The sequence below is a fragment of the Gopherus flavomarginatus genome, chromosome 4 (assembly GCF_025201925.1).
Source record: "Gopherus flavomarginatus isolate rGopFla2 chromosome 4, rGopFla2.mat.asm, whole genome shotgun sequence".
In the NCBI taxonomy this organism is placed as follows: Eukaryota; Metazoa; Chordata; order Testudines; family Testudinidae; genus Gopherus; species Gopherus flavomarginatus.
In genome coordinates this window covers 177,421,565-178,574,997 of record NC_066620.1, presented here as the reverse complement: position 1 = coordinate 178,574,997, position 1,153,433 = coordinate 177,421,565, and the positions used below count along the sequence as shown (strand labels likewise).

At 42.4% G+C, this 1,153,433-nt stretch overlaps 8 protein-coding genes and 1 long non-coding RNA gene across 28 annotated transcripts in view; 7 read left to right on the top strand and 2 right to left on the bottom strand.

The window, feature by feature from the left end:
- The window catches only part of FBXO25 (F-box protein 25), a 77,348-nt gene extending 36,390 nt beyond the window's left edge, over positions 1-40,958 (top strand). For 3 of the 6 annotated variants that reach the window (XM_050950895.1, XM_050950896.1, XM_050950893.1), the window contains exons 6-11: positions 9,277-9,370; positions 10,179-10,363; positions 19,744-19,926; positions 26,520-26,663; positions 32,422-32,448; positions 37,987-39,234. In XM_050950895.1, coding sequence (XP_050806852.1) covers positions 9,277-9,370; positions 10,179-10,363; positions 19,744-19,926; positions 26,520-26,663; positions 32,422-32,448; positions 37,987-38,076 — 723 coding nt within the window. In that variant the 3' untranslated portion in view covers positions 38,077-39,234. Of the gene's footprint in view, positions 1-9,276; positions 9,371-10,178; positions 10,364-19,743; positions 19,927-26,519; positions 26,664-32,421; positions 32,449-37,986; positions 39,235-40,333; positions 40,537-40,558 lie in introns of those variants that run through there. The other 3 variants (XM_050950891.1, XM_050950892.1, XM_050950894.1) reach the window with 3 other exon arrangements.
- A 9,889-nt stretch (positions 40,959-50,847) lies between these two features.
- Positions 50,848-57,177, top strand: LOC127049819 (uncharacterized). The gene is made up of 2 exons (XR_007774076.1): positions 50,848-51,390; positions 56,388-57,177. It is a non-coding gene; the product is annotated as an uncharacterized LOC127049819 (long non-coding RNA).
- Positions 57,178-69,178: 12,001 nt separating this feature from the next.
- On the bottom strand, positions 69,179-109,398 carry TDRP (testis development related protein). 2 transcript variants are annotated; one of them, XM_050950986.1, is made up of 5 exons: positions 109,254-109,398; positions 108,740-108,903; positions 94,557-94,616; positions 76,369-76,472; positions 69,179-72,428 (listed from the first exon to the last, which is right to left on the bottom strand). In XM_050950986.1, exons 1-5 carry the CDS (start codon positions 109,396-109,398, stop codon positions 72,083-72,085), a joined length of 819 nt encoding a protein of 272 aa, XP_050806943.1. In that variant the 3' UTR covers positions 69,179-72,082. The 2 variants fall into 2 exon arrangements, with proteins under 2 accessions (XP_050806943.1, XP_050806944.1); XM_050950987.1 differs by lacking the exon at positions 94,557-94,616.
- Positions 109,399-136,158: 26,760 nt separating this feature from the next.
- LOC127050106 (zinc finger and SCAN domain-containing protein 29-like) lies at positions 136,159-138,335 on the top strand. The gene is made up of 2 exons (XM_050951636.1): positions 136,159-137,073; positions 138,214-138,335. The coding sequence occupies exons 1-2, from the start codon at positions 136,551-136,553 to the stop codon at positions 138,333-138,335; spliced, it is 645 nt and encodes a 214-aa protein (XP_050807593.1). The 5' UTR covers positions 136,159-136,550.
- A 76,215-nt stretch (positions 138,336-214,550) lies between these two features.
- Positions 214,551-326,054, bottom strand: ERICH1 (glutamate rich 1). Of its 5 annotated transcripts, none has more exons than XR_007774037.1 (7): positions 325,951-326,054; positions 303,376-303,540; positions 272,179-272,310; positions 231,172-231,546; positions 228,022-228,216; positions 219,893-220,016; positions 214,551-215,291 (listed from the first exon to the last, which is right to left on the bottom strand). XR_007774037.1 is itself a non-coding variant. In XM_050950946.1 (6 exons), exons 1-6 carry the CDS (start codon positions 325,970-325,972, stop codon positions 219,943-219,945), a joined length of 963 nt encoding a protein of 320 aa, XP_050806903.1. In that variant the 5' UTR covers positions 325,973-326,054; the 3' UTR covers positions 219,283-219,942. The 5 variants fall into 5 exon arrangements, 1 of the variants encoding a protein (XP_050806903.1); XR_007774035.1 differs by lacking the exon at positions 214,551-215,291 and adding an exon at positions 223,151-223,681 and having other exon boundaries at positions 219,283-220,016; XR_007774036.1 differs by lacking the exons at positions 214,551-215,291; positions 219,893-220,016 and adding exons at positions 222,208-222,311; positions 223,151-223,681.
- A 188-nt stretch (positions 326,055-326,242) lies between these two features.
- Positions 326,243-1,014,717, top strand: DLGAP2 (DLG associated protein 2). Of its 7 annotated transcripts, XM_050950696.1 has the most exons (16): positions 326,243-326,478; positions 396,273-396,382; positions 453,567-453,621; positions 664,869-664,901; positions 802,230-802,262; positions 868,777-868,845; positions 894,464-895,533; positions 907,757-907,968; positions 924,392-924,539; positions 933,480-933,699; positions 958,125-958,474; positions 975,456-975,541; positions 976,808-977,223; positions 994,163-994,254; positions 1,004,494-1,004,646; positions 1,006,907-1,014,717. In XM_050950696.1, exons 2-16 carry the CDS (start codon positions 396,368-396,370, stop codon positions 1,007,123-1,007,125), a joined length of 3,171 nt encoding a protein of 1,056 aa, XP_050806653.1. In that variant the 5' UTR covers positions 326,243-326,478; positions 396,273-396,367; the 3' UTR covers positions 1,007,126-1,014,717. The 7 variants fall into 7 exon arrangements, with proteins under 7 accessions (XP_050806653.1, XP_050806652.1, XP_050806654.1 ...); XM_050950695.1 differs by lacking the exon at positions 396,273-396,382; XM_050950697.1 differs by lacking the exons at positions 396,273-396,382; positions 802,230-802,262.
- A 31,626-nt stretch (positions 1,014,718-1,046,343) lies between these two features.
- On the top strand, positions 1,046,344-1,056,092 carry LOC127049733 (protein CLN8-like). Its single transcript, XM_050950979.1, has 3 exons — positions 1,046,344-1,046,753; positions 1,050,714-1,051,346; positions 1,054,819-1,056,092. The coding sequence occupies exons 2-3, from the start codon at positions 1,050,804-1,050,806 to the stop codon at positions 1,055,140-1,055,142; spliced, it is 867 nt and encodes a 288-aa protein (XP_050806936.1). The 5' UTR covers positions 1,046,344-1,046,753; positions 1,050,714-1,050,803; the 3' UTR covers positions 1,055,143-1,056,092.
- Positions 1,056,093-1,098,161: 42,069 nt separating this feature from the next.
- On the top strand, positions 1,098,162-1,107,095 carry LOC127049734 (protein CLN8-like). Of its 2 annotated transcripts, none has more exons than XM_050950980.1 (3): positions 1,098,162-1,098,219; positions 1,104,111-1,104,749; positions 1,105,803-1,107,095. In XM_050950980.1, the coding sequence occupies exons 2-3, from the start codon at positions 1,104,207-1,104,209 to the stop codon at positions 1,106,124-1,106,126; spliced, it is 867 nt and encodes a 288-aa protein (XP_050806937.1). In that variant the 5' UTR covers positions 1,098,162-1,098,219; positions 1,104,111-1,104,206; the 3' UTR covers positions 1,106,127-1,107,095. The 2 variants fall into 2 exon arrangements, with proteins under 2 accessions (XP_050806937.1, XP_050806938.1); XM_050950981.1 differs by lacking the exon at positions 1,098,162-1,098,219 and adding an exon at positions 1,099,526-1,099,546.
- A 4,679-nt stretch (positions 1,107,096-1,111,774) lies between these two features.
- Positions 1,111,775-1,132,980, top strand: LOC127049731 (protein CLN8-like). 3 transcript variants are annotated; one of them, XM_050950977.1, is made up of 5 exons: positions 1,111,775-1,111,902; positions 1,114,659-1,114,782; positions 1,129,723-1,130,375; positions 1,131,435-1,131,530; positions 1,132,482-1,132,980. In XM_050950977.1, exons 3-5 carry the CDS (start codon positions 1,129,833-1,129,835, stop codon positions 1,132,560-1,132,562), a joined length of 720 nt encoding a protein of 239 aa, XP_050806934.1. In that variant the 5' UTR covers positions 1,111,775-1,111,902; positions 1,114,659-1,114,782; positions 1,129,723-1,129,832; the 3' UTR covers positions 1,132,563-1,132,980. The 3 variants fall into 3 exon arrangements, with proteins under 3 accessions (XP_050806934.1, XP_050806933.1, XP_050806932.1); XM_050950976.1 differs by having other exon boundaries at positions 1,111,776-1,111,902; positions 1,131,435-1,131,788; positions 1,132,482-1,132,539; XM_050950975.1 differs by having other exon boundaries at positions 1,111,776-1,111,902; positions 1,131,435-1,132,980.
- Positions 1,132,981-1,153,433: the final 20,453 nt, after the last annotated feature.

Below are 1,153,433 nucleotides of genomic sequence, written 5' to 3'. Positions count from 1 at the left end.
TAAAAAAAAAAAAAGGTCTAAAGGTTGATCTAGTGAATTTACAATCCAGTAAGCCTTACATATGTACCTGTCAGATTGTTGAAACAATAATTTAGCAAAAGATTAACAAAGCACATGGCAGATCATGATATATTAGAGCAAGGGTCGGCAACCTTTCAGAAGTGGTGTGCCGAGTCTTCATTTATTCACTCTAATTTTAGGTTTCTTGTGCCAGTAATACATTTATCGTTTTTAGAAGGTCTCTTTCTATAAGTCTATAATATATAACTAAACTATTGTTGTATGTAAAGTAAATAAGGTTTTTAAAATGTTTAAGAAGCTTCATTTAAATTAAATTAAATTTAATTTAAATTAAAATGCAGAGCTCCCTGGACCAGTGGCCAGGACCTGGGCAACATGAGTACCACTAAAAATCAGCTTGCGTGCTGCCTTCGGCACACATGCCATAGGTTGCCTAACCCTGTAATAGAGTCTAGGCAGCTGGGTCTCTGCAAACAACATGTCAAAAGTAGTAAATGAGAATTAGTTGGCATTATAAGCAGTGCAACCAGATCTGCCTTAGTTAAGGTTACATAGTTCTTCCCATTTATAGAACCTGTTTTCAGTGGCTTATAGCTTTTCCAAAATTTAACTGTATGCTGAAGGGGACAGACAAGACTGGGACTGACTCAGGAGGGTTCAGGTTTGTTGGGTGGAACAGTAGCACAAAGATCTGTGCCCATTCCCCTCCAGAACTTGGAATGGAACACAAGATTCCTTAGTATTACCATTCCTCTGTCAACAAATCTCTGAAAGCCTCTGGCAAAGTGTGTGTCCCAGTTCTTCTCCAGTGCTATAATGGGGTCAGCACTTGTCTCTCGTGCATGCTCCCTTTTTTGTCCGGCTGATAGTGCCTGCAAACAGTTCTTTTCATGGTGGAGGGACCCACCTCTTGTGGATGGCGCCCTTTTTCTCAGTTAGGTATGAGCTGGTACCTGCCTCTCACAAGCACCGACCCCAGCTGCTAGTTCTCTCGGCTGGTGTTGGGCAACTCAGCCCTCCAGCTGAGCCACACACGCTGTCCCCTCTCCCCTCTTCTGGTGTATACAGTCCAAGTTCTTTCTCGGCCCTGGTATGGGGTCATAGCTCTAAGGCTTCTTCCCAGAGGCACTGCCTCCTTCAGCCACCCAGCTGGGGCCCATCTCGGTACCCTCAGCTGGTGTCCTTTTCAGCAGCCCTCCCTGGGTTCAGTCTGCAGCCAGACCTGCAGGGCCCATCTCAGTACTCTTGCCTGGTCTGGCCAGGTCTTGGGCTCAGTCTGCCCACACTGACCTTTTCATGGTCATGCTGCTACTCTATCCATCAAGCCAGGCACCTGGTCTTTGGCAGCCAGTCCTGGGCTCAGTTCTTCCTGGTGAGCTCTCTGCAGTGAGCTGCTCTTGTCTAACTAGCCAGGCACCCGGTCCTCCCTCATCAAGCTCCACACAGCAATTAAAGGCTTTGCTCTGCTGCTTGCCTTTTATCTGTCCCTTCTGGCCCCTTATTGATCAATCCAGCAGCCCCTATGATTGGATGCTCTTCTGCAGCCACTCTAGACTGCCTGGAGGACTTTTCGCTGCTCTATTCTGGGACAGGGTGATGCAGGCCATGAGGCAGACTTGTTCGGGTGGTGGTTCTTCCACTCAGTCTTTGCTCATACCCCGTTAGTCGGGCTGTACTCCGCTTAGGCTACCTCTGCCTCTGGCTCCTTTCGGCCTCTGGCCCTACCCAGTAAATAATTAAAATCTTGCCTGTTTTCCATGGCTGCCTCTTGCTCTGGCTCTCGCCCTCCTTTGGCCTCTGCCTCTGGATTCCCTGTTTTGTTGCTACCTCTGCCTCTGGTCCTCCTTTGACCTCTTCCTCTAGCCTCACACAATAAAACATTTAAAACTTTGCCCCAGTAAAACAATTAATTCTGATCTGACCCCCTTTAGGCAAGGTCGGTATGAAGTTCCCACTTCAGGTACCATAATGTAACAGAGTCAGCACCTGCCTCTTGTGTGTGCCCCCTTTTTTTGGCCAATAGTGCCTGCAAACACAATTCTAGGCTGCCTGGAGGACTTCTCACTGCTCTATTCTGGGACAGGGTGATGCCAGGTTCTCAGTCCTCCAGCAGGGGGCCTCTGGACCTAGTCTACCGTACCACAACTACACAGGACAGCCTACTACTATCAATTTACTCCATTAGCTCAAGTGTTAGAGGCCTGTGCTGTGGATCCAACCCTGCTACTGACCCATGCTGGTATCAGTATGATGCAATGTGATATAATTTTTTTTTTCAGTTTTCTTTGTTAAAAATCTAGGAAACTATATACACAAATATTACATTAAAAGTTGGCACAGTCAACCTTAATTGCAGCATTTCTTAATCTGAGTGCTTGGATTGTAACCTTAATATTTCTGATGTAGTTTTTGTATATAACCATTTTTTTCAGATTTCCAAAAAGCAGTTGACAAGGTCCGAAACAAGAGGCTACTAAAGAAGTGAAGTAGTCACAGAGTGACAGGCAACATATTGCCATGGATTAAAAACTAGCTGGGAGACAGAAAGCAAAAAATGTAAAATGAAATGGTCAATTTTTATCATGGCAAAAAGTTCCCAGCAGGGTATCTTAAGGTTCCTTCTAAGTTCCGTAATTAATGCATTTATTAATTATCTGGAAATGGCAGCAAGTAATGAGATAGTGACATTTGCAAATGTTACTAATAGGGCTGTCAGGCTATTTTAAAAAAAAGTAATTGTGTGATTAATTGCATTGTTAAACAGTAATAAAATACCATTTATTTAAATATTTATGGGTGTTTTCTACATTTTTCAAGTATATTCATTTCAATTATCACACATAGTACAAAGTGTACAGTACTCACTTTATATTTGGTTTTGATTACAAATATTTGCACTGTAAAAAGCAAAAGAAATAGTATTTTTCAGTTCACCTAATACAGGTCCTGTAGTGCAATTTCTTTATCATGAAAGTTGATCTTATAAATGTAGACTTATGTACAAAAAAACTGCATTCAAAAAATAAAAGAATGTAAAACTTTTTAGAGCCTACAAATCCACTCAGTCCTATTTCTTGTTCAGCCAATCACTCAAACACGTTTGTTTACATTTGGAGGAGATAATGCTTCTTGTTCACCCTGTCAGCTGAAAGTGAGAATAGGTGTTTGCATGACACTGTTGTAGCCGGTGTCCAAGATATTTACATGCCAGATGCGCTAAAGATTCATATGACCCTTCATGATTCGACCATCATTCCAGAGGACATTCATGCATGCTGATGATGGGTTCTGCTCGATAACAATCCAAAGCAATGTGGACTGACGCATGTTCATTTTCATCATCTGAGTCAGATGCCACCAGCAGAAGATTGATTTTATCTTTTGGTGGTTTGGGTTCTGTAGTGTCTGCATCGGAGTGTTGTGCTTTTAAGACTTCCGAAAGCATGCTCCACACCTCAGCCCTCTCAGATTTTGGAAGGCTCTTCAGATTGTTAAACTTTGGGTCAAGTGCTGTAGCTATCTTTAGAAATCTCACATTTTGTCAAATCTGCAGCGTTCTTAAAGTGAACGTGTGCTGAGTCATCTTCTGACACTACTTTAATAAGAAATCTATGGCAGAATGCAGGTAAAATAGAGCCAGAGATTCACAATTCTCCCTGAAGGAGTTCAGTCACAAATTTAATTAACGCATTTTTTTAACGAGCGTCATCAGCATGGAAGCATGTCCTCTGGAATGATGGCCGAAGCATGAAGGTGCATGCAAATGTTTAGCATATCTGACACACAAATATCTTGCAGTGCTGGCTACAAAAGTGCCATGCGAACGCCTGTTCTCACTTATAATGTCACCAGAAAATAAGAAGTGGGTTGCATTATTTCCTGTAAATGTACACGAACTTGTTTGTCTTAGTGATTGGCTGACTGAGATGTAGGACAGAGTGGACTTGTAGGCTTTAAATTATTGCTTTTGAGTGCAGTTATGTAACCAAAAAAACCCTAGATTTGTACGTTGCGCTTTCATGATAAAGAGATTGCACTACAGTAGTTGTATAAGGTGAATTGAAAAATACTATTTCTTTTATCATTTTCACAGGGCAAATATTTGTAATAAAAATAATGTAAAGTGAGCACTGTACACTTTGTATTCTGTGTTGTAACTGAAATCAATATATTTGAAAATGTAGAAAAAATCCAAACATATTTAATAAATTTAAATTGGTAGTCTATTGTTTAACAATGCAATCAAAACTGTGATTAATCGTGATTAAAAAACTTAATTGCATGAGTTAACTGCAATTAATCAACAGCCCTAGTTACTAAGTTACTTAGGTTAGTCACCCCATCTCAGAAAGGATATTGCACAACTAGAGAGGGTTCAGAGAAATATGCCAAGAACAATCAAGGGCATGGAAAAACTTTCATAGCAAGAGTGAGTGAAAAGATTGTGTTTGTTTACTCTAGAAAGGAGATGACTAAGAGAGTGGCACATTTGGGGGCTCCACCCTGACTAGTGAGAGGTTATGTCACTGCCTGCCATGGCTTACAGCCCGGATACCAATAGCTAGCAGACAAGCATGCAGGTAGTTCCCTGAGTCTGTATGCTGTACAGCCCTAGTGCAACACTGTGACCCCAGCAGCCCATGGTCTTCACCAGTCCTCATTAGTGCTTGCACCTCCAGTCCCAAATTTCCCCACAACCATCTGCCCTGAAGTGTCCAGCCCTCTTCTGTCACATGCAGAGAAATAATAAGGTTGGATGCTCTTTTAAAGAGACCAAAGTACAGCTTATCACTTTAACTGGAGTTAAGAATCACTTAAATTCAAATACAGCGCTAGGTTGGTTTAGATTAGAAGTAAAACAAGTTCATTAACAAAAGGACATGGGTTAAGTGATATAAAGTTGAAGATATTGGAGGTAGAACAGGTTACAAACAAACCAAAGTTAAAATACGCTTTCTAGTGGCTAAGACCTACCTTAAAAAGCTACAGACTTTGCTCAAGGTAGTTTTCTCACTAGTCATTCTTTGAGCAGGCAGTCTGGCCAGGGCCCAACACGTGGAACACAAACTGCTCGGTTTCTTTTTCTCCTGCGAGGTAAGGTAAAGATGGAGTCTCTATCTGTCCCTTACGTTCCCAAAGGTATTGTTTTTTGTCTTGAAAGTCAGGAAGGTTTCCTAGGGATTTAGTCTCCTATGTCTCTCTGGGGTGCAGGAGCCATGCTAATTCTCCATCTCTCAAGTTCAGTCTCAGGGTATTCCCTGCCGGTTTAGCTTGATGGCTTTGTTTACTACTCATATGTAAATTGAGGTAAACCCACATTTCTTTGTCTGTAGGACAAACCTGTTTATTACCTTGGCCCAGGCTAAACCACCTGGTTTTAAACACATTCTAGTAACATCACACAGAGAGAATTCATAACTTTACATATGATGATATTGACCACTGTGACATTATTTTTCAAATGATACCTCACAATGCATATTTTGTACATATAATTGCTGTAGTGTTTAGCAGGTGAATACAGATAGATCCTGTCCTTTTGTGACCCAAGGTAAAAGTATATAAAATAAATAATAGAGAAAAGGTTATTAGGAACCTAGGCTTTTGCAGCCTCTTAACTTAAGAACAGAGGAACGTTGAATTCAGGTAAGAGTTGGGGAAGTAAAAAACCAATAAAAAGAAATCCTTTTTTCACATAACCTGTAATTAAGCTGTGGCCAATGGGGGCTGCCGGAAGCAGTGCAGGCCAAAGGATGTGCTGGCCGCCACTTCCCGCAACCCCCATTGGCCTGGAGCGGTGGACCGTGACCACTGGGAGCAACGATCAGCCGAACCTGCAGAGGCAGCGGATGAACAAACAGGCCCAGCCCGCCAGGAGGTTTACCCTGGCGGACCATGTGCCAAAGGTTGCCAATCCCTGTGCTGCAGCAAGGTCCAAAGGCTTCATGTGGATTTGCTTGAAATAAAATAGTTCCCAATTATCAGTTGCTCACAGCTCCAATTTTATCTAAATTGAGTTAGTGTTTCATGAAGTGGCATTAGATCTCCTTTTCCTTCCTCGTAGGTGCCAGAAGGGTATTTTCTATGTCTGTTATTTTTTTATTCCTACTTAATGACCTAATGCATCTCCCCTTTGGTAGGAATTTATCTTCTCTGAGAGGAAGCTAGAGATTAATATTTCAGGAGCATAAATGAAAGCCCCATACAAAAACTACAGTCCTAATCTGTACTAAAAATCCCCAGCAAACCTAGCTGTCTGTTCCCCCTACTTCTCAAGCAGGTATTTTAGTAGAGTTTTGTAGTGAGGGTTTATAATAGTCTTATGACATCACTTATATTTGTAAAATATGCTTTAATACACTATACAGTAACAAACAAAATCACCATAGTCCAGAACAATAAAATGTATTTTAAATGTACTTTAAAAGCTTTAATGCATTCATTTGTTCACCTTCAAAATGGCAATGGGCTTCCCACTTATTAACACCAATTAGAAAGGTAATATAGTACAGAATAGAACTGTCCGTACGGCTTTTCAAGGGATCGGGAATACCACCTTTGAAGTATTAGATCTTGTAAAATGATTAATTGAGCTTTGCTGAAATTATCCAGTCTCAAGTTAAAAAAGTTCTCTTTCATAATGTAACTTTAACTACAGTGTAGTCAAAAAGAATTGACCTTGAATCTCCTTTTTAAAGTAATGAAATTAAAAAGGTTGAGCACACTGAGTGCACATTAGTTAAACGTCGGCTTGTGAATGCTGGAAATTGTAACTTCTGCCTTTTTCCTTTAGGAAAAAGTCTATCTAAACAAGCTCTTTATATGCATATAGCTCTTTTATTACGAATACAGGAAAATTTATGAGAAATTAAGAGAATCAGTGGTGTGAGTAGCAAACTACCCAGTTTTCCCATTGTGGTATTGGTAGGAGATGAGTATGAATTCAATCAACACACCTAGAAATCTGATATGTAAAAGCATTTTAATATAGTGATTGCAGCTGTGAATAAGGTTTTTGTTCTGATGGCTCTCACTATGCAAATAAATATTTGTGCCAATATCGAAATTTTGGGGTATCTCATTTCCATTTCCAACTTCTGATTTATCATTAGTGTAGGCCCCAACATGTAACTTCTCTTATTTTCTACCTTACATTTAATGTGATTTTATGTTAATTGTGACAAAGAGCAATTTTTTTTTCTTAGACGTACCTGCTGTTTTTTGTAACAGAACTGTCTAAAGAGCTCAGTGGTAATGGGTTTTAGTGGTGTCTCTTGCACCAGGAGTTCCCTTGTATGCATTTAAATTGAAGCTCCTTTACACCGCTTAAGAGCTCAGAGCAGCGTATCTATTTGTCCAGGAAATAGCACTCTCTTCAGCTTCTAAACAAGGGAAGGCTACAAGTACAACTTGAATGTTCTTTCTTTCTTTCCTTCCTTTCATGTGCAGAAGGACATTGATCATCTCTGGCTGCATCCCCTGTCAGGCCAATCCCAACCCTCCATCTAGGCGGACCAGATAGCAAGTGTGAAAAAGCAGGACAGGGGTGGGAGTAATAGGAGCCTATATAAGAAAAAGCCCCACATATCAGGACTGTCCCTATAAAATCGGGACATCTGGGCACCCTACTTTCTTCTCACTGCCCACCTATCATTGAGTTTCTTAAAGGGAATTCTGCGGGCTATCATGCAACTGCATTCTGGCTGTTTCCCTAGCCTGAGGGGTGGAGATCATTTGAGCCAAATAGGAGAAAAATAACAGCAAGTCTCATGATTTGTAGACATGAGAAAACCAGCCAGTAGCTTTGATTATTAATTTCAAATACTAACTGTACACTAAGGTCAAAAGCAAAGTTCTCCATCTGCATTTCATGTGCTCCAGATCAGCACCAGACTCACGTGTGTTTTAAAGAGATGGGGTTAATTCTTAGAATATTTATTGCAAATTTCTTAAATTAATATTTGTTTATGAATATTCATATCCATTTTTAGCTTCTCTTCAAATACTGTATAACTTGTGGTAATACGATTATATGCACACCATTCATCATTGGATTACTGCAGCTATCAGTTCCTGGGGCTGAAAGTGGAAGCAATGCAGAGGCCTCCAGTTTGTGAGGAATGTGGCCGCTTCTCTCTTGAGTGGGATGCACCATGATGTATACTGACTACCATTTTTGATTCAAAACCTGATCTTCAAAACTCTCAATGAGTACCCATATATATCAGAGTCCACATCTCCATCCATGAATCTCCAAGACAGTGACCTTCTGCTGTATCCCTGTAACTTACAAGGACCATGATGGAGTATGGGAGAGCAGAGATGAAGCATCAGTAAAAAGTTTAAAGTATATATACTTTTTTTTACTAGGGTACTATGCAAGCTGAGATTTCTGTGTACCAAACCCTGAGCCTTGTTTAAAACTATTTGAATGTTGGATAGTGACTGAGTTATGTTAATGCTTTTCACCTGTGTATTCTGTCTAAAGTAATGCAATTCCATGATGTTCAGTGGACGTCACTAGGCAAATGTAATTTATCTCATGAGCAATTGAATATTGCGATGATGGAGTTGCAGAAAGCCCTTAGATGCACAGCTACCCGTTCTGAGAATTCTCAGCAGTAGCGCCTTTCAGACAGCTGTATGGCTTCTGTTAACATTGTTTAGAGTCAGTCCTTCAATTTGATTGTTGTGGAATTTTGAATATGGCATAGCAATTTAAAATAAATTCAGAATGTTCAGATTTAAAAGGGAAAAAAAATATGGCCATCAATGTACATGCTCTGTCAGAAAACATAGCCCTTAAAGCAAGTTTTGAACTATGTGCCCTTTGCAGTTGTACATGGTAGCTTTTCTTGTACATGGTAGCTTTTATAAGAACTAAGGTGAAGAGAGGAATTACCCCTTGAGCTGCAAGAAATGTAACTATATTTTACTAATCTTAGACTATGTGGATTTTTTTTTGAAGTCTATTTGGTAGGAACCTCAGAATTAATATTTGTACAGTACACTGAAAATGTATGTCTCAATATGAGTTACTAATGGAAGGTTATTTAAATAGTTAGTGGAACCTTATGTATATTTTCAGTGTTCTTTAATTTATATCCTTTTTTCTCTCCCTAGCACTGTAGCTACTAAAGTTTTTTCATAAGCCATAACTGTGATTCTACAGTCTTTCATAGAAGAATATCTATTTAAAGCATTCTTGATTTTTTTGTAGTCCTTCATTCTAATGTTAATTTTTTTCTGTTTTAGTTGTTGCAGTTAATTGCAAAATCTCAGCTAACCTCATTGAGTGGTGCAGCACAGAAGAACTACTTTAATATTTTGGACAAAATTGTACGAAAGGGTATGTTCAGGGTTCATTAGCATTGACTGAGTTGCTTTTCTGACTTTTCAATTAGTTTCGTTATTTTTAATATGTACTGCTTATGTCACAAAACAAAGATAATGGCATATTTAATTCATGGAAATCTAATATACTTTTTAACCAGTTTGTTAACATTGAAGAATATCATTCAAAACAAATGTATAAAGTGAAATCTGAGATTATCCTTCCTGGTCAGAAGTTTATGGTTTCTCTTTTACTATTCTGTACTCTTTATCAAATCTAAAATTTCTTAGTTCTGAACAAAACTATTCTTGTTTTTATTAACATGAATACATGTGAATGTCTTTTTTTTTAAAATTCCTTTGCATGATGAACTAAAACATTTTAGTCCAAATTTGCCAAGTTACCCAACAGAGGTATGCAAGAAACTGCAATTATTCCTGGTGTGTATAATAAGAAAATTGGGTTCTTGCATATTGATGTTGGAAAATGTTGGTTTTTTTTAAAGGTGACCACTGTATATGGAAAACATTTAATACTATCTATTGAAAATAGGAAATCCACTTGAATAACTAAGATGCAGCATTAATTTTATTAATACATGGCATGAAATGTTGCACTGATGCCTTCATAGCAGTATTGTCTTAAGAATCAATCCTGCACCTATGGGACCTGCCAGAGCAAATTCCATTGTGGGATCAGGGCATTTAGTTTGGAAGTGAAACCACTGCTCAGCTGCAGTTTGAGTTAGTTTAGATAGGAAAATGTCAATAACTTGGGTTAAATGTAAGAAATCAAAAGAGTTCTTCTTATTCTTCTTTTCCAGTTTTGGAAGACCAACACAATCCACGCTTAATCAAAGATCTTCTTCAGGATCTGAGTTCTACTCTCTGTATACTAATTAGGGGAGTAGGGAAATCTGTGTTGGTGGGGAACATCAATATTTGGATTTGCCGATTAGAAACTATCCTTACATGGCAACAACAGCTAAAAAATCTTCAGATGAACAAGGTATATTAAATTTGTTAAATCAGAAATATGAGGTAAAAATGTTGGTGTGGATGGGTATAGTTTGCTCAGGAAGGATAGACAGGGGAAAAAGGGAGGAGGTGTTGCCTTATATATTAAAAATGTACACACTTGGACTGAAGTGGAGATGGACATAAGAGACGGAAGTGTTGAGAGTCTCTGGGTTAGGCTAAAAGGGGTAAAAAACAGGAGTGATGTCGTGCTAGGAGTCTACTACAGGCCTAATCAGGTGGAAGAGGTGGATGAGGCTTTTTTCAAACAACTAACAAAATCATCCAAAGCCCAAGATTTGGTGGTGATGGGGGACTTCAACTATCCAGATATATGTTGGGAAAATAACACCGCGGGGCACAGACTATCCAATAAGTTCCTGGACTGCATTGCAGACAACTTTTATTTCAGAAAGTTGAAAAAGCTACTGGGGGGAAGCTGTTCTAGACTTGATTTTAACAAATAGGGAGGAACTCGTTGAGAATTTGAAAGTAGAAGGAAGCTTGGGTGAAAGTGATCATGAAATCATAGAGTTTGCAATTCTAAGGAAGGGTAGGAGGGAATACAGCAAAATAGAGGCAATGGATTTCAGGAAGGTGGATTTTGGTAAGCTCAGAGAGCTGATAGGTAAGGTCCCATGGGAATCAAGACTGAGGGGAAAAACAACTGAGGAGAGTTGGCAGTTTTTCAAAGGGACACTATTAAGGGCCCAAAAGCAAGCTATTCCGATGGTTAGGAAAGATAGAATATGTGGCAAAAGACCACCTTGGCTTAACCACGAGATCTTGCGTGACCTACAAAATAAAAAGGCAACATATAAAAAATGGAAACTAGGTCAGTTTACAAAGGACGAATATAGGCAAATAACACAGGAATGCAGAAGCAAGGTTAGAAAGGCAAAGGCAGAAAATGAGCTCAAACTAGCTATGGGAATAAAGGGAAACAAGAAGACTTTTTATCAATACATTAGAAGCAAGAGGAAGACCAAGGACAGGGTGTCATAACCTAGTCCCAGATTTGGACCTTAGCGTCCAAAATATGGGGGTTAGCATGAAAACCTCCAAGCTTAGTTACCAGCTTGGACCTGGTAAAGCTGCCACCACCCAAAAATTTAGAGTGTTTTGGGGCACTCTGGTCCGCCCCAAAAACCTTCCCTGGGGACCCCAATCCCTTGAGTCTCACAACAAAGGGAAATAAACCTTTTCCCTTCCCCCCTCCAAGTGTTCCTGGAGAGATGCACAGAAGCAAGCTCCGTGAATCTAAACAGAGGGATTCCACCCTCCCTATTTCCAGCCTTGGAAAACAGAAGTACCGAGAGCTAATCTCTCTTCCCCCCTCACCCAGAGGGAATGCAAAGTCAGGCTAGTAAATCTAACATACACAGATTTCCCCCTGACTTCTTCCTCCCACCAATTTCCTGGTGAGCACAGACTCAATTCCCTGGAGTTCCCCACTAAAGAAAAACTCCAACAGGTCTAAAAAAGAAAGCTTTATATAAAAAGAAAGAAAAATACATAAAAATGGTCTCTCTGTATTAAGGTGACAAATACAGGGTCAATTGCTTAAAAGAAATATGAATAAACAGCCTTATTCAAAAAGAATACAATTCAAAACATTTCAGCAACTATACCCATGTAAATACAAAGAAAAACAATAGAAACCTTACTGCCTTACTATATTTGTACTTACAACTTGGAAACAGAAGATTAGAAAGCAAGAGACAGAAATCCTCCCATAGCCGAGAGAGAGACAGGCAGAAGACAAAGAACTCAGACACAAACTTCCCTCCACCCAGACCTGAAAAAGTCTGGTTTCCTGATTGGTCCTCTGGTCAGGTGCTTCAGGTTACTTCTTTCCAGGTGTAAGAGGCATTAACCCTTAGCTATCTGTTTATGACACAGGGTAGGCCCACTGCTCAGTGAGGAGGGGGAAACAGTAACGGGAGACTTGGAAATGGCAGAGATGCTTAATGACTTCTTTGTTTCGGTCTTCACTGAGAAGTCTGAAGGAATGTCTAATATAGTGAATGCTTACGGGAAGAGGGTAGGTTTAGAAGATAAAATAAAAAAAGAGCAAGTAAAAAATCACTTAGAAAAGTTAGGTGCCTGCAAGTCACCAGGGCCTGATGAAATGCATCCTAGAATACTCAAGGAGTTAGTAGAGGGGGTATCTGAGCCTCTAGCTATTATCTTTGGGAAATCATGGGAGACGGGGGAGATTCCAGAAGACTGGAAAAGGGCAAATATAGTGCCCATCTATAAAAAGGGAAATAAAAACAACCCAGGAAACTACAGACCAGTTAGTTTAACTTCTGTGCCAGGGAAGATAATGGAGCAAGTAATTAAAGAAATCATCTGCAAATACTTGGAAGGTGGTAAGGTCATAGGGAATAGCCAGCATGGATTTTTAAGGAACAAATCGTGTCAAACTAATCTGATAGCATTCTTTGATAGGATAACGAGCCTTGTGGATAAGGGAGAAGCGGTGGATGTGATATACCTAGACTTTAGTAAGGCATTTGATACAGGCTCGCATGATATTCTTATAGATAAACTAGGAAAGTACAATTTAGATGGGGCTACTATAAGGTGGGTGCATAACTGGCTGGATAACCGTACTCTGAGAGTAGTTATTAATGGCTCACAATCCTGCTGGAAAGGTATAACAAGTGGGGTTCCGCAGGGGTCTGTTTTGGGACCGGCTCTGTTCAATATCTTCATCGATTTTAGATATTGGCATAGAAAGTACGCTTATTAAGTTTGCGGATGATACCAAACTGGGAGGGATTGCAACTGCTTTGGAGGACAGGGTCAAAATTCAAAATGATCTGGACAAATTGGAGAAATGGTCTGAGGTAAACCGGATGAAGTTCAATAAAGATAAATGCAAAGTGCTCCACTTAGTAAGGAACAATCAGTTTCACACATACAGAATGGGAAGAGACTGTCTATGAAGGAGTATGGCAGAAAGAGATCTAGGGGTCATAGTGGACCACAAGCTTAATATGAGTCAACATTGTGATACTGTTGCAAAAAAAGCAAACGTGATTCTGGGATGCATTAACAGGTGTGTTGTAAACAAGACACGAGAAGTCATTCTTCCGCTTTACTCTGCGCTGGTTAGGCCTCAACTGGAGTATTGTGTCCAGTTCTGGGTACCGCATTTCAAGAAAGATGTGGAGAAATTGGAGAGGGTCCAGAGAAGAGCAACAAGAATGATTAAAGGTCTTGAGAACATGACCTATGAAGGAAGGTTGAAAGAATTGGCTTTGTTTAGTTTGGAAAAGAGAAGACTGAGAGGGAACATGATAGCAGTTTTCAGGTATCTAAAAGAGTGTCATCAAGAGGAGGGAGAAAACTTGTTCACCTTGGCCTCCAATGATAGAACAAGAAGCAATGGGCTTAAACTGCAGCAAGGGAGATTTAGGTTGGACATTAGGAAAAAGTTCCTAACTGTCATGGTAGTTAAACACTGGAATAGATTGCCTAGGGAAGTTGTGGAATCTCCATCTCTGGAGATATTTAAGAGTACGTTAGATAAATGTCTGTTAGGGATGGTCTAGACAGTATTTGGTCCTGCCGTGAGGGCAGGGGACTGGACTCGATGACCTCTCGAGGTCCCTTCCAGTCTTAGAGTCTATGAATCTATGAAAAGGGAGAAGGTGCTTTGAATACTGGCTTTTGATCTGTATACAAGCAAAGTTTTAAATATGTCTAAAGCCATTTTTACTTGAGTTCATTAGTTATTCTGCACAAATGAAGATATAAAATTTAAAGTTCAATTATTTTACACTCACTAAGTATTTTAATATCCTTTTTCTGTGAAAAGGACAACGGTAACTTTAAACTTTAGCAACTTGCTTTAAATGAATCCTGGCAGATGTTCACAGACTTAATTTTCTGATAGCCCAACCATAAATTTCAAAACTGATAGCTCTGTCGACCTTAATCTGACTCGTTAGAGATAATTATTCACTGGTCAGACATACAATAACTCCACCTTACTAAGGAGACACAGACCTGAAATCCAAGATTTAAGAGGGACCAAGAAAACATGAATAAAGCATTGAAATAGTGATTCCAAAGCTATGCAAGCCAAAAGGGTTTTTTTCTATGAAACTAGGTAACTTATGGACTTCTGGAAGCAAAGTTTGGATCTGTGTCACTGCTTTTATTTTTTTTTAAGCAAACTGTAGGGGGCGACAGAGGGTTAGGAGAGGAAGCAAGGCGAGGTACTGAGACTCTGGGGGGGGAAGTAGGAGGAAGGGCAGTCAGCTGCAGGCTGGGAAGGAGAGTCCCAGGTATTTCTCTCTGCTGCCTGGCTCTTGCCTCCGCCAGTATGCAAGATCTTGGAAAAAATTTTGAATGAGAAAGTTAAGGACATTGAGGTCAATGGTAATTGGGACAAAATACAACGTGGTTTTACAAGAGGTCTTGGTAGTCCATCGATCCGATGATGACAAATCTGAGCAAATCATCTATTGTTGGTCTCATGGTGTGCCCTCTGATGGCTATACAAGCCAATTCTAGAGGTGCACATTTTGCTGCAGATGGTGCATGGGAAGTTCGCAGTCAGTGGGTTGTGTGCTGCTGGTGCTCTGTGACGTCGTTCGCGTGCCTCTTGTAGACGCCGGCAGTGGTCTTCCTCAAAGGCAATGCAGGTATTTCTGACTGTTGCACGCCACTGTGTTCTGTCGCTGGTGGTGTCCTCAAGGTCCCTGGGTTTGATACTGCTATACTGCACATTGGCTTTGATGGTGTCCTTGTAACGTTTTCGTGGACGACCTCTATGCCGGATGGCTTGGGAGAGCTCACCACAGAGAAACTGGTGGGCGATTCTGTTGGCATCCATGCGGCTGACATGACCGGTCCAACGTAGCTGTGACTTCATGATCATCATTTCAATGCTTGTCATCTGGGCTCTCTGGAGGACCTCAAGATTGGGCACTTTGTCTTGCCAGTGGATCTTCATGATGTTGCGGAGGCAACGCATGTGGAATGCTTCAAGCTGCTTGATGTGACACCTCTGTAGTTGTCTGAGACCAATACAGGTTTGAGTAAGTTTTGGATCGAGTGAGGAAAATCAAAATGTGACAGATTGAAAGTTCAAAACCATATGGCCGTTTATTGATGGGGAATTAGTTGCAACTTGGGCTGGGGAGGAGCGCTTTTACCAACTAATACTATTAGAACGAGAATATTTACACAACTTGAAACAATCTATTTACATCCAACAACAAGAAATCAAACAATTTATAATTAACTGATTACTAAAATTCGGAACAGATACAAAAAAACTAAATAAACTGTGCGCACATTAACTAAATACTGTAAAATACAACAATTAACCACAATAGCAATTAATACAACAATTTAACTTTTATATACTATGTACATAACTTGCACCAAATAACAATATATACAGTTCTGTACCAAATAAGGGAGGGAAAAAGAGAAGAGGCTAAGCAAACAGAATATTACAGAAATTAGAATACAAATACCGCACTCCAGGCTCAGCTGACCAGCAGTACATACACCGAGAGCATAACGAATTGATGGGAATTAATCCCACCCGTCCCGAGCCGGCTAAATCCGCAGGAGACCCTTCTAGCTGGAAGGAGGATCCAAGTCTTCCAGCTAACATGCGGATACTCCTGCAGATCTTGGCGCGAGACATGGTTTTCTTCGAAAGCTCTCTTACTCGTGTCAGCATCTGATTGGTCCCTAGCTCCTTCGCCTTCCAGGTTCCCAGTTGGAGCCCTCCACGTAAACAGGATCTGCACACGACACACTACCCTGATGCACACGGTACGCTGGTATTTTTGCACAAGGCACTAGCCTGACCCCTAGGTGACCAGGCAAAAAGGCGGGAAAATGCACACGGCACTATAATGTTGCACACCGCACTGGCCTGACCCTTAGGTGACAAGGGAAAAAGAGCAGGAGAAGTGCAACACCGTAGTGCGGTGTGCAACGGTACCAGTGTGACCTTTTGACCGACAATTGGCCATACGGACGCCATGTTTGATCATAGGCTTAGGGCTGCGACAATAGTGTCCAAGTTTCACACCCGTACAAAAGAGATGAAAGAACAGCAGCTCTGTACACAAGGAGTTTTGTTGACATCCGGATGTTGTGGTGGTTTAAAACTTTGACGTGCAGATAGCCAAGTGCCTGGCTTGCTTTGGATATTCGTGCGTTGATCTCATTATCCAATGATTCATCACTAGATATGACACTGCCCAGGTATTTAAAGTTCTCCACTACTTTAAGCTGAGTCCATCAATGGAGATACTCGGGACAGAAGCATTTGATCCAGGTATAGGTTGATGGAGAACTTCTGTCTTTTCGAGGCTGATAGTTAGTCCGAAGAGTTGCGAGGCCTCGGCAAACTTGTTGAAAACATGCTGAAGATCATTTTCAGTGTGAGCCATGAGAGGACAGTTGTCGGCAAAGAGTGCCTCAAGAAGGAGTTTCTGCACTGTCTTAGTCTTTGCATTCAGGCGACGGAGGTCAAAAAGTGAACCCTCGTGCCGATATTTCAAATATATACCTCGATCCAGATCTTTCATTGCATGGTTAAGGTTAAGTTACAAGAGGTAGACCGTGCCAAACCAACCTGATCTCCTTCTTTGAGAAGGTAACAGATCTTTTTTAGACAAAGGAAATGCAGTGGATCTAATTTACCTCGATTTCAGTATGGCATTTGATATGGTTCCACATGGGGAATTATTAGCTAAATTGGAAAAGATGGGGATCAATATGAAAATTGAAAGGTGAATAACGAACTGGTTAAAGAGGAGATTATAACGGGTAATACTGACAGGTGAACTGTCAGGCTAGAAGGAGGTTACTAGTGGAGTTCCTCAGGGATTGATTTTGGGACTAATCTTGTTTAATCTTTTTATTACTGACCTTGGCACAAAAAGTGGGAATGTGCTAATAAAGTTTGCGGATGACACAATGCTGGGAGGTATTGCTGCTACAGAGAAGGACTGGAATATCATACAGGAAAATCTGGATGACCTTGTAAACTGGAGTAACAGTAATAGGATGAAATTTAATAGTGAAAAGTGCAAGGTTATGCATTTAGGGATTAATAACAAGAATTTTGGTAATAAATTGGGGGCACATCAGTTGGAAGTAATGGAGGAGGAAATGTTTTTGTGCATTTTTATTTCAATTCCAATTTCCAAATAGAGCTTGACACAAATCATGAGTAAACAGTCATCTAGTAAATGAGAAGTATATCATTCACCGTTTTCTAACATAATAAAAATATAAAAATTAAGAATAAATAAATGTACATTAAGCTATCTAATTGCTTAAATAAATGAGGATAGATACATTGTGTCTCCTGGTTAGCAAGAAGAAGTAGCAAATTTAGTGTGAAAGCTATATTTAGCTCCAAATCAACATGTGTTAATGAACACCAACGAATGAGAATAGACTCTAGATATTTTCCTAAAGAAAGAAGTATCAATGCAAAACATGATTAAAATAGATTTATTTAAATCAGTCCACCCTGAAGCAAAGTTAGAAGACCTTAGCAGCAATAAACTAATATAACTGTTTATCTAATATGCAACTTTGCTTATTTGGTAGGTAGCGGGGATGGAATCAGGAATTTACTCAGACTTGTTACTTGATTATTCTGCCCTGAATAAATCACAACACATTTTGAAATAGAAGATAGTTTACACTAAAAAAAATGGGAAATTCAGCCTTGAAGATATTTGTCATGTGGCCAACAAACCAAAATACCATCCTTGCTTGACAGATAGTTGCTTGATTTGTTATTTCCTTTATTTTATATCAGTAACTTCCACTGAGTGCTTTTGCTTTAGTTGCATATTACAAATGCAAGATTGTAGTCATCATGTTCACAGATGCCTGAGCATGATGATCTCTGAAAAACTATACACAAGATGTCACTACAGAAAGTATATTCTAAAAGCGAGACTAATAAGTATAATGAACTAAATTGTGGGATTAAGTTAGGGCTGTCTATTGGACCCAGCCACCCTAGGGAGTGCAGCTGCTGTAATACGATTGAAGAGAATGATGCATATGCTTCCCTTTGCATCTGGTCAGTTCCACTAGGTGGGGCCATTGTCATCCCTTGCATGGAACAGTGACAGCAGTGCTAACACTATATAGTCTATATAGTTCCTAAAAATGTCTCTTATTGTGCCCAGCCCCTTCCAGTAGGTTCAAATAGAGGAAAGGACAATGCACTTTTTACATCTGTCATGCCCCTGCTGCAAGGAAGAGAACCTCTCTAGTCTCCACCCTAGGTGCAGCTGCACAGAGAACGAGTGGCTCTAGCTTTTTTGTCACCTCAAGCACGGCAGTCAGGCAGCCGGTCCCGCGGATTCCGCAGCTTGTCTGTGAGAGGTCCGCCGGTCCTGTGGCTTCGGCATACCCGCTGCTGAATTGCTACCAAATCCGCAGGATCGGCGGACCTCCCGCAGGCATGCCACAGAAGGCTACCTAACTGCCATCCTTGCAGGGACCAGCAGGGCGCCTCCTTCTTCCCTCCCCCCCGCAGCTTGCCGCACCAGGCACGCACTTGGAGTGCTGGTGCCTGGAGCTGCCGCTGACGGGGACCCCATGGAAGAGGACTCTGGTCAGGGATATATACTCCCTTGGGTGAACCACTCTATATTTGCTTTCCTATCAGTGTGGCAGAATCAGTGTTTCATCTGTTGGGGGCTCTCTGCAGAGGTGGGATTTGTCCTACTCTCTTCCCTCCAACTCCTACATTCCATATCTGTTGCACATTCTGTTGAGTAATTGACATAAACTTCAGTGCTTTTTAATAATGGTTTCTCTTATTTCTGATTGTCCAGTTTACTATAATAAGGTTAAGGATTGACTATAGTGGAGGGAAACTATAGGTACGTTTTTAATGTGTTCATTTTTCTGAAAGTTAGTGTTGTATGCAACTTTTAACTAATTTTCAGACTGCATATTTTGGATTTTTGCTTTTAATTTCCAAAAGCTTTTTCATCCAAAGCGTAACTTTAGGTTCTAAGAATTCTCATACATTTAATACCAGAAAAACTAAGAGCTGTAAAACCACATTATTCAACTTCTGTTCCTTGAGGAATTTAATTTTCAATAACAAACTTGCAGAATAATCTAACAAATGTTGAAAACCAAATGATCAAAATATAAAAAAAAAAACCAAAAAACCTGGTCCATATTTTTTCAGGGAAACACACATACATATATATAATTATAAAAAATATAAAACTTTAAGAGATGAAATAAAAATAATTTTTTGGTTTAAACTTAAAATTGAAAACACTACTTATGTTATACTAACAACTCCATGCAGTTAAAAGTTAACTCTTTTTGTTTTTTCAGCAAGTCAACAATGGTCTCACGCTCAGTGATCTCCCTCTGCATATGCTGAATAACATTTTATACAGGTTCTCAGATGGCTGGGACATTATTATGCTAGGTCAAGTGACCCCAACACTGTACATGCTCAGTGAAGACAGGCAGTTGTGGAAAAAACTTTGCCAGTACCATTTTGCAGAAAAACAGGTAACGAGAGAGAGAGAGGGTGTGTGTGTGTTAAATCTGATACTTTTTTCTGTCATACTGAATGAAGATGATCTCAGTATGAATTCCTCAGTGAATTTGCCCTTGCTTTCACGTTGAACTATGGCAGTGTGAGTAACAGGAAAGTGATCTGTTTTTTTCAGAGGTGGTGTCTAACCTCAGTTCCCATTGATTTCTGTGAGAAATGTGATCTGTACATCAACCCAAGAGACTTTATCCGGATGTTTTCCATGCAGTGGTGGGGAATACAGTGGAGACAGTGCCTGCACTAAGCTTTTTTTCCTCCGTATTTCCCACCATTCCTGCCAACTGTGGCAGATTGGACTCTTAAAGCTTTAGTATATGCATTTTAGATGCCAAGGTAATAGGTGCTTCAAGCTAAGATTTTTCATAAATTATACAAATCTGAATAGTCAGCCATGAGCTTCTAGATTATATTTCTCTACCTAGACTATTATGAGTAGATTTTCTTGTATACAATTAATTTTTACCACACATGCATTAGTCTCAGAGTTCACCTAATAACATTCATATTCATGACTTTAACCTCAAGGCATCTAGATAGACTTATGTGTCGTACTGGGGAGGAGCCAGTGCTACATGTAGGTACCAATGACATAGGGAAGGGTAGGAAAGATGTCCTGGAGGCCAAATTTGGGCTGCTAGGAAAGAGACTGACACCCAGAATCTCTATGGTGGCATTCTCAGAAATGCTTCCAGTTCTACGCCAGGTAAGCAGGAAGAGCTTCAGAGTCTCAATGCGCGGATGAGACGATGGTGTAAGAAGGAGGGGTTTAGATTTAGTAGGAACTGGGGAAAATTTTGAGATAGGAGGAGCCTATCCAGGAAGGATGGGCTCCGCCTAAACCAAAGTGGACCAGACTCCTAGCACTTAACATTAAAAAGGTTGCAGAACAGTTTTTAAACTAAGAAATGGGGGAAAGCCGACTGCTGCAGAGGAGCACATGGATCGGACAGAGATTTCTATTAGAGGAGAGTCTTTTGATAGAGAGTCTCTAGGTTTTAGTCAGGAGGAGAGGATGGAAGAGGATAAAGCATGGGCCAGATCAGATGGGAAACATTCACATAAAAAAGAATCCGACACATCAGAAAAGGGCAGACAAATAAACAGGGACAAGTTTTTAAAATGCTTGTACACAAATGCTGGAAGTCTAAATAATGAGATGGGTGAACTAGAGTGCCTCATGTTAAAGGAGGATATTGGTATAATAGGCATCACAGAAACCTGGTAGAGTGAGGACAATCAATGGGACACAATCATTCCGGGGTACAAAATATATCGGAAGGACAGAACAGGTCGTGCGGGGGATGGGGAGTGGTATTATATGTGAAAGAAAATGTAGAATTAAATGAAGTAAAAATCTTAAATGAATCCACATGTTCCATAGAATCTCTGTGGAAAGTAATTCCATGCTCTAGTAAGAATATAACAGTAGGGATCTATTATCGACCAGCTGACCAGGACAGTGATAGTGACTATGAAATGCTAAGGGAGATTAGAGAGGCTATCAAAATAAAGAACTCAACAATAGTGGGGGATTTCATTTATCCCCATATTGACTGGGTACATGTCACCTCACGACGAAATGCAGAGACAACAGTTCTCAATACTTTAAATGACTGCTTCTTTGAGCAGCTGGTACAGGAACTCACAAGGGGAGAGACAATTCTCGATTTAGTCCTGAGTGGAACACAGGATCTGGTCCAAGAGGTAACTATAACAGGACCACTTGGAAATAGTGACCATAATATAATAACATTTAACATTCCTGTGGTGAGAAGAACACCTTAGCAGCCCAACACTGTGGCATTTAATTTCAGAAAGTGGAACTATGCAAAAGTGGAGAGGTTAGTTAAACAGAAATTGAAAGGTACAGTGACTAGAGTGAAATCCCTGCAAGCTGTATGGACACTTCAAAGACACTATAATAGAGGCCCAACTTAAATGTGTATCTCAAATAAAGAAACACAGTAAAAGAACTAAGGAAGAGCCACTGTGGCTTAACAACCATGTAAAAGAAGCAGTGAGAGATAAAAAGCCATCTTTTAAAAAGTGGAAGTCACATCCTAATGAGGTAAATAGAAAGGCACATAAACACTGCCAAATTAAATGTAATAAGAAAAGCCAAAAAAGGAGTTTGAGGAACAGCTAACCAAAAACTCAAAAGGTAATAACAAAATGTTTAATACATCAGAAGCAGAGAGACTGTTAACCAGTGGGACCCTGGACAATCGAGATACAAAAGGAGCACTTAAAGACAATTAAGTCATTGCAGAGAAACTAAATAAACTTTGCTTCAGTCTTCACGGCTGAGAATGTTAGAGAGATTCCCAAACCTGAGCTGTCCTTTGTAGGTGACAAATCTGAGGAGTTGTCACAGATTGAAGTGTTATTAGAGGAGGTTTTGGAATTAATTGATAAACTTAAGAGTAACAAGTCACTGGGACCTAAGAGTTCTGAAAGATATCAAATGTGAAATCGTGGCACTATTAACTATGGTTTGTAACCTGTCCTTTAAATCAGCTTCTGTACCCACTGACCAGAAGATAGCTAATATAACGCTGAAATTTAAAAATGGCTCTGGAGGTGATCCCAGCAATTACAGACCAGTAAGTCTAACGTCAGTACTGGCCAAATTAATTGAAACAATAGTAAAGAATAAAATTGTCAGACACATAGAAGAACATAAATTGTTGGGCAAAAGTCAACATGGTCTCTTTAAAGGGAAATCATATATTACTAATCTGTTGGAGTTTTTTGAAGGGTCAACAAACATGTGGACAAGGGGGATCCAGTGGACATAGTGTACTTAGATTTCCAGAAGGCCTTTCACAAGGTCCCTCTGTCATTTCATGCTAACACCCATATTTTCGACGCTAAGGTCCAGATCTGGGAAAAATGTTATGACACCCTCACCAAAGGCTCTAATGTAAATTAAGTTATCATGGGATAAGAGGGAAGATCCTTTCATGGATTGAGAACTGGTTAAAAGACGGGGAACAAAGGGTAGGAATAAACGGTAAATTTTCAGAATGGAGAGGGGTAACTAGTGGTGTTCCCCAAGGGTCAGTCCTAGAACCAATCCTATTCAACTTATTCATAAATGCTCTGGAGAAACGGGTAAACAGGAGGCAAAGTTTGCAGATGATACTAAACTGTTCAGGATAGTTAAGACCAAAGCAGACTGTGAAGAACTTCAAAAAGATCTCACAAAGCTAAGTGATTGGGCAACAAAATGGCAAATGAAATTTAACGTGCATAAATGTAAAGTAGTGCACATTGGAAAAAATAAACCCAACTATACATACAATTTGATGGGGGCTAATTTAGCTACAACTAATCAGGAAAGAGATCTTGGAGTCATTGTGGGTAGTTCTCTGAAGACCTCCCCGCAGTGTGCAGTGGCAGTCAAAAAAGCAAACAGGATGTTAGGAATCATTAAAAAAAGGATAGAGAATAAGACGGAGAATATCTTATTGCCCTTATATAAATCCATGGTACGCCCACATCTTGAATACTGCATGCAGATGTGGTCTCCTCATCTCAAAAAAGATATACTGGCATTAGAGAAGGTTCAGAGAAGGGCAACTAAAATGATTAGGGGTTTGGAACAGGTCCCGTGTGAGAGAGATTAAAGAGGTTAGAACTTTTCAGCTTAGAAAAGAGGAGACTATGGGGAGGATATGATAGAGGTATATAAAATCATGAGTGATGTGGAGAAAGTGAATAAGGAAAAGTTATTTACTTGTTCCCATAATATAAGAACTAGGGCCACCAAATGAAATTAATGGACAGCAGGTTTAAAACAAATAAAAGGAAGTTCTTCTTCACACAGTGCACAGTCAACCTGTGGAACTCCTTTCCTGAGGAGTTTGTGAAGGCTAGGACTATAACATTGTTTAAAAGAGAACTAGATAAATTCATGGAGGTTAAGTCCATTAATGGCTATTAGCTGGGATGGGTAAGGAATGGAGTCCCTAGCCTCTGTTTGTCAGAGGGTGGAGATGGATGGCAGGAGAGAGATCACTTGATCATTACCTGTTAGGTTCATTCCCTCTGGGGCACGTGGCATTGGACACTGTCTGCAGACACGATACTGGGCTGGATGGACCTTTGGTCTAACGCAGTATGGCCATTCTTATGTTGTTATGTTAACCTACCCATTCTTTAAACCCTTAGTAATGCGGGGGGAGTGTATGTGTCTACACACACACCCTTGCCCTTTAACACACAAGGCTAAGAGTTTAAGAACTGCTTTCCAAACAACTGTCAAAGAAATTCCATTACTGGTTGGAAGTGAGTCAGAATAGCCTCGTTCTGTTACATTGGCTGAACTCTAAGGCCTTAGACCAAACTTAGAAAAATTAACCCTCCTTCCATTCCTAATAGTCAAAGAGGAGAATAGCGTAGAACTTCATGTCTGACCATTCATGGCCTTATACAAACACTGAGCCAGTTAACTACCTAATGTTGAATATATGTACACAATACAGTGCACACTGTTTGAAAATAGATATCAAGAGATACAGAGAGCAAGAATGAGGGCCTCATCAGATGACTAGTAAATATTCCACTACTAGAAATTCTAGGATTCTAAAGAAGTTGCAGGCATGAGGTAGGCATGGCCACTGTTTTGTGAAGATTTGAGAGAGGTGTTTTCCAGGTGGCACTCTTGCAAATATCATGGAGATGAGCTGACTAGAAATTGTTCTGTAATCATTGGGCTGAGCTAATCCAATTGTACCAATGTTTTATTGTTTTAGGATAAAGTCCCACATTATTATTACTGTATTCCTTGAATGCCATCAGTGTGCTCTCTGCCATTCAAAGCATCAAAGAAGGCATCAATGCTACCTCAAAAAATACTAAATTCAGTGAATTATACAACTTGGCCACAACAAATTATCTCTGATAAAAAATCTGTACTGTCTTGAGATTGTTTGTAATCCAGCAAGGTGATATTAATGTGAATATCTTCATAGAAGCATTCTAAGTTGGTGCTTGAATAGAGACAGTGGTTCTAAAGACTTGCTAATTCCACATACTCACAAGAAACATTGATTTTAAATGTCATTTCATCGTGTGAGTTGCCCAGCATATCCCATCCTGTCTCCTCTGTCTTTAAGACTGTAAACTCTTTGGGGCAAAATTATTTTATTGACTATATAGCACTGAGATCAAAATGGATCTTAACTAATACATAAATGGTGATTGTTTCTCAAGGAGAGGGATGGAAGGAGTCCCAAACTGGCATGGCATCAGGGGAATAGAAGTAGTATGCCAAAGGAGAGCTTAGGAGGGTGATTTGGGGGAAATGTAGGCTATAGGAGCAGGCATAGGAAGAACAATAGCTGAGAAGTAGGCAGGGTGGGGTTGAGCATTTTGATTTTGATGTACAAAGTCAGGGAATTTTGAAGAGGAGAAGGATTCTGAACAAAAATCACAATGGCTGGAGAGGAAGCTGTTATCTTAAGATAATATAAGAAATAAAAATCACTCCAGCACATCAGTGTAACATGTCAGATACAGGATCTCTAAATACTAGTGTAAAAATACTTCAAAAAAAAAAAAAAGTCTTTCTGAACTCTAACATTGAGTTTCCAAGCAGCTTGTAAGTGGACTAATAACATAACTGAATCTATAGGTTTTTTTGGGGGCTATTAAATTGTAATTTGCCTCAAGTTAAAAATGTTTCGCTTTACAAGCAGCAATATGACCTTAACCTTCACTATGTTCCAATGTTTTCTGCTATCTTCTCAATACGCTAGTAGAAACCACATTGATTTGAAGGATTCTTGCACGGTTGCTTGGAAAAATTAGGCAGCACGTCTGTCCATGTGCTTCAGTGTTCCATGCTTCCAAAAAGGATATACAAAGCATGTGCAAGTAAGACTAACATGCATTTATTCAAAATTAAAAGAAAAACATTATTTAAGGTTCTAATAATAGTTGTGTAAAATATCTTAATTGTGAAAAATATGTAGCCTAAGCCTCCATTTATAAAGTCTAACGCTTTGGTTGCTTTGTCTGTACTTTACAAGGGAGTATTTTACAGCCACTGTCCTCACAATAAGCCACTAGTTGTAATACATCATCATCTTCCATCAGTTTAGAAGGGAAGAAAATACACAGTGCAATATTTTTTCTATGTAACTCTTAAAATAGTACTCGTATGCAACAAGAGAATTATTAACTTGGCCCTTTCAAGTCAATGGAGTTGCCCCAGTTATGAGTAAGGCCCAATGTAGCCTAAGAAATCTGTATTTTCTGTTGTTCTACCTAATTTAGTTTCATTGCAAAGGTCTCAAATATTTAGAGGGGTATGGACTAGAATATGGCATAAATCACTGTTATATGGATGGGTCTCTAAAACTGTGCTTCAAAGTTTCAAGTTGACATTCCATGAAGTTGTATATATGAGTCAGAATATTAGCCCGAGAGAGCCCCCATTATAAAATAATTGATATTGAACTATTATTTTATACTTCAGCCTTTGATTGACTTGATTACTTTCTGCTAACAATTTAAAGAAAAATATTAATTTTATGTCCAGTTCTGTAGGCATTTGATCCTGTCAGAAAAAGGTCACATTGACTGGAAGCTGATGTACTTTGCACTTCAGAAATGTTATCCAATAAAGGAACAATATGGGGACACATTACAGTTTTGTCGACATTGTAGTATTCTGTTTTGGAAGGTAAGAACTGGCAATGTATAATTTAACATTAGAAAATACTTTGACAGTTAGCTACTGAAAAAAATATAGTTGACAGGGAAAATGTTAGTGTTGCATAATTTTGTGCCATCCCAGCTGGAAAGTAATTGAGCCTAAAATCAAACTAAGTAAAGTGGTCATACCTACGGAGCTTGGTGTGTGGTTCCAAAAGAGGATTCCAGATGAAATGAAAAATCAAAAGTTCAGTTCCGTGCTATATTTAGTTTTTAAATCTGTACCAGAAATTGATATTCTGTGCTTTTATAAAGAAAGAAGAGAAGAGTGTTACTCCCTACCTTCCAGCAGCCTTTTCATTAGACAGCTGTAATGCACAAATGCTCAGGGATGAGGAGGAAGCAGGCAGAGGACTAACTTCAACATTATGGCAGCTAGTAAAAAGGATCAATAGTAAAAACATTTTACCATAGTTTTTCCACAGCAGTGATGTAATATTTTACATGATTTAATAACCATCTGTGTTTTGTGAAATGCACTGGAGAACATATTAAAAACGATCTTTCTAAACATGAATTTTGTGTTTTTCCCCTATCTTGCTCTTTGGTAGTGAGTATATTTGTCCTTGAAGGAGGATTTTGTTTCTCCAGGGCAATCTGCTTCTTAACTCTCACCTGAAGTCATAATAAGCCTATTTTGGTTTAACATTTGATGGCTGGAAAAGTGATTAGATGCCTCTTTCTGACTGACTTCAATTTGCAACTCAAAGACTACAGTAGATTATGATTTCAAGTGGAAAATAAGAAGAAAGAGTTACTTAGAAACCTTGAAAAATCTTCTCCTGAGAAATCATTTTGCTTTTATACATTATATTTTGTTCCTTTTCCATTATTCTGAAATTCTAAAGACATTTACATGAAAGCAAGATTGTGTAAGATTCCTTTTCTGCTCTTTCCTCACTATCCTCCCAAAGAAGATCATTCTTCTTGTGTGACTATGGGTCCTCTGCATGACTTTGTAATTTGTCCAATGAGGAGTAATAGTATGTATGCCAATAGCAATGTATGAATCACGTCGTTCTGAATTTGAATATCCTTGTTATCTTGTCTGTACCTGCAGACCCTAATTAAATCAGCAGTACAAAAACATGCAGTCAGTATAGCCTTCTGCTTTAAAAAAGTCTAGACAATCTATTGATGTATAGTTCTTGCACTTCTGATAAAGGTTTGCTAGGGAATAAAAGCTGTCCATTGCAGTAGACTCTGTCCTGTAACTTGCTGCCTGGTCAGTAGGAGACAGTTTCCCCTTGATAAAATGCTGCTGGTGATATAATGATGCAGTTAGGAGAGGGTTGGATTTTTTAGTCCTTGTGTATACTAGTTCCCTTTCTAATTTCTAAAGGCTTTTGTTGTTGGTGTATTCCTGTATAAGAGGATGACTGGATACTATTTGACATTTTGCCTCCATTCAAATGTTTGCTAATTGTTGTGCTTCAGAGTGTATTTCATGCATTTAATGCTGGGAATGACCAGTTTTGTGGTATTCTTAGGAGTCTAGAACTTAAGTTGAAGGATCATGGGGGAGTATAGGAGGAAGCAGAAATGCCACGTACATGGCTAGAATGACTAGATACTAATAATTGTGGAGTATTCCATGCAAGTGTACTTATCGATTCCTTCCTCCTATGATAGGAGTTCTAAGTGCTGCTTGACAGATCAATTCCGAGGCAGGAGTAACAATAATTTCATGGTGGCACTAGCACTAGTGATTGCTGTTGCAAGACTTCCCATTCAGAAGTGAGTTGTTTGATTGGGCTGACTGTGGATTTTCATAACTTCTTTCAGACAGTTTTTAAACTTCTCAAATTAAGGAGTGGCTTTAATTTTCAGGCTCTCGGAAAAAGCGGATATGGGAATGTGACAAAAAACTTCAACTTTTAAAATAATTGTTAAAGTTTGCCAGTAGTGGGGAACTTAATTCTTTCTCTATGCAAAGTGGTCTAACAGCTCAGCTTAGTGCTACTAATTTTGTTCTGGTGGGACTTTTTTTTGTTGTATTATCTTAAGGTGGCTAGGTCAAAGAAGGGGTGTTTGCACTTGGTTCTGAAGGTACTGAAGTTTGTTGGCACCCTGATCTCATGAGGGAACAGGTTCAAAATCCATGGGCCAATGGGCAAAAAACCTGCATTTTCTGAATTTTTCACTTTGTTTCAAGTTCCACTGGAATGTAGGTTTCATGGGAGGTCATGATCATGCAGGATGAAGAGGTCTTGTTGGTAACTTGTGACAGTCACATCAAGACATTTGAAGAGGAGGATGAAAACCTTGACTCCAAGGGAAGCAAGAACAGGAGGCAGAGCACCGGGCCACCACTGTGGCTGAGCAGAGAAGCTACTGTGTTCTGAACTAGTAGTAGCTTTTTTATTATTATTATTATTTTATTTTATTTTATTTTATTTTATTTTGATGGGTTTTTATTTGGGTTCAGAGAATTACAATAGTCAAGCTTTGAGGTGATGAACATGCCAATCATTGGACACTGTGGCTAAATCTGAAAGGTTTCCCACCAGCTATGAATGAAGAAGGAGCTTTTTGCAGCAGTGGTAGTTTTGGCCTCCACAGGCCAAATGGCCACTGAGGCTATGAACTAGTACTATCTGAAAGCAGATGCCCTCAAAGGAAGTGGCGACGTAAAAATGGGAGTTCTTTGGAGTGTTTCTGTCATTCCACCAGCATCATTTCAGTCTTTCCAGGATTCTGCTTCAGCCAGCTGCATTTCCTCCAGTTGCTGATGTCAGCCAAGCTGTTGGGTAGCTGGGAGAATGTGCTGTTTGTGTCTGATGTGAAGGTGCTGTAAAGTTGAGTGTCTTCTGTGTATTGTGTACCTTTTTAATTCCTTCTCCAACCAGGGGTATGGCCAGTGTACCCAAGCTAATACCTTTTTCTTGTAGGACGTGTAGTAGGATTGCTAGTGACTCAGAATCTCTGGTGTACATCATCCAAAAGATGGTAGCTGGAGCAGAACGAACACACACACACACCACACACACACACACACTCTTTTCAAAACTTTGTTGTGTGTTATTGGTTCAGCACTGAGCCTGGGAGAAGAGGGCCACTTACTGAATTACCAGGGAACCTGTATTAGTATTCATGTCGCACTCCCAGTCAGTTACTCAGCCCAAGCCGGAGAAGCTAATGATCCAACCAGAGGACCAAATTCGGTGATGAATCCTAGTCACGTGTCACCTGAGGCATGTTGCGCATATGCTGAGAAGACTGAATTACCATTCCAATACTGTGACCTTGCCTGATCCTGCTGATTTGAGGGATCTAGTAGAAGGGGTATGGCTGCAGAGTTAATAAACGCATATCTCCAAATGCAAATTTAGTAATCTTTGTGGCACCATAATCACCTCCATAGCAATTGATTGTGATATCAGATAGGATTATGACTTCTGGTGTAGAATAAGCATGGATGTGTTTTGGGATTAGTGATGAGATATGGAGGTTTATCTCCTCTACAGCACATCAATACCATCTAACGAACATCTGGCAGTGCTGAAATAATTAGTGGTGTTACTTCTTTCTAAATGGATTATTTCTACACTATAACTGGCACCCTTGTTGGCAGAGATGCCAAAGGCTTGATCAACATAGAGCCTGAATTGCCTCCTTGCTCTGACCCTTTCACAAGCTTCTTAACCAAAAAAAGAGAAATCAACCAAGGGAAATGAAACTTCCGCTCCTGTCATCTCTGATGAGCCTTTGTGCTCTTTGGAAAAAGATATATACCAGTTTAAATATATTAATGGTAGTAAACCTAGTTGTGACAAACCCTCTGTTAGGGTTTAGTGTGGTACATGGTTTTAACTTGGTCAATAAAATGCACCAATTAGTGGTTGACTAATGTCATTATACACCTCTACCCCGATATAACCTGGTCCTCGGGAGAAAAAAAAATCTCACCGTGTTATAGGTGAGACCGCACTATATCAAACTTGCTTTGCCTTCCCCCATTCCTTGTTCCCTGACTGCCCCCAGCAGAGACCCCCATCCCTAATCACCCCCAGGACCCCACCTGCTACCCAAAACCCCTGTCCTCTGACTGCTCTGACCGCGGGGAGGTTGGGGAAAGGGCATCCCCCATACTCACCTGCGACAGGAAGTGGAGAACTGCGGCTGGGAGCTGGCGGAGTGGAGTGGGCTGGGGCCAGGCTGCTCCGCTTTCACCGCTGCTGGTGAGTGTGGGGAGATCTCTTCCCCCAAACCCTGTCCCCAGAGCGACACGGCTGAGGCCAGGGCGAGGGAAGCAGAGCGGTCTGCTCCCGGCCCCCCACTAATCCCCCGGGCCACTCTGGGACTGCACGGCCCCCAAAAGTGCCCTCCCACAGCTCCTGCCCCCTTGGCCCTGGCCTGGCCCGGCCCGGCACCCTTAATGCGCTGCTTAGAGCAGCATATCAGAGCTTTACTGCGTTGTATGCGAACCTGCGTTATATTGGATCGCATTATATCGGGGTAGAAGTGTAGTATCTGTAATTAACACTTACATTTTCCAAACTGAAACTTGATCCTTTACAATACTTTCAACACTTTCTAAATGTTTGATTTTAAAAAAATGGAAATTTGTAAAGGAAAAACACTAGCTAGTTACTTTACATAGGGGTGGGACTGATAAGACATTTACACTTTGTTAAATTACATATTATCAGTACATACTATGAAGAAAATAAAGGAAGATATTTTCTTAATTGAATACCTATAATTCAAAAGCTGGTCAATTTTTGCAAAGTTCAAAGTAATTTTGGAGACTTTGCTCTTTTTTGTTTTCGTTTTACAGTTCCTTTCCTGTCTTTTTTAAAAAATAAAAAGTTGTTTTATCTCCTGTTATGTGAAAAATTCACACAAAAAGGAGAATGTCTGACTATACATGGAAGTAGTGACACACACAGTAAAGAAAATGATTTCTCACTTTTCAGTTTTTCAGTCATTCAGTTCTAGTAATCTTTGCTGTTATTTGTAACAGTAGTAGTTTTAAAAAACCTTCAGACAGCAAATGTATAGGGTATTTTTTATTGATGGCATTCCTTTAAAACAAATGATCATAGAAAACTTAAATACAGCAGTGAAACCATTACTACCTACTTCATAGGAGGTGTAATATATAAAAGAACATCTTATACTCTTTAATATTAAAAGAGAAAATGAATATAGCACACACTCATCACCTCAAATGACACTTTGAAAAGTGATTTTTCGAAAAAAGACTGATGTTCATTTTTAATATAGACTAAATATGCAATTACTCAGTGGAGTGAAAATGCTGACATCTAGTACTATTAAGTGATGCATTTTTGTGAGCGCTTTTTGTTTACATCATAACTCTTCCACATTATTATGTGGTGTCACTAATGTGGGTAAATGTCTTCCATTGCTAACTGGATGATACATTTCAGCAGGTCTAGAGATGGACAAGAATGATGGAGTATTTGTCCTTCTTTAATGGTAATTTTTTCAACGGTAGGCAGATCATTGAAGCAGTACGCAGTGACTAACAGCTATTTCAAGCAGATAATGTTCTTGCTCCTCTCAGAGCTTTAGCGGTAGTTTGTGGGCTTTGTTTTCCAACAGATTAAAGTAATCTAGTGCAGAATATTCCTGTGGTGAATAATAATCAAAATCCTGTACTAAGCTGCTTATTCTAAATGATAGTCCAATAAATCTTACTGTTTCCTCTCTTTTACTTTATTGCACTCCTTCCTGCTTCTTCCTTCATGATCCCCAAGGACTACCACCTTGCTTTGTTACTCAAGGTATTTCATATGTGTTTCATCCCTGCTTTTATCTGTGCTGGTTCTGTAATGTTGAAGTGAACAAGATGTTCAGTTGTAATTTGTTTCGGTTTGTCATGACTGGCTAAGAACAAGCTATTCCTGCAGCTGTTGACACTGTGTTAGATACTGTCATCTTCCAGCCTCAGTTTTGCACTTTTTGTTGTTGTTGTTGCTATTTTTATTGCAGTGTTCCTCACTGTACTGTTTCAACTCAAGGGACTAAATTCAGCCTCTGATGTAAGCAGGTGCAGCTGTCACTGAATTCAGAAAGTGATGCCCTTTTACACTAAGGATAAATTTTGCACAAAGTAGGCATTAATGGCTGTTTCCACACGCTAATGGATTTAGTTCAGCACTGAAATCTAAGAACAGTAAAGGCAACATCACAGAATTATGTCTCTGCAGTATGAAACAAAGGTACTGAAGTTCCTTTTACCCCAGTGAATAATTTAATTACACTTTAACCTGTTTTACTCGAAGACCTTCTACAAATAGTCTTTCTTTTAAAAGAGACCTCTTGTGATTGGAGGAAAAGGAAATTAGGACATTGCTTTCTGATTGAGAAGTTAACAGAAAAGAATTACACAGAGCACCGTAGGCCTGTCGTTGTCATGGGAATGTCATAATTTGCAATTAAACTGAAATTTGAGGAAGAAAACAATATTTGTCATTTGGTGCTCCTTGTAGACAGTGCACATTTTCATTTAACTTACATTTATTTTGATCTAGTTAACTAGATTTATTGAAATTTGATTGGAAGTGAATCATTATGCATGAGCAAGATTTTAAATTAAAATAACTCTCAGAAGGAAGAGCATTCAGAATCACCAGTGGCTATGCAATGCCTTACCTCTGATTTTAAAAAAAAATGCACATAGCTCTTCAAATCTATAGGCTCTTCCATAGTAAAATTGCTATCTGGGTTTAAAAAACAAAAGTGGATTTTAGTTGAGATTGTTCTTCAGCTTCTCTTCCTGACTGAAAGGAGGCACTTGAGAGGGTGATTTTCATGCTGTTATGAAGAGCAAAACAGACACCAACTGACAGGCTATGCCTTAGAATTACATTTCGAAAGACTGTGGAGGGAAACACAACTAACTCTTCTCCAAGAGTCTAGTTCTGGTGGCAATGGGGAGAAGGTGGGTGCTAGTTGGCTAGTTACAGTATCTGATTTTCAGGGAGAAAGGCTCCTCTACCATTGCAGTTTGTAGAAGAGCCTTTCTCAAGAGAATAAGTGAGGTTCAGCTTTCATCTGTTCTAAGTCCTTGGCATCTTTCTCTGCTAACTGCAGCATCTCTTCCTCCCTGTCTCTGAAGGCAGTTCAGTTAGGGACCTTATTGTTAGATGTTTGCTTTTTTGACGGCTTTTCTTCCTGTTTCCCATGTCATTAAAAGAGCACCCTGCTCTCAGACTGTCCATATGCAGTAAGCAAAAGAGGGAACATAAATAGATCTTTGTTTTAAAATCTCATTTAACACTTTTTTCTTTAAACTCAGACTAGGGTATTTATTTTTATAGAATGAGACTCTCTCATTCAAAAGTTCCATGGCATCTAGATCCCCATTTAAAATGGATGCTTCATCCTTAGCTTGTACTATTGTGTCTATATATGTGTGCTTCCATACCTAGGTTTTAAGGAATTGAATTCAGAGCTTCCATTTTAAGTTCTTGTTTTCTGTGAAATACAGTTCCCTTTTTTTTTCCCTCATTGAAATGTCAGTGGAATACTTCCATTGACAGCAGCAGTGCGTAACGTTAATAGTAGAGGCTGTATGATTTCATTAACATGTTTTTACCTTCTTTGAGCCTTCCTGCTCAACACACTGGATTTATGGTTACACCTAGCAAGTACACTAAAAAGCAGGTGTTTAGGAGCTTTATGAACATTGTCTTTTAAGCTATTTACTAACCTCACTATCCAGACTCGTTCAGGACTTTGTGTTTACTGCAGCTATAGCATTTCCTTCTGGTAACAGTTGTTACAGGTTACAAAAGAGATGTTACTATTTAATCATAAAATTAACTCAAATCCTGAATGTTTTTCATCAGTACAAGATCCTCATGCTGAGCCTAGGCTCTCAATAACAGTTTTAAAGCAGGACCAGATGGCTCAGTGGGATAGCATTGATGGAGCCTTTCAACTTGAGGTCACCAATTTAAACTCTGACCAGTCCAGTATTGAACAAAAGTCAGTGACTGAAAATGCCATATGCAAAACAAACTGGTGCTCTGTCAGCCATTCCTCCACTGTCACAATTGGCTATATCTGCAGAGAAACTGAGAATTGGGTGCAAATTACACTCTCCTCACCCTTACTACAAATATTCTGCCTAGAATAAGGTCCAAGGCAGTATAGGATGCTTGCTCTGCTGCTGTCCTCCTGTGTGTGTGTGGGGGGGAGTTGTTTGGGGTTGGAGGGCATGGGGGAAATGAGACATCAACCTTGTATCTTCCCCAATAACTAAATACAGTACAGTGGGGGGAGGAGGGGAGCAGGGGGGAGGAGGAGTGGTCCAATTTCTATGATTTTTCCACTGTTATGAACGCTTTCATTTTAAAGTGCCAAATTTAGGCAAGCCTTTGATAGGATATTTTAGACTCGTTATTATTATTAGAATCTAATCACTTAAAAGAATTATGCGTGGTAAATTGAAGGTATGACTGGCATTCTATGCATGCTTAGTATATGGTTGAGTATTTGCAAGATATATTAACCAAAATGCACATAACTTTAAAACACACCCCGTCTCACATTCCTTCCGAATGCTGTTGCACAGGGATCGGCAACCTTTGGCATGCAGCTTGCCAGGGTAAGCACCCTGGCAAGCCAAGCCGGTTTATTTACCTGCTGCGTCCACAGGTTCGGCCGATTGCGGGTCCCACTGGCCCACAGTTCACCGCTCCAGGCCAATGGGGCTGCGGGAAGGGGTGCAGGCCAAGGGATGTGCTGGCCGCTGCTTCTCGCTTCCCCCATTGGCCTGGAATGGCGAACTGCTGCTCCTACTGGACGCAATCAGCCAAACCTGTGGACGCAGCAGGCAAACAAACCAGCCTGGCCCACCAGGGTCCTTACCCTGGCACGCTGAGTGCCAAAGGTTACTGATCCTTGCTGTTGCATTTTATGTTGGTACAGTGAAAATATAAGAAAATAGTAAAATAACCATAGCAGGGAAGGAGTTCTTAAAAACTACATAGAAGTGTGCATGTTGGTCTCCTTACAGCTCAAAGCATGGAAATTAGGATGTGGCCCAGTTTATATAACTAATACATTTTGACAATTTTTGTTTTCAGTTTTCTGTCATCCTTCTCCTGAAAGTAATTTTTCAGAAGATAAAGGAAATGTTGAAATGGAAAAACTAACAGAGCACAGCTTGTTGGCTATGATTTAGAAGCAGCATGGGGATCAGCAATAAAAGTAGCTGCTTTCACCTCTGTCTCCTGTTACAATTTATGGTGTCACACAAGGCTCTTTGTCCACAGTTTACCACTTAAGCATTAAGAGTGTTAAATCTTTAAAACTCAGACGAAATGCTATTGAAATTCTAAATGACAAGCAATACGTACTCCTTGAGAGTTTCTCCCAAATGGATGTATGTGGCAATCCCCACTGTCTTTTAAGCCTCTTAGCATTCACAAGAAAGGGCCTTTTCCCCACTACAAATACAGCTAGCTCCAACACAAGAACTATGTTGTAACTGGTTCCTTCCAATCCATGGTATTTATAGAGAGAAAGAGCCCTGAGTTTCCTGCCGTAGCTTCCCAACAGATCTGAGGAACAATTTGAAGTAGGGTTCAGTCACTTGACCATTTCCTCCCTTGCAGAAGAGGAAAGGAAGTAGCACTGAAATTCTTTAGAACTTGAGCCCATTGCAGAAGGAGAATCTGATTCTGCAGCATTTTCCACTTGTGAAGTTCCACATTGCTCCTGTGCTTACTTCTTTAAAAAAAAAAAAGTTACACCCCTGCCCCCCCCCCCAATAGTTAATACTAGAAGGGGAAAGGTGGGGGTGGGGGAGGAGGGAACAGCTTGGAAGAAAAGGAAAACAAGAAACAGATGTCTCTGGTATTTCTGTTTCTTCACGTGTAACCATGTTTGTGGCAAGGATTGTCTTGCTGAGCACATAGCTAGCACTAAAGTGAGAGAAGACAGGAAAAATAATTATATAGGGAAGAAGAAGAAAAAAGAAACAAGTTGTGCTACTGTACAATTCTCCAAGAATGATATTGCTCCAAAACATATTGGTCCACCAGCCGTGTTTGATAAACAGGTGGTCATTCGGATTGATAAAATGTAAATGCTGCTACTTTTATATAGCTGTCCCTACAGTTTTCTCTCCATTTCCTTTCCCCAGTCACTTTGCCTTAAGAGTGTTAACCAGAGAGAGAGAGAGAGAGTGTGTGTGTGTGTGAGAGAGAGAGAGAGCCAATCCTGAAGCTCTAATTACAGTTCTCCCATTTATTTGTGTACTCTCTCCTCTCTATATATGATCTGCCCAAAAGTGAGTTAAGGCATATCACTAAAATACTAATCCATCCCCAGGCCATCTCTGACCTTTAATGCAAACCCCACCATCACCACCACTGCCTTAGCACTTCTCTCTTTCCCTTCTAAGCCATTCAGTGTGTCATTGCCAAAATTATGCTTCTTGTTGGTTGATCAGACCATATCATTTCCCTTTTTGAATCACTCCACTGGCTTTGCCTCGGCCCCCATATCAAGATTAAATCTCTCAACCTTGCCTTCAGAGTCCCGCACAACTGTCTGCCTATAGATCTGATCACTTACTCTCTTCCAGTGGCAACAGCCTTGCAAACCCCTACTTTCCATGATGTTCCTGTTCATAGTGGGTCATCCCCATTCCAGTGTACAGTCTCCCCCCTCCCCCACCCCGCCCCCCACACCCTTCCCGTTTCATATACATCATAAAGGCCCACATTTTCCTTAAGGCCTGAAGCCAGGCAAAATTCAATTAAAGATCTAAGGTAACTATTTCCTCTGCACCACCCAGTGCATCTTCTCTGTTTTCTAGGTTATAAATTTGCTGGAGTACAGGCTGTCTCTGTCTGTTTTATACAGGGCCAAAAGTTCTTGGGACAAAAGGAGAGGGAATGTGGAAAAGCTTGTTCTGCTGTGATTTCTTGTTTGTACCGCAGTAGTGCCTAGGAACCCCAATCAGGGCTTGGAGCCCCATTGTGTTGCTATATAGGCACTGTGTACACATAACAAGAGAGAGACTGTAAGCTCCTTGGGACAATGACCAAGTAACTGTATGTTCTTGGCAATTTTTTCTCTGTAAGGGCCTTGTAGGCTTTGATCCAGAGTCCCAAAAGGCCAGTGACTTAAAAACTGTTGTAGTCAGTTGCCCAGCTACTTAATTTGTCTTCTTAAAACGTAAAACTGAGGTGTGAATTCTTGCAGTTCTTTTCTTTTAAAATCGATGCTCAGCAACTTTTTGTTTTTGTGGGTATTTTTTTAAAAGAGAAAATAACCTTTTCCCCTCCTTTTAATTTCACTAGGATACAGGGCATCCCTGCACAGCCAATGATCCAGACACCTGTTTCATGCCAGTTTCTCCGCAGCACTTCATTGATCTCTTCAAATTTTAAAAGGTGCAATAGCCTTGTTTTTGTTTTTATTTTTGGTCCTCTTTATGAAGAATCATGCAGTATGTATTATGCTTTGTGTGCAATATCTTTTTAAATGTAATTCATAGTAAAAAGTGATGTCTAGGAGGGAGGGGGGAAATTGGAGAGGTGTATTCCAAATGCTATTTGTGTGCAGAAATGAACTGAAGAGGAATGAATATTTCCAAAGAAGACACATTCTGTAGAGATGTCTACAACAGGCTCTTTTGACTCCAAGAAAGAGTACATCTTTAGTCCTGCCTTTAAATCCATTTTGTACTGATTTAACATTTCATTAAGGCTATTGAGACTTAGGGGAGAGAGGAGTTGGAAGGGCTATTCTTGGAGTGACCAAAAGCAATTTGTCTTAATCCTTCACTCTTTTTATGCCACCATTTTCCAAGTACTAACTTACAATTTGCACATTTATAAATATTCATCTGATTCCTTTTTGGACTCCTTCATAAATATCAAGTCAATTACCAAGTTGGCGTTAATCATTGTGAGTTTGTGTGTGAATAAAATAGAGTTGTGATTTATCTGTTGTTGAACCTGTTATGAAGGAAACCAACCTCTGTACATACATTATGCAGAATATTTATTTTTCTTAAAAGGTATTTTATTAACCACATCAAACCTGTTTAAAGACTTCCTAAATACTATGGGAGGCTGTTCAGTGGCTGCTGAAGAATGATGGGTTTTTCCAATGGTAACCAGAGTCTTTCATTTTAACTTAAGTTTAAACTGTTGCAGAAGGACTTCTAGAAAGAACACATTACTAAGCTTTAATGCAGAAAATGAGTACATTGGTGGTATTACATTGTTCTAGTAAGTGAGGCTCTGAGCTGAAAATTCTTTGCACTAAAAGGCAGCTTGTTGATCTGGAGCACCTTCTGCTGATTAACCCCATAGTGACATGAATTCTGCAAGAAGCTATCTTCTTATACTTAGTAAATTACAGAGGAGGGGATGGGGTGCTGTCCAGAGATAGGAAAAAATAATAAAGTTCACAAAGTTTTTTGGAGAGATCATTTACCAACTGTGTAATGTAAAGACAAAATTCAAAACATATTATATATCACACTGCTTGTTTTGAATCTAGTTTTGTACACAATGTAATAAATCATGTTTTACCTATTACTCTTTAGTAATTTCTTTTGCATTTAGAAATTAGTCCATTTGAATTTATAGCATTGGCTTCTGTGTCCATCACCAATACAGGTTAGCATTTGCTAACTGAAATAGAAAAATGTGTGTATATCTTCTGCTCCCATAGCATTTTAAATTTATTTTAACAGAGCCAGAGCTTTAGCAGTAGTGGATTGTACAGGAAAGAGAGAATATTTAAGTGCTTGAAAAGAAAAGTTAGCTCTTCACAGTAAGTGAACTATTCTTCCCTGGGTTTAATACCAATGACCTGTGCTTATCAATGGAGATGTGAAAGGTAACAACCCTTTTTGCCCTAAAGCTTAAATAAATAAAAATCAAATGTTGAGCTCCTAAGACTCCCTCCTTGATGCAGTTGGTTTTGGGGTTGTGTTGGTGTTTGTTCTGAGTCTACATTCCAGGCATCCCAAGTAAAATGTTAAAGAAACTGAATCTGATGGTAAAGAAACAAAGCTTACTATTTTTGCATTTACTGGATTGTTAACTCTTTTGATCTTATTGCAAGTCTTGTGACATGTGATATTTTCCTAAGCCCCAGCTTCTGGAGTCAGAACCTCAGCTTTCTATCCTTAGAGTTGTGGAGAAAAGCTTGAAAATGGGACCAAAAAGGTTCCAATATCAGAGGTCAAATAAGAGTCCTCAAATAGATTTTAAAAAGAAATCTCATGATTTGTAAGCCACTCTCATGAGTGTAGGGGAGGGCAGGGGCTCACTTGTGTGAGCACTTGGGGTTGTCACTATAGTTAGCGGCTCTCAAAGCTCTTTATACACATTATTGAAGCTTCACAGTCCTGGGGTTGTAGTTATAGCTTATCCTACATTTTACAACTGGGTCAACCGTAGGCAAAGAGAGGTTAAGTGACTTGTCCAAGGACATACAACATGTCTGTAATAAAGCACTAGCTCTTGCTCCCAGCTATACTCATTAACTAATGATTCTTTCACCAGGGGTTGGTCTGGCTACCTTAACTTTAACATCTACAGTCCCCCTGGGACAGATGATGACATTGCTGCCTATCATACCCTATTTCATATTTAATTTTGTAGTGGTATAACCAGTTCTCTTCAACAGATATCTCAATACCCACAGGAGATCAGTAACTGGCTCAGACTCCATCTGGCAACCTTGAAGTGATGCTGCTTGGCAGAGGGAAACATATCAAACTCAGGTTCACTTCTTTCTCCTTCCATCAAAGACATCTGTTCCGGTTTGCCAAAGTGCTGCAAACTCTGTCCTGCTTGACTCATTGTTAAAGCTTAAGGAACATGGTGAAAATTGCTTTCTTCTACCCTCTAGGACAGAATCTGCCTAAAATTCTCAGTCCATTCAACACTTCCAAAATGGATTGTTGTAATTTGCTATATGCGGGGCTGAATGTGGACACTGGGCGGAGACTCCAGTTTGTGCAGAATGCAGCTGCCACCTCCTCTACAGAACACACCACCATACATACATAACCTTTGGGCTTCAATTACTCCACTGCACTTGTGCCACTTCCCACAGCTCCTATTGGCCAGGAAAGGTGAACCGTGGCCACTGGGAGCTGCGAGCGGCCGTACCTGTGGACACTCAGGTAAACAAAGCGTCTCACAGCCTGCCAGGGCTTACCCTGATCAAACCGCGAACCAATAGTCCTCCAATACTCACAATGCACTGAACTCTTTTCTGTCTGTCCCTTACCCCATCAATAAAGATCCTTGTCGTGCCTACTGGTGAAAATGGGGCAAGCTGTGCTGACCCCACTAGAACAGTTCTCCACTGCACATCAACATGGAGCCTGTTCTGAGAGCAGCCACCTGGCCCCCAATCAGTGTGTGACGGGGGTACAGCATCCTCCACAACTTCTCCTGGAGCAACAGGCTCGTGGAGGTGGGCAAACAGCAGACTCTGGTCCAGTGCTGGGACCACATGAAGCATGTGAGGCTCTTGTACAGGAGAGTAAAGACTCCAACAGTCACTCTGGGAAGGCTCCTCGTTCATGCCCCTTCTATGATAAGCTGGACCAGATGCTGTCCAGGGCTGCCAGTGCAGAGCTTGAAGTTGCACACAACCTCCCTCCTGCACCACTGCCCAACCGTGCCAGCCTCATTGCTGGGATGCCAGTGGAGGCCAGGATGAGGTGGCAACAAGGACCACAGAGTTGGTCCTTGAAGACTTGCAGGACATAGAGCATGTGATTCTGCCCCCTCTACCCAGAGAAGCTGGTTGATGAAATCTACACGCACCCCATCCCCAACAAACCTGAACCACAGCAGGACCTAAGGCTGGGGAGTTAGAATGGACTCCCTCACCCTCCCTGACAGTATCCCCTCTTGCTCTGGTGCTATAGTCCTGATTTTAAGTCCAGCTCCCCACTCCACTTCCACCTTCACAGGGCCCCTGAGCAAAACCCAGCTATAAATCAATGATTTTACTGATTGCCAGTTAGCAATTATTATGCATTTTGCAGAAGCAGATCAACAAACAATCTTTGTTCATTTCTCAGCCAACATGCAGGCAGTGATGGTCCTGGTTCTGTGTGGATCAGAGGAAGAGGGAGTGGGTTTAGAAAAATCTCAGTTGGGGTCATTATAGAAAACTTATAGTGGTTTGTCTAAAGTTAGCAACAGCTGTCTTTTTTTCCCTTGGAAGATTTATACAGTTTCAGTTCATCTCCCAGCCATGCCCGATCATGCTGTCCCCTTACAAACAGAAACCACACAAGAATGGAGGCAGGGGTTGAGGTGGCAGATGGGAGTTAGGCCCAGGAAGGAGAAGAGAACACTTTTCGGTTGTCTGAGGAAAAAAGTTAGTCACAACAGTCCTTTCTCACTTAGACTCAGGAATGGTAAAAATTCTGTCGTCTTCTGTCATTGCCCCACACTGAGACATGCTGCATGAAATGGGGCTGAGAGCAGGATCCTAATTGGCAGCTGCATAAACAAGAGGGTGTCTCTTTGCAGTGGTGAGGCAAGAGTGACCTGGTGCTGACTTGAAATGTCAGGGAACAAAAATAAAGTTGTACTGTGTCTTTTTCTTTCTCTGTTTAATTCAGCAGGCACAGGGGCAAGATTTTGTGGTGATGCCAGGGTGGATGAGAGGGGGTGGGCATCGTTCATGGTTCATATTTCCCTTTCCATCAAAGCTCCGTATGCTAGCTGAGAACATAGTCTATTTCCAATGGACTTGCCTCCCAGTTTTGGAAGCATATTCCAGTAAACTTTTGGTGTAGCAGAAACTCCAGCTGCATCTTGAGCTTCAGTTGAGGTGTAAATTGTTTTGGTCCATTGTTGTAGGTGACTAAACCCCTCCATTCAGCAATATGTAGGGGGTGCCTGTTAATATATGGGTCTGTCTGTTAGCCTGGAATAGAATTTTGATACTAATATGTGTAAACAGAGGACAAAGGGCTTCTGCCTAGTCAGATGGAATTGTTAGTACAATGGGAATAGATAAGAGCAGTTAAAGTGTTACTCAGAGCACACTTTAAGATTGCCTCAACCCCTATCTCAAAGCAAAATCAAGCAACCAGTCGGGAGGGGCAAAGGGACTTGGGGGGCAAGGTATAAAACACTAACAGACCAAAGAAATGCCTGTCCCTGACCCGGAGCACAACCTCATGCCTTACCCCTTCCATGGGGTACAAAAGAGGTGGGATGAAGACCCCAGACCCAAAATGGAACATGACCCTAAGATGTAAGGGGTGGGACTCTGGGCATGCATTTCAGGTATAATTGTGCCTCCTGAGGAGGGGGGATGAGACACTGGGAAACAAGGCTCTGCAGCATCAGAGTTATAGAACACATGTTCACTGGAAACTAACCCCAATAAACATTGCATTGTCTACACTTCGGCCTTCTGGTCTTCTGCTTTCTGTCCGCATGACAAGAACCAGGGGAGAGTGTGAAGGGAAAGCCCTCTAACATTGCCCTTTAGCAGAAACATCTCTCTGGCATAGATTTCCTCCACAGAAGTGGAAAGCCACATCTCTTTTCAGCCTGGATACTTTGAAAACATGCTATGTTCTCCAAAGGTTGCCCAGCCTTTAAAAAAAAGAAATCGCAAATTGGTAACTTGGAGGGAACTGTCACCCCCACCCCATCCCTTGAGACACTATGGAAATGTCATAAAATGTTAGTACATGTATCTTACCCTTCGTAGCCACTTCTTCCTCATGGGCTTTTCCAGCAGCTGCATAGTGGGTGACACTGTTCCTCAGCACAGGTAGACGTCATCCTCTGCCTCCCTGCTGTGCCAGGATATGTGAACATACGGCGTCTCTGATTTCCCTTGACTGCTGGGACCCAGGATCAGCATGCAAGTACAGAGTTTGTAAACCCAACTTGTCCTGTGCCCACACATGAGGCAAGTACTTCCTTTTACCTTCACAAACGTTAGGGAGAATGCAGCAGGCAACAGTTCTATGAATGTCATTGGCCACACTGACATCCAGACCTGTGTGGACAGCACCGCTGAGATTTCAGCCTACAAAACTCATATTCCACAATCATTCTGCAGCTATTGAGTTTGTAACTAAATTCACTTTTTCCAGCTTCAGTTATGTTGGGGTTTCACAAGCCAAGTTGGAGCAAATATGCAGGATTCCCCCAAAATAACAGTTGGTGCAGACATGCCGTAAAGAACCATATCATTTGTGAGATGTAAAGTTCCTTCTTCAAGTACAATCCTGATCTCCTCAGCACCCTGGCATCATGAAACTTTCCAGTGTTTCCCACAATGGAACTGATGAATCTAACTCTGTGGTCCACTAACCCTTGCAGAGCGAGTGAATGGAAACCATTTAGGTTCACATGCTCACCCCTTTTGGCAGGCACAGTATTGGGATGTGAGCATTATCAATGGCAGAGTTTGGAAACTTGATCCTCTGTAATTGAGCTATTTGTTCTGGACCTCTGCTTATGGCAACCACCCATGGGTAGATCCGTGTTAATTGTCTTGCAAACCAGCACAATCCTGACCCTGATAACGAAATTTCCAACTCTGAAGTGGTTTGCAATGGACTGACGGCTGTCTGGTGTTGCCAGCTTCCATACAGCAATAGCTACCCACTTCTGAAACAGTATGGCTTCCCTGAATTGAGATCTCTTGCACTAGAGTCGTGGTGCAAGCTCCTCACACAGCGCCATGAAGGGTGGTTCCTCATTCAGAAGTTCTGATGCTATGGCTGGTCATTCCAGGGGTCAGGGACAGTGCTCTGGAACAGCCCCTTCAGTGCGACACACCCTCTTAGGATCTCACTCTTTCATTAGGGTAAGCCACTTTGCTTCATTGCTTCCTTGGACTGAACCTCCACACTTTCATCACCCCTGCTTCACACAGTGAGCGCCCGTCAGTGAGTCCACCTCAGATGGGCACCTGAGAGATACTTCTACACTCAAAGGCAGCAATGCCCCCAGCCTTCAGCATCTGCAGTGACTCTCAGCCAGCGTTGTAAAAGCGGTAGGGTTTGTTAAATGTCTGGAACACAGCCTAGAAAGTCCTTGGTTAGCATAGAGTAAAAAGTTATAGCATGGTCCATTCTGGTTACCAAGGGTCTCAGCCAAGCAGTGTCCATCCTTGGCTCCCCCTCTGTCCTCTTTGTTCAAATTCCCAGGCCAGTCCCTGCCTCAGTCCTTTGTTCCCAGCTGGTCAAATGCAGCAGGCTTCCTGCAGGGGGGTGGACCATCCACGATCTTTAGTTGCTAGGTAGCAAATGTCCAAGAGATTGGCTTTGCCACTGTCTTCATGGACTTTCCGATGATATGGGCCTCAAACTCGAGACAGCCAGACATCAGCTACACCTGTGTAGTAGCCTGCCTGAGAGTAAACACCTTTTTTTCCATCCCTTTAGGTGGAAAATGCAGGATATAGGGGAAACTGAGGTACACAATATTCATACAAAATATTTACAAAAAAAATCCTCTGTGACAGCAGGGTTCCAAAATGATGTGATCCCACTACACCATGCTGTTTCTCCTGCACTAGACACAACGGTCAACCCTGGGCAATACAAGCATTCACCATATCTACCTTGGGAACCAGATGAATTATCATTCACCCTCAAAGTCAGCCACCTTGGATGTGTCAGACATTCCAGCCAGCATGATGCCGATCATCTACTCCGCTGCATAAACGTTTGTCTTGCAACAAGAAGCAGGAGCAAAACCAGATCATTATCCAATTGCTATGTCTTTCACCCAGTTTGGCAGCAGGGGCATGTGAGCAGCAACTCTCATAAGCAAGCATGTGAAGGTCGAGGGGGGACAGTACCAACACCACAAAGCAAAGAAGTTCCTAGAGTGTCTCCTTGTGATGCACTAAACCCTGGGATACCATCCCTGAAATGGTAGTGCTGATGTCACGTGACAGTGTGAACACAGGTATCCATATATACATAGTGTTATATCCATTTTAGCACAACGTATGTAGACAAACTGCAGCGGGAAGGGAACATGTGTGAGCATGCATACAATCAAGTATCCAAGCATGCGTACCAGTGTAGGCGTAGCCATAGGGAGGTATGATACCTATTTTAAAGATGGGTAAACTGAGCCAGTTAGTAGTAGAGGTAGGGCAGTAAACTAGAACTCCCGGCTCGCAGTCTAACTCTTGGGCCATGCTGTATCTCCTACACAAGCTATATATGTCCTTTCTCTTGTAAAGCACATATACTTGTCTAATTGTCTCTCAGTCATTCTGCTAATAACACTTAGCTAACAAATGGCTTTGAACGTTTTCCCCAATTTTGTTTCTGTATAAGTTTTGTTTAAAATATGATTAAAACTTGCTCAAGCATCCATTTCTAAGGGATTATTGCACTTTATGGGTAATTTTAACTTTCAGCTCTAAAGCTGTGTAAAAATCCCTAAGGCATGCACAAACTGTTACTGCTAATTCTGAGCTTATTTAAGGTTGAACGTATTTAATCTTTATATAGTCTCTTTCTACTTGAATGGTAACTTTTTCTATATTATTTAAAAACTAAGTAATAATGGAGGAAATGTAATTAATTTGCCAAAGTCATACTTTTCTGTTCCCTTACAATGATCAGATTGTGGATCAAAATTCCTCATTCGCAAAGCATTTTTTCTACTTTGCTTTAAGACTCTTTATCCAGACAAGCATGGGGCAGTGGCTGATTCTCAGACTTTTTCCTCCTGGGATCCACTAACACCACAGACTCTTTTGTGTACACTCTCCTCCTGAAGTGGATGACACAACTGCCCTGCAACAGTATAATACAGTAGTGGACTAAATGAAAAAGTAATATTGTGACAGTAGCATGGAAAGAGAAGTAAAACAAATTTGTTTTAATATGATGCTTGCTGCAGTTTAGGTATATCCTCCCATTTTGTACCTTGGCTGTTTTTCCTCATGTTAAATGTATGGTATTAGGACTGATCTTCTCTCCCTGCTGGGGAGACCAGCGCAGGCTTCCCCCTTGATGGAAGTCATCAAGACACTAACAGTAGCAGCTACCAATACTGACTGGTGTAACCAGGGCTGTGCCAGTTCTGGGATCAGGCTCAACAGACCCTTCCTGGGCTCCAGAGTCAACAGGCTGTACCTAGAGGTGCCTCTTCTTCGAGTGCCCTTCAGCATCCTTGCCGCAACTCAGTGCCTTGGCTGAATATTTCAAAGGCCCGGCCTGGAGTCCTTCGAAGACTTACCAAATCTTTTCTTCAGCACCAGTGAGGGTGACCTGCTTATAGACTCAGCTAGACTAGGCGGAGCACTCCTGACAGAGTTGGAGGTTCTGAGCAGTAATGTTCTGATGAAGGGCAGAGCAAAGGCTCCATGAGGAAGTATTTGAACCTGGCAGCCCTCGCCTTTTTGGAACAAGGTTTCAATCCTCCACCAATGTGACATTTGTCACCTGTATGTGCCTTCCCCAGACATTTAAGGCAGCTGGGGTAAGGGTTTGCCACAGGAGTGACAGGCCTGGAAGCCAGGACAAAGCAGCATTAGTCTGGAACCAGACCCAGTACCCAAACAGGCACTAGAGACAGAGCTTAGTTAAGAAATGAACTAAAACTTACTCTAGTCACTAAACATGTACAAAAACCACTACTCTAGGCTAAACTAACATGACAGGTACTATATAGACACAAGAAGGGAGGGGAAACTTACAAATGTAAAGACCATGGGTCCAACAAAACGTCATTGGTGGTAGGGAAGAATGGAGGGAGGCATGGGCAGCGTGGCCTTTTTTGCCTGTGTGTAATGGGGTGAGGAAATAAGGCAGCACTAACACTGCTGAAGGAAAAATCTCTTACAGCTGTACATGAGGTGCACACACACCTACAGTGGAATGGATGTGCAAACACTCGAAGAAGGTGGTAGACTACTGTGTTAAATGATTTCACTTGACATGTAACAGAGAGCCTGTTTGGATATGCATTTGAGCCCGTATTACAGCTCTGTCTGAAATATGGAGAAATGGAGTACAATTACCATTGTATTAATAGAACATAAAAAGAGCAATCTCCAACTTTACACTCTCTCTTGCTCCCGTTTCCTTACTCCTCACCAAACCTTCATTCGTTCCTTATGCCAGTACATCCGCTCCATCACTTGTCCTTAACATTCCTTTTCTCCTCCATACCTAGCTCCCACAGTACTACACAGGTGATCTGTTCAGGGCCTCCACCTCAGTCTCAAATATTTAAAATCAGCTGTCAAATCAGGCCACCCACTTTCTATGGACCTGATTCAGCACAATCTATGTAATGTGCCATTCGTGCTGGGTGCAGTATGGCAACACATCCTACATGAGAACACTATAAAAGCTGAGGGGACGAGCAAAGAACGATGGCTCAGTAGGAAAGGTGGGGTTTGGTTTTTTGGTTATAGTTTGTTTTAAAACAAAGAACTGATCCCTCTCCCTTCACCAACATTCCCCTCTCCTCCCTTCTCCATCCCGACAGTGCAACATTGAAGGGAAGATTCTCAGGTTTTGGCAACAATATTTTTACATCCTGCAAATAAAAATGTATGCCCATTTCAGTTAGCACTTCTAGTAAGTTAGATTTAACAATTTCATAGAATCGTAGGACTGGAAGGGACCTTGAAAGGTCTTCTAGTCCAGTCCCCTGCGCTCAAGGCAGGACTACGTATTATCCAGACCAGTGGTTCTCAGACTTTTTGTATTGGTGATGCCTTCCACATGGCAAGCTGCTGAGTGCAACCCCCCTTATAAATTAAAACACATTTTTTATGTTTAATGCTATTATAAATGCTAAATTTATAACCCTATAGTTTAAAATGAGTTCACCTCTCACCGCTATAAATTAAGACTAAAGCACACTTCTATCCAATTATTGTTATAAGCAGAAAAATTTTAACTACTTAGTATTTAATACTACGAGGGCCACAAAGAAACATCAATATCACTTTTCACAACAGATTTACTAGTGCAGACTTCGCAGCAGACTTGCTAGCTGTTGCTCTCAGTTTCGTGCATGTACTCGCAACCCCGATGCAATGATCTCATGAGCCCCTGAGGGGTTGCAACCCCCTAGTTTAAGAACCCCTAATCTAGACCATCCCTGATAACACAGATGCCCACTGGCAGCCAACTCCCCTCGCTCCCCGCCACTCCCACCCATGGCCCCTGCCAATCAACTTCTCCCCCTCCCTCCCAGTGCCTCCTGCACGCCATGGAACAGCTGTTCCACAGCACACAGGAGGCGCTTGGGGGGAAGGGGAGGAGCAGGGATGAGCCACGCTTGGGGGAGGGGGAGAAAAAGAGGCAGGGAAGAGGCGGCATGAGGGTCGGGCGGGGCCTTGGGGGAAGGGGTGGAGGTGGAGCCTGGGGCTGAACGGGGGTTGAGCACCCCCAGGGAAAATTAGAAGTCAGCGCCTGTGCATGACGAGTATTTGTCTAACATGTTCTTAACAATCTCCAATGACAGAGATTCCACAACCTCCCTGGACAATTTATTCGAGTGCTTGATTACCTTGACAGATTGGAAGCTTTTCCTAATGTCCAAACTAAACTGCCTTTGCTGCAGTTTAAACCCATTGCTTCTTGTCCTAGCCTCAGAGATTAACAAGAACAATTTACCTCCCTCCTCCCTGTAACAACCTATTCAAAACTGTTATGACCCCCCTCAATCTTCTCTTCTCCAGACTAAACAAATCCAACTTTTTAAATCTTCCCTCATAGGTCATGTTTTCTAGGCCTTTAATCATTTTGTTGCTCTTCTCTGGACTCCCTGAATTTGTCCACATCTTTCCTGAACATGATACTCCAGTTGAGGCCTAATCAGCACGGAGTAGACTGGAAGAATTACTTCTCATGTCTTGCTTACAACACTCCTGCTAATACATCCCAGAATTATGTTCGCTTTTTTGCAACAGTGTTACACTGTTGACTCATATTTAGCTTGTGATCCACTGTGAGTCCCAGATCCCTTTCCACAATACTCCATCCTAGGCAGTTATTTTTCATTTTGTACGTGTGCAACTGATTGTTTCTTCCTAAGTGGAGAACTTTGCATTTTCTCGTATTGAATTTCATCCTACTTTCTTCGTATCATTTCTCCAGTTTGTCGAGATCATTTTGAATTTTAATCCTATCTTCCAAAGCACTTGCAACCCCTCCCTCTTGGTATTGGCCGCAAACTTTATAAGTGTACTCTTTATGCCACTATCTCAATCACTAATGAAGATTTGAACAGAACCAGACCCAGACCTGATCCCTGTAGAAACCCACTTGATATGCCCTTCCAGCTTTACTGTGAACCACTAATAACTACACTCTGGAAATGGTTTTCTAACCAGTTGTGCACCCACCTTAGAGTAGCTGAATCCAGACTGTATTTCCCCAGTTTGTGTATGAGAAAGTAATGCAAGACAGTATCAAAAGTCAAAAGATATACCACATCTATCACGGCCCCTGTATCCACAAGGCTTGTTACTCTGTCAAACAAATCTATTAGGCTGATTTGACACAATTTGTTCTTGACAAATCCATGTTTACTGTTATTTATCACCTTATTATATTTAGGTGTTTGCAAGCTGATTGCTTAATTATTTGCTCCATTATCTTTTCAGGTACTGAATTGAAGCTGACTGGTCTGTAATTCTCAAGGCTGTCTTATTTCTCTTTTTATAGATTGGAAAAGGGCAAATATAGGGCCAGTCCTCTATAACCTTTCCCGTCTTCCAGTGCTGTAACAAGGGCAAGGCGAGTGAGGCACTTACCTCGCGTGCGCAAAGCAGAGAGGCGCAGCTCTACCGCCCAAGCGGGGCAGAGGGAAAAAAAGCCGCGATCGGCGGCGGGTCCCTCAGTCTCTCGTGAAGGGAAGGACCTGCCGCTGAATTACCACCACTGCTTCATTCGTTCTTCGGCAGCAATTCAGCGGTGGGTCCTTGCCTCCAAGAGAGACTGAGTGACCTGCCGCCGAATTGCCACCGAAGAGCCTGGAGCCGGCCCTTGCCTCGAGCGCAAAAATTCCTTGTTACAGCTCTGCCATCTTCTATGATTTTTCAAAGATAATTGCTAATGACTCATATCTCCTCAGTCAGAAATTTATACTTATATTTCAAGCAGATTACATCTATTTTTGATACATGTTGCAGTTTTGTATAAAAATCCTATTTATTTTGCAGTAATTTTACTAGATCTGTAGTATGAATTTTATAATCCTTTTAAGAATTTAGGGAAATGAAGGTCCTTATCCTATGAAACAACAGTTTACTTCCTAATGGGAAGTGATACTTGATTTGTTTTCCTTTGTTTGCCTCTCTCAAATGCTGCAATGCCAAGTTATTGTCTGAATGTTTAAAAGGTAAACAGTTTACAAGAGTCAACCTGAATGTAAGCCCATCTGCAGAAAGGGGAGTTACTTATCTGTAACTAAAGGTTCTTCTAGATTTGTGATCTCTCTCTGTATTCCACTGAGAGTTATGCGCATGTGCCATGCGCCCAGAGCCAGAGCTTTGAAAGTAGTATCATTCGGCGGTCCATGCATGCACCTTTTATATTTCCTCATGGTTTCTCGAGGTGATAAAGGGCAGGGCAAACCACCAGCATCTCCAGTTCCTTCTCCATCACAGACCTATCAGATCCGCAGCAGAGGGGAAGGAAAACGGGATCAGAATACACATAGGGACCACACATCTTGAAGAATCTCCAGTTATAGGTAAGTAACTTCTCTTTCTTCTTCTTCAAGTGATGGTCCCTATTGCAATTCTGCAATTGCGGATGAGCAGTATCTAGATACAAGAAGGATGCAAGAAAAATGATGGAACCATAGAACAGAGGACCATTGTGCTTAATGAGGCATCTGTCGGGGAATCACATACTAGAGCATAGTGAGAGGGAAAGGTCTGTGCCAAACTCCATGTGGCCACCTTGCGTATGTCCGCAATGGCATGTTATGGAGCACAGCTATGGTTGATGCTTGCGCTCCTGTAGAATGGGCTCATATCCCATCTGGTGGGGAACGCCCTGACAATTGATAGCAGTGTGTAATGCACCCTAAGACCCACTTAAAGATTCTCTGGGTGCAAAGGGCGTGTCTTTTAATTCTCTCCGCTATGGTGATAAATAGCCTGGGAAACTCTAGAATGGCTTTGTCCTTTGTATGTAAAAGGCCAGGGCTCTATGCACATCGAGGGAATGAAGCCACCATTCCTCATTCAAGGCATGTGGTTTTGGAAAGAAGGTTGGCAGATGGACGGGTTGGTTCAGATGGAATTGGGAAACCACCTTTACCAGAAACTTGGGATTCAGTCATACAGACCTTGTCCATATGGAACGTGGTGAAAAGATGGGGGGAGAAGGTTGTCACCAGGGCTCCCGGCCCACCAAACTTCCTCGCTGAGGTAATGGCAATAAGAAGGAGACCTTCGTGGAGACCTGAGAGAAAGCAGGAGGTTCAAAGGGAGAGTTCATTAAACAGGTACAAGGACTAGGCTGAGATCTCACTGGGCTGAATGAGTGGATATTTATGTAAAAGGCCTTTCTAGAACCAAGTGGTCAAGGGTTGGGTAAAAATCAAATGCCCTTCCACTAGTGGACGGAAAGTGCTGATACATCTGAGAGCAAGTCCCAGAGTTTTCAGATGGAGGAAATAGTCTAAGAGCATGGGGATGCCTAGGAGGTGAACCATGTTCATTTGGCCTGTTACAATCACCTCGTGTAGTTCTTTCAGCTACTGGAGAGGATGTCTTGCACTGCCAATGAGCTTTCTCGTGCTAATGGAGGTGTCCCTTCAAAAAACATGCAGTTTGGTGTAGCATCCATGCATCTGGATGACAGTCTGCTGTTGTGTTGTGTCAGCAACTCTGGAAATGGCTACAGCATGAGCGGAGGTTGTTTCAACATGTGAAGAAGAGGAGGGAACCAAAATTGGGAAAACCAGAATGAGAATGACTCATTTTCTCCTGCTGGATTTTGTGGAGGGCACGGAGTATGAGTGGTGGTGGGGAAGAAGGTGTAGTTTGTCCGGTCTGACTAAATTGACAACCAGAGCATCGTCCAATGAGTGGCCACAGAGTCCTCCCCTGAAGCAATACTGAGTGCACTTGGGTTGCTGTGAGATGCAAAAAGATCTCTGATTGATGTACCCCAGTGACCAAAAATGTCCATTATTATAGTAGCAAAGAGTCCTGTGGCACCTTATAGACTAACAGACGTTTTGGAGCATGAGCTTTCGTGGGTGAATACCCACTTCGTCAGATGCACGTAGTGGAAATTTATTATAGTGTTGTGCAACTCCCATTTGTGGTCACTTGCAAAGTTCCTGCTGAAAGAATCTGCAATCACATTCTTGGTGCCTGACAGGTAGGCTGCTGACAAAAGGATATGTTATTTGATGCACCATTCCCAAAGGTGAATCATCTCCATTACAGCACTGGGGGCCTGTGCCCCCTTGTATGTTTATGTAGTATACTGTGGTGGTGGTGGTGGTGGTGATGGTGGTATCTGACATGATGAGGATATGGTGATAGAGGATAGTTGGTAAGAACATGTGGCATGCTTTGCATACTGCCCAAAGTTCAAGAATGTTTAGGTGCATCCTGGCCTCTCACATGGTCCAGGTGCCTTGTGTCATGTGATCTCCAATGTGAGCGCCCCAGCCTGAGAGTGACGCATTCATTATGACTGTCCTGGTCAGTGAGGATGAGAGGAAAGGCATCCCAGAGCAGACATGATCTACCATCAAAGAGAAGAGATGACCTCTGGTGAATATTGAGTATGATGTCCATTGACTGGTACATAAGGGAATTGACTCTTTGCAGCCATAGCTGTAGACAGCAAAGGTATATGCGGGCGAAGGGCATGACGTATGTGCACACTGCCACATGACCTAGGATGGAGAGTCAGGTCCTGGTTGAGACAAAAGGGTTGGAGGTTATCAGGGCTATTTGGTCCAGTAGTCTGTTCTTGACAGATAAGCTTGTGGGGAGATCGAATCAATGCGAGCGCCTATGAATTCCAGGGATTGAGCAAGGTGCAAAGTTGATTTTTTAACATTGATGCTCACTCCTAGGAAGGAGAGGAGTAGAAGAAGCTGGGAGACTGATGCTCGAGATTCCTGTTTGGGCCAGACTGCCAGCAGCCAGGTATGGGAAAACAAGGATTCCCTAATGTCATAGATGCATCGCTACCACAGAGAAAACCTTTGTAAAAACTTGTGGGACAGTGGTAAGTCTGAATGGTAGAACCTTTTATTGGAGGTGTCAATGCCCCACTTTGAACCTCAGGAACTTTTTGTGGGTCGGATGTGTGTCAGTGTGGAAGTAGGCATCTTGCATGTTGAGAGCTGTAAACCACATGCCCTTTTCTAGTGAGGGAACAATGGCTGCAAGCATGACCATACAGAATTTCAGCTTGCTAATTCAGCAGTTGAGGCATCAGAGATCCAAGATTGGTCTGCACTGGGTACCAGAAAAGAGTTGGAATAGAACCCTATGCCTCAAAAGGCTTCAGGGACTGGCTCCACTGCTCCTCTCTATAGAAGTGAGTCTACCTCTAGGTTAAGAATACTGTTGTGAGAGGGATCTCTGAGGAGGGTTGGAATGGGATATGTGAAGAAGACATCATCATAAACCTCTAATGTAGCCACATCAAATGACATCCAAGATCCACTCATCCATTGTTATAGCTCTCTAAGATGGTAGAAAGTTTGAGATGACCCCCAAAAGGTGTGGCGTGTAGAAGCACTGGTGTACAGAGTGGTTGGCAGCTCTCTAGGCATCATTTTTGCAATGACTAAGTGTGTTCTGCAAAGGTCTCCATTGCCGGAACAGGCAGACAGGCTCTGTGTACCTTAGGGTGCTTCTGAGGAGGTTCATAGGCCCATTGGTGGTAGAAGTGAGGAGTTCTATAGCACTGGACTGGTGGTGGGTGATAAAGTTTTCTCCTTGGTGTCGGTATATATATGCCTACAGTGGTTCTGGAGTCTTTTAGAGAGTGAAAAGAACCATCAGTTTTCTGGTCGAAGAGGTGCGATTCATCAAAGGAAAGATCCTCAGTTGTGTTCTGCACATCTCTAGGGAAACCTGAGGAGTGTAACCAGGATTGCCTCCTCATGACAATTCCAGTCACCAATACATGCGATGACATGTCTCCTGAATCAACTGCAGCCTCAAGTATATACCTGGCAACCAACTTGCCCTCTTGTAAAATCGTTTGGAATCGAGTACGATCCAGCAGAGATAGCTTATCTGCAAATTCCTCCATCCAGCCATAGTTTATAAAGTCATACTTGGCCATCAGTACCAAGTAGTTAGAGATCTGGAACTGTAGTCCAGCCAAGAAGACCTTTCAATCCATGAGGTGCAGTCTCTTATCCTACCTGTCTGCCGAGGTAAAGTGTGAGTGGTGTTTGGATTGCTTTGACACAGCCTGTATCACCAAGGAGTTAGATGGAGGATATGAAAACAGAAATTTTGACCCCTTATGGGGGGACATAGTGTCTTTCTCAACCCCCTTTGAGGTTGGCGCACACATGGCTGGGGTACACCACACAGTGTGCACTGATTGAAGAATGGCCTCATTGATTGGCAGAGTCACCCTTGCCAGTACTGATGCATTCAGAATGTCTACTGACTGAGGCTGACTGTCTTGCACCTCTTCTAGTGGATCTCAAGAGCACTGGCTATATAGCAGCTCTTGAAACTGTGAGTAGTTGTCTGGTGGAGAGGAAGGTATCGATGACATGGCAGCATCTGGAGACAACTAAGGGAGTCTCTCCAGATCCGCTGGTACCATCAGAGTTGGGCTAATCAGTGCATCGTCTAACTCCATTTCCGAATGTCTACCAGACAAAGGTTGTGGGGGCAAGATGATGGAGTCCTCCCAAGTTGAACAGGACCACTCTGGAAGCGAATACTGAGGCCAGGAGCTCCACTATGACCAACCCACAAAAACAACGAGGAGTCTGGTGGCACCTTAAAGACTAACAGATTTATTTGGGCATAAGCTTTCGTGGGTAAAAAAAAACCCACTTAATTTTATGGCCTCAACCCATGAAAGCTGATGCACAAATAAATCTATTAGTCTTTAAGGGGCCACCAGACTCCACATTGTTTTTGTGGCTATAGACTAACATGGCTACCCCTCTGATACTTATGACAAACCCAGTTGATCCTGCTGTTGCTGATCCTGTGATCAAGGAGCTGGGTACCAGCTCTGTTGGTCAGGCAATGTAGGGAACTGCTACAGGGCCACTGGAACCCATCAGTAGCCGTGCTTCCAGAATGTGAGCAGTGGGCTATGTTGAATGTTTGTATCCTTAGAATTGGAGAAATCAGAGACCTCCACTAGAGGAAGCCAACAAAGCTGTCAGAACCATATTCAAATTACAGTAGTTAATTTTCATCTGTATTCTTTACTCTCAGACAGAATGGATTGATTTAAATCAAAATGATTTAAATCCTGATTTAAAATCAGCGAGCAAGAATCCTTTGATTTATGAGGAGATAAGAAGAAGAAGACTGGGACTTTTCAGTTTAGAAAAGAGGACCAAGAGGGGATATGATAGAGATCTATAAAATCATGACTAGTGTGGAGAAAGTAAATAAGGAAATGTTATTTACTCCTCCTCATAACACAAGAACTAGAGGTCACCAAATGAAATTAATAGGCAGCAGGTTTCAAACTAACAAAAGGAAGTATTTCTTCCCACAGCGTAAAGACAACCCGTGGAACTCTTTGCCAGAGGATGTTGTGAAGGCCAAGACTAAAACAAGGTTCAAAAAAGAACGAGGTAAGTTCATGCAGAATAAGTCCATCAATGGCTATTAGCCAGGATAAGCAGGTATGCAAAACCATGCTCTGAACTATCCCTAGCCTCTGTTTGCCAGAAGCTGTGAATGGGCAACAGGGGATGGATTACTTGATGATTACCTGTTCTGTTCATTCTCTCCAAAGCACCTGGCATTGGCCACTGTAGGAACACAGGATACTGGGTTAGATGGACCATTGGTCTGACCCAATATGGCTGTTCTTACGTAAATAATTTTAATCTTTTTTTGCATGTGTATTTGAATAATTTTCCTAAAGAAAGGTTGATTCTTGTTGGTTGGGAACCATCAAAATGTGTTGATTTGAAACTACATATATACACACACACACTTTACACTAAACTTGGTACTTTCTGCTAACCAGGAGGACATATCATGTATACAAATTTATTTAAGCTATTATATAGCATAACATACATATATTGAGAGTCTTAATTTTTAAAATTTTGTATTATGTTACAAAAATGGTAAATGATGCATTTCTTATTTATTGGATGATTAATTTTTTATTTGTGATTTATGTCAAGCTCTGTTTGGATAGAAATTGGAGTTCACTTAAAAATGTATAAAAATAGCATTTAAAACTTTTGTTAAACTATCTTAAATGTGCTGGATTCAAAAGAATGGTTTGCATTTAAAGCTAACTCATTCATTAAACAAAAGTATTACCTGTAGGTAGTGAATCTCGCTGATTATTTCTGGTCATCATGTCCTTCAAGACTTTAGAACTTGTAAATCTCATCCCCTCACAACTAGTTTTTATTTATAGACTGGAAGAGGAAAACAAGCTTTCCTGCTTTTTCAACTCCCAATCAGTTTCTTAACTTTAAATGAACTGAACTACCTGAATAAGTGAAATGAAGATATTGTTATCAAAAACTGGTTTAGCACTTTAAAAAAAAAATACACCATACACACACACAAGCCAGATTTCATGTGCTTAGCCTGTTCATTAGTTTGGCTTGCTTTAAAACTTGGCAGCAAGCAGATGTAAGCTAGGTCTAAATGAGTTCTCCCCTGACAGCTATCTGGGAGAAGAGACGAGACTTCAGGAGCAAAAAGACAGTTACTCACCTCTGTAACTGTTGTTCTTCGAGATGTGTTGCTCATATCCATTCCAAGTAGCCGCGTGCACGTTCATCGGAAGATTTTCTACCCTAGCAACACCTGGTGGGTCGGCTGGGCGCCCCCTGGTGTGGCGCCGCTATGGCACCGAATATATACCCCTGCCGACCCGTCTGCTCCTCAGTTCCTTCTTGCAGGCTACTCCGACAGTGGGGAAGGAGGGCGGGTTTTGGAAAGGATATAAGGAACACATCTCGAACAACAACAGTTACAGAGGTGAGTAACCGTCTTTTCTTCTTCGAGTGCTTGCTCATATCCATTCCAAGTAGGTGAATCCCAAGCCTTACCTAGGCGGTGGGGTCGGAGTGAGAAACTGCAGAATGCAAAACTGCTAAGCCGAAGGCTGCATCGTCTCTGAACTGCTGCCCCAGGGCATAATGGGAAGTGAAGGTGTGTACCGAAGACCACGTAGCTGCTCAACATATCTCCTGAATAGGTACTTGAGCTAAGAAGGCGGTCGACGAGGCCTGGGCCCTGGTGGAATGTGCGGTAATATGACCCGGAGAGGTATGAGCTAGCTCGTAGCAAGTGCGAATGCATGCAGTTACCCAGGACTAAGTCCTCTGAGCGGAGACGGGCTGACCTTTCATCCGGTCCGCTACTGCAACAAAGAGTTGGGGCGTTTTGCGGAAGGGCCTCGTACGGTCAATATAGAAGGCGAGCGCCCTACGGATGTCGAGCGAATGTAACTGTTGCTCCCTACGAGATGTATGAGGTTTGGGAAAGAAGACTGGTAGGAATATGTCCTGGTTGAGATGAAAAGTCGAGACTACTTTGGAGAGGAACGCCGGATGTGGGCGTAGCTGCACCTTGTCCTTGTGGAACACCGTGTATGGCGGGTCCACCATCAGAGCCCGAAGCTCAGAGACTCTCCTAGCCAATGTAATGGCTACAAGGAAGGCTGTTTTCCATGATAAATATAGGAGTGAGCAAGTTGCCAATGGCTCAAACGGGGGGAGCGAAACTCTTGTCAGAACTAAACTGAGGTCCCAGAAAGAGGCAGGGCGTCATACTAAGGGGTATAGATGCTGCAGGCCTTTGAGGAACCTCAAGACCATAGGGTGGGAGAAGACAGAGTAAGTACCTCTCCGGGGTGGAAAGTAGAAATAGCCGCCAAGTGCACTCGCAGAGATGAGATAGCGAGGCCTTGTTGCTTTAGGTACCAGAGGTAGTCCAAAATGGTAGGGATAGGGACCTCCGCAGGGGCAACATTCTGCAAGTGACACTAGCAGGAAAACCATTTCCACTTGGCTAAGTAAGTAGCCCGCGTAGAAGGTTTCCTGCTACCCAGGAGTATCTCTTGCACCGGGGCAGAGCATCATAACTCCGATTGGGCTAACCATGCAGGAGCCACGCTGTTAGATGGAGGGATTGCAGGTCTGGGTGGAGAAGCCTGCCGTGGTCCTGCGTTATCAGATCCTGATGAAGGGGTAGGGGGATTGGGTTGGCTATCGAGTGGTCCAGCAACGTGGTGTACCAGTGTTGTCGGGGCCACGCAGGGGCGATCAGGATCAGTCAAGCCCTGTCCCTGCATAGCTTTACAAGAACCCTGTGCACCATCGGAAAAGGTGGAAAGGCGTAAAGCAGATGGTTCGCCCAAGAGATTAGGAAGGCGTCCGATATTGAGCCCAGGGCAAGGCCCTGGAAGGAGCAAAACCTCTGACACTTCCTGTTGTTGCGGGAAGCGAATAGGTCTATGTGGGGAAAGCCCCACTTCTGGAAGATGGAATGTACAATGCTGGGCGGAGTGACCACTCGTGGGAGAGAAAGGATCTGCTGAGATGGTCTGCCAGAGTGTTCCGGACCCCTCGGAGGAGGGATGCTGCAAGGTCTGTAGAGTGGGCTATACAAAATTCCCACAGTTGGATCGCCTCCTGACAAAGAGGGGAGGATCAAGTCCCTCCTTGTTTGTTTATGTAGTGCATTGCTGTTGTGTTGTCCGTGAGTACTAGTACACAACGGCCTTGCAGATGATGTTGGAACGTCTGGCATGCGAGGCGAACTGCTCTCAGCTCGTGGACGTTTATGTGCAACGCTAGTTCTTGAGATGACCAGAGGCCTTGCGTGCGACGATGGCCTAGGTGTGCCCCCCAGCTGAGAGATGACGCATCCATCGTTAGGGACACTGAGGGCTGTCTCGGTTGGAACGGCATCCCTGCACACACCAGGGAAGGTGTTAGCCACCAGTTGAGGGAGCCTAAAACGCTCTGAGGAACGGTGACGATCATGTCTATAGCGTTCCTGCCCGGGCGGTAAACTGAGACAAGCCAGGTTTGAAGGGGACGCAGACGTAGTTTGGCATGCTTGGTTACAAAAGTGCACGCGGCCATGTGACCGAGAAGGCTGAGGCAGGTGCGGGCCAAGGTCATCGGAAAAGTCTGGAGGCTTTCTATGACCGAAACTAGTGCCCGAAACCGGGGTAGTGGAAGGCAGGCTGTTGCGAGTGTGGAGTCTAGAATGGACCCGATGAATTCTATTCTTTGAGTGGGCACTAGAGTAGACTTCTCTAGATTAATCATCAGGCCCAACTGCTGGAATAGGTCCGTGACAATAGCAGTATGCCTGGTGACTTGAACCTCGGAAGTCCCGCGAATAAGCCAGTCGTCTAGGTAAGGAAAAATGTGTATACGACGACAGCGGAGGAAGGTGGCCACTAACGCCATGCACTTTGTAAAGACGCGCGGGGCAGTAGAGAGACCAAAAGAGAGGACCGCAAATTGAAAATGTTGGTTGCGCACCATAAACTGTAGGTACCATCTGTGCGGAGGGTAAATGGCGATGTGAAAATATGCGTCCTTCATGTCGAGAGCAGCGTACCAGTCTCCGGGATCCAAGGATGAGATGATGGTCGCCAGGGACACCATGCGGAACTTCAACCTCTTCAGAAAGACGTTGAGACCGCGTAGGTCCAGGATGGGTCAGAGACCCCCTTTTGCCTTGGGGATTAGGAAATATCGGGAGTAAAATCCCTTGCCCCTGAACTCCTCCGGTACCTCCTCTATAGTTCTGATGGAGAGGAGCGTACGAACCTCTTGCCAGAGGAATTGCTTGTGAGAGGGGTCCCTGAAGAGGGACGAGGAGGGAGGGTGGGAGGGAAGGGGCGAAATAAATTGGAGGTGGTATCCAAATTCCACTGTGCGTAGGACCCAACGGTCTGAGGTTAATTGGGCCCACGCAGGGAGGAAGGAGGAAAGGCGGTTGGAAAACTGAAGACGATCCTGGGGAAGGACTGGTGCTCTGCTCTCGGGCGCACCTTCAAAAGTTCAGTTTTGGTCCCTCTGATGGTTTGGTGGGACCATTATTCTGGCCCCTTTGGGAACCCGATTGCCATCTGTGGTTCCCACGACCACGCCTCCTGTTAAAGTCTCATAGACTCATAGACTCTAGGACTGGAAAGGACCTCGAGAGGTCATCGAGTCCAATCCCCTGCCCTCATGGCAGGACCAAATACTGTCTAGACCATCCCTAACAGACATTTATCTAACCTACTCTTAAATATCTCCAGAGATGGAGATTCCACAACTTCCCTAGGCAATCTATTCCAGTGTTTAACTACCCTGACAGTTAGGAACTTTTTCCTAATGTCCAACCTAAATCTCCCTTGCTGCAGTTTAAGCCCATTGCTTCTTGTTCTATCATTGGAGGCTAAGGTGAACAAGTTTTCTCCCTCCTCCTGATGACACCCTTTTAGATACCTGAAAACTGCTATCATGTCCCCTCTCAGTCTTCTCTTTTCCAAACTAAACAAACCCAATTGTTTCAGCCTTCCTTCATAGGTCATGTTCTCAAGACCTTTAATCATTCTTGTTGCTCTTCTCTGGACCCTCTCCAATTTCTCCACATCTTTCTTGAAATGCGGTGCCCAGAACTGGACACAATACTCCAGTTGAGGCCTAACCAGCGCAGAGTAAAGCGGAAGAATGACTTCTCGTGTCTTGTTTACAACACACCTGTTAATGCATCCCAGAATCATGTTTGCTTTTTTTGCAACAGTATCACACTGTTGACTCATATTAAGCTTGTGGTCTACTATGACCCCTAGATCTCTTTCTGCCATACTCCTTCCTAGACAGTCTCCTCCCATTCTGTATGTGTGAAACAGATTGTTCCTTCCTAAGTGGAGCACTTTGCATTTATCTTTATTGAACTTCATCCTGTTTACCTCAGACCATTTCTCCAATTTGTCCAGATCATTTTGAATTTTGACCCTGTCCTCCAAAACAGTTGCAATCCCTCCCAGTTTGGTATCGTCCGCAAACTTAATAAGCGTACTTTCTATGCCAACATCTAAATCGTTGATGAAGATATTGAACAGAACCGGTCCCAAAACAGACCCCTGCGGAACCCCACTTGTTATACCTTTCCAGCAGGATTGGGAGCCATTAACAACTACTCTCTGAGTACGGTTATCCAGCCAGTTATGCACCCACCTTATAGTAGCCCCATCTAAATTGTACTTTCCTAGTTTATCTATAAGAATATCATGCGAGACTGTATCAAATGCCTTACTAAAGTCTAGGTATATCACATCCACCGCTTCTCCCTTATCCACAAGGCTTGTTATCCTATCAAAGAACGCTATCAGATTAGTTTGACACGATTTGTTCTTTACAAATCCATGCTGGCTATTCCCTATCACCTTACCACCTTCCAAGTGTTTGCAGATGATTTCTTTGATTACCTGCTCCATTATCTTCCCTAGCACAGAAGTTTAACTAACTGGTCTGTAGTTTCCTGGGTTGTTTTTATTTCCCTTTTTATAGATGGGCACTATATTTGCCCCCTTCCAGTCTTCTGGAATCTCCCCTGTCTCCCATGATTTCCCAAAGATAATAGCTAGAGGCTCAGATACCTCTTCTATTAACTCCTTGAGTATTCTAGGATGCATTTCATCAGGCCCTGGTGACTTGCAGGCATCTCACTTTTCTAAGTGATTTTTTACTTGCTCTTTCCTTATTTTCTCTTCTAAACCTACCCTCTTCCCGTAAGCATTCATTATACTAGACATTCCTTCAGACTTCTCAGTGAAGACTGAAACAAAGAAGTCATTAAGCATCTCTGCCATTTCCAAGTCTCCTGTTACTGTTTCCCCCTCCTCATTGAGCAGTGGGCCTACCCTGTCCTTAGTCTTCCTCTTGCTTCTAATGTATTGATAAAAAGTCTTCTTGTTTCCCTTTATTCCCATAGCTAGTTTGAGTTCATTTTGTGCCTTTGCTTTTCTAATCTTGCCTCTGCATTCCTGTGTTATTTGCCTATATTCATCCTTCGTGATCTGACCTAGTTTCCATTTTTTATATGACGCCTTTTTATTTTGTAGGTCACGCAAGATCTCAAGGGTAAGCCAAGGTGGTCTTTTGCCACATTTTCTATCTTTCCTAACCATCGGAATAACTTGCTTTTGAGCCCTTAATAGCGTCCCTTTGAAAAACTGCCAACTTTCCTCAGTTGTTTTTCCCCTCAGTCTTAATTCCCATGGGACCTTGCCTATCAGCTCTCTGAGCTTACCAAAATCCGCCTTCCTGAAATCCATTGTCTCTATTCTGCTGTACTCCCTTCTACCCTTCCTTAGAATTGCAAAGTCTTGTCGTGGTCTGGGCCGGGGGTAAGGGCGTTGAGACTGGGTGCGGAAGGACCTCCGTTGGGGTTGCGGAGTATGCATCCCAAGGGAACGCATGATGACAGGATTGTCTTTGAGACTCTGGAGTCTAGGGTCCGTTTTCTCAGAGAAAAGGCCCTGTCCATCAAAAGGGAGGTCCTGAATAGTGTGTTGCAGTTCAGGAGGTAGGCCTGATACCTGCAACCATGATATTCTCCGCATTGTAATCCCCGAGCCCACGGTTCTGGCCGCCGAATCAGCAGCGTCGAGTGAGGCCTGCAGAGAAGTCCATGCCACTTTCTTCTCTTCCTCCAGAAGGGCTTGGAATTCCGGGCGGGAGTCCTGTGGGACCAGTTCAGCGAACTTGCGAGGTATTATAATTATACCTGCTGAGCACAGCCTGTTGGTTAGCCACCCGTAGTTGGAGACCTCCAGCAGAGTAAACTTTTCGCCCCAGTAGATCCATCCTTCTAGCCTCCCGCGACTTTGTGGCAGGGGCTTGCTGGCCATGGCGCTCGCTCTCGCTCACAGATTGAACGACCAGAGAGTATGGAGGAGGATGGGTATATAAGTATTCATACCCTTTAGAGGGTACCATGTATTTCCTTTCCACGCCTCTGGCCGTGGGAGGGATAGACGCCGAGGATTGCCAAATGGTGTCTGCTTTGGCCTGGATGGAACGGATGAATGGCACAGCCACACGAGTTGGGGCATCCGCCGATAGTATGTCTATGACCGGTTCTTCCACCTCCGGGACCTCCTCCATCTGAAGGTTGATGTTTAAGGCGACTCGCCGGAGAAGGTCCTGGTGGGCTCGGAGGTCGATCGGGGGTGGGCCCAATGTAGAAGTACCGGCTACTGCCTCGTCTGGTGAAGAGGAGGACGACAGACTCAGCACGGTTGGCTCGTTGAGTGACTCCTCTTCTGGAGGAGCATTAGGGTCCTGGAACACCTGAGGATCTGGCGCAAGAGCCAAGTCGTCCGTACCCGCTGGAGGAGGGCAGCTAATGGCCTCTGGTGCTCGATGTTCCAACGGGGTGGAACGAGATGGAACTGTGGGTTCGCCTTGGGCCTGGTGATATGCCCAAGGCGTCCAGAAGAACCACTGAGGTGCTTGTTCCGTACCCTGAGGCTCCTGGAGGACACGACTCTGCGTTTCTGAATCTCCATATATGACGCTATCAGTGTGCGAAGACCCAGATAGGTGCCGTGATGGCCATGGCGGAGCAGAGTACACGTGAGGAGAAGCCCTGTGCATAGAGTATCCAACGTCATGCCTCACAGGAGAGCGGTACCGGGAGTCATACTGGTGCTGAGAGGTTGACCGGGACCTGCGACCGGCGTGATGCCAGGAGGTCGACCGGGATCATGAAGCTCTACAGTGGGAGTGGCTGCGGTGCGAACGGTGCCGGGAGCTGGACCACCATCTGGAGTATCTGTCCGGAGAGCGAGATCTTGAACGGTACCACGAGTATGACCGGTGCCGAGAAGGAGATCGGTACCGGGACTGCGAGTGGCGTCGAGATCGGGACTGGTGGCGAGATCGGGAGCGCTGGCGAGACCTCGATCTCGAGTGGTGCCTGCCTGCGGCGTCCATGGAAGGTGGCCTGACTAAGGCAGGCTTCCCTGCTGACGCAATAACCCGCACCGGTGGTGCCGGGTGTTGGGGCACGGTGGGCTCCGTTAGGTGAGTTCCCTCACCGTCGAAAAGGTCTCTGGCATGGTGAGAACAATAAGCTCGACCTCGGCGTGTGCCGGGAGCTGTCATGCACCAGACTCGACAGCTCTTGCCTGGCCGGAATCAACGGTGCCGAGATTGCCGGTGCCGTGGCAGTTGTTGGTGCCGGGCGACTCGGTTTCGGCTGCTGCTCAGACTGCGGTGTAGATATCGGAGCCGCAGGGACTTTGGCCTTTTTGGCACGCAGGAAAAGGGAGCGGTGCCGAGCTCGTTTCTGGGCCGGTGACGGCTGGTGCCGGGGCATCTTGGCAGTGCCAGCGCTCTCCGGTGCCGACGAGGCACTTCTCCCCGGCGCGGACTGTGCGGCGCTCGGTGCCAAAGACGGAGGAGTGAGGGCCGCTTCCATTAGGAGCTGCTTTAGACGAAAGTCCCGCTCCTTTTTTGTCCGCGGCTTGAAAGACTTGCCAGTCCAGCACTTATCTGTCAGATGGGATTACCTCAGGCACTTTAGGCAGGAGTCATGGGGGTCTCCCGTTGGCATCGGCCACCGGCAGGCCGAGCACGGTTTGAAGCTCGGTGAACCAGGCATGGGCCTGGGCACTGGGAGAGGGGAAGGGGCTAATCCCCAACCCTCTGAACTGTATACACTAACTAGGTTTACAAAGGTTATTAAAAAAGTGTTAACTACAACTATAAACTATAAAACTATATACACAATAGTACTAGAACAAGTGAATAGCTAGGGAAGTGGAGGTCAGCTAAGCCACGCTCCACTGTTCCAACGACCGACACGGGTGGTAAGAAGGAACTGAGGAGCGGACAGGTCGGCAGGGGTATATATTCGGTGCCATAGCGGCGCCACGCCAGGGGGCGCCCAGCTGACCCACTGGGTGTTGCTAGGGTAGAAAATCTTCCGACGAACGTGCACGCGGCGCGCACACACCTACTTGGAATGGATATGAGCAAGCACTCGAAGAACTATATTTACACGAACACACCTACTTTGCATAGGTGTCCAGCAGACAGGAACTGTTTAGCTCCAAGTGATCAAGTTTGGCTGGTGTTGAGTTACAAATCACTTTAGTACTGAATGAAGGGGTAGTGACATTTTATCAATGTTATTGTCTGTATTACATAAATAAGGGGCACAGAACTGTGCTTAACCTGTTCCAAATGAAGGGGTTGTCCTCAGCTGAAAGGGTGATTAAGCCAGCAGCTCGAATACCAGACTCCTGTGAAAGTAAATTAAGAGGGGCGGGGACAGCGAGCCAGGAGGAGGGGGCTCTGTCCAAGTATCCCAGGTTTGGTTTAACCTGTTCCTTCCCACTTTTCAAAGATAGAGCTAAATAAGCTCCATTAGGAGCCTTTTGTTATTTTAGGTACTCCAAAGATCTGACTATCACTTGTGGTGGGGCAGTGTTTCTGCCCAGCTTAAGAGCTGACTAGCAGAGGTCACAGCAGAGAGGCCGGTGACAGAAGGTGATCAGTGAGTGGAATAGGGAGGCGGCAAGCAGAGGGAGCTGCTGACAGGGAGCCAGCAGAGCAGAACGAGTGGCTGGCAGGGTCGCCAGCCAGAATAAGTGCTCAGAGCAAGCAAGGTGCTTTCTTCCCTGGGTGGGAGGTGAACTCACACAGATGTGCCTCTGAACCCTGGGTCCTCGCTGATCAAGGATAACCACTGTGAACGGGGTATGGTGAGGGAGTAGAGGGGCACAGAAAAGGAACTTTTGGTTGTAGAACTCAAGAATATGAGGCAGAACGCACTGCCCCATGCACTCTGGGGTGGGTGTCCTATCACACTTCATGATTATGAATCCTGCTTATAGCATTTTCCCTAATTAATGTCTGGTGACTTCTCTCCTTTCATTAAAAGTTTCTTTTCTACTCTCAGATTCTATGCTTGTGAATGTGGAAGTACTGTCTCTCAGAGGTGCCCAGGGGTGCTGTGTAATTTTCCTAGGTTACTGGGTGGGCACTTGAGCTGGTTATGTGTTGTATCAATGGAAAGTTTTTTGTTTTTTATTTTTTAGCAAACGCAATTATAAACAGTAATGATTTTTTTTGGCTTCAGTTTATAAATACACTAAAGCTATGGGGTTTTTAATAGGTAAAATGTTTATTAATTTTTTATTTTTATTTAAATGTTAGATATTAATACAAAAACACTAACTATAAATTAGTTGGCATACCAGGTGGTTTAATTTTTTAATTACTATAATAAATAATTTAATTTACATGCATTTTTAATAAAAATTTAACAAAATTTAATATATAAAAGCCCATACTTTATTAACCAATCCAAATGCTTAAAAAAAGCACTATAAATGTTCTCACGTCTATTTAAACACCAATCTACATTCTTTATTAATACAAAATCACAACAACTTCTTGCACAATTCTTTTCCACTCACCTCACACAATCCTCGCCTTTACAAATCTCGCATTATTAAAATCATAGCTAGCCTAAATCTTACTAACAAAAACTATCTTACTTTAAAATCCCCTACAAATCCCTATCAGTTCTTTCTCTACTTCCACACCCTAGATATTGAACCTGGCCCTGGTTGCTGCCGGCGCCACCTGGCAGAAGGGTTACACAAGTACTGCTTAATTTTTTAAAATATTTACATTAATGTAATAGATTAAATTTAGGCTGTAACACAGGTTATCGATTTCAAAAAATAGTTTAAAATAGATTTTTTAAAGAAAAATATATGTGTATTAAAAATCTGATTTTTATAAATCATCCATTTTTATCCACCATGCTCTCAGCAGCATAAAAGTTTAAACAACAGACAATTCTTGAACCGTTTAATAAACTGGTAAAGGGAAGACAATTTAATTGTTTTCTTGTGTTTTTCAGTGAATGCTAAAATATTGATATATCTGACTTCCCAAATTCCAAAGCAAATATTCTCTTCCAGTTGAGATAGAGGACAAGTCTTTGTAATTTATTTTACAAGCAGTTCTTCTCCTTCCCTCTTAATCTAGCTCAGAGTTTACATGATATTAAAGAGTATAGACCTCTACCCTCTATAACGCAACCTGATATAACACGACTGGCACTTTAAAGGGTCCAAGGCTCTGGCTGCTGCGGGGATGCCCTGGCCCTTTAAATCACCGCTGGAGCCCTGCCGCCACTATCCTGGGGCTGCAGCAACGGGACTCACCGGCGATTTAAAAGGCCTGGACTCCCCGCAGTGGCCAGAACCCGGAGCTCTTTAAATCACTGCTGGAGCCCCGCTGCTGCTACCCCAGGGCTGCAGCAGCAGGGCTCGGGTGGCGCTTTAAAGGATCCAGGGCTCTGGCTGCTGCAGAGAGCCCCAGGCCCTTTAAATCTCGCTGGAGCCCTGCCGCCCCTACTCCAGGGCTGTGGCAACGGAGCTCCAACAGCGATTTAAAAAGCCTAGGGCTCCCCGCAGCGGCTGGAGCCCGGAGCTCTTTAAATCACAGCCAGAGCCCTGCTGCCCCTGCCCCGATATAATGGGGTTTCAGCTATAACGCGGTAGGGATTTTTGGCTCCCCACAACCGCATTATAGCAAGGTAGCAGTGTAAAGTATTTTAGCCCCTTTTGCCTGATTTTTCACCACACGCTTCATTGCCCTATTCCTACGGAGAAATCTGAAGTAAAATGTACACTAGGTTCAATATCCTTTGTTTCTCAACTTTGTGCTCTTTATCCATTTGTTGATTATCCAGCATGGAATGATAAAGGATACCACTCTTACAATCCTACTAGTTGTGGCCAGGAAAAACAGTCAGCAAGAACAACCAGGCAAAAAACACAAAACAAAACAAAACATACAATAAAACCCACCAAACATCTCTCAGGTCTTCGTTATATATCACAATCCCAACAAAATCAGTAAACAAGCAAGGAGGAATCAGCATATTGAGATGTCCTTCCTACATAAAGATAGCATATTACTTACTTTGAAATCTTCAGAATTCAGTAGGGTACCATTCTGCTCTTGCTTTCACAACAATTATGGAATTATTAATAAAAAGTGAATACCAGTCATGACAATAAAATTCTCTCACTACAAGAACCATGGGCAATGTTTCATAGCTATGATATTTGCTACTTCTAGGAGAATTCAAACATGCATCATTATATACATGCATTTGTTTAGACATATCGATTACTTCCTTGGATGAATTCTAAGATGACTCAAGAACCTCAGAGTTACATACAAACACTAATCACATAGCTTTATGGCAAATAAGATCAGATATACAGTCATGAATATGGAACAAAAATTATGGAATGAGGCATTTCAGTTCAAATTGATTCTTTATTAAGATGTGAAAATACTATATTTTGCAAGTGATACTAATAAATAAAAATACTCAGTAAAGAACTTTTATTTAATGTTAAGTGACTAGTTACAGCTATGGAGCATCTTACTCCAATTAAGTTCAAGACAACAATCATGCAGATTGGCAATGAAAAAGCAACATAAACAATGTTTTATTCATTTTGTGCAATCTTAGTATACAATTTCGATGCTATCTTCTTCTAAATCAGTTCACATAGACTGAAATGCAATTTCAAAACAAACTTTAAGGGGCATATTCTACTCCTGTTCCACACATGGAGTTATGTATAGCATAAGTCCATGAATGTATAGTGTAGTTAAACATTTAAAAAGAAAAAAAATCATAATCTCTGGATATTTAACAAAAAGTCTATGAACATTACAAAAGAAAATGTCACACCACTGTGTGCTCAAAACAGAAATGTTACCATTATATTAAATTTAATATTTAATATATATGTTACCATTATATTAAAATGTAATATTTGTCTTTATAATTAAAGAATTATGTCTGAGGACGCCACTTTTTAAAAAATATTTATATATCTAAGAAAGTCAGACCTTACATTTACATATCTCAAGTTCCCATTCAGATACAGATTTCTTTTATAATAAGTTTCTGCCTTGAGACTATATCCTTTATTGGAAATTTAAAAACAAAAAATGAAAATTAACTTCTCAGTTAAGCTGTGCATCACAAATATATCATCATGGTGAAATACAGGCACTTAACAGTATAATGTGCAAGGCATAACTTTTACTGGTAACAGTATAAACGGAGCTCCCACTGGAGGAAAAAATGGCATCCGTGACTCTCCTCCCCCAATCAAACATTGAGGGTTCCAAATAGATTTGCTTCAATCCCTTTTTGTTAGCACTAACTACCAACATGCCACACTTTTGCTCCAGCTCTATAAATGCTTTCAATAAACTGTAGAACAGAGCATCCTTTTAGCAAGGATTTTCTGTACTCATGCCCAGGACAGAAGTTTGTATAAACCTGTTTTTTGCCTAAGGTGAATTTGTATTTTTCCTAATAGGGCCAAATAATAATACCTAACTCGTATACAGCATAACGTAACTCCAACCCTTTCTCCTCTATTAATTTTTGTATTAATAAATTTGCAAAACCAAGAAACCCAGTTTTGCAGCAGCCAACCATTGCTGTTCCTTTATATAATTTTAAAATAGTGTCTCATAACGTTCTATTTTTTAAAAAGACACGCTTTGACATACTGTTTCCCTACAGGCAGATCTATATAGCAGAGATTTCACTGATTTCAAATGAATATCCATTTGGATACTGCAAACCAGGAGGACATACATATGTTTATGTGTTGGGGGACAAATGCAGCAGTGGAAAGAGAGGCAACAGCAGAAATGTTTTAAGAAAATTGCAGCTATCCTTTTTGGTTAGCAGAGACGTCATGTAAGAAATATTTATACAACACGACATGCTTGGCATATTAACAGTACATTTTAATTTCTTATAAAGGTTTTGATTTTGTCTGAAATGGGTATTTGAGCTTCCTACTTATGGTGGTCATATTGCTATAGAATATATAATATAGAAAGAGTTACAAATGACATATGTTATATTCTATCTAATTTGTAACTATAATACCAGTTTAACATTCAGGAGAGAAAAATCCTAACATCTGTATTTGATAAAACATTAGGGGTTTTTCCCCCTAAATGTTAAAATAGCATTTATACAGTATATATAAAACAAAATGGAAACTGGTTTTAGATCGGATGTTGGACATACTGCTAATTATGTCATTAAAATAATGGCATGTTATAAAGAGGCACTTTTAGTGTTTTATATACATCTCACATCTCTAGTGTAAAGTTTCATGTTTCGCCCCTTTTCACTAAAAATAAAAGTATCAGTAGCTAATAAGATGGAGCCTTATAACAAAAAACCATTAAAACTTGTGTGCAAATCTACTTGCAATTGTTTAGCTATACTGAAAATGCCAAAGGGCATCATCAGAGCCTTTCTTACCAAAAAATAAACGTAGGACCAAGATTAAACAATTTGAAGGAGAACAAGGACCAGCTTTTGTAAAAACAAGAACCTGCCACCACCTCCATGAGAAGCAATATATCCCTAGATAGAAGGGTAAGGGTTTTGAATATTGAATTCCCCTTAAATCCAACTGTAATGTCTGCTTTCCTGATGTTTAATACATTTTTTACGTTTTATTTTTAGCATGACAAATTTGTTTTTAAAAACTGCCAACTTTTCACAACAATAAGGACCATTCAGTATAAACTTCGGAAGACTCATTTGGTGTTCTCACATTTCACGTACTATACATAGCACATTGTGAAAATTTAGCATCTTGTATGGACAAACCAGAGAAGCATGTGCTCATGCTGAAGATCTGAAAAACAGTGTACCAAATAGAAGCATTGTTGTGGCAAGCTGCAGATCGGCACTGTTACTTAAAGAGACAGAATTAAAAATAAAATCTTGAGTGATCCGTAAGAATCAGAAACCCCAGGACCCCAGGCTCATGGAAGTTCCTACATAAGGCAGTCAAAATGTACAACCTGTATTTTACATTCACTAAGGAAGTACTTGTTTTCTTCTTTTTGGTAAAACCAACAGCCAAACATACTGCAGAGTCTGAATATGAAATATAGGTACACAAATAGGTTCTCCATCTTTTTAGTGTGGAAAACCTGACTAATAATGTAATAAGAAAATGTGAGAAAAAATCTCTAACAATTCGAATAAAACAAAGTACTGTATAAAGGTGCAATATTGAGCAGATTTAATTTTGGTTTAAATACACATGTAAATCATGGAACTTTTCTATTCTTATTTGTAAAGTATTTCACATTATCAATGTCATTCTAGTTCTTCCCAGTTATCAGTAAGGTTACCTTTGCTCTGTCTTCTAATACTAACCAGCTTTCCTGCTGATTTGATACTCCACCTGGAACTGTTTCCTGAGCTGGCCAGGTTTGTGTATTTTGTGGAGCCTTTGGTCTCATCTTCCCAGCCTGCCCAGGATGGATAGTCACTTAAAGTATTTCCTGCATCACTGACGGGGTCTCCAGCAGTAATCTGTGGTGGTTCCCACCCTTCAATCTGATCTGGTTTCCTGCTTTGGGTGTTCTGTTTTATTGCCAAACTGTCCCAAAATCCAGATTTCTTTTCTGACTTCACATCTTCTTTTAATTTTAAATTAGTTCTAGAGAATAACAAAAATGTGTTATTTAAACATTGATGTTTCTCCCCATTAAAAACATCAAACTCTCTTTAGAGGACATACTTATTCAAGATAGCAAAAGATAAACTTTCCTAAACTGGTTATGCCAAAGCAACTCACAAAAACAGAAGATTTGCCTAAGTGTAAGATGTTTTTTTAAAAACCAAACAGCTTTTTAAAAAATCCTCTCTGTTTCATACAAAGCTCCCACAAAATAAATATCTCAATATGTAACAAATCTTTGTATCATTAAATTATGTATAATTGTTATATGGGACTTCATTCCTCTACTATATTTTCATATCTCCAGTTACCAAAAAGGATATGTTTGCAACACCCTTGATTGAGAGTGCGGAAAATTCAAAGCTATCCTTGCAATTTTTTTCTTTTGAACAAAAGGAGAATATTTTTAAACAAACAAACAAATCAAATCTCTATATTTTTTCAGTAGAAAGAAGTCTGGGGATGATTTTCACACACTGAAGAAGAGATTAGCCCTGCAAGTTGTTCTGCACAAGTTGGCCCCTCTGTCTGTGTTAAACTTCCAAGAAGTCAACGGACGTGCACAAGTCTCCCAGTATGAACAACTTGCAGGATCTGTCCCCTGGGAGATCATGAACAAAATTGTAAAAATAACGAAGCAAAACACACACAACCACAAAAACTTTTCAAGCTGACTGAGGAATACAATAAATTAGATATGAGAAAAGGAGGAAAGAGACAAGAGATTTTTTCCTAGTTTCCAAAGAAATACTCTGACAAAAAAAACCAAAGCCATCAATATGAGCATTTGAAATATTTTGTGCTACATTTCATTATCTTTATTCATAAGGAATAGTATTCATTACTCTATGAATGATCACATTGCAGTTAGTGGAATCACTTGTTAAGTAAGGTGCTACTCAACCTGACACTCTGTACCCCTTTGTACTTACTGCCCTAACGCACCCTTGCACTAAACCAGAGTTTGTATGTTTTTTTTAAACGGAGCCAAGTTTTGAGAGTTAAATTTTGTTTGCAACCAAGTTCTAAAGACTTTTTAAAGTGTGTTTATAACCATCAATGTTTGAAGAATATATCGCATCCTAAAAATAATTTGTTCCAGTTTTCTTTGAGCAGTTCATAGAGAAATATTCAATTATCTAAACTACTTTGTTCAACTTAACACAAGCATACGAAGTTATGTAATTTCATTTCTCTAATTAAGCAAAATGTACAATGGTCATTCATAATACTAATGTAATTGTTACAATTCCAAGTGATAGATTTGTCCTCCAGAAATAGCAACAAGGTCATGCAGTAATTCTTATATGTTAAAATTCTGTGTGCAGTTTATCCAAAACTGAGCATGAAGACACATTCACTAAAGTTAAGGTGTCAGCCCATGATGGTGACCAGGCCATGCTAACATATCCAGGCTTCATTACTGTCAGCTTCAGAAAGAGCCGCTTGCCAGACTTTTGGTCCCAAGCAAGGTACAGTAATATGATAATCTAGAACAAGCTATGTGGGTGAACACAAGACAAATTAGGTATTATAAACCATAAAAAGATACAATTCAACCAGATCTTATTACATTATTTTTGAACGATGCTTAATAACATTATAACATACATTAAGACAATTAGGCAAATTTACCCCAGTGGTAAAAGGAAATGAATTATGAAAATGTTTATCATTTGCCAACCAGCTTTAGTATTCAGTCACTGTAATGCTAAGTTTCATATATCAATTGTCACTCTGCCAGGTTATGTCCAAAAATATTTAATGTGCATTGCAATGCTTTTATAGCTACCAGCTTTCCTGAAAAGATTTGTACTATATTGACCACAATGCATTGCCATAAAAATCACCTTATGAAATCTCTGCTAATCATCTCTTTTTAAAAAAAGAGGGACTTTATACAGGGTACTTGAAATACTAATTTAGATTTTAAGCTATATATAGGTTAATAAACTTAATATTTGCAGAGTGCAGCATTTAAAATGCAAAATATCAAGTGTTTATACAAGTAAGTTTGTATATAATTAAACAGTAAGACACAGAAGATCAGGTACTAGTGCTGATACATACATAACCTTCGATGTGCAATGAGTTATGAAGTGAAGCAGATTCAAAGTTTCCATTACCCACTAATAATGCACAGTCAAATGTCCTTATTGCAGTTAAAGTACCCATTGAATATAGTTGGGGAAGAGGGGGTTAAAGATGAAAATGCTGTTTTAATTTCAGCTTGCAACTTCTGAAATAGGGAAATTGTTAATATCCCAATTAAATAGAAGTGACTGAATATCAGCACTTTAAGAAATCTTTCCTCTGTTATTAAAACCAAAAATCTGTTTTTGCTATTTTAATCTCATAGACTCTTTTAAAGTCAGAAGGGACCATCATGAGCTATTTTAATCTCATAGCCTCATAGATTTTAAGGTCAGAAGGGACCTGCATGATAATATAGTCTGACCTCCTGGACCTTGCAGACCACAGAACCTTACCCACTCACTTCTGTAACAGACCCCTAACATCTCTGGCTGAGTTACTGAAGTTCTCAAATCATTATTTAAAGAGATTTCAAGCTACAGATAATCCACCATTTACAGTACTTTAAACCTGCAAGTGACTGGTGCCCCATGTTGCAGATGAAGGCGAAACACCCTCAGGGTCTCTGCCAATCTGATCCAATGGAAAATTCCTTTCCAATCCCAAATCTAATTAGACCCAGCCTTAGATTTCCCAGTGATTTCCTCATTTTTCATGGCTAGATCACTTAGTTTCATTCTCTATAAAATAAAAAAAATCAAGAGCTGTTTACAACAAAATTAACCTTAAGGTGCATTTGTACTCTGAAAACTGATTAAAAATGACAATGTTTTCCCATGTTTACAGAGTCTCAATTTCCATATCACGTGTGCTTGCTTTACAAGTCAGAAGATATTATGCAACTGGCAATTCTACAAACAGCCTGAGAATCTGGATTTAAACTGGGTTCTTTCCTTTTCACATTAGCATTCTGTAAGTAACCTGAACTCAAAGTGACTCTAACTATTGTCTTCAGGTGTAACTTGATTGGCCGCATCACTGGAGCTTAGAAAACAACTATACTAAACGAAGAAGAGCGAGAGAAAGTTGGATTCTTTCTAAGATGTGCTTGTTCTGGAGTGTTATTAAGAATAAAAGTAATCAAAACTTTTTTTTGTTGCTAAACTGCATCTTTATATGCAAGGAACAAATATGACAGATTAGAAAGTACCACTTTACACAATCCCTTTTCAATATCCAACCACACTTTAAGGACTTATTTGAGAGGGTTTTGTTTTGTTTTTGTGGTTTTTAAAAAACAAGTAATACTGGCTTAAAATTTCAGAGTGCTGCTACTGGTTATCCAGCACTTCACTTGCACTCCAATCAGTTACTTAATTTTGATTTATACAGAAAAATCAGTCATAAGTATTAAAAGAAGCTTTGACTGATTTTTTCTCTACAAAATGAAATGTAGTTGAATCAGAGGAGGAATTACAGTGCAATAGATATTACGCATATAATACTGATCACAGTTTAAAGTGCCAAATTATACCTAAGAGGGAAAAAAATTCAAAAACTTCTAATTACTTTCTACAGTAAAAAGCTGTTATTCCAACTACATTTATTTTGGCTGTCCCCCGGTACGTACAGGAGATTGCCCAGCGTAGTAGAGCAGGCTCTACACATTTTAAGTTCAAAGCTTAAATAAGAGATTAAATCTGAAGAATGCAAATTTAATAGTTTCAAAAATATAACCATTTAGCTTTCAGAAACTTTCAATAGATTAGTAATTTTTTTTCTAAATTGGTTCTTTAGGTCCTACTTTTACTAACTCCAGTGATCCTGCAGCCATTATCCTCAGCTTGCTGATTTTCTAATTCATTTGCCACTACATTTTACTTACCCTTTTGATTTTGGAGCCTTGCATCCTGCTAGCAATTGTTGTTCATCATCTTTATTGAACATAGAGGTCACTTCTTTCCAACCCCGAAAACTTGCACTCTGAACCTACACAAGGTAGTAAAAATACCAGTGAAAATGCATTACAAACTTACTCCCAGGGCTTGAAAAGCTCACACCCTATGGCAAGTATAAATTAATCTTTTCCAGGCAGTTACCTTCAGCTTACACAGAATGTCTTTTACCTCCTTCCTCCCACCTCCCAATCATCCTTCTGAGAGAAAGACATTTCTTAAAGACATATCCTGGCCAGATTCACTGATCCATTAAAGCTACTTTGCATCTTAAAACCACCGGAGCTGGCCAATGAGGACAAAAGTAGTGGCTCCTATGACCTCTGTGACAGACTCAGTCAGAGAGATCCCCTTGGGACTGCTACCTGATGTGCTGAAATTACCTTTGAGCCCGTTTCCCCTGCCAGCTTGGGACTCCAGAACCCTGCCTTGTTGAGCCAGGCACGCTAGCCTGCAGCAACACAGACCCAGGGTCTGGGCCACACCCCCAAAGCTGCAGACTTTAACTAAAAACAGCTCAGCAGGTTACCTTTCTCCAGCACCCAGACACCCTGCTCCCAATGGGATCCAAACCCCCAAATAAATCCATTTTACTCTGTATAAAGCTTATACAGAGTAAATTCATAAACTGTGTGCCCTTCAGATCACTGATAGAGAGATTTGCACAGTCGTTTGCTCCCCCAGGTATTAATCACTTACTCTGGGTTTATTAATAAACAAAAGTGATTCTATTAACTATAAAAAGTAGGTTTTAAGAGGTTTCAAGTAATAACAGACAGAACAAAGCAAGTCACCAAGCAAAATGAAACAAAACACGCAAGTCTAAGCCTAATACATTAAGAAACTGATTACAGGTAATATCTCACCCTCAAAGATGTTCCAACAAGCGTCTTTCACAGACTAGACTCCATCCTAGTCTGGGCCCAATCCTTTCCCCAGTACAGTCCTTGTTAGTTCCAGCAGGTGGTATTTCAGATAGCAAGCAGCGGTTTTCTCATGACTGGCAGCCCCTTTTGTCCTGCTCCACCCCCTTTTATAGCTTTGGCACAAGGTAGGAATCTTTTGGCTCTCTGGGTCCCCACCCCACCTTCTAAATGGAAAAATACTAGATTTAAGATGGATTTCATTATCAGGTGACATGGTCACATGTCATTATAAGACCCCTTGTCTCCATTCTTCCTGGGTTGGCCCACACATACACAGGAAGGCTTTCAAATAACTACAGCCATTTACAATTGATTGTTTCTGAAGCACCCTTAATGGCCTCCACTTAATATGTTTACATCAGTGATACAAGTTTATATCTTATTCTCCTAACTCCAGATATAGAAATAATACATGCAAACAAATAGGATGAACACACTTTGTAGATTACAAGTTTTCTAATGACACCATACAAGGGGTTTTAGCATAAAGCATATTCCAGTTATGTCATATTCATAAGCATTTATTTCCATAAAATATATGGAGTGCAACGTCACAGCCTCCATCCTGCTTCTCTTTTTCTAGCACAATGAGAGCACCTAGAGTGTCTCTATATCCGGGCATTCACAGCTACCAGACCCCTTTTTTGGGGCCTGAGGCTCTTTTATGCCAGAGACATAGCCCAGCAGTCTCATGGCCTTAGGATCTGGGGAATGCAACGACAGTTAAAAGTCACCTCTGTTAACCTTTCTCCATCTGTGCTGTGGTCCTGCACAGATACAACAAAGAATGGCTCTTAGCCCTTTGGTTGTGAAGATAATCTTCCAAACATGACCACTGTGTCTTCCCAAGTCTGCAGACAGACAGCTCCAGGACTTCTGCCGCTATTCAGAGCTTTCCTGAGCTGGAATATAGTAAAAACTGACCAGTCCTCCTAGTTTTCACTGCTACATTTTAAAATCCTGTGGCCAGCAATGAAATGGACATGAATCGGGTTATTTTCACTCTGCTGTGGCTGCCTGGGAAAGCCCTTAAACATCAATGGAGGAAGACGCTGGAGTTATTCACTAAGAAGGGCACAAAAAACAGAGATCATGTAAACAGTGAGGTAGAGGAGCAGAGACAGCCTGTGCGCAGAAGCCAGGAGACTCTGTAGTTATAGGTTTATGGGGAGAGAGAGAGAGAGAGAGAGAGAGAGAGAGAGAATCATCTTCCCTTGCAGTAGCCAGAGGGGATTTGGAGGTAGCTTCAAATTTAGTCCACATCTAACTAGTCAGACACAGCTACAAAACAGACTCTAAATAGAATTCAAGAACACTACTCTAGCAAGAGTCCCAGCATACTCCTTTTCTCAGAAGGATGGAAGGGATCTCTCCCAGATATCATCATTCCCATTTTTCCATACTGGTCTTTGGGAGTAGACTTAGTCCTTTGGCTACAAGAAACCTGGCACATCTTCCAGTTCTATGTGGGAGTGCACAAGGGTACACAGATGAATGTGAAGAGGTGGATAAGAAAGACTGGAATAAGTGTGGGTGAAGGGGAAAAAATACAGGAAACAAGGTGTGATGCTGTATGGAATCTGTGGGACACTTGAGGATATTATGAATATCAATACTGTAAAACTGTAATGAGTTGTTCCAGATAGGCCATGTAAGGTATCTGCAAAAGTGTTATAATTTGCCAAATATTATAATCTCATTTGTGTGTTCGTATCACCTTTGTATTATGAGTTAAGAAATGTCTGTATTTCAAACTTGTACTATGCTTCTGGGTAACACACTGCAGACCGTTTGGCATCAGCACTGCCTAGCCTGCTTAATGGCTCATTAAGGCCCATCAGCTATAAAACTGGACTGAAGAACTTGTGGATCTAAACGCGGAGGAGGCCTGGAATTACTTCAAGTCAAAGCTGCAGAAACTATCAGAAGCCTGCATCCCAAGAAAGGGGGAAAAATTCATAGGCAGGAGTTGTAGACCAAGCTGGATGAGCAAGCTTCCCAGAGAAGTGATTAAGAAAAAGCAGAAAGCCTACAAGGAGTGGAAGATGGGAGGGATCAGCAAGGAAAGCTACCTTATTGAGGTCAGAACATAAAGGGCTAAAGTGAGAAAGGTGAAAAGCCATGTAGCCAGGGACCTTGCAAAGGTAATTAAAACCAATAGTAAAAGGTTCTATAGCCATATAAATAAGAAGGAAACAAAGAAAGAAGAAGTGGGACCACTAAACACTAGAGGATGGAGTGGAGGTTACGGATAATCTAGGCATAGCCCAATATCTAAATAAATACTTTGCCTCTGTCTTTAATGAGGCTAATGAGGAGCTTAGGGATAATGGCAGGATGACAAATGAAATGAGGATATGGAGGTAGATATTACCACATCCGAGGTAGAAGCCAAACTCAAACATCTTAATGGGATTAAATCAAGGGGCCCAGATAATCTTCATCTAGGAATAGTAAAGGAACTGGCATATGAAATGGCAAGCCCATTAGCAAGAATTTTTAATCAATCTGTAAACTCAGGGACTGTACTATGTGACTGGAGAATTGCTAACATAGTTCTTATTTTTAAGAAAGGAAAAAAAAGTGATCCGGGTAACTACAGGCCTGTTAGTTTGACATCTGTAGTATACAAGGCCTTGGAAAAAAATCTGAAGGAGAAAGTAGTTAAGGACATTGAGGTAACTGGGACAAAATACAACATGGTTTTCCCAAAAGTAGATCATGCCAAACCAACCTGATCTCCTTCTTTGACAAGGTAACAGACTTTTTAAGACAAAGGAAATGCAGTAGATCTAATTTACCTCGATTTCAGTAAGGCATTTGATACGGTTCCACATGGGGAATTATTAGTTAAATTGGAAAAGATGGGGATGAATATGAAAATTGAAAGGTGGATAAGCAGCAGGTTAAACAGGAGACTATAACAGGTCATACTGAAATGTGAACTCTCAGGCTGGAGGGAGGTTTCTAGTGGAGTTCCTCAGGGATCGGTTTGGGACCAATCTTATTTAATCTTTGTATTACTGACCTTGGCACAAAAAGTGGAAGTGTGCTAATAAAGTTTGCAGATGATACAAAGCTGGGAGGTATTGCCAATACAGAGAAGGACTGGGATATCATACAGGAAGATCTGGATGACCTTGTAAACTGGAGTAATAGTAATAGGATGAAATTTAATAGTGAGAAGTGCAAGGTCATGCATTTAGAGATTAATAACAAGAATTTTTGTTATAAGCTGTTGACTCATCAGTTGGAAGTAACAGAGAAGGAGAAGAACCTCGGAGTATTGGTTGATCACAGGATGACTATGCGCTGCCAATGTGATATGAACGTGAAAAAAGTTAATATGGTCTTGGGATGCCTCAGGTGAGGTATTTCCAGTAGAGATAAGGAGGTGTTAGTACCGTTATACATGGTACTGGTGAGACCTCATCTGGAATAGTGTGTGCAGTTCTGGTGTCCCATGTTTAAGAAGGATGAATTCAAACTGGAACAGGTACAGGAAAGGGTTACTAGAATGATCCGAGGAATGGAAAACCTGTCTTATGAAAGGAGACTCAAAGAGCTTGGCTTGTTTAGCCTAACCAAAAGAAGGCTAAGGGGAGATATGATTGCTCTCTATAAATCAACCAGAGAGATAAATACCAGGGAGGTAGAGGAGTTATTTAAGCTCAGTACCAATGTGGACACAAGAACAAATGGATATAAATTGGCCATCAGAAGACTTGAAATTAGATGAAGGTTTTTAACCATCAGAGGAGTGAAGTTCTGGAACAGCCTTCTAAGGGGAGCAGTGAGGGCAAAAGACATATCTGGCTTCAAGACTAATCTTGATAAGTTTATGGAGGGGATGGTATGATGGTATAGCCTAATTTTGGCAATTAATTGATCTTTGACTATTAGCGGTAAATATCCCCACTGGCCTGTGATGGGATGTTAGATGAGATGGGATCTGAGTTACTACAGAAAATTCTTTCCTGGGTGTCTGGCTGATGAGTCTTACCCACATGCTCAGGGTTTAGCTGATCGCCATGTTTGGGGTCGGGAAGGAATTTTCCTCTAGGGCAGATTGGCAGAGGCCCTGGGTTTTTTCCGCCTTCCTCTGCAGCACGGGAGGCACAAGTCACTTGCTGGACGATTCTCTGCACCTTGAAGTCTTTAAACCATGATTTGAGGACTTCAATAGCTCAGACATAGGTTAGGGGTTTATTACAGGAGTGAGTGGGTGAGATTCTGTGGCCTGAGTTGTGCAGGAGGTCAGACTAGACTATCATAATGGTCCCTTCTCACCTTAAAGTCTATGACTCTAATTGACCCATTGAGAGAAGTAAGATACACCTTATGCCTCAGCAAAACATGCAAGGGCAAGCCTATGGACAGAACTCTATAAGGCTTTCAAGCCACGTGCTGGGCAGCTTGTGCGTGAAACAAAGGAATCACAGGCCACATGGCAAAAGACTATAAAAGGCAGCTGCATCTTCTCCATTTGTCTTCAATTCTGCTTCTTACCTCTGGAGGAACTTTGCTACAAACTGAAGCTCTGAACAAAGGACTGCATGACTCATCCAAGCTGTGAATGTATTCCAGAGGGACTTTCAAGCCAGCAAACTCACCAACACTGCTAGGAACCTGATATATGGACTTTGAAGTCTTTGTATGTATGTGACTGTTTTACCATTTAACATCTCTCTTTTTGTTCTCTCTTTTTTCTTTATAATAAACCTTTAGTTTTAGACACTAAAGGATCGGCTGGCAGCCTGGTATTTTGGGTAAGATCCAAACCTATACTGACCTGGTAATGTGGCTGACCCTTTGAGGTCAGAAGAACATTTTGTATATGTGAGCAGTGTTTTTAAAACAACTTCTCACTTTACTGGACCTATGTAGTGACTGGGAGCCAGAGAACTGGAATTCAATAAAGGGGTCTGTGTGGTTTTTTTGCTTCTTGGTAACCAGTGTGGGGAATCAGAAGCAGAGTTGGTGACTGGTTGAAGAGAATAACGTCAGTGTTACCCACCACTCTTGGGAGTATCTGCTTCCCTTTTGCGACCTGCCCTGACCTTGGCATTTCCAGCGAGGGCTGCCCTAGACACCCCAAGTCACACAAGTTAGAAAACAAAATGTCAGAGAAGGGAGAAAGAAAATTATTACAATAGCCTTTATCTTTTATAATATGATCTAATTATAGCCAAATGGAAGTCTAACCCATAAGAAATCATGCAATCCAGCCTAAATTACAAGTGTCTTAAAGAGGAAGTGTAGGGATTAAAACAAGAATTTTGCAGACTTAGCTTCAGACTCACCTTTTATCAGCACTATTCCTTAATTCAGAATTGAGATGTGCAGCTGCAACTTCTGCATCCCTAACCTGCCTTGCACTGTTTTGAGAACTCCTCCAGTAATGCCTCTAGCATGATAACCCATACCAAAGAACAAAATGTTCCGAAGTTGTAATTTTCCAAGTGAAAGCCTGGTAATCTTGTCTGTGTTTTATATTCAATTTAAAATATCTAAATTAATTTCACTGAACTTGATACCAATTTAAAGATCTACATTTGGAATAATTAACAGGTCTAGTACTCCAAACCGATAAAATGTATAGGTCTGCAGATGCACTTTAGAGAAAGAATGAACAGCCAATCTGTCATGGTGTTATTCAATAAGAATATAATATCCTTTTCAGAGAGCTATTCCTTCAATACATAGCAATTTACATATTTACAAAAAAAAGGGGGTGCCTTCAACACAAGCCTGTGCTCTTGGCAGATATATAGCTATGGTAATAGTTCTGTAGAGAAGTCCTTCCAAAATTATTTACTATACTTCCTACCCCTTAATGGAAACTTCTAAAACTTATTCAGAATTTCCAAATTTAAAACTTCCAGTTCAATTTATAGGAGGGTCCTAATATCCAAAGCAGCATGACTACAACTTTTACTGAAAGTTAAACACACTGTACATCATCTTTGACTAGGACCTCTCTCTGGGTCCTCGCACCCAGGCTATGTCTAAATCTGGCAGATAGAATGGATAGAAATTCCATATTTAAATAATAAGAATATAGCAGTAAGAATATACTACCAACCACCACATCAGGATGGTGATGGTGACTGTGAAATGCTCCAGGAGATTAGAGAGGCTATAAAAATTGAAAACTCAGTAACAATGGGAGATTTCAACTATCCTCATATTGACTGGATACAAGTCACCTCTGGGCAAGATGCAGGAATAATATTTCTAGACACCATTAATGACTACTTCTTGGAGAAACTGGTCCTGGAACTCACAAGAGGAGAGGCAATTCTTGATTTATTCCTAAGTGGGGCACAGGATCTGGTTCAAGAGGTGAATATATCTGAACCATTTTGTAATAGCGACCAAAATATAATTAAATTTAACATCTTTGTGGGAGGGGATGCCAAAGAAATCAACCACAGTAGCATTTAACTTCAGAAAGGGGAAGTAGACAAAAATGAGGAAGCAAGTTAAACAGAAATTAAAAGGTACAGTCACAAAAGTGAAATGCCTGCAAGCTGTATGGAAAATTTTTTAAAACATCATTAGAGAGACTCAAACAAAATATATATCCCCAAATTAAAAAACAATAATAAGAGGACCATGGCTAAACAACAAAGTAAAAGAAGTGATTAGAGGCAAAAAGGCATCCTTTAAAAATTGGAATTAAAATGCTACTGAGGAAAAAAGAAAGAATCACAAACTCTGACAAGTGTACAAGTATAATTAGGAAGGCCAAAAAAGAATTTGAAGAGCAACTAGCCAAAGGTTAAAAAACTAATAGCAATTATATATATAAAATATATATAAAAGAGTACATCAGAAGCAGGAGACCTACCAAATAATCAGTGGGGCCACTCCACATTTGAGGTGTTAAAGCAGCTCTCAAGGAAGAAAAGGCCATTGCAGAGAACCTAAATGAATTCTTTGCATCAGTATACACTGCAGAGGGTATGAGGGAAAATCCTACATCTGAGCCATTTCTTTTAGGTGACAAATCTAAGGAACTGTCCCAGATTGAAGTGTCAATAGAGAAGGTTTTGGAACAAACTGATACATTAAACAGTATTATCTCAGGACCAGATGGGATTCACCCAAGAGTTCTGAAGGAACTCCACCATGCAATTGCAGAACTACTAGGTGTGGTATGTTACTTATCACTTAAATCAATTTCTCTACTAGATGACTGGAGGATAGCTAATGTGACACCAATATTTTAAAAAAGCTTCAAAGGCAATCCTTGCAATTACAGGCCAGTAAGTCTAACTTCAGTCATGGGCAAATTGGTAGAAACTATAGTAAACTATAAAATTATGAAACACATAGATTAATTCCCATTAGTTCTGGGGGGGGGGGGGAAGGGGGAAGAGTCAACATGGAAATCATGCCTCACCAATCTACTAGAATTCTTTGAGGGGGTCAAACATGCGGACAAGGGTGATCCAGTGATTATAGTGTACTTGAACTTTCAGAAAGCCTTTAACAAGGTCCCTCACTAAAGGCTCTTAAGCAAACTAAGCAGTCCTGGGATAAGAGGGAAGTCCTCTCATGGATCAGTAACTGTATAAATGATAGGAAACAAAGGGTAGAAATAAACAGTCAGTTTTCAGAATTGAGAGAGGTAAAGAGGGTGTCCCCCAGGGGTCTGAACTAGGACCAGTACTGTTCAACATTTTCATAAATGATCTGGAAAAAGGAGTAAACAACGAGATCTACCACCCAATGAAAATAGAGGTAAGAAACCGTTTTCAGGCTCTCTGCACAGGTACTATGGCGGAGAATGGTTGGGAGAGTCATCTGAGGGAAAGGATCAGAAGGAGACCCCATCGACCAGAAGGCATGGGATGCATTGTCCTAGGGATGGGGGTTCCACCACCACCACTTCCAAGAAGAGGAGACAGGTGATCGGGGACTTGCTCCTAAGTGGGACAGAGTCATCCATCTGCCATCCAGACCAGAAGCTGGAAGTGAACAACGGGATGGACCACTCAATGATTGCCTGTTCTGTTCATTCCCTCTGAAGCACTAGGCATTGATCACTGTTGGAAGACAGGCTACTAGGCTAGATGGACCATTGGTCTGACCCAGTAAGGATGTTCTTATGTGCTAATCATCTCTAAGATATATCCTTTCCTATGCACACAACTAAAACTCTCATACAAGCTCTCACCATTTACATCTCAATTACTGCAACATCCTTCTCTCATCCTTCACAAATACAACCTTGCCCAGCTCATATCCATTCAGAATACTTCTGCAAAGATCATTTCCCTACCCCATTACTTTCACCATGTCACCTCTCTCTTTGCCAGAGCCCACTGCCCCTCCACCACCCACTATCACATCAAGCATAAGATGTTTGTTTTCATTTGCAAGACTCTTCCCAGCCTATCCCACCCTACCTATCATCTCTCATTTGTTATATAGACGTCAACTCTCACCTACAATTGGGCCATGAGCTCAGCCTCTATTGCCCACTTGTTAAATTTTCTAGAAGCACCTTCATACTTTCTCCCTTACTGACCCTAATATTTGGGAGGAGCTCCCAGTTAGAGTTACCACCTTTCTAATTGCTGGTAACCAGACCCCTGAGCCCTCTGCCCCCACCCCGCCTCTTCCCCAGATTGCACCCTTCTCACTCTATTCCCCCAAAGCCCTGCCTCTGCTCTGCCTCTCCCCTCAAGACCGCATCCCCATTGCTCACTCCTCTCTCCCCTCCCCAATGGATTGTCTCAAGGAGCCTGCCTGCAGGCAGGAGGCAGCCACAGCTGAGCTGGGGCTGGCATGGCTTAATGACCCAGCGCCTCCCCCCTACTCCATGGTAACCGAACTTTTGGTTCAAATTCCATTTAAGGTTTCCAGGTTCCCTTTTTGACCGGACTTCCCAGTCAAAAACCAGGCACCTGGCAACTCTAAATGGCACCTGGACACAGAAGCCAAAAACTGCACTGTCTGGGTAGCAACCCTATTCCCAGTAAACATCTGCAATACTCAAGTATCAGAGGAGTAGCCGTGTTAGTCTGGATCTGTAAAAGCCGCAAAGAGTCCTGTGGCACCTTACAGACTAACAGTCGTATTGCAGCATGAGCTTCGTGGGTGAATACCCACTTCGTCGGATGCATGTGATACTAACTCATGATTCTCCTTAAAAACTCTCCTCAAAACTCTCCTTTGCCATGATGCCTACAAAAGACTTGACAACAGTTAGGATGCTGGTGCACTGAGACCACAGCCTATCATGCTGAACAACAGTGTCTTATAGTTTCCTCGTACCCCTCCCTCCCCCCCCCCAAGATGTATCCATCTGTTTCTTTCTTGTCTTGGCTTTGTAAGCTTCTTGGAGCAGAGAGAGTCTTTTTCTTGTGTGTCTGAACAGATCCTAGCAAAATGGGGTCCTGCTCCATCACTAGGGTTCTTAGGTGCTACGATAATACAAATAAATAATAAATAATAATAATAATAATAGTGTGAGTAAAAGTGGAATCCCTAAAAGCTATTAGGATTAAAAAGTTTCACACACACACACACTTCATTTAATGACAGTTAAATTTGAAATCAGGACACATCTCACCAATTCAAAACCTGAAAAGCATGGAAATAAGTTAACAGTAAAGTCTCCTGTGTTCCTTAACACTTTCACAGTCTACCTCTCGCTCAGTAAAATTCCCCAACCCTCCAGAAGACCTTCACTTTCAACTCCAACAAAAACCACAAAAAAATGCATACTTCAACTTCCTCAAACTCACACTTTAGCACAGCACCTTAACAGTGACCTCAAATGCTGTTGCACTGATGCTCTCTCCCCCATGTGCTGACTGACTATTTTCTCCAAGCCCTTCCCACCCTTCTTTCATGCTCTTCCTCCCTCTCCTTTCCATTGTTTCTCTGTTTAGCTAATTTCTTTCTAACATAACCTCACTGGAAGCATTGAAATAACAAACCAAAAAGTTGTGGAATTAACATGACAATTGCAACCAATTCATTGTGTATTCTGCTTGAAAGTTCTATCCCTTTCTCCTACCCTATGTATGACTTTTCTATTTACGTTATAAGTTCTTTGGGACAGGACTGTCTCTTGTTCTGTGTCTGTACAGTGCCTGTTACTCTGGGAGCCTGTTCTCAACTGGATCCTGGACACTACTGTAATAAACATGATTCATAATTGTATCAACACATTCACTATCACACATTCCATTCATTTGGGAAGTTATTCTACCTTAACTTTGTTGAGATCATCACTAGAGTGGTGCACGACCATCAGAGTATGACTAAATTGGAACACATACTGCTTTTCATATCTCTTGGAAGTAGAAATACAAGGAATCTACCAGGCTTTTAATCTGTCACATTATTTCCATGGTTTTCAGGTTCTGAGTTCATGAGTTGTGTCCTAATGCAACCTGAACTGTCACTAAATGAAGATGGTGTATGTTTATTTCTTAGGTGTTTTATATATAAAAGACACACATTCATTCATACACGTGCACAGGCTTGAAGAACCTTAACAGACAGTTCCAGTGTCAGGGAGGTGAGAGGAGGAGTTGACAAATGACTGAAATGTGAAAACACCTGCATTTTAATGTGTCAAAGACACAATTTACACATAATAGTTCTTAAAACTACCAATGTGTGTTACAGGGTATTTTCTCATTGTGTGAATTAAATAAATCAGTTTTTTTTAGAAAGTTATAAACAACATTTGTCACATAGGTCAACAGCAGGATTTGAACCATCAAACCAGAAATCTACCATTTGACCCACGAAAGTAATTGCTAGTCTCTACTTAGTTCAGCCACTAGCGCATAATTTTATGCACACTTTCCCAGTATATACATCTATTTTCTAGACAACAGTAGTATACTGAAAGTCAGAAATTCTTAGTTCAGTACCAGGAGAAGAGTGTGGTTTAACGGTTAGAGTCAAAACAACAAAATGTATTCAACTGCAGCTGGATAGCTAGGATTTGAGTCTATCACATTAAAGTCCTGGGTTGTTTATCTGCAGTGACCTGATGTAACCACTATAATTTATTTGTTGAAGAGGTAGGCAGCTCATACATGACAGCTTTCTTGAGCCATTCAGTGCATGGGAATAAAAGCTAGAGCTGGTTAAAAAAAAAAAAAAAAAGTATGAAACATTTTGCCGATCAAAACCAAAATATTTTGTGGAAGCATACTGGTTTCAACTAAAATTTTGTTGGAAAGGTTTCTCAGGTCGAGGACAGAATGTCTGGTCTGAGACAAAGAGATCCCTCCAGAATAGCCAAGACACTCACCTCACCTGTCCGATTCAGAGCAGGGACTTTAATCTGTATCTCCCACATCCCAGGTGAATGTCCCAACTATTGGGCAATTGACTATTCTGCAGTGGGTTGCTCTTATGATTTTACACACACACACACACACACACACACACACACACACACACACACACACACACACACACACACACACCCCAACACTCCAAAGATCTCATTCCTCCAATGAGGGAGGAAAACAAATGTCAAAACATCAACATTTTTTGTGAAACAGAAATGCTGTTTTCCCATCAGTCCTAATATAAACCCCAGTAGTACACATGAGATTTAAACTCATGAACTCCTCTTTCAAACTTTCCCCTAAACTACTGGGGTATTTAGTAGAGGAGTGTCACTGTCTCCTCCACCTCCGTAGGTGTGTCATGTTATGTTGTTACTGATAAAAAGGCTTGGTAGAATTTGATTGTTTTTGTTGTTGCAATTTTGATGGATAATGTTAATGTTTATTTTTAAGTTTTTTTTGTTTATTTTTTACTATTTTTAATCAATTGAAAATTTCACAGTGAGAGAAATTATGGGAGGGATCAGACAGTAATGATGTAATGACCATACAGGAGATTCAAAAAGTTAACAGTTTTATAAAGATTTAAAATATAAACTGTCGATATCACATGCCAAAAAACACAAATTAAATACTCTTAAATCAAACTCTAATTTCTAAAGCAGCATTTTTCTTTCTTTGCCTATCTGTAAATTTCAATGATCATCACTGGAAATATTTTTTTAGTAGGTTTGTGTGTATACTGTGAAATCGATGTTTACTGACATTTACCAATAAAAAACTAATCCTTCCAAGCCTACTGATAAATCTGATAGGTTTGACTTGGTTCATTTCTTTTCACTTATGGAAAGAAAGTGAAAAATCATGACCCAGATTACCTAACATATAACTGATATTGTATAACCAGAACATGAAGAGCAGCACATATTCCAGAGTATTTAGATTTCCGAAGGGTGTCTGGAAAGAAGTAAAACATCCAATGAAAATTTTAAAAAGATCATTTTGCAAACCTTATAATTTTCTCTGTAGAAACCCAATTTTCAAACCACAATCAAAAAGTCATAGTAGTAAAAATTTACTTTGTTAATTTTTTGTCATCGTAATGACATTATTACAAAATAAAGGTTTCAAGCTCCAGTTAAACTGAAAAATTCTCACTCAGCCTTACCTAGGAAGTTATGACCAATGATTTCATAGTTTGCAAGTCTCCACTGTCAATGAAAAGGTCAGGAGTGGGTACTCTCACCTCTAGAAGTCTCTTTTCCATAAAGTATTTAGAGAGAAAAATCCATTGTAAGGGTAATTGGATGATTTGTAGATCCCCAATCTTTTTGAGTGTTGTTTCACATCTCTGATGAACAGGAAACAACCTAATTTCCACAGCTTACTGGTATCATTAACCCAAACTCAGTTATATATTCAAACATTGACCTTTAAAATTAAAGAGATGTAATTTAACAAAGCTATAATTCAACTAAAATCTCTTGTCTGACAAGAAAATAGAATACTATTAAATACTATATTTGCCTGTGATATTAGCCTTTTAGAAAGGTAACTTTAAAGTGGACCCATGAGGGGCCAGGATCCATCTTACATATTGCAGTCAACTGTTCTCATAGTGTCTCTGAGAAACAAAGCAGAAACTAATGAAGGAGCATCCCTTGAAAGTCCAATACTCATCAATAGAACTGGAGGTATACGAAGGTCTGATCTATGTTGGCTGGACTCATAAAAGCAAGGAGTGTTCTCTTCAGAGAAAAGCCAGCCACTGCAAGACTCCCATTTCTTACCCTATCTGACATTTTAGGTAATTAAAGGACTGGCCTGCTGTAATGCAGTGTCCCACACAGTCCTACTTCAGTACCAATCAAGGTCAATAGGACTAATGATTAAAGGTCAGTCAACTAGCATCAGGGAAACCATCTTCTCTTTACAGGTTTCTAAGGATCTGATGCCCTCAGAGCAAATTCCTCCACTTCAGCTGGCCAAAACCCCAGCTCCCGCAGTACTCTACTTTCTGTACCATGAAAAAGCTGCCTTTAACTGGCACAGCTGAAAGTGGGATCTTGCATAGTCACTTCCACAAGAAATGACACAACATAACATCCTTCTGAGAAGAAGTAAATCATCACTGAAGAGTCCCTTTTAAGTTGAATTATGTACCTTTGGCAGTAAAATCATCATTAATACTGTGCCAGAGGGCTAGAATGGGCATGAAGAACTGGAAGCTATAAGAATGAGAGTCACAGTTAAAAGGAAACAGAGCAGGAATTCTGACAGTGGTTAAGTATTAAAAAGGAAATTTCAAAACACTACGTAGAAGTCTGACACACCGAGTACATGATGAACCTCCACTAAAAATTTTAAATTAAATTAAACAAAAATAAAAATGAGACTATTTATAACTGTAACTGAAGGTAGGATGGCAGTCACTAAAACATACAGAATATCTTACCTTGAGAAATCACAAAACTCAGTAAGAGTTAGATAATGAAGATAGACATTTGGAGATACAATTGTACAGGTGTGTGACAGATGGAGACAAATAAGGTGTCAAAACAGAAGAGTAAAATATGTTTGGGCTGTTAGGTTAACTACAAAAAATTAATTCCTTTTTAAAAGTAAACACTGGTTATAAATTTGACTGCATTCCACCCAGACATTTTCTTCTTCCTCCTGATTACATGGACTCAAAGTTGGGGAGCTTTGAGAAAACAAGAGAGGGTCTCCCTGCTCTCAGTTCTGGTGCCACAACAGTCCCTGGCTTCCAAGAGTAGCAACTGGAGAAAAGTCTTGCTCAGCTCTCACAGCCATATGATGGAGAATATTCTGTGCAGACAGAATCTTCAGAGAATTTAGCTGCAAAACTCTTAACAAGTCTCTACTCAGCATTTGTGAACTGAGTTTTTCAGAGGTTCATAACTTGACCCAGTTTGGCCATATTTTCACCAGGATAGCTTAACGCACATTTCTGATACTAGGCCAAATTTCAGGCCCGTTCCCCAACGCATGGATGCACTAGAGCAGGGATCGGCAACCTCTGGCACGCGACTCACCAGGGTAAGCACCCTGACAGGACGGGTCAGTTTGTTTACCTGCCACGTCAGCAGGTTTGGCCGATCGCGGCTCCCACTGGCCGCTGTTCGCCGTCCCAGGCCAATGGGGGTGGCAGGAAGCCGCGGCCAGCACATCCCTCAACCATGCCGCTTTCTGACGTCCCCATTGTCCTGGGACGGTGAACTGAGGCCAGTTGGAGCTGTGATCGGCCGAACCTGCCAATGCGGCAGGTAAACAAACTGGCCCAGTCTGCCAGGGAGCCATGTGCCAGAGGTTACTGACCCCTGCAACTAGAGCTTTTCAGCAAAGATTTGTAAGAATTTTTTTCACCTGGGCAAAATAATGTATTTTCTACTAACTATGATCTGAGAAATGAGTGAACTGTTTGCACAGAAATGTCTCCAAAATAGTTCAGCCTGATACAGATATCTGACATGGAAATTTTTGCTCCAAATGGTTGAAGTTTGGCAAAGTTATAAGCAACTGAAAACAGGGTCTTATAATGGAAAGTGTTAGACAACCTTAACTACAAGTGTTGCTAACTCCACTGTCTATAATAAATACATTAGGCTTTGCTGCATATATGTATTTAAATATAATACCAAATAAATCTCTTATCCAATCTGGAACTTGCCCCCAAATACCAAAAGACAAGAAAAACTGTTTCTGGACTCAATTGCTGACAAAAGGCTGCTCTGCTCTGTGGTTTGAATAGGCTGGAGCTCCAGCACCTAGGCTGACTTCATATCCACCTATGATTTCCAATACACATGGTAAAAATTGAATTACTTACTTGCTCACAAACCAGCTCCATTCCATCTTTTCCAAAACTGGCCTGTTAGTCACTGTGAGAGTCACCAAATTCCCTCTCCAACCACACAAAACTTCCAGTTGTGCTTTATTGTCCTTAGTTATATTGATTCAGTACAGGGATTCTGCTATAGCCATGAAGTACATGAATGGCCTCCCAACATGTGTAATTCTTTAACTCTTTATCAAAGATTAAATGCTCCAAAGAACCTCACTGCATCACAGTTTTTAAAAGTTTAGATTACCCAAATAAAGAACTGAAATGATTCCACAGACACTAACAGTTGGAGAAAAAAGACAATAAAGGGAAAAAAGGCAGGGCTGCCAAAAAATTTCTCTAATATATCTGTTTAACAGAAGTTTGTATGATAATGACAGCTCACTAATTTAGCTGGTGAAATGTTTCCATGAAACCAAAACAAGGGTTACAAGTCTCAACAAAATAATTAAGAAAGCCTATAAAAAGTACCAAAATAGAAACAATTTTAAAGAATTATTTTTCATTGTTTTGAATTTCCAACATCTGGCCTGAAATCCATTAAAATTTATCTTTGATACAAGCAGTCAATTTTTTCCAGTACAATATTTTACATGAAGCAAAAAAATAAAATAAAAAAAAAGCACACAAAAATCTCAGGAAAATAATAGTGCACTTTGAACTTATAATTTCAGTAAAAATCATCATCTAACACAGTGGTTTTCAAACTTTTTTTCTGGTGACCCAGTTGAAGAAAATTGTTGATGCCCATGACCCAATGGAGCTGGGGATCAGGGGTTTGAGGTGTGGGAGAGGCTCAGGGTTGGTGTCAAAGGTTAGGGTGCAGGGGTGAGGGCTCCAGAGTGCGGCTAGGAATGAGGGGTTCAGGGTGTGGGAAGTGGCTCTGGGCTGGGGTGCGGGAGGGGGTCAGGGCTCTGGGGTGGGGCCAGGGATGAGAGGTTTGGGGGGGTTCAGGGCTGAGGCCTGGGGTGCAGGCTTACCTCAGGCAGCTCTTGGTCAGCAGCATAGCGGGGATGCAGAGGCAGGCTTCTTGCCTGTTCTGGCACCGTGGACCGCGCTGTGCCTTTCCTCTCCTGCCAGGAATCAGCCAATGGGAGTGCGGAGCTCGGGGTGGAGGCAACCCTCGCCTAGGAGCCAGACCTGCTGCTGACAACTTCTAGGGCTCAGTGCAGTGTCAGAACAGGTAGGGACTAGCCTGTCTTAGCCGGGTAGCACCACCGATGGGACTTTTAACGGCCCGGTCGGCAGTGCTGACCAGAGCCACTACACCCAGTCCCTTCCATTCCACGACCCAGTTCTGGGTCACAACCCAGGGTCTGAAAACCACTGATCTAACAAAGATGAGGCAAAGAAGTAACTTTCATACATTATTAATAGAAAGTATCCTTTTACACTAATTAAACTATAGTTAAATCACTTTGCTCAATTCATTTGGAAATTCAAAACGAGTTCTTACTTGCAATAATTAAGCTCAACTTCTGATCCTTTAACCTTCAACTCATGCATTTTTAAGAGTGTATGTTCTGAGGAGGTTTAAAGACATAAATTTTACTGGCTGCGGAAATTGTTTTAATTTGCTTTTGCTTAAGACGTAAAACAGTGTCCCAAACCACTTGTGGACAGAGGGCAAGTCAAAAATGGAAAACTGTACCTATACTATAGTTAGGATACATCCATTTGACTTTTTCATCTTTTATAGCTTGTTATACATACCCTTTGAAAATTTTCTTAGCCCTCTACTTCAGTTATTCCTCTGGTTCCTTTTTTATTTTAATAGTACTCCAACTTTTGAGAAAAAAATTAGTAAAAGACTTGAACAGATATTAAAAATGTTTTTCTTCCAAAAAAAAAAAAGAAGAAGAATTAGTACAAAGCCACAGCTAATAAAAACTCAAGTCAGAGTGCAGAAAAGAAATAAGGATTTTCCTAACATGCATTAACAGAAAAATGCATAACATGAAACAAGTTTCATTACCGAAGGAACAAATATTTACCTTTGTTGCAAGTTGTGACACAGAAGATGTAACTTCATCATGAAGAAACTGGTCCTTATTCTTGGGGCGGGGGAAGAAGGAAATACTATAGTCAGTTATAGTTGAACAGTAAGTAATGCTTGTTTCAGAATATTCATGATGTCTCTATTTTACTCATCTCATCTCAGTGGTAAATTATTATGAAAATATAATATTCAACTCAAATGTTAATAAAACCTAATGAAAAATGAAAGACGTAAACAAAACCTCATTCAGATCAATGCCAAGTTGTGTTTCAAAAGTTATAGACAAACCATCACAATATATAAAAGTAAAGAAATAAACTTCCACCAGGGATTAACTTTACCTCAACATTCTATTGATGTCATTTTGAACTTCATTTGAAGTCTCATTTCAATGACCACGTTTTACTATCATCTCATGTATAGAGCTATTTTTTTCCCTTGGACGTTATCTTACTAGTTCTCACAAGTTAAGCAAGATGAAGCCTGCTCATTATATAGACTGGAGACTTCCAAGGAAAACCAAAGTACTGCGGGAAGTTGTAGCACATTTCTCTCCAACTCGGAGCTAAAAGTATTATCCTACTGGGGCACTAGCATACCATGCTGCCACAGGTGCAGTCTTCAAAATGAGACAAAGTAAGATCCTAATCACCTGTGATAATTAGAGACTTTATGCATGTCTTCCTTAACATCCTGCCCAAATTCTATTCTGCTTACACAAATTTCCCACCATGGGCTATAGTCTCCTACTTCAGTTCCTGTCCCTAACTGTGGTGTAGTGTTTCTGGAACCATTACACTGGCTGTTATATCCTAGAGAAAGCTGCATTTTGGAGATAAGTATAGTGATATGTACATTAGCAGTAGCAGGCCTACCTGTTAGAGTATAGGACAACATCAGGACCTCCTGGGATCAGAAAAAACTAAAAAAATTACTTGCTGGGGCGTTTGGCAAGTCAGTTAACCTCTGCATTTTGGTTAGCTATCTTTAAAATAGGAGACTACTACTACAGATCGGAGTTGAAAGGATTAAAGAGTTATGGCTTATACAGTACTTTAACAATGAAAAAGTGTTATACAAATTCTAAATATCATTAAATGGTTAATACTTTTCTTGTAAAAAATGTTGAGGCTTTGAAAAGAAGCTATATTAAAAATAAAGTCCTCCCTCGCCCCCCATTTTCACCTCACTCCTGTGTCAGCTCTAACAGAGTTGGTCCAGTTTACAAAACCTTATGTTCTACTTGATGGCACTTCTTTTTTTTTTTTTTTATGTTTAGATGTAATGTGTTATATAATAGAAATAATATATGGAGATATACCTATCTCATAGAACTGGAAGGGACCCTGAAAGGTCACTGAGTCCAGCCCCCTGCCTTCACTAGCAGAAACAAGTACTGATTTTTCCCCAGATCCCTAAGTGGCCCCCACAAGAATTGAATTCACAACCCTGGGTTTAGCAGGCCAATGCTCAAACCACTGAGCTATCCCTTCTCCCAAAAGAGAAATACAATTACATTTCTGAATGCTTCATCCAATCAATTCAAAATTTCTGAGCATATTCTAGGCATCAATGGGGAGAAACCTACTCATGTTGGTGAAAAGTTACAAAATAAAAGGAGGAAATGGGGGACACACAGAGCACCTGGTTTGCAGAGCTACCAGGTTCAACCACCTCTTTCATTGTCTATAGAGCAAAGAACCAGTTGATAGCAGCCAGTAAACACAGTCCATCATACCAATACTCCTCATTTCAGCTCAGCCCATCCTCCCACTACAATTTAGACAGAAAAAGAATGGGAAAGGGGAAGGGAGGAAGCTCCTGGCATGAGGTGGGGATCTGCATGGAGTCTATTAAATAAATAGGCAATGGAGATTGACACAGGAGAGTAAAAGAATGCAAGGTACTCTTGTTGCTTGCAATGAGCTTGGCCGACACAAGCAACAATGTGTAGCCTACTAGTATTTTAACTAAGGGTTTGGTGCACAATTAATACCAACATTAGTCCCAAACTCTGCTGATCTTTTGTTGCAGTCTGAGAAGTAAGATTCTTTGTTTGTGTTCACACATACAAATATGCTCATGTAATGGAGATGTGAGCAGGCTAGGGGAACACCACAGAGTTAATTAAACAAATTCAAATTAGCTCAGTGAACCCCTCAGGAAAGAAATGGATTAGACAAAAGCCAGTTAAACGTTTCCATCCACACTTATTATATCTTTATAAATATACATTTTGAACACAGTGATTTCAAGATGACAATTATTACTATTAATGAAACTGTATTCCCTGCTTTTTTTCTTTCAGCACCACACACTACTAAATGCTTTTGTGATTGATAAATAATAGTATATATTTATTTCTCCTATTATTATAGGGGGGGGAGAGATTACAGGATTCTTTTTAAAAAAGGTTTTATTCTATAATTTCTCTACCTGCATATTTCATGCTTAGTTTCCTTTACCTTGCCAATTTTTCCTACATAATAATTTTTGATGTTCTGATTTCAGAATTATTCACTGTAATTTAGGTTTAGATAATGTACAATATTAGACTATTTCTTTTCGCTTCCATGTTGAACTCTTAGGCCTACAGTCTTCTGTTGCTGCTAAATGCTAATGTTACATGCATTTGGGAAACTCTGATCAAAAACAACTTTCTTGAATTGGCAATAAAATGTCAGTACATACAATGTTTCCACAAGGAAACACAAGTGTCCTTTTGTTGGACATACTGTAAACCATAAAGTACTCAAGGGATTAATTCAATAAGCAACAAACTTTTTTATGCAAAGATTATACTGTTGATCTACTTTTCCTCAGTTTCTCTTGTTGTTAAGTAATAAACTAGTCTCTTTTGATCATTCACTTTTTTATTAAAGAAAGTATCAAAAGGGGCCATACAGGACAAAAGCTGCCCTACTACATAAACGGCAAATTATTAATTATTTCCAATCAGTGCATCAACCTCATATTAAGCAAGTCTAGATGCCGAAAATTAAAAGCATGAAAAAAGTAAACAATTGATAGCAATAAGAAAACATCTATAAAACAGATTTGTGTAATGATCACTTTTACTGTAAATCCTTAAATATAAATTGTTGCTCTCCTGCTCACCTTTCTTAGTTCCCCATTCCCCTCCCACAACTGATCAAGGAGTTAGGCATTGTGATTTTAAAATGTCTATATTGTGGTGATTACAAATTTAGGCTAGATTAAAAACTTGAGATATTTAATTTCTCAGGAAAAATATCAAAGGATATTCCCAGCCTCCCTCCATGCCTGAAAATATGCTTTGAAAAAGAGATCTGAAAATCACCCAGGAAACTACAAACCTGCAAATTAGCCTCTATAGTTGGAAAGATTCCTGAGTCACAGATTATAGAACAAACAGTAGAACAACTATATAGGCTGATCAGAGACAGTCAGCACAGATTTAGAAGAGGTGGTCATGCCACCTGATTAACTTCTTCGAAGAAGTGACAGTGAGAGCTGTTGTGAAGTAGTGGATAGTTTACTAGAGTTCAAGGTGGCTTTGGTACTGTCAAAAAAGATACACAGGACTAAGTATATTATAAAGGCAAAATTTCTTGTCTGAATTAAGAATTGGTTTCAAGGACAAAAGACAATGGTAAATGTCAACAGCTTCAGGTACGAAGGAAGCAACAAGAGGTAGTGGAGTGACATTAGCATTATGCTCCATTTTGTTCATTGTGCATGAAGATATCTGGAAAAGGGAATCTGCAGGAAGGTATACATATTTACAATCATGTCAACATTTGAAGATGAGTGATCGTGTTTAAATGAACAAAGAAAAAAAGGACATAGTAAAAGCTTTAGTGACATATTTCATTTAATATTACGACAACTACCTGAAATAAAATAAACTTGGCTTGGAGGTGAGCACTGTCACATGACTGAGCATGCAGATGTTAGAAAAACTAATCTGCACATTTCAGAAGAAGAAATTAAGAAGGGTTGTGTGTCAATATTACTCAGCAATAATTCTTTTACCTCTAGGACATAAGGCTACACGTTCCAGTACCATGCAATGATTTGGCTGTATATCAAATGTTGACTACTAAAGGTGCTGCATTGTAAGGTGCCAGCCTTTCGAAAAGTCATAAATCAGAGATCCTTCTGCTAGCAACAGTGGATGGGAATTAAAACAGGTGATCTAATTATAAGGCTGCCAAGATTTTAGGCTTCATTTTGTGAGATTAATTTGCCTATTTTCAGAGGACAGTAGCTAAAATCAATTTGGACAGATTATTCAACTTTAGACTTCCCAATACTATCACTGGTGAAAAATATTAACAAGATTATTTCAGAGGAAGAGCAGATTCAAGATATGAATTAGGGGTTAACCACTGTTTTCTTTTTATTAAATATTTTAATTCTTCCCATTATTTTGTGTACCTCCAAACTGAGCCACCTCAACCTTCTCAAGTAGAGTTGGGTTCAAAAGATCATGTTATTTAGACTTTTCTCATTATAGAATGTTTTTTAAAAAGGAACACCATTGAACCATACAAACCTAAAAGTATCGCTGGTCAGAAAAAGGAATGTACATGATGCTGGAAATTTTGACATTTCAAATTAGGATAAAAAGTATAAATATAAAAATCTTTTGCAGAATGGAAATTCTGAAACATTTTGATTTACCAAACAGTTGCCAAACAACATTTTCTGAGGGAACACTGTTTCATCAAAAATTTTTAGCCACACTCTACCTAAAAGGTGACATTTCACACACACAGTAAAGTACATATTTGTTACCTGCCTCCTGATCCAGAAAATAAGCCCTCCAAAGCTGAGAATGCAGTCACATCATTTTGAAAGAACACAGTATTTGAAGCCTATATTTATAAGCACCCAGAGACATTTTGACATGACATAAACACTACATCTTAAAACTCAAAAGCTCTCCCCCATCAGTTCTGGCAACATATCTCAGTTTAGCATCTGAAAAGAAGATTTCAAATGTTAAAGCAGAACACACTATTTTGGAGATTTAGCATTTACTTTATTATTAAATCCACTGTTTTGTTTGGTATGTTGCTTTTAATACCAATTTTGGTATTAACATAGGCCTATCTGTACTGTACTTCTATATTAGGCCTAATACTGTAGTCCTTTCTCAGGCAAAGCTCCCATTGAATTCTTAGGGAGTTTTAGCTAAATAAGGACCAGAAGATCAGACACTATTTATTTGCTGCAGAATTCATTCACTAGTTTTGTTTAATTAGTCTCCATAAGGGAATCTGTAACTTGAGTGTGCAATTATTGGCAAAAAGGTTTTACTCTTTTACTAACTTCATTTTTTATTTTAAACCATTTTCTTCAACTGAATCCTCAAATGATTAAAAGTTTAACCCGGATGGAAAAGCTTAATTCTCTTTCATAAACTGGGTATTTTAATTTACTTCCTCTAAGTCATTATTTTATATGTATTATAATAGCACCAAGAGGCCCCAAACAATACGCACTGTTCAAACATATAGAAATACATTAATTAGCTGATTTCTTATGGATAGGCTAGGGGAGGGGGATCTTGAGGAGAGAAATGAAGGAGAAGAGATAGTGGCTTTATGGATCAATTAATAGAGATCATTCCATGCATAAAGGCCAGCGTTGAAGAAGCCATGGAATGATTTCTGTGAAAAGCTGACATTGGCATTCCTGGGAGCAGAGCAGAAGTGGCACATGAAATGACATGACAAGAGCTAACAAGTACGGAGGAGCAGAGTTATGAGGGGCCTTGAACTTAATGTAATGAAGCAGGGGAAGCCAGCTGTGGCCAGTGCAGCCTGGAGGGATACCCCTTGTTGTAACAATCAAGCAAGGTACTAACAAACTTCAACGGGACTTTATTTTTAAAGTGAAAACCTCTTTACCAAGCTGCTGCTGCATCCGCTGTAACTCTCACTCTGCCTCAACTCCTCCCCGCTCCTTCCTATTTCCTGTCCTTTCATACTCCCAACAGCCAGTTCTCCTAATTCTAATAATTATAAGCAACATCTAAACGGTTTGAGCATTAGTCTGCTAAACCCCAGGTTGTGAGTTCAATCCTTAAGGGGGCCATTTAGGGATCTGGGGCAAAAATCTGTCTGGGGATTGCTCTGCTTTGAGAAGGGGGTTGGACTAGATGACCTCTTGAGGTCCCTTCCAACCCTGATTTCTATGATTCTAAACACCACACCCCTCCACACCACTGGAATGATTGACCCAGATAAGGGGAATGTGGGGCACAGGAGGAAGAGAAGATGCACTGGGACATAGTAGAGCTTCTCCATCAGCAAACTCAGATGCTGCAGACCCTTGTGGACATTCAAGTTCAACAATCCTGGGCTCAACTCCCATTGCAGTCTGCGAAGAACTGCTGCATAGTACTTCCCAAATGCCACCTCAGCATTCCACATGACCTCAGCGCCCGCATGCCTATCCCTACCACTCTACACCTGGGGAAACATGGACAACCACAGCTTCACTATACTGAACTGTGAGAACAACAGTTGATGTATGTGTAGCTACAGTGGACATCAGTGTTCCTTCCTCTTTTCATTTATTAAGATTCAACTTTTTTTAATTGAAATGTGTTTCCTTGCAGGTATTTTTGGAGCTGGTTTTTGTAAGTAAATAAAACTTTTGTTTTGAAAGTCATTCATCATTGTTAGTTTACAACACATGGTATATAAATCCTGCTTGCAGTGAAAGTAGTGGTCTCATACACTCACAATCCATAGTATTAGTGCCAAACAGTGCAGTCATCATAAACACACAGCAAGCATCCCAATATTAACAGGTCCACTGTCAGTGATAGATGCACAGATGGGCATCTAGCACAACACAATTCCTAACAGGCCCCCAGACTGCAGCGCCAGGTTGAGCACAGTACACTGCAGCACATTAATGTGGCTTACTGTTAAAGCTCTCCTTCAAGGTCTCCCTGAGCAACATAGCTCTGTGCTAAGTTCTTCTAATAGCCCTTGTGTCTGGCTGTTCAAACACAACCGACAGCCATTCCACCTCTGCAGCAACCTTTCCCCCTTCGCTTCGTAGATATTAAGCAAGACACAACAGGCAGCTACAATCATTGGGATATTTCTCACACTGAGATCCAGTCTGGTGAGTAAACACCATCAGTGCCCTTTCAATCTACCAAAAGCACATTCAATTGTCATTCTGCATCTGCTGAACCAATAGCTGAATCCTTCCTCAGTCCTTCTGAAATGGCCAGTGTACAGTTTCATGAGCCAGAAGAGTGAGGGGTAGGCTGGACCCCGCAGGATCGCTATCGGCATACTAACACTGTCAGTGGTAATCCACAGGTTGGGGGGGAAGTCCCTGTTTGTAGCTTTCTGAACAGGTCTGTGTTATTAAAGACACGAGCATCATGCACATTCCCTGACCAGTGAACACTAATGTCAATGAAGCATATACAGTGAGCCACCATCAGTTGCATAACTATGAAAAAGTATCCCTTTCTGTTGAGGTACTCTGAGGCCAGGTGCTCTGGGGCCAAAAAAGGGATGTTTATGCTATCAACTGCTCCACCACAGTTCAGAAACCCCATAGATACAAAGCCATCCCCTACATCCTGCACTTTGCTGAGAATCACAGTCCTGCATAGCAGGAGACAATTAATGGCTCCACACCAGGGGTCAGCAACCTTTCGGAAGTGGTGTGCCGAGTCTTCATTTATTCACTCTAATTTAAGGTTTTGCGTGCTGGTAATACATTTTAATGTTTTTAGTAGGTCTCTTTCTAAGTCTATAATATATAACTAAATTATTGTCGAATGTAAAATAAATAAGGTTTTTAAAATGTTTAAGAAGCTTCATTTAAAATTAAATTAAAATGCAGAGCCCCCCAGATCCATGGCCAGGACTTGGGCAGTGTGAGTGCCACTGAAAATCAGCTGGCATGCCGCCTTCGGCACGTGTGCCATAGGTCGCCTACCCCTGCTCTACACACTTGCATGATGGTGGATTTGCCCACTCCAAAATGACTTTCCATGAACCAGTAGCAATCTAGCATTGCAAGTTTCCCTAGTGTGATTGCTACTCACTTCTCCACTGTCAGTGCAGCTCTCGGTTTAGTGTCCCTGCATTGGATGGCTGGGGCAGGCTCAGCACACTGATCCAGGAATGTGGCCTTGAGCATCTGAAAGTTCTGCAGCCACTACTCATCATCCCAAACCTACACTATGATGAGATTCCATCAGTCAGTGCTCGTTTCTTGGGCCCAGAAGCAGCACTCCACCATTTGCAGTTGCTTCGTGAACACCACCAATAACCTTGAAATAATTCTTACCAGGTCCCACAGCAAAACAACTGCCAGGAACAACAACAATTGCCATCACGTTCCCTGTGGTTCTTCTTGAAGCTCTGCAGATACCAGAGAATCATACATCCTGTGCTTGCAATGTTCATGACAATAGTGCAGATTTGTGCAGGCTACATGCTTCTACCAGAGATGGTAGGCAGCGACAAGTCTTGCGCAGATTCGTAGGATTTGAAACCCCTTGCTCCCAGTCACCTCTGTGCGACTCAGTTTTGTCCCACCATGCATTGCCAAAACTACTCAAAAGACATTGCACTGAATGGTGACAGGTTTCACATTGGAATACCTATCCATGGTGCACCACACTCTGCATCAACACACCACTCCTGGTGAGTATGCACAATGCCAACAAAAGGAGTCAAGTATGCCTGTGCATAAGCAATATACTAACTTTGGCATCTGAATGCCAACATAAGTGGTGTCAGCAAAACTTTGTAGTGTAGATATGGCCTCATTGTCAATAGCTGTGATTTTTATGGACTAGAGGGGAAGCAATGTAGGGATTAGGGAGGCCAGAGATGAGGTGGTTACAGTAATCTGGGTGGGAGAGATAAGGGCCTGCAGAAGAGTTTCAGTTGTCTGGACAGAAAGAAGAAGGCAAAGTTTAGAGATGTTACGGAGTAAGAAGCAACAAGATTTGGATACAGATGAACTGTGTAGTGTAAAGAAAGGAAGAAGTCAAATACAACAAGTGACAGTAAGGACAGTGGTGCTGACTACTGTGGGAGAATGCAGAAAGTAGAGGTTTGGGGACAAAGAGAAAGAGGGCTTTTTTGCAGTGATTCCAAAGAGAAAGAATAATAAGCAGGATTGACAGAAGTAGACTGATCTACCTCTCTTCTCCTGACCTACAAGTTATCAATGTAAAGATGGTAATTAAAACAATATGAGCAAATAAGGTCATCCAGAAAAAAGATGTAAAAGGAGGAGAGAAAGGGACAGAAAGAGCTCTGTGGGACCTTTATGGACAGTTGGAGAAAAAAAGAGGACTTAAAGAGCTGCTGAAGGAGGGATCAGAGAAGTAGGAGGAGAGCCATGAAAGAACAGTCATGAAACCCAAGGAAAAACAATGTTTCAAGAAAATATGTACAACTGACAAAGTCAAAACCAGTAGAGTTCAAGAATGATAAGGATGAAATAGAAGACTTCAATTTTGGCCAGAAAAAGGTTATTGAAGAACTTGTCAAGAGAAATTTTGCTAAAGTGGAGAAGACTGAAGCTAGAATGGTGGAGACCCAGGATGCAATTGCAAAGACAGGAATGAGGCAACATTGTAAGCGACATAATTTGAGGAAATGGAAAGCGAAGAGGAGAAGCTAGTTGGATTAACATTTACCGCTTTCACTTAACAAAAATAATTTGATTCAATTATGAACAAAATTGAAATACTAATACTTAAGTCCATTCCTGACTCTTAGCAGAGTATCCCAAATCTCTAAATGAAGAACCAGGAATGAAATTAAAGTAGAAATATGTCTGCTTACAGTCCAAATCAGAATGTGCCTGTCAGCAGAATCTCTTCTCTGAAGCTAAAAGACCAAGATCTCATTCTCCAATTCAGTCAACTTAGCCAAGCTGTTCACGGAGCTTTACTGTTTCTTGATCCTTAACATCAAAAACTGATGTCATTGCCCTTATTTGATTTATTTCACTAATATACATCTGAAAGCTTTACTGATTTCTTATCCACTCCTTCAGGCCTGAGTTTTATTAATTTAACATGAAAGCTTGTGTCAAAACTGTACCAAAGGCTTCTAACACATTAATTAAAAAGATAACTACATTTCTGTAGAGCCCAGCTTTGAAATGTTCAGTGAGCAGGTCTAAACGGTAATTAACATGAAACAAGTCTCTGCATTTCTTTCTATTTGAATATAATAGAAATTAAGATCAAATGAGAACAGGTCAAGGAAGAGGAACTCCAGTATTTTATATTGTTTTTATTTTCTTCAATTTAAGAATGAAAATTTAGCTCAATTCTCCCTCCCGCCGATAACATGTAATCAGCTATCTTACTAAAACAGTTAACATCTCACGTATAGAGTCGCATACCATATTGACACATCACTGACATCTTAAAGTTTCATTTGCTATATACTTTTAAAGATATTAAATATACATAAGAACTTTAGTCAATGAGCACTTACTCAATATGAATGCCAACGCATTAAGTGCTACAAAAGTACAAAACATATTTTCAAGTACAGACAATTGACAACTTGAATCACAAAGAGTATCTTACAAAGTAAATTTATATTCGTCATGCAAAGTTGAAAAGCTCTTTGAAAACACAGTAGAAAGAGCAAGTTAAGGAGAGTACATTAGATTTTACTAAATACTTGTGCTCTTTAGTTTTATTAAAATCTACTCATGTATTAATTCTTACTTTAGCCAACAAAGTACATTTTGTGCGCAAAAGGGTTTATACACATAATTAAAAGGCATTTTTGTGATTTCAGAAAGAATTGTCTAGTAAAAAGTACAAGAAGTCAAATTTATAGTCTGACTAATCTTTCAGAGTTTGTCTTTTCACTCTCAGGAAACAGTTTTAAACAGTGTCTACAACCCAACCCATCTTTGTGTTATGCAGATACTTCCATCTTCAGGTAGCTCAAGGATGATGATTCTGTTTTAGGAAACTTTTGAAATTGCATTGGAATGAAAATCTTTTCATCATTTTTGTAAAAATGGTGTCAAAATGTCCATTTTCTGATCAAAACCTGAGTTTTTTGAGTTGTGAAGATAGGGTTAAGCTGGTGTCTGTGAAGGGTATGTCTGCACAGCAGCTAGAAGCTACGATTCCCAGTTCAGGAACACATGCTAGCTCTGCTCAAGACAGCAGGATAAAACTGCAGTGTGGCTGTGGCAGCATGGAAGACAGCTCAGGCCAGCCATTTAACTACACCCACCAGACTCCCTATGTACGTAATTAGGAGGTTAGCAAAGAAAATACACGTATGTACAAGCAAACAGGGAATCATACCTCTTAGCTGCTATATTATGGCAGTTAGGGCACTAACCAGCAGTGTAGGAGACCCAGATTCAAGACCCTGCTCTGGATGATTCAAAGCAGTTTCAGATCACTCTGAAGCAAACAGAGTGAGAACTTTGAATCCCAATCTCTCACAACCCAAGCTAGTAGCCTAACCACCAGGCTATAGAGTGAAAGCTTGAGCTCTCTCTAAAATACTTTTTCAAAACAGATACATATTTGAAAAATGTTTTGGCTTCAACAAAAAGCATATTTTTACAAGATTTCATTCGATCTGAAAATGTTCTGACCAGCTCTCTCTCTGACAACATAGATGTTACTTCAAATTATTTTTAAAAGTAAGAAACTATAATAGCTATAAATGTTTTAACACTAATTATGTAAACTGTATGCCAGAAGTCTTTGAAAATCCTATTAGACTTGACTTATAAAAATATAGATATCTGATTTTAATGCTTGGGGAAGACAATATACCACAAATTCAAAGTGAGATTGAAATGGTCTTGTAACACAACCTGAAAAAATTGATTCTCTCTTAAGAAACTAGAAGATTAGCATAAGAGAACTCGGGAAAAAGGAATAATGATCACATTAAGGGGATCTATTTTGTCACCATGAAAAGTAAGTTTATGCCAAAAAACAATACTGAGCTCTCTCATTTACTTACAAGCATGCAAACAAATATTAGTTTTGTGGTCCAGCCACTGAACCATATATTCAGATAACTGAAGAGATCCTGGCTCCTAGTTCTTGTTGAGCTAACTCTTTGATCAGGCCAAATATTTATGCTATTACAGCATGATTAGCCAGGCTGAGCAGTGAGGAGGTACACAGTATCAGGGGGTGAGGATTGAATCACTCTCAAGCAGAATTCATAGCAGAAGCAGAACCAACTCCACAGCTGTATGTTAGAAGCATGATCCTGTTCCCAAAGAAATTAGTGGCAAAATGCATTTATCTCAATGGTGCATGATCAGGCCCTAAACCATATCAGCTGCAATCTAATTGGTTGTACAACATTATGTTATACATCCTCCTTAAGACTCTTACCTAAATACTGAGTTGTAAAATTATAGAATCTTTGTTTTGAGTGATGTTCTAGACAGATAATTCATTAGAATTAAAATAGATTCATCCAAAACAGCTTTCAGAGTGGTAGCCATGTTAGTCTGTAACAGCAAAAAGAATGAGGAGTACTTGTGGCACCAACAAATTTATTTGGGCATAAGCTTTTGTGGGCTAAAACCACTTTGTTGGATGCATGCAGTGGAAAATACAGTAGGAAGAGATATATACATAGACACAGAGAACATGAAAAAATTGGTGTTGCCATACCAACTCTAACAAGACTACTCAATTAAGGTGGGCTATCCATTTTTTTCATGTTCTCTGTGTGTATGTGTATATATCTTCCTACTGTATTTTCCACTGCATGCATCCGATGAAGTGGGTTGTAGACCGTGAAAGCTTATGCCCAAATAAATTTGTTAGTCTCTAAGGTGACACAAGTACTCCTCGTTCTTTTTATCCAAAACAGCCTTAGCCATATTTTTAAAAATTAACATATACTCTGACTTTTCATTTTCTCTCTTTCTCTCTCACATAATAAAAGGTTTAAATAAAGGAAACCTTGTTAACTAAACAAATGTTTTACACTACATTTAATATTTTACTACAATCATCAAAGTTGTTTTGATTTCAACAAACAGGCAACTATATCTTATTTTGATTTACAGATCTCTGTAATTACTGCACTAATATATAACATAGATTCGGTAAAAAATTTCTGACTACACACCAATGGTAAGACATCAAGAGTTATTGAATGAATAACTCAGCATACACCTGTGCTGGCACACCCATCCAGTAAAATTAAACTTCAATCAAATGCTACAATTACAAGGTACTTGCAAAAAAAAAAGAATTTATCAAAACTGGTAATAGAGGTAAGCCATTAGACTCACAATTACTAATGTAATCAGTAACTATTTTAGTTGTTCTGTTTGACATTTGACTAATACCTCTCCCTTACCCAAAGACAGCCTTTACTCCAGCCTGTAAATGTATCTTCAGTATTTATACCATCTTTTGTGTGCTGAGGGATATCTGACAGCGAAAAGTCTTGGAACAACATTTTGTCTACATTAATAATAGTAACAGCTGCCTCTCTTTAAGTATAAAAACACTCCAGCGATAACCAAGTCCCCTTCCTCCCTCACACACACTTTTATGTTTAACGGGGATTATGCCTTTGGGGACTCACAGACTCATAGATTCTAGGACTGGAAGAGACCTCGAGAGGTCATCGAGTCCAGTCCCCTGCCCTCATGGCAGGACCAAATACTGTCTAGACCATCCCTGATAGACATTTATCTAACCTACTCTTAAATATCTACAGAGATGGAGATTCCACAACTTCCCTAGGCAATCTATTCCAGTGTTTAACTACCCTGACAGTTAGGAACTTTTTCCTAATGTCCAACCTAAATCTCCCTTGCTGCAGTTTAAGCCCGTTTGTTTATTGTGTTTAATGGACTAGTTGTAGTGTTTGTGCCTGGGGGTGGGAGAGAGAAAGTGTCCTGTAGTATGAAGTCGTGGGAATGAGCGTGGCAGGTCCCAGCACTGCTAGAGGACGGTTTTTAAGGAGGGAATCACAGAATCCCAGCAAACAGCAGCAGTTTATACCCACTCTACAAATGCCTCGTCGTTCCCGAGTCACGCCACGCCTCGCCACCCAATGGGGACAGACAAGTGACCCGGGGGAGTGGGTCCCACAGGGCGCACGGGAGTGCCGACATGCTGGGCACACTTGTTATTAACCGAGTCCCCAGTCCGGTTACCTGCGCGGCGGAGGCGGCGGCGCTGGCGGCTGGCTGAGGTGACGGCGGCGGGTCTCGGAGCCGGGTCTCTTCCTCGTCCGGAGAATCGTCCAGGAGAACTTTGCTGCTCTTATTGAGTTTCCACATGGTGGGGCGCGGGGGTCCCGCCTCACTCAGCGCTGGCACTGAGGGGGCAAAAGGAGTGACTCCGCGGCCCCGAGCGCGCCTGCGAGCTCACTGGGGCACTCACTGCCCGGGGCGGGGGGGCCTCCCCTCCCTCCGGCCCCAAACCAGCCCCCTCCTCTCCCCTCCCCTCTCCTGCCCCCGCCAGTGCCCGGCTCCCTACCAGAGGGCTGCGCCTTCTCGGGCCCCTCCCGCCGCCGGCCGCTCTGTCCCCTCGTCGCAGAGGCTGCGAGGAGCTCGGCGGGGAAGGTCCCGCCCCCGGCCGGTGGAGCGGTCCGAGCGCCGGGTGGATGGGCCCGGAAGGCGCTGGCAGGGGGAGGGAAATGCCGCCGTCTCTCCGTCCCCTTCTCACCTGTGACCTTCCCCCACCGGAGCCGCGGCCCGGAGCCGCCGAGCGGCCGCTGCCATGTTTGCGAGTGGCTGCGGGGAGAGGGCGGGGGAGCACGGGCTTTCCGGTCACCACGGCAACCAGCGCGGCTCCGTCCGGCCTCCGACATCCCGCCGAGGCCTACTGGGGTGGGGGGAACGGCCTTCTACGTGCCCGCCGCCGAGCGCTCGCTGCCCCAGAGCATCCACACACAGAGCCTCCGGTCCCTTTCCACTATCCCATACAGACAGTGCCACACACAGGCAGCTCCCCATCCTCTCCAACATCCCACTCCTTCACAGCACCCTCAGCCCCCCCAAACAGACAGCACCCCACCCCTGCACAGAGAGCACCCCGGTCCCTTTCCACTATCCCATACAGACAGTGCCGCACACAGGCAGCACCCCATCCTTTCCAACATCCCACTCCTTCACAGCACCCTCAGCCCCCCCCCAAACAGACAGCACCCCACCCCTGCACAGAGAGCGCCCGGTCCCTTTCCACTATCCCATACAGACAGTGCCGCACACAGACAGCACCCCATCCTCTCCAACATCCCACTCCTTCACAGCACCCTCAGCTCCACCCAGACAGACAGCACCCCACCCCTGCAGAGAGCACCCCGGTCCCTTTCCACTATCCCATACAGACAGTGCCACACACAGACAGCACCCCATCCTGTACAACATCCCACTCCTTCACAGCACCCTCAGCCCCCCCAAACAGACAGCACCCCACCCCTGCACAGAGAGCGCCCGGTCCCTTTCCACTATCCCATACAGACAGTGCCGCACACAGGCAGCACCCCATCCTTTCCAACATCCCACTCCTTCACAGCACCCTCAGCCCCCCCCCAAACAGACAGCACCCCACCCCTGCACAGAGAGCACCCCGGTCCCTTTCCACTATCCCATACAGACAGTGCCACACACAGACAGCACCCCATCCTGTACAACATCCCACTCCTTCACAGCACCCTCAGCTCCACCCAGACAGACAGCACCCCACCCCTGCACACAGAGCCTCCGGTCCCTTTCCACTATCCCATACAGACAGTGCTGCACACCAGCAGCACCCCATCCTTTCCAACATCCCACTCCTTCACAGCACCCTCAGCCCCCCTCCCAAACAGACAGCATCCGCCCCTGCACAGAGAGCCTCTGGTCCCTTTCCACTATCCCATACAGACAGTGCTGCACACCGGCAGCACCCCATCCTTTCCAACATCCCACTCCTTCACAGCACCCTCAGCTCCACCCAGACAGACAGCATCCCACCCCTGCACAGAGAGCACCCCGGTCCCTTTCCACTATCCCATACAGACAGTGCCGCACACAGGCAGCACCCCATCCTTTCCAACATCCTACTCCTTCACAGCACCCTCAGCCCCCCCCCAAACAGACAGCATCTGCCCCTGCACAGAGAGCACCCCGGTCCCTTTCCACTATCCCATACAGACAGTGCTGCACACCGGCAGCTCCCCATCCTCTCCAACATCCCACTCCTTCACAGCACCCTCAGCTCCACCCAGACAGACAGCATCCCACCCCTGCACAGAGAGCACCCCGGTCCCTTTCCACTATCCCATACAGACAGTGCCGCACACAGGCAGCACCCCATCCTTTCCAACATCCCACTCCTTCACAGCACCCTCAGCCCCCCCCCCAAACAGACAGCACCCCACCCCTGCACAGAGAGCACCCCGGTCCCTTTCCACTATCCCATACAGACAGTGCCACACACAGACAGCACCCCATCCTGTACAACATCCCACTCCTTCACAGCACCCTCAGCTCCACCCAGACAGACAGCACCCCACCCCTGCACACAGAGCCTCCGGTCCCTTTCCACTATCCCATACAGACAGTGCCGCACACAGGCAGCACCCCATCCTTTCCAACATCCCACTCCTTCACAGCACCCTCAGCCCCCCCAAACAGACAGCATCCTACCCCTGCACACAGAGCCTCCGGTCCCTTTCCACTATCCCATACAGACAGTGCTGCACACCGGCAGCACCCCATCCTGTACAACATCCCACTCCTTCACAGCTCCCTCAGCTCCACCCAGACAGACAGCACCCCACCCCTGCACAGAGCGCGCCCACACACAGAGCCTCCGGTCCCTTTCCACTATCCCATAGAGACAATGTCACACACAGGCAGCACCCCATCCTTTCCAACATCCCACTCCTTCACAGCACCCTCAGCCCTCCCCAAACATACAGCACCCCACCCCTGCACAGAGAGCCTCTGGTCCCTTTCCACTATCCCATACAGACAGTGCCACACAAAGGCAGCACCCCATCCTTTCCAACATCCCACTCCTTCACAGCACCCTCAGGCCACCCGAAACTGACAGCACCCCACCCCTGCACAGAGAGCGCTCCACACAGAGCCTCCGGTCCCTTTCCACTATCCCATACAGACAGTGCCACACACAGGCAGCACCCCATCCTTTCCAACATCCCACTCCTTCACAGCACCCTCAGCCCCCCCCAAACAGACAGCATCCCACCCCTGCACAGAGAGCACCCTGGTCCCTTTCCACTATTCCATACAGACAGTGCCGCACAAAGACAGCACCCCATCCTTTCCAACATCCCACTCCTTCACAGCACCCTCAGCCCCCCCACAAACAGACAGCATCCGCCCCTGCACAGAGAGCCTCCGGTCCCTTTCCGCTATCCCATACAGACAGTGCCACACACAGGCAGCACCCTATGCTGTACAACATCACACTCCTTCACAGCACCCTCAGCTCCACCCAGACAGACAGCATCCGCCCCTGCACAGAGAGCACCCCGGTCCCTTTCCACTATCCCATACAGACAGTGCTGCACACAGGCAGCACCCCATCCTGTACAACATCACTCCTTCACAGCACCCTCAGCCCCCCCCCAAACAGACAGCATCCGCCCCTGCACAGAGAGCACCCCGGTCCCTTTCCACTATCCCATACAGACAGTGCTGCACACAGGCAGCACCCCATCCTGTACAACATCCCACTCCTTCACAGCACCCTCAGGCCACCCGAAACTGACAGCACCCCACCCCTGCACAGAGAGCGCTCCACACAGAGCCTCTGGTCCCTTTCCACTATCCCATACAGACAGTGCCACACACAGGCAGCACCCCATCCTTTCCAACATCCCACTCCTTCACAGCACCCTCAGCCCCCCCCCAAACAGACAGCATCCCACCCCTGCACAGAGAGCACCCTGGTCCCTTTCCACTATTCCATACAGACAGTGCCGCACACAGACAGCACCCCATCCTGTACAACATCCCACTCCTTCACAGCACCCTCAGCCCCCCCGCCCCCAACAGACAGCATCCCACCCCTGCACAGAGAGCACCCCGGTCCCTTTCCACTATCCCATACAGACAGTGCCACACACAGGCAGCACCCCATCCTTTCCAACATCCTACTCCTTCACAGCACCCTCAGGCCACACCCAAACAGACAGCACCCCACCCCTGCACAGAGAGCGCTCCACACAGAGCCTCCGGTCCCTTTCCACTATCCCATACAGACAGTGCCACACACAGACAGCACCCCATCCTTTCCAACATCCCACTCCTTCACAGCACCCTGAGGCCACCCCCAAACAGACAGCACCCCACCCCTGCACAGAGAGCGCCCACACAGAGAGCCTCTGGTCCCTTTCCACTATCCCATACAGACAGTGCCACACAAAGGCAGCACCCCATCCTTTCCAACATCCCACTCCTTCACAGCACCCTCAGCCCCCCCCCAAACAGACAGCATCCCACCCCTGCACAGAGAGCACCCTGGTCCCTTTCCACTATTCCATACAGACAGTGCCGCACACAGACAGCACCCCATCCTGTACAACATCCCACTCCTTCACAGCACCCTCAGCCCCCCCGCCCCCAACAGACAGCATCCCACCCCTGCACAGAGAGCACCCCGGTCCCTTTCCACTATCCCATACAGACAGTGCCACACACAGGCAGCACCCCATCCTTTCCAACATCCTACTCCTTCACAGCACCCTCAGGCCACACCCAAACAGACAGCACCCCACCCCTGCACAGAGAGCGCTCCACACAGAGCCTCCGGTCCCTTTCCACTATCCCATACAGACAGTGCCACACACAGACAGCACCCCATCCTTTCCAACATCCCACTCCTTCACAGCACCCTGAGGCCACCCCCAAACAGACAGCACCCCACCCCTGCACAGAGAGCGCCCACACAGAGAGCCTCTGGTCCCTTTCCACTATCCCATACAGACAGTGCCACACAAAGGCAGCACCCCATCCTTTCCAACATCCCACTCCTTCACAGCACCCTCAGGCCACCCCCAAACAGACAATACCCTGCCCCTGCACAGAGAGCGCCCTGGCCCTTAACAGCACCTCACTCGTTCACAGCACTTCCACAGATAGAGCCCTGTACAGACAGTATCTCACCCCTTCACATACCCTCAGACCACCCCCTCACCCACACACACAGCATCCCTCCCCTTCACAGCATCCCAGACTGAGCACGCTGCACAGAGCACCCCACCCCATCACAACACCCACACGCAGGCAACACCCTTTCACAGCACCCTCAGACCACCCCCACACAGCCAGCACCTCACCCCTTGACAGCACCCTTGCAAAGAGGACCCCACCCCCTCAAAGCACCCTTAGACCAGCCTCAACACAGAAAATACCTGGGACAGACAGCATAATATTAGGGAAAATTATATCACTAGGAGGGTGGTGTAGCACTGGAATTGGTTACCTAGGGTGGAGGTGGAATCTTCATCCTTAGAGGTTTTTAAGGCCCAGCTTGACAAAGCCCTGGCTGGGATGATTTAGTTGGTGTTGGTCCTGCTTTGAGCAGGGGGTTGGACTAGATGACCTCCTGAGGACTCTTCCAACCCTAATCTTCTATTATTCTATGATCTCATCCCTTTACCGCACCCCCATGCATAGAGCACCCTGCACAGAGAGCACCCTACCTCATCACATCACCTTAAACACAGAAAGCATCCCACACAGACCGCTTACACATAGGCAGCAGCATGCCACCTCTTCACAGCACCTCCACACAAAGCACTGCACATAGTGAGCAGTCTACACAGCACCCCTCACACCACGCACACAGAGAGCAACCCCAACCACCAATCCACCCCATAACAACACCCACACAGAGAGCACCCCATTCAAAGAACAACTGCACATTACTCGCCACACAGACAAGACTTCTGGGCACAGAGAGCACCCCACCTGTCACCCCCCAGACAGCAACTCCCAAGGCCCCCCACACTCAGAGCACCCCTCACCACCCCCACGCAGCACCCTACATCACACCCCAACTTTTCATAGCACTCCACACACAAAGCAACCTACACAGAGAGAATTTCTCACAACAGCCTCCACACACATAACACCCCACCCATCACTACCCCCCAAACACAGAGATGGCACCCCTTACAAACCATTCAGAGACAGCACCCAGTACAGTTCTCCACACATAGCATGCTACACAGTCAGTGCCCCTTGCCTCCTTTGTAAAGTTCTTTGAGATCTATTGATGAAAAGTACTATATGAAATATCAGTATCATTTTATTATTATGATATTACTATGCCACTGCACACAAATACTTTCACATAGACAGTATCCCTCACAGCATTCCATGCATACACATATAGCAACCCACACAGTCACTACTCCCACACGGACAGTACTCTACCACATTACCTGTACATTGTCACTTCCCACTGATCACCCGCCACCCATACAATAACCCCCACACAGACAACCCCGAGAACAAGTTCCTACAGTACTCTACACACAATCACCGCTCACTCATTGCATACACAGCATGCCTAACAGTGCCCTCTCACCTCCACAAAGTCACCACCACATAGTCAGCACCCAGTCACCACTCATCCAGTGGTGAGCTAGAGCCGGTTCGCACCAGATTGTGTGAACCAGTTGTTAAATGTTGAAGCAGTTTTAGAACCAGTTGTTAACCTGCTTCCCTGCGAGGGGGCACTTTGGCTTTGATGGGCTCCAGCCGGGAAGTGATGTAATTCCTCATCCGGCCGCCGGGAGCACTGTGCATGGGAGCTATGTGGGCCGCCACCTGGCCCTGGGCATGGGTCCTGTTGCTGCTGCTGCTCCCCCGACCCTTAGCCCTGGGGCTCCCACTGCTGCCCGGTGGGTCCCCGGCTGCTCTGCTGGGCCTAGGCTGCGTCCTGTTGCTCGGGCTGCTATAAGCCGCTCTCCCTGTGAGTACCCGCCACCCTGCCCGTAGCCAGCCCCTGTCTCCAGCCAGCCCCGCACATCCTGCCTGCAGCCAGCCCTTGCTGCACCCCTGGCCCTGCCCGCACCAGCCCAGCACCCTCTACCCTGTCTGCAGCCAGCTCCGCACCCCCTGCCCGCAGCCAACCCCTGCTGCATCCCCCTGAGGCCCTGCCCGAAACCAGACAGCCCCACACACCACTGTCTCCAGCCAACCCCGCACCTCCCTGCCCTGCCTCCAGCCAGCCCTACACCCTCCATCTCCAGCCAACCCCACACCCCCTTGCCTCCAGCCAACCCCACACATGCCTGTCTCCAGTCAGCCCCGCACCCGCCTGTCTCCAGTCAGCCCCACACCCCCTGCCCTGCCCACAGCCAGACCTGCACTCCTTGTCTCCAGCTAGCCCTGCCCCACACTCCTGTCTGCAGCCAGCCCCACATCCACTGGTGCCCTGCAGTTCCCAGGGCAGTAACCCTGCGCACCTGCTTCAATGAGGGGGGCAGGGAGCAGCTGGGACCCACACATGTGCACACCCTAGGGTGACCAGACAGCAAGTGTGAAAAATCGGGATGGGGGTGGGGGTAATAGGAGTCTGTATAAGAAAAAGACCCCAAAATCAGGACTGTGCCTATAAAATCGGGAATCTGGTCACCCTAGCACACCCCCAGGGAGTGGCGGGGACCCACACATGTGAAACAGAGCTCATTTCTAGTTCAGGCCCATCTTTTTAAAAAAGAACTTTAGGTAGGGTTAACGTATATCTGTATTTTCCCAGACATGTCAGGCTTTTTGGTTCTTAAATCACCATCTGGAAGGAATTTTTAAAATTTAAAAGTTTAAAATTTAAAAATTCCTCCCAGGAAAATACGGACGTATGGTAACCCTATTGGTACAAAAAATACATACTGTGGCAATCCCTGAAATCAGAACTTTTTATAGGGAACTGGTTGTTAAGATTTTGACAGCTCATCACTGCACTCACCTCACAAACATCACCTTCTACACAGAGTAGCCTCCTCACTCATGCAGAGACTGCACTCCACCCAGTGTCCCCACACATGCAGTTACCTCCCACTCATCCCACTAGTTCTTCAACCATCCATAAAGATTTCCAAAATAGAAAAGACTGAAATTTCTAATTAGCTGAGCAAAGTGAGATCTTACACTCAACTCAATGGCATTTCTCTGTATGTTCAACCTGGATATACCAGATTTGATATTTTAAATATTTTCTAGGTAAAAAATAAGCAGGCAAATATCTTTAAACTTTTGCTCATGCTGTCAGGGAAAAAAGTTCATGGAAAAGTTTAAGAGCATACTATGAATGGACTGTAATGAAGTGGTGTCTATTTATCATTGCTGGTTAGTGACGGAAACAGGAGTCTGCCACTGAGCAAAAGAGCAGTGAGTTTTCCTTCAACAGTAATAACAGCATTTAACAGTAAATAAAAGTTTTTCTTTAGGTATTCATTCAAATTTCACCAAAAATATCTAGTTAACATTTCAAATCAAAATTAATTTTAAAGATCTGAGTAATCATACAATTTACAAATGTTAATTAAACCTTGGCACAAGTATGTAGGAGAAGCTAGGTCACTCATCAGTCTTCCCTGAATTCTGGAAAGGTGGAATCATTATTATTATTTATTCTAATACTTATTTTACACATAGGGAAACTTAGATTAAATCCCCTGTGTACTACCAGCCATAGCCTTTTGCAGCACACCTCTCTAGGAGAGAACATCCCTGTCTACACCTGTTCAGCAAGGCTGAGAGGCTGGTGTAAGTTCTAGAAACTCTTTAGCCTCCAGTACCTCTCCTTCGAAGTTACAGGGTTCTCTTTTCTCCAGGGACATCTGCATGAAATAAGGTTTGGAACCGTTGCTTTCTCCAAGAGATGATCCCTGTGGATACAGAGTCCCTTCAGGTAAATTAATATTCACCTTTCAAAGATTGAACAATCAAGCTTAGATACCATAAATCACAAACTAATCTGCATGTCTGTCCCAGCCAGTTTCTGTTTTGTCTTTTTCAGATAGACAGATTGGTATTTTCTTCAATAGAAATTCCCACACAGGCACTCATTTTTCATTGTCATGAATTACGAATTAGGGATAGATCCCCAGAGATCTGTCACAGTGCTCTTGGAAGCTGACTGCATTTGAGACTGTATGAATTGCTTAGCCTTACATGCAATCACACATATCCAGCACATTTACTCATAATGGAGAGTGACAATGTTGCACTCCCTATTGTGCACCATACAAGGTCTTGCATCAAGGCCTAGGTGAGTATATCTGTAGCCTACTTGCTTGGCTCTTCTGAACCAATTATAAGTACTTCTAGCAGTGTTTTGCTTAGGGCCCTTTGGGGCTGCAATGCACTCCTACCTGCCTGTCAAGAAAAGTGGGCATATTTAAGATGGAATGCTGAGTCCTCAAGGCCTGTTACTCAACATGCTGCACATACAAAAGGGGAGTTAATTTACCTCAGTGCTAGTGGATTCTGATCCCACACTGAGTCAAAGGTTGCAGGGTCAATATAGCAGTATCACATTTTGTGTCATAAAACAATGTCTGAATAACATGAACTGAAACCTTAGATGTATCATCATTCTAAGCACTGGACTGTTCTGAATGAAGATAGGGTTTCTGATTTTTCTAGTTAATTATAATGTATAATTTAAACTCGCGCACACATGCATGCACTTCCATTGAACCTGCAGTCATAGAATCTACTGCAATACCATTTTAGGCCCCACCCTGGAAAATGCACCTGAGGCATTCCATTGAGTTCAATGGCATTCATATGTGTGAAGTTTAAAATGCATAAGTGTTTCTGGAACTGGGGCCTTACATGTTATAATAGGTTTTCCATCTAAGTCTGCTTTATTTTCTTTTTTATCCCAAGCTCCCATAGAACTAAAATCTATTAACGGTGTACGGTAAAATTCCTTTCCACATCCTCCATTAATATTAACTGAAACTTGAGAGGCTGAAAGACAAAGCACGTTTTCAATTATTAAAGACAGATCAGATTTAGCATGAAAGTTCCCTTTAAAAGAGCAGGCTGGTTTGTAACTGTTTTTTTAGCCTCTTACTCCTCATTCATATCTAAAACTCAAAGATTAATCAAGTGAAAGAGACAATCTCTAACATTTCTAATTTACATTTAATTACATTTTCTCATATTAAAATAGTAGATAATGATTCTTAAGTTATTTAATTTAGTTTTCATTTGATCATGTTAGTTGCTATATAAATAAATAGTTATGAATTCATGAGCCTACAGTTTCAACCTTATGTCTTCCTTCCCCCTTCCCCCTCTCTGTTGTTTGTTACCTAACTTGAAACATCATGTCTAACATTAGGTTCTAACCCTGAAAATACTTTTGCACATGCTTAATTTTGCCCTCATGAGTGGACCCACTGGACTAGTCACATGACTAAAATTAATCCCATGTGTATGTTTTCAGGATTAGGGCCTTAGAGTGCAAACTCTTCAGGGGAGGGACCTTGAGTTAAATCCTGGTCTCATTGAAGTTAATGGAAAGACTCATATTGACTTCAGTGGAGTCAGGATTTCACCCCTTGCCTTTCTGTTTGTTCTGAGATGCCTAGCACACTCTTGGGCAGTATCAATATTTCATAATCCTGTTTCTTTAAACCGTTCAGTTTGTTTACAGACTTCTGAAGTTTAGAAACCTTTGGGTTTTTCCTCCTCTTTTATTAAAAACTAATTATATAAAAATATCAAAAATTTTCCTCTGTCCTTCAGATTAGAAAGTACATCCCATAAACTAGGCTTGCCTGGTGTGAAGGGGAGGCCAGACTCCTAAGGATGCACTCAGTTCCAATGTTTTCTCTTTTATCCTGCTACAGCATGGTCTAAAAACTGATTCAGTGGTGGTTATCACCAGCATGATAGAAAGTGTGAGAAACTGGGACACTTTTTTCAGGTGGCAGGTGGGAAAGTTGCCTATATAAGACAAAGCCCCTAATATCAGGATGGTCCTGATAATATCAGGACATCTGGTCACCCTAGCAGCGTGACTTATTTCCTAGAATGCATTGGCTTTATAATGTAGGAAGATTGTGTCTGGAGAAATCCCACCAAGACATAACCAACTATGCCTCAAATATTAACTCAAAAAAATATTAAAAATATACCCCTTCCATACTGAGTGTCCCCTATCAATAATTTATAAAAACCCAATTTCCCAAATCATTTCCACACCTCAGAAAAGGAGAAGCTCTTATCTAATTATTAAAGTGAATCATCCCTCTCCCCAACATCAGTGATGTCTTCCTGGAAGTAAAAACCTATGTCCACAACTGATGAGAAGAGAAGTGGCAATAGTGATTATAAATAGACTTGGAAATATTAGATTTTTTTATCAGTAAATGTTAATAAAACCTATTTCACCATACATACAAACTAATTAAAATATTTTCATCTACGAATAATCAAAATTTACAGATAGGCAAAGTCAGAAAATTGTTGTTTGAAAATTTCTTAGAGTTTGATTTAAGGCTATATACTTTGTATATTTTGACATTTGATGTTGACAATTTGTGTGTTAATGTTTATTAAGTTTTAACTTTTTGAATTCCAACATCTATTGTCATTAAATAATTATTTTCTGATGCCCCATAATATCTCACAACTGAAAATTTAAATCAATAAAATTCAGAACAAAATGCTTAAAATTGATATTTGTGCAAAACTGTGAAAATATAAATCAATAAAAATCTAAAAAAGTTTAAAGATAAATATCAGGATCAGTTGAAACTGTAAAAAAAAAATCAAATTTTGTCAAGCCTTGCTATAAAATACTAAATGATCTGATCCACCCACATTAATAATATGTCTCCAACTAGGGCAAAGCTTTTGTCACAGGTGGAAAATAAAGTAGTAAGTGCAACCATTATAAAAAGGAAATACTTCTTAACTTTAACTTTTTAAAAAATTAACAAATCAGTGTCAATAGCCTATTGTATTGAAAAGGCTGTGTCTCAGGTCCAGCAAGGGATAAGATGCTAAAAAAATATTTTCTGTTGCAGCATTGAATGGTTAAGTATGATTCAGGGTTTCATGCCAAGTTATTGCTGGCTTATGTCCATTGTAACAACCACCAGTTAAAATCTCTTTAACCCATTATTAAACTCACAGAAAAATAAACAAAATGTTTAAAGCATTTCAAGACTAAGAATTAAAGAAAGCTTTCATTTTAACAATTTTCCTTATTCTCTTTAGATGTGCAAAGTCTCCATACAGAAAAACTTAGCATTATAGATTGTATTAAAAGTTCTTTTTGGAAGAAGAAAGACAGCATTCATTTATATGGTCTTGAGCTGTTATTATTTTTGAAATTCAATCCTGTTTCCTTTAAGAAAAACATATGCCAAATGGGATTAAAAAAGAACAACAAACACAGAAAATGAAGCTTCTGTCTCTGGTCCTTACTTTTACTTGCATACTAGCTGCTGGGAAAGTGAAGGCAGAGTACAGGGTTGTAGATACCACAACGAGAGCCGACATACTTTTTACCAGCATCAGGCTGTTTAAGGCATTTATTTTGACCTTGGCTTTTTCAACACAGGCTCTCCCCAGTGTTGCAAAAGGTGAAGTTGATTTTGCTGACTAATCCAGATTCTTATTAGATAGAGAGCAAAATGAGAAGGATAAGAAAGAAGACAATTAGGGTAGAGGAAGGAAAATGCCAAACTAGGAAGATGATGACAGCCAGAAGCTAAGCCTCACATCCCAGGGTTTTTCAGGATTTAGCTGAAGCTGATAGAGGTGGTGACATTCTCCTTTTTTCTCTCTGATTAGTGTGGTCAGGACCTCTGTCTGAATCAGAACGAAAAGACCCAATGGTGTTATGGTAGATCCCAGGATGCCAAGAGATTTCTGGGAGGGTGCGGGGAGAGTTGCAGCCATTATGGCAAAGCTCTTTCCTTCCAGTCCACTCATCCCATTGTTCTCCTTCAGGGATCCCCAAACAAACAATGTCCAAAAAGGGGTGGCAACTTCATCCAATTTAAAATTAACCACTCAAAACATATTTTGGTGATTTCAGCTATAAACATTTCCTCCCATTTTTAGAATATTTCAACTTGTCATATCAACTCATGAGTCTGTCAGGAGCTTTAAAGACCCCTTATCATTCTTTTAACTTAAACAATCTAGTTTGTACCAGTCTTTCTGTCTCCAACTTCTTCTTACCCTTCTATACAATTTAGTATAATGAGCTGAGTTGGGCTTTTGTTGCCTTGAGCAACATAGAATACAGGCTTCTGCACAATAAACTGCTATAATAAATGAAAATTTCTTCCCAATCTCATGGCGGTAATCAAAGAAATAATCAAAATGTAGGACTGGAAGGGACTTTGATAGGTCATCTACTCCAGTCCCCTGCAGGGGTCTGGACATTTTCCCATGACGTCCACCTCTTGGGAAAATCTAGGATCATGGATGATAAGCAGGACAATAACAGGTTTTGGATGGCAACAGTACACAAGTTATATAAGTCTCCCAAACTCTGAACTCATACTGATAAAAACTTTATATTACATCACACCATCATGTTCTGTTTGTCATATTTGTTTCAAAGAAGCTAATTTATAAATGATTGAGAGAGTTTTACAATTTTTTAGTTGTAACTCTTTTCTTGTAAATCCAGGTTTGTACCAGTATAATAAAACCACTTCCTACAAGTGAAGCATGCTATACTGGTAAAAAGGCAGCTTTGCCAGTATATATGTGTCTACACTAAGGACGTCTGCCAGCGTAGCTATGTTAGTCAGGGATCACACCTGTTCACACTCCTGACTGACATAGCTATGCCTGTAGAAGTCCTGCACAGACATGGTATTAAAATTTCACTTCAAACAGCTCCAATTCTGAAATAGCAGCTTATTAGGACAATGTTTTTGCTTTTCCCCTAAAAAACTACATTGGCTTAAGGCTGAGATTGAGCAAGATTTACTCCTGAAGCAGAAGCAGTTTTTCTATACATAAAAAATGTTATGACTTAAAATCTTAGATCTCACTGCCTTAGCTCATTACAAACAAGCACTTTATTCCTTAGGGGAGATTTCCAGCTCCTCAATGGAACTCGTTACTTGCTTCTCATCCTGGCAGGTCTTAAAAATAGGGCTGTCAAGCAATTAAAAAATTAATTGTGATAAAAAAAATAATTGCACGATTAATCACACTGTTAAGCAATAACAGAATACCATTTATGTTTTCTACATTTTCAAATATATTGATTTCAATTAGAACATGGAATACAAAGTGTACAGTGCTCATTTTATATTTATTTTTTATTACAACCTAATACAAGTTCTGTAGTGCAATCTCTTTATCATGAAAGTTGAACTTACAAATGTAGAATTATATACAAAAAATAAGTGCATTCAAAAATAAAACAACGTAAAACTTTAGACCCTACAAGTCCACTCAGTCCTACTTCAGCCAATTGCTCAGACAAACAAGTTTGGTTACAATTTTCAGAAGATAATGCTGTAAATGTTGTTTACAATGTCACCTGAAAGTGAGAACAGGCTTTCACATGACACTGTTGTAGCCAGCATCACAAGATATTTATGTGCCAGATGTGCTAAAGATTCATATGACCCTTCATGCTTTAGTCATCATTCCAGAAGACATGTCAATGTTGATGACAGGTTCTACTCAATAACGATCCAAAGCAAAGCGGACAGATGCATAGACTCATAGACTCTAGGACTGGAAGGGACCTCGAGATGTCATCGAGTCCAGTCCCCTGCCCTCATGGCAGGACCAAATACTGTATAGACCATCCCTAATAGACATTTATCTAACCTACTCTTAAATATCTCCAGAGATGGAGATTCCACAACTTCCCAAGGCAATCTATTCCAGTGTTTAACTACCCTGACAGTTAGGAACTTTTTCCTAATGTCCAACCTAAATCTCCCTTGCTGCAGTTTAAGCCCATTGCTTCTTGTTCTATCATTGGAGGCTAAGGTGAACAAGTTTTCTCCCTCCTCCTGATGACACCCTTTTAGATACCTGAAAACTGCTATCATGTCCCCTCTCAGTCTTCTCTTTTCCAAACTAAACAAACCCAATTCCTTCAGCCTTCCTTCACAGGTCATGTTCTCAAGACCTTTAATCATTCTTGTTGCTCTTCTCTGGACCCTCTCCAATTTCTCCACATCTTTCTTGAAATGCGGTGCCCAGAACTGGACACAATACTCCAGTTGAGGCCTAACTAGCGCAGAGTAAAGCGGAAGAATGACTTCTCGTGTCTTGTTTACAACACACCTGTTAATGCATCCCAGAATCACGTTTGCTTTTTTTGCAACAGTATCACACTGTTGACTCATATTTAGCTTGTGGTCTACTATGACCCCTAGATCTCTTTCTGCCATACTCCTTCCTAGACAGTCTCTTCCCATTCTGTATGTGTGAAACTGATTGTTCCTTCCTAAGTGGAGCACTTTGCATTTATCTTTATTGAACTTCATCCTGTTTACCTCAGACCATTTCTCCAATTTGTCCAGATCATTTTGAATTTTGACCCTGTCCTCCAAAGCAGTTGCAATCCCTCCCAGTTTGGTATCGTCCGCAAACTTAATAAGCGTACTCTCTATGCCAACATCTAAATCGTTGATGAAGATATTGAACAGAACCGGTCCCAAAACAGACCCCTGCGGAACCCCACTTGTTATACCTTTCCAGCAGGATTGGGAGTCATTAACAACTACTCTCTGAGTACGGTTATCCAGCCAGTTATGCACCCACCTTATAGTAGCCCCATCTAAATTGTACTTTCCTAGTTTATCTATAAGAATGTTCATTTTCAGATGCCACCAGCAGAAGGTTGATTTTCTTTTTTGGTGATTCGGGTTCTGTAGTTTCTGCATTGGACTGTTGCTCTTTTAAGACGTCTGAAAGCATTCTCCACACCTCATCCCTCTCAGATTTTGGAAGGCACTTCAGATTCTTAAACCTTGGGATGAGTGCTGTATCTATCCTTAGAAATCTCACATTGGTACCTTCTTTGCATTTTGTCAAACCTGCTGTGGAAGTGTTCTTAAAACGAACATGTGCTGAGTCATCATCTGAGACTGCTATCACACGAAATACATGGTAGAATGTGTGTAAAACAGAATAGGAGACATTCATTCTCCCCCAAGTTCAGTCACAAATTTAATTAACACATTATTTTTTTAATGAGCGTCCACACCAGTCGGTCTTATCTCTATACGCCCATAGAGTCTGTTCCCCCGTGTTCCATTTCCAGCTCTGACACTGCAGAGTGTTTACCCCATGTCCCCCTTCCCAGCTCTGACGCCAGAGAGCATTTACCTGCTGTCCCCCTTCCCAGCTCTGAAGCCAGAGAGAGTTTACCCCGTGTTCCCCTTCCCAGTTCTGACACCGCAGAGCCTTGCCTATGTTCCCGTTCCCATTCCCATTCCCGCCCCCCTTAGCAAACATTATTCCAATTTTCCTTTCCCCCACTTCCTGTTTCACCCCAGTTTATGTACACCTCTACCCCGATAGCACGAATTCAGATATAACACAGTAAAGCAGCGCTTTGGGGGGGGTGGGACTGCACGCTCTGGTGGATCAAAGCAAGTTCAGTATAACACGGTTTCACCTATAACGCAATAAGATTTTTTGGCTCCCAAGGACAGCGTTATAGCGGGGTAGAGGTGTAGTAATATTCTCAGCTATATTTTACTGAACCAATCATTTTACTGAAATTTAACTGACCAAACCTAACATATTGTAACATAATTCTCTAACCAATTATATCCCGCTACCCTAATTAACTTACACGTAGCAAAATTAATTATACTGCAGACAAAAACAGTTAGAGAACCAGACAGATTAACAATAGAAAAGTGGGGGGCCATAAATATACAATGATACAGAAATGAGGGTTTCACAACCACAACCATTGACAAGTGATTTCTTGCCAGACAGGATGCTATCAAACTAAGTTTTCTTTAACCATCTTAAGATCAGTTTCTTTATCTGGTGGTGATGGGCACTATTAGGACAGGACTGTATTCCTAACAGCCCAATGCCATCTTATTTCAACGTGACTGGTTTGGAACAGGATGTGACCATATGCTTCCTAATTTTGGTTAAGCAGCAGAGGCAGCCATAAAGTCTTAGCCTAAGACCAGGCCTCAGGCGATCCTAATGAGAAAAGGTCCATACACAGGCAGATTTGTGATTTTGATTCTTTGTTTTATACCTCTATAACTAGATAAGTGATAAAAATACACTGCATATCTATATTCTAACATAAGGGATTGTTTACATGGGGAAATTTACTTCCATAACTATAATTGTATATAGCTGTGTAATTATACAGCTATAGTTATACCAATATACTGACCTAGTGTTAGGACCTGGCGGGCCAGTTTGTTTGAAGAAGACTAAATAAATGCAACCCCTTCTGGGGATTGCTAGAATTACCTGTGGACTGTGAGTTCTTAAAGGGCCAAGAAGACAGGAACTACAGAGGCAAGGTGCCATAGATAGGGCCCTACCAAATTCATGGCCATGAAAAAATGTGTCACGGATCATGAAATCTGGTTTCCCCCCATGAAATATGGTCTTTTGTGTGCTTTTACCCTATACTATATGGATTTCATGGTGGAGACCAGTGTTTCTCAAATTTGGAGTCCTGATGTTTCAGGGGGATCAGGTGGTTATTTTAGGTGGTATTGCCACCCTTACTTCTGTGCTGCCTTCAGAGCTGGGCAGCTGGAGAGCGGTGTCTGTTAGCCAGGAGCCCTGCTCTGAAGGTAGCGCCCCACCAGCAGCGCAGAAGTAAGAGTGATAATACCATACCATGCCACCCTTACTTCAGTGCTGCTGCTTCTGGCGGCTCAGCGTTCAGAGCTGGGATCCCAGCCAGCAGCTGCCGCTCTACAGCTGCCCAGCTCTGAAGGCAGCGCCAACACCAGCAGCTGTGCAGAAGTCAGAGTAGCCGTACCGGACACCCCCTTTACAATAACCTTGAGACTCCCACACAACTCCTTTTTGGGTCAGGACTCATACAATTACAACACCATGAAATTTCAGATTTAAATAGCTGAAATCATGAAATGCACAATTTTTAAAATCCTATTACTGTGAAATTGACCAAAATGGATTGTGAATTTGGTAGGGCCCTAGCCATAGAATGACCTTCAGTCACGAGGGGTGCTCGCCAATGTTACAGATCATCTATAACATATTATTGGCAGCTATAAATGCTTAAAATATCTATTAATAATTTATTAATACTTTATAAACTATTTATGTAACTGTGGCAAACTCAGGACAATTAGCTACTAGGAGAGGGGTAGTAATTAGTCCCAGAAGGGTTAAAAGGCCTCTCCCTAGCCATGGAGGGGAGATAGCCATGGAGAAACAAGGTTCAGCTGGAACAGGGGTTACCAGGGAACTAATTAGCTTCAGCTGGCCCCAATTGCTGGGGACCTTTTTAAACCCTCCCTGGCAGGGATGGGGGAGAGGGGAGCAGCTGCTAGTGAATAGGTGTAGTAGGATTCTGAAACTCTTCCTGCAAGGCAGATTGCACGCTCCCCACAAGGAGAGAAAAACAGAGCAAGGGACTGACTGAGAAGGGATTGGCCAGACCCTGTGTGCCTGGGAAGGGCTTTTGCTTTGCCCAAGCCTCTGGTTCCAAGGCAACAAGGGACTGAGCCAGCAGAGGAGAAGCAGGTACTTTGCCACATAACCTTATCATACAAAGTATATATCATGTACTGCCTCCCAGCAAAAGGGAAGGACTGTTCCTTACTTTTGCAAAGAAAATTAGTTAGAATTTCTAAAAATACCTAACAAGACTGCAGTCACTCACAGCCTGCAAATAACATCCATCTAATAATACAAATGTAAGACAGTGGTGAGCATTTATGAAAGAAACTGCTTTCTTGGTGATATTTTTCAAGTTACAACTTACCAACAATGCTACTTTGTTGAAATTTAATGTAGTGCAAGGGACCATTTCAAGGTATCTTTTCCTTTATTTCCCAACTAAGAGGCTGAAGTTAAAGTATGCATACAGTGTAATTAAAATTAAAAATCTAAGCAGAAAAAAATCCCTCTTTTCAGTGGCTTTTCAACTAGTCAATTTTTGCTTGGTGAAAGTTATATTATAAAAGATGACCCTGTAATAAAATAAGTTTTATTTCTCTTGAGAATTACACCAGCTACTTTATTTTAAAATAGTGTACATAATTCTAAAGCAGTTAATACTTAGCATTGCCAATTTTAAACAGTCACTGGGATGTTACCACGTATCTGTAATATAACATTTTAAAGTATTTAAGGGAGGCTTGCAAATTAAGTTTTGAGCCTCATAAGCTCTGAATGAAAACTGCTTTGGAGACTAGTGCTTTTCTGATGGAACTTCAATTGCTGAAAAGATATCAGTTTAGCATAACTTAACACAATTGCTATATTAACACATAATCATATGTATGACCTATGAGGGAAAATTGAAAAAATTTGGTTTGTTTAGTCTGGAAAAGAGAAGACTGAGAGGGGACATGATAACAGTTTTCAAGTACATAAAAGGTTGTTACAAGGAGGAGGAAGAAAAATAGTTCTCCTTAACCTTTAAGGATAGGACAAGAAGCAATGAGCTTAAACTGCAGCTAGGGCATTTAGGTTGGACAATAGGAATAACTTCATAACTGTCAGGGAGGTTAAGTACTAGAATAAATTGCCTAGGAGGGTTGTGGAATCTCCCATTATTGGACATTTTTAAGAGCAGGTTGGACAAACATCAGTTAGGAATGATCTAGATCAGAGTTTCTCAAACTGTGGTCCATGAGCTCCATTCAGGTGGTCCATGGATAGTTCCCTCTAAGTTACACACCTAGGTGGCTGCACACAAGAGAATGAAGGGCCACCCTCCTAATTAGTGAAGCCATGCAGGCATGGCTCCACTAATTAGGTGCCTGGACCCTAGAGAAGATGTACATGTAAGGTGAGGTAGTGGCCTTGGGGGGAATAGGGGGTAGGTGGGAGGGTGCAGTGGGGTGAGAAGAGGGGGTCAAGGGAATTTGAGGCATGCAGAGCTGCTGTGGCCAGAGAAAGAGATGACTTTCCCCAGCTCCAGGGCTGCAGCTGCCAGGGAGAGACAGCCCTCCTTCCCAGCCTCTGCTTTGTGTCTGCTGTGGCAGGGGAGACACCCCCCTCCTTCTGTGCTCCAGCTCAGGGGCTGCTGCAGTGCAGGAGAGAGGGCACATCTATCACCTTAGAAAGGTAAGACTACTGATATTAAAATATGAGTTGTGTACTTTTATCTGTAGAACAAAAAATGTTTAAGTTTTTTATATAGCGCTTTTATCCAAAATGCTTTACAATAGTTGGCTAATGGTACAAACAACATTTGGAAGGATCATTAAGTGGTCTGCCAAGACCCTCAGCAATTTTCAAGTGATCCATGAAAGAAAAGGTTTGAAAACCACTGGTCTAGATAATGCTTAGTCCTGCCATGACTGCAGGGGACTGGACTAGATGACCTCTTGAGGTTCCTTCCAGTCCTATGATTCTATAATTAACATATAAAACAAACTTAAATGATATTAAGGTTGTGAGAAATGCCTCTGGGCTGCCACAAAAGAGACCTGGTTCTAGCTCATTCTCCACTATCCAGGTCAATTTAGGCTGGAACCATGGCAAAAGCAGCAAGTTCAGATCATAGAGAGTACCTCATATCATTCTCAAGCAACCCCTTCCTGTCAAACCAGGAATGGTAGAAGAAACCATGTCCAACCCTCATTGTGTGGAAAGACAGGATGTTCTGAGATTGGGCCTTTAAGGGGGGAGAAGAAAAGTAAAAATTATGTAGTGTGGGGGAGGCAGGGATCTAATATGTTGCCCAGGAAAAGAGAACACCTACAAAAAGCACTTTTTGGGCTCCAAATTTCCGTTTGTCCTTTTTATTCTTAAAGATATTGATCAACCATCCAGATCTTGTTTCTGTTCTAGTATTTCTCGTTGTGTCTTGGAGTAATTTGTATAGCTGGTATAATACTTACCTGTTATGGTCGGCAGGTTTCAAACCCATGTTGGCATGCTTCATGGGCAAAGCCACACTCCAGTCTTCCATCTAGCAGCCTGCTGGGAATAGCTTACGTTAGACCCAGGAACCACAGCCCCAGTGTGAAGCTGTGGCCCAAGGTCCAACTGGCAGACTGACTGGCTTGCTGGCCTACTTAAGCCAATAGCAGGCCCAGGAAGCTGTCTGAAAAAGTGAACTTCCCTTTTCTCTGGACTGTGTGACTTGTGCTTGCTGCTTCCCTGGCTTGATCCCCTGGCATTCCAATATGCCTTGATTCCTAGCATCTGGCTTGTGTTTCCTGACCTCTAATTTGTTTCCCGGTTCCTGCATTGTTTTCTGATCTCCAGTTTGTTGCCTGCTTCCAATCTACAAGTATGCTGACCCAGCTGACTTCTGTTGTGTGACAGTGAGCTCTAATCTCTGACTGCCCATGCTCTGGCTGTGATATTATGTACCTCAGAGGTGTTTTGAATATAAATGAATGGGTCAAATTCATCCCTGGATTGAATTGAGGTCGAAGTTTGAAGACTTTTGAGATCCTTGAATGAAAGGCCTTGTAGAAGTGCCAAGTATTATACTGTTAATTGAAGTTATAATCATATTTATACTGTCAGTCTGTTACTGTGAAAAGAATTGTGATGATCCACTTCAATCAAATTCTGTAGACCACAGGCAAAAGGAATTTTGACTGAATGAGGAAGGTAGGATTTAGCCATAAGATTTAATGTAAGGTTCATATACTAAAAAAGGAGGAGGAGTGACTAGGAAAGAGGGCCAATATTTTCCAATGTAGGTACTTAAACATAAGTTTCTAAATCCATACTTATGTTTATTCCATTTAGCTATCTTTCAATAGCTCCAGCTGCTATTGTCTGAGATGGGAGCTGGGAATACTCAGGAGCTCTGAAAATTAGGCCTGTTGTACTTAGTAACCCAGCTATTTCTAAGAAAGAGGCATTATAACTGAGATGTGTACTGTGAGTGAGGAACATCTTAGAATCATCCAACACTGGAAGGAACCTTAAGTGATCATCTAATCCATTCCCCAATGCCAACATAGGATGAACTATAGTTAGACCATCCCTGACAGATGTTTATCTAACTTATTCTTAAAAATCACAAATGACAAGGAATCCATAACCTCCCATGATAAGCACTGGAACAGGTTAATTATCCTTATAGTTAGGTTTGACATTATGGAATCTTTCTAAGTCTCTTGTTGTAGTAATAGGCTTAATTTTCTTCTCCTACCATTGGTACTCTTTATAACAGCCCTTAACATATTTGAAGACTGTTTTCAGGTCCCCTCTCTCATTTCTCTTCTCTAGACTAAACATGCCTAGTTCTTTCAACCTTTCCTCATAGGTCATGTTTTCTAATATAATTTTTTGTTCTCCTCTGGACTCTCTCTGGTTTGTTTACATCTTTCTTAATGTGGGGTACCCAAAAATTGGACACAGTATTCTGCAGCTGAGGCCTCACCAGTTCTGAGTAGAATAATTACTTCAGGTGGCTTACATATGACACTCCTGTTAATACATCTCAGAGTAACACATGCCTTTTCACAACACATCACATTGTTTACTCATTCAGTTTGATCCACTATACCCTCCCCCTCATTACAAGTCTCTTCTGGCAACAGACCATGATGCTGTCACCTGCTGCCATCTGCAAGTGGTTTGCTAGAGTGGCTATACCTGTATACCTGCACTTGCAAATCCTCCTAGTATAGATGCAACTTCTATGGGAAAAAATGTGATTTTTGCCAGTATGGTCTATACTAGTTCTCCAAATTAAATAAATGACTCTGGTGAAAATGCTTTTTTTGCCAGCATAACAGCATCAACACTAGGGCTTTTGCTAATATTAAAAATCATACCACTATAAAATCACAGTATAATATTATTATATTGGCTAATATTATACTGGCAAAAGTTTCTAGTGTAGATATGACATTAAATTCTATAACACCATATAGACAGCAGCTATTTTAATCATGTATTAACATTTAGTTTACTAAACAGAATGTATTCCTATATGAATACTTGGTCATTAGTTCAACCTGTAACTTCTGATTGTTAATTTTTTATACATGAAAGAAGGATGCTTCTTTTGATTATTCATTTCTTGGCTCCTTCAAGCTCTCTGAGATGAAACTTATTAAATGAGCCTACACTTGGAAACACAAAAAAAAAATCCATCTTCATTGCCAGTGTATTAGCATAAACCTGGTAGAAAATTCTAACTAAATTCAGGAGGTATGTAACTGTTTCACATGGGAATGGTACAAAATATGAAAAATTCATCCAGCAATATAAGAGGAAATACTAGAAAAATAAAGAAAACAGACAACATTATAGTATAAGTCATTTGTGGGAAGATAAAAATCAGATATGTAAGAAGACTTACAAAGAAGTGAGCACTCTCTTTAATTTCTACTATAAAATGATATATTGCTCACTACAGAGAACAAGCTGAAAGCTAGAGCTACTCAGAAAATGGAAAACATTTTGCATTTTTCCCATTTTTTCTTTTTTTAATCAAAATTAATATAAAAATATTCCAGCCAACTGTAGTGAAAACAACCCCCAACCTTGTCATCTAATAATCACCCCCATACCAGGAATTTTTGTTTTGGGAAGATATGCAGGAGTTTCTCTTCTACAACAGTCTCAAAAAATATCAGTTGCATATTTGACAAAGCAGATATAGCTTTCCTTCTTCTGGAAGTGGAAACTTATAAAGCAAACAGCTGTCAGTTCCTCAGTTTCTTCTCCTTCAAGAGTTTGCATGATGTGATATTGGCCCTATTTTCATGTTCAGACAGTACAGGTCTGTTAGAGGGCCTCCTTGCCTCCTCTACATACTCAATAATTTACAGCCACATTAGCGACGTTCTTATTTGTGTCACCGTATGTCTGTAGTTCTGTAACTATAGATGAGTGAAAATTAATTACCATTCCCTGATTATGCCACTCTCTTGATTTATGCAAGATAGATATGTTACAAGAAGATTCTGTGGATTGTGTCAAATCCTCTGATTTGTGGGTATTGGCAGGAACTACATAGTCTGGAGGATGAGGCAGAATAAGAGCAGTAGCCACAGTTTGGCAAAATAAGGAGATTGTGGTAATACTTCCTCCTTACTGTCCACAACTGAGCTACCATCATTTCTTGGGTGCTCCCATTCAAATTGCTTAGGTCAATGATATATTTATCTTCCTTACTATTTTTAATCTCAGCAGATTTCATGAACAGATGGAATGGACTGAGAATGTGAGCCTAACCCTTGAAGGAAAACACCAATGGCTTTTTTTTATTATTTAAAATTGATATTGGTTGGTATATCAAGCAGTGGGGTTTGCCTCTTTTTTAAAATAACATTGTAATTAATGCTACAATAAAGGTAAAGCCACTGATGTGCTGGAGCTGCCTCATAGGGGCTACTTTGTTAAAGTTGTAGCATCATTTTGATGGAAAAATTGGTCTGAGTTCCCTGCCTCTGATAAAGTTCAGCCCTTCCATACATACCCTTAGTTCACCCTTACTGGAAATGACTTATTGTTCAGACTCATGAGTACTCTGAAGCAAACATTTTTCTTTGACTGGGACTAGATTGCAAGAGGAGTTGAATTTTTTTAAAAAAAATTCTCAACAATATTCCACTTAAATACCTTCATCCCTTCTCTTGACTTCAGATTTTTTGAGCTGAGCTCAATGAAACACTATCTTTAGTATGTTTGTCAGGAACAAAGTATAACATTTTCCAGTAAAAGGGCACTTACACTGATTTTTGTTTAAATGGGAAACTGTTAGGTTCTCTAATCTCTGTCTTCCCCTCTGAAAGCATATGCCCCACGGCTGCTTGAGAAGAACCCTGTATGAGATTCAGCCAGCAAGCCTGAGCATCGCCCATGCCACTGTGGCTACATTGCTATTTTTGCTTCACTAGGTCAAGCAGAGCTAGTGCATGTACATCTACTCACATTGGGAATCACCTCCCAGCTGTTGTGTAGTCATATCCCCTGACTCATAGCTCTTTCTCTGCTTCTTCTCGTTCCATGGGAAAGTTATTTACCGCAGTCCTCTACAGTACTGTATCCTTCTTCCTCCCTTGGGCTGTCTGAACACTGCTGGCTCAAGGCATTGAGAGACAGAACTGACTCCAGCCATTCCGTGCTCACCTACTGAAGCTGTGATGTGGGAAGTGTTACCGTGTATGGTGGGGAGGAGGAGAGGGCACCTTACTCCGCAGTGCCAGCCACGTTATATTGACTTATAATCTGGTCCTATGGAAATATTAACAAATACAAGTATCAACTTTCTTTCCTTTTATATTGTGCCCTCTACAGCTTTTAACTTTCTTCTGGCTTCTGCTACTGCTATAGACAAATATTCCCTTATGTGTGTATCTTTGACTTAGCCTTCGGTATGATGATACACAGTGCAGAGCAGCTTCTTCGCTGTGAACAGACTGCACCACAATGCAGTACTTGGCATCTCCTGCTCCAGTGGAAGAAGTTCTTGGATCACCTTCTCTACAGGCTTGTCTGAGTTGGAAACTTACTGAAATAATTCCAGAATATTATTTCAGTATAAGCCCCCATGTGTACACTTTTTCCAGAAGAAGTGTGTTCCTTTCCAATTTAGCTTAATATACTTTCCAAGCAAAATCAGAGAGTATCCATGTGGAGGCTTATAATGAAATAGCTATTCCAGAATAATAGCTAGAATAGCTCTTTGGTAAATTGCCAAGTGTAGACAAACTCTCAGCATTCTGCAACCTGTACTTTTCTGGGAAAAGAAAATCCTTTTGCCAAAGAGTCTTTCAAGATAAATGAAAAGCCTTTAAAATGTTATCTACAGCTGTTGCGACAAATGATCAGTCAGTAGGTACTGACTTTATTTTTGGAGCTTGAAGTGAAATCAGAATTTTAGCTTGTATTGCATCACTGTATTACTCATTGAGTTGCTTTAATCTTAAATAGGGAAAGATGATTCACTTGTATCTAATGGCAAGGAAAGGAAATGCTCTTCAGACTATTGAAATGATGCATTGGTTTATTTCTCTTGCATTGTTATTGAGGTTTGTCATTATAGTTATAGGGACAGATACTGGGCCTTGTCACTGAAAGGGACTATAAAGCCAGTTTAACTTTAAGGAATCCTCTGGTGGGACAAAGTAGATGTAATTTGTTCTATCCCCCTCCCTCCTTAAACAAAAGGAGCATGGCCAATGGAGAATTTGTACCTGGAGTTCTCTTGCTTCACTCCAGTGATTCCCAGCTGCCAGAATTACCTCTTGTGGCTTCTGCAGCCAGCTACAAATTAGAGCAGCCCTGAATTTGGAGTTCTGTCAGACCAGAGGATAGGATAGATCATGTACAGTACATGTGTTTCAAGTGTTGTTCATATCCCAATAAGTACTCTGTAACTGGTATGTTTTCCTATAGACTGTAATACTCAGTTTCATACAGTTTAAAGATAGAAGTCCAAGGTGTTTGCAGAAAGGAGGTTAAGAGGCCTGTTATAAAAGGTAGGAGTCCCAGGAATGCTGGGAAGACTCAACTTTATTTCTTGATCCCAGACACATCATCTGGGTCTAGTTTAGAAAAGGTTAATACACGTGCTACATGGCAGAAGTCAGCATCCACAGACTGTTACAGGCCCAAAAGATAGAAAATAATTGTCATGTGATCATACAAATCCTTCTGCTCAATTTGGCTAATAAAAGGCCTCAGTTGTTCATAGTACAGGGATCTGCATGCTGTATAGTTAGTGAAAAATAATGGTTGTTCATTGTATTTTCAGCACCCAAAAGAACCTCACATTTTTGGACAGTGAAAAATACTACTACTAACATAGCTATTAATTATTAGTTATATAATAACTATGCAAATCAGAACCCTTCAGTCAGAATGCAAAGAACTGCTTTATTAGAAATAGCTGTGTAGGTTGGTCTGTAACTCTACAGAATTCCTCTGCTTTGATTGGTTTAAACCATACTATTTCAGTATAACCCTGAAACTCTTAGTCTGAAATTTGCAAGCTTTTTTGTTATGAATAGCAATACTTTGCACATCATCCAAGGACCTGGAAGTAATTTACACAACAACTAACTTCTTATAACACCCCTGTGAAGGTTAGATGGGTAAACTGAATAACAGAGAGAGGACACAAAGAAGGTAGCAGCTGAAACAAGCATGACCCATTTGTCATAGCTCTCTGACCTCTGCTCTAAACACCAGACGGATTCCCCTTTTCTGGTCTGTCAGGTAAATCTGGTCTACTGTAGTGTATATTAGGCACTTTGTAAATACCTATCAACTTGGAATCAAAGATTATTTAAAAATGCATACTTTCACCAAGCACCAGTCTAAGGGCCATCAACTGGGAGAAAGGCCTATTCATCATGATTACAACTACAAATCACCAATTATCAGGTCTCATTTTCAAAATGGGTGAGCGTATCTCTCTTCATTTGTAAGCACCCACAAGATGCCAGAGAAGAGCTAAAGGATATTATCTTAGGGCTTGTCTACACTACAGAGTTGCAGCGCTGGTGAGGGGGTTACAGCACTGCAACTTAGGATGTGTACACACCTGCACGGCACTACCAGCGCTGCAACTCCCTGTTTGCAGCGCTGGCCGTACACCCAGTCGAGCCTCGGGTGTAGAGGATCCAGTGCTGGATCACCAGCGCTGGTCATCAGGTGTAGACACTCACCAGCGTTTTTGTTGACCTCCGTGGCATAAGCAGGTATCCCAGCATACCTGAAGAAGCCTCTCTGGTAATCAAGCAAACTCCACTGCCCTGTGCTCACCTGACCCCTCCTTTAAATGCCCCGGGGAAATTTAAAAATCCCCTTCCTGTTTGGTCAGCCAGGTGTGGAGTGCAATTAATCTATCAATCACTCAGCGACTATGCCTTCACGCACCAAACGAGCCCCAGCATGGACCAATGCAGAGCTGCAGGACCTCATTAGTGTTTGGGGAGAGGAGGCTGTGCAAACACAGCTGTGCTCCAGAAGGAGAAATTATGATACGTATGGGCAGATATCGCAGTCCTTGATGAGAAGGGGCCATGAACGGGACGCCTTGCAGTGCAGGGTCAAAATTAAAGAGCTGAGGAGTGCATACTGCAAAGCCCGTGAGGGAAATCGCCGCTCAGGAGCTGCCCCCACAACCTGCCGCTTTTACAAGGAGCTGGATGCCATACTTGGGTGTGACCCCACTGCCAATCCTAGGAGCACGATGGAGAGTTCACAGCAGGGAGCAGTGGGGGATGTTGTAGAGGACGGAGACAGTGAGGCTACTGGCGTGGAGGGAGACACCCTGGAGTCTCAGGACACATGCAGCCAGGATCTCTTCTCAAGCCCGGAGGAGGCTAGCCAGTCGCAGCAGCTGGAAGCTGATGTTGAGGAGGAAGCTGAGGATCGTGCTCGGGGTAAGTAGATTTCTATGTTTTGGGAGAGGAGGATTTTGGTTATGGCTGCCTGCATGCATGCCTAAACGTGGAATAGCCCATTGATTTGATCTATCACGTCTCTGTAATCTGCCTTGGTAATCTCTTGAAATGTTGCTACAAGAGCGTTTCAATTTGCTTTCTCAAATTGATCGGGAGAGCCACCGTGGTCCCTGTCCGGGTCAGGCTAACTCGTCCGATCCACTGTGCAGCGAGGGGTGGGGGGACCATGGCTGCACACAGGCAAGCTGCATAGGGGCCAGGGCGGAATCCACATTCCTGTAGAAGACCCTCCCTCTCTTCCCAGGTAACACGCAGCAGTGATATGTCTGGCAGTAGGAAACCCTGTTGAGAGTTTAGGGATAATTGATTGCAGGGCGCCAGATTCGCGATTCCCCAGCCCATGGCGCTCTGTTTTCCCCCCCATCCCCTTCCCAGCACGGACGCAGCCCCGCGGTGTGCTCCCGTGTTTCCCACCTCCCCCTCCAAGCAGGCATCCAGCCACGCGGTGTGCTCCGGTGTTCCCCGACCCCCCCCTCCAAGCAGGCACCCAGCCCTGCGGTGTGCTCCGGTGTTCCCCGACCCCCCCCTCCAAGCAGGTATCCTTCCCCGCGGTGTGCTCTGGTGTTCCCCGACCCCCCTCCAAGCAGGCATCCAGCCCCGCGGTGTGCTCCCGTGTTTCCCACCCCCCCTCCCAGCACGTAGGCAGCCATGCGGTGTGCTCTGGTGTTCCCCGACCCCCATCCAAGCAGGCATCCAGCACCACCTTTCCACCCCCCCCTCACCATCAGGACGGCGTGAACGCTGACCAAAGGAACCCCCCCCCCCAAGCAGCTAGCTCACCACCTTCCTGTTCACTACTGTCCCTTCTTCAGGACACCAGCTAACCCCTGTACCCATTGCTGATAAACCCCAGTGACCCAGTGGTCAATTCCCACTCCCAAGGGGAAATCGGGGAAAAACCACTCACCCCATTTCTCGCCATGACTTAGCTTGCCTGCCCTCTCTGTGATATGTGAGGTATGTGAGAAGGATGCTACCAAAAGTCTCAAAAGTCCTTCAGACTGTGATAATAAACAATGATGCCTCTGTGTATTACATGGTTCTATCTCTGTTTTCTAGGGACCTTGACTACTGCAGCCGTATCACCAGCCTCACATAGGTTGCAGAACTTGAGACGGAATCCTAGGAAATCAAGAGGAATTGATCAAGTCTGTTATGAGCTCCTACAACAGAGAAAGTAGGAATACAGAGGAATGGAGAGAGAAGACGTATGAATGGAGAAGCAGTGCACAGGACTGGAGAAAGAGTGTACATGAATGGAGGCAAACAGAAAGCAGGAGAAAGGAATTGTCTACCAAAAAAAACACAAAGCAGATGATAAGCCTCCTGTCTCGCCCAGCTGAGTCTTTCGAGTCTCTTGTAGCCATGCAGACAAATATGTACCATGGTAACCCACAGCCCTCCCAAAGACCTCTTCCTTGTTCCCCAGTCTTTCCACAAAACAGCTTTCTCCAGCAGCCAGTTCCATATTATCCCCAGCTGCCCCCAACACCTATAAGATCACCTACCAGCCCTGATAACTATAATTCTTACCCTGTTCACTCCACCCCCACTGTTCTGCAGCATAGTAATGCTGAAGTGCAGCAGACAGGGATTATTGATCAAAATAGGACATATTAAAACCTGTAAATGTACAGTCCACCACCCCTACCCCTTTGCCTGTTATGTACTGTTTGTTGAATAAAGTTTTTTCTTTCTATTTCTTTCACTACATTTTATTGTTGCTGGAAGTGGGAAATATTACACAGCAAGGTAAAGCAAAGCACATCAAATGCATCAAACATTACTGTTGGCTCTCAGCATCAAATTGCTCCCTTAAAGCATCCCTAATCCTTGAAGCCCTTTCCTGGGCCTCCCTATTAGCCCTGCTCTCTGGCTGAGCAAACTCATCCTCCAGGCGTCGAACCTCGGAGGTCCATTCCTCACTGAATCTTTCACCCTTCCCTTCACAAATATTATGGAGGATGCAGCACGCGGATATAACTGCGGTGATGCTGCTTTCCATCAAATCTAGCTTCCCATAAAGACAGCGCCAGCGAGCTTTCAAACGGCCAAAAGCACACTCCACAGTCATTCTGCACCGGCTCAGCCTGTAGTTGAACCGGTCCTTGCTCCTGTCAAGCTTCCCTGTATATGGTTTCATGAGCCATGGCATTAAGGGGTAAGCGGGGTCTCCAAGGATCACAGTGGGCATTTCCACGTCCCCTACTGTGATCTTCCGGTCTGGGAAAAAAGTCCCGGCCCTCAGCCTCCTGAACAGGGCACTGTTCCGAAATATGCGTGCATCATGCACCTTTCCAGGCCATCCGGAGTAAATGTCAGTGAAACGCCCACGGTGATCCACAAGCGCTTGCAGAACCATGGAGAAATACCCCTTGTGATTAACATACTCTGATGCCAGGTGGGGTGGTGACAGAATAGGAATATGAGTCCCATCTATTGCCCCTCCACAGTTAGGGAAACCCATTTCTGCAAAGCCATCTACAATGTCCTGCACGTTCCCAAGAGTCACGGTTCTTCTTAGCAGGGTGCGATTAATGGCCCTGCAAACTTGCATCAGCACCATTCCAACGGTAGACTTTCCCACTCCAAACTGGTTCGCCACCGATCTGAAGCAGTCTGGAGTTGCCAGCTTCCAGATTGCAATAGCCACCCGCTTCTCCACAGGCAGGGCAGCTCTAAATCTCGTGTCCCTGCGCCGCAGGGTAGGGGCAAGCTCAGCACACAGTGCCATGAAGGTGGCTTTTCTCATCCGAAAGTTCTGCAGCCACTGCTCGTCATCCCAGGATTGCAGGACGATTTGATCCCACCACTGAGTGCTGGTTTCCCGAGCCCAAACGCACCGGTCCACGGAGCTGAGCACGTCTGTTACTGCCACAAGCAATGTACTGTCTTCACAGTGAGGCGATTCAATATCATCGTCTGACTCCTCACTCTCACTCTCATTTTGCAGCTGAAGGAATAGCTCCACTGCCAAGCGTGATGTGCTGGCAACATTCATCAATAAGGTCGTCAGCTGCTCAGGATCCATTTATAAAAAAAATCGCAGAAAAAGCGTTGTACAATCACAATGCTGCCACACTGCTCCGAATGTGTACCAAAGCACCACGGGGCGTTGGAACAGGAAGCAGAAAGACAATCACACTTCCTTCCCCTTCCCACAAGCCACAGCGCCGATATGGGACGAGGTGCTCTGTGGGATAGCCGCCCACAATGCACCACTCCCAACAGCGCTGCAGTGTGGCCACATTTAACACCACTTGCAGCGCTGGTTGCTGTAAGTGTGGCCACTCTGCAGCGCTGGCCCTATACAGCTGTACTAACACAGCTGTAACAACCAGCACTGCAAAATTGTAGATGTAGACATACCCTTAGAAGGCTATTTAGTAGCAAAAATATCACTACAAGCTTCCATGGATGCTTTGGACATAGCAGTTAGATCCATGGCCACCACTGTGATCATGTGCAGAGATTCATGGCTCCAAGCCTCTTGCCTTCCAAAAGAAGTGCAAGGCATTACCAAGGACTTGCCAATTGAGGGAAGAGAACTACTCAGCATGCGTATGGACAATGCACTGCTTTCTCTCAAAGATTTCAAGGCTGTATTCTATTGTTTGGGCATATGCACCTCAGTCCTGCACCATAAGCCCTTCAAGTACCAAGGGCAGTCCATGCAAAACACACCTACCTATCATCAGAACAGATCTTCCAATTATCCTCCTAGGGAAAAGCCTATATATGATCAGAGAACACCATGATCTTCCTCAACAGTTGGTCACTCCACACCTACATCCGCCTGCTGTAAGGCAGTGCATCACCTAGCCATGAGTCTTCACTGGTAGACTACTGTCTCTGTGAAGTCTGAGGTAGCAGTGCTTTGGCTCCCTGGCCAAGGCACGCTTCAGTCCTATCCTTCCAGGGCACTACAGTTTAAAGAAATTGGGACCAAAACCAAAAAAAAACCAAACCCAAACTCCACAATTCAAAAAGAGGTTCATCCAATGAACCATCAGTGGGACTCCCCACTTCTGTTCAGAGCTTGTCTTCACATAGGCCATACTTCAGCCAATCTTCTAACAGGAGGCTTGTCCATCAGGTAAGCAGGGCTGGCTCCAGGCACCAGCAAACAAAGCAGGTGCTTGGGGCAGCAATGGAAAGGAGCGGCACGTCCAGGTCTTCAGCAGCAATTCAGCAGCGAGTCCCTCACTCTCTTTTGGAGGGAAGGACCTGCTGCCAAATTGCCACCAAAGAATGAAGCGGCGCAGTACAGCTGCCGGCAAAGTGCCACCGATTGCAGCTTTACCTGTTTTGTTTTGTTTTCCCCACTTCACCACTTGGGGCAGCAAAAATGCTGGACCAGCCCTGCTGATAAGCCAGCTCAGTCTCTGGGCTACAGCCCAGCTTCTCTCGCATTCGGAGTAGCAGAACTCTGCTCTCCTTCCTGCACAGCCCTGAACTAGGCTAGATCTCCTCCCTTTAACTGCGCTCTCCATGTCTGACACCTAGTGCAGGTATAGTGGTGCATGGTCCATTGGCTCCACAGGCCCTCATTAACCCTCTCGTTCCTCTCTTCTAGGAGAGAAAAAAATCCACACCTTGGACTTAGTATATGCCTTGACAGGCAAAGCCCTTTAGATTCTCTTTCCATCTCTTCACTGTCATCTCTGGTGCTTCAAAGAGTCGAGCCATCTCCACCCAGAGAATATCAAAACGGGCTATGCGCTGCATACCACATGGCTGATACTTCTCCCTTCAATGTTAAAGTGCACTTCATAAGAGCGAAAGCTCCCTCTGCATGCTTCAGAATGATCCCCATATCTGAAATTTGCAAGGCAGCTATATGGAATAACCCGCTGGCTTTTGTTATGCACTATGCCCTTGACCGAAAGCAAGATCAGATGCTAATTTCAGAAGGGTAGTGCTGCAATAACTTTTTAGTTAGTGTCAGGACTACTCAATCTCACCTTCCAGCTTGGGCACTGCATATCAATCACCCAGGGTGGGAACCACACAGACACATACTTGAAGAGAGAATACTTTATAGTGGATCCATGACCTGGCCTCCATCCTTGCTTTTTTAGAGTCCTTATTATCTGGGTTTCTGAATTATCAAGGAAACTGAGGGTTCATTGTGGCTTCTCTGCCCTTTATGCCTTTGGGGGTTGAGAGAGGGTAACGAGGGTCATGCAGAGGGCAGGTGCAGCCCAATAGACTATGCTTTTCAAATGAATCAGATCTTGCATGCGTGGAGGTTCATGTGAACTTACAGTGGGATGCACATGGATGAAAACATCATTTTAAGGTAAATAATCATTCTTTTATACTAGTATAACAAGTGGAACAGCCATTTTGTATCTTTATTGTAATGCAAATAATATGCTAAAGGCTGCCAGTGGGAGTGTCTTTGATCTACAAGCTATCATGGACCTCACTGAAGCCGATGTGCATGCCAGCCAGCTTTCATTCAGGATAAATGAAAAAGAAATTAAATGTATTTATGGTGTAAAGATAGCTGAAACAATAGAAACCAATGGCCAAAACACTAGACCACATGGGAAGGCCTAAGCATGAAGTAACTCAGAGAACAGTAGGGGCTTCACTGCTGGGGTATTGATTGGCAGCTGTTTGTGTCCATGAGTGTCAAAAGCAGAAAGATATTGGAAAGCTGGGAGAAAGCTAAAGACACTCGGGTGGGATGGTCCTGAGCGGAAGCAGCAACTGAGCTCCTTGGGGCACAGGGCTGGATTTCTGAACAACAAAACTGCCTCCTATTTGTTCCCAATGTGTTCAGGGAAAGAGGATCTTGTGTACATTCCTCACAAATAAACAGGATTGCACCAAAGAAATATCTGACTATCATCAATGTTTTGTCTCAACACAGCTACACCCCAAATATTGGATAGCCACTTGCCCCAAGGGTCAACAATAATCATATACATCAACATACTGACAGGCATGATACTTGCCTTCTGGGTAAAGGACACAGCTTTAGAGATCAGAGAAGGATCCAGAACTTACTTACTTCAGGTTTCCCCAGAGTAATTCCAAAACCTTCAGTGGAGTCATTCCTGATTTACACTAATGCAATTGACAGCAGAAGCAGACTAAGACCTAATGAAGCCAAGGAATAAGTTATTCAGTAATTGAATTCAGCAAATGCTCCCATCAGAGCAGAATAAAGGAAGTGATTTACTTATCACTGTATGTTAGGTAATCAGGCTTGTGTTTGTATACAGACAATCTTAGACAATGAAACTCTGGTGTCAATCAATCCTGTATATGACGGTATCTGTGGGTTTCGGAACATTATCTTTTTGGGTTCTCACTAAAATCCCCAGAAACAATTCTCACTCAGCTATAGTAGATCATCTGAATGGAAGTGGTTCTGATCTCTTCTAATTCTTCCTTCTTTCTCCTCTGTACTCCTCTCTCTCCCCATGCCACCTCACTCTTGTAATATTATTTATAACCGCCTTTTTTTTTTCTTCAAATTCCATTCTAGTACTGGCAGTTGCCCATCCCTCTTTCAAGAGCATCACTATGAATCTCAGAACCTTCAGACTCGGCTTTCTTTTCTTTGCTCATTTCAGAGATACTGGTTCCGTGCAGCAGAAGAGGAAAACTGGTGATCAGGTATAAAACAGGACAATAATTTATTTTGCCACAGCCAGATACATAAAAATCTTCATCTTTCTGTGATCTCACCTGCTGTTCTGTGCAGCTGAGATCCAGTTGCAGAATGCAATGAAGAGGTTACAAGAAATCTCATTGTCTTCCACATCAAGCATAAACGTCTTGTCATCACCTTCAGTGATCTGCACAATTCTGTGCCTGTCTATATCTGCTCTAATCTATTTCTGCTTTTTAACTCACCGCTTCTGCTCTGCCACGTCTCTATTTCTGTTTCCTTTGGATCCATCACCCACTTTTCTCTTCTCACCTTTTTTAACACTGCCCCTTATTCCTTCCTCTCTGGGTACACAAGATAGCCTCCCTCTTTTCCTCCAGATCTCTTCTTGAAACACATTTCTTCCATGGAACCTATAGTACAATCTTAAATCAATCTTATGCTGTCATATTTTGTTTTCAGCTTTGCTTTGTGATAGATCCATCTCCTGGTCACATGGTACTTTGTTGGTCTGAATTGGTTGGTTGATATTTTAGTTGGCTCTTCCTTTGTGCAGCAAGCACATAATCATTATAAGCTGATTACAAAATTGCCAATCTGAGGTTCAAGCCTCTGGAGGACAATCTTACCATGAAAATGCCAGGGTACTCTCACTCCTGGATGAAGAAATGTGATCCAATGAGAACATTGCATCTGTGCTTGATTCTGTGGGAAAATATTCTCTTTATTTAAAAAAGAGATTTAAATGATTTTGCATGTCTCAAACCTGATTAAACAAACTCTGCTGCCAGTTTGTCAATCTGCCAACTTTTGCATTATGCTCCAAATACAAACCCTAAAATGGACATTCGGCACATTCATAATGTAAACCTTACCTCTATGAGACATGCCAACTTGCAGAATGCTGGTAATTCTACCTTTATAGTGGAAGCTTGTTGGAGCCTGGCCTTACTATGAAGTAAGATAAGTAACTTTAAACATCTATTGTATGCTGTTGAAAATGCTGCTTATATATTTATTTCTTAACTTAAAATGTATAACATATTAAAAAAACAAACAACTTTGCAGTACTAGATAATAGTGGGGAAAATATAAGGCAAGCCTTAGCCTTAAGGCTAACTCCTTTCTTTAGCCTGCAGCCTTACTGTCTCAGGCTGAACAATCTCACAAGATAAGCAGGCTTGAGCCTTGCTAGTACTTCGATGATGGACTTCCCAGGACACCCCATGTTGCTGTAGATTGTAGTGACTCAGTAGGTGTCACTTCTCCTTCACTGGAACTGAACTAAAGTCCTAATATGGTGTGAGGGCTAAGAGCACTGTGCTGCTGGGAGTCCCATGGTTCAGATGAGATGAAAAACTGGAGGTCCTGATCATTTGCAGTCATGTCATATCCCATGGAACTTTTGGCAGGAGCAAATGTGTCCATTTTGCCATCCTGACCAAATTCTAATTTGGGTAACTACATGCTGCCCTGAGGCTGCTCTAATTTACACAGGGGGCTGACCTGGCTCCTGGAAGCCCTTGGAATCAGGACAGCAGAAAGATGCTTAAAGCCACTTGTTTGTTTCCCTCTCCTCTGTGGAATTCTAGCACACCTGAGGATCTGGTCAGAACAGTTACTGCACTGCAAAAATATCAGGCCTTATGCATTTTTTGGCACCATGATCATCAGAGGCTAGGCAAATATAATAAAGATGCCAGAGTAAGATATTACACGGCTGTTATATGGGGCATATGCTTTAATGGCAGTATGAAACAAGGCATAAGGACGAGTCAGTGAAGTATACAAATAAAGCCTTAGCCCTTGATGGTGAACCATTGAAATTAATAGGAGTTTTGTGAGTGACTCAAATGGGTGCAGGATCAAGTTCTTCAGGCAGGAGAATGGGGGAGCAGAGATGATATTATATGAGCATTTGCAGAGCACCGTTAATTTTTATTCTGAGAAATTATGTTGCGGTGTCTAGTTCTTTTTCCTGGCTGGTTTTTCAGTTATATGTTAGATGTTATGCAAGATGCTGTTATTAAGGAAATAACAGTGGATATGAAAGCACAAAGCTTCCATTTCTTTTAATGACATCCTGCTGCGAATCACTGACCTTGACATTTCTGTCTCCATGTTTGTTTTTTCTTTGGGGAATACTTTAAATTCCTAAGCAATAATGTGGACTAAGATTAAATACCAAGCAAAGATGTCTAAAGGTGGCTCTTTTACTGAGAACATGGGTTTTACTATATTTCCTAGAGAGAGATAAAATTCACAGCCTAAGAAAAGTAATTTGCACTGTTCACTTTGCTATGTCATAATCATGAAGACATTTCACTAAAGTAATTGAAGAGCTGATTAGACTGAGTAGTTAGAGGGGTTTAAAAAAAAATCTCAGAATGAATGTGCATTTTAAACTTCCAGATGCTAATACTAGACACTGGGATTCTTTAATTGATCAAACAGAATATTCAGAAGGCCCTGAAAAAGGAAGGATACATATTATCCTCTAGATTTTTCTGGAAGACCAATACTTCACAGGTTGGAATTTTCAGAAATAGCATCAGTCAACCAAACCCAGGAACAAATTTCCAGTTGGCCAAAAAGAATGAGCATTTTCTCGTTTTCCAACCACACTGACACTTAGCTGATCAGATCAGTGCTATTTTTTGTTTTGTTTTCTAAAGTTGTCTTCTATGGTTCTCCAAAATCTAGTCTTTGTTTATTATTAATGGACCTACAGTTTATTAATTGAAAAAGATAGATGTCTCTACTTAAGAGACTACCTTAATATTTTTCCTACTGCTTTTTCAATAGCATGTTTTTATATAAAAACATCATTACATGAAATAGTTTCCTCCTCCTTGATTTCAAGAAACATCTCAAACTTTTCTCTTTTTCTCAAATCAGCCTAGGGGCCTCAACACACAGGACTGGCTACATTTTTGTAATGTTTCCCTGACAGCAGTGTAGAATCCACTTAAGTCCAAATCCAAAGCCCATTGAAGGCAATTGAAGGCCTGTCCTTGACTTTAATGAACTTTAGATCAGGCCCCTACACTGTTACTCTTGTAGATCAATGAGTTTGACTACTAAGGGCTTGTCTACACTGGCAAGTTTCTGCACAGTAAAGCAGCTTTTTGCACTCAAACTGCAGACGTGTACACGCTGCCAAGCCACTTGTGCATAGAAACTCCTCAGTTGCAGCACTTCAAAAAAACCCACCTTGACGAGTTGTAAAGCTATTTGCACAGAGGCTCCAGCGCTCTGTTGCTAGTGTAGACACTTGATTGCTTCTTGCACTGTAATTGGCATCTGGAGCTGTCTCATAGTGCCTCAAGTGACTGCTCTGCTCATTGTTTTGAACTCAGCTGCCCTGGAGACATGCACCCCTCCCCTTTCAAAGCACCGTTTCTAACAGCCATTGGGTGGAATGCTTGTGCTGTTGAACAGAGGCAGTGTGTGTGTGTGTGTGTGTGTGTGTGTGTGTGTGTGTGTGTGTGTGTGTGTGTGTGTGTGTGTGTGTGCGTGTGCGTGTGCGTGTGTGTGTGTGTGTGAGAGAGAGAGAGAGACTGCTGTTGGAGTTTCCACCTGCCTCAGGACTGGTTGCTTTCTGCCGCTGTCTGAACTTACAAGACAGCATGCTGACACTCTCTCTGTCCTCCAAAACACACTGTCTCTCTACCGCCCTCCATACATGCACACTCCCTGTCACACACTCTGCCCTCCCACCCTCCACTTCAGTTGAAAAGCAGCTGGCAATGTAGTAGGATGCCCATGGAATTGGGAAACCTGCATCATGTTATGCTGTGCCTGCCCCATGAGGCATTGCAAACCCTTCCCAAAGCACCCTGTGGCCAGTTGCACAGTGGGATAGCTACCACAATGCACTACTGTCTTTGCCGTTGCAAGAGCTGCTAATGTGGATATGCTCCAGTGTCACAAGGAACACAGTGTGGACCCGCAACAGTGGTTTAATTCCTCCATTTTAATAAAAGTGGTATGACTTGAGGCACAGAAACTTGCCAGTCCGATGTACCCTAACTGTTCCAACTCCTGCATCTCTCTCATTACAGTTGTAAGATCTGGGAGACAAAAGCCTGCTTGCCCTTCTTTATATCAATACATGAATAAGGGCAGGAAAAATTAAGAGGAAAGATTCTTCCCATTGACTGTAAGTAAGTGCCATTTGCACAGCTTTCTCAAGGTCAAAGGGAAAAACTGTCGGGAGTGACATTTGTACAGATTATGTACACTATGGCCCAGATTTTGACACCCCCTTTACAATGAGTAACACCAAGTAGTTTCACTGACGTCCGTAAGGCTCCTGGAAGTGCAACGTATTACCAAATGTGAGTAAGAGTGTCAGAATCTGGACTCATCCAAACTGACTTAAGTCAATGCTGGATCTATTTAGAAAATGACATTTTTCTTTACAAGGGACACATTTCAACAATTTTTAACATTCTCTGATAACGAGACAGTAGCATATTTCATAAAAAAAACCTGATGTTCTAACAAGTACCATTTCTCATCCAGCATCACTGACGTCAAAGTGTCTGTCTGCCTCAGACAAAACAGCCATTTTTCACAAACACTGCAACAAGTTTTAGGGTCCATATAGCATCAGCTGGAAAAATCTGTATTGGTTATGTTATGAGAAATAAATAAAATTAGGTAATGATAGAACCTGAAACACAGGTTAAATAAGCCACACTAATAAAAAAAATACATAAACTTATCAAGAGAAGTTGGAGTAGAGGAAATTAAAGGGTCTTAGTGAATAAAGGAAGGGGGCTCATAGCTACTAAAAAGCAGAAATTCATTATTGATCGTCTCGTCCCTGGAAGTCCTTAATATAGGAAATTTGTTAATGGTTTTCTCTTAAGAATTTATCACCATGAATCCATTTTATAACCAAATCCCAACCATATGTCTATACTTCACCAGTAGGCTCTTTTTCTTGGCCTCAAGATGATATGGTTGCAATGTTTATGTATGTGGCTTTTATAGTATGAGAGATGCATTTCTGTTGCCTATCTAGCTGTAAAAAGCATAAAATGGAGAACAGCATTTTATACCCAATCAATGTCTTATAATGGGGCTTATGCTGGCTCAGCACACTAATGTCCTATTGACTATCCTACTGTTAACTCTTTGCCACCAGAGTACCTCAGACCTCAATCACACTGACTATAGAATAAATTCTTCGGACAAAAAGAACAGTTGCTTCTAAAGGCAGAGGAAGCAATGGGAAACCAGGGCAGACCTTTGGTCAGACAGCATTTTGTTAGTCCAAGCCCATTCTTCCCAGAGGAGAATGCAGGTACTTCAGGAGACCTAAGTTTCAGGTTTTATAGGGGGAAATGGCCAAATTATTGGAAATGTAAGTCTTAAGATGACAGACTAACTATATTGCTTGCATCGGTGGACACAACCCCACTGAAATCAAATTTGGGCCAAATTCACATTTTGTGTAAGTAGGCACAATAAATCTAAATATCTAAAATGGCAAGTTTAAGGGGGCAGATTTTTTCACGGAGCTGCCTACGTGAAACCTGTTTGCATGTAGAGGTGCTTGACGTGATGTGTTTTCTACAGAGAACCCTACTTTACAAACATAGCGTGGGAGAGGCCTTGATTCCTTGAACTGTAAGATCCACACATGGATGGGATTTCAAAAAGAGCTGAGCATTGGCCTACCTCTGCTCCCACTGAAGTCAATGAAATTTTCACCATTTACTTCACTGAGGTAGGCCACTGCTGCATGCTTGTGAAAATTCATCTCCATCCACATCACCCCTTCACTGCCTTAATAATAATGCACATTTCATTGCATACTTCACTCCCTTAATACTGTACATTTCATTGCATGCTTTTCATAAATATGTAGATTTTTTTTTTTTAAAGCCAGAAGGGATGATTATGATCATGGAGTCTGACCTCCTGCATAACAATAGGCAGAACCACCCAGTGACTTTTGCCTCAAGCCCACAGCTTTTGACTGGGTTAAAGCATATCTCCTAGAAAGATACCAATCTTGACTGAAAGAATTTGAGTGACAGAGAATTCACCACATCCCCAGGTAAATTATTCCAATGGTTAATCACCCTCAGTGTTAAAAGTTTTAATCAGATTTCTAGTCTGAATTTATCCAGTGTCAGCTTCCAGCCATTAGATTTCGTTTCACTTTCCTCTGCTGTTTAAAGAGCCAGAGAGACAAGGTGGGTGAGGTAATATCTTTTAATGGCTCCATCCACCCACATGCACGCACTCCCCTCCCTCCCCCAGCAAGGAAGGAAATTCTGTTCTTTCCTTCTGTTTTTAATTCTCATCTCAGACCATGAGATATGGTGTATTTACATGCCAATAGGATGGGTTACACATCATTTGAAATAATAAACACTTTGGGTGAGGAGTTTGTTTTTATTTTTTGTGGCTTTTCCTTCTCCTCTGCCTCTTCTTTTGTTTTGTAAATACACGTGGAAGGAATTCACTACATCACCACATGTTGCTGTGCCTTCCTTGTGCAATTTATTTTGAAAGTAAAATGTGTGAATGAAAACAAAACCTGCCCATTTACATTTACAAGTACAAAAATTTTTACATGTGGTCTGTTGCATGTACATGGTTTACAGGCATAATTTAGGAGGCTTGTTTGGAAATCTGCCCTTTTATGCATAGCAGTGGTTTCTCAAGGTGAGTATTCAATTGCAGTTATTCAGCATTATAGATGGGTTAGGCATCAGAGCTAATTTAAGATGGAACACTTTGGATTATTTTTATAGAACAACCTTAATAGGCAATATTGGAAAATGCTGTTCAACAAGTCAAAGAGCTGTGTTCAATAAGACTTCTTAGGCCCACTGAGCTGTGGAATCCACTTCATTCCTGAGATTTGCAATCTGCTGGAATGTTGTGCTAATTCAGAAGTCTTATTTATAGTGACTTGACATTTCAGTTGGGATTTACACTGAAGTAGTCACCCCCTCCATGGCAAAGGTGTTCCACTCACGTTTGCTACTACAACAAAATGGAGCCAATCTTGGCAGTAGCAGTTAAAATTAAAGCTGCTTTGCCTGACCCCACTATGAAGGCTGATCAACATGTTGATAAAAATAACTCCTATCTCCCCCCAGTATTTTCTCTGGTTTTAGAGATTGCCAAAAGATTTCAAAAAAGTCCAAGGAAAGACCCAAATATCGGAACTTTTCACTGAACATTTGTGCCAGTTTTGACCAGCTCTGCTGACTTCTTATTTTCTACAGAACTCTCTTCTCTTCTGGTTCTCTAGTGCTCCCATCATTGTGGTATCTAAGCACCATACAGAATTAAGAACAAACAAAGAGGTTGTGATGAGTTCCAGTCCATAGATCAATTATCTGTGCAATGCAATTCAATGGATCATTTCAACACTTATGATACCCATTAACACTCTTTGAATTGTTTTAATATATTTGGGACTAAGGGCAGTTTCCCTGGGTCCCTCTATAATAATAAGTAGTGTTCCTTAAAAGAAGTCACATTTCTCCCATTCTATAATTCTATTATCTCATAAGGTGGTATAACCAGAAAAAAAATGGGATTCGATTTTCTGAGTCTAACACTAGATATTGGGTAATATATAGATACACAGAAAGAGTAAAGGAACTGAAGCAGGCTTGAAAGGATAACAATATGATATATTGTTAAAAGAACAAATATTTACATATATTTTAGGGACACCAAACTAAAATTTTAGGTTGAATTCCAAGCAGCAACAACACCCTATCAAGCTCTAAATTAGGCTTCTCTTCTCAGTTTCTGATTTGAAAATGGATGATGTCAGCTATCCAATGTCTCAACTCTGCCAGTTGGCCTGCTGCTCACTCCCTGAGAGTGAAAGATAACACTTCAAGCCTTTCAGTTCACTCCTCAGGCAAGCCTAGGATTTCACTTTCACTCCAGGCAATAGATCCATCCAGACTGCCCAAGTCAACTCTCTTCAGTAAGTCTAAGATGTACAAAGTTTCCTTGGCAACTTACCTGTGGCCAACACAAGAGTTAAAAGTAAAATTCAGATATGCCACTTCAACTCCTCATCAGGGCATCCTCCCTTGGAGAGCACTACTAATGGGTGAGGAAAGATTTTCTCTTACTATTTTTCTGAAAAATGATGTGTAGTGCTGCAGGTGTGCTGAGTGCTCCAAGACTGCATATTTATTTGGAGATGTGTATTTCATCAGAGATCATGACTATTACTTATTATTTGCAATGACAATCTAGTCAGCATTATACAGAACACAGTTCCAGTCCTGGAGCATTTTATAATGAATATAAGATTCAATAAAATGCATAAAGCCTTTAAAAACATCTCAATGAAAAGAGAACAGATTCTGATCCCTTAAGTCACCCTGAATAGTACCTTCCTCCATGGGTAGACCTATTGACACCAATAAGTAAATGCTACGAAATTGGAGTAAGGTATCACAATATGGCCTGGAGGAAGCAAAATGGCTATGACATCCTGTCGAGGGACAGGTAAACCCTGTCAGCCCCTTAGAGCAGTGCAGCACCGTGGCCTGAGTCAGTAAGGCTGACCTAGGTTTCAGGATCATAAGGCCTAGTAGCTAAAGTCTAAGTAGATTTAATTGAGCTACTTCTTCACAGAAAGAAGGGGAGGAATAGCTCAGTGGTTTGAGCGTTGGCCTGCTAAACCCAGGATTGTGAGTTCAATCCTTGAGGGGGCTACTTAGAGCTCTGTCCCATTTGCTGAGTTGCTTCCTACCCCCTTCTTCCAATGCCAGTGGTCCCTCAGTAATCACTGCCTTGCCTCTGTCAGCCTCGGATGGGGTTTGGTAGAAGCACCAACCTGGTAGTGATGGCATCTGGTTGTTCTGGTACTCTCCCAGCAGGAGTTTACAGTGCACATCTGCTCTTGTCATTGGTCATCCCAGCTGAGCTGAGCTGAGCTGCTCCCTCTTATACAGTGGTTCCAGTCAGAGCATGCCCAGAAGGTGTGAGGGGACATGGCTTCCTCAACTCATAGCATGGGGTTAACACCCATTTGTTGCAGTCAAACAGATTACAAATCTGAGCCAGTCAGATCAAAGGGATTATAGTAGCCCATGAGAGTAAAGAGATTTGCAAAACAGTAGTTTATTGAGAAATAATGGTACAGAGAAATGCATGCGCTCTGGTAATAATGGCATGCAGCTCATCCAAGTAAATTGATCATCATCTTAGAAAATAACTATATAGTGATTATATCTATTAGATAACCAGTGTTCAAAGAATTTCATAGCCAGAAATAACCTGCCAGTTTCAGCTTCAGTAATTGTACAGCATCCCAGGATTCTTGGTACAACATCTCCACTTCAACATTTTCTTATATAATTAAATATTTGCAACAAGGTGACTGATTGACAGAGAATAATTATTTCCATGTTCCTGTTGAACTGGAGTATTGATTTTTGGTACACTCGGTCATTCTGAGGCATTGAGTACAGTAGGGAAAAACAAATCCCAACATTTAACTTTGACTTTTCCATCAGAGAAAACCAGAGATCACTAGTCTGTCCTTTCACATTTCAACCATTAAAGTGCTCATCTGAGCGAATACCTAGGAATTTGTTAAACTCTGCTTGGATATCGTCTCTCTTTCTTCCACCCCTCGTTTTTCTTATTATCTGTTTAGTTTGTACACTCTTAGGGGAAGGGCCTGTTACTTACCAACATATGTACAGGACCTAGCACAATAAGGCCCTGAGCTCAGCTGTGGACTCAGGAACTGCTGGAATACAAATAATAAATAAGTAATAATTAATTTGTTATAGGCTGCTAACATCACTCCCCATAAAACACCTACCACACAGCATAAGCAGCTGGGGAGGGAAAAATATAGAAACTAATAAAGAAAGATATGGAATGTAGGGAGGTGTCAGATGGAATGTTGCGGAGGGGGCACACTTGTGATAGATAGGACACCAGGTGTCCAGAAGGTCACAGTTCTACTTAACAGATTTTAAGAGAGAAAATTGTCAAAGGCAATTGTTTTTACAGTTTTATTTTTACACATTTTTGTATTACAGTAACTTTTATGCACCCTAACCAAGATCAGGGCTCACTGCCAAACTAGGACAAATATAATGCAGTCCCATGGGATCAGTCCTGGGTCTGGTCCATTCAGTATTTTCATTAATGACTTGGATAATGGAATGGAGAGTATGCTTCTAAAATTTGTGGATGACACCCAACTGGGAGGCGTTTCAAGCACTTCGGAGACCAGTGCTGGAATTCAAAATGACCTTGACAAATTAGAGAATTGGTCTGAAATAAACAAGATGAAATTCAATAAAGACAAATGGAAAGTGCTTCACTCAGGAGGGAAAAATCAAGTGCACGGCTACAAAATGGGGAATAACTGAGTGGTAGAACAGCTGAAAAGGATCTGGGGGTTAGGGTGAATCACAAATTGAATATGAGTCCATAATGTGATGCAGTTGTGAAAAAGGCTAATATAATCTTGGGGTGTATTAACAAGACCATCATAAGTAAGACAGAAGAGGTAATTATCTTACTCTGCTTGGCACTGATGAGGCCTCAGCTGGAGTACTGTGTCTAGTTCTGGGCACCACATTTTAAGAAAGATGTAGACAAACTGAAGAGAGTCCAGAGGAGAGCAACAAAAATGATGATAGTTTAGAAAACCTGACTGTCATGAGGTGCACCTCTTACCACCAGACTGGCACCTCCTCCTGGTTGCTCTGGGGATTAGCTCGAGGCCAAAACCCCTATTGACAATCTACACACCATCACTCCTTCTCTGCTTCTGCCTACAGCCCCTCTCTCTCTGCTTCCAGAATGCAGTGTGCTCTTCACAAATCAGCCCTCTACCGTGTCATCATCCAGGTTTCCCTCTTGCAAGTATGAGTATCCCCATCCTATTTTCCAGCCACTTCCCCAGCAGCAAGTGAGGGAAACCCAGACCCAGAGTTCCCAGCCCAGGGACTCTGTAGAGAGCAGCCTCCTGCTGCCTGTCCTTAATTCTCCACCAGTGCTCTTCAATTCCCAGGGCCTCTTCCCTGCAGTCCCAGCATCTTCTTCCCCCTCTTCTCAGAGCCTCCAAACAGCATGTCCAAGCAGTCATTCAGGAGCTCCCTCTTGCTCCCTCAGTCCCTGCCAACAGCTTCTCTGTCCAAGGTGCTTGCTTCCATCCACCTTCTAGGAGCCCAGTCCTCCCTCTTTGAGCTCCAGGCAGCAACCACTGATGTCTCTGGCCCTGCAGCTCCTTTCAGTTAAGCCTTCTGGGCCCTGATTGGCTGCCCCATACAGCCTCTCGCCAATTGGCTGCTCCCTGTGCAGCTTCCGTAAGCTGTTTTTAAACCCTCTCTTTCCAGTGTGGGGTGAACATCCCAAAACCTAGGCATGTTTAGTCTTGAGAAAAGAAGAGTGAGGTGGGACCTGATAACAGTCTTAAAATACATTAATGGCTGATATAAAAGAGGATGGTGATAAATTGTTCTTCATGTCTACTGAAGGTAGGACAGGAAGTAATGGACTTAATCTGCAGCAAGGGAAATTAAGGTTCAATATTAGGAAAATATTTCAAACTATAAGGGTAGTTCAGCTCTGTAATAGACTTCCAAGGAAGGTCGTGGAATCCTCATCATTGGAGGTTTTTAAGAACAGGTGGAACAAACACCTGTCAGGGGTGGTCTAGGTGTTCTTGATTCTACCTCAGCACAAGAGGCTAGACCAAATGACCTCTGAAGGTCTCTTCCAACCCTACGTTTCTATGATTCTATAATTGTGCTAGTCACAGTACAAACAGATATTAAGAGACTCTCTGCCTTGAAGAACTTATAATTAAAATGATTTATTTTTTGAATGAAAGTAGAACCTAGCGGCCCCCATCAAGGATCAGGGCCTCACTGTGATAGGCACTGTACAGACGTATCATGAAAAGTTGGTTCCTGACACAAAGAAATTAGAAACCAAGTTAGTGAGACAAAGAGTGGAAGAAAGGAAGTTTTATTATCTATATTTTACAAATGAGGAAAGGAGGCAAAGAATAATCTCCATGATCAGAAGTAAATATCAAGTTTGAGTTTTATTTACCATAGCCCATGTCTCCATTTCTCTCTCCCTTAGTAAAGTGAGTGATTGCAGGTCCTTGGCATCTTGCCAGGTCTCACAGCACAAAGCACAGCACATTATTTACAGTACACCATGGATCTACGGGTAATCACCCACAGAGCTATTACACAACTATGTACACACAGATGCATGTACTGAAAATAAATGAAAAAAATATTTATATACAACCCTTCAACATCACCCATGGCTGAACAATATCATAATAAGTAACAACCCCTATACAGCAAACACTTCGTTTACAGAAAGAATTCAACAATAAAGGTATTGCCATATTAATATTCAATTAAAAATGTTACTAGGCTATAAAAAGATATGTATACATTTTAGTTTTAAGGAACCAAGAACGTCAGCTGTGCAGCACAATTCCCTTCTTAAGTCCCTTTTGGAATGGTCACAAAATATACAAAGAATGCAGCCCAATGGCAGATGAATTTCTACACAGTCAATACAAGTATCCATTCATCTATCAAACGTATCCCTATCATATCAAAGTGCCATGGATATACATTATAATAGCATTGTTTCTGTCTGACAAGGAGCATGGCATCATGATTTAGGGAAGGTTAATACAAATATATGTGTCCTACATTTGCCCTGAAGTTGGCAGGACTCAAGTTCAGCTTGATCTTCTGTGGTAGAGAATAGCTGAGGGCCTGAAGGAGAATGCCTAGCCCCTGATAGTTTCACTTTGGGGACCCTCAGTGGTTGTAAAGCCCCAGTAGAGTATCGCTGATATAGTTGGCCACACAAAGAGAGATGATTTCTGAGATCGCTCACCACAGTCTCATGCAAAACATGATGGTTCTAAATCTAATGAACATGTCTGAATTCAGTCCTCATCTTAGGACTCAGCACCCATAGGACTGCTTTAAAGTACCCCTTGCCCCAACACCAAAGAAAGGGATCTTCAGGAGGTCTGCATCTCAGATAGGGGGCTCTCAGGATATCCAGTCAGAGGACCCTATCTTACCATCAGCACAAGGGAGGCCTTTCATCCAAGATCCATAGCTTGGATACAAAGGGCCTTTGTTGGCTCCAAGCTCTCTCTCACAATGGCTCTTTTCTCCTCCCCTCCAAAAGAGGTTTCCCAGGAGAACTCCCCATGCTTAGTGAGCAGGTTAAATGGGCCATTCTGCTTTGTCTGAAGGTACCTCTTCTCCACCCCTAAAGCAACAAAATCCTTGTCCTTTATTGCTTCCCTCCCTCAGACAGTGTCATCCAGAGGGTGAGCTAGAATCAGAGTGGGACCTGTGCATTTTAGCACAATCCCTTCCCCTCCCCGCCAAACACCTCAGAAAATCTTAGGAGATCATGCTGGAGCAGTGGGGATACTCGGTCTTCCACAGGACAAAAACTTTAACTCTTTCTCTAGTGGATGAAAATTCTTTGGCGAGTGGGGCAGAGCTCCTTATGTTCTCCCAGGGGAGAGTTGACTGTGCCTATCCACCTTCTTTTGGTAAGATGATGCAAACAGGCGGTGCCTCTCCTGACTCTGCACCCATTCTGCCAAAGAACCTCCTCAGTCTCTAAGCTGACTCCCACAACCTCTGGTTGTCCCCCAGCAAATATGACTCAGTGGTGGCTTCCTATTCTAATTCTCTGCTTCTAGAGGTCAGTGTGTTTCTTCAGAACCACTCTGGCCTGGAATGTAGAAAGAGCTGTTAAACAATCATTCAAACTGGGGACACTAAGATTGTTATCACAATCAGTGCCTCACACACTTTGAGAATGGCCATCCAGTAGCTCATGGATTCCAGGAGGACAAAGTGGGTTACTCCAAGCTGCCTTTCTTGGTACACAGGAACCTATCAAAGTGCCTTATTGATGTTAATGTTCTGAACAACATGACTCCAGGATTCCATCTGCTTAGAAGGTCAACATTTTGGGAGCTTCTGTCCAGATCCGGAGAGCATTTTAGATCCAACATTGTTCACCCTCTTGACAATCAGAAAACAAATGACCTCAATGATGGCAGACCCCCAGCCAGTTTCTCAACCTGCTTCCTCCATTTTGTGAGCATCACATCTGATTTACCTGAATTGAACTTGAGTCAGCTGCTTTTCATCCAGATATTTATTTTCCCCAAGAACTGTGATGCTTGATAATGGCACTGTCTTGCTAGATTTATGTACAGCTGGGTATTGTCAGTGTATGCCTGGCATCAAAGCTCACAGCATCACACTATTTCTGTTAATGGTTTAACATAAAGATGAGAGCTCTTGAAAGTCACAATGAGCAATTACTCATCATAACTTTCTGGGAGCTATCCAATAAGAATGAGCAAAGACATCTTACTGCTACTCCATTTGTATCTACATTATTTCAGTTCTACGTGCATTCAGCTGGAGCCCACTGCTTTTCAGGCAGTCACTTACTTCTCTCTGGTACTAAAACAGCTGGCCAATGGCAATGCCTGCAGTTTATGTGAAAGATATGTAGCGGTAAGTGTCATCAGCATATTGTTGGCAATGAAAGTGTGAAGGAAACCAGCTTAATGCAATTCCAGCCACCTCTGCCAGGACTCATAAATGAGTCGGAACCATCTCTTGATGAATAGCATTGAAAGCTGTCACTAGATCTAACATTACTAAGATGGATGTTTGCCTTCTCTCTATAAGTGAAAGAAGCTCAAGAGTAAACAATATTTTCTCCATACCGTATTCTGGTATGAATCCTGACTGGGAGGGATTCAGATCAGGATATGGTAAGATCAGGTGTTACAGGCAGTTCGCCATCTTGATAACTGTGCCCAAGAAGGGGAGCTAAAGGACAAGGCAGTAGTTGATGAGATTGTATGTGCTGAGTTGTGGATTCCTGAGCTGTGGTTGGACTATTGAAATTTCAGAATGGTTGGAAGGCTGTCATTTTTGAAAAGGGCATTTGCAGTCTAAGTTAGCAGTGGCTTCAGGCCAGGCACTCCTCTTTAGCATTCATCAACCATGAAAGTCATAGTTCTATTTCATATGCACAGATTTTTGTTTGTGTCTTGACAACCTTTGGTTTTGAGATTTGGGCAGCCTCTATCAAAGAAGAGGTTGGGTTTACTGGCCACTGCTCCTATTCCAGTTCCTCAGACTCATTGTAAAGAGTGTCAAACTCAGCTGAAAAACAGGCTGAGTGCTCCACACAGCAGGATGTGTTCATCTGGGAGAATGCACTAAACTGATCCACCATCTGGAACATATCTATCTAGTCGGCATTTTGCAGACACAAGGATTCTGAGTTTTTGCCTCCCAGGGCATCTTGATAGACTGCTCTGTGAAAATGTTTGCTTAATACACAATGGCAGTCAACAAAGCAGAAGTCAGGCTGTGTTAAGGATTGAGAACAAGTTAAAAGAAAATATTATAATGACATTATATAAATCAAAGGTATATTCTCACCTTGAATACTTTCTATCCACAATGGCCTGATACAATACACATTTTGAATGTGGTGCTTTGGTCCGTTTCTCTCACTTGGCCAAACTGCTGTGTTTACAGCACTAGATAGTCAAATTCATCCCAAGGGCCTCTGCATATGATTATCTGAGCTCATCTTATCTAAACAGGAGGGTGCACGTTGTGCTTCCCATATTCTTCACAGTATTATGGTCATCTCCTTTCCTTTCACTCTTTTGAAAGATAGCATCAGTTGAGGCCTCTGTGCTTTTTTATATGGCAAAGGAAAGAAACACAAGGACACACACAGAAAGGGTGGAAAGGAGTGGGGGAGAGGGGAGATTTAAATATGTTCCAAAATGTTATCAACAACAATGAAGAAAAATGATTTACAAATTATGGGGGGAAATGACCCTTTTAATTTTACATATGGAAAATACCCTTCGAATTTCTTAAAGCTTCTGTTCAGACATCTCCTCTTGAAACTTGATATTATCAAATTCCAGTAAGAGACGAAAGGTGAAAATAATACCAAGACAAGCTCAAGGTCTGAAGCATAGTGTATAATCCCTAAGTGAACGAAATGGAAGGATAAAAAGAATCGAAGTTGTCTGATGAAAGATCAGATTCTTACCAGATCTACACTACAGACAGAAACTAGGAACCAAGGAAGGCTATAGTTTTCTAGATAGGTAAGGGTCAAGGATTTGCACAAAGAGTAGGTTTTATAATGGCATTCTTCTTCACACCTCTTCATTATTAAGCTCTTCTGTAATTTGAGTATCAGAGCTCTGTCCTTGCCCTTGAATGCTCTTTCTCAATCTCTTTTTTTTTTTTACTCCTGTAGTACAAAGGGGCCAGAAAGCTGCTCTAACAAGATAGCTGATATGGGGAATGGTGACATGGAGTCAGTATGCTGAATCCCTCCTAGTGCAGATCTTCCATTGCCAGCTCTGTGCCAATCCCCCTGGTGTATCTTGATATGCAGCCAGAGCACATAATACTTAGGAAACCCTAATCCTTAAAGAACTGTTACAATCCAGGAGACATTAGAAGAGCTTTGAGGCTGCTCTAAGTTATGCAAGGGGTTAAATGGCCCCAGCAATCCTAGGGAGCAAAGTAGTACAAATACAGTCTTAAGACACCATTCCTCTCCCCTTCTCTCCATCTGTGCCAAGCAGAGCTCTCATGTTGCTGCAGGTCTGGCTCAGAGAGTATAGCACAATCATATACACTAGATTTTAATAGGTGGAATTCTTACTATCTTTTTGAAAGAAATCCAGACCATAGACTTTATGACCAGGAGGGACCATCATGATCATCTAGTCTGACCTCCTGTACATAGAATCATAGGACTGGAAGGGACCTCAAGAGGTCATCTACTCCAGTCCCCTGCAGTCATGGCAGGACTAAATATTAGACCATCCCTGACAGATGTTTGTCTAACCTGCTCTTAAAAATCTCCAATGATGGAGATTCCATAACCTCCCTAGGCAATTTATTCCACTGCTTAACCACCCTAACAGTTAGGAGGCTTTTCCTAATGTCCAACTTAAACCACCCTTGCTGCAATTTAAGCCCATTGCTTCTTGTCCTATCCTCAGAGGTTAAGAACAATTTTCTCCCTCCTTCTTGTAACAGCCTTTTATGTACTTGAAACTGTTATATCCCCTCTCAGTCTTCTCTTTTCCAGACTAAACAACCCCATTTTTTTCAATCTACCCTCATAGGTCATGTTTTCTAGACCTTTAATTGTTTTTGTTGCTTTTCTCCGGACTTTCTCCAGTTTGTCCACATCTTTCCTGAAACGTCATGCCCAGAATTGGACACAATAATTCAGTTGATGCCTAAACAGTGCAGAGTAGAGCGGAAGTATTACTTCTCATGTTTTGCTTACAACACTCCTGCTAATACATTCCAGAATGATGTTTGCTTTTTTTGCAACAGTGTTATACTATTGACTCATATTTAGCTTATTGTCAACCATGATCCCCAGATCTCTTTCTGCAGTACTCCTTCCTAGGCATTTCTCATTTTGTATGCATGCAACTGATAGTTCCTTCCTTAGTGGAGCACTTTACATTTGTCCTTACTGAATTTCATATTATTTACATCACAGGCCACAGAACTTCGCTCACCCAGCCACTCCTGTAATAGACCCGTAATGTCTTGCTGAGTTACTGAAGTCCTCAAATAATGGTTTAAAGTCTTCAAGTTATAGTGAATCCACCATTTAAACATGCAAGTCACCCATGTTCCATGATGCAGAACAAGGTGAAAAAGCCCCAGGATTTCTGGCAATCTGACCTGGAGGGAAATTCCTTCCTGACACCAAATATGGTGATCAGTTAGACCCTGAGTATGTCAGTGAGACCCACCAGTCAGACACCTGGGAAAGAATTCACTGTAGTAACTTAGTATAACTCAAGTATAAGCAGGAGCTATACTCTCTGACCTATTCACAACCAGTAGTGAGGGCACTATGCTCAAGTTTCTGTGCATTGCCCAGCTATGCACCGTCACCACTTCTCCAGTATGCAATTTCAGCTCAGTAAATTCCTTGGTGTATAACACAGATTAGAGAGCAAATGATTCTCTTGTTTACTCTGATACTTTTTTTAAGTTGGCAAAGTCCTTAGCAGCAAGGTTGTTCTTCCTGTACTTTTATAAACAAGAGATCAGCAGGATTAAAAGAAAAACAAATGGACATTTACATGTATAGTAAGAACATTCACATTCCATTAGACAAGGGAAGCATGGACTAGCGTTTTGTAAACAGAAGGAAGTTCCATGAACTTCTGAGATTAATTCTGTGGCTCTAATTTTGGGTCTCCCCTGTGACACTTGTCACATAATTTAACCTCTTGCCTTAGTTTCCCTCATCTGTAAAATAGGGCTATCAGTATTACCCACCTGCACCGCATTCTGGGGGTGTTGTTGATCATACAATTTTTTTAAGTTGAAAAATGCTTATTATTATTATTATTTATTATTATTGAAGATGGAGATTAAAATGCCTGTATTTTGTAAGATCACAAGAGTGACTGAAGTAAAATCACTCACATAACTTACTGGGTAACAGTTTTTAGGTAAGAATGATGTATGTATACATAAAATTCAAATATGAAAGTGAAGAAACATCTCTTTCAGGCCACATTGTGTCACTGGTTTTTAAACAGAATTCTCCATTAGAATCAGTGGGAAGCACTGTTTACAAATCAAAGGCACAATATGCTCTTGATTACTGCGGAAGTAAGTGATTAGATGCTCAGTTAAAAGCTGAAGTGAACGGAGCTCCTTGAACCTCGATACACTACTATTTGATGAAACTTTCAGCAACCTCATTAAGCTACTGTATTTGTGGAATAGTAACATGAGAGTCATATAGAAAAGAACAGACAAACATATCCACTTATTCTATTTCTTAGTGCTGTTGCTAACTATTTTAAAACCAAAGGGTAAAAGCCATGAAATGATGAGCACTAGTATAAAAAACAATGTCAAAAAACCATTTGCCCTGAAATCACTATAACCTGTATAACATTTCAAAGGACTCTTCTGAAAGTAAACACCTGTATAAGCATAAAAAAGTACTCTGCAATTTAGATGTAGTCTAGTTATCTAACAGTGCAGATGATGACATAGAAAGGTATATTTTTTAAGGGACGCTTCTGCACAGAAAAAGTCTGTATTAACCTGGGCATCTTTTTTATTATTATTATTAGTAGTAGTAGTAGTAATAGCAGCATTTCAGTTACACCTTATAGGCCCAACCAAGATGAGAGTTCTACTGTGCTAGGCACTGAATAAACACACCCAGAGAAATCCCTGCCCTGAAAAACGTATAGACTATACAGACAAGAAAAAAAGGGGGAGATGTAACAGAGAGGTGAAATGACTTGCTCAAGGCCACGCCACAGATCACTGGCATAACTGGAATTAGAATGCAGCTCTCCTGACTCCGAGGCCAATGCCCTATCTACTAGACAATACTGCCTCCCTGTTTACCAACCGTGTGGACTCTCTGGGTCATCATCATCCCTGGGGCAACTGTAGTGTTATCAATACAGTTACAAAAGTGAAGCATCTGACATAGAGATAAAATCTCCCTCATGGCTTTTCATTTTTTAATTAGAAACTTGATACCAATTTTTCAGACTCTAAAATCTTAACAGTGTTTGGAGGGCAGGAAATATCTTAGACAAGTGATTTTATTATTCAGTCTGCAGCACCTCTTCTCCATAGTCAAAACATACACATAATTCAGGGAAGGAAACATGCACTTTCCCATTTAAGCTTTATGAGGATTATTATTTGAGTATTGTGGAGTCTAACTGAAACAATCATAGTTACAGATGTTGTGAATACTATGAATTTGTTTTCAATGAATTCATAGTTCAGGAAATACTTTTTCTGAGTTCTCTTCCCACATTTGTTCATCGTTTAGGTCATTTAGGCAAATTGTTCCACATAGTTAGGCCCCTGAGTCCACACGGAGTGCCTTTGAAGTAATCTTTTTCATTACCTTTCCTGAGTTTTCAGCATATTTGTTCTACGATGCATGCATTTTAACAAGCTGTTTACATAAATTATATCCTGTGACTCCAAAACCTCCACTGCTTTTCCCCTCAGTCTCTATGTAGTCCCCTAGCCAATCTCTGGATTCGTGGGGCCCAATCTTCCTCTCAATAAAGTAATACAAATACTTCAATAGAAGCAAGATCAAATATTTCACAACTTTGTTTGCCACAGATACACAACCACAGCAATCTTGTGAAGTACCAGACAAATTGAGCCAAAAGAAAACTGATGGGGTTCAACAAGGACAAGTGCAGAGTCCTGCATTTAGGAAGGAAGAATCCCATGCACAGCTAAAGGCTGGGGACCGACTTGCTAAGCAGCAGTTCTGCAGAAAAGGACCTGGGGATTACAGTGGACGAGAAGCCGGATATGAGTCAGCAGTATGCCCTCGTTGCCAAGAAGGCTGAAGGCATATTGGGCTGCATTAGTAGGAGCATTGCCAGCAGATCAAGGGAAGTGATTATTCCACTCTATTCGGCACCGGTGAGGCCACACCTGGAGTATTGCATCCAGTGTTTGTCCCTCCACTACAGAAGGGATGTGGACAATTTGGAGAGAGTCCACGGAGGGCAACGAAAATTATTAGGGGGCTGGGGCACATGACTTATGAGGCGAGGCTGAGGGAACTGGGCTTATTTAGTCTGCAGAAGAGAAGAGCGAGGGGAGATTTGATAGCAGACTTCAACTACTTGAAGGGGGGATCCAAAGAGGATAGAGCTAGGCTGTTCTCAGTGGTGGCAGGTGACACAACAAGGAGCAACGGTCTCAAGTTATAGTTTGGGAGGTCCAGGTTGGATATTAGGAAACACTATTTAACGTGGAGAGTGGTGAAGCACTGGAATGGGTTACCTAGGGAGGTAATGGAATCTCTATCCTTAAAGGTTTTTAAGGCCCAGCTTGACAAAGCCTTAGCTGGGATGACTTAGTTGGGCAGGGGGTTGGACTAGATGACCTCCTGAGTTCTCTTCCAACCCTAATATTCTATGATTCTATCACCCCATATTTTCCAAGGAAAAGTACTAGCATAGCTACTGTTCTATCCAAGTGTCTCTATAGATAGGCATTATTTTAGTGCAGGGATTCTCAACCTTGAGGTTGTGACCCACGGTGGGGGGGTTGAGGGTTGGGGTTTGTGAAGTGGTACCAGGGAAGTTGCAGCTATACTGCCCTTCCCATATTGCCAAAGGAGAGCTAGATCCCAGCTAGCTGGGATGAGTTGGTGGTTTTGTCCTGGCCCATTATTATGTTAGAAGATATATTCAGAAATATTTTGTCCTAGCCCAGATATGGAGGAGTTTGAGAATTATTATGTTAGAAGATATAAACATACAAGTCATTAGTAAAAAGTCTCTATACTGGATTTCCGGACATTCTTTGATATATGTGGGCTACAATATTTATCTCAAATAGCTCAAAACCAATCCCAGTGTATTTCTCCACAGGATCCCTTCCCAATCTCAGTATCTCTGTCTGATTTACTATTTAACATTTTAATTTCATTTGACTTCAAGAGATACACTTATGCGTGCAAACTAAACAGATACAAAATCTTCTGAGGTTGCTGCTGGTAGAATATAATAATTAACTTGAGCCATCAAGCTGTAATGCAGACTTGAGAAGTTATTGCTGACCAAAGTGGATTAGTTTAGTTAAAGATTGTTTGGCATCAAGAGACATTCATTTAGATGTGCCTGACTTTGACAGTTAATAGAAACAAGAGATAAATTCTGTGAAGCAGCTTTTAACACACATTAGTGAGCAAGGCCTAGTGTTTACTCATACAGCGCTGCTATTTAAATATTTTCACACAGCGAGGGAAGATAAAAAGTAATTCCTGGCATATATTGTCTCAAAACTAACAAATTATGTGCCAAATTAAATACATCTCTGGTGTTTCTGAAAAGCTTTACAGTATTAAGTAAGCAGCTTTAATTTACAAGCACTCAACACTTTTGCTCTGTGTTAAATTGCTGATGAATTGCTGAATCGTCAAGATTTTCAAATTTAAGGTCATATACACTAAAAAGGTGAAGGTGTTGAAAATACAAATGTTTCTCTTTGGAGATCGAAGGAAAGGCAAGGAGATCAGCACATTAATACCATGATTCAGCAAGGCACTCTAGCCTATGCTTAAATCTCTTTTACCTCACTGGGACCTAAGAACATGCTGAAAATTAAGCCTGCCTACAACCCTAATTTTTCACTGCTAGAGACTTTGGATTATAGTAAAATTAACTTTGTGGACACATAAATTGCCTATGGCTGGATATTGTTGACATTCTAGAGACACATGCTTATGTCAAATCTCCCCACACTATACTTGCCTATCGCCAGTGCAGTCAATCCATCGCTTTTATCAGTACCAAATAAATCTGGCAAAATTATTAAAAGCAAATGTTGATAAAAAGAACACACATTCCTCATGAGTTTCGTAACTTTGAAATTATAGCTGCATTTCAGCCATTTTATACAGTTGTAGTATATCTACTGAGCATCTTATTTTGTTATGTTAGTTGTACTTAAAAGCAGGTCCAATATATGAGACACTTATCCAGGCAAAAGCTTTCAATACAGTTAGTGGAAGTGGTAACATCCAGTTATCTTATATTCACCTTTGCACATGAGCTGAATGAATGGCAAACAGGATACAGTACAAAAATACAGCTGATCAATGTAATGTACATTGATTAGAAAGTCATAAGAAATACAGACATTTTGTATAACAATCTATGTACCGAGTCCCTCACAGATAGATGAGAGGTCTGACATGATTAAATATTTTCCAAATACACTATTACTTTTATTTTTGCCTAAAGATTGAAGTTTTCTCTACTGCCTTACAAGTGAAGGCAAAAGATAGACTATTCCACCACACCATTTTATATTTTAAGTAGAATCAAAGTGATAGCAGATGCTAGGTAATTTGTCGGAAAATGACCCGCTAAAAACTCATTTTCTAATTCGCTTGAATTTAATCACACATTTTACTGGAAAACAAACAAACAAAAAAACAAAAATAGCATAGCAGTGTTTAAATCTGAATCTCTTTGTGATTTATAATGTTTCAGTGAACAATCTTGAGACCTGAAAATATTCAGCTGTGTAGGATGCCCCTTAGTGGCAGACTATAAATATTGTTGACAGAAGAAATAATGTTTAACACTGAAAAAAGAAAAATAGTATTACGTTTGGTTATTAGGTTAGAACACAAGAGTTTAAATACTAACTACACATGGAAAAGTGCCTACAAAGCTATGTTTGCACAAAATCTCTGAAACAGTTAAATCAAAATGAATAATAGGTATAGAGCTTTCCTGAGTAAAAAGCTCATTAAATAAAATTGTACAGAAACACAAATTGGGGAGGGGAAAAGCACAAATTCCAATTCTATTTTAATCAGAATATGTGTTGTGGATCAACAGGCTAAGCAGAGGAATGTGATTAGACAGGTTGAACTCTGCACAAGAGACAATTCTTTATTGGTACTGTTCCCTTCTAAAATAGAAAATTTCAAAAGCTACACAGCCACATACACAAAAGGAAACCAGACTTAAAAAAATCATATCAAGACATAAAACCTTCATATATTTGCTTTGGCATTATCCTTTCTTTCTCAGACCATATGCACAATATATAATCTGCAGCATTTTTTTGTTTATTACACTGGAATATCTGAATATATTTTTGTATAAACATTTCCAGACAAAGCTAACCAAAGGATTGTAGATGTAACATGTGATATTAGATGGTAGAGCCTGCAAATTCTGTAATACTCATAGCTATATATATAAAACAGTGCCAACTGTCCACGGGATGTGCTTTGCTATTTGTTTGTCATGAAAAATATATTGCTTGCAACCCTCCCTTTAAAATAAGGCTTTGTATTGTATTGTAACAAGGTGACCCTAATTGAGCATAGCACCCCCCATCAATCTATTTGCACTTATTCTGATTTTAATTGTACTTCATACGTTTACATTTCTCTCAATGTACATACTGCATATTGACAGAAATCCATCACATTTACAAACGCTCCATCTTGCTTGCAAATCTTCCCCAAATCTTTATCTTTTTTTATTTTATTTTATTTTATCTTTTTGCCAGTGAGATCTACAACCCTTCTTCTATCTTTTCCAGCTTGCATTTAAAAATCAAGATTGAAAAGTGTCTCATGACTTCCAAGCTGATAATGGAGAGACAAATAATTCATCAGCTCTATTGACATAAACTTTTACTTCTTGGATCATGTTCCATTGGTTTAAAGGGTCAAGGAGAGTCTCTTCTCTTGAGTTAGCCGGCGTGTGCTATAACCAGATATACTGATCCCAAACATTCCTAGGAGCAAAGCTGTACGTTGCATCAATATGTCTGTTGTGTTGATAACAATTTTTCCAGCAGCTTGAGTCTATGGGAAAACCAGGACAAGTTATATGCCAGTTCTTCTGCGTTTGATACTAAGGTAGCTCATTTCAACTTCCAAGACAGTCGTCCCTCTCGTCCCCCTCCCAACTTCACATTATTTAATGTGGCACGACTCTGCTTTCTGCTGAAAAATATCATCAGGCAAAACCTCATTGTACTGAGAAATATTAAGATTTCTCCCCTTCTACAAGCCAGCTACTATTGCAATCTCACTTCCTTGAACATTACACATTAATTCTTTACTGAAAGTCTGAATAAGGAATGGAGACTATAGCTGACTGGTGTTGACTAGTACATACATCGTCTTAAGAATCAAAGAAATGAATGCATGGAAATTAATTAATTAAGTCCTTGGAACATCAATCATAAGTTAAAATGTACTGCATATCTTTCCAGTGGCAACATTTGTAACACTAAATATTGTTTAAGCACCATTCAGGTATTTTTTTCTTTTACTCTTTTCCCTGTTCACCCAGGGCAAAATCCTGGCCCCATTGAAATTAGTGGCAAAACCCTCATTCAGCGGAGGCAGGATTTTGCTCCCAGACCATAGTTATAGTATGAGATGCTTGACTGAGAGCTTGCTGCTCTAATCCTGATAAATGTCGTAGACAACAGGATATTTTAACATGTAAAAAGAAAGATTTCAACACAAAAATTGCTATATAAAGATATCACAAGTAAGAGGCAAACAGGAAAGAAATTCTATGTTAAGATTGCAACAGCATCCTGAGCTCAACCATACTGTCCGTAAGCTACAATATTTCATGCTTTGGGTGTGTGTGTTATATTGCCTACAGATGTTATAAGTTTTGCAAATACCAAGATATGAATTGAGTTAAGGAGGTTGCTCCAACAGCCTTTATTCACAATCTCCCTTATACTGATATTTAATTCCCAAGTATTAAACTTATTTAAAGGCATTTTCTATATTAGCAGAATTATTTCTTCATGTACTTTACTTCTGGAGCTCATAATTGTTCCAGATTTCTTTATCCAAATCACCAAACTAGGTAAGCATGTTTGTTTAATGTTTTAGCTGTTTTGGAATGCTGCCATTCTCTTTGTTGTTAACATTTTCCTACTGTCTCAAATACACCAAGTTATTGCCATTTAAAGCTTCACTCAGAAATATTCATCATTTAAATACATTAAAAACTTAAAATGTATCTTCTTCCAAATATTCTGCATTAGGTATTCCAGAATGACACCAATTATCAAGCATTATCATAACTCATTTACTTTTCAGCAGATGCTTAATTAAGACTTCTATGACTTTCTTCTGAAAGTTAACCCAGCAGAAGCCAATGTTCTCTTGGGTTGGTCACATGATGTTATGAACTAGAATCCCTTTGAGCAAGACAGATATCAGTATTTCAAAGTTCTAATTAAAAGAGAAAGGAAGAAGAGAGAATTTTCATACCTGCAATAATCTTATATACCCAGGAGTGATCCTCCGCAGACGAATAACCATTTTACCAGAGTTTTTGTGGAGTTTCAGTTCCTAAAATTTTAGAACAGAGTGGTACTAAACTCTGGGGGTTTCTTTACAAGATGATATCTTAATGAAATAAAAGATTAAATCAAATTTGGTTTGTTATAATGCCAAAGCACTTTGAGAAGCAATATTAGACAGAGTACATTTTTCCTGACCTGGTGCAGTTCCTTCCATAAGTCCTTTACATGCTTGTGTCCTACTAGTATATAAAGCCCAAGTTAATTGCATAAGCTGTCACATGTGATCCATCTGTAAAGCTTAGATGTTGGCAGAAGGCCTTAACTATCATGCCTGGGGCTAGGTATGTCTGCAATATTGGAAAACTCTTTAGATATGTCCGAAGCTCATTAGGAACAGAAAGGAACAGTTGCCCTGCTTTAAAACAAAAGACCCTAAGCCTGGATAATAAATAGTATTTGAGATAAAGAAGGAGGTCATTGAAGCATTGTGCAGTGACAAAGCAAATTGGATTCTACTGATTTAATATCTTATGTACATGTATTTGTATCTGAATGGCAGTTTACTATGTAGTCAGTTTAATTTAGCCATGATCCAACTTAAAAGGATGTACTATATTAGGGTTATACAAATTTGAGTAGACACTTAGAAGTAAGCTGTTTCTTTTCTATGTGTATTCTATTATATCCTGTACGCAGCATAGGTATGGTCCCTTTTTCTACTGCTACATCCTTAATTCATGGAAGTGGGTCCCCATCACTTGGCTAACATTTTCAATTAATTTTAAAATACAAATGCAAATTAATAATAATAATAATAATACATTTTCTCTTAACTGTGGATACCATCTACCATAGTGACTTCGGTCCCAATGCTGCCCTTCTTACTCATGGGATAAGGTGCTATTCTATGTGAGTAAGGGTGGCAGAATCTGGTCGTTTATAATTAATTTTCCTTTCTGTAAATAGAAATATTCAGGGCTAGACTGTGGTAAGTATGGGGAAGATCCCTTACATCAATTTGTGCCCCATGAATAAGGGCAAGGCAGAATTTACCCCCAAATATTTTTATATTCATATTTATATATATATACATACACACACAATCACAGTGCCAGATCCTCAGCTGGTGCAAATCAGCACAGCTCCAATGAACACAATGAAGCTGCACAAATTTACAACAACTAAGGATGTGAAATACTCCATGGAACTAGGCTGATTTACAACAGCTGAGGATCTCTCTATCTTAGCATAATCTGTCCTTGAATATTGAAATCTTATGCTTAGTAAAGAAATATTCATCACTTAAATACAGCAAAATGATGAAATGTATCTCCTTCCAACTATTTTGCATTAGGTATTCCAGAATGACACCAATTATCAAGAATTATCATAATTCATTTACTTTTCAGCAGATGCTTAACTAAGGGCATGTCTGTACAGAAGAGCAATGTGCACTACAGGAGTGTGATTTCTAAGGTGCACTAATGTGTTGCACACTAATTGGTCCATGTAGGCTCTGCTGGTGCATACTGGACGTTCCCCAGTGCACTTTAAAGCAGTACTGATTGAAACAGTATAAAGCCCAAGTCAACTACATAAGCAATTGAGGGAACCTTTAGTTCACACCAGAAGAAAGCTAGAGTGCAATATTCTCAGTGTGCGTGAGGATGGCACAATCATTAGCATACTGAAAATCAGTAATGGATGCCCTGGGGACTTTAGACTTTGAGCAGAGACATCGAAGATTAAAAAGCTGCCTATCCATTCTGTATTGATGTCAACTCCATTGGGGAGGTGGTCTTTAATGAGGACAACAGTGACTGCTTAAAAATGGAGAACAGTGTTGGGGCAATAACGCATCCTTGCTTAATCCAAGTTTTGATGATGAAAGGGTCCGTCTCCAGGTCATCACAGAGAACAGTGGCAGTCATCTGACCATGAAGAAGCCTTAGGACCTTAATATATTTTAGAGGGCAGCCAAATCTAGCCAGCACCTTCCACTGGGCTTTACGATTGATGGAGTTGAAGGCTTTTGTTAAATCGATGAAGGCCACATACAAATCATGGTTTTGCTCCCAAGACTTTTCCTGGATTTGGCAGTTATCCTACGGGATGGTCTAAAACTGCACTAAGATTTCAGCAATATTTCCTCAGCAAGGGAAGTAATCGGTTTAAGAGGATTAGGTCACACTGGGTTTTTTGCACAAGCTTACCAAAGCCTAGGATTCTCACTCAATATTGAGAAGACTAAAGTGCTCCATCAGCCCGCCTCAGGCCTTGCACGTGACTTACCACATATCGCCATCGAGGGACAGACTTTGGAGACTATCGAGCACTTCTGCTACCTCGGTAGCCAACGTTCTCAAAATGCAAAAATCGATAGTGAGATCCAGCATGCAAGAGCTTCCTTTGGAAAATTGCTCTAACGCTTTTTCACTTACCGTGACCTATAGCGGGACACCAAGATATAGGTCTATAAGAAAATTATTATTCCTACATTCTTACAAGGGGAGTAGTGGGGGCAAAAGACATATCTGGTTTTAAGACTAAGCTTGATAAGTTTATGGGAGGGATGGTATGATGGGATAGCTTAATTTTGGCAACTGATCTTTGATTACCAGCAGGTAAGTATGCCCAGTGGTCTGTGATGGGATGTTAGATGGGATGGGATCTGAGTTACTGCAGAGAATTCTTTCCTGAGTGCTGGCTGGTGAGTCTTGCCCACATGCTCAGGGTTTAGCTGATCGCCATATTTGGGGTCGGGAAGGAATTTTCCTCCAGGGCAGATTGGCAGAGGCCCTGGAGGTTTTTCGCCTTCCTCTGCAGCGTGGGGCATGGGTCACTTGCTGGTGGATTCTCTGCAGCTTGAGGTCTTCAAACTACAATTCAAAGACTTCAATAACTCAGACATAGGTTAGGGGTTTGTTATAGAAGTGGATGGGTGAGATTCAGTGGCCTGCTTTGTGCAGGAGGTCAGACTAGATGATCATATTGTTCCCTTCTGACCCTAAAGTCTATGAGTCTATTCTTTTTTGGATGCAAAACCTGTTTGACCTATTGACAGCACCTCAAGAGTCTGGAGAGGTACCACCAATGATGCCCCTGGAAGATCCTTCCAATCAAGTGGGAAGATTGCTGCACTAACGCCAGCGTCCTCAATGAAACCAATGTCACCAGCATTGAAGCAGTGATCCTCATGTACCAACTCTGCTGGGCTGGACATTGTGTGCAGATGCCAGACTCTCGCCTCCCAAAACAAGTGCTGTAGTCTCAGCTCACCCATGGTCAGAGATCACATGGTGGTCAGAGGAAATGCTACAAAGACACACTGAAAGCATATCTCAAGAAAACTGATGTGGACATCACAAGCAGAGAGGAGCAAGCCACCAACTGACCTCAGTGGTGCCACATCCTCCATCAAGCAGTGGTCCACTTCAGGGAGAAGCACCTTGCCCTCGAAGCTGAAAAGAGAAAGGAAAGAAAAAGAGAGAACTTTCTCTCAGCAGTGAGCTGACCCACCAGGAAATCTCTGTACCTACTCTGGGTGGATCTGTAGTTCCACGGTCAGACTCCTGAGTCATCTCAGGATCTGTATGTAAATCTGTGGTAGAGATCATCCTCAAATCGAGGGACCGGCAATGATGATGATGATGATGATGATGAATGTGCAACACATTAGTGTGCTTCAGAAATTAAACCCCTCTAGTGCACATTGCTGCTCTGTGTAGACAAGCCTCCAGATTTCTATAAAGGAGGATCACTTGCTGATGATATGGCCCACAAAACACGTTCACAACAATTTTACACCAGTTTAACTTAATTGACTTCAGTGGAGTTACTTTTGATTTACAAAAATGTAACTGAGGGCAGAATTAGATCGAGGGTGTCTGTTATATTCCTCACAGCTGGGAGACAGGGAGCCAAGTGTCTTGGGCTTTATTATTCCTAGTCCCACAGTAAGACCATGATCTTAGATAAGCCTAATGTTTAGGCACCTTGAAAATCACTGAGATTCATGAAGTCATTCTATAGGTGCCCAATGCAGAATGAGGAATGACAGGCACCTACGAATGGGATACATAAAAGCTAGCAGGCTAGAGGATGCTTTTCCTAAGTTAGTCAATGGGAGATGCCAAAGCTAAGAGGTGTGTGCTAAGCCCCATCCCTCTCATGGAGATAGCCTGTCTCTCCTCATTCACTGTGGCTAAATAATTAAGACAAAAGTTATTGGAGCAAGGTGACTGGATTCTGGGGTTCCCACGTGCCGGGTGAGTGCCGAGTCATTCTCATGATCTCTGTCTGGCCCAATGATTCTTTCATTATTTAGCCACAGTGGAGCAGCCTCCCCTGCAACAAACCAGAGTATCCTATAGCCCAGTGGTTAGGGCAAGCCCCTAAGAGAGGGCACCTTTCTGGTCAAATCCCTTCTCCCTCTGAGGTGGAGAGGGCACCTGAAGTAGGGGTCTCCCACATCCCAGGTAAGCACCCTAACCAATGGGCTAGAAATTATGAGGAAGTGCCTCCCCCTCCTCAGTTTCTTGCAAAACCAGCATAGGCATCCAATGCCAAGAGAGGGTTTACAGCTAAGAATCCCAGCCAGAGGGAGATACTTCCCTGCAGCCCACGCTTAGGCTCTAAGGGGTGGGACTTAGTACACACCCCTGCCTTAGCATCCCTCATTGGCTTGCTTTGGCAAGGAGACACCTAACATGCTGGCTTATGTGAATCTCATTCTTAGGCATCTATCTCTCCCCATTTATTGTACAAGCTAATTCAGGCTTTGTGAATCCCAGTGACTAGCTGGGTACTGTGATGCCTGGCAATCACAACGCCTAAGTTCCTTCGTGAATACCACTCCATGAAACTCAGTTTACCCATCTATAATACTGGAAAATGTTCAGGGCCTGATTCGAGGGCACTGAAGTGAATGGAAAAACTCCTGTTGATGTCAGTAGACTTTGGCTCAGGCCCGTCTTCCCATTATAAGTGGAAAAACCAGCTGAAACGGAATGCAACTCTAAAGTCACTGAACACACAGAGATGAGTTTGACAATAGAATCTGTACTATAAAAACAGCAAGGGCAGCCTCCTTTCTTAGTAGTAGTAGTTGTTTCTGGCAGCATACAATGTGCTAGCTTCTGTACAAACACTAAAGAAGCCATGATCTCTTCACAAAAAAGCTGGCACTCTAAATCATCAGGCAGAAGAACTGCATCCCTTTGGAAGTATATAGAATTTTTCTTTGGAGTCCAGTCTTGCTCCCATTCAAATCAATGTGGATTTTCCCATTGACTTCAGCTGGAGCAGTATCAGGCCTCAAATGGATGGGTCTGAGTAGATACACAGATTGATGTGGATGCACATACATGGAGAACTAGAGCTTAAGAGCTGTGCTAGAGGAATTACAATAGCTGCACAAATCTCATTACTGATAACAGGATTTTGTATGCAACTCCCTATATTCCACTTTGAAAATGTAACTTTTTTGTGGCGTTGACATAGATGATCAGAAAACAGCTGATTGTGCTACTGCATTCAGAAATGGTGAATTTTTAAATCATTCTGTGCAAGCTCTATAATACTTGGATTAAAAAAGAAAAGGAAATGAAATCAGTATTTTCTGATGTGACAGACCCAGGCCAGTGGGGTACAGGAGTCTGATAGAGGGCAAATATACTGGTCACTGGGTGAGTAGTTTTCTGTTCCCTGAGCGACCAGAGCAGGGGCTGCACTAGAGTAATCAGGAACCTGCTTGAACCAATTCAGGCAGACAAGCTGATTAGAACACCTGCAGCCAATCAAGGCAGGCTAATCAGGGCACCTGTTTTTAAAAAGGAGCTCACTCCAGTCAGGGAGGGGGAGCCAGAGGAGAGAAAGTGTGTGTGAGGAGCTGGGAGCAAGAGGTGCAAGGAGCTAAGAGTGAGAGGGTGTGCTGCTGGAGGACTAAGGAGTACAAGCGTTATCAGCAGGGCCGGTGCAAGGATATTTTGCACCCTAGGTGAAACTTCCATCTTGCGCCCCCTCCCACCAAAAAAATCACATACATTATACACAATACACGGTCACAGAGTAACATGTTATAATTTAGAATTTATGTTTCCGCGCTTTAAGTTTATCAAATTTAGAAACAAGTTCCTCCAAGTCAATGCTGTGAGCAATGTCATGTTCTAGCGACAAGGTAGATAGCCCAACAAGTCTTTGTTACAACATTGATGTTCGCACGTATGTTTTTATCAACTTGAGCTTCGAGAAGCTTCGCTCACCACTGGCCACAGAAACGGGGAGAGTCAAGAGGATGTGAAGAGCAATAACTGTGTTAGGGACACTATCTGTCAGCTGGGGGTCAGGGCTGTGGGGAGGATGGGGTGAGGGGGTTTCCAGCTCAGAGGGACTGGGCTCGGAGCTGGGGGTCAGGGCTGTGGGGGGGGATGGGGTGAGGGGGTTTCCAGCTCAGAGGGACTGGGCTCGAAGCTAGGGGTCAGGGCTGTGGGGGGGATGGGGTGAGGGGGTTTCCAGCTCAGAGGGACTGGGCTCGGAGGTAGGGGTCAGGGCTGTGGGGGGGATGGGGTCGAGGGGGTTTCCAGCTCAGAGGGACTGGGCTTGGAGCTGGAGGTCAGGGCTGTGGGGAGGATGGGGTCAGGGGGTTTCCAGCTCAGAGGGACTGGGCTCGGAGCTGGGGGTCAGGGCTGTGGGGGGGACGGGGTGACGGGGTTTCCAGCTCAGAGGGACTGGGCTCGGAGCTGGGGGTCAGGGCGGTGGGAGGGATCGGGTCAGGGGGTGCCTGATGGCACTGGGGCAGCTCAGCTCTGCAGGCTGCTGTTCTCTCCAGCCATCCAGGCACAAGGGAAGCAGCAGCAGGGACCAGCCAAGGACCAAGGGGGCAGGAGCACAGGCACCTGAGGCCAAGCTGTGGGGAAGCACTTGCTTACCTTGCCCAATGCATGAGCATCGGGGTCCTCTTTCTTCCTCCACTCCACCAGACCACCACTGAGGCTCTTTTCTTCTCCATGCCCCTCGCTGGGGCTGACGTGGAGGCTGAGCCAGGGGGCAGCCCCCACTTTCCTCCAGAAGCCCTGGTGTCGCGCTGCCCTTGCAGGGCTCCTGCCACGTGCCCTAAACAGAGCTGCGCAGCTCTGCCCAGCCACCGGCGCCCCCGCCGGCAACGAGAAAAATGGCATAGGCTGGAGCCCCTGCTCTGGGAGGGAGAGGGATTCTGAGCCTCTGCCTGCAGCCCAGGGATTCCCCTGGGTCAGCGCACCGCGGGCAACCCGAACCTCTGGGCTGCTGCAGCGGCGCCCTGACCTGGGTGGGCCCTGGGCTGCGGGCTGTGGGCTGCCGCGGCGGCGCGCTGACCCGGGAGACCCCCTGGGCTGCCGGCTGCCACAGCGGCGCCCTGACCCAGGGGACACCCTGGGCTGCTGGCGGCCGCTGCCACAGGCAGCTCAGACTCCCTCTCTGTTCCAGCAGCAGCGGCTGCTCAACCATTTAAAAAAATTTGCAGGTGCCGCTTTTTGGCACCCCCAAATCTTGGCACCCTAGGCAACCGCCTAGTCCTCCTAAATGGTTCCACCGGCCCTGGTTATCAGACACCAGGAGGAAGGTCCTGTGATGAGGATAAAGAAGGTGTTTGGAGGAGGCCATGGGGAAGTAGCCCAGGGAGTTGTAGCTGTCATGCAGCTGTTACAGGAGGCACTATAGACAGCTGCAATCCACAGGGCCCTGGGCTGGAACCTGGAGTAGAGGGCGGGCCCAGGTTCCCCCCAAACCTTCCAACTCCTGACCAGAAGTTGACCCAGACTGTGGGGAAGATCACTGAGGTGACCAAATCTGCCAAATAAGCGCAGGACCCACCAAGGTAGAGGAGGAACTTTGTCATGACTGGTGTCAGGCGTAGGATTTGGTGTGTACAGCACGGTGGAAGGAGGGCAATTTAAAAAAAAAAAAGAGGAGAGGGTTTATTTTTTTTCACCACAATGGATGACTTAGTACGGGCATTGATACAAGCTACAGTGACCCAGCAGGAGGCTACCCGTGTCCAGGCAGCCGCCCAACAGGAGGCAGTGCGGCTGCAGCAAGAGACTAATTGCCTGCTGATGGACCAGGCTTCTCAAGACTGAGTTATGTTGCGGGAACTGATAAATCAAGTAAAGACCCTTACAGAGCTGAACCGTGGCCATGATCGGACGTGGCTCATATGGGCCAGCCATTGGCTGCAGAAAATGACGCGGGAGGATGATGTAGAGGCATACCTTCTGGCCTTTGAGAGGACAGCCCTACGGGAGGCCTGGCCTCGAGATCAGTGGTCTGGCATCCTTGCCCCATTCCTCTGTGGGGAGGCCCAGAAGGCCTACTATGATCTGCCTGAAGAGGCTGCAGCAGACTATCCCCAGCTGAAAGCAGAAATCCTGGCCAGATCTGGGGTAACAACTGCAGTGCGGGCCCAGTGGTATCACGAATGGAGGTACCAGAAAAACAAAACCCCGCGGTCCCAATTGTATGACCTCATCCATCTCGCATGAAAGTGGTTGCAAACGGAATCCCGGAGTCCAGAAGAGATACTAGAGGTTCTGGTCATCGACCGATACATGAGGTGGCTACTGCCAGACCTTCGTGCTTGGGTAAGCCAGAATGAACTCTCCACCTATAATGAGGTTGTCGCACTGGTAGAGAGGCGAAGGACAGCGAGGGAGCTGACCCGACTAGTTAAGGAAAAGGCACCTCGGGTTAAACTAGCAGCACCAAGCTTTAGAGCTCAGGTGACTGGGCAACCAGATCACAGGTGGAAAAAGAAAGAGAGGCTGAAGGCCCACCAGAAGCCACAAAGAGTCAGAGCACTGAGGGAGAAAAGGATCGTGATGTTGGACTGCCCAAACCAAGAGACCAGGAAATGCCTAAGGCCCTATAGAGATGTTATGCCTGCGGGGAGTGGGGACATATAGCTGCAGTGTCCCAATGCTGAGAGCCTGTGAAGTGTAACCTGAGGAACTGGGCAGACCCATGCTCCCTAATCCACCTTGTGGGGGTCTCACTAACCTCACATATGTACACCAGACCAGTAAAGCTAAATGGGGTAGAGACCACAGCACTGGTTGATTCGGGGAGTGCTATCACGCTTGTCTTGGGGAAGCTCAAGAAGTGTAGTCAGCTGCTGTGGACCTAAGCGTATGGGGATAACATGCGTCCATGGGACAGTTGGTTATTACCCCATCATCCCAGTAAAAATCGAGATTCAGGGGAACACTATTGAGGTAGCAGCACGTGTAGTCCCTAAACTCCCATACCCGGTGCTCATAGGGAGGGACTTCCCAGGGTTTGGAGACTTACTCCCAGTAGGAGGATTGGAGAAAGAGGGGAACCCTGAAGTTAGTGAGGCATCCACAGTAGACTGTCAACCTCCAGTCTTCTCTGAAATATCCCCAGATTTATTTTCCATTCCCAGACAGGGTAGAAAGTCGAAAAGGGAAAGGAGGGCAGCTAAGGCCTTGGGAACCCGAATACTGACCCAAAGCCAGAGGGTCGTTCTTGTAGGTAGGCGGATCCGAGCAGCTGAAAAGGAGGCCACCCAGGAGGGAGAAGCACCTGATTCTGACCCCCACCCTAACACTTCTGAACCAGTAGAGGCAACAGAAACTGGGTCCCTAAATCTTGGGCAGATTAGCCCCAGAAGAGGAAATTTTGGATGGGACCAGGCTGAAGACCCAAGGTACGACAACATTAGAAAGGAGGAGACTGAAATAGATGGGGTCCCCGTGGAAGGGAAAACTCGGGGACCAGGACCCTATTTCATAATGAAGAAGAATCTCTTATACCGGGTTGCACCAGTACAGGGGCAGAAGGTACAGCAGATCCTAGTACCTAAAAAACACCAGAACGCTGTATTAAGACCTGCTCATAGTCATCTTTTGGGGGGGCACTTGGGGGTAGAGAAGACTCTAGCATGAGTCCTACGACGGTTCTTCTGGCCCGGAGTACATGAAGAAGTGTGGAGGTACTGTGCGTCCTGCCCGGAGTGTCAGCTGCACAGTCCCCGTCTCCACTTGAGTGCACCTTTAATACCTCTTCCCATCATAGAGGTCCCCTGTGAGTGAATAGCCATGGATCTAGTGGGATCCCTGGAGAAGACGGCTCGGGGCCACCAATATATACTTGTTGTTTTGGACTATGCTACTCGCTACTCAGAAGCCGTCCCCCTGCGGAACACAGCCTCTAAAACGATAGACAGAGCTGGTGGGGATCTTTGCCTGAGTGGAGATACCAAAGGAGATATTAACAGACCAAGGAACCCCATTTATGTCAAAACTAATGAAGGACCTCTGTACATGCTCCATATACATACCCTGAGAACTTCAGTCTACCATCTGCAGACTGATGGGTTGGTAGAAAGGTTTAACTGAACCCTCAAGGCTATGATAAGGAAGGTGGTAAGTCGGGATGGGAAGGATTGGGACATCCTACTGCCCTACCTTATGTTCACTATCTGGGAGGTACCTCAGGCCTCGACTGGGTTTTCCCCATTCGAGTTATTATATGGGTGTCACTCCCGTGGCATACTAGATATTGCCAAAGAGATATGGGAAGAGGAACCCAATGAGGGGAGAAATATAATAGAACATGTAATACAGATGCGAGACCAGATAGCCCGGGTCACCCCTATTGTATGAGAACATTTGGAAAAGGCACAGGAGGCCCAGAGAACCCATTACAACCCAGGCAAAAGTCTGACAGTTCCAACCAGGGGATCAGGTGATGGTGTTGGTACCCACAGCAGAAAGCAAGCTTCTGGCCCAATGGCAGGGGCCCTATGAGGTGGAGGAAGTAACCTACAAGGTGCGGCAGCCAGGATGCTGAAAACAAGAACAGATTTATCACACCAACCTTCTGAAACCCTGGCATGCACAAGAGGCATGCATAACTGTCCAAAAAGACCTAACCCAGGAAAATAAGCCTTTCAAACATGTGAGAGTGTCTCCCAATTTAACACCAGACCAGAAGAATGAGGTGTCTGAGATGATCTTCTGGAACCAAGATGTGTTCTCGACAAAACCAGGTCGAACAACCGAGACGTATCACCACATCATCACGAACCCTCGGGCCAGAATAACAATGAGGCCTTATTGGGTGCCAGCGGCCAAAAGGGAGGAAATAAAAGCAGAAGTAAAAAAAATGTTGGAGTTAGGGATCATTGAAGAATCCCACAGTCAGTGGTCCAGCCCAATCGTGCTGGTGCCCAAACCTGATGGCACCACAAGGTTTTGCAATGACTTCCGGTGACTAAACGAAGTATCCCAGTTGGACGCGTACCCTATACCTCGCATAGATGAGCTAGTGGACCATCTGGGGAATGCCCGGTACTTGACTACCCTAGACTTGACAAAGGGGTACTGGCAGATTCCCTTTGTGGAAGACGCAAAGGAAAAGACTGCGTTCTCTATACTAGAGGGTCTTTTTCAATATACTGTCCTCTCTTTTGGACTACATGGGGCCCCAGCTACTTTCCAGCGCCTCATGGACAAGCTATTATGCCCGCATAATAGTTATGCTGCTGACTACTTGGACGATATGGTCATTCATACCCCAGACTGGGAAACCCACCTAGAGAAGGTGGAGGCAATCCTTGATACCTTCAGGCGAGCTGGCCTTACGGCAAACCCTGCCAAGTGCACTGTAGGGTTTACAGAGGCAAAATATTTTGGCTACATTGTGGGAAAAGGTCTGGTAAAACCCCAAGTGAACAAGTTAGAGGCCATCCAAAATTGGCCCCGACCGCATTGCAAGAAACAAGTCCGGGCATTCCTAGGCGTAGTGGGGTATTGCGGATGATTTATCCCCCACTTTGCCACAAGGGCAAGCCCCCTGACAGACCTAGTGAAAGCCAGTGGACCTGATCTAGTGAGATGGTCTGACACAGCAGAGGAAGCATTCACAGACTTACGGACTGCCCTCTGCAGTAACCCCGTACTGATAGCCCCTGATTTCTCCAAGGAAATTATCCTGCAGACAGATACATTGGAAGTAGGGTTGGGTGCCGTTCTATCACAGATGGTCGGGGAAGAGGAACACACAATTCTCTACCTCAGTAGGAAACTCCTTCCGAGAGAGCAAAAATATGCAGTGGTGGAGAGTGCCTCGCTGTAAAATGGGCCATGGAAGCATTGAGCTACTGCTTGCTCGGACGCAGATTTGTCCTCGTGACCGACCATGCCCCGCTTCAATGGATGCAGCAGAACAAGGAGACGAACACAAGGGTGACCAGGTGGTTCTTATCCTGCCAACCTTTCCAGTTCCGTATGCAACACAGGGCAGGGAGCCATCATGGTAATGCCGATGGCTTGTCACGTGTGCACTGTCTGGCATCCCAAGCTGCCCAACCCCTTGATGTTGAGCAGGGGGGAGGGATATTGACAGACGCAGGCCAGTGGGGTACAGGAGTCTGTGGTAGAGGGCAAATATACTGGTCACTGCGTGAGAAGTTTTCTGTTCCCTGAGTGACCAGAGCAGGGGCTGCACTAAAGTAATCAGGAAACTGCTAGAACCAATTAAGGCAGACAGGCTGATTAGAACACCTGCGGCCAATCAAGGCAGGCTAATCAGGGCACCTGTTTTTAAAAAGGAGCTCACTCCAGTCAGGGAGGGGGGGGAGCCAGAGGAGAGGAAGTGCGTGTGAGGAGCTGGGAGCAAGAGGCGCAAGGAGCTAAGAGTGAGAGCGTGTGCTGCTGGAGGACTAAGGAGTACAAACGTTATCAGACACCAGGAGGAAGGTCCTGTGGTGAGGATAAAGAAGGCGTTTGGAGGAGGCCATGGAGAATTCGCCCAAGGAGGTGTAGCTGTCACACAGCTGTTACAGGAGGCACTATAGACAGCTGCAATCCACAGGGCCCTGGGCTGGAACCTGGAGTAGAGGGCAGGCCCGGGTTCCCCCCAAATCTCCCAACTCCTGATCAGAAGTTGACCCAGACTGTGGGGAAGATCACTGAGGCGACCAAATCTGCCAAATAAGCGCAGGACCCACCAAGGTAGAGGAGGAACTTTGTCACATCTGAGAACTTCAGCTCTCCTTAAAAATAGCTTCTTAGACAACAGTGACAGTTAAATTGTAGAAATGTATTTACACATAGGTTATTACCACAGTCTATATTATTCTGAAAATATTCCTTACATTGTAAGAGCTTTGCAAATGGCTTCTTTTGACAAGATCTACTTTTGGAACATGTCAAATCTAGATTAACACCACACATTTTCAAAATTATTACTTGTATAAAAACGGAGATTAACCAAAACTGTTAATAATCTATTAGATAAACACACTTTTTCAAAAAGCAGAAATATGTATTTATAGGTCAGATTTACATAATTTCAGAAGGGCCAGCATTATACAACAGCAGTTGCACAATTTCCCAATATATTTGTCTTTTTTTCCTTAAAATAAAAGCCAGACTGAAATTCATGTGAAAAAACCTGTTTAAGCATGATAAATTCTGCTCCCATGTATGTAATTTAGAGCAGAATTTGACCCAATAATTTTGAGACAGTTACATAATCTGAAAGCAAGGACATTCAAAATTCAGATAGTTCTATATTTAAATTTGCTTTGCTGGGCCTCTGTACTCTAGCATATATTTCATACACCATTCCTCCATAGCTGTAGCATCTATACGCAATGGGGCAGATTCACCCATAGCTTTACTGAAGTCATTGGAGTTACAGCAGGGATGAATTTGAGCAGTGTTCCTCATGAACCACCACTACTTTACATGCACAACCCTTTTCAAGCACCAAACCTAAATCTGCAAGATATTTAAATATGTATTGTAGGAAACAGCACAACTACCTTCCTCACTGAGGTGGACAGTGTGCAGATACAATGTTTGCAGGTGTGAGTTTAAAAGGCAGTTTGAAAATTTTGCAAGACAAGATGATGACAGAGTGGTTGCCTTATCTTCAAATTCCTTTGGGATACCATGGATATTTAAAATCATTATTGATTATAGTTGGGATTTTCAAAGGAGTATAAGCCAGTTAAGTGACCAACTTCCAGTGAATGCCAATGGGATTTTGGCACCTAACTCCCTTAGGCTCCTCTGAAAATCCTAGCCTATGTGAACAGAAGGACCTACCTACTGGAGCAGCCAGAAATGGTGCAGAGATAACAATGTGACTTCCCCAAAATGCCCAGGGGGGAAAGACTGGAGAGTTGGTGCTGCAACAGAGACTCCACAAACAGCAGACCTCCTGGGGAAAACGTGGGGGCCCTAACTTCAGAACAGATCATCTGATTGATCCAAACCTGGCTTCACCATTTGGTGTAGGTACCATTTTCTAACGGGTACCAAGTGTATCTAGTTGCAAACACTGCGATTTTTTCCCATCACAGTACTGGACCGATCCCTGTGGGACCCCACTGGACACAACCTCCCTGTTTAACAGCAAACCATTGATAACAACTCTTTTAGTACATTCTTTCAACCAGTTTTGCACTCACCTTATAGTAATTTCATTTGGACCACATTTCCCTAGCTTGCTTATGAGAATATCATGTGGGAATGTGTCAAAAGCATTACTAACATCAAGATATATCATGTATACTGCTTCCTCCCATCCACTAGGTCAGTCACCCTGTTGAAGAAGAAATTGAGGTTGATTTGGCATGATATGTTCTTGACAAATCCTTGATGGCTATTCCTTATAACTGCTTACAAATGGATTGTTTAATAATTTATTCCAATGTCTTTCCAATTATTGAAGTTACGCTGATTGGTCTATAATTCCCTGGGTCCTCTTCATTCCCCTTTTAAAAATAGATACTATGTTTGCCCTTCTCAGGTCTCTGGAGCCTCATATCTCCTCCATAAGTTCTCAAAGATAATTGCTAATGGCTCCAAGATTGCTTCAGCTAGTTTCTTAAATACAGTAGGATGAATTCCATCAGGCACTGCTGACTTGTATATGTCTAACTCAGTGGTCCCCAATGTGGTTCCCATTGGGGCATTTATGTGTGCCCACCTAGTGCCCAGCAGGGGAGAGAAGATGTGGCCCCGTGCCTGCTGGGGACAGAGAACTCCAGAGCTGTGGGCTTCGGGCGCCGGTGTTCTCTGTCCCTGGCAGGTGTGGGCCGTGGCTTACGCTGGAGAGAAGTTTCAGCCCTGCCCCTGCCAGGGACAGAGAACTCTGGGGCTGCAGGCTGTGGGCGCCGGTGTTCTCAGTCCCCGGCAGGCGTGGGGCCGCAGCTTAAGCCAGAGAGGAAACCATGGCCCTGCTCCTGCCTGGGAGTGAGAACTCCGGGGCGGCAGACTTCATTCTATGTTGAAGTAAGAATAATAATTATATTTGGACCAGCAGTTCAACAATGTTTTACTTTTTTAAAATAAATAAGATGAAAACTGTTTATGGTATTTATTTTGTAAAGTGGTTTGAGCATTGGCCTGCTAAACCCAGAGTTATGAGCTCAATCCTTGAGAGGACCACTTAGGGATCTGGGGCAAAAATCAGTACCTAGTCCTGCTAGTGAAGGCATGGGGCTGGACTCAATGACCTTTCGAGGTCCCTTCCAGTTCTAGTAGATAGATATATATCCAATTATTATTTCTTATTATTATAGATAAAAAAAGAGCTAATTCACATGCTAAGGTGAAAGAGTAATTGCCGAATAATTTAATTAATACCTTTTTATATGTAAAATTACCCTTTTTATCTTATGGATTCATATATTATGTAATATTAAATATGATGATTTTTGTATTATTTAATGTACAAATACAAAATAAGCCTTGAAAAATTGTTGGCGCCCGCCCCACTCTTCTGAAAACATGAATGTGCTACTGGCCACAAAAAGGTTGGAAACCACTGGTCTAACTTATCTAAATATTCTCTAAGCCATTCTTTCCTTATTTTGGCTTGCATACTTTTCCTCTTGTTGTTAATATTGCACTGGGTGAGCACTCTCAACTTTTTTAGTGAAGACCGGAGCAAAATAGGCATTAAACAACCTCAGCCTTCTTGACATAATCAGTTATTGGGTCTCCTTATCTGCTGAACAGTGGACCTATACTTTCCTTTGTTTTTCTCTTGCTCCTAATAAATTTAAAGAATCTCTTCTTCCCTTTTATGTCCCTGCCTAGGTGTAACTCATTTTGTACTGTAGCCTAATTTTTTGCCTATAGACTTGTGCTATACTTTTGTACTCCTTACTTTCTCTGCTCATAGTTCTAAGCCTCTTTTTGGCCAACATTCACCCAAAAAGCTCTTAGTTTTATCAGAATCAGGGCTTCCTTCTTGCCTTCTCTGGGTGCTTCTGTAGTGTTTCTGGCACTTCTCTCTCACACACAGCTCCCTCAAATACCCAACTCCCTATATTTGCAGTAAGAGTCCAAGGAAAACCCTCTCAGACCTCATGGCTCAACTTCTACTCCAGTCTTGCATGCCATCTGTGTCTTGGACTGTCTCCCCTACTGGCAGCTATCTATTCCGTAAAGAAGCTTAATTGCTTTTCACATTTATCCTGAATGAATGGCAACTTTTATGCCTGCTAGCTCCGAGGTTTCGTGGAACCCCCAGCATAACAATATTTTACGAAACGTTCATCATCATTAAGATTTTTCCTCAAAAATCACTTGACTTAGCACTTACTGTACATTATTTACATGGTTTATGGTACTTATATTATATTATATACTATATTATATATCATTATATCAAATCAAAATGTCATGACTGTTTCGATAAAAATGATTTCTTATTCTAGGAATGCAAAAATAAGAGGACTGGAGGCCTTTGGCTCCACCTTCTTCTAGCTTCCGGAAGTTTGTTCCCTCTATTTGCCCATCCCTTTTTCTTCTGTGTTTTGTTTCTTAAACAATCCACTTTCTAAGCCTTCTTTGGACATGAGGAAGGACAAGGACACCAACACCATCCTCTAGAGAAAGAATTCAAATTGGCAGTGTGAAGGAATTAAAATAAAGAGAATATAAACTAGTACTCATTCATTCCAATGGAGGCCTTCACTACTGAGTTTTGGCCACCATGTGGTGGTATGTGAGAATATGAATTAGTTGCAGTCTCTAGTCCACTCACATATTTCAAGGAGGCAACCCTCAGTAGGAAAACTGGCACTGATGGCTTCTGCTGTGCTCCTGGATTGAAAAGAGCCTTCACCTCCATATATCTGAATTAAAAATAGGAATCATCTCTCTTCTCTTTCTTCCTGGCCACTGCATCGACACATTCCTTCACTAAATCCTAGATTCCCTAGAGCCACTGGTTTGAAGTTCAGCAACAAAGGCTCAGTCCATCAGCCTTCTTTTTTAAAGTGAGCCTGGTTCTCCCCTCACTTTGCACTGACATAAAATCAGTGTATCCTCATTACTTTCAGTGGTGTTATCCCTGATTTACACCAAACACTGAAAGCAGACTCAGATCCAGTATTTTTAGCAGGATATTCCTATAAACTTGGCAGAGTTTTCACTCTATAGCAAGACACCAGTGAGAAAAATATGGCACTTCAAAAACAAACAAGAAAATGTGATTAGACCAACTTGAAATTATTAAATGTTTGTACGAGAAACTTCAGCATAAACCCAGAAAAGGGCAAAGCAGATGTATATACATGAGAGGCAGTCTTAAACACTAACAGCTATCAATTATATCAGTTAAGATATTCAACAAAATATGTAAATACTTCTCAAACTTGGCTGAAAGTCATCATTGTTTATTGATCCATTTCTTACAGCAGATATTTCTGCATGCCCTTCATCCTTCTGAGATACAGCAGATAAACAGATCTATGATTTCAGGTTGGATTGAAAAATCTGAGGTCCCATCTGCTCTTTGTGTACAAGAAAGGTCTCCTGGCACTATCTCTAAGACTGAGATGCAGCCAAGATGTCTTTGGTCAAACTTTCTCCTTCCGCATTGCTGTGCAGCATCAGGTCCACATGGTGACTGCCAAATAGTTGTATTTTGGTGCTGTATGTAGACAGTTTTAGGGACTAAGTTCAAAGCTACAAATGTAAGTTAATATTACCATGGGGAGTGACTGCGGTGGGGGATGGCCCAAGGGCTTCTCTCTCACTAAATCCCAGCTGCCAGAATTGTGGTAGAGCTTTTTCTGAATCTCCTCTGCCAGCCCTGCAGAGCTCTCTTTATATTTGCCAAAAAAAAGGGGCTGAATTTATTGATGACAGCCATTCTGACCCTTCTGATATTTCTGGGAGCAAGTCAGAAGTATATGCATAGTATACAGAGTTTAGATGTATGTTCTGTATATATATACGTAAAAAGTCCTGTTTGACTAATCTTATTTTAGCAAGAATATCAATTTTTTTAGGTCTGATAGTGACTCCTTGCCTGTCACTCTGTCACTTTGTATAATGTGACTGCTACTTTAAAAATAAAGTATCAAGTTAACAGGAGTCTTCCCTAAGGGAAGCCTGTATAAAAACAGCAAAGATCTTCAGCAATTGGCCCATTATTAGCAGAGCTTTAAATTTCATGCATTTTAACGATCATATGACAGGAGGTGGCTTTTTTCCCCAATGCTACTTTTATTCTAGTGACTGGGATGGATTCTGCAGTTATGTGACAGTACAGAAGCATTCCAGCAAAAATCAGTGTTTGTCTTCTTAGCGCAGCACAACACTTTGACAACAAAGTAGTTCAACCTCACTACGCTTCACACTGTAATGTTGCCTTACAGTACAACATTCTACTGAGAGACTCCAGCTGCAGCCATAAATGCCACTCCAGCAAACCTGGCTCTGACTATCTCATAGAATCTCATAGACTTTAGGGTCAGAAGGGACCAACATGATCATCTAGTCTGACCTCCTGCACAAAGCAGGCCACAGAACCCTACCCATCCACTTCTATAACAAACCCCTAACCTATGTCCGAGTTATTGAAGTCTTCAGATTGTGGTTTGAAGACCTCAAGCTGCAGAGAATCCACTAGCAAGTGATCCATGCCCCATGCTGCAGAGGAAGGCGAAAAACCTCCAGGGCCTCTGCCAATCTGCCCCGGAGGAAAATTCCTTCCTGACCCCAAATATGGCGATCAGCTAAACCCTGAGCATGTGGGCATTTACCTATGTCATTTACCTTCTCTTAACTTCATTGCTTTTAGAGAAACAAGGTGGGTGAGGTAATATCTTTTATTGGGCCAACTTCTGTTGGTGAGAGAGACAAGCTTCACTGCTCTTGGAACTCTCAAGGGACCTGTTGCACTGCCACAGAAAACATATGATGATTTTCTCAATTTTTTTATCTGCTTCCAGTGTTCAGACAGTGCAGCGTATGGAAAAATAGGTCATTCATAGACAGAGCTGGTGGAAAATTTTTCAAGAAACCTTCTTCCATTAAAAATGCTGTTTTGTCAAAATCTAAATATTTCACGGAAATGTACTGGGTTTGACAAAAAATTCTCATGTCAAAATGAAAGCCAGAGAGAGACCTCACAACAGCCAATAACCCGGTGGTTCAGGTACTTACCTGTAGGAGACCGAGGTACAAGTCCCTGTTCTAAATCAGACAGAACAGGGACTTAAACCTGGTCTCCCACTTCCCAGACAAGTGCCCTAATCAGCAGCTATTAACTATTCTGGCTTAGGTCTTGCTTTTTTTTTTTTTAAACACACAAAAAAAATAAAAACATCTCATTTTCTTTCCTTTTTTGAAACTCCAAATTGTTCTCAAAGTGTAATTGCTGTTTTCTGGCCAGCCCAATTCTTAGTCCTACTTTATCATAGAGGGCTGCCAGCAGTAATGCGGCTTCAACTCCATTCACTGCTACGATGCAATAGTACAAATAAGGATCTTGTTTGATGCTCACTAAAGATCTATGGTAGTGGATTTTTTTTTATTCAGCTCCTCTTGTGATAGGCCTTTGTGAAGATGTGGGGCTATATGCCTTTAAGATGAAATGACCCCTAATGCAGAGGGCTGACACAAGGTCTAAACATCAAATAAATTCTATTTTTAAGGTTTTACCAAGTGGTATATAATTCACTTCGCTCAATGCTGAAATGTTTCAGGTGGGACACCGGGGCTGGTTTAAGAGCACACAGCAGGTTGATGAAGTAGAATAGCCATCATTTAGCTGTAATTCCACAGCACAGGTTTATACCAGAAATACATAATTCCAGTCATTCTTGGAACCCACATATCACTTTTCCTCGCAAAGCAAACATTCAGATTTTTATCATACCAACACCGATTGTGTGGGTTAATGTATTCTATGTGGTTTTTTTTTGGAAGTTGTGAGTCATGAATCCTAGTTTTTTTTTTAAGCTAGTAGTACATTTTTAGATATCACCTCCAAAATATCTGATCAGCAAGGCTGTGGAAGCATCTTTCTTTAATATATTTTTTGGGGCGCGGGCAGGGCTGGACAATATTTTGTATGTGACTGAGGTCAAAATTAACCAATGGATTAATATTAAAGTGGAAAATATTGCCATGTTTAATTATTACAGCTTCAGCAAAGTGTACTGGAACAAGGAGCAAAAACCCTAAATTACCCTGTACCTAAATAATCTTTTAAGAAAGTTATTTGTTTAAATTCAGCAATAATTGATAAGGAGATTTTCAGAATCCACAAATACTTCCCAATTTAGAAATTGTACATGCTTGTATCTGTCCTGGGAAACATTCATGGGCCTGAATCACCACTGTACTACTCCAGTTTTATGCCAATTTAACTCCATTGTGATACATTAGTGAATTGGGCCAGTAATAAATATAAAATATCAGAGAATTCACTTGCTGTCTCTAATTACAGAAAGTGCATTCCAACAACATACCAAGAGATAAGTTATTGTAGCCTTCTTAGTATTACAGAAAATGATTCAAAGCTTTAAATTAAATTAAAGAGTTTGGTGAGGGATTTGCCAGCTGAATTTCTATTTTGCACCCTTTTGGACACATTCACTGTTGTTTCTGTTCTTTTGTAATTGCCTTACATTGCAGATTATGTATGGTTCTTATTTTTTCCTATCTGTGTTCTTATTTAAATGTCCTAATCCCTTAACAAGGCATCTATTATTTTTGGAATGGCATTGTGCCAGCACAGTTGCTGGCTATTTAACTTGATTAGATAGGTATTCTTAGGCATAATCTCAAGTAAAGGTACATTAATTATGCTGAACACACTATGGCTGAACACTGGAAGATTCTCAGGTTAACTTAAACACAGGGTAAAAGAACCTATGAGGTAACTAAATCATAGAAAATATTTTAATTAAAAAGTGAAACATTTGTACAACGTTTATATTTTGGTTAGGCAGCCTTTATTCTGATTGACTGCTGAGGTGAGGTGGAAATGATATAAAGAATTTAAATATCTTAGTGGAGTGAAAGAGTAACACAAGAGGAGGAACAGTGAAAAGTCACACTTCTGACAGCCATAGGATGTGGAGATTTGGGATTTCTCCCAAGATTTTGCTGTATTTTCCAGAATAAAGGCCTAAAAAAAGTTTCTAGCCCTTTTGATTGTAGAGATGCCATTTTCTTCTATCATTTTGCCGTGTCAAATAACTTCAGACATTTCATTTTTCTTGTGTGCAAGAATAACAACCAGACTAAGCACAAATGTGACAGTGGTAAATGCAGTTGTGACCTTCACTCACATTCACTTTCCTCTGCTCCCTCTTTCTCCCCTAAACTCAGTCAAACTCTCCTCTCTTTATCCCTCTACTTTCACTCTTCATTCATGATTTCCCATTTATTCACTCCTTATTTAGGGCTTGTTCGCAAGGTGGAAAAAGCCCAAAATAGTTGGTGTGGAACAGCTAGTGCTGAATAACCCAAACAGCAAAACAGAACTGTAAATATATGTTTACACTAGAGGTGTAAATTCTGATTTGCAAAGATACAACATATTCAAAATAGAAATGTAGCCATGGTGGCACTAGCTGTGGGAGGGGCTAGCCACCTGAGTACGTAGCTATGGTCTCGGAAAGGCCCTTAGACCTTCACTAACTCCCAAGCGTGGGCGCTGCTTGGTGAGTTTCATGCAGAGTGGGAACCTAAAATTGTGATCTAGACTCCCCCCAACCTCAGTGCTTTGAGACTGCACTGCAGGGATACTGCATGGGGCCTGCACTGCACAGTCTCTTCCTTCAGAGAATTTCACACTTGCATTCCTTTTAAAAGACTGTTAACTTTGCAGTCTAATCACAATAATTTCAATGTCAATCAAGGTACTTGCTTCACTGTTGACAGATGGACAATGCCTTTAGCCAAGCATGGTTTCAACTGCATGTTTCAATTTTGCATTTCACGTATGGATTTTTATTTTTGTTGAATGCAGTAACTATAAAAACTGACTGGGCCCTGATCAAATCATCAGAAAGCATCAACCAGTTCAGCTCAAGCCAGCTCTGAAATCCAGTCAGACCCGAGAAGCATGAGTTTCTTCCCCTTCTGAGCCAAAGATAGACATTAAGCCACTGTGTGATTCATGGTGTTGTTCCTTGGCTCATGCAGCTTCATGGAGTCAAGATGAATCCATGGGCCAAGATAGGAGGAAAAGTGCTGAAATGACTGTTGCCCGAAAGTTGCCCTTCATTAACCTGCTAGCAGTTCAGTTTTTACAAAAGCTTCATTCTTACACTTTCCATGATGCAGTGTACAGATCTATTTATTTCTAACATCATCTGCAGTACTAAAAGCTTTATACTACAGAGGTAATTCAGTTGCTGAGCTGAAAGTAAGTGCACATTTTCAGGAAGCTATTGAAACTTCCCTGAGTTTGTTTGGCACCATACAAGATGAAGTACCATATTCCAGACAACGGTTAACACAACCAAGAGTGGCACCAATACAGACCTACCAGGCCACTAATCTGAATGTGGTACTGTGAAACAGGAAACAGGTGCATAGGACATCTTACCAAACTGTTGTTAATTGTCATAGAAAAGCAAGACACAGCAACAAACATAGAGGGCACTATAAATGGAAGGTGCACTTGGTGCAGATGGGCAGCAGTTTCTACAAAACAGGTAGCTGAAAGCTTATGTTTGTACTTCTTAACAATTGCAGCACAATGGTGAACGGCATCGTACTCATAAAACTATCTGTACTGTATGGCTCGAAGGGGTCCTTGCACAAAAATAAAAGTTTTACAGCTGTTGTCCTGATGCAGAGTATTCTTGGGCCCAGAGTCAGACCCAAGTCATTTGTATACAGTAAGTACACATTTCTCATGCCTCAGGGTATACAGTAAGTGAATGCTCAACTATGATGATTCTTATTCACATGCACAGGGTTGAACTGACTGCCAGATTTAGGGATGGGAATGAATATTCCTGTGGGGCATATAGGCAGCTTTTGAAGCACTGGGCATTGCATGAGCCCATGGTTCTCTGACTTGGATAATATCCAGGTCCATGGATTCTGATATTGCCCAGAGAAGAGAAGGAAAAGTAGCCTTTCTCCAGCAGGCTTTTGGGTGGTCTGCTTGATCATGCACATTTTTCATTCAAAATGTTTCTCAGTTGTCCAAAAAGGAAGAATGACAAAGATTGACTTGATTTGTGTTTTTTACAGCTTATAGCTTTTGCAGACTTATAGGTTTTATAATTTATTTTCTGATTAGCTCCAAGCAAAGAAAATGTTCTTGAGGAGTTTAAAAAGCCCTCCTCTCCAACAAGATGAGCAGGGATCTAGCCCTTTTCATAGAATTTAAGTAAAAAGGCTATTTCTAGGGTAGCAAGGATACCTCTGATTAAAACCAGAGTTAGAGGATTAACTTAGTTTGGCTTATGTGTACAAGCTAAGTAGCTAACCAGATCTGAAGACAGAAAGGAACCCTCCCAGGCCATACTGGCAGACTTTTTTTTTTTTTTAAGCCTTCCAATGGAGTCCTGAGCCAAAGAAACTGTTAGAATCCCTCAGATCCCTTCGTGAGGATCAGCATTGGGGGAACTCATTCTTTCCTATCTTTACATGTGGGTCATTTTCACAGAGACCACAATAGGCCAAATTCTAATGTAATTCTATTATGTTATATTAATGAGACTTTTAAGAACAGCAGAAACTGGCTCATAGTCATCATTCACATCGAGTAGCTGTAAAAATCATGTCCCTCTGTTTCCTTTATATTACTGTGCATGGTACAAAACATTTCAATTCTCCCTTCCCCCTTAAAACTAAACAAATCTAATTGTGGCCCTTACAGTAGGAAGGATGCGATACTTCAAGTTACATTTTGTTTTAAATTCCCTTTCCTTTCATGTTTAGTTCCTGTTTTAATTGGTCCTGCTGTGATTGTGTTTGTTATTGTGCTACTATGCAACTGTTTTTCCTTTGTTTTTCCATAGTGAAGCTTCAGGGCCAGATTGTGATGCAGCTTGTACCGGGGGGAGTTGGTTGGGTGAGGAGGCACTGAATTCTGTCTGACTTAGAAATCCTTCTGGGAATCTGCCTGTGTTCCCCTCTGGACTAGGGCAGTTTTGGACAGAGGGTAAATTAGGGCTTTTGCCCTCACACCAGACACCCTTTCAGCTGGCTAGCACCAGCTGAGAGAAGCATTAATGCCGCCTATCATGACTGTGCCTGGCCCATGGTTCCAACTCTTCGGGGCTGGGTACAATTTAGTACTCACTGAACAATCTCAGTGGCTGAAAGCCATTATCACTGTGATGAAAAGCACTTGGTTTCCAGCTATAGTGCTGAGTGCAGAAAATGTTACTTTATGCTAGCAGTCAGAGCTAACATTTTGCTTTTGTACTTTGGAAATCTGCCATAATGCACTCATGAAACTATCACACAGAACTGCTTTGTCATGCCCTGAAAGACTGTCGTGGTGTAAAAACTGCAAATGTTGCTTCTCAGGCTAATTTCTGGAGCTCACTTTATCATTAATCAGTATTTAATGTGCAGTTCAAAGGTTCTTCCTTGCCCTATCAGCTGAATGTAACAGAACAGATAATGGACAGACTAGACACATTCATCTGATCATCTTGTTGAACACTGCAAACATTAGAAACAAACACCCTCTTTCTTACTGGTGGCGGAGTTAATTATATGGATCACATCTTGCAAGAAAGAAAATGAATATGAATTTTCCCTTGATGCTTGGAAGCATGGAACCTTTCAGAATAAACACTCTTAACTAACACAAACCATTCCCTGCAGAGCAGCGAATTAAAAATAAACACGAGATGTAATTGAAAGGTGGTGTGTTGCAAACAGTTTTCACTTATTCTTCTTTCCCTGTAACTGCATTTTTAAAATATGTCCCACTCATAGAAAATATTATGGATAGTAGTATATTATGACCATCAATACGGCCTAGTTCTTAGACTTTCTAAGGTATTTGACTTAGTAACACATACGACATTCCAATTAAAAATAGGGCACTATATAATATCAGTAAAGAACAGGTTAAATGGATTAAGAACTGATTAACAGATCTCAAAATAAATGTATCATTAGAAAATTGTCATCAAACGAAGGTGTTTCTAGGAGAGTTCCACAGAGACTGATGTTAAGCATGATGCTATTTAATATGTTCATTGATGATCTGGAAGTAAATATAAATTTAGTGTATAAATATAAATTTGGAGATGACACAGAGACTGGTAGAATGGCAAATAATGATGACAACAAGGCAGTCATACAGAGCAATCTGGTTGCTTGGTAGGCTGGGCCCACTGAAACAAAATGCATTTTAATACAGCCAAATGCAAAGTTATACATCCACGAACAAAGAATATAAGCCATACCTACAGAGTGGGAGACTGTCTCCTGAAAAGCAATGACTGAAAAGGATATAGGGGTCATAGTCACAAGCATCCCATTATGAGCTTCCAGTGCGATTCTGTGCCAAAAAACGTTAATACAATCTTTGGATGTATAAACAGGGAGTTGTACATGGCAATGTTGAAACAGTATTGGAATACTGCACACAGTTATGGTGTCCACATTTTGAAAAGGATATTGAAAAATTGTTAGGGGGCACAAAAGAGCCACAAAAATGCTTCAAGGGCTGGAGACTCACAGTAAGACACTTAAAGAGCTCAATCTATTTAGTTTATCAAAAAGAAGATTGCATGGTGACTTGATTACAGTGTGTCACTACCTTCACAGTGAGAAAACACTGGGTACTAAGGGGCTCTGTAATCTATCTGAGAAAGGCATTATAGGCAGCTGCATCTGGAAAGTTGAAGCCAGAAAAACTCAAATTAGGATAGGTCTGAAAATGTAACTGCAAACAGGGAACGGTCATTGAGTGGGTATGTTTCCAGTAGGGGTCCTGCAGGGACTGGTTCTTAGTCCTATGCCATTTAACATCTTTATCAATGAGTTGGAAGAAAACCTACAGTCATCACTGATAAAGTTTGCAGATGACACAAAAACTGGAAAAGTGGTAAATAATGAAGAGAACAGGTCACTGATTCAGTGAGATCTGGATCACTTGGTAAACTGGGCACAAGCAAACAATATGCATTTTAATTGAGCTAAATGTAAATGTATACATCTGGGAATGAAGAGTGTAGGCCATACTTACAGAACGGGAGAGAGGCCTCTACCCTGAGAAGCAGTGACTCTGAAAAAGATTTGTGGGTCATGATGGATAATCAATCGGTTGAACATGAGCTCCCAATGTGACACAGTGGCCAAAAGAGTTAATGTCATCCTGGGATTCATTAATAGGGGAATCTTGAGTAGCAGAGCGGTTATTTTACCTCTGTATTTGGCACCGCTGTGACCACTACTGGAATACTGTGCCCAGTTCTGGTGTTCTCAATTCAAGAAGAATGTTGATAAACTGGAGATGATTCAGAGAAGAGCTATGAGAATGATTAAAGGATTAGAAAACATGGCTTATAGTGATAGATTCAAGGAGCTCAATCTACTTAGCTTAACAAAGAGAAGGTTAAGGGGTGATTTGATTACAGTCTCTACCTATATGGGGAACAAATATTTAATAATGGGGTCTTCCATCAAGCAGAGAAAGGTATAACTTGATCAAATGGCTGGAAGTTGAAGCTAGACAAATTCAGACTGGAAATAAGGCGTACATTTATAACAGAGAGACTAATTAACCATTGACACAGTTTACCAAGGATCATGGTGGATTCTCCATCACTGACTTTTTAAATCAAGATTGGATGGCTTTCTAAAAGATCTGCTCTAGGAATCATTTTGGGAAAGTTCTATAGGACCCCAGACTAGATGATCACAATGGTCCCTTATGGCCTGAGAATCTATGAAATTAGGCATATTTTTAACAATTAGGATGATTAGCCATTAGAACAAACTACCAAGGGATGTGGTGGATTCTCCATTTCTTGATGTCCTCAGATCAAGACTGGATGCCTTTCTGGAAGATATCCATTAGCTAAACACAAGGTATTGGGCTCAGTACAGGAGTAAATGGATGACATTTAATGTGATATACAGAAGACCAATCTAGATGATCTACTAGTCCTTTTTGGCCTTAAACTCTATGAATCTATGCATACGCTGAATGAACATGGAGTGGGAGTCTTTTTGCATGTCTTTGGACACCTAGAGAACGCTGACTCATGGCAAAGACAAAATACATCCAGTGATAAAAATATATCAGAATCCCTCAAGAAGAATCCATTTTTTCCAATGACTGCCAATTTAGAAGTTGAAGATTATTTTATTTGATGCACATACATGTTACACTGGGTAACTGGGTTAATGTCCAAGGGTTAAGCACAAAAGCTAATGAAACACTGTGCCACGTATTTAGTTTAATGTGGCTGGAAAAATCAATACACTTTGGTCTGTCAGTTAGCAATCTCACATTTAATTGAATAATATGTCAAGTATTTTAATCTGTTTACCTGTGTAAACAGAATCTAGCACGACACTAATGCTAATAAGCCAGGATACTTTTCTGAACTGCAATTGGATTTGAACATGACCTTCAATACGCTCAGATATAGATCAAACAGCTATCATTATGTCTGTAGAATTTGGTGACAATCTCTGTTATTCATTATATATTCACTTATCGATTCACTTTCTAAACCCAAATAAAAGGTAATCAGTTACATATTTCTAGTGATGGCTACTTCCTGGGTGTGCATTTGTATTCATTTCTATTTTATTATTGTCACTGGGAGAGGGCATAAATCAGACAGCAGTCTATTATTGAAGCTGTTTGATAAACAGTTGGAGCCAGATTGTGTTTGCCTCTTGTACAGAGGAGAACTGAGGATAAGGGCACAAAGAAGCACTCCTTCTTGCTTCTTCTGGGCCAGGAATAATGCAGCCCTTGCACTCTCCTGAGACTGGACTACTTCTGCTAGCTCCCCCTGGGATACTAGTTATCCAAAAGGGGGAAGGAGGAGGTGGGCCCATGGACTCAACCCTCATCAGAAGATCTTACCAGTAACACAGGGAGAGCATGCAGCACCATCTTAAGGGTTGGTGCAGTGAGCATGCTCCTCCTCATTGCTTTGAATCACGGGGTGGCACATTCTGGCTTGAAGCTCTCCCTGGTAAGGTGCAGCTGGGTATTGTCCCCCAAGCAACTAGCACCTATCAGGCAAAATCTGGTCCCTTGATTCTGTACATTAATTGTAGAGTTAATATAAAATATTATTTCATTTGTAGTCATAAAACAGCCTTACTGGTCATATGTTTTGGCATATACAGTTATGGACCAGGACACCATTGTGCTAAGTGCTGTACAAACACAGAACAGAAAGAGTTCCTGCCCCAAAGAGTTTACAATCTAAGAATAAGGTAAGAAATGACAGTGGAAAGGGTACAAAGTGATGTGGTGTCCACTGATCACTCAGAATCAGGGAGTCTGACAGAGATCTGCTGCATTTAATGTCTGAGTTCTAACTGATCAGCATTATGTTATGCAGCATATTATGCAACAATCCATTTCCACTGGCTCATGCCAGAGCCTCTGAAGGGTGCATTTCTCCACATCATCTTCTCCAGCCAAACACAACAATTAAGAATCAATATTAACGTAACACAAAATGTTAAATACTTATAACCAACCTGCTAATTAAACTAACTAGCAATGTTCAATTAGTCTCTGAGGTGCCTTGCCTCATTGTTTTATACACCTACAAGGCAGGGCCGGCTTTAGGCCTATTCCACCAATTCCCCCGAATCGGGCCCCGCGCTTAAGAGGGCCCCGCACCCAGTGGGAATCCCTTCCCTGGCTAGAGGCACCTTTTTAATTTTTACTCACCTGGCGGCACTTCAGGTCTTTGCCGCTGAAGACCTGGAGTGAGTGAAGGATCCACCGCCGAAGACTCGGAGCACCGCCCGGTGAATACAAGCCCCACGTGCTTTTTTACTTTTTTTTTTTTTTAAGTCATCCCTGCCGGGCCCCATCGAAACTGTTCAAATTGGGCCCCTGTCATAGTATAATTCCCAAATCTGGACTTTAGTGTCCAAAATATGGGTACTAGCATGAATTCCCCTAAGCTTAATTACCAGCTTAGATCCTGTAATGCTGCCACCAATCAGGACTTAGAGTAGAGCGCCTGATAGACTCTGGTCTCCCCCAAAACCTTCCCTGGGGACCCCAAGACCCAAATTCCTTGAGTCTCACAACAAAGGGGAATAAACCATTTCCCTTCCCCCTCCTTTCTTCCTCCCAGCTCTTTCCCGCCCTGGGTACACTAGGAGATCACTGTGATTCAACTCCTTGAATCACCACACAGAGAGGAATGATACCTTCCCCCAGAGGCAATCCAGATTCAAGCTCCGTGAATCTAAAACAAAGGGATTCCCCCTTCTTCCCTCCCTCCCTGTTAAGTACAGACTCAATTCCCTTGAGCCTCAACAAGGGGAAAAAATCAGGCAGGTCTTAAAAGCAAAACTTTTAATAAAAAGAAAGAAAAAAGTAAAAGGTCTATCTCTGCAATTTAGATGGTAAAAAGTTACAGGGTCTGTCAGCTTAAGAAATTGGAGGAACAGCCTCCTCCAATAGAAATACAATTTAAAATACTTCCAGCAAACTACACAATTGCAAGTAAAGGAAAACAAATAAAAAAACTACACCGCCTTTCTACATTTGTACTCACAAAATTGGAACAGAAGATTAGAGAGCCTGTAGGTATGTGTGGTCACTCTCAGAACCCAGAGAGAACAAAGCCAAACCCCAAAAACACACACAAAGGCTTCCCTCCACCGAGATTTGAAAGTATCTTGTCTCCTGATTGGTCCTCTGGTCAGGTGTTGCAGGTCACTGCCTGTTAACCCTTTACAGGTGAAAGAGACATTAACCCTTAGCTATCTGTTTATGACAGCTCCGCACTTCCTAAAGCCGGCCCTGCTACACGGCACCCCGGAGATATCAGCACCACTGTTCTCAGTAAGTCCATTACTTCTGGTTGTTCCTTATCCAGAGGCTCAGCTGTCTCACCCTTGTCTACGACCTTGTTTGGAAAGATGGCCAGTTCAGGGACGCTTATCTCTAGGGCCCTACCAAATTTGCGGCCATGAAAAAACGTGTCACGGGCTGTGAAAACTGGTCATTTGTGTGCTTTTACCCTATACAATACAGATTTCACAGGGGAGATCAGCATTTCTCAAACTTGGGGTCCTGATCCAAAAGGGAGTTGTGGGGGGGGGGGGTCCCAGTGTTATTTTAGGGGGTGTGTAGCCTGGGTGGCTGGAGAGCGGCAGCTGCTGACTGAGGGCCAGTCCTGCAGGCAGAAGTGCAGAAGTAAGGGTAGCAATACCATACCATGCCATCCTTACTTCTGTGCTGCTGCTGGCGGCGGCTCTGCCTTTAGAGCTGGGCTCCTGGAGAGCAGCCATCTCTCTCTAGCTGCCCAGCTCTGAAGGCAGGACCACTGCCAGCAGCTGTGTAGAAGTAAGGGTAGCAGCACTGCCACCTCCCCCCTACAATAACCTTGCGACTCCCCCTACCCGAAACAAGTTCTTTTTGGGTCAGGACCCCTACAATTACAACACCCAGGAAATTTCAGATTTAAATAGCTGAAATAATGAAATTTACTATTTTAAAAATCCTATGACCGAAATTGATCAAAATGGACCGCGAATTTGGCAGGGCCCTACTTATCTCCCTCCCTTTCAGAATCTGGAGAAGCTGTTGAATATCACAAACACATGCACTGTTTTCTAATGACTTCAGCCAGAATCCTGCTGATATATTAAGCTTCTTCTTTCCTGTCACTTATCTAATCACGGTTGGCTACTTTTATAGCCTTCTTCTTCTAAAACTCAAGATTATAAACCTGTGTGTTGTGCAAACTGGTCTTTTTAAGGTTCACTGATATCCAGTCCATGTATTGAGTTTTTGATCTTACCCTTGGTCATCTTCCATCCATGATCATTGTAAGGGCCATCCAACCAATCTAACTGTTGGGTCTCCTCTGGACACGTCCATACTAACATAGCTTAGCCTTCAACTTGTCTTCAACTGGGGCACCCAGCATTAGGCCCCTCACAACCTCATTTCATTTCCTCCCATGGAGTGTCCAACCATTTGCCCATCTCAAAATCTTCATTTTCATGGCGGAGAGCATGTTGATTTATTTTCTTATGGCTTGCCATGTTTCTGTTCTGTACATTAGGATGGGTCAAAGTACAGTTTTATGTACTCCACCTTTTAACTTTATTAGCATCTTTTAATCACAGAGAAATGGGGTCATTTGCACTAAGTACCTTTGGTACAATGCCAGGAATCGCTCAGGAGAACACTATTGTCAGCAACCATTAAGCGAAGATACTTAAATTCTTTCACTCTAAGCTCTCTTTCTGTATTATCCTTTATGGTGGATCCTCCTCCCTCAGTTATCATAGCCTCAGTCTTATCAACATTCACTCTAAGTTCCATCTGCTCAACACTGTGTTGTCACTGTTCAAAGTTGGTTTGCAGGGTCTCACAATGTTCCATCCATATAACTACATCGTGAACAGCATATTCCAAGGCAGCTCCTTTCACATATTCTTACTTATCAAGAAAGCAGCAAAACAAAAAAGGGCTGAACGTTGAGCCCTCATATAGGCCAATGTTTACTGGAAATTCTCTGTGTAGCCCTATTTGGTTTTGGCTACAGTAGTCACTCCAACATACATATCCTGGATAAGACAGACATATCCTTCCGGCACACCTTTCCATCGCAAGCTCCACCAAACTCATTCTCTTGGCACATGATTGTAAGCCTCCTCCAAGTCCACAAAAAAATCATGCCCTGTTGCCAGCTCTCTTTTCTCTGAACTTCTCCATGGAGAATTGTACAGCGAATATGGTATCAATTGTACTTCTTCCAGGCATCAATCTGTACTGACCCTTCCAAATGTCACCTCTTCCACGCAGATGCTTTTCAATAATCTTACATACATTCACAGAATGTGACATCACTTTAATTGGCTGATAATTACAATCAGTGGGATATCTCCTTTATGTTTAAAAATGAACACCACAAAGCTTTTATGCTATTCATCTCATATTCTCTTTCTTAACAACATAGTTTAACAGACTTGTAAAATGTTCCAAGGTTTCCCTTCCTAATAACTTCAGCACATCCCTCAGTACTTCATCTGGCCCTGTGCTTTCTCCTTTTTCATTTTCCTTAAGTGCCTGTACAATATCTTCCTCTTGCATGCTATGTTCTTAGTTCCTCCCTTGGATTTTCCTCATTCATCACTCTTTCAAAATAATCACTCCAGACTTTATTGATTGATTCACTATTTGTTTGTAATATGTTCATTTCTAACATAAGCTAACTTGTTTGCATCCTTCGTTGTTTTCTCTCTTTCCTAGGTGAGTTTGTAGATGATCTTTTCTCCCTCATATCCTCCCAGTCGGTTATATAGCTGTTCATTCAAAGGCCAAAATTTTTAGCTATCGCAACACTCCTTTTTTGCCTCCATATATGCCATTTATAATCTTACATGCTCCTGGCCTGCCATTTTTTTTAAAAGTTATCTTTCTCTTCTCAAAAGATTCTTTAACTTCAGGATTCTACCACCAAGTCTCCCTTCTTATTCTTTTTTGGCACTGGTTTAATCACTCCTAGGATTCCATGTGCCATTTCCAGCAATGTTAATTTTAGTTTATGCCAGTTAACCTCCACATATCACCTCCTCCATTTAGGAAGGCAGTCTGTGCATTACTTCTTGTTTAAAGATTTTTTCATTTCAATCTTTATGTTTCTACCACTTACACCTTTCCGATGGCAAGGGTTCAGATGTTTCCGAGTTCTCTGCATTTTGAAGTCCACAATAAGTCTGTGCTGGTTCATGTTGCACTTACCAGGTATTATCTTTCAACTGATTATTCGTGATCTATTACTTTTTGTTAAAAAGAAGTCAATTTGGGACTTGTGGCCTCCACTGGCATAAGTTATGAGAAGGCTTTACCTCTTTTGAAAGTGTGCATTTGTAATGACCAAGTCTAGTGCCAGACAACTCTATAGGAATGTTTACCCCTCTGGGTTTCTGGTTCCAATGTTGTATCCTCCATGGAATGTTTCATATCCAGCTTTTGCAACTGCAACATGTGCATTTAGATCTGCTCTGATATAATCTTCTCATTGGGGGGTATGTTTCCAATAAGGCATGGGAAAACTCCTCTTTTACCTTTTAATCCTCTCCTAGCTGTGATGCATACCCACTTACTGCATGGATAGTTATCTCTTCCCAACAGTTTAACACACATCAGTTGGTCTGATCTTCTGGTAACCTCAAACACATGCCACTCCATAGTTTCATTCAGAATAACTCCAACACCACTTCCTGAATAGTAGATTTTGTAACCTTCTACCAGTATCTTAGATTTACAACCTTTCCATTTAGTCTCCTGTACACATGCCATATTTACTCTTCTCTTTATGCCCTCAGATCGCTCCAAGCTTCTTCCAGTCAGCATTGCTACATTACAACTTGCACATCACAGCTTACTCCACTTAATCACTCGCTTCTTACTTTAGCAGCCTGTGCCCAGTTACAACAGTTAGGCAAGGCTGTTGTATATTGCTCGCAGGGAATGTCTTAGCCCTCTGAGGTACAATGACATGGATATCAGTTCACAAGTATAGTGACTGGACAAGCTTCACAGGTTGGCTGTCCAAGCCTGATACCCTTGGTTTAAAATCAGAGTTTGCCTTCTTCTACGTGAGTTGCCTACCAAGACTTCGAAACCTCACTTGCCCCGGAAAGATTTACTTTAATGGCTTTGACATCCATTTTCATAGGGTCTATGTGGCATTTTATACAGGTAGCTGCACCACTACCTACCCCATCATGCCAGCTGAGAGATGCCACCAGTTGGTCTGTAATCGGTTGTTGGATATTAATAGCTGTCCTGCATCTGTCTGAAAGGAGTTGGTAACTCCTTCATGGGAGGATGCATCACAAGATACAAAAACATTTGGCATCAGCTCTCTCTCCAAAACATTCTCCCCTTGCAGGTAATGAAAAAAGCTCCCTTTTTACATATTAAATTATTTTGGATCTATACATAAGGAGAACATATTTTTTCCCTCTACAATGACCAACAAGTATACCATTCTGTTGGTTTTTCTACCCTCTCTATGATTCTCAGAGCAATGAGCTGAACCAGCTCCTCTTTTAGCCTCTGCCTTAGGGCAAAGGGAACTTTCCCTTTCCTAGAGATGTGAATTGTGGGGCACTTGGGCTCTTTCAGCTTTATTCTATGTTGAGAGCTCAAACACTTCCTCAGTTGTTTTGGTCCCCTGTCTTCCAATGAATGCACCTTCTTGACGAGACCAAGGGCTTGATATGTTTTTAATCCAATAGTGGATTCTCTTTCTGGTGGTAATATTACAAATTGTATCTTTTCCAATATGTTATTTACCCATAAATACACAACAGGCAGCCCTGAGTTCTACCCATTTACCTTCCACTATGTCTTTTCTTTCACTGATAATACCACTGTTTCTGACATCTATGTCCAACTTAAAATTTGCTTTCAGATTGGTAGTCCAATCATCTTGTGGTCCTATGAAGAATTCCTCTCAGCCAAAGATGCTTTGGTTGGCCTCTTTGTCCATGCTGTGCACAGTCTGTTGGTGCATGCAAACTGTTACAAAGTGATGTATCCATTGTAGTTCCTGAATCTTTTCCTCATATGCTAGGCATTTTCTTGGCTTGTGTTGTTTGCTGCATCATGTGCAACTCCATGTGCTGTTTTTGGTGGACTCCGACTTTGAGCTTTGCATGCTTTTCTATTTCAGGTCTCTCTTCTTGTATGGTTCTGGATTACCTATCATCTCTACATTGCCAGGGCACTATCCACCCTCCACAAACTTCAGTCTGGACTGGGTGACTTCTTTTGCTTGGCAAATTGTAACTGCTTTGTCAGTGATTAGTTCTGAGTCTTCCAATAGTTTCTCTCTCTCTGAGTTGTTTGTCTCAGATCCCCATCACAATCTGGTCTCCTATCAGGGATTCTGTTAACCCCTCACAATTGCAAGATTGTATCTTCAGACTTGGATCAGTCACAAAATCTTTTATAGGTTTACATTCTTTTTGTACTCAGTTTTTAAAAAAACCTCACGTTTCATTTTTATGTTGAGTGCACTACTCCTCAAATTTCTATAATAAAATTTCATAGTTAGTCTCTTCTGCCTGAGTTAAATGAAAACTATTAAACACATAAAGTGCTTCAGAATCACCTGTCAGAAACAAGATTACCTTTAGATTGTTTTCCTTTCTAATGGCATCCATTGCTTGCAGATAAAGAGTGAAGCATGGTTTAAACCTTCTCCAATTGTCTTCCATGTTTTCAGAGAGTTTCAGCTCGGGGGGGGGGGGCTTTTAAATTGGTCCATTCATTCTACTTAGAGTATTTTCTTAATTCATTTTATTCTTGGTACTATGTGGCATTCAGTAAACATTCAGAGCCAGAGAGTCTGACAAACGCATGCTTAATTCTCTGTCTGAGTTCTAACTGATCAGCATTGCATAACATGAGTTTCTGCATAACAAAAAAAAAAAAAAAGTTACTCACCTTCTCATAATTGTTGTTCTTTAAGATGTGTTATTCATGTCCATTCCAACCAGGTGTGTGCACGCTGCGTGCACACCAGCTGGAAGATTTTTTCCTTAGCAGCATCCGCAGGGTCGACCTGGGCACCCCCTGTAGTCGCACGTTCATGGTACCCAATATAGCACCCTGCCGACCCCTCACCCCCTCAGTTCCTTCTTGCCAGCTACTCCAACAGAGGGGTAGGAGGATGGGTATTGGAATAGACATGAACAACACATCTTGAAGAACAACAGTTACAAGAAGGTGAGTATCTGTTTTTTCTTCTTCTAGTGCTTGTTCATGTCCATTCCAACCAGGTGACTCACAGGCCAAAGTGGGGGTGGGGTTGGAGTCATCCACTGATTGGAGCACGGCTCGTCCAAAGGCTGCATTGGCTCTGGCCTGTTGTGTGATCGTGTAGTGCATCGTAAACATGTGTATCGAGGACCACGTTGCCACTCTGCAGATTTCCTGGGTGGGCACCTGCACCAGGAATGCAGCTGAGAAGGCCTGAGGCCTGTTGGAGTGAGCGGTGATCTACAGAGCGGGCACCTTCGCCAGGCTGTAACACTCCTGAATGCATGATGTGATCCACGATGAGATGTGTTTGGGTGAAACAGAGAGGCTCTTCATTCTGTCTGCCACTGCTATGAATAACTGGATGGACTTTTGGAATGGCTTAGTTCTCTGTATACTGCAGACATCCAGAGTGAAGGCTTTTCTCCCTGTCGCAGGAATGTGGTGTGGGATAAAACACTGGGAGGAAGATGTCCTGGCCCATGTGAAATTGGGAGACAACTTTAGGGAGAAAAGCCGGGTGGGACCTGAGCTGAACCTTGTCCTTATGAAATACTGTGTAAAGGGGCTCAGATGTAAGGGCCCTGAGCTCCGACACTCTCCTAGCTGAGTTTATCGCCACTAGGAACCCCACCTTGTAAGAGAGAGAGAGCAGTGAGCACGTCACCAGCGGCTCAAATGGAGGGCCCATAAGCCTGGCGAGGACCAGATTAAGGTCCCAAGCCGGGACAGGCTGATGTGTTTGCGGGTAGAGCCTGTTGAGGCCTTTGAGAAAATTGCTGACCATAGGGTTTGCGAAGACCAAGAAGCCATCTGCGCCCGGATGGAAGGCGGAGATGGCAGTCAAGTGGACCCTTATCGATGACAAGGACAGGTCCTGTTGTTTAAGATGGAGGAGGTAGTCCAGTATGAATGGGATTGAGGCGAGCATTGGTAACTGATGGTGCTGCTCTGATCAGAGAGAGAATCTCTTCCACTTGGCAAGGTACGTTGCCCTTGTCAAGGGCTTCCTACTGCCAAGGAGAAGTTGTTTGACTTGATCAGAACAGGACAGTTCCATAGCATTTAGCCATGGAGCATCCAGGCTGTGAGGTGGAGTGACTCTAGATTCAGGTGCCAGAGGCGGCCATGGTCCTGCGTGATTAGGTCTGGGAGCAGTTGTAAGGTGAGAAGGGTTGCCACAGACATATCCAGGAGCTGTATGAACCAGTGCTGGCGTGGCCATGCCAGAGCTATCAATATGACCCAGTCTCGGTCCCTGTGGACCTTGAGGAACACCTTGTGGACCAGCGGTATCTGTGGGAACGCGTAAGCAGATGGTCCCCCCAGAGGAGAAGGAAGGCATCCATGATGGAACCCTGGCTGTGATTCATGAAGGAGCAAAATAGTTGACACTTCCTGTTGCTGTGTGTGGCAAACAGGTCTACCTGGGGAAAGCCCCAGAGATGGAAAATTGAGCTCACTACATCCAGCTGGAGGGACCACTCGTGGCCGTAAAAAATTCAGTTGAGACTGTCCGCCAGCTCGTTTTGTACCCCAGGGAGGTATGAAGCCTGCATGTGTATTGAGTGCTCTACACAGAAGTCCCACAGCATGAGGGCTTCCCGTCACAGGGGAGAGGAGCGTGCACCCCGTTTGTTGATATAAAACATCACCATGGTGTGTCCATGAGTACTGATACACATCTGCTTGATATGTGGGCTCTGAAAACCTGGCATGCCAGACGCACTGCTCTAAGCTCTCTGACACTGATATGCTGAGTGAGGTCTCCCAAATGAGCCTTCCAGCCCAGATCCGAGGCATCTGTCATTAATGAAAGGGATGGCTGGGGGTTGGTGAAAGGTACTCCTGCACAAGCCACCAGGAGGGAGTCTAGTACAGGGCAGGGCAGGGTTACAATGCTATCCAGAGCATCTCAAGCCGGTCGATAAACTGATGCCAGCCATGACTGCAGTGGGCAACGTCTGAGTCTGGCATGCTGCACTACGTAGGTGCATGCAGACATATGCCCCAGCAGTTTCAAGCATTCTTGCTGTGGTTGTGGGGAACTGTCTGGGGCCCCGTATGACGTCCCCTAGAAACCGAAATCTGGTGTCCAGGAGGTACGCCCTGGCTTGAGTCGAATCCAGCATTGCGCCTATAAACTCTATCCTCTGCACCGGGGACAGAGTGAATTTTGCCTCGTTGAGGAGGAGATCTAGTTCGAGGAAGGTCCTTCTTATGAAGCTGACCTGATCCTCCACTTGGGACCTGGAGTGGCCTTTGATCCGCCAGTGGTTGAGGAAGGGAAAACCTGAATCTGGAGCTTGTGCAGGAACACCGCAAAGACTGCCATGCATTTGGTGAAAACTCAAGGTGCTGCTGACAGGCCAAAAGGAAGGATGGCAAACTTATAGTGACTGTTGCTCACCACAAATCTGAGGTAACATCTGTGAGGTGGAACTATTGCTATGTGGAAATGTGTCCTTCAAGTCAAGGGCAACATAGTAGTCTCCTGGATCCAATGAGGGGATAATGGAGGTCAGTGAGACCATATGGAACTTGAGTTTCTTTATAAACTTGTTGATCTGCTGCAGGTCCAGGATGGGTCTGAGACCCCCCTTGGCTTTCGGTATTAGGAAATACTGGGAGTAGAAGCCCTCACCCCTTTGCTCCTGAGGAACCATGTCCACTGCCCCCACCGAGAGGCGGGATTGCAGTTCCTGAATTAGAAGTTGCTTGTGAGAGAGGTCTCTGAAGAGGGACGGGGAAGGGGGGCAGAGGGGCAGGAGGGCACAGAATTGGATGGAATATCCCCTCTCTATCGTGCGGAGCACCCAACAGTCTGATATGGGACCAAGCACGGTAGAAACGGGATAGACTGGACAAGATGTCCCAATCAGCCTCAGCTGACCCTATATAAAAGGCTGGGAGCCAAGAGCTCAACAGTCTCTCTCTGCGTTCAGAGAGAGAAGGGCCTGGCTGCATGGAGGCTAACCAGGTATCTGGAGCGGAGCTGAGCTGAGCTGGGAAAAGGTCAAGGGAGCCAGGGAATTCCGGCCTAGGAAAGCCCCAGGCTGCAGGCACCTCCTGCTGGTTGCTTCGCGAATTAGCTCAGGTTCCAGCCTGGAGAGCCCCCTGCAGGCCAGTGATCTGCCTTGTTTCGTGCTATGGGCCCCGTGTCCCTCCCTGGACCCGGTTTCCCTTTTAAGTGGGGTTCTGCCCCCTGGCAGCAACCCCTTTTCCTTAGGGGTTTCCCCTCCCTGGGAACCCCCCACCCTCTATCCCCACTTTGCCTCAGTGTAGGCTACTGCCAGTCATTGTCTAGCCCCACGCCTGGGGCAGACTGCAATATCAGCCACTCATCATCAGCAAAGGGGATTGGACCTGCTGCCTTGGCCTACCCCCTGGGTTGCACCCTACAACCCTGGTACCTCCTGGCCTAATTCTAGGCTGCAGCCTGGGGCTTTCTAGGCAGGAGCTCCCCAGCTCCTCTGCCTTTCTCCAGCACTGCTTTACTCTAGGTACCTTGTCAGTACTATGCAGCCAGGCCCTTCTCCCTCTACAGGCAGAGGAAGACTGTCTGCCCTTGGCTTCCCTGGCCTTCTTATTAGGCCTTGTTGCTCAGTTTGGGGCATGGCCCCCAGCTGCAGCCACTTCCCCAATCAGCCCAGCCTAAAAGGCTGCTTTCTCCAGCCCTGGCCCCTTTCCCGGACTGTTTTTAACCCCTTCAGGGCCGGAGCAGAGATACACTCTGCTACAGCCTATTAGGTACTGGGTTGCAGGGGCAACCCACGGGCAGCCCACAGGCAGCAGGTCCAAACCCTTTGCCTGTGATGAGTGGCTTATACTGCAGTTTGCCCCAGTGAACAGGGGCTAGATGGAGACTGGGCAGTAGCCAAGACTGAGGTGAAGTGGGGATAGTGGGTGGGGGTTTCCCTGGGAGGGGGAGACCCAGAACTGTGGGGGTACTACCAGGGGGCTGGTGAGCTAATTCCCACAGATGACCAGCAGAAGGCACTGCAGGGGTGAGTCCGCACGCTTACAATCAGGGTTGGAAGGGACCTCAGAAGGTCATCTAGTCCCACCCCCTCCTCAAAGCAGGACCAATTCCCAATTAACTCATCCCAGCCAAGGCTTGGTCAAGCCTGACCTTAAAAACCTCTAAGGAAGGAGACTCCACCATCTCCCTAGGTAACCCATTCCAGTGCTTCACCAGCCTCCTAGTGAAAAAGTTTTTCCTAATATCCAATGTAAACCTCTCCCACTGCAACTTGAGACCATTACTCCTTGTTCTGCCATCTGATACCACTGAGAACAGTCTAGATCAGGGGTAGGCAACCTATGGCACGTGTGCCAAAGGCGGCATGCAAGCTGATTTTCAGTGGCATTCACACTGCCTGGGTCCTGGCCACCAGTCCGGGGGACTCTGCATTTTAATTTAATTTTAAATGAAGCTTCTTAAACATTTTAGAAACCTTATTTACTTTACATACAACAATAGTTTAGTTATATATGCTAGACTTATAGAAAGAGACCTTCTAAAAATGTTAAAATGTATTACTGGCATGCAAAACCTTAAATTAGAGTGAATAAATGAAGATTTGACACACCACTTCTGAAAGGTTGCCGACCCCTGATCTAGATCCATCCTCTTTGGAACTCCCTTTCAGGTAGTTGAAAGTAGCTATCAACTCATCTCCTCATTCTTCTCTTCTGTAGACTTAACAATCCTAGTTCCCTCAGCCTCTCCTCATAAATCATGTGTCTCAGCTCCCTAATCATGTTTGTTGCCCTCCCCTGGACTCTTCCCAATTTTTCCACATCCTTCCTGTAGTGTGGGGCCCAAAACTGAACACAGTACTTCAGATGAGGCCTCACCAATATAGAATAGAGGGGAATGATCATGTGCCTCGGTCTGCTGGCAGTGCCCCTACTTATACAGCCCCAAATGCCATTAGCCTTCTTGGCAACAAGGGCATACTGTCGACTCACATCCAGCTTCTCGTCCACTGTATCCCCTAGGTCCTTTTCTGTAGAACGGCTGCCTCGCCATTCAGTCCCTAGTTTGCAGCAGTGCATGGGATTCTTCCATCCTAAGTGCAGCGATGGCCATTCCCACTGCATTCATTTCCTCGGAGAGTCACTCATGCCTCAGAAGTGCACATTTTGCCTCAAACTAAAATAGAGAGTTAAAAAGAACCATGAGCGAAAATTAAGACTGCTCATGATGGAAAGCTCACTCCGACCAGCCTTCAACCCTGGACTCAGGACCCCGCTGTACAGTGATTCCTGACAAGGCCAATCCTGTCAACATCGTGGGCTAAGTGCTTAAATGTGTTACCTTACTACTCGCTGATAGGAAAGGCTTCTTCACAGGAGAGGCAACGTTTAAACTGAGGGAGTTGGGCACACCCTTTTAGGGTTCATATCCTGAATCAGAAGAAACTAAGGAGAACTAACTTATGCTAGGATGATAACTATTCTACAAGCGAAGTCATTTTTTGGGGTGGGAGGGGGAAGAAATGAAAAGGCGGCAGTATTCAAACTAATTACTACATCAAAGCTCTATTACTACACCTAATACTGAAGGAAACACTAAAACTCTGTTACCGGGGTCTGCTAATGCTGTCTCAGGCCAAGGGTGGCTGAAAAGGAACTGAGGGCAGTTTTCCCACACAGTGCGATATAGCAGTAAGGCAGAGCAAGAGACTAGGGCCACGTCCAGACTACCTGCCGTATCGGCGGGTTAAAATCGATTGCTCGGGGATCGATATATCACGTCTAATCTAGACGCGATATATCGATCCCCGAGCGTGCTTATATCGATTCCGGAACTCCATCAACCCCAACGGAGTTCCGGAATCGACAGGGAGAGCCGCGAACATCGATCCCGCGCGGTGTGGACGGGTGAGTAATCCGATCTTAGATATTCGACTTCAGCTACGTTATTCACGTAGCTGAAGTTGCGTATCTAAGATCGATTTCCCCCCCGTAGTGTGTGAGTCAAACAGACACAGCTATCTAAATCTGATCTGAGGTGCAGGGATGTGAATACACCTACAGTGGAGCACTCATAGGGACACTACTGGGAGAACTACTTGGGCTTTTCGATTTGATAAGGATGAAAAGGCTGGTGAGTGGCCTGGTGGTTAGGGCACTTGATTTAAGAGCCTGCTCTGTCTGATTAAAAGCAGAATTTATCATCCCAGATCACTCAGAGCAAGGATTTGAACTTGATTCTCCCACATTCCAGACCAGTGCCATACTCATCAGTCTATACATCATAAGTCTCTCTCCTCCTTTTCCCCATGGAAACTTTTTCAAACTGATATGTCTCTACGAAACATTTCAGCTTTGACAAAAATAGTATATTTTGGCTAAATGGAATTTTGCTGAAAATGTTCAAACCAGCTCTAACTGTGAGCAGCTCTTCTTGCACACCTTGAAGACCCTACACAGCCAGATGTGGGCCACTCATCATTCTCTTGATTTAGGTTCTTGTTTGGCATTTCCTAGTGGGGGTTTTAAGAGAGAAAAAAAAACCTTACCTTTCCCAGGCATTGAAGTTCTGGGGTCTTGCAAAAAATTGATAATAGAAAATGTATACGTCACAGTCTGAAACTATCAGGCTCGAAGATACTGGAACACCTCTCTCCTCCATATGTTAGGACACTGTCCCTCTCTTGCATACCAGAGGTGATAGTCTCTGTCTTATACTCCATAGGAGCTGAACAGCTTATAAAGTGCATGATTTCAAGGCTCCCACCTGTGCTCCTTACCAATTTAGCTAGAAAGTCCAATGTAAAATGTACTGCACGTGCACAGCATCCATCTTTGAAAGGGTCATGACTCAATAAATTCAGAACTTAACCAATATGAGGCACTTCTGCTCAATAAGGACTATTATTCCAATTTTCAGTTTTCATAACTCAGCAATGTTGGTTATAGGGCTGTTTCAATAACTGTTCCAGGATTTTTGATGTATTTAAAATAATAGAAAGAGTATACCCCTCAATTCTTCTCAGAATTCTATACAGCTAAACTCTTTTTGCTAAAACTTAAAAAAAAAACACCTAAAAACACCGAAATTGTTATTCGGGACCAGACCCAATACTAATCTAGTATTCTGTCTCTGACAGTGGTCAGATGCTTCACAGGAAGAACCCTAAAAACCCTAACAGGCAGAGATGGGGTAATTTGCCCCCTTTATGTTAAACTGTAACAGAGCATAAGGTTTAAGATCTCATCCAAAATTTACCATTAATAATAACTTTGCATATCCTTGTTATCTATATAAATGTCCAATTCCTTTTTGAATCATGTTAGGTTCTTGGCATCAGTAATTTTCCTAAGTTTTGAGAACTAAAAATAGGATGTTAGAATGGAAACTATGAAGAAAATGACACTTAGTTACCCCTATGATATTACTAAAAAAACAGGGCTTGCTTTATTTATCCACATGGCCTGTCTGTGCACTTACATTTATTACTGAAAAGTCTCCTTCTGTAATGCTGCTCTTAAACCAGCTTTCTTCCATCTTATATTTTAGTATGGCATTACTACATAAACTCATAAACAAACACACACTTATAACCTTGCATTTATCCACAGAGAACTTCATCTGATTGAAACTGGCCCAAATTTAATAACTCTCCAAGATCTTCTGCAGTTTTATTTTATCCTCAACTGCGTTTATAATCCAAGTCAGTTTAAGAGCAGCAGGTTTGATTAGCATACAATTTATCTCATATTGCACATCATTTATAAAGATATCAAACAGTACTGACCTCAACTGACTAAATCATTAAATGTTTCTTACACTTGTTTTGTTTGCAGTACTTGACTTTTTTGCACAAAATGCATGGATTTTAAAGTGGCTTCAGCGAAAACAAATTAAGAGATTAAAAACAACCCTTCTCTCCACTTCTAATACATATTAAATACTTTTTTTTTTGAGTGAGGAATTTATTTTCATGATTCTTGCAGCTAGACAGCTTACAAGACCATATCCCTACATAATAGTGTGTAAACCAGAAGGTACATTTCAATTTTTAAATAAATGACTTAAAATACTATTACAAATTGTACATAAGAACAACAAACTATGAATAAGCAACGAAGTCCTCAAGTGATACACCATCTCTCAGTTGACACTATTTCCTTAACAATCTCATATACATGTGTTTTCCTTTAGATAGAAATTCTTCCCTACTGCATGAAATTATTCATGACAAAAATGAAGATGCTCACATGAAGTAATTTCTGCTATGCCAACATAACAGTCTTTAAGAAGTGGGACACAAGAACTTTCCCACTTTCTAATAATCAGTCTCTTTTAAAAAAAAAAAGACAGAAAGGTTAGTGCTGTTGTTAGAAGGGAAAAGGATGGAAAGGCAAAAGGAGGAGAGTGTGTGTGTATAAAGACAAGAGACCCTTATGTTTTCTGTCTCCCTAGGCTCAGCTTCCCTGTCCAGCGTCTGTCATCTGGTAGGATCCCTTCCCCTGCAAAGAGGATCCGTCCCACCCTAAATAATGAGGAGTCTATTAATAAAGGTAAAATCAAATAAAGTGTATTGAAGGGTTCATAACGAAAAGTGGGGCGGATAAAAGGGGGAATAAACAGCAAAATGGCATGATACAGTGATTACTCCCTCAAACTCAACCTAATAAACCAATAAGAAAAAAACTTTCTTCATAGATCAAAGTGATGGCAAGTGCTTGGGACTTCAATCCTCTGGCTAATGGTAAGCTTTTGGAAAGGAGCTCCAAGGAGTCCCTTGATGTTCCTTCAGGATCACGGGAAAGCAGAACAGATAGGACACTCAGGAGACGTTGTTTCTTCTCTTTCTCTCTTCTTTTTATAGGTGAGGAAGCTGTTGGAGAAAATCCCTAACACTTCTACCACCAGGATGGATAGATGCCTGCAGGTAAGACCCGTGACCGTCCCTGACTGTCACTTAGATGGACAGCCCTGAGGCCCTGTCCGGGCAGCCTTTTATACACTTGCCCAGGAAACCCCTTAGGAAAAGGCGGGAAACTCCTTCTTGGAAACCCCTTAGGAAAAGAAAAAAAACCAAACATTCTGACTGGAAGTTGTTTAGAACTCCAGGAGAAATAAAAGAGCAGAAAAAGTAATCCATAGCTCATGTGGGCATAAAACTCCATTTTGGAACCAACATGGATTCTTGTAGTTACAAAACATCTGAAAGTGAACCCAACCTAACACTGTCCACTACCACCAACTCTGTGTATGGTGAATTTGGAGCCTCTTGAAGAAGCAATCAGCAAACATTTGGGAATTTCTGGAAATGAAGAGGAGGAATGGAGCATAAGACATTTTACTACAAGGGATAACCAGTTAATGAATCTTATTAATTAATCAGTATTTACAAAAATCGGGGAGAAGAGTGAAATATTCCCTGTGTTCTAATTCTAGCCTAATATGCCAATATCTAAGTGGAGCTTGTTATGGCTGAAAAAGAGACAAAATATCAAATCAGCCACGCAGTTAGTTAAAATGGATTAAGGAAGTGGTCCCCAAACTTTTTACCTCGTGCCCCTCCTTATCCCAGTCTGCGTCCCAACCCCCCAAGTCAGGGATGGGAACAGGGACACGGCTCTGGGAGTGGGGGACTGGGACAGGGTAAGGGGTCTGAGGCTGGGGCCATAGCTGGAGGCAAGGGTAGGGCTGGGAGTGGAGCCTTGGCCAGCAGCTGGGGCCTTGGGTGCAGGGCTGGCAGCTGGGACCCAGGGTGCAAGGCCGGGGCCAGGAGTGGAGCTGGGTGGTGCTCCCTCCCTGCCCCCTGTGGGGGCTGGCTTGGGCCCCAGCAGTACCCCTTCAAACATTACTTGGGGCTTAGGGGCACCCCACACTTTGGGGACCTCTGGATTAAGGGTTAGAATTCAAACTGTCAAACAAAAAGAAGAGAGACAAGGTAGATGAGGTAATAGCTTTTATTGGTCCAACTTCTGATAGCCTTGCTCACACTGAGTAGCAATTTACTCTGCGAGTAGTCCCACAGAAGTCATTGGGATTACACATGGAGTAAAATGTTCTTTCTTGTGAGTGAGAGTATCAGAATCTGGCCCTTCTGTATGCAGCAATTTAAGATTGAGCTGCCCTGTTTTAAATGAATACTGCACATGATCAAATCCTTTGTATGGTGAGGGAACAGACGAAGCATTAAAATAATATTACAAGACATGGTTTAGGGTTTCCAGCTATAGAATTCTATGATACTGAACACAGCTTTTCACTATTGGCTCGTTTTCTTAGAGTCATTTCCTACTTAGACAGCACCTTTTCCATTCTAATCCTAACTGCACAGAGGACAAAATTTTCTAATCCACCTAAATGTTGATTAGTTACTGTATATTCTCTATCATAAGATGGTTCATTTATAAGCTGACCCCCCACAAGATGAATGAGTAAAAATGGAAATTTTTTTATGACTCGTTCATAAGCCGACCCTATAATTCAGGGGTCAGCAAGCTTTGGCTCCTGGGCCACCAGGATAAGCTGCTGGTGGGCTGAGATGGTTTGTTTATCTCAAGCATCAGCAGGCATGGAGGTAAACTTAAGTAAACAAAGTGTCCCAGTGCGTCAGCCGCTTACCCTGATGGGCTGGGACAGCAACTGCTGGGGAAATTTTTTGGGGGGAGGAGAAGCTGGAGGTCAGGGGAGTAAGCCCTGTGACCACCCTCCACATGACCCCACCCCTAGACTGGGACCCCCACACTCTCCTCATCCCATGCCTTCCAACCTTATCTGGGGAGGATATCTCTGGGCTGGCTGGAGCTGCTCCAGCAGGCTGGGTAGTGCAGCTGCAGCCTGCTCCGGCAAGCCAGACTGGATGGCGTGGCCGCAGCACATTCCAGTGTGCTAGGCCAGGTGACATGGCTGCAGTGTGATCTAGCGGGCTGGCCAGCGCGGCCACAGCCTGCTCTGGAGGGTGGGGCTAAGCCGCACAGCTGCAGCCTGCCAGCCCTGGAGCTGCAGCTGCTTCGGAGGCTGGGGGTAGAGCAGCGTGGCCAGAAGCAGAGAGACTCTGGCCCCGCCTCTTCCCTTCTGGCTCTGCTGGCTGTGCTGCCTCTCCTTGCTCCCTCTGTTGGGGGAAGAGGCTTTGTCCCACCTTCCCCTCTCTATACCGGTTCATAAGCTGACCTTCTCTGGTGCTTCCCTTTTTTACTAAAAAATTCGGCTTATGAATGAGTATATATGGTAATTAAAAATGAACTAATATTACAGTACAGAGAAGATGTTTGTGGAAGATCAAATACATTAATCAATGTTCTACCATTATTAATAGGTTCTTCCATCTGGAACAATACAATAAAATAATTACCAGCACTGGGAGGAATGGATATGAAACTATTTCTATTATACATCTCAACCCCTTCCAATTACTTAGTGCTCTCCATCCTCTTACACTGTAACGGGCCTGTCTTGCCAGCAACAGAATGTTAGTAAATGGATAGGAACCATGGACTACACCCCATCCACTCCCAACATGCCTGGGGTGCGCTGCCAGCAGCACTAATTCGCCTTTCCTTTGTGCTGCCAAAGTGCAAGCAGCCAAATTAAAGCTGCTTACTTATGCAACATTAATTTGGCCACTTTGTGCATGTTCTTTATTATATAGTTTTTAATGACATGAACACAAAGTATGTTATGCTTAGCACCTCTGCTTCATTCAGTGCACAGGATGGACAGTGCTCACTTAACGAGCAGCTAGTCAATATTTTGTTTTCTCCTTGTTTTTCAATGTGCGGTGCAATGCCTTATTTGCTGCACACTATTCAAACCCTGCTGTGAAAAAATAATTATTAATTTTCTTTTCTATAGTGGTCCTCACTATAGCATCCAACTACTTCACAAACATTCATGAATGTTCACAACACCCCTGTGATGTGAAGGTGTGGGGAACTGAGGCACAGGAGATCAAGGTCAGAACTGTTAACTGACTTTGGGTGCCCAATCTGAGATACCCAGTGCCTGACTTTTCCAGGTGCTTAGCATTGTATAGCACTTTATACATTCACTTATCACCATCATTATATGTATTGCAGTAGCGCTTAGGAGCTCATCATGGACTAGAACTCCATTGTGCTGGGCACTGTGCAAACACAGAAAAGAAAGTCCCTGCCCAAAAGAGCTTACAATGTAAGTATATGACAAGAGTCAATCAATGGAGCAGACAGATCGACGGGGGAGTACAGGGAAACAATGAGATCATTTTGGTCTGCATAATTAAACTGTCAAGTGTGTAGGTCTCACAGGAAAGAAGAGTTCTATGGAGGGATTTGAAGGAGGGCAATGAAGTAGCTTTGCAGATGTTTGCAGCTGTGAGTGCTCAACATTTCTGCAAAACAGACCCCAGCCTCTCAAATCAGGTAAACAGAAAACGAAGAACGAAATTAGTGACCACCTGTGAAATGTTTAATTTAAGTGACTTGCCTAGCATAAGAGATGCTCTGTGGCAGAGGCAGTAATAAAATCCAGTTCTTCAGGGCAGCATTCAGCTGCCTTAACCAGGAGGCAATCCGTTCTCTTCCAACAATACCCTGCTTCCTTCACTGCACATCTCCCCACTTCTGCAAAACCACCTTAACTGATCCCCAGAGGGGTCCATCCTATAAACTGAATGAGGTGGGATCCTATGGAAAAAACAGTACGTGATCATGCAATTAAAGACTATCATAATGCATATGCATAAAGGGGCTGAATGAAAGTTGCACTGTAAGTCCTAGTCTCATCCCTTCATATTCCTTATGTTGGGTCCCAGTCTCCCTCTTCAGTCCCACCCTGCGTGCCAATATGAGGGTTATTAAGGATACAGGAGAGACAGGTTCCCTGTGCTCACTTCTGGTGCCCAGTTCCACTCTTGCCCAGAGTAGCCATTACAGGGAAAGTCAGACTTCACCCTGTAGTTCTGGGCTGGAGGGAGCCGGCACGGTCCAGTCACACACAGGGACTGTGAGGAGCTGGAATCTTTGGAGATGGTAGCTATTAAACTCTAGCAAATCTCTACTGAGCATGTGCGAACTGAAATATCTCAAAGATTTATAACTTCGTCAGATTTGGACAGATTTTCACAATGACCACAAGAGACACATCTCTGACACAAATGTCAGCCCTTGCCAAATTTCAAGTCCCTGCTACAGCGCATGGAGGAACTTACCAGAGCTTTCTAAAGAAAAGTTCATCAGAATTTTTTAAAAATATATTTATAATTATATATGCAATTTAAAATTATTTAAATTTTTAATAAAACAACATGGCTAGAAAAGAGATTTCTCAAAGTTTTAAAAACAACTTTATTTTCTCTTTTGTCTTTCTCAAAAACAGTGAAACTGTTGTGGCTGAACTTTCCAAAAAAGTCAGCCTGCGGCAGTCATCCAGCATGGAAAATTTCAGCTCAAATGATTAAAGTTTGGCGAAATTAAACGCAACTAAAAAAAGGGTCTTATATAGGAAGTGTTGGGCTACCTTACCTATAGATGGTGTTATAAATTCCACCTAGAATACATTCTGACACTCTGTAAACAATAATAGCTAAGAACCACATTTTCTAGAAAGAAATTACCAATAAACATTTAAGTTTAATGTAACTCTTGAATCAAAAGGGTTTGAGCACCTAGAAACCATCCCATATGTCCCTAATACAGCAAAAAGATGCATCTGTTTGCACAGATCCAACTGTGCAAACAGATTCAGGGTCTATGTTAAATGATTTGGTTGATATGATGCCCATATGTAAGATGTTCCCAACCAACCAAAATACAAAATCAAAATACTTTTACATATTTTGGAGGAAGTCAATGAAATGAAAAATACCTCATTTACCTTGCTGAATATACAGCACGTACACTGCTATTTCTGAACATTCGCTATTCAACTTACAGTTTGTATATTAAATTTTAACTCTGCACAGATGGACGCACACACATGCTTTATTTCCTGTTCTTCACAGGAAGGATATCTGTAATCCAGTAGTGGAACAGAGAAGAGATTATCTTGGCATGATCTGAAAAGAAAAAACCAAATTCTTCCTGAAATATTTTTGTGGTATTTTTCAGCAATCAAACATATGAAGGTTAAAAAAAAGCCATATAAACATCTGTTTTCATCTGACAAAACACAAACAAAATAACCCTTGGAGCTTGAGACACCAATATAAACTTGAAGATGACAGACCTAATTCGTTCCTGGAATAAGCAAGCACAACTCTTCTAGGAAATTAGTTGCTTGTACCAGGGCTGACTCTGGCCTTATACTGTTCAGTGCAACCACTGCATTATTTCTTAATCAACAATACTGAAAAGTGGATTAAAATGATACAACCACAAGTGTATAGTTGAGGCTGAAACAGTCTGTGATCTGCATCATTTCCTTAGGTATTCTCTGAATGGAGAGTGATTTCACCTATCCTTTATTCATTATTACTTGTATTACAGCAGCACTTAGAGCCCTACCTCAGCTTGTGCTAAGCAATGTGCAGCTACCTAAAGCACAGTATGACCAGAGCTTCAGCCTTAACATAAAGATTCCCATTTATTTAACTCTATTTTGGATAGGTATATCTATGGCACTTATTGCTGTGCTATCACATTTAAGACTGCTCTATAAAGTCATTTTAATGCAGCTTTCCTATTTTATTTCCTTTTGTATGAATACTCTGCAAAAAATGTTATTTTGAACACTGCGAAGGCATATGTACTAATTTGAAGGCATATGTAGTGTACCTAAGTGCAGCATAACTATTACTTTTCCTGGCCTGCAAAACACAAACGAAATATTTTTAGAGGACAAATTGCCCAGCAAAAAGTAGCTTTCAGCTCTTTAGTGAGTGATAATTTCCTAGGCAACAAGAGAGGAGTCTATTTTAGACTTGATACTCGCCAACAAAGAGAAAATGTTAACAGACAAGGGAAGGGGACTAATGAGTAGAAACTGAATGAGGTCATATATCACGGAATAATGACATTATTTTTCTATTCGATAATTACCTATGCTCTTAACACACTGTCAGGATTAGGACTAAGAATCACTCATTCTAAAATCTGCAATTCCCAACAGCATATAAAAACTTTATCTTCTAGTCACAGACCATTTTTTGTGACATGAAGCAACCCAACCTCCCCTCCAAAGTAGACTCACAAGCAGCATTCTGTTTCCCACACTTTCTGGAAGAGGTAATCAAAACTTCTACTATGAGAGATTCCTTTATATTTGACCCCTATTCCTATCCTCTTCAGGTGTACGGAAGACTCTGGGTAGAGAGGGCTAAAAAATGGTACACATTTTTCGTGAAAAATTTCAAAAGAATTGAAAAATGTTAGGTTTCCCTTGCAACATAGTCACAATTTTTTAAATTTTGAAAATGAATAAAAATATTTTTAGAAAAATTGCCATTTTTAAATCTTATTTTTAAAATGAAAGTTTTTTATCTCTTCTAACTTTGGGTTTCAGAGTGGTAGCCATGTTAGTCTGCATCAGCGAAAACAAACAATCAGGAATCCTTGTGGCACTTTAGAGACAAACAAATTTATTTGGGCATAAGCTTTCATGGGCTAGAACCCACTTCATCTGATGCATGGAGTGGAAAATACAGAAGCAGGTATAAATACATGAAAGGATAGGAGTTGCCTTACGAAGTCTGAGGTCAGTCTAACGAGACAATTCAATTAACAGCAGGATACCAAGGGAAGAAAAATAACTTTTGAAGTGGTAATGAGAGTGGCCCATTTCAGAAAGTTGACAAGAAGGTGTGAGTAACAGTAGGGGAAAATTAGTATTGGGGAAATTAGGTTTAGGTTTTGTAGTGACCCAACCACTCCCCGTCTTTATTCAGGCCTAATGTAATGGTGTCCAGTTTGCAAATTAATTCCAGTTCTGCAGTTTCATGTTGGAGTAAGTCTGCCCACCCAATCCCCTGGCTCTGGTTCTGAAGTGATCTAGGAGACCACCTCTAGATTGGTTAAAATGCACCACATAATCACCACATCCTGGATTTCCCCTTCTTTTTTCAGGTATGTTTCCTCACTTGGTACGAAGGCCTAAGGGCCAGAGAGAGAATGACAGCTTGAAGTGCGTTTATCTCTGCAGTTTCACTGTCCTAAGAAGGCTCTGCCATGTCTTCTCCCTGCAACTCTCAGGTGTTTCCCACCTCTCCTCTTCCTGGCATCTATACCACCACCATTGCATGCTCTGACAAAGAACAGGAACTAAGAACTTAAAATAAAATGTACATTTCCTTTTTCTTCTTTTCTTTTTTCTTCCTTCTGTCTGCTGAACAATACCTCCCAATCACAGTAATGTTCTGAGAAGTGTGAAGAGAATTCCACATGAATGCTTTATTCAATTATCTTTTCTATAACAGGGTAAAGCAATAACACCATTATAAAGTTCAGAGTTGAGGAAGATACATTATTATGTATAAGGAGAGGGTCTGCATAAAGACTTTTATTCATTCTTCTTCATGACTCTTGCACACGTGTGGTGCTGGGGCTTGACCCTCTCCGGGGAGGAGGGGAGCCATGCCGGCCCACTCTACTCTGGTTGGTCCGGGAAACGAGCCCAGCGGTCCTGGCAGTACTTGTTCACCCAGCGGGCGAGGGGCTCAGGCCCTCCGGCAGGGTGGAACCGTAACAACCGCGAGGCGCTGGGCCCTACGTCAGGGTGGACAGCAAGCACAGGGTCAGTAAGCTCAGGCCTGCGTCAGGGCTGAGCAACAGTAGTGGTTCAAGGCCCAGCCCCAGGTTAGAAAGGGCAGCAAACTCTGAGTCAATAAGCTCAGGCCTTCTGTCAGGGCTGAGCAACAGCAGCAGTCTTAAAGGCCCAGCCCTCGGTCAGGGCGAGGCAGCAAACGCTGAGTCAGTAAGCTCAGGCCTTTGGTCAGGGCTGAGCAACAGTAACAGTTATTGGCCTCCTCAGGCCAGGGAGAGGGGGAGTCTGCCACCCCGGAGTCGGGTGGCAGGGGGGACGCAGGCCCTCCCGCTCCACTGCGTCCCAGCCCGGGGCCCTAACAGCGGCTGTCACTCCGCTGGTCAGTCAGTGGAGATCCTGGCCGCAACACACTGACATAGACTCCAACAACTCCGCCGCCTGACTGGGGTCGGCTGCCCCCGGGCTGCTTCCGTACTCCCCCTCGGGACCTACCTGGGTCCTAACGTCGGCCTCTGAAGGGTCCATGAGCATAGGCTCCTCGCGACCGGGGCTGGGTGGTAAGTCCGGGAGTTCCTTTGGATAGTCGGGCCAGGGTAGCACGGCTCCTCTGGGTAGCAGCAGGCGCGGGGGAGCCCCGTCGGCTCCTCCAGGTAGCAGGTGCGGGGAAGCTCCGGCGGCTCCTCTGGGTAGCAGGCGTGGGTAAGCTCCAGCAGCTCCTCCGGGTAGCGAGCGCAGGGAGGCTCAGACAGCTTCTCCCGGTAGCGAGCGCGGGGGAGCTCTGGCCAGTCGGGGCGGCTCCCCTCGGTCGCCGGAGTCTCCCAGTCTTGGGCCCCCTGAGGGACGTCTGTTCTCTCTGGCTGCTGGGGCCTGACTGAGCTCTGAGGGCTGGCTTTTATAGTTCCAGGTCGCAGCCTGACCCTTTGAGGGGCGGGCTCAGAGCTCCGTAGCTCCGCCCACTCTGGCCTCTGGCGGGGCCCGACCCTCTCTGGGGAGGAGGGGAGCCATGCCGGCCCACTACAACATCTGTCATTAAAGAAAAAATACTCACACAAATTAGCCATTTGACTCAGGTGTCTTATGCTGAATCATAACCACAGCGGAAAGGGATTCTTTTGTTAACATATTGCTTCTTGAAACACAGGAAAAAGAATTGGTTTGTTTTGCAAAAATAAGCCTCCCTGCTAATACTAATAAAAACTGTTCTCCTTTCAAGAAGTTAATGAGGAATGACTCTTTATTCTAGGGCACCATGGCCCACTAGAAAAACAAACAAACACACCAGAAACAAAGGCAAGAGAATCATATGAGCAAGTCCTGATGGAATTTAGATATCGTGTTTGGGAAATATTAGAGTTACTAAGAAGTACTCTTATGTTTTATCTTCCTGAATAGCGTTTCCCTAAGGAGCAGCTGGAGTTTGCTGAGGCAGCAAACTTCTGTAATAGTTACAAGGAACATTCTCTGCTTTTATCAGCTGTCTATTATAGATTAAAACTGGGGTTTTTTGGACTGTGAAAGAAAAAGTTTATTCATTAAAAGGTATAAAAATAAATACATAATTAAAAACCTTATGTCGGAAGTAATTTCTTACCATTACCTTGTAGCTCTTTGAGATTTCAAAATATAAAGCTGAAAAGTGATTACCTCTGCTGAGTAAGTTAGTATAGAGCAGGCCTTTAAATAACACTTAAAATACAGAGGGCTGGTTCTTCTCTTTCATTGATGTACATGAGGAATAGAAATTTGATTGTATTGACCAGTGGAAAATAGGTGTGAGTGACAGCAGAACTGAACTAGGAGTGACTAAAGACATGAGAAGAAAATCAACTGGAAGAATAAATGAGGCTGTACACCAGCAGGGATGTTTTCAGTCTTCTAGAAGAGGAAAAATACTTATTTCAAAGGGCACCTCTGCTATGAATGCTTATTTTACATTTTCTGAGTGGATTTTTCCAAATTAGTTTGTTTTCGTTTCCTTATTCTGTTCAGCAGTTCTCTTTTACCAAAAAGAGAGCGACAGAGAAAAGGTGAGCCTAATCCAAAAGCCCACTGAAGCCAGTAGAAAGATTTCCATTAACTTCAATGGGTTCTGGGTCATGTGCACAGTGACTATAATGACTTTGCACATGACTCAACTCTCACTTCTCATTGACTTAATGGAAGCTGAATTAGGCCTTTTATTAAAGGCCCAATTCTGTTACCCCTGTTAATGCTGAGTTGTATTTTGCTTTGCGAGTATTTACTGAAATCAGTGGGATAACACAATGTACTTAAGGGTGGCAGAATCTGGCCCTAAAATTCCAGCTCCAACTTTAGGCAGTTCACCTGTGATCACAGTGAAGGATGATTCTTTACATTTACTGTACATATGCATTTTATTCCACATGCAGATGCACTGCCAATCCACCAGGTCTTCAAACATTGAAACATTTCAAATGTACTTTTTGAAAGAGTAGGGAATAATAGCCGAGTTCTGGTGAAAAGCCTCAGACTGTAAACCCTTCAGGGAGGACAATGATGCTTCAAACCCTACTGGGGCCTTGTGTATTACAATCATATAAAATTATAGTAGGTTCTAATGCCCAGTCCTCTATGAGAGTTACTGTCAGGTATCCAATGACTACTGTCTTCGCTTACTCGGTTACTGCACTACTAGGACAGAATATACCCTTGTATTCACACCCTAAACTCTATTCCAGTGGTTCTCAACCTGCAGCCTATGGGCCAACTGTGGCCTAATCAGCACACAGCTGTGGTCCATATGACATCCTCAGGGCCATAAAGGTAGTATTTTTATATGGTGTGGATGTGGCCCACATAACACAAAGAGCTGCACATGTGGCCCACAATGATAAATAGGTTAAGAACCTCTGCTCTACTGTAATAATCTTTGTACAAAATATGCCTTGTAAAGTATCATTTGAAAATTCATAATTTGCTGATCAGTCTGTCCTTGTAAAATATGTGTGGCAACATTGTATGTAAATTTATAAGATTCCCCTGTATGATGTTGTTAACACTTGTTCCAAACCCCACAGCCCTGCCCAGGCAGAAGTCAGGTCGTAAACAAAGGAAGGAACAGGAGTACTTGTGGCACCTTAGAGACTAACAAATTTATTTGAGCATAAGCTTTCGTGGGCTACAGCCCACTTCATCAGGTGCATAGAATGGAACATATAATAAGAAGACAGATATACCAGTGTTTCTCAAACTGGGGTTGCTGCTTTTGTAGGGAAAGCCCCCGGCAGGCCGGGCCAGTTTGTTTACCTGGCCTGTCCGCAGGTCTGGCCGATGTGGCTCCCACTGGCCACAGTTCGCTGTTCCGGGCCAACGGGAGCTGCTGGAAGCAGCGCAGTCCGAGGGACATACTGGCCACCGCTTCCAGCAGCTCCCCCTGGCCTGCAGCGGTGAACTGCGGCCAGTGGGAGCCATCATCGAACAGACCTTTGGATGGGGCAGGTAAACAAACCGTCCCGTCCCGTCCCGTCCTGTCAGGGGCTTTCCCTACACAAGCAGTGATCCCAGTTTGAGAAACACTGATATATACACATACAGAGAAGATGAAAAGGTGGAAGTTGCCATACCAACTCTAAGAGGCTAATTAATTAAGATAAGCTATTATCAGCAGGAGAAAAAAAACTTTTGTAGTGATAATCAAGATGGCCCATTTCAGACAGCTGACAAGAAGGTGTGAGGATACTTAACATGGGGAAATAGATTCAATTTGTGCAGTAACTCAGCCACTCCCAGTCTCTAGTCAAGCCCAAGTTAATGGTATCTATTTTGCAAATTAATTCCAGTTCAGCAGTTTCTCGTTGGAGTCTGTTTTGAAGCTTTTCTGTTAGAAAATTGCCACCTTTAAGTCTGTTACTGAGTGACCAGAGAGGTTGAAGTGTTCTCCTACTGGTTTTTGAATGTTATGATTCCTGATGTCAGATTTATGTCCATTTATTCTTTTGCGTAGAGACTGTCCGGTTTGGCCAATGTACATGGCAGAGGGGCATTGCTGGCACTATGGCATGCATCACACTGGTAGATGTGCAGGTGAATGAGCCCCTGATGGCGTGGCTGATGTAATTAGGTCCTATGATGGTGTCTCTTGAACGGATATGTGAACAGAGTTGGCATTGGGCTTTGTTGCAAGGATAGGTTCCTGGATTGGTGTTTGTGGTGTGTGGGTGCTGGTGAGTATTTGCTTCAGGTTGAGGGGCTGTCTGTAAGCAAGGACTGGTCTGAGAGTGTGGGATCGTCTTTCAGGATAGGTTGTAGATCTTCGATGATGCACTAGAGAGGTTTTAGTTGGGGGCTGAAGGTGACGGCTAGTTATTTTCTTTGTCGGGCCTGTCCAGTAGTAGATGACTTCTGGGTACTCTTCTGGCTCTGTCAATCTGTTTCTTCACTTCAGCAGGTGGGTACTGTAGTTTTAAGAATGATTGATAGAGATCTTGTAGGTGCTTGTCTCTGTGGGATTGGAGTAATGCGGTTGTATCACAGAGCTTGGCTGTAGACAAGGGATCGTGTGGGTGTCTTGGAAGGAAGCTGGAAGCATGTAGGTAAGTATAGCGGCCAGTAGGTTTCCGGTATAGGGTGGTGTTTATCTGACCATCGCTTATTAGCACAGTAATTTCCAGGAAATGGACCGCTTGTGTGGATTGGTTCTGTATGTTTGCCTTAAATTGCATTTAAGCAGTGAATAGAGTCATCAAACGGACGGAAAATAAAGGAAGTTCAAACAGGTGAAAAAAAAACAGGGAATATCTTTCCACAAAGACATCGCTGGGATTGACTTCCATGCTGGAGGCTGTTTGTTAACAGTCCAGGCTACAGCAGCAAGACACTCAAAAGGGCACGCCAGGTTAAATGGCAGGGATGACACAACTACTTATTAGTTTGAATTGTACCTTGATAGGTCACAACTACCACTATCTTACTCATTACTTTTCAAGACACTTTAAAATACTATACACAATGGTATAGGTATAGTTCACAATACTGGTTTCTTATTCTAAGCATTGAGAAGAAACAGGGACTAAATCTATTCGAATAGTTGATCTCTTCCTATGCAATTCCGAGAGCCATCACCTCTCACTAACTTCTTTGGGAGCTGAGGACACTCAGCACCTTGCAGTACTGGCCTCTGCTGTGGTTTCATATCAGTCATAACCCCTCCCCCCCAAAAAGGCAAAATAATGTCTTCCTTGTGAAGAACGATGCTTTCATAATCTTGTAATAATTTTACTTTCACTATTATGCAGTTATTTAGTTACTGTTTTATCTCTGTATGAGACTCATGACAAATTTGAATATTTCAACATTTCTAAATGTTAAGAACATCAGCAGTATGATGAGTAAACTGTACATACCAGGCAGCATCATGGAATGTTCTTGGAATTGTTCCAAAATGCCCTTCAATCTCTCAGTATCCTGCAAAAGTACAAGGGATTTCATCTGCTGAAGAAGTCTCACATCTGAGGAAGCCATGCTGTGAGATTCAAGATGTTGTAAAATCTCTTGGACGGTTGCTGAACTCATAGGTGAATCTGTGCATTTTGATTTATCTGAACAAAGAAGGCCAGATAAATTTAGGAACTTTCTCCATATTTACTGAAGATTAGTTAATTACCTTTACTTTTAAAATACATTTCCGTCCTTAAAACCAATACTATGCTGTACTGACATGCAGCCTATTTCTTCTTAGATATTAAAATAACATGATAGGCAGGAAGATGCTGAATATGAAAAGTAAAGAACACGCCAATAGGACTACCAATGAATTGTGAGAAATCTAAACTCACCACCTAGCTTTTCTAATAAGAACAATTGTGATTTATGCTAAAGTAGGAAGGTCTAAGGAAAAAAACTGGACTATAGTCAAAGCAAGTGTCTGTGTACAGTACACACACATTTTTATAGATATACATATATAGAGAGAGGGTCTGCTGTAAAGCATTTTGGAAGACAACTGGTTATCTTATTCCTGCATATTAATATTTATGCTTTGAAAATATATATTATAGCATGCAATAAAACTAGAAAGGAAACTATGATTTTTCATACTGTGCTGTTGCTTCTTCTAACTTTTCCAATTCCAGTACCTTTGAATGGTTTGTCCCTATAAGCCCCTCTAGACAGGCCTTCTTTAAAGTTAGCTTTTCTAATAAAAACAATTGTTAGTGATGTGTTTAGATTCCTCCTCATTAATCTTTCTAAGAGAAATATAAAGGTATAATTTAATATGGCCATTGGTAAATGATGCTGAAAGCAGTGGCTTCCAATTTTATCTAAAAATGGGGAGGGAAATGGGGTGGTAAGGTACCCATTGAGAAAGCTTGTGATAAAAGCAAACAGCATAATTTCAGATCTATATATAACCCCCCGTTTGCCTAACAGGCAAGTTAGTCATACTTTGATATGTACAAGTGACATATAATCCATAACATAGGTTTGCTTTTGCCTGACAATTTCTCTTTTGTGAATAACCAGGTCCATGTTGGGTTTACTGTCTGCTCTGCAGCTTTGGAGTTAGGACCAATCTGTCAATCGCTGACAGAATTTAGCTTTGCCTATTTTGGAAACTGACAGTCTGAATACTTTTTATTAGAACTGCGCAGCCAACACAGCTATGGGAAAGTGAACAGGATTCCATTCTGGCTCAATGAATTGTTAATTAAGAGTCAAATTCTACTCTCAGGGTACATTTGAGCTGAGAGGTGAGTATCTCAGCTTGTGTAGATATACCTGCACTAGCTCTTGTGTAGATATACCTGCACTAGATAGCACTTGGGCTAGCTGCCTGAGTATGTATCTAAGGTGTCTGGGTGGGTACACAGGTCTACATGATCTATGAATCACAACTCCCAGCTCAAATTTAGACATACTCCTAGTTACAACAGTGTAATTCTAGAGTAACTCCATTAAGGCCACTTAGATTTACTCCGATTTAAACAAGAGTGTAGTTTAGTCATACATTCTAATTGCAAAATCTTTATTACTGATGACAATATATGAGCCTGAAAAATTGTATTTGGTTTTCATATAACAGGCTTAGGCCTTGTCTACACCACCACTTTACAGTGCTGCACTTTTGTCACTCGGGGGTGTGAAAAAACACCCCCCTGAGCGCAGTAAGTTTCAGTGCTGTTAAGTGGCATTGTAGACAGTGCACCAGCGCTGGCAGCTACGCTCTCTCTTTGAGAGCTCTCTCCCAGCGCTGGTGCCATGATCACACAGCCATGTTAAAGTGCAGTGGCAGCAGCGCTATAACATTACTAGTGAAAACATGCCCTTAGTATACAGACCTGAGATAGAGTAGACATCTTTTTATGTGTAAATTGAACACATTTTATCTGAAAGTCATTGAGGAAAAGATAAATATGAATTCCTCAAATGCCACTTTTACAGTCATTTTTCAAAGCTCTCTATACCTTAAAGATGAATTTTATGAGACCGGGGTCTGACATCTTTGGCTCATGATGGACATTTTATATGCAGGCAAACTATTTAAAATTCTCTACATAGTTCCATGAGGAATGTCAAAGCTGTGAGTTGTGAAAAGGTGACATTACATGTCCCAGTTTTAAAGCTATGTTCTGGATCCCAACAATGTAAACAACAGTATTTTGCACTTACAAAGCATGTTCCATTCTTCATTATACTAAATTGCTTTAGAATATGCACAGGGAATCACTTCACTCATAATTAAGTCACTTCACTCATCACTAGTCGCTTCTGAAATGGATTAATGACAGAAGCTCCATAGAACAATACTTCAGTAGGAGGACAAGGGAAGAATATTGTGTCCACTTGAAACAACAGGGATTTGCTTGATCCCAGTCACCTGAATTAGAATATAATAGGACATCAGATCTAACACCTTGATAGTCTTTTGAAGGGTGCTACAGCATCTTTAATGGCCACAGGTTACTAAAACCTCAGCTATGCATCTCATCCACAAGATCCTCAGGCCCTCCAGTGAAGCTCCTACTGTGCTTCCCCATTTCCTCTAGGTCACTGGTAAGTTGGAAAGTCATTGTAGCTCTCCCTGTTCATCACAAATGAATCAGACACTGGAGAAGAGGGAGGCTTCCAGAAAAGTAGGTTGGAAGATAAGGACAAGAAAACTCAGATTAGAACAGCAATTACTTCTCTAATTTGAATGTGTCTGACATCAAGCAATTAATCTGGATGTTCATTCACAGAAGAAGAAAAAACAATTTGGATGATTTAGCACTTTTTATCCAAGGTTCACAAAATGCATTACAAAATATTATACACGTTGTAAAGATGGGGAACCAGAGATCTGACCTTTTACATCTGGGCACCTACTTGCATATTTAGAGACCTAAAACAGGGAACTGAGTTTTAGAAGTGCTAAGCACTTGTAGCTCTTACTGACTTCAATGCAGTTATACTAGCAATGGATATACCCCATTCTATATAGAAATAAAAAGCATATTTTTTCCCTAATTTCAAGCTCTTACTGGAAAAAAAAAAAAAAAAAGGTTGGTACATACTGTCAGCAAAATAGATTTCTTGCGTTGCCTTCAAGAAGTCCAGAATGCCATCTGCTTTTTCATATATGTCTTTAAAGTATGCTCCTTCACAGTTGTCCTTCTCAGGCTGGTATGTAAAATCCACACCAGTGGTTTTTGTTAGCATGCCAGCTGCTCTCATCTTTTCTTTTTGCCGTTTCTTTTTCATTTTCCTCTTTTTGTTTTTGCTTACTTTTGTGCCGTCTGTCTGCTGCAGCTGTACATTATCTTGAAACAGAGTGTCATGCTTCCCAGATTCTGTTTGTTCTCTACGTAAATTATCAGGATTTCCAACAGTGTTCTTTCGTTTCTTCCTTCGAATGCGCTTTTTTTTGGGTTGTCCATGAGAATCCTCCTCTGTAGGTTTAAAAGAGGCATATTAATCACTTTTCCCCCCCAGTTCTGACTTATGTGAGTATCCCTAATCTTACTCTCTTTCCTCAGTGTGGCTTTCAGTACTACCTATCAATGGCACTTCTTGAGTCCAATTGGTCCAGAAAAAGAAATTACCTCACCCACTTTGTCTTTCTAATACCCTGGAACAAATACTGCTACAACAATACTGCAAACATCTTCTTGAATGCATCAGACAGGAAGCCCAGTGTCTCTCTGCTTCCATTGCTGACGGAGACTTTACTTCTTTTCATCCCATCGGTATGAAAGGCCTCAAGACTCATGGCCATATTATGAATAGCCTTACATAGGGAAGAGGACAAAAGAGCATCCCTCCCTCACCAAGCATGGGGGCACAACATAATGAGAGCGGAGCTTCTGCTAGGCTACCACGGGTGGCTGATAACAGAGCCAAGACCCCACTTGTCTGAACACCAGCTAGTAGGGCTGACGAAGCACAGAAGAACATTGTGTGCAATACAGTAGAAACGATTGATGGAGCTCCTGTATGCCCCAACTGTAGGGCTGTGCCTTAAAGGCACAATTTAGTTCTCAGTCTTTGGCTCTTTCCTCTTCTCCATTGATACCACTGATAGCTCTAGCCTTGGTCATCACCTTTATGGGGAAAGACATTTAAGCTAACAATGCCCTTGACTCACAATTGTTGATCTCTCTAACTGCCTCTCTTGACTGTCATTCCCTGGCTATAACACTAACTTCCCTACTGCTTCATTTTTTAAAAGGCTGAAATGTCAAGGGGATGAAGTCCCTCTTTCTGCTTCATGCTCCTTTATTCAGAGCTTATCTTTGCAACCAAAGCCAGAATTCTGAAGTCATCCACAACACTGAACTTGCCTCCTCTCCCACACATCACCTCGGAATGCAAGTCTTGCCTGTCACACCCACAGAAGATTGCCAAAATCCACCCTAACTTTGACTGTGCTGCTGCTGAAATCCTTATTTATGCCTAAAATAATTTCTTGTCTAATTAACTGCAATTCTCTTTTATGGTCTATTGACATCCTTACTCTCTTTAAACTTTAGGGGGCCTTGAACACTGCTGCCATTCTACTGTCTCACTTCAGAAAGCAAGACCATTTAACTCTTATTATCTTTTATTTTCACATTTAGAATTCAACTGAAAACACAGGTTCTGGTTCTCTGCAAGCTAGTTTTACACCAGTGTTACTCTGCTGAAGTCAAAGGAGTTTCTCTACTTCATTACACTAGTGTTATGCTAGTGAATCAGGTCCACACTCTTGGTTGCTGTGCACACTTTGTCCACTTGCCTCTGACATGCACAACTTGTCTGACCCTCCAATCTTGGCCTCTATTTTCTCAGTAGCTGGGGACTTTTCATTTGTGCTTCCTCTTTTGTCTCGAACTCCATTAGCTCTGAGCCACTTTCTCTCTTTTAGTATCACTACAAGACCCTCGGTTCCTCTTTAGCTATGGATGACTCACTGCAAAGACATTTTTGATACCTTCTATGAAGGAGGCTGTGGAGCATTTCAAATGCATGACATTTGAGCTAAACATCTTTATGTAGGATTTGGACATATGGGATGTAGGAAAAATACCGTCTGTGTAGCCCTGGAGGAGTAAAATATGAGAGCTAAAGGCAGGGATGAATGGGGGAAGAAAATATAAGCAAAGCATCAAAGTTACATTTTAAGATCTACTTCGGCCTTGACTGGATTCACTTTGCAATAAGAAGTAAATCCTATGGTAAAATTTGATAACTTTTCTTCTCTGAAATTACTTAACCCTCTGTTTACATAAGCACATCAATTCTGGATCATGAAAGCAGCTGTAAGCTCTTTCAGCTGTCAAATGCTCCAAGACATTTATAAGGTAGCCTGAGACCATTAAGGCTCAGGGCAGCAATTTCATACTGTGGAGCAAGGCACCCACAAAATGCTTGAGACCGCCATGAAAAGGTCTCAAAAGGGAGGAAAGGGCTTAAGATAATAGAAATTTTGAGTCAAGTCCAAAGGTTTTCCTATCCTTTGTAGCTCAGGACAGGAGGAGGTCTGGAGACAGCGGGGTGAGCAGGCAGAATGAACTGATTCTTCTCTCATGTATACTGGGCTACCCAATGGTGTGCTTCCACTGATTTCAATGGTGTCACACCTGATTTACACCAGTGTAAGTTAGAGCAGAATCAGACCCAGCATTTTTATAAGGTGTACTTAGTTCTCTTCATCTTTCTGAAGTTAAACTTCCTGTCCTCCAGTCATTTCTTGTGGGCCTTTTCTGAACATCTTCCAGTGTTTCTACATTTTTCTGGTATTATAGTCCAAAAAAGACTGAACTTGCCACTTTGCTTGATTACTCCATGGTACTCCCTGCTTGCCCATCAGGATGTGACATATCACATGCACTGACCCCATACATGAGACATTTAGGGTTAAATTTTGCCACCTTTACTTACTGACTGATTTCAAAGGGGCTCTCTGAGAAGTAAGATACTTTTAAGGTGAGTCCAATATATTAGAATCTGACCTTTCCTAATTAGCAAAACTTACCAGCTTGCAATACATATTCAAATTTCTGAGGTTTCACTCTAAATTAATTTTGATTGATCTGTTGCACCATATATCAGTTTGTAGGGCTGCTCGGATTCTTTGAAAAATTCAAGCAACATAAATTTTGCTGTAATAACTTACTATTGATTCAAGAAGTCTGTTATTTCTGGGATATTAGTAAATTCTGATAATTTATATTGTATAAGCAATTCTAATAAGAACATGTTAAATAGGTAGTTAAATAGAATACAATCAATCATAAACACTGCTTCTGACTGAAATAAAGGGATCAAATCATTAACATTCATTAGGATGAATGGATTCATTTACACAATATTCTTATATTTGCAAGTCCAGTTTAGGCCTTCAAGGAAAAATAGAAATGATTATAATAATAGTAATGATTTTCTGTTGCATACTGACTTCATTTATTAATTGATATTCTTATGCATTCATCCCCATGGCATCTGGCCACATGACACAATTAAATACAAACTTGTATTTAAACTGTACACACCAGGCCTGACAAATACTCCCCATTTCTATGTCTTCCCCTGGCCTAACCATAAGGAGAAATTCATTGATAGCAACTGAAAAGATGTGTCTTGTACTGCCACCTTAATGTCAGTAAAAAGTCTCTGGTGGATCAACACATCTAAATAACCTCCACTGAAACACCTAACTTTCACTCCCACATGGAGACTGAGTAAATCCACAGCAGATGGGTTCACTCACTAGCGAAAGAGGTGGTGCCTAAGACAGATGGGTCCTACACCACATACGAACAGATTTTTACAGCACTGAGCACCCGCAACTCCTACTAACTTTAATTCAAGTTGTAGGTGCTCCCCACTTCTGAAAATCAGGCAGGCAGACCTTTGAAGATTAGAGTCAATAGCACTCCAAACTGATAGAAAGACATGGACATCCTATGTAAATTTGAAAACCTCCCCTACAGCGTGCTAATATTGAAACAATCCAAAGCAGGAAGGTTGCTGTGTTCTTCACTAGCTGAAGCTTCCTAGCGGTTTTCCTAGTGTGCATTAGAATAATACAACATGGTGGTAACAAGGGCATAGAAGACTATGACAAGGAAGACAAAGCTGCACATGGTTCAGTACAAACTCAAGAGGGCACTGTGATTTTTCTTACTACTTATCCCCAAAAAAGATAGCTATGTACAAAAAAAGTAGAGATGGGGAAAGATGAAAAGTCAAGTGTAATGTCTGACGAAACATAGTTCTTCTACATAACAGGTTTATGAAAAGAGTCTTTTAAAATGCATTGTTAGGGACAGATACTGCAACTGTAGCAGTCAACTTTACCATATTTGCGCAGGAACTTTCTAATTCACACAATGGGCTTTTTGGAAGATGTCTGTGGTATTTATATTCAGAGAACAGCATTCATCGTTTGCTCAAATGAAATCAGTTGTGTCTATTTTCCATCTGTTTTAACCTGTTTTTCCTTCCCTGTCATTACATATTTTTCCATGGTGCACCAAGCAGTAACTGAAGATGAATTACATTTTGGTTTAGGTTGTTTGTGGTGAAGAGCAAAAAAAGTAGGCAGACCTAAAGATTCACAATCTGGGGATAAGTGGCAATGAAGGTTAATGCCAGGTTTCTATGACAATCATTATCCTTTTTTTAGGGCTACTGAATCAGAAATGCTGTAAAGGTACCAAGCTGCGGGTGCCCACAGAACTTTCACAACTTAGCAGCTGCAGAGCCTAATTGCCGCTAAATAGGGAGAGTCTTTTCTTAATAAGATTATGTTTTTGTATTTGAAGGGAAAGTATCATCAAGTTTGTGTGGTTGCAGGGTTTTTTCCCCCCAATAATACCACAGGACTCTGTGGCTTTTTACAAATTCATTAGTAGGAGCTCTCTCTCTGCAGCCTGTGGATTAGTGCAGCCCAGGTTTGCATGAATTAAGAACATATAACATGAACTAAACTGAAGCTCGACAAATTCAAATTAGAAATAGGACACAGTTTTTGCAGTGACGATGATTAACCATTCAAAGAAACTAGCAAGAGAAGTTGTCAATTCTCTATCTCTTGATGTCTTCACATCAAGATGGAATGCCATTCTGAATTTATGCTTTAGTCTAACATACTTATTATTTGGCTCAATATCAGGGTAACTAGGTGAAATGTAGTGGCCTGTGATATATAGGAGTTGAAACTAGATGATCTACTGGTCCCTTTTGGCCTTCAACTCCATATAATTGTGAAGTAATAAAACTGAAGACATTTTAAACATTTCAAACCACACATATTTTCAATAAAAACAATTTGATTTTCTTCTAGTTTTGTAGGCCATGGATTAACATTTCAAAGAGTCTTCTTTACAAGCATTTTTTCAGATTCGGTCTTCAATGAACTGTAAGTTTGAAGAACCCAAAGAGTTCCCATTTCCCTTGAAAAATAAAACAGAAATTATGAAAAGACAGAATATTAGAACACTTGAGCAGCATTTAAAATTAGCATTTTCAGTTAGTCAGGATAAATTGATGTAGAATATAAGGCCTAATTTGGACTAATGGACTACAGACTATTAAATGACAAGTGATTTAATGTGGAAAAATGTGATATTTATTTAAATTCCTGGTAATTAATAGTATGAAGGACAAAAATTTAGTTCCAATTTGAAAATGATTTCTGAAAGACCAATATGATATAGTTGAACACTAAAACTCTGCCCTAATTTATCAATTTTAGTTAATTTATTGCATTGTACTAAACTCTACTGATTTTTAAATTTCTGACAGCATGTCTAACTGTTAGTTACGGTGTAACCTTGTTTATGATGTAGTTCCTAAGGCTACAATTAGTAATTTTTAGCTGCCAGTATAGCCATTTTTAAAAGAGTGGAGAATGAAGTATAATGGAATATTATAAGGAATGCAAAGCTTCGGAGTATTTTTATTTTGCAGTATCTCCTCCAGAAGGCTTGTTTTGTGCTGTTAATTCAGATTTGGATTGAAATTTGTAAACATATAAAATAGTGAATGAAAACAGGCATGCTTCAAGGTGCAGGGCCAGCTATTTCCTAACACTGGATATTCAAAGTTAATTTTTTTTTATTAAATAGTTTAAAATGTACAGTTAAGTTAGAAACTTCTTAACATAAGCAAAAAGACATGGGTGCGGAGGCACAATGCTACATTTACTACACCCCAGGTGTATTCTGAGAAATGGAATGAAGAACATCATGGACCAGGGCCTCCAGTGGTGTAAACTGGCATAGCACCAATTTATGTCAACAGATCTATGTTGATTTACAAGCATCTGAGGATTTGGCTCAAGAATCTTCTGCAATGATTTAAATTTGTTATGAATGTACACATTTATAATTTTTTTAAACAACTAAAATTATTTTAACAAATATGTGGATTCTAGTCAGGGATATACCATATATATCCTGTGTAAAACGCTACTGTGGTGATCTGGAGTTGGGAGTATTCAGTACTTTGAAAAATCAGTCCCGAGGTGTCTCATGTTGGGTACCCAAACACAGAGGCACCTAAAGTTAGCAGAGTCTTGGAAGTGTTCACGTGTGGCAATTCTGCCACGTGCAGTGCCCCCTTAGCTCCCATTTACTTCAGTGGGAGCTGGGGTTGCTCAGCACCTCTTCCTTTAAACACCAAGGAGATGGACTTTATCATCTCACTTCAGTGATATGGCACCATCAGTGAAATAAGATCCCTGCTGTAATAAGGGAAAATACACAAACCTCTCTGAGTTTGATATTATACTTCATATAAGCCTAAAAATATGGCATCTGCATCCAAAATAAGGCTTTTCACATTACATATTTAACACCATAAACCAAGATTAGTGGTGATGCTATTGCTTTTATTATTTACTGGAGCATTGTCTAACATCTTTATAGACTGAAAATGTGTCATCTTTTCCACTTCATACTATTTCAACTATCAGTGGCCATATAATTTTTACAAGCATGCACAGTAATTCTTTTCACTTTTCTGATATTCTGTCTACATAGGTATTTATAAAGCCAATTACTGAAATATCTGAATACTTCACAGGCTTTAAGGAGTTAATTGGTTCTCCCAGCTGGCTCATGATTTAGGGAAATATTGTTATCCCCGTTAGGAGGGAATTAGACCCCGCAGACAAGATGGGCAGGTGGGACTAATTTAAGAATCCTGCATCACAGCCTGGTTTTCCAGAGCTCTGAGCTGCTTGTTGACTGTGGGTCAATGTCACGACTTAGGTAGCTTTGCGCATGCCTACCAGCAGAAACGTAGGCAACTGCTGAGTAGTGGCTTTAAGAATGGACTCATTGCCTAAGTATTTCTGTGAATTTGGCCCTTGATCTTTCACCATGGAAGCCAAGGGCAGGTTTGTCATTAACATCAATGGGCATATGATCAGACTCTGACTGACTTGCTCAAGATCAGACAGGAAGTCAGGGGTAGAGCTGGGAATGGAACACAGCCCTCCCAAATCTCAGTCCAGGCTCTTAAGACAAGGGCATTCTTCCTCTGCATATTTGCACACACAGAACTGGAGAATTGGGGTAACAGACAATGATATGTGAGGAGATTTGGTACCAAAGAAACAAGGATCTAATTTTTTAAAATGTATTACTATATGCGTGTGTGTAGCTTGGGAAATATGCATTTTGTAGAGAGTTCCTTGACTTAGATCTGATTCTCTCATTGTGTGTACCATTCAGTATGCAGTTAATAGTAAAGACTTCCTTAGTGATAGGGAAGAACACAAGCTTCAGAGGAAATCACAATTCCTCTGGTTTAATTTTAGTCAGATTTCTTCCACTCTGAAAATGAGAAATGGAAAATAGTTAAAGACAGCTGGAAACTGAAAGATGATTTGATTTTGATACACCAAGACAGCAGGCCAGAGTGTTTCTTCTAGCATTTACCCATCAATCCTTTTGGATTATGGTGGATTACAGTATTTGATTGGTCTCAAATTACAACTGCCAAAGCCCATTATTTAGAAGATATAAAATCTTTACCTTGCATCGTTTATTGTACAATATCAACCTATAAGGACAAGAATGGGAAACGAGGCACAGTCTTCATGCGTTTTTCACCTTTATTGTCCTAAATGCCATACTGAGAAACGGATGAAGTTTTTATTCTCTAAATTGGTGACTCATTAATAAGCAGCCTGTTATCTACATCAGGTACAAAAATACAGAATGTAGTTATGTGGTTGGAGGTCTGCATCCAGCGTGAAGATTGCCTTGTGGCAGCGTACAGGTGCATTACTTAACATAGCGAGAAGAGAACTCTTTCTCTTTCGTCCTTTCTGACCTTTCAGCAATGTTTAATACTGTGTACCACAACAGGCTGACGTAGTGATTGTGACAGCACGTAAATTTGGTTGGCACTGTTCTGACCTCCTTCTCATTGTAGCTGCTTATAGATTTGTTAGTTTTTATGGGTAGCTTCTCATCCGATCTCTGTTACTAGATTTGGAATTCCCCTTTGCTATACAAGTTTGTCAGCATTTATATGCTGCCTCTATCATTCATTATTCACTCTTAAAATAAGCTGATGACACCCAGCCACATCTAGCATCTATTACTGTTTTCCTGTTCCAGTGGCTTGTAGAAGTATGGGACATTACAAATAAATGTTTTAACAATATTGATCATCAGCTTAACCCCCCCCCCACCCAAGACTCACTGTCAGGTGGTCTGTCACCACCCTGATTTAACACATTTTAGGAGGTGTCTGTTATGCTACCCTGCCCAAACATCTTGGAGTCCTTTTTCCTTCTTGTTTATCATTTGACATTATTCTTTCAACATTGGAGTGAAGAGTGTAGGGTTTCCCCATTTCCACAAAATATGAAAACTTTCAGAATTGCTCCAGTAGCATGATATTCAGAACTGTCAGGACTTCATTACAACTCAAGTAAGGCATCTCTAACTTGATTTTCAATGAAGCTACACGTGTTCAGAGTGGTGCTAGGGTTACAAATCACATTACTGATGTGCTGTGGTATCTGTAATGGCTTTCTGCCAAACATTTTAATCTGACAATTTCCAGAGCCTGGGATCTTCTTAGAGAACAAAGCTTTTTATGCCTTGTGACTCTACTTACACCCTCTTGTCTCTCTGATTTGACTGACATCTGTTTCTGAGAAAGCATTTATTCACACTATGCTTAAACTGCACAACTCAAATTTGACATAATTTAGGGCAGCCAGATCCTAGGAAGTTTTTAAGAACCAATGTCTGTAGATGTACAGTAGTGAAGCATCTGTACAGAAGGCTTCACAAACAAGACAGTATTTGTACCACCTTACCTTACTGTTTACATGGAAAGGAAGCCTTGCACAGGTGGGATTCTGGTGACCTCAGAGTCTAATTCTCTTCTGCTCTAATAAAGGGGCAGATGACAACCTGAGGCTCCTGGTTTAGTTGTGAGGAGCTGGAGACATGAGGACAGATCTTCAGCTGGCATAAATGGTTATAACTCCATTGAAGTCAAAGAAACTATGACCATTTCACACCAGATGAAGAGCTAACCCATGGTGTTATCACTGAAGCAGTCTTTCACTAGAATTCACATCTGTTGTTGATTTTATTATAGACTTTTTTAACTTTAGAAACATAAGAACTGTTATAGCAGATCAGACCAGTAGTCCATCTAGCTCAGTATCCTTGCTCCGATGGAAGACGGCCCAATGTGCTTCTGTAATAAAGTTTTATATACCTGGTACATTTTATTCATATCCTGTAATTGTGGATGTTCCCATCCACACATCTAATCATGTTTTTAATTCTACTGAACCAGGGTTTCTCAAACAGGGGTCACCGCTTCTGTAGGGAAAGCCCCTGGTGGGCCGGGCCAGTGTGTTTACCTGCCCCGTCCACAGATTTGGCCGATCGCGGCTCCCACTGGCCGCGGATTGCTGCTCCGGGCCAATGGGAGCTGCTGGAAGTGGCACGGGCCGAGGGACATACTGGCCGCTGCTTCCGGCAATTCCCATTGGCCTGGAGCAGCGATCCGCGGCCAGTGGGAGCTGCGATCGGCTGGACGGGGCAGGTAAACACACCGGCCTGGCCCGCCAGGGGCTTTCCTTCCAGAAGCGGCAAACCCTGTACTAAACTCTTGCCTCAAAAACAGTGACAGGAGTGAGTTATAAAGGTAAATTATGCAGGGGATAAACAATTATTTCCTTTTTTCAGTTTTAAATTTGCTTAGAGACTCAAGAGGTGGAAATGATTCAGTTTCTTGTGACATTCACCTATTTTTTTTAATTTTATATAAGAGGATATACAGCCAGACCACTGGATGTATATATTTTTTAATAAATAAAAGGAGTGATTTTTTAAAACAAAAGGACAATATTCATAGGGCCCTTTTTTTTTTAGCTTTTATTTTATTTAATTTTCCTCCAAGAATGTATCAATGTTTATTACTATTACAACAAAAAGCTGAAAATTGGTTAAAAAAAAACTATTAATAATTTTTCTGGGTAAACACTGGGGTTTATTTTGGTGGATGGAAGGATGGGGGAAAAGTATGCAGTAAATTAATGCTTTGATGCATGGAATTTAATGTGGTTTGCTGCAGAACTAAAAGAGAACTCAAAACACAATGCCACCTCTGAGTTTAAGAAAACAATACTCTCTAATCCCCAAATAAAACTTTTCATTTGAATAAACAGTTTCCTTTTGTAGATTTAAAACTATTAACCTATAAATATTTATATTTAATGATTGGGCCCAATATTTTAAAATATTTATAAATGTTAACTGGCTTATGTGAAGTCTTTCAATGCAATTTCCAAAAGTCCTGCGTAATGTAGGCTCGCAGGAATCTTTTAATTCTCCCAGTCTTGAATGTAGCCGAATTTTGAAAATACTCTCTCCACATCAGCTGAGCCAGCTTGAAATGTGTACGTGTTGTGCATGAGATTCACCATTATGTTCACATGCGCAAACACTTCAGTGCTTGAGTGGGGAGAGATTTGAGTTTATCAGGGCCTGTGTCTATGGGTCTGTGTTGCAAGCTGGAATGCATAGACATCCTGAAAAATCCTGCAAGCAAGTGACCTGAGTGATTCACTGCAGTGTGTGGCTGAGCTCCCTGGAGACAGCAGCACTATCATTGCCCATTGTAATGCCATGACTGAGAATGAGGGCCAGCTGATGGAGAGAAAAAGCAGATATGCTTTTCCCTAGGTTGGCTATGCAGCTGGCATTAGACAAGAAAAAAGGAGGCTGTGAATTATAGTGCTCACCTTCTCTCAGTCACTGAAAGAAAGACATGCTATCCATGCTACAAAAGCAGGGGTCCCTTTTTCATCATCTTGCAGTCTCGCTGCTAAAAGAGGGCTTCCATTGTATGAATAAGCTACATGACTGCACAAAAATCCAACAGCACAGGTTCACCAACAGAATTACACATGGTGGAATTGCACAGTTTCACTGTAAGTGGGTTTTCCTGCATAGCCTGTATTGTACCTTTAAAAGAAGGAAAGTGTATTACAGAATTTTTATATATTTGAGCTAAAAAGAAATGATACATTGAAAATTGTATATAACCCATGTAATTTCAGCAAGGACTTTCATTTCGACATGTGCATATTTAAACTAGCGCTAAAAAAGAATTTTAAAAAGCACAAAAATGCTGTAGCTATGAAGCTAGAGGAACAGAACTGTTACCAGTCACATTACTGCACATTCAAGTCAGTTATACATTAAAGCTTTGCTTAGATTAACATATGGAGAAGTATTTTAGTTATTAGAGATATGTAATGCTTAGAATGAAGCTGTGTAAAATAGAACAATGCTTAGAATGGCAATATCAGCCCTACATAAACTTCATAGACTTAGAGAGGCTTTTTTGATAGCATTCACAGGACCAGCCTATGGTGCATTCTGTAGGCATATGGAATCCCTCTCTGTATAATCAACATCATCAAAAGCTTTCATTTCAACTTTATATGCAGTGTTGATCACAGGAGCTCAGTTTTTAAGTCAAAACAGGAATGTGTCAGGGGTGTGTGACGTCTGCAATCCTCTTCAACCTTGCCATTGACTGGGTAATGCAGCGTACAACAGAAGACATTCCAAGAAGCATTAAATGGACACCCTTCTCATCTCCTGAAGACCTGGACTTCGCAGATGATCTCGCTTGGCTCTCCTATCACATACCCAACACTATATTCAGGAAAAAACAACTTGACTCAATGCATTCAGCCAGCAAATTGGACTGAAAATCAATCTCAATAAGACAGATATCATGACCTTTAATATTGCCTCACCATCACCAGTACGGATAGAGGATTATGTTCTCACCAATGTAGAAAAATTCATATATTTGGGCAGCACCATCAGCCAGGATGGTGGAACAAGCCAGGACATCTGGAACACAACCAATAAAGCCAGGAACACCTTCAGGAGTTTAAATACAGTCTGCAGATCATCAAAATACAACAGCAAAACCAAACTCAAGATTCATCAGAACTGTGTACTTTCAACATTACTTTACAGTGCAGAATGCTGGGGAATGAGAAAGCATGACACATCCAAACTGTCTTCATTCCATACAATCTGCCTCAGAAAAATCTTTTGGCTCAGAACAATCTCAAACCAAGATCTACCTACACAATGGAGCCAAGAGGGTATGAGCACTATCATTGCCAGGAGGCGTTGGAGATGGATTAGCCATGTGCTTTGGATGGAATCTGATTCCATCACCAGAGTAGCAATAAGATGGACACCTAAAGGCAAGTGAAAATGAGGCCGCCCAAAAACAACATGGCAAAGAGCAGTGGAAGCCGAGTTGAAAAATCTGGGGCACATCTGGGGAACCACTGAAACTTGCCAGAAACAGACAGGAGTGGAGGAGCTTTGTTGCTGCCCTACAATGCCAGAGGCGTAATGGGAATATGATGATGACGATGATGACACTAGTTCTTGTGTACTTTGTTCAAAAATAAAAGCAAAGCTTCACTAGGACAAGTCCACCTTGAAGGCACCAGCTACACACAGTTGTGTCCCAACTCAGACATGAAGGAAGAGGAAAAGCTAGAGAAGAAGGATGGTTCAGTAGTTAGGGGAGTGGCCAGTTTGTAGAAGACCTTGGTTCAATTCTCTGCTCTACCATGGACTTCCTATGTGTCTTTAGGTAAGTAACTTAGCTTCTTTATGTCTCAGTTCCTCATCTCTAAAATGAGGATAATAATGCTTTCCTACCTCACAGGAGTGCTGTGAGGATAAATACATTAAAAAATAATGAAGAGCTTTAAGATCTACTCATTAAAAGTGCTACATAAGAAATAGGCTTTATTTATTATTAATAATGTAGGCAGCAACAATTGCTGTCTGCCTCTCTGTACTGCTTTATCATCACACTGTTCCAATTTCTGTACCTCAACGCCCTCTCCAAATACTAGCAGATAGTGTAGGGATCTTTAGTCTATGGAGAAAGGTATAACAAGATCCAATGGCTGAATGCTGAAGTACACCAATTCAAATCAGAAATAAGGCTAAAATTTTTAAACAGTGAGGATGATTAATCATTGGAACAAACTACCAAGAGAAGCGGTGGATTCTCCATCACATGATGTCTTCAAATCAAAACTGGATGACCTTCTAGAAGACATGCTTTAGTTAAACTAGAGCTGGTCGGGAATTTCCTGACAAAACAGTTTTTTATTATAGAATACAAGAACCAAAACTCTTCCCTGAAATGTATCAATTTAGATAACATTTTTGTCAGGAAAGTTTCTCAGGCCCAGGATGGAATTTCTGGTCAAAATCAGAGAAAGAGACATACACCATGTAATGGCCAAGTAGTCAGGGCACTCATCTGGGACACACATGTTCAAGTCCTGGTTCCAATTCAGGCAAAAGAGGGACCTGAAACGGAGTCTCCCCCATCCGAGGTGCTTATATAATCACTGGACTATTGAGGAGAAAAGGAGTATCTCTCACATTCAGATAGAGATGTTGAAATCACGAATATTTGTATAAGATGGGAAGAGGTCCAGCTCTAAGCTGAACACAAGTCAGTTACTGCACTCAGCAGAAGGGTAATCAGATTAAATTTAATGTCCTATGACATATAGGTGGTCAGATTAAATGAGCTAATAGCACCTTCTGGCCTTAAACTCTATGAATACATACAGATGATACATAAATCATTGCAAGGCTAGATTTGAAGCTGCCTCAGTTGTTTGGGACAATGACATGAAATGCATTTGGCTAAATGCCCTAACTCATGATATATTTGGAATGGATCGAAATATACGTTTATGAAGTACTTATTAAGAAGGCTGACCAGGTCACGCTAGAGTGTATTCACATCAATTCACTCGTGTATTAGACCAGTGAGATTGTAAATGTGTAAGTGTTTTGAGTGTTCCTATTAGTTTTATGAAATGTAATGTTAAATGCATTGTTTTCACTTGTGTGTTCATGTCATAATGTAGTAACAAACATTTAACTAAATTACCCATCAAATAAATCTTGCGAAATGCTAATGAAGAACTTACCACTTTAAAAGAAAATGCTAACTTCAGAGCAAGTGGCCATTATGTATATGGTCAAAGATCAAAATTCTATTTGCCTTCCTCACTCACTGTTATCAAAGGAAAAAGCCACATGTGTAGACAGACTGTCAGCTTGTCTCCTGTGTCCCTAGCCTCTGTTTGCCAGAAGCTGAGAATTGGTGACAAGGGATGGATCACTTGATGTTACCTGTTCTGTTCATATCCTTTGTGGCACCTGGCATTGGCCACTGTTGGAAGACAGGATACTGGGATTGAGGGACCTTCTTATGAAGATATAAATATGGATTTGTAGATGGGTTCTGCCGGGGCTCGACCCTCCCTGAGGGGGAGGGGAGCCACACCGGCCTCGATGTCTTCCCTGTAATTACAGTCTGCTCTGGCCCGTTCGGCAGGTCAGAGCAGTGACAAAGTCAGAGGGGGCCCAGCCCTTGGCTCGGGCGGGGCACCAAACACAGTTTAAACAGCCCTGGCCCTTTGAAGCAGGGCACAGCAGAGGCAAAGTCAGAGGGGGGGGCCCAGCCCTTGGCTCAGGTGGGGCACCAAACACAGTTTAAATAGCCCTGGCCCTCCGACTGGGGAGAGCAGTGGTAAAGTCAGAGGGGGCCCAGCCCTTGGCTCGGGCGGGGCACCAAACACAGTTTAAACAGCCCTGGCCCTTTGGAGCAGGGCAGAGCAGTGGCAAAGTCAGAGGGGGGGCCCAGCCCTTGGCTCGGGCGGGGCACCGAACACAGTTTAAACAGTTACAGGCCTCTCCGACTGGGAAGAGGGGGAATCTGCCACCCGGTTACGGGTGGCAGGGGGAACGCAGGCCCACCCACTCCTCTGCGTTCCAGCCCAGGGCCCTGATAGCGGTTGTCACCGCTACTGGTGGTCAGTGGGGTCCTGACCGCAACACACTGACATGGGCAACGGTAGCTCTGCAGCCTGACTGGAGTCAGCTGCCCCCAGGCTACTTCCTAATTCCCCCTCTATTCCTACCTGGCCCGGGGCCTCTGTTCCGGAGACATCCAGGACCATCGGTTCCTCCCAATCCGGGCTGGGCGGCAGGTCCGGTAGGGTTTCGGGGAATTCGGGCCACGCCTGGCCTGGGGGCTCCTCGGGGCTGTAGTAGGGGCGAGGCAGTTCTGGCGGCCCCTCGTCGTAGCAGGGGGCGAGGCAGCTCCGGCAGCTCCTCGTTGTAGTAGGGGCGAGGCAGCTCCGGCAGCTCCTGGTCTCGGCCTCTGGCTTGGGCAGCCTCCCAGTCACAAGCGGCGGCAGGCACGTCAGCTCCTGCCGGTGGCCGAGCCGCAACTGAAGGCTGGGGCCCGGCTTTTATTCTTCCGGGCCGCCGCCTGACCCTTTGAGGGACGGGATTTCCGCCCAGCGGCCCCGCCCCTGTGGATGACTGACGGGGCTCGACCCTCCCTGAGGGGGAAGGGAGCCACACCGCTTTGCTACAGGATTCAAAAGAAAATCCTGTATCTCTGCACTGTTTAGATTCTAACAGGGCAGAATAAGTGATCGAGAAGATGGAGATTCCCAGAATTATTCTGGGTAGCCTTGGAAGATTTCTGGAAAACTGTCAGTTTATTATATCACTGCCATAATTTGACGTTACAAACTGTGACTCACCTGTGCATAGAGTTTTCTGCTTTAACCTCTCAATAACTCTAATTTCCTTTTCTTAGTTAATAAATCTATCATTTGGGATGTCGGTCCTTGTTTTCTGACAGTCTGCTCTGAAACAGACACTCACAGTTTTGAGCCACTCCAGACTACGTGACAAAAAGTACAAATCATTAGATGTTCATAGAAACTACTTGTACCTTTGCTATATTATCACTCTATTGCTCAAGCACTACTATGAAAATCTTTGTTTTATTTTATATCTGACATAGTGACAGTGTAATTGTTATCTGTCAGAAATACAACAGAACAACAATACATAGTAATTTCTGTGAATTGGGGATTAAACATGCTGTACAGGAACACTGATTCCTAAGCCAGCGTTCCACCTGAACTTTCTCAAACCTACGCCACCTCCACGCTCCTTCCCTATTAAAGTGTCACACATGCAGCTTTTTATACCCACTAATGAAATATTTCTGGGAAACTTCTATCCTCCAGTATTATTTTGGTGGGGGCCTGGCATATCTGCCCAAAGGACGAAACTAGTTCCACAAAGCAGGTTCACAATGGCTAGAAAAGCAACATACAGTAGAATCTCACAGTTACAAACACCTCGGGAATGGAGGTTGTTCGTAATTCTGAAATGTTCCCAACTCTGAACAAAACATTATGGTTGTTCTTTCAAAAGTTTACAGCTGAACATTGACTTAAAACAGCTTTGAAACTTTACTATGCAGAAGAAAAATGCTGTTTTTAATGTAAATGAAACACACACAGAAACAGTTTCCTTACCATGTCAAAACTTTTTTTTTAAACTTTCCCTTTATTTTTAATAGTTTACATTTAACACAGTACTGTATTGTATTTCCCTTTTTTTTTGGTCTCTGCTGCTGCCTGATTGTGTATTTCCAGTTCCAAATGAGGTGCATGGTTGACTGGTCAGTTTGTAACTTTGGTGTTCGTAACTCTGAGGTTCTACTGTATTTCTCACATGCCCTCAGCATAATAATGTAGAGAAACATTTTTCCAGGCGAAACTGCAAGGAAGCTCTTGCCAACAACCATCAACCAAGCGGGAAAGTAAGGAGTTACTCAGGAAGGTAACTTGATCCTCATTTATAAGGTATACAAGCAAAGTTAGTTAGAATTAATGAAAGACTGAACTAGGTTGTTAGTTCAATAGAGCTAAGACAGACTCAAATCTGAACTTCCTAAAACTCCTCAAAATCTAAGCTAAATTGAAACCTATTAAACAAATGGGTTAGAATGCCAAGTGAAGCATTATAATAATTGATCCAAGAGGACACCACAAAGGCATGGATCAGTCTCTGCATAAACAAAGAAAGGGAACAGTTGGATATTGGCAATGATTCACAAGTGGGAAAAGGCTGATTTTACCACTGCAGTCACATACAGCTAGGCCATGGCCACACTTACAGTTTTGCAGCGCTGGTAGTTACAGCTGTGTTCGTACAGCTGTGTAGGGCCAGCGCTGCAGTGTGGCCACACTGACAGCTACCAGCACTGCAGTGTGGCCACATTTGCAGCACTTGCAGCGCTGTTGGGAGTGGTGCATTGTGGGCAGCTATCCCACAGAGCACCTCGTCCCATTCTGGCGCTGTGGCTTGTGGGAAGGGGAAGGAAGTGTGCGGGTCTTTCCGCTTCCTGTTCCAACGCCCCATGGTGCTTTGCTACACATTCCGAGCAGTTTGGCGGCATTGTGAGTCTGCAGCGCGATTTCTGAGATTTCTGTTACAAATGGAGCCTGAGCTGCTGAGGACCTTGCTGATGAATGTTGCCAGCACATCACGCATGGCAGTGGAGCTATTCCTTCAGCTGCAAAGTGACAGTGAGGAGTTAGACGATGATATTGAAACGCCTGACGCTCAAGACACTCAATTGCTTGTGGCAGTAACAGACGTGCTCAGCACCGTGGAACGGCGCCTTTGGGCTCGGGAAACCAGCACTGAGTGGTGGGATCACATCGTCCTGCAAGCCTGGGATGACGAGCAGTGGCTGCAGAACTTTCGGATGAGAAAAGCCACTTTCATGTTACTGTGTGCTGAGCTCGCCCCTACCCTGCGGCGCAGGGACACTAGATTGAGAGCTGCCCTGCCAGTGGAGAAGCGGGTGGCTATTGCAATCTGGAAGCTGGCAACTCCAGACAGCTACCAATCGGTGGCGAACCAGTTTGGAGTGGGAAAGTCCACCGTTGGAATGGTGCTGATGCAAGTTTGCACAGCCATTAATCGCACCCTGCTAAGGAGAACTGTGACTCTGGGGAAAGTGCAGGACATTGTTGATGGCTTTGCAGAAATGGGTTTCCCTAACTGTGGAGGGGCAATAGATGGGACACATATTCCTATTCTGTCACCACCTCACCTGGCATCAGAGTACGTTAATCGCAAGGGGTATTTCTTCGTGGTTCTGCAAGCGCTTGTGGATCACCGTGGGTGTTTCACTGACATTTACTCAGGATGGCCTGGAAAGGTGCATGATACACGCATCTTTCGGAACAGTGCCCTGTTCAGGAAGCTGAGGGCCGGGAGTTTTTTCCCAGACTGCAAGATCACACTAGGGGACGTCGAAATGCCCACTGTGATCCTTGGAGACCCCGCTTACCCCTTAATGCCTTGGCTCATGAAACCATATACAGGGAAGCTTGACAGGAGCAAGGAACGGTTCAACTACAGGCTGAGCTGGTGCAGAATGACTGTGGAGTGTGCTTTTGGTTGTTTGAAAGCCCGCTGGAGGTGTCTTTATGGGAAGCTAGATTTGGGGGAAAGCAGCATCTCCGCTGTTATATCCGCGTGCTGTACCCTCCATAATATTTGTGAAGGGAAGGGTGAAAGATTCAGTGAGGAATGGACCTCCGAGGTTCGACGCCTAGAGGATGAATTTGCACAGCCAGAGAGCAGGGCTACTAGAGAGGCCCAGGAAAGGGCTTCAAGGATTAGGGATGCCTTAAGGGAGCAATTTGATGCTGAGAGCCAACAGTAATGTTTGGTGCCTTTGCTGTGCTCCTTTCTACCTTGGGGTACAGTATTTACCACTTCCTGCAATAATAAAAAGTATTGTAAAAGCCATAAAATCCTTTATTCAAAGTACAGTACATAAAAGGCCAGGGGGGTTAGGGTGGTGGACTGTACATTCAGAGGTTTGAATATGTCCTGTTTGGATTACTGTTCAATGTCTGCTGCACTTCAGGATTACTATGCTGCAGAGTAATGGGAGTGGAGTGCACAGGGTAAGAATTGTAGTTATCAGGGCTGGTAGGTGATCGTACAGGTGTTGGGGGCAGCTGGGGGTAATAAGAAACTGGCTGCTGGAGAAAGGTGTTTTGTGCAAATACTGGGGAACAAGAAAGAGAGCTTTGGGAGGGGTGTGGGTTTCCACGGTACAGATCTGCCTGCATGGCTATGAGAGACTCGAAAGACTCAGTTTGGCAAGCCAGGAGGCTTATCATGTGCTTTGAGGTTTTTTTGGTAGCCAATTCCTTTCTCCTGCTTTGTGTTTGCCTCCACTCATTTTCTCTCTCCATTCCTGCGTCTTCCTACTTTCTCTGTTGTTGTGATTCATAACTGCTTTGATCAACTCCTCTTTTGATTTTCGTGGATTTTTTCTCAAGTTATGCAAGCGACGTGAGGCCGGTGATCCGGCTGCATTAGTCAAGGTCACTAAAAAAAACATAGATAGAAACATGTAATACACAGAGGCTACATTGTTTATTATCACACAGTGAAGGAGTTTGTAGACTTTTTGTAGCATCATTCCCACATACCTAACATAACACAGAGAGGCCAGGGAAGCGAAGGCATGGCGAGCAATGGGGTGAGTGTTTCTGCCCTGACTTCACCTGGGAGGGGGAACTGACTGATGGCTCACTGGGGTTTATCTGCACTGGGTACAGGAGGCAGCTGGTGGCCTGCACAGGGGACAGTAGGGAACATGAAGCTGGCGAGCTGCTGGCGGGGGGGGCGGTTCTCGGAACTGCCGGCCTGCTGGTGGGGGGGGGGGGAACGCACCGCGGTGCTGGCTGCCTGCTGGAAGGGGGGGGGCGAGATCGGAACGCACCGCGGGGCTGGCTGCCTGCTGGAAAGGGGGGTGGCGGCAGACCAGAACGCACCGCGGGGCTGGCTACCTGCTGGAAGGGGGTGGGGAGACCGGAACGCACCGCAGGGCTGGCTGCCTGCTGGAAGTGCGGGGGGCAGACCGGAACGCACCGCGGGGCTGGCTACCTGCTGGAAGGGGGTGGGGAGACCGGAACGCACCGCGGGGCTGGCTGCCTGCTGGAAGGGGGTGGGGAGACCGGAGCACACTGTGGGGCTGGCTACCTGCTGGAAGGGGGGGGGGGCAGCCTGGAGCGCACCGCGGGGCTGGCTACCTGCTGGAAGGGGGTGGGGAGACTGGAACGCACCGCGGGGCTGGCTGCCTGCTGGAAAGGGGGGGACCGCGAACCTGGCGCCCTGCACTCAAGTATCCCTAAATTCTCAACAGGGTTTCCTACTGCCAGATATATCACTGCTGCGTGTTACCTGGGAAGAGAGGGAGGGTCTTCTACAGCAATGTGGATTCCGCCCTGGCCCCTATGCAGCTTGCCTGTGTGCAGCCATGGTACCTCCACCCCTCGCTGCACAGTGGATCAGACGAGTTAGCCTGACCGGGACAAGGACCACGGTGGCTCTCCCTATAATCTTGAGAAAGCACATTGCCCACGCTCTGGCTGCAACTTTTCAAGAGATTACCAAGGCAGATTACAGAGACGTGATAGAGCAAATCAATGGGCTATTCCACGTTTAGGCATGCATGCAGGCAGCCATAACCCAAACCGTCCTCTCCCAAAACATAAAAATATGCTTACCCCGAGCACGATCCTCTGCTTCTTCCTCACCAGCAACTTCCAGCTGCTGCGACTGGCTAGCCTCCTCCTGGCTTGAGAAGAGCTCTTGGCTGCATGCCTCCTGGGACTCCGGGGTGTCTCCCTCCACCACAGTAGCCTGACTCTCGGCTTCCTCTACACCCTCCCCTACTTCTCCCTGCTCTGAACTCTCCATCGTGCTCCTAGAATTGGCAGTGGAGTCACACCCAAGTATGGCATCCAGCTCCTTGTAAAAACGGCAGGTCGTGGGGGCAGCTCCTGAGCGGCGATTTCCCTCACGGGCTTTGCAGTAAGCACTGCGCAGCTCCTTAATTTTTACCCTTCACTGCAACGCGTCCCGTTCATGGCACCTTCTCAGCAAGGACTGTGATATCTGCCCATAGATATCATAATTTCTCCAGCTGGAGCGCAGCTGTGCTTGCACAGCTTCCTCACCCCAAACACTGATGAGGTCCTGCAGCTCGGAACTGTTCCATGCTGGGGCTCGTCTGGGGCGTGGAGGCATGGTCGCTGATTGATTGATTGATTGCACTCCACACCTGGCTGAGCAAACAGGAAGGGGATTTTTAAAATTCCCGGGGCATTTAAAGGTGGGGTCAGCTGAGCCCAGGGCAGTGGAGTGTGCAGGATTACCAGAGAGGCTTAAAAGGTATGCTGGGATACCTCCTTATACCCCGGAGGTCAATAAAAGCGCTGGTGGGCGTCCACACTTGCTGACCAGCACTGGATCACCAGCGCTGGAATCGCTACACCCGAGGCTCGACCGGGTGTACAGCCAGTGCTGCAACCAGGGAGTTGCAGCGCTGGCCGTGCTTTGCAAGTGTGGCCACATCCTAAGTTGCAGCGCAGTATCCCCCTCACCAGCGCTGCAACTCTCTAGTGTAGCCATGGCCCTAGATTCCCAGCTGGTGGACACTGGCATTGCACTATTCGCTTCAATGAAGCTATGCCGATTACAGTAGCTGACTATATGGCCCATAGGCAGCAACATGCTTGAACCAATCAGAACTTCCAGATTTCATGCAGAGAAGTTTTTGAAATATAGCATTATCACACTGGGTCCAAGCAACTAAGTTTCTTGCGGCAGCTTGTGAACTGTGGGTCCAGCCACTGAAGTTATTGGCTTTCTTTATCAAGGGCTAAATTGTGACTGTGCCATAAAAGGTCTGTGTATGTGGCTGCATACTGTCAAAGAAGCCTAGAAGCAGATTGATGCTTAGTCATAATCTGCCTCCTGGTTCCCCGCTGAACCTAGGAAATAGGTGATTGTAGCAGAGTGGATCTCGGCTCTGGCCCTGAAGGGGTTAAAACAGCCCCTGGATAAGGGCTGGGGGTTGGAGAAAGCAGCCTTTTAGGCTGGGCTGATTGGGGAAGTGGCAGCAGCTGGGGCCATGCCCCAAACTGAGCAACAGGCCCTTATATAAGGGCAGAGAAGCCAGGAGCCCAGACAGTCTCTCTCTGCTTTCAGAGAGAGAAGGGCCTGGCTGCAGGGAACCAAATAAGGTACCTAGGGTGAAGCAGGGCTGGGGAAAGGCTGGGGAGCTCCTGCCTGGAAAGCCCCAGGCTGCAGCCTAGCAGAAGGCTAAGAGGTACTGGGCATTGCAGGGTGCAGCCCAGTGGTAGGCCAAGGCAGCAGGTCCAACCCCCTTTGCCGATGATGAGAGGCTAATACTGCAGTCTGCCCCAGGGTGTGGGGCTAGCCAATGACTGGGCAGTTGCCAAGACACTGAGGCAAAGTGGGGATAGAGGGTGGGGGGTTCCCAGGGAGGAGAAACCCCTAAGAAAGAGGAAGGGGTTACTGCCAGGGGGCAGAACCCCACATAAAAGGGGCACCGGGGTCCAGGGAGGGACACGGGGCCAGTAGCCAAAAGGCAGATCACTGGCCTGTAGAGGGCGCTCTGAGCTGGAATTTGAGCTAATTCCCAAAGCGACCAGTAGGAGGCGCCGCGGGGGTGAGTCGCGCCTGGTTACAGTGATATATATGTATGGCACTCACTCTATACCTGATGCTGTGTGTGCTCCCAGGCACTGACTGGCATGTCACCAGAGCTCTGCTGAGGAGTAACATACTCAATTACATTCTCAGAGCAGGCCATGATCTGGTCCCAAGTCACTAGTAGTCCTATTCCAAATACACCAGCTTTTACAACAATGGACATGAAATTTAAAAACCTATAAAGCACAGCAGTTAGAAAAATTGGAGATTTTTACGCTCATGAAGTTGTGTGATATACAAGATCAGGAGGTTGTTCAATTAAAAAAAAACCCAGCAAATTCTGTAGCCACAAGCACTGAAAGCAACAAGGAAATATGAACAAGAAAAAGAAATGAATGGTATCGTAAGGGTGACATAACTGGAGTTAGCAACATGATAAGAAACAAGATCCAGAGACAGAGTAGCGCAAGGCATTGCAGGCAGTTCAAACTTGGTATAGCGTCCAAAGGGAAAGCTAGAGAAGGAATTGGAAGAAGGACATGATGTGATTTGATCCATGGGAAAGAACAAATTTCAGCAGATTCATTTTGGATAGTACCATATTAGTTATGGAGAGCAGGATAGGAGTACGTTACAACAGCAAGATGAGAGATAATCAGGGCATAGATATTATTTATTTAGAGAACAAGTATAATAAATACAGCAACTTAGTAACTTTTTGGAATATACCACCCCACTCAAACGTAACTTCAACCCTGCTCCAGATAGATAATTCATAAAAGTGAGTTTTTATATCCATTTAACTCTTGCATTTTTCATTGCATCTGAGTATCTCAAAAAAACAAAACAAAATAAAAAACAAAAACAAACAAAAACCCATGACCCACAACAGTGCTGATTAGTATCTTTTGTTGGACTAACTTCTGTTGGTGAAAGAGACAAGCTTTTGAGCTACACAGACCACAAGAGGTCTACATAGCTAGAAAGCTTTCCTCTTTCACCAACAGAAGTTGGTCCAGTAAAAGATATTACTTCACCTACCTTGACTCTCTAATATCCTGGGACCAACAGAGTGACAACACTACTACAAAGTGCTGATTAAGTCAACTTTAAAGGCTGAATGCTATACTGAGTATGACTGTCCACTAGCAACTCACTTTACACAGATCACCCAACAGCACTTAACAGCAATGACTTTCAGTCGCTACTAATCTGTGCTGGTAGAAGTCAATGATGTAGACATTTAAAGCATCATCCTAACTTGGGACAGAATTGAACCAGTTCCTAAAAGCGGTAACAACCTGTAGCCATGACCCTACAAAGGGCCATTATAGTTATATCAGCAAGCAGAATGAGACAACCATAAAAAGGAAATCACTGGATTGGCATGATTCTATCCTCTAGCAGAGGTCAGTGAGCATTCCTATGGAGACTGCCTCAGCATTGTTTTCTCTAACTTATGATGTAACATACATTATTAAAAGAGAACACACATTATGCACATGGCTGGTTTATGTAAAGGCCCATTCTTTTTCCTGTTGCTCTCATCTTCCTTCCCCATATTATTCAGACAGATTGTTACACAGACTTGTTGAATCATGCCTTAAACTGACTGTAAGCTCTTCAGGTCAGGGACAGTCTCTTCGTCTGTTTTGGTAAAATGTCTAGCACAATGGGCCACTGATCTTGATTGGAGCCTTTAGGTAGTTATAAATCAACAATAGTAGAAAATTCACTCACAATGCTTCCTCCCCCCTTTTTTAAATGATGAGAGAGAACTGGAACAAGTCCATTGGAATAAGTTAGGTTGGACAGTAAGAGCCACAGTTTCAAGTAGATGTGCACTTAAGTGATTGTACCTGTCATAGGTGCACAAACTTCCAAATGTATGTGTAAACCTACATGACCCAGCACAACCTCATCTTGCACATGTATATTTTTGGGGTAGCAATGGCTCAGGGTCATATGCTTGAGCCTGGTGTGTGCAAAACAGAGAGCATAATTAGATATGCACCAGCGGACATGTGGGCCTAGGTGAGTAAGAGAAATAATATACCATTCAGTGGTGATATTGGAAGGTTAGTAGATAGAGGGGGCACTACTGGGGATTATAGTTTTACATGCTGTCAATCACGCAACTAATGCCAAAATCAGAATACCATGTATGAATAATAATCTGTAACGTTCTCTGAGATCTACAAAAGGAGGATTAGAATAATTATCTCCATATTACAGACAGAGAAACTGAGGCGGAGAAAGGTGAAGCAAACTACTCAAAGTCGGTCACAGCGAGTCAGCACCACAAACAGAACTAAGGATTTCTGATTTCCAGTCCAGGGCCCTACTCATTGTATCATGCTGCTGGTATGTTCTACCACCTTTAGAGTTCCAAGCAGCATTAGGGGTTTGAATGAGGTGGACCTTGAGGCAGGTCCATGTGCCTGTCCTCCTCTGTGGGTCCCCACAACAAGCCAAAAGCTACATGTTTCTTTCCTTTCCCCTTCCTACAAGTTGCCTGCTATCACTATGACAACAGGAAGCCTGCAGTACCAGCTGCAGGGGAAGAAAGAATATATAGCAGCACTCTAGAGAGGAAAAGAGACTGAGTGGGCGGGGGGCAGGAAAGAAAAAGTATAAGATAGAAGAAAGAATGAGAAAACAACCAGGAAAGGGAGAAAAAAATTGGTGAGACACTGCCATTGAACCATGGCATAGTGTGAAAGCCCAAAGGGGCTGATAGGCACAACCCATCATAAGGGGGGAAATGTTTAACCAAACAAGCTTGGAAACACTGAAATATATAATTTAGAACAGTCAGCCAAAGGCCCCAATTCTCCTCCCACTTACCCCAGTCTGACACCCATGTAGATCCACTGACTTCATGCTACTCCTGATTTACAGGAGTGTAAGTGAGACAGGCCAGTTAGGTCCTTTGAGAAACTAAGAATTTAATTGAGGATGGCAAAAAGATGGTGAAGGGAGAAATATATTATACAGAGCTAAATAAAACAATGTAAATGCCATAAACAGCATTTAAATGTCTCTTCACTACATGTGTGGGGTGGTAATGGTGGTGTTTCTCTCCATCTCTTGACATTCATAGTCCTGGATCCAAATACTTTATAACCTACTCTTCTGTCATTCAAGTCTTCAAGACTCACTTTTCTCCAACGCATATACAAAGTGAACCAGTAGTGTATAAATATAATTTTAAAATCTCCATTGAACCATTTGTGCCCAAGCCTAAACTAAATCACTGTATGATAACATTGCTGTAACCTTTGCCTTTCCTTACCACATCCCCCACCCTAATGTTTATGGTCTTTAACTGACATCACAGCTAGCTCTCTAGGTAGAAATCCTATCTTTCTAGGTTCCTGAAAAGGCCTACTGTATTTATAGTTGCTGTAAGAACAATGTCTACCTCCACTTGGAATAGCAGCTTAAAAAGTCAATAGTATGTAGAAGCTCAAGACTTCTTACCATGATACATGTGGTTGTGGAGATGCTACAGATGGTGAGGGCTATGAATGGAATGATACTTATGTTACACACAAACTTAACTTTGAGGGGGGAAACTTGAACATTTCCTCATTGGATGGCACAATTCCGCAGTAAGTTTCATACTCATCTACATGAGATTTAGGCTTGTTTTCATTGGAAATAAGAGTTTGTTTTCAGGTCCTAGTGGACAGCAATAAGCATCACCAAAAATCGCTGTTATACTCGCATGTCAAAGTTATAGTACATTGACTGAATAGTGAGGCTAAGCTTTACTGGGTTCAGTAGATATGTGTCAGTCTGAAAACGTTCACAAGCTTGATCATGACAGAGTGATGCCCTTTTTTTGCCTGGAGTAGCCCACGAGTACTACTCATCTAGGCTCTACTTCAGCAAGGTGCATAAGCACATATCTAAATACAAGCATTGATTGATCCCCTTGAAATAAACATGCTTAAAGTTGCTGCATTGGAGCCTTAATAAATGGTGGTCAAGTCAGGCCTCATATTAATAAATTTTAAAAACTGATCCCTATATTCCTTTACCTTTCCAAATTTAGCAGAAATGGGAAGTGACTAGTAAAGACAAGTTCTCCACCACCCAGATAACTTTCAACCAAGCAGAACACTTGATTCAGATCCCACTCAACACCATAAAACTATAGTAATCCCACTGATTTAAGTGATGCTGCTCCTGATCTACAACAGTGTGTGATCACCATCAGACCTTGAGTTCCTCATGAACTCAAGACAAAATGTAATAAGAAAGACTAATCAAACACTGGGTATTTATTTGAACTCTTTGAATAAAGCTGCCTGATTAACATTTCATCTGAAAATGATAGCAGTGATTGCATCCATTAGTATGATATATGTGGGAAAAGGTACAGTATTGCAAAAGGAAGAATTGCATTAAAGAGCTAACTAACAAGGATCTTCAAGGAGAGACACTTCGAAAGCCCAAATTTCTCAGACAATTCTTCCAAGTTATCTAACATTTCTAGCGGTTAGCGATGCTCCTTATTCTGCAACAAATTACAAAATGTCAAGTACACTTAAGCAAAAGAAACTGACTATACAGGAGAAAGTCGCTAACCACAGACACTAAGCTTTCTGTAGCTATTGATTAATCTAAATACATCATCAGCATCCAGGGGAGGCTTGCATTAAGGGCCTCAATGTAAGTGTCATTGTTGCCCTAGTTTGCATTCCCAGGATGGCAAACATAAGAGGTCTTGACAGTTTAGAAGCAATTGCTAATTAGAAAACATTAGCCATATATTAATTTCTACAAGAAAGATCCTGACTGTAAGTCAGGTCCAAACACCTAGAGTTTTACAATAAGCAAAAAGTACTGACTTCTTGATTAAAATGTGATAGATTTTTTTTAATTATTTGAATATGGTGAGAATTACAGGCTGAATGTCCAAAAATAACCTGCGAGCTGGAACATCAAACACAAACGCATTTACCATTTTCTCCCCTGACCTCTCAATGTCCCAGGAAAGCCACAGCCACCATTTATCACTGTTACTTGCTCGCTGACCTATTGGACATGCAGGGTAAGTCAAATTCCAGTTTTGTTTTTTTAAAGAGTATTACTTACTTAAAATAAATAAATAAATAAGGTCCCCATCCTACAAATCCATAATAGCTCATAAGAAGGAACGACTCCTGTAACTAGGCATTTGTGGAATCAAGCTGATAGAGTATAAAAAGGTTTATTTAAAAAAAAAAAGTTAAAAAAGAAGGGTATGGGGTGTGAGATGAGAAAAATCCCTGTCCCTTATAAACCAGTTGCAATCGCAAAGAAATCTGTGGTAAACTGGATATCACCTGCCTACTGCCATTCCATGGAAAAGAAATTAGTGAGTCTGGACACATCATGGGTTTCAAAAAACAGACTACAGTATTATGTTAAATTTAAGTCAAATAAAACTCTGAATACTCCTCTTGCCCTTACTATTGAGGACATTCTCAATACAATACTAAATTAAATGTGATTTTGTTTGTAGGTTCCCTTTAAAAGTATATGCTCTTTTTTTTTTTTTCCTTTCTAAGGGCAAAAAACATCTGGATTCTGTGATGAGGAAGGAAGTTATTCAGGAGAACCTCAGAGTAATGAACCACACTCCTCATTTGGAAACGTAAGTATGCAATTGGGCAGCAACAGAGACCAAAAAAAAAACAAAAACAAAACAAAAAAAAACGGGCAAATACAGCACAGTACTGTGTTAAATGTAAACTACAAAAAAAATAAAGGGAGAGTTTAAAAAAGATTTGACAAGGAAAGGAAATTGTTTCTGTACTTTGCTCATGTAAATTAAGGCTGTTAAAAGCAGCATTTTTCTTCTGCATAGTAAAGTTTCAAAGCTGTATTAAGTCAATGTTCAGTTGTAAACTTTTGAAAAAACAACCATAATGTTTTGTTCAGAGTTATGAACAACCTCCATTCCCAAGGTGTTCATAATTCTGGAAGGGGCGTGGCCTCAGGGGTCAGCCCTGAGCTCTAGCAGCAACTTAAAGGGCCCGGGGTGCCGGCCTCTGCCTCTAATATTATATCTTTTAAGATCTGCCACACACACACACACACACACACACACACAAAAGAATACTAATCTCAAACTCTCATCAGTCCAAGGACAATAAATGTTGACAAGGAGAGAGTATCCAAGAGCGGAAATATTATAATTATCTCTATGCTTTACTGAATAAATATATTATAGGTATTGTCATGATCGAATTATATGGTGTGAGTCTAATGTGTTTAATAAGTTACTCACAGAGCTTGTTAATGATGGATAAGCAAAGAGCTGTTCAGAAATATTTAAAGTTATTTTAAATTAACTGAACGCAAAAGTAACTGTGATTGAGTCAAAATTCCAAGACATTCTCAAATTATACTTTTAAAAACAAACTATAATTCTGGATTTTGACCAATCTGTTCTTCCACAAGGTCATCTCAGGTTACTGTAGTAAAGAATCACACATACTTGGAGAGTGTTTCTCAACCATAGATCTCAAAATGCTTCTCAAAAGTGGACAAGTATTCTAATACCTATGTTACATATGGGAATCTGAAACACAGAGGCCCCAGTTTAACAAAGCACTTAATTTTAGGCACATTTGTAAGTTTCATTGACTTCAATAAGGCTTAGGCACATGCTTAAATGCATTGCTGAAACCAGGCCAGAAAGATTAAATGACTTGTTCAAGGTCACAACGTCGACGACAGCTTGCACAGTCCAGTTTACATCACACAACATAAACGAAGGTAGGGACAAAAAATACAAATATGGGACAAAGAGGGTAGAGGGAGGAGTAGTAAGAGTCCAACTTCATGTACCTTCCTGAAGATTTTTGTCAATTCCCCTTAGTTCTTTTCCCGCCTGGTTTCAGCATAAGCTCCATATTGCTGTAATATTCATTTGTACTCAAACACTGCTACTGATCAAACAGGCTTGTTGCTGTGTGGCAAGGCTAACCCTCTTCCTCCCTACAGATGTGGGGTGCCCTGGTTCTGTACACTCACTCTAAGTTCTAATAAACCTAGTGAGCAAGTGGCCAAGCACATGATTCAAACATGAATCTCCTCAACAACAGAGTTTTATATTACTAAGCCTTCCTCACATGCCTGCACCAGATCTTCTTGAACAAATCAACCCTAACTGATGCACAAGAAGCAGCAGCTACCTGAGTAAGCCATGGGCAGCAAAATCCCCATTTCAATGAGGGCTGAATGTTTTACAAATAGAGCTGACTAATATTTTTGGGGAGACCTGTGAAACAATCACCATTCCCTGAAATACAAAGAATGATTGTCTAACAGGATCAAATTACTGCCCTAAGAATTCTTTGGGATAAATCCCTATATTTAACTGACTTATTTACAGTAGAACCTCAAAGTTACAAACACCAGAGTTACAAAGTGACCAGTCAACCACACCCCTCATTTGGAACCAGATGTACACAATCTGACAGCAGCAAAGACAGACCAAAAAAAAAAAAAAGCCAGATACAGTACCGTGTTAAACAAACTATTAAAAAAAGGGAAAACAGCATTTTTCTTCTGCATATAAAGTTTCAAACTTGTATGAAATCAAAGTTCAATGGTAAACTTTTGAAAGAATAACCATAATATTTTCTTCAGTTACAAATATTACAGAGTTACAAACAAACTCCATTTCCAAGGTGTTAGTAACTCTGAGGTTCTACTGTATGGAAAAGTATGATGAGGGACATCTTTACGTTCTCCCTCTCTGCCCCAGCATCCTGGTGCAGAACTACTGGGTTTTTTTCATCCCCAGTAGTTACTTTCATTTATATTTTCATTCCCTCTAAAGCACCTAGCACTGGCCACTGAGAAGACAAGATACCAGGCTAGATGGACCATTAGTCTAACCCAGTATTGCCGTTCTTATTTTCAATACTTTTTTTTAAACAGAACCACACTTAAAAAAAGTAAAATCACAAGATGAAATTCTCCTTCATGAAGCTCAAAGCTCAGCTCTATTACCAAGTGGCTTAGTTGCCCCAGTTTATCAGGAAGGAAATTTGGAACAGTGTACTTATGTAAGGCTATATCGTACTTCTGCAACCTGCCCAGTAAAAGAGGCAGTGTGTAGTCCATGAGATTTGGGCTAGATGATTGACCAGGTTATGCGTCTGCACAGGGACATAGCAGGAAATAAGGCACACTGTCAGACTCCTGCGCAGCCTTCCCAAACGATGGTGCAATGCTTCATATCCATTCCTCCTCCTCTTCTCCCTCCACCCCCAAACGCTAAAATGGGAGGATGAGAGGGCAGTGGGCAGAGAAGGATGGGGAGTTTGCAGAGCCTTGTCTCTCCACTCCCAATGTGCCAGCCAGCAAAGCTATTTGCATGAATACCAGTTAGAGATTATTATCCTCCATGATAGTTCACATATGCTGGCTAGCACATGGAGAGGGTGAAGCCATGGCTGCACCTACTCCCCACAGCTTTCTGTCCACCTGCTTACAGTGGGGGAAATGCAGAACTTATCTCCTTTGTACTTGGACTTAGTCTGGAGAGGCCATACAGGGGTGGGCCTTATGTGAGTGGACAGGTCAAGCCACAATCTGGCCCTACTCTCCTACACTGAAAGAATGGTATATGGTCTCATGTCACTTGAGATTATGTATCATGTTGGCAGTAATAACAGATTACATACACAACACTACAGTTTAAAAAACAGGAAATACATAACTGAGATTGGGGCAGGAATAAAACAGGTGTGACCACGTAAGGAAGAAAAAAACCTGCTGCTTTATCTATCTGCTGATCTAGGTTCCCCTATTCTTTTGGGTGCATACTGTCTTTTTAGAATCTAAGATCTCTGGCACAGAGATCTGTTCTACCCTGCATCCAGGAAAACACTTAGCACAACACAAAAAATAAACGTAATGTGAATGCACTTCACAGAGAGAGCAGATCCCTGTGCTTCACATCAAGCACGATAAAAGTTACTTTATATGTTACACGCGATCATTGTTTATGACAGACAGGCTCTCAAGGAGAGCATTACTGAACATATTGGAACAACTGCTCTTTTTAAGGGTTTATCTTTTTGAGGAGAGGGAGTTAAATCTAATAAAAACAGTTAACTTTTTTGCATGGTACAGCATTATTGTTTAACCTACCTTGAAATAAGAAATAAAAGGTCTGCAGTTCAACTCTAATTCATTAGCTTAAAAAAAAGTTCAGCTAACATTGTGTACCAAGTCAGAGTAATTGAATACATGATAATGTAACTTCTTGTTGCTCTGCTTTCATTCAGAATTCCCTCATAAAGAAGATGGTGCATCGCAAGGGGCTTATCCTGGAGAAGTATATTTAAGTAAAGAGATAATATGGAAAAAAATTGGCAGAGTCAGAGATCAAAATTAAAGAGCTTGAAGCTATGAAGATATTGACTTAGCTACCAGAATTTGATGGATGATAGTTTATCTATAGCTTCAACATTGAAGTTTGTGTCAATGCCCTTGTCAGAAAGCATTATGTCTAGTGCTAAAAGAAAGTTAGCTACGTGAGTTTAAAAATATGCAATATCAGAGTGAACACAGAGAAATATTGGCAAGAGAAAGTAAGAACTTCTCTGCATTTTTCCTTCTATTCTATTCCTTCTTCTCTTTAGAACCCTACAATGCATCAAACAAGACTGATCAGGCTTTAGATCACTATGGCCCAATTCCTGCAAATACCTCAATATGTACACAAATTGAAGTCCCTGTGTTAGATGCCTTAGTCCCACTTTTGTGACCACTGAGATACACAAAACTCCAACCAAACCCTGAAGGTGTTTAAACTCACTTGGCCCCAAAAAGTTTTTGCAATAAAAGTTCCTTGGGCACCTATGTTAATGCCTCTGAGCATGCATGTTGCTGCCTCTCTCTAGGCATTTGGATGCCTACCTCTCACTTAAGCCCAGAGAAATTAATAAACCAGGATAGATAGGTTTTCGGCTGCCTATGTTGTGCTCAGAGGCTGCCTCACTGGGCCCCTCAGGCACGTTCTCAGAAGACAGCTGAGGAAACGGAGCTCCCTCATAATTTTTAGGGTAGGGTACTCGCCTGGGATGTGGAATACCCCTGGGTTCAAATCCCTTCTCCCCCTCATGGGGATGGGGGACTTGAACCCAGGGTATTCCACATCCCAATGAGTACTCTAACCACCAGGCTACAAGTGATGAGGGATGTCAACCTCCTCTCCACCTATGAACTGCTAGCAGCAATAGTTGCCTCTGTCTGAGAGTGGTGGGTCTTATCAGACATCCATCTCATTGGCATCTCCCACTTGATAGCTTAGATGGTTCCCTCTCTAGCATATTGTTTTTTTGTGAAACACAGTATAAGGTGCCTAAATATCCCTTTTCACTGTATAGGAGCCTAGGTACCTAAATCAGGCTTTGTGATTTAGTGATTTTCTAGGAGCCTAGAAGCCAGGTGGTATGACTCTCGGTGTCACAAAGCTTAACGTATTTTGTGCATCTGGCCCTCAGATCCTAATCTTAAGATTATTTGCTGAGTCTGTGTTGCAGGTTTCTCTTGAAAGAAAACAGTTTTTGAAGAGCACCTACATGAAAGAACAAAACAACCCTACCTCCTCCCCACAAGATCTTTTATAGAAGGAACCCAACAGCGGAGCCCAGTCATCTTCAAACAATCCTGTAATATGTATTGGAACTGTACAAAATAAGTATCAAGCATCATACATGAAGCATCAAGATGAAACCCAAGGCTTTTTTACCTCAAAATACCTGAAAATAACTTATGCAGTCACAATGATGTATATGTAATTAAACTAAGGGTAAATACAGTAGCAATGTATATTATTTATCCTTCATGATAGAGGAAAAGAGCTTGAAGCACTTAGAATAATGTGCGAACAGAGTGATGGATATTCACCTAGATATACTTTATTGTTCTTTTTCTTCCTCAGACTCAAGCCTGGACAAGACTGTCATAAATCAGAATTCTCATCTTCTAGCCAGATCAACCACCAGACAACTATCACAGAAAAGAGGAAGAGGAATAATGGATATAGAGATGTGCAGCGTCTTAGGGCTGACCCTGCTACACTCCAAAGCTGACAAATACTTTTTCATTTTTAATATGTAACTATTTCAATTTATAAAACAAAACAGTTTGTGTTTAAGTTCTCAGTCTAAATGCTTGATATTCCATTTTACCATGACTGAGTTTTTATGTAGTAAAACGTCTTTTTCCAGGCTATCTGCTCCTATTTTTTATGCCTGATGATGTTGTATCTTCCCTCTTTAAAGTCAATGGCATTCCAATGGCTTCACTGAACACTGGATTAGGCCATAAAAAAACTATACAGGTCAAATAAATCGAGATGAATGAAAGTAGGATTAGCAACAGGACCCATCAATTCAGGAGGCAATATCTCAGAAGGCAAATTGACCTGCAGGAATACATTAGCTAGTTCCTGTCCGACCTTGCAGCGGAATAAACCTAGAAAAGTCTACAATCCAATTACCATTGATATTGTACCCAAATACAATTAATCTCTTGTCATTATACTATTGTTGCACTTCTAAAGGAAATAAATTACATTTAATGCCTAAACTGATGGCAGCACTCCATACACTAGGATCACAGTAAAAAAAAAAAATGAATGAGAACATTTTACAGATACTATTCAAAAGAGTGTTACTATAATTATTTTGATCAACATGCCCATAGCACCCTGTGTTTCATTTGAAATGATCACATTTTATGATTCTAGGAGCTATAAAGCAATCATATAAATACACATTTTCAAAGAATCATGCACGCACACACACAGATGTGTGAGGGCACATATTCCTCTGTGCATATGGGATTGTATTTATTTTCAGACACTCTTAAACACACCTGAACAGGCTAAGAATTCAAATAGAACTTTGTGTAGTCAAGGTCTGGGATTTTGTGTAGATTGTCTGGGATTGTGTAGTCATTCTGGAATTTTGAGAAAAGCTCTATGGCTTTCTAGCCCATTTTTTCCTCCCTGAGTAATTGCAGCTCACAGTAACATCTCATCACTTTTTGCAGCCCCTGCAAGGAATACTGAAGGAGGGACTTGCACACAATGACATAACCAAAGAGGGGATTAGTGGCATGAACCCTCTGTGACAGATATGGCAATTTCTATATTGCTATATCCTGGACAAACCTTATTGAATTAATTCAATGAAGTTTAAGTTTAAGTATCTTAGGAGTTCACTATATAAAAAATGAAATTATTTATGTATTATTGTGGGATTTTATGTAGCATCTCTAAGGAGGAGATCTGATTAACCTAAACCCTGGAAAGCGAACTCCTGGGGGGTTTCTTCACTAAAAAAAATAAAAAATCTGCACACAATATTTTAAAATTCTGCATATTTTATTTGTCAAAATAACACTACATAATCATTCCAGTTTCAATTATTTTGGTAATTTATTTCAAAATATCTGTTAGCAACTATGTCTGTAACAATACAGATACAAAAAAAATTCCCTCAGAAGTAGAAGTTAAAGAAACTCCTATGACAACCCAGTTCCTGTTTCTCCGTCCCCTCCTTTTCAGAGTCCAGATGGGGGACCAGACACTCACACTTCCTTCCCCCGGGAGCCCAGCTGCAGGGACCCCCCGCAGTCCAAACACTTGCACCCCTCCCCTCCAGATTCCAGCTGTAGGCCCCCCTAGCTCAGACACTTGCACTCCCTACCTTTCCAGGGCCCAGGGATCAAGAGGGAAAAACAGCCTGATGGTGGGTCCCAGGCTTGTTTGGAATTTCCTGCACACTGCCTCCTTCCTTCAAGACATAGCTAGGAAACACAGATGCCCAGAACCCTCCAGCTGCCTCCCCTTCCACCAGGCAGTGTCTTCTATTTGTGAGCTGGGCTCTGCCAGGTCCAGCTGCCCCTAGTGGTGGCCAGCAGCTCTGCAACCCATTTTTGGGGAGTGGAGGTTGGTGGAAGAAAATTCTGCACAGAACATTAATTTCTGTACAAATTCTGCATTGTGTAGTGGCACAGAATTCCCCCAGGAGTAGAAGTATTATGAGCTTCAAAAGGGACCAGTTGAAACAATGTGAACTTTTAAAGTTAAGCGGGTTTCCCAGGAAATTTCCAGAGGGAGGTGTATGCAAATGTAAACCCTTTGGTTACACAAGAACTCAGCCTTTTGAAGCTCTGCCTTGAGGATCCTTCTGGCGCCCTGAACCTTTTGTCTGCTGACCACCTGTTACAGGAGGACAGATCAAAGACCCAAGCTGTTTAAAGCAGTGACTCAGATTCATAGTGGGGCTTGTTCTGAGCTAAGGTAGTTATGAACTTGTAGCCACGGAGGGGTGAGTGGGTGGGGGGAATGGGGGAGTGAGGAGAGGGGAAAGGAAGGTTGAAGAGCTGTTCAACTGGCAGAGGCCTTGCTGGAGCTGGGGTGATTTTTGGTAAGCTTATTAACGTGTGTAGGTTCTTTTATTGTTCTCAATACTTTTACTCTGTAATGTTTTCATTTTAAGAATAGATGTGCTTGTTTAGAAATATTTGTATGGAAATTTAGCTCTGGGCAGCCATGCTGTATATTGCCTCTGAGGAATGAAGGCAAAGCAGGCCAGCTGAAGCAAGCTTTCTTGCTGAGGAATTCACAGAGTAAACAGAGAACTCTGCAACCTGAAAATATCCTGGTCAAGAGGGAGAGAGATATGTGTATCTGTTTAATAGAGGTGACATCTGAGGAGCCGGGAACCTAAGCGGAAGCACTTGCTGGATCATGGAAGGGAAATACTGTTGCCCTAAACTGTGACACCCTCTATGAAGTCTTGTTTGCTACTGGCATAAATTCCAGATAAAACAATCAGAACAACAGAAAATGATGAAGTATGAAATAAAGTGGGAATTAAGCCAACCGAGAACTCCTTCCTCAATTTGAACTGATTTGATCCGGATGGTGGCGACAGACAGAGAGTCTGGCCTGGCTAAATTATTCTTAAGGGTTTGCTGCAACAGAGTTACATGTGCAGAAAAGATTTTATCTTAATTTCCGAAGTTGTGTTATAGTGCCATTGGTAGCGGCACTGCCAGTGTATTATAACAAAGGAATTATCTAGCTATAACATCAACAGATATGTTTATAAAGCAACATTATAGCTGTTGATATGAAGAATCAGCCATCCATGAATAATAATACAAATATATGAAGATATACCTATCTCATAGAACTGGAAGGGACCTTGAAAGGTCATCAAGTCCAGCCCCCTGCCTTCACTAGTAGGACCAAGTACTGATTTTGCCCCAGATCCCTGAGTGGCCCCCTTGAGGATTGAACTCACAACCTTGGGTTCAGCAGGCCAATGCTCAAACAACTGAGCTATCCCTCCCCCCAATAATGGGCACCCAATAATGAACCTTCAACTGGGGCCTAGTTTTGATCACTGTCACAGTAATTTTACACTTCAAGAGAGTCACTATTGGGATATAACTGAGACCAGAATCAGGCCCAAGATGTTTATTCATCTGAGCAAAGTCTTTAGTTGGGTGCGTGTCTGATTAAACAAAACCCTCATTTGGTCCAATTAAAAATATTTTCATACGGCTCCTTTGAAAGAAAGAAAGAAAGTTACTTTCCTGGGCCAGGAAGTTAGAAATGGCAAACTATTAGCAGCAGTAAAATGTCAGTAAGCAGGCAATATGTTTTAGGTGTTAAGAGCTCTGAGACTCTGCTAGCAAGAGAGCATCAAGGGAGTCATATGGGATAGCTTTGTGTGTGCCCTAAGGATCACATCACAGGATGCTGTTACTTTCACTTAAGAAATTTTGTTTTACGTATATTATATTTTTACAGCCTGTAACTACACCTAGTTTAAAAAGCCCAAGGAAAAATCCCCACTGTGCAATTATTTAAACTGTTCTTGCTGTATTGTCCAAGCCTTCTTTGAGATTATGTCCTCAATCCTGCAAAGATTTATGCATGGATTAAATTTTGCTGGTGAAGTTTATATGCTTTCATTTCAGTGCGACTATTCATATGCATTAAATTAGGCATATGGGTAAATCTTTGTAGGATTAGCATTAATCTGTTAAAAAATAAATACATTTGCATTTATCAACTATTGTACAAGTGATTAGAGTCTAAATTGTCTCCTTCTGAACATCTGAGAGAGGCATCAAGTAAATCTGAGATTGCCTTCCATTAGTCAGAATAGTTACTGAGTGATTCTGTGCAAACACTTCTTGCAAAAAGAGGTTGAGAAACTATATTTGCAATCAAAATTTTGGAGTACTGGAAAAAGTAAGCTCCGAACTGGCAGAGTGAAACAGATGTATTAGATACACACATTTATTCACTTAAAATAAAAAGAATAAAAGGATGCTTAAGAGGAGAGAGGCATGTTTGATTTTCATGAGTTACAGTGACTATACCCATCAGCTGAACAGCCATAAATCAGTAAAGAAGTCACTGCAAAAATTTGAATGCAATGTTTGTACTATCTTTAAAGGAGGACCTATGATACCATTGTAAATTTTATACTTCATTATTATAAAATATATTGGTACCCTTTATGCACAAATATTGCTTCAGTTGCACTTTTAAATATTTAACAGCAGATGAGGAACATAACCAGAGTAGTCCAGGACTGGTATCATAATGAAAATGGTCCGATGGTTAAAACATATGGCATTGAGATGACTCTCAGGCCTGTGCCCTTTATTATCCCATGTTTTATTCTCACGTCATTTAAGTGCCTCATTTTCTTCACTTGTAAAATATTACCATATGAGACTGGGGATTCCTAATTCACGCATGTTTGTGAAATGTGGAAAAGGGGCATGTGCGTACACCTGTCTGTGTAAGGGACGTGAAAGGAGACCAAGTTAAAGGGGTCAGCAGAGATTGTCCATCAAGGCCTTGAAACTTAGGACAAGAAGTTTCAACTATATGCACTACAAAATAGAAACCCAGTAACCTGGCCTATGATAATTGTGTTATTAAAATAAATCTTAAAAATAAATTAAGAATAGGTGTATTATTCAGAATGTGAGTCTGATTTAACAAAGAAAAAAGTGCACAATTTAAATCTGGTTCTCGAATAGTTTCCTACAAGGGAAGATCAACCATCTTAAAGGGAATTTAGAAGAAGAGAAATGGTTTAGAAAAATTAGTTTTTATTTTTAAATCCCAACAGAATTTTAATAAAATAACCTTGCTAGTGTATATTTTGTTTTTATAAATGGATTTTTTTAATGAAAAAGACTGTCCACAGTCTTTATATGGAGAAAGATAACCCTGAACATTTTTTTGTGATGTCACAGTTCCAGAGTAATCTATGTCTTTGACCCCTCACTCATTCTCTCTGTGGGCAGAGACCAAGCCTCATAGGGACCAAGGTATAGCTACATTAGCCTAGCTGTGCCAGCATAACGTCCTAGTGTGTAAATACAACTAACATCAGCAGAAGAACTTTTTCTGAACTCCTCTCCACAGCCCACACCTCCTTGAACTAAGTTAGCTAGTTGACGGAAGCATTCTTCTGTGAACTTAACTCTGTCCACACTCGGGGTTAGGCTGGCATAGTTATGTCTGTCAGGCGTGTGTTTTTTTACATCACTGACCAATGTAGCTGTGTTGGCCTGACTTTTAAATCCTCAAATCATAGGACTGAAAGGGACCTTGAGAGATCATCTAGTCCAGTCCCGTGCACTCATGGCAGAACTAAGTATTATTCAGACTGTCTCTGACAGGTATTTGTCTAACGTGCTCTGAAGCATCTCCAATTATGGAGATTCCACAACCTCCCTAGGCAATTTATTCCAATGCTTAACCACCCTGACAGTTAGGAAGTTTTTCCTAATGTCCAACCTAAACCACCCTTCCTGCATTTTAAGCCCATTGCTTCTTGTCCTATCCTCAGAGGTTAAGAAGAACAATTCTTCTCCCTCCTCCTTGTAACAACCTTTTATGTGTTTGAAAAAATTGGGTTTGTTTAGTCTGAGAAAGACGACTGAGAGGGGACATGATAACACTTTTCAATCTTCCCTCATAGGTCATGTTTTCTAGACCTTTAATCATTTTTTGTTGCTCTTCTCTGGACTTTCTTCAATTTGTCCACACCTTTCCTGAAATGTGGCCCCCAGAACTGGATACAAAACTCCAGTTGAGGCCTAATCAGTGCAGAGTAAAGAATTATTATTTCTTGTGTCTTGCTTACAACACTCCTGCTAATACATCCCAGAATGATGTTTGCTTTTTTTGCAACAGTGTTACACTGTTGACTCATATTTAGCTTGTGGTCCACTCTGACCCCTAGATCCTTTTCCGGAGTACTTCATCCTAGGCAGTCATTTCCCATTGTGCATGTGTGCAATGGATTGTTCCTTCCTACGTGAAGTACTGTGCATTTGTCCTTATTGAATTTCATCCTGTAGACTAAGTAGACTAAGTCAAAGATACAGTCTGCTTCTCTCTCTCTCTCCAGTGTCTCTCTCTGCTTTCCCCTACCCATTTCCCCAGGCTGCTCTTTTTAATGGCTTTCAAGTTCTCTGTTTCAGTCTCCTGCTTGTAGATCCCATGAGGTTAGAAGCTGGGATCTTCACCTTCACACCTCCAAGAATCAGCCAGACTCCTGATTCCATACTGGTGGAGATAAACTTCAAAAGAATTAATATTTCCCTTGTCCATTTGAGTATCAGCAATGGGGTGAGTTTCAACCACTACTTGGTTGCCTGTGGAGGACTCCAGCAGGAATTAACTCTTAGAGTACATCTTCACTGCACAGCTAATCTGAGCATCTGAGCTACAAAAGAAGGAGCTAGTCGAATTCTATCCTTAGATATATCTCTGCAATTTAATTAACATCTATGGCATTACAAAGATGTCACCAAGTGCTGAATTTGGCTCTTTAATTCTCAAATAGAAAGTCAGCCCATGTGGACACACATCTTAAGAAAAGACACTTCTTTTTGTTGCAAAACAGCGACATCCACTGGCAGCAACAGTTAAATACCTGGTTGCTCCAGTTAGGTTTTACTTGATAATTGTGTTGTTAATATATCTTTCTTAAAGAAAATGTTTTATAGAAAATGTCATTTAGTGCAATTCCTTACCTGCTGCATCATCACTACTCTCTGAGTTTTCAGCATTTGTGGGACTATCTGTTCTTGGATTACCGGGGACGTAGCCTTCAGGAGGGAGACTTACTGTGTATAACCTTGGAAGCAGGATTTCATTTTCTCTACCTGTAAGGCAGAAACAAAGTGTCTGTCTATTGATTTTGGCATAGATTTGCTCATACAAGTTTTTCACCCATGCATAGACACAATGGCGATAGGACATCTAGGAAAACCGGTCAAAAAGATAGAGAGCATTTCAAAGAAGGAGAATTGTCAAATTATTTTGTAAACAACTGGGATGAACAAACTATGGAGGTTAAATTTTGTGGTTGCTACAGAACAATCAGAGAGGACCCTGAAGTTATTCTGAAACGTGTTGTCCCTATTTTCAGAGCTTTCCTTCTTCTAAGCTTTGGAAGAAGTGACCCCCACAATGAGCCATTTTAGTTATATTTTTTTAAAACTGCCTTACTTACTCCCCCTTTGAATGAAATGAACACTTTAAGTTTTTGTTAAAAAATAGATGGGAAGGAATAAATTCTTTCCCATCAGTAGAGACAATAATGAAGCAGTAGGAACAAGTGAGGTTCTACTGCCCCCATTTGGAGAGACTTCTCAGATGTGGCTGCGGCTCTGAAAGGTTCACAGAGAATCTGAAAACCACCATCAGGCCAGGTCTGAATAGTTCCGTTCACAGTGGCAGTCTGGGTTGGCTCAGCTCTGTGCAGAACTGTGTGGGAGGAGAGTGCCCAGCAAGTCGCCGTTCTCCATTTATATATCTTTTATAGGAAAGATTTGTGGTGGTGGTGGTGTTGGCAGCACCTCTTAAAATAGCCACTTTAGAGAATGGGAAGGTTAGCTTTGTTCAGCAGCTCACAAGAGCAGAGGACTGAAAGGACTGGGAAATGGGTGAGAGTGAGAAGCGGAGCTGTGGGTCAGTAACCATACAGCATCCCTGAGCTTCAACTGGAGGAAACCATTCCATTTCAATACACCGAGGGCTAGACTTGCATTTGTCCAAATGCCAAGTTTGGAGTGACTACAGGAGGAATTGTACTGAGGGTGGACAATCCTTCCCTGAGGTCCAGGAGGCTCAGGAAGTCGCACCACTGTTCTGAATGATACAATGTGTTCTCTCTACAGCCAGCTATCTCTGCAAACTGTGAGGGGCAGAACCACGGCTCTACTTCTCTGTTCTTTTGGAGTGATTTGTGCCCTTAGGGTAAGAGACACTGAAATGCAGACACTGCCAATGTGGTTGTCAGGTGCAGGGATTTGGGTAAGGGGGAGTCTTTTCTCCCTGAACCCAGTACTAAACTGCAGCAGTCAGGGCTGTCACTATTGTTATGCAATGATGGTATTTTAACTACTTGGATATCTAGGAAAGGAACACATTGCTGAGGATGCACTTTTCCAAGATCAAATTGCTTTGATTAGGATATCAACCAGGTCAGCTGTTGGTTAGCTGAAAGGGAAGTACACAGATCGCTGAACCACGCAGTTGGTCGTGTCTCATATAAAATACTCTTTAAAAATAAAGAAACTTCAGTATGATTTGTGGTGCTATATCTCAGCAATAAGGACATTTCAGAGAGTTCAGGGTTTCAGAAAAGCTGTATCACATTTCCATGCATCATCAGGATGCACTCATTTATTTCTGACAGCATGTTGGAAAATAATTTGCTTTTTTGAGCAAGCCAGAACATTTGATAGACACTGATTAAAATCTTTTCATTTTAAAGGCTCACAAAGGAAAACAAAGAAATAATGATATAAGTTATAAACTAATTAATTATACACTCTGGAAAAAAAACCACCACCAAAATTAATTTTAAACTATTCTTCAATGAATTCATTTCATTACTCTGATGCCAAAATCTTGAACTGCCAGTACTTAGGGCTGATTTTTCTCCACCAGTGTTGATTAAGGATGAAGTGTTAATCAATGCTAGAATTAAAAAACAAGGACATCTGAACGTTCTTAAATGTTTTACACTCTATTGAAAAATATCAATGTTTGCTAATTTTTCAGTGCAATGTTCTTGGATACTTTGGATTTGATTTTTACAAAAAAATTTTTTACTCAAAATATTAAATATAATTTGCAAGGTCATTTTGAATTTCAGTATTTTGACTCCAGAGTGCCACTACATAACAATAAGATTTCAGCACTTACAGTTGCTGATAGATATGCAAGAACAAAGACTAACATGTCTAATGGTTGAAGAAATTCCATTGAGTTAATTGTGATGACAGCTACTTCCTCATATTGATTTAAAGTAAACTGCAGCACCAACATCACAGGAATCTCAAACCTTTTAGGAAAATATGCTTTTTTGTGAACCCGTATCACCAAATTCTCTGCAGGACAGCAATAATTTCTGTGACAAGGTAGACAAGTGATTAATTCAAGGGGTAATTTTAAATACTTGAAAAAAATTACCATATGCTTACTTGAGGTGTGTTTAAATTTGTACTCCTCAATCAAAAGTCTACAGCACAGGTGTCTAGATCTTTTAACATGCACAGCATTTTAGATCTGGTCTAAACTAAAAGTTAAGTCGACCCTGGCTATGTCCCTCAGGGTGTGAAAAATTCATACTCCTGAATAACATAGTTAAGTCAACCTAACACCTGGTGAAACAAAGCTAGGCTGATTGAAGAATTCTTCCATTGACCTAGCTACCACCTCTTGAGGAGGTGGATTACCTATGCCGATGGGAGAGCCCTTCTGTTTGAGTAGGCAGTGTCTACATTAAAGCACTAGAGCGGTGCAGCTGTAGCTGTGCTGCTGTAGCATTTCGAGCGCAGGCAAACCCTCAGTCTTTGCTAACATTGTATAGGTAGATCACCTTTGCCTTTCCTATAGTTCCCTAAACCATTCACTACACTTCTAGCATCTGTAGCAACTGAGGCAGAGATCCTACAGACAATAACCTCATCCAATGAGCAACCCTGATTCTTCAGTATACATCATCCCTCCTGTTCACAGAATGAAGCAAGGGTTCCCTGGAAAAATATAGGATTTAGTTACATAACCAGAGACTGTTTCATAACACACATGCACAACAGTGTAGAATTATTATTGCATTGTTCATTTATATTAGACAATGTACAGGATAAAAACTAATTATATATTAACACACCAAAAATACATTGAAATATTAAGGTTGCAAAATCAAGCACTCAAAAGTAGGGCTCTACCAAATTCACAGCTATGAAAAAAGCATCACGGACCATGAAATCTGGTCTCCTCTTGTGAAATCTGATCTTGTGTGTGCTTTTACTGTATACTATACAGATTTCACTGGGGGGGGAGGAGGGGACGGGGCATGACACCAGCATTTCTCAAACTGAGAGTCCTGACCCAAAAGGGAGTTACAGAGGGTGGCTGTATTGCCACACTTACTTCTGTGTTGCCTTCAGAGCTGGGTGGCCAGAGAGTGCTGGCTATATTTTGCTAGGTGCCCAGCTCTGAAGGCGGCAGCCTGCCAGCAGCTGAACAGAAGTAAGGGTAGCAATACTATACCATGCCACCCTTACTTCTGTGCTGCTGCCTTCAGAGCTGGGCAGCGGGAGAGTGGTGGCCACTGACTTAGGGCCCAGCTTTGCAGCAGCAGAGCAGAAGCAAGGGATGGCAATACCATACCATGCCATGCTTACCTCTGCGCTGCTGCTGGCAGCGGCTCTGCCTTCAGAGCTGGGATCCTGACCAGGAGCCACAGCTCTCCAGCTGCCCAGCACTGAAGGCAGCGCTGCCACCAGCAGCAGTGCAGAAGTAAGGGTAGCAGTACTGCAACCCTCCTCTACAATAACTTTATGACTTCTCCCCTCTCCTCAACTCCTTTTTGGGTCAGGATCTCTACAATTAAGACACTGAGAAATTTCAGATTTACATAGCTGAAATAAGGAAATTTATGATCTTTAAAATCCTATGACCATGAAATTGACCAAAATGGACTGTGAATTTGGTAGGGCCCTACTCATAAGGTAGGAAGTGCTAGAATTAAAGGCAGCACAGGCAGAATTAAAGACTGTATCATCGCAACCGTAATCACATGATCACATATTATTTTTTCCACAAGATCAGTGTCTCCTTCAATGCACAGGACCTGCTCTCAGGATCAGTCAGAGTTGTATGGTAAAGGAGACTGCCTCATTTGTTGTAGAATTTGGAAGGTATGTAGTGAATGAAGCAGAAGACTGCAGAAAGAGAACGGAGCTTAAGGCTGTTGAATGCTACCTTGCAGAACTGGACTCTAATCCTGTCTTTGCTGAAGAGCTCCTGTGTGATGCCAGTCAAGTCCCATGAACCAAACTTTTCACAAGTGGTCACTAACTGTGTACAGTAACTCCACACTTAACGTTGTAGTTATGTTCCTGAAAAAAAGAGACTTTAATCGAAACGATGTTAAGCGAATCCAATTTCCCCATAAGAATTAATGTAAATAGGGAGGGGTTAGGTCCAGGGAAATTTTTTTCACCAGACAGAAACTATATATACACACATATATATATATACACACACACACACACTTTAAACAATTTAATACTGTTCACAGCTATGATGATTGTGAAGCTTGGTTGAGGTGGTGAAGTTAGAGGGTGGAAGAGGGTGTGATATTTCCCAGGGAATGCCTTGCTGCTAAATCAGTGGTTCTCAAACTTTCATACTGGTGATCCCTTTCACATAGCAAGTCTCTGAGTGCGACCCCCACATATAAATTAAAAATACTTTTTTATATAATTTACCACCATTATAAATACTGGAGACAAAGCAGGGTTTGGGGTGGAGGTTGACAGCTCGCGACCCCCCCCCCCACCATGTAATAACCTCACGACCCCGTGAGGGGTCCTGACCCCCAGTTTGAGAACCCCTGTGCTAAATGATGAACTAGCACTCGGCTGAGCACTTAAGGGTTAATACATTGTTGTTAATATAGCCTCTCACACAAGGCAGCACAAACACGAGGGAGGGGAGACAGCATAGCAGACAGAGACAGACGCACACCTTATGTGTGAGGGAGAGAGAGAAATGCACACTGTCCCTTTAAGAAAGCTGACCCACTCTTCAGTGTACTGTCTTTTTAAGTGGATCAGGAAGTTGAGACCAGCAGCTGCTGCCCCAAGCTCTCTCTGTCTGTGTCCCCACCCTGCTCTATATGGAGAAGGAGGAGGGAGCAGGGGTAGGGGGACACCCTGACATTAGCCTTCCTGCAAGCAGTGGACAAAGCAGGCAGCTGCCAAACAAACAATGTTAGAAGGGAGCACTGCACAACTTTAAACGAACATGTTCCCTAATTGATCAGCAACGTAACAATGAAACAATGTTAACCACGACGACTTTAGGTGAGGAGTTACTGTACACCTAATTTTATGCTTGTCCAGTCTGATGCCCTCGGATCTGATCTGCAGAAGTGCTCAGCACTCACAACTACATCTGATATCAATAGGAGCTGTGCTTTGAAAACATGAAGTGCTATAATGCTAAGTACTCTGAAAAGTCAGGTTGGTCCTAGGCATCTCATCTCAAGGTACCCAAAATTAGTGGACAATTTTAGCTTTAATCTCCCTGTGCCTCAGTTCCCCATCTGTAAAATGGGGATAATAATTCACCTCACAGGGATGCTGTGAAAATAAATTAACGGTTGAGAAACAGTCAGATATCATATTGATGAGTGCCATAAACCCATGACAATATTACTAATTCTGGCTTCATAGCAGGATTTGTATAGTATGCAGTAAATAAAGCATGAGGTTACGCACTGAATAATGTTCAAAACACAATAATTAATGGCAGCTCATTAAGTAAGCATTGTCCATTCTGTACACTGAATGAAGCAGAGGTCCTGTGGCAAAAATAGTATGTGGACTTAGAATTAAAGACTATCATAATGCATAAGGCACAAGAGGGTCAAATTCAGGTTGCACAGACAACCTTAATTCTAACATTTCCCAGCCCTTGAGTGCTTGATTTTACAAACTTAATCTTCTTTTAACATAGTTTTTTGGTTTTGGTTTGGGGTAGTTTTTTTGGGAAGCGTGAGTCTAATTTCCTACTTATTTAAAAAAGCAAACCGAAAAGACAAATTCCATATGTGACATCATATTGACACCCACGTGGTTCATCAGCATATTTCATTTCTAATGGATAGTGTCCAATTCCTTTCACATTTATGTTAATGGAAAAACTCATTTCCTTCAACAAAAGCAAAAATCAGGTGTAATGAGATCTGAAATAGAAAGGGTCTATAACATATATCATGGAAAATGTGGAATTGGCACAAGTGCTTAATGACTTCTTTGTTATGGTTTTCACCAAGACGACTGGTGGTGTTTGGACGTCTAACATAGTGACTGTCAGTGAAGATGAGGTAGGATGAGAAGAGGCTAAAACAGGGAAAGAACAAGTTAAAATTTACTTAGAAAAATTAGATGTCTTCAAGTAACCAGGGCCTGATGAAATGCATCCTAGAATACTCCAGGAGCTGACTGAGGAGATATTTGAGCCTTTAGCCATTATCTTTGAAAAGTCATGGAATATAGGAGAGATTCCAAAAGACTGGAAAATGTCAAATACAGTGCTAATCTATAGAAAGAGAAATAAGGACAACATGGGGAATTACAGACCAATTAGCTTAACTTCTGTACCTGGAAAGATAATGGAGCAAATAATTAAGCAGTCAATTTGCAATCATCTAGAACAGGGGTTCCCAAACTTGGTTCGCCGCTTGCTCAGGGTAAGCCCCTGGCGGGCCACAAGACGCTTTGTTTACCTGAGCGTTCACAAGTACGGCCGCTCACAGCTCCCAGTGGCCATAGTTTGCCATTTCTGGCCAATGGAAGTTGTGAGAAGCAGTGACTCGGCCTGCATCACTTCCCGCAGCTCCCATTGGCTCAGAACGGTGAACCGCGGCCACTGGGAGCTGCGAGCAGCCGTACCTGTGAACGCTCAGGTAAACAAAGCATCTTGTGGCCCGCCAGGGGCTTACCCTGAGCAAGCCGCGAACCAAGTTTGGGAACCCCTGATCGAAGATAATAAGATGATAAGTGACAGTCAAAAACAAATCGTGTCAAATCAGCCTGATAGCTTTCTTTGACAGGGTAACAAGCCTTGTGGCTGGGGGGGAAGCGGTAGATGTGGTATATCTTGATTTTAATAAAGCTTTTGATACTGTCTTCCATGACCTTCTCATAAACAAACTAGGGAAATGCAACCTAGACAGAGCTACGATAAGGTGGGTGCATAACTGGTTGGAAAATCCGTTCCCAAAGAGTAGTTAACAGTGGGTCACAGTCATGCTGGAAGGACATAATGAGCGGGGTCCTGCAGGAATCAGTTCTGGGTCCAGTTCTGTTCAATATTTTCATCAATGATTTAGATAATGGCATAGAGAGTACATTTATAAAGTTTGCAGATGATACGAAGCTGGAAGGGGTTGCAAGTGCTTTGGATGACAGGATTAAAATTCAATATGATTTGGACAAACTGGAGAAATGGTCTGAAGAAAACAGGATGAAATTCAATAAGGACAAATGCAAAGTATTCCATTTAAGAAGGAACAATCAATCATTTGCACACATATAAAATGGGAAATGACTTCCTAGGAAGGAGTACTATGGAAAGGGATCTGGGGGTCCGAGTGGACCACAAGCTAAACATGAGTCAACAGTGTAACACTGTTGTAAAAAAAAGCAAACACTGTTCTGGGATGTATTAGCAGGAGTGTTGTACGCAAGACACGAGAACTAATTCTGCCACACTACTCTGCGCTGATTAGGCCTCAACTGGAGTCCAGTTCTGGTCCAGTTTTAGGAAGGATGTGGACAAATTGGAGAGAATCCAGAGAAGAGCAACAAAAATGATTAAAGGTCTAGAAAACATGACTTATGAGGGAAGATTGGGTTTGTTTAGTCTGGAGAAGAGAAGATTGAGGGGGGATGTGATTACAGTTTTCAAGTATGTAAAAGGTTGTTACAAGGAAGAGGGAGAAAAAATGTTCTTCTTAACCTCTGAGAAGAGGACAAGAAGCAATGGGCTTAAATTGCAGCAGGGGAGGTTTAGGTAGGACATCAGGAAAAACTTCCTGTCAGGGTGCTTAATTGCACTGGAATAAATTGCCTAGGGAGGTTGTGGAATCTCCATCAGTGGAGATTTTAAAGAGCAGGTCAGAAACAGCTGACAGGGATGGTCTGGATAATACTTAGTCCTGCCATGAGTGAAGGGGACTGGACTAGATGATCTCTCGAGGTCCCTTCCAGCCCTATGATTTCTTAAATATTTTTTTAAAATGTCATTTCTTATACTAACCATTGATCACTTAAATTACTTCCGATATGTTGCCTCTCATTTCCAATCAATTTTTATAAAAAAATTAAATTGTTCTCCTAACCTGACTTTTCTTCTATTGAACTGTAGTACTTAACACAAAGCTGGGCATATGCTCCTTATACAAAGTTGAGTTTAGAGCAAAATCATATTGTCAACATGTGTCTGTGAGACCCCTTCAGTTTATTATAGCTAAACAAAGGCCCTAAATTAGTGACTTTTGATTCCTCTTAAGGACTCAAAGGTATAGGGACATGAAGCAAATTCTACTCCTTCCCACCCCTCTTACATAATTACTTTTACATTTTCAGGCAGGGTTACAAATAGTAGGAGGAACTCCTCCCTGTCTTCTTATGGAGGAAAAAAAACAGCACTGACGTGTCTCTCCTTTCCTCCATTCCATGCATTTGCCTGCAGTAAGTTGGACCATGATCATTCAGGCCAGGACATCACCATTTAGAAGATTAGCTTAAAGACATGCTTCTAGGCTAGTGAGTTTCCTAACAGGCTCCCTATGGATTAATCCAAAATGTAGGCTTGAGCAAAAGGATTAATTTGGAACAGTCAACCTTTGAATCTATTAACGTAGATAAGTTTACCCAATGGAAAATTTAAATGTTCAGACTTAAAAAACATTGGTGTGTTAACGTAATCACAGAGTACTTGTTTATTTGACAAAGATAATAATTGGGAAAAAATGCAGCAGTCTATAAATTTACCTCTTCACTCCTTTAACATTTAACATGTAGCCTTACACTAAAGGCTATTAGGAAGAGAAAGCAGAAATCCACTTTGGATCTTTGGAAGACGAGAAACCAATTTAAAAAAAAAGCAAATCAGTGACCTGGCTGCTTTTACCAGGGCTGAATTTGGTACAAGGGAATCAAAAAAGGAAGAAAGTGTGGCTGAATGCATAATTCTCATTCTGAAATATGAAGATCATTTTTTACAGTATCCTGGAATTTCTATACCCCTTTAACATTGAAAAAAATGGATTATAGTACATTTTATTAATTTAAAATCAATCCCAATTTAACTACATTAAAAATGGTAGATAGTTATAGGGATAAAGTGGCTTTTAAAAAACTGGAGCAATTCTTCTCTATTTAGTCTCACTTGGTTTTAGATTAGGCCCCAGCTACATTAAAGACAAAATTTTATCCATGAACTGCTAAAGACAACCATGTTCCTATGGGAAAATGAAGTCCATAGGGCCGGATGCGCTGCATCCAAAGGTGCTAAAAGAGTTGGCAGATGTGATTGCAGAGCCATTGGCCATTATCTTTGAAAACTCATGGTGATCCAGGGAGGTCCTGGATGACTGGAAAAAGGCTAATGTAGTGCTCATCTTTAAAAAAGGGAAGGAGGAGGATCCAGGGAACTACAGGCCCAGTCAGCCTCACCTCAGTCCCTGGAAAAATCATGGAGCAGCTCCTCAAGGAATCAATTCTGAAGCACTTAGAGGAGAGGAAAGTGATCAGGAACAGTCAGCATGGATTCACCAAAGAGAAGTCATGCCTGACTAACCTAATTGCCTTCTATGAGGAGATAACTGGGTCCGTGGATGAGGGGAAAGCAGTGGATGTGTTATATCTTGACCTTAGCAAAGCTTTTGATACCGTCTCCCACAGTATTCTTGCTAGCAAGTTAAAGAAGTATGGGCTGGATGAATGGACTATAAGGTGGATAGAAATCTGGCTAGATCGTCGGGCTTAACGGGTAGTGATCAAAGGCTCCATGTCTAGTTGGCAGCCAGTATCAAGCAGAGTGCCCCAAGGGTGACTCCTGGGGCCGGTTTTGTTCAATATCTTCATTATTGATCTGGAGGATGGCGTGGACTGCACCCTCAGCAAGTTTGCAGATGACACTAAACTGAGAGGAGTAATATATATGCTGAAGGGTAAGGATAGGATACAGAGGGACCAAGACAAATTAGAGGATTGGGCCAAAAGAAATCTGATGAGGTTCAACAAGGACAAGTGCAGAGTCCTGCACTTAGGATGGAAGAATCCCATTCACTGTTACAGACTAGGGACCGAATGGCTAGGAAGCAGTTCTGCAGAAAAGGACCTAGGGGTTATAGTGGACGAGAAGCTGGATATGAGTCAACAGTGTGCCCTTGTTGCCAAGAAGGCTAACGGCATTTTGGGCTGTATAAGTAGGGGCACTGCCAGCAGATTGAGGGATGTGATCATTCCCCTGTAGTCGACATTGGTGAGGCCTCATCTGGAGAACTGTGCGCAGTTTTGGGCCCCACACTACAAGAAGGATGTGGAAAAATGGACAGAGTCCAGCGGAGGGCAACAAAAGATATTAGGGGGCTAGAGCACATGACTTATGAGGAGAGGCTGAGGGAATTAGGATTGTTTAGTCTGCAGAAGAGAAGAATGAGGGGGGATTTGATAGCTGCTTTCAACTATCTGAAAGGGAGTTCCAAAGCGGATGGATCTAGACTGTTCTGAGTGGTACCAGATGACAGAACAAGGAGTAATGGTCTCACGTTTGCAGTGGGGGAGGTTTAGGTTGGATATTAGGAAAAACTTTTTCACTAGGAGGGTGGTGAAGCACTGGAATGGGTTACCTAGGGAGATGGTATAATCCCCTCCCTTAGAGGTTTTTAAGGTCAGGCTTGACAAAGCCCTGGCTGGGATGAATTAGTTGGGGATTGGTCCCGCTTTGAGCAGGGGGTTGGACTAGATGACCTCCTGAGGTCCCTTCCAACCCTGATATTCTATGATCACAAAGCTCAGAACAAAGTGTATGAGAGCTAGGGACAAATCATGATTGAGGGGATCCAGCTACAGATCTTTAGCAAATCCAAAGTCTGACCACCTACAATGATAAGCAACAGTATTAGGCCGTTAACTAAAATTAAGCTATTTTGTAAATACAGTAGCTTAGCCTCCATCAGCTGTTTTATGTCAAAGGATAAAAACGAACTATAGAGTTAAGTATCAAGCTATTTATCATGTACTTCATTGTGTATCAATACAGGTTGTGATGTATAGGCCAATTTCCTGCAATCTCTTTGGAAGATCTTATCGAATTAAATTTAAATAGCTGTGGAGTCATTTGTATTATGAACTTTGCATTTATCTATTATTGTGGGATTTTACATAACTTCTCTAGAGGGGAAACATAGCCAGTGTTTACCTTGGGAAATGTTCTGAGCTTCAAAAGGAGTATTTTAAACAATGTGCCAGACAAGAAGGAACATGCAGGATAGACAAAATAAAGTGGGTTTCCTTTCCTAGGAAACACCTAGGGGGAGAGGAATGTAAATTATCACCATCAGACCAAACCTTTAGAAACTATGCCCTGAGGAGAGAACCACTCTCTGGCTGATTACCTACTCAAAGTCTCTGAAGATCAAAGCCCTAGACCAGTGGTGGGCAACCTGTGGCATGTCAGGGTAATCTGTTGGCGGGCTGCCAGGCAGTTTGTTTACATTTGCGTGGCCGCCCGCAGCTCCCAGTGGCCACAGTTCATGGTTCCCAGCCAATGGGAGCCGCGGAAAGTGGTGCGGGCCGCAGGGACATGCTGGTTGCCGCTTTCTACAGCTCCCATTGGCCGGGAATGGCGAACTGCGGCCACTGGGAACTGCTGGTGGCCGTGCAAATGTAAACAAGCCATCTGGAGGCCCGCCATTGGATTACTGTAATGGGCCGCAGGTTGCCCACCACTGTCCTAGACTGTATAAAAGAAAGGCTAACCCAAGGGCAGGCAACCTATGGCACGCGTGCCGAAGGCAGCAAGCAAGCTGATTTTCAGTGGCACTCACACTGCCCGGGTCTTGGCCATCGGTCCAGGAGGCTCTGCATTTTAATTTAATTTTAAATGAAGCTTCCTAAACATTTAAAAAACCTTATTTACTTTACATGCAATAATAGTTTAGTTATATATTATAGACTTTTATAGAAAGAGACCTTCTAAAAATGTTAAAATGTATTACTTGCATGCAAAACCTTAAATTAGAGTGAATAAATGAAGACTCGGCACACCAGTGCTGAAAGGTTGCCGATCCCTGGGCTAACCTATTCATAGCGGTACTTGTTCTGAGGTAACAGCTGTTATAAACCTGTAGCCACTGGAAAAAATCCTTTGTGGGGTTTGAAGAACTGACTTCTACCAGACCTCTTGTTGGAGTGAAGGAGTGATCTCTGGTAAGCTTATTAGCATGCAGTTAAGTTCTTTTATTTTTTTGTAACATAATTTCTCTTTAATGCTTTCACCTTAAAAATAAATGTAATTGCTTATAAAGAGCTGTGAGGTAACTTAACTTTGGGAAATTACATTGCTACATAACTTCTGGAAGAAAACAAAGCGGGCCTGCTTAGGCAGTTTGCCTTGCTGGGGAACTCAAAGGGTAGGCAGGGAACTGTGCTGCCCGGAAAAACCCTGGTCAGAAGGGAAGAGACACATGGGTGTCAATTCAACAGAGGTGATGGCTGAGGAGCTGGGACCTTATAGCAGGAGTGCTTGCTGGGCGATGGAGGAGGAATACAGGTTGCAGTTGCCCTGAAGTGTGACATATTCTGTGTTCAGTATTATTTTTTCTGTCAGATGTCTACAGATTTCAGACATATTGGGAGAGCACATAGTGATATTTCCAATATGGCTTAATAATTAAGTTAGCACTTTGCCAATTATTTCAGCCAGAACTGTAGATCTCATTGGCTGAATGTTCCTTCCAAAAATCTAATAATAGAACACTCTGTCAATCAATGTAATTTTTATAGAATGCAGCAGCTTCAAATCCAAAAGGCCATATCTATGCTGCAATTTGTTAATTACCTTCAGTGGTTAACTGATTATATCATTACTGGGACTTTTTCCTGGAACAGTCACAGAAAAAAAAGTTATCCATAACCCTATACAAAGTACAAGTTTGCTCAAATATTTTGTTTTTAAACTGAATTTTATTCTAATATCCTTCCTTTCTTTGGATAATTGAAAAATAATCAATATAGCAATTAGTTCCTGTTAAGTGCAAGAGTGATAGTAAGAAACATATTTTGGGGGAAAAAACAATGTATAGTATGCCAAATTCAACACAGATTTACATCTTAAGCAATCCTACTGACGTCCAATAATGGTTTTGTATTCTGGGTGAGGGTAGAGGGGGCAGGTACTTGTAAGAGGACACAATGTCAAATTTGGCCCCAAATGCCTATGGCTTTGCCTCTGAAGAGCAGCCACCACTGGAATGATTTCTAACTGGACATTTAAGATAACTGTCTAGTTTTAAGAAATGGAAATAAAAAGATGCTAACCTAGACGGCTCCCAATGACTCATCCATCAGAAAGAACAGGAGTACTTGTGGCACCTTAGAGACTAACAAATTTATTTCAGCATGAGTTTTCTGTGCATTCGAAGAAGTGAGCTGTAGCTCACGAAAGCTCATGCTGAAATAAATTTGTCACTCTCTAAGATGCCACAAGTACTCCTGTTCTTTTTGTGGATAGACTAACACGGCTGCTACTCTGAAACCTGTCATCCATCAGATACTCCAACATACCTAATGAAAACAAAGATGGCTAGAGGCTAGGCTTCTATCAACTCATCTCCCCAATCTCTTGCAAAAATTTCCCAGGTGTAAGGCCCAGTCGGTCTTGAATCTGGGCCTGCAAAGCTGATCAGTAGCAAACACCTCCCCACTTCCACCCAGCAGCAGCTGTAACTGGCTCATGCTCCATTACCCACAACCTGCTGCAGACACAGACTGTGGGAAGTCCCACCTCAGGGGATCCAACAGACAGCAGCCTCATGCATTCTTATTGGCTCCTGCCTAATATGAATCCAAAGGGGTGTTTCAGGAAGTATCCAGGTGACAGCATTGATCTCCTGTAGCTGCCATGACCATTCCTGCTTTCCTCTCTTAAATTCCTGGCTTTGACTTCAGTTTGATTTGTACCTTGCCTCTTGGTCCACACCCTGAAACCTCACTGGGATTCTGATCCTCAGAGATTGACTATGAACTCCTCTGCTACTTGCAGCCTCAGGTTTGACCCTGCTCTGACCCTTGGTCCCAACTTGGACCACTCTAGTCTGTGGCGAGGGCCTACTCTGAGGGAATATGGAGATAACAGTCCACTCCCTACCAAGATGTCAGCATAAGTGGATTGCTCCCAGAAGAAGCTCCCCATGCTGTGAGCCCAAGTATCCCAGCTTGCAACAGAGAATCTACCTAGCTCAAGGTCAGCAACCTCTGGCACGCGGCTCGCCAGAGTAAGCACCGTGGTGGGCGGGGCCAGTTTGTTTACCTGCTGTGTCAGCAGGTTCGGCTGACCGCAGCTCCCACTGCCTGCGGTTCGCCATCCCAGGCCAATGGGGATGGCGGGAAGCTGTGGGCAGCATATCCCTCAGCCCGCACCACTTCCCGCAGCCCCCAGCAAGCCCTGGCACACATTAAGCATTGCTGCAATGGTCGGGGGTGCCAAAATACATGTTTGCCCAGGGCGTCAGTTTCCTTAAGGCCAGCCCTGATGACCACGCCCACGCCTGATAGAGTGGGTTGACCTGGGCGAGCCCCGAGACAGTGCCCCCCTACTGCTCACTGAGACGCACCCCAGGAACAGTCAATGCTCCCTGCACCTCAAAGTCCAGGTCTGCCTCCATATTCAAGGGATGTCCTACTGAATTCCTCTGCAGGCAGTGGTGGATTCCTGAGTAGACAACAACTTCAGTGAAGCCAATACAGCCCAAGTCTCGTGTATCCTGATACAACCAAAGACAGTTCCTGATCTAGTGAAAACTTTAGGTAGCTCATTCCTGTTGTTTAGGCCAGTGACACAGGAGAGGGTGCCTCTGGAAGTTGCCATTTGGGACCATTGGGAGGTCCTTCAGCCCAGGATGACTGACTCGTCACACTTCCCCATAATCTTCAGCATTTCACAGCCAGTGGATCATGCTCCGCACACCCTTTGGCACGAGCACCAGGTTAGCTTCCGCTCAGAGTTCTGTCAGCAAGTCTGTCCATGTGCACCATCTGATGAACCCTGGAACCAAGACATCCCACCCCCTCCCCTGCATGGGTCCTGGTGGTGCATGAGGTGGGACCACATTAAGTAGCTACAGCACTTCCTGAGGTTCGTTAACTTTTATAGGTGCTACATCTCCATGTTTTCAGACCAAATCAGCCCACTGACAGTGCTTCCTCACACTCACACACTCAACCAAAATAACCACAAAAAACACCCACCATCACCTTGTCTCTGGAGGCCCAACAGAACATTTCATTGGCTCAAGACTACCTTTACCAAAAACTCCGATCCTGGCCCAACTAGACCCTGCATGACCCTTTGTTGTTGAGACAGACACCTCCAATGTGGTAATTGGGGCCATACCCTCTCAAAGATCTGGTCTCCAAGAGCATTTCCTCCCGTGCACCTGCTAGTCACAGAAGCGTACTCCAGTAGAACAGAATTATGAAATTCTACAGAAGGCGCTTCTAGCCTTCAAAGAGTGGTGCCACTACCTGGAGGCTGCTTGGTACCCAATTCAGGTTTATACAGATCATAAAAACTTTAAAAGTACCTTCACTGAACCAAAGCACTGAACCAAAGGCAGCTTTACTGAGCCCTGTTCTTCACATGCTTTGATTTTACCATCATGTACCATCCACGGGCCCAGAGCAAGACCACCAATGCTTTGTCCTGAAAAGAGCATTCTCTGGCCAGCAAAGAGCCCCCTCACACAGAATCCACAAGCATTCTTAAGCCCCAGAACTTCCTGGACACCGTGATTACCCCGAAGTTTCATGTCACTGATCCGCTCAGCTGCAAGGAAAGACTCCTTTCCCAAGTAACTTGAGGAGGCCAGCCAGGGGCAATACCTTGGCCAGGATAGCTTGCTGTATGACAAGGGCAGCTTGTATGTTCTCCCAGGATCCCTTCAGTTAGAGGTACTGTCGCTCTGTCTCTACTTGCCATTAGCAGTCCATCTGCGTCTCCTCAAAACCCGCTGTTTCGCCATCCACTTCTGGTGGCCCCAAATGCGCAAGACAATCCACTCAGATGTTGATTCCTGTGAAATATGTGCCCATGCCAAGATGCCTCATGTGCAACTCCTTGCCACCCTAATACTTTCTAAGACCCCATCCAGACCCTGGGTAATCAGAGGAGGGAGGGATAGCTCAGTGGTTTGAGCATTGGCCTGCTAAACCCAGGGTTGTGAGTTCAATCCTTGAGGGGGCCATTTAGGGAAGTGGGGATTGGTCCCCCTTTGAGCAGGGGGTTGGACTAGGTGATCTTCTGAGGTCCCTTCCAACCCTAATAATCTGTGATTAGCCTGGACTTTATAGTCCAGATCCCAATGTCTAACAGGTGTACTATAGTTGACCAATTGACAGAAATGGCCCACTTCATCCCAGTTGTGCACCTGTCCCCCATAGAAGTAATGAGCCACCAGGAGCTGGGCCAACATCCATCTCCATGGACTTCTGGAGTGAGTCACAATTGATCAGGGTCTGCAGTGCATGTCATGGTTTTTGTGTGAATTGCTCAGAGTCCATGCTTACACATCCACTGCCTATCACTCCACACCGACAATTTGTACAAATTAGTGAATCAAGTGTTAGAATAATACTTGCACTGTTTCATGAATTTGCACCAACTGGTCAAGCCTCCTACCCCTGCACAGAATTGCTTTCAACGACTGATCACATCTCCATCAGGCAGAGTCCATTCCATCCAAACTGAATTCCATCTCCAACTAGCTGTACCTTTCACCTCCACTAATCTCCTGGCCGTTGACTGGGTATGCCAGATCCATGAGATCCAAGAAGAACTCAAGAAGCATCTGGACGAGGCCAATGACTAGGCCATACCAAATTCACGGCTGTGAAAAACATGTCACAGCCCTGAAAAAAATCAGACCTCCCTTTGTGAAATCTAACTATTGGAGAGGAAGGGAGGAGCAGGGCTGGGGGTTCCAGCTGCTAGTCCTCTCTGGGCTGGAGAGGGTCAGGACTTAACTCTTCCCCTGCACAGCTGCTCTCAGGAGGAGATCAGACCCACCTCCAGGCACCTCCCCAGCTGCAGGAATCTCCAAGGCTGCTGCCTAGCCCTGGCGCTTCCTGCAGCCACAGGAGGTTTAAGGAGGTGGAGATGGGTCTGATCTCCCCCATGCAGCTGAGGAGGGATAGGACTTGCTCTTCCCCTGCATGACCACTCTTGAGGGGAGATCAGACCCACCTCCAGGTACCTCCCCTGGCTGAAGGGCACTCTGGGCTGGGCAACATGCCCCTGACCTTGTGGCAGCCTTCCACACAACCATCTGGACAAACCAGGGCTGGTAGAGGGTGCCCTTGGGATCAGGGGTGGAGAGGGAGAAGGACGAGGTAAGACCCAGCAGTCTGAACCTGGGCCTGCAGAACTGCCAGGTAGCAAACACCTTTATGTGCCACCAGCAGCAACTGTAGCCAGTTCACACTCCATTGCCCCCGACCCACTGTGAACACAGACCACAGGAAGTCCTGCCTCAAGGTTTCCAACAGCACCAGCCTCACGGCGCCTGATTGACTCCTGGCCCTATATAAACCCAAGGAACGTTCCAAGAAGCGTTCAAGCAACAATGAGGATCTCGTGTAGCTGACTGCCACAGGAACATTTCTGATTTTTGCACTTGAACTCCTAGCTTCAACCTCTGCTTGATTTGGACCTCGTCTCCTGACCTGGCACTGAAACTTGACTCTGACCCTTGGCATCAACCCCAGCCTGGGATTTGACTATGAGCTCCAGCATTACACTCAGCCTTTGGTTTGATCTGGTTCTGACTCTTGGGCACAACTGCACTCGTGAGGAGACTGACACTAGGACAACGAGGATGGAAGCTGATTTAGTCCTATTCTTTTTCCTGCATGAAGCAAAAAAGGCAGAAGTGTCTATTCCCTGTAATCTGTTGCTGAAGTGAACCCTTTTACAGGGATTAATGAGTTGGTTAGGAGTCTGAGAAACACAAGTCCTACATCATCCCCCTTTTAAGAGCTTGAGCTGTACACAATCCAGCTACTAACAGAGACTTGTGTGATGGGTTCCCACCTGTAACTGCAGTACCACTGAGCCCCCCTGACCCACCGTCCTGGGCTCCCTATACACTGTACTGTTGTGACCAGCCTGCCAAGCCCTCTGCTAGGCTTCAGCACACATACAGTAGGGACACACTCAGCTGCAGTTATATACACATAGGTTCTTTAACCAGCCCCTGCAAGGAAGGCACAGCTAAGGCACCTCCCAGTTCCTAAGGCACACCCCTCCTCCCCCAGAGTGTTAAATTATACCAAGTTGCACTGCACAGATATCCATACAGTGTAAGCTCATGAAATTCATCTCCTTCCCTTAATGTGGAGAAGGATATACAACAGCTTTCTGCCCCCAGTTATGATTTCCACACACTGGTTTTAGACAAAGCAAAAGTAAGTTTATCAACTACAAGATATAGATTTTCAGTGATTATGAGGGATAAACAGATCAAAGCTCTTGATTTGGTTACTTAGCGACAAAAATGCAATCTAAGCTTACTATATTAAAGAGGAGATTGGATATGAATAGCAAATTCTCAGCCTAAATGATGATTTAAGCCAGCTGCAGAGGTTCTCAAGGGGCAAGCTGCATTTGCTTGCAGCTTAAAACCCCAGGTATTCCTTTAACAGGCTAAAAATCACTCTAGCCTGGGTCCTGTACTTCCTTCCAGTTCAGTCCTTGTTCCTCAGGTGTATCGAAGAGTCATCTTTGGGTGGGGAGTCAGTGAAGAACCACGATGATGTCACTCCCCTGCCTTAAATAGCTTTGCATATGGTGAGAACCCTTTGTCTCCAAGCTTGGTTCCCATGGTTGGAGTCCAGTACCAGGTGATCTGGTCCCATGCCCCAGTAGCGTCATAGCAGCCATGACTCAGAGGCTGTTTGTAGTGTCCTCAGGAAAGCTCCTCAGTGGGAGATTAGCTTCTTCTAAGATCTATTATTCTCCCTAATGGTCCATTGAGTTGAGTGGGCCCTTCCTAGCCAGCCATCTAGACTGACAGTCTTTGCCGAATAGGTGTTCCCCAGGTGTAAACACATTTGTAATAGATATATGGAGAATATTCCTAAACTTCAGATACCAAAATGATACATGCATACAAGTAGGATAATCATATTCAGTAAATCATAACTTTTTCATTTATATCTTACATGACCTATCTTGCATAAAATACATCATAATTATGCCATACTTATAATAATAATAATATTACTATAAAGAATATGGGGTGTAGTGTCACAACCTGTATTAGGAGACATTAGAATGGGTGAGGAGAGGGGAAACTCTGCACTTGTAGCAGGCTCACATGCATGCCCGGGTCAAAAGAATCTCCTTTGCTCCAACTCTTATCTTTCATATGACTTTTCTTATTAACAGTAAGGCAGAACAACCAGAGTACCAAAACGATCCTGCCCCAACAAAAAAAAAAAAAACAAAAACAAAACCCAAGAACACACATTTCTTGAGTGCAGGCTTCTTGTTGTAGGTCCCCTGTAAGCCCCTGCAAGCCACTTGTGCAAGTACATAGTTTCTCCTATTTTAGGGAACACACCATCAACATAACAACAGGGAAGATCCTGAGGCGGGTCATGCTGAAAGAGAGGGACTCACGGAAAAACTCTTAGGAAGCACAGAGCTGTGAGGTATAGAAGGATATGCATCCTGGAAGTCTACAGATGTTTGGAAATCCCCTGGACTAATTGCAGTCAGAATTAACTGAAAGGTTTCTTAACTTGAATAGTTTCTTTATAAACTGTTTCAGCCACTGGAAGTCAAGGACTGAGCAGAAACTTCCTACTCTTTGGGACATCTGGAGGAGAAAACAAATGCCAAAAATCTTCTGATCTTCCAGAATAGACAGTTTTTACGTATAGATGGTGCTACAGTGCCTGCAGGAAGGCATGCAGGCCAGATTTCCAAAGTTATGTAGGTAACTAAAGATATGAATAAGTGCCTAAATACACCGCTACCTCGATATAACGCCACCTGATACAACACGAATTTGGATATGACACGGTAAAGCAGTGCTCCCGGGGGGCAGGGGGAGCAGGGCTGTGCACTCCAGTGGATCAAAGCAAGTTCCATATAACACGGTTTCACCTATAACGCGGTAAGATTTTTTGGCTCCCAAGGACAGCATTATATCAAGGTAGAGGTGTATATCAAGGAAGATCTGACCCTACATGCTTTGGCAGAAAGGATGTGATCTTTTTTCAAATACAGACAGAACCTATTCGTCCTGGGTGATGGTATTCTACGACAGCAAGAGGAAGGCCCACTTTGGGTTGTGTTACTTTGGCCCACAACTAACAAAACATGAACACTGTAGCAGTCAACACCCAGGAGCCCAGTCATGGACCAAGACCTCATTGTGCAAGGCACTGTACATGGACCTTTATTTGACAGAGACTAGCAGAAAGGAAGAGGATTTTATGCTCAGACAACACGGAGGTGTTGTCCTACAAACACATGAGACTGGTAAGAGAGGTACTCCCTACTATTTGTTTGAATTTCCAAATCGAAAAGTTTAGATACAAGAGCAAATGGAAATTGGAGTAACTCTAATCCTGGTCTCTTCTGTAACTGAAGTGAGAAATCACTGACATGTTCGTCAATGAATTATTTAGGGATGCATCTTTAAAGTGTCTGGAACCCCTGGAAGGTACAATCAGAACGTAAGAACAGCCATACTGGGTCAGACCAAAGGTCCATCTAGCCCAGTATCCTGTCCTCTGACGGTGGCCAATGTAGAGGTGGGCAAACTCCTTGGCCTGAGGGTCACATCTTGGTATGGAAATTGTATGGCGAGCTGGCTGGGGCGGATGATTGAGGTGCAGACTGTGGGTTGGGGCTGGGGATGAGGGGTTTAGGTGCAGAAGGGTGCTCCAGGCTGGAATCAAAGGATTTGAAGTGCGAACAGGGTTGGGGTAGGAGATTGGGGCGTGGGGAGAGGCTCAGGGGTACAGGATCTGGGCAGTGCTTACCTGAAGTGGCTCCTGGAAACAGCAGCCTGTCCCCACTCTGGCTCCCATGCAGAGGCGGGGCCACACCGCTCTGCGCGCTGCACTGTCCACATGCACCGCCCCTGCAGCTCCGATTGGCCGCGGTTCCCAGCCAAGGGGAGCTGCAGAGCTGATGCTCGGGGTAGGGGCAGTGTGCGGAGCCCCCTGGCTGCCCCTGCTTCCGGGAGCCAGCAGGAGCTGCTGCATGAGCAGAGCGGAGCAAGGCAAGCCCCCGACCCCACTCCCCGGCTGGAGCACTGGAGCAGCGAAAGCTCTCAACCCCTCTCCCTGATGGGAGCTCAAGGGCTGGATTAAAAGGTCGGAGGGGCCAGATACGGCCCACAGGCCATACTTTTCTCACCCTTGCCCTAGAGGGAATGAATAGAACAGGTAATCAAGTGATCCATGTCCTGTTGCCCATTCCCAGTTAGGTTATTATTCTCAGCTTATTATTAGAAATTCCTTTTTCCCCATTGGTAGTCTAGAGACTCTTCTGGCTACAACAGAACAGACATGCCAGTACCTAGAGGACATTTTGGAACTACATCTCTTACGGTATTTGAGCTTCTGATAGGTGGGGATTTGCACGACTGAATCTGAAGAGAAGATACTCTCTTCATTCTGCTCCAGTGGAAAAAGGACAACATCCCAAAATAAACAATATATTTGTCCCAACTTTACTCGATTTACTGCCAATACAGTCAAGGGACAAAATGGACAAACTTAGCTCATTATGTCCTCTACCCCAGCCAGTCAAGACAAGTCCATTTTATCAAGTTGTTACATATGTACCATTTTTACTGTTTCTTTTCTCAAGATAATTAGTTTTCCTGCAGCTGGCTACATTTAGGTTTAGAGTTTGTTTTTACTCACAGCTAATGTTAGCATTTTCTACTCCAATTAGGCAACTGTTACATACTATTAGATGAACTACTTGTTAAATTGTTTTTGGTTGCTGCAGAAGCAAGCAGCGCTCTGACATCTAAACTATTTGAAATTAAGATGCAACCAAAAAGAGAAGTATGTGTGAGCGTGTGGGTGGGGTGGAAAGGGTCCATCCAGCAGCAAAACACATTTCAGCGGGGATTTAAGTCTTGGTGTCAAGACCATTCCTGTGATGGCCAGGGTTGCATGTATAACAGATGTAGCCCACTCAGAGCTGGGGGGGGGGGGAAGGAGACGGGGGAGAATTGATCCCAAGTGTCATTTTTGCCATGGTGACAGGATGATGGTTTCTAACTATGAATAGATTATTAGTATATATTCATTCACATTTGGTTATTTATGCCACTAGAATGAGACACCTGTGCACTTTCACACCATTGAGGGACAAACAAAAATGTGTGACATTCCAATTTGTTTTTTGACAGTTATAATCTCTACAGCTCTTTTACTCACAATAGACAGCTTTTCAGGAGTAATTGACAACGAAAGGGAAGATGAATTGTTTAGTCTCCAAAGCTGTTTACTACATTGTATGCTGCAAGAGATCCTTAAGCATGTGCACTTCAACAATCATGACAAATCAGCAAGCCAAATATTGGCTGCTTCTAAGTTTTATTTTCCTATTTTATTTTCGTAGACATTTGTCACTTCTGTTAAAAATCTCTAGAATAGTAATGTGACAGACATTGCAACCACATGCAGTATCTTTGGGAACCATATTGTTTTAAATATATCAATGTTCTTTATATTGTTGTAGGCTAGGAATTCTTGTACTCCCTAGATAGAGTTACCACAGCTCCTCTAGGAACTAAAAACAGTGTGTGGGGTAATAACTGCATTCTCTGTGATTGTAAACAGCTTCAGAGAACTACCACCCTCTAGGGTGGCTTGTATATTCTGGGTCAGAGCAGTACTAGAGATCAAGAAGAAAGGGCTTTTGGTTTAAAGGGGTCATCCTGAACTGAGAGAGAGTTTTTTTGATTCAGCAAAAAGACATCACCTTTTGTGCAAGGGGGCAGGACCCAAACTTCCTGGAGGGTTGGAAAGACTGGAACCTGCAAAGGTCTCCCCAGAACTGATGGGTAACTATTGATAAAGCATTTAAATCTCTGTTTTTCTTTTTTGTTTTCTCTGTATGCTTTTATCCTTGAATAAACATACTCTGCTTTGAAATAGCCGCATGGTATCTGGTAAGTCACTGTCATTGTAAAGAAACTAAAAAGCAGGATACTATATGTTTGTCACACCTGCTTGGGGATAATCAGAGTGAAGGGCAAGAGGAGTGCAGCCTAAAGCCTCCAGCCAGCAAAGAGTGGGAAGTAGTGTCCCTGTGTGTACTCCATTTCAGATGTCCTACTGTGGATGGTAGGAGCTTCGGAGTCATGTGCGTTGTTGCAGAGAGCATGGTAAGGCCTAGTATATTGTCTGACATAGAGCATTGAGTGATTGTATGTTTTGCAAAGGTGTGTTCTCAGGCCCATGTGGTAGCCCTGCGTATATCTATTAGAGGGACATTGTTCAGGAAGGCTATAGATGTGGCCATGGCATGCATATAGTGGGATCAGATCCCCTTGTTGTGCAGTCGATAGCAAAGTTGGATACATTTAGATAGTCTCTAGGTTGATAAAGAACAGCCCTTGGTGTGTTCTGTTGTGAAAATAAAGTCTTGGTGATTGTGACAGACCCAGGCCAGTGGGGTGCAGGAGTCTGGTAGGGGGCAAATATACTGGTCACTGGGTGAGTAGTTTTCTGTTCCCTGAGTGACCAGAGCAGGGGCTGCACTAGAGTAGTCAGGAACTTGCTAGAACCAATTAAGGCAGAAAGGCTGATTAGAACACCTGCAGCCAATCAAGGCAGGCTAATCAGGGCACCTGGGTTTTAAAAGGAGCTCTCTCCAGTCAGATGGGGAGGAGCCAGAGGAGAGGAAGTGCGTGTGAGGAGCTGGGAGCAAGAGACACAAGGAGCTGAGACTGAGAGGGTGTGCTGCTGGAGGATTAAGGAGTACAAGCATCATCAGACACCAGGAGGAATGTCCTGTGATGAGGATAAAGAAGGTGTTTGGAGAACGCCTTGGGGAAGTAGCCCAGGGAGGTGTAGCTGTCACACAGCTGTTACAAGAGGCACTATAGACAGCTGCAAATCCATAGGGCCCTGGGCTGGAACCTGGAGTAGAGAGCGGGCCTGGGTTCCCCCCAAACCTCCCCCACACTCTGGATCCACACTCTGGATCAACTCCTCCTGGGTCTGATCAGGAGTTGGGAGATCACTGAGGTGAACAAATCTGCCAATAAGCGCAGGACCCACCAAGGTAGAGGAGGAACTTTGACACAGGATTTTCAGAACAGTTTGGTTCTGTCTAAATAAAATGCTACGGCTCCTATGACTTTGAGTGTCTGTAGGATGGCCTCTTGTGAGTTCCCATGTGGTTCTGGGTAAAACTGTAACTAACTAATTAAACAACACTTACTAAACTACAAGGCATCTAATTATTTCTAGAGAGGAAAAAAACACAGAGGCAGCACTGTCACTGAGCTACGTCTGCAGACAAGGATGGTTGAGAATGAACTGAAGGGTCAGGTCGTGTGCAGCCTACATGAGGCGTCAATGGCGCCGCGAGACTATTACCACGCACGTGTGCCCTGATCGAGCACTGCTATAGAAAATCTCCAATCTGCAGCGCAGTGACGCACTGATACCTGAAGTGGAGCACCCACAGGGATACTACTCAAAGAAGAAACAGAAGTTCCTCAAATAAAAGAATTTATTCAGCCTGTTTTACTATTGGAAATTCATCATGAATGCAGTTTATACTCTCGGGAGTTTTAATTGTACTTTGGTCAATTATACAGTATTACATGCAGTTCTCGTATGCTAAACTATAAGCTGTTTAATTAAACTTAAATAATATTTGTTACATTTGCTTCCCTTCCTCATTAGTGCTGCTTCAGACTTGAAGACAAAAGAGTTCAAGTGACTTGTTTCTGCAGGACCTTAATCTGAGAATAGCTCTAGTCACTTCAGTTTCCATTCTCAGTGGTGAAGAAAAAGCAAAAGCCAAGTGGGATGGTGGTCTTCACAGAGAAGAGAATAATTGAAGACTACAGATCTTGTTTGTAGAGTAATTATTTTTCAGCCTCTTCCTCAGCACTGGTCTGCTGCTCAGCACCTCTCAATCAGTACCAAATCCCAAATGAGGCTCTAGTAAAGATCCAGTGGGAAAAAGTGCAGACAATTGTAAAAGAAAACATGATTCTAAGACGCCTGCAGAAATCTGCTGTCAAAACTGTGCAAGCCTACTTTATAGTCCATCTTCTTACTTATAAAGCCCCTCCACCATAGGACTGGAGCGCTAAAGACAAAAAACCCCACCCAAAGGTTCCAGCTTTGCAGATTTCAAGAGAAACCATCTTTCCCAATATTTATCCTTGCTATAGCTAGGTCAAGCCTTAACAAAAGCCAAGAACATTACTCCTATTAGCCAGGAAGTTAAAGTTTTAATGCTGTCTATTAAAGTGAGTCTCTCGTGCCCATATCATAGAGTCAAAGAATACCAGGGTTAGAAGGGACCTCAGGAGATCATCTAGTCCAACCGCTTGCTCAAAGCAGGACTAATCCCCAGACAGATTTTTGCCCCAGATCCCTAAATGGCCCCCCTCAAGGACTGAACTCACAACCCTGAGTTGAGCAGGCCAATGTTCAAACCACTGAGCTATCCTTAAGTTTCCTAATAAATTAGTGTTGCCAGGCATTTCTTTGATGCAATATAGGTTTTGAAACATGTTATTTAATATGGCATTTGGAAACACTTTGGGAAGCTGGATGGAGAACAATTCTGTCTTTCTATCTGTACCTGAGGAGGACTAATATAAGCAGGTTTCAGTTTTCCAATCATTTCAGCCAATATGACGGTTGTCAAAGAGTGGAGATTTTACCATGACCAATTTTGAATTTGAAAAGTTGTACAATGTTCTAGATAGGTAGGTATTTGAGCACCTTCAAGACCAAAAGATAGCTACCAAAGGCAACATGCTAGTTTCCTGGGTAGACCTAAGAAATGGGAAAAATAGAACCTCTTAGAAAGGCAGAGAAGGATACATGCGTTTCTTAGATTCAGAGGTCATTTTCTAGTTCCAGCGCCAAACAGCTTTCCTTTCTTAAAGGGAATGCTGACTAGACTGAGGCTACGTCTTCACTACCCGCCGTATCGGCGGGTAGCAATCGATTTCTCGGGGAATCTATATCGCGTCTCATCTAGACGCGATATATCGATCCCCGAACGTGCTCCTGTCAACTCCGGAACTCTACCAACGTGAACGACGGTAGCGGAGTCAACAGGGGGAGCCGTGGACGTCGATCCTGCGCCGTAAGGATGGTAGGTAATTCGATCTAAGATACTTCAACTTCAGCTACGTTATTCACGTAGCTGAAGTTGCGTATCTTAGATCGATCCTGCCTCCCAGTGTAGACCAGCCCTGAGCTTGTGAATGATATCTACTCTTCAAGTCATCCGCCACAAAGGAGACACATTTCTCCCTGGAGTTCCTCAATTATTTTATAGTTTTTTTCTTGAGCTTTCATCCCAGAATTTATGCAGCAACGCGACTAATACTATACAGTACTACTAATTTGTCACTTTTGGAAGAATTAAAACAAATTTTAAATTATAGCCTATTTAAAACCATACATTATGAAAAGTGTTTTTAAACAAGCAGGTGCTGCCTGAGTGCTTTTTAAAAACTATAATAGTCTTTTAAAATGAGTTCCTATTTTTGCATCTTTCCAAAATAGGGCTCTTACTGTGCTAGTGTGTTTTGTTTATCTTTTACAGTGATAATGCAACAAAACACAAGCAGTGCTATTTATCCCAATCAGAATTTATTGGTCATAAAATGGGCAACTATCAATGCTTGCACTCCCAGAAAGGGGGATTGTTGTGTTTTGGGCTTTTTTTTCTTGTACATTTTGGAAACTCTAGTCAGATGAGTTTATTCATAGGTTTTAGAAAGAAACATTTATTCTATGAGAAGGTAATTTATAAAAAAAGGGAAAAAAAAAAAAAGAGAGCCTGTGTTCATACATGAAGTCTAAAAGGAAACAAAGCAGCAGTCCTCAGAAGAGACAGACTTGCGTCCATGTGAAATTACTTACTATTTTACATAGGAACAAGACAGTCTTTTTGGAAGATGTTAGTTTTGAATGGCAGCCTGGTATAAGAAAGGACTCAGTGCTAGAACTCCTCAGTTCTAATCACAGTTCTGCCATCGACAAAGCAAGATAAATCACTTCTATATGCCTCATTTTTTACCCAGATGGAGAATCAAGATAATATTTACTCACAAACATTGCAGGATTCTTTTACAGAGCAGTTAATATTTGTAAAGCACATTGAAGATATAAAGCATAGTCAGTGGCAGTGTCAAATATTACTTGGAAGTTCATAATCGAGACTAGAAAAAAAATTAGGCCTAGATCATCTAACAAATCTGAATGCAGAGGGAGCCATTTCAGTCACATTCATAGCACTGTTCTGCTCCGTCTCCACACTGCAAGAAGGCTTTGTTGAAGAGACTGAATTCCACGATGTGGGAGGTGCTGGAGATGTGGATGTTGGGATGGTAAGAGGAAAGAATGTTGGAGCAGTGGGGAGGGAATCTGACTAGTTGGAGAGTGTGTAGGTGGGAGAACGTAGAGGGTCAGCAGTGAGGGGCAAACAGTTTCATGCATTATAATGTCAAAATGGACCATTGGACTGCACTGAATTAATTACTGTTTGAATTAGAGCACATCCTTTACAAAAAAATCCAACCTTGATTTAAAGATTTCCACTGATTGAGAATCCACCATACCCTTGGTACACTGTTTCAATGTTTACTTATCCTCACTGTTAAAAGTTTGCACCTTATTTAAGAAAATAAGAACGGCCATACTGGGTCAGACCAAAGGTCCATCTAGCCCAGTATCCTGTCTTCCAACAGCAACCAGTGCCAGGTGCTTCAGAGGGAATGAACAGAACAGGTAATCATCAAGTGATCCAACCCATCGCCCATTTCAAGCTTCTGTCAAACTGAGGCTAGGGACACCATACCTTCCCATCTTGGCTAATATAATTTCTAGTCTGAATTTGTCTAACTTCAACTTCCACCCACTGTATCTTGTTATACATTTATCTGCTAGCACTCTATTATCAAACATTTTCCCCCATACAAGTACTTACAGACTGTGTTCAAGTCACCCCTTTACCTTCTCTTTGTTAAGGTAAATAGATTATGCCTTATAATGAAAGACTTGAGGAGCTCGTCTTCCAATCCATCTCATGGCTCTTTGAGCCCTCTCCAACTCATCCTTATCCTTGAATTGCGGACACCAGAACTGGACACAGTTTTCCAGGAGCAGTTGCTAAGGGAGATAATATAAAACTTCTACTTGTACATGATTTCCCTGCTTATACATCTGTACACTCACTAGCCTGGAGAATTAGCCACACCCAAATCAGTCTTTAGCCTTTCCCTCCAGGGTCCAATTTTTGTCTAAACAACCACAAACTTCCAGATAGGGCTTTCTACTCAGCCACAATTCCAGTCCTAGGACTTCCCACCCAGTCTGTCTTCTGCAGGGCCACTGAGTAGATGGTTCTTTCCTGCAGCTTCTCTGTATTACTCCCTCCCTCCTTCCACCTGCCCCTACAACTCTTTATAGCTAACAGCTGTCCCCTTCTCAGCCTCATCTGATTAACCTTCATCTAGTGCTAAGGCAAAAAAAAAAAACAGTTACATTAATTGTGTTGTGAGGAACTGTCCAGCAAGTGTATTCAGAAGTGAAGAATAATTCTTTAATAGTTACGATAAAAAAACAACTTTATTTAATTTGGTAATTGAAAGAACTATCAGGAGTCTCATTAATTGTGGGCCCATATGCAATTTTCACATATCCTTGAAGTACTTCCTACCTTATTGTAATTGTATGCGGCAACTACTGTCACTGCAATTCTTTATCAGTTAGCATATGCAATATCCTAAGACAGCATAGTTGGATGACCACTAGTTCATGAGTTATTGCAACATAGCCACATTATCCCACATATACTTTATCAATCATCATATACAAGTTACATTCATGTAAAAAAACAGATTGCTAGTGAGGAAGACAGTTACCACTATTACAATAAAAGATACTCTCAGAGGCAAAAGTGTAAATAGAACTACTAAAAATATAGGATAACAGTACAACATGTTTGAGGTACATTTTACCCACATATATTTTTCCTCTAGCAAAAACTGTTCGTCACACTAAATTGAAACTTTTTTTTGCTGAATTTGTCACTTAAGCACAAGTACATAAGTCCGAAGAACAGCATAGTTGGGAGGACCACTAGTTCATGAGTTAACACTACATGCTCGTGGAGTACAACATAATCCTCATTCATGTTCATGGGGTAAATAAACAGGGCTGGCTGCCCTCAGGCCTCCAGCCTTTAAAGGGGAAGGCCACCCTGTTACAACATCCAAGGATCACATTAGCCTTTTTAGCCACAATGTTGCATTGGAAACTCATGACTGGCAGAGAGAGGGGAGATGAGGTGATGACTGCAAAAGCAGTGGAAGGGGAGAATTGGGCTGTGGTAAGTGTGAGTTCTGAGTGATTATTCTAAAACCTAACTGACACAGAGTTTAGGTTGCACAGTGGTACCTTGTAGAATTCCAGAATGAGGAGAGTGGCTAAACAAGGAAATACAAAGTTGAAGTACATGCCATTCCCCATGTGCATAGGCAGGCTGGTGTGGAGTGGAGATTAAACGGGTGAGCCTAGCCAGAACAATGATTATTCTAGCTGCATGTTGATCCCTTCACTGCCCCTGCACCTCCTCTCTCCGCTAGTCCAGCACAGTCCCCCCTCCATGAGAGGCAGCTCAATGTACAGCTCAACCTACGTAACAAAGAAAAGTGTTGCCTATGATTTTTTGCACCAACAATGGGCACCAAACTGCAACAGACAACTTTGCTTCTCTAAAGTATAATGATTTACAAGACATGAAGGGGAGGGTTAGCTGGAAATACAGGAAAGGTTCTGTGTAGAGAAGGAGACACACAAAGTCTTCTCTCACATGCTTAAACTTACTGTAACCAACATAGAAAGTCTATTAACATTCTGTGACAGTCAGTGCCCCATTTCTCTCCCTGCCCTGTCAGCCACTCCACTCTCCTAACATTTCAAAGTACAAACCTTTACATTATAAACAAAACATACTGCGGAGTGAACTACAGACCACTTAGGAATCACACTGCATCTTTTGCCTTTAGTGGGTCAGAGTAGCATCTCTACTGTACATCTTTATTTGGACAGCTATAGTTATTACAGAGAACTCCTACAAAGAGCTTTACGTTTTTTTAAAAATTTAGGAAATTCACTGACAAAATATCCTTTTGTTAGTGCAGAGTTAAGGTTGCCTAGTAGAATCATGTGCCTTTCCAGAATGTCAAGTTCAACAAAACTCAGAATTCTGAAAACCAGGATGTATAAAATCAAGGTTGCTCTGGTGGTATACCTTTACTCTCAGACTTCTGAGTCTTGCTGAACTTGACATTCTGGAAGGACACACAATACCACCAGGCAACCCTAACTTGGCATTAACAAAGGGATTTTTTTTTTTTTTTTGGTCACTGAAAAATTTAGTTTGATCAAGATGTTGAATGGTATGCGCTGCATAGAACTTATAGGTAGACCCAAAAGCAATTTTGCATTTAAAAATTTTGGCTCAATGCATACGTAGGACAAGGTTCTGCACAATGTGTTCATATATAATTGTCTTTTCTCTTTACAAACAATGTATTTTTATTTACCCAAATTAAATATTTACCCAAATATTTTCACATTGCAGTAATTTGCAGATTACACTACCTGGGGAACTGGCACATTCTGATGAAGTCTGAGCACTCTCAGAATCCTTCTGCTGTGGTTTTGAGGCAGGAGTTTTTAGTACCATTTCTTCTCCACTTGGAACAGGCACATGAGAAGTGGAGGGAGTAGCAGCAAAGAGCCTCTTCAGTACTTTCCCTATGAACACTATGGAATAATAAAAACAATTGTAATGAATAAGAGCAGAAATCTCTTTACAATAGATGTAAGTCACTGTATTTTGAGATCCTTTTTTACCCTCTAATCAATTAAGAGTTGCTTCCCTTTCCTCCAGTTGTAAGCGCAAGCTGCCATCTTTTCATGTAAAACCCTCCAAGGGTCATCAGCAAAATTTTGAACCTGGAATAGTCAGCGTGCCCCTTCCCTGAGCTAAAGGAGTAAATATTAGCTGGTGGCAGCAGTTGTATACTGCTATCCTCTGCAGCCAGGCCAGGCCATTTTACAAGAATCCTACAAAAGTATCTTAAGACTGCTTAATGTCTTTTGTTGGCACTGCAAGACATTTTCTTTGAGCCACTGATTAAATCATCATAATTGATTCATTTTAATTGGACATGAAGGTAATGAGGATGGCAGCAATAGCACATGGTAACCCTATTATTTCTATTAAAGAGGTAGCTTTCTCACATGCCCTTTTGCCTTCCACCCCACCCTATCGTCTCATGCTTACAGTACAAACTGCTACTAGTTATTTAAATGCAAAGGTCATTTAGATAAAACCCAAGCTGTAGCTAAAATTGTCTTCTTCCTAATGAGCATGCCTGAGTATTTTAGTCACTTAAACCATATTTTGTTTTAGTCAGAGAAAGCTGGTGTGTAGAGTGTGACACTCTTGGGTTATGACGTATGCCTGGTCAAGCAGAGATTTTACGGAGCAGAGGAGAATAGATTTGGAGATAGTTATCTAACCTTTGACCCACTTTTAAATTTTTGGCAGGAAAAGGCACATCTATCTTAAGGATAACCTACTGTGGGATTCTAACAAAATAATTATAATGTTGCCTGGAGAAATAGGGTTTTATTACTTTAACAGACTGGCAGGTGGAAGGGCTTCCTCTTACATTATAAAGCAATTTTTAAGGAATAGTATTCCCGCTAGGCCAGTGATGGGCAATCTGCGGCCCATCAGGATAATCTGATTGCAGACCACGAGACATTTTGCGGATGTTGACTGACCGCAGGTACCGCCCTCTGCGGCTCCCAGTGGCCGCAGTTCGCCATTCCCGGCCAATGGGAGCTGTGGGAAGCGGCGGCCAGCATGTCCCTGTAAGGCTACCCATCACTGCTGTAAGTAATGGCTGCTATGACTCTATAAGGACATGTGACCAGCCACATGATGCTGACCTCCATCTTGGGATGTCAGCACTCTTCCACAAACTGGCTTAGGAACCAAGCTTTGAAACAAAGGGTTCCCACTACATACTAAAGCTATATAAGGCAGGGAGTGACATCATCTGGAGGTCTTCACTCCCCAAACAAGAAGACTCCTGGAAACACCTGAGGAATAAAGACCGAACCGAGGGAGGTACTGGACCCAGGCTAAAGAGATTTCTAGCCTGTGTATGAAAGCCTTGGGGATTCTAAACTGTAAAGCAAGCGTAGCTTGCCCCTTAAGAATCTGCAACCTGCTTGTATCATTTTTCAGGGTCAGAATCTTCTATTCACATCCAATCTAGTATATTAAGCTTAGGTTGCATTTTTGTTTATTTGCTAGGTAATCTGCTTTGATCTGTTTGCTATCACTTAAAATCTATCTTTTGCAGTTAATAAACTTATTTTATGTTTTAATCTAAACTAGTGAGTTTGGAGTGAAGTGTTTGGGAATCTTAGCTTAGAAGGGCTGTTGTATTTCCACTCCACATTGAGAGGGGCAAACTCTCTGCACATATGCTGTACAATTCCCTGTGCAGCGCAAGACAGTATAATTTTGGGTTTATACTCGGGTGGGGGGCAGAGAAGCAGCCAGGGGAGCTGGGAAATTGGCTGGTGTCTGTTTGCACTCAGGTAGCACCACCTGCTGTCATGCTGGATGATAACGGGGCCTGGGTTAGGCTGGATTAGCCCCCATCCAGCTGTGTATCTTAGAGGGGTGCAGTGGTTCCCACAGCTCTCAGACTGCACCCCGGGGTGACATCCCATCACTGGTCCCTAACGTAGTGCCAGATGCTTCTATCCTTGTTTATAATAATTAGTCCTATTGACATCAGTAGTAGTAGTAGTACTCTTGCCAGGTCCTTAGCAGTATCAGTCCCATTTTAGGGCCAAATTTTGCTCATCTCACTCACAGGATTAGTCCTATTGACTTCAACTGAACAACTTATATCAGTAAAGCGAGCACCGTTTGGCATTTAGCAGTGATTAGTACTACGCAACTTAAAAGACACCAGGGGAAACAGTCATCGACCATAGCATACATACACCCATTGTAATTTCATTCAGAACAAGACTCTCTTTAAATATTTAAACTATCTCACAGCACTATTTAAAAGCCTAAATTATTTTACTATGAATGAAGTCTTGAGCCTCTAGGAAATGACAAGGTATAAACAACGAGTGTGGAACATTCAGGGAGAAAAAAGATTTTATGCTGTAATCACAATTTCTATTCCTTAACTAGAGTAGTAGTTTCATTGCGACTGTGGCTTAGATTTTTATTCAATAAGCATACTGAGAATATTATGGTGGTATGGGGAAATAAAGGGTAAGAGAGCCTTTAGACTCAGTCCAGAAGATGGGATGGTGCAGCTACATGTCAACCCAAGAAGAAATGACGACTCACTTTCTGTTCCTCCAGTGCCTACTGCCTGCTTTTGGAAAGGAGGGGGGGGGGAATTATTTTGCCCATTTTCATGAGGCATTTGCTTGCCCTGCTGCTGACCTGTGTGTGTACATATGTACCATGGGAATCAGGGCAGGTGCATCAGGCATGCATTTTGTGCTCTCTTTGCCTTCCTTTCCCATACGCCAAGCTCTGATTTAAGCAGCCCTAATGCAGTTGCACATGGCAGGGGGTGTGGCCTTGCTCTCCCCCTGCCCTTGCTCACTGGCATTGTTATATTTCTGGCAAATCAAAATCTAGCCCAATTAAAGTTTTGTGCTCAAGAGTGGTGCCAAATTTACAACAGCAGAGACTGCATTACTGCGTTCTCTCATCCCTCCAAGTGAGCATTACAGATAACGATCCAAGCAAATTGGTTCCAATCCAGCACCTTTCACGATTACTAAATTCATTAAAGAAAAAGCTTCCTAGAAGTGTTAGGAAAGACGTAGTGAGCTTAAGTACAGAGAAGATTTTCCCCATGCTGTGTGTGTCCAGTATGCAAATATATAGTCTTTGCTCAGTGAGACAGTAACAATTATTTGCACTGGTCACAGTGGTGCCCTACCACCCTTCTGAGATGAAAGCATGTTCTAATCTAGGAAACCATTTTCTATATTTACATAAATTTGAGAACCTTTGAAGTTAGGGCTATGAAGGAGATAACTTTTTTAGGTAAAGTTTTTTTTGGCTTGAACAAAAATAGTTTTAATTTATTCAGTGCCAGAACTTGGTAAAGTATTGATAAAATCATAAATGGAAATTTGAATAGGACAATTAATTCAGATTGGATTATGTGCATTGTCATGCGATCTGAAGACCAAACAAAGGACTAGACATAGGAACCAATGATAAATACAAAGTATATCAAAACAAGAGGGAGGTGCTTTATCTTGAGTAAAATAGGGAAGAATGCTAAATTACGGCTATGCTCTTCATTAAACATTTAGAGGTAAAAGCAATACATTAATTTAGCCTCCTCTGGAAGTTTAGAGTGTGTTTCGATCATCAGCAGAGACAAATATAATGGACTGAAGGAGATTAAACAAAATTTTAACCTAAAAAAATAAATGCAGGCAGATACATCTGCAGAAGATTAAGATCTAAACCAGGGGTCGGTAACCTTTCCGAAGTGCTGTGCCGAGTCTTCATTTATTCACTCTGATTTAAGGTTTTGAGTGACAGTAATTCATTTCAATGTTTTTAGAAGGGCTCATTCTATAAGTCTATATTATATAACTAAACTATTGTTGTATGTAAAGTAAATAAGATTTTAAAATTGTTTAGGAAGCTTCATTTAAAATTAAACTAAAATACAGAGCCCCCCCAGACTGGTGGCCAGGACCCGGGCAGAGTGAGTGCCACTGAAAATCAGCTCATGTGCCACCTTCGGCATGCGTGCCATAGGTTGCCTACCCCTAATCTAAACAGACCATGAAAGCAGTAGGCCAGCAAATAGCCTAGCTTTCAAAATTACTGACTATTCAAAGTTCCCACTTACATCAACTGAAGTTACATAGGCTTGCCTAGTACCTCTGAAAATCAGGCCCTATGATATGCAAGTTCAGAAACCCAAAATTAGAGCCCACTTTTGAAAACCTGGCTCCCTCTCTGTACCCTGGCTTTCTCTCCTTTACGAAGAGCTCTGATCTACACATGATATTTAGAATGAAGGGTTATGGAGTGTTTTACCAAAAAGTTAAATTTTATTGGAAATATGAATTAAGAAGATGAAATCTACATCTGCTGTTTGTAAGACAGAAAAACAGCTGCTAAACCACAAGCAAGTCTCCAGTTATGCTGTCCATGTATACAATGAAAATGCAAAGGACTTGGGATCCATTTAAATACTTATTTTATTTTTGCATAGTTAAACCATCCACAATGTCAGTTAGAATTTCCAACAAATTATGAGCTTATTACTCTCACTATTGAAGAAAATGGGCTGATTCTGGAAGCATGCATGCACATACAGGCCTTCTGCCCACACCTCCTGACATCTTTTCCTGAGTCTGATTTTATTCCTCTTGTTTAAATAGGAGGGGCTTGTGTCAGTTTTTAAAGCAAGGGTCATCAATTCTGGAACTCCCTTCTAAACTTTGTCCAAGAGAACCCAGATTCTCTGACCTTCATGACATCCTGCAAGGTTGATTTACTTTGCCAGGTGTCAGTTTGCATAGATTTCTGGGAGGAGAGACTTTTCAGCAGGGAGTAAGAAAGGTTTAAAGACCCTATGATCATTCTGACATTGCAAACAGATGCTGTACAAATCATTATAAGGGACTGGATAGGGGCTTTTATAGAGTTTAATATATATTAAAGAAAGTCTATCTCTTGAGAGGTATTAAACGACAAATTCAAGGTTTGCACTTCATACAAGTCCCATTCAAGCCAAAGAAAGCTGAGGATGTTCAGCGTCACACTGTAAACCAGTGGTTCTTAACCTATTTACCAAATTTTAGCTTTAGTGATTCTTGGATTAGTTGGATAGGGTAGGAGGGAAATGAAATCTATAAGTAGTTCACAGGTTCCTGTCACAGTGAAAAGCTGAAATATATGAAAAATAAGTGCTAAAAATGTGGGATGTTCCAGTTGCACAAGAAAGTTGAAGCAGCAACCAAAGACAATGTTTTCTCTTTCCTGGTACTCAGTGTGGGCAATAGACACCTGCTATTTTTAGCAATGAGAGCAAGTTGTGACAGATACTAAACTGCTAGACAAGCATTAGTCATTGCAGAACTAAACATAAAAGCAATATATAGAAAGAGGCTTATAATACATCACAAAAATAAAAGCAACAAACGTTTAACCAAAACAAAACCCCACAACACCCCATACACAATGCACCAAGTACTAACCCCCATTAAAGAGAAAGCAAGCCAATATAAAAGAGAGGTATTCAAGCTGGAACTCACATAATAGAACAGGGTTTCTCAAACAGGGGTTGCCGCTTGTGTACGGAAAGCCCCTGGAGGGCTGGGCCGGTGCGTTTACCTGCCCCGTCTGCAGGTCCGGCTGATCGTGGCTCCCACTGGCCGCGGACTGCTGCTCCTGGCCAATGGCAGCTTCCGGAAGCAGCGGCCAGTAAGTCCCTCGGCCCACACCGCTTCCAGCTGCTCCCAGGTAAACGCACCAGCCCAGCCCGCAAGGGGCTTTCCCTACACAAGTGGTGACCCGTTTGAGAAACCCTGACATAATCCCATTATTCCTAGTTACAGCTCCTTTGTACCAAACAGAGCTCTACATATTTAGCTCTTCATCCTTCCTCCTAGAGTGAGTCCTCCTGTCTCCTAATAATTTTTCATTCTCCTCTCAGCCCAGAACAGCATGCAATTTTCCATTCACATTCCATGGAATATTGCATATGATATTATATAGAGTGCTTATGATAACAAGTCATGTCTAACTCTGGGTTCTCTCCCCAGGCCCAGGTGGCAGCTGGACTTAGATGGGCTACTGTTGTACAATTTTAGGTGTGTTGTTGCATTTGTGCTGTTCCTGGATGCTAACATAGCAGTTGTGCAGATTTGGGTTGGGATGAGGACGCTACATGGCAAGAAAAGTGCTGCAGTTTGTTTCAGATGTGAGCTGTATCCCAAATATCCTTATCTTGGTCACTTCAAGATTAGATTGCTGAACAACAACAAATTGTGCATGGGGTGATGGATGACTACTTAGAAACTGAAGCTAAGGCAGTTTGCCACAATCTGTTTATTAAGTGGAGTCTCATATTGGGAGTACGTTATAGCAGATCTTTAGGATTTCCACTGACTGGCAACAGGCTTCTAGGTAGAATTACTATTCCTAGATTTTAAGGCCAGAAGATCATCTACTCCGATTTCCTGTCAGGAAACAGAATTCCATCCACCTACCCCTGTACTGAGCTCCAATAACTTGTGTTTGGCTAAAGCATTTCTTCTAGAAAAGGCATCCAGTCTGAATTTGATGACATCAAAAGATGGAGAACCCACCGCTTTCCTTGACAGTTCCAATGGTTAATCAACCTCTGTTAAAGCTTTGCACCCGCTTTCTAATTTGAGTTTGCCTGGCTTTGGGATCCAGACAATGGCTCTTGTTATGCATTTCTCTGCTAGATTAAAGAGTTCTTTAGTACCTGGTGTTCTCTCCTTGTCATGGTACTTATACACTATAGTCAAGTTACCCCTCAATCCTCTTGTTGATAAGATGAGCTGATTGAGCAATTTTAAGTCTTTCACTAAGGCATTTTCTTCAGCCCTCAAATCATTTCGGCTCTTTTCTGCACCTCTCCAATTACTGTCTTCTTTTTAAAATGTTGACACCAGAACTGGATACAGTATTCCAGTGTCCATTTCACCAATGCTGTACATAAGAAGTAAAAGTCACCCCCTACTTTCTACTCCTCTGATTATACATACAAGGACAGCATTAGATCCAGTGGCAGAATACCATATGGGCCAATGGGGCCCAGGTACCTGACCAACTGGGGAACTCTGAAGGGGTTCACAGCCGCTGCTCCTCCTCTCTCCCCCCCATGCTTCTCCTCTTCTTCCCCCTGCGGCCTTGCCTCCAGCCCAACTAGAGAAACCTGTGTGGAGGTGATGAGCAATTCCCCCAGCCCCCAGGCAGAGCTGGCTGAGTGCTGCTTGTCCAAGCCTCATGCAGAGCTGGCCCAAGGCTCCCGCCCCCCGGTGCTGGACAAAGGGCCCTCCCAGCCCCACGCTGGACTGAGCCCCCCTACCTATCCAGTGCAACGCTGGAGCGAGCCCCTCCCCTCCCCACCAGGTACGGAGCTCACCTCTCCCCGCTCCCCTCCTTGGCATGACATTGCTCTGAGCCCTCTCCCTTCTCTCCCAACCCCAAGTAGCACTGAGCTCCCCCAAGCCCGTCTCCCACCCATGTGAGGCTGGACCGAGCCACTCACTGAAGCCCTCATCTCCCCTGGGCAGGGTCGGCCTGAGTCACACCGCTCATAACCACCCTGTCCCAAGGCCCACCACTCACCCCTGCCCACTCCTTTTTGGCAAACTGGACATTTTTGCTGTTTGCTCTTGTCAACTGGTGATCAGTTGGCGAGAGCAAATGGGACAAATGCCCAGTTTTCCCAAAATAGTCAGGACATCTGGGGCCAAAATGGGACATACGGTCATCCTAGGTCAAGGGTCCCCAAACTATTTTAGTCACACACACCCCTTACCTGGTTCATGTCCCCTCTGTCCCTGGGAACCAGGGCAGGAGCGGGGTCGGGGCCCACAGTAAGGGGCTGTGTGGCTGGGAGAAGAGCCACAGCTGGGGCTGGGGGGAGGGCTGTGGTGGGGCCATAGTGAAGCTAGGGGAAGGCTGGGGCCTGCTATGTTTCCCCTGAACATTCCTCTGTGCCCCCTGGGGGGTGTGCCCCACAGTTTGGGAACCACTGCCCATGGCTGTGATAAGAGCTGCCCAGGGGTCCCAGGCAGATGTGGGGAGCCCTGGAACCTGCACCTGCCTTGGGCAGGGGGCCAGAGTGCTAGACAGCAGCTCCCAGCCCTTGTCCCTGTCCCTCTCAGGACACGCCACCCAGGGCAGGTGGAGGGACCAGGGCTCCCCACCTAGGTCAGCTCTACCATTTTTTCCGCCCTAAGCAAAAAAGATGCTCGGACTGTGCCACCCCAAGAATGGATGGAATGCCACCCCTTAGCATGTGTAGCCCCAGGCATGCGCCTCCTCCGCTGCTGCCTAGAGCCAGCCTTGCTCCCCACAGTTGTCCAGGCTCCCTGGGGAGCTGTTACCACGGCCTGGCTTCTGGGAAGGGGAGGAGCAGGAAGTGGGACCTCACGCTGGGGGTGCGTGGGGGGGGGAATGTGGACGGCCCAAGTGTTCTTTGTTCCCAGTGCCCCAATATATCAATCTGCCTCTGAGTAAATCTCTTTTGCCATAGCACTGCACTGGCAGCTCATGTTTTGTTGCTTGTTCGATACAGTCCCTAATCCTTTCCAGTGTTACTGCTTTCCACAATATAGTCCCCCATTCTGTAATTGGGCCTGCAAACCCACATTGGCCTTGGCACATAGTTGCAAATGGCTGGAGTCGATTTCCTGTGAGATGGTAATACTGTGCATTGCTATATGCTTCAGAGGTGAACAGAAGTTAACAAGGGGGGTTCTGGAATCCCAGTCATTGGAGTTGTTTTTAAGAAAATGTTAGACAAACACCTCTCAGGGATGGTCTTGGCCAGGGTTTCCTCAACCCAAAGTTGGATCACCAGCATGTCCCAGGGGGCTGGCTGGGCTCAACTCCCTGCCCCAGGCACAGCAACCTCTGGGGTCCTAGTGCCACTGAGGTTTGGCCCAGCTGTCATGATAATGCAGGGCCATAACCACAGCAGGGCAAGTGGCGCAGCCGCCCAAGGTGCAAAGCAAAAAACAGGGCAGTAGGGGGCAGAGCCCCAGGGCCCTCCAGATTTCTGACCTCCATTTAGCAAAGACATTTTCAGACTGTTTGAAATGAAGACACATACTTGCTACTGCCCAGGGGAGCATCTCATGGCAGCCAGGCTCCGGGGGCAGAGGCTGGCTCCAGGGAGCATCGTGCTACCAATACCATCCCATTTTTCCACACCCCCGACTTTGCACCGGGAGTAGCTGCCCTGAATGCCCTGCCGTAATTACGGGGTGCTGAAACCCCAGAGATTGTAACACCGAGAGTGGAGAGCCAATCCCAGCCAGCCTCACAGCACAAGTGCTGCCACTGTGAGACACTTAATTATATTGAGAGACTTTGTCTAATGGACACCTATGAATACAATAAATTAAAAAAACACACTTGCTACCATTTTGAATGTCAATTACATTACTGTTGGGAGGGGCTCTTCTAGCAATTATAGGTTTCTTCCTTTTTAATCCATGTCTGAATTTTGGATGATTTCCTCCTTTAGTTTGTCCACATTAGTTATTTTATACTGTTTTTGTAATCAATATATCCTTATCTCCTCTCTGTCCCCAGTGGTATCCACAACACCTATTTTAGCATAAAAGTTGATCTTATATTTCCAAACAGAATATATGAATTCTATACATTTTCATTTTAGAAAATACTCACCATCATGCAAATAAAGAGTCATGTTAAACTATAACAAAATACCCAAGTTACAATTATTTTTACACACCTTCTAATGAGTACATTGTACGTGTGTGTTTACAGAAAGACCAAATAATGCAGGTTGACGCAAGGGTCATTTACGGTCAGATATTCTGGAGTGAGGACATATAAGCCTTTTTTAGTTCCCTGTGCATATTCTGCTTCCTTATACAGCCAATATCTGCCCCAAATAAGGCAGGTTTACAGAAGAAAAAAAAAGTGATCATGCCACTAAAGACTATAGTCATACTCATACACAGTGAGACAGAGACCTTTTCCCCTCCTTCCTAATGCAAGTCATTAGTGTTTTCATAACTCATTTTGGTGCATGACTATTCTTTCAGCTATCTGGGATGGTGGATGATGAAGATACAAAAGGAGCACTTAAAGACGATAAAGTCACTGTGGAGAAATGAAGGGAATTCTTTCCTTCAGTCTTCACGACTGATGATGTTAGGGAGATTCCCAAACCTGAGCCATCCTTTGTAGGTGGCAAATCTAGGAATTGTCACAGATTGAAGTGTCACTAGAGGTGGTTTTGGAATTAACTGATGAACTTAACAGTAACAAGTCACTGAAACCAGATGGCATTCACCCAAGAGTTCTGAAAGAACTCAAATGTGAAATTGTAGAACTATTAATTACAGTTTGTAACCTGTCCTTTACATTGGCTTCTGTAGCCAATGACTGGAAGACAGCTAATGTAACGCCAATATTTAAAAACGGCTCTAGAGGTGATCCTGGCAATTATGGGCCGATAAGTCTAACATCAGTACCGGGCACATTAGCTGAAACAAGAATAAAATTGTCAGACACATAGAAGAACACAAATTTTAGGGCAAAAGTCAACATGGTTTCTGTAAAGGGAAATCATGTCTTACTAATCTATTAGAGTTCTCTGAAGGGGTCAAACATGTGGACAAGGGGGATCCAGTGGACATAGTGTACTTAGACGTCCAGAAAGCCTTTGACAAGGTCCCTCACTGAAGGCTCTTACATAAATTAAGTTGTCACGGGATAAGAGGGAAGATCCTTTCATGAATTGAGAACTGGTTAAGACAGGAACAAAGGATAGGAATAAGTGGTAAATTTTCAGAATGAAGAGAGGTAACTAGTCCCCAGGGTCAGTCCTAGAAACAAACCTATTCAACTTATTAATAAATGCTCTGGAGAAAGGGGTAAACAGTGAGGTGGCAAAGTTTGGAGATGATACTAAATTGCTCAAGATAGTTAAGACCAAAGCAGACTGTGAAGAACTTCAAAAAGATCTCACAGAACTTCAAAAAGATCAGAGGGGTAGCCGTGTTAGTCTGGATCTGTAAAAGCGGCAAAGAGTCCTGTGGCACCTTATAGACTAACAGACTTATTGGAGCATGAGCTTTTGTGGGTGAATACCCACTTCGTCGGATGCATCTATAAGGTGCCACAGGACTCTTCACAAAACTAAGTGATTGGGCAACAAAATGGCAAATGAAATTTAGCTACAACTAATAAGGAAAGAGATCTTGGAGTCATAGTGGATAGTTCTCTGAAGATGTCCACGCAGTGTGCAGTGGCAGTCAAAAAGGCAAATAGGATGTTAGGAATCATTCAAAAAGGGAGAGAGAATAAGATGGAGAATATCTTATTGCCTTTACATAAATCGATGGTACGCCCACATCTTGAATACTGCGTACAGATGTGGTGTCCTCATCTCAAAAAAAATATACTGGCCTTAGAAAAGGTTCAGAAGAGGGCAACTAAAATGATTAGGGGTTTGGAATGGGTCCCATATGAGGAGAGATTAAAGGGGCTAGAACTTTTCAGCTTGGAAAAGAGGAGACTAAGGCGGGATATGACAGAGATATATAAAATCATGAGAGGTGTGGAGAAAGTGAACAAGGAAAGTTATTTACTTGTTCCCATAATATAAGAACTAAGGGGCCACCAAATGAAATTAATAGGCAGCAGGTTTAAAACAAATAAAAGGAAGTTCTTCTTCACAGTCAACTTGTGGAACTCCTTGCCTGAGGAGGTTGTGAAGGTTAGGACTATAACAAAGGTTTAAAAGAGAAGAACTAGATAAATTCACGGAGGTTAAGTCCGTTAATGGCTATTAGCCAGGATGGGTAAGGAATGGTGTCCCTAGCCTCTGTTTGTCAGAGGGTGGTGATGGACAGCAGGAAAGAGATCACTTGATCATTACCTGTTAGGTTCACACCCTCTGGGACACCTGGCATTGGTCGCTGTTGGTAGACAGGATACTGAGCTGGATGGACCTTTAGTATGACCCAGTAAAGTCATTCTTATGTTCTTATGTTTTGTTGTTGTTGTTGTTGTTTTAAACGACATATCTAACAAAAAAAAACACATCATGCTGCAAGTAGAGGGCCAAAGCCTAAACTGTCAGTTCTGGCTAGGTTATAGCCTAGATTGCCCAGAATTTGTTTGGTTATGAAAAGATATATTATGCAGATTACATTTTAATAACTCCTCACCACCCATACCATCTTTCACCAAACCCAATACCTATTAGCCAAGAAGATCCACATTTTCTACTACTATTCACACAGAATTCCTTTCAGTTTGTCTTTCCAGGATCTGTCACTCATGAGAAGCTCAAGTGGATGGATCTATTTTTGTCACTGCATTGGATTACAGACTGGCTGACTATAATTGAATTTAGTTAGTTTTTGGGACTGGTGTAGTGTGAATATGTGCTATGTAGCACAAGTGTACTGTGTCAGCTTCTTTTTCAGTCAAGACTACTTTTTCTGTTACACTTAATACTCCATGACAGAGGGGTACAGGTGTCAGAGACTAATGTGATTTAACTCCAGTGTGAATTTAAGCCAAAGGTCACAGGTTGAAGTGAAAGTGCAAGAAATACCACACTGCCATAAAGATCAAAATTTGGTCATATCGGGAAGTTACAAGTCTTTACGGAAACACTTGGATCAGTAGTGACGAACAACTTTGGTCAATGAGGAAAAAAATCTTGGCTGCATTTGAGTTAACAATTCACTTGCTTCTTCCTAGAGAAACTGATAGGAGTTATACACTATGAGAACTATATTATTAAATATTGTCAAGAATGGTGTTGGAATTTATATTTTAAATTACTATTATTATTATTATTATTAATACAGGAAATCAAACAGTAATTTAACTATAAATTCCTTTATTAATTCCAAAGGCCAAATGGTACGTTATGCGATTGCTTTAAACATGCCTAAAAATCCTAAACAATTTACTACATTTAAACAATAATAAATAATTTAAAAGTATCTGATCAAGATACTGACAAATGGGCTAAGAGGTGATTAGACCCATGCTGGTAGGCTTCAGCGTGGTCAGGTAGGTATTAGCAATGAACCCTTTAAGAGTTGACTTTTTATTCCTTTTAACAAACAAGTGATGTTATTGCCAATTACTGACTTCAGCTAAAAACCAATTTAAGACAATTTATCGTTATGTCCAGTCTTAATCCAGATAAGATTTATAACTCCTTTCTCCCTAAGACCTTTCTTCCCCCTCCTTCTTGGTGTCCAACTGTTTTTCCATTGCACCATAGTTCACATAGATATGTGGGATGGGAAGGTCACTGCTGGCTCAATTTAAGACAGATTCTCTTTGATTGCAGATGGTTTTAAATCAGTCACTCCTATCGGTTAGAGGCTTTCTTTTTAGAAACTTCCCCTTATTACATTAGTTATTCTTTGAACCAGACATCCTCCCTACAGCCTTAAAAACATTATTTTCAACGCCTTCCTTCTTCTTACTAGTCAGGGCCTTTCTTTACAACACATTTCCTTAACCAATAAGCTAACTTTATTTTTTAATTTTATACTTATCCCTAGCTCTAACAATCTGTAGGATAAGTACTGTTACTATTTTTTGATTTATGCATGAAAACAATAAGAGGTCTGAAGATGTTCGTCAGTTCTTTCAGGGATTCTGTTAAGAGTGCCTGGTTAATGTCAATTTCCATTGCATTGCGGGTAGAATTATGAGCAAAGCCAGCTGTCTCTCTGGCCAGAGCAGAATCCTAATACACACAATGGTATTTCCAAAGTACTGAATATATGGCACTTTAGTATCTATGCTTGCTGTAATTGTCAAGCATGACTTTTAGAGTTACAGACTTTAAGGTCAGAAGGGACCATTATGATTGTCTAGTCTGACCTCCTGCACAATGCAGGGCACAGAATCTCACCCACCCACTCCTGCAACAAACTGCTAACTTATGTCTAGGCCACTGAAGTCCCCAAATTATGGTTTCAAGATTTCAAGGTGCAGAGAATCCTCCAGTGAGTGACCTGTGCCCCATGCTGCAGAGGAAGGTGAAAAACTCCCACAGTCTCTGCCAATCTGCCTTGGAGGAAAATTCCTTCCCGACCCCAAATATGGCAATCAATTAAACCCTGAGCATGTGGGCAAGACTCACCAGCCAGACACCTAGGAAAGAACTCTGTAGTAATTCAGATCCCACCCCATTTAATATCCCAGCACAGGCCTTTGGGCATATTTACCTGCTAATAATCAAGGATCAATTAATTGCCAAAATTAGGCTATCCCATCATACCATCCCCTCCATAAACTTATCTGGCTTCAAGACTAAGCTCGATATGTCTTTTGCCCCCACTGCTCCCCTTGGAAGGCTGTTCCAGAACTTCACTCCACTGATGGTTACAAACCTGAGTCTAATTTCAAGTCTAAACTTCCTGATGGCCAGTTTATATCCATTTGTTCTTCTGCCCACACTGGTTGCAGGAAAAAAAATCCCAATGTGTAGAAAGAATAGTAAATATGGCAGGCGACCAGCTTGACTTAACAGTGAAAACCTTGCTGATCTTAAATGCAAGGAGTGGAAGATTGGACAAATGACCAGGGAGGAGTATAAAAATACTGCTCAGGCATGCAGGAGTGAAAGCAGGAAGGCCAAATCACACTTGGAGTTGCAGCTAGCAAGGGATGTTAAGAGTAACAAGAAGGGTTTCTTCGAGTATGTTAGCAACAAGAAGAAAGTCAAGGAAAGTGTGGGCCCCTTACTGAATGAAGGAGGCAACCTAGTGACAGAGGATGTGGAAAAGCTAATGTATTCAATGCTTTTTTTGCCTGTCTTCACAAACAAGGTCAGCTCCCAGACTGCTGCACTGGGCAGCACAGTATGGGGAGACGGTGACCAGCCCTCTGCAGAGAAAGAAATGGTTCAGGACTATTTAGAAAAACTGGATGAGCACAAGTCCATGGGGGTGGATGTGCTGCATCCGAGGGTGCTAAAGGAGTTAACGGATGTGATTGCAGAGCCATTGGCCATTATCTTTGAAAACTCATGGCGATCCAGGGAGGTCCCCGATGACTGGAAAAAAGCTAACGTAGTGCCCATCTTTAAAAAAAGGAAGGAGGAGCTGGGGAACTACAGGCCAGTAAGCATCACCTCAGTCCCTGGAAAAATCATGGAGCAGCTCCTCAAGGAATAAATTCTGAAGCACTTACAGGAGAGGAAAGTGATCAGGAACAGTCAGGATGGATTCATCAAGGGCAAGTGATGCCTGACTAACCTAACTGCTTTCTATGAGGAGATAACTGGGTCTGTGGATGAGGGGAAAGCAGTGGATGTGTTATTCCTTGACTTTAGTAAAGCTTTTGATACGGTCTCCCACAGTATTCTTGCCGGCAAGTTAAAGTATGGGCTGGATGGACTATAAGGTGAATAGAAAGCTGACTAGATCATTGGGCTCAAGGGGTAGTGATCAATGGCTCCATGTCTAGTTGGCAGCCGGTTTCAAGCAGAGTACTCCAAGGGTCGGTCCTGGGGCCAGTTTTGTTCAATATCTTCATTAATGATCTGGAGGATGGTGTTGACTGCACTCTCAGCAAGTTTGCAGATGACACTAAAGTGGGAGGAGTGGTAGATACGCTGGAGGGTAGGGATAGGATACAGAGGGACCTAGACATATTAAGAGGATTGGGCCAAAAGAAACCTGATGAGGTTCAACAAGGACAAGTGCAGTTTACAAAGTCATCCAGATCTTCCTGTATGATATCCCGGTCCTTCTCTGTATTGGCAATACCTCCCAGCTTTATGTCATCCGCAAACGTTATTAGCGCACTCCCACTTTTTGTGCCAAGGTTAGTAATAAAAAGACTAAACAAATAGTTGGAAACTCATGTTCCCCAATTAAGGAGTCTGTTTAAAGATTTTTATTAGATCAGGCTATCTTGTCATATTATTATCCTCCAAACTTATGGAACTGTATAGCCTCACAGCCTTAATGACTGGATGCCAAGAGAACTATAACAAACTGCCTTTGAGCTAAACAGTGATTAACCCTTCTGCAGTAAACTAAGAGGATGTGTGATGCCCTGTACCTCAGGGTAACACCCAGCACCTCCATGTTCATTCTTGTAAAATGACCACATGGTATCTAATGCAAAGTTTGTCCTGTCATGTCAGATGTCTTTGGAAGGCTCATGATGCACTGAGCATGGTTGTTACAATAATAATTATAGGTTATAATTTCATGTATCTAGTTATGAGGCTGAAAATGTATCCTCATGGCTTAAAATAAACTCAGGCAAAAACTCTCCAAGAGCAGAGAGGTAGTTCACACCTCATCAGGGTAGTTATAGGACAAACCCAGTCTCACAGGAAGAAAGGAGACTGGCCTAGGCAGCAACAAAAGGATCTGTTGGACTCGTGAGTCACCTCGCTTCTTTTGGCCAGTTTGAGACTGTGATGAGGTAATGCTCACCTGACTCTGAAGGGGGAGGGGGCACAAAGCCATATAAGCTTGTAGTGTCCAGCAGGCATAACTAGACACTGCAAGACAGAGGTTCCTAGGGTTGTGTCTGGGACTGGAGATATTGGCTAGTGTCATTCAGTTGCACAATCCAAGGAGCAGTTACATGCCAGAGGCTGTGCGTGAACAGCCCAGGAGTGGGGGTTCTCACAGCAGAGCAGATTAAGACTGGCTCAGAGTCAAGGATTTGAGTGAACTAGTAGATCACTGGTCCTGATAACACCAGAGGAGAATGTCACAGGCATATCTTAAAAGGTATCATTTTAAATCTCAATTTGCTAGTCAGGATCATTCTGACAAAATTGCAGCATCACTCTGTAAAGTTACAAGAATTCCCTGTATGATTTTAACACTGTGTGTTCCAAACCCTACAGCCCTGCCCAAGCAGAAGTCAGCAAACAGATCTGCCCTAGTCAAAGAAATGTGTGCTCTGCTTAATTTGCATTTAAGCAGCAAATAGAGTCATCAAGTGGGAAAGGAAACAAAGAAAGCTCAAAAAGGTGTAGAAGATGTCTGAAACGAAAGTGTCTGAATAACTATTTGAGATAATAAACTGGAATACTATTCCGTTTAAGAAATAACAGACTTTAGATATTTTGTACTCTCCAGGAGAGGGCTGGGCAGAATAGGACATACATTTCCGGGGGGCGGGGGGGAGGAGGGGAGAGAAACTGGTACAGGTGCTGTGTTAGGATCATCCTGCAAAATAACCAAGGCTTGTGAGAGCCAGAGTGTAACCCAGGTGTGGCTGAGAGACTGCACTTACACAGACACTCGGCTTGTGGCTTGGATGGTGGAAGGCTGTTTGTGTGTGGCTCAGGTGGGAGCTACTTCACCAAGGCACGGGTGACCCAGCTGCCCATTAGTCTGGATTGTACTGTGGTACGTTATAAGTTCCTAAAGCATCTCTTTTAGAAAAAACACCTAATCCTGATTTTAAAAGAGTCAGGGATGAAGAGTTTACCATGACCCATGGTAATTGTTCCAATGGCTAATTACTGTCACCATTAAACATTTATGTCTTATTTGCAGCCTGAAAGCAGGTTAGCTAACCTGAGTTAAAAACACATTTATTTATTTACTTATCGCAGTGTAGATACAGCCTGTTTGTGTGTGTTCCTTGGGTAGGGGGTCCAGATATCCTAATTTTATAGGGACAGTCCCAATATTTAGGGCTTTTTCTTATATATATACACCCCCAACCTGTCCCAATTTTCACACTTGCTATTTGGTCACTGTCATAAACAGATAGTTAAGGGTTAATAAAACAGGAGTACTTCATGTCTCTTTTGCCTGTAAAGGGTTAACAAGTTCAGTAAGCCTGGCTGTCACTCGACCAGAGGACCAATCAGGGAACAGGATACTTTCAAATCTTGAGGAAGGGAAGTTTGTGTGTGTGCTGTTAGTTATTGGTTGTTGTTCTCTCTGGGTTCTGAGTGACCAGACATGCAACCAGGTTTCTCTCCAATCTCTCTGATACAGTCTCTTATATGTCCAGACTAGTAAGTACTAGGTAGATAAAGCGAGTTAGGCTTATGTTTGTTTTCTTTATTTGCAAATGTGTATTTGCTGGAAGGAGTTCAAATTTGTATTTTGCTGAAAGGATTTTAATTTGTACTTGTACACTTAGGCTGGGAGGGTATTCCCAGTGTCTACAGCTGAAAGACCCTGTAACATATTCCATTTTAAATTTACAAAGATAATTTTTACTGTTTTTCTTTCTTTAATTAAAAGCTTTTCTTGTTTAAGAACCTGATTTTTTTTTATTCTGGTGAGACCCCAGGGGACTGGGTCTGGATTCACCAGGGAATTGGTGGGGAGAAAGGAGGGAAGGGGGAGAGGAAGGTTAATTTCTCTCTGTGTTAGGATTACTTTCTCTCTCAGGGAGAGTCTGGGAGGGGGAGACAGAAGGAGGGGGGAAGGTGATTTTCCTCTCTGTTTTAAGATTCAAGGAGTTTGAATCACAGTGATCTTCCAGGGTAACCCAGGGAGGGGAAGCCTGGGAGAGGCAACGGTGAGGGAAAGGGCTTACTTTCCTTGTGTTAAGATCCAGAGGGTCTGGGTCTTGGGGGTCCCCGGGCAAGGTTTTGGGGGGACCGGAGTATATCAGGCACTGGAATTCCTGGTTGGTGGCAGCGCTACAAGTACTAAGCTGGTAATTGAGTTTAGAGGAATTCATGCTGGTACCCCATCTTTTGGACGCTAAGGTTCAGAGTGGGGTTTATACCATGACAGTCACCCTATCCTTGGTCACCCTGCCAGCTCTTGCTGACACTCTCTGAGCAACTTCTGGGCATTCACTGAGTTGCCACCCTTTTCTAGGCCCAGGGTCCTCTAGCGTGTTCTCTTTGATCTTTCTCTTCTCAATCCTGACAAGACAGCTTGGGCACCAGATGACTATAAGCTTGGCTATAATGTTTGAGTATTTGTTGGGATGCTCTTTATTTAGAGCACTGTTTTATCTTTCCTACTTGGTTCCTCTGACAATCCCTTTTGACCTAACTCCACAACAAGTAACCTATCATGAATGCACATAGACATGCAGCATATTAACAAAACAGATAAGCTCATCACACACACTAATGCTGTGTGTACCAGCCTCATGCCTCTTCCCTCCACTTCCAGCAAACCTCTTTGGCACAGATATACTCTTGTTTACACATTGCTTTGAAGAGACAAAGATTCTCTATTAGGTTAAGATCTAACTGTGGATTTCCACAGATATTTTAGGTGATGGGTTCTCTATAAAAGCCTAGACAGGCTAGGTTCCATTTCTCTTCTGATTCCCCACGTTAGTTAGCTGTTCGGTAACTACACATTGGCTTCGACACAGTTTAAGGAGACTATTTATTCACTGATTTAAAGTCTGATGCTGCGATCACGAATTTGGAAGATTTGGAGCACAGTCTGGGAAGTGAACATCTCACTTTAATGTCTGACCTGACATAGTAATACCTTAACGTGGTGTTTCTAATGGGAGCAGTACTGAAAATTGTAAGATGAAAGGTACTCAAAATAGGTTTCATCATTTAAAATAAAAGAATTTGACAGATGCTCAGAAAGGAAACAACTTATTGCACAAATTGCAATATCTTTTCTGTTTGAAAGAAGGACAGTCTTGTGGTTAAGAACTAGACTGAGATGGAAACAATCTGGGCTCAGTTTCTAGCACTGGCAGACGACATGTGTGACTGTGGCCAAGCAAATCACTTCATATCTCAGTTCCCAAACTGAAGTGGGAATAGTAATATTGTTTTAATTCACAGAAGTGCTATGAGATAAATTTGTTTGTGTTCTGAGGTGCGCAGATACTATGGTAATAGGCATAGGAGCAGTTGGTCTTTTATTCTTTGCGGCCAGGGGTGAGTGCATCTCCAGTCAGGCCAATGGAGCCACAAGTGGGGAGGAGGCAAATTCAATGCCTGCCTGAGGCTTGCAGTTGGGGGAAGGCGGGCAGGCAATGCTCACTGCAACTCGAGCTATGCACATGTAGGTCCTTATAAGTAACAAGATATATAATGCTTATACACCCTGGTTTATTGTATGAGCATTATGACTGATGGGTTCAATATTTGTTTTTAAAGAGGGAGCAGGAAACACATGTATTTTTCCTAGGGAAGAAACTCACTCAATTGTCTTTATTTTACAAGAAGCTAAATAGATCACATTTTAGGCAAACAGTGCAGAGATGGAGATTTTTAACAGCTGGAGAGTTACACACCCCCTGCTTCACACTGAAAATTCCTCCAAAGTAAGGGGATTGGGACTTTCCTGCCTTATTTGTTCTACTCCTATCATACACAAAACCAGATGTTCCAAATAGACACTTCTCCCTTTCAACTGTTACTTAAATTTCTTTTTCTCAATAGTATCAGATCATGTGAGAGAAGATGGGTGTAAGAAATATCAATTCTTTGGGCATCAGTCCATCAACCTTGTCTGCATTACCAAGACTGATATCAAGAGTCTCAGGCCAGCCTCCATAGGCTAAAGCTGCAGCTGTCTTCAAGCAGTAGCTAGTTCTTCCTTATGCTAAGAGGACGATAAAGAAGCAGAGCCTCAAGAGTTAATCCTTTAGAACACTGTCTTATTCCCTTGTTTGATGGAGAAGAACCTGACATACATGGACTGCAGGAGGTTCTATGAAGCAGGGGCTCAAACAGGATCCCTTCCATGATTCTATTTCAGGATCCCTAACATTGCATTAAGTTTATATAATTCCTGTTTTGTTTTTCCAAATAAATAAATACAATCCATAGTTATCTGGCTAGCAGAAATTGCAAAGTCTTTGCTCAGAAGGGGATAGACTTGTAGAGCTTACAAGATCAAGAACCAGCCATTGTATACTTAACTAGCTGCATATACAAGCTCATCATGCATCTCTGCATATACACACTTTACAAGATAAAATATTCTACTGTTCATACTCCATATTAAGTTTTAAAACTGATAAACATTTGTGAAAAACAGCTGCATTTTAGAAGCCTAGCAATTACACTGGTCCATTAGGATTATTTAAGTGCAAAGCTTCAACTTTCAAAGTTCAGATTTTTAGAATTAGGTACGTACACACACAAAATAAGCTCCACAAACCAAAACCCCTCAAACAGGAAAAAGTCCCCAAAATGTTGTAACTCCAACTGCATAAAACAGCTCCAAGGATTTGTGCACACACACACTCATCTTGAGGACAACAAAGAGCATTGACTGTTTCAGCCAAAAGTGAGAGGTTTTTTTTTTTGGGGGGGGGGTGTGAAGAGATTGTTAAAATGAATTTAGAAAGGGGTTGCATAAAAGCATTACACAACCTTAACAGGAATTCAACTTCTGGGGTGAAAGGAAGAAGCAGCAGCAGCAAGTGCACAAGAGAAGGGTAGCTTTTGTCCAAGAACACAGGTATAAGCACCTAGTCTTCTAAAATACAATCTTCAGGAGCACATAGGGCAGGCAGAATCTTGTTTTAATGGCTTGCTGAATATCCTCGTTCACCCTCCCACCCCCCGCCCCAAAAAATCCTGCAAGGCACTTTAATGACAAAAGGGCAATTAATTAGAGCACCCAGAGGCTGCCACATGTTCATCTACAAATACAGTCTATCCTTGCAGACCTAAGTGTCACACACTGGACATGACACTCACACACCCAGCTCCCTGCCTGTCCATGCTGATCTGCATACTTTGTGGAATTTCGTACATGCAGCAGGTTTTTGCTATAATTTTTCCTCCCTGCTACCAGGATTTGTTGTGGTGCTGGGTCTTCAGGCAGCCTCTCCATGTTAGCTCTGAGCCCACGTGGAGCGGCGGCAGTAAAGCAGCAGCAGCATGCTGTCCCTGGGATGGGACAGAAGCTTTGGCGGGCGCGGGGAGGGGGGGAGTGGAGAGGTAGAGCAGTGGCTGTTCCAGACCACCACCAAACCTCACAGGCACTGCAGGCAAACCCCAGACTCTGCCAGCTGCCCAGAGCATCCCCTAGGCTGCTTCAGGCGCGATCCTCTTGTCACCCATCCTCCCCTCAAGACAGCACAGGCTGCTTCAGTCTCAGTCCCCCGCTCCGGCCTCCCCTTCCTGGGCTACTGGACTCCCTCCATCAGTAACAACCCCCATGCAGCCCCCAGGCTTCCTCCCCGCTCCTATTCCCTGGCCCGAGAGCTCCTCGCCCCACTCAGCCGTCCAGGCTCCCTCCAACACCTGCTGCCCACTAGCTCCCCGTCCAGCTCCGCACCCGCTTCCCCGGGGCAGGGCTCACTCGGGAACTTCTGAAGCGTTTCCCGGACCTAGCCGCGCAGTCCTCGCAGCAGTGGGAGAGTGCAACCGCCGCCCCCCAGCGTCCCGGGGCAGACCAGGGACCCCCCAGCCGCACCTTCCCTCCTGCCGACAGACATAGTCCCGCAAACAGCTCCGGCCGCGGCGCACGGCCCAGAAAGCGCGCCCCAGCCTTCCGCCTTTCGTGCTCGGTCTCCTGCCAGCCGCGCCCACCCCGGCCGGGGACGGCGCTCATTGGTGCTGCCGGCGCAGGGGCGGCCCTCGCCGGGGCGCACAGCGGACCTTCCCGGCATGGCGGCTGCGTCCGGATGGCCCCGCGTCGCGCCTGCCGAGCTCCGGCCGGGGGAGCGCGGCTGCGCAGAGCGCGCGAGCTGTGTGTAGAGCGGGGTTTGACAGCTGCAAGCTCAGCAGCAGCCCCGGCGGCGGCAGCGCATGGCTAGCGCGAGGGGACTCGCAAGCGGTGCAGTGCCTCGGCGCGTGTGACCGCTGCGCGGGGAGAATGTTATACACACGCCGCTCCTCCTCCGCCGCCACCACCTGCCCGGGCTTCCCCCTCACCTGACCCGCCAGCCCAACCCGGCACCTGCTAAATCAATAATGTACTAGAATGTCAGCGCTGAAAAAGGTAAGGACACGATGATGGGTATCGTCTGTCTCATGCCGCTGAGCGCCCGGGCTGGGGGCACTGCTGCTCCCGGGCTCATGTAGTGTGGGAACCAGTGGACACAGTGGCAGGATTTGCAGGACTTGGGGTGTAAGCGTGAAGAGAGGGGAGTGAGCGACTGGGCTGAGCGTGGGTCTTAGGCTGCAAAGTGTGACAGACTCTTGTTAAAAACAATGAGAAGTGCAGCTGCTGAGCGCGTTTGGGGGCGAGGGTACAGCTGCTGCTGGGCTTGTTTTGTGGGAGCAGCTAATCCTGTTGGAATAGTGGGGGCGGTGTGGCTGTTGGCGGGGGGAGTGCATCTGGTGAGGTGTCAGGGGGTTCTTGTGGTATTCTGGTCGTAGCAGGAGCTGCTTTGCTGCTGTCGGGTTGGCGGGGGAGGAGGGCATCTGCAGCTGTGCCTCAGGAGGGCAATGTTAGAGAGCGGCCGCAGGTGCTAGCCGGGTTGTTGCAGGTCCTAGGGATGGGGCTGCTATTGTTATGTATCGGCGTGAGGGTTGCAAGAGGGAGTCTTTCTCGCTGCACAGCGTTGGGGTCGCATCAGCTGCTGAGCACCGCTGGGATGTTGGGTTTGAGCAGCTGCTGCTGGGGTGGTTGGTTGTCGCTACGCTCGCTCCGGTCCCAGCACTTCTGTGCTGATGAGGATGCAGCTGATTTTGGGGGCTGCCGCTTCGAAGCTCTCTGGGCTGCTGCCGCCGCTGGGTGTCCAAGGTGCTGACCGGCGGCACAAGGTGTGAAGCCGTCAGCTGCGGCTGTTCTTGCAGAACGCAAGAGACGGTGACAATTGCGCTTTTTGGCCCCGCGTGCAAAAGTGGAAACCATTCAGCTGACTGGAGCGTGAAACGGGCTGAGGGGATTTGCGATTAAAAGAAGCATTGCACAAAATGCGCGCGCGCGCGCGCACCTTGACTAGAAACACACAGAGAACATGTTAAACGTGTATGTTACAGACTGACCGGCCGGGGGGGGGGGGTCCCCCTCCCGGATTTATTTCCATGTAGTGGGGCAGAGCGAGGCTTTTGGCTGGAATGGAGAATTGATGTGTGGGAAGGGGGACACCGTGCATCTGGTTTCTTTGCCTGGAAGGGAGGAAAGTGCTGTAAGCGAGGATGGTGGGTTTTAACAGACCATCATTTTAAGGGTTGCTATGTGAGGATGAAACCAGAGAAAAGGCTCGTGTAATCAAGCCGCCTCCTCCACCTCCTCTTCGTGGTGTACTGCACTGGCGGCGGCGCTTCCCTAACGCGGCCAACAATGAGTATTGGTCCTGGAGCAACGGCTTGGAGGTGGGGGGATGCTGGGGTGTGTGAGATTATCCCGTGTGTGGAGGTAACTGATAAGGGCTCAGCCCTGGACAGGGGTACCATGGAAAGGGCTGCGCAGCGTGCTGCTAAAGTGAAGGGGGGCGGGCAGGGACGAGAGAGAACGAGCTCGGAGGGAGTTTGGATTTGGCGAAAAGGGGGAGATCCATTTCCCTTGCTTTGATCGCTCAGTCCGGACTCTTTAAGAAATGGAACCGAGATGCTGCTGGCGTTGTCCCTTGCCCGGAGCTGGGGTGCTGCCTGTTGGGGAGGGTAACTCCGGCTTTGAGGGTCGTTTGGCTTGATCTGTGCAGTCTGCATCTTGTATCAGAAACCAGTAAGACTAAGGCAATAAATCATATTGCGTGTGGCTTATCAATGTAACCAACTTGGGAAAGATGAAGCTCCAATGACTTCCTCCCATCTTCCTAAGCAGGGAGATAAAAGGAGGGCGGGGGGGGGGGAGAGAGATACATAGGTCGGCATTATATCCCAGATAGTGATCAGGGAATTTTGAGGATTGTTTTTCAGAAACCCAGGGTAAGTGCCTTTGTAGCAACCAAAATCACTGTCACTTGGCATTTTCATGCAATTGCATTGATGTACTAGACACATTATGTACAATGAATTATAACTATTAATAAAAATAATAATGACTAATTTAAATACACCCTTTGTGATGGGGAATCAATTACTAGCTACCATGTCTAATTACTTTATGGAATAAAGGGTTGCACACCTCTCTAGAAACCCCCTAGGGAGCTAGGGCCACACCCACACTCTCCCCCTACTGTAACAAAGTCAGATCTAATCTCTATGTAGGCATATCATGACTGGAAAGTTATAAAATACTCCTAATATGCCCCCCCCCCCGATATTTAGTTGCTCTTGGAAACTAGTAGATCATATAAGGCTTGTAAAGAGGAAGAGCCAGTAGTCATAGCAGTTCAGGCTGTTGCCTTGATGCTAAAACGAAGAAGTCATTAATCAGGATTTGCTATCAGCCAAATTGTCTTGTGGTGGCTGCTGGTGACTAAGGCTGTGTTAACAATTGCAACCGTTTTCAGTGTGTTTTGTTGCATTTTCTATTTCATGGCCATTCAGATAGTTTATTTCAGATGGTATGATCTCTTCCTTAGATGCAGAGAACAGATTAAAAATTTGTACGCACCAAGTACATATTGGAGGATGAGGGGAAAAGGAGGAGTACAATAGTATTCTGTAGGTATTCAAATCTTTCAACTCAGAAATAGAAATAATTAACCCACCCCCCATCATTTTACCAAGACCAATATGTTCAGTAACATCAGTTATGCAAAATTCAGCTGAATAATATGCCAGCAAAAGCATAAAGAACTCCTAATCTTCACCTTTTAAAAAATGCTTCCCAGAGCCATTTTCTCCTCATCCCTCCTCTTTTCCCTTGTAACTCTGAGAGGTTAGGATCAAATGGATGGTGAAGTTTTTCACTAGAGTTGGATCCTCAGCACCCTTACAGCGTCCCTCCTGACATGGGTAGTCCAATTAACTTCGGTGGAAATACTAGATTTGAATAAGGCTTTGCAGGATTAGGGCTTTAAATTAGTTGTCTAAACAGTACGAATGTCAACTTTAGACCAAATCTAGTAATTCTTCTTCAATGGGGAAGTCTCACTATCCAAAGATGAAGGTATATAGATATAAAAAATTAGTCAAGATGCTGAGACTATGTTTTATTTCTTTCATTGTTCAGGTTTTGACAGTTTGCAATCTAATGATCTCACTATTTGAGCCCTGATTTTTTTCAATAGTGATTTGTGTTTTCTTATCCATAAACTCATATTATATATATGTATATCTTCAAGTTGCATTATACATACAACTAATGGCATTTTCCCCTAGTATTATAAATTCTTTTTTAACTCAAGACATTAAATATGCCCTTTTTGTAGTTTGTTTCCATTTGTATTTTACTACATCACAGGTTTAAATTGGTTTAATTGTCTTGGAAGCAAGTGAGAGTTGACACACTTCCAAATTAAAGCACTTAAAACAAAATCAAGTGGTCCACTAAACTTAAATCACTCTAGATTGTGTATACCCAGGAACAAGACTATCAAACTGAAGTGCTCTTTAATTGTTGGTGTGTTTTCATCTATATTTCTCTGGAAGCTACAATGCTGCATAAACTGAAGAACTGACAAAATTTGAAGAAATCCAATACTTCAGATCATCTATACAGGGTGACCAGATAGCAAATGTGAAAAATTGGGATGCAGGGATGAGGGGGGAGAAATAGTTGCTTATATAAGACAAAGCCCTTAATATTTGGACATCTGGTCACCCTATCTATGTAGTACATGACTAGAGGTATGAACACTTCTACACCAAAGCTTTTCTTGAACATGTGAACTAGCCCAACTATGAATAACTGACAACCCTGGTGTGGGTTATTTTTTTCCTCAGGGTAGTGTGAGCTTAATTCTTTGTACTGTATCCTGGAATACACCATGGGAGTACATTAGCTGTAAAGGATTGATCTTCAGAAATGATTCTAGATGTGCTGCGGACGTTGGAATTATTTTCTAATGCAAATATATTCAAGATACCTAATGTACAGCTGTCTATGCTATCAGTTTCCATTCAATATTTGTGTTCTCTCTGGAAAGTTATTAGGACAAAATGGGGGTAGTCGAAGATTTCCATTTTTTGTACTTTCAGAGCTCAACAATTATACATAAATTAAACCTATTAAAAAGTAATTCCACATGGATTAAACAAAACATTTAGTTTCATGAATGCAACTTTATATTTTTCCAGCTGCATTATTTTTTAAAAGCAGCAAAGAATCCTGTGTCACCTTAGAGATTAACAGACATTTTGGAGCATGAGCTTTCGTGGGTGAATACCCACTTCGTCAGATGCATGGATCTGCATTTACAGATCCAGACTAACATGGCTACCCCTCTGATTATTTTTTAAAAAGAGCAACCAGATTTTACTACTTTGGCTTTTAAAAGGGATTTTGTTGTTTTCATTCATGAATCATTTTGTATGCCTTTGAATATATCTGGTTGTAATTTAAAATTGTATCAGATGATGTTAATGATTTTGTGACAGAATGTTATGCACTTGAGAGTCAATTCTGAGTGTTACATTCAGACCCTGTTAATCCTTTAATAAAGAATACATTTATTATGCCTGCATTATTTAACTAAACAAAAAATAAAGACTAGATCTATCAGATGTAGTTGATTCTATTTGAGATTTTTTTTAGAGCTTTTTTCTTAGTGCTGTAAAATGATATTTGCATGCAGTTACACCTTTCAAGCAATATACCTAATTTCCATTAGGAAAAAATGTAGGACATCCTTATTGACTAGCTTCTTATAATTTAGAGTCCTACTTTGCAGATTATTTAAATATCTAGTGTAATTTTAAACTAAATTTAGAGTGAAACTTTTTCAAAATAAGCACTCAATAAACAAAGAGTACTTAACAGAGGTGATCAGGAGCAGTACTATATTAAGCAAAAGCCAAAATCTACTGAGTGGAGTCCTGGCCCTATTGAAGTCAATGGCAAAACTCCCAGTGATTTCAACGGGGCCAGGATTTCACTCCCAGCTTTTACTTTGTTAAATTCGGGACTTTTTCCTGTGTTATATATGGTATATTCTCAAGAAAAAAAAAGTTGCTTGATTAGGGTTTCAATCTTCATGGTCCTGAGGACCCTCAAATCTGACTGAGATCACTTCAGGCATAATTCTATTCTAATAAAGCCCTCACTCATGCCTAAAGTCAAGTTACTGGAATATTCATTATTAAAATAAAGTGTGATAACTGTGAAAGCAAGTGGTTGCTCTATTAGGTGTTGAACATATGTGATCCTGAAAGGTTCTGAGCACTCACAACAATTTTTAAATCAAGATTGAATGTGTTTTCTGCACGATATATTATATTTCAAATAGGAATTAATTCAGGGCAATTCTATCTCCTGTATTATGGGGTAAGGAAGGAATTTCCTCCAGGTCAGATTGGTAGAGACCCGTTTTTTTTTCTTTGTTTATTCTTTTGCCTTCCTCTGCAGCATGAGGCATGGATCACTTGCAGGTTTAAACTAGTGCAAATGGTGGATTCTCTGTAACTTGAAGTCTTTAAATCATGACTTAAAGGAGGAGGCCAGACTAGATGATCATGATGATCCCATTTGACCTTGGAACCTATGAAAAATTCCCATTGAAACTCAGCACTCTGAGATGTCTTTTAGGGTACGTCTTCACTACCGGCCTTATCGGCGGGTAGCAATCGATTTCTCGGGGACTGATATATTGCGTCTCATCTAGACGCGACATATCAATCCCTGAACATGCTCCTGTCGACTCTGGAACTCCACCAACGCAAATGGCGGTAGCAGAGTCGACAGGGGAACCGCGGACGTCGATCCCACGCCGTGAGGACAGTAAGTAACTCAATCTAAGATACTTCGACTTCAGCTACGTTATTCACGTTGATTATCCTGATAGACCTGTTCCTTCTCTTCACAATTACAGCATTTTACTCTAATAGTGGATGCTACAATAATATTTATTAGAAAGGGATTCATAGATAATATCTTCAGTGATGGAACTTTGGCTTGATAGAGAGCTTTATTAGAATACATTATGCAGAATACTCAATGGAATACTTTTTTTTAGGTTTAAGAAAAGTGTTAAAATTGTACACCTACCTTTAATATGCAAGGGGAAAAATCTCTTGCAGTTATATGTAGACAAAGCAATTTCCTTTTATGACTGTTATAATCCTATGAGTAATTTTGGTAATAGAGAGAACATTGAAACATCCCTGTTTTTTCTATGGTTTGCCATCAGGGGGCTCTTTCAAACTACATCAGTCAAACAAAAACAGCTGCTGCAATTTTAGCACATGAACAAGACAATCCTTATTAGCTGCTTCCGTTCATCACCATAGTGAATTAGCTTATTTAAACATGCATGATAAAACAGACGATTGAGGTCCATTGAAAAGCAGAAAACTGTTAGTCCCTCAAGTATGATGGTAGAGATACTTTATATCAGTTGTTAGAAATGTACTATACAGTACAAAATATTTCTGTATTGATAAAGTATTTCATTATTAGGGTAGAGGGAGGACCCTTCCTTTTAATATCTGGGGGGGGGGAATAAATGTTGTACAGATTACCTTGCTAAACTTATAGATACCGTGAACTGTACAGCTTCCTTTCCTATACTAGTTAAGAATACCTGTGTATAACATAGACAGTATGTCAACAGCTATGATCAAACATATGTATAAAGATATGGATGAATCAGAATCCATATTGTAATAGACCTGTGACCACAAATTGTCATGCTACATTCCACAAATACCTCAATAATAAGCATATGCCCCCTGAACCATATTACACTTCAGCAGAACTAATTCTTCGAGTGCTTGCTCATATTGATTCCAATTAGGTGTGCACGTGCCACATGCATGGCCGTCAGAAAGTTTTTCCCCTAGCAGCATCCATCGGGTCGTCTGTGGAGCCCCCTGGAGTGGCACCTGCATGGCGCTCAATATACGACTCTGCCAACCTGGTGCCCCCTCAGTCCCTTCTTACCGCCTGTGACAGTTGTGTGAACTTGGTATCTTGCTCTGCAAGTTCTCCACGTTTCCCTGGCTCTATAGATAGTAGTTGTTTTGTTTTGTTGGTAGTTCTTGTTTATTTTGTTTTAGTTACCCTCCATCCTGACTATTTTTCTTTGGGGCTCCATGCCCAAGTCCCCGGGATTCAAACCCTGCAGGTCCTGCTCCAAGCTCATGCCAACAGGCGACCCCCATAACTCTTTCCTAAAGTGTCTGGGGGAGGCTCACCAAGCCGAGATGTGCAGGATCTGCAAGGGTTTTCATCCTTGGACTAAAAAGGAGCTGGACTTTTGCCTGAAGCAGCAACTTATGGAGGTGGCACTTTGTCCCCAGTCTCCTTCGGCGCAACAGGACCCAGCACCGAGCTCTTCAATGTGCAGCGCCCCAGCGCCCCAGCAGTGGTGGAGGCAGCACTGCGGCTGGACTCTGACCGAGACCCATGGCACTGCCGCTGCTCGGCACCTCAGTTGGCGACATTGGCTCGGCACTGCTCCCGCTCCCCTGGACCGAAATGACACCGGAAGCCAGAGAAGGGTGTCTCTCTTGTGCAGAGACCTGCTTCCCCAGAGCCCCAGCCACTGGGGAGCATCCCGGAGGGGAGCATCCAGGAGCAAAGATCGTGGTCACGGCACTGTCGACTCCGACCCCACTGAGGGAAATAGATGAGTCTGGTGCCGCTGGACTCCCCAACCTGCAGTATGATGGAAGTCCAGCTGTCTTCTACTCTGGACACCTTTGTGGTGGCAAGAGACCTCATTGCCATGATGGCATTGGTGTCCCCTCGTTCCACGCCAAGCTCCCTCTCAGCCGCCAGCAGATGGCACCATCTCAGGGCAAGCCAGTGTTGATCTGCCTGTCGGCACCGTCAGCACCGGTGGTCGAGCCTCGGCACTGCTCCCATTCCTGGCAACATTCCCATTTCCAGCAGTGCTCGGAGTCCTGCCACTGGTCGTTCTTGTGGCATCGCTCCAGTTCATGCCGGTGCTCCTGATCATGGCACCGCCCTGCCTGCCGGTTGCTGTCACAGAGCACATCCCAGATCTGGCACTGATCCCAGCGCTGTTCGTCGTCTCAGCACAGCTCCAGGCCACGGTACTGCTCCAGGTCCCAGCGCCGCTCCTCAGCTTTGTAGCATTGCTCCCCTTCTCCTCATTGCTGCTCACTGGAACAGATTCGCTTGGCACTGCCCTGGCCCTCATGGTTCGGTTCTCGTTCCTCAGGTTCGGACTGGGACTGCCGCCGGTCAGACTGTGGCCACGCTGATGCGGGGGCAGGGCCTTTGCAGGTGCTTGGGCAGGGACCTGCCCAGTAATGGTTCTGGATGCCATGGGCGTACCATCAGGCCCAGGGTGTACCATCTGGTGCTTCCTGATCAGCCATCTCTGAACCACGGGTGCTGGAAGCCTCCGCCAGTAGGCCTGCTCATGGAGGCATGGAGGAGATGTTGTGCACTCTTCCCACTTTGGCACCTCCTCTGACTCCGGTTCCTAAGCTGGGCCCTGCAGTCGGCGACACAGGACATCGGACCCCCGTGGCACAGGAGGATCAGGACAACCCTCTTCCTCCCGTGGCCTTTTCATCCTCCTCCCCTGATGAGGCTGTGTTGGGCACCTCTATCTCTGGGCCACCTCCTATTGATATCTGTGCCCATCAGGACCTCCTGTGCAGAGTTGCATGCAACATGAACCTGCAGGCCGAGGAGGTGGTGGAATCAGAGGACCCAACGGTGGACATTTTTGACCCTGGAAGATCCATTGGGGGTGGCCCTGCCTCTCATCAAGACCAACCAGACTAATGCCAAAATCATCTGGCTTCCATTTCCCCTATTGCCAAGGGGGTAGAACATAAATACTTTGTCCCCTTGAAGAGACACGATTACTTGTTCACACACCTGCAGCCCTGCTCGCTCATGGCTGCGGCCATGAACGAGGAGGAGAGGCATGGACAGCCAGCCCCTATGCCCAAGTCAAAGGATGCCAAGCAGCTGGACTTGTTTGGCCACAAGATTTACTCTATGGGTGGGCTCTAGTTCTGGATTGCCAATCAGTAGGCACTCCTGAGCCATTACAACTTTAACTCCTGGAACTCCATGCTGAAGTTCAAGGAACTTGTGCCTCCTGAGTCCAGGGAGGAGTTTGGGGCCCTTGTTGATGAGGGCAAGACAGTGGCACAGACCTCTTTGCAGGCCTCACTGGATGCTGCAGACTCAGCTGCGAGTACTTTGTCCTCCAGAATTGCCATGAGGTGTACCTCCTGGCTGCAAGCCTCTGGCCTGCCTCGGAGGTTCAGCAGATGCTGTACATACATGACCCAGGACGCCAGCAGCGCTCCTCGGCCGAGGCAGGACTTTTGCAGGCGGCGGGGGCAGAATGGCAGGAGGAAGCCCTCCAACCCCCTGTCTGGGCAAGGCCAGGGCCCTACCAAACCATCGTCGGGTTCCAAACAGGCCTTTTGAAGGGATGCCCGAGGATGGCATATCAGACTTACCCCAGGATCTTTCCTCACCTTTTTTGAATCATTTATCCCATTTCCGCCGTGCTTGGTCTCAAATAATCTCGGACCGTTGGGTCCTTCGCATGGTGGAAGCGGGATACTCTCTCCAATTTTGTTCCTCTCCACCCTCCCCTATCCCTATTCAGGGACCCCTCTCACGAGCAACTCCTTATCCAGGAGGTTCAGGTGCTCCTCGCCTTGGGGGCGGCAGAAGAGGTTCAGTGGGAACTAAGGGGCAAGGGGTTTTACTCCCGATATTTCCTAATCCCCAAGACCAAAAGGGACCTCCAGCCCATTCAGTAGATGTGTGGGCTCAACAAGTTCATGGGCAAGTTGAAGTTCTGCATGGTCTCCCTGGGTACCATTATCCCTTCCCTGATCCTGGTACACCGCCCTCAACATCAAGGATGTGTACTTCCATATAGCGATTCATCTGGCGCACAGGCGCTCCCTGTGGTTGTGGTCAACCGCGAACATTACCAGTTTATGGCCGTCCCATTAGGCCTTTCCACAGCCCCCCGGGTGTTCACCAAGTGTATGTCGGTCTTGGCTGCCTTCCTCCCTCGACAGTGGGTGCAACTGTATCCTTACCTCGATGACTGATTGCTTCGGGGCTGCATCAGAAAGTAGATGCAGTCCCACCTCCACCTGGTCAGGTGTATGTTCTGATGGCTGGGTCTCCTCCTCTGTGTAGCAAAGTTGACCGTGGAACTGACCCAGAGGATAGAGTTCATCGGCGCAGTTCTGGACTCCATTCAGGTGCACGCCCTCCTCATTTGGGGCCTTCAGAGTTTCCTGAACTCGACAGCAAGAAGTTTCGTGAGTCTCCTTGGCCATAGGGCTTCGTGTACATACATGACCCAGGACGCCAGGCTCTGGCTCCATCCATTACAAGCATGGCTTGCCTCAGTCTACCACCCGGGGTGCGACAGCCTGAATTCAGTGGTCACCATCCCAGAACGGGTCCTCGCCTCCCTCCGCTGGTAGCTCGATCCCCAGGCAGTGTGCAAGGGAGTCTCCTTTCAAAGCCCCCAGCCTTCTTTGTTCCTGGTCTTGGATGCGTCAGCGCTCATCTGAGGTGCTCATCTGGGAAACCTTTGGACTCAGGGTCTGTGGTTTCTGTCCAAGGTCTCCCTCCATATCAACATCAGGGAGCTGATGGCAGTGCACCTTGCTTGTCAAGTCTTCCAGGCATGCCTGCATGATCATTGTGTGGCGTTCTCATGGACAACACCTCGGCCATGTTCTACATCAACAAGCAGGGGGAGGCCTGTTCCTCCCCCCTCTACCACTAAGCAATTCGACTGTGGGAGTTCTGTATAGCCCGCTCGATTCACTTGGTAGCATCATTTTTTCCTGGGCTCCAGAAAACTCTGGCGGACTGCCTCAGCAGGTCCTTCCACTCACACAAGTGGTCCCTCTGGCCAGATGTCGTCCACCCCATCTTCCAAAGGTGGGGGTTTCCCCAGGATGACCTGTTTGCCATCTGCAGCAACAGGAAGTGCCCAATGTTCTGCTCCTTCCAAGGTCACAGCCTGGGCTCCCTCATAGACGCGTTCCTGTTTCCCTCGATGGCATCCCTGCTTTATGCCTTTCCTCTATTCCCCCTCATGCACAAGGTCCTGCTCAAGATCTGCAGAGATGGGGTGAGGGTGATTCTGGTAGCTCCAGCGTGGCCTCGCCAGCATTGGTACACCACACTGTTAGAACTGTCGGTGGACATTCCAGTCCTGTTGCCTCTTCTTCCTGACCTGCTCACTCAGGACCACGGTCGCCTCTGTCAACCTGGCCTGTGGTCTTTCCACCTCATGGCATGGATGCTGCATGGCAGAACCCTACGGAGCTTCTGTGTTCAGACCCTGTAAGGCAGGTCCTGCTGGGCAACAGGAAACCCTCTACTCGAGCCACATATCTGGCAGAGTGGAAACTGTTTTTGTGTTGGTGTGATCAGCGCCAGCCCCCGCATCTCCCGGGTGCAGGTGCCCCTCATTTTGGAGTACCTCCTGCACCTGAAACAGCAGGTTCACTTCGCTGCCATCTTGGCCTTCCACCTGGGTGCGTCTTGCCACTCTGTCTTCGCCAACCCAATGGTCGGTCACTTTCTCAAGGGCTTGGACCATCTCTATCCTCAGATCTGGCTGCCTGTCCCTGCATGGGACCTTAACATGGTCCTTTCAAGACTTATGGGCCCCCCGTTCAAACCACTGGCCACGTGCTCCCTCCTGTATCTTTCCTGGAAGATGGCTTTCCTAGTCACCATTATGTTGGTGAGACGCATCTCCGCACTGAAGGCCCTCACCTCAGAACCACCTTAACGGTTTTGCACAAGGATAAGGTACAAGTCAGACCACACCCACCTTTCTCCCCAAGGTGGTGTCAGCCTTTCACACCAGTCAGGATATTTTCCTGCCCATTTTTTACCCTAAACCTCATGCTGGTCCCTGGGAACAGCGGCTGCATTCCCTCGATGTCCCCAGGGCCCTTGCTTTCTACATCGAACACACTAAGCCGTTCAAGAAATCGACCCAGCTCTTCCTCGCGGTGGCAGACTGGATGAAGGGCCTCCCGGTCTCCTCTCAAAGAATCTCCTCCTGGATCACATCCTGCATCCACGCTTGCTATGAGCTGGCCGGTGTGCCGACCCCAGCACTCCCCGCACACTCCTCTAGGGCCCAGGCCTCATCAGCGGCGTTCTTGGCCTAGGTGCTGATCCAAGAAATCTGATGGGCAGCGACTTGGTCCTTGGTGCATACCTTTGCCTTGCACTATGCCATTGTCCGGCACGCCAGAGATGATGCAGCTTTCAGTAGAGCAGTCCTGCAGTCAACATTCTTTCACTCCGACCTCACCGGCTAGGGTAAGGCTTGGGAGTCACCTAATTGGAATCGATATGAGCAAGCACTAGAAGAAAAAAAAAAGGTTACTCATCTTTGTAACTGTTGTTCTTCAAGATATGTTGCTTATATCCATTCCAAACCCTTCCCTCTGTTGAAGTAGCTGGCAAGAAGGAACTGAGGGGGTGCTGGGTTGGCAGGGTCATATATTGAGCGCCATGCAGGTGCCATTCCATGGGGCTCCACAGCCGACCCGACTAGGGGAAAAACTTTCCAACGGACATGCACACAACGTGCGCACACCTAATTGGAATCGATATGAGCAACACATCTCGAAGAACAACAGTTACAAAGGTGAGTAACCCTTTTTTGCTGTGTTTCTTTCTCTGATTCTCAGTTTTTAGCTTTTTGCTTTTCTCTTTTGTCTGCTCTCTGATTTCCTAGACACTATACTACTTACACAGCTTACCCAACTTACCCATTTTATTCACTGACTTTTCCTTTTTCTCTGTCTTGGTGAGTTTTGAGAAGTGAATTGCAGATAGCTTGTGTTATTGTAGCTGTGTTGGTCCCAGTCTATTAGAAAGACAAGGTGGATGAGATAATGAAAGATATTACCTCACCCTCTTGTGTCTCTCACATAGTTTCAAGCAAGACACTGGCCCTTAGCTTGTCTACTAATTTCTGTGTTTTATAGCCACATTCTTCTATCATTTAAAAATGTTTTTCTCTCTCCTTTTCATAATGAAATGTGTGACACAGAGGAATAGTGGGGTCTTTATTTCAAAGCTGCAGTCACCTGATATGGGTCAGATATGCTAATAGTTAATACTCCCATCATAGAATAGGAGTCAGCATCCACTAACTCCAGTGACTGCTTTTACAGTTGTTGCTAAAAAAATAACTGGCCAATCTGACAAGAGTGAAACTACGCCTCTGATAGCACTTTGTATGTAATCAAAGTAAACAAATTGAAAGAATAAACAAAATATTTCCTCTTTACTCTTAGTTGTCATGGGTAACTTTAGTAGGTAAACTTTGTTCATGGAAGTATTTTTTCTTATTAATATTGACATTGCCTCTTTAACACTTAGTATATGGCATTTGCAGTGTAATCAGAGCAGCTTCTATGAATACATCAGTTTGTGCACCTATATTCTACAATGAGAAGTTGGACTGCTTTGCCACTGACTGTACTGTGGAATAAAATTCAAGCAAGTAAAAAAAAAAAGTGTTTATTACGATTTTGGGTAATTGAGTGCTTTACAGAAACATCATCATTCAGGTACCAGAGAGGATCAGTTTTGTATTAGTGGGTGCAGGGCTTTGGAGCAGAGCCTGGAGCTGGAGCATGGACCAGTAGGTTTTTGCCCGGAGCTGGAGCAGAGCCGGAGCGGAGCAATTCAAAAATTTGATTGCTCCAAATCCCTGAGTAGGTGTCTTGTTTGCAGCAAGGAGTAGAATGAAGTTCCCAGATTTCATGTCATTCTCTTACCTTCACAAATAGCCCATAAAAATAGTATAAAACAATTTGCTTCAGTAGCTCCTGGAATGTTGTTCTTTGAATGGAAGGCAGGAAAGAGAGAGAATCTCAGGCACTCTCCACTTCCTTTTTGCGCTCCCTGGGCAGCCCATAAAACAGACCTACGCCCTACTCCTGTTCAATCCTTGGCCATTTATGGTTTAATAAGCCACTGGGATGTGAAGCTATGTAACATGAACTTTGGTACACATCAGATTTTGTCTGAACAGAGCCCTAAAAGAGTGGGAGAGAAGCTGACACCTTTGCTTCATTCGCTTAAGGTCTGTCTATACTCACCAAAAAAAAAAAAAAAAAAAAAGTGTTCTAACTCAGGTTAGATAACCTGACTTAGCTAACTCTGGTTAAAATAGCAGTGAAGATAAAAATCAAATTGCTGTAAGTCAGGTTAAAGTGTAAGGTCAAGTGTAAGCCTAAAGAGCAGCCTCAAGTTGAACTCAAGCTGCTAAACTAAGTTAAAAGCGGAGTTGTTGTGTCTTCACTGCTATTTTAACTGTGTTAAGAACACACCTTTTTTGCAGTGCAGAGATTTCCTAAGGGTGAAATTCACTCTGTGCAGTGGATCAGTACAAGGCCTATCTTGTACTCTCTGCACAGCAGTGGATTTCACCCTAAATGAATGAATAGGGGATGATACTAGTTATCCTCATTCTGATAGATGGGAAAGTAAGCGATGTTCCCCTCCTGAGTCTGAATTATCTTTCTCCATCTCACTTCCAAATCTTATAAATCTGCATTACCAGTAGCTTTCTGGATCTCATTTCATACAAAGGAGATATCAGTAAAATAATTAAATTTGAGGTCTCTGGTTTGTCTATGTAAACTCTTCCTTCTATGCCCCGTCCTTGAATGGGATCTCTGATTGTAACATGTAGTTTTAATAATGCTTACCCACCTTTATAAAACATTGTCATCTACAATTGAAAAATGCTACATATATGCAAAATATTATTCTTTTCCACTGGCTGGTAATTCTTTTGGGCTGCCATTGCTGAGAAGGATGGCTGCTAAGCGCATAAAGCTCACCTTCCCTTAGAAGTAAAATGCAAACGTCTCTTTTCTTGCTGGATGCTGGAACATGAAGCTGGCTGCATGGTTTCCTTCATGGCAGCTCATAGCTCTGTCTTCTAACCACTGGCATATTTTTCTGGCTGACTGTAATTCGTACTTGGATCTGCTACTTATGTGTTACTTAAGGGCAACTAATTTTAAAAATTATTTATTTATTTTAATGTCTTGGAAGTTGCATCTGTAACATTGAATCAGATATTCTTTCAATCCAAGGAGTTGCTCTTAACTATTTCAGCTTTAAGAGGGTTAATTTTGTACTGCACTTAGGATGGAAGAATCCCATTCACTGTTACAGACTAGGGACTGAATGGTTAGGAAGCAGTTCTGCAGAAAAGGACCTAGGGGTTACAGTGGACGAGAAGCTGGATATGAGTCAACAGTGTGCCCTTGTTGCCAAGAAGACTAATGGCATTTTGGACTGAATAAGTAGGGGCATTGCCAGCAGATTGAGGGACGTGATCATTCCCCTCTATTCGACATTGGTGAGGTCTCATCTGGAATACTGTGTCCAGTTTTGGCCCCCACACTACAAGAAGGATGTGGAAAAATTGGAAAGAGTCCAGTGGAGGGCAACAAAAATGATTAGGGGGCTGGAGCACATGCCTTATGAGGAGAGGCTGAGGGAACTGGGATTGTTTAGTCTCCAGAAGAGAAGAATGAGGGGAGATTTGATAGCTGCTTTCAAGTACGTGAAAGGGAGTTCCAAAGAGGATGGGTCTAGACTGTTCTCAGTGGTACCAGATGACAGAACAAGGAGTAATGGTCTCAAGTTGCAGTGGGGGAGGTTTAGGTTGGATATTAGGAAAAACTTTTTCACTCAGAGAGTGGTGAAGCACTGGAATGGGTTACCTAGGGAGGTGGTGGAATCTCCTCCCTTAGAGGTTTTTAAGGTCAGGCTTGACAAAGCCCTGGCTGGGATGATTTAGTTGGGAATTGGTCCTGCTTTGAGCAGGGGTTGGACTAGATGATCTCCTGAGGTCCCTTCCAATCCTGATATTCTATGATTCTAAAGAGGTCTTGATAATAAAGAAACCACTATTAATGAAGTTCTCAGAATGGCTAAATGGAAAGAAAGCAGCAAAATCAATCGGTTCAGAACTTTAAGTTCATTGATTTTATTTTCTGAAATGGAAGCAGACAAACATATGATCTGCTGACTGCCAATCACTTTTTAGTAAGTTCCATTTGGCTGAAGGTTCAAAAAATTCAGACAAAATAGCTAAGGTTCATTAATATTGGGTAGATTATTTTATATGGGTTCTTAAATAATTTGTCAATTTTGGAAATTGTCAAGAATATCTGGTGAGAGCTGCTTATGGTATATAGTATTTAGAAAATGCAGCTGTGCATTTACAAGTCCAACGTTGTTTATGCTATAAAGTGAGAACCTGAAATTCAGAGGGTCTCATCTTCTTACAGCAAGCTTCTTTACCCCCCTAAGAGGTGAGAAATAAAGTCTTGGTCTGAAAAATTAGTAAACCTGAGAAACTAAGAATTCCATCAATGATGAGATCCTAATTCTGCTAATAATGCACCAGTTGATAATACTGTAAGTAAGACTAATTCAGTCAGTGTTTCCCCCAAATATTAATTTAGAATTGCTTCTCAAAAATTCCAATATTTGTAGGTATTCACTTCTAAAACTGTTGCTCTAATATCTCTGGACTACTGCAAAATCATCTTCTTCTTCTTCTTTCTGTAGATCAATACACTCTCAGCACTGACCTCTTTAGGGAAACTTGGAACAAGTAAAATCCTTCACAACCTCACTTGTATTGAGGATTGGCAAATTAAAGATGCTTGCCTTGTCTTATTTCAGAATGTGCCTGAATCACCTCTCCCCTCCACCCGTAAGCAGGGGAAGCATAGTGCATGAAGATACAAGGTCTGTAGCTAGTTAATAAACTGCAGGGAAATACAATATTTAACAGGACAAACCATAAATAAGGTATGTTTACTTAATGGAAAGCTTTAGCCTGATCTGAGGCCAAACATTACCCTACCATTTTCTCCATAGTCCAATTTCAAATATTTCCTGCAAACTAGACAAAGTGTTTGAAACCTTTAACTGTTTTATAGTGTCTGGGATGTAATATTTCCCCTGCTATTTCCCCCAAACGCTTGGCTAAAATGGAAGCAAAAAAATTGTAATGCATGTTCAAAAGGACAATAGATCTCCAATTACTGATATCTTCCAAGTCCCCCTTTTCTGGGTTTGGGGGGGGAAGGGCCTTCATAAAAGGAAGTTTTTAACTTGCCTCTATTCAAGGCATCAGTGAAAGTCCGTGGAAGTACCATAGAAAAGGGATCAACAAATCTCTGATTTTGCCATCTATGCATCAGCCCTAGGAGGAGTTTCCTTTTTTATTGACAACATAGCTGCAGGAACTTCTGTCTCCCCTGTTAGCCTCACAAGCCAGTACTATTCCTCATCTGCCAAAGCTGGAAAACCTGCAATAATATTCAACAACTTGCAGCTGCAGAAAAGGAGGAATGTTTTGTCCCTGAATGAGCTCACTGGAATACTCTGGAACTACCTCAGTATAGCAGCAGGTCCCTGCCATGCTAGGATTCTGTAATTCTACCATATCCCACTGCAGTCTTTCCTTTACATCCTGTAAATACATCAGAGGAGGCTGCCCTGCCTTTTGTCCTGAAGTCCTTTTCAAATGTAACTGATTCCAGCTTTCTCCTTTGATATTAAATCATTTCTTGCTTCCTCTAAGATTCTCCTGTCTACATGTTCTCTAGCTTGTGGTCAACTAAGAACTATCAAATGACTCTGCAATGCTAAATAACACTTGTAATCAGTTGTATATCAACATTCTGAATGAAACATAGAGAGGGCATGTGGTCAATTTACACCATTTCATCTGGGATGCATAAAACTCCCAACAGTTTCTTGTTCCATAAAGACGCCTTCAGCCTTTCTAATTATCAACAGCATTGAGTAAACAAGCATTTAGCATCCAGTAACCTCAGCCAGAAGTCCCTGTCCCATTCAACTTGGATCAAGCTATGGTCAGAGAACTCTACAGGCTGCACTATACATCTTGTATCACTGAAGTAGCGTTCACGTACACCTGTCTAATCAACATTAAAAAATGTAAAACCCCAACCCTTCTTAAATGAGAATGCCCGAAACATTTTGCAACCCTAGGGCAACTGCTTGTAAATAAGTTTCATCAACTCGTAAGCCTTTAGGTTATTTTGTCTGTTGGTCACTACAGATAAACTGTTAAAATACCTCCCCACCCACCCACACATAAATCCAGCTGTTGAGCCAGCAATAAGAAAGGAGTAATCTCCATAAAAAGATCTTTCCTCAGCCTTTGATACTCTGGGCTATAAGTAACAACACAGTGATACCTCACCCCCAAAGAGTAGAAATCAAATAACAATCCCTTTCCTGGTTACATTTTTGCTACTCTCTGCACCAATATTGCAGATGTATAAGTCTTACCATTACTCCATCATAAGTAGCAGGCCCAGTGGACCAGAAGGATGAGCCCCTCCTCCAAGTCCTCTGAGCAACCAAAACATCATTCCTAGAATATAATCTTATTTCTTGGATGCCTACTAAATCCAAAAACATGGATTTAAAATCTAAAGACCCTTCAAAATCTAAAGACCATTTGCCTCCAGCACACATACAGGATGGAGTACACATTCCAAGTTGCTATTTTCAGCAACTTCTAAACTGCTCATGTCTGAGTCATAACAGGTACTTGCAATCCCTGCCTAGTTGACCATTTTGGTGCTGTTTTTAATCCCTCTGATTTACCCCTTTCCCTCATCCTTTCCTTTTTGCCCCCGCTTTTTGACTGATGCATTAATTTTCCAAGTCCCAGATCTCACTCCCAATGAACGTTGTTCTTCCTGAAGTTACTCAAGTTTAGTAACTCCCCAATCTTTATCCCCCCATAAATGTGCTTGAAGGGCAGATTGACTTAAATCAAAGCAACTGAAATCACCAATTTTAATCATGATTTCAATTAGCAAGCAGGAAACCTTGATTTAACTCATCAGTTTTAATTGTGTTTTGGATTTGTACTTTTTAGTTATTTTCTTAAAGAAAGGTTGATTCTCATTTGATTTGCAGATAAACATGTTGATTTGCAACTAAATATAGCCTTTACACTAAAAATTGATGCCTTTTTTGGCTAACCAGGATAATACAAGCTATCAAGACACATTTATTTAAACAAGTATATAGTGTAACTGACGTATTCAGATGCTTATTTTTTGCTTTTTTATTGTGTTAGAAAATGGTGAATGATGCATTTCTTATTTACCAGGTGATTATTAACTTTTTACTTATGATTTATGTGAAGCTATATTTGGATGGACATACAAATGCAAATCGAAATGTACAAAAGAGCAGTTTTAGAAGTATTACTGAAAATTAAACTATCTTAAAAGTGCTTGATACAAAAGAAAAAGGTTTATCAAAACAAGTTTTGCACTTAAAACTAACTGATTTATTAAACAAAGGAATTATCTTACCTAGTATTTATTTATAAATTAGAAGAGAAAAACAAGTTTTCCTGCTTTGTCAGCACTCAATTAATTTATTAACTTTGAACCAACTAGCAGTTGAACTGAACTAGCTGAATAAACTGAAATGAAGAAAATATTCTCTCTGCACCTGTAGAAGAGGCTACTGCTGTCAGAAACATTTCAACAAACTCTGGTTGCAGATGTTTAGCTTTCTTGGCAGCTAACATGTAGCACTTACAATTATTTTTGTATTTAATTTAAAATTTAATAAATTTGTGCCTTAACTTAGGCTGTCAATTCCAGATTTAATTTTAAATAGGTTTATTTCAATGTGTATTTAACTTTAATTAAATAAAATCTGATTTCAATTAAAAAAAAGATGTTTTTTAAATAATCAATTTTTATCTACTCTGTGAGTTTGTAACATGTCCACAAGCTCCTCTCTTTGCTTCCCCTTGCCTGAGGCAGCACCAAATACAGAAAACCTGTTATTCATTGGATTGATGAAAATGCTATGTAATTAGGGTTGCCAACTTTCTAATGCACAAAATTGAACACCCTTGCCCCACCCCTGCCTCATCTCCTCTAAGGCCCCCCTCCCTCTGTTACTCACTCTCTCCTGCCTTCACTTACTCGCTCGTTTTCAGCAGGCTGGAGCAGGGGGGTTGAGGTGTCGGAGCGGGTGAGGGCTCTGGCTGGGGGTGTGGGCTCTAGCATGGGACTAGAAATAAGGGGTTCAGCATCTGGGTGGGGGCTCCAGGCTGGTGCTAGGGGTAAGGAGCTGAAAGGGGTAAGGGCCCTGGTTGGGAGTGCGGGCTCTGGGCTGGGGCCAGGGATGACGGGTTTGGCATGCAGGAGGGGCTTGGGGATGGGGCCAACGGGTTCAGAGTGTGGGAGGGGGCTATGGTTGAGGCAGGGGGCTGGGGTGTGGGAGGGCTTTCAGACTCTAGGCTGGGGCTGGGGACTCTGGGGTGGGACCAGAAATGAAGGTTTCAGGGTGTGGGAGGCAGAGTTGGCTCCAGCACTTTTGCCACCCCAAGCGCCCTCCCCCAAAAAGAGACGCAATTGGTGGCACTTCGGTGGCAGCTCTACCACCCTCGCTTCATTGTTTGGCAGCAATTTGGCAGCAAGTCCTTCCCTGTGAGAGGGACCAAGGTACCTGCTGCCGAAGACCCGGACGTGCTGTCCCTTCCCATTGGCTGCCCCAAGCACCTGCTTGCTGCGCTGGTGCCTGGAGCCGGCCCTGGCAGGAGGGGGCTCCAGGCTGAGGCAGGGGGTTAGGATACAGTGGGGAGGTGAGGACTCTGGCTGGGGGTGCGTGCTCTGGAGTGGGGCTAGGGATGAGGAGTTTGGAGTGCGGTGGGGGTTCCGATCTGGAGCAGGGGGTTGGTTTGCGGCAGGGAATGTGGAGTGCAGGATCCAGGAGGAAGTTTGGGTGCAGAATGGGGATCAGGGCTGAGGCAGGGGGTTGGGATGCATGAGGAGGTTTGGGGTGTGGGCTCTGGGAGGGAGTTTGGGTGCAGGAGGAGGCTCTGGGCTGGGACAGGGGATTGGGGGTTGGGGTGCAGGAGGGGGCTGGAGTACAGGAGGAGGGTGCAGGGTGTGGGCTTCGGGCAGAAGAAGCCGGCATGTCTCTGTGGCCCCTAGGTGGTGGTGGTGGGGTCAGGGAGGCTCTGCGTACTGCCCCTGCCCACAGGCACCACCCTTGCAGCTCCCACTGGCCGCGGTTCCTGGCCAATGGGAGCTGTGGAGCTGGCACTCGGAGCAGGGGCAGCGCGATGAGCCCCCCTGGCTGCCCCTCTGCATAGGGGCCGCAGGGACTTGCCGGCTGGTTCTGGGGAGCCGCATGGAGTCAGTTAGGAAGCCTGCCAACCCCGCTGCACTGCCAACTGGACTTTTAATGGCCTGGTCAACCACACACAGAACTTGAATATAATATATTGGGAAGATGTTGCATTATTTTATTTATCAGGAAAAGTTTGAAGGAGCCTTTAAATTCACCGTTTCAATTCCTAAATGTATTGTAACTTTTAGATTTAAGCTTAATGGGAAACCATTGCAGAATATCTGCTATCAGTATATTTTCATTGTGGAAGAAAACAGGCACTGCGTTAATAGACGGTTTAAATAAAAAAATGGCTACTGTACCATCTCAGTCCCTGGTTCCCTTCCTAAATCCAAACCATTCCCAGAAAAATTCCACTTCACCCTAGGAGTAAAAGCTGGTATCAGATTCTCTGCTGCCTAGCACATGAATAAAATCTCTAGTGGGACATTTGTCTACATCTCACGAGTAGTGCATTTGAATAATGTATCTCGGCCAAGGAATCTTAGGAAAATGTTTCCAACTGTGACTAGTCCTGACTGGAAGCCTTATCCTGACCAGCTGTGATTTCTGCATATGATTCTTTGGCAGCTCCAGGACTGGAAACAAACACCCCAGGTCCTTCCATATCATCACTTTTCCTCAAATGCTCACTCAGAATATGCAGTTGTACTCACAACAGCACTGGGACATCCTTTTGTGTTGCTGGGGACCTCAGGATCAAGAAAAAAATAAAAGAGCCCACTTCAGAATCTAAAAATGCCTCTTCTGAACTACTTTTACCTTCAGTTGACTCTCATCCTTGGTAACCCCCTGAGTGAAGCCCCTTCAACAGAGGAGACACAAGTACTACCCCAGCTCCAATCACAGGGAAAGGGGAAGCCACAGATATGGTAGCTAAGTTGCCACTTGCGTCTACATTTGTGACATATCACAACTGTGGCAAAATGTCACTGTACGGCTGAGGACCCCAGGAAGAGTTTGACACTTAGGACCTGGGCCAGCTCCAGCTTTTTTGCTGCCCCAAGCAACTGAGCTGTCGCCGAAGTGCCGCCGAGGAGGAAGAGAGGGAGTGAGGGACTTGCTGCCGAATTGCCGCTGAAGACCTGGACATGCCACCCCAATAACGGATGGAATGCCGCCCCTTTCTAATGGCCGCCCCAGGCACCTGCTTCCTTTGCTGGTGCCTGGAGCTGGCCCTGCTAAAGACACACTCTGCATATCATTTCCCAGAGAGGGGGAACCCAGTTCTACCATATCTGTTCCAGGTGCTCCATCTGGCAGCTACTCCCCAACAGCAGGAAGCTACAGAGCAAACTCTTCTTTTGAACAACATTCACTTCTATTGATTGCCTCTTCACATACACTCCTTCTTTCTCTCTCCACTCCCAGCACAGTCGCAATTTTCCCAGAAGATGTACAAAGAATCAGGTCTTATTCCTAGCATTTAAAAGGTCAGAGGGTTGGGGAAAGAAAAAAGACAGACTTTTGGAGAGAGAAAGGGAACTTTTTGACTATGGGACCAATCAAGGCAAGGGAGCTGTCTGCTCAGGTCAGCAATTTGGAAGAGAAGTCTTACCCGGAGGAGTGGAGTCCTGGAGAAGGATATAGAATCCTGAAAGGACACTGACTCAAATCCCAAAGAATGCTCAAAAGTGGAGGGAAAACCGAGGCAGGGATTTTTATACAGGCATTTCTTATTTTGCCCGGATCTGTACAGTATACCTCTTGTGGTGTCTAAACGAAAGGGTGATTGCAGTAGAAACCCTACACAAAGTCTGTCTCTGTTTGCTTCAACTGTCATATGTTCCTGATGGGATAAACTGTAAACTAGAGTGCCAACACTGGCACTCAAGCTACTGGGGTGTTGGGAGGGGGCCGCTGTTATAAACAGATAGTTAAGGGTTAATGTCTCTTTTACCTGTAAAGGGTTAACAAACAGTGAACCGGACACCTGACCAGAGGACCAATCAGGAAACAAGATACTTTCAAATCTCGGTGGAGGGAAGTTTTTGTTTGTGTTTTTTTGGGTTTTGCTTTGTTCTCTCTGGGTTCTGGAAGGGACTAAACAGGCAACCAGTTTTCTTGCCAATTTTCCTGCTACAGTCTCTTATAGTGAGTATTTTAGTAAGAAAGGCGGTTATAGTCTTTTAATTGTTTCTGTATTTGCAAATGTGTAGTTTGCTGGAAGTATTTGAAATTGTATTTCTGTTGGAGGAGGCTTTTTCTCCAGTTTCTATAAGCTGACAGACCCTGTAACTTTTACCATCTAAAGTACAGAGACAACTTTTACTTTTTTTCTTTCTTTTATTAAAAGTTTTGTTTTTTAAGACCTGTTTGATTTTTTTCTCCTAGTTAAGGCTCAAAGGAACTGAGTCTGTACTCACCAGGGAATTGGTGGGGAGAAGGGAGCGAGAGCAGTGGGAGAAGGGAAAGGTGAATTTCCTCTTTGTTTTAGATTCACAGAGTTTGAATCTGTATTGCCTCTGGGTGAAGGGAAAAGAGGAGGCGGGGGGAAGGTAACATTCCTCTCTGTGTGGTGATTCAAGGAGTTTGAATCACGGTGATCTCCTAGTGTACCCAGGGCGGGAAAGAGCTGGGAGGAAGGAAGGAGGGGGAAGGGAAATGGTTTATTCCCCTTTGTTGTGAGACTCAAGGAATTTGGGTCTTGGGGTTCCCAGGGAAGGTTTTGGGGGGACCAGAGTGTATCAGGCACTGGAATTCCTGATTGGTGGCAGCTTATCAGATCTAAGCAGGTAATTAAACTAAGAGGAATTCATGCTCATACCCCAACATTTGAACTCTAAGGTTCAGATTGGGGAAAGATACCATGACAGCTGCAAAATCCCAGCTCTCAGAAGGAGGGAGTAGATGGAGGTTCTGTACTCTGAAAGCCTGCCTAGAGATGCAAAGCCAGAGGGAGTGCCTGGACTCTGCTCAGACTCAACAAGCCAAAAGAACACTGATCCAGTGTGGATTCAAACACAGTAGCCTAGTGAGTGTCCAGTAGGGAGAGCTTGCCCAGGGCTGTGGGGAAAAAAAACTGTCAGGGAGAGGTGACAGTATTGATATCAGTGGGAGCCTCACAAATGAAATCAAGGGAGAGCAAAATATTAAAATTATAATGCAGATCTGACTGGAGAATTTTGCCCTACTTATTTTGATAGAGATGTTTCTCCACGAGAATTGTCAGCTAATGATCCCCTTGATTAATAATAGACTGGCAAAAATTCCTTCCAGGAACTCTACTGGCTTCTATCTGTGGATAATCTTTTCAGCTTGGTTATTAACTCAAATACAACACATTCTGTCTCGTAAACCATTTTTAATTTCAGGACAGAATTTCTAGAAATAGAGAAAATACAGCCCTTTGACTTCTTTAAATGTTGCATAACTTTTCATAGTGTCTACTTTGTTGGTTTTTTTTAAAAAAATTATACTCAACCATTTTTATGGATTAATGCTTTAAAATAATTGACCATAAGAGAGGTGGTGTGGCTTTAGAAGAGGATTGGTCTATACAAATAAAATATTTTTCCCAAGAAAGATTGTTTTTATGCTTAATTGCTTTTTGAATCCCCCTCCCACCACACATACTTTCTCAAAGCACTGTAGAAAATGTGGCGTCTGAGTTATTGGAATTCCATAGCATGTATATAGCCATTGAAAGTTATCAGACTTGATGTGTTAGAAACAAAACTTTCATTAAATTGATGGTTTCATTGCAAAGCAACTGAATACCAAAAGGAAGACTGACAAAGTTGTATTACTTCCCAGCTGGAGAGAGCATTGCTTTACAAGGAAAGCTGGTCACAAACTGTTTTGTATTACCATGCATTTGTTGTTTGTCACGATGTATTATTTAAAAGGTCATGGGAAAGAGTGGGCTTAGATTAATGTTGGAAAGCTAGCCAAGAGTCTTGAGGAGAGACTTGAAGAAGAATTAAGAGATTGCTTGGCACCCAAGAAGAGGAATGCAGTTCCAGGCAAAGTAGATGGTAGGAAATAATTATGGATCTGTGAGTAGGAGGAGAGACAAAGGAACTATAAAAGAGAGCAAGCAAAGGATAACAGTGATGGAAGCATACAGCAATGAAGGAGTAGAAGGAAATGAAAATGGACATATGAATGGGGCAAAGCTCTGAGGATGAAGTATTTGAATCTGATGTTGGAAGAGGAAACAAGTAAGAAAGAGTTAAGGAAGGGAATGGTTAGTGAAGTGGGAGAGGAACATTGTTTTAGCTGCAACTTTACGGTTCTGCTGGAGAAGATATGAGTGGGTGGCTGGAAATGAAGTTATTTAGCACCTTTGCCAGGAACAGCCCTGGCTGTTTTGCTGGCCAGGGCAGAAAACATTGTTTGGCACCCCCTGGCCATTCACCCCCACACCCAATGAGCGGCTGATGAGAAAAACAAAAATTGGCCAATCCGTGGAGAATCAAAAAAAGCTGAGCAGTACAGCAACCTGCTGAAAATTGCCAACCCAGGAGACTGCGCTGCTCGCATGCCCCTAGAAGTGGCCCTGATCTTTGTTTCTGAAGGATCCCTTTATTTCTGTACAGGATTTGAAAGGAAAACATATTTCCAATCCTGCAAGTTAAAGCAAATTAAAAAAAATTTTATAAGCTGACATAGTTGTTTCTAACTGCTCAATATTTAACTGTATTTCCATAAAAAATTACTAAAGAAGCCTAACTGATGATGACGTAGTTATCAGGTTGTATTTCTATAATGCACTTTATCTAGGAATGAAACTGGATAACTTAAAAAGCTCCAACTGGTTCCAACAACCATGGTCTATCCGCTGAACAACAAAACATCTTCCCAGTGTTCTTATCTCTTCACTGGCTCCTGGCTGAATAATGAATCAAATTTACGGTTCACTCCTCATCTTCAAAGCCTTTCATAGGGCCTGTCCAAGTTACCTGGAGGAATGGCTCACTTGGTATGATCATGACTTCCTGCAACAACTACATTTGTCTGGAACAATGGAACTACCAGCTCCAGAGTTCAGTCTCAGATTTGGGAGCACAGGCAGCAGAGCTTTCTTGGCCTCAAGCCCTTGTCTGTGGTACTACTTTCAGGAAGAAATCAAAATGATTATGAATATTGACATCTTCATAGCAAAATGTGAACCACTTCTCCAGCCTTGCCTTCCCACAATAGTACCATCCTCCCCTGAGAAAAGTCAACAAATTCCAGATGATTGAAATATTGAGAGATGTAGAAAAACAAATAACTTTATAAATTCATGCAAATAAATGCGTAAGGGTATCAGACATGGTTTAAATACCTAGATAGATGAAAAAGTTTTCAAGTATTTAGTTGTAAAACTCTATTTATGAAAACCCACTTTTGTTATCCAAGATTATTACATTTTACTATAAACTGGTAATAACATGTTGTCTTTATTTTTTTGTGTACTTTTCATATGAATGATTTTTCATGCATTGTTTTTTTGGGCTAAACAGTACTACAATATGCTGTTCACAAGTATCTACTGTAAGTTAGAAAAATTGTTTATTATTTGAGCAATACTTTGTGATGATTTAATTAAAGTATTAAAAAGTATCTCTGCAAGGGAGAGTGGAGACAGGGTTAAGATTATGCATATAATCTTAACTTTTGCATTTCCTGTTTTACTTATTTTTTCACTACATAACCTTAAAAAGCCCTTTGTACTTATTGTTTTTTTTTTAATTTCCCATTTTTTAAAAAATAAACTACGTTTTCCCACTGAAAAAATCCAAAACATAAGTGACTAAAACATAATAAAATACATGGAAGATTACTATACCAAAGAACTGAGAAGTACCAGACACAACAAATTAGTACTAATAATATTATAGCCATTATGAGATGAAATTCCTATTGATTTCATTTAAAAATTCCATGTGCAGGCTCACTCTTGCTCCTATCCAAGTATATGGCAAAACTCCAATTGACTGGAATGGGAATAGACTAAAACCCTTTAGCCATCTATATATGCTAGATTGTCATTTCACAACTATTCAAAGAAAAGTTATGTTCATTTTCCATCATGTATAGGTAAAAACAAAGACTTGTATTAAAAAAAACCAACCATTTCCTAAAATGTAGATGTACATCACCGGGAAACAATAATGACATTCTTTAAGAACTTCCATAATATAAATACGTTAATAAAAATCTCACTATTTGTTTTCCCTATAGATGGTAACAACAGACCCCTCAGCACTTCAGCTGGTACAGAATATATCTGTATATGTATTTAGCAATACTTGCAGGGAGTACACTACACCAGGCTGCATTGTCTTCTGTTCAGTTTCCAGATGCATTTCAAGGGTTTGAATGAAATTTCTACAGCCCTTCATGGTTCAGGTCCTGTGTACGTTAGAGGCCATCTGTCCATACTTCAAGGGTCTTTTATTTTCTAAAATATTTCTATTGTCAAACTAACATTTGAGTTGGTTTTGGAGTTTGCTTGTTATAATGAGGGATTTATTTTGGTAATGTGACTAACATTGCGTTTGCAAGTATTTAATCTTGATGGTTGATTGTAATTTATTGTAAGTGAATGGGTGGATGTGTGTAGGAGCATTATATAACATTGAATAAATAAGTAATGCTTATTCTCTGAATCCTTTCCCCCTTTTCTATCAGCACCTAGAATTAAGAAGAATTTCCAAAGTGGATACTGAATAGCACTCACCTTCTAATGATCACTGTAGATAAGATTAAATTAAGACTTTTATTTTAACCCCCCAATTTCACATGCTCAGAACTTCTGAAAAATTCCATTTCTGGGTTGACTTTTTTCATGCTTGCTGTCATTCAAGAAGTAAATACCTGGGAAAGTTGAAGCAAAATTATTTCAGTCAATTTTCACATTAGATGAAGGTGAAAAAAAGTATACTTTTAACACATTTAGGTCCAATTTAGAAAGATACTTAAGCACATGCCTAATTTTGTGCATTTGAGTAGTCCCATTAACATCAATGAAAAATATTGAAAAATTAAGAAAAGGTTGGGGTTGGTCACAGAGTTTTAAAGCTAGTGGCTTCAAATTTGGCAAGTCCATAATAAACATGTGCCTCTCTCAAAGAAACTAATAAGAACATTGTACTTCCCATGTGCAAACCTCAGTTTTTAAATGCTTATAACTCCGTTAATTTTTATTCAGTTGTCACAAATGAGCCCATTTCTCAGTGACATCTAGTCATCTTAAATATTTCAAATATTAACATTCAGCCATTTGTGTGTGTGTGAGCAAAAAATCATCTGAAAAGCTCCCTAAGGCCAGATTTTGCAATGAAGTCCCAGTCTAGTGCTTTAGGCCCCAGTTCAGAAAGGCACTTAAGCAAGTCCTTAACATTAAGCATGTGAGAAGTCCCATTGACTTTAGGATTATGAATATATTAAGCTTCAAACTGTTTTTGTTGTAGCCCTATCTATAAAAAGTGTGTCAAGGATATTTTTAAATATATGGGAATATGTATTTTTTTTTCACCCTTTCAGGTAATAAATAGGTTTAACAAAAAGCATTTATCTTTATTTAGGAACATAGGTAGCATGTTTTATCACCTCTGTTTTTCTGCCATCCAAATGCTGACTAATTACAGGTTTACTTGGGCTATGATCTTGTTGGTTCTCACAAGCTAAGGTGATTTGACTGTTATATAGCATTTGGTGTTATCAGAGGCCAGTTTCTTTGCCAAAGAGGACCTGTTTTTTGTTGCTAGGATAATGATCCTCCTCCTAGTCTATATTTTATCCATATTATTAATTATTATTTTATTATTATTTATTATTTGTACTGTGGTAATGCCTGGTATCCCCAATCGTAAACCAAGGCCTTACTGTGCTAGGTGGTGTACAAACACATAACAGAAAGACTGTCCCAACTCCCAAGCTATATGTGAGCCATTGTGTTTAGGCTTATGATGATTAAATGGAGACTGGTACCAAGCTGGATAAGTCTTATTTTCAGTCATTAAGATCACTTCATGGAGGGTCACCAGATACAAGTCCTCTGAGCTGCTGGAATTGGCAGGAATTAATATGGAAATATGTGGGCCACAATTTGGGGAGTGTGTGTATGTGTCCATCTGTCTGTCCCCCCGAAGGCTGCTTCCTTGTCTATGGAGTCTGCATACACAGTTATACAGTGTGTCACTATTAAAATCACAGGCTTTAAAATGAATCTTGTAGCAACAAACCTCAGCTGCAGTTTTTCCAAGAGCAGGAGCTTAAAGGAAAGCCAGATTTCTAAGAAAGGTTAAGATGCCAGTTTTTACATCTTCTCCCCTCAACACCCCAATATATGTTTTGTTCCAGCTTCCCAGGGTTTTTAGAAATGCCAGAAACTTTGGCTAATTATTTGTCAGAGATGGCTGTGCCTCCTAGTTCTGTCCTGTTTCAGAGGGAGAAGATCAAGAAACCAGTGTGCAGTTACTGTAGTTTTATTGTGAAGCAGATGAAGTGGTGTCTAAATCCTTGATTCAGCAAGGTGCTTAAGCACATGCAGAATTTAAGCATGTGAGTAGTCCTATTGAAGTAAATGCTTAATGTTCTACAAGTGCTTAAGTACCTTTTTGAATCAGGGGAAATGTCTACACTATGGGATTATTCCGATTTTTGGAAACAGATTGTATAAAATCGAGTGCATGCGGCCACACTCAGCACATTAATTCGGTGGTGTGCGTCCATGTACCGAGGCTAGCGTCGACTTCCAGAGCATTGCACTGTGGGTAGATGTCCAATAGCTATCCCATAGTTCCTGCAGTCTCCCCCAGGCATTGGAATTCTGGGTTGAAATCCCAATGCCTGATGGGGCCAAAAATTTGTCGCAGGTGGTTATGGGTAAATGTTCTCAGTCAATCCTCCCTCCGTGACAGCAACGGCAGACAATCATTTCGCGCCCTTTTCCCTGGATTGTCCGGCAGATGCCATAGCTCGGCAACCATGGAGCCCATTCAGCCTTTTTTCACTGTCACCATATGTCTACTGGATGTTGCTAACAGACGCGGTACTGCAGTGCTACAGAGCAGCATCCCCTTGCCTTTGCGAGTTAGCAGAGACGGTTACCAGCTCTACTGTACCTTGCAAGTTGACAATGACGGTTACCAGTCACACTGTACCGTCTGCTGCTGTCATGGGTGCTCCTGGCCGGCCTCGGTGTGGTCGGTCAGGGGCTCATGAACAAAAATGGGAATGACTCCCCAGGTCATTCTCTTCTTTAAGTTTTGTCTAATGGAGAGTCAGTCCTGCCTAAAATATCAGGCAAACCTACTAAAGAACCAGAGAGACAAACAGCCGCTCCGAGTCAGAGCCCCAGACATCCCGCAGAAATGATGAGCTGCACGCCATTCTAAGGGGTGCCCCTGCAACAACGCCACCTGTTGCTTCCCTCTTCCCCCACCACTCTTGGGCTACCGTGGCAGCTATCCCCCCATTTGAGTGATGAAATAATAAAAAATGCATGAATAAGAAACACTGACTTTATTGCCTCTGCAAGAAGAGATCAAAGGGGGGAGGGAGGGCAGCCTTCAGCTGCTATGATATTCCAGGCAGGAATGAATCTCCAGGAGATAAAACTTAAAGAAGAGAATGACCTGGGGAGTCATTCCCATTTTTGTCTGGACGCCCCCAGCCGACCTCACCGAGAGCCAGCCAGGAGCATTCATAGGACAACGATGACGGCTGTCAGTCCTACTGTACCATCTGTCATCCGCAAGGGAAGGGAAAGGGATGCTGCTGTGTAGCGCTGCAGCACTGCATCTGCCAGCAGCATCCAGTAGACATATGGTGACATTGAAAAAAGGCGAGAGGATGTTTTTCCCTTTGCTTTCACGGAGAGGGAGGGGCAACAACATATACCCTGAACCACCCGCAACAATGTTTTTGACCCTTCAGGCTTTGAAAGCTCAGACAAGAATTCAAATGGTTTTCGGAGAGTGCAGGAACTGCGTGATAGCTACAGTTGTCAGTTGCCCCTTCCTCCGTGAGCGTCTATTTAATTCTTTGGCTTTCTGGTATGCTTGTCTCAGCTCCTTAAGTTTCAGCACTGTGTTGAGTCCCTGTTGTGGCCTCTGTCCATCATAGCCTTGGAGATTTTTTCAAATGTTTTGGCATTTTGTCTTTTGGAACGGAGTTCTGATAGAACAGATACATCTCCCCATACAGAGATCAGATTCAGATCTCCTGTGTGGTCCATGCTGGAGCTCTTTTTTTTTATGGGACTGCATGGTCACCTGTGCTGATCAGTGCTCCATGCTGGGCACACAGGAAATGAAATTCAGAAGTTCACGGGGCTTTTCCTGTCTACCTGGCCAGTGCATCCGAGTTCAGATTGCTGTCCAGAGTGGTCACAATGGTGCACTGTGGGATAGCTCCCGGAAGCCAATACTGTTGAATTGCGGCCACACTAAACTAACTCTAATTCGAAATGGCAATACCGATTTCAGCGCTACTCCTCTCATTGGGGTGCAGTACAGATATCAAGAGCCCTTTATATCAAAATAAAGGGCTTCATTATGTGGACGGGTGCAGGGTTAATTCGGTTTAACGCTGCTAAATGCGACATAAACTCGTAGTGTAGACCAGGCCAGGGCCATAAGAGCAAAGAGACGCTGACTTTCTTGGGGCTCTGTATTTATGGACAGATGATACAATGACATGATAGCTTTGGTGCCCTCTGCTGTCTAAATTTGAGTTTTCTTACATTTGTTTCTGCACTGGAGAAGCAAATGAAGAGTGCAAATCCTGTCATAACTTGCCACCTCATTCATTACTAGAATTCAGACTTTTCTTTGAGTCGTCTTACTCTAGGAAAATCACAGTTAACATTCTTCTGCACTTTCCTTAAATGATTCCAAACAAAGGAATAAGGATTCCTTCACTGTTCATCATGTACAAAACTGTATATAATTTTGGTAACTTTTAGAAATTATCTCTGAAATCTCTTATACTGCACGATTTATTTTAAGAATATGTCAGGGGATTAAAGTACTTATGGTTTAAATAAAATCTGTCAGACAATAGCAATACTAAATTTAAAATCAAAATTACATGAGTAATAACTAAGTGATCTTCATTGCTTATTCTATATGCTAGTACAGATGACATCTGACAACAATTGAACCAACTAATATCCACCTTCTATTAAACATTTGTGGAAAAAAGCCACCTCATTTAAGTCACAAAAATAGCATATTGATATGCACAGCTCCATTTTTTGTATCCCCCTCGTTTCAGACTTCCTATTTGTCTCCGGTGTCTGTATCTTGATATGTAATTCTTGACCTTAAACTCCCCTCTCCCACATCCGTTTCAGCAAGTCTTCCTTCCATCACCTCTACATTCCACTGCCAAGTTCAGCATTGCTGAAGTCTGCATTCGTGCCTTCATTATTTAGACTGTTGCAAATTTTTCTGTGCTGTCTTCTCAAGGTCCAGCTCTCCAAACTCTGGCAAGTGGAGAATACTGCTGAATAGCTTCCCACAAGGGCAAAGAAGTGTGACCACACATTCTTATATATCTTGCAACTCTACTTGATTTCTATAATCAAAGCAATTCTTTTAAAGTTGGTTTTTAACAACTGGAGCAGATGTTGCTTGTTAACTTTTTTTTAAATTCTCACCTCACTTCCCTTCCCTTCTCGTCATTAGATCCCTAATACTATTGATTGTCCATTTGAATGTATAGAATGGTGTTCATATTCACACTTGAAAAGCACTTAACTTTGTGGATAATGCCAATGACATATGTATTATATGTATGCTATTATCAAGTGTTGCCTAGCAACCCCTATGGAACATATTCTGCTAGTTCCTTTTCATGCTTTATATCTACTTTTCTTAGCCAAAATTTAGCAACAGTACTTGATATGTTTTGGCTGCCTGTGTGGATAGATCCTGGTTTTGGAAACATTTGAAGATGCACATGGAGAAACTGAGATCAGACAAACAGACTTATCCCATCAGGTGTTTTGATATTGCCAGATATTGTATCTGTATTGCCAGCCTCTTACCAGAATGCTCCATGACACCTTATGTTAAGTCAGCTTGTTTAAAAATTCAATGAAAAAAATCTGTTAGTTCAATGTTAAGGTTTAGATTTTAAAGCTTCCAAAAGCAAAAAATTCAGAGCTGAGATTCATGGGAGAGGAGTTGGTTAGAGCTCATGGGCTTGACACAATTCTCACAACTATTGACACCAGTATAATTCAGTCAAATTCATTGGAATTATTCCTGATTTGCACTGATATATTCCTGATTTTTCACTGGTGATTGGTTTCAGGCCCACAGTTTTCATGTGGTGCTTAAGATTTATATTCTCATCTATGTGCATTTAAAAATTCTTTTCTAACATTGCATTAACTTGAGTTGTTTGCACTGAATATTAGGCTTTTCTTTTAAAGGGAGAAAAATCTGAATTAGAACCAAAGGGGTTGGCTTCGGTACCTGGTCAGTCTTTTAAAGTAGGTCAGCTGACTGTGGATTGACCTGCTGAGATATTCTGGGATTTTCTCTCTTAGCAGAGGTGGCTCCAGTCACCAGCGCAGCTGGGGCAGCATACCGGTCGCTGTGAGGGTAGCAGGCAGGTAGCTTTTGGCGGCATGCCTGCGGGAGGTCCACCGTCCTGCAGCTTTGGCAGCAATTCGGCAGCAGGGACACCGATAGCGCGGCACTGGCGGACCTCCCGCAGGCATACCGCCGAATCTGCGTGACCAGCGGACCACCCGCAGGCACGCCACTGAAAGCCACCTGCCTGCCGTGCTTGGGGCGGCAAAAAACATAGAGTCACCCCGTCTCTTAGATGAAGCTGATTATCACTAGTAAGAAGGAGTACAGGGCATAGCTGGTGCATGCACAGAATAAGCCAATGATAGCAGTCTGATGTTATTTCTCATAGCCATATGAAGTGCCATATGAAGTGCCTCTTCTTGTGATAAGTGTTGTGTCATTCTAATCACTTCTTGAAGTTAACTATATAAAAGAATCAGATGCATAAAACATCTTGACATTGAGAAAGTTTGGTAGGTAAAAATCACAGGTGCAGTTCAGGATTTAGGAAGATAAGCAAGACTAAAAATGTGTCCTCAGATATGTACATAAATTGCACTGGCTTCAATTAGAGTTGCATGCCTGTAAGCTAAGGCAGTGGTCTCCAAAGTGGGGTGCACGAGGATCCTTCGGCATGCGTGGCAGGAGGAGCGCCGCTGGAGCAGTGCCACTTTTTCCCCCCCTCCCTTGGCAGTTCGGCCGGGAGTCCGAGCGGCTGATCTAAGGCAATGTTTAGCCGCAAGTAAGAGTCAAATGAAGAAGTAGCCTCATCTGGTGTTTCTTTACTTGTGAGGAATGAATCTCAGGTAAACCTTTTATCTCAAAATTCTACCTTTTAAGCTGGAGAAGAATTTTCATTTGCAGTCAGCAGTAGTACTAGGTACCTGACACTATAAATTACACAACACCACAGTCTCCTAGAATCTTCAGCTTTAACAGATCTGACTGCATAATTTCCTCTTCCCAAAATATATGCATCCTCTATTTGGTTGATTTGTCTATCAATTTTATAAATAGCAGCAGTGTATACATTGATGCTTTTAAACTTAGAAAGATATCTTTTTTTCTGCCCTTCCCTAGACATAGAATTGCAGAAGACCTATGTTTCACAAGACTCTCAAATGTCAGTGAAAGATGTTTTCCATTACAGTAATTCACGTGGATTTAACATACCAAGTAAATAGTCTTTGCCATTTGTATGAGTCAAAATGGGTGCTAATAATTAAATATAAATTGGGCACAGCAATGGAATGTTTGGTCAAAATTAAACTTCAGCAATGCTAGGAACGTCAAAATGATGAATTGCCCATGTTCATTATGTCTTTTCCAGTAACAGACGTCTTTGCCAATTTAAAAAATTCTTTTATTCCTGATTAAGTAAAGTCTTTAGTCCTTAGGGCTTAAAGGCATGCCAAGTTTCAGACTGTAAAATTAAAATGCTTGAGTGGCTGAAGCATGGAAAATAGTCTTGAAGTCAGTGTTTTATATGCTGTATTTAGATGAGTCAAAATTGACTGAGGTAAATTTTAATCAAACCCAGGCAAAAACAAATTTATAATCACTCCCAAACTAAGACCAGCATTGCATAGTTTGAATCTGAAAGTATAATTTTTTTTCCTAATCTTAAAATAGGAGTTAAGTGGTACACATTGTCCATATTTGGAAGTTTGGATGCACATAAAAATAGGCCACAGTGGATCCTGTTAATAATGTTTAGCTATGAAGGGGCCTGACCAAAATCCCCTTAATATACATGGAGACTCCTATTGACTTCACTGAAGTTTGGATTAGGTTTTGAATCTATGCTTATGAAGTGAATGCTCCCACTGAAACATGCATCTTATTTCTGTTGAATCTTATGCATAAGATACTGAGTTGTAGAACAACAAAATAACCGTTTAATAAGTTTAAAAGTACAACCTGTTCTTTCTCCTCCATCTATTCCCCCTATATTCTTAGTATCAACTGATATCTTTTTTTAAAAAAAATAAATAAAACATTGAATTAACAAATTAGAGAAGGCTATAACAGCAGGACTAAGTAACTAATCTCCATAAAAATTCTTTCTATTTCCTACTCCCAGAGTAAATATACTAACTGAAGAAAAATTGGCCATAACTTTATTCTGTTCTCCACAACTATGATATGGTGTAGTGGCACTACTTAGATTGTGAGCTTTGTGGGGGCAGAGATTGTCAATTAGTTCTGTATTATTACAGCACCTAGCACAGTGGGCCTGGGTTATGATTAGGGCTCTGAGTTGCTATCACAATACAAATAAACAGTAAATAATTATAATGCTTGATTCCTGATGAGCAAAGTGTTTCCTGCAGCTTAGCCTTTTCTTCCCCTGGCATAGGTGCTTCAGGAAAGGTCTGTAAAAGTTGCGTCTTGGGAGACAGAAGGAGATGTCTGGTGAGGTAGGTCTCCATTTTATGGATTGAACCCTATCTGAGGAATTTAGTCATTAATATTAAACTGCTGATGTTTATTGTAAACACAGCCCTCTAGTCCTCAAGAACAGCCAAATCTTGCTAAGACTTTATTAACTGATGGAATTCTAGAAATATCAAGCCATAAGGAAAAAGTCCTAAAGGAATAGTCCACATGAGTATGCTAGAGAAACAAGCAAACAAGAAAAACCTTGTACTAATAACTTGGGGGAATGTCCAGAACAGACGACCCCATCACACAACCATGCTATACCCTGTACCAGGGAAGAGCCATAGAAACAAATCATTCCCCTCTCCAGATTGAATCAGGCTCGACTGTTTTCCAGAAGTGGGAGTTTCAAAGAAACACAGCGAGTATCAACTCTGGAGCACCACAAAGCAACCAGAACATATAAGCCATTTTCTCACAGCTGCTATCCTTCACATTCTTCTGCACACACACAATTCTAACCTGCTCCTCTCCCCATGCACAATGTCCTCCTCCTACATTCCTTCATATTCCCCCTCCCCTCCTTGTTAAGTAGATCCGGTGCAAGAATTATTTAAAATAAATGTTTAGGATTCATGGTCACTTTTGCCTTTCTTCATAAGTGAATGTTTCTTCTTCAGCAGAGGCTAAAGGCAAATGTTCTCCACCAAATTCAATAAACTAAATTACTTTAATTAAAATGAAGAGGAAAAGTATAAGAAAATAACAAATTCAAATTCAGCACAGTGAGAAAGAGACTTCTTATTACATCTGTGATGATCATTTAAATTCATTTTCAACTCTTAGCATCATTACTAATAAAGCCACATGTACAAGTATCTTTTTTGCACTAACCCATCCTCTTCTTCAGTATGTGCAGGGCCGCCCAGAGAGGAGGGCAAGTGGGGCAATTTTCCCCGGGTCCCGCAGGGGCCTCCACAAGAGTTTTTTGGGGTCCCTGGAGCGGGGTCCTTCACTCACTCCGGGTGCTCCAGAAAACTCTTGTGAGGCCCGGGCCGCCAGAGCTTCTTCCGCTCCGGGTCTTCGGCAGCAATTCGATGCAGGGGCCCCCCTGCCGCCGAAGACCCCAGGCCTCCTGTATCCTCTGGGTGGACCTGAGTATGTGTGCCTGTAGGGAAATTACAGGGTCTAATTCTCACCTGCCTTGCACCTTATGAAGCGAGTGTAAAACACGATTGCATCAGAATGCTAGTGTTTTGCAACCACTTTGCACTTAGTTATCGAAGTGTAAATAAATGACTGCACAAGTGGCAAGGCAAGGAGAATCATGTCTGTGTGTGGAATCTGTGCTATTATAGTGATTTCCATAACAATTTACAGATGTCAGAATGGAGTATTCTGATGTCAATGCAGCTAAGGCAGAAGGGGAAGTAGTATTTTGAGGGAGAAAGCTCTGAAATGGGAATTGACAAAGACTGGCTAAGGGCCCAATCCCTTCATTAATTTCAATAAGAGCCAGATCATGTGTAATATGAACATGTATACTTGTGGTTTCTCTCTTTTAAATCTTGATTTCCAGTACTGAAGTCCTTCTTTAAAAATATTTTGTTAATTAGTGTCAGGGACTCTAACCCAGACGGCAAAGTTCGTTATCTGACCGCGAGAGAGACAGGCAACACCAGCAAGGTCCGATCAGAAGCTCTTTATTGACAAGTGCACGCATCAATAGAGAGCAGCTCGTCTCCAGAGAGAACCAGCCTGCTCTTTACATCTTAGTATAAGCCTATATAGACAGTTCCGTCGCGTCATAAATTATTCACTGGAGCAACCCACCCCCTTCTTCTAACAACTAGAAACTAGACACCTTTAGTATACATGCATGCCTAAAGTTAGAAATGTAGGGGAGTTAAAAACAAACAAAGAACAAAACCAGGGAGCGAAAACAAGGAGGCTGGGAAACTAGGATTCTTATCAGTTCTTCGAAGGAGCTGCCCGAACACAGCACATCTGGTACTATGCCAGGAATGCACCTTCTCTCTTATCTCACTTTTTCCCAGCGCTTGTGAGACATGCTGCTGCTTCTCAGTGTTTTCCACTCAGGGATTACCCACAAACCTCTGTTAGCCTGACTTTGGTCAGGTTGGCATACCTGGTTTTGTCTGCTAAATCTTTATTCAGGCCTAACATTAGTCTTTATTAATTGTTTTGTTGTGTCTTTATTAAGGCTGCTCCTTCCGTAAGCAGAAAAGAGAGATCTGAATAATAGTGTAACCTTTTAACTCTTTCTATTCAATAAATTCAAACCAAAATAATGAGCAAAAATGTAAAATGCAGATTTTGAAATCCAGTATAGATGTAACTGTAATAAATCATTAATGTATTAGTGTTAACAGTGTTTTGTAAAAACAAAGAATTGGCCAAAGGTCTGCACTATATCAGTGAGAGTGAATGCTGCACAAGCAGTTATGACCTACAGTATCAGATTATTCAATGGAAAAAAAACCTTTAATTCAGCCATATGGCTTTATCATATTAAAGCTCTTGTTGCCTTCAAAACCCTTCCCAGCATGGCTCCTGGCTACCTCTCATCTTTTTATTTTTACCTCCCCTCCTTCACCCTACCCAAGTCACACCCTACTTATTCCTTTGGTCTTCCAGTCTCACTCTTATCTCCATACATCTTCCAATTTCTGCCCCTGCCTCCCAGTCCTGATCTAGTCCACTAGGACTGCAGCTTCTCCAAACCTCTTGAACATGCTTCTTTCCAGGGGCCAATAAGCCTTCATTTTTCTCTCAGAGAATTACCAACCAAAGCAATCCTGTAATTTTATTGTTGGAACCACAATTTCTCCTTCTCCTAAACCCCAGCATTTGTTAATGTCTTTTAACTTAGGGCCCAGAACTGCAATCATCATACTATCTATCATAGTGCTTACTATCTTGAGTAATCACATCAAACTCAAAAGAAGGAGTGAGAAAAGATGAACAACAGAAAAATCTGGAGGAGCCAGGAAAGAAGTAGTCCTGGCAAAATTAAGGAAGCCCCACTGTGTGGGTCCAGACCTGGAAACACATAGGAGAATAACTTCACTCGTGTAAGAGCTGTTGAATTCTATAAGTCTGCCCTGATGGAGAAAATCATAAAATCATAGGACTGGAAGGGAGCTCAAGAGTTCTTCTTCTCCAGTCCTCTGCACCCAAGGCAGGACTAAGTATTATCTAGACCAGTGCTTCTCAAAGCCAGTCTGCCGCCTGTCCAGGGAAAGCCCCGGGTGGTCTGGGCCGGTTTGTTTACCTGCCACATCTTCAGGTTCAGTCGATCGCAGCTCCCACTGGCTGCGGTTCACCGTCCCAGGCCAATGAGGGCTGCGGGAAGTGGTGCGGGCCGAGGGATGTACTCGCCGCCCTCCCCGCAGCCTCCATTGGCCTGTGGGAGCCGCGATCGGCCGAACCTGTGGACACGGGTGGTAAACAAACCGGCCCGGACCGCCAGGGGCTTTCCCTGAACAAGCAGCGACCTGACTTCAAGAAGCACTGCTCTAGACCATCCCTGACAGGTGTTTGCAGCAGGAGGAATGATAATGACCCTCTTCTTCCACATTTTCTGTGTCTCACCTGGATGTTCTGCTCTGCTGGAGTGAACCGCTGGGGTAGTGTCTGTGCAGTGCTCATGGAATGCTGAGGGATTTTGCCGCACTGCGAAACAAACTGCTATGTGAAACACTGACAAGTAATGGCCATTTTCAGCAGCTTATACCTTGTCTTACTCAAAATGGATTCCAAAAGAGCTAGAGAATTGCTACTACCATTGTACAAGGCATTGGTAAGACCATATTTGGAATGCTGTGTACTGTTTTGGTCACCCATGTTAAGAAAAGATGAATTCAAACTGGAACAGTTGCAGAGAAGAGCTACTAGAATGATCAGGTGAATCAAGGGCCTATTTTTGCGGACAATACCAAGCTTGGAGGGGATGCAAGTGCTTTGGAGGATAGGATTAAAATTCAAAATGTCTGGACAAACTGGAGAAATGGTCTGAAATAAATAGGATGAAATTCGATGAGGACAAATGCAAAGTACTCCACTTAGGAAGGAGCAATCAGTTGCACACATACACAATGGGAAATGACAGCCTAGGAAGGAGTACTGCGGAAAGGGATCTGGGGGTCAGAGTATACCAAAAACTAAATATGAGTCAACAGTGTAACACTGTTTCAAAAAAAGCGAACCTTATTCTGGGATTTATTAGCAGGAGTGTTGTAAGCAAGACATGAGGAATCATTCTTTTGCTCTACTCCATGCTGATTATGCCTCAACTACAATATTGTGTCCAGTTCTGGGGGCCACATTTCAGGAAAGATCTGGACAAATTGGAGAAAGTCCAGAGAAGAGCAACAAAAAGGATTAAAGGTCTAGAAAATGTGACCTATGAGGGAAGATTGAAAAAAATTGGGTTTGTTTAGTCTGGAAAAGAGAAGACTGAGAGGGGATATGATAACAGTTTTCAAGTATATAAAAGGTTGTTACAAGGAGGAGGGAGAAAAATTGTTTTTCTTAACCTCTGAGGATAGGACAAGAAGCACTGGGCTTAAATTACAGCAAGGGTGGTTTAGGCTGAACATTAGGAAAAAGTTCCTAACTGTCAAGGTGGTTAAGCACTGGAATAAATTGCTTAGAGAGGTTGTGGAATCTCCATCTTGGAGATTTTTAAGAGCAGGTTAGACAAACACCTGTCTGAGATGGTCTAGATAATACTCAGTCCTACTAAGAGTGCAGGAGACTGGACTAGATGACTTCTCAAGATCCCTTCCAGACATATGATTATATGATCTTATGAGAGGAAACTAAAGAGCTTGGCATGTTTAGCCTAGCAAAATGAAGACTGAAAGGGGATATAATTGCTCTGTATAAATATATTGGGGGTAAACAGCAGAGAGTGTGAAGAGCTTTTTAAGCTAAATGACAATGTTAATACAAGAACATGGGTATAAACTGGCCATGAGTAAATTCAGACTGGATATTAAAAGAGGTTTCTAACTATCAGAGAACTGAGGTTCTGGAATAGTCTCTCAGAAGGCGTTGTGGGGACAAACAGCCTAATTAATTTTATGGTAGAGCTGGACAGATTTATGGGTGGGATTGTGTGATAGGTCACTTCTGCTTGAGAAGGTGGTGCGGGGCTCAGCCACCTGAGGGTCCTTGGTGGTTTATGTCTTATGTTCCTAAAATCTCATGTTTCACTAAAATCTCCAGTGAGCTGCAGGGGGCAGGAAGGGATTTGTTCCTACTGTATTATGTTTGTTTATTTGTTTGTTTTGTCTCAAGCATCAGAGATGGCAACATCTGGAGATGGGACACAGGACAGGGTGGCTGTTGCTCTGAAATGGTACTGAGGAATCTCTTTCTTGGGTGCTTGGCTGGCTGGTTCTTGCTCAGGGTCTAACTGACCACCTTAGGTGGGAGCAGGAAGGAATTTCCTACCAGGTCAGATTGTCAGTGACTTTGGGTTTGTTTTGGGTTTTTTGCCTTCCTCTGCAGTGTGGGGCATTGGTTATTTGCTGGGATCATCTGGGTATATCTCACTTAAACAATTCCCTGCTATTGCAGGGGCATTGGTGCACCTCAATCCCTCCTATTCGCTGCCTATGTCACTCAATTAATTTGGGGAAATTCTATAGTCTGTGTTATGGAGAGGGTCAGTCGAGATGGTCCAGTGTCCTTCCTGGCATTGGGTTTTCTGAGTAGTTTAGTCTCCTGAAGCCTGTAATCTATGTCCAGTTGTTGGATTTAGTGTGCTGGTGGCCTGTGATGTACTGAAGATTAGACTACGTGAGCTGGTAGTCCCTTCTGGCCTTAAACTCTATGATTCATGATTTTCTCTGTGCTTCATTCAGTGCAGCATGTGAATTCCAAATTTGGCAGCCACTTCCCTGACCCCAGATATGTGTGCCTGCCAAATTTCTAAGTGCTGCAGCAAACCATCGAAATGATGTAAGAACTCTTCAAAAATTGTCGGAAGAATTTTTTATAATGGAAAGTTTTAGGTAACTAAATGTAATGGTTGCTGAGGTGTGTGTGCATGTATGTATGAACACACACACAGATCCTGTCATATACTTTTGAACCAAAAATGAACTTGCTTGTATGCACCAGATGTGTTCACCATAAAAACCTTTAATACTCTGCCAGGTATGGCTAAGGTTAACTTTAAATAAGGTATTTTACACAGCAGCGTCAAGAGGTTGAACAGGATAATATAATTTAGCATTCCACAATTCTGCAGACACTTGCACACGTGAGCAGACCTATTTTAATCAATGAGATTATTCACAATTAATTTTATGTTGTCAGGATTGAGCCCATGTACTGCAGATGCTATTCCAGTTTCTGCAGTTTTGCAGTGCACCTTTTGTTCCCACTCTGTACTGCAGATGTTATTTCAGCTTTCTCAAAATTCTCTGTTGGACCTGATGAATAATACCTCAAAGTCCTCTTCCCCTTTATATCTTCTTTAGTTGTCACACTGGTATCCTGACAGTTCTAACTATTCATATTTTCTGATATGTCCTTCTGAACAGGGCACATCACTGTTGAAAAAATCCCTGTGTGTCATATTCACTGCAGTAACGTGAATTCCAAGTTGTCCTGCACCGGCTTGCTTTTCCCTCCCTTCCTTTAGCTGAATAGGGGAATCCTACATTATATGTAGTTAGTATCACTAAGACTGTAAAAATGTAATAAGAAAAGCCAAAAAGGAGTTTGAAGAACAGCTCACCAAAAACTCAAAAGGTAATAACAAAATGTTTTTTTTTTAAGTACATCGGAAGCAGGAAGCCTGCTAAACAACAAGTGGGGCCCCTGGATGTTCGAGATACAAAAGGAATACTTAAAAATGATAAAGTTATTGTGGAGAAACTAAAGGAATTCTTTCTTTCAGTCTTCACGACTGAGGATGTTAGGGAGATTCTCGAACCTGAGCCAGAATTATCACAGATTGAAGTGTCACTAGAGGAGGTTTGGAATTAATTGATAAACTTAACAGTAACAAGTCACTGGGACTAGATGGCATTCACCCAAGAGTTTTGAAAGAACTCAAATGTGAAATTGCGGAACTACTAACTATGGTTTGTAACCTGTCCTTTAAATCAGCTTCTGTACCCAGTGACTGGAAGATAGCTAATGTAATGCCAATATTTAAAAAGGGCTCTAGAGGTGATCCCGACAATTAAAGACCGGTAAGTCTAATGCCGGTATCAGGCAAATTAGTTGAAATAATCTTAAGAATAAAATTGTCAGACACATAGAAGAACATAAATTGTTTTCCAAAAGTCAACATGGTTTCTGAAAGGGAAATCATGTCTTACTATTAGAGTTCTTTGAAGGGGTCAACAAATATGTGGCCAAGGGGGATCCAGTGGACATAATGTACTTAGATTTCCAGAAAGCCTTTGACAAGGTCCCTCACCAAAGGCTCCTACGTAAATTAAGTTGTCATGAGATAAGAGGGAAGATCATTTCATGAATTGAGAACTGGTTAAAAGACAGGGAACAAAGGATAGGAAAAACTGGTAAATTTTCAGAATGGAGAGGGGTAACTAGTGGTGTTTCCCAAGGGTCAGTCCTAGAACCAATCCTATTCAACTTATTCATAAATGATCTTCAGAAAGGGGTAAAAAATGAGGTGGCAAAGTTTGCAGATGATACTAAACTGATCAAGATAGTTAAGACCAAAGCAGACTGTGAAGAACTTCAAAAAGATCTCACAAAACTAAGTGAGGCCACGTCCACACTACAGAGTAAAATCAAAATTAATAAAATTGATTTTATAAAACAGGTTTTATAAAATCGATTTTACGCGTCCACACTAGGGCACATTACTTCGGTGGTGTGCGTCCATGGTCCCAGGCTACCATCGATTTCCGGAGCGGTGCACTCTGGGTAGCTCAGTAAAAGAATGGGACCAATAACTTCGATTTCCGTCCACACTAACCCTAAATCGATATAGTAATATCGATTTTAGGGTTACTCCTCTCGTTGAGCAGGAGTACAGAAATCGATTTTAAGACCCCTTAAAATCGATTTTAAGTGCCTTGTAGTGTGGACGGGTACAGCGTTAAATCAATTTAACGCTGTTTAAATCGATTTAACGCTGTAGGCTGGACCAGGCCTGAGTGGGCAACAAAATGGCAAATGAAATTTAGCTACAACTAATAAGGAAAGAGATCTTGGAGTCGTAGTGGATAGTTCTCTGAAGATGTCCACGCAGTGTGCAGCGGCAGTCAAAAGGGCAAACAGGGTGTTAAGAAGCATTCAAAAAGGGATAGAGAATAAGACGGAGAATATCTTATTGCCCTTACATAAATCCATGGTACGCCCCCATCTTGAATACTGCGTACAGATGTGGTGTCCTCATCTAAAAAAAAATATACTGGCATTAGAAAAGGTTCAGAGGAGGAGCAACTAAAATGATTAGGGGTTTGGAACAGGTCCCATATGAGGGGAGATTAAAAAGGCTAGAACTTTTCAGCTTGGAAAAGAGGAGACTAAGGCGGAATATGATAGTGATATATAAAATCATGAGTGATGTGGAGAAAGTGAATAAGGAAAAGTTATTTACTTGTTCCCATAATATCAGAACTAGGGGCCACCAAATGAAATTAATGGGCAGCAGGTTTAAAACAAATAAAAGGAAGTTCTTCACACAACACACAGTCAACTTGTGGAACTCCTTGCCTGAGGAGGTTGTGAAGGCTAGGATTATAACAGGGTTTAAAAGAGAACTAGATAAATTCATGGAGGTTAAGTCGATTAATGGCTATTAGCCAGGATGGGTAAGGAATAGTGTCCCTAGGCTCTGTTTGTCAGAGGGTGGTGATGGACGGCAGGAGAGAGATCACTTGATCATTACCTGTTAGGTTCACTCCTTCTGGGGCACCTGGCATTGGCCACTGTCGATAGTTAGAATATTGGGCTGGATGGACCTTTGGTCTGACTCAGTATGGCCATTCTTTTGTTCTTATGTTCTTACTGTGCTCTTCCATAGTACATATTCCATCTAATTGCAACATTAGCAGTGTGAACACAACATAGTCACCTGCCAATTTCAGTGTGCTTCAGACATGGCTGTGAGGTACAGGCACAGCCTGAATAGCGCTAACTGGTTTGTTTGAGAAGATGCTCTAGAAAGAGGAGAACATCATAGTGTGAGGAGGAAAGACTCACAGCACTTGATAAATTTTAAGGCCAGATGAGACCATTAGATTATCTAGTGCAGTGGTTCTCAAACTTTTGTTTCATGTAAAAAATCTCTGAGTGAGACCGCCCCCCCTTATAAATTAAAAGTACTTTTTATATATTTAACACCATTATAAATGCTGGAGGCAAAGCAGGGTTTGGGGTGGAGGCTGACAGCTAACGACCCTCCACATAATAGCCTTGCGACTCCCTGAGGGGTCCCAACCCCCAGTTTCAGAACCTCTGATCTAGTCTGACTTCCTGCATAACCCAGGCCATAGAACAACCTTGTAAGCCGGTCGTGTCGGGGCTCATCCCTCTCAGGCGCGGCGGGGAGCCAGGGCGCCTCCTAGCACGCTGCAGTCCGGGTAGGCTTAGCCCCTCCGCAGGTGTTGAGGGGGTACAGGGTCTGCAAACAAGGTAGAGCCCCGGCCCTCTAGCCGGGGTCGGGGCTTCTCAAAGTAAATAAGCCCCAGCCCTTGGACAGGGCAGGCAGTAACAGTCAGGCTCAGGCCTCTAGCGGGGGCTGAGCAAACACAGTATCGGCCCAGGCCCTTGGCAGGGCGAGGCAGTAGCAGTTCAAGCTCAGACCTCTAGCAGGGGCTGAGCAAACACAGTATCAGCCCGGGCCCTTGGCTCGGGCGGGGCAGTAGCAGTTCAACCTCAGACCTCTAGCAGGGGCTGAGCAAACACCGCATCAGCCCGGGCCCTTGGCTCGGGCGGGGCACCAAATACAAGTCTAGTTAGCTCTGGCCCTCTGGATCAGGGCAGAGCAATGGCCAAGTCAAAGGGGGCCCAGCCCTTGGTTCGGGCGGGGCACCAAACACAAGTCTAGTTAGCTCTGGCCCTCTGGATCAGGACAGAGCAGTGGCAAAGTCAAAGGGGGCCCAGCCCTTGGTTCGGGCGGGGCACCAAACAGAAGTCTAGTTAGCTCTGGCCCTCTGGATCAGGACAGAGCAGTGGCAAAGTCAACGGGGCCCAGCCCTTGGTCCGGGCGGGGCACCAAACAGAAGTCTAGTTAGCTCTGGCCCTCTGGATCAGGACAGAGCAGTGGCAATAGGCGGGAAGAGGGGGAGTCTGCCACCCAGTTACGGGTGGCAGGGGGAACGCAGGCCCTCCCACTCCACTGCGTTCCAGCCCAGGGCCCTAGCAGTGGTCAAGACCCGCTGCGGTCAGTGGGGATCCTGGCCGCAACACACTGACATGGGTTCAGGCTCTTCAGGAGCCAAACCAAGGTCGGCTATCCCCGGGCCACTTCCAACCTCCCCCTCTCTGGGTACCTGGTACTTGCCAGCGTCGTCTGGGGGATCCCAGACCATGGGCTCCTCCGGGTACCGGTCGTGGGGAAGCTCAGGCCACTCCTCGGGGTATCGGGCACACGGCAGGTCAGGCCGACGTTCCTCCGGGTACCGGGTCTGAGGCAAGTCCAGCCAGCGCTCCTCTGGGTAGTGGGCACGGGGCAGGTCAGGCCGATGTTCCTCCGGGTACCGGGTCTGAGGCAAGTCCAGCCAGCGCTCCTCTGGGTAGTGGGCACGGGGCAGGTCCGGCCAGCGTTCCTCTGGATAGTGGGCGCGGGGCAGGTCCGGCCAGCGCTCCTCTGGATAGTGGGCGCGGGGCAGGTCCGGCCAGCGCTCCTCCGGATAGTGGGCGCGGGGCAGGTCCGGCCAGCGCTCCTCCGGATAGTGGGCACGGGGCAGGTCCGGCCAGCGTTCCTCTGGATAGTGGGCGCGGGGCAGGTCCGGCCAGCGCTCCTCTGGATAGTGGGCGCGGGGCAGGTCTGGCCAGCGCTCTTCTGGATAGTGGGCGCGGGGCAGGTCTGGCCAGCGCTCTTCTGGATAGTGGGCGCGGGGCAGGTCTGGCCAGCGCTCTTCTGGATAGTGGGCGCGGGGCAGGTCTGGCCAGCGCTCTTCTGGATAGTGGGCGCGGGGCAGGTCCGGCCAGCGCTCCTCTGGATAGTGGGCGCGGGGCAGGCTGGGCCCGGCGGGAGCCCGGGCACCAGCGTCTGTCCTCTCCGGCAGCCTGCGCCCAACTGAGCGCTGGGGCCGGGCTTTTATACTTCCTGTCCCGCCCCTTGACTTCCGGGAGGCGGGGACAGGCCGTGCTGACTCCGCCCACTGAGGCACCTGCTCTGGCTCGTCCCTCTCAGGCGCGGCGGGGAGCCAGGGCGCCTCCTTACACCCCCCCCCCCCCAAGGCTAACTCCCGGGCAACGGGGCCAGGCTCATCCAGGCCCCCGAGGCGGGAAAGGAAGTCTGCGTTGGCATGGTCCTTTCCCGCCCTGTGGCGGACGGTGAAGGCGTAGGGCTGCATGGCTAAGTACCACCGTTGAAGCCGCATGTTGTGGTCTTTCATCCGGCATAGCCATTGGAGGGCGAAGTGGTCGGTGACCAAAGTCAATGGGGCCCCAAGGAGGTAGTAACGCAGGGCATCGCAGGCCCACTTCGCCGCAAGGGCCTCCTTTTCGACGACTGCGTAGTTTTGTTCTCTGGGGAACGGCTGATATAGAGAACCGGATGCTCCTCCCCATCCACCTCCTGTGAGAGGACAGCCCCGAGCCCGACTTCCGACGCATCTGTCTGTAGGACGAATGGTCGCTGGAAGTCCGGGCTAAACAAGACTGGCTTGCTGCAGAGGCTTGCCTTCAGTGCCTGGAAATCCCCGTCACACTCGGGGGTCCAGCGTACATGTCGTGGGCTGTCCTTGGTAAGGAGCCCGGTCAAAGGGGCGGCCATTGCTGCAAACTGAGGAATGAACCGCCGATAATAACCCGCCAGCCCCAAGAACTGGCGGACTTGGCGCTTCGTGGTTGGCGGTGGACAGGCGGCAATGGCCTGAACCTTGTCCACAAGAGGTTTCACTTGTCCATTGCCAACGGTATACCCCAAGTAGGTGGTCTCACGCCAAACGATGCGGCACTTCTTAGGGTTGGCCGTTAACCCAGACTCCCGCAAGGACCTTAAGACGGCGGCGACCTTGTCCAGGTGGGTTTCCCACTGCCGACTGTAGATGACCACGTCATCTAGATAGGCTGCGGCGTAGTCGTGATGCGGTTGGAGGAGGTGGTCCATCAAGCGCTGGAACGTTGCGGGTGCCCCATGAAGGCCGAAGGGCATCCGCGTGAAGTGGTATAGGCTGGTCGGAGTGGCGAACGCGGTTTTCTCCCGGGAGGCCGGATCCAAGGAAATCTGCCAATACCCCTTGCTTAAGTCCAGGGTAGTGATATAGCGGGCCTCTCCCAACCGGGCCAGCAGCTCGTCTATTCGGGGCATGCGGTAGGCATCAAATTTGGAGACGGCGTTAACGCGCCTAAAGTCAATACAAAAGCGCTGGGAGCCATCGGGTTTAGGCACCAAGACGATGGGACTACGCCACTCACTTTGTGATGGCTCAATTACTCCGAGGTCTAGCATCGCCCGTACCTCGTCTTCAACGATTCGCCTTCGGTGATACGGCAGGGGTCTGGCCATGGCCCGGATCACCACCCCCGGCTCCGTCTGAATTTGATGATAGGCCATGGAGGTGTACCCCGGCTGGGCCGTAAAAGTGCGAGGGAATGCTTGAAGGAGGCAGCGGGTTTGCTCAAGCTGCTCTTCTGTCAGCGTTTCCCCAAGCTGGGGCCCCTCGAGGTCTTCCGTAGTGTGTACCTGGGGCCCTAGTTCGGGTTCTGGTGGACAGGGATTGATCAGCAACCCTTCTCGTTCCCGCCAGGGTTTAAGAAGGTTAACATGATACCGTTGGAGCTCTTTCCGTCGGTCGGGCTGACGAATTTCATAGGTGACGGGGCCCACCTTTCTCACCACCTCGTACGGGCCCTGCCATCGAGCCAGGATCTTGGACTCGCTGGAGGGGAGGAGGAGTAAGACCCGGTCTCCAGGTTGGAAGTCCCGGGTGCGCGCATCCCGGTTGTACGTCTGGGCCTGCATCTCTTGGGCGGCTTTTAAGTTTGCTTGTGCCAGGGTCCCAGCCTGTTTGAGATGCTCTTGGAGCTGGATCACATATTGCAGGAGACCCTGGGCGGGTGAGGGGGTTTGCTCCCAGGTCTCCCTCATCAGGTCCAACAGGCCCCGCGGTTGGCGGCCATATAATAGCTCGAACAGCGAGAACTTGGTTGAGGCCTGGGGGACCTCTCGCACCGCCACGAGCAAGGGCGGGAGTAGTTGGTCCCACCGGCGGAGGTCTTCTGGGGGGAATTTCCGCAACATATCCTTGAGGGTGCGATTAAACCTCTCTACCAAGCCGTCGGTTTGGGGATGACACACCGAGGTTCGCAGTTGCTTGATCCCCAGGAGCCTGCACACCTGCTCCAACAGCTGTGAGGTGAAGTTGGTCCCCTGATCCGTGAGGATCTCCCGGGGCAAGCCGACATGGGCGAAGACCTTAAGCAGTTCGCCCTGTGATGGTGCGGGCGGTGATGTTACGGAGCGGGATCGCCTCGGGGAACCGAGTGGCGTAGTCCAGCATCACGAGTATGTACTGGAACCCCGCAACACTCTTAGGGAGGGGTCCCCCCAGGTCCATGGCCACCCGCTCGAAAGGGGTCTCGACTAACGGCATCGGGACCAGTGGTGCCTTGGGCGTCCTCGCCGGCATGGTCAACTGGCACTCCGGGCACGAGGTACAATAGTCCTTCACCTCGCGGTATATCCCCGGCCAATAGAAGCGCCCCAATATTCGGGCTAGGGTCTTTTCAGTACCCAGATGTCCGGCAGCCGAGACGTCATGGGCCAGTTTCATGACGGCCCACCGATGACAGCGGGGTACGAGGAGTTGTGATCGGGGCTCCCTGGTGTGTGTGTCCCTCTCGACCCGATACAAGCGGTTCTGTCGCAACTCAAAGTGTGGCCACCGGGCAGCTTGCCCGGGATCGAGGATTGTTCCATCCACGGCGGCGAGCTGTTCATATGCCTCGCTGAGGGTGGGGTCAGCTCTTTGGTCCCGGCAGAAGTCCGTGGGGGCTGAGGGATCCCTGGCCTCGCCTGGGGAGGCATCGTCCCTGTCCTCGGCGGCGGGGTCCCCCGGGGGGTCCAGCTCATTGTCCTTCCCTTCTGGGGCCTCTCCTTCCAAGGCTGGTACGGGACCCAGGCTGCCTCCGGCATGTCGGCGTAGGACGACCGGAAACCCCGGCCAGTCCCGGCCCAGGATCACTGGATACGCCAGACTCGGTGCGAGACCTACCACCATCCGTCGGGTCTCCCCATCGATTGTCAGTTGGGCCCAGGCGCTGGGGTACGGTCGTACGTCGCCGTGGATACATTGTAAGCAAATTTCCCCCAGGCGTGCATCCGCCGGGGGACCTAAGTGGTTGCGGATAAAGGTCTGTCCACAACCGGAGTCGAGGAGGGCCACGGTCGGGTACCCCTCAACCATCACAGTCGCCGTAATCTTGGCGGGCTGTTGGCGCCGGGCCCGAGCCTCCCTTGAGCAGACTTGGCCAAAGGTACACTCCATTTGGGGGCAATCCCTCTGGAGATGTCCCGACTTGCCGCAGAAGAAACAAGGCCCTAGGTCGGGTCGTCCGACTCGGGGCCGGGTCCTGGGGGAGTCCCTCGCGGGGTTCCCGGGCACCTTCCGGGGAGCGGGAGTTGGGGCTTGGGCCGGCCGTGCTGGTGGGGCCGCAGCCCGGGTGGGTGTCGCCTTCTTCTCGGGGTTGGGGCGTTCTGGCCCCGGTGGGGTTGGTTGGCCTGTCGGGCCCACCGGGGCTTCTGCCGCCAGGAAGTCCTCCATCCGGGTGACAGCGGCAGCCAGTGTTGCCGGTCAATGACGGAGGACCCAGGCCCTTCCTCGCGATGGCAGGATGTGGGTGAACTGTTCAAGGATCACCTGCTCTGCTAGCTCTTCCGACGTTCGACGGTCGGGCTGCAACCACCGCCGGCAGGTCTCCCGCAGTTCCTGGGCCACCATACGAGGCCGGGCCCCCGTAGGGTACGTCAGGCCCCTGAACCGCTGTCGAAACGTCTCTGGGCTCACATCGAGGGCGTCCAGGATGGCGGATTTCACCTGCCTATAGTCCTGGGCGGCCTCGGCAGACAGGCCTCGGTAGACTGCCTGAGCCACTCCTGTCAGGTACGGCGCCAGGATGGAGGCCCATTGGTCAGGGTTCCACCCCACGACGGTGGCCACCCGCTCAAAGGTGACCAGGAAGGCCTCCGGGTCATCACCCGGGCCCATCTTGGTCAGTCGGATCGGTGGGCAGGGCCCCGGGCCGCCATCGGTGCCCCCCGACTGGACCCCCTCTCGGGGCCCCCGCTCCGCTGCAAGGTGCTGGAGGCATTTCAGCTGGAACTCCTGCTGCTGCTGAACCAGGTCCTGGATCAGCTGGCATTGTTGAGTCCCCAGCTGCTCGACGAGCTGCTGCTGCTGCTGAAGCTGGGCAGCCTGCTGCTTCTCTTGCCATCGTGACTGCGCCGCCTGCTGCCGATCCTGGTTCTCGGTCAGAAGGGCGGCGAGGTGGGACAGGTCCGTCTCGGAGGAGGGGGCTCCCTCTCCCGCGGCCCCCCGTTCACCGGCATTAAGGGTCCACGCCCACATCCTGGGCAATGTACCTCCCAGTGGTGCTTCCACATGTAAGCCGGTCGTGTCGGGGCTCGTCCCTCTCAGGCGCGGCGGGAAGCCAGGGCGCCTCCTAGCACGCTGCAGTCCGGGTAGGCTTAGCCCCTCCGCAGGTGTTGAGGGGGTACAGGGTCTGCAAACAAGGTAGAGCCCCGGCCCTCTAGCCGGGGTCGGGGCTTCTCAAAGTAAATAAGCCCCAGCCCTTGGACAGGGCAGGCAGTAACAGTCAGGCTCAGGCCTCTAGCGGGGGCTGAGCAAACACAGTATCGGCCCAGGTCCTTGGCAGGGCGGGGCAGTAGCAGTTCAAGCTCAGACCTCTAGCAGGGGCTGAGCAAACACAGTATCAGCCCGGGCCCTTGGCTCGGGCGGGGCAGTAGCAGTTCAACCTCAGACCTCTAGCAGGGTCTGGGCAAACACCGTATCAGCCCGGGCCCTTGGCTCGGGCGGGGCACCAAATACAAGTCTAGTTAGCTCTGGCCCTCTGGATCAGGACAGAGCAGTGACAAAGTCAAAGGGGGCCCAGCCCTTGGTTCGGGCGGGGCACCAAACACAAGTCTAGTTAGCTCTGGCCCTCTGGATCAGGACAGAGCAGTGGCAAAGTCAAAGAGGGCCCAGCCCTTGGTTCGGGCGGGGCACCGAACACAAGTCTAGTTAGCTCTGGCCCTCTGGATCAGGACAGAGCAGTGGCAAAGTCAAAGGGGGCCCAGCCCTTGGTTCGGGCGGGGCACCAAACAGAAGTCTAGTTAGCTCTGGCCCTCTGGATCAGGACAGAGCAGTGGCAAAGTCAACAGGGCCCAGCCCTTGGTCAGGGCGCGGTACCAAACAGAAGTCTAGTTAGCTCTGGCCCTCTGGATCAGGACAGAGCAGTGGCAATAGGCGGGAAGAGGGGGAGTCTGCCACCCGGTTACGGGTGGCAGGGGGAACGCAGGCCCTCCCACTCCACTGCGTTCCAGCCCGGGGCCCTAGCAGCGGTCAAGACCCGCTGCGGTCAGTGGGGATCCTGGCCGCAACACACTGACATGGGTTCGGGCTCTTCAGGAGCCAAACCAAGGTCGGCTATCCCCGGGCCACTTCCAACCTCCGCCTCTCTGGGTACCTGGTCCTTGCCAGCGTCGTCTGGGGGGTCCCAGACCATGGGCTCCTCTGGGTACCGGTCGTGGGGAAGCTCAGGCCACTCCTCGGGGTATCGGGCACACGGCAGGTCAGGCCGACGTTCCTCCGGGTACCGGGTCTGAGGCAAGTCCAGCCAGCGCTCCTCTGGGTAGTGGGCGCGGGGCAGGTCCGGCCAGCGCTCCTCTGGATAGTGGGCGCGGGGCAGGTCCGGCCAGCGCTCCTCTGGATAGTGGGCGTGGGGCAGGTCAGGCCAGCGCTCCTCTGGGTAGTGGGCGCAGGGCAGGCTGGGCCCAGTGGGAGCCCGGGCACCAGCGTCTGTCCTCTCCGGCAGCCTGCACCCAACTGAGCGCTGGGGCCGGGCTTTTATACTTCCTGTCCCGCTCCTTGACTTCCAGGGGGCGGGGACAGGCCATGCTGACTCTGCCCACTGAGGCACCTGCTCTGGCTCGTCCCTCTCAGGCGCGGCGGGGAACCAGGGCGCCTCCTTACAAACCTCCATCTTTCCCCCTCCCGCCCCAGTAGCAAAACCTGGCTCTGCCATTGGCCAAAGACAGTGAAGCACTAGAGGTAGGCATTTGAACTGGAATTTTAGGCTCTGCAGGGAGAGGAGGAAGAACTATGCAGTCACACTCTGGGCACTAGAAAGTGAAGATTTCTGGAAGGCACAGGATTGATGTTAGCTTCACTGGTGCTTCCTGACATAAAGGTTAGAAGCCAGACCTCTAGGGAGGTGGTGTTATTACAAAGAGCCAAGAAAGGGGCTGGGGAAAAGACCTGAGAACAGGCTAATGGTAGGAAGGAGTCAAAGGAGGCAGTGGAAGGATGTTTGACAGAGCAGATCTTGGACTGAAACGCAATGTAGGGGAACACAGGCCCATCTTCTACCAGCCTATGAGCAGGTGGCATGAAGCCCCTTTCTAAAGGGGGTCAGGACAATTCAGAGCCCAGAGAGAGGGGCATAAGGACCGTTAGGCCCTGAGTCGGGGGCTAGATACCTGATACAAGGTTTTAGGATTATTTGTTGGACTTTGCTACCCAAGATAGGGAGAGACTTTTAAAGTGACCTGGGTAGCATGCTGAGTCATGAGATCAAGATTGAATTTATTGAAGATATGCTGTAGTTCAAATGGAATTATTCTGAGGAAGTACTATGGCCAGTGCTATAAAGACGGTCAAACTAGATGATCATAGTGGTTCCTTTTGGCCTTGGAATCTGTAAATCTCACCCAGTAATTTCTGTCTTAGTCCCCTAACTCAGTGGTTCTCGAAGCCTGTCCTTCGCTTGTTCAGGGAAAGTCCCTCATGGGCCGGGCTGGTTTGTTTACCTGCCGCATCCATGGGTTTGGCCAATCGCAGCTCCCACTGGCAGCAGTTCGCCGCTTCTGGCCAATGGGGGTTGCAGGAAGCGGCGTGGGCCAAGGGATTGCTGGCTGCCCTTTCCACAGCCCCCATTGGCCTGGAGCAGCGCACTGCGACTCCACAATAGAGGGAGAGAGGCAATTTCTCTGGTGGCACGTCAGAGGGAGAGAGGCTATGGTAGCACATCAGAGGGAGAGAGGCAATTTCTCAGGTAACATAGTCCCATAAATGCTGGGACTAGAGGTGCTGCCGCACCTCTAGCTTGAAATGATTTCCATCATATAAAGGGTTTCCAGTTTGATTCATTGGCTCCCGGCACGCCTTCATAGTCCTAAACCAGGAAGGGCTTTACAGGATAAAATGAACACCTGGAATTGCACTTGGAAACTTATTGCACTTGCGTTATGTTTATAGCACAGATGCAGGCATTTTTCTTTATCAAATGCTTGCCATTTCTGCATTGGCCCTCTGGCTATGAAAGATAGACTGTATTTATTTATGTGTTGCAGGAGATGATTATATAAGAGAGGTTCATAGTGCAGTGAATCAGAACATCAAGATAACAAAATGTGTTGTTGGATTTTCATTAGCCTTTTAATTCTAGGATGCCATTTCATGCAATGATTTGTAATCCCATGCTGACCCCTCCCCTTCCCATTTTGTTGTGCTGCTCTGGCCATGGCTTTGGGAGAGCTGACTGCCTCTCTTGCTACAGAGCTGTGTGGTCAGTCCTTGGAGCTCTTACCTTAAATAGACAGCATCCGTTTTCTGGCCGAGAAGCTGAATCCTGAATTTGCTTCTGAATGTAAACCTCACATGTGGTGCACTGTGGGCCTGATTTAAGGCTCATTAAAGTCAATGGGAAGACTCCCATTGTTTCGAATGGGCATTGGATCAGGCCTGGAGCCACTAAATGAAGCAATGACTTTGTTTAACTGTGGTTTAATAAGGAAGCTTGAAGGTAAGTTATTCATAGCTGAATGACAACTTAATAGTCTAAATTATTTTCTGGAGTAGTTCTGTTGATATCAATGGAATTACCACAAGGATGAATATGACCCAGTGTTTTTGTTTACACGAAGGCTGATTGATTGTTTTTCACTGATGTGACCAAGAAAATTAGATCTTGGCTTCATTTTTATGGTTAAACAATATAATTATAAAAGCTGGAACCTAGACCTAAGCTTTATATGGGATACTCAGATCTAACTGAAAATTCAAAATAGAGCTGTTCTGTTGATAGTACATACTGTACAGTAGCTGGAACATATTTTTGGACAGCATCCCTGGATTTTGCAAGTCAAATGCTGATATTCAGCAAAGATAATTCTAAAGGTAGAATGTAACTTTAGCAAAAAATAATTGAAACAGTAATTCTGTTGATTATACTATGAGGACTGAATCAAAATAATTTAAAATGTTAACAAAAATATGCTTAAGCCATGTATGCTTAATTCAGTAAATTAAAGCAAGCTACTAGTTGCTTAGTTTAGTAAATTAAAGAGAAAGCTATTTAGTTTAAATGAATTTCAGTAATCTGAAGAAATTTGCACATGGTAGATAATGCTTCAAGGCTGTACCTATAATTATTATTTTTTTAAACTAGTTTGGCGAAAACACCATATAAGATGATTCATAGTCATAGAATCATAGAACCATAGAATATCAGGTTTGGAAGGGACCTCAGGATGTCATCTAGTCCAACCCCCTGCTCAAAGCAGGACCAATCCCCAACTAAATCATCCCAATGATCATGTCCCACGATCTGCTGGCAATGCCCCTATTTATACAGCCCAAAATGCCGTTAGCCTTCTTGGCAACAAGGGCACGCTGTTGACTCATATTCAGGTTCTCGTCCACTGTAACCCCTAGGTCCTTTTCTGCAGAACTGCAGCCTAGCCATTCGGTCCCTAGTCTGTAACAGTGCCAGCTTTCTATCCACCTTATAGTCCATTCATCCAGCCCATACTTCTTTAACTTGCCAGCAAGAATACTGTGGGAGACGGTATCAAAAGCTTTGCTAAAGTCAAGGAATAACACGTCCACTGCTTTCCTCTCATCCACAGAGCCAGTTATCTCGTAATAGAAGGCAATTAGGTTAGTGAGGCATGACTTGCCCTTGGTGAATCCATGCTCACTGTTCCTGATCACTTTCCTGTCCTCTAAGTGTTTCAGAATTGATTCCTTGAGGACCTGCTCCATGATTTTAGGAGTCCCACAACAAAACAAGATGAGACTGCAAGTAGAACCTTTTCTGTGATAGGACCTAGGTTTGGAAATAGCTTCTCCTATTGTTAACCTCAGCCCAGATTTGTTGAGTTTTGCAGTATACTTAGAAAGTTCTGTTCTCTCATTCTTTTTTTTAGCTCATACTTCTTTAAATTGCCAGCAAGAATACTGTGGTAATACTTACCTGCAATCACCTCCGCCAACTCCTTTAGCAGCCTCGGATGCAGAGCATCCGACCCCATGTACTTGTGCTCATCCAGCTTTTCTAAATAGTCCTGAAACACTTCTTTCTCCACAGAGGTCTGGTCACCTGCTCCCCATGCTGTGCTGCCCAGTGCAGCAGTCTGGGAGCTGACCTTGTTCGTGAAGACAGAGGCAAAAAAATCATTGAGTACATTAGCTTTTTCCACATCCTCTGTCACTAGGTTGCCTCCCTCATTCAGTAAGGGGCCACACTTTCCTTGACTTTCTTCTTGTTGCTAACATATCTGAAGAAACCCTTCTTGTTACTCTTCACATCCCTTGCTAGCTGCAACTCCAAGTGTGATTTGGCCTTCCTGCTTTCACTCCTGCCTGTCTGAGCAATATTTTTATACTCCTCCCTGCTCATTTGTCCAATCTTCCACTTCTTGTAACAGGGCCGCCCGGGGGGCGGGGCAAGAGGGGCAATTTGCCCCTGGCCCTAGGCCCTGCAGGGGCCCCCATGAGAGTTTTTCGGGGCCCCTGGAGCGGGTCCTTCACTCGCTCTGGGGGTCCTGGAAAACTGTCTCGGGGCCCGGGCCCCCAGAGCTTCTTCTGCTCCTGGTTTTCAGCGGCGGGGGATCCTTCTGCTGAAGCGGGACCCGCCGCCGAAGCGCAGCTGGGTCTTTGGCGGTAATTCGGCAGCGGGGGGCCCTTCCGTTCCGGGACCCGCCGCCAAAGTGCCCCGAAGACCCTGCCGCCGAATTACCGCCGAAGACCCGGCTGCACTTCAGCGGCAGGTCCCGCTTCGGCGGTAATTTGGCGGCGGGGGTCCCCACTGTGGGTCTTCGGGGCACTTTGGCAGCGGGTCCTGGAACGGAAGGACCCCCCGCCGCCGAAGACCCCAGACCCCCTGAATCCTCTGTGCTGCCCTGTCTTGTAGGCTTATTTTTTGTGTTTAAGATCAGCAAGGATTTCACTGTTAAGCCAAGCTGGTCGCCTGCCATATTTACTATTCTTCCTACACTTCGGCATGGTTTGCTCTCCTTTCTTCCCTGTATCAGGATTCTGAACTCAACCATTTCATGGTCACTGGCTCCCAGGTTCCCATCCACTTTTGCTTCCCCTACTAATACTTCCCTGTTTGTGAGCAGCAGGTCAAGAAGAGCTCTGCCCCTAACTGGTTCCTCCAGCACTTGCACCAGGAAATTGTCCCCTGCACTTTCCAAAAACTTCCTGGATTGTCTGTGCACCACTGTATTGCTCTCCCAGCAGATATCTGGGTGATTGAAGTCCCCCATGAGAACCAGGGCCTGTGATCTAGTAACTTCTGGTAGTTGATGGAAGAAAGCCTCATCCACCTCATCCCCCTGGTCTGGTGGTCTATAGCAGACTCCCACCATGACATCACCCTTGTTGCTCACACTTCTAAACTTAATCCTGAGACTCTCAGATTTTTCTGCAGTTTCATACTGGAGCTCTGAGCGGTGGTACTCCTCTCTTACATACAATACAACTCCCCCACCTTTTCTGCCCTACCTGTCCTTCCTGAACAGTTTATATCCATCCATGACATGTGATTTATCCCACCAAGTCTCTGTTATTCCAATCACATCATAATTCCTTGACTGTGCCAGGACTTCCGATTCTCCCTGCTTGTTTCCCAGGCTTCTTGCATTTGTGTATAGGCACTTAAAATAACTCGCTGATCATCCTGCTTTCTCAGTATGAGGCAGGAGTCCTCCCATCTTGCGCTCTCCTGCTTGTGCTTCCTCCCACTTACCTCAGGGCTTTGGTCTCCTTCTCCCAGTGAACCCAGTTTAAAGCCCTCCTCGCTAGTGACCTTGTCCTTCTAGGAAACTACAGAAAAGAGGATCACACATGGAGACAGAATGTAGGAATACTGTAAGAAAGCTAAACAGCCAGGAAATAGTTATGGGATGCCTATCTCTCATATGTTTAAAGGAAGGGGTATGTCTTTTTTTTTAGCTTGGCAAGACAAAGGTAAAGACCTCTCAGCCATTGCAGCCTGCTTGGGTCAGGGGGAAAGATTTGTTGTGTGTTTTTTGTAATCAAATAATAAACTGTTCCCTGAGGTAAGGGCCTGAAAGAGGCTCAGCGGTGGCAGAGCTTCTTTTCTAGACTGGGGAGAGAATGTAACAGCATATAGATCAGGGGTAGGCAACCTATGGCACGCGTGCCAAAGGCGGCAAGCGAGCTGATTTTCAGTGGCACTCACATTGCCCGGGTCCTGGCCACTGGTCCGGGGGCCTCTGCATTTTAATTTAATTTTAAATGAAGCTTCTTAAACATTTCAAAAACCTTATTTACTTTGCATACAACAATAGTTTAGTTATATATTTTAGACTCATAGAAAGAGACCTTCTAAAAATGTTAAAATGTATTACTGGCACGCAAAACCTTAAATTAGAGTGAATAAATGAAGACTCGGCATACCACTTCTGAAAGGTTGCCGACCCTTGATATAGTCTCTTCATATGGTGATAACTCTTTCCATTCCACTATTACCTCTGGAGGATATTAAGCAGAAGCTACTAAAATCTGACATTTTTAAATCAGCAGGTCCAGATAAATTTCATCCAAGAGTTTTAAAAGAGCTGTTGGAGGAGCTCACTGGACCATTAACTCTGGTTTAATCTTTTTTAAATTCCACAGGATACTAAGAAAAATTATGTATATTATAAACACAGCACTCAAGTATTTTTAAACATCTTCTATGCAAAAATAAATCACTTTCTCTCCAGAGATGTTTCCGATGGAGTGAACTGAAAGTGTATTATAGGGGAGTGGGAGGCACAGTGGGTGAATACAAAAGATCTTCACCTACAAATGGGGTGTTCAAATCTATAAGGAGGATTGTCTTGTTTAATGGACATTAGCCAGTATAGATGTCACATAATTCATCATTACTGGCTACTCTGGAAGGTAGGTAGGTGGTGGCAGAGGGGATTTTCAAGGCAGAGCTGTAGATCAGAATTAAACACAATTACAAATTGGATGGTGAAGCTTGCACAGCACTTCTGTTTCTGGAAAATGCTATCATCTCTCATTTTCATGAGCACAAAAGACAGTGAACGTTGTGTTTTTAATTTTTCAGTTTTCAACCTCAGCTTTCTCCTCTCGATCCCATGTGTAACTTTTTTCAATACTATTCACAGTATGTAAATATCAAACTGTAATTAGAGACTAAAGATTTTTTTTTTAAGATATACTTTGAAATGCTAGGAGAATTTCTTTTAAATATATAGAATAATTTTATTTTTAATCGTTTTGTTACTATACGAGATGATCTCTTATATAATACATTATATGAAAATTATCTTCTCTGAAGTTGATAAAAAAGTTGAAATGTTTATCTGTAAAGGAGTATCTATATCAGGGGTCGGCAACCTTTCAGCAGTGGTGTGCTGAGTCCTCATTTATTCACTCTAATTTAAGGTTTTGCAGGCCAATAATACATTTTAATGTTTTTAGGTCTCTTTCTATAAGTCTATAATATATAACTGAGCTATTGTTATATATAAAGTAAATAAAGTTTTTAAAATGTTTAAGAAGCTTCATTTAAAATTAAATTAAAATGCAGAATCCCCTGGACCAGTGGCCAGGACCCAGGCAGTATGTGCACCACTGAAAATCAGCTCGTGTATCGCCTTGAGGGGTTCAGTGTGCGGGAAGGGGCTCCAGGCTGGGGCAAGGGGTTGGGTGTGTGTGGGGGGGTGAGGCTCTGACTAGGGGTGTGGGCTCTGGGGTGGGGCTGGGAATGAGGGGTTTGGGGTGTAGGAGGGGGCTCTGGGCTGGAGCTGAGGGGTTTGGAGTATGGGAATGGACTAAGGGCTGGGGCAGGGGGTTGGGGTGCAGGAAAGGGTGTGGGCTCCAGGTGGGGGTTTGGGTGTGGGAGAGGGCTCAGGGCTAGGGTTAGGTTGTGGGAGGGGGTGTAGGCTCCAGGAAGGAGTTTGGGTGTGGGAGGGGTCTTAGGGCTGGAGCAGCAGTTTGGGGTGCGGTAGGAGTTGTGGTGTGTGGGCTCTGGGAGGGGGATCTGGTGCCTTTTTTTTTTTATTGCTCTCCCTGTTCCCTCCACCTGGCTACACCACTGCATTCCGGTCGAAAACCGTATGCTTGGCAACCCTATGCTTTTATCAGTCTGTAAAGGGAATACCATGAAAAATGCAGTATTTCTAGCAGTCGCCAGAGAGGAAACAAATTTCTAGTATCTGTGTTGGTATGAGAGAGATCATAGAAAGAAAAGTCCTGCCTTTCATTCCCTAGGTAAACACATCTTTGTGCCTATGCATTTATGCTTCTCCTTTCCAATAGATATTATCATGTAACCCTTCTGCCCCTCTGAGTTGGCAGCAACAAGGGCCAGGTTCAGTATCCAGAGGTTCCGATTCAGTAACACAATGCATAACCGGCTCGAGCCCCCACCCAGTGACCTGGGACACTCACATACCACACCCCCCTGGGCGCCTCTAGGAGGCAATACTTCCCCTCTCGCAAGCACGGAGTCTGAGTGTAGCAAAATCTTTTTAATAAAGGAAGGAATCAATGCGGCATCCCATTGGAGAAACACCACAAACAGGGTTATAACACAAACCATAAACAAAAACCCACCTCCAAGTACATTTGGCACTGTCCTTTTTCCCCTTAGGGTTTTAAGTCCAATCACCCCAAAGTCCAACAACCCAAAAGTCTCTGGTCAATGCCACCCCAGAGTTCGAGCGTTTATCTGTAGAGGTCCCTCCCCCCAGCCTGGGTAGAAAGGGGCACCTTACGTGGTCCGGGGCCAACTGCCCTGCCTCTCTGTGGGTTCTGCTTCCGCCTTCTTCACGAACTGCTCCGCTTTACCAGCCGCTCCACTCTGCTCCTCCAGCCGTCCTCAGAAACTGCTCCGCTCCACCAGCTGCTCTGCTCCATGAGCTGCTCCAGTTCTCCCTGCAAACTGCTCGGCTCCGCTTGCTCTGTGGGCCGCTCCACCCGTCCCACAGCTACTCCGCTCTGCCAGCCGCTCCGCTGCCACCAGCTGTCCCGTGATCCGCTCCAGCCGTCCCCACAACTGCTCCACTCCGCCAGCTGCTCTGTTCCACAGTATAGCTTCAGGCTCCCCCACTATTTAGCACAGTACTCAGTGCTCTCAGCTCAGTAATTTCAGCTCTTTAGTGATTTCAACTCTTAGTGATCTCAGCTCTTAGTAGGGGAGCCCCAGTGCTAGTGCACCATTAGCCCAAAGTGAGTTCAGCTCAGCAACCTGTATTTAGATTCTTGAGAGAATAAAAAAATCAACTCTGACATTCCACACTGGAGAGAGGAGGGGGTGGAACTGGTGCTTCTGGCTCCACAAGGAGACTGCACCACCAGACACAGATACCTGTACCCATCCTCTCTCAATTCACTGGGTTTTGGAACCCATGTCCCTTGTCTAGCAAGTACCACTCAACTCTGGTTGAGTCATTTCTGTCACAAAGCAGTCCCACAGCTAGGCAGCGTGGGATGGGGTAGGCGTGCCTATGCAAATACACTCTCTGAAATTCTTTCCACCAGATGTCAGGGTAGAGCTCATCCTGGCTCTGCTTACATCAGATAAATTCTCAAGTTGCATATGCGCCTTTGTTGATGCACATGACTAAATGAATGGCCAAACATATGTCTATATAGGGTCTGCAAATGAGTCCCCTGATTATTAGGTAAAATATGTACTCATAAATACAGATAATCCCTACATTAAAGCTGTCACTTTTAAAGATTCATCTGATGTTAAGATACTTTACATTTCCTTTTATCTCATGTATTGCATGCTTTATGCTTAAAATCCCGAGTCTCATGTAAGTTCAAAGAGAAGTAAGCAATGATGTAGTGTATTAGCTTGAGTAACACAAAAATGTTAGAGTGAGCGTTGTTTGAGTGTTCAATTCTTTCTGGATTACACTTGTCTTAGTTGTTACACATATCCTTTAGCCTTCAGACTTCAAAGAGAACCTAAACCAATTGACCCTGTAATACTGCACCTCTATTTTCCTGAATCCCCAGGGGGTATAGCATCTACCATAGAATATACATGATGTTCATTCAATTCTTTGATTTATAGTTGATGCAAAAGCTTTGATAATGTGGTTATTTGAAGACACTGACACAGCAGTCTGTAATTTGAAAGAAATTTTAGGACTGAGAAAAGGCAATGTATATATAAGCCTATGCTATACAAATGTGATTCTCTACCACTGTGCAGCATCATGTGTAAGCTACTTAACTTTTGATCCAGCTATTAGTTTATGTGCAGAGCAGGGCTGGCTCCAGGGGTTTTACCTCCCCAAGCAGCAAAAAAAAAAAAAAAAAAAAAAAGCCGCAATCGCAATCTGTGGCAATTCAGACGGAGGTCCTTCACTCCGAGAGGGAGCGAGCGACCCTCCGCCAAATTGCTGCCGAATACCTGGACGTGCCACCCCTCTCTGGAGTGGCCGCCCTAAGCACCTGCTTACGAATCTGGTGCCTGGAGCCGGCCCTGGTGCAGAGCATAGTGAGCCAGATTCTCCTTTACACTAAGGCCACTTTACACCATTCTGGAAATGTAAAGAGACCCGAAACTAAGTGAAAATATAATTTACACCCTCTTCAGACAGTGATATCACTAAAAGACCTTAATGTAAATGAGAGTAAGGCCCTATAGCATTAATAGAAACCCTTTTCTTTCTGGGGCATTTTGAATGTGGCTCTTTTGGTATCACCTGTCTTTTTGTGAAGTTAAGAAAGGCTTGAGTCTTCTCTACTGCAGTGATGTAAAGACACTACACTGTGCTTGACCTACTGTAACTGGACAAACAGTCTGCCAATAACAATAAGGTAGTACAGTTACATCACTTCTCAAGTCAGTTATTATGGACTAGACTTTGATTTTAGGCACAGCCCTGAGCAAGGGGTCGTGGGTAAGCTTCACCACCCCAGATGTAATGCTAGGAGGCATTGTGCCACAGAGACAACCTTGCTGTAGCAGTATAGTGATTTGCCAAGGGAATGAGGAGATTCTCCATTATTCTCTACACTTGCTCCATCGAGGGAGTAAAAAGACCTGCCTGCCAACTCTACTGGTTTTCAGACCTTGCTAGGGATCTATGAAGAGGGGCAACCAATCAAAACTGCTTTCTGTGCTGAGGGTCTGTCATGGTATAAATCCCTCACTCTGAACCTTAGCATCCAAAAGATGGGGTACCAGCATGAATCCCCCTAAGCTTAATTACCAGCTTAGATCTTGTAGTGCTGCCACCAACCAGGACTTGCTGTGCCTGGTACACTCTGGTCCCCCCAAAACCTTCCCAGAGGACCCCAAGACCCAGAACCCCTGGATCTTACACAAGGAAAGTAAACCCTTTCCCCCACCGTTTCCTCTCCCAGGCTTTCCGTCCCTGGGTTACCCTGGAAGATCACTGTGATTCAACTCCTTGAATCTAAAAATAGAGAGGTGTGCACCTTGCCCCCTCCTCTTTCCCCCTCCGCAAGAGGTAATACAGATTCAAGCTCCGTGAATCTAAAACAAAGGGATTCCACTTTTCCCCCCTCCCTTCTCTCTCCCTGTCTCCCACCAATTCCCTGGTGAGTACAGACTCAATTCCGTTGAGCCTCAACAAGGGGAAAAAATCAATCAGGTCTTAAAAAGAAAAACTTTTAATAAAAAGAAAGAAAAAAAGTAAAAGTTGTCTCTGTAATTTAGATGGTAAATATTACAGGGTCTTTCAGCTTATAGACACTAGAGAGAAGCCTCCCCCCAGCAAAATACAATTTAAAATACTTCCAGCAAAATACACATTTGCAAATACAGAAAACAATCAAAAGACTAAACTCGCCTTTTTCCTGGTACTTACTAAAATTAGAACAGAAGAGATTTTTTTCAGAAAGATTGGAGGAATCGGCTTACATGTCTGGTCCCTCTCAGAACCCAGAGAGAACACGGACAAAGAAAGAACACACAGACAAAGACTTCCCTCCACCGAGATTTGAAAGTATCTTGTCTCCCGATTGGTCCTCTGGTTAGGTGTTCCAGGTTCACTGTTTGTTAACCCTTTACAGGTGAAAGAGACATTAACTCTTAACTATCTGTTTATGACAGGGTCAGCCTGGTGTCTCAGGTCAGGAAGCCTGAAGAGCTTCTGCTTCCCATTTCCCGGCTGATGGGCTAGGGGTACTTCTTAGTACAGCCAGTTAGGGATCAGCTGTTCCTACGGACTCTGCAGCTCCTGTTATGGTTTCTTGTGCTGTCCGTGGGACAGAGAGAGAAGTGGGGCGAGTGAAGATCTTCCTAGAGCTGAAGTCTAGCTCCTCCTCGCCACCCCCGCCACCCAAGTTTGGGAGGTTGGAAAGAAAAGATGATCTTCTCTGCACTGTTGTCCATTTGGTGGGTCTCTAAAAGTCAAAGACGGGAGGGGGCTTTTTGATGTGAAATTGGTTGGTGATTTATTTATTTTTAGAACAACAAAGTTTTGTTTTTTGGTGAGTGTTGGTCTGAAATGTTGATGCTGAGATGAGAAAGAAGAATGAAATGCTTCCATGGGGGTAGGGTGGGGAAGCAGGTAGAGGATGAATTACTGGAGTTGCTCTCTCCCTTCTCACTCTATCCCCCTTCACCTCTTTTTGTACATCTCAAGGCATGTTTATTCAAATCAATTCACATTTATGCTTATATAGAGAGAGATTTTACATAAATGTGAAGTCTACTGCTGGTTTGCTCTGAGATTTTTGGCAGCTCTAGGTAAGCAGGTGGGCAGTACCTGGTTATCCATGTGGGCCTGGCTCCAAGTTCTGAGTGGCCCACAGAGGAGTTTAAGCGGAGGCTCTCTGACTCCTTCTTATTGTCTGCAGAGGCACATAGTCCAAGTCACTATCTAGTCATGTATTATTAGGATGTATATCAGGTCATGATATGATTGACTCAGTTTTTTTGGTTCTGGGACACTGATGCAGAGGTAGAACAAACTTGTATAGGTGGTATGAGATTTAAAGTTCAAACTTGCATTTGAATTTTGAGGCTTCTAATTCTTAATGTTCTTTGAGACAATCACAACATTGGCTAAAGGCCCACCTTCACCTTTAAATAACACAGGGGCAATAGTCAGTACAATTTGTGTTTTTATGATTGTGTACCACACGTGGTTGGATCCATTGTTAGTCATCAGTTCTTTTGGTATCTTCCAGTTCGTTCAGAATATACGTGAAATAATTACATGTGAATGTAAGCTAAAATACTGGGAGAGTCAGATTGTAACTTTATTCTTGAATGATGAACTCCGTTTTCAATGTAAGGCCAGATTCTCAACTGGTGTAAATCAGTGTTTCCCTTAACTTCAGTGAAAATGCACCAGTTTATAGTAGGTGAGGCTCTAGTCCATTGTATGTACAATGAAACATGTAAGGGGGAAGTTGCAACATACACAAATGATTTGGTGTATACAGATGATCTTTATCAGTGTGATGGAAGAAGAGTTGTGATTTAGTGTTTAATGCTGCTAGGCAAAGGCAAGCTAATTTTAATTTTGATCCTAAAGGCTATATGAATGTCATACTACTGGTTCTTCAGTAAAAATGAACTTGTGTTGAAAAATTACAAAGTGTTTTTGTAAATATTCAGCTGTAAGTCAAACCAGAGAACTAGCCTTAAAAAAAATAAAAAAGAAGCACATGCTCTTACGTCTATCTTTGATACTTGTGTGAGCATCTCACAGCCTTTGATATACACCTCTACCTCGATATAACGCGACCTAATATAACACGAATTCGGATATAATGCAGTAAAGCAGTGCTCCGGGGGGGTGGGGCTGCGCACTCCGGTGGATCAAAGCAAGTTCAATATAACACGGTTTCACCTATAACGCAGTAAGATTTTTTGGCTCCCAAGGACAGCGTTATATTGAGGTAGAGGTGTATTTATCCATTTAGCGTATAGGGAACTGATGCATAGAGGGCTAGATTCACAGAAGGACTTCACTTCACTTAAGGGTCTACCTCCCACTTTAGGCACCTAAATCCCAGAATCAGGCCCCACAGGGATTCACAAAACTCTTGCTCAGCCACTCACAAACCTTGTAGGTGGCTAGATTTTTCTTTATGTGCCTATGTTTCTGCTTTTGAAGCCTCAGTGTAGGCAATGGCATCCAGACTCCTAAACTCCAGAACAATACATGAACCAAGGGAACATATGTATCCCTCTCCCAAAAACCCACAAAGAAGGGAATGAGTAGGAGTTCCATAGTAACTTTTAGCCCTGCAGTAGGGTACTGTCATAGGGTAGTTCCCTGAGTTCTTTCCAACATCAGTCATTGACCACAACTCCTCTCGCTCTTTTTAACCACCACTGTGCCTTATTATATGTTATACTTACATCAATAGCTAGCCTTTTCACTTACTTCTAGAGAATACTGTTGCATCCAGTCTTGCCTTCTTCTGCCTTCCCAGCACAGCCTTCCAGTTTGCTTATACAGTCATAGTTGCTGGGGCTACTTCAACCCAATTAGCCCCTTCTCTTCTCATTCTTCTTGTGCATGTATTTAAACATACACTGTTTACTGCAATGACTACTGAAAACTGAAAGTTCCAATAACAACTGAAGATTCCTCCCCATGCCTTTCAGGACCGACTATTTCTTTTCCCATCAGATCTCTGTTCCTGAGATTCACCCATTGGGTTGTGTTGGGGATGGAGATTTGTTGGAGTTTTTAAGCTCCTTGTTGGGGTTTTGCTCCTTGTTTGGTTTTGTTTTACTGTTATTTTAATTAATGTTGAAGAGATCCAGAGTAACAGAGGCACCTTTTTATGTCAATAATACAGATGCATTTATTGTTATAGTTATAATAATTTTATTAAAATAACCAATGCGTAAAATATAGGGTGCAATATATTTCTTTGTTAAGCTTTTATTTAGCTACTTTCTTTTCCTTTTAAGTTTTAAAAATCTAAGGAGCTATAGCTATAGAGCTGTGTTCCAAACCCAGGGCTGGAGTGCTATTAGAGACAGCCCCAAGCAGTGGGCAGTGTGTAAGCTTCACCATTCCAAGGCTAGCCCCAGGAACCTTGGACTAGATCCACAAAGGAACGTAGCATCCTAAACGCCTAAATCAAAAATGTAGACCTTCAAAACCCTGCTCAGCTACCCTTTAACTCCGGGGGACCTAAATTCCCTATGTGCCAATGTTTTTGCCAATAAATTCCCATAGGCACCTGTGTTTCTGCCACTGAGCATGTGCAAAGTTCCCTCAGTCCTGAAACCTTGCACCTAGCTCACAGCTAAGCCCGCTATCTCTCTTGTCGAAGCTGTTCCACTTTTTACAAAATAATTAAATAATAATTGGAGCAGGGACCAAAACCCAGAACACCCCATCCCAGCTGTGTGTCCTAATCACCAGGTTTTAGAGTCAATTCTTACTCTCATGATGCCCCAATAAATGATTTGAAGCTGTGTGTGTATATATGTATATGTAGTGAGAAGGGTGCCTGAGCCAGGTCAGCTCTAAGTCCAGAAACACGTTCAAGGCTGAGAATCTTGAGCAGAAGGAGACTCCTCCCATTAAATGCCTAACTCCCTTTGAGGGGCAGGGCTCAAGCAACACCCCTCTCCTTAGCATTTTCTATTAGCTGCCTTAGGCAGCTCTCTGCTCAGCATGCTGGCTTCTGTGAATCCTGTATTTAGGCATCTATCTCTCTCCATGTATTGTGTAGGGAATCTGGGTGCCTAACTCAAGAGTTGTAGATTCCACTAGGTGACATGGTGCCTAATAGTCAGTGCAAAGCTGAACAAGTTCCACTTTGCAGACCTATCCTCTTGTGCCTCGGAATCATCATCCTGCTCCTAGGCAGAAGTAAGTGACACCCTCACTTTGGCTCAGCTGCACTGGCCTCTGCACTGGGCTTTGGGGGCAGAGTCAAGACTGTCCATTCCCTGCCCTTTTGCTCATGTAGGGAGTAGAAGCTACACGCAAGGACTGGGTAGCCCATGTAGAGGTGTCAGAGGGATCTCTGCAAGAACATCAAGTATCAGCGGGGTAGCCGTGTTAGTCTGGACCTGTAAAAGCAGCAAAGAGTCCTGTGGAACCGTAAAGACTAACAGAGGTATTGGAGCATGAGCTTTCGTGAGTGACATGCATCTGACAAAGTGGGTATTCACCCACGAAAGCTCATGCTCCAATACATCTGTTAGTCTATAAGGTGCCACAGGACTCTTTGCTGCAAGAACATATAACCCAAGTCACAATCTCGCCCAGTGTTTGATTTTCTGGAGAATGGAAATGGATATTTTTTTCTCCTTCACCATGTAATTGACTGAGTGATCTCACTGCTCATTTTATTGATTTGTACCTAGGATATACTGTCTGCTAGAATCAGAAAAGTTACATTAATTATTTTTTCTTAATTAAAACACTGTTTTTTAATCTGAGATGGGCCTCAGATTCTTGGGATTTGTAAGGGAAAGGTTAGTGGATACTGAATAAATTGCATTTTCCATTTGGTGGGGGCTATTAATGAAATATGACAGTAAGTTGATTAGTCTAAGAACAGCAGTACTTATTTTAATCCAATCCTTGTATGTAAGCGTCCAGTGTACAAAACATACTCTATTTAGCAAATGCACAAGCAGAGGAATCAGATACTGAATTCTGTCTGTAATCCAATAGGAACTAGCTCATGGTTTTGCATGTAAAGAGCAGAAGAAGTGATGAGAACTGTTACAAATACACAGTGGCAAATTTAAACACATCTAAAGCTTTTTCTATGGTATGATTGTTGACGTGCAGTCTCTATGCTTGCTTGCTTTCATGCTACATTGCTGTGCTCAATTTTATTAAATGCTGCTTGGGACCATGGTTTTATTTTTGTTTTATGTGCACACCACATGAATTTATACTTTACTTTTTCTTGGTGGGGGTGGGGGGTTTTTTGCATCTTTATCATATTTTTCCCCATTTCTATTCACTCCTCATCTTAGGATTTCACATCCTCTGAAGTGCAAGTGTAACCACTGCAAGTTCATCCACTGCTGCTACTTGTGAATGCCTGCAACGTGCACAAGGCTCAGAAATTATGGGGACAACTCAGGTACTGTTTTAACCTCCTAGGAAATGCCGTTATTTCCAGAGAAGAAATTACTTCCCCACTGCACTGAGAATACAAAATGGTTATTTGGATTCCAAGTGTTAGATAACATCATATGGGGGCTAGTACTGCCATGCTTACTGATACTGAGTCATATTGAAATCACTGGGACTACTCCAAGTGTGGTCCTACTCCAGGTGAGTAGAAGTGGCAGAATCTGGCCCAAAGAAGAACCTTTGGTGTCCTGAACATTCATGCTGGCTGGTCACATAAGAACTTTTACATTAAAAAGTTTTCTAATTAGAATTTAAGTTAGCAATTTAGTTGCAACAAAGTTTAATTTCTAACATTTCAATATTACAACAAACCAACAAATTCTGCAATCTTGTTAAAACCAGAAGAAATTAAAATTTGTGGAAAGAAGTGCACTCATGTTTACAAGCATCATATAAAGACTATTACAGCAGTGCCCCCTAGTGTTGCTCTAGTTAAAGTGTCAGTGTTGTCAAGATAAAATCCCATTTTAAGAAATATATTTGTTAGAGGCCCAATCCTGCATCCTCTACTCACATGAGCAAGTCATTAAAATATGCAGATAATTAAGGGGAGAAGAGCTTTGTGTAAGCTTGAAATATTGTGTCTCTCACCAACAGTAGTTGGGCCACTGAAAGATACTACTTCCTCCACCTTGTCTCTCCAAGTGGAGAAGGCTCAGACTCCAGGTATTTGTATGTGGGTAGGTTTTGTGGGGGGTGGTTGTTTTTAAATTTATGAATATGGTATTGTTGAGCCTGAAGTATTTTTATAAACTGTTTTTAATTGTATCAAATTATAAAAGAACTATATTTATTGATTATTTTTGTTGTTTGTAGGGTTTTTTTTTGCATATCCAGAAATCGAAGCTAAATAAAAGGTCCAGGCCTCAAGCCATTTTTAGAGTCCTTTTGGAGTTTGATTTTATTTAGTTCTGAATACATTAAAAGGATGAATTTGTTACTGGAATTCTGACTCCCTTGACAACAGTGAACTTTTAAAAAAATATTTTAGTTTCTTTTAACGCTGTGACAGGAAAGAGGTAGGACCTGCAAATAAAATTTTGGGTTATTCATATAGTTGTATGGAATATTAACCACAGAGCTTGACTGTAATCATAGTTTTGTGTTTGAATAATACAGAAGTGGTTCATGTGTTGAAGTGTGTTTGTTCCCTGTTTATGTGGTCATTTTCTCATATGGCCACAGTGTACGGGTGAAAGTGTAAATGAATCTTGAAATTTGCATGAATGATTCATCTAAAAAAATCACACCAGAGGTGAATTATTCGTTATGATCATTTCAGTTTAACTCATCCATTCAAAGAGCAGAAACAATCTCATGCGACTTTGGTGACTAATCACATACCACAAATATCAAATGAACAGCATATGAACACCTCCACAGAAAAATTTGAATAAACTATTTCAACAAATACTTACATCTTAAAAATATCTTGAATATCATTAATGATTTTGTGGGAATGAGCTTGATAATACAGGAATTTCCTGGAAAGGAACTCAACGTGCAAAAGGAAATATACCAACTATTATCACTATCTTTTGCAGACTCCTGCTGCGAACTTTACATTCTAGGTTCCCTAACCTTGAGCAGTTGAGGTCATTTGTTTTGATGGCTCTCAGTTCTTGATCTGTTTTGTAAACAAAGTATTGACCATTAATGCTGGCAAGCTACTTACCCTTGCAGCATTAAAACTAATTAAGTTGCCCGCAAAGTCTGAAATTCCATTCTTAGGCTAGTCCTGATGTGTGACAAGATATGTCCCTACAAAGGGGAAGATATATGCTAACATATGTAAACTAACACAATAAAAGGTGTAATTAAGGATGAATTACAAAGATCACCATGTTGTCCAAACCTAGCAATATACATACATTCTTTTTTAATCTTCATATGGATGAATGTATGGGAATATTAATAGCCTTGAAAATCATCTCCTGCACGCAAAATTTTTCCAATTTAAATTCCCTAACTACTCTTGTTTTGCTGACCTAGGCCTTGGCTACACTTGCAAGTCTGCAGCGCTGTGAGTTCAGCTGTGTAGGGAAAGCGCTGCAGTGTGGCCACACTGACAGCTACCAGCGCTGCAGTGTGGCCACATTTGCAGCATTTGCAGCGATGTTGGGAGTGGTGCATTATGGGCAGCTATCCCAGCGTTCAAGTGGCTGCAACATGCTTTTCAAAAGAGGGGAGTGGGGTGGAGTGTAACAGGGAGCATGGGGGAGACAGAGAGAGTGGATTTTTGGAGCCGACACTGTGTGAGCTCCCTGCCTTGCAAATTCTAAGGACTGGAAGATACACAGCACCAACCTTCAATCATTTTAAAAGTTTCGACCCCTTCCCCCACCCCTCTCTTATTCACTAAATGCAAATAACCTTCAGACCAGATAAGCAGCTGCTCCAAAACGGACTCTCCCCTCCCTCCCCCCCGCTGTGTTGCTTCTCTCCTCAAGCAAACACTAGCTGTGAACATTTCCAAAAGAATCCCCCTGCCTGCCTCTGCTCGAGCAAACAGGAGCTGTGTTTGTTTTTTAGATAAGCAGCTCCGGGAGCCCGGAGTTCACAACAAAACAGCAGAGTGGCTGAACAGGCATTCTGGGATACCTCCGAATACCTTGGAGGCCAATTACAGCGCTTTTGGTGGCCACACTTGCGGAGCAGCACTGCATCACCAGTGCTGCAATCTTATACCCCAGGCAGAGCAGGAGTACAGCCAGCACTGCAGCTAGGGAGATGCAGTGCTGTATGTGCCTTGCAAATGTGGACGGTGAGTAAGTTGCAGCGCTGTAAATCCACCACCAGCACTGCAACTCTCCAGTATAGCCAAGCCCCTAGATTCAATTTTAATCTTTTATGGGCTCTTTGTTTTAGATTCTCACCTACTTAAACATAAACTCAGAATAGCACATCTTATTTTGGAATGAATTTACTACAGATATAGAATGGCTTCTAAAATCACACTTTCATTTGTCTTTGTGTTACAGTTTCAGTGTTGCATTTCATGCAGCTTTTAGCTTTCTGCTGTTAGTTTATACTAAACATTTTCTAACCATAAATACAGTTAGTTATTGTTAAAGCACATAGAATCTAATAGATTATTTATTCTGTTGTATTGAGATGGCTACCATGCCCATAACCTGTTGACACTCACAGCTGCACAGATTAAAATTCAGCCTTGTGAAGAGGGCCAGCATGACGCCTGTGAGTGACAGATGTGATGTTTTGGAAGCAGGGAATATTCACACTATTACACACTATTATATTGAGATGTGACAGATGCTATGTGTGACAGGTTCCCCCTGGGGTGCCACCTGGAACTGGCGTACCACTGAACCCTCTGACCCACCAGCCTGGTCTCCCTTTCACAGTGTGCTGCTGTTACAAGTTGCAAAGCCCTCCAAGCTTGCACCTTCACCAGCATTCACACCCAGGTAGGAACACACCCAGCTACAGTCACATACAGGCTCTCTAACCACCAGCCTCCCAGCCTAGGACCCCAGAGCAGTACCTTCCTGCCCTGCTCAAATCTGGCCAGTATATGGGTTTAATACCCGGTCTGCCTCTCCCTCAATGTGAAGAGGACCAGAAACCTTAGTCAAACGCACACTGGTTTGGATTAAAACAAAAAATAAGTTTATTAACTACAGAAGGATATAGATTTTAAGTGATTACAGGGGGTCCCTGATATACATCTCCCCCTTATCCATCGTTTCACGTGTCTGTCACTCGTCAATAGGGGAACGTGTTCCAATTCATGTCGGTCCCCATCCGCCTATCCGTCATTTGCAACTTGCTTCACTTTTTGTGTTGCTTTTCTGTGGGTGCTTAGCACTCACCAGCAGCTAGCACTTCCTATCTGCCAGTTGAAACCCTTGCTTGCCTACCACAGTGAAAATCCAAAAGCAATGAGGAGACGTCAAATCTCGTCTCCTCATAATTTGGAAGTCAAAAAGAAAGGACTGGATAACACACAATATTTTCCGTGAGTGATTTGTAGACCATGCTGTCCCTGAATTTAAGGCTTACTGTCAGAAGGAAAATTTGGCCTTTAAGATTCTCCTTCTGCTGGATAATGCACATGCCCACAAACTGGAGTATGAAGCCCTCTGCCTGAACATCAAGGTCCTATTTTTGCCACCCAAGCACCACATCATTGCTGCAGCCTATGGACCAGGGTGTAATGGCCACATTCAAGGCTTATTACCTACGGAGGATGTTCTCCATGCTGATTAAGGAGATGGCAGGTGAAGTAAAAGCCCAGCGTAAAGGAGTTTTGGAAGTCTTACAACATCTTGAACGGGGTGGAAAACATTGAAGCGTCATGAGAAGAGCTCACTTCACAATGTATGAACAGCGTTTGGCACCATGCATGGCCACATGCTGTTCACAGATTTGTGAGATTTGATGCCATTCCTGCTCTCTCCATCAAGAAATCATCAAGTTGGCAAAGGATGTCGGCTTCAAGGTGGTAGAGGAGGATGATGTAGAGGAGTTGTTGGAGTCTCACACTGAGCAATTGACATATGAGGAACTGAGTGAGCTGGACCAAGAATGGATATCGAAAGAAAGCAAGAACAATGATGAAGATGACATAGGGCAAGAAGCCAGGAGTCTGACAACAAAAAATCTCTCCTGTTTCTTTGGATTGCTGGATGATATGATGGAAATCATATAGACTGGTGATCCTTTTCGTGAATGCTCTGCGAAAGTCTCTAGGGTTCTCAATGATGCAGTGGCTTGCTACAGGGAGATCTATCATTCAAAGATTCATGCAGGAGAGCATACATTGATAAAATCCGTTTTAGGACTTCTGAAACCGAAAATCCAGCCCAAGAAAACCCAGCCACCACTCCTACCTAAGTTAAGCGTAATTGACACTGTTTTATATTATTGTATTTACTGTATTAAAATGTTCTGTGTGTTTGAACGGTGTTCGTATGGTTCTGCTTTATTTTATTCAAAGTATTACGTGTAAAATGTGTACTATATAACCTCTCATTGTAAAAAGGCACATTGTTTAGGTGAAAAGAGCATTGTCATAGGTGAGTGTGGCGACACTGTGAATGCATCTCCCTCTTATTCCATTATTTCTTATGGGGAAAAATTCCCCGGTATCAGTTGTTTCAGTATCCGTCGCCCTTTTCATGAATGCAACCCAGACGTATACTAGGGACTCCCTGTATAATTGATAGCAAACAGATCAAAGCAGATTACCTAGTAAAAAAACTAAACCGCAAATTTAGTTTTACATACTAGATAGGTAGGATATGAATTAGCAAATTACCTTCCTGAGTGATAAATAGGCTGGCAGAGTCTAAAGACACAAGCTGCCTTTGCTTTGCAGCTTGGGTTTCCCAGGTTTTCGTACACAGGCTAAAAATCCTTTTAGCCTGGGACCATCACTTCCCCCAGTTCCGTCTTTGTTTCTCAGGTATTTTCAGGTGTGTTGTAGGGAGAGTGAGGTACCCTTTTGATACCATTTCCCCCTTTTATATCTTCTCACTTGCTGGAAAGCTGGAAAGCTCTGTGACCTGGGTCTCACAGTTCCCGTTGTTTAGTTCTATCTCTGAGAGGTTTCTTTTGTATGCAGTTCCTGGAGTAATCTTTGTGCTTGTGTGCATTTCCTCAATAAGCCATTAACACTGTTTGGCCTTTTTACTGTTGTGCCTTAAAGGTTGCTTGTGGGTATTTTCAAATTCACAACATTTTTCAGTAACACATATAAAGCTAAACTTCATAACTTCCCATACAATGATTTCACATACAATCCAATACCATTTTAATTAATGCAAATGACTAATGTGGGTAACAAATGTATGGCAGTTTTGGCTCCTGGGGAAACAGCATATACTGATTTGGCCTGTTTCAAGAGGGTTGGCAGTCAAAGAAACTGAAATAGTATGAAGACTGCCCTGGTCCAGGAAGAGAGGTCTACCACAATTCTGGGCAACTGTACCTGTATTCCCCCTCCATGGTCCAGCAAGGGCAACCACTCTAGGCCACCAGCTCCTCATCTGTTATCTCTCTTGGGCAGAGTTTTGTATCTCCTTCCCTCTTACCTTGGGTTTTTCCATGCTTCATAGTTTCCAGCCTACACTGTGAGCTCCCCAGCAAGATAGACTGCCTAAGCAGGACTGCTTTGCTTTCTCCTCAGAGGCTATAAACAGCATAATTGCGCACAGTTACCACACAGCCCTTTCTAGGCAACCACATTTATTCTTAAAGTGAAAGCATTACAGAGAAAATATATTAAAAACAATAGACAAATGTACACATGTGCTAATAAGCTGACCAAAGATCATCCCCTCAGTTCCAACAAGGGCAGTAGGAATCAGTCTTTCAAATCCTACCAAGGGGGTTTTCTGTGGTTCCAAGATCATAACAGCTGTTAGCTCAGAACAAGCACTCCTAAGACTCTGTGAACCACTCCTTTATGCAGTTTAAACCTTTGATCTTGGGACCAGAGGAACAGGTAATCGACAGACAATCACCCCCTCCTCAGAGAATAGCTTCAAGGGGCTGGTGACGGGGGGGTGGGGAGGGAGCAGTTTGCATACATATTCCTCCTAGATATTTCCCAGGAAGTCCACTGAACACACATTGTGCCAAAAGTTCATTCTTGTCTGCCACATCATTTAATATAGTTCTTTGATCAATCAGGTCCAAAATAATACATAATGTTTGTATTTAATTTAATACAAATATACTTAATTCAATAAGATGTGCCAAAGATTTTGCAGGAAATTGCCATAACTCTCACAAGACCAATCTCTCGCAATTCAAGAACTGACGTGAAACTGTGACCAAGAGAGGCAGGCCCTGTGGAAACGGCCTGAAGTTCTCTAATCTGCTAGGGTCTCCATGTGGAAGATAGGTGACTGCCTAGTAAAGAAAGATGTGAATATAAGCTGTTTATTGCTTTTAAGATAAGATTTCACTGCAATGCCTTTGTTCTGAATAAATAGTACTCTGTGAGAGATGGCTAGTCACTAGTTAACCCTGTCATTGCCCATGAGAGAACAGGACTAAAATTAGATCTGCCAAGATAATCAAGATGAATTGCAAAAGTCTGTAGCCTAGGTCTAGCGGGAGAGCATCATGGAGTTCCCTCAAGGAGGCCATGAAGGGGTCAGAGGTGCAGTTACTTTGGGAACTGTGACAGTATGCTTCAGTTAAATCCTGCTGAAAACCTAGTTTAACCCTTTTAAGTGAGATTTAAGTTGTTTATATGTCTTTTATTGGCCCTCTGCCCTGCAACCCCATGTGACAACAAAAAGTTTTGGGGATCCTTTCCCTTGAGTATTGGGATAATTTTCCACATTCCATAAAGAAAGGGAGGGGGGTTGCACCCCACTTAAGGTGTTCCTGCCCCCCTCCTCGCCCCCCAAAAGGTGGCAACATCCACAATTGATCATATTTGCCGCAATTGTTCAGATGGGAAGAAGAGCACCAAATCCTAGTACTGCTCTAAAAGCAAAGAGAGAGTTGGGATCGAGGGCATGAAAATGATAATGTGCGTGCTTCATGGTAAGCTCACTGTCAAATCTGAATATTTGAATCAAATGAATCTACTTCATAAGAGTAAGTTTCTTTTGCAGGGTGCCTGTGTGCACATCACAGATTTGATATAATCTATGTCTCTCTGCTTAAATACATCTGTGTGTGAAGTGCTGTGTGCACACCAATAACTACTTTGTGCCCAACTGTCAGTCAGATGAAACTGCTTAGTTGCTTTTATTCATCTCTGATGTCTTATGCTTTGTCTTCACTGCTAAAAAAAAGGTGCGTGTTTACTAGGGCTGTCGATTAATCACAGTTAACTCATGCGATTAACTCAAAAAATTAATTGCGATTAATTGCAGTTTTCATCGCATTGTTAAACAATAGACTGCAAACTGAAATTTATTAAATGTTTTGGATGTTTTTCTACATTTTCAAATATATTGATTTAAATTACAACACAGAATACAAAGTGTACAGCGCTCACTTTATATTATTATTTTTATTGCAAATATTTGCACTGTAAAAATGATAAACAAAGGAAATCGTATTTTTCAATTCACTTCATACAAATACCATAATGCGATCTCTTTATCATGATAGTGCAATTTACAAATGTAGGGTTTTTTTTGTTACATAACTTCACTCAAAACCAAAACAAAGTTTAGAGCCTACTAGTCCATTCAGTCCTACTTCTTGTTCAGCCAGTCGCTAAGACAAACAAGAAAATATTTATGGGAGATAATGCTGCCCACTTCTTATTTACAATGTCATCTGAAAGTGAGAACAGGCATTCACATGGCACTTTTGTAGCTGGCATTGCAGAGGACATGCTTCCATGCTGATGATGCTCATTAAAAAAAGTGTTAATTAAATGTTGACTGAACTCCTTTAGGGAGTATAATATGTCTCCTGCTCTGTTTTACCCACATTCTGCCATTTATTTCATATTATATTAGTCTCAGATGATGAGCCAGCATATGTTGTTCATTTTAAGAAAACTTTCACTGCAGATCTGACAAAACGCGAAGAAGGTACCAATGTGAGATTTCTAAAAATAGCTACAGCACTCGACCCAAGGTTTAAGAATCTGAAGTGCCTTCCAAAATCTGAGAGGGATGAGGTGTGGAGCTTGCTTTCAGAAGTCTTAAAAGAGCAGCAGGCCGATGTGGAAACTACAGAACCGGAGCCATCAAAAAAGAAAATCAGCCTTCTGCTGGTGGCATTTAACTCAGATGATGAAAGTGAACATGGATTGGTCTGCACTGCTTTGGATCATTATTGAACAGAACCTGTTATCAGCATGGATGCGTGTCCTTTGGAATGGCGGTTGAAGATGAAGATGAAGATATGAATTTTTAGCGTATCTGGCACGTAAATATCTTGTGATGCCAGCTACAACAATGCCATATGAACATCTGTTCTCACTTTCAGGTGACATTGTAAACAAGAAGTGGGCAGTATTTTTTGAGTTCAGCTTTCATGGTAAAGAGTTTGCACTACAGTACTTGTATGAGGTGAATTGAAAAATACTATTTCTTTTGTTTTTTACAGCATAAATATTTGTGATAAAAATAAATATAATGTGAGCAATGTACACTTTGTGATCTGTGTTATAATTGAAATCAATATATTTTAAAATGTAGAAAACATTGAAAAATATTTAAATAAATGGTATTCTATTACTGTTTAACAGTGCGATTAATCACAATTATTTTTTTTAATTGATTGACAGTTCTACTGTTTACCTCAGGTACACTGGCACATGTGAACTGTTCTGGGGTAAATACATTGTAGTAATGATGAGGCATTTTAGTTTTACTGAAAGGAAAACTATATGCCCACCTGAGTTTGATCTCGGTGAGTTTACCTCGAGGTAAAACTGAAGTGCTTTGCCATTACTCTGTCTGTAGTGCACGAGTGTGAGTTACCTTGGGGTAAAATCATACCTGTCCTTAGCAGTGAAGACAAGGCTACAGAAGGTGTCCCCTGAAACAGCTGTTGACATGACTATCAACTAAAGCGGAACAGTAAAGTGCATTTCCCATTCTGGTTAAGATGCTGATTTGTGACAGATATATTAAATATCATACTGAAAATGTTACAGACATAAGCAACTGGTTTTCAATAACTTTATAAAATCATGTTAATTCTTTAAAGTGATGCTATGGTAAATACAGGGAGCATTTTCCTCCTAGCATGTATACTGTAAAACTCACCTCCAGATTTATATATTCATTTATCTTTTCATGTTGTATTCAATTCCAAACTTGCATTAATCCATCTCAGATTTAAACTGTGGATAAAATTAAATGCATTATCCCATCAGTTCATTTTTGAATTATATATTAACTAAATTCTAAGCTACTGTAGTTGGGGTTGTAATTAACTATGACTGTGTGGTGCAGTGGTATAAGATAAGCAGCTATTTTGATTTTCCTGGTTAGGAATTCTTTCTTCGACAAACACCCTTTTGATGCTCATAGAATGTATTCCACCAACACTGGTGCCTGTAGTTGTTAATGTGCTTGCTGGAAATGTGATAAGATAGTTTCACTGGGGCACAGATCCCAAACAAAAAAATCATTTAGATGGGCAAATCATAAAAGTAAAGTAAGTGCTGCTTTGTGCCACATTTCTCTATATACTTACCATAGAACACCTATTCATTTTTGTGTGCCTAAAATGGAGTATCTGAACAGGGAAAGAAGGCAAAACATGGAAGTCAAAGGTAGAGGTGTTTTACCAAAAAACAAAACAACCCTACTGGTTTCAAGGACATGTCAAAGCCCTGGGATGTTTTTGCAAGGGTTAGCAATCTTTGTGAAGATTTTTACATTCATATAGGTGTTCCCAAATTGTACAGAGCATCTGGTGGATTTTTGCTAGCTTCACCAGTGTCTTGTTGACTTTGAGCCAGATTCTCCAGGGCAATTAGTGCAAAGGGGCTGGATACTATCTGTAAATAGAGAGCAGAGAATGCTCTTGTGAAGACAAACTCTCTGCAGGCATAAACCCTGGCAACAACCCCCTCTTCCTTCAGAGCGGAGAGAGATGGTGGTAGAGGGGCATGCTGAAAGAGATGCTCTGCTTTATTGGTTCTTAACAAGTGTAAGGTCAATTAGGACCTCATGCCAGTGACATAAGTTAGAGCAGCTACTAAGCTGCACTCATTAACTGCTACTTGAGCTGGACTGGCACAGAATGAGGGAGATATAATTGGCTTCTAAAAGTTTCCCTTATACCTAGTGGAAGTCAATGCACAGAATCGAGCCTTTTGAATCTTGCAGTTGGATGGGACAGCAGTTTGAGCTTTTGTTTGGCTTGTTGGTCTTTGTAGACATACAGTGAAGGATATTCCAGGAACCGTTTGGGGTCTTATTCTATATGGTGCTTTCTTCCTCCTCCTGCTATTTTTCATGTGTGTGAGTTTGAAACATGGCTGTTATCAGGATAGTACTCAGAATTATTCCGTGCTTCTGACTGATCACTCTGCAGTGGTCTTAGTACTTCTGTCTTGAATAAATGAACCTTATTAATGGAAGGCACATCTAAAAAACACAGGCTTTCAGTGTTATTCCTCATTTATTCCAGCTCATGCATTTTCTGTTAACACTGACTCGATTGATCTTTTTTGTCACAAACAAAATCTCTTATGGTTGGATTACAGCAGAGTTCGATCTATCTGGGACTATAATCATCTTCTAGTGCTACCACTTCCTAATTACTTTCCAGATTTCAGGAAGTACTTTCACAGTATTATGAGGGCTATAGAGCTCACTTTGATAACCACTCAGTTAGACTATAGCAATGACTTGTCCTATGATCTCCCTGAAGAAGCTCTGCATGGGCTCCAGCTTGTGCACAGTGATATTACTCATATTTTAACTCACTCACAATAGACTGAAGTGAGTAACTGCAGCTATAAAGAAATTTTACTGACTCTCTGGGAAATATTAAATCACTCTGAAATTGGATAATGGCTTATAAAGCCGGGTGTAATTTAGGTCAGATGTCTGATGGGCTCAGCTCTGCATTCTGTGTTATGCTCTCAAGTAAAGATATTTTTAGACTGATAATGAACACCCCCTTTTGTTATATTCTTACATTTTCTTTCATAAGAAAGCAGTCCCATCCTACATGACAAACCGTCAAGATTTCTTAAAGATTTCATTTTGCCCTAACCACTAAAGAATACCACAATCTTCTCTAATTAAAGTTTACTCCAAAAAAGTTGAATGAAAGTAGAGCCTATACTGTTAAATGTTCAGTAAGCATTGGGGATGAGTGTCAAATTGTATGTGTGATAAACCAGATATATGGGGTCAAACTGAATTCATACAGTTGACTGGTTTTTAGTTTGTGAAGGGCTCTTCTTGAGGAGATTTTATAAGATGTTCACAGCACGAGACGTTTCTTTTGCCTAGTAAGGGATGTAAGGCTTTTCATGAGCCTTATTCTTATACAACTCCAACTGGGGTCACAAAAGTGGAGACAAGTCACAAGCCAGACTCTATATCACTGGTTCTGATCTACTTCCTTATGAGCTGTCTGGACCCAGCTACTATTTCTGAACGAAAGCTAAAATGTGGATTGTGTGCTAAAAAAAAATAGTCCTGGTTGGGATTTATAATTTATAATTCTGGTTGATAGATTTAATCCAATCTAATATCTTTCTTTTCTTAGTCCTGTTCTGATTCACATTTGTTTGTACTTTGGACTTTAAAAATACATCTGGATTGCTTTATATGAAAGGTGCTTTTATTCTTACCTTGTAGTGCCTTACATTATACAACTGACAAACACTGTGGACAAAGTTAGAAGAGACAGTGACTCTGGGAATCAATTCAAGTAATTAAGGAGTCTAGATGAACAAACTCAAACAAGTTTGTGAATGATACCAAGCAGGGAGATTTGCAAGCTCTTTGGGGGACTGGATTAGAAATTTAAAATAATCTTGACAAACTGGAGAAATGGTTTGAAATAAACAGGATGAAAGTCAGTAAGGACAAATGCAAAATACTGCACTTAGGAAGGAATAATCAGTTGCACAAATACAAAATGGGAAATGACTGCTTAGGAAGGAGTACTGCAGAAAAGGAGCTGGAGGTTATAGTGGATCACAAACTAACTATGAGTCGTCAATGTAATGCTGTTGCAAAAAAGTGAACATGGTTCTGGGATATATTAGCAAGAGTGTTGTAATCAAGATACAAGAAGTAATTCTTCTACTCTATTCAGCACTGATAAGGCCTCAGTGGGAGTACTATGTCCATTTCTGGGTACCACACTTCAGGGAAAATGTGGACAAATTGGAGAGAGTTTAGAGGACAGCAACAACAAGGATTAAAGATTAAAAAAAAATAGTTTTCTTTAGTCTGAAGAAGAGAAGACTGGGGTATGCGGGAGAGATATAGCAGTCTTCAAGTATGTAAACGTTTTTTATAAAGAGGATGGTGGAAATTTTTAAGAAGAGGTAAGACAAACATCTGTCAGGGATGGTCTAGATAATAATTAGTCCTGTCACAGTCCAGGGGATTGGACTTGATGACATAGTCCTACACTTCTGTGATTCTGTATATCCACTTTCTCATCTCTGTGCACCACTGGAGCAGTGCAGTGGGGTCAGAACACCCCAGAGAAGGCAGCCTCTAGATTCTGGTCCAAGCTCGCTGGTGTAGGAGCAGATTACTTAACTCCATTTCTCAGTTACTTGGTTTATAAAATAAGGATAATAGTGCTTATCCACCTGAACAGTGCCCTTGTGGATTCAAAGTCTTAATATTGATGCCAGTCATTTGGGATGAAATGCATAACATGCTCAAGTGATGATTGTGGCCATCACTTTAAAAAGTTACCATTTTCTGTAGCCATATAGTGGCTTTTGAAATAGTAGAGTTAGTTTTCATTCTAAGGATAGGGAAATACTGCAATCCCTAGCAAGCCTTGTACCCTTCTTGAAGTGTCAGATTGAAAAGGAAAACAAAATATAGAATTAACATGACATCTGCCGAACATCACCATTTGCTAATTCACTTGCTTTTTTCACATCCCATCTGATGCTACTCCTTATCTATTTAGATTATTAGGTCCTTGGAAAGAGCCTTGTCTCATATGTCTTTAAAATGCCTAGCACTTTTGGGCACTAATTAAATAATATCTCAACTATATTAAATGCAGAGTAACTGATTCAGAGAAGTACTTAAGCAAGTACTTAAGTGCATCCCTATTTAGGAAACCATATAAGCATGTTCTTAATAGAGCTGTCCAGAGAACAAGAGTTCCATTTCGTGGCAATTTTTGAGGTTGCAAAATAAATGTCTTAGTTTTCTAGGGCTGCAAAATCACAGTTTTGTCCAGTCTACCAACAAAAGTTAGAAACTCATTTATGATGCCTTATTATGCCAAAATACCTTCCTTTGAGATGCATGTTTCTGTGTGCTGCACTTCCTAGTGCCTCTCAGCTTTCCTTCCATTTGTGACTTGAGCAGAAGATGTCAAGAGGATGACTTTAGTGTAAAAAGACATTTGAAAATGAAGTGTAAGTGACAGCCTTTGAAGTACTTTCTTAGATTGGCTGCAGTCTTACCACAGGCAGGCCAGAGCACACTTGAGACACACTAGGATCACACCTGGCATAGCTGAGAAGAAGCCCAAATCTAAATGCCTGAGAGATCTGGGGAAAAAAATCTTAATTTTGAAAGGAGTAGGTTTCTAAGAGTCTCTTTGGAAAGAGAGCTGAAGTGATTGAGCGTCATGTTTAGCTTTTAAATGGGTCCAGGCCATCTAACCCTTGTAATCTTTACATTTGAGTTTTGCTGTACTTTTGTAAGTTCTTCCAAAAGTTTGCAAATTAAGATAATTTAAAGTGTTCTGTGACAGTTTTGCGCTTTTTGCAAAACAGATCACTTTAAACTTTGTAGTACAATGTTTAGTGAAGTGTTTTTAGCATGCACAGAAACATATTCATGGAACCAGAAACGAAGTTCTTTCCATATTATATTTGGAAATGCAGATAAATTAAGAAACTAATTAAAGTGCGGCTATGTTGGCCATGGTTCAGTAGGTTCCCTAGGAAAAAAAGCCCTTTTTTCAATCATTTAAAAAAGTGACCTTAAACAGGAGAGATGCATTTTAACCAATTTGTAAGCAAAAACATACTGCAATAATTACATGCATGAAATTATTCCCTTGATTTTTCCAACTTATTTTATTACGTTTATTAAGTTCAAACACATAGCCTTTGCAAATTCTTGCTCATTTTGAATACTTGAAAACTGATTATAACTGAAGAATTTATACAGTGACCTTTAGGTGAAATTTGGCCTTATGCAAAGACCCAGCATAAGGCTTATGCAGCACTTAAATCCCACTATGGCCTCAGTGGAAAATCAGGAGATAGATGCCCAAGATTAATGTACAAATTGAATTTTTCATGGTCATGTTTATAACTAATCTGATTTGTATAAAATGAATGGATCTGATGTTGATAAAAAACAACATTTAAAAATACCTCACATCATTGGCCTTGGATTTCATTTTGCCTTTGGATTGAAGACTGTCTTCTCTTTTTGTTGGGGCTCTAGCTGAGATCCCTCTTTGTCCCAGATCCTAGCAAGCGGTCCCTCATGGCCATCCACTAGGACTGCTGTAAGCCTTTGTGCTCTGGATCCCCTGGGGTGTATTAAGTTTCTAGAGTCTCAGCAGGCTACAGCACTGGTTCCTCCCTTGGCCTCTCTGGCACATTTCCTGGGCACAATCAGTCTGCTACTCCTGTTCAGAAATGATGCCCCTCAGCCCACTTGCTCTAGGCCCTCAGGACCCAGCGCTGACCCCTGAGATACTCCAACATACCCTTCTCTCAGAACTTCACCCAAAAGCGTAAAGCTTCTGGTTTACAGAACTCCCTCAGGAGCACACAGTAGCATGCTACATACTGGGTGACCTCTCTCTCCTGGACTGGACCCCTTACTAGCAGACCAGCTTCTGACCTTCTAAAACATTCAACCTTGTCTCGAGTGATACCTTTGCCAGCTTCCCCATTGGAGCACAAACCCCTGCCAGGTGAATTTGTTGCCAAGGTGACTCCCTCCCTGCTAAACCAATTTTTCTGTGCAAGGACCAGTCTTTTATCTAGACAATTGCCTTTTGGATGTTACACCTGACAACCCTGTTAATACATCCCAGAATGATATTAGTGATTTTTTGCAATTGCATCACAGTGTTGACTCATATTCAATTTGTAATTCACTATTACCCCAGAATCCTTTTGAGCAATACTACCACCTAGGCAGTAATTTCCCACTGTGTAGCTGTGCATTTGATTTTTCCTTCCTTAGTGTAGTACTTTGCACTTCTCTTTATTAAGTTTCACCTGCATGAGATATCATGACCCAACCATGCTGCTTTCCCATGTAGTCCAACCTTTATTCAAGAGGGGGTGGTGAAACTAATAAAAGTCATTAGCAAGTGAATGGCCCTTGGCTGGTAGTCTCCATTGTCCTGCTTGGGCAAGATTATTCATTTGTTGATGGTCCTTATTAACTGTCCGGGATTCAGGAACAGTGTAATTGTAGTCCTCTCAGTCCCAGGATATGACAGAGATCAGGTGCATGAGATAATCTTTTACTGGACCAACTTCTATTAGTGAGAGAGATGAGATGGAAGTTGGCTCAATAAAAGATAATACCTCATCCACCTAGTCCCCCCATTCAGGAACAGACAGTTGCTTGCCAGTCCCCCTCTCCATAACACAAGAGGGATGATGCAAGGATACACTGAAAGACAACAAAAAAACAGGTCATAAAATCAAAATGGATTTTGTAACTTCATAGTCATAGACAGATCCCCAAACCACCACATTTGGTGTCTCTCAAGCAGCCCTCTTAGAACAATGTGTTAGTTTAGAGGCCTTCCCTGGGGACTGCACCTTGGCATGGTGGGAAGGCTTGTGTGTTCCAGTGACCATGAGAGCTATGCCAATGGGAGGTTTAACACCTGGTAGGGGCACTAAAGCTGTACAAAGCGAAAGATAGGGACCAATGAAAAACAATCCACTAGTCCTCTAGATTAGGGGTTAAGGGACAGGCAACCTATCCTCAACAGTGACAGACAAACTACCCTCAAACAAAAGTTAAGATACAGAAACACAACAAGGCAATCATTCCAGCAAATGGTGTGATGGACAGCAATGGCAGAACCTTGTTTGTGCCCTAAGTGAACATCTAAAAGTGCAGGAAAGATTCAGATTGCAATGGATAGTGGGAGTAGCTGGAGTATGCAGCATAGTCTGTTGAAAATCTATAGGCCATCATAAAATAATGAAGACTATTTTCACTTTATATTTTGTACATTTTTGTATAAATATTATGAATAGCTTGTTTTGGTAAAATAAATGTTTATTTGTACTGAAATTTAAAACCAGCCTTTAAAATACACATTGTTATGTTGGCAGTGCTTTGTAAGGATACTACATACAAAGCTATGCTCCATAAGTATTTTTCAGCTACTCATGTCCACCAAACATATGTGTGTCAGAGCTTTCCATTTTTTATTTTGCTTTCTTTTTTGTGGGATGTAGTGTAAGGGCTCTTAGTCATCAACTGATTTTATTTTCCCAATATACTGATGTAAACATTTTCTTTCCTCTTAGTTCTCAAAGACCTTTTTGCCAGGTGCCTATTCTATTATTTTGACCAACCCTGACACTCACAGTTAATTAAGAGATAATGTCAATGGAATAGAAAGCTGTCACAAGAGAGTGGTCTCCCACAGTTACAGTGCTGTACTTAATGCTGAGGCATTTATTAAAAATAAACATAGAAGAGAAGCCAAGACATTTCTTTCTGAGTCGGAGACATTTATCCTGTGACAGCACTAGGTTCCAATGACCTTATTCTTGCTAATCCAAGTGATTAATTATGTGGATTTTTCCCCTGTCTCATGCATATTGCTGCAGCAGAGATAGAGAGCTTCTTGCTTCCAGATTAATGAAAGGCTGCATTGTGTGTGTCTTATGGAGGGACTTGTGCATCTCAATTGCCCCTAATCACTGCCTGAATATGAGAGTTATATTAACTCTCCATCTACTGGAAGAGATGGACCCTAAATACCTATCCTGCTCAGAGCTATAAAATACATTTCCTCCTCTTTTTAATGTAATCTACAATCTCTCTTAGAATTTTAGTGTCAAATCCAAATTACGGAGCAGTTTAGATGATATGGTGATGGGTGCAAGAGGACAGGTGCTACAGAAAGCTCTAATGTAGATAAATCATTCTGTTTTACTCACTGACTTATTTATTTTTTTACTTGCTCTGGTGTGACCTTCAGTTACAATAATGTTTCCTCTTTCCTACCCTGGGAACATAGGAACTGCATACTGCTTCAGAGGAAGGTATAAAACTTCCACACTGCATAACTGCAAAGAGGTATGTCCACAGGGGAAATTTTTCTTTAACCCCAAACTCTCTTGATTATTTTAAAAGGCATATTTAGCTGATAGAGAAGGCTATATATTCTTTGTAACTTTTCTCTATCTCACAGAGCTACAAATATTCATATAAATGAATAGTCTTTTTTTCCTCTCTGTAATTACTGTGTTTTCTTACTTTACCTGATAAACATTGAATCATAAGACTGAAAAGGACCTTGAGAGGTCATCTAGTCCAGTCCCCTACAATCTTTTCAGTCTTCCCTCATAGGTCATGTTTTCTAGGCCTTTAATCATTTTTGTTGCTCTTCTCTGGACTTTCTCCAGTTTGTCCACATCTCTCCTGAAATGTAGTGCCCAGAACTGGACACAATACTCCAGTTGAAGCCTAATCAGCACGGAGTAGAGCGAAATAATTACTTCTCATGTCTTGCTTATAACTCTCCTGCTAATACATCCCGATACTGTCTGGTTCCCAGTCATATTGGCCTCTCCTCTCACTAGGATTCCCCATCTCTACTTTAAGTAACTTTTAAATTATAAATTCTAGTACCTCCTCATTTCATTTCCAGGGCTCTACCTAGCCAGAGTGATGTCATATGTTTAGACAGTTGATCTTCTATGCATGTCATTCATCTCTGGTCAGCCAGGGATCTATTTGCCCCATACATTGGATGAGCAGGGTTGTAACTTAGCACTGAGCATACACTAGATCCACATTTTCATACCATCTGTTTAAAAACATACTGAGCAAAACACGAGAAAGCATCCAGCAGGAAACTCCCTTGCCCTGACAGGATGATATATGAGGTAGCCTAATAAGATTTTTCTATCTATAGGCTCAGCCTTGTTGTTTCAAGGCCTTTTCACATATGACACTACCAACTTATATTCCAATTTCTTTTTTAATTGTGTCTTTCCATATTCATTCTCCATTAATTTCATGTTTCACTCATTTCTTATTCTCTGCATACACTCACTCCTCTAGCTCTCCTATTTTTGGATATGTGTAGCAGGATTTCATACCTCTTTACCACAGGAAGCTATCCAATCTTCTTGATTACCTCTTGTATTTCTTCCCTGTTTGTTTTCTTGTCTCTGGTGCATAATCTTACTGCATATGCCCTTTCATCAGTTTTTACTTGTATTTTAAATACGCTGATCTCTGTAAACCCTCTTTGTTTCCTTTTAGCTTAAACATTATTCTGCTGTCTCTCTCTATTTTTTGTTCCTGCTGATACTCACTACTGCATCTGGTGAAAGTATGTATTGCAAATAACATAACTTGATTCATTCAGTTCTTTTTCTCTGTTTGTGAATCATTCACAAGAAATGATCCTGATCATTGCCAGTTTTGTATAAGACTTCCCTGAATAGTTTAGAGTCTAGACAAACATTTTCTAGCCTGTCGGTTATTTACAAACGGTTTACTTTGACTATCAGAAATTCAGAGGGTGTAATTAGTCATCTAAATCATTGCCAGCTGGCCTCTACCCTTCAAAAATCAGTCCCCCCAAATTAATGAAATTAGTTTAAAAATGAGATTTTAAAAATAATAATTCATTTTGAATTCTTTTTATTTGCCTTCTGGTTTCTGAGCCTTTTGGGTGCACTCACCTCACATTTTGAACCTTTCCTTTACAGCCCTGAGGGCTGGAAGCTTTTTTTTAAAATGGAAACTTAGATTTTCTTGCAATTTTTTGATTCCAGGAGAAGGGGCTTTAATACACTGGCAACGAGGACTGCCTAAGCAGCAGCCGGTGCAGCTGACCCCGTCCTGGAGGCAGCTGGAGTGGCAGCGGGGAGAGAGACGGAGCAGCTGCTGCTTGGCGGCCCCCGGCAGCTGGTGCTGCTAGCTCCTCCCAGAGCAGTGGCCCCACAGATCTCTCCCAGAGCAGCAACCCTCCAGACCCACCCCCCAAAAGCAATGGCCTTCCCACCCCACTACTCCCTGAGTAACAGCCTCCCGGGAATCACCCAGAGCAGCACCTCCCGAGCAGCGGTGCCCTGGGGGCCTCCCAGCTAAGATTTAGTCAGAGTATTTATAGTAACGAGTCATGGACAGGTCACAGGGCTGTGAATTTTTGCTTATTGCCTGTGACCTGTCCATGACTTTTATTAAAAATACCCATTACTAAATTGTAGCCTTACTTATGTGTACTTTTCTTAATGTAGTTGAGATACTGCTACTTATGGCTCAGTTCTACTGTGACCAACACCCAGGGTAACTCATTGTATTGAATGGAGTTGGACCATATTTAGGCCATGCTAGAATTTGGCACTTAGTTACTTGAACTTTATAATTATTTGCTTATTTCTCTCCTCCCCAACCCCATCCCTTTGTGTGTATATATTTGTACAGGGATCTTTTAGTTTACAATGTGTGACCAACACCCTTACCAGCACTTCTCTCCTGCTTGAGCCTTCTGCTTCTCCCTTTGTGTTCACTTGCCATACTTTGATGGCAACACAAATTACTGAGAGCACTATTTCTGTCCATGCGCCTTGAATGAGACTGTAGATTCTAGAATCTCTTTACAGTTCAGCATCTCTCCTTGGGTTGTGAGGTTTTCTTTTTGTGGGAGATGTCTGAGTGAAATTACCCATAGCAGCAAGATTTATTAAAGACAGCAAGAACATGGAAGATATAATTTGCTTAGCATATCTAGGTTCACAGTTCTCCTAAGATAAGGCAATTAGTTACAGAGACAAAAAGAAGAGTGCATAGCTCACACCTCTTGAAAGCAAATTCCTCTATTAATTGCCTGCCCAGAGCAGCACAACTCTCTGCTCTGTTTGCAAAGATCTTTCTTATGAAGTCCTCCCCCATCCTGGGCCACTATCCTTGCTTTAAAAAAACAGTTTTCTGCACCTCCCACAATAGGATTTATTTAGGAAATGGACCACTGAATATACAAAGACACTTAACATTGATTAATGGCTGCCTTTCAAAGGCTTAATGGCCTATCTTAGATACCACTATTTACAGACCACCTTGGCTGCTTATTCACAGTTTTGGTCAAGCCTATTGTATCTAAGCTAGGCCATTAAGCAAGTTATTTTCCTTTTGTCATGAACTATGAATTATGGGAAGGTCCCCAGATGTGGTGGCCACACTGTTCTGACTTCTCTCGTCTCCGCTTTGTCTCCTTTTCTAATCTTCATTTGTTTTACCCCTCTTCTCCATAGAACAGACATCTCCCCCTGGCTTATTGCTGCCAGCTTCACACTTCTTCAGTCCACACTCCCTCTGTCCAATCTCTCTTTCCACCCACCTCTCCATTTGCTCTTAATGTTTTCAACGAACAGCCTCCCACATGTCTTGTATAAGCAGCTTCCACAGTTTTCAGCAGCAATGTCCACAATACGTTAGCCAAAATGCTTGTTTCTATCCAAACTATGTTGAAATGGCAGACAGAAAAGGAAAAGCTAAAAGATGCTTAGATTTATAAAAGCCTAAAAACAATGTATCAGAGGGGTAGCCGTGTTAGTCTGTTAGTCTATAAGGTGCCACAGGATTCTTTGCTGCTAAAAACAATGTGTTCAAGATGCCAATCCTACAGTACAGACCTAGGTAAAGTTTCCAGTGAAAGTATTGAGAGTTTTGTCTATGTAAGGACTATAGCGGTAGTTCTCAAACTTTTTTACTGGTGACCCCTTTCACACAGCAAGCCTCTGAGGGTGACCCCCCTTATAAATTAAAAAGACATATAAATAAAAATATTTATATATTTATTATAAATGCTGGAGGCAAAGCAGGGTTTGGAGTGGAGGTTGACAGTTCACGACCCCCCCATGTAACAGCATCGTGACCCCTGAGGGGTCCCGACCCCTAGTTTGAGAACCCCTGTACTATAGGATCTTCCAAAAGTAATATATCCATATGTCGTACAGCCTGGTAAAGCTCCCTCTGCTGGACATTTACCAGGCTGCTGTTTGGGTCTCACCAAACTGGGCCCTTGTGCTTTTCAGCTTTCCTTAGTTTGAGTAGGCTGCAGCATTGTCTCTTTTCTTGGCCTCTCTGACACCCTTTTGAGGCACAGACCACAGTCCAGCTTCCCTAGACCCAAGGACCAGGATTAACATCTCAGACTCCTCTGTAGCTTAAGCACACCCTTTTCCAGAGCTCCAGGCTTGTGGGTGCACTGGGTTTACAGTTCCTCTTTAGGGACATGTGATAGCGAATGCAAGCAAACACACAAGCTTTGTCAGGGTTCCCCTAATCAATCGCTCTTTATTTAGATAGCACAAGAAATATGGAGATCTAGAAAAAATAATAAACACCTGTACACATTTCCCTGCCTTAATTTCCTTACCACCTCTAAAGGAGACTGGATCCCCTTTCCTGCATGTAGCTTCTCCTCCCAATCATGGAATCTCTCTCTCTCTCTCCTATGAAGCTAGTTTCATAGATAAAGCCAGAATGGACCACATCTAGGTCCCATTCCCCTCTGAGCTCCCAGGGGACCCCTCCTTCTGCCCACAGCTCCCAGTCCCCCTCCATGCCCCTACAGCTCCCAGAAGGACCCTCCCTCTGCCCCACAGGCCCCAGTCTGCCAGTTCTCAGGGTCTGCATTCTCCCCAATTCTCAGGGTGTCCCTCATGTCTTCGAGGTCCTACTCCTGCATGGCACACTCTGACCCCCCAGTTCCCTGTGCTCCCCAGCTCTCTGGGGCTCCCCCTTTTCTTACTCATCTCAAAGGGACGTGTTAGTGCTGGGGGTTGGGGATATTTCGGGAGCCAACCTTCCATTATCACCACCCACCCTAGCTACCTTCAGTGCACTCGAGCATTTTAATCTCCCCCTCCCGCAATAACCCTCTTCCCTGGGGAGGGGCACTTGAATATTGGGGGTGCTCAGTATTGGGGTGGGGAGAGATCTGGACCCCCCATTTCACTGTGTCTCTGGCATCCCCACACCAATGTGATTCTGTCTGTACACCTCTGGTTCCCTCCCTCATTTCTGGGGCTCTCAGGTCACCATGCTCCTCTGCCACCATAGCCCTCTGATGCCTTCCTATCACTGTGCCTCCCCTTGAGCTGCTGGCCCTCTGGGGATCTGGCAGAGAAGCTGGATGCCATACTGAGTGGGAGAGTTTGGGAGGTGCAGGAGAGATATGATTTTGTCCCACAAGCTGCTTTCCCTGTCAGCGTGGAAGACTGCGTACTGCATTGTCTGGCTGTCCTGCTCAATGACCACATGAAGGGGGTCCCTGTAGCACTGGCTGGGGGAGTCAAAGTGATTGTTGTGGGGTTTCGTACAATGCTCATCACCGTGGCATCCAGATGTGAGTCACTGCAGGGCAAGACTGGCTCTATGTGAGGGTGACGTAGTCAAGGGGTGCTGTGGTTAAGAGGCAAGAATCAGTGTGGGCCTGGAGTGTGAGGTCATGGAAAGGAGTTTGGGGCAATGAGGGGTGGAGGGAGAGGCAGTGGGGGCTGGGGTGATGGGGATGGGATGCAGAGCCTGGGAAGGCACTGGGGGCTAGGGGCTCCAAAATACAAGTTTGCCCAGGATGCTGTTTTCCCTCAGGCTGGCCCCGCAGGCCAAGCTCCAGCTTCTGGCCTGGCAGAGGAGTGGAGTCTTAGAGAGAAGAGGAAGGGCAGGAGGCCAAGTCTGTGGCAAAAAGTGGGAGGGCTATGGCCTCTTGGGCCCACCGTTCTGGTGCCCCTATACCTAAAATCTCCTTTGAAAGTGAATAAAATAAGCAATTGTAGGGGGAATTGTTTGTTCAATTCTATGCTCCAGCTAACAACATAATAGACAATAACATTTCAGCTGGCTTCAGTGCTTTCGTGGTTTGGACAATCAGCTGATCCACAGAGAACTGCTGACAACTCTCTAAGGAGCTGCTGCTCATTTACCCTCTGGGTCAATTATACGCCTAATAAGAAGGGTAGAAAGAAATGCAGCCTTGTTTAGCTCTGATTTTAATTATATTTTTTTCTGTCATCCACTGCCACATTGTACTGGGATGTTGTGTCATAAAAGACCAATTACATCAGATTGTCTCAATTACAGACCTGGATTTATGGAAAAAGGAGAAAAGGCCTCAGGAAAGGACAGAGACAGCAATATATGATTAGATTGAGAATCTGGAGATGTGATCCTGTTGTTGTGTATTTAGAAACTTGAGAAAAATGTATCTAAAGCATAAGGGAATCCAGTAAATTGCTGATCATGTCTTTGCAGATTATCATTTTGGCCTTAAAGCATTAATGTAAGACATCTTGTTCATTGACTTCAGTATTTGAACATTTAAATTTAGTAAACAAGGAGATATCATTTTGGGGCCTGTGAGCAGACAGCAGGTGTTACTGCATTGCCAGCATTTCATAAAGTGCAGTGAACTCATATGCATGGGTCCATATGCTACTGCACAGAAAATTAAAATCAAGGGAACTTTTTGAGCTACATTGGTCTTCATAGTCACTGTTGAAAAGAGAGAGCTGGAAAAACCTGATTCATGAGAAATGTTAGGTGAAGCATATTCAGGAAATTGTTGTTAAGACTCTTTCTCCTTAAAGAGATAAGTGGACTGATGCTCCGTTCTGATCAAACTCTGCTCAGCCCAGGAATGGGGATGTCTAAAGAGGAGTGAAGGTAGCATCAGTCCGCTTTTGTGCTTCCCACATTCTAGGTCCATCTGTTTTGGCTGGTGCAAGTTATAGTAGCAAAGGGGTTGTCCAGCCAGAGTGCATGCCCCTTTCCCTGGCCACACCTTCTGCCAGGAACTGCAGGAGGTAGCATAGATCTGCAATGCCAAATACACACTACCAGGAGATTCCCACCTAGCCAGATATATGGGCTTTCAGCTCCTTTGCACCCACAGAGGGGTCATATCATAACAGAGAATTGTGCTACAGAGTAGTTTTGGTCCACTTGATGCAGGGTGAAGCTAAGTTTATTTAAGGAAACCAACACTCCCAAACATGAGAAAAGAAGACAATACCTATAAAATGCCAAAGAACAGGCCGAAACTAACTCATGGCACACTTGTTTGAGTTTGTGATCTTATTTTGAATTGTTTTTTATCATCAGATTTTGGTTCATTCAGAGGTGAGGAGTAGCCCTATATATAGCTGTGGAGAACAGAACTGTGTTTTCAAAAGTTTAGACAGCTTAATATCCACATCGGCAAGATGCACATGGACGGTTCACAGAACTCTGCCAACCATAGGTGCCGACTTCTACTGGTGCAGGTGGGTGCTCGACCCCCTTCTGCCCCCGGTCCTACCCCGACTCCATCCTGTCCCCTTCCACTCCCATTCCAAACCCTTTCCCAAAGTCCCCACCCAACTCTGCCCCATCTCTGCCCCTATTCCGACTCCTGCCCCAGCCCTGCCTCTTCCCTGCCTCCTCCCCTGAGCGTGCCATGTTCCTGCTCTTCCCCTCTCCCTCCCAGAGCTTGCTGCAGCTATTTGGTGGTGGCAAGCACTGGGAGGTAGGCGGAGGAGCAGGGATGTGGCACACTCGGAGGAGGTGAGGCGAGGTGGGGTAGGGGATGTGGAGAGCTTGGCTGCTGGTGGGTGCAGAGCACCCACTAATTTCTCCCCGTGGCTGCTCCATTCCCGGAGCACCCATGGAGTCGGCACCTATGCTGCCAACTCTACAGAAGAATGGTAAACCTAACTTACTTTCTATGCCATGCAAGGAACTTTAAGAATTTAATTAAATTGGATATTTTGAATAGATATGATTCTCTTTCAGATGATGATAGAATTCTAACATCTTCCTTATGTATTTCTTATGTTTGTACCGAAACAGTGTTAAAAAGTTCAGTTTTATGATGAGTCTGTGCATGCAATAGGAAAATGTGTTACTAAAGATGAGTGATGGGGCTTAGTCCCATACAGATGCTGAAGATTTCTTACTACTAGGTAAGTTCCCTTTTATTTCATAGGCGGAAATAGCTGCACCTTTTTGCCCTCTCGATCCCATTTTAATAATTTACAAGCCTGATTTTTCACACTTGCTGAGTATCATTAACTTCTTCACACTTGCTGAGTATCATTAACTTCTTCTTTGAGTACTGTCCCTATGGGTGCTTCACTGTAGGTGTGTCTGTGCCCCCCCGCACTGCTGAGCAGAGAATTTTGGTAGCAGTCTGTCCTGCCTGCATATGTGCTGCTTCTCACTTGCCAGGAGGCTAGCCAGCCTATGTGGACATTCCCTCCTCAGTTGCTTCTCAATCACTCTTGGCTAGAGACAGAGCTAATAGCTGGCCATTCATGGATTGTTAGTTCCCTTTGTAAATTTTAGTTTCCCTTGAAGCCTTTTTCCTTTGTTGCCGCCTTTGTTTTTTTGTTGGCCATGCCAAAAAAATAAAAAAAAAGAAAAAAAAAAGAAAAGAAAGAAGAAACACCCCCTGCACTCACCCCACCCCCCAGCTATGCCTGGCTCTCCAGGCTTCAGACAGCTCCTCATTTGCAAGAGATCTATCTTAGACACTGGTGGACACTCACAGTTCATTTGCTGCCTGAGATAAAAGCACAATCCACGAAAGTGTGGTTGATGCTAGCAACTAAAACCCAGGTCCAGGAAAGACAGAGATAAGGTTGAAAGTCCTGCTCGTGGAGTTGGCCTTTTAACCTCTAGAATCCTGGCGAGAACTCTCACTGCAACGTTCTACTTCGAAGGCAGGTGATCCCAAGGAGATGAGCCACTCACTCAGGACCACCAAGAAAAGGTCTGAGAGTCATAGAATCATAGAATATCAGGGTTGGAAGGGACCTCAGGAGATCATCTAGTCCAACCCCCCGCTCAAAGCAGGACCAATCCCCAACTAAATCATTCCAGCCAGGGATTCATCAAGCCTGATCTTAAAAACCTCTAAGGAAGGAGATTCCACCACCTCCCTAGGTAACCCATTTCAGTGCTTCACCGCCCTCCTAGTGAAAAAGTTTTTCTTGATATCCAACCTAAATCTCCTCCACTGCAACTTGAGACCATTACTCCTTGTTCTGTCATCTGGTACCACTGAGAACAGTGTAGATCCATCCTCTTTGGAACCCCCTTTCAGGTAGTTGAAAGCAGCTATCAAATCCCCCCTCATTCTTCTGTTCTGCAGACTAAACAATTCCAGTTCCCTCAGCCTCTCCTCATAAGTCATGTGCTCCAGCCCCCTAATAATTTTTGTTGCCCCCCACTGAACTCTTTCCAAATTTCCACATCCTTCTTGTAGTGTGGGGCCCAAAACTGGACACAGTACTCCAGATGAGGCCTCACCAATATCGACTAGAAGGGAATGATCACATCCCTCGATCTGCTGGCAGTGCCCCTACTTATACAGCTCAAAATGCCATTAGCCTTTTTGGCAACAAGGGCACACTGTTGACTCATATCCAGCTTCTCGTTCACTGTAACCCCTAGGTCCTTTTCTGCAGAACTGCCTCCTAGCCATTCAGTCTCTAGTCTGTAACAGTGAATGGGATTCTTCCATCCTAAGTGCAGGACTCTGCACTTGTCCTTTTTGTGCCTCATCAGATTTCTTTTGGCCCAATCCTCTGATTTGGCTACATCCCTCTGTATGCTATCCCTACCCTCCAGTGTATCTACCACTCCTCCAAGTTTAGTGTCATCTGCAAACTTGCTGAGAGTGCAGTCCACATCATCCTCCAGATCATTAATGAAGATATTGAACAAAACCGGCCCCAAGACCCACCCTTGGGGCACTCCGCTTGATACCAGCTGCCAACTAGACATGGAACCATTGATCACTACCCATTGAGCCAGACGAACTAGCCAGTTTTCTAATCACCTTATAATGCATTCATCCAGCCCATATTTCTTTAACTTGCTAGCAAGAATACTGTGGGAGACTGTATCAAAAGCTTTGCTAAAGTCAAGGAATAACACATCTACTGTTTTCCCCTCATCCACAGACCCAGTTATCTCCTCATAGAAGGCAATTAGGTTAGTCAGGCATGACTTGCCCTTGGTGAATCCATGCTGACTGTTCCTGATCACTTTTCTATCCTCTAAGTACTTCAGAATTGATTCCTTGAGGACCTGTTCCATGATTTTTCCAGGGACTGAGGTGAGGCTGACTGGCCTGTAGTTCCACAGATCCTCCTCCTTCGCTTTTTAAAAGATGGGCACTACAATAGCCGTTTTATAGTCATCTGGGACCTCCCTGGATCACCATGAGTTTTCAAAGATAATGGCCAATGGCTCTGCAATCACATCCGCCAACTCCGTTAGCACCCTCGGATGCAGCGCATCTGGCCCCATGGACTCATAGCAAACTGTGATTGAGCTTTAAATGATCTCCGGCTCCATCAGTATAATTGGTACCGATGGCGTCAAAGCTGCCTGAAGCTGGTACCCAGGGCATGAATGGCACCGAGCTGACAAATCAGGTTGGTCTTCCCAAAGACCTGATGGGCATGGGCAAAGAAGTACTTGGGTAGGGTGTGAAAGGCATGGAAGATCCGCCCCGGGGAAGGCAGCACAGATATCGGCCCCAGCCCCGTGCAAATGGCACCGATGGACTGTATGGCCAGGTCTGCATCTCTGACTCCACCAGTACCGACACCATCCACATCACTGGATTTCCAGTGCATGACAGATTTCTCTGGTCTGACGCACCGGACTCACCCCCACTCAATACAGGGGCCCCAGTACTGAGTTCTCCCAGAGCACTGAACTCGGTGACATCTCCCTGCCACATACCGCCTTTCTCATCATCTGAGTTGGAGAGTGAGCAAGAGGACTTGGGTTTCCACTACTCTTCTTACCCGCCATATGGAACCCAATTTCACTGTGAGTACCAGGCATATCGTCCATCTGATCCTCAGCCTCCATGATTTGACCAACTGTGGTACCAGCTGCTAGACCCCTCAATGGCCATACAGGGACCCTTAGCAGGCCCAGAGGCAACAAGGCTCCCAATCCCCTAGTGTGGCATACCTAGAGGCAAGGAGGCACCCTCCTTCAGCTGCGACTTTGAAGACTTTGGAACCTCCTGAGCAGCCAGGGGAGGAATTTGGGGTGGAGGCAGAGGAGGACACTCCTCAAGCTCATTTCTCATTTGTTCTCACCAGAAAAGGTAGTGATGCCTCCTCCGCCATTCATAGCTGATGATTTTAAATCATTCCAGAGCCTAGGTCAGAGGGTGGTAGAAGCCTTGAAAATACACTTACAGGAAGCCTCACCACAAATTGGTAGACATTTTACACTCTTCCACCTCTTCTAGAGTGGCCCTCCCAGTCAAGGAGGCACTCCCGGATCCTCCCAAAGTCATATGGCAGACACCTGCATCCATCCCACCAACATGCAAGCAGGCGGACAAAAAGTATTATGTGCCAGCAAAGGACATGCAATTTTTATTTTCCCACCCACCTCCCAATTCCGTCATTGTGGAGGTGGTTAATTCTAGGGGCCCTCAGCACCAGTTTAAATCCACCCTATATGACTAACATGGGAAACGTCTGAACCTGGGCATCAGCCACCCTCCAGTCCTGTGTGGCAAGTTACCAGACCTTGCTGGCAAAATACAGCTACCAGGATTATACAAAACTTGGTTCTTGTATTGAACAGCTTCTGGACTCCCATAAAGATCAATTCAAGGCCATAATCAACGAGGGCCAACTGATGCCTGAAATGTCCCTCCAGTCCACAGTAGACATGGCTGACATGGTGTCACACTCAATTTCCACAGTCACTGTTTTCAGCAAGGTTCTGTGGCTGCATTTGTCCAGCTTCCCTAAAAAGGTCCAAACCACACTGGAGGAACTTCCTTTTGAGGGGATGAAGTTATTCTCCAAAAAGACCAACACATCTCTTCACATGTTGAAGGATTCGTGGGTGACTCTAGGATCCCAAGCGATATACACATTAGCCTACAAGTGAAAATACGCCCTAAGCCACTGTTTAAATCCCGATCGTCACAATACATGTCTCAGCTCTTGTCACAAAGAGTTTATGAGCTGCAGAGGAAGAAGCTGACAAGTTTTGATGGGGTAGTTGAAGCACCTGTAAGCCACTTCCATGCCCCTCAAGCTGGAAGACCTCACTCGCCCTTTCAGAGACCGCCTTACCCTGTTTCGCAGCACTTGGGATATGCTATCCATTTCTCCTTCCTACCCTCCCCAAACACCTTTCTCTCTCCCTCTTCAGGGACCTTTCTAGTGAGAGTCTACTACATCAAGAGGTAAACCCTCTATTCAGTGTTGGAGCTACAGATCCTGTGCCCATATATCTGAGGCAAAGGCTTCTACTCTCGCTACTTCCTGTTACCAAAGAAAAAGTGAGATTGAAGACCCATACTGGACCTCAGAGTGCTCAACAAATACAGAATTTCAAGATAATCACCGTATCAGTGATCATTCCAACCTTAGAGGAAGGAGATTGGTTCTGGACCCTTGACTTTCAAGATGCATACATCCACTTTTCCATCATACCAAGTCACAAGCATTATATCAGATTCATGCTGCACTGGGCCCAATACCATTACCGAGTACTTCCTTTTGGCCTCACATCAGCCCTCAGGGTATTCTCCAAGGTCCTTTCGTTAGTGGCAGACCACTTATGCTCTCAAGGCATCGTGATTTACCCTTACCAGGGCATGGTCCTTCACAGAGGCCCAACGAGTCACTCAGGCCACACAGGACCTGTTTTTGAATCTGAGCCTATAGATCAATGAACAAAAATCAATTTTAACACTGGTACAGAGACTAAAAAACTAATGGGAGCCGACCTCGACTCCATTCAGGCAAAGGGGCTCCTCCCACATCAGATTTCTCAGTTTCTTCTCATTGATAGAGACAGTACAATCCAGCCCACAGATTTCGGCCAGACATTGCCTCCTGCGTCTGGGGCACATGGCCATGGGCGCATTGGTCATTGCTCATGCCAGATTACCCATGAAATGCCTCCAAGCATGGTTCAGTTGGGTTTACAAGCCAAACAGAGACAACATGAACAAACGTATATCGATGCCCACCAGGGTCAAGCAATCCATGGGCTGGTGGAAGGACCTGGTAAACGTATGGGAATTCCATTTGCTCAGTCTTCCCCATCTCTACTCCTGACCACTGATGCATTCCCTCATAGGATATGATGTACATCTCAATGGTAACACAATACAGGGCAAATGGTCTCCAGCAGAGACATGCCTCCACATCAACCTGCTCAAGCATAGAGCAGTAAGAAATGGTTGTGCTCACTTCCTCTCAAAGACACGCACACAAGGGTCATGACAGACAACCTGGCCTGCATTTATTACATAAACTGACAGGTAGGCACCAGGTCTCGCTCCTTTTGCATAGAGGCATTTAAACTATGAAACTGGTGCATCTCCCATGATGTCTTAATATCAGCGGCTACCTACTGGGAATACACAATACGATGTCCAACAGTCTCAGCCACAAATTCCCCCACGACCATAAATGGGGGAGATAGTCAGTGATACTACACAACATGTTTCGACAATGGGGGATGCCGGCAATAGACCTATTTGCTACTTACCAGAACAAGAAATGTCAATAGTACTGTTCCATGGTGGGGATCAGATGACACTCCATCGGAGATGCTCTCCTCCTTCCTTTTGACAAGGGCCTTCTTTGTGCTTTCCTCCCATTCCCTCTATTACTGAAGGTCCAGTTGCAAATAAGAAGAGAGAGAGCAAACGTCATATTGATTGCTCCCACCTGACCCAGGCAGATGTGGTACCCTTACCTGTCACAGCTATCATTATGTCCACCAATAACTCTCACAACACTCCTTACCTCCTGTTGCAGAATGAGAGATGCACTGTCCATCCCAATATGTGGATTCTGTGACTCAGAGTATGGATCCTTCATGGTTCCAGCACATAGAGACATCTTGCTCAGAGGAGGTACAAGAGGTGCTATTATACAGTAGAAAGGGACCTACTCATACCTACCTTCAGAAATGGAAGAGGTTCCAGATCTGGTGCCAGCCCAAGGATATCACCTCTACTGCAACTATTCTACTGGTTGTCCTAGACTACCTGTTGACTTTAAAGAAATCGTGTCTCTCTATTAGCTCACTGAAGATTCATCTAGCAGCAATTGCTACAGGTAGAAGGATACTCAGTCAGCTCCCACCCAGATACAAAGAGTTTCCGTAAGGGCATAGCAAACCTTTTCCCATAACCCAAGCTCCCCATTCTCCTATGGGACCTCAACCTAATGTTAAGGACTGACTAGACTGCCAATTGAACCAGTGGCCACTTGTTCACTAACTCACCTTTCCATGAAGATGGCATTCCTCATCGCCATCACCGCTGCCAGAAGGATAGGGGAAACAACAGGTTTGATGGTGCATCCTCCTTTTAATGTGTTCTTCCCTGACAAGGTCACACTTAGACCACATCCCAAAGTTCACCCCCCAGATGACTTCTGCATTTCACATGAATCAGCTTATTCAACTTCCAGCCTTTTATCCCACAGCCTTGGCCTTCTATTTGGACAGGCAAAGGCCTTTAGAAAATCTCCAAGACTTTTCCTCTCCATTGCAGATAGGTCTAAAGGTACTGCAGTCTCAGCTCAGAGGCTAAGTAGGTCTCAGCTGTATTAAACTCTGTTACCAATTGTGTAATGTAGCACCCCCATCTTCAGTACACACACAAGGTTTCCTTGTTTGTCACCTTCTCCAACAGTATCCCTATATTGGAAACCTGTAGAGCAGCTACCTAGGCATCTGCGCATACCTTGGCAGAACATTATGCCATCCTGGGGGATTCAGCTGCAAATGCCAAATTCGTGCCACAGTACTATATCTATATCAGACTTAATTCCCAAGTCCCAGCCTCCGGTGATTTCCTACAGTAGAGTACCGATAGGGGCACTACTCAAAGAAGTTACTCACCTTGTGCAGTAACGATGGTTCTTCGAGATGTTTGTCCCTATAAGTGCTCCACGACCCACCCTTCTCCCCTCTACTTTGAAATTCTAGTAGTTGACTCGGCAGTAGAGAAGGAACTGAGGAGGGAATGCCCAAGGCGAGAAGCAGTGCATATGCGGGTGGGACAGACCAAGATTCTCTGATGAACAGTGCGGGGGTATAGAGACACCTACAGTGGATCTCCCATAGGGGGACACAGCTAGAAGAACCATTGTTACTGCACAAAGTAAGTAACTTCTCCAACTGGAGTTTTGGGTGCACAACACCTTTGCAAATCAGGCCACTCCTGTTCATCTCTTAAGACAGTTATAAATCATGGCTCAAAGAACAGTTATCAATAGGTTTGCTATCAAACTGGGAGGATATATCTAGTGGGGTCCCACAGAGATCTGTCTTTGGTGTAGTATTTGATATTTTCATTACTTGATAATGGAACAGGGAGTGTGTTTATACGATTTGTGAATGACAAACTGTAGGGGTTGCTGGCATTTTGGAGGACAGGACTAGAATTCAAAAGGACCTACACAAATTGGATAATTAGACTGAAATCAAGAAATCAAAGCCAAGTGCAAAGTACTACACCGAGAAAGGAAAACAAATCAAATGCACAAGTAGAAAATGCGGAATAATAGCTAGATGGTAGTACTGCTAAAATTACATGGGCATTAGAGTGGATCACAAATGAATATGAATCAGCAGTGTGATGCAGTTGCAAAAAAGGCTAATATAATTCTGGGGTATATTAACAGGAATGTTGCATGTAGGACATGGAGGTAATTGTCCCAGTGTAGTTGGTACAGGTGAGGCTTCAGCTGGAGTATAGTGTCCAGTTTTGGGAATCACACCTTAAGAAAGATGAGGCCAAATTGGAGAGAGTCCAGAGGCAAGCCACAAAAATGATAAAAGGCTTAAAAAACCTGACCTGTGAGGAAAGGTTAAAAAAACTGGGTGTATTTAGTACTGAGAAAAGAAGACTGGGGGGGGACTTGGTATGTCTTCAACTATGTTAAGGGCTGTTATGAAGAGGATAGTGATCAATTGTTCTCCATGTCCACTGAAGGCAGGACAAGAAGTCACGGGCTTAATCTACAGGAAGGGAGATTTAGGCTAGATATTAGGAAATAACTCCCTAATTATAAGGATAGTTGAGTCCTGAAATAGGCTTCGATGAGAGGTTGTAGAATCTCCATCACTGGAGGTTTATAAGAACAGGTTAGCCAAACACCTGTCAGGAGTGGTCTAGGAGGTATACTTGGTCCTGCCTAAGCATGGGAGGGTGGGGGCAGGGGAAAAAATACATGATCTCTCAAGGTCCCTTCCAGCTCTACATTTCTATAAGAACAATGTTGTGCTCTGGGAAGTGCTGCTGCCCTTGTCACAGTGTAGCTTATCCATATGGATTCCATGTTCGTATCTGGATTCCTTCAAGAACAATTGACTTATATTAATTGTAGAGGTTGCTGGTGCTGCTGAGTGGAGCAAACAAGATTCCAGCCAAAATGGAGTTCCTGCTCTTTGCAGTGTATTAGAGGGCGTGGGGGAGGAAGAGCACGGATGCTCAGGCAATATACTATATAATTATTACACTCCTCCTTTTTCCTGCACCTTAGCTTAACTCTTTGCTGAAGCACTTGCCAGAATTCTGACTTTTCAAAAAGTAGTACACAGAGTTAAACCTTGGGGCTATTGTATGTAAAACCTTGATAAATGAATGGTAATAGATCCTAGTCAATTTCTAGTCAATTTCCATATTTTCTATACTTTAGGACACATCAAAACACATTCCCCTCTGATCTTCTCTCAGAGATGATTTCTCAGTGTTTATGGTGTGACCATAGTATGCAGGGTTACCTGCATTCTTCAGAGCTTGAGAAATGGCAGTGTCTCAGTCCTTTCAAACACTCCAGAACCCTGTCAACTAACAAACAGTCTGGGGATCTCCACAACTTGCAGCATTCCAGCCCTGGGTTAATAGCTAAGGTCCTCTTAGTTGCTGGTGAAACTGAGGTCTCTAGCCCATATTCAAAGTGGCACAGCTATTGGAATAATCATTTAAAATACCCACTTTCTGGATCTCTCTAAGGCTCTCACTTGATAGCACACTATAGTCTCCCTATACGCCCAGCTACATTGGGCAAGAATTAACAAACCCTCACTTCACCAACTGCTGCTCCATTCTTTCTCTTTAACTGAGCCGGATACTGACTTTGTAAAGGGAAATCATGGCTCATCAGTCTATAAAAATTCTTTGAGGATGTCAACAAGCATGTGGACAAGGGTGGTCCAGTTCATACAGTGTACAGGGACTTTCAGAAGGTCTTTGACAAGTTTCATACCAAAGACTCTTAAGCAAAGTAAGTAGTCGTGAGATAAGAGGGAAGGTCCTCTTTTGGATCAGGAATACATGGTCAGTTTTACAGTGGAGGCAGGTAAGTGGTGGGGTCCCCCAAGGATCCATACTAGGACTTGTGCTGTTCACTATGTACCCAAATGATCTGGAAAAAGGGGGGATAAACAGTGAATTGGAAAATTTGCACATGATACTAAATTACTAAAGATAAGTCTAAAGCTGACTGCTAAGAGTTACAAAGGGTTGTCACGAAAATAGGTGACTAGGCAATAAAATGGCAGATGAAATTCAATGTTGACAAGTGCACAATAATGCTTATTGGAAAATGTAATACCAACAATACATAAAAATCTATGGATTCTAAATTTGGATCAAGAAAGATCTTTGAGTCATTCTGGATAGTTCTCTGAAAAATCTGCTAAATTAGTCTTAAAAGCTAACAGAATGTTAGGAACCATTAGGAAAGGGATTTATATTAAGACAAAAAAATATCACAATGCCACCATATAAATCCATGGTATGCACACCCCTGGAATGCTGTGTGCAGTTTTGGTTGCCCCATCTCAAAAAAGATATATTAGAATTGTAAAAGGTACAGAAAAGGGCAACAAAAATGATATAAGGTATGGGACAGTTTCCATACAAGGAGAGATTAGTAAGACTGGGGCTGTTCATCTTGGAAAAGAGACGACTGAAGGGGGATGTGAGACAGGTCTATAAAATGATGAATAGTGTGGAGAAAGTGAAAAAAGAAGTGTTTACCCCTGAACATAACAGAAGGGCCAGGGGTCACCCAATGAAATTAATAAGGAACAGGTTTAAAACAAACAAAAGAACATCCTTCTTCACACAGTACACAATCAACCTGTGGAACTTATAGCCGGGGATGTAGTGAAGGCCAGAAGTATAACTGGGTTCAAAAAAAGAATTAGATGAGTTTGTGGATGATAGGTCCATCAGTGGCTATTAGCCAAGATGGACAGGGACACAACCCCATGCTCTGGGTGTCCCTAAACCTCTGAGTGACAGAAGCTGGGACTGGACAATGTCATTCAATAATTGTCCTGTTCTGTTAATTTCCGCTGAAGGATCTGGCACCGGCCATTGTTGGAAGAGAGGATCCTGGGTTAGATGGCCATTCTCATGTTCTTAGTCCTATGTCAGCAGCCACTGAGTCCATTGCTGTTTTTAACTCCTCTCTTTATAAACTTCTATCCCTCTGCTCCTGCTCTTTTCTCTTTGGTTGGTTCAAAGGGTGAACTAGAGTATGACCTGCCACGTGGGGTGTCCCCAATAAAAGCTTCCTCTACAGCCTCAGAACATCTACTGAGCATGTCCAGTAGCTACCACAGCCTGTTCTGGGTCTTTCTGAGTTGTTCTGCTGTGCCCTCTGCACAGGTACAAAGACAGAGTTTCCAGCTAAGACCAAGTTAAGTTGACTCAGGTAAGTCTCTCAGGGGTATGAAAATGCCACTCCCCTGACCCAGAGCAACTTAGTTAAGATGACCTAATTCCCCAGTGTAGATAGCGCTAGGTCAACGGAAGAATTATTCTGTCAACCTAGTGACCACCTGTCAGGGAGATGGATTAACTACACTGACGGGAGAACCCATCCCTTGCTGTAATGAGTGTCTACACTGAAGCATTACAGCAGTGTATCTGCAGCTGTGCCACTGTAGCATTTGAAGAGTAGACTAGCCCTGACATCCATGTCCTCTCCTCACTGCTTTGCTTCCACTCCCCTAGAGAAACAAAGTCAAATGCTGCAGTATAAAGCATATTGGTTACAAAAGCACTGACCTCGTGCTAAACATTTCTAGTAAAGATTCTCTTCTGCAATCACCCCCATTCTCACAAAGCAATTATTTTCTCTTGACTACTATTTCTATTTGAAATTTAAAATTTCAGCTATTTATGCACAAAAATGCCTTAGGTTATTTTTTTTCTAGAAAGGAGCAGTATATTTTATCCTACACACTAAACTCAGAGAGCTGAACAGATTTCGTTCAAAGTCCCAAAAACAACAGGAACAAAAAATAAGAGTAAATAAAAACATCTTAACTCAAACCAAAAAACTCAGCTACCTTTTGGTTGAAGTCAGCTATGGAAGGGAAATTTAGGAGAAGGGAATGGACACATTATTATAATTGCTCTGTTTTTTATGAGAGACTGAATTATAGTTTTGGCTGATGTGAAAGATATAAAGTCACCTCATCAGTTTTCAGATACAGAAATACTATGAGTTACAGGTTTGTCCCTCTTAATTCTCATTTTGGGGGTTTTTAACTAGCAAATCTAGGATGCTACAATAGATGATGTATATATACACAAGTGCACAAACTGGTTACATGCATATGACTGATTGATACCAAATACTTTAGGCAAGCAAGAATCTAAGATCTTGTCTCTCTAGCAAAGTGGTCAGCTTCATTTTCCATCTTTCTAACTGTAGGGTCATCTCTGAACGATGAAACAAAAATGCTAGTCCATTGTAACATCCTCCATTCATTCTAGTACAGCAGTAGTTTTCCAGGTAAACTAGAAAGAACAACAGTTTATCAGTGAACCTAATCTCAGGTGCAACTAGGGTTGCCTGGAGTCTCCAGGAATTAAAGATTAATCTTTAATTAAATATTATATCATGTGATGAAACCTCCAGGAATACATCCAACCAAAATTGGCAACCCTAGGTGCAACACATATCCTTCATATGTGGATATTGTGAAAGAATATTGTCTCACGCTGATGCATAAGGCCAGATTCATCATTACAGACTGGCTGCTTTGTGCCACCCCGGTGAGGCAAGCTAGTGATCACTCTGCACAGCAGCGAGTTAAATCAGCACTATGGCTTCTCTGCCTTTCTGTAGGATCACCAAGCAGCCAAAGCAGTGAATCTGTCCCAAAGTTTCAGTGACTGCACTAGGTGGGGCCTGCCTTCTTTGCCAGTATTTCCTCCATTCCTAGTGCTTGCTGAAGACTTGAGATCAGAATTAGGCTCCATTTACACCAGTGCAGACTGCACTTACACTAGTGTATGTGAAATCAAGAACAGATCCCTGAATTTATAATATAATGTAGTAAATGAATAAAGTTCATTGTGATTGTATTTTCTGAAATGTATAGGGCTAGATTTTTATTTGGATTATATGCCTGCACAGGAGAGTGAGAGGGAGTCAAACTCCCATTATGTCCCTGTGTGAGCTGCCCAGAACATGGGTCTGGGTAAGTAGGAGTAAGCAGGTACTGCCTGCCCACATACTCCCCACTCATGTGCTCCAGAGCAAGCTGAGCCAGAACAGGGGGTGTTGTAGTTTGCTATTAGCAGAACTCAAATTGTGACTCAGAGTCACAATACCTCCTGGGACTACTTCTGCCATGATGCAGCGTATATACCACCCCTTGCTTAGAGCTGTGCTTGATGGCCCAGTCTATCCTATAGACACTGTAATTAGAAGAAATGTTGCTGTAAATTTATTGCTTATCTGTGTGCATAAAGCATCCATAAATGGAAGAAAAAAACATTTGTAATATTGCTAGGCATTGCCTGGTGGTACAGTATGCTGATTATGTCATCTCTTGATAATATGAGACATTGACAATCCTAGATCAACAGCACTTTGTTTTGCTTTTGCAAATAATTTTTCAAATTCATCCTTATTTTGAGGCTAATCCTGGAAGTTCTGTTTCACCATTTAAAAATGGCTATTATCCCCAGCTAGTCCATTGCAATGCAAGGTAGTCCCAGAGGACCCTTTCTTCTCACACGAAGCTGCTTCAGGAATGTTAAGTGACATGATGAACTAAATCCGGCAAAGTGTAAACAGGAATATTTGCATCTCCTGGTGTGTTGCAGTCTTTTATGCCATCCAGATATCCAAAATATATAAAGTTTGTGGGAAATAATCACAGCATTAAGTCATTCAGTAGTAGTAAATCTGCAGAGAGGTATCATCTCAAACATTTTTTTACATGATGTTTTAGTAAGGTCACTTTTTTGAGAGATGGTGGTGCTGAAATACTATGAATGTTGTTTTTGTAGTTGTGCTCTGTAGAAGAGTGACTCACCAGCTTGTGGCTGGACACAGCATTTCAGGACCTTCCTTCCCATCAGTGGCTTTATTTCTTAGCTATTCGGGCCCTGTGGTGGGCCAGTTCTCCTCATGGCTTGGCTGTCTGGCCAAGTCATGTGCAGTCTCATCCCCTCCCTGGCCACACTATAGCAGACCTTAAGGTGGCCATCCTGCAGCAAAAAAACTTCAGGACCAGACTTCAAAGAGAAACTGTTGAGCTTCAGTTCATCTGCAAATTTGACACCATCAGCTCAGGATTAAACAAAAACTGTGAATGGCTTGCCAACTACAAAACCAGTTTCTCCTCCCTTGGTTTTCACACCTCAACTGCTAGAACAGGGCCTCATCCTCCCTGATTGAACCTACTTCATTATCTCTAGCTTGCCTGCATATATATACCTGCCCCTGGAAATTTCCACTACATGCATCTGAGGAAGGGGGTATTCACCCACGAAAGCTCATACTCCAAAACGTCTGTTAGTCTATAAGGTGCCACAGGATTCTTTGCTGCTTTTACAGATCCAGACTAACACAGCTACCCCTCTGATACTCAAATAAACAGTGTCCAGTAAATACTAGTCTTCAATACCATATCTTCTGCCTCTCCTAGACTCTTCTTCAATCCCACTCTTCTTTCTGAGTAGCAGGCTCCCAGATTCTTCCCTGCATCCCCCAGCAGGAGACACAACCCCCAAATAAAACCAAATACATCTTAAGCTACTTCCATCTGACCTGGGCTTGAGCTTGTAGTCCCTCTATGTTCTCCACAGCTCACTGTTCCTCTTCGGGAACACTGACCCACAGAGCTACCTCCCTGGAGCCTTGCGCCTGTCTCATGGATCACCACAGGACTAGTTCCAACTCCATAACTTCCCTCTAGTCATTTTCCTACAGAAAGGGAATTCTGGGCCCCTTTTGTCCCAAATCTCTCCTTCCCTCACCAGTCACCCACTCACTCCCCAGAGCACCACTCCTTTTCTGAAACAGCCCTTCCCCTTCTGCATCTGATAAGTAATTGAGTCTGACACCCCTCCAGGTGCAATAAAGTGAGGTAGTGGAGCTTTCTGACTCTTGTTAACCCTTGTCTACCAATGTGAGGTTTATACATCCCATCACATGCCCTAACTTATAAGAACTGCAGGAATCTCGGTGGATGTACTGACACCAAAGTCAAGAATGCAGTTCAGCAGAACATCTAAGCACATGCTTAAAGTTAAGCATGGAGATGGACTGCTGAATCAGAGCTCTTGATAGTGCCTGGAAAAATCATGGAGCAGGTCCTCAAGGAATCAATTCTGAAGCACTCGGAGGAGAGGAAAGTGATAAGGAACAGTCAGCATGGATTCACCAAGGGCAAGTCATGCCTGACTAACCTAATTGCCTTCTATGAGGAGATAACAGGGCCTGTGGATGAGGGGAAAGCAGTGGATGTGTTATTCCTTGACTTCAGCAAGGCTTTTGATACAGTCTCCCACAGTATTTTTGCCAGCAAGTTAAAGAAGTGTGGGCTGGATAATTGGACTATAAGGTGGATAGAAAGCTGGCTAGATCGTTGGGCTCAACGGATAGTGATCAATGGCTCCATGTCTAGTTGGCACCAGTTTCAAGCGGAGTGCCCCAAGGATCGGTCCTGGGGCCGGTTTTGTTCAATATCTTCATTAATGATCTGTGGAATGGCATGGACTGCACTCTCAGCAAGTTTGCAGATGACACTAAACTGGGAAGAGTGGTAGATACGCTGGAGGGTAGGGATAGGATACAGAGGGACCTAGACAAATTAGGGGACTGGGCCAAAAGAAACCTGATGAGGTTCAGCAAGGACAAGTGCAGAGTCCTGCACTTAGGATGGAAGAATCCCATTCACTGTTACAGACTAGAGACTGAATGGCTAGGAGGCAATTCTGCAGAAAAGGACCTAGGGGTTACAGTGGACGAGAAGCTGGATATGAGTCAACAGTGTGCCCTTGTTGCCAAGAAGGCTAACGGCATTTTGGGCTGTATAAGTAGGGGCATTGCCAGCAGATTGTGGGATGTGATCATTCCCCTCCATTCGACATTGGTGAGGCCTCAGCTGGAGTACTGTTTCCAGTTTTGGGCCCCACACTACAAGAAGGATGTGGAAAAATTGGAAAGAGTCCAGGGGAGGGCAACAAAAATGATTAGGGGGCTGGAGCACATGACTTACGAGGAGAAGCTGAGGGAACTGGGATTGTTTAGTCTGCAGAAGAGAAGAATGAGGGGGGATTTGATAGCTACTTTCAACTACCTGAAAGGAGGTTCCAAAGCGGATGGATCTAGACTGTTCTCAGTGGTACCAGATGACAGAACAAGGAGTAATGGTCTCAAGTTGCAGTGGGGGAGGTTTAGGTTGGATGTTAGGAAAACTTTTTCACTCAGAGTGGTGAAGCATTGGAAAGGTTTACCTAGGGGGGTAGTGGAATCTCCTTCCTTAGAGGTTTTTAAGGTCAGACTTGAGAGAGCCCTGGCTGGAATGATTTAGTTGGGGATTGGTCCTGCTTTGAGCGGGGGATTGGACTAGATGACATCCTGAGGTCCCTTCCAACCCTGATATTCTATGATTCTATGCCTCTATAGTGATTTGCACAATGGAAATGCAACCGAGGACTAACTGCAAATGAGTTCCTGAGCACCAGTAAAACATCCACTCATACTAGCTCCATCAAAGCTAAAACACACAAGTCCCTTAAGAGGCACTCCTGCATTTGCAGCTCAATTAATACCTTTTTCGCTATGCCTCTTCCAGTCCTATTGATTTCTGTAAATCCTGCTCCCCGAAGTCCTCTAAGATGACATTATTGTGCAAGTAATTTAAGCAAAGGGTTTTTTCCTTCCGTTTCTTCAGTGTTAGTTGTTTAAATCTGCAACTACATCACAAACTTTGAATTGCTGATGTGTTTCATAAATGTCTTATGTCTTGCCAAGAACACTAGGTAAGCTAACTATGCACTGTTTTTTTCCAGGACCGCAGTTTAGATGATTCTAGCTTCTTGTCACTAATCGTGACAAGCACACAGCAGATTTCCCACAGGATTCAAGCACTGTGAGGTGCCTGAGCCTTAGTTTTAACAGAGCTCCATCTCTGTATCAAAGAGTGAACTGCACCACATCCATGAGCAAGAACAGCCTATATAATGAGTGGATTGCCAATAGACCCAGAGGGACTTTCATGACCACCTTTCCTTTGTTTGTGGTTATGTGGGGTGGAGGCCTTGAAACATTTTTCTATTGTAACATGGCATCATGACATGGGAGAGGTTGAGAACCATGGCCCTATATAATCTTATACAGAATCTTGCTGTTCTTCCTAACCTTATTATGCCAAATCTAACTGAGTGGACTTCAGATATCAGGCTGTCAGTCAGAGTGAAACACACATGAAAGATTAAAGGCTGCTTGACTACTGTCATGACTCAGCAAGGGATTGAAGGGGCAGGGGCATGTTGTCTTTTTCCAGCTGAAAGACACAAGAGGAAAGGTTTTTGGGGACTGCAGCTGGCGTTCATCAGGGAAATTGCTTTCTGTTACACTTCATGAGTTTTTCTGTGTTTGAGTAATAAATTGTGCCCTCAGACAAGGGCCTGAAACAGATGTGGGCATAACACTGATTCTTCCCAGGGCTGTTAAGAGAATCCACCCATGTATATTCCCTCTTAACCCCCACCTGAAAGTTCTATATAAAGTTCTGTTTTACTATGATTCAAGATTATAGCTGGTATTTTATGGAGGTGCATGAAGGACTTTTTCACAATAATCCCAAATGTGTGAACCATGTTTCTGTTGCCCCCAAAACCCACTATAGTTGCTTAAAACCCCTTCTGAATATTTGAATAAATAAATTGTCTGGTCATTCTTTGGAAGATGCTCGTGATGAAAATACCATTTCCCCGTAACCTTTTGGATAACATTTGTGATGAAGTGAAGGATAATATGGCTGCAACCTGGCACTGTTGCACATAGCAGAACATCAGGGTGTTAAGGATGCTATTCAAAAATAGTCCAGCATCCTTTGCAGACAGTTCTTGATGGGGCAGGTTCAAGTAGTTTCATTAGTGATTCTGGAGCACATGTGTCTGGGAGGTGAGAAGAAGAGATTTCAGTTGCTGAAAACAGAGAAGAGGCTGGAGGAGACAAATGACAAGATAATACAAGTGCAGAAGCATCTGAAAATGGGATGACCCAAGAGGATAATTAAAGTGCTAAAACCAGAGCACATGTCAATGGAGACAGTTTGTCTGGTAGTCATGATGCTGATTCTTTAATATGTTTCAATGGGGTGGGCTTGTCAGTCAGTCTGATTGTATAGTCCAGCATTGCTTGTCTTTTAACCTTTTCTTCTGTGGAGGTGGCATTTTCCTGAAGGCAGCATGAATTGAATTAAAAATAAATAGGCTGAAATCAGCCACGTACCTATTCCAAAGCCATGCTGGCAAAAATTTCCCCTTTAAAAAAGTTTCCTTATTTGGATAATAATAAAGATAATAAAGCACCTTTCTGAAAGCTCTAGGCAGCGTGCCATTATTTAGATACACATACCAGGTGAGAGTCTCCTACCAACCCAGTCTCCATATGCCTCCCTGTTGGTGTATGGGGACTGTAAACACTGCTCTGCTTGCAAGTCTCTTCTAAGGTAAGGGGGGTTTGCTAGGGATGAAAGGGCACATCTCCAATAGCACATTACACTAGGGAGAGACTGGGTCATTACCCAAGAGGCTGCTTTAAATTAGAACAAGCCCTGGGGCTGCTGTAATTTACACTGAGATCTCATCAGTTCCCAGCTAGCCTAGAATCCAGGCAGTGGAAAGGTGACATAAAACCATCCTTGCCCTCCTGCCTCTTGGGCTGCTTTTTCTATACTATGCTTTCAAGAGAGACATTGACAATAGTCCCCACAAATTATATAATCTGTCTCCCCAAAGAATATAACCATAAGCAAATTAGTCCAATCATAATAGCCAGCTGATGCTTCACTCTGTCTCAGAACCTATCCTTCAATAAATCCACCTTCCCCAAAGCCCTGAAAAAGAGCCGGGCTTCGCCACAAGCTGCAATATTGTTCAATCTGAGACAAAGCTCAGGCGGGCAGTAAAACCAAAGTTATTGTTTTAAGGGAAAGGCATTCATTATAAGAGAGTGTGTTTGTGCTAGAGGAAAAAAAATCAAACCATGTTATGAATGTGAATCCTTCCTGCATCTTCAAACATTGCTTAAGGCATGAACAAGGCTCTACCATCCCTGTCCTTTGCATGCAAGATTTGTAAAACCTAAATTTAAGTAAAATTCTTAAAAATAAACCTTACATGTTCTTTCTTTCATTCTTCCTTTGCTGCCATTTACTCTTTTCTGGATGGGGTGATTTGCTTGAAGTCCTCCATTCTTTTCTGTATAAGTAATCTTGAATCCTTGGGGAGCACTGCTACTTCAAGTAGTATTGTGGGCAAAAGGGTGATCACATTGGGTGACAGTGTAGCTTAGTGGATGTGGGACTTGGACAGCTTGGTTCTGCTACTGGCCTGCCTGGTAATTTTGGATGAGTCACTTTGCCGCTCTGTGCCGCAGTTTCCCCATCTGTAAAATGGGGATAATGATACTGCCCTCCTTTTGAAAGCTCTTTCAGGTCTACTGATGAAAAGTGCTACATAAGAGCTAGATGTTGTTTATTATTATTTATTTATTAATAATGAAGCAATCTCTGGAAATGCCAAGGCTGGTGTCCTGTTCTCAACCTGTCTTTCACTTGGCTAGTGAAATGAACAGTTAATAGTGCTGACAGTTAACTCTTCAGAGTAAATACCTCATTGAGATGAAGGTGAGGAATTCACACTTCTGGTTATAGCTGTTGTTTTACACTCTTAGCCTGTTACTCCTGATTACATTCGAAAAATTATTTTTTGAACCATAAGGGACAAATACTTTTATAATGCTCAGATTCTGATAGAGAGAGAAGTTCTCTTGTCATAATTTTCCTTTTTCTACACTCCATCCCATTCCAGATCTACCATTTCTTAATTACTAAAATGTGCCCTGGGCATACGAGAGTAGCGTTAAAAAGCAATCATGTATAGTAGTTAACTGACTATTCATTACATTATTCATAAAGTGGCTGAGGATGTCCCTACTAATTCAGGGTATCATCCTGCATACAATCCTGACAAAAGTGAGTAGCTCCTTTATCCACAGTGAAGCTATTGACGTGAGCCTATTCACATGGAACCAAGCCCTTAAATGCTAATGAACTTTCCATAGTTTGGGATGCCTTTTAAACTTAATTCACTGTATTTGTAGTCAGAGGACATTCTCAAAGGTCTTTCTCTTGATCTCCTATAAAAGGATCGATTGTTTTGCATTTTCACACTTTGACCTCACTCATCACTTTTCAAATGGATTTTCCTTACATACCTGTGGCATTAGGCAATAAACCAAAACATGCTATTCGAACAGTTTTATATCTCCATGTCCTAGCTCTAAACTATCCATTTTAAATTTTAATGGGATCAGCTTGTTTCTACTTGAGATACACTGGATGATTATAATTCTACTCTTACCACTTAATTGATTTGCTTGTTTGGTTGCACTGCATAGAGTTCTCAAAACCTTTTAGACTGACAAACTTTAGTATAAATCTGATATACAGTATTATATTCCACACAAAGGAGAATAACGCCCAAAGCTTTTGACACCAGCACTCAGGTTGCTTGCATTTTTCTTAAAACATACATCCATCCTCTCTGTGTTCTTGTGTAAATTCAAATAATATACTATTTAATCGCACAACCGTAAATTAAATACGTCTCACCTGACAAACCAGAGTATAAACGTATCCGAATGCAGTTTCCCAGACGAAAGCCTGCAGGACAGCTGCATGTGGGTGGGGTTGGGAGAGAGACTGCATGGAGCCTTCCATTTGATGTTGCAGTCCTATTAAGGGGCTACCTACAGCATGGCTAAGGAGCAGAGGGATGGTGCACAGCTGATGCCATCAGACCCAGTACAACCCTCACTGAGCAGGCAAGAAGAAGAGTACATGCTCTATCCACTGCAGCATGCATTTCTGGGAACTTCCAGGAGGGAATCTCATAGACTCCAAGGTCAGAAGAAGGACCACTATGATCAAGTCATCTGACCTCCTGTATAACACAGGCCATAGAACTTCCCCAAAACAATTCCTCATTGAACTACAACATATACTTTAGAAAAACATTCAGTCTTGACAGTGATGCAGAATCCACCACCATCCTTGGTAAGTTGTTTCAATAGTTGATTACCCTCCCCAAATCAGCCAGAATTATTGTGGACTTCTGCTGAGCTCCTGCATTGTGGGACTGGGTTTTTAGCCTGGAGTAAATATGGGCTTTTCTATTTGTCCTAAAGGTCAAGTAATTCTGGACATATCATATCAATAGATAGGGTGACCAGATGTCCTGATTTTATAGGGACAGTCCCAATTTTTGGGTCTTTTTCTTATATAGGCTCCTATTACCCCACACTTTCTGTCCCAATTTTTCACATTTGCTGTCTGGTCACCCTATCAATAGAGGAAGCAATTCTGAGTCAGAGGTCATCTACTACAGAGGCCCTGAATCTGTCCCTACTTGTGTTAAGGTATGACAAGAGTGCACCAGCTGACCTTTTTACAGCACCACTGCACCGGAAAGAGAGGTGTGCTTTGAGGTGGCTATGATCCACCTGTTTATTGTAGGGTTTAAAGTTCAGTAGCCTGAGAGCATTTAACTATTCTTGCTGTTAATATGTTCTGTCCATATTGTATCAGTACAAACCACACAAGCATTTCATGTGGAACAGTGTGATATAATGGTGATAAGTGTCATACCAAAGCAGCCGCTTCTGAAGAACCTTTGTGACTGTCTTGTGATTTATTTATATTATGGCCCCAATGAAGATCAGGGCCCCATTGTGCTAAGCCTAGTACAGATGCATAGGAAGAGGCAATCTGTGCTCTGTTTATGTTATAATCTAACTAGAGAAGACAGGAAAGGATGAGAGAAGAGGAGTCATAGCTCTGTTTTCTAGGTACAAACAGATTTAAGGGCTAGATTTACAAAAGGACTTAGGCACCTAACTGCCACTTTAGGTGCCTACATCCCAGAATCTGGCTCCATTGGAATTCACAACGCCCCGCTCAGCTGCCCCTAAACCTTGTAGGTATCTAAATTTGCTTGGTCCCTACATTTTGCAGTAAAAGGTCCCTAGGCACCTATCTATTTGCCTGTGGGCATGTGTGTCAGGAATCCTAAGGCCCAGAGTGATGCACAAAGTTAGGCATTCCACCACTTAACTCACGTACAGGGCCCGATCCAGTAAGAGTGCTAACTGGATCTGGATTGGACCCCTATAGATGAGCTCACACAAAACAGGGGGTGAACTTCTCTAATAAATTCTAGACCAGGGTTAGGATACTAGATAAATTCATGGAGGTTAAGTCCATTAATGGCTATTAGCCAGGATGGGTAAGGAACGGTGTCCCTAGCCTCTGTTTGTCAGAGGGTGGAGATGGATGGCAGGAGAGAGATCACTTGATCATTACCTGTTAGGTTCACACCCTCTGGGGCACCTGATATTGGCCACTGTTGGTAGACAGGATACTGGGATGGATGGACCTTTGGTCTGACCTAGTATGGCCATTCTTATGTTCACGGTGGGATGTGGAAGACTCCATTTCAAGTCTCCCCCTCTCCACCTGAGGGAGAGAAAGAATTTGAACAGGGATCAGCCTCATTCTCTCCTGTTGAACCTGTTAATAAATAATTTTAAAAAGTCACTAAAGTGAGGGTCTTGGATTCTGGTCTCCCACCTCTCACGTGAGTTCTCTAACTACCAGATTACAGAGTCATTATCGCGCTTGTGTCCTTTCTCTGGCACGATAATGCTTTCAGTATTTATTCAGAGTGCAACAGCTTCAACAAGAGAGAGATTGACGGAGCCTCCCCACAGTTAGGATATCCCAAAGTTTAGTGCACTGGTTCTCAACCTTTCCAGGCTACTGTACCCTTTTCAGGAGTCTGATTTGTCTTGTGTACCCCAAGTTTCACTCATTTAAAAACTCTCTGGCCATCCAGCTCTGAAGGCAGCACTGCCATCAGCCGCAGTGCAGAAGTAAGGGTGGCATGGTATAGTATTTCCACTCTTACTTCTGAGTTGCTGCTGGTGGTGGCTGCTGGCTGGGGCATTGCTATTGTTTGCGGCATGGGAGGATTATTTTTTTTAATCCTGCTCCAATCCCATCCCGCCCTGCAATACCCACTCCCATTCGCTCCTGCATTGTTGAATTTTTATCTTTCTCCTGCTGTTATGGCAATGAGTCCAGCAGGACCCCTGGGTTCCCAGTCTTGCTGCATGGCTGTAGAGCCTGTTGTAAAACTAGGCAAATAAGATGAGTTGATGTACCCTGGAAGACCTCTGCGTATCCCCAAGAGTGCACATACCACTAGTTGAGAACTACTCTCTTAGTGGTTACAGGTGGCAGATCCCACTTCAAATCCTTTCACTTCAGTCAGGCAGAGGGGGGACTTGAATTGAGGGGCTCCCACATCCTGGGTGAGTACTCTCACCATTGAGCTAAAAATTATGAGGGAGGGCTGCTGCCCCAACCTCTTGCAAAAATGTCATAGGCACCTATTGCCAAGAGCAGGTTTGCAGCTGAGAATCCCAAGCAGAGGGAGGAGCCTCCCTGTAACCCAGACATAGATACCTACCTTTGAGATGGATGGGGCTTAGGACACCCTTTGGTTTGGCATCTCCTGTTTTGCTAGCTTTTGTGAATCTCATTCTGAGGTGCCATCTTCCTCCATTCATTGTACAGGCAGCCTAGGTACCAAACTTAGGCTTTGTGAAGTCCAGTGATTTCCTGGACAACAAAGCATCACCAGGCCCAAGTTATTTGTGAATTTAGCCTTAAGTGATTTGCCCATTATAATACAAGATGTCTGCAACAGATCCTGGAATCATCCCAAATTCCGCACTCATGTTCCCAAACACACATAGTCTTCAACAATTGTCTCTAATGAAAAGTTGCCTTTTTATAAGAACTTTTTTCCCCACGTGTCATTCTAAGGCTGGCCCTTTAAATTTAATAGAGTTAAACCTCTACAGCAGGGATCGGCAACCTTTGGCACGCAGCTTGCCAGGATAAGCACCCTGGCGGACCGGGCTGATTTGTTTACCTGCCATGTCTGCAGGTTTGACTAATCATGGCTCCCAATTGCCACGGTTTGCCACTCCAGGCCAATGGGGGCGGCGGGAAGCAGCAGCCAGCACATCCCTCAGCCCGCGCCATTTCCCATGCCAAAGGTTGGCGATCCCTGCTCTACAGCCCTAGTGTAGGTATTTTTGTAACTAGCAGCTTCTAGCTGAATATTTTTCTCCCACTTTCTTCCAGCTGGTAAGTACCTAATGTATTTCTCCCTGGTTTCCTTTGCTAGTTGCAGCAAATTCCTGCATTATTCAAACTTAATAATCCACTAGCAGGAAATTGGAATGGGAGTTGCATATGTCTGTGTTTGTTTGAAATTGCTTTTTTGGTAGCAACATTAGTTTGGTTTTCACCTACTTCTTTAGCTAGAGGGTTTTTGTTAATACTATGCCTATGGTGGCTGAACACCTTAAAGAATTAAATATGCTTTGTGAATGCTCTACTTGGAAACCTATTTTTTTCATTTCCCCCCATTATACCCTCTTTCCCCTGCTGCTAATAGGCAAGTAGGAGTAGCTAGAATGTCTTCCCTCTCTTCCTGCCCTTCCTTGTATTTAAGTGCCCCATTCTGAGTGCATGCAAATTCATTGGTGTGTGTACATAGCTACTGGATTGTGTGAGAGCACAGGTGGTAGAGGAGGTTATACTGAACAAGTGGGGGTTGCACTTTGTCCTGAACATTGTCAGGTTTGTCCTCATTCTCAGGTGTTCTGGAATGAAGAACTGTAGTGTCAGCTGAAAAGGCTCTGGCTGCTGCTTCCATCAGTCTTACTTTATTAATTGAGAGATTCATCATCTCTGAGAATCACAGCTGCTTCAGGAGATTGTAGTCATGGTCTTTGTATGAGCTTGGGACCAAGCTATCTCAGACTGTGAAGATTAGAACTTGAAATTCAGTGTGCAGCCAGCGCAACTGTCTGAGCATTAGCAAGACATGTTCCAATTGACCTGCATTTATCATGCTGTGTTTGGCAATAGCTTGAGGGGTGGGGTATTTTTAGTAGCTGTGGATTCCTTCATAAGTACAGTCAATTACAATAACTGAATCTGAAAGTCACAAGTGCATGGAACTCCATAGCCAGGTCTGCATCTGACAGAATAGATTGGAACCTTCTGACCAGTCAACGGAGGAAGAAGTGTTGTTTTTGTTGTTCTTGCTATTTGGGGTCTAGTATTAGAGGAGTCCAGGAGGGATAGACTTGAGGCTGTTGTTGCTGCCAACTCTTATTTTCAAATATTATCAAATAGAAAAAAGGCTACCTTCTGGCATTATTTTAAGTAATTTAAAAACAGAAAGTGGTACAATCTTCCTCAATCCCTTTGAGATGTTTGTTTTAGTTAGTTTTTTCAAAATAAACATTTGCTCTTCAAAGGCTGTGTTCAGGAAACGTGCATGATATGATGCCTGTGTGAGGATTTGGTGATTAAAAATAACAGTGATCTTCAAGCTTGAGACTATTGTAACTCCTCTTGTTGGTATTGACAAGAGTCTGCGGTAGGGCTGACTCATGTTTTCTTTCCTTCGGGAAGTGACGTTTTAAAAACTGAGTTGGGCTTCATTTTGTTGTGTGACATTGATGGCCAGATCATAAGCTGGTGTAAACTGAAGCCAATTGAGTTGCATCCATTTATGGCAGTTGAAAATCTAGCCTTTATGAGATTTTATCTTTTTGTTGGGGGGAGGGTGAGTTTCCTTTGTTTTAATTTGATTTTGATATACAACATATATTCACTGGGCTCACCATTACTGGAATCGTTGATTTGGGGGTAGAAGGAAACAACCTTTGTTGCTTTTGCCCACAATGTATTTTCAAATTACAGCCCTGTGTTACTTCTTCCAGATCTTTTTTTAATCATGGAAAAAGGTTTTAGAAAATTTCCGTCTGGTTGCAGATTTGCTACTATCTGAAAGAGAATTCTAAATTAATACAACTCTTAAAATATGTACATAAAGAAACTGAAACTGAAATAAGGCTATTTAAAAGTCTTATTTGATGGCTTCATTTCATTAAGAACAAAAAGTTCTGATTCCAGAGTATAGATTATACATTCACATAAAATATTTTTCAACAAACTTTTGATTATTGCTGAGCATTTCCTTTTTTAACCTTAGAAATTTTGTTTTAGTGGGCAAAAAAAGGAAAACAATGTATATAATTTAAATCTGATTTCTCTTTATTTCCTCTAAATTGTTCAACAAAGGTTGTCCTTCCTGACAAAATATCCTGGACCCGTTTCATGTATGCTCCTGCTATCTAAATCAGTGGTTTTCAACCTTTTTTCATTTGTGAACCCCTAAAAATTTTTGAATGGAGGTGCATGCGGACACCTTCGGAAATCTTAGACATAGTCTGCGGACCCCCCAGGGGTCTGTGTACCACAGGTTGAAAACCACTGATCTAGATGGAAACGTGGAATTTTGCAGAGACTAGTAGTGGAGCAGTGGCGGGGGAGGAGGGAGAAATGCTTTTTTCCCCCCAAAGTGAATCTCTAGCAAGTGCTTTTTGACATTAACTTGGCATGAAAGCTAACCAGTATGAATATGAAACTGAGAATTGGACAACAGCAGTCTAGTAAAATTTTGAAGAAACATAATTGGACAAGTTCGGGACATATCATCAGAATACAATTAAATCAACTGACAAGACAGACTTTTTATTGGAATCCCTGTGGGTGGGAGAAGTTTTGTACAGCCTGCCTTTGCCAGCAGATGGGAGCTAATAAAGAGCTACTGTGTAAGATTGTTTCTTTAGGGATGGCAGAGAGGCTGACAATTAGTGGAGAATGATTGAGAGGTATTGCAAATGCTTTGCCAGTTTCAGCAGCACTCAAAGCACTAAAACTTGGGCATTAATATTTCCGGAACTAGTACTGAGTTTCTGAGATATTCCATTCATAATGGCAAGGCCAGTGTTGCTTTGACATAGATTTCTACAGTAAAAACCTACCTATGAGTATATGCGGGTTTAGATTAGAAGTGGGAAGCAAGATCACTTCATTTATGCTTGGTCTTCAACAACCAGATATTCCAAAGAGCAATTTCACGAATAATCAGGGAACCTGTTGCTAATCCCTGTGGCTATGGCACCTAATAACATGGTATAAAGTAATACTTTGAATGGAGTTGCTGGTTATTTTAAATCACCTTTGAATAATTATGGGAATTGAGTTGAAACCAAAGATCTCACTGATATTATCAAGACTAGTCGCTCTAAAAAAGCATAGTGAAATGTAATACTCTTGACTGTAGAAAGCTGGTCACATTGGCTCCATATAAGGTGAATCTGCTGAGCATTGTCTAGGCTGCAAACACAACTTTTCAATGCAGCATTTCACCACCTCTATTGCCACTAGTGCTGCTTGTATGTTCCGAAAAATGAAATATAGTAATGCTATAAAGGAAAACAACATTTGATTTATAATAGTTTGCAGCTCACAACAGCTTGCAAATAGGAGAGCTATATTTGCCCCTAGAAGAGAAGTATCCCTTCAGAAGTCTGGTAGAAAGCTGGTGATTGTAAGAGGCTTGGTCCTACATACCTCATTTGTCTAAGTAAGGAGTGTGGAATAACTCCCCAAAGCAGCAAGAGTTTCATTCTGCAAGATACTGGTGTCCTCCACTCCCATTGCATCACTCGGAATTCGGGTTCTCAGCATCTCTCACGTGATGCTAAGTACCTCACAGTATGATATCCAAAAAGAAAAGAATAAAGGAAATATAGAATAAATCTCCAAATGCAAAAAAACCCCAAATCAGTAGAGGCAAAAATAGAAAATACATCTATAATAACAGGAGGAAGCAAAGAACAATTCTAAGTAGTGAAATTTCAGCACAGTTGTAGAAATCATTAGCATTACAAATTCTGCACTGGTACATACAACTTATCCCAAAATGTCCTTGTATCTGATTATGGAAAAATCTTGCACAAAACACAAGCCTCATATCAAAAATATGAGAAAGCAAACAAAATAATGTGATCCGTAACCTGAAAAACAAGTAAGACTGATCCCACTAGATTCGGGAAAGAAGAAACCAGCAATATTTAGCACAGAGAAGCTGCAAATAACACAGAAGTTTAAAGGTGTGCCTGTTTTTTAAGAAAAAAGAAAACAAAGGATAAATGATGATGAGAAGATAGGATTTGCCTTACTGGATTAAACTAGATCATCTAGTCCAGTATCTTGCCTCCAACTGACCTGTAGCAGGATGCTTCAGATAAAGGTGCAAAAAGCTCATTTGTGGACAATTGTGGAATAACTACATCATAGGAGAAGTTTCTTCTTAATGTTCAGCAGTTAGCTGCTGTCTTAATGTCCTGAAGAATGAGTTCATATCCTAATATATTTTTAATTTATGTGATATAATTGTGGATGTTTATCCATATAAATGCCGTGTCTTTTAAATCCTACTGAGCTCTTGTAATCAATTCTGTTTTATGCCAATGTGTTCCACAAGTTACTTCTAACCATGTAAAGTAAACTTGCCTGCTTTTCTGGGGGCATGTCAGGGCATGGCCTTTGGAGGTGGTTGTAGGCAGCTGAAATATATAGTAACTCTGAGGCTACTGCAGTTTATGTCAGGGGCTGAACTGGCTCCAGGGAATTGGAGATTACTGGGTGCAAATACGGTATAGAGCTGCTGCTCAGCCAGATGTGCTTTATCAGAGATTCACCATGGGATCTTAAAATCAAGCCACCCTTTAATGTCCTGCCTGGACTATCATAGCAGCTGGAGGCTTCCTCCCCCTCATTTTATCTCACTAAAAAGTCAGTGTTTCTTATTCCTGCATTCTTTATTACTTCATCACACAATCTGTTTTACAAAACCGGTTTATGTAAAATTGGAATAATCCCGTAGTGTAGACATACCCCGATACTTGCAAGGAGTTCAGTGAGTCTTAAGTGATCAGCACCTAGGTATGGCAGGGATAGATATAAAGAAGGCTGTCAAATACCTTAATAGTTTCTAATTGGCTTCCTTTTGGAGTAGCAGTGGCAGATTTATAAAGTTTTCAGCCACAGTTACAGTTAGGTTGAAAGCACTTGAATAGTCACCTTTTTTTCTGAGCATATCAGAGTGCTTTATGATAATGGATTAAGCCTCCTGACCCCATGAAAGAGGTATCTGTTGTCCTCATTTTTATAATAGAGGTTTTGTGATTTGCACAGGTCATGCAGCTAATCAGTGGCAAAGGTGAGAAGAGCCTAACTCCTAACACTCAAGTTCTCTGCTCTAATCATTAGCCAGGCCCCTTCTCTGCCACTTATATCAAGAGGACATAGCATGCTAAGTTCCCTGCTGAGCATTTTGGGATCTTAGTATTTGCCAGCTTCTCTCTTTTACAAAGACAGGAGATGCAACTAGTATTCTCAAACGTGACATGTAATGTTTGCTGTTCCTCTATCTGCAGTTTATAAGAAATCTTGTCCATCTTTATGAAGTAAAAGTATTTTCTCTTTCCATATAGTAATAGTGTATCAGAGTGTCCTGTCCGTTGCAAACAGAGTGTAGTGTGGTGGCGGTCGTTCCTCCCCCTCTGGTCAGAGGGAAGCCACACCTCCTCACTAAACAGAGTATCTTTATTATGAAGTATGTCGTCTTAGGGATTTTGACAAGTTTTCTGTGCTTTCCAAAAGAGGGCAGAGATGTTGAATCAGATCGCTTTTGGGATTCATCTCAGTAATGTCAGGGATAAATTGAGAGGCCCAATCTTGCATCTTTTGGGTTAGGCAGATCACCTCTACATCCAAACAATCAGAAAAATTGTCTTTTCCCTTGGTGACCTTTCAGATTCTCAACATTTTAAAGAAAGGACAGTTTTTTACTGAAATCACTTATGTGTGTAACATCTCTTCAGAAGATTCTATATTAGGGGAAGTTCCAGCACACAGCACCATTGAGTTTATAACTTGCTGTACCAGTGGACTGGAAGGTAGCTAATGTAACATGGATTTTCAAAAAAGAGCTCCAAAGGTGACTCTGTCAATTATAGGCCAGTAAGCCTAACTTCAGTACCAAGCAAATTGGTGGAAACTATATTAGGGCACACAATTATCAGGTTCATAGATAAACATTATTTGTTGGGAAGAGGCAACACATTTTTGTAAAGGAAATTAGTGTTTCACCAGTCTGTTAGAATTCTTTGAGGGAGTCAACAAGACTGTGGACAAGGCTAACAGAAAATAGCATAATGTCACTATATAAATCCATAGTATGCTCTGCTTGCCCCATATAAAAAATGATATAGTGGAACTGGAAAAGATTCAGAGAAGGACAACAAAGTTGATCAAGGGTATGCAGTGGCTTCCATATGAGGAGAGACTAGAAAGATTAGGGGTTTCCAGGACCTTTTATATTCTCTCTCTTGGGGGTGGAAACCCCTTTTTTCTCCTGTGCAAAATCACAACAACAAGATGGAGTCTGTAGCCACCTGGGCAAGCCACATGTCTATGAATGATTCAGCTTTTTGCAGGCCGATGCCGTTGTTCACATGTTAGTTTGAATGTTCCCAGGAAAGCTCAGATGTGAATTGGCATCTCCCAAAGTCCATTGTCAGTTAAGTGTTTCTTGATTGGGCGCTTACTGAGAATAGTTCTTTCTCAAGAAGCTGACCAAATGCTTCACTGAGGCTACTTAGAATCAAACAATATTCATAAGTTCAAATACAAAAATGATACACACATACAGACAGCATCTAACCAGCAAACTGCAACCTTTCCATAGACACCCTGCTTGGCCTTCTCTGTACAAGAACTGATGCAACCATAGGACCCAGTTGCAACAATGATCTATACAGTCACAGTTTATGTCAAAAAGTCACACACAGTACTGTACATTTGTTGCCTTTTTTTTTTTCACTGACTGATTGCATACTTCCAGTTCCAAATGAGGTGTGTGGGTGACCAGTCAGTTTGTTACTCCGGTGTTCATAGCACTGAGGTTTTACTGTACTAATAAGCAATACTCACCTACATTCACCAGGGGCATTTCTTGCTGCTTTTTGCAGCACTCAACAGCTCCTGATCTTGTACAGAGATGAAAAAATAAGGAATGTCCCTTGTAATAAGGGACTGTTGTCAACCCTAGTCCAAGGTCACACAGTGAATAAAGTATCTAAGGGGTGATTAGAATCCACATCTCCTGATTCCCAGTCCTTTGCTTTATCCATTCATCATATTACCTCTTCAGCTCCCGTTACCCTATTGCTCTGACACCTCTGAAGAGGAATGATTGCTTATTGAGAGAAAATTATACTCTCTGTATCTATTGATATGAGTGTTACCTTATTTTAGCTGCGTATATATCTCAAACATTTTCTATGCTGCAGTTTGTTAGATGACCTTGAAGACAAGCTATGCAAAATTGTTGTGGAGACATACCAGCTCAAGTACTTACTGTACTTTTCTATCAATACATGATGATAAATACAATATTAAACTCACGGGGAGGTGGGTGAGTATAGTTTTGCAAGGAAGTTGTTGCTAACAGGAGCAGCTATCCTCATTGTGGCCATCAGGCATTTAAAACTCCCATTGACTTCTGTGGAAGTTCAGCTGTGTAAAAGCTGAACGATTGGATTCTCAGAGCATCATAGGAACTATTTACTTTATGTTGAATAATAAATGTCACTTTTCCCTCAAATAGTAATAAAACTTACTCTTTTTTTTATGTTGCAATAGATTCTGCCTGGCATTTTGCAGAAGCATTGCTGTATTTTACCAGACAGGAATACAGGTAAACATTAAATCTTCTTTTTTACTTTTTGATCTGTTAATGTGGCTTTCATGTGAGATACGGAGAAACATGAAAGCACAATTGTATAAGACTGAGAAGATTTCTTGTTTGTTGTTTCTAGAACAGGACTTGAAAATCACTGAAAGAAGTGAAAAATTGGATATTTATTTCAAACACTAAGTTGACTCCTGTGTTTAAGTGATCTGTTTTCCAGTGAAGTATGTTTACAAGTTACATGCTATTTTTGGCTATTATCTTTGTAGGAAATGGCTAACAGATCTTGCTTTATAAAGTTGAATATGTTAACTCCTGAACTACTTTGTATTATTAATTATAAAAGTATTTTTCTGGCTAGCAAAGAGGTTCAACACTTGAGCCCATTTGTGGCTGCGTCCCTGTGGATCTTAGCTTTTCATAGTTGAGTTATAAATGTTGGTACTGTATATATTTAAAGTCTCTGTTTCTCAATGCATAAAAGAATAGAGTGAAAGATGATGTGAAATTACTTCTTTGGGTAAGTTCTTACTCTTGTGTTTGGATTATGATGTGGTAAGTTTGGCTTTTGAATAATTATATGGAAGAAAAATCTAAAGGTGAGTGAGTGAGAGAAGAGATATTGTATTAATATTTCTCCCTCTACCCTGAAAAATGAAATATCAATTTGAAATGCATTTATTTAATTGGAAGCCCTTGCTTGAAACGTAGTGTCATCGTAAAACATGAAGATATATAAAACTTATTCATCATCATAAATATGGTGAAATTTGGTTGTGTGACAAATTGTGTGAACGTTTTCAAATACTTGATGTAGTTGTGCATTAATTTCATAGAGGTTGAGAAAATACACAAACACCAACTTATCATTTGTATGATCTGTTGAGAACATATATCAATGGCACTTCCATTTTCTCAAAAATAACTAAAATTAAAATAAACCTGATTTCTTTCCCTCAGCCCACTTGCATGTTGAACTTGACCCATACATCATGTGACTCATGGGTATATTATTGTAATTAAAGATAAGTTGAAATTTCATTTACATATTTTTGAAGCTGCAAGGCATAAAATATAATAATAATAAAACAAATAGTTTATCTTGCCTCTCAAATTTGGAAGTCATTAATAACATGAGCACAGACTGAGTGTAAAAACCAAAGTTCCTTCCTTCCTGTTTTCAAACAATCTTGAAAAATTCTGTGCACGATAATGGCTATAATGACAACATTCCATTTAGTGTTTGTTCATTAGTGTTTTGTTCTGGCTCACTAATAGGGCTTGATCCCGATCCCATTGAAGTCAATGGTGAAATTCACACTGATTTCATTGGTACGTAATTGTGTCCTGTAGATATTAAGGCCAACATTTTCAAAAGTTGATGCCTAAAATTAGGCTTTTGAATCCATCCTCTAGGATAAATGGCCCAATTTTCAAAAATTCTCAACACCCACCACTCATTGACTTTTCAAAGTCAAGCCCCTATTTAGGTGCCTTAATGCACCTAGTTCTGAAAAATCTTGGTCTATGTTCTAGGAGAGAGAAACCTGTTGTTAATATTTGGTGCACCTCATTCATTGTACAGTGTCATTCACATGAAATTTTTATATAAATAACCCCAGTCTTCTGTAATTGGCTTGTGACACTGCTGTACAAACTGCAGGCATGCAGGTGGCTGGTATGTCACAATATGCCCAGGTTTTTGGGTTTTTTTTTACATAGTTCAGCACTGCCAGCGGTGCTCAAAGTAAATGTATGTGTTCCTAGCTCCCATAACAATGTATAATATATTTGGTAAACAAAATATGGCAGCAAATGTAATTTTTCTTGCATTTCCTTTTGGGAGGCAATCAGACAGTAAGCAAAGAGGCTGCATGTGCAGCAGCTGAGCTCCAGTGAATAAGGGGCTAACCAAAACTCAGGGGAAGGCCTATAGATTGCCTTGATTTGACTCTAGCCAGAGCTGTGGGGTATAGATTTCAGGGCTCATAGAAGGATAGGTTGTGTCTTTGCTAAGCTCTGAATAAAAGATGCAAGCCAATAAAGGGTGCAAGCCAAGGGTGCCTTGCTTACCAGCAAGGAGAAGTCTTCCCATCTCATACTGGCTCAACTCTGTTGACTGGCCCTTGGCAGAGAGTAGAGTCAAGGTTTTCCCTGTTCCTCCATATTCATTTCCCACACACTTGCTATCAGTGGAGAACATGTTCTCTCTCTGATACTGGACTCCTGGTCCTGGCAGACCGTGCTGAGGTAGGGATGTGGCTGTGAAGCACAGATACTGACTTTTGTTTTTGCCAGTGGGTGCTTCTGAAGAGGAGTGTGTGTGTTGGGAGGCGCTCTGCCAGTTTTGAGGGGAGGCTATTTTCATCATATTTATACACTTCTTTCATGTTCTAGTTATTTAATATGTTTATCATTGGTATCTTTACTATTTTAATAATGATTCAATTGTTATGAACTACATAATTGCATTATCATGAATTACAGTATATTAAGATCATTGCAATCACCTAAAAGCTGTGTACACTAACATCCCAGTTTAAAGACATTATGTCTCACTGAAGCTTTCTGGATGAAACTTTCAGCAATCTTATTTACATCTAGGTTCCCTGGTATTATTTTGATGCACGTTAAGACAGCTATTCTATTCAGTTGCATCTGTCCCACTGATGACTGGAGATAATTTTTAAGTCTTCTGAAGCAGAACAATGAGCATTCCACAGTTCAGGATGATACAGGCACAGTGAGAAGGATTCTTATGAATTTGCAGTACTCTGGAAACATAGTGCTTCCAGAGTACAGTAAATGACTCCAAGATCTCTCTTGATTTAGGCACCACCATTTTGTGTGTATTGTTGAAATTATATTTTGCCATGTGCATTACTTTGCATTTAACATTGAGTTATATCTGCCATTTTGTTGCCAAGTCACCCAGTTTTATGAGATCCCTTTGTAACTCTTTGTGTTCTGTTTTGGACTTAACAATCTTCAATAATTTTGTACCATCTGCAAACTTTGCAGATCGTATACAAATATGTTGAACAGTACTGATCCCAGACCAATACAAACCCCTGGTGGGACACCATTATATATCTCTCCCCATTCTGAAAATGGACTCTGGAGCACCCATAGAGTTGGTGCCTATGCTATGAAGGGCTTGATGACAACGGAGTCCTGAGAAATGCCCTACTGGCAAACTTCAGATCCAGGGTTGGGTCCAGATTTTGAACTCCTCCAAAGTTTGAGGGTGCTTGGATTTAGGATTGAAGGTCTTTGGGGCAGGGAGTGTTGGTTTGTTCTGTGCTTGTACTGCACTTTGCATGTTGGGGTCTGTGACTGTGGCTCCTTGATCCTAATAAATAATACTGGGGTCCATTTCTATTTAAAAAACAAAAAGGGAGGGATGGAGGGACAGAAAAAGTGTGTGTGTGGGGGGGGAAGGCATGAAGTGAAACGCACAAATATTAAAAGGAAAAAAAGTTAGAATGAAACAGCAAATTTTTAAAAATGCTGGTACTGGAAAGAGAAAAGAGACAAACCAGAGGACTGGGCTAAAAGAAATCTGATGAGGTTGAACAAGGACAAGTGCAGAGTCCTGCACTTAGGACAGAAGAGTCCCATGCACTGCTACAGGCAGGGGACTAACAGGCTAAGCAGCAGTTCTGCAGAAAAGGACCTGGGGATTACAGTGGACGAGAAGCTGGATATGAGTCAGCAGTATGCCCTCGTTGCCAAGAAGGCTAACGACATATTGGGCTGCATTAGTAGGAGCATTGCCAGCAGATTGAGAGAAGTGATTATTCCCCTCTAGTCGGCACTGGTGAGGCCACATCTGGAGTACTGAGTCCAGTTTTGGGCCCCCCACTAAAGAAAAGATGTGGACAATTGGAGAGAGTCCAGCAGAGGGCAATAGAAATGATTAGGGGGCGGGGGCACATGATTTATGAGGAGAGGCTGAGGGAACTGGGCTTATTTATTATATAGAAGAGTGGGGGGGGGCGGGGTTATAGCAGCCTTCATCTACCTGAAAGGGGATTCCAAAGAGGATGGAGCTAGATTGTTCTCAGTGGTGGCAGGTGACAGAACAAGGAGCAATGGTCTCAAGTTATAGTCTGGGAAGTCCAAGTTGGATATTAGGAAAAACTATTTCACTAGGAGTGTGGTGAAGCCCTGGAATGGGTTACCTAAGGAGGTGGTGGAATCTCCGTCCTTAGTCCAGCTTGAGAAAGACCTGGCTGGGATGATTTAGTTGGGGTTAGTCCTGCTTTGAGCAGGGGGATGGACTAGATGACTTCCTGAGATCTCTTCCAACCCTACTATTCTATGAAAAGAATCTGTAACTATTAAGTCCTAGGAAGAAACCTCGAAAGATGAGAGAAGCGTCTGAGAATGATATAACTGTGAGAGCCAGAAGAGATGCATAGCAGTCAGGAAGTAAATCTGGTGTACAGTGGTAGACTCCCACATTTGCTGCATCTCCTGTTAAGATTCTGAAGTGGTAAAGATTAATTTTCTGTGAATTTTGTTACTGAATATTTTAAAATAATACAGTTAATTTATTATACCCTCAATGTAGTGTTACTTGTATTACTTTGATCATGAAGATGTTTTAGATTTTCCTCTGTAAATGTATTTTCAAGGGTTTATAACTTGACTGTAAAAATACAGTCTAAGCTGAAATGTCACATAGCAGGATCTATCCCTGTGGAGTTGTGTTTCTCAGCAAAATAGGGGAGAAATTAACTTAGCTGTTTCTCAGCAATAAAATTTTTAAAAAAGAATATAAAAAAACGGGTTCAAAATGGTTTCTGTATTGATGTGTCATGGATTTTTTTTATATAAATTAACATTAAAGTAGAAAACTGAACATTTTGCTGGTCACTGGTCTATGAGGAATACTCAATAGTGACTGGTGTATTCAAAAAAAAGGATAGATTAATCTGGGCACTGAATCTCATTTACACTAAGGCCACCTTTATACTGCTCTGGCAGTGTAAAACAGCCTTAAAGGAAGTGTAAATGTAAGTCACTCCTGATTTACGCAACTCTGACAATGATCAGTGGTCTTAAAGGGACTCTGGACTAAATGAGAATCAGCTCCTTGGTTTTCAAAGCTCCATTTTCTTCTTCTGTCCAGCCTCACCTTAGTATTTGCTCTCCTCAAAGCAGTGAAACATTATCAAACTGTGATCAATCTAATTATTACTTTGTTATATTTCATAAATGTACCATTGTTGATGGGACAGTGGTGGTAGGGTAACTGACCTCTATGTGTTTTTTATGCTGGTTTGATCTGTCAAACCGTGAATTGCTCACGTAGATGATATAGAACAGATTAAACCAAATTATACAGTTATCTATGCTCTGTACTGCCCTTTCTCGTTCCGCCTGAGTGGAATATACTGTTCATCTGAGTCCCCCTGATGTAGTTCCATATTTGGTAAGATTGGAATCACTGTTTCCATTACAGCCTCCTTAAGAAATATTAATATCTTCTGAACCTTAAAGAGGTTGACACCTTTTTATGGTGGGCCTTGCACTCCTCTCCACCTGGTTTTAAACTAGTGATGTCCTCCTGCCCTTTTAAACCTTGTAGGGGCGTTTATATCTGTGATTTTGAAGTAAAACATAAGTTCAATACACTGTTTCAAACCTATGTTGCTAATTTGAGTCTGATAAAGAATTTGGTAAAAATTGTTATATAGCAACTCTAGCAAAATATGGATTTATGTCATGTCATTCTTCATCATCAATTCAATTTCCAGCTTTTGCTATTCGTTATTGTATTTTCACAGGACAGTAAAACCCTCATTATTCTGTGTTTATATCCGCTTTCATTTTCATGAGGCCATTATATGGGCTAAAATCACATCAGTCATCTATGTTTGGGTGTTCTTTCTTTTACAAAACCTATAATTTCTATCTGATAAAGTGGCATAGATGTAATATCAGGGACACAACAGTGGTAACCTATCTAATTCTTTGGCCAAAGTAGTTAGCTAAGAAAATACTATTTCACTGTTTTGTTTATGTTTTCCCCATTTATTTGAACAGCAAATACTTGCTAGAAGAAAATTAAGGTAGATTTAAAAATAATTCCTATATTCAGATGTAATTTTATTTATACTTGACTTCACTAAATTACTTTAAAAAGTTAAACTTGTGCTCTTGCCTCTAAAAAGTGTATCTACATTCATTTATCATTTGGTTTAGCTGCTTTTATTAGAGAGTAGAGTTTTGGATCAGGATTCAGGAAAAAAAGTGCAGTTTTTGCAGTTGTTATATTATTAACCAGTGGTTAATTATTTGATTTTTTTTATAATGGGTTATCCAAAGGGCTGGTAAATGTTTGAAATGTATGGACGTGATAGGGTTGCCACCTGTCTGGGTTTTTGGCTTCTGTGACCAGGTGTATGTGACTTGTGTAGCAACCAGTATAATTTCTCAGAGCGCATCACACTACAGAGTTCAGGATCCAAAACACTACAACGATAACAAAATATGCTTTTACTTGTATATTAAATGCTTGGCTAATTATAGTGGATATTGCCCAATGCCCTCTTTGAGGCAGAAAATATTATTCCTTCTTAATTTTACAAACGAGGAAATGGAGGAAGTTAAATTTCCTGCCACTTTCAGACAGAAATCTGTGGCAAGGCTAGGGACAGAACCCAGACCTATTTACAAGTCCTTTTGCTGTAGTCATAAGACTTCCCTTTGCTTAAAATCTATAGCTGGGTTTTGAAACCAGATCTTGTAGACTTCTCCTGCTGTCTGCCTGCTGAGTTCTACAAGTGTTCTCATTCGGATGCTCATCAGCAGACTGCCTGCTGGTACTTTCCAGCCCTGTTTCCATGGAAATGGGAATTAAAGGGGTGAAAATAAAGCAAGGATAAGTACTTTCTTAATCTTCTATCTAATCCAGAAGTTCCCAAACCATGGTCTCCAGATTGCTTTGCTCTGTGAAGAGCTGGCTAGTCATATGTTGCTGGCTCTGCACCTTAGTGCCTCCTGCCAAATTTCATTAATAGAAACTAAAAATACATGAAATATATCCTACTATTATTGTCATGAAAGTAATTGCTGTAGTTGCTGTAGGTATGTATGGGATTATCACTGGGACAGAAAAAGGACTGTGCAGCAACTAAGTGGAGGGGTGGTGGACTGGGCAGTAGTGAATGGTAGGGGTGGTGATTAGTAAAACAATTTCTCTGTCAAGACCTGGTCTATGTTATGAAAAAAATTGAGATGCATGGATTCTTGCATTGAGATCTATGGTGCACTTGCTTTACTGAAAGCCACATATGCCCTTCTGAGGACTCAGAAGGGCAGAATTCACCCTATATATGGATTTTTCTTTTGGGTTTGATAATTATGCATTTCATAATTCACGTGGACTCCATCCATCTCAACTGCATTAAAAAAGGAAACAAATATTGCTGTATAAGAAACAGTTTTTGGAAAAATGCTATTTTTTTGTCTGAAAAGACCTATACCAAAATTCCTTAAATCATAATTTTAGCCTCCAATTGAATTCGGCACGTTGAGAATCTAATGCAAGATCCTTTTATAACCTAAAGATCCACTATTTTTTCTCCTCTTTCCCAATAGTGGTGAAGCAACATAAAACAATTCAAAGGGAGCAGGAGTGGAAACACAGGGACACACAAAGAGGATAACCATTGAGAGAGACATGTCCTCCTCATTCCCCCCAGTTGTTGCATCTGTTTCCCCAGGCTGTGCATCACATCAACCCTTCCTTTAGCAGAGGAGGGCTGGGGACAGCAGACTGATGAATGTTTCTTGATTAGCCAAAAGGGATTACTGAAGCATCCACATAGGGACTGACTGTGCTTCCTATATAAACCCTCCTTATTCTAGCAACCTTCAACATTGAGGGGGTGGGGGAGGAGGGAAACTCAGCTAAAGATTTTAGTCCATGTTAAACTTCCTGTAAGATCTGTTTATTTTTGCCGATCAGGGACCCTGACTACATCTATTTCCAGATGTACTATGTCACAACACAGGCATCTTTATTATAAATGCACACTTTTACAAAATACACATCCTTATTTTATTTTCAAATATATGCTACCCCCTCAACCTCTTTATAGGCGAAATTGCTATTTAGCAGCGTGGAAAAGATAGGAAGTATGGCAAGAGACCAGGAGATCTTCAGTGATCTGAAACTTGAAAAAGAGTCCTACAAAAAGTGGAAGCTAGGTCAAATTACAAAGGATGAATATAAACAAATAATACAAATATATAGAGACAAAATTTGAAAGGCCAAGGCACAAAATGAGATTAAACAAGAAAACATTCTACAAATACACTAGAAACAAGAGGAAGACCAAGAACATGGTATGAGTGGGGAAAACACCCAGTAGAATATGTGGAAATGGCAGAAGTGCTAAATGATTTGTTTGTTTCAATTTTCACCAAAAAAGGTTAGCAGTGATTGGACATGTGACATAGTGAATTCCAGTGAAAATGAGGTAGGATCAGAGGCTAAAATAGGGAAAGAACAAATTAAAAATTACTTAGGACACCCTAGAATACTCAAGGAGCTGATTGAGGAGATATTTGAGCATTAGTAATTATCTTCAAAAAGTTCCGGAAGATGGCAGAGATTCCAAATACCTAAAGATAATAAGTTGATAAGCATCAGCATGGATTTGTCAAGAACAAATCATGTCAAACCAATCTACTGGCTTTCTGTAACAGGGTAACAAGCCTTGTGGATGGGGGTGGGGGAAGCAGTAGATGTAGAATATCTTGACTTTAGTAAGGATTTGGATACTGTCTTTCATGACCTTCTCATAAACAAACTAGTGAAATACAACCTAGATGGAGCTAATATAAGGTGGGTGCATAACTGGTTGGAAAACCATTCCCAGAGAGTAGTTATTAATGGTTTGCAGTCAAGCTGTCAGGATTTGGGGTCCTACGGGGATCAGTTCTGGGTCTGGTTGTATTCAATATCTTGATCAGTGATTTAGATAATGGCATAGAGATACATTTATAAAGTTTGTAGATGATACCAAGATGGGAGGTGTTGCAATTGCTTTGGAGGATTGGATTAAAATTCAAAATGATCTGGACAAACTAGAGAAATCATATGAATAAATCAAATGAAATTCAATAAAGACAAATACAAAGTACTCCACTTAGGAAGGAATATCAGTTGCACACATACAAAATAGGAAATGATCACCTAGGAAGGAGTACTACGAAAAGAGATCTGAGGGTCATAGTGGATCACAAGCTGAATATGAGTCAGTGTGTAATGTTTCAAAAAAGCAAAAAATCATCCTAGGATGTATTATACGCCAGGGGGAATTCTGCGCCAAAAGATAAAAATTATGTGAATAATATTTTTAAATTCTGCACATTTTGTCAAATTAACACTACATAATAACACTAGTTTCATTTATTCTGTAATTTATTTCAAAATACCTATAACCAAGTATATCTGTAACAATACAGACACACACAAAAATTCCACCAGGGTTGGAGAGTTAAAGAAACTCCTATGACAACCCAGTTCTTGTTTCTCTGCCCCCTCCCCTCCAGAGCCCAGCTGAGGAGGGGCAGACACCCACAACCCTTCTCCTCCCCAGCCAATACACCTGAACTCCCTACCCTCCCATAGACCAGCCGCTGGGCTCCCCTTGCCCATATACCTGCACCCCCTCCCCCAGAGCCCAGCCATGACCCCCAGCCCAGATATCCACACCCCCTCCCCCACAGAGCCCAGCCGCAGGTCCCCCAAGCTCAGACACAGGCCTCCTTCCTCCCAGAGCCCAGCCATGGCTCCCTCTTCCACCAGAGCACAGGCATGCCCCCACCCCCCGCCCTCCAGTCCTATAAGTCTGTCTTCTCAGCATTACACTTGCAGGGGAAGCAGTACTCTCCTAAGGACCAAAACAGTTTGTAAAGGAAATGCAACCTAATAAGTTGGAATAAAATGATTTTTTTTAAATAAAAACAGGGAGCAGAAAATTGAAGTATGTGGTAAAGATGGTAAAATAGGATTTTAACTCTCCTGATCAGTGGGTTTCATATGACTTAAACCATGTTTTTTTTTCAAAAAGTTGTATGAAGGCACCTGATTACTGTATTGACAGAATGTTGCCAAAGTTCTAGCTTGGTTCAACATTCAATTCTTCAGCATCTTCATGAAATCATTGGTTAGCTGCTGAGACCACATGGGCTGAATTACCAGCAGTATGCAGACCAGACCAGGCTCTAAGTCTCCTGTGTCAATAACGTCATCCTGAGTTTTCCCAATGCCTACGTGAGAACAACACCTGGATAAAATGCAGCTGGCTAAACCTGAAAATCTGGCATGATGAAAATGATGCTGGTAGGAAGAGGGAAGCGTTTATTACTTCTATTAGTGTGGCACCTAGGCTCCCTAGCCTCTTTTTGTAATATTGTGCTTATTGTAAAATGAATTTGCATCATCAGGGTCCCTTTGGACTCCTCAGTGCTTCTGGATATCAAAATAACCATTGCTGTAAACATTTGAAGTTCCATCTGTGACTGGTCAGAAGACTACTGCGGTCTCCACATTAACCCAGAGTGTTTTTTTGACCTCCTCTAGTGGGATGCTATAGAGGTTTTATCATAACCTTAGTCCCAGATTTGGACCCTAGCGTCCAAAATATGGGGGTTAGCATGAAAACCTCCAAGCTTAGTTACCAGCTTGGACCTGGTACCTGCTTCCACCACCCAAAAAATTAGAGTGTTTTGGGGCACTCTGGTCCCCCTGAAAAACCTTCCCTGGGGACCCCAAGACCCAAATCCCTTGAGTCTCACAACAAAGGGAAATAATCCTTTTTCCCTTCCCCCCTCCAGGTGCTCCTGGAGAGATACACAGACACAAGCTCTGTGAATCCAAACAGAGTGAATCTCCCTCTCTGTTCCCAATCCTGGAAACAAAAGTACTTTCCTATTCCCCCAGAGGGAATGCAAAATCAGGCTAGCAATCCAACACACAGATCTCCCCTTGATTTCTTCCTCCCACCAATTCCCTGGTGAGTACAGACTCAATTTCCCTGAAGTAAAGAAAAACTCCAACAGGTCTTAAAAGAAAGCTTTATATAAAAAGAAAGAAAAATACATACAAATGTTCTCTCTGTATTTAGATGATATAATACAGGGTCAATTGCTTAAAAGAATATTGAATAAACAGCCTTATTCAAAAAGAATACAAATCAAAGCACTCCAGCACTTATATTCATGCAAATACCAAAGAAAAGAAACCATAGAACTTACTATCTGATCTCTTTGTCCTTACACTTAGAAACAGAAGACTAGAAAGTAGAAACTGCTTCTCCAAAGCTCAGAGAAAGCAGGCAGGCAGACAAAAGACTCAGACACAAACTTCCCTCCACCCAGAGTTGAAAAAATCCGGTTTTCTGATTGGTCCTCTGGTCAGGTGCTTCAGGTGAAAGAGACATTAACCCTTAGCTATCTGTTTATGACAGGTTTATTAGTCTGCTATTGCCTCCAAGCTAAGGGACCAGATCCATTATCTCAAGCAGCAGCGGTGCATGTTTTCAGATCTAGAGCTCCAGAGTTCAGTCCACACAGACAGACCTAACCAAGGTTGTTGTTGTGCATACATGCATGACCTCCAGGCCCAAATATTGTAATTTGTTACATCTAGGAATGAATCTACCACCCCGGCAAACCTCAAACTGGTACAGAGCATGGATGCCCATTTGCTAAATAACACAGGTGTGCTTTGAACACATCACCCCATTGCCATAGTCTTTGTACAGACTTCCTGTTGAATGCAAAGTCCAGTCCAAAGTTTCTCACCTGATAGTCAAATACCTCCATGTGATTGGTACTAGTTACACTTCCGCATCAGTGACCATGACCTTCCCCACAAAAGTTATGTTTCCCCAAACCCATGAACCTGTGGATGTATATGGGGAGGTTTTTGTGTATGGGAGACAACCATCTCTGGATTCCAGCACTCATTCCCACAAGAGACCAGAATGTGTACTAGCTTCACCCCTTTCTGCATTAAATATAAAACCCATATCTCTGACTCAGCTTTCCCACAATAATCTTAGCACATACACAATTAGACCCAAATGCAAAAGGGAAAAAAAATCAACTAGTTTGCTCAAGATTAAGCCTACAGGCAGAACGGAAGGGAAAGAGTGTTGTTGTCTTCTTTCAGGCAGTGATGGTGACTACTTAATTATGTAGCTAGGAAAATCTGTCGAAAACATAGCATCTCTTGGGAGGAGGAAGATGAACATAAGAATGGCCATATTGGGTCAGACCAAAGGTCCATCCAGCCCAGTATCCTGTCTACCGACAGTAGCCAATGCCAGGTGCCCCAGAGGGAATGAACCTAACAGGTAACGATCAAGTGATCTCTCTCCTGCCATCCACTCTCTGACAGACAGAGGCTAGGCACACCATTCCTTACCATCCTGGCTAATAGCCATTAATGGACTTAACCTCCATGAATTTATCTAGTTCTCTTTTAAACCCTGTTATAGCCCTAGCCTTCACAACTTCCTCAAGCAAGGAGTTCCACAGGTTGACTGTGGGCTGTGTGAAAAAGAACTTTCTTTTATTTGTTTTAAACCTGCTGTCCATTAATTTCATTTGGTGGCTCCTAGTTCTTATATTATAGGAACAAGTAAATAACTTTTCCTTATTCACTTTCTCCACACCACTCATGATTTTATATACCACTATCATATCATGAGAAGAAGGAGGAAGGAAAGAAAAGAAAACACTGCCTTGCTCTATATTTCTGACATAATTAATAGAGAATTCCTAATGTACACAAGTAAGCACCTGGAAAAAGAGGAAAATATATATATAATAAGCAACACAAACTACAAACAACTCTTAGTTATAACAAGGCTAACTATAAAGCTAAATTAAAACAGCAGGTAAAAAGAATGATTGATTTCAATAAGCCAGAGTTTGTTTATTAACTGGTTCAGTTTATTTGCTAAATAAGTACTCAGGCAGTAGGTATATCACTTAGAAGAAGTCTACTTTATGGGGTCATTCTTTTGAGTGGGAGTGTACAGATAAAGCATTGAAATCCACGGCCAAAATGCATGGCATGCCAACACAGTGCAGTATATGGGCAGAGTCAAAGGAAGCATGTAACTGACAACAGAAAATCAAACAATGGAAATTTCTTGTCAAATTCAAGTCAATAAGGTAAAATTCTTGCATATACACACAGTAAAATATTAGTCCTTACCATATTGTAGAATAGCTATCAATTAATGGCAAGGAGAAAAGAGTTTTCAGAGGTCTCAGGGAATCAGAGTAGGTAATGCCAAAGGAGACTTAGGGCTCATTGATTCTGCATAAGTCTGTGCTGGCATTTTCTTCTCACTGCAGTTATCAGCAAACAGAAATGATCTTCTGGCCTGTGTGTAAGGCAACAGGGAATGTTCAAGTGAGATCTACATTCCCTGTTTCAATACTTTCTGACTGAAGAGGTGACTTGGAAGTACTTTCAAGATACTGTGTCTGCAAACACAGGTGCAGAGTGAGAATGTGCTAACAGCTCCTATTTCAGCAATAAGAAGCAAAAGAAACAAGTGAAGACGAGAAGGAACCATTACTCTCTCAATCTTCTACTGCTTTTTCAGCACCTGCGTTCTAGTCTGTGACTTCTTTCTTTTGCCAGTAATTTTTATCTTTTTGAATAGGAGAAAGATAGATGCATTCTTAAGGCAAATAATAAGATGGGGAGAACCCAAATATGCAGGGAAAGGGAAACACAAACTCAACTTTTGACGTGAACTTGCAAGCCTCTCTGTCACCAAAATGCATGAGAGCTTTCCTCTAATTATGCCCATTCTCTAGAGGATCTGAGAAATCCTCCTTCATCCAAAGATTACATACAAGAGGCCCTCAGAGAATGGGGACATTTTTCTGATTATATTTATTATTTTTTCTTTCAGCTAATTCTTTTTATATATATTTCCCTTCCCTTCCCATTTCATCTCCTAACACTAAAAACTGTAGAAATATATAGTTATTAATCAAAATGTGAGGGTTTAAAAAAACCCTATAAGTTTAAAAGGACTTTGCTAAATTAGCATAGATTGACTTGTCATATTGTCTGGCTTGCTTTTACAGCCCTTTTGGATACTATTGTATAATAATACAGTAATAGTCACCAGTGTCTGCAGTTATCTACCATAGGCAGTAATTTGTCTCCTTTTCATTGTGATAGGAAATGGCAGATGTTTCTGCACCGTAATGTGTATGATGACAGATATTGTTACTGATGGTTATTGTACAGCCCATGCTGTGCACTGTATATGATATGAAACCCTGCGATAGTTTGCACAGAGAACAATTAGTTCTTTTAGTAGAGGTTTGTCAGTAATGAGGACTTGCATCTGCCCGGTCATTGGGCAGCGAATGAGTGCAGCTAGGCCACAGCAGAACCACTTGATTGGCTAAGACAGTCAAGTGGCTTGCTCTTGAGCCCAGCAGCTGCAAAGGACCAGTGGCTGCTTAACACATATGCCTGCAGATTCTAAGCCTTCTTGTGTTGGCCTCACTCCAAGCTCTGCACCCAGCCTTGCTCTTGCCTAGACCCTGCCCCACACCTGGCCTTGTTCCAGTCCTGTCCCAGCCTAGCTCCTGCCTTGAAACCAGCCCTGCGCCTGTCTTCTCTGACTCCAGGTAATCCAGTTCGAATCTTCAGCTCCAATTCCTGACTGACTCTGCCTTGATCATGGGCTCTGGCATTTGGACTTTGACCACTAGGGATGACTCTTACTTTAACCAGTAGGCCTTACTCCTGCTCTGACAGTTAGGCCTGACTGCCTATGACCCAGTCTCCAATCAATCTCTTAAGTAGCTGAAGAACTAAGAGGAACAGGAAATGTATTCATTCCTCCATAACATTCTCCATCCTGTAAAATCACTAAAGGAAAACATCTGGTGAAAGACATCTTTTATGGTGAAAAATTCAAAATTTGACCTTTAGGTGGGCAAGCATAATAGTTTGCACAGAATCAAACACACACTTGCTAGTGCATGCAAGTGATAATGTATATTGTTTACTCCATTTAATTCCAACAAACAAAAACCTGTATTTGGAGAATATTAAAACTGTGTGGTTAAACATTCAAATCAGGAAATGCCAGTGTCTGTCAACAGCTGGAGCAGCTATTAGAGGAAAACTTCTGGGAGCTGTGCACCTCACTCCCCTGCCTGCCCAATCCAAACATCACAGGAGTCACAGAAGATGTAGTGGAGAGACTGGTACCCAAGGTGTTGCAGCTGTAGCTCATAGCTATATTCCTCTGATAGCAGCCTTAGTGGGTAAAGCAGCTGTGGCTTGAGGGCTGTATATTGTAGATGGTTAGTGAGACCTGATTTCGGAGCCCTGAGGGCATTTGTGGACAGTTTTAAACTATATAATCTCAGTACCTCTTTTAGAAATCTGTAAGGACCAGTCTGTCTTACTCTATCATTAAAATTTTACATGAGCCTGGAATTTCCATGTCAAATACAGCCTGTAGAATGCAAGTGATTCCGGTTGATAGAATTCTAATTCATGAATGACCTTCACAAATATATTTGGAGGTGATAAGTCACAGAAGTCTGCCCACAGTGCATAAGAAATTACATCACAATTAAACTGTAGGTGATATAAATATAAGGAGTAAAGAAAATCAAATCAGCCTCAGACTAAAAGGGAATGAATTTTGAAAATAAAATTCTTCAGGCTGTGTTCAGTCCATATCACTCTAGCCTCTCCAGTTGATTTTCTTGTTTTTTAAATAATTTCTTCACAGCGGATGATGCTCTACCATTTAATAGGAAAAAATCCTTATTTTAAATGTTTTTAAAGAGATTAACTGTACACCTTTTTCATGTTTCAACTCAGTCTTTAGCTACTGTAGAAGCTTAGAAATAATGGATAGTAATACGCATTTATGTATTAGGGCTAGTGAACCATGTCTTGTGGGATAAATGCATAAAATAAATTTATATGCAAGGTGTGTGTATATATACATATATGCACTAACTGTATACCATAATGATTAATTAAAAAAAATCATTTGAATTTGTTGCCCACTACTGAAATTTTCTAACTCCATCTTGTTTCTATGGAAACTGTTACAGTAAGAAGATACAGTAAACAGAGGTACTGCATTATATGAGTCTTCTTTTGTAGTGTATTCATTTGATTAATATCCATCCAAATTGTTCCAATGACAAGTAAAATATTTGTTGCTGTGCTGCCATCCAAGAAGGGATATTCTTATTTTTTTTCTTTCCATTTTTAATAAATCCATGTTAACATATGTGGTGCTTTCATTTTGGTGTTTGATCATTTTCACAAGTAATTGATGGGATTGTATATACCAGTGGTTTATACTAGTGATGATCAGAAATTTTTTAGCAGAATGTTTGACAGAAATACCATTTTCATCAAAATAAAAATATTTTACAAAATGTCAATTTCAGTGAAAGTTCCCACAATTTTTAAAAAATTTCTTCCCTTACAGTGCAATCAGAAGACACTTTCATCTGGAAAAGAAAAGATATGTTTCAATCAGTACTAAGTAGCAACGGTCCTTAAAGTTTTTTAAATATAATATTTCAACTATTATATTGTCATATTATGGCATGTCAATAATAGTGCATATTATGCACTAATACTGTTATGTCATGATATAATGTAAAAATAATATTTATAAAAATAAAACTCTCCACAAAATAACATCCAAAATAAAACTTCAAAATTCTGAAACAAAAATTTTCCATAGCTGAATATTTTTCAGAAATTCCAGTTTGTGGAAAATTTCAAAAATTATTTGAATTTGAAATTATTTCATATCAAAATGAAAAGAAAATTTGAAACATTGAAACTTCCTGAAAACTGGACATTCTAAGTTTCACCTAACTCTAGTTTACATATTACTGCTAATAATACTTACCTAGTTCACAGGAGTGCAGTGATGATTTGTTTGTTAATGTTTGTAAAGTACTTCAAAGATTAATAGCTTTATAAGAGTGTGATTCATATGATTGCATCACAAACCCTGCTCTTTTCTTTTGTGAATATTTGGGACCTGTGTGTTGCTCTGGCTGTTTATATATGACTTTCCAGGGGGCATAGCTCTTAAAGATGTGGTTCAGTTGCTAAGAGTGGGTGAGATGAAATAGCTTTGTGGGCCAGATTATGCCTGGCAATAGTGGAGAGTGTAAATAGCATCTTCACTTTGAGCCAGCTGCTGTTGCAGGCCTTCTACTACTCTCAGCACTGGCACTGCTCCCACCTTGCACTTCCTGGAGTACTATGCACACCAAGGGAGGAGCAAGGTGCTGGCCATGCCCCTTCTTCCCCTCCCCCCGCAACCTCCCTACTGACTAGCAGAGCTGGCTGGCTGCAGAGAGAAGTATGTTCTGCACCGTCCAAAGGAGATTGACGACAGTCCTCCATCTGTCTAGCTAGGGTGACCAGATGTCCCAATTTTATAGGGACAGTCCCGATTTTTGAGTCTATTTCTTATATAGGCTCCTATTACCCTCCCCCCCAGCCCATTTTTCACACTTGCTGTCTGGTCACCCTATGTCTAGCAGATGCAGTGCTTCATGGAGCTCCACCCTGTGTTGGCAGAGCTCTGCAGTGCCCTAGTGCAGGCCTGAGCTATAGTGGAGTCAGGCTGTGGTTAATGACTGGCTTTTAGGGGATGTCTACATTGCACCATAAACCCATGCTTAAGCCTGGGCTCAAGCCTAACCCCCCCTTGTGCCTACAAGGCAATAGCACAAACCTTGGGCTCTGACCCAGGCTCCCAAGACCCTGCAGGGCTGGACTGTCCAAGCTCAAATTAAACTGAGACCCAGAGTCCAAGCCTTGTTGCTTTGCAGTGTAGATGCAGACTCGCTGGACTCAGGTCCTGGGAGTCAGCTGGGACGATCCAAAATTCCATCAATCAACTTCTAGTCCTTTCTATCCTAACAGTCTGCAATCCACTCTATTGAGAATGGAAGCCACCCTGCCCTTTGCAAATGGCAGTAGCTCAGGTCAGTTCTGATCACCAATCTGCAAGCACATGATCAGAGAGCATCCTGGGTTTGCAATGAAGAGCGAACCTATCAAGCCTTCTGCAAAGGTAGCTGCTTCCTGGTCTTCCCACAGTACACCAGGGTCCTAGGACTAGATTGGCAACATTTGGGAGGGGGGGAGAAGAGGGGGTGGGCTGAGAGAGATGCTAGGGACTCTGGGATATGGTTATTTTGACTCGGGTCTGCACATGCAGCTTGAACTCCAGAGACCTAGATTTGAACATGGATTAGAAAAGTCTTAACATAGGGTTAAAATACAATGTAGATGCTCAAGCCCAGGGGTCCCTAATATGGGTCAACTGACCCTGGGCTTATATTGCAGCATAGACATATGTTTGTTTGTTTGTTTGTTTGTTTGTTTGTTTGTTTGTTTGTTTGTTTCTTTCTTTCTTTCTTTCTTTCTTTCTTTCTTTCTTTTTTTTTTTAAGAAAAAAAGCAAGTTCAGTTGGCATCAGGGCCAACAACTGCTGCTGAAAGATAGCCAGATTTTGATTGGGTAAGATTGCTGAGGGAAGGGGAACAAACGGTCCAGGGAACAGTAAAATGAGAGCATTAGAATAAATTTAACAATCAGTAAATATATTTTTCCAGGAATCTACTTTTCATAGTGGGCTGAAATGGCACCTAACCCCTTAGAAAAAAATATTTCATATATTTTCTTCAGATTAAATGGAAAATGAACAAACCACACTGTTAGCAATAAACTACTCCAGCTTGTACATTTGGGTCCTGATACACTGCCCATTGATTTCAATGGGACATTTTCCTTTAGCTTTAATGGGCATTGGACTGGGTCCAAAAAGATTATGGTGCACTTCTTGGATGGCTGATGCCATGAGGTTGAAGTCACATGAGGCATTAGGGTACCAGATGTCCTGATTTTATAGAGACAGTCATGATTTTTGGGTCTTTTTCTTATATAGGCTCCTATTATCCTCCACTCCCATCCCGATTTTTCACATTTGCTTTCTGGTCACCGTATGAGCCATATATCTATGACTTACTAATGTGCTATTTCCTGTAGCTCATTGATGTAATGGCACAATCTGTCTGCAGAAGAAAGCGTCTTTCAAATGAAGAAATATTCTGAGGGGAGTGGCTTACATAAAAAAGGGATGGAACTGCGGAAAGTGTCAATAAACTTAGGAATGTTTGGAAACAGGGACAATCTGCATTTGTTTTTGTCCTGGTGGATAGAGCAGGAGAATTGGATTTTATTCTCAGCTCTGTCACTAGCCTGCAAGGTGACCTTGGGCAAGTCACTCTACATCTGTGCCTCAGTTTCCACGTCTGTAAAATGAGGATAATGATACTAATCTTCTTTGTACAGCACATTGAAATCTACTAATGAAAAGTTCTGTATAAGAGGCAGGTATTATTATTTATTATTATTTTGGGTACTGACTGACTCGTGCTCATCACTTAATGTCTGTTCTATTAAATATTAGATTAGATCAGTTGATTATAATTTAGTTTGGTGATAGCTGCATTTATAAATACCCTAGAAAGAAGCACAGATCTCAGGGAAAGTGAGTGGGAGAGATGCTGGCTCTCTCACCAGAAGCAGAAGTGACAGCTGTAGGGCCCTGCTGCTGCTGCATTTAAACTGAAATCAGTCTGTAGTGCTCCCTTTCAGTTTATCTTACAGTGCATTGCATATCACTGAAGCTTTAGATGATGTGGGATATGAACTGGGGTGATTCATTGAACTGACACATGTAATGCAGCAACCTGCCTACTGAGCAGACCTTCTCAGTAGCAGCACATATCACCAGTGCACTGTGATCTGCACTGGCTGAAGCCTAGTGGACTGAATTTAAGGTGTCTGTTGTGATATATAAAACCCTAAATGGCTTGACATTTTCCTACCTCTCTTCCTGTTCCATACTGTGATAGTTACAATTAGGCAGTCAAGATGGATCCCCTTAGCTTAAAGAAGAGAGGGTTTGCAGTAGAGTCTTCTGTATGAGTGTCCCTCAGCATTGGAACAAGAGTCACAGACCACACAGATTTTTTTTCTTCATGTTTCAACGTCGTCAATAATTTAAATCTTTCTCCTTTGTTGGTAGTTTTTTTTTAATCTATATTTCTTACCCAGTGGCTTTTTCATGTTTTTAGATATTCTGCTGATTTCTTTACCTAATATCTTGCTGTTCCCTGGAAGGTTTCTTGCATTCACTGTTGTCCCTCTCTAGATGTGGCATTTTAATTTGGTTCTTGGAATATTTCTGTTTATAACTCACAATCTATTTTTTAAAGTTTGGATTGATCATTTCCCTTTTTGGTGATATTATACTAAATATTAACTTTAAAGTCTATTGAGCAATTTCCTTTTTCCAGCTAGCATATTTTTATTACTCCAACATTGTATGATGCAACTGATTATTGTATTAGGGCCAAATCCTACAAGTTGCTCAGAGACTTCTGTAAAGTGCTGAGCATCCTCAACTCACATCAACTTCTGTGCTCAGCAACTTAAAAAACACAGCCCCTGTCAAACCATTGGTATGATGGTCATCGTGTTATTTGCTTCAGTTTTCCTGCTTTTCTTTATGCACACTCACACTCTTTAATTTGGGAAGATAAGTGGTTATGGACCTGTGTTCAGATGATAATTATTTAAGGGATAGATTCTGAAGTTATCTGCAGCCAAGCTGCAGTATTCCAGGAGTAGCCCTGAGAAGCATTGTCTCTTAGAAACACTCTTCTGTATCATGTCACAGTGCCTTTCTGCTTCCTTCTGAGCTAACCAGCCAGCTGTACAAAGTAATATAGACACCATCTTACGGACCTTACGCGAAGCTCCTAGTGAAATCAAAGTGAATGTTTCTCAAAGTAAAAGAGGATTCAGGGACACCAGGAATATTCCTGGTGGTGCCTAATGTCACACTCAAAGCACAGAATCACTGAAATGTAGGGCTGGAAAAGGACCTTGAGAGGTCATTTGGTCCAGCCCCCCTGTGCAGAGGCAGGACCAAGAACACCTAGACCATCCCTGACAAGGGTTTGCCCAGCTTGGTCTTAAAAACCTCTAATGACGGGGATTCCCTTGGATTCCTATTTCAGGACTTATCTATACTTATAGTAAGAAAGCTTTTTCCTAATATCTAACTAAATCCCCCATGCTGCTGATTAAGCCCATTACTACTTGTCCTGCCTTCAGTGGAATGGAGAACAATGGATCACCATCCTCTTTATAACAACCCTTAACATATCTGAAGACTGTTATCAGGTCCTCTCCATGCCCAGTCTTCTTTTCTGAGGACTAAACAAGCTCAGTTTCTTTTAACCTTTCCTCACAGGTCATATTTTCTAAACCCTTTATCCTTTCTATTGCTCTTCTCTGGACTATCTCCAGCTTGTCCATATTTTTCTTAAAGTGTGATGTCCAAAGCTGGACACTATACTCCAGCTGAGGCCTCACCGGTGTTGAGAACAGTAGGACAATTACCTCCGATGCCTTATATATGACGCTCCTGTTAACAGATCCTCAGAATATTAGGCTTTTTTGCAACTGCTTCATATTGTAGGCTTATATGCAATTTGTGATCCATCATAACCCCCCCCCAGATCCTTTACAGCAGTACTATTGCCTAGCCAGTTGTTTCTCATTTTGTGATTTTTTCCTTTCTTAGTGTAGTACTTTGCCCATCTTTATTGAATTTCATCTTGCTGATTTCAGAGGCATTCTCTAGTTTGTTCAGTTTCTTTTGAATTCTGTTCCTATGGTCCACAGTATTAACAACCACTTCCAGGTTGGTGTCATCTGCGGATTATATAAGCATACTTTCTACTCCATTATCCAAGTCATTCATGTAATTACTGAATAGTAGTAAACCAGCACAGACCCCTCTGAGACCCAGTAGGTATGTCATCCCAGTTTGACAGCAAACCACTGATAACTACTCTTTCAGTAGGGTCTTTCAACCAGTTATTCAACCACCTTATAGTAGTTTAATCTAGACCATCTTTTCCCTAATTTGCTTGTGAGAATGTCATGTGGGACTCTATCAAAAGCTTTACTAAAATCAAGATGAGACATATGCATCTTTTAAATTAAACAGAAGATACTGCAGGGCACAGCATGTTTGAATAAAATGTGGAATTAAGAAGTGTATTAAGAATGTGTAGCACTCTGAAGTTCTGTCTCTAATACATAATGTTATTAGGTGTGAATACCTATTAGGCAAACACATATATAGATAAACTTCTTGTCCCTTTTGTGAGATGTTGAGTTATGAATCTCAAATTATATTCCATGCTTCTTCTCTCATTACATTTAATATGTTTAAACATTAGAACTCTTTTTCAACCTTTATGCATTCAAATTTTGTCCATTATTAGAATGGAAATTATGTATAGGAAATTAAGTGCTTTTCTGAATAAGCATGTGCCTAATCACCTTGCTGAATCTGGCCTACTTCTGTTTGCAAAACTCCCTATTTCTGAAATGAAAAACTTAACATACAATTGAAAAATTGTTGCCTACATTTTGAAGTAATCAGTCAAATTTTCATTTAAAAATGAAGATGTTTTAAACATCACAGCATCGAAAGAATTTTAAATTTGTATCGCTGGAAATATTGAAGTCTAATTGTTCTGACACATGCAAATATATTTAATGTTAGGGGTATGTTAATACAGAATGCATGAATATTAAAATATCAATTATTACATGTATTAGAAATTGGGACATCAATTCTGCAATTCATTCCTTGTGGACAGTCCTTTGTCCACATGGAACCCTATTGATTTCAGTGGGGCTTTGATTGGGTGCAAGTTCCTTTTGTGCAGAACAACTTGCAGGAGTGACTTGCAGACACTTGAGAGATGTAATCTGAAGAGGAAACAAATCTCTCTACCTTTAACTTGAGATTTTCCTTGTAGCTTCATATTCAGTGTCATAGTAACTAATGGGTATTGGACTTTTTCCTTCTGTCCTATATTCATGATCATTACCTATATTTTGTAAGCTTAATGGATATAATGTTTAAATCATAACGGTAAACTCAGACATTCTTGTCTTTATTTAAAATCAGAAGCTTTCCCAATAGCAGAATAATAGTGATGTTCATTGTTGGATAACTTGGAAAATAAATATACCAGGCTTCTGGCTTTAAGCGTTTTAAAAGAGTTTCACTCATACTTGTGTGAAAAAAGTCCTGCCACGAATTTTTATAAATTGGTAAGTCTGTTTGTTATACAATACAGTGATTAATGGTGAATCCCCTTTTGAAGGCTTGAGTAGGATTGCCAACTTTCTAATCGCACAAAACCGAACACTCCTGCCCCATCCCTTCCCTGAAGCCCTGCCCCACCCCTACTCCGAGGCCCCACCCTGCTCGCTCCATCCCCCCTCCCTTCATCACTTGCTCTACCCCACCCTCACTCACTTTCACCGGGCTGGGGCTGGTGTTGAGGTGTGGGGGGAAGGTGAGAGCCCTGGCTGGGAGTGCAGGCTCTGGGTGGGGCTGGGTATGAGGTGTGGGAGGGAGCTCTGGGCTGGGGCAGAAGGTTGAAGTGTGGGAGGGATTAGGGCTCTGGCAAGGGGTGTGGGCTCTGGGGTGGGACCAGGGATGAGGGGTTTAGGGTGCAGGAGGGGGTTGTGGTGTTGGGGGTGTGTGGGCTCCAAGAGGGAGTTTGGGTGCAGGAGGGGACTCTGGGCTGTGGCAGAAGGTTGAGGTGTGATGGGGAGGTGATGGCTCCAGCTGAGGATGTGGGTTCTGGGATGGGGCCAGGGATGAAGGGTTTGAGATGCAGGAGGAGACTCTGGACTAGGCCAGGAGGTTGGGATATATGAGCGGGGCAGGGTGAGGACTCTGGCTGGGAGGGTGGGCTCTGGGATGGGGCCTGGGGGTTGGGACGTGGAGGGCGCAGGGGGCAGGCTCCGGGAGGAAGTTTGGGTGTGGGAGGGGACTCTAGGCTGGGGCAGGGGATATGTGTGTGGGAGAAGGTTCAGAGTGTGGAGTCCTGGTGATGCTTCACATGGCTCCTAGGAAGAGGCCACCAGGTCCCTGCAGCCCCTAGATGCAAGGGCGGTCAGGGAGGCTCTACATGCTCTCCTCCCACCTACAAGGCAAAGCTGCAAAGTTGGCCCAGGAGGCAAAGAAAGCGTGCGGCGCCTCCCTGGCTGCCCATGCGTCTAGGGGCCATAGGGACCTTGCGACCATTTCTGGAAGCCACATGGAGCTGGGGCAGGCAGGGAGCCTGCCTTAGCCCCAGGCCTCCACTGCACCACTGATGGGACTTTTAATGGCCCTGTCGGCAGTGTCGACTGGAGCTGGCAGGGTCCTTTTTCGACTGGGCGTTCCAGTCAAAATCTGGACAGTGGGCAACCCTAAGCTTGAGTCATTGGCCAGGGCACGCTCCTGTCATAACTTTAGTCCCAGATTTGGACCTTAGCGTCCAAAATATGGGGGTTAGCATGAAAACCTCCAAGCTTGGTTACCAGCTTGGACCTGGTACTTGCTGCCACCACCCAAAAAATTAGAGTGTTTTGGGGCACTCTGGTCCCCCTGAAAAACCTTCCCTGGGGACCCCAAGACCCAAATCCCTTGAATCTCACAACAAAGGGAAATAATCCTTTTTCCCTTCCCCCCTCCAGGTGCTCCTGGAGAGATACACAGACACAAGCTCTGTGAATCCAAACAGAGTGACTCCCCCTCTCCGTTCCCAGTCCTGGAAACAAAAGCACTTTCCTCTTCACCCAGAGGGAATGCAAAATCAGGCTAGCAAATCCAACACACACAGATCTCCCCCTGATTTCTTCCTCCCACCAATTCCCTGGTGAGTACAGACTCAATTTCCCTGAAGTAAAGAAAAACTCCAACAGGTCTTAAAAGAAAGCTTTATATAAAAAAGAAAGAAAAATACATACAAATGGTCTCTCTGTATTAAGGTGACAAAATACAGGGTCAATTGCTTAAAAGAATATTGAATAAACAGCCTTATTCAAAAAGAATACAAATCAAAGCACTCCAGCACTTATATTCATGCAAATACCAAAGAAAAGAAACCATATAACTTACTATCTGATCTCTTTGTCCTTACACTTAGAAACAGAAGATTAGAAAGCAGAAACTACTTCTCCAAAGCTCAGAGACAGCAGGCAGACAGAAAACAAAGACTCAGACACAAAATTCCCTCCACCCAGAGTTGAAAAAATCCGGTTTCCTGATTGGTCCTCTGGTCAGGTGCTTCAGGTGAAAGAGACATTAACCCTTAGCTATCTGTTTATGACAGCTCCATATATCATGTACTGCAAAAGGATCACTTATTGTGTAATCCAAGAGTCAGTGAAAACCCCTTAACTGAATGATGATGCCTATTCAGAGTCTAGAAGTTTTAAACATTATTAAAAACTTAAAGCAATTACAATTACGCAGAAAAAATAAAATAATTGAAACTGGTACAGACTGTAATGAGATTATAATGGTATAATAATAAAAAACAAATAATAAGCAAATGAAGATTACACTATCAAATATATAAAGCTCCTGACAATAGCTTGCAAAGAGATACCTAAGACAGATGAGGAACATATATAAAACCTGATGAGGCAGTAATTGACTGTGTGCCTGCCATTCAAAGGAACTATTGTGTAATACGGAGATTTTGCTCCCTGTGAATTGATGACTCTACCAAAGATGAGGTTTATCTATGGATAATATATGAAAAAAATGTGGAAAGAGGAGGGGAATGCAGAGGGATACATACAATCCATCTCTCTTCATTAGGAGCCAAATTCTGATACCTTTATTCATGCTGAGTAATGTCTTGCTCCACAAATGGTCCTATTCATTTCAACTGCACCACTGTTACTATCCAGTGTGAGTAAGCCTATCAGACTCTGGAACTTGGGCTTTGAATAGTTAGAAGGAGAACTAGGCATCGCTATTTGTGTTTGGTAGCATGGAAAGGCCTCAATCGGGGCCCCACAATCTCATTGTGCTAAGTGTTGTACAAATATATCAGTATTGTCAAAGTTAATAATGTGCGCTGTTAATTTGGATGCAGATTCATGCTGCCCTGAATATGTGCACAATAATCCCCACAGAGACACTTATAGAGAGATTTTCAGCTTTTTTAAGAGTACTTGCCTTTGTGGGTTTGTTGTAAATTGGAGAACTTGTTTAAAAATGAGAAATATGTATTTATCCTCTAGGTTTACAATATTTCTGTCCGCTTACCTGCACATCCTGGGAAGTGCGCTCTCTTTCTTTCTTTCTTTCTTTCTTTCTTTCTTTCATTTAATATTTGTGAATCACTCAGACCCTATAGTGATGAGGACCTTAGAAAAGCCCACACAAAATTAATAATTCTGTCTTCAGAGCAAGGTTTGAATAGCATTCAGTGTGCACTGAGTGATGCAGGAGTCCTGTAGAAGAAATAGTATATGATCATGTTACTAAAGACTGTATCATAATACATACAGATGCACGACTAGACTGAATTAAGGTTGCGCAAAACCTTAATTTTGGCATTTCCTAATTTTTAGTGCTTTTCTTTGTCACCTCAAGGATGTTCTTTTAATGTCTTTTGTGTGTGTGCAATTTTCTAGGTTTTTAAAAAACAAACTGAAAAAAGAGAAAATCCACCCTGAGGCACCAGATTGGCACTCACATGGGCCATCATTAGGTTTGAAACTTTTAGATCCACTGCGCAGACCCCTGATGCTTAAGCTAATGGAGTAACATAGCAGGAGTAGGTTGTCATCCTCCATGTGGACCTGCACTATAGGGGGATGGGACTTGCTACTGGGTTTCCAGGTAATTGCTGACAGAAAGGGAATAATGAGACTCAGGGGAGTGTGCTCTAGTGGGTGCAGACTCTGTTCCCCCTCCAAGCTTCATCCTTCCTGCCCCATGTCCTCCAAACTATCCCTGTCCCAGTCCTGTCTTCATCTCTGGCTCCTCATCTCAGTTTCATTTGTCTCACCTACCCAGTACCAGTATTGACTCATCAGGTTTCTCATCCCAGTGCCCAGTCTCCTTGCCAGCAAGTCCTAGTCTTATCCCTCTGGACTCTCCATCCCTGTTCCCCCGCCTCCTTATCCCCAGTTTCCTTGCCTAGCCAGTCCCAGTTCCTCCTGCCCAGCTCTTCATCCAATCTCTCTTCTCTAGGCTGGCTTCCATGGTCCCAGTCCCAATATCCCTCCTACCACTTCTCATCCAGTCTCAGTATCCCCCCACTGCACCTACTGGTTCCCAGTCTCCCCCATGCTGTTTCCTTCCCTGGCTCCCAGTCCTAGTTCCAGTCTCCTTGACTGGCCAGCCTTTCCTCCCATCCAGGTTCCCGGTCCCATTTTATTTCCCACACTACCTGCAGGTCTGGCTCTCATTCCTTTTGCTTTCAGATCAGGTGGCTTCACCCTCCATGCTTCATGGATCTAGCAGGGAGGTCACTGAGAGTATGTCTGCAAGTAAAAACCTGCACCTGGCCTTTGCCAGCTGACTTGGGCTCCTGGGCTGCTGTGCTATTTCATTGCAATGTAGATGTTCAGGTTCAGGCTGAAGCCCGAGCATTGGAACTCTCTTATCTCACAGGGTCCTCACAGCTCCAGTGCGAGCCTGGAAGTCTACACTGCAATTAAACAGCCCCTTAGTCCAAGCCCCTGACACCAAATCCAGCTGCCATGGGCCAAATTCTGGTGTCTAATTGCACTGTAAATATACCCCAAGAACCCAGGAAAAACAGGCTCCCTGCTCTCCATTCAGTTACTGAGTCCCAGCCCAGAACTGCAATTGCAATGAAAGTCCTGCTGAACTCCAGGCTGCAGTATACTCTGTGAACAGAATATTTGGGGAATTGAGCTGCTAAAATCTAAGTCATCTCTGTTCAGCATGTGCAAGTGTAATGTTTTTGCAAAGGCTTACAAATTGGCCACATTTTGGCAGACTTTCATGGGGACAGCAAAAGCCATATTATTGCCACAAAGGCCACTCTCTGCCAAATTCCAAGTCTATTCTTCAACGTATGGGGGTTCTACAGTTTTTCAAGGAAAAGGTCACCAGAATTTATTTAATATGCACAAAACATATGTTTCCCAACCCTTGTCTCAATAACTGAAGTGTTTTGTCTGAAATTTTTCAGACAAATTCAGCCCAAGGCAGACACTCAGCATGGAAAGTGTCAACCCAAACGGTTGAAGTTTGGTAAAGTTTTACGTAGGGTGTTACCATGGGACGTGTCAGGCAACCTTAATCGGTGGTGATACCAGCCCCATCTATAATTGATGCAGAGAGAGCAAGCAGGGTTCTGCTTATAACGTTTTTGGTACCCAATGCAGACCAAAGCAAATAGAATATACTTTCTTGGAGAAAAACTGTTAAACAATGACACGATCCAGATCCTACTGAAGTCAGCCACTCATTCATTTCAGTGGCTTTGGATCTGGCACCAGGAGATCTACATTTTAAACTTTTTTAGTTTCTTGATGTTCTTAAGGTGCATTGTTGCAATTCAGTCTGGAGGTGACAACTTGTGGATTATTGTAGGAAATTAAGCATCTGAAAGAAAAGGTCACAGCCCTGTCACCAGAAATATAGGATTAAAAGCATTCCTGGCCACTGCTCATCTCTGGACCTCTGGATACAGCAGAGGAGCAAATAATCCCCCTACAATGCAAACCTGAGTAACAAAAGTGGGCACACACCCTCAGCTGGAAGAAGTTATTATTGTCTCAGCCATTTTTTCTGGTTTCTCTCTTAGCTGAACAGCATTACCTCTTCTTCTTAGGCTTGGGTCTCTGCTAGCTTGTCCTCATCCAAGCCCCAATTCAGATCAGACACTAGGTAAACCAGTTAACTACACTATCCAATCTGGTGGAGTTGCGCTATAGAACTGGGTGTCATCTGCACATTGAATATATCTAATGGCTTTACATGCATATGAAATACAGATATCTACTAGAGATAGCATAGAGATTAAAAGCCTTATAGTTAAGACTGCAGAAAGGATCATTTGAAAGAGTCATTTTCAATTGTTAACTTTTATTAATCTATCTTTCATGCTAATATTTGCCCATTTTGTTGTCAGTTAAAACAATGTTTTGAGTGTTTTAGCTAAAAATAGTTCAGCCATTTTCAAGAGATAGGAAGAGTGGGGGGAAAATACCCTTTTGCCATTATAAAACATTTTGTAATCTTCTCATGAACAGCTTTAGTGTCTCAGTAGGAAGTGGTAGGACTTGCAATTTGGTTTCTCTTAAATGTTAAAATTAACAATCTGTCAAGGTTCCATTGGCCACACACATGAGACAAGACAGGACAGAACAGTGGAATTACATTTCTGTGCATTAGGCAGGTCAGTGAGAATTTGTATTTTAATAAGTAGGTGTGTCTGGCATTCTCTGTAACCATCACCACTCACAACAGCTACTTTCCATTGGTTCAATAGTTTTGTTGTTCCAGTGTGGAGAAGATTGGATATGCAGGAGACAGAACTTTTCTGGGAGCTGGCACTAACCCATAGAATACCTCCCAGATAAGATAAGAATGACTACTGACCTCCAGACTGCACACAAAACTGATTTATTTGACATGTGCATATGCATGAAAAAGTGATTTACTTCTATATGCTGAAAAGTGTGTGTGTGTGTGGGGGGGGCAGATTATTGTTCCTGTAATTACTTTGGAGCTGCTCAGACACTCTGGGGGCAGACCATTTAGGAAACTAGATAGGTAGATAGTGTTTGTGGTCATCTGAGACAAAGATGGAAGGTGGTGGGGCTCTGTCTTATCATACGTAAAGATGCATGTGAAAAGACGCAAGGATTCCTGCCCCAATTACTGCATGTATCATGAAAGACAGAGTATTGTGCTGTTGTCTAATAAATAGTTGCACGTTGATAGATTGTTTCCGTTTTTTGATTTTCTTTTAAAACAAAATCTCAAAACTAGCAAGGCTAAGGTTATCTGCTACCATAAATTCATCTCCTCTTGCACATGCAGTATGAATTGATGTTATTACATGTTCACATGCTGCCACTGAAAAAATACATTAGACATTTGTTGAATGTTGAACAAATGAAAATGATTGTAGGCTACAAAGTGGCAATGAAATGAAATGAATAAACAGTCTAATTGAGTTGAAGCAGATATTGGCTAGGTATTGGCCATTCTGCAGTTACTGGTGTGGAGGTTCTTGATTCTCTTCTCATATTGATTTCACACATAAAAGCACAATGTTGAAGTTCTGATATAAGATAAGTGTATCTGTACAATAATTTTGTGGCATATCTTGTATTTTCCCTCAGTTAATAATGAAGATTTTAGATCGTGTGAATTGTATTTTAATACACAAACAGGAAATTAGCTTTTCAAATTCTGTTAATGACAATTACCAGTGCACTAAGTCTTTCAGTGTAGTATTAACATAAGAATGCTTTTCTTCATCTCTCTGGCATTGTTTCTGTGCTGTCTTTGCACATAAATGAAAGGAATTATTAATTGTTGCTCCTATTCAGGTCCCACACACATTCTATATGGAAACATGTATCTGGTACTTTTGTTGAATATCTGAAGGAGACCACATCATTTGAGAGAGACGAGGTGGGTGAGGTAATGTCTTTTGTTGAATCAACTTATGATGGTGAAAGAGAAAAGCTTTTGAGCTTAGGGTACGTCTTCACTACCTGCCATATCGGCGGGTAGCAATCGATTGCTCGGGGATCGATATATCACGTCTCATCTAGACGCAATATATCGATCCCCGAACGCGCTTATATCGATTACGTAACTCCACCAACCCGAACGGAGTTGCGGAATCGACAGGGGGAGCCGCGGACATCGATCCCGTGCCGTGAGGACGGTGAGTAATTCGATCTTAGATACTTCGACTTCGGCTACGTTATTCACGTAGCTGAAGTTGCGTATGTAAGATCGATTTTCCCCCATAGTGTAGACCAGCCCTTACACAGAGCGCTTCTTCAGATCTGACTTGGATGGATATTACCTCATCCACCTTGTGTCTCTCATATCCTGGGATCAACACAAGTACCAAACTCTGCAATCTATATAATTTAGCAGTTTTAATCTCTCTGTTGTTGGATCCTTGCCCAGAAGCCAAATCTAAGTAAATGGACCACCAAGTGCAGATTTTGTTATGCTCTGAAATCTGTTGTTTCATTCCACGAAGCCTGAATAAAAAGGAAATTCTGCAAATTTCTATTAGACTTCTATCATTAGATAGGAACACCCAGGTGTATTAACCCTTTGTTTTTTTATTCAAAATAAAAGATGATGAATATTGGGAACATATTTTAAAAAAAAATTAAAGGGTATGCTAGAGCACTAGAACAGTGGCAGTTTGAGTGCCATGGAGGTTGAAGTTCTATTTTCACGGACAGGATAGGCCTAGCATATGTAGCAGAACCTGCTAGCTCACCGGGGCGGGGAGTGAGCATGCTCAAAGCTTCCCTCAACATAATTCTTAATTACTCAGTTGACATATACACTAGGTGGTCAAGGAAGAGTCGGCCTCTGCTCTGGGCTGTAGGAAAGTATCCATGACCATGTAATATGGCCCCCACTCATGCTTACTCTTGGATTAAGGAAGGTACCTCTTCAGAAAGGACCTTCAAAAAATGGCAGGCCGGGAAGGAGATGCACTAATTGGAGGCAGTTATCAATATAATTTTATGAATGCATTAGATGACTGATGGATGTAGTACACAAAATGTACATCCTCATCAGTTTAGTTAATTGTAAATATCCTGCTTTACTTTGAATTTAAACTTCCATTTTTAATATGACTGTTTCAAATTCATGTACCTAAATCAACGTTTGTTTTTTTTGAGCAGTGGTGTTATTTAAATATCTGAAAATATGGAGACTCTAAACCAAGTCAAGACATTTTGGAGGTTTTCAAATAATGACATATATTTTGCACTTAATGTATGTAACCCTTCTGTCTTCTTGTTGTTGGCAGCAAAAAGGGCCAGCTCCAAATATATAGAGGGGTCCTCTATATATGCAAAGACCTCTGGCTTAAGACCCCAGACAGAAACATGGGAATAACTAAATACCTTTTCTGGATACCCTTAACAATGCTTCCCCTTTTGCAAGCATGTCTGTAAACAAAACAAAACCAAAAAAAACCCCAAAATTCAGTTTATTAAGGAGAAAATTTGGCAAGCTTCAGTGATGACTGTTCTAGTGGTGCTGGGTCAGGTGACTTGCGACTGCCCTGTATATCCCCACAGTGTTGTCTTAATGCCATTTTTTGCTCTGATACTGAGTCTGGGTCCTAAGACTGACACTACCTGACCCAGCTATGTGATTTTATCTCTAGGGGTATCAGGTGAACAGGTCCTTATCAGAGTTCACTCAGCTCTGTCATTACACTCTGTGTGTGTGTTCCAATGACTTATAGTAACCTAGAGCAGAATCTTTGTCATCAGTGATTTAATGGTAGCTAAAGATAGGAGCCCATTCCTCCTCCTCTCTTGCCAATTTTTGTCCATGTCTCATTACCCAGCTATCCAAGATTGATGGTGCCACCAAAGATGATAACATTTCATTATTCCTACTTCCAATATTTATTTTTTAAACAAAATAACTAGAATTGTCACACTGGGATGAGGCATAACAAACATGCGAATAGTCGAACTCATTCCATCTCTTTCTCCAGTTCACCAATAGATGGTGACAGAGAGCTCCTTCTCTGTGGATATTCAGACCACAGCCCTACATGTAGATCTTTGATACTGATTTATTACAGAATCATACGTTACGAAACACAACAGCAGCTTTATAATTAATAACATGTAATTAAAACAAATTAAAATGCCTTGAATAAACCAGGTGGGTTAGGAAGAAAAAGACTTCCCAGTGTTCTCAGTCATTCTTTGGTGCCCTAGCATTTAAAAAAATAATTGGAATATACTATTGGAGACAGCTGTTTGGTAGGAGGAAGTGGGGGTGTCTTCAGTGGAAACACAGCAGTTTCACACATGAGCTACTATTTTTGTTGCACATTAATATTCAGATTTTTAAAAGTTAAATTAAATCCAGAAGAAACAAGCATTATACAGAACAATTCCTTGTCAGTTATCTATTAGTTGTACAGTAGTTTTGTAACTAAATGCCCTTGTATCTTTGTAAAATGTGCCAAATTAGTAACGTGTATCTCCCAGATTAAAATAAACTCATTATGAGCCAGTGGCTGCTTCATTACACTGTATGTTCACATGCTTTATTATGCTTAATGAACATGACTCTTACATGAGATGTGATTCAGGACATGATTCTCACTTTGTGTCTGGGGGCCTTAAATAGGAATACGATGTAATTTATGCTAACTCTAAGGCCTGTTTGCAAGGCTGGTGTGGTGGAAAGGGACCTCAGTGTAAATGAGATCAGGATCACAGAGTAGCATTCACATATCATGAACTCAGATACAGTAAAACTGTGTTTATAGTGAAACATAAGAAAATTTCGGAATGTTGCAATTTCGGAATGTTGCAATTTCCAAAATGTATTTGCATGTACAGGCCCAGATTCAGAAAGGATTTAAGAATGAGTAGTGTCATTGACTTCAATGAAACTAAAGACATATTTAAAGTTATTCGCATACTTTAATCAGGCAAAAGTAAGCTTCCACTTATGGTGAAACATTGTGATGCAGAGAAAAGGACATTAGATGCTGCTGAGAAGATCACAGAATAAACTTGTGGAGAAAGATGAGGAGAGAGATTCCAAGGCACAAATAAAACCTCAGACTGGAAATATCTTTGTGCAACCAGAAAAAATGAATGCAATGAAACTGCCTGCCCCCATGACCCAACAAAGACTTTTCCAGGACAAGGAATTAGTGCAGTGGTGGGCAACCTGCAGCCCGCATGCGGCCCATCAGGGTAATCCGCTGGTGGGCCACAAGACAGTTTGTTTACATTGACCGTCTGCAGGCACGGCCACCCCGCAGCTCCCAGTGGCTGCAGTTCACCGTTCCCAGCCAATGGGAGCTGCAGGATGCAGTGTGGTTGTCCAGCATTGAGTTAGAGTATGAAAGGGGTGGGAGGGTGAGAAATGCTCTTAGACACCTCTCCTCCCTCATCTTTATTCACAGCAGTAAATCATTTGAAAGACAAAGGACCATCATTGAACTGGGAGGAGTGGTCCAAAATGGAAGGCTTTTCAGCTGGTATGAACTGCTGAAAGTTTTAGGCAAGCAAAATCCTTTTGCTTTCAAATTTTATTTAGCTTGGTAACGTTTGGGAAATAGCTTGCATGTTAATCTTTTATTTCTTGTGTAACTAATTCTTACTGTTATGCTTTTACCAGTTGTAATCACTTAAAATCTTTCTTTAGTTAATAAACTTGTTTTATTCTTTTATCTAAACCAGTTGTGTTTTGATTGAAGTGTTTGAGGAATCTTTACTCAGGTTAACAAAGTCTGGTGCATAATCATTTCCTTTGATGGAATGATGGATTTTTAATGAGCTTACACCAGTGGTGAGCAACCTGCAGCCTGTGGACCGCATGCAGCCCATCAGGTAAACTGATTGCGGCTCTTCCCGCAGCTCTCATTGGCTGGGAACGGCGAACCGTAACCCCTGGAAGCTGCGGGCGGCTGTGCCTGTGGATGGTCAATGAAAACAATGAAAACTGTCTTGTGGCCTGACAGCGGATTACCCTGATGGGCCGCCTGCGGGCTGCAGGTTGCCCACTGCTGCTCTAATGTGCTGGCTGCTGCTTCCCACAGCTCCCATTGGCTGGGAACAGCAAACCGCAGCCACTGGGAGCTGTGGAAGGCCATGCCTGTGGACAGTCAACATCAGCAAAATGTCTCACAGCCTGCAATCAGATTACCCTGATGGGCTGCATGCAGCCTGCAAGCCACAGGTTGCCCACCACTGGCTTACATTATTTGGGGTGGGGTGCGGGTCCTGAGCAATGTAAGATGCACATTTCTGGGGTGAAAGGCTGGGACTGGGGGATTTGCTGGTGTCACCCTATATATAGTTAATGAGTGACTGGGAGAGCATTCATGTATTCAGCTGGGTGCCATTTTTTATGCCGAAGGCTGCGTAAGCAGGTCAGGAGTGGCTGTTTTGACAGCAAAGCAGGATAAAAGGCACCGCAGGCTAGAGAGTTAAGGGGATACAGTGGTTCCACAATCCAGATCGTACCCTAGGGGGATGTCACAGTAATGTGGACTCATCAGCCTTATATAAGATATCTTTTTATATTTTAATAATTAAAAGCTATGACAGTTGCTTATTTCTGTTATCAAAATTGTCTTGCTGATACCTTCCCTCATCTATTCATTGCGTCAGGCTGTTATTGCTCATCTTATACATAGACTGTTGGCTATCTGAGTCAGGGATTGGCTTTATATATGTACAGTATCTCACACAGTGTGTCACTTCAGGGTCAAGTTGCTGTCTGTATTGGCCATACTACACAGCCAAGTGCATGGGGGAAGGGAGAGGATCCAGCCCCACCTGCTACTCTGGGTCCCAACCCAGGGATCCTGTAGCGGCAGCCTCTCTCTGCCCTCCTTCTCTCCCCTTGTCTGACTATCGTCCCTGGGCCACTTCCCCTTTGGTCCTTGCACCTTCTTGACCCTTTAGTCAGGGGCACCAGCCTGGGAAATAACAGGCCCAAACTCTCCTCTGCTCTCCCGAGCCTGTCCAGCACTGCTCTGTCCTCCTTCCTTGCTAGTCAGGGAGAGACTCCCTCTCCTTTGCTAGGCAGCCTTTATATAGGGCCCAATCTGGCCCTGATTGGCTGCCTCTTTCCTTGGCCTGATTGGTTCTCCACTGGCCTTTGCTGATTGACTGTCTGCCTGCACAGCCTCTCTGGCCTGTTTCAGCCCTTTTTCTCATCGAGTGGGGCAACTGTCCCACTACAACTCTTCAGAGGAGGAGCTTGGTGGTTGTTTTACACATTTTGCCATTTGCACAAAGCCTTGTAAACGTATGAGACCAGAACAATAAAGAACAAGGAATTTCAAGTTGATGTCTGCCCTCTTCACTTAGCCATAGGCAATTGTGAGTCCCCACAACCAACTGTCATTGAGGAAGAAGGTCAAGACACACACACACACTCACACACAAACTCCGACACTGAATATAGTCATGAACCAGAATCACCTTGGACTGAGGGCAGATTTTGGCCCTAGTCCTAAATCATAATTTGATTGCTTTTTGCCACTCCACTTGCACACCGTGACCCAAAGCAGGCAGATCCAGTTCCTGGAAGATCTGTCCTGCATCAGGAGAAACAGAGACTTTCTAAAAAACTCTGTGTCACTCCCCCTGTGATATGGTGATCCCTGACTCAAAACAGCCCTTTTGGGGTCATTGCTGTTCCGGTCTGTTTTGTGGGAGCAGTCATGGTGGAACACTATTAGATAGTGATATCAGTCAACTTCTGTCTCACTTGATGTTCTCTGCTGAGATCTGAAAAAGGGCAATGGAATCTTCAGATCACAATGCCAGAATAGGCTAATTTGAAAGCCCTCTTATCGTACTATTACTTTTCCTTTCAATCCAGGATCCACTTAATTAACATTTCCCCCCATAGTGTCATGTGTCAGAGGGGTAGCCGTGTTAGTCTGGATCTGTAAAAGCAGCAACGAATCCAGTGGCACCTTATAGACTAACAGATATTTTGGAGCATGAGCTTTCGTGGGTGAATACCCACTTCGTCAGATGCATGTAGTGGAAATTTCCATGGGCAGGTATATATATGCAAGAAATATATTTGCTTGCATATATATACCTGCCCCTGGAAATTTCCACTACATGCATCTGACGAAGTGGGTATTCACCCACGAAAGCTCATGCTCCAAAACATCTGTTAGTCTATAAGGAGCCACAGGATTCTTTGCTGCATTTCCCTCCCAGTGATTTTTGAAGAAACAGGTTTTAATTGGTTGCAACTATGTTTTAATAAAATGCAGTATTGCTTTAGTGATGTATTATAACATTATAGATACTGTATGTGTTTCAGTTCAGAATTCTACACAGTTGCTCACTTGACTTCCTATAAAATGTCGATATCAAGATGAAGTAGGACAGAAACAGCAAAATTTCAAGAGAAACAGGTTGAATAAGAAAACTGCCCTTTCACTTGTGTACCTGATCCATGTCAAAGCCACGGTGGGACTTACTTTAATAGAAGGAAAAAAAAATGCTCTAGGGATTGAAATGACACTGTGAAAGACTCACTACAAGTAATGCAGCATAATCCAGAGACCTTGTCCAGTAAATACTCAGGACTGAACTAAAGGCAAGTTGGATTCATTTCTTACTTTCAAGTTCTCTAGTGTAAGACATGGTGGTGAGAAAACTTGTACTGCTGCTACTTTCTTCATATATTTGCATTAATCATGAATGGCTTCAAATTCCATTAACAGCACTTTATTTTCCAAAAGAAAGCAGTCCACAACAAGAATATGAACAGGTTCCTGGCAATATTTAGAATGTTTTAATATTGTAAAATGCAAAACATTAGTTTTCCCATATTGTATGCCATTAGAGGGAGCATTTTTGGCCAATATAGGCTTGAGATACAAAGTTCCAGATGAGTAGCAAAAGTCAAGTACAGTATTTTCCCAGTAAAATAGACTTTAATTGTGGTTCTCTGTAAGGCCTTCTTCCACCTCCACACTAATAAGCATTCATCTCTGCCTCAGCTAGCTACCCACACACTTTTTTCCTTTAAAAACACAGTTGTCCTCAAATACCATTCAGAATTTTTCAGTCTCTCATTAAATTAGAAACAGTAGGCAATTTAATCAGGTGGTGAACAGTGAAATAGTGCTAAAAATGAACTTCAGGAAACAGATCTAATAAAAATATGGATCCTGTTTCATTCTGGTGCTAGTTTTGGAAATCGGTTTAAGCAGATTAAATTATAACTTTTTGGACACGAGTGCATTTTTTAAAAATTGCACCACTATTAAAAATTAGTAGGCTTCCATAAATATTGTTTTAGTTCATTTCAGCATGGACTCTTGCATATGAAATATGAAACTCTTATGCCCCAGTATCCAGAACTACTGCACATAGGTTTAGGGGCTAACCATTAAAATGAAGCTGTTTGCAGAATCGGGACCTTAGTTCTCATTTACCAGACAAAGGGAAAAATACTCCAAAATTTTATTTTAGTGAAAGTGTCATGTTCATTTTCTCACATCAACATTTCTCATTTTACAAATAAAAAGGCATTTTTCCTAACTGTCAGACCTGCAATCTGAATCTGGAATCAGGGAGTCAAGATGGATTATTTTTGTTCATGCATCATCACCTCTATTGAAGGAGAGAGCACTTTGCCCCTTTACAGGTGCACATCCTCTTGTACTGCTGGGACAGCCAGGGGGGAACTGCTGCACCGAAGTAGTTCCAACCAACCAGACCAGCTCTTGTCCAGCGATAGAGTGCGCACTGTAGGATTCCTTCCCTTTAAGGACTCCCCCATGAACTATCATCTAACAGCAGCCTAAGACATCAAAGTGTGTAGCACTGCCCATATTTCCATGCAATCTTTCCGCTGTACTGATCTTTCTGTAGAGGGGCATCAGATGTGTATGTATATGGATGAGTATCCTGTAGAGATGTCTTTGAAATCTGTACTGCCAGCATACTTGAAAAGTTGTTCTGCTTTCATAGCTGTGTTTCTAGGATTAATGCTATAAAATACTCCCCAGCGTAGTTTAGGGTCCTGGTCTACTCTGGTGGGTGGGTTTGGGACCAAATGGACTCCTCCTTAGCTCTACTAGCTGCTGCATTGCCTCTAATGGAGCTCTCTGGAGACTGATGGCTTGTGCATGCTAAGAAAATTTGCATTTAGACTGGTGCAGCCCCCTAAATAAGATGAGATGCACTGGATTGAAGAGAGACTTACACCCAAGTAGCTTAGCTCAGCAATTTACTAAAGTAAATTTCATCCCACTCTGTGCTGGTGTAGCCCATGTTCATTCAGGATTTGCACCAGTATAACTACACTAATGCAATTAAACCACTGCAAATTTTCTTAATGTAGACAAGTCCTTATGCAGACATCACGTCACTGGTTATACCTGTAAGCAGAGTCAGGATGAGCTCTACCCTAGCATCTGATGGAAAGAATTTCAGAGAGTGTATTTGCATAGGCACACCTACCCCAACGGCAGCCTGGGATGGTTGTTTTGACAGCTCAGGGATCCCCAGTTTCTTTGCTGTTGGGGCGGGAGGATTGGAGTTTGTCACCCTGATTGTATGAATGGGGAGCTGTGGGACTGCTTTGTGACAGAATTGACTCAACCTCAGTTGGATGGTACTTGCTAGACAAGAGACATGGGTTCCAAAACCCAGTGAATTGAGAGAGGCTGGGGACAGGTATTTGTGTCTGGTGGTGTAGGCTCCTTGTGGAGCCAGAAGCACCAGTTCCACCCACTCCTCTCTCCACTGTGGAATGTCAGAGTTGATTTTTTATTCCCTTAAGAATCTGGATACAGGTTACTGAGCTGAACTCACTTTGGGCTAATGGTGCACGAGCACTGGGGCTCCCCTACTATGAGCTGAGATCACCAAGAGTTGAAATCACTAAAGAGCTGAAATTACTGAGCTGAGAGCACTGAGAACTGTGCTAACTAGTGGGGGAGCCTGAAGCTATACGGCAGAACAGAGCAGCTGGCAGAGTGGAGTGGAGCAGTTTGCGGGGACAGCTGGAGCAGCTCATGGAGCAGAGCGGCTGGTGGGGCGGAGCAGAGCAGTTTGTGAGGATGGCTGGAGGAGCAGAGTGGAGTGGCTGGTAAAGCGGAGCAGTTCGTGGAGAAAGCGGAAGCAGAACCCCACGGAGAGGCAGGGCAGTTGGCCCTGGACCACATAAGGTGCCCCTTTCTACCCAGGCTTGGGGGAGGGACCTCTGCAGATAGACTCTCGAACTTTGGGGCTGCACTGATCCAGGACAGAGACTTTTGGATTGTGGGACTTTTGGGACTGTGGGTGATTTGGGGGTTGCTGGACTCAAGAGCCCAGGGAAAAGGACACCGCCCAATTTCCTGGGGTGGGTCTTTGCTCACAGTTTGGTCTAGGAACTCTAGCTGAGGTGTTTTCCCAATGTAATGCTTGTTGTTTATCTCTTGTAATTAAACCTTTTCTGCTACACTGAGACTCTGTGCTTGCGAGAGGGGAAGTATTGCCTCTTCGAGGCGCCTAGGGGTGTGTGTAAGATTTTCCCAGGTCACTGGGTGGGGGATCGAGCTGGTTTGGCATTGTGTTATGGAAACGGAACCCCTGGGTACTGAACCCGGTCCTTGTTGCTGCCAACTCAGAGGGGCAGAAGGGTTATGTACCAGATCACATTTGTAAAGTTTTCTTCACAACTTTGAAGCTAACATTATATTTATTTTTTTAAAAGAAAATTTTTAGATTCTGATGTCACTGTCTGGCTGCGGGAAGGCCAGGGCCTACCATTTTGTGCTTTATCTGGATTTGCCCAAAAGTGCATTTGAACCCCATTGATGAATACATTCAGCATGTGTGCGATCCTATCTTGAACATCTGCACAGTCTACTGTGAGTAGCAACTCAAGTACGTGGAGCGTAGCTTGTGGGTGAACCCTGGGAGAGTATTCCACCCCCACACACTAATTTAAATCAGAGCTGTGCCCTGGTATGCCCAATATATCTTGGTGTATTTCTCAAGCATCACTACTGTCTGCAGATCTGAAAAAAGATTGTGCCACACTTGGGTACAATAAGAGCTGTGTAAAACAGCAGCATCTAGTATCAGAATGCAGCTTTTTAATGATGGAGAGAATGACATAGTACGTCCCAGTTGGTGAATCTTGATCTCTGAATCCCTTTAAATATCATCTCCGTAGGTTTGCTTTGAGTAGGTCAATCCTACATCTCTCATTTCACCAGAGCAGTGTGTGGTGTCTGTGCCAGTTATCATTGTCAAGAATGTGGAACTTGCAGTGTGCAGTAAGACAGTCATCTTAAAAGCCATCCTTGTCATAGCTTTTCTTCAGCTTGCTGATCCATAGGCATGAATCCAGTGTTAAAAAATAAAAAGCAAGCGGATGACTATTTCATGAGGATTGGGATAATATTATAAAGATTCCCATGGCTCTTGTGCTACATCAGATAAGGAAATGACCAACTGCCGGCATGCAAAAAGTTAGTGACTGAATTTTATCATCTAGTGATTTTAAGGGGAGCCCTGCCTACACATCCAAGGGGAGAATTTTGCAATATAGTAGCATCTAAAACGCTTCCTTTCACAGTCATTGGATAGAAAAAATGTCAAGCAAACAGAACTCAAACAAGACCAAGATCAACAGTCAGCTAAGTAGAAATTTTTAAAAAGAAAAAAAAAAAAAAGCTTTGAATTCCTATTCTGCCTACAGAAGACAGGCATTGACATTCCAATTCTGAATTCAAGATACATTTCTGCTAAATAGAGAAATAAAGCTGTAACCACTAAAATAAACAAGATGTTGTAAATTATTGACCATGTTTGGAATCTCCAAGCATCACAATGAATGGTACTGCACCAGCTAACATAACTATGTAGCACATCTTTTTTTCACTCAAATAATGAGGTTGATAAGACCATTGAAGACATGTCTGAAAGGGACAAGTTGGTAGAAGCCAGCAGGTCTTTGTTCAGTTACTTCAGCATGACAGCATCAGAGTATCAGACTAACTGGGAAAGATATTCATTAAAAATTCAGTCTGAAACATGGAAATATAAGGTAAGATCACTATATAGCATGATATTTGCTTACAGTGTTTTATAGCACCCAAATCTACTGATAAAATTGCAAAATTGTATTCACAAATAGTATATAATAAAGCTTATTTGCTTTTCTAGGACAAACCCATACTCATGACTGACACTCAAATTCACATCCCTAAAAACTGAAAAAATTAAAGCTATGGAGAAACAGAAGTAGTAAAGCTGTTGCCGTGTGCCTTAGCAGAGTCCTGCATTTGAGAGTATGATGGCTTGGTCATCCCTCTTTATTTTTCTGCAACTTTAACTGAGCTACACTATACATTTTTATATTGAAACATAAATTCAGAACATACACAATAAAATGGGAGACATTGTGTGCATTCAGTTTGTCACTAAGGGCCTAATCCTGTAAATATTTACTACTGGAGCTTGGGTTTAGAAACCTTTGGTTTCAGTAGGAATAATGATGATAGTAAGCATTAGGCCCAGAAGTGTTTGCAGGACCAAGCCAATGCTAAGGACAAAACACATTGAGGGATGTGATCCTGCTGTCCTTATTTATGTAAATATGGCTAAAGAGTAAGATCCATGGTACATATACTGAATATCTCAGGTGTGTATTTTAGAAAATATAACTAGTTTTATTGATACAGGAGAGACATATCCCAAATTGTGTATTTTCTAGTGCATAGTGAGTAAGCGGAGGTAATTAGAAAAATTCAGCAATATGTTCATAGCAATTATGCACATTTTGGTATTTGCATATAGAACAGTATAGTAGTTCTATAGCTACTGCCATTGCATAGTATGCTTCCCCCTAGTAGTTGCACCTCTCATAATCTCTATCCCCATAACACCTCTGTGAGGTAGGGAGTTCATTGTTTTATAGATGGGGAACTGAGGCATAGAAAGACTAAGTGACTTGCCCAAGGTCATACAGAGACTCTGTGGCAGAACAGAAACTTGAACCCATGTCTCTCAAGTCCTATGTTAGTGCCCTGTACTTACAAAGTACAGAAAAGAAAGCAAAAAAAGTAGCAAACAAATCTCTAGCCAGCTTTAATCTGGGCACAGCCCCTCCTCCCTGAGGTAGCCTCAGCTGGGGTTTCTTCCCAGCCCCAACACCACTGCAGGAGATCCTGTCTCCCTACAGCTTCACTCTGCAGTCCCCCTTCTAGCTCTGCCCTCCCTGAACTCCCTTTCACCCTTGATAGCCCAGCTGCAGCCTGATGCCTTTATTGGCTTAACTGGGAACACCTGCACTGGCACAGGGGCACTGGGCCCATTTTTAATCACAGGAGCCAGACACCCTGTTTCAAGGGTCAGAATTGGGACCAAGAACCAAGCCGAAATGACACTCTATGTTCCCAATCCCATCCATGCTACAAAAGGGTTAAATATCATTGTGAAAGTTACCTTAATCCATATTTGGGCACTTAATAAAAATGGCCTGGTTTTCATAACTGCTGAGGACCTGCAACACTCACTGATACCTAAAATTTTCTACCTTTATTTAGGCATCCAAGTTTGATAGTGCTGGCCATAGTAACTAATGCTAATGGAACATTAATAACAAAACGGACATGAAAGAGAATCCTTTCATATTTCAGGACTACAAATGCTCAACCTCTTTACCAAGTGATCTTTCATCAAAACAAAAGGAGATTCACAGCCTCTCTCATGATGAAATGCATATAGCTCAGGAATATCAACTCTAACTCTCCTCCAAATAACCCATCATGCTGCATGCTATACTTAAATGATAGCAACCAAAAATGCAGTTAAATGCAAACCCTGGGCAGTGATGAAACTCGAGTTACTTTCAGCAAGCAAACCCTTATCACCTCAGTTTGCCTGGGCCCTAAATGGAGACAAGGGGAACAAAGGTTGTTTCCTGCTGTGCTGTAGCCATATCTCTTCTTCCAAATTAAAAAGCTATTGTGACACGACATTATTGCACTGTGTCTTTGAGCCTCAATGCAGCAAATGCTTAAGCACTAAGTAAATTTATCAATGGGAGTATTCTCACAATGCCTCTAAATCACTACCATCAACTATTGGTTAGGCAGGCAGTCACCTGTGACCATTAGACGACTCATTTACTTAAATACTTAAACTCAGTTTTAATGTTAACTTGTCCCCTCCTGATATCTGTAGGTCTGTTCATTCTCTCTTCTCTTAGGTTGTGAGCTCCCTGGGGTAGGGACTTTCTTCTGTCCCCCACCTGCACAATGCCTAGCATAAGTAGGCCTCATCCCTGATTGTGGCTTCTACGTGCTACTGCAAACAAATACTAAATATTTTTCATAATAATATTATTATTCATGTTACATTATTTATATTACATAATTAAAGTGCATTAATACCAATGCATGGTGCAGGGAATGGCAGTAATTGAACGCACTATGCAGACATACTCTTTGTTGCTTAGCAGTTAAATGTATGGACGTAGCTGCAGTGCTGACAAAAATGCTAATAAAAGCTGACAAGTTATATCTCCTGAAAAATTACACAATTAAGAAAAAAAATCTCCGAAGAACTGCCTGAGCAGCAGAAAATGGCACATCCTGGTAGAGATCCCATCCCTCATGAAGACACTGTCTTCGGCTCTGGGCCACTTAAGGGGCTGAAGGTGATGGGACAGTGAAAAGAGTTCACAATTATAGCATGTGCTGCAGACAAATAAGATCACGGTAAGGGGTTTTGTTCCTTTTTGAAGATAGAAATGTTTTTCTTGCAAAACTGTCCGGAAAAGTCTTTTTCTTCTCATGTTCCCTGTTGTCTGCTTCCTGTATTTTTGTAGGTTTTTCATAGCATCTGTCGCAGTCAAATTTGTGACTTTTCTAGCAGATGGTTGTATCACACTATATGGGTTTTATTTATGTAATATGATACAGCCTATACTATTAATATAAAATGAATTGCTTTATCTTCACAACAGATCCTATAATGACACTGAATCATTTCATTGTTTTTAATATTTTTTTTGTTATGAAAGAAACGGACACAAGGCAGAGGGGCAGGGTGGTAGGCTGGGATTTTCAAAGAAGCCAGTGGGATTTAGGGGTCTAAATTCAGTTGGAGTTTGGATACTTAACCTTTTATTCTCTCTCCTCCCACCATTAGGCTCCTTAGAAATTCCAGCTGTGACATAAAGAACCCAGGAAGTGCAATCTGTCTTTTGGAAAGTGTCATTACTCATTATCCCCTTTTATTAAGGCAGACTTGTAATAAGAAGTTAGCATACTACATCATATATTACTTATTCAGGATCAGGTTAATATTCAAAGAAGCAGGCTAAAGATTTTAGCTTGCTGGCTGGGATGGTCTCTTTCTCTGGCTACGCTAAAAAACTGACCAAATTACTAAATACCTATCCTCTTTTTAGAGTGGCCAGACCGGACAGTCTCTATGCAAAAGAATAAATGGACACAAATCAGACGTCAAGAATTATATCATTAAAAAACCAGTCGGAGAACACTTCAATCTCCCTGGTCACTCAGTTACAGACCTAAAAGTCGCAATTCTCCAACAAAAAAACTTTCAAAAACAGACTCTAACGAGAAACTGCAGAATTGGAATTAATTTGCAAACTGGACACCATTAAATTAGGCTTGAATAAAGACTGGGAGTGGGTGGGTCATTACACAAAGTAAAAACTATTTCCCTATTCTAATTTTTCCCCTACTGTTACTCACACTTTCTTGTCAACTGTTTGAAACGGGCCATCCTGATTATCACTACAAAAGTTTTTTTTCTCTTGCTGATAATAGCCCACCTAAACTGATTTGTCTAATTAGAGTTGGTATGGCAACACCCATTTTTTCCATGTTCTTTGTGTATATATATCTTCCTACTGTATTTTCCACTGCATGCATTGGATCAAGTGGGTTTTAGCCTACAAAAGCTTAAATTTGTTAGTCTCTAAGGTGCCACAAGTACTCCTCGTTCTTTATCTTCTTTTTGGCATTTTTCTTGTGTACATCTGTGGTGTGAAAGGTTTTCCATTACAAGGACAATCCATATTTTACTATATCACAATTGCATAGAAGGAGGGAGGGGTCACATTTTTCCAATTACGTGCAGTATAATTTCTTGCAAATTTGTTATTCTGTTTAAAACATAGATCTTTTAGTGGGGCATTAAATAAGCAGGTCAGAGCATCACTAGAAAGCCAGCATTTTGTCATATGATTAACCTTTTAAATAATTTTTTTCACAAACAGTCTAATTCCTAGATACCACCACCACATGTTTCAGTATGTTCTCCTTTCCCCACAACCTGTCCAACCCTCCTAGTAGCAAAAATATTATGGATCTTAACTGGAGTCAGATACCATCTATATAGTAATTTATGCATTTTTTCTTGAAGAGGTACACAAATTGAAGATATATATATCTCAACCAGATAAATATATTTGTCCAAATCCCTCTCCCATCTTTTCATTATTAACTTCCTTTTCAATCAAAATTGTATATATCTTAGAAATTAAACTTTTTGTTCCAGCTTGCATTTGGGTCAATTTCTTAATTGTGTTTAAAGGTCTACATAGAGCTGCCTCATGTCCAGATTTCACAATAAAATGTTTGAGTTGTAAATACTGAAAATACAAGCTCTTTAAATTATTTCCATTGCTACCTATCTATTGGTATGATTTCCAAGGGGCAACTGCCTAAATTCAGTAATCTCCGCTCCGACCCACAACAGATAGTCACTTTGATATTTCCTTGGGATAAATTCTTGATTATTCATTAAAGTAGCTAAGGGAGAGGACCTGGGCGACAGGAATTTAGAAAATTTGTTCAAAGCTGCTAAGCAGGTTAAATGGGTAAGATTTTTTAAATTTTTGATTACCTAAATTTCTTTTTAACCCCACAGTTACTGTGAATAGCTATATTTGGGTTCCAGTCTTGTTTGAATTTTCCCCAGTGCTTGGATGATCTGTTGCTAACCCAGTTGATCACATCTTTGAATTGTGATGCATAATAATAAGCGAAATTAGGGAAAGCTAATCCACTCCTCTTTGTAGCCTTTAATCAGAACTTTATAACTCACCCTTTGTCTTTTACATTTCCTTATGAATTTTAATATTGCATCCTGCCATGTTTTTAATGTCATGTCAGGGATATCAATAGGGATGCTGAAACAAAAATAACAAGTTTGAGAGAACATTCATTTTTACTGCGGCTACGCTGCCTATGAAGAAATTTCTTATTTGTTCCATTACTCCAAATCTTTTATTAGTTTCCTTCACAATAGGCGGTAATCTGCCTTTAAAAGATGTTTATATTTCTCCAAAATATTTTTTCCTAAGTATTTTAAAGATTACTTTATCCATTTAAATTTATTTAGCTGCAAACTATTTGTTCTGAGCCTTTGGGGAATATAAATTCCTCAAATTTCAGATTCTTTGTCAAGACAAAGTGGGCGAGGTAATATCTTTTATTGGACTAATTCTTTTGGTGAAATAGAGAAGCTTTTGAGCTACACAGAGCTGTTCTTCACCTTATCTCTCTAATATCCTGGGATCAACATGGCTGTAATGACACTGCAAACTGCAGGTGTATTTTGAAGCCAGATACCTGTTCAAATTCCAAAATCAATTGTTCTATAATTTTTAACAAGGCTTTTGGCTCCTGCAATTATAAAAAGACATCAGCTTACAAAGCTATTTTGTGTTTTAATCCGGAGTTTTGATACCTTCTACCAAGGGACTGTTTTTCACATTTTTTACAAATGACTCCATTGCTAAAGCAAACAACAGGGGAGAGGGATAATGGGCAACCTTGTCTCGTACCACTAGATAAATTAAAAAGAGAAGATTGGTTACTACTAACTAAAGCATACACATGAAGATGAGTATATAGGGCCAATACTCCCCTATAAAGTGATTTTCAAAACTAAACATCACCAAAATCTGTCTAAGATATTCCCATTACAGCCGATTGGAAGCTTTTTTCAGCATCAAAAGAAAGGAGCACCCAGGAAGAATTGTAGAATTAGCATTTTAGATCGAATCTAGAGTTCTTCTGGTATTATGAGATAGATGCCTGCCAACGACTAAGCCACATTGGTCAGAGTGAACATATTTTAACAAGATAACACTCAATCTGCTTGCTAGCATCCTGGCATATGTTTTAGTATCCATATTAATTAAAGAAATTATGATTCACAATAAGATCTTTTCCTTCTTTGAGAATGACCCCAGTTTTTGCCTCTTTCCTTGAATCTTGTTCCCTTGAAATAGATCATTAAACAATTCAGTTAAAATAGGGACCACCACTTGCTTTAGAGCTTTAAATACTCTCCAGAAAACCCATCAGGACCTGGACCTTTATTGGATTGTAACTTTTTAATTACATCTTCAACTTCCTCTACAGTAATTGGCCTATCAAGAGTACCACATCATCCTTGAGAGCTGAGGTAGTTTCACACATCTCAAATGTTTACACATTCAGGATTTGGATGTTCCGAAGCATAGAAAGTGTGGAAAAAGTTAGCATACACTTCAGAGATGTTTGTCCGTTACTAAATCTCTCTTTTTATTTCTAATCAGAGGGATAGCTGATTTATCCTGTTTCTTTTTTAACTGTCTGGCTAAAAGCCTATCACCTTGATTGTCTTTGTCATACTATTTTTGTTTAATATAGCTAATTATTTGGTCAGCCTTATCTGTTGGTAACGTTAATCTTCCCTCTTATTTCAATTATTTTCTTATATACTCTTTTGGATTCTGTTGATTTATGTTTACCTTCTAAAAGAGAAAGTTATTTAACCAAACTCTTTTTCAAGACTTCTCATCTTTTTGAGGTATGATGCTTTATTAAGGGTTTCCCTCATTACTGTCTTTGCAGCATCGCAGAGAACACTTTTATCAGTCCCTTCCTTATCATTTTGTTCTATATATTTCTGAAAATTTTCTTCCAGTTCTTGACTTCTAAGGAGGCCATACAACAAGGCGCTATGCAACTGCCAGGCCCTTTGTTTTTCCACTGAGTCCCAATCTTTATAACTCCCAGATTAGATTTGTTGTCCTAATCAACCAAATAACCATTTTTATTTCTAATTAACCAGAGTCTTAGAAACAAAAGTAATATAAATCCTAGAATAAAATGCATGAGTAGCAGAATAATATAGTCCCTGATGTCCAGGTTAATTAGCAATGCAACACATTTGCACTTGCTCCTCCCAAATGCCCACTGTGTACATTTGCATTATCCAAAATGGAATTAAGCACCTTGTTAAAGTTCCTCCTAGAATAATATCCCCTTATCTAAAATGTTCTAAATCCCTAACAAACTAATCAAAAAAAGAAGCTTGATCTTGATTGGGAGCATATATGTTGGCTAAGGTGTTTCAAGGACTGCTTAGCTGAAGAATATCTGCCCTCTGTATTTATGAGTTGTGCTGAAACAATAAAAGGGAAGTGTTTATAAAAGAGCACGCCACCTCTCTTCTATTAGATTGCCCTGGAGAGACATATGGTAGCTATGTCTAAGAAGTACTCAGATATATATCTTCAATTTTCTTCAAGTGTGTTTCCTGTAAATAGATTATACAAGGAAAATCCTTTTTCAGTGAGCAGAATACCCTTTTCTAAAAAGCTTTCATTTATATCTGAGATATTTCTTCTCAACCAAGGTCCTGATCCCGCTGTTGACAGTCTCTCTGCATAGAGTCTGGGCCTAATTTTGATCTGTTAATATCCAATACTATTTCACTGTAAGTGAATGTAAGTACAGATCTGCTCACAATAGCTTAAAGAATGCCTTAAGCTCTGCCAAGTCATCAAGCAGTTCATTTGAAGTTTGGCCCCCTGTGCTGAAACCCCAATATTTTTAGTAAAGCATTTTAGAAAGATATTTTTATATTTCAGTTAAAAGTGGGCTCTCTGCAACAATCTCTAGTCACTCAGTGAAATCAGTGGACATTTTGCCTAAGTAAAGAGAACAATACCAAGACTGAGTCAGTATGGATCAGACTGATTAATTGTATTTATTAAAAACACTGACTGGTTTAGGCTCCTGTGGTATATTTCTTATTAAATTAATGTAAAAAATAGTAAAAATAGTAATGACAAATCAGAATAATACTTGCTTACGCTTTTTGCAGCTCCTTCCCTTCATCGTGATGTAAGCAGAGTCAGAATGAGCTCTACCCTGAGATCTGGTGGTGAGCTGTGGAAAAGGACTTCAGGGGCTGATCTCGTTTGCATGGCCACACCCACCCTGCCTAGCATGATGGACTGCTTGCCCAAATGGTCACTTTTGCTGTTGTGGGATCCTCAGTCTCTTTGTTATTGGGGCAGGAGTAATCAAGTGTTGTAATTCTAGCTATGTGAATCAAGAACAGTAGAACAGTACTTGGCATTTTATGATGGAGGGACACACCCTCAACTAAGTAGCATTCACTAGGCAAGGAACATGGATTCCAAAGCTCAGTGATTTGAGAGAGGCTGGGGACAGGTATGTGTACCTGTGGGGCTGTCTGAGGGCCCTGAACACTGCCTTGCCCCCGCCTGTCTCCGTGGTGTACAAATAGAGCAAATTTTGACTCAGTTAGGAGTCTTTTTAGGTGCTGCAGAGCTGAAATCACTGATTCCTAGGTCTAAGCATTAGACCTACTTTGGACTAGTGTTTCTGAGTGTGCCAGAACTTCCCCCCTCTTACTAACAGCTGAAATCACTGAGAGCTGAAGTTACTAAGAGCTGAGATCACTGAGATCTGTGTTAAGTGGTGGGGGGCCTGAAGACAAGTTGGTGAGGGGTTAGCTAGTGGAGAGGCACGGATAGCGAAGCGGTGCAGCTTGTGGTGAAGACTGCACAGCAGAACCCCATGGAGAGGCATGGCACTCGACCATCAACCCGAGCAGCAGGGCATGTAAGATGCCCCCATATTTCTCCCCAGTTCCACCCAGGCTGGGAGGTGAACTTCTGAACTCGGGGGGCTGCACTGACCAAGGACAGAAATTGTGGGAGGGGTGCCTTTTGGGTTACTGGAATCAAGAACCACTCTGGGGATGCACTGCGTGGAGGCTCAAGCCGGTTTTACATTGTGTTATTGAAACCGGAACCCCTAGATACTGAACTCGGCCCTTGTTGCTGCCAACTCTGACGGGCAGAAGGGTTACATAAGAATGATGAAATTAACTATCTCCATGCATAGCAATCATGACATATGACACAAGGGCTGGAATGCTGGGCAGTCAAACAGATTGAAGTATGTAACTTGCTCATTTTACATTCACTTTACTTGTGTTTCTCTCCCCCATCATTAACAGAACTTTTAGCTTGATTTTAAACAGTGAAGAGTTATTTCACCTTGATGAAAACATACATCGGACCAATTTCCCAAGCAAAATAGCAAAATATATTACCTTCTGCACATTAGAAGTGTGTTAGAAGATAGTAAGAAAGGTGCAGAGTAACATGCTACAAGCTATACGTTTTGCTTTTAGCTCTTTTTAATGATGAAAGGCTGTCTCTTCCTTTACACCACTGACGGTTCTTCAAGTAGATGCAGACATGTATTCTATGCCGGAGCCATAGAGTTTTGCCTAGCAGTACACATAGAGGGGCAGTGCTCATGTCTGTAGCCCCTCCCCTGGTTACATGAGGTGGTGGTGGCCTGGCCTACCTCAGTTCCCTCTCACCGCCTGTTGGCTAGAATCGAAGGTTTGTGTGGTTGTAGAGTCACAACCTTGCATTCATCCTTTTCTTAGCCTAGTTTATTGTACATAGTTAGTTAGTGTCATTTTTTAAAAAAAGTTACAGAGTATAGTGTTAACGGTGGTGCTCACTGGTGATGTCCTAACCGGGGTTCAAACATTGCCCTACGTGTGGAGTGGGAATTTTTAACAGTGACCCCCACACACGCGGTGCTTGGTGAAACTCACCTTAAAGAACACAGGTTCAATCTGTAGATCATTCAAAAAGAGGACTCAGGTGGTGCGACATCTTTGCCTCAAACACATGGCCAGTTCCGGTACTGAAGCCCTGCTTGGGCCACAGATCACCCTTGGACTTGGAAAGTGCTGCCCCCTCTCTTTTCGGGGCAGCTGCCTTTCTGAAGAGGCACAGGAGTCATTCTCCATTGTCAGCACCAAAGAAGAGGTCTCATAAGACCAGTTGTGATCACAACAGGTCACGGGAGACTCTTCAGCCTCCCCTAAGAAGAGCACGGACTGGCTGGGGATTGGTTACGAGTCCAGTACCAATGGGAGTGGTGCCAGCACTGTCTATGTCTGTGATGTCAGCATACCAGGCTGTGCAGACCTACTGTGCCTTTTGGTCCCATTCTCACCATTGGTCCAAGACTTTCCAAGACTGGTGCCTTCAGTGGCCCCCCGAGATGGAGCATACCACCAAATTGTCAGGACTTTAATCACTGCACTCAGATGCATCCCTCCCAGTGGTTGAGATGGAAATGGCACCAGAATTAATACAAGGTGCCAGGATCCTTCTCAGCACTGATGCATTGACACTACAGATGCTTCTGTGGTGGCTGTCCCCATCCTTGATGTCAAGGCATTACAGTGCTCCGGTACGGCTGTTTGGATCTGGATCAATCCCCTTACATAGAGTTGCACTGTCCTTGCACCAACAGTGTGGCATCCTTACATAGAGTTCTTCAAGGACAAGGTAATGCTTTGGCCACACCCAAAGTTCTTATCCAAAGTGGTCTCTCAGTTTCATTTGAACTAAGTGGTGTACCTGCCTGCATTCTTCCCTAAGCTGCATTCCTCCCCGGAGGAGCAGCACCTCTATATGTTAGGTGTTAGTGTCCAACCTTTATCTGAACAGGTCTGAGCCATTTTGTGCTTCACCTCACCTGTTTATGTCAAATGTGGACCACATGAAGGGACAAGCAGTCTCTGCTCCGACCATCTCTAGATGGATAATATATTGTATCAGGACTGCATATGAAATAGCGTCAGCTATGCCTCCTCAGCAGATACAGGCTCATTTCATGAGAGCACAGGCAATGTTGGTAGAATTCCTCAATGACATTTCCATATTAGACATTTGTAAGGCACCACATGGTCATCCAGACATACATTTACCAATCATTATGCTATCACTGCATGTTCCAGAGTGAACGCTAATGTCAGAAGATAGGTCCTGCAATCCCTATTCTGAGTCCCACTTTCAACAAGGTATACTGCTTGTGGGTCACCTAAGTGGAATACACATCTCCATCTACTCAAAGAAGAAGAAACAGTTACTTACTGTAAATGTGGTTCTTCGAGATATGATGCAGATGAATATTCCCCGACCCACCCGCTGTCCCTTCTGCATCAGAGTCTTCCTCTGGAAATTCAGTGCAAAGGAACTGAGGGGGTCCATGGCGGTGCCACCTTTATATAGCCAGGGAAGGGGCTACAGACACAAGATGTGAGTACTACCCCTCTACAGGTACTGCTAGGCATAATCTCCAGCTCCAGTACGCAGCTAAGTGGAATACATGTCTTTATCACATCTTGAAGAACCACAGTTACACCGAGCAACGTTTCTTTCATTGGATGGGTATGCATCCTATTGAAGCACAACAAAATAGCGACCAAAAGAGTGATTAGCAGTCGCTAATATTACAATGGGCCTTCTGCTTAATACATTCATTTGCAAAAATAGGATGCCATTCAGCAGAGGCACTGTGACCTCATCATTCTTTCTCAGTATGAATCAAGTCAACTGACTTCTGTGTCTATCAAGGTGCATTGCAGCCGTCTCACTCTCAGTGCCATGCATGCCAAAAGACTAAGAGAGTTAGTATACAGCAAGCCACAGAGTGACTCTAAGTGCAGCAACTTGCATGCACTAACTCACCATGTTGTCCATGTTGCTTAGCATACTGCTGTTATGCTGCAAGTTAAAGTAGTATGGGCTGGATGAATGGACTATAAGGTGGATAGAAAGCTGGCTAGATCGTCAGGCTCAACAGGTAGTGATCAGTGGCTCCATGTCTAGTTGGCAGCCAGTATCAAGCAGAGTGCCCCATGTGTTGGCCCTGGGGCCGGTTTTGTTCAATATCTTCATTAATGATCTAGAGGATGGTGTGGACTGAACCCTCAGCAAGTTTGCAGAGGACACTAAACTGGGAGGAGTGATATATATGCTGGAGGGTAGGGATAGGATACAAATTGACCTAGACAAATTAGAGGATTGGGCCAAAAAAAATCTGATGAGGTTCAACAAGGACATGTGTAGTCCTGCATTTAGGACGGAAGAATCCCCTGCGCTGCTACAGACCCGGGACCGAATGGCTAGGCAGCAGTTCTGCAGAAAAGGACCTAGGAGTTACAGTGGATGAGAAGCTCGATATGAGTCAACAGTGTGCCCTTGTTGCCAAGAAGGCTAACGGCATTTTGGGCTGTATAAGTAGGGGCATTGCCAGCAGATCGAGGGACGTGATCATTCCCCTGTAGTCAACATGGGTGAGGCCTCATCTGGAGTACTATGTCCCGTTTTGGGCCCCACACTACAAGAAGGATCTGGAAAAATTCGAAAGAGTCCTGGGGAGGGCAACAAAAATGATTAGGGGGCTGAAGCACATGACTTATGAGGAGAGGCTGAGGGAACTGGGATTGTTTAGTCTGCAGAAGAGAAGAATGAGGGGGGATTTGATAGCTGCTTTCAACTACCTGAAAGGGGGTTCCAAAGAGGATGGATCTAGACTGTTCTCAGTGGTATCAGATGACAGAACAAGAAGCAATGGTCTCAAGTTGCAGTGAGGTTTAGGTTGGGTATTAGGAAAATCTTTTTCACTAGGAGGGTGGTGAAGCACTGAAATGGGTTATCTAGGGCAGTGGTGGAATGTCCTTCCTTAGAGATTTTTAAGGTCAGGCTTGACAAAGCCCTGGCTGGGATGATTTAGTTAGGGATTGGTCCTGCTTTGAGCAGGAGGTTGGACTAAATGACCTCCTAAGGTTCCTTCCCACCCTGATATTCTGTGATTCTAAGCCACGCTCCATGACTTACTCCACTGTAGTATGATCCACACAAGTTGGTGTATGGCTAGCTGGTGCACTGTAGATTCACACCCTAGCTTGCTGTGGTCCAAAAACAAGGGCAAGGACTTGTTTCAGACATGGTGAGAATAGGTAGCTATAAGCTGCACTGGTGCCTCTCCCTGTGCAGCCATTTAGCCTGCCTTACCCGGCAGCCCAAGCCATGACTAAGCCCTGTTAAAAGCATTCAAAATTCTGTACAGCATAGCCAGAGAAGTACAATGTAAGCAATATGAGCAAAAAGGCAGTTTATGCCTGCAGGACCTGTGAATTCCAAGTAGAATTCATGGCATCATACTGAGTTTACAGCCTGAGAAACTGCTTGAGCGAAAACAAAAAGGAGAACTAGTCGGTATCATTTAAAGTCAATGTCTGTTTGGCCTGTAGACATTCCTTCACATGTGTGTTTATAGATGTTCAACTCCACTGAGTAACATACAGTTTTGCAACTTTGTATGTATAAAACATCTGAGAGCATACACAGCAATTGTGTCTAAACCAGTTAAGCTTGCCCAAGATGAATGACTTCAAAATTCTGTCAAAAGAGATGTCACAGAATTTCAAGCAAACTATCACAAATTTTGTAGTCAGACACCCACTCATTTCTTAATAGTCTTCACTGTCACAGAAGGCCCATGTCACTGTGTCATTCCCCAATTTACAAACAGGGAAAAATGAGCCACAGAGAGGTTAAATTTTCTTAAAGTTACAAAGCAAGTTTGTGGCAAATCCAAGAATAGAGTCCTCATCTCCTAATTCCTAGCTCTTTCATTTATTCACTTTCTAGTCACTGGTTTATATCTGGATCTTGTAACCTGCCCCTATATTTAATCCTAAATATAAAAGTACATTAACTTCTAGAATTCTGTGTTGGATAACATTAGGATGCTAAAATGTTTTGGAATTCTTAGTCTGATTATAATCTTGAAAGAATGAAGAAGTTGTTAGAAGCAATTGTTTAAAAAAAATGTAATGATGCTGCCTTTTAAAGAATACACATTACTTTAGTGGGGAAGTGCCTGATTTTTTAAAAGTAAAATATCAGTAGAATTATAAAAAAAAAATGGTGGTTTAGCTTGTTTAGCTTTATTTGCCTACTGTAAAAAGAACACAAAAAAGGAAGGGGAAATAAGAAAAACCAGGAACAAGGAGGTACAGTAACTTCTCGCTTGTAGTTATGTTCCTGAAAAGTACTACTTTAAGTGAAATGAAGTTAAGCGAATATAATCTAAGAATTAATGTAAATCGGGGAGGTTAGGTCCCAGGAAATTTTTTTCAACAGTATAAGTTTTAAACAAACAATTTAATACAGTACACAGCAATGATGATTGTGAAGTTTGGTTGAGGTGGTGAAGTCAGAGTGTGGGATATTTCCCAGGGAATGCCTTACTGCTAAATGATGAACTAGCACTTGGCTGAGCCCTCAAGGGTTAACACACTATTGTTAATGTAGCCTCACACTCTGCAAGACAGCAGGAATAGAGGAAGGAGACACAGCATGGCAGTGGCTGCAAACATTCCCTGTGGAAGAAACTTAATGCGATGATGAACCCATGCTATCCCACTGGAGCACACCACTCCCTCCACTTTCCAAAGTGCCGGGGGAGGGTGCATGTGTGTATGTGTGACGAGAGAGAGAGAGAGACAGAGACACACGCCATGTATGTGAGAGAGAGATGCACTTTGTCCCTTTAAGTACACTGACCCCACTCTAAGTACACTGCCTTTTTAAGTAGATCAGGAAGTTGAGACAGAAGCTGCTGCCAGCAAGCTCCCTCCATCCTGAGTCCTGTCCTGTCTCTCCCCAGCTCTGTGGAGATGGGGTACAGGGAGAGGGAGGAGGGGGACACCCTGACATCAGCACCCATCTTCCCCCCCCACACACTGCACAGCAAGCAGGAGGCTCCCAGGAGCAGCTCCAAGGCAGAGGGCAGGAGCAGCACACAGTAGTGTGTGTGTGTGTGGGGGGGGACACCTGAACTGCCCAGCACTTAATAGCCTTCTGGGTAGCTGCCACAGAGGGAACTTAGGGGAGCTGATAGGGACCTGCCAGACCACCCTGGTTCCAAGCCCCCACCAGCTAGTTCCAACGAGGCTCTTCCTGAAAGCAGTGTACAAAGTAGGCTGCTGCCAAACAACTTTATAAGGGAACATTGCGCAACTTTAAACGAGCATGTTCTCTGATCAGCGAAGTAACAATGAAACAACATTAACCGGGATGACGTTAAGTGAGGAGTTATTGTATTTGCAATAGAAGATGATAATTGGACAGCCAGTCATGCAAATAAAGTTCTTTCCCCCTCCTTCAACTATCTTGCCTGTGGTACCCAGTTGATGTACATACAACAATTTTCTATAAATTATGCATATTGAACTGGTAAAAATTAATTACACGTGCGTAACTTCCATAATGTGCTAATATGAGTTCACTCACTCTCTGATTTCCACCTTTCCTCACTAATGAATACAGTAAACTAATGCATCCGCTAGTCATGGGCAGAACATAATACACTATGACATTTTTTAAACAGGCATAAATGGGTAATCTGAGTTAATTTAATGCAATGACAGTCAGAGTCTCTACTTGCTGTGCTGTGGCTCAGATCCTCAGCTGGTTTAAGTCTGAGTAGCTTCAGTGGAGCAATATGGATTTATACCAGCTGTAGATCTGGCACTGTATTTCTAAGGAGCCTGAACAATTCTGAGGAAATGGGATGACATCTGTATAGAATTTTCCCTGTTTATATAAGTCATAATAGGAGTACTTGACCTATAGTGGAATTAATTTTGTTAATTAAACTGTGACACATCTTTTGAGTTGTAATTTACTGTGTAGCTGTAGGGCCAAATGAAACATACAGAAACAACCATTCAAAGCAACTTTTTTTAGCCTGTTTAGTGCAGCAGGAAAGTTCTGCTGTAACAAATGGTTGGCAGAGAATCAAAATCAGAACAATGGAGGAGGTGGGGTGAGATTCTAATATAATGCAGTTTTTAAGGTGTGTGATTTAGTGTTTGTTTTCGAGATTGCTTTGCTCCATAATGCTGCTGCTCTTTGGCTGGAGATATTTATTAATTAATAGTAAATTGACTTACTCTAAGTACAGTAAGGATGGTCTTTGCCACAGAAAGGGCTGTAAACATCCTTCTCAGTAGTCCATGATAACAATTTTAAGCTATCACTTCAAACAATTTACTTCAGTTTGGTATGTAATAAAAATGTAAACCTATCTATTTGTTGACAGATCAGTGGGAAACGCCTGAGCTGCAACTCTTAGTATATAAAAGAAGGAACTACTGGCAAGCATTCAAATGCCCTTTGACTTTGGAATTCATTTCCTCTGCTCCACTAGGTTTGTAATATCCCAGGTTTTGTTGACAGTTAGGGATTCAGCAAAGTCAGTCTAATGGGCAACCACTGAGGAGGGTTGAGGTTGGGGATAGGATTTGTGGAGGTGTGCAGGGTTTGTTTCTTTTCAGGGATTAAAGTTTTATAGAAAGTACGATGAGTGAGATTTGAGTCTATGAACTGGCTTCTTTTTGTGGAGAGGTGGTTTTGGTTGGCCACTACCATGTTAGTTGGACTGAGTGTTTTAAATATCTGTCAAGGGTGCCTGGAATGGGTATTTTTTGTGATTATGTGCTGACAGAAAAATAAATAAAAGGCTTTAAAGATACAGTTATGAAATTTGAACAGCTGAAGGATTGTTTGCCCTCTAGATGGAGCTGTCCACTTGTGTTATAACAAAGTTGACTACAAATATATAATTACTAAGAGTGAAATCTTTCTGGAGATCTGTTGGCAGAACTTGCTTTTGCCTGTAAATTACCATTTATGAGCATGTCAGTGGATATGATTACAAATTTTCCTCTGGCTGCCATACAGATTTGGACATTGTGGTCTCGGCTGTAGGTTGGGTTTCTCCCCAATTACAGCCTTGACCTTTAAATTCTGCTTTCATCCCCGTATACTCTTCTTTAAGCTTTCTATGTTCTTCCTAGTTCTCACTCCTCGCAGCTTCCTTTATCTCTTTATCCCATGCTTTGCTTAGCATCATCTTCCAGGCTTCATGCCCAGCACTGAAACTAGCTCTTCCTTCTTGCCCCCTGGTGGCCTCTCCTCTGCATCTACAGTTTTTCTTCCTTAAAACCCACCTCTTTCCTTAACCTGTTAATTGGGTTCTCCATGATCATGACATTCCCACAGCCATATTCCCTTTGTACTACCTTCACATGTACTATAATTGTGAGTCTATATTTGACCGCACGGTCCTTATGTTACAAAGGGGCCATGCTTTCTATGTATTTGTGGTGTTATGTACAGTGCTCCATAAATAATAATTCATAGAGTCATAGAGATTAAGGCCAGAAGGGACCATTAGATCCCTAACTAGGGGTAATATTATCTGAAGCACATCCATATTTGTCACAGGAGCTAGTTCAAAGGTTGTTCCATAATGGATTATTCCAGACTATGTTTTCAAAATGTTAAAAGTCACACATTGGCCACATCTTGTAAAATCTCAGCCGGACCCTCTGTCTAGTCATGTTTATTGTCAAGATGTTAGGTTCCAACTGAAAACTATAGGGCTGAAGCATTTTTGTGGTACATTGCATGCATGTTAATTAAACAAAGAGAATGTTTACATGCAAACCAGCTTGTCACGTGCTGCATATTACATAGCATTACAAAGCTAATAGATACATTGCATAAAATAGTCACACTTTTATTGTCTGGCATCAGAGGTGTAGCGAGCGCCCTCCATACCCTCCAACCGGAGGGGGCCCCACAAGGAAGGGGGCCCCTAAAAGTGGCAAAAAAAATGTAAGGTATAACTAGGTAAGTGACATTTATTGATGCTATTGCACAATCCATGTCGGTTTTACTGACAAAACCGTGAAGTCATTATGATACATCATAATGCTATTGGCTACATCAGTTGTCTGTCGGTCAGTTTTGAATTTTAGTTGGACCTATTCAAAGAATGTGTATTTGCGTTCATAATGGCGGTCTGCGGATAAATGTTATTAATTTAGTTGTTTAGTTTTTTATCGTTTCCAACGCAGAAGCGTGCTTTGTGATGTCTAAGAGAATGTATAAGAGCGGAGCTAGTAAATGAAAGGCAGCAAAAGATGCCGAGAAGGAATTTGAGAAAATTCCAAAGTTGTCAACGTATTTTGCGCTGCAATCCAACGTACAGGTACAGGCACATGAAACGGACAGTGCTAGCAGCGACGAATCGTATCCAGAAGTATCCAGAAGTGCTTCAAGTGAGTTCAAAGGTGAAGCCAGTTGTTCTACCAAACAAACTGTGACAGATATTCCAGCTGCTGCCGGGAAAGAAGTATCTGAATCTGAACCACTGACTGATGATCCAGGAGACTGTCCGTCTATAATATCGGACAGGCAAGTGTGTGACATTGTTGCACGTGGCCCACCGCAACAGAATGAAAGTTACAAATTTCAATTTAACGAGGAAAGACGGAGGTTCACAAGTACTGATTTCTATTGAACCATGGCAAATGGCGAGAAAATAAGACGTTCATGGTTAATGTACTCAGTTCAGAAAGATGCCATTTTTTGTTTTTGTTGTAAATTATTTGGCACTGGTGACATACCGCTATGTCATGGAACATCTGCTTGGAAAGCACTGTCAGAAAGACTTCGGCAGCATGAAACAGGCAAAGTTCATCAAGACTGTATGGTGAAATGGTTTGACCTTCGGTCAGGCATAGTAAACTGTACACCTATTGACCAACTCGAATTGCAGGCTTTTCTGAAAGAAAGAGATTTCTGGAGAAATGTTGTCAAACGCATGGTTGATGTCGTTATTTTCTTGTCCGAAAGAAACTTGGCATTTCGAGGAAGTAATGAAAAGCTCGGCGATCCTTCGAATGGCAACTTTTTGGGACTGTTTGAATTGCTTGCAAAGTATGATACTGTCCTCAGCAAACTTTTACAGAGGATTAAGAAGGCAGAGATACATGTTCAGTACCTCAGTCCAGAGATCCAAAACGAGCTGATTCAGCTTGTTGCCGGTAACGTTCAAGAGGCCAAAATAGCGCAGCTTAAAAAAGCAAAATATTGTTCAGTTATTTTGGACTATACTCCTGACGTGTCACATGAAGAACAGATGTCTGTGGTGTTACGCTTTGTTGAATGCAATGGTGAAGATGGTGTCAATATTCGTGAAGCGTTTGTTGGTTTTCTAAATGTTCATGATACAACTGGCGAGGGCTTATTGGAAGCGTTTCTTGAAAAGGCAAACAACTTAGGAATAGACATTGCTGACATGAGAGGCCAAGTTTATGATAACGGCGCAAATATGAGAGGAAAGAATAACGGAGTTCAAGCCCGCATGCTAGAAATAAATGACTGTGCCTTGTATATACCATCTGGAGCTCACACTTGGAATCCTGTGATCTCAGACGCAGCAGAGTCATTGAAATATGCCATTGACTTTTTCGGTCTGATTAACAGAATATACATTATCTTTTCTTCTTCACCTTCACGTTGAGATATACTTCAAGAACATATGCCAATATCTGTTAAAGGGTTATCGGACACTCATTGGGAGTCGAGAATTGATGCTGTGAAGCCATTGCATTATCACCTTGAAGAATTGTGCAATGCTTTGTCATCTTTGTGAGAATATGCGTGAAAAGAAAGATGGCAATACAGCAACAGAAGCCGGTGCGCTTTTAGACCATGTTACTACGTGGCCTTTTGTTCTGACTGTGTACACATGGTACGATATACTATTTCACGTCAATAAAACCAGCAAATTAATTCAGTCACCAGATGTGTCAATTGACGTACTGCAGGCAGAAGTTGGTGCTACAATGAAGTTTTTGGAAGACTATCGAAATACAGGATATAACTCTGTGGTCACAAATGCACATGAAATAGCAGCGCATATGGGTATTGAGCAGGTGTTTCCAGAAACCAGGGTGCGACGTCAGAAGAGAATGTTTGATTACGAATGTGCTGATGATTCGAGTCGTCTTTCTGCTGAAGAAAAATTCAAATCGCAGTTCTTTCTTGTTCTCACTGATCAGGCCATATCTTCTGTTTCGTCGCGATTTAACCAACTCGTGGAGTGGTATAAGTTGTTTGGATTTTTGTACAACGCTAACAGCCTGAAGCAGTGTCACAGAGAAAATGAACTGGAGAATCACAGCAAAAATTTTGAAAGAAAAATGGGAGATGTTGATGCCAACGAACTCATAATGGAATTGAATCGTTTTATTTATGTCATCGAGAAAGAGAGAGGACTTGTCACAGCAAACAATTTTTTAACGTACATATACAAGAACAGCCTTCAGGAGATATATCCGAATCTTTGCATTTGCATCAGAATTCTTCTGACCACACCAGTTACTGTCGCTGGTGCTGAAAGGAGCTTCAGCAGAATGAAACTGATCAAGAATATCCTGCGCTCAACCATGACAGATGACAGGCTTTCTGCGCTTGCAGTTATCTCAATCGAAAACAAGATTGCCAGATCTCTGGACTATGACACATTGATTAACCAATTTGCGGAGAACAAGGCTCGAAAGAAGCGCTTTGCGTAAATACGGAATACATGTACAGTATAGGCCTATGCATACATAATATGAACCCTGTATATTATATAAAATAAATACCGCATTCCAGTTTCTGCATTGTAAGGGGCCCCAGACATATGTTCGGAGGGGGCACGTTCTTTGTTGCTACGGCCCTGTTTGGCATTTCTCCCTGCAAACAGACCGGGAGTTCAAATAAGAGGTGAAGAATGACAGAAAAACTACCAAAACAAACCCATGGATCAGCACTTTCCCAGTACATATTAGCCATTTAGCATGATCCCCCTCCCACAATTACACAGTTTTGACAAATTGTTATTAAATTGCTATTCTGTTTGTTTTGGACCCAACAATCAGTGCGTTTAATAGTACTTCATCAGAAGGCAAGCCCATTTCAGGTATTCATATATGCTGAAAAATGCTAGAAAAGAGCGCTGTTAAGAAGTAAAATTACAGTACACCCTTGCTATAATGAACCTGTAGGGATCCAAGCCTTTTGTTTGTTATAGCCAGGGGTTCGTTATAATGAAAGGACAATCAAAACGAATAATGGACTGCTGGAGTAACTTAATCAAATCACCTTGGATAAAGGCGTTTGCTTAATTAATTAATAATAATAATTAATAACTATTTGTGAAATGCATCCAGTATTCTACATTCATTCCTTAAAGAACACAGTAAAAAAAAACATAAATCCTAAATAGAAAGAGAACATTCAAAACCAGTCGAACATGAAAAATGTAAAAGTGCATCAACAAATGTTCAGTTTTCTTGCAATTCAAAAAATAAAAATTCCAAATGTTGATTTCAGTCTCAGTTCCAAAAGAAAATAATCAATTTTGCTTTGCTGTGCTGGTTGCATGGAAGCTGTATAAGCCAACATCAGCATTGGATGGAGTTGCAGGATTTTTATTGCCTCGAAATCCTGTGTTTCCATCCATGCAAGAGCAGTCTCTAACACCTTTACTGCCTCAGATGCAAGTGGGGTGGGGGCAATGGTTTGTCTGCCTCATCAATTTCATTTTCCTGGGCATCTAACCTCCCCAATGCTTTGTCAACAATGTCTTCACCTGTCAAAATAGTGGTCACTGCACACTCATCATCCACATGAAGCCAGTCATTCGCTACAGTTTCAGGATCCTCTACACCATCCAGCAAATGAAGTGTCCAGACATCTGACAGAAATTGCTCATTGCTGTCATTTTCCAGTTGCAGCACTTCTGCATCTTGATTAACAGTTGAAAGGGAAGGTCCTAATATCTTGTTCCAAATCCTTTTGACATTTCCTGAATGAATACTGGACTGTGCACCAGCTGCAAGATATATCATATCTTTCAGGATGAAGGATGTCAGAAAAGTCACATAGCCTGTATTCCTTGTGACTAGGATTTCTCTCAGTAGCCACCTTCTGTTCTGCTTCCTGAATGCTGCAATGATCCCACCATCCATCAGCTGGATTTTTGACATTGTCTTTTTAGGTAAGTAGACAACTTTAATTTTTCCATCAGATGTCACTAACTGGGCTGCAGGGAGATGTGTGGGCGGTTGTCCAACGGTCACTGGGCAGTTCCATCTTGATGCACTTGTCGTTGATGTTTCTTAACCCTACAGATATAGTCCTCAAAACAGCACTGTTTAAAATTTTCCCCCATCATCCAGGCTTTTCTGGAGTTCTTGTAACTGACTGGAAGTGACTTCATATTAATGTGATGAAAACATCATGGCTGTTGTGGCTTCCCAATGCAAAGCGGGGTAATTTTGTGACTTCCACTTGCATATGTACAGAACAGCCTTTCCTTCAGCACTTTATATCCCTTCACTGTACCTGCCCTCTGGGAAAATGTTCTGTCAGGCACACATTTCCAAAACAACCCTGTTTCATCGGCATTGTGTATCTGCTCCAGTGTATAACCTCCTTCTAACAAAAGTTGCTTTCATTTTGGGAGAAAGCTGTCTGTAGCCTTTTCATTGCATGAACAGGACTCACCAATAATATTCAGTTCACAAATGCCAGACCTGTTTTGAAATTGCCACAGCCAACCATCAAATGCTTTGAATGTTGTTTCAGGATTAATTCGCTCTGCTTGGATGTTTACTTTTTTGCCAATGATCAGTCCAGATACAAAATTACCATTGCTTCTGGACTGCAGGAACCACAACAAAACTGCTTCATCTAGTGCATCGTCATCAGATTCTCTTAATTTCTTTTGTGACAGTCCTTTGTCAGAGTGTTGACTTTCTGGACAAATGCTTGGAGATTTTTTTTTTAAGGTTCCAATTGTGCTTTTTAATAACCCGTTCTCACAATGGAGATCTGCCTGCATTGCTCCTTTTTTCAAATGCTCAATAATTTCTAGCTTTATTGCAACAGAAATTGATTTTCACTGCAGGGGACTGGCTCACACTTTTGTTTCAGAGGCACAATGCGATTTTTTTGTGACACTTCAATTTCAGAAGCACAGCATGAACATATGATACTGGATAAAAATTGTGCACGCATGTGCATAATCCTTTTTTTAATTTAATTTAATTTTTTTTTACAGTATTGTAGCTAGGATCCAGGAACCAAGTTCATTACAGCCAAAGATTTGTAGTTATGAAGGGTGTTATAGAAAGGGTGTACTATAGTTTGCCTGGCTGGTGCCAAGTCTTATTAAAGGCATCAGTTAGACAGATTGTGGTGTGTTTTTCCTTGAAGTTTGTAGACACAGTCAATGCATTGAACTATTCTTCACTAATAGCTGAGTCACTTTGAACTTCTGGGTAATATGTTCCCCTGATTTACCCAACTACCATGAACATTAATAGTTTTTATAATCAAAAGGAGAGTGTTTTCTACTCATGATTTCTCGTGATACTGAGTGCCAAAATGCTGAACTCAGGTGATTACATGAGAATTTTAGCTTTCCATAAATAAAAACAAGTAAGTTTCTAGCTTTCACAGTTGATGGAAAAAGCTTGGAATCATGATCCAACTGTACCGCAGAAGGCAAATAGAACCCCAAATTTATTATTTTAGAAAGTTCTCGTGATTTTTAAGCTACTCTCATGATTTATTTATTTATTTATTTGGGGTGGGGATGCTAATGATGATTCTTGAATGCTTGGGGTGAGCAATAGCACAAGGAGAATGCATGAAGTGTGTGTGTGAGGGGAAGGAAGGAACTGGGAGGGAAATGTGAGCTGCCCCTATAAGCTGTGTGAAAGCCCTGTTAGAATAGCTGCTAATTGTGATGGTAGAGTAGTTAAATATCTATAAATGTAGTTCAATATAGTAATTTTTAATTGTCTACTAATACTTTATTGAACCTTTTTGTATGTCTCGTGCCCAGCTGGTGCATCCTAGCTTTACTGCCTGAAGGAGAAAATGCAGTTTAATGGGATCTGCTTAAGTGATTTTGTGAAAGAACACATGAGATGTCCTCATGTTAAGTGTGGAAAGTTATGCAAAATATTGTATTTTGTATAATGCAAAGCCATTTGTTCACCTTTGATTTGACATTCTTTTTGTTAGAAACTCCTAGACTGCCATCTCATCTGCAGGCTCCATATAGCATAGAAACCAAGAAGTTCCAATTCAGTGGTGTAAATTAGTGTACAAAAACCTTGAGCTACCTTTCAAGGAAAAATACAACAAGAAAAGGGTAAAGACAATTTTAAGAGGCCATTGTTCCTCTGCTGGAGAGAATTTGCTGCAATAAGGATTTGGTAGCATAGGTTACCAAGTTAGATGTAGGCATGTGGAGTCTGTTTTGTAGTTCGGTTTTCAGAGTAACATGTAATCATGGTCAGCAAAGTCATTTGGCATGCTGAGAGGAACTGCAATAAGGAGAAGCTAGTGGAAGAGAAAAAGTAAGGAAAGATTTTTAGTGGCCATGAAGGATTCAGATAGTGTACACAACTTAATCAGAGTGTATATTTGCTGGGGTTTTATGGAGTATAAAGTGAGAACAAAATCTTGCGAAACACCCCACCAGTGGATGTTATATAGGTAGCAAATGAAGTAATGCGTGTAAGAAGGTTAAAAAAAATATTCACTCTGACACCAAAAATAAAGCAAAACAAATATGTATTTGTAGTCCTAGTAATGTTTTAAAGTTTTGATTCTAGATTTATACGTTCATTTTTCATTACAAGAGACAATGAAACTAACCAAGACTAACTTTTCCCACAGCACAGCAGTGTTTGGCTCATACTCTTAGACTGAAAGTACTCCTGTATTATTATGAGCATTTACTCTGAATCAGCATGCCAAATCCACAACTAGTGGTACTTATTTGGCATTACACATGAAATATTTCCTGGGTTGCAGATTGTATAGTCTCAGCAACTGGGAGCTGTTCATCTTTGAGTGCTGAAACTTTCATCTAATGAGGTATTCACTGCAAGATTTCTAATGCAAGTCTTTTCACTGTAAACAGATGTGAAATAATTATATGCATACACACAACTATATTTTGATTAAGGATAACTTAAAATGATAAAAGCAATACAGCTAAAAGATCTGCATCACATGAAGAACATTTCTCTCTGTTTCAATATTGTTGGTGCATTTGCTGAATTTTAATGCTTATGAAAATGAAGGATTTCATTCTAGGCATAGTGAGTGCGGGCAGTAACCATAGTGACTTCTGCACATATAAGTGTTGCCAGTGTTCTTTGGTCCTAGTCTGCAACATCCTAGCAACTTAAAAATCAGTGATCTTCTCCTGAACAGATTTGGGCAACCATTACAAAAAATGTGATGCAATGGGTTCAGGTGTATAAGTGTCCCCAAAGGACTAGAATCACCGAAGTACAAGTCAACTGTGCTAGGTTTCCGAGTGTAGTCAAAAAACCCTCATGATCAAAGGTTTTAAAGCTGCCAACAGATATATAAAAAATAGCATGGCAGATATATAAAAAATATCTTTGTCCATTGTTAGGGACAGATCATCTATCAATGAAACCAGCACATTTGCCATATTATACCCAGGCCTGTAGCCAGAATTAACAGGATTCCCCATGATACCTGCAATATAAATGATATTCTGTGATATTTCTAGAGGGTTTCATTTGTTGTTCCTTTCTGCTGTTATTGGCAGAGTCTAGCTCCTTGTATCATTCTGCAGACACACAGGACTTGGTGAAATGCATACCTCTATTTTGTTTGCTGTGCCAGAAACAACATGACTATTTTTAGGAGCCACAATTAAGTAGTCTTCTTACTGCACATTTCAGTCATCATAGTTTCTGCTAGAAGCCTCTGTAGTGATACAACTCAGAAATGGGTTAGGAAACGACTGTGGCTCAAACTGAAGAGCTTATTATTTGGACTGGGAACAAACTGCTGTAAAAACAAATATGATAAAGCAAGGAATTTCACTGCCATGTGTTTTTCATTAATGCCTTTTATTTTTGCTTTTCAAACCCAGTGAAACAAAATAACCACAACCTTCTTAGTCTTTGCCATGAAAAAGTTAGCTGTTCTTTTCTGAAAGCATGTAAATAGCACATGCAACATTCAGTATAGTTCTATTTGTTCGTAAGACATTAAAGCAAAGTCACATGGTAAAACAGCCTTTTTAAATATTGTGTTGCAAGTTTCAGCAGGTTTTATTCACTATTTTGACATCTGTAATCCACAAATCTATGTATGGTGTGTGTTTCAGTAAAGCAGCCATAAAGTGCACACACTAATACTGATGCATGGTTTGGAGGACTGCAAGGTTAAAACCTGTCCAAAATAATTTGCTTCATAATTCACTTTCTATAATGAAAAATGAAAGGGACTAGTTCACTGCATCCCCTCTCAGCACCGCCACTTCAGCTTCTTTAATTTCTATCCCCATTTCAGAAGCTTTGGAAAACTCTCTTGAACAAATCACAGTAGTTCATCGGCCTTTGAGGAGCATAACATTAACTTGCTGATATTTTAAAATTTGACCTCTCAAATTTGTAGAAGATAAATAAGTAGAGTGTAGAGTTGTTGCTATTGTTTGTATCACAATATCATGAAGGGGCTCCAACAAAGATCAGGGCCCCATTATGCATGGCACTATACAAACCCATGGTAAGAGGTAGCCTCTGCCTTGAAGGGCTTACAAACTAAATAGATAAGACAAAGGTTGTGTGGGGAAACAGAGGGACAGAGAGATGAATCAACATGCCTATGATTACACAGCGGGTCAGTGGCAAGCTCAGTACCCAGGTCTCCTGAGGCTTAGTCCAGTGCCCTATCCACTAGACCATGCTGCCTCTCAAAAGTGCCTTCAGTCACAGGTGTAAAAGACACATAAAAATACTGTTCTTCATTTTCCCTTCCAGACCAGCTAAAGGATACTACCTCAATAAACTTCAGTAAATGATCTCATCCTTCCCTTGATAGGCCTGAGTAAGCAGTGGTGTTCAGAAATTGGTTAGAGCCAGTAGCCATGACTTTAGCTGAGCAGAGGGTGACAATTCCATGTCACAGAAACTTTTGAAGCTTTGGAATTTATATTCCTTTCACATTCAGAGCACAGATTTTCATCCAAGCCATTCTGAATGAGGCAGTATAGGGATTAGAATGTGAGTTTCCCCTATTTTAGACCACTATCCTAACCACTAGGCCAGTGTTTCCCAAACTTGGGACGCTGCTTGTGTAGGGAAAGCCCCTGGCAGACTGGGCCAGTTTGTTTATCTGCCGCATCCGTAGGTCCAGCCGGTCACAGCTCCCACTGGCCGCGGTTCGCTGCTCCAGGCCAATGGGAGCTGCTGGAAGCGGCGCAGGCCGAGGGATGTACGCTTCCAGCAGCTCCCATTGGCCTGGAGCAGTAAACTGTGACCAGTGGGAGCCGTAATCGGCCGGACCTGCGGATGCGGCAGGTAAACAAACCGGCCCGGCCCACCGGGCACTTTCCCTGCGTAAGTAGCGTCCCAAGTTTGGGAAACACTGCACTAGGCTATAGAGTATGAGCTCACACTTTTGCTCACTCCCTCCCTCACAACTTCCTCATGAAAACTTTATCAAAACATACATCTCCATAAAATGTTTCAGCTGTGACTAAATATCCCGAGTCACTCTAGTCACAAGCACACCACAAACTCTGGAAGCAAGTGCTCCAGCTGTTACAGCCATGTAAATACCTAACACTCGCTGGCTTCATTCAGGAAAGACACTCTCTGCAGGGATCGCAAAACAAACAGGGAGGTTTACTTACAGTCTGGCAGAGATGAGGTCAGGCACAATGTAAGGGAAATGCAGGTAAGGAGATTACACTAAACAGCAATAGATGACATTGTTAGTGCATAGCAAAATTAACAGTAATAACTACAGGCTGGACTGTGAGCCCATGTCTGCTTCCATTCTCTGGCCCTACTGACCCCAACCCACCCCCTTAGCTACCTCTGGCCATTTACTAGGTTCCTCAGAGCCCTCTTTTCACACTTTTGTCCTGGGTCCGTTCTTTCTGGTGTCATATTCAAGCCTGTCTGAGGCCTCTCCTTCCCAAGGTTGGATCCATGGACCCTCCAGGTCTCTCTTCAAACCAGAAGTTTGCCTGTGTCTGAAGTGAAAAGCTCTTTATTCACACCTTTCCTCCCTCAGGACAGGTCCTAGGAGCTTTCTCTGCTTCCCAGAGCTGCTGCCTTACCGTCCAGTGTTCCAAGGCGTCTGCTGTCTCCAGTACAATCCCAATGTGACCTAGTAGCTGAGAGGAATCAGCTCTGTATCAAAACATCAGTCTTTGATCAGTCCTAAAGCTACATGCTTAGGTATGCTTTAGCCCAACCACAAGTTATGCTTTAACCGAACACAAGTTACTGGGCTCAATAAAGGGTAACGGTGAAATTTAAGGGCCTTTGACATAGAGACTAGATGTTCTTAATGGTCACTTCTGGCCTTAAACTCTTATGAATGTGCAGCAGCTCTGTGCCCTGTTGGAGAAATGGCAAAGGCCCTTTCACTGATTTCCAACATCTTCTAATTCTTTGTGAGACCAAGCCAGAACACCTGGCAGTGAATGTCAGCAGTTCACAAAATCTAGGCTGAAACATGAGAGAGCCGGAGATGTAAGGCATTCCTGGTAAAGGGAGGAGACTTCCAGAAGAGATGATACTTAACCAGAGTCTGATCACTTTTAAGTCATGCTGGAGGACATTCCTCTATGCCAAAACGTTTCCATCATAACCAGAATGACTTTTGTAGCAACAGCTACCTGTCCCACATCAGCATCCCCTCTTCCTCAACCTCCACCAAAGACATCACTTATTCTGTCTGATTACCCCAGAAAGGCACTCAAGGAGGGGAACATGTACAAAGCCCCAAGAGAGGAAGAAAAACAGCCATGGCTTCACCAAGAATCACTGTTGGTGGTCCCTTTTAACCATTTGAACTACCCAGTTAATCCAGGGTATAATAAATCAACACATAGGAGTGCTTATAAGATACTGGTCTTTACAGTTGCATGACAACAGTCAGGATTGTAAAATGTTACAATCACATGGCACAGGTCACCTCAGGTAATTATTATTCGGATGAGTGGAAGCTATGCAACTGGGTAGGGAAAGCTAACATTCCCAATCTGGGGATGCCTGAGATAATGTTACGTACGAAAACTATTTGCAAGTCTGGCTAAAATAATGCTTCAGTTCAGTTATGGATCATTTTAATAATGACTCAAATTTAAACACAGTAAGGCTTTATGTCTTGACCATTGTAAATTTATACATGATAGGGCAGGCCTGGTGACTGAGTAGCATATTTTTTCCTAATAATCACAATGAGTAGCCTAGTGCCTGGTTACACCTTGAAGGCATCTCTGCAAGGAAACAGGTTGCACATTTTAAAAGAAAAAGAAAAAGTTTAGACTAGCAGGAACAGAGACAATCTCTAAGTGAAACCCTTGTAAGACTGAGGGTTTGCCAGTTAGAAGAGGAAAGTATTTTGAAAAGCTGTCCAAAACCGTAATACCACCTTTGATCGAAGATGGTTTGCCTCCTTTTTTCATGGTGCTCCATGGTTTTTGAGTCTTCTAAATTCTCTTCTGCTCTTGGAGGCTTATATGACAGAGTGTCCAGGAATATGGTAGGATTTTGTTTTGTTTTTTACTTTTTTGATTGGCCAGTAAATTGTGCTTCCTCCTGTTGAATGAGGACATGTATTCCACATATTCATCACTTCCTGGCTTAATTACAGGAACACCCTGTTCCTGGGTAATGACAGAGGCTGTGATGAAGAAACCCTAGATATCCCAAGACAGAACTACCATTGATGGGACGAATGTATGGCTTTGATCATCAATGTACAGGGCCCTAGCTTTTTAGAGACCCTCTTGCTGTCCCTGGCGGGATTGTCTTGTCAGAACAGCAGAAGTTATCTGGAAGGATGTCAACAGCACCAAACATTAGACCTGTAGAATCAGGGGTCATCACTGGCTCACCTGCAGCTGTGAAACTGCTTTTTAGTAGATGTTATGATGACTATGGACCTCGCTCTTTGCAATATCTTTCTCTCAATAACAGTGTTAAGGTTTGTTGTAGGAGACTGTATTTAGTTACTGTTTATATTCAGAGGCCACTTAAATGGACACTTAAGCCATATTGTGCCATGAGTGTTTAAACAAAACCCCCTTCCCAAATCATTAGGGAAATTCCACTGAAGATTGGATGACACAAGATAGCCTATTGGAATTGTGATTTCAGTTTTAACTGGAGAGTGACATTACCATTTATTAATGAATTAGGTAAAATGGTCTTAGAGCCAAACTGCTGCTGTTTTTCCTGATTTTTTAAGACTGGAGTAGCCAGGTTTTGCAAAAACAAAATACCTCATTGCCCCATCTGCAGTTTATTGCATGATGTTTATTCTCCATTATTTTAATATTCATGTAGAAGATTGAAAGTCATTTATTTTCCTACCAAACATTATAACATTTATGTAATATGTGTATAGTGAGGTTTGAAAAATAATTAGAAACTAGAATTTGTTCCCCAACATCATAATAGTGTTAAATTATATTTGGGCCTGAACAGTTTGAAAATGTCCCTTTGAACATTCATGCTAAAGTTCTGATGGTGAATCCCAGAAAGTCCAATATGTAGGTTTGTGTAAGCTTTGCTTAATTTTGACTGCCTATTTCAGGCATACTTCATTGTGGTGTTATCTGAACCTGATGATCCACTAAACTGGGCTGAAAAGTTGGAAGAACAGGCTTCCTCAAGAGATTTCTGACATGTCTACCCCTAGCTAGAGGAGTCACAGAAATGATCTTTACAGGATATTTCTGGTCCTGGCTGTAAACCAAATGTGAAAACAACTTACAAAATCTGAGTGTTCAGGAACTTTGATAAAACTTCAGTTTTGTTCTAGAAATTAGGAAAGATTACAGGTGGAGGTTATCTCCTAAAGCTTTTTCCATGTACCAATTTGCCTGTTTCTAGTTAATAGTCACAAATAAGAGGTGTCTTTAGTAATACAATTAAAGAAGGAAGCATCAAATTTCACATAGTGCACAGTAATTATTCTCATACTATGCATTTGTAACTGGACGACATGTGAGGAGCTCTATTTTATTTTTATTACTACTGGTTGGTTGCAGTTTAACGGTAAATAATTCCAATGTGGTGTGTGTTTTAAATTATATGTTGTATACCTCTGCTTGTTGTAATATTTCTGTTTCCAAACTAATTAATGTCAGTTACAATGGCACCTACTGGGGATGGCAGCCTGTCCTCTCAGTTAATTCAGTAGATAAACCTCTTTTCTCTGCAGCAGATCTTTCTGTTTCTACTCAAAAGCGACTAGCTCTTGTAGATGTCAGTGTGTGTATTTTGGAAGCTAAGGCTGGGGTATAATGTCTTGTTCTCTCTCCCCCCTACTAGAATGGAGCTTCAGAAACTTATGGAGCATGAGATGCTTTGTGTTAACTCCACAAAGCAAAGTGGACTCCCAGCCTAATCCTTCAACTGAACTCTTCTTCTCAGTACCCTGAGATGGTCTTGTCTTTTCCTTCAAGTTCATAAACTTAGAGAGCCAAATAAATGGAGGGATCAGCTCATAGTCATCATAATGCTGGCTTGGACATTCCCAACTGTGGGGACAAAGTTAATTCCCAAGTATGCTAGAAAAGTACAAACCTGAATGGAAGGAAGGGCAGAAAGGAAATCCAGAGACAAGATCAGAGGTGGACAATGGATAGCATTGCTGTGTGCTTGACTGAAGTACTGCTTTACATTTGGCGATGTGACAGAAGAAAGCCACTTGCTCTTAAAGGTATATGATCTTGTTTTGTGTTCTGTACAAACTTATCATTTATGAGAATCTTTTTGTTCAACCAATTCTACTTGGTCTGGTTTATCACCAGGCCCCTCAGAAAGAATTTCCCAGATACCTTTTCAATACAGTGACTGTGACTCCCAACCTAATCCTTTAACTGAACTCTTCCTCTCATTACCCTCAGATGAGCTCATCTCTTCCTTCAAAATGGGGCAGCCTAGCCTACCCTAACTGCTGTCTGTCTGACAGCAATCAGCAGCATGTGATACCACTACCTTCTGTTCTGCCTCTCACATACTGCTAAATCTGGGCTTTTCCAACAAGGTCCAGAGCCAGTGGTGCTACTTAACCCCCTTTAGCATATACCCTTGATTAGGAAGGCCAATAAGGAGGTAGTCTCTTCTCTAAATATATTGCTATGTATTCCTGGTGAGCAGTTAAATGTAAAGTGGTGGGGTGTGTGATATGTGCGTCTCTTGGCTCAGGTGCCACAAGGAATCCTATATCGTGCTCTAGCCTTAAGAAAATAAATGATTTTCATTTTAACTCTGGCATATCCTTCAGAGAATCTTTATCATGAAACACATAACAGGCCCTCTCCTTAGGCTACTCTGTGAATAATGGTACTCTCACAAACTTTCATTTTAGGTTGCTGCTTTCCCCTTTCCATTTTATAATCTCACATCAGGCCAAAATGAGAATTCCTGGGCTATGGAGAAATGGAAGTCTTGCATCCCTCTTATACCCACTTATGCCCCATTTTTTCCCCTTAACTGCCTCTCTTCACACTTTATCATGAAAATGCATGAAAAGTATGTGTCCTCTGGACCCCAATGTTATGCTTTTCTGCTTCCTTCCAGTGTTATTTCAATACCAAGACTAAGGTGTGATGATCCCCAGATGCCTCTGTCAAGGCTGCATTTTTGTCATCGCCACACCCAGAGCAAAGAGGAACTAGTTGCAACATGAGGACAAGCAGTGCCAAAAGCACACAATCAGTAAATGAAGGATGAGAAGAAAGCACTTACCAGTGTTTAAATCACCTTTAAATGTTCTCAAATGGACATCTTTGTCTACTTCACTTGGAACCCTGTGACACCGTCTACATTAGACATTTTTAGGAAATCTCTCACATTTCAGTACCACCTGTGTAGCTTCACTGGTGGAACAGTGGGAGCACTAATGTGAGCAGAACGTGGCTATAGTCCTGCTGTGATCACAGAGGTTGTTAGTCATGTCTGAAATGTTGTTATTTATTGATGTACTGCTTGCAGTAGGGACCCCATGATGCTGAGTGCTGTACAAACATATAGAAAAGGACGCTCCCTGCCCCACAGAGCTTACAATCTAAAAAAACCCAAGATGCAACAGGCAACTGTAGTACACAATGGAGGGAATGCGTGAGAAGATGAGGATAATAGTAATAGGATCACACAATTTCAGAGGTAGCTATGTACATAACTGTCAGGTATAAAGCTTTTCATGTAAATGAAGATACTTCATTAAATCTCTTAAAAGGCCACCTTGTCTACCCATATCAATGGGCAATTTTCAAGCATGTCTCCATATTTAAACAGCTATGAGTAATTATGCTATAACTGTGTTAAGAAACTGTGTGCAAAAGTTTATGGAGTGCTTCCCCATTAGCCTGTTTGTTTAGAAGAAAAGCCTGGACACACTGATGTGAGATTTATTGTAGCTACAACTATGCTTTTTATTGCAGTGGCATTGTCTGTATTTTCAGAGAAACGTGCTTAACCATCTTGAACGTGTTTGTAATATGCATTGCTCAAGACATAGTGTAGATGGGTCCTAATACACTGTCTTGAATGGCAGGAAATATAGCCTTCTGTTTATGGACTAAAGAGGAGTTAAGCCACTTCTTGGTCTGTTTGATAGAGGGGCAATTATCTGGGAGATACCCGTGGGCTATATTGTCAATCCCTTGCCTTTCTAAAGACTGATGTGTTGATTAAGGCACATTTTACGTAGCTAGTTTTTGTGGCTCATGCTTCTAAACGCTTGACATTTTTCTGCCTTGAATATTTGTACCTCACCATTTTCATCAATTGCTGATCAGAGGAATAACAGTCACTAAGTGCAGAAACTCTGTCTACCTCTTGTTAGCAACTGAGCCACTAGACTAAAAAAATAAGAGATGGAGAGGAAGAACACCCTGCTTTACCATTTACTTTAATTGACCCCTCAAATCTTGATTTGCTCACCATGTGTCAATTTTCAACGCCCTTAGTCACGTTGAATAGTACCTTATTCCACAAACAGTCCTATTGAAACCAGTGGGTCCACACGTGGAACAACTATTGCAAAGTGGAAACTAATTTTAGCTAGCTGTGACCTCCACCATAAAACTTCACAAATAAACATGTCCAATGGAATGCTTTGCTGAGGAAATTTTAGCTTCAGCGTTGCTCTGATGCAATTGGAACTTTAACTACATCAATTTAACTGAACGAATTTGAAACACAAAAGGAAAACGGTCTAAGTATATTTTATTAGAAGTTTATCTACTGAGCAAATAGCACTGGCAGGCAGAGTCTTGAAAATATTCCATAAGGATGGCTAATATTTGTGCAGCGTGGATGTATTCGTACTTTTGCTGTCAATATATATTTTGCAGTTGCTAGAAAAAAGAAATACAGTATTTCTTACTTTGCTAAAAAGAAACTGTCACCAACACATCTTAACCACTGATAGATTTTGCTCTTCTAAACTCCCCAGTGCTTCCCTGAAAACAAGAGGATTCTGAGAAGATGCCAGTGGTTTTATCTTATTTGTCTTCACCACCGTTTATTAAAAGGATTTTTTAAAATGAGCTCAACCAGGCAGTTTGACTGTTTCTTCTTCATTTGCAGCTCTGTGGATGATTATGCAGGATTCATGATATCACATCAGCAGAAGCTGCTGTAGATTGATGGGACCCCATCAATCACCCTGCCCCCTCAATATTATAAAGATTTGTGTTTTCAGGGGCAATGACGCTGTGTAGGAAGTTGTCCATTTATGGATACTAGAGCAAATGATATCATCACAATAGGTGGCTCCTGTCCAAATAGGGATCATTTGTTAAATGAGATTACAAGCATTTATCTGGAAAACAAGAGACAGAGGCACCTGCTTTATGTAATTGATATCCTGGGGAATCATATTGTACAATAATCAAGACAAATCTTCATTTCCAATTCTATTATGTGGGAAAAAAAACCCTCCTTTTTCTGCCTACACAAAACAAAGCCCACATCCACATGAAATAAGCTCCAGACCATGTTTTCTATTATGCTTGAATATATGGGACATGCATTGCAATCCTATGCTTGCCACACTGCTGCAGTATACTTGTTTTGCAGAGGTCTCTAGCAGGCAAGTCAAAGCTGTGACTCTCCAGACCCCTGGATACATACTTTAATTTCTGGCCTTCATTTTTTACAATGTATTTGAATTGTTCATTGCCTGCATATTTTTCTGATTTGTGAGAAGCTCCATGCTCTATATTTGGATGCTGCCTGCAATACATCATTAGTCTTTAAGACGGTAAGTCAAAGATGACTCATTTCTTACTTTTTTACCTTCACTTTATACTTTCTTCAACATCATGTTATCAGTCAGAAAATAATGTATTAATTATCCTTAAACTAGTTAATTTCCAATACATGCTCTCTTTCTCCCTCCCCCAGTACTTTGCACCATGTTTTTTCCCCCATGCAGGCAATAGGCTTGTATTTGTCTTTACGGAAAATGCTTTTGCTACATAATTTTTTATTATAATATTGCTGCATTACCTTAATTGCAGTGGTAAATAGGAAAACAGATCATACAAAGAAGTCTAGTACTAAACATGTGATACTAAAATAAAATAAGTTCAGTCCAGTATTAACCTTCGTTACAGTAAATCCTGTAATAATTTGTAAGACAAGAATCATTTTGTTTTGATACTTCTGTTAAAGTAGATGTGTTGCTGATGGGAATTAGTAAATATAAGGACCTGCAGGTACAAAACCCTTTATTTTATTGAAAGCTGTGAAAAGAAAAGCCTTACAAAAAGGCAGTTTTCTCTGTAGTGCAGAGTGCAGAAGAAGATTCAGTAGTATCTCTTATCAACTGCACTAAATGAGATAAAAGAGAAAAGATAGATTTAATATACTGTGAAGTGCTATGTTGGTTCGTATTTTATAGAAACAATATTCATAAAATTATGCTATTTAAAAAAACCCACTCTTTAAAAAGCTTTGAACCTAAAATACTAGTGTCAATGCCCTCAAATGTAGTACTCCAAATTAGCTGATATATGAATTGTATAGTGAATGTTAGTTTTATCTATGGATTATTTTAGAAGAAATATGTTTAAGCAGGGGTCCGGTGGATCATGAGGTTACTAGGTCTCTACTGGTAAGATGCATTCAGTGGGATCTTTAGGATAAGGAAACTTTGTAACAAGTGAGTGGTGTCTGGATGGATAGAAACGTATGAATTTATGTGCATCCTACACAGCTATTTTTCATGGCTCCTGCTTCTCAACACTTGACATTTTTTCGGTCTTGAATATTTAGCACTGACATACCAGATTATACCTATCAAAAGTTGTTAGTAAAATTATACTTACTGACACTGCCCATGGTTTCAATTAACTCTCAAGTATCTAGCTAAAATAGCTTATCTTTTTTAAAGTTTGTACAAGGATGTAGCCTCTTCACTGACGAAGAAAACTGAAGTAAACTGCATTATATATATAAAAACGAGACTATAGGATAATTGTAATATGTTCACAAGTTTTAATGGCCTTCAATTATTTTCATTTCTATTGCTAAGTTTTAGAGAAGGCTTGATATGTGCATTAGCAGAATAATTATTCTGTAAACATTCATTAATATCAGTGCTTTACATTTGTTCATAAGTCATTCATAGGATCAATATGCAGCATGCTTTCCAGTCATTTCCTGTACTCTTTATTTAGCAACAAGTGATCAGCATGATTATTCAGCTCACAATACAGAACACTTTAAAATGCAAGCTTTGATATGTAAATGCAGTTAGATAATATTTACTAGATTTATAAAATCTACATGTTTGACAAAATTTGTGGCCTTAAGTATCCAGTTTTACATTGCATATACTGTGTTTGAAATGCTGGAAGGCAAGTGAGATTACTTCAGCTCAGAAGCACATTAAGCATCAGATTCCTGTCAGGCATTACCCTCTGGTTTTGCTAACATCTTGCCAAATAAAAACTATTTTAAAGTTTAAAAGATGCATAGAGTTGGCATTCTAAATATATTCTGTAAAAGTTATTTAATTGTAAATACATCTTAAAGTGAACTAGAAAAGGAAGGAATTTCCATAGACTGCATTCATCTACATGAAGCGAAAGATGTAATTCAGTTTCTGCATTTATTATATGTCACACTGCTACATACTTTGTAATTCTGGCATGCAACCTTTTATGTATCCTGGTTAATCTAATCTGAGGTAAAATGTGGTTGTTATAGTGTATCTTTTAGAAAGAAGAATTTTGAGCAAGTTACAATTTGATCTTTTTTTGTAAAACAATCTACAATTTTAAAATTTTATTTTCAACAAATTAAGATTAATAGCAATTTTGGATATATACTTCATTGCTTTTTTGCAATAGAAAATTATTTGATAACAGCTTCTTAATTATGAAATACAAAGTAAACCAACATAATTAGAATAACAATTGCTATTCTGAAGATCGTATGAATGAAAGCTATGCAATCATTATTTTATTTCTTTAACTTCATATTATTATTGCTTTAATATTATGCATAAAAATATTTAACAGATACAGGGAACTTAATAAGTAATCATGGCAAAGAGCATGTAAAATGTTCCACTTTTCAAAACAGTTATATCAGGTAAGGAAATTTTGTACCCAAATGTCATACAGCTAAATAATATAGATTGTGTCATATTGCAGACATTCCATAGGTTTTATTTGTAAGTATTCTTTGAAGCAGTGTTATATTAGTAGTATCTTGAACATATTTTTCTGAAAAGTTTGGACTCTATGCACTTGGAAAGTTAAAAAAAATAAGCTTTTTTAATACTAAGGTTGCTCTTAGCTTAAATCAAATCAACTTGCACAGTCTCTAATTTAAATATATTCTTAGGGGTCAAAGGCCTGGATGCAATCTTAGTTCACCAATGTACACCAATGTAAGTCAAGAGTAAGTGCATTGGAATAACACTAGGATAATACTGGGGTAAGGAATCTCTGATAGAGGCCGCTGGTCAACTCTTGACATGTACAACATGTATGCATAAAAGAGCTATGTTCACACATGAAGGAGCAAATATGAGCCCAGCCTTTTTGTGGCCTTTCGGTGCTACCATAATATAAATATTAAATAATAATGAGATATTTGAGGGTAATAATGTTTGCTAATTTTCCACACTCATTTCAAAGGGGAGTTCTTCATACACATAAGAGCATAATATGATTACATGGAAAGGCATTTATGCTGGCTGTCAACTTCATATACACTATGTAACCACTGGTATTACTTTTATTAGCATGGTTCAAACATTTGGCTCTGGGGTATAGTACACGGTAGGCCATACCATTGACCAGAAAGGCTGCAATTAAATTTAATTAAATTGGTTTTAGTTTCTCATTGTACATTAGGAAATATTTATAAATTCAACAATGAAATATTTGTATTCATAAGTCTACCATGAATTGTACCTAGGGTACATCTTTGACAGGTACATTTACAAAAAGGATATTAAGACTGACAAAGTCCTGAAAATCATTCAGAAACAATATTAATGTCAGCTAAGTATATAGGAAAGAACAAAGTTATTCTGCTTACCAAGCTAGTTATTCTTCTTAGTAGTATCTTGCCAAAGTAAAAATTGGGTAATGGGTCTGTTACTGTCAAGCAACCACCATAAAGCATTTAGGGGAAGAAAGAGAAGGAGCCACAAAATAGTGCATATATTGCTTTACTGTAGTGAAATGAAATTGGGCAGTGGACACCATTAAAATCTTGACAGATGCTATTTGCAAGTAATAAATATTATTGCAATATCTGAGGAAGCAGTAATGGTAATTAGTTACAATGGCAAAGTTGTAAAGCTTTTAAAGATGACCAGTGACCATTAAAAAAAATCCAGAGCTGAAAGTCACATGCATATTGTCCAGTAATATGCAGTTTCTTAGAAAAACACTCTTGGTTGGTAGACCCCAAATTAAACTTGCCTCTTAGTAACCTGTTGTTGTATGGTAACAAACATTTCCTCTAGATCCTGATCATTTTATCAGCCACTCCAAAATGAGACCTGCAACAGTGTTTATAAATCTCAGCTAATCTGACGGGTGATCCACCAAATCAAATTCTGGACACAGAGGGCCCGAACCTGCTCCCACTGAAATTGATAACAAAAGTTCTATTGACTTCACTGGGATCAAGATGAGGCAAATACATTATTTTTCATTGGAGGGCTAATGGATAACCGTCCTTCCTCCTCACCTGCAAGCTGCCTGAAACTGTTTTTATGAGCAGACAGGCTACTGGAATTTTCCAAGAGCAGGACTCTTGTGGACTTTGTATACAAATCCTGCTTACAAGAGGGGAAGAAGCAGAGTGAATGGATGGCATGATGCACATTCTGTGAACCAAAGCAAATGGATGCTTAATATTCTGTACTTCTGTGAGTGTTGCTGGGGGAGTCAGATTCAGCAGATTTCCTCAGCTGACACAAAGGGGAGCTTTGAGTCTGTAGCATCATCCACCTGCAGTTCCTTAGGACCCTGCCAGAGTTCCGTGGGGTACTGGTGCAGGAGATGATTGATAAGGTACCAGCCATTCTCTGTTATATTTTCCCCTGCTGAAACCAGTGTGTTTGCAAGCAGAAAACAGATCAGGCATTAATGCAGCATGAAGCAACATTAACTCTCATGCTACCGCTAGTACTGTGCAGCTGCAGGGGAACTCAAAGCAAAGGTAGTGTAGTGTGACTCTTGAAGGAGCCATGCTACAGTTTGGAAGCAGAAGGCTGCATAGCAATGCATGGAGAGCCTCCAGCTCACTGAAGCTCACTGAAGAGTATGCAATTGGTTGGTAACTTTGGAAGGCTAGTCTCAGAGATAGCCCAAATCTGCAAGCTCGCACTACCAGGCACAGCACTTACTACTGTGAATAGTCCCATTCAAGTGAATGAGGACTCAAGGTCGTAAGCACTACATTTGACTGTGCACAGAATTTTTCGGCCTCTTTGCACAGTTCTCCATGGAATTTACTCTTCTAGCCCGAACAACTTTTCTGGTTGCACTTTTAGCCTATCAGCTTTATCAGTATCTCTTTAAACAGGTCACAGTCAGATCAGTATTCACACTTGTATCAGATGTATTTTGTGCCTCCTATTGATAGAAGTAACTGAAGGAGATTAAAGACATATTTTTCTGTACTTGGTGTATTTGACAGCCCTTTGTATCTAGTCAGCTTTATTGTTCTCTATGTGCAGTCATTTGGTTTCCCCCTGTTTGTGCAGGCTTTTACACACAACAGCAGAAACGAGAAAACATCTTAAAACAGGAAAATCTGATGGTATTACCACAAATTTCTGCATGTGAAATACCTGACACTCATAGTGGATGCCTTTTTAATTTTTTTTAACTGACTAGGTGAAGTTGATGGTATCCCTTCTGTAAATATTGCAACCCAAATGTTTTGGCAGCCTAGATTTTGTGAATTCCCAAATAATGTTTAAAATTGAATTAACACAATACGAAAACCTTTAAAATCAGTGATCTGATTCCTCTGGATTTTCTATCCCTCGCTTCCCCCAGCGACCACCAAACAGACACTGAAAGCCAAGTATAACGAAGTCTGACTGAAGACTGAGGCCGTATAGTGTACTATATTGCAGCCAGCATTAAATATAGACTTAATGTGGCCAATGATTCAAGGCTGCAGTTTTCACATCTGTCACATGCCCACATTCTACCTTCAGATGAAAAATTTCAGAGAGATTATGGGGGCCAGACTTTCAACCTTATGTCTCTTGATATAGCTGAAACAACTAGAGCAACTTGCTTATTATTGTGATTTCTATTACAGAAGCACCTTTGAATCCCCAAATCAAGGCTCAGGGCTCTCTTGTGAGAAATAATAATAAACAAATAATAAAGAAGATAGTCTCTGCCCCAGAGAGGTTACAATTTAGGTATCAGACAGAATTCAGTAGGTGGATCAAGCAGACAGATGGGAGTTGGGATGATGAAGTAACAAAATGAAAAAAAAAGATGTTAATTTTAAGCTTAAGTTTAAGCATGTTTTTTAAATTAACACATAATGTGCAAATATAAAGCCACAAAATCATTTTGTGTAATTAGAATCTAATCTTGTAGCACACACATATGTAGTCTATTGAATTCCTTGGGCCTATTCATTTAAATGTGGTAGGATTGAGTCTTATACTTCTTTCATGTATTGAAAATTCACACGTAGTTTTATGCTTCCTTGCTCCATTCCCCATTCAATCCAATCTCATAATGCAACTCTGCTTCCGAAAAGAATGTAGAAGGGCTTAAAAAGCACCATGTGTATTGTAGATGTAAATAACTATTGGCTTCCCATTGGCTTGGGATCAGGCACTTTTGAAATATGCATAACACCTCCTGCAGCCTTTTGTGTCCTAATTCCTTTGAAGCTTTAGGTAGTATCACTTTCACACATCCCTCATGTGAACTTGTGTGCAGTGAGGAGCTGCCTTTTATTGTTCTCCTGACTCTCAGATAACACAATGTTGTCCAGATCCTGACTGATTTCTATTAAATTATGAATGTGAGAATAGAGGACTAGGGTCTAGGTGTATGTTTGTGTTTCAGTAAGAAAGCACTAATATGCCTCTATTACAGAATCGTAGAAATGGAGGAATGAAAGGGACATCAAGAGGTCATCTAGTCCAGCCACCCACGCTAAGACAGGACCAAGCACATCTATGCTTGTTATGTAAAAGTGAGAGATGCTTGCAGTTTCTGTTCTCATAGAAGTTCATATCTTGTTTACCAGGTCTCCCAAAGGAATGCTGTTCTGTATGCTTCATCCACACACAAAAAAGGCTAACATACTTTCGGTCAGACACAGAGAGAGAGAGCACAGTGTGTCTGTCCTCTGAGAGTCTGCTCTGTAGTGTGAGAACAACCACTGTTTCTGAACTCCAGGCACAGGAAGAATGTAGATGCTTAATGGTGCCTTGATTTCTGTGTACTGCACATCTTTCGCACCTGCGTATACCACAAATGCCTCCTTCAGATGGGAGTTCCAGGATGTATGATCGCTCCAGTGGCAGGCCTAGAAATTTTGGCCTTATTTTATTATTTAGGTGTGTAATTATTCAAGCAAAATGTGGGCAATTGCCAGGGCGGCTCTAGCTTTTTTGCCGCCCCAAGCACGGCAATCAGGTAGCCTTCAGCAGTTTGCCTGCGGGAGGTCCCCGGTCCAGCGGATTCTGCAGCTTGCCTGCGGGAGGTCCCACCGCTGAATTGCCGCCGAATCCGCAGGACCAGCAGACCTCCCTTAGGCAAGCCACTGAAGGCTTCCTGACTGCCGCCCTTGCAGGAACTGGCAGGGCACCCCCTGTGGCTTGCCACCCCAGCTGGGCACTTGAAGTGCTGGTGCCTGGAGTCGCCACTGGCAAGTAATTAAGTGAGCAAAAGACCAAGTCTGGTTATATTGTCATTGTACTTTTAGGGTGGGATTTGAAACTAAATAGGATATCTACTCATAAGATTACTTAAGTGCGTTTGAGTACCCCACTCCTAACTCAAATAGACAAATAAAAACTATCTGGTCCATAGGGTCATTCATTAATCCTTTCATAAAGATCTCAACCTTCAGCAATCTGCACAGCAGCTTTGAGTCTAATTCTGTTGGTCTGCCTCTGTGACACTAACATGCCAGACTCCTGAAGTGTGATGGGCCAATTATGTCAGCTTCCTGCGTGTGCCTGAAGTACACATTATAATCCAACTGGTTCAGATGTGCTCCTTTCACTTTTATGATGCCATCATAAATATGCTAGACAGCAGTGAAAAAGGATGTGAACATATGAAAGAACAAATCTGGGTTATATCCTTCCTCTCTGATGAAGAGGAGATGCTGGAAGGAAGGTCTTGTATTTCAGGTGTTACAGTGAGATTCAGAAGATCTGGCTCTGCCACAGACTTCCTTTGTGATGCTGATCCTTTGATCAGTCGGTGCTTCAGTGCTCTGTCTACAAAATGGGGATACTGATAATTCCCTACCTCACACAAGGCTGTTTTCAGGATAAATAGAGGGGTGGTGCTCAGATACTATGAAGATGGGGGGCCACATCAGTACCTAAATAGAAATTGCACCTGACTCTTCCAGCAAGTCCCTCTGTACTTGGTGATGGAAGAGGAAATCATTTCTACAAGAGGAAAGACATGTTTTCATTGGTACTCTCCCCAGGGGTGTCCAGTGAGGAGGAAACAGCTTGATACAAGTCTACAGATGTGTCTAAACTGTTAGACACCCATGAGTTATGCTTCGTTTGGCATGAAAGTGCTGCAGAACTGCTGTACATGGATATAAGCAGCATGGTGCCCTGGAAACCTTCCCAACTGACTAAATTGTGATGAATTTCAAAAGAATGTTAGGCTATTCATTTAATTAGACAACTCCTCTTTAAAAATTTCAACTCTACATTTCTGGCTGCTTCCCTTTAGCAGTTTAAATATCACTGTATTGACAGCCATCTTATTTGGGCTGCATGTTTTCAGAATGTAATGATAGGGGGCCTCATTTTTTTCTGAAGGGCGGGATAGCGTATCTGCTTTCTAGAGTTTCCACTCTTCATTAGTACAAGATAGTTCTGAAATCAGAAATACAATGATGAGATCTTCAAATGATTTAGTCTGAGAACAAAAGAAACTACATCATTCTTGTCAAGTCAGTTTTCCATTAAGAATCTAATTTGGGGACAGGTGCTACATTTTAAAAGGAAAAAAAATCCTGTTTTCCTGGAGTACACACAGTAGGATTTTGTAAAACCTAGTCACCATGGATCTAGCACTTGGTTATATGCATCACATGAAATCAACACCAATATGCTTTTAATTTTGTTTAAAATGTTGTACATTTTGAATTAATCATGTCCTTTATGGATCGATTCCTGCTTCTGCCACTGGTCTGTTCGGTGAATTATGGGCAAGTATCTTTGGTACCTTAGTTTCCCAATCTGTAAAATGGATAATGATTCCAATGTTCTTTATAAACCACTTTAAGATCCACTGATGAAAAGAACTATCTAAAGAGTTACATATTGTTATTATTTTATTTTATTATTGTATTTAAACTGTTGAATAACTGGGATACTTCCCACCTGTCCATTTTAAAGTAATGTTTTTGTGCTAAGATTAAATATTTTTGCCATGCAATTATATTGTGGCAGCATCAGGAAAATAACAACAGAGAAAAATGTCTCTCAGCGACTGGATCAGGCACAGAGGGGATATTGTGACAATACTGCTAGCAGCTGTTGTCTTCCACTTTGAACAAATATTTAGTGAACTTAAAACATATGTTATATATTTGGACAGAGTATAGACAGTATTTTTATACTGATGATCTAATATTAAGACAGAGCCAAAAACAATTTTTTTAAATTACCAAAATATTCAACATGAGCAATTTATAGAGTAGCATTTGTTTCTGATTTCAATGCTTTACTTGGTCTGATGATCTATTTTTAAAAACAATTTAAAAAATAATAATTAGTGTCCAATATAGATTGTCATATAACTCAGCAAATGTTTTTTTAATCCTTAGTAGATATGGAAAAGTATAGCTAGTTATGACCATGCACAATCAAAAAGCAAACAGCTAAAACTTGCCATTTTGAAACACTAGTGCACATAAAGTAGAAGAGTGTGAGTTAGATTTGCACACACAGAAATCAAAGTTGTTTTCAATTACAAATGTTCAAAACTTTACACATTTTTTCCTGATTTTTTTTTTACATATTTATCAAAAACATTAGCAAAACGGTTGAGATTTATCGTTTGCCAAAAACCCAATTTTCAGTAAACTGACAAATTTGGTAACTAGTTAGATAAGCTTGATAGTGTTTTCAATAAATATTTCGCAAAGAATTCCAAGTCTTTTTTCCTAGCATTATTTTCAGAACACCCAAATTTTGACATCAGCAATTTTTCATAACATATTTCAATTTTAGGAAAAAGAGTAATTATTATGGAAAAAAACATTAAAAAAATTTTGACTAGTTCTTCTGAGGAATATTCTCCTCTCCCACATACAAGCAGTGGGCCAGAATCTCTCCATAGCATTAGAAAGAAGAGTGACCTGTTGGCCTAAACAATTTAACCCAAAGGCAGAGGTGAAAATAACTTAAAGGACTTACCGGTATGCCAGAGTCCTGAGCCGGAGGCGTGACCTCAACCAGAAGAGGCAGGACCTTTAAATATCCAGGCCCTTTAAATCAAGATTTAAAGGCCCAGAGGCTCCGGCTGTGGCTGGGAGCCCCAGGGCCTTTAAGTCACCCCCAGAGCTACCAGTTGCAGTGCCTACTGGGAGCCCCGGGGTTCAGGGGCGATTTAAAGGGCGTGGGGCTCCGGCTGCTGCTACCACAGCAGAGCCCCTTGCCCTTTAAAGTGCCACCTGGGGCCCTCTGCCAGAGTCCTGCGGTAGCGGCGGCAGGGCTCCTGCGGTGATTTAAAGGGCCCGGGGCTCCCCACAGCGGCGGAGCCCTGGTCCCTTTTAATCATCACTGGAGCGCTGCCACCACTACTCCAGGGCTCCAGCAGCAGGGCCCAAAAGGTGATTTAAAGGCCCTGGGGCTCCAGTTGCTGTGGGGAGCCCCAGGCTCTTCAAATCACCAGCCTGGGGAAGCCGGTCTGGTCCAGCACAGTGTACTGGCTCTTGCAGGTACGCCAGACTGGACTGGACCAGCTTACTTTCACCTCTGACCAAAGGGGTATGGTCCATGAAAGAGAAAGCATGGAGAGTCCAGTCCCCAGAAATCTAGCATGCATTCCAGAACATCTTGACCCCAAGCTGATTCTACCTGGCCCTCCAGGATTCTATCTACAAAGGAGGTATCAACCAGTGTGTCTGCGTTCTCTAACCAGGATAGGGTTTGGATTTGGCTGTATTTGTGAACATGAGTTACTTTATATAACATATAGAATATTTAAGGCTAATTTCCAGCTCGCTTGAATGGGACTTCATTGTGACACTGATTTCAAGCCAGTATTGCAGAGGCAGATTTATTGTGATTGTGACATAATGCAAATGTGCGATGGCTAAATGGTTTCAGTGACAAACTATACAAGTGCATGTTTTTCTAGAACCCTGCTGGCAAAGTGATATCAGTATAAATTTACAGAGCCTTCATCACAATGAATGATATTAATATTTTTTCTACAGTTTAAAATGAAAATAGAAAACTAAGGGAATTAAATTTATGTAATTATAAAATTAATAAAACTTAGGGAAACCTAAATAAGCATGGATTTTGTATCCTGGAGTATACCGATGACACCAATGTAGACAATCTGAAGACGTTCAGTCAGGGTATAGAAGATTGCTACCACTGTGACATTCATTCATAGAGAGTTAGATACGCCACTGATGAGTACTCAGCATACTTTGTATCATTATTCTTTGTGCTGCAGTGTTGAATTCCAAGTTTTCACTCAAAATGTCTTCATTTCTGTGGGTTTTTCTTATTGTGTCAAGACGGTGTGTTTTTGATTGTTATTAAAGGAGTAACCATCAACTCAGTTCCATCCACAGAGTTTCCTTAAGAAAATCTGAAGTATGTAACAGTGTTTCTAAATTGTAAAATTAGGTACGCATTCCGCTCACCAATGGACTAGTTAGCTACTAAATATCCACTAACAATAATAGTGGACTGTCCAGTATAACACTCAGTCTCTCCATTTTTGTGGCAGAATTGCCACAGTGCTTAAATAGGCTTTAGCGCTCATCCATGCCTGTTTTTTTTAAAAAGTTAATGTCATGATTATGAAAGGTATTAGACAGGTATAGCATGGATAGTGTCCATGCATGCATCCCCATTGCTGCCTCAGTGATGTGGAGGCACTATTTTATATGATTGAGAGGTTAGTTTAGTTTCCAGGACCAATGAGTCCTTGATTTACCACCGCTTCCAACTGTGGTGTGGGCAGCTCTTCAAGAGTAACTATACTGAGAACACAAACTACTTTCATGTAGGTCATTAAATCAGTAATCTGAGCCCTGTATGCCACTAACAATTTCCAGAACCAGTGATCTCCAAATTGTAGTCCAAGGATCATAGATGCTCCATGGAGAACTGGTTGGTGACACAGTGATGGCTGATCTTGTTTCCAACTACTAAATGTGCTACCTGAGTTTTTCAGAACCCCCAACAGTGGCAATTTAACTATTTCACTCCAGGCGGCGTAAGGAACGCACGACTTCCGTCTGATAAGATTCATGCAAGTAAGCATGCTCTTGTCTAACACTGCAGTTTATTAGATTTAAGCACACACAAACATAAGCAATAGGTTTAGAACATCTCAGACATTTGCTTAACATCTGGAACTGTATGAAGTAATTAACAGCAGGTTCGCAGTGGCCAGTTGCTCACCTACCAGGGAGAAAAGGTGTCAGAAAAAACATCTCGGAAGATGGCTTCAGAGGACTGCTCCAAAATACAGTCTATTAGCTAATCTTTTATAACTAACTTCCACAAAACACATAGGTCGTAATGACCCCTACTATAGTATCACTTTTCTACCTTTCAATAAACTTTTAATATCAGAGGTGTCTAGACTCGAGGTTTTCCAACCACCAAGCTTTTTAGTCTCCGTTGTTAACTTGCTTGTCCCCTCCTTCCATTCAGATTAGCAGAAAGTGTAGCTAGTTTTGATCTTGCTTCTGAAGGCCTGTCTCCAAATTAACCCTTAACTATGTGGCATTCTATTTCATTACTTCAGGGTGGCAGAGTGTACATAATATGGTTGCAATTAGCTTGATCACATTGTCAGGTATACATACCCCTCAAATCCAGGGCAACAAATGATTTTAGATACTTTCTTAATGTCCCCCCCTACAGTGTAAATAATTGCTGTCATTATCACAGGTGTGTTGTGTGATCACAAATAGGAGAGAAGAAAGCCTGCGCTATGGAAATAGCAATGGATGGTGGTCTGCATGACTCTCCCCTACTATAAAGTGGGCCATACTGAAAAATAAAAAAAAAATTGTTCAGTATCTCTGCCGAGAGCCATCCTGCTGTGTTATGTACTGTTTCAAAATCAAGCACTTATTTTTCATACTCTTGTCATCCAACTCTGGCCAGGCCTTAGTCAAACTGCTCAGATTATCATGGAGGGGAAATAATCAAATTGATAAAATCATATTGTTTCAGATAAAATGCTTCATGAGGATAAACTGATAGGAAAATCCAGTCCAAAGGTAGACTAATAGCTTGCACACAGACAATTAAATTTACAGGGAAATACATGTGGTTCTGATTTATACTTGTCAATGTAATATCAGGGATTTTCCTCAGCCAGAATTAGTGTGCAACATGTCATGTGTTGTGCCGTATACAAAACACTTTAGGCAAAATACATTTCTGGCATGTATTTTTCCCTTTTCTGTTTTTCAGTAATATTTTTATTTGGAAAGGTATTAAAGTTGTGCAAGATACACAAGAACCAACTCTATATTTTCACCTAAAATTTGAATTTGCCTAAATAATAATAATAAAAAAAAATCCTGAGATCTTAAAAACCTTTATGTAACACACCCATTTTTTAATTTTAGTTTTTATTTTCACATTTTCCTTGCTGTGGCGAAGGTTTGATTCAAAAGTGGTAAAATACTTCAAGAAGAATCTCCTTGCTGTGGATGTGTTCTAAATAGGTTTAGGAAGTAAAGATAACCTCACGCTACCATATTCAGACAAGCTTTGCTGCTTTAAAAGTTTTTTAAATAAGCATTTGAATTCTGGGATGTTTATCCGAACTGAACCTTTGAATTTCTTTTGAGTTTCATCCATCACTAGGAGGCATATACTGTACTGGAATGATAAGCATACATTTTCTAAAGTACTCATATGGCCTGCTTCACCTTATTATCTAAGCACTTCACAATCTTTATCTTCACAACACCCCTGTGAGACAGGGAAGTATTATTATACCCATTTAACAGATGGGGGGAATTAAGGCATAAATAAAAGTCTAAGTGACTTGCCTAAGGTCACACAGGAAGCTAGTGATGAAGCAGGAAATTGAACCTAGGAAATTGAACCCCAGGCCAGTGCCATAACCATTGGGCCAGTTGACAGATATGGTAAGACAGTTTCTTATTTTTTAATAATTATTTCTCACAATGAATTTTTCATACTTGCTATAATTATATTAATGAACATTAATAAAACAGAAAATGGGCTAGCACACATGTGAAATCATAAAAATAAACATTTAAACCACCTTAAGTCAAAGGATAAGAATCTCAGCTGGCATTACTCTAATGAAGTCATTGACTTGGAAGGAGCTATGTTGATTTACACGCTGAGGAGCTGGCCCAAGATATTTAGAAACAAATTGGCAGGGTATTGTATTCCTACCAGTTTTGGTATGGTGGGGACTGAAATGATACTGCGAGAGATGTTGGGCCTAAGCAGCAGCATCAAGCCCCTCCATCAGTTTCAGGAGGCATGCTGAGGAAGGAGTGAGTGGATTCTGGGAACAGCCACCCTGCATAGCATCGTGGCCCAGCAATTATACTACAACTTAACATGTAAGTTTAATGATGATTCAAACAGCATTATCTGATACAAATCTATCTCTTCGCTATTTTGGGCTACCTGGATAATTTGGATCTGGGTAACTGGATCTGGAATGGTGAACTGACAGCAGCAGGAACAGAAGAGATGCATGTCATCGGAGAGTCTGCTGCTTGTGGGGCCGAGACAAAGGAGCTCTCCCTCATAGGTTTGTGCCTCTGTCCCACCTGATCCCCAAGGCTGCAGTGACTTTCTGCAGGTTGTGCACTTCAGCTTCATGCATTAGTCATGGTGTGTATCTGGATATTCAGCCATGTTCCTATCTCCTCCACAATATTACTAAAGTAGTCCCCCTGGCAAAATGACTTGGGAGTGCAGAATTTTTCTGTATAATTTTAACTCTTCTTTGGATTATTTGGGAGATGAGATCTGGCCCTTAGTCTTTCTAAAGGTAAATTGCCCAGATCCAGAAAGGTGAATTTTCCCTGGTTTACCGATGTAAGAATCAAAATCATCTTAATACTTCAGTCCATGGAGTTAAGCTTGATGGAGCTGGATGAATCAGCCCCATCATTATCTGTTTCCTAGCTACAAAATAGTCTTGAAAATATTTTCACATCCCACTAATGAGAATTCAGAGAGTATTACACCAAGTATACAAAATCCAGGGTTAAGTTTCCTCACTGAACAATCGAGTATATGAATCTGATTCAGAAAATCCCATTTCAAAGAATATGCCCATAAATAATGATCAAATCAAGCATTATTCAGATTACATTTTGATAGTCTATCAGAATGTACCAGGTTTTAATCAATAAAAGTGGATGACAAATGTTTTCCATTGATAAAAAAGGACCTACATTTGTTGGACTGCAGTTTCTTTTGTCCTCAAGTATGCTCCCACCACTCCTGTTAACATCAGCTGGCATTATATCAATCTGATTAAGGGCAAAATTTGGCTCGGAGACAGAGTGTGTGTGTATGTGTGGGTGTGGGTGGGTGTGATGGTTTCTAAGTTCTATCTCTCTGTGTTTATGCATGTATGTGTGGGTGGGTGGGGGTTCCTGAGTGCTATTTCTCTGTGTGTATGCATGTATGTATGTGAGGGTGTGGGTGTGGGTCGGTGGGTGGGTGTGATGGTTCCTGAGTTCTTTCTCTCTGTGTGTATGCGTGTATGTATGTGAGGGTGTGGGCGTGGGTCGGTGGGTGGGTGTGATGGTTCCTGAGTGCTATCTCTCTGTATGTATGCATGTATGTATGTGTGGGTGTGAGTGTGTGTGATGGTTCCTGAGTGCTATCTCTCTGTGTGTATGCATGTATGTATGCGCGTGTCTCCTCCCCTCCTTCCCTCCCTCTGACTGTTCATGAGTGCTATTCCTTGGTGTCCCCATCTGTGATTCAGTCTCATTTTTATTCATGTATAACTTGGCTAATGCAAGTGTTGATCTTTTCTTTTTAAACTATTTTGTTATGCAAATGAACACCACGTACAAATAGGGAGATGGGGGGGTAGAATTCGGAATTCTCTATTCTTTCTTTCTCTTTTGTTGGCATCAATACTTAATCAGGATGAATAGAGAGATGACCACTGCAAACTAAATTAAATTGAAATATTTTTGCAGCTCAGTTTTCTTTTTAATTTTAAAAGAGAAGCATATTCGGTCTTACAAGCCATCAAAGCAAACAACTTAATGTAATATCCTGCACAGAACTTTCCTCAGGCATTTTAATGGACTGTTCTCATTCTCTGAATAATCCTTAATTATATGTGAAATCCCATTAACATCGATGGGACTAGTTGTATGAGCAAGAGCTCCACACATGAGCTAGGATTGCAAGATCAAACCAATAACTATGCACCTGATCCAAAGTCAATAGTAAGACTGACATTGAGTAAAAATACATCCTAATAGATCTTTCTTCATTTATCCACCCAGAGCGGAGTCACTAATTGTAACTAGGTTTCATGTTTTTCTGCTGTGTCTTTCAAATTACTTTCATCCCATGTATATGCTTTTAAGAAAGTTTTAACTTCCCTGGGATTCTCTGAGAAGCAGGTTTTATTTTTAGCATTTGACTCCAATTTGTGCAGGGTGCAAGATTGCAATTTGTGAACCAAAAGCAGCCTGAGGGCCAATGAGCTGCTTTCAGCTACTGTGCACAAATCAGAAAACCTGCATATCTTCTTCTACTGTAAATAAGTGTCTTTCCATGCACTCTTCCCCTGTGTATGTAACAATCCCTTTCTCTTTCCTAGAAATACTGAAAAACATAAACATGAGCACAGCTGAGCTGTAATCACTTTTTTTCCTAACCCTAGATGTCTGGAATCAGTTTTGGTTGTTTATTGGAAAGTGATATGCTTTATTAATTATAGAAATATTTCTGCTCTTGAATACAAATCTGAAGAAAATGGGGAGTCCTTTCTGCATTCTATGGGAAAGTGCTAGGGCCTGGATAATTTCAGTCAAATTCAGATAAGATGTTTAGACTCCATAGTGCTCTCAGAATCACTGACTACTTTCACTAGCTCTGCTGCTCTGTAAGAGACATAATTGGATATGACTTTTACCCTGAGGAGCCAGAAGAAGGTGTAACATAAAAACAGTCGCCACTCAAATTTAACTTACGTCCTCTTGTACTTTGCACCCACTGCTATGTATTTTTTGTAGCCTCTCATTCTCATCTGCCAATAGGGTATTTTTAGAAGATTCTTCCTCTTTCCCCCAATCCTCACAGTTTTAGCTACCTTAAAACAGCTAAGATCCCAGTCCTAGTCATTTTGGAGCCACCACAGCTGCTGACATGGCATCTTGGTAGGTAACAACATGTTCCATGCTGGGGCATTGGGGTGGGCAAGATTCTTTTTTGGTGACGGATGTTGCTAATGTAGCCCCCAGAGGAGTTCTTGAACCTGCAGAATGACCTCTGTCAAAAGTTAGAGTATCTCTGACCCAAATCAAAGTCCTGTTCACCTTTGTCGCACAAAATAGCTGTTTGCATCCATCATCTCAGCTTCTGGGAAACTGGCAAATTCATGGACTCACTCTACTTGGAGACACAAAGGGAATGGAAACCAGACATATCTTCCTACCTGGGAATTCCTCCCAGCATGGAATACTCCTTAGTGGACACAGAACCAGTGTAGCCCTCTCCTAACCATTACAGCCACTGGTGAAAGGGATATGTTAGGGTAGTAAACAGATGTGGCTGGGTTATGCTTTACTCTGGCTGTGCTCACTTAGCAGATGGGATCAGAGGCTACTGTAATAACCTTAGTCCCAGATTTGGACCTTAGCGTCCAAAATATGGGGTTAGCATGAAAACCTCCAAGCTTAGTTACCAGCTTGGACCTGGTACCTGCTGCCACCACCCAAAAAATTAGAGTGTTTTGGGGCACTCTGGTCCCTCTGAAAAACCTTCCCTGGGGACCCCAAGACCCAAATCCCTTGAGTCTCACAACAAAGGGAAATAATCCTTTTTCCCTTCCCCCCTCCAGGTGCTCCTGGAGAGATACACAGACACAAGCTCTGTGAATCCAAACAGAGTGAATCTCCCTCTCTGTTCCCAATCCTGGAAACAAAAAGTACTTTCCTCTTCACCCAGAGGGAATGCAAAATCAGGCTAGCCACTTCAACACACACAGATCTCCCCTGATTTCTTCCTCCCACCAATTCCCTGGTGAGTACAGACTCAATTTCCCTGCAGTAAAGAAAAACTCCAACAGGTCTTAAAAGAAAGCTTTATATAGAAAAGAAAGAAAAAATACAAATAGTCTCTCTGTATTAAGATGACACAATACAGGGCAATTTCTTAAAAGAATATTGAATAAACAGCCTTATTCAAAAAGAATACAAATCAAAGCACTCCAGCACTTATATTCATGCAAATACCAAAGAAAAGAAACCATATAACTTACTAGCTGATCTCTTTGTCCTTACACTTAGAAACAGAAGACTAGAAAGTAGAACTACTTCTCCAAAGCTCAGAGAAAGCAGGCAGGCAGACAAAGACTGAGACACTCAATTCCCTCCACCCAAAGTTGAAAAAATCCGGTTTCCTGATTGGTCCTCTGGTCAGGTGCTTCAGGTGAAAGAGACATTAACCCTTAGCTATCTGTTTATGACACACCCCCCAAATTGCAGACAGTGGGGAAGCTCACTGGCGGCGATTTCCTTCTAGAACTTGAAAATAAACAGATTAATACAACACATACACCTTTACATATACTCCTAAGTATATAATTAACAGACTCCTACATTTTAAGAACACTTTTTAACTACTGAATTCTGGGAAACTCTCACGGGAGAGTGCATCAGCTACTTTGTTAGAAGCTCCTGTGATGTGTTGAATTTCAAAATCAAAATCTTGGAGAGCTAAACTCCAACGAAGAAGTTTCTTGTTGTTCCCCTTGGCAGTATGAAGCCACTTTAGTGCAGCATGGTCAGTTTGTAGTTGGAACCGCCGTCCCCAAACATATGGGCGTAGCTTTTCCAGGGCGTACACAATGGCATAGCATTCCTTTTCACTGACTGACCAGTGACTTTCCCTCTCAGACAGTTTCTTGCTGAGAAACACGACAGGATGGAAGTTGTGATCTGTTGCTTCCTGCATGAGCACCGCTCCTATACCACGCTCAGATGCATCTGTGGTTACTAGGAATGGCTTGTCAAAATCCGGGGCCCTGAGCACGGGGTCAGACATGAGCATCGCCTTAAGCTGGGTAAAGGCCTTTTGACACTCATTAGTCCACTTAACGGCATTTGGCTGGGTCTTTTTGGTCAGGTCGGTCAATGGGGCAGCGATTTGGCTGTAGTGTGGTACAAATCGCCTGTAGTATCCGGCCAAGCCTAAGAAGGAATGGACCTGCTTCTTGGACCGTGGGACAGGCCACTTTTGGATAGCATCTACCTTGGCCTGTAGGGCGTTTATGGTTCCTCGACCCACCTGGTGCCCCAGGTAAGTCACTCTGTTTTGGCCTATTTGACACTTTTTGGCCTTAACAGTTAGTCCTCGGTGGTAGGGTTTATGGTCTGTGTGCCCCCTGGGGTAATCGTTCCCCTTGACAGTAGCTTTTTTGCTTTCTGCCAGTTCCATCCATTTGGCTCCAATCTCCCCCGCCTCAGCGATATTCTTGGGGTTTCCATCTTGTATGTACCGCGTGATGTCTTCAGGAACACCATCCAAGAACTGCTCCATTTGTATGAGGAGGTTCAGTTCTTCCAAGGTTTGAATGTTGTTTCCTGTTAGCCAGGCCTCATAATTTTTTGCAATGTAGTAGGCGTGTTTGGGAAATGACACCTCGGGTTTCCACTTTTGGGTTCTGAAGCGCCGACGGGCATGATCTGGGGTTATCCCCATCCTGTATCTGGCCTTGGTTAGAAAAAGTTTATAGTCATTCATTTGCTGCTTAGGCATTTCAGCTGCCACCTCTGCTAAAGGTCCACTGAGCTGTGACCTCAATTCTACCATGTACTGGTCTTCGGGAATCTTGTACCCAAGACAGGCTCTTTCAAAATTTTCCAAGAAGGCCTCGGTGTCATCACCTGCCTTGTAGGTGGGAAATTTCCTGTGCTGTGGAGCAATAATTGGCGCTGGGTTGTTAGGGTTGGCTGGCACATGCAACCCAGCTTTTGCCATTTCCAGTTCATGTTTTCTCTGTTTTTCCTTCTCTTCATTTTCTTTTTGTTGTTTTTCCATTTCTCGGCGGTGGGCCACCTCTCTTTCTCTTTCTCTTATTTCCATCTCTGTTTGTTTTATTTCCAGTTGTCGCCTGTGTTCAGCTTCTCTGACTTGCTCTTGGGCCTCAATTTTTGCCTTAGAAGTCATGATTCCTGTTTTCTTGTGTTGGGGTGCCCTCCGGTGTTTATCTTCTGAACTGCAGGTTCTGTTGCCTCCTGAAGTCTGCCTAGCAACAGTGCTTTTTGTCCTTTTCTCTCTCTAGCTAATGTTCAATGAAGGGAAACCAGAAAAACCACTTTATTTGCATGCATATAAGTGCTGGTATGACTCTCAATGGGAGTGCTATTGTGTGACAAAAGACTGTTAATAGTCCTTAACGACTTCTGCTTAACATGCAAGCCACAAACTGCGAGAGAGAGCAGAAAAAAAAATTCTCTCTGGTTCCCTTAAAAAACCAACTGCTTCTCTCTGCTAAAAAGCCCTTAGCAGAGAAAAGAAAAATATAATATTTCTACTGGCTTCTGGATTCTAGTCCCACCAGCTGCACACCATGTAATAACCTTAGTCCCAGATTTGGACCTTAGCGTCCAAAATATGGGGATTAGCATGAAAACCTCCAAGCTTAGTTACCAGCTTGGACCTGGTACCTGCTGCCACCACCCAAAAAATTAGAGTGTTTTGGGGCACTCTGGTCCCTCTGAAAAACCTTCCCTGGGGACCCCAAGACCCAAATCCCTTGAGTCTCACAACAAAGGGAAATAATCCTTTTTCCCTTCCCCCCTCCAGGTGCTCCTGGAGAGATACACAGACACAAGCTCTGTGAATCCAAACAGAGTGAATCTCCCTCTCTGTTCCCAATCCTGGAAACAAAAAGTACTTTCCTCTTCACCCAGAGGGAATGCAAAATCAGGCTAGCCACTTCAACACACACAGATCTCCCCTGATTTCTTCCTCCCACCAATTCCCTGGTGAGTACAGACTCAATTTCCCTGCAGTAAAGAAAAACTCCAACAGGTCTTAAAAGAAAGCTTTATATAGAAAAGAAAGAAAAAATACAAATAGTCTCTCTGTATTAAGATGACACAATACAGGGCAATTTCTTAAAAGAATATTGAATAAACAGCCTTATTCAAAAAGAATACAAATCAAAGCACTCCAGCACTTATATTCATGCAAATACCAAAGAAAAGAAACCATATAACTTACTAGCTGATCTCTTTGTCCTTACACTTAGAAACAGAAGACTAGAAAGTAGAACTACTTCTCCAAAGCTCAGAGAAAGCAGGCAGGCAGACAAAGACTGAGACACTCAATTCCCTCCACCCAAAGTTGAAAAAATCCGGTTTCCTGATTGGTCCTCTGGTCAGGTGCTTCAGGTGAAAGAGACATTAACCCTTAGCTATCTGTTTATGACAGGATATGTTAGGGTAGTAAACAGATGTGGCTGGGTTATGCTTTACTCTGGCTTTGCTCACTTAGCAGATGGGATCAGAGGCTACTCTAACATGTGCCAGGTCTGGGCAGAAAATCAGGGACCTGTAACTGGGTCCCTGATGGTGCCTCTGCCCTACCACTTTTGAAAACTTGCAAAGCAGAGAACCCAGACTTCCTAATTACATACAAACAAATTATGTTTCTATAACTTAATATATAACTAATGGAAGAAACAGGAAGTTGATGGTAATGAATATAAATCCTAAGTTAGAAATTGTAGAAAATTGATAAGAGGATTAAAGGAGGACAAGGAGAAATCCATAGTAAGCAGACTCAAGGACAATAAGAAGTTTTAAAAGTATATTAGGAACAAAAAGAACCCTGACAATGGAATTGGTCCATTACTGGGTGTAAATAGTAAAATGATCAATAATAATGCAGAAAAGGCTGATGTTTTCAATATGTATTTTTGTGCTGTATTTGCGAAAGAAACAGCTTTATAGTCTCATCATATGGTGATGATAACACCCTTTCCATTCCACTGGTGTCTCTGGAGGATGCTAAACAGTACTATAGTTAGACATTTTAAAATCAGAAGGTCCAGATAACTTGCATCCAAGAGTTTTAAAAGAGCTGTCTAAGGAACTCATTGGACCATAAATGCTGATTTTCAATGAGTCTTGGAGCACAGGGGACATTCCAGAGGACAGGATTAAAGGTAACATTGCACCAATTTTTAAAAAGTTGACCTGGGTAATGATAAGCTTGTCAGCCTCAGAATGATTACAGGCAGGATAATAAAGCGACTGATACGGGACTCAAGTAATAAATCATTAAATGAAGGTAATGTAATTCAATGCAAATCAACGTGGGTTTCTGGAAAATAGATGTTGTCAAATGAACTTAATACCTTTTTGTGATGAGATTTCAACGTGATTGATAAAGGTAATAGCATCAACGTAATTGACTTAGACTTCTTTATGGTGTTTGATTAAAAAAACTAGAATCATATAAAATTAACATGGCACTCATGAAATGAATTAAAAACTGGCTAACTGCTAGGTCTCAAAATGTAATTGTAAATGGAGAATCGGCATTGAAAGAGTGTGTTTCCAGTGCATACCGCAGGGATTGCTCCTTGGCCCTCCTCTATTTAACATTTTCATCAGTGGTGTGGAAGAAAAAATAAAATTATCATTGATAATGGTTTGCAGAGGACACAAAAATTGATGGAGTTATAAATAATGAAGAGGACATTTCACTGATGTAGAATGTTATAGATTGCTTGGTAAACTCAGTGCAAGCAAACAACATGCATTTTAATATGGCTAAATGTAAATGTATACATCTAGGAACAAATAAAGTAGGCCATATTTACAGGATGAGGGACTCTATTCTGGGAAGCAATGACTCTGAAAAAGATTTGGAGATAGGTGGTGGATAATCTTATTTTGCTCTATATTTTGCACTGTTGTGACCACTGCTGGAATACTGTGTCCAGTTCTGGTGCCCACAGGTCAAGAAGGATATTGATAAATTGGAGAAGGTTCAGAGAAGAGCCACCAGAAAAATTAAAGGAAAATAGGACTTATAATAATAGTCTCAAAGAGCTCAATATATTTACTTTAACAAAGAGAAGGTTAAAGGGTGACTTAATTACCGTCTACAAGTATTTATATGAAGAACAAATATTTAATAATGGACTCTTCAGTCTAGCAGAGAAAGGTATAACATGATCCATGTCTGGAAGTTGAAGCTAGACAAATTTAGACTGGAAATAAGATGTCAATTTTTAACAGTGAGAGTATTTAACCATTGGAGCAGTATACCAAGGGTCGTGGTGGATTCTCCATCACAGACAGTTTTTAAATCGGGACTGGACATTTTTCTAAAAAATATTCTGTAGGAATTATTTTGCAAAAGTTCTATGGCCTGTGCTATACAGTAGGTCGGGCTAGATTATCACAATGGTCTTAGAATCTATGATATTCAGATTTGGCATTTTTAGTTAAGGAGATGAGCCTTTATAAACTGCAGCGGCACACAGTGATTCTGTGCTCATTTAAAATAGGAGGAATGCTGTACAGGTTTGGAGAGTGGCATCTTATTGAAGTGGCATCTCTATGCTGCCTTTTCCTTTCCTCAGGAAGCCTGTATGAACTGTTCAAGACAAGGTCCTGCAAACAAGCCAGGATTTATCTGCACAAATCAGCAATCTGTGGAAATCGTGTATGAAAACAGTGTTGAACATTTACTGTACATTGAATAGAGCTCTTAATTATTCATCATTACAGGTTTACTTGTATTCTTGTTTGGCATTATTATAATAACTATTTTTTTAAATTAACTGTACATTTTATATAGATTCTGTATTTTACAAAATTGCAGGATTGGATGGTCCATAGATTAATCCTTGATGTATATCAAATAACTCATCATCTGGAAATATAGATGCTTCAGAGATAGGAAATGAATAATTAATTTGTTTTCCTGGGTTAAAAAAAATCCCTTAGGTGCTTTTCCGTTTTCTGCTGAGGCTTAAATTTTTTAGTTCTCTGAGTATGTCTTACACCCTCCAATATGTCTTGTTTCTATGGAGACACCCATGTACTGCAGCTTGCATTCTTCTGCACATCACAATGCTAGGTTGCTTCAATGTTTTCCCAATGCTTTGCATTTTTCTGTTTTAATTTGAACTTAATCAGTATACTGTGCTCTCTGTTGTTTGTTTAATGCAAACATAGACACAAACACACACATGCAGACAAACTGGCATTGTATATAGCATTGTGTTAGAATTGTTGGGCACGGCCTATCTGTAAACAGAAGATCTTCTCTAAGCTTAATGGTACAGACCAGTATGGTTATCTTATGATTTAGCTGGAGTGTAATCTTAAGCTCCATTACTTATATTGTATATTGCATGATAGATAAGATAATCATATGATACCTCAGACCTCTTAAATAACAGGAAGGAAGTGTGGTACAGTGATGAGCCCAAGAGATCAGGAGCTCTGTATGCTATTCCTTTCACACTAACTGACTTGCTGCGCAACCACAATAAAGTCTCTTAACCTATTTGTGCCTCAGTTTTTTCATCTGTAAAAGATGGTTCATAACATTTAGTTATCACATGGTAGTGATATGGAGCTTAATTATGTAGGGCCATGTTCTGTGTCCATGGCTCCCATTGAATTTGTATTCTACAGCCTGATGTGTTAGTAAAGTGCTTTGAGATTCACAGACTAAGGACACAATGTAAGTGCAAACCTTACTCTTTTTATTAGAAGTATACTATAAGGTATACAGCATTTTTAATAAGAATCATGAGGGTGACATGATGCCAAAGTGCACTCCCATTACCGAAGGAAATCTTGGCTCCATGAAGTGTCTGTGGCAAAGCTCTCATTTAGTTCAATGGAGATAAGATATCACCCAGCTGACAACCAAAGCTTGTCAGGGCAATACCAAGAACTGAAACTCTTTTAGGGGGGATGGGAAGGGACTCATATTATGTTGAAATAAATAAGTGTTCTGCTCAAATATTGTAAGATAGAACTTGCACAAGTCTAACACTAAAGTTATATATTGTGTGTATGCTGAAATTCTGTATGTCACTGTAAAAGAGTTCTTGGTGGGCTGGGTGGCCTAATGGCTAGCACCCCCAAGTTGGGGCAGTGGTAGGGGAACCTTGGTCCATCCACTCCACTGGGCACTGACCCAGGACCCTAAGAAGGTCAATAGTGTTTGGCTTTCAAGGGACCCTCTGAGTTACCTTCTCAGGATTATGTCCTGCTGCTGCTTTCCTTCCTCAGCTTCTGGTCCAAAATCAGGGAAAAAGAAACTATATTGTCAGCTCCAGCTAGTCTTGGCATATAGTCCTATTCCCTCAGGGAGAAGTCTCCAGCGCCTTTGTCAGGAGCCTTCTGGATATGTCTCTCCCCTTCCCCAGCCTCCTCCCTTCTGAGCTGGGTTGCTTCCTTTTCAACCCTGTCTCCAGTTGGCGCATGCTCTGCAGGTCTGGAGGGGCGGAGCAACCTGGGTCCAGTACTGTGCTTCAGCCCCCTCCAGTCCAGTGGGGGGTTTGTTTATCTCATCACAGTCACCTTGCTATATGCAAAAGATGATATATAATTGTTAGGCAACTGGTGTACTAAAACCACTGCTTTACGTGCTGACCAGTTTGATCTGGTTGTTTCCTTGTGCTCCCCGTCTGTCTGTTGTATCTCTTGTTGTCTCTGGTCTTACACTTACAATGTAATCTCCCCGAGGCAAAGAATGTTTTATTATGTGTCTGTAAAGCACTTATATCATAACATTTCTTCCCAGATCCGGACCTTTTCTGATCCATTTTCAGACAAATCCATTTCATGGTTTTCATAGAGTTCATTGAAGCACTTATGCTCTATAAAGAGAAAAAATGTAGTGTAAAATAGAGAATTTGAATGGGTCGAGGCAAAAAGAGAACAGAAACAAGTATCAGTCCAAACTTCTTGACCTCACCGCACCTTAAGCCGGGGAGGGAAGGTGGAGAGGGGCATTGTCTGGCTTGCCCGAGGAAGGGTGTACTTCATTAAGGGGTAGAGAAGCATGGATCAGAGCGGATCAGTCTGGGTATGATGATTCATCCCCCCAGGTGACCTGACCAGAAGTGAGGGGAGAGTATATAGCGGTAAGCCGGGCAGTAAAAGCCCCCTCTCGCCCACAATATTATGACCCAATTCATGGGGGGTCATAAGGAAGTCAATAATGTTTCATTTTGACATAGCATATGAGGCACCAGAATTATTCAAGGAGAATGGAGTTCACCTGTCAGACTTGGAGACTGACACATTTTTGGTCGATATTGTAGGAGGCATTAGAAGATGTCTGGGAACCCAAGTAGGGGGAGGCAGCCAAGCTAATAGCTGGCACCTCCTTGCGGTGAATGTCCAGTGCAGGTCCTCCATAGGAAAGAGATACATTGATCAGATAAATGGATTGGTAAAAGATTTAAAGTAGGTGTTTGTTAAAGGAGTGGAAATGGGGAAGGGAGGTTGAACTCCCTTGACTGGCATGGAAGGGAGCCAGCTGCCCCACAAAGATTTATAGTCCACCTTAGCCCTCATTTAGGCAGGGGCATGGAAAGATCCCAGCAGCGGGCTGGCTAGGAGTCAGGATGGAAAAGGGGAGGGGGCTAATGGAAGCCCCCTCCTACCCCTGCAGAGAGAGAGTGAAATTATCATAGATTTATGTGCACTGTACTCTTTTATCTGCTGAGTACTCCCAGACAGTTAATAGTAAAGTTGTGGCCTAATTAAACATATCCAGTGTCTCCTGTCATTCTCCCAGTACAACCACATGACTAGATAAACACTGAGCCTTCTTAAGCTGCGCTTCCCAACATGTTTTATGGCACATGACAAGTAAAGCTCAATCAATCCTGCAATTATTAATGTACTAAAATCAATTAAAATAAGTGGTTTTGAAAGATCAGTTTGTAAATCTGCTCTAAGGCAATGTGATGGTAGAAGCTTTACTGATGAGAAATAGCAATTGTCCAGCCTGGTACCGCAGCGATTGGACATAGGTTCGGCCTTATTTAATAGCTTCATTAACAATATTAAACAGGAGTAAACAGCATGCTGTTAATGAAATCAGCAGATGATGTAAACAGCAGGGAGCACAGAAAATACAATATACTTAAAGATTAGAAACATGGGCAAAAATGTAACATTATATTTCAGCTGAGAAAATGAAAGGGGATGCATCTGAGATACCTTAATCCAAAGCAGACATACATATATATTGGAAAACAGTAATTATGAAAGACACCTGTGGGTGATACAGGACAGTCATTTGCAATTCAGCATGGTAGCAAAAGGCCTATGCAATATTTGGAAGCATGTGCAGATGGATCGTGCAACAGAACAGGGAAGATACTGTCATCTTTTACATGAATAGGTGAATTGGAAGGAGTTTAAAGATGAGCAAACAGAATTCAGGGGTTAAGGAGATTGACTTATGAGGAAAGATTGAAAGAGCTAAATGTTCATGGTTTGGTTAAGTAATCAATGGGGATGTGGGGAATAAAACAGTCTACACCCTTGAAATATTTGTAAACATCCAAGCGGTAGGTGAGTTACGCAGGGTGTGAGAGGATGAATCTCTCAGCAAAGAATCAGGGAAAAATTATATCAAAGAAAATACAGCCAAGATGCAAACTACTTCCTACTGCAGAGGTCTCCAAACTGTGGGGCACCCCCCCAAGGAGGCACAGATGAACATTTAGCAGTGCACGACAGGGCCCTGGCCAGCCGTTACAGGGAGGAGGGAGGGAGTGCTACCCAGCCCTGCTCTGCCCCCAGCTCCGCTCCAGCCTTGGCCCTAGCCCTAGCCTCAGCTGCCGTTCCCGGCACCAGGCTCTAGACCTGCCTCCGTTTGCAGCCCCGGCCCCTTACGCCTTCCGCAACCTTCTCCCCTCCCCCGGCCCTGGCTCCTGGGGGTTGGGGGGGGGGCGCGGACAGAGGTAAGAGGGGACATGACTGTGAAAAGTTTGGGGACCACTGTCCTAGTGCAAGGAGTTATCTGCTAATTTACAGCACAAACAGGCTACAGTGCTTGAACCCTGTAGGGTGCTTAGCTGCTCCTGGAAATGGTGAATGGCTTCAACTCCCTCCGACATGACTGGGAGTTGCAGGCACCTGGTACACCCTGGAGCTGCCCAGAATCTTGCAGCACTGAGCTCATGAACTGCTAGCTTCCCACTAGGTCCAGGCTTCTGCCTGTTGGAGGGGAGACATTTCCAAAGTGTTCCACACAGTCCTCTCACTACTCACAATCTCAGACTCAAATGAATTAAATCTCCCTTGCCACTCATCTCCTCCTCTTCCAGTAGCTCACGTGCTGCAGAAAGATTGGACAACTTCCCCGCCAACTCTGAAAGGTCATATTCAACCTGGTATCATTTTCAAACCGGTATCTTGTTAAACTCATACAAAAACATGACTTGTAAACTGTATGACTCGGTCAAGACTGGGATCACATTCTTGCATCTGCTAGAATCCTAGCTGGTGGTTCCTACACCAGTTCCAGCTGGAAATGGCTCCAGCACTGGAATTGTGCTTTCTGAAGTTCAGATTCACATCTGAACTTTAGGATTCATTCCCATTTCTAGCTGCAGCCTTCTAAACTGGAATGCCTACAGATAAAACAGTGAAGTAACCTTTCAGTGGTACTCTGGAATAAAATAAAAAGGGTGGTTTTAATAGAGAAGCAGTGGCTACTCGGTGCAGTAGCTCCAAGCTGTTTGGTGCAGTTCCCACAAATGCATCAGTCATGGTGAGGAGCTCAATTCTCTAATTAAAAACAAATTGTATCAAATATTTTTCAGCTTTGCACTCTCAAATTAAAGCTTAAAAACCTCCCGGGAAGGAAAGGAGGCCAGATTGGAGGGGGAGGAGGTGAGAGGAAGGAAGTGGGTGGAGAAAATCACTGTATTCCCAAGTTGCAAGGAAAATGGAAAAATAGAAGAAAAAAATATATTAAATCAATGTAAACTAAGAGGTAAGTTTCAGGGTTTTTTTAACATTTTATTTACAGTTTGTGGGTCTATTTTTAGAGGTGCTTTTAAAACATACAAACATACACAAAATATGTGGTATCCATTTATTATTTTGCCTATTGTTGCTCTAGGCCAGTTTATATTTCCAGTAAGACTTTTCAGGGTGTGTGTGGTGATGAGATATCACAATATGTTTTGTTCTTCATGTGCGGTCTTCTATCTCATGCTCAATGAGCAACATGACGTGAAGGGCTATCCCATTGTGGCACACACACAGTGTCCTGTCTTAGAGTTAAGCAATGGAGGTGGATTGTTTAGGCAGCTTTAATGGGCCTTGTTCTCCTATTACTTATACCAGCATAATTCAAGGGAGTACCAGTGCACATCAGGAGAAACTGCATGGAAATCAATAGACAAGAACTGATGTAATTTGGAGGAGAGTCAGGCCCACTAGTCAAGATCAGATATGTCTTTATATAACAATGATTTCTATTGTAAGCTGCCACGGAGATTGTATAAATCCTTTGAAGGAGACCACCAACAGCTGTGTAGTACAGTCTGGTGCATTTAAAAGCTTGTTTGTTACGGGAATGTTTATTGCTAGTCTGCCAGGAGGCTGCGAAAGCAGCAGCTGAATAAAAATATTGCTGACTAATAAGATTGTGCATGTGTTGTAAATATCGCATGGGTTACAAGTGAAACTGAAAATTTTGTCCAAGATGAATTTAGAAAGGAAGGAAGCAGGAATCTGGAAAAAATGGATACAAATTTTAAGTTATATACAGATGCACCAGTATCTAGATCGAGGGAAAAACACAAACAAAAAACCCCCAAACAAACAAACAACCCTCCCTCCCCTCTCCCCCTACCCTGCAGTACTTAATACTTTTTAATGGATTGGGCTGGAGAACAGGCCCAGAAGATTTACAGCATCTTCATATTTGAAGATGGGAAAGTGGACAAAATTGATGTTTTGATCACGTTTGAGGTTCACTGCATACGTATAACATATTATTACAATCTACTGTTGCCTGCTCTCACTGGTTAGACTTCTTTAACTTTTCAAAGAGATTTTTTTTCCTTCAGATTTGAGCTGGATGCTTAAATATTTCTACAGCTGCCAGTTAAATAAAAGTGTGCCTAGCAGCTGTGCCCTTTGGAATTGATGCATTATGGATCAAGACTTTGAAAGCCATATATTTGTACTATTTGAACTACATATATTTTTATTCAGGCACATCCTGAGCATGTAGTGATGCAGGGCCCAATCCTGCTCCTATTGAAATCAATGACAAAACTCCCATTGGTTTCAATAGGAATATCATTGGTCCCCAAGTGAATAGAAATTGATAACTGTGATGCAGTTGAATTTGCATGATTTTTTTTGTACATAAATGTAGGTAGTAATATCTTTGATCTTTAATTTCTCCCCCCACTTCCCGCCAGAAAGGAAGATTGCAGGGATAGTAGGAACAGGAACTAAGTGGCAGTAGGGTGAGGAGAGATGATTCTGGTGGTGCAAGAGTATAGAAGGGGAGAGGGATGAGGGAGATCTGCATGCTGGTGAGGATGGCTGAGAAGCAGGAGGTGCTGAGAAGTGGGAAGGGACACTTGGAAGAGCAGGTGGTGCTGAGGAGTGGGCAGGAACACTCAGAACTGCGCTGGCAGGCAGCATTTGAAGCTCTGTTGGTTGAAGAGCAGAGTGACAGCTGTGCCTTTCCGTCATGAGGTAGAGGCAGCTGTGTCTCATGAAGGAAGCAGTGAAGTTGGGCTGCCGTGTCCACACGTTCTAATACATTGAGGTTCAACTTTTCAATGATGCTTAAGTTCCTATTAAAATCAATGGTATTTTAGCATCTAAATCCCCTAGGCAGCCTTGCAAATTCCAGCCTGAAGTTGCGCATCAGAAATAAAAGTTTAAGTAAAAACCACTGAAGGTCAAAATAGACAGCTGCATCCAGACTTCTTAGTCATCTATATTTTGTTCTGTACAGAATAACAAAAGGCATTAATCCCAAGCACTTGTAGCCTTGCCAGATATTTAAAATACAGTCTCTTTAATAAATTATACATCCAGCAATTCCAGCCCAACTCCCATTGCCAGAAATATCCAGTTAAGGAATTAAACACAGATACACCCATCCCCTCACACACCTTCTCTTTGTTGTTCTCTCTGCTCCCCTGGAACTGATGAGTTTTGCAGCATTCTCTAGGGTCAATGCATTGAGGTTACTGTAAATGACGGTTAGAGGACAATGTTGTAAAGCTGAGGGGTCCAGTCACAGAATTCCCTGCCAGCAGCTCTCCAGCGCAGGCACCTCTGCTGACTGCAAATTCCAGCAGTATGGAACTGTGAGAAAGGCAGTGCCTCAAATGGGCAAGTCTCTAGCCACTGAGATTAAAAATCTAATACTTGAAAGTCCACTTGGAAATCAACAGCAGCCACCCGAGATTGTGGTGCATTGGGGTTCACACCACTTACCAAGCATGCTGAGCCGCCTTCAGTTTACAGATGAATTTAAGATGTAGTACACCATGAAGCATTCTAGTCTTGAGCAGTGGATGGTGGCAGAGAGATCCATACCTGAAAGGGATGCTAGCAACCTTCTGACTATGGCTTCTAGTAACAACAGGTGGGAATCTAGCTAAACCCACAGCAAATCTGAACAACCACCAGCAGAGGCTGATCCAGAGTTGTCAACCTCAGGAGACCAAAAATGTAGAGTTGGGCCCACCCAAGAGATACAAAATCATGAATCAGACACTGAAAAATCATGAAATTGGCTCCCAGAATCATGAGTTAAAAACATTATCTCTTTAGTCTTTCTTTCAACTTTTTAATGCCCTCTATTCCTCTGCCAAAGTGTGAGAGAGAATTTGAGGTTGAAAAGTCAACCCTTAATGCACACAAAGATGTCTGCCTCTCCTTGGCTGCTCAGATGGAGACTCCACCTTCTTTCTCCTCACCTCAAGATAGGGGCACGTGCCTTAGCCAGCCAGCTGTCATCTGTGCCCCAGCCTTAGCCATACCATGGGTACGGTGCTCAACTGGCACTGGCTGGATCAGATAGAATGGAAACATAAGACTGTCATACGGCAGGAACCGTCTTACTGTTTTTGTTCACCATCTAGTGAAATGAGGCCCTGATCCAAAAATGCTGGGGAGGCATCACCATAGTGACTAAAAAAAAAAAGGAGAGGTGACCACGTGCATTGCATAACTTCTCCCTTGCCTAAATCCATTAAATTCCCCTCTCCTCTTTCATGTCACCCTAGAAGTGAAGTGAATCTCCTTACCAGGCACCCATCTATTACCTTTCACACACCCATGATGCTCAGCCTACTCAATTCCCACCCCCACCACCGAGGCTAGGTAATAGATGAATGTGAACAAGAGAGGAGGAAGTTGGAAGTAAAGACTCAATGAAGGGGATGTCATCCTCAGTGGAAGAGGGATACTGCCTACAGTTACTGCCACTGTCTGCCACAGAATGCGGACAGTAGTCAACACATAACCAAGGATAGGAAGGGTTACACTGACCAATACTGAATCAAGATACAGAAAGCAACTTCTCATAATCCTCTGGCCCCTTCCGAGGTACATCCCTCGCCCAGAGTGCTTCCAACCAAAGGGGAAAAAAAAACCCAAAAACTCACACACACTCTTCCACAATTACCAGAGGATACTGGGTGCAGTGCCTGTCAGGTTATTCCTACACTTCAGCTGTGAGTATGAATGGCAGCTTGTGTAGAAATACTCATGCTAGCTGCACTCTAGCTAGCTTGCTAGAAATAGAAGCAAGGCTGCTGAAGTACAGGCTTCAGTAAGGGCTGCACAAGCAAGTACGTACCCCGGGGGGTTAGGTTGGCTTGTACATCCCGCGCTGAAGCCCACATACAACGTCCTATATTTTACTTTAGTGAGCTAGCTAGAGTACAGCTAGTGTGAGTATGTCTATATGAGGTGCCATTCACACTGCCAGCTGCAATGTACATGTGCTCTCAGTGGCAAAGGTCCCGTCCACAAGGGGATCAATCCTATCGCCTGGCTGTTCCAGGAAGCTGGGACTCAACTGCACTGGTGCAGTGTCTGCTAGATGCCTGTAAAGTTCCTAGAGGGTGAGGCAGCTGTTTTTTATGCCCCGTTACAGCTATAGATGCTTGTAAAATCACTCTCCTATAGTTACAACACAGTTTTTTTTTAAAATTTATTTTCATAAATAGTATTTAAAACAAGTATTTCTATAGAGCAGAACTAGCGTAAAAATTAAAACCAGTCCAATATTCCCTTTTCAATTTTATAGATAGTGTTCAGTTACCATTTTAGGCATGGTATGTGCATAAGTTCAATTCAGTTTCCCAGTTTAAAAATTACTCTACCTGTGAGCAAACTTAGGGGGATGTTCTGGAGTTAGGAGAAAGTGCAGCTCTCTATTTTACTTCCTGACTAAATCTGAATGAGTGAGGAGAAAACACCGGAGAACATTTAAGTCTGTTAACAGAATAGATGAAAGTGATGTAAGGACATAAGAACGGCCGTACCGGGTCAGACCAAAGGTCCATCTAGCCCAGTATCCTGTCTATCGACAGTGGCCAATGCCAGGTGCCCCAGAGTGAGTGAACCTAACAGGCAATGATCAAGTGATCTCCCTCCTGCCATCCATCTCCATCCTCTGACAAACAGAGGCTAGGGACACCATTCCTTACCCATCCTGGCTAATAGCCATTATGGACTTAACCACCATGAATTTATCCAGTTCTCTTTTAAATGCTGTTATAGTCCTAGCCTTCATAACCTCCTCAGGTAAGGAGTTCCACAAGCTGACTGTGCGCTGCGTGAAGAACTTCCTTTTATTTGTTTTAAACCCGCTGCTTATTAATTTCATTTGGTGACCCCCTAGTTCTTGTATTATGGGAATAAGTAAATAACTTTTCCTTATCACTTTCTCCACATCACTAATGATTTTATATACCTCTATCATATCCTCCCTTAGTCTCCTCTTTTCCAAGCTGAAGAGTCCTAGCCTCTTTACTCTCTCCTCATATGGGACCCGTTCCAAACCCCTAATCATTTTAGTGAACAAGGGAATTATTTGAAATACATTATTGCTTTTTAAAGAATAATTGTATTTAGCAAGTCCATTCATTAGTGATGAGTTTTAGCAGTGTTTTCAGATAGGTGGAGCCTATTTTCTCAATAGATTAAAAGACATTACAACTCTGTTTTGGGTAATATCTTACATGCTTTTGAAAAGAGTTAAATACGTAGACTTTGTCATATCAGTATTATTATTAATTATTTGTATTATCATAGCACCTGGGATCCCCACTCATGGACTAAGACACTGTTGTGCTAGTCTCTCTACAAACAAAAAGACAGTCCCTGCCCCAAGGAGCTTACAGGCTAAGTTATGCATGTATGTAAAGTACCTGGCACAAATACATTGTATTGGGGTTTCTGGTGGCTACTGACATAATAACTAAGGGTGAGATTATATCCTGAACTGCATGGTCATTTAAAGGTGTAAGGTTGAGTGAGTCTCCTCCACGCCCATCTTTGGATTCTTCAGACCACTCTGGGCACGTAGGGGTAAAACAGCAATATGTATCCCTGAATTCCCCCCTGAAGCGGATGTGCAGGGTGTAGACAGACAGGCGTGGGTAGATGGAGAGCTTTGGCTCTGCTCTCCAATGCTCCTGCCATCGTAGCTCTGCCAGCACAGGGGCCAGGAAAGGAATCTGCTACTGGTATGAGCCAGCAGCAGCACCTTATTACTCCCCCAGAGCAAGGAAGGAATGGTGACTTTGAGGTATGTTTCCTTGCTGGAAGGATGGCTATCCACCACCTTTTTATGTGGGGGATGCAGTCTCCCCCACAAAAAGGGAAACTATAAAGTGAAAGCAGAGGAAGAGAAAAATGTTTATTTTGTGAATACAGCTGTTCTGCACTGTTATTTAAGAGTCCTATGATGATTTCCATAACATATATTCACAGAAATTAGGCTCATTTGAACAATAGCAATTATCCAAATAAACTATACAAAGTTATGACAATAAAATAATTGATTCCTTAGTTGATGACTGTCCAGAAAGAAATTGTGAACATTATCTTACTATTTTTGCATTTTCATGATATTTACTGTTCTGGAAAATGTTTTATCGGTTCAGTCATAAGTGGAATTTAGCACTGGTGTTTAGTTCCTATTTGGAGATCCCGAAGCTCTGGCTTACCCCTACTGCTTAGCATTTAATAATAGTGGTCTTCATAATCAAACACACAGTATGTAATTTGAATTCTTTTTAGTACTATTTTACCAAAGGAGAGACAGACGGAGTTGTTCAGGGACTTGCCCCAAGCCAAGTCAATGACAGTGCACAATGATTTGAGCTCAGTGGTTTCTAATTTCAAATAGTGGGTTTAACCACTGGACAATACCTGTCTCTCAATGAGACATCCTTGTATATTTCCAATTATATTTATACCTTTAACAGAAAGGTGTTACCTTTTGAATAACTTAACTGTGTTTTAATATATATAAACCACTGTAACCCTAAACAGCTGCAGTTAAAAAAAATCTTCTATTTCTCCTTGTGTCTAAAAGCACCACAAAAGTTTTCTTACGTATGTAAGTATCTGGATCTATTTCTCTATCTGTTCTTGATAAAAAGTGAGGTTTCTATTTTGCAGAGGTCATGAGATTCCACTATTAATCACATCTATTTATTTTAGTTTATAGAACATATGAGGGACTTTTCCTCTGAGATGAATTCATACACATATTGTGTATGACTTCCATCTCTGCTGACTGCTTGTCTTTAAAAACTAAAGACCTTTCCTGTATAAAATGAAGTGAATTGCATCATTTGTGGCACAATAGGAAGAATACATCATAAGGAAAAAAATGAAAGTTATTCTCTTCCATCTATTCTTCTGTTTAAATGTAGAACAATAATCTTCCTTAAAAAGGAATGAACAGCGTGTGTATGTAGGAGGGGGTGGACAAAAAAATAAGACTGGATGCTTACCACATCTCTCAAAGCCTTCACAAATGGAACACTAATCAATCTTTTTTTTTTCTTTCAAAGGTCTCCTCTCCAAATAAGTCTTATGGATCATAGCCATTGAATATGATTCAGGGATATTTCAAACCAAGTAACATATAAAAATGAAAATTAGGTATAATGCAATTCTAGATTATAGCAATATTTCCTCCTTGTCTCAGGAGGATCTACGGCCATGATTTCTCAATGGCACTGTTACAGGCTAGCAGTGTTTGCTTGAAACACCCTACCAAGTCAGCAGGTACCGACACCCTGCTGTGAATAGGTTACATGCCGATTCTCCCAGGGAAATAGGAACCGCTCTCTGCCTGGGGGAATATCTGTGTTGTGGCTTGAGAGGTCTTGAAGGGGAATCTATAGGAGTAGCTGGATCTGGGGAGGAGACTCAAGCTGATTTTTTTAATCTTATTGTTTTCTTTGTTAAAGCCGAACTCCAGGAAGGGGATGAGTTTGGACTTTCTGTACAGTGTGGGCAGTACAGGTGAGCAAAGTTACCTGCTCACTGGTACCTAAAATAAAAGTTTTACTAGAGAAAGCTATTCATGATAAATTTCTTCTCTTTCCATCAATAAGTTCTCTCTCCACCATTTAGTATATGACCAAAATTGTCCACACTTGCTGCAAGAGTAATTCAAAGCCTAGGTCATTCTAATAAACTACATATGGTGCAATGAATAAAAATACAGTACAGTTCCTTTAATCTCTATCATCATTTAGGCAGCTGCCACTGTTCTCTTCAGAATCATAGAGTAGTATACTTGATACATTATGCTAATAACTTGGAACCAGTATATCATACAGAGATAAAGGGTGACTACAAGACTAAAATCTCAGTGATATTTGATTTATGCTTATAAGAAACTTCTGAGTGTAAGAGATTAATAATGTATAAAATCTTTGAAGAATAATTTGAGGAGCATTTGACTACATAAAGAGGAGCGTGCAAAGAGGAAAATGTATAAGAACCAATATTCTGTATAAGTGCTTGGGAAAAATATCTAGGTCGCTTTCTACTAATTTGGCTTCCTGAATGGAGAAGAGAGGTTGTATCATTCATTTTTTCCTCACAGAAAAGTTGTTCACATGTTCAGTGGTTCCACTGGTTTGTAATGAGAATGTTGAGGATATCCTAGTAGAAACTTTAAGGAAAATTGTCATTCTGCTATATTTAATGGCAGCTGAGCAAGGTAAAGATACAGTCCTTCAAGATCTCTAGATATGTTAAGAGAAGGGGGGAAACGTGTAAGATAAAATATTTTGAGGTCATAAGATTTTTTTAGAAACTGCATGAGAGGAAAGTTAATTGCTCTAATATCACAAGAAGAGAATTGAGGGAACCTGTGGTTGAAATGACTTTTTACAGGATGAAAGATAATAGAAAAGGAATATTGATTTTGGTTGGGTTGGAGTCTTCCCCTCTTGCTTTTGTCTCTTTCACTATAATTGCTAATTTATACACTGCAACTCATGGTTTATGAATATGCTCATTTTATTTTATTGTTTGGATCTGGAAACATCTTTTGGTCGCTCACTTTGGGCCCCATCCATTGCCTATTGAAGGCAACAGGAGTTTGTCCAAACAATCCAATAGTCACATGAATACATAGAAAGAAAGTTTATAATATGAAGGGACCATGAATTCATTGGTATTTTCAGTATCTTCAACAAAATATGTGCATTACATTTCACTTGGCTCAGCCAAGTCACATTGTCATAAACAGATAGTTAAGGGTTAATGCCTCTTTTACCTGTAAAGGATTAAGAAGTTCACCTAGCCTAGCTGACACCTGACCAGAGGAACCAATGGGAGAACAAGATGTTTCAAAAGAAAGGAAGGTTTTTTCCTTTGTCAGTTTTCAGTTTCAGCCAGAGTGAAAAAGATCAAGGAACCAGTCTCTTATCAGAGTAGTCAGTTTTAGACAGGAATAAATAGGTTTATGTTTATTTTCTTTTGTACTTGTCTTGGTGCAAATTAAGGGAATTATCAAATTGGGTATTCTTGTGTGTAGTAGATTTTTGCCCAGGGGAACATCTTCTATGTTTGGAATCTGTTGTCTGTGGGAGTAGCTGGTATACTTATCTCTCCCAGGGGGTTTTCTTTTACCTTTCTTTTCTTTAATTAAAAGCCTTTTTCTTAATACCTGATTGATTTTTCCTTGTTTTTAGATCCAAGGGGGTTGGATCTGGATCCACTAGGAGTTGGTGGGCGAAAGGAGGGGGGATGGTTAATTTCTCCTTGTTTTTAGATCCAAGGGGGTTGGATCTGGATCCACTAGGATTTGGTGGGCGAAAGGAGGGGGGATGGTTAATTTCTCCTTGTTTTAAGATCCAAGGGGTTTGGATCTGTGTTCACCAGGAAATTGGTGAAGTTTCTCAAGGCTACCCAAGGAAGGGAGTGCTTATGAATGGTGGTAGCCAGACCAGATCTAAGCTGGTAATTGAGCTTAGAGCTTCTCATGCAGGTCCCCCACATCTGTACCCTAAAGTTCAGAGTGGGGAAGGAACCTTGACACACATTATGAACACTTTGTTTTCAGATCAAAATGTATTTCAGTGCCAACTCAAATGACAGCCATTTGTACTTGTATCTGTTTTTTTAAAAGAAGATATAAAGCCAAATTGTTGAAATAGCATTAAAGATCAGACTCTTAAATGCAAATGCAATGACTACATCCACTGAAATGCACAAACATCCATTGCACGTACAAATGAATATCTGCACATAAGAGCAGGTTTTTAAGGAAGAGGAAGTTGATGGTTCTCATCTCCCAAGATTTGTTCAACACCATTTAGTATCAAGACTTCAATGTTTAAGATCTTATTTAACCACAATAACTAGGAGATTCAAGCTGAAAGCTAAACATTGCCCTTAATCACTCCGCTGTGCTTAGGTCTTGCTGAACATTTCCAAACATTGGGGCAGTTGTATGGACTAAGATGAAATTTTGGTGCTGGTTTCCAGAGAAGTATCTTTATGTCTCTTCTCATTTTGGTCTTCAAGACAAGACAGTTAACTTCTTGGAATGATGATCAATATTTTTTCCATTCCATCCATCATGAGCTTTCAGTTTTATGTCCAAACTGCACAGATGTTTCCTCCCATATAATCAATTGCTGTTAATCTCTTTGTAACTGGACTTTGCTAGATAAAAAAAGATATGCTCTGGAAATAAAAGCATGGATCATTCTAGTTGGGAAAGAACTAACACGTCACTGTAAGGAAAGTGGGGAGACGGCAGGGAAAAGGAAGTTGAGTATGTGCTTTTTCTCATGGCTTCTAAGTGATATTTTGGCAAAAATGCTGATTCTGCAAAATTAAGAAAGCAACAAAACACTGTAGGTGAAAGAATGAGACTTGAAAGCATATAAAAAACTGTCAAAACTAGTAGTTTTGATGAAACAATTGCTTTTAAGATTGAAATGAAATGTTTGAAGCGTACTCTGTCAACTGTGTTGCACCAGAACATCCGTGATCAGATTTACTGGTCAGAGCAGTGGTGGTCAGAGCAGGTGTCAGGACCCAGAACCAAGCCGAGGGTCAGAGTCAGTATCCAGAACAAGTCAGGAGGACGGGAACCAAAATCAGGGCAGGGACCTGGAATAAGGCAGCAGGGTAGGAACCAGGCAGGTCTCAGGGGTCAGGTGAGGCAATGTCCAATGTAGCAACCAGCCATGTATTCACTTAGGACAACTTCTGGTACCTCCTTATGGCTTAAATAGCAAATCTGAACCAATCGGAGAGGCTGGACTTCTCTCCTAATCAGGAACTTCAGAGACAGTATGTGTAGTGAGCTAGCTCCAACACTTCCTACTCCCTGTTGATACAAGTGAGCTGCTGGGAGTGGCTGGGGACCCATGGACCTCTGTTCAAGGCCTGTGATCCCTCATATAAACGTTTTAGACAAGTTACTTATGGCTTGGCATTTAGGGTGGATTTTGGGGGGCTCATATTGGTTTAAAAATGGCAGTAGGATGACAGCTGGGAAAAGTTATTAAAGTGAGATAATAATCAGCAAACAACTGTTAATCCTGAAAAAATACAGTCTTTCTTTCTAACCTTATTGGCATTTGAATTAAAAGACTTATCAAGGTAGTTTCAAATTCAATGTAGTAAATTATCCTTTGTGTCATAAAACACAAAGATAGGTAGTGTGATAGACCCAGGCCAGTTGGGAAGAGCAGAGTAGTCCTGTTGGTATCCAGGAGGTGGGCGGGCGAAGCCTGCCCACTTCTAAAGGACCTCCCCCCAGCCTAAGGGGAGGATCCCCAGGTCTGTGACACCAAATAAGTATGGGGGACAACTAATGAAAAAACAGGATCGAGAGTGAGGTCATAGGGCTAAATGAAGGGAACTTGATGAGGACACCGAGCAGAGAACTCCAGACAACGTCCACTGCTCCTCGAAAGCGTCAAGGGAGCCAGTGGACACTGCCCAGAGGAAGTCTGCCTGGATGCACGAACGGACGGAGGAGCAGAAATAAGCCCCACAGTCACAGGAAATCCCGTCAGCCAACCTCCTCACCCTGGTTTTGTAGATGGCTAGTTTGGCCAGGGCCAAGAGGAGGCTGACAAGGAGATCCTGCGTCTTTGTGGGGCCACGGATGGGGAGTGCATAGATAAACAGGTGAGGGGAAAAGTGCAACCAAAAACGCAATAAAAGGTTCAAGAGGAGCCGGAACAGGGGCTGCAATCTGGCGCACTCTAAATAAATGTGCGCCAGGGTCTCTTTCATGCCACAAAAAGGGCAGGTGTTGGGGACAGGGGTGAACCGTGCCAAGTACACGCCCGTGCTCATGGCCCCATGAAGGAGCCGCCAACTGACATCCCCGGCGGGCCTCGGGACCAGGGTGGAGTATAAGCTGACCCACCGGGGCCTCTCACCCTCAAGAGGTGGCAGGAGGTCCCGCCATTTGGCATCAGGGTGGGATGCGAGGGTGAGGTAGTGGAGAGTGTGGCGCACAAGTGTTTCCGTGGCACGGCCTGGAACAGAACCGGTTGCAGATTGTGCAGCTGACTCACAGTGAAAGGGTGAGGGGGCCGATTGAGTACATGCGCAGGGGCCCGATAAAAATGTCCACGGGGCCTGGGGTGGAGGGTGAGCAGGGCATGCCCTCTCGCAGGACCTGGTTGAAGTAAGCCCGAGCAGCAGGCAGTAAAGCGGCCTTCACCTCCTGAAGTACACACTGAGGAGCACAAAGTCTGGAGAGCCCCATGCACTGAGCGAGCGTCAGAGGATCCAGTCAGTGTCCCCGGTCGTAGTCCAGGAGGTCTCCGACCCTGGTGACTCCCGCCAAGACCAGCCTCTGATGCACCGCAGGGGACTCCACCACCTGCACACGAAGCTGGGGATTGTGTAGCAGGGGCTCCGTGAGGAGATCGGCCCCCATGGTGGCCGCCACGGACCTGGTTGTTGAAAAGAGCTTCCAGATCTGGAGGAGGTCTTGGTAGAAGACCGGCAGCCCGGAGAGGTCTTGCGGAAGACCTCTCGGATGGAGGTAAAAGAGCTGCCGGTTGTATCGGAGCCTTCAGAAGCGGCGGAGGAAGGCGTGCGTCAATACACTCCACGTCGGACTACCTGCACCATACAGGAGTCTTTGCAGGGCCTGAAGGCAGAAGACATGGACCTGAGTGTGTAGGCATTTCAGGCTCTGTCCTCCCTCCTCCAGGGGCAGGTGGAGGACCCCTGCAGAGACTCAGTGCATCCCTGGCCAAAAGAACTCCAGAATCGTCATCCGGAGGTTGGCCAGGAAACCCGGGGCTGGGACCAGGGTGTTGAGCCGGTACCAGAGCATGGACAGGACCAGTTGATTGAGCACCAGCGCCCTCCCTCAAAGGGAGAGGCACCGGAGTAGTCCCATCCATTTCCGGAGCCGCTCCGTCACCCTGCCCTCTAAACCGTGCCAGTTCTCTGGCGGAGACGGATGTGTGGCAGAAAAGTAAACACGTAGATAGAGCAGCGGACCCGCGCTAAACCGGATGGCCTGAAGCGTGGGTGGGAGGGAGCTCGCCTGCCACCCGTCCCCGACCACCAGGCCAGAGCTCTTGACCCAGTTGACTCAGGCGGAGGAGGCTGCCGAGTAGATGGTCTGGCAAGCCTCCACCCACACCAAGTCGCCCGGGTCCTGGACCACGAGGAGCACATCATCGGCGTACGCCGACAGGACCAGCCGCAGCTCCGGCTCTCGAAGCACCAACCCTGTCAGCCTCCGACGGAGGAGACAGAGGAAGGGCTCGATTGCCAGAGCTTACAGCTGACCTGAGAGGGGACACCCCTGCCACACTCCTTGCCCGAAGCTGACTGGCTCGGTCAGGGTCCAGTTGAGCCTGACTAGACACTCTGCAGAAGTGTACAGCATCTGGAGAAAACCCATAAACTGGGGTCCAAAGCCAAACGCTCGCAGAGTGCTCAGGAGATTCCTGTGGTCCACCTTGTCTAACACCTTCTCCTGATCCAGGGACAAGAAGGCGAACGACAGACCATCCCTACACCCTAATTCCAGAAGGTTCTGGACCAGATACAGGTTATCAAAGATCGTGCGGCCCGGGACGGTGTAGGTCTGGTCTGAGTGGATCACGTCCACCAGCACAGACCCTAGCCGCATCGAGATGGCCTTCGCAACGATTTTGTAGTCCGTGCTGAGGAACGAGACAGGACACCAATTCCGTAAGTCGCAGCGGTCCCCCCTCTTCGGCAATAAGGCCTGCACGTCTCGCCTGCACGAGAGAGAGAGGACCCCGCCCTCCAAAGACTCGGCCCAGACAGTGACCAGGTCTGGGCCGAGGACGTCCCAGAACACACGGTAGAACTCCACGGTCAGCCCATTCATGCCTGGAGATTTATTGGTGGGCATGTGACGGAGGGCTTCCGAGAACTCGGCCAGAGTGAGAGGCAGCTCTAGCCGATCCCGGTCGCCCATGCTGACCGTCGGGAGACCGTCCCAGAGCACTCTGGAAGTGTTAGGATCGGTCGGATCCGAGGAGAAAAGAGTCGCGTAGAAGGCCCTGGCCCTCTCGCACATCTCCGCTGGATCCGTGAGGGTGGTGCCGTCCTCCGCCAGGAGGCAGGTGATGTGCTTCTTGCCCCCCCTCCTTTTCTTCAGGGCATAAAAGAACCGAGAGTCGCGATCCATCTCTCAAAGGAGGCGGATGCGGGATTGAACAAAGGCACCCCGGGCCTGATGGTCTTCGAGGGCTCTTCCCGCTTCTCCTGGCACACTCCGCAGAGGGATGGATCCTCGGGGCTGGCGGCCAGACACCTCTCCAGCTCCAAGACCTCCTGTTCCAACTGCCCTATCGCTGCATCCCTCCGTTGGCTGTCGCCCCGGGTGTAGTCATGGCAGAAGAGCCGGGCGCGCACCTTCCCCTGATCCCACCACCGCCGCGCCGAGAGAAAGGCGCTCCTCTGCCCTCGCTAGGCCAGCCAGAACTCCTGGAAGGACGCCATGAAGCCCGCATCCTCCAGCAAACTATTATTAAAGTGCCAATATGCCGGCCCCGGCCTCTCCGCGCAGAGAGAGGCCGTCACAGTGGCAAGGTGGTGAACTGAAAAGGGAGCCAGCCAAACGCTGGAGGAGTGGGCTCGTGAAAGGTGGAAACAGGATAGGTAAATGCAGTCCAACTGGAAGTGGCGTGACCAATGGGCCTCCACCCGGACAAAGGTGAACATTGAGACATCATCCGGGTGGTGGTCGCGCCAGACGTCTGCCAGGGAGTGGTGATAGACGATCTCCCGGAGGACATCCGCGGCAGCTGGGCACTGCTTGGTCCCCGAGCGGTCTCGTTCCTCGAGGGTGGTGTGTTAAAGTCCCCGCCCAGGACCAGGCACTCACGAGGATCCAGGGAGCCGAGGAAGGCGGACGCCTGCTGATAAAAATGCAACCTCTCTGGGCCCGATGTTGGGGCGTAAACATTTACAAGATTAACCACAAGCCCCTCCATACAGACCCGGAGGTGCAGCAGGCAGCCCGGCACAGCCTCGGCGACCCCCAGCACCTCGAGCCGTAGGTCGGGGGAGAACAGGGTCACCACTCCAGCTGTTTGGACCGAGAGGTGGCTAAAGTAGACCCCGTCCTCCCACTCTAGCCGCCAGCTAGCTTCAGCGGCCGGATCTGTATGGGTCTCCTGCAGGAAAACCACAGAGTACCCCCCCTCCCGAAGGAAGGAGAGCACCTGGCTCCTGCAGAGACCCATCCTACAGCCCCGGGTGTTTAATGTGGCAAAGATGATTGGTGCCATGAGGAGGGCTGGGGGGGATCCTCGCCGGCAGACGTGCCCACGGTCTCTGTCGGGCAGCGCAGCAATCTGTGACCTACCCCGTAGGTGAATAAAGAGTCGCAGAAGAGGTGGACCTGCTGGTAGGCCACGGTGACCTGCTTCCCACTCCTCTTACCCTCCCCCATGAGGGCCCTTGCAGCCCGGAGGACCTGATGGAAATCCCCCCACCGCTGGAGCGCAAGCTGGACTTTGTTACGGGAGCCATGGATGTCCTCAAGGAATTCCCACAGCTCCTCCAGCACTTGGGGGGGTGGGGTCACTGATCTATGACTGTCCCCCAGTGGGGCCCCGTCACAGCCCCGTGGCCCACTGAGGCGAGCAGGCAGGGGGCAGACCCCTGACGTGGCATCCGATGGGCTGACGCCACGCGACCTGCCCCGCTCCCCCATTCAGCAGGGGGCGGCGTAAGGAAAACAGCAGCCCCAATGGGTCGGGGCAGGGAAAAAAAACTTAAACTGCTCCCCAGGGGCGGCACCGGCAGCATGGGAGGTGGAGGGGACAAGGACAGGGCTGGCATCAGGAATAGGGTAGAGGACAGGAGTAGGGTGGGGATCAGAAAGGGAACCGGGCAGGGGGACAGAAGTAGGATCCTGAGCCTCAGTAGTCAGGCCGCTGAAAGGTGGCTCCTCCTGGTTAGGCTCAGAGATCTGAGGAGTGGGAAGGAGACCCGCAACAATGCCGGGCTCAGCCACTATGGTTTGGGTGGTAGCCCCGGCATCAGGAGATGGATGGTTGTCAACGGGATCCCTGCCTGGGAAGGAGGTTGGGTGCTCTACACCCAAGAGGGACACCCCCTGGGAACTGGGTCCCGGCAGCGGGGCACCGGCCATCACCTCAATGGGCTCGGCGGCATTCAGCAGGGTGCCGCCTGCAGCTGGGCTGATGGAAGATTCCAGGGGACCCTCAGAGGCGGGAGCAGAAGCAGCGGTTAGGGGAAGGGAACACGGGGACAAGGGGACTAGGGTGAGGTCGCCCAAATCGAGGCCTGCCGGCAGATGGTCGTCCTCCCCCTGCATGACCAGGGTCAGACCCAGGGCCTCCATCTCCTCGTAGATGGAAGGGAGATCACTGTCCACCACCCCAGGGCCCCCGCCTCGGCCTTCGCAGGGGCTTCAGATGGGAAGGGAGCGAGAGAGGTTACCTCGGGGGCTTCCACGGGAAGGGACCCTGGAGGAGGGGTGGTGTCACCTTCCAGTGCTGCCAGAGTATCCCCAGCCGGCACCACAGAATGGGAGTCATTAGGGGGCAAGGCAGAAAGCTCGTCATCGGTGCCCCTCTTCCTGCTCTTCCAGGAGGTCTCCGAATCCAAAGGATGTAACGGGGCCCGAGCCTTCCGCTTGCCCCGCTTCCCCTGCACTAAGGACCAGCCCTCCATGGCATCATCCGGGGGCTGGCTAACAGGGGTCGCGTCGGGGGGCAAGGGCAATGGCTCAGGGACTTGGGGAGGCAATGGTGGGGTAGCAGGAATGAGGGAGGATTCCCCCTGGGGCTAGCCCTCTCTCATGCCTGGTGGTATTTCCGTCGCATCCTCCTCCACAGTGGTGGACCGAGAAGGAGGAGGGGCATCTTCGGGTGCCGGGCAGCCAGGGGTATCGGCGGTGACAGGGCCAGGCCTTGCCGAGGCTCGGGGGTCTCGGACGCTCCTCCATTGCCAGGCTAAGGGGCAGTCCCTCCGGACGTGCCCCATTGCCCGGCAGAGGTAGCACCGGGCCTCTCCTGTCGAATAATGCGCCCGGTAGTGGGCTCCCTGGTAGGGGACCAGGAAGGACCCCTCGAGCACCTTTCTGCCACGTGCAGCCAACGGCAGTTGAAGCTGCACTTGTCGGCGGAACAAGAGGACGTGATGGAGGGCGGGGTCCTTGCAGCCCAACGGGAGAGGGCTGATGACGGAGATGGGGCACCCCAGGGCAGAAAGGGCAGGCAGCAGGGTGGTATTGGGCAGGAAGGGAGGGACGGAGGTCAGGATCAAGCGGACCCCCAGGTCTTCCAGCGGCTCCAGGGAGACGAACACGCCCCCCACCGCCAGGCCCATCTCTACCGCCTCCTGGGCAGCGGCCTCCAATGCCAGGAAGAAGACCACCTTCCTGTACATTTTGGAGGCCGCCACGATGGCTGTGGGCCCCACCACCCTCACCAATGCCCGCACATAGGTCTCCACGTGGGGCGAGGTGGGCACCAGGAGGCAACGGACGCCATGCTTCCTGGTTAAAGTGAGGAAGGGGCCCCGGCCGCTATAGATGGTAGCAGAAGTGGCAGTTGGAGGAGCAGTGGCAGGCGGGGGGGCCGCTGCCACCTGGGCGTACGCCTTGGGGGCTGGGGGAGGGACACCCGCGAAGCTGGTGGAGGGAGCAGCAGGCATGGATGCCACGGCCAGTAGCAGGGCTGTGGCAGTGGGGGCAGTCTCTGCCATGGAGGGTCTGGCCTTTTTTGCAGGGCCCTTACTCTTTTTCCCACCCAACCTTTCCCACCGGCTGGGGGGCTCCCCCCGAATCAGAAGGTGCGAGGGACGTGGCAGCAGCGGATGTCTCCCAGGTACTCGCCGCCGCCGGTGCCCCAGCAGGGGTGGTGGTAGGTGGATCGGCAGTGACGGTCGAGGTAGAGGCTTGGGAAATGGACACGGAGACAGGTGGAGGAGGGGCGGTGGGAGCATCGCAAGGGGTCTCCCCCACTGCGTCCCCCGCCATAATGAGAGCGGGGAGGGGGACAAACAGCGAGGGGAGGGGAAGGAGAGGAGGCAACCACCCCTTCCCGCTAGGCTGCAGGCAGGGGAGAAGGGTGCCAGAAAGGGAAGGCTAAAGGGGTGTGGGGAGCAACTAAGGACTTAGGGGCGGGAGGGTGTCAGGTCACCGACTCAGAGGGGAATTCCGGCTCCTCCAGCTGCACTAGAGGATCAGGGGGGATAACGGCATAAGGGACTGCAGTGAACAACGGCAAACTCAAACGGGGGAAGGGCACAAGCGCATGGGAGGGGGCGTGGGCGCACGAGGGGAGGGACCAATCAGGGCTGGGGGATCACGGGGGGGGGGAAGGGTGAGCTAGAAATGGGGTGGAGGGACCACGGGGCTAGCTGCAGGGTTGGGGCAGGACAATGAGGGCTGCAGAAGGAAACAGGTGGGGCAGACAAATATGGCATAGGAAAGAGGGTCAGCCCAGGGGGTAGAGGGGGGTGCGTCCACGGGCACTTATGCAAAAAAGTCAATGCTTGGCTGCTGTTGCTGCAGGCTCAAATGGTGGAAGCGGGCGTGGTGAGCCAGCCGAGCAGCTCAGTCCCAAAGGCAGGAGGTCAATGTAGAAGGAAAGCAGCCAGAAGGGATGGTGGAGGGGGCAACAATGGTGGTGGGGGTGAAGGGGGACACGGATGGACCGGGGGCAGGCTCCACGCCACACCCCTGGTGTCCCAACAGACACAGTCCAAACCCCCACCACAAGAGCACAGTTCGAAAAAGACTCAGTCCAGTAAAGCCCCCTCCACAACGGTCCTTACGTGGTCTTCCAGCAGCGGGTGGTCCTCTTCTCCTCCTCCTTCTCCTCAGGGCTCCGACAGCTCCCCAGCAACAGCCACAGCAGTCCCAGCAGCTCCAGGTGGTGGTCTGGTGTCCGGGCAGGAGGGACCCCGCTCAGATGGTGGTGTCCTCAGCAACAAGAGCTAGGGTCCCTCACTCCCCTCCTTCTCTGGAAAGCAGGCCTTCAGCAGCCTTCCTCCCCCACCCGGGGCTGTAGGTGGAGTAACAGCAGCAATTGAGGGTGTGTGTGGGGGAGTGAGGGGACCAGCAGCCAGCCAACTAGAGGGTAGCAGAGAAGGGGGGAGGCGGGGATGGAAGTGGTGGTGTCTGGCCCAACCAAGGGAGCAGCAGGAAGAGCAGCAGCAGCAGTAGCAGCAGCGAGGGCCCAGTGCTCAGCAGGAACAGCAGCAGCAGCCCTCTCCCTCTTCCCCTTTACAGCAGAGGAATAGAAAGGAGATCTACTGGCCACAGAAGCAGGTTTCTGTTCCCTGAGCGACCTGAGCAGGGGCTGCTCTAGGCTAATGAGAACACCTGACTCCAATTAATCTGCTAAGAGTCAGGTGAGGCTGTTAAGCACCTGACTCTAATTAAGGCCCCTCTGATGCTATAAAAGGGCTCACTCCAGTCAGGCCAAAGAAAGCCAGGGAGCCAGAGGAGACGAAGTGCATGCATGTGAGGAACTGGGAGCAAGAGGCATGCAAGAAGCTGAGAGTGAGTAGGCATACTGCTGGAGGACTGAGAAGTACAGGCATTATCAGACATCAGGAGGAAGGTCTGGTGGTGAGGACAAAGAAGGTGTTGGGAGGAGGCCATAGGGAAGTAGCCCAGGGATTATAGCTGTCGTAGCTGCAGTCCACAGGGCCCTGGGCTGGAACCCGGAGTAGAGAGCGGGCCTGGGTTTCCCCTAAACCTCCCAACTCCTGATTAGACACAGGAGGAATTGACCTGGACTGTGGCTTCTACCATAGGGGAAGGTCTCTGGGCTGTTTCCCGACCCACAGGGTAAATCTGTGAGGCTAGCAAATCCACCAATAAGCAAGGATCCAAGGTAGAGGAGGAACTTTGTCACAGTAGATATAATAAAGATGAAGCAAGACTAATTGGGTCTGATCACAAATACTTTCTTATAACTTAAGCAGAGGGCTGACAAGATGTGGAATGAGGAAGGCTCATTATCCAGTGTCTGTCGCTGATTCCTCAGAGTTTGAGGATGATTGTCCTCCAATAAAATTATAGCCGGTTATTGCTGATAGATCTGCAAGTGATTAATAAGACCTATCTGGGATCCACAGACAGGACAGACATTTCCGAATGGAAGGGGCAGATCTGGATTGTTAAATTGGGCTGCAGCATGTTCTTTCCTCCTTTCCCATTTCTCCATTTCCTGTTATCTCTGTTCAATCTCAAAATACTGGCATCCTTGCCACAAAGTCCTTTTCCATTTTGGTCAGTTGAGGGCTTGGGTTTCCCATGAGTTTATGTCAATACTGCACTTCTTCATGTTGGCTTTGAGGGTGTATTTGAAGTGGTATTTTTTGCCTGCCCCTTGATCGTTGATCATGGGTTAGTTGTGAGAACATGACCTGCTTCTGGAGTTGACTTACTGGCATTCAAAGAACATGACCAGCCCAATGGAGTTGGTGGCAGATGACCATAGCTTCAATGCTAGAGGTTTTGGCTTGGGACAGAACACCGATGTTGGTGTGTCAGTCATTCTACTCAGTTCTTTTGGAGGCACCATTGATGGTATCTTTCAAGCACCTTGAGGTGTCTAGTGTACACAACACAGGTTTTGGCACCGTACGAGAGAGTAAGAATAACAGCAGCCTGGTTCATGAGAAACTTAGTTTGATTCTTGATCTCATGATCTTCAAAGAAAGATTTTTTCAAGTGTCCACAAGCTGCACTGACGCATGGAGGGCAGTGTTGAATTTCCTTGTCAATGTCAGCTTTTTACAACAGATAGCTGCCAAGTTAAAGGAAGTGTTTGACGTTCTCCAGGGTCTCTTTATTGATCTGAATTACAGGATTTGGGTCCTGGTGATTTGGACCCTGTTGGTGGAGTATTTTAGTTTTCTTGGTGTTAAGTGTGAGGCCAATTTGGTTGTAGGCCTCAGAGAAAGTGTCGATTATTTTTTTTTGGAAGATCATCTTCTGAGTGGGCGCACAGGGCATGTGCACCATAGGCCCTCAGATACAACACTGATAGGTTACAGAGTGATAGAAACTAGATAGGAAAGTCAGTCAGTGAATTTTATAGGCATTGATGCAGCTGAATCCATCATTTTCAAATACATTGTAGAATGACATCAGAGGTTAGATTTTAAAAATTGTTATGGAATTCCAAGTGAAGAATAACCAGTAACTTTTCAAAGATTCATCAAAAGCATAAAAGTTAGATATGATTAGCTTTTAGAATGGTTATGAATAAATGGCATTTTACTAGTAGAAATTTCCAAATAGATACATAACAACTGAATTGGTAATTGCAAAGTTTGGATGGTATTTCATGAATACTGTACTGGCCTCAGTATAGCACCATTGCTCTAAAACCATGACTGACCCACAGGTCATGTAGGGGTCTTCATGCTGAAGAGATAGAGCTATAGGGCTATGTTCTCAGATGGTGTAAATGACTTATAAGTGATTTCAGGGACTTGATTGCAATGACACTATGGCAGTGTATACCAGCTGCAAATCTGGCCAATATAATATTCATGCCATCTAATTTCTCTCACTGCCTGTGCAAGATTGTTCGCTATGGTACACTTTTTCAGTTCTTTATCCAGTTTTAAATGATCCAAGGATTGTAGGATTTCATGACTTCTCTGTGGAGATTATTTCACAGTATAATAGACCTCAGTGCTTGGAACTACTTCCTAATAAACTTAAATTGATCTTTGCTGAGCTTCTTCCCAAAGGAGTGAATCCAAAAAATAGCAAAAAATAGAAGCTTATAGTTTATCTTGCAGGCTGACCACACTTCCGTAACATTGTATCGTCATATCCAGTCTATTTTAAAAAATGAGTACAGACATTTTTGTAGTAAGGCTTACTTCTCATTCCTGCTTGTGAGCATTAAGGAGATAAGTATGCATTTTGTAGTGTGGCAGATTGATGCCCCAACCATTGCAGCACCTTTTGCCTCAGGTTCCCCCATTGTCCTTTGGCGAAGTCTCGCTGTCACAGTGCCTGGTCCACTGGCAAGACTACTTTGCAGTGTTCTGCTCCTTCTGGGGCCACAGAGTACTTTACTAAAGTTCAACACGAGTGTATACAAAACCAAACCTTCAGGCTGACTGGGCTCAGCTGGCAGTCACGTCTTCACAGATGTGCCTCTGATTCTCTGTCTAGACTATCCTCCTGGCTAACCACAAGCTTTTGTACCTCAATAAGGGGCTGGCCCAGTTCTCTCCTCACTCTGGTTCAGGCAGGCTACAGTTCCTCAGGGCCCATGTTTCAGTGAGGCTTGCAGCTCACCTCTGAAACAGCCTATCCTCTCATCTCTCCTGCTCCACCTTCTTTCAGGCTGCTTCCCAGAGAGAGGGAACTTTCCGCCTCCTCTCCTCTGGGTATCCTCTCCACAACTGGGCTCACCTAGCTTTTTATGGGGAAAATAAACAGCCTCTTCCCACACCCCGCTAGGCTTCTCTTGAGTTAGGCCTGGCCCACCCTGGGGGTGCACCTATCTTGGTTAATTGGTCTCACAGGCCTATATTAAGCCTTCCACGGCATATGTGGAGTAAACGCCCCATCACATTTGGTTAAATTTGAAAAATACGTACCCAACCATTTGAATGCAGCAGTATGTGGTCCCTTCCTGGGACTTGTGTTCTAACATTCTGACACGTCCAGACTGGTAGTTGATTGGTTGAGTATCATATTTAGTTTATAGGTTTATGGTTGCCAAAAAGAGTCAAATCATTTTTGGTTTTCTTTTAGGACTAGCAATTTCCAGTTCTATAAACTATGTTATACTCTGTGTCAGGCCTCTTTATGTTAAGGTTTCACATGAAAGATAATTGGTTATCAAATGCTTCTTGAAAAGTACATAACTTCTACATCATTCTCTTATCTACCATGGCAGTATTATGTTCAAAGAACTCTATTGACTTAATTATGCAAGACTTTCCTCTTATAAATTACTATTGGCTGACTCTGATGGAATTAAGCTTTGCATGGTACTTCCTCAATAAACACCCACAATTTGTTTTCATTATGTATATACCACAACTGAGTGGTAAATTAGCTGGCCTTTATATTTTTGCTGTATCCCTTGGGCATTTTGAGTCATGGTATTGGGCTTTCAACTTTTCTGTCCCCAGGAAATGGAGATGCCATCATAGGATATCAACTGTAAAAACTCACTAACCACTTCACTAATTGGAATGCATAATGAACAAATCACACCCGTAAACTGAAATGAGGAGGTGGGAGGGAAATGGAAAATATCTCAAGGCAAATTTCAGAGAAGCTGAATGCATATGTCCAAAATGCAGGAGAAAATTACCAGTGTGAATAAGCATCATAATACAAAGAGTGATAAAAGAAAATAAAATTGTGAGGCTGAAAGTATTGATGTGAAATTAAGGACCTGAATGCTTGTGGCCCCTTAAATATCCCTTTGCATTTCATTTCAGTTGTCAGGAGGCTAACTCCAATGCACTTGGCTAGTCCAGTTTCATATTTATATTCTGCCTATCTGAAGTTTCACTGTTTGATATTCTTCACTTTCTGTCCTAAAGTGTTGAGTAATGTTGGTGTTAAGCTGTTATCATGTTTCACTCCAGAGGTAGCTGCATTTCACTGGTTGGTAAAGTGACTCTTAGGGTTTATCTATACTACGAGTTATTATGCAACGAGCCTGGGTGAAAATCTGCAGTGTTGTGCACTAATTACCCATATGGGCACTGTTACTATGCACTGAAAGTTCCTTAGTGTGCTTTGACCTATTTCTATAAGGAACTTTTAGTGTGCATCAGCAGGGACCATGTGGACAGATATTGCATGGCAAGCTGGTATTGGAAACTACAGTTCTCTAGTGTGCCATGCCCTAATTTGCTGTATAAACATGCCCTAATTGATAGCTTATCAATGTAAGTTATAAAGTGCTTTGGGATAGAAGAGATTATATAAATACAAGGATTTTATTAATAAATCATTAGGGTTATTGCTGCAAGAGGGATTGTCTTAGTGTGAAGTGAAAGAATGCACGTAAAAATGAGACAAAAATGGGAAATGAAAAGAGACTGGCAAACAAGGTAAAGACAAAATTGTACTTATCTATAAGAAGACAGGTTTCCACAAGTATAGACACTTCATGGCAGGGTGAAAGGGACTTGGTGGCAGAGAAGACATATATTGCTGAGAAACTGAATGATTTCTTTGCCTTTATGTTCATCATGTGGAGAAGAAGAAACATGTCATAACAGATTGGATTTTATTGGGAAAGAAAAGAGAATATCATACTTAAATTAAGGGTCATACTAAGGCAGATTGTGACAAAAAGATACCTCTAGGACTGAACAGCCTGCAACCCTGTATCTTCAAAGATGGGAATTATATTTTAAAAATAACAGAAATGTTTAAATCCTCAATGGCAAGAGGAGCAACCATGACACATGCACAGAAAGCCTCCAAGGTTTAAGCAAGTTACAGAGCTGTAAATTTTGACCTACAGATATACAGCATTGGGAAATAGTCTGTTGTTAAGAGCAAAGTAGGAGTATGGTTTGATAGTATAAACTTAATTCATCTTTTGGTGAAGGATGGCTCTGATTCTTTTGCAAAGCAAAGTATCTTCAGAACAGAAGACTAAATCACTGCTGATGAGTTAAACGCTGTCATGTTGTTCTCTAGGGTATTGGTCCATTTCTGTTCCCACGGAAGTCAATGGGAGTTTTGCTCCACTGAAGCATGGTGAGGCTAGAATTGTTGTTTGCAAGACAAGCTGCACACAGGTTTATGTAGGAATCACAGTTCAGACAAGTGTGATTTAGCCATACATACAAAAGCAGCACAAAATGATTTTGCTTGTAGCATGAGCTGATAGCTCACAGCTAGAAAGCAACAAAAGTTGAACTATGGTAAGGTTGTTCAAAACAAATTTGTTTTAAGAAGTTGATATAACAGTCATAAATGTTGTATTTACAGATTGAAGAGTTGATTTGATCATTGACCATATTTTAATTGATAACTGTCTTGCATGTTAGTTTACTTTGTCAAGATGCCTTTGGATATTAAAATTGAGGTTATTTTGTCCAGTAAGGGAGGTGTGTAACAGGGTGCTTCACTCACCGTAGGGATGGTGTCTCCTCTTGGCCATTCTGGGGATTAGCTGTGCAAGGCCGAAGCCCCTTTCTGCGGTTGCACGCCATCTCTCTGTCAGCCTATGGCCCCCTCTCACTGCTGTAACCGCAGCATCCTCTTCATAACTCAGCCTTCTGGCAAGGTCACTTAGCATTCCCCCCTTCTGGGGTATTGCCCTTCTGTCAAGGTCTGATTCCCACTCTGAACTTTAGCATCCAGAAAGTGGGGACCTGCATGTACCACTCTAAACTAAATTCCTAGCTTAGATCTGATAATGCTGCCACCAACCAAAATATAGTGTTTGGTACACTTTCTGTCCTCCAAAAACCTTCCCTGGGGAACCCTGAGATATACACTGATCCAAACTCCTTGGATCCTAAAACAGAGAGGAACTAACCTTTTCCCCCCTTCTCTTCCCCTCCCAGACTTTCCATGAGAGAGACACTGATCCAAACTCCTTGGATCCTAAAACAGAGAGGAATTAACCTTTTCCCCCCTTTCTCTCCCCCTCCCAGACTTTCCCTGAGAGAGACACTGATCCAAACTCCTTGGATCCTAAAACAGAGAGTAATTAACCTTTCCCTCCTCCTTTCCCCCTCCCAGACTTTCTCTGAGAGGTACACTGATCCAAACTCCTTGGATCCTAAAACAGAGAGGAATTAAACTTTTCCTCCCCCTTTTCTCCCCCTGCCATTCCCTGGTGAGTTCAGACCCACTCCCCTTGGGTCTTACACAAGAATACAAAAATCAATCAGGTTCTTAAAAACAAAAGCTTTTAATTAAAGAAAGAAAAAGTAAAAATTATCTCTGTAAAATCAAGATGGAAAAATGTTTACAAGGTCTCAGCTTTACATAGACCAGAGGGACTCCCTCCCCCCTAGCCTAAGTATAAGTTACAGCAAACAGAGGTAAAATATCCTTCCAGCAAAATACACATTTGCAAATCAAGAAAACAAATATAAAGACTAATTCACCTTCTATCTAGTACTTACTAGTTAGAACATGATAGACTGTTTCAGAAAGATTGGAGAAAACTGGTTGCCCAAAACTGGTTGCCCGTCTGGCTCCTCTTAATTCCAAGAGAGAACAAAGAACAACCCAAAAAGCACAAACAAAGACTTCCCTCCACCAAGATTTGAAAGTATCTTGTCTCCTGATTGGTCCTTTGGTCAGGTGTCTGCCAGGTTCACTGAGCTTGTTAACCCTTTACAGGTAAAAGAGACATTAACCCTTAACTATCTGTTTATGACACCTTCAAAGTCTCTTTCTCTCCCACAGTGACCCAGGAAGTCATCCAGTTCACTGTTCCGCCAGATCCACTTCCTCAGTGGCAGGTAGGGGAACCCAGGCCCACCCTCTACTCTGGCTTCCAGGCCAGGGCCCCTACAATACACAGACAAGGTCTGTTCAGTCCCCAACCTTGCTGATTCCTCCTTGGGTTGCTCCCTAACCCATGTCCCACAGGCTCTGTAATCCACCTAGTTCTCTTCAGGGTACACCCTGCCTCTGGGCCAGACTTTAGCATCCTAATCTTTCCCTTGGTTCCCTCTTTCCTGCTCTACTAAGCAGAGGGTGACCACAAACTTCCTCCCAGCCACCCTTGCTGCTACTAACTTCCTGGGTTTATATTAGCTCCATCTACCTCTGCTCAGGTGAGATTCCTTCTAATCAAGGATACAATCTGGCATTCATTGACCCCTTCAGGGTAAGTGTAGGGTGTACACCCCATCTCAAGCAGGAACAATACATCTTTGCCTAGTTCAATTAGCATAACCATCCTTTATTTGAACCATTTACCACAATTACAGTGATTCCTTTTGGGACAAAGACAGATGAACAAATATATGAGGAGGGAAAGGAAAGGAAATAGGAGGGAAAAAATGGATTATTCACATCCTTGGTCATATTTTGTCCACTCTTCTTCTTCTGGGCTTTCTGCAACTTTCAGAATTGTTGGAAGGCTGGCAGAGTCTGCTTAGCCTTTCTACTTTAGTATTTTTACTTCTACTCATAATGTCAGGGTAAAGCTCTTCATCTCATAAAAAGTTCCATGAATATTAATGCATGTATGGCTTTTTTCGTTTAAATCCAGAATAGACACAGTTAGAGTGTTTCAAATCCTGGGCTACATAGCAGTTTTGAGCACATGAAAACACAGTGTGCACACTCTGTGTAGGGTCAAAACAAAACTCCGTTTCCTGTGGTTTGAGTTTATCAATGAACAAATGCTCTGTAAGACAACATAAAGTCCAGCCTATGTTTTCAGCCAGGTTTATCTGAGCCCATGGTTCCTAGATCTGGGCAGCCCTTCTCATCCTATACCTTTAGTTCTCTCTGCCTCTCTTTTCAGGACAAACTCTTACTCCCTTCCCAGCCTGTTCTAGTGTGGATTTCATTCCCTCCATCTCAAGAACTTTGTACAAGTCAACATCATTAACATGAAAAGAGGAGAATTTAATAGAGTGAAAGATATATATATATATATATCTATTTAAGAACGTGAGTTTCACTTTGAGTTTTTCCTGAGTAAGGATTGCAGGACTTGGCCCACTAGGAGTAAAACATTTTCCTTAAAATCTCTTCTCTCTTTAACATAAGTTTTATATAGCTGGCATGCTGTTATGTGATTAGCATCGTAATCAAGGGGAAAGAAAACACATAGCTTCAATCTCACTGTAGGGTTATATAGTGCTTACTCAATGCATTGCCAGCATTAGCCTTTTTAGGAAAGGCAAAAAATCGAGTTTTCATCATTAAGATTAAGTTGTGATTATTTTAATAGGGAAACAATTTTTTTAAATAGCTGCCAGAAGTATCCGTAGCAGAAAGTAGGTGAGGAGTTATATCTCCAGTGACTTCAATAGGAATTGTTTTAGACCGTTAAATAGAAACATCAGCATGGAAGCAGATATTAAAAAGGAGACATCGAATCCTGTGTCAGAGTGCACTACACTATGAAGATAGTTTAATGTCGTGTGTTAAATTACAAATACATAACAGAAGAAATGTGTAGGGTAATGATGTATAAAATAAACTGGATAAGAAAAATAATCTGTTTAGCTAGCAAGAGTTCTGGAAGTAACACAATGAGATGAAATCACTGTTAACATAAAGTTGTGGCATGGAAGTAATACATATGCCAAGAAAAGTGGTTGCAGAAATAGACAGTGCGTTTTACAGGGGGCTTGATAGCTCACAATGCACCTGCAGCAAAAACACATCCTAATACAGAATGATATAGATGAGGGGTTCCCAAATTTGGTTCACGGCTTGTTCAAGGTAAGCTCCTGGCAGGCCTTGAGACGCTTTGTTTACCTGAGTGTCCGCACGCACAGCCACTCACAGCTCCCGGTGGCCACAGTTCGTTGTTCCCGGCCAATGGGAGCTACAGGAAGCGGCATGGGCTGGGCCAGCGGACGCTCAGGTAAACAAAGCGTCACACAGCCTGCCAGGCGCTTACCCTGAACAAGCCGTGAACCAAGTTTGGGAACCCCTGATATAGATGAACATAAGAACAATCATACTGGGTCAGACCAAAGGTCCATCTAGCCCAGAATCCTGTGTTCCAACAGTGGCCAATGCCAGGTGCCCCAGAGGGAGTGAACAGAACAGGTAATCATCAAGTGATCCATATATCATTCCTTACTTTTTTCTCAGGGCTTCCGTTACAGTTGTCTCTATTACTTTCTTAAGTACCCACCCACCTTCATAGACTTCTCCACACACCTTCGACACGTACAATGGTCATCAGCATTACCACACAGTGCTGCCTGAAAGTAGCACAGTTGTTCTAGGTAGGAACGTAGCCATGTGGTAAATAGTGACCATTTAATAGTTTCCTAGATACTCTCTCTGGCCCTGATCCTGCATGTGACTCCGTGCAGGTGGACACCTGCACCTGCATAGAGCCCTGTTGAAGTCAGTGGAGCTCTGTACTGGTGTAGGGGTTCGACAGCACAGATGCTGTGGTAATGGGTCCCCTATGAGTACATACATTCAATAGAAACAAAGTGATGTTTTTGATTAGTTTAATTTTTAAGAATATTTTTATAGAATATTTTAGTATACTAGGACTGTGCTGTTTTTTTTGCACCTGCCACAAATTTAGCACAAATTTCCACAGGAGATTTGAGAAACTCAATCCCCATCTAAAAATAATCTCCCTTGAGTTTAATATTATTTAATTTTGTCTTGCTTGATATTTTACATTATGCATGAATGATTTTGTAATTTTTTAAATTATATTGTACATTGATTTGACATACTCAACTACTAAAGGAACTTTGTGAAAACTGTGTGGTATTACAGTATAGATTTTTTATGGTGGAAATCAATAACTATACCACTGCTTGAGGAGGTTACATTTCTTAAAAAAAGACATTCCTGAAATATGCATATTTATCTTAACATTTCTATTCAGAGTTTCACTAAGCAAAAGTATATGTCTTTCCTACATGGTTGTAGATGTATTATTGTTACCCTTAGTGCAGAGATATTTGAGGGTCTAGTGATTAAAGCTTGAGGCTAGAAGTCAGAATGCATGTATTCTGTTTTGAGGTCTTGGGTAAAGAAGCAAGACCATATGATTTTAAATACAATGGATGCAGTAAAGTTGTTAAGGTTTTGGGAGCAGTGGGGTCCAGTGGCTAAAGCAATGGATTGAGAGTCAGGAGACATGGGTTCTAGTCCCAGCTCTGCCAGTGGCCTCGTGTGTGATGTTGGGTCAGCCTCTTCACCTCTCTGTGACTCTATTTCCCCATCTGGAAAATGAAGAATTATACTTACTCTTCTTTGTAAAGAGCTTTGAAATCCTGTATATGGATGAAATGCAGTATATACATTCTGATGGTTAACCATCATCATTGCCTGGGCATCAGTGTCTCCCATCTGCAAAATGGGAATAATAGTTATCTGATTAGGTTTTATGAGATTCAGTTAAAATTTGTGAAGTGCTCAAACATCTCAGATGAAAGGTGCTATATATGTGCAAAGTATTATTTTTATTATGCTAGGTGTTTTAATGGCCTGAGGAAGTATTAGGTGGAGACTCTCAAAGGGAATATGGCCACATATCTACCCTTCATTTAACACCCTTTTTAGAACAATTGTTTCACGCTGCCCCTGTAGACTCCGAAAAGACAATCTGGCATCAACTCATATTTAGAAGGGAATCTTCAGAACCAGAAGGGATACACACTTCATTGTTTTTAAATGAAAGTCTCTTTGTAGTCTGTTTATACAGTGGCCCTACGTCAAGAAAAAAAGCATGGTGTATAGAAAATGAAAGCATAGTAGAGCTACCACTATTGAATACTTTACCAGAGCCCAATAGGTACTGGTTGATTTATGGCCTTTATCTTGTTTCTTCTCATTTGGGGATCCTGATAGGTAGCTCCATGACTGCCCAGCCTTTCAGTAGTATTCTACTAATGCCATTAGGAGTTATGACTAGAACTGCCATATATTAATTGAATTGAATAGATTACAGTTTTTACCTTACTCTAACAGAATACATATATTTGGAGGCAGGTTAAATTCATGACCATTCCACAATGCATAATCTCTCAATAGCTGTTCAGAGTTTTCCTGAGAACATCTCAAAGATCTCTACAAGGTTCTGAGTCAGCTTTCATTTGCTTTATAGCCAGTTGTGCTCCCAAATTGCAGTCACTAGAGAAGAATTAACTCTGAAAGTTTTGAAAACAAACTCTCCAAAAGCCTTTCGCTTACATGAGTACCAAATATATAGAATCAAGTTGTTTGCATGCTAATAATACTCCTAAATCCAGAATATATTATTTTAAGTATTCTGTAGATACATCATCTCAGGAGATTTAGCTGCATGTATTTCTTTAAAATTAGTAGACAGTGTGTGGCTAAATCGGCTTTGAAAATCTGAACACACAATATTAGGGCATTGACATTGTTTTAAAAAAGGATGCAATCACCATTCTTAATAACACTGGGCCAAATTCTCAGTTTCTTATTTGAGGGAAAACTCTTTGATTTCATGATTAAAGATGAGAGAATGTATCCTTCTGTAAATTCATGGAATTACTTATTCTTTTCCTACATGTCTTATATTACTATTAAACCGTCACGCTTCTACTGGAGGTTTAGCATTTTGAACAAAATTATTGAATTACAATTTTATTACATTCTAGTAACATGGCTTTTATATTTCCAGAGCATTTTACATGGACAAAGTAGAAAATCCTTCAAATCAGCGTTCATCACATACAGTAATTTGCATATATGGTATATAATGTAAGGAACTCATTGTACTTGGAGCTGGTGCATCTGAACTGTTTTATTTACTATCCAATCTATAATTTTCTTCAGACAGTTATCTTCTTGAAAGTCTGTGTGTGTTTGGAGGTGAAGGATTGGTTTGAGAGAATTAGTTAGGGCTGGTTTTAAATAGCCTCAGGAGACTGCAGTTGAGTGTATGGCTTCCAAACAAAAAGAGCAAGCATGTAGGCCAAGTGCCACAAATGACAAGTCACTCCAAAAGGCAGCATCCATGGTCTTTGGCACCGTTACACTAAAACTCCCACTGTGCAAATACACAGATTGCTGGCACTGTTAGGGGTGTCTGTATTTTAGTGTAATACACTGCCAATTACCTCAGTTTGGGCTGCCACTCCAATGCCTCAGGGCTGCTGCAACTGCCTGCCATCCTCTCCTTGACTTAGGTGACAATACCACATCCTCTTGCAGGACAGCCACTCGCTGGAACTACCTCTCCTTCCCTCTGGGTACTGGCTCTATAGTGGCAGGTGAAAATGAATGGAGATAATGTGGCAGACAAAATCAAATGTATCTGTAAGAGGTCCATGACATAAACTAGCCATGTTTAAGTGCATAGTGCATTGCTAAATGGTTCTATAGTACATTTTGTAAAAGAAATTATGTTCTTCTTCTAGTGATTGCTCATATCAATTCCAGTTAGGTGCACGTGTGCACCATGTGGACAGATGTCGGAAACTTTTTCCCTAGTAGCTACCCATCTGGCCAACTGGGGAGCCCCCTGGAGTGGCGCCGATATGGCATTCTATATAAGACCCTGCCGGCCTGACCCCCCTTCAGTTCCTTCTTTCCGCCCGTGAAGGTTGTTGGAACAGTGATCTCTTGTCTCATCAAGTGCTCCACTTATCCCTAGCTTCTCTTATCTTGATTGCCGTTAATTGTTATTAGTTAGCATTAAGTGTTTCCTATAGTATTTAGAGTAGTTTAGTAGTTGAGGGCAGTTCCGTCAATGACTGCCCTGTGGGGCTCTGGGGCATGCCGTCCCATGGCTTCAAGCCTTGCAACTCTTGCAACAAGCCCATGCCTACAGGCGACCCCCACAATTCCTGTCTCAGGTGTCTGGGGGAGGGCCATCAGGTGGAAAAGTGTAGAATCTGTAAGGCGTTCAAGCCCCAGGCTCGGGTCCGAGCGCTTCGATGCGAAGTGCCCCTCCTGCAGTACTGTCTTCGGCACCGCGGAAGATCTAAGCAGGACAAGGCTGCCAGGCCCAGATCTGCCCATTCCAGCCCTGCACAAGGGATTGCAAGTGGAAGAGGTCATATTACCATCCACACCAGACACCTTCGAGGCCTCTAGAGGCCTCATCGAAATGACGGCTCCGGTGCCTCCAGCTCCAGCACCGGCCCCAACCCAAGTCCCGGTACCGTCCAAGGGTAAACCGGCAATTTTCGGAATGACAGCCCTCAGACCAGCATCTCCTCACCGCTTGGAGACCTGGTGCCATTCCGAGTCCCAGCACCGTCACAGTCTGACTCCCAGCACAGATCAGACTCACGGCGCTGGTCTCGCAGTCCTGACCCTCAGAGCCATTCCCGCTCAAGGTCGCCATCGACTGCTGGTTCATGGTCCCATTCAAGATCAAGGTCAAGATCAGTGACCTCGTGGCTCTGTTTGGACCAACGCAGTGTGGAGCTCCGATCCCTGCATCGTATGTCGACACGACACCAGCCCAAGGCCCATCACCAATCTATATCTCGGCACCGTGCTCCGTTGTGGCACCACACTCCGTCGTGGCACCGCTTGCCGTCATGGCACCGCACTCCATCATGGCACTGCTCTCCATGATGGCACTGCTTTCCATTGTGGCACCGCTCCACTGCCTGGCACCGCTCTTCATCGCGGCACCGGTTGCAGTCATGATCAATCTCCTGGCACCGATCCCCACATGACCCACGCCTACCAAGGGACTCAGTGCCTCCTTTGCTTCACTCTCGCACCACTCCTCCTTGGCCGTTGTGATCTCGGTTCCCTTCCGGAAGGTCGGGCCCTGGGAGCCTCGCCCAAGCTCCACCAGCACCCAACTGGCAGCCCCAGTGGCAATTTTGGACCCCCCTGGGCATATCACCAGGCCCAGGGTGCCCTCCCGCACCCAGTTGTTTGGCCACCATCAGAAGTGAGTGCCCGGCCCTCCAGACTCGGACCAATCTGCGGAGCTAGCGCCCGTGAGAAGGGCTATCCCAGCCACCCAAGAGGAACCACTTATGCCCATCCAGGAGTCTGTCTCTGCACTGGCCCTTCCAGTGGAGTCATCTTCGTTCTCCCTTGATGAGGCTGTGGCTGGCACGTCTACATCAGGGTCCTTCAAGAACTATTGAGGCACATGGCCCTCAATATGAACCTCCAAATTGAGGAAGTTGTGGAGGAAGAGGACCCAATGGTGGACATTCTAGGCCTGGAGGAACCCTCCAGGGTGGTGTGAAAGCTGGCTGACCCCCCTTAATAGATTACAAGCGGCCAGTAGGTGGAGGGGGAGTAAGTACTGCTCATGGACACAGTAGCTTGCATTTTTGCACTATCTCTTTTCCTCTGCCTCAAGGCAAGAAGATCCTGCTCCAAACCAGTTAGTTCCACTTAGATAAGGGAAACATGAGATATTACACTTACCAATCAAGTATTAACACGCAAGGGTCTTTCTCTGAATGTGTATAAAAGGTTTGTGAAATTTGTGTAAGACAGAGTCTTTTGTACCAAGGTACAGGCTCTCCTTTTTCTGCAGAATAAAGCATTTTTCCTTATCCCTGTCAGGCTGTTAATTAGCTCTCAGCTAGACAGACCCGATATTTCGGTAACAGTGGCCCTTCCCATGAATAAAACCATCCAGAACAATGCCAAGTCCCTCTGACAAACCCCGACCTCCATCCCTCCCACAGCTAAGGGGGTAGAAAGAAAGTACTTTGTGGCAACCAGGGGCTATGAATACCTTTTTACCCACCTTGTTCCGTGCTCGCTTGTGGTGGACACAGTGAATGACAAGGAAAGGCAGAGTGAACAAGGGCCTGCTCCCAAGTCAAAGGATGCTAAGTGGCTGACCTTTTTCAGAGAAAAATTTATTCTACTGGGGGCCTCTTGCTGCGGATTGCTAATCACCTAGTGATCCTTCTCAGAAGCAACTCCTCATCCAGGAAGTTCAATCCCTCCTTGCCATAGGGTCAATGGAAGAAGTTCCTCAGGAGCTCAGGGCAGAGGTTTCTATTCCCGCTATTCCCTTGTCACCAAGACAAAGGGAGGCCTAAGACCTATTCTGGACCTCAGGGAGTCAGCAAGTACATCGTCAACCTGAAGTTCCATATGATCTCCTTAGCCACTATCATTCCCTATCTGGATCTGGGAGACAGGTATGCCACCATCGATATGAAAGACGTGTACTTTCACACTTCAATTACTCCATCTCACAGACATTTCCTCCACTTCGTGGTGGGCAAGATGCACTATCAGTTCGCAGCCCTCCCGTTCGGCTTGTGCACAGCCCCTCGTGTCTTTACCAAGTGCATGGCGATCATGGCAGCCTTTCTTCGCCAACACCACATGCACGTCTTGCTGTACTTCGATGACTGGCTCAGGTACATCTAATCACAGACACATTCACTCGCTTGGGTATCATGGTAAACGTCAGCAAATCCGTCCTCGCACCTGCTCAAATAATAGAGTTCATAGGTGCAATCCTGGACGCAAACCAGGTGAGGGCTTTCCTTCCAGAAGCATGGCACCTGGCTGTAGCAGGCATAATTACCAGCCTCTGAAAGTTTCCCACCACCATGGCAGGGCAGTGCCTTAGGTTGCTGGGTCACATGGCATCCTGTACCTACGTGGTGCAGCACGCCACACTAAGACTCAGCCGCTACAGACATGGGTGGCTTCAGCCTACCGCCTTGGACGTGACAGTCTAGAGGTGGTCCTCACGGTCCTGAAGTGTACACTCGACTCCCTACAATGGTGGCTGGATCCTCGGATGGTGGGTGCCGGGGTCCCGTTCCATCCTCCCCAACCCACCCTTACCCTGCTCACAGATGCATCTGACCTGGGATGGGGGGCCCACCTCGGGAACCTGACAATGCAGGGCTTATGGCGTGAGAGTGAGCTGTCATTGCACATCAACATCAAAGATCTCAGGGTGATTCACCTTGCATGCCAAACCTTTCTCCTCCACTTGCAGGGCCACTATGTAGCAGTCCTAACAGATAACACCACAGCCATGTTCTACCTGAACAAGCAAGGCGGAGCCCGGTCATCGCCGCTCTGCCAAGAAGCCCTCCTTCTGTGGGACTTCTGCTTAGCCCACTCCATCAACCTTCAGGCCTTGTACCTGCTGGGTGGACAACCTGAGCAGGCTTTTTCTCAATCACGAACGGTCAATACGTCCAGATAGCATTCATTCCATTTTCTGCACCTGGGGGTTTCCCCGAGTTGACTTATTCGCTTCGCAGACCGACAGGAAGTGCCCAGCTTTCTGTTCCTTCTGGGACCACAGTCCAGGCTCAATAGCCACACCTTCTGCCAGCTGCTTTATGCCTTCCCTCCATTCCCGTTGGTGCACAAGGTGCTCATCAAGGTCCGCTGGGACAAGGAAGATGTCCTTCTAGTAGCCCTTGCCTGGCCACATCAGTGTTGGTACCTGACTCTGCTGGACCTATCAATCCAAGCTCCCCTGCGTCTCCCTCTCATCGCCGACCTCATCTCTCAGAACCACGTTCGTCTCCTGCACCTGGATCTTCAGTCGCTCCACCTCATGGCCTGGAGGATCCATGGCTAAACAAGGCTGAATGCGCCTTTTCAGACTCGGTAAGGCAGGTGCTTCTCGAAAGTCGCAAGCCGTCAACCAGGCTTACCTATGAAGCCAAGTGGAAAAGGTTTTCCAGCTGATGCTCTCAGCGGCAGGTGCCCCTGCTTCAGGCTCCAATTCCGTGCATCTTGGACTACCTGATATTCCTAAAGGACCATCACCTAGCCTTTCGGTTCCTTAAGGTCCACCTCGCGGCCATCTCTGCATTTCACCCAGGCGCGTCCGGGTGCTCCATGTTTGCATACCCAGTTGTGCGGCATTTCCTCAAAGGCCTGGAGAAAATCCATCCTCCAACGAAGCCACCCGTGCCTGCATGGGACTTTAACTTGGTCCTCTCTTACCTTATGGGCCCTCTTTTTGAGATGCTGGCCTCCTGCTCTCTTCTCTATCTCTTTTGGAAGGTCCCCTTCTTATAGCCATCACTTCCGCATGTTGGATGTCCGAACTACAGGCTCTCACGTGTGAGCCGCCCTATATCGTCTTTCATAAAGATAAAGTTCAACTAAGATCTCACCCGGCCTTCCTACCAAAACACTCACCTTCTATATAGACCGAAAAAAGCCCTTTCGTAAAACAAGCCAGTTGTTTGTCGCCATTGTGGAGCGGATGAAAGGCACCCCGGTTTCCTCTCAATGACTATTTTCGTGGATCACCAGGTGCATTTGTGCTTGCTATAACCTGCCAAACGTCCCTCCACCTGCTGTTACAGCTCACTCTGAGAGCTCAGGGGTCATCAGCTGCCTTCCTGGCACACATTCCTCTCCAGGAAATCTGCAGGGCTGCCACGTGGGCCTCGGTTCACACCTTTACGTCCCACTATGCCATCATCCAGCACTCTCAGGATGATGCAGCCTTTGGAAGAGTGATCCTCAATCTATGGTTCCTTGACCCCGACCCCACCTCCAAGATAAGGCTTGGAAATTCACCTAACTGGAATTGATATGGTTACTTATCTTTCTGTAAATGTTGTTCTTCGAGATATGTTGCTCATATCGATTCCATTCCCACCCGCCTTCCCTTCTGTTGGAGTAACTGGCAAGAAGGAACTGAAGGGAGGTCGGGATGGCAGAGTCTTATATAAAACTCTATATCGGTGCCACTCCAGGGGGTTCCCAAGCCGGCCCGACGGGTAGCTGCTAGGGAAAAAGTTTCTGACATCTGTGCACGCGGCGTACGCAAACACCTAACTGGAATAGATATGAGCAACACATCTCGAAGAACAAGTAATAGAAAGGTAAGTAACCGTTTTATCTTCATGGAAGTACGCTCTTGGCTATTAAACCTTTGCCAGGAAGTGGGAGAAAGCATGTTTCTGTGTGTGATTTGTGAATATGTGGACTGTCAAAGTGACAGTGAAGTAGCATGCTCACAGTAATATTGCAAGAGTGCATGCCCAAACAGTGTACTGAAACATTGGTATACATTTTGGATACATTTTACAAAAAAACCTAAGTTTATTTAGTGAAATTGATATAGTTATAAGCAACAACATACAAATTATATTTATGTAATGGATCAGACACAACTAGAATTCTGTCACATAGAAACATATTGGAAAAGTCTTCAATTGATGATACTTAAGGCCATGTACTGTCCTTGATCCACAGAAGCCACTCCTATTAATTTTACTTTGATGATATGACCCTAGGAGAGAGAGATTTGATGTTTTGTGAAGAAAACTATTTCACATTTAATTCCTTTCACCATGAAAGCACTGTACTGCATCAATGAAATACAGACCCTCTGGTTTCAGAGTGGCAGAAATGCAGACAAGTGGCACATGATATGCCATACAACTGGGATGTGTGGAGATTTTGATCTAGGTCACTGGGGCAAACCTCTAGTTCCATGCAGTGCTATGGAATCTTTAAAGTAGATAATTTACATATAAAGTGGTTAACAACTAGTTCAGAAGATCCTATCTCATATTATAAGTCTCATGGCTATCAATTTATCTACCTCTGTATGGATGTACCAAGTTGATCCTGTGAGATTTTAATTAGCATTCCTGGGATGACTAAATATGACAAACCTGATGTTAGATGAATAAACTGTCCCTTATTACAGGAATGTCCTTTTATTGTAATTCACATTATTTCTACACAGTGGACCAGAGTCTCAGCCGGTGTAAATTTGGCATTGATTTACATTGGTGGAGGACTTTCCCAAACATTTTATCAAATTAAGGAGAGAATTCCAAGATCTTAATCTTAAAGTCTTCACTCAGGCAAAAGTCCCATTCAAATACACTTAAGAAAAAAGTTATGCCATACTGTTGCTCTCTGTGAGGCATACAGTCACTCCCCTCTCTTTGCCTCCCCAGTCCAAGCACTGGTTATGCCATCCCTTTGTAGTCCTGATCTTGGTCTGCTGAAATCTTTTCTACCACTGATTTCTTACTGCTAGCATGAGAATTTCTCTTAGACATCCTTACTTACTATGTAAGACTCTGATTCTGCCATGCTGAACGTCACACGAGTAATCCCAATGACTGAATGAGACTACTTCTGTGTAAACCTAAGCACATGCAGAAGTATTTGCAGTATCAGAGCTTAAATCTGCACCATAGAGGGGTCACTCTCGCAAGGTGCAGAGCACATTCCGGAGGCACTGAGTGCTTTTAAATTCCACTGAAGTCAACAGGACCTTGAAGTGATTCAGCACCTCCAGGAGTTGCACTCCCCCTTGTGCAGCTGAGCCCATGGAGGGTTTACACACATACAAAAACCCAAAGAATTATGAGGCCTGATGGTCCTTTCTTGCTTGTCCCAAATTGTATGAATAACCCAAGCACTGGCATGGCATATTTTCTCATGTACTGCAATTCCAGCATGTTGGAATCTCTGTAGCATACCTGTGATATTTGGTATCTCTTCCACATGGCACCTCTTAGGCTATAGAAAACATTGTCATCTGGCAGTCCCATCTTTATATTCTGCACAGCACTGAGAGCACTGTCAGCATCCATCAAATAATAAAAGAATAGCCTTTAAAACCTTATTATTCTCTACTATGGCCCAAAGCAGTAGCTTGGCTAGCCACATACTGTAGCTTCTGATCTGTTAAAAATGAAGTAAAATTGGCTTCAGGAACCAATCCAAGGATCAGATTTTGAAGTCTTTTATTCCATTATTATAGTATTATCCCTCTTATTATATGGATATAGATTTATATAGCTATATCTGTGTACATACAGTCCAAAACAGGATTAGTGAACTATCAAGATGTACATGTGCCTTAACTGAGTAATCAGTAGCCCTCATCCTTCTGAACCCTAACTGTTCTCTACTGTTGGTTACCCACATTTATTGGACCACATCATAAACTTAGATTGGTAAAATCTCTTTCCATGTGTTTTGTGAAGCAACCAGTATATTTCTGGTCCTGCAAAGCAGAGATCCTTTGTAATGGATCTACTATGGCTCTTTTTAAGGTTAGGACAGGCGTTAAGCAGGATTGTGTCATTGCCTTGATGCTCTTCTCCAACTTCCTCACTGCGATGCTCTATTTGATCACTGATAAGTTCCCAACAGCAGTGCAGCTAATCTATCAAATGGATGGCAAGCTGTTCAACCTGGGCCACTTTTGATTGAGAACCAAAATGTTGCCAACTTTAGTCGTCCAGCCATCGACGCTGTAGCTTGTGCTCACTCGGAAACAGATCATCAGGTGACCATCAGTGTCTTTGCTGAAGCATACCAGATAATGGGACTGACACACAACGTCCAGAAGACAAAGGTTCACTATGCGCAAGCTATTGGTGTACAACTCCTAGCACCAGCAATAAAGATTCAGGATAACCTTCTAGAGAATGTTGTGCATTTACCATATCTTGGAAGCCAAGTCTCCCAGACAGATGACATCGATGGAAAATTCCAGTACCAGCTCAAATGTGCTAGCCAAGCTTTTGGGTCATCTGAGAAAGAGGCTGTTTGAAGATTGCAACATCAGAATTAAAACCAAATATATGGTTTATAAACCTATTGTGATCCCCACTCTATTATATGAAACGTGGACAACATATAGGAGACATCTTAAGGCGCTGGCAAAGTATCAGCAATGCTGTATGAGTGAGATTATTTAAATTAAATGGGCTGATAGACGCACTAATATCAGTGTCCTCTTACAAGCCGTTATAACAAGCATCGAGGTGATGATTATCTTCACTGGTCAAGTCATGTTCAGATGCCTGATTCCAGACTGCCAAAACAAGTTTTTTCTTCTCAATTCAGCCAAGGCAAATGTGCTATAGGAGGGCAGAAAAAACACTATGGAGATGTCCTCACGGCTAATATGAGGAAATGCAACATTGACATTAACTCATGGAAATGTATAGCTTAGGGCCAACAACAGTGGAGGAATTGCCTGAGGCAGGGAACTCAGCAATTTGAGAACCAGATACAACTGCATGTCACAGAAAAATGGGAGCAACAGAAAGAGCACACCCTGGCATGAACCAACATCCCAGGTTCACCCACCCTCTTTGGAAATACATGTCTGCAGTGTGGAAGGTCTGTGGCTCAAAAGCTGTGGCTATGCACATCTTGTTCCACATTGAGAGAAGAAGTGAATTTCATGAGCTTACACTGTACAGTTTTCTGTGCAGCGCAAGACAATACAATTTTGGGTTTACCCTCCAGAGGGGGTGTGCACTTGAATGCTTGGCAATTTCCAAGCTGAGTCTTCCCATGCAGAGCTGATCTCAGTGTCTGTGTCTTTCTGCAGGTGGGTGTGGTCCTAGCTGTGTGTGTGCTGGAGGAGGCTTGAGGGCCTGGCTCAGCAGGACAGTGTAAGGGAACCCAGGCTGGTGGAACCGGTGGGCGCAGTAGTACCCCAGTACATCAAGTGGCACCCCAAAGGGGTAGGGGGCAATCCTTCACAAAGTTATTGTGTTTTTGCTAGACCTACAGAGCCAACACAGTTCAGAAATCAAGCTGGATTCTTCCTCCTCCTGTGTAGCCTCAATAGGATTGTTTAGCAAATTCTACTCAGCTGAACCTGTGCTCTTAAGGGCATTGGGGTTAAGTCTTTCAGAACAGAACCTCACAACTGAATTAGTGACTGGAACAGTAAGTGTACTTCAGTAAGCAGATAGGCAAACTTGATTTGCTCAGACTTTACCTTTCTTTCCCTAGATAGAATGACTTTATTCTGAATAATTTAAAACAATGTTTACAGTTATTTACTCAATCTCAAATTTAGCAGCGCCATAACACAGGGAGTTAGAAAATATAATACAATACTCCAGCACAGTCTTGTAGCAAATTAGAGGGGCTGGTTTAAGGCATTTTAAAATGCAGATTTAGGTAATCTTCAGTTAGTTACGAATAGAGTGGTAGTCTTAATGCTGAAAACTCTGAGCCAGAGCATGAACCCCAAAGTCACTGCTGGAGTGGCACAAAGTGACCTTATCATTGCAATAAAGGGAGAGAGCATCCCCACCTCCATGGGAGAATCCTGGACTGACAAGCTTTATGCCAGCTCTTCTGGTCCTTTTGATGTAGGAGATACTTTGGGGCTCAGTGAGGCATTCCAAGGAAGGGAAAGGAGTAGCCAGAGCATAATGCACTCTACTAATCCGTGAACAGCAGGATTTTCACCTCAGGACCATTCTAAACAGTATAAATTAGAGCAGCCATTTGGCTAGTCTAATTTGTGCCGGGAGCTTTTGCCACCTCACTGCAGAGGGATCAGAGGAAGTGTAAAGGTGACTGAGCATCTCAGTTCCTTTGGGGCCACTGAAGATTGTGCCATGTCTTTTCTGGGCTGAAAAAATGAAAACACTCATTTTCTTTACTTTTTAAGCAGTATCTCTGAGAGGAGAGGAGTCAAAAACCCTAGGTAAAATTAGATCAAATTTAATATAAACTGAGGAGAGAGGTAGACATGCTGGAGGGTAGGGATAGGGTCCAGAGTGACCTAGACAAATTGGAGGAGTGGGACAAAAGAAATCTGATGAGGTTCAACAAGGACAAGTGCAAAATCATGCACTTAGGACAGAAGAATCTCATGCACTGCTACAGGCTGGGGACCGACTGGCTAAGCAGCAGTTCTGCAGAAAAGGACCTGGGGATTACAGTGGATGAGAAGTTGGATATGAGTGAACAGTGTGCCCTTGTTGCCAAGAAGGTTAATGGCATAGTGGGCTGCATTAGCATTGCCAGCAGATCAAGGGAAGTGATTATTCCCCTCTATTTGGCACTGGTGAGGCCATACCTGGAGTACTGCATCCAGTTTTGGGCCACCCACTACAGAAAGGATGTGCACAAATTGAAGAGAGTCCAGCAGAGGGCAACGAAAATGATTAGGGGCCTGGGGCACATGACTTATGAGGAGAGGCTGAGGGAACTGGCCTTATTTAGTCTGCAGAAAAGAAGAGTGAAGAGGGATTTGATAATAGCCTTCAACTACCTGAAAGGGAGGTTCCCAAGGGGTTGGAGCTAGGCTGTTCTCAGTGGTGGCAGATGACAGAACAAGGACCAATGGTCTCAAGCTGCAGTGTGGGAGGTCTAGCTTGGATATTAGGAAAAAACTATTTCACTAGGAGGGTGGTGAAGCCCTGGAATGGGTTACCTAGGGAGGTGGTGGAATCTCCATCCTTAGAGGTTTTTAAGGCCCTACTTGACAAAGCCCTGGCTCAGATTATTTAGTTGATGTTGGTCCTGCTTTGAGCAGGGGTTGGACTAGATGACCTCCTGAGGTCTCTTCCAACTCTAATCTTCTATGATTCTAATATAGCATAGATTAGGATTATTTATTAAAATAACTTTGCATGTTCTGAATATGGAATTATCAGGATTTACAGATAGATTTTCAGCAGCACATTAGGTCTATATCAAGCCTAGTGGAATTGAATTCATTTATTATCAATTCTCAGGGGAAAAAACCTCAATTACATTTGAAAAATTACATATTTTAAATGTATATTAATTTACAAGAAACATTTAAATTTCATTTAAGATTAATTACATGAATAAAAAGGTCATGTGTGTCACTTTCTGAAGTTTTCATAATTACCTACAGGATAGTTGTAAAAAAAAAAATTCTGTTGTGTCTTAAAAGCTGTTTCAAGGTCTTTTCTTCAAACCTAAGTAAAAGCTTCCTACCTCAAAACATCAGAGGAAACATTTTAACGCACACATTAATAGATAAATATTTTATGAAGTGAGAATACTACTGTATGTATGCAGAACATGCTCCCACTGTTCCTCCATTGTAAGGAACTCCCTGAATATCTGGAATCAGCTTTTACCTCTTGTTAATTAGAAGAACAAAGCTTTTTTATGAATGCCCAAAGAGTGACATTTGCCTGGCAGGCACATCACAATCTGCAGTTTAAAGCCTTTTGCTATATGAGGTTATCTAATTCATTTTTTCATATTTAAAGGATAAAATATTAGATGAATTAGTAGTCCAAAACAGCACAATTATTAATAGAGTAAATCTTTCCATTGCCTCAAATCTGTGCAAGAATGCAATCTCATCCAGAATGGTTTACTTCTCTTCACCTTCAGTCTTGGTGGTTTTGTTATATTTATGTTCTGTTAGAATGTTAACTTTTATTAGCTGATCATGAACAACCAACAGGGAAAATATGTCCTGGATTTGCACAGAAGATATTAAAGTAACTTACTAGTAGGTGGTGTGGAAGACAGAAAAGAAATATTGTGTTATATATGGCCTCCTTCATGGCTGGCCAACTTTCCTTTCTTATTGGATCATCTATTAGTGTGTTTTCTCCTGAGGACACTTCTCTCAAACTTGCCCTGTCTTAACATCTGCTTTTTCTGCTTCAATATATTGAGTTTACCATAAATCTCTTCCGTCTAGATCGTATAAATTCATTCTTCAGAGAATATAGGAAGTAGTATACTATCCTTCAAATTAGAAACTCCAGTTCAAACCCTGATCACGGCCTTGTGATGGAAGGAGAAGTAGTGTGAACTCCCAAAGAGTTCATGATTAGTGCACACTCTTGGCTTCATTGTTTTGATTCCAATTTATTAAACCTGCAGATTTATACTGCTGGACAGTGTGAGTAGGTGCCTTTCCCAGTGTGTTTTTACAAGGAAGTTGCTGCACTGTACAGAGTCGCATGTCATAGATCAAAGAGCATAAACCATGGTCATGGGTGCAGTATAAGAATGTGAATAGTCAAAACTTGCTCCTCTTCCTGATGTTTGCTTTTACTTTATTAACAATAAGATAATGAAGTTCAGTTCAGCCTTTTCCCTAGGCTTGAGAATATGACATTCCAGGCTGCAATCCAGACCGGTGAGGGGCTGTGTCACTCCTGCCCTGCAACTTTGAGTGCTTTATAATGCCTTGCTGCTGTCGCTTCCCCGTGGGCCACTCACAAACAGCCTTTCAGCATGTGAGCCATACGCGGAGTGTCTTTCTATAGCTGCAGCCTGTCAGCACACTCCAGCCACGCTCTGGCTTCCACTAGTCTTGATTATCACATGCAGGATGACACTAACACACTCAGAGTTCTGGATTCCCTCCCTCCCCAAATGTGTATTCTGTACTGTACAGTCCAGCTCTCTCCTGGACAGTTCAGATTACAAAGATCTGTTGTCCCTGTAAGGGAACAATATACCACAATTTGCCACCTTAAATGGCATTACCCACATAGTTCACAACACTAGAGTAATTGTAATTAAAGAGCAAAAACAGGTTTATTTAACTACAGATAGGTTTGAAGTGAGTACAGGTAATAAGGTATTAAAGTCTGAAATAGTTAGAAGAAAAATAAAGATAAAACACTTTCTAAATTTAACAAACTAGCCTTGGTTTAAGGTTAAGTTCTAACCACAGGTTCCCAGTCTCATTGCTGATCAAGTTTCAGATCTGCATCCAAAGTCTATAGATTGTTTGTTTCTTTTGTCTTCTTAGATGGAAAAAAGAGAGATGGACAGGGAGAGAGAACCTGGTGTGGGTTTGCCGCTCATGTTTACAGTTCAGACACTCTTTGAAAATGCATTTCCCTGAGAATGACCCTAGATAAAGTTATTTTCAGCGGAGAGCAAGGAGTCATGGAGTCTCGTGGTGGGGGAGGAAAGGTTTCATGCTGTGGTTCGCTAAGATCAGATTGCTTTGTTCCTCCGCCTCCTCCCCACTACCCCAGTCCTTGCCAAAGAATGTTCAACTTGATCAGTGACGGCCCATCAGTTTTGATGACACCTGGCTGTGGCATCAAATTACCCTTTTTCTTTGAGGAAACAGGTTTACCCATTTCTGAGAGTTGGCTGATAAACACACTTGAGTCATGATTTCAGCTTATGTTAATAACTTTACATAAAATGTAGCTATGTACATTTTACCATGATCTATTGACCAGTTTTAACTGATACTTTGCAAGGCATATTTTGTACAAAAAGTATTACAATAGTGTGTAGGGTGTGAATATAGGAGTTCCTTCCATCACAGGGTGTTCCTAGGGTTGTTTAGGGAGCCTCATGACTGGAATTCTGTTACACTAAGGCTCCTTTTCACCACTCTGGCAGCATAAAGAGCCTTAAACTGAGTGTTCATGTATTTTAAAGCAAATTTAACATCCCTTTATGCTGCCAGAGTGGTGAAAAGGAAAATTTAGGTCTCCATTTCTAGCTAGCTACTCTCCTATATCTGGCTAGAGGAACAAACCATCTTCTTCTGTGGGTCAGCACCCCCACATCACCCTTTGCCAGCAGTAACATCTGCTAACAGGATGAAGTGTTTAAAGCAAACATTGACAACCTTTTACTTCTTCATTTGACTTGATTTTGCTGTCTCTAAATGAGTATCCCATCTCATCCTTCCATCATATATTATTTTATGGTGTCCAAAAATATCATCATCATCTTTGGTGATCCCTCAAAGTTGAGGATGATTGTCTTTCATGGATTGTCCATTTTGAGTTATCTGTGGGTCTGATGATAACTGATGAGCCACAGATATGCACATCTGAAGTGAGTTATGAATTGCACAAACTGATTAAAGAAAACAAACACAAGTTTATTAACTACAAAGGATAGATTTTAAGTGATAAGGGATAACAGATCAAAGCAGATTACTGAGCAAATAAATCAAACACTCAAACTAAGCTTAATACACTAAAGAAACTGGCTACAAGTAGTAATGTCTCACCTTAAATGTTGTTTTAAGCAGGTTGCAGAGTTTCTTGAAGACTGCTCTTGCTTGCATCTTAGAACTCCCGATATTCCTTTGACAGACCACACAACTTCTAGCGTGGGTCCAGTCCTCTCTTCCTCAGATCAGTCTTAGGTGTTTTCATGTTGGGCAGGGATTCAGTGAAGAACTAACCCTGATTAACTCACTTCCCTGCCTTAAGTAGAATTTACATATGGCAGGAATCCTTTGTTTCCCAGTTTGATCCCCACCCTATTTGTGGAAAAATAGGACTAGTGGACTAGTAGTCCAAGATGGAGTCCATTACTAGATGACATATCACATGACCCTGCAGTGTCAAAGCAGCCATATGTCCTCAGGAAGACTTCCCAGGAAGTTGGGAGATTAACATCTTCAAAGTAATATTGTTCTTCTTAATGGCCCAGTCAGACTGATTGCATTCTGCGTTCCCATAATGTAAACCCACTTGTAATTGTTACATAGTCAATATTCTTAAACTTAGATACAAAAATGATACATGCATACAAATAGGATAATCATATTCAGTAAATCATAACCTTTCCAATGATCTCACAAGACCCATCTTGCATAAAATACATCCTAGATAATATCAACATCTTATAACAATATTTCTATTAAGAATATGGGGAGTAGCATCACACACTTATTTTTGTCATTCAAGTCAAAAAGATATGACTGAATGTATCCAGAATGCAGTTCTGTTGATTAATAAGTTATCATTTTTATATAGTTCCTTTTCAGAGCAGAACTGCGCTTTAGTTATGAAAGCTGGTAGAAGGAGAGTATCTTCATGTCTTTACTCTCAGCATAAAAAAGTATTGGTGCTAGTGATTAGTAAAAGGGAAAACATCTCAATGGGTTGTTTTCATTAGGACATGAAATTGATGATGGAGTCAGGTATTTCTTAGAAGCAGTCTTATTTATTTACAGAGCATGTACACAGTCCCACCCTGTCATCTTGAACAGGAGGAATCAAACAGGAGATAGTTTCTTTGCTCACAACTCCTATCCTCTTTCAGCCAGCAGTCAGCCCCAAAAGCTCTCTCTCAGGCACTGTCTGTAGGCTTTCAGTGCTTGTTCTGCTGCCTCCAGGACTTTTCTGTGTCTGTTTCTGTGCTGTTTCTCACTGCTTCTCTCTCTCTCTCTCTCTCTCTCTCTCTCACACACACACACACACACACACACACACATGACTCCAATTCAATCACTCCCTCATCCCTCAGTTTATCATATCACAGAGGACCCTCCTTGTGCCATGCAGCTAATTCCTACTCCAGCCTTGCATGTGGCTTTGTTTTGGGTGATGGCCTGTATTATTTCAGCTTACCATTTCATAAAGGAACTCAATTGTTTTTACATTTATCCTGAATGAAGGGCAGCTGTTATACCTATCAGTTTCAACCAATTATAAGACAGTATATGCCCTGTAGTAGGGCGGCTGCCCCACTACAAGGTAAAAGGGATTAAGAGCAGCTGAGAGAGGCTGGTGAGGTCATGGGCCCCAGGAGTGGCTGGCTTAATTAGGCCACAACTGGCCTGGATAAAAGGACTGTGGCTCCAGGAAACAGAGGAGTCTCACTCTAGCCCTGGAATAGGAAGAGCTAGCTGTCAGGGAGTAAGGTACCTGAAGCAGAGCAGAGCAGAGCAGAGCAGAGCAATAGGGCTGGGGAGCTCCAGCCTGGTAAAACCTCAGGCTGCAGGTCTTGCTGAAGTCCTACAGCGGTACTGTGGGCTTCAGTACTGTGGAACAGGCAAAGGCAGTAGGTCCTACCCCCTTGCCAATGATGAGTGGCCATTATAGGCTGCAGTCTGCCCAAGTGAAAGGGGGCTAGATGATGACTGGGAGTAGCCACTGTCACAGGGCCTAAGGCAGATGAGACACAGGCCAGAAGGAGCTGTTCCATAGCTGGAGTCGAGCTGATTCCCAAGCCAACCAGCAGGAGGTGCTGCACTGATAAGTCTCTGCTACATGCCCCAAAGAAAAATTCATTTTCTTCCTATTCAGCAAAATGACCTTATCCAATGATCTATTTGTATTCTTAATCATCCTCCCTATGGAACAATGAAATGGGTGGCACACCAGATCCTGAAAGCTTATTCAAACTATCATGTCTGAGCAATATAATATTAATGCTAGTAATTCTGAAGGATTAGCATAATTTCTAACTGGAAGAGACAATTGATGGACCTAGTTCTCATGACATGATACTTTCATTAACTTAAATATTAATAAAGAATCAAATACAACTTATTCTGTAAAAGCAAAACTTAGTGCAGTAGCAAAATAGATAGGAAAGTCAGAGGTGAAAAGGGGCAAGGAAAGGAGAAATATAGCAGCAATGAAACAAGGCAGTGCTCAGGTGAGAGGCTAGCAGGAGGAGAGATGCTGGTGGGAGAGGCAGAACAGAAATAAGAGAGATTTAGAGGCATTTGTGGGAAAGAAGAATGAAGAAAGGGTAAGAAAAACAGCATATTTTATTATAGGTGCCATTGTAATACAAATAACTAATAATAGAGGTCTCATTGTCCTAGGTGCTAGACAAATACATGATGAAACAAGCCCTAACCTGAATTGTTTACAGTCTAAATAAACAAGACAAAGTATAAGATAAGACAAGAAGGTAAAAATGAAATAAATCAGTAGCTTCCTTCCCTGGTTTGACTGAACTCTTCAAACTTTTGGGGCAGCATGCCGTGGGGGACACTCTGCCGGTCGCCGGGAGGGCAGCAGGCAGGGCTCCGGTGGACCTTCCGCGGGTGTGCCTGCGGAGGGTCCCCTGGTTCCGTGGCTTCGGTGGAGCCGCGGGAGCCGCGGGAGCGGTGACCGGCAGAGCGCCCCCCGCGGCATGCTGCCGTGCTTGGGGCGGTGAAATGTCTAGAGCCGCCCCTGAATGTTACCTAAGGGGGATTTAGGTGCACAAGTCCTATTAAAAGTCATTTTGAACTGTGTGCCTAAGTCCCTTGGATGCTTTTGAAAATTTCACTCCTAACTGATCATTGCCAATACTTATAATTGTTTCACCAATAAATAACCACCTGCTCCTGAACCTGCGGGCTGTATACAAAAAGGTGGGGTCAGAACACTCTTTAACTGGATTTCTTAATCTTGCTTATTGGTATTATTACCTGCATTGTTAAATTCATTCCAAGGGTCCAAATATAAATTCCAATGTACATAGGAGACAACCATTGCATATTGCACCAGATGTAAAGTGATGCAGACTAGAGGAAAGTATTGCTGTTATACTCCCACTGACTGTTGTGATGTGTGTGATTGGTAGTTCTGATGAGCACAATCAGTTGAGACTAGAGGATATGGCCAGGACAAATGTAGGTGCAGTCAATATTAAACCTACTGTGTGGAATTCTGCCCTCCATAACCAAAATCCACAAAGGAGGTTCAATTTAAAGCTGCTTGGAGCTACTTTAAATGGCACATTTCAGCCTGTGATTTAGTGTAGGCAGGACAATGGAATTAGAAATGGCAATAAGAGCTGCTAGGCACTCATCAAGGTAGGAGATGTGAAGGTGAGTGAGATAACAAGGTAAGCTTGTTTCAGACAGCAAGAAAAATCTGTCCTATGCTAGGTTAATCACAGAAAGCAGCATGGTTGTAAGGCAAGTATGAGGGGTGAATCCTAAACTTCTGGAATGTGCAGGCCCATTACCAGAGCGATAGCCGTGATAGTCTGTATCCACAAAAAAAAGAGGAGTCTGTTAGCACCTTAAAGACTAACAGATTTATTTGGGCATATTATGCTATCTGTGCACTCACAAACATGATGGCCCAGCACAGGTACTCTGGAGCCCAGGAGGCAGCACATCAAAGTGCATTATATGGTTTTTCAAACAGGAAGACACAAACGACCGAGATACAACAGGCACAATGCCTGTCTAACCCAACTACAGCACAAATCCAGTCCTGCAATGGCTGGGAGGCACTGCCAGAAAGAATCTCCAGAAGACCATCAAACCAATAGCAGGTAGAGGAAGGTCATAACATTTCCTCCTACATAGCAGATTCCAAGGTCTGTTTTGTCCAGAATTGTAATTATCATGTGTCTGCTTCAGAAGTGATGGTAGCTCTTACGTTCACATCCCCAGTTGCTGTGGTTTGCTCTACTTGTTCTTGGTAGACACCATTGGTGAGGAAGGTTTTATGGAAGCTCCCTTCATATGGTCACAGTGTACTCTGTGTGACACCAGTCATTGCTGGCTTTGCAGCTGTCTCAAAGATGGATTTTGGATAGATTGTCGAATTGCCTTAACTTCCATTCTCCAGTTTTATGCATTCTATTTCTCCTCCTTTTATAACAGAGAGAGAGAAATCAGGCTCCAGATCTTCATACTTCTCATGCGCTTTGCATCGGTCCTTCACATAGCTGCATCTGAAAGGAAGTAGAAAATAGATATGACAAACACATATATTACCTGAAATGTTTGCTTTTTGCAATCACTATTAAAGTCTATTGATCTTTGCAGTCAATAGAAATCTGATTCCCATACTCTGGTATTAACCTCTCAGCACTAAATCTTCATACTGACCTTATTAAAAATCAATATTTGTTTATCAGTAAATGTCCTGTATTTAAGTCACTTGTAAAACTGATATAATACAGATAGCTACCACTTCAAGGAAGTGCTGTTTTCAATTGATTACAACAGTTGTACTACTGTATTTGTCATGTGCATTTTAATTTTGAATATAAAAATACATATTTTCTAGTTACTGTTTTTTTCTGGCATGAATTTTATCTTAAGGCTCTTTTAGGCTTTCTAGAAATGTCATGCTCAGCCCTAATACAAAAACTGAACCTCACTACATACTATCCTATGATGAAGGTGGTGATGGCAACCGTTGCTTGAAAGAGTGATTTGAATTAGGAGTCTCATTTAAAGTTTACTCTGGAATATTAACCTTGTCATGTCGTGCATAACTATATACAATACCCGTGTTAGGGAACACAAGCACACATTTTTAGCATCATTCACTAAGAAATTTGGGCTAAAAGTTTGCTAGAAATATAGGGTCAGATGTTCAGCCACTGTCCGGCTGCTTTGAGTTGCTTAGGTACCCTGTGTGATGTAAAGCTGATGGCTTTGCTTCTCCTCAGCACAGAGGGCATTCCAGGGTTGTGGCTGAGGTCATGAGAGAGTGGGGGCAAGGCACACTTCACTCCAGTGAATTCCTAGGAGGTGAAATTGACCCTAGGGGGCAACCAATACAACGAGCATAATTTAGTTGTGATCCCTAGGCTACTCTAAATTATTCTGATAGCAGAGTTGCCTTTGGCCTCAGGAGTAGAGGATTAGAAGTGTGGAGATTACTTATAGGACCAGGTAGATTACATGATCACAGGCAGGCCAAAGGAAAATAAAATAGCACCCCTATTTTTCATCTCATGACATTTGAAGTCGTGAGAATGGTCATACTGTCAAAATAATGTGAAATGATGTGTCAAAAATGGTTGGTTAAATTTAACAGCTTTCCATGAGATATCAGTTCTGGTGTTCCAATCAATTGCTTTGTTTTAATAGAAAGAAAAAGATCTTCACAACACATAGCCTTAAATAGGATGAATAGATGTTCTCAGCAGACCCCAAGGCAAATCACTGGGTAGTCCATTTGAGAGGCTCAGGATAGCCCTTTGCTCCGTACTTTGACTTTGAGAATGCTAAACGCACTGTTCTAAGTTTTCTATGGAACTGAGCTTTTAATTAGACACGTCCTTTTCTGCAGAACTGCCGCTTAGCCAGTCGGTCCCCAGTCTGTAGCAATGCATGGGATTCTTCCATCCTAGGTGCAGGACTCTGCACTTTTCCTTGTTGAACATCAGATTTCTTTTAGCCCAATCCTCCAATTTGTCTAGGTCACTCTGGACCCTATCTCCACTCTCAACTACTCTTGACTTAGCTTAGCTTGAGTGACAGCAGTCACACTGCAAAATAATAGCTGATCAGCACAGACTGATTGGATTAGCAGCACAGAGTAGCTATGTCCTCACTGCATTACTAGTACCAATGTCAGTGTACTCAAGCTTCAACCCACATGCCCTGCAGGGCCAGCTAGCTCAAGATTAAACTACCACTTAATCTGAAAATGGAAATTTCGTGTGTAGATGGGACTTGGTTTAGGGGCAACATTTGAGTTATACCTTGTGCTAACATTGCGGTGAAGACATGCCCAGAGAGAACAGGCAGGTTTGCTAATTTTGAACTAGCACAGAGCAGGGAGAGAGGAAAAACATGTTTGTAATCTTCCTGAAGGTAAGTTTCCACTTAATTTTTTTTATCTTGAGCTAAAAGGAAGGGACTGAGTTATACAGACTTGTCTCCTTGCAGTAATTTTGTCAGACTTAATTAGTTAATGTTTTTCAAGGCATTATTAAAATCCCCAGATTAAAGGCTCCGAATACTGTAATTGTAAAGTATTCTTATTTATTATTCATCTATTATCAGTTGCTACAGGACAAATGTAGAGCTGGTTTCCATTTTAAAAACAATTGTAATTCTAGGGCTAAATTTTTGGCTTCTGATTTTTTTATTTATTTTCTTGCTGCGTTGTGAAGCTGAGTGTGCACAAAAATATTTGAAAGCCTGTGGGTATAAATAGGTATGGTTTCATTGACTTTGAGCTCTTGTATAACAAAAGAGGGTGCTTACCTATTACAAGCATGCACATTTAAAAAATGTCCATTCACTTTTATGGGTGCAGTAAATCTATGAGCTCAAATGCATGATCTCATACTTTCTGCTGTAGCTTCCTTTTACATCTAAATATGAGGCCCCATGTCATCCAATCTGGACAAGTGTCGGCTGGCAGAAGAGTGTGGGTGAGGTATTCACTCTCCATTACGCTCGCCTTATCCTGTGGTCATGCTGAGCTGCCATCTATGTTTACAATGAGTTGTCTCAACAGCTGTGGATCAAGAGGGAATAGTTATGATCCATTTTCCCTGGACAGTAGATTTCTGCCACACAAAGATAGGCCTCGGTAGGGGGAATGCTAGAGTTTGGCTCTGCTGGCTCTTATGGTTGCTAGAGTTGCATAAAGCAGCAGGATCTGACCCATATTTTCACTTGTTAGAGGTTTTAAAGAGTGGGGTTTGGGTTTTGGCTGGGATCTGATTTTTGTTTTATGATTTGTTTTATAAAAAGCTTTGTAGTTCACTTTTGAGCATTGCTGAAGGTTGTCAATATTAATTAGACATCTGTATATCTAAGTATTTCTAATGAGCTCCTCGCTGTGGTATTTGAGAACCTTAAACGTTCAAGTTATTAGGTCAACTGTGAACTAATGTTAAAGTTAAATTAAGCTGCAATGCCCTTGGAAGTGGATCCTCCAGATCAGGCAACAGGCTTCACAATTACAGGCTCTATTGTGTCTTAATTGACTGTGAGTTGTTATGCATTCTGAATTGAAGATGCATAACCTGTTTTGAGGTCAATGATCTCCTGGTCAAGTTCCACAATAAGAGCTACTATTCATGAATGCTGATAAAGACAGGTTTCCCTTGTTTAAAGTAACATTGCTCTCTAGGAGTATTGCTTTTACATAGCACTTTCAAAGTTGGGCTTCCTTAGATCTCCGTTACACAAAAGTCTGTAGCAAAATTTAAACCTTTTATTATTAATGAAGCTAGACAATAAATTATTAACTTTAGAATGTAGTCTAAAAAGCCTTTTTAAGTGGTTGTTTGCGGAGAATATTCACTTTTAATTGAACTGTGATAAAGTTATCTGTACAGCTGCGGAATATAAGAGCACAGCATCTGCTTTGAGAGGAAGAAATTGTAAAAAACAAACAGAAGAAAATGCTGACTGCTTGAGTGCTCTTGAATTAGTGGACACAGGAAACCAAACAAGATGGCTTGATTATGGGCCAGTATTCTAATATATATTAGGCCCCCAAACCTGTAGTCCTTCACAAGCTAAACTCCCACTGATTTGACTGAGAATACTCATGTGAAATGACTAAAGGACTGGATCCAGGACCGTGTATAATAGTAGGTATTGCACTAGCTGCTGTTGGAAGATAGGATACTGGGCTAGATGGACCTTTGGTCTGACCCAGTATGGCCGTTCTTATGTTCTTGTGTTCTTAAGTGGAAGACATAAGAAGCTGGCATCATCATCCTTTTGTTGTGTCTTTTGCTCTTTACACAACAACAACATGAAGAAACCACATGGGCAGACCTCCCAACAGTCCCAGATTTTGTGGGACTGTCACATTTTGAACTACAGAACTTGCTTTCCCAGTTAAAATGGCTCCTATCCTAAAGGACTACCTGGGCTCAGTTCCCTTTTAGCCCCCCTGCTCTCTCATTTGCTTCTTGCTCCCAGCCTTACCCTCCCCACACACACACACTGGCCTTTCCCACGCCCAAAGGACAGGGAACTGCCACTGTGGAGTGAGTTTTGGGTGAGCTCACTCTGCAATTCTTTCCCCTGGCCTTTTCCTCCTCAGGAACAGCACCCTCCCCCCTTGGGGCCAGGACCCAACCCACTTTAGAGAATGTTGGGCGGTATTCATGGGCATTGTTGTGTTCCACATAACTGTGTTTAATAACTATACACAGCCATGAAAGGTCTAACTGCCTACTTACTACATCTCTGGCTGGTTTCTAAAACAAAGAGCACAGTCAGTACCACTGGAGGGCTCATGATTATTTAAAGGAATACTACTCAATTCCGGTACGCTTATCCTTATCCTGTGACTAGATCCATGTGGGCAGACTCCTGTTCCGTTATGAAACCCTTTGAGGACGTGGGACTCCAAATAGGCACAAGTTTTAGGATCAGTACCTAAGATAGCAGACAGCTAAGGTGGTGGTCTTCACTTTAATGTATTATTATATTAATTAAGGTAACACATTTTTGTAACTAAGATAAAGCAAGTATCTTTTTTTTAAAGTAGTTTTCCTTTAAGAGTAGTGTCTGAAAACCTAAAGACAGTTCAACTGAGTATAATGGAGTAGGAGTGGGGATAGCTGTTGAAAGGGCAAAGATAACTTCTGGAATTCTAGTGGGGAAGATTTTGTAAGACAGATGAGTATGCTGTTGGCAGCCTAAAAAGTGAGAGATGGGTTGATCATAGCAAAAGTTCCTCATAAGTTTTTCTGGTGTCTAATCCTTTCTCAGTTTAGTGTGATTGCTAGACAGAGGGAATTTGGTATAGTTTTCAGCATGGGTTTCAGAGAATAAAAAAGGATTTAAGATGTGTTTATTACTTTCCCCCATACAGTACTAAAATGATATCCCAGTCTTTCCCTGGAGTTCTGCTGCACTATTGCAGGAGGCTGTAGAGGCCCTCTCTTTCTTTTAACAAACTATGTTCAAAACCAGGTAACCACGAACTTAAACCAGCTGTTCAGTGCAAGAGTACTGTTGCCAGTGTTAAATTCCCCCTAGATACACTGCCTGTTTCATGTGATTAATTATGTTTAGCTGTCTATTACTCTGAGTACATTGTTCATCTGGTTTTTTTCCTAATTCCTTTTCTATCAAACTCATAGCTAGTCAGAAATGTCCATATAAAAACATTTTTCTATATTCATATTACATTAATCCTCAGCCAAAAAGAGGCACCTAAATTTCCCTGGCAGGATTTCAAAATGGAACTTCATTAGTTCGTCAAGAAAGTAATACAATAAGGTGAATGTATTTTGGAATATTTGTACCTTATACCTGAGCGAGCATAACTTAGCTAAAAGCCTGGGGTATTCTGTGCATGTTTTAAGAGCATGGCCCATCGTGGCTGATTCTGTGTGTGGATGCTCAAGAGAATCCACTAGAAAGAGAACGTTCAGCATCATAAACAAACCTGGTTTTTCAGCTGCATCTGTGATCCAGTGGATGTTACAGCTTTAAACTAGTCACATCATCTCATTTCTTGAAGAGGAATAGCTGCATGTTTTTCCAGATGAGTGGAGACATTTGGTGTCACTCCTTAGGATGTGGGCTGACCCAGCAGACTGGATGTAGGTGTGATGTAGCTCCTTTTTTCCAGAACTAATACTTCAGCCTCTCAAATAGCAGCGCTACTCTGCTGAATGTGGAGCTCAGATCCAGCCTCATTCAGTGAGGTCAACACCTGGGCATGGGGGATGAGGAGTTGCCTTTTGTCTCCTCACAGTTTTATGAAGGTGAAGCTGCTCTTGTGGCTTAGTGTAAGGCTGAGAATACACAAGGTAGATGTGGGCACACAAGGAGGTGGGGGAAAGAAACAGTAAGAAAGGAAGGTATGACACAGGAAAGGGGACAGAGATACAGGGGAAAAAAATGAAACTAAAGCCCTGGCCAGTTATTTAAGAGAGACATGATTTTGACATGACAGTGTATGCTATTAAAACTCAGCATTTTCTGACAGTTATTGCTTCAGGGAATTGAGTTAGGAAATTGTAGTGTTATCACAAGCAGGGCTGACACTTCCATTTAGGCGACCTAGGCGGTCGCCTAGGGCACTGGGATTTGGGGGGGCGGCATTTTGCCACCCTCAGCTGCAATTCGGCAGCAGGGAGTCCTTCCGTGCTCCGGGTCGTCGTTGTCATCAATTCTGTGGCAGGTCCTTCACTCGCTCCAGGACCCGCCGCCGCCGAAGTGCCCCGAAGACTGGGAGCGCGGAAGGACCCCACCTGCCGCAGAATTGCCACCAATGACCGGGAGCATGGAAGGACCCCTGCCTAGGGTGCCAAAAACCCTGGCACCACTCCTGATCACAAGTATAGGAATAAATTATGGCATCTCCTATGGCACTAGGTTGTAACTACTGGCAAATGCAGACTTTTAAAATAGTGATTTGTGTGCACCCTGGCTGTGCTGTAGTTATGGTTGGGATGACACTTCACACTTTCAGTCCAAGCCCCACATCCTGTTTTTGGATAATTGTTACTTTTTAGAAAAAAAGACTTTTGGGATTAAACTTTTCTTGTTTTTCCTCAGCCTAAAAATGAATTAATTTTGGAAAGTTTCATAAGAATTTAGTTTGGCCATCTCAGAGCTATCCCAGCAACAATGGATGAGGCAGGGGTTGTTCTTATTTTTTCTTTGTTCATTAGATATTTGCTTGGATGATTTTTTAGGTTAAGGACTTGATTTCCAAACTGCTTATTGATTTAGCTCCTGATGAGGAAAAGTGCTGTTGATACTTGTAGATGTTTTATTCAGAAATAAGTTATACAGCTTTGAAATCATATATCATGCAGGGTGAACATTCTTGCTTTTGTAACAGGTAGGGCAGGCACAAAATGCCTTACTTCAGTGGTTAAAGTAGATAGAAACAGGAAGTGGAGCTCTCACCACTCCATCAAAGGAGAATGGCACAGCTCTGGTGGAGCATTTCTTACAGTAGGCCTGGCTTGACACAAGTAATTAGACATGGGTGAGGCTTCATTTCTTGGGAGACAGGATTAGGGAGGTCTGTGCATTAGCAGGCTGGAAACAGAATATCTGTGCTAACTAAGATAGGTAAATGGGTCAGTAAGTTAAGAGGCAGAATGTCTGTATTATTTAAGATAAGAAGGAACACACAGGGAGCCATTTCCTATGGACAAGATTAGCCTGGAACATAAGATGAAGTAAAAAGTAAATCATGCATGGGCAGTGCATTGATGAGGTTGCTTTACAGGGTTTGGTTCCTACAAAATAGCCAAGCCAATCCTGAAACAAGTGATGCAGTGTGTAGTACATGCAATATAGCCTGTAAATATATATAAAGGAAGAGGTTTTCTATGTAACTTTGGATGTGTGATATGCCCTATGCCCACCCCCTATGCTTGAGTCTGATCAACTCAGCGTAGTTTTGCTGTCTGCCAAATAAAGATATCTGAGTGGTGAAATATAGAGTCAGATTGAGTTCTTGGGACACCAAGTGGAAAGAGGTCTTGGAGGGAATCCAAATGGTGCCTTAACTCAGATCTATTCATCTGGAGCAGGTAACATACAGTTTATAATACATGTAGCCTTGGTGACAAGGATCACAGCCAATGAGCAATGGCATTGGAAGGGTTCAAATTTGAGGGTTCCAAGGCACTGGAGAAGTGGGTTAGATCTGAAGAGGTCCGCATGGACTCCCTGGGAAGTGATGGGGGAGACTGAGATGGGTGAAAAAGGAACTCTAGAAAATAGTATTAGAGAAGAAATGCAAGAAGAAAGTTAAGTTAACATAACATTAAATTAGAAGAGAAAAAGAATGCCTGGTTCAATAGTAAAACCTGGTTATGACAGTACAACTCAGTGTAGTCTCACCCAGTGGAACCCTGGTAGTCAGACAAACTATGCAAGGGGAGGTCAGGTGGTGACACCACTGCTATGCTTCTGTCCCCAGAAACCTTTACAGTCATTCTAATGGAAAATGGGCCTTCTCCGAAAGGAATGATCTGTAAATAATTATAAATGACTGCTGTAGGTGGAGAGAGAATTTGACTTGAATCATTTGACTATGGACAATTTAATCAAAATCACTAAAAAGGAAATAAGGGGTTTCCATATGAACTTTGCTGCCTCAGATGGTACAAGGAGGGAATGTAATCTGGGTGCAGTTTTATAAAAAATAATTAGAGTAATATAAGGGGTATTGAGAAAAAATATTTTAAAAAAATACAAAATACATTTTGTGTAATTATGCAAGGTTTTAAAGAGCTAAACACACACTCCTGGCTTGTAAAATCCCATTTTGTATGTTTTAAATTATTTTTTTTTGTTTCCACTAAAAATCCACTTGACTCTTTCATTTAAAGTTGCAAACACTGAAAGATACACTTTTTGAGCAGCTGTCAATGTTTCCTGGTAGTCAGTGCTAAATTATTTTATTTCTTCTCAAGCCAGACACAAGTGGCTGGTGTTATCTGGATTGATTACTTAGCATTTAATCATTTAAGAACCTCAATGTGGTTGTTGAATTTAAGAAAAGAAAGCCTTCTTTTTAAATAAGGACTAGGTTGTAGTTGTGGTAAAATGGCTAGAACCAGGATAGTTTAAAAAACAAACAAAAAAACCCGCTAAATCCTGTTGTATTAATAAAACCACTGAAAGAGCTGCAGAAGGAGGATAAAAAATTGACGACACGATGTACCTCAAAAGTAACAGCAAGTGGGGAGGGGTCACAAAAGTAGCAATGTTAGAAACACCGAGCCTTAAAGTAGCTCTAAGAAATAAGACAATCACTTTGATGGGGTGGGTACATAAAAGCTCTATAAGCACAAAATGAAGTTAGACTTCATGTAAAAATTAACATGGCTAACTATTTTATGGCAAGTAAAGGGTAAACATTGCACTATGGGAGGAAGGTGCATTCCCATAAAACACATAGTATATATTGTAAGAGGGTAAACTACATGTAAATAAGACATTTTATTTAATTAAAATCCTATAAAATTTCAAAAAACAGGTTTTTTTTGTGTTTTTTGTTTTTTCCCAGTCTACTTTTTAAGCAAGTCTGTGGCAGGCACAGCTACTCTTCAGTGCCCTCTTAAGGACCACATGTGGTATTGTAGGTACTCCCCACCTTAGTTTGCAAAGTTTGGCCAAATGGGGCAGGGTAGCCTGGGCTGTAAGCTTGGTGTCAGTTCCTAAACAAAAATAGCTACTCAGGATTCAGCTGTCTGCACCATTAAACAGAGAAGAAAAAATGCAAATGCTTGGTTGCTGCACTCAGGGCAAGGTTCTGGGTTGACCCTGAGGAGCTCCTCCTCTGGCCCAGCTCGGTCTTTGAGCAAAAGAGGGCAAGCCTTCTTAACTGGCCTGCTGGTTCTTGATTAGTCAGCATTTCCTTCTAGCCCTTGTACTGTCATGTTGGTTACCCAGTCTGGGTGGATTTTTCTTGGGCGGGGAGTGTCTGGGTATTTATACCTCCAACAAGGGGAAGAGAAGGCCTGATAGACCTATCACAAGGTCACAGAGAAAGATTTCTTCCCTGCCATTTCCTTTACTTTAACTCATGCCTTACTCTTACAAAGTAGGACAGTAGCGTCAAAAGGCAGGGTGTGTGGCTAACTTATTGTACCTCTGGACAGGGAAATGTAGATAGTTTTGCTGAAGAAGGAAAATGCTACCAAATGTCAGATACTTGATCACCATATACTCTGTTATACCAGTGCTGCTAATTTCATGCCACTGCTTTGACATACCAGTAACTTTGAGTTGGAAAGTGACCTTGATACATATTTATGTAAGTTCTTTTACCTAGCTAATAGTTTTTCCTTTTTTTAAAATTAAAACCTCATGCTCTTTTGAATTCCTTCTCATAGGCACTCAGACTTTAAGGCCAGAAGGGGATCATGATCATCTAATCTGACCTTCTGAACACTGTAGGCCACAGAACCTCGCCCACACGCTCCTGTAACAGACCCATAAACTCTGGCTGAGTTACTGAAGTCCTCAAATCATGATTTAAAGACCTCAAGTCACAGAGAATTTTCAATAGTTTAAAGGTGCAAGTGACCCGTGTACTATGCTATGGAGGAAGATGGAACCCCCTCCCCCACCAGGATCTTTGCCAATCTAACCTGGGGGAAAATTCCTTCTCAACTCAAATCAACGGTCAGTTATCTCTGAGCAAATGGGCAAGACCCAGGACCAAGACATCTGTGAAGGAATTCTCTGTATTAATTCAGTGTCTTCCCCATCTAGTGTCTCATCACTGACTGTTTGAGATAGTCTACATGCCATTCTATTTTTTAATATATTCCTTCCTGGTTTTACGTCTTTGTCCCCATGAACTGTTTGGTGGCTTTCACCTCCCTTTTCCCACTTAAAAAGGCAGAACATGCTAACATTTTTCATGCTGTGTATTTAAAATATCAGTTTTCTCCTGTATGTAGTAGCAAGAATATCTCTGGTAGTTCTGTGGTATCTTTTGGCAAATGTTGGAGGTTCACACAAGTGGTCTCACTGAAATCAATGGAACTATTCATATGAGTAAGTGTTCCAATACTGGGCCCTAACATTTTAATGGAGATCACTGTACCTCACAATTTTTCTCCTCGCTCCCCTGTTCATTGTATAATACTGTCTTCCTTCTCTCATTTCTTTTTAATTTATTCCATTTTCTGTGTCAGAGTGGTCACATTTCACAAGTTTCTTCTATTTTGAGAGATCCTTATTTTAAGTATAGGAGAATCTCCCTTGGATTGATATGACATTCAAATCAGGAGAAATTGTTAAATTGTGACTGCTGTGGAGTGCTTCCTGTTAAAATGCTGCTAATACTATCACGTTGTTACTGATACTTAGTAGTAAGGAACACGGCAAATACTACAGTAACATTAATTAAACGCAAGTGGTGAATGTCCACATTTTAGTAGCAACCACTGTAGAATGCACTGACAAAACCTCTAAACCACTCCTGTCTAATTTTCTGGATTTATCTGTTTTTTTTTAAATTGAACACATGCCGACTGTGACTCCTGTCTTTTCCTCATAAAACACCTTGGTAAACTATTTTGCTTTATTTCCAAGACAAATCACCAGCATTTTTTCCAAAATGATTCATGGTATCTCATTTAAACCATCATTATAAAACTACCCATCTGGATTTCTGTTCCTCAGAAGGGACTTTCTGTGCTATGTACAGACACAAACATGAAATACAGGGCTATTTTAGTACAAGAACACAGCAAACGCTCTGCTTCATAACTTCCTAGATTCTTCCTCTTCCCCTAACTCTTAAAAGTTGCATTATATAAAGCTTGCTTGCTTGCTTAGAGAAACTGGCAACTGCTGACACAATTATACTATTTTTATACGTGGCTACATCATGCCTTTAGGCACAACCCCAAGCCAGGTGTAGTGTGTGCTGTATTACCCTGATGTTAGCCTGGGAAGCATGGTGACTCAGATACACTCTGAATCACATTTTCGCTCCTGCTTCCTCCTCGCTCCCAGGAAATAGTAATTTACTGCTAATTTACTGTTAGTAAATTAAGACCGCTCTGCAGCAGCTCAGATCCTCTGGTTAGCAAGTAGGAGTAGAGAGCTAAAGTTCCAGCCATGCCCTTTCTCTGCCCATCTGCTCCAAGGAGGGAATAAGCCGGTGAACAGTCTGACTTATTCCTACACATTCAGGCCCAAAGTTTAGGTAGCTTGCATAGTGCTGTCAGAGTGAGGTTCTTATTCTACCATACGTGCATGTCTGTGTGTGTGTGCATACTTACAAGCTAGATCTAGAGCAGGATTTCTCAAACAGGGGTCACCGCTTGTGCAGGGAAAGCCCCTGGCAGGCCGGGCTGGTTTGTTTACCTGCCCTGTCCCCAGGTTCGTCTGATTGCGGCTCCCACTGGCCGCGGATTGCTGTTCTGGGCCAATGGGAGCTTCTGAAAGAGGCAGCCAGTACGTCCCTCAGCTCGCACAGCTTCCAGCAGCCCCCATTGGCCTGGAGCAGCGAACCATGGCCACTGGGGAGCCACGATCAGCCGAACCTGAAGATGGGGCAAGTAAACAAACTGGCCCAGCCCACCAGGGGCTTTCCCTACATAAGCGGCGACCCCTATTTCAGAAACTCTGTCCTAGAGGAAACTGCAAATGTGATAAGGTAGCATAGATCAAATAAATAGCACTTTATTTTGGGTCAACGATCCATGTAAGACAAATTGAAAAATCTTGGACAGTGGACTCATATCTGTGAATTTTTATGTATCAAACTTCTCATAATTTAATATGGTGGATAGATTCTGTTTCAGTCTGGCTCAGGACTGAATCTAGCAGTCCTTGCAAGGTCTGTTCTCTTCCTGACGCATGCCACAATACTCCCAGCTTGTTTGCAAGTTCCTTGACATTTTATCCAATGACAAGTATCAGAGGGGTAGCCGTGTTAGTCTGGATCTGTAAAAGCAGCAAAGAGTCCTGTGGCACCTTATAGACTACCAGACGTTTTGGAGCATGAGCTTTCGTGGATGAATATCCACTTCGTCAGATGCATGTAGTGGAAATTTCCAGGGGCAGGTATATATATGCAGGCAAGCTAGAGATAATGAGGTAGTTCAATCAGGGAGAATGAGGCCCTGTTCTAGCTGTTGAGGTATGAAAACCAAGGGAGGAGAAACTGGTTTTGTAATTGGCAAACCATTCACAGTCTTTGTTTAATCCTGAGCTGATGGTGTCAAATTTGCAGATGAACTGAAGCTCAGCAGTTTCTCTTTGAAGTCTGGTCCTGAAGTTTTTTTGCTGCAGGATGGCCACCTTAAGGTCTGCTATAGTGTGGCCAGGGAGGTTGAAGTGTTCTCCTACAGGTTTTTGTATATTGCCATTCCTAATATCTGATTTGTGTCTGTTTATCCTTTTCCGTAGCGACTGTCCAGTTTGGCCGATGTACATAGCAGAGGGGCATTGCTGACATATGATGGCATATATTACATTGGTGGACGTGCAGGTGAATGAACCGGTAATGGTGTGGCTGATCTGGTTAGGTCCTGTGATGGTGTCGCTGGTGTAGATATGTGGGCAGAGTTGGCATCGAGGTTTGTTGCATGGATTGGTTCCTGAGCTAGAGTTACTATGGTGCAGTGTGCAGTTACTGGTGAGAATATGTTTCAGGTTGGCAGGTTGCCTGTGGGTGAGGACTGGCCTGCCACCCAAGACCTGTGAAAGTGTAGGATCATTGTCCAGGATGGGTTGTAGGTCCCTGATGATGCGTTGGAGAGCTTTTAGCTGGGGACTGTACGTGATGGCCAATGGAGTCCTGTTGATTTCCTTCTTGGGTTTGTCTTGCAGTAGGAGCCTTCTGGGTACACATCTGGCTCTGTTGATCTGTTTCCTTATTTCCTCGTAGGGGTATTGTAGTTTTGAGAATGCTTGGTGGAGATTTTGTAGGTGTTGGTCTCTGTCTGAGGGGTTAGAGCAGGTGCGGTTGTACCTCAGTGCTTGGCTGTAGACAATGGATCGTGTGATGTGCCCGGGATGGAAGCTGGAGGCATGAAGGTAGGCATAGCGGCCGGTAGGTTTTCGGTATTGGGTGGTGGTGATGTGACCATCACTTATTTGTACCGTGGTGTCTAGGAAGTGGACCTCCCGTGTAGATTGGTCCAGGCTGAGGTTGATGGTGGAGTGGAGGCTGTTGAAATCATGGTGGAATTTTTCCAGAGACTCCTTCCCATGGGTTCAGATGATGAAGATGTCATCAATGTAGCATAGGTAGAGAAGGGGCGTGAGTGGACGAGAGCTGAGGAAGCGTTGTTCCAGGTCGGCCATAAAGATATTGGCATATTGTGGGGCCATGCGGGTGCCCATAGCTGTGCCACTGATCTGGAGGTATATATTGTCATCAAATTTGAAATAGTTGTGTGTGAGGATAAAGGCACAGAGCTCAGCAGCCAGTTGTGCTGTAGCATCATCAGGGATACTGTTCCTGACAGCTTGTATTCCATCTGTGTGTGGGATGTTCGTGTAGAGAGCCTCTACATCCATGGTGGCTAGGATGGTGTTTTCTGGAAGGTCACCAATGCATTGTAGTTTCTCAGGAAATCAGTGGTGTCACGGAGATAGCTGGGAGTGCTGGTGGCATAGGGTCTGAGTAGAGAGTCCACATATCCAGACAGTCCTTCAGTGAGAGTGCCAATGCCCGAGATGATGGGGCATCCAGGATTTTCGGGTTTGTGGATCTTGGGTAGTAGATAGAATAACTCTGGTCGGGGCTCTAGGGGTATGTTGATTTGTTCCGGTGTTAGTGTAGGGAGTGTCCTGAGTAGATGTTGCAGTTTCTTAGTGTATTCCTCAGTGGGATCTGAGGGAAGTGGCCTGTAGAATTTGGTGATGGAGAGTTGACTGGCAGCCTCCTGTTGGTAGTCAGACCTGTACCTGATGACAACAGCATCTCCTTTATCAGCCTCTTTGATGATAATGTCTGGGTGGTTTCTGAGGCTGTGGATGGCATTGCGTTCTGCACAACTTAGGTTATGAGGCAAGCGATGTTGTTTTTCCACAATTTCTGCCTGTGCACGTCGGCAGAAGCATTCAATGTAGAGGTCCAGACTGTCATTTCGACCCTCAGGAGGAATCCATGTGGAGTTCTTCTTCTTGTGCTGTTGGTGGGAGGGTACCTGTGTGTCAGTGCGCAGTTCAGTGTTGTCCTGAAAGTATTCTTTGAGTCGGAGACGGCGGAAGTAGGCTTCCAGATCGCCGCAGAACTGTATCATGTTGGTGGGGGTGGCAGAACAGAAAGAGAGTCCCCGAAATAGGACAGACTTTTCTTCTGGGCTGAGTGTGTAGTTGGATAGATTGACGATATTGCTGGGTGGGTTGGGGGTACCATGGTTGTGGCCCCATGAGGCAGGTAGGAGTTTAGACAGCTTGCAGTCCTTTTTCCTTTGTAGAGAGGTGAAGTGAGTAATGTAGATCTGTCTTATTTTAGTGAAGTGTTATTTTATCAAATGACATCAATTCTAGGGGGTCTGTTCTGCCATACTTGTGAATAATTAATCTGTAATATGCAGGACAGGATGGATTTCTTAGAATTTTTATAATTGTGGGCAGGATATGAGGAAGCTTGGACTTCCATATCCTACTCCCTATCTAGTCTGTGGATAAACAGAAATCTTGTTTCTAGTTTAAGGTATCAGTACTATTGATAGCCCTAATTGCAATAGTATTACAAGTTAACACCTCTATAAAGTGTTTACAGATTTAACCTCACAAAACACATGAGATAGGAAAGTGACAGTTCCTTTATTTTACCAGTGCTGAATTTAAGCACACAGAGATTGTGACTTGCTTGAGGTTGCACAGGAAGTTTATCACAGAATAAGGAACTGAACCTAGATATCCAGTGCCTTAGTACAAACCTAACAGAACCCAAACTAATGTATTTGTGGTGTTCAGTAACTGTAAAAAATTTTATTCTTGAGGAAGAGGGATAGTGCTTGTTACACTACAATAGATGGAAAGAGCAGCACAGAAGAAGGATCCAAATGAAGTACTTTGTTATGAAGTATGGGAGGATTGAAGGGATTGGAGGTCATGGGGGATAAATGTACAGCATATATTGAATATAGAAAGTGGAAATATGGACAAATTGCTAAGGATGAGGACAAATGAATAACAAATATGTAGGGATAAAAACAGAGAGGCTAAAGTGCAAAGTGAGTTACACCTAGCAAAGAGAGATGAAGAAAAATATAGGTCTGCTATTTAGTGGGGAAGGAGAGCTGATAACAGACAACACAAAGAAAGTTGAGATGTTGAATGTCTATTTTGCTTCAGTCTTCACTGAAAAGATTAATGGTGACCAAAACAAGAGGGAAGGAACACAAGCCAGAATATGGAAAGAACAGGTTAAGTTAGTTGTATTCAAGTCTGCAGGGCCTGATGAAATTCACCCTACGGTATTTAAGGACTAGCTAAAGCAGTCTCAGAAAGATTAGTGATTATCTTCTAGAACAGGGGTAGGCAACCTATGGCACACATGCCAAAGGCGGCATGTGAGCTGATTTTCAGTGGCACACACACTGCCCGGGTCCTGGCCACCGGTCTGGGGAGCTCTGCATTTTAATTTAATTTTAAATTAGGCTTCTTAAACTTTTTTTAAAACTTATTTACTTTACATACAACAATAGTTTAGTTATATATTATAGACTTATAACAAGAGACCTTCTAAAAACATTAAAATTATTACTGGCACACAACACTTTAAATTAGGGTGAATAAATGAAGACTCAGCACACCACTTCTGAAAGGTTGCTGGCCCCTGTTCTAGAACTTGTGGAGGATGGGTGAAGTCCCAAAGGACTGGAGAAGTGCAAACATAGTATCTATTTTTTTTAAAGGGAACAAAGATGACTGGCGAATTACAGATCAGTCAGCCTATCTTTGATACCTGAAAAATACCAGAGCAAATTATTAAACACTTAGAAATTGATTATCTAGAGGACAGTAGGGTGAGAAGAAACAGCTAACATGGATTTGTCAAGAACAAATCATGCCAAACCAATCTACTATCCTTCATCTACTAGGCCAGTGATCCTGTCAAAGGAGGGAAGCAGTAGATTTGATTTTAGTAAGGTTTTTGACACAGTCCCACATGACTTTTTAATAAGCGAATTAGGGAAATGTGATCTAGATCAAATTACTGTAATGTGAGTGCACAACAGATTGAAAAACTGTCCTCAAAGAATAGTTATTAATGATTCACTGTCAAACTGGGAGTATGTAACTAGTGGGGTCCCACAGGGGCCTGTCCAGGATCTGGTACTAGTCAATATTTTGATTAATGTGTCGTGATTCATGACCATAACCTCCCCTTCAGTCTTGGAGGAATGCCACGCCCCTTCCCCCCACCAATTATGCCTAGAAGTACAATGCTTCAGAGGGAAATTAGCAGTCTCAGAGGTCTGGTACCTTTGGGTGGGGCAAAGCAACAAGCCAACACAGGTCATTCGGCCTAAGGTGGGTAGGCTGCTGCCCCCACGGGTGAGCTGGCAGCAGGCATTAGGGAGACCTGGGCCCACCCTACTCCACTGGGTCCCAGCCCAGGGCCCTGACAGTGGCAGAGAGTTCCATGACTGAGTTAGTGGGAATCTCACCAAAACATGCTGACTTAGACTCTGACAAACGGCTTAATGCTTGATGTCCCTGGGTTACTTCGTGCTACCCCTTCTGAAGGTACCTTCATCTCCTGGATTTCCTCCATCTCAACCGGAGTACAGTGGCAGTCCCAGTAGCTCCTCTGAATACTGCTCATTTGACGATCTCGCCACTCCTCTGGGTTCTCTGTGCTGTAGAGTTCGGTCTCAGGCACAGGGCTTGGCAGCAGATGAGAGATGCTTGCTTCCTTTCCTGGCTCTCTCACAACTGAGCTTCAGAGCCCACTTTTTAAACATCCTGTCCCATTCCTCTGCTTCAGTGTGGGAGCATGGCTTGTCTGTCTCTGCCTACGTGGTGGTGGAGAATGATTTCTCCCTGTCAGTCTTGGAGGGGGGCCGTGCTGCCTCACTACACCTGGTTAATGGAGTAGAAAATATATTTATAAAATATATGAATGACACCAACCTAGGAAGAACTGCATGCATTTTAGAGGACAGGATTAGAATTCAAAATGACTTTGATAAATTATAGAATTGGTCTGAAAAGAACAAGATGAAATTCAATAGAGACAAATGTAAAGTATTACACTTAGGAAGGGAAAATAAAATGCACAAATACAGAATGTGGAATAACTGACTAGACAGTAGCACTGTAGGAAAAAAGGGATCTGGGTTTAATAGTGGATCACAAACTGATTATTAGCTAACAATGAGATTCAGTTGCAAAAAAGGCAAATATCATTCTGGGATGCATTAACAGGAGTGTCATGCATAAGACATAGGAGGTAATTGTTCCTCTTTACTTGACACTGGTGAGGCCTCATCTGGAGAATTGGGTCCAGTTTTAGGCACCACACTTTAAGAAGGATACGGACAAATTGGAGAGAGTTCAGAGGAGAGCAACAAAAATGATAACAGGTTTAGAAAACCTGACCTATCAGGAAAAGTTTGAAAAACTGGGTATGCTTAGTCTTGAGAAAAGAAGACTAAGAAGATATGATTGCTCTCTCTAAATACATCAGAGGGATAAATACCAGGGAGAGCGAGGAGTTATTTAAGTTAAGTGCCAATGTAGACAGAAGAACAAGTTGATATAAACTGGCCATCAATAAGTTTAGGCTTGGAATTAGGTGAAGGTTTCTAACCATCAGAGAAGTGAAGTTCTGGAACATCCTTCTAAGGGAAGCAGGCGTGGGGGGAACCTAATTGGCTTCAAGACTGAGTTTGATAAGTTTATGGAGGGAATGGCATGCTGGGATTGCCTATGATGGCATTTGGCCCATTGGTGACTGCTAATAGCAAAAATCCCTAGCAGCTGGAGATGGGACACTAGATGGTGACTGCTCTAAGTTACTACCAAGAATTCTATCCCAGATATCTGCCTGGTGGGTGTTGCCCACATACTCAGGATCTAACTAATCACCAAAATTGGTGTCAGGAAGGAATTTTCCCCCAGGTCAGATTGGCAGAGACCCCGGGGGAGAGGTTCACCTTTCTCTGCAGCATGGGACACAGGGCACTTGCAGGTTTAAACGGTGTAAATGGGGAATTCTCTGTAACTTGAAATATTTAACCATGATCTGAGGACTTCAGTAACTCGGCCAGAGGTTAGGGGTCTATTGCAGGAGTGGGTGGGTGAGGTTCTGTGTCTTGCAGTGAGTAGATAGATGATCATGATGGTCCCTTCTGACCTTAAAGTCTATGAGTCTTTGAGACTGGGATGAGGGAGGGAGGACCTGATAACAGCCTTCGAATAAGTTAAAGGGTATTTTAAAGAGGACCTTGATCAATTGTTCTCCATGTCCACTGAAGGTAGGATAAGAAGTAATGGGCTTAATCTGCAGCAAGGGTGATTTAAGTTAGATATTAGGAAAAACTTAAATATAAGGACAGTTAAGTATTGGAATAGTTTACCAAGGGAGGTTATAGAATCTCCATTACTGGAGGTTTTTAAGAACACATTAGACAAACACCTGACAGGGATGTTCTGTGTATACTTGGTCCTGCCTCAGCGTGGGAATATGGTCTAGATCAGAGGTTCTCGAACATTTTTTGTTGATGGATCCCTTTTCAAATGCAATGTTAATCACAGACCCCCAACTGAGAGAGTACTTCATATAAGCATGTTAGTAATGCTTTAAGAAAAACAGTATGAGTACTTACAGATATCCATGAGTTGGGTGTGCCTACTTCTTACTGCTCCCTGAAGTGCTGATGTGTCAGGGCAGAGCAGTGGTGTGTCTCCTTGCCTAGCTGCTGCCTGCTCTTGGAGTCAATGGCTGTGAGGCCACCCCATCTGATGCCATGGGGAGATCTCTTCTGCAGTGATGCTGCAATTTTTAGTTGTTCCCTCTCCCCAACTCAGACAAGGTGGGTGGCCCACTGAGGTGAGTCAGGGAGTGGAGGTGGTGCTCCCGCCCCGAGCCCCCTTGCATCGCCACTTGCCCCCTGACCATTCCTCCGCATCCCCCCATAGTCACTCCTCCCTGCTGTGTGTGGCCAGCCCACATTGCCTGGCATCGCCTCTCCCCTCCGAACATTCCCTATTTGGGGGGGAGGGCGGAGGAATTTTCAGGGAGCAAGCAGTGACACCGGGGGCTGAGCTGTGGCAATGCCAGGGGGCTCAGGCCAGCCCCACACAGTGGGGTTTGGGGAGAGAGCACCACTTCCAGCCCTTGACTCACCTCAGTGGGCCACCCAGCAGATAAGAACATAAGAACAGCCATACTGGGTCAGACCAATGGTCCATCTAGCCCAGTATCTTGTCTTCCCACAGTGGGCAATGCCAAGTGTTTCAGCAGTAGTGAACAGAACAGGTAATCATCAAGTGATCCATCCCCTGTCAGTGAGATGATTTTACGGACCCTCATGAAGTCTCTAAGGACTGCCTGTCTGCGGACCCCAGTTTGAGAAGCTGCTGGTCTAAATGACCTCTTGAGATTCCTTTTAGCCCTACATTTCTAAGATTTCTAGTATGTCTGCAGCATGTGAAACCTCTGGTAACCTTTCAAAGGATGAATTGTTATCACTTGTAATGTGCATTTTGCTTTTAGTTGGCGTAAACAGACTTGAACAGCCCACATTTTTAGATATCAGGGGTGTTGTCTTATATCCTAATAAAGTTGTTTTATGTTTATTTCCTGTTTGAGCTCATTAGGCTAATGAGAAGTCTTAACAGAAGGAACAGAGAATGTTCTGAATATCAGTAGGAATATTATCGTGAAACTGTCTTTATACCGATCATATATAGTACAGTTTCTTTTCTGTAGAATCTTCCTTGCTACAAGTAATCACTAATGTTTTCTCTGAGATACTGTACTGTGTAATAGTGTTAATATAGCCTTACCAGCCTTAAGGCAACCCTTCTGATTAACCAGGGCTGCCTGGGGGGGGGCGGGCCAAGTGGGCTATTTGCCCCGGGCCCCACAGGGGCCCCCACAAGAGTTTTTTGGGGCCCCTGGAGCGAGATCCTACACTCGCTCTGGGGGCCCCAGAAAACTCTTACGGGGCCCGGGCTCCCAGAGCTTCTTCCGCTCCGGGTCATCCTCAGCAATATGGTGGCAGGGGGTCCTTCTACTCTGGGGTGGAAGGACCTCCCACCAACAAATTGCCGCCGAAATGGGACCCGTCGCCGAAGCACCAGGTCTTCAGTGGTAATTTGGCGGCGGGGGGCCCCCGCTGCAGGTCTTCGGGGCACTTCAGTGGCAGGTCCCGGAGCGGAAGGACCCCCCGCTGCCAAATTACCACTGAAGCAGTGTGCCCCCCACCACCGAAGACCTCAGGCCCCCTGAATCCTCTGAGAGCCATGTAATTAACCCCTCCTCCCCACCAAAAACCCCGAAAGGTTTATTTCACTGATTTTCATTCATCTTCCTTCCGTAGCAATGTCTAATTGAAGATACTGTATCCTGACATGAGTTGGATTGTTAGGTACAGATTCATTGATTCCAAGTCCAAAAGGGATGACTGTGATCATCTAGTCTAACCTCCTGTATTACACAGGCCACAGAACTTCCCCAAAATAATTCCAGAGCACATCTTTTAGAAAAAAATGTTAATTTAAAAATTGATATTGATGGCAACTCTACCATGACCCTTGGTAAATTGTTCCAGTGGCTAATTACTCTCACTGTTAAAAATATACGTCTTATTTCCTGTCTGAATTTGTCAAGCTTAAACTTGCAACCATTGGATCATGTCACACCTTTGTCTGCTAGATTGAAGAGCCCATTATTATAGACCAGGGATCGGCAACCTTTGGCACGCGGCCTCCAGGGTAAGCACCCTGGCGGGCCAGGCCAGCTTGTTTACCTGCAGTGTCCACAGGTTCAGCCAATCACGGCTCCCATTGGCTGTGGTTCGCTGTCTCAGGCCAATGGGGGCTGTGGGAAGCAGCGCAGGCCAAGGGATGTGCTGGCTGCCACTTCCTGCCACCCCCTTTAGCCTGGAGAGGCGAACTGCGGCCAGTGGGATCCGCGATGGGCCAAACCTGCAGATGCGGCAGGTAAACAAACTGACCCGGCCTGCCAGGGTGCTTACCCTGGCAGGCCGCATGCCAAAGGTTGCTGATCCCTGTTATAGACTGTAATCAAGTCATTCCTTAACCATCTCTTTGGTAAAATAAATTAAGTTCCTTGAGTCGATCACTATAACACAGATTTTCTACTCCTTTAATCATTCAGGGCTCTTCTCTGAACCCTCTCCAATTTTTCAACATCCTTCTTGAATTGTGGACCCTAGAACTGTACACAGTATTCCAGCAATTGTTGCTCCATTGCCAAATAGAGGTAAAATAACCTCTCTACTCCTGCTCGAGATTCTCCCATTTATGCATCCAAGGATTATGTTTGTCCTTTTGGCCATAGTGTTACTCTGGGAGCTCATGTTCAGCTGATTATCCACCAGGACCCCCAAATCTGTTTCAGAGTCACTGCTTCTCAGGATAGAATCCCCTATCCTGTATGGAGATCTGCCCATGTGGATTCTGTTGCAGGATTGGGATTTTAGGGTTTTAAAAATAATACTTACCAGGAAAAAAGCAATAGGGGTATCTCTGTAATATCCCGAGTTTCATCAAGTGATGATATAAATTAAAGTGTGATTTTTTTTCTAACCTGTTCATCCTGCAGCTATGTCAACCATTTCAGTTGGTTAATTTATGAAATCTCATAAAATAAGTAGGGTAAGTCATACCTGTCAATATTTTAACAGGAGACCCTATACACGTGTTTCTGGAAATGATTTTGTTAACTTAAAACTAGCACTTTCCCCTCTGACTCAGTCTTGAACCCATGCCACAGCATTTGTCCTGATACGAACTCCTGTACATTTGGAAATGCACTAAGTCATCAGCTCATCACGTTTAAAAGGATTACTTCTTTCAACTGTATACTTGGAAAAGACTATTTTTTTAAATTCTTCCAGGAAAAATCTTGGGTATATTTTACCTCTTTAGCATAATCAATACAAACTCATTCTTTTCAATACTAAATAGAGAAGATCTGAAAAAGTCAATCTGTTCTTTTTCTCTTGCCCTCCCGCCCCAAAAAGCACAACATTCATTGTAAAAGGTGGTTTCGCCTACTTTCCAGCCAGCTGTAATCAATCACCAGGCAAGAAAGAAGGTAAATATTTTTAATTTTCTTATCAGGCATCTCTGTGCCACAGGGGAAATTAAGGAAGGGTCTTTCCTGATTGTCTTTGGAAGTCAGAGTCAACATGACACCAAGGATGCTTTAAAGGGGAGGGGAATATAAAAAAGGAGGTGAAGCTTTGCCATGGATTCCTATCCAAACTTGAACTGACTTGCTCAGAGGTTCATGAACTTGGATATGATTGCTATTTTTCTAAATCTCCAGGCAGTCACCTAATAGTGCCCTCTGTGCATCTAGTCAACAAAGTACTGCTGGATGGAGGAGGAGAATATCTAATCTAGCCTCATCTTTTCACAGTGAATCATACCAATCTCCCGGAAAATAAAAATCACAAACTTAAGACTCTAACTATGATTTAAAATGCCATTTTTCTAGCTTCTGTCTCAAACTTTATCTTACAAATTAGTTCTATTGTTCTGACTCTGCAGTGATAAAATATCACTGTTCTCACATAACTAACATCATCTGCAAATTATCTCCTTTGTTCTGATTCTTTGGCATGTTATGTTCACTGACTTCACTTATGACAGCCAATCTTTGTGTCATTCATTTGAGCAAGGAAAGTAGAATGTGTATATTGCAGCTAGTGAACTATTATGGTTCAAATCCAAAGTGAAATAATCTACTGTTTTCTAGTGTGCCACGCTGACAAATTATAAAAAAAAAGATTAGCAAAATAAGAAGGTGGACTGGGTTTATCCTCTGCTTTCTGATAGCATATTTCAATTTAAAACACAGAAATAGGATAGTTTTGATTTTGTATTAGTAATTTGGTCAAAATCCAGATGTTTCTATTCAGACAAAACTCCCATTTAGCCTTTGATGTTACTTATTGCCCCCAAATAGACTTTCCAGTGAGAAGAAGCTCCTGCTACTTGTTCTGTGGGATTGCAAGAAAGTGAATTTTAAGCCTGTCGCAGGTATAGAACTGTTCATTGTATGTGATGAGCCTCAGGGCAGTGTCCGACTGGGAGAGGAGTTGATGTAAAAAGTGCTCACACGTTGGAGAAGAATGAAACATTTCTCTAGGGCATATATATGTATATATATATTTTACATAGCAGTTGTTCTAAACCCCACTTCCCTCATCTTGCTATGATGGACCTTTCATGAAATACAGCTGTGCAATGCACAGGGAGATGCAATTCTACCTCATGAGTAGGGTCTTCACAGCATGCCTCCAATCCATGCAAACTCCCTTTTTTAGCCAATTAGCACTTGTACTGTAGGGAGACGATTTGGGTCTTAATCCCTGCAGATTTATAATTCAAGTGTTCTGCCCCCTTTTCCTTCCAGGTGCAGACCCTGCAATGATGCCTTTCTGTAATGGGCTCCTCCTTGGGCTGCACCTTAAGAGTGTTCAGAATTTGAAGCTGGTGCAGAATGAGGCCACCTGCTTTTTTAGTGGAGGAGCTTCACAGAAAGAGCATATTATACCCATGGTCTGTAATACTCACTGGCTGCCACCTCTGTCTTTGTGCAACCCTTCCATGGTTGCAATCAGAATAGACACTCAAACTGGAGCCCCTTCAGTTTAAACAGGAGGAGGCTGCTGGCAAGGAGTTCTCTGTGAAAGGCTCCTTTCATTTAGAATTGGCTTTCCCAGTGGTCTGCCAGAGTTCAGATCTGTTAACTCTTTGGACATGCTGCAAATCCCATGGAAATCTGAGGAGGAGTAAAGTGATAACTGGCTGAAAATAGTTTCATTTAAGGGGGGGGTGCTTAATATTGTAGCATGAATGTTTTTAAACGGCCAGAACTCTTGAACGTATTATTGTCTTTTTTTTTTTCTAAATTGGCAAGGGATATGAGATTGCCACTATGAATTCTAGATAAGAATCCCTATACATCATTTTACCTTCATAATACATCTTAATGTATTTTCCACATGCCTGCATTAACTAAGCTTTGTCTTAATGTTTTTCACATACACTTTATCTTTCAGCCAATGTGATCTAACTTAAAAATGTGGTGTCAGTTGATTTGTAACTACATTGTTTTCCCTTTATAATGAAAGATTAAACAAATAGGTCTAATAAGATTAAACTCTCCTAGAATGGTGGGATTTTTGAGCAAAGAGGATAATTGTCTACAAATGTCTTACTGAAAGCATTTTTTTGCCAGCTAATCCATCAACTCCCTCTTCACAAACACGCACAAACTCTCATCAGCAGAGACTGAGTTGACAGACAACACAGGCACAGGGACAGAGAAACCATTCCGACCTCCTTCAAAGGTGTTTTCTTTAATCAATTTCAATAAAGATCAGATCTGTAGCTGAAGGAGACAGTGAGAGAGAGAGAGAGCTTCTGCACCTCAGTTGTATTTGTCAAATGTAGTAACTTCCAATGAATAAATATTCTTTTCTTAAAAAAACTAACTATATATCTGAGGAATAATCAATGGGGGAGCAAAAGTTAGGGAGCTACAGAAGCTTAAAAGCATGAGATTAAAAATGTCTTTGGAGCTACCAATAAGACACACTTAATCGATGTTAAGTCTGTGAAAGTGCTTGTTTTTGTTTACTTCAGTTCCAAGTTAGCATGAAAGTGTGGGAAGAATGTGTTCACTTAACAACAGATACTGTCTGAATTATGCAAGTGCATAGGTTGGGGAGGGTGCAAGCAGGACCAGCGCTAGTGTTTTTAGCGCCCTAGGCGCACGACCATTTCGCCGCCCTGCGCGCTGGTCCGCAGCTCCAGTGGAGCTGCCACAGCCGTGCCTGCGGGAGGTCCACCGGAGCCGCGGGAGCAGCGGACCATCTGCAGGAATGCCTGCGGCAGCTCCACTGGAACCATGGGACCAGGGGACCCTCCACAGGCACGACTGCGGCAGGTCCACCGGAGCCACCTGCCGCCACCCCCCCCCCCGCAAAATGCCGCTCCCCAATAATCCTGGTGCCCTAGGCGATTGCCTAGGCCGCCTAAATGGAAGCTCTGGCCCTGAGTGCAAGGAGCCTTTGCATAGCTCTCATCAGGGCCAGTGATCATTTCAGTCTCTGTGCAGAGGGGAGTGCAAGGATTGCTTTGTACCCTATACCCTGGCTTCCACTTCACACCATACCCCACGCATGAAACTGTTAGATATAGGTGAGCTCCACACTCATGTCACACTGGCATTTTTGCCTCCCTTTGCTCCTATTGGGGTATTGCAACTCCATACCTTGCTTACAACGGGCTGTACACAACAGACTGTCAGCAAGACTAGCCCAGAAACCATTTACACACACATATAAATTACTAACTAATAGTGCATTTTCACATATATTCAGAGAATCAAAATCATAACATCTCTAGCCTCAAACACCCACTAGGTCCAGTTCATAATTACTCTTTTTTTCTTTGAAAAGCTATTCAGCAATAAGTTGCCCTGACAGTAAAACAAACCAAACCAACATCAAAAACAATCACTTCACAATATCTAATGGAGACAAGTAAGGGAGCACTTAAAAGGGCATTATAATGCATCTGAGGTTCTTTTATGGGTAGATTTTAAATGTCTGAATGCTTTATAATGTATTTTCATAATAGCCAAACACTCCGTTCTTTGCCACTAACCTTAGTCTGTGAGGAAGAGGAGTTTGCTTTTCCATTTTAGAACAGTCTCTCTGGTTGCCCAGGTCGGTGGAGAGAGAACATGGGTGACAGACTGAGGTAGTGACGAGTAGAAAGGAGAAAGACTTGCTGTGATTGCCCAAGTTGGAAGTGTAATGAAGAAACAAGGTAGCCTGTAGTGGCCCACAAGGAATTTTTTTTCCAATGCATATTTTTTATAATAAAAAATTGTATTCTGCTTCCCCGTCTGTGCATAAGATAATTAATTTAGAAAAAATGAAGAGTTTAATCAAAAGGGCAATTATACATATAAATATTCTTGTGGAATGGCAGAAACATGGATTTGTATTGGCCACACTTAATTGAATTCAGAACTTATTGCACATGGAGTAGATTGTATTTGCCATACTTCATGGAAGGGTAGTTATGGTGTAATAGAACTGCTCAGGAATTTCCATTCATTTTTTGTGTGGGGGTAGAGAAGGGGCAGAAAATGCAATTTCTGCAGACTCACATTTTTCCCCAGACAAATTTTGATTTTTCTGAAATTTTTCCCCCATCAGTAAAATCTAAATGTAGTAATTCCATTTTGGGTTCGGCCAACACAAATCGGAATATTTTAGTTTCTTGAATTAAGTTGATATGTTTTGAGTCAATTCAATATTGAACTGTATGCCCCTTAATAGCTCTGGCCCTCATGGGATTTGTAGTTCAGATGCCTCATGCCCCCATTCTATATATTGCCCAAACTCTCTGGCTGGCCTACAGTCTTCCAGAATACTGTGGCACATTATAGGAGTTACATGCCTGGTGCATCCTAGCTAGGAAACCGAGCCTATAGAAGAGAATGGGGGCTTGAGGCACCTGAACCACTACTCCAGCACTGTGGCAACACAAACAAACTCAGTTCCGTGTTGCACTGAGCCAAAATGAAATGTTTCAGTGTAATTCAATTCAGGAATGTCAAAATGTTTAATTCCACAAAAATTTGATATTTTGACTATTTTTCAGTTCTGGATGAAAACAAATGTCAAAATATTGAAATTTCCCCTGACATGGAAATTCTCGTGTTTTTTTTTAACTAACTTGGCCGCGTAGGTGCAGCAATAGTTCAAGAACAGTGGATAATACCAGCGGCAAATTACTACTATGCCCCATGTTGGTTCATTTCCACTGATCCCCAGTGCATTGGTACATGAAGACAAGGCTCCACTCACTTCCCACTCACTTGCTCCAGGTATGGAGAAGGAGCAGGTGGGAAGTAGAAGGCATAAAGCATCTGTTTGCTCCTGCACATCTGAACCCAAGATCTAGGTAACCCATAGAGAAGCATAAGAGGAAGGTTTTACTCTTCCTTACACTCCTTGTGGGGGAGTGTAAACCAAAAGACAAGCAAGTCCTTTGAGAATATGCTGAAATTCAATAATTGAAAGATTTACAGTTTTCCTAAAATTCTGGCCCAAAGATTCTCAATCTTGATTAATAAAAAATGTTTACAAAGTCAGTGTTACTCTCTGTAGGTGTAAGGGCCTGTGTGGGCAGATCACACTGCCGGATTGGAAGCTTTTATCTTAACAAATGCCCATAAAAAACATGTCATTTCATTTGACTCTTCTGTTTTTGGGGGGGTGGTTTCTTCAGAATATTGCTTCTTTGGATAAAATGAGGGATTCTGATGAGAAAATTCTTATTTCCAATTGTTTTTAGAGCTATGCAGACTATCGATACTGTAATTGTTTGAGAATATAAACACGCTGTCTTGGATCTTGGCATAGATTTCTCCTATCTGTGGTCTTGAAGTGGATAAGATCAGATCAAATGCTGATCATTTAACATAGTTTATTAAAATAAAAAGAATCAAACACAATTAAAGGAAACTTTTATAAATATTATAGATTTAATATAATCAAATTCTCTGATCAAATTATCATTAATATAATGATTGATAAAGTCAGTGTTAAATCACATAATTAACATAGTGACAATGAAATCCATGTCAAAACTCCAAATGATTTCCAATGTTGGTGCAATACTGGACCAAAACTCAATATTCTAAGGCCAGCTTTGCATGAAGTACCCAGTCCAAGCTGCAGACACCTACATGACTAACTTGACTCACATGTGTTATGACTAACACTGCTCACTTTGGTGAGATGATTAAGCTACTCACATTGGTAAGAGTTTACAGGATCCAGGTCCTAAACTTCCATGCATTTCCAGAGGCATCACCCAGATCCTCCACCCTCAGTTGCTGCTCCTATCATCTACCAAACCATCAGATAAGCAGTGATACTGGGGAAGATGGGTGTGTGGCAAATAAGTAATAGTGGGAATATGAATCTTACAAAGATGGAGCCCTGTTGATTTCAATGGGACTCTGCACAGGAATAATAGCGTGTACTTGTGGATCGGTTTGCAGCATTGTGCTTTTGATCAGTAACAGCACTTCCTCTCTACCCACTTGCCAGATCTGCTCATTCCAGATGGTTCTTAACAAGTGTGTTAGGCGTTAATAATATAACCTCTTTTATTTCATATTGCATCTATTAATATAACCTATTATCATCTTGCCTCTTACAGCAGCTGTAAACTGGTCTGATAGTTTCAATTATTTGTTCACAATAGCCCCCAAATTCTTTTCTTCATCAGCATGCAGGATGAGATTTCCATTTAGTACATATTCTCTAACTTGATGCCTGGCTCCCATGCTAATTATCTCACATTTTTCTGCATTAAACTGCATTCACCATCTGTTCATCCAATCACAAAAATAATCCAAATCCTTTTGAATCTGATTGCATTCTTTTAAATTATTGCTTCTGTCTCTAACTGTATTCTCATCTGCAAATTGGCAGAGGTTGGGCCAGATACACCAATTTACCTCAGTCAAGTATCTCCACTGATTTCAGCAGAGTTGTGCTTATTGCTCTCCTTTCTTGTTTGCACCTGTGATGGAGTGTTCACCCCACACCAGCCCAGAAAGGGTTAATGTGGCTCAGAACAGATTAAATAATCTGATAGGCCACACATGAGGGAAAGTTAGGTTTGATAGGTGAGCACTGATTGAGGATGGAGCCCAGCTGCGTAGGAGCAGATGAAGCTGGTGTATGGCCAGGAAATGAGGACCAACAGAGACTTAAGAGTGAAAGCTTACAGTCATTCTCTGGACTTAAACAGGGAAAGGAAGCAACACAATGGGAGATACTCTGGGATCCAGGCCCTGAAGGAAGGGTTACCGAGAGAAGTGGTGGAGAATGAAGCTGCTAGATGCAGAATAGGAAATAGCGGGGAGAATGGCAGCATTTGGTATAGTGCAGACCTTGACTGCTGATTGGAAAACCCCCTGGAGTAGAGGGTGGTCCCAGGTTCCCATACTACCCCATAAGGAAGTGGCGTAGCCTTAAGGTGGAGGACTGCTGGGAATGATACTTGGTTAGCCAGTCTAGTGAGACTGATACCCCAGATGAGAAAAATCTATAGTGACCTCGCCAGAGGACCAAGCCATGAAGAGGGAGTATCCGGGTCTCAAAGAGGAAGTACTACAACTCCTGGAATGGGAGAGAAGCCACAGCATGAACAAGAGATAGAGAAGGTTGTCAAACTGGATGGAACTATTCCCCAGATGCAGCCATGTGGAGGTGCCCCAGAGGTGAGCAGAGAATTCCACAACAGTACCATTGCCAATTCTGAGATCCCTATCCTCCCAGAGAATATAAAGGCCTTAGTCATGCCCTACAAACTTTGATCTATAATGTTACTCTCTTGTCTCTTAGGTAGGCTCCTGGGCCAAGTTCTGTCAGCACCTCATTTTGTATAGGTATCTAAAAAAGCGACAAAGAGTCCTGTGGTACCCTATAGACTAACAGAAGTATTGGAGTATAAGCTTTCATGGGTGAATACCCACTTCGTCAGTCTCATCATCTGACGCAGTGGGTATTCACCCACGAAAGCTTATGCTCCAATACTTCTGTTAGTCTATAAGGTGCCACAGGACTCTTTGTCGCTTTTTACAGATCCAGACTGACACAGCTACCCCTCTGATACATGTGTATCTAAGTTAGATATTCATTCATGCTGGGCCTATAACACTTAATGCTTTTTAAAAACCTTAGTCATGGTGTATCCACTGGATTTTCTTTATGGCATTTCTAAGTACAGTAGTAGAATGCAGGCCTGGAACAGTGATGGCTGCACTTATTTGAATGTTGCAGGTGTTTATAATAATAATATAGGAGATATACCAATCTCCTAGAACTGGAAGGGACCTTGAAAGGTCATTGAGTCTAGCCCCGTGCCTTCACTAGCAGGACCAAGTACTGATTTTTGCCCCAGATCCCTGGGTGGCCTCCTCAAGGACTAAACTCACAACCTTGGGTTTAGCAGGCCAATGCTCAAACCACTGAGCTATCCTTCCCCCTCCATCACATCACTTAGGACTGATTCTAAAACACTGCGTGCAGAGTAAATATGTCCCCTACATCAATCCACACTTGTTCTCTCTTTCTCTTTTCTATTCTCTGGCCTTGTCTGTTTTCTTCAGCTTTTAACTGTTGCTTTTTAAAGATTCAGTCTGGCTATTCTAGGCCCTTTGTTTTTTGCCCTATGGCACTGAAGGATTCCTCCCAAGAACCTCTCAATCTCCTTGATGACAAGTTGTCCTTCCTTCTTTCTTTTTCGAGCCAATCTCTTTATTTCTACACTCCTCCCATGTCTCTCTCCCACCATCTATTTCTATCTCTAATGTTGCGGTGGTTATTCTGGCATGGATACTCATGGATGTTCAGTTCTCATGGCAATATTAATTGGCAACAGTTTTTCAGTATCATTGGGGTCCTTGCTAATGTGTTTAGAATACTGATACAATATTGTCTCATGCTAGAATTTTAGATTATCTGGTCAATACTCATCAGCATTACTGTCCAATTTCACTCTTCTGCTGAGAGGGCGTATATAGTGGGTCCTGCAGAGGTAAGTTCTGGGTCCGGTACTAGTCAATATTTTCATTAATGATTTGCATAATGGAGTGGTGAGTGTGCATATAAATTTGCAGATGATGCTAAGATCAGAGAGATTGCAAGCACATTGGAGGACAGGATTAGAATTCAAAAGAACCATCACAAATTAGAGAATTGGCCTAAATTCAACAAGGTGAAATTCAGTAAAGATGAATGCAAAGGACCCAGGGAGGAAAAATCAAATGCACGGCTACAAAAAGGGGAATGGTGACTAGGAAGTAGTACTGCTGAAAAGGATCTGGGGGTTGTGGTGGATCACAAATTGAATGAGTTAATAATGTGATACAGTTGCAAATAAGGTTAATATTGTGGAGTGTATTATTAGGAGTGTCATATATAAGACAAGGGAGGTAATTGTCCTGCTCTGTACAGCACTGGTGGGGCCGCAGGTGAAGTGCTGTATCCAGTTCTCGGCACCAGAAATAAGGGAAGTTGAGGACAAATTGGAGAGAGTCCAGAGGAGAACAAGAAAAAGCATATAAGGTTTAGAAAACCTGAAGGATGAGGAAAGATTTTTTTAAAAAATCTGGTCATGGTTAGCCTTGGGAAAAGAAAATTGTTATCAGGTCCTCCCTCAGTCTTCAAATACGATAAGAGCTATTATAAAGAGGACTGATCAGTTGTATTCCATGTCCACTGTGGATAGGACAGGAAATAATGGGTTTAATCATCAGCAAGGGAGATTTAGATTAGATATTAAGAAAAACTTTCTAAGTATAAAGATAGTTTAGTACTGGAATAGGCATCTAAGAGAGATTGTAGAATCTCTGTCACTGGAAGTTTTAAGAACATGTTGGACAAACACCTGTCATGGATGGTCCATAGTACTCTGATAGTACTCTGATAGTGCTCTGTTCTGCCTCAGCTCACGGGACAGAACTTGGTGATTTTGTAAGGTTCCTTTTAGTCCTGCATTTCTCTAATTCTGTGTTTCTAAGGCTATGCGTTCACAGATCATGGAATTTTTCAAAAAGGTTAAGTTCCCTGAGCAAACTATAGAAAATGCAAAATTAAAGGGAGGTTGAAATGTATTTGAACAATTTTACCACCTTCATTAGATATAATTCTATGAATCAGAGGGGTAGCCGTGTTAGTCTGGATCTGTAAAAGCAGCAAAGAATCCTGTGGCACCTTATAGACTAACAGACGTTTTGGAGCATGAGCTTTCGTGGGTGAATACCCACTTCCTCAGATGCATGTAGTGGAAATTTCCAGGGGCAGGTATATATATGCTAGCGAGCAAGCTAGAGATAACGAGGTCATTTCAATCAGGGAGGATGAGGCCCTGTTCTAGCAGTTGAGGTGTGAAAACCAAGAGAGGAGAAACTGGTTCTGTAGTTGGCAAGCCATTCACAGTCTTTGTTCAATTCTGAGCTGATGGTGTCAAATTTGCAGATGAACTGAAGCTCAGCAGTTTCTCTTTGAAGTCTGGTCCTGAAGTTTTTTTGCTGCAGGATGGCCACCTTAAGGTCAGCTATAGTGTGGCCAGGGAGGTTGAAGTGCTCTCCTACAGGTTTTTGTATATTGCCATTCCTTATGTCTGATTTATGTCCATTTATCCTTTTCCGTAGAGACTGTCCAGTTTGGCCGATGTACATAGCAAAGGGGCATTGCTGGCATATTATGGCGTATATTACATTGGTGGATGTGCAGGTGAATGAACCAGTAATGGTGTGGCTGATCTGGTTAGGTCCTGTGATGGTGTCACTGGTGTAGATATGTGAGCAGAGTTGGCATCGAGGTTTGTTGCATGGGTTGGTTCCTGAGCTAGAGTTACTATGGTGCGGTGTGCAGTTACTGATGAGAATATGTTTCAGATTGGCAGGTTGTCTGTGGGCAAGGACTGGCCTGCCACCCAAGGCCTGTGAAAGTGTGGGATCATTGCCCAGGATGGGTTGTAGATCCTTGATGATGCGTTGGAGGGGTTTTAGCTGGGGGCTGTATGTGATGGCCAGTGGAGTCCTGTTGATTTCTTTCTTGGGTTTGTCTTGCAGTAGGAGGCTTCTGGGTACACGTCTGGCTCTGTTGATCTGTTTCCTTATTTCCTCGGGCGGGTATTGTAGTTTTGAGAATGCTTGGTGGAGATTTTGTAGATGTTGGTCTCTGAGGGGTTAGAGCAGATGCGGTTGTACCTCAGTGCTTGGCTGTAGAGAATGGATCTTGTGATGTGTCCGGGATGGAAGCTGCAGGCATGAAGGTAGGCATAGCGGTCGGTAGGTTTTCGATATAGGGTGGTGTTAATGTGACCATCACTTATTTGCACCGTGGTGTCAAGAAAGTGGACCTCCCGTGTGGATTGGTCCAGGCTGAGGTTGATGGTGGGGTGGAAGCTGTTGAAATCGTGGTGGAATTTTTCCAGAGTCTCCTTCCCATGGGTCCAGATGATGAAGATGTCATCAATGTAGCGTAGGTAGAGAAGGGGTGTGAGTGGACGAGAGCTGAGGAAGCGTTGTTCCAGGTCGGCCATAAAGATATTGGCATATTGTGGGGCCATGCGGGTGCCCATAGCAGTGCCGCTGATCTGGAGATATATATTGTCATCAAATTTGAAATAGTTGTGTGTAAGTATAAAAGCACAGAGCTCAGCAGCCAGTTGTGCTGTGGCATCATCAGGGATAGTGTTCCTGACAGCTTATATTCCATCTGTGTGTGGGATGTTTGTGTAGAGAGCCTCTACATCCATGGTGGCTAGGATGGTGTTTTCTGGGAGGTGACCAATGCATTGTAATTTCCTCAGGAAATCAGTGGTGTCACGGAGATAGCTGGGAGTGCTGGTGGCATAGGGTCTGAGTAGAGAATATGCCAATACTTTCTTGACACCACGGTGCAAATAAGTGATGGTCACATTAACACCACCCTATATCGAAAACCTACCGACCGCTATGCCTACCTTCATGCCTCCAACTTCCATCCCGGACACATCACACGATCCATTGTCTACAGCCAAGCACTGAGGTACAACCGCATCTGCTCTAACCCCTCAGACAGAGACCAACACCTACAAAATCTCCACCAAGCATTCTCAAAACTACAATACCCGCCCGAGGAAATAAGGAAACAGATCAACAGAGCCAGACGTGTACCCAGAAGCCTCCTACTGCAAGACAAACCCAAGAAAGAAGCCAACAGGACTCCACTGGCCATCACATACAGCCCCCAGCTAAAACCCCTCCAATGCATCATCAAGGATCTACAACCCATCCTGGACAATGATCCCACACTTTCACAGGCCTTGGGTGGCAGGCCAGTCCTTGCCCACAGACAACCTGCCAACCTGAAACGTATTCTCATCAGTAACTGTGCACCGCACCATAATAACTCTAGCTCAGGAACCAATCCATGCAACAAACCTCGATGCCAGCTCTGCTCATATATCTACACCAGTGACACCATCACAGGACCTAACCAGATCAGCCACACCATCACTGGTTCATTCACCTGCACATCCACCAATGTAATATACGCCATCATATGCCAGCAATGCCCCTCTGCTACGTACATCGGCCAAACTGGACAGTCTCTACGGAAAAGGATAAATGGACATAAATCAGACATTAGGAATGGCAATATACAAAAACCTGTAGGAGAACACTTCAACCTCCCTGGCCACACTATAGCTGACCTTAAAGTGGCCATCCTGCAGCAAAATAACTTCAGGACCAGACTTCAAAGAGAAACTGCTGAGCTTCAGTTCATCTGCAAATTTGACACCATCAGCTCAGAATTGAACAAAGACTGTGAATGGCTTGCCAACTACAGAACCAGTTTCTCCTCTCTTGGTTTTCACACCTCAACTGCTAGAACAGGGCCTCATCCTCCCTGATTGAACTGACCTCATTATCTCTAGCTTGCTCGCTAGCATATATATACCTGCCCCTGGAAATTTCCACTACATGCATCTGAGGAAGTGGGTATTCACCCATGAAAGCTCATGCTCCAAAATGTCTGTTAGTCTATAAGGTGCCACAGGATTCTTTAATTCTATGAATGTTGTGAAATCATTTTCAGTATGAATTCCAAAAATATTTTGGAAAAGTGTAACCACGGTTCCTGCTTATACCAACAGATATCTGGTAATCCATTAATCAACTTAATGGAACAGATTTCAGTTTTTATAATCTTTTTCAGCCAGTACTTGGGAAAAGTGTTAGGAGACATATATTAAATCATTAAGATGTATTTGAAAAACTGTTTCCCTTTGTTCTTAAAAATTGGTGCAACTTTTCTATTGTCTGAAGCACAAGGATGTTTGAAGCTGCCACAGTGGAAGAACTAATATGCAACCTGAACAGTGCTATTTTTCATTATGAAAATAAAATAAATATATAAGTACAACCTGAAGTTAGTCTTCAATGTGAACTATGTGACTAAAATGTTATGACTAGGTACATGCATTTTTGTCAGTCCCAAAAGGTCAAGAATGAGAATTTCTTACTAAATAAATTCATTTAAATATATGGGGACTTCTGCTTCCATTGAAGCCAAAAGAAATGTTCTGTTAATTTCACTGGGAACAGGATTGGGCCCATGGTATGGTTGGGACAAATAACACCATAAAATTTAATAACAAAAAAATCAATAAAAGAATCCCATTGATATCACTATATTCTGAATCAGACCCTGTATTGAGCTGCATAAGACTATATTACTTCTAGGGGAATTCTGCACCTCTGCACGTGTGCAGAATTTATATCCCCCGCAGATTTCTTTGCTTTCTCATGGAAAACTGAATTTCTGATGGGGGAAGCAAAGGGAAGCCAGATAAGCGGCCATGTGACCCTCCCCAGCAGTATGTTTCAGGTACCCAGGGCCCCCGTCGGAGAGATAAAACACTGTGGGGCAGGACTGGGGAAGACCCGGCTGGTGGCTCCTACCGTGTGCCAGGCTCAGCTGCTAGTCCTGGCTAGGCTGGGGACGACGGGACTTCCTCTTCCCCTGCACGGCATCCAGGGCCAAGTGAGACCCACCTCCAGATTTCTCCCCCAGCTGCAGGAAGCTCTGCAAACTTCCACCCCCCTGCTTCCTGCACCCATCATTCCTCAGCTGCAGGAGGAGGGATCCCTGTACAGGGAGCTGCGCCCCCATCTGGCCAACCCCCATGAATCCAGATTCCCTCATGCCCAAGCCTCACCCCCAACTCAGAACCCTTCCTGATAAGCCCCACTCCCCCTATGCCTGCATGACCCAATGAGCAATCTGCACATGGATCCCTATCACACTGAGCCCCAATCCCACAGCATCGGCACTCATTTCACTGAGCCCCACACACCCAGAACCCCCTGCTGAGCTCTGTCCCCCCCCACCACCACCAGAGGCCCCACCTGCTGAGCTCCAACCACCTTCACCTGGACCCCTCTGCAGAGTCCCATTACCATTGCACCCAGAACCCCCCAACAAGCCCCTGTGCATCTAGATCGCCCACTGAGCTGTCCTCACCCAGATTGCTCCACACAGAACCCTCTCAGCCCACCCCTGGATCCCCCCCACACTAATTCTGCCTTGCTGAGCCTCCCTGCCCACACCTGGTGCACCTGGCATGGAGGGGAAGGGCCCTGGGGTGTTTGTGGGGCAGGCCTGGTCCTTGTGCTATGCCAGGATTGGGTGCAGCATCACTGAGTCCGTATCCTAGGGGGCAGCTGCACAGTGATCTCCCACCTCTGTGCAGCCAGTGGCCTGTGCTCCCCAGTGCCATGCTGGAGCCTCCACATTTATTTGACAAATAATATTTCAGAATTGTAAAATATTGTGCACAGAATTTTTTATTTGTTGGTGCAATAATGGTATGCTTGGTTTAGAAGATACAGTCCATAATTAATAGTAATGAATAGCTGTGTATAGTTGTATGTATTCTAGTGCACTCTACTATGTGTAACACCTGATCCCAGGCTCACTGAAGTCAGTGAAAAGGATCTTGTTGTGTCTTTACAGATTGTCTACTGCTAAGAAAGTCTCCATTAGTTCAAGTGGTGTGGGCCTGTGCTTTTGAAGAGGCAAGTCTATAGCCCAGCATTTCTCAAACTGGAGTCTGTGGACCCTGAGGGTCCCCGAGGGTAGTCCAAGTGGTCCATGGGCCACGCTGAAAAACTCCTTCCCCGCCCTCCCTCAACTCCTCCCCAACCCTCCCAGCATGCCAGGGAAAAGGCTTCCTACGTTCCCTGGCTCCGTGCCACTCCCAGAAGTGGCCAGCACATCCCTGCAGCCCCAGGGGGAAGGGAGGGTGACAGGTTGTCTCTGCATGCTGCCTCCGCCCTAAGCACTGACTCCGCAGCTCCCATTGGCCAAGAACTGAGGCTAATGGGAGCTGCGGAGGTGGAGCCTGCGGACAGAGGCAGTGCGCGGAGACCACCTGTCCTGCCCACCTAGGAGCTGCTGCCGGAGGGATGTGCCAGTCACTTTGGGAGCCACCTGAGGTAAGCCCTGCACCCCTCAACTCCTCCCCCATTCCAAATCCCTGCCCCAGCCCAGAGCCTGCACCCCACACCCAATCTCCCTCCCAGAGCCTGCACCCTGCACCCCCTCCTGCACCTCAACTCCCTGCCCCAACCTGGTGAAAATGAGAGAGGGTGGGGGAGAATAAGTGGGGGGGAAGGGCCTCGTAGAAGGGGCAGGGAAGGGGGCGGGGCAAGGGCTGAGCAGGCGGGTTTGGGGGTCCTCGAAAGTTTTTAAATCAAAATGTGGGTCCTTGGGTTGCTAAAGTTTGAGAACTGCTGCTGTAGTCTACTCCCACCACAGTTGTGGAGTCCCAAGTAGCCATGGTGTGCAACCTAGTGACAACAGTGAAGTCATACATCGCTATTGTTTTATTCTAATATCTGATCTTTTGAGTCAGCAATCATAATTTACTTACATTTAGATGCTTCTCCTAAAAGCAGAATCTCGGTTCATGAGTTAGTTGAATGAGGTATAAGGAGATCAAAGGACTTGCTCAAGGTCACGCTGTGAGTTCCTGACTCAACTCAGATTAGATGTCTGCTGGTTACCAGTCCTTTTCTCTTTCTGGTAAACTGCATCAACAGCAGGTTTTCACTTCTTTTGATTTGTTTTAAATAAAATATTCTTTTTTGATGGGCAATCATACACATTTCATTCATTAAACCTTTAGGAATGCCAATTTTGGAAATGAACTTGAAGCACAGGTTGAGCAATTATTTACTATTGCTGATCAACTATAACTGAACTTTATAATGAAAGATCTGCTGTGAAAGCGCTGCCAATGCCTTCTGGCAATGGTTTTAGCATTAACCTTGTATTTTCATCCGGGTGAAATAGTGAGGCGTTAGTGATTGCTGCATACATCTTATTGTTTGTCATTTCATTTGTTTTAAAGATGTTGTGAAGTTTGATGTCAAAGTTTTTGGAACATTGCAAAGCTGTTGAGTTTCTTCTGCTTCAGGCTCCTCTCTCTAATGGCCATTTTATATTCTGTTTTAATTGTAGATTATTTTAATCCCCGTCCCTCTCAAATATAATTGTCAAAAACTACTTTGATATTTTCCTGACTAGAATCTTGATAAGGGAAGAAGTTTCATATAATAATTGCATTTTTCTTATTTTCTTAGCAGTCCCATTGGCCGTTTATATGCTTTTGGACATTTCACTATAAAACTTTGCTATCTTGTGTCTCAAATGTTTTTATGTTGGAGTTTTTCACTGATAACCTTAGCCAAAATCCTTTAATTTTTTCCTTTTATTATTCCATCTTCAGAAGAACCTTACATTCTTCCGCTACACCTGGTTGGGTTCAAAGTGGATTTTAACCTATGTGATGGTGATTTTCTGGGCTCCAAAATGTCTATGATCTGCCATTCTGGCTCTTGACCATCATGGCTAGATGGAACATTTTAACTTAGAAATCATGTCTTCATCTGGAAACTTTATACTTGCTATTGTTACAAGGAACATCTAAGATTATTATACTAAAATATTAGAGCAGAGCTTGCTTATTGTGTATTTGGCAGCACTTTCTCTGTAGTCAGTTTAATTGTATTGTTAATAGTTCCAATTCCTGTTTCATGAACAAGCATTATGAGAGTCCTCGTGCACTGCTGGGTGGGATGGGGATATTATGTGCATATTCTTCTGCATATCCTTTAATAGCTAACAGTAAAACCAGCAGCAAAGCCAAAACTGAAGATGCAGCACACAGACAAGAAATAAAAGGGAGGTGGAGACGAGGTATGTTTGGTGGTGCTCCTAGCTCTAGGTGTAGTTTGAATGGCCATTTTGGTCACATAAATATCTGCTTCATTCATCTGTCCCTGTCTCCTTCCCCCTTTCTAAAAATTGACTGACCACAGTTCTTTTTTAAGAAATACTTTCCATTTTTGTTGTTCTAGTCCATATCTAGCCCACACTTTCCCCATTTATTTTTGCTGATGCCACTCTGGATTCTTAGTTTCTATTTTTTATTAAAGATAAGCAAAATTGACAGTACAAAGTTATTATCTTATGTAAGCAGCAAAACGGAAGGTGGTACAGTATATGCAAGAAAAGAGAATAGTGTGGTTGAAGTACAGTAAGATATGAATCACAGTAAGCATACATATGTTTGTTATAAAAGTTATGTCTAATACATTTTTAACTCATTCACTCCACTTGGGCCATCTTTCCTGAAATAGTTCAGTTTTTAATGTAATACAGCCAATAGGTCTTTCCTTTTCTCTTCAGATCTTGACCATGTTTGCCGTGGGTATTTGGTTTTCTATCCCTAAGGCCTTATCCTTGTGGGTGTAGAGCTTGCTGTTGTGAGTAGTCCTACTGAATCGTAGGACTGGAAGGGACCTAGAGAGGTCATCTAGTCCAGTCCCCTGCACTCATGGCAGGGCTAAGTTTTATCTAGACCATCCCTGACACACGTTTGTCTAACCTGCTCTTAAAAATCTCCAATGATGGAGATTCCACAACCTCCCTAGGCAATTTATTCCATGTCTTAAGTACCCTGACAGTCAGGAAGTTTTTCCTAATGCCCAACCTAAACCGTCCTTGCTACAAGTTAAGCCCATTGCTTTAAGTCCTATCCTCAGAGATTAACAAGAACTATTTACCTCCCTCCTCCTTGTAACAACCTCTTATTTACTTGAGAGGTGTTGTCGCTCTCCGTCTTCTCTTCTCCAAACTAAACAAACCCAATTTTTTCAATCTCCCCTCACAGGTCATGTTCTCTAGACCTTCAATCATTTTTGTTGCTCTTCTTTGAACTTTCTCCAATTTGTCCACAGCTTTCCTGAAATGCGCCCAGAACTGGACACAGTACTACAGTTGAGGCCAAATCAGTGCAGAGTAGAGCATTACTTTCTGTGTCTTGCTTACAACACTCCTGCTAATATATCCCAGAATGCTATTCGCTTTTTTTACAACTGTGTTACACTATTGACTCATATTTAGCTTGTGGCCCACTGTGACACCCAGATCCCCCAGGCAGTCATTTCCCATTGTGTATGTGTGCAACTAATTGTTCCTTCCTAAGAGGAGTACTTTGCGTTTGTCCTTATTGAATTGAATCCTGTTTACTTCAGACCATTTCTCCATTTGTCCACATCATTTCGAATTTTAATCCTATTCTCCAAAGCACTTGCAACCCCTCCCAGCTTGGAATCATCCACAAACTTTATAAATGTACTCTCTATGCCATTATCTAAATCACTGACAATAGCAAACAAAATTGACCCATGTGGAAGATTTAAGATAGTCATGAAGTCTTTTTCATATGGCAGGAACTGCACATCCCGTTCAAGAGTGTCCACACTGTAAATGAACAGAGGGAAGGGTTAGAGTTAGACTAACAATGAAGGAGATTATTCATGGTGTGATGGGGCAAGGCCAGATGGCTACAGTAAAGTAGTGAGGAACAATTATGTTAACCCCAGGCCAAACAAATACTTGGTACCATGGTAACCAAATGGCAGTTGCTCCAGGTTAATCAAGACACCTGGGGCTAATTAAGATCCTTCTAGAAGGCAGTGAAGATAGCTTAATTGATTGGGACACATGAAGCCAATCAAGGGCTGGCTGGAACTAGTTAAAAGCCTCTGACTTAGTGAGGTGTGAGTGTGAGGAGCTGGGAGCAAGAGGGTGTGCTGCTGGAGGACTGAGGACTACAAGCATTATCAGACACCACGAGGAAGGTGTTTGGAGGAGGCCATGGGGGAGTAGCCCAGGGAATTGTAGCTGTCACGCAGCTGTTACAGGAGGCACTATAGACAGCTGCAATCCACAGGGCCCTGGGCTGGAACCTGGAGCATAGGGCGGGCCCAGGTTCCTCCCAAACCTCCCAACTCCTGATCAAACACAGGAGGAGTTGACCCAGACTGTGAGTTCCACCAGAGAGGAAGATCACTGTGGTGAGCAAATCTGCCAATAAGTGCAGGACCCATCAAGCTAGAGGAGGAACTTTGTCACAATGGAAACAAGCAATATGCTCAGTAATAAGTGTTTTTGTAGAAATGAGTCCACAGGGATGAAATGCGTTTATTGGCTTACAGTCACAATGATTTTAAATAGCTAGTATCATTCAATTTTTATATACATTCTTTGTGATACTTTGATGGTTGGCTGTTGCATTTAAATGTTAGTGCAGTGCTTTTCAGGAAAGGTCTTTTAAAATAAAAATATTATTAATTATTATTTGACCACTTAACATATCTGAATCTGTTCAGATATGGCTCTTCTATGACTGTTTATGGAAATAAGCCAAGTTCCTATTTAATCCCTGGTATGTTTTTAATATTCTCTGGAGTTTGATTTTTTTGCTTGCACTGTTGCAAGCATGAACACACTCAAAATCAATAAGAAAGTCATATAGTTTTAGGAAGTGATGCTGATGCAATTATTCTTACCACTTCTTGGCTGCATGACAGGTAGGTAAAATGGGACCCTTTCCACTGACTTCAGTGGGCTTTGGATCAGGCTAATAGTGCCCTTACTGCAAAAATAGAACTGGGTCCTGGCTCTGGTGAAACCTTGTGTCACGAGACACCCCTGTATTCACAAAGTGTTCTGTACTTGCACTACTTCACTCATATGATCCCTAAAGACATTTTTGTAGAGTTAAAAATTCTGCCTATGGATATCTCTGTGAGATGAGACCTTTCTTAGTTATGTGGATATGTGAGCATAGGGCAGGAAATGCTCAGACATTCATTTTGAACTGGGAACCTGTCAGAAGGACTCACTCAATCTTTAGAGTGAATCAAACATGCTAGTTGTGAATCAGAGTCAGTCACATTTACATTTCATCTGATGGCACTGTGCTACAGTGCGAAATCAACAGGGTGAGAAAGCTCCAGATAAAGAAAAGAAGAGGAATAGTAGATAAAATAGAGAGTCATAAATTGGGAGACATGAATTGTGTTTCATTCTTTCTTTTTATAATACAATCAGCTTTTATGGACACTATTCATAGTTGCATTTAGATACAAATATTGGACCAAAATCCTGAAAATGACTAATGGTCTCTCAGCACAGCCCTAAATTATGCCTTACCTACTAGCTTTGGTAAATCCCAATATAATATACAGATACTTTATTTCTCTTTAAATGGCACAGTAAGAATTGTGAATTCTGTTTCAGTGACATCAGGGTAAACACATACTGATGGTAATTCAATAGAATTACAAACAGTTGCAGCACCCTTCTTCCTCTGATATCAGTGAAATGAAAATTTCAAGTATTAAATGCTAATGTTAGAATGGATTTTTAAAGTTTACTGGAATTCCTACTTGATTTTACGTTTCATTCCAAAGATTTATGTTCAAACAAACAAAACTATATTTCACTGGGAGGACAAGTATATTTTACTCCATAAAAGAAATAATCTCCATTCTTCTTGCAATGCTTGGAATTCTGATTTTTCAACAGTGGTGTTCAGAAATATGTAGCTTATGGGTTTTTGCTGGTCTGTAAATTGGTGTATTTTCAAAACCCTATGAACGCCCTTCTTTCATCAGTGTGAAACGCACAATGCAGTACAATAATATTTTATTTTTATAGCTTCTTTCATTCAGACCTGTGACCTACAGAGTTAGGTAGTAACTGGAAGAGAGAGAGGACATTTTAAGAAATATAAGCAAGAGAGACTACACGTTTGTAGCTGAGCTTTAAAGTGAGAGAGAGAGGGGTTGAGGCAGAGAGATTCAGGAAGATTATTCCAGAAGACAGGAGCTGCAGTCGAGATTTTTTTTTTTCAAATCAACAGTGGTCAGATCACATGAGGGAGAGACAGAAAATACTGGTGTTACACAGAGAGTGAGGAGAGACAGACAGACACACACATGGTCTGTGAAGTATTTTATTTGAAGTCTCATTTAGAATGCTCATCAGTGTAGTGGATCACCTTATGTGCTAAGGAATTTTACATCACAAACACTCTTATGAGACAGGGAGGTATTGTAATCAGTAGTTTACTGACAGGAAGCTGAGATGTAGAGAGGTTAAATGATTTGTCCATGATCACCCAGAAAAGGTATAAAAAAAACCCCAATCTCCTGAGTTCCATTATGATGCTTTAATCACAAGACCATCCCTCCTCAATAGGTGGGAAGATTTTTTTTATAAAAAGGGAGACCAACTATATCCTAAAAATAATTTTTTTATAAAAAGGGAGACCAACTATATCCTAAAAATAATGAGCTATATCCTAAAAATAATGAGTTTGTTTGAATATGGGATGGTGTGGCCATCATTCTGGGCATGCTGGAGCTTGGGGAGACCCACAGGGAGAAGAATGTTGCATGAGTCAAGACAAGAATGTGAATGATGATTTAGCAGAGGTGGAGTGACACAGGACAGTGACATATGTTGCATGATAGTGATAGGTAGAGTTTCAGAAAGAGGAGATACAGTAGATTGAGAAGAGCTCAAGGTCATGGATCACACTCAGTTTGTGGTCTGTGTAGGCTAATAGGAATCAAGTAGTGGGATAAGCATTCATGTCACACTCCCTGTCAGTACCTGGCCTCAGCCAGGGAAGCTAATGATCGAACCAGATGACCAAATATGTTGATGAATCCTGGTCATGTGCCACATAAAGCACATTATGCATATACTAAGAAGTGAGATGGAGAACGTGAAATTGTGCTTGAGGATGTTCGTCGTGCCCAAGGAAAGACCTTTCTTTTGAAGCATTTACTGTTGCTGAAACAACTTGAGAAGAAGTCACAAGTTTACCTGCTCAAGACAGACAACTAAGAGTCTTTAAAAGTGATGAAAAATTAGAATTCTCATGGTTTAATTTGTAGTTAAGGATAATGATAGAGATAAAAGCACAAAGATAGACAGTAGAAGAGAGCAGAGAGCCCAAAAGTGAACCTTGTGGGATACTACAAAGGAAGGTCTTGTTACAGAGGAGAACTGTGTGTGCTACATATAGTATACACTGGTGTTGGTGGAATAACAGTTTAGAACATTTTGAGCATCCATCCTCTGAACATAAGGGTCCTTTGAGGTGCTTCAGTATAAGTGCCAAAATCACTAGTCACTTCTGAAAGTCTTGGCTAGCATATACTACTTTATAGGAAGAAGAATATTGTGTCTCTTTTATGATGATCTTTTAGTGCAAGATAGATAAATTCAGACTAAAAATAAGGTGCATTTTTAACACAGAGTAATTAACAATTGAAGCAAACCTAGAGACATGGTGGATTCTCCATCATTTGCAATCTTTAATCAAGGCTGGGTATCTTTCTAAAATATGTGCTGTAGCCCAGTAGAAGTTATGGACCCAATGCAGAAATTACTGGTTGAAGTTCTATGACCTTAGTTACATAGGAGGTCAGACTGGATTATGATGATGCTCCCACCTGGCTTTAAAATCTATTTAAAATCTCTTTGTATTATATGTTGACGCCTATTGACTTCACTGGCCATATTAAAGAGTGAAAACTGTTACTTTATATAAAAGCAAGTGGTTAAAAAAAGAATACTGTGTGTTCTGTGTATCTTAATTAAAATACTCAAAATGTGAAAAAATTTTAATTAGTTTGGTAAATAACTAGTGACTAAACCAAATTTAGCCGTTCATTTACGTGAGTGAAATTACACCTTGAATGAATTTGGCTAGCTGAGTTCAGTTTATGGCATAGTTAATCATAATTGTGGTGTGTGCTGTGTGTAACATATGAATGTTCTGCTTCACAAACAGTAATATTTGGCCTTTTTGGCATATTTTCTTTTGTAAATCATGACACTGAAATATAAGGATAAATATCACTCTGGGTTTTGCTTTTCATGATGCAGCTGTTCTTATGTTTTTTTATTATTTCTTTTGATGTCAAAACAAGGAGAAATTAAAGTCTAGATATCTACTTCTTGCTTATTCCGAAAATAATACTTACTCCATGTACACAGTATGGAGATACACTACTTGAAAACACTTTAAAACCATAAACGAATCATAACTATTATTAGTCCAATGGAAGTTGCTCACATTAAGTGTTTACAAGATTGAGAGGTCCTTAGTTAGCCATATGTCTCCAACAGCATACTAAAGAGAAAAAAAATTAAAGACTGAATTGAGAATGTCAGGTCAAGAGAGGCACAACAAATAAGGTGTTAATCTATATCTGGGTATCTATCTGTCTATAGCTCTTGTGAACCTGGTGAAAGGACCAGCATCAGCAGCAGGAAACACTTCCTTCAACTCCCCAAGTAGACTTTATATATAATATTTAACATAATATTGTGTTGGGGTATAAAAACCCCACACTGTAAAGGGTTAAATATCTGCCGTGAACTCAATCAGCTCTGCCCTGCTACATGTGCAATAGGTATCAGGCTTAGAGACGGCGGATGAAAAGGGGACAGTCCAGCTCAGTTAGGAACTGGCTTGGAGGGAGAGCAGTCCTTCAGCTCCCATTCCTTGAGAGTAGCCTCGCTAGGGCCGGGAACTGAGTAGACTGCCTGACAGAACCTTCCTGAGGGAAGGTAGGTTTGATGTGGGACTATTGTTTTGAGTTGCTATGAGTGATTTGCCTGTTTATTGTTGAGTATGACTGTTGCAGATGGTTCCTCACTGGAAGGAGGAACAGCGAAATTAAAACCATTTTGTCTTTTGCAGCTGACCAGGGACCCAGAAGTAATTTGTCAGGAGCCTAGAAATGATCCTGTCACAAATACTTCCTATAATCAGGCAACTCACATGTGAGTGCTCACAGAATTGAGGGCTAATAGATCAACAGGAGAGAGAATAATGAAATAGATATCTATGTGGACCCACCTCCCAGAGAAATTTTCTCTTCTCAGATATAAGATCTAGCTGAGAAAAAAAGTTGAAAGACTTTTTAAAGAAATAACTTAATGACATTTCAAGCCTTTGTTTTTTGTATGTAAGTATGTATACACATCGATAATATGTGTATTTTTGTGTGGTCATTGGAAACCTCATGGATCTAATTTTAGAGCAGTACCATTGTGAGTACCAATCAGAACATTGTTCATTCTCTCATAGGCAGCAGATAAATACATTATGTCCTGCCATGCATACCAGTAAAGTCAGTGTGGCCTTCAAGGCGTTTCTCAACTGGAATATCCCTAGAAACCTTACTATAGTTATGCTGGATGTTCAAACATACAGTCAGTACTGAGACCTCTTAAATGAGTTATACTCTTACAAACAATACTCCCTCCATACAGTCTCTCAAACATTTTCTTATCTAAATGTCTAATAGAACAAGTCTTGTTTTTATTTTTGTGATTGATGAGCCAAGCAAAACTTTAAGGAGGACTGGTCCTCCCCAAGTAGCTGTTGGAATAGAGGAAATTTGTAAGCATAAGATAGCTTATGAATCATCAGCATCCACTTAGTTGGCTTTCTCCCAATGTCACACAGGGACATTGCAGTCAATTCAAGTGTTTCTCATTCTCAGCAGGGCAAGAATTGAGAAATTCAAAATGAAAATCCTGTCAGCCTTCTCTGAGTGTGCTGAGAGATGAAGCAGGAAGCTTATGACTTGCTTATAGCAAGGACGTGAAACTAACAAATCTGGAAAGAAAGTGCCAGTGAAGTCTTGGTAAGAAAGCTCTACTTGGCATCAGCCATGGTGGTTGAGCCTTATTTTTCAATGCATGCTATTAGAGTAGATACTCTGTTACAGCAATCCTGTAGCATTATTGGCCAAACAAACTGGTACAATGATGCATTAGAAGCAAGGGAGGAAGAGGATGGTGATGCCATCAGTGAATGGTTTCAGAGTAGCAGCTGTGTTAGTCTGTATCTGCAAAAAGAACATACATCAGTGAATGAGGACCTTTGGAAGACAGTGCTGAGAATTCTTGAGAATAATGGAAGAGCATCACACTGGTCATGCTGTGAAAGTTTACAAACCAGAATAGCCGTTGTTAATAAAATGAGCCAGAAGTTCTGAGTCTAGAGCTAATTCTTTCCCAGAGATCAGTATAAGCAGCTATGCACGGCCATGCTGCTCCTCTCAATGAAACCTCAAGAAAGACTTAAAATTTTTTTTTTCTGAGCTGCCCCTTGCATCATTAACCCATCAGTGACCCAGAAACAAGACTGTGTCACCTGATTTAAGTGAGTTTTTAAGTTTTACTCTGGTACATGTTTTCTAACTTTCCACTGTTAGTGGCACTTAGGCAGTCAGTATGTCCATCTCTGTCTGCTCTGCCTTAGCAACCCTCCACATGTTTGTCAGCATCACTCACTTACTAAACTGCACACAACATATGTTATGATCTTTTTTATACTGTTTTACCCTTTGTTTAGTTTTCTGGCCCATCCACCAACTGCACTGTTACCTACACTGTTAACTTCCTTCTTTTTCTTCTCAAACATCTCAGTTTCCCATGTTACAGCCAACTAACCGTATTAAAATATAGGAAGGGCTTGCTGGTTTCCTGTTGTAAGATTCTGATTGCCTTGTCAGGCTTATCTTTCTGTCTTGAGAGATACTTCCATAAATTGGATAATATCATGGATTCACTGTAAATTCAAGATAGTAATCAATTCAGTACCCATGCCCCTTTTCCTACACAGAGGTAGTTCTTCCTTAATGTCAAGACTAACAGCTTCTAGGAGATTTTAAACCCAGGCCACTATTTGCCATTCAGTAGGAATTGGATTGGGCCCTTAAGCCAAAGAAGATAAGATAATTTAGTCAAGCTAATGTGTTTGGGTACCATGTCTCAATCAGTCATGTTGAAACTCTTGAGGTTCTTCCATTACTGCTTTAGGGTTGTGTTTAAAAAAAAAAAAATTAGTTTGAGTATTCCAGAAGGAACTGCTTATCAGTGTATCTGACTTTGCCATCCATCAGACAGATTGTTCACAGTAATATAGCAAGTATAAGAAACATTAAATAAAATTAAATGAGCCTGTTAAAACAATCATTTTATTGTGTCTTGTTCTTAATTATTTAATTACACATGTGAGTTACTCAACAGGTGCTAATGCTTTAAAGTTAAATACTTGTTTAAATGTTCAGAGTATCAGAGCCTAAAAGGACAAAGTGCAATTGGAAGGCCTATAAGAGTTAAGTCAATAAAAGGCAAGGGAGTAAAAGGGATGAATTATGGACTAAGTTCTGAGGTTTCTTGTTGCTACAGTACAAATAATGTTACTGGATGATTTAAATGAATACTTTTTTAATTCACATTTTAGAAGTTGTGCCTGCCAACTGAAAATTAAAATATGCAACACCAAGACCACTTGTATGTGATTCTGATGGAAACAAACTTTAAAAAGGTGAAGGCAAAGAGGCTGAGGGGGAGAATGCTGTGATTTATTTATGTAATATCTACCTAGATAAAGCATAGTCAAGGCTGTAACATACGCCACTGAGAGGATGAGTACATTAGTTGCTAAACTTTTCATATTAAGGCATTGGTTCACATTTATTGTTTGCTTGAGGACTTGACATCTCACTCGTGGTTGTGTCTATGCTGCACATGTTGCTTATATGCAATTTGTTCTTATCTATTGTAAAATATCTTAAAAATACTTCCTTGGAGTGACATTATTTTGGCAAGGACAAGAGGTTTGTTTTTTGTTTTGTTTTGTTTAAAGGGACATAATCTAAAAATGTAGATTTGAAGATTAAATCTTATCAACATATGCAGATAATTTTTTTAAAATGCTTCTGGGATGGTGATTCAGTGTGTGGCAGTGTTCTCTGAGTCAGAATCGAACTTCTGTCTCAGAATGGCTGCAGCAATTTCTCTGCTGTTGGAGGTGCCATGTTTCATCTGGGAAAAAGCAGAGGCTCTGGCTGTTTGTGGTCATTAAGTACTGTATATGGTGCTATATATTTAGGAGTAGAGATGTTAATGGGCTACTTCCAATGTAGGTCATTATATTCCACTGATTTAATTACTCCTTGTGATTTCAACTGATGATGGTATTTTTCAGTTTTTGTCCTACATTATAGAGTTATCCCACAATTTGATACAGTCACCACACCAGAGGTAGTGGTATTTCAGGGGAATAGAGATTTTTTGTGTTTGCTGTACAAAACACATGTAAGACAAACAGTCTAATCACAGACAGCCCTTCATTGCCATGTAAGGGTGAAAACTCAGCTGAAAAAGTGAGTGTGAGTGTTGAGATATCAGGAAGAAGGAATCTTTTGCAAGAAGTCTCTGTGTTCTCCTCCTTGCTGAGGAGCAGCATTGGCAGCTCCCCACAGTACAATTGAGAGAGGAGGAAAGGAGCGTTTTGTCGGTATGACTACAGGGGCTCACATGCTTTGACAAATGCTGCGTTGGGGACAGAAGCATCAGAGATCTTTATTCCTTAACGTTATTGCTGAATATTTTAAAGAGGGCATAACTCAGGTTATTCACTAATTTTCAGGACCTGACCCAGAGAATTTAGAAACCTTCTGGAAGAAAAGAGTATAAATTCTGCCCCCATTATTATTTATTACTCTTAGTAATAAAATTAAGAGAGTTACAGATTTCAGATGCCAATGACTTCATGCAGTTTTCCATGTCCAGAATACTAAGAGACCAAATATTTTTAGTTGCACTCCACTAAATTCTGTGGGATTTCCTAGCTGTAACTGAGAGGCAGGTCTGTCATTGTTTAGACATTTGAATAAAACCTATTTTTTAAAAAATTCTTCATACAAAAGTTTATTTTCATTAAAAGTATTTTTTTGCAATTTTGGTGTAATAAAAATGGAATGAGACTTTCAGGGATACCATAGAGCAGTCCAACCCCCAGTCTGACAGCCTCTCTGTTATTGAGGATGAAAGTCTCAGGAAAGGAGAACATCAAACTGAAGATGAGGGAAATGATCCCATAGTTGGAACTCACCTTCTAGGATATCTCTCTAGAGGAGGGAATCACAGTTACTAGGAAGAGTCAGGTAATAGTAATGGGGGATTTAATCATGAGACATACATATAGCTGAGTTTGTGATGACCAGGAGACTCTCATGGTGACTTGCCTGTTGGGTGCGAAGGTTGTGCATTTCTCAAGACATCTAGACAGCCTTGTGTGCAGTGCTGGGGAGTAGACAGTGGCCATGGTACATGTAGGTATCAGTGACATAGGGGAAAGGTAGGAGAGAGGGCCTGGAGGCCAAATTTAGGTAAGAAATTAAAGTCCAGGACCTCTAAAATGGTAGTCACTGAAATTCTTCCAGTTCCATGGTCAGGGACAGTTAGGCAGAACTGCAGGGTCTCAGTGACTGGATGAGATGATGGTGTAGGGAGGAGGGTTTTAAGTGTATTAGGAAGCCGGCAACCTTTTGGGGAAGAAGGAGCCTATACAGGAAGGGTGGGCTACATTTAAACCAAAATGGAACCACATTGCTGGAATGTAAAATGAAAAATGTTGTAGAAGAAATTTTAAATTGACTGGGGAAATGCTGACTGGTGCAGAGGAGCACATGAGTTGGACAGAGACATCCCATTGGAGAAGATCTGTTAACAGGGATTCTCTGTATCCTGATAAAGAGGAAAGAATAGAAATTGAAGTACAAGTAGGAACTGAAGAGAAACAGTCAAACAAAAGAGTCTCATTTAATTACATCACATGGAACCAGACAACTAAAAAGTGACCAATTGTATAAGTGCTTGTATACAAATGCTAGAAGTCTAAATACTAAGATGGGTGGACTTAAATGCCTGGTATTAAATGAGGCTATTTGTATAATGGTCATCAGAGAAGTTTGGTGGAACAATGATAATCAATGGGACACAGTAATACCAGGGTACAAAATATATAGAAATTACGGAGTAGGTTGTGCTGGTAGCTGAGTGGCACTATATGTGAAAGAAAACATAGTCAAGTATAGTAAAAATATTAAATGAATCAAACTGTACCATAGAATCTTGGTGGATAGAAATTTTGTGTTTGAATTATAAGGGTACAGCAGTAAGAATATACTATCAACCACCTGACTGGGATAGTCATGGTAATTGTGATTAGAGGGGCTATAAAAATAGAAAAGTCAGTAATAATGGGGGATTTCAACAATCCCCATATTTGAGTGGATACAAGTCACCTCACGATGGGATGCAGAGATAAAATTTCTAGACACCATTAATGACTGCTTGTTGGAGCAGCTAATCCTGGAACCCACAAGGGGAGTTTAGGATTTAATCCTAAATGGAGTACAGGATCTGGTCCAAGAGGTGAATATAACTGAACTGCTCGGTAATAGTCACATAATATAATCAAATTTAATATCCTGGGCATGAGGGGAAATACCAGAAACTGACCACACTAGTATTTAACTTCAGAAAGGGAAACTAGACAAAAATGAGGAAGCTAGTTAAGCAGAAATTGAAATGAACAGTCACAAGAATGAAATGCCTGCAAGCTACATGGAAACTTTTTAACACCATAATAGAGGCTCAAATTAAGTATATACTTGAAATTAAAAAAAACTGTTAGAGGACTAAAAAATGCCACCATGGCTAAACAGAGTAAACGTGGCAGTTAAAGGCAAAAAGGCATCCTTTAAAAATTGAAAGTCATGAAAACCCTACTGAGGAAAATAGAAAGGAGCATAAACTCTGGCAACTCAAATGTAGAAGTATAATAAGGTAAAAGTCTTTTGCTAGTTGCTCTTCAAATTCTAACAGCAAAATAATGAAGTACACCAGAAGCAGGAAGCCTACCAACAGTCACGGGGCTGCAGGATGACTAAAGTGTTAAAGGACCACTGGAGGAAGACATGGATGTTGCAGAGAAGCTAAATGAATTCTTTGCATCAGTCTTCACTGCAGATGATCTGAGTGAGATTCCCACACCTGAGCCATTCTTTTTAAGTCACAAATCTGAAGAACAGCCCCAGAGTGAGGTGTCAATAGAGGAGGTTTTGGAACAAATTAATTAAACTAAGCAGTAATAAGTCACTAGGACCAGATGGTATTCACCCAAAAATTCTGAACCAACTCAAATATGAAATTGCGGAAGTAAGAACTGAGATACTTCTTAAATTAGCTTCTGTACCAGATGATTGGAGGATAGCTAATGTGACCCAAATTTTTAAGAGAGGATTCAGGCAATTACAGGCTGGTAAGCCTAACGTCAGTCACAGGAAAATTGGTGAAACTATAGTAAAGGAACAGAATTATCAGACAGATAGAGGAACACGATTTGATGGGAGAAGAGTCAACATGGCTTTGAAAGGGAAATCGTACCTCACCCATCTATTACAACTCTTTGAGGGGTTCAGCAAGCAGGTGGACAAGGGGGATCCAGTGGCTATTGTGTACTTGAACTTCAGAAAGCCTTTGACAAGGTCCCTCACCAAAGACTGTTAAACAAAGTAAGCAGTCATGGGATAAAAGGGAAGGTTCTCGCAAAGATCAATAACTGGTTAAAAGACAGGAAATAAAGGGTCGGAATATGTGTTCAGTTTTCAAAATGAACCAAAGTAAATAGCAGTGTCCCCCAGGGATCTGTGCTGAGTCACTGCTATTCAGTATTTTCATAAATGATCCTGAAAAAGGAGTAAACAGTGAGGTGGCACAGTTTGCAGACAACACAGAGTTACTCAAGATAGTTAAGTCCAAAGCAAACTGCAAAGAGTTAACAAAAGGATTTTACAAAACTAGGTGACTGGACAACAAAATGTAAGATGAAAGTCAATGTTGATAAATTCAAAGTAATGCACATTGGAATACACTACCCCAACTATACATACAAAATGATGTGGTTTCAAATTGCTATTACCACACAAGACAGATCTTGGAGTCATTGTAGATAGTTTTGGGGGAAATATCCAAGCAATGTGCAGCAGCATTCAAAAAAGCTTAACTGAATGTTAGGCAACATTAAGAAAGGGTTAGACACTACGACAGTAAATATCATAATGCCATTATATAAATTCATGGTATGGCCACATCTTGAATACTGCATGCAGTTCTGGTTACCCCATATAAAAAAAGATATATTAAAAATTGAAAAGGAGAAGAGCAACAAAAATGATGAAGAGTATGGAACAGCTTTCATATGAGGAGAAATTAAAAACCTGGGACTGTTCAATTTGGAAAAGAGATGAGAAAAGGGAGATATGAGAGAGATTTATAAGATCAGGAGTGGTATGGAGAAAGTGAATAAGGAAGTGTTATTTACCCCTTCACATAACACAAGAATCAGGGGTCACCCAATAAAATTTTATCAGCAGCAGGTTTAAAACAAACTAAAGAAAGTACTTCTTCACACAATGCACAATCAATCTTTGGAACTTGTGGTCAATGGATGTTGTGAAGGCCAAAAGTATAATAGGGTTCAAAACAGAATTAGATAAGTTCATGGAGGATAGATCCATCAATAGCTATTGGCCAAGATGGTCAGGGATGCAACCCGATGCTCTGACTGTCAGGTGCTTGGATTGGATGACAGAGGATGGCTCACTTGATAATTTCCCTGTTCTGTTCATTTCCTCTGAAGCATGTGGTATTGGTCACTGTCAAAATAAAGATACTGGGCTAGATGAACCATTGGTCTGACCCACTATGGTTGTTCTTGTGATACTTCTCATTCATGCACAATTTAAGTTACTGCCAGTTTGGGTAACATTTATAAATGACTGTGATTTGGTATCCCTTGAGCAGAAGTAATGATCTCAAATATGAGCAGAAGAAATGACTTTTATCGCTCTCTTTTCTTTTCAGAGTCACAGTGTACACTCTGTGGTGAGCCTGAAGGTGAGTGTGTTTCTGTGTTCTTAATCATTTTCAAAGCTGATAGTGCACAGGCTTGACTCAAGTGATCTGTTTAGTCTGTTAGTTCATTTGTACAGGTAACAGTAGATTGAACATGATATTAGAAATAATGCTAACACAAGAAACGCTCACACTTTGCTGTGCTAGATACCAAAATGAATCAAATTAAACTGAGTAAAGCACAGTACATGCTCCAGGCAGAAGAAAATTATCTTAAAGGACAAATATTCCATTAGAGTAAAAATGCAAATATTTGCTTTTTGTTCAGTTTTTATGTGTTTGCCAGTATAATTTGGGATATGAAACACTGATGAGGCACTTGAAGACATCATTTGGAAAAAAAGGACATTGGATAATGTAAATGAAAATGAGTTAATCTCTAAGGGATCACATTTTCATGTTTAGTGTAACTCAGAGTACTAAGAGAAGCTCCTTTTTAACAGGTGAAGTGAATAAAGACTGCTTTTGAAACAAGGATAATTAGACAACATTAATGCAAATGTATGCACCAATGATATTTATTTTTCAGTGCCAAATTAACAACAAGATGAGATGTTGGATTTGCCTAAATAAGCATTGAGGTTTTTACTTTTTGAAGCAAATAATCCATTATTGGAGAAAAACTTTGCATTCTGTTACCCTTATTGCTATTAAATAAAATGTAAGAGGAAAATTATCTTCTAACCCGGCTATCTGGAACCTCTCTGTCAAAAGTTATCCAAAATACTGGCCATGATGGATCCATTTTCAGCCATTTTACAAAACTCAGAAGCTTGATTATGATGGGCAGCTTAATTTTTCAGTACTTCATATGCTCAGAATAGTTTCTGAAAAGCAAAACAAAGCTTTCTATATTCTGGGGTGGGGCGGAGGAGAAGCTAATAACCGTATTCTGGAGAATTAAAGACTGTGTCTGATGTGATAAATCTTGAGGCTTTGCAACTAATGAAACAATCCAGTTCATAAGAACATTTTTCATTTGCTTGTATTAATTTATTAACCATACTGAGAAGTTTGTTTTGACGTTTTTGCGTTCCTTTTACCAAAAAACTATAGTACTAGTTGCAGTGCTTTTTCCATGTAGTTTATAAAAAAACAGACCAAATAAAGGAAAAGCATACAACAGATGTTCAGTGGCCTTATGTGGCAAACTGATGACTTTACTATCTCAGTGTACAGTTGTGTGTTGGATTAATACTTTTGTGCATGACTAAACTGACTTTCCACAATCATGCTCATTTTTTCCCAGAAAACCAGAAGTACATACTCAGTTTTGCAAACTAGAATTAAAATATGTATGTGTCCTTAAAAGTGAATAACAGGGTTCAGACTTTTTTTTTTAAAGTACTCAATAACAAGCCCTTCATTTTTATGTGTTTAAAAAAATCTGCCAAATGGTGAGAGACTGTGTTGTTGGTGGGACCTGTATTATCTTGTTGTTCAGCTGTTTAGATGAGCAAAAACAAACTGTTATAGATTGAAGTTTCTTCTGGCACACCAACTAACTCCTTGAGTGCTGTGCTACTGGTATGCTAATTGTTAAATCTTAGCTACAGTTTTTAAAGCCTACTCATTAAGTTCAGCAAAGATAAGTGAAAAGGATTTTTACAGTGTGTTTTTTCTTTGCTTCTGAGAGCACTGATCTCCAGGTCCTGAGCAAACTCAATGGGTTTAACCATAGTATTATGGAGCAGTGATAGCTGCACCAGAGTTAGGGTTGCTTTACGAAGTTCCATTTTAACACTAGCTTTACACTTTTGTAGCAGTCTCAATAAAATGGCAAAAAACCCACACACATCATATAAATTTTGAGCACTATATGAATTTTTCATTGTGGTTTGATGAAAAATGAATTGATAGGGAGAGATTAATGAGAGTTCAAAAATTACCCTTTTTGGAAATTATTTCATTGGATTATCTCTTCATCCCGGCTCCAGAAATCTAAAACACTATGGCATCTGTCCATTGGCTACACTGTTGCTCAGCTATACATAGATAGTAGTATTTATCTTTAGAGTACCTTCCAACTTTTTTTAATAATGGAAAATACACTTCTAGTCATTTCCAAGGGAGGAAGGCAGAGACTGTTTCATCCACTACTCCTGTAGCTTAGGGGGCAGGCTACCACAAGTTTCGTACCTCTTCTAAATGCTGTTTAAATTCCTATCCAGTTGATTATGCTCACTATTGACTAAGGCTGTGAACCTGCCCTAGAAAACAGTTTAATAAGTGCTTCTGAACACTCCCGCCAACCCCCATTTTTTAAATAAATTAGCAGAATGTTTTTTCAAACTTGAGCAGACCAGACACCAGATCTTTAATATGACAAACCCCCATCTGATCCACTACACCACATTGCCATCCATACTGGCTTAGTCACACTGAGTTATCCTATTTCTAACCACTGTAAACCACATTGCTCTGCCAAAGCCAGGAGGATTCCAGGATTCCTGATCACCAGTATTCTACTGTGGACTAGTCACTGGTTGTGGAACACACTGGGAAGAGCATGTGAAGTCCTCCTCTGGTGGCTCATCTTTGTGTCAGTTTGTGCTTATTCCTGCAGTTCAAATAGTAAGAATTTAAGCTTGTGATCTGAAGGTGAAGGGATTCAAACCCTGATGTTGATCTCTTTGGAGGCATGGTAAGGATTATGTGATTCTCATGATGAAAAGGCCACTCCAAAGCAGGTTTTTTACTTAAATCTATTATCTGTAAGTAGTCATGTGAATCATTAAAATACACTTTTCATATTTGTTGTTTATCACACATTTTGCTTGTGCAATCAACCCTTCAGTGTATGTGTAACATGCTTGTCTAAGCTCACAGTGGATGTGACTGTGACAACATTCAGCTTGAAAGCCTGGTTCTTCAGCACAAGCTGTAAGGACTCAAGTGTTTATGTCCAGAGCTTTTCAGTTCAATCCCTGTTACTGTCTAAGATGGCGATTGTCACACTTGCAGCTGTACCACATTAGCATGTTTAATTGTTGAGAGGTATTCCTCATATTAGTAGGGAAGGGAGAGTGCATTCATAAGATCTGATGGTACAATACAGACATTCTCACCCTATTGCTGCAGCTGCTGCTGGTGGCATCTGATTTCCAGGAGTCCATGAGAGGCTACAAGCTGTTCTGGGAAGTGAGTGATGTTACAGATTACTTCACTGAAGTTCCCTTGTGCTGAAAGTTTGTTGGTGCTAAACATAGAGGGTTGCTCTTGCTGTACTGACTTTCAGTAACGTTTTCAACAGAGATAAAATGTTGTAGACGAAAAAATTTACTGAGGCACAGCAGAGCTTCTCATGTTCTTGAGGAGCATGAACAAAGTCAAGAGTAACTTCAGCAGCAGTTGCTCCCTGTGATCTCTAGGCAGATGCAGCTCTTCTTCTTCCTGACTCTCATGAGCTATCCTCTGAAATACACTAAATGTGTATTTAAAAAATTGGGAAATTAGCAGACAAAACTTAAATTTGGTAGCTGGGCACACTCCAGCCACTCAGAACTTTAAAAGTATGGAACTAAGTTATGGGGAGAGACTTGTGCATTCTTTTCCAACTTCATATTGCTTACAGTATTAATAACACATGCCAGCACTCTCATAAACCTTTCACTTCCATTTTTGGCTTGTAGCTTTATGTATTCCATCATTATTGTGTTCCTTGTATTGACAAAGGTAACTGCATAAATATAATATATTTTGACTTTTGTAGGGTGTTTGAGTTAGTACTGCACTACATCTTGTTTTAAAAATTAGCCCTGTAAAATACAAATAAAGCACAAATTAAATGGACTAAGAACTAGCTAACTGACAAATCTCCAAGTAGTTGTCAAAGGGGAATCATCATTGAATTTGAGTGTTTCTAGCAGGATTCCACAGGGATTGGGACTAGCCCGGGGCTATTTCCTATTTTTACCAATGATCCAGAAGTAAATGTAAAATCACTGTAGATAAAATTAGCAGGTGACACAAATATGACAGAGAAGTCATAAAGAGTGATCGGGGTTGCTTGAGAAGTTGGGTCTATTCAAATACAATGTGTTTTAATACAACCAGATGCAACGTTCTACAGAAACAAACAAACAATATAGGCCTTACCTACAGAATGGGGGACTGATCCTGGAACACAGTGACTCTAAAAAGATTTAGAGGTCAGAGTGGATCAGTAACTAACCATGAGTCTCAGTGCAATGTTGTGGCAAAGAGGGCTAATGCAATCCTTAAATGTGTAATAAAGAGAGTGATGAATAGAAGCAGGGAAGTGATTTTTACCTCTATATAGATTACAGGTGAGACTGACACTAGAATACGGTGTAAAGTTTTGGTGTCCACATTTAAAGGATGTTAAAGAGTAAGAGGTGACTTGCTTACAAAGTATAAGAACTTGCATGGAATGAAAATGCCAGGTAGTCAAGGAGACTTTAATCTAGAAGAGAACAAAATAAGAACCATCAATGGCAGGAAACTAAAGACTTAATTCAAAGTATCCCATGATTTTTTTTGGATCCCCGGTTTGAGATGCCTACAACCTGATCTTTCACAATATTGAACCTATAAGGTGCTCTTTAGTGTTCAAAGCACAGCTCGCTTGACACGCTGACTTACAGTTGCAGCTGTGAGTGCTCAGCACTTCTACAAATCAGATCTCAGGGTGCTAAATCGGGCATTAGAAAGGGAGGAACATACAATTAGTGACCACCTGTCAGAAGTTTGGTTGAAATGACTTGACCAACATCACGGAGGAACTCTGTGGCTAAGGCAGGAATAGAATCCAGTTTTCAAGGGCAGCATTCAACTAATTGAATCCTGAAACCATCCATTTTTCTTCCTGCAATCCCTTGCCTCATTCATTGCACACTTGTGCTTTGCTTTCTTTCAGAACAATATGGCCAGTGTATTGTCTGCAGTTATGTTATCACACAGCTCCTTCTAAGCAAGCACATTTATTCTTATAGGGAAAGCATTGCAGAGAAAACCCGTTAAAACAATAGAAGAACTTACACATCCACTAAAAGCTTACTAAAGGTCATCTATTAGTCTTATATGGCCCTTAGTAGGTCATGTCTTTCCATCCTTTCCACAAGGATTGAGCCCACCCTTGGACAGAAGGTTCTGTCTTTTTTTTTTTGCATTAGAAAGAACCCCAAGAGTCAATTTAAACTCAAGCTATTTATTCAAAAATCCTTTCTTTGTCTAGTCTCTGAAAGAGCCAGTTTAAACTATCTTGTATGATCTTTCCCAGAAGGTGGTACCTCTCTGTCAGGGTTTCAACCTGGCTGACGTGCATTAATCATAACTTTTTGTTGTTGAGGAGGAGTTGTGGTAGCCCTCCCCCAGGAAGTAGAACGCAATCACACACAAACCATTCGTTTAAAACAATGGACCCCCAAAAATATTGCAAGAAGTTGCCCTATCTGTCATAGGCTCTTCCTTTATTACACGGTCCTGATTAATCCCCAAAGTAGGTCCATCCTGTGTACTGAATGGGGTCTTGTGGAAAATAAAGTTTGATCGTGTAATTAAAGACTGCATTATAAGGTATATACAAAAGACAGGTCAATTAAGTTAACTTTCATTCTAGCATATCATAACTTCTAAATGCTTGACTTTGCAACTTAATATATTCTTGTATGTATTCAGTATAATCATATCTTAAATGTATGTTATGAAGTGGTTAGACTTTACAATTCGGCTCTTAGGGCCAAGTACTCCATAGTAATTGCAACCATGCTTAAATTATTGTTGCAGTTTGTGCTTACAATTCATGTGTGGGTACAACCTGGGCATGTGCCCACAAACCTACTACCTGCATTTGGATGCCAGTCAGGCACTTCAGAGTAGGGTGACCAGACAGCAAATGTGAAAAATCGGGATAGGAGATGGAGGTAATAGGAACCTATACAAGAAAAAGACCCAAAAATTGGGACTGTCCCTATAAAATTGGGACATCTGATTACCCTACTTCAGAGGGACAAGTACTAAAATTCTCTCCTGAGTTATTGATTTTTTGCAGGTGCAAAATGCCTTCACAAATTTGGCCTACAAGAAGGAGGCTGGCTTCAACCCTGTGGAAAAACTATCCCTTAGTGTGTAGCAACTTGGATTGAATTTTCCAAAAGCCCTGATGTATTCATATGAGAGCTTCACATTGTTGTGGAATGTGGAGAGCTCCCTGTGCTGTCTGGTCTTAAATGAATGGTGTATCAGAACAGTATCCATGTTCAATCGTGGCTATTTGTAGGTCATCACTTTTAGTTTCTTTTCACTCAGAATTTGATATAAAGTGTCACTCCGAACAGATAACCTTTTTCTTTAAAACCTTCCCTTTGGAAGTTTATCAGGACTACTTCCAAACACACACTCAGAGTATGCTCCCAGACAGATCTAAAAAAGGAGGATCTTGGAGGACCTTATAGCATTGCAGGATCGGTCATGATTTTACATTTATGCACATATACACACACAAAAAAAAAAGGTTGGTTGAAGCCCTTAGTTTGCATATGGAATTTAAAGATAGTTGTTTTTACATGTTGTTTGTAGATATGTACCCACTGAAGTGCCACTGACTCTCTTTTGCTTCAGTGAGTTTAAGAAATACACATATTTCCATATTCACAAGGTAATTTACATACCAGAGATCATATTTTGATGAGACTTTTTTACTCTGAACATGGCATATTCAAGGAGAGGGAGTGAGTGTTCATTCATCAGGCTATGCACAATTGGCTTCAGAACTAGGGGCAGAAAAAGTGGAAGATAATATACCATACTAAGGTGCTGTCAACTCTGCCAGAAAAACAGAAGGATGAAGACCTTGATTAGAGCAAATAGAAACCACTGTTAGTGCTTCATGTTACAGAACAAACATCAGGGAAACAATGTTCATTTAAGGGCTTGCCTTTAAATCACACTGAAAGTGAACAATGAAATTTGTTTTATATCTTTTCTCCATCTGGTGCATATGGAAAAGATTGGGATGTGAAGAGGCAGTGGAGAACAAGAAATACTATGCCATATATTTGAGAGTAATGTCAGAGGCTGTGGGTGTGATCCTGGCCCCATTGATATATCTGCGTATATCTCTCCAAATCGGTTCCCACTGCAAGGGCCTCAGGAATTGGTGCCCCTTATTCCCTCTTTGTCTCTGCCTGTGGCACATAATAGTGCACCTTGGTATCTCCTATTCTTAGCCTGTGGCACACACTAGCTTAGTCTCCAGAGGGCTGTAATGCTTTAGACTGAATCAGATCATTGCGCTCAATACAGGGGTAACTGGGTGCTGTTTAGTGGCCTGTGATATGCAGAAAGTCCGGCTAGATGATGTGGCGGTCACTCCATCTCAAAAAGGATTTAGTAGAAATAGCAGAGGTGTGGAAACAGATGACAAATACAATTCAGATGCATGGAGAAAAAATTGCATGAATAGAAATTGGAAAGATTGGGACCCTTTACTCTAAAAAGGATACAAATGAGGGAACATAAGTACAAACCAACAAATTCTATTAAAAATGGGCCCTTTCAATTATCTGTACTTATACCAAAGGAAAAGGACAGTGAATGAGTTACAAAGACTGAAAATTTAAAACTAATTAAAGGAAATACTATTTCATCCAATGAAAAATTCGCCCGTGGAACTCATTGCCACAAGATACCTTTTGAGGAGAAGAGTTACGTAGGGTTTTTAAAGCACTAGATGCTTCCATGAATAATGAGAATGTCCACAGCTACATTAGAAAAGATTAAAGAAAAACAATTTTTAGGTACATAAATTCTTAGGCACTAGTGCAGAAACCAACCTCTAATTGAAGGGATTAGAAAGAAACTTTGACTGTACAAGCAGGTTATCCCATAATTTCCCATTTCCTTGCCCATTCCTCTGAAGCATCTGGTACTGGCTGTAGTCCTAATTGGTCTGATCTGGTATGACAAATCTTATGGTCCTGTGAATCTTGATTTTAACTGTCAAACCTCTTAGTCAGTGGGAAGGGAAGAATTTAGGCACCTAAATGCTTTTTGAGGATCTGGGCCAAACTCTCATTTGGTATCAATTCACTGAAATCAATGGGAGTTAGGCCACGTCCAGACTAGGAATTAAAATCGATTTTAGATACGCAACTTCAGCTACGTGAATAACGTAGCTGAAGTCGAATTTCTAAAATCGAGGTACTCACCAGTCTGGACGGCGCGGCATCGATGTCCGCGGCTCTCCGCGTCGATTCCGGAACTCCGTTCGGATTGATGGAGTTCCGGAATCGATGTAAGCGCGCTCGGGGATCGATACACCGCGTCCAGACTAGACGCGATATATCGATCCCCGAGCAATCGATTTTAACCCGCCGATGCCGCGGGTTAGTCTGGACGAGGGCTTAGGCCCAGATCCTCAGGTGCCTTTCTCCCACTCCACACTATGTGAGCTCAGACAGGACAGGTGAACCTCACCGGTAACTCAGCTAAGGGGCTGGTCTCCTTGTTATCTTAATTGTACCATTAAAGCACTTCAGAAAATATTCTGGGGTTTCATGTGCAAAGTTATATCAACATACAGAATATTATACGTGGTTGTATTATGTCCTGCAAAGTTGGGGGAAGGGCTGCAGGATGTGGAAGACGTGACTTTATTTATTTATTTATTTATTTATTTTAAATTTCAAGTGCCTGTAAATTAAGAGAGTTTATTCTCATTGCCTTTCTGGCTAGTGATGTCCTGTTCAGCTGTTCTAACCCTGGACATTTCAAAGTAAATAATTAGATACCCCATCTTTTCATTGTTAACATGTATCTGTATTGCTGCAGATTTCCTTTTCAAATGAAGACCACATCTAGATTGTTGTATTTTTGTCTACGGAGAAACCAACTTGTGTTAAGTACTACATTTTAGCAAAAAATGAAGTTTCAGAAATGCTAGACTCTAAATAGCTTCACATTGTTGACACTAGCAAGTAGTTGATCTGATTAAAGGCTTTTTCATTTGATTTTTTAAAAAAAAAAATTTTTTTCCTGGACAGAAAGATATGCTAATTTCCACATATTAATGTCTTTCTACCAGCCCACTTGGGGAAAAACAACTGGAAATATGATTTGTTATATTTTTCCCCAATAAAAAGAAAACAAATTATGAATGTTTTATAGTCAAAACCAACAATATTGCTGAGTTTTGGACAACTAGTCATAAAATGTATAAAGTATCTAGAGCTGTCAGAGAACTATCCAGAATGACTGAGATTTCTTTCTCGAGTGCCAACAGCTAATTTAGACCCCATCATTTTGTATGGGGATTACATTTTTTAATTTGCATTTCCTTTCATTTATCAACGCTGAATTTCATCTGACATTTTGTTGCCCAGTCACCCACTTTTGTAAGATCATTGTTAACTCTTCACAGTCTGCTTTGGACTGAAATATCTGGAGTAATTTTGCATTGTCTGCAGATGTTGTCACCGACTGTTTTCCACCCTTTTTTCCAGATTATTTATGGATATGTTGAACAGCACTGGTCCTCTATCAGACCTGTGGGGGTCACCACTATTTACCTCTCTCCATTCTGAAAACTGACCCTTTTATTCCTATGCTTTGTTTCCTATCTTTTAACCAGTGACTAATTCATGAGAGAACCTTCCCTCTTATCCCATGACTATTTACTTTGCTTAAGAGCCTTTGGTGAGGGCTTTCAGAGGCTTTCTGAAAGTTTAAGTACACTATATTCACTGGATCACCCTTGTCCGCATGTTTGAGCCCTTCCAAAGAATTGTAATATATCGGTGAGGCATGATTTCTCTTTACAAAAGTCATTGTGTCTCTTCTCCATCAGATCGTGTCCATCTATGTGTCTGATAATTCTTTTTTTTACTATACTTTCAACCAATTTGTTTAGTATGGGGGGAGGGATAACTCAGTGGCTTGAGCATTGGCCTGCTAAACCCCGGGTTGTGCGTTCAGTCTTTGAGGAGGCCATTTAGGGATCTGGGGCAAAAATCTTCAAGGGATTGGTCCTGCTTTGAGCAGGGGGTTAGACTAGATGACCTCCTGAGGTCCCTTCCAACCCTGATATTCTATGATATTGAAGTTAGGCTTACCTTCCTCTAATTGAGCCTCCAGTCATCTAGTACTGAAGCTGATTTAAACAATACATTAAATACCACTGTGAGTAGTTCTGCAATTTCATACCTGAGTTCTTTCAGAACTCTTGGGTGAATACCATCTGGTCCTGGTGACTTATTACTGTTTAATTTATCAAGTTGTTCCAATACTTCCTCTGTTGACACCTGAATCTGAGGCTACGTCTTCACTACCTGCCGTATCGGTGGGTAGCCATCGATTGCTCGGGGATCAATATATCACGTCTCATCTAGACGCGATATATCGATCCCCGAATGCGCTTATATCCATTCTGGAACTCCACCAACCTGAACGGAGTTACGGAATCGACAGGGGGAGCCGCGGACATCGATCCCACACCGTGAGGACGGTGAGTAATTCGATCTTAGATACTTCAACTTCAGCTACGTTATTCACATAGCTGAAGTTGCATATCTAAGATCGATTTTTCCCCCATAGTGTAGACCAGCCCTAAGACAGTTCCTCAGATTTGTCACCTAAAAAGAATGGCTCAGGTGTGGGAATCTCCCTCACACCTCTGCAGTGAAGACTGATGCAAAGAATTCATGTAGTTTCTCCTCAAGGGCCTTATCTTCCTTCAGTGCTCCTTAAGCACCTCTATTATCCAGTAGCCCCGCTGATTCTGATGTACTCAAACATTTTTTTGCTGTTAGTTTTTGAACCTTTGGCTAGTTGCTCTTCAAATTCTTTTTTTGGCTGCCTAATTATACTTATGCTTAATTATCTGGTAATATTTTGAAAAACTAAATCAAAGAATAACTTAGTTACAAAAAACCCTGCTCTATGCAAAAAGTTGTTTCTTTAAATTAAGATCTCTCATTTTAAAGGTCATTATTAAAGTAGTAGAACTATACTATTTCAGATACTGCCAGCTTTCATGCCAGCTGTGCTTCTGGTTAAGATTAGTGTTTCTGGAGAAATTCTCATTGTTTTCCTTATTAAAATAAGGAATCTGGGCAATATTTAGTTCAGAAAGAATTTCTTAATATTTCAATTTACTGTTCACAATATAGATAATGTTCAATCTGTATGGCTATATGATGTCTCCACAGTATTTCTATTCCTCCAGCTTAAATAAGACTAATGGTATTAGGAAATCAAAGGGATATGTTAGAGATTTTTGCAATGAGATTAATAAAATATTAAAATAAAAATGCTGACAGTTTGGATTAACTGACTCAACTGTATTTTCATCAGTTGTATGCATTGCTCCCATTAGGTGTTCAGACATCAGTGAAACAGAATGGAGATCAAGTAGTCCTGCATGTCTTTCAGTATCTCTAATTTTGATGCATCTTGACATGGTTCTTTAATATCTTTTGATAGCAACAAATTAGCATGTTTTCTACATTATTCATTAAGCCTTGTTTTGTGTGTGTGCGCTTTTGTTTTGTTTTTGACGTGATGTGAGGAGAGAAATGTACTGCTTCCTGTCACTTTCTTCTGTAATATATGTATCTTGTGACAGTTCATGGAGTCTGCTATGGTTTTTAAGCAATGCTGTCTAATAAATTACAATAATTTTAATATTTTAAAACAGCATTGAGCAGCATGTTGCTATTGTATTGACATGATAGTCTTCAAAACTGCATTTGGGCACATAGAAGAAGTGATTTATTCAGCTAGTCTGTCAGCTAATGGACTAGTTCATGAAAAAAACTCTCTGCAGCTGATTATACTTAGTGTAGTCTAGAGCATTTCTCAAACTGCTGAAGCAACAGTGGAATCTTCCAATATTTGTATTTTATCCATGTGTTGTTCTAAAACTTGATAAATATTTTCTCAACAATGGATCCTTTGGTAATTAAACCAAGCGTCTCAACATATGCAAATGCTGCAATATCATGTTGTCTGGCTATGCCGGAAGACACTGGATGTGGTTTAATTAGGCCACAACTTTATTCTTAAATGTCTGGGAGTACTCAGCAGATAAAAGTACACAGTGAAGGTAATCCCATAATCATTTCAATATATATCTAGGGGGCTTCAGCTAGCTCTCCCCCCTACCCATCCTGATCCCCAGCCAACCCTCTGCTGGGACCTCAGCATTCCCCAGCCTCCTTGAATGAAGGTTTGGGGAGGGGGGCCTATAAAGGAGGGGAGAGTTGGCCCTCTGTTGCTCCAGACAACCACCCTGTTTATATAATGAGTTGCAACATTATAGCCTAACTCCTGTTCCATGTTTTAACCCAGATAAGATCCCTCTCCCCCAGACTCACTGTAGGGATGGGGCCAATCCTTGGCCAATCTGATGATGAGGTGGAAATTCCTTCTCAGCCCCCCAGGAAATGAATGACTAGCGCAATGCCCTCAGTGGATCCAAACAAAACCCATTATTTCACCACTCACATGGTGAGAAGGGTAGGTGCTGCCCCACCTAGTCCAAGGAAAAGAGGGCTTTTTCCTGCACCAGCGTTGACATATATAGTCCCTCCTCTCTTCCAGTCACCTGGGGGGGCGGGGGAAATGGGCCAGAATTCCCATGCTGATCTTGTCTACCACTACAGCAGAAAGTCTTTCCACCAAGCCAGACAATAGCCCCCAGCAATTAATTTGCGGTAAGATCACTCTAATTTAAAGACTCAAATTCTTTTTCACAAAGTCTCTCTTTATCTTTGTGTCACTTGTGTTGAAGAGAAATTCCACATATTATTGTTCAGATACCCCTTTTTTTCAAATGTATGAAATCCTACACCACTGGGTTTCATTTCTGAACTCCTGATTCACTTTACTGGGATGTACAGATAAAGACAAACCAATTTAATTTCTTCAAATGAAATGTAACCCCAGCCATAGAAAGTGAGGTCTGTCCATTCATTTTACATGCCACTGGTTAAAATAAATATGCATCTGACCTGCTCTCATTTGAAGTCAATGGCAAAACCCTGTTTCATTTCAGTAAGTGGAGAGTCAGTCTCAAAGGCCCACATTCTGCAAATATGTAAGGATGTGTGTAACATTTATAAGGTGAATATTCCTATGTATAATAGGTCTGTTCATCTGAGTAAAGTTACACACATTCTTTAGTTCTATTTATGTCAATAGGACTATCCACATGAATAAAGGTACATTCATATTTAAGCATTTTCAGGATTAGATCATTATAATCAAAATCAATATCACCTCCAAGATGTGGTATTAAAGCAACTTTGGTTTAGGAATAAATTCTTTGGTTGGTTGATTACTGCTATTCTACTATTTGTTATATTGCCTTTTAAAATCAAAGTGGACATAAATACTGCACTATCTGAGGGCTGTTGGAGGATTTCAGGTCTCTTTCTTTAATATGCCGACTTTTACTTCAGCGTTTTGTTTAAACTTCTTAGGAGGGTTAAGGTTGTTCTTTGAATATGCAGTGCAGTATCCTACCCATTATTTATTTAGACTGTATGAATAGTCTGAGTGTCTGAGGATTATCTGCTTTCCCTTAACGGCTCATTGCAATAGATTGCAATGCTCAGGTCTATCTTTTCTGAACTGTGCTATTCCTTGCAATATGTAAAGCAGCAACTCTTTAAGCCTTAAAGTTACACAGTAACATCTCCTGAATTTTTCCTCAATCTTGTTACTTTGTGTATCTTCAATATCCCTTTTCAACCTTTTGACTGATGTATAAACAGTGTATAATTAATTCTACTGAAACATACACAACCTCTGTGCTGGCATCAGAGACAGGGTGGGATAGGAGCAATGGTTCTCAACACTTGGCCCAATCAGCACACAGTTGCAGTCCATGCGACATCCTCAGGGCCATACAGGTAGTGTATATATTGTGTGGGTGCAGCCCACCCCACATAACACATAGACAGTCGCATATGTGGCCCACAGTGGTGAATAGTTGAGAACCCTTAGCTTCTGTGCTACTGGAGAATACCCTTTCCCCCTTGTGCTAACCAGTTAATCCAGTTTTACAGGTAGAGTTCTTCAGCGGCAAGGTGCAAAGATGCTGTCTGTCTCTTGGTATTGTAAAAAGTATCAGATTAAGTGTTTCTGAACCAGTGAGTTACGACTCCCAATGCAGGTGGAGAGAGAATCACAAAAGGCAATCCAGAGGTGTTGTGAGGTTTCAAAAATATGGTTACAGTCTAAAGCAAAGACAAGACGGTTACTTACCTTGTAACTGTTGTTCTTCGAGATGTGTTGCTCATATCCATTCCAGTTAGGTGTGCCCTCACCGCGTGCACGTTCGTCGGAGATTTTTACCCTAGCAACACTCGCTGGGCCGGCAGGGCTCCCCCTGGAGTGGCGCCACTATGGTGCGGGATATATACCCCTGCCGGGCCCTCCGCTTCTCAGTTCTTTCTTGCCGGCTACTCCGACAGTGGGGAAGGAGGGCGGGTGTGGAATGGATATGAGCAACGCATCTCGAAGAACAACAGTTACAAGGTAAGTAATCATCTTTTCTTCTTCGAATGCTTGCTCATATCCATTCCAGTTAGGTGATTCCCAAGACTTACCTAGGCGGTGAGGTCGGAGCGAGACGTTGTGGAATGTAAGATCGCTGAGCCAAAGGCGGCATCGTCTCTGGACTGCTCGACCAGTGCATAGTGGGATGCGAAAGTGTGGACTGAAGACCAGGTAGCAGCACAACATATTTCCTGGATAGGAACCTGGGCCAGGAATGCGGTGGACGAGGCATGAGCTCGAGTAGACTGGGCAGTGAGACGGCCAATCGGGACGTGGGCCAAGTCGTAGCACGTCCGGATACAGGACGTCACCCATGATGATAGCCTCTGGGAAGAAATAGGCATGCCTTTCATACGCTCCTCGACCGCTACAAATAGCTGAGGCGAGCGTCTGAACGGTTTGGTTCTCTGAATGTAAAAGGCAAGAGCCCGGTGGACATCCAGAGTATGCAGCTGTTGTTCCCGGCGTGATGCGTGCAGCTTCAGAAAGACCGGTAGAAAAATGTCTTGATTGATGTGTAAGGCGGAGACCACCTTGGGGAGGAAAGCTGAGTGTGGTCGCAGCTGTACCTTGTCCTTGTGGAAGATCATGTACGGGGTGTCCACCATCAGGGCACGAAGCTCCAATACTCGTCTGGCCGATGTTATAGCAACTAGGAAGGCCGTCTTCCAGGACAGGTACAGTAGCGAACAAGTGGCTAACGGCTCAAAGGGAGTGGCCATAAGCCTAGCCAGAACAAGGTTGAGATCCCAGGTAGGAGAAGGACGCTTAACCGGAGGATAGAGTCGCTCCAAGCCCTTGAGGAACCTGGAAACTACCGGGTGGGAGAAGATCGAACTTCCGGATTCCTCAAGATGGAAGGTGGAAATTGCGGCTAGATGCACCCTTATCGAAGAAAGTGCCAGGCCCTGCTCCTTGAGGTACCATAAGTAGTCTAAGATAATGGGAACCGATACACCTGCAGGATCAAGGTTACGCTGGGCGCACCAATGGGAGAAGCGCTTCCATTTGGCGAGATATGTCGCACGCGTGGAAGGCTTCCTGCTTCCCAGGAGGACCTGTTGCACCGGGGTGGAACAGCGCAACTCAAATTGGTTTAGCCAGACAGCAGCCATGCTGTCAGGTGGAGGGACTGCAGGTTCGGGTGGTGAAGTCTGCCGAAGTCCTGCGTTATCAGGTCCGGGTAGAGCGGCAGAGATATCGGGTTCACCCGAGAGAGGTCGAGCAGCATGGTATATCAGTGCTGTCTCGGCCATGCCGGAGCGATCAGGATTAGCCTGGCTCTGTCTCTGCGGATCTTGAGCAGGACTCTGTGACCGAGGGGAAAGGGCGGGAAGGCATAAAGTAGACGACCTTCCCAGTGGATCAGGAAGGAGGGAGCCTGGGGAGCGACCCTGCAGGGAGCAGAACATCTGGCATTTCCTCTTCTCCCTGGAGGCGAAGAGGTCTATCTGGGGAAAGCCCCACTTCCAGAATACTGAAAGGAGGATGTCCGGGCGGATGGACCATTCGTGGGACAGGAAGGAACTGCTCAGGTGATCCGCGAGAGAGTTCCGGACTCCCGGAGAAAGGAGGCTACCAGTTCTATCGAGTGGGCTATACAGAAGTCCCACAATCACATCGCCTCTAGACAGAGAGGGGAAGACCGTGTCCCTCCTTGCTTGTTTATGTAATACATGGCCGTTGTGTTGTCTGTAAAGACTGCAACACAACGGCCCTGTAGGTGCTGTTGGAAGGTCTGACACGCCAGTCGGACTGCTCTCAGCTCTCGGACATTGATGTGAAGCCCCAGCTCCTGAGAGGACCAAAGGCCTTGAGTACGAAGGTGCCCTAAGTGAGCACCCCAGCTGAGAGAGGAAGCGTCTGTTGTCAGAGACACCGAGGGCTGTGCTGGGTGGAACGGACGACCGGCAGACACCAGGGAGGGCATCAGCCACCAGTTGAGGGAGCCCAGAACTCTTGGTGGAACCGTAATTACCATGTCTATAGCATCTCTGCGAGGACAATAGGCTGAGGCGAGCCAAGTCTGAAGAGGACGCATGCGCAGTCTTGCGTGCCTTGTCACGAAAGTGCACGCAGCCATGTGCCCCAGGAGGACGAGACAGGCGTGGACAGAGGTTGTTGGGAAGCTTTGTAGCCTCTGTATGAGGCAGACCAAAGTCTGAAAGCGGTGTGGGGGTAGGCTGGCTGTTGCAATATTGGAGTCCAGCAAGGCCCCTATGAATTCTATCCTCTGCGTAGGAAGCAGAGTGGATTTGTCCAGGTTGATAATCAGGCCTAAACGGGTGAATAGGTCCTTGATGACGTTCACGTGGGCGGTGACCTGAGCCTCGGCGGTCCCTCAAATGAGCCAGTCGTCGAGGTATGGGAAGACATGCACTCCACGGCGGAGGGAGGCGGCGACTACCGCCATACATTTCGTGGATACCCGAGGGCCGAGGATAGGCCAAAGGGAAGGACTGCGAATTGATAATGTTGACGATTCACCACAAAGCGCAGGTACCTTCTGTGCGGAGGGTAGATCGCAATGTGGAAGTATGCGTCTCTCATGTCGAGAGCGGCGTACCAATCTCCGGTATCCAGGGAGGGGATGATGGTACCCAGGGACACCATGTGGAACTTGAACTTTCTCATGAATTTGTTCAGTCCTTGCAGGTCCAGGATAGGTCGGAGGCCTCCTTTCGACTTGGAGATTAGGAAATATCTGGAATAGAACCCCTTGCCCTTTAATTCCTCTGGAACCTCCTCTATAGCTCCCATGGCAAGGAGCTTGGACACCTCCTGCAGAAGGAGTTGCTCGTGAGAGGGGTCCCTGAAGATGGATGAGGAGGGAGGGTGGGGAGGAGGGGTCGAAATAAACTGAAGACGGTAGCCATACTCCACCGTGCGGAGGACCCAGCGGTCCGAAGTCAGCTGTGACCATGCAGGGAGGAATGCGGCAAGGCGGTTGGCGAACTGAAAAGGATCCTGGGAGGCAATTGGTACGGTGCTCTCGGCCGCACCCTCAAAAGTTTGGCTTCGGTCCCGCCGGTGGTTTGGTAGGACCGGAGTTGTTACCCCCCTGTGGTCCAGACTGTCGTCTGCGAGAGATACGACCTCGCCTTCTGGAGAAGTCCTGCCTTGGACAAGGTGGGGGGTAGGGGCGCTGGGGCTGCAGTCGGAAAGATCGCCTCTGAGTCTGTGGCATATGCATTCCCAGCGAACGCATGATTACGGGATTGTCCTTCAGACTCTGGAGGCGAGGGTCCGTCTTCTGGGAGAAGAGGCCCTGGCCATCAAAGGGTAGGTCCTGTATCGTATACTGGAGTTCAGGTGGTAGCCCTGACGCCTGCAGCCATGATATACACCGCATGGCAATCCCTGATGCGACGGTTCTAGCCGCCGAGTCAGCAGCATCTAGCGAGGCTTGGAGGGAGGTCCGCTCCACTTTCTTCCCTTCCTCCAGGAGAGCTGTGAATTCCTGGCGGGAGTCCTGTGGGACGAGCTCTACAAACTTCCCTACTGCCTCCCAGGTGTTATAACTGTACCAACTCAGGAGGGCTTGTTGGTTCGCCAGCCTGAGTTCGAGGCCTCCCGCCGAATAGATCTTCCTACCCAGCAAATCCATGCGCCTGGCCTCTCTTGATTTAGGCGCAGGGGCTTGCTGCCCGTGGCGCTCCCGTTCGTTGATGGACTGGACTACAAACGAAAAAGGAGGAGGGTGCACATACAGGTACTCGTACCCCTTGGATGGTACCATATATTTGCGTTCAACCCCCTTGACTGTGGGTAGTACTGATGCCGGGGATTGCCAGATGGTATCCGCTCGCGCCTGTATTGAGCGGATGAAGGGAAGGGCAACCCTGGTTGGAGCTTCCGCTGATAATATACTGACAACCGGGTTGTCTACCTCAGGAAGTTCCTTAACGGGTAAGTTAATGTTGAGGGCGACGCACCGCAGGAGGTCCTGGTGCGACCTGAGGTCAATGGGGGGCGGACCAGATGTAGCCGTCCCCGCCACCGCTTCATCCGGAAATGAGGAGATGAGGAGGATGAAACCCCGGGAACCAGCGGGTCTTGGAGTTCCTGGTCCTGGGAGATGTCCTGCGGATCCTGTGGCTCTGGTACATGGGCTGTGGATTCCTCCGTACCCGCCGGGGGAGGTCTGTTCACAGTGGATTCTGGTGCCCAATGTTCAGAAGGGGCGGACCGCGGTGGAACATGCGGATCACCTTGGTTCTGATGGTAGGCCGAAGGTGTCCAAAAAGGCCACTGATGAGGGCCCTGGTGATTATCCGAATCCCCGTATGATGCAGATTCTGCATGAGAGGAGATCGATGGATGGCGAGATGGCCACGGAAGGGCGGAGACCGTTTGGTGAGTGTCTCTGCATCCATTCGGACCGTCTCTATACGGTGCCGGAGAACAGTACCGAGAGTCGTGACGGTGCCGGGAGTGGGACCGGGACCTGCGACCAGCATGGTGCCGGGAGGTCGACCGGTACCTGGAATCGCCGTACTGAGATCAGCTGCGAGAGGTCCGGTGCCGTGAGTGTCTAGATCTGGATCGGTGCCGGTAGTATCTGGATGGCAACCGGGATCTCGAGCGGTACCGCGAGTACGGCCGGTACCTCTATGGAGAACGGTACCGGGACTGCGAGCGGCCACGGGATTGGGATCGATGGCGAGACCAGGAGCGCCTGCGGGACCTGGACCGAGACCGGCGAAGCTCTGTGGTGCCGGGCGAAGAAGGTCTTACAAGGGCCGGCTTGCCAATAGACTGAGGGACCCGCACTGGTGGTGCCGGGGGTCTAGGCAGCTCAGGCTCCATCATGGCGATCAAGTCTCTTGCTGCGGAGAATGTCTCCGGCGTGGATGGCACGGTAAGCTCGACCACGGCGCGTGCTGGGGAGCTGGTAAGCACCGGACTCAACGGCCCTTGCGAGGCCGGAATCAACGGTGCGGAGGACGTCGGTGCCGCGGCAGATGACGGTGCCGGGCGATCCGGCTTGGTTAAGCGCTCAGACTGCGGTGTGGATATAGTCGCCGCAGGAGGCTTATGCTTCTTGCTCCTAGGAGACAGTGAGCGGTGCCGGGTGGGAGCGTGGGCGGATGAAGGCTGATGTCGTGGAGTCTTCACCGATGGCGTGCGCTCTGGTGCCGAGGAGGTACTTGTTCCCGGTGCTGCTTCCGGTGCCGATGACTGAGGAGTCAAAGCCACCTCCATCAGGAGTTGCTCTAGGCGAATGTCCCTCTCTTTTTTAGTCCGGGGCTTGAACGCCTTACAGATGCGGCACTTGTCTGTAAGATGAGACTCACCCAAGCATCTAAGACAGGAGTCGTGCTGGTCTCCTGTGGGCATCGGCCTATGGCAGGGCGAGCACGGTTTGAAGCCCGGTGAGCCGGGCACGGGTCCCGGTACCGGGGAAAGGGACGGGACTAATCCCTGAATCCCCCAAACTATCTACAACAACTATTACAGAACTAATGACTAACACTAACTATACTTGTAAGAAATCGAACTATATACACAATTAGAAGAAAAACGAGTGAATCGCTAGGGAGGTGGAGGTCAGGCAACTGCACTCCACTGTTCCAACGACTGACACGGGCGGTAAGAAGGTACTGAGGAGCGGAGGGGCCGGCAGGGGTATATATCCGGCACCATAGCGGCGCCACTCCAGGGGGTGCCCTGCCGGCCCACCGAGTGTTGCTAGGGTAAAAATCTCTGACGAACATGCACGCAGCGTGCGCACACCTAACTGGAATGGATATGAGCAAGCACTCGAAGAGAAAATCTCATTCCCCACACATCCCTACCCTTCACAGTCAAGTATTCCTCTTTTGAAACACACACAAATCATTTAAGGTTATCATTGACAGACTCTTTACGCTTACACTAAATGTAAGGGTCTTGTGGACATTTTAAGATTTTAATAGGGGTCATGGACCTGAGGAGGTTGTGAAACACTGGACTAAGCAAAGGAATCCTGTATCCTGCAGCCAAACCATGCATTAATTGCAATGACATTTCCATGCAAAAATAATGCTGGATTCTCCTAGAGCCTGTTTGCACAAATGTCAGCTAATTTAGGGAACCATTCAACAGGGTTGGCTCCAGGTTTTCTGCTGCCCCAAGTGGGCAAAAAACAAAACAAAACGCGGCAGCGTGATCGCGCCGCTCCACGCTTCAGTGGCAATTCGGTGGCAGGTCCTTCGCTCCAAGAGAGACTGAGGGACCCGCTGCTGAATTGCCGCCGAAGACTCAGACATGCTGCCCCAATGGCGACCGGAGTGCTGCCCCTTGATATTGGCCGCCCCAAGCGCCTGCTTCTTTAGCTGATGCCTGGAGCCAGCCCTGCCATTGACTTCCATGATCCATGAAAATTCTTCACTTTTACCATGTGCAGAACTATTATTGATGTTAAGCAAAGTATTATGTAGAGACGGAGTGCAGAACATGCAATAGAATTTTTAAAGTGCATACCTTCAAGAAGAATGACTTTTGGCTTATGGACTTTCTGATCCTTTTCCATCAGCTTTCCCCTCCTCTTTAGACATGAGACTAACTCAGACATCTAGTAAAATGTTAGAGCCAAAATTTGCCTGTGATAATCTGTGACAAATACATAGCACTGAATATGTGGCTGGAACCTTATTGTATTTTGTAACTGACTACCTATTATGATAGTCATTTGTATCATATAACTTGTTAATTGCAATGGCATTGCACAGCTCAATGAAATGCATACTCTTTAGTGCTCCATTTATAATATTTAGAACGTTTTTTGCTTGACTATGAAATAAATTATTGTGTGGTTCCATTTTTAATTTCAGTTTCAGATCTAATATGCTCATTTTACAAATAAAAAGATAATTTTCTAACTGCTAGCCCTGTACCATCTAGCTGAGATTTGAGAGTCAGTGTGGATTCTTTCTTCTTACATGTTATCACCTATGATAAAGATTCTGCAGGCCAAATTAGACCCCCAGTATTTTTTCCTCAATGCCACTTTTACAAATCCACTGCCTTCAATGTGTTTCTAGAGGTGTAACTGTTGTGATGTAGTAAACTGCTCTGTTGATGGTACACAATGGCATGTAGTCCAGCTCCTTTTCTCTTACCTTTGCAAACTCTGCAATAATAACAATAAAATATATTTTGTCACAGATATGACTCAAATACATAAATGGAGCAGGTGTTTTAACTAAGAAAAGGAGAATCATTTTTTGCTTAGTCACTTTTCAGAGTGGACTCATTTTTTAAATTAGAATGTAGCCTTTTATTTTATTTAAAGTAAATTTTGTAATATGGTATTACACCACCGTGCGTTCAGCTCTGGCAGGTACAGTGTCAAGCTTAACAGAGTGAAAGTAACCTCTCCTACTTGTTTTAGAGTAAGTGTCTAGAAACACATAAAGACCAAGGGTAGTGACCATACATATATTCACAAGTACAATGTGTAGACTGTTTTACAAGTTTTATTAAAAGTTAAGGTTACACAAGTGTAACCCTTCTGCCCCTCTGAGTTGGCAGCAACAAGGGCCGGGTTCAGTATCCAGGGGTTCTGTTTCAGTAACACAATGCATAACCGGCTCGAGCCCCCACCCAGTGACCTGGGACACTCACATACCACACCCCCCTGGGCGCCTCTAGGAGGCAATACTTCCCCTCTCGCAAGCACGGAGTCTGAGTGTAGCAAAATCTTTTTAATAAAGGAAGGAATTAATGCGGCATCCCATTGGAGAAACACCACAAACAGGGTTATAACATAAACCATAAACAAAAACCCACCTCCAAGTACGTTTGGCACTGTCCTTTTTCCCTTTAGGGTTTTAAGTCCAATCACCCCAAAGTCCAACAACCCAAAAGTCTCTGGTCAATGCCACCCCAGAGTTCGAGAGTTTATCTGTAGAGGTCCCTCCCCCCAGCATGGATAGAAAGGGGCACCTTACGTGGTCCGGGGCCAACTGCCCTGCCTCTCCGTGGGTTCTGCTTCCGCCTTCTCCATGAACTGCTCCGCTTTACCAGCCGCTCCACGCTGCTCCTCCAGCCGTCCTCAGAAACTGCTCCGCTCCACCAGCTGCTCTGCTCCATGAGCTGCTCCAGTTCTCTCTGCAAACTGCTCAGCTCCGCTCGCTCTGTGGGCCGCTCCACCCGTCCCACAGCTACTCCGCTCTGTCAGCCGCTCTGCTGCCACCAGCTGTCCTGTGATCCGCTCCAGCCGTCCCCACAACTGCTCCACTCCGCCAGCAGCTCTGTTCCACAGTATAGCTTTGGGCTCCCCACTAGTTAGCACCATACTCAGTGCTCTCAGCTCAGTGATTTTAGCTTTTTAGTGATTTTCAGCTCTTAGTGATTCCAGCTCATAGTAGGGGAGCCCCAGTGCTAGTGCACCATTAGCCCAAAGTGATTTCAGCTCAGTAACCTGTATTTAAATTCTTAAAGGAATAAAAAAAATCAACTCTGACATTCCACAGTGGAGAGAGGAGGAAGTGCAACTGGTGCTTCTGGCTCCACAAGGAGACTGCACCACAAGGCACAAATACCTGTCCCCAACCTCTCTCAATTCTCTGGGTTTTGGAACCCATGTCCCATGTCTAGCCAGTACCACCCAACTGAGGGTGAGCAATTTGTCACCAAGCAGTCCCACAGCTTGGGAGTCTGGGATAGGGTGGGCGTGCCTATGCAAATACACTCTCTGAAATTCTTTCCACCAGATGTCAGTGTAGAGCTTATCCTGACTCTGCTTACATCCTCCCCCCAGCCAAGAATTTGTCGTCCCGACAAATCACATTCCCTGCTATACCAACTTATTGGTCCCCTCCAAAAGGCATTAGATAGCCCACTTTAGCTTTCACAAACCTGTGTGCTAAATGTATAGGCTCCTCACTAATCACCCCAGGTGCATCGTAAGTTAATCGTTTCACTGGTCTTATTACTCTGTCTCGCCTATTGAGAATCTCTGTTGCTATGGTAGAGGGGACATCCTCTTGAGTGACGGATGGGGACGTTTCCTGTGAGTTCCCCTCGGGTACTGGCATAGGCCCCTGCATTTCTAGTTCTAACAGTGGAGGGTCGCAGGTGCTCTGGACATCCTCCATCTGTATGTCACCACTGTCCAATAGTCTGTGTAAGTCATTACACGGGGGTCCCACCAGTGGCTCAGGGATGTCAGGAATGGGCCTAAATACTTCTGCCATAGGGTTTAGGGCGGAAGAGGATGTGCTCTCTTCTGATTCAGCGGATCGAGACTGAAATCTTGTCTTCATCCCAGGATACACCATGGTTGTGTCTTCCTCCTCAGACTCACTGTCAGATGTGCTGAGTAGGGGTAGGTTAGCTGCAGGAGGCCGGCTGTCCACGTTGGAAGGCGGCTTTGGTACAGCACCTTCGTTCTGCCCAGTTGCCCTGTTGTGGCCCATCTCATAAGGGCTGCCTACCAATTCTCCCACAGGAAGCAAAAGGTTTCTGTGCACGGTTTTGGTCTGCCCTGGACCCTCTTCAGGTTTGATCTTGTAGACCGGCAGGTCTCCTAGCTTTTCCATCACTAAGTAAGGTATTGCCTTCCATCTGTCAGCTATCTTGTGCTTGCCAGCAATACCCAAATTTCGCAGCAGGACTCTGTCCCCTGGCTGGAGCTCTTGCAGACGCACCCTAGCATCATATCGCTGTTTGTTGCGGTCTGCGTTCTTCCGAGCTGCAGATGTAGCTAAGTGATAAGCATCCTGTAGCTTTTCTCGTAGTCGGGATACATATTGCTGATGGGTTTCATAGCTATCGCCATCCTCTGATACACCAAAGCACAAATCTATGGGTAGTCTTGGTTCTCGCCCAAACATCAAGAGATATGGGGTGACCCCCGTAGCATCGTTCTTTGTGGCATTGTAGGCGTGCACCAGAAATGCAACACGTTGGCTCCAGGTTGCCTTCTGCTCTGGCCGCAAAGTCCCTAACATATCCAACAGGGTTCGGTTGAACCTCTCTGGCTGAGGGTCACCTTGTGGGTGGTAAGGCGTTGTCCTCGACTTTTTAATACCTGCTATCCTCAGTACCTCCTTCAGAAGGTGACTCTCAAAATCTCGTCCCTGATCTGAGTGTATCCGGGCTGGGAATCCATAAACTGAGAAATATTTTTCCCACAGTACTCGAGCGACAGTAGTGGCCTTCTGATCACGTGTGGGGTATGCCTGTGCATATCGCGTATAGTGGTCGGTCACTACTAGAATGTTCCCAATATTCCTCTTGTCTACTTCTAAGGACAAGAAATCAATGCAAACCAGCTCCAGAGGTTTGTTGCTGGTGATGTTCTTCAGATATGCGGCCCTTGTGGGCAGAGTTTTCCTTTGAACACATCGAGCGCAGGTGTCACATTTTCTGCGAACATCTTCGGCCATCCGAGGCCAATAGAACCTACTGCGGATAAGTTCCAGGGTCCTCTCCATCCCTAAATGTCCAAAGTCATCATGCAGGGCCCTCATGGCCAGGGCTCTGTACTCTTTTGGCAGCACTAGTTGATTCCGTTGCTTTTGTAGAGGGTCTGTGGTCACGCGATGTAGCACTCCCTGAATCAGTTTCAGTTTGGTCCATTCTCTCAATAGTAGTTTACCCTCTGGGGTAGGTGGGACAACCGCAGCTGGGCCTCACCCCTCTCTTTTGGCAAGTAGTGTATCACAAATGTCAACATCTTGCAGCTGGGCTTCCTGCCAGTCAGCTGCATTGAGCATGGGCAAGGGAGATTGGTCCAAAGCAATATAGTTCACTGAAGCAGAAGGCACGCATTCAGGGGGCAGGCCCAAAGCTTCAGCAACACATCCATGAAGGCTCTCAGGGGCCTCCGGCTCTCGGCAACTCACACTGCAGATAGCTCTCACGCCATCCGTGGGTATCACAGCGACATCAGGTGCCTGCGGACGTCTGGACAAGGCATCTGCATCTACATTGCTCCTCCCTGATCGGTATTGAATGCTGAACTCATAGCTAGCCAAGGCAGCCACCCATCTCTGGCCTGTAGCATCCAATTTAGGGTGAGCAATTTGTCACCAAGCAGTCCCACAGTTTGGGAGTCTGGGATAGGGTGGGCGTGCCTATGCAAATACACTCTCTGAAATTCTTTCCACCAGATGTCAGTGTAGAGCTTATCCTGACTCTGCTTACACAAGCATATAGAAGTTCTATACAGACCTATACACAAGTTACACAATATAGTTATACTCACATCCTTAACAATAATGTTAGGTTCTGACGGGTCTCTCATGGCCTGATCATCAGTAGAGGGATGGTTCCTGCTGGAGTTTCCCATAGGAAGCTTGATTTTCCCTTTTTGGGCATCCCCTTTTTATAATGTGATTCTGTCTATACATACATTGTGCACATGTCCATAAAAGTGTCAGTCCTCTTTTCTCTTACTGGTCTGTGTCACTTGGAAGCTTAAGGGACCCTAATTTTCTATAGGCTGTGTAAATTCCCTTTATTCTCATTAGCATTGACACACAACCTATATGCTGTGGTTATGATGCATGTCAGAGACAGATGCACTTTTACAGTATTTCTATGATCTAATATTAATCTTCTGGGTAATTTTTTTTGCAATATTATCATTTGGTACCTCTTTTCCCATAATCTTAGGCATCGGGTTATTTTCTGGTCCCTTATGTCATCACATCTTGTCTCCAAAGCCTAAAATAGCTAAACTAAACTCTTGCAGGTCTCAGCCTACAAGTTCTTGCATTTTAGCTTGTCTTACTCATGTCTAATACGTGATTCTTCTAAATACTGATCATCTTATAAATTTATAATCCTACAAATTAACTCTAATTAACATAAAATGAATATGTCATATAACATTGATTAATCAAACATCACACAATAAATGGATAATAAACTAAAATCATTGACTACAAGAAACATCCATTGTTGCACTCATGTTCATTTGTGTGCATTGCAAGACAAACTTCTTATATATAATAGTCCCATGTTTTAATAAAGAGAAGTCTTTGCCTTCCACAATGCTGTAGAAACCCTTATCCCACAGTATTTATTTAATGTTATATTTTCATTATATTATTACATACCTGACAAAAGTTTAACTTGAATGTTCTTTGTTCATAGTGTAACCCACACACCTTCTGGGTGTGGTGTTCTGTCCCATCTAGTGGCACCGAGACCACTTAGAGTGAGAGAGAGAAAGAGATAAAATGAGTCTGCTCTACAGCCTTAGCTAACAGCCAGTTTGCTTTTAACTCATGCGGTAAAAGCTCATGCACTAAGCTCCAGATTCCCCAGGTTTGATCCCACCTGCCGATGACCAGGGTCTGTCTGCATTACAGTAGTAACCTCCAAAACTGCTAATACTGCATCTTTCAAGTTCTGTCAATAAACTGTAATCTATATTGAAAAAATTGAATGTCTGTATTTATAAACCAGGTTCAGCTATGAACAAAGCACAGCTGAACCTGGTTTACAAATTATTGCTTTATCACTCATATAAAATATTTCCTGCAGAGATTACAGTGTTCAGAGATTAGAAAGAGGATTCAAACTCGAGAGCCCATACGTTGATATGCTTCAGGGAGAGAACTCAAAACTAGAGCAACAGAATCATATTTATGATGTCCACTATTGTTAATCATGAACTGAACTGAGGCTTCTAAGTTTGTTTCATTCAACAGTTTAGTGTGAGCATGAACTGTAGCCGTTGAGATTCTCTCTTTCACCTTTTCTTCAATAATCTTTCGATCATCCTATTGGCACAGAAGAAAAGTAAAATACTTGGTGCTGAAGAAAAAAACATGTATGTGGCTTCTTTTTTTGTTTTTGTTAGTGTTTTTTTTGGGGGGGGTATATAAGTAGCTTAAAAATAAAAATTAAAGGGTCAGATTCATTGCTATATTCTGATCGTTTTGCACTTCTCTGGCAACCCAAAGAAGTTGAAAACTTGGCTTAACTGGCTGTTTAAGTTAATGGTTGCCTTGCATCAAAAGAGCATAAAGCAGCTATAAGTGCTTGTGAATTTGGCCAAAATATTCAACGTGTGCCTACACAAAGACAGTAAAAGCAGCAAAGAGTTCTGTGGCACCTTATAGACTAACAGACGTATTGGAGCACGAGCTTTTGTGAGTGAATACCCACTTCGTCGGATGCACAAAGATAGTAGAGAGTTTATGATCAAGCAAAGTCTATCTGTTCAACTTCTGTCTTTTTCTGTCTTTATCTGAATCCTACTCTACAACCTTACATATTTTAGCTAGCCAACTGCTGAGAGCACAGGTCTGAAAAAAAACAATTGCCTTGAAAACCTTTTTCTTGAAGTGGAAATGAGTGATAAAGAATTCTAGCCCATAACCACCTCTTTCCTTTAAAAGTCTGATAGAACATGGAAGAGGACTGATCCTGCAATTGCAGAACTCTCTTTGACTTCAGGGGTAACTGGCTCATATAGATCGTCTGTTTCTAGCACAAACCTTTTGATAGCTGGTAGTAGTCACTAACTAGAATTTACTTTAGGTTAGTGATGGTAGTATTGAAGCCTACAGTGATTTTTGTAATAAAATACCTGCTTTAAGGTAGACCTGTAAAACAATTTTTCTGTTCTGCCTAGCCCAACCAACTCCTGTCCATCATGGTTAAATCACTGTCCACTGTAACAGCTATGGGATTTTGGATTGGATAAGTAAGAGGATTCTTTAGCACACACCAAACTTGTAAAGTAAGGAAAAAGGGGAATTGAGGAACTTTTCAGTAGCCTCCTGCTGTAAGAAACAGGAGCCCAGATCCTTGTGCCAGGGGCCGTTCTTTATTGCCAGCATTTTAACTTTTCAAAGGAGAAGTCTGCAACCATAGTGAGGGTGTGGGGGCTGCTTGAGGCTGTGTAGAGAATTTTAACTAGTCGTTAACTAATAAATTATTACATCTCAGCAGGAAGATAGGGAGGCTGCAGATGGGAATAACACAGACAGAAAGGCTACAGGATTTGACCAGGGCGACAAAGGCAGTCACCACCTGAGCTAGACAAAGAATAAGTCCTGTACTTATTTCACTTGACCATGTTGATTCGCATGATACTGAGTGTGTGCCTTGTGTGGAGAGGCCACCTTGACTGCTCAGCAGAGGAGCCAGCTCACCTGTAAGAAGTGGCTGGAGGGAACTTGTAGTGATCAAGCATTATTTCCACAGCTGAAAACTGGTCTGGTCTGCTGAGATCCACAGCAATCAAAAGAATAATGCTTGTGGGTCTCATGTGTCTCAAAGCCAACCCTGGAACCCATGAATAAACTATCATTTTTAGGAAAAATCACAGTAACAGACTGTCAGTTGTAGCAGCTGGATTACATCACTATAGGTCAGTTTATTTTTCCCCCCCCAAGGGTACCTTTAGAAAGAAAACAGTGAGAGAATTACTTCAAAAATTAATAAATAAAAAGAACAGAAGTGGCTTGACACTGGAGTTTAGAGGCTACTGTGTCTGATCTGTTATTAACTATAACATATAATTACAGCTAAAGATCCAGCTAGAAGAAGAGATAATGACCAACAAGATATGGGAGGAAGGGTGTATTTTTTTTCTGCCTCAGAGGTCCCTTTTCCAGGCTAAATTATAATGGATAGCATTGCCTAAAGAGAATATAAGTGCTCCAGTTGAAAACGATGAAGAAAACAAATCATGCCTAGATGACCTTCAAGCATTCAGAGATGTAGTACTAAGCAATGCATTTTATATTCTGAACAATTTTTAAAAATATGTGGGTGCTGTAGGCATGCCAAATAAGGATATTTTGGTGGGTTTATAGCCCCTCTTTATAAATGAATACTCCTTTGGGGAATCACTTTTAAAAATAACTTGTAATAAAAAATCAAGGGCAGGTCCTCAGCTGGTGTAAATTGGTCTAGCGTTATTGAAGTTAGTGGAGGCATGCTTGATCTGCAATGGTTGAGAATCTGGCCTCCCAAATTATATGCATTAAAATAATCTCTGGGAATATTATTAAAATGTTTTGTACATTGGATCTATAAGGTCAAGTCTACTGTGTTTTTGGCTAACTTCCTTGATACACTTTTAATTGGCCTCGTGATCTAAGAAAAGAATCAATAATACATTAAAGCCAAGCCAAATAAAATTTGCACAGGGAAAGTGACACTTTTCAGAAGAAGCAACACTGCAATGTAATTTAAGGAAACAAATGGTAATTGTTTTTACACCAAAATGTGGGAACACAGCAGGGTGATTCCAGGAAACATTGGATTTTTCCTCTCATACCAATTTAAAAATAGGCAAACACATTGTAAATATTCACAGCTTTAACATTCCCTCCAACTCACCACCTCCTGATACAATATTTTTCACCCAGTGGAAATCATCTCCTCTGTCACACTTTGTATTTATAACTCTGGATTCCCACACCACTCTTCATTCTGTTTCCTTTCAGAAAAATGAATTCTACTCTATACAGTGTTGATATATTTACACAAGGGCTTTTACTTGTTTGCACAGGTAACACTGATTATTGAGTGTTGCATAATTTACTGGAGAAATGATTGCTCTTAGTGTGATAAGTCTCGCTTCCCAGCACTATTGACTTCTTGCCAAACCCCTCTTTCTGTTTCTTATACTTCTAATATTAGTTAGAATAAACTCATTCAACATCTTCTGTGCTCAGAAGAAGTGGTAATAACATTAACATGATTAAGGTTATATTTGTCTCCATCTCAGAATTCATACTATGGCAATTCCTGTAGGGATTCACATACTGCACCTATTTTTGCTACCGCTTATACTTGTTCAGTTCCACTGACTTCAGTGTTACTCCTGATTTACAGTGATGTAACTGAGAACAGAAGTGGGCCCCTCTATAAACTCACCTGTTCAGGGGTGTGGTTTGTTTTGTGGACAAAATGTGCAATCTGTGTGGGGTGTTATAGGCCTCCACTAATATAGTAAATGACTGTGAACTTCCCTGCTGTCCTGTTTGTGAAGTCCCAAGTTACACATGGTGGAAGAGTGAAATGAAGGAGAACTCATCACACTTCTGCCTACAAACAAGATCACACAGCTAGTTAATTGTTCCATTTTCTCCCGAGTGACTAACTGCAAGTCTAATATTTCCTTTTGTCACATTTTCCCCATAAACAATGTTGATATGGATAATCAAGAACAAAACCAGTGTTTTGGTGACATTTACAAAAATGTCATGTTTTGGACGGATCACAAGCTAAATTAATAGGGTTAATGACTCTGTATTTACAAAGGCAAATGTAATGTTTATTACCTGGAATAATAAAACAAAAATATTACTGCACTGGTTGCCAGTTGATTTCTGGATGAAGTTTCTGGAGCTAGTTTTTACCTATATATTTTCAGTTCCAGTTACCATCCTGACTGCCTCTGGGGCCTTGTCTACACTGGCAAGTTTCTGCACAGTAAAGCATCTTTCTGCAGTGTAACTCCCGAGGTGTACACATTGCCAAGCCACTTAGTGTGCAGAAACTGTGCAGTCGCAACACTGTAAAAAAACTACCCTGACGAGAGGCGTACAGCTTTCTGCGCCGGGGCTACAGTTCTGTGGTGCCAGTGTAGATACCGTGGCGATTACAACACTGCAATTGGCCTTCAGGAGGTGTCCCACAATGCCTGTCCTCGCCTCTCTGGTCATCAGTTTGAACTCTACTGCCCTGACCTCAGGTGACCAACCGTGAGCCTCACCCCTTAAATTCCTTGGGAATTTTGAAAGTCCCCTTCCTGTTTGCTCAGTGACAAGTGCAGTGGTCTCAGCTTATCTTTCCAGGTGACCATGCCTGTGCCATGTCCCAGGTGATCCCCCGTATGGAGCAATGCCGAGCTGCTGGACCTCATCAGTATTTGGGGAGAGTAGGCTGTCGAGTCGCAGCTGCGCTCCAGCTGTAGGAATTATGATACCTGCGGACAGATTTCATTATGCATGATAGAAAGGGGCCATGACTGGGACACACTGCAATGCAGGGTCAAAGTGAAGGAGCTGTGGAATGCCTACCACAAGGCCACTCCGGTGATGTGCCCACAAGCTGCACTCACAGCTGTCAGATGGAGAGGAGTCCCCTAGTAAGTGGCTTTGATTTTGGGAATCGCTGAAGCGAGTTCTTGGGGGCAGGAGGGTTGCAGAAAGCAGGCTTGTGTCTGTATGATGCACATACCACCACATGGCTCGTCTGAGTGGCGGAACAGGGTGTTGATTGACTCCCTGACTTCATGGGAATCTGCCTCAGAGATCTCCATGAAATTCTCATGGAGATACTGGGCAATCCGCTGCCGCAGGTTCCTTGGCAAAGCTGCTTTGTTTCCTGCCCCATTAAGGATAACTTTCACATGCCACTGTGCTGTCACTGGGGGGAAGGACCATTGCTGCACACAGGTGAGCTACATAAGGGCTAGGGTGGAAGCCACAGTCTTGGAGAAGACCCTCCCTAGATTCCCTCCTCTCCCTCAGAAGCGAGATATCTTTCATAATGGGGACAGCCTGTGGAAAATGTGAGGACAGTAATGATTATAAGGCTGAGTCTCCCCAAGAGCCATGTGCCCAATATACAGTATGGTCCTGGAACACTGATTTCCTCTGCCCCTGCAGTTACCATTTGGGGGTTTTGTGGCTCATGTGTGCTTGCCTTGTGTCAGCCAATTAGTGACAGGTATGTGAATAGTGGCTATGTTTAAATCACTGAATCAGTGGTCTGTGTGTTGCAAACAGTACTGCTTCTGTAAAATGTTGCATTCACAGATAAGACCTAGGGAACCCAGCTTCCATCTTTGTTACCGCCAGATGAATGGCTGCACAGAATTAGAAAGTGGCCAAAAAAAAATAAAGAGGACTTTCTGCGTGATGCCATGATGCACTCCACGGCCAAAAAACAAGAATTAAAAGAGTGGCGGGACAGCGAGAAGAGAGACGGAAAGGAGAACATGGTGCACTGGAACAAAGCCATGGAGCGACTCTTAAACGTTATGGAGCTCCAAGCAGACACGCTCCAGGAGCTACTAGCACTGCAAACTGAGCAGCTCTGCACCCGCCCTCCCCTGCAGCCGCTGTCACAAAACTCTTTTCCTACACCACCAACACTGTTATAAACCTCCTGGCTCCAGTCTATACCCACTGCATTCCACTCATCCCCCGTCACAGTCCAGCCCTGCGGACTCCCAGTGCCCTCTGCACTAAACACCCATCTCTCTGCAGTTTAGCCCTACTGAAGAACAGTACCTGCTGCACTGTACTCCAAAGGACAAGGTTGCATATGATACCTGGACATACACAAACCTTTAACTGTTCCAGGACTCCACTTTGTCCTGGACCTCCTTTCTCCCATCCTCCACAGTGCTGATGTGTTTTTTTATTGTTTATCTCTCTCCTCCAGTTGTTGTTTTTTAATAAAAGAATTGCTTTGGTTTGAAAGCAATCTTTATTCTATTAATTGAAAGCAAACAGAGCCCAGCAAAGCAAGAGCAAATTTCCTTAAACCTTCATAGTGAATCGTCTGCTCCAATCACAATCACCTCCTAGCATAACAAGCATTGCACTCCTGAGCATAGCAACAAATATTAGTGGCTTTCAGTTTCAAATTGCTGCCTCAAGGCATTCCTGATCCTTATGGCCTTGCACTGCGCCCCTCTAATAGCTCTGGCCTCTGGCTGTTCAAATGAAGCCTCCAGGCACTGAGCCTCAGCAGTCCAGCCCTGAGTGAATCTTTCACACTTCCCTTCACAAATATTATGGAGTGTATAGCACATGGCTATAAGCATAGGAATATTGTCATCAGCCAGGTACAGCCTCCCATATAGGCAGCACCAGGGGGCCTTTAAATGGCCAAAAGCACACTCAACAGTCATTCTGCATTCTCTCAACATGTTGTTGAACTGCTCCCTGCTGCTGTCAAGGTGCCCCATGTACGGTTTCATAAGCCACGGCATTAAGATGTAGCAGGGTCTCCCAGGATCACAGTGGGCATTTCAACTTCCCCTACAGTGTTCTTCTAGTCCGGGAAGAAAGTCCCTGCATGCAGCTTCCTGAACAGGCCAGTGTTCTGATAGATGTGCACGTCATGCACCTTTCTGGACCAGCCTGCATTAATGTCCATGAAACACCCACAGTGATCCACTAGCACCTGGAGAACCATTGAGAAATACCCCTTCCAATTAATGTACTTGGTGGCTAGGTGGTCTGGTGCCAGAATTGGAACATGTGTGCCATCTATCACCCCTCCACAGTTAGTGAAGTCCATTTGTGCAAAGCCATCCGCAGTGTCACACACGTTGCCCAGAGTCACATCTTTCGGACCAGGATGTGATTAATGGCCCTGCACACTTCCATCAACACGAGTCCAGTGGTTGACTTTCCACCTCCAAACTGGTTAGCAACCGACCAGTAGCAGTCTAGAGTAGCCAGCTTCCACAGTGCAATCACCAGTGCTTCTCCAACGACAGGGCAACTCTCATTCTTGTGTCCTTGCACCCCAGGCCTGGTGCGAGCTCATCACACAGACCCATGAATATGGCTATCCTCATCTGAAAGTTCCTCAGCCACTGCCAGTCATCCCAGACGTACATGACAATATGATCTCAGTACTCAGTGCTTGTTTCCCGAGCCTAATAGCGGTGTTCTACTGTGGTCAGCACCTTCCGTGAATGCCACAAGCATACTATGCATGGCGAGATCAATGTCGAACTCCTCTTGCCTTTGTAGTTTAAGGAATAACTCCACTGCTACTTATGACGTGTTAGAAAGAGTGAGCAGCATACTGCTCAACAGTGCAGGATCCATTCCTGCAGACCAAAGAGGCAGGGCGTGCAATACACAAACCATTGAAAGATGACACCAAATGCAGGCAGTTGACAGAGTGAACACACAACAGTGGTTTCCCTGCTCTCTGAGCGGCAATGTAACTGCCAGACACACCCTTTGTGTGACACTGCAGCAGTTGCACCAGCTCAGGTGCTTGAGTTGACAGTCCCAGTTTAAACAATAGGAGGGTGATAGGTTCACGTGGGCACCACCTATTGGAGCAGTCTCTTTCCTGTAGTCACGTGTACCCAAGTGTTAATTTCAAACTTTGGATCTAGAACAAATGGCTCCCTGCAATAACTGACTAATCCAAGCTTGGCCATTTAATGTTCAATTTCATGCTTTCAATGTTTGAGAGGCTAAAGGAGAAGGAGAATATCCTGTTTCTTAGCCAGTTTTGTTTAAAGTCAAATTAATTGTGACTCCTACCATTTTACTAGGGTGAATGATGAAATGATCTTGATCCTCAAATCAAATGGACACACACGAAGTAGATGGGCGGTAACAGTCTCTAGAGCTCAGCTATCTCAGTGATGTTTACAGCTCTGTAGTTTGTTGTTGTTATGAAAAATCAGGTGTTCAAAGATATCAAATATTGTAATTATACATAAAATTGGAATAGAGGCAAAACTCTTGGTCTGAACATCCCAGGAGCTTGGGGAAGTTGAGAGCCAAATCCAGATATAGATTTTGCAGCTTAGGCCAAATGCTGGTCTACATGGAAGATGAGATGAATTGACACCAGAAAAGAGTTTTTTGCCGCTCTTGAAATATTACGTATTTACCTCATGTTCTTCTTGTTTCTTCAATACAGTAGATTTCTTACAAAACTGAGTCAAGTATCAGATCATTACCTCTCATTATCTTTCAGGTCACTTAGCAGTTATTTGCCAGGGCCTTATTCAAAGAAAAAAAAAATCAGCTTGATGCTCTGTGGACAGAGAGCAGAATGGATGACAAAATGAGCCGTAATTCAAGATTTAGGAACAGTTTATTACTCATCTCATATGAGAAAGCAGTGTCTTTATCTGTAAAAAGGAGTAATCTTGCCCCATTTCCAATGCATTCGCTAACAGATTGTCCATGAAACTGAAGTCATGACAACACCGTAAGTATCATATCCCAGTAAGTATGACAGTTGACAGAGTTGCCCTGGAGCTTCAATTACCTGGGTTCCGTGATGATGAATGAAAACTGTTACTCTCTCGGGAGGTCTGCAGCAGACTGGCAACAGTTTGATCAATGATGGCATAACTATTAAAGATCTATGGAGACTGAAGTATTTCAGTAACTACAAAGAATAGACATCTCTGGGCTCTGGCTTGTCCCAAAGCTCAGTGTGGCTGAGCGGACTGAATAAAAACAACAGAACCACAGTTAGTTGAAATGTTTTGGGATGTGCAACAACTACTAATATGATGTGGGCCGTGCTTGGAATAAGCATAAGCTAAATATTTTAGTACCTAAAGATTAACAAACTTCCTATTGACACTTTCAGCAGAAGAAGCTGAAGTATTTTGGACATGGAGAGAATCCAGAAAAGGAGAGTCTGTAGTCTGCCTTGGGAGCAGTGAAAAGATTGCTCATGCAGTATTGTGAAGTAGAGAGGCCTATGAGTTAATCAAAGCATCATTATCACAAGACCCTTTTGCATTATGCTGCTGACCCACAGGGCCATGAGGAAATGAAAGAAATCTCTCAGCAGGATCTCAGGAGACATTCTGAAGAACTTGGCCGTCAGCACCTTGGATCAAGAGCAGTAGACACATCATTGACTATAAAATACAACTGTGGTAAATTGCTTAGTATTATTTAAAATAATTTAGCAGATTATTATTTAAGGTCTTGATTCAGCAGAGCACTGAAGCGTATGTTCAATTTTAAGTGATTGGCGTCTGCATGTTTAAATTCTTTGGTGAATCACAGCCATAATGCTGTCGGGATGCATGTGCTTTACAGTCAGATACAGGGGTGCTGGAACAATTTTTATAGTGGGGGTGCTCAGAGCCCTTGAACCAAACTGTGAACCCTGTATATAATGGAAACCACTTCAATCTAGGGGGTGCTGTGGCGCACACACATGCACTCCTAGTTCCAGGCACCTATAGCCATATAAGAAGAAAATATTTTTGTTTCACAGAGTTTACAGTTGGTGGGCCTGATTCAACTCCCAGTGAATTCATTAAGTGTTTTGACTGGCCCTGAATTGTAAACATAATCAAGGAGATAACAAGGAATGCAACAAAAAAGCAAAGTGAATGGAGCAATTATGTTGTAATGTTTAGCCTAGCCTACATGTTGTTAATCCATGTTGTAGGTGTGGGGTAGGGTGTTGTAATTTATATGGCTGTGTTAATATTGAAATGTCAACTAAATTAAGGATGATGAGTTATGGCTTGAAAGAGAAATTGTTGAAGTTAGATGCATTCATATAGTATTATATGAGGGAACTGGGCTTGTTTAGTCTGCAGAAAGAAAAGTGAGGGGGGATTTGATTGCAGCATTCAACTACATAAAGGAGGATTCCAAAGAGGATGGAGCTAGGCTGTTCTCAATGGTGACAAATGACAGAACAAGGAGCAACGGTCTCAAGTTGCAGTGGGGGAGGTCTAAGTTGGATATTAGGAAATGCTATTTCACTAGGAGGGTTATGAAGCACTGGAATTTACCTAGGGAGGAGGTGGAATCTCCATCCTTAGAGTTTTTTAAGGCCCTGCTTGACAAAGCCCTGGTTGGGATGATTTAGTTGAGGTCGGTCCTGCTTAGAGCAGAGGGTTGGACTAGATGACCTCCTGAGGTCTCTTCCAACCCTAATGTTCTATGATTCTGTGATTCCATATTTACTCCTTTTCTGAAAACCTGACTTCCATGCCTACATTGCTCTGATTATTAACGGGTTTTGAGGATCATACAAGTGCATAGTCTATAGACATATGTCTTGAGAAACCTAAGGACAAATTCATCCATTGCAAATGTAAGGAATGCAGCATAGCTTGCTGTTGGATGGAGCCTCCTTTGGGGAACAATGGATGTTACAAAAACAATCCAAGCAGCCTTTGTGTGTGTGTGCAGGAGATATTCATCTTAACATGTATATATCTTTCTAGTGGCAACAAAAGCATTCTATTTATCTGTGAGTTTAATTAAAATGTTTAATTTATTTAATATCTCATGTAAGAGTCTTCTGATGTGAAATATCATTAGTTAATGGTCTGTAAAACTAGAGCTCTTCTACTGTAACTGTTTTATTTTACAGTCAACTGAATTTAGCATGTCATGAAACTTTGCATTCTGAGAATATTCTAACAATAGATCACAAGTTTGTCTAAAATATACATGTGCAGTAGGTAAGGATCTCTAAATATTTTTCTGTGTTTCAGCTAAAGGGCCTGATACTATTCTCACACGAGTTTTACATCAATATAATTTCATTGATATCTGTTGAAATTACTCCTGCTGTACATCTATGAATGCATGATTAGAATCGGGTCCCAAAATACAGATTATGTGGGCCTGACTTTGGATAGGACAGGTTGGTACTGGCATACCCAATGTTTTGTGCAGTTATCATAATTGTATCCTCAAGTTGGGGATCTCAGTATACAAATGTGTGTGTGTGTTTGTGAACAGAGGATAAATGGCATCAAATTGAAGAGTTTCAGTGTACCTAATCTGTGTTTATCATTTCTGTAAAACACTGTGCTAGCTGGTACCATTAGGTCAGGAGTGGGCAAACTACGGCCCGCAGGCCACATCTGGCTCGCAGGACCGTCCTGCCTGGTCCCCGAGCTCCTGGCCTCTCCCCTGCTGTCCTCCCTCCCTGCAGCCTCAGCTCACTCGCTCCGCCGCCAGCACAATGCTCTGGGCAGTGGGGCTATGAGCTCCTGGGGCAGTACAGGCCTAACCCATTACTCTGTGCTGTGTGGTGGTGGCGGCAGCAGCATGGCCTGGCTCCAGCCGGGCGGCGCAGCTGTAGCGCCACAAGCCACCGGTGCTCCAGGCAGCGTGGTAGGGGAGCAGGGGGGGGTTAGATAGAGGGCAGGGAAGTTCGGGGTAGTGGTCAGGGGGCAGGGGTGTGGATGGTGGTCGGTGAAGAAACAGGGGTTTGAATGGGGGCAGGAGTCCCGGGGGGCAGTCAGGAAGGAGGGGGAGTTGAATGGGTGGCAGGGGACAGGGAGAAGGGGTGGTTGGATGGGGCAGGGGTCCCAGGGGGGCCATCAGGAATGAGAGGAGGGGTTGGATGGGGTAGGGGTCCAAGAGGTGCTGTCAGGGAACAGGCGGGAAGGAGTCCGGGGGTGGGGCAGATAGGAGGTGGGGGCTGGGCCACGACCCCCTCCCCTAACCAGCCCTTCATACAATTTACGAAACCCGATGCAGCCCTCAGGCCAAAAAGTTTGCCCGCCCCTGCATTAGATGGTTCAGGCAATCCAGCCATATGAACATTTACCTCACCTTGTGATTTGATAGCAAAGTACCAGCCACAGTAGAAAAGTTAGTTTGACTGGCCTCACATCCACATTGCTCACAAGATAACATTCTTAATATCTTAAATTGCAACTTGATTGCTGTTTGTTCCTTTATTGATAATAAGTTAAAAATAATCAGGGAAAAAGAGTACTCTGGGAGTGGTGGGAATATGCTGCTATGGCAGTAATCTAACACAAGGACACTTATTTCTATAATATTAATTTTGAATGAACATTTGTTTTGCTTTTGTTTTGTGCAGGTACATTTCTGCACCCCACAAATCCACTTAAGTAATTTTGTAATTACATAAAACAGTTTTTAAAAGTGTTGGCTCTCTCAATAAGAACTAAATGTTAATCTGCTTTTCAAACACAAAAATTCAACTTGTCGTATTCCTGGGGAACAAAATTGAATAACATGTTTTATTATTAATCTCTATAGAGATTCATAAACTTATTTCTAAGAACCTAAGTAGATTATCTGTTGATTACTCACCTCCTGCACTATTCTCCAGTGGGAGGCATTACCAGATAAAGGGCCAACTTGCTCTGAAATGCAAAGTGAGTGTCTTTAGCTAGATATATCCAACCATCTATTTGTGAATCTGCGTATCTAATATTTAAATACACAAATTGTGCATTATAATGCTAGCTAACAGCAGAATAGTGTATGGTGTGTGTATATATAACTTTACAAATTATTTAAAAAGTTGGGAGTGTGCTATATCTTAGAATTAAAGATAAGGGCCCAAAAGGCAAATAAACTGGGAATCCTCTCAAAGACAGAGTCTGCACAGGTTATGAGCATCTGCCAGGGAATTAATGCCATTTACTCTCCAGTCTGCACATCTGTCTTCTCTCTCTCTCTCTCTCTTTCTCCACTCTGGTCCCTCCATCATGTTGCAGCTGCAGTTACCATCCTTGTTCCTCACTCTGTGCATGTCAGCCAGCCCTCATATTCCTTTGTCTTTGTCCAGTCTCATTCCTCAGCATTTTCACACTTCCACACTCACCTTTAAGTATCTATATAGTAACAACCTTGTCTATGGCATGGCTTTCACCATGCCTTGCTATAAGTATGTTTAATCAAAATGCTCCCATCCAGAACCGTGGGCATGTTACACTCTACCCTCCTTTCAGAACCTTTAACATCTATAAGATATACATCTTGCTCCTTGTGCCTTGAACAGCTTCTGTCCTCTTTTACACCTTAAAATCCACCTCTTTCAGTTAGCGTCCCACCTCCCTTCAATCTCTTAATAATTCATTTAACTCAATTTAACAAACTTTACCCTCTCACAAGTGATGTCAGTAGTTTCATAGATTGATAAATGTTATGGTCAGTCAGGGCCATTATGATCATCTGGTCCCACTTTCTGTATAACACAGGCCATTGATTTCACTCTGATTCCTGGATGTAGCTTAACAACTTGTGGTTGAACTAAGCGCATAGTGTGTTCTAGGAAGTCATTTACTCTTGATTTAAAGACTTTGAGTGATGGAAAAAGTGCCATAACCTTTGTAATCTGTTCCTATGGTTAATTATCTTCAGTGTTTCTTTTTAAAAAAAAAAAACTTAGTTCTGGTTTGAGTCTTTCGATTGTAAACTTCCTTCTTACGTCTTTAAAATGCTGAGCGCACTAATTGTACTATGTAAAGAATGAGTAATAATTCAAGCAATTCAATTAGGAGTCTGAATAAATAGAAACCACTAACCTGCTAGTGTTTGTTCTTCAATGTAGTGATTTCTCTCGTTTCCCTTTCCTCTTTCTTTCTCCTTTCCCATGTCCAGTTCTTGTTTGACTCTCTCCCACCTGTCTCAATGCTTATCTGTGTATATTGCCATTATATTCCATTTTCATTGCTTTGCATCCTGATTTTTTTGTTGTCTCCTTTTGACATTACCTGATATACTCCATTATTATTTATTGTTTAACACATCTATTGTAGTGGTGCTTTGTGGCCTTAACCAGGTCAGAGCCCCATGGAACTAGGTGCTATAAAGTCTAAACATTTATTAACTGACAGCACTTGCCCTGAAGAGCTCTCAGTTTCAGCACCTATTTTGGAAGTCCTGGCGTATTTGATAACACACCTAGCAAGCAAGGCCAGTAAATGCCAGCTGGGTTCCCTGATTCTACCTCTGGGGCCTCCAAAGTGTCTTCTAATCCTCCTCCTCTTGAGGAGGAAGTGTTGCTGGAAGCAGAGTATCTGGAGGTAGAATGTTAAAACACTCCAGTGCACCACCATGGAGTACTACCTAATGGCAAAGGAGGAGAGCTTATTTGCCAGGGGCATGAGGGGGGCAGGTAATTCCTTGCAAGGAGAGGAAGGAGCAGGAGCTACATAAAGGGCAGAGGATCATCATTTGCTGACTATGTTGCCTTTTACATCCATACCTGCCAGGCTTGTTAATCTGCCTAATTTTAAACTATCCTCTTCCAAAATGCATGTTGCAGTGCCATGCCAGTTCTGGGACAAGGCCAGCTTTACAGCTGATTGCGACTCAAACTGCTGTAGGAAAGGGGGAAGAAAATTGTTTCCACCTTTGGTTCTGTTGCTAAGGTGGGGGAGGGGAGGAGTGGTGAGTTTCTGAGCAGGACATGACTGAGGGAGACTCCCAAGTGGCTGCTGAGTTAGATTAGTTCCTGCAGGCAACCCTGGCCTAACAACACCATCTTTAGAAAAACTCAGTTGGAATGACATTACAAGCTAAATGTATTAGCATTTTTAGATTTGAAATATAGTTCCTGGAGGAACCACTCTTGGCCTTCTTCCCATCAGTAAGTAATTGCATGGCTGCCATAATAGAATCATAGATTCCAAGGCCAGAAGGGACGATTGTGATCATCTAGTCTGACCTCCTGTATAATGCAGGCCACAGAACTTCCCCAAAATAAAACTTTTCCTAGAGCATATATTTAAAAAAAATCCAATTTTGATTTAAAAATGTCCGTGATGGAGAATCCATCATAACGTCTGGTAATTTGTTCATTCAGCTAATTACCCTAACTGTTAAAAAAATGTGAGCCTTACTTCCAGTCTGAATTTGTCTAGCTTTAACCTCCACTCATTGGATTGTATTATACATTTCACTGCTACATTGAAGAGCCCATTATTAAATATTTGTTCCCCACATAGGTACTTTTACTCGGTAATAAAGTCACCCCTTAAACTTCTTTTTGTTAAACTAAATACTTTGAGCTTCTTGAGTCATGCAAGACATGTTTTTTAATACTTCAATATAAACCTTCTCCAATTTATCAATATCCTTCTTGTATTGTGGGCACCAGATCTGGACACAGTATTCCAGCAGCAGTCACACCAGTGCCAAATACAGAGGTAAAATAACCTAACCTCTCTACTCCTGTAGAGTTTCCCGTGGTTTTGTATCCAAGGATATTATTAACTCTTTTGGCCAGAGCATCACATTGGGAGCTCATGCTCAGCTGATTATCCACCACGTCCTCCAAATCTTTTTCAGTCACTGCTTCCCATGATAATGTCCCCTATCCTGTAAGCAGAGCTTGATTTGTAATGAAAGAGGTGTAGCAGCTCAAGCAGTTTCATTACATTCATAACTGATGGAACAAGCCCAGAGGTGCCAGAGCTATGAATTGCCAAGCCTAGCGGTCCCTGGCACAAATTAAGCACTCCTTGTAAGTAGGAACTACATCATATGATACACTCTAACAGTGACAGATGTTCTGCAAATCTTTGGGGGATTGGAGCCATCATTTGAATTATAAAACAATTCAGTTTTAGCTCAACATCTACACTCCCGTTACTAATTGGCTTTGATTTTTGAAGGTTGCTTAGGAAGGTTCAAAATATTGACTGGAATGTAAAATATGTAGATCTATTTTCTTTTGTCATGCTTGTTCCATCAATGTGTTTTGTTGAGTATAAGTACAGTAGATAGCACCAGGTGCTCCTTGTTACTTTAGTACCATATTAAGAATGTTTTTCTCCATTTCTTTTGAAAACTAAGACTATCAGACCTACAATATCAGTGTTAGGCTAAGTAGAGGGCCTGAAGGCAAAGCTGGTGTAATACTCTGGTGTGGGACTGAGGGGAGAGGAGAAAGAGGATGCTACACCTACACAGAATCCTGTCTGATTGGTTCCTGGCCTGTAGTGACAGTGTTCCAAAAGGCTGAGGAGAAGTCATTTAATTCAGAACTGTCTTGTTAGAAATGCATACATCATATATAGTAGTGAAACACAACACATCAGTCACATATATAACCACATGATCTACATCACATACTGAAGAGTCAACAGTCATGACCCTTAGCTACATCCCAGAACGATTTTTCCCAAGCAGTTAGTCTGAGATCAGTCTGTTGCAGAGCTAGGTTTGCATTTGTGTAAACTACAGCTTATGGTTTCAGTTTACATCTCTTGATTTAAGGTAGGAGTAGATTTAAAAAAGCCCTTCATAAATGCTTCAGTCTGTTCAATCTGCATTTTCTAACACACACAGAATATTGAACTCCTCCTCTGGATTGTTTTATGTGTTTTTTCTGACTGGAATTATACACTTCCATTTACTCCAGATATTTCAACTGAATTTTTTATATATTTGTTTGGGTTTTTTTTTGGCTTTGGACCCTTAAAAAGACAGAGGGATTAGATCTGTTACTCATGGGGACTGAGAGTGGAGCTCATCCTTGTGCAGGTCAGCATTAAGCCTACATGATTAGTATGTGTCATGCATCCCCCCTCTAGTGACTATTCCACAGAAAACATGAGACTGTTACTAAAACCAGCTGGCATAATTATCTATGTCATTAACTCAAATGATAGAGGCCCATGCTTTTAGTACTAGAGATCCTTAGGTTCAGTCCCTGGTGGCAACTCAGGATTACAGTTACCATACATCACTTAGGTCCCATCTTGAGTGCACTGGCCTTGTACTGTCTGTCTGCCTGGTTGCTCATGCTGTTTTTCATTTTGAATGGAGGCATTGCAATGCTTTGCTTTGCTTCTATCCTTGTGCTGCAAGAAAACAAAACCAGCTTTGCTTTGCTTTAGATGTTTTGTAATTATTTTTGGTACACATATAATAAGGGTTTTATTTAAGCAGTTCTAGGCAAGTGAGTAGAGTACAAAAGCATTCTATTTTAGAAACAGGCAGACTCATGTTGCTAAGCTGCATTCCCCATTTCACTCCTCCACTTAAGGCAGAGCCCATTCACTATTACAAGAAACTCAGCAGTTCAAAATTGGACTACAGAGTACCAGAATTCAGCACTTAAAAATGCAGGGTGAAGTTGAGAGCCTAAATAAGAGGGTCTGAACTGATGTACTGTAATTCCTCACTTAAAGTCATGCTGGTTAACGTTGTTTCATTGTTACATTGCTGATCAGTTAAGGAACATGCTTGTTTAACGTTGTGTAATGCTCCCTTCTAAAGTCATTTGGCAGCTGCCTGCTTTGTCTACTGCTTACAGGAAGAGCAGCCTGTTGCAGCTAGCTAGTGGAGGCTTGGAACCAGGGTGGACCGGCAGACCCTCTATCAGCTCCCTGCTCCACTAAGTTCCCTGTGCAGCAGATGCCCGGCAGGCTAGCAATTGCAGCTGTCCCTTCTCCCACTACCATGTGCTGCTCCTGCCCTCTGCCTTGGAGCTGCTCCCCGAGACTCCTGCTTGCTGTGCGGGAGGAGGGAGGGAAGAGGGGGTCTAATATCAGGGTGTCCCCCTCCCCCCTGCTCCTGCACCCCGCTTACCCCATCTTCCATAGAGCAGGGGACACACACCAGGGCTCAGTACAAGGCAGTATACTTAAAGGGGAAATGCGCATATCTCCCTCCATTCTGCTGCCTTGTAGAGTGAGAGAGTTAACTCTTGAGGGCTCAGCCAATTGCTAGTTCATCATTTAGCAGTAAGGGAAATATCCCACCCTCTGACTCCTTCACCTCAACGAAGCTTCACAATCATCATCACTGTGTACCTGTATTAAATTGTTTGTTTAAAACTTATACTCTGTGTGTGTGTGTGTGTGTGTGTGTGTGTGTGTGTGTGTGTGTGTGTGTGTATATATATATATATATATATATATATATATATATATATATATATATATTTGGTGAAAAAAATTTCCCTGGAACCTAACCCCCTCATTTACATTAATTCTTATGGGGAAATCGGATTTGCTTAACATAAAGTCACATTTTTCAGGAACATAACTACACAATGTTAAGTGAGGAGTTACTGTAACTTATACCGTCTTTTAGCTCCCTTTGAATGTATGTTACACCAATATAGACACCTTCTAGATTCCCATATGCTTACTTACATAGACTCATACTCACTTTCCAATGTCTAACTTGCCCGTCACCTTTACATAGTACTTCTGAATTTAGTCCAGAGTCTAACTGAGTGTAACAGAGTGGAAGTTTAATTTGGCAGCTGTACAGGAAGGATTAATAGCTGGCATGAAGATCTCCTAAGATGCTCAGCAGCTCCTGATTTTTTTTTAACAAATTCTTTTTTAAAGCATTTTCCTTCTGTAGTTTGGATTTTACTGTAAAGTAATAAGCATTTGTTATGTTGCTAGAAGCATTTGATTAAAATGGAATATCACTGAATGGTTTCATAATCAATTATCATTGCCGTGTAATTAAACACAGCTCAAGCACATAAATCAGAGGCTTTCCTGCATCGCTGAAATCTAATATATAGTGTAGCAGGAGAGGCGCCAACTATGGATCAAATTAGCTGTGTCTGTTTCTCCCAGGCACGAATTTGTTCTTTTGTCAGCTAAGGAAGCAGAGGCATCGGCCCCCACTAGCGCCAGCCTCATGCAGTAAAGTGAACCGTTGGTGGTAAGCTCTTTGTGAAAGTGGGAACAGTAGAGAGCTTTGCCACGTTCTGTGGTATCTTACTTCACAACCAGCAGTGACCCCAGGTATGTGAAGAATAGAGATAGCCCCACAACAGTAAGACCATGGCATAGTATTTAAATCATGTATTGCATAACACCATGAAGGCCTTATGCATCTTCCAGGCTGTCTGACTAGTGCAGAAAACATTTTTTTTTGCACTTTAAAAAACTCACAACATAAAAACTGTTTAATCCTTTACTTTTCTCATAAATCTTAATGCAATTCCTTGTTTAGTAGAAAGCTATGAGTAATTATACTGTACAACAAAAACATATGCTTCGTGGATCATTGGATGAGTTAATTACCATTTAGTAGGATTGATGCTTACATTTATGAGATAGTAAGGAAGAGTGTAAAAAATTATTCTTGATTAAATCAATTTCTTTTCTAAAATGAGGTTGATTTTAGTAGTCATTTACTTTTTTTAGATAATAGATAAATCTATCATCATTCTCCTATGCACTCCAGTCCAGAGAACAGTGTCTCAGTTTAGCAAGGCCTGTTGAATATTCTTACTCTTTTAATAGAACATATTTGCAAGATGTGCACAGATGTGTTTACTAATACAGTCTGTTTTGCATATCCTTTAACCTTTACTAAATTGACGACAAACTATTCAGTGCTTGTACCAAATAAAAAGTCTGTTTTGTATCATTCAGTAGCTGCTGATCTGAGTGAACTACAGGTCATTTTAACCCAGTCAAGACTATCAGTACTGTCTCCAGTCTGTCTTTGTACAGACATGGATTGCAAAAAATGAGCCAGTTGCACTGTCACTTTCTTATCAAAGTCAACTAGATTTTGAACAGGATTCAGAGTAGCAGCCATGTTAGTCTGCATCCGCAAAAAGAACAGGAGTACTTGTGGCACCTTAGAGATTAACAAATTTATTTGAGCATAAGCTTTCATGGGCTACAGCCCACTTCATCGAATGCATACAGTGGAAAATACAGTAGGAAAATATATAGAGAGATTTTGAAGTAACTTCTTATTGTGTCTGTCTTTTTTTATAATCATTTTGTTTTGTGGGAATATAGTACAGGAACAAATCTACATGACTGGTTTGAATATAACCAAAGCCTTGTTTTGAAAATACATCTGTGACAGTGTACCCCATACTTTGGGGGCAGGGGGGGTTGCTCATAAATGTATGTATGATATAACTGGAATAAGGTTTTGCTACATATGCCATTGTCGTGGAAATGATCACCACCCTGTTGAGTTGATCAGACAGCCTGAGGCTCCTTTATTGATTAATCAGAGAATACATGCATATGCACGGAGAGACGACAGGTCCCCTAGCAAGGGGCAAGTCGCTCTGCCTTACAGCAGTGATACCTGTGCTTATAAAGCTGAAAACCGCAAATTATCGTAAGAGCTTATACATCCGATGATACCTTATTTGGCTAATACAATGACATCTTCTAAACATCTGCTAAAAACAATTGCTATTAATATATTATTTATGAGCTAATTGCAAGTCTGCTCTCTTTCTACATCCCTATAGAAAGTTTTGTAAGTGTTAGGTCATTGACACCTGGTGTTTTTCTCCTACTTGCGGTTAAGCTATTACACATTGCTTGAGCCTTTTTGAGGAACTTGTACCCAAAAATACCTATTGGTGTACCTTTGGTCAAATGATCATGAGTTATATTTTATGCCCACACAAGCAACTTAATAAACTATAATAAACTAAAAGCTGTTATAACTTAACAGATTTTCTGGTTCCCCTTTATCCAATTCTAGTTCCTCTTTTTGGGGCCCTGACCACATCTTTTTGCCTCAGCGTGCCCTTTGTACAGAAAAACAAGTTTAGCAGGAGTTAAAACTCTTGCTTCTAGCTAAGGGCCTACTCTTACTTTATTCTCTGAAAAAAGCCTGGGGCCTTGGGTAAGGTGGGGTCGGGGGGGGGGGGGGGGTTTCCCTATCACCATGTAACATATCTCTGTAAGGGTTATGATATACTGGTTATGTTCATCCTAGTTGTATGCAGGCACCATTTGTGTGTTCAAAGTTATGAACATTAGCTGTATAATTGCCTGATTTCTAAGTAGCCTTAGTTATAATATTTGGTCTCTTCTTGGGAAAGGAATATACAAGTTAGGTGCTCAATCAGGAAGCACTTAACTGACAAAAGAGCTTGGAAGGCTCCAATCTACATAAGTCTTCCTGGAGACATACAAGATACCATGTGGACAATGGCTTTTGCCTGTAAAGTCTGAGTCATGCATGGACTTGCCCAGGTGACTCCAGAACTCTATTTTAGACTTTGCATAGGAGTGAGGAGGGGGCTCTCTCTCCACCCACAAGAGAAAGTCTATTTAAACCCGTGGGAGACCCCTCCATTTTGTCTTCAGCGGGCTAAAGAAGGAGCCTCTCCACCCCCCTGCAGGATACTTAAAGGAAACTGGAACAAAGGACAGTAACTACAGGGGGTGTGAGTGATTGCTGGACCCAGGCTAAAAGGAGGTTAGCCTGTAAAAGGGAGCATTCTGGAACTGGTGAGGATCTTACCTGTATTTAGTTTGATTAGACATAGATTTGCATATTTTATTTTATTTTGCTTGGTAACTTACTTTGTTCTGTCTGTTACTACTTGGAAGCACTTAGATCTTACTTTCTTTATTTAATAAAATCACTTTTTACTTATTAATTAACTCAGAATATGTATTAATAACTGGGGGAGCAAACAACTGTACATATCTCTCTATCAGTGTTATAGAGGGCGAACAATTTATGAGTTTAAGTAAAGCTTATGCTTTATGCGGAGTAAAACGGCTTTATTTGGGTTTAGACCTCATTGGGAGTTGGGCATCTGACTGCTAAAGACAAGCACACTTCTGTGAGCTGCTTTCAGGTAAACCTGCAGCTTTGGGGCAGGTAATTCAGACTCTGGGTCTTTGTTGAAGCAGACAGGAGTGTCTGGCTCAGCAAGACAGGGTGCTGGAGTCCTGAGCTGGCAGGAAAAACAGTTATAGAGGTAGTCTTGGCACATTGGTTGGCAGCTCACAAGGGGGTTTCTGTGATCCAACCCGTCACAACATCATCAATGACATAAAGTCAAATCCTCCTCTCCTTTCTCACATGAGTAGTCCTAGTGAGAATGTGGTGCAAGATTAGCCTTATAATATATAAAACATGTATTCCTTATATATATTAAAGCCACAAAAAAGATCTGCAAGGGAAGACACTGCACCTATACAGATACATTAGCAGGTTAAGTCCTTGCTTTTACAAAAAAATGAGACATGTAAGATCCAGTTGAGACTCATTTTCTTTTTAAAAAGCCTTTATAATTTAAAGGGATATTATGACGTAACTAAGGTCCAAAATTGGATTTAATGTGTATTTAGGTTTATCACACTGTCATAAACAGATAGTTAAGGGTTAATACCCCTTTTACCTGTAAAGGGTTAAGAAGCTCAGTAAACCTGGCTCATACCTGACCAGAGGACAAAATACTTTCAAATCTTGGTGGAGGGAAGTCTTTTGTTTGTGCTCTTTGTTTTGGGGGTTGTTCACTCTTGGGACTAGGAGGGGCCAGACGTCAATCCAGGCTCTCCAAATCTTTCTGAATCAGTCTCTCATGTTTCAAACTTGTAAGTAATAGCCAGGCAAGGCGGGTTAGTCTTATTTTGTTTTCTCAACTTGTAAATGTTCTTTTTTTTTGCTGAGAGGATTTTACCTCTGTTTGCTGTAACTTTGAACCTAAGGCTAGAGGTGGTTCCTCTGGGCTATATGAATCTGATTACCCTGTAAAGTATTTTCCATCCTGATTTTACAGAGATGATTTTTTACTTTTCTTTCTTTAATTAAAAGCTTTATTTTTTAAGAACCTGATTGATTTTTCCTATTTTAAGATCCAAGGGGATTGGATCTGGACTCACCAGGGATTGCTGGGGGGAAGGGTGGCGGGATGGTTAATTTCCCCTTGTTTTAAGATCCAAGGGATTTGGATCTGGGTTCACCAGGGAATTGGTGACGTTCCTCAAGGCAACCCAGGGAGGGGAAAGTTTTGGGGCAACAGAAAGTGCTCCAGACACTGAAATTCTGGATGATGGCAGTGTACCAAATCTAAGCTAGTAATTAAGCTTAGAAGTGTCCATGCAGATCCCCACATTTGTACCCTAAAGTTCAGAGTGGGGAAGGAACCTTGAGACACACACACACTGCAAATATATATAAAGTTCACTCTGCTATCAGGAAAAACTGTATGATGTCTGAATGACTATTCTGTTTGTTTGGGTTTGTTGGTTGGTTGCCACAAAGGCAGTCTCCTGAGAGAGAGAGAGCCAGTCAACTAACAAACTCTATCCTCGTACTTTTAACACTGGTAAATGGAAAATTGCGGTTTGCATTTCTCTAAAGGAACCATAAGAGAAATGAATGCTTTCTGGGTAAAGAAGAATAAAATACAAAACAAATATTATTTCTAAGTGGCTATTGAAAGCAACAGAGAAAATAACATACTGACATTGAGACTAAGAAAATGTGTGTGACAATCTTCTGATTCCCCATGTATCTCCACCAAAATCCAAAATGGGAATTACAAGCCTCTTTTGATTTATATTGTAGTACTGTAGTAAAATCATGTCATGATCTGCAGTTCCACTGCTGAGATCTGTATGCATTCCTCATACACAAATTCTTTTGTAAAGGTACGATCCTACAGGTATGCAGAATATGCATCTGTTCTCCTATTTGTGGTACAACTGTTATGATGTCATCTGAATCTCTGAACTAGAGTAAAAAGTCTTTAAGAAATTTTCTCCACAAAAAGAACAGTAGTAAATCTTCGAAAGGCATATGTTTAAAATTGAATTCACTGGGAGCAGGATTGGATCCAGGGTGGGTAGATATTCTAAATGTATTTTGACCACTTTAGCAGATGTTTCTTCTCTCTTGGTTTTAGTTTGGTTTTGTTGCAAGATACAATGTATTATGTTTATTAGCACGATTTATTTAAAATCATTTATCATTCCAGAATTATTCTGATAGTAATAGTAAAAATTTAAGGAGGTTGATGAGATTCGCATCTTTTCAATTCTGGCTTGCTGTTTGGAATCTGGCCCAGCCAGCTATAATTTAAAGTTGTTACCAGTCATTTCTGGTTGTTTACCAGTTGCTTGGGTTGAAAAGTAATTTGAAAGTTAAGAAGTATGGGTGCCAGATGATATTTTATAGACCAGTTGAAGTAATTTTTCCTGTAGTAGAAAAACCACACACACACTGGAACAGACACTTATACACTTCAGAATTTTGTCAGATACCGTTTTGTGGACTTCAAAGGCTTAATGCAATCTCACACAATTTGAAATGGTGCCATTTTTAAATGTAGTTGAGAGAGCAGACATCGTCATCAGAACAGTTGAAAGTGTAAAACACAAAATTGGCCATACTAGGTCAGACCTATGGTCCATCTAGCCTGCCTTCCAACAGTGGTTGGTGCCAGATGCTTCAGAGTCAGTGAACAGATCAGGGCAATTTATGGAGTGATCCATCCCCAGTCATCCAGTCCCAGCTTCTGGCAGTCAGAGGTTTGGGGATGCCCAGAGCATGGGGTTACATGCTTTGTGTATCCTTATTCTTTCATGTCCCTCCTTATGGGCTGATAACTTGTGAAGCAATGTGGCTACTATAGAACCCAAGGTGAGGGGCAAGTGGGAGTGTAGAGGGGGACGGGAGACTGAGTTTGTTAAACTGTCACCATTCTGATTGGGTAGCATTTTACATCCACTTTACAATCACTTGCCACAGGTGATGATGACTATAAAAGGTGTAGGGCAACAGAAGATCAGGCCTCATTTTCTGAAATAAATATGCATGTAGGTCCTGATCCTGGGAGTTCTTAAGCTCTTCCATAGCTTTACTCATATGAATAACCGACAGATTTGCATGGGACTATTCACATGAATACATGCAGGAATATGCTTAATGTGTAGGATTGGGCCTTAGAAAAGAAAAGATGGATGCTCAATCTGAGGTGATTTTGTATTTATTGAAATGGTGCTATTTGAAGATGAAAATAACAGAAACAATTTGGTTAAGAGTAACATTACATATAAGAGAGATGATGTGGACAAAAGTTTCCTATGAACTGAATGAGGCAGGGGCCCTGTGGGAAAAACTAGTATGTGATCATGTAGTTTAAAGACCGTATCAAAATGCATACACATAAAAGTATGTTTGCACAGACAACCTTATTTCTGGCATTTCCTGACTTATGAGTGTTTTAAGTTTTCACTGTGCTTCTTGTACCAAAAGTTTATTTTTAATGTAATGTTTTATTAAAAAGAAATATAAAAGTTGCATAACTGCTAATTTGTCAGTTTCCAGAGGTAGATTTCAGGGGAAGTTAGTAACCCTTGCTAGCAGCCCTGTCTAATATATAAGGAGCTGATAGAAGACAATCACTTATGAAGGAAAAAAATGGAAATAAAATTTGACATAATCACACAATGGCATTGCAGAGTTTTAGAGGCCAAATGGTTTCATGCTCAATCTTAATCAAAGATAATTTTGAATATATGGTACTTAGTTATGAAAAATACTTCACATTCTTGGTCATTATAAAAAGATCCTGATTAAAGTATACTAAAATATCCAATTTCAATTGTTTGTTCTTAATGCAGAATAGGACTTTTATCATTTAGTTGCAGAAAAATTTTAAATTCTGCGTTGTCGTCTTGTGTTTTTAACTTGTGGTATAATGCATACAGGTTTAGCTATACAGAACTTGTGAACTTGTGAGGATATTTAGTATACAAGTTGCAAAGGAGTATGGTTTCAGCCAGACCACACTTGGACTTTTGTGCTATCCCTTAGACCTTGGGGGTTGCTCTGCTCCTTGGTTTGAAATAGTCTGAAAATGATGTTTGACAGGTCTTTGAGGGAAAAGTGAGGCTGTCATTGAATGATGCGATAGCTGCTGCTTTGATTTGTTTTGTGTGCATATTTATATGTTAAACTGGGACCACTAACACTGCCTATTATTAACATTATCCAAACCTGTCCATTATAAGACTCAGTTTCCTAGTAGCTTATACTTCGCCAAATTTAACCCTTGGTGCTGAAACTTTCCATGCCAAGTGTCTGCTTCAGTCTGGGTTTTGGAAAATTTCAGCCAACACGGTTCAGCCCTTACCAAGAATGAAGCTTGAGAAAAATGAGTCTTCCATGTTAAAAAACAAACAAACAAACAAATAAGGGGTGGCCTTTTTTTGGGAAAAGCTCTAGTACCCCTGTATATTGGAGCAAGGACTTGATATTTGGCAGGGCTGTCACCATGGTATGTTTTTTGCTGCATAGTCAAGTGCTCCAAAGTCAGGAAGTACCAAAACTAAGGTTTCCTGTGCTACCTTAATCCAGCTCCCACATGTGCATGTATTATGTTACAATCATTTATTACATGATTACCTACTATTTTTTCAACGGAGCCCCTTCCTCATTCAGTGCACAGGATGAACCTGTGCTGGGGAAGAATCAGGGTTATGTTGTGAATGAGGCAGGAGACTACAGGAAGAAAAAGGTGGTCTTATGATTTAGTCAGTTGGATTCTGCCCTGGAGAACTGGCATCTCTCCCTGTTTCTGCCATAGAGTTTCTGTGTGATGCTAGTCAAGTCACTTAAACCAAAGTTTTCAGAGATGGTCACTAATTGTGTGTTCTTCATTCTGTGCAGTCCAGCAAAAGAGGGATGTGGAATAAGATACTGTAGTTCTATTCTGTACTTTTTCCCTGAATGGATACATGTCAATATTCTGTTTATCTCAGAAGTAGACCATTTTCTTGACAATTCATAAAAAATTACCATTTTATTGAACTAAACTTTAATGTGCATCTACAATATTTCTGATTTAAAGCACTGGGATAATTGTATTTATTTATAAACTATTTCTCTATCTTAATAGAATGTTTGTATTGTATTTTTGAAGTAAGAAATAATTTTTGATCACTTTTGATTATATGGGGTAGTGTCCTTATAAGCAACAATCGTATTGACTGTGCCAGAAAATACTGTTAATTTATCAAAAATTCTTGGAGCAAAGGAGGTAGAGTAATTGGATTTTATATGCTTGTCACTGGAACTGATCATTTCATCATTTCAAACAAGAAGAGTGAGGAAATATTAAAAGCAGATCCTTGCAGAGTTAGACCACCAGTACTCACAAGAACTAATTATGTATATGGTTTTCTGAGAGACAATTTCATTTATTGTCAGTATTTGTCAGAACCGTAATCTTTCTCCCTTCAGATCATCTCTGCCCCCTCCCTTCTCATCACACTAGATAACACTACCATTCTCCCAGGCTCAGCTCTTCTTTTCTCTTTTTCTTTTCTCTTCTTTTCTCCCAGGCTTTTCTCTCTTTCATCCAAGCTGTTGCTAGCTTATGTTTCTTATTAAGTCTCCAAAAGCAAACTTTGCTTCCAAAAGCAATCCCTGCTACCAAAACAATACACTAGTAATCTTCTGCTGGATTACTACAACCTGCTTCTTTCTGGCCTATTTCACTATCATGTTGCACCTCTCCCCTCTATAAGTATGACATCTTCATACTTTTCTCTCACATTACTCTTACCCATAATCCTTCAATCTTTCATTTCGCTTCACCGGCTGTGTATCTACATCATATTCAAACTCTTCTCCTCACCTTCATAGCTAGTTATAGTTCTGTTCCTTTCTACATCGTGCCTTTTTTTTCCTGCTTGCACCACGCACTCTGCTTCCTTTCATGCTTTCTATGTAATCTTCTTACAAAAGGATCTTCACGCTTTCTCCCATAACATCTCTATCACCTCCCGGATCCCATATGCCCTTTAATCTTGCCTCATGTACTACTACTTTTGATTCTGTCCACACTAAGATTTTTCTTTTTTCAAACTATCATTATTAAAAGATCTGACAGCTAAAAAGAGATGAAACATCAGGTAAAATTCAGTTTCCATTCCACTTTTGGATTACATTTTCTTAATAAAAGCAAGTGTTAGAGGGTGGAATCCTTCATAAAGTGGCTTTTCTCCACATTTTCTGAGGTAGCATGATACTCCACGGCTGAGTTCAATGCCAAGAATCCCTTAGATTTGATGGTATTTTGCAACGTTCTGATGCAGTGGTAATATTTTTTAGCCAGTGACAATTCCAGTCTGTTACCTAATTCCTGAAGCTCTCATACTTGTACATTCCATTTTCAATAGCTGCAGAATCACTCAATGGCCCTGGCATTTATCTCTTGCAGTGCACGAGAAGTTATACATCTTATGAAAGGGAGTTGGTGTACCTTGTAAGAAAGAAAGCTAGAGAAAACAACTTTGAGTTATGTGCTGTATCACCTTATCATGCCATTACAACTCAAGGCACTTTGCAGAAGATGTGCAATCATTTAATAATACAGTCTCTAATGCTGATCAAAATGACAAAGGGGAAAGAAGTGAGTTATCAGTTCTGATTCAGAGAGTGAATGAGAGGTGATATCCCTGACATAGCTGGGCATAGAGTTCCACAAAGAATGTGATGAATGGTTAAAGCAATATCCATTCCACCTAGCACCTACTGTGTAGAAGATACTGGTGGTGAATGTAGGATAGCATCAGATTACCTCCACTGGCAGTAGTGATTGAAAAACTGGCTTGGTCAGAAAGACCATTTGGACAAAGATTTGAAGCGCTCGGTAGATCAAATGAAGTGTGTACTGCATTTTGAAACTAATGCAGAATCTGAGCAACTATTGTTATTAAATCAGTACTGGAGTTATGTGTCAGAGGGGTAGCCGTGTTAGTCTGGATCTGTAAAAACCGATAAAGAGTCCTATGGCACCTTGTAGACTACAGACGTATTGAAGCATAAGCTTTCGTGGGTGAATACCCACTTCATCAGATGCATGCAATGGAAATTTCTAGAGGCAGGTATAAATATGCAGGCAAGAATCAGTCAAGAGATAACAAGGTTAGTTCAATCAGGGAAGATGAGGTGTGAACACCAAGGGAGGAGAAACTGCTTTTGTAGTTGGCTAGCCATTCACAGTCTAAACTGATGGTGTCAAATTTGCAAATGAACTGAAGCTCAGCAGTTTCTCTTTGAAGTCTGGTCCTGAAGTTTTTTTGCTGCAGGATGGCTACCTTTGAATCTGGTATTGTGTGTCCAGGGAAGTTGAAGTGTTCTCCTACAGGTTTCTGTATATTGCCATTGCTAATATCTGACTTGTGTCCATTTATCCTTTTACAGAGAGATTGTCCAGTTTGACCAATGTACACAGCAGAGGGGCATTGCTGGCACATGATGGCGTATATTACATTGGTGGACATGCAAGTGAATGAGCCAGTGATATTGTGGCTGATCTGGTTAGGTCCTGTGATGGTGTTGCTGGTGTAAATATATGGGCAGAGTTGGCATCGAGGTTCATTGCATGGATTGGTTCCTGAGTTAGAGTTACTATGGTGTGGTGTGTGGTTGCGGGTGAGAATATGCTTAAGGTTGGTGGGTTGTCTGTGGGTAAGGACTGGCCTACCTTCCAAGACCTGTGAAAGTGAGGGATCGTTGTCCAGGATGGATTGTAGATCATTAATGATGGGTTGGAGAGGTTTTTGCTGAGGACTGCGGGTAGTGGCCAATGGAGTTCTGTTGGTTTCTTTCTTGGGCTTGTATGGCAACAGGAGGCTTCTGGTACATGTCTGGCTCTGTTGATTTGTTTCCTTATTTCTTTGTATGGGTATCATAATTTGAGAATGCTTGGTGAAGATCTTGTAGGTGTTGGTCTCTGAGGAGTTGGAGCAAATGCCACTGTACCTCAGCACTTGGCTGTAGATGATGGATCATGTGGTGTGTCTGGGATGGAAGCTGGAGGCATGAAGGAAGGCATAGCAGTTGGTGGGTTTTCGCTATAGGGTGGTGTTAATGTGGCCTTCACTTATTTGTACCGTGGTGTCCAGGAAGTGAATCTCTCATGTAGCTTGGTACAGGCTGAGGCTGATGGTGGGGTGGAGGCTGTTGAAATCATGGTGGAATTCTTCCAAAGTCTCCTTCCCATGGATCCAGATGATGAAGATGTCATCAGTGTAGCCTAGGTAGAGAAGGGGCGTGAATGGACAAGAGCTGAGGAAGTGTTGTTCCAGGTCAGCCATAAAAATGTTGGCATATTGTGGGGCCATGTGGGTGCCCATAGTGGTGCCACTGGTCTGGAGGTATATATTGTCACCAAATTTGAAATAATTATGCGTGAGGATAAAGTCACAGAGTTCAGCAACCAGTTGTGCTGTGGCATCATCGGGGATATTATTCCTTCCGTGTGTGGGATCTTTGTGTAGAGAGCCTCCACATCCATGGTGGCTAGGATGGTGTTTTCTGGAAGATCACCAATGCATTGTAGTTTTCTCAGGAAATCAGTGGTGTCATGGAGATAGGTGGGAGTGCTGGTGGCATAGGGTCTGAGTAGAGAGTCCACATATCAGACAGTCCTTCAGTGAGAGTGCCAATTCCAGAGATGATGGGGTGTCCAGAAGTTCCAGGTTTGTGGATCTTGGGTAGTAGATAGAATAACCCCGGTCAGGGCTCTAAGAGTATGTTGATTTGTTCTCGTGTTAGTGTAGGAAATGTCCTGAGTAGATGGTGCAGTTTCTTAATATATTCCTTAGTGGGATCTGAGGAAAGTGGCCTGTAGAATTTGGTATTGGAGAGTTGTCTGGCAGCCTCCTTTTGGTAGTCAGACCTGTTCATGATTACAACAGCACCTCCTTTATCAGCCTCTTTGATTATAATGTCAGGGTTGTTTCTGAGGCTGTGGATGGCATTGCGTTCTGCACAACTTAGGTTATGAGGCAAGCAATGTTGTTTTTCCAGAGTTTCTGCCTGTGCACATTGGTGGAAGCATTCTAGGTATAGGTCTAGACTGTCATTTCGACCCTCAGGAGGAGTCCATGTGGAGTTCTTCTTCTTGTGCTGTTGGTGGGGGCGGTATCAGTGCGCTGTTCAGTGTTATCTTGAAAGTACTTTTTGAGTCGGAGATGGCAAAAGTAGGCTTCCAGATCATCGCAGAACTGTATCATGTTTGTGGGGGCGGTAGGGCAAAAAGAGAGTCCCCGAGATAGGACAGACTCTTCTGCTAGGTTGAGTGTGTAGCTGGATAAATTGACGATATTGACAATATTGCTGGGTAAGTTAGGGGTACCACTGCTGTGGCCCGTGGAGTTGTGTGTCTTCTCCATCATGTAGGATTCATAATTGAAATTCAGTGTTGATAAATGCAGAGTAATGCACATGGGAAAATATTATCACAACTATACATATAAAATGATGGGGTCTAAATTAACTGTTACCACTCAAGAAAGAGATCTTGGAGTCGTTGTGGATAGTTCTCCGAAAACATCACTCAGTGTGCAGTGGCAGTCAAAAAAGCAAACAGAATGTTGAGAATCATTAAGATAGAGATAGATGATAAAGCAGAAAATATCATATTGCCTCTATATAAATCCATGGTACGCCCACATCTTGAATACTGTGTGTAGATGTGGTCACCCCATCTCAAAAAAGTTATATTGGAATTGGGAGAAGTTTAGAAAAGGGCAGCAAAAATGATTAGGGGTATGGAACGGCTGGCATATGAGGAGAGAGTAATAAGACTGGGACTTTTCAGCTTGGGAAAGAGATGACTCAGGGGGGATATAATAGCTGTCTATAAAATCATGACTGGCGTGGAGAAAGTAAAGAATGAAGTGTTATTTACTCCTTCGCATAACACAAGAACTAGCCGTCACCCAGTGAAATTAATAGGCAGCAGGTTTAAAACAAACAAAAGTAAGTATTTCTTCACACGATGCACAGTCAACCTGTGGAACTCCTTGCTAGAAGAAGGCCAAGACAATAACAGAGTTCAAAAAAGAACAAGGTAAATTCATGGAGGAGAGGTCCATCAATGGCTCTGTTTGCCAGAAGCTGGGAATGGGCGACAGGGGATGGATCACTAGATGATTACCTGTTTTGTTCATTCCCTCTGCAGCACCTGGCATTGGCCACTGTCGGAAGACATGGTAATGGGCTAGACAGACCTTTTTTATGTTCTTAATTAGGGATGGGCAAAGCCAGGGCACAGAGAAATTGCAAGAGTCACAGTGTATTAAAAACATTTTCCAATTTACAAAGGAGCTCATTTTATGAAATCTTTCTTTTTTCCATAAATGAAGCCTCACTCTTTTAAAGGAGATTCAGTTTTCAAATCTGTTTTACTGCTAAGAGAAGCCAGCGCTATGTAATCAGTGAAGAAAACTTTGAAAGATCACTTCGCTTGGGGCCGTTCCTTTAGTCAGAATCTTAAAGAAGCCCAGACAATTTCAAGTGGTTTTGGACATGGGGAATCTCAGCTGCTAGATTGTACTGGAAATTAACCTGGGACTCCAACTTACAAATTTTGTTGGAATAGGCACTGGGTGAAATATTCAGGGGAATGATGGAAGCAGGTGTGCTGTTTCAGAGAAGGACAGATTCACAGTGTCCCACAAACAGCAGTGGCACATATAGAAGGGACCCTTAATATCAGTAGAAGAAATGCACAACTTGGCAACAGCTCTGATAACACTCCAGCAGCACCTAGCAGGACCGAACGTGTGCTGTTTGTATAAGGGAAGACTAAACAGAGACACTTATCCCTCAGCTCTCCTCCCCATGAGAAGTGTTTTCAACAATAACAGGGCCTTTAATCTCTATGCGGAAATGTACTGCTTGTCACAGGTGCTGACTTCTGTTTTTCCCTGAGGATGCTCCACCCCTACTCCGCCCTTCCCTGATGGCCTGCCTTTGCTCCACCTCTTCTCAGCCCCACTACGCTCTCTCCCCTAGGCTCCCTGCCCGCCGCTTGTTGCTCTCTGCCTTCCTCCAAGTGCCTCCTGCCAGCTGCCAAACAGCTGATCGGTGGCCCCACTGAGCACTCCCTATGTGTTTTTTGTCAGTGCTTGAGCCCTGGAGCACCCATAAAGTTGGCGCCTATGCTGCTTGTGGTAGGAAGCCAGCAGTAGCACATTTCAGGAATGGATTTTCACATCTATTTCTTGGCCATGCAGAGCAGCAAGGAACCCTGGCTTGGCTCTGCTATTTTCTAGTTAGTATAGCTGCTTGGGTACTTTTTCAAATGATTTTCAATAAATGTCCTTTTTGTACTATGGGGCAAATACATTTTGCACCAGGAACATTTACTGGGAGCTACAATAAATGCTTCCACTGAGTGCCAAAAATGATTTGTGGGATTTTTTATTTGCATCCTATTCAAATATGTAAACAGAAATTTAAAATATTTCTGTGTATTTCTTTTCCACATAAATGTTGTTAAACCAAAAATAAATTTCTATAAGCAATGAGATAAGAAGAAGCATATGGAACGGAATATAGGAACTTTCATATTCAAGCTATGGAAGGTGGTTCCCAAGGTAATGAGTTAAGTACTGCTAAAGCAGGAACAGTGTAGATAAAGACTTAATAAAATGTATGTTGTATGCTTACATGTGTAAGCTCTTATAAAATCCATGTAGGTCTGGGATCATCCTACCTGCTGTGATTAAATTCAAAATCCAGTGCAACCAATAAGAAATAAGACTTTGGATTTTTATTTGTGCACCACATTGCATTAGTTTTTGTCAAAACCCTTAGCCCCTTCTGTAAATTGTTCCTACGCACTCAACACTCCTGTGAAATAACACAGAAGGTGTGGTTTGTTCCCCACCCATGTGTCACTAGTAGTGATAGCCATTCCAGAGTAGAATGTGATTTGTATCTATAGCATCCTTCCCTGAATCAGAAAAAGCTCTACACAGAGAGTCATAATGTAAAGGAAAGCTTTATCCTATGATGTACAGAAATAAAATTACTTAGTGCAGGAAGATTATGTACCAGTTGTTTAGGACAGCACAGAAGAAAGACTACACCTCCACAACAGTGGGAAATAGACAAGAAAGGACAACAGGAAGGCCACAACCAGAGTGTAGTGAATGGCCAGGAACATAGGCGGTGCATCCAATAGTCTGTGAAAGGCTGTGCCTCCCGAAACAGCCCCATATGGCCCCACCCATGCTCCTCCCCGAAGCCGCCTCCTGCTTGCACTTTCTCCCTTGGCCTCAGGCAGGCTGCTCCTCTTCAGTGCTCCTGCGGCCGGGACTTGGGGTGGCTGGGGCTGCCCAGTGCTGGGGGGGCGGGCAGCTGCTGGGGTTCTGCTGCCTGGTGCTCAAGAGGAGGCAGAGGCATTGAGGCTGCCTGTCCTGTGCCGAGGAGGTGGGAGCTGGGGGCACTGGAGCTGAGGGCACTGGGGCCAGGGGGAGCTGTGTGCTGCCTGCCTTGCACTCGGAGGCCGGAGGGCTCACAGGCTGCCTGCCTGCCCGCCCACTGCTTGGGGGCTAGGGAGGGCCACACGCTGCCTGCCCGCCTAGTGCTCTCGGTCGGGAGTGGGGGCAGCAGGGAGAGTGGGCTGTGGGCTCCAGTGAGGGAAAGAGAGGTGGGGCCGAAATGGGGGCGGGACTAGCTGGGGGCTAGCCTCCCCCAGCCAGCATTTCACCCACCGCCCATGGCTAGGAACTGGCTTTTGAACATGATTTAGGATGGGGTAGGATGCCAGTAAAGACAGAGATGATGTGGTCTTGCTTTCTGAAATTAGAGTTCTGACTGCAGCATTCAGGAAACCCTGAGGTTTGAAGAATAAAGATTTTGGAAGACCATAGTACATAGTAAAATGATTGAGGCAGGAAACTTAGAGAATACTAGTGATTTAATCAGTCCATTTAGGGCTAGGATTAGTTCTCACAATGTTCTGGAGGTGTAAATTACATACAAGAGACATAACGGAGAAAGAGAAGTGAAAGTAAGCGACTACAGTCCCTGTGCTGGACTGGACCGGCTTCTTTGGCGGTGATTTAAAGGGCCCAGGACTCCAGCCACTGCCGGAAGCCCCAGGCCCTTTAAATTACCACCGGAGCTCCGGCAGCCGGGCTCCCACGGTGATTTAAAGGGCCTGGAACTCTGTGGCGGTCGGAACCCCAGGCCCTTTAATTCGCCCCTGGGGTCCCAGCTGCCTCTGCCAACTGGTAGCTCCAAGGTGATTTAAAGGCTCTGGGGCTTCCAGCCATAGGGAGGGTTACAAGTAAATCCTAGCATTCCAGTCTGAGACAAGGCCTGAGCATGGGAATTTCTCTTTGTCTGTATTTTCAATACTATTGTTTATTTGTACTTTTGTTTTTAGCTTTTTCATAACTGAGGAAACTATTTATTGAGCAACAATAATTGGGCCAGCTAGTCTTCCCCTGGCATGTCAGTATCTTGATGATAGGGATAGGGCACGCACACCGCCCACCCCAAGTTTATCATACATGTATGTGCACCCAGCATAGTTCAGTGCCAAGCAGGGCTGAAAGCAAAATGGATGTGTAAAAACATTTATGTGGTAGCTATTGTGTATTTCTGTTCTGGATCTAACTTTAAAACAGACCTTAGAAAGAAAACCTCCCCTATTGTTAAGACTTCTATTTTTGCCCTTGGTCCAGTCTGCCTCCAGCTATCCTTTTTTATTATTATTTCTTCTCTCATACATTCACATGAGAGTATGTGACATTGCTGTCAGTTCAGTGTGTGGAGAATGAAGTCAGTGGCTGTGCTAAATGTGCCTAGACACTAAAAACATTACACACTTGTGCACCTACACTTACATTTTTCTGTCTTATTAACTTAAAGAGGTGAGATTTTGCTGTCATTGCAGTGCAAAGGAAATGAAACCTTGTCCCAGTGCCCAGGTTAGCCAAGAGAGAACTTTGAGAAATATTCACTGTAGGAGATCTGGATTTGTACAGTTTGCTGCTAATTCAGTTGGGTGGCTGGAGCATAGCCCGGGGGCTGTACAATGAAAGAGTACATGTTTTGGGAAATGAGTGCCAAGTCAGACTGGGATTTTTGAGAGCAACTAGCCAGGCTAGAAAGGTGAAAGAAGGCTCATTTAGAAGAGGTGACTGGTGAGGAAGGAGAAAGGAAACATCAGGACAGATATGGATGGGTCTTCCGGTTGTGAATAGTGATGGAGGGAGAATAGGAACTGCAGACAATGAAATGTCTTTATTACTTTAGTAAAGAGCATGTAAGATGAACCTATACCAGTCTTAAAGGCTGTGAAGTGATTTATTGCAATCATTGCTGCAAATTGTAAATGTTGCATTAAATTCTTTATTGCCTCATATGATCATGCAACAGTATGTACCTTGTAAATATCCTCAATGGATCCTCAATGTTGCATATTTATCAAAATACATGGAGACACAAGCCCACATATCACAAGTATATTTTATTAATATGGGCTCCACTGGAGGGGAGGGCTTTTTAATCACATAGCTTCCAAGAACAAGACTGGAAGTTGTACCTTGTTACGCTAGGGTAGAGTTTGTTCCAAAAAGTTCAACGAATGCATAAATCACAAACAAAAAATCCCTACATTATTGTTATTAAGTGTTTTTCCTTCTTTTGTTGATTTTTTCTTTTCTGCAGTTGGTGGGAAGTTTTGTAAGGAGAGAACCCTTCCCCATAATGCAAACAAACTAACCAATACCAGTTACCACACCCACCCACCCCCAACATACAACCCCTCCAACCCCCCCCCCCCAAAATGAGTATTGCTGATTTTCCTTAGTCTCCTGAAGATGTTTAGTACACTGTTATTTATCTTGGAATTTCTTTGTTTTTCCCTACCTCATTACCATGGGTACAATGTTCTTGTTAAAGATAAACTAAAAAGACTACTAGGAACCTCCATGAAGTATGGAGACTTTACACTGTCTCTCCCTGAGATGACAAGTGGAACACTTTCTGCCTTAGTCCAGCAGAGCATTTTAGCATGAGCTTAATGTTAAGCATGGAGATAGTCCTGTTGACGTCAGTGGAACTACAAATGTATCTAATGCTAATACCGCGATGATAGATATATAAAAACCACATGAAACTCTAACAGAGTCCCCTGCGGTTCTTCATCCAGATGGTGGGAGAACCTGACCACACCCAGTTACTTGCATTGGGAGGCTCCGACACAGGCCCCAGTTCCTTACTACTTGCAGGGGAGGGGGCTGCTCTTTGTAGGCCTTCTTAAGTCAATCCAGATGGGGGATCAAAACAAAAGTCACAAACACCAATGCATTCGAGGGTACATCCCCTTTCCAGGGCCCCTCAAAAGGGTGATAGAAAAAGTGCCAACAGTGCAGTACCCGCATCATGGGTTTTGCGAAATCTTCCTGGCTGGGCTTTTGAATCAAGCTCAGTCTGTCTGGTTTACCCTGAAAGTTTGCTGCACTCTCTATAGGGTCAAGGTGAAGGTCTTCTGGTAGGGAGTTCCCTCTGTAGCTTCAGGAGTTGCTCCTGCAGTCTGCTGTTTATGGCCATCTTAAATTTTCCCCCTCCTGCCCCCCAATGGCTGCAGTTTCCTCCCTTTTAAAGGCCTTCTCCCTATCATATATGATTGACAAGGTCTGAGGGGAGGGACTAGCTCTGACCCCAGGGCCTGTCTGACCTCTTCCTCATCTGCGTGGGGTCTATACATCCCATCACAGAAACTGTATAAAAACTTATATTATGAAAAGCATAAGGTAGCAAACATTACAAATGATCTTCTTCTTTTGCTTGATAGTTCTATAAGTTTATTGTTGTATGTAGTCATATCATGGGCCAGATCCTTCAGTGATATAAATCAGTGTTGCGTCTTTGAAGTCAGTAGAGCTATGCCAGTTTACACCAGATGAGAATCAGGCCCTTTTGTTGTAACAGGAGAAGTAAATGGAAAGTGAAACTGGTTCAGTTCTGACTTTTTATTAGTTCCTCTGAATTAAGAACAATCATTTCTGCCTGAAGTGTATACGGTAAAATCACAGTGAAAATGAGTGAAAAATTTGCCTTTATTGCCAGTAGACCCTTTGCTGGCAGAACAGTAATGTGAGGCTTCAATCTATTACAGCTCTAAAGACTGGAGAGTTTCTTGGGAAAGGGAATGGTTTCCTTATGCTTTTACAGGCTGGCATTTCCCCATCATTGCAAGGGTTTTTTGACTGCATTCCACATCCTTCTGTTAGTCTAATGGCTGTCCAGCTGCCATCTTCCTGCGGATAGCTTGCTCAAAATGGAATTATGCAATGCAATTCCCATTGATCATGAGTACAGCTAGTGTTTAAACATGTGTTGTGGGAAAGAAAAGCAATAATTGTGCTTCCAAGCATTTTAGTTTTAAATAAATTAATATTGTGACTGTAGTACTGTTCTTTAACACTAGATACATCACATACATGTTAAGCTGTTTTGCTACCATCTTGGGGCCATCTGTTCAGTCTTTCAGTTGTAAAACCAGTGCACAGTTGCTATTATCACTTGGTTGAGTACATCTCCTGTTTTTGATAACATCTGTGTCTCCCTAAAACACAGCTATAAATTTTAAACACTAAACAGTTTCCTTTGCTTTTGTGAGTAGGTTTGAATTATAAGTGTACTTCTATCAAAATATCGTTTAAACACACTACTGCCAGGCTCATAGGAATAATATGCATACATATTTCTTATGAGTAGACAAACTTTTAATCCATCTTGTAGCATTTCAGTGTTAGGCTTGCTAAAGACACAGTTAATGTGATATACATATGTATGAGTATGATATACATATATATTTATATAGGCTAATTTTTTCCAGTTTCTATTTCCATTATAAATCTGTCCCTTTCCAGAAAGCAAAAATGTTGAAAAAATTAGCAAAGGTGATAGAGAAACTATTTCTGTTTGGCGGTAGTAGTAGTGCTTGTAATAGATCTCTCTAGTTAGAGCAACAGACCATGAATTAGGACTTCTGGGACCTGTTTTTGTATCTGTCACTTCATTTGTCTTGGAGAAATTCAACCCTGTGCAGAGGATCAATACAACATCCATACACCACTTGAGCCCCCAAAATAGGGAATTAAGTGGTGCACAGGTCTCAGGCTGGTCCTTTCAATGGGGATGATTTCCACCTTGTGTGACATTAGGTGTAATCTCTCTCTCTGTTTTAGTTTACTTAATCTCTCTCTGGTTTAGTTTACTCCATCTGTAAAATGGGATGACTGAGTTATTCTGATTCAGTAACTGATGATAAACCTGATAAAGGTGACCTTAAGTGCCCTCTTAAGTCTATGGGTTATGATAAATATTAAAATATGTCAACAGATATTTCTCATGTAGTATACTTAGCATTATGATAACATTTGATAATGTAATCACAAATGTTAAGAATATGGATAAAATTTTCAAGAATGCTTACGTCACTTAGGACCCTGAGTCCCACTGATTATTGTTTTCATTGAAATTTTCTTAGGGAGAGGTGATAATTCCCAATTCAGCTTTAAATTTCTGTTTTCATAGAAATCTTTTTTTGAATTTTTGGGGATTTTGTTGAGAAACTGAAAACCCCAAACCAATAAATATTTAGTTTCCAGAAAAGCCATTTTCTGTCAAAAAAGCTTGTTGATAGAACACTTTTGAATAACAAAGAGACTCCTGTGCATAAGTGTTTGCAGAATTGGGGCACAACTGTGTATTTCCATGCTTGCACAAGTATCTGTCTGACTAGGTAAGTGGTGCAGGTTGTAGGGTTTCAGTTTTGTGGGACATTGGTCTACATTCTATGGGAAATGTATCAAGGAACCAAGGGGCATGAAGAGAAGAAATTATTTAATTGCCTATACACAAATGGTAGTAGCCTGGGTAAAATACAAGAGGAATTGGAGTTGCTAATTTATGATCATAAATTTGATTACTGAAATGTGGTGGGATGATTTGCATTACTGGAATGTTAAAATTGATAGTTATAACCTATTCGGAAGGATTTATGGGAAAAAAAATTAGGGGAAGTGGAACTCTATGTAAAAAATGGCATTACCTGTTTCTGAGTCACTGATAACTCAGAAAAAAGGGATCTTGAATGTGGATGGATCAATGATCTAACAGATAAGCACGAGATGGGGTATTGGTTGGTGTCTACTCCAGACCATTTACAATGTGTAAGGGAATAACTGTGTAATCATCAGGGACAATCAATGTGAGTGACTTATGTTGGAGATCTCATGCTACCAGGCCTAAAACATCGTTGGAACTTCTAAATGTTACAGATGACAGTTTTCTAACTTACAAAGTGTTGCATCTGAAATGGGGGAATTCTAAATCACAGAGCTAAAAAATTAATGACAGCGTAAGTGCAAATGGAAACGACTTGATCACATTTATAATGTGCAAACAGAATAAAGTCCAGATCAGTAATATATATACTTGCTGCTTTAATAGGATCAACTGCAGACATCTGAAAACAACTATGATCCAAATCAACTGGAAGGGAGAATTCAATCAGAAAAATGTGAATGATAATTGGAAATTGTTTAAGAAAACTGCACTAGATGCCCAAAAAGCCACAGTCCCACAACTGAGGAAGAAAGCCACGTTGATTAAAAAATGACCTGCTTTATAGAAGAAATGAAGGTAGCTATAAAATAATAATAAAAAATGTAACAAATGAAAGAAAGAGGTATTTGATTATAAGGAATATAAAAAAAGAAGCTAGGCATTGTAGAAAATTGCTAAGGGAAGCAAAGGGACACAATAAGAACTCTATGGCCAGCAGAATTAAGGACAATAGGAAGCAGTTGCTTATGTATGTTAGAAACAAAAAAGAATCCTAACAATTGTATAGCTCCATTCCTAGATGAAAACAGTAGAATTATCTATAATAACGCAAACAAAGCCAGAACTGTTCAATAAATATTCCTGTTCTGGTTTTGGTGGGAAAAAGCAGATGATGGTGTCTCATTTTATGACAATGACAATACTCTTTCCATTTTGCTAATATCCCAGGAGGATGTTAAACAGCAGGTCCAGATAACTTACATCCAAGAGTTTTAAAAGAGCTGACTGTGTAGCTTGCTGGACCATTACTATTGATTTTCAATACGTCTTGAAACACTGGGGAAGCTTCAGGAGACTGGAAGAATGCTCAATATTTAAAAAGGCCTGTCTGGGTAATTATAGGCCTGTCAGTCTGACATTGATCCTGGGCAAGATAATGGAACTGTGATACGGGACTGGGTTAATAAAGAATTAAAGGAGGATAATATAATTAATGCCAATCTACATGGATTTATGGAAAATAGATCCTGTCAAATTAACTTGATATAATTGTTTGATGAGATTACAAGTTTGGTTGTCAAAGATAATAGTGTTGATGAACTTAGACTTCTTTAAGGTGCTTTGACTTGTTACCCCATGACATTTTGACTAGAAAACTAGAATGATATAAAATTAACATGGCACACATTAAATGGATTAAAAACTGGCTAACTGATAGGTCTATTGTAAACATTGAATCACAATTGAGCAGGTGTGTTTTCTAGCAGGGATCAGTTCTTGGCCCAGTGCTATTTAACATTGTTATTAATGATCAGGAAAAAAAAACATAAAATCATCAGTGATAAAGTTTGCAGATGACACAAAAATTGAGGAGTGGTAAATAATGAAGCAGACAGGTCACTGATACAGAGCCATCTGAATCACTTGCTAAGCTAGGCATAAGCAAACAGTATGTTTGCTAAATGTAAATATATATACATCTAGAAACAAAGAATAGGGGAACAGGATGAGGGATTCTATCCTGGGAAGCAATGACTCTGATGTTAGCTAATGTTGCTATTGCAGTAGTTGTTGTTTTATCCCTTCCCTTCTCCACTGGGGTTTCCACCCACACTTCACATCTAGTCCCTATTAGACTGTAAGCTCTATGGAGGAGGAATGTTATGCTTTTACAATGCCCAGCACAGTAGGGTCCCAATGCATGTCAAATACAAATAATACATAATAAGTGTGAAAGAAAAAAAAAACTCCCCAACGTTCCTTCAGTTAAGTCATTTCCTGGGTTTTAGTTTCAAAATGTTCTCCCCCTTCTCCCTTTTCCAATTACAAGGCAAAAATAAAAAGGATGTTGGTAAATATAATAAAAAATGACCAAGTTTGCTGGAATTAGTGCATATTTTAAGTCCTTCAAATGACACACCAAAGCTCATAGTGAACCGGAGATGTGGCTGATGTGGTTGGGTCCTCTGATGGTCTCACTAGAATAGATATGGGAACAGAGTAGGCAACCCTAACTCTGTAACAAACCTCGTTGCCTACTCTGTCCCCAGATCTACTCTAGCAACACCATCAGAGGACCCATCCACATCAGCCACTCCATCAGGGACTCATTCACCTGCACATCTACTAATGTGATATATGCCATCATGTGCCAGCAATGCCCCTCTGCCAAGTACTTTGGCCAAACCGGACAGTCTCTACGTAAAAGACTAAATGGACACAAATCGAACATCAGGAATGGTAACATGCAAAAGCCAGTAGGAGAACATTTCAATCTTCCTGAACATTCTATATCAGATTTAAAAGTAGCCATACTTGAACAAAACAACTTCAGAAACAGACTTCCAAGAGAAACTTCAGAACTAAAATTCATTTGCAAATTTAACACCATTAATTTGGGCTTGACTAGGGACTGGGAATGGCTGGCTCAATACAAAAGCAGTGTTCCCTCTCCTGGAATTGACACCTCCTCATCAGTTATTGGGAGTGGACTACATCCACCCTGATTGAATTGGTCCTGTCAACACTGGTTCTCCACTTGTGAGGTAACCCCCTTCTCTTCATGTGTCAGTATAATATTCCTTGCATCTGTAATTTTCACTCCATGCATCTGAAGAAGTGGGTTTTTTACCCACGAAAGATTATGCCCAAATAAATCTGTTAGTCTTTAAGGTGCCACTGTACTCCACATTGTTTTATAGCTCTGCACTGCTACTCTAGCTTTGATTTGCTGCTGTTCTGATTTGTAGTATAACAGTACCCAGAGGCCCCAGTCAGGATCAGGCCCCATTATGAGTTATATATTGCTGATTTGCAAAGAGCCTTGTAATTACAAATACAGATATTAATTTTGCTAATAGGGCTAATATCTAGAAGTAGAGGCAATTCTCTGGTTTGTTGTTTTTACATTTATAGACATAGCTTTCTTTGTGCACCTGTATTATGTCCCTTGTGGGTTTATAAACACTGCAGCTACTCTTGTGTGCTGTTAATGGGTCTCTTACAGAGCTATCTATTGTGTGAGAGATGGTTAGATTTTGATCAGTGGGTTGTTGTCTTTTCAATGTCTAACAGTAATTGACTACTTTGTGTTCTGTTTTGCTGTATGGTTTGTTAGCTGTACTTAGTCCTTTTTTCAAAATGCAATATTACTATTTGCGTTTCTTTTTTCTTTTTTTTTTCTTTTTACCCCACAGAAGTCATTAATATTTTTTGAAGAATACTATTTGTTAGGTTATTAATATTCTTGCATTCATTAATATGTTTCTTCATAGTAGTTGCTCTGTTACTGCTTTGTGGCAGGCTGTGATCTGGAGCCAGTAGGAGACCAATTCTCCTGCATGGATGTCTGATGTAGCACATATTCTTCCCCTGTGGTTCAAATGATTTTTGTCCTTACTAGTGATTTGCAACAAATGTACTTCCTTTGGACCACATTGTGCCAGTTAGGCACAGGTCTAAGTAAGTAATAATGAGTGGCTGGAGAAAAAAAATTTCAGGGTTCATGGGTTTGCAGAGGCAGCTACACTGCTGCACCCCTTTATGAGATACAATTTATTACCCTTCATGTGGTCAGAAACATGGTTCTGCATATTACACTGCTCTACAGCCAAAATGCTTCTGAAATAAATGTAGTCCAACTTTACTAATTCTGGGTCACTGAGAACGAAAATGATGCTTAAAATTGTTGATTGGCTCTAGTTTTCAAGATATGCTATTGGGTCAGTATATACAACCCTTGACTTGGGAATGGCGGAGGATAAGTGAGTTATAAAGGGAAGGAATCTCAGTTTAAACCAGAAATGACTAAAATACATCTTTGACTGGATCTATGAATAAATCTATGACTGGGTTTGGACAGTACTTGCTTTTTAGGCAAAACAATGAATGATGCAATCTGAAGCTGGTATTGCATCATACATGATATGAATTGCATCATGTTATTCCTAGAAGTCATGGATGATGCAATCATAACGAAGCTTACATCACTCTGCTGAACAAATTGCCCTATATCAGCTCTAGAAATCATACAGTGTCATGCTCTCTTATTTGTCAGTGTTTGATTTTGCAAAGGGACACATTTCTGTTTAGCCAAAGTGAGCAGAGATGCCTCGTACTTGTGTGAACAGTGCAGATAACTTCTGCTATGTTTGTGGCATCACAAAAGCGCAGTATAACCACTGTGGTTAAGGAAGCCTATCACCTTTATTTTGGCTGCAAAATTGGAGATCAGGACAAGAGGTGGGCCCCACACATATGCTGCAACACTTGTACAAGAAATCTTCACCAGTGGTTGAACAGGAAAAGGAAATCTCTGCCTTTTGCAGTGCCAATGATTTGGAGAGAGCCAACAGATCATCCCAGCAATTGTTACTTCTGCATGGTGCCTCCAGTTGGGAAAGGTGTGTCAAAGAAGAAAAAGTGGACTGTGCATTATCCAAACATTCCATCAGCTATACGCCCAGTACCCCACGGAGAAGGACTGCCGGTTCCTGATGCACCAGAATCATCCTCACTTGAGTCAGATGAGGAAGAGGAAGAGGATGAAATTTCTGGTCCTGAACCATCAATGTCACAGGACCCACATTTTCTCCCATCCTCCTCCTCTGAACCACACCTCAGAACACAAGGTGAACTGAATGACCTTGTCAGGGATTTGGAACTACCCAAGAGTAAGACAGAGCTGTTGGGCTCCAGACTACAGCAGTGGAATCTCCTGGCTGGCTATCAGGGAAAATGGAGCCCATCAATGCTTGCAGACTGTTGCTGGACAGTGACAAGAGATGTTCCATTTCATGAATACAAGAGACAAGCCAAGAAGCACCGAGTAGACACTGAATAGGACTAAACTATGTACATAATAGTTTTTTGCCTTTTGTTTCATAATAAATTTTATTTATATAACCCTTTTACTGATTTTTAAAGTGTTACATAAACAGGACAGGTGAAATATTGTCATGTAAAGCAACCATAAACATATGAAAAGACCTAGGTTTACAATTTCTGATTAAAACTCTACTATCTACACAATATACATAGACATAAAATGTAAAAACTTAAATATCTTAGAAACAGTAGCCAATCAGTTGTTTTAATTGTCATATTTGAATTCAGCACATCAAAATACATAATAAATATCACATTTTATCTCTGAAGCAGACGACTTCTCAAAAATTGTAGACCAGTGTTATTTAGATTGAGGGAGACTTCAATATGCTGACATTAAGGCCAGGCAGAACCTAACCCTTTATGACCAATAATTATTCTAAGAAGTAGAGCTGAGTAAACAATTTTGCAGTGAGTAATAGTTGAATTTCATAACAGGTTGAATTTCATCTATCTCTGCAAATTCTCGGTGAACAGTGTATTTGTCTCAAATCTATTCTGATGCAAAATCACTTAGCAAATAATTTCTTCCAAAAGTTTTTAGTATCTAGACTGTCCATGTGCAATTTGTTGCAAGTATTCAGTAAATTGAGTAATTGAAATTCATTTTGTATTGGACACCCAGTAATTGAAATTCATTTTGTATTGGACACTGAGAACGAAAATGATGCTTAAAATTGTTGATTGGCTCTAGTTTTCAAGATATGCTATTGGGTCAGTATATACAACCCTTGACTTGGGAATGGCGGAGGATAAGTGAGTTATAAAGGGAAGGAATCTCAGTTTAAACCAGAAATGACTAAAATACATCTTTGACTGGATCTATGAATAAATCTATGACTGGGTTTGGACAGTACTTGCTTTTTAGGCAAAACAATGAATGATGCAATCTGAAGCTGGTATTGCGTCATACATGATATGAATTGCATCATGTTATTCCTAGAAGTCATGGATGATGCAATCATAACGAAGCTTACCCAGGTCACATGATACATTTGATTCCTGATTAAATGAGCATAACTCATAGATTCAGACTTCTGATGCAAATGTTGTTGTTGTTCTTGCCTTATCCGGCAATAATCATATCAGGCCAAGAAGTTCAAGAATGCAAATACTAATTTTTACCAATTCATAATTCACTTTCTATTCATAATTGGCATTTGTTCCCTATAGTTGGCAGAAACACCCCTGTAAACTGCAAGTGAGTTCACTTGTGTCATAAACAGAGTATTAAGGGTTAATGTCTCTTATACCTGTAAAGGGTTACAAGCAGGAAATTGGACACCTGACCAGAAGACCAATCAGAAGACAAGATACTTTTAAGTTCAGGTGGAGGAAAGTTTGGGTGTAAGTTCTTTGTTCTTCTCTCGGTTCCCAGTTCTGGACCTTAGCGTCCAAAATATGGGTACTAGCATGAGTTTCCCTAGGCTTAATTACCAGCATAGGTCTGATATGCTGCCACCAATCAGGAATTTTCCAGGGCCTGATACCTTCTGGTCCCCCCAAAACCTTCCCTGGGGACCCCAAGAACCCAGATCCCTTGAGCTCTTAAACAAGGAGAAATAAGCCATTCCCCCACTTCTCCCCCTCCCAGAATTTCCCTCCCTGGGCTATTCTGAGAGATACTGATCCAACCTCTTAAATCACCATACAGAGAAGCATCTCCCTTCCCTCTCACAAAGAGGCAAACAGATTAAAGGAAAACAGAGAGAGATTCTATCTCTCCCTCCTCCCGTCTCCCCCACCAGTCCTGGTGAGTTATCCCAATCCTCTGGGATAAAACAAGGGAAACAAGAAAAAAATCAATCAGGTTCTCTAAAAAGAAATCTTTTAATAAAAGAAAGAAAAAGTAAAGAATTATCTCTGTAACTTCAAGATGTAAATATACAGGGTCCTATAGCTTACAGATACCAGAGAGAGACTTTCCCCTCAGTACCAATACAAATCAAAATATTCCCAGCAACTACACATATAAAAGTTAACCAGCCAGATCCACAATTGCAAATAGAGTAAAACAATTAAAAAAAAAAACCCTAAACCGCCTGTTTTTTACTCACTACTTGAAAAGAGACTTAGAGAGCCTGTAGTAATGTCTGGTCTCTCTCAGACCCTCCGAGAGAAGAACAAAGAACTTACACCCAAACTTCCCTCTACCCGAATTTAAAAGTATCTTGTCTTCTGATTGGTCTTCTGGTCAGGTGTCCAGATTCCTGCTTGTAACCCTTTACAGGTATGAGACATTAACCCTTAACACTCTGTTTATGACAACTTGCTGGAATATTTATGAACAGCAAACCCCAATGGTAAGTTAGTGGTGGCACTGCCTTCAGAGTTGGGCGATCAGCTTGCAGCCGCTGCTCTCCAGCCACCCAGCTCTGAAGGCAGCACTGCCGCCAGCAGCAGTGCAGAAATAAAGGTGGCACTACCACGCTCGCTGCAGGGCTCTACCTACTATTGAGTTTTGTTTTAATTTTCTGCCCCTTTTTTCCACTCGTCCCCTCCCTGGCTTTGCACCCCGAGTGGCTTCCCCACTCACCCTGCCTTGGTTATGTTCTGATCTTGCAACCCCCTACAGTAGCCTTGTCACTTAAATTCCCTCTACGCTGTGCGGCCGCGCAGCAGCCTACTAAGCGCCACACAGGCGCTCATGGCTCCAGCGGGGAGAGATGCCTCAGCCCTGGACCTGCCACAGCAGGGAGAGGTGCTTCTCTCAACAGTGCCCAGCTCAGACCTGGACCTGCCGTGGCCGGTGAAGAGGTGCCCTTCCCCCCGGTCCCAACCCAGCCCCAGACCTGCCATACTGGGGGAGAGTTCTCTCTCCCCGCTGTAGCCCTGGGGAAGCCTGCACCCCAAACCCCTCATCCCCAGCCCTTACCCAGAGCCCGCACCCTGCAGCTGGAGTCCTCACCCTCCTGGACCCCAAACCACTGCCCTCGTCCTGAGTCCCCTCCTACACTCCGAACCCCTTGGCCCCATACCCACCACAGGAATTTTGTTGTGTGACACATCACCTCCATATTGGTGCACTTAAAATGTGTTCTGCACGTGCTTGGAAAAAATAGGAGGAACACTGCTTGTGACTCCCTTTTGGGTCAAGACACCCATTTTGACTTATTTAGGTGTAGTTTAAACATTTAGACAAGATATCAAATTTTGTGTCTGATACTCTGCATTCAACTCAAAATGCTAAGTGTCACCTTACCTGTAAAACCAGGGTAGTGTAGCAGGTGCTTACTGTTTTATTCTTCCTCATTGTTTTTCAGATGTTATGTTTTGCCATATGTTAGTGACTGTCAAGGGGATATTATTGATCTGCTGAGGCATCTGCTCCGCTCACATTAATTTGACTATCCTTTCAAGATGGATGGGTTCCTTACACTGTAGCGCAGCAATACTGACCAGGTCTTTGCAACTGGGAAATGAACATTGTATTAATTTCAGCTTCAAGTCCGCAGCTTTTGTTTACTTGTAAACAAACTGCATTCTAATTGGTAGAATAATCTCTTTGCAAACTCTTTGGAGAATAAAGGTCTTAAGATAAAGAGGATTGATTTTCTTTTTAAATTGCAATTTTTAATTTGCTACCATGCCTGAGGTAGAAAAACAGTAAAAATTCTTGTCACAAAACAGAAAAAGGCCTAGTCCTATTACATCCTAGGGAATAATCATTACTCAAAAAAGGACTGACTGAACTTCTAAAAAAAGAATGAATGTTAGACCTAAACAATATTAAACCTTCAATGATAAATCTAAAGGGACACTTTGATTATTTTACGGTGAGTGTGGAGGGACACTTGGATACAAGAATATAAAAAATTGGTTAATAAAATAGGATAAATCAATATTCAAAAGAATATTTTTAATTTTTGTTCCTTAATTATGAATCTGTGAGGTCAAACGATGCTCTTACCATCATAACTGTAAAATGTGAGTCCCAATTTTTATGAAAATCGTACAGATGCAGAAATTCCCAAAGAGGTAAATCATCACAAAGAGTAATTTCTGTCTTTACCTTCTGTTTATACTTGTAACTACTTCAGTTGAATTCAACTAATTTATGGTTTCTGAATTATGGAACTGCCTTTTAAATATAAGAACTGCCTCAACCTTGCTTTTAATATTGGTTCTATATATTTGTGAAGTCATCTTTGCCTATATGCCTGACACAGCTTTAAAGCAGTGAGCAGACTATTGAAAAAAATATTTGGTTGTCTAGCTGTGCTCTCATTCTAATTCAGGTGTCAAAGTGGAGGAAAAATCTGGCGGAATTCTCTTGTTCAACTTACCTTGTCATCTTCCTTGTTTGCTCATATCTTCTCATTAGTGGATGGTAAACACCTTCTCTTCACACCTGGAAATTGTTGCCCATCTTCCTCCTCTACTCCTGTCCCTCATCTGGTGGCACACATAGTTCTGGAGGCTAGCTAGAAATGTGGTTATTTATTGATTATATTCAAATGCCCTAATCAGTATAAGAACCCTGTGGTGCTAGGCTCTGCACAGACACAGAAAAGTCCCTGTCCTGAAGAGCTTGCAGTCTAAAAGCAAGGTAACAGACAAAAGAGTGGAAGAAAGGGCAAGACATACAAACAAAGTGATCAGGTGACAATGGGCAACTCTTGGTAGTGCTATTTCCTTTCTAAAATTATTCATTTTTCATTTTTTAAAAATGATTATGGAGGCAGGGTTACAGGCAGATTACAAGAGGAGAGTGAATAAGTAAAAGCAAGGGAGTGTGAAAAAAGGAGGGAGAGAAGAATGCAGATGGCAGGGTGGATGAAGTGGGCAGTGAAAGAAAAGGGATGGAATTCAGAAAAATGTAGGTTGGTAAAATCAGGGTCTTCTAACAGTGAGAAATCATAGAATATCAGGGTTGGAAAGTACCTTAAGAGATCATCTCGTCCAACCCCCTGCTCAAAGCAGGACCAATCCCCAAATGGCCCCCTCAAGGATTGAACTCACAACCCTAAGTTTAGCAGGCTAATGGTCAAACCACTGAGCTATCCTCCCCTATGCACTCATTGCTTGGACATTTGAAACTAGACTGAAAAATACATTGTTACTCTGGACAATGTTAATCACTGCCAGTGGTCATGTCTTTGATCTATAGGCAATCACAGACATTACTAAAACTGATGGATGTGGTAGTCACTCTTCATTCCAGTTCAATGGAAGAAGCCATAAAGCTCTTTTATGGAGTAAAATAGCTGAAACAATAGAAGCCACCATCCAGGACATTGGGCCTGATGAGAAGGCCTCAGCAAGAAGTAACTTGAGGAGAATAAGAGGAGTTTCCTGGGGATTGACTGTAAATGCAAGGGGCTGGGCATTGATTGGTTGCAGTTGTGTTTGTTTTTGTGGATGGCAGAGGTTGAACGCAAACACAAAGCAATGAGAAAGCCAAGAGAGAATAAACAGAAAACTGTGTGGCCTTCAGAGGGAGCAGAGAGACAGTTCTTTGGGACTGGCAGAGAGGAGGGGCTTGGACATTGTGAGCAAGGAAATTGCCTGCTATTGTTTGTTCCTACGGTCCTTTTTGTACATTCTATGTAAATAAACATGATTGCACCAAAGAAATAGCTGACTCGTATAATCAATTCTTCCTCATAATGGAAACAACCTGGCAAGGCTTCAAATATTAAGAACATAAAAATGACCATGCTGGGTCAGACCAATGGTCCATCTAGTCCAGTATGCTATCTTCCAAAAGTGGCCAATGCCAGATATTTCAGAGGGAATGAACGGAACAGAGCAATTATCAAGTGATCCATCCACTGTCATCCAGTCCCAGCATCTGGCAATCCGAGGCTTCACGTTTGCATCCCTCCCTGCCCATTTTGACTAATAGTGTTTGATGGACCTATTCTCCAAGAAATTATCTCATTCTTTTTCGAACCCCATTATAGTTTTGGCTTTCCCAACATCCCCTTGCAATGAGTTCCACAGGTTAACTGTGTGTTGTGTGAAGTACCTTTTGTTTATTTTACACCTGCTGCCTATTAATTTCATTGGGTGACCCCTGATTCTTGTGTTATGTGAAGGGGTAAATAACACTTCCTTATTCACTTTCCCCACACCATTCATGATTTTATAGACCTCTATCATATCACCCCTTAGTCATCTCTTTTTCAGGCTGAAAAGTCCCAGTCTTTTTAATCTCTCCTCCTATGGAAGCTGTTCCATACTCTTCATAATTTTTGTTGCCCTTCTCTGTACCTCCTCCATTTCTAACATATTTTTTTTGAGGTGGGTTGACCAGAACTGCATGTAGTATTCAAGGTGTGGGCGTACCATGGATTTATACAGTGGGCATTATGATTTTTCTGTCTTATTATGTATCTCTTTCCTACTGGTTCCTAACATTCATTCTTGTGACTGTTCCTTTTATTTGCTGTTTAATTAGCTTCCTCATTTTTTGTAGTTCCCCTTTCTGAAGTTAATGGTGGGCTTCTTTGGTAATTCCCCTCCAGCCCTCCCCCCTCATCACAAAAATGTTAATATAATGACATTTATGGTCACTATTGCCAAGTTGTTCAGCTATTTTCACTTCTTGGACCAGATTCTGTATTCTACTTAGGGCTAAATCAAGAACTGCCTCTCCCCTTGTGGATTTCAGGACTAGCTGCTCCAAGAAGCAATCACTAATGGTGTCTAGAAACTTTATCTCTGCATCCTGATCCATCTTGCATTCTTATGTTCTAATTTTTCCTCCTACTGGTAACAATCTGGCAAGACTCCAAATATTGGCTAACTGCTTGAGTGGTGGGTCAACAATATTGTCAGAGAGTCAGATGGTACCTTAAAGTCTAACAGATTTATTTAGACATAAACTTTCGTGGGTAAAAAAACCATTTTTTAACCCACGAAAGATTATGCCCAAATAATATTGTCAGTGACAATCATGCAGTGGGTGGATATGAAGACAATAGCCCAAATCTTTTCTTAAGTATCTGTTATACAACATCAGTCTGGGTGCTTCATCATCTAATTTGATTAGATTTGAAATAGTTAGTCAGCATTTTAAATCTACATAAATAAGCTTTAGAATTAACTCTCCATTGATGCCTCTTCAAGAACTCCCTTTTGTTAACTCAGGAATGTACCATCCATTCATAATCACAAGGTTTTCTTCCAGCAGAAAGCTTAGAGTTTTGTTTTTTAAACAAATGTTCCAGTGGTGCAGAGGCAGCAGAAACTTCCAGAAGAGGCATTCTGTTTTACATGTTCTAGGCCAGTGGTTCTCAAAGTTTTGTACTAGTGACCCCTTTCACGTAGCAAGCCTCTGAGTGCGACCCCCCCCTTATAAATTAAAGACACTTTTTTTATATATGTAGCACTATTATAAATGCTGGAGGCAAAGTGGGATTTGGGATGGAGGCTGACAGTTCGTGACCCCCAATGTAATAACCTCACGACCCCCTGAGAGATCCGACCCCCAGTTTGAGAACCCCTGTTCTAGACAGTCTATGTAATATAATCTCTTTCCTGTCTTTGTTATTTTCAGCCACCCTTACTCTTATCTCTGTTTAATTTTTTAATTATTATCACATAGTTATGAACACATTTATGTAGGGTCTGATCCTGCTTCCGTTGAAGTCAATGGCAGAATTTCAGTTTATTTCAATGGCAGCAGGATTGATGCCAAATGTTCTTAATGAGCTGTTCATAGTCATGCCTTTTTCATATTAATCAGCAATAAATTCTGTTTGTCATTGCTGCTGCTCACTTTGCATGAAAACAATAACAAAATGATATGACAACGGTCTGCTATTTGTCATTCGTGTATTCCATGTTGGTCCCTGGACATTAGAGAAACAAGAAGGGTGAGGTAATATCTTTTATTGGACCAACTTCTTTGGTGAGAGATACAAGCTTTCAAGCTACACACAGCTCTTCTTCAAGTATGGGAAATGTACTCAGAGTACCATAGCTAAATATCAGGTGGAACAGACTGTTTACCATACGTACTTAACACATATTTCAAGGAACCGTTCAAGCTGAAGTGGCCTGGTAAAACCTCCCCAATCATAGTCAGGAGATGGGGGAAGGGGGCGGAGGAATGCAGGTGGTGGGGTGGGATAACAGGTTATAGACTGTGGTAATAAGCCATAAATCCAGTGTCTCTATTCACTCCATGATTGTTTCTAGCAACATTATGAACTTAAACTTCCAGGCTCATCTTTTGAAAGTGTTATGCAGGTTTCCTTTGAGGATGATGACTGACAGGCCAGATATAGAGTAATTGCTTTGTGAAAAGTGTTCACCTGTGGGTGAAATGGTGTTTTCATTCAAGAGGACAGTGATTGTCTCATTTCACACATGTAGTTGTTATTGGGTCATTTAGTGCACTGGTTGAGGTACACCATATGTTGTAATAGACCAGGTGGGTGAGGTAATAGCTTTTGTTGAACCAACTTCTGTTGGTGAGAGAGACAAGCTTTCAAGCCATACAGAGCTCTTCTTCAGATCTGGGAAAGGCGTTGCTAGCATATGGCTACACTTGCAGCTGTACAGTGCTGGGAGTTAAACCTGTCTTCTTACAGCTGAGTAGGGAAAGCGCTGCAGTCTGTCCACAATGACAGCTACCAGGGCACTGTCGTGGCCACATTTGCAGCATCTGCAGTGGCATTGGAAGTGGTGCATTATGGGCAGCTATCCCAGCGTTCAAGTGGCTGCAACGTGCTTTTCAAAAGGGGGGGGTGGAGTGTGACAGGGAGCGTGGGGGAGAGAGAGAGTGGATTTTTGGAGCCGACACTGTGTCAGCAGCTGCCTTGCAAGTTCCGACCCCCTCCCCCACCTCTCTCTCACTCTCTGAAAGCAAACAGCAACTGTTTTTTCCCCTCACAGACCAGATAAGCAGCTGCTCTGAAACGGACTCCCCCCCTCCCTCTCGCCCGCCGAGCTGCTTCTCTTCTCAAGCCCCTTCCCTCCCCCTCTCTTCAAGCAAACCCTAGCTGTGGGCGTTCCAAAGGGAGCCCCCCTGCCTCTGCCCATTCACAGCAAACACTAGCTGTGTTTGTTTTTTTGATAACCAGCTCCGGAGCCCAGAGTTCACAACAAAACGAAGAGAGTAATTTTTACTTAAAAGTATTATGGGAAGCTTCCGGAGGTCAGTCACAGCGTACTAAGATTATTCCCTGTTTACACAGGCACCCCAGCGCTGCAGCAGCAGCGTTATACTCTTTATTCCTCTCATGGAGGTGGAGTACAAGCAGCGCTATAGCCATGGAGATACAGCGCTATATGTGCCTTGCCAGTGTGGGCGGGGAATGAGTTACAGCACTATAAAGCCACCAACAATGCTGTAACTCTCAAGTGTAGCCAAGGCCCTAGTGTCACAGTAAAATGCAAGGTGGAACAGATTGTTTAGCTTAGTTAGCACGTATTGTAAGGGACCATTAAAGGTAGAGTGATTTGTTAACACCACTGCAGGCATAGGAGAAAAAGAGGGGTTAGTAGGTTACAGATTGTTGTAATAATCCATAAATCCAGTGTCTTTGTTCAGTTTGTGATTTTTAGTGTATAGCCGAGTGATGATTTTTAAACTCCCAGGCTCGACTTTTGAAAATGTTATGCAAGTTTCCTTTGAGGATGAGGACTGATAGATCAGATATAGGGTGATTGCTTTGTGAAAGACAAAAACACCTCTGGGTGAACAATTTTCACAAAAAGAACAGGAGTACTTGTGGCACCTTAGTGACTAACAAATTTATTTCAGCATAACCTTTCGTGGGCTACAGCTCACTTCTTCGTGCATTCCATTCGATGCATCCGAAGAAGTGAGCTGTAGCCCACGAAAGCTTATGCTGAAATAAATTTGTTAGTCTCTAAGGTGCCACAAGTACTCCTGTTCTTTTTGCGGATACAGACTAACACAGCTGCTACTCTGAAAATTTTCACAAAGTGATCATTCTGTCTGACCTATGAGTCCAGTGACAGGGTGCTGGATAGGAAACCCTGAGCCAGACCTCTGAAAGACATTTTGAATTGAATCTGTCACTCTTAGAATTTAGATTGCAACTCATTTGTGTGTACAGTATATGTTTCTTTGCTTTAACCTGTAAATTACTCTCATTTCTTTTTCCCAGTTAATAAACCTTTAGATAGTTATTACAGGATTGGATACAAGCATTGTCTTTAGTGTAAGATCTAGGGTACCAAATGATCTGGGATAAGTGGCTAGTCTGCTGGGATTGGAAGCAACCTGATTTTCAATGTAACTGACCATTTATCTCTAAGTTCAGCTTGCCTTGGTGGCAAGATTGACTGGAGAGTCTAAGGGAACTGTCTATGACTCCATGGTAAAACTGTTAACAGTGATCCAGGAGTTTGCATTTGTCACTGGCTTGGTGAAATCTAATTATAGAACATACCACAGATTTGGAGTGTCTGCTCTGTTTTTGACAGTCTGCCCTCTGGGAGGCATTCACAGTCATAAGCCACTCCAGACAGTGTGACAGTTGCCTGTAGGGGTTGAAGGACAGCAAAAGCAGATCAAGGTGTCCAGGAAGTGAATGCTAGTGTGGGAGTTTTCTAGAGAGAGTTCAATGGATGGGTGGTAGTTGTTGAATTTGTGGTGGAAATCTGTGAAGTAGTTTAGGTCATCTGTCCAGAAGATGAAAATATCATAGATATATCTAAGGTATGCTGTTGATTTTGGGGTGCATTTGTCCAGAAATTCTTCTTCAAGATGGTCCATGAAGAGGTTGGCATATTGGGGAGCCATCCTAGCACCCATAACTTTGTCCATGACTTGGACAAAGTGTTTGTTGTTGAATGTAAAATTATTATGGGTGAAGATGAAATGGATGAGTTTGGTTATGTATTTGGAGTGGATATCTAAGGGCTAGCCATTGTCTTGTAAATGTCATCATTTTGAAGGATGTTGGTATATAAGGAAGTGACATGCATGGTGGCCAGGATGGGTATTTTGAGGGAGGTCATTAATGTTTCAGACTTTTTGTAGGAAGTCAGCTGTGTCCTGGAGAAAGCCGGCTCTTTTTGTGGTGAGTGGTTTGACGATGGTTTCTATGAGTCCTGATGTTCCTTGAGTAAGACTGTTGTAGTCAAATATGATGGATCTGCCTGGGTTCCCCTGTTTGTGCATCTTGGGAAGCATGTAGAAAGTCCCCGGGACACACCAACTCAAAGCGGCACTAGACCCTGCCAGAACCAGAGATTCAAAACCTGTTGACATATTTCCATTGCTATGATGATTAACACCCCACACAACATAGCTTTCAGGATCTATGGATTCTTCACATGTCTTTCACAATGTGTGATGTACCTCATCCAGTGCACTTGGTGCTCCAATAACAGCTACATGGGAGAAATGAGATAATCACTACACTCTTTAATGAAAAGTTCACTCTATAACTTACTTCTCAGTCCTCATCCTCAAAGGAAACCTGCACAACACCTTCAAAAGATGAGCCTGGGAGTTTAAGTTCATAATGTCACTAAACACTAACAATCATGGAGTGAATAGACACATTGGATTTATGGTTTATAACCCATTTAATGTCCCCCCCAACCCCCGCCCAACATTGTTCCCCCTTCCCCCCTATGACTGGAGAGGTGTTAATGGGCCACTTTACTTTGAATGGTTCCTTGAAATATGTGTTAACTACTTATGCTAAACAATCTGTTCCACCTGGTATTTAGTTGTGACACTGAGTACATTTCCCAAACCTGAAGGACAGCTCTGTGTAATAAAAAGCTTGTGTCTCTTACCAACAGAAGTTGGTCCAATAAAAGATGTTACCTCACTCACTTTGTCTCTCTAATTTTGCTTACCTTCAGTCAAATGCTTACTGACACAGACTTTCTCATTTAATGAGCTACCTGCAGAAAATACAAACCCCTCAATTTATAAAAATTAAGAGCATTGACAAAGAATTCTTTCATTTCACTAAAAATAAAACGTCACTGAAATCTTATTCCTTAGCCTTTTTCCCTTTCCAAACATGTATATGATCACTTGATGTTGTAGAGTTGTTTATGATCCCTGAGCCACTGGTATTTTATTTTAAGAAGGTTGAGGGTGGAATAACACTGAATCACTATTTTGGGAAAACAGACTCAGATTCAGCAGAGTCCTCTCTGCAAGTCTGGATTCTGTGATGGTGTAGGGAGGTGTGCGCAAGCAGTATTAAGGTTCTCTGGGATGCACAACTGCCTTCCTTCAGCACCATGGAAAATATAAGATAGCCTCAGACTGTTACCGTCTTTTATTCCTTTTGCTTCTTTGAAGATGCATATTAATCCACATTGGTGCTCATTAGCCATCACTTCTGAAACAACTCAGAAAGAGAAGATAATGGTGAAGTAGAAGAAAATCAGTTAAACATTCCTATCTGCAATTAACAGATTTCTGAAGCAGGCCTGCAATCCTATTTATTTTCACAGAAAACTGGTAGTCTGATATAGAAGGTAACCGCACAATCTGTTCTATGGATTCTTTGTTTAAATGGTATTCATTTATATGGAAACTGTCCCTGTCAAATGCATTAGACAGGGTAAGAGTCGAAGATTGAAGAATGGCCTGAAAACAGTCTAAGCTTCCACCTCTGTGTCCTCTGCCACTGCAGCCTCTGCACAATCTTAGACACCATGGAATTTGATATGCCAAGATGACAAAAATCACTCTGTCCACAACAGACAGACCTACTGGTGCAGAAGATGACTAAATCCTACCAATTCCTCTAAGGCTCTGAAGTCTTGTAAGAGGTTCCTGCATAAAAGGACACGTGGAACAAGAGCCCTTTCTGCACCAGTACCTAGTGAGAGAGACACAAGAGAATGGGGAATGCAGATATAAATGTATATAATTTCTCTTTCACTGGCCAAAATAGATGTTTGTCTGTTGTGGGGGGGTGTCATAAACAGATAGCTAAGGGTTAATGTCTCTTTCACCTGTAAAGGGTTAACAAACAGTGACCTGCAACACCTGACCAGAGGACCAATCAGGAGACAAAATACTTTCAAACCTCGGTGGAGGGAAACCTTTGTTTGTGTTTCTGGGTTTGGCTTTGTTCTCTCTGAGTCCTGGAAGGGACTAGACATGCAACCAGGTTTCTTGCCAATCTCCCTGCTACAGTCTCTTATATATGCAAAATAGTAAGTATTTAGTAAGGAAGGCGGTTATAGTCTTTTAATTGTTTTTTTCCTTTATTTGCAAATGTGTATCTGGCTGGTAGAGTTCTAATGTGTATTTGGCTGAAAGTATTTTAAATTGTATTTCTGTTGGAGGAGGCTTTTTCTCCAGTTTCTATAAGCTGAAAGACCCTGTAATATTCCATCTTGAATTTACAGTGATTTTCTTTATTTTCTTTTCTTTTTATTAAAAGTTTTGTTTTTAAGACCTGTTTGATTTTTTCCCCTTGTTGAGGCTCAAGGGAATTGAGTTTGTACTTAACAGGGAAGAAAGAGAAGGGAGGGGAGAGGGGTGGAATCCCTTTGTTTTAGGTTCACGAAGCTTGAATCTGTATTGCCTCTGGGTGAGGGAGAAGGGGAGGGGGGAAGGAACATTCCTCCCTGTTTTAAGATTCAAGGAGTTTGAATCACGGTAATCTTCCAGGGTAACCCAGGGAGGGAAGTCCTAGGAGAGGCACAGGTGAAGGAAAGAGTTTACCTTCCTTGTGTTAAGATCCGGGGGGTCTGGGTCTTGGGGGTCCCCAGGGAAGGTTTTGGGGGGACCAGAGTGTATCAGGCACTGGAATTCCTGATTGGTGGCAGCGCTACAGGTTCTAAGCTGGTAATTGAGCTTAGAGGAATTCATGCTGGTACCCCAACTTTTGGACTCTAAGGTTCAAATTGGGGAAAGATACCATCACAGGGTGATGGTCTGCAGGGGGGAAGAGACATACATGTCTGGTGCTGAAAGATAACATGCACCTAATACATTAGAGAAATTGTACAATAGCACTTTCCTTATAAAATATTTCCCCTCTAATTATGTAAAAATCTTACAACCAGATTCTGCCACTCTTATTCAGGCTGTGTTGTACTGATATGGTACCTTACTTTGCAGTTAATCTCACTGATATCAGTAGAACTATGTGCATAGTAAACTGATACTCAGCATAAATGGCAGAATCTGGTCCTAAATTATTTACCATATATGTGATAGCTACATAAACCAACATGAAGAAGTGCAATATTGACATAAACTAATAGGAAATCAAGCCCTCAACCAAGCAAAATGGAAAGGGACCTTGTGGCAAGGATCCAAGTATTCTGAGATCCAACCAAGACAACAAGAAATGGAGAAATGAGCAAAGTATGCCCCACAGCCTGATTCAACAATCCAAATCCTCCCCTTCCTTTGGGAAATGCCTTCCCCAATTGTGACAAAATCTGTGGATCCCAGATCGGTCTCATTAGCCACCTGCAGATCCACCAGTGATAACTGGCTATCATTTTATGGAAGACAATCATCCTCAAAGGCCAAGGGATTGCTGATGAGCTGCATACGGATTATTTTCCTATAGCCTAGTCTAACATATGCACTCAATTTTTCAGACAAATTCAGTTCTGAAATGATGTTATGAGGAGATGGTCTTGAATCGCTGGTAGCTCAGTTCAGCACCTGGATTCCTAGTTCAGCAACTGGATTCCCCCTTTTGAGCTTCACTTTCAGTGTTGTCCAGACCCCGTGGTCATTTCCCAAAGAACTCACAATGTATGGGTTCAATAGAGATGTTAGTTATTTTCTTAAATGATATTTATGAAGTTCTCTAAGTGTATTAGAACAATTTTAAAACACAAAACGTGTCAAACTAGATCTTAGATGGGTTTTGCAAGGTTCTGTTTTCTATCACAGATCCAGTTGGGCTTCCCCTACTGACCACCCACCAGAATGCTGTTGAGGGATACAGCTGCTGGGTTCCTGGGTCTTTTAAGCCTCTAGAGCCTGAACAGAGCCCAGCCACTGGACAAGTCTTTTGGTGCCTAAAAATACTTAGGGCACAGACCCGTCAGACTTCCCTGCAGTCTAAACATACCCTCTTCCAAAGGCATGAGCCTTCCTGTTTAGCTCCCTCAGGAGGCATGTGAGAAGTGTAACATCTATACTGCGCACAGATGCTTCACATATGATTCCAACACAATTTGCTCTTTTACTTAACAGATAAGCACAAGAGAGCACAAATCACTTAGAAAACAATAACCACAATGCCCCTTATTAGCTCACTCTTCCCTTGGTTTCCTTGGGGGCCATTTGTGTTCAGGTATGTGGCAGGACCTCCCAATGCATCATGACATGTTTAGTTGCTTCTCCCTCATCTTGAGCTGGAAAAAAATGGCCCTTTGCATAAAGTAACTCCTACCTTTTGCACCCCTTCCCCCTTTTCACAGCAGATGTCCTGCTCTGCCTCCTCAGGTGGTCACAGTCCCTTGCCATATGACTTTATTGTCTAAGCAACGTCTCCCCTAACCAACCAGTTTCCTGAGTAGAAGCGAGCCTTTTGCCTTGGGTGCTTCCTTTTTGAATAGGGTCCATCACAGTGTAACAACCATCTATTGTTAGGTCTTTGCCACTACCCCTGTTGGAATTTCAGTCCAACAAAGTGATGAAAGGATAGAGAAGATAAATGGCTGCATCTTCAAAATGGAGTTTGCAGCTTGGCACAGATACATACATAGAGTTCATAATCTCAAAAAGAATTCATAATTTGTACAGAGGGATTCCCTAAATGGGCACATCATCCCAAAATCAAACTCCGTCCTATCGGCCAACACTCAGCTAAACAAGCCAGAAAATCAGATTGGCTCTGGTGTCAATTGTTGGTATAAGATAATATGGGGTCAGAGGGTGTCATTAAAGGAGATTTTGGAACAAATCGATAAACTAAACAGTAATAAGTCACCAGGAGCAGCAGGTAGTCACCCAAGAGTTCTGAAGGAACTCAAATGTGAAATTGCAGAACTACTAACTGTAGTCTGTAACCTATCCTTTAAAACAGCTTCTGTACCAAATGACTGGAGGATAGCTCATGTGACACCAATTTTTAAAAAGGGTTCCAGAGTTGATGTACTAGGCAAACTGGTTGAAACTAAGAACAAAATTGTCAGACACATGGATGAACATAATTTATTGGGGAATAGTCAACATGGTTTTTGTAGAGGGAAATCATGCCTCACCAATCTACTAGAATTCTTTGAATGGATTAAAAAGCACGTGGACAAGGGTGATCCAGTGGATTTAGTGTACTTAGATTTTCAGAAAGCCTTTGACAAGATCCCTCAGCAAAGGCTCTTAAGCATAGTAAACTGTCATGGGATAAGAGGGAAGGTCCTCTCATGGATTGGTAACTGGTTAAAAGATAGGAAAAATGATCAGTTTTCCAAATGGAGAGAGGTAAATAGTGGAGTCCACCAGGGGTTTGTACTAAGACAAGTCCTATTCAACATATTCATAAATAATCTGGAAAAAGGGGTAAACAGTGAGGTAGCAAAATTTGCAGATGATACAAATCTACTCAAGATAGTTAAGTCCCAAACAGACTGCAAAAAGCTACAAAAGGATCACTTAAAACTGGGTGATTGGGCAACAAAGTGGCAGATGAAATTCAATTTTGGTAAATGCAAAGTAATGCACATTGGAAAACATAATCCCAACTATGCTAATAAAATGATGGGGTCTAAATTAGCTGTTACCACGCAAGAAAGAGCTTGGAGTCATTGTGGATAGTCCTCTGAAAACATCCGCTCAATGCGCAGCAGCAGTCAAAAAGGTGAAAAAATGGTTAGGAATTCATTAAAAAAGGGATATATAGTAAAACAGAAAATACCATATTGCCTCTATATAAATCCATAGTACACCCACATCTTGAATACTGCATGCAGATGTGGTCATCCCATCTCAAAAAAGATGTATTGAAATGGGAAAAGGTTCAGAAAAGGGCAACAAAAATGATTAAGCATATGGAACGGCTGCCATATGAGGAGAGATTAATAAGACTGGGACTTTTCAGCTTGGAAAAGAGACGACTCATGGGGCATATGATAAAGGTCTATAAAATCATGACTGATGTGGAGAAAGTAAAGAAGGAAGTGTTATTTACTCCTCCTCATAACACGTGAACTAGGGGTCACCAAATGAAAATAATAGGCAGCAGGTTTAAAATAAACAAAAGGAAGTATTTTTTCACACATTGCACAGTCAACCTGTCGAACTCCTTGCCACAGGATGTTGTCAGTGGCCACTGTCGGATACTGGGCTAGATGGACCTTTGGTATGACCCAGTATGTCCATTCTTATATTCTTATGTTTTAATTGACTAAGTGTTGATTAGCAGACTCTTGTTTGCTGACACATGATAGGCTATTTTATTTTTTTTCAGAGATGGTTAAATGCCATCTTTGTGTCTTTACCTATGTTTTTTATAAAGGTTATAAAAGATTCATAACTTTCAAGTCCAGAAAGGACCATTGTGATAATCTAATCCAACCTCCTGTATAACAGGCCAGAGAACTTCCCCCAAAATAGTTCCTAAATCATAACTTTTAGAAAAACATCCAATCTTGATATAAAAATCAGCCATGATGGGGAATTCACCATGACCCAGGGTAAATTATTCCAATGGTTAATTACTCTCATAGTGAAAAATTGTGCCTTCCTTCCAGTCTGAATTTGTCTAGCTTCAACTTCCAGACATTAAATTTGTCTGCTAGATTGAAGAACCCATTAATAAATATTTTTCCCCATATAGGTAATTATAGACTTGTTAAGCTAAATAGATAGTTAAAGGATTAGAAATCATGTTTTCTAATCCTTTAATTATTGTTATGGCTCTTCTCTGAACCCTCTCTAGTTTTTCAATATCCTTCTTGAATTGTGGACTACAGACCTGGACACAGTTTTCCAACAGTGGTCACACCAGTGCCAAATACAGAGGTAAATCTCTCTATTCCTACTCAAGATTCTCCTGTTTATGCATGTCAGAGTCTCATTAGCTCTTTAGCCACAGCATTACACTAGAAGCTCATGTTCAGCTGATTATCCACCGCAAACCCCAAATTTTGTAGGATAGAGTCCCCTATCCTGTAAGTATGCCCACGTTCTTTGTTCCTAGATGTATAGACTTAGCCATATTAAAATGCATATGGCTTGCTTGTGCCCACATTATCAAATGATCCAGATTATTCTGTATTAGTGACCATTTCCCCCAATTTTTGATGGATCTGTGAACTTTACCATTGACAATTTTATGTTTTCTTCCTGGTTATTTATAAAAATGTTAAATAGTGTAGGACTGAGAACCAATCCTTGTGGGACCACACTAGAAATACACCTCCTCGATTATGAAGTAATTGATATTCATTAAAACTTGCTTCTCATGTTCTTTCCTGTCCTGTGATAGTCACATTTTCTGTTAGAGTGAAATTTAGAAATACCAAGAACACTGAGCTGTTCATACAAAATGGCAAATGTTGCTGTACTGCAATCTGACAACGTCGTCTAAGTTGTATTCTTGAGTAGTCAAGTGGTGAGCTGAGAGTATTGTCTGCAAAAGGGGTCGGCAACGTTCATCACGTGGCCCATCAGGGTAATCCACTGGCAAGCCGTGAGACATTTTGTTTACATTGACCGACCGCAGACATGGCCCCCCACAGCTCCCAGTGGCCGCAATTCATCGTTCCTGGCCAATGGGAGCTCCAGGAAACGACGCGGGCCACAGGGATGTGCTGGCCACCGCTTCCTGCAGCTCCCATTGGCTGGGAACGGTGAACCATGGCCAGAAAGAGCTGCAGGGGGCCATACCTATGGACGGTCAACATAAAAAAAATGTCTCATAGGCCACCAGCGGATAACCCTTATGGGCCACGTGCTGAAGATTGTCGACCCTTGGTCTGCAATATGCAATATGTTCATTTTACTGTTCCCCTTTCAGCTACCTGTTGAATTTTGTCAGGAGCCAAGCGTATGAATTTCTGGGGCAGGGTCAGTTTATTCCGTGTGTGGACAACAGCTAACACATTGGGTCCCTGGCCCTTGACTGGGGATTTAGTTGCTATTGTAATACAAATTAATAATGATGATGAATATTTAGCAATTTAGACAAGGAAGTCAGTGTAGGAATAGATTCCACATATGGTATGTTAGCATTAGTCACCATTCCTTTAAATTTGTGTAGTTGTACAGTAAAAGCTGTGTTATCTGGCACTTTATCTATCAACTGGAAAGCCTTATTAACTGACATTTCTGATATCTTCCAATACAAATCTTCAATCTAGTAGCCAGGACTAGTATAGTGTCCAGGTTATGCAATTGCACATTCTGCACTCTACTTTTATGCAAAAAAGGCAGAAGACAAGTAAGCAAACTGATATCAGAGATTTATTCAAAAAAGCAGTTTCCAGGGTGTGTCATTGGGCTGAGTCTGTAATGATCCTATCTACAATAATAATTGATGTTGATAATGATGACCCTGAGACACTGCAAGCTCCTGAAGTGCCTTCTGAATCATCAAAAAAAGATTAAATTATGTGCTGTATAGTTTCAGTGTTGTGTATTTTTAGTGATCTGGGTGTAAGCCATGCGCTGCCCATAGTGATACTGTATGTAGTGTCATAAGACAACCTACTGTATAGAAAAATTTACCTGAATACACCGAAGTGCTTCAAGAAACCAACCACTCTGCAGTAATACTACTGGATTGGTGAGAACCTGCATAGTATATTATACTTTATTCATTTTATTGTATTCTAATTCTTTGAACATTAGTATTCCATTGGTAAGTATAGCTCTTAGTTAACTGGAGGTTTTGACTAACTGGCACCCCCTATTCCTCCAACATGCTTTTACATGTACTATAAAGATAATGTTGCCAACTATTTCTCACTTTTGAGATGAGCCAACTGATTTATATCAGGACTAACTATTTGGTTATTCAGAACAGCTTCTGAAAGCAGTCCCTAAAACCTCCTTTGATATTTTTTCTGACAATTTCATCCTGATGTCAAGTTTTTGGTGAGGGCAGCAGTTAGTCAGTTAGGATGGTTGCCTTTGCACTATAAACAGACATGTTACCTTTATCTTCTAAAGTCAAAATATTTATAATAGACCACAAAATTCTCAGTGATCCATATTCATGGAACAATGGGTAGGTTAAGTCAGGAGTGACTAACACGCATTTAGAAATCATTGTTGAGTGCTAAGTGTGTGTGCGCGCGTGTGTGCAGGGGGCATACTGAGGGTGGTGGTGTAATTATAGTCATAGTCATGTTGAATTCAGAAGTATACATTTTTTCTAGGGGTGCCCTGTATGTCTTCAAAGTCCTCCCCAGACCACTCATTTTCTCCTCCATTTTTTTTTATCTCTCTGAATCATCAAGTTTATGATATGCATCTTGCTGGCCAAAGGAGCCAGTTCAGAGCTCTTTTTGTAACCATGCATAGCTGCTTTTTCAGAGGGGAATTATAGAGTAACATTAGGCATGCTCTTCATCTAGCAGGATGGTGACACTTCCGCCACCCTTGCACATTTGGACCTCATTTGGTGTAGGAGCCCTAGTCCTGAAAGTATCTCCTGCACAGCCGCGTGGTGCATTACCAGCAGAGTTGGCCAGTTTCTGGGCTTTTGAATACAATATACCATGGCTACATAGGCATATATCTGCGTTTTTGTATGTTTTTAACTGCGGTGCCCATAAAAACCCTGACATTTTCGAAACATGGCCCCTCCTTGATCCCTGTACATTATGCTACTTTTAGATATCAGATATTCACAACTGCTAATTCTTTTCCTTCAACAACATTTCTTCTCAGTTTGAAGCTATATATATATATTTATAAAGCAGGACTTGTTTAAACAACTCTTGCGTAATGTTCAAATTAATTTTTGTGGAACCTGCTTTGTAAATTCTAATATATGTAATTTTAGCTAGCCATTGTGCATTAGAATTATATTCTGGGAGTTTCTAATTCCAGTTTTCAGAACTTCTCAATCCCCAGTAGAGTAATGAATGCTTGTTTAAAAAAAATCTATCCTCTGCTCTGTTTTTCTTCTTTTCCCAAATACATTTATCTCAAAGAATCTTGATTGCCCCAAGAACTTCCCATTCCTTCAGCCCCTCCCTAAAATTATTCTTTCCTCCCTAGCAGAGTCTTCAAATGTCAAATATTTAATTAATTATTTGCATTTTTAAGTTTGATATTTAACACAATTACCATTAGTTTCAGCATTAACACCCCATTGAGATAAATGTAAGCCCGTAAGTAATGGCTGCTATGACTCTACAAAGACATGTGACCAGGCCACATGATTCTGGACTTGAGATGTCTATAGTTTTCCACAAACTGGTCTGGAAATGAAGTTTTGAAACAAAGGGATCCCGCCATATGCTAAAGCTATATAAGGCAAGGAGCGACATCATCTGGGGTTCTTCACTCCCCACACAAGAAGACTCCTGGAAACACCTGAGGAACAAAGACTGAACTGGAGGAAGTGCTGGACCCAGGTTAAAGAGATTTCTAGCCTGATGTACGCAAGCTGTAAAGCTAATGTAGCTTGTACTTTAAGAATCTACAAGTCTGCCTGCACCATCAGTTAGGGTGAGAATCTGCTAGTTCATATCCAATCTATCCAGTATATTGAACTTAAATTGAGTTTTTGTTTATTTGCTAGATAATCTGCTTGGATCTGTTTGCTATCACTTATAATCACCTAAAATCTATCTTTTGTGGTTAATAAATGTATATTATGTTTTAATCTAAACCAGTGAGTTTGGAGTGAAGGGCGTGGGAATCTTATCTCAGAGAGGCTTATCCATATTCCTATCCACACTGAGGGGCCGGACTGAGCTGAGCATGCCTGGGGAGCTGAGTGTTACCTTGGCTTTAACCTTTCTGCTGTTGGTTGGTGCAGTGGCTAGTCAGAGAGCTGCATGTAACTGCAGCTGGGTGTGTCCCTACCTGTGTAAATGCTGGTGGGAGTGTAAGGCTGGGAGTGTGTCTGCACCATGTCACAGCAGCACAGTGTGAGAGGGAGCCCAGGCTGGTGGGTCAAAGGGCTCAGCAGTACCGCAGTTCCACGTGGTACAAGCGGAACCCATCACATGATCATCCTGCAGCACAGTGTGCTGTTAAATAAGTGGACTGTTTCAATGCTAAGATACTTTTCTTGGTTCCCACTGTCTTATGCAAAGAGATGAACTGTTCTTGGTAGCACAGTACTTAATTGTTAGCTCTTCTGACCATCATCATCTTCCATTTTTTCCTGAGGCACACGTATCTCACCTACAACAGTCCAAAGCATTCCCAGTCCAACACAGGTGAAGCGAGTGAGATTAAAACAAGCAACAAAAAAGCAAATGTTATGGATTTGGATCTTTTTATAGTTACCTATTTGGAACTCCCAAGAACAAAACTCTGCCAGGTAGTACCTCACACAGCATGGGTACTGAGCTGTGTTGTTTTCCAACAGTTCGCCTGATTCTTCTTTTCCAAAACGTTTTTAGGGAAAATGTGGGGGAGGTGAAAAGGACCATCATATGCCTGACCTCTTTACAAGATGCAGAACACCCACATCAATCTCATTGCAGGTTTCTTCAGGCTAATGGAAAAATAGTATCTTGTAGCTTACATGGAGACGTAGAGAAGGCATGTATACTAAAAGGTGACAAACGAAACAGAGTGCTGAAGGCAAAATGATCAAACACGCTCCATAATGAGAACACCGTGTTGCACTGTGATGTTTATTTTTATGATAAATTACATATGATCACAAATATCCACTAGGATAAGCATATCTTCATGAGTTACTGGTAGTGAAGACTTTATAACTGTATTTAAAAAAAGGGTCATTGGAAAGCCCACTGGAAGAGACAATATCCTCACTGCAGAGTCTGTGGTACCTTCTCCCACCAGAACTTTACATAAATCTCATTTTAGAAAAAAAGAAGACTCTGAGTGTTTGATTAAACACTGAGCAGCAGATTCTGAACTGTGTAGGTGACACCCCATCTTCCTATGGGGCCACTATGGCCCATGTGTTTTCTCCTCCTCCCCGTGTAGGCTTTGGGGGAGAGATTGCAGGGGAAGCCAGCCAAAGACTGAAGCCAGCACAGCAGATTTAGAAAACAGTTCAAGCAGGGACTGATGGACACTGATGATATCACACTGCTTTCTATAGTTTTCACTCTGAACATCCTCTCCCCTGTGTTGAACGGCTGTTTTCTCCAACCCCTCTTGCCCCTCCCTTCCTCTCCCTTCCTTTGCCTTTCCACCTAACTAATCCCCATCTAACATAACCTCAGTGAAAGGATTTACACAACAAAACAAAAGCAAATAAATAAATAAAATTGCAGAACTAATATTAGTCACCATCCCATTGTTTGCTCTGCCTATGTGTTATATATGTCCCTCCACTGTTTGTCTCTCTTGTCCGTTTAGATTAAACCTTTTTGGGGCAATTATTGTCCCTCATTCTGTTTTTCTCTAGTACCTAGCACAATAGTGTCCCATTCTTAGTTGGCACCCTGACACTGCCATAATAGCCATGATAAATAAATAAGTACAAACAGTGATATATAAAAATGTCCTATACTGTTATTTTAAGACTTGTATATGCTTTCCTTTTAGATACACATAATCCCTTTTGGAAATCTGGTGAGTCTTTTCTGCTGCAGTGAGTGATTCACATGCAAACTATGTTTTGCATGTGGGTGGTTAGATCTGGAAGTCCGCATACATAACATCACTGGGCTATAAGGCAAACCTGCAAAAGTAAACAATATACACTTCCTTGTGCAGAACTACTTAAGAAACAATAGTACATAACGACAGATGGGTCTTTGTCTCAGGTGTAACATTAGTTTTATAAATTCATTCAGTCCCCAAAGATGAACTGGTACAGAAGCACACATTACTCTTTTAATTCCAGCATTAATAGAGTGAGTGTTTTTAAACATTACAAACTCAATGGAGCAATTAATACAATATTGAGCTGCAAAATGTAACGTTATAGGCCTGTGAGGGGGAATGCTCACCTGCAGTGACACCTGATGGTCAGGCTGGTTGTGGCAGGCTATACTCCTCCCAGGCATTCCCCTTTCTCACGACAGAGCCACTGTTGTGTGGGATCTGTCCTTTTAGTGACTTACATTCAAGTCTTTAAGGGTACACATAAGGAGTCCAATGTTGTGGAAATCTTCAGAAGTCAGCAAGGAGTTCAGCACTTCCCCCTTGGGTGGGTGTTTTGGGGTCCAGCCCTTGCACCTTCAGGATCTTCCCCAGTTAGGTTTCCTACCCAGGGACAGACTTTGGCCATTGTCCCCTCCTAAGGAGTTGGTAGAGTAGTCCAGGCCCAGACTCTCTACTGGACTCTAATCCAGGGCCAAAAGTTAGGCAGCTAAGACTTGCACCTTGGGGTACTATGTAGCTGCCTTCCTGCATCACTTCCTACCAGTGTCTCCTCTTGCCACAGGAAAAATAAAGAATCAAACACAAAATTACAGTTTCTGAACTTCAAAAGTCACCAGTCCCTTCTTTGTAGGATAGGTGGTCAGTATCGCCACGCCCAGAACATAGGTCTGCTCCCTTCCACTGTCAGCCTCCCATTGAAATCTCTGCCTCCAGCTTGTGCAAACTTTGCAGGTGCAGAAGGGCGGAGCCACTTTCAGAGCTGCTCCTTAGCTCCTTCTTCTCTAGTGTGGGATTTGCGCACCTCATCACAAGGCCAGATCCTCAGCACCTGCTCTGGCCTGTTGTGTCACTTCTGTTGCCCAAACAGACCAAAAAGATACCCCTTTAGGGCAAGTCTGAATTTTCCTCATTTTGAATGCTGAAGTGGTGCTGTGGTCCCTGCACTAGAGTGAATGTCACCCAGGTAAACATCCCAGCATTTATGGGTTTATTTATACATACATGACTAAATTCACATGGCATTTCTTTCTTATAGGAGTTGTATATGTAGGGCCACAAGTTCAGAAGTGCTCAGTTCCACAGGTGTGGTCAGATGTTTCAAATTTTACTTAGCACTCACCATGTGAGGTTGTATGCTATACCAGATTGTTATTAATTTTGGAGCACTTGTTCTCTGTGATAGTAAAATGATGTATAATAGTTACAATTGTGCTTAACATGTGTTACTAAATATAACACACTTTTTATTTAAATTGTTTGGTTGTGTGAAGGTCCTTATAAGTACAATGACTCCAGCATATAGTAAAACAATGATCACTCTATCTTATATGTAATGTCTGTTATGATTTTATCCTCAAATGATTAATAGACTATGGCCCCATTCCCACATGGAATTCATTGTGTGAATGGGGCATATCTAGATAGATATATAGAGATTCTGGGATAGAACATGAAATCCCACAGCAACTCTACACAGTACTTTAGGATGAGTAGCAAAGAATACCATAGGAAATTGCAAACTACAGGTGAAAATTTTAGAGAGGCAGAATTTAATTAACCAAACTGAAAAATGGCTAGGATACTGGGGATAGCAACCTGATAACCACTACCAGATTGATGTTATAAAATTAATTTTAACCTGAACCAAAAAAATTACCACTCTCATATTTCTCCTGGTGCTGTTCGAAGGGCAGACTGTTGCAAAGGGGATGACAAAGGATTGCTTTCATATTTAAATGTCATGTTTCCGGGTTCCACTGATTTCTTCTGGAGCAGGGCAGTATTAAATGATTGGATGCAAAATCAAGTAGTAAAATAATCTTATTCTAAAATATTCTTTTATTACAAATGATACATTTCCCGGCCTAGGAGTTGACTATAATATGGCAAAAATCTATATTCATAAAAATACTAGGGGGCGAGGGGATAAGCCTACACTATGGTCTGTGGGATAAACTTGCAGCCTGTCTGAGAATTAACAATAATGTAAGTTGTTTGTCTCACAATACTATAGAGGACTTGTAACTTTAGAACAGTGTTTCTCAAACTGGGGTTGCCACTTGTGTAGGTCGCCACTGGTGGGCCGGGCCAGTTTGTTTACCTGCCCCATCTGCAGATCCGGCCGATCGCAGCTCGCACTGGTCACCGATCACTGCTCCAGGCCAATGGGAGCTGCTGGAAGGGGCACGGGCTGAGGGACATATGGCCGCCATTTCCAGCAGCTTCCATTGGCCTGCAGCGGCAAACCGCGGCCAGTGGGAGCTGCGATCGGCCATATGTGTGTGAAAGAGTGTATGTATCTGCACATGTGTATTTTGTGTATGTAAGATTTCTAAAGTGTCCTAGGTATAAAAAGTCAATTAGCTGTAAATGTACTAATAGTTAAAAGTTTATGATGAAATATTTATAAATCTTACCAAAATTAGTGTCATATATTTAGATTTTATTTATCTTGTAAGATGTTTGGGGTATGGACTGTGCCACCATCTATGTTATTCAGCACTTTAACACAATGGAGGTCCTGACTTGGGTCTCTAAGCCATACTATAATACAAGTAATACAGTATATAATTTCCATCAAAAGTGTGTGTGTGTGTGTAATAGACTGTGGCTACACTAGAAAGCTTACAGTGGCACAGCTGCACCTATGTAGCTGCGCTGCTGTAAGGTCTCTAGTGTAGCCACTCTAAATCGAAAGAGTTTTCCTGTCGACTTAATTAATCCACCCTCAATAAGTGGCAATAGCTATGTTGATGGGAGAAGCTTTCCCGCCGATATAGCACTCTCCACACCAGCACTTAGGTTAGTATAATTTATGTTGCTCAGGGATGTGGTTTATTCACACTCCTGAGCGACATAAGTTATACTGACATAAGTGGCAGGGTAGACGTAGCCTTTGGGATGTAATGAGAGTAAATAGAATAATGAGAGTAAATAATATCTTAAAGATCTGCATTCAAGAATAACAAGTCAGAAAATTTCTTTACAATAAGCATTTTTGAGAAAAAGATCATTTCATTAGGCATTTCTGTCTAGCTGGATATGTTTAACATGTTTAAAGTAAAACCAAAAATATTTACGATGAAAAATCATGGAGCAGGTCCTCAAGGAAACCATTTGAAGCATTGGAGAAGGGGAAGGTGATCAGGAACAGTCAACATGAATTCACCAAGGGCAAGTTATGCCTGACCAACCTGATTGCCTTCTCTATGAGATAACTGGCCTGTGGATAAGGGGAAAGCAGAATACGTGATATATCTTGACTTTTAGCAAAGCCTTTGATACGGTCTCCCACAGTATTCTTGCCAGCAAGTTAAAAAAGTATGTATTGGATGGATGGATGGACTATAAGGTGGATAGAAAGCTAGCTAAATTGTCGGGCTAAATGGGTAGTGATCAATGGCTCGATGTCTAGTTGGCAGCCAGTATCAAGCAGAATGCCCCAGGGGTCAGTCTGGTGCCGATTTTGTTCAACATCTTTATTAATGATCGGGATGATTGGATGTATTGCACCCTCAGCAAGTTTGCAAATGACACTAAGCTGGGGGGAGAGGTAGATACACTGGAGGGTAGAGAGAGGGTCCAGAGTGACCTAGACAAATTGGAGGATTGGGCCAAAAGAAATCTGATGAGGTTCAACAAGGTCAAGTGCAGAGTCCTGCACTTAAGACGGAGGAATCCCATGCACTGCTACAGGCTGGGGACCAACGGGCTAAGCAGCAGTTCTGCAGAAAAGGACCTGGGGATTACAGTGGACGAGAAGCTGGATATGAGTCAGCAGTGTGCCCTTGTTGCCATGGAGGTTAATGGCATATTGGGCTGCATTAGTAGCAGCATTGACAACCTATCTCGAGGAAAGTGATTATTCCCCTCTATTCAGCACTGATGAAGCCACATCTGGAGCATTGCATCCAGTTTTGGTTCCCCCACTACAGAAGAGATGTGGACAAATTGGAGAGAGTCCAGTGGAGGGCAGCGAAAATGATCAGGGGGATGGGGCACATGACTTATGAGGCTGAGGGAACTGGGCTTGTTTAGTCTGCAGAACAGAAGAGTGAGGGGGGATTTGATAGCTGCCTTCAGCTACCTGGAAGGGAGTTCCAAAGAGGATGGAGCTCGGCTGTCCTCAGTAGTGACAGATGACAGAACAAGGAGCAATGGTCTCAAGTTGCAGTGGGCGAGGTCTAGGTTGGATATTAGGAAACACTATTTCATTAGGAGAGTGGTGAAGCCCTGGAATGGGTTACCTAGGGAGGTGGTGGAATCTCCTTCCTTAGAGGTTTTTAAGGCCTGGCTTGACAAATCCCTGGCTGGGATGATTTAGTTGGTGTTGGTCCTGCTTTGAGCAGGAGGTTGGACTAGATGACCTCCTGAGGTCTCTTCCAACCCCAGTCTTCTATGATTCTATGAAAAGGTGAAACGTTAAAGATACAGTAATTTAAATTATTGAAAATTACTTAGATTCTGTTTCTGGAGGGTCAGATAAAACTTGTTTCCTTCATGGCTACATTGCAAGAATAATGTGTTCACTTTAAAAAATCCAAACAGCTTTTTCATCAGTTTTGCAGTAGATGCAGGCAGCTGTAGTGTGGGATGATGTACAAGTTTTAGTACACGTGTCATTTCAGTAAGTTAGCAAATATGAATTAACATGCTCACCATATATCTGAAACATATTACTAAACCTAATATTGTATATGAAAACAATACAATTTCTAATGAAAATTATAACCAGTATTGCTGCTTCTTTTAGGAATGTATTATACTTGGCAAGTTTAAAAAGAAGCATTTATTTTATCTTACTATAAATCCCTCACTTCTAAGCTACATTCAACGGACAGGAAAATGCCAAAATTTATTGTAATCAGATCAATATGGTAAATATCATTTTAAGTTGCAATACTGAATATGCAGTTATGAGTGAAGATATGTGTGTTAACTTATTTTAAAACCCTTGTAATATGCATATTTTACCTTCATTTAAAGATATGTATCATATCTTTAAAAAATGACTATTAAGTCACAAACCCCCAACTTCTTGGATGTGCTTTATATGACTGTGTGGAAAGTTAACACTGATAAGTGAAACTGGCAAGTTTGATTAGAATGATTTGTCATCATGGCAGTTTTACATATATTTTGTCATAAGCAAGAGGCAAGTTTCATTCAGCAAAACCTGGCTTGTGGTTTGTACAATGAAATGCAATAATGGGAAATTTTCTGAAGCATGTTAGAGTTCTCAAAGTTACATGAAAATGTTCAGAATAATTGCACAATTTACAAAATAACGGACAATTTGCAAAATTGAATAATATTTTAGACCACAATATGAGCTATCAAATTTTATGGGCGGTTGTAAAGCATAACCCAGGAATTTAGCAAAGCTCTGCTATTTTCTACAGTACCTTTTTATTTTTTTAACTTCATTACAAAATAGCCACATTGGGAGTTAATGGTAATGGCCATACCTACTCGTCTTCAGAAAAAAAAATTACATTGAGTTTCCACAGAAACATTTCTATTAACATCATTACTTTGTTGATCTAAATTCTCATTCTGGCAAACATCCTGTACATATACATAAAAACTTAACAACAAATACAGCCACATGGAAGTAGAAGTGGCTTAAGGAATGAAATATTAGAGAATTATTGTTCCCAAACAAAGAGTCTGATCCTGATCCCATTGAAGTCAATGAGAAAGTGCTGATTGAATTCAGTGGTGCAGGATTGGTTCCCAAATCCCTGTTGAATCCTTTTTAGGTATACTTAGCTACAAGATCCAGATCATCCCCTCCCATGGGAAAAACAGTCAAAGTATGTCTCAGAGGAAGGACTTCTCCAGGGGACACCCTTTTCAGAAACCTCTCCAGTATTGTCCAGTGTGGGGGGTGGAATTTATCACCCCCATAGACAAGTCCTCAAGAGACACTTTAAACCTGGTGCAGCCTCAGGCCATTTATATCAGCTCTAGAGCCTGACCGCCTCCCACTCTGGGTCTCTGGAAGCGAGAGTCTGTTGGATCTGTGCTACTAGAGCTTCCGCCTGGTTGCAATGTCCTATGATGGGGAGCAGGACAAAATAAGAGCCCAAAGTTGTATTATCTCCTTTTTACTAATTTTGAGGAGCAAATACACGTGTAATTTGTATCCTTCCCTGTCTACCAGGCGTTCCTTTCAGTCAGCCTTATCTCCAATTCCTTCCTTAGCAGACCATGTGGAAAGTCTTCCATAGGACCAGAGTTAGGGTGGGAAAGGTGTCACTAAGGTGGATGGAACCTCCTTCTGTATCTAATGTGGCGGAGGGTGTAAAGGGTCCCTTCCACCTGTGGATCTAAGGTGTACAGTCTTGTCCAAGGGCTAAAGTGCCTGACAGTGATTCTAGGTGTAGTGCATAGCTGGTGGAGTATGGTAATGCAAGTATGAGTGGCAGAATCAGATCCAACATAATCCAAAGAAATGTAGTCTGAAAAATAAATTTTATAGTTTTACTCTGCATATACATGCTGATTTAGGTCCAATAATCTGAAATTATGAAGGCAATGTCAGGTACCTATGTGTATGCTCCAAAGCAGGATGTAATTGCAGAGCCATTGGCCATTATCTTTGAAAAATCATGGCGATTGGATTGGAAGTCCTGGATGATTGGAAAAAGGAAAATGTAGTCTCCTTTAAAAAAGGAGAACCAGGGGAACTACAGTCCGGTCAGCCTCACCTCAGTCCCGAGCAAAATCATGGAGCAGGTCCTCAACGAAACTATTTTGAAGCACATGGAGGAGAGGAAGGTGATCAGGAACAGTCAACATGGATTCACCAAGGGCAAGTCATGCCTGACCAACTGGATTGCCTTTTATGATGAGATAACTGGCTCCGTGGATAAGGAAAAAGCAGTGGACGTGATATATCTTGCTTTAGCAAAGCTTTTGATATGGTCTCCCACAGTATTCTTGCCAGCAAATTAAAAAAGTATGGATTGAATGCATGGATTATAAAGTGGGTAGAAAGCTGGCTAGATTGTCAGGCTTAACGGGTAGTGATCAACAGTTCGATGTCTAGTTGGCAGCTGCAATCAAACAGAGTATCCCAGGGGTCAGTCCTGGGGCCGGTTTTGTTCAACATATTTATTAATGATCTGGATGATGGGATAGATTGCACCCTCAGCAAGTTCGCAGATGACACTGTGCTGTGGGTGAGGTAGATACACTGGAGGGTAGGGATTGGGTCCAGAGTGACCTAGACAAATTCGAGGATTGGGCCAAAACAAATTTGATGAGGTTCAATAAGGACAAGTGCAGAGTCTTACACTTAGGAAGGAAGAATTTCATGCACTGCTGCAGACTGGAGACCGACTGGCTAAGCAGCAGTTTTGCAGAAAAGGACCTGGGGATTACAGTGGACGAGAAGCCGGATATGAGTCAGCAGTGTGCCCTTGTTGCCATGAAGGCTAACGGCATATTGGGCTGCATTAATAGGAGCATTGCCAGCAGATCAAGGCAAGTGATTATTCCCCTCTATTCAGCACTGGTGAAGCCACATCTGGAGTATTGAATCCAGTTTTGAGCCCCCACTACAGAAAGAATGTGGAGAAATTGGAGAGAATCCAGTGGACAGCAGCGAAAATGATCAGGAGGCTGGGGCACGTGACTTACGAGGAGAGGCTGATGGAACTGGGTTTGTTTAGTCTGCAGAAGAGAAAGTGAGAGGGGATTTGATAGCAGCCTTCAGTTACCTGAAGGGGGGTTCCAAAGACGATGGAGCTCGGATTTTCTCTGTGGTAGCAGATGACAGAACAAGGAGCAATGGTCTCAAGTTGCGGTCGGGGAGGTTTAGGTTGGATATTAGGAAACAGTATTTCACTAGGATGGTGGTGAAGCCCTGGAATGGGTTACCTAAGGAGGAGGTGGAATCTTCATCCTTGGAGGTTTTAAAGGCCCAGCTTGACAAATCCCTGGCTGGGATGATTTCGTTGGTGTTGGTCCTGCTTTGAGCAGGGGGTTGGACTAGATGACTTCCTGAGATCTCTTCCAACCCTAATCTTCTATGATTCTGTGACTCTAATTTTACAGTTGCAGTAAACCTGATATGTACTTCAGGCAGCTTTGAAGACATCAAATGAAGTAATGTCTATACTACTGTGGTAAATCGATCTATGCTACGCAACTCCAGCTGCGTGAATAATGTAGCTGGAGTCGATGTACCTTAGGTCGAGTTACTGCGGGGTCTACACCGCGGGGGGGTCGACAAGAGAAACTCTGCCATCAACTTATCTTACTCTTCTCATCAGGAGCAGAGTACAGGGGTCGACTGGAGAGTGGTCTGCTGTCAATCTGGAGGGTCTTTATTAGATCCGCTAAATCGACCACCTGTGGATCGATCTCAGAGTGTCGATCCTGGCTGTAGTGTAGACATAGCCTCCAGTACTTAAATAGGTACTTAAAATTGTAAGAGCCCCAAATTCAAATCAGATGTTGTAAGAGTTTAGGACAGAAAATAGACTATTTTTTCTCTCCAGTGTTCACATTAATCTCTTGCTCTCCACTCACATTTCAGGACAGTTGAATACTAGTTTGAAAAGATCGTGTTCACTTTAGAGCTAAAGGAGCCATGAATTAAATTCGGCATCATATGACCAGCAGCTACTAAGCATTTTCCAGCTGAGTAAGCTAATAAACCTATTTACTCTTTCTGTATGATCTAGCACAGGCCTATTAGCTGCAGATGCCTTCAGCAATATACTTTGACATATAGAAGAAGGTCATTCTCCTTTCATTGTCTTCATATCTTTATAGTTTAATGGTTCACCAGAACAGCTGCATTAATGTATGTTGTATTGAGTAGCTAATTAGTAATATAAAACTGCAGTTGCAGCTATTGTAGGATTTCCCCCCTCCATCCTGATGGATTAGTGCTTCATGTTCATTTACTATGAAAGCTCCAGAATTAATATGAAACCACCTGCAGTCATTTAAATTGCCAGGGAGAATGTATTAAAATATTGCAGTAAAATATCCTGCACAGCGAAATGACCTCTTTATGCCCCACTTTCCTATTTGGTATTCAGTGCTTGGGTACTTGCTTGTAAGAACTCTGTCAGTTGAGCAAGCAGGGAGCATGGATGGTTTAATTTGCCATCCCTTCTGCCACACCCAAGACGAGGTGGCAAAATGGGCTCAATATTGTGGTACATTTTTTGAGAAACATAATAACTCTCACACCTTTTTATTGTCAGGAGGAAGCTAAAGCCCCAGTTCAGTTTCCCTTAATATTACGGTTATGCAGTAGTATTAGCAAAGTGAACAAGTTCCATATTTATTTAGTAATTTTAGTCAGGGCTGTCATTTTACTTCCACGTTAGCCATTTTCAATGCTCTCTTCCAAACTTTCTTCCAACGGGACCAATCCTGTTTCCATGGAGGGCTCTCTTGGCACAGTCAGGTAGCAGGAGAACAAAACCAGTTTTCATACTTAGTTTTTATGGGAGTGAGAAAACTCTCAGACATTTGACATTGAATGCGAGTAGTGTCCCTTTAGAACCATAAGAGTTGCAATACCTGATCAGAACGCTAATCAGGCTAATCTTGCATCCCGTCACTAGTAGTAGTCCATATTAATTTTATATGCATTCATTGTATTATGGAAGTGCCCAGAGGCCCCAATAAGGATTGGAAGAATGTTTTAAATAATTACTAAAACAAATTGCTCAATGTTCTCAATTTTCTCTTAGCCTGTGTTTCTCTGTTTCGGGATAACTGCACCTGTGTGCCCCCTCTGTGGTCCACTCCAGGAATTCCCCCTTAGGTATCAGGTCTCCAGCCATCACCTGTCTCTGGCAGGGATCCTGATACCACTCCCTTCTGACTGGAGGTTTAAAGGCTCCACTGTGTTCTCTTGGAGGGCTCTGAACAGCATATTGCCAGAAGTTGCAAGTACATTTATTCTTAAGGTAAAAACATTGCAGAGGACTCACAAAAATATTAAACTAATTTAAACACACACAAAATATACCAGGAGTCACCCATTGGTTTTATGGGGCCTTAATAGTCCAAAGCCTTTCCAACCCTTCTGCCAGGGTTGGGGCCTCCCTTGTAGAGAAGGTCCTGTCCATTTGCTGGATCAGAAAGAAAGCCCCGAGTCAATTTAAAGCAGAAGCCACAAGCACTTCCTTTGTCCCAGTTTGAACCAGTATATGCTAGCCTCTCTGGTGGCACCCCTCTGGAAATTTTAACAACCTAAGTGAGTCACCTTAATCACCCCCCACTGTTTTTGATTCCTGGAGCAGCTGTGGGAACCCTCACCCCTGCAGTTGCTTACAGTTGCGGGCCCTCAGAAATACATACACTATTAATATACTTAATATAGTATGGTCCCCAAAGATATTGCAGGTGATTGAAATGCCTGTCACACCACTGACTCACTTAAAGAGAGATTTAAAACAGGCATGTTACTATCAGTTTGTACAGTGCCTGGTCAAGGCCTCTAAGCATTACTGCCATACAACTAATAAATGCTAGTAAAAGATAAATAAAAATTAAGAATCTTACATTCAGGTTTCAATGTCACAAAATCTATTTAGCTCAGCCAGCTTATGTTTTCTTCACAGATACACCATGTCCAACTGTTCAAGATTTAATAGCGGAAGCAGTTTGTTTAACTTCAAATTACAATAAAATGTAAGGGCTGAATTAAAATCTTTATCAAAAATAAAGTTAACGTAATCGTTGGCTTCACAGATGCAAGACTTTATCTCACCAAATGAAGCTTGAGGTTTGATGGTAGCTTCTGGTTGAAGGATGTTCTTTCTGATTGCAGGGCTCATTGCTGGTCATTTCTTTGTGCTGAGGCTTCTTGTCTGTCTGATCTCTGCCCTTTTTCCATTTCCTGTGTTCTTTGGACTCTGTTGCCCTCAAATTTATCTTTTTGATAATTCTTCTGTTGTATACAGGATCTTCTTTTTTTTTCCAGTTGCATAATGAGATTTTGTTATAGTTGCCTGAGATTCAAGTTTTATACCCTGAAACTTGTGCTCTCTCTGAATGCACTGAAGTGGGAGAAGTCACCTCATTCTTGCCTATGATCAATAATCAGATGCTGACCTGCTGAGAGAGGAAGCAAGGAATTTTGGTGATTGGTTCAGGAAGAAGAGAGGAGAAGTCTAAGGATGTGGGAGGGATCTCCAAGAGAAGAGGAGAAGCAAAATGGTAGGGATTCTAGTGGAGTGGAAAGAGTGGTACTGGAGTAGAAAATATTTATCTAGGGAGCTCTCTAGGTATAGGATCTAAGAATATTCATCTTTAGGGGCCAAGAGTTAATTGAGATATTTTAGGATTCCATGTAAGAGAAGAATAAGGTATTGTTAATACAAATACAGAAAATATACAAAAATGAAATCTATAATAAATAATCCTGTGACAACTATGACAGAAACATCATCATGTTTAATTATTTAATAACACTTGTGACTCTAAGCAAGTTTCAGAAGGAATAAATAAAAATCAAAGCTTTGGATGAAACACCTTAAGGATTTAACACTTCTGCAATCACTGAAAAATATATTCCTTTAAAAACTGGAAGACTGCAGATTTGCTTACAGGATAAAAATCAGCCTGAAAAACATCCCCAGGAGTGCTATAGTCTTGAGTAAAAATATGCCTCCCAGCAAAAAGATAAAGAATGCAAAATTGTTTGAGTATGATTATATCTTTCCAAGATTTTGAAGGCAAGTTCTGAGAACGTAACTTGCCTTGGGCTGTTGACTGAAATTCTCTCTTACCTCACTGTTAATCTTCAATCTTTCACACATTCTTTCACACATTCTACATGCTACGTTCAATCACAATAAAACAATTAAAATAATCAGTGCAAAAGATGGATAAAATATTTTATGAATGTAACTTAGTGGAGATATTATGACTAATAAATGAGCACAAAGCATTCAGTTTAATCATTAAATTTAAACTTGAGAAAAAAAAACACAAGTTGTTTGTAGCTGGAAATATTGATTTTTGTTACACTGTAACTCAAGTTTCTGGCAGGGATACTATAAAATACAGTGACACAAGCAATGCTACTAAAGGCAATTAACACTTCCCATTTTTACTATTACCAGTGGAAACAAGAGTTTCTCTTCCTGGTTATGGGCCATTTGTGCTAGCTCTGTAAATTGTGGAACATATTTTGTTTTGTTTATGATACAGCTGCTGTGTATTCTTGACTGCTGACATAACATGAAAATTAGTGTCTCGTGCAAGAATGAGAGATGAGCCTGAAGTAAAAGGTCAGTTCTAAATCCAAACTGTCCCCAAATCAGGGGGCATTCCAGAGGTTTGGTTCAATCCATTAGAGAAATAGGGACAACACAAATCCAGTTTTTGAGCACAATTACTCAGTTAATGAATATTCCATCCCATATCTAGGTAATACTCTTTATAAATAGTGTAGAACATTTAGTATTTAGATATGTTAATATCATGGAAGAGAGATCATGGAAGAGAGAGGTTGTTGTTTAAATACCATTATAGAAAATTAGACATTTTGAACCAGATTCAGCTTTCAGTTACCCTGGTGTAATTCCAAAGAAGTTCCATTAACTTTACTTGAGATGCTCCTGAGTTATACAAGAGTAACAGTGCAGAATTTGGCACCCTCTATGTTCATCTATAACCTTATAATCAGTGGCAGCATTTATTTTGTGTTTAATTAAATAGAATGCTTCATGGCAAGAAATCAAGTACCTTCAAGTCTTACAATGATCCTAACTGTATGATATGTTTCACTGGAATCCTCTCTGATGTAATATTTTAGGTCTTATTGAAAAGGATGCAAGGTGTCTGCATATCAAGCCAGGGTAAAACCAACTCCCAACTGAGTTTTGTAATATCAATAATGGACATGAGTATTTACGGCTGAGACCTAGACTTCCAATTTGTCTTTAGAATTTGTGCCCACAGAAATGTAAATACAGGTTTTTGCATTCAGAAATGAATCTGGGGGTAAAAATCTTAGTAGATGCACATCTTACAACTTGCCCCTTATCCACAGTTAGATATTTCAGTAAGATTTTTACCAGAGATTATTTGCAGGCTCAGAGGGAGAGCAAGCCACTGAAAATTTGGTCTTTTAAATCAAAAGTGATCCTTTGTGTGCTTGTTTGCATATCAGTAGCAAGATTTAATTTCCAGCTCACAAGTATGTTGTCTAGAGATTACTTAGATCAGGGGTAGGCAACCTATGGCACACATGCCGAAGTTGGCACACAAGCTAATTTTCAGTGGCACTCACACTGCCCAGGTCCTGGCCACTGATCCAGGGGGCTCTGCATTTTAATTTAATTTTAAATGAAGCTTCTTAAACATTTTAAAAATCTTATTTACTTTACATACAACAATAGTTTAGTTATATATTATAGACTTAGAGATCTTCTAGAAATGTTAAAATGTATTACTGGTATGCAAAACCTTAAATCAGAGTGAATAAATGAAGACTTGGCACACCAATTCTGAAAGGTTGCCGACCCCTGACTTAGATAGTCCAACTCAACTGCTTATTCTGCCACGGCCATGTGAGTGTGTTTCTTTAATCTAAGCATGTTCAGAAGGACTATGTCTAGGATTAAGCCTATTCATTAAGTGCTACTATGGCTATTCGGTATTTAATATCTATAAAAATAAGTATATTAAATATTGGACCAGAGGCAATACTGGAGTAACTCCACTGACTCCAGTGAGATTATATCATAGAAGAATATGGCCTATTCTGATCATATATTTTGTATAAAAAATGAAATAATGTTATAAGAGAATTCTAAGGTAGCTGAGTGAAGCAGTCAAAAGTCTGGAAATGTCAATGCAGCCTTAGCTTTCCCTCTTGTAAATATGTAGGATGGTATAGATTTTATTATCATATACTGTACTGTTTTGCCCCCACAAGACCCCTGCCCTGTTTAGGGCTCTCTTCTACTCCTATTGTAATCAATAGGAGCAAAATCCTGATCCCACTGAAGTCAATGGAAGTTTTGCCATTGACTTCAGTGGAGTCAGTTTTACACCCTAGGAGTTTTCCTACTGAACATGATCGTGCCCTCAGTGCATAGGTTGGCTGTTTCTCAGTGAATGAGACAGATAAGTAAGATTATTTGTTATATTCATTATTCATTGTGTGATGCCTTGCCTCATTCATTGCATGCAGTCCAAATTCTGCATCATGGATTATCTGGAAATGACTGCCACCCTCCCGCTGCTTTGATGGCAGGAAGAGGGAAGGCAGCTACACTTGTAAGAAGATCAGATAGGGATATTATTTCTATAATTGAAATGACCCTCCTCAGAAAGAGTGACTTACTCAGGGCCAGCTCCAGGCCACAGTACGCCAAGCGTGTGCTTGGGGCGGCATGCCGCGGGGGGCACTCTGCTGCTTGCTGGTAGGGCGGCAGGCGGCTCCGGTGGACCTCCCGCAGGCATGCCTGTGGAGGGTCCGCTGGTCCGGTGGCTCCGGTGGAGCTTCCGCAGGCACGCCTGTGGGAGGTCCACTGGAGCCACAGGACCAGTGAGCGGCAGAGCGCACCCCCGCGGCATGCCGCCGTGCTTGGGGCGGCAAAATTGCTAGAGCCAGCCATGGACTTACTGTCTGACTTTGAAAGGCCTGGATGAGTGTACCATATCTTAACTGAGTAGTATCTGGATTCAGATGTCTGGGACATTTTATTATTTGTAGAGCTGAGATGAGTTATATAGACTGTTTAAATCCAAAACAAACAAAAATAACTTCATTTCAAAGACTAGTTAAGGTTGCTAGGTAACTAGATGATGGTCACTTACATATTTTACAGAATCAAGCACTTAGAAATAAGGAAAAGAGTAGTCAAGAAGATCAGAATTCTTTTTTTGCCCACATAATAAACAAATGGGATGCTTATCAAATATAAAGAAATGCTTAGATCACAATTTTACACAGCACAGCCTTCTGTCATTCTGAATAATGGTGAAGAGTACTTCATGAAAAATGATAGCATAATAAGTGTCTAATCTAAGGCTAGAACTTAGTCACTTGATTCTAGAGCCAGTGCCTGACAAACCTGACCACAATGCCTAGCAGCTATCACTGAACCACTCTGGCTTAGTTGCCCCATTCAAAAAAAAAAAGGTGGTAGCTAATGCTTTGCACTTATAACTTGTCTTGTCATCTGCAGATCTCAAAGTACTGTACAAAAGTTGAGAGGCACTATTGTTGCCATTTCATATTTGGCTTCCGAGCTGCTATTTTGAATCAATTCTATGAGAGACACTGTGGTCTAGTGGATCAGAGGGTTTACCCCTCATATTCACTGTTTTGTCCCATCTCTGATGCAGCTGCCTGTGTCACTTATATCAAATCACTTAAACTCTCTGAACCTCAATTACTCCTCCGAAGACCTGAACATAAGCCAAACGGGCATTTTGGTGGTGTATGCAGGAGGGATTATTTTACTACATCCTGTAGCTGTTTATTTTCATATTTGAAAATTATAGTAATATTTAACTGTTATGTACTAATACCTAGCTGTTCATCCAAGCAGACCTAGCTTGCTCACAAATAGAGCATTAATATATTATCTATCATTGTTATTTTTTTCTCTGTTTGCTTCACTGACACTCATGTTTAATTTACAGTTAATGATAGTTTCTTAAATATTATATTATTCTTCCCTTGAAAACAGCCTCTTATACAAACCATAGTCAAAAGGTATCTACTTCTCAAATGCTATGATGTAATGTAATAAAAGGACTGAAGGAAAAATTAAGACACAGAAAAATTAAAAGAGGAGCTGTGTTTGTCTTTTAATCTCAAAGATTTCATCCATCTAACCAAAATTTTCATAAAACATTGCAGCTGTCGATGAGACTTCACCTTAAAAATGTGAAAGCAGCAGAAATTCAATTTTTAGGAGGGTCAAAATTAGCCTTATAAATGGGATTGTGAAAGCTTAACTAATGAGAGGCTATCACCTCTCCATAATGAAATAGCACAAAGACTGTCATAGTCAAGATTTGAACCTGGCGTTCTAGCTAAAAATCCAAACCATGACCCCCCACAACTAAAAATACAGGCTTCTGTTGGTTGTGTTGAGAGAACAGCTGACAGCTATAGAAACACCCTCAATTCTTTCTGAGGTACAGGCAGGTAATATAGGACAACCTACTTAAACACAGTACCTGATCCTGCTTTCACTGATCTCAGTAGGAAGAAAACTCCCATCAACATCAGTAGAAGCAGGATTGGGCCCAAAAATTAGTAATAGATTTGCTTAATTTTAAACTGATCTCTTCAAATGTAGCCATGGGCATGAGGATATATATGGAAAGCTTGAAAAGATAGTAAGCTGTTTGAGCTGGAGGGAGGCAGAGAAATGTAAATTTCATTTTTAATGTCCTGTAACTCATAGACAATTTGACTGTTTCTCCAAAGTCTGAAGCTAACTATTCTCCTTTCCCTTCATAGTAAATCTGGCAATTTTCAGATCATATTTTATTTTCCAAGCCAAGATTTGGGGTTGGGGGAGCTAAAATAGGGCTTTATAATGGGAGTTGACTGCAATCATCTCTCCATAATTAAAGCAGACTTGAAAAAGGATTTTTTTCTCCTTGAACCACAACACCAGTATGGTCAAAATATTTGTTGATCTGACAAACCTTTGGCCTCCTAAAGAGTCCTGGCTTTAGAATATCATCCATTTAGAACTTTACCACTTTAAACTTCCTACGACCTCTTGGGAGCAGAACTAATGCTAAATGGCATTTGCTTACGCACCTGAAGTCTGTTAAGGCGATTAATTAAAAGTTTCTATTTCAGGTGCTAAATATAATGTCCCATATATAATACTGAGAATATTTTTTTCTTTTTCAAGCATCGCTGCCATTTTGTCAGCAATATTAATTATATTGTTTTATTGAAATCATTTGGATTAATTCATATCCATATTTTATTTGGCTTTCCTTTTGCAATAATGGAATTAACTAACCCAGTTTATAGATTGTTCTATTCTTTCTATAACTCCCATATAATCAAGTTCCATTTTTACTTTAGCTGCTAAATCTAGTGTAAGATTTTATGTTGGTGAGTGGATCACAGCTGGTACTGATCTGTCAGTCTTAATCTGTTGTCCTCCTTCCAGACATCCCATGCCTTGGAAGACATCTGAGAATTCTCCCAGTATGTTGCCTGTAGTCTCTGTGCTTAGTTCTGTGGTATTTACAACAAACTTCTTCTTATACCAGCTTCATGTCTTGGCACGTTTTTAATCCTAACAGAGGTGGTATATCTGTGTTTTCTGTATGGAAAGTCAAGTTATAGTGTTTTTTCAAATAAGCAGTATTAGTCACTGTGCGTGCCTTTGCCCTGGCATTTTATATCCTCCTGATAATTAGACAAGCTTTGCTTCAGATTTCTCCTGAGACTATTAAACATCTCTCATAAGTAGTATTTTTGGAGGTTACAAAATTTATGTATAATCTGTGCCAAATCCCCTTTATCTTCTGCCTCCTGTTCCTTTCCCCATGTAAAAACATTATTAACCAGCAGCACTCCTGGGCTTGCCACATGGAACACATCATTGCCTGCACTTTGGTGATTTTTCTGCAGCCTTCACAGTGATGTGAGAAATTTAAGTGTTGCTTAAGTAGATGCCGTTTTTTGCCTACAAGGTTTCTTTCCAAATCCAGCATACTCAGAGAAAATAAGTGCTCTTTTATTCATATAACATGACACGTGACAAACAGGGAAAATGTCTGTTTTTATTTCATATGAACATTGAGTGACTTGGCTTCCTTGTTCCAGTTGTCTACTGCTATCTGCTTGAATGCATCAAGCTATATGAAAGGAGGCTGTAAAGGACCTGGTAAAGGGCCAAGCAGGAGAGGTAAAACAATGCCACAGACTCTCAGGTACCCAGCTTCAAAGGAGTTAAGATAACAATGGCTGTGTTATCCACTGGGGGGACAAGTTACCTAGCTAGCTCCATCCAGGCTAGGATGTTTTACTCTTCCCAAGCCTAAACCTGAGATCTAAAAATACACTGACCAAATAAAAAGGTGCCTCTGGCAGAAAAGGACATGTGGTTTTTGTGAGCTGCCAGGATGGTAGTGGAAAGGTGGCAGTCTGACTGAGATACTCAGGGTATGTCTACACACCATCTGGGACCAAGCCTCCATCCTAGGCCCACAGAGTTGTGCTAGCAGGGCTTATGCTGGCACTCTAAAAATAGTTGTGTAGACATTGCAGCTCAGGGGTCTGAAGAATGAAAGAGAGAGAACCTGGGGTATTTTTGCCCCCCCATCCTTTTATAGTGAAGTCACCGTTTGAAATGCATTTTCCAGAGGATTATCCCTAGATAAAGTTCCTTTCCGCTATGAGGATGGTTTATTAAAATGTAAATCAGTCTGCCCCTGCCCCGCCTTATTGCCAAAGAATGGCCACTTGACAGGTGATTGCCAGTCAGCTTTGATGACACCTGGATAGAAGTGTTAGCTTGTCCTGTGTTTTTGAGGAACAGATTTACCCTCTTCCTAGACTTGTCTGGTAAACACATTTCAGTCATCACTTCTGTTTATGTTGTGTGACAGACCCAGACCAGTGGGGGACAGGAGTCTGGTAGAGGGCAAATATGCTGGTCACTGGGTGAGTAGTTTTCTGTTCTCTGAGTGACCAGAGCAGGGGCTGCACTAGAGTAATCAGGAACCTGCTAGACCAGTTAAGGCAGACAGGCTGATTAGAACACCTGCAGCCAATCAGGGCAGGCTAATCAGGGCACCTGGGTTTAAAAAGGAGCTAACTCCAGTCAGGGGGAGGGAGCCAGAGGAGAGGAAGTGTGTGTGAGGAGCTGGGAGCAAGAGGAACAAGGAGCTGAGAGTGAGAGGGTGTGCTGCTGGAGGACAAAGAAGTACAAGCGTTATCAGATACCAGGAGGAAGGTCCTGTGGTGAGGATAAAGAAGATATTTGGAGGAGGCCATGGGGAAGTAGCCCAGGAAGTTGTAGCTGTCATGCAGCTGTTACAGGAGGCACTATAGACAGCTGCAATCCACAGGGCCTTCGGCTGGAACCCAGCGTAGAGGGCGGGCCTGGGTTCCCCCCAAACCTCCCAACTCCTGATAAGACACAGGAAGAGTTGACCCAGACTGTGGGGAAGATCACTGAGGTGACCAAATCTGCCAATATGCGCAGGACCCACCAGAGTAGAGGAGGAACTTTGTCACAACCGGTGTCAGCAGTGGGATTTGGTGTGCACAGCGCGGCAGAAGAAGGAGGGTGATTAAAAAAAAAAAGAGAGAAGTTTTTTTTTTCCCCATCACAATGGATGACTTAGTACGGGTATTAATACAAGCTATGGCAGCCCAGCAGGAGGCTACCCATGTCCAGGCAGCTGCCCAGCAAGAGGCAGTACGGCTGCAGCAAGAGACTAATCGCCTGCTGATGGATCATGCTTCTCAAGACCAGGCTATGTTGCGGGAACTGGTAAACCAGGTAAAGACCCTTACAGAGCTGAACCTTGGCCGTGATGGGACGCAGATCATATGGGCCAGTCATTGGCTGCAGAAAATGACGTGGGAGGATGATGTAGAGGCATACCTTCTGGCCTTTGAGAGGACAGCCCTACGGGAGGCCTGACCTGGAGATCAGTGGTCTGGCATCCTTGCCCCATTACTGTGTGGGGAGGCCCAGAAGGCCTATTATGATCTGCCTGAAGAGACTGGAGCAGACTACCCCCAGCTGAAAGCAGAGATCCTGGCCACATCTGGGGTAACGACCGCAGTGCGGGCCCAGCGGTATCACAAGTGGAGGTACCAGGAAAACAAAACCCCACAGTCCCAATTGTATGACCTCATCCATCTCGCATGAAAGTAGTTGCGAACGGAGTCCGGAGTCCAGAAGAGATACTAGAGGTTCTGGTCATCGACTGATACATGAGGGGACTACCGCCAGACCTTCGTGCCTGAGTAAGCCAGAACAAACCCTCCACCTATGATGAGGTTGTTGCACTAGTAGAGAGGCAAAGGATGGCAAGGGAGCTGACCTGACCAGTTAAGGAAGAGGCACCCCGGGTTAAACTAACAGCACCAAGCCCTAGAGCTCAAGTGACTGGGCAACCAGGAGGACCCAGGTGGAAAAAGAGAGGGGCTGAAGGTTCACCAGAAGCCACAAAGAGTCGGAGCACTGAGGGAGAAGAGGATCATGATGTTAGATTGCCCAACCCAAGAGACCGGGGAATGCCTAGGGCTCCATACAGATGTGATGCCTGCAGGGAGTGGGGACATATAGCTGCAGTGTCCCAATGCTGAGGAGCCTATGCAGTGTAACCAGAGAAACTGGACAGACCCATGCTCCGTATTTCACCTTGTAGGGGTCTAACTAACCCCACATATGTACACCAGACCAGTAAAGCTAAATGGGTTAGAGACCACGGCACTGGTTGATTCGGGGAGTGCTATCACGCTTGTCTTGGGGAAGCTCGTGAAGTGTAGTCAGCTGCCGTGGGCTAAGCGTATGGGGAAAACATGCGTCCATGGGACAGTTGGTTATTACCCCACTATCCCAGTAAAACTTGAGATTCAGGGGAACACTACTGAGGTAGCAGCAGGTGTAGTCCCTAAACTCCCATACCTGGTGCTCATAGGGAGGGACTTCCCAGGGTTTGGAAACTTACTCCCAGTGGGAGGATTGGAGGAAAAGGGGAACCCTGAAGTTAGTGAGGCATCCACAGAAGACTGTCAACCCCAGTCTTCTCTGAAATATTCCCAGATTTATTTTCCCTTATCAGACAGGGTAGAAAGTCGAAAAGGGAAAGGAGGGCAGCTAAGGCCTTGGGAACCCGAATACTGACTCAAAGCCAGAGGATCGCTCTCGTAGGTAGGCGGACCCAAGCAGCTGAAAAGGAGGCCACCCAGGAGGGAGAAGCACCCGAGTCTGTCCCCCACCCTAACGCTTCTGAACCAGAAAGACTGAGGGGAAAAACAACTGAGGAGAGTTGGCAGTTTTTCAAAGGGACGCTATTAAGATCCCAAAAGCAAGTTATTCTGATGGTTAGGAAAGATAGAAAATGTGGCAAAAGACCACCTTGGCTTAAGCACGAGATCTTGCGTGACCTACAAAATAAAAAGGCGTCATATAAAAAATGGAAACTAGGTCAGATTACAAAGGATGAATATAGGCAAATAACACAGGAATGCAGAGGCAAGATTAGAAAGGCAAAGGCACAAAATGAGCTCAAACTAGCCATGGGAATAAAGGGAAACAAGAAGACTTTTTATCAATACATTAGAAGCAAGAGGAAGACCAAGGACAGGGTAGGCCCACTGCTCAGTGAGGAGGGGGAAACAGTAACGGGAGACTTGAAAATGGCAGAGATGCTTAATGACTTCTTTGTGTCGGTCTTCACTGAGAAGTCTGAAGGAATGTCCAATATAGGGAATGCTTATGGGAAGAGGGTAGGTTTAGAAGATAAAATAAAAAAAGAGCAAGTAAAAAATCACTTAGAAAAGTTAGATGCCTGCAAGTCACCAGGGCCTGATGAAATGCATCCTAGAATACTCAAGGAGTTAATAGAGGAGGTATCTGAGCCTCTAGCTATTTATCTTTGGGAAATCATGGGAGACGGGGGAGATTCCAGAAGACTGGAAAAGGGCAAATATAGTGCCCATCTATAAAAAGGGGAATAAAAACAACCCAGCAAACTACAGACCAGTTAGTTTAACTTCTGTGCCAGGGAAGATAATGGAGCAAGTAATTAAAGAAATCATCTGCAAACCCTTGGAAGGTGGTAAGGTGATAGGGAATAGCCAGCATGGATTTGTAAAGAACAAATCGTGTCAAACTAAACTGATAGCATTCTTTGATAGGATAACGAGCCTTGTGGATAAGGGAGAAGCGGTGGATGTGATATACCTAGACTTTAGTAAGGCATTTGATACAGTCTCGCATGATATTCTTATAGATAAACTAGGAAAGTACAATTTAGATGGGGCTACTATAAGGTGGGTGCATATCTGGCTGGATAACCATACTCAGAGAGTAGTTATTAATGGCTCCCACTCCTGCTGGAAAGGTATAACAAGTGGGGTTCCGCAGGGGTCTGTTTTGGGACCGGCTCTGTTCAATATTTTCATCAACGATTTAGATGTTGGCATAGAAAGTACGCTTATTAAGTTTGCGGATGATACCAAACTGGGAGGGATTGCAACTGCTTTGGAGGACAGGGTCAAAATTCAAAATGATCTGAACAAATTGGAGAAATGGTCTGAGGTAAACAGGATGAAATTCAATAAAGATAAATGCAAAGTGCTCCACTTAGGAAGGAACAATCAGTTTCACACATACAGAATGGGAAGAGACTGTCTAGGAAGGAGTATGGCAGAAAGAGATCTAGGGGTCATAGTAGACCACAAGCTTAATATGAGTCAACAGTGTGATACTGTTGCAAAAAAAGCAAACGTGATTCTGGGATGCATTAACAGGTGTGTTGTAAACAAGACACGAGAAGTCATTCTTCCGCTTTACTCTGCGCTGGTTAGGCCTCAACTGGAGTATTGTGTCCAGTTCTGGGTACCGCATTTCAAGAAAGATGTGGAGAAATTGGAGAGGGTCCAGAGAAGAGCAACAAGAATGATTAAAGGTCTTGAGAACATGACCTATGAAGGAAGGCTGAAGGAATTGGGTTTGTTTAGTTTGGAAAAGAGAAGACTGAGAGGGGACATGATAGCAGTTTTCAGGTATATAAAACGGTGTCATCAGGAGGAGGGAGAAAACTTGTTCACCTTAGCCTCCAAAGATAGAACAAGAAGCAATGGGCTTAAACTGCAGCAAGGGAGATTTAGGTTGGACATTAGGAAAAAGTTCCTAACTGTCAGGGTAATTAAACACTGGAATAGATTGCCTAGGGAAGTTGTGGAATCTCCATCTCTGGAGATATTTAAGAGTACGTTAGATAAATGTCTATTAGGGATGGTCTAGACAGTATTTGGTCCTGCCATGAGGGCAGGGGACTGGACTCGATGACCTCTCGAGGTCCCTTCCAGTCCTAGAGTCTATGAGTCTATGAGTAAGAGGCAACAGAGACTGGGCCCCTAGATCTTGGGCAGATTAGCCCCAGGAGAGGAAATTTTGGACAGGACGAGGCCGAAGACCCAAGGTACGACAACATTAGGAAGGAGGTGACTGAAATAGATGGGGTCCCCATGGAAGAGAAAACCCAGGAACCAGGACCCTACTTCATAATGAAGAAGAATCTCTTATACCGGGTTGCACCAGTACAGGGGCAGAAGGTACAGCAGATCTTAGTACCTCAAAAACATCAGAACGCTATATTAAGTTTTGCTCATAGTCATCTTTTTGGAGGGCATTTGGGGGTAAAGAAGACCCTGGCACGAGTCCTACGACGGTTCTTCTGGCCCGGAGTACATGAAGAAGTGTGGATGTACTGTGCGTCCTGCCCGGAGTGTCAGCTGCACAGTCCCCGTCCCCACCTGAGGGCACCTTTAGTAACTCTTCTCATCATAGAAGTCCCTTTGAGTGAATAGCCATGGACCTAGTGGGACCCCTGGAGAAGATGGCTTGGGGCCACCAATATATACTTGTTGCTTTGGACTATGCTACTCGCTACCCAGAAGCCGTCCCCGTGCAGAACACAGCCTCCAAAATGATAGCCAACGAGCTGGTGGGGATCTTTGCCCAAGTGGGGCTACCAAAGGAGATATTAACAGACCAAGGAACCCTATTTATGTCAAAACTAATGAAGGACCTCAGTATACTGCTCCATATACATACCCTGAGAACTTCAGTCTACCATCCGCAGACTGATGGATTGGTAGAAAGGTTTAACCAAACCCTCAAGGCTATGATACGGAAGGTGGTAAGTCGGGATGGGAAGGATTGGGACACCCTCTACCCTACCTTATGTTTGCTATCTGGGAGGTACCTCAGGCCTCAACTGTGTTTTCTCCCTTCGAGTTATTATACGGGCATCACCCCTGTGGCATACTAGACATCGCCAAAGAGATCTGGGAAGAGGAACCCAGTGAGGGAAGAAATGTAGTAGAACATGTAATACAGATGCGAGACCAGATAGCCAGTGTCACCCCTATTGTATGGGAACATTCGGAAAAGGCACAGGAGACCCAGAGAACCCATTACAATCGCCAGGCAAAAGTCTGGCAGTTCCAACCAGGGGATCGAGTGATGGTGTTGGTATCCACAGCAGAAAGCAAGCTTCTGGCCCAATGGCAGGGGCCCTTTGAGGTGGTTGAACCCATGGGGGAAGTAACTTACAAGGTGCAGCAGCCCGGACGTCAAAAACAAGAACAGATTTATCACATCAATCTTCTGAAACCCTGGCATGCACAAGAGGCATGCATAACTGTCCAAAAAGACCTAACCCAGGAAAACAAGCCTTCCAAACAGGTGAGAGTGTCTCCTGATTTAACACCAGACCAGAAGAATGAGGTGTCTGAGATGATCTTCCGGAACCAGGATGTGTTCTCGACAAAACCGAGTCGAACAACCGAGACGTATCACCACATCGTCATGAACCCTGGGGCCAGAATAACAATGAGGCCCTATCGGGTGCCAGCGGCCAAAAGGGAGGAAATAAAAGCAGAAGTAAAAAAAATGCTGGAGTTGGGGATCATCGAAGAATCCCACAGTCAGTGGTCCAGCCCAATCATGCTGGTGCCCAAACCTTGATGGCACCGCAAGGTTTTGCAACACTTCCGGTGATTAAACCAAGTATCCCAATTTGACGCATACCCCATACGTCGCATAAATGAGCTAGTGGACCGTCGAGGTAATGCCCAGTACTTGACTACTCTAGACTTGACAAAGGGGTACTGGCAGATTCCCCTTGAGGAAGACGCAAAGGAAGAGACTGCATTCTCTACACCAGAGGGTCTTTTTCAATATACTGTCCTCCCTTTTGGACTATATGGGGCCCCAGCTACTTTCCAGCGCCTCATGAACAAGCTATTATGTCTGCATACCAGTTATGCTGCTGCCTACTTGGACGATGTGGTCATTCATACCCCGGACTGGGAAACCCATCTAGAGAAGGGGAGGCAGTCCTTGATACCTTCAGGCGAGCTGGCCTTACAGCAAACCCTGCCAAGTGTGCTGTGGGGTTTACGGAGGCCAAATATCTTGGCTACATTGTGGGAAAAGGTCTGGTAAAATCCCAAGTGAACAAGTTGGAGGCCATCCAAAATTGGCCCCAACCACGTCGCAAGAAACAAGTCTGGGCATTCCTAGGTGTAGTGGTGTATTACTGACGATTTATCCCCCATTTTGCCACAAGGGCAAGCCCCCTGACAGATCTAGTGAAAGCCTGTGGACCTGATCTGATGAGATGGTCTGACACAGCAGAGGACTCATTCACAGACCTACGGACTGCCCTCTGCAGTAACCCTGTACAGATAGCCCCTGATTTCTCCAAGGAATTTATCCTGCAGACAGATGCATCGGAAGTAGGGTTGGGGGAAGGGCCGGCGCTTCCATTGAGGCGAACTAGGCAATCGCCTAGGGCGCCAGGATTTTGGGGGGGCGGCATTTTGCTGGGGGGGTGGCAGGCGGCTCCGGTGGACCTGCCGCAGTCGTGCCTGCAGGGGGTCCGTTGGTCTGCGGCTCCGGTGGAGCTGCTGCAGGCATTCCTGCGGACGATCTGCTGGTTCTGCGCGGCTCCGGTGGACCTCCCACAGGCACGACTGCGGCAGCTCCACCGGAGTCATGGACCAACGAACCCTCCGCTGAAATGGCTGCAGCAGCTCCACCGGAGCCGCGGGAGCGGCACGCGGGGCGGCGAAATGGCCGTGCACCTAGGGCGTGTAAAACTCTCTCTCCGGTCCCGGTTGGGGGCCGTTCTATCACAGATGGTCGGGGAGGAGGAACACCCAATTCTCTACCTCAGTAGGAAACTTCTTCCGAGGGAGCAAAAATATGCACTGGTGGAGAGAAAGTGCCTCGCCGTAAAATGGGCCATGGAAGCATTGCGCTACTACTTGCTCGGGCGCAGATTTGTCCTAGTGACCGACCATGCCCCTCTTCAGTGGATGCAGCAGAACAAGGAGAAGAACACAAGGGTGACCAGGTGGTTCTTATCCCTCCAACCTTTCCAGTTCCATGTGCAACACAGAGCAGGGAGCCGTCACCGCAATGCCGATGGCTTGTCCCATGTGCACTGTCTGGCATCCCAAGCTGCCCAACCCCTTGGTGTTGAACAGGCGGGAGGGATATGTGACAGACCCAAACCAGTGGGGTACAGGAGTCTGGTAGAGGGCAAATATACTGGTCACTGGGTGAGTAGTTTTCTGTTCCCTGAGTGACCAGAGCAGGGGCTGCACTAGAGTAATCAGGAACCTGCTAGAACCAGTTAAGGCAGACAGGGTGATCAGAGCACCTGCTACCAGTCAAGACAGGCTAATCAGGGCACCTGGGTTTAAAAAAGAGCTAACTCCAGTCAGGGAGGGGGAGCCAGAGGAGAGGAAGTGTGTGTGAGGAGCTGAGAGTAAGAGTACAAGGGGCTGAGAGTGAGAGGGTGTGCTGCTGGAGGACTAAGGAGTAAAAGCGTTATCAGATACCAGGAGGAAGGTCCTGTGATGAGGATAAAGAAGGTATTTGGAGGAGGCCATGGGGAAGTAGCCCAGGAAGTTGTAGCTGTCATGCAGCTGTTACAGGAGGCACTATAGACAGCTGCAATCCACAGGGCCCTGGGCTGGAACCCGGAGTAGAGGGTGGGCCCAGGTTCCCCCCAAACCTCCCAACTCCTGATAAGACACAGGAGGAGCTGACCCAGACTGTGGGGAAGATCACTGAGGTGAGCAAATCTGCCAATACGCGCAGGACCCCCCAGAGTAGAGGAGGAACTTTGTCACAGTTGCTACACACATTTTACCATGAAATTATTGACCAGTGAGTTATTAGTTTTCAAATGATACCTCAGAAGCATATCATACAAAGATTACTCCAATAGTGCATAGGGTGTGAATGTGGGGTGTATTCAGACACATTGCCTGAGCTGTGGATGGAGAGGTAACAGTTTAGGTAAGGGAATATGTGTGCACTTCTCATTGTCATTTTAAAATCTGCTTCTTTAAGCACTGTGCAAAAAACTTTTGGCAAAATAAATTATGCTTTATTTTGAAGAAGCTTTTTCTGTATCGCTGCAAACATATGCTGTCCAAGTTCCCAAAGTAGAGTTCATCCTCAGGTGGACATGCTGAATTAGTCATGGTTGGTTCCAGTGTCTGTAACCCAGGTCTGAGAGTGGATTAATTCTGGAGTTCTACCCGGGAGAAGAAAAAGCCTGAGACCTGGCAGCTATGGAGGGTGCACTCAGAGAGACAAGAGGTGACAGCAGTGCAGCTAACCCTATGACCAGGAAAGCTCCATCTATTGTTTAATAAGTAATTGTGAAATGTGGGGGCTCATGACCCCAGCAGCTTGCCAGCAGCCCATCAGCCTCACCCTGGCTTTGCCCAACTTGGTTACTCCTTGCAAACTGACCTTTGTACCTTTCCAATCATCCTACTGTGGGGTCCAGTCCCTTGCTGGACCCTGCCAGAAAAAGCGTTAGATTTGCTGCCTCTGCGTGGTCAGTATAACACTCCAACCTGAGTCAGCTTACTAGAACAGGCGTGGGCAAACTACGACCCACAGGCTGGATCTGGCCCTCAGGGCTTTGGATCTGGCCCATGGGATTTCCCCCCGTGGTGCTATGGGCCCTGCGTTGCTCTCAGAAGCGGCTGGCACCACTTCCCTGCGGCCCCTGGCAGGGAAGCAGAGGGTTCCGTGCGTTGCCCTTGCCTCCAGGCACCGCCCCCCGCAGTTCCCATTGGCCAGGAATGGGGAACCGCGGCCAATGGGAGCTTCGGGGGAGGTACCTGGAAGCGCAGCAAGGACAGCACACTTGGAGCCCTTTGCCCTCCCTTCCGCAGGGGCCGCAGGGCTTCTTGGAGCAGCGCAGCATGGGGCCAGGGCAGGCATGCAGGCAGCGCTGCCACCCCGGAGCTGCTTTAGGTAAAGCTGGGCCCACAACTTCCTGCTCTAAGCCCCCTGCCTGCACCACTCACCCCTCCTGAACCCCAACTCCCTGCCCTTAGCCCCCAGTATACCCTGCACCCCTCCTACATTCCAACACCCTGCCCTGAGTTCCCTGCTGCACCCTGGACCCCTGTGCACCCAAACTCCTGCCACATCCCTCCTACACCCCAGCTCCCTACCCTGAGCACCCTCATACACTCCGCACCCCTACTCTGCCACAATCCCTTGCCCTGAGCCCCTTCCTGCACAATGCACCCCCTCCCGCACCCCAACCCCCTGCTCCAGCCCTGCATACAATTTCCCCACCCAAATGTGGCCCTCGGCCCAAAAAGTTTGCCCACCTCTGTACTAGAGGCACACACGTTACTGAACTTACCCAGCACTGTTGATTTATAACAAAAGCAAAACAAGTTTATTAACCAAAGAGCATAGCCTAAGTGACACCAAGTAAAAGAAATAAAGATAGAAATGGTTACAAATGAATAAAAGTGAAACGTTCATTTAAAATTCTAAAACTTAATCTAGCAACAGTCTGTGTTCAAGATGCTTTCTCTCACCCTCAGTCATCTTTCCAGTTTTTTACTGGCTGGCTTGGCCAGAACCCATGGCAGAGATCAAATAGTTCAGTTTCTTCGTCTCCTTAAAATGAAGGATAATTTACAAGTTCATACCCCCTCCCTGTATCGTCCAGTGATTCTTTGAAATGTATTTTTCTGAAGGGCAGAAATTCCTTAGTTCATTGTGACTAACTAAAGGAGCCATGAAGTCTGGAGGATAAGTTCCATACTGGTTCTTCCCACCCTGTTGTTGGTTGCTACTATGCAAATTATCTCTGCCTCTTTCAGCCTCCTGTGCAAATGAATAGCCCATTGAATTTGGCTGCACCTGCTTTGAGGTGTCTGCCTCTTTCCTTTGTCAGGAGAAAACCTGTTTATCAACTTCCCCGGTATGCCTTGTTTAAACACCTTTTAGTCACAGACTTTAAAGCATAATATCACTGCATATCCATAATTTCACATGCAGCACTGTTACATATATTTTACAATATTATTGAATAGTGTGGCGTTAATTTTTAAATGATACCTCACAAGGCATATTTTGTACAAAAATAATTGCAGTAGCATGTCGGGTATGAAAAGAGGGGTGCCTGGAGTCACAGTAATTGAATCAGTTTTATGACACTCAGCTTAACCAGATTCCTCACAGGCTTTGGAAAATGTCCTGTGTGCTGAGAGGCTTAACATAATTATTAGCATGGTCACTCCCATACTAGTGTCCAGAAGATGATCGGGCATAAACTTTTGTGGGTAAAAAAACCTGTAATTTTCACTCCATGCATCTGAAGAAGTGGGTTTTTTACCCACAAAAGCTTATGCCCAAATAAATCTGTTAGTCTTTAAGGTGCCACCAGAATCCTCATTGTTTTTGTGGATACAGACTAACACAGCTACCCCTCTGAGAGAAGACGATCTCTACCCTTACAGAGAAGAGCTAGGAGAGCATAGAGTTGCTAAACCCACAGAGGAGCATGTTCAGTGGTGTCTAATACAAGCAAAAGCTCAAGTAAGATGAAGAGAGAAAAAGCCCTTTGATGGTGAGGACGATGTTATCAATGATGTTAGTGAGAGTAGTTTCAGCTGAGTGGAGAGTCGCAGCCCAAACTGGAGAGTGCTCTGAAAAGAATTAGAGAGAAGGAAGCTGATGCAGTGGGAGGAGATAGCACACTCAGGGATTCTAGATGTAAAAGAGGAGAAAATTGGTGTTGTGCTTGCAGATGTTGGTTGGGCCAAGAGACAATTATTATTTCAGAATCAGAATTTACTATAGTGTACTTGAACAAAGCAGGAAAGGAGTCAGAGGAGAGGAATGGAGCAGTTAAGAAAAAAGAGCAGGGTTAAGACAGAATGAAAGAATTAGGAGACAGGAGGGAATGTCTCAAAGGAGTATGTCGGTGTGTTTGACATGAATAGCAGCATTAGATAGGACAACTGCCTTCTGCATTTTTCTGTCCATATTATGCACAGTTAGGTTAGTTAAAATAAAACCTAGCAAATAAATTAACACAGTCAGCATTAAACCTTTTGGGGAATAACATTCTGTATATTTTAAGTATATTCTTAGGTCTGACTATATGCAACTATGCACCTCTTTTAATGAAATGAATGTGTACACCTAGGCATGATGGGCCAAATGAAACCTGGTGTAAGCATCTCTGGCCAGATTCCATGATGACGTAAACAGTCTTGGATGTTACACGTTGGGTGTTGTTGAGTGACACAAAGATGCCATGTGGGAAGGGTTGCTGTAGTTTATATTATACCTTTGCTAGTTGCTTGGCCTGCTACCACTTTCTGTGTGTAATTTGTTTTGTACATACACTGATTTTCAGTCTATATTAAACAAGTTTTCCATTTAGAGCTAATATGCAATGAGCTCTCATGTAACACAAGCCTTTGTTTGCATCACTAATGAATCTAACCTGGCACTTGCATAAATTACTAGATACAAATATGTTTTATACTCTGTTTAGTCTATCATCCTGACTTAAAATGCAGGGATGCAGATTGCGATGGCATGATGTTGCAACATTATGGGTGATGACATGAAGTGCAGAAATTGACATTGCCTATCTTGTGTTTTGGCATGCATGTGTTTGACACTAACTCATGCAAAACAGTAATTGCTTTATAAAGCAATGATTTATAAATTTATGCAGGTAGGGAGTGAATGCAATTGAATGGGTATGTGGATATGAGAGTCAGAATGCCTCATTTTTATTCCTATCATTGCTACTGTTTTGCTGTATGATCTTAACAAATTACTTAAGGCACATTTTCCCAAAGGCTGCAGAGGATAAAATAGCCGTTTGGATACCTGTATATATCTAGATGATTTTCAAACTAAGTTGTTGGTGGGGATGTCCAAATCACATGGAGTTATGGACTCATAGAAAATGGGTTTAAAATGTTATCTGGGGAATTGTAGGGATGAAAGGCGCATTACAGTTTAAGAGCCAAGTAATTTTATCTCAAAAACTACTAAAATTCATAGTCTAGAGAAGCACGAAGTGGTATACTAAATCTTAATAATTTTCTTTCTTAATGCTAATTTGGGTACTTGACTCACACTATTTCAGTCACATGGGGTTCTTTGCCTTGCCTTAGTGGATGCCACAATTAAAAGACAAGCAAAATAATCACAATTATTAATGCTGATTCTTATTAAAGAAAGGAAAAGAAAAAACCCACAAACAGTCAACAATGGTTACTTAAGTGGTTGCTACAACCTCTTCTGGGATGCCTTATGTGTAGATTACACCTTTGAGAGTGGGTCTAACCTTGAAGGAGAGTGAAATATTATATTCCCAAAACTAATAGAGGGCCCTGTCTTTGTGTATCATAGATAACTAAAACAGTTTGTAGATGGGCAAACAAATTTCATTTAAGGGTATAATGAGTCCTGTTTGGTATACCATAGATAACATTCAGATTATAAATGTATTTACATCAGTTACTCAAAAGAAAAAAAATCAATATCTTCCATTCTTGTGCACAGACCTCAAGACAAGCTCTGTATAGCCTGAAAGCTTGTCTCTTTCACCAACAGAAGTTGGTAAAATAAAAGATATTACCTCACCCACCTTGTTACTCAAAAGAATTCATGCAAGGATCTCAAGACAGAAATTAAATCCCACTATTTCCTTATGGTTACAAAAGGTTAGCCTGTATCTCCTCTCTAGGAATACATGGTCTGTACAATTTGGAGTTTAACAAGAAAAGCTTTTAGTATTTTAAATTACAATTGCATTTCAATTTCCCCTTAAAATCATCATAGGAAAGTAGAAATCAGATTCCTTGGCAGTGCTTTACAACTTCATCTCACCAATTCATATTGAGGTTTTGGTGGTGGTGTCCTCTGAAATGGAAGGTTGCTGCTTCTTGATGGTGCTCTGTGACTATCTTCTTAGTAGCCTTGCTTGTAGAGACAGGCTGAGCAAAGATGTGTGACTGTGACGAGTGGATGGAGATCGGAGTGCATTGCTTGTTCAATCCAGAGGGTTTTATAACCTCACAGAAGGAGGAAAACACCTTTTTCAGTCTTGGCTGTTGTTATCCTGTCATTGGCTCAGCATCTTCATGGGTTGCTTATTAGCAGTTTTCAGCTGATAAATACGTGATCTGCTACTACATATGTGGTGGAGTTGTAATTTTTCCTCAACTGATGGTTATATTACCTTTGTCTGTGTAACAGGAAATTCTCATCTTTGAAGTTAGAGTTAGCTTTTTCTCTTATTCAGTCCACTTTCTGAGAGATCTGGTCAGTTTCATTAGGAGTCAATACGAGCTGAAATTCTGTTTCAGTTAAGTCCAGGCCCTTACTTTCTATGTAAAAGATTTTCAGTTCTAAAAATAGTCTTTTAAAACTTTTTTAGAGTGTCTTTTAAATAGCCATCCAAGAATGCATCATCTCTTCTTCTAAAAGGTCTTTAGAGAGGGAGCTCTTGTCTATCTCAGCTTGATAAGGAAATTGCTTAAGTGTTACCAGATAACTAATTAATTCCTCAATTAATATAAATATTCTAAACTCAAATGGCTTCTTTCATTAGTGATCAGTTATAATGAAGTCATTGGACTCCATATCAGTACATAAAATATCTTACCATAGCATTGATATTAGGAAGTTATTACATTTGATGCTTGCATTTAAATGCAAAATGTTTGCAAACATACATCTCAAAAGAGGCTCATGCCATCTTTAGGAATCTAAGGAATTAAAAGGATTTAATCTTTATGCAGAAACAGTAGTTTAGAAGAAAGGTCTTCTACAAAGCATTTCCCAACTATAAGACTTCATTTTTCCAACTGTAAGAAATTATTTTTAGTATTTCTATAATTCTTTGTGGAGGCTTTGAAACTGAGTCTTTTTTCTTGCAAAGGAGATTGGAGTAAAGAGAAGCCTGCTACTTGGTTTTGTAGCTTTTGGTAACATTCCTTATGCATCACTTCTTTGTGAATCCTTATATTCTTTTAAAGTCAGGAATCTTTCTCACACCTAGATATTTTGCCAGCTGTTTGAGATAAAACCTTATCTATATCAGCTGATATCTTCTACAAGAGACTTGTCCTGTTCTTTAATAAGACAATTCATTGGTTGTTTGTCTCTTGACCAAAATGCCCCTTGGATTTATGTACTGCCATTTGCAGTATATTTACAATGTTCAACTAAAGATTTATAACGCATATTTTATACAAAGCACAAATCACAGTAACCAATGCTTAAATAGACTTCCAAATCATAGCAGAAAAGAATATAGCATAGAAAGTTAAACCTAGATTGATGTTTTAAAAGCTGCATTTTAGAGTCTGTATAAACACATCTGGGCTTAATGAACATGGTCTTATGGTCAAAAAGATGCTCTCTTTCCTGATGCTTGGCTTGTCCCTTGGCAGAAATCCCTGAATTTCTTTAGTTAGCCTAAACATCTCATTTAATAAAACAAGCAATCAAAAATGTCAGCATGTAAATTATTATATTCTCCAAGACTCAGGTAGAAAAATGTGTATCTTTTAAATTCAGTAATGGTGCAGGCAAGTTTATAATGACCTAATATAAGAATAAATTATCATGATTTTATTGATAGCCATTTTACAGCAATATTGAGGAAATACCCCTACAGAATCAAAAGAACTCAGTGCTCATAAGTGCTGCTTCACGTAGTTAGAAATAAGCCAGTTCTCAGGCATGACTACACCAGGGGTAAAAGTAAAGGGCTTGTAAAGAATGTGGGAGATATCTGTATTCATAGAACCATAGGGTTAGAAGGGACAGCAAGAGTCATCTAATCTAACCCCCTGCCAACATGGAGGATTCCTGTGGGTTTGGTCATTACTGTGTTGCTGGCTAAATGTTAACTGGGGGTTAAATCAGTCTTAGTTAGACCTCAGTCTGTAGGAACAAACATCAATGGCTATAGACAATGTCAACTGCTGATATTCAAATGGACAATATAGGTGTTAATTCAGTGATACTCAGACCTCAGTGGCTCAGGCGCCAAATTAGCAATCAACATTACCCAAAAGAGCCACAATAGAGTGAATTAATTGTTTCATTTACAATTCATATACATATAACATTCTTACAGAAAAATGACTCAAGTATTATTATTTTATCAACTATAATTGGTTAAAAACATAACAAAAGCATCCTGATTGGTTAATAACTTAGATTTGTTAATAATTAAATTACACCGTGTTTTAATATCATGTGCTGCAAAGAGCCACAGAAGACATATTTAAGATCCACTTGCAATTCGGAAGCTTCAGTCTGAGTATCACTGTGTTAATTCCTTTGACATTTACCTTCGCTAGTGTGGAATCAGGAGTCAGGTTGAGAGGAGGGAGACCATCCCAGTTTGTAGGAAATCCAAAACACAGAGACTGAAAGCAGTTAAAAGCCGAGCCTCTGGTGGGAAAGAAAGAGAGATACAGTCTGCAGAGTAGTAGTAGTTTGGCCCCCCTAAGTCACGAGGGAAATGCTAGGCTTTTGAGTTTTAGCCTTCTGCCATCCTACAGATATTTTCCTATGGACAAATAAATATTACTTTCTCTTGAAGAAGCTGTCTGGTGTCACAGCTCTCGGGCGGAGGTCTATGGCAGGGGTCAAACCCAGTTGGACCTGCTGAGGAAACTTGGTTGATGAACAGAGGTGTTGTAGCCTGTTGATTCTATCTCAAAGTGGATGAATTGTGGGATTCCAGTGTGTGAGAAGGGCAGATATAGGATTGCCACATGAGGGACCGAGAGAGAAATCAAAGGAACAGCTTTCCTGGAACCATGACAGTGGTCAAAAAGCAGCCTTTCTTTTGAGTCTCCTTAAAAGAAAGAAAAGGCTATGGTTAAAATTGGTTTATTTTTAATAATATTGTAAGAGAGGGCTCTGGAGTTTAATAGCTAGAAAAGAGAGAACACAAGAACTGTCCATGTTCTCCTTTAAGATTTCACCTTGCTTTCTAAGAGCCCTTTACTGCTTGCTTCCATCCACTGCAGTGATCAGCTTCGGATCTTGTATATCTCTGTGTCTCAGTTTACCCATCAGTAAACCAATATAATCAAACAAAAACTTAGTTTCATTGCAGTTTAGCTTACTGAAGTGTTAAATCTCCAACACAATCCCTTCATACTCAGGGTCCAACTGATTGCTGCATTTGGGGTAGGGAAGGAATTTTCTCGGAGGTCAGATTGACAGAGACCCTGGTAATTTTTTTGCAGCACAAAGTCTGGGTCACTTGCAGGTTTAAACTAGTGAAAATGATGGATTCTCTGTAACTTGAAGTGTTTAAATAATGATTTGAGGACTTCAGTAACTCAGCCACAGGTTATGGGTGTATCACAGGAGTAGATGTGCAAGGTTCTGTAGCCTGCAATGTGCAGGAGGTCAGACTAGATGATCATGACGATCCATTCTGATCTTAAAGTCTATGAGTCTAAGACCTAAACTTCACAGTAATGGTCCTCCATAAGAACCTGCCTTGCATTGGCAATATTTAAATAATACAATACACACACCATATTTCTCTGACGCTCTTAACACAAAACCTTATTGCCAATTTTAGACTTTTCTTATTTACTTTTAATGGATCAGGTGTGCATTTATGTATTATGTATATGGGAACCTTGCTGAGTTACAGTGTTTTGTTAGAGTGTGAATGAGAGGAATGTGGTGTAATGTTCATTGAATTGCTGTGATGAAAGGCAGTAAGACAAGTACAAAGCATTAGTATTTCAAACTCGAGGCACTTGTATGTGGCTGAATGTTCGGTAGGATATTAAAGAATGATGGAGTTTTTTTACTCCTCTATTAAGTTTAGACAAATCAGTCTCAAGAGTGTGATTACACTCAGAAATTTTAAGGAAGCAGCTTCATGGAATCAATAGAAAGAAAAAGATGGACCAATGAACACTACCTAAATGTATAGAAAACTTAATTTTTCTGTCAGCAGAGTTAAAAAAAGAAAAAGAAAAGAAAAAAGGAAAACAGAAGGAATGTGGGAGGACAATGTAAAGTGTGATCCAATTAAGATAGCTGGTTTCAATAGACCCCAAGTTTTTCTCTTTTAAAAAAATGTATCTGGATATACTCATCAGCCTTAATGCTACTCCATTGATTCAAAGTTGACCTGGAGCTTAGCTTTACATTTTTGAGGAAATTAGATCCAAAACCTAAAACCATTTTTTAAAAAGTCCATGTGAGAGTTATTTATTTTACAAATACCCATTCCACTGCAGTTTCTGTAGCACAAAGGATGCAGCACCAAGAATGACGAAGTGAAACGAACTAAACTAAAGATAATTGATTTAATTGGTTTTCATTGTCCAAGCTGAAATAAATGCAAAAGAGTCAACAGTATTTTTTACAGTTCTTTCTGTGTTAATAAGGTGTTTTTTAGTAAGATAGGTACAGAAATTTTATAAGATTATGTAAGTTGACAATGTCCCGGGAATAATGTAGCTTTGGAGGTAGCATACATTTTAAAACATTACCAGCTCTTGGGATTTTATCACAAATCTTACAATGTTTGGTGTTTTGTTTTGTTTTTTTAATAGCCCCAGCTCCTGAAAATCCCAACCTCAGTTTTAAAAAAAGTGTGTTTCTAGCCCTGTTGCATTGTTGCAGTGAAAGGCTTGAAAGTTCAAGCCTAAAGGTTCAAAAATCAGAAGACAAATAAAATGAATCCAACCTTCATTATATTTCATAATCTCATGATTTTTAAACCAGTATCATGATTCTGAAGGCTTGGCTCATGAATATTGAATGCTTTGGGTTGGCAGTACTAAGTTCATTTTTGTCCTGACACTTTAACTTGTGCTTTTCAGAGATTCAAACTATCAGGTTTATTAACAGTAAGACACTTAATTTTTCATACAACCATTTATCCCAAACAGTTCTTGCATTGTTCATGTAGTTATACTCAGAATAGATAAAAATGAATGTAGTGTCTTTTGGAAACCAGTGACAGCACTGGATCAAAAGCTGACAGAATCAATTCATGATTGCCCCAATAGATTTAATTTGAATGGCCCATTTTGATGTACAGTTTAATCACTACTATGCCTGTAGCTAGATAAAAACCAAGAAATAAATAGCTTTATATAGTGCATTGCTGTACTGTTTTCATAACGATCTAACCAAACTATTATTTTTCTTCTTGAATTATGCTGAGATGGTAAAAAACAGAGTTCAGACAACCAATACAAATTATTTATGGGGTTCTTAAACTGACTACTGTAACATTATGAATGTCTTTGTAATCTGCAAACTCATTTTTCTCCATTTTTATCAGATGGATCATTATAGAAAACATAAATTCACATTAAAAATCATAATTGCACTGTTAACAGAAATAATGACAAATGAGTGTGATAATGTAGCAATGAAAGAGTCTGAAAACTGAGTTTTATCAATTGGAGATGGGGGCAAGAGGATAAAATAACGATAAATAGTGAAGATCTAGATCTAGGAATGAGAATTATATGGGAATTGTCTTTATAGCAACAACAGCCTTTTAATTAATAATGTACATTGTTCTGCAGCTGCAGCACATTTCCATTATAGTGCCATCATTGAGAGGCATGAACGCAGTTATGTCTTACCTACTAGTTTTACTTAAGGATGGTCTCCAAACCTAGAGGGTATATCCACTAGCGGACATCTTCTTCTAGGGTGTGCAGTCTTGACAACTCTTGTGATTTTTTTCACAAGATTCTCAGCTAGATCCAAGGGCGGGAAGAAGGCACTGCGCTCCCAACCTCCCAAATCTAAGAGGGATGAAGGGACTGAAAAAAATCAGGAGAGGCGTGGGGAGATGGAACACAAGAGAGAGAAAAAAACAAAGTAAGAGAAGAGGTAGAGAATGGAAGAGATGGAGAAAATGCATCCTGTGAAAAACAGCCCACTTTGTCTGCCAGCTTGGGCATGCAGGAGAAGAGTTTCAGATTCAGGTCTCACTTCTCGGAAATCAGGAGAAAAAATAATGAGATTAAAACACAAAAGCTCTCATCAACTTTTAATGGATAACTTTAGAACACAGATAATTCCAAAGTGCTGCTCCACCACTGCTTCTGCTCCCTCCCCCATCCCCACACTGGCTGACATAGTTTTTTTATTTCCCATGTCCTGGCTGGAAGAGTTACATCCTCTGACCTGTGCAGGTCATCCCAGTTCTCCAGCCACTGCAGCTCTGCTGTCCACCACCACCCCACTTCTCCCGCTTTTGTGAGGCTCTGACCAGTCTTTTCACATTTCTTCATATTCCTCCTTCATATCCCAAACTCCTGTAGGACATTCTTCTGGATTTGGCCCTTGACTCCATCCCTTTTTCTTTTAAAAGGACCAATGATCACTATAAAATGCACTGTCCCCAGGCCCTCTGAGCTATTTTACCCTACACACCCAGATTGACTCTTGGTCCCTTCCTTCTACTGCTGCCTCCTTGTTCTCCTGCCCAGAGTAAATTAGAGTCCAGCCTTCTTGTAATATTTTTTTGCCTACTACAAAGAATTAGAGGAAAAAATATATTTCCTGGCAGTGAAGTTATTGAACATTTAGAAACAAGGAACATATATTTGCAAAGAAGCATAGTTTAGAGTTTCTTTGGCTTCTCTTCACTCTTCTATGAATGAATCAATGCACAGAGATTAAATTTGGCATTTCAGTATCTCACTGATATTCCACGGAAAGATTCCTAACATTACAATTACTTACATGTGTTTTACACCTGAAATACATTTCTCAGTGTGGCATCACAATGACTGTGCGACCAGAGTAAGTGTCAATGTTCTTTCAATAAAATTCAGCAGCAGTACAAACCTGAGATGTTAATCCAGGAAGAAGATATATTATACATCACTATTTTGGTGCAAATCCTGCTTTAGAGGAACCACCCAGCAGGGCCAGCTCTAGCCATTTCGCCTCCCCAAGCACAGCGGCACACCGCAGGGGGGCGCTCTGCTGCTTGCCGGTCCCGCGGCTCCAGTGGACCTCCTGCAGACGTCCCTGCGGAGGATCCGCTGGTCCCGCGGCTCGGTGGACCTCCCAGAGTCCACCGAAGCCGCCTGCCACCCTCCTGGCAACCGGCAGAGCGCCCCCACGGCATGCCGCCCCAAGCATGCGCTTGGCACACTGGGGCCTGGAGCCGGCCCTGCCACCCAGGTGAAAGATGAAGCTTTGCATATGGCAGTGTACAATATGTACTATTATTCAAATGTGAGGAATTGTGCCCTGGAGACAGGAAATAGAGAAGACTTCATCTTTGTGATGCTGGAAATCCTAATCAAATCAATGCTAAGAAATAATGATTTTATCAGTATGAAAAGCCTGTACTCTCTCTCTAATGCCTGTTCTGCACTGAGCTAATGAAATGATTGCAGCATACTAAAGAACAAGTATATCCCCCTTCCCTTTCTTAAAATCATCTACATTTTTACAGTGTAAATAGAAGTCAGTACTACCTTCAAATTAGTCTTTTTTCCCTTCTTCTATTTAAATGAATTAATTACTGTCTCAATCAGGTATGCTTTTGTGAGTATAATTTATTGCTAATTGCTACTGTGGACATAGTAGTTACGCTGTTTGGAAATATGTTTTATTTGCATGTACATCACTTTAATCAATGTTCCTGTTTTTTGTTTGGGAAATCTTGTGTGAATCAAACTGAAAACTACCAAATCAGGGCAATAGTTGGTAAGCGGAATGCAAGAAACTTGTATTCCACCTGATCCTGTATACTTAGTTGAAAATCAGTCAAGGGAATGCAAAGTCTTTTTGATAATAAGGACTATTGCTGTTACCCCAAGAACAGTATTATTTTAGTTAAACAAGCAATTACTAAAGCCCCAGATCCACCAAAGGATTTAGGTGCCTAGCTCGGGGGAAAGTGAGTGTTAGCACCTGTATATAATCTGTAACACATGGATGGTCAAGGGGTCATGAACAGGTACTGAGAGTAGTCATGACCATGATCCCTTTCTAAAGGGAGATCTAAAAACTTTTTTCTGTTGTAACTCAGATGGTAAAGGTTGAGTACCACTGATCTAACATGCATTTAGAATATTATGTGTTTCCATATGATTTTTGGAAAGCCATATTTTCTAGGGCAGGAATCATGTTTTCTTTGTTCTTTTAGAGCATTGAGCATGTTATTGGTTCCCAGTAAATTTCTCTCATTTGTACATTTATATATTATCACAATCAGGAATGTTTTCCTTCTACCTTCCAGTGGGAGAAGCTGTGTGTCAGCCTATCCAGCAGAAGATATAATTTTCTCACCACAACTATTTTTTTTAAAGAATAAGCAACTGAACTATAGGAGGCTGAACATTTGAGCTGCATCAACAAATATTCAAGTCACATCAGCTTTTTTGTATGTTTGTTACAAACAAGAAGAAAAATCCTTTTTCAAGGCTGTGTTTATTTAAAACTCCTACTGCACATTTCTAATAAATTTACTCAGATCCCTGAGCAACCCTTCTCTAGGTAAAAATAAAGAGTAAATTCATTTCAGAATAACACCAAGTGAACGCAAAAAAACAATCATGTGTACACAGGAGAGTAAACTAGCTGCTAAACTTTTCTCCTCCAATTCCTCCTCCAACACCTTCTCATCTTCTCTTTTAATAGGAAGCACAGAACTCCCCTGCTCTGCCGCCTGGGGAACACACAGCTGCTTACTTTTATCTCACAGTTTGGGTGGAGGGAGGAAGGAACTCTTGATGGCAGCGTATCTTTTATACCACCATTGTGAGGGTGATAGTTTTGAATTAGGATGGGGTACTGTTGACCCATGAGGGTTTGCTGTATGATCAAAAGGCCCGAACACCCTATTCCATGTATCAGTGTCAATACATTAGGTAGGAAGACTTTTTTGGTCAATCAAATACATTTTATCTTTGTCTTCCTAATACAAAAGGAGCCCTTGCTAATCTTCTTCAATAGTCACGATTTTGTGAACTTAGGTTCAGTTCCATCTATAGACCTAAATATGAATGCAAGTATGTGAGTTATAGAGAATCTTTCATAAGTTACTGAATGTGTCTCTGTTAAAAATATAGAATTGTAAATGGCAGGGTGCTGTTCCAGGAAGCTACAATCCTAGATTCTTGTCCTGCCACTGGGAAAAAGCCTGAAGGATTTTCTGTGTTGGGATCATTTGTCTGCTTTCCCTCAAAGTGAGTTATCCTGGGATACAGGAGTAATTTACACTTCCCTGCTCCTGCAGTAGTATATCAGGCTCATCTTCTTTTGAATGTATATCCTTAAAGAATCATTTTTTAACATTTGTAAGAAAAAGAAAAATATTACTAGGGGCTAAGAATTCATATGTACAACCTCAGAACATACGTTCACATTCAAGGAATAAACCTCTGAAAACAGTGGTTTGGAAAGGAATTACTTGCTAAACCCAACCTAACTATAGTGCAACATGATTAACATTGTTATAACAAAGCAAGTGAACTTGTTAAAGTATACAGGAGTTTCATATTTACATACTGCTTTTTCTGTCTCGTACATACCCAAATTTATACACACTACCTAATGTAACACTGAGATTTTTATCTTTGCTTCCTGTGACAAATTTTATATTAATGATATGTGATCGTGGTGCCAATTAAAAGTTTTGAAGCGTTAAAAGTGTTAAAGATTATTTTTTTCACTGTTTTAATTTCAGGTTTGGATTCTCTAACAGGGCATGCATTTCCAGGTAAAGTTACAGTTAGATATTGTGTAACCTTGTGCGTTTTATATTTATTTTGTTTATGTTTTTTTCTTTGCTTGTTCTTTGTCAAAGTGTGTGGTTCCCCCACATGCCATTTCATGTGAAAGCTGTGCCTTAAGATTTTTAGTCCAGGTACATGAAGAGGAGATACCAATATGAATCTTAAAAATATGTAAATGAAAATCAGTTTGCAATGGGAACAACACGATCTTTAAAAATTAAAACCAAACCAAAGGAAAAAGATTGTGGAACTAAAAATTTCAAGTCCAAATTAGAATTACTGAAATGAGTTCAAAGTGGAGCTCAGTTTAATAATCTAATAACATTAACAAGCCTATGCCTGGATAATGATTTAGGAAGTGCAAGATTCGGTTTCCCCCCTGCTGAAGTTTTGAACAGTCATGGGATGGTGTCCTGTAGAGAGTCAAACAAGGATGGGGTACATCATTATAGTATTCTCACAACTTTCCTGCACACAATTGTATCTAATATGACATGACCAACATGATTTAAAATAAAAATATTCACTGTGATGGCTGGATTAGCATTATTATATCCTCAGAGTCATAGTTTACTTGACCAATGTGAACATTTTGGGCTGAGAATTTTCCAGTCAGCAATTAGATTTGATGCTCATTGATCAAGCGGATTTCTACATTGTGCCTGGAATGTAGTTTTTACCGCGTGTATCAAAATGATGCAATAGTGTGTTTAAATGATCAGTCTCGGTAATGCTGCAAGCTTTTTCTGTTTTACAAATGTCCAACTCTACTCAAAATCTCCCTTCATGGTAGAGCAGTGAGTCAAATAAAATGAAATAGGTGGTGAAATCCAAGACATAATGTGTTAGATATCCAAGAAGTTGTTGACCAAAAGGTAGAGATTATATGTCTCTGTTTTAATAGAACAGTCTTGGTCTTTCATATGATATCCAAGTGCCTGAATGTCTTTTGGGACACTTCAAGTTTATCTTTGTTTTCATGCAATCAATACATGTGTTATTTTAAATAACTACAGAAGGGGGAGGTTTTGTGCTGGGCTTTTCAGATGCTCATGTGGGAGCCAGATTCTGCCATCCTTACTCAATAAGTACTTTATCTATGAGTAGTCCCACTGGCATAAATGAGAATACTCATGGAGTAATATACCCCCAGTCAATCTAAAGAGTTATGTAAATCTGTTTCTTAATATAGGAATAAAATCACTGCTGAGTCAGAAGTTGGCAGAAGTAGCATCAGCACACATTTGTTAAAAACCACAAAAGCCAGCCCTTTTAGTTTGAAAATATGGCCACTTTAACAGAAGGAGATTACTCAAAGTGACTAACAGTAGGGCTTCAGTATTATTTTGTGTGAAACAAAGGAGTGGGAAGGAGACTCCATGTTTGTTTTGCCAAGAAAACATCCAGTGTAAAGGCCAAATGCATCCCAAGTGTAAGCACATGCAACTCTATCAAATGGCACTTTGCATAACAGGGATACATATATCCTGTGCATAGTCAACCATCAAAGAGATGCAGATTGATAATATCTGTGTCCATGAGGAGTAAAAGCCTGGAAACGGGGATTTGAGTTATACAGGCTCCAGATGGAGGTCTGCTTAACCCAGAGAAACCATTTCCTGAATCTTCAGTGCTGCTTGATATTGCTCAGTCAGCTGCTACTTCTTCACCATAGCTTAGTTTAGTCAAGGCACCAGCTTCTGATTTATTAGCATTTGTTACGGAAGGAGATTTCTTTCCCTGGCAAATGTGATAAATAGCCTGTCCCTGCACACACATGATTTTTCTGGCAGAGTTGGGACACTTTCTTTCCTCACAGAGAGATTTATCTCCAGTGTGGAATGTTTTACAGTGCCTCCTAAGTGAGGACTGTATGCTTATCTTTGATCATTAGTTATTAATTGTCTCCTCCTGTGCTAGTTCAGCAAGCCATATGTGTAACTTAGGCCCTTGTCCTGTTTAAATTCATGTGGATTCCCACTGATTTCCTAGGGATACTGTGGGGGTGTAAGGATCTAAAGCTTTAAGTGGATTCACAGTCCTAGCAGAAAATCACTATCTTGTATGGACGTGTTAGTTATGAGATTTAAGGCTCTTCATTGAGGGAAACCCTAACCACCCAAACTATATGGGTCTTTATATCATTTTTGTTGCTGTTCCCTAAACTCCCTCCAATTTGTCCACATCTTTCTTAAAGCAAGGTGACCAAAACAGGATGCAATATTCCAGCTGAGGCCTCACCCATGCTGAGCAGAATGGAACAGTTACTTCATGCGTCTTACTGTCAGTACATGCAAGAATTATGTTAGCCTTTTTTGCAACGGCATCACATCATTGGCTCATGTTCAATTTGTGATTTACTATAAATCTCTGATCCTTTTTGGTGGATATAGTGTACTTGGATTTTCAGAAAGCCTTTGACAAGGTCTCTCACCAAAAGCTCTTAAGCAAAGTAAGCAGTCATGAGATAAGAGAGAAGGCCCTCTCATGGATCAGTAACTGGTGAAAAGTTAGGAAACAAAGGTTAGGAATAAATGGTCAGTTTTCAGAATGGAGAGAGGTAGATAGTGGTGTCCCCCAGGGATCTGTACTGGGACTGGTGCTGTTCATCCTATTCATAAATGAGCCAGAAAAAGGAGTACACAGTGAGGTGGCAAAATTTGTAGATGATACAAAATTATTCAAGATAGTTAAATCCAAAGCAGACTGCAATAATAATGCATAATTAGCATGGCCATGAAAGGTATTACTATTATCACGTCCTTTACAACAACAATAACATAATCCTACACTAAACAACAATAATACAAACATTAACATTCCCATTGTAATAATATAATGGGGTTGCTATACATCCTTAATCACAAAACACAATACATTATACTTAATACATAAAATAAACACTCTATAGACTATATAAAGAACATATTTCTCAACTTGATATATATTTTGAAGCATATGAATTTGCCCTTGTAATTGAGATTGTTGGGAACCTTCCCACATCACTCAGGGGAAGAAAAACTTTAATGCCCCAAGCCCTAAGCCACTTTCATACTCACACACGTATGTCCAGACTGGCCACGTCTGTGTATAACATCCAGAGAAGGGGGGAAGGTGGACAGGAGATTATCCTGTATACAGCTTGTCCAGAATCTCTAACTTGCTTCCACTCTTCCATTCTTTTTCACCCTGGGGTCTCTTGCAGCGTCTCTTTCAGAGATTCCAGTCCAGGCCGGCTGCCTGTGGCTTCTTCAGTGTCCCCAAAACCACCCAGGGTTGCAAAGGTAAACTGTTGGATTTCACTGGACAACTAAGCTTTGCAAGTGTAATCTCAGTCCTGTAACTTGTATTGCCTTTGGTTTGGCTCTGTCTATATTTTTTCACAGCCAGCTGGGGCTGAAAGCAGTTTTTCTTTGTACTTGGCATGGTCTGTATTGATTCTTGACATTGAACATAGAGCAGCTTTCTCTTTATCTCTGGGCCAAGCTGAATTTTAACCCATTCCTTTCTTCAATAGACAAATTGCTCCCACTGTGCGTCAGAGGCTTTTTGGTGATTAAAAGCTCCTCTGAGATGTATGATCTTATCTAGATTGAAAGTACTTCTAGTGGGCATTGTTTAGATGGATTTTCACGTGTGTAAAGGTTCCAATTGTCTAAACACCTGCAGGTTCTAGGACCATAATGTACGTACATGAAATATGCTGGGGTACCCTTAGCAGGTGTGGGGGAATGCTTAGACTGTCCCCTACCCATTTTCCAATCACACACACACAGGGAGGGTGCCCTGTCCACTAGCAGCTCATAAACTAAAGGTATCACACCACAGGTCACTCACACAGGAAAGGTTAACGAGGATGGCCATGACCCTCTACACCTCCCTTCAGCAAAGAGCGTCGGCTAGTCTCAGAAAGATGGTGCCGCTTACTCTCATTGCTTAAAGTGAGATGATCAGACCAGTCAGTGGCTCACACGGAGAGGAAAGGGGGAGGGAAGATGGGTTCACACAATCCTAGACCCAGGCAGGCGCTCTCCGGACAGGCAGAGACAGCCCACCTTGGGTCGGATCTTTTACCAATCCACTAGGTGGAGTCACTGGGCTTGCGTTAGAGTATTTCTGGTCACGAGCCTGCCAGGTTCGCAGAATACTCTGGGTGTCTTCCGGCGACTCTCATTCACGCTGGTATACCCACACACACCCCAAGGCCTCTATTTCTAAATACCATAATGCATCTTTACCTTATGTCCAGACTCAATACACTTTCCCTTATCTCTGGTGGTTAAAACCCCTCTTCAGGGTAAAAACCCCTCAGCACCGGTGCCTTAACCTTATGTATTTCCCTTATGCATTAACCTTATTGGGGGTGGCAAAACTAAATCCCCAGCACCACATCAAGCTAACCTTATTGGGGTGGCAAAACAATTCCCCAGCACCGCTCTGCATCTGATCTTGCTGCACAGTCAATAAGTTCGGATGGCGTAAGCCCACCAGGGACAAATGGCCCCATAGGCAGTCCTCCTCTGATACCCCAATAGAGATTTCAAAAGGTCTCTACCTCTATTGAGGTGCCATGGGGTTTGAAGGGGAACGGTCTGCAGCAGCTGCTGTTGTCTCCGCAGGCGTTGTCATCCTGGATGAGCCCCCAGATCGTCGAAGAAAAACAGAGTTCTCACTCTCTGATTGGATGTACCAAGTCAGATACTTTATTATCTCTAGGGCCTGGTCTACACTACGACTTTAGTCAAATTTAGCAGTGTTACCTCAATTTAACCCTGGACCCATCCACATAACAAAGCCCTTGTTTTCGACTTAAAGGACTCTTCAAATCGATTTCTTTACTCTACCTCCGACAAGGAGATTAGTGCTGAAATCGGCCTTGCCAGGTTGAATTTGGGGTAGTGTAGATGCAATTCAACAGTATTGGCCTCCGGGAGCTATCCCAGAGTGCTCCATTGTGACCTTTCTGGACAGCACTCTCAACTCAGATGCACTGGCTAGGTAGACAGGAAAAGGCCCGCGAACTTTTGAATTTCATTTCCTGTTTGGCCAGCGTGATGAGCTGAACAGTACAGGTGACCATGCAGAGCTCATGCAGAGCTCATCAGCATGATGTGCTCATTGCCCAGCCCATACTTTGTGAGAAGTCTGTGACCATGTCTGTGTCCTCATCATTCTCGTCATCGCACTGCCATTGCCTTCTCGCCTGGTTTTGTGCAAAACAATTGTCTGCCGTTGCTCTGATGGAGGGAGGGGCAACTGACGACATGGTGTCATAAACAGATAGCTAAGGGTTAATGTCTCTTTCACCTGAAGCACCTGACCAGAGGACCAATCAGGAAACCGGATTTTTTCAACTTTGGGTGGAGGGAATTGTGTGTCTGAGTCTTTTGTCTTTGTTTTCTGGCTGCCTGCTTTCTCTGAGCTTTGGAGAAGTAGTTTCTATTTTCTAGTCTTCTGTTTCCAAGTGTAAGGACAAAGAGATCAGATAGTAAGTTATATGGTTTCTTTTCTTTGGTATTTGCATGAATATAAGTGCTGGAGTGCTTTGATTTGTATTCTTTTTGAATAAGGCTGTTTATTCAATATTCTTTTAAGCAATCGACCCTGTATTGTATCATCTTAATACAGAGAGATCATTTGTACTTATTTTTCTTTCTTTTTATATAAAGCTTTCTTTTAAGACCTGTTGGAGTTTTTCTTTACTTCAGGGAAATTGAGTCTGTACTCACCAGGGAATTGGTGGGAGGAAGAAATCAAGGGGAGATTTGTGTGTTGGATCGCTAGCCTGATTTTGCATTCCCTCTGGGGGAATAGGAAAGTACTTTTTGTTTCCAGGATTGGGAACGGAGAGGGGGAGTCCCTCTGTGTAGTTTCACAGAGCTTGTGTCGGTGTATCTCTCCAGGAGCACCTGGAGGGGGGAAGGGAAAAAGGATTATTTCCCTTGGTTGTGAGACTCAAGGGATTTGGGTCTTGGGGTCCCCAGGGAAGGTTTTTCAGAGGGACCAGAGTGCCCCAAAACACTCTAATTTTTTGGGTGGTGGCAGCAGGTACCAGGTCCAAGCTGGTAACTAAGCTTGGAGGTTTTCATGCTAACCCCCATATTTTGGACGCTAAGGTCCAAATCTGGGACTAAGGTTATTACATGGTGTAGCAGTGGTGGGATATAGACAGAATCCGGAAGCCAGTAGGAATATTATATTTTTCTTTTCTCTGCTAAGGGCTTTTTAGCAGAGAGAGAAGCAGTTGGTTTTAAAAGGGAACCAGAGAGAATTTTTTTTCTGCTCTCTCTCGCAGTTTGTGGCTTGCATGTTAAGGGTCTTTTGTCATGCAATAGCCCTCCCATTAGGAGGCAAGTACCAGCACTTATAGGCATGCAAATAAAGTGGTTTTTCTGGTTTCCCTTCATTGAACATTAGCTAGAGAGAGAAAGGGAAAAAAGCACTGTTGCTAGGCAGACTTCAGGAGGCAACAGAGAACCTGCAGTTCAGAAGATAAACACCGGAGGGCACCCCAACACAAGAAAACAGGAACCATGACTTCTAAGGCAAAAATTGAGGCCGAAGAACAAATCAAAGAAGCTGAACACAGGCGACAGATGGAGATGAAAGAAAAGGAAGAAAGCATCAAACTGGCAGCCTTCCAAAGAGAACAGGCAGCCCAAGAGGCAGCACACAAAAGAAAACTAGAAGAAGAAGAGGTGGCCTACCGAAGGAAACAAGCAGAAGAAGAGTTGGCCCACCGCCGAGAAATGGAAAAAACAACAAAAAGAAATGGAAAAACAACAAAAAGAGAATGAAGAGAAGGAAAAACAGAGAAAACATGAACTGGAGTTGGCAAAAGCTGGGCTGCCTGTGCCAGCCAACCCTAACAACCCGGCGCCAAATATTGCTCCACAGCACAGGAAATTTCCCACCTACAAGGCAGGTGATGACACCGAGGCCTTCTTGGAAAATTTTGAAAGAGCCTGTCTTGGGTACAGCATTCCCGAAGACCAGTACATGGTAGAATTGAGGTCACAGCTCAGTGGACCTTTAGCAGAGGTGGCAGCTGAAATGCCTAAGCACCAAATGAATGACTATAAACTTTTTCAAACCAAGGCCAGATACAGGATGGGGATAACCCCAGATCATGCCCGTCGGCGCTTCAGAACCCAAAAGTGGAAACCCGAGGTGTCATTTCCCAAACACGCCTACTACATTGCAAAAAACTATGAGGCCTGGATAACAGGAAACAACGTTCAAACCTTGGAAGAACTAAACCTCCTCATACAAATGGAACAGTTCTTGGATGGTGTTCCTGAAGACATCACACGGTACATACAAGATGGAAATCCCAAAGATATCGCTGAGGCGGGGGAGATTGGAGCCAAATGGATGGAACTGGCAGAAAGCAAAAAAGCTACTGTCAAGGGGAACGATTACCCCAGGGGGCACACAGACCATAAACCCTACAACCGAGGACAGCCAAAGACCCCACATACCACCCAAGTAAAGCCACAGATACCCTACCCTTCAACCTCACCAGTCTCCAGTAACTCACCTCGGCCCAGTGACCCATCAGATGGAAGATGCTTTAAGTGTAATGAACTGGGACATATCAAGGCCAAGTGTCCCAAGAACACCATGCGAGTGCAATTCATTACACCACCATCACACCAAAGATCCCCAGGCCCGGATGCCTCTCAAATACCCTTGGAGCGAAGGGAAAATTTGAGAGTGGGCGGAAAGAAGGTTACTGCGTGGAGAGACACGGGGGCACAAGTGTCAGCTATCCACCAATCCTTCGTTGACCCCAAATTCATCAACCCAAAGGCCAAAGTTACAATTTACCCCTTCATGTCACAAGCTGTAGACTTGCCTACAGCTCAACTGCCTGTCCAGTACAAAGGCTGGTCAGGAATGTGGACTTTTGCAGTCTATGACAATTATCCTATCCCCATGCTACTGGGGGAAGACTTGGCCAACCAGGTGAGGCGGGCCAAGAGAGTGGGAATGGTTACACGTAGCCAAACCAGGCAAGCTTCCAGACCCATTCCTGTTCCTGAGCCGTCCACAGAGGCCCCGTCTGTGTTACCAGAGACCCAGACAGAGGTAGTGGACCCGGATTCCATGCCAACCACTGAAACAGCCACAGCACCTCCAGTCCCAGGCCCGGAACTGGAACAGCAACCAGCACCAGCAAGTGCAACCACATCTTCAAACTCAACGCCAGAGGGCGCCAGCAAGCCAAAACTGGCAGAAGCAACAGACAGCCATACCCAAAAGGCTCAGCCAGAGTCTGAAATACCCTCAGGTACACCAGCGGAGAGCGGTACACCAGCAACGGAAACAACACCATCACCTACATCGCTTCCAGAGGGACCAAGCCCAAGTCCACAGTCTGAGGAAGAACTGGTGACCCCAGCCTCAAGGGAACAGTTCCAGACTGAGCAGGAAGCAGATGACAGCCTTCAGAAAGCTTGGGCGGCGGCACGGAACACCCCACCGCCTCTCAGCTCTTCTAATCGATCCCGGTTTGTTATAGACCAAGGACTTTTATACAAGGAAATTCTTTCTGGTGGACACCGGGAAGAATGGCAGCCGCAAAAACAGTTGGTGGTTCCAACTAAGTACCGGGGGAAGCTCTTAAGCTTAGCCCATGATCAGCCCAGTGGCCATGCTGGGGTGAACAGAACCAAGGACCGGTTGGGGAAGTCCTTCCACTGGGAGGGGATGGGCAAGGACGTTGCCAAGTATGTCCGGTCTTGTGAGGTATGCCAAAGAGTGGGAAAGCCTCAAGACCAGGTCAAGGCCCCTCTCCAGCCACTCCCCATAATTGAGGTCCCATTTCAGCGAGTAGCTGTGGATATTCTGGGTCCTTTCCCAAAAAAGACGCCCAGAGGAAAGCAGTACGTACTGACTTTAGTGGACTTTGCTACCCGATGGCCGGAAGCAGTAGCTCTAGGCAACACCAGGGCTAACACTGTGTGCCTGGCCCTAACAGACATCTTTGCCAGGGTAGGTTGGCCCTCCGACATCCTTACAGATTCAGGGTCTAATTTCCTGGCAGGGACCATGGAAAAACTGTGGGAAACTCATGGGGTGAATCACTTGGTTGCCACCCCATACCACCATCAAACCAATGGCCTGGTGGAAAGGTTCAATGGAACTTTGGGGGCCATGATACGAAAATTCATCAACGAATTCTCCAATAATTGGGACCTAGTGTTGCAGCAGTTGCTGTTTGCCTACAGGGCTGTACCACATCCCAGTTTAGGGTTTTCACCATTTGAACTTGTGTATGGTCACGAGGTTAAGGGGCCATTACAGTTGGTGAAGCAGCAATGGGAGGGGTTTACGCCTTCTCCAGGAACAAACATTCTGGACTTTGTAAGCAACCTACAAAGCACCCTCCGACACTCTTTAGCCCTTGCTAGAGAGAACCTAAAGGATGCTCAAGAAGAGCAAAAGGCCTGGTATGACAGACATGCCAGAGATCGGTCCTTCAAGGTAGGAGACCAGGTTATGGTCTTGAAGGCGCAACAGGCCCATAAGATGGAAGCATCATGGGAAGGGCCATTCACGGTCCAAGAGCGCCTGGGAGCTGTAAACTACCTCATAGCATTTCCCAATTCCTCACTAAAGCCTAAAATGTACCATGTTAATTCTCTCAAGCCTTTCTATTCCAGAGATTTACAGGTTTGTCAGTTTACAGTCCAGGGAGATGATGCTGAGTGGCCTGACGGTGTCTACTACGACGGGAAAAAAGACGGTGGCGTGGAAGAGGTGAACCTCTCAACCACCCTGGAACGTCTGCAGCGGCAACAAATCAAGGAGCTGTGCACTAGCTTCGCCCCATTGTTCTCAGCCACCCCAGGACGGACTGAACGGGCATACCACTCCATTGATACAGGTAATGCTCACCCAATCAGAACCCCACCCTACCGAGTGTCTCCTCATGCCCAAGCTGCTATAGAACGGGAGATCCAGAACATGCTACAAATGGGTATAATCCGCCCATCTACCAGTGCATGGGCATCTCCAGTGGTTCTGGTACCCAAACCAGATGGGGAAATACGCTTTTGCGTGGACTACCGTAAGCTAAATGCTGTAACTCGTCCGGACAACTATCCAATGCCACGTACCGATGAGCTATTGGAAAAGTTGGGACGTGCCCAGTTCATCTCTACAATAGACTTAACCAAGGGGTACTGGCAAGTACCGCTAGATGAACCTGCCAAGGAGAGGTCAGCATTCGTCACCCATGCGGGGGTGTATGAATTCAATGTCCTTCCTTTTGGCCTTCGAAATGCACCTGCCACCTTCCAGAGGCTGGTAGATGGTCTACTAGCTGGACTGGGAGAATTTGCAGTTGCCTACCTCGATGATGTGGCCATTTTTTCAGACTCCTGGCCCGAACACCTACTACACCTGGAAAAGGTCTTTGAGCGCATCAGGCAGGCAGGACTAACTGTTAAGGCCAAAAAGTGTCAAATAGGCCAAAACAGAGTGACTTACCTGGGGCACCAGGTGGGTCGAGGAACCATAAACCCCCTACAGGCCAAGGTGGATGCTATCCAAAAGTGGCCTGTCCCACGGTCCAAGAAGCAGGTCCAATCCTTCTTAGGCTTGGCTGGATACTACAGGCGATTTGTACCCCACTACAGCCAAATCGCTGCCCCACTGACCGACCTGACCAAAAAGACCCAGCCAAATGCAGTTAAGTGGACTGATGAGTGTCAAAAGGCCTTTACCCAACTTAAGGCAACGCTCATGTCTGACCCTGTGCTCAGGGCCCCGGATTTTGACAAGCCATTCCTAGTAACCACAGATGCATCTGAGCGTGGTATAGGAGCGGTGCTCATGCAGGAAGCAACAGATCACAACTTCCATCCTGTCGTGTTTCTCAGCAAGAAACTGTCTGAGAGGGAAAGTCACTGGTCAGTCAGTGAAAAGGAATGCTATGCCATTGTGTACGCCCTGGAAAAGCTACGCCCATATGTTTGGGGACAGCGGTTCCAACTACAAACTGACCATGCTGCACTAAAGTGGCTTCATACTGCCAAGGGGAACAACAAGAAACTTCTTCGTTGGAGTTTAGCTCTCCAAGATTTTGATTTTGAAATTCAACACATCACAGGAGCTTCTAACAAAGTAGCTGATGCACTCTCCCGTGAGAGTTTCCCAGAATTCAGTAGTTAAAAAGTGTTCTTAAAATGTAGAAGTCTGTTAGTTATATACTTAGGAGTATATGTAAAGGTGTATGTGTTGTATTAATCTGTTTATTTTCAAGTTCTAGAAGGAAATCGCTGCCAGTGAGCTTCCCCACTGTCTGCAATTTGGGGGGCGTGTCATAAACAGATAGCTAAGGGTTAATGTCTCTTTCACCTGAAGCACCTGACCAGAGGACCAATCAGGAAACTGGATTTTTTCAACTTTGGGTGGAGGGAATTGTGTGTCTGAGTCTTTTGTCTTTGTTTTCTGGCTGCCTGCTTTCTCTGAGCTTTGGAGAAGTAGTTTCTATTTTCTAGTCTTCTGTTTCCAAGTGTAAGGACAAAGAGATCAGATAGTAAGTTATATGGTTTCTTTTCTTTGGTATTTGCATGAATATAAGTGCTGGAGTGCTTTGATTTGTATTCTTTTTGAATAAGGCTGTTTATTCAATATTCTTTTAAGCAATCGACCCTGTATTGTATCATCTTAATACAGAGAGATCATTTGTACTTATTTTTCTTTCTTTTTATATAAAGCTTTCTTTTAAGACCTGTTGGAGTTTTTCTTTACTTCAGGGAAATTGAGTCTGTACTCACCAGGGAATTGGTGGGAGGAAGAAATCAAGGGGAGATTTGTGTGTTGGATCGCTAGCCTGATTTTGCATTCCCTCTGGGGGAATAGGAAAGTACTTTTTGTTTCCAGGATTGGGAACGGAGAGGGGGAGTCCCTCTGTGTAGTTTCACAGAGCTTGTGTCGGTGTATCTCTCCAGGAGCACCTGGAGGGGGGAAGGGAAAAAGGATTATTTCCCTTGGTTGTGAGACTCAAGGGATTTGGGTCTTGGGGTCCCCAGGGAAGGTTTTTCAGAGGGACCAGAGTGCCCCAAAACACTCTAATTTTTTGGGTGGTGGCAGCAGGTACCAGGTCCAAGCTGGTAACTAAGCTTGGAGGTTTTCATGCTAACCCCCATATTTTGGACGCTAAGGTCCAAATCTGGGACTAAGGTTATTACACATGGCTTACAGGGAATTAAAATCAACAAAGGGCATGGCTTTGCATCAAGGAGAAACCCAAACAACTGTCACACACAATGGCCACCTCAAGGATTGAACTCAAAACCCTGGGTTTAGCAGGCCATTGATTTCACAAAACAAATCGGGTCAATTTCTTGTTTTGATCCACTCCATCTATCTTTTACATCTTTGGCTGGCAGCAGACGGTGCAGTACGACTGCTAGCCATCGTCATTTCTGGGTGCTTAGCAGAAAATGGGAATGACCTGGCTGAGTCACTCCCATTTCTGCCCAGGCGCGCCCCGACCTACCTCACTGAGATCGGCTAAAAGAGCACCCAGGAATATGACAATGATGGCTATCAATCATAATGCACCGTCTGCTGCCAAAAGGCAATGAGCTGCTGCTGTGTAGCAATGCAGTCCCACGTCTGCCAGCACCCAGGAGACGTACGGTAATGGTGAGCTGAGTGGGCTTCATGCTTGCCGTGGTATGGCGTGTGCTCAGGTAACCCAGGAAAAAAGGCACGAAATGATTGTCTGCCATTGCTTTCACGGAGGGAGGGAGAGAGAGGGGGGCCTGACGACTTACCAGAACCACCTGCAACACTGTTTTTGCCCCATCAGGCATTGGGATCTCAATCCAGAATTCCAATGGGCAGTGGAGACTGCCGGAACTGTGGGATAGCTACCCACAGCTAACCACAGTGCAACGCTCTGGAAGTCGACGCTAGCCTCGGTACTGTGGACTCAGTCCGCCGACTTAATGCACTTAGAGCATTTTGTGTGGGGACACAAACAATCGACTCTATAAAAACGATTTCTAAAAAATCGACTTCTATAAATTTGACCTAATATCGTAGTGTAGACATACTCTAGCAATTGGTTTGTGACTACTTTTTACCTGACGAAATGGCATTTTGCCTTTTAGAAAGTGTATGTTATTCCATGGGTTACAGTTGGTGAGTAATCTGTTGAACCGTTCATTTTTCAGACTAACCAACCTGTTAAGTTTAGATGTTATGTGAACATTGTATTCTTTTCCATTGCTTGTGGTTGAAATCATAGTTTACCAGCCAGTGCCTGCTCAATCATGCTGTTGGCAACTGTGGCATTCAGTAATAAGTTAGAGTAAATCTTACTTTGTCTAATTGTATTCTCTAAATTTTCTCTGTGGTTTTTCAGAATTCTTTGGAAGATTAGGGAGAGGTGGACATTGCAAAACAAATGATAAGGAACTATGTTTAATCCAAGGTTCTCAGCATCAGAAATCTCTGACATCTAAAGTCATTACCATTTGGATGACAAATCAATCTATTCAAAGATATTGTTGGAGAAATTATATTATAAAGATGCTACTTTCTAACTATCCTCTTGAAGACTGATTCAATTCTGATCTCACACTTAAATTGAGGTTTAGTTGGGATTACTCCTGATTTACATCACAGTAAACCAGAGCAAGCTGAGGAACATACAGTGCAATCTTGATAGATAACAGAAAAAGTAAAGACATCAAACCACCGATGTATGGGGAATGGTTTGATGACAAAACAAAAAGGACTGTGACTCATTGACTATTCCTGGTGTTTCCCATGTATTGCAGAATTCTATGGGTAAGATCAGAAATGAGTGAATATTCTCATAAATTGCACTTGTCTTGGTGGGCGCCACTGGACCATGGTTCAGCAGTAATTTTAAAGTTGCATTAATTCTGTATACGTTTTGCACGGCCTTTTGCGGTTCACCTTGGGTGAAATTTTCACCTGAGCAGAATGCCAGTAAAAGACCTACATACCAAATAAATTTCACATAAACCCTCAACATCTGAAGTGGATTTAAGTGGTTCATATGCTTTTTGCTGACCGTAACTCTGAGTCTGCAAAGCAGAGCTGTGTGGGAACTGGAATTTCTCTTCCACAGAAAATTCTGAAGTTCCAGATAAAAAAAAGTATATTAAAAAAACCATTCAGAATCAGACAGAAAGACAGAGATGCAGAATTTTTCAAGGGCGGTATATAAAAAGAATCAGTTTCAGAAGAACTTACATGAAATTTTTCAAAAAGTTCCAGTCCCACCTTCCAGGGGCTTTTCAGTTTTCTGGATGCAGCAGCCTGCTAGGCAGGCTGTCAAGGAGCCTGGGAACTGGGATTCTCAGCAGCCTGCCTATCGAGCCACTTGGAAGCCTGGGAACCTGAGCTCCCCAGGAGTTTTCCAGATGTAATGCCGAGGTGCTGAGAGGCTGGAAGCCCTGAGATCCCCAGCTCTGTGGCAGTCCACCAGGTGAGCTGCTGAGGAGCCTGGAAGGCCACGGAGCTTGATCTACCTGGTAGCCAGCAAGGCATGCTGTTGAGGAGGCAGGAAACAAGGCAGGCATCTGTTGGAAACATGACTGTTTTTTGTCAAAATCTAAACATTCCCAGTAGATTGTTTCAATTTTGATTAAAAATGGTTTGTTAAAAAATTGCTAACAGCTCTGCTGCCAAACATGGAACATAGTGTGTGATAAAGACCCGAAATGAGGGACACAAAAAATTACTCATTCAGGAATCTGAAATTGACGTGAGATTCTTTCCTTCATTGAAAATAAATTTCTATAATCTCAGTTTTAAGATACTTTATTTTGGATGTAAAGAAATACTTTTCAATAAGAAAAACCAAGAGGACTCTGGAATTAAGATAACTTTGGAACTAAAATGAGTAACATTCTTTGAAAAGAAGTACACTTGAGAGATAAGGTGGTGACGCTCTGCGGAGGGGTATATTTCTCTCCTCGTGATTAGTTGGCGTCCATTTCTTTTGCCTATCGCCATGCTTTGCTTTTCTTTGGCAACAGTTGAATATAGCTGAAGTGTGGAAGACTTTATCTTTTGCTTCCCAGTCATTTGTGAAACCTGTTGTCCTGCTAGATAAAGTCTGGTGAACTCCTGACTGTATATAATGTTAAGTTAAGGACTTATTTTTTCAGTTGTGCTTGTAATTAATTTTGTTTGGCGTTTTATTAGTTAATAGTTGTTGTTGTAAAGTGCTCTGGGGGTGCTTGACATTAAGGCAGCAATATAAAACAGTGTGATTATATGTCTCACTCTTTACTTTAAAACAGAATTGAAGGAAAATAAAATGAAAATTTCATCTGGACCATAGTTATTACAGGATGATGTATATTTTGATTTACAAAATAAATTAATTCATTCCTTGGTATCTTTTCAATTAAACATTTTCTTCCTTGAAAATCTGAAACATAATTATTTGAGGGCTGCAGAGGCAGCAGTAATTCTGATGTTGGGCTTGTCAAGTTATTGTGAACATTCTGCTAAGGCAGTGATTTTTCTGCATTGTCAGTCATCCATTTTTGCTCTACATTAGTCTGGGACGCTGCTCAAAATGACATTGTCAAAAGCCTCTTAAATTGCAGTACATCTTAAATAGCTCCAATGCATCAGCATGTTGAAGGAAACAGGTCAAAATGAAGAATCTATTCCATTCTTTCAAAATAATGATATTGAGACGTTGTAAGCTAATTCTGTATTCCATGGGAACTCATATGAAGGAAGATGTAAAATTGGAATTATAGCCAAGGACAAATCCTAAAGGAAATTAATTTGGACTAAGGGTTGCAAAAGTGGTCAATTAGTTTGGCTTATGTCATTAATCTGCCAACATGATATTTTAAAATATAGATTCTGGCAGTTCTCTGAATTATTGTGTATAATTATTGTACCTGTTAGATGCATGCAGAAAATGTAAAAGAAATGTTCTGATATTGCATTAAATCCTACATTTGCTTGAAAAGAAACTAACTACTTTGCATAACATACTGTCATGGAGTAGTAAGAATGGTCTGTTTCTAAGGTCTGTGGTCTAAGAGTCAGAAGTTACTGTTCTAAGTAGATTTCTTACGTGATCTTTGGCAAGTCACTTAGTTTCCTTATCTTAAAAATATGGATAAAAAATCCTCAAGGCTAAACTCATTAACATGTCTCATATGCTTTGAAACCTTCATCTAGGAGGTGCTCTAAAAATACAGAAGTATTATTATTAAATATTTGGTAACATTTCTAACTAACCTCGCTAACATACCATATAGATGTTGCTCCGTAGTTCAGAGTTCATGACTTCAATGGAGCGATTCCAATTTACACCAGCCGCAGATTATGCCCAGAACACTTTACAAAATGACAGCTTCATTTAGTATCATACATTTTTCTATACCACAGTATGCTTTTTGTCAGGGTTACAAGAACATTCGTAATCTTTATGACCCCAGACAGTTCAATATTAAGTAAGGTTCCTCCATGAATTTTGGCTCTTTATATATCCAGCACAGTGGAATATAGGAGAGCAACCTATATTTTAAAATAGTTTTAAGCTATTAGTTACCATAATCATTATAATTATACATAAAGGACAGCATCCTCAAAATAATGTGACCCCAGTATACTTTTTATTTTTTTCCAAGTACATTTTTAACTTTTACATTTTTTACTGTGACAAAGCCATGACTTTTTCTTAGTTCTTGACATGATAAGCAACCAGCCTTGCCCGCATGTTATCAGGGCTATGAAGGGGAGGAATTGGCAGCTAACCAACTTACTAAAAACTGAGTACTAAGACAAGTTTAATGTATTTCATAGAATAAAATTCTGATACCTTTTCCTATTGCAAAGATTTTAACAAGAATAAGTAGTGGTATGACATGAATCTACTCTCCAGACAGTTACTATAATAAGAATGATAAAAGTACAAATATAAAGCATAGTATTTACTGTTTTAAGATTAGACTGATGGATGGTATGATTTTAATGTAATTCTTGAAAGCTTGCCTTTACCATTTTTCTTTTTCTGTTAGTCCAGTAAATGCTGCCCGTATGGAGTATGTAGCCTGTGTGTGGAGTAAAAATGCAAAGAGCAAATTAGTCTGGTAATAATTACTATTTATTTCTAGTGTTAATTTTCCTTCTCTACCTGATAGGCCTAATTCTGGTTTTACATCAATTTAATTCTCTTTCCTTAATTCGACTTGCTCCTGATTGACACTGGAGTAAATGAAATCAGAGGCAGGCCATGTGTGTTCAGAAGAAGGGTAGATTATCCCAATGACATGCATAATTAATTGACAGCTGTTAAGTTAACAGTGTTACACTTTCACCTTCCAAATACTGTGGGTCGGGGGTCAGGCTCAGTGGAGGACTTAAGATCACCTTCAAATGTACCATTAATGATAAGGGAACAACAGATTGTGATACTCTTACTCATAATGAGACTCAGTGATTGAGTAGTTCTGCAGAAAGAGTCCTTTTGCCTTCATTGGAACCACTTTTGGCGAAAAGTCTACTCAGAATAGGATAAGCTACTTAGTGTGAGCCAGAGTGTTTCAATCTGGCTCTGAGCATATGTGAAGGTTACAGGGCTCCAAACTTCTGACTTGGGCCACAACTATCCGGGTATGGAAATGAAGCATCGCTTTGGTGAGAATATGCTTTGGCATCGTGCTACATCAGGTGTTCAAAAATTTTCACAGACACTTTTTACTGATTATGAAGTATTGAAAAAATCAGGTTTTTCTTTTATTATTCGAAGTTGAAAGATCCATTTTGGAACTTGGGACTGTGGGACTGTGTACGTACTACTTGAGTGCATTTAGGGTGGAGTAAGCACAAGAGACTTAAGCAGTTCAGTGTACTTGTTGTGCTGGCCTTTCTGCAACAAGACAGGGTGAATGTTACCCATATCGTATGACTGGCAGGGGAGGATGGAGCCCAGGGGAGTAGATCCAGCTTGTTCCTCAGATTCCAGAGGGAGTCAGATTAATTCAGAGTTTGACAAACTTTAAGTGCCTGTGAAAGGCCCTCATTTGGACCTTCCCCACCATAACCAAACTAATAGTAGATGGGAAACCATGTAGATGAGTCTTGTAAGCAGTGCCTTCTCTATCAGTTAATAGAGAAAACCAGAAGACTAGGAACCTTGCTTGGCATAGTTAACTTAAAACACTACAGTGATGGGCACCATAGAAAACCCCATGAAAGTCAGGTGGGTAGAGAGGGGAACAATTTGTCAAGCTCCCTCTGAAATGAGGGCTGTACTGCCATCAGACCTTTTCTGGTGTTTTATCTGTCACAATATGAGATTCTTAGAAGAATCACTTTTGTATTTGTGATGACAATGAAGGTCTTAGAATGGAAAGCAGCTGTGTTAGCTCAAGTATGTTGCCTGTTGCCATGGGAACTGTAGAATGTATGTGGCATCTTATGCTAACATAATAATAATCCTTCCTGCAGTTTTAGATTTTTATTTTTATTTTTATTTTTTTACTGGCAATATGGAGCAATAATTCTACGAGAGGAAATAATATACTATTCCCTGGGACACATTCCTCATAAAGATAGACTTCGCAATTTTCAGTACAATGGGGAGATAGCATCCTTACTTAAGTTAGACATTATTGATGTTTTAAAATACATGAAGGTATAGAAGAATGTGATTTTGAAGCCTGACTTTGGAACAAGGCTACCAAACATTATGTGTTCAGAACATTGCAATCATGAACTAGACTTCACTTCACCCCTCTCTTCTGCACAACCTCTTTACCACTACATTATTATTTGTGGAGGTAACAACAAATAACAGCAAAATATCAGCTTTCATTCTAAGAATTTTTTTAAAAAAACTGAATTGTACCTCCAATACTCAAGATTCACCTGCCATCCACTTTTATGTAGAAAGGCAATGTTGTTTATCAATAGTAGTCAACAATAAAATATTAGAAACCCTGAGGAATTTTAGTCAGAGCCCAATTTCAAATACTTTTTATTTAAAAGATTATTAAATTGAACTAAACTATATAAAAAGTCCAAATTGCATGAAATCTAACACTATATGAAATTTCACACCAACACATCTATAATAATTTTTGTCTCTGCAAAAGTTCAGTTACAAATTGGTACCATGCTATACCATAGTAGGAAGCAGCTATTATGATAACTGTTCATTTCTTATTTAGTACCAAGTACTATAGTTTTCTCAAGCACAAACTATTTATTTTTATGTTTGAAACTGTTTTGTGTTGTCTTTTTTTTTAAACTGGAATACACGCATTTTATATGCTTCAGTTGGAAATGCTTGTTTTCCCCATGGACACTGTTTTATGAAGTTGTGCACACGGTAAGTAACTGAGGTTTATCTACCTATATGCAAGAAACTGGAAATAAATGGATTTGAGGATGCCTTGGGTGGAAAAACTGCATTTTTATTAAGTGCTGATCCATGTAAAAAATACAAGAGGAAAGCAATTAATAATTAATGCAGCTCTATATTCATAAATAAAATTAATGTAAAAATGTTCCAAACAGTATAATCCTTAAGCAGGATAATACTTTTCATTCATCTAATAGCATGGAATAGTCACTTCGAACAGTATAGGCAACTTTTTTAAGTGAGGGAACTTTCTCCTAATTTAAATTATTTTAAGTATGGAATGGCCTCATGTTTTCATTAAAATAAACAAAACATCCTATTTCAAAGCATTATTAAAATAAGCAGCTTTTGGAGAACCAAAGATCCAACACTTCATATGAATTGTGATAGGTGAGATTTCAGATTTCTTTTTAAATAATGCCCAGATGTCATATTAATCCGTTACTTTTCATATACCTGTAGTTAGGGTGACCAGAGGTCCCAATTTTATAGAGACAGTCCTGATATTCAGGGCTTTGTCTTAAATACGTGCCTATTATCCTGCACCTCTTGTCCTGATTTTTCATATTTGCTATGTGGTCACCCTACCTGTAGTTGAAAAAAGCAAAGTGATTTTGTCTTGGTTTATTAGAAAATAACATTTGTCATAGATCCACAGGATCTATGCTACACCTCCAGCTTTTGAACAGTCTGTAGAAGGAACCCCTTCTGTGTGCCAGACCCAAGGGATCTCACTCTTCCTTCAAGGTAGGCCACTCAAACTCACAGCCTCCCAGATTCAGCCTCTGGGACTTCAGCACTCTGCCCAGTGAGGAAATAAACTCCTGGTAAACACTTGTATGCTCTTCAGGGACTAATGCCCCTCAGCAAGTGTTTGCAGGTACCTCAAACCGTGCTTTCAAAACAGAGTGGGATTTATTAGTCAACTGGAACACAGCATAGGAAGTCCTTAGCTTTGCACAGTCCATTCTGGCCAAACCACAATTCACCAGCCAAGCTGCAATGAACTCTATTTTCAGGCTTTGTCTCTCTCTGATTTTTCTTCCTTCCTTCAGTCATTTCCCAGGTGACAGCCCAAGCTTCCTCCAGACCTCAAAGGCCATACTTATTTCCCAACTGCATATCTCTGTCCTTTGGTCTTGAGTTCTCTGCTCATATTCCTTGCTGAGAGTGTCGATCCATGAGTCATTGGAGCTTGCATTGTGTCTCCGGACCCCTTGTTGGACTGGGTCAGTTTCAGCCAGTTTCTTAACAACTCTATTCATTCCCTCCAGACAGGGAAGTGACATGCACACACCTATGTCTCTTAATCTATCCTGAGAGCAAACTTAATCCCTTCCCCGTCCCCCGTCCCCCGTCCCCACTGGGTAGCAGTGCAAAGTATATGGGGAAACGGACGCACACATAGGCATCATAAACATATTACAGAAAATTCCCACTTTGTTGCAATGTGTGATCATCATTTCTTCCAAATAGTATTCTCCTATCCTGTTTCACCTTAGCCATCAATAACAAATCTTTTTTAGCCCTTTGGCCTTTTATCTCCATTTTGTCTCTTCATTTTCTTCTACATTTACTTCCACTTTTATGGTTATTCAACTGAATATGGATCTTCCAACACTTTTAATGACTCTTATATGCCTGTCTTGATCAAGTGAACTTGTGGGTTCATCTGAGCTTCCTTCATCTCCACTCACTTTGAGAGAATGCTTCTCTGGGGCAAGAGAATCATAGAATCACAGAATATTAGGGTTGGAAGGGTCCTCAGGAGGTCACCTAGTCCAATCCCCTACTCAAAGCAGGACCAATCTCCAACTAAATCATCCCAGCCAAGGCTTTGTCAAGCCTGACCTTAAAAACCACTAAGGAAGGAGATACCACCACCTCCTGTGGTAACCCATTCCAGTGCTTCACCACCCTCCTAGTGAAAATGTTTTTTCTAATATCCAACCTAACCTCCCCCACTGCAACTTGAGACCATTATTCCTTGTTCTGTCATCTGGCACCACTGAGAACAGTCTAGATCCATCCTTTTTGGAACCCCCTTTCAGGTAGTTGAAAGCAGCTATCAAATCCCCCCTCATTCTTCTCTTCTGCAGACTAAATAATCCCAGTTCCCTCAGCCTCTCCTCATAAGTCATGTGCTCTAGCCCCCTAATTTTTTGTTGCCCTCTGCTGGACTCTTTCCAATTTTTCCACATCCTCTTTGTAGTGTGGGGCCCAAAATTGTATACAGTGCTCCAGATGAGGCCTCTCCAATGCCGAATAGAGGGGAATGATCACGTCCCCCGATCTGCTGGCAATGCTCCTAATTATATAGCCCAAAACGCTGTTAACCTTCTTTGCAACAGGGGCACACTGTTGACTCATATCCAACTTCTTGTCCACTGTAACCCATAGGTCCTTTTCTGCAGAACTGCTCCCTAGCCTTTTGGTCTCTAGTCTGTAGCAGTGCATGGGATTCTTCCATCCTAAGTGCAGGATTCTGCACTCGTCCTTGTTGAACCTCATCAGATTTCTTTTGGTCCAATCCTCTAATTTGTCTAAGTCCTTCTGTAGCCTATCCCTACCCTCCAGCGTGTCTACCACTTCTCCCTGTTTAGTGTCATCCGCAAACTTGCTGAGAGTGCAGTCCACACCATCCTCCAGATCATTAATGAAGATATTGAACAAAACCAGCCTCAAGACTGACCTTTGGGGTATCCGCTTGATACCAGCTGCCAACTAGACATGGAGCCATTGATCACTACCTGTTGAGCCCAGTTCATCCAGCCCATACTTCTTTAACTTGCTGGCAAGAATACTGTGGGAGACCATGTCAGAAGCTTTGCTAAAGTGAAGGAATAACACATCTACTGCTTTCCCCTCATCCACAGAGAAGCATCCTCAGCCACAGCTCTGTACCTTCTATCTCCATTCTTGTCTCAGATGTTCAGTTTCCGTCTACTTTCCTTATGCCACTTTGACCCCTAAGCTCTTCCTTTCCTACATCTATCTATGATTCTATCATTCCCTCTATACGGCCTGCTCCCAGGTCCATTTAAATCAATGGAAAGGCTTCCATCAACTTCAGTGGACCTTTGGTTCAGTCCTCATATTATTGACAATGCCTGTACCTGGGCTGAAATCCTCATCCATGCCTTAGTTTGCTTTGACCTTGGCTGCTGCAACTGCTTTCTCTAGAATCGTATTATTATTGAGCTTTCTAGACTCCACCCAGTGCAGAAGTCTGGGGGGCAGAGCCTGACGTTAACAGAGCTATGGCCATTTACATCCACGGTGAAGCTACGACCCCAGTCAGTGGAGTTCAGACAGTTTACATCATCTGAAAATCTGCCCCCTGCTGTTTGTTTTCTGACCTGAAGAAAGAAGATTAACTGTGCCATCCCTGCTTCCCGAGCACTGGCTTATAGATTTCATGATCCAGTTCAAAACTGACTGTTTTCAAACTTCTCTGAACTTACTTCACCCTGTCTCATAGACTATGTTCCATCACATGATCTTGCTACTTTTGTTAAGGAAGCCTTTCCTTCTGTTATCAGCAATAGTTTTCCATCAATTGTCTCTGTTTTCAAATCTGATAGGAAACTTTTCTCCTTTGTCTCATTTTTTAGATTTCTCTCTCCTCTTGTTATCAATTAACCTGATAAAGGGTTACAGGTCTTACTATGAGAGAAAATAAAGTTATTGGGTGAAATCCTGACCCCATTCAAGTCAGTGGCAAAACTTAAGTAACCACTGCAAAGAATTAGATTGCAGTGGGGCTGTATTAATTGATTATTGCATATATTTTCTGTATTAATGAACATTATGCTTTGAATAAATGTTGAATTATTCAGTCTCTACAAAGTATAAAAGGTTGATGTAAAATATGTATGTTTTGTTGTCTAAGTTCTTAGCTTGATTGGTTGACTTTTTTGAACTCTAATACAGTATTGCAATTCTCAGTCTTTAAAATAACACATATAGTACCAGTTCAACATTTTTTCAAGTTCATTTTCAAATACAGAGTGTAGTATGATATGAAGCAGAGTGAAATGAGAATGTATTGAGATAATAATGTGAATTATTAAAACTGCAGTTTCTTTAAGTCTCTCTGTATCCTTTTTTTGTGACCAGCAAGAAAAAAGTCGGATTACAAACAGAAACATCTAAAATTAAAAAGAAATCTATTACTCTGTTTTCATGAGAAATGCAGTGGCATTAAAAAGTAGCATGTCTCTGTTTCAAGCAAGCATGAATAATATTTTTGTTTTTATTCTTTATTTTTATAGTTACATGGCTAAGGTCTAATCCATCTTTCCTTCCTCCAGCTAGCTCCACTGGGAGTGTTGGATACACAAGGAGTACTGAATTGGATTTTAGCATAGTTGTATAAAGCTAGCTGCAGCCCATAGGCCCATCAGGATTGGAGCTGTTTGATGGTACCCTATATGTTCTAAAACTCTTCAAAACAATAGCGAAGTAAAATTATTCTTACCCATTTGCAGAAACACCAGACCAGCCTGGTAAAAATTCCCTCTGGTCTCTCCCATCAGCTTTTCAGAAAAGGAGCTGATGGCTATTCTGAAGCACAAAAGTAGTACCCTGTTAGTTTGTAAATCCCAGACTATTTTACTGTAGATAAGCACATATATGTAGGATCAGATTATTCCCAACTTTTTCATTGGTGTGCAAATGAGAGAAGGCACAGTGAAGACCCTCCTCGCTTGTACTTCTATACAGCAAACAGGCATAGCTGTAGTGAAAAGGGCAGGGAGAAAGCAGGGCTATGTCATTGCCCTCTCCCTCCACCACTCACATGGGAGTATGCACCTACTGAGCCTGCAGAATACCCCCTTACCTTCCATGTGATATGGTGGCTGCACACCAACTCAGCACAGGGCTTGTGATTACAGTTGGGCCTTGATAGCTTAATAATTGAAGAGTCTTTTATATAGGGAATTAATATAATAGAAAAAGCACTCAGGTTTATTTAGGTAGTAAGAAAGTGAAAACAAATCTATTAGTAAGTGATCTTGATCTAGGGCAGATTTAAGGTTAGGCCTCTGAGTGTGCTGGATGAGTACATTTTGGATAGAAGGATGCTGTAAGATCCAGAGGGGAGTTATGTCTTTGGGTACATTTTGGTATTGTAAGGACATTGGATGGGATGATAAAACAGGAACTGAGATTGGTCTAAATATTAATATCACCTTAACTGTTGATTTCTTTGACTATAGAATATTTACAGTTGAGCACACTTAGGCTGTTCTCCATTATGTTCAGGGAGGTAATACATAGAAAAAATGAACAAGCTATGCTAAAACCATGAAAGGGGAAAGCAGTAACAATACAGCATATTCCTCCCATCTTCACAACCCATGCATGCCCAGTGATCAGTGTTTCTGTCCAAACTCCACCCTGCCATATGCACCATATAAAATATACAAAGTGGGCCCTTGAGCTTAGGATGCTTCCCAAAATATCTGCAAGCAAGGTGAAATGAGAGGATGGAGGCTCCAGCAGATATGATATACTGAGCCCCAAATTTCTCTCGACAGGCCTGTGTATCAGCCTCATTGCTTTTGGGGTTGTGGTTCTGTATCTAATATGCTGCAAAGGGTTCCTCTTCAGCTAGGAAAGTGGTTTATTTAGTTTTTAAACAGACTTACTCTTTAAAATAGTGCATTTAAAATTATAGGACAAAAGTATTTATAAACTCGTCTAAATAATTAGTTTGAAAGTTTTACCTCGTATTCTGTAAACTTTATCCATCTTTCACTATTATGCAATTTCATATGAGCTATCAGTGGAATCTTGGCATACTGTAATGATGTAAAACTTTTATTTATTAAATACCCAATTCTTCATTCATGTGTACCCAAAGCTTTCATTGATTCAAATGGAAGTTTAGATATGCAAGGAATTAAAGATTATACCCATTATAAGGAATAATGTAACTATAACTTTATCTGTCATTTCAGGCATTTAAACCTAGACCTTATGATGTATTGGAAGACTGTAAATTGAGTGAACTGAATTTCATCTTTGAGTTCTAGTGAGGAATAAACCAAGTGATTCTCCACCAGCTATTCTGCAGTAACGTTGGTACTACACTAAGTTTACTTGGAAGGGGTATCACTTGTGTACACTGCCAGTAAAGAACAATAATATCTGGTACTAGTAGTGAGGAACAGAACCATAAATAAAACAAGGCTATGGAGAAGAGATGGTGCCAGGAGGCAGTTGTGGCTCTTCAATTCAGAGCCATATGGCCTTGGTGCAAGTCAGAGTTGAACAGGAGCAGCACTAATTTACACCATTAGAATAAGTGGAGGGAGGTCAAAGCTGGACATCTGGTCGGGACTGGGAAAAGGTGGTCTTTGAATTGAGATCCAGGAACAAGCCAGGATCAGAACCAAAATCGGAGTACATAGGCAAGCCAGAATCAGTACCATAGCCAGAGTCCAGAAGAAACCAGGAGTTGAAGCTGGGTGGTCAGAGTCCAGGGACAAGCCAAATCAGTATTGTAGCTTGGGTGCAGATAGAGGCCAAAGGTTGATGCCGGGCAGTCAGAGTCTGAGAGTCCAGGGAGAGTGAGGAAGCAGAAGCAAGGCTGGAGCGGGTCAGTAACAGGGCTGGAGCTAGGGTAGGGTAGGGAAAGGACAAGACTGGAATAGGGCTCAGGCAAGGGAGAGCAGGAACAGGAAAAGGGTCAAGAGCAGTCTGTGAGTCTCAAGAATCTGATACACTGCGAGGTACCAAGAGAGTTCCTGGCAGGGTTGTGCTATTGCACAGAGTGATCTGCAGCTCTGGCATGGTGGGGGAAATACCTTAGCCTGTGGATCATCTGACCTAGGCTCTGCCCCTGGATAGGCTGCTGCCACATGCCTGAAGAATGAGTCACTGCAGGCTCTGCCCGAAGAGTAGGTTAGCACAGCTGAGTTGGGGCCACATACCCGATTGGTGACTGGCTACAGCTCTGTTGAAGGGGCAGTTATTAAGTGTCGAGGGAGGAATGGGTGGATGCAAGCCTGCCCACATCTGAAGGCCCCTCCCTCCAGCCTAAAGGGAGGAGCTTCTGAACCCAGCTCTCAAATTAATACAGGCTATTTGAGGGGCAGCTGAGTGAACAGCCCTGGTTTGGCTTCGAGTTTGCCTCACAGCCTCCTCCAGCCACTTTAAAGCAACTTTGTTCCATTTTTGTACAAACTGAGCTTAGTGGACCAGAGAATTAATGCTATATAATAAAACAAACCAGGCCAAATCCGCAGCTGGTGCAAACAGGCATATCAGCATGGAAATCAATGGAGCTATGTTGAAATTCTGGCCCTCTAGCTGGAATCCATATTTAAATATATTGAATCTTGTATGTTTCTAGCTCATGTCAGTAAAATTTACCTGCAGCATATGCAAACTGAAAGTTGGCTGATATGTTAAGCTAGCTAATGAGCCTTAAAAAAGCACAAAAATCAGGAAAACACTATTAATGCTGATGATCACTTTGAACAGGATCTTTTAAATTATGATCTTTAAAACTGAATAGCGTGCCAATTAAAATGGATTTTTTTTAAGCTGGTCTCTGTACCAACTGTAAGCCAAAAGTCTCAAGTGTACTGCTACAACTCTAATGACAATGCTGTGCTTTTCAGGAATTTTTTGCTGATACTGAATAAAAAGGTCAGACAGTTCATGTAACATTCATTACTCTGTGTCAGCAGCATCAGACATCCTAGAGCTGCTTACTCTTTATGGATGGCAAGCATGATTCTCTAATTCTTTTGGGGTAAAAGTAGAGTTCTCAAGAGTCCTGATGTCTGAAATTCATCATGTTCTGACTGATTTTGGTATTGAAAATTACATGAAATACCCTAACTGAAGAAGGTGGGGTAGGGTGGGGTTGAAATAACTGTTAGCAGTAATTCTTATGTAACTAGAACACATGGTTACATATCAGAAAAATTCTTTTTTAGAATAATAACTGTCCGTAAGGCATTATGAAGTACTCTAATCTGTGAAACATCAGGCCGAATAAGAACTCACATTAGACATTTCACTTTTATTTCAGTCTCCATAGAAACTGAATGTTCAAATGTGTTATTTTTGTCTTTCGAGTCTTTTTGTGCCACAAAATTTGGATATGTGTTCAGGGGGGAAAAACCTGTGAAATCCCAATTAAATGGTGTTGCCATATGTACCTTCGGCAGGCTAGTGAGATCTTTTTGAATGACTGGCGTGGCAAAAATAATCTCTTTGAAGGGATAAATACAGGCCTTCCTCAGTATGGTATATACTAAGTCTAATTTTTTACTTGATTGCAAAAATTCTGTCCAGTGAACTACATACAATGTTTATATACACTGCTGCTATACCCCTTTCCCTCCTACCAATTCAGTTGAAATGTTGGAAGATCTGTAACAGACAATTATCAGTATGGGCAGTGTGACATTCCATTTCAACTGGCTCTTTGTATTCCAGCAGAAACAGTAAAAGGAAAAGAAAAAACACTACAGTTAAATCAAAGCTTTTTTGTGGGGGGGGGCACTCTTGAGAATAGTGTTTTAATGAACAAACACTGTATTACTTAATTCCAGATCACGTAAAGCAATCTCTGGTAGCCTCACAAAGAGTAACATTCTGGTACCTCACTAACTGAAGAGCAAGATAAACAGTTACTTTATCCCTGAAGGAGGAAATGGCAATATCGGTTATTTTTGTTGTTATTCCTTCACAGCGCTGTTACTGGGATGTTAATAATATCTGAAATTAACTTACAGGAAGGTGGAGTAGTGGGTATTTTGTGATTACTTAGTGGTGTATGTTAGTACCAAACAAAACACCCCTCATCACAATAAATAATATGAAAGGAGGTATACATTAGTAGCTCGCTCTCTCCCCTCCATGGCTTTCTTCTTCATGAAGTGTTTGCTTGCTCTGATTTTGTTAATTAAATATATTTTCATTGTATGAAGAACTATAACAGTTACAATGAAATAAGGGAGACTAAATACCCAAACCAAAGGGGGGTGCAATACAAGCCATATGCATCAATATTACATTTGTTCAGAGATTTATGTTCTAGGAAAAGTCAGGAAGGAGAAAATAGCCAAAATAAGGAGAAATGAGAAACCACAGGAAACAAGGGAAAAATGACACCCAGAACCTAGCAATTCAGACAGGTAGAGTTAGAAAATTGTCAACATACAACAGAGAACAAGCTTGATACTTATACTGATGCTGTGACAAGAACATGAGCATATATTATATCTCAGTAGTAAAGAACTTTGCTGCCTCCAAGCTACTGCACTGAACAGTCTCTAATTTCTCTTCAAATGCTGCCAGCTAACTCCATCCAGCCACTTCAGATTGCTAATAATGAAAATCTGTGGGCTTCTAAAAAAACATTTCAAGAAAAGCAAGTTAAGTAAAATTCAAGGAAAGATACAAAAGGGGTCAGTTGTCAAAAAGGAAATTAGTATGTTTAACTTCCATATGACAGGTTGTTATGGATACTCAAAGATATGCCTTTTAAGTGACCAACATTGTTTGCATTCGAATGGCAGGTTTTATGCAATATATCCATAGCTCTACATAGTTGCGGCCTCACGGTATATACAAAGTCATTAAATCTCTGTTTTTACACTTTTTAAGCTGAGAAAAATTGTTTTGCCAGAAACATGAAAACAATTTGTTCATTAGATTTATCAGGCAAAAAGTGAATGCTACAAATAGAATGCAGATGTAGTATGGTCACTAAACCATATAAACCAGACTTCAGCAAATATCTTGTTAGCTAGAAAATAACCAGCTTGTGAGCAAGCTTTACTTTAATCTCTTGATCTTGCAGCCTTGGTTTGCAAAAATATTTTTGTTTTAATTAAATCAAAAGTGCCCTCTTCTTCTGCTGAAGTGAGCATTGTACTAAATGTGGTGCCCAAAGAAAGCTCTGGAACACAGTTCTATGCATTCAATAGAAAAATGGGCAGAGAATGATTGATAAAATATCTACTATATTTAAGATTTTTGTAATTTACTATAAAATATACATGAACTATTTCTGTGTTTTATAAACCTATTTGTCTATACATTTATAGAAAATGCGTGTGATGTTCCTTAATCATAATTAATTGCATTTTTTGTTGTTCTGTCCTAGAAAATGTAAATGACACTTCAATACACGGTAAATATGTAGTTAGTACATGCAGCAAGCTGTTTCTAGCTGATGAGCTGTTCCTACTTCAAGTCCCAAAAGGCCTTTAGTGATGGGTTGTTGTTGGTGGTGGTGGTGGTGGTATTTTTTTGTGGGGGAGGGGAGAAATGGGGAAGGGAGACTGTTTTGTTTTTTTTATCCTGTAATTGAGTGCTATTCCTAATGAATTGATTAGGGAATATTTCAAAAGTAGTCATTGGGGCCAAATGATGACTCTGTATGGGCCTGATCTAAAGGCCACTGAAGTCAATGAAAAGATTCCCATTGATTTCAGTGGACTTTGAATTAAACTCTTTGCTTAATTCCAAATGGTTGATTTCTCACACATGAGTGAAGGGAATGGAGCACACCACTGAAAAATTACTGTAAGAAAAAGCAGAATAAAACGTCAGGAAAGTGTCTCAATGTGTGTTGAGGACTATGTTGGAATTACAAGCTATCACTTCAAGAGAGGGCGTTTCCTGGTCCTGCTTGCAGAGTAGGTGGCTCTGTTGTGAAACATGTAATCTGGGCTAGCAGTCTGCAGCCAGACAGCCTACAGTGAGATGGGAGAGTTGTGCTTCCTTGTTCAAGGAGCAATCTGCTCTGTTTCTCTCTCTCTCTGTTTTTGGTTACTGTGTATATTAATATTCTGGATTCTAAGAAATAAATTAATGTTAGATTACAACCTTCCAGCAAAAGTATCTCTCTTTTTATCTAACTTCTCTGTATGTATGCTATCAACATAACGCTCAAGTATGAATAGCTGTAATTTAAAACACCTGATTTGATCTTCAGGACTCTATCATGCTCTCCAAAGTGCTTTGCTACAAGTACTCACATCTCATACAGAATTGTTTGCCTCAACAGGAAAGGGCATTGTCCAAAAAGGGACAAAGATCTTTAATGAGTTTTGGAAATGCAAGAAATGCAAGATCACGTCCTCATAGTGCTAAAATAGCAGCATTTTACAGCCACATTCTGGCCCACTCTGGACTCCTGCACAGCCTCCAGCCAGGGGTGGCTCTAGGCCCCAGCATGCCAAGCGCGTGCTTGGGGCGGTAAGCCACGAGGGGCTCTCTGCCAGTGCCGTGAGGGCGGCAGGCAGGCTGCCTCCACAGGCAAACCGCCGGAGGCAGCCTGCCTGCCGTGCTTGGGGCGGCAAAATCCCTAGAGCCACCCCTGCCTCCAGCATAGGTTCCTCAAGACAGAAACAAAAACATTTGAAGCCAGTATAGTGTGTGCAAGGCCCTTACCCTGAAACATTTGTATAGTGTGTGCAAGGCCCTTATGTCTCAATACATGAGACGTGTGGATGGCTGGTGGCATGTTAGGGGCCAAGATGTTACAGTGAAAAACACCATGGAAATAACAACAAATAAACAACAAATGAATTTTACAGGTTAGAGAGGAGCCAGCATTGGAGCATAACAGTTTTGCCTTATGGCTCTCTCAGCCATTGCTTTTTGGATGTATTTGTACTGGAACACCAGTCCAGAAATTATCCCCAAATTTTGATTGATTTCTGAAAATCATGTAACTTTCCTTCTCTTTGAATAACTTACAATTTCTTCATGAGTAGTCTAGAGAAATGCCTGATTAGCTGCATTTTCAAACATGTACTTGTCCCTATAGTAACTTTAGCACTCACAAACATACAGATCTGAGATGCTCCCTGGAAATTTTTGCTTCCATGTATGACCAGTTACTTGTATGTGTTGGGATAAATATAATCCTGCTCCTGAAGGTGTGATGGCATTTTGAAGGAGAGTTTACAGCCATTATTTTTAGGTCAGCACTCTGAAATTTCAAAAAAGAAGATGCTCCCAGCTTGATTATTCTCGTAAATAAATTAAAACAACAAAGTACACTCCTTCTATAAGGCAGATCTGTGCATACATGAATTTGTCTACTTGGTATTGGTGTCTGAGAGACCCTGCTCCCTCATATTGTGTCTATAGTTGGCATAAAATAATAGAGAGAGGGAATCTATAGCATAATTCCAATACAGAAGTTAAAGATAACATGAGATAAGATTTAAAGGAGGCCAAGGGGAATATTACGGTATTTCAACCATCTTTTTCTAAAACAAATACCATTGTTTTACACATTATTTAAAATATAATTACATCAAGGAGTTTCCCTAGAGAAGGCCTGTTATTTATTCAGACATCCTTTTATGCTCTTTTTTTAGCTGGCTTTATCATTAACAATTTGAATCTCACTTCATGCCTTAGACAGAGGTAGTCTAAGCACCCAAGTGAAAACTTTACTATTAATTGCTGCTAAGACAAGGTAGGTGATGCCTTTTGACCACATTTTGTAGTAAAAAATGCCTCCTTTCATTCATTCACTTTCTGCTCTAAAAAACAAATGACCCAAATAACTCTGGTTTCACTTTATGTATGTATGTATGTATGTATGTATGTATGTTGTGCTAGCACCCCAGGCAGGGGTGAGCTCTTACTATTCTAGGAGCTATGTATATATATTTGGCAAACCAAAAAACTTAATTTTGGGTCAAACAAAAAGTTTTATTAGACCCAAAACTATTTGTATTTTGCTTTTTTTATAAATAAAAGGAAAATAAAATTCTAAATGAAACATTGTTTGTGTTGACTGACACAATTTAGCAAATTCTGCACAAATTCAAGAATGTTTTGGTCTGAATCTGCATTTTCTGGCAAAAAAAATTCTGAAAAATTTTGCCCATCACTAGCCGACAGTTTAGATATACATTGAATAGGATCAGTAACTTTCACTCCAAGCATCTCCCATGTTACTTTGCAGTATATTATTTTATTCCATTATATCCTTTGAATTGTTGCAGTTACTCTATTCCTTATCTCCCAGAGATTGCCTTCATGATGATGTCGTTTATTTAGATTACAGTAGTACCTACAGGAGTAAGGAATCAGGGTCCTATTGTGGCAGGAGAATAAAAAAAATTATGATAAGGTAACTAATAATAATAATAAGAGCATGTTTTTGCATAGACTAGCCCAGCATACAATATACTGTGCTATATCTAAAAATATATCTATGCATATCATAAAAGCTGAAATTTGTGATATTTACTTCCGTGATATTACACTTCTGTTGTACAGACTGTTAGAATATAGATATTCAGGCCTGCCTGTAAAGACTATACTTTAAGAACGTATGTGTATTTTTATCACTTAGCTAGTTGCAGGGGTATAAAAACAAAGAATCAAAATCACAGTCCGCCTGTGTATGAGTCTTCTCTCACTACAATAGTTTGAGGCCTTGTTCTTAGGCTAAGGCCTTTAGCTAAACAACAGGGGGCAGCCATAAGCTGGGAAGTGTATGGTCACATCCTCACATTCCAAACCAGTCACACTGAAATAAGGTGCTGTTGGGAAGCCGATCCTGTCCTGATAATGCCCATCACCACCAGATAAAGAAACAGATCTTAAGGTAGCATCCTGTCTGGCAAGAAATCACTTACAATGGTTGTGGTTGTGAAACCCTCATTTCTGTGTTGTTTTTCCCTTATGGCCCCCACTCTTCTACTGTTAATCTGTCTGGTTCTCTAATTGTTTCTGTCTGCTGTATAATTAATTTTGCTAGGTGTAAGTGAATTAGGGTAGTGGTATATAATTGGATAGAGAATTGTGTTACAATATGTTAGGATCAGTTGGTTAAATTTCAATGAAGTGATTGGTTAAGGCATAGCTGAGAATATTACTATATAAACTGGGATCAAAACAGGAAGTGGAAGGGGAAATTGGAATCATGCTTGCTAAAATGGGGGTGGGAAATGGGAATAGGAAACAAGGACACAGGCAAGGCTCTGCAGTATCAGAGCTGGGAAGGGGGACATGGGTAAATGCTCTGTGGTGTCAGAGCTGGGAACAGAACACTGGAGGACAGACTCTATTGGCATATAGAGATAAGCCCGTCTGGTGTGAAGGGCTTTGGAATATGCTTGCTTGGAAACTAACCTCAACAAACATGGCATTGTCTGCACTTTGGACTTCTGGTCTTTTGCTGTCTGTGTGACATGAACCAGGGAAGTGAGAGGGTTGAGGAAAAGCCCTCTAACACAGACTATACATTAAAACGTTACACTGTACATGGGACTTTTAAAGGCTTGATCACATACCCAGATATAGATGTACAACTCTATAAATAAGTCTTATGAGACTAGGCTAAAGCTTTCATGAGTAATTACTTAGAACGTTGCAAAATAAAGAAAAGCTATGTATGACATATTTGTGTTTTGTAGTTAATATTCTTTATACCTTTATTAATTAAAGCTAGAAAAATGTTTGAGAGGATTTGTGTTAGGCAAGTACACTCTTTTGCTTTATTCTGTCACAGTTGCTTTAATCTGCCTTCATTTCTCATTTTATATGAAGTCTGAATGTAAACTGAAATGTATATCTTTTATGGAAACTGATACGTTACACAAGGTCTGATCCTGTGATATACTTAGCTCCTGCACAACACTGAGCTGCTGAGGGCCCTCAGCTCCCACTGAAGTAAATGCGAGTTTTAAACTATAGAAGGCTGTGTGAAATGACCTTTATGCAAATATTTCCTTTTGTTTCGATCCACATAGATTCTCATGCCTCTGCACTCAGTTTTGCTTTCTGTTTCAAAGATTTGTCCTGAAGCCGTGAATTTTCATATGCCCACCTTCATGCAGCCCCACTGACTTCAGTAGGGCTTCACATGGATGCATGGGTCCCTCAGCATTATGCTGGCGCCTAGATTGTGAGTACTTCGGGGTAGAGACTATGGCTGAAATCTTGTTCCTATTGACTGCGGTGGGCCACAGCATTGCTCACAACAGGGCCCTGATCACGAAATAATTTCCAAAGTAACTTCTTGTTTTATTAGCTCAGACCTTCCAGAAACTTTAACCATTAAGGCTGCAATTTTTGTGTATGATTTTTGTCCAGAGGTGAATTATTCTATTACATTTGAGGAAGAACAGTTTAGCTGTTTGGAAATAGAAGGAATGGGGGGAAATAAGCAGGGAGGGGTGAGTTCCAGATGCTGTTGAGTTCTTGTAGCTTAGTCAAGGATGGTGGGATCTGTTGTGCCAGAAGAGTTTCAAACCATGAAGGCTGTAGCTCTTTCTGGGGATTTACCCAGACCTCTTTTTTTCTCCTTTTAAAGGAAGCCTAAGAAATTCCACATAAAATATTTAAGAATATTAAGATGAAGTCAAATGTCTGGAAATGCTGAAGCTGAGGCTTGTGCTTCCTGGCCTATTTATCTTAGTAAACATGAAATATTTGGGTAACTGGCTAGGTCTGGCCGACAGCCAAGTTTTAATCCAAGTTGTCAATATAGTATTTGTGCCTACCCTCTATTTTATTCACCAGTTTCTTATATGACACTTTATCAACTGCATTGCCAAAATTCTGATAGATTGCTTCTATCACTTTCCTATCATCTACTTCTTTGGTCATCCTTTCAAAAAAAACTTATTCATATTTGACTGACAAGATAGATTCGTAGTAAATCTATCTTGATGTCTGTTTTTTAGCCCGTTGTCCTTTAATTACATTGGACTTGTCTACACTACTGCTCTACACTGGCGCAGCTGCAGCACGTCTGGTGAAGATGCGCTATGCCAACAGGAGAGCGCTCTCCCATCGGCATAAGTACTCCACCTCAGTGAGAGGCAGAAGCTATGTTGGTGGGAGAGCAGGGTGTGAGTTTTTCACACCCATGAGCAACATAAGTTACATCGACTCAAGTGGTAGTGTAAGCAAGCCCTTTATCTTTCTCTTAATGATTAACTCAGTATGTACTTGGGAGTAGGTTAAACTAAATGGTCTGTAGTTGCCATTGTGATGGGCTCAGTCACGGAGACTCCCTTGAGACTGTCACCTGATGTGCTGAAATTACCAATGAGACCATTTTCCCTGCCAGCTTGGGACTCCAGAACCCTGTCTTCTTGAGCCAGACACGCTAGTCTGCTGCAGCACAGACTCAGGGTCTTGTCCATGCCCCAAAAGCTGCAGACTTTAACCAAAAACATCTCAGCAGGTTACCTCTCCAACACCCAGTTCCCAATGGGATCCAAACCCCAAATAAATCCATTTTACTCTGTATAAAGCTTATACAGGGTAAATCCATAAATTGTCCACCCTATATAATACTGATAGAGAGAGATGCACAGCTGTTTTCTCCCCCAGGGTTTAATTGCTTACTCTGCATTTATTAATAAACAAAAGTGATTTTATTAAGTATAAAAAGTAGGATTTAAGTGGTTTCAAGTAATGACAGAACAAAGCAAGTCACCAAGCAAAATAAAGCAAAAACACGCAAATTTAAACCTAATACATTAAGAAATTGATTACAGGTAATATCTCACCCTCAGAGATGTTCTGATAAGCTTCTTTCACAGACTATACTCCTTTCTAGTCTGGGCCCAATCTTTTCCCCTGGTACAGTCCTTGTTAGTTTCAGCAGACATCTCAGGTGCTAAGTAGGGGTTCTCTCATGACTGGCAGCCCTCTTTGTCTTGCTCCACCCCCCTTTATAGCTTTGGCACAAGGCAGGAATCTTTTGTCTGTGCTTGTCCCCACTCCTGCCTCATGAATGGAAAAGTACAAGGATTAAGATGGACTTCAGTATCATGTGATATGGTCACTTGTCACTGTAAGACCCCTAGTCTCCATTCTTCCTGGGTTGGCCCACAAGTACTCGGGAAGGCTTGCAGGTAAATAAACCATTTACAACAAATTGTCCTAGTCAACAGGAGCCATCAAGATTTTAAACCACACTTTGCATAATTACAATAGGACCTCAGAGTTATACTTCATATTTCTAGCTTCTGTTACAAGAATGATACATGCATACAAATAGCAGGAATATATTCAGTAGGTTATAACCTTTGTTATGATACCTTACCAGAGACCTTTTGCATAAAGCATATTTCAGTTACATCATATTTACACTCGTAAGTATATTTCCATAAAACATATGGAGTGCAACTTCACAGCCATCATCACCTGCTTTTTTTTAAAATATAGGTATTAATGTACATTAGCCTTTTCTCAAGTTCTGCTACCCCGTGAATAATCAACAACAATGTAATTTTAAATGAAACAGTCACCATTTCAAGCCCCAAGTGGATACCGCAGTAGCAGAGAATGGCATCAAATGAATGTCTATTTGTATTTTCTATTTTTGTTATAGAATCTGCATCACTTGATGTTGTAACCTGTAGTCTTCTTCTTTGGGACTTCAGCTTGTTCATGATGTCCTGGAGTTGGTTCCACAAGGGCAGACTTAGAAAGCATAATCTAAGGAAATTAAATGTTAAGTTTCTAATTTGGCAAGTTTCAAGTTAATAATAAAAAATAAAACCTAGTTAGTTTCATGGGATTTTGGTTTTAACAGAAAACATTTTGCAGAGTTTTAGATATGGGGCTGATTTCTGAGTGATAACCACGAGCAGGGAGCATAGCCAGTTCCTGTACCTCCCTCATTACCTTCTCTGGTACAAGAAGTTTGGAAGCGGCCAGTGGAGGTGTGTCAGGTTCAGAGAAGGAGGAGTGTACAGAGCATGCTTTGACTTAGCTATATCCAGCTGGTCTATAATCATTAGATTGTTAGTTAGTGTGAGTTAGAGCAGCTTCTGGGCTTCTGTAACCTATGTCAGAAATAGACTGAGAATCAGGGAACCATAAGTCTGTTATAAGAAATTGAACTACTATTACTGTTGTTCAGGAGAGCATATTATTTTATAGTTCTTATACTGAAAGTCTAAGAGACCGCTCCTGATCACCTTAATCACCCAGATAGTTTCTTTGTAACTAAATACTGATGTTGAGCTGCACTAACTATACAGCATTTGTGAACTCCTGAATGGCTAAGACAATTTCATTTTATTATAATGCCAGTTAGTCCAGTAGAATTTAGGGTGGCTGAGATATTACACCTCTGGTAGCACAAAGGAAAAAACACTTTAATTGTAAAAGACTACTATATCGCAGTATAACTTAAAGAACACATTCACATTACAACAGCAATTATAAATCTTCTTACAGTTTATCTGTGTCAGTGTGTTGAATGGCTGTATTGTTGTTGTTTTAAGATGTTTTTAGTCTGCTGCATTTAAGTAATTTTCTGAGCAAAGTAAGGCCTAACACTCAATGACATTTCTCTATTCGACTGTCTGTGAATGCAGCTGTTTTTAAGTAATATTATAGACTGCTTGTGGCTTCTACTCAATCTGCTAAACTGTCATTTTACTATTACTTCTTTCTCGCAGCCCATTCCTACACTTTTTGTCTGTTTTGTCTGTCAGCAGGGACAGCTGGATTTTTTTTTTAATACTAATATGAATGTGAGGATTACTCCCCAGTTCAAGTTTGTCTCAGGCCTGTAATTCCCAACCAGACATTAAACCCCACATAAAATAAAATCCTGCAAGTACCATGTGTGTGACTCCTGTGAAGTTCATACTGAAGGTTTACAGCAGTTTTTCCCAAACTTGGGACACTGCTTGTGTAGGAAAAGCCCCTGGTGGGCCTAGCCAGTTTGTTTACCTGCCGTGTCCTCAGGTCCAGCCAATCGCGGCTCCCAGTGGCTGCAGTTCACTACTCCAGGCCAATGGGAGCTGCTGGAAATGGCACAGGCCAAGGGACATACTGGCCGCCGCTTCCAGCATCTCCCATTGGCCTGGAGCAGCGAACCACGGCCAGTGGGAGCCGCAATCGGCCGGACCTGCGGACACGGCAGGTAAACAAACCAGCTCGGCCCTCCAGGGGCTTTCCTTATACAAGTGGCATCCTGAGTTTGGGAAACACTGGTTTACAGTATTGGGTTCAAATCCACTAGCAATGAAATCTTTCCTAATCACCCTAGCCAAGGACATCATGAGGTAAATAAGTCACAACTGATTATCTCATATATTCAAGGCCTGGAATCACCTCCTTGACATTGTGGAACCACATACCTCATGTTAATGAAAGTTATTTTTAAAATACATTATTCAATGTCATTTCAAGTGTGTGGTTCACAAATGAACTTTCACAGTGGAGAACAGCCAATCAGAATGATTCATGAATTTCATCCTTGTTGTAATTAAGTACAAGAATACTTTTCTTCATTTTATCCTTTGATGAAATATTTCTTTATCTCCTAGGACAAAAGATAATAATGTTACGTATTTCTCTTTAGATCTGATTATAATTGCAGATATGAGCTGGCTTCATTACTAATCAGCACATATGACTCAACTGTATAATTAATACTGATATAATTAAAAGCTATAGCACTGTCAAATGACCCGAGAACATGCAACAAGTAAAATAGGAACCTGTGTTTAGGCTTGGGCTACATGGCCCATGTTAGTATTTTTCCTCTCAGACAGCAGTGGGTCAACTTGAACTCCTGATAAGATACCAGAGGAAGCAGTGAGCATGCTTTGTACATCCCCATTTATCATCTAGTAGAATAACAGACTTCCCTCCATAGAAGGATGAGCGTTTGGGTGAATTCATAAAGATCTATTCAGCCACCATGTAGGAATCATTCTCTTAGAATATGGAGAAGACTCTATTATTGTTGAGCCAGAAAAGATCATGGTGCTTCAGTACAAGAACATAAGAATGGCCATATTGGGTCAGACCAAAGGTCCATTTAGCCCAACAGTGGCCAATGCCAGGTGCCTCAGAGGGAATGAACACAACAGATAATCATCAGGTGATCTATCCCCTATCTCCTATTCCCAGTTTCTGGCAAACAGAGGCTAGGGACACCATCCCTGTCCATCCTGGTCAATAGCCATTGATGGACCTATCATCCATGAATTTATCTAGCTCTTTTTTAAACCCTGTTACAGTCTTGGTCTTCACGACATTCTCTGGCAAGGAGTTCCACAGATTGTGTGTAGTATGAAGAAATACTTCCTTTTTTTCTTTTAAACCTGCTGCCTATTAATTTCATTGGGTGATCCCTAGTTCTTATGTTATGAGGAGGAGTAAATAATACTTCCTTATTTACTTTCTCCGCATCAGTCATGATTTTGTAGACTTCTATCATGTCCCCCTTAGTCATCTTTTTTCCAAGCTGAAAAGTTCCAGTCTTATTAATCTCTACGCACATGACAGCCGTCCCATGCCGCTAATAATTTTTGTTACCCTTTTCTGAACCTTTTCCCAATTTCAATGTATCTTTTTTGAGTTGGGGGTTACCACATCTGCACTCAGTATTCAAGATGCAGAATCATGTTTGTTGAACTAATCCATAGAAAGGGACAACTCACATACCATTTTCAAAATGACTGATGATTTTTGGGTGCCTCTGTTCGGGGTTCACAACTTGAGACACCTTATTGAGCCAGATTTTTTGGAAAGCTGAGCACCTTCAGTTGGGCACTCAAAATCACTAGTCTCATTTGAAAACGTGTCCGTACCTATATGTGACACTCTCCTTTTCTGGAAATAGTTTAATTTAATAATTTTAAAAGGAAGCTCTGCTTAAGTGTTTTTATGCATTTTCAATACAAATCAGAATCTGACCAGTAATGTACAGCGCTGGCTAAAGTCAACCTCATGCCATCCTGTCCTTTAGTTGAGTCATAGCCCAAACATTTCCAAGGAACCCAAGATTTACCTGGACCACTCTAACCCCATGAAAGAAGGTTCTAATTAGGTGAGTGAAGTTGTGACAGGGCAATAACTCACCAGCATGGCACCTCCTGCTAGTCATCCTGGGAATTAGCTCTTCTAGCCTGGAGCACCCTGTGCAAGCCAGTGTCTCGCCTGCCCCTGGCCCCATGTCCCTCCCAGACCCCTTCTCTCGGGGTTCTGCCCTGCCAGGGGACCCCACAGCCCCCTATCTCCACCTTGCCTCAGTGGCCACTGCCAGTGTCCATTTAGCCCCCGCTCACTGAGGCAGAGTGCTGTCTGTTAACCACTCATCATCAGCAAGGAGGAGCTGACCAGCTGCCTCTGCCTATTCCTGGGCTGCCCATCTGCAGCCATAGTACCCCTTTGTGGGCCCTCAACTCAGCCTGGGGTTTAGTTAGCCTGGAGCTATTATAAGGGCCTGCTGGGCCCTGATTGCACTGGCTGCAAATGTGGCTGTGTTCCCAATCAGTCCCAGCTTTTCCCCTGCCACAGCCCTCTCCCAGGCTGTTCTAAGCCCTTCAAGGTAGGAGCGGGGTGACCACCCAGGCTACAGAAGTGCAGAAATACTATAAGGATAAGCTTTGCTTAAGTATTCACAGGCTTACTTGAAACATATTCTAGTATAAGATGTGCAGCTCTTTTTTTTAAGGTGAAGCATCCAAGATGTTGGGCGTGTGGATAATGGTAAGCAGCCAAACTCTGGGGAACTTTTCTGAACATAAACACCAAATCTTCTGATCAGTGGAAGCGTATGTGAAAGTTCTTCCCAATTCTGGCCCCCTTTCAGTAGCACACACCTTCATGTAAGAGAGAGAGTGAGTGTGTGAAAGAGAGAGATCAGCTATGGTTTAGGGGTTTCCCTCCAGGCTACGTGGGGACCAATCACAATACAAGGTACCATAGTAGGGAGAGAGAAGGCAGCAGTCTGGAGATTGAGAGTGATTGTGGGGCATGACAAGAGACAAGTAGACAGGAGTTAGGGCTACAATAGTGCCTTAGGGGACTAGTGTGAAATGTACCCATATCTCTGCCCCAGATGTGGAAGAGTGTGAAACTGAACTTGAATAAAACCTTTTTTCATGCCTGGGAAAGGTTTTTTTTCTCTTCTGGTTCACATAAGTATGGGGTCAGGCAATGGTGCTGGAACAGTTTTTAGAGTGGGGGTGCTGAGCTGTGCTCACCCCTTACTCCTCTCCATGCCCCTCACTGCCCCTTAGAGCTGAGGCCGGGAACAGGGCTGTGGATGGGGCAAGGGGGCCAAGGCTGGGACCACAGCCAGGACCCCACACAAAAGTTGGGGGTGGTGCAGCACCGCCCCACACCCCTAATTCCCGCACCTATGGGGTCAGGTGGCCTGCTCTTGTCTTTTTTAGCAGCAAATGGAGCAAAAGATGACAGAGTGGCCCGTTTTTCATCTCCATATTCAGGGGATCTGCACAGATTGTACTGCCTGCCACAGTGTGGTAGGATCTACGGTCTTATGTGAGGCTGTTTGGGTAAGAAAGGACAAAGGAGACAGACTCAGAGGTTCAGATAAGCATGTGAACGTTAAGATTTTTATGAACTGAGTCTCCATAAAACAAATAATAGATGCGGTCACATTAGTGTGAGCTCTCCCAGTGTGAAGGTAGAATATATCTTTTCATCATTAAAAACCACAAAACTCAGGTATCTGTCCCATTTCTTTGTTATAAAATGTGAACATCAAAGAGATCAATTACACCATTCACCAGCACTGCATGTAGCTCTTGTAGCTACAGATGTAGGAAGTAGAGATGAAAATGATCTCACCATCTTTATGCATGTTACTCCTTTGTCTCTTTGACATAACAGGATTTACTGTACTCCTGAAGTGCCAAAACTTAGTGGCATCTTTACCACCAATTAATAGTAAATGTTACCTGGATACTTTCTATAGAGGCAGGAAGGAGTCTGTGTGACTGGAGGCCTAATTCCTAAATAAATATATACAAAGATAAAAAAGAGCATGCTCTGTGTCCCTGTGAAAGTCACATTGCATGTGCAACAGAACCAATTTAGGGTGCCCTTGTATCATGTAAAAATTGTAATTAATGTGCCTGATTTGAATTTTGCCTCAGTGGATGTATCAGTTGTGCACCTAAGGGAGCACTCAGCCCCAAAAGAAATAGCTGACACTGAAAATGAGGCACAGCTCCATACTCTGCTTTTCAAAAGACAGGCTATGTGTTACTGCAGCCCCAGGATGGCAGTAACCTATGTGCTAACAAGGTATGCAGATTTTATGTATTGCAGCACTTTGCCATTCAGTTAAAAAATATCTTCTCACCATGGCAACCATTGCATCACTTGGTACTTCTGACACGTCTGAAGTGCAGAGCATCTTCCTGAAAGACTACGTAGGAGAAAACAAACCTAGTAAAAAACAAGACAGGAAACGTCATAAAATCTACATGAGGTATTGGTGTAAGTTGTTGAGACTCTCCCCAGTTTTTCCAGGATTTTTTTTTATTACAGTATTTCAGTGCATTATGATGACCATTTACAAATTTGCACATAGTTATATTCCTAAATTGAGTAATTGCGTTGTTAGTTTTTCTTTACAAAGGCATAAACAGATACACTCAGGCAAAAATAGCTCAATAAAGCAGTGGCTAAGCAGTCTGTGTGAGCTGCCTCTACAGCAACAGACAGGCAACACATTCCCCAATCTTGAATTCAGCTCCACACAGGAGTATACTCATCACCTTCGACAAGAGTTGTACCAGCACATCCAAAGATACAGCATAAGCATGATCTGACTATGCCTCTCCATATGATTCATTGTACACAAACTTGTTATATTGAATCTCTTTTCTTTAACTAAGATTACATCATCATTTTAGGAAACTGAATAACGCGGTTATCTTGCAATGGCACTTAGAAACTATGATTATGGGTATATTAGAAAAGCATGTACAAAGATAATATATTGTTTTAAAATAGGTAGTGACCACCTATAATGGTTGTCACTCCTTGAATTAGTCAGCCAGGGCAAAACTGCCATTAGAAAGTTGAAATGATATATAATCAGCACCCCCAAAGGGTAATTAAATGTATTGTGGATTAAGCACTCAATTGGAGGCTGTTTCCAAACAGTAATGTACAATTATGTGATCTTGGCGAGAGACTTTGTGGTAAGCTGCTGGAAATAGTGTTGGGTTGGAGATCTGAGTGAGCCCTGACAGAGAAACAGTTGCAGTGTGACCCTGAAAAGAAGCGGAGGCTGACAGACAGGCTTCTTGAGCACAGGGCTGGAGTGTCTAGCTTGGATTTTCTGCAAAAGCTGTTTGCCCTAGAGTTCTACTGCGGTTCAGGGAATCAGGATTGGTGTATATTTCTACAAATAAATGGATTACATCAAAGATTAACCTGACTGCATATCATGAATTTCTTATCCAAACAGAAACCACTCCACAAGGCCCTGAATCTCAGCTTTCTCCTCGGCCACAGGGGTAACAGTATGTCTTAATTTTATCGTGTTTTCTCCATTGCAATGGAAAACTGAGTAAAGATTATTCATTAGTCTATGAAAAATGACTGACATTTCTGCTGCCTTTGTCTTTTCTATTTCCAAGAGTTTATTTATTGCTTGACTTTACTCAAGTTGGGGATCAAAGAGAGGTGTTACATACATTCTGTCCAGTTCTACTTGCACTTTACACCACAAACAGGAAATTTGTAAGGAGCTTTGAGCTGCCTGTTTATTTTGGAATCTGTAGGCATGTTGTGAGTGAAAAGATGATAGGCAAGGGTATATATAATAGGTTGGTTTGTCAAACTTTCCTCTCCCCTATATAACGACTTTAACTAAGAAGAATATTCATTCCTTTAACTTCTCTGTCTATGGTAGATATATGCCCCTACCCCCATCATGATGGTATCTGAGTACCTCACAATTGTTAATATATTTGTCCTTACAATACCCCTGTTAGGTTTTAACCTTGTTTTAGAGATGGGGAATTGAGTCCCAGAGAGACTGTGATGTACCCAAATTCACACTAGACGTCTGTGGCAGACCAAGGAACTTAAGTCTCCCAAGTTCTGAGCTAACCACCAGACCATCCTTCTTCTCAGGAAAATATAGCCAACATCCCTTAAATAAAAAACAAACAAATGTGAACTTCAAGAGAGTAATACATGTACATTTAATAATTCCCACAGGTAAAGCAGTGTCAGGATCAAGAGAACTAGAAGTGACTGACACTTCTATGCCACTACCCATGGGACAGCCATGATCTATGCACTATCAAGCCAGTGGATCTAAGCATCACAGGAAATACTACCCATAGAAGACCTGATTGGCAGCCCCCGTGGCCTCTGATTGGTCCAGGTGCACTATGTAAGCATGAAGGGAGTCATGGCTTTACTCCTGATCCTTGATTCCAGCTCTGATGCCTGGCTACACTCCTGACTCTGGCTCTGTCCTTAGGCCTGACTCCTGGTTTCTGACTCCTGCTCCAACCACTAGGCCTTAGTCTTACTGTGATCACTAGATGTGATTCCGGGTCCTACCTGCTAGTCCAGAGCAACCACATCCCAGTCATGACAAATAGGCTGTAATTACATAGATTCATCCATTTCTACAAAGATGTAGACGTTTGTCCTTTTTTCCATTAATTACAATTTTATAATACTAGGAAACAACAGTGTAAAGGACAAAAATAAGAAAGGAAGTGGAGGATATGTGCAAATAGAAAATGCAGTGTAGGATGGAATCACATTGATCAGAATCTTCAGTATATTTGTCGTGGGCCCAACACGCTCCAAACGATTTTGCTGCAAAAAGCAAAAGAAAATTCTGTTAAAGCATTGTCTCCTTGACACATTCCAAGAGACAAAAAAAAAAAGAAGAAAAAAAGTTGCTTATTCATATTGTTTGATTTCCTTAGCAACAGTTTCAGAATCAGAATCAGAATCAGCTGTGGCACAGCTGTGGGCTTGTAAACATGGCGGGGAAAAGCTACAGCATTAATGATGGAGTATTTATTTCTCCAGCCTGTGAATAATATTTAAGTGCTTTGTGCCAAATGGAATAAAATTGCCAGGATTCTTATTGTTAAAAAGATAAATCGTTGAAGGCAAATATATTTTCAGAGAAGCTGTCAGTGTGATAATCATGCTCTCGTGTCACTAAATTATGTAAAAATACATGCATTTATGCAGTTGCTAACCCCTTTGAAACATTAACAGAAGGAATACCTGGAAGAGTTGCTGTCGGGAATCTTACTGTTCTTTTGTTGCTGTTCTCATTGCTAGGTAACCCACAGACGTCAGCCATTACATTATGTTTGAAAAATATTGTAGTTGGCCAAGATGCCACTGTTTGCCCATCACAGTTTCTGGTAACAATATTATGTCAAGATTTACAAAATCAGTTCAGCAAAAAATTAATCTGAAATTCAAGGAACTAGGAAAATCCATGGAAGTAAGTAAGGTGCTTGTTAAATATTGTGAGGTCATGTGGTTTTATGAATAACATACTGTAGTTTTTTATGCTTTAATGTGGTAGGACACCTTGGACAATAGTCCTCAAGGGAGTAATGGGTCACCCTATAGAATTTCTTTAATTTTAACAAATAACTTTCTTATATGTTGAAATTCAAAAGTATTTTTCTGTGAAAATCATCAAATTTCAATCTTTAGAGACTCTTTAGTACTTTAAAAAACTGTGCAGTGAATGCCTCTTGGAGAGATGGATTAATTATATTGATGGAAAAACACCTTCCATTTACGTAGGAACTGTGTATACTGCAACACTACACTGTGTCTGTGCCACTGTAGCCACTGTAATATAAACATATCCCCAGTATAAGCCGTATCTTTGCAGTAAGATTTACTTCTATAGCTAGGCTAGCAAATCCTTTCAAGCATAGACAAGGCAGAGTCCTACAGAATGGCATGATTGTAGACAGCACAATCATGGATACTTAATAAACAATACAGGTGCCCTGACCTGTTGTTGTTTTGCCCCTGTCCAGGGGCAAAAAAACCAACTCCATTTTAGGGCAGAGCCAGCAGCCCTAGCACGACAATGTAGATTACTAGTCAAAGACTGTAGACTCGTTTTTATCCACAGTAACAAACACAGAGGACTAGCAAATATAAAAACCTCAGTGGAGTGAAGGAAGACACATACTATGAGAAAGAGCTGTTAAAAGGACCAGACCAGAACCAAAAGAGAAGGCCAGGCAGGAGGAGAAGGGGTGCAGAATATTTTGGTCCACCTTTTTAATAGAGATTGTTTCCCAGATCATCTCTCCATCTAGTTACATAATATCCCTGTAGCAACTACAACAATTGCTTTCATGGAAAAGTAATCTTCGAAAACAATTCTAACCTTTTAATGCAAGTTAATATGTGGAAATAGGGAGGAGAAGACTGCTCCCTGTAGACTACCAGAGGTCCATGGACCTGTGAACTTTTGCCCTAGAACAGGGGTGGCCAAACTGTGGCCTGTGAGCTGCATGCAGCTCTTTTACAGTTAAAGTGCATCTCACAGATCCTCACCCCCACCAGAGCCCCTCTATTCTTCACCTACCAGATGTGGTGGGGAATTTGGGGCTTCTACCCTGTGGTGGGGCTAGGGGCTTCTTTCTGTCCAGCAGGGAAGGTGGTCTCAGGACTTCAGCCTCACAGGGCAGCTCTCGAACTTGTGAAGATTGTCGGATGTGGCTTCAAGGGTCAGTGCATTTCACCACCCCTGTCCTAGAACATGAACAGATCACGATACAGGTCTCATCTTCAAAATGGATGATGGCATCAGGGTCACTGTAATACACTGGTGACTATGGCTCTGCACCACTGACTTCCACTGGATAAAATCAAACTGCTTAAACATTTGTGAGCATCTCCCCATCTGGGCAGCTGGTTAGAAAAGCTTATCAAAACCTTCAAAAGTGGTTACAACTAATAGAGATTCTCCTTTAGCTTAAGTGGTAGAAGCCTATATTTTGGGAGGAGCAGAAGATTGATAATTCTGAATATTATTTCCCGTGCCCTCATACTGGTTAGTTGATGGACTGTGGTAGATTATTTATTGCTGATTTGTTGAGGATTTGCTCATGCTTGGTGCTGACCAAGGCATGGCCCATTTCCTTACTATCATCCTGGGACCTTAAGGAGGAAGGACGGTGTTCTGATTAAAACCTGTGTTTTACAAACAACAAAGTTTTAAAATGCCAAGCTATTTTGTGTGCTTCAGTTTTTGGCTGCCCAACTTGAGACCCCTCAAAGAAGCTTAATTTTCAAAGGGTAGGTTTCAAAAATCTGAACTGTAATCTTTTAGTATCCCTATTTTCTATCTGTAAATTGGGGATATTAAATACTTCTCTACTGTATAAAGAATTGGGAGGCTAAATTTATCATTTTTTAAAAGGCACTTAGATTACTATGGTGAGTGCCATAGAAATGCGTCTTTAAAATAAAGAAAAGCTTAGTCTTCTCTGGGGCACATCAGTTATGTCTCCACTGCAGGGTTAGCCTGGGTTCTTCCTCAGGTGCTACCTCCTGGGCTTTCAGCCAGAGCTGGCTGGCATGGCTGAAGGTGTTCTGCTTTCACTAATGCTGGTAGTCCCTGGTGACTACCCACAAGGGGGAGCTCAGTCAGGGTTGTAATTAGGGTGATCAGTGTGAAAAATTGGGACGGGAGTTGCGGGTAATAGGTGCCTGTATAAGAGAGAGCCCCAAATATTGGGACTGTCCCTATAAAAATTGGAGCTGCAGGCAGCAGGGATATCCCACAACCCCCAGCTGCGGCAGGCAGCTCCTAGTCCCTGTGCAGCTTCAGGCAGTGTGGGGATCCGCAGATCACCATTTTGTCCTGGACATTTTTAGTATAAGTCACTGAGTGGTCACGGCTTCTGTGAATTTTTCTTTTTTGCCTGTGACCTTTCTGTGATTTTTACTGAAAATATCCTTGACAAAATCTTTGCCTTAAATGTAGTTAAAACCTAAAGCAATATAGTAATTTTGTATGTAAACCGGAGTGCCTTGGCCCTTTCTGTAGTATAAAGGTAGGCTCAAGTTGATTTTTTTTTTTTAAAAAGGCAGTGACCTGTGGAATTGGGGAGAAGGTGGAGGAGGAAGGCCAGTGATTTTTTTATAACTTGTGTTACTTTGTTTCCTCCTTCCCTCAGCTTATGATGACTCAGTACAGAGACATATTTTGCATTTCATAAGGCTTTTAAATATTGTACACAGAACATCTAAAAGTAACTGATGCCATGGAAACAAACTTTACAATAGTCCAGGGCAGCATAGTCTAGGGCTAACAGAGTCATGTGTAATAGTTACAGATGATGCATTCCAAATGTGGCAATTCTAGGTGTGTGCCTCCTTTCAAATGATTATAAAATGTCTAACTCACATGGCATTGAAATATGGGACTGTAATATTAGGGGTTTGATCATTTTCAGAAGGTTTCGTTAGTAACTGTGACACAGAAGCCTAGTGGTGGTTCACTACTCTGTCTCAGCAACTCATGTCAGGCCTTATGTACTCACTACACCTCATACACTGCTGTCATGATATTTATGCCATGTATCCATGGCATGTAATACAACATTAGAAAACTAATAACGCACTGATAATTAATATTCTTGCATGTTGTATGTATTGTTAACCTTCAAAGAATTATACAGATGTGCTGGAAATATGTACTTAAACCAGGCATGTCAGTCGAAGTTGATAAACAGGTTTTTCCAGACAAAGAAAAGGGACTAACACCTCAAGCCAGGTGTGGCCAAGGATAGCGTGTTGGAAATAGCAAGACCTTCACTGGCATTGTAAAAATCACAAGTGGGGGAGAAGGCAGTTTGGCATCTACATCAGACAGCATTTTAGGGTATGCACTTCAGAAGAATATATTTCATAGGTTTGCTAAACTATACAGAGAGGGGGAGAGAACCCCTAAGTGATTCCTCCCCTAAGAAGTCAAAGCACTTTGAACTCTGTGTATTGGTTCCTGTCTAAAAAACAGGCCAGCCATGCTGGAAGAATGACTGTGGTGAGAAAAGAAATTTTAGGCTTAGAAGTTATTTTTACTTTTAGTTTGTTTCCAACCATTTCCATCGTTATTCCTTATACTTAGTATCACTTAATCCTATGCCCTTTTTTTAGTAAACATGTTTTATTTTTACCACAAACAAACTCAGTTCTTTGACTGAAGCGGAAGGTTTGCCAATCCCAGTTAAGTAATAAACTGCTATGTACACTTTGTTTAAAAGAGCAGGGATTTTGATAAGGTTTTGTGGATGCTACAGTAAGAAGGGCTAAGCCTGGTAGAGAAAGACATTTTTGCAGAGAAGCTGGGACAGGGAGGGTGTACCCTGCAAGGAGTAACCAGTTGGTGGAAGCCTGGGTTGAGGCTGTGGTGCTGTGAACATGCTCCTGGTGTCAGGGCTCTGAACCAAAGCTGTATAACACCAGAGGCACCCAGGTTACAGGGCAGGTGGTGACACAACCCCTTACTGGTCTGAGTTGAACCCCAACATGTCAAAGTAACTACCTAGTAACTACCTATTTTAACTACCTACCAAAGTAACTACCTATTTTATTTGCAGTATTGTTGTAGCCGTGTTGGCCCAAGTGTGTGAGCGAGACAAGGTGGGTGAGGTAATATATTTTATTGGACCAAAGTCTGTTAATAGAAGAGACAAGGTTTTGAGTTTCACAGACCTCTTCTTCAAGTCTGGAAAAGGTAACCAGAATGTCGCAGCTAAATATGTGTGTTAGCTCCTTATGTGTAACAATCTGTCCTACCTTGTACTTAGCTGTGACTTCAACCAACAGAAGTTGGTCAAATAAAAAATATTACCTTACCCATCTTCTCTCTCTCGGGTATTATATATGGCCTCTGAATACATACTCAAGTCTGATTTCTTCCCCTTATTTTTACTGTACAAATAATAAAATACAATTACTTTTAAATACACTGAAAATTTCTACCATCAGCAGCATCTACACAACCTGAAGTTATATTATCAAATTGAAAAGAAAACTAAAATGCATATGAGACTAGGCAGATAGTCTAGCTACCAAAATATAACATTAAATTAAAATATAGTTGAGGTGAATAAGGACACTTTTTATATTTCATGATAATACTTGCCCTTTATATAACATGACTTTAAAGGACACGGAAAAATTGTTCCCCTTATTTTTTTTCCTCACGGTCCTCTTGTTCTATTATCTCCATGTTTGCTTCTCCCTCCCTTCATGGGATGAGGTCATACTCTGAAATCATCAGTCTAACTACTCCCATTGAATTCAGTGTGTGCAGGATCAAACCCGTACATTGTAAGCTCCCTGTAGCAGGGACCCTCTCTTTTCATAAGATTGAAAAGCCGTGTCCCTGCCCCCAATACCTGTTCTGCTGTATACAAAATAGCATGGGAGTGAAATTAAATTTTGCACCCAACCAAAAAAGCCATTCAGTAGGGTTTGTGTTCTCTTCCTCAGTTATTTTGAATGAAAACCCATGGTAGACTAGGATGCCCGGAAGAAAACCAGTTATCTTAGTAAGAACATAAGAACATAAAAGTAAGTCCTTCTTCACGCAGCGCACAGTCAACTTGTGGAACTCCTTGCCTGAGGAGGTTATGAAGGCTAGGGCTATAACAGCGTTTAAAAGAGAACTGGATAAATTCATGGTGGTTAAGTCCATAAATGGCTATTAGCCAGGATGGGTAAGGAACAGTGTCCCTAACCTTTGTTTGTCAGAGGATGGAGATGGATGGCAGGAGAGAGATCTCTTGATCATTGCCTGTTAGGTTCACTCCCTCTAGGGCACCTGGCATTGGCCACTGTCGGTAGACAGATACTGGGCTAGATGAACCTTTGGTCTGACCTGATACGGCCGTTCTTATGTAGTATTTAACAAATAAAAATAAAACACTTTATACATCACATATCTACCTTATAACATTCTTTTCTGGAGTAAGGGCAGGTCAACAGATCTACTTTCTGAATTTGGAGGGGACCCAAGGTCAATCTAAATCTAGGTCTGTGTAAGCATATACTTCCCAGAGCAACCCCCACTCTGAAAGATGACTAGTGATGGCGCCAGCAAAATGGATCAGGTTTGCTCATAGCCCTGAATTTACTGCTTCTGTCTCATCCAGGTTTCAGTAAGGTTGTTTTCAGAGGGTTATTGCGGACATGCTGGCTGAGGAGCAAGCATTCCAGCTCTGCAAAGCTTATATTGCTGAGTAAGGCCTGAGTAAAACTTAAGACAGACAGTCAAGATTTGGCCCTTTGATAGTGCAATTATTCTTAGCAATTGTATGGTGTTATGTAAGTGCTGTGCACCATGAATTAATCTTCACAACATGTGTTGGGCACATAAGTAAATTGTACAGATGGACAAGTTGAGGCGGAATGATTGTATGAGTCAAACAGCAAGTCAGTAGCAGAACAGTGGTTTGGACCCAGGAATTCCTGACTCCCAGCGTTGTCCTTATTCCCCAAGATGCGTTTGTGTCTGTTTCATTGATATTTAGCGGGAGGGATAGCTCAGTGGTTTGAGCACTGGCCTGCTAAACCCAGCATTGTGAGTTTAATCCTTGAGGGGGCTATTGAGGGATCTGGGGCAAAAAAAAACAGGGCCAGTACTTGGCCCTGCTAGTGAAGGCAGGGGTCTGGACTCCATGACCTTTCAAGGTCCCTTCCAGTTCTATGAGATAGGTATATCTCCATATATTATTATTATTATTTAGCATAAAGTCTCTGATTTTAATTTTTCTGTTTTCAGAAGAACCGAGCATTAGACCCACTTCCATTTTCCCCTTGAAAATTGAAAGGGGGATTTTGACATGAATTTTGCCTGTTCGCAGGTAAAATATTTATCATATTGGGGACATATTGGGAAAACTTTTTTTAATTTTATAGCCTGAGTCTCTGTTGAAAAGATCAATTTTCCCATTATGGCATGGTAACAGAGAAGCTGACAGAAAGTTGTTCAAGATCTCCAATGAATAGCTGAAGTGAAAGCAGCTCTTTATCTACCTCCAGGCTTCAATTCAGTCTCTCCACTTATCTCACCAAGCTTTGTCCCGTTCCCATTCATCTAAGAGAGTTATGCTTCTGGATTCTTATATACTGTTCTTGTGTCCTTTATCCTTCCAGTGCCTGCAGCTGCACCGTGTTCCACAGTTAAAAGTGGTTCTGCAGAGTCCAAACCTATTTAAAATAGTTCATGATAGTCAATAGCTTTATCTAGGGCCTGATTCATTATCTGCAAATGATCTACAGGTAGGAAATTACTTGGAAATCCCAGATCCTCTCCAAGGTGACAACAGTCTTTATATGCAGTCTGCATATGACCTGCAAGGTTTACTTTTGCAGCCTGCTGGTAGCCCCTTCAGTATCTGCAGAACCTTACCTAGTTTCAGACGTGCTCCCAGTGTTGTATTTGACTCCTTTCTCTCCTATCCCCTGAGACCTGGTTGTCATCATCATCTCTTTAAAATCCTCTTTAAAAACTACCCCTTCTTGTCTCTAAATCATGTTCTCTATTTGTCATGATATTCTGCACTATTAACCACAGCAGTATCATCCTCTCTCTGCTCTCCTCTCTTTCCCGTCCAGTACATCCAAAAAGCCATAGATAATGTCATCTTCCTTGTCTATTGCTTAGACCGTGTGATTCCCCATCACTTGTTTCCCCACTACCTTCCACATTAAGTTCAAGCTCCTTACCTTCACTTTAAAGGCTCTTTGTTCTTACCATTATTTGTATTGACCCAAAATATTGTAACACCCAAAGTCTATTCTTGGCTTCATTTTGCTACTTGCTGTACAAACACCACATGGCAAGACTCCTGCCCCAAGCAGTTTACAATATAAATAGAAAACTGACAGAGTAGCGAAAAGACATAGTGTAAAAGTTTTCTGGTATAGCTATATTAGAAAACCTTTTCTAGTGTAGTCTTAAGTCTCTGGTTGGTTCCTTCCTGCAATTTCTTGCCCCAAGGCCACATGCATGGCTTGTGGGAGGAGTGGGACCACATAGCCTTAGTGCTCCCAGAAGAGAAGATCTCTTCTGCGTGGTTCTGAGCTGGGAGCTGTTGTTGGCTTACTGATGATCAGTGTCTGCTTTTGATAGGTGCCTCTTGCTCGCATGCAGTAACAATAAGATTGAAATTTGCACAAAAATATGACTAATTCCCATGTCCTGATGCTCCCTGAACTCTTAGAGGATACCATAATGTCAGATGGAACTTTCCTCTGGAATTGGATAATTTCAGAGGAAATATCTCCCCTTTCCTCCATAACTGAAAAGTTCAGAGAATGGGTCTCAGCAACTACATCAATGATTATGATATTCTTCCCAAATATAATGAAATGAATCCTCATCCAATATTCCCAAACTCTTATGTATATTGTGAAGTCATTTGCAGCGGTGCGAAGCAAGCACAAAACGCTACTACTCTCATTAGGAGGATCTTACACATGTTTGGCCTGCATTTTGCCCAGGAATAAATAAGTATACAAGATGCAAAGCAGCTGAAAAATAGCCCCATTGATTCTAAATGCTCCACAGACATAGCTCTAGCTAGATGATCCTCCCATTCTGTGAGCAAAGAAAATCCAGGAATGCAGGATCTCTCCCCAGAATGGGATTGAAAGATTTCTTCTTATGAAGAGACTGCTATTGTGTGTACGGTACAGCATGTATCCAGCTGTACTGTAGACAGGTTTCAGACACAGAGTACACATACATGAATTATAATTTTGGCACAACACTAGAAAACAATAGGTGTGCCCTGGCTTTATAGTTTAGAACAAAATGTGTGAAATAAATCCCTGGATTGGGATGAGAAATACATTTCTTTCCCATGTGTTTCCTCACCTTCCTGGAATGGTTCTGTGTAAGAAACTAGTTTAGTTCCATTAACCTGGGGGATTTCTCGTGCCTTTCATCCCCCAAACCAGGATTCAGAAGTGGCCTTAGACCAGAGGTGGGCAAACTATGGCCTGCAGGTCACATTTTCCTGTGGGACCGTCCTGCCCGGCCCCTGAGCTCCCGGCAGGAGAGGCTAGCCCCCAGCCCCTCCCCTGCTGCCTCCCTCCCCTGCAGCCTCACCTCACTGCACCACCAGTGCTCTGGCCCGCCACTCCTGCCAGGCAGTGTGGGCAGTGTGGCTGGCTCCAGCTGGGTGGTGAGGCTGCGAGCTCCTGCTGCTCTGTGCAGCATGGGTAGGGGGCGGCCAGTCCCTGGGGGCAGTCAGGGGACAGGGAGCAGGGGACAGTTTGATGGGGCAGAGGTTCTGGGGGGCCAGTCAGGAGATAGGAAGCGGGGGGGGATTGATAGGTGTGCGAATCCCGGGGAGGCTGTTAGGGGGTGGGGGTGTGCATAGGGGTCAGAGCCGTCAGGGGACAGGGAGCAGGGGGGTTTGGATAGGGGATGGGGTCCCGGGGGGGCGGTTAGGGGCAGGGGGTCCCAGGAGGGGGCGGTCAGGGGACAAGGAGTAGGGGGGGTTGGATGGGTCAAGGGTTCTGAGGGGGGCAGTCAGGAGGCAGGAAGTGGGAGGGGGCAGATAGGGGGTGGGGGCCAGGCTGTTTGGGGAGGCACAGCCTTCCCTACCTGGCCCTCCATACAGTTTTGGAACTTCAGTGTGCCTCGGGCCAAAAAGTTTGCCCACCCCTGCCTTAGACAGTAAATCAGACAATCTGCATAGGTGCGAGAGGACAAGATATAGTATATTTATGTTACCAATGATACATCTGTTCATTACTAACCAAAAGAAAACCTCTGGTGGTGTTTTACCACATTTCCTCAGAAATCTTTCAGAAGTTTTTAAACAGATACATTGTGTTTGCTGATTAAGCCTGGGGATATCTAAAGGACTATAACTGTTGATAAATGTCAGTATATTGACATTAGAACATTGAAATAAGATACTCAGTCCATGCAGAAGTTTTAACATAGAACCTAATGCAATTATAGTGGTAGAATGAAGGTTTCAGATTTGCATTCAGGTAGGACTTGCATTTACATTAGATTAGGGTATAATGAATACTGCTTTTAGTATGGATGATGCTTAAACTGACTGCCTTACTCAACACAGACAGCACTTAAAAATGAAAACCTCACTAGTTCATGATGAAGATTTTACAGTATTTGAATAGAAGCCATGCTAGTGCTTCAGAAATGGATCCTTTTTATGCATTTCCTGGCTATGCACATCTTTTTGGAATTAAGGTGTTTTATCTTATAGTCATAGCTGACTTCTTTTAAGAGATGACTTTATAATCTGCATGAAAAAACTGTGGTGGCAGTGGTTGGCCTTAACCTGATAAGGCCCTCTAGGCTAGACAGGAAGAGTTGTAGAATTGATTTGTGTATGCTGTTTATCTGAATGTGACTTTGCTGTAATTAGTTTTAGCTGCTGTCCCCTTCCACACAATCATGTTCATTCTGTCGTACATTGATAGGTGATGTGGTTTTGGTGACTTTGAATTTCCCTCTGGTCTGTTTCAAATGTGAAGGTTGTGTGTAGACAGACTGTATAATTTCATTCAGGTTACTTTTTTTACCCTGAATCCAGAATACAAATGCAAAAATTGTATTTCTCTCCAAGTAAAACCTTTAGTAATTGTTAGAGCAGTGGTGAATGTGGACTGGTTGTATGGCCGTACACAAACTGAAGCTGGAAGTCCAACATTAAAACTAATCGCTGCCATTGTCCTAACAGAGCAGCAGTGAAGTATTAATTAAAGACATTGGAAATCCAAGTGGCTGAAAACATGTGGGTCTTATTCATGGCTTTCTGGAAAATAAAACAAACTCTAAATTTTAAAGCCATTGCAGTATCTTTTAAAAATGTCAGAGTGACAGCCCTGACTAATTAGTCTAATTAGATGTATTTGTCTAATTAGATGTAACTAATGATCATGTGGAGGCAAGATTCCCCACATTGCCATACTGATGTGGCTTGACCATAACCAGGAGGGCATATAAGTGGTTGAGAGGTTAATTTATTCTCCTTGCCCCTTTGCTCCTAAGACAGCTAATTAGGAGTGTTGGTTTTCCCTTAGGAATTGGACAGATCCTACAGATTCATTTTCAGTCAATGAGTTTGTCACTACCAATCCAGTCTTGAACTGAGCACTGAAGCGGAAGCGATAATGTTAATATTCTAGTTCCACTTCCCTGACCCACTCCATGCCCCTATTTATATCTTTCAGTAAACAAAGACATGAGCAGAAAATAGGGATTCTAAGGCCAGTAATTGGTTTTACTTTTTCAATGTGAACTTTAAAAGTACCACACAATTCTCCTTCCAGTCCCCCCAGAATTGAATAACACAATAGCAAATGTATAATATTATACCTAAAGATTATTAAAACAAATACACTTCAAAAAGAAATCACTGGATATAAATATACTACATTTAATATTTTATTGCATGTATTCTGACATGCTTACATTGAAATTATTTTCTGCTAAAGGACTCTGTAAAAATAATATTGTGAGGTTACATGTTTACAGGGACTCAGTCGTTTCCAGCTCAAATATTTTCAGCTTGCAAATAGATACATAGTTTTTCTTCTAACTGCAAACTCATTCTAAGATCCAAGACTCAGGCTGGGTTCTTTCCTGATCATGCATTGTCACAAGTGGGGAAAAAAGGCCAGTTTATGCTCCGTGACATTTATCTAATGCCAGTGCCTTTAGTGGGTTAGCAAAGGTGTACGTGATTGCTTTTGTGAGCTGCACTGTGTAAGTGAACCCCTATGCTTGTGTGGAATGCCATTGACTTCAGCTCTGCATGGTTGAAGGTGTCTACCCATGTACAATAGCTTGCAGGATCAGGGCCTTAGTGATTCTGTTGATGAATTGGAAAGAATAGACTCTGGTTTATTCTTTTTTAGCTGTGTTATATAGCTGGATTACCAGAAGTGAATGGTGATAGATACTTTTGTTCCCGGATTAAGAAACTATGACTCTGAATGCACACAGGATGCATATCTGGGAAAAAAGGTGTCATTGTTCTAAGAGCAGAAATAGACATTAATGACCATGTCAAGTTTTTGATTTGTCCTTTACTCTTTGTTCAGTGTTTAGGAAATGAACAAAATACATTTGTACACATTTTAAAATAAAGTCCTATATATTGATTCTCCCTCTTCCCCTCTTTCCACACACACATATCTTGACACTTGCATATCTTTCTCCTTATGCATCAACATCATTGTTATTATTATTTATTTGTATTGGAGTATGTGATGGGGGTATAGAAACCCCACATTGGAGAGCAAGGGGTTAAGGAGCAGCTCTGAGCCCAGGCAGCCCTGCCCAGCTCCACTTGCAAAGCCTGCACAAGTTGGAGTGAGAGGGGGAGTTAAAAGGGAATGCAGAGTAGCTCAGAAGGGGTCAGGCAGGGGAAGGGAGCAGACCTCTGCTCTGAGCTATGAGGAAGTACTGCCCAGGAGCTCTCATGGCCAGAGATCTGGAAAAACAGACCCGATAGAAACCTACAAAGGAGAGACTGGTGACTGACTTGGAAAGTCAGAGACTTGATGTGTAATTCTGTAATTTACTCCATAGGGAAAAGGGAAAGTTGGGTAGGAAGTGGTCTGGGGTCAGCTGCGTAGCACCTCAAAGCGTAGAATGTAGCAGCCTGCCATCAGACCCTGGATTGGAGCCTGGTGGAGACGGTGAGCCTGGGCTCTCCTACCTCCTCCCAAAAGACGGGACAACAACAGAAGCCTTTACCTCGATAGGGGTGCAGCTGGGGAAGACCCTGACTGTTCAAGGCCCAGACCCCAATGTCCCTGTACTAAGGTGAAAGCCCTGAAGCACTCAGGGGAGTTGAGGGACAGGACTATATCTGAAAAGGGGCAACTGATCTCTGGCTCCTTGTTTTGGTTACCATTATATCTGAGAGGGAATGGTGCATTGTTTACAAGCGATATTTAAATTCCCCACTGGTTAGAAAAATGCTAAAGGCGATCAGATTTTGAGTCCCATCTAATTGAAAATCCATCCTTCTCTCTCCTCACGAGGCATGTGGATTCAGAAGAAGCTTCATTGTGTTGGTTTGGAGCTTACAAAATATGAGTGTGGATTTGCAAAAACAAACTATCCAAACTTGTCTCATCTCTACACATATATGGTGGCTTTGTGATCTAGTGCCAAAAGACTTTATTGTAAGTGATCAAAGCTACAGCTGACACTAATTATGGTTTTCTTTTAGTCCCAGAAGGAGAACTCCTGCTCTTGTTCATATTCCATACTCTATCAGGGACAGACCCTTCTCATATTAAATGTCTTCAGTATTCATAAACCAGTGAATACCATGATTAACCCAATATCTCTGGTTCAGTGAATTCAGTTTATCTCTAATATAAGGTTATTTTGACAGCACATCTGGAAAACTGGACAAGCCTGGCAGTGACTGAAAGTACTTGTGGGCCTCTTGCAATACAGTCAAACAAAGTTATAAAAGTAGAATGCCATGATTTCCTAGATAATAATTACAGTAAAGCTGTGTATATTTCTTAGAGACAAGTAATACATGTTGGACTCAAAGGTAGTAAGGTTCAAAGGTAGTACGGCCACATTGCTTGTCTATCTTTGTATTGACAGCTACAGTGCTACAAAAATTATGTTGTGCCTAATATAATTTGACATGATATTCTTAATAATTTAAAGTAAGAAGTTACTGGATTTTAAAGGTCCAACTAAAAGTGCATTCTAGATGGACTCATACAACCAACTGTATTTACAATGATGCTTTAGATCTCAAAATGCTTTACAAATTACCAATGCCTATCCCCATTTCCCAGGTAGATATGCTGAGATACATAGTGGTATAGTAGCTGCTCAAGGTGACCTGATAATCAGTGAATAAAATCCAGGCACCAGGTTCTCCTCCCACAAACATGATCAACTCCAACTGAAAGCAATGGAAATGTGTCTTGCCTGGGGAGATTCCAGGCCTATAATGTTTGACTTTTAGTACATTCTCACCACTAGAATTACCATAAATTCCATGCTAATCATTAGTCTGTGCATTGACCCTGTCATAAACAGATAGCTAAGGGTTAATGTTCTTTTACCTGTAAAGGGTTAACACAGGGAACCAAACACCTGACCAGAGAACCAATCAGGAAACAAGACTTTTTCAAATCTGGGTGGAGGGAAGTTTTGGGTGTGAGTTCTTTGTTCTTTGTCTTGGGTCTGTGCCCTCTCTGCTCTGAGAGTGATCTATCTATCTTCAAGCTTATAATCTTCTGTTTTCAAATGTAAGTACAAGGATAGTAAGACAATAGGTTTATATTGTTTTTTTTTTGTATTTACATGTGTGTAGTTGCTGGAATGTGTTAAATTGTATTCTTTTTGGATAAGGCTGTTTATTCATTTTTTTTCCTTTAAGCAATTGACCCTGTATATTGTCATCTTAATACAGAGACCATTTTATGTCCTTTTCTTTCTTTTTATATAAAGCTTTCTTTTCAAGACCTGTTTGAGTGTTTTTCACTGGTTAAGGCTAAGAAATGAAGGGAGGGGGAAAATCTCTTTGTGTTAGATTTACTAAGCCTGACTTTGCATACCCTCTGGGTGAGGGGGGAGAGAGGTTAGATCTCCCGGTACTTGTGTTTCAAGGACTTGAAGCAGGGAGGGTGGAATCCCTTTGTTTAGATTCACGGAGCTTGAATCTGTATATCTCTCCAGGAACCCAGGGAGGGAACACCTGGAGCGGAAGAGGGAGAAGGGAAGTGGGTTATTTCCCTTTGTGGTGAGACTCAAGGAATCTGGGTCTTGGGGTCCCCTGGGAAGGTTTTGGGGAGACCTCAGTGAGCTAGGCACTGTATAATTCCTGGCTGGTGGCAGCGATACCAGGTCCAAGCTGGTAACTAAGCTTGGAGGTTTTCATGCTAACACCCATATTTTGGACGCTAAGGTCCAGATCTGGGAAGAAATGTTATGACAGACCCACAGTTTGGTCTTTTTTCTAGTAAGTTTTCAAGTAAATTAACACTCTAAAAAAGCATTCTGACACCAAGATGCAGCATTAGTTTTGAAATGACAAGCACACAAGGATGCCAGTTACTCAACATAGTTTCCTGAGATGGCTTCCCCGTTTACCTTTCAGTGTACAGCAAGGACCTATGCAGAGTGTATAAACATCAGCAGAAGATCATTGTGAAAGCACCCTCTACATTTTCCCATCTGAAGGAGGGTACAATAGGCACAGAACACATATACAGCAGATTCCAGTTAATAGGAAGCTGGATATTGACAACTTCTTCTTAATAGCAACATTTTGCCAGAACCGATCTCATCCCATTGACTTTCATGTCGTGGGATTCAGATATCAACAATGGCATGCTGCTTATTAACAACATTTTTGGAAGAGACCGCAGCTTCAGGCAGGTTTGCGAGGCTGCAGCCTGGGAAGGAAGTGGTGCGGGGTGCTGAGCACCCACTACAGGCAGGTTTCCGGGGCTCTAGCCAGGTAAGGAAGTACTGGAATGTGCCTCCCCTGCCTGCAGCCTTGCACACCTCCTTGTGGATAATTCTCAGCTTGTGCCATCACTTCCTTTTGGGGCTGCAGCCCTGCAAACCTGTCTGCATACAGGGACTACAGAGGAGGCAACGGGCTACAGGCGGGAGGGGAAGCTGTGGGGAGGAGAGCAGCAGCCTGAATGTTGGAGGTGCCTGCTACCTCTTACTGTGCTCTCTGGACTATGCGCTGCTGGGGGGCTGCACCCAGTGAAGGAAGCACTGGGACATACTGAGTCCTGACCCCTGGAGAGTGCACGGAGATGTACAGCTGTAGAAAGCCCCAGCCTCTAGGCTGTAGCTCTTTCTCCCTGCTGCTGCTCTGCCTGCAGGCAGCTCTGCAGCACTACAGCCAGGGAAGGCATATCCCAGTGCTTCCTTCCCTGGCATCTGCCCTGTAAACCTGCCTTCTGCTTGTTAGCAGCTATGGGGTTGCCAGCAAATGGAATCTACTGTACAACATTTTTACCATATTGATTTTATTGAGAAAGACTTGGAAGATGGAGACAAAGTCTTGAGATCAGCCCAGAAGGAAATCAAATGGCTGGAGATTTAGTCAGAAGATTCAGAAATATTTGCCTTGCTGAATAAGGACATCATTCATGTTGCTTAGCTAATGAATTTTATTTAGATAACGAATTGTTATTTAATCGTGTACAGTTTTGGTTGTCTACCATGGAGCCTGAAATGCAATAAAATGTGTAAATGGATCATTCGGAAGTCTGACTGAAACCCTTCCAGTTTTGAAAAGTCAGCAGAAAGGGGCTTTGGGGAATTTTTAGGCTCTATGAAGCACACTATCTCACAGAATGAAGGGTTTTTCTCTCCGGAGCCATTGTTGCAGGTGTCCTCTTTTCGTTATAAGATCATTGCTGATTTCAGTAAGGACAAATCAGCATTTAGGCTCCCTGGAAAATAGAACCGTACAGACACAGGCAACTTCTTCAGCTTTATTGAAGAGGCGTTATGATTGACTAGCTTTTTCAAACCGCCAGGTTTCAGCTGGCTGGAACTGTATTGTATGTACAAAGTGGAAGGATTAGACTGGAAAGAGATCTAGGCTTCATCAATTCTTCTTTCTTATCTGCTGCACAGATAGTAGCAAACGGCACTAAATTAAATACAAGGACTTAGTCAACATTTACTAACATAACCTATCAAAAAACTTTGCCTATATAAGGAGAAAAGCCAAACTAATCATTATCTTAATTTACATGTGCAATGAATTCTCCAGTTTGTGAAGTCACCAGATGGAAAATGGAAATGGTGTAAAACCAATAGTGGTGTTGATAGGAAAAAAAAGAGCAACTTGGCAAAGTGACCAAATTTCTTTTGTTTTCCCACTGCCCAAAGAGGGCACCCAAAAAAGTGTCCCCCAAGAGTTTAAACCTTTCAACATAATCTTTAATTTTTGTTATAATCATGGTTTCCAATTTAAATCCACTCCTTCCCCGGCTCTCTGTATCTGCCACACACTGATACACTGTCAAAACAACGTATAAGGGTAGTCTGTTACTTGCTAAGCACTGATAGTATGCCAGGTGCTATACATGACACAAAAAAGAACAGTACCTGCCTAAGGAGTTTACAGGCTAAAAGAGAGACATCGCTAAGGTAAGATGCACTAGGAGACCTAGAGGAGGCTGATAATTGATTTTTAATTTATTTATGAAGTTTAATATGAATTTTAGCTCAGTCTGTCTCCCGTGCAGCATTGTGGTGGTGAAGGCAGATAACTGATTGTGAGCCTTGCTGAAGAGCACCTTTGGAAGGGTTGTCAGTGAGGAGAGGGTGAGCCCTTACTGCACTTGGATTGGTAGCTTGTTCCCTGGAAGGACACGGGATTGACAGGGTTGGATCAGTGGGGGAAGAGGCTATTATTAGTAGAAGCATACTGTATGAACAGGGAGGCTATGGTGTGGGAATCGGTGATACCTAAGAGGAGGCAGTTGCTGTAATAAAGGTAGGAAAGGACCAGGGCTTAGTCACGTTCACTAAAATATTGTTTTACAATTTACGCTCTTAGCTGCTGCTCATATGTTTTAATTCAGATTAAAAAAATTGAAGTGTAGATGACGTGTTTCATCAGGCCAAGGCTCTTCCTGGTTGCCAGCACAGTTCCTTGGACAATAGACAAACAGTGAGGTGGTAGTTAGAGTTGATCAGAGACTGCTTTAATCTGTAATGGAGGCTGAACCTTCTGCTGACTGGCCCCAGAATATGAGGAAAATAAAGTGACCATCCTTGACTCACTGAACCAAGCAGAGTTCAGCCAGAACAGAAAATTGGGGCCTGAGGCGTGGCTGCTTTCATAGATGAGTGCCTTATGGCATCGCTTGATTAGAAATTCAGCTTTCACAAAAGCAAATAGACATCCAGGTATTTTTTAGCCTGTCATTTCCCCCATGACAGTCACTTACAATTCCCATTGAAGTCAACAGGAGTGTTATGTTCTTCTGAGGACAGATTTGGGATTTCTCTTTATATTAATCTATAATGTTTGCACTTGAAGGAGACTTAACTAGTAATTGTATCCGTTGTCTACAGAATGTGAGTTCTTTACATTATTCAAATCCTTAAAGTGTAAATCATCCTATTTTCATAATCTCACCTTTATTGTTAATGTCTTTTTTTTTCTAAGCCCTTTCACTTTATCCCTCATCGAGTAGTTTCATATTAAGATTAGCATTATCATGTAAAGCGACTGCTTTCAAATCCTCTGGAGTTAATGCCACTGCAGGCGGTGGGGCAGGTGGCACAATTTGGATCTGTGTTCTAGAATGAGGAAAGTAACAGATGATCCATGCATGCAAACATTTTAGAATGTTAGAACAATGCTAGAATGACACAAGAACGCTATAAGTGTGTAGCACAATGTGCCCTGCTTCATTACCATTACATAGGAAAAACACTAATGAATGAAAGATTATTTTAATTTTGTTAGTCAGTAATAAAAATGATTATTAATAGGAAAAAATGTAACCAGACCAAACAAAAGCCATCCATGCCTTTCTTAAAGGAATTACAATATGTTAGAGTAATTGTTTAAGAACCTCAGACAAAGATTATCCTTGTAATGCCACAAGAATCACTGAGACCTTTGATTAACTTTGGCTTCATCAGTGCAGAATGCATGAATTCAATTTATTCAAAGGCTGACTGAACTGACACTAGCCATGTGTGAGGAAAAGATCTAAGCAGTAAGGTTACATGTGAACAGTTATAAATTTATGATAAAAAATGTAAGGAGAATTACTCCTCATGTCTGGGATTTAAACTATCTATATACTGTCATACCTTTTACTAGTGGAATGCATCTCAAGCAGTAAGGAGTTTATTCTTACAAGGGACCAATCAGATAGGGAAGGATTATCTTCATTTTACAGTTGAGGAACTGAGGCACAGAGAGATTAAATGACTTGTTCAAGGTTACACAGGAAATTATGTGTCAGAGCCAGAATCACAATCATGGTCTCTTGAGTCTTGATCCTGTGCTGTAACCTTCCTTGATAGTTTGTGCTAATTGTTTTCCAACTTTTCTCTGACCTCTTTTGGGCTTATTCATCCATCTTCTTCATCTCCCTTTGTTTGTGTAGCAGCCATTCTCTCCTCTCCCCCCAACTCCTCCTACCCCCCGCTCCTTAGCAGCAAGGGCAGTTGGAAAAAGAATTAAGTTAGATAGGGGAGTTATTTCCCTATTCTGTCTAAAATGTGTCAGACATATTCAGAGTATTTTCAGAAATTTTCCTACAATTTTAGTGTAACTTGAGGTTGAGTAAATATGAATTTTACAGACTTCTAGCATGGGAGGAGTTACTGCATACATTTCTGTTTTCCTTTTTGATGATGATTTAGGTGTTTCTGGATGGATACATGATTTGTGATTTCAAAATATAGCTACTTGCACAAAATTACTGTCTTAAAGGAAAGCTTCTTTTTCACTAAGTTTCCTGTGATATTTGCTAATTATTTGCAAGAATTTAAAGGATCTTCTGGGTTTTGGGGGGACTCTATTTTTTCATGCCTTCCTTTTGATTCTAGACTCCAATGCAGCCGAATTAGAGGCTTCACTTATGAGTTACAGTATATGCAGATCACATGGACACAGTCTCCATGGAAGCTGTCTAATTTGTGCTTACATTCAATTAGAGTTGTCCATTACCCCTCCAAATGAAATTTAATTTGAATACATGTGCCAGTCATTTTTTTAAATGATATGAGATTCCTTTTCTGTCACTTAACTGACTAGATTTCTAGGAGGTTGAATGTGAATAAAACAAGTGTATATTAACTATGATAAATGTAGGAATACATGTTACTTTTTCTGAAACTTTTTAAATATTTTCTGATTCTCTTTTCCGTACACTGTCTGGACTGTACTTCCCACTCTTATTCAATCAATTATATTAGCCGAAGCCTAGAGTGAAGCATGACCAGGAACAAACATTTGTGAGTGTCTAAATTAACATTTGCAACCATGTTATTTAATTTGAGTTAATTGGAAATCAGTTAATTCACATTACCACACAACTAAAAACTGCAAACTAAAAATTCACTAGGCCTGGAAATATACCAGGTGTATACATTTAATAAATACAGCATTGAAATCTGCAAAAACTGTAATTTTGTTTTCATGATAAGTCAAACCACACAAACTACATACCTGATGTGGTGGTTATGTAACGTTGGTACCTGAAAAGAAAAGCAGGTGTGGCCTAATTTGTAGCCTATTTCAAAGGTTTGAATGTCCTCCTAAGAATAACAGTTGTATTCATGAATGTGAGTTAATTGGAAATCAGCTACTCAGGTTATAACTCAACAAAAAGTAGTGTAGAGAAGCCCAGTGTGTCACTGTGTTTGTTTCCTGAAAATGTGTGCCCTGTTTCCCAGTTGGCTAAGCAGTGGGAGACAGGAAGTACCTCTCCCTTCACTTCCACTCACTCTTTTACTTAGGACTACTTGCGCTTTTGATTGAAAAACAGAGTATGAGGAGAAATGCTATGAAAGACTGTCTTGATTTAAAGAATTTCCTGGGAACTGTATCAGAAAAAAAAAAGTGAATAGGACCAAAAAAGGGACATGACAAAGAAAAAATAGAGAATGTAAGGATAAGGATAATTTTAGGTACTTGTATGCCCTTTATTATTGTAGTTTCTGAGCAAGTAAAGTTATTCTACTAAGGCACAATGAGGCTAAGTGACTTGCCCAAGGTCATGCAGGAAATTTGTGGTGAAGAGAATTGAACTAAAATGCCAAAAAAAGGTCACAAACACAAAATTACTGGACCTTATAGGTTCAAACTTCAAAAGATTAAGTCGTGAGTGAAAGAAAATAGGCTGAAAATCATTGATAGCAGTGAAATAAGCAGAGAAAAATGGGAAGTATTTATGACACAGCTGGGGAAGTTAAAATAAGAATTCTTTCCAAAGTAACTAAAAAAGGAAACCTAAAAGGGCACCAGAAATCAGTGTGACTAAGCAGAGATGGAAAAAGCAAAATGCAAGATAAACAAAAGGCATTTATTGATACAAAGAATCTGCCCATGTGGGGAAGTTTCAAAACCAAAGGAAAAGCATGAAAATAAATTTAGAAAAGCAAGAAGGGCAACAAATATTTGAGAATTTAAGATCCCTTTCCTCTTTCCCTCCCCCCTCCCCATCAATCAGCACATACAGTAGTACAGTGAGTCATTTAAAAATGAATGGAGAGCTTATAGCCAGGAATATGGAAATATCAGAGTTATTAAATAGTTACTTTGTTTCTGTCTTTACAGAAGAAGAGGGTGGCGATCATCTGCTCAAGTCGGGGATCAGTTTTCCGGGGACGACAGAGGAGGAGCTAGGTACAGATATTATCTCTTAGATAACTTTATGCTAAATAAGATTAGAGGCACTTAAAGTAGACTAAGAATCAGGTCTGGATAATATGCAACCAAGAGTTCTAAAAGGAATAAGCAAGGAAATTGTTGGAGCTTTAATTTTTCCTAAGATATCCAGATTCAATTCCCAATTATTTGGGAAGTGCTACAGAAAACCTTTATTAAAAAAAAAAAGAAAAAGAAAAAAAAAGACCCTAAAGGAAAATAAACTAAGAAAGTATATAGTTTTTGTCAAAATGTTAATGTACCTTAGTAAATTTCTTCACCCATATGTGCATATTTTCAAATTAATTAATATCTTAGGGGTGTGGTTTATTCATTTGTTTTTCTTTTTGAGTAGTTTTGCATTTTGTTAGGAATATTTAGCATTTCTGTCTAGACCGCTAAATTGTAAACTGAAAGTAAATCTTGATCATTATCCTAAAGGGTCTAGTTAGGAAAAAAACCCAGAAGAGCACAGTTTGATTAAGGAGTAGTGATTCAGGGACAGGAGGCCATTGTGTTTAGTTCATCTCTTGGGGTTGGATTTTCAAAAGCAATCAGTGCTGGCCTAACTCTCTGCACCTATTGAAGTCAATGGGAGTTTTGTAGATATCACTGGAGGGATATATGAGTTTTGAAAAACATGCATTTCCCAAGACTGCACATTAGAGATGAAAGGTTAATGGAAAGAGTTATGGGATAAGGCATTAATAGTGCTGGATAGAAGATTGTACTAAGAAGAGATGAAAACTATTCAGTTTAGTAAGAGGTCACAAGTTAAATATTTCCACCTCCACCCTCTGTTTCTTCTCATACTGTAAGGGGGCAGAGATGATCCTTATCAATGGACGCAACACCAGATTACTATCAATGGGGGCAACACTATACCTACTTTTTATGCCACTCTGGCTCCCAGCTGTCCCCTTCCCTACCATGTGGGAGTTGTAGACGCTTTGTGCCACTGCAGCCTACCTACTGGGAACTTTCCTCTGCAGGATTTCTGAAGACAAAGCAAATAATATATAGGTCAATGCAAGCTGGTGCAGAAATATGTGGCTCCTTTAAGTGATTGGGTAGGCAGTAGCTAGTGGAGTTCCATGTAAGTAAAATGGAAAATAATTAATCAAGGAATAAGAGACCAGCCTTGGGAATATGTGCTAAATTGATCTATCATCCAGCATCCTGATTAGGAAAAGATTGTGGGGTTATTGTATAATATTAATTAAAACCAGTAGCAAATGTAAAGAACAGTCAATAAGAAAAAAAGCTGCATCAGCAAAGGAAGAGAGGACACAAGAAAAGGTGATATTGTTACAGTATAAGCATTCATTAAATATTGTGTGCTGTACTCGTCATACCACACAAAAGTATTTGTGATGGGTTGTACCCCCCATTTTGGGGTGCCACTGAATGTGCTGGGATCCCACTGAGCCCACCTGTCCTACGAGCCTGGATTTCCCTTACTCTGTGCTGCTGTGACAGGCTCTCAAGCCCCTTTCTAGCACACACAGAGGCAGGAACACATCCAGCAGTAGAATCACACAGCATCTGGGATTAGCTCTCTGTGGGAGGATTTAGCTAGGGGAATGCCGAGCTCTCCTGTGCACACACCCTCTGGAGTGTAAACCCAAAATGATATTGTCTTGCACTGAATAGAGATCTATATAGTATAAACTCATAAAAATCGCCCCCTCCCTCGAAGTGGAGGGAGATATGCACAGCTTTTTGCCCTCCACCCCCAGTTATGAATTGCACAAACTGGGGTTTGGAATAAACAAAAAAAAAGTTTATTAACTACAAAAGGTAACTTTTCAGTGATTATAAGGGATAGCAAACAAAATAAAGTAGATTACTGAGCAAATAAAACAAAAGACGCAACCTAAGCTTAATTCACTTAAGAAATGGGTTACAAATAGTAAGTTCTCACTCTCAATGTTGTTTTAGGCAGGTTGCAGAGTTTCTGCATCCTAGCATTCCTTTTATTTCTCTTCAGAGGCTAGACCCCTGTCTCAGCCTGAGCTCACCCCTTGGCTTTTCCCAGCTTAGTTCCTTTGTTTCTTCTGGTGCTTTTAGCAGTATTCCTTCTTGTGTGGAGAGGCAATGGAGAAGAGCCCTGATTGACTCACTTTCCAGCCTTAAATAAGATGTACATAATTCAGGAATCCTTTATTTCCAATGGAAAAATTTCCAGCAGTGTCCAAAGTGGTACTCCCTACCAGGCGACATTATCACATGACCTTTTAGTGTTAACGCCACCATGAGACAAGGTTTATTTGTAACATCCACAGGAAGGAACTCCAGGAGGATGAGAGATCAGCATCTTCAAAGACCCATTCTATTGTCTTTCCTAATCACTCATTCAGGCTGATTGCCTACTGTCTAATAGGCGTTCCCTAAGTGCACACACAGTTGTAATTGTTACATAGTCAATATTCCTAACTTCAGATACAGAACTGATACATGCATACAAAGTGAATAATCATATTCAGTAAATCATAACCTTTCCAATGATACCTCACATGTTCCATCTCGCATAAAACATATCTTAGTTATGCCATATTCATATTACAACATTTTAATGAAGAATATGGGGTGCAGCATCACAGTATTGTTCTCTTGGATTCCAAGTCCAAAGAATCTGAGGTCCCCATTCTTCCCATATAGGAGAATAACCTATGTAAGGGTAGGAAGTTCTGTGAGTTTCAATTTAAGTTTCCAATTAATTCTTCCCTCATGGACCTGTTGTGCATCCTCCCACCTTACTTCTGCAGAAGAAATCAGGGATTCTGCTTCCTTAACTGACAGCTCACCAAGATATGTGATAGACAAGAGGCATCCTCATGGCAATTTTATGTAAAGGCTCAGTATGCATGATTGGGGGTGGAAGATTCCGTAGAATTTATTCCATTATTTCCAATTCATTATTATGTGAACCAGAATAAGATGTCTCTGATGTGGAGTTTGGTCCTGTTCTCATTGAAATCAGCAGGAACCAGATCAGATCCTAAAAGGGAAACTTGCTTTTATCACTCGTACTCTAACCCAAACAACAGTTGGTATAGGAGAAATGTAGGCACCTATTGTCCCCAGCAGGGTATGGGTAATTCTAATTGAAATTAGTGGAAGTCTCCTATTGGCAGAGAATAGGGCCCTTGTTTTCTAATATTAAAGTGATGTTAGAAAAAGCCTGCAATAGAGAGAAAAGACATGATGTCTTTGATGCACTCCGATCCCATAGGTGTGGGCTTTTGATCTGAGCTTAGAATGCTGACCCAAGAAGTCCTGATTTTGACCCCGATTTGCCTGTAGTCTAGGGCAAATCACTTAATCTCTCTGCCTCTATTCTCTTGTTTCTAAAATTTGGATATTACCTGCCTAGCTTTCAGGGATAGTGTCAGGATTAATTAATGTTTGTACAGTATTTCACAAATTTCAAAGCACTGTGTAAGTGCCAAATAGAATTATTAATAATCCCCTGCATAAAATGAGTGAATCTATCAAGGGACAGGACCAAGATCAACTCTGGCATAGTATTGATTCTGCAAAACAGCTCGTCAATTTATACAACCAAAAGCTTATTGGATTCTTTTTAAAAGGCTTACCAAAGCTTTTGAACCCACTTTATTCTTTAGGGTAATATTTCAGAGGTTTCTACGTTGCTGTTTGTTTAATGGAGATCACAGTATGGAAAGAGCTTTCGTTATTATGAAATCTACTATCCAGTTTGATCCAGCATTCCTCCCATACCCAAATCCCCATTGTTTCTGTTGGGAACATCCATGAGAGGCAACGAGGTTAACAAGAAAGGGCCTGGGAATGAGAGTCATAAAGTCTGACATGCTGCGTGACCTTGAGCAAGTCACTTTAAATCTCTGGATCTACAAAACTTAAGTTATTAAAACTTGCCTGCCGCAGTGCATTATGTTGAGATCTGTGATAATGTGTGATCTCTAAATACAAAGTTTTATTAACATTATTATTAATGTAGGATTGGGCCCATAGGGAGTAGCATTCTGTGAAGCTATGCTTTATGCTAGTACTGTATTTAAACTGTAAAGTCCTAGGGCAGGGGTCTCTTTTCATTTTGGCCTGCAAAGTGACTATTGACTTTGGACACCACAAAATAATGCTAGTCTGAGAGAAATAAGGAAAATGTGTTATATTTAAAGGGACCAAATTGTAAAAGAAATGTTTGGAGGTGAGGGTTGCATTTCAAAAAAATTTTAATGGGTGATTTTCATGCTGGAATAAATAGGGGAAAGATAACCATCAGTGGAGTGGCGCCACCATGTCACCGGATATATACCCCTGCCAACCCAACCGCCCCTCAGTTTCTTCTTACCGTCCGTGTCGGTCGTTGGAACAGTGGAGCCCAGCTTAGCTGATCTCCACCTCCCTAGCCACTCATAGTTTTCTCATTGTTATTGTGTATATAGTTCAAATTTCTATACTTGCAGCTAGTTTATTATTTTCTTTAACATAGTTAGTGTATATAGTTAAGAGGAGTTCGGGGAATTAGCCCCTTCTCCTCACCTGGTGCCGAGGCCCATGCCCGGTTCACTGGGTTTCAAACCGTGCTCGGCCTGTCACAAGCCGATGCCTACAGGAGATCCTCACAACTCCTGCCTTAAGTGCCTCGGGGAATCCCACCTTGCAGATAAGTGCTGCATTTGCAAGGCCTTCAAGCCGCGGACCAAAAAAGAGCGGGACTTTCATCTCAGACAGCTCCTGAAGGAGGCAACTCTTACTCCTCCACCATCGGCACCGAGCGCTGGACAGTCCGCACCGGGGAGAAGTGCATCTTCGGCACCGGAGTGCACCGGTACTGCTAAGGCCCCTCGACACCAACCGTCACCAGCCCAGATGTCTGCTTGGCACCGCTCCCTCTCCCCGTGGGTAAAAAAACATAAGATTCCTGCAGCTTCTGTGTCCACGCCGCACTTGGAGCACCCTCCTAAGTCGGACTGCCCAGCACCCACAACTGCCGTGGCATAGACAACTTCAGCACTGTCGATTCCGGTCCCACAAGAGCTGTCGAATCTGGTTCCTGATGGCTCCCCGGCACGTGCCATGGTTGAGTTTACTATTCCCTCCATGCCGGAGACATTCTCTACAGCAAGAGAACTGATTGCACTGACAGAGTCTGCTCTGCCTCAACCCCCGGCACTGCCGGTGCGGGTTATACAATCCATAGGCAAGCCTGCCCTACTGAGACCATCCTCTGTCGGCACCGCTGAGAGGCACCGATCACGATCGTGGTCCCACTGGTGTTCTCGCAGTCCCAATACTGTTCTCCATCTCAGTACCGATCACACTCGCGGCACCATTCAAGACCCCGTTCGCCAGCCCGGTACTCTTGGTACCGATCAAACTCCCAGCACCGCTCATGGCACTGCACCTCTCGCAGCCGCTCCCGGCATCGAGCTTCGAGGTCCCGGTCGACCTCCCAGTACTGTTCCGGTCGCAGGTCCCGGTCTTGTTCCTGGTACCGATATACCACCCGATACCGCTCTCCGCTGTAGCGTACAGACAGACTACTCTGGGATGGAGACCATTCTCAGGGGTTTTCAGTTCCTCCTTGGCCATCTTGCCATGCATCTATGTCAGCCCATGCAGACAGTGCTTCCTATGCACAGGACAGTGACTTAGATGTCCCCAGCCGTGTCTTCCAAGAGACCCAGGCTCAAGACCAAGGACCTCATCAGTGGTCCTTCTGGACGCCTTGGGCATATCACCAAGCCCAAGGTGGACCTCCAGTGCCATCACGCTCCATACCGTTGGAGCACCGGGTGCCGGAGGCTACTGTTAGCCACTCCCCTCAGCTACAGAGAACGCTCCCATTCAGGCAGCAGACCCTCAGGTACCACCGGAGCCGGACGTCGCCCAAGTCCACGAGACAACAGAGGACCCGATTGTCCCTGGCCTTTCCTCTTCCTCTTCTCCAGATGAAGCGGTAGCGGGGACATCCTCCTCGGGCCCTCCTCCAATTGACCTAAGGTCACATCAAGACCTTCTGAGCCGGGTGGCCCTGAATATGAACCTCCAGGTGGAGGAGGTTCCGGAGATAGAGGACCCGGTGGTAGATATTTTGTCGGCTGACACTCCCACAAGGGTGGCCTTACCATTTATTCGGATGATCTAAGCAAAGGCTGATACCATCTGGCAGTCTCCAGCATCTATTCTGCCCACGGCTAGGGGAGCTGAGAGGAAGTACATGGTGCCCTCTAAGGGATATGAGTACCTGTATGTACACCCTCCTCCCTGCTCCCTCATCGTCCAATCGGTTAACGAAAGGGAGCGCCATGGCCAGCAAGACCTTGCCCCAAAAGCAAAGGAGGCTAGGCGCATGGATTTATTGGGTCATAAAATCTACTCTGCAGGGGGCCTCCAACTCAGGATGGCAAACTAACAACCTCTCCTTAGCCGCTATAACTATAACCCCTGGGTGGCGGTTGAGAAATTCACAGAGCTAGTCCCCCAAGACTCGCGTCAAGAGTTTGCGGCCCTTTTGGAGGAAGGAAAGAAGGTGGCGAGAACTTCTCTCCAGGCCTCATTAGACGCCGCCGACTCCGCGGCCAGAACTCTGGCTTCAGGAATTACCATGAGGCGAATATCATGGCTTCAGGTGTCAGGCCTTCCATGTGAATTGCAGCGTACGATACAGGACTTGCCCTTCGAAGGTCAGGGCCTATTTTCGGAAAAGACTGACCTTAGGCTGCAGAGTCTGAAGGACAATAGGGTGATCATGCGCTCGCTCAGGATTCACACACTGCAGACTCAGCGCAGACCCTTCCGGCCCCAGCCTCAGCGCCCTTACCCCTCCCAGACAGCGGCAGGACTTCGGCAGGAGGCGTGGTCAAGGCAATCGTAGACGGCAGTCCGGACCTCAGAGGTTTCAGAATCACGGCCCCGCCAAACCACCCACAGGACCTAAACCAAACTTTTGAAGGCACGCCCGAGGGCAACGTACCAGTTGTTCAACAGGATCCTTTCTCTCCCTTATGCAACCGCCTCTCCTCTTGCCTCCCTGCATGGACCCAACTAACTTCAGATCATTGGGTCTTATGCACGGTAGAATTTGGATACCGCCTTCAGTTTATTTCGCCCCCCCACCCTCCATCCTCTTCCCTCTTCAGGGACCCCTCTCACGAGCAAATCCTCTTGCAGGAGGTACGGACCCCCCTTGTCATGAGAGCTATAGAGGAGGTCCTGGATGACTTGAGGGGCAAGGGGTTCTACTCCCGCTATTTCCTAATCCCCAAGGCAAAGGGAGGTCTCAGACCAATTCTAGACCTGCGGGGACTCAACAAGTTCTTGATAAAGTTAAGTTCCACATGGTATCCCTGGGGACCATCATCCCATCCTTGGATCCTGGAGACTGGTATGCCACCTTCGATATGAAGAATGCGTATTTTCACATTGCCATTTATCCTCCATACAGATGTTACCTCAGGTTTGTGGTCAACCGTCAACATTTCCAATTTACGGTCCTTCCGTTTGGCCTCTCCACAGCCCCAAGTATTCACAAAGGGTATGGCCATAGTCGCCGCCTCCCTCCGTCATCGACACATACACGTCTTCCCGTATCTCGACGATTGGCTCATTCGCGGGGCCTCTGAGACCCAAGTAACGCGGCACGTGGGCATTGTCAAGGACCTATTCATCCAGCTAGGCCTGATGATCAATCTAGAGAAATCTACTCTGGTTCCCACACAAAGAATAGAGTTCATTGGGGCCATTCTGGACTCCAATCTCGCCAGGGCCTGCTTACCACAGCCGCGGTTTCACGCAATTTTATCGATTATACAAGGCCTACAAAAATTCCCAACCACTTCGGCTCGAACTTGTCTCGGCCTCCTGGGTCACATGGCTGCCTGCACGTTCATGACCAAGCACACTAGGCTACGCCTACATCCCCTTCAAACTTGGCTCTCCTCAGTATACCACCCAGGGAGACACAATATAGACAGGATCCTCATGGTTCCCCCGAGACTCCTAGGCTCCCTCGACTGGTGGTTGACGCCCTCCCTGGTGTGTGCAGAGATGCTGTTTCATCCACCCCAGCCTTCTATGGCCCTTACGACGGATGCGTCATCTCTCAGCCGGGGTGCTCACCTCGGACATCTTCGCACTCAAGGCCTTTGGTCATCTCAGGAGCTGGCCTTGCACATCAATGTACGAGAGCTGAGAGCAGTCCACCTTGTGTGCCAGGCATTTCAACAGCATCTGCAAGGCCGTTGTGTCTCAGTGTTCACAGACAACACAATGGCCACATATTACATAAACAAACAGGAGGACACGGTCCTCCCCCCTTTGTCAGGAAGCCATTCAACTCTGGGACTTTTGTATAGCCCACTCAATAGACCTGGTACCGTCCTTTCTCCCAGGGGTTCGGAACACTCTGGCGGATCGACTCAGCAGATCCTTCCGCTCTCACAAGTGGTCGATCCATCCGGACATTATTCATTCTGTTTTCCGGAAATGGGGATTTCCCTGCATAGACCTCTTCGGTTCTCCGCGAGAACAGGAAATGCCAGATGTTCTGCTCCTTCCAAGGCCTCTCCCAGGCTCGATCTCGGACGCTTTCCTGATACCGTGGACGAGCCAACTGATTTACGCCTTTCCACTGTTCCCGCTGGTTCACAGGGTTCTCCTAAAGCTCCACAGGGACGGAGCTCGCTTGATCATGATTGCCCCTCGGTCACGTATCTGGCCAAGTGGAAGCGTTTTTCCTGCTGGTGCGAAACGCAAAATGTTACTCCCACCGAGGTCTCGATCCCCACCATCCTAGACTATATCTGGTCTCTCAAACAGCAGGGCCTAGTGGTATCATCATTGAAGGTGCACTTGGCAGCCATTTCTACCTTCCACGCAGGGGAGAGTGGCTGCTCCGTGTTTTCACACCCTATGGTTTCCAGGCTCCTCAAGGGCTTGGAGCGTCTATACCCCCAAGTACGCCGCCCTGTCCCTACCTGGGACCTCAACCTGGTCTTAACCAGGCTTATGTCTCCACCATTCGAGCCATTAGCAACTTATAGACTCATAGACTCATAGACTCATAGGTCAGAAGGGACCAATATGATCATCTAGTCTGACCTCCTGCACAAGGCAGGCCACAGAACCCTACCCATCCACTTTTATAACAACCCCTAACCCAGGACTGAGTTACTGAAATCCTCACAATTGGTTTGAAGACCTCAAGCTGCAGAGAATCCACCAGCAAGCGACCCATGCCCCACGCTGCAGGGGAAGGCGAAAAACCTCCAGGGCCCCTGCCAATCCGCCCTGGAGGAAAATTCCTTCCCGACCCCAAATATGGCGATCAGCTAAACCCTGAGCATGTGGGCAAGACTCACCAGCCAGCACCCAAGAAGGAATTCTCTGCAGTAACTCAGTTCCCATCCCATCCAACATCTCCCCACAGACCATTGAGCAGACTTATCTGGTGATAATCCAAGATCAATTGCCCAAATTAAACTATCCTATCATAATATCCCCTCCATATACTTATCAAGCTTAGTCTTAAAGCCAGAAAAGTCTTTTGCCCCCACTACTTCCCTCGGAAGGCTGTTCCAGAACTTCACTCCCCTAATGGTTAGAAACCTTCGTCTAATTTCAAGTCTAAACTTCCTTATATCCAGTTTGTACCCATTCGTCCTCATGCCTACATTAGTACTAAACTTAAATAATTCCTCTCCCTCCCTAACGTTAACCCCCCCTGATATATTTATATAGAGCAAGCATATCCTCCCGCAGCCTTCTTTTGGCCAGGCTAAACAAGCCAAGCTCTTTGAGTCTCCTTTCATAAGGCAGGTTTTCCATTCCTCGGATCATCCTAGTAGCCCGTCTCTGGACCTGTTCCAGTTTGAATTCATCCTTCTTGAACATGGGACACCAGAACTGCACACAATATTCCAGATGGGGTCTCACCAGCACCTTATATAACGGTACTAACACCTCCTTATCCTTGCTGGAAATACCTCGCCTGATGCATCCTAAAATCGCATTTGCTTTTTTAACAGCTGTATCACATTGGTGGCTCATAGTCATCCTGCTAGTCATCACAAGGTCCTTCTCCTCCTCTGTCGCTTCCAACTGATGCGTCCCCAACGTATATCTAAAATTCTTATTATTAATCCCTAAATGCATGACCTTGCACTTTTCACTATTGTATTTCATCCTATTACTATTACTCCAGTTTACAAGGTGGTCCAGATCTTCCTGAATAGTATCCCTGTCCTTCTCCGTGTTAGCAATACCCCCCAGCTTTGTGTCATCCGCAAACTTTATTAGCACATTCCCGCTCTTTGTGCCAAGGTCAGTAATAAAAAGGTTAAATAAGATCGGTCCCAAAACCGATTCTTGAGGGACTCCACTAGTGACCTCCTTCCAGCCTGACAGTTCACCCTTCAATACGACCCGCTGGAGTCTCCCCTTTAACCAGTTCCTTATCCACCTTACAACTTTCATATTCATCCCCATCTTTTCCAGTTTAACTAACAGTTCCTCATGTGGAACCGTGTCAAACGCCTTACTGAAATCGAGGTAAATTATATCTACCACATTTCCTTTATCTAAGTAATCCGTCACCTTCTCAAAGAAGGAGATCAGATTGGTTTGGCACGATCTACCTTTAGTAAATCCATGTTGCAATTCGTCCCAATTACCATTGACCTCTATGTCCTTAACTACTTTCTCCCTTAAAATTTTTTCCAAGACCTTACATACTACAGACGTCAAGCTAACAGGCCTATAATTACCTGGATCACTTTTATTCCCTTTCTTAAAAATAGGAACTACGTTAGCAATCCTCCAGTCGTACGGCACAACCCCCGAGTTTATCGATTGCTTAAAAATTCTCGCTAGCGGGCTCGCAATTTCATGCGCCAGTTCCTTTAATATCCTTGGATGGAGATTGTCCGGGCCCTCCGATTTTGTCCCATTAAGCTGTTCAAGTTTGGCCTCTACCTCAGTTGCGGTAATATCCACCTCCATATCCACATTCCCGTTTATCATCCCTCCATCATCGCTAAACTCCTCACTAGTCTTATTAAAAACTGAGGCAAAGTACTTATTTAGATATTGGGCCATGCCTAGGTTATCCTTAACCTCCATTCCATCCTCAGTGTATAGCGGCCCCACTTCTTCTATCTTTGTTTTCTTCTTATTTATGTGGCTGTAGAACCTTTTACTATTGGTTTTGATTCCCTTTGCAAGGTCCAGTTCAATGAGGCTTTTAGCAATTCCCTACATGTTCTGACCTCACCAAGGTAGCTTCCCTTGCTAATCCCGCTCACTGCTATACCTGTCCTGGAAGACAGTTTTCCTCGTAGCCATTACATCGGCCACACGAGTCTCTGAGCTTCGGGCGCTCATGGTGGACCCACTGTATACTGTGTTTCACAAGGACAAGGTGCAGTTGCGACCACACCCAGTGTTCCTCCCTAAAGTGGTATCGGCCTTCCATATCAATCAGGACATCTTCCTTCCGGTCTTCTTCCCGAAGCCGCACTCATCACAACGGGAGCAACAGTTGCACTCCCTAGATGTCCGTAGGGCGCTCGCATTTTATATTGAGCAGACGAAGCCCTTTCGTAAATCTCCCCAACTCTTAGTCGCAGTGGCAGACCAATTGAAGGGCCTACCTGTCTCCTCCCAGAGGATCTCCTCTTGGGTGACGGCGTGCATCCACACTTGTTATGACTTGGCTCATGTTCCCTCGAGCCATCTCACCGCACATTCTACCAGGGCTCAGGCTTCATCTGCTGCCTTCCTGGCTCATGCACCAATCCAGGAAATATGTCACGCAGCTACCTGGTCTTCAGTCCACACCTTTGCTTTGCATTATGCTCTGGTTCAACAGTCAAGAGATGATGCAGCCTTTGGCTCAGCAGTTTTGCATTCTGCCACATCTCACTCCAACCCCACCGCCTAGGTAAGGCTTGGGAATCACCTAACTGGAATGGATATGAGCAAGCACTCGAAGAAGAAAAGACGGTTACTCACCTTTGTAACTGTTGTTCTTCGAGATTTGTTGCTCATATCCATTCCAAACCCGCCCTCCTTCCCCACTGTCGGAGTAGCCGGCAAGAAGGAACTGAGGGGCGATTGGGTCAGCTGGGGTATATATCTGGCGCCATGGCAGCGCCACTCCAGGGGTCGCCCAGCCGACCCACCGAGTGTTGCTAAGGTAAAAATCTTCCAACGAACATGCATGCGGCACGCGCACACCTAACTGGAATGGATATGAGCAACACATCTCGAAGAACAACAGTTACAAAGGTGAGTAACCATCTTTTTCTTTGTTCTGGTTAAGGCATCTCTATTTTCTTCTTTCGGGGGCCATTTTGGAATCTCAGTATTTGCACAGAGAATAGTCATTGGCTGATAAAGACAGTCTTTAAATAAAGAAACTAATTTTATTAGAACACCTTTTGCTTAGGCACATGAAGATGTTACAGACAAATAGACAGTTTCTCAGAATATACTTTTCTATGAACAGTATATACAACATATAAAACTTGCCTTAGAACATCCAGGCATTAAAGCAGTTCCTGTTGTCAACCATGTTTTGATGTGCTGGCATATTTAAGAGCCATTAATGGTAACAAGTTCTATTACTTTGTAGCAAATGTCCATGGTGGAATTCTCTACCAAAGCAGATCAAAGTGATTAAAAAGACAATTCACCAGCTGTGTTGATATTTTCATATGTAAAACAACTAGGATTGAATGGCACAGTTTCTCTTGCCGTTTTCCTAACACTCAAACTCTATCCAAATGAAAAGTTTCAAATAACAAAGGAAAATCATAGCAATTACACTCCAACTTTCTTTTACTCATATTCAGCACTGTAGCGTTGTGTTTATCTAGGCTGCTGTGCTGTTGCTGCATATTCAAGGGCCAATACTGATTTCATCAGAGTTTGAAGTGTGTTTGGAAGAATAGATGTTGGTATTCTGGGCTATTATCCAGTCTTTTCTCACTAACCCTTATATTAGACTATATCTTGTCAGAATGTCTGCATAATGCAGCATTCAGATGAGGCACTGATTTGTTCCACTATACAGCCATATCCGAGGCAGGGCTAAGAATGCTGAATGGTTTAATTTTAGCTGTGCCCCCTCATGAATTGCTCAGTTGTCATATTGTATTAGATTCTGTGTACTTGTTCCCATTCTTTTGGTTAGATATTTACTGTCTTTTTATGATAAAGCTATATTTTAATTTATTATTTGTATCACAGTAACACCTATGGCCCCAAATTAGATTGGAACCTCATTGTGTGGGGCCTTATATACCATACAGTAAGAGAGAGTCCCTTATTCTTGCTCTGAAGAGTTTACAAACTAAATAGGTTTACTTCAGTCATTTTACAGGTGGGGAACTGAGGTACAGAGAGATTAAGTGTCTTGTTCAAACCTATATAAAATGTCTGTAGGTATCCTGAGATCTGCTCTGCTGCCCTAACCAGACCATCTCAGATGTTGTCTTTTAATTCTCAATGTCCATTGGGGATTTAAGGCTTAATGAGGCTGGGAAAAGTTTGGTTAGTTCCTCCTTTTCAGGACTTAGATTTGGTGAGGGATTGTGAGAGCACCAACCAGAAACCAAGACCATGTGTGTGCTTGCAGCCACCTGGTTACCTCCATTGCAATGCCAGCTCCACCCCCGGGCCTATCTTTTATCATCTCTTCTCAGCTGTTCAAGGAGCATCTACTCTTGCTGAAGTTAAGAGGCTCTATGCTGTTGCTGAGTGCAACTCAAAATACGAATTTGCCATATTGGCTCAGAGCTGTGGTCCATGTACTCCAGTATCCTATAACACTGGCAGAGGACAGTGATAGACACTTCAGAAGAAAGTACAAGAAACCCTGCAATAGGCAGAGGTGGTATAATCTGTTCTCTAGGGGAATTTCCACATAGCCCTTAATATTCAGAGATTGGCTTAAACTCTGAAGCATGAGCTTTATATCCTGTTTAAAACTTCTTGTTGTAGTTCTTACTGTTATAGCTGTGGATGTTCTTGCTATTCATATAAATGTGAAATTTCTCTTTAAATCTTGCTAAGCTCTTGACTCCAGCTGCATCCTGAGGCAATGAGTTCCACAGTCTGTGAAAGAATATTTTCTTTTATCAATTTTCAATTTGCTGCCTTTCCATTTTATTAAGTGTCCCTTTGGTTTTGTGTTATGAGACAGTGAGAGTAGAAGTTCTTTAATCACTCTCTCAATACCATTCATTATTTTTGTATACTTTTATTGCGTCTCTTCTTAATCATTTCCTTACCAATCCTTATCTTTTCCGTTTTTCTTAAGATGAGAGCTTTCCTATGCCCTAGTAATTTTTTCGTGTTCATCTCTGAACTCCTTCTAATCTGAAAAGCTTTTTGAGATGGGGTGACCAGTATTGCATGTAGTATTCCAGAGGAGGATGAACCATTGATTTATATAACATCTTCATAATAATTTCCATATTTTTTGTCCATCCCATTTCTTATGTAGTCTAGCATTTTGTTAGCTTTTTGACTATAGCTCTATATTGAGCAGAGGTCTTAATTGAGCAGGATGCCACATCCTTTTCCTGAGATGATTAGAGTGACTTTGGAACCCAGTTAGATGTATGAGTAATTCAGATTTTTCCATGCAACATGCATTACTTTGCATTTATTACCACAAAATTTCATCTGCTGTCGTGTTGCCTATTCACTGAGCTTAGTTAAGAGGTATGAATACAGCATATTTATAAACTGCATTGGAAAAATAAAATATATTATGTACCTATTACCATTTAAAAAGTCAACATTTGTAGGTGTCTAAGTATAGGGGAGACTTGTGATATATATTTCAGATAACATTGCATTATAACTGTTGGCAAATGCTGGCCTCTAAATGGTATCCACTATATATAAGGCCAGAAGAGCTTTATGAAAGCACTTATGCGCTGTGAAAGGTACATTACTGTAATATACAATAGAGGTGCAAATGGTTACATGCTTACACAGTGAACTGACATGGAAGTAGTTTAAGTGAGCCTGCATTTTATTTTCTCTTACATCAGGCTCCCATATTTCTGAAGTCACACAGAGGAGCGCTGCTAGGACGAGGTTCAGAAACGCCAATTTATTTCCCATTTACTTCAGAAGAGTCAGGTTTTCACTACTGAACATTCTGCCTCGACTCAGAAAAATCAAACTATTTTCTGATAGTCTTCCAGCTAGATCCTCACCTTCTGTAACCCTCAATTAGCCACCATCCTCAGTTTTCCTCCTTTTCAGCAACTCTCTAATAACTCCTGTCCTGTCCTTTCCATTTCCGTCATAACTCTCTCACTTCAACAGAATGAGGTTAAATCTTTAGATTTATTTAATGTAAGGGGAAAAAAGAAGAAAAATGTGTGTCTTTAACTTGACATCATAAATACCACTGGGACTGGTTATTCAATCAGACAGAGATTGTAGGACTAGGGAACATCATTGGTTGAATGATGTAAAAAAAATAGGGAATCTGAAAAATTGTCATGGTTCACGTTTTCTTAAATAAACCACATTAAAATAGTGAAATAGGAACACTTTGAGACCCAATCAGTCAATGATACCTTTAAGTTCTTTTCCCAAAATGGCCATTTTCTGTGGTCACATTATCATGTATCTGGGGGGAATTTGCATAAAAGTCTATCAACTACAGCAACCTCCCGTTAACTCAATTCCACTTTAAGCAAATCTGCTACCCATTAGGCTTGAAATGGCATCTGACAGAAATTTTAAAATTGATTAAAACTGATAGCCATTGCAAAATGATTTGGCCTGGTAAATGTCAAACAATGCTTGCTTGGAGTTGTACCATGTAAATGTCTAGTTTGTTGAGTGTTACTTCCTTGTACTGCATGATTTGTTGAGGCTTCTAATGAACTTGTACCAATCAGACTCAAATTGCAATTTGATAATATTCAACCCTAGCTAAAGCTGATCCTGTGTTTTTATTATAATTGGATATTTGAATAAAGTAGCTGAGATTCGTTCTCAGTAAGCATTTAAGGTGAATTCCTGGCTCCACTGAACTCAATGGGAAGTTTGCCCTTGATTTTAATGGGACCAGGATTCATATGTACATAGAGAATAGTGGACAAATTCATATGGGTCTTTGAATTTGACTAACAGATTGATTTTGCTGTCCTTTCTTACTGAGTTTCCTGGTGAACTGGTGAATTTCCCAAACTCAGCCCTGGAATAATCAGTTGTGATTCCAGTGATGTCAGTGGAGTTTGAAGCTTTACTTCCAGGCTCTATTTGGCCTACTAACTACACGGTATTCATCCTTCAATTCCAAACAGCTGTGTCTCTAGAAGGTGGCAGGAAATAACTGATAAGTTAGTTTAGCTCTTTCTAGGATGACATTTACATGGGTCAGCAAAAGCCAGTGCTTTATAGTCTTGTCAAATGCAGATCTTCATATTTTTTTCACTAGATTCCACATATGGACAGATTCTGTGAAAAATGATGGGTTTAAAAAATCATTTTGCTCACTTCCCTCTTCTCTCACAGTGATATTGTGAAGAATAATGAAATGTTTGTTCAGCAGTTTGAAATTGTAAAGCACTATGAAGTGCTAAGTATTAAGTATTATTATTACTTTCACAGATTTTGTTGTATTCTATGGAATCCAAATTTTCATGTAAAAAAATGAAGTTTTGGGGCCTCTTCTTTGAAAAGGTAACCTTTCTTCTGTGGCTAAATGTACTGTAGATTTAAGTGCAGTCAGCTTTGCAGAAAAGTATCTGTCAAAACACCAACATATGGTATCATCCTACAACTCCTCCATGTGCAGAGCTCTTATTGACTTAGGATCCAGTCCTGCAGGCATTTATGCACATGAGTTGTCCCATTAAACTCAGTGGGATTGTTCATGTGTGTCAAGTTACTTATGTGCATAAAGATTTACAGGGGCCAGTCTTAAATGGGAGTTCTGCATGTGACAGGCTTGCAGGATCAGACCCCATTGCATTTGCAAACCCGTGAATTCCAATTCTTTTACTTATAGTAAGTTCTAAGTGTACTCGAAACCATAATGTCAGATTCTGATGTCCATAAATTTGTGAACCTACCTGGACATTGTGCAAGGTCCATTTCGTATATTTTTACTGTGGTACAATGAACAGGCAGTTAAGTTATATTATTTATACAAGAATTTCTGTAGGAATGTACATTGTAAGGACAACCTTGTAATATGTCCGCTAGCATAGAATGAGTGAGAACTGAATGTCCAATATCTTTAATGGATGTAAATAACTTAAATTGACCTGAAATCTGTGTATAAGAAGATGAGGAGGTAAACTTACATCTGAAGGGCTCTGTCTTGCATCCTTGACTTATGCAACTAGTTCCACTCAAGTTAGTAGGATAAGAAAGCTGCAGGATTGGGCCCAAAAGGAGAGGTATTTTTTATATAATGATTAGGGCTGTCAATTAACTCACGCGATTAACTCAAAAATTAATCACAATTAATCACAGTTTTAATCGCATTGTTAAACAGTAGAATTCCAACTGAAATTTATTAAACATTTTGGATGTTTTTCTACATTTTCAAATATATTGATTTCAGTTACAACACAGAATACAAAGTGTACACTGCTCACTTTATATTATTTTTATTACAAATATTTGCACTGTAAAAATGATAAACAAAAGAAATTGTATTTTTCAATTTACCTCATCCAAGTACTGTAGTATAATCTTTTTATCATGAAAGCACAACTTACAAATGTAGATTTTTTTCTTACATAACTGCACTCAAAAACAAAACTTTAGAGCCTACAAGTCCACTCAATCCTACTTCTCATTTAGCCAATCGTTAAGACAAACAAGTTTATTTACATTTACAGGAGATAATACTGCCCACTTCTTATTTACAATGTCACCAGAAAGAACAGGTGTTCACATAGGACTTTTGTAAACAGCAGTGCAAGGTATTTATGTGCCAAATATGTTAAACATTTGTATGCCCCTTCATGCTTCGGCCACCATTCCAGAGGACATGCTTCCATGCTGATGAAGCTTGTTAAAAAAAAATGTGTTAATTAAATTTGTGACTGAGCTCCTTGGGGGAGAATTGTATGTCTGTAGCTCCATTTTACCACATTCTGCCATATATTTCATGTTATAGTAGTCTCAGATGATGACTCAGCATATGTTCATTTTAAGAACACTGTCACTGCAGATTTGACAAAATGCAAAGAAGGTGAGATTTCTAAAGGTTTAGGAATCTGAAGTACCTTCCAAAATCTGAGAGAGATGAGGTCAGAAGTCTTAAAAGAGACTTGGATGCAGAAATTACAGAACCCGAACCACCAAAAAGAAAATCAACCTTCTGACTCAGATGTTGAAAATGAACATGCATTCGTCTGCACTGCTTTGGATCGTTTTTGAGGAGAACCCATCATCAGCATGGACGCATGTCCTCTGGAATAGTTTTTGAAGCATCCAGGGACATATGAATCTTGAGCGCATCTGGCACGTAAATATCTTGTGACGCCAGCTACAACGAGGCCATGAAAACACCTTTGCTCACTTTCAGATGACATTGTAACAAAGAAGTGGGCAGCATTATCTCTTGCAAATGTAAACAAACTTGTTTGAGTGATTGGCTGAACAAGAAATAGGACTGAGTGGACTTGTGGGCTCTAAAGTTTTATATCATTTTATTTTTGAATGCAATTATTTTTTGTACATAATTCTACATTTTAAGTTCAACTTTTATGATAAAGAGATTGCACTACTGTACTTGTATTAGGTGAATTGAAAAATACTATTTCTTTTGTTTTTTACAGTGCAAATATTTGTAATGAAAAAATAGTATTCTATTATTGTTTAACAGTGCGATTAATTGCACAATTATTTTTTTAATCTCTTGACAGCCCTAATGATGATGATTGCCTACAATTGAGACATGAGGTAAAATGTTCAAAAGTACCCAAGTGATTTAGATACTTAAAACCCAATGTTGAAAGTGACTCAGGCACTTCAGACAGAGCCCTAGTCTCACTGAATTTCAGTGGGATGTAGGTTTCTGAATACCAAAATCATTTTTGAAAATGGGATTTAGCCTCCCAAGTCACAGAAGCACTTTTCAAAAATTTATTCTTGTTCCCTTCACTGTAGCAAGAACAATCTGATGCTTTACCTTTAGTCTAGAGGTAGGATGTGTGGCTCCCTTCCAACACTGCAGCTTCACAATAATCTAGCACAGGCGTTACAGAGCCTGTATCCTATCTCTAGACATCTTTTGTATTGTGCCTCCCACTATTATCTTGGGTTATCAAAGCCTTTATCCAAATTTAATATTAGGTATCCCTTCCCTGCAACATCTTTATCATACCACAGAGCAATTCAAAGAGCTTGAATTTCCTTTCTATTAAAATATACCCCAGAGTAACTAAGGCCTTAATTCTGCAGTTCGCTGTGCATCAGTCACCCATTGAACGCTTACTCAGCCCCATTCACTAAATATATCTCACTGGGGTTCCGTGCAGGACAAGAGATGCGCCCATGCAAGATGAATTGCAAAGTTGGGGCTTAGTGCATAAATGTTTGGTTTGGATGAAATTGCAATTGTGTTATGCCTGGATCCATACATATGGCATATTGCACACACATCCTTATTCGCAAATTCAGCTGCAGAGTGAGTATAAAAGTAGTAAAAGCCAATTTCTGAAATTCAGAGATTCAGATCAGGTAAGCATCCAAATAGGATGCTTATGTAAATGTTATATGAACCTCTTTTGTCTCCATAAATAGGCTGGAAATCTCATGAGACTAGAATAGCTCCGTAGGACATATCCAGTATTTGTTCCTTCCCGTTGGCCAGTTAGTCGACCATTACAACCAACAAAAGGTTCACTTTCAATGCTGGAATAAGTTATAAGCAAACAATTTAACAGGGGACAATTGCTCTTGGGTTCTTATGCAGGCAAAACTCCCATTAAAGTCACAATGGCTGCAGGAATGGGTCCCAGGGTCTGTTCCTGCTCCAGTTGAAACCTATGACAAGATTTCAGAGGTGCTGAGCAGTTGCAGCTGCATTGAATTCATCTGGAAATGTGGTTGCTCAGCACCTCTTCAGATCAGGACCATTGGCTCAGGCCCTAAGTGACAGAGATCCTCAATATTTTGCAAAAATAAAGGAATTCTTTTAAATTCCCTCTGTATATTGGCAAAACATCCATGCAAGCTTTTTTTATTATTATTAGTTCTTTTTCCTCCTACTAGTGTGCCACAGTCCCTCTAATGGGCTTTAGTTAGGCTCCTAAGTTATTTGCATGGCATACTTAGAAATAAAGAACTAGTCTACTTAAAATCTGAGCAGTTTAGTGTGTTGCTTGACTGATGAACCATTTGCAAATATAAAATATTTTTTCAATGGAAATCACAGCAATTTTCCAATACAAGTGGGTAAGTATTGCGTATGGTTTATTATTTCCAGGCATTATCCTTTTTTATGCTTTTTCAGTTTGCATTCAATATAAGACATACAGACAAATCTGTAGAGCTAAATTTGCAGTGACAGATACTTACTTTGAATGTCTGAGACATTTCCAGTTGTTTTCACACTGATTCCCTTTAGCAAATAGCAGAGTTCCAGAAAGTTACAGATGCCGAGCCTTGATTTTTCATTGCTTAAAGGTTTTCCGGCCTCTTGCCCTAGCACACTAATGTTAACAGAGCTACTTCACAATTTCAAGCAATGCTCTCAGTAAGTAAAGCTAATGCTAGCTGCCTCCTCTCCCTTGATGCTGACACAAGGTAGGGAAACTGGCATGTTCTCAAGAATTATGGCCCGTGCTTAGAGGGAAGAGAACAGCTACTTGAAATAAAAAAGCAGCATTTTTTAAATTGGAAAGTGGAATGGAGTACCCAGGAGAAGGTGGAAGAAGGCAGAGGAGGGGACAGATGCTGTAATGGGGGAAGAGAGGGAATGGATGGGAAAGGATGCAATTCTGACATCCATCAGAGTTTGTTTGGTGAATCTTCATACAGTGTTCCATAGCATAGAAAGGGCAACTTTAAAGAGTTTTTCAGGATTTTTAAAATTGCTAATAAGTCTTCAAACTAAGGGTCAAATGCCATCCTTATATGCTATCCATATATGCCAACATATATCTGGGTCAATGCCATGAAAGGAATAAATCGTATATATGGACTAGTCCTGTTATCTCTAATGGCCTCATCCAAAGTCCCTTGAAATGAGTGAAAGATTCCTCTCTTTCTCCAGTAGAACTCCAATAAAAGCCACTGCTCTTATTGCAGGATTAGCATGATATATTTCCTCAGCCCCTAGTTACTCTGGCCAAACTGGTTTGATACTCTAATTTGCTATGTTCAAAGCTTCCTTGGTTTTGTATGCTAACTGGCAGTGCAACTTTCTTTGTAGGAGACATCAGTATCCTCAGTTAGGAAAAACTGTAAAATATTGTTATAAGAACACATACGGCCTGCTCTTGTAGAAAAGTGACTGAATAAGATGATTCTTTCATTTTTATTGTCTCCTTTAAGAAACAGGGCAAAACTCCTGCCACATTCTGGCTTGTTTATATTATGATTTTTTTAAGCTTGCTCTGACATTGATATTCAAATTAGGCCAAGTAGTTGGGTCCTTAGGAGTAGGGCAGAGATTGAGGAGAGGGAATGTACAGGGCAAACTCCAAGAATTTGATAAATTCATAGTGAAAGTAAATAAGTAAATGAAATTCTTTAGAGGACTGGTAATGGGACTAGTGATGCCCAAGAGCATTCTGTGTCCAAAGTAGAGCCCTTAGCTGAGTGATTTGGGACCTTGGTGTAGGTGATTGTTTGCATATCAATGTAATTATGAATTTTATTTATTATAAGCTTTTCTTCCTTGAAAGAATTTTTTTTTTTTAATTTTTAATTTTTTAAAATATACTTTGTAATAAAGTTGCACAGTAGTCAACAAGAACACAATTAATTGTGACAAAAATACATAAATCCCACCCAAGTATGTGAAAGATGTGATTTATACAGTATAACAGTATACAGGCAATGATACCCAATCATTGTGCAGTCTTACTGTGCAAGAATCATAGACATTAGAGATGGAAAAGATGCTGTTAGATCACCCATTCTAACTTGCTCACACCCCTAGAGCTGTAACCAGCTGAAAATATTTGCAGCCTTCTGTGGTGCGGGCTCTGGCTGGGCGGCACTTGCCTCGGGCAGCTCCCAGAAGCGACCAGCATGTCTGGCTCGTACATTCAGGGGCAGCCAGGTGGCTCAATGCTCTGCCCCTGCCTGAAGGCACTGCCCCCGCAGCTCCCATTAGCCGTGGTTCCTGGACAATGGGAGCTATGGAGTTGGCGCTCTGGCCAGGGGCATCACGTAGAGACCCGTTGGCCACCCCTGTGCCTAGAGGGTGCAGGGACCTGCCAGTCACTTCTGAGAGCCACCCAGAGCCAGGGCAGGTAGGGAGTCTGCCTTAGCCCTCCTGCGTTGCCAGCCAGACTGTGGCCTGTTAAAATCTCCCATATTGCCTTTAATAGTCACAGGGAGATTGAGGCCGATTCCGGGAGACTCCTAGCCAATCTGAGAGGGCTGGCAACCCTAACTTTTGCTGGTTTCTTGATTTGACTGAGGGGCCGTCTTTCACTGCTCTTGGGCTGTCGACTTAAAGCACTGGCCACTTTGGGAAAGTTGCCGTAAGTTTGTGTGTATTTCAGTTTCTCCATCTTTAAAAAAGAGGTCAGTAATACCTACAGTATCTCACGGAGATGTTATGAGGACTAATTCAGTAATGCTTGTTAGGTTCTTTGAGATCCTGTAGTGGGAGATACTTTATAACTGCAAAGCATGGAGCATTACTATTCTCATGATACTAGTTGGTGATATAGGGGGTTAGCTACCATTAAATACTCTGCTAGTGATGTGGCTAAATCCAAATGGACTGTTATAATAATTTACTGTTTTGTCTATATAATAGTTCTGCTTTTCACTGTATAATCAAAATTAGGTCATTCCAGTGGAACATTTCTATTTTTGTTTCTTTTGTGTAGCCATATTTGTGCAGGAGATTCTGAGCTAAACAGTACAATAGACTAGAATCTGTGTATAGAACAATGAGTTTTCATTTTAATATGATAGGCCAGAAATAGGTAAAATAGATTGATATAAACAAAACAGAACTAGAAAAGAGTAGAGAAAGATTAATATAATACCACAGTAAAACCGGGGAATGAAATCTTGATCTGTTGAAGTCAATTTTGACTTTTCTGAGTTCAGAATTTCACCCAAGATGCAGAATAAGATTTTGTTATTTTAATTGAATATTGGATTTCCTTTAAAACCTTGCTTAAAATTCTATTAAATATAATAAATTATTACGTATCTCCTAATATACCAGACTGCTCTGCTTATAACTTTGATCTTGCCAAAGAATATTAATGAATTGCTATTGTATCATGGGTATTGTATTATTTGCAAAGAGGAAGATACCAATTTGCCTGTATTCAGAGCCAGGCTTTGATTTTTAGACCACCAATGGGGACTGGAGGAGGGAGAGACTTTTCACAGGTGTATAAAGATCACTCCAGCTGCTCCTTCACTGTTGTGTTACCTTTGAAAGCTGTTTCCTGATGTCAGATTATGACAAGCAGCTTATTCTCTGGCTTCCATTTCCATTGAAGTTTCTACTTGTTTGTAGCATGCACCTGCAGTAACTTACCCATTACTGAGTTCTCAAGAGCAAGTTTGCAGAAAGACGGTGCTGAAGTGAGTTGGAAGTATAAATTCTCAAATGCATAGATGATCCTCTAAAGGATTGGTTTTAAATAGCCTAGATATTTATCTGCTTTTGAAATGTTTGCCTTAATAAGCTGAATTTTGAGGAGGAATATGAATGCCTAAATCAAACTGAAGTATTGGGTTTTCAAATTTTTGTTTGCCGAATTTGACAGCTGCAAGAACTTGCATAAGAAAAGGAGACGAATTAATCAAAAATTGAATACCTTATACTTTCATTTACAAGCCACCCTTGATTAATAATCATTCCTGTTTAGTAGCCACAACTTTACTACAAAAACTACAGGAGCAAATAATTAATTATAATAGAAGCGGTAGCTTCTATATGTAGATATATGGTATCTGCTGTCACCAGCAATAACACAGAGTGGTTGAAAGTAATGTTATCTCATTACAGTACTCTAGGACAAATGTATAATTGGGACAAATAGTATGTTTTGGAGATGACTGTACAGTATAAGAAAGTGACTACTATGGAAATGCATCTGGATAGCTGATGAGTAAGGCTCCGTGTTTGTCACAGAGGTCACGGAAATAATGGATTCCATGACTTTCTGTGACCTCCGTATCTTCTGCAGCGGTCAGTGCGCCTGGCCTGGGGGCCGCCTGAGCAGTCTTGGGGCCCCCCACCTCCCAGCAGCAGGAGTTTTGGGGGGGCTTAGGGCTGGCGGTTGGGGTCTGGGGTGGTGCTTACTTTGTGGGGGCTCCTCAGATGGTCAACAGCAACTCCCATCCCTCAGATCCTAGCTCCACATGCTGCCTCCACCTGCAGACACCACTCCCGCAGCTCCCATTGGCCACTGTTCCCAGCCAATGGGAGCTGCCGAACTGTGGTGTGGGGTGGAGCCAAGGCAGCATGTGAAGCAAGGAGTTGGGGAAACTGCTTCCCAAGAGCTGGGTAGGGAACCTGCCCCAGCCCTGCCAACCCCCTCCCACTCCAGTACCCGCAGCACCTGTGCCCCTGAGCACCCGTGGTGTCCTCTGGACTGTGCCTCCCCAGCACCCACGGTACCCCCTAGGACTGCCCTTCTGAGCCGCCCCTCCCCCCAACATTTAGTCAGAGTATATAATAAACCTCATGGACAGATCATAGGCTGTGAATTTTTGTTTACTGCCCATGACCTGTGCATGACTTTTACTAAAAATACTCGTGACTAAAACATAAGACTTACTGATAAGAGATGCTCAAATAGTGTCAGACACCTGCTCATGAAAAGTTTAGGGACATGGAAACCAGCTTGAATTCAGTGTGTTCATTGTCCTTTATTATTTTCTGTTTATTACTTGTAGTTTAGTTTGTATATATGTTTTTTGAATAGCAAATTTGGGGTCTGTAGCTGAGATTCACTTGATCAAAAAATGAAGCTCAGTTTGTGACAGAACAGTTTATAAGGATTTGGTCATCCAATTGGGGACCAGAAACAATAGCACGTGACTTAGGTGACCAGTCACAAAGCTTGAGTAGTGAAGTCAAAATATCAATTAATTAACTGAATGCTCAAAATGTATCCATCAAAATTATTTGAGTAGATTTGCATAATGAACACATTCAGAAAAAGCTAGATCTGTTTGTAGACAACTTGTAAACAAGAAAAAAAGGTTTAAATTCACCAAATAAGTTGTTTGCAACAAATATTTAATCAGCTTTAATTTGGAGATTGGAGTCACTGATTGGTAACTGAGACCTTCCATTGAGTTTCTATGAAAAAATGCTTTATTTTCATTATATATTTGTACTTTTAAAATTAATACTTTAATTAGCTACAATACTAAACTGTGTGTGTTCTGTCAACAGACCAGCAGTACTCCTGGTCACCTTCTCAGCACTTCAATGAAGAAAGATTCTCGCCTGCTCCGAGGAACATGAAAGGATTATCTGGTAGTCGCAACCAACCACAATTATGTTCTGCTCATACTTGTGGTTTAGCATCCCCTGAAGATTGTGAACACACCCATGATCATATCCACCATGGGCAGGAGCCAAGGCAATCATATCTTCTTAGCCCTACAGAGAGCTGCCCACTGGACCATCATCGCTGCTCACCGCGAAGCTCCATCCATTCAGAATGCATGATGATGCCCATGGTTATGGGCGATCACATGTCAAGTAGCACTTTCCCCAGAATGCACTACAGCTCACATTACGAAACGAGGGACGATTGCGCCATGTCTCACGCTAACCCGAAGATTAACCGAATTCCTGCCAATCTCCTGGATCAGTTTGAGAAACAACTTCCTCTCCACAGGGATGGGTTTCACACTTTACAATATCAGAGGACCTCAACAGCTGCAGAACAACGCAGTGAAAGCCCAGGAAGAATACGCCATCTTGTTCATTCAGTCCAGAAACTTTTCACTAAGTCTCATTCTTTGGAAGGATCATCCAAAGGCAATGTCAATGGGACAAAGGGAGACAGTCGAGGGGACGACCATCATCATGGACATCATTCCAAGCATAGCAAAAGGAGTAAAAGTAAGGAGCGAAAACCAGAGAGCAAGCATAAATCTGGTATGAGTAGCTGGTGGAGCTCTGATGATAATTTGGACAGTGATAGCACTTATCGCACACCTAGTGTGATTAATAGGCATCATGTAGATCATATTTCCCACTGCTACCCTGAAGCTCTCCAGGGGCACTTTGGGGATCTCTCACTAAAGACTTCCAAAAGTAACAATGATGTGAAATGTTCTGCTTGTGAAGGGCTAGCAATGACCCCTGATGGTAAATACATGAAAAGGAGTTCTTGGTCTACACTTACAGTAAGCCAGGCTAAAGAAGCTTATCGCAAGTCATCGCTTAACCTAGATAAGCCTCTGGTTCATCAGGAAATCAAACCTTCCTTGAGGCCGTGCCATTACCTTCAGGTAAAAGCCAGATTTGGTTAATATTTGCAATAGAAAAGCAATTAGTTATAATTTATGCCAGAAAGTCATTGTAAAAATACAGGGGTGCCCTGTAAATCTCTCTCAAAGGTTATGGTATTCACCTACTGCAGATATCTTGGAGGTGGGAAATCTGCAGTATTTATTCTTTATTCATAGAATTCAGATTGAAATGTGAATAAAATTGACGTAATGTTAACTAGTCTAATTTTAATGAATTTGTTTTCAGTACCTGAGTTTATCCTGTATTTAAATCTTGGTGAAGTCTGTGTTTCAGATTACAGAAAGGGGCACTTTGCACAGCAGTTTGTGTCTTGAATAAATTTATAGAAGACAATTATAAATTAAAGATATTAAACTAGTCAGGGTGAGAACTTGAGAGTTCTTTCCTTCTGTTCTGTCACTCCCACATCTCCTCCCAAACCTTCTTAACAACATGGCTTGATTTACTGGTAAGCTTAGCTGCTTTTGCTGCTCTGCTATCATGATGCAAAGTAGTTTAATTGGCTGGAGAAACTGGGTTTATGGTTAAGGCTTGGTCTGAAAAACTCAGGTACTGAGCTGCATGACATTTAGTGTATCTACCATGAGGATGAATGTGTCAGCAATTCCCGTTGAAATTTGAATGGATGGCCTCAGGGAGAGTAAGTATTTCAAATTGATATTTAGACAACTTAACTGGCCTGAAAACTCCATTGCTGTTGTGAGTGCCTTCACTCTTGTTTTCTTTTAAAATCAGATATTCTCTCTATAGAAATTGTTTGTCCCATGCATTAACCAACTCTAACCCTTCTCAGCTTCTGTATCTTGAGTATCTCCAAATCTCTTTGGTTTCTGTGAAAGCCAATAATTGTATAATAAAGGGAGGGATATTTGCTCTAGTCCTGTGCAGTGCTTTTGGTCTCTCCAAGCTGAAAGGGACTGTAACAGGGTGGTCTTCCCCCTTTAAGGAAGTGGTTCTACATGCAGCCAACCCTAAGCCACAACATGGCCCTTTTAAGGACCAGGTGTTCAAGGGAGCAGCAGACAAACAGGGAAATAGGGCCCAGGTATTAATCAGGGAGCTATCTCCTGAACAGGATAAAAACCTAGCTGTTAATGGAGGAGAGAGAAAGGAGAGTCTGTGTAACAGCACTGGAACCCAGCTACTGATGCTCTCCGGAAACTGGCTTGAAGCACTGCACAGCCTCAAGAAGGACGGCTGTGGACTCCCTTAATGAGGGGATAGGGTTTGGGACAGGTCGGCCCAAGGAGATTATATTTTTATAAAGACTGGACCCCAGGAAAGTGAATATAACTTGATTATAGTTATATGTTACTTAAAGTATTTTGGGAGAAGCAGGAGAATGGCATGTCAGCAAGCCACACCATACCAAAACAGGGTGGGCAGTGGAATAGCACACTCCCGCAACAGCCAGTGCTGCAAGAGCTGTATCTTGTCAAGCATCTGTAGAAATATTCCATATCTATCCTATTTCTGTCCTTTGTTTCACTTTCATTCTCTCCCTCCTTTCTGTGTTGCTCTCTCTCCCTCTCTCTCCTGTCTTTGTGTCTCCTTCTTTCTCCCTCGAGCAATTCTCAGTTCTAAACCCCATTTAGCCTCACTCCCCCATACTTCATTCTGCTCAGATGATCAGTAGTGAAACAGTTAATGCTGAAATTGGAAGCATTGTCATTAGGCTTTAGAGTCAACAGCCCAGTGAGATGAGTGGGGTGCAGGAGACTTCATACCTCTCAAAATCATTATTTTAGCCTGTTTGCAAATATTAGAAAGAAAGGACCGTTCAAAGATTAGGATTCTAAACTAGGATTTGGGAGGCCTGGTTCAAGCTTGTACTTTGCCAGAGACTTTCCTGTGTGACTCTGGGCAAATCATTTAGCCTCTCTGTGCCTTAGTTCTGCATCTGTAAAATGGAGATAATAGAATTTTCCTAACTCATGGGATGTTGCAAGGGTAAATTCATTAAAGATTGTGAGGTGCTTAGATGCCACAATAATAGGGGCCATAGAAATACCAAAAAAGAATACTGCACCTAGCTCTATATTAGAGAGAGTTTTTTTTCAGAAATATGATGGTTAATTTTTTTATTGATGTTTGTATTCTGTGAACTCTGAATATGACATGTAGGTCACATAAATCCATCAAGCAGGCTGGTTGTTAGACACCTCTGGACTAGACCTAGTTAGTTAAGCAAGTATGAGAAATCCCATTCTGCAGATGACGTACTTAAAAATATAGCTTTGAAGCATTTTCTTTGAGATGTACTATTTATTAGATGAGACATGAATCATTCATAGAAGATAGATGGGCTGTGTTAGCAGCTCTACCACAAATTTCCTATCAGAAGTGGATTCAATCATTTGTTAATCTCCCTGGGCTTCAGTTACATCATGTGTAAAATTGGAGAATATTTGCCTACCTTACATAGGAGTGCATACTAAATGATGAGATTTACGAAGGCTGGTCAATCAGAAAGGTAGGGACAGCTCTCAGGACCCCATGGTAAAAATAAAGGCACTGCTAGCCCCTCTTTTTCACAGACATATTTGGAAATGGATCCTGGTTAATTTAGAATAATTAAAGGTATTAAGATGTTGCTTATACAGCTAAATCAGCTATGCAAAGCATTTACGTGAGGTGCCCACATATTCAGTTTTGCAGAAAAAAAAATCCATGTAAACAATTCTCTGGGTATAGCGTTAAAAGTATGTGACATTCAAAGACAAGGGTGTTTTCCATACCAAATTTAAACTTTGAACTGTCCCTTTAGATCATGGTCATGTAACTATGGAATCCTGGGCAGATTTTTTTTTTCATGTAGAGGAAGTTTATATTTTTAACTCCTGTCTATTTATCTTGGGTATTTATATGGCTCAAGTATCAGAGGGGTAGCTGTGTTAGTCTGGATCTGTAAAAGCAGCAAAGAGTCCTGTGGCACCTTATAGACTAATTAGAGCATGAGTATGAGCTTTCCTGGGTGAATACCCACTTCGTCGGATGCATGTCAAATATGGCTCAGATCACTTTTGGTATCTGTAAAAGCAGCAAAGAATCCTGTGGCACCTTATAGACTAACAGACGTTTTGGAGCATGAGCTTTCGTGGGTGAATACCCACTTCCTCAGATGCATGTAATGGAAATATCCAGGGGCAGGTATATATATGTGTGCTAGCAAGCAAGCTAGAGATAACGAGGTCAGTTCAATCAGGGAGGATGAGGCCCTGTTCTAGCAGTAGAGGTGTGAAAACCAAGAGAGGAGAAACTGGTTCTGTAATTGGCAAGCCATTCACAGTCTTTGTTCAATCCTGAACTGATGGCGTCAAATTTGCAGATGAACTGAAGCTCAGCAGTTTCTCTTTGAAGTCTGGTCCTGAAGTGTTTTTGCTGCAGGATGGCCACCTTAAGGTCTGCTATAGTGTGGCCAGGGAGGTTGAAGTGTTCTCCTACAGGTTTTTGTATATTGCCATTCCTAATGTCTGATTTGTGTCCATTTATCCTTTTCCGTAGAGACTGTCCAGTTTGGCCGATGTACATAGCAGAGGGGCATTGCTGGCATATGATGGCGTATATTACATTGGTGGATGTGCAGGTGAATGAACCAGTGATGGTGTGGCTGATCTGGTTAGGTCCTGTGATGGTGTCGCTAGTGTAGATATGTGGGCAGAGTTGGCATCGAGGTTTGTTGCATGGATTGGTTCCTGAGCAAGAGTTATTATGGTGTGGTGTGCAGTTACTGGTGAGAATATGTTTCAGGTTGGCAGGTTGTCTGTGGGCAAGGATTGGCCTGCCACCCAAGGCCTGTGAAAGTGTGGGATCATTGTCCAGGATGGGTTGTAGATCGTTGATGATGCGTTGGAGGGGTTTTAGCTGGGGGCTGTATGTGATGGCCAGTGGAGTCCTGTTGGTTTCTCTCTTGGGTTTGTCTTGCAGTAGGAGGCTTCTGGGTACACGTCTGGCTTTACAACCGCATCTGCTCTAACCCCTCAGACAGAGACCAACACCTACAAAATCTCCACCAAGCATTCTCAAAACTACAATACCCGCACGAGGAAATAAGGAAACAGATCAACAGAGCCAGAGCCCCTCTGCTATGTACATCGGCCAAACTGGACAGTCTCTACGGAAAAGGATAAATGGACACAAATCAGACATTAGGAATGGCAATATACAAAAACCTGTAGGAGAGCACTTCAACCTCCCTGGCCACACTATAGCAGACCTTAAGGTGGCCATCCTGCAGCAAAAAAACTTCAGGACCAGACTTCAAAGAGAAACTGCTGAGCTTCAGTTCATCTGCAAATTTGACGCCATCAGTTCAGGACTGAACAAAGACTGTGAATGGCTTGCCAATTACAGAACCAGTTTCTCCTCTCTTGGTTTTCACACCTCTACTGCTAGAACAGGGCCTCATCCTCCCTGATTGAACTGACCTCGTTATCTCTAGCTTGCTTGCTAGCACACATATATATACCTGCCCCTGGATATTTCCATTACATGCATCTGAGGAAGTGGGTATTCACCCACGAAAGCTCATGCTCCAAAACGTCTGTTAGTCTATAAGGTGCCACAGGATTCTTTGCTGCTTTTACAGATCCAGACTAACACGGCTACCATCTGATTTTTGGTATCTGAACACCTCACAGTCAGCCATATATTTGTCCTCACAACAGTATAAGGAAGGGAAATGCTACTGCGCCCTACTACAGGTGATGATCTGAGGCACAGAGAGACCAGTGACTTGCCCGAGGTCACTTAGGAGCTCTGTGGCAGAGCCTAAGGTTTGGCACTTAAATCTAGGTGTCCCAAGTCCCAGGCTACCCCCTAATCACTGCATCATCCTTCATCTTCCTCTTGCTGAGAAACAGCTAAACTGTGTGTCCTCAAATTTTCATCTTTGGGGAGTAACCAAGCCAGGAAAATTTCAATGTGAAAGATGACAATTTTGAAAAAATATGAATAACTGAAAACAGAGGGTTAGAATGGAAACTCTTGTGCAGCTTCAACTACAGTGGTTGCTACTGCTCCCCAAATAATTTTTCCCTTGATATCAAAAGCTGTTGGGAGCAAGGAAATCTTCAATTATCAGATTCTTTGGCTAATTAGGTACAACACATTTGAAGCTGAAGCCTATTATTTGACTTACTTTACTGTTTGATATGAATCCTTAGGTGTGACAAGGATTTTCAGGGAGAAAGCTGGAAGTGAGCTAAGTATCAATAGTAGAATTATAAACTTAAAAGTTGGATTTTACAGTTTCCAGTATTCAAATATCTGTGAGCACTGCTGGAAGAGAAAAGGAAACAATTTCAGGCAAAAATGTACAACTAATAACCACTACAGTTTGAGAGCGTAATATTATGTGCCATTGATTGATATTTCTTCTTCAGCCATTCAACAGTATTTGAAGCAGCAGCATGAATTCAAGGTAAACACATCAATGGTACAGCGAATGAGTCAGCACTTAAAAAAGAAAATAGCATGTTGTGCTAAAAATGGCCATAGCCCCCTTCTGCCTTCCTGATGCATTAAAGTGCTAGCATCATCGCTTAACTGCACTGACATTGCTAGTGTGCAGATAATAATAGCAGCAGTGGATTCTGTAGCATGAAAAGAAGACACTGGATTTATCTGTCCTTCTGTTTCATGTTATCTTAAAAAAATAGACCCAGTGGGGCTGCACTCTGGATTCAGGTATGCCAATGTGGAAAAGAGCGGTGAGGACAGGCCAGCGAAGGGGACCACTGAATTGTCACTTACAGAGGTCGTAGTTTTGGAACCCCATTGAGGCCATTGTTGCTTCAGTAAGGTAGAGTTACAGCCTCAGAAGGTCTGTGCTGCAGCTGTGTGCTGTCTCTTAGATGGGAGGATGGAATTCATCCTAACCCAACTCTATATGCGCTACACTGTCACAAAGGCAGATTACAAACTCCAGATTTCGTCACATGAAGCCCTATATTCCAACTATACAAAACTACTTCCAGTGCTGAATAACTATTGAGTATAAATTACTCCTAATGTGTGTTACAATGAATTACTCATATGCATTCATTTCATAATGTACCCAATACCCATTATATCTCTGTACAATTCTGTACTTACTCCCTGAACGGCTTTGAAGAACTAGGGACTTTACACTAAACTGACACTCCTCCTTCCCGGTTTCCAGGGATGCAGAGATATCAACATGGCCAAGGCTGAAGTGCTGCTCTTTGCAAGAGAAAAGTGAAATAATTACATGGACTCAACTATTGGGCAAGGTTATGACTAAAGCCACTGAGAGTCTCCAATAATTACAGTGATTAATGACATGATAGTATGCTGCCTCCAAGTGCTAAGAAGCCATTTACCATTTCTGATGAAAATATTGCTGCAGATGTGCCATGGCTGGTTTTCCAAACAAAATAAAAAAAATATTCATAGTTTTGTATCTTTCTAACAGCCAGTGCAAGTTGACATTATTGCACAAGTGTTGTCACCAGGATGGGAAAGGAGAGGCTGTATTCCTACAATATTTTCTCAAGAATGATTCTCCTTTATATTTCTAGCACATTTTTGTTGTCAAAATAATGTTCAACATTAAACAGAGAGGTAGGTTGAAAGTTGGTCTTTGCCACATTTGTCCAGGGCTACCTACAAGGGACCAAGAAACCTGCAGCCACAAGTAACTTGATATTCTAGAGCCCTGAACCAATTCACGCATGTGCTGGGGGTACTGCTCGGACTACTGCCACTGATACTAGATAACCACACACTCCCCTTGGCTGCCTAGGACTGAGCTGATCAGCTAGTGCAGTTTTGGGTCATGGAGGAAATTGCACAGCACTCACTTTAAAAATATCTTTTAAAGAATTGACTCTGACCCCCAAATGGTCATGATTTTACCACCCTTTCTGGATCATCTTTAAAGGATGTTTTTGAAGTTAATTCCTCATGTGTATTTCATAGAATATCAGGGTTGGAAGGGACCTCAGGAGGTCATCTGGTCCAACCCCTGCTCAAAGCAGGACCAATCCCCAGACAGATTTTTGCCCCAGATTCCTAAGTGACCCCTTCAAGGATTGAACTCAAAACTCTGGGTTTAGCAGGCTAATACTCAAACCACTGAGCTATCCCTCCCTCAATAGCTTAGTGACAATGTATTCATGGCCCCTCTTACGTCAAGTAAGGGAATAAATATATCCCCCTTTAGAATTGTACAGATAGTAAAATGTCTCCTAACAACTGGAAATTAACAAAAATAATGACCTTCCTCTGGCGGCTAAATAATTGCCAATGGAGTTTTGGGTCAGCTGATCATAACCATAAAACTCATTTGTTAGGATGAGAAGAGTGGATGAGAGATAAAATATATATTCATTTCTATATAGTCCTTTTAAAAAGAGGGTTTTTTAAAGACATCTGTGCTATCATTTCAGTAATGTCCACGTAATGACTGGGGGAAAAGCCTATGGAATAAAAATGTGTCTTGCTTGGATTAAATAGGTGGTTTGAAAGAGCAGTAAGTCAGTGTGCTCTATGGAACATCTAGTGCACAGCAGTGGTGTTCACGCCAATAGTTAGTGCACAGCATGCATGCTGCACGTAGATTTACACCCCAGTTTGCTGTGCAGCAAATGTTGGTGTAGGCATGCCTGGAGATGCTGTCAGAGCACTTTTCTTGTTCCATTGTTACTTTACTAAATCACAAAATAGGTTTTCTGTTACAATTCCTACAATCACCAAACTTCTGCCTGTACCTCAGTGGTTATAAACTGATGCACTCTTGTAGGTTACAGTTGTTTAACAGCTAAGATGTTTGAAATCCTGGAAATGAATATTTTAAAAAAGTAGGCTACACTTTTTGGTTCATGCAGCAAGAGTACATTAGGCCAGCTTGATTATCTAGAAATAATGCCCTGAATGTCACTTGCTCCTTATGGGCCAAATCCTCTTGCTCCCATCAAGTCTGAATAGCCAAAGTTGGTGTGTGGATTCCAGGGCAGCAGGAAATAAAGGCTTTTCTCTTCTCCCCAGACTCCAGAGCAACACCAGAGCTTTTCCATGACTACTACTGTAGGCTGTGCTTTGTCCTCACTATTTGAAATAATGGTCAATGATTGATCTTCCAACTCACCCTTGTCCCTCACCGAACCCATCTGTGGAAGATGCAGAGGGCGCCCGATAGTCTTGGCTCTATCGTCTGTGAAGGACTTGAATCCAGCATATGGGATTTCTTTCCTCTGTGCATCAGAACTGCACCACTTGTACTTCAGGCAGGGCCTTTTGTGGCCACAGAGAGGGAAGACACATGATTACCCTTCTGTGAGGTAGAGTGACTGGAAAAATGCAAAGGTTGAATGATGTAGCTCCTCAGAAGGGGTTAGTTACCAGTAATTCCAAAAGAGTCAGTTTTTACTCAGCATTTCTTACCTGAGAAGACTTGTGGCAAAAAACATATGCCCAGAGCTCCATGTACTTCTGTGGCACAATGAAAACAAATTACACAACCACCACCCTTAAATTCTACAACAATGTAATTTTGTCTGTCACTGTGAAATACCCTTCATTCCCTCCTCCTCATATAAACACCCTTTATTCCCATCTCTTCACATAAACATGTACAACTATGGCTCTGGTTTAAAATACTAATGGATGCGAAATTCATCTGAGTATTCTTACAGTGGTTCTTTTTATAGTGAATGGATGAGGATGGCTTTTTTTTTGGTTCCATTATATCCTATAGGTAGCCTGGCTCCACACTTCAGGCAAAGGTCCCTGCATCATTCAAAGCCTTTTTCCTTCCATATATGCCAGGGAAGCTTGTGGTCAGGTTCATTTGGTCATCTTCCTAGTTCTCTGGGCCTTGTCCCATCATCCAGACAACCCATCTGGCTAGCCTACATTTCCAGATCCCCCTGGTTACAAGCTGGACGCCAGCTCTAGCTCCCTACCTGCTGTTTCTTTGCTCCCTAGAGCACTATAAACTATGGGGCCATGGGGCATTTCACACCTTTTGCTTCAAGGCTCTCTGAAGAATAAAGCAGGTGACAGTTCATATATTTATACTAGATTCATGTCTTTCAGTTTAAGCTGAGATTGTGGAGCACAGTTCTGTAGCAAGTGGACATTTTGTGGATATAGAATCCCTGAATACATGGGACCCATGTCGTCTTCACTTCAAATTTCAGTTATTGCAGCTGTGCTCTGCTTGGGGCTGCTCTTGAAAAAAAAAAGTTTGGTAATGTCAGCTAATACAGAATGCAGCTGCTGACTTGCTTCGTGGAGTGTCTCTCACAGCATATTACACTTGTGCTTTGTGATCTGCACTGGCTTCCAGCTCATTTCCAGGTGCAACTGAAGGTGTGATTTTGACCTATAAAAGCCCTACATGGTTTGGGATCTATCTGACCACCTCCTTCTGCATGTGATACCATGACATGTGATATCAGTTGAGGTTCTCATGATGACATCCCCCTGGTTTAAATGGGAGAGTTATTGGTAGGACATTCCCAGCAAAGGGTCCTCAGCTCCGAAATTAACTCCCCACTTGTTTGACAGTGTCAGCTGACCTTCAGGGCAAGCTGCAAGATCTCTCTCTGTTCTCCCACATGCTCAGGGATGGGGGCGGCTTATGAAATTTGAAGGGAATGGAGGGGGTGGCTTTCATTAATGTTGAGGAGGAATTCCTGGTACATTTTATAAAGCTTTTTGAATGTTTTTAATTATATAATACATGTACGTAGAGCAATGAATCAGCACATTTTTAAAAAAAATCAGAATAACTAAATAACATATGTGCATTGAGAAAGATACATGCACTGAAAATGGTGTTGAGGCAATAAAAGGTTATGTATTTAAAGAAACAAGGCCTTCTTTATAGGTCCATATTGATTCTATAACTCCTCCCTACTTCCAAAACCTTTAGAGCCATAGTCAATAGGGCTGGAGGAAATAGAGCCAGTCAAATTTGTATGGGGTTAGAGACTTCTAATTCTAGAATTTGTGACAATAAAGTCATTTGCATTTTTATATTTATGGAAAATTGCATACATATTTTTCATAGAATTTCCCTCTGTTGGTGGGGGGTGGGGGGAAGGCCAGTAACTGGCTCAAAAAACATTTACTCACAAGGTTTTGTGTTTTCTCAAGAAAAAAAAAATTCCTTCAAAAATGGGCCCATGAAACTGGGACCAAACTCTCAAATCCACAATCTAAGGTGAAAAGACTTGCAATTTTAGCATTTCAACTTTTGCTGCAAATATTTCATGTGCCAACAGGAGCTTGCCACAATGCCAAGCATGACATTGTGGCATTTACCCTCTAAGGACAGGGTAAATCGAGGAAAATAGTCAATACCTAATGAATTTCTTATTTTATTTTATTTTATTTTATTTTTAAAGTGCAGCAATAGAATGTTGTCTTTTAGATGATTATTGAAAAGGTGTTGCTTGAGCAGAAAACAAAACCAAAAAGCATAGCCCTCTATACTCAGAAAAAAGTCACAAAGCGAAGGAGAAGCATCAGGGAAAAAAAGTAACCAACAGAGAGAGAAGCTATTAAGAATCCACATCTCAGTGTAACTATCAATCAGGGTCATAGTATTCTTCTTGTTCTTTCACATCTAATTCCAAGAATAGTCTACTCAGTGTCCCCAGGTTTGGTTTTATAGAGCCATCATCACCACCCCAGGAAGAAAACATTTAGGCCAGGGTAGTGTTTTTGTCCTTTTGATTTTCTGAACAGCAATTCAGGTGTCTTCCAAAAATCTCCGGCCTCACACAAAGTAAGCAGCATGAATGAGATCCCTCTTCTTGTGCCAGAACTTTCTCTAGTTTAGTTTCTTCTGGTTGGATAGGCCTCCAAAGTGGGTTCTCTGAGAAAACAAACTGGAGAAATCCAAGAGAAAAACAAGAGCAAGGTCTAGCAAATAAGTTCCAGACTAATCCTGGCAGTTTTCCATGGAAAAACTGCTGGTTCTGTGCAAACCTCTACGGTTCTCCTAACCCTTCTTCAGAGGAATGCTGGGTGCTTCCTACTAACTTTCGAGAGCATAAGCTCATCAATGTTCATGCTTCCCACCCAGCAGACCAAAAATTAGTAAACATTCAGGCAGGCATCAATATCTACTTTAATTTATGCACTTTTTCCTCCAAAGTATATACACTATACTCATGACAAAATCATTTCCATTGAGTTGAATGGACTTTGGATCAGCCCCAAATGTGTTTAGTTTGACAGACTTGACTAGACCTTTTAACTTTTCAGAATCACCACTATAGAGTCTTACCTTGCAGTCCTCCAGCTTTTTAGGGTATATATATATATATATATTTTTAATCTATATAATATGGGAAGGCATCATGCTGATAAAGGGCTTGATCTTCCAAAGTGGTGAGCTCTCTGACCCAGATCTAGCAAAGCACTTATGTACACCCTTAATTTTAACCATGTGAGTGTCTGCATGCCTGTATCATAGCTTGAAACAGCACGGCTTCCAATTCCGAGTTTATGTTGGGTAGAGACTTCATCTCATGCTGAACTACTTGGAAGCTTTGTGATGCAGAAAGTTATGAGCATGTAGCAATCAAACTCATTTCCACTTGTTTCCTAAGTCAGAAATTGAACCTAGATCTCCTGATGTACAAAGCTAGTGAGGAGTGATAGATTGTCTAGTAACTAAACATAATGAGAATTTAACTGCCTAAAGCCTATGTATTAGTAATTAACTGCCTATTTTACTGGTATAGAATGAGGTTATATTACAGACTTCTCTGAATTATTTATTTATCATTCTTTAAAAAAATTACTTTAGAAAACTCCCACCATTATGCTTGTTTCATAAGAGTCTGAATTATGAACATTAGCCATCTCTCTGAATTCCATCAATTTGTGACAAAAATACATCTTAATGTTATTTAAATGCAGTTTTTTTAATATTTCATTAGTGATGGTATGTCTGAAAGGCTACAGAATCCCAATATGAGGATTATGGGTAAAATATTCAAAAGTGCTTGACTCTCGATGGGTTTTAGGTTCCTATGCATATAAGCCACTTTTGAAAATGTGACTTAGGCTCTTAAGTCACTTAGGAACTTTTGAAAATTTTACCAGTGGCATTGTGCCTCAAGGGTCAAACCTAAATGACGTGTCTTTGAAGTGTGGAATATCTAAGGCTGTCTCTTAAAATATGATGAGATTCCTGCATATTTTTGTGTTCGGTACCAGGTGCCTCAAGATGAATGGGGAGGGTACCCTGTTGGCGGTAAAGACGAGGAGATCCCCTGCAGGAGAATGAGAAGTGGGAGTTATATTAAAGCCATGGGAGATGAGGAAAGTGGAGATTCTGACACTAGCCCTAAAACATCACCAAAGGTAGCGGTTCGACCAGAGTCATTATTAAAATCCATTGGACAGAGACCACTTGGAGATCACCAAAAGTAAGCTTCACCAAACTTTGTTGCATATCTTACTGAAAGCCATAATGACTCAGGTCATTTTTTTAATGATATTTTGATGTGATTACAACAAACGGTTTCATGAAATATATAAATAAATACACACAGCAAAAAATACAGCAATACTACATTTGTATCATCTGTGACTTTTAGTTATCAACATGATGCTTTCCATATAGCAGCTTTCCCATGTATCAAGTATATTGTATCACACTCATTTAAAAAACAGTTTAATATGTTTTTCTGAGCACCCATAATGTGTGGTCTATCCAATAAGTAATGTACATATTATATTTGTCTAGATATGTATTTACATAATGGAGCCAGACTTGTGCTTCTAGTAGGTTTTTATTTGTCTTTTTTTAAAAAATGTATCATTACAAAACTACACATTTAAGTATTTTTTAGAGGTAAATGTTCAAAGTGGTAGCATTGCTCCAACCCTGCAACTTCCATTAATGAGAATGGGTGTTCCACGTAGCTTCAGAATTCTGTGAGAAATGCGCCAAGCGAAGAAATTGAGACTGAAGTTGACTGACAATTTCACCTTTATCCACCAGCTGCCTGTAGATGTTACCATATATGCAGTACCTTAGTGATGCACACTTTTATAATAATAATAATAGTAATAGTAAAAAACTTCAACCAAAGTATAATCTGTTTGGCTTTGTTAAATAAAAGAATTTAGTAAGCGGATTAGAGGAAAAATAATGTTCACAATACCAACAATAACCAGTGTCATGAAAGCAACATGGAATCTAAAATATTGCTTCAGAAGACAGTTCTAAGAGTGTACTACTCTATTTATTTATGCAACGTAAAGGACATTCTGTTCTCCTAGAAATAAAAAATTACACGTTTAAATAAGATATATGTTATAAAGGGGAGCTTTTTACAATCCACTGTATTCATAATGCAGGAGTTTATCAATACAATCCATCTATTTTGCCATGTTTTGCAAATATACTGTACAAAACAAAAATATTAAAAACACAGAACAGTACTAATGCAGTATACTAGAAATGACAGAAATCAGTGGCAGATTTGCTGTTGATTTCAACTGGAGCAGGAGCAGATTCATTTTAGCATTGTAGAAAACGATTAAAGGCTTATTTGTGCTTTTCCACAAGCCCTGAGCCAAGGACAGAACGTACGTGAACTGTTTCAGGACCAGACCATGAACAAGATTGTGACTGAGAGCCACTTTCTGATTCCTGCTCATCAACTTGCCCACTACCAGATACAGGTTATGTCCCCTGGTGCACCAGCTCAGCTGCATTGATTGGCTTGTCCACTGTGATCAGGTTATAGATTTTCTGATCTTACTGGCAACAGTCATGCAGATGAATAATCATGTGGTGCTAGAGTTTTCCATTATGCTTTTGAAGCAACTCAAGAGAAACTTACCTTTGCAAACATGAAGAGTGAACTGAAAATGAGCTAGGTCAGGTAACAATTAAAATTACAGTGTGTTGTGTATATTTTGCCTGCTTCTTCTCTAAGTAATAGACTTTACTATAGCAATAGATCCTCCATATACACTGCATATATATGGTATGTGTTGTGATATTTCATTTATGAATCTGACAGGTATTTAAGACAAATTATTTATATGATTAACAATAAGAAATAACATTAAATAAGCACAGTATTGATTCTGGTATAATCTAGCCTGACTGTATTCAGTATTCTGTATTCAGGAGAGACTCTGCTGTCTATATGTGTGAGTGGGTCCATTGGAGTGAACTGGAAGTATGACATTGCGTGGTGTCACTTTAAACATTTGAACTTTCTGCTGAAGTTTAACCCTTTATAGCCCAAGTATAACATAAGAATATAAGAACAAAAAAGAAATATAGGATTTGTTGTACTGGATCTGTTCTGCAACCATCTGCCTCTGACAGTGTCCAACACCCCAGGCTCCCAGGGTGGTGGCAGTTATGGTGAGCTTCGCTATAGCATCTTTCTGATGAAATACTGCTTGGTAGGCATGCAGACAGGAAGCTTGCCTTTGTGTGATCTTGTGAAGGATCATGCAGGGGCCAAATTTAATCCTGCTTCCATGCTATATTAATTAATATACTATTTCACTATCATCCTTTGATGCATGTAGCTAATCCATCCCTGTTTAAATTATTAAGTTTAAAACTTATTTTTTTAAATATTTTCTGTATTTATTTTAGACATGGCTTCTGTAGAGGGTGGTGCTGAGGGAATAGTTTCAGTTGAGGAGATGGGAAGAATAATTAGCGGCAGAAAAATTATGTTAATCTTGTATTTGCTTTTTTTATTAATCGTTGCTTTTATTCATCCTCCTGACAGTAGAAGTCCAGCTGCACACTTCATTAGCAGCTTTCCAAGATTCTGCAGCCAGCCAGGAGTCTTGGACAGAACGTCTATACAGGGAAAAAAAACCACAGCTAACTTGGGTTTGCAGGGCTGAGGCTCCGGGGCTGAAAAATTGCTGTGTAGATATTCAGGCTCAGGCTAGGGTTGCAGGGTCCCAGAGCTTGGTCTCCAGCCCAGGCCTGAACATCTACAAAGCAATTTTTAGCTCTGCTGCACGAGACCTATTAGCCCAGGACAGTTGACTCTGGCCAGCCACAGCCATGCAGTGAGTTTTTTATTCCCAGGTAGACCTACCCAAAGGGGTGAAAGTGGAGATTTACCAAGAACAGTTTGATGGCTTGTTACAAAGCCTTGTCACACTAACAGGGCAATTGCCAGGCCAATGACATAGCTACTTTCTCTACTGTCACTCAGGAGATCTGGGTTAGACTGCTCCCTGGATTGGGAGAGAACCCAGGGGCAAAAGGCTTAGCCCCTGGGAAAAGAGATGTTTTGCAGTGCTGAAGAACAAGCCATCTGGCTAATAGCTGGATGTTGAAACTGGACAAATTCAGACTCGAAATAAGGTGTGATTTTTTTCAAGTGAGAATAATGAGCCCTTGAAACAATTAACAAGGGTTGTGGTGTATTCTCCATCACTGTCAATTTTCAAATGAAGATTGGATGTTTGTCTGAAAGATCTACTCTGCGCATTATTTTGGGGAAGTTACGTGGTCTGTGCTATACAGGAGGTCAGACTAGATGATCACAATGATCCATCCTGGCCTTGGAATCCCTGAGCCTGTGAAATAAAAAGTATCTTTTATGCCAGTGATATTCAATTAGATCTACTCATGGACCAATCTGAGAATTTTATGACAAGAGGCAGGCCATTTTGCAGGCCATTTTTGCAGAAGGCTGGCAAAATAAAAAATAAAAACTTCAGCTGCCAATACATAAAGACCTTAATTGCAACATAAGTATTACTGTTTTATCTTCCAACAAAGCTGATAAATCAACATTATTACCTGTGTTTGTGGCAATCTCTAATGGGGGAAGTGACATTGATGATCTCTGGCAAGTTTTGTGAAGAGCGATTTGTAGGAGGTCAGGGCAAGGCGCATGCATTGGTGAAGATGCTCATCTGTCAGATGATTGTAGTGTTGGTTTTTTTATAATGTTCATGGTAGAAAATCCAGATTCACAGAGGAACGTTGATCTGAACATCATTAAAAGATAGATAGCTAGATTCTGGCTATTCTGAAACTAGTCAGCCTATTGAGTCCAGAAATCACAAAGTCCCACTTCTCTGAATTTTGTTTTGAAGGCATCTGAGCTCTGGAGCTTTACAATTTCTAATTGAAAGACACCTTCATCAATTGAATCAAGAATGTTCTTTGCATTAGAAAGGCAAGGTCCATCATCAGAGCCATCATCATGAACAAATAAAAGCAAATCCTTGGGAATTTTAAAATTCTCAAATCATATTTTAAAATTTTCAGTCAGATTGTTTAGGATTTCTTGCATGGTTTTTGTCATCAGTTGTTTGCTTCATGTGTTTGTTTTCTGTGTGCTGCGCTGGCTCTGGCCAGATAACCTGTACAGCAGGCGCTGATTGAACTGCCAAAGACGACCACAGATTCTATTCAGTAGCAAAGACACTCAGCCAGGTTTATTGTCAATAAAGCACGTTCCTAACTTCCTGGATCAATTACAATGTACAATTACACTGTAATGGGCATACATGTGCTACAATTACACTAGTGGTACTTTCCATTCCCCTTGCGGCTGGACAAAGACACACTTTCTGTGAACCCTTTTTTGTGTACTGTTACAAGCAAGTTACTTGTTGCCCCTCTGACATGGTTAGTTACCACTCTGTGTTGTACATGTTGGTTTGATGAAAACATCTCTATCCATCATCTGTTATCTGATCTTATCTTCAGGAAGAGTCAATGTGTCCCTATTATCTTCGGGGAGTATGTTTATACCATACTTGGTATCAGGGTGTTCTGGTACCACCCTTTTGGAATGTGTTTACATAAGTGTCCTGTGCCTAGCACTTCTTAGGAACATTTGCGTTTTTGAAATACCCGCCCTTTCTTGCCAAGTTATGGGAACCTGCAAGTAGGCATTTTTATAACAGGACCTGACTTCTGCTCATAGCCTGATTTTGCTTTATATCAGCAGCGCCTGACTACTTTAGTTCAGGCCTTAGGTCTCATACCAGGCCTCATGCGTCTAGCGCTCTTGTTCTACTAGAGTTTTCATCTAAATTTCATCTGTAGAAACAACACAACATGTGGGAAAGTGCAACATCTTTCCTGTTAAGCTTGGCTGAAAGATTTCAAGATTCCTCTGAAAGGCATGCACTTTTTCAAACAGATCCCCAGCACTGCCTGCACAGCCTTATAGCTGCAAGTTGAGGGAATTGAAGTGACCGGTAATATCACATAGAAAAGCTACCTGTGACATAGAGGGGACGTCATTCATGATTTCCAAGAACTTGCAAGCCTTGTTCGTCTTGTGGTTTGAAAGAAATTCTATTCTTTCTTTTTGAAGTTCACAAAACCTTTGTAACATGCATCCCCCACTGTTAACCAGCTAGCATTGTTGTGCTGCTACAGGTCACTGTGTTCATCTGAAACGTCATGTAAAAGAGCTTTAAAAAGATGATGTTGCAAGCTAGAAGTTGAGCATATGTAGTTCACCAATCTCATTACAATACTCGTTGGTTTTTTTCAAGTCTCCAGACAACTTACCACCCAGGACAGTCTGGTGAATGATGGGTGTATTGCTGCCAAATGTGAAGCAAAGCCCTTCTCTTTCCCTGTCCCGGAGGGACCTCCATATATAACAAGCAAGTTTACTTTCTGCAGATCTAAACCGTTTTTCTCAAAAATGCCTTTTACCTTTTCAAAAATGATCTCTCCTGTTGTGTAGGTTTCTAAAGGTATTAAGCACAAAACTTGTTCCTTGAGAATTTTACCATCATAAAATGTAACAGTGATAGCTGGGCAGTGTCACTTCAATCACTTGATTCGTCCACTGCAAGAGACGTGTATTTGGCAGTTTTTTTAATTGGAAAGAAGGGCTGACAAATAATCCTCATAAATTACCTCCAATCTTCACACTGCCATGGGATCAGAGGAGAATCTTTATTTTTGTCTCCAGGAAAAAGTTTCTCCAGCATTTCCAACGTGCACTCCTCCACAGACTTGGCATCCAGGAAAGGCTTTTTCTTTTTAGCTAGTACCAATATCATCCGAAGAGAAGCAGCTGCAAAGGCGATGCATGGGAGAGGGGGACATGCAGGGTCCTGTGCCTTCCCCCCAGATTTGCTGCTTGGCTTGTATTGAGCATGGTCACACAGGCTGATCTCAGTAACACTGCTGAAGCTGACTACCCTCGCTCTGCTTCCTCACTATCAGTAGGCATGGGATATCTCTGAGCAGCTGTTGCTTTTTCCTGCACAGTCACCGATGTTGTGAGAATGACATTTGAAGTGTGATATGAAGACTTCAGATTTTCAGTTTTGGCACGTCTTGCAAACACTGCCAGGAGGATAGGCCGTGTTGAAGTTACTGTGCTTTGATTCAAAGTGGCGCCTCATGCTGACCACCTTATAGATGGATACAGAGATTTGGCATATTAAATACAAAGGTTTTGTGTTTAAATGAGGTGGCATAATAAAAAGAAAATCCACTATCCAGTTTGAGTTAAAAGCTCAGTTTTTGCTGTTGACTTTATGATGTTTACTTCCACTCACATTCATTTTTGGCTTCATTTCCATCACTAGTGAAAAATGGGTGGCTTCCTAGCTCAATCATAGCCGATGCAATCTTGAGAACTTAAGATCCAGTAAGCAATGCTTAATTTGTTGCAGGGCTGAGCCCCGGCACCTCTGAGATTGGCAATTCATAAACCCAGCACCCGGCCATTCTCTGGCCACCCAGCCAGTGCTTCGTTTGTGCCGGGGCTTGCCAGGGCTGAGTCCAGCACTTCTTTCTTTACAAATTAAGCTAGTAAGTTACTTACTAAGGAAGTCATAGGTAAATGATAGACCGAGCATCACTGTTTGTGAATTTAATTATAAATATTTTTAACGAGAGCTGGTGGACCACACAAGATGTCTTAGCAGGTCACATATGGCCCATGGGCCACCTGTTGAAAATCACTATTTTATGGGGTCAGAAGGAAGTTCCATCCATTCTTACTTGCAGAAAGAATAGTGGTTGCTCTTGAACAATGCAAGATACCTTGTTCCCCCAGCTGCTGAGCATGTTGCCCTTCACCAGCATTCACTCCAAAACCAGGAAGTAATCTAACCCAAATCTCCTGAACGGTAGAGAACACTACCACTCTGTTATTGGCTTGAAATCCAAGGCACCAGATTAGGGTGGGAATGTTAGTGGGTGAGATGGGTAGATCTTCAGACTCTGACAAGAGTGTGTGAAGACTTCCCAGGAATAAAAGAGCATTGTTTCACAAAGCTGTAATTCATCCCAGTGATGTACAGAAACAATCATTTACAAGGGCAAGTATCACAACCGTGAATTTGCAACTTCTGATGACAAAGCTTTTTTTCCCCAAACAAAGTTGCCTGTTAACTTCTGCTCTCAACTTGTATCTTACTTTTACTTTTCTTTTAATTTAAAAGGCTGAATCAGGAGGTGTTTTTGTTTTTTTCTTATTTAATCTCCACAATAAAAAGTTAGTGTGGATAAATGCTCTCTGCTGGAGGCAAGAATTTGAAAAATAAGATGTTTTTAGTTAGAGAAGCCGAAAAAATGCATAAATTAAATTCTGGTTTTCCTGATGTGACTTTTATTTCATTTTTTTAAGTTACATGAAGTCATCTTGTGAGGGCCCTATTCAGTAAAGCACTCTGTGCTCAAATCCCATCGATTATAATGGAACTTAAGCACATTCTTAAGTGCCTTGCTCAGTACAGATGGACTTTAGCCCATGTTTACGTGTTTTGCTGAATCAGGGCCTGTTACAAAAATATAGATATGTACGTAATGGAAAAATAAATCAAATAAAAGCAGAAGAATATGAGAAGCAGCCCCTCAGAGAAAATAGGTAAAGTTTTCAAAAGTACCGAAGTGACTTAGTAGCCTAAGTTTAATTGAAAGTAAGTGGGACTTAGATGCATAAGTCGTTTAGAGACTTTTGACAATTTTATCCTATATCTATGATTTCTGTAGGCCACCGTTTTGGGAAGCAAATCATGTGAGGGTAATGATTAGAAAATTGCTACAATAAAAATATTCTTCATACTGAGTTATGATATAAATCACAATGTTTGTAGTGCTACTGCCTAAATACATTAATCACAGCTAAACAGGACCAACTTTTAAAAAATAATTTTCAAAATTTTACATCATAAACCATTCACTATAACAATCAGCCATTAAATCATCTTTAAGTGTTGTTCCTTTGCAGATAACATTATAGAATTAAGAAGGCATTTAATTTCTCTGACCCAAAAAAGAGGACCTCTGTTTTCTTCCAATAATTAATAGAAATTTCACAGAGAAAGAAACAACATCCTATGCCCTGTTCCTAACACAGTCTCATTTTAATAAATCCAATGTGCAATATCTAAGACGAGTTCGTCAAAAAAGGGAAATAGATGGCTACTTTCCTACACAGAAAACCTTTTTAATTTCATTTGGCCCCAAACCTGATCTCCATCATAGTCAGACCAAAAATAAACTATTATAGTTTGGCAAATCTTAGAAAGTAAATTTTCCACTATAGAGAAATTAACTAGATTTATAGACACCAACTGTATTTCAAGGAACCCAAAATAACTATTCTGTCCTTAAAAGAAAGTCAAACTTAGCATCTACAGTCCTGAGTTTGTAATTGACTGAAGGTGAGCACATCCACTCTCCCATGCAGAGAGCCCCATTGACTTCAGCAGGGCTCTACAGTCACTGTGTGAATCTCAGCTTCTGCAGAATGGCACTGTTCCTATGTAAGGTCCAGGTTTATGAGCTATTTTGTATAAATCCAAACATAGAATTAAGATACATCCAGGTAGAGAAATGAATATCCATTGAAATGCAAATCCCTCAATAAAATAGGTTATGATGACTGATGAAACACTGCTAATATTAATATACCTGCTTGTTAAGTGTCCAGCCTCAGGTCTTTAACAAATTTTATGTTACCTTTTTATCACAGAATAATGCTTCTCCATCTCACGTACTGACAGTTAAAGGTGGTTGCATTTTCTTTAATGTTACCATTCATTCTTAGATTTTGCACTAATACAGTGGTGATACTGGACATTTGTTTAAAAAGTCAGAAATACAGTGTTGGAACTTTACAATTTCCTAAGTCCTACAGGGCATGTTTTGCCCTCAAAGTGAATTCCATTGAATGACATTGAGTTCCTGTAAATAAGACACACTCTTCATAAACTTGGTGGAATTTTAAAAACTCCATGGTGAGATTCTGTGCTTCGCCTCTAAGCACAGAAGTCACCACCCTGGGGAGTGCACTAATGTGGTTTTTAGGTACTGTTTGCACCCTTCTAGTCCTGGGCTGCTCCAGAGACTGAACCAACTCCCAGTGTAACTCCAGGGAGGTGTCCAAGGGGTAAGTCAACCTAAATTACACTACTCCAGCTATGTGAATAACGTAGCTGGAGTTCACATAGCTTGAGTCGACTTACCCCGGTGTCTTCCCTGTGCTGCGTCGATGGGAGACGCTCTCCAGTTGACTTCCCTTACTCTTCTTGGAGAGGTGGAGTACTGGGGTTGACCAGAGAGCGCTCTGCCATCAATTTAGCAGGTCTTTACTAAACCCACTAAACTGCCCCTGCTGCATCATTGCAGCGTCACTCTCCCTGTAGTAAAGACCAACCCTACGTTAAAACAACCTGTTCCCAGTGAGCAACACTGCCTAAAATCTGCTAACGCCCAGAATTGGACTGTATCAACATGAATAATGTTTGTATCCATTGTATCTGTTTAACAGCCACATAAAAAGCAAAAGAAGGCAGATTTCTGAAAATAAAAGTGCTTGCTGTTAACTCAACAGGAGACCCTTTTGTGATGATAGTCTGAAGAGATACGGCCATTTATAAATCATATGAAGTTAGCACCTCACTTGCTCAGAAATGCCTACTTTAAAAATAATGATTAAAATTATTGATTTCAAATTAGCTTTGCAATAAAAATAGCAATAGACCATAGCAGGCACAAAGGTTCAAACTGTTTGTTATCTTCTCCGGCAGCTGAGAAAACCACCAGTTACTTTTGTAAATTCTGCTGTGAAGTGCAAAGCTAGATGTGTAATGCTGGAGGCATTGGATCCCTGGGCACAGCATGATATTTGATCATCCATGATATTAGCTTATCTTGCCTAACTGCAGATGTTATTAGCAATTCCAGCCTTTTAAAATTCAGCCACACTAGTTTTTATGTTTACTCTTTGGTTCAATGAATTCCACAGGTTGTATAGATATTATGCTCCCTTAAAAAAACCAAAACAATAAAACAAAAAATCCTTCCTTTCTTTAGTTCTACAGTACTACCCTTTAATTTCATTTAGAGTCTCCTTATTCTTCTTCTAAAATTAGGTAGGAGGAAAAGATGGACAGATTACATTTCATTAAGTCTTCCATAATTTTCTCAAATCTCCTCTTTTTTCCTTTTTAGAATAAATAAAATTAGACCTGGTTCCTAAATACTACAGTAATTGGTACTCTTTAAATACTTAAGATAGGCTATGTCTACACTCGGAACTGGGGACCTGATTCCTAGCTCACACAGATGTACCCAACATCTCTGCTCAAGCTAGTGTGCTAGAAATAGCAAGGCAGTCGAGATAGCACACGTGGCCGCTTGGTTTAGCCACTTGAGTATATACTCACCTAGACCCACCAAATACATACTCGGGTGGCTAGCCCAAGCCACCACCAGTGCAACCCCAGCTATGCTGTTATTTCTAGCGCACTAGCTAGTGCAGGTACATCTACACAAGATGGAAATCACACCCTGAGCTCCAATCATAAATAAAGCCTGAGATAAATACAGTATACAATGGTTGCCCTTAAATGGGAAAAAGATAAAAGAAAAAAAATTAAGGGCATCTACAAAGGTAGATAAATAGTTTTTGCTAGCTCTTATGCTTTTTCTTGCTGTGTCTCTATCCTTCTTGTCCTTCTTTGGACTTGTTCAAAATCCACTATATCTTCAAGGTGAAATGACCAAATCTGTTCACAGTATTCCTGAAGATGGTAAGCCATGCCATGGTTCAGTTATATCATCATAACACAGCATGTTGCCCTCTTTAGTTGCACCTGAGCAACCAGTTTAGTATGCTAAGTGCTGCGACAGAATAGGAAATTTGCACTAAGCAATCCTCAATAACCCCTAAGCCTTTCTTCTTAGAACAGTGGTTCGCACACTGTGCTCTGCAGGGCAGTTGCTGATGGTCAAGGCAGAGCTAGATGTTCCTTGTTTCCAGTTCCTGTTATGGATGCTGAGCTATCCATTGGAACAAGAGCCTGGATTCCTGGGAAAGCAACTGAAGAGGCAAAGAGCTGGTAGCCAAATCTCCTCCATTAACATCCACCACTACAAAAGAGGAAGAGGATAGGAAATGGCTGCAATCCTCATGACTGGAATGTGGGTATATGTACCACAGTGCTGTGCTGTATGGAATGTTAGACCTTCTCCAGTATTGTCTTGCCCTCTGCTATTGGTCTGTGAGGAGAATACAAGATCTTCTACTACTAAGAATAGATTACAGTTATCTTCTCTATCAAGTGGTGGAACTGTGACCTTTGGCTGTGAAGGTCATGAGTTCTGTTTCTGCAGCATCAGGCACAGTGGCTACCACTAAAAAGTCAACGCTTACCACAAAGTAGTATTTGAGACACTGCGTACTCTGTGTTGCGTCCCATATACCACTGAGCGTTAAATGCACTGAAGATAGAGACTGACTTTTTGATGGCAACTGCTGTATGTGATTGGTGTCTCTCTATATATTTGGTCCTCAATAACTAATATCGGGGTCATAATGTGCATCATAGAGTGAACCATTTATCCTAAGGAATTAAATTGAGAGTATATTTTAGAAATAAGTGTTTTAATGCTAATCTGGTTTAAAAATTTATGATCTCTTTAAATCAGAAAAAGTTCAAAATATTAATTAAATGGGTGTCTAATTTATGTAATATTTCTTTCGCTCTGCTATAGACCTTTGAATAAATTACTGTGCTCTGATAAATGAAAAATTACTTAACTACCAGGAAGTATCCAATCCCTCATTCATCAAAACTCAACTGCTTAGAGTGCTACAGTACTCTGGTTTTTTTCCCTTAGTAAATTATTGCTGTTTAAATTGTCAATTATGGTTTATGATAACAGTACTTCCTGAGAAACTGAGTATCTCCAAAATTAATTACTAGATTGTTAGACCATTACATTGTGTGGCAAAGAAAGAAGACAGTTATTAACTGTTGCTGATAATTGATTTTTTGGCACTCTATAATACAACGCGTCTTATTTCTATTGTCACTTTTTTTCATGTTGCCTCTGTGACTCGTATTCTGGAAAAAACCAAATCTCAGTGAAGAAGCCCAATGTCTTGCTGTTTTTCAGATTGTTTCTGGTCTGAGAATCCAGGATTTGGTAACATCTGATAACAAGCAGAGGGTCCAAAATGTTTTTCACCCGTTTTTGGAAAATAGCCTACATTAATAACACTAAACCTTTTTAAAGGAGCTGTGTTCAGAGAGAACAATGATGATGACACATTAAAAGGAAAGCATGGATAGTGCATGCAGTGTTGTACACTTGTGGTCCCAGGATATTATAGACAAGATAGGTGAGGTAATAGCTATGATTCGACCAATTTTTGTAGGTGAAATAGACAAGCTTTTGAGTTTACACTGGATCAGTTTTGTGTGGTTTCATTTTGTTTTAGCAATGTTAGCATAAGGTCCAACACGATTTCGCTGTGATAACAAGGATCCTAGTCTTGCAATGACATCAGCAACTTCTGCCAGATGCTGAGTGCCCTTTAGTAAGACCTGCCCAATGGTATATCTAGTACCGCATAGGACAGGGCACAAGGTCTGTCTCCGAAATAATGCCTTAAATAATACTGGTATCTCAGTGTTTAATTGGCATGTTTGTTTCTAACAGAAGAAAAAAGTTGCAAAACTTTTCTTTAAAAAATGACTGTCTGGTGTGTATAAGAAATAAGTATTTTATAGATTGAGGGTAACATTTTCAGAAGAGTTCAGCAGTAATTTTGTGTACTGCTGTTCCATAGTGCCCAGCTTGAGACACCAGCTGCCTGATTTTCAAAGGTGCTGTGAACTCAACAGTTATAACTGAAATCAAATTTCATTCACAACTATTTATTCTTTCCTGAACGTAGAGTAAAGGTCTTTTCCCTATGTAACCACTTGCTCTTTATTCTAGGCTGATTTGCAGTCAGTTAACTTGAAGCATGAGAACTAGTGCAGACAAACCACAACAGTGCTAGGAAACTCAAATGGGGCTGGCAGTGGTGTTTTGGCCTCCATTCTCCCTCTGATATAAGGCCAAATTTTCAAAAGTGGGCACAGAATTTGGGTGTCAGTTTGAGACACCTGATGTCAGGCATCCAAAATTAAGAAATCCAGAAACAGCAGCCGCTTTTGAAAATTTGTCTGTCGGATTTTAACCTTATGCCAAATGAACATTTGGCTCTGTGTGCGTTCATATTTCAATGCCCACTTTGAGGCAATTTACTCAACTAAAAATATCCAGCTCCATTTTGAAAGATCCAGGAAGTTTTAATAAAATCTTGATATTGCCACTTTTCATCAGTAGATCTGTAAGGCCTGATTCAACAAAGCACTCAAGCATGTGTTTAGCTTAAGTATGGGCTTTGTCCCAAATGTAGGTATGTGCCTAGGTGCTTACAAATAAGAACCATTATTCTTATTTTATGTGTTTCAAGTTAGGTCCACAAAATCAGTGACCTCTTATGATATACTTTGATCTATGTGTTCTTTTTGCCTTGAAGCAAAGAACAAGTCTAAGTCCGTATATTCTTTTGAAATGTATATTTTTACTGTCAGAGATATTTATTTGGGGTGTCCTTGTTTTGCTTCTTTAGGGGAATCTCTGTGATGTCTTGTAGCCGAACATATATGTAGAAAATGTTATACTGTCATGTCCCAATGATGCAAAGTTGACACTGAAGAAGCTGCGTGGGAAGTATGTGGGATTTTTTTAAACATAAAGGGGAACAAGTTGCACAATTTTAGTCCATAAATAATTTTGGTCAATCTTAGTCCGCATTCCACTCAGCAGGAAAATTGCATAAAAAGTTTACTAATTGAACCCCATAGCTACCAATACATTTCCAGTGAAGGCAAATTAGAAACCAAACTTTGATGCTTATTTCATTTTATTTAAAAAAAATGATTTTTATTTTAATTTATTTTAATACTATTTGCAATAAGCTATGTAGACCATTCAGCAGCCTGCTGAGAAGGAAACACTAAGATCAGAAAAGTGATTTTTCCTTGTCAAAAAGGCAATCTTTGACTTTAACCCACTGCCTTCACTGGGGTGGTAAGGAAGTACAGTGGTGCAAACACAGTATGTTGGGTGGTGGGGCAGACCGTGCCTCCAGCAGTGTTGGGTCAGAGCACAGAGCAGCTGCTGCTACATGCTATACATTTTAACAGAGTGCAGTATGTGCTGTCCCCATGCCATACCAACATAGGGGGAAAGGGAGGGATAGCTCAGTGATTGGCCTGTTGAACCCAGGATTGAGAGTTCAATCTTTGAGGGGGTCATTTAGGGATCTGGGACAAAAATCTGTCTGGGGTTGATCCTGCTTTGAGCAGGGGATTGGACTAGATGACCTCCTGAGGTACCTTCTAACCCTGATATTCCATGAAAAGGACCACACTGAAGCCCATTTTAAGTTTCCTAACACCATTGGAGTTTGTTGGTACTAGGGTTTTTTTTTAACCCTCAAATGAATTAATTGCCCATCAGCCTTGGGTAAAGAACAAACCTAGCATTCCATCTTTATGTTCCTGTTTATACAGTACAGTTCAGCCTTGGTCCACGATTGGGGCTCTGAGATGCTGCTATAATACAAATAATAATAATAATAATAAAAATAGTAACTAATAATAACTAATAATTAATAATAAGGTTCTGCTAACTTAGTACAAAGAACTTTACTTTGCCTGGGCAAAGAATAAACATTTGTAGTTTGCAACAAATGTTTGTGGAGTGTTCACACTGGCACTTAACAATGTGCTAACTACCTCAAATTAACTGACAATTTACTCAAGATAAAAGGAAGTCTAGCGTTGACATATCTTGTTGGCATTAGAGCTCCCTGCTCCTAGTGTACCTAGACTGTGCATGGTGTCTGAGCATGCTGTAAATGGGTTCAGAGGCTCACTGCTGTTTTTCCTGCACCCTCTGAATATGCACAGATCTAGGATGCAAGTGCAGGTTGCCTTATTGCCCGTGCTAGTGCGTGAGATGTAAGGGAGAGGGAGCAATGAGCATCTTTGTTCCAGACACATGGAAGGAAAGACAAGATGTGAGAGATGTGGTTTAAGTGGGCAGCAAATGTATTAAATTATCTAGGAAGTATCTAGGAACTACAACTTGTACAGTGCAGGGCATGATTCCTTTCTTAATCATTTCCAACTCATGGAGGGCTGCAGTCAGACTCTAAGCCCTCCGCAGCTCATCCCTGCCCATTGCTGGGATCCCACGGGCCTCCTCCCATCTGAGGGTTAAGGGGCTGAGGAAAGGGTGTTATCCCTTTGCTGTGCCATACATTGAGAACTCCAGCCCCATTCCTCAGCTTCCTTAGGTGATGCTTTCCCGAAGTCCACTTCCAATGCCAGTCATCACAGAACTGGACCCACTACAGAACAAGTACCTGGACACCTGACATCTGTTAATTTGTGACAACTTGAACCTTAACCTCCTGACCTACCCACTGGGTCTGTGAGCTGCTGTGGGAAAGACAAAAAACCCATTGCGATCAATCCGGCAGTGAGGGGAAAATTCCTTCCCAGTCCCATAAAAGACAGTTACAGCAATGGGCATAGCAGACCAGGCCTATATAGTAAAACTGCAAACATTGGCAAGGGGAGAATCGAGGGCAGCTGCTTTTAACTCAAGTTGACAAGTCTTCACTGCCTAAAAAGGTGTGACTTTACAGTAAGATAATGACATGCAATATCTTGCTGTAAAATCCTGCTGGAGATAAGGCTCTGTAGTTTTTAATGTGATGTAACCGGGGTGGCAAACTGCAACTGGGGATAGAGTGTAGACCTTGCTTTGCTGCATCGTTGTAAACCCTACTTGTGCCTTGTCTTCGCTAGGAGAGCTACTGCGGGTTAGTTATCATGTTTAAAGAAAAAAGAAAACCTTTTTTGTCATGGAAGACATAGCCAGTGTCTCTTTAAACAAGACCATCCTCTGGGACAGGAGGTGATGATGGTGGTGTAGGTTCTGCAGTACACTCAGGGAAAAGTAACTTGAGAGATGAGATGTAAAAAGACCAGTTCAGGAGATTTATGCAGTTGTGCTGTGTGCCATTACAAATCACATTCTTTAGCTGATCTTCTGTAAATGTATTGATACTTTTAACCTACCAGGCATCTTGAAATCCAGCACCTTGATGAAAAAAGGATGACAGAGAAGAGTGATTTTTATCCCTGTATAAACATTTCCATTCCTGCAGTAGTTGTTGTTCATATTGATGTTCACATTTTATTTTAGTAAAACGTAACATTTGTAGCCGGGGAATATTAGTGATACTCATTTACAGTAAAAATGCTGAATGCTTCAAATCATTTTGGTGCTGAACTTAAGGCCAAATTCTCTGCTTATATTAAATGATGCAGCTTTCCTGACTTCAGTAGCACTGTGCCTCTTCATGTGGATCAAGAATTTGGCCCCAGGGAGTGCATTTATGATGCTAATACAAATTGCTGTTTTCAGTGTCATAACTGATTCCATCTGGAGTTTTTTTTTATAGCCTCCTCTTTTTTCCCATCTTTCTTTTATAGTCAGAGCTACCTTCAAGCTGCAAGTGATGTGCCTGGGGGCCACAACATGGATCCCTCCGCAAACTACAATTCCCCAAAGTTCCGCTCAAGGAATCAGAGCTATATGAGAGCAGTGAGCACACTCAGTCAGGCCAGCTGTGTTAGTCAGGTGGGAATCTATTGTTAAATCTTTTACTGTGGGCTATCTGCATATACAGGACTAGCTACTAAAAATGGAAAATCTGTTTTTCTTGATTAATATTAGAGGAGTGAGGATGTAAGTAGTCACAAAGTAATTCAAGCTTCAAGTAATTTAATATTGAATGAAGATGGTAGGATTAAAAAGAGACAGTCAAATTGCAAATTATGCCAAAAAAATGTAAAATTAGAATTTCCCTTTTAAGAAAGCCTCCCTACATATAAATATATACAATGTTGCCTTTTAGTTTCATTGAGTTCCCCCTTCGTCTTGTACGGTAATAGGGCGTGAATAAGATTGCTGAGCAGCCATTCTCTAGACCATTCATTATTATGTATACTTCTCTCATGTCACTTTTTCATCTTCATACCTCTCTAAATTAAACAGACCTAACCTTTTCAATGTCCCTTCATGTGGAAGTCTGTCCAGGCTTTTAAAAAATTTCATTGCCCCATCTGACATTTACTATACTTGTCGAGATGGGATGACCAGAATTCAGTGAGGTGTACCATCACTTTATATAATGATATTATGTTAAATATTATTCTCTGTGTCTTCCTTAATATAAATTAACATCCTTTGCCTTATTTGACCATCACTATGCATGGAGAAAATGTTTTTCATTGAGCTGTCCATAATGATGACTAGGACCTTTTCCTAGCTCATTAGAGTAGTTATATGATGGTTCAGATTCTTTCAGTATGCACAACCTTGACATTGTCCACAATGAATTTCATTTGCCATCCTTTGCTCAATTAGGTTGCTTAATTAGATCCTACTGAAGTTCCTTACTATGTCCTTCGGTCTTGACCAACCTAAATTATTTTGTGTCATCTACAGATTTTGCCATTTCACTGTTCAACATTTTCCAGCTCAATAACATATATATTAAATAACACAGAATATAAACTAAATACATTCAGAATATAAACTAAATACATTCAGTTAACAGCCTTTGCTGTTTCCTGGTCCCTTCCTATGACATCACACTCTTCATGTTTCATCGATATGATATCAGTTCAGTATTTTTATTTCTGTTATTTCAATGGGTTCCCTTCCCACCCTCTACAACTCAGGACTGAATTGAGGGATAGTGATGGACTATATATTTAAGAAATATATGTTCACTCTTGCAATCTGTATTTTAAAATTATTATTTTGCTGGTGTCAACAAGCTTTGTTTGAAAAAAGTATTAAGGAATTTCATCATGTAATTATGGACTGAGGCCAAGGTTTTCGAATGTGACAGGTGATTCTGGGTGCCTCAATTTGTGGGTGCCCAACCTAAGATGCCTTTAAGGTCCCTGATTTTCACAACGTAATGGATGCTAATCCTTTGAATTAAGCACTGTTAAAGTGTCTCAGATTGGGAGGCTCCAAAAATTACTTGTCACTTTTTTAAATCTTGGCCTAAGTTATCATAACTCTCTTGGTCAATAGTACAAGCAAAAGTTGATTCAGAATAAGTTTTTTTTCCCTTCCCAGACTTCATTAGTCCACTTAATTTTATTAGAAATATAAAAGTGATAATTTTATAAAAGGACAAAATAATTCATTTCACAGTGGACTTAATTGCCAAGATTCCTTTCTAGAAAATTAGAATAACAGCCTTTCATTGGGTTCAGAGATTCTGTATGAAATTTCTATTCGCTTGATTAATGAAAACTGGAAAATTTGCAGTGTTTTTTTCCCCAAAATGAATAAGAGTTATTGATTACAATATATAATAAAAAGCAATATCATCCAGATGTGGAGGCTGATGAAGTTATGAGATTTACTAGATATTTATAGTATTTTGTTTCTTTCATTCTGCTTTAATAAATGATTAAATAAAATACATATTATTGTCATTTACTGCTCTCTCCATTATTCAGCTTCTAAATTCTCTTTGGACAAATATCATTTCCAGTTACTCAGCCAAATGCTACAATTAGATATTTAGTACATTCCTAATAATTATCCCAGAATGTCTCTAAAATGAAACATACGAATTCATGGTGAAACTAACAATTGTCCAGAGTAAATGGACATAGTAAAATTAAGCTCTTTTTTAACACCAAGCACTTGACATTAATATATTTCAGTCCATATTGTGATTGGCTAAATACAAAGAAAAATATAACGTCAATAGGACTAGAAAGAATGTTTAAAAATGAAATCAGGATGTGGGGGCTGATGCTCAGCTGATTTAAATCAGCATAATTCTGCTATATTTAATGGAGCAACACCAGTTAACACCATTTATGGCTATGAAACATGGTATTTATATAGTTTCCATCAGTACAGAGCAGATTATTTTTGTTGGGGTTTCCCCAAGATCTATTCCACTCAGTTCCCTAAGGATTCAGTGCAACTCCAGTTTCATCACTTAAGCTCTTTTATTTGGCATACAGCAAACCTATGCTGAGTTAATCAGACTGAACCATAAGGGATGGGCACAGGGCATACCTATGGTACACAGAAACCCCATTTCTTTATATACATACATTCACTTTACATTTCATTACTTGTTTTGGCATTGCTTTGTAGAAACCACTGCCTGTACAGCATACTCTGTCCATGTACAACTTACTCTTTTCCTCATCTTCATGTTTCCAGTGTATCTTATCCATTGTTATCTTGTCCATTGTAAGTAGTTTCCTGGGTGTTCCCCCTTATTTTAAGTATCAGAGGGGTAGCTGTGTTAGTCTGGATCTGTAAAAGCAGCAAAGAGTCCTGTGGCACCTTATAGACTAACAGATGTATTGGAGCATGAGCTTTCGTGGGTGAATACCCATTTTGTCAGATGCATGTAGTGGAAATCTCCAGGGGCAGGTATATATATGCAAGCAAGAAGCAAGCTAGAGATAACGAGGTTAGTTCAATCAGGGAGGATGAGACCCTCTTCTAGAAGTTGAGGTGTGAAAGCCAAGGGAGGAGAAACTGCTTTTGTAGTTGGCTGTCCATTCACAGTCTTTGTTTAATCCTGAGCTGATGGTGTCAAATTTGCAAATGAACTGAAGTACAGCAGTTTCTCTTTGAAGTCTGGCTCTGACGTTTTTTTGCTGCAGGATGGTCACCTTAACGTCTGCTATAGTGTGTCCAGGGAGGTGGAAGTGTTCTCCTACAGGTTTTTGTATATTGCCATTCCTAATATCTGATTTGTGTCCATTTATCCTTTTCCGTAGGGACTGTCCAGTTTGGCCGATGTACATAGCAGATGGGCATTGCTGGCATATGATGGCATGTATTTTAGCTAGTACAGACATTCTGTTTCTTAGCTTACTGACCCATTTACCTATCTTAGTTAGCGCAGATATTCCATCTCCAGCCTGCTGATCCATTTATCTCCTTAATCCTGTCACTCAAGAAATGAGATCTCACCCATGTCCAGTTATTCATATCAAGCTGGGCCGACATTCCATTACTTTCCTATATTATCATATGTTTTATTTGCATTCTATTTCTGTTTTCTGTGCTTTCTTTTTTAAGTTCATTACCCAGCAACACATTTCCAAGACAACAGTAGTTATAATTATTTGAATCAACATTAATAATAGGCCCAGTGTACGAACCAGGGTGTGCAACCTTACCTCCTTTGGTGTAGCCCACTAGAGTGTAATTCTATGTAGAATCCTAGAAATGTAGGACTGGAAGCTACCTCAATAGGTCATCTAGTCCAGTCCCTTACACTCAAGGTAGGATTAAGTAATAACTAGACCATTCCTGACAGGTGTTTGTCTAACCTGTTCTGAAAACCCTCCAATGACAGAGATTCCACAGCCTCCCTAGGCAATTTGTTTGAGTGCTTAACTACTCAAACTGTTAGGAAGTTTTTCTTAATGTGCAACCCAGTCGTCCCTTGCTTCAGTTTAAGCCCATTGCTTCTTGTTCTATCCTCAGAAGTTAAGGAGAACAATTTTTCACCCTCCTCCTTAAAACAACCCCACTTGTTCTGCCCTGCCAGCTTGACTGTGAACCATTGATAACTACTCTGTGGGAATGGTTTTTCCAACCAGCTATGCACTCAACCTTAGGTAGCTCCAACTAGGCTATATTTTCCTAGTTTGCTTATGAGAAGGTCATGCAAGACAGTATCAAAAGCCTTACTAAAGTAAAGGTATACCACATTTACCACTTCCCCCCATCCACAAGTCTTGTTACTCTGTCAAAGAAAGCTATTAGGTTGGTTTGACATGATTTGTTCTTGACAGTTACTTATCATCTTATTATCTTTTCGGTGTTTGCAAATTGATTGCTTGATTATTGGCTCCATTATCGTTTCAAGTACTGAAGTGAAGCTGACTGGCCTGTAATTCCCCAGGTTGTCCTTATTCCCATTTTTATACGTTGGCACTATATTTTCTCTCTTCTAGTCCTCTGGAATCTCTCCCATCTTCCATGAGCTTTCAGATATAATCACTAATTGCTCAGATATCTCTTCAGTCAGATCTTTGAGAATTCTAGAATGTATTGCATCAGGGCTGCCAACTTGAAGACATCTAAATTGTTTAAGTAACTTATTCTTTACTTATTTTAGCCTCAGATCCTACCTCATTTTCACTGGCATTCACTTTGTTATTGCTATTAACCCTTTTTGTGAAAACTGAAACAAAAAAGGCATTTAGTTTGTCCGCTATTTCCACATTTTCTATTATTGGCTTTCCCCCTCATTGAGTAATGGTCCTACCCTGTCCTTTATTTTCTTCTTGCTTTTAATTTATTTGTAGAATGTTTTCTTGTTTCCCTTTATGTCTCTAGCCAGTTTAATCTCATTTTGTGCCTTGGCCTTTCTAATTTTGTCCCTACATGCTTGTGGTGTTGTCTTTTATATTCATCCTTTGTAATTTGACCTAGTTTCCACTTTTTGTAGGACTGTTTTTTGAGTTTCAGATCACTGAAGATCTCCTGGCTAAGCCAGGATGGTCTCTTGACATACTTCTTATCTTCCTTACATAGTGGGATAGCTTTTTCTTCTGCCCTAAATAATATCACTTTCAAAAACTGCCCACTTTCTTAAACTGTTTTTTTTCACTTGGACTTGCTTCCTGTGAGCTCTTACCTTCCAACTCCCTGAGTTTGCTAAAGTCTGCCTTCTTGATATCCATCATCTCTATTCTGCTGTTTTCCCTCCTACAATTCCTTAGAATCATGAACTCTATCATTTCATGATCACTTTCACCCAAGCTGCCTTCCACTTTCAAATTCTCAACCAGTTCCTCCCTGTTTGTCAAAATCAAATCTAGAGCAGTCTATCTCCTAGTTGCTTTCTCTACCTTCTGAAAGAAAAAATAGTCTCCAATGCATTCCAAGAACTTGCTGAATAATCTGCCTTACCGTATTATTTTCCCAGTGGATATCTGGGTAGTTGAAGTTCCCATTACCACCAAGTCATATATTTTGATTATGTTGTTAGTTGTTTTAAAATACCTTATCCACTACTTCTTCCTGGTTTGGTGGTCTATCCTACCATGACATTATAGCCTTTAAAGCCTCTTTCTGTAATTTTAACTTTACTTTTATTTTAATTACATTATAAAAACTGGTACTTTTTTCATTTATTAATATAGGAAATTTAGGTGTGAAACAGAACATAGGCCAATTAAAATAACATTCCCTAAGTCTGTACCAGAAGTGGTCTTCTTCAGCCATCACACAATAATAGTTATTACCTGCATGAGCAGTTTTTACTTCACCAAGGTCCCAGCATCTCAACTGTACTGTGAAATTTGGAGACTGTTCTCCCAGAATGAACTCACATGCTGGCAACTCTGTCTGTAAACCAGTACACCTGCACCTGTAAGTGTCCCCTAGATACCAACAGCAGGACAAGTCTGGGGCTTTTCAGACCTTGCATAGTTTTTCCACAGTATTTGAGGAGGGAAAACAAACTTTTTCCACACTGTATAAGTCACAGTGGTTTTACATTTAACTTCGTGGTATTGGACCCTGGTTAATTTTCATACCCTTCCGGTGTTACCTGTCTTATGCCAAATTTTTAACTTTTCTGTGGTCATAAAAGAGGAAAAGTTTTCTTGATCCATATCACTTGAGGCTGCTTTTACTTTGTATAGCATGTATCCCTCACATATTACACAAGATATTATTATTAGAACACATTGGCTTAATGCCATACTTCTTTAAAAGCAATTACAGAAATATGTTTACTATGTAGAGTGTAACATAAACTTACTAAAATCTCAGCTAAAATACAAACACCGCTGTATTTTAGCAACATTTTATTTTACTACCGTTACTTCTTTTTTCCCTTTTTCTTTACTTTTTTTTGTATGTTTTAGCTATTTGAGGTTTTAGTAAGTTGACTGTTACGCTTCACTTTTTTTTACAGGAACTTTTTTTATTTTTTTACACAATTTACTGTTTGATTTGATCAATGCCCCTTGCATTGCTTTTAATTATTTTTTTACACAAATTACATTTCCAGTACTTTGCTGTATCCTGGTTGCATTTCCACTAGTACATTCAGAAGCAGTTAAGCCATACAGAAATCCCTAATTCCTTCATTGATTTTAACTAACTCATCCATAATCACACAATTTAAATCAGATTTTCCCTATCCCTGCAGCAGCCAGCACAATTATTTTATTACAGACACAAAATGCCCCTCCCCCTTCTTTTTAGAGTGGCTGAAAAGTCATGTTGGAGAGAAAAGCATAGTGGTGATATTGCCATAACTGGGCTTCATTATTAAACCAAGCATTCTTTTTTTCTTTCTTTTTATAAACACTTTAAAGTCCTTTCTAACATTTTATACATTAAACACTAAATAGTTAGGGGTAGTAAAAGTAATAAAGTCCAAGATCTCCAGTGTTAATTTGTGCAAAAATTTAGCTGCTTGTACTTTCTTTAAAGCACTCACTTCAGTTTTTCACTGTTTAATAAGACATTTCCATAGATCTTACTAGCTACTAAAGTCTGGGACCGTAACACTTCTATTTTATTTCCTATAACAACACATTTCTTAGCTGAATTTTCCTCCGCAGTCTAAGCTTATTTTTTATGATTTTTTGCTCTTATTTCTTAACTTAGTATACTTTGCCTGCACAACTATACTCTCTAAATTCAGTCCTTCAAGGTTGGCTGCCTTTAACTTTGGTGTTTTTTTTTAAACATTTTCGGAATCTTTTCCATTTAGTTTGTTTCCTCCTCTTACAACTTTGAGTTGCTTTTTATGCTTTTAGCATTCATTTTTCAAAGTACTACATTTTGTTTGTAACATTTTCGCCACTAGAAACAATCCTTGTAAAGAAAGCTTCATCTGGGCTTTCTTTGCATTAATATAAAAACAAACAAACTAGATACTATTTTTATGGCTGTCAATGGGTCCTGTTTTTTGAAGATGTCAGTGACATTCAATAGACCTCTGCTGTGCTCTGCTAAACATTCTTTTAAGAAAAATCGAATATCATTCCCTGGAATTCCTTTTTCACCTGGATCCAGTCTCCCTCTAATCTTTCTCTGGGGAGTCTATAGGGTCCTCCCTTAGATTTAATCCACTTCTCCAGCATGATGCTAACTTCCTCATATTTAAACCCTTAAACCCTACCAATGCCATTTCTCTTAATGCTAGGTTAGGACCCTAATACTAAGGATATATATGTTACTAGCTCCAGAGGAGCAGATCTAAGTCATGGCACCACTATGTTAGGGTTCCTCTGAGTCCTCTTCCACTTGGTTCCCCAAAAATTGAGTCCAACTCAGTCTTGCAAGTTTGGTTCCTTTATTTGGCATGCATCAAAGCTATGCTGAGTTGATCCAACTCAACCGTAAGGGGTGGATATGGGGCATACCACACATCCAAAGTCACCCGAAACCTCCCTTCCTTTATATACATTTACACATCACATTACGTTCACATCACATTACGTTCACTGTTTGGGGTTTGACTTAGTTACTTTATAGAAACCAACCCTGCCCTATGCCCTGTCCATGTACCGCTTACTGTTTACCTCATCTTTATGTTCCCAACTGATCTTAACCATTGTTATCTTGTCTATTGTAAATGGTTTCCTTGGTGTCCCCTAGCTAAATACAGACATTCTGTTTCCAGCCTGCTGGTCCATTTACCTCTCTAATACTGTCTCTAAAAACAAAAAATAAGGCCTCACCCATGTTCAATTACTCATGGACCAGGTACTGATTTTTGTTGACAATTTTTAATAAAAAAGGTTCAGAGTGTGGTGTTAGCTCTCAGTCAAATACAGACACTTCACCATCCCAATCGAGGACAACTCATACAGCTGCAGACGCACCTGTGCTATTGCAATGCAAGTGGCAAGTGATTCTTTTCTTCTGTCAGTTTGGGCTTAAATCGTGGCACTGGGTGACATAGATACCTCTTGGCACTCCCTCATAGCAAGGGGAAAAGAACAATCTGCAATATCCCCTTTAAAGGGCACTGCACACTCACATCTATGTGGCCAGGAAATTTGTTGAGTTGTGCACAGAAGGCACTACTCAGCCACTTCTCCACTATGCTTCAGGCTAGGGTAAATATAACTCAGAGTCTGAAAATTCAGACTAGTTTGATTCAGTGTCTCAGTCAGAAGACCAGATACAATTAAGTAGTATTGAATGGTTCTTGACTTTGCAGTTGTGATAGTGGAAAGATTTCCTAATCAGTGTATAGAGATGTTGGATTTATCTGTTAGTGTTCTTCATATTTATTAAATATAAATATACCAAATGGAAACAAACGATGGTCATCTAAAACTCATTGCATGGTAGATACTATTTATGGCTAATGTGAAGTGCTAAAATGTGAATGTGTTCAGAAGGGTTTCCTAATCTTTAATTATTTGCTAATCAGTTGTTCATCAACGCACAGGTGTCCACTTGAGAGATGTTGAAACCGTGATGATCACAAACAAAGCAAGTCAAAAATCAAATGCATTGTTGTTATTTATTCAGATGAGTGAAGCAGAGGTCAATGGGCAATTTGAGTCGGTGTGTGAATCAGTGTTTAGCGAAGTTGAAGCTCAGGCAATGGATGCACTTGACCTCCCTGGATGCTTCCGAACAAGAAGCCACAGTTACCTGCGGGCCATTCAGGCAGGTTACTCCCAAGATGATGAATGTATCCCTGCTATGGGATCTTCCAACATCACCTCAACTATCAGGTCAACAGCAGGTAAGAAAATCTATGCTGGCCTCTTTCACCTGTAAAGATAATCAGGATGGAAAATGGTGCATGAGACTGAAAGCCTCTTTTTCCTGTGTAATCATCATAATTGATATTGTCTTTTATATTGATATAGTACATTGAGAATCAGGCCTTCCTTTAATATTGTACTATAGTGCCTGCATGTCTGAATGTGTAGTTATGAATAATTTCATTTTTATTAGAACTTGTAAGTGGGCCTGGAATATAATGAGCCTGAATTTCAGCCTAGACTTAACTTCACCTGCTTTGCTTGCCTGCACAGTTTTGCAAGTGCAAATAATTGCAGGCAAAAAATGGTATTACTTAGATATTTAAATAACTGATTGCACCTGCCTATCTTGAATTTAAACATCTAAAAGAGATCAGTTACATTCATAATCACTTGGGCCCTTAAATTGCAGGTGCAAAAAGGGAAGATGAGGTTTAAATATCTGGTCCAAACTCTTAGGGGTAGGGCAGGATGTAACTTACTTAACTTTGGGAAAAGGGTATGACAGATGATCATATACTGTGGCATATTTCACGTATCTTCACTGTTACTCATCACTAATCATTATTATTCCACTCATTTTTAGGATTCTTTCACACCTTTAGAGCGACTTTTTTCTCTTTTAAATTGCTTAACAGAGATTAATTTTATTTTATTATTATTTTTAACTGTCATTTATAGAGACTCATCTAACTGAGATACTGTGACTTTGCATTGCAGCTTAAACATAGCCTTCCCATTCAGAAGATCACTTTCTTTTTCCTGGAGTCATAAAGTTGAATAGAATATGATACATTTGGCAAAATCATCAGATAGACAATAAATATGACTGCATCACATTGTTTTTTCCTCATGAAAAATGCTATACATTGATTAGCAGTCTGCTGGTTAAATGATGTGTTTTTGAAAACTCTAACCTTCATTTCACACATGATTTCCTTCTTATTTCTGAAATGATTTATCAGATAGTTTTTGTTGCCTAAATATGTAGTATTTCTTATTTGTCAAGGTCAGGGAATTGTGACACCGTAGCAAAAAAAGGACTATAGGAAAAATGGTAATTAGAAATGGGGCCCTAAACAGAACTCTGGTTCCAAACACCATAGACTTAATGGGTTCTGAATCTGGATCTGTGTTCAGATTTTTCAGTTTGTGACATTCTCTAATCAAAAATATTACCCCTGTGCCACTGAACAACTTTGTTTTTAACTTTTATGGGGTTACTGATGTAAAACAAATACTCAAATCAGAAATATTTATTAGATTTGCAAGGGAGAGCACTGGTTATGTGGTTAAATATTAATTGAAATTTCCAGTTTTCAAACAAGTCATTAGCTGTAAAACCATGGAATAACTATTTCATATTTCTGTCTTCAGCATTTAGCAGGTTAGAGACAGATGCTTTATTTCATATTATTGCTACATTTCAAATAACCCCTTACTTTCTCCCTTACTTATCTGAAAATTGTAAAAGAAGTTATTGGATACAATACAGTATAAGAGGCTGGATGATATTTAACATGCCCATAGGCTTCTTTCAAATAAAAGCTACAAAGGTCAAAGTTCCATTTCAACCTTCAGTGCAAATTCAACCTTTTGAATCTTTAGGGTTTTTTTTCCTGCTGCTGATGTTATAAGCTCTTCTTGGCAACGTCATTAAAGCCATTTCTTAGAAAATTAACAGGAAACACAATTTCATTATTAGTTGAAACAGTAGTGATAAGAGGGTGGCTGCCTTTTCTCAGTGTTGTAAAGAAATGAAATTGTAGCACAGACTAGAATTTGTAGCACTAGACTAATCTAAAAGATTTAATAGTGTAAGAGAAAAATGTAAATCAGAAGCAGAAAAAGTATAATATTTCATTTCTGAATTTAATTATGGAACAATCTATTTTGGATGTACATTTATATATACAGTATATTTATAAAGCTTAGTTTGTCAAAAGATGTTTACAAATGTCAATAGACACATAGGTTTTATTCAGGATGGCAGGAAAGCTACAGCTTTATTCAATAGTATGTGGGACATATTTGCTCATTCCATTAGAAGCATTAGGGTGTCCTCATAACATTGGAAAGGGGGTTACCATAGTCATCTCTTCTAATATTTAAACCACTTTCCAGGGACATATGTGATCCCAGGACATGCTCTCAAGTACTGATGACTACTATGGGCTAACTTTTGTGCCAGTAAACTGGGCTATCCACTGGACGAATCGCTATCCGTCCTTGCTTGTCAGATTGATTTTTTTCTTCTGTGGGAGGAAGCAAAACTCTCTCCTAACCTCAGCAAGGTTGGAAAACGGGTTATTTTTTGCCATACCACCTAAACAGTGAACTCAGGCTACTTATTTGGTAGAATTCAAAATGATGTAATCTTACTCCAAGAAAGGAAACATCAGATTAGCGATGAAGGTGAACCTGGAGACTCAAGGACAGTACCTGTAGTTTTGGCCTTAACGACATCGGGAAGAAGCCAGTGCCCCACTCATTCTTATCGTCCAGTAAGAATAAGTGACAATGACCCCAAAGCAGTCCACATTGTTGGATGCCAATGGTAACTCCCACTCCTCTGTGTGACTCTTGCCAAGACTAACTATGCTTTACTGTGGTTAAGAACTTTCTGTCCATCTTCTATAGAACAGCAGAAGTTGGGAGTGGTGAGAGGGGATGGATCACTTGGTGATCACCTGTTCTGTTCATTCCCTCTGGGGCATCTGACATTGGCCACTGTCAGCAGACAGGATACTGGGCTAGATGGACCTTTGGTCTGACCCAGTATGGCTGTTCTTATGTTTTTATGTTCCATTGGTTTGTTAAAGGGATAATGCTGTAACCTTTCTGCCAAATGGTGTCAGTAACAGGAAGAGCTGAGTTCAATATTTAAACAAAGCCAGCTCAAGCCCCCACACAGAAATCTGGGAAAACTAAACACTACCCTTGGGCACTTGTGATAGGCATTGCTTCCCCACTCACAAGCATTGAGTCTGGGTATAGCAAAGGAAAACTTTTATGAAGGAGAGCTTTAATGCTGGGTTGTCCAGCATTAATCTGGGAAAACAATGACTCAGCAGTATGCAGACAGTAAGTAAAACACTTGCCCCATTGCATCTTGGGCAACACTTTGCCTCAGTTTCCTATCTTGTGGTGTGAAAGTTCAGTGGACAAATGTCCCTTTAACATTCCACTCCCCACTGTTGCACCCCACTCACAGATCAATGTAAACTGAACAAGTACATCAAATGGTGACACTAGCATTCATATTCCCATCTCTAAGGCAAGCAGGGTGCCTGCTGCTCCCCGCTTGCCATTCAGTAGTGTTCTGGGTGTGTTCTGCCCGCTGAAGGTTTGGATAGACGATTTGTGTGTGTGTGTGTGTGTGTGTGTGAGAGAGAGAGAGAGAGAGAGAGAGAGAGAGAGAGAGAGAGAGAAATATGATTTGACCCTAATGCCTTAATAGAAAAAAATCCCCAGATAATCAGTTAAAATAAAACCAAAAGAGAAGAAAAAAAACCTGCATTCAGACAGAGCTGACCTGCATAGTAATCATTTTACTGTGTGCCCTGAAGCTCATTAACTGGTCTTGGAGCACTACCAAAGGGAATGAGTTCCGAAGCCAGAGACTCTTGAATGAAAAAAGGCCCAACTCTGGCCTCTGAAAATTTTACCAAAGGAATGAATAGCAAGTGCACTGCAATTGATCTTCACTGAGTCACTGGGATGTAAGGTGAGAGGCTGTGTCTCAAACAGGAATCCCAGACCCATTTAGGTTTTAATAGCTAGAGATAAAGGTTATATTGGTATAGCAGAAAACTCTTGCTCTAGAGGGTGGTAAAGTGACCAATAACCAGTTCTGGAACTTGTCAAGGACCCTGTTCCTTGGAATCAGTCACATAATTTGAATCAGTATTTGACTCCTTTCTGTCAGCTGGTAGCTGGGAGAATTTATGGAGTAGCAAATAGCCAGTGGTGAATAGTGGGAAATTGGTTTAGTTAAATGAATCTATCTCAACCAGTTGCACTCAGACTAGTAAAGGGTACAGTAAATAGAATTCCATATTTATTAAACTATTGAACTGTAATTCCAAACCAGATTGGTCACATAGCATGAGATAGTTTTCAGTTATAGCTTGGGCCCTACCAAATTCATAGCCATGAAAAACGTGTCATGGACCATTAAATCTGGTCTTCCCTCATTACATCTGGGCCTTTGTGTGCTTTTACCCTATACCAAGGGTAGGCAACCTGTGGCACTCATACTGCCCGAGTCCTGGCCACCAGTCCAGGGGGCTCTATATTTTAATTTAATTTTAAATGAAGCTTCTTAAACATTTTAAAAACCTCATTTACTTTACATACAACAATAGTTTAGTTATATATTGTAGACTTATAGAAAGAGATCTTCTAAAAATGTTAAAATATATTACTGGCACACGAAACCTTAAATCTGAGTAAATAAATGAAGACTTGGCACACCACTTCTGAAAGGTTGCCAACCCCTACCTATACTATATAGATTCCACAGAGGAGACCAACATATCTCAAATTCGGGGTCGTGACCTAAAAAGGAGTTGCAGAGGGGTCGCAAGGCAATTTTAGGGTGGTCACTATATTGCCATCCTTACTTCTGTGCTGCTGCCTTCAGAACTGAATAGCCAGAGAGCGGCGACTGTTAGCTGGCTGCCCAGCTCTGAAGGCTGCTCCCTGCCAGCAGCAGCACAGAAGAGTGGCAATACCATACCGTGCCATCCTTATTTCTGTGCTGCTGCCTTCAGAGCTGGGTGGCCGGAGAGTGGCAGCTGCTGATTGAGGGCCCAGCTCTGCAGCAGCAGCACAGATGTAAGGGTAGCAGTACCACAGCCCCACCTACAATAACCTTGTGACCCCCCCCACAACTTTTTTTTGGGTCAGGACCCCTACAGTTACAACATCATGAAATTTCAGATTTAAATAGCTGAAATAATGAAATTTACTAGTTTTTTCAATAAAAAACCCTATGACCATGAAATTGACCAAAATGAACCAGGAATTTGGTAGGGCCCTAATTATAGCTCACTTCACCAGTCAATAATAAAATATCCTTGGACTTTCAGATTTCCTTTCTCTTGCTGAAAATTATTTTTAATTCTGTAATTTTAAAATTATCTCTAATAACTAGATCCAAATGGGGAAGCTTGGAGTGTGATCTGTAGGTATTTAGTCACAGAATTCCTGTTAATGATAATGAGACTTGTGAGGTTATGTTCCAACAACCATGCTTCAGGACTCCCCTGATGTCCAATATTTCATTTAGCTGGTGAGCTGCAGTTCAGCAAAGTGCCCATTACTGAACCAGCAAGCATTCTTCTTGCCGTCTGAATCATAAAGATGAGTTACGCTTCTCCTTCAAGGCTATGGATGTACTGAATATAGGGAAATGTATCAGTCATGGGTGGAGCTATGCAATATAACTGTCCCTGCCTGCAGGTATATGGGATCTTGGGGAGCAATTACCACACAGGTGGGGTAGCAATTAATTTCTTTATTAAAGGAAAAAAGGAAGTGTTGGGAATTTAACAATGAAATACGATGGGATGAGGTGTATAGGGTGTTTACAATAGACAATGATGGGGGGTTCTTCTTATTGAACAGTGTAGGGAGTTCTAACAGTGGGGTACAGTAAGTGGGGTTCAGCACAATGGGTTACAGTACAGTCAATAAGCGTATCAAAAGAAATGCAAAATAAAATGGTAGCTTCTATATAAAATGGTCAACAATCTTAGATAGAATGTATTAAGTGGTTAGTGGCCTTATACACAATGTAACACAATGGTATCAATGTAAATACAAAGTATATCAGAAAAGTGGAAGCAACCAATGGGGTGTTATAATTACAAGTAAAATGTGAATATAAGTGAACTTATGCAATGTAACGGTATAACAGAAAAGTAATGACTTAATTTGTGAGGCTAGGATAGCAGATAATCTGTCAAGGAACAGGAGGGGGGAGGGGAGTGAATGATTAGTGGCAACTGATGAGAGGAGAGTGCGGCTGGAAGCAGCGAGAGACTCTGAAGCCCTGCAGGGTAAGGATAATGGAACAGCGTGATGGTGATCTTTGGTAGGGGAGGGGCAGCGGAGAAGTGTAAAGAAGGACTAGAGAGAGGTTTAAGCAACAAGCGGACACCAAAAACAAAGGAAAAAAGCGGCAAAGGTTTTGGGAAGTTTCACAGGGGGAGAAGCAGCAAGGGGTTTGGGAAGTTCGGAGGGTGATGCAGACGCGGGGGCGGGGGAAGCAGCAAGGAGTTGGGAGGTTCGGAGAGAGTGCAAATGCGGGGGAAAAAGCAGCAAAGGGTTTGGGAAGTTATTATACAGGGGGAGAAGCAGCAAGGAGTTTGGGCAGTTCGGAGGGTGATGCAGACGCGGGGGGGGATGCAGCAAGGTGTTATAACAGGGAGACACGGAGAAGCACACGGAGGGGGAGATTGGAGCGGGGGAAAAACAGACACAGGAAAGTTCAGGGAGAGATCGGGACAGCGGGAAACGAATTTGAATCAGCAAAAACCTTATCTATCTTAACCAACGACTAGGCAAAACAACAAATATCACAATTCTAAGCAAAACTATAACAAGCAACTATACGGAGCAACAAAACAGTAAACTATAACAAGGCAGGTGAACTTACAAGCTCTACAATCTTAACAAACTATGACTTATTAAACTAAAAAAACAAAACCTATGGTGCACCTTATGCTATGGGGAGGTTACAGAGGGCAGAGTGGTATGTGCCCAGGATCCAGCTCCCAAGGAAGCCAAGGGATGGTGGCTACAGCAATGGATACAGCTGAAAGCAGGGAGCCCCGAGGCAAAGCCCACAGGAGCAGAGCTTAGCAGCGGCACAAACTTATTTTTAGCAGCAAAGTGCCGCGGAGTTTAAGAGAGGTTTTAAGACACAGACCAAGGTTTAGCTTGAGTCTGTGTGCTGGGGAAACAGAGCCAGCAGCTAAAATAATAAAATAAAAGTAGGGAAAGTTTCACAGAGGGATTCTTACCAGTCCCCAAGGCAGCAGCAAAGGCAGAAGCAGCAAGGAGGGCTCGGTACAGTCTCAATAATCAGGAGATCTCTCAGGTAGCAATTCGTTCTTCGTGCCGGGGGGGGGTTTCAAAAAACGGTGGTACGCTCAAAAAATAAACGAGAGCGGAGAAAGGACCCCCCAATACCCCTGGCTGATCAGACCAGGCAGCAATGCAGGAACCTTTCTGATGTTGGTTTCAAAAATGTCTGTTTTTAAAGGCAAACTCAGGCAGTTTCCCGCCAGTAATTCTGATAGGCTCCCTCTGTCACAGGGGAGGAGGCACAGGGAAAAACCAGGCAGGTGAGCACAGAAATATGTCTGGGCAGAGTCCTGTGCAATAGGTGACTCAAAAGCACATGAGGCCTATGACTCATGCCCAGGATCTTAAAAACACAATAGGTCTTGCAGCTCTGGACATTGCCTGCCCTACACCGAGCCCAGGTTCAACGAGGTGATAACAGGACTAACCCTTTGAACCGGGCAGTGGTCCCATTTAGCACGCAGCACAAGTGGCCATCCCTTTGAGAAGGGCAATGGCTCTTGTTAAATAACTCAAGGGGCCCTCCCTTTGAGAAGGGCAGTGGCCCTGGTAAACAACTTAACAGCCAGGGCAGGGCGGCCACAGGAGGAGAACAAAAACAAAATGGAGTATGGGGAAATAGGGGGATAGCTGTAACAGATAATAACCTCATGCAAAACTGCCCTGGCTACAATGCATTGATGGGTTCTATGCCCAAGAATTATCCTAATCTATTAAAAATATGCTCCTCCAATTGCTTAAAAATAAAAGGTTCTCTGACCAATACAAATAATTATTTTAATCTCTTAATGAAAAAAAGTTATATGGATTGGGTCCGGACTGCTGCTTTGATATTTTTTTTAATCCAGTGCAGTTTGGCACATAAAGCCCACCTATATGAGAGCAAACAAATGGGCTGAATGCCACACACTGGTATCCAAGGTTCCACACTTTGTCCCTACTCAAAGAACAGGAAATAAATGCAGTATCTGAGAGATTGCTGATAAATGTGGATTTGTAATGGCAACTACTGTATGTGTGCATTGAAACAAATATAAAGAATTTAATTAAAATAATGTAGAGAAGGCTCTTCTCTAGATCATGATTTGCACAATGACTTTAATTACTGTCAGAGCCCCTGTTTAACATTTCTTTCTCTGTAGGACTCATAAAAGGTACCTGTAGCAGCATTTTTGGATTCTGACACTGGGCCATGTACCATGAGAATGTGCATGTACCATGAGAATAAATTATATATCAACATGCAGTGACCCTGATTCTACACTGAAATAGTCACACATAATGTCCATTGCTCTCAGTATATATCTGAGGGTATCATTAGAGTCTAATTCTTTAAAATATACTAATATGCTGATCCTATGAGGAGCTGAGTGCCTCAGGACTGCTCTTCTTTATGCAGGCAGCCAAAGTCTTTTCCAGCCACTGGAGATTCCTGGGCACTCAAGGTTACCCTGCCCCCATGCAGTGAGGGGTAGGATCAGGTGGCATAGGCACCATTATGGCATTTCTACATAACCCAGGGATTCATCCATAGTGGATCACAAGCTAAATATGTGTCAACAGTATAATACTGCTGCAAACAAACCAAACCTGATTCTGGGGTGTATTAGTAGGAGTGTTGTAAGCAAGACACAAGAAGTAATTCTTCTGCTCTACTCTGTGCTGATTGGGGCTCAGCTGGAGTATTATGGCTAGTTCTGTGCATCACATTTCGGGAAGGATGTGGACAAATTGGAGTCCAGAGAAGAGCAACAAAAATGATTAAAGGTCTAGAAAACATGAGGGAGATTGAAAAATGAGTTTGTTTAGTCTGGAGAAGAGAACACGGAGGTTGAACATAGTTTTCAAAGTACATAAAAGGTTGCTCCAGGGAGGAGGGGGATAAATTGTTCTCTTTAACCTTTGAGGATAGGATGAGAAGTAATGCACTTAAATTGAAGCAAGGGCAGTTTAGGTTGGATATTAGGAAAAACTTCCTAACTGTCAGGTGATTAAGCACTGGAATAAAGTCACCAGGGCCTGATGAAATACATCCTAGAATACTCAAGGAGCTAATAGAGGATGTATCTGAGCCTCTAGCTATTATCTTTGGAAAATCATGAGAGAAGGGAGAGATTCCAGAAGACTGGAAAAGGGCAAATATAGTGCCCATCTATAAAGAGGGAAATAAAAACAACCCAGGAAACTACAGACAAATTAATATAACTTCTGTGCCAGGGAAGATAATGGAGCAAGTAATTAAGGAAATCATCTGCAAACTCTTGGAAGGTGGTAAGGTGGTAGGGAATAGCCAGCATGGATCTGTAAAGAACAAATCGTGTCAAACTAATCTGATAGCTTTCTTTGATAGGATAACGAGTCTTGTGGATAAGGGAGAAATGATGCATGTGGTATACCTAGACTTTAGTAAGGCATTTGATACGGTCTCACATGATATTCTTATCGATAAACTAGGCAAATACAATTTAGATGGGGCTACTATAAGGTGGGTGCATAACTGGCTGGATAACTTACTCAGAGAGTAGTTATTAATGGTTATTAATAGTATTAATGGTCCATCAGGAGGAGGGAGAAAACTTGTTAACCTTAGCCTCTAATGATAGAACAAGAAGCAATGGGCTTAAACTGCAGCAAGGGAGATTTAGGTTGGACATTAGGAAAAAGTTCCTAACTGTCAGGGTGGTTAAACACTGGAATAAATTGCCTAGCGAGGTTGTGGAAGCTCCATCTCTGGAGATATTTAAGAGTAGGTTAGATAAATGTCTATCAGGAATGGTCTAGACAGTATTTGGTCCTGCCTTGAGGGCAGGGGATTGGACTCGATGACCTCTCGAGGTCCCTTCCAATCCTAGAGTCTATGAAAAATTGCCTAGGGAGGCTGTGGAATCTCCGTCGTTGGAGATTTTTATGAGCAGGTTAGACAAACACCTGTTAGGGATGGTCTAGATAATACTTAGTTCTGCCATGAGTGCAGGGGACTGAACTAGATGACCTCTTGAGGTTCCTTCCAGTGTTATATTCTATAATTCCAAAAAATAAAATCATGCAAAGAAGGAACTTCACTGCTTGGGTCTTTGAATTCTGTTGGCTTGCTAGAGACTAGCATTAGCATGTGTAAATTCCATCACGTGTAAGTATTTAGTTCCATACTACCAACCACTCTGTCCTGTGTAGAAGCTGGGAAAGACCCAGTGTACTTTCACCAGTTGTTGTGTTCCTATAGCTTCCTTTTGTATACCTTACAAAGCATGCAGGAATCTTCCTCCAGCTCTTTTACCCCTTTCAGGTTCCATCAGCAATGATGAAAAACTCTTAGGGAGTCCTCCCTTAAGCCCTGCAGGTACTCTGCCTCATTTTTTACAGAAATATATGCAGGGAGCCATAACATTGATATCTGAGTTGACATAAAAAGGTTCCCGTGCTGAGTGTATAAAGTCTGTTTTGATTTCATTTTGTCCAGAGCCTCCTGCCAGTTCACATACAAATTTGTATGCACTTGGGCCCACATCCTCAGCTAGTGTAAATGAGCATAGCTGCATTGAAGTCCATAGGACATATGACTGTTTACATCAACCAAAGATCTGGGCCCAATTATATAAAGTTATTAATAAGATGAGAGGTGAGATTCTCCTCTGCTCTGGATCCTTTACTTCATATAGAAGGGTTTGGATGCTATAAAGGGGCCCAAAAAGCCCTGTATCCAGCTGGGGGTGGGGGTGGGGAATTCCTCTGGCTGAGGTACTGTAGAATAGTGGTGTGTGGCTGCTCCTGAGGACTCTGTCTCAAGGTCTGATTCAGGGGTTATGCCAGAAGTAGAGCTAAAAGCTGGAAGGGGATGACGGAGATAGAGCTGCAGTTCTAAACAGCACTGCAGCCCGTAGGGTAGCCTGGACAGGCTGATATAACTTAGACAGATCTTCAAGGTTGTCTAAATTACACCAGGGAGTCTCACAAACCCCCAGAACAGCCCACAATTAAAAATTATTAGGGCTATTCAGAAATAGTAGATACAAATATATCTCAAAACCTATATCTATACAGATATATATGTAGATATAAATACAACCTTATTTTGAATAACTCAACAATAAGAATTAGAAGAGTGTGTGTTTTTTCACTCTCTTCTTTTCATAAACAGCTTAGTCAAAAGGATGAAAGTAGAGGTGAAATCCTGGCTCCACTGGTTAAATTTCCATTGACTTCAGTAGGGCCAGGATTCTGCCCTAGGTGTACAAGACCTAAACCCAGCAGTGTGCTATCTACAAAAGAGTCAGATGTTTGGTCTGAACACAGGACTGGAAGCCACTCTATTTTTGGCTTTGGTAGTGACTCTTTCTGTATCCTTGGTAAATGGATTTCCTCATCTATATACACAGGATATAATTATCCATCTCACTTGGGTATTGTGAGGGTTAGCTGTGTGTAGAGCCCTTTAAAATGAAAAGCATCGTATAAAAACTAAACTTTGTATTACTTTTATTATTAAAGTTGGTTTAGTAATTTATAATTATCATTAATCTAGGAGAACTGTCATCTTGCACTATCTTGTATAATTGCATGATACTTCTTTTAAGGTTGATGGATTACACCAGTGTTTCTCAGCTTTTTCAGGTTGGTGACTCCTTAGTGAAAGTCAAACATTTTCACAACCACCTATAAAAGTAAGAGTAAAAATAGATCAACAATCATAATGCTAACCCTGCGTGTCTCTTTAGAGGGATTGACAGCATACTTGACCTTGAAGGATAAAGGTGTGTGGGAAGGTGGGGGGGGGCAAGATTTTCTTGGCTATAGATTGTAATAATACATTCAGTAGCCTTTGACTCCTCTGATTGTCTTTCATGACCCTCCTTGGGCCAGGGAGGGGGTTGAGAAACACTGAATTATACTAATATGGGGACTGATCCTACTTCGCTTAAAGCCAGTGGCAAACTCCCATTGATTTTAATAGGAGCAGGATTACCCAGTACTTCCTTTTCCTCTTTTCTGTCCTTTGATAAGCAAATAACATATTTTCAATGCCTCTAATATATTTTTTAAATGACGCATTATTAAATTCACATTTTCCCACCTCCTTCCTGCTGCTGAAAATTTAAGATCGTATTTTGTAGTGCAATTTAAATATTTTAAAAGAACAAAGAAATTGTCTAGAACAGTGAAACAGCTGTCAACACTACTTTGCTGTCTACAGGATGCTAAATTCTTGTTAGACTATAATTTCTTGCTAATTAACTGATCTAAAATAGAACCCTTTGTAACTAGTCCATCAACGATTCCACAACGTTGGTGTTGCCCACTTCTCTTTTAACTTTAGTACACACTTACAGCTTGTGACCTTGATGTCTTGCTTGATTTACATTTCTGTTCTGAGACTAACATTAATTACACTGTCAAAATAGATCTTACCATCTATGTAGAATGGGCAGCCTTCAGAGCTCGATTCTTCCAATATGGAGGCAATGATTTACCACACTGAATTACTTGATTATTGTAATTCCTTTTATATTGTTCTCCTTCAAGTTCTAATTAGGAGATTACTGTGTGTTAAAATGCTGCTCTTAGACTTCAACATTTTCAAAATATAGTGGTCACATTTCCCAGTTTATTTGTTTTGTTGGTTTCCTGCTCAATATCACATAGTTTCATCGATTTTACAGCTAGAAGGGTCTGTTGTGATCATCTAGTAAACCACAGACTTGTACCTAGTCATTTCTGCACCACGCCCAATGGCTTGTAATTCATCTTAAGTATCATATGAACAATGAAGCTTTTGTATTGTCTCAAATGGATTCGATTCAGCCCTGAGATGTCAAGAACAGATGGGTACATCACATGCCGCATTAAAAGTATCATTTGGTGTAAGATTTGTCCAGCAGCAGTGACCTGGTCTTTCAGAAAACTGTCCTATATTTTTTGAAATACAGACACAATAGACGCTAACCTAGCCCATCTGTACTGCACACAGTGATAATGATAATTTGCCAGATCCTCTGCTGGTGCAAATTGGCCTAGCTCCACTGACTTCCTTGTCGGTGTCTTCACTGGAGCTACACCGATTTATGCCAGCTGAGGATCTGGCCCAATGTTTAATACTTTACAAGCAAATTCAAAACTACAGAAATATATAGGATTTGGTCCCGTCCATTAACATTTCTACACAGCAGGTTTTCAGACAAGACTTTGGACCAGATTATTACTATTTGCTGCATGGCTGTGAATGGGGAAAGAGATCATGGGGATATCTCCTCTCTTCCCTGCAGAAGCCAGTCACAACCAGCAACCCTTGCCCTGGACCAGCGAAGTTGGTTGACTGCAGAGAAGAGTACGTAGTGTAGTTGCTTTGCTCTGTTAGATGCCAGAATGCTCCAGGTGAGCTGTCACTGAGGCTAAGTCTATACTGCAGTTGAGGGCAATGTGATTGCAGCACAACCAAACTATCTTTACTCTAGCTAGCACAAGTACCAATAGCATTGAAACTGCAGCAGCACAGGCTTCAGCATGAGCTGTACAGACCCGACCAGCATTCTGGGTACTTCCTTGGGCAGCTAGCTCACACTGAAGTCTGTGCTGCTGCAGCTTCACTACTATTGGTACTTGTGTTATCTAGATGAAAGCTAGCTTGGATGTATCTGCACCTCTGATGGCCGTATAGGTATACCCTGAGATGAAGCATGTATGTACCACCCCAGTGCCTCAAAGGCATGATAGAATTCTTTGTAACTAAACAGCTCCGTCAAAAAACCTGAGCACAAGGCTAATTGCAGCTTCTTAATCTTAAGGTTTGTACCAGAATGTGGTAATATGTGGCCAATTCTTAATTATATATGAGATGTGTGACAGATGTGCACTCCTATCCTCTATTTCTAAACATTATATTTTGTGATCAGTTAAATCTGATCTCTGACAACCAATTCACCTTTGAGTGACCCATCAGGGAAAATGAATTGGAACTATTACAACACAATGGCCCAACAACCAGACTACGGAAGAGGCTATTTCACTTTAAGTATGTAGCCAGATTTCACTCTGGTCTGTGATAAAAACAGATACATAAAAGTTCTGGTAGAACTGTAGTGCAGGGAAAGCAGAGTAGTTCCCGAGGAAGTACCAGCACACAAATGTGGAATCTGGAAAGCAGAAAGAAATATTCTTTTTAAAGAGACAGAGAGAGAGGCAAGAGAAGCTCCCTGGCAATAGGCAGGAGGGCATGCTACTGGGCCAGACTAGGGGCTTGACTACACTTACAATGCTGCAGCAGTGCAACTGCTCCGCTGTAGTGCTTAGTGAAGATGATACCTAAACTAATAGGAGAGCTTCTCCCATTGGTGTGGGGACTACACCTCCCTGAGAGATGATAGCTATGTCAATGGAAGAGACCTTCCCATCAACCGATTGCTTTCTACACTAGGGATTAGGTTGGTATAACTACGTCGCTCAAGGGGGTGGATTTTGCATACCCCTGAGCGACATAGTTATCCTGACATAAGTTGGTATAATAGTAAAAGCCTCAGATTTGATCTCTGGAAACATGTGACCATGTAAGCCTCTTTGTCCTGGAATGGTGATTAAGATAGCCAATCTGATTAGCTTTGGGAGAAAAGTAAAAATTTAGCTATGATAAGAAAATCATTTATTTTTATTTAAAATATACTCGTTTTTTGATTTCCAATATAACTTGTTTTTTAAAGAATTTGGTTGTGAGTTTGCAATATCCAATTCTACCCTATAAGTAAAACACCCAGAAATATTCCAAAAGAGAAGGGCTCTGGAGTCTGGGGCACTCTGGTCCCAGGATAAGGACGAAAAGATCCTTTTCCAGTAGAACAAAAGGCAGAAATGGGCACCCATGCAGGAAATGTCCAAGAAACCAAAGAGCAGACCAGGAGGGTGGAAGAGCCAGTGGATAACAAGGATATATTCTTGAAGTCTGCTTTGCCACCACCCGTCATTTATACTTGTCCAATGTAAATGCAAAGTGTCTGTGAAACACTGCCATTCTGATTTGGTAGCATTTTACATTCATTTTGCACACATACTATTGATTTCACCAATTGCAAGTGTTGGCTCTCCTCCTATTCTGTGTCTGAAATAATATTCTATAAATTACAAGTTTCCCTGCCATTTAACTTTCTTTGGCCCAAATTAATTGACTTTTATGTACTTTTTGCTATCTGATCAGTTTTGATTTGAAATAATAATAATTTAATGGGGTAATTAAATTGGAAGGCAAGGAATGGGCATTGTAACGGTTATCTGCGGAGAAGTGCAAAAATGTATTTTCCTTTATTCAGATCATGAAAAATTCCTACAAATTGAAGTATTTCCCTGAGATCTATACTCAGAGGACTCATGTTTGTTTGACATGTTTTAGGATCCTCCCAGTTTCTTGTGGCTCTCCTTTTTAAATGCCCTACATCATGGTGACCTCCTTTTCCTCAGGAGCCCTTCAGATCTCACTGTCAAGTAGTGGGGAGGGTCACAGCACGGTGAGGCATTTTTTTCCTTGTGGTACACACTGAGTGCATGCTGTTTCTGCATGTAAGAGGGACCAAGCTCAAGACTGTAAATGTGGATCCTATGCATTACAAGTGCTACTAGACTGTCCGGCTAGCACCAAGAGACTAATTTATGTTAACTTTTGCCCATTCCTTTAGTTGATCCGTCTTTGTTTAAATAGCCCAAAGCCACATATGCATCATATCTAAACGTTTCTAAAGCATCTCATTATTATTGAGCACAGAAATATATTAATGATGCAGGAAAGAGGCCCCTGGCTAGATCTCACACATCTACTTTCCTTTTGTCTATGTAAAATTGAAATGAACCTACGTTATATCCTAATCTCTGAAAGTTGTTTTACATGGTCATTAGAGACCAGATTGTGAAGTAGATTGACAATATGCTTATGAAATATAAAAAACATATCTCGGACACCTCTTTTTTAAAGGGAGGGCTTTTATCCTTCAAATGGGACTGGATATATAGGAAATTCCTCAAAGGAGTCATCCTTTGATCAGCAAATAAAATCATGTAAGTGCTCAAGATATCATAACTCAAAAGCTCCATTTGCTTTCTGCAGTCAATAATCTTTTAATGTTCATTATTCTTTGTTTTGAAAAGTGATATCTCTTTTTGCAGCCACGAGTGCTTAAAAAAAAAAAAGAGTTCCATATTCCTGCTGCATATGAAAGCATTTCTAACAAAGCAAGGCAGTGCTTACAGGACACTTGAGGGGTGCCCATTTTCAGTGATGTAAATGCATTTGATTATAAGAATTCTCATAATGATCAGAAGATCACATAATGAATTTAGTACTCTCTACATTTGGGTCCAGATTTTGCCACCCCCTTAAACTGGCTAGCACAAAGAACCTTTCCTCTTGCACAGTTGCAGGCTTTGCACTCTGGCAGAGCAAAGGAAGTGCCAAGGTAGCACTAGCCTCACCTTCTTTCTTCACTAGTCAAGAGAACTAGCACCCACAGGAGAAAGCACAGTGCATTCTCTTCAACAGCAGTTCAGTGGTCTTGCTCCTCTGAAATCTGGGGCACATTGTATCTTCCTGAAGCAAGATGCCCTCTGGAACACCTACTGAGGGAGTATGCCTGTGCATCACCTCCAGCACTGGTAGCCATACCCAGGATGAATAAAGCTTGTTACTCAGGAAATCTGGTGTGCTTTCCCTATCTTCTCCCATGTGTAGCAAGGGGAAACCATTCTTTTTAATTCCTGGTATCTTTGAGTAAGTTCATCATGCAATTAACTTTATCTCTGTCAGCCTGGATAATGGCATCTTCCCCTTGAGTTAGTGTTTAATGGCTATATTGATTCATAAGAAAAGGGCAATCAGATCGTGCAAATGCACTGACAACAATGGGTGAATTAGAAAGCTGCATCTCTTGAAGGTGGCTGGACTGTGACCTCATGAAGTTTGATGTCCAGTTCAAAATACTCCTGCCTTTCATCTTGAAATCTCCTGATTCACTTAGATAATCTTAGGCCTAGCTATTTGTAATAATCTCAGTCTGAAAAGCATTTCATTTCTAGTAGAAATTATATTTGCATTGAAAAATTCCTAAAACTGTTTCTATAGCACTCAGAAAATTCAGTCAAATGCAATGAGGTGTAAGGAGAAAAATCTGCTTTCAGTTATACCAGTTACATCTAAAAGTGACTTTCATTGAAGAGAGAAATCAGCATAAATACTTTGGATTTATACTGTTTGTGTCCCATCTGAAACCTAAACTGCAAGCTCTGTGGGGCAGAGATTGTCTTCTGTACAATGTGTCTGTACAGTGCCTCACATGCTGATCTCTGATTATGCTTCATAAGAGATATCATAATGCAAGTGCTAATGAAAGTTGAACATGCTTCAGAGGATTCATCATTCATGGGCATCTTTGGGCCAAACTCAGTGGTGATAGAGAGTTTTATGTATTATACGTGATATGATAAGTGACAATATAGTGTGCCAATTTGGCACTGAGTGGGTGTGCAAACCATGTGTAATTTACATAGTGAGGGAAGATAGCAATAACATCAGCTAATAGGAATTGACTTGGATAAGGTTGCAGCTGGTTATATTGTACTAGGACTAAATCTGGTCCCTACAAAAAAAAGGGTGGGGGGAAGGGTGTTACTCTTTTTCCTGGCCACCAAATGCCAATTTTATGCATATTACACTATCCAACTCCTTTCTCTTGATCAACTTACACCGACTTGATATCGTCTTTTAACTTGACCCACTGTGAATCAACATAGAAGCACTTTATTGTACTGACATAAATTTGCCTAAAAATGTGTTTCCTAATAGGAAAACACACAGGGCCGCCCAGAGGAGGGGGGCAAGAGGGGCAATTTGCCCCAGGCTCCGCAGGGGCCCCCACAAGTTTTTCGGGGCCCCTAGAGCGGGGTCCTTCACTCACTCCAGGGGGCCCGGAAAACTCTTGCGGGGCTGGGCCCTGGAGCTTCTTCCGCTCCCGGTCTTTGCCGGCGGGGGGGTCCTTCCGCTCCAGGGCGGAAGGACCCCCCACCAGTGAATTACCGCCGAAGCGGGACCTGCCGCTGAAGTGCAACCCGGTCTTCGGCGGTAATTCGGTGGCGGGGGGCCCTTCCGTTCCGGGACCCACTGCCGAAGTGCCCTGAAGACCCGCGGCGGGGGCCCCCCGCCGCCAAACAGGGCCAGCTCTAGACATTTCCCCACGCAGGGGGCCCCCTGCTGCATGCCGGTCCCGCGGCTCCAGTAGACCTCCCACAGGCACGCCTGCGGATGCTCCACCGGAGCCGCGGGACCAGCGGACCCTCCGCAGGCACACCTGTGGGAGGTCCACCGGAGCCGCCTGCCGCCGACGGCCCCAGGCCCCTGGAATCCTCTGGGTGGCCCTGAAAACACAAGGCAATTGCTTGTATATGTTTGCATTAACGATGGATAAGTATCTAACTAGCCCGTACTGCTATTCTAAGGAGCCTATAAGACATCTATATAATTTAGCAGGAGGAGGGAGGTTTTTGTGTGTGTATTGACGTATACACTTCATTTCCTTGTTTTGGGATGATCACTAACTAACTGATGAAGATACGTTGTAAATTCTGATTTCCAGAAAAAGGTTTCTCCTGTTTATAAAAATAAAACTATCTTTGTTGAGGTAACTCTATAAATGTAATAGGAAAGACGGTCTCAACCTCTTTTATTCTTACTTCTTTACATGTTCAGGTTAAAACAATCCCATAATATTTCTTGACTACTGGTGCCAACTCATTTTTCTCTTTGTGCTTCAGAGCTGCTGCAGATGTCACAGATCAATTGTCAGTGTGGAAGCAATCTGTCATTTTTACTTTGTATGTGCCTTTGCGTTCAACAGCAAGATTGTTGCACAGTGTATTGAAAATGGCCGGCGATTAAACACCAAAATCATTCACCTAAAAAATAAAAAACTCACATCAAATTTCACATGTTCCACAATAGATTGGGCATTTTCTGTGTTATCCAGGAATGCTGTTTTACGTTGGAAATAAGCTTTTACATAAAAACTGAATCAGGGCATTTCCAAGGAAGCTTGGGCATGCCTCTGCTCAACCCGCACCCCGTATTCAGAGGCTGCACTGACTTGCTCCAGACCTCCTCACAATGTGTGTGTGAATTGTTCCACTTAAGGACGAGACTTAGGAGCTAATAGAACAATACAGGGAAAATGGCATATGAAAAAACTGAGTCAAGGAGAGATTGAAAAGACTGGAATTGTGTATGTTAAAAAGGAGACAAATAAGAGGGGGCTTGACAAAATTGTACCAAATAGTGTATGGTAAAGAGCAGGTAGATTGAGAGCTTCTGTTCTCCGCATCTCAGAACATAAGAACAAGGGGAAATTTAATGAAATTAAAAGTTGCAAATTCAAAATTGAGTAAAACAAATATTTTTTCACACTCATTGCCACAGGGGACTCTGGAACTCATTCCCACAGGAGATCACTGAGGCAAGGAACTTTGCAAGATTTGGAAGGAATTGGACACTTTTATGGATAAGAAAACTAACAGAGACATAATAGTTAATGCTGACAAAAGTTTTGGAAGAGATACTAAACCTGGTGTTTCAGGTTTTAGCTAATCTCTAAATATTAGAGATCAAGATGAGGCCTAATGTAGGGGACAGCTCCCACATCTGCCTACTGCAGGATTCTTTTGCCCCTATCAGCACATTCCTCACTCTCTAGTTATCACTTAGCTAAGCAATACATTTTGTGTTCATTTAAAGCAAAATCCTGCTCAGCTTGTTCATACAAATAATCCCATTGACTTCACTGGAACTACTTGAGCAATTAAACCATTAGGATTGGCCCTTTAATCTTTCCCCATAAATCAGACCCTCCAGTATTTTAACATTTTTTGTTAGTGCCTCCAAGTTTCTAGTTCTCTCTGGCACTAAAGCAGCCCTTACAGAACACAGATCCAGGTGTGATCTCACCAGCTGCATAGGTATGGATTTTAACTTCCCTGCCTAATAATCTCATCTCTGTGTAGGGTTGCCAGGCACCCGGTTTTCAACTGTTGTTCTGGTTGAAAAGGAACTCTGGCCACACCGCAGATCAGGCCATTAAAAGTCCAGTCAGTAGTGCAGCAGGGGCCAGGGGCTAAGGCAGGCTCCCCACCTGCCCTAGCTATGCGTGGCTCCCAGAAGTGGCTGCCAGGTCCCTGCAGCCCTAGATGCATGGGCGGCCAGGGAGGTTCTGCAGCTCCCATTGACCAGGAACTGCCCGTGCATCTAGGGGCTGCAGGAACCTAGCAATTGCTTCTCAGGAGCTGCAGTAAGCGCCACCGGGACCCTGCATCCAAACCCTCTCCCACACCCAACACCCTTCCCCAGACCGGAGTCCCCTCCTTCACCTCAAATTCCTCATCCCTGGCCCCACTCCAGAGTTCACACCCTCAGCCAAAGCCCACACCCCCTCTTGCACCCCAGCCCCACCAGAGAGCCTCACTCCATCCTGCATCCCAAACCCCTGCCCCAGCCCAGTGAAAGTGAGTGAGGGTGGGGGAGAGAGAGCAAGGGCAGGAGGCATGGACTTGGAGAAGGGGCGACACAGGGGCAGGGCCTCAGGGAAGGGGCAGGGCAGGGATGTTCGGTTTTGTGTGATTAGAAAGCTGGAAACCCTATCTCTGTGTCTGCAACCTGGAAATTCATTGGACTTTTTTGCTGCTATGTCTCACTGTAAATATATATTAAGATTGCTGATGTTCTTAGATCTTTTTTCATCATTACCTCTTTCCTGGTTTCTCCCTCTCATTGCACATCTGGGGATGCGGGGTGTAAATTATGATGCAAATGCTTTCCAGTGTAATACAGAAATAAGTCATAAAATGTATGTGTAAGACAGCTCACCCAGCAGAAGGCCAAAAACAGTATTAAATTCACAGATCACAAATCTTACCCCAAAAAAGTAATATTCAAACAACGACCACACTAATTCTTCCAAGAGAGGAACTTTAGAAAAGCCAGGTTAAAAATTACGCTAACTGTGGAAGTATGCTGAACAAGTTCAATATTTACATGTTGTTAGGTAGAAATGGGACCTATTGCCTGTGTATTAGGATTATGCTTGCCCATGAGGTTTCACTGTCACATTCACCATATGCTTCATTGCTCACTGCTGTTCTTTGGGATGAAGACAGCTGGTGAAATATAATAAATTAGTTATAACGCAGATAACCTGTCTTAGTTTAATGTCCTTATCTAGATTTCACCCACTTCATTTCATCCCAGTAGCCCTATTTCTAATGCTTTCCAACACTGTGACCACTTGCATCTACCTTTTCCAGCACCATCATTAATTTGAGCCATTGTTTAAGCTTTGCAGATACTGTCGTAATTTCCAAATACTGTGTTCATCTCCATCTGTGAGAGGACAGCTATATTCTGAAAAGCTGCCCTCTTACCTGGCATTTGAAAAGTGTTTTTGTTTGGTTTTGCTTCTCAACAAGTAGATACAAATCTGATAGGAGATAAGTTTGATGATGGAACAGTACAACCATGCATCAACTCTCAGAATCTGGACTGTCTCTTCATTCTCATTTTCTCAAATAAACTCTTTTATTAAAGTCTGTTTTTATTATAGTCTATTCTGATTTTTATGACTAGTTGTTCTAGCGTTTACTGAGAAGTATGGCTTAAGAGAAATTGATGAGACAGGCATTCCATTGTTTCAAAGAGAAGTGTAAATATTCATAATTGATTAAAATTATAAATCAAGATATTTGTAATTATTGATTAAAGAGAAATGTTTTATGTTTTTCTAGATCATTCAGTATTGTTTCAGTCATTCCTGGACAGCCATTTCAGTCAGGTAACCTTAATGATTACTGTCTAGAATCTAGTTACCTGGGCATACAATCCACTAAAGAATGACCACCAGACCTACATGTTAGCACCACACCTTGAACAGTTATGTTTTTGAGCCCCAGATTCAGATTTACACTCAGGACCCCTTCCCAGTTTTGCAGTTTTCCTTCCATCTCAAGGAACCAAGACATGGCACAAGCAGGATTAGGCAGAAAAATAATAACCTGATTTCTGAACAATATGTAAGGAAGTATAATGATGAACTTTCCAGTTTTATAATTCAACATTGTAAATGTATTTCCTCTTTATTCAAACACTTTACACATTAACCTGTCATTTGCCCATTCCCACTCATTGTAACCAGTTTAAGATTGGTATGTCTATGTGTTACCACAAGTGCCCTTTAAGTAAAGTAACAATAGTCAGTGCAGTGACAAACATGAACTCTTTGTCCTGTGTCTAGATTTTGGTCACCAATGTCCACTCAGCCCACCACTAATACCACAACACCTTCTATAGTCAAACATTTGGTGGTCTGGTCTGTGAGGTCTTTGGCATCTCTTGAATCTGATGGCACTATCTATGGTCCCTGTTCTTTTAAACTTCTTTAACTCAAGGGCAAGAGCCTCCTCAAATTTCCACCAGAACTGGAGCTATTTAAATAAGTGGTAGAGTCAAACTGGGCTCCTACTGAAGGGTTTTCTTCCCCAGCACTCACTCTTTTTCCTATTTCATCTGTGATTACCAATGATAAAAAGAAAATGGGAAAGTAGCAGTTTTCTCCTGGCTCCACCTTCCCCTCTCATGTGGTAACCCTCTCATTCTTGCTCAGCAGAAGTTACAATGGCTAGCAGCTTCTTAGTCAGCCTCTCCTCTCTAACTGTAGCATAACCTCATACTATCTGGAAAAAACTGAATAGTCACTCAGGCCTATTGCTTTGCTTATCATGTGACTTCTCTATAGCAGGAGGATTCTTTGCCTAGTGTCTGGCTTACCTGGGTCACCTTTACAAAAACCTGCAAAATGCAAACCCTTGCTGTTAAGAGTAGATTTATTAGACCTTATCTACACACACAAGTTATACTGCTAACTATAGTGGTATAGTACAACTCCGCTAGTGTGGGCACAATTATATCAGTGTAAAAGTGCTATAACTACTCCTGTATGGGAAAGGGCATGAGTTATACTGGTATAAGGCACTATTGTAGCCGTATAATTGCATCCACCCTAGGAGTTGTACTGGTCTAACTATTTCAGTAACAAATCACTCCTCTGCCAAAACAGTACAAACTAGTGATTGGATCTGGCATTAGTGCAGCCCCTTTCGACTCAGTTGGGTTGGATTTAAAAATTCCGATTGTTTATGGTATGATAGTGATCACAAAATAAATAGTTTTCTACCACTCTGCAAACTGTTACTTTTCTGTTCCTTAAAATACCAAAAAGCAAGAGATTTCTCCTGGTCAGGATTCTCCCTTTTGTAGTCTCTCCTGGATGCACCTGATGCTTTGTCAAACTCTCTGTTGTAGGATGGGATTAGAGTCAAACCAGAAGCAAACCTGATTCATCCTGTTGACATTAGTTCACTGCTCCTCTGATGTTCTTTCAGCATAATTTTTGTCCTGCTTTTTAGATCTGTACTTTTGCTGGTTCTGTCTATTTCAAACCACTACCCTTCAATATACTCTCACTGCATTTAAAGTTTACTACAGGAATATGGATAAAATATCACTGTAGATTAAAATATTTTAGTCTGTTTTGGTTTAAAGGTATTTCTTAGTCTTTGCATTTTAGAAATATTTATATGTACAGAATTTCCTGCTTGACTAATATTTGTAGCTTGTTTTAATCATATATATTTTAATCCTTATTCCCATTTAAGTAGTCATATTACTGTCAGATAGTAAAACTATATCCAACAGTAAATCTAAAATTAGTGTTGAAAGATCAAAAGTATAATGTGCTGCTGCTCAGTGGAAGAGTCTGTCGAAGAATTTCTTGGTTCAGTGTGTTACTTTCTTAAATCCCCACTGAATCAGTGAAGAGTCCAGAGTTCAAATGATTACATGGGGTGAAAAAATCATCCCTCATTCCTGCTATCAGCTTTATCCCATGGAGAACCAGCCCATGGGCACTAACGTGTACAAATCTGAACATCACTCTGAGTACTCAGACATACACAACAAACTGTGCTAACTCCTTTCATCTTCACTGTAATCAAGGGTTCTCATTTTAGTATGAGGAACGTTTTCAATCCTTGCTTCCCTGATGAAATAAAATAAAACTGTTGCTATGGATACCCATCTTAGTATGAGAAAGAGTTTGTGCTGATAGCGAGCTTTGCAAGTGAACACTATTTTGCAATTGTCTTTGGTTTTTAAGTAGCACAGTCTTTATTTTACATTTTTCTCCAATAAAGCACAATATTGCCATTAACAAATTAATCTTGATTTCTTTTTTTTTTATTCCTTCTGTAGCTGTAACTTATACAAGTTACAAAAAAACGCCACCACCGGTACCCCCACGTACCACTTCCAAGCCACTCATCTCAATTACAGCACAGAGCAGCACAGAATCCACCCAGGATGCATATCATGATAGCCGGACTCAAAGGATTTCCCCATGGCCTCAAGATGGTCGAGGGATGTACAACTCTACAGACAGTTTGGACAGTAACAAGGCCATGAATCTTGCCATGGAAACTGCGGCTGCACAGCGCCATGCTTCTGAGAGTCAAATCACTTCAGTACGAACCAGTGACAAGGCCATTTTAGTGACAAAAGCTGAGGAGTTTCTGAAGAGTCGACGGTCCTCTATAGGGATTCAGGTAGCCTATCATTAACATCTGTTCTGTGATGAATTGCTTGCCTTGGTTCTGTAAATAGCATAGAATGAGTCATTCAGCTTCACTGACTCTAATAATCTAACAAACAACCCTTGGCTGCTTAGCATTAATTGTAATTCGCATCATACCAAAGTGGCTGTGCAGAAACCTGGAAGTGAAATGAATGAATAAATCTCTAGGGAGGTTACCTGTCATTAACACTTGATATGAAAAGTATATTGAAGAACTACAGGTGAACAGCATGTTCATCTCTTTCACTCTTTGAGTTCATAGTCTTTTTTATAGAAGTATGTCAGCTTTAGAATCCTGGACTGCATTTTTTCATTATCTTTCTTTTCTGACCATTGGGGATGGGTGCTGATGCTTCTTCTGTGTTTATTGTTTGGCTGGATGGTGGTTTGATTTTGGAGTTTTTTAATTATTATTTAAAAATAACTTCTCCAACTCACCAAAAGCAAACCAGGACTGGGAGTTTGTAGGGGATAAAAATATAAAAATTGTGTCAGTATAGCTGGACAGGGAATTGTAAACTGGTCAGTAATTATGTAGAATGCATAAGAAAGTCCTTTGAGTACATTTGTGTGACACACAAAATATATTTTTTGGCTTACAAAATGTCTGTCATTCTATGGAACATACTGTCACACTAGTTTCAGTTGAATGAAATATGAATGATGATCTAGAATGCAAATTTTAAATCATATTTCTTCTGCTGACTGGCAGACACTAGGTGCTGGTTGTCATTTAGTTATATCTCTAGCAAATGTTGATTCTTAATAAATATACTGCAGGTTACCCTGCAAACAATTTAGGATCCTTTGAGGATGAAGGAGCAGGCTCTGTGCCTGCAAACACTTAGGCATATACTTAACTTTAAGCATGCAAATGTTCCCATTAACTGCAGTGGGACTACTCATCTGTTTAAATTCCTCAGCCTTTCATTACACACAAAGTAATTGCCATGGGTTTTTACACCACTCCTGGAATAAGGGTACGCATGGCAATGACAATACTGCTACTGCAGCATCATTCCAGAGGACAATGCAATGGAATCTAGTAAATCGAAACATCCCTGTGGATGTCCTGTTGTCGCCATTAAGAGGCAAGCCCGTTAAGTGGATCTGCTGTTCTTTTTATCCAGCAGTTCTTCCATTGCCATTAGGCTTAAATATGTTCCCTGAAAAACGTACTGATTAACCAATCAAGATGAAGAACTTCCATAACTGACATCACAGTATGATAACATGTCGGTGTTACACAGCTTAGGTGTTGGACCTAAGAAAATGCACAGGATTTGGGTAACATTGCCTGCTCACCTCTCAGTGTAAAGGTTATTTGCCACAGCTGGTTATAGTAAAGAGTAGAATCCAATTTGACACTAGCAGCAAAATACTCACGTATCACTTTTCAAATGTTTTAGGAAGGTATTAAGTCTTGCCACTATCCGTTACACTGGTGCATCCTCTGGGGTTGTGTAAAAAGGGGGTTTAGTGGATAATGATGGAAAGCTGAAAAGAGCAGTGAGTAATTTTGGTACGTTTAGACCTTTAACCCAGAATTCAGTGTTCAAACAGGAATGGTGTGTGTGGTTGTTCTTGTCTGTTCTTTTCAGCAGCTGGAACCAAAGGTATATCAATAGTGGCGCCTCCCCTCAACCCTTGTATTTGAACAATTAATTTGGAAGCTTTGATTACATCATTTCATACAGTCTCCTAGTACAGGTGATGACCAACATTTTTAGTAGGGTTCTGATGATTCTTTGTGTGCAGTATTTTTGGTAACGTGTGCTTGTAATCCCTTAATACATCCATGCAGCGATTTCTAGAGATACAATGGAATACCTACGGCAACACAGCATTTGGTGCTTGGCTTCTAATTCTGGTTTTCAAGTTTGATCACTGTAAATGACAAATGCTGTTTGTGAAAGGTCAAAGTCTAAAAAGGCTGAAGCATATATTTTCAGAAGTGCAGGTACCTCTTATGCATCTTTTGGAGGATTTTCTATATAAGATTAAAATTACAAAATTATCCCAGGACACAATATATTTGTACTGGTTATTTCTACAGTAGGTTCCAAATGTTACATCTGTGTGAAAAATATTCATTGGCAACATTTCTTAGCAGAAAATACATTTTGTCATATTCCTGTTGCTTTGTTTGCAATGAATAATAAAGCAGAGTAGAATAGTTTTATTTCAAAACACAGAAAAAAATTAGTTCATGCCTCAGAAATAAGACTAAACTACTTCAGTTTGGTTAACCTTCTGCATCAAAGCATCTCAGATAAGGTTGTTTTTTATTTACATATTACCTTGATAGACTGCATTACTAGCTTTCTCATTAGAATGCAATGCAGTGCTCTTACATTGCATCTGAATATATTTGCATTAATAATTTTTACATCTTCCAGGATGGATAATTAGTGCATTATTAATGTTGCTCTGATTTAACAAATTGGTTTGAAAATTATTTCTATTACGGTTCTAGACAATATGAGACAGTCTGAAACATAAGGCAAACTGCTACTATGAAAGTCTTGCAACCATACAGGTTGCGAAGATGATAGTTTACTAACATTAACACCAATCTAGCAATGCTGCTGCATGTGGAACTGTACAGTTCCTGCATGTGGAACAGCTACAGACCCCAGCCCTTTATAGGAAAAAGAAACATTTTCTGTCCTTAATCCTGCACCATTCAAGTCAGTGGGAGTTTTGTCATTGACTTCAATAGCCCTCTATTCCCCAAGATGGGCAAACTGTAAAATGGGTTAAAATTTAGACACTGTTCTATTATATGAATTGTAGTGAAGTCTTCAGTTTTGTCATTGCTGTAGTAAGAGTCCTGAAAGTACCAGAAAGTCATGAGAGTACAAGAAGCTACTTTGTTATAGAAACAAACCCAATGTACATCAAGACCAAATCATGATTGCATTATTGGAGGAAAGTTGTGATATGTAATACAGAAAATGGACTCTTTCCTTCATTTGTCATGTACAGGGCACCCTTCAAAATGGGTAATTTGTATTTATTTTTTGCAGGACCCTCTCTACAGATATTGTTACAAATCCAGAACCTATTTTGCTTTAGCCTGCATTAAAAACATTAATGGTGACCAGATACTCAACACAATCAATATTAACAACAGGGGGGAAGGAATGCAAGCCAAAATAGGAAAGGAATGGGCTAAAGATTATGTATATAAGTTGGATATATTCAAGTTGACAGGGTCTGATGAAATTCATCCTAGGGTACTTAAGGAGCTAGATGACGCAATCTCGAAACTGTTGGCATTTATCTTTGGGAACTCCTGGAGGTTGGGTGAGGTCCCAGAGGACTTAGCAGAGGTGACATGGGGGGGTACCACATGGGGTCACATGCTCTCCCAGATTTGCTGCTTTGCTTGTACTGAGCATGCTCACATAGACTGCTGAAGCTGCTGCTCTCGCTCTGCGCTCCCACTACTGGCGGGTATGGGTCATCTCTGGGATTGGGGAAGGGCAAGCAGTACTTGTCTTTAAAAGCAGCGAACAAAGAGAACCTGGGGAATTATAGAACAGTCATTTTAACTTAGATACCTGGAAAGATAATGGAACAAATCATTAAGCACCGAGTTTGTAAGCCGCTGGAGGATAATAAGATTATAAGGAATAGTCAGCATGGACTTGTTAAGAACAAATCATCCCAAACCAACTAGTTTCCTTCTTTGACAGGGTTACTGGCCTAGTGGATGGGGGGTAGCAGTAGATGTGATATATCTTGATTTTGGTAATACTCTTGACACTGTCCCGCATGACATTCTCATAAGCAAACTAGGGAAACATGACCTAGGTGAAATTACTGTAAGATGGGTGCAAAACTGGTTGAAAGGCCATGCTCGCAGAGCAGTTATCAATGTTTTGCTGTCAATCTGGAAGGATGTATCCTGCAGGGGTCTGTCCTGGGTCTGGTACTATTCACCATCCTCATTAATGACTTGGACAATGGAGTGGATAGTAGGAGTGGAGGAATGGAGTGGATAAAATTTGCCAATTGTCCCAGGATGGGAAGGTTACAAGCATGTTGGAAGACAGCACCTGTCAGGGATGGTCTAGGGATACTTAGTCCTGCTTCATCACAGGGAGATGGCCTAGATGATCTCTTGAGGTCACTTCCAGCCCTACATTTCTATGATGCTATGCCAATCCACTGTGTGATAGCTGTAGTATGAAGCTTCATGGGCTGCAGTGATACAGTTAGTCTCAGCCTGACTCCATGAGTTTTCTACATTATGACATGATGTAACTGAATACATGCCTTGGATGAGAGACAAAGTGGATTCCACTATTTTTGTATATATTACATGGAAAACATTAGAGATTATTAGAAATTTCTTGTTTTATTTTTCTCCTTTCTCTCATAGTAGCATTCTGTGAGACAAGAACCTATCAGGTGCCACTTCCCTGAGTCACAATCATGATACAGACATTTAATTATAAGACCTTACTGTGGTATCAACCTTTCTTGGGCAGCTCCAAAATGCAGATTTCTGCAACACTATCTTACAAGCAAGAGATGCATTCACAGCACCTCCCAAGTGGTAGTATTTGTACATATGCCCTTGCTATACTTTTTAAACAGGTATAGCAAACAGTCCTCTGAGTGCAGCCCTGTCACCATGGAGGTGAGCAAATTCAAAAAGTAATTGTAGATGGAGAATCATCATCCAGTGAAGGTGTTTCTATTGGCAGCACATAAAGATCTGTTCTTGGTCCAGTGCTGTTCAATATTGTTATCTATAATCTAGGAGGAAACGTGAAATTGTTGCTATTAAAGTTTGTGGATGAGACAAAAAATGGTGGAGTGGCAAATAATGATAAGGCCAGGTCAGTTCTACAGAGCTATCTGGATTTCATGATAAACTTGAACAACATGCATTTTAATACAGCTAAATCCAAGGTCATACATCCAGGAATAAAGAATGTTGGTCATGCGCAGAAGCTAGGGAACTGTATTTTGGAAAGAAGTGACTCAGAAAAGGAGTTAGGGGTCGTGGTGAATAACCAGCTGAACATGAGCTGCCAGTTTGAGGCTAAAGACTGGTCTAAACACAATTTTTGTACGTATAGAACTATTTCACTTCAAGTGTGATTATTTTTTTCTTTTCTTTTTTCTTTTTTTACTGAAACAGCGATAGTGGCACTAGCCCTAGTCATACAGTTATGCCTATATAAAGCATCTTTACCAGTATAACTGCATGCATGTAATGGGGTTGTACTGCTTTAACTATACAAGTATACTTAAAGCAGTACAAATTTTGTGTGTAGACTAAGCCTATGACAGCAAATGAAAACCTTGGATTTTCTTGGGGATGTTTACTAGAAGTACGGAGGTATTACTACATCTGTATATTCATTAGGAGACCGTTACTGAAATACTAATGTCCACACTTTTAAAAAGATGTAAACAAATTGGAAGGGATTCAGAAAAGATCTACATGAATTAGTGGAGGTCTGGAAAATCTGCCTTATAACAAAAGACTTATGAAGTTCAGTCAATTTAGTTCATCCAAGTAGAGCTTTAATGATGACTTGATCATGGTCTCTCCTACATGGAGAGAAAATTTCTGATAGTAGAGGACTCTTCAGTCTAGCAGACAAAGGCATAACAAGAGCCAGTAGTTGAAAACTCAATCCAAACACATTCAGACTAGAAATAAGATGCATATTTTTAATAGCGGGTATGTGTATACTGCAATCAAAAACCTGTGGCTTGCCTGTGTCAGCCAAATTGGGTTCATAGGGTTTGGGCTAAGGGCTGTATAATTGCAGCGTAGAAGGTTGGGCTCAGGCTCGGGCTGTCTCCCTCCCCATAGGATCCCATACCCAAACTCAAATGTTTGCATCAAGTCAGCTGACAGAGGCCAGCCATGGGTTCTTAACTGCAGTGTAGACATACCCAGTGCGGGTAATTAACCATTGCAACAACTTATCCTCTCTCCTTTGACATCTTTAAGATATGACTGGATGTCTTTCTAAAGGATTTGCTATAGCCCAACCAGAAGGAATGGGCTTGGTGCAGGAATCGCTTGGTGAATTGTATGACGTATGCTGTGCCTTCTGGCCCTAAAAATCTCTGAATCATAATCACTCATTGTACCACCCCCATACACACCTTGTCTGAGCAGGTAACCAGCGTTGGCCACACTAGTATTCCCACCTTCACCATCACTCCTCCTCACCCTCATCACACACACACACACTCACTATGTACTTGCAGAGCACTGGCTGTCAAATGATGATGCTAAATATGGGAGCAATGAGGGCAGAGCACAGTGAAGGATTTCCCTTATCCCCCACCAGCACATCCATTGTGAAGCAGCCATAATTTGACCCCGAAAGTTGTTCTATGCCCATATGTGCACATAAAACAATGGATGTAACCAATCAATGGACTCTCCTCATCCAATGGCTATTTCTTTCCTTGCTAAAAAGCTTAGCAGAAGTGGTTGTAGTTGAAACAAAATGACATTTTTTTTAAAAAACTTGTAATAGTTTCATCTTCTTTCACAAATTATCCTATTGATTTTCTTAATTGTCATTTAACATAATGAAAAGTTCACATTACTAAAGATCCAGGATGCTGTCATGCAGACTATTTGCTCATTTAGTTTGTTACAGAACAAATTTCATTTAGCCTCTGAATGCACAAAAGATAATGAAAATAGTTACCGTTCTGTTATGTATTAGAATTTGTTGTTGGTAATCTAATCTTAGTTTAATATGAATCCTGTTTTTAAAATTTTCTGAACTATTTCTTTTATCAGATAGAACTCACTTAAAAGAACCATGAAAGTTTCCAACCTGGTTCATGCATTCATCTGATAATTAGCACGTATTTTGTCACACAGCATATCCAGCAACCTGGACTTCCTGCTGGGAAGTACTATAGCAGTAAAATGCTACAAAACACAAAAATTATTCACAGATACAGTGAGAGATAATCCCTGATGTACAAGTGTTTTGAAAATTGAAACATATATGCATCTATTAGTTGTAAATATTCCTTAAGCTAACTAAAGCAGTGAAAGTTCTCACAGCAGTTTTACTTTAAGCTACTCTTCTACTTTGAAAAGTGACTATACACAAATGTGACTTTCTTATACATCATCTTAGTGTAAACGCTAATCCTTGTGTGTTTAGAGTCAGATTTGCTTGTTATTGTGTCAGAAGTAAGGTTTTCTTGCTTTTTACTCTTGTTAGCTCTGAAAGGCCAATAGAGGTAAGGGAGAGTGAGCTGAACTCTTTTCCATCAACAGAAATGTTTATTAAATTCTAATTGCACACAGAGCCTAGGGTGACCAAGTGTCCCGATTTTATAGGGACAGTCCCGATATTTGGTGCTTTTTCTTATATAGGCTCCTATTGCCTCCCACCCTCTGTCCCAATTTTTCACACTGGCTGTCTGGTCACCCTAACAGAGCCAAGCAGTTATATCAGGGCAAAGCCACTGAGGGCAATGAGGTTGCATAGGGTCAGGAGAGGCATAATGTGGCCTGCAAAATGTTTATTGCTGGTGATGAAGAGGGAAAAGGGAAGAGCCCAGCTTTGCTTTCAGGTGGTAGGTTGAGGTCTGTTTTCTTCTAAACTGAGCATATTTGGTTGGGAATTCATTGAGAGACAGTAAATCTGAAACCCCACTATGCTATTTTCACAAAGTCAATGTTCAGAGCAGACAAATTATGCTGAAATAAACGGTGCCATCTATTGGCTAAACATTAATAGCTAAAAGAGTTGAACAAATAATTTGCAAAAAATACTTTAGTCAATTAATGTATCTTTTTTCAGTTCGCCGAGTGGCTGCAAAACAAATCAAGCTATACTCTAATTTATACTCTGCATTTATTCAGCTTTGTGAGATTCCTTTCTAACTGTTCTCAGTCTGCTTTCAACGTAACTATCTTGAGTAATTTTGCATTGTCTGCAAATTTTGCGATCTCATTGTTTACCCTTATTTCAAGATAATTTATGAATAGGGTGAACAGCACTGGTCCCAGTACAGATCTCTGGGGGACACCACTATTTACCTCTCTGCACTCTGAAAATTTACCATTTATTCCTACCCTTTGTCTCCTGCCTTTTAACGAGATATTGATCCATGAGAGGACCTTTCCTCTTATCCCATGACTGCTTACTTTGCTTAAGAGCCTGTCGTGAGGGACCTTGTCAAAGGCTTTCTGAAAGTCCTCATATGCTTGTAAAATTTTGGATGACACCAACCTTGGTTGCAAGCACACTGGAGAAGCTTGCATGCTCATTTTTATCAGGGATGGTCTAGATATACTTGGTCCTGCCTCAGCACAGGCAGATGGACTAGATAATTCTCAAGGTCCCTTCCAGCCCTACATTTCTATGATTCTGTTATTTTAACTACATTAAAAGGGTGGAGTTTAGCACACAATCCTCTCCTCCGCATCTCCAATTTCCTAGTTTAGGTGGCACCCCACATAGTGTGCTGATTTTGTGAATCTCATTTTAGGCACCTGTCTCTCCCTGTTCATCAAATGTGCAGCGTATGTGCCTAACTCAGGCTTTGTGGATACGAGTGTTGTTCCAGTGATTTTCTGGGTGCCTAAAAGTTAGGCGTTGTGATGCTCAGTGTTGCGACACCTAAGTCATTTTGTGGAGCTGGAGCTCTATGACTGTCTTTCACCATATATCATCTTGCTGATGGCATGGCCAGGGTTTCATAGACTCATAGACTCTAGGACTGGAAGGGACTTCGAGAGGTCATCGAGTCCAGTCCCCTGCCCTCATGGCAGGACCAAATACTGTCTAGACCATCCCTAATAGACATTTATCTAACCTACTCTTAAATATCTCCAGAGATGGAGATTCCACAACTTCCCTAGGCAATCTATTCCAGTGTTTAACTACCCTGACAGTTAGGAACTTTTTCCTAATGTCCAACCTAAATCTCCCTTGCTGCAGTTTAAGCCCATTGCTTCTTGTTCTATCATTGGAGGCTAAGGTGAACAAGTTTTCTCCCTCCTCCTGATGACACCCTTTTAGATACCTGAAAACTGCTATCATGTCCCCTCTCAGTCTTCTCTTTTCCAAACTAAACAAACCCAATTCCTTCAGCCTTCCTTCATAGGTCATGTTCTCAAGACCTTTAATCATTCTTGTTGCTCTTCTCTGGACCCTCTCCAATTTCTCCACATCTTTCTTGAAATGCGGTGCCCAGAACTGGACACAATACTCCAGTTGAGGCCTAACCAGCACAGAGTAAAGCGGAAGAATGACTTCTCGTGTCTTGTTTACAACACACCTGTTAATGCATCCCAGAATCATGTTTGCTTTTTTTGCAACAGTATCACACTATTGACTCATATTAAGCTTGTGGTCTACTATGACTCCTAGATCTCTTTCTGCCATACTCCTTCCTAGACAGTCTCTTCCCATTCTGTATGTGTGAAACTGATTGTTCCTTCCTAGGTGGAGCACTTTGCATTTATCTTTATTGAACTTCATCCGGTTTACCTCAGACCATTTCTCCAATTTGTCCAGATCATTTTGAATTTTGACCCTGTCCTCCAAAGCAGTTGCAATCCCTCCCAGTTTGGTATCGTCCACAAACTTAATAAGCGTACTTTCTATGCCAACATCTAAATCGTTGATGAAGATATTGAACAGAATCGGTCCCAAAACAGACCCCTGCGGAACCCCACTTGTTATACCTTTCCAGCAGGATTGAGAGCCATTAACAACTACTCTCTGAGTACGGTTATCCAGCCAGTTATGCACCCACCTTATAGTAGCCCCATCTAAATTGTACTTTCCTAGTTTATCTATAAGAATATCATGCGAGACTGTATCAAATGCCTTACTAAAGTCTAGGTATATCACATCCACCGCTTCTCCCTTATCCACAAGGCTTGTTATCCTATCAAAGAACGCTATCAGATTAGTTTGACACGATTTGTTCTTTACAAATCCATGCTGGCTATTTCCTATCACCTTACCACCTTCCAAGTGTTTGCAGATGATTTCTTTGATTACCTGCTCCATTATCTTCCCTGGCACAGAAGTTAAACTAACTGGTCTGTAGTTTCCTGGGTTGTTTTTATTTCCCTTTTTATAGATAGGCACTATATTTGCCCCCTTCCAGTCTTCTGGAATCTCCCCTGTCTCCCATGATTTCCCAAAGATAATAGCTAGAAGCTCAGATACCTCTTCTATTAACTCCTTGAGTATTCTAGGAGGCATTTCATCAGGCCCTGGTGACTTGCAGGCATCTAACTTTTCTAAGTGATTTTTTACTTGCTCTTTTCTTATCTTCTCTTCTAAACCTACCCTCTTCCTGTAAGCATTCACTATACTAGACATTCCTTCAGACTTCTCAGTGAAGACTGAAACAAAGAAGTCATTAAGCATCTCTGCCATTTCCAAGTCTCCCGTTACTGTTTCCCCCTCCTCATTGAGCAGTGGGCCTACCCTGTCCTTAGTCTTCCTCTTCCTTCTAATGTATTGATAAAAAGTCTTCTTGTTTCCCTTTATTCCCATAGCTAGTTTGAGTTCATTTTGTGCCTTTGCTTTTCTAATCTTGCCTCTGCATTCCTGTGTTATTTGCCTATATTCATCCTTCGTGATCTGACCTAGTTTCCATTTTTTATATGACGCCTTTTTATTTTGTAGGTCACGCAAGATCTCAAGGGTAAGCCAAGGTGGTCTTTTGCCACATTTTCTATCTTTCCTAACCATCGGAATAACTTGCTTTTGGGCCCTTAATAGTGTCCCTTTGAAAAACTGCCAACTTTCCTCAGTTGTTTTTCCCCTCAGTCTTAATTCCCATGGGACCTTACCTATCAGCTCTCTGAGCTTACCAAAATCCACCTTCCTGAAATCCATTGTCTCTATTCTGCTGTACTCCCTTCTACCCTTCCTTAGAATTGCAAATTCTATGATTTCATGATCACTTTCACCCAAGCTTCCTTCTACTTTCAAATTCTCAACAAGTTCCTCCCTATTTGTTAAAATCAAGTCTAGAACAGCTTCCTCCCTAGTAGCTTTTTCAACTTTCTGAAATAAAAAGTTGTCTGCAATGCAGTCCAGGAACTTATTGGATAGTCTGTGTCCCACGGTGTTATTTTCCCAACATATATCTGGATAGTTGAAGTCCCCCATCACCACCAAATCTTGGGCTTTGGATGATTTTGTTAGTTGTTTGAAAAAAGCCTCATCCACCTCTTCCACCTGATTAGGTGGCCTGTAGTAGACTCCCAGCACGACATCACCTGTGTTTTTTACCCCTTTTAGCCTAACCCAGAGACTCTCCACACTTCCGTCTCCTATGTCCATCTCCACCTCGGTCCAAGTGAGTACATTTTTAATATATAAGGCAACACCTCCTCCCTTTTTCCCCTGTCTATCCTTCCTGAGCAAACTATACCCATCCACACCAACATTCCAGTCATGTGTATTATCCCACCAAGTTTCAGTAATGCCAATAATGTCATAGTTGTATTTATTTATTAGCACTTCGTTCTTCCTGCTTATTACCCATACTTCTTGCATTTGTATATAGGCATCTAAGATACTGGTTTGATCTTGCCTCCCAGCTTTGCCCTGACCCTCTTTCCTCTCTGCCATTATAGCCCGTGCTCCCTCCTGTTTCCAACCCATCTCCCAGGTCTTGTTCCCCACTTACCTGTGGGCTTTGCTCACCTGTCCCCGTCGAACCTAGTTTAAAGCCCTCCTTACTAGGTTAGCCAGTCTGTGCGCAAATAAGGCCTTTCCCCTCTTCGAAAGGTGAACGCCATCTGTTCCTAGCAGTCCTTCCTCGAATAGCATCCCGTGGTCGAGGAAGCCAAAGCCCTCCTGGAGACACCATCTTCGCAGCCAGGCATTCACCTCCACGATGCATCTGTCTCTGCCCGGACCCCTACCTTCAACAGGAAGAATTGAAGAGAATACCACCTGCGCTCCAAACTCCTTAACCCGTACTCCCAGAGCCCTGTAGTCACTCTTGATCTCCTCAGTGTCACACCTCGCAGTATCATTTGTGCCCACATGGATGAGTAGCATGGGGTAGTAGTCAGAAGGCCGGATAATCCTCGACAATGCCTCTGTAACATCTCGGATACAGGCCCCTGGCAGGCAGCATACCTCCCGGGATGAACGGTCAGGGCGACAGATGGGTGTCTCCGTCCCTCTCAGCAGAGAGTCTCCAACCACCACTACCCTACGTTTCTTATCAGTGGTGGCAGCAGACCTCCCAGCCTTAGGGGTACGAGGCTTCACCTCCTTAACTGTTGGGGGTGATTCCTTCTCTCCTGTATCAAGAAGAGCATAACGGTTATCTTTTACCACAGCAGGAGGGTTCGCAGCAGCGGTGGAGCACTGCCCGCTGCTAGAAGTAACCAGCTGGCTGTGTCCACCCTGAGCCTCCTCCTCCACTGGTGTGTCAGATACACCCTGAGGCATCTCCTCCTCCACTGGTGTGTCGGTAGTCCTGTCAACTGGGACAGCACCGTCAGCTGTCTCCACATGGATACTGTCCAGGAATTGCTCATGGATATGGATGTTCCTCAGCCTAGCCACCTCCTCCTGTAGCTCTCCCACCTGCTGCCTGAGAGACTCCACCAGTAGGCACCTTTCACATTGGATGCCACCCCCAGTCTGGATATCAGTAAGTGGAAATTGCAAATTACAGTCTTTGCAAGCCCACACCAGAATCTGGGTAAAAGCATCCATGCTTTGGTGCTCTGTCTGGCTACAGGCGCAGGTGGAGGAGACAGAAGCAGTGCTGGCACAGGTGTTGCGGGTCCTCCTCACCATTGTAAGCCTCCCTCTGTCAAACTCTCTCAAATTCCCGTCTACAGCTCCCTGTCCGCTCTGCTCTGCTGTAAACAGAAAGGTTTTGGATGTGGCTCAGTTTATAGGTTCAGGGGACCAATGGGTCACAGATGAGACCGACAAGGGACCCCTCCTCCCTTCCTACTCCCCTTCCAAACTCCCTTGCAAAACTCCCTGTTAGCAGCTCCTGTTCGCTAAGCTCCCTGGTCTATTTGGAATGCATGCTAGTGAATAATAAAATATTCAGTGATCACAGAGAACAAATCTACTTTGGTAAGATTCATCCAAGTTTTGGGAGCCACACAACAAAGCCAAACATGTTACCTTTTCCCCTGTGCTGAGTGGAACTTCAGTACCAGGCAAATAATTTCAGAACCAGACCGATTTGTTGAAACTATAGTAAAGAACTTGATTACCAGACATGTAGATGAACATGTTATATTGTAAAAGGAAACCATGCCTCACCAATCTATTAGAATTATTTGAGGGAGGTCAACAAACATGTGGAGATGGGTGACTCCAGTTGACATAGTGTACTACGACTTTCAGAAAGCCTTTGTCAAGGCCCCACACAAAAGAGTCTTAAGTAAAGTAAGCAGTCATTGGATAAGAAGGAAGGTCCTATTGATGATTAGTAACAGGTTAAAAAACAGGAAACAAATGGTCAGTTTTCACAATGGAAAGTGGTAAATAATGGGATCCCCCAAGTATCTGTACTAGGATCCATGCTGTTCAACATATTCATAAATGAACTGGAAAAGTGTGTAAACAGTGAGATGGCAAAGTGTGGAGATGATATAAAAAAGTTACTCAAGATAGTGAAGTCCAAAGCAGACTGAAAAGAGTTAACAAAGGGATCTCACAAAACTGGGTGACTGGGCAAAAAGAAGTCAGATGAAATTCAATGTTGATAAATGCAAAGTAATGCACATTAGAAAACACAATTCCAACTGTACATACGAAATGATGGGGTCTCAGTTTGCTGTTACTACCAAAGAAAGAAATCTTGGAGTCATTGTGGATAGTTCTCTGAAAACATCGCCCAATGTTCATCAGTCAAAAAGGCTAGCAATGTTAGAAACCATTAGGAGAGAGATAGATAATAAGACAGAAATTATCACAAAGCTACTATATAAATCTCTGGTATGCCCACACCTTGAATACTGCATGCAGTTCTTGTCAGCCCATCTCAAAAACGATACATTAGAATTGGAAAAAGTAAAAAGAAGGGCAACAAAAATGCGAGGAGAGATTAAAAAGACTGGGACTGTTAAGCTTAGAAAAGAGATAACTAAAGGGGGATATGATAGAGGTCTATAAAATCGTGAATGGTGTGAAGAAAGTTAATAAGGAAGTGTTATTTACCCCTTCTCATAACACAAGAAACAGGGTCACCCAATGAAATTAATAGGTAGTAAGTTTAAAACAAACATAAGGAAGTACCTCTTCACACAGTGCACAGTCAACATGTGGAACTCTTTGTCAGGGGATGTTATGAAGGCCAAAAGTATAACCGAGTTAAAAAAAAACCAATGTAAGTTTGTGGAGGATAGGTACCTCAATAGCTATTAGCCAAGATCATCAGAGCACAGTCCCATGCACTGGGTGTCCCTAATCCTCTGACTGGCAGAAGCTGGGCCTGGATGATAGGGGATAGATCACTTGATAATTACCCTGTTCTTTTAATTCCCTCTGAAGCATCTGGAACTAGCCACTGTCAGAAGACAGGATATTGGGCTACTTGGACCATTGGTCTGTATGCCCATTTTTATGTAAATTAAGCTAAGACTGGCTGGAAGACAAGCATTCTGTTTTGCAAAATAATTCAAGGTTTCTACATTTGTTTTTTGTTCTGCATCAAGATGAAACTAAGACCTTTCGAAATATTTCACAAAAAACCCACCTCAGGATCGCCATGAGTCTAGTAGCTAGGGCCCTCACCTGGGATGTGGGAGATTCATGGTCAAGTTCCTGCTTCAAATCAAATAGAGAGGGATTTAAACCTGGGTTTCTGCATCCCTGGGGAGTGCCCCAACCACTGGGCTATTAGCTATTCTGGAGTGGGTCTCTGTTTTTGACCAGAAATTTCATCCTGAGAAATCTTCCTCTAAGATTTTGTCGAAACGGATATGTTTCCACAAAAAGTCTGTTTTGATTAATCAGCATTTTTTTAACAAAGAAACATTTAGTTGAAAAATTCTAAATGAAGCCTGGCCAATCTGATCACATTTGAATTATCTCCCTTTCTTTCCCAGAAGGTGACCTTACGCTGCCTGTGTTTCGCAGGAATTTTTCATCCCTCCTGCGCAGCATTGTTAGATGAAATTGTTGTTTTCCCGCTTTTACTTGTTTCAGCCTTTGCCTCCATTTTGCAGGATTGTTTTCTGTTTGTCAGGTGTTACAATATTTGCTCTCCAAATTACATCAAAAGTCCTTGTCTGGCATCCTCCTACTGCTGCGGGGCCCAGCAAGCAAATGAAAGATATTAAAATGTGAAAGCAATCATCAGAGCATTTAGTTAGTGTCAGTTTTGGCAAGCTGGACGGGAGGATAATTTGGCAGAGTTTCTGTTTAGAAGGAATGTGTGCCAGGGCCATTTTGACACCTGGACTGTAATTTTACTTATAACTGTGTTTTCAATCATATAAAAAGTTCACTGTAGATCAACTATATATATTCCTATAAATACCTGTGTCAGTTACATATTGGGCAAATTATAGTCATCTAGAACTCCTGCAGAAATACCCATAGGAGGGCACCGTGGAAGAGGAAGACTCGCTCCATGGAGATGTTCCCAAATCATTCCATTAGTGCAAAAATTGAGCCCATATGGAACACACAGGGAAATCTGCTCTGATGTTTCTAAGGCAGTGGGCAATCCACATGGAGGCTAAATATCTGGCTAAATTGCCATGAGTTTACCTTTATCTTCAGAGGATTCTCCTAGTGAGATCTGTGCAACACCATTATCTTCAGTAGATTTATGCAGGTATAATTGATTGGCTTTTGAAATGTAATTTAGTGAATAATTCTGTTGATGATGGACTAGAAGGAATAGAATCCAGTTTACTCTACTTTAGCTGTGTTGGCTCAACATGGTTAACTAACAGAAGTAAAAGCTACTAGAAATATATGTTTGTTACTAAGACAGCAGATGTGACTGAATGCACAGAGAGCGACCTGGTGAATAAAAAGTTGCTAGTTTTATACAATCCCTTTTCAAAGTAACATTGTATGTTAAGTTAACAATTATTTCTAATATATAATGGAATACATATATATTTCCAATATATTATGGAAAAATATTTTTGTAATGTTAACTGTACTTATGGGTAACTACTGTTCATTTTGTTTAACAAACAAAATATCCTCCAAAAGAGAAAAATGTTCTATTTTAATTAATTTTTCTTTGACTCTCCTTTGATTCAACATAACTTTAATGCTGCAACACTTGAGTGTGTTTATAGAAAATCCTGCAGTAATTTTTTATATACGTGTAGTGCCAATTAAGGTGAAAACTCTATCGTGAATACATTTTGTAAGAGTATTGCAGAGGGGAATACTATTTAAAATTCCTGACAGTTGATATAGCAGTCTTAAGATTATGTTGTTAAGAAAGGTGAGCTATGGTATTATACTGTATTTTCTTTATCACTTGAATATTTCTGTATTTGTCGGCACAGTTGCCAATAGAATCAATTCCTTGTAACATTTCTTTTTATGACTTCAGTTTTTATGGGGCTATTTTCTTTTATTTTGTAAATCCTGAGATATAATGAGATTGCATTCTAATAATATATAAAGCGGCTAACCTATGGGTTCCTAGTTCTAATAATAGAATAGTCGAGCCAATCTTACTTTCTGCCTGCATTAAACTGAGTAATTGTATCTGCATACATTTAAGAAAGGGAATTACAGAGCAGAGCAGAAGTGGTTATGCACAGTTTTATAAAACACAGCACCAAAACAATGATACCAGACTGATTGCTTATTTAAATGATTTTACTGGGTTAAGAGTTTCTTTCTCATAATTAAGGAAATATATAATCAATTGAAATAAAGGTTGGTAGATATAAGGTTGAATTGTCAATGTTCACTTCTGCAGATTTATCTTTTGTGTTGAATTAGGTGGAAACGGCAACCGATTCAGATACCGAGAGCAGAGGCCTACGGGAATACCATTCTGTTGGAGTGCAAGTGGAAGATGAGAAACGGTAATTCATGCAAAATAGAAGTGTAATCTTTCAGAAGACAAAACACTGTTGTGATCAAACGGCTAGCAAACACATAGAGGGTGCTGTATATGAATAATTCACAAGGCCAGGCTTATACGTGCATGTTGGCCAACTGCTAATATTGTAAGAGATGCTTTAGCTCTCCCTTCATATTTACTCAGAGTTTCCAGGGTTTTTTTCTTTGATTCAGAGGAAGTTATTATTTGTACAGTGAACTTAGTGCTCCTAATTAATGAGAGAAATCAGGTGCATGCACACTGAAGCACCAGCCCTGCAAAGGGATCCCCATGGCTGAATCTATTTGCTATACAGTCCATTTGCAGGACAGGGCCTACCTCAACCCTGACCTACAGGGACTACTTCTGGGAGTCAGTTTCCATGGTCAGTCAATCCTTGTCCAGTCTGCTAAGACTGCTGACAAATGTGCTAATTCTGGTGGTGGTGGGTTTTTTTATTTAGACACTTGTCCACCTGGCACTGAACTGGGTGGACAAGTGTCCATCTCATTTCACAGAAGCCATCAAACAGCCTTTGGAGATAGTAATCACCTTTGCTTACAATTGACATGAGCTGAATTTGAACAATTGATCTGTATATTTCATGAATCTTTTGATCCTCTGTTACAACTATTGAACATAAATTTATTCTAGTATTTCAGTATCCAAGATAAGATTATCATGAGACACTCACCATTTCATGGTAGTTCTATACTGTGTTTAAACACAAACAAACTTAAAACCACACCAGCCTGCTACCACTTTTTACATTTATTACAAAATTCTTGACAGCCTTAACTCAGAATGTCTTTGAGTAGGGCCCTTATTATTTGAAATAGTTGTGTATATTTATTTGATAGTCTTCATTTCAACAGTATATGCAGCACTGCAGGTCTTTGGTGCTATTTGCAGTTCTGTTTATTAATGATGTGCAATATAATGTAATGTAAGAAAAGATCAATATTTGCTTCCAAAGGTGGTTTAAATTATTTTCATTTATATCTTTGTTCAGATCAATAATGACACCATATGGACTATATATAGTCTTTTTGCATTGTTATTCACTCTCTTACATTAAGTTACTAAATCAGTTGTAGGGTGGACTTTGACAAAGATTAATTGAAAAATATCCTAAATGCCAGCAAAAATATTTTTTACTATTAGATGCAGAAAGAAAATCAGATTTATTTTGCCAGTATATTATTCCCTTTATTTATCTATTTTTCTTTCTTTTTTCTCCTTGCCCAAGACATGGACGGTTTAAACGTTCAAATAGTGTAACTGCAGCTGTTCAGGCTGACCTGGAACTGGAGGGCTTTCCAGGACACATAACAATGGAGGACAAGGGACTTCAGTTTGGTTCATCATTCCAGAGGCATTCAGAGCCTAGCACTCCTACCCAGTATGGTGCAGTAAGAACTGTACGGACACAGGGACTGTTCAGTTACAGAGAAGATTACAGGACCCAGGTTGACACCTCAAATCTTCCACCGCCAGAACCCTGGCTGGAGCCAGCCATTGAGACAGTAGAAACTGGTCGGATGTCCCCATGTCGACGGGATGGGTCTTGGTTTATGAAGTTGCTGCATACTGAAACGAAGAGGATGGAAGGATGGTGTAAAGAGATGGAGAGAGAAGCAGAAGAAAATGATCTTTCTGAAGAAAGTAAGAATACCTCAGTATCTTTCGTTATATACATTTGACAGAGAATATGAAACTGTGGTTTATATTTATTATTAATTTTATATATTATATTAATCAATTTCTATACCACTTGGAAGTGTGTTAGACACTTTACGAGACAAACAGAGAGAAGGTTTCCGCCCTGAGGCGCTTACAATTAAAGCCCCCAATCCTGCAGTTGACTGTGCAGGCAAACCATTGTATCTGAGTGGAGCCCCACTGAAATCAATGAGGGTCCATCTGCACAGTCAGTTGCAGGATCAGTCATGGTTTTTGACATCATAACTGAGATTCTGTGCTCTGCTCTAAGAGAAGGAGGAGGAACTAATACGCAATAAGTCACCCTTGTGCCCGCCTGATTTCTGAATTGCTCTGGGGTTCATAGCAGGCATTGGCATAATTTAGCCCTGAGGAGCTTCTATCTTGCGGCAACCTATCCATGCCTATGTATGGCAGTAGCATTGCCCAGAATCTCTTCAGTGCTACATGCCTGAGCCCCACCCCTGACACAACCTTTCTAGCAATCCTGTGCCAGGGCATGTGAGAGGATCCTTGAGAGACAGCCTTCAACTGTCTTCTTCAGTTCCATACCACAAACATTTTCTCCCAGCTGGATCCAGGCCTTTTAGAACCCTTTTATTCTACTCCAGCCCTTTCCCTGGCATGAAGGGGTGGGAGTGATGGTGAGGGAAACAAAGATTGGAGAGGAAATAGAGTAAGAAAGACAGTGGTTACAGCAACAGGATTCTGTAGTTATTTGGGCATGTGCACTTTTAGATAGTTCAGTCACGTTTGGTTGTTGCATTTTTTTATAGAGAATCATTATTATTGCTCGCTTCTTGCGGACACCGTGAGAGAAGTGATGGAGTGAACTAAAAAGTGATGCAGGTTTCTTGGAGCAAGTTGGCATTAATGATGCTGATAAATAAAACTGCTCCTGCCACTCTGTTAGATGCCTCCCCACAACTCTCTCCATTGCCATGTTTCTTTTAGCCTTTGTCAACAGGCTTCTTGGCCAGTTTTCAGTTCGCATAACAATGTTCCTACCTCAGCCAATTTGAGTTGTTTTTTTCAGTTCAGACTTCCTCAGGCACAGGATCAATTCATTTAGACTTTTGCTGCCCACATATTTTCTCTTCAAGCCCTGGCTGACTCTGAATTTCTTGTTTGCTTCCTCTCTTCCATGTCAGATTCATGTTTTACCGTCACATCTCTGGACAGTCGCACAGTCCACTGTCCCATTCCTATTTCTTGCACGCCTCTTTTTCAGAGGAAAGACAGGCTGCTCTGTTATTAATTCATTTTATTTACCCTTAATTATTTTGCTCCACCATACTGTGCACAAGCCTTTGCTGAGTAACTGCATTATCATATTGCTGCAAGGCCAGTCTTTCCACCTCAACTCCCTCCTTTTCTCTTTTGTCATTCCTTTCATTATGTCAGGTCTGAGATTGGATTGTAAGCAGTTCGGACAAGGAAGTTTGCCTTCATACTGTGAACTGCTTATTACACTCTTAGGTGCTATTAAATAATAATAATAATTTTATAATATTGTGCTTTTGTTAGAGAGGCTTTTAAGACTCCCTAGACTTCTTCCATAATAGTTGATTTTTAATACTCCCTCTCATGCACCTTCTTCATCAGATTTCTCAGTTCCCCCAAATCGAATGCTCTTGTATTATTGCACTCTGTAAATCATTTGCTTTGATGAAGTCAAGCAGCTCAAAGTCACACAGATTCCAAGGTTCTCTGTTATTCTCAGTCACTGTTCAGTCCTCAGCTGGTAGATACAGCTGGGTTTGGTTGGGATCATTACTTTCTGGAACATAAAACAGTCTTCTAAATGCCTTAGAAAGCTTTGATTATGTCATGTTGGATTAATATTGGTATCTGGATCCTTAACATCCCCTGTGCTTATAGCATCCTACAGTTTAGATTACCATAAAGTACACCGCTGTGGCGGTGTAACCATACTTTTCAGATAGTTGTGTTGGACAGATGTCAATGAGGGCATCATTGGCTTGTTTACATTTTTATTGCTGTTTAGACCTGATGAGACAATTTTGACAAAAAATAAATGTGGAGGGAATGAGAATTGACATGCCTTTATTTTATTTTTTTCTCATTTGCTGAACAACTCTATTACTGGTGGTGGTGCAAGAGGAGAAAACCCAGCCTCTTGTTGAGATGGAGTCTCTGAGATAAAATAAACATGGACACCCTGTGATGCTGTTTTCACAGGATTATGTTTCAGAGAGCACTTTGGCGGAGATTCTGCTGTTGCTGACACTGAAGTCAATTGAGTTATTACAGGTTTACATGGTGTAATTGAGAGCAGATTTTGGCTCCAACTAATTATAACATATGGCATTCATACTTCTGCTTTTATATAGCCATATGTCTCAAATGTCCCTCATTTCAATGGACATCTCCCCTTTTACTCCCAAATTTACATGCATTAATTACAAACAAATTTGTATTGTTATGATTTACTTCAGGGGAAAAAAAAGAATCATGAAGCTCAAGTTATCAACAGAGTAATTTATATTAAAGGAATGAATCCCACAGCATTTTGAATATGCATGAATAGTTTTATTCATCTATGGGTCTTTTTCACACATTGCATCCCACATTTAGGCCTTGGCAGACTGAGCCGTATTCTATCTACCATACCCAAGGTTTAGTGATAACCCAGCATGAAATTTATCTTGATGTATTTCAACATTTGGCAGTTCAATGAAGAAAATAATCAGAAGTGCCTGGGCCAGAGGCAGCCAAGTGTATTTTTCCATCTTCCACTGGAACATACTATACCCAAGAAACTTCACAGCAGAATTTGCCTGTTCAAAATGTCACTGTTAATGCTGAATCCCTTATTTGAGTGTCAGCTCTATTAATTGTACCACAAGTGTAGCTATAGATGTATATCCCATAGGCGAATCTCGCACCTTACACTACCATTTATATTTCACAGATAATCTTGAAAAAGAGGGCTTAAAATAGTTATGTTTTAAAAAGCAATTTCACTTTGTGTGTTAGCACAATAGCCTTGGGATCTTAGAACACTGTTTGATTGCCCTATTGATTTTTTTCTTGTACCGTAGCCTTTATCCTATAATGTTGTTTTAAGATCTTCACTCACTGAGTCTTAGCGAACCAAAGAATAATCACTGCACCAAAAATAACCTTTCATGTCTCGAAATCCTTCACTTTATTTATTTACTTATTTATTTTTTGTCACTTAGTAAAGTTAGTAAATAATGCATTTATTTCTGTAAATGTCATTTATTTTTTATGTGGGTAGATATTGGTGTTTTTATAGTTAGGAAATTCTGGCTGTTTCCAGGGTAAGTCATTTGACCATTTTCGCTGGAAAAGTGCCCCCATGCTATTTTGCAAATATGTGTTTCTAAACAATAGCAATTAGAGTCTCAGTTTTGCATTCGGGAAACCCTGTTTGACTTAGCATTGTGGGAGGGATGGTAATGAGAAGATCACTCTCCATGTTCCAAAGCTCCACAGCACAAGAAGAGCGAGAAGCTATGTGGTGCTCAGAAGTGCTGCAGGGGAGTGGTTTCTAGCAGGAGCTGGGAGACTTGCAAAGTAAGGCAGTGAGTAAGTAAGCTGTGAAGGGCACTGAGAGTTGTTGGAGATAAGGACACCACACCACAACATAGAGAGCAGCAGGGGAGCCAGGAATACTGTGGTGCTCCTAAGTTCCACATTTGCCCTGTTTCTTCAGAAGCTGAAAATTAACGAGCAACTACTACATATGCGCATTGTTACTCCTGAGAGAATTCTGCACCCAAAAAAATTTAAATTATGCGCACAATATTTTAAAGTTCTGCAAAATTCTGCATATGTTATGTGTCAAAATAACACAATATGATCATTCCAGTTTCAGTTATTTTGGTAATTTATTTCAAAATACCTGTCAGCAAGTACGTCTGTAACAATACAGATGCTAAAAAAGATTCAGGAATTTTTTTTGACAAATAGATTCCTTACTAGGCATATTAATACAGAACTTTGAATAATACTTCATTTAAACTACAATGCAGAAAAGAGTTTCCTGCACCCCTCAGAAGCAGTGCAAAGGCTTGAGGGAGTAAGGGGTAACAGAGGAGTTGAGGGAGAGGGAAGTAATTTCTGAAAAGGCGCCTGGGAGTGAACCAGGGCGGTTGTTGGGTGTGGGAGGAGTATGGAACAGGGCTGTTTGTTTGTTTTTTGGAGGGGAGGGATTGTTAGGGAGTTGGGGACCCTCCCCCATGCAGACCCTAGCCTCTCCCAATCAGTCAGGCACATCCGCCTGTGTTCTCATGTGTCCCTGCATCCCCCCCCCTTCCCATTCAACCGCCACCCCAGGTTGTGACATTCCACTAGCCCTTCTGAACCCTAGGGTATGTGACCCCCCCGCCCAACCCCATATGTGCCTCCTGACCTTGCCCCAGGAGCACGATGCTGTGAGGAATGCAGTCTCCTCTTCCTTCCTTCCTCTGTAGCTCACTGCTATGACCAGTGAGCTGGCTGCCCTCTGTTCTGGTGCTAAAGATGTCCGTTGTGGGCAAAAGGTGTAACTGCGGTGTCTCTTTGTCAGAATGTATTTTCTGCAGAGAAAAAAATATCTGGGGGGGGACATGAATTCTGCACATGCACAGAGGCACAGAATACCTCCAGGAGTAGCACATCAAGAAATGTTACAGTGGAAAACCAAACCAACAGCCAAAGCCACCCAAACATTCAAATATATGGACATTAACATATGAGGGATAAATACTCAGATTCATTTACAGTTCATACAGTATCCTAAATAAATATGCCTAGTCCAAAACCATTTTTATTCTGTCTCAGTGTAGTCACTCAATCACTGTACCCAATTCCCAAGTACTGTGTTGAATTACACTCAGTGAATGCCTAAGACAGCCCAAAGCTCACTACACTCTGATTCCAGATGTTCAGGGCTTTGGGTGAAAGCTACTTGTCAATGGCAATGCATTTCTCTGGCAAAATTATCCATATCACAAAGTACCTCAGCAATTGGCTCCCTTGTTGCTAGTGACAGAGGTCAAAGAATGGGTATGGCGACTATAATACCCTTTGGCCCCAAGGCAGTGTCTCTAGGTTAGATGGGAGCGGCATATTAGCAGAGCACTATGGAGAAGATCTACATTGCCGCTAACTAAGCTGAATCTACTGAATTGCTAAATATACTGGGAGGAGTTCAGATTCTAGTGTTGTCAATCTGGCAGCTTTCAAGACTCACTAAAGGCTTGTCTGCATATCAGTTTGCACCCAGTTAGTTAAACTGGTTAATTAAACTAGTGAAAACCCCTGAGTGGACAGACTTATATCAGCTTAGCTTGGCCCTGTAAAATTTCAGGACCAGCTAAATGGATATAAACTAACTTTAAATTAATTTAAGTGTCCACACACAAAGTTGTACTGGATTAACTGAACTGATTTAAAATCACACCTTTACATATATCAGGGCAACTTGTGTGTGTAGACCTAAAATGCAAACTTTTAAAAAATTTTCTGCTATTTGTGGAATTCAGCAAGAAAAGAAAAGAGGTCTTGGAAAGATTTGATTCTAACTACTTTGATTCCTTTCGTAACCACTTCAGTCCATAAGACAGTAGATTTCTCCAGGTGGAGGGTGTATATTTGGATTTCTTGTGGTAGGTCCAATTGCATTGCAGCCATGACTCTTACACAGCCAGAAAGCAGCATCTCCTCCTCTCTTGCAGACTATCCCTCTTTTACAGTGTTGCATCTCCTCCTAGCTTTTCTGATTCTGCACCTTCTTGATATGTTCCTGACTCACCATCTCAACACATTTGCTTCACCCACCACAACCTGTTTTGCTCCCATGATTCTTCTTCCACCTTATGCCTACCTTTTCCTCACTACTTTTCCCCCATCCTGCTTGCATGCCTCTGTTCTGATTCTCCAGCTTTCCCTCTTGCCTTCCCTCACCTGTTCCTGCTACTATTCCTTCTACTTTCCAGGTCTTGATGGAGCCCGTTTTCCGTGGTTACCTGTTACTCTTTCTCCCTTCCCATGCCACTGCACCTTTCCAGTTTCTCCAGAATCCACACAAAGACATATATACCAGCAGCACACACAGATTTGCACCACTCTGGATTTTCAGGGAAAGAGGGTTATCTGCAGCAAAATACTGTGACCCTAGGCACACCCTCCATAGAATTGCAGTGATATTTGTACAAAGTATGCCTTGTAAGGTATCATATGAAAGCTAGAAACCTGCTGATTATTAATACCATTATAAAATGCATGTATTAACCTTATATATGAAGTTAGAAATTCCCTCTGTATGATGTTACTAGAGCATGGTTAAATCAAGACAGCCTAATCTAGGTAAAGATGATAAACAGGTCTGTGCTAGACAAAAGAGTGTGGATTGACCTCAATTTACATATTAGCAGTAAACAAAGCCATTGCTAAACTAGCAGGGGTTATCCAGGTCCTGAACTCGAGAGACAGAGCATTAACATGGCTCCTGCACCTCAAACTGATGCAGCAGACTGAGCCCCCAGGAGGCCGTCCTGACTTGCAAAACAGAGACATCCCTTTGGGATATAAGGAACACAGAGACACTCCATCTTGATCCTTCACCTTAGGAGACAAAGAAACCAAGCAACTTGATATCTGTGATGTGTTCTGGCCAGTAAAAAGTTGGGTAAGAGACTTGGGGTAAAATAAACCTTTTTGAACAAAGACTGTATCTTCCTAGATTAAGGTTTAGACTTTCAGATGCGTGTTTTCACTTTTATTTGCTTGGAACTGTCATAAACAGATAGTTAAGGGTTAATGTCTCTTTTACCTGTAAAGGGTTAACAAACAGTGAACCGGACACCTGACTAGAGGACCAATCAGGAAACAAGATACTTTCAAATCTCAGTGGAGGGAAGCCTTTGTTTGTGTTTTTGGGGTTTTGCTTTGTTCTGTCTGGGTCCTGGAAGGGACTAGACGTGCAACCAGGTTTCTTGCCAATCTCCTTGCTACAGTCTCTTATATATATTCAGAATAGTAAGTATTTAGTAAGAAAGGCGGTTATAGTCTTTTGATTGTTTTCTGTATTTGCAAATGTGTAGTTTGCTGGAAGTATTTTAAATTGTATTTCTGCTGGAGGAGGCTTTTTCTCCAGTTTCTATAAGCTGACAGACCCTGTAACTTTTACCATCTAAATTGCAGAGATAACTTTTACTCTTTTTCTTTCTTTTTGTTAAAAGTTTTGCTTTTTAAGACCTGTTTGATTTTCTCCCCTTATTGAGGCTCAAGGGAATTGAGTCTGTACTTAACAGGGAAGGGGAAGGGAGGGGAGAAGGGTGGAATCCCTTTGTTTTAGATTCACAGAGCGTAAATCTGTCTATCTCTCCAGGAGCCCAGGGAGGGAACACTTGGAGGGGAAGAGTCTGAGAGAGGCAACGGTGAGGAAAGGGGTTTACTTTTCTTGTGTTAAGATCCAGGTGGTTTGGGTCTTGGAGGTCCCCAGGGAAGGTTTTGGGGGGACCAGAGTGTATCAGGCACTGGAGTTCCTGATTGGTGGCAGCTTATCAGATCTAAGCAGGTAATTAAGCTTAGAGGAATTCATGTTGGTACCCCAACTTTTGGATTCTAAGGTTCAGATTGGGGAAAGATACTATGACAGAAACCATCTCTACTTTTATCTCTTTTAGTTGGCATAAATAAAATAAATAAAACACTGTGTATGGAATCTAAGAATCCCTTTTAGCATATTAAGTGTTCTGCCTAAATTTTCCCCTCTTTGAATCCTTCTTCATTTAGCGGGAAAGTGGATCTACATATAGCCTCATTCTGTTCACAGAGATTCCATTGTGCAACATTTGTGACAGTAGACATAATGTAAGATTAATTCCATGGAAATTTGTCATTTAGGTAACATCTCAATAGCATGAAAAGCTGTGGGATTACTCAAGCTAAAATTAAGCATGTCGTGCTTTTGAGCGTGCCCAGCAAGATTTCACTGCAGACTCGAGACAGCAGCTCCCCACTTTCATTTTTAAAAAGCAGCTAGAATGTCAGTGGTTTGGTATGTAGTCCAGACTCTGTAGCTTACTTTATCAATTATGTAAGATTCATGGCGTAGGCCTGATTCTTCCCTTGTTAAAGTCAATGGCAAAACTCCCACTGACTCAGTAGAGGAAGATTTAGTTCTGATTTCCAAAGCACGCCACTGACATATGTCATATATTTTAAATCTTCCATTCTCATGGTTATACAATATATTGAACTAAAATAGACATATTTGACAGTTCCACTATTTGACATTTTTAACTGACACAACTTGTGCTGCAGTAAAATGCCATGCCAGACTAACAAACCTATACATAGCGCTAAAAAATGTGTTGTGAATGAGATTTGCAGTTCAGTACGAAGATTTAAGTTTTAAAAAAGTTTATATAGTCAGTACTGAATATAATTAACTCACTAGCACAGAAAATTAGATGTAGATTAAAATCAAAATGACAACTTTCATATAGAATTACGATTTCATATACCAGTACATGTATTATATATAACTTAAATGTTAATGCCTGAGAATTCAAAAATGATAGTGTTTTAAGAGGTTCAGTAACAGATTTATTATTGATAGTTTCCTCATTATTGTCATATCGACTGCAACTGAGCAGAACTATTTTAACCTGCAAGGAGTAGTGCTTGAGCAGAATCATAGTTACTTTTGTGTAAATCTGTATAACCTTTATCTACTCCCTTGTACACATGTGATATAGAACTGTACTTAATTATTTGATTACATCATATATCCCAAATAATATGATCTATCATCACACAGGGCTTTTTTCTACAGTATTGTAACTTGCTTGGTCCATGTAGAAAAATTTATGTGGCATTATTTGTGCATCTTGTATACAAATAACTTTCACAATCTCTCTATAGGACCTGTATCATAACCTTAGTCCCAGATTTGGACCTTAGCGTCCAAAATATGGGAGTTAGCATGAAAATCTCCAAGCTTAGCTACCAGCTTGGACCTGGTAGTTGCTGCCACCACCCAAAAAATTAGAGTGTTTTGGGGCACTCTGGTCCCCCTGAAAAGCCTTCCCTGGGGACCCCAAGACCCAAATCCCTTGAGTCTCACAACAAAGGGAAATAATCCTTTTTCCCTTCCCCCCTCCAGGTGCTCCTGGAGAGATACACAGACACAAGCTCTGTGAATCCAAACAGAGTGACTCCCCCTCTCCGTTCCCAGTCCTGGAAACAAAAAACACTTTCCTCTTCACCCAGAGGAAATGCAAAATCAGGCTAGCAAATTCAACACACACAGATCTCCCCCTGATTTCTTCCTCCCACCAATTCCCTGGTGAGTACAGACTCAATTTCCCTGAAGTAAAGAAAAACTCCAACAGGTCTTAAAAGAAAGCTTTATATAAAAAGAAAGAAAAATACATACAAATGGTCTCTCTGTATTAAGGTGACGAAATACAGGGTTAATTGCTTAAAAGAATATTGAATAAACAGCCTTATTCAAAAAGAATACAAATTAAAGCACTCCAGCACTTATATTCATGCAAATACCAAAGAAAAGAAACCATATAACTTACTATCTGATCTCTTTGTCCTTACACTTAGAAACAGAAGATTAGAAAGCAGAACTACTTCTCCAAAGCTCAGAGAAAGCAGGCAGACAGACAAAGACTCAGACACAAACTTCCCTCCACCCAGAGTTGAAAAAATCCGGTTTTCTGATTGGTCCTCTGGTCAGGTGCTTCAGGTGAAAGAGACATTAACCCTTAGCTATCTGTTTATGACACGCCCCCCAAATTGCAGACAGTGGGGAAGCTCACTGGCTGCGATTTCCTTCTAGAACTTGAAAATAAACAGATTAATACAACACATGCACCTTTACATATACCACTAAGTATATAACTAATAGACTTCTACATTTTAAGAACACTTTTTAACAACTGGATTCTGGGAAACTCTCACGGGAGAGTGCATCAGCTACTTTGTTAGAAGCTCCTGAGATGTGCTGAATTTCAAAATCAAAATCTTGGAGAGCTAAACTCCAACGAAGAAGTTTCTTGTTGTTCCCCTTGGCAGTCTGAAGCCACTTTAGCGCAGCATGGTCAGTTTGTAGCTGGAACCGCCGTCCCCAAACATATGGGCGTAGCCTTTCCAGGGCGTACACAATGGCATAGCAGTCCTTTTTACTGACTGACCAGTGACTTTCCCTCTCAGACAGTTTCTTGCTGAGAAACACGACAGGATGGAAGTTGTGATCTGTTGCTTCCTGCATGAGCACTGCTCCTATACCACGCTCAGATGCATCCGTGGTTACTAGGAATGGCTTGTCAAAGTCCGGGGCCCTGAGCACAGGGTCAGACATGAGCATCGCCTTAAGCTGGGTAAAGGCCTTTTGACACTCATCAGTCCACTTAACTGCATTTGGCTGGGTCTTTTTGGTCAGGTCGGTCAGTGGGGCAGCGATTTGGCTGTACTGTGGTACAAATCGCCTGTAGTATCCGGCCAAGCCTAAGAAGGATTGGACTTGTTTCTTTGACCTTGGGACAGGCCACTTTTGGATAACATCCACCTTGGCCTGGAGGGGGTTTATGGTTCCTCGACCCACCTGGTGCCCCAGGTAAGTCACTCTGTTTTGGCCTATTTGACACTTTTTGGCCTTAACAGTTAGTCCGGCCTGCCTGATGCGCTTAAAGACCTTTTCCAGGTGTAGTAGGTGTTCGGGCCAGGAGTCTGAAAAAATGGCCACATCATCGAGGTAGGCAACTGCAAATTTTCCCAGTCCTGCTAGTAGACCATCTACCAGCCTCTGGAAGGTGGCGGGTGCATTTCGAAGGCCGAAAGGAAGGACATTGAATTCATACACCCCCGCATGGGTGACGAATGCTGACCTCTCCTTGGCAGGTTCATCTAGCGGTACTTGCCAGTACCCCTTGGTTAAGTCTATTGTAGAGATGAACTGGGCACGTCCCAACTTTTCCAATAGCTCATCGGTGCGTGGCATTGGATAGTTGTCCAGACGAGTTACCGCATTTAGCTTACGGTAGTCCACGCAAAAGCGTATTTCCCCATCTGGTTTGGGTACCAGAACCACTGGAGATGCCCATGCACTGGTAGATGAGCGGATTATACCCATCTGTAGCATGTTCTGGATCTCCCGTTCTATAGCAGCTTGGGCATGAGGAGACACCCGGTAGGGTGGGGTTCTGATTGGGTGAGCATTACCTGTATCAATGGAGTGGTATGCCCGCTCAGTCCGTCCTGGGGTGGCTGAGAACAATGGGGCGAAGCTAGTGCACAGCTCCTTGATTTGTAGCCGCTGCAGACGTTCCAGGGTGGTTGAGAGGTTTACCTCTTCCACGCCACCGTTTTTTTCCCGTCGTAGTAGACACCGTCAGGCCACTCAGCCTCATCTCCCTGGACTGTAAACTGACAAACCTGTAAGTCTCTGGAATAGAAAGGCTTGAGAGAATTAACATGGTACACTTTAGGCTTTAGTGAGGAATTGGGAAATGCTATGAGGTAGTTTACAGTTCCCAGGCGCTCTTGGACCATGAATGGCCCTTCCCATGATGCTTCCATTTTATGGGCCTGTTGCGCCTTCAAGATCATAACCTGGTCTCCTACCTTGAAGGAACGTTCTCTGGCATGTCTGTCATACCAGGCCTTTTGCTCTTCTTGAGCATCCTTTAGGTTCTCTCTAGCAAGGGCTAAAGAGTGTTGGAGGGTGCTTTGTAGGTTGCTTACAAAGTCCAGAATGTTAGTTCCTGGAGAAGGCGTAAACCCCTCCCATTGCTGCTTCACCAACTGTAATGACCCCTTAACCTCGTGACCATACACAAGTTCAAACGGTGAAAACCCTAAACTGGGATGTGGTACAGCCCTGTAGGCAAACAGCAACTGCTGCAACACTAGGTCCCAATTATTGGAGAATTCGTTGATGAATTTTCGTATCATGGCCCCCAAAGTTCCATTGAACCTTTCCACCAGGCCATTGGTTTGATGGTGGTACGGGGTGGCAACCAAGTGATTCACCCCATGAGTTTCCCACAGTTTTTCCATGGTCCCTGCCAGGAAATTAGACCCTGAATCTGTAAGGATGTCGGAGGGCCAACCTACCCTGGCAAAGATGTCTGTTAGGGCCAGGCACACAGTGTTAGCCCTGGTGTTGCCTAGAGCTACTGCTTCCGGCCATCGGGTAGCAAAGTCCACTAAAGTCAGTACGTACTGCTTTCCTCTGGGTGTCTTTTTTGGGAAAGGACCCAGAATATCCACAGCTACTAAATAACTTTCACAATCTCTCTATAGGACCTGAACCTACTCCTGTTGAAGTCAGTGGTACAATTCCCATTCTCTTCAGATGGAGCAGGAGCAAGCTCCTAAATAGTGGTACTCAATGGGAGAAGTTTAATTAATTAGTTAAAGAGTGTATTGTAATTCATACTCGTGAGGGAACAGAGCTAAAATTGTGTGGCCATTTCCTGACTTTTGAGTGCTTAACTGTGCAACCTTGATTTTTTTCTTAATAGGTTTTTCTTATATGGAATTGATATGTTGGTTAATTTTATCATCGTTCATTGATTAGCAAAATTATTTCTACGCATTACAAACATCTCAACCTCTACACTCTCTAACATTCATCATCCCTTCATGGAGATCATCAATCTGCACTCATCAGAATAACTCCCCAGTGCATGAAATTAATAACAAGGTTTTGGCTGTGTATTAATACTGTGCTAAAGATTATGAACTGAAGTATTTCAATACTTTAATTTAATTACAGTAAAGCTGAGAGGCATGAATAAGAGAGATTCTCACTTGTTATAACTTTCTAAATTTGATTTATTTATTTAAATGTAAGTAAAGTTAAGAAAGATGGTAGTAACAGGTAGGCTTTTAATAATACATATTGGTTCACCAATCCCAGGGCTATAATAAGTTTCATTGTACCTAACCGTATCTGCGGCACATAGGCACTCATTCAGCAAATTATTTAAGCACATGTGTAACTTTATATATATGAATGGTCCCCCTGAAGGCAGTGAGACTATTTATATGCCTAAAGTCACACATGTTCTTAAGTATCTTGCTGAATTAGGGTTTTGAGTAATCCCGTTGACTCTATGGAACTCCTTATGTGCCTAAAGTTATGCACATGTATACATTTTTACAGGATTGAGGTCTAAAATATTGGAATTTTCTCTCATCACTGCTTGTAACTAAACACATGTATAACTAGTGTAGACAAAGTTGAATTAAAATTTAGTACCTAATACCATAAGCAGTCTCCCATGGTCCAGTCAGACATCTGTCTTACAAATGTAGTTGGCATGTTACCCCCAGCTAATTGAAATGTGTTGCAGTTTACTTCTGATATAGTATCTGCTTCAGTTCTTTGTTTCTAGCACTGCTGAAATATCTTTCTAGACCTCTACGAGATAAGTATAAACAATATAGTAGGGATTACTGAATTTGGTAGATACCAGAAAAATCCTCATCCCAAAAACCCTCTCCACCACCACATAAGGAAATCCTAGTGTATTCGATTTCCATCCCAGCTTACAAATCTTTAAAAAAAAAATTAGATTTTCTTTCACATAGAAGGCAATGTTATTTGTTCCAGGAAAAGTCTGGATGTTTCATGTGAAGCTGCACGAAGTTTGGATTTTTCAAGAACTTCACTAAGAATTGGGAAACTTGTAATGGAATATAGCGTTAGCTAAGAAAATGTGAATTCAAGCTGTAAATGTAAAGTACAGTTATGGTCAGAAAAGTTACTATGGACTGTGCTTGTTGGCCCTGATTTAGCCAAGCACTTACACATGTACTTGAGTCCCTGCTGAGCTAGTGGGACTGCAGGCATTCCCTGCCCTAATTTCTCTTCTCTCAGGGCCCTTTAAGAACTCCACAGAGTCCAGACAGATGTAAGACAAAGTTCTCCTGCTGGGGTTCTCCTTTATTAAACCTAAAATAAACTGAAATGAAAGTCTCTCCCCTTGGATTCAGGGAGTTGCACGGCCTTCTTCTTTGGAGCCTGTGGTTCTCAGTTCTGGCCTCTCTGGCCTGTGGTCGCTCTCCTTGCCCCAGGGCTTGTACAACTCTCCTCCTTGGGGCCTGTGGTTTTTAATTCTTGGAGTTCTTCTCCTTTAGGAGAGCTTATCTCTCTCTGTGAGCCTCTCCCTGTTACTGAGCCCTGATAGCCTTTTAACTGGCATAGGTGTTCATTATCCAATCAACTGCCTAGATGTGCTCCGTACATTAGCTCATCAAGTGTAGGCTGGGCCTGCACTCCTCTTAAAGCAACCCTATGATATTCCTTCCTTCCGTACAGAACTGACCTATACACAAATGTAGGGTTGACACTATCTAACACTTGGTCATATTCTAAAGCCATGGGGAACTTTCTGTTCAGCAGCACCCCATAAGACTATTCAATCTTTGGCAATGTTCCTCCCCTCCTCAATAAGCAGAGGGTCTCTCTCTCATTCCCATACTTCTATTTCCATATGTTTCCACTTGTCTCTGTAGTAATTTGCCTCTCCAAAGCAAGCAGATATTCCAATTCCTTCTGTCTGTTTTTTAGGTGAAGACCTTTTTCCCAAGATTTTGGCTTAGCTTGGGTCCTTCATACATCTGCTCCTTTAATTGCTTCTTCTCATCCTCCATCTGTTCCACCCAGGTACTGAGACTCAGGCCATGTCTATACGTACAGCGTGGAAGCAGCGCAGCTGTATCGATACAGCTGTGCCACTGCAGCGCCTGTGGTGAAGATGCTCTATGCCAACGGAAGAGCTGTTGGCATAAAAAAACCCACCCCCTTGAGCAGCAAAATCTATGTCCGCAGGAGAAGCTTTCCTGTTTACATAGCCCCATGCACATAGCATTTATGCTGGCATAATTTATGTTGCTCGGGGATGAGGGCAGTTTATTCACGCCCCTGAGTGATATAAATTATGCCATCATAAGCTGTAGTGTAGACATAGCCTCGGTGTCTGGCACATCTCTTCCTGCACTAACCCCTGAGTCATCTGCAGTTAGACTCCTGGGCCTGCCAATTTACTGACTGGCGTAAGTGACTTGCTGTCCAATGGGTTTGACTGTCCTGAGCAGCTTTTCAAGCTGACTTGTGGTTCTGTAATTTCCGTCGGCGTGTGCAAAGTGTTTCTTTTGCCACATAGAGATACCTTAATCCATTAAAGGGATCAGCAACCCTGTGATAGTCCCATTGAAATCAACAGGATTTAAATGCGTATGCTTAAAGTTAAGCACATATGCTTTGGTTATCTGTTGAATTGGGGCCTTTATGGATAGTCCTAAGTATGGGTCAACATGTATAACCATTCCTGCACCATTCCAGGAAGATCCCTGGGAGTCACTGAGGCCCAGGTTCCTCTGAGGTTCTTGTGGTAGGGTACTTCACATATATTTTACCTTTATTAGCACTGCACAGCCAATACAGCTCTGATAATGTGAGCTGCGTTCTGTTCCGGGTCAGGGCAGCATCAACAGAATTGTTAGTGGAGTTCTGAGTGAAGGATATTTATCATTTGTGCTTTCAGAGCTAGAGGGTGAAATCCTGGCTCAATTAAAATCAATGGCAAAACTCCAATGAGGGTTGGATTTCACCAGGAGAGAACACATTTTGATGAGATTCCCAGACTAGGTTTACAAGGCAGGCATCATCTTTTTACCCAGAAACTGGGCAAATTTGGTCTTAACATCATTCAAAAACAATTAACAGAGAAGTCCACAATGCAATTTTACAAACTCTGTTTTCAGTATAAAACAATGTTTTAAGGAAAACTAATACAATATTGTTTGATTCATAATTATTTTATATTAAGATATTAACACATGAGCTAGCACTTAATATTTTATAGAGACTATGCTTTAGAAAGATGTAGCACTTTTATTAGTTACTAGAATGTTAATGCATGGACTAAGCCTGGCCTAGTTAACAGAGCCTGCTGCCTACAATACACTCTTAGGCCCTAATCCCAAGCCTTTTGGCGTCAACAATAAATCATGTTCCACTGTGGAGACTATGGAGTAAAGATATTATTGGGTTGAGCTCCAGATTGTTAGTTGTGCCTGATGATGCTTGTGAGGTGAGGTTAGAAAAACTGATGGACTGTGGAGCTGAATAACAATTTAGAACAGTGCTTGTGACAATCCACTGATCTCATTGACTTTCATGGGCTGCTGAAGTACTTAAAGTTAAGTGCATACTTAAGTGCCTTGCTGGACAGAGATTAAAGCATTTGCTAAAATAACTTCAGAAAGACACTTGTGACTGAGCTTTGTTTTTGTCATTTACTATATAAATCAAGGTTTGCCTTAAAAATAAAATCTGAGTGCCAGCCTCAGCAAGTTATTTAGTATTTTCTCAAATCTTTGATTTCCTAGGAAGTGGAGACAGTGTTAGGCTTTCCGTCTTTTCTTAAGTCAACCTTCCCTGCATTCTTTCCAATTATTAATGTATTGTTTATTATTTCCATGGGTCTAGGAAGGTTGGGTATAATGCTATACATAGCCTCAGAGTCTCCTGATAACTGCATCTTCCTCAGAAGTAGTTTGTCTACATAGTCTCTAAAACATAACAAAATACACCTCTACCCTGATATAATGCTGTCCTTGGGAGCCAAAAAATCTTACCGCGTTATAGATGAACTTGCTTTGATCCACCGAAGTTCGCAGCCCCACCCCCTCTGGAGTGCTGCTTTACCGTGTTATATCCACATTTGTGTTATGTCAGGTAGCGTTATATCGAGGTAGCGGTGTAGTTACTAATATTTTGAAATAATAGGAGTTCAGCTGAACACATCTAATTACAGTTTTGCATGAATGTTGCTTCAAAGACACCGGGTGGAAAAAACCCTTTCTGCTTGTTCAGTTCTAGGTAAGATCCGAAGTGCTGTTGGAAGTGCTCAGCTCCTTATGTCTCAGAAGTTCCAGCAGTTTTACTGGCTTTGTCAACAGAACCTGGTAAGTCAATATTCCTACCCACCTCCCTCTAATCCCTCTAATCTCCTGCGACTGGCAGCTACAACTACATGGCATACATATTATTGGATCGTTTAAGCAAGTTGATACCTATAGTGATCCACAAAAACTTGGTTTTAACATCCTAGTTCAGAGCCAAATTTAACTATCTTGTTACTGCAACTGCATAAAGTTGTACAAGTTCTGAAGTTTCACTTTGGACAGTTTCCATGGCCCATATTTGTCCTAGAACTCTTTTTTAATTCTTTAACTGAGTCTGGCCATAAAAATATAGCATCGAGCTTCTTATTTTTCCCACAGAGTAAACATGTAATTTCAGGCTTGGCCACTTTTATTTCAGATTAAAGAAAATAAACAAATATAAACTCTCTGTGAGACAGAAAACGCAGTGACTTCATTTTGTAACATTCTGTGTCTAAACTGAGAATGGTAGTGGCCTTAGTAAAAGGGAAGAGAAGACTTCCCTTGATTTATAGTTGCAGTACGACGAGAACAGAATGGCATGTGTTTTGGTTATATAACTACATATCTACAAGTCTGATCCTGTAAAGTCAATGGGAATCAATGCACAGAGTGATTGCAGCATTGGGCCCCATATTTTGTCCAGCCAATTATATATAAGAAGTCCTAGAGCTAGAGGACCTACAGTGCATTATCTGGTAAAACGATTGTTTTGGAAGTCCACAAGAGTCTAATTCAGTTCTAAATGTTATTTTCAGGAATATGCTATGACAGCTGCTATCAGTAGTATGGAAACTGTTGGTATAAAATAGTCAATGACTCCAGGCTCCAGCACGCCAATCACGTGCTTGAGGTGGCATGCCGCGGGGGGCGCTCTGCCAGTCGCCAGGAGGGCGGCAGGAGGGTGCCTTCAGCAGCATGCCCGCGGAGGCTCCGCTGGTCCCGCGGCTCCACCGAAGCCGCGGGACCAGCAGACCGTCCACAGGCACTCCTGCGGGAGGTTGTCATAAACAGATAGCTAAGGGTTAATGTCTCTTTTACCTGAAGCACCTGACCAGAGGACCAATCAGAAAACCGGATTTTTTCAACTCTGGGTGGAGGGAAGTTTGTGTCTGAGTCTCTGTCTGTCTGCCTGCTTTCTCTGAGCTTTAGAGAAGCAGTTTCTACTTTCTAGTCTTCTGTTTCTAAGTGTAAGGATAAAGAGATCAGATAGTAAGTTATATGGTTTCTTTTCTTTGGTATTTGCATGAATATAAGTGCTGGAGTGCTTTGATTTGTATTCTTTTTGAATAAGGCTGTTTATTCAATATTCTTTTAAGCAATTGACCCTGTATTTCGTCACCTAAATACAGAGAGACCATTTGTATGTATTTTTCTTTCTTTTTTATATAAAGCTTTCTTTTAAGACCTGTTGGAGTTTTCTTTACTGGGAAATTTCAGGGAAATTGAGTCTGTACTCACCAGGGAATTGGTGGGAGGAAGAAATCAGGGGGGGGAGATCTGTGTGTGTTGGATTTGCTAGCCTGATTTTGCATTCCCTCTGGGTGAAGAGGAAAGTACTTTTTGTTTCCAGGACTGGGAACAGAGAGGGGGAGTCACTCTGTGTAGTTTCACAGAGCTTGTGTCTGTGTATCTCTCCAGGAGCACCTGGAGGGGGGAAGGGAAAAAGGATTATTTCCCTTTGTTGTGAGACTCAAGGGATTTGGGTCTTGGGGTCCCCAGGGAAGGTTTTTCAGGGGGACCAGAGTGCCCCAAAACACTCTAAATTTTTTGGGTGGTGGCAGCAAGTACCAGGTCCAAGCTGGTAACTAAGCTTGGAGGTTTTCATGCTAACCCCCATATTTTGGACGCTAAGGTCCAAATCTGGGACTAAGGTTATGACATGGTGTAGCAGCGGTTGGGATATAGACAGAATCCAGAAGCCAGTAGGAATATTATATTTTTCTTTTCTCTGCTAAGGGCTTTTTAGCAGAGAGAAACAGTTTGGTTTTAAAAGGGAACCAGAGAGAATTTTTTTTTCTGCTCTCTCTGTCAGTTTGTGGCTTGCATGTTAAGCAAGAAGCCATTAAGGAGCTGTTACAGGTCTTTTGTCATGCAATAGCACTCCCATTGAGAGTCATTACCAGCACTATATAAATGCAAATAAAGTGGTTTTTCAGGTTTACTTAACATTGAAGATTAGCTAAAGGCACTGTTGCTAGGCAGACTTCAGGAGGCAACAGAGAACCTGCAGTGCAGAAGATAAACACCGGAGGGCACCCCAACACAAGAAAACAGGAACCATGACTTCGCAGGCAAAAATTGAGGCCGAAGAACAAATCAAAGAAGCTGAACACAGGCGACAACTGGAAATAAAACAAAAAGAGATGGAGATGAAAGAAAGAGAAGAACAAATCAAACAGGCAGCACACAAAAGAAAACTAGAAGAAGAAGAGTTCGCCCACCGAAGGAAACAAGAAGAAGAAGAGTTGGCCCACCGCCGAGAAATGGAAAAACAACAAAAAGAAAATGAAGAGAAGGAAAAACAGAGAAAGCATGAACTGGACTTGGCAAAAGCTGGGCTGCATGTGCCAGACAACCCTAACAACCCGGCGCCAATTATTGCTCCACAGCACAGGAAATTTCCCACCTACAAGGCAGGGGATGACACCGAGGCCTTCTTGGAAAATTTTGAAAGAGCCTGTCTTGGGTACAACATCCCCGAAGACCAGTACATGGTAGAATTAAGGTCACAGCTCAGTGGACCTTTAGCAGAGGTGGCAGCTGAAATGCCTAAGCAGCAAATGAATGACTATAAACTTTTTCAAACCAAGGCCAGATACAGAATGGGGATAACCCCAGATCATGCCCGTCGGCGCTTCAGAACCCAAAAGTGGAAACCAGAGGTGTCATTTCCCAAACACGCCTACTACATTGCAAAAAACTATGAGGCCTGGATAACAGGAAACAACGTTCAAACCTTGGAAGAACTGCACCTCCTCATACAAATGGAGCAGTTCTTGGATGGTGTTCCTGAAGACATCACACGGTACATACAAGATGGAAAACCCAAAGATCTCGCTGAGGCAGGGGAGATTGGAGCCAAATGGATGGAACTGGCAGAAAGCAAGAAAGCTACTGTCAAGGGGAACGATTACCCCAGGGGGCACACAGACCATAAACCCTACAACCGAGGACAGCCAAAGACCCCACATACCACCCAAGTAAAGCCACAGACACCCTACCCTTCCACCTCACCAGTCTCCAGTAACTCACCTCGGCCCAGTGACCCATCAGATGGAAGATGCTTTAAGTGTAATGAACTGGGACATATCAAGGCCAACTGTCCCAAGAACACCATGCGAGTGCAATTCATTACACTACCATCACACCAAAGATCCCCAGGCCCAGATGCCTCTCAAATACCCTTGGAGCGAAGGGAAAATTTGAGAGTGGGCGGAAAGAAGGTTACTGCGTGGAGAGACACGGGGGCACAAGTGTCAGCTATCCACCAATCCTTCGTTGACCCCAAATTCATCAACCCAAAGGCCAAAGTTACAATTTACCCCTTCATGTCACAAGCTGTAGACTTGCCTACAGCTCAACTGCCTGTCCAGTACAAAGGCTGGTCAGGAATGTGGACTTTTGCAGTCTATGACAATTATCCTATCCCCATGCTACTGGGGGAAGACTTGGCCAACCAGGTGAGGCGGGCCAAGAGAGTGGGAATGGTTACACGTAGCCAAACCAGGCAAGCTTCCAGACCCATCCCTGTTCCTGAACCGTCCACAGACGCCCCGTCTGTGTTACCAGAGACCCAGACAGAGGTAGTGGATCCAGATTCCATGCCAACCACTGAAACAGCCACAGCACCTCCAGTCCCAGGCCCGGAACTGGAACAGCAACCAGCACCAGCGATTGCAACCCCATCTTCAAACTCAACGCCAGTGGGCGCCAGCGAGCCACGGTTATGACAGAGGTCCACTGGAGCCGCGGGACCGCAAGCGGCAGAGCGCCCCCCGCGGCATGACGCCGTTCTTGGGGCGGCGAAATGTCTAGAGCCGCCCCTGTACTTATCTGTACAAGAAGATAATTCTTCTTGTTAAGTACAGTTTGTGATAAACCCTTTCCTACTTCCTCAGGTTCACTTTCAACATTTAATATAATGTTTACCTTTTGTTTCCCTCTCTGCTTCTCTTTAAAAAGTGCTAAATTCTGTAGCATGTGTAACAGGAGCCATGACCTAAGTGTCTAGCTATAAAAAAATCCATCATTCATTAATATTTACTGAATAACCTTTTGAAGTCATGACAGCATATGTACACTGCAGATGACACATGCTTGTCATCTACAAAGTTAAACATCCAGGGTTTGAAAATTGTATCTAAAATGTTACTGAGAAAGTAATTTTAAAAATGTCTTACTTTCACTTCGTGATATCTGGTAAAGAATGGTAAGAACATATTCGACAAATACCTGTCAGGAATGGTCTAATTATTACTTAGTCTTGCCTTGAGTGCAGGGGACTGGACTTTATGACTTACTCAGGTCCCTTCCAGCCCTACACTTCCATGACTCTATGTGGTCCAATTTGGAAAGCATCCAATTATCTGCTTCAAAAATATGATTTTAATAGATATTAACAGACAACTGAGTCAGGCTATTGTTAGGAACCATATCTGAGATATTAAGATATGTCGCGTGCTTTCTTTTTGTCTGCTGGTGAAGGAAATCTTGATTGATGTCTACAAAAGTCTTGCTGCATATCTAACGTATCATCCCATTATCTGATTGGCTAAACTATCCATACTTGGATTAAGAAATCGTAGCCTCCATCCCACTTTATTTATCTCTAAGTGAAGTGGGTCTTTCTTGCTCTTGTAGCCAAGAACATTATTTTAATAAGATGAAAAGACATTGCTTGTCCAGCATATACATTGGCTGTCGGGAACAGTTAGCAATTTCTTACTGAAAAAAAAATAGGAAAATATATGATAAAATCTAGGACTTTTATGACATGATGATTGAAGGAATGGTGTGATATTTTTTTCTCTTCCCCTTTTGATTGATAAACCTCCAACACAGCCTGGCTGTCTGGTATGTTGATAAACTAACTCTACAAAACAATTAAACTATGGCAAGCTGGGATGTGAACTAGCCTGCCGTGGCCTGATGGTCCATGTGCACCCTGCTGATGTGCACCAACAGTTCATTTAAGTGCTTTGATCTAGTAGTGTTTGAAACAGGAGTGGACTAGCTCAAAGCTCATTAATGAACTGTTAGTGCACCTTGTGGACAGTTAGACCTCAGCAGGCTAGAATAGTGTAGATTCACACCCCAGCTTGCCCTGGTCTAACCTGTAAACAAGCTCTAACGTTCATTCTGCAGGACACGCTAAGGTAAAACTATCATTGGAGTCAGTGGGAAATAAGTATTGCAGGACTGAGCCCTTAATATGATTGGGTTTTTTATACCCTTCCTGTTTATATTTGATGTTTGGTTTGTTTTTGTTTTTTTCATTTGTTTATATTTTGTAAAGTATTCACTAGAAGTGTATCTACAGTAGATATTGTGTATGGTCCTGATCCCACCCCACTGACATCAGTGGAAACTGAGCCAGATACAGATCATTTTGCATTAAATCCACCACTTAAATGCAATCACTCTCTTCGGGGTAGAAAACAGCAGCTTTCCAACAGCGTGCAGTAAGACTAAATGAATATTTAGAACAGGAAGTGGAACTACCAATTGAAACTACAGCGAGGATTTAGGAAGACAGAATGTAATTACCCAAAAAAGAATTTATCCAAGACAATGAACCCTCATCCTTAGACTTGCGAGAAGTGCTCTGAGATCTTTGAGTAGCACAATTGGTCAAGCTCTTGGTTATAAGTCTCTTAACAAAGACTCTCAACTGGTGTAAATCCACATAGCTCTTTCAACTTCAAAGGAGCTATGCTATACATCAGCTGAGCAGAGCCGTAACTACTTATTTTTGCGCCCGAGCAAGAATATAAAATTGCAGTCCCCACCTGCCCCCCCCAGCACTGCCCAGCCCATGGAAACAACCCCTCCCCAGTGCCACCTGCCCAGCAGAAACAAATACTCCTTCCCCAGCGCCACTCCGCCTAAAAAGCTTTGGTCCAAAAAGGAAGATTGGGGGCCAGGGGAGGAGAAATGGCATGCATAGGGTGACCAGATCACAGCAGTAAAATAGGACCCGCCCCTCCCTGCCGCCGCCCCACTATCACACCCCTCTTCACCCCCTAGCCCCCCACTGGCTTCTTGCATCCCTCCTAGTCAGTCCTCCATCTACTACTTGCCTCATTTCACCTTCTCCCTCCCCTGCCAGAAATCCCCATGCCCGCCCTAGAACCCCTGCTGGCTCACTGCTCGCCTCTTTGCCCACTCGCCACTTGCCCACCTGCTCACCCCTGACTCGCCGCTCGCCCCCTCTCTGTCCCCCCCCCCTCCCGCAAGTATAAAGCCTCATTCAAAGACCTAGGGGGTCACTGTATTACTGCACACAGCAGTCAATCAATGCAGTTTTAGATAAATCTCTGCATTATGCATTTTTGTATAACTTTTATATGACTTTGTATTGAATGTTGGTAATATGTTATAGCGGGCCCCTAAGGTAGTATAATTAAGATAAAAGAAAAATGTCTTTTTGCTAGAAGTAGAATAAGATCTTCCCCTTACTTTGTAATCAATTGCCCTGTTGAATGAATGAGGTGTGAATGAGGAAGGCGTGGAAGGCAGGCACCTCCAGACAGCTGCAACCCTTGGAGAGGGGCTGGGAGCCAGACCAAGGACAATCAAACTTGTCAAGTGGGCTGACTAGAGAAGAGCAGACATACTGATGGCCTAGGGGTTTAGAAGCAAACACCTTCCTTTGGGAACACCCTCTTTGCAGCATTGGGACAACCCCTAGCCCAGAGAAAAGCAGCAAAAAGGACCAGCAGACACAGTCGCAGATTTTGAATCTGGGAGATTTGCTCCCCTCCAGCCACCTACTCATTCATTCAAAGACCCAGGGGGTCACTATATTAATGCACACAGCAGTCAATCAATGCAGTACCAAAAATTAAAATACTAAAAATGATGCACCCCTCCATCCACTGACTCACCGCTCACCTCCTCACCACCCCACCCCCGAGTATCAGGGTGGCAGGTTTGTAGAAATGTTAGTGATGCCGGTGCCCAGAATGCTCAGAGTCCCCCCCAACTCTGCCCCCCCACCTGCCTGAGGCTCTGCAAGGAAGTTTGGGTTGGGGGAGAAGGTCTGGGGTGCAGGCCCTGGATTGGGAAAGGAGATTGGGGTGTAGGACGGTTGAGAGGTTGGGCTCTGGGATGGAGTCTGGGTTGCAGGCTCTGGGATGGAGTTTGGATGCTGGGTGCAGACTCCGGGCTGGGGCACAGGGTGGGGTGCGGGATGAGTGGAGGGGTGCAGGCTCTGGGAGGGAGTGTGGAGGGCTGGATGCAGGCTCTGGAAGGAAATCTGGGGTGCAGGCTCTGGGACGGAGTTTTGGTGCTGGGTGCAGGCTCTGGGCTGGGGCACGGGGTGGGGTGCAGGATGGGTGGACCGGTGCAGGCTCTGGGAGGGAGCGCAGAGGGCTGGGTGCAGACTCTGGAACAGACTTTGGGGGCTAGAGAGGGGGTGTGGGCTCTGGGAGGGTGCGGTGGGTGCTGGAGGGACTGTCATTACATGTGGCTTCCTTCCTCCCCTGCTGCCCCTCGCCATAGCCTCACTGGCGATGGGGGATGGGGCTGCCCCTTGCCAGTTTGCAAGAGTGGTGGCTGGGGTGGGGGGGTGGATCACAGGGTGAAACAATAGACTCACCGAAGCCCCAGCAGCTGCTCAGGTGAATGAGGTCCACTGGCTGCAAATGATCCTGTCTGTCTCCCACCAGAAGCCCCCATGACATCTCCTCCAGGTGGGTGCCAGGGGAGGGGAGGGCTGCAAAGCATGTGTGTGCCCCCTCTCCCCTCCCCCTCCTGACATGCAGCAGCTTTCGTTCCAGCAGGGACACTCGGGGGCTTTTCCATACCCCTCAGCTTTGGGCGCCCAAGGCAAGTGCCTCACTTGCCTTGCCCTTGTTACGGCAGTGCAGCTGAGAATCTGGCCCACGCTAACAACTAGAAAGAGCATTGTTGGTTCATTACTGCTCCCTACTGAATCACCTGCACCGCTGTTTGTAACTGCTGAGTTTTCTTTGATTCCTCACCAATGTTCTGTTCAGCACTGATCCTGTCCAGCATGTGAGATCTAATGAGATCACACTCAAGGGTGTCATGGTTGCAGCAGACCAACACATAAGCATTGTCAAGGCCCTTTTTGTTAGTTCTTTGCTCCCTGCAGGATAAAGGCTGCAGTCATAAATAATCTAGTTTTAGAAGCAACGCCTGAATTCAAAATTAGATACAAACAAATTAAAAGTTACTGAATAAAGACACACTTGAACAAGGCTTTTCCAAGCTTAGATGTTTCTAACATTAGTCCTTTTGACTGGGGTTACCAGTTGAAAATAACATACATTATTGATTTATACATATTAGCAGCAGGAGGTAGCCCCCTTGTGGTCCAGAGAATACAAAACAAGCTCCAGTCAACAGCAGCTACATTGGAAAATATACTGTACTGAAATAGATATGAGCAGAACTGTGTACAGGGCTTATAGAAGAGCCGTTGCCTTCAATTCAGAACGGGATGACAACTCAGAATGAGTAGCCTCCAGCAAACATCTTTTATGGGTCTGTAAAGTAAACTGGGAAAATGACAAGAAGGACTGAGAGGGCTGTGTTGTAGTAGAGGAAGAACAGGTTGAAATACAAGCTATATTAAATGTTGTACATTACCACAAGACTCACCTGGTGGACTGCATATAGGGGACCAATATCTTAAAATGAATGGAGTTGCACCAGTTTACACTAGTTCAGGTTTACTTGGGCACAGGCTGCAAGTTATATTGGAATAGACAGAAATTTTAAATTAAATGTTTTAAGTCCATCTAAACATCATCTTCCCCCCCAGGAAGTTTCCACTGAGCTCCCATAAAAAAAGATACTTCCTTTACCAACAAAAGGTGAGATTTCAAGTGAACTAATTAGAGACCTACTCATTAAGGGGGTGTCCTTCCCTCTTCTTATCAGGTGTAGAGAGCTCCACACACAATCCCACTGTGGTTCTTCTGCCTGTAACTGTACAGTAACTAGGGAGGGGCTGTGTATGGAATGAGCATTCCTGTGCAGCTCATAGTACAGCTCTGTGGAGATTCCTTGTGTACTGTCCCCTAGGCAGGATTTGGGAGGAGGAGTAGAGGCAGTAGATCTGCTTCCATGCAGATTCACCAGCCATTGACTCCACACACACTGTACCCCAGTGTGTGTGGAGGCTGCTGCAAGCAAAAGTCTACTGTGGTAGTTGTAGATTGACTCCACTCCTGCTGTGTGACCTAGAGGGAAAGATTCCTTACTGCTGCTCACAGAGATCCTTACCACTCAGGCCATCTCTCTTTAAAGTCATCCAGCTGGTCCCTACCTGGAACAGCACTCTCAAGAAAATGCCTACATAGCAAAGGGTTATGTCCCCATAATAGCTTTTCTTATATAATTTCCCTTTAGTACCCAAATGGATTCATAATCAAATGAAGTGTCTTCAGACCAACTCATCACCAATATTATTGGCTGTCCATTAAGTTATATTGCCTGCCCTTGGCACAGAAACTACCTAATCAAAATATCTTGAGGGAAAAGCTTGCCCAGCCCTTTTGGGACCAACCAACAGAACTTTAAAAATGTCTCAGATAAGATATTTGTGCCATACATAAACCTTGAGACCTGAGAAAATGTAATAGCAACAATAAGCATAAGCTGGAAATTAATTCATAACATGATTAATTTTGTCTTCTACTCATATATCACAAGTGAAATAAAAATAAATTGATTTCTCATGTTCTCCTTCCTCTGTAATGATCAGCAAACACAGTCAGTATGGCAGCTTACTACATTTTAAAAATGCAGGTCAGCTTTGCACAAGAATCTGCACAAGCTACAAGAATCAATATATAATGTATAACTCATAGATTTTGGGGTTGTATGGGAGGCACATATTTTCAGTCACAGTTCCCAGCCTCATAATGTACGTTGCCTTAGCACTATGTACCACTGTAACAATAGAAACTGGCATCATGCATTTTCAACTGCATACAAAGGCACTTTAAAGAATGTTGTTCAATGGCTTCCGGTCTATTTATATTTTTTCTATTGTGCATATGTCAGGACCCCAGTGCCATGCCAAGGCCAACTTCCCAGGACCTAGCAGGATTCTGGGACTTATTGCAGCTTTCAATTGAAGACGTCAGCATGAAGTTTGATGAACTGCACCAGCTGAAACTCAGTGAATGGAAACTAATAGAATCACCTGAAAGGAAGGTAAGCAGACCAGAGACAATAACATTTTGTTTCAGATTGTAGTGATAAGACCCACTGGCGTTACAGTCAATTCCAGAAAGGGGTTGGTTTCAAACCTGAAAATAGAAAGTGACTATTTTCCATTGCCTCATTAACAGATGACCCTGTCCAGAATCAGGGCCTTGAGGTTTATTTTTACTTTCTTCTCCCATTTTTGGTTTAAATTGTAAGATATAAATAATATAGGTATAATTATCCCTACCAGCCTGTGCCTAGCCACTGTCATTTGGCCCCTTGAATTCTGATAACAAATGACTAGGAGCAGATTGGAATTGAAAGATGCTCTGATTCATTCAGATTGAAAATGCAACTGAAATAAAGTCCCTCATGCTGTCACACTATGAGCAGTTACTATCTGGGGATTGCATCCTCTACTTCCTTCCTAATGGGGAGATCTGACTCTCAAGATCTCTGGCTCCCTAGGGCTGTGCACCATCCCCTCTGAGAACCTCGAGGACTGGAGATCGTCCTGTGAACCTTGTGTGGATAGAAGTTGCATCCTTGTGTAATTTCATGCTGTCTGCATTTGTGCTCTCAGGCTCCACATCCCTGCGGCCCACTTTGCTCACAGCAGTAGCAGCACAGATTGCAAATGAGCCACAGTGGCAATGTTGCTGTGTACCTGCTTTCTTCTTTACGCTCCTGGCTCCATCCCCGCTGATTACAATATTGTACAAACAGAGAGGATGTCTTTAGCTCAGAGACAGTATAGCCGGCCCCAACAGAATACTTGTTTGGTTTTAGAATGCGACAGGAGGCATCTTCTCAGAAGTTGATGTGCTCTTTCACTTCTTCAGGCATTTAGTAACTGCTTGCTCCTCCTCTTGGGTTGCTTGGCCAGGTGGCTGGTGGGTAGGCAGTTTTGCTTTTGCTGATTGTGGGGGTGAAAGTAAAAGATGATTCTAGAGGCAGCATTGGTGATTGTCTAAGGAGGGAACTAAATCCTAGTAAAGAGAGAGAAGATGGGAGGAAGGACATGGGGATGGAATGCTCCTGACTGAAAATAGCAAATAAAAACAAAGTATTCTGGCAAAGCATGCTTTCAGGAAGAATAGTGCCTGTGCCCCCTCTCAGGACTCTGCTATAAGTCGTTTAATTTGGAAAATTGGAACAAGACTGCCAAATACTGTAAAATCTAACCAATGACAAGTGCATTTGACTATTAGGTTCAGGGTTCAGCAGTTGCAGTAAGAAGACCTACACAATTCATGCCCCTCAAAAGATCTTTGTGATGTAGGTCTTGCAGTGGATTAAATTAGCAACCTGCCAGTGTGTCCTATGTAAATAGTTACCCACTGTATCAATAATTATTGCAGCATTAACATGTACTAATGGCAGAAAGCTGCATCATGTAACTATGCCACTGATGCAGGAGGGTACATATCATCCAAAGCTTTCAGTTCACAGTCCCACTCAGCGAATGAGTCAAAAAGGGAGATCCAAATTTTGAAGTAAAATCTGCATTTCATTTTTCAAAACAATATCAGGCTTAATAGCTACAGAATTGAGCTACAACAAGCATTATACGAACATGTATTAAGAAACACTTTATATTCTAGTAATTTCTCAATATTATTTTCTTAAGGTATTCTGGGCTGATGTATGGAACAATTAGCCCTACGTTTCCATTTGTTTGGCTTGTTTTTGTATGTTACCTTTTTTGCAATTCAGAGAGGAGACTAAACTAATAGAGATGTATACACAGCTGCTATCTCATACCCAGCTGAGGCTAAACTCAGTATGATTAATTTAATTAAAAATCCTGGCCTTCTAATCTTAGCCAGGCTTTTCACTCCACCAGAACACCCAGACACACTGAGTTCTTATCCGAGAGCCAGCCTGTGTTTCTGAATATAATGGATCTAATGATGTGCCAGGTAAAATAAAATTAACACAAAGATGAAAGTGAGGTTTGCTGCATGTATGTGTACACTACCTGCAATGAAAGTAAAGGGAGATGTACTTTTTATACTGTGCTACTGCAGTGCAATCCCTTGGAATTTGCACTGGATTCTGCAATAGCTGGTTTTCTCCCTCCATCCCCAGAACTGATGGTGATTAATGTTATACATTAATTAGCTCATCTCAGAGTATAAACTGAGCATGTTTATTAGTTGTGTGACAAGTATTTTTTCAACTGACATTTCTCTGATGTGCATGTTTTATTGATATGGTGCCTTTCACATTTAACTCACTTTTCAATTTTCAATAACAATTGTAGGAAGAAAGGAAGGTTCCTCCTCCAGTACCAAAGAAGCCCCCAAAAGGAAAATTCCCTATAACGAGAGAAAAGTCTCTTGACCTACCTGACAGACAACGTCAAGAAGCCAGAAGACGGCTAATGGCTGCTAAGAGAGCAGCCTCCTTTCGGCAGAATTCAGCCACAGAGCGGGCAGACAGCATTGAGATCTATATCCCAGAAGCCCAAACCCGGCTTTAAAGACAGAATGCTGCAGTGTTCTTTTTTAAAACAAATGCTGTACAGTTTGTCACTTACCTGGTAATTTTTGTCTCATTCTCTCCACTGAATATGCCCTTGCTGTTGTGTTCTTTGTGCCATAAGCACAGTGGAATGCTTTTGATTTCCTCAGAGTTTGCTGAGCTCATTGCAAGAACTACTTCTTTTTGTATTTATTGTCTGACTTACAATCAGCTACAATGGATAGGGCTTGTTGAGACCTGACTTATCCAATATGTTCTCAGAGGACAACAGGAAACACCTCTTGAGATGGAACCCAGCTTACTTTTTTGTTATTTATATTTTTATAAATTGTGTGATAATTAGGGATAAGAATAACAAACTATAAATGGGTGCATCTCACCATTCACTAGAGGCATTAGCTTATCCAAGTAGAAGGTGCTACAAATGTGAAGTGCAGGAAAGAAAGAACCCATTTATCTCTCTGACCTCCAGTTTCTTTTCCTTGAACCCAGCTAAAATATTTGCCCATGTGCTCTGCCATTCTACTCATCTTTGTTACTGCAAAATAACATTAGGCCTCTCGTGTCAAGTTTCTGGAGATGAACAGGAATATCCAGCCACTAAAACTCCAAAGTTCATGAGGAACCAAGAAGCATACAAGCCTGGTCCTATTGGGAATGCCCAGTGAGAAATGTTTGTCATAGCAGCATAACAACATTCAGAAATCAAAGCAAAATTATAATGCAAGAGAACTTGCGTGATGGGGAAAGGAAAGTGGAAGCCTTAAAAAGTTAGATCTTCTGTAGCAAGATGTCTAAAGAGAACAGTTATACTTACTCCTTGGGAACACTCATTGCATTTTAACAGTTCTTTTATGTGTTAACTTTTTATTTTACCAACCTTCTCTCTTTAATTTCAAAAGCTATGCTACATGTGATACTTTAAACTCTCGAAATGCTATATTAATTGAGTTTCCAGGGTATCCTTGACAAAAAATATTTGCTTGTTTAAAATGCCAGTTGTGATGTTGTAACCAATTTAAGAAATATAAATGTGAGTGGTAAGTATATCTAAGTTTAAATGGTTATCTTAAGGTAAAGGTGAACTGTGGTTTACATTTTTTTTCCAGAAATCTTTTTCCTATGCAGTATCAGTTAAGGCAAGATTATCCTCTTGCTTGTGTCAGACTTAAAGAAATGATTGGAGAGTAAAGTGAGTTCCAGACATGGAATATAAGGAAAGTAATTTTTTCAAGCCTCTGATTGTTACAAAAGAAAAATAGGAACCACTACAATCAAGAGGCTTTAAATGTTGATCTGAAATAAATTTAGATAGTATTATTCCACTTCATTTACCTTCCCATAGATAATTGAGCATCCCAGCTCTTAGAAGTCTTCAGATAAAGATGTAATAAAAGATACAGTCCACAGATCCTGATACCAGGGTCCTGATTACTACTCTAGGTCAAAAGACTATTACAACCATAACACAAATAGTCCCAATTAACACATTTGTTTATTTTTTTACTGCTTTAACTATGTACTTAGCCATAGGCAGAACAGCTACTTAATTATACTCCAGCACTTTGGTTTGTTCACCTTGATGAGCACTTTAAATATGTACTTGGCACACCCTGCATCCTGCCACATGACTGAGAACATTAAGTAACACAGGTTACACAGATCTGACATTGCTTCAAATCTGGGTTTAGTTTCTTGGGTTTTTTTTCCTTCTGAGCATTTTGTTAAGCATGAGTCCTGGTTTTGGAGCAAAGCCCTTATAAGCATGTTTAGCTTCAAGATATGAATCTTTAGAGTTGAATAGTTGAGAAGTTTCTGTAAGGAGAAAACTCTGTAAATTGAGCCTGATAGCTGGTATATATTTTACCAAATAGCCTTAAACTATATTTGGAAGCAAAAACCAAGATGAATGTATATCCTTCCAAAAACAACAATGACAAAAAAACCCTCCCTGAAATATTCTTATATCAATGAAAACTTATTATACCCTCACCCCCCAGCGTGTTCAAAGCGTTTTCTATATACAGAAAGAGCTGAATCCTGGGTAGTGTACAATATTGATGCTGCTTCCTATATTTGTTGTACTATTTGAAATACAAATGTATTTGCAGGTATTGGCATCTTTAGTCTTTAAAAGTGATATTTAATGTTAAGTGGAGCTGCGAATTAGAACTATCCACATGAAAATAAAGCCAGTGTATTTCCTAGATGTAGGAAATTTAAAATAGACCTATATATATATATATATTTATGGCACCTATGTGTTTTATCTAATTTCCTTGGATACTTCCAGGCTAAATCACACTTGTTTTATTCACTTGAATAATCCCACATAAGACAATGGGCTCATATGATTAAGGCAAACAGTATTTGACCTGTCAGTATACAGAATTTGTAAAATTGAATTGTAAAAATTAGACTAGCTGTTAAATTTAGATCCCAGATTATGTTATAATGTTGATTTGGAGCAGCCATAATGGTTTTAATTACAGATCAGATTTTGATAGATATTTTGGGGTATTTTATGTTAGTGTGTCATCATTAAATTGCACTCTAAATATCTGGCTAAAACAGACCTGTGTGAGCAAATCAGACTCTAAATTTTAAAATGTCCAGGCAGTGATGGGAATATGCTCAATAGAAGTCTTTGGATATGTATGATTCCCTGTTTGTTCCACCTCTGTTCCGAAGAAGAATTAAAAAGTAAAATAGATGCCTACTGCTAAATCTGATAAAATGTTATCTGTGCATGTTACATTTTTAAGTGCAATATATTCAACTTGTTGTGCAGGTAACATTCTATCAATAAAGGCAGATCATAAGCCATGTTTACCTATGTATTGTACATCTAATTAGTTGGAAAAAATAAAATTATGTTTATAATACTTGTGTTGAAAGTCAGTCACACCCAATCTGCTTGAATCATTGCTATAAGATACACAGTATACAGTAATTATCGCTTACAGAGAGGTCATGTCAAATCTGGAAATAGCATTCATTTCATACATAGGAATGGATTACAGGACCAATGTAGGAGAAAATTCAATAATTTACAATGTTCTATTAAGATAATAGCTGAATATCTCTTTTTTAGTGACTTCATGCTCTGCAGATACTTAGAACGTATGTAGGAGTCAAAATTCTTGTAACGATAAAATATTTCATTAGCTAAGCCATTTGTATACTAGATCTTATCTGTAAAGGATGAAAAACACAGAAAGCCGCCATTTATTATTCCATTGTCCATAAAACACAAGTATAATAAATAGAATTCTCAAGAGTATTATATTTGACGAAGGAACAAGACCTGACCAGTTTAAGGTTCGATACTTATACTTATTTTTTGCTTTGAATATTTTTTTAGATTTAAAGTTCATTGTAAATTGCTGAAATATGTTACAATGCATTTTATTATTTCTCGACAGCTTCGATCAAATGGCCCTTGGCAATGTGTAAAAACTGAAAATGTTGTACAGTTTAATACCAAAAATTACATTTTATTTCATGCTTAAACTTTGTCACTTTATGTTAAATTTGAGGTCAATTAGAAAAGAATTGAAGCATAAATAGGAAGGTGTGTGGATTTCATACATATAATGCACTTCATATAACACAAGTTATTTTTTTTAAATCATAACTCCTACTGTATCAGTAAATCAGTGCCCTAATTTTCACTAATTTAACACTGGTGATTCTACAAATTGGGGAAACTTCCACTCAGCTGGTGATGCTGAAAGGGATAGAATTTACTACTAAGAGACTAGGCCACAAATGTAGTTTAGGCCACAAATGTACCTGGAATCTCTCCGAATCCTTCTTTGACTTGTGTTTCTTAACAGTCTCTCTTTCTTCCTGGGCTTCTTTGTTCATTCCTCTCTCACAAAACACATTATCCAGTTCTACTGCTCATCGCCAGCTCTTCTGAAGGTAAACTTTGTGTTAGGTCCCTGTGCTCTTTTATTCCAGTACGTGTTTAGTCTACTTGGTAGATATATTAACAAACTAAGGACCAGATTCATCTCAGTCATTTGGATGCAGCACATTCTGAGACAAATTCTGATCCTGTTTACACCTGTACTACAGCATTAACGTCAGTGGAGGCCAGAGCTTGGCCTGTCTGACTGCATTGTGTGTTGTGCATGTTAATCTGAAGGCTGAATTTATCCCATAGGAAAACAGGTACAGCTGCCTCTTTTAATATTGTGTAAAAGCATAAAGTCTTCTGTGAGGGGGCTTTAGAAATGCTGATTGATAGTTGAGTTAAAATGGTCAGCGGTAGTCAGTTATTCCTCTGCACTGCTTTCTGAGCAAATCACTAGACAATGCTGTCACCCGTAAATTAAAATTCAGGTGACAAATATCAGTAAATCCTTTAATATTCAGAGTAGTGCTTCCCTAGTGTATGGGAGGTCAACACTTACATTTATATAGTGCCTTTCATCCAGAAGGATTTCAAAGCACTTTACTAGCTGATTTGCAAAGGGTGGGCAAAATTCTGGCTCTTGCAGGGAAAATGGTTTAACTGGTATAGGGCTAGATCATGTCCTCATTCCCTGCACAGAAAAAGGGAGTTTTATAATCCCCTCAGAACCTTATGAAGGCCACTTTGCATAGTCCAGGGTTTGGGCTGGAGGAGGAAGAGGTAAAAATTGGATGGTCCAAGAGAAAGGAATAACCATAACGGGTGAGGGGGCGATGCACATGGTCATCCCTCAAGAAATTAGGCAGAAGAGAGAGTGCATCCTCAGGTTATGGCACCTTTTCAGATATAGCCTTTGCCTCTCCTCCATAGTTGATGGCCTTTAGAGCCACTGTGGCCAAGGGAAGGCCTATTAGGAGCTAGTCTACCAGGGAACTGGATAATGATTCATAAAGGACCCACAACCAGTGCTGAAGGCACAGCGTGAGTAGGTAGTACAGGTTTGCCAGGTTTTTCTATCTCCCCTCTCAGTCTTTTCCACTGAGGCAACCCATCCCTCTCCCCCATGGGATGATATGGAGGAATCTCCATTAGGGATCTTCAGCAGATATCTCCCCCACCAGAATTCCTTCGTATAGGTTTTTTAAGCAGAGGATGATCTGAACTATCTGCTGCAAAAAGCAAACGATGTATGCCTGTATTATAGGAGAAACTCTCTCTATTTGCTGCCTGCTTGTGGACTGTAGGAAAGCCACAAGTAGAAATAAAAAGGAATAAAATATTCTGAAATTGTACGTAGGGAGCAGGCAATTGCCCGTGTGTGGACCATGCTCTTTGATTACACCTTTTATGACCCTAACAGTTCATTTTATGAAAGATTGATTTGGCAACCTCTATGCAATATTTGGGGGCGGGCAGATTAGGGGCAGCCATCATCCATCATAAATGACAGGTGTATTTTTGTGGCATGCTCATGTCCACGCCCAGATTCCTGGCTAGAATTAAGTTCTCTAGAAACATAGGAATCACTTAATCCATCACTGAAATGCACCCATTTCTGAGGTGACATGCAGCAGCGGAAACACTACATAAAAGTATGTTCAGGACACTATGTAAAAGTGAAAGTTAAAGGGAACTTGCCCAAAATTCAAGTGTCAGAGGGGTAGTCATGTTAGTCTGGATCTGTAAAAGAAGCAAAGAGTCCTGTGGCACCTTATAGACTAACAGACGTATTGGAGCATTAGCTTTCATGACTGAATACCCACTTCGTCATATTCACCCACGAAAGCCCATGCTCCAATATGTCTGTTAGTCTATAAGGTGCCACAGGACTCTTTGCTGCTTGCCCAAAATTGAATTTGGCTGGGATACTGCTACTAACACACCTCCTCATATTTACAAAATAAATAACAAAGTAAATGTAATGCCTAATGACTGTATATAGCCAGTACATTTTTTTCATTACATATGAAAGACACATCCAAGAACCCGTTAGTAAATGTGTGCCACCTTTCATAAAAAGTAATGACTGGGGAACGACATTGTGGTCCTAATTCTGCCCTTGGTGATATTGATGTAGTGCCCATTACCATTCGCTGAGGTCAGAATTTAGCTTTATGGGTCAGATTCTCAGCAGGTGTAAATCCCTGCAGCTTCACTGACATTAACGCCGATATAGATCAGCTGAGAATCAAGCCTTATATGTGTAGTTAAGGATCATTGGTAGTCACGTTTCTAAATTGGTATTTTGTTGCAGAACAGTCTTGTACTCCTTTAACACTGAGTTGACAAAAAGAACAGTATTTAAATGAGGAACGAATGGAAGTTTATTTGAAGACATGCTCATTAGTTTCACCACAGAGATGTTTAAAATCCACAAATCAGTAGAGCCCATTTTGAGAATTTTCCCTTTCTATTTTGTCATTTTACACATAGCTGTTTCCATCTTTGGGGCTGAACTGCAATCAAAGCTCCAGCTCTATGTGATAAATATTTTTTAGCTTTGGGACTAGAGATTCTGATCTCAGTTACACTAATTTAAACCCTGAGAAATTCCACTGAAGTCCATGGAGTTATACCAGATTTGTACCAGTGCAACCGAGATCAGAATCTGATGCAGCATGTCCTATTGAAGTGGAAAACACTTACTGTGGAAGTTAGCGCATGGAAATCTTTTTGTAGTAGATCTTCCCTTTCAAGTAGGTCGTAGTCACCACAGAGTGCTTGTTACTGGGCTCAAGTTTATGAAAACTGTCATTACATAGAAAACTACTCGCTTTGTTTATAGTTATCTGTGGAATCCACAGCCTCATATCCATGCTTTGATTTTCCCCTGTGGAGGTTTAAATAGTACGGCCATCTCACTTTAAAAGGGCTCAGCATGTATGTATTCTTTAGTCCACTATATATAACGATTTTTCTGAATTAACAAAATTTCCCTTTGAAGTCGTGTGACTTCTACTGCTCTAGAACTGTTCTTTCTTGAAGAAAAGCCACTATGACTGTGCAGTTTCTTCTGTACAGAGATAAAACGCATACATCCATTTACCATGTAACATACCAAAATATTCAAGTGTGGCCTAAGGACTAAATTAAATGCCTCCTATAAAATTTCAAGGAATGTTAGAACCAGGAAACTAGCTGTTTAGTTAACATTAAAATATATATAAATATTTATATATAAATATGTATACATAAGAAATCATATCAACAATGAGGATGAACTGAGTGCCAAATATTCATCATCTGTACAAAGCTACACTTCACTAGAATTAAACTATTTTATGTAATTCTCTTTTCATGCTTTTATGGTTCTTTTGATAAATTCTATTTAGTAGCATGCAGGATACCTAAATTGAATGTACAGTATGCTGTTTCATTGCTACAATAATTTCTTGCTTCTAGGTAATATCTTCTTTACCAGAATGTTACTTGTTACTTTGAAGACATATTTGAGAATTGTTTTATTCTTGAGTTATTCCTTTTCATGATTCTCTACTCACCTCCAGCTGATTGTAAGAAAATGTGCTTCACTCTTTTGCCCCATGCTCTTTTATGAAGTTGCCTCTTTCAATTGGTTTATGTATTGTTTATGTTCATCTCCTGTACATAATTCTGCAATTAAATTTTTTGAGAAAAGTGGCATTTACTCTTTACTGAATTAAACAATTTGCATTAGTTGAAAATACACAGGAAAATGCATATATTCTCCCATCAGGAAACTCTTAGACCCCCTACTATTATTGTGTAACAAATCGTATGATAACTGTGAAAGGACTTTCACGTACCTGCAATTGCAACCTAAATGTAATAGTTTTAACAAATAGTTGTTTGAATGCCAAAGCAATGCATACATTATAGCTGAAGGAATGTGATAAATCAATTTGGAATCAATTGAGCAATACTAACAGTTACACTCTTTGATTAATATTCATACAAGAGATATAGAATCTAATTTGCTTACATTTTGAATCAATTCATTGTGCTTAATTAACAGAGAAAATAATGGCCTCATACAGATTTAAAATAATTGAAACTGAATTGTTTGCAATTAGTTTGTATTGGAATGTAAAAAAACAATGGAAGATCATATTGGTTGTACAAGATATAGCCCAGTGTTTCTCCTTGTTTGTATTTGTCCTATTAGCAACTAATTAGCCATTAAGAATATTAGTGTTCCAGAGCAAACAGACAAAGTTGCATTCATGGCGTGTCTCAGAAGAAAACCTGAGTAGTGCTTTGCACTGCCCACACTTCTTGATATGCCAATAGGAGTGCATGAAGATGAGTTCAGAATCTCTGAGAATAGAAGAAGGAGGTACAAGAGACCTTGTGACAACCATGAATTTATTGGGGGCAGGCAGATGTATTAGGGGGAGATTACTTAGCTAGCTAAGTATCTGTTTGAAACTCAGTAATCTGCCTGCCCACAATTTGGATGAGAGGATTTTTGCTTTTAATATTAGGATGGGGGAAATCCCAAGCATTTTTTTCTCCGTGCCAAAAGTCTGTGATTTTCATATAAGAACTGGGAGAGGGCCAAAGGCCACCTAGCTTTTCTTTCTGTCTGTATCTCTGCCTCCAGTCCAAGTTCTGTTTTGGCAGAAAGAGGCATTCGTAGCAGTTCTGCATTGATATTCTGCAACCAAGATATGCCTTGATCACAAGCAGCGGCCATTCCAATACCCATTTCCCTAATCAACTTTTGGGGGTTCTCTAAAATCAAGGATCCTTTCTGGAAATGCATTTGCTCTCAGAATTGTTAATGTTTTTCTTGAACAGTAGTTTTAGGGCTAGCCTGCACTTACATAGTTTTACTGACATGTACGTATATGGGGTTGAGATGTGTGTGATTATTTGCCAACATAAATATGTCGGCTGCTAAAAGCCCTAGTTGTGGCCACAGTTATCCAGGTATAAAGTTATTTCAGTATAGCTTAGGTCAGTTCCAGAACTGGAATAAGCAAAGCTATCCTGCTGTAAGTGCTATAAGCACTTGTATATTACTATAATTGTGTCCACACTTGGAGGTGGAGAGGGGGTTGCTGCTTAAACTATGCCAACATAGTTAAACTTTGAAGTGTATACAAGGGCAGGCCGTTACTGTGAGCTGTGTTTCTGTCAAATCTAAAGAAAAGCAACATGAGACAAGGTTAGTGCTTGGATGAAGGTCTCCAAGCTAAATGTACGTACCACGGGAAGTGCTAGTGATTTATTTGGTGATGTTCTTCCCCCTGAGTCAGTACTGGGCTAATGTCCCAGCACAATATTAACAGGAAATGGGACTCTAGATGTGCAGTCTTTAGATAGAGGCATAAAAGAAAGGTCCTGACTACTGGTGACCATTAAAGGTTCCTTAGCTTTTCCCATGTGAACAGAGATGGTAAGCCTGGTGTCCTGACCAAGTTCTAGTTTGGGTAATAATATTGTGCCTTTCTAAAGTCTCTTTGAAATTTCCAGTGGATGCAGTATTTTTCATTAACAGAGAATAATGGCTCCTTACAGATTCAAAATACTTGAAACTGAATCATTTGTAGTCAGTTATTTAGTGTTTAGTGTTATTGTGTGCTAATGTCATTTATTATTAGCTACGAATACGTAAGAACAGTCTTTTTCAGGGTTTCCAAGGACCCAATTTTCAGAGGTGCTGAGCATCCATAACTTTAACTGGAGCTGTGACACTCAGCACTTCTGAAAATCAAACCCTAAAATGCTGCAAGAACTCAGTGCCACTGCAGCTTAATCCCATCACACTTGATGCAGAACTTGGCACTGAAATGCTTCAGAATTCTCTGTATTTAGGTCGGTGATGTGTGATATGATGGCCAACCAATTGCAATACAGCTCTATGGGGAACCTGGGGACTTAATATAATAAACTCCTTTAAATGAAAGGCTATACAAATGAAATTAAGCTGTAATACAATGAATAAATAAATATTAATAATATTGTAAAGATCGAGGAAATAAGTATTACAAATGACATCAGAAATAATATTAGAGATGTGACATACACTTTTGACAGTTCAGGAAACAAACTCCAAATGAAGAGTGAAGAAGGCATTGTGACAGACCCAGACAAGTGGGGTACAAGAGTCTGGTAGAGGGCAAATATACTGTCACTGGATGACTAGTTTTCTGTTTCCTGAGTGACCAGAGCAGGGGCTTCACTAGAGTAATCAGGAACCTACTGGAACCAATTAAGGAAGACAGGCTGATTAGAACACCTGCAGCCAATCAAGGCAGGCTAATCAGGGCACCTGGGTTTAAAAAAGTATCAGAGGGGTAGCTGTGTTAGTCTGGATCTGTAAAAGCAGCAAAGAATCCTGTGGCACCTTATAGACTAACAGACGTTTTGGAGCATGAGCTTTCGTGGGAGAAATCTGACAAAGTGGGTATTCACCCACGAAAGCTCATGCTCCAAAATGTCTGTTAGTCTATAAGGTGCCACAGGATTCTTTGCTGCTTTGGGTTTAAAAAGGAGCTCACTTCACTTTGTGGTGGGTGTGTGAGGACCTGAGAGCAAGAGGTGCAAAGAGCTGAGAGGGTGTGCTGCTGGAGGACTAAGGAGTACAAGCATTATCAGACACCAGGAGGAAAGTCCTGTGGTGACGATAAAGAAGGTGTTTGGAGGAGGCCATGGGGAAGTAGCCCAGGGAGTTATAGCTGTCATGCAGCTGTTACAGAAGGCACTATAGACAGCTGCAATCCACAGGGCCCTGGGCTGGAACCTGGAATAGAGGGCGGGCCCAAATTCCCCCGAAACCTCCCAACTCCTGATCAGACACAGGAGGAGTTGACTCAGACCATGGGTTCCACCAGAGGGGAAGATCGCTGAGGTGAGCAAATCTGCCAATAAGTGCAGGCCCCTCCAAGGTAGAGGAGGAACTTTGTCACAGCATATAAATATTATCTGGTATTGGAATATGTCCAAATAAATTTGATCAAAAATGCATCTAAACTAGAAAGAAATTGACAACACATTAGAAAAAATTAACCTGATTTTTTTAAGTATATCTATACATACAATTAGACTGATAGATATGATGGACCATGCCACTTGCTGGTGTAAGTCAGTGTAGTTCCACTGGGGCTAATGATGATTTACAGGGCTGCTCAGTGAGCACTGCTGAGAGGAACACAGAAAGGGGAAGCTGAAAAGGAAGCTAAGGAGAAAGCTGATGGGGAAAGGAAACATGCAAATTAGTACAGCTAGAAATTCTACATTTCTTATGATCATATCAGGAATGTAAGCTTCATTCTGGGGATGTACACATTTATTTGACCATATCTTGCTTAAATTACATACGTGAAGAAGCAACTTTCGATTAGTTCCCATTATGAACCTGTCTGTAAGGCTCCTATCTCCAGAAGTTGCCAATACTCTGACTTTAGAGCTGTGGTTATCAACCAGGAGTACGCAAAGGTCTTCTGGGGGCGGGGTGTGTGTACATCAACTCATCTAGATATTTGCCTAGTTTTACAAAAGGCTGAATAAAAAGCACTAGCAAAGTCAGTACAAACTAAGATTTCACACAGACAACTGCTCTATGTACTACACGCTGAAATGTAAGTATAATATTTATATTCCAATTGATTTATTTTGGAATTGTATGGTAAAAATGAGACAGTAAGCCATTTTTCAGTAATAATGTCTTGTGACAATTTTGTGGTTTTTATGTCTCATTTTGTAAGTACTTTTTTAAGTGAGAGGAAACTTGGATGTACACAAGACAAATCTGACTCCTGAAAAAGGGATGCAGTGGCCTGGAAAAGGTTGCGAGCCACTGCTTTAGGGTATGTCTACACTAAGGGATTATTCTGATTTTACAGAAACAGATTTTTGGAAACAGATTGTATAAAGTTGAGTGCACGCGGCCACACTAAGCACATTAATTCAGTGGTGTGTGTCCATGTACGAAGGCTAGTGTCGACTTCCGGAGCGTTGCACTGTGGGTAGCTATCCCATAGTCCCTGCAGTCTCCCCCGCCCATTGGAATTCTGGGTTGAGAGCCCAATGCCTCAATTTTGAGCCAAAAATTTGTTGCAGGTGGTTCTGGGTAAATGTCGTCAGTCAATCCTCCCTCCATGAAAGCAACGGCAGACAATCATTTCGCGCCCTTTTCCCTGGATTACCCAGGCACACGCCATAGCACGGCAACCATGAAGCCCGTTCAGCCTTTTTTCTCTGTCACCGTCTGTCTACTGGATGCTGCTGACAAACGCAGTACTGCAGTGCTACACAGCAGCATCCCCTTGCCTTTGCAAGTTAGCAAAGACTGTTACCAGCTCTACTGTACAGTCTGCTGCTTTTCAAGTTGACAAAGATGGTTACCAGTCATACTGTACCGTCTGCTGCTGTCATGGGTGCTCCTAGCTGGCCTCGGTGAGGTCAACCGGGGGCGCATGGACAAAAATGGGAATGACTCCCCAGGTCATTCTCTTCTTTAAGTTTTGTCTAATGGAGAGTCAGTCCTGCCTAGAATATCAGGCAAGTCTATTAAAGAACCAGAGAGGTAAACAGCCGCTCTGTGTCAGAGATCTCGCAGAAATGATGAGCTGCATGCCATTCTAGGGGATGCCCCTGCAACAACCCCACCCGTTACTTCCCTCCTCCCACACCCCTCCTGGGCTACCGTGACAGTGTCCCCCCATTTGTGCGATAAAGTAATAAAGAATGCATGAATAACAAACAACAGTGACTTCATTGCCTCTGCAAACAGAGATCAAAGGGGAGAGGGGAGGGCGGTTGGCTTACAGCAAAGTAGAGTGAACCACCATTCTGCACTTACTCAGCCTATAGCTGAAAATGGGAATCTGTGACAAGCACTAGGGTACAAGCACAGGCAGGACTGAATCTCCATTTGTGTGGGGGCCTTTGGCCGACACTGGTAAAATACAAAATGTCTCAGGATATGTATGTTGGGGGGCAGTTTAATTTTTTTATTTGCAGCAAAATGTAGAGGTCTAAGTACCTGATTGTGAGCCCTGGCAGCAAGCGGTAGGCGTGACCACATGGTGCTGCTGACAGGGGAGAGCAGCCAGAGGCAGAAGCCTCTAGCTGCTATGATATTCCAGGCAGGACTGACTCTCCATTAGACAAAATTTAAAGAGGAGAATGGCCTAGAGTAATTCCCATTTTTGCCCAGGTGCCTCTGGCCAACCTCACCGAGGCCAGCCAGGAGCACTCACGGGATGACGATGACGGATATCAGTCCTACTGTACCGTCTGCCGTCTGCAAAGGAAGGGGATGCTGCTGTGTAGTGCTGCAGCACCGCATCTGCCAGCAGCATCCAGTAGACATATGGTGGCACTGAAAAAAGGCGAGAAACTTTTTTTTAACCTTTGCTTTCACGGGGGGGGAGAAAAGGGGGCTGATGACATATACCCTGAACCACCTGCAACAATGTTTTTGACCTTTCAGGCTTTGAAAGCTCAGCCAAGAATTCAAATGGTTTTCGGAGAGCACGGGAACTGTGGAATAGCTATAGACGTCAGTCGCCCCTCCCTCCGTGAGCATCTATTTCATTCTTTGGCTTTCTGGTACGCTTGTCTCAGCTCCTTAAGTTTCACACAGCACTGTGTTAAGTCCCTGTTGTGGCCTCTGTCCATCATAGCCTTGGAGATTTTTTCAAATGTTTTGGCATTTCGTCTATTGGAACGGAGTTCTGATAGAACAGATTCATCTCCCCATACAGAAATCAGATTCAGTATCTCCCGTACGGTCCCTGCGGGAGCTCTTTTTTGATTCTGGGACTGCATGGTCACCTGTGCTGATCAGCTCTCCACGCTGGGCAAACAGGAAATGAAATTCAAAAGTTCGCGGGGCTTTTCCTGTCTACCTGGCCAGTGCATCCGAGTTCAGATTGCTGTCCAGAGCAGTTACAATGGTGCACTGTGGATAGCTCCTGGAGGCCAATAACATCGAATTGCAGCCACACTAACCCTAATTCAAAATGGCAATACCAATTTCAGCACTACTCCTCTCGTCGGGGAGGAGTACAGATATCGGAATTAAGAGCCCTTTATATCGAAATAAAGGGCTTCGTTGTGTGGACGGGTGCAGGGTTAATTCGGTTTAACGCTGCTAAATTCGAGATAAACTCGTAGTGTAGACCAAGCCTTAGATAACTACTTCACAGCATCCTGGCATCCTCCAGACTGTGAATTAGGACAGCTACCTACTTCTTTGTAGGAGGGATAGAATGCCACATTATTTGGCCAAAATCAAGACCTCTTATTCATCACCTGTTCTCATGACCTTCCTCAAGTAGACATATCAGCAAGAAATCTCAACTAACTTATTTTATATGCAGGTGGAATTAACAATGTGCAGCTATCCTTTGTAATAAACCATAGGAAACTGTATAACTACATCTGATTTTACCTTCTGATCATAAACATAATCAAAGAGCAAAGAATCCAACACTTGGGGATCGCATGGATGTATTCTCACAGCCAAAGAGGGGACCTTAAGAGTCATGAATAACTAACTTAAGTGAATATGCTGCTATATGTAGGTATTTTCTCCTTATCTTTGATATTTTATATGGGTATTTTTCATTTGTGAAATAAGCCAAGCGTAATCAAAAGAGGTTGTTATGTTCAGAGTTAAAGTATTCTCTTTAATTAACCACTTCAGAACGTATTGAAATAATGCAATGAAAGAGAAATTGCTTACACACCTGGAGTGGCAGTTTGCAATATTTCATTGCATGAGGCATGCTGCTTGGCAATTTGAAAGACTTGTCATATGAAGCAATTTCCATTGAGCCTTTGACAACTATGACAAGTATTTCACTTCAGTGCCATTTGACCCACATGCCCTAAAATGTTGCAACCATTTCTCATTTTTCTGGGACCTAGTGTCTCTCTGTCAGTAAGTATGACAGATGGAGCAGCTAGCCCATAAGTTGCATGATATTTGACTTTATTGTCACAAGTGACACATTTGTAGATGTTTTCCGGGATGATCCATCATGGAATATTGTGTCAGATAGTACACTGGGACCCTGGTCTTTCTGCAGAAAGTTTTAAAGCTTCTGATTATGCTGCTGCTGTATTTCCAGCTGTTGTGCTAGGAAAAGATTATGGGCGGCAAGATGTGGCAGCAACTCTGAGTCAGTATGAAAGGAAGGAAAAGGTGTGGTACATATAGAAAATACCTAGGGGAAATTACATAGGGAGGAAAAATGGGTGGGAACCATATTGTCAATAGATGGTAACAGAGAACAAGGAAATTCACAAACATGTTTGCAATAGCTGAAAATCAAATATATTACACCTCTACCTCAATATAACGCTGTCCTCGGGAGCCAAAAAATCTTACCGCGTTATAGGTGAAACCACGTTATATCGAACTTGCTTTGATCCACTGGAGTGCACACCCCACCCCCGGAACACTGCTTTACCACGTTATATACGAATTCGTGTTATATTGGGTTGAGTTATATCGAGGTAATGGTGTAATTGGAATATGCTCTAAGTTGTTTCTGCACAGGCTTCTGGGGTTGCTCTAATTTTCACCCTCCAGCCAGGTCCAAAAGTCAGAAGGCATAAAGAAGGTTTAATGTCACCTTATTCCCTGCACACATGAGCTGTGCCTGCTGATTTGAGCAGCTCATAATCTGATCCCCCATATTTAGATTTCAAAAGTCCAGGAGGTAGGTTCCTTACTCGATATCTCAGAACTTTCTCCAGCCAGCACTCTCCCCAAAAAGTTTTCTCAGCTTCAGGGCTTCCTTAGCTGTTCTTGGGCTTTCTGCTTTGTCTGCTTCTGTGGTGTTTTTAGTTCTGGCTGCTCTCACTTGCTCTCGCACTCAGACTCTTACACAGCTCCACCAGCACAATACCCAGTCCTCTGCAGTGTACTCCTGCACTGAAAAATTAAAAATTCTGCACACAATATTTTAAAGTTCTGCAAAATTCTGCAAATTTTAATTCTCAAAATAATACTATATAATCACACCAATTTCAACCTGTTTCTCTGCCTCCTCCCCTCCAGAGCCCTACTAGGGGGCCAGACACTCACACTCCCTGCCCCCCAGAGCCCAAGCATGGGGCCCTCCATGCCCCAGACACACACACCCCAACCCCACAGGGCTAACTTCATGCTCCTCCCCACCAGAGAAACTCTCTTCGCCCCCCCGAGCCCAGCCACACATCCCCAGCCCAGACACTAACATCCTCTATGCCCCAGAGGTCAGCTGCCCCCCCATCCCCAGTGCAGAAACTCTCACTCACTCCCCCATTCCAGACAATCACATTCCTCCCCACCAGTGCCTAGCCACAAGCCCAGACACTCATATCCTCTATGCCCCAGAGGTCAACTGCCAGGTCCCCCACGACCCACACACTCTCCCCCTGCCCCCAGAGCCCAGCCGCCGCCTTGCCCAGCCCAGACACGCACACCCTCTACCCCCCAGACCAGGCAGCCAGAGGGAGAAACAGACTGATGCTTGGTCCTGGGCTTGCATGGAGTTTCCTATGTACCACCTCCTCCTTCCTTCAGGGCATGCTGGGAACTACAGCCGCTAGGAACCTTCCAGTTCCCTTCCTCTCCCCCTGGCCTTGTCTTCTGTTTGCAAGCTGGACTCGGCCAGGTCCAGCAGCCCCTAGTGGTGACCAACAGCTCTGCAGCCCATTTCTGGGATGAAAAAAGGAAAGTCTGCACACACACTAATTTCTGCAAAATTCTGCATTGTGCAGTGGCGCAGAATAGCACTGTCATTCAGCTGCTCACTCCCTTCCAGCTCAGCTCCTGATTGGCTTAGCATGCGACCTGTGTTTTGGGCAGTGGCTCCTATGATTTCTGCTATTTTACTCCAGGCGCTTTACCATGGGTCCCAATTTTTCTTACATAGCTGAAGCCTTAACAGTACATGAAGCTGGATTGCTTACATATATCTAGCTAGCTGCAGCTGGTGGAACAAAAAGGCGTTTTCCACGGGGAGGACATAGTTGCTTCCACACTTGTCTATGTACAGTTTTTTTTGGAAGGACGGTGAGGGCAAAAGACTTTTAGCGCTTCTGTCAATTGTATTTAATGTATATTGTAGCCTACAAAATTTTCCATATGTCTATGAACTTTTGAACAAAAAAATGCCCTATGCAACAAGCTAATCATAAGATTAAATGTGGGCCTATTTATATTTATCCGGTTCTATGATGGTTTCCATACCATTGCAATCAAGACCTTTTATTTTTATTTTGAGTTTCTTTTAAACCTTTGGAAACATTCAGTATAATCTCCTCTCCCTTCCCTGCCCCTCCAGAAAGAGTCACCACTGAAAGTGACCATACTTGCGGGCAGAGCCACCTAGAGTTCATATTATAAGACTCTGGCTTTAATTGCTTATTACTTTGCCATACTTTAACCTGAAAATGTTCATGCCAGGTGTCAGCTTCAGGCTGAAGTTTTTGCAATATGTCAACAAAAATAGTTTAGCCATTTGCAAAAACAAGATCAAGGAAAAATACACTGTTTTGTCCATATTTAAAAATTCTTGCAACCATCTTACCAAGGCCCTCTAACAGCTCTCTTCTTTGAAGCAGGGGCTTGACATTTGGGAAGCGGGGAGGGTCACTGTGGTGTCAGGGCTATGCCTTTTGCCATCATCCTGAAAATCTGCCCAGATTTGGCCATATCGTAAGCCTTTGAAAAATTACAGTGTGCATGTACTCAACAGAGGCTTGTTAGAGTTTGGCAGCTAAATTATTTCTGAGCATGTTCCACCCCCCGCACAGCTCCCATGTGCTGACAGATTGTGTGTATGCCATCCCCACAAAGCAACTGATTATACACCAGCACAGACCTGTAGCAACTGGGTAGGACTTTTCCTGTAAGCTTCCAGGCACAAGACCTGGAAGGAAGGATGTCTCTCCTGTGTTCTCATTGCCCAGGAAGCATAAAGCAGAAGGGAGGAAACAGCCTGACTCTGATGCAGAGGGATGAGGAGGATGGGAGCAGGAGGAATAGGATGGGCTAGGAGCAGAGTGTGAGATTGTGAAATAGAAGCAAGATCCAGGAAGCAGAGGGAAATAAGAGCAGAGGGGAAAGGAAGGAACCAGGGGCACAGAGACATGCTATGGAGAAGGATCTGTAACCACCAGAGCACATTCTCTTCCCAGACCTGGAATAGCACTCAGGGTTCTGAGTTTCAATATTCTTTTGTTGTCAGCAAATAGCTGTCAAACTTACTGACAAAGTGTTTGTCTCCTCTCCACTTAGTGGTTGCTCCACTTACTGAATGAAAAAATTGTCAAAAGTATCCTCTGCTGCCTAACGTGATTTAACTAGTTCATGGCTATCATAACTGGTTTTGTTGTAAGTGGTCAGTCACATGGTACCATTAAAAGAAATCAATCTCTGAATTGCAGACAATAGCCTCAATCCTCCTTTGAATTAAGCAAATAGGAGTCTTGCCAGTGAGTTCACTAGAAGCCGAATCAGGCAAATGTCACCACTAGACAACCCTCAGCTTCCTTCAGAGACCACTAGTCACAAAGAAAGTCCTGGGCAGTAGAGTGTGAGTTAAGTTTCTTTTACATTCATAGATTCATAGACTCTAGGACTGGAAGGGACCTCGAGAGGTCATCGAGTCCAGTCCCCTGCCCTCATGGCAGGACCAAGTACTGTCTGGACCATCCCTGATAGACATTTATCTAACCTACTCTTAAATATCTCCAGAGATGGAGATTCCACAACCTCCCTAGGCAATTTATTCCAGTGTTTAACTACCCTGACAGTTAGGAACTTTTTCCTAATGTCCAACCTAAATCTCCCTTGCTGCAATTTAAGCCCATTGCTTCTTGTTCTATCATTAGAGGCTAAGGTGAACAAGTTTTCTCCCTCCTCCTGATGATACCCTTTTAGATACCTGAAAACTGCTATCATGTCCCCTCTCAGTCTTCTCTTTTCCAAACTAAACAAACCCAATTCTTTCAGCCTTCCTTCATAGGTCATGTTCTCAAGACCTTTAATCATTCTTGTTGCTCTTCTCTGGACCCTCTCCAATTTCTCCACATCTTTCTTGAAATGCGGTGCCCAAAACTGAACACAATGCTCCAGTTGAGGCCTAACCAGCGCAGAGTAGAGTGGAAGAATGACTTCTCGTGTCTTGCTTACAATACACCTGTTAATGCATCCCAGAATCACGTTTGCTTTTTTTGCAACAGTATCACACCGTTGACTCATATTTAGCTTGTGGTCCACTATGACCCCAGATCTCTTTCTGCCATACTCCTTCCTAGACAGTCTCTTCCCATTCTGTATGTGTGAAACTGATTGTTCCTTCCTAAGTGGAGCACTTTGCATTTGTCTTTATTGAACTTCATCCGGTTTACCTCAGACCATTTCTCCAATTTGTCCAGATCATTTTGAATTTTGACCCTGTCCTCCAAAGCAGTTGCGATCCCTCCCAGTTTGGTATCGTCTGCAAACTTAATAAGTGTACTTTCTATGCCAACATCTAAGTCGTTGATGAAGATATTGAACAGAGCCGGTCCCAAAACAGACCCCTACGGAACCCCACTTGTTATACCTTTCCAGCAGGATTGGGAGCCATTAATAACTACTCTCTGAGTACGGTTATCCAGCCAGTTATGCACCCACCTTATAGTAGCCCCATCTAAATTGTATTTGCCTAGTTTATCGATAAGGATATCATGCGAGACCGTATCAAATGCCTTACTACAGTCTAGGTATACCACATCCACCGCTTCTGTTTGCATGTCCTTCTTATTCCAATGTCAATGTCCTTGTGTAGCATGTAAGCAACAGAATGCTACAAGCAAATTCAAGAATTTCTAGTCGAGCAAGCAGAGTTATACCCCAGGGCTGCCCAGAGGTGGGGGCAAGTGGGGCAATTTGCCCTAGGCCGTGGGCTCCACATGGGCCCCCAAGAGAATGGCTAAGGCTCCCTCCCTGGCCTGACCCAGTCTCCATCCCTCTCCCGGAGCCTCAGCCCATCCAGCTGCCTCCCTGGACTGTGCTGCAGCTTGGCTCTGGCTGGGCTCCTGAACTCCGCCCCGCTCCGAGCTGTGTGGTCAGGGGGCGGGGCTGAGAGCAACAGGCTGAGCGGAGGGAGCTGAGCTCGACCCAGAGCTCACAACCCTACCCCCTTACCATGCGGCTCTGAGCGGGGTGGATTTCAGGGGCCCCGCTGGAGCAACTCTGCCTCTGTCGAGGGAGGTTGCTGGATGGGCTGAGGCTCCAGGTTAGGGAGGGAGCCAGGGGTAAGGGGCCAGGGCCGGGGGGGTTGGCTAAGGGGCAGGGAGTCTCAGGGACAGGGAGGGGACAGAGTTGGGGGGGCAGTCAGGGGACAGGGAATGGGGGGTTGGATTGTGGGTATTCTGGGGGTCTGTCAAGACTCAGTTGGGGGGGTAGAGGCAGTCAGGGGACAGGGAGCAGGGCTGGGGTCCAGGCGTGGTGGTGGGGTCTCTGGGGGACAATGAGGGGACAAGGAGCAGGATGGGTCGGGGATTCTGAGGAGGGGCAGTCAGGGGACAGGAAGTGGGTGGGGGTCAGATAGAGGGCAGGGCCAGGCTGTTTGGAAGGCACAGCCTTCCCTACCCTAAAGCTCATTCAGCAGTTTGAGGCTTGCAGACGAGCCAAGCTGTTAGCTTTTCCATTGGGGCTACCATCCCTTTCAATTCTCAAATGCCAAATTATAGTCTATATTTAATTTCAGCGCCATAGGGAGATTCATGTTGGGAGAGGGTAGCTAAATTTAAAATTAGCCACTGGGGCAGGGATCACATGAGAAGAGCAATATCCTTACCAAGCCTACCAAGGGAGACCTCCTTCTCCTCTACATTCCCTGAGGCTCCAGAGGGGTTAATTCAGTGGTTCTCAAACTTTTATACTGGTGACCCCTTTCACATAGCAAATCTCTGAGTGCGACACCTCCCCTTATAAATTAAAAACACTTTTTTGTATATTTAACACTATTATAAATGCTGGAGGCAAAGCAGGGTTTGAGGAGGAGGCTGACAGCTTGTGACCCCCAGTAATAACCTTGTGACCCCCTGAGGGGTCCTGACCCCCAGTTTGAGAACCCCTGGGTGTGACAGTGTACCCCATAAGGCTTTATGGGGGAGTGAGAGTGCTCATAAAATGTATGTATGATATAACTGGAATAGAGTTTTGCTACATATGCCATGTAACATATCTATGTAAAGGTTATGATCTACTGGTTGTGTTAATCCTAGCTGTACGCAGGCACCATTTGTGTGTTCAAAGTTATGAACATTGGCTGTATAATTGCTTTATTTCTAAGTAGCCTTAGTTAAAACATTTGGTCACTTCTTAGGAAAGGAATGTGCAAATTAAGTGCTCGATACAGAAGCACTTAACAGACAAAAGAGCTTTGAAGGCTCCAATCCACATAAGAAGTCTTCCTGGAGACATACAAGATACCATGTGGAAATTGGCTTCTGCCTGTAAAGACTGAGTCATGCATGGACATGTCACTTGCCCAGGTGGCTCCAGAACTCCATCTTGGAGCTGGACTTTGCATAGGAGTGAGGAAGGGAGTCTTCACCCACAAAAGAGAGTCTATTTACACCTGTGAGAGACCCCTCCATTTTGTCTTCAGCTGGCTAAAGAAGGAACCTCTCCACCCTGCCCCGGATACTTATAGGAAACCGGAACAAAAGACAGTAACTATGGAGGGGGTGAGTGATTGCTGGACCCAGGCTAAAAGGAGATTAGCCTGTAAAAGGAAGTGTTCTGGAACAGGTGAGGATCTTATCTGTATTCAGTTTGATTAGACATAGATTTGCACATTTTATTTTATTTTGCTTGGTAACCTACTTTGTTCTGTCTATACTACTTCGAACCACTTAAATCCTACTTTCTGTATTTAATAAAATCACCTTTTACTTATTAATTAACTCAGAGTATGTATTAATACCTGGGGGAGCAAACAACTGTGCATATCTCTCTATCAGTGTTATAGAGGTTGAACAATGTATGAGTTTATCCTGCATAAGCTTTATACAGGGTAAAATGGATTTATTTGGGTTTAGACCCCATTGGGAGTTGGGCATCTGGGTGCTAAAGGCAAGCACACTTCTGTGAGCTGTTTTCAGGTAAACCTGCAGCTTTGGGGCAGGTAATTCAGACTCTGGGTCTTTGTGTCTGGGTTGGTGAGACAGGGTGCTGGGGTCCTGAGCTGGCAGGGGAAACGGATAGAAGTAGTCTTGGCACATCGGTCGGCAGCTCCCAAAGGGGGTTCTGTGATCCAACCCATCACAGGTGACCCCTTTCACATAGCAAACCTCTGAGTGTGACACCCCCCCCTTATAAATAAAAAACACTTTTTTATATATTTAACACTATTATAAATGCTGGAGGCAAAGCAGGGTTTGAGAAGGAGGTTGACAGCTCGTGACCCCCCAGTAATAACCTTGTGATACCCTGAGGGGTCCTGACCCCCAGTTTGAGAACCCCTGGGTTAATTTAATTTTAGCACCCTGTGTCCATTCACATGCATGTGCTATTTTGAGCATTTCAGTTCTCACAACATAAGCTCATCCCAGATTCTGGAACAAGCTCAAATGCTCAGTTTCTTGAATATGTACATAAGCTATACTAAAGACAGACCCACAGTAACCGGCTCCAGTTTGTGAGGGACCCCATGGAGCCAGTCTCTAGGAAACAGATACATTCATGGAGGTTAAGTCCGTTCATGGCTATTAGCCAGGATGGGTAAGGAATGGTGTCCCTAGCCTCTGTTTGTCAGAGGGTGGAGATGGATGGCAGAAGAGAGATCACTTGATCATTACCTGTTAGGTTTACTCCCTCTGGGGCACTGTCGGTAGACAGGATACTGGGCCGGATGGATGGTTTGACCCAGTATGGCTGTTCTTATGTTCTAACCTAAATGAACCCAAAGTTATGGAGAAAGATATGAGTCAAGGAAGCCATCAGAGTATCAGAAACCTGGAAAAATCTCTGACTGGATGGGCTCAGGCATTTGGTCACAAGCTGAGGTGGTTCAAAAGTTTTGGATTTTTTTTAAGCAGATTTTTTTTATGGTTTCTTTAAACAATCAAACACAGCAAGCAGCAAATACTTGGCCACACGCTTCTGAAATCCCAAACCATATTCAGGTTTTGACAGACTAATTTCAGCTTTTCAATTAAAAAAACCACAACAAATTTTGAAGGAAAGCAGACATTGTCTGTGATTTTTTTTCTGCTTTTTAAAAACCCTTAGTTTTTGATCTAAAAAAAAGTTTTGACGGAAAATATTTGTCCAACCCTTTTAATGAGCTTTAGTGCCTTTTAGCACTAGTCGATGCTGAGAACCAGTGATACCTTGTAAAGAAGTTTTCTCAAAACTGGGTTTGTGCCGAGATGCAGAAGGCTTATTTTTCCCAGGGGCCGCCTGTGAGGGGGGGGCAAGTGGGGCAATTTGCCCTGGGCCCCGCAGGGGCCCCCATGAGAATATAGTATTGTATAATATTGCAATTTTTTTATGGAAGGGGCTCCAGAAATTGCTTTTCCCCAGGCCCCCTGAATCCTCTGGGCGGCCTTGTTATACACTATGGCATTAAGATAAGTTCCTACCTGAACACAGGAATTAATTTTAATTAATGACTTGGAGACCCATTGTAAATTACTGGACAAGGAAAAAGGCATAGGAAATAAAAAAATAGAAGCAAAGATGCTGCATCACAAAATATATGGTGTTCATTTATTTTATTTATTGTTTTTTATTCAAATTACAAAAACATCTAAGCAGAGCTCTAGGTGATGTATAATCCTTGTTAATGCATGAAAAATTCAATAGATCAAAAATACCACAGAACAATAAAAGGGGCATTTAATTTCAGTAATGTGTAATAAGTCAGTCTACCAGTTGCAGTATATTTTGCAAATATAATGGAGTGTCAGTTACATGAAACCATACTACAATAGATGGCCATTAAATCTTTGTTTTAGCAAACAGGCTGCCATTCCATGTGTGGAAAATTGTGGTATATGTAGACTGGTGGCCTGAGAATTAGTGACATTTTACAAAGTTCTTTAAACATTATTTTTGTGATTTGGAAAGAAAAAAAACTCAGAACAACAAGTTAAAAGCAGATTCATTTTTCACAGTGGATAGAAAGCTGATTTGAGAAAAACAATTGTCCATCAGTATCCCTCATTTTTTTTCTTTATAACTATAGGCTCTCAGTATATGAATCCTGAGAGGATTTCAGCTATCCCTCTCTGGCCACGTCTACACTACAGCATAAAATCGAAATTATTAAAACCGGTTTTATAAAACTGGTTTTATAAAATTGATTTTACGCGTCCACACTAGGGTACATTAATTCGGTGGTGTGCGTCCATGATCCTAGGCTACCATCGATTTCCGGAGCGGTGCAGTCTGGGTAGCTCAGTAAAAGAATGAGACCAATAACTTCGATTTCCGTCCACACTAACCCTAAATCGATATAGTAATATCGATTTTAGGGTTACTCCTCTCGTTGGGGAGGAGTACAGAAATCGATTTTAAGAGCCCTTAAAATCGATTTAAAGTGCCTTGTAGTGTGGATGGGTACAGCGTTAAATCGATTTAACGCTGTTTAAATCGATTTAACGCTGTAGTGTGGACCAGGCCTCTGTAGCATAGCTGGGGGTGGGAGCGAGACAGCAGCCGCTCTCCCACTCAGCACAAGTGGCGCCTTTTCAATTTCTGGCTGCCTTTTTAATTTTTACTCACCCGGCGGCACTCCAGGTCTTCAGTGGCACTTTGGCGGCGGGTCTTTCACTCGCTCCGGGTATGTTCAGCGGCACTGAAGGACCTGCCACCAAAATGCCACCAAAGACCTGTACAGCGAGTGAAGGACTCGCCGCCAAAGCGCCGCCGGGTGAGTAAAAGCGCCGCAGTAGGTGACACCTTTTTTTGTGATTGCTCCTCCTGTTCGCTCCACCTGGCCACTGATCCCTCTTCAATTACTCCTGAGGGCATTCTGCACCAAAAAATTAAAAATTCTGCACCATTTAAAATTTTGTGCACAATATTTTAAAATTCTGCAAGCTTTATTTGTCAATAAATAAATGCAGAGGCTCCTGCATGGCAGTGGGGAGCACAGGCCACTGCCTGCATGAAGGTGGGAGATCACGCTGCTGCCTCCCCACCCCCGGGACACAGAGTCAGTGGTGCGGCTGCACCCAACCCTGACACAGCAGAAGGCCTGGGCCTGCCCCAGAAACACTCTGGGGCCCTTCCCCTCTGTGCCAGGTTCACCAGGTATGGGTAGACAGGCTCAACCAGGCAGGATCCAAGTGTTGAGGGGCTCAGTATAGGGATGATCCAGGTGTGGGGTGAGAGGATTCTGTGTGGGACAATCTGGGTGCAGGCAGGCAGCTCAGTGGGGGATGTAGGTGTGGGGGAATCTGGATGCACAGAGGCTTGTTGTGTGTGTGTGGAGGTTCCAGGTGCAGAGGCAATGGGACTCAGCAGGGACTTCCAGGTGGATGTGGGTGAGGCTCAGCGGAAGGATCTGAGTGTGGGGGTCTCAGCAGGAAGGTCTGGGTGCTGGGAACATAGAACTTGGTGGGATGAGGGTCTGGGTGCAACTAGTTGGGAGGTCAGTGGCATGGGGTGTAGATGTGGGGGTTCAGGGTGCTGAAGGGGTGGGGCTTAGAGTGCAGGGAGCTTAGTGGGGCTGGTCTGGGTGCAGGAGTCCTGAGGCAGGGGGTCTGGGGCAAAGGGATCGAGGTTCAATGGAGTGGGTTTGGGTATGGAGGGCTAGGAGATTTCTGGGTGTACTGGGTGAGGTCTGGTGGGGGTTTCTGGATATGGGCGGTCCAGATGCATGGGGGTTGGGTGGATGAGGGAGCAGCTCCCCATACAGTGACCCATCCCCCCACAGCTGAGGAGCAATTGGGTCAGGAAGCAGGGGAAGATGCTGAGTTTCCTGCAGGTGGGGAAGGTTTCTGGGAGTGGGTCTGACACAGCCCCAGCCACTCCTTGCAGGGGAAGAGGAAGTCCCATCATCTCCTGCCTCCAATCCAGCTGGGACTAGCAGCTGATCCCAGCTCAGGGTAGGAGCCATGACTGGGGTGTCCCCAGCCCTGCAGTGATTTATCTCTCTGCTGGATGCTCCAGGTGCCTGAAACAATGTACCTCTGAAGCAAGGAAGTGGTTTGTGACTGCTCTTACAGCTTCCCTTTACTTCCCCATCACAAAGTTTGTTTTTCTGCGGGGAAGCAAAGAAATCTGCAGGGGACATAAATTCTGCACACGTGCAGTGGTGCAAAATTCCCTGAGGAATGTACCAGTCCTACATCTGCTGTGGCTGAGGAGAAGAGTCAGTAGAGGAAATCTAACTTCCAGGTGGCATTGTGCCATGCCCAGTAACCCTTCTCTGATTAGAATAGTAACAAAACTTAGTATCTTCCAGATAGGATATGGAAAAGACCTTGCAGGTAGCTTAGTTCTCATCCTCTGCAAATTAAATGTGTTCTGTTTACCTCTGTAGAACAAAGAGTTCAGGGATGAGTCAGGGCTTACTTTTGTCACTGCTGCAGGGCAGAATCAAGATAGAGAAGCAAAAGGAGCAGTTAGAGTTCCTAGCTGGAATTGCAGCACAGTATGGAGCACAGGGGCTGATCCCTGTCATCTGTACCTTCTGTCTCAAGTTTTTGATATCAGTTTCCTGTTAGAAATAGACACTCCACCCACTAGGCTGCATCAATATCATTCCTGTGATGTCCATCTCTTTCTTACTTTGAATTAGTAATCTCTGTGCTGAGTAATGCTATAGAGATAAGTAAAGAGGAACAACAGTTGAAGTTCACAGTATGGCTTTAATGCTACATACTAAAAATTAAATAAAATTCATTGGCAGTGACTATGAAAGCAAATGAAGTCTACTTCATTAGAAATGCTGCAGCAGCACAGCTGTAGCTACACTACAATAGCAGTTCAGCGTAGATACTCACTACAGCAATGGGAGGGGTTCTCCCAGAGAGGCAGTAGCAAGCTGCACTAGCACTGTCTTCACCAGGGCTTAACTATATTGCTCAGGAGTATGGATTTTTTCACACCCTGAAGGATGTAGCTAGGTTGACATAACTTTTTAGTGAAGACGTGGCCTCTGTCACAGGTTCTAGCCACAGGAATACAAATGTATGTTGGAAATTCAAATAGAAATATAGGGCTAGAAGGGACTTTGTGGTCACCTAGTCCAGTCCCCTGCGATGAGGCAGGCCCCTTAACCCTACACCATCCCTGATATGTTTGTCCAACCTGTTCTTACACACCTCCAATGACAGAGATTCCACAATTTCCCTTGGAAGACCATTCCAGAACTTACCTAGCCTTACAGTTAGAAAAGAGGTCAACAACCTTTCAGGAGTGATGTGCCAAGTCTTAATTTATTCACTCTAACTTAAGGTTTCACGTGCCACTAATACATTTTAATTTTTTTTGGAAGGTCTCTTTCTATAAGTCTATAATATATAACTAACCTATTGTTGTATGTAAAGTAAATAAGGTTTTTAAAATGTTCAAGAAACTTAATTTAAAATTAAATTAAAATGCAGAGCTCCCCGGACCGGTGGCCAGGACCCAGGCAGTGTGAGTGCCACTGAAAATCAGCTCACGTGCCGCCTTCGGCACACATGCCGTAGGTTACCTACCCCCCAGTAAAACATTTTTCCTAATATCTAACCTAAATCTCCCTCACTGCAGGCTAAGCACATTACTTCTCTTATCTTCAGTGGACATGAACAACTGATTACCTTCCTCTTTATAACAGCAGTTAACATATTTGAAGACTGTTTTCAAGTCCTCCCTCCATCTCGTTTTCTCAACGTTAAACATACCAGTATTTCTAAACCTTTTATCATTGTACTCTGCACTCTCTCCAGTTTGTCCACATCTTTTTTTAAAATGAGGCACCCAGAATTAGACGCAATATTCCAGCTGAGGCCTCACCAGTGCCGAGCAGGACAGGAAAGTTACCTCCCAGGTCTTATATATGATGTTCCTGTTAATACGCTCCAGAATGATATCCTTTTTTGAAAATGTATCACATTGTTGTCTTATATTGGATTGGATTGGGTGGATTTTAATTGACTCTGACAGACAAAGCCTGATTGTTACAGAAGTGACCTGCACAATGATCTTGAACAACCCTACATACTGGTGATCTAACTTTGCCACAGATTGAGGAGAACAGATGTGTTGAGTTGGCACCCAGACCTTGTCCCTGATAGCTATGCAGGGCCGGCTCTAGGTTTTTTGCCGCCCCAAGCAAAAAATTTTTGGTTGCCCCCTACCCCAGCCCTGGGCTCTTACCCCCCCACCAGTGCCCTCCCCCACCTGCACCCTCTGCCGCCCCAGGGCTTGGCTGTCCCTCTCCCCACCCTCACCCTGTGCCTCGCCAGTACTGTGCTCTCCACTCCCACCCACCCGCACCCCTGCCGCCCCAGTCCTGGGCTCCCCCTGCCAGTGCTGACTCCACCCACTCCCCCCTTGCCTCCAAGTCCTGCGCTAGCAGAGTCAGGGTAAGCAGCAGGGCTCCCAGGCCGCGCCTCAGCCCAGGATCCCTCCAGCCGGGGTTCCCGACTCCAGGACTGGCCGGGATCCAGGAAGGCAGAGCCGGGAGGGCAGAGCCAGGGGAATGTCCCAAGAGGGGGTGGAGGAGCCAGGGCAGGGTAGCCCCAGAGGGAGCAGAGCCCTGGAGAGCGGGACGCAGGCCCCGCATGACAGCACCCTGCCTTCTATGGTCCCACTGCTGTTGTTGCTTCTGGCCGCCCTGCCTCAGTCCCTGGGCGGCTCAGGCCACTTCACTCAGCCCTGGCTGCAGCGCAGGGGTGTGGCTGCTCTGCGGCCCCTGCAGGTGGCTCCGTGTGCCCCGAGGGGCGGCCCCTGCAACCCCCGCGCACGACGTGTTATTGCTGCCAGGGCCAGCTCTAGGTTTTTGCTGCCTTAAGCAAACAAAAAAGATGGCTGGAATGCTGCCCCTGAAAATCTTCCTCCACAAGCATGTGCTTGGCTTGCTGGTGCCTAGAGCTGGCCCTGTAGCTATGTTATGTGTGGTTTGACAGCTCTCATCTTCATACTGCTTATAGAGCATTTTAGCAGCTTCTAGACAGTCTATGAGCTCTTGTTGTATGTGATGAAGATGGGTGACCAGATCAGAAGGTTCAATGACCGAGGAGCTTTTAGGAAGTGCTGGATGGAAGTGAGGGTGTAAGCTGTAATTGGCATAGAACAGGCTCTGCAGAGTGGAGGCCTAGATCATTTTGCTATAAGGAAATTTGCCAAAAGGGAGCACCGAGACCCAGTCACCCTGATGGTAATTCAGGAAGCATCAGATGTGCTCTTCAAGAATCCATTTTACCTGCTCCATCTGGCAGTTGAGCAGTGGATGATATGCAGACAAGGTGAGGCATTCTACAACCCAGAGTTTGAAGAGCTTTTGCCAGAAACAGTAGACAAACTGTGGGTCTTGGATCAATAAAACACCAGTCAGTATCCACCAAGAGGGAAGACATATTCAAGAAAGGTTGGCAGTTCCCAGGGCAGTAGGACTCATGCAAAAGTGTGCCATCTTGGTTGGGAGTCCAACATAACTGTATATCCATGGGAGCAGAACAGTTCTATTGTGAAATCCAGGGACACAGGTGATCAGGGCTATGACAGGGAGGGTTAGGGTTCAAAGAGACTGAATGCCCTTCTGTGAGGGTTTTTGGTCCAGGAACACAGGTCACAGGAGTCAATGTATTTTCTGTCATACAATTGTATACCTAATCTCCAAAATTTTTGGAATGCTAAGTTCCTGACTTTAGTTTGACCAAAAATGACTGGAGACCTGTGACTCATGACATAATTCAAGAATCTTGACTCTAGGCTGGCCACCTGAAACATAAATGTGGTCTCTATGGTAGAGAATTCCATCCTGTAACTGAAACACTGAATCATGATGTGGGTCCACAACACACAATTTCTAGGTTGTGAAGAGGTCACGAAGCAGCAAAGGTTGAATGAGTTACATTAAGTCGCTGTCCACTGTTCCAAAGGCAAAGATGGATGGCTTAATCATAGAATATCAGGGTTGGAAGGGACCTCAGGAGATCATCTAGGCCAACCCCGTGCTCAAAGCAGGACCAATTCCCAACTAAATCATCTCAGCCAGGGCTTTGTCAAGCCTGACCTTAAAAACCTCTAAGGAAGGAGATTCTACCACCTCCCTAGGTAACCCATTCCAGTGCTTCACCACCCTTCTAGTGAAACAGTTTTTCCTAATATCCAACCTAAACCTCCCCCACTGCAACTTGAGATCATTACTCCTTGTTCTGTCACTGAGAACACTCTAGATCCATCCTCTTTGGAACCCCCTTTCAGGTAGTTGAAAGCAGCTATCAAATTCCCCCTCATTCTTCTCTTCTGCAGACTAAACAATCCCAGTTTCCTCAGCCTCTCCTCATTAGTCATGTGCTCCAGCCCTCTAATAATTTTTGTTGCCCTCCGCTCGACTTTCCAATTTTTCCTCATCCTTCTTGTAATGTGGGGCCCAAAACTGGACACAGTACTCCAGATGAGGCCTCACCAATGTTGAATAGAGAAGAATGATCACATCCCTCGATCTGCTGGCAATGCCCCTATTTATACAGCCCAAAATGCCGTTAGCCTTCTTGGCAACAAGGGCACACTATTAACTTATATCCAGCTTCTCGTCCACTGTAACCCCTAGGTCCTTTTCTGCAGAACTGCTTCCTAGCCATTCGGTCCCTCGTCTGTAACAGTGAATGGGATTCTTCCGTCCTAAGTGCAGGACTCTGCACTTGTCCTTGTTGAACCTCATCAGGTTTCTTTTGGCCCAATCCTCTAATTTGTCTAGGTCCCTCTGTATCCTATCCCTACCCTCCAGTGCATCTACCGCTCCTCCCAGTTTAGCGTCATCTGCAAACTTGCTGAGAGTGCAGTCCATGTCATCCTCCAGATCATTAATGAAGATATTGAACAAAACTGGCCCCAGGAATGACCCTTGGGGCACTCTGCTTGATGATGGTGGGAACATACTGTCGTGCATAATTCAGCAAGTTCATCCTTGCAGGACAGAGCATCTGTGTTTCTGTTTCTTGCACATGGATGGTATTTCACAACTAAATGAAATCAGGTGAAGAAGAGGGGACAATGGATATGGTGCTGGTTTAGGTTTTGGGCCCTATGAAGATACTCCAGATTTTCTGTGATCTGTAAGGATCTGAACTGGAATTTGGAACTGAACTGGAATCTTCAAGGAGATTCCACCTTAACTGCAAACAACTCCTTGTCCCAAATATCATAGTTCCACTCATCTTGGTTTAGTTTTCTGCAGTAAAAAGCACAAGGGTGGAGTTGGTTACAAGGCCCTGTAAAGGGAAAACCTTTTTTTTTATGTTAACACCTATGCGTCATATTGGATTCCAGGTAACAAGTTGGAATCTATCTCAGTTGCCTTTCTTCCCCATCCCCAGGTACACTTTGGTGCCCTTTTCACTGTAAGGTGAGAAAACAGGGCAGTCACCTGACCCCAAGTCTCCCCAGCAATAGCAGGATATATAGGGGATAGCAGATCAGTGAGACAGGGCTGCCTATCTGAGTGCCAGAGTGCTGATGGTGCTGCTACTTACCTCAGGTGGAGTATCATGGTGCTATGTTTACAGCAGGTTTGTAGACCTAGCATTGAACTTTAGGGTTGTGGAAGGATTTATTATACTTGCACACGAGGGTGAGCTGCCAACTGCCATCCTAGTTCGGGCTCTTACTTACAGCCACGGCAACACAGGGGAAGAACAAAAGAGGCATCAATATTGAACAGAGCCAATGCCTGCCTATATCCTGAGGTCCACTCTTCACGTGCTGGTCCACCTAAATGGAATCCAGAGATGGTCCCCATCATTCGGTTCTCGGATAAAGCTGCAAGAAGATAGTAGAGACCTTTTAGTCCTCCATTCCTCTGCCTGAGACATATTCTGGGGAGGGAGTAAACCCTTTTTTTTCACAGCTAGTATATCAGTGTCATCCTTACCTGTTTTCCTTGTTATCTGTGTTGGAAGTCCTTATACTTTACACCTGTTTATCCTTACTTGATTAACTGTTGCTTTGGTTAACAAACATACCTCGTGTTTTGCACCCACATATTTTGTTAGTTGTATGTTGGGGCATATAAACCCCATTCATAGACGCAGGATAAGGGAGACAAATCTCTAGAACTGGTGCCCAGCTGATTAAAACCAGTCAACAGCCCTGCTTAGACCAATAACACAGTTCCTATAGTGAAGTTTGATGCATCAGCCTCCACTATGAAAACGCTGGGAAGGTCAGGATGGACAAGAGTGGGAGAAATAGTAAAAGTCTTCCTCAGTTGGTCAAAGGTGGACTGGACCTCAGGGGACCAGATGAATAGGCTCCTCTTCTGAAGGAGTGCTGTAATTAGAATGACCAGGTGGGAAAACCCTTTGATGAAATACCGATAGAAGTTGTTAAAGCCAAGGAACCATTATACCCCACATATATTGATGGGAGCAGCCCACACGGAGGTGCCAGACACTTTGCATTGATCCCAAGTTAACCTCTCTGAGGACACTACATATCCAAGGAACTTGATTGTGCTATGATCAAAATAGCATTTGTCTAATTTACAACAGAGGTAGTTTTGGTGGAGCCTTTCAAGAACGTGGCGTACATGTTGGTCAGGCAGGGTCTGGTTCTCAAAAAAAGATAAGAATGTCATCAATATAGATAACTACAAACTGGTCCAACCTATCCTTACATGTGTTGTTGATAAAGTGCTGAAACATTGTGGGAGTACTGCATAGCCAGAAGAGAATGACTAGCTATTTGAAGATCCTGTAGTGGGTGCAGAACATCATCTTCCATTCATTCCCTGCCTGGATACAGACCAGGTTGTAGACCCTGTGGAGGTCCAACTTGGTGAAAATGTTTGTGGAATGAAGTTTCTCAAGAGGTACATTTGTGAGTGGCCAAAGGCATCAGTTCAGAATGGTAATCTTGTTCAGCGCCTGATAGTCCACAGAAGGGCACAGGAAGCCATCCATCTTAGCACAAAGAAAATTGGGACGAATGAATACCTTTTCCTGCTCCTCTGAAAGGTACTCTTGGAGTACCTCCAGCTCAGGCTCTGAGACCGAGTAAATATGGCCAAATATTTACATCTCAGATTTTATTATAACCCCCCACCCAATTTTTCCTTCTGACTCTTGTTCGTATATTTTAAGGGTACCTTTTCTTAGTGTTACATAGAAAATAAATGAGTGTAGTGTTTCTGCTTTCACACAAGATGGCAGTAAAGTGACATGGTGAAGCAGCCTTTCTCTAGACCGCAAGTATAACGTGTTTTTCCCTCTTTTGTTGTTTTTAGGGCAGTCGATTAATTGCAGTTAACTCATGCAATTAACTCAAAAAAATTAATCTCAATTAAAAAATTAATCATGATTAATCTCACTATTAAACAGTAGAATACCTATTGACGTTTATTAAATATTTTGGATGTTTTTCTACATTTTCAAATATATTGATTTCAATTATAACACAGAATACAAAAACAACGAGGAGTCCTTGCAGCACCTTAGAGACTAACACATTTATTTGGGCATAAGCTTTCCTGGGCTAAAACCCACTTCATCAGGTGCATGGAGTGAAAAATACAGTAAGCAGACTATATATTCTAGCACGTGAAAAGATGGGTGTTGCCTTACCAAGTGGGGGGTCAGTGCTAATGAGACAATTCAGTTAAGGTGGAAGTGGCCTATTCTCAACAGCTGACAAGAAGGGGTGAATACCAAGGGAGGGAAACAACAAGGAGTCTGGTGGCATCTTAAAGACTAACAGATTTATTTGGGCATAAGCTTTCGTGGGTAAAAAAAAAACACTTCGTCAGATGCACGGAGTTAAAATTATAGATGCAGGCATTATTATACTGACACATGAAGAGAAGGGGGTTACCTCACAAGTGGAGAACCAGTGTTGATAGGGCCAATTTGATCAGGGTCGATGTAGTCCACTTCCAATAATTGATGAGGAGTGTCAATTCCAGGAGAGGCAAAGCTGCTTTTGTTGTAAGACAGCCACTCCCAGTCCCTATTCAAGCCCAAATTAATGGTGTTAAATTTGCAAATGAATTTTAGTTCTGCAGTTTCTCTTTGAAGTCTGTTTCTGAAGGTTTTTTTTGTTCAAGTATGGCTACTTTTAAATCTGTTATAGAATGTCCAGGATGATTGAAGTGTTCGCCTACTGGCTTTTTAATGTTACCATTCCTGATGTCCAGTTTGTGTCCATTTATTCTTTTACGTAGAGACTGTCCGGTTTGGCCAATGTACATGGCAAAGGGGCATTGCTGGCACGTGATGGCATATATCACATTAGTAGATGTGTAGGTGAATGAGTCCCTGATGGTGTGGTTGATGTGGTTGGATCCTCTGATGGTGTCGCTAAAGTATATATGGGGACAGAGTAGGTAACAAGGTTTGCTACAATGATTGGTTCCTAGGTTAGTGTTTCTGTGGTGTGGTGTGTAGTTGCTGGTGAGTATTTGCTTCAGGTTGGTCAGGGAGGGAAAATTACTTTTGTAGTTCTAATGACGCCAATGCAATCAAGGTGGCCCATTTCCAGCAGCTGACAAGAAGACGTGAGTATCAGCAGAAGGAAAATTACTTTTTGTAGTGACCCATCCACTCCCAGTCTTTATTCAGGTCTCATCTGATGGTGTCCAGTTTGCAAATTAATTCCAGTTCTGCAGTTTCTTGTTGGAGTCTGTTTTTGATGTTTTCTTGTTGAAGAATTGCCACTTTTAAAAGTGCACATCTACCAATGTGATATATGACATCATGTGCCAGCAATGCCCCTCTGCCATGTACATTGGCCAAACCAGACAGACAGTTTCTATGCAAAAGAATAAATGGACACAAATTAGACATCAAGAACTGTAACATTCAAAAACCAGTAGGAGAACACTTCAATCTCCCTGGACACTCAATAACACACGTAAAAGTGTTGAGAATAGGCCACTTCCACCTTAATTGAATTGGCTCATTAGCACTGACCCCCCACTTGGTAAGGCAACTCCATCTTTTCATGTGCTAGAACATATATTCTGCTTACTGTATTTTTCACTTCATGCATCTGATGAAGTGGGTTTTAGCCCACGAAAGCTTATGCCCAAATAAATGTGTTAGTCTCTAAGGTGCCACAAGGACTCCTTGTTGTTTTTGCTAAAACAGATTAACACGGTTACCAAACAGAATACAAAGTCTACAGTGCTCACTTTACATTACTTTTGATTACAAATATTTGCACTGTAAAAATAATAAACAAAAATAATATTTCTCAGTTCACCTCATACAAGTACTGTAGTGCAATCTCTTTATCATGAAAATTGAACTTACAAATGTAGAATTAGGTACAAAAAAAGCCTGTATTCAAAAACAAAACAATGTAAAACTTTAGAGCCAATAAGTCTAGTCAGTCCTACTTCAGCCAATCGCTCAGACAAACAAGTTTGGTTACAATTTGTAGGAGATAATGCTGCCCACTTCTTGTTTACAATGTCACCTGAAAGTGAGAACAGGGGTTCACATGGCACTGTTGTAGCCAGCATAGCAAGATATTTACGTGCCAGATGTGCTAAAGATTCATCTGTTCCTTTATGCATCATCCACTGTTCCAGAGGACATGCATCCACGCTGATGATGGGTTCTGCTTGATAATGATCCAAAGCGGAGCAGACCGATGCATGTTCATATTCATCATTTGAGTCAGATGCCACCAGAAGGAGGTTGATTTTTTTTTTTTTGGTGGCATCTGACTCCACCGAAGCCGCGGGACCAATGGACCCTCCGCAGGCACGCATGTGGGAGGTCCACCGGAGCCCTGCCTGCCACCCTCCCGGCGACCGGCAGAGCGCCCCCCGCGGCATGCCGCCCCAAGCACGCGTTTGGCGTGCTGGGGCCTGGAGCCACCCCTGCTTTTGACCTAGCTACCACCTCTCAAAGAGGTAGATTAACTCCTTTGATGGAAAAACCCCTTCTGTCAGTGTAGGAAGTATTTACAGCACCATAGCTGTGCTGCTGTAACGTAGACATACACTTACTGAATGAGAGATTCTATCCTAGAAAGCAAGGATCTTGAAAAATTTGGGCTCATGGTGGGTAATCAGCTGAACATGAGCCCCCAGTGTGATGCTGTGGCTAAAAACACTAATGTGACCCTTGGATGTATGAACAGGGTGAATCTTCACTAGGAGAAAGGAGGTTATTTTACCCCTGTGTTTGGCACTGGTGTGACCATTGAGGGAATACTGTCTGTAGGTTGGTGGAGCTGTCCCTCTGCATCTGCAGGGTGTCATGCTGCCTCGTAAGTTGGGTCTGCAGGGGCTTCTCTAATCAGAAGAAGAGTGGGGGTGGCTGGGTGGGTGAGGAAGAATTAGCAATTCACAACAGGGCTCGTCCTTCAAGTGGGGCGGGCCGTACACAATCTGGGCTCTGTCTGGTGGCCGGGGGAGCTACAGCTGTCTCTTCACCTAGTACTAAAGCAGGGCAAGGCAGCTGCCAGTTAAAGCTTGGGCCTGCAATCTGGACAAGCTGCGGTAGTCTATCTCCTCGGCCTCTAAGCAGGGCGGGTCAGCCAACAGTTAGGGCTCTGGCTTGCAATCAGGCTGAACTGTAGCCCCTGTCCAGTCTATGGGGCTCCGGTTTGGGGTGAGCACCTTACACACACACACACGCGCGGTCTATGGGGCTCAGGTTTGGGGCACACTGAGGAGCACAGGCCTCCTGGCCTACTGAGGGGGAGTACTGCCACCTCAGGGGTGGGGTGGCAGGGGGGACGCAGCCCACCCAACTCTACCACATCCCAACCCAGGGCCCTATCAGAGGCAAAGCAGTCAGCCACTGGGTGAGTGAGGATCCGCACACAACAAGCTGACTTGGTTTCAGGCTCACTCTCCACCAGACTACTGACTGGTTCCCCTGGGTTGCTTCCTTCTCTCTCCCTCTGGCGTACCTGGATCCTGCGGTCATCCTCAGCCTCCTCTGGATACACAGTCAAGGGTAACAATAGCAGCTCCTCTGCCTTGAGAGCATTGGGGCTCCCTGGAAGCTCCTGCTGGTCCCTGGGGCAACAGCAGTTCTCCTTGGTGCTGACCTCCAGCAGCGAGGAAGAAACATCTATTGCCTCCATCAGTGTCTTTCCAACTAAGCAGCTAGGCTGGCCTTTTAGAGTTCCCCTTCCTGTCCTGGCCCTCTGCTTCTGGCCCTCCTGGCTCCTCCCACCAAGTGGCTTGTGGCAGTCCCTCCATGTCTGCGCCTGAGGGGGGCCACTCCTCCTCATTACTGTGTCCTTTTCTGGTGTCCACAATTCAAGAACAATGTTGGGAAAATGTTGGAAGAGAGTCACGAGAACAATTAAAGGAATGGAAAACATGTCTCAATGATAGACTCAAGGAGATCAATTTATTTTTCTTACCAAAGGGACAGTAAGCGGTGACTTGAGCACAGTCTATAAGTACCTACAGGATAAGCATATGGTTGGATGAAGCTAGACAAATTCAAACTAGAAATAAGATGCAAATTTTAACAGTGAGGATAATTGTTAACCACTGGAACAATTTACCAGCAGTTGTGGTGCATTCTCCATCACTGGGAATTTTTAAATCTAGCCATGCTGTAGTACAACCAGAACTAGTGGACTTGAAGAAGGAATTAATTCATGGACGTCCTATGGCCTGTGTTATGCAGGATGTCAGACTAGAATTAACATAATAAAGGTCCTTTCTAGGTCTGTGAATCTATGTGCAGTAGATTATACTTAATAGCAATCCTGATATTAGCAGTTTCTGTTAATGGAAACCTATTGCTCAGATCCAATCCCATTAATATCAGTGTTAATTGGATTCAGAGATAGGCAATGGCCTGCTGCTTACCAGCAACTTTTTTTTAAAGAAAGGCCCTACCTGCAGGCATGTTTGCAAAGCTGACGTTTTGACAGGGAAGGAAGTGTGGGGAAGTGCCTTCCCTGGTGGCAGCCCTACATACCTGCCTGTGGCCAGTGCTCAGCCCATCCCAGTGCTTCCTGCTGGGGCTGCAGTCCAGCAAACGTGCCTGCATGAGAGAACCACACAGGATGTAGAAAAAGATTTATTTTCTATACACAGATTCAGTGTCTGCACGAGGGGAAGTATTGCCTCTTAGGGGTATCCAGGGGTGGCGTGTAATTTTCCCAGGTTGCTGGGTGGGGGCCTGAGCTGTTTCTACACTGTATTGGCAAAAGGAACCCTTAACTATTGCACCTGGCCCTTGTTGCCAACACAACTCCACGTGACAGAAGGGTTTAATAAATAATATTTCCAGTCTCTGTCCAGGCACCCCAGGTACCAGACTTGCATGTAGTAGTGGCAATGTGGAGAAATGGGCATTGAAATAGGTCTGGCTGGGTCATAAACGTGCAGGATTCTAGTCCTCCATGTTTGCTTACTTATCACGTACAGGTTGCAAATCTATTACACATCTCTTGCGCAATATAGAAATCAATGTAGGACTCCATGAAAGGTCTCTTCCAAAGTTCCAACCTCCAACTACTATCATTCTTGATGACCTTGCAAGTATGTTATAAGACTGGGAAACATTTTGTACAGTGAATAAAATCATCTGAATATTGTTTTAATATAACAGTAGGAATAAAAAAATAAGTGCAGCAGAATTTAGCAACCTATTAAAAACTCTAGCAATCTTTTGTAAAATAAAAACTGCTCATGTACTTAAAAATTGCAGAATAATGTACATGTACTCTGTCTGGTTAATAGGTGGACCCTGTTCTAAATGCTATGTATAAAAGCTAATTTAAGCTTGTTCAACAGGGATGAAATTCAGTTTACCTGCTTAAAGGCTGAGTACTAATCAGTGCTAGCTACAGCCTTATTTGAACCTCTGCATGAGGTGAATGTCGTTGTAGGTGTCATGAGAAAGTGTGCTCTTAGAAACTATTGGTCAGGGCCATCTCAGTGTCACACGTTGTCTTCTAAAATTTCCTAATAACTAAAGGGACAGTGTCAGGTTGCTTAAGCCCCAAATTTAAGTTCTGTTAGCAGAAATAAATAAATAAAAACTAATATTAACAGGAATACTAAGATTTTTTTAAAAAAGCAAGAACCCGAACACGGCACTATCTTGCTAGGACATAAGATACGCGAAGTGAAACTGAAAGGAGACTAACCGGGCCTGTGACATTAACACACTCCCATGTGCGATATTTTGTTAGGACTCGCTACTGGGGGCGATCGCCATTTTACTCAGTGCAACACAAAACTTGGCTGCAGCACCGGGGCAGAGTATGGTGCGACCCCCCTCCTGCTCTGCAAATTAAGATCCAAGGAGAGCTGTGAACAACCGCAAAGTCCGTCTTGCCAAAGCGGGTTATTTGGTGCAGTCCACTCCCCGCTCCACGCAGGGAGCCACGGTTTACGGCAGGCAGCAACAAAGGGAAGGGCTGGAGGAACCGATAAGCATCATTCGCTTTTTGCTGTGGGGTCGCGCCGAGGCGCCAAGCTGTTGCATTTCAGCTGCAGCTGCTTCTGCAACGGTGGAATAAGCAGCCCTGACTTCATTATCTTGCCGAGGGCTGATCGCTGCTGCACTTGGAAGCACAGTAGAAGCCGGGCAGAGAAACTGCCGCGCAAGTGAAATTAACGAGCCGGTAAGTACCATGCAATGGGTGCTGTGCGGAGCAGGGCTTTGTTAACTACAACACTCGCTTTACTGAATGTCTAGGGTGAGCCTAGGAGAACCCGCGTATGGTTATTTCTTTGTTGTTGTTTCCCCCTCCTTTACTGATTCTTTTGCAAATATTTTCTGTATGTTGTACTGGTCCTTCCTGTTAGAAGGAGGAAATGGGGATTAGGCAGCGTTAACTGAGTGCTGATTTTGGTTAAATGCTGCAAAATATCATACTTCCAGGAGAGGCTATTGCATGAAGTCAGGGGAATTTCACGCAGCCTGTGAACCACCGTATTTAGAGGGCTGTATGTAACTGTGCTGGCGCTACAGAGGAATGTGTTTTGCTTTCGTTCTCGGTTTTTTGTGGGGAGTTGAGAGGAAGATTTCTGGGGCTTGATGACATTATGCTGACATTAATGGCTTGATTCTCCACTTCCTTGTACACCGTGTAGTTGTATACATCTGTGCAGAGTGAGTGTGAAATACTATCAAATTATAATTTTTAACTCTCCCACTGATTCAGGATGCAAGGCAGTGGTAATGAAAGGCCAGTGGCGTTGTTCTGGTGTAAAGGACAGCAGAATCAGGCCCTCTCAGAATATAAATAAGCAATATTCCTTTGCTGCGTACCTATAAGTAGCGGGGAGGCAAAACATCTCTGTAGAATCTTTTTATTTATGCTGCTGACAATCCGTATGGCTTCCTCTTCTGCCTCCCACCAGAGTTCCCAGTCAAACTGTGTGAAATGAGAGACTCTCTGAGCAGTTCTTCCCCTTCTCATATCCATGTGTTATGTCGGCAGTCTCAGCAACCTAGTCTAAGGCCTGGTCTACACTATGCATTTATACCGATTTTAGCAGCGTTAAACCGACTTAACACTGCACCCGTCCACACAACGAGGCCCTTTCTATCAATATAAAGGGCTCTTTAAACCGGTTTCTGTACTCCTCCCCGACGGGAGGAGTAGCACTGAAATTGGTATTACCATATCGGATTAGGGTTAGTGTGGCCACAAATCGATGGTATTGGCCTCCGGGCGGTATCCCACAGTGCACCACTGTGACCGCTCTGGAAAGCAATCTGAACTCGGATGCACTGGCCAGGTAGACAGGAAAAGCCCCACGAACTTTTGAATTGCATTTCCTGTTTACCCAGCGTGGAGCTCTGATCAGCACGGGTGGCGATGCAGTCCCAAATCCAAAAAGAGTTCCAGCATGGGCCGTACGGGAGATACTGGATCTGATCGCTGTATGGGGAGACAAATCTGTTCTATCAGAGCTCCGTTCCAGAAGACGAAATGCCAAAGCATTTGAAAAAAATCTCCAGGCAGTGATACAGAGTCCACAGCACAGTGCTGTGTGACAAGTGTAACAGAAAGCCAAAGAATCAAATGGACACTCATGGAAGAAGGGAGGGGAGACTGAGGACTCCAGCTATCCCACAGTCCCCGCAGTCTCTGAAAAGCGTTTGCATTCTTGGCTGAGCTCCCAATGCCTATAGGGGCAAACACATTATCCGGAGTGGTTCAGGGTATATCTCTTCAATTTACTCCGCCTCCCCCCCATGAAAGAAAAGGGAAAAAAAAGTTTCTTTACTTTTTTCAATGTCACCGTATGTCTACTGCATGCTGCTGGTAGACGTGGTGCTGTGGCACTGAACAACAGCATCCTCTCCCCTCCCTTCCCCGATGCAGTGTGATGGTGATCTTCGGTAGGGGAGGGGCAGCAGAGAAGTGTAAAGAAGGGCTAGAGAGAGGTTTAAGCAACAAGCGGACACCAAAAACAAGGGGAAAAAAGTGGCAAAGGGTTTGGGAAGTTTCACAAGGGGAGAAGCAGCAAGGGGTTTGGGAGGTTTGGAGGATGATGCAGATGCGGGGGGGGGAGCAGCAAGGAGTTGGGAAGTTCGGAGAGAGTGCAGATGTGGGGGAAAAAGCAGCAAAGGGTTTGAGAAGTTATACAGGGGGAGAAACAGCAAGGAGTTTGGGAAGTTCGGAGGGTGATGCAGACGTGGGAGGGGGAAGCAGCAAGGAGCTGGGAAGTTCGGAGAGAGTGCAGATGCGGGGGAAAAAGCAGCAAAGGGTTATAACAGAGAGACACGGAGAAGCACACAGAGGGGGAGATTGGAGCGGGGGAAAAACAGACACGGGAAAGTTCAGGGAGAGATCGGGACAGCGGGAAGATGAATTTAAGCAGCAAAAACCTTATCTATCTTAACCAACCAAAGGCAAAACAACAAATATCACAATTCTAAGCAAAACTATAACAAGCAACTATACGGAGCAACAAAACAGTAAACTATAACAAGGCAGGTGAACTTACAAGCTCTACAATCTTAACAAACTATGACTTATTAAACTAAAAAAACAAAACCTATGGTGCACCTTATGCTATGGGAAGTCACAGAGGGCAGAGTGGTATGTGCCCAGGATCCAGCTCCCAAGGAAGCCAAGGGATGGTGGCTACAGCAATGGATACAGCTGAAAGCAGGGAGTCCCGAGGCAAAGCCCACAGGAGCAGAGCTTAGCAGCGGCACAAACTTATTTTTAGCGGCAAAGCGCCGCGGAGTTTAAGAGAGGTTTTAAGACACAGACCAAGGTTTAGCTTGAGTCTGTGTGCTGGGGAAAGAGAGCCAGCAGCTAAAATAATAAAATAAAAGTAGGGAAAGTTTCACAGAGGGATTCTTACCAGTCCCCAAGGCAGCAGCAAAGGCAGAAGCAGCAGCAACATCAGAAGAAGCAAGGAGGGCTCGGTACAGTCTTAATAATCAGGAGATCTCTCAGGTAGCAATTCGTTCTACGTGGGGGGGGGGTTTAAAAAACCGGGAGTATGCTCAAAAATAAAACCAGAGCGGAGAAAGGACCCCCCAAAACCCCTGGCTGATCAGACCAGGCAGCAATGCAGGAACCTTTCTGATGTTTGTTTCAAAAATGTCTGTTTTTAAAGGCAAACTTAGGCAGTTTCCTGCCAGTAATCCTGATAGGCTCCCTCTGTCACAGGGAAGGAGGCACAGGGAAAAACTGCAGGTTAAGCACAGAAACATGTCTGGGCAGAGTCGTGTGCAATAGGTGACTCAAGAGCACATGAGGCCTATGACTCATGCCCAGGATTTTAAAAACACAATAGGTCTTGCAGCTCTGGACATTGCCTGCCCTACACCGAGCCCAGGTTCAACGAGGTGATAACAGGACTAACCCTTTGAACAGGGCAGTGGTCCCATTTAGCACGCAGCACAAGTGGCCATCCCTTTGAGAAGGGCAATGGCTCTTGTTAAACAAGTTAAGGGGCCCTCCCTTTGAGAAGGGCAGTGGCCCTGGTAAACAACTTAACAGCCAGGGAAGGGTGGCCACAGGAGGAGAACAAAAACAAAATGGAGTCTGGGGACAGCTGTAAGAAACAAAATGGAATAGGGGGATAGCTGTAACAGACACTCTCCAGAGGGGGAGTGCACTTTAGTGCTGGGTAATTCCTTAGCTGAAGGCCTTCCCAAGCAATACTGATTTCAGTGTCCGTGTCTTTCTGCAGCTGAGTGTGTCCCAACCTGTTTGTGTGCTAGAGGAGGCTTGAGGGTCTGGCTTAGCAGGATTGGGTGAGGGAGCCCAGGCTGATGGAACAAGCTGGCTCAGTGGTACCCCAATATATCAGGTAGCATCCCAGAAGGTGGAGCAACCTGCTAAGTCTCATCTTCTCTTTTATATACCTGGTTGAGACTTTGAAGGTTAAAATATCAGCCTTTAACAGGATTATTTATGTCATCTCTAAACTGTTGGGAAATATTAGTGGAAATAGTAACAAATACTAAGTTGTAGTGAAACTAGTGAGCTTTAATAGATAGGGACATCATGAATATATATATATATATATATATATATATATATGCACAGGCATACAGTCAATCTCTGCAAGTATCTCTCTCTCTCTCTCTTTTTTTTTTTTAATTGCAGGTGAGTTCTTCTCAGTAGCCTTAAAATAGACCAACGTGTGGGTGAGAAGCTTCAGACTTCCTCCAACTATTTTGAATTAAAGAAGAAGAAATGAATCTTGGAAATGATGGTGCAATGTCCAGAGCCATATTTGACTGGAACTATGTTCTGTGGGAAGTTCGTTTGACATTACTAGCAGCTGGTTTTTTCATCTACCTGGGAGTATTTCTTCTAGCTCACTGGCTGTCCTCATGGATCAGTGCCAGTTATCGCACTTTGTCAGCAAAGCAGAAGGTCTTCTGGAATATGGATATCACACGTGGCCTGTTTGCAGTTCAGAGTTGTGGAGCTGGCTTGTGGGCCTTGCTTATAGATCCAGATTTTCAAGCTGACCAAGTGTATTCACAACAAAAGTGGAGCTGGTTTCACTGCTTAATAGCTGCTGGCTTCTTCCTGCTTGAAAATATAGTTGTTCATGTGTCTATTATTGTTTTCAGAATATTTGATGTGTTCTCAGCGGTTCACCATTTATTTGCCTTTGGTGGGCTTCTTGGTCTGATAATTAACATAAAGTCTGGACATTATCTACCCCTGATGGGACTGCTGCTTGAGATGTGCACTCCTCCATTATGCATATCCTTTATGCTTTTAAAGGTAAGAACTCGTTGTATTAATTATTGGTGAGAGAAGTTTCCATAATGAACCTCATGTTGCCTCACCCTCAAAAAAGTCTGCAAAGAAATATTGGCCACCAAACTTGGACATTAGTTCTGGGATCAAGGAAGAATTTTTCTTCCAAACGTGTAGTGAATTGGTCCTGGGAATCCTTAATTATAACACCCTAAAATACTTTAATATTTTTTTAAAACCCAATTTTTAGCAAAGAAACAAAACAGAAAGATTAAAAAAAATTAGTTTACTGACACACTAGTTGCGATCTAGTGCACAGGACAGGACTAAAAGTTAGGTGACTAAACTCTATTTTTAAAACATTTTTAAAGACTGGAAATAGTAATATCAGCGCCCCCTTCAGCAGCTCCCTGCCCCAGCACACCTCCTCTCTGCCTTCTCTGCTGAGCATGCTGGCGCCGCTCCACTTCTCCCACCTCCCAGGCTTGCAACGCCAATCAGTTGTTTGCCTCAACAAGCCTGGGAGGGGAGGAGAATTAGAGCGGGGAAGCGTGCTCAGGGGAGAAGGTGGAGCAGAGGTGAGCTAGGGCGGAGAGCAGTTCCCCTGGACGCCCCCCCCATTACTTGCTGCAGGTGACCCTCCCCGCCCCCCCCCCGCCCCAGCTCACTTCCACTCCACCGCCTTTCCTGAGTGTGCTTTTTGGCATCCCCAACCACTTGGCACCCTAGGCGGCTGCCTAGTTCACCTAGTGGTTGCACTGGCCCTGTGTGAGGCCAAGACTATAACAGGGTTCCAAAAAGAACTAGATGAGTTCATAGAAAATAGGTCCATCAATGGCTGTCAGCAAGGATGGGCAGCAATTTAAAACCATGCTCTGAAGTCTCTGTAGCCTCTGGTGACGGGGGATGGATCACTTGATGATTACCTGTTCTGTTCATTCCCTCTAAAGTGCCTGGCATTGTTTACTGTCGGAAGACAAGATACTAGGCTAGATGGACCTAAGTCTGACCCAGTATGGCTTTCCTTATGTTCTTATGAAATGTGAACATAAGAACATAGGAACGGCCATACCAGGTCAGACAAAGGTCCATCTAGCCCAGTATCCCGTCTACCGACAGTGGCCAATGCCAGGTGCCCCAGTGGGAGTGAACTTAACAGGCAATGATCAAGTGATCTCTCTCCTGCCATCCATCTTCATCCTCTGACAAGCAGAGGCTAGGGACACCATTCCTTACCCATCCTGGCTAATAGCCATTTGTGGACCTAACCACCATGAATTTATCCAGTTCTCTTTTAAACGCTGTTATAGTCCTAGCCTTCACAACCTTCTCAGGTAAGGAGTTCCGCAAGTTGACTGTGCACTGTGATGAACTTCCTTTTATTTGTTTTAAACCTACTGCCTATTAATTTCATTTGGTGACCCCTAGTTCTTGTATTATGGGAATAAGTAAATAACTTTTCCTTATCCACTTTCTCCACATCACTCATAATTTTATATACCTCTATCATATCCCCCCTTAGTCTCCTCTTTTCCAAGCTGAAGAGTCCTAGCCTCTTTAATCTTTCCTCATATGAGACCCTCTCCAAACCCCTAATCATTTTAGTTGCCCTTTTCTGAACCTTTTCTAGTGCCAGTATATCTGTTTTGAGATGAGGAGACCACATCTGTACACAGTATTCGAGATGTGGGCATACCATGGATTTATATAAGTGCACTAATATATTCTCCGTCTTATTCTCTATCCCCTTTTTAATGATTCCTAACATCCTGTTTGCTTTTTTGACCGCCTCTGCACACTGCGTGGACATCTTCAGAGAACTAGCCACGATGACTCCAAGATCTTTTTCCTGATTAGTTGTAGCTAAATTAGCTCCCATCATATTGCATGAATAGTTGGGGTTATTTTTTCCAATGTGCATTACTTTACATTTATCCACATTAAATTTCATTTGCCATTTTTTTGCCGAATCACTTAGTTTTGTGAGATCTTTTTGAAGTTCTTCACAGTCTGCTTTGGGCCATGTCTACATCTAAAATTTTGCAGCGCTGGTTGTTACAGCTGTATTAGTACAGCTGTATAGGGCCAGCGCTGCAGAGTGGCCACACTTACAGCAACCAGCGCTGCAAGTGGTGTTAGATGTGGCCACACTGCAGCGCTGTTGGGCGGCTTCAAGGGGTTTCGGGGAACGCGAGAGCAAACCGGGAAAGGAGACCAGCTTCGCCGCGGTTTGCTCTCGCGTTCCACGAACCACCGTGCAAACCGCAGGGAAGGAGACCTGCTTGTTCGCGGAACGCGAGAGCAAACCGCGGCGAAGCTGGTCTCCTTACCCGGTTTGCTCTCGCGTTCCCCGAACCCGAGCAAGCAGGTCTCCTTCCCTGCGGTTTGCAGGGTGGTTCGCGGAACGCGAGAGCAAACCGCGGCGAAGCTGGTCTCCTTCCCCGGTTTGCTCTCGCGTTCCCCGAACCCGAGCAAGCAGATCTCCTTCCCTGCGGTTTGCAGGGTGGTTCGCGGAACGCGAGAGCAAACCGCGGCGAAGCTGGTCTCCTTCCCCGGTTTGCTCTCGCGTTCCCCGAACCCGAGCAAGCAGGTCTCCTTCCCTGCGGTTTGCAGGGTGGTTCGCGGAACGCGAGAGCAAACCGCGGCGAAGCTGGTCTCCTTCCCCGGTTTGCTCTCGCGTTCCCGGAACCACCCTGCAAACCGCAGGGAAGGAGACCTGCTTGCTCGGGGTTCGGGGAACGCGAGAGCAAGCCGGGGAAGGAGACCAGCTTGATTACCAGAGGCTTCCTCAGGTATGCTGGGATACCTGCTTATTCCACGGAGGTCAAGAAAAGCGCTGGTAAGTGTCTATACTTGATTACCAGCGCTGGATCACCAGCGCTGGATCCTCTACACCCGAGACAAAACGGGAGTACGGCCAGCGCTGCAAACAGGGAGTTGCAGCGCTGGTGGTGCCCTGCAGATGTGTACACCTCCTAAGTTGCAGCGCTGTAACTCCCTCACCAGCGCTGCAACTTTCTGATGTAGACAAGCCCTTGGTCTTAACTATCTTGAGCAGTTTAGTATCATCTGCAAACTTTGCCACATCACTGTTTATCCCTTTCTCCAGCTCATTTATGAATAAGTTGAATAGGATTGGTCCGAGGACTGACCCTTGGGTAACACCACTAGTTACTCCTCTCCATTCTGAGAATTTACCATTAATTCCTACCGTTTGTTCCCGATCTTTAAACCAATTCTCAATTCGTGAAAGGACCTTCCATTTTATCCCATGACAGCTTAATTTACGTAAGAGCCTTTGGTGAGGGACCTTGTCAAAGGCTTTCTGGAAATGTAAGTACACTATGTCCACTGGATCCCCCGTGTCCACATGTTTGGACTAACACAACACAACGCAACAGGAAAGCTAAATATGTCTGTTATTTATAGAAAACACTGACTGCCTTATCTTGAAGCTGCAATCTCATTTCTCCTTCTTTGTTGTTGTCTCTTCCAGACTGGCTATGCTCATACCCTTTTATGGAAGGCAAATCAGTGGGTACTGATCCACATGCAACACTGCCGCATGGTCCTCACTTATCACATGTGGTGGGTGTGTATTTCCAATTGGAATGATGTGGTGGAAAATCTGGGACTTCCGTATTTTATTGTCTTTTTCATGGGGTTAAGTATACTTACATTAATACTTAATCCATACTGGACATACAAATCGACTCAGATTTTCTTCAGTCCAGTTGACAGGACCTTTCGAAATATAGCAGAGAAAAATGGATCCTCTGAAAAATTAAATAGTGAAGCATTTCAGAAGAAGAGGATATAGTGCTGCAACAGCTGTTAGGGTAACAGTAAGATATGGCCAGCAGAAAATAGTGCGAGTTTACTACCGAGTGCATGTAGAATTGCTTACAAGAAGTCTTTGATTATATTGATCCTTCTGTAGTTTGCTATCAGTGCACTATACTCATGTATCAAAAGTGTTTTAAAATTGTTGCTGTCTATATTTAAAATGCACATACAATCTTTGTCTGAATCAGGATTTGTGCCAGTAATTTTAGCTTGGGAGCATAATGTAATAAAATTTCATTTTGGGGGAAGTGGCAAATTAATCATAGACGTGTAAGGGAGGTGCCATTTGATTTTTAAAATTCTACAGAATCCTAATTTTAACGGTGTCACCGTCTGCAGCAAGGGAGGGAGGACTGACTGCCTCCCTGCCATCCAGCTCCCAGGTCCAGGTCCTCCAGTTGGTATAAATTTTGAGAATGGAACTTTGACAGAAATGGGTCAAGTTGGGTATTATTGAAAAGTCCGTCTCCCATGAACACAGTGGTACCAAACATTACAAGCCCAGAACAATTATGTAGATATATATTTGAGAAAAAATTGAAATGTCAACTTTTTAAATTATATTTTAACACAGGGATGCATTTTGCTTGCATGAAAAAAAGACACTGGTCTTTGGTAATTCTAGGGAGGTTAACCTTGACATATAAGACTGAAAACATTTATTAATCAAATCCATCATCAGAGTCATCTTTGTCTAGGCCTCCAGGGCTAGACACATTGTCACATTGATCCTCGTCCATGCCACAGTCAGACATCTCTGTATAAGGCAGATGTTTGGCTAGACATTTGCAGAGTAGTGAGCATCTGGTCTTTGTGTATATCCTTTCAAACAGATCCAAAAAAAAAATTGTCTGATTGCAGCACTTATATTCTGTGTTCTGTGCATTGACTTTTTCTTTGTGTATTAAATTAATTCTATTCTTACGTACAAGGCCTACTATGATGTAGCGAAGTGTTTTTCAACCTGTGGTCTGCAGGCTCCTGGGGATCCGCAGACTGTCTAAAATTTCCAAAGGGGTCCGCACCTCCATGTGAAATTTTTAGGGATCCACAAATGAAAAAAGGTTGAAAACCATTGATGAAATACCAACAATACACATTTTCTTGTCCTATACATTCCAGCCCATACTCTCAAACCTTCCTCTAGATTGCCATCTGTGTCCAAATCCTGTAAAAAAAAAAAATTTCTTGTACAGTAATTGAGGGTTAATGTATTGTGCCCTCTCTTTCTAGAATGCCCTACTGCTGACCTCTGGGAGATTCCCACTTGATATGGATTTACAAGTCTGTTTAAACTGTTGTTTAAAACACTAGACTCATAGACTCATAGACTTTAGGGTCAGAAGGGACCAATGTGATCATCTAGTCTGACCTCCTGAACAAAGCAGGCCTCAGAACCCTACCCATCCACTTCTATAACAAACCCCTAACCTATGTCTGAGTTATTGAAGTCTTCAAATTGTGGTTTGAAGACCTCAAGCTGCAGAGAATCCACCAGCAAGTGACCCATGCCCCATGCTGCAGAGGAAGGCGAAAAACCTCCAGGGCCTCTGCCAATCTGCCCTGGAGGAAAATTCCTTCCCGACCCCAAATATGGCGATAAGCTAAACCCTGAGCATGTGGGCAAGACTCACCAGCCAGCACTCAGGAAAGCATCAGAGGGGTAGCCATGTTAGTCTGGATCTGTAAAAGCAGCAAAGAATCCTGTGGCACCTTATAGACTAACAGACGTTTTGGAGCATGAGCTTTCGTGGGTGAATACCGACTTCTTCAGATGCATGTGGTAGAAATTTCCAGGGGCAGTATATATATGCTAGCAAGCAAGCTAGAGATAACGAGGTCAGTTCAATCAGGGAGGATGAGGCCCTGTTCTAGCAGTTGAGGTGTGAAAACCAAGAGAGGAGAAACTGGTTCTGTAGTTGGCAAGCCATTCACAGTCTTTGTTCAATCCTGAGCTGATGGTGTCAAATTTGCAGATGAACTGAAGCTCAGCAGTTTCTCTTTGAAGTCTGGTCCTGAAGTTTTTTTGCTGCAGGATGGCCACCTTAAGGTCTGCAATAGTGTGGCCATGGAGGTTGAAGTGCTCCCCTACAGGTTTTTGTATATTGCCATTCCTAATGTCTGATTTGTGTCCATTTATCCTTTTCCATAGAGACTATCCAGTTTGGCCAATGTATATAGCAGAGGGGCATTGCTGGCATATGATGGCGTATATTACATTGGTGGATGTGCAGGTGAATGAACCAGTGATGGTGTGGCTGATCTGGTTAGGTCCTGTGATGGTGTCGCTGGTGTAGATATGTGGGCAGAGTTGGCATCGAGGTTTGTTGCATGGATTGGTTCCTGAGCTAGAGTTATTATGGTGCGGTGTGCAATTACTGGTGAGAATATGTTTCAGGTTGGCAGGTTGTCTGTGGGCAAGGACTGGCCTGCCACCCAAGGCCTGTGAAAGTGTGGGATCATTGTCCAGGATGGGTTGTAGATCCTTGATGATGCGTTGGAGGGGTTTTAGCTGGGGGCTGTATGTGATGGCCAGTGGAGTCCTGTTGGTTTCTTTCTTGGGTTTGTCTTGCAGTAGGAGGCTTCTGGGTACACGTCTGGCTCTGTTGATCTGTTTCCTTATTTCCTCGTGCGGGTATTGTAGTTTTGAGAATGCTTGGTGGAGATTTTGTAGGTGTTGGTCTCTGTCTGAGGGGTTAGAGCAGATGCGGTTGTACCTCAGTGCTTGGCTGTAGACAATGGATCGTGTGACGTGTCCGGGATGGAAGCTGGAGGCATGAAGGTAGGCATAGCGGTCGGTAGGTTTTCGATATAGGGTGGTGTTAATGTGACCATCACTTATTTGCACCGTGGTGTCAAGAAAGTGGACCTCCCGTGTAGATTAGTCCAGGCTGAGGTTGATGGTGGGGTGGAAGCTATTGAAATCATGGTGGAATTTTTCCAGAGTCTCCTTCCCATGGGTCCAGATGATGAAGATGTCATCAATGTAGCGTAGGTAGAGAAGGGGCGTGAGTGGACGAGAGCTGAGGAAGCGTTGTTCCAGGTCGGCCATAAAGATATTGGCATATTGTGGGGCCATGCGGTGCCCATAGCAGTGCCACTGATCTGGAGATATATATTGTCATCAAATTTGAAATAGTTGTGTGTAAGTATAAAGGCACAGAGCTCAGCAGCCAGTTGTGCTGTGGCATCGTCAGGGATAGTGTTCCTGACAGCTTGTATTCCATCTGTGTGTGGGATGTTTGTGTAGAGAGCCTCTACATCCATGGTGGCTAGGATGGTGTTTTCTGGGAGGTGACCAATGCATTGTAGTTTCCTCAGGAAATCAGTGGTGTCACAGAGATAGCTGGGAGTGCTGGTGCCATAGGGTCTGAGTAGAGAGTCCATATATCCAGACAGTCCTTCAGTGAGAGTGCCAATGCCCGAGATGATGGGGCGTCCAGGATTTCCGGGTTTGTGGATCTTGGGTAGTAGATAGAATAACCCTGGTCGGGGCTCTAGCAGTATGTTGATTTCTTCTGGTGTTAGTGTGGGGAGTGTCCTGAGTAGATGCTGTAGTTTCTCAGTGTATTCCTCAGTGGGATCTGAGAGGCTCTCTACACAAACATCCCACACACAGATGGAATACAAGCTGTCAGGAACACTATCCCTGACGATGCCACAGCACAACTGGCTGCTGAGCTCTGTGCCTTTATACTTACACACAACTATTTCAAATTTGATGACAATATATATCTCCAGATCAGTGGCACTGCTATGGGCACCGCATGGCCCCACAATATGCCAATATCTTTATGGCCGACCTGGAACAACGCTTCCTCAGCTCTCGTCCACTCACGCCCCTTCTCTACCTACGCTACATTGATGACATCTTCATCATCTGGACCCATGGGAAGGAGACTCTGGAAAAATTCCACCATGATTTCAATAGCTTCCACCCCACCATCAACCTCAGCCTGGACTAATCTACACGGGAGGTCCACTTTCTTGACACCACGGTGCAAATAAGTGATGGTCACATTAACACCACCCTATATCGAAAACCTACCGACCGCTATGCCTACCTTCATGCCTCCAGCTTCCATCCCGGACACGTCACACGATCCATTGTCTACAGCCAAGCACTGAGGTACAACCGCATCTGCTCTAACCCCTCAGACAGAGACCAACACCTACAAAATCTCCACCAAGCATTCTCAAAACTACAATACCCGCACGAGGAAATAAGGAAACAGATCAACAGAGCCAGACGTGTACCCAGAAGCCTCCTACTGCAAGACAAACCCAAGAAAGAAACCAACAGGACTCCACTGGCCATCACATACAGCCCCCAGCTAAAACCCCTCCAACGCATCATCAAGGATCTACAACCCATCCTGGACAATGATCCCACACTTTCACAGGCCTTGGGTGGCAGGCCAGTCCTTGCCCACAGACAACCTGCCAACCTGAAACATATTCTCACCAGTAATTGCACACCGCACCATAATAACTCTAGCTCAGGAACCAATCCATGCAACAAACCTCGATGCCAACTCTGCCCACATATCTACACCAGCGACACCATCACAGGACCTAACCAGATCAGCCACACCATCACTGGTTCATTCACCTGCACATCCACCAATGTAATATACGCCATCATATGCCAGCAATGCCCCTCTGCTATATACATTGGCCAAACTGGACAGTCTCTATGGAAAAGGATAAATGGACACAAATCAGACATTAGGAATGGCAATATACAAAAACCTGTAGGGGAGCACTTCAACCTCCATGGCCACACTATTGCAGACCTTAAGGTGGCCATCCTGCAGCAAAAAAACTTCAGGACCAGACTTCAAAGAGAAACTGCTGAGCTTCAGTTCATCTGCAAATTTGACACCATCAGCTCAGGATTGAACAAAGACTGTGAATGGCTTGCCAACTACAGAACCAGTTTCTCCTCTCTTGGTTTTCACACCTCAACTGCTAGAACAGGGCCTCATCCTCCCTGATTGAACTGACTTCGTTATCTCTAGCTTGCTTGCTAGCATATATATATTGCCCCTGGAAATTTCTACCACATGCATCTGAAGAAGTGGGTATTCACCCATGAAAGCTCATGCTCCAAAACGTCTGTTAGTCTATAAGGTGCCACAGGATTCTTTGCTGCTCACTCAGGAAAGAATTCTCTGCAGTAACTCAGATCCCATCCCATCCAACATCCCATCACCGACCACTGGGCATACTTATCTGCTGATAATCAAAGATCAATTGCCAAAGTTAAGCTATCTCATCATACCATCCCTTCCATAAACTTATCAAGCTTAGTCTTGAAGTCAGATATGTCTTTTGCCCCCACTACTCCCCTTGGAAGTCTGTTCCAGAACTTCAGTCCTCTAATGGTTAGAAACCTTCATCTAATTTCAAGTCTAAACTTCCTAGTGTCCAGTTTATACCCATTTGTTCTTGTGTCTACATTGGTACTAAGCTTAAATAATTCCTCTCCCTCCCTAATATTAATCCCTCTGTTATATTTATAAAGAGCAAGCATATCCCCCCTCAGCCTTCTTTTGGCTAGACTAAACAAGCCAAGCTCTTTGAGTCTCCTTTCATATGACAGGTTTTCCATTCCTCGGATCATCCTAGTAGCCCGTCTCTGAACCTGTTCCAGTTTGAATTCATCCTTCTTAAACATGGGAGACCAGAACTGCACACAGTATTCCAGGTGAGGTCTCACCAGTGCCTTATATAACGGTACTAACACCTCCTTATCTTTGCTGGAAATACGTTGCCTGATGCATCCTAAAACCGCATTAGCTTTTTTAACAGCCATATCACATTGGTGGCTCATAGTCATCCTGTGATCAACCAATACTCCAAGGTCCTTCTCCTCCTCTGTTGCTTCCAACTGATGCGTCCCCAATGCCTATATCTAAAATTCTTATTATTAATCCCTAAGTGCATGATCTTGCACTTTTCACTATTAAATTTCATCCTATTACTATTACTCCAGTTTACAAGGTCTTCCAGATCTTCCTGTATGATATCCCGGTCCTTCTCTGTGTTAGCAGTACCCCCCAGCTTTGTGTCATCCGCAAACTTTATTAGCACATTCCCGCTTTTTGTGCCAAGGTCAGTAATAAAAAGGTTAAATAAGATTGGTCCCAAAACCGATCCTTGAGGAGCTCCACTAGTAACCTCCTTCCAGCCTGACAGTTCACCCTTCAGTACGACCCGTTGTAGTCTCCCCTTTAACCAGTTCCTTATCCACCTTTCAGTTTTCATATTGATCCCCATCTTTTCCAATTTAACTAATAATTCCTCATGTGGAACCGTGTCAAATGCCTTGCTGAAATCGAGGTAAATTAGGTCTACTGCATTTCCTTTGTCTAAATAATCTGTCACCTTCTCAAAGAAGGAGATCAGGTTGGTTTGGCACTATCTACCCTTAGTAAAACCTGTTAAGATAAGTTCCTGTCTGCATCCTAAAACTTGCCCATACCGGTATTGCCCTGGCCTCTTCCTTTGTCATTCAGTGTTAAACGCATTCTGAACTATATGCATTTCCTCACCTTTTGGGGGCGAAGCCAGACTTTCAGGCACCTGCTCCCCTACTTGGTGTAAACTTTGCTTGTACCAATCAGAAACGAACACACACAGTTTTTGGGCCCCGTCCCCTATGACACTTCTATGATGTCATAGTGGGTATTTTAGGCTGGTCTGCCATGTGCAGGCAGAAGAGGAGAAAGAAAAACGAATCCTGTGTACCTTGTGCACACCCGTAACCGAGCCTGATCACCTCAAAGCCTCTCTCAGCTCACGTGTTTTAAGCAGAGTTTCTATGTTTGCCGGTCGTTATGAGTTGGTTTGTATTCGTAAGTATTGGTTATTACTAAATGCTGCATCTGTATTTATAAATATTGTTTACTGCATCTTTGTTTATAAATATTGTTTGATAGTAAATACTTTAGCCATTGTATGTTTTAAGTTCCATTAACCCTATTAGCTAATCATACGCTGCTCTCCTACCCCTTGTAACTATCCCCAATAAAACTTTAAATTAATTAATTTTAGTTGTGTGCGTGCCTGCAGTTTGCATCATGACCCATATCCTCCTTGCATCCCTTACCTATACAGTCTATTGCCATGTGCAGCCTGGTAAATAACAGGTCTGCATTTTTCTTTCGCCCCTATAAGTACGTGGCAATCTACATGGCGTCACGAACAGGATGCACGGAGTTGGGCCATGCCCGTGGCACACTGCAGATCGCGCAGATAATGAAACTGAACAGTTCCAACATTTGCAGTTTCACCTTCTTACTAGCCAAAATTTGACTAATCCAAAAATAGAATGGATCTGTTCTCTTGGCTCGGGCAAAACTCTAAAAGGCTATACTGTACCATTAACCCTGGCAGATATGGGATGCCTCCTTCGGTGCCACCCGAGCTTTAGGTGTCAGCCAGCCGATTGTTCCCTGCAGCCTCAGTGCACGGAGACTGTGGAAAACCTCGGTGCTGCAGATCCCTCTCAACTTTGGAGAGAATGTAGCTGCATTGTTAGAAAATCTGGAGGCACCGTTTCCAAATTAATTCCCCCACCTCGGGTAATACCTGCTGATCCGGCACATAAATTATTATGCCAAATGATAAAAGAATTAAATTTGATTAAGAAAACCAAAAAATTGCGACCCGATGAATATAAATCTGAGGATGTTTCCACCGTCCTGTTTAGCATGATATGCAAGGCCCTCGATCTGTGTTCTGTCCTCCATGGAGGCACAATGTTTGCAGCTAAACAGGCAGCCCCAGGCTCTCCTAAAGGTAATAATGAGAAGAAGACAGAAAAGGTAGAGCCGATTACTACCCCCCCCAAGTCCCTCTCAGAAAATTTTGCCACCCCCATATGAAGCTCCTAAAACTCCTCTGTATCCAGCTCTGCCAACAGCCCCAGAATTTGCAGAATCTGAAACCGCAGCAGAAGCTTTGCCTATTGCAATAACTAAAACTAAAATAGATGCACAAACAGGCAACACCACGCAGGTTACTGAACTGCGAACACGTACTAAGGCCGAACTTAAAGAGTTTTTAAAGGAAACGCAACGAAAAGCCAACGAGGCACCCATGGTTTGGGTCGGGCGGCTAGCCTTAGAACACGGAGCAGAATTGGTGGACCGCGAGGAGGCCGGCACCTTAGCCAAAATGGCCAATTGGGCACGAGGCTTCCCGGGTCACGCTTTATTAAATAATCGCATTTGGCCACTTACCACCCTGGCAGATGCCATTTTAGCAATGAAAGGCAGTTTTAAAGGATTATATATCCCTCCGGGAACTTTAGTTACTCCACACGATCTAATATGGGCAATCGCAGGAGCTTCCATAGCCCTGTGGGATCCACTACAAAATCCACTTAATTTAACTGTTCAACAGCAATTGGTGGCCACACCCTTTATACACGTTACTGATCCCACCCAAATTCCTGTCTCAGCAGAGGCGGTTAATTTGGCATTAGAAGCTGCCCCTGGAGCTGATACCGGTGCCATGCTGCACTTGCATGCGGCCGTTTGCAGACCCATCTTAACGTTATTTGAAGTGGTTAGTAAAATTAAGTTGTTACTGCCACCCCCGCCTGTTGTTCTCCCAGTTGATTCGCCACCAAAAAACCCTCCAAAAAGTCAGTTTAATCTCCAAAAATATCCTGAGTGAACTAAAGCTGAACAGGCACTATTCGGCTTCCTTCTTAACAAAGGGATCCCCAAAGAAGCCCTGCGTAAAATGTCAAACCAAGAGCAGCAAAATGTAGCCGAACAGCTAGGCTGGAAAAATTGGGAGGACTATGTTAGGACAAAAAACAAATAGGGGCCGGATGCTGCCCGGCCCAAATTAAAGATCCCACCGATGAACGCCCATACGCCACCCTGTTATTTAACGGTGACACCCCCACTTCCTTTTTATTAGACACTGGAGCTCAAGTTAGCGTTATTGAGCCCAACGTTCCCCACTGTCCTACTGGCTCCTTTATGTTTGTTCAAGGTCTCAATGCAGTACAAGAAAAACCCATGGTTTGGGTTAAAATTGCCCACGGAAAATACCTAAGAAAAATAAAAGCCTTGTTGGGATCAAAAAATCTGCTAGGTGTCTCAGATATTAAAAAATTTAAACTGCATGATCAAATTCTGCAAGCCCTCCCTATAACCGTAGGCGATCATTCCCCCTATACCCCCGAAGTAGTTAACTCCCAGCCGTGGAAATTTTCCCCTATTCCCACAAAATCCAAAGGGCTTCCTCTTATTGAAGCTTTGCTCACTCAGCTTCTAGAAAAAAAAAAATAGAAAGGGTCACTGCATCCATCTTTCTGTGTGCGGGTTGGGGTATTCCCAAGCCCGGCGATCCCTCTAAATATCGCCTTGTCATTGATTACAGACAAGCTAATAGCCGTGTAAAGCCTATCACATTTTCCAGCTCAGTCACCATTCCCGAAATACAGTGGCAACTAAGCGATGCAAGTAATCAGTGGGCATGTCCTCTTGATTTAAAAGATATGTTTTACCAAATCCCACTCCAGGACACACAAGAAATCTTAAACTTTGCTTTTAAGGGCGTCCAATATAAATGGAAAGTTTGCCCACAGGGGTTCTGTAATTCTCCTGCACTTGCATCGGCCCATCTCAATATCACATTACAAAAGGTAAAACCCCTACAGGATGTGTACGTGCTAACCTATGTAGATGACATTGTCATTTGTGGGCCCAATCCACAAGCAGTTCAAAGTACTACCCAAATGATAATTGATGCATTAGAAGCAGATGGGTGGCAAATTAACAAAACAAAGAGCCACCTGCAGGCCAGCCAGCAGTTCTCATTCTTGGGACTCCAATTCACTCCCACCACTCACACCCAAGCCTCAGCCAGTGTATTAGACCCTTGGACAGAAGCCCCTCCACAAAATAAATGAGAGCTTCAGCAGCTATTAGGTCTTCTTAATTATCACCGCCAATATATCCCGGCACAGCTAATTTTTAACCTAGAAATCCTACAAAGCTCTCTCTCTTCTAAACGCTCCCGAGAAGTATGGAACGCATCAGCACAACAAAGCTTAGAGAAACTAGCTGGCTGGTTCGCCTCTAACCCCCACCTCGCCCGTTTTAATTCCCAAGAACCCCTCAACATCAATATGTTTATTACAAAACACCATGTAGGGTTCACTGTACTGCAACATGGTAATGCTATTTACAATTGGGCCCATCGCCTATCTGGACCCCAGTACAACTATGGTCTAGTGGGAAAAATGCTACTGACTGCGTCCAGTGCGCGTCACTGGTCCCAACTCCCTATCCCAGGTACCCTGTCTGGACCACGTGTTCATTTAATCCCATGGCTTACAAGTACCCCTCCACCCGAGTTTCATGGCACTACTCGCACCTGGCAGCTTCTATGTTTCCAGGTTGAGGTAGCTTGGCAGGCATGGACCCTAACTCCCAGCGATAACATCTTAGCCCCCCCCCCTTCACCAACCGTTATGCATTGAAGTAAAATATGATCCCTGGGTTGTGTCTGACGGGGGCACCTCACCATCCCCTAGGGCAGGAGTTCTTTGTTCCACATGTGATCACTTTAATGTGCAGTTGCTGCCCCCCTCCTGCTCCGCACAAGAATGCGATGTGCAGGGCATTCTTTTAGCTGCCCAACATATTGCCTATGCCCACTCTGCCAACAAGCAAGTTGTTTTAGGTATCGATTCTCAATTTTGTTTAGACATTTTAATTGAGCAAGCCTCTCCCTCAGCTTTTGTTAAATTGTGGGACCAAAATTTTGCCCTAATTCATAAATTCTCTCACCCTTGGTTCATTACGCACTGTCCCTCCCATCGACCAGACTCTAAGACCCTGCATTCCAGTCTTGATCAAAGAATGAGAGAGGTATCCCAAGTTCATATGGCAAATCCCGCCGTACAGGCAGACCCGCTGTTGCGCTGGCTCCACGAAGAATGGGGACACTTACCACCCACAAAATTGTACGGCCTGTTATCTAGCTTTTCTAACCAAAAACCTGACGTTAGCCGCAGTCAGTGCGAGCTCATTGTTCAGTCCTGCTTGCAGTGTGTGCAGGTAAAAAATATGAATCGTCCTCGATTTGAGCGCTCTGCATACGCTGCAGAACACTTTGCCCCAGGTAGTACATGGCAAATTGACTTAATAGGACCCTTGCCAGGTGCTCGTCGTTTTCCAAAAGCCTTAGTTACTGTCGATCTGGGGTCTCGACAAACCTTTTGCATTCCTCTTAATAAAACCAATGCTGCTTCTGTCGCTGTGGCTCTTAAGCAAACAGCAGCTGCCTGGGGCACTCCCACTGAAGTCCAAGCAGATGGTGGACCACCCTTTACCAGCAAAAGCATTGAACAGCTCATTTTCGGATGGGGGGCTTCCCTTCACATCCATACTAAATATCATCCTCAAAGCAATGGTGAGGTAGAGCGAAAAATCGCAGTCCTTAAAACTATGTTGCGAACAGCAAACCCCAACCCTGATTTTAAAAACTGGAGCTCATTTTTACCCCGGGTACTTATTGCACTCAACAAAAGTTACTCTCGCTGGCCTCACATTTCACCTACACCTAAGCCGCCTTGGTCCCCCATGTTTAACACCGGCCAACTGGTTTGGCTTACAGAACCCCAAGCCTCTGGCCATTGAAAACCTATAAAAACCACCATTCTCCGGGCCGGCAAGTACCCTAACACCCACTTAGTGGCTACAGGTACCCCCGGTAACAAGCTAGTTCATCATAACTGGCTCAGCAAATGTAGTTCTTAATAAACAAACTAATGCCCCTGAGCAGGGCTCCTATTATTCTGTTTTACAGGTTATACTTCCTCACAACATCTTTGCCCACGGAACCCTTAGGAGAAGGTGGACTACAAACATGGTTCGCCGCCTACTGGGTGCAGGAGGTCAGCGGAAACCAGTCCCTGTCAGCGCTGAATCCAGAAGATTGTCTTGTTTGCTCTACTCAGTTCTCACCTAAATATCCATTACCCTTTCAATTTGTACCAATAGTTTATAATTTTTCTTCATTTAATTTGTCTAATGTAAATTGTTCTTCCCCCTATGTGCAGTGGGCTGCTTCTAGTGTTTGGAATAATTGTTCTTCACAATTTAATTCTTATGTGTTTCCAGTTCTGAATGCTTCAGGTCGAAGTGATCATAGCTTTCCTTTAATTGAAAGTATTAGAGTTCCAGCATCTCATTGTTGGGTTTTTGTTGGTAATAGTTTAACCCCAGCCCCTACTTGGGTGGGTACTTATTCTAATTGTTCTAATTGTTCTAATTGTGGAGTTTCTCTTATGCTAATACATCCCTAACTAAACCCACTCTTACTTACACCTATCCTCCCTCCCCTTAATTGTTCTTATTGTCTTAATTATAACATTCTTTTTGGAACCTTTTATACCTCCATAACACATACGTATCTGTTCCATGCCCAGCATATGCATCATGCTGAGGCTGCATGTATCAATCGTGCATCCAACTTTTTCTCCGTGAATAATAGGTGGAGCCATACCACAATTTCTTCCTTAAGACCGGGTCATTTTTGGATTTGCGGTAATGTCGCATTTGCTGTACTTCCTCCCAACCCCTGGGGTATATGCACCATTGGCACCCTGTATCTACAGGGGGGAGGTATTTATACCTTGCCATCTAGTCACCGACACCATCGTAGTACCCACTCGTTTTGGACTCGTTTGCAAACAGCAGCTTCCTCCCTCGCCTCTTCTGTTGTTAGTTTTAACCCTGTCGGTTATATGATGTTACGTGATCAAGTGCTGTTTCAATCCCTTGCTATTGAAATGCTTGCTAATACTACGGCCAAAGGCCTCTCCTTAGTTAATCAGCAGTTAAATTCCCTTGTTCAGTATAGTATTCAAAATAGATTAATGATTCAATATTTGTTACAATCTCCCTCATTTTGTACTAAATTTGCTGAAGTATATCCCGAGTTTGCTGATAAATGTTGCATTTCTTTGCCTTCTATTTCTCCTAATTTGTCCTCAATTATTAAAGACCTGCAAACGTTGAGTTCTACTGTCAAAGAGTCATGAGAATCCTTCCAGTTTTGGTCATGTCTCAATTGGTTTGGCCTTGCGCCCTACAAATCCTATTTCCAATCCCTGTTTGTGTCCGTTCTGGTTGGGCTCGCTCTTCTGTGTCTCGGATGTGCCTTCATTAAAGCCTGCATTCACAAGTTTGTTGCCTCGGCCTACATCGCTTCCACCCCCGAAGCGCATCCCCTCGTAGCTGGGGATGAGGAGTCGGACTCGGAAGTTTAGGTTTTCGGCCAAACTATTTCGGCCAGGGCACGGGGACATGTTAAGATAAGTTCCTGTCTGCATCCTAAAACTTGCCAATACCGGTATTGCCCTGGCCTCTTCCTTTGTCATTCAGTGTTAAACGCATTCTGAACTATATGCATTTCCTCACCTTTTGGGGGCGAAGTCAGACTTTCGGGCACCTGCTCCCCTACTTAGTGTAAACTTTGCTTGTACCAATCAGAAACGAACACACACAGTTTTTGGGCCCCGTCCCCTATGACACTTCTATGATGTCATAGTGGGTATTTTAGGCTGGTCTGCCATGTGCAGGCAGAAGAGGAGAAAGAAAAACGAATCCTGTGTGCCTTGTGCACACCCGTAACCGAGCCTGATCACCTCGAAGCCTCTCTCAGCTCACGTGTTTTAAGCAGAGTTTCTACGTTTGCCGGTCGTTATGAGTTGGTTTGTATTCGTAAGTATTGGTTATTACTAAATGCTGCATCTGTGTTTATAAATATTGTTTACTGCATCTTTGTTTATAAATATTGTTTGATAGTAAATACTTTAGCCATTGTATGTTTTAAGTTCCATTAACCCTATTAGCTAATCATACGCTGCTCCCCTACCCCTTGTAACTATCCCCAATAAAACTTTAAATTAATTAATTTTAGTTGTGTGCATGCCTGCAGTTTGCATCGTGACCCATATCCTCCTTGCATCCCTTACCTATACAGTCTATTGCCACGTGCAGCCTGGTAAATAACAGGTCTGCATTTTTCTTTCGCCCCTATAAGTACGTGGCAATCTACAAAACCATGTAATTTGTCCCAATTACCATTGACCTCAATGTCCTTAACTACTTTCTCCTTCAAATTTTTTTCCAAGTCCTTACATACTACAGATGTCAAACTAACAGGCCAATAGTTACTCGGATCACTTTTTTTCCCTTTCTTAAAGATAGGAACTATGTTAGCAATTCTCCAGTCGTATGGTACAACCCCTGAGTTTACCGATTCATTAAAAATTCTTGCTAATGGGCTTGCAATTTCATGCGCCAGTTCCTTTAATATTCTTGGATGAAGATTGTCTGGGCCCTCCGATTTTGTCCCATTAAGCTGTTCAAATTTGTCTTCTACCTCAGATGTGGTAATATTGACCTCGATATCATCATTCCCATTTGTCATCCTTCCATTATCCCTAAGCTCCTCATTAGCCTTATTAAAGACTGAGGCAAAGTACATATTTAGATATTGGGCCATGCCTAGGTTATCCTTAACCTCCTTTCCATCCTCAGTGTTTAGCGGTCCCACTTCTTCTTTCTTTGTTTTCTTCTTATTTATATGGCTATAGAACTTTTTACTATTGGTTTTAATTCCCTTTGCAAGGTCCAACTCTACTTGGCTTTTAGCCTTTCTCGCTTTATCCCTACATGTTCTGACCTCACTAAGGTAGCTTTCCTTGCTAATCCCACCTTTCTTCCACTCCTTGTAGGCTTTCTGCTTTTTCTTAATCACCTCTCTGAGATGCTTGCTCATCCAGCTTGGTCTACAACTCCTGCCTATGGTTTTTTTCCCCTTTCTTGGGATGCAGGCTTCTGATAGTTTCTGCAGCTGCGACTTAAAGTAATTCCAGGCCTCCTCTGCATTTAGATCCACGAGTTCTTCAGTCCAGTCCACTTCCCTAAGTAATTTCCTTAATTCTTTAAAGTTAGCCCTTTTGAAGTCAAAAACCCTAGTCTCAGATCTATTTTTGTTTATCCTTCCATCTAGTTTGAACTGAATTAGCTCATGATCACTCGAACCAAGGTTGTCCCCTACAACCATTTCTTCTATGAGGTCCTCACTACTTACCAAAACCAAATCTAAAATGGCATCCCCTCTTGTTGGTTCTTCAACTACTTGTTGAAGAAATCCATCTGCTATCACATCCAGAAAAATCTGAGCCCTATTATTCTTGCTAGCACTTATCCTCCATTCTATATCTGGGAAGTTAATGTCTCCCATGATCACACATTTCCCATTAGTGTTTACTTGATTAAAAACATTAAAGAGGTCTCTATCCTTATCCAGATCAGATCCTGGCGGTCTGTAGCACACCCCAAGCACTACCTCAGGGGAGGCTCTGGTAGCTTTCTTTCCCAGTGTGATTTTTGCTCAGACAGACTCTGTCTTGTCCATTCCATCACTTCTTATTTCTTTACAGTTAACCTCCTCATTGATGTACAATGCTACTCCATCACCTTTGCCTTTATTTCTGTCTTTCCTAAACAGCACATAGCCTTCAATTCCTGTACTCCAGTCATGACTACTATTCCTCCATGTTTCTGTTATCCCTATAATATCCGGTTTCACTTCCTGCACCAGTAGCTCTAGTTCCTCCATTTTGTTCCCTAGGCTCCTCGCATTAGTGTACAGACATTTTAATTTTTGCCGTTTGTCTTCACTGACATTCTTTACCTTGTTAGGCAGAGACATTCTACCACCAGCATCACCTGTTAGTCTGCTATCTACACTACCCTTCCTCCTTGTGTCAATTCTTCTGTCCACGGCTGTATCCCCTCTTACTTTGTTTACTTCCCTCTCAAGGTTAAATTCTGGCATGGAGATCTCCTGGACATATCCCAACCATCTCCCCCAAATTCCTAGTTTAAAGCTCTCTTAATCAGTTCGGCGAGCCTCCATCCTAGAAGTCTATTTCCCTCCTTACTCAGGTGAAGTCCATCCCGAGAGAACAGTCTTCTGTCCGTAAATCCTTCCCACTGGCCCTACATCCCAAAGCCCTCCTTATAGCACCACTGCCTGAGCCATCTGTTAACCGCCATAATCTTGTTACACCTTTGTTGCCCTTCTCTAGGAACTGGCAGAATCCCACTGAAGATCACCTGAGCCTCGATTTCCTTAAGTGTCTTCCCCAGTCTTGCATAGTCTCCCTTGGAACATTCCAGAGAGTATCTAGCCGTATCATTCGTTCCCACATGAAGGACAATCAACGGATTCTTTCCTGCTCCCGCTAGGATCCTTTTCAGCCTCAGGTCCACATCCTGTATCTCAGCACCCGGCAGATAGCACACCCTTCTGTTCTCCCGATCAGCTCTAGTTACAGGCCTGTCTATTCTTCTCAGTAAGGAGTCTCCAATCACGTAGACCTGCCTTTTCCTGGTGACAGTGTGATTCTCCGGTCTATCCCTCGCACCCACTGGCTGCAAGTCCTCTCGATTCCTATTCACCCTTGCAATCCTCCTGGGGCTTATATATGGTTTTGCCTCTGTTGACTCCTCCCCTCCTCTTGTAGGACTATCAGCTCTTCTCTTTTTCCTTGCCCTTTCTCCTTCAGCGACCACCTGCTGTGCCCCTTCTTCATTTTCCAACTCTGCAAACCTGTTCCTGAGTTCTATTTCTCCTTCACTGGCCTGTCTTTTCCTCTGCCTGGTCCTCTTAGTCACATGCTTCCACCGTCCACCTTCCTCACCCAGCAGTCTCTCCTCTGAATTCTTTGGTCCTGCTTCCATCTGCATGTCTGAGCTTATCCCTTCAGCCCCCTCATGTCTGTGCTCCATCATCTGCTCAAACCCCCTTCTAAACTCAACCAGAGTTTCCACCTGCATCTCCAGTCCTCTGATCTTTTCTTCCATCAGCTCTATCAGGCGGCACTTCATGGAGACAAAACTCTTTTCAGGTACCCCTTCCAGGATCACGTACATGCCGCAGCTTCCACATCCAGTCATCCTCATTGTGTCTTTCACTGCTACCTCTGTATCACTCATAGCCTTCCCACCTAAAGCCTGGTAGTGCACGGAACAAAACACAACCCCCCAGCAGGCACCAGACCACCACCCACTCCTTTACCTAGCCTGTCAGTCCTTCTGTCCTAGTCTCCCCTGCAACCTCCCCCTGGAAACTCCCTCTGAAACTCCCCTGTTAACAGCTCTGTTGGCTGGCTCCTGTGCCTGCTGCAGCTGTCTGTGCGCTGCCTGACTGGCTGGCTACTTTTATAAGACCCCTAATCAGGTAAGCCCCGCCCCCTAATCAGGGCTCCGCTGCTCTCCCAGCACACTGCTCCTAGCAGCCTCCACACGCACACACACTACACAATACAATCCATAAACTACAAAAACCTGCTCCTCCAACAGAACTCCCTCTGAAACTCCCCTGTTGGCAGCTCTGTTTGCTGGCTCCTGTGCCGCTGCAGCTAAATGTAGTTGGGTTCATTGTACAATAAAGCATTTGTGGATGATATGCCATTTTTGGCTTGTTAGCATCAACAAGTATTTTATCGAATAATTTGATGTGTTTGACTCTTCCTGTGAGGTTGACAGGCAGTTTAATAATTCACTCACGGGCTGAGGGAAATCAAGGGAAGGTTAAAAGGAATTATTGCATCTAGACCATTCACTGTTAAATTAGATGTTATTATATTTGTCTTTGTCTCCCTGCATCCAGTTCAGTGTATGCTAGTGTAACTAAATTAAACTGTTGTTGTTGTATCTCTTTCATGCCCTCTAACTCTAATTACCTTTACATTAAGTAGACTAGTATTCATAATCAACATAAGATCAAAAAGACTGTATTTAGCATTTAGATTAAAAAAATTACTTGATAACATATTGTTAATGAAAGATCTGGATGTCTGTAACCATATGATTATGTATGTCTTTGTAATGGAATGGCCCACCAACTGGAATTGAGACATTAAAACTTTGAATGAAAAGCTCGTTAGCTTCAGAGCATGATCATTATGTAGGACAGTGAAGGATCCACAAAACTGTCTGCATTGGGTCAACACAGCAAGAACCTATGCTGGACTAGAGACAAGTGGTAGACTGTTTTCTTCTATAAGAAGGCACACAGAGTGATCCTTTTATCTCTGATCCATCTAAACACGGTTGGGGGTGTTCCAGATACAAGACTGAGATCCCTAAAAAACATTTTGGGAAGCCCTGAGAGATTTATGAAAAGACTCTGAGACTGGCAGATTATTATCTCTGCTATCGTTTGAACTACAAGCTCTAATTTACCTGTAATAGTTCATCTGCTTTAATCTTGCAATAACTCTAATTTTTTCTTCGCTTATAATTCTTTAGTTTTAGTTTACTAAAGGGTTGGCTACAGCGCTGTTTTTGGGGAAGATCCTGAGAATCTGTTGAGTTGGATGAGTAACTGACCCCTTGGGGTTGAAAGAATCTAATGTGTGATGAAATTTGGTTTTAACAACCTTTTCATCATAAAGTCCAGTTTGTCTGGGTGGTAGAGAGGGGTAGGAGTGTCTAAGGGGACTGTTTGAGACTTCATGGCCAGGTTAATATAGTAATCCAGGAGCGTACATTTGTTTTACTGAGAAAATGTCTGCTTCTTCACTGTTCAACATTTTTCCTTTGGTGACTTGCAGTGATGCAATAATCTTTGCAATATATGTATTAAAAATATCATTTGTGTATTGACTATGGGAGCTGCAAGGGGACCGTGCCTGCGATGGTCAAAGTAAACAAAATGTCTCGTGGCCTACCAGCAGATTACCCCGATGGGCTGCGTGCCAAAGATTGCAGACCCCCGTTTTATTACATAGTGTGATGGGACAAGGCCAGATGGCTACAGTAAAGTACTGAGAAACAGGTATGTTAGCCCCAGGCTAAACAAATCCCTAGGACCCTGGTAACCAAATGGCAGTTGCTCCAGGTTAATCAAGGCACTTGGGACCAATTAAGATCTTTTGAGAAGGCAGTGGAGATAGCTACTTTTATTAGAACACCTGCAGCCAATCAAAGCAGGCTAATCAGGGCACCTGGGTTTAAAAAAGAGCTCACTCCAGTCAGGCTGGAAGGAGCCAGAGGAGAAGGAGCGTGTGTGAGGAGCTGGGAGCAAGAGGGCAAGGAGCTGAGAGTGAGAGTGAGAGAGAGAGAGAGTGTACTGCTGGAGGATTAAGGAGAGCAAGCATTATCAGAAACAAGGAGGAAGGTCCTGTGGTGAGGATAAAGACGGTATTTGGAGGAGGCCATGGGGAAGTAGCCCAGGGAGTTGTAGCGGTCATGCAGCTGTTACAGGAGGCACTATAGACAGCTGCGATCCACAGGGCCCTGGGCTGGAACCCGGAGTAGAGAGTGGGCCCAGGTTCCCCTCCCAAACCTCCCAACTTCTGATCAGACACAGGAGGAGCTGACCCAGACTGTGGGTTCCACAAGAGGGGAAGATCACTGAGGTGAGCAAATCCGCTAATAAGCTCAGGACCTACCAAGGTAGAGGAGGAACTTTGTCACAACAGGTTAAGAATAACTTCAAGTTCAGCAACTGGGAAAAAGCACAGTATACACTTTTCATATTAGTACTGATTATAAAGGGATAAGTAAAAAAAAAAACCCTGCCCACTTCTAATGTATTACGCATTATTAATGTCAATGCAGCTTCACTGTGTTTGTCTTGTGTACAGGTGATTTTAAAAATGCTCCACTTTGAGATTCTTCCTTTACTCTGTATTGTGCATCTCAGATACATGGCCTGCATCTGAGTTAGGCCCTGATCCTGAGGACATGCATGTGAATAACTTTACACATATGCAGAAGCACTGTCAGGTTTATCTTAACCAAAGAGGAAGAAGTCTAGTGAAATAAAAATTACAGTACAATGTTTAAAAGAGATACTATCCCAATCTTTTTTTTTAAAAAAAATAGTGTTAGCTTGTTTTTAAAGTTTTGCCTAAATGAATTGCTCAGCATGCAAAAAACCTGCAACCAAATAAAAACTTTCTAAAGGCTATTTACAGACATAGGACATAGGATTCTAAATTGGCTCGTTGTTTGTAAATTGGGAAGAAATATAAAAATTTTGAGATTGCAGGATAATACTGCTGTCATTTACAGAATGATATTACTGTTGCCGGCAGATAACTGCCTGAGGCCAAGCAACAGCGGGGGGGGGGGGGGGGGGGGGGGTCCGTTGCCTGGTGTGCCGTGCCAATAAACACACCAGGGTGGAGAAGCAAACCAAATTTATTTGAGATCTCAAAGCGGTGCAGGGAGAATGACTCAGATCAAGCACGTCTAAAACAAGCAGTCTGTTCCTTTATATCCATGAGAACTTTTCTCATTGACTAACAATCCCCCGTTTCCCCTCCCTCTTCTGTCCAGCTGCAGCATTCTCTTCTCACACATTTCTTTGTCTTCCCCCTCCCCATCCCCCTTTCTACTGCAGAGACATGTATGCTGTATCTAAAAGTGGCCTTGAAACTTGCTTCAGCCTAGCTTCAATGTATTACAGCAAGGAACTGGCTGTTACAACCAAAAACTAACTGCTAACATTATATTTTTGCAACTATTAGTACATTAGGTTACACTAGGTTACACAAAGTGTTGAACATGGAGGAACAATGGTTCACTAAGGCCTACAACAGGAGGGCTTCATTGACACTTGTGATCTACCACTTTCTAGATTTATACCTGGTGACATCAACATTACAAAAATATCAACTTTCAAAAAAAAAGACAGGTTTGAAACTATGTGAAGGACAGAAATAATAGCTTTAGCATCTGACATTGGGAGTTTTTAACTACTACCGTTACCCAATGAGACATGTCCACCATTCTATACATCCTCTATTCTTGACCTTTTTTATTCTAAAATTGACAGCTTCTCCATATCCTTCTGCTAGACATACTGTTTTTAATTGCATAATTTAAAAAAAAATGATCCTAAACATTTAAAAGGTTAACATGAAAAAAAACAGGGTATAGGTTTAAGAGAGCTATCATGAGATAGCATCAGCAAGTGTTTGTCATACAGAAACTATCTGTATCTTCATGAGGCATTATTTCTTCCATTGTCTTCCCAAATTTCTAATCATTTATGGGGTGTCAAACTGTTAAAAAATTATCAAAAGCATTGGTAAGATTATATATTTAGGTGATATTTTCTAGCAGTACCTGCAGAGCAATAATTATATTTTTGTATTTATCATCACAGCAACAGGCCCCTGAAGAATTAATTTATCTATTCATAAACAACATTCTACATTTTACTTTTACCAAGCTGTAATCCTAGAAACTTTGCAGCATTAAATAACACAAGATGGTAGATGAAAGACCTGAGAAATCATTGAAAACAATTGACTTTGAAAACAATCACTAAAGTTTTAATGCAGAGCGATTGGGATAAATAAAGACCCAGTTGAAGTTGAAGAGTGCATGATTTAAGAGGAGACTTGAAGAAAAGAAGCTGTGTGGCTCAGGGGTATTTTATGCTGTCTGATTCCCCACCGCACATACACCTACCAGACACTCAAGAAAATGTGGCCCTTCTCACAGGAACACACAGAATACTTTTGTGTTTGAAGTATAAAATATAAAAATACAAATTAAGCATGCAAATGTCTTCTTCGCCTTACCTCCTATCCTTTTGACAACTGGCCCTAGCCTTTGATAGGAGAGCGACCAACTTCAGAATACCCCATATCTCAGTGATTAGAGTTTCTCCTAAGAGGACGGAGACCATGTTTAAATCTTTCTCCACATCAGGCAGAGGGGGTACTGAGCCCAGCTCTCTCATATTCCGAATGAGTGCTCTGACCACTGGGATGAATGTTATTAGGGCACTATTACCACTTCTAGCTGGTTTGTGTGGAGTGAGACTTGCTCCAACCATGTCTGCTGGATCAGGCCTGACAGGCAAGACAGCTGGGGGAGTGTCTAGTCTGAGGAGCCAACCTGGGTTTAGAAATGAACTAGTCATCCTGGCATGTAGACTGAGGTGGCTGTGAATATACAGAAATGTAAGCACTTAGGGGACTTTAAAAGTGGCCATTTAGGCATTTAAAAGGTAATGTAGCAGCTGAATGAGGGTTTTGAGGATCTCAGTGGCAGTTAGACACCTAAGTCCTTTTATAGATCTAGTCTTAAATGTCATAATTACAATCATCCATTAGGAAACAAACCATATTTCTGACACTATTAGGCCTTGCATAAGACTGGTGACAGAAAAATAAAACTAGAAATCTTGAAGAGGTCAATGCACTCTTCTTGCAATTTCAGATGTACTTGGTGTATTGTTCTCAATTTTGGTGGGTTGAAGAGCTAATACAATGCACTCTTACTCAGCTGATTTTAGATGATTACTAATATGGCCGAGTAATAGTTATAGATAACAGTTAATGACTTCCACCAATGTGTTGAGATGCATACTGAATAGTCTATATGTGTGTATATAACTGTTAAATAAAGTAAAATCTCTGATTCCAAAGTATCATGTGTCTTAAAGAAGACATTTGATTATTATAAGACATTTCCCAATTAAGGAAGATTAGTCATTTCATTATTGGCGTGGCTGCTTTTCAGGAACCAATCTCTGTACACCATGCTCTATGTGCTGTTCAATTATAACCTGATCTCTAAAATGCAAGATTATTTGGTCTATTTCTCCCTAGTTTAAGGTGTCTATCTTAGCTAGACTGACTCCAATTCAGTGTTTGTTAAGTCCTTATTTACAGCTTAGTCCTCCATTCACCTTCTCAGTCAGGCACACTGAGAAATAAGGTCTTACTTATGTCAACTTACTCATGTCAAGTTATGCCTACAGAGGACTGTCTGTGACTCTGTTTGTACAGCACTTAGTGCACTGGGGCACCATTCTCCATTGGTCCATAGGCATTGCCATAATACAAATAATAATTCATAATAAAGTGTAAATGGTGGTGTGGGTTCTGCCTGAGTCCTAGACACCATTTGACTCTGCCCCTCTCCACTGTTTAAAGACAGAGCCGATTAAACTCAATTGAGAGTCTTTTGTTTTCTTACAGATCTCTAGAGTTGAAATCACTGATAATTAGGCCTAGGCTTAGGCCTCCTGTGGGATAGTGTCTCCAATGAAAGACCCAGCACTAACGGTGAGGCTCCCCTACTAACAAGCTGAAATCACTGAAAACTGTGTTAAGTGGTGAGACATCAAAACTTCTGTTATGGGGTTCACTGCTGGTGGGACCTTCTGATAGCCATTCTGGGTATTAGCTCCAGCCGAGCATTGCACCCTCTCTTGCTGGTGTCTCTTGTCGTCCTCTCGTCCTGCAGATCCCATGGCTTCTCCTCTGGGGACAGCTTGTGGAGTTAATTGGCCAGTCAGGTCATTTTAACCCCTTCCAGTCCTGTGTGGGGTGGTCACCTCATCAGAACATCACAGAGATTGCTGTACAGAGGACAGCAGTGGAGTGAACAATGACTCAGTGGCCGACAGGGCAGTGGTGAAGTGAATGATGATGCATTGGCTGATAGCACAGGGGCAGGGTGAATGAGTGGAGTGGCGTGCCCAGAGTGGGAGATGAACTCATGTGAACGCACCTCTGAACTATGAGTCTCCACTGACCCAGGGGAACAACTGTGAGTGGGTACAGTGGAGGGAGAGGGGCACAGCATGTGAAATGAACTTTTGTTCATTAGACTTTCACACTGCAAGCTGAGAACCTGAGGCAAAGGATGCTGCCCAATATACTCTGGGGCAGGTGTTTTCATCACGGTCATATGATTTTGAATCATGCTTGTGGTGTTTTCCCAAATTAATGCCTGGTTCCTTTCCTCTTTTTAGTAAAAGTTTTCTTTTCTATACACAGACTCGGTGCTTGTGATTGGAGAAGAATTGTCTCTTAGGGGCACTCACAGGTGTCTGTAATTTTTCCACATTACTGGTTGGTGGCTCAAACTGGATCTGTGTTGTATTGTCAAAAGGAACCCCTAGACATTGAACCTGGCCCTTGTTGCTGCTGACTCAACCTAGTAGAAGGGTTTCATAAATAATACCACTTCCAGTCTCTGCCTAGGCACTCCCTCTCCCAAATTTGCAGGTGGTAGTGGCAACATGGACAAATGGGCATTAAGTATCAGAGGGGTAGCTGTGTTAGTCTGGGTCTGTAAAAGCAGCAAAGAGTCCTGTGGCACCTTATAAACTAACAGACATATTGGAGCATGAGCTTTCGTGGGTGAATACCCACTTCGTCGGATGCATGACGAATGGGCATTGATATAGGTCTGGCTGGATCATAAATAAACATGCAGGAGTCTAGATTGCCCTACTACTCCTGTATGTTTGTTTACTTACCGCATGCAGGCTGCAAATCTATTCACATATTTTGTACAACGCAGAAATCAGTATAGGACTCCATCAGAGATCTCTTCCACCTTGAACGTTACTTGATGAGCTGCCCAGTATGTCATAAGACCAGGAAACATTTTACATAGTGAATACAACACTAGGAATTAAAAAACATGCAGCAGAATTTAGCAACCTACTAAAAAATGGAGCAATCATTTGTAAAATAAAAATGTACAGAGTAATCTATATTAGTAGAATATCTCTCGATAGCATTCATCACCATGCATTTTTTGACAGGTTTCCACACCTGATTTGGGGCTTATGTCCCGCCCTCCAACCCCGTTTCCACTGGTGTGAAGTTTGGCGCCGTCGGTCATTTTGAAAAATTTTGTGTACGTGTGTTTTAACCATTACAGTTTAAAGAAGTTAAAGTATGTAGCTAGAGCATTCCCACCTTTTTTTTTTCAGAAAAAAACAAGTAAGGGATCTTCTTTTCTAATCAACTACATTCAAAAGGCTATTTCCAGTTGTTCTCATTAGAAACATTGGGGGAAAAGCTTTTAAAAACTGTTTCTTAGTCAGGGTTTAAGCCAGAGGTGCTTCTGCGTGCTTTTTTTGATTGAAACACTCCTGTAAATAAAGGGATGTGTCTTTAGGTAGGTTTGTCTTTTAAGTGTTTATTTAATAAGTTAGAAAATAGGGTTTTTTTAGGCATTACTTAAAAAACATGCATTAAAATTGTTTATATTATGTGTTGGTCAGGTTTTGTTACAGTGTGGAGAAAAAAAGAAGGTCCTGGTTGTTTAGATAAGAGCAGAGCAGGGGCCCTTTTACTTGTTTTTTCCTGAAAAAAAAAAAGGCGGGAATCCTCTGGCTGCATACTTTAACTTCTTTAAACTTTAATGGTTATTTTTTAAAATTTTATATAGTAAGATTGTTTACAGTTAAAGCAGGCCTGGGGCTTTCTTGTTATGTTCTGGCCTTCTTATCTCTGATCCACTAACTCACAAACGCTGTTTTTACTGACAATGGCTTTGCTAAAAAAACATGCTATTTTAAATTGTTCTTACTAGAAAATAATCCATGTTAGTTTAAAAAATAGGGAAAAACTTTTCTATCATTATACATTACTTTTATAAACAGAGTTTTCTGTGTTTTTATCCCTGGACTGTTTCTGCAAACTTGCATTTTATTGAAACACTTATGCCAAAGGGGCTAAATAAAGAAATGTGTCTTCAGATAGCCTGCTTTTCAAAGGGGTTGTCTTATTTTCTAATCCACTACCTTCAAAAGGCTGTTTCAAGTTGTTCTCACTAAAAACATTGGGAGGAAAACTTCTTCTTTATCAGGGTTTAGGCCATGGGTGCTTCTGCATGCTCTTATTGAAACACTCCTTTAAGTAAAGGAATGTGTCTTCAGGTAGGTTTGTCTTTTCAAGTTAATATAAAACAGAACTTTATTCCTTTACAAAACTTAATGTAACTTTAACTTGCATGTGTTAAGAACCAGGTGAAGAAGTAGCCGTCTTCTCTCTAATCACAGAGTCTGGTTTTGCTAACAAGGGTTTTGCTAACAAGGGCTTTGCTGCAGCTTCACAGTTTTTACTAAAAACAAAAACATGTTAGTCTAAAACCTAGAGGGGATCCTTTTTGTCACTATACATTACTTTTATAAACAGGTTTTCTGTGTTTTTAAACCCTGAACTGTTTCTGCATACTTACATTTTATTGAAACACTAATGCCTAAAGGGCTAAATGAAGGAATGTGTCTTCATATAGGCTTGGCTTTTCAAGTATTTTCACCTTTACAAGACTTTCACCTCTCTTTTTTTAAAAAGTGGGGTTTTAAACCTGGGGTGCCTCTGCATGCTCTTTTTTATTGAAACACTCCTGTAAATAAAGGGTTGTTTCTTCAGATAGGTTTGTCTTTTCAAGTAAATATAAAGCAGAGCTTTATTCCTTTACAAAACTTAATGTAGCTTTAACTGGTGTTTGTTAAAAAGCAGGTGAAGAAGCAACCTTCTTCTCTCTGATCACAAAGGCTGTTTTTGCTAACAATCACTTTTCTGCAAAAGCCTGTTGTTTCATATTGTGCTTACTAAAAAATAACCCGTTAGTCTAAAACCTAGGGAAAACATTTTTATCACTATCATTTACTTTTATAAACAGGTTCTTTGTGTTTTTAACGCTGGAATGTTTCTGCATGCTCACTTTTTATTGGAACATATGCAAAAGTGCTAAATGAAGGGATGTGTCTTCAAATAGGCTTGTCTTTTCAAGTGTTTATTCCTTTATAAGACTTAATATAACTGTCACCTCTATTTGTTAAAAAGTGGGGGAAGAAACAAACTTCTCTCTAATCCACTGGTTTACAGAATAAGGGAACTACAAACTGGCTGTTACTAAGGACCTGTGTTGTTAAACCTGGGGTGTTTCTGCATGCTCTATTTTATTGAAACACACCTGTAAATAAAGGGATGTGTCTTCATATAGGTTTGTCTTTTAAAGTGTTTATCCCTTTACAAGACTTAATATAACTTTTACTTGCATTTGTTAAAAAGTTTGGGGAAGAAGCAGCCTTCTTATCTCTGATCCACTAACTCACAGATGCTGTTTTTGCTGACAATAGCTTTGCTAAAAAAATGTGCTGTTTCAAATTGTTCTTACTAAAAAAATAATCCATGTTAGTTTAAAACAGGGGAAAACTTTTTATCGTTATACATTACTTTTATAAACACGTTTTCTGTGTTTTTAACTCGGGGCTGTTTCTGCAGGCTCACTTTATATTGAAACACCTATGTAAAAGAGGCTAAATGAAAAAATTGTGTTTTCAGATAGACTTCTTTTTCAAAGTGGTGGTCTTCTTTTCTAACCCACTAACTTAAAAAGGTTCCTTCAAGTTGTCCTCACTAAAAACATAGGAAAAAGCTTTTAAAAACTTTTTTTCTTAATCAGGGTTTAGGCCTGGGGTGTTTCTGCATCCTCTATTTTATTAAGGCAGACCTGCAAACAGGGCCGGCTTTAGGCCGATTCCCCCGATTCCCCGGAATCGGGCCCCGCGCACATGCCTAAGAGGGCCCTGCGCCTTAGGTGCCTTATTAATTTTTTATTTTTTTTTACATATCTGGCGGTGGTCTGGGTCTTCGGTGGCACTTCAGCAGTGGGGGGCCCTTTACTCGCTCCAGGCCCTTCAGTGCCTCGAAAGACCCGGACCACCGCTGGGTATTTGAATTGGGCCCCATAGTCCCTAAAGCTGGCCCTGCCTGTAAGTAAAGGGATGTGACTTCCCTTGTGGCTTGTCTTTTAAGTAAATATAAAGCAAAGCTCTATTCCTTTACAAAACTTACTGTAACTTTTACTTCTGTTTGTTAAAAAGCAGGTGAAAAAGCAAACTCCTTCTCTGTGATTCACTGACTCACAGATGCTGTTTTGCTAACAGGAACTTTGCTGTAGCTTCACATTGTTTTTACTAAAAAAATAACCCCCATTAGTTTAAAACCTAGGGGAAAACTTTTAAAAATTGTTTGTTACTAAAAGCTTATGGTTTTAACTTTTATAAAAAAAAAAAAAACCTATGTAAAAGGGCTACATGGTGGGAAAAATGCTGGAGGTCTGTTTCTTTAGATAAGAATAAGACAGTTAAAACGGAGGGGGGAGAGAAGAGGGGAAGGGAAAGAGGAGGAAGATGGCTCTTTTTTAAAATCTTGGGATTATAGGATTGGTTCAGGAGAATGAATTTTATGATGCTGCTGCAGAAAACCATCTGATTGGTCCAATCCAAAGGTGGTGATAACAAGTCTGAGAGGGTCTGAACCAGGAAAGTTGCCTCATTCTACAGAAAGACTGAAAGGGTAAAGATTCTCTCTCTCTCTCTCTCTGATTCAGCCATGTGCTCTCTATCTTTCCCCTTTTCTTTCTTTTAACCTTTCTTTTTTTCTTAACCTACCCTGATACTGAATGCTTTTTTATTCACTTTTTTACCATGTGCTTATTAAACCGGCTCTGCCTTCCTATTTCCTTTTCAAACCTAGCTTTTAATGATTTTTCTTAGCCACCCTGACACTGAATAGCTTAAATGTGTTTTTCTTAGACACCTTGATAGTTTTTACCATGTGCTTACTAAACAGGCTTTTCCCTAGTAAATTTTCTTTTTAAACTTAATTTTAACATTATTTAATATTCTTTTCTTAACCTAACCTGATACACTTTTTAACTATGTGCTTAAACAGGCTCTGCCTTAGTAAATCTCCTTTTTTAATGTTTTGAATGCTCTTTTTTTAACCTAAGCTGATACTAAATGTGTTTCTATTCACCTTTTACCATGTGCTTCCTAAACAGGCTCTGCCTTAGTAAATTTCCTTTTTAAACCTAGTTTTTAATGTTTTAAAGCTCTTTTCTTAACCTACCCTGATAGTTAATAGTTTAATTGTGTTTTTCTTAGCCTCCTTTTATAGTTTTTGGCTATGTGCTTACTAAACAGACTTTGCCTTAGTAAATTTTCTTTTTGAACCTAGTTTTATTTTTTATTTAACTCTTTTTAACCTACCCTGATAGTTAACACATCTTTTACATTTATTTCAAAATTTTCTGTTCTTTAATAGCCTACCAAACAAGGCCTTACCACCATCTCTCCTTACTCAATCTCACCAAAAATCTCTATTCTTTCAAACTAGTCCTTTAAAAACAAAAATCTTTCTATTCTTTAATAACCTGCCCTTTATCAACAGCTCTCCTTACTCAGGCACATCCAATAACCTTTCTTTTCCTTTTTTCTCTATACCTTACCCAAACTTTCTTTTTCATCTTTAAACTTTTCTCACTCTAGTCTTTCAACCTTATTCTCTCAATGTATCCAAGCACAAAAACACACACACAAATTTCAAAATGGCTGACGGTGCCAAACTTCTGTGCCAACGGAAACGTAATTGGAGGGTGGGACACAAGCCTCAAATGGGGCTTGGAAACCTGTCAAAAATGCATGGTGATGAATGCTATCGAGGGACATGCTACTTACATTTACTCTGTTAAATAGATGGACTGTATTCTAAATGCTATCTAGAAAAGCTGATTTAAGCTTGTTGAGGGGGTGGAGAGTGTGAGGTTGCACTCTTTATGATTTTATGAAAATATGCTAATGACTGTGAATATAATGTAATTGAAATATGCTTCTTGCAAAAGGTCTCATGTAAGGTATCATTACAAATCTTATAATCTACTGAGTGTGGTCATCCTATTTGTATGTCGTATCAATCTTATATCTGAAACTAGCAATATGAAATATAACTCAGAGGGCCTACTGTAGTTATGCGAAGTGTGAGCTATTAATGGTGGTTTGGAATCTTAATGGCTCCCATCAACCAGGACAATTGACTGTGGATGGTTCTGTTTGCTTGCAGGCCTTTCTGTGAGTCAGGCTGGGAGGAATGAGGGCTTGAAGTCTTACAGTGACATGTGATCATGTCACCTGAACTGGAATCCATCTTTAACCTGGTGTTTTTTCATTTAGAAGGAAGGGTGGGAATCCAGAGAGGGACAAAGGATTCCTGCCTTGTGCAAAAGATATATAAGAGGTGGAACAGAACAAAGAAGGCTGCAATCATGAGAAATCCCCTAGCTACCACCTGAACTGGAACAAGGGCTATACCAGGGGAAAGGATTGTGCCCAGACTAGGAAGGCATCCAGTCTGCGACAGAAGCTTATTTTAATATCTGAGGATGATATTTTATCTGTATGCAGTTTTAGTATTAGGCTTAGACTTGTGTGTTTTATTTTATTTTGCTTGGTAATTCACTTTGTTCTGTCTGTTATCACTTGGAACCACTTAAATCCTACTTTTTTATTTAATAAAATCACCTTTTACTTATTAATTAACCCAGAGTATGTATTAATACCTGGGGGGAGGGGGCAAACAGCTGTGCATATCTCTCTACCAGAGTTATAGAGGGCTAACAATTTATGAGTTTACCCTGTATAAGCTTTGCAGGGTAAAATGGATTTATTTGGGGCTTGGACCCCACTGGAAGCTGGGCATCTGACTGCTGGAGACAGAAGCACTTCTTATGCTGTTTTCAGTTAAGCCTGCAGCTTTTAGGGGATGTGGTTCAGACCTGAGTCTGGGTTTGTAGCAGGCTACCCTGTCTAGCTCAAAGATTCAAGGTTCTGGAGTCTCAAGCTGGCAGGGAAAATGGCTTAGAGGTAGTCCCAGCATATCAGTTAGCAGTTCCCAAGGGTTTTTCTGTGATCCAACCCCCTCACAGGGGGAAGTCCGGGCTAGGGGCTGAAACTCACGTTACCTGCTTAAAGCCTGAGTATTAATCACTGGTAGACAGAGCCTTACTTGAACCCCTTCACGAGGTGAATTTCATTCTAAAGCTGTCACCAGAAAGTTGCACTTGGAAATTACTGATCAGGCCATCTTGGTGTTGGCTTCTAAAATTAATGTTGTGATAATTAAAGGGACAATGTCAGGTTGTTTAAGTCCCAAATTCAGGTTCCATCAGATAGAAATAAATGCATAAAATATTAATGTAAATATTAAGGATTTTTTTCAAAAGCAAGAACCTGAACATGGCACCACTTTGCTAGGGTGTAAGATAAGCAAAGTGAAATGAGAACGAGACTACCAGGGCTTGCCCCGGTCCCCACATGGGTTTTGCAGCCAGAGTCAGCAGGAAGCCGCAGATGGCAGTGCTCCAGCCAACAGCAAGAGGAGACTCGGTGAGCAGCAAAGCGGGGGCTGGGTGGAAGGTGGTGGGGCAGATAGGGAAAGGAGCAAAATAACGAGGCACAGAGCTAGAGTGGAGGAAGCTAACTGGAAGTAATGTAGGTGGGGGAGCCTGCTCCAAACACCCTCCCCCATGCTTGAGGCTTTAAATGCTTCCAATCACCCTTCCCCATCTGGTCCAGGCTCCATTACCACCTCTTCTCCCCTACTCCCCAGTTAACCTGTTCTTTTCAGCAATCCTCCTCCAAACAACACACAGGCATCTTACTCCACATGCTCTCCCTGACTCTCTCCAGTACCCTAAATCCCCATCAATGCTTTCAGAAGTCTTAAAAGAGCAGCACTTCAATACGGAAACTACAGAACCCGAACCACCAAAAAAGAAAATCAACCTTCTGCTGGTGGCATCTGACTCAGATGATGAAAATGAACAGTCAGTCTGCACCGCTTTGGATCGTTATCGAGCAGAACCCATCATCAGCATGGATGCATGTCCTCTGGAAAGGTGGTTGAAGCATGAAGGGACATATGAATTTTTAGTGCAGCTAGCATGTAAATATCTTTCAACACCGGCTACAACAGTGCCATGTGAACACCTGTTCTCATGTTCAGGTGACATTGTAAACAAGAAGCATTATCTCCTGCAAATGTAAACAAACTTGTTTGTCTGAGTGATTCACTGAACAAGAAGTAGGACTGAGTGGACTTTTAGGCTCTAAAGTTTTACATTGTTTTATTTTTGAATGCAGTTAATTTTTGTACATAATTTTACATTTGCAAGTTCAACTTTCATGACAAAGGGATTGCACTACAGTACTTGTATTAAGTGAATTGAAAAATACTATTTATTTTTACAGTGCAAATATTTATAATAAAAATTAAATATAAAGTAAGCACTGTATACTTTGCATTCTGTGTTGTAATTGAAATCAATATATTTGAAAATGTGGAAAACATCCAAAAATATTTATATAAATAATATTCTGTTGTTTAACAGTGTGATTAATTGTGATTTTTTTAATCACTTGACAGACCTAAATTTTTCATAACATGACTTAATGCATCTAAGTGATGTTGTATGCACATAGGTGCCAAAGTGGCTTAGAATTCTGCTAAACAAAAGGTGCTTTATAAATGTGCAATCTTTTAGCACTCAAGAGAAAAAAATGGCAGTTTACACTAAACACAACAGGAAAGCTAAATATGTCTCTTATTTATAGAAAACACTGACTGCCTTATCTTGAAACTACAATCTCATGTCTCTTCTTTGTTGTTGTCTCTTCCAGACTGGCTATGCTAACACCTTTTTATGGAAGGCAAACCAATGGATATTGATCCACGTTTCACTGCCGCATGGTCCTTTCTTATCATATGTTGTGGGTGTGTATTTCCAATGGGAATGATGTGGTAGACAATACAGGACTTCCATATTTTATTATCTTTTTTACGCAGTTAAGTCTATTTACATTAATAATTAATCCATACTGGACATACAAAATAACTGAGCAGTTCTTCCATCTAGTTGATGGGAACTCTTCAAATACAGCAGTGAAAAATAAATATTCTGGTAAATTAAATAGTGAAACATTTCAGAAGATGATATTGTGCTGCAAGAGCTGTTGAGGTAACTGGAAAATATGTCCAGAAGAATGCGGCACAGGTTTACTACCAAGTCCATTAAAATAGAAGTGCTTACAAGAAGTCTAGGGATATATTGATCCCTTCACAGATTGCTTTACTCATTTATCAAAAGTGTTTTAAAATTGTTACCGTCTGTATTTAAAGCATGCACACACACACACACACACAAAATCTTTGACTCAGTCAGGATTCATGCCAGTAATTTTAGTTTGAGCATAATGTAGTAAAATCTTATTCCAGGGGAAGTGGTAAGTTAGTGATAGAAAGGCAAGGCATGTAAAATCTACAGAATCATAATTTCAGTGGCAAGAAGGACTAACTGCCTACCCTCCCCCTTGCATCCTTCAGCTGCCATCTCCAAGTCCTCCAGCTGGTGGAAATTTTGATAATATAACTTTGTCAAAATGGGTCAAGTTAGGGCTTTTGAATAATATCTTTCTCCCATGAACATAATGGTGACAAACCTAAAACAATTATGTATATATCTATTTGAGAAAATACTGAAATATTAACTTTTTAAAATTATACTTTAACAGAGGGATGCATTGCTTACCTGAAAATTACATTGATCTTTGGCAATCCTAGGGAGTTTAGCCTTGACATGTAGGACTGAAAACATTTATTCATCAAAGTCATTATCTCTGTGATCTCCGTTTAGGGCTCCACTGCTAGACATGTTGTCATATTGATTGTCATCCATATCACACTCACACATCTCTATTAAGGCAGATGGCTAGCCAGACATTTGCAGGGTGGTGTCTTTACATGAGCTTTTGATTAGCTGAAGGAGTGCATGGTATTTTATGCATAATTGGTGTGATCATTCCATCCTCCAAGACCCATCAGTACCCGGTAGGCGAAGACAGTTTTGAATGTGGTCAGTTGTCCCAGAGCCATTCTATTGCCTGCTAGTTTGCCCTCTTAATGATAGATATAAATGCATTCTTTGTCAATGACAATTATTCTCTGTCTGCTGCTTGGAAACATCCGCCAATATAGTTCTGTGAGTGTCATAATGTTGGTCTTCAAATGTTAAACTAGGCATATGAATGCCTTTAGTGTGCATTTATGACCTCATCAGTGACTGTCTCAGCCATTCTGAGCACCTTGAGAGCAAGGAGAGAGTCTCTGGAGGCTGAATGAAATGTCTTCCTGTAAGATAATTTGGTCTTTCCAGCCAACCTTCCAGTACTGTCACATTCAGAAAAGGTGTGAAAACCTGGCAGTGAGGCTGTTGAAGTGGCATAATTTGCTACCTCTGATCTTTCATGTCTGGTCAGGGTAGCTAACTGTGATGAGGTGGGGTCATTTGTTACAATTTGCTGCTTCTCACCTTTCACATCATCTGATTTGGAGTACCTTTCACATCCTCTGGTCCATGGGTAGCAAATTGTAGTGGGGCATCACCATCCATTGCAATTAGCTACCCCTGGACAAAGGTGAGAGATAGCAAGCCATGGTGCATTTTGATGTCCTGTTACAATTTGCTACCATTTTGAAATTGCCATTGTAAACACAGACACAAATAAAGAGATATTTTTCAAAATTTAAAAATGTTGTTATTGTAACCAGGTATATAAACAAGAACTGTTTACTTTCCGTTTCAAATTTTTTTCAAAAACAAGCATCAAAATATATGTATAGTTATTGACACCTTTTTTCTATACTCAAATGAACAGTAAAATTAAACTGCTCTATTAATTGTTTATATTCCAGCTGTGTTATTCCAAAAACCAAAATATTTCTCTTTATATAATTGTTTTGTTAACATCTGAACTATGCATACTTGTTGCACCTGTACTCTTTCTTCTCATCAGTTAGGTTTTCTTCATTAGTTCCCTCTGGAAGGCAAGGCATATGTCCCCTCCTCTTACAAGAGTCACTGGACCTTTGGTAAGTACTAGATGAGAAAATGAAATTACAGAACTAATAATACTAAACATAATTTTTGTTTACTTAAAACATTATAAAAAGATATTCCTTCAACATATAATCATTACTCAAGATACGACTATCAGCGGTGGTGAAAATGTTTGTTACTGGAATTATTACAAGAATCCTGATCCTAGGCTGGTTACTACATTAGGTCTGTATGTAGTTGGCTAGATGTTGGGCCATGGCTTTTGTTCTTGTTCTACAAACCACCGTATTCTGCTTACTTACCTGTTCCAACATACGGTATGTGTTTCTCATACAATATTGTATTTCTTACCACTGTGCAGTCTTCATTTTCTTTTCTGCAAGTGACAAAGTTGCAGTATATGCAGTTGTCATAAACAGATAGTCAAGGGTTAATAGAACAGAAATACTTCATGTCTCTTTTGCCTGTAAAGGGTTAACAAGTTCAGTGAGCCTGGCTGTCACCTGACCAGAGGACCAATCGGAGGACAGGATACTTTCAAATCTTGAAGGAGGGAAGTTTTTGTGTGTGCTGTTAGATTTTGGTTGTTGTTCACTCTAGGGGCTCAGAGGGACCAGACGTGCAACCACGTTTCTCTCCAATCTCTCTGATACAGGCTCTTATAAGTTCAGAATAGTGAGTACTAGGTAGATAAGGAGAGTTAGATTATGTTTGTTTTCTTTATTTGCAAATGTGTATTTGGGCTGAAAGGAGTTCAAATTTGTATTTTGCTGAAAGGATTTTAATTTGTACTTGTATACTTAGGCTGGGAGGGTATTCCCAGTGTCTATAGCTGAAAGACCCTGTACCTATTCCATTTTAAATTTACAAAGATAATTTTTACTGTTTTTCTCTCTTTAATTAAAAGTTTCTTGTTTAAGAACCTGATTGTTTTTTTTTATTCTGGTGTAAGACCCCAGGGGACGGGGTCTGGATTCACCAGGGAATTGGTGGGGAGAAAGGAGGGAAGGGGGAGAGAGAGGCTAGTTTCTCTCTGTGTTAGGATTACTGTCTCTCTCAGGGAGAGTCTGGGAGGGGGAGAGAAAAGGAGAGGGGAAGGTGAATTTTCCTCTCTGTTTTAAGATTCAAGGAGTTTGAATCACAGTGATCTTCCAGGGTAACCCAGAGAGGGGAAGCCTGGGAGAGGCAATGGTGGGGGAAAGGGTTTACTTTCCTTGTGGTAAGATCTAGAGGGTCTGGGTCTTGGGGTTCCCCAGACAAGGTTTTGGGGGGGGGACCAGAGTGTACCGGGCACTGGAATTCCTGGTTGGTGGCAGTGCTACAGGTTCTAAACTGGTAATTAAGCTTAGAAGAATTCATGCTGGTACCCCATCTTTTGGACGCTAAGGTTCAGAGTGGGGAATTATACCATGACAGCAGTACTCTATGCATTCTGAAAAATCAATACAATGTAGCGTACTCAAATGATGATTACGTTGTGATCAAAACTCTAAATAGAAATCTTGATTTATTCATTTATGCCAATTATTTCCATTAATTAACTAGGCATGCAAATATTTCAGGGGGTTATATTTTAAATTATAGTTGGTACACCAGTCTATGTTTCTCAAATTTTTACTTTACCGCTGGTGGATATAATGAAATCCAATTACATTTCACTGCTCTATCAATGGCAACCATTCACTTGCTTCACATATTTCAGTATTTAAAGAAATTATTCATACACAGTCACTACTAGACTCTGATATACCCTATGATATACCCCACTATAGGTGTATTAAGATAACCTGTATGTGACATAATTCCACTCTTCCTGTTATCTTCTGATATACTATGGGCTCAAAAGGTATATATAACAAAGTTGTTACCTGACTCCTTCATTAAAAGAATTGCTATTTTTCTTTTAAACGTAATCAGAGCCTCTTGTGTGGTTTCTACAGAACTGATGTCTTTATGCTGTAAATATGTTTCTACAAAGTAATAACACTTCTATTTAGAAAACACATCATAATTACACATCATTAACAAATAATAATGAAAATTTGGTATTGAATACCTTTAGGATGAGTGGTCCGCAGTTCTGCCCATCAGTTTGTCTCTTTTTTTCCAGTTGTGGATTTTTCAGTTACTTGGTAGATGAAGGATGTGAAATTTTACACTTGCTGACTGCATAAGGGGGTTTTGCTTTTTCTTACAGTTTCTGTACATGTTTTATGATCCTTTCTCTATTTAATGAATGGTTGCAACAACTTAGTGCTCATATATATACACTTGGTTTCATATTATTGTATTAGTCTTATGCTATGTATCAGTTTGCTGTGTCACGTGCAGGCTCCATGCGCCATGTCAGAGATGGCAGATGGTGAGGAAGGCCATGTGGGTTGTGGGATTTAGGAAAAAAGGTGCAAAAATTATATGTAATTTTACATATGGGATATGTATAAAATTCTGGGGTGGGGAACACTGCACTATGTGAAGTTGATCCGTGTGCGACCATTTTGGCCCCAGCATGCATTGCCAAAACTTTCAAAAATACAGTACAGTCGACAGTGGCGAGTTGCACAGTGGGATACCTCTCCATGATGCACTACACTTTTAATCAATGCAAGGATTTCTGGTGAGTCTGCTCAGTGCCGACACAAGGAGTCAAATAGGCATACGCACATGTGACATACTAACGTGGAGATTCTATGGTGACGTAACTTGAGTTAATATAAAACTGTAGTGTAGGTATGGCTTTAGGTATATGAAAAGTTTGGTAGAGGTAACAGAAAAAGTATGAGGCAAGGCTAAGATTCATTTAGGTGTTTAGGGTCCTGCTTTTGTGGAACCAGGCCTACTGCATCCTAAAGTCACATAAAAAGAACCAATATCATTAATTTCTTGTTTTTTAATGTCCTGACTTGAGGACATTAAACTCATGTCCTGACTTGAGGACATTAAACTCATGATTTTGGAATTCTTGTGGTCATCATGCTATCCTGGGGTTGTAGATGTGTTTTCATTATGTTGTGAAAGCCAAAACTATTAACTGGGTTCAGAAAAGAATCAGAGAAGTTCCTCACAATAGGTCCATCAATGGCTATTAGCCAAGGTGATGAGGGATGCAATCCCATGCTCTGAGGCTGGATGTTCCTAAACTTCTGACTGCCAGATGCTGAGAATGGACTTCAGGGGATGGATCACTGAATGATTGCCTGTTCTGTTCACTCCCTCTGAAGCTTTGGCACTGTCCATTGTTGGAAGACAGGATACTGGGCTAGATGGACCATTGGTCTGACCCTCTGTGGCCATTCTTATGTTCAGCAAAAATTACAGAAGATTTTTGCCCTTGAGATGGATGTAATATGAGATAGTGTACTGCCCTTATTGAATATTTGAGACCAAGTTCTACACAGAAGCAATGACATGAAAAAGCAGTAAGGGCTGGATTGAGAGGCAAAATAACAGTTGCAAAAGGCCATCCCCTTTGGTGGATCAAATGCAGATAAAGTTTTGACAACAGGCCAGGACATCAGTCAGACTGGAAGTCACATGATCCAACAGAATAAACTTGTACTATAAAATAAGAAGAACAAGTTAAAATTAAAAATTCCAAATTCAAAATCACAGTAAAAAACATAGCTAGTGCTATACTAGAAATACAGATGTTATTGCTAAAACTACTAGCAACTATTTACTTATATTTTGATGACTATTTGCTGTTAAAATAAAAATTAAATAGCACAATGATATGCATCTGCACAATGATAAAAAAGGTAAATGATGAAGTGGTAAGAGTAATAAAAATAACATTGTAAAAGGAGCAAAGCTATATTAAAAATGGATTACAAGGAAGGGAGCACCATTCAGGGAATCAGCAGCAAAGACAAATTTTTGAACTGTTATGAGACTTCATGCAGACATATAAACTGATAATGGTTTCTTTTTATTTTCAAAATGTGTGACACATAGTTTTTGAGGGGCTATATGTAAAATATTTCACTGATTTCTCCTGTAGCACCTCGGCACGTTATATCAGATAGAGAGGAGCTGTAGTGTCTTGGCATTGGGATACACTGTGCCTTTAAGAACTTAGCCCTGGGAAGCCTGTGCTGAGGCATACTGCCTTGTGAGAAGCAAAATAAAAAAGCCCATTTGCCCCCCCGCTCCTTATTTTTGCAAACACAGCAAGTAGCTCATCCCTGTTACCTTCCTCTACCCTTCCCTGTGCTAGGGCTTTGCCCTCTGCCATGGTCATGCAGCGCCTCCCCCCTGAGCTGAACCCTGGCTCCTAGCCCCCACCCCTGATTTTCCTCTTCAGCCTCTCTCTAGCCCCTGCCTCCAGCTGCTTGACTCCACAATCCAGTACATTTCTGCCCCCTGCTCAGACCCTGCCCATCCCCCCACCCCCACACACTCCGATTTGCCCCCTTCTTATCTCTCAAAAGATCATGCAGCAGAATCTAATTCCAAGTAAGGGCAATGTGAGGGCAGAGGCTTCAGCAGATGTTACTGAGCATATTCAGTTCCTGTGAGCATTCTCAGTACAATGTAAGTAGCAAATTCTGACAAGGAGTCTGGCACCTCCTGTAGTAGCTGTGATTATGGATTCACAGAACCAGCAGACTGTGACTGACCATGCACATTGCTGGCAGGAAATGGCTTGGGATCTGCTATTGCAACATGAGAATAAAAATCAGATTCATAGACTGCCTACTGCAATGCTGTTCCGAAGGCTAGCAGACCATGAGGGAAGTGGAACACACAGCTTTCACTGTCCTCAAAGAGATAGTATAGGAAAGCCAAGCACCCCAATCTCCCCATGTAAGAAGATCCTGAGTGCTGCAGTCCAGCCTTGCACATTGCAACTCTTACGATGCTTTGGGAAAGAGAGAGACTTCTGCTCCCAGGAGCAAGGAGAATCTTGTTTTGGAGGCAGAGGCAGCATGCAGTGGGTTCCATTTTGTAGGGACTTTTTAAAAAGAGTGTTGTCTGAGTTCTGGCTAAACAGGATACCACCTACTGCTGAAGTCTCCTATTCTGACTTGGGATCTGAGACTGTGGTCGCAGTGGCCTGGTCATGGGATAGAACTGAGATTGCTTTGTGGAGCTCTGTACAAGCCATGAGCTAATGTTAAGGTGCTGCTAGGAAGCCAGCAGCTGCTGCTGAGGAACTGCTGGGACTTTGGCAAGTGAGGAGCCAAGGAGGCTATTGCTGGGCTTCATTGGAGCCAGGACAAAAGTCCATTGCTGTGACCGGAACTAACAGAGGCTGGCAGGCAGTGAATGCTGTGTGAGTAACCACAATGTTGGGCTTTTGGCAGGGCGGGGGCTGCTTTCAGGGGAAGGGGGATAGTGAAGAGACTTTAAGTGCTTTCCCTGAGTCTGAGAAGAGAAGTGGTCTTATTGGCTACCCAGGATCCAGAGTTATTGACCCCTGGTTATAAGAACTCCCTTCTTCACCAGGGTCACGCAGCTTGGATTGATGCCAAGTTAGAATCACTCTGCTCCTTGTTGACTTGTCTGGACTACTTTACCTGACCAACAGAGCACTGTCTCCAGGTTCAGGGTCTTCACACGCATCCACGCAAGCGTCTAGAACTCTGAGTAAGAGGAGTGCACACTAAGGGGTGGGATAACAGGTGTCAGTGTAAATGTAAGTTCATGAAGGTTTATTCACTACTGTAAACAGAATTTATTAATTGATATAGTGCAGTGTGCCTACTGACTCAAAGGGGTTGTGATAGTTTAATTAATCTCAACCTGTTAATGATGTTTTTCAGTATTGATAAGTAAAGGTTTGTTATGCAGTGTTACTAACTGGTACATCTGGGCTAAATACATTTTGTAGATTAGCTCAGGTCTATTGCTGGTTTCCCAAAGTATGTGTGTGTGTGTAGAGATGCCACCAAGACTAATTTCCTTATAAATAGAAGGGCTGCTGCTGAGGGGTGGATAGAGATTCCTACCTATGCAACAGTACCACTGGGATACTCAGGATCTCCTTTATGGTTGACAACAGGCTTTGTGGCACACATCACATGTGAGTAGTCCCTGCTCCCGAGTAGCCCAGGAAGCAAAGGGGAGTTACGTTCCTATATCTCCTTCTCCCACCCTGTGTCTCTCTTTTGTCTTTTTAAATTCTAAGTTCTTCAGGGCAAGGATGTTGGAATCCCCTGAGACCCTTTTTCATTCAGTTCCCAAAAACTCCGTTTGAGTCCAGAGTTTGTCACTCAGGTACCTTTATTGTACAGATAGCAACACTATGCCCACCCTAGCCAGGCTTAAACATAGGGGGTGGATGCAGGGTTCATTGCAAATCCAGAGTTACCCAGCAAAGGTTTTCCTTATATACATCTTTACTGACAGCAGCATCCCTGGCTATACATTGCATTACTCATTTCATGATTGGTTTGGTTACTTTTTAGGAACTAATCCCTGTACAGCATGCTCTGTCTGTGCTATTCATGTATGAACTCTATGTTCTAAGTTTATTCGGTCCATTTTGTCCAGAGTATTTCTGCTTATCTTAGCTAGACTGACTTCAGCCAAATATTTGTTAAGCCCTTATTTACTCAGTCTTCTGTTCACCTTCCAGGCCCATTCAGAAATAAGGTCTTACCTATGTCAACTTACTCATGTAAAGTTAGGCCTACAAAGAACTGTCTGTAACTCTGTTTGTAAAGCACCTGGTGCTCTAGGGCACTATTCTCCATTGGTCCTTAGGCACTACCATAATAGAAATAATAATAAATAATGAAGGGTAAATAAGTACCTCAGGTGCATAGCAGTGGTGAATCAGGCCCTTGATCTCCACGTTGCAAACCACAGACCATCTTCTGCACTGACAACCTTCCCTACTGTCTGATTAAAACTGGAGTGGTAGTTCAGTCTTGCTGCTCTTTAGGAGTCAACATTCAAAACATGAAATTGAGACAAAGCAATTAATTACAATCAACTAATTTTAGCTATAAGATCAGAGATTATTTCTGTTAGTAACTTGTTTTTGGCTTTTGCACAAAACACTATGCGTTAGAAGAGTTTAGCAATTATAGTATGTGGTTTTTGATCCCATAATTTGGTGGAGCAGGAGCCCCAGGCCCTGAATATTGCTGGAGCCTGGGCACCACGGGTCCATACAACTCGCCACCCCTGATTGCAGGGAGAGGGGCACAGCGTGGTAAGGGAACATTTGTTTCTCAGACTTTCACACTTCAAGGTGAGAAGCTGAGGAAAAGGTTGCTGCCCAATATACTCTGCAGTGGGTGGTTTTTCTCATGGTCATGTTTTCAAATTATGCTTGTGGTGTTTTCCCAAATTAATGCCAGGTTTCTTTTATCTTTTTATTAAAAGTTTTTCCTTTCTATACACAGACTCAGTGCTTGTGAGAGGGGAAGTATTGCCTCCTAGAAGCGCCCAGGAGTGGTGTATAATTTCCCACTTTACTGCGTGGGCCTCGAGCTAGCTCTGTGTTGTATTGTCAAAAGGAACCCCTAGATATTGAACCCAGGAAGGGTTTCATAAATAATAACACTTCCAGTCTCTGACCAGAAATGCTCCCTGTCCTATTTGCATCCGGTAGTGGTAACACAGACACATGGGCATTGATATAGGTCTGGTTTGGTCGTAAGTAAATGTGCAGGATTCTAGACTGCCCTAGTACTCCTGAATGTTGGTTTACTTACCATGTGTAGTTTGCAAATCTATTGCACATATCTTGTGGAACATACAAATCAGTATAGGGTTCCATTAAAGATCTCTTGCAACCTCCAGCTACTACGATGCTTGATGACCTTGCAAGAATGTCATAAGATCTGCAATCATTTTATATAGTGAATAAAATAATCTGAATATTGTTTCAATACAACAGTGGAATAACAAAATGCACGCAGCAGAATTTAGCAACCTACTAAAACCTTAGCAATCTTTTGTAAAATAAAAACTGTTCATGTGCTGAAAAATTAGAGAATAAGCTACATTTACGCTATCTGGTTAATAGATGGACCCTATTCTAAACGCTATGTATAAAAGCTAGTTTTTATTCAAATGGGCTGAAATTCACTTTACCTGCTTAGAGCTTGAGTCCTAATCACTGGTAGCTATGGAGAACCTTATCTGAAGCTCTGCACCAGGTAAATTTCACTCTAGCTGTCACCAGAAAGTGTGCTCTTGGGAACTATTGATCAGGGCCATCTCAGTGTAACACTTGTTGGCATCTAAAATTAATTCTGTAATAATTAAAGGGACAATCTCAGGTTGTTTAAGCCCCAAATTTAGGTTCCGTTAGCAGAAATAAATAAAGAAAATCTAATATGAATAGAAATCTTAAGAATTTTTTAAAAAGCAAGAACCCGAACACGGCACCATTTTGTCAGAGCATAAGCTACGCAAAGTGAAACTGAAATGAGACTAACCGGGACTCGCCCTGCTCCCCACGCTGGTTCCCAGCCAGTGTCAGCAGGAAGCAGCTCCAGGCAACAGCGAGAGGAAACTCGGTGAGCAGCAAAGCTGGGGGCTGGGCGGAAGGGGAGGCAGGGAAAGGAGCAGAATGGGGACAGTTCAAGAGTGGGGGAAGCTAATTGGAAACGAAGCAAACTGCGAGAGGCTGCTCTGGAGCCGACCCCTCCCCCCTTAATGCTTGGGCTCCCAATGCTTCCCAACAACCATCCCTCCCCGGGCGCTCCTGCCCTACCCCAGAGTTAACCTGTGCGCTTCTGCCCTCCGTCTTCAAACATCTTCCTACTGACTCGCTCCAGAACCCGGATCCCCACTCACCCGCCTTCTCCAAGCCCTCCCGCTCTCGCAGGGCACATGGGATAGGCTCCTGCAGCCAGCGGCGGCTCTGTGTATTTTGCCACCCCAAGCAGCGCAGTCAGGGGGCTTTCAGCGCGTGTCTGCGGGAGGCTGGCTGGTCCCTTGCCTTTGGCTACCCGCTGCCCTATTGCCGCTGAAACCGCGGACCGGCGGACCTCTCGCAGATACGCCGCCTGACTGCCGCCCTCAAGCGGGTGCCTGGAGACGCCCCTGCCTGCCGATCCCCAGCCGAGGAACACCCAGAGAGGGAAATCCGTGTATGTAACCGCTGAGAAATGTCCCACACCAAGCTGCGCCAAACCGAGCAGCTCTGAATTCAATTAGCAAGACGAGGTCCCCTTCGTATACCACAGTCCAGGCAACACACGTGTGTCACACACACTATTTCTGTATAGGACACACACACACACACACACACACACACACACACACACACACACACACACACACGTCCTGCATAGCAGGATGTTGGAGGGGTCTGTCCCTCGGTTCCAGCTCCCACGTTGCTACCCAGCTCAGTGGCTCTAGCTTTGCACGTTACATTTTTTTGCATCCTAGCAGCTGCCCTTTTGCTCAGTGCAACGCGAAACTTGGCTGCAGCACCAGCGCAGAGTGTGGCCTGACCCCGCTCCTGCCCTGCAGAATTTAGCTCCAAGGAGAACTGAGTGCCGGCCGGCAGGGGGTATTTGGGCCGGCGGGGGGTATTTGGTGCTCCACTTCCACAGCCGGGGAGGGAGCGACGGTTTACTCCAGGGAGAAACAAAGGGGCAGGAGAAGCGATAGGTAACATTCTCCCGCGTGCGGGTGTCTCTTCTTGCTGTGGTGAGAAGCTGGGGCTCAAGGCTGTTGCAGGTGCTTCTGCAAAGGAAGAAGCAGCCAGGACTTCACTATTTTAAACACAGTCTGCAGATCGCTGCGGTTGGAAGCACAGAGCAAAGCACAGAGGCTGCCGGGAGAGAGTGCAAAGCAACTGAAGCTGCCCAGCCACTAAGAAGTAGGAAGCAAAAGGTGCTGTGTGGAGAAGGACTTTATTAACTACAGCACCCACTTTAGTGTTTAGGGTGGGTGTAGGAGAACCTGCATATGGTTATTTCTTTGTTGTTTCCCGTCCTGTACCGATTCATTTGCAAATATTTTCTGTGTGTTGCACTGGTCCTTCTTGTGGGGAGGAGGAAGTGGGGATTAGACAGCGTTAACTGAGTGCTGGTTTGGGTTCAATACTGAGAAAACATCCTACTTCCATCACAGAAAACCAAACACCCCTGCCCTGCCCCTTCCCCTTCTCCGAGGCCCGGACCCCACTCCCTCCCTCCAGTAAGCCCTTGCTCTCCCCCACCCTTGCTCACTCACTCATTTTCACAGGGCTGGGGCAGGGGGTTAGGGTGCAGGAGAGGGTGAGGGTTCCGGTTGGGGGTGGGCTCTGGGGTGGAGCTGGAGATGAGGACTTTGGGTTGCAGGAAGTTGCTCTACACTGGGGAGTGGGGCTGAGGGGTTTGGGAGGGGAGTGAGGGCTCTGTCTGGGGGTGCGGGCTTTGTGATGGGGCTGGGAATGAGGGGTTAGGAGTTTGGAGGGGGCTCCAGGGCTGGCGCCAAGGGGTTTGGAGTGCAGGAGGGGGTGCGGCTGCAGAGTCTGGGCAGTGCTGACCTCAGGTAGCCCAGGCAATTCCCGGCGACGGAAGAAATCCGTGCGACTCCCGGGAAGCGGCCGGCATGTCCCTCTGGCTCCTATGCAGAAGGAGATGCAGAGCTGGCACTTGGGGTGGCGTTTGCGGGCAGGGGCTGTACACAAAATCCCCCTGGCTGCCCCTCCACCTAGGAGCTGGAGGGATATGCTACTGCTTCCCGGGAGCTGCATGGAGCCTGCCTGCCCCGCTGTGGCCAACCAGATTTTTAGCAGCTTGGTCAGCTGTGCAGTCCGGCGGTGCCAAGCTCCCTTTTCGACCGGGCATTCTGTTTGAAAACCAGACGCCTGGCAACCCTATTTCCAGGAGAGAGGCTATTTCTTGAAGTCAGGGGAATTTCACACAGCGTGGATGTAACTGTGCTGGTGCTGAGGGGAGGGGCTGGGTTGGAGGGTATTTTGCTTCCTCTATCTTTCTCTGTGGGGAGTTGAGAGGAAGGTTTCTGGGACTTTCTGTTAACATCAGTGTAAACTATGATGATGTTAATGGCCTGATTCCCACCTCCCTGTACATTGTGTAGTTGTATACATCTGTGAGTGTAAAGTGCTACCAAAATTAGAATTCTTAACTCTCCCACTGGTCCAAGATGCAAGGCAGTGGGAGGGAAAGGCCAGTGGAATTACTGGGGTGTAAAGGAGAGCACAATCAGACCCTCTGAGAATATAAATAAGCAATATTCCTTTGCTCTCTAGCTATTAGGATGCCATCATTTTTTTTCTGTTTTTCATTCTATTGAGGAGTAGGGAAGGAAGGCAGGCATCTCTGTAGAAGATTTTTACTTATTTTGCTAACAATGGCTCCTCTTCTATCTCCTACCAGAGTTCCCAGTCAGACTGTGTTAAATTAGTTCTTCCCCTGGTCATAATGACAGGCTGTGCTATGTCCAGCAGTCATGGCAGTCTAGTCTAATGCATCAGCAAAATGGACCTGTGACATGGATGTTTTAAAATAAAGAAGAAAGAAAGTGTTCATCTTCTTTAAACCACCTCTTGTGGAAAAAGTTTTAATTAACCTTGTGCCCCCAAGCTTGAAAATTCTAGGCTATACAATTAATAATAGCTGTGATGCTGAAGAGGCAATAGGGAAGTTGTTTCTGTATGTTCTACCCTCTTAATTAGCTTCAGGAATAATAAACCTTTTAAAAAGGTTCTGAAGTTGACTGTGCAATTCTATTCACAAGATGATCCTTTAAGCCCTTTCTCATGCAAGTAGTCCCATTTTCTAGAATAAGATTTTGTAATATTTGTCCCTTTTTTTTTTTTGGTGTCTGATATTCCCATTTGCTAGCAAAACAACATTGTTGAGATTCCATCTGAGATCTTTTCCATTTGACTTATGCGGAACACTTTTTCCAGTTCTGGGAAAACACTTTATCCAGTTCTCTGGAATCCAAAAACTCAGTTCAAATATAGGCTTGTCACTGAGGTTTCTTTACTGATATTTTAGAAAGCTGCATCTGAGGTGATCAGGTCAGGTGTAGTGGGGTAGGTTAGGGAGCATCACAACTCCAGAGTACATACTGGTAGTTATAAATCAGATTATATACATGTTTCAAAAGAGACTAACATATGTGTATTATGTTCTACACTGTATCACAGGCTTTATGATTGGCTTGTTAATTGTGTGAACCAGGCCCTGTATAGATCATGAGTATGGATATGATTTTGTCACGGTAAAATTAAGCCAAATTCGCAGAACAGTCATGGTAAAAATGAACGAAATCAGGTTATGGTCACAGCGGGGCTGAAGCCTGAGCCATACCGCACAGGGCTGAGAGCTGAAGCCTGAACCTTGCCACACTGGGGAGAGGAACGCACAGACAGAGCCCAGACAGAGCCCTGCCAAAGTCACGGAGATCTGTTAAAGTCATGAAATCAGTGACCAAACTGTAGCCTTCATCATGAGCTGTCCGTGCACTACAAACAGTGCTAGAAAGCAAAGCTGCAGCTGCAAGCTTATCATACTTTACTCATTTTCTGACTATTTCTTCATCTACTTGCTATTTATTATTTACAGGGCACTTGTGAATTCATGCTTTGTCCATTTTCCATTTGTCCTGTTTCCTTATTTCTGTTTTTCTTTGTGCATGCAAGGCATACAAATGTGCTCACCTATGAGGCTGCATACATAGTTAAAACACCTCACAGAAGAGAGAACTGTAAGAAGCGGGGCTCTCTTTTTGTACACTTCGAAAAGTTTTAATTTTTCATAATATGGCAATGCAGAAAAAGATTAAAAAGTTCTAATTATAACAGACAAAAAGTATGCACTTGTATGTAGGAAAAGTTCTGTTAATATAAACATATAATAAAGAAGAATGTTTACACTATTACTGATTTTCTTTTTACTAGACAAAATAATAGTGTGTGTGTACATGTACTGTAGAGATAGGGCTCAATTCTCATTTACATTTAGGCCACATTTTTCTGCTCCAACAGTTCCTGGCTCCTTTATACTTCCAGGCAGTGTAAAATGGCCTTAGTGTAACTGAGAAGGAGGCCCGTAGTGGCTGGTTTGTTGCAGCTTTAATCTGTATCCTGTAAACTGGGCGTGTACATTTGATTCCTAAAGATTCATAGATTCCTAAAAACTCATGTCTATGTTGCCTTTTAAAACTAGTGGCAGAGAGGCTCAGAGCCCAAAGCTTATGCTATGGTGCTAAACCAGTGGTGGGCAATCTGTGGCCTGCGGGCCACACGCGGCCCGTCAGGGTAATCTGCTGGCGGGCCGCGAGACAATATTTACATTGACCGTCTGCAGGCACAGGCACCCACAGCTCCCAGTGACCATGGTTTGCCATTCCCAGCCAATGGCTGGTGCGGGGAGCTCTCAAACTCACCCCTTCCATGGATTTCAGAACCCAAGATCCAATTGGAGCCCAAACATCTACACTGCTGTTTTTAGCACTGTAGCAGGAACCTGAGTCTGTAGCACAGTAGTGCAAACCTGAGTTTGTACATCAGGGCTCAGAGACTCACTGCTGTGGGTTTTAAAATACTGTGTGGACATATCCAGAGGGCTCTACAGGTGAAAAATGAAGGTTCAGTGATGCTTAAACATGCTGTTAAAGAATTGTAAGCCTCAGCTGAGGTTGTGTTTTTCTCCCTTTAACACTAGCCTCCTTCATTTATGTCCATAGGAATTGTTTCTGTTCACACCTGAAATGTTAACTTTGTTAGAAGTAAAAAACATTGGTCATAAAACAAATTTCAAGTGTTCTGTGAGGAAGGTGTGGGGGGGAATGATCTTTGCATATAAGCTGGTGAAGGATTGTTTTAAAAATGCGTTGTCAGTAGTGTTAGCAAAACATTTCAGCCAGAGGGGCTTCTGAGGAATGATTTATAAAGGCAAATGAAGCCTTGAAGAAGCTAAAGAATAGTGTTTAGTCTACATAAAAACCAGTAAGGAAAATGAGAAGGAAAATGTATTATATTTTTACGTAACTAGGGAACAAAAGGTGAATGTTTTGTGACTGTAACATCCATTGCCATTAATAGTTCTGGAAGTAAGGAAACAGGGAGTCTCTCTCTATAGCTCATCTTCACTTTTATGTACCTGGTTGAGACCCTGAAGGTCAATTATCAGTAGGGTGACCAAACAGCAAGTGTGAAAAATTGGTAGGGGGTGGGGGGCAATAGGAGCCTCTATAAGAAAAAGACCCAAAAATCGGGACTGTCCCTATAAAATCAGGACATCTGGTCACCCTAATTATCAGCCTTGACCAGGTTTTTTTATGTCAGTTCTAAACTGTTGGGAAATACTAGTGGAAACAGTAACAAATGCTAAACTGTAGCGAAACTAGCGAGCTTTGGTAAATGGGGAGATCACATATACACCCACATACAACCATTCGCTGCAAGGATTTATTTATTGATTTTATTTATTTGCAGATGGGTTTATGCTCAATGTAACAGCCCAGGCTCTGTAGTCTGTGTGAGTAAGAAGCTTCAGACTCCTTCCAGATATTTTGAAGTATAGAAGAAGAAATGAATCTTGCAAATGATGATGCAACGTTCAGTGCCATTTATGACTGGGACTATGTTCTGTGGGAAGTTCGTTTGAAGTTACTAGCAGCTGGTTTTTTCAGCTACCTGGGAGTATTTCTTCTAGCTCACTGGCTGTCCTCATGGATCAGTGCCAGTTATCGCACTTCATCAGCAAAGCAGAAGATCTTCTGGAATATGAATATCACACGTGGCCTGTTTGCAGTTCAGAGTTGTGGAGCTGGATTGTGGGCCTTGCTTATAGATCCAGTTTTTAAAGCTGACCAAGTGTATGCACAGCAAAAGTGGAGCTGGTTTCATTGCTTAATAGCCGCTGGGTACTTCTTGTTTGAAAATGTAGTTTTTCATGTGTCTAACATTGTTTTCAGGATATTTGATGTGTTCAATGTAGTTCATCATTTATTTGCCTTTAGTGGACTTCTTGGTCTGATAATTAACATAAAGTCTGGACACTATTTACCCCTGATGGGACTGCTACTTGAGATGAACAATCCTTCATACTGCATATCCTCTATTCTTGCAAGGGTAAGAACTTCTGTATTAATTATGGGAGAAAGAAATTTCCCTCATAATCCTGATATTGCCTCCTCCTCAAAACAAATCAGCGAACAAAGAAATATTGGCCTCTAAAATGTCAGATTGGTTCTAGGGTCAAGAAATACATTTTTCTTCCAAACTTAAAGTGGTGTAACGATTGGAATCCTTAATTATAACACCCTAACAATAATTAACTGTTGTCTAGAAAATCTTTTGACTTTTTTTACCCATTTTGTAGCAAAGAAACAAAAAGAAAGAAATGTTAAGAAACTAGTTTACAGACTCACTAGTTGGGATCTAGTGCACAGGGGCAAAGATTAGGTGATTAAACTCTATTTTTAAAATATTTATTATTAAAGACTGAAAATAGTAACGTGAGAATGGCTGATCAGCTCCAACAAGCTTAATATAGACCATTACATATCTGCTGGAGATTAAAAATATGTCTGTGCTCACACACAAATGAGTGTTTATGTACATTATGTATATTCTATGGCTGCAGAGAGAGAGAATAGCCTTGAAGAGAGCTGCCATGCTTGTAGGGAGAGAAGAAATCAGCCCTGCTTCCCAAACCATAATCTGTTCCAAAGAGTATGTCTTAGAGTTTTAAATTTAAATCCTAAAGTATGCCAACTCTTTAGAACTACAGTCACAAGTCCTGGCACTATCACCTCAGCGCTTCGCATGTAGATACTAGAGCAGTTTGAGAGTCATGGTATACCTGAGTGGTGTTTGCCAAAACTTCCCAGATCCTACTGACCCTTGTGCATTTTTGTGACATATGCTTTATTTTGATTGTTTTCATCCATCGTCAGCTGACTGCATCTGAGTGATGCTAGACAAATTCTGCTAGACAAAAGGTGCTATAGAAATGTGCAATCTTGTAGCATTCTAGAGAAAAAATGATTGAGAGAATGTTTGTATGGCAGTTTACACTGAACATAGCTGGAAAACTAAATATGTCTCATTTCTAGAAAACACTGACTGCCTTATGTTGAAGCTGCAATCTCATTTCTCTTTCTTTGTTGTTGTTTCTTCCAGATTGGCTGTGCTCATACCCTTTTTTGGAAGGCAAACCAATGGGTAAATATTCATATGCTTCACTGCCGCATGGTCCTTATTTATCACATGTGGTGGGTGTGTATTTCCCATTGGAATGATGTAGTGGAAAATCTGGGACTTCTGTATTTTATTGTTTTTTTCATGGGGTTAAGTACACTTACATTAATACTTAATCCATACTGGACATTCAAAACGACTCAGCGGCTCTTTGGTCCAGTTGAAAGGAAATTTCCAAATACAGCAATGAAAAATGCATCCTGTGAACATTTAAATAGTGAAGCATTCCAAAAGAAGAGGATATAGTTCTGCAACAGCTATTAGGGTTTCAGTAAAATATGGCCAGGAGAAAATGGTGCAGGTTTACGAGCAAGTCCATGAAAGTAGAATTGCTTACAAGAAGTCTATGAATATATTGATCTGTTTGCAGTTTGCTATCAGTGTACTATACTCATTTATCAAAAGTATTTTAAAATTGTTCTAGTCTATCTTTAAAATATACACACACTCTTTGACTCAGTCAGGATTGATGCCAGTAATTTTAGTCTGGGAGCATAATGCCAGACTGGCGTAAGATATTGAACCTATTGGTTAGCAAATATGGGCCCAGGCAAAAGTAAATATCACATGTGTAAAGTTCCAGCATGGAGCTCAGGTCGACCTGATTATAGGGACCTTACAACAAGGACATCACACAGAGAGCCAAAGTGAGTGATTGATGAGTGAGTAAATGTGGGGTGATCTTCATTCGGAACCAGCCCCCAGCCCATTCTAAAACACTAATTAGGTAAAAATTAGTAACCACTCCCCCACTGGGTATGCTTTTAAGACATGTGATTCCTTTGAGGAAAGAAAGTATAAGAATCAAGCAAAGTAAATTGCTGTGGTTGGGACTCCTTAACTGATACTTGAAGAAGCAATGCTGCTAGACAGAGTAGCCAGAACTTTGCACCATGGGTCCGAGTAGGACTGTGAACAAGAGGAGTCTCAAGGCAGCCAGGTCTTGCCTTGAGGGAATCCGAGACAGACCAGAGGACTGAGAAGAACAGACCAGGAGAGAAAAAACCATCTATAAAATTGGTAACCACTTTCTCTGTTTGCCAAGCAGGAACTGCATGATGCTAGCGCAGGGCCAGTTTGTGTATATTTGTGAAAGAGAAACTTGTTAACAGGAATGTATAGCTCTTAATGTCTCACATAGTAGTTGTGTGCTTAATATAACCCTTTACCATTTCTGTAATTCCTTCTCAATAAACTGCTGTGTGTTGCTGTCAAGGTTTTTTCCCTGACTTTGAACTTTAGCGTCCAAAAGTGGGGACCTGCATGGACCCTTCTAAGCTTAATTCCTAGCTTAGATCTGATAACGTTGCCACTAGCCAAAATATAGTGTTTGGCACACTTTCTGTTCCCCCAAAACCTTCCCTGAGGAACTCAAGACCCAAACCCCTTGGGTCTTAAAACAAGGAGAAATAAACCATTCCCCCTCCTTTTCTCCCTCCCAGATTTTCCCCTCCCTGGGTTACCCTGAGAGGCTACACTGATCCAAACTCCTTGGATCTTAAAACGGAGAGGAATTAACCTTCCCACCACCTCCTTTCCCCCCACCAATCCCCTGGTGAGTTCAGACCCAAACCCCTGGGTCTTAAAAAACAAGGGAAAAATCAGTCAGGTTCTTAACAAAGAAAGCTTTTAATTAAAGAAAAAAAAAAGTAAAAATTATCTCTTTAAAATCAGGATGGTGAATGCTTACAGAGTATTCAGATTCATATAGACTAGAGGGACTTCTCCCCCCAGCCTGAGATTCAAAGTTACAGCAAACAGAGGTTAAATACTTCCAGCAAAATACACATTTACAAGTTAAGAAAACAAACATAAGACTAATCTGCCTTTTCTAGCTAGTACTTACTATTTTGAAACATGAGAGACTGATTCAGAGAGATTGGAGAGTCTGGTTGCATGACTGGTCCCTCTTTTTCCGCAAGAGCGAACAACCCCCAAAACAAAAAAGCACAAACAAAGACTTCCCTCCACCAAGATTTGAAAGTATCTTGTCCCCCAATTGGTCCTCTGGTCAGGTGTCAGCCAGGTTTACTGAGCTTCTTAACCCTTTACAGGTAAGAGACATTAACCCTTAACTATCTGTTTATGACAGTTGCAGATAATTACTGTGCAGGATGGATTTGATTTAAATCAAATTGATTTAAAGCATGATTTAAATCACTAGTCAGGAAGACTCGATTTATTCATGGTTTTCTTTCCAAAAGTGCATTATTATTGGTTGTTATAACCTTAATACATATTCTTCCCAAGTCACGGAGATGTAGGTTTTTCATTTTTAGAAGGTACACACTATACATTTTTAAATGGTGACTTATGTTGAAAACTTTTCAGATTAGTTTTACTGCTATATCAGAAAATGAATGATTGTTTGGTTATTTCATTTACCAAAGGTAAATTGGGAAGTGAACTATCTCCAGTTCAACAGGTTAATCATTAATATTTGGAGGATTTTCTTGCCATGCTGTATTAGGAGGAGAACACCACCAGACAGACATTTAAATTGTTTTATTTAAATAAAACAGCAATGTTAAGTATTCTGGATTTTTTCTTCAGCGGCAAACATATAATATTTTAACAAAACAAGCATATGTCCCTCGCTTCTCACATTTATCTCCAGACTTCTTCTCCTTGTCCAGATCTATTCTGCCCCCAAAAAACTTCTATTCATCGAACTTTTTGAAACTTTGCACTTTTAGAGAGAGGTAAGAGATTGACTCTGTGTACACAAATTTGCAGAGGAACAATAGGGTTGAAGACTCTTATTTCTCACCTCTATATATTATTTATTTAAAAATATTTTTGCTGTTAACAAGCATGTTAGCTCTGGAGACACAAATCCACAGTCTGAGAACTGCAAAACTAAGCATCTCTGATGGTATCTTCTAGACTGAACATTGAGTCCCATTGTGTAGATAGAAAAATTAATCTAAATAATCTATACAGAAGCCTGTCGAACCCATAAGATTGGGTCCCTAATCCATGAACTATTGGAACTCATTTATAAACTTTTCTTAAACATTACATGAATATATTGTCTCATGCTATAGAATTAGAATTTATAATCCACCTCTAGGAACCTCTGTCTTGCAGTGTCCAGTTATGATGGCTGGACACTGCAAGCTTATGAGTTCGTCAATTTAACAAAGAAATTGATATGTACCAGGGTTGTTATCCCAAGGGGAGTCTCTGATAAGCTTCAAACAAAATCCACTGCTTCAGGTAGAATAAACAAATTTATTAACTACAAAAAATAGATGTTAAGTGATTATAAGTCAAAGCACAAGAAGTCAGATTTGGTCAAATGAAATAAAAGCAAAACACATTGTAAGCTGATCTTAACACTTTCAGTGCCCTTACAAACTTAAGATGCTTCTCACCGCAGGCTAGCTGGTTGCCCTTCAGCCAGTCTCTCCCCGTTTGCTCAGCGCTTCAGTCACTTGGTGGTGGTATCTGTAAATGGAGGTGGAAGAGAGATAGCATGGCAAATGTCTCTCTCTTTTATCATGTTCTTTCTTCCATCTTGGCTTTGCCTCCCCGCCCCCTTCAGAGTCAGGTGAGCATTACCTCATCGTAGTCCCAGACTGACCAAGGGAAGCAGGGTGACTCACTCAAGAGTCCAACAGATCCTTTGTTGCTGCCTAGACCCATGTCCTTTGTTCCTCTGAGACTGGGCTGGGTTTGTCCCATACATGCTCTGATGAGGTGTGAACTGCCCCTCTGCTCCTGGAGAGTTATGCTGGACTTGTTTTAAGCCATGAGGACACATTTTCAGCCTCATAATTATATACATGAAATTACAACCTATAACATTACTATAACAACAATGCTGAGTGCATCATGAGCCTTCTGAAGATACCTGGCATGACAAACTTTTCATTGGATACCACACAATCATATTATAAGGATGAACATGGGGGTGCATGGTGTGCCTCTGAGGTACAGAGTGTCCTCTCTCCCCTTAGTGACTAATGCTTGTGCAGTAAACTATCTCAAAGGAAGTTTGTGTTATGGTTCTCTTGGCATCCAGCCATTAAGGCCATGAGGCAGCATGCCTCAGTTTCCCCCTCACCCAGCAAACCAGGTTTGTTATGGTTTCTCCGCTGTGGTAAGCTTTAAGTCTGTTTACAGGCATTAATTGAAAAGTAGCATTATCATAAGGTTTAACATCCATGTCAAAATTCTTATCCCTAAAACTTAACATTAGTACCAAAATTTTCATCACAGATGTCGGTTTACAAGTATCTTTATGCAGTGGCGTAGCCAGGTTCTAAGTGTAGGGGGTGCAACAGTAAAAAAGGTGCCCCCACCCGCCTCCTCTGGCCATGCCCCTTGGCTCCTCCCCTGGCCACACCCCCCAGCTCCTCCTGTTTCCCCCCAGATTAACCCTGGGTTCCAGCTCAGGACTCCTTCCCGGGGATGCGGATATCTCTGTCCCCCCACGGTCCTGGGAAAGTCTCTCCTGCCCAGCGTGCTCTGCAGGTGTCCCCCACTGGGCTGCGCTGCCCAGCCCCACTTGCAGGGTCCCGTCACGCCCCAGCCCCAGGCTCCTGCACCTTCCCAAGGCCCCCCGTTCAGACAGCGCAGCCTGCGCCCCTGTCCTGCGGGCCCAGCCCTGGGGAGCCCCTTGCCCGGAACCCCCCCAGTGCAAGGCTCCAGACCCCTGCAGCTCACCTTCTGTCCTGCGGCGCCGCCTGTCCCTGGCTTGCTCCCGGCGCTCGGTGCACTCCACACAGGGCTCGCCAGCCAGGTAGCCTTACAGGCACAGGAGCCCTTTTGCCTCCCCCTGCCCGCTGCATTAGCAAGGGGGGGAGTGCTTGGCCGCCGAGCCATGAGCTGCCACAGGAGGTGGCTGCGGCGATGTTGGGGCCCTGCTGAGTGTGGGGTGCAATGGCTGAGGAGCCGTCCCCCTTGCTCCTCCAGCTGCACCTGCTGCCCCCCCCCGGCTCCTCTGGCCGTGCTGCCGCCAGGATCAGCCTGGCAGGCGCCGCTTTTTGAAAATGCGCTGAGGGGAAGTGGCTGCTTCCCCTGCACCCCACTAGCTACACTACTGGAGTGCACCCAAGGGCAACCTTCCAGCCTGTATCCAGCACTCCTTTCATTTTCCAACCATTTGTTCCCCTTCCTCCCTGCCTGGGCCTCTATAATATCAGACCAAAGGGTCCTCAGCATGGTATCAGGGGGATATACCCTCCAGTTTATTTCTATCCCTCTCAAACTCCCTCCCTGTCCCTCTTTAGGGACCCTTCTCACGAGCATCTGCTTGCCCAGGAGGTACAAGGCCTCCTGTGGGTGGGAACCATGGAGGAAGTCCCCTTACACCTAAAAGGGAAAGGTTTTATTCATGCTATTTTAATCCCAAAGGCCAAGGCTACTCTCAACCCGAATATATGAATATTGTTTTAATACAACACTAGGAATAAAAAAATACAGGCAGCAGAATTTAGCAACCTACTAAAGACTCTAGCAATCTTTTGTAAAATAAAAACTGCTCATGTACAGAATAATCTACATTCCCTCTGGTTAATAGACAGACCTTATTCTAAATGCTAGATATAAAAGCTGGTTTAAGCTTGTTCAGCAGGGCTGAAATTTACTTTACTTGTTTAAAGCCTGAGTACTAATCACTGGTAGCTACAGCCTTATTTGAACCCTGCACAAGGTGAATTTCAATCTCTAGCTGTCTCCAGAAAGTATGCTCTTGAAACCTGCTGATTCAGACCATCTCAGTGTCACACATGTTGGCTTCTAAAGTTAATTTCCTAATAATTAAAGGGACAATGTCAGGTAATATAATCCTTAAACATAGGTTCCCTTAGTAGAAATAAATAAAACCTAATATTTATAAGAAACATTAAGATTTAAAAAAAAAAAAAAAAAAACAGACATGGCCGCGTTTTTCTAGGGCATGAAAAATCCAAAGTGAAACTGAAACGAGCCTAACCGGGGCTTGGCCCCCTCCCTACTCTTGTTCCCAGCCAGTGTCAGCAGGAAGCAGCTCCAGGCAACAGCAAGAGGAGACTCGGTGAGCAGCAAAGCTGGGGGCTGGGCAGAAGGGGTAGGCAGGGAAAGGAACAGAATGGGGACAGAACTAGAGTGGGGGAAGCTAACTCGAAGCGATGCAAGCTGGGCGACGCTGCTGTAAAACTCTCCTCCCCCACCCCAATAATGCCGAGGTTCTCACTCACCCCTGCCTAGCTGGTCCAGGCTCTTTCACCCACTTCTCCCGTCCGACCGCCCCAGTTAACCAATTCTATTCCACCCTCCCCCTCCAAACAACCCCAGGTATCTTACTCCACGTGCTCCCCGACTCTCTCCAGCAGGGCCGTCCTTAGGCATAGGCAACATAGGCAGCTGCGTAGGGCACCTGAAAATTTGGGGCACCACTGGGTCTTAGTGTCCACCCTCTTGTTTTCCTATCCCTGTTCTGACCCTTCCTGCAGGCTCCCACAGATGGCTGCTCTAGCCTGGTGAGTCTTCCTTGGGAGGGAATCTAGTAGTTAAAAGTGAAAAAACCTCCAGCCTGCCAGACCTATTAGCACAACATTGAAACTGTTAAAGAGACATTCAAGGGGTAATAAAGCCATTTAAAAGGCATTTGCCAACCCCAAGGTATATACTGACAGGTTTCAGAGTGGTAGTCCTGTTAGTCTGTGTCAGCAAAAACAAGGACGAGTCCTTGTGTCACCTCAAAGACTAACAAATTATTTGGGCATAAGCTTTTGTGGATTAGAACCCATTTCATCAGATGTCCATGAAAGCTTATGCCCAAATAAATTTTTATACTGTCAGTTTCTGACTTTGCTGACAAAAACAGTTGTGCATTAATGTAATATTTACACAGAACATGTCAGTCTACAGGACCTTAGTTTAAAATTTGCTTTAAAAATATTTCATTAGTGAGCTGGTGAAGATTATAAAATTACATTTCTAAAAAATGCTTGCATAGAGTTTTAGATGCACAATCATCTTTAGCCTTAAATGTGTGGATCTTCACACATAGTTTTTTAAATAAATCCTTCAAAAGACCTCCCTTATCTAAAATACACATTTTAATTACTATAGTTAAAAAAAAAAGTGCTTCCAAGTCTTCCTGTCCTTTCTGTCCATCCCTTCACCACCTCTCCCCCCACTCCCCACTGAAGAGAGCCCTTAAAGGGACAACAGTCCTTCCCTTCCAGATAGCTGGACAAAGAGTTCCCTTTCTTTACTTCTGACTATCTGACAAACTAGTTTTAAAAGAACCCTCCAGCAAAATCAGTACCTTAGTAAGACAAAATCCTTGTTATACCTAAAATCTTTGGAAACATATTTTTTTAAAGTTGGTGAAATTTCATAACCATGTCTCTTGTTATGGAGATCACACAAAGTAAATTACTGTTCCCTTTTTCTAAAAGCAGTGAACATTGTTATGAACACACTAAACCTCTCTGATTAATTTAAAAGAATGTCTTTGTTTCAGTGAGTTAAATATGTAGTAATCTGGAATGCTGGCTTAAGATTTGAGTACATTTAAAATATAAATTCAACTTAGAAATACTGATGAAGAAAATGTAAAACAGAGAAGAGCTGCATCATGTATTCCATTATATGTAATGTTGTATTCAGCAGGACAGCTGACTCACCCTTACTATGAAGTTTTTGCAAATAAATCTCTGACAAACTTCAGGGCATAACAAAAAACCTGTGACTGACATTTTTTATTCCCAAATTTTAGTGCTTTTAATTAGGTACTTTCTTCATGTCCATTCTGCATGAGGGAGAGTGCATGGAAGTCTCTGCGGGGAACTGTGACTCTCCACCACCATGAGGCAGGCTGGGCATCTCGTTATCCTTTGCTGTCAAGTCCCTCCTCCCCCTCCCCCACCAGGCTGTGAGCTTGGGCTGCCATCTGGCATAGGGGCACGTTTTAATAATACTGCCTAGGGCCGCATAAATCCTAAGGACGGCCCTGCTCTCCAGTACCCAAATCCCCACCGATTTCCCCAGTCCCCCTGCCTTCGGGCTCGGCAGCCCCCACCCACCCCTGACTCACCTCCCCAGCCCTGCTTCTTACAGGGCCCATCCTGCTGCACCCCAACCCCAGTGGGGGAGCACCCAGAGATGGAAATCCGTGACTGTGACTGCTGAGAACTGCCCCACACCAAGCTGCACAAAACCTAGCAGCTGTGATGAAATAAGACGCAGGGCCCCTTCATATAGCACAACCCAGGCACGATAGAGACAACACACGCGTGTGACACACTATTTCTGTGCCAGACACACACACACACACACACTCGTCCTGCCCACAGCGGGGTATTGGCGGGGTCTGTCTGTCGGCTCCAAGTCCTACATTTCTACACAGCTCAGTGGTTCTAGCTGGGCTCAGGCTGGCTTTGCACGGGACATGTTTTGCATCCTACCAGCTGCGCTGCCAATGACAACACACTCCCCCGTGCAGTGTTTTGTCAGGACTCTGTATGGGGGGCGATCACCCTTTCCATCAGTGCAACGCGAAACTTGGCTGCAGTACCAGGACAGAGTGTGGCCTGCCCCACTCCTTGCACTGCAGAATTAAGCTCCAAGGAGAACTGTGAACAACCCCAGAGTCCGGCTGGCCAGTGCGGGTTATTTGGGGTGCTCCACTGCCTCCTCCGGGGAGGGAGGGACAGTCGGTTTACTTCAGGCTGAAACAAAGGGTGGGGCAGGAAAAGCCATAATAACATTATTGCCTGTGCAGGTGTCTCTTCTTGCCACGGTGCCGAGCTAGGGCTCCAAGCTGTTGCATTTCCATTCCAGGGGCAGCTACTTTTGCATCAAAGGTGGAAGAAGCAGCCCGGACTTCTCGGCTGAGTGCAGCTGTTGAACACAAAACAGGAAAGCGCAGAGGCTGTGGGGAGAAACAACTGAAGCAGACCAGCCAGTAAGTAACATACTGGTCCTTCTTGTGAGGAGGAGGAAATGGGGATGAGACAGCATTAACTAACTGCTGGTTTTCTTTAAATGCTGAGAAAACACCCTACTTCTGCTTCCAGGAGAGGCTATTGTATGAAGTCAGGGGAATTTCACACAGAGTGTGAACCACCCTATTTAGACTGCTGTATGTAACTATGCTGGTGGTGGGGGGAAGGTGTTTTCCTTTGCCTTTTTTTTGTGGGGAGTTGAGAGTGGAAAGTTTCTGGGACTTTCTCTTCACACCATTGTAACTATGCTGACGTTAGTGGCCTGATTCTCCACTTCTTTGTATGTTGCCTAGTTATAGACAGTAGAATGTCAACAGAGTCAGGAACTGACCCTGCAACCACACATTTCATTTGGAAGGAACTGGAAGTGGGCAATCTGTATTTTAAAGAATCCGTATTGAGGTTGCAGGAAAAAAACATCCCGATGTGTAGGAAGAATAGTAAATATGACAGGCAACCAGCTTGGCTTAACAGTGAAATCCTTGCTGATCTTAAACGCAAAAAAGAAGCTTACAAGAAGTGGAAGCTTGGACAAATGACCAGGGAGGAGTATACAAATATTGCTCAGGCATGCAGGAGTGAAATCAGGAAGGCCAAATCACACTTGGAGTTGTAGCTAGCAAGGGATGTTAAGAGTAACAAGAAGGGTTTCTTCGAGTATGTTAGCAACAAGAAGAAAGTCAAGGAAAGTATGGGCCCCTTACTGAATGAGGGAGGCAACCTAGTGACAGGATGTGGAAAAAGCTAATATACTCAATGATTTTTTTGCCTCTGTCTTCACAAACAAGATCAGCTTCCAGACTGCTGCACTGGGCAGCACAGTATGAGGAGAAGGTGACCAGCCCTCTGCGGAGAAAGAAGTGGTTCGGGACTATTTAGAAAAACTGGATGAGCACAAGTCCATGGGGGTGGATGTGCTGCATCCAAGGGTGCTAAAGGAGTTGGCAGAGTTGATTGCAGAGCCATTGGCCATTATCTCTGAAAACTCATGGCAAACGAGGGAGGTCCCCCATGACTGGAAAAAGGCTACTGTAGTGCCCATCTTTAAAAAAGGGAAGAAGGAGGATCCGGGGAACTACAGGCCAGTCAGCCTCACCTCAGTCCCTGGAAAAATCATACAGCAGGTCTTCAAGGAATCAATTCTGAAGCACTTAGAGGAAAGGAAAGTGATCGAGAACAGTCAGCATGGATTCACCAAGGGCAAGTCATGCCTGACTAACCTAATTGCCTTCTATGAGGAGATAACTGGGTCTGTGGATGAGGGGAAAGCAGTGGATGTGTTATTCCTTGACTTTAGCAAAGCTTTTGATACTGTCTCCCACAGTATTCTTGCCAGCAAGTTAAAGAAGTATGGGCTGGATGATTGGACTATAAGGTGGACAGAAAGCTGTCTAGATCGTCGGGCTCAATGGGTAGTGATCAACGGCTCTGTGTCTAGTTGGCAGCCGGTTTCAAGTGGAGTGCCCCAAGGGTCTGTCCTGGGGCTGGTTCTGTTCAATATCTTCATTAATGATCTGGAGGATGGCGTGGACTGCACTCTCAGCAAGTTTGCAGATGACACTAAACTGGGAAGAGTGGTAGATACGCTGGAGGGTAGGGATAGGATACAGAGGAACCTAGACGAATTAGAGGACTGGGCCAAAAGAAACCTGATGAGGTTCAACAAGGACAAGTGCAGAGTCCTGCACTTAGGACAGAATAATCCCATTCACTGCTACAGACTAGGGACCGAATGGCTAGGAAGCAGTTCTGCAGAAAAGGACCTAGGGTGTTTCAGTGGATGAGAAGCTGGATATGAGTCAACAGTGTGCCCTTGTTGCCAAGAAGGCTAACAGCATTTTGGGCTGTATAAGTAGGGGCATTGCCAGCAGATCGAGGGATGTGATCATTCCCCTCTATTCGACATTCGTGAGGCCTCATCTGGAGTACTGTGTCCAGTTTTGGGCCCCACACTACAAGAAGGATGTGGAAAAATTGGAAAGAGTCCAGCGGAGGGCAACAAAAATGATTAGGGGGCTGGAGCACATGACTTCTGAGGAGAAGCTGAGGGAACTGGGATTGTTTAGTCTGCAGAAGAGAAGAATGAGGGGAGATTTGATAGCTGCTTTCAACTACCTGAAAGGGGGTTCCAAAGAGGATGGATCTAGACTGTTTTCATTGGTACCTGATGACAGAACAAGGAGTAATGGTCTCAAGTTGCTGTGGGGGAGGTTTAGGTTGGATATTAGGAAAAACTTTTTCACTAGAAGGGTGGTGAAGCACTGGAATGGGTTACCTAGGGAGGTCGTGGAATTTCCTTCCTTAGAGGTTTTTAAGGTAAGGCTTGACAAAGCCCTGGCTGGGATGATTTAGTTGGGAATTGGTCCTGCTTTGAGCAGGGGGTTGGATTAGATGACCTCCTGAGGTCCCTTCCAATCCTGATATTCTATGATTATATGATTCTATGAATCTGGCAGCAGCAGAGCCAAAGAAACCCAAGTACACTATAGTACTGTGTTAAATGTGAACTACTGAAAAAAAGAGGGAGATTTAAAAAAAAAACGACTTGACAAGATAAGGAAACTGTTTCTTTGCTTCTTTCATTTAAATTAAGGTGGTTAAAAGCAGCATTTTTCTTCTGCATTGTAAAGTTTCAAAGCTGTAGTAAGTCAATGTTCAGTTGTAAGCTTTTGAAAGAAAAAACATAACGTTTTGTTCAGAGTTATGAACATTTCAGAGTTACGAATGTAATTCTGGCATTCTACTGTATAGCTGAGGAGAGTGAGTGTAAAATGCTACCAAATTAGAATTCTTAACTCTCTCACTGTCTCAGGATGCAAGACAATGGGAAGGAAGGGCCAGTGGAGTTGCTCTGGTATAAAGGAGAGCAGAATCGGGCCCTCTGAGACTATAAATAAGCAATATTCCTTTGCTCTCTAGCTATAAGGCTGCTACCCTCCTTTTCTGTTATTTATTATATTGGGGAGCAGGAAAGGAAGGCATCTCTTTTGTAGGTGTAACCCTTCTGCCCCTCTGAGTTGGCAGCAACAAGGGCCGGGTTCAGTATCCAGGGGTTCCGTTTCAGTAACACAATGCATAACCGGCTCGAGCCCCCACCCAGTGACCTGGGACACTCACATACCACACCCCCCTGGGCGCCTCTAGGAGGCAATACTTCCCCTCTCGCAAGCACAGAGTCTGAGTGTAGCAAAATCTTTTTAATAAAGGAAGGAATCAATGCGGCATCCCATTGGAGAAACACCACAAACAGGGTTATAACACAAACCATAAACAAAAACCCACCTCCAAGTACGTTTGGCACAGTCCTTTTTCCCCTTAGGGTTTTAAGTCCAATCAACCCAAAGTCCAACAACCCAAAAGTCTCTGGTCAATGCCACCCCAGAGTTCGAGAGTTTATCTGTAGAGGTCCCTCCCCCCAGCCTGGGTAGAAAGGGGCACCTTACGTGGTCCGGGGCCAACTGCCCTGCCTCTCCGTGGGTTCTGCTTCTGCCTTCTCCACGAACTGCTCCGCTTTACCAGCTGCTCCACTCTGCTCCTCCAGCCGTCCTCAGAAACTGCTCCGCTCCACCAGCTGCTCTGCTCCATGAACTGCTCTGCAAACTGCTCGGCTCCGCTCGCTCTGTGGGTCGCTCCACCCGTCCCACAGCTACTCCGCTCTGCCAGCCGCTCTGCTGCCACCAGCTGTCCCGTGATCCGCTCCAGCCGTCCCCGCAACTGCTCCACTCCACCAGCTGCTCTGTTCCACAGTATAACTTCAGGCTCCCTCACTAGTTAGCACAGTACTCTCAGCTCAGTTATTTCAGCTCTTTAGTGATTTCAACTCTTAGTGATCTCAGCTCTTAGTGGGGGAGCCCCAGTGCTAGTGCACCATTAGCCCAAAGTGAGTTCAGCTCAGTAACCTGTATTTAGATTCTTGAGGGAATAAAAAAAAATCAACTCTGACATTCCACAGTGGAGAGAGGAGGGGGTGGAACTGGTGCTTCTGGCTCCACAAGGAGACTGCACCACCAGGCACAGATACCTGTCCCCAGCCTCTCTCAATTCACTGGGTTTTGGAACCCATGTCCCTTGTCTAGCAAGTACCACCCAACTGAAGGTGAGTCATTTGTCACCAAGCAGTCCCACAGCTCGGCAATCTGGGATAGGGTAGGCGTGCCTATGCAAATACACTCTCTGAAATTCTTTCCACCAGATGTCAGGGTAGAGCTTATCCTGACTCTGCTTACATCCTCCCCCCAGCCAAGAATTTGTCATCCCTACAAATCACATTCCCTACCAAACCAACTTATTGGTCCCCTCCAAAAGGCATTAGATAGCCTACTTTAGCTTTCACAAACCTGTGTGCTAAATGTATAGGCTCCTCACTAATCACCCCAGGTGCATCGTAAGTTAACCGTTTCACTGGTCTTATTACCCTGTCTCGCCTATTGAGAATCTCTGTTGCTATGGTAGGGGGGACATCCTCTTGAGTGCCGGATGGGGAGGTTTCCTGTGAGTTCCCCTCAGATACTGGCATAGGCTCCTGCATTTCTAGTCCTAACAGTGGAGAGTCGCAGGTGCTCTGGACATCCTCCATTTGTATATCACCACTGTCCAATAGCCTGTGTAAGTCATTACACGGGGGTCCCACCAGTGGCTCAGGGATGTCAGGAATGGGCCTAAATACTTCTGCCATAGGGTTTAGGGCGGAAGAGGATGTGCTCTCTTCTGATTCAGCGGATCGAGACTGAAATCTTGTCTTCATCCCAGGATACACTATGGTTGTGTCTTCCTCCTCAGACTCACTGTCAGATGTGCTGAGTAGGGGTAGGTTAGCTGCAGGAGGCCGGCTGTCCATGTTGGAAGGCGGCTTTGGTACAGCACCTTTGTTCTGCCCAGTTGCCCTGTGGTGGCCCATCTCATAAGGGCTGCCTACCAATTCTCCCACAGGGAGCAAAAGGTTTCTATGCACGGTTTTGGTCTGCCCTGGACCCTCTTCAGGTTTAATCTTGTAGACCAGCAGGTCTCCTAGCTTTTCCATCACTAAGTAAGGTATTGCCTTCCATCTGTCAGCTATCTTGTGTTTGCCAGCAATACCCAAATTTCGCAGCAGGACTCTGTCCCCTGGCTGGAGCTCTTGCAGACGCACCCTAGCATCATATCGCTGTTTGTTGCGGTCTGCGTTCTTCCGAGCTGCAGATGTAGCTAAGTGATAAGCATCCCGTAGCTTTTCTCGTAGTCGGGATACATATTGCTGATGGGTTTCATAGCTATCGCCATCCTCTGATACACCAAAGCACAAATCTATGGGTAGTCTTGGTTCTCGCCCAAACATCAAGAGATATGGGGTGACCCCCGTAGCATCGTTCTTTGTGGCATTGTAGGCGTGCACCAGAAATGCAACATGTTGGCTCCAGGTTGCCTTCTGCTCTGGCCGCAAAGTCCCTAACATATCCAATAGGGTTCAGTTGAACCTCTCTGGCTGAGGGTCACCTTGTGGTTGGTAAGGCGTTGTCCTCGACTTTTTAATACCTGCTATCCTCAGCACCTCCTTCAGAAGGTGACTCTCAAAATCTCGTCCCTGATCCGAGTGTATCCGGGCTGGGAATCCATAAACTGAGAAATATTTTTCCCACAGTACTCGAGCGACAGTGGTGGCCCTCTGATCATGTGTGGGATATGCCTGAGCATATCGCGTGTAATGGTCAGTCGCTACTAGGATGTTCCCAATATTCCTCTTGTCCACTTCTAAAGACAAGAAATCAATGCAAACCAGCTCCAGAGGTTTGTTGCTGGTGATGTTCTTCAGATATGCAGCCCTCGTGGGCAGAGTTTTCCTTTGAACACATCGCGCGCAGGTCTCACATTTCCTGCGAACATCTTCAGCCATCCGTGGCCAATAGAATCTACTGCGGATAAGTTCCAGGGTCCTCTCCATCCCTAAATGTCCAAAGTCATCATGCAGGGCCCTCATGGCCAGGGCTCTGTAATCTTTTGGCAGCACTAGTTGATTCCGTTGCTTTTGTAGAGGGTCTGTGGTCGTGCGGTGTAGCACTCCCTGAATCAGTTTTAGTTTGGTCCATTCTCTCAATAGCAGTTTGCCCTCTGGGGTAGGTGGGACAACCTCAGCTGGGCCTCACCCCTCTCTTTTGGCAAGTAGTGTATCACGAATGTCAATATCTTGCAGCTGGGCCTCTTGCCAGTCAGCCGTATTGAGCATGGGCAAGGGAGATTGGTCCAAAGCAATATAGTTTACTGAAGCAGAAGGCACGCATTCAGGGGGTAGGCCCAAAGTTTCAGCAACACATCCATGAAGGCTCTCATGGGCCTCTGGCTCTCGGCGACTTACACTGCAAATAGCTCTCACTCCATCCGTGGGTATCACAGCAAGTCCTGGTGCCTGTGGACGCCTGGACAATGCATCTGCATCTACATTGCTTCTCCCTGATCGGTATTGAATGCTGAAGTCATAGCTAGCCAAAGCGGCCACCCATCTTTGCCCTGTAGCATCCAGTTTAGCACTTGTTAACACATAAGTCAGTGGGTTGTTGTCTGTCCACACCTGGAACTGAGCCCCATACAAGTAGTCTCGAAATTTCTCAGTGATGGCCCATTTCAAGGCCAAGAACTCCAGCTTGTGGGTGGGATAGCGGGTTTCACTATCAGACAGTCCTCGGCTGGCAAAGGCTACAGGTTTACGTTTGCCTTCCACCTCCTGGTACAGTACTGCCCCCAGACCCTCCAAACTGGCATCAGTATGCAGGATAAATGGCTTGCTTGGGTCAGCAAATACTAGGACTGGGGCATGAGTTAGGCAAGTAATGATTGCTCGAAAAGCCCTTTCACATCTCTCATCCCACCGTGGCCCAAAGGGTTCGAAGGGGCCATAGTGTCTCTGCACGGAAGGCCTTTTATTCTTGGTCTTAGATTTGTCCTTGCTGGACTGATATCCCCTGGTAAAATCATTGAGGGGTTTTACAATTGTAGCATAGTTTTTCACAAATCTGCGGTAATAACCACTAAACCCAAGGAAGGTCTTGAGTTCTCTGTAGTTGCTTGGACGTGGCCATGTAGTGAGTGCTTCTAGTTTATCAGGATCGGTACTCACACCCTCTTGGGACACGATGTGCCCCACATACTTCACCGAGGTCCTGCAGAACTGGCATTTATCAATTGAAAGTTTCAAACCATAATCCTCCAGCCTATCAAGCACTTTAAGAAGTCTTTCTTCATGCTCCTCCAAAGTTCTTCCAAACACAATCAGGTCATCCAAATAAACTAACACTTGCAGTAAATTCATGTCTCCCACAACTTTCTCCATAAGACTTTGAAATGTGGCAGGTGCTCCAGAAATCCCTTGGGGCATGCGTTCGAACTGATAAAACCCTAATGGGCAGATGAAGGCTGTCTTCTCCTTATCTTCTTCACCCAGAGGGATCTGGTAGTATCCACTCCAAAGATCCAACACAGAGAACCACTGGCTTCCCAGCAAACAGTCTAAGGCATCTTGAACTCGAGGCATTGTGTACTGGTCAACCACAGTACGGCGGTTTAGGGTGCGGTAGTCAATACACATCCGGATTTTCCCATTCTTTTTACGGACCACCACAATAGGCGAGGTGTATGAGCTGCGGGACTCTGTAATGATGCCATTTGCAACCAGCTCTTGAAGATGTTGTCGCACATCTTCCATCTCGGAGAGAGCAAGCCTCCTAGATCTCTCTCTGAAAGGTCGAGAGTCATGTAGTCTGATGTTGTGCTCTACTCCTTTTGCACATCCCACATCCCACTCATGCAATGAGAACACCTTGGATCTTTCACAAAGTTTCCTTCTTAGGCGATCTTTCCACTCCTCGGACAATGGTGAATCTCCAAAGTCAAACTTTGCTGGGTCTATTGTTGGCACTTGAGTCTCACACTGGGGTTTTACAATTGATTCAGGCTCAAAGAGGTCTGCTATCTTTTGTCCTTGCCTCACAACAACATCTCTACTTGTTTCATTAGCAATCAGTATAGTCACCTTTTCCTGGGCTTCAGCAGGTAGGGTTATGACTCCACTGGGGACCAGCACTCCTTCCGGGAGCTCTCCTTCAGCCGGCTGCTCTATCATTGCTAATGCCCCTTTACTGCCTTTCAGCCTGGTAGTCATGACAAATACTTCTTGCTCCGTCCTTGCAGGCACTGCTAAGGGGGTTGTACCCATGTACTTCAGTGGCCCAACTGGTAGCTCAGATGTCTCCGTTTTAGCGCTCTCAATTTTCCTATAGGCTTCAGCACAAAGCGTATGGATCATCAGGGTACACAGGTACTGGTCCCCAGCCCGTTGTCTGCAGTAATCCGCGAGCACCTTGAAGAGGCTGGAGTTGGTCCCTATCAGCACAGACACATCAGAGGTCCCTTTCGGGTCAGGGCATATTAAGGCAGCGGTGTCCACCTCTTGCTTTACCCCAGCAACCTCCTCTGGGAATTCCAGGTGCACTATGACATACCCTTGATAGGGGTACTCATCCATGCTGAGGCCACACAGACCAATGCCAGTCAGTGGCTGTATGGGCAGGTGCCTAAGCATCTGTTGGTAGAATGACTGAAATATAATAGTCACTTGAGATCCAGTGTCACACGGCTTTACACTCCGCCCCTTCAATCCTCACCATGACCTCTGCTCGAGGCCCTATCAGTCCTGCAGGGATCCCAACTGGATGGTCTCTTCTGGGGGAATCTTCAAATCCTCTAGGCCTAGGTGGTCTCTGTCCCCGGACCTTCTGGCAGCTACTGGATCTCTTCCAACTAATCCTCAGCTTTTCATACACTAAGGAGGGGTTCTCTTCCTTATGGCAGTTAGCAGCACTGTGCCCATCCTGACCACACCGGTAGCAAAAGAATTGTCCTTTCCCCATTCGGCGAGGTGGGACGGTGACTCTAGATACTGACTTCTCTATCATCACAGTCTGAGGCTCCTTATTCCTGGAAATCTTAGCTCGGTCAATGATGCTTTGCAGCTCAGCTATCCGTTCTGTCAGGACCTGCATTTGTTGGGCAAGTTCCTCTGTGGTGCTCACCATCAGTACACTGGCCATTGGCGGTGGCGTCGTGCTGGCTGGTTCCAATGTTTGGGCTTCCCAACACTCGCTGGCTGCCTGCCTTTCTTCTTCTTCTCTGACCTCCTTTATCAGCTGGGAGTAACTTGGGGGATGTTCCTGCCGTTCTCTTAGTCAGAGATGAAGTAGGATCGGGTTCTGATACTGAGTCCCTCTTAAAACTTGAGCCAGTCTGGTCTGATCCATCTGCTCAGCAGTCACCGCTCCCCTCATAACAGCTCTCTGAAGTAGTCTCTCCAGCCTCTGTATATAGGCTGAAATTTTCTCACCCCTTTGCTGTCGGGAATTAATGAATTTACAGTAACTGTCCTCAGGGCCCTCTACGCTCCCAAAGGTATTATCAAGGGCCTCTAGGCAGTCCTTCACACTGACCTCAGGGTCAGTGAGCTTCAGGGTGCGAATTACGTCTCATGCTGGGCCACTAAGGCTCTCTATTAGACATCGTCGCTTTTCTACATCGGGTACGGCCCACTCCCGCAGCATTTCAGTAGTATGCTCCGACCAGAGTTCAAACTCCTCTTCCCCATCAAATAACCTTAACTTACGGCAAGAGTTCGACGTAGCATAGGCCAACACAATCTTTTCAAATATGTGCTCCAGTGCTTTTGCCCAATCATAGGCTGAGTCTGCCGCCCCTGAGCTAGAGGCTGCAGGACTGGGGCCCAACAAACCCGACATATTAGCCATTATACAAACAGTAGTTTCCTCAAAATATAAACACAATTATTTCCCAATACAGTGGAACACTCAGCAGGTGCTTGCGAGGGGTACTGACCCAGGGATCCCGGACGAGCCCCCAAAAATGTAACCCTTCTGCCCCTCTGAGTTGGCAGCAACAAGGGCCGGGTTCAGTATCCAGGGGTTCCGTTTCAGTAACACAATGCATAACCGGCTCGAGCCCCCACCCAGTGACCTGGGACACTCACATACCACACCCTCCTGGGCGCCTCTAGAAGGCAATACTTCCCCTCTCGCAAGCACGGAGTCTGAGTGTAGCAAAATCTTTTTAATAAAGGAAGGAATCAATGCGGCATCCCATTGGAGAAACACCACAGACAGGGTTATAACACAAACCATAAACAAAAACCCACCTCCAAGTACGTTTGGCACTGTCCTTTTTCCCCTTAGGGTTTTAAGTCCAATCAACCCAAAGTCCAACAACCCAAAAGTCTCTGGTCAATGCCACCCCAGAGTTCGAGAGTTTATCTGTAGAGGTCCCTCCCCCCAGCCTGGGTAGAAAGGGGCACCTTACGTGGTCCGGGGCCAACTGCCCTGCCTCTCCGTGGGTTCTGCTTCTGCCTTCTCCACGAACTGCTCCGCTTTACCAGCTGCTCCACTCTGCTCCTCCAGCCGTCCTCAGAAACTGCTCCGCTCCACCAGCTGTTCTGCTCCATGAACTGCTCTGCAAACTGCTCAGCTCCGCTCGCTCTGTGGGCCGCTCCACCCGTCCCACAGCTACTCCGCTCTGCCAGCCGCTCTGCTGCCACCAGCTGTTCCGTGATCCGCTCCAGCCGTCCCCGCAACTGCTCCACTCCACCAGCTGCTCTGTTCCACAGTATAACTTCAGGCTCCCTCACTAGTTAGCACAGTACTCTCAGCTCAGTTATTTCAGCTCTTTAGTGATTTCAACTCTTAGTGATCTCAGCTCTTAGTGGGGGAGCCCCAGTGCTAGTGCACCATTAGCCCAAAGTGAGTTCAGCTCAGTAACCTGTATTTAGATTCTTGAGGGAATAAAAAAAAATCAACTCTGACATTCCACAGTGGAGAGAGGAGGGGGTGGAACTGGTGCTTCTGGCTCCACAAGGAGACTGCACCACCAGGCACAAATACCTGTCCCCAGCCTCTCTCAATTCACTGGGTTTTGGAACCCATGTCCCTTGTCTAGCAAGTACCACCCAACTGAGGGTGAGTCATTTGTCACCAAGCAGTCCCACAGCTCGGCAATCTGGGATAGGGTAGGCGTGCCTATGCAAATACACTCTCTGAAATTCTTTCCACCAGATGTCAGGGTAGAGCTTATCCTGACTCTGCTTACATCAGCTTTTTACTTATGCTGCTAACAATCCATATGGCTTCCTCTTCTGCCTCCCACCATAGCTGCCAGTCAAACTGTTAAATTAGATATTCTCTGGGTAGTTCTTCCCCTGGCCACATTGTCAGGATGTCCTGTGTCCAGCGATCATGGAAATCTAGTCCAATGTGTCAGCAAAATGGACCTGTGCTCATGGATACTTTAAAACAAAAATATAAGAAAATGTTTAAACGATACTATGTGGAGGAAGTTTTAATTAACTTTATGCCCACAAGCTTAAAAATTTGGGACTATACAATCAATAATAATTGTGATGCTGGGATGGACAATAAGAAGGTTGTTTCTCTATGTCCTTAATTAGCTTCAGGAATAAAAGACCTTTTTACAATGTGGTCTAATTCTGTTCAGAAGTTGACCATGCAGTTTTGTTCACAAGATGATCCTACAAGCCCTTACTCATGCATTTACTAGAACTAGACTATCATTTTGTAGAATTATGTTCTGTTTTTTGGTGTCTGATATTCCAAACTGCAAGCAAAACAACATTGTTGGGATTCCCTCCAAGACCTTTTCCACTCAACTTATCCAGAACACTTCAGTTCTGCAAGAACACTTTTTTATCCAGTTCTCTGGAATCTAAAAACTCAGTCCAAATCAGGACTTATCACTAAGTTTTCTCTACTGGCATTTCAGAAATCTGCACCTGAGGTTATCAGGTTCAGGTGTAGTGGGGCAGGTTAGGGTGCATCACAACTCCAAAGTACATTGTTATAAATCAGATTAAATACATATTCTAAAACAGTCTAACACTTGCATTATAGTCTACATTGTATCACATGCTTTATTATTGACTACTAATTCTGTGAAACAGGCCCTGTATGAATCATGAGCTATTCACGTGCTACAAACTACTAGTAAACAAAGCTGCAGCTGCAAACTTATCACACTTTACTCTTTTTCTATTTCTTTATATACTAGCTACATATTGTTTACAAGACCCCTTGGAAATTCATACTTTGTCCATTGTTAACCTGTTTCCCTTCTTCTGTTTCTCTTTTCATCTGTGATGCTACATGCATAATTAAAACACCTCACAGAAGAGAACTCTAAGGAGGGCTGTCTTTTTTTTAAAAGTTGAAAAGTTTATTTATTCTTCATACTGTAACTTAATATAGAAAAAGATTTTAAAGTTCTAATTATAACAGGCCAATAGTACATGCTTACGTGTATCAAAGGTCCATTTATGTAAACATATAATAAAGAAGAATATTTATAACATTACTGATTTTCTTTTTTTCCTAGACAAAATAATAAAGTGTGTGTACATATATACTATAGATATAGGGTGCAATTTGCATTGAGGCCTCTGTGACGGGTTGAGTCACAGAGACCCCCTTGGGACTGCCACCTGATGTGCTGAGACTACCTCTGAGCCCCTTTTCCCTGGCAGTTTGGGACTTCAGTACCCTGTCTTGTTGAGCCAGACACGCTAGCCTGCTGCAAACACAGACCCAGGTCTGAACCATGTCCCCCAAAAGCTGCAGGCTTAACTGAAAACAGCTTAAGAAGTGCTCCGGTCTCTAGCACTCAAATACCCAGTTCCCATTGGGATCCAAACCCCAAATAAATCCATTTTACTCTGTATAAAGCTTATACAGGGTAAACGCCTAAATTGTTCACCCTCTATAACACTGATAGAGAGATATGCACAGCTGTTTGCTCCTCCAGGAATTAATTACCTGCTCTGGGTTAATTAATAAGCAAAAAGTGATTCTATTAAATACAAAAAGTAGGATTTAAGTGGTTCCAAGTAATAACAGACAGAACAAATTAAATTACCAAGCAAAATAAAACAAAAACATGCAAGGTTAAGCCTAATACAGTAGGAAACTAAATGCAGATAAATCTCACCTTCAGAGATGTTCCAATACGCTTCTTTCACAGACAAGAATCCTTCCTAGTCTGGCTCCAGCAATCACTCACACCCCCGTAGTTACTTTCTTCCAGTTTCTTTCAGACATCTCTTGGGGTGGAGAGGCTATCTCTTGAGCCAGCTGAAGACAAAATGGAGGGGTTTCCAGGGCCTTATATATTCTTTCTCTTGTGGGTGGAAACCCCTTTGTTCTCCTGTGTAAAATCCCCTCAACAAGATGGAGTTTGCAGTCCCCTAGGCAAGTCACATGTCTATGAATGATTCAGCTTTTTGCAGGATGACACCATTGTTTACATGTTAGTTTGAACTTTCTCAGGAAAGCTCAGATGTGGACTGGCGTCTCCCAAAGTCCATTGTCAGCTAAGTGTTTCTTGACTGGGCACTTACTGAGGATAGTTCTTTCTCAAGAAGCTGACCAAATGCTTCAGTGAGGCTACTTAGAATCAAACAAGTACATAGCCAATATTCATAATTTTGAATACAAAAATGATACACACATACAGATAGCATAACCATAACCACCAAACTACACTCCATTTGGCCTCCTCTATACAGGACCTGGTGCAACCATAGGACCCTGGTTGCAACAATGATCTATATGGTCACAGTTTATGTCAATAATGTCACAGCCACGTTATTCTGTTCCAACAATTCAGGGATCCTTTATACTTCCAGGAAGTGTAAAGTGGCCCTAGTGTAAATGAGAATCAGGTGCAGAGTGGCTGGTTTGTTGCAGTTTTGATCTATATCCTGTAAACTGGGCGTGCACATTTGATTCCTAAAAATTCTTAGGGTACGCCTACTGTGTTTTAAAACCAAGGCAGCAAGTCTCGGAGTCCAAGTCTACAGACTCGGGCTCATGCTATGGTACTAAACAGCACTGTAGACATCGCGGCTCAGGCTCTCAAACTCACCTCCTCCCTGGATTTCAGAATATAAGCTCCAGCCTGAACATCTACACAGCTGTTTTTAGTGCTGTAGCGCAAGACTGAGTCTGTAGCATCATGGCACAAGCCCGACTGTGTAGATCGGGGCTTGAGACTCGCCGTGTAGTGGGCTGTACAGGTGAAAAATGAAGGTTCAGTGATGCTTAAACATGCTGCTAAAGAATTGTAAGCCTCAGCTGTTGTGTCTTTTTCTCCCTTTAGCATTGGCCCCCTTTGTTTATGTCCATAGGAGTTGTTTCTGTTCACACCTAGAGTGTTAACTTTGTTAGAAGTAAAAATCATTGGTCATAAAACAATTGTCAAGAGTTCTGTGAGGAATGGTGGTGGGGGGGAATGCTATTGGCATATGAGTTGGTGAAAGATTGTTTTTAAAATGTGTTGTCAGTAGTGTTAGCAAAACACTTCAGCCACACAGACTTTTTGAGGAATGATTTATAAAGGCAAAGGAGGCCTTGAAGATAAGAATAGCATGTATTATACGGATGTAGAAGTAACAGGAAGGACAGAAAAAACTAAGGAAAAGACCAGGAAAAAGTATTATATTTTTATATAACTTGAAAACAAAAAGTAAAAGTTTTGTGACTGTAACATCCATTGACACTAATCGTTCTGCCAGCAAGGAATTAAGGAGTTTCCCTCTGTCATCTTCTCTTTTATATACCCAGTAGAGTTCTTGAAGGCTAATTATCAGCCTTGAGTAGGTTTTTTATGTCAGTTCTAAATTGTTTGGAAATATCAGTGGAAAGAGAAACAAACTCTAAACTGTAGTGAAACTAATGAGCTTTCATAAATGGGGAGTGTGTGTGTGTGTATATATATATATATGTATATATACACACATATATATATATAAAATACATGCACACAGCCATTCTCTACAAGTCTCTTCTATCTTTTTTTTTTAATTTCAGGTGGGTTTCTGCTCCGTGTAACAGCAAAGGCCCAGTAACCTCAATATAGACCAATGTCTGCATGAGAAGCTTCATACCCTCTCCAAATATTTTGAATTATAGAAGAAGAAATGAATCTTGCATATGCTGGTGAAACCTTGAGTGTCATATTTGACTGGGACTATATTCTGTGGGAAGTTCGGTTGAAGTTAGTAGCAGCTGGATTTTTCATCTACCTGGGTGTATTTCTTCTACTTCACTGGTTGGCCTCAGGGATCAGTGCCAGTTATCGCACTTTGTCAGCAAAGCAAAAGGTCTTCTCGAATATAGCTATTGCTCGTGGCCTGCTTGGGATTCAGAGTTGTGCAGCTGGGTTGTGGGCCATGCTCATAGATCCAGTTTTCCAAGCTGACAAAGTGTATTCACAACAAAAGTGGAGTTGGTTTCATTGCTTAATAGCCTCTGGCTTCATCTTGTTTGAAAATGTAGTTGTCCATGTGTCTAATATTGTTTTCAGGACATGTGATGTGTTCTTGGTAGTTCATCATTTATTTGCCTTTGGTGGGCTTCTTGGTCTGATATTTAACATAAAGTGTGGACACTATCTGCCCGTGATGGGACTGCTACTTGAGATGAGCACTCCTTCAATCTGCATGTACTCGCTTCTTCTAAGGGTAAGAACTTGCTGTGTTAATTGTTGATGATAGAAATTTCCATTATAAAACTCCCATTGCCTCACCCTCAAAAAAAAAAAATCTGCAAAGAAATATTGGCCTTCAAATTGGGAGATTAGTTCTGGGGTTACAGAAGAATTTTTCTTCCAGGCTTGAAGTCCAGGGAATCCTTAATTATAACACCCTAAAATACTTGTTCAATTTTTTTTAAAAAGGGAAGATTTTAAAAATTACTTTACAGACTCACTTGGGATCTAGTACACAGGACTAAAAGTTAAGTGACTAAACTCTATTTTTTAAAGATTTTTTTTTTGAGTGAAAATAGTAACATGAGAATGTTGGAGCTGATGAGCCAGTCCTAATATAGACCATTACATTTCTCCTGAAGACTAAAGGTTGTGCATGTGTGCTCACATATGAGTGTGTATGTATATTCTGTGGATGCAGAGAGGGAGAACAGCCTTGAAGAGCTCTTCCATGCTTGTAAGGAGAAAAGAAATCAGCCTTGCTTCCCAAACTGCAGTCAGTTCCCAGCAATAAGTTTAGTAGTTTAAGATTAAATTATAAAATATCTGCACTCTTTAGAATTACAGCCACAAGCCCTGGCAGGATCACCTCAGCCCTTCTGCAGTGGTTTTAATGAGACCTTAAACATGGAGGTCCTGTCTGTAGATCCTAGAGCAGTCAGAGAGTCATGGTTTGCCTGGGTGATGTTGGCCAAAACTTCCCGGATCTTGCTACTTCCCCTCCACTTTTGTGACATCTCCTTTGTTTTGAATGTCTTCCTCCATCCAACAGGTGGCTGCATCTAAGCTGTATGCACATAGTTTACAAAGTGGTTTAGAATTCTGCTGGACAGAAAGTTCTATATAAAAGAGTGCAATCTCTTAGCACTCAAGAGAAATATGATTGAGAGAATGTTTGTATGGCAGTTTACCCAACAGACAAGTTAATATATATCTTATTTCTATATAATATATATCTTATTTCTAAAAAATGCTGACTGCTTTATCTCAAAGGTGCAATCTCATTTCTCTTTCTTTGTTGTTTTCTCCTCAGACTGGCTATGCTAACACCCTTTTATGGAAGGCAAACCAATGGGTACTGATCCATATGCAACACTGCCGCATGGTCCTTATTTATCACATGTGGTGGGTGTGTATTTCCAATTGGAATGATGTAGTGCAAAATCTGGGACTTCCACATTTTATCGTCTTTTTCATGGGGTTAAGTACACTTACAATAATACTTAATCCATACTGGATTTACAGATCGACTCGGCGGCTCTTTGGTCCAGTTGACTGGAATTTTTCATTTTTCACTGCTGTTTTTGGATCCTCTGGAAAACTAAATAGTGAAACATTACAAAAGAAGAGGGTATAGTGTTGCAACAGCTGTTGGGATAATAGTAAAGTATGTCCAAAAGAATATGATGCAGGTTTACTACTGAGTCTATGAAAATAGAATTGCTTACAAGAAGTCTATGAATATATTGATCCCTTTGTAGATTGCTATTAGTGTACTGTACTCATTTATCAAAAGTGTTTTTTAAAATTGTTGTTGTCTATATTTAAAATAGACACACAAAATTTTTGACTCAGGATTCATGTCAGTAACTTCAGTCTGGGAGCATAATGTAATAAAATCTCATTTTGGGGGAACTGGCAAGTTAGTGATAGAAAGGTAAGGGAGGTGTAAGTTGATTTGTAAAAATCCACAGAATAATAGATGTAGTGCATTTTTAGGTTTTGCTAATGTAAAATTGGCATACTCCTTTAGCAGGGCTTTATCACACTCCCATATGTAAAAGCTCCCATTGACTTCAGCACGAATTGGATCAAGCCCTTTAGTATCTTGTTGCCATCGGGTTCTGATTGCAGCTTTCATGTGTTGTGTTCTTCACATTGACGTGATTTGTTTGTTAAATCAATTTTTATTCTTACTTACAAAGCCTACCATTATCTAGCACAACAATGCAGAATTCCTTGTACTATAGATTCTAGCCCAAACTCAAGCTCTTCCAGATTGCCAGCTGTGTCCAAGTCCTGTAAATTTTAATTCTTGTACAGTAATTGAGGATTTATATACTGTGCCCTCTCTTTCTAGAACGCTCTAGCGTTGATCTCAGGGAGACTCCCACTTTACATGGATTTAGAAGTCAGTTTATACTGTCTCCGAAAACACTGAATGTAGTTGGGTTCGTTGTACAACAAAGCATGTTTGGATGATATACCATCTTTGGCTTTTTGCATAAATCAGTATTTTGTTGAATAATTATAATTTGTGTGACTCTTCCAATCTCTGTTTTACTGATGAAATGGCTGCTGCTTCGCTGTTCAACATTTTTCCATCGTAGCCTTGCAGTGATGAAATAAGTTTTACAATGTATGTACTAAAGTATCATTCTGTGACAATGTTTTATTATATAACTTCATGTTCAGCAACTGGGAATAACCCGAATATAAATTTCTCATATTAACCCTGTTTATAAAGGAATAGGTAAAAAAACTGCACACTTTGAATGTATTACAGATTCTTAATGTCAATGCAACTTCACAGTGTTTGTCTTGTGTACAAGTGATTAAAATGCGCCGCTTTGATCTTATTCCTTCGGTCTGTGTATTGTGTGTCTCAGCTGTGTGGCCTGTGTCTGAGTCAGGCCTTGATCCCAAGGACATGCTTGTGAATAACTTTACACACGTACATGAGTAATTTAAGGTTTATCCTAACCAAAGAGGAAGAGGTCTAGTGAAATAAAGTTACAGTACAATGTTTAGAAGAGAAATCATCCCAACCTTTTTTTAAAAAAAATCTGTCAGGGTTACTTCCCCACTCTGAACTCTGGGGTACAGATGTGGAGACCCACATGAAAGACCCCCTAAGCTTATTTTTACCAGCTTAGTTTAAAAACTTTCCCAAGGCAGAAATTCCACCTTGTCCTTGAACAGTATGCTGCCACCACCAAGTGATTTAGACAAAGAATCAGGGAAAGGACCACTTGGAGTCCTTCCCCCAAAATATTCCCCCAAGCTCCTACACCCCCTTTCCTGGGGAAGGCTTGAGAATAATATCCTCACCAACTGGTACACGTGAACACAGACACAAACCCTTGGATCTTAAGTACAATGAAAAATAAATCAGGTTCTTAAAAGAAGAATTTATTTTAAAAATAGATAAAAGAATCACCTCTGTAAAACCAGGATGGAAGATAACTTTACAGAGTAACAAAAAGATTCAAAACACGAAGGATTTCCCCTCCAGGCAAAACTTTAAAGTTACAAATACAGGCATAAACCTCCCTCGTAGCACAGGGAAAATTCACAAGCTACAACAAAAGACAATATAATGCATTTCCTTACTATTACTTACTATTTCTGCAATATTAGGTGCTTAGTTCAGATATGACTTAGGGAGATGTATTTTCCCTGCCGTGGTTCCTTGCTGACTCCGAGAGAACAAAGGAACACAAAACCAAAAAACCTTCCCCCACAGATTTGCAAGTATCTTCTCCCCTTATTGGTCCTTTTGGTCAGGTGCCAACCAGGTTATCTCAGCTTCCTAACCCTTTACAGGTAAGGAGGGATTTTATGCTACCCTTAGTTGTATGTTTATGACAAAAGCATTAGTTTGTTCTTAAAGTTTTGCCTAAATAAATTGCTCAGCATGCAAAAAAACCCCAACCGAATAACAACTTTCTAAAGGCAGTTTACTAACACAGGCTATGCCTACACTAGTACTTCTGTTGGTCGGGTGTGAAAAACTCTAATTTGTACAGCGCTATGTCGGCAGGAGAGCATCTCCCACTGACATAGCTACTAACCACTTGTTGGGCATAATTTAATTATGGTGGCAGGAGAGCTCTCTCCCACCAGCATAGAGTGGCTACACAGGAGACCTTACAGTGGCACAGCTGCAGCGGTACTGCTGTAAGGTCCATAGTGTAGGTGTAGCCGGATGTAGGCTTCTTAATCAGTGTTTGTAAATTGAGAAGAAACTTTTAGATTGCGGGATGCAGTAAAAAACCCACATCATTTACAGAGATGTTTTACAAGACAATATAAATTTTTAAAAGAAAAGTCATAGCTTTGAACTGCATGAAGGACAGAGATAACGTTGTAGCATCTGATACTGTTACCCGAAGGAACATGTCCCCCACACTCTACCTCTCCCCTTTTCCTGACCATTTTTAAAATCTAAAACTGCTAGCTTCTCCATATCTTTCTGCTAAACATACTGTTTTAAATGATGTAAAAATTTAAAAAAATACGCTATCCTAAACTTTTAAAAGTTTAGCATGGGAAAAAATAGAGCATGGGGATAAGACAACTCTAATTGATTTTAGGGGACCTTTAACAACTGATTGATTTTTTTTTTTAAGCGAAAGAGTTTTGTATCCATTCTGTGTTAGTTGTCATGCTTTAGTATCAGGAAGTATTAAGTAGCAGCTGAACGGGGGTTTTAAGGACCTCAGTGGCAGTTAGACTTCTAAGTCCTTTTGTGGATCTAGCCATAAATGTCATAATTAGAGGAATCCATTAGGAAGCAAACCAATATTTTTGTCACCATTTGACCTTCCACAGAACTGGTGGCAAAACAATAAAACTAGAAGTCACCAAGGGGCCAGTGCACTTTTATTATGATTTCAGATGTACTCAGTGTATCGTTCTCAAAGTTTGTGGGCTGAAGAGAGGATATGATGCAATCTTACTCAGGAGATATTTAAATAATAACTTATATGGCCAAATATTAGTTTGTAGATAGCCGTTAACAAGTTTCAGGAATGTATTGAGACGTGCTTGTACAGTCCACATATTTGTATAGGTAAGCAGAGTCTGAATGATCTCTCCCCTGACATCTAGTGGTGAGCTGTGTAAAAAGACTTCAGAAGCTGGTCGCGTTTCCATGGATACACCCACCCTGCCTAGGTGCTCAGCATGATAGGATTGCTTGCCCAAATGATCACTTGTGGCTGGTGTTGTATCCCCAGTCTCCTTGTTATTGGGGTGAGAGTAATAAAGGGTTGTTATCCTTGTCATGTGAACCAAGGGCGGCAGAACTGTACCTGGCATAACCCAATGGAGAGAATCACCCTCAACTGAATGGCATTCACTAGGCAGGGGACATGGGTTTCAAAGCCCAATGAGTTGAGAAAGGGTGGGGGCAGGTACTTGGTAGTGTGGGTTGTGTTTAAGGGTCCTAGGCACTGTTTAACCCTCCTTCTCTCCATGCTATAATAAAAAAGCTAATTTAGACGCAATTGAGAGTCATGTTACATACTGCAGAGCTGACATCACTGATACCTAGGTCTAAGTATTAGACCTACTTTGGGACAGTGTCTCTATTGCAAGAGACTGTCCAGTGTGCACCAGCAGTGAGAATCCCCCACTAACAGCTGAAATCACTGAGAGCTGTGTTAAGTGTGTGTGGAGGCCCTGAAGACATCTTGGTGACTGGCCAGCCGGGTAGCTGGCGGAAAGGCACAACAAGTGGCCAGCAGGAGGGCTGGTGGAGAGGCGTCGCAAGCAGCCAGCAGGGCAGCTAGTGGAGAGGGCCAGAGCAGAGCTCCACAGAGGTGTGGCAGTCAGTCGTTGGGGCGATGAGTGAGTGCCCAAGCAATGCAGTGTGCAAGCTGTCTCCTTACCTCCCCACCCCTCCGTGCCTTCCACACAGAGTGGGAGGTGAGCTCTGCGGATGAATCTCTGAACTCAAGATCTGGATGACCTTGTAAACTGGAGTAATAGTAATAGGATGAAATTTAATAGTGAAAAGTGCAAGGTCATGCATTTAGGGATTAATAACAAGAATTTTGGTTATAAATTGTGGACACATCAGTTGGAAGTAACAAAGGAGGAGAAGGACCTCAGAGTATTGGTTGATCACAGGATAACTATGAGCCACCAATGTGATATGGCTGTTAAAAAAGCTAATGAGGTTTTAGGATCCATTAGGCGAGGTATTTCCAGTAAAGTAAGGAGGTGTTAGTACTGTTATACAAGGCACTGGTGAGACCTCATCTGGAATACTGTGTGCAGTTCTGGTCTCCCATGTTTAAGAAGGATGAATTCAAACAGGAACAGGTACAGAGAAGGGCTACTAGGATGATCCGAGGAATGGAAAGCCTGTCTTATGAAAGGAGACTAAAAGAGCTTGGCATGTTTAGCCTAACCAAAAGAAGGCTGAGGGGAGATATGATTGCTCTTTATAAATATATCAGAGGGATAAATATCCGGGAGGGAGAGGAATTATTTAAGCTTAGTACCAAAGTGGACACAAGAAAAAATGGATATAAACTGGACACTAGGAAGTTTAGCCTACATCCACACTACAGCTTTAAATCGATATTAGTAAAATCGATTTTACGCGTCCACACTAGGGCACATTACTTCGGTGGTGTGCGTCCATGGTGCCAGGGTACCATCGATTTCCGGAGCGGTGCACTCTGGGTAGCTCAGTAAAAGAATAGGACCAATAACTTCGATATCCGTCCACACTAACCCTAAATCGATTTAGTAATATCGATTTTAGGGTTACTCCTTTCATTTAGCTGGAGTACAGAAATCGATTTTAAGACCCCTTAAAATCAATTTTAAGTGCCTTGTAGTGTGGACAGTTACAGCGTTAAATCGATTTAACGCTGTTTAAATCGATTTAATGCTGTAGTGTGGACCTGGCCTTAGACTTGAAATTAAATGAAGGTTTCTAACCATTAGAGGTGTGAAGTTCTGGAACAGCCTTCCAAGGGGAGTAATGGAGGCAAAAGACATATCTGGCTTCAAGACTAAGCTTGATAAGTTTATGGAGAGGATGGTATGATGGGATAGCCTAAATTTGGCAATTAATTGATCTTTGATTATTAGCAGGTAAATAGGCCCAATGGTCTGTGATGGGATGTTAGATGGGGTGGGATCTGAGTTACTGCAGAGAATTCTTTCCTGTGTGCTGGCTAGCAAGTCTTGCCCACATGCTCAGGGTTTAACTGATTGCCATATTTGGGGTTAGGAAGGAATTTTCCTCCAGGGAAGATTGGCAGAGGCCCTGGAAATTTTTCACTTTCCTCTGCAGCATGGGGCACGAGTCACTTGCTGGAGGGTTCTTTGCAGCTTGAGGTCTTCAAACCCCAATTTGCGGACTTCAGTAACTCAGATATAGGTTAGAGGTTTGTTGCAGGAGTGGGTGGGTGAGATTCTGTGACCTGCGTTGTGCAGGAGGTCAGACTAGATGATCATAATGGTCTCTTCTGACCTTAAAACTATGAATCTATAACTCTGGGGCTGCACTCGCCAAGGACAGCAACTGTGAGTGGGGTACAGAGAAGGGATGGGCATGTTAAAGAGACTTTTGGGTTGCTAGACTTAAGACCCTGAGAGGAAAACTTACTTGGGGGTGGGTCTTTTGCTCATGGTTTGTGTTTATGAACCCTAGTTGCAGTGTTTTCCCATATTCTGAGTTAATTCCTTCCTTTTCTTAAAAGTTTTTGCTACACTCCGACTCTGTGCTTGTGAGAGGGGAAATATTGACTCTTAGGGGCACTCAGGAGGTAGTATGTCCCAGGTCACTGGGTGGGGGAGCTTGAGCCAATTTTGTGTTGTATTGTTGAAAAGGAACCCGATCCTTGTTGCTGCTGGCTCCACCTAGCAGAAGGGTTACATATATTGGCTTGATTTTTTTTTTATAATGTAAGCTCTCTGATTCCAAAGTGTTTTGTGCCTTAAAGACATTTGATTATTATAAGACACTTCCCGATTAGAGAAGATTTGTCACTGCCATCTATGTTCTGTTTATTGAATATAGGGGGGCAGATCTTCAGCTGGTGTGAAATCATTGCTCCGGGAGCTTCAAAGGAGCTATTTCAATTTACATCAGTTAAGGATCTGCTCATGTGACTCCAGGATGCTGGCATGTTGACTCTTTGGCACTTAAGATCTTGAGGCTCCAAGAGGAGAAAACCAACTGAGTCAAATTCTGGAGCTGCTGCATTACTCAAGATTCAGAGTCTGAATCTGACAGGAAACTTAACTTCAGAGAACTCCAGGAACAGGTATGAAAATTCCCCTTATTAAACCAGAGGAATGATTCTGAGTACCCAAACTTTGCAAGGATCTATATAGGACACACAACAAAGGTAGTCTCTTCACCTAGGAACATGCAACCTAGAATAAAGAGGATGTGTGTTTTAAAAAGAACCAGCAACTGTATTTAAAACCATGGATGTGATGTACATTGCTGAAAAATATTTTTCTGGTACTTAATCCTCTTTAGAATGCCTGCAAGGTAATAAAGACCCACACAAGCAAACTTTGTAAACCATAGGTGAGAGTGGGCCTCAGAAGCCTTAACGTGTATTCTCCCATTTAGAAAAATCTTCTAAAATAAAGGTTTCTCAGAATAAACCTTGTGTCAGGGCTGGTTGTTTTCCTCTCCCGTTTCTTTCTGATTCATCTCCTCTGTTGGCCTCTGCATTCCACAAAGCATGGGCTATCTATCTACATAGGGAAAACAGTTTTGTTGCATATGAAGAACAGATATTGTTGTGAAAAATGTTTGCTTTTTTTTTTTATGAGTCATTATCCATGAAGGTCAAATAAGCCTACATAGCAGTGGAATAATCTTTTCAGGTGAGTAGATCTTGGAATTAGCTGTTGGCTATCAGTTTAAAGACTTTTTTTAAATAAGCCATCTACCACTGCCTACTAATTAAGCAAATAGTAATCTTCCTAACGACCATCATATCCAAGTGCCAGGTGCATTTCTTTGATGGTGCCTTCTTTAACATAAATAAAATTAGTTACTACTGCCAAAGATACAGTGGTGGTGGGTATTTTAGGGAGAGAGAGTGTGTGGATGTGTGGATGCATGTGTGGAGAGAATTCTGTTCTTCCTCCCCCTGCCCCCCAGTTGATTTTGTGTCCCCTTTATACAATTTTCCTTTTTCCACACAGACTCTGTACTTGTGAGTGTGGAAGTATTTCCTGTTAAGAGAGCCCAGAGGAGGTATTTAGCTTTTCTGAGGTTTCTGGGAAGTAGCGCCACCTGGTGGCATTTGTTAAATTTTAAAAAGGAGCCTCTAAATATTTGAACCCAGCCCTTCTTGCTGCTGACAACACCTGGCAGAAGGGTTACAGATCTATAAAAGAGAATATTGAGGAGTAGTAGGCAGGAGGAATTACAGTATTGGTGTGAGCATTACTGGAATGCTGTGTCCAGTTCTGGTGGCCACATTTAAATGAAGATATAGACAAAAATGGAAAGGGTTCAGAAAAAAGCTACAGGAACGATTTAGTTTCTTGAAAACCTACCTAACAGTGCAAGACTTAGGACACTCTTACCTATTAGCTATCAAAGAGAAGGTTAATAGGCAATTTGATCACAGTCTACAAATACCTGCTAGAAAATAATATTTCTGATAGAGGGTTTTTTTTAATATAGCAGACATAGGCTGGAAGCAAAGCTAGATAAATTAGGGCCAATTGCCTCCAATGGCAATTTACTGGGTATGTGTTGGATTCTCCATCATGTCAAAGTTAGAATCAGGACTCACAATTTGTCAGACCACTCTGTTTATTAGCGCAGTGCTACGCCAATAACATTCAGAATATGTGAGTGGCCATGCAAGGCCCAAACAGTCTTATTTATACAGATAAAAGAGCGGGAATTAGACAAAGGGACAAAGAAATCAAAACAGTAAAATTCACCTGGGGCACAGCATGCATATCCTATTTCCTTACTAACTGTTATCGATCTAAGGCTAATGCTTCACCAATTGCCCTTAAACGGTGCAATTGTTCTATGTTAATGTCTGTATTCCTGACACCTGGTTGCAACATTCCAACAATTTTGCTTAAAGGTACAGACAGCATTTCTTTAATCCTTTCTATTCTTACTATATAATTCATTCTACTTTCATAATCCCTCCTTTTGGTCAGGCGTACGCCATGACCAACCCTTACTGGGTTCCACAAATTAACTGTTCCTTATCTCTTTGTTCATCAGTGATATTCAAAATCATCATATTAGCACTCTGTTTTGGGGCAGTCATCTGGGTGACACAATTCTGGATACAACAGGAGATTAACTGAAAGCATACAAAAATCACTAAGATTCCAAACAGGATAGTTAGGGCTCCCTGAAACAACCAGTTTCCTATGCCAGAGAAATTGAACAGGTTACTTAGCCACTTCCATAAAGAACTCAGCTCTTCATGAGGAAGATATGCAATTTGTTCTAAGTGGCTAGCTCGATCAATTACCTCATTGATATTGTCAGGTATAAACACACAACATTCTTTCCCAGTGAGGGCACAGGTCCCTCCTTTGGCAGCCAGCACTATGTCTAATGCTTGACGGTTTTGGAGGGCCACCTGTCTGATGACCCCTGTTTCTTTGGCCAGGGTTTTAAAACTTTCTCCAGTTTCATTTGCCATTATTTCAACCACTGCTTGTAACCTTAGGAGTCTTTTTGCGTGGTATATTACTCCCCCAAGTGGGATAAAGGAAGTGCCAATGGCCTCTTCCCAAGTTAAGGGGCTTATGTTATGTATGTACCATTGGGCATCTAGTAAGTCCCTTCTTTTTCGCCTGAAATTACGGAGGTGTTCTCGTGGGAGGGACTTTAGTACCCGGAATTGTGGGAAGAGTTGGGCGGGATAACAGATACCTGACCAGTTAGCTGGTAATACAGTATAAGCTTTGGTTCCACAAATCCAATGATGGCCTATTAAGGCCGGGAAGGGTCGATTGCATCCATTTGTTACATAGGTATCTGCAAATGAGGAGTAATATCCTCCAAAGGGCACGGGGTAATCCTCCTTATGAGGAGTGGTAGTATTTGTATGGCATTGGAAGATTGTATTATTTTTACTAAGATTACTGTAGGGGGAACATGAGATTGATTTTTCTGTTTGATCCCAGGTTGAGAAAAAATTCATATCCCCATACCCAGCCCACCACTCTTTAGTTTTGTTTGAATAATCCCATACACCATCTGCCACAATATGCTGAAGGCAACGGCTTTTTCCCAGATCCAGCCCTGTCCCATTACATACCCAACACCAATGACCTTTTCCCCCCACCACACTTATCCATTTAGATACATTTATTCCCACTGCTTCCCAAGTGTTATTGCTGTTCTGTGTTTTGTTAAATGGACGAAGTCCTCCAGTAAGGTCTGGGGAATTCAGTGGGATAGCCAGGACAGGAACACCAGCTTGAGAGTGGTCTGAGCTATCCACACTTGCTGCTGGATAAAAGAATTGTCATTGTGGGCTCCCCAGATCTTAAGATACCAGAAGCCAAGGAACAGGCACCACCAGAGGTGCATGTTGGAGGCAAGGCCCTTCTGGTTCTGACAACCTCAACTGAGGGAACTGCAGTCACAGTTTTATGTCCACCAGGCAGCAGGCACTAGGCTCAATACTGCTGCTTCTTGGCCCTTGCTTTAGGTCGTCGTCTGCTTCTGGCAACCCTTATGAGAGCGTAGATTGTAAGGTATTGCAGGCTGTTCCTCTACATCTTCTTCTGGAGTCAAAACTGACTTTGCGCAGTCCTGAAGTGTTGATTGGTTCACCGGGGAGGGTGTCTTCTTACACTGTGAAGCATGTATACATGCTGCAATGCCAGATAGCTTAACAGTTGTCTGGGTAGTAAGCAGTACCTGATGAGGACCCTTCCACCGAGGTTCCAAGGCGTGTTTTCGATGGTGGTGCCATATGTAGACCCAGTCACCTGGCTGAAGGTTGTGGCAGGCGTCAGAGGTGGGTTCCGTTGGTCAGGCGGCTCGAACCTGTGAATGGAAGTGACTTACAGCTTCCATTAATCCCTTGCAATATTGAAGGAGCGTACTGTGAGTCAAGTTCAAGTCTGGGACTGGAGTAATGGTAGCCACAGTTCGCATAGGGTGTCCCATAATGATTTCAAAAGGACTCAGTTTATGCCTTTGGGATGGAGTGGATCGCATTTCCATAAGGGCTAGTGGTAAAGCTGCTGGCCAGCTTAACCCTATGGAGTCACAAATCTTAGCAAGTTTATTCTTAAATACACCATTTCACCTTTCCACAGCACCTGCACTTTGTGGGTGGTAGGGACAGTGCAGCAGGTGTGTGACATGTAATATACGATCCAGGTGTTGGACAATTTGTCCGGTAAAGTGTGTACCCCGGTCACTGGACAGAGTGGCAGGAATTCCCTGGGCAGGCATAATATGGTTTAACAAACATTTAGCAATGGACAGTGAGTCAGCCTTGCGACAAGGAAAGGCTTCAATCCAACCAGAAAACAAACATACCATAACCAAAATAAATTCAAATTGTTGACACTTAGGCATGTGTACAAATTCAAGTTGCCAATGCAAGAAGGGTGCTTGGGGCAAGCCCCGGAATCCCTGAGCCACTTTTACAGGTTTACCAATATTGTGGCTTTGGCAAGTGGTGCAGGCAGCACAGTGGCGGGCTGCAAAAGAGCTGAAATGGGGAGCCCACCATCCCGTCTTAGTTAGAGCAGAGACCATTCCCTCCTTTCCGACATGCGAAACACCATGTAGCAGGGCGGCCAGCGATGGGTAGAATGAAAACGGGGCTACAAAGGTACCAGTGGGCGAATACCAAAGGGAATCAGGATGTAGAGAGTAACCCTGGGCAACCCAGGAGTCTTTTTCGGTTTCTGGGGCAGAGTCCTGGAGCAGGGTGAGGTCAGTGAGGGACAGTGGTAGTATAGAAACAGAGAGGGAACCTAGAAATGCATCTGGGGAAGGTTCTATGGCAGCAGTATGTTTAGCAGAGGCATCAGCAAATGCGTTACCCTTAGCAACATCAGTGTCTGCCATCGAGTGGCCAGGGCACTTAACAATAGCCAGGGCAGAGGGAAGTAAAACTGCATACAGGAGAGCAGCGATATAGGGGCCCTTCTTAACGGGGTACCGGCAGATGTAAGGAAACCCTGAGCTTGCCAGAGGGTACCAGAGTCATGTACAACCCCAAAAGTATAGCGGGAGTCAGTGTAAATGGTGGCAGAGCATCCCTCTGCTAAAAAGCAGGCACAGGTGAGGGCAACTAATTCAGCAACTTGTGCTGAGGTTACAGAAGGTAAAGGTGCAGCTTCTAGGGTTTCAGAGAGTGACACTACAGCGTATCCTGCAAGGAGACGACCTTGGTTTTCTCGAAAACAGGAACCATCAGTAAACAAAACAAGGTCAGAGTTAAGGAGAAGGACATCAGAAAGGTCAGAGCGCGGGATGGTGATAGCAGAGACAGTTGCAAGGCAGTCATGAGGATCGCCGTCATTAGACAACAGAAGGAGAGTGGCAGGATTTAACTGAGAACAGCGCTTTATGGTGATATACGAAGCCAACAGCAGTAGAAGTTCATACCTGGCAAGGCGAGCGGAGGAGAGGTGGCTTGTATTGCGTTGTAACAGCAGAGTTTCTACAGAGTGAGGGACCATGAGAGTAAGGGGGGAGCGAAGGACAAGGGATTCAGACATTTCAACTAAGCGTGCTGCAGCAGCCACAGCACGCAGGCAGGGGGGCAGGCCTTGGGCCACAGGGTCCAAAGTGGCAGAGAAATAAGCTACTGGGCGATTCTTGCCTCCGTGCACCTGAGTGAGAACTCCAAGTGCACATCCAGATTGTTCATGGCAGAAAAGGGTAAAAGGCTTAGAATAGTCTGGCAGCCCTAAAGCGGAGGCAGAAGCCAAACCTTGTTTGAGGGAAACAAAGGCAGAGTCTGCTTCAGGTGGCAATGGCATGGGATTAGGCACAGAGAGTCGAGTGAGTTCCTGTAGAGGTTTTGCAAGGGAGGCATATTGGGGTATCCATTGCCTTCAAAATCCAGCCATGCCCAAAAATTTTCGGACCTGGCGTGAAGTGCAGGGTCGGGGAAAGCTAAGGATAGCCTGGACGCGGGTGGGAGAAAGCATACGGGAACCCTGGGAGAGGAGAAAACCAAGGTATGTGACAGAGGTTTGACGAGCTGTAGTTTAGAGGGAGAAGCCTTGTGACCTTTGTTTGCTAGGGCAGTAAAGAACACTAAAGAATCAGTTTCTGAGGCAGATAATGAGGGGGAACAGAGGAGCAGATCATCTACATATTGGACTAGAGTGGACCCAGATGGGAAAACAAGGTCAGCTAGGTCTTGGGCTAATGCCTGGGAGAAATAAGATGGACTTTCCATATACCCCTGAGGGAGCGTGGTCCATGTATATTGCTGTCCCCTGTAGGAAAAGGCAAAGAGGTACTGGGAATCAGGGTGAACCAGAATAGAAAAGAAAGCAGAACACAAATCAACAACAGTAAAATGAGTTGCAGCTGGTGGGATAGAAGCCAGGATTGTTGCTGGGTTTGGGACAACAGGAAAAACGGGTATGACAATACGATTAATGGCTCGAAGGTCCTGAACAAATCGCCATGATTTGCCATCAGCTTTTCGAACGGGGAGGATAGGAGTGTTACAGGGACTGGAACAGGGAACAATAATGCCTTGCTCCTGCAGGGCAGTTATGACCGGAGCAATGCCAGCCTCTTTCTCAGGGTTTAAAGGGTACTGGGATAGGCGAGGCAGGGGTTTGGAAGAGTCAACAGTAATGCAGACAGGATCAGTATTTAAGCGGCCCACCTCAGAGGGATGGGTTGGCCACAGAGAGGAAGGGACCTGCGAAATTAGGTGCTCAAGGGACGGGACCAGTGGGCAACAAGGGACCGGAGTAGAAAGGGACGTTTCAGACAGCAGGGAGGCTACAGAATCACTCAGGGAAGACTGGGGAATTTGTAAATAGACCCCATCCGGGGAACAGTTTATGGTGCAGCCAAGCTTACATAACAGATCCCAACCCAAAAGGTTTACCGGAGTGGAATCAGAGAGAAGGAAGGCATGATCTGCAGAAAGGGGACCAACCTGGACCGGTAGAGGTTTTGAAAGGGGATAAGGGGTTGGGACTCCCGTAATGCCCACAGCGGACACGGTTTTTCTGGAGGGGGGAACCTCAGGCAGGTCGGTAGTACGAACTGCAGAGAGCGAAGCTCCCGTATCAACAAGGAAAGGGAGAGAAAGATCGTTGATAGTTAACACACACTCACCCGTGGGAGTGAGAGGCAGTAAAGGGGCTAAAATTTCCTAAGGTTCCCCGGTGTCCCGTCATTGTTGTGGGGCAAAGTAAGGCTGGGGGCTGACTGGCTGTGCTGGCAAGGAGTTTAACTGGTTGTTCACAGAGTTACCAGGCCAGCTTGGACACTCATTCTTCCAATGTCCCGGCTGTTTACAGTAATTACAAACATCCCCATAACCTGAAAATCCAGTTCCCTGTCCCTCCCACGACCACGTCCCCGTCCCTGGTATTTTCCCCGTCCCTGGTACTGTTTGCCCTGCCCTGAATAATGCTGTATTTGCAAGGCCATTAACTGCTGAGCTGATTGCTCTTCCTTTCCTTTTAAAGTACTTTGGCAGTGCTCTGCCACTGTTTGGAATTTGTCCATGGTTTCAGTCTCCCATCCAACACTTATTCGTTTTAGCAGATTGCCAATAACAGGCAGGAGGCCATTAACAAATGCACTAGCCAGGGCGCCCTGTCCATTTGTATCTGGTTGCTGTATACCAGAATGTTGCAGAAAAATGTCAGTTAGCCGGGTGTGATAGTCACCCGGGTTTTCTCCCTGTCGTTGCTTACAGCTATTTATGGCCGTCCAGTTGGTTTTAAGAGTCCACACCTGAGGGATGGCTTCAAATAGATTTTTAGATCGTTCCTTACACTTTTTTCGGTATTCAGCATTAGGACCAGTGTCTGGCAAAGTAGAGTGGCGGTCAGCAGCGAGCCAATCTGCTGCTGTGAGCCATTTTTCATGCTCACTAGGGGTTGTTACAAGTAGCTTGCACAGCTGCAGGAGGTCTGCCTCAGAGGGTTCATAGGTATCACACACTAACAAAAATTCCTCTGCAAATTTGGTAGGATTTTCTCGGGGCTTTGGAAAGCCTTTTATAATTGAAAGGAGCTCAGTTCGAGTCCAGGGTTTATAGCTCCAAGTGGGACCCCCATCCTGGTCCCTAGTATGCAGGATTTGGAGGGGAGTCTGGATATTTTTAAGGCCCAAGTGTGAGCTTTTACGAGGCAGAGTGAGTCCAGAGGAATGGGCCTCGGTAGTACCGGATGATCCGGACGGGTCTGAACTGGAGATCTCTGGGAATTGTTCCTGATCTGGGAGATCTGGTAACAGTTGTTCCTGAGCTGGGGGCGTGGGTGGCCGTCTATTGATTCGACGCAAGGCTGCCAGGCCAATTAATGCGTATTCTTCATCCTCGTCCCTGGAATCTAGCAAGGGGTTTTCTTCGTCTTTTCCCACCCAGAGACAGGAGTATGAAGGGGCGTCTGCTTGGAGAACAGGGTAAAGGGGAGCGCTCGGTCTAGTGGTGGGAGAGGAGGTTTCCAATAAAGATTTTAACTTATCATTTGAATCTTTGAGAAAGGCGAGTTTCGATTCTGTCCATCTACAATTTGCCTCTTCCCACCATTGCATGAAACAATCGACCTCTCCTTTTGCCAATTTAGTTTTAGATTGGCCGAGTTTGTCTTTTAAGACATCTACTCGATCCTTATCCCAAGATCCTAACAGCGGCCACTGAGTTTTGGGATCTCCCTGAGTTAGCCTAGACCATTTTTCCAGAAACTTACAGGAGTCCAGACCCTTCCTAAAATACATAAAATGAGCAGGAGTTCCTTTAGGGAACTGCCCCGGCTTAGACGTCTGGTTACCCATACAGGAGGACTTCACACACCAATGACACAAGAAGGAAATTCGGGTTTGTCAGAGCGATGCCCAGTGCAACACACAAAAGGAGCCCACAGGCTACTGCCTCAATCGCCCTTGTTTTCACACTAAGAGTTTTACCCAAGGTTTGGTGCGGCTGCGATTGTGCAGATTTCACTCACTCAGATAGCAGGGACAGGAACCCCTTGGTCAGCCGATCCCCGGACGGAGACGGCACCCAGACTCAAACACTCCGCAGGGAGGACAGATAGACACAGAGACAGGACAGTCTGGACAAAACACAGAAATAATTACCTGACCAGATTCCTGATGCCAGATCCTGGGATCCCTACCAGAACAGAGTGGGAACCAACAGGTTCGATGGCGTAGACCTCACTGTGGCTGTGCGCCTTTCCGTTCTAGTGGAGGACCGCTTGGGCCAAATGCCCAGGTGCCAGCTGCCACGGTCGTCCTACAAAAATGGTCAGGATTCACACAGCCCCAGTGAAGACAGTTGCCATCTCAGTGGAACCTCCAAATTGTCAAAGTTAGAATCAGGACTCACAATTTGTCAGACCACTCTGTTTATTAGCGCAGCGCTCCGCCAATAACATTCAGAATATGTGAGTGGCCATGCAAGGCCCAAACAGTCTTATTTATACAGATAGAAGAGCGGGAATTAGACAAAGGGACAAAGAAATCAAAACAGTAAAATTCACCTGGGGCACAGCATGCATATCCTATTTCCTTACTAACTGTTATCGATCTAAGGCTAATGCTTCACCAATTGCCCTAAAACGGTGCAATTGTTCTATGTTAATGTCTGTATTCCTGACACCTGGTTGCAACAGTCCAACAATTTTGCTTAAAGGTACAGACAACATTTCTTTAATCCTTTCTATTTTTACTATATAATTCATTCTACTTTCACAATCACTTGAAGTCTTTAAATTACAATTGGACATCATTCTAAATGTTGTAGCTCAATCACAGCATATGATCTTAATGCAAAAATTACTGGGTAAATTCCATTGCTTCTGTTATGTCGGAGATCAAACTAGATGATCATAATGGTCCCTTCTGGCCTGAAAGCTTATGAGTGATATCACTTTTCTTATTTTTTTTTTCTCTTGCAGATTTTTTTCAAAAATTAAGTAATAAGAACATTAATTAAATTCACCACCTTAAAGTTACTTTAAAAGAAAACATCTTGTCATTTTTACCATTCATGAGTATGATGCTTTTAATTGCTGGTTTAGTAATATGGTGTAAATTAACCTATGTATTGCTACTGTATAGTTGTACACATTCACAATGTGAACAAATAGATAAAAACAGCCTGACTAAAATTATAGACGAAAGTGAGGCAACATAAAAAGCATTTTCTTTTGTAGAATTGTGATACTGCAAAATAAAATGTCTACTTAATCTTTAGTATAGCATATTGAATTGTCTATCATTGTACATATTCTGTTTGATTGTGCTAGCATGCTCCCATCAGTTACCATCCCATCATGTAGATGCTCATATTTTTAAAGTTATTTATGCTTTGTTGTGCTTAAAAGAATAAAAGCACTTAGGAGCCTAAATCCCATTGTCTGACAGGATTTAGACTCCTACATGCCTAAATCTCTTTTGAAAACAAGATTTGGGCTCCTAGACTGGTTAGGTGTTGTGACACTGAGTGCAGCAATGCCTAAATTGCTTTAAAAATCTGGGCCTAAAACACTTCAGCATCAAACAACAGGAAGATGTATTGAACCTAGAACAGCATTTAGTTATAGGAACCTTTCATACTCCAAGTATCCCAAAGCATGTTACATAATACAGCAATAACTGTAATATATTATCTTCAGTCAGTGCAATTATCCCTAGAATAGATGAAATATTGAAAGAATATTTAAAAGCATCTACATTTCTCCACACAAGGTGGCAGTTTCTCTATATGGATATACAGAATCGTGCACATATGTTCCCAAAGCCATTAACTTTTATAGGATTATTTTTATTGCAGTTTGTTACAACAAATATATAAAAACTAATAATGGTCTTCAGTTCAGTTACAGGAAAATGCACATGTGATGTGCTCATTCCAAGGCGTAGGGAAAGCACAGACTATTTAATATACTACTTACAGCAATAAGAACTACAAGCTAGTGTTGTGGTGCTTTAGTCTTCATTGGCTTCAGACCTGGAACATATTGATTTTTTGTGATTCGTATTAAGATAATTATCATATTCAAAGAAAAAGGAACTGTAAGAAGGGAAAAGGAGTAAATAGTAAAAATTTGGAAATGATCAAGTTAAAATTGATAGTAATTTAGAGAATTATTAAGTTTTTGATACATTGTTAATCAAGTGGACTTTTTTAAATTTATTAATTTTAAATGAGCTTAATTTCAAGATAAAAGGAAATCAAAGTGATTCCAGAATACAGGGACCTAGATCCTAACATCCAGTTGAGCTGCTCAGCAGGACATACAGCTGGGATACAAAGCTGATTATATAAGTAGCTGCTCAGGGACTGGTTTGAACCGTCCTCGGCACAAGCAGCCGCAGAGCTGTGCTTCATACCCATCGCTAATATTCCCTAGAGGCTGTTCCGGCAATCAAAGCTTGCCAGAGCCCAGCTTCACTTCTATCTGACAAATCCTCTTCACCTTTGGGAAGATATGTGGAGTGTCTGAGCACCTGCTTAGCGAATCAGTGGAAAGCAGCCACAATGGGGATCAGAACCAGTCTCAGTAAATCTTACTCTATTCATTGTTGAGCAATAGAACTCTGCAGGAGTATCTTGTAGTAACAGATATGAGATTTAAAAGCACATTGAAGCCAACACAATGTGTATATTGCAGCAAGGTCACACCCACGGAAACATCAAAAGTCAGATGTAAGTCTGTGAAATGAGAATGTGGTATCCAAAATCAATCTCCCTCCAGTAAATTTAAAAACATCTGATCTAAAAAATGCAAGCTCTTTGCACTTAATTTCCTTTTAAAGGAATCAGTTGTTTTTCACTGTGTCCTTTCAGTATTAATGTTCATCTTTAACTACAACAGAGAGGAATTATAAACAAATAATTAATTAACACTATATTTGTCAATTACATTTTAACATCAATTTTAACTTGATTCTATAGGATAACACTGCTCTAGGGCTTTTAAAAACTCTTGTTCACAGACACACATCTCTGCCACACACATAGACATTGGAATTGAAATTATGTGGTCGGTTCTATTTGACAAAATAAGATGTGGCCCTTCCACTCATAGAATTGTGTGCAATTCTAAGAAACATTTACTGATGTGAGAGTTTGTGTCCATAACCCAAATAGGTGCATGAGGTGTGTGGAGAAGAGAGTAGAAGGGGTCAGAACACATAAGCTATAAGGAGATATTCTCATATCTGTTTAAAAAATGTAAAAAATATTGTGAATAATTTAAAGATGCCAACATGGCACTTAAATCTGAATGACCAGCACTTTTTTCCCATGTGATCTGAGATCTCACTGAAGTGAGGGGAAGAGGGCTTATATGTGAACTAGAGCTTCAGCAAATGATTTGAAGCCATAGCCACACAGGGCTTTGAAGCCATCAGATCCATTGCATACCTGTAATATAGTAGAGCTAATCAGGGGCTGGTTCTTTTCTCCCCCGGGGGAGAGGGTGAGAAGTGTACAATGGAGTGTCTTGTTTTCTTAGGATTTTAGGTTTTGAGAGGGGATTTATGAGGTTTTGAAAGGGTCATATCAGACCCACTGGAGTGGGTCTAATAGTCTGTGAAGTAGAGAGCAATCAGTGGCATGCATGGACAGTACCCCATATACTTAAAAGCTCATGCATGCACTTCAACCTAAAAGCTTTAGGCCTCTCATTAAAGACTAAATTCTGCCCTGTGCTGTGCACATACACAACTCCCATTGAAGCCAGAGTGAATCAGATATGTGTGCTTCCATCCTGCATCCAGTTACACCTCTATTTAAAAAAAAAACCTCTCATGATTTTGGATAACCAACTTGAGACATCAGAAAAGGCCTAATTTTCAGAAGAAGAGTGTTCAGCATATTTGGAAATCTGGTTCCTTTTAGGTGTGTAAATTTGGTGACACAAAAACTGAGGCAATCAAAACCACTAATAGCTCTTGAGAAAGCAAATTTTAGTTGCTTTGTTGAAAGGAGCCTTTCAAAATACCTTGTTAGATTAGATAAGAGACAGCTACAGGGCAGAATACGGCCCTGAATTTCCAGCTAAGATGAAGGAAGTTGCAGAGTGGCAATGACATGCTGCTTATTAGTAACTTTCTTTGAAGGAAGTCCCCACCTACAGGCAGGTTTGCAAGGCTGCAGCCAGTGAAGGAAGCCCTGGCCGTGTTGTCCCTGTCTGCAGCCCTGCAAACCTGCCTGTGGCCCTGCCCAAGTGCATCCTTGTGGGGCTGCAGCCTGGCAAACCTGTGCCCAGGGACTGCATCAGGAGGTAAGGGGCTGTGAGGTGACAAGGGAGGCTGTGGGCAGGGCAGTAGTAGGGAAAGGAAATGTGGTCTGAATGTCAGAGCTGCACTTTACCTTGCCATACCTTCTCCAGGCTGCACCCTGCCACAAGATTGCCAGCAGGGAAGAAAGCACTGGGATGTTATGAGCCCTGACTCCTGAAGAGAGTATAATGCAGGACCATAGATCCATACTGCCCTTGCCCCCCATAGAAAGTCCCCTCATCTGGGCTTCAGCCCCTCCCACTGCCGCCCTGGCTGTGGACAGGTTTTCAGGGCTGCAGTCAGGGAAGGCCCATCCCAGCATTTCCCTCCCTGTCTGCTGCCCTGCACAACTGCTTTATCAGCAACTACTGAGTAATAACTTTTTGCTGGCAGCCGGGGGTTGCTAATAAGCAGAATCTACTGTACTGCAGTGACCCCACAGCTATAGTCTCTGCTCTGAGTCTAGAGTCCACATCTGGTCCTCAATATCCCAGTGTACACTGGGGAGGGATTCTCCATCTTACCACAGCCCCATATGCTGTTGCAGCAGCCTAATACAGGGCAATATAAATGCTAGGACTGACCATGGGAGAATTCCTTTGGGTAGCTTATACTGACCTAAGAGTCTCACCAGCCCTTCTCCAGAAAGCTCTAGCATGGGAACATATAATAACAGAAAGGAGCATTCTCCATGGCACCATTGCCCATGGGGAAGCCCAGGGAGGCTGTTATAACTTAGGGCTTATTTACATACTATTTTTGGATGTCTCATGCCATTATCCATCATGAAATTCTGGTTTCCATTCCCTGCACATTTTCTGAAGATACCACACCACCTCCTAGGAGCAATGTGCTGGTGACCCAGCAGGCTAACTTGTTATGTATCACAGAGACATAATTATATACTCCTAAAACAAGCTACATACACCACAATGAACAAAAAAATTGCAGCACTACTTACATGGCACTGTCATGTTTGAATCATGGTGTGATGGGACACCTGCCCCACTCTGGCCTGTAAGGGGTTAATGTAGCTCTAGGGAGGCTGTGCCGGAGGCAGCCAATTAGAAGGGCCTGAGACGAGTTAGCCAATCATGGCCTCAGAAGCTCATATAAGAAGGACTCAGGGCAGAGCAGAGTTCAGTAGCTGCCTGGAGCTAGAGGAGGGAAAATTAGGCTCCTAGCATGAGGAATGAGTACCAGCACCCTGGACAGAGCAGTGCTGGCAGCAGGGACCAGGGAAGCTAGAGACAGCTCCTGGCTAGCTGCTAACACTGGCAGGCTGAAACCCTGAGGTAAGGGTGAAGAAGGTGCTGGGGGTTATGGGGAAGTGGCCCAGGGAGAGGTACAGGGCAGTTGGAAGGGACACAGCTCATGGCTGCCATCTACAGGGTCCCTGGGCCAGGACCTGGAGTAGTGGGTGGGTCTGAGTCCCTGCTCTCACTACTGAGGAAGTAGCCAGACAATTGGCTATGGTTCCCACTGAAGGAAGTAGCTGGACAGTTGACTCCAGTTCCCCCAGAAGGTGGAAGAACTGAGTGTGACACAGTCAGAGAACTGTGTCCTGAAGAGGATGCCATGGTATTTGGAGCAACAGTGGTCTAGGAGCAGATGTGACAGTGGGCAAGACACCACCAGAAAAGTGTGCAGAGCTAATTCCCAAGACAGCCAGCAGAAGGCGTGCACTGGTGAGATCCTGGCTCCACACCCCATGACTCATGGCAATAGCACATTTCTGAGCACAAATTAGTGCTAGGGCTGGCACCTTGGGGATATGCAGGGCATCATAATCTAGTGATCTGTACTGGAAGTCACACATTCTTGAGTACTAATTTTGGTTTAGCTCATGACTTGCTGTTTGGA

Coding starts and splice junctions, on each gene's coding strand:
- TDRP (XM_050950986.1), bottom strand. CDS start 109,398: ATGTCGGAGGCCGGACGGAGCCGCGCTGGTTGCCGTGGTGACCGGAAA. Junction 76,473..94,556: donor TGTCACAACTTGCAACAAAG/GTAAATATTTGT, acceptor TACCTTGTGTAG/GTTCAGAGTGCAAGTTTTCG. Junction 72,429..76,368: donor AAGGCTCCAAAATCAAAAGG/GTAAGTAAAATG, acceptor GTTATTCTCTAG/AACTAATTTAAAATTAAAAG.
- LOC127050106 (XM_050951636.1), top strand. CDS start 136,551: ATGCCTTCACGCACCAAACGAGCCCCAGCATGGACCAATGCAGAGCTG. Junction 137,074..138,213: donor AGCTGAGGATCGTGCTCGGG/GTAAGTAGATTT, acceptor TCTGTTTTCTAG/GGACCTTGACTACTGCAGCC.
- ERICH1 (XM_050950946.1), bottom strand. CDS start 325,972: ATGTCTGTCGGCAGGAGGGAAG. Junction 303,541..325,950: donor GTCTGTCGGCAGGAGGGAAG/GTGCGGCTGGGG, acceptor ATTATTCCATAG/TGTTCATAGGGAAAGTACTG. Junction 272,311..303,375: donor AGAATGTGCCAGTTCCCCAG/GTAGTGTAATCT, acceptor TCTGCCTTACAG/GTAGAGAAAATGAAATCCTG.
- DLGAP2 (XM_050950695.1), top strand. Junction 868,846..894,463: donor GACGACAGAGGAGGAGCTAG/GTACAGATATTA, acceptor TTCTGTCAACAG/ACCAGCAGTACTCCTGGTCA. Junction 907,969..924,391: donor CCACTTGGAGATCACCAAAA/GTAAGCTTCACC, acceptor TTTCTTTTATAG/TCAGAGCTACCTTCAAGCTG.
- LOC127049733 (XM_050950979.1), top strand. CDS start 1,050,804: ATGAATCTTGGAAATGATGGTGCAATGTCCAGAGCCATATTTGACTGG. Junction 1,051,347..1,054,818: donor TATCCTTTATGCTTTTAAAG/GTAAGAACTCGT, acceptor TGTCTCTTCCAG/ACTGGCTATGCTCATACCCT.
- LOC127049734 (XM_050950980.1), top strand. CDS start 1,104,207: ATGAATCTTGCAAATGATGATGCAACGTTCAGTGCCATTTATGACTGG. Junction 1,104,750..1,105,802: donor TATCCTCTATTCTTGCAAGG/GTAAGAACTTCT, acceptor TGTTTCTTCCAG/ATTGGCTGTGCTCATACCCT.
- LOC127049731 (XM_050950975.1), top strand. CDS start 1,129,833: ATGAATCTTGCATATGCTGGTGAAACCTTGAGTGTCATATTTGACTGG. Junction 1,130,376..1,131,434: donor TGTACTCGCTTCTTCTAAGG/GTAAGAACTTGC, acceptor TTTTCTCCTCAG/ACTGGCTATGCTAACACCCT.